Consider the following 1,153,433-nt stretch of genomic DNA (forward strand, 5'->3'; position numbering starts at 1 on the left):
ACAGAATGGAAACTTTTACAGTACTTTGAAGGATTAGGTTGTTATATTAAACCCCAGCAATATATAATAGATTCTTCTGTGATACCATGCTTACAAAATGGCTCTAACATATTACAAACTAAAACGGCCAAAGGGACAATGGTGTCACTGAAGGAGTTGTTTAAATGTTTTTTTGAACTACCATCCGTGTTTGAATCAACTTTAACAAATATGGAAAATTTACAGAGTCAAACCGGAAAGCCACTGAGCAATTTCATTCAAGGATCTCTATGGAAATCGAAAATTTTAGGTAGGAGTGGAATATTCATCCCTTATTTTTTATATTTTGATGATTTTGAAACGGGCAATGCTTTAGGCAGCCATTCAGGCAAACAGTCCATCGCAGCCACATACTTGAGTTTTCCAACTCTTCCGTTGGAGTATTTATCATTATTGGAAAATATACTAGTTGCGTCACTGTTTAACACATCCCTAAAAAAGTTTGGTAAAGATTCACTTTTTCATTTACTTATCAGTGAATTGAAAGATTTGGAAACAGAAGGTATTGATATAGTAATTGAAAGTAAAACACAAAAAGTATATTTTGTCCTTGGTTTGATTATTGGCGATAACTTGGGCTTAAACTATTTGTTAGGATTTAGTCAATCATTTTCCAGTAATTATTACTGCAGAATTTGTAAAACTCACAAGTCAGTAATGTGTAAACAAACAGTTGAGTCAGTTTGTACTTTGAGAAACAAAGACAATTATACTAAAGATTTAATTTCAAATGACCCAACCGGAACAGGCGTATACGGAGATAGTATTTTCAATACTCTTCCAACCTACCATGTAACTGAAAATATGGCAGTTGATATCATGCACGATATTTTTGAAGGTGTTTGTCATTACGATATATGCAACATGTTATTGCACTATGTTCATAGGACTAAATTATTTAGTTTGAGCACTTTAAACAGCCGATTATCATTATTTGATTATTCTGCCAAGGAATTAGATCAAAAGCCCGCAACGGAAATAACCATTGACAATTTAAAAAATAAAAAATTAAAAATGAGTGCATCTGAGATGTCTTGTTTCGTTAATATTTTACCTTTTCTTATTGGAGATCTCGTTCCAGAAGATGACAGAGTCTGGAACTTATTTTTGAACTTGTTAAAAATTATTGATATTTTGTTAATGTCTGAAATTGACTGTTCAACAGTAGAATATCTCAAATATTTAATAACAGAACACCATGAACAATATCTCGAATACTTTAATGACACGTTAAAGCCTAAACATCATTTTATGATACACTACCCTCATATTATAAAACGTATAGGACCTCTAAAGCACATTTGGTGCATGCGATTTGAAGCAAAACACAAACAATTAAAACAAACTGCTTATAATACATCATCTAAACGCAATATACCTCTCACTTTAATGATAAAACAACAGTTAAACGTTGCACAAAGAGTTCATACTAGGCAGGGTTTCTCTGACAGACTTACATGTGGAAGCGTTGATAACACTACAATGATTCCTGAATTAACCAACGCGACAGTAAACGGATCTAGTATACGTGATATTCGAATAAATTGGGTGACAAAATATGGCACTATGTTTAAGCCTGGTTTAATTTTTACCATTTTCAATGAGCAAGAAGTTATATTTTACAAAATTGTTTATATACTTAAATTAGAGCCAGCCATTTTTTTATTATGTAAAGTTCTTATTAATATTGGTTTCAATGACCACCTTCAAGCATATCAGCTACACGAAACTAATTGCACGAGTAATTTTGAATGCCTTAAATTAGAGAACGTTACAAGTCTTCCAATAGTTCCTCATTTGGTGCCTAATGGAGATATGTATTGCAGGGTGAAATATTAATAGTTATACCTATTGGGTATTTTATTATGTTTAACATATTTCAGAAAACAAGGTTTCCTTCAAATTAATGTAAAGTATGTAATCTGAGGAGCTGAAAGTCCAACTCCATCTGCAAATCATAAACCAGCTGCTTACAGTCATAATTCATACATTTTCATAAGATAGTGTACATGCAGGTTCATACAGGTTTACATATAAGTAGAAATCAACTACCTCATTTGGTACAAAATTATTAATATCTGCAATTAAGGCGGCATCACTCGGTTTATGTTCTTCTCTCAAAACTCTGGCACTCTGCTTCAACATTTAATGTACCGTTAGAAAATAGTACTGTTTTACAACTTTCAAACGCTATCATTTCTATGTTTTATATAAATTTTGGTATATAGGCGCCACTATCTATAGAGCAATAGGGCACTTTTCAGCCGTCCTAATATAAGGAAAAATAGGGGCTATTCCCACTAGTTACCACCAAGCTGTTACCAGTGGTAACTACTGGGATTTTTTTCTCCACCTTTTACCCTTTTTGTTAAAGTTCAAACCTAATAAAAACAGTATAAATTGTATCGTATAAATACAGAGTAGTTTAATAAATAATGATATGTCCATTAGTGTTCCAGTAAACTGCCTTAAAGTGATAAATAATAGTTTGTTTTTAACTGATTTGTATGTTCGTCCGTATAATTAATTCGAGTTACAATTAATAAGATAAATCTCATTCAAGCGTTAATTTCTCATTGACTATTTTAGTTTTTGCACTTGCACGGGTAAAACTGTTTTTATTTTTATTTTTAATCACTTTTAAGGCAGTTCACTGAAACACTAATCGGCTTAAGTATAATTATTTATTAAAGTACAATATATACAGCGTGTTTGGTACATCGTTTGCCAAATTAAAACGGCAGATAGGTTGAGTCATTTGCTATCTTCTCAGGCCTAGAAATGTTTAATTTGGTGCAAAAAAAATTCTTCCCTTCTATGACAGTTTTTCGTACTTAAATTTCAAATTTTTATTTTCGTAGTTGTAAAAAAATACCATGGCCAATTTTGTTTTTCTAGGTATGAGAACATAGCAAATGACTCAAGCTATCTGCCGTTTTAATTTGGCAAACGATGTACCAAACACCCTGTATATACAACAGTATATATACTGTTTTTATTAGTTGTTGAATTTTAGTGGTAACTACTGGGAAAAAAATCCCAGTAGTTACCACTGGTAATTGGTGGTAACTAGTGCGAATAACCCGAATAATGCAATAACTATATATTATATGAGATTGATACATAGTTACTGCGTATTTTATTAGGACGGCAGCTTTGTGTAGTAAATTTTTTATGGCAGAATTGCTTGTAGGGAGGTGGCTACCTTTTAGAGTGTTTTCCATAGTAGTCTATTTTATAATAAATTATATATTTTGTTAGAGCCAGCCATGACTGAGCAAATACTAAATAAGATTAATGAATGATACACATGAGTTGCGTTCTCGCGCGCGACTCCATACTTGAAGTCGCGCCAGATGTATGGAGTCGCGCGCGAGAACGCAACTCAGCCCACCTACCCCATTGCGATTTTGTAGTCGTTTCGCAGTTGAAATCAAGGCTCTGAACCGGTTTTTTCTTCATACAAAAAATACCGGTATTATTACGTTCTTTTTCGTTCTTTGGTTTTATTATTTCATTTTTGACAATCTAATAATAAGAAGTTGTTACCTAAATACATGATTCAGTCCTACGTAAAGAGCATAAAATAATTAAAAATATTGGGGCTATTTTGGGTTTTACAAAAAACCGGTTCCGAGCCCTGATTGAAATGCAGTCGAGCTATTATATCTTTTCGTTTTTAGATTTGAACATATTTAATCTAATATGCTACTATATATCCCAAAAACCATTTTGTATTTCATGACCCATGTTCCGTGGGAAAAGTTGTTCAGTTTTGTGAGTACCTACTGTACTGTCACTAGGTTTCGGGTTAAGTATACAGGGTTTTTGTAACACCTTGAATATATATTCGCACATATATATATATATATGTATAAAGCATCATAATATGCGCGCCACCTAAACCTAATTCGATTTTTTTTCTACCTGTGGTAGGTTCAATTGTTTAAGAATAAACTTTTTGTCGTATGAATCGTTTTTTAATGTTCTTTTTACAGTACTTGCTATGCCGAACCAACTTGTTTTCTTAGTTAGGCTATAATTAACCTCTATTTTATTTGACTGAAAGTTATGTGTACCTACGCATGCAGAAGATATTTTTGTTTAGTGTCGTGTCTACTTCCTATCTGTGTGAATTTGACTAATGTGTGTAAATTTATCAAAATATTCAAGGAACTTATGTAATTATATTGTATTAACCTAGAATCAATTTAGTATATTTAACAAACCTGTTTTGCAGTGTCTTCTACTAATTTTGTTGCGAACACTAAATGTTTTGTATTGTACCTAGTATTAACAACCTAGACATAATAGTATTGTCAATACAACAGTTTTGCTGTATCAAGTTTGCATTTGTGTTGCATATTATGTACCTGCTCCCCTAGTCTGTTAGGTTTTATGTCCGACGTAAAGCATTAGTCCTCTCCACTCGCATATTTGCCAGAAAGGGACGAATGCTTTATGTCAGACATACAATTTAGCGTACTAGGCTCCACAGATAAAAAAGGCCTTGAATCAACCTTTCGAAGTAAAGGTTGGCTCAACACGAGCTACAGTGTTGAATCAACTTCCGCTAAAAACAAGTTGTAGTCCTAACAACTAAAGCGAAAGTTGATTCAACATTGTAGCTCGTGTTGAGCCAACCTCTACTTCGAAAGGTTGATTCAACAGTATTTTATCAGATAGATGCAACACAAACGCACTTATTGATACTACAGAACTGTTTTGTTGAAAATACTATTTTATCTCGGTTGATACTACAAAACATTTTGAGTATTCCCAATAAAATTAGTATATGTTGACACAACAAAACTGCTTTGTTGAAAATACTATTGATTCTAGGTTAATACAACACCAAGACACTTATTGCCTCAACAAAACTACACTGTTAATTTTATAATTTAATTGAGGTTAATTTAACAAAACATACATGTAGATCTAACTATTACAAGATAAGTTGGTTCAACATTGCAGGACTGTTAACCCTACCCTTTTTTTTAAGTACATTTAACCTTTAAAGCGGGTAATATCAACATCAATACATTTGATTGAATCAACACAACGAGTTTGTTAAAATTACCATTTAATCGAAGTCAACCCAACCTATGCTTTAAAGGTTAATTCAACATTAAGATTAGGTATTTTTAACACTAACGCACTCATTGACATAACAAAACTGTTTTGTTGAAAATACTATTTTATCTAGGTTGATACTACAAAAAATTTTGAGTATTCCCAATAAAATTAGTATATGTTGACACAACAAAACTGCTTTGTTGAAAATACTATTGATTCTAGGTTAATACAACACCAAGACACTTATTGCCTCAACAAAAATACACTGTTAGTTTTATTATTTAATCGAGGTTAATTCAACAAAACATACATGTAGACCTAACTATTACAGCCAAAGTTGTTTCAACAGTGCAGGACTGTTAACCCTACCTCTTTTTGAAAGTACATTTAACCTATAAATCAGGTAAATTCAACACCAAAACATTGATTGAATCAACACCACGATTTTGTTGGCTGTATTTAAAATATATTGGGTTGAGCCAACAATATAGTAAGAGTTGATCCAATATAGTAACTCGGTTAACACAACCTTGAGTAAAAGGGTTAATCTAACATTAAAAACACGTAGATTTTACTGACATGGTTTGTTATTTTTACAGGTTTGCACCAAGTGCAAACTAGTAAAACTAACCATTGAAAGTAAATAGATTCAACACTAACATACTTGTATTTTTAACATTTCAAGTACGTTAAACCAAACCTTGTTAGAGAGTTAATTTTACTGTCATGGTTTGTTGTTTTTACAGGTTTGCACCAAGTGCAAACTAGTAAAACTAACCATTGAAAGTAAGTAGGTTCAACACAAACATACTTGTGTTTTTAACATTTCAAGTGCGTTAAACCAAACCTTGTTAGAGAGTTAATTTTACTGTCATGGTTTGTTGTTTTTACAGGTTTGCACCAAGTGCAAACTAGTAAAACTAACAAAAATGTAAAGGTTAAGTAATGAATTAATAGTTTGCTAGACGGTTAAATTAACCATTGTGCTACTTGTAAAAACAACTAAAAATCGAAGGGTTGGTGCTATATCAACCCCTTGTTAGAGGGTTAATTTTACCATTATATTGAAATGTTGAATCAACAAATATGCAATAAGTTGAAGTTACCGTAACTGATCAACAATACAGTTTTTGTTGATTCAACAAAACTCAAGGGTAGGTGCTATATTAACCCATAAATTTTGTTGAAATATGGTAAAACCAACTAAAAAATTCTTTCAGTGCACGCTTAAATTTCTAACTTCAGAACTTGAAACCCTAATTTCTAAATTGTGTTAGTTTTGAAGCGGCTGTTTAACTTGTTGCATTGTGCACAAATTGCTATCACTCTTGTATTATTTGTATGACTTGACCCAAATATACATTGAAATGTAAGCAATTTCGCAGAGTTTTCCAACACAATGGGAGGAAACTGTTTGTCAAAAGCTGCCCTCTTTTCGAGACAAACCAATTCTCTTGCAGGCTGTGGAAGTGGAGCAAAGCTCTATTGTATAGGCCTTAGGTTTGATTCACTGACATTGTTGTTTTAATTTACAATGGAAATGACGGGTTGTTCATGGAAAAAACAGAACAAGTTTTTTTTAAGTTGACTTTTCGTGTAACTTATGATTAAATGCAAATGTTCAATAAACTTAAAAATATCTTGTTAAAATTATAATCTGAAATTGGTGTCATATATTAAAGAAAAAGTGACCAAATAATCAGACCTCAGCCATACACAATTTATAAAGTGTGATTACTTAAAACAACACAAATCAAAATATTTAATAAAATAATTTGATTTGTTCCCTAGTTGAATCTAGTTAGAATATGAGGCGAGGTAATCTTTTAGGACACATCCTAATATTCATTCGCAAATTGCATCGCCTTAATATTCTTTATAACATCACAACTCAAAGTTATTCTAATTAACAGTTTTCTCTTAGCCAACTATTCGCCCGTTTCAACTAGTAGCTGGTAAATCCACCTTTCATTTACTTTGAAATAAACTAAAACCCTGACTGCAGGTGAGACACCAAAACGACTCTCAAGCACCGAATTACACGCTCGCTATTAGTTACATTAAAACAGTGGCGGACACGAAAACGCCATAACTATGCTTTATTTAAATTTATTGTTCTGCACTTTAATATAGCCGCTCTCCAGGGCCTGTGAACTTTGCGGCGAGTTCACGAGCGAAACTAATAATGCGGGACTCGAAACGGCAGGCGTGTTTCTCTTATTGTTTACTGTTTTCGTGGCAAATGTGTGATATTTACTTTGTATGCTGTTAAATAATTACAATTATTTTTTATCAGTTTGAAAATACCATGTTAACATGTTATTTATTTTTCACTTTTTAACTAACCTTCATTTTGCATGCATTTATATTCATAGGTGTCTTTTCCAAGAGTAATACAAACGTCGTACATAAATTAGGTAAGTAGGTACCTTAATTTTGAATAATTAATTTAAAGCGTTTTGTACCACAGTCGGGTTTTCTAGCTTTTTTTACCTATGCGCTATTTTTAAATTGTTAAATTACTCTACCTCATCGGTTCCTTTAGTAATAAATTCTAAGAGTCAGTTATTAATATTCCATGAAAGAAATTAAATGAGAATGCAGAAAATTCTATCTTCATGAAGCTGAAAAATATCAGACGCAATTTGAAATGAGCTTGCAATTTGAAGTATACCTATAAGGTACTTACTCGGTAGCGGCCGAGTATGCCCAGGAGACTTAAAATATGAACGCGTACCTAGGTATTAGTATGTATAAGTAGGTATATAAGTTTGAATCTTTGGAGATATGAAACATTCATATAGGTTTTTATTACGAAAATAATCGCTTAAGTCAATAGTGAAAAGAGGACTAGTTAGTACCAGAATGCTAGCGAGGAATGAGTTAGACAGATGTGTCGTAAGGAGATCCTAGATATTATATAAAATGAAACATTACTAATAACAACATTAATGATTTTAATTGGTACAATAATACAACCGGGGTACCTACACAAGCACATAGTTTCTAATAAGTGCTCAACTTTATGCAAAGCACTTCTTAACTTCATCTTAAACTATTGCTAACGTTAAACTAATTCCGAACCGCCCTTGCCACACACGGCCTATTTACAAATAAAAGCAATCGAAAACTAGAACAATCATTAAGCGGTTCGCACACGACGCAGCACACACGTGCGGAAGATTTACGCTAAAAACTTGGCCCGTTATTAAGTTGGGCCGTATATCGTCGCGCGATGCGTTGACGCGTCTGTCGCGTAACGAGGTTGCTTGTACACTTGTAGACAAAAGTGGTTAAGGCTCATTATGCTGCGTACACCGATCTCGGACTATATTTTTTCTTCATTTTTGTAAAACGTGGCCTTCTAAAAGTTTTACCGGGAGATCAAGACCTTACTGAACTGTACGACATAAAATTGCACTGAAATCTGTATAGATTTGATTGTTGTAAGTATAACAATATTTTCTATGGGAAATAATTATACTTATTGCTTTTCATAACAATATAATGTCTATACCGTAAACTTACCCTAAAACACATTTGTCTCATTAGTATTAGTACCTATCTAGACATGAATTTGCCAGGGAATTAATGTTTTGTGGAGGTTTGTTGATGTTGAACAAGTTTTTCGTACTACATTCGTGTCTCATTCACTAAAATAAACATTGGTTTTTGATGTTTGTCATATATCCTATATCGCCAGTACCGTATCGAGTAAATTAAGAGCTGAACGTTGTTGTGCGCGTCTGTACAGAATTAACAAACGTGAATGTTTTATGTACTAGCCGGCTGTTTGTCTCCGCTCAGACCACGGGCAGTATTTAGGGATGCACAGTAGTAATTGACATATGTCACCCTTCTGCAAAAGTTTACCCGTAAAACTGTTGGCTGATACAGAGCTATAGCTAGAAATGTATAAAGGCTCTGCGCAAATTACATTGTTCAAACAATTTAGAGATCAAATTTTGTAGAATCCTAAATTTAAATGTAGGAGATACACTTGTATATTACGCGCTCAGGTGTATGGCTTAGGTATACTCTAAGGAAGGTGCTCGCTACATGTTTGTCAGTTGAAAAACATTCTTAATAACCTATGAATGCAAGCGTGAGATATCTAAAGCACGCAATTTAGTCATAAAAAAAAAGTCGACTTATTTTGTTACCTCCCTTTGACGTAACGAATTTCCCAACAATAACTTTCTTTTCCACCATTGGTACATCTCGCCAAATTAGGCCCTTTGCCGAAGTTTAGGTCCTTCCCGACTCGCGTCACGTATTTTTCTCAACGTGTGCAGCGAAGTTGTCAAAGTAGCAAGTAAGGGTGAAATAATTCTTGCAGAAGAAAAACTTGGCGACATGTTCACTTTGTGTCGGATATCGTGTTTCGTTGTTCATGTGTTTTCTAACTAGATGTCGTAGATAATAATAATTGAGAGGAAAAAAAAACAAAACTGTTTCCCAAAATAGGTTTAGTTTTAAAGCAAATGTGTGATAATTCTTAGGTATATAACTAAATCATCTTGTTACAATTAGTAATATATTTTAAAACCGGTCTGAAAAATGGACTATATAATAGAGTTTATTTACCTACACTTCCTTTCCAAGTAACATCTAATGTTGAAGTTTCTTCAAGCTTTCGGATTTGGGAGCTTAGTTCAGTTGCATCAGGTATGCAAGCGATACGCTAGTTCGCGGAACTAATTTGTCTCACGAATCTCCTTGAGCTCCCAACTGGAGTTTACCACGAAACCAACGCAGGTAATTATATTTATTCTAAGCGCTGGGTTTGCAACTGATTCTAATTAGAATTACATGTTATTCTACTGAAGTTGACCCGAATTTTAATGTTAGTTTTCCCTGAGTCTACACAATTTTTTTAAGTTTGTTATGAATGGATGAATTTTGGTAGAGTGTCACAAGAGCATAAAATATGAAGAAGCGAATATGTAGTTACGTTTAAAAGCAACTTACGGGTTCGTCCACGTTACAAATAAAATGCCACGATTCGAAATAAATTTAAAAGTGAAAAAGGCAAAACATTTGAGCGGGCAGGGGAGTAAAGTGCCTCATTATGGCTCGATGGTGCTCGAAGGGCGTTCGGCAAAAAGTTAGCAAAGCCAGCTAGACAACGGCGGATCATTAAGCGAACGACTAAACTGACGGAAACATTGATCCTGGAATGGAAACAACTTTTTGGCGACATTTTTAATTAGATGTAAAGTGTATAAGAATGAAAAATATGTTAAAATATCGATATCGAATAGGCTATGTACATATATATCATTTTCAATCATTCGTTCTAATAATACTTGGGTAATAGCCATCTACCTAGTTCCTTTTATGATATAGGGTCCTAGTCAGGATGATAGAGTTAGACCAAGAAAAGTCTACAACGATTGTGATAGCCCACACAGTGCAAGTGTTATTTATATGTCATAATTTCATAGAAGATTGACGTTTAAAATAACACTTGCACTGCGTGGGCTATCAAAATCTCTGCAGAATTTTCTTGGCTTTAACTCTAATCGTTGATAATAGAAATGCGAAATTTCAAAAATACTCACGTGACTTTTCGTAGCCTCTTTCATCTCGATACCTTTTTTCTACATACATTATGATTGTCAATTTGTCATTAAGAAAGTAGATCGAAAACGTAAGTTTTGTACTATAAAAGCAATTCGTTTAAACAGTGCTCGCTGAAGACGCATTGAAACATTGGACAAACATTTGTAAAAGTGTAGTATCATGCGGCAGGTCGGAGGGCCCCTAACTGTCACACAGTAAGTTTGAGAGCGATTACGTGACTAAGCGGGGCTTCTTCAACGCCACAAATTAAACAAGTTTTGAATTTCAACTCACTGTCGAGTTGCAAAAGTTAATTATTAGTTAAACGTTGTTTTGTCTAACGTTTCGAGTGTTTTTGTTGAAGTCTGTGTTGGTTGCGATAATCAATGTGACAAAACGCAAACATGACGACAAACGAAAAGGCATTGATTTCTTTCTTCCTTATCACATTGTCAGGGAATCGCCGCACCACGTTTCAATCGTTATTATACCTATTAAGTACTATTTATGTAATTTTATGTAACTACTTCCACCTACTCTAATCAGCCTCCGATAAACTATAAGGTTCGGAAACGATGGACTTAACATTCATCATCGCTTTTACTATTATGTATCATAAATCACATGTCTAAGTTTAGAAAATTCTAAAACACCTGCCGACCATAAAGATTTAAAAGCAAAATCTGTTTTAAAGTTGGCTCGATCATTAAAATCGCAAGTGTAGGAGATATGGAGTAAGTTGTAAATTTAAATCACTAAGTCTAGCGAGTTGGGGAAGTTCGGGAACTTACTGCAAATTGGATTACTGTGGCGGGCTAGTTTGACAAGGCGCAAACTGCGCGCAGCTGCACGCGAGCTTAGATTCTGAAGTGTACGCAAACAAACTGGATATTTTCTTTTCAGCTTGTTCGCGAGAGCACCGAGTCTCTGCCAATACTATAAAGTGGAAAACGTCTTACTCAAGCAAACTTTAATTCTGACCCAGTTAAAAAACTGAATCATTCAAAGCCAGGGAGTTTTTATTATGTTTAGTTACTATGTTTTTACTATGTGTTTTAGCTTAAGCTAAGTAGGTGTAATAAGTTTTCTAAAATGGTATATGTTAATTTATTAATTTTAAGCTTGCTTACTCCTTCAGATTCAATAACGTGTTAGGTCCCGTATTAGGTTAATAGAATGTTCATATAAAGTTTAATAAACTATTTTTCGCAGCTGAAAGCCATTGACTTCTTAGTGGCCTTCGTACCTGCAATACTTATTTACCGCTGCACGGCTCGCCAGGCAACGATGCGTCTCACCCAGCAACAATTCAGTCGAGAGTCGTTTTTATTTCACAGTTTATGAGATCGTTTGCGGCGATTCCTCCCTGGATTTACCGCCACTATCAATTCCGCTGCACGGCTAAACAGCCGACATTTCGCAATGTCCTATTGGACTTAATTTTCTACAATTGCTTTAGAGTTCGAGTCGGCGGCTGAATAAAATTTTAATTGAATTTTACCCCTTCTGAGACATGATTAAGTTTGTATCATCCGCATTTTTCTGCAGCTAAGAACTTTTGTTACTGATTATTTATTTTTTAATTTTATTTTCAATAATAATAATCGTTTCATTTATAGTTATGAACCAGACCAGTTTTAACTAACATAAGTCGTTAAAATATAAGTACCTACAATAACAAATAACAAACTTGACCTTCAATCAAACAGAAATAAGTATCTCATAATTTATAACATTATAACATCCTTGCGCCACTTTACTTACTTACTGAATTATCATATGTATAACTATGAGTGTGTTACTGTTATGCCAAGTTCTACAAGTTGGTTTAAATTGTATCTGTAGCAACACGAATCTCACCGGCTGTTACCATGGTCGCAGTGTCGACTTAAGCTTATTCGTTGTGTAATCGGGTTCACGTTTCGCGTGCTTAAACCCGAGATGTAAAGTGGTAACATGCTTTAATAATAATTTTGTCTGTATGATTGTCTTTGTAACCGACATCAATTAGCCCCGTCACACTGGTCCCAAATCGAGAAAAGTGAGACATTACTTATTTCACGAGAAATTGATATACTTAAGTATAACCTTTATGAATTCCGACAGTAAACTCAATAAGACTCATAAAATGAGTACTGTCATGTGGGTCTCCCTTCTAACTGAGGTGGACGGACAGAGCTACAATTCAATTCAATTCAAATAATTTATTTCAGAAACATTATATTGTATCTATAGTTGTTTGTAGGTAACAAAAGTTTACTTAGAGTTACGGACTGGTATAGGGCTCAGCTGTATGAATCTGTTTACCTAGTATTTTTTAAGTAAGCCTGAGCTAAAAATAATACATTTAAAAAAATATCTATGGCATGTAGAGTCGACGTCAAAGATATGTTTACACTTTTTTCCTTATTACAAAGGAGTAAGGTGCAAAAGTGTAAACATATTTTTGACGTCGACTGTACAATTAATCATAATCACATACGTGGGCCATACTGAATGTTTCTGGATTCCGATATATGAGACGACTTATTTTTTCTAAGAGGACAATCCAGGAATTTTCAGTATGCCCTAAGTATCAGAAATCGAACCTGGCACCATCGGCTGCGTAGGCAGCAAAACTGGTTGTCACATTTAAAATACGCAACTTCCTTTCAGGATATCCATGTTTTATTTCGTGTTCGCATTAGCGGAGATAAACGCCCGCGCCGAGACAGCCCGAACTTGTGTTTGGTTTGAGTCTGCCTCCCCTTTGATAATTTTCACCTGCCCCCTCACGAATTTATACCGGCTGAGATAGCATCCCCGCCGGAAGAATTCGGGGTTTGATTTAAAGGACCTATATGCTTCTAGAAGCGCCAAATATTTATGATCAAATATTATCATAATCATAAAAGATCGTTAAAATAGAACGACAAGAATAGTTAATAGTTATGTTCATAATTTATTCCATGTTAGGAAAACTTCATCTATTCATTTTTGACGTACACATTTACGAGTATATCTAATAACCTTTATAATGGTGGTTCCAAAGTTCAATATAATAGGTGACATTTATGTACAAAGATCTTTTTTTTTATTGATTGTTCATGTTTATGATTGTGATTTTTTTAAGTTTTCTTCTACATATTCAATTTAGTGCAACTGAAGAAGCCTCCATTAAGTCTCTTGGATATTAAATAGAGATCATTCGCTACTCCTTCCAGTATCTGATCATCGTGCACCCCTATATAGGGGAGAAGTGTCGTTTACAATATTACGATGTTAACCGCTTACGGCGATTTACATAATTCATCCTGCCCTCTATTAAACGTATGCTCTGATTTAATATCTAACCTCAATTGGTCGTCTAAGAAGGGAAGCTTTCGCGGAGAACGTGGTTAATTTTGATAATAAAATATTGTACTCCTATGTACTGGTATTGTGAAATAAATATAGCTACCAATCTAGTGATAGATATCATAACAGAACACGGTTTTCTCAATCTACTTAAATATATATATTCTTTGGAAAAAAAACGTTAATCATGTTTACAGGCGTCATTCAGCACTACTGTCAAAATTAAGGATAATGATTAATTGTTCACTTATGAGATAAAATAAAATAATGTACTTAGTTAATGAAAGACAATTAAATAAAAGTTGAATCGACGAAAAAAATATTTCTATATTTTTATAATAGCCTTATATTTCTACAATGAAGGTATTGTATGAAAACGAAATATGTATGAAAGAAATATGTACTTACACTATAAATGTAACTTTGGATGTGTTTAATGGCATTGGTCTCATACAGACACCAGACCCTTACAAAAAACAAGGTCGATTGACAATAATATTCACCACGTAAACGCCACGCTTGTATTGTTGAGTAGAAATATTCGCTACGTAGCAGAAAATACATGCTACAAGCTACGGCGTAGCCACGGCTAGATAATTAGTTTGTCAGACAATAAGATTTAAAAGGCATTTCCTGAGATATTTCATGGTGAATCTTAGTTCATAGTCCAACAATTACCTTCATCATACTAATACTCTTACACTAAATATCCATATTAATTATAATGAACAATTTGTGCTTGTATGCACGTAAATAGCAAGCAAATATACTAGCAGTTTAACTTTTTACATACCTATATTAACAGCCCATTATAATCAGCTATAGAGACATACTTATATGTACATTTATAAGTACTTGTATGTATTAAAGCAAATTGTTAATAAACAAGTTATCGTTTTTTTTTAATCCATGCGTAGGGTTGATAGAAACCTATTCATACTCATCTTGAGCTGTTCAAATGAAGACCAACACACCGAATGATATCGCAAAAATAACATCAGGCAACTTGCAAGAAGTATCTAATGCCTTGCAATATCTTCCAGTGGCGTCACACATAACAATGACGCAGTGACAAAGCATACATTATTCATACCAGGATAATCTCGTCCCCTCTCGTGGGACGGAAGAACGTAAGTCACTCGTTTGTATGAAACGGTGGTTCATTTTGAGAACCATAAAATGTACCGTTTGAAATAGACTGGTATACATAGTAATTCTAATTTTATAACTCTAGCGGCAGTCCTATGTTCTGTTTAAATTTGAGTTCAATAAATGTTCATAATTATTTCTTTGTATTCTATTTTATTGTAATAAGTTACCTGTATTTAAAAACTTTTATTCTAACATATTTTTGTTAAAACGTTCTAGGAAATTACCTACTCGTATGTAACTAACGAGTGTGCCAGTATATTATTTCGATTATTATTTATTTTTGTTATGTTAGTAACAGTCAAAATAACCTGTGTTTTGCTCGAAAGCTAAAGTAAAAATCAAAACAGTTAAGAAATAATAAAACCAACTCGCGTGCTGTGTCATAAATTTGGCCAAACTCATAAATGGTGCTATATAGGCGGCGCAAGCGATATTTCGCAGCTCATTCCGCCTACCCCCGTGTCCGCAGGTGACACTCCTTTATTGCTCCAATAGTATACTCCTAAACTCCGTAATGCTGAGATTTCATAACGTCGTCGTAGAATTATATTTTGTGACTTAAATCCTTATTTAGTTATATCGTAGATAAATTTAATTTGATATGTTATTTCATATCAAATTAAATTATTAAGTATATTTACTTTAAATACATAAGTACCTATTCAATTCGGCTTGCGAAATATTCGGGGTAGGTGACAATAATGAGCAAAAATGTATGGTACAGATGCGTCAATCTTTACTAAACGTCTTTTTTACAAAGTAGATTCTTGACTTTGATGCATCTTAATAAGTTGTCCCATCAGCAGACCATTTTATGCCGACGTGCTAAGGAATACAATACTTAAATGGACTCTGAACGACTGATTTTACGACGCAAAAAGTACAAGTCGTAAAACAACGCATAAACAGGCATTGAAAGCCTTTTCACAAAACGAAGACCGTAAGGTTTACGTAAAGGTAAATATCTCGAGGCTGTCGGTAAAGCGACGCAAACTGCGCCTGGCCGATAAACTTCGCGCCGAAAAACTCTCATTTCGTCAACAACCTCGAATCTATCATAAAAGAGGAATATTTTATGGGAACTCAAGAAGCTAGGGCACGTTTCCGATATTATGAAGGATAACCTGACAAACAAGCCCGTGATTTATATCAAGGATCATCTGGTTCCATACTTTCCTAGGATACTGTAAAATTAATCAGCATATAAGTATAAGATTTTGCTATCAAAATTATAGTTTTCGAATTTAGTGGAAATAGTTTGTCTGTTTATCATATAAATACCAATTGATATCTTTACAGTATGCTATTGATACAGCAACATTAAGCATATTAAATATGTATTATTAGATTCTCATTTGAAGATAAGTACTTAATAATTACAACTACAAATGCTAAACACACGACTTGATTCCCTTTATGAAATGTGTTAATTGAGTTATACCATTATCTTACTCATATGTAGGTAAAGTCATAACTTTACACAACATAAAAATATAGTATTTTAACAAATCTAAAACCGGCGTCATAATCCGTATCATTGACTCCCAAAGTTTGTTATATAAATTTCTCAGTTTAGCACATTCGAGGCGGCGAACGGTTCATTATCTTGTTTAATTTTCCACTTCGTCGCCCGCGCATCTCCGCTGCACCTTCGGCTTTGGCCCAATTTTCCGGAAATTTAAATTTTGCCTCCACTCTTCGGCGGATTCGAGCATAACTGAACAAGGGCGCGAGTTCCCCTTACGTTTGGGTGTCTGGTTATTGTAATTTCAAATCATAGGTATGCTGTAAAAGATCATCTGTGGTAACCGGAATTATTATAGGGGTGAAGAAATAAATTGGAATGTAGAGAGTGTAAGGATACCGATGTAGTCAAAACCACTTCCTGGCGTTAGGTACCTTCTCGACGATACAAAGTAATTGAGACGAGAGCAAAGGTGGTAAATAGCCGTAGTTACTCAATGATTTCTTTTATTATTAAAAAAGGAACAAGGCTGCTTGACGCGCCATTTAACTTGTTGACGACGAGATTTGTTTTTAAATTTGTGTTTTCCTCAACTCCCTTGGCAGCATGTAATGAAATTTACCTGTCTACAATTTTGACGTAACAGATGAAATTATTATTTTCTCAAAATAAAGAAAGACAAATAAATACCAGAGTTTATTAGAGTTTCAAGAGCTTATGATATCCCATAAGCAAACCAAAAGAGTCGGCGACAATTTATGCATGCATCGAAATGAAAACATAGGTATGCGGCTCCTTTCATATTTTTATCGTACCCTATTTACTGAGGATCTTTCCTTAGTTTGTTTTATATATTGTGTCCAAACTGAGTCAGGTAAATATGATAGGTACAGTAAAAAAGTGCAGTAGGTCGTAAGTCACCTTGTTTTAAAAATCAGGCTTTCAAACAAGAAATAGTAATATCACTTAATTATCCTTACATCGAATACAATTACTAACCGTCAAAAATCTGTCCACAATTAGCCATCAAAACACCGACGATAAAATGAATTGAAGTGAAAGCAACGCTACAGTCACTTAAGTCAGTCAGTACTGAAAAGCACTTAGTCAAATATGTTTCTCGGACTAAGCGCCAGACTTTGCTTGAGCTGAACAATACCCTATCCAGTTCGTTTACAGTATAAATTATTTCGACACCATCTGTTTAGTGCTTGGCTAGCAAACTATAGTTTGTATTAAATGGTGTTAGAATACAAGTTCGCTTGTCACTATAAAGGCAGTTAAACACGAGCGGCGCGTGCGACCAAGCGATATCCAGCCAGCAACGGCCGTGCGTCAGTCAGGATTTATGGATTTACTCATCAACGGCTGATACATCGGCAGACGGTAGAATAGGGAATTTAATGTGCTAACGAGAAAATTTTAATTTGTTTTAGGATATTACAATACAATGCAATACAAATAATCTTTATTGCACACCTCAATAAAAGAAAACAATACAAAATGAAATCAGAAACACAAGCAGATTCTTTCGTCGTGATGTTAATATTGTAGCTTATTTATTTTAGCGATACTGCTGCAGCAATGCTGCAGGCGTTGTCATTGTCGATCTCCTTGGCAAAATAAGTGCCATATTGAACATTCTTATAAGCAGTAAGTAATATTGCAACAGTAACGTCCTGCAGTCACCATTCGAATGTGGCTATATTTATTTAACTAAAAACCAACGTCAAGATAAAATAAAAATAGCAATAAAATCTTTAAAACAACCGCATGACAAAAAAGGTTACTTGCAATAAAAAATTGAGCCGTCAAAAATTCGCTTTCAATTAGCAAGAGGATTTAAATTCAATGGAGCGTTTGATTCGCCGGCGGCCGGGAGCGGACGCCTCTAAGCCGCTGACGGCGCCCGTGTGGATGCAGCTTTACAATGACAGCTCGTGCCATTATTTGAGATCGCACTGGCCATTGGCATTCATATCTACAGTCAATATACATTGATGTGTTTAATCTGTTGGTAATTTGAGTAAACTCTTACAAAACGAACAATTACGACCACTATAAAAACATGCCGTTTTAGTTTTTAATTTATTTAAGCAACAAAAATGAATCTGTAGCTTCTAATCATAATTATAATATTTATTTATTTATTTATAGGAAGTTATATAAGAGGACTTTATAGGGGAAAATATGTTATAAATTTTTTGAAAGCATATTAGGTTCAAAAAATTAATTAAATCTAAATTGTAAATTAAAACATAGATATAAGATAAGTTTACACTCGCACATCCTGTCAACTTGTTCAAGTAATTTTCAACTCAACTTATTAGTTAGATGCCAGTTAGCACAGTAGCGGCGCGAACCGCGAATCACGCGTCGAGTAATTACTATCAAATTAATTACGACACGATCTCGACTTGAATCGCTAAGTGACTTAGTGGATTAGTGGCACGCCTTCGATTACATGTTGGCGTATATCCAGATACACATAAATAACCCTTAACCAAGGCGCGTAAATTCATTGTCGGTTTAATTAGCTTACCGCGTTGCGCGTGACCAGGAGTATATAGGTACGTAAAATAAGCAATAGGGAATATTACCTAGTCAATATTAGTTATAAAAGTTATAATTTTTATTATATACAAAGCTCCACCAAACAACATACACACACGCACGCACGCACGCACGCACGCACGCACGCATGCACACACACACACACACACACACACACACACACACACACACACACGCACACTTTATACTTAAATTAATATTATAATAATCTTAAATTGAAAGTTCTAGTAACTAGGAATGCCACATTAAAATCAACAAACAGACGCAAATACAAACTTGTAAAAGGTAACAAAGTACCTACATAAGTGCTCATAGAATGCCGACAAACAGGTATATAAATACTCGAAAAATAACACAAATATGTATAAGTTAGCTGAAACTATATTATTTATTTGTTGCAGTTTTTAGTGTTCCGTACAAAACTTTGTTTACGGAACACTTATGGGATCACTTCGGTCTTGCAAATCAGTTAAATACGTTTTTCTCAGAGACCGTTTGACATAGATACCTAAAATTTGGAACAGTTATAGCAATTACCACCACTCATATTGTAAATAAGTCAAAACTGCTTATTTCTTATTAAAGGGGGAAATTTAGGGGGTTGAGGGGTAGGCTGAAACTTTTTTCATTTGTAAGAATCGTGTGGGGTACCATTAGAAAGCTTGCAAAAAATTGAGTCGATGGACTGATTTTGACTTCATTTTAGACTGCAATAGTTTCGTCAAAAAATGCATTTAAAGTTGCAAGTTTTCATACAAAAATTTTCACCTCTGTCCTGGCGATTTTCGCGAAAACTATAGCTAACAGGCAGCTGACCAGTCAATACCCAACTTAAAGAAGCATGGAGACGGCGGGAAAATTATCAGCTTAAGTTTATCTTTATTAGTTTTTCAACTGCAGCTTGACCTTTGGTTGCTTAGGGCTAGCTAACTGATGCTTACACTGGTCAATTCATATTAGGCGAGAAACATCCTTAGTTAAAACTTTGGCATTGAAATTTATGACTTATGTCTTTGACACAAGGTTTAATTCTGCTTGCTTATTTTTGTGGGATATTTAATTTTATCTCAATAGCCTACTATAAGTATGAGAGAGATCTACAAAATACGACCTTATTATATTGCAAATAAGTTTCAATTTCGAACGGGCTTTCCAACCAATGGACTAGGCATATCAAAAATCTGATAAATTCAAATTAAGAATTCCGTTCTTGACTGTCGTTGTGTTTTTTTTTCCACAATAGGACACATAGAGTTAGTAAGGCGTATAGAGATAATAAAGTCATTTAATATTTATGAACAGCTTTGGCCTCATGTATAGATTTTATTGAGAGTATCTGATTCGTCGAAACAATATACACAATATTCCTTTTCATTAAGTACCATTACATTTCTGTATTAATTGTATAATTATAATATCTATTAATTATATTCAGTTCTTATGTATATTTTTGAACGGATCGGTGAGCAACAAGATTCAGGGCTATAACCGCGAAAATAGAAGTTCGCAAATTGCGAGCATTTTTCTCTGTCACTCTAATTACGCCTTCATTGGAGTAAAAGAGAAAGATCCCCGCAAATTGCGAATTTCGGTTTTCGCGGTAGCCCCTCAGTCCTGTTACGAGAAAATAATTTTAATATCACAGTTTTTAGAAACAAAGGTAAAATTGACGAAATATTTAAAGTAAGCCGATCTTGTTTTTAGCAGTTCTAAATAATATTAAAGTCTATATATATGGCATAGAACTAGAAACAAAATCAAATAAAAAATAATAATGAGTTCTAAATTCAAATTGAAGGAGTATACATTTAAGGTATTATAGGCCAAGCGCGCACCACGATATTAATTTTTGCGACACGATTTTAGAATCGCGCTGTAATATATCGCAGAAAATTCACTGCGCGCACTGCGATGAAAAAGTCGACGATTTGTTCATTCTCAACATGGATTTCGTACCAGTCGCTTGTCATGAAACGTGTCTTTAATATGAGATTGCTGTATGACTTTGAGCATTTATAACACAAAGGTGATCCCCGTCTATTTCCATAATTAAATGGTCAACATCTAGCGTCTCATTTTGAGACTCCATTGGAGATGCAGGTGCCGAGATGTTGGGGTTTGGAGAGCGAAATGCCGACTGAGGTCCGGCCGGGGTGCGATTTTATTATCATAGTGCGCGAGGGGCCATACAACTCCGCATGCTGCAATTCACTTTGCGACAATCGCGTCGCGAACAATCGCGGAAAAATGTGACAAATCACAATTTTAAAATCGCTGCGATTTTTTGTCGCATATGCGCGCACTAACATATAAACACATACGTTGCATTTCTGCGACGTTATTATCGCAGGACAAATAATCGTGGTGCGCGCTTGGCCTTACTCTAAATTATTATAATACATCAAGCATTCGCGAGATGCTCGACTTCGGTATTCAAACACAAAGCAATAGTACAAGAATCTAACTAAATGCAAAGGCCGAAGGAGCGATTCGAAGATCCGAAGCGTCCGACAGACGCGCGCCTCCCGTAACTGTTCCAAGTATTTTTAAGTACAAGTGTCTAAGTCGCAAGATCCAAAGGCTGAAGTCGCATTGGGCCGAAAGCCCGAAGCATCCAGGAGGTCAGTTCTAAACACAGGTAATTAATACAAGTGTCTATTCGCATTTAGACAGAGGCCGAGCTCCGCGTAGGGCCGAAGGCCCGAAGCCTGCAAGATGTCAGTGGTTAAACACAGAACTGACAGCCTGGACGCTTCGGGCCTTCGGCCCTACGCGGAGCTCGGCCTTCGGCCTTCGCATTTAGATACTTATACTATTGTTCTGTGTTTACTTAAGTACTAACATCCTGGACGCTTCGGGCCTTCGGCCCTACGCGGAGCTCGGCCTTCGGCTTTCGCATTTAGACACTTGTACTATTGTTCTGTGTTAAAGCACTGACATCCTGGATGCTTCGGGCCTTCGGGCTACGCGGAGGTCGGCCTTTGGCCTTCACATTTAGACACTTGTACTATTGCTCTGTGCTAAAGCGATGACATTTTGCTAAAGCTCGGCCTTCGGCCTTCGCACTTAGACACTTTGTACTATTGTTCTGTGTGTGTAGTTGAATACGGTATCCTAAAAAACAGGCAAACAACCTCTGTAAAATGTAACGATGCGAGCGGTACGGCTACCATCAGTTTGGCATTGACATAAACGCTACCGTGGGCGTGAACGTAATTTACTTTCTATGCATCTCGCTCGTACTGACATATTAGTGCGAAAGAGATATACCTATAGGAAGTAAATTACGTTCACGATATCGTTTATGTCAATGCCAAACTGATGGTAGCCGTACGGAACACTAAATGCCTCGAGCTATCTCGGACTTGGCCAAATTATTTATATTTATCTTTCCAAAGCATTTTTTTTATGGCTGCTTTAAACGAATCGTACTCAAATAAGACTGCTGTGAAGAGAAGTTGCGTTCCGATTAGCAAATTTACCGAATAATTTACCTATTATTATAATAATATACCTATAAACCCTATTTGAGACGGGTAAAAGTTTCAGGTTTCACTGACATTCAAAGTTAAGCCGATCAATCACAAACATAACTAACTTTCCCTAAATAGGTTGTTTAGGTCATCTTAGGTCCTATCTGCATCTACAGCATAATTTGACGCAATCATACAACAATACCCGGTAGCACCCACCGCTACACCAGCGGGTATAACTCAGCGTGTAATAATAAGGAATGATAATTCTTTGTTATAAGACGGAGGGTGCAAAGGCACGCAGACCTTAGGGAAATATTTGCCAACGCGTTCAAATATTGGTTCCGTGGGGCTCACGCACGCTTGTCAGCCCTATGTGGGTCACGAGACTCCCTTTATTAGTTTACAATACAAGATAAAATACTTTTAGTCCGTGTAAAAAGACAATAAAAGAAAAATAAACGTTTCTTAAATTTATTCAAAGTAATGTTTCGATACTACTTTTGAGCTCACTATGGGGCAGAAAATAGTTTGAAGATTTATATAATATAGTGCAATGTTCTACTGTATAAAAACTATACAAAAAATACTAAATAGGTCTAGGACTAAATATGACCCACCTTTGAGTATTTAGTACCGGAGACGCCGTGGCTGTCATCATCTGTACAGAACAATCTGCCGATTTTTGCGGGGGAGGGGCACGTCAAATGTATGGCTATTTATACATGATTTGTACGTAACGTACAAATAGTCACGTCAGTTAAATGTCAGTCCATACAAGTTGTGCAAGGTTTTCGGCAGAAGGGTAAGCTCTTAAAGGCGACTCCGGTTATTAAAGCAGGGTAGGGTGCAAGGTACCCATACAATTAAATGTAAACATATTATTTATTTACCAGAATAATATTTATATTGTTTCAGGTGAAAGTGATGCTTCGCGTCGGCGCCTCGGGCGAAGGTCCCTTCGCGAGTGGCACCCAAACGTTCTCCTTAGACAAACGCAAGAAACAAGTGAGCCTCTGCGAGAACACCACCGGCGCTGCCGCCGCGCCCGAGGACAGGAAGGTCGGCGTGGCCGCGCCGAAGATGTTCGCGTTTGACGCCATCTTCTCCCAGGATGACTCACAGGTAAATTTTGATTTTGGTGGAAAAGATCAAGAAACAAGTGAGTCTCCGCGGTAATACCACCAGCGCCGCCGCCGCCGCCCACGACGCCAGGAAGGTCGGCGTGGACGCGCCGAAGATGTTCGCGTTTGACGCCATCTTCTCCCAGGATGACTCACAGGTAATTTTTGATATTGGTGGAAAAGATCAAGAAACAAGTGAGCCTCTGCGAGAACACCACCGGCGGCGCCGCCGCCCCCGAGGACAGGAAGGTCGGCGTGGCCGCGCTGAAGATGTTCGCATTTGACTCTAAACAACTTACCCCACTTCCACCTCCCTCCTACTTTTAACTTTCATAGGTAGGTGTGACTTTGGTGGACAAGATCAAGACACAAATGAGCCTCTACGAGAACACCACCGGCACCGCCGCTGCTCCCGAGGCGAGGAAAATCTGCATAGCCGCATCTGCCATCCAGCGTTTGACGCGGCATTCATAAGCTAAAAAGTCGGTGTGGTCGCGGCAGAGACGTTCGATCTATGGGATCAATTCCGATCAACTCTTACAATCACTATATCATTCCTAAAAATAATCAGAAAGAGAAAAGAAGAAAGATTATTGAATTAGTTCTTTGTCACCCTTCTCAGCTCAGCAACAGCTCTCGGGACCCAAAAACAGTAACAATATTTTGAAATGACTACGAAATTAAAAAAAAAATTAGATACAATAATTACCGCGCCTTTTTTTTGTAAAACGGTTTGAAATTATTAAAATGTCTATGATTACGTATTATAATGATATTCCAGCACATTGTCACTTTCTATATGTTTAAAAGCTCGTTTGCCCTTCTCATAACAGAACTAAGCTCCCCAATTTAACCGAGGATTGCCAATTGATCCCGCGCGATGGCGCTAGTTTCCGCAAACTAAATTACTGCAGGTAAGTCGACATTTCGTTTCACGACCTTTTAAAAAATGTATTTCTCAACGTTTCGCCACAAGTTTCGCGCCCGGCGTCAACTTTATGAGGTAAGGACCTAAGTTTTCAGCTATTTGGAGATAAAATGAAATTACTTTAGGTAGGTATTGCCGTTGCTCAAGGATGAAGAAAATGTCATGAACTATGAATAAATGAAATGATATAAATTTTTAATGAAAAACACTTTTTTGCACAACCGTATCTTTACTGAGCTAAAGGCACAGAAACCAGTCTGTATAGATATTTTATTTCGAGCTTATGATTCTTTATGAAATCAGTAGGTACCTGGGTTGATACCTATATCTAATAAATATAGGTACATATAAAATACTTTTTTCTGCATGCAAACTTTGTATAGTTAGATTTCCCGAAAGTATACGTTCCGCCATCGTTCAATTTTAAACCACCATCTCATCGTATCGCTCCGTGGAAAACGAAATGCCTACCTACATACATTGTAAAGCATACATCGTTCGCATATTTGCGTTCTCCACCATTGTACAATAATGTGACGCATTTTCTATAATAATCCTCAATATTTTAATGCAGCTATTTTAAGGCAATACCTTCATGCTTAACTTTAGTTTTACTATTTAATAGTTATAAAAAAACTTCCTCGGTTATTAACTTGCGATATAAATTACAATCGTAATCATACGAACAGGTAATATTGGTTCTAAAACACTATGAAATGACTGCCTACCTGAGGCTAATTAGACTATTCCACAATATCCTCATAAATTTCGCCTTTACTCTGGATTCCGCAGTCATTAATAGTGTGTAATCCCCTTTATCTAGCGCGTTAGGCACTGGCTTAAATGCGCATCGGAATTACATTCGTACGAGTTCCCTAATAGTACATTTACACGAAAATACGGCAGTTAACGATTGGGTATTAACCGAACATTAATGAAATTATTATGGCACTCTGCGTATTTATGTCATTTAGTTATGTGGTGCGACGCCATTTCTATAATGTTTGTTTGTCTATGATATAAGTACCTATACGTAGCTAGTTCCACTATCTATAGCATATTAGAATAGAATAGAATAGAATAGAATAGTTTTTTATTCGTAAACACACAGACAACAGACATACATAGAAAAAAAACATAGTGAAAAATAAAGTGTCACGAAATGGTCCCATCTCAGCATGTTGCTGGCGACTTCCAGCGCTGATCTTCCGATTAGACCATCAAGTGAGAAATAATCACGGAAGGTAACAGACAAAAAAAATTTGTAAAGAAACATAAAATATACCGAAAAATAGATTACACACATTTTACACAGCTAATACAAAATATTAGTATATGTATACTCGTAAGTAATCACCAATTATAAAATATTTGACATAAATAACTGGGAACATTTTTATACCACTCTAGAAGTAGTAACAAGCTACAGCTACTGAGCGTAAACGATTGGCATGTTGGCCACGCACATTGATCTATCATCGCCAAGGTACCGTAATTTTAATTAACACACATTCTATTGTTAATCCAAAAGTAGCTAATTGAAACCGACTAAATATAGATATAACTTAATTTCACAAGACATGATTGTAGTTTGAGTTGTCGCTTGGACTGTACCTACGTGTACAGTGGCGTGCAATAATTCAGTTGACAGCCTGACAGTGGTCTGACAGCGGCTTACGAACCTCGGCCCGGCTTAGCGGACGGTCACTTCGTGTTATAATGGATTTACATAGGTATCATTTATGTACAGTTACCTACCTAATCATTACATGCATAATTGCATACTACTTCAAACTTTCGCGTTTTGAATACATATTAACTCACATTTATAGACGGGTTTATCGCGAATTTGTTTTATTACCTTTATTTACCGACGTTTCGACACAGGTTTTACTGGTCGTGGTCGCGGCTAACTGATGTCCTGAGATTTGTGCAACTACCCAACGAAAAGTGTAAGGAAAAGTTTGGGGTAAATTCGCGATAGACCTGTCTATAAATAAATGTGAGTTAATTGCATACTAACCTCTAAAGGTACCTCCGGCCAGGTAAAATTTGTTAAGTCGGATTAAGTTATTATTTTGCTATCTTGCTATCCTTGCTATAGTATTATCTTGCTATCCGTGGAGATCTACCTTAACCATTTTTAACGTCTATGTTGGTCGGGGGTTGGTAGACAGTTAAAAAATCGTTGAGTAGGTTATAGATTTGGTCATTTCGGTCTATTAATGCTACAGTTGGGATATTCTGACAATTATTTGTACACATCATTTTGATCTGATGGTTACAATGTGAAAACCGGGTTTGAACTTGTAATCAATGTAATCATGGATTTTTAATGGACGTTTAATTAACTAAAGAAAACATTTTATACTTCAAAATTCTTACGCACAATCATTCAACAAATATACCTTAAAATTCCCTCAATTCGTTAACTGGATGAAACACCTCTCATAACAAATTGCGATGTTTTTTTAATAATTAACTGCCCTCTTGCGCCGGATCTAAACGCTTTCAATTAGCGACGAGGGGCCATTAAAATTTTCGTTCACAACAATTTCAATATTCCCGCCAAATGAATTTGTTCGAGTGGGGTTGCTAAGAAGGAATTTAAATAATTAATTACTAAATATTTAATTTAAGTGTGTAAATATTTATTTATAATAGTTATACGTAGATGCCTATATATAGGTACCTATCAAACAACAACATAGGTACAATTTAATTCCTATTTAGTTGAGATATGAATACTACTTTTTGCTGTGGTAGTTATGTTATATTATTTATAACTACCACAGCAAACAGTAGTAATCAACACATCGACACAAAATACCTATACTGTTAATTTGGACTATTTATTACATATTTGTGTAGGTACGATACGAACACTATTTAAGTAAGTGTAGATAGATTAGATACCAATACAGAAACTTACATATGTACAGTATACACATGTAGGTACTAAAGATGTCATTTACATGTATTTATTGTACTCTGATGCCTTATAATACTAAGGGCGGTTTTGATAAAAATATCCATAAGTTTCCATCCATTATCCTATCCGTTCCAAATAATTAAATATTTTACTTAAAAAAATATCAGAATAACACTTTTTAAAAATCAGTAACTATTACTTATGAAAGCAGAAGAATATAAATGATCGTATCATATTCATATTTGTTACAAACAGTTAAAAATACACTACATAATCTAAACATAAAACTAATTAAAAACTAAACTTAAATATAAATATAAGCAAAATATTTAATAAATACAAAAAAAAGAATTAAACTAATTAACAGAACAGAATATGTACCTATAGAAATCTATTTTCTATTAAAACATTGAAACAATAGGACAAAAAGACGTACCTAAGTAAATGTTTTGAATTAACATAACCCATTTAGCGCTAACCACGACACGTCGTCGTTTTGCCTCAACAATCTTAGCAGTGAACGTGTTAATAGAGTCATCGATGTAGGGTTATAGAGTTAGCTTCGACGGACTCTGGTAATTATTATACATACACACGTTAATACACTCGTAATTTGTACAGAATTATTCAGGGAGGAAAAACTGTCTATTGCCAGTTAGGTACAGATAGCAATGTACAAATTGCAGAACATTCCCAAAAAGCGGAAACGTTCTCGAGAATGTTCTCAGAACATTCCTGCAACATGGAAATTATTGTTTAAACAAGAGAATATACTTGAAATAAAGTTTAAATAGGCATAACTTAAAACTAAATGTTATTATGCATATATTATTGTCTATTACAGTTAGCTATTTTGTTGATGTGATAAGTTTACCAATAAATTGCTTAAATTCTCACTGTATTTCAGAGAACATTTCGACTTTCGACAATTTTTTCCAAAAAAAAAATATTTTTTTTCATTAGAATCTATCTCCCGCCATGCCAAATCTCAGCGCGCTCGGACCAACTTGAAAAAATTAAAAAAAAAAAAGTCGGCCAAGTTTGATTTTTTTTAAATGCAGTTTGTTTTGTCTCGGGGCCATCTATGACATTTGGTCGAGCACCCCCCACCTATTACGCACCGTTTAAAAGTTGCCATACAAAATAAAAGTGGCCAGTTTTCCCACAATTGTAGCATTTTTCCAAAAAAAAAAATTATAGGTATCTAGGGGACCCCGAGATTCCGTGAACAAAATTTCAGCGCGCTAGGACAAAATTAAAAAAGTTAAAAATAAAAGTCGGCCATATTGAAAAAAAATGGCGGCGTCAAAAACTGCCAAGGTCCCTCTATGACATTTGGTCGAGCACCCTCCACCTAAGTCTGACCGTTTGGCCGGGCCGTCATACATTTTTCTGACCGGAAGGGGACGACCAAAAGTCGGAATTTTCTGGGGGTAAGGACTACACCTAAACTATTGTGAATATTCATGGTATAAACTACGATAAATAAATAAATTCTCGTTCTCGAGAACATTCTCAGAAGTTACCGAGAAATTCTCATGTGGAAAGTTTCGCAACTTTGGAAAGTTCTCGTGCGTGCATTGCTAGGTACAGATCGATTACATACCTATCACTCAATTCTCTCAATAAACAATTAGGTACCTAACGTCATTTATACTTGACCATTGCATAATTATATAATTATTAAAATGGACTTTGAACAAAAAGCACGTAGGTGCTACTTAAAACCTAAACTACTTAAAACCTCGTATCGACTTGCGGGTTTAGTAATGGCTTTAGCATTTTCGGGTCGCATCCTCCAAAAATATAAACGGGTGGTAACCTATTTTCAACTTCGCCAAGATACAAAACTTTAATATCACAAAAAAACAAGTACGAGTAAATAGCATTCTAACATAATCTTGGGGCAAACCATAAGCCCTTTTAATTATCTCTGTATAATAAAAAAACACGATTTTCCCGAGGTCTGCCGACAGATCCCGAGGTGTGCCGCGGCTCAGCCCGGCTTTGCAACGTAAACATGATGTAAGTGGCAGATTTGCTTAAATTATTCAATGCATTACCTCTAAAGCTGGCGTAGCGAAGTTTTCCCTTCTAAATCCCTTATGAAACAAGGTCAACACAAACAAAACGTTTAATTAAGTTTAATTTTTTAAATCTTTCAAAAGGTTTTGATTAATAGTTACAAATTACAAGTATTTCTATCGGTTATGTTATAAAAATTATCCCGAGACGCAAAACGAGTTACGAGTTGACTTTACAGGTTCGATAGGTATAGTTTGTCACAGGACTGTCTCATTTCAAACATAGACAGAGAAAATCATACTATCTTTGTCTTACACTAGTACTAGCACCCAAAGGAAAAAGATGAGTATAGTTTTCTTGGTTCTTACTGACTGACAAATTTGATTCACCAACTATACATATTACTTACCTTGTTAAAGCCGCCGGAAGACGCTGGATGCGGGTGGCTTCCAACCGGTACGAATGGAGGTCCAAGGGGGAGGCCTATGTTCAGCAGTGGACGTCTTATGGCTGAGATGATGATGATGATGACATATTAAGTATACCTATTCGTATGGATTTTTCCAAAACATGAATTTCGTTTCGTATCTGCCAATAGAATGAACAATATCATTACGATTATCTAATATGGATTGTTAGCTTTTGTTAGATTTGTTTCAGTTAGGTATTAAAATGGTTTAATTTAATAGAAAGCATTCAGATGTGATTATTGTTGTTACAGACGGAGATTTGTTCGAGCGCTCTCACGGACGTTATTCACGCGGTTATCAACGGGACCGACGGTTGCCTCTTCTGTTTTGGACACGCAGGACTAGGTAAAAATATTACTTTAACTAAATACCTATATGTATTGTACGTATATGTATTACCTACTCCGTTTTGGATAACTACTTTCAGGAGTTAAATTAATATAGATATTATCGCTGCAAGTCATAAAAATAAACCTCATAGAACTTATATCTAAAGCTAATCCGAGACAAACTTGATCAGTGCTTGCTCACTCATATACGTGGTGGTAATTAAAACAAGATAGGAAATTATTCACTCAGTTTGAGAATCCCCAAAATAAGCGGCATGTTCTCTAAGCTCGGTTTTAGTGGGATCTGGCTCCCGGAGAAGTTTCATTTGGCGAGCTTTCATTCAATTTGCATTTAAAACCATAATCCTCGAGGTAGGGGTAAGAGAGGCTTGTTACTTTACCTCGTTTTGAATTATCGCCCTAATGAAAATATAAGCCTCCTTATTGTTCTTACGGATTATTATCCTGAGCGGGATTACTCGGAAGAACTTGCAAAAACGATTTGCAGAGCATTAAAATCATGACCTAATTCTCTCGATAAAATCTCTATGCACATTTTCAATTAAGTAATTATATTCGTTAAATTGGCGTCAAGAATGTCCGATATTGACATGCACGTAGTACATACAAGCTTTCCTTAGTTTGCGCTAGGTTGATATATGTAAGAGTGTCCCAAAATATTTATTTTACGTTGTGTATTTTAAAGGATTTCATTTTATTTCAGTCTCTGACTTACTCTCAAGTTCAAGCAATATAAGTTATGGTTATTTAGGAGAAAGCCGCCTTCTCACCTTTTGCGTTTATCAAACTTTCAATTAAGACTCAGACTCTTTCCCATTTCGATGCAAATTCGGAGGCGACGAGGCGAGGCGGGCGGAACTTCGCGCCGCACTTTATAGTTCACTTGATAAATAGCGAAATAACTTGCGGTCTGCTTTGTCGTCACCAGCTTTGAATACTAAAAGTTTTTCGGAAATGGAAATCTAGGAATTTATTTAATGGAATGATGTCCAACGGAAGTACGAGTAATGGTGTCAAAATGTTTCTACTTAATTTTCTGCTTAGTGTTACCTTTTTAAATTTTATGTTAAATTTATTTAAATTGTACTTCCAGACTTATAGAAGACTGGCAAAGATAATTGAAGGTTACCAAGGACCCGGGTATGTCCTTAAACTACGTCCAGGACCCGGGTATGTCCTTAAACCACGTCCAAGACCACCGGTGGACGGGCAGCAGCGTCCCTCAAATTCGGTGTACTCGACTGCGATCGCCAACCCGCCTGCCAAGCGTGGCGATTATGGCATTCACCCCCCATCATGAAGGGGGAGGCCTTTGTTCAGCAGTGGACGTCTTATGGCTGAGATGATGATGATGAAAGGTTACCAAAACCATTTATTAAGATTACACTTAATTAAACAAAGTCCCCTGCAGCGTCTCGATGGATTAAAAATTACTGATCGTATTTTCATGCGGTTTCACATCAATAGAGTGATTCTAGAGGAAGGTTTAAGTTAAGTTATCTAATAATCGACTTAAACTCTCCAGGTAAATCGTACACAATGTTGGGGCGACCGGAGTCGGCGGCGTCGCTGGGCGCCATCCCGTGCGCCATCGCCTGGCTGTTCCGGGGCATCGCTGAGCAGCGCCACAAGTGCGGAACAAGATTCTCCATACGAGTGTCTGCCGTTGAACTCTGCACCAATACCAACCAAATCAGAGATTTGTTGACGCCCTATCAAAATGGTAAGTGCAACGAGGTAAAACAGATTTTATGAGAGAAAAACAATGCTTTCATTTTGCATCGTTGTGTATCACTTTGGCACTACTAGTAGTGTAGCGTCACGTAATTATTAAAACGAAACAAATATTGAATTATTTTTTGGAGAATGTTAATATTTTTTGAAGCAAGAGACTGGGTTGGGTTAGCTGCGATATACAATGTTTTGACGCGGAGTCACCGGCGATTTGTTCCTTACCTACCCACCTATAAATGCAAGACTTAAGAAAAGCTTGCAGTAATTAACCTATTTAAACCCGCAAATTTTGTTCTATTCTTATCAACAGATACAGAACAATCGCCCGGCGTCTACCTTCGAGACGACCCTCTCTTCGGGACGCACCTCCAGAACCAGTCAGAGTTGCGCGTGCACAGCGCGGAGAAGGCAGCCTTCTACCTAGATGCCGCCCTAGCCACGCGGGGGGCGAGGGAGGAGGGCAAGGACAGCCATCTTCTGTACACTCTACATGTGTACCAGTACAGTGTTGGTGGAAAAGGGGCCGGTAAGTTATCCAAGTCAATATTATGTTTCAAAAAATATTACAAAATCGCTTTAACTCTACGATGGTTCAAGGGTTTAGAACTTAAAGAATTTATTTTTTAATTACATGCTTGCGCAACGATATCATATACTTTTAGACTGCTTTAAGAAAATGAAAAAAAGAGACATAATTTTAGTTTTTATCTATTCTCATCAATTAATTTAACTTGGAAAAATAAAACTTGGTTTCACAAAAAATCACTCAGTATGTGCAGATCAAAGTTCAGACTGATTAAATGAGTAAACTAATGAAGTTTCTTGTTCACAGTCGCCGGAGGTCGGAGTCGCCTGCATTTAATTGACTTAGGAAACTCAGAACGAGGTAAAGCTAGCGGAGGAATCCCGCTTTCTGGTCTAGGAAATATATTACTGGCAATATTTAATGGGCAAAGACATCTACCGTACAGAGACCATAATCTCACACACGTACTTAAGGAATGCCTTGGGTCGCTCACTTGTCATACTGCCATGATAGTCCATGTGTCGCCTACCGTACAAAACTACTCTGATACTTTGACTACTTTACAATTAGCATCGAGAATACACAGGCTCAGAAGAAGAAAAATTAAATATTCTGCTAACAATAACGCGGGATCTGGAGGCAGTTCGGGAGAAGATGCTTCAAAACCTAGTAGCAGTGAACCAGATCCTTCCAGCAGTGACCTGTCCGCAGACACTGTTATATACGTCGGACCATTAGATGATGCAACTGATGGTGAACATCCACCAGTGTATATTCCACACATGAACTCTGGCGACAATAGAGGTGTAATAAGTAAAGCACTGAGAGGGTCAGCGTTAGAACATAAACATAAATCATCTTTATCTAAAGTTATCGAAGAAAAAAGCCCTGTTCATAAATTACACTCTTCTCCTAAAGCTTCTCCCATGAAAACTGCCCTACAATCGTCAAGCCACACCCCAAAGTCTTCACCAGTTCATTCCGCTACTTCCAAACTAACACCCGTTAAAAAAGTATGTTCAAAACATACAGAAGACGTTAAAAGTACTAGTGATGAACAATGGATAGATGGTCCTCGAATATCTAAATCAAAATTAGTAGAAGTTAGGCACATCATAAAAGAAACTCAAGAAAAACAACGTGAAACTTGGATCGATGGACCAATGCAAGAAACGAAATTGCCACTACAATTTGAATCAGTTCCGATTCAATCCAATCAACTACCCTTGCAAATTGGCATACTTGGTTCACATGGTAGCGAAAATATTGGATACGGTTACATGGATAATCATAAAAAGAATATGATTAGAAAGTGGGTTGAAAATCAAACCTCACAAATCCATAAATCACGACATAATTCTCCCAGTCATAAAAGTCAGTCAAGTCACAAAAACTTAACACAAAAGGTTTCAGAGGAACCAGAGACAACACACAAAATGGAACCATTGAAAGAGTCAGCAAAGCGCATTCACGTCGAAGAGTCTACAGTAAGAACTGGCCTAAAAGCTGCTTCAAAGGGCAATGCAATAGAAGAAGAGAGCATAGGTCCACCAGTTAGTGACACCCAAACACCTAAGAAGTCTAATAGTAAAATTATTGCAAAGAATGACATAGATGACGACGACGATAGTGAGGAACTAGCAGAAATTCCACCCGCTCTGCCTATAATACAGCCAAGTAGTCTAAGTAGTAGAGAAGTATCTATGGAGAGCTTAGATAGTAAATATAAAGAACGAATGAGAATGGATGATGAATTAATGTCTAACCATAGCAGAGATATTGACGCTCATGGTTTAAGTAGGTTAGCAGAAGATGATGACGAAATCTTAGAAATTATAGAAATAGAGGAACCGTTAGAACCGGTACCAATGCAAGATTGTTGCTTACAAGTAACCGAAGAAGACATCGCACTTTGTATGGGTTACACTGATAATCATTTCCTAGATGCGGACCAGGAAGACGCAGAAGATCATCCGCTGAGGATTCTTAGTCAAGAAAACTTAACCGTAGCATCAACATTTACAGATACATTATCATTATATAGTGAAGTCGAACGACAAATTAGAAACGAAGCATATCTTAGACAAACTCTCGGGTTTTATACAGAAAATTTTTGTTACGAATATGCCTTAGGCGGTGATGTGAATCCTCACGAAAGTTTACCGTCATCTCGTTCGAGAATAGACGACATGCTGGGGCTTGCTGAACTGTACGGTTCTAGAAAAATGTTGGATAATAATGATCTACCCAACACGAGGATCGCTCCCCAGTTCCAGTCACTGTCTCTTTGCAATGTAAGAGATACAGAAGAATTTCACGGTGATGGTTCAGTTTACAGTGAACCCGCGTATCGACCCAGTGATAAAATATGTGATAGTTGCAAGAGAACTATGTCTCGACCGGGTAGTGCAGTTGGAGAGTGCGGTGCTTTTCAAGATATAGAATGTGCACAGAACGACACATACGGCCCTTTCGAAAGATACAGAGGGAACGACATAACAGACGCTAGAATAGCATCATTGAGGCATCCAGATGGAGCATCCGATCCAAATTTACGAGAAGAAAAGCGAATACCAGGTAATGGTGCGCCGTCAAATAATTTTCGAGAGTTGAAATCAAATCTTCACCTAGAAGTTACACCTCCAGTAGTGACAACTGAACCTCGTTCGGACAAGAATGAAAAGGGAGATAAAAGTGTAGCAAGAATTTTTGGCAGTTCTAAACCGGATGGTTACGATAGCGGCCACGAATCTACACCGAGAACAGGGAAACATAGCCCCGCAGCTACCTCGAGACGAGCCGAGTCTGGCTACGACTCTGTCCCGAGAGATTCAGATGCATCATCTTTAGACTCATATCCGACGCGGAGAGCGGCGGTGGCCCGAGCGCACGCCAAGAAACACACGACGGCCAAATACAAACAACATAGTGACCGTTCGTTTTGTTCGTGGCTCCGAAATCCCTTTGCATGCAAATATGCTGATACAGACCCCGAAATTAGTGATTTTTAATGTGATGATTGAATGGATCGATCAAACGAATAGAGTAAAATTACTAAATAGCATTTACTTACCCTTAACGTTACCGAATTTAATCTGGAGACTGCTTTTGTACTCTAGATATACTCGTTTTTATATAGTTAAGGCTTTTGCACTAAACCAATGAGGTTACCGTTGTATTTTTCTAAACGTTGCTTCTTATGTGCTCAGTTACATATAAAATTGACGTTGTATCATTGTAAATACAGACGTATTAAAATTAATTCTACTTTGAATGACTCTTGATAACTTCAGCTGATTTTTGTACTTTTATACTGTCAGAACTTGAATAACTTATCGTGTAACTTTATTTGAGAAATGTTAAATGTAGCTTTTGTACTAACTCGATTGAAAAATTGAAGCAAGATCTAAAGTCTTCCTCCGTCTTCCTCATAGACAATCATATCGTGAGTCTTGTTGTCTCTTCCTTCATGTGCACTAACCTCATTAAATAAATGCTACTACTTATGATCCTTCATTTGTTCGGTTCTTATTGGAAACCGGTAATTGTAAACTGTTTATTAAATTTTTGTGTTAATCCAATCAGGATTATAAGTACAAGGCATAACAGAAATGAAATGTTCTAGTACTGAGACTGTTGTCATTTGCCATGTTTTGTATAGCTTTAATATTTTTTGATAATGTAATTATTAACGTTCACTGTCGGCGTGTCCGTGTGTAAATAAGACTTGATTACACTTAATTCTAATTACTGTGGCTTTATCAAATGTTGGTGAACTTAGTTATCGCTTATATCGTCAATGTTTTGTTATGATACGATTAATATTACAAATATTTATCCTAAATTTTACTATGCGTTCGTATTAGTTCACAATAAATTGTTCAATTTCAACTGACACTTGAACTTTATTTTAAATCCCTTAATATTAAACAATTAAAACGGCTAAGCTAAGTAAGATTTCCCTTTTTATCAAGCAGCTAAATAGATAATAGGCTACCAGAAGGTCTTCCAAAATCTTTTAATGCAATAAGCACTTTTAGCGAACCTATGAATAAATAACATGAAACTCAAAACTTCCCACCACCCCAGGGGTTGAATTTCAAAATCTTTTGGGCACAAACTTTTTCCTCGAAAGTGGAACAAGTTTCCCCCGCCGTAAGGGGGCGCTATTATCTTTCATTTCGCCAGTAATTTAACATTCTCTGTGCGCCCCGACAAAATCATGCTATCAAATAAGACGTTTACCCTCTTTTAGGGGTGACAACTTTTTTTGAAAATCTCCCAATAATTTGTTAAAGTGGCAGCTGCTTAGCCCATAACGCTTATCGAGTGCTAAAAAGATTTCCCTTTTTATGTTTTAGAAGGTAATCTTTAGGAAATTGGAAAGGGAAGAGAAATATTACCCAGAAAGGCAATTTGTGGGCAACGATAATTTATGTAAATTCTAAGAGAGAATATTATTCTTGTATGTATGTTTGTATATGGAATTACAACATTAACTCTACTTACAAACGCTTTCTGAGCGCTTATGCTACGCCACAGGAACTGCTGATCACTTTATATTATGGCATCTCGTGTATTCCATGTTTGAATCCTGGGTTCTATTCGAGAACACGATAACACGCATAGGTATTAGGACTAGATTGAAAACCTACTGGTTTATGAGTTTCGTTTCGAGTGCGAGGCACTTAATATTCATACTAAATAAATTACCTAAGTATTCAAAATTCTCAGTAGAATTAAAAAATAACTTAATTTTAAGGCACGACATAGATTCATATAATTACGAGCCGTCCACAGACGGACTATTTTGTTATTAGGTCCTTGTCCTTGTTCACTGTTTCATGATAACGCACTCTTGCACTTTGTGTTTAAGGTTTATTTTGCATCGTTTTACTATAATGTTAGTTAACGTGCAGTAACAAGAGCTGTTCACGCAGATGTAGGTGAAGCCGCAGGCTCACCGCGAGGGGAGTGCATGATATATGAAGGTCAGACGGAGAGATCACAAGCCAAGAGGACAGAGATTACAGAGGTTATTTACTATTAATCTTATTGTTTATTTAGATAAATGGCGGTTTCTCTAGTAATAATTTATTAAGTGATAAATAAACCCACTTTTCTTATCATTTATGTCTACATAAGTTATTAAGTATCAAATAACCGCGACTTCGTCCTTAAAGTTCCGTATAGGCATATCGGATTTCTGGGATAAGTGCGATTAGCTCAAGGTAAAAAGTACAAGGAGCCTATTAAAAAAAAAGCTACTCGAAACCGGTCGAAACCTAAATAATGTAAGTATGGAGATGAAAGCGTGAATTTTCCTCGCATTAGTCAATGCTCGCTTAGCGGCCTTTCTGCGACTGTCAGGCCAATTTTAACATAACTGACATCAAAATTATGTCATTCAATTATCGTGCACTTTGCTAGTATTATTGTCGTACTGTGTATTGGTGCGAGCGAGACGATAACTAAATGCCATCATTCAGATATTTTTGTCAATGTACCTACGTTCGAATGGGCCTGTGTGTTTATGATTGTAAGCTCGGTTTTTCGATCCGAATTTCGATGAATATTTCTGTATGGGTGTTTTCGGGAGCGATAAATCGATCTAGCTAGGTCTTGTCTCTAGGAAAACGCGGATTTTAACGAACGCGGGAACGCGGAGCAAAGGTCGATCTCCCTGATATTTACTAATTACATGCAGACACCACAAAAATAATGCCTCCATTATTCGTTAGTCTCGTTATATGAAGTTTCAATTATAAACTTCATCGACTTATCGCTCGCCGCAACATAACACCCATCAAACAGGCGGATAAATAATACCACCAACAAACCGAGCACCACCGGGACCCAACGCACTACGTGACGAGCACGCCAAGCCACCAGACGCGACATATCGAATACCGATACTGACTAACGGCGTTCCAAAACCAACCCTATCTCACCGCAATAAAGCATTTTGCTTAATAATTTGCAACAATTATGGAAACTAGTGAACGGTAAGCAAGAATGGTTCTTATGGTCAGCTCGAATAGAGCTTACTTTAAAATGTACGGAAACTAGTAACTGCAGACTGAAACAATAGCACGCGCAGAGCACAGAAAGGTAGGTACCTACAAAGAAATAATAACTATGTAATATTTCATGGCTTTATGTAGGTAGGTATTATGGTTAGGTGAAAACGAAGGATTAACGAGTGACACCTTAGATGTATTATCTTTTATGAGTTGCCCTGTTCCTGTATTTTTTGAACAACTTTTCATAAAATAGTGTCACTTAAATACTTACTTACTAATATACCTATAAAGATAAATACATTTGGCATAAAATCGCATCTCTCTATCGCTAAAATTACAGTGGCGTTAAATGTTGGATATCGGTCTTTGGAAAGACAATTGACTGTTTACGACGAATAACAAACATTTGCATCAATTATCCTAGTATAGTATTTATTAAGATTCGTTTCAAACCAAATAAGTGACAATACTCCACGAAACCGTTAATAGATGAGACTTTTCCAAAGACCGATATGTAATATTTAATATTTATCGCCGGATAATGTAAACTTATATTTTATTTTAAGTTGGAACAATACAGGGGTAAGCAGGTTAGTAAATTGTTAAGTAATTATAAGCTCCATATTTTCGCATATTAAAATTTAGTGTAAGTACTTATACAGTATAACGTCGTAGTTTTTTTCAATATAAAACATTGTCATGCTATAAAATAAACTAAACTTGTAATAGAAAATACATTAGGCGGTGTAACGGAGTAGGCTAAGTTGTATTGTTCGAGTTTTGTTCTTTAAAAAGGCCATCCGGGAAACATTAAGGCGACGTCGCACGTGGCATGAATACACAAGGGTTGTCGCGATAGTGTTGCACTACTGGCTTTCCTTTATCTGGTATCAGAATGAAGCCGATGGTCCTGGGTTCGAATCCTGGTAACGGCATTTATTTCTGTGATGTGCACGGATATGTGTTCCTGAGTCATGGGTGTAGGTATATCGTCGCCTAGTGCCCATAGTACAAGCTTTGTTTAGTTTGGGGCTAGGTCGATCTTGGTAAGATTGTCCTCAAATATTTATTTATTTATTTAATCATAGGAAGATGACTGACATGAGGAATTTGAGATATTATTATGATTGACTAAGTACGTACCACGTACCTACTGTTTGGATGCGTGTGAATCAAACATCAAACATCAACATTTATTCAGCAAATAGGCCACAAGGGCACTTTTACACGTCAACATTGAATTTACATAAAATCAAAAATAATAACATCGACAATTTTATAAAATAAAACTAACAATTCAATCTAACATATTACAACTAAGAGATGTATATGGTCTGTTAATGTCGAATTACATACAAAATACAGATAAAAAACACACACAAAAAAATCTATAATATTTAGAGGTGTAAATGTCTCTAGGTGTCAGAACTATAAGATTATATAGTTTATCAAGTTATCCTTAGAGATGTATAGGGTCTCCAAGAGTCAATATCCTGTATAATTAATACATTCATTAAGAGAAAAGAAACATACGAGAACAGAATGAGGCGTCTCACTGTAATTAATTAATAAAAATTAAGTTACTAAGTATAATAGCTCGTGTTTGCTTAAACAGACCAGTCTCCACAAACAGCACCCGTTCACGACTATGACGCGTATCTCAGCCATCGCCTCCCTCAACCTTCATTCGGGACAGTGGCGACCCGAACAACGACGCCACCGTAAGCAAAGACTTTTAAGCGAGCATGACATGTTCAAGCTACCGGCCTATATTAATATTAAAATAGTAATAACATGGAGTGATTTGCACGTTATTTTTAAGTAAAAAGTAAGTAAAAATCAATAACTACCTATACATTCCTAACCTAATCTAATGTTGTATTAGCCGCCTGACAAATAAAACTTACTTTTCGCCACAACGAACAACTGACAACAGGCCCTGTTCGGTTTCATTTTATGGCGCCTCTCTAGTTCCTGTTGTAAACGATACGCGCCCTGTCCGTATAAATTGGCTGGTTAGGCTTATGGACTGGAGGCTAATTCAAACTTACACTGTGACATCAAATTGATATACCTACATTTAAATGACGTTAGTCGCGTCAGGCGTGTCTCACTCCGCGATTTCGTCGCTTTACTACAGGTAGCTAAAAGTACATCCGTTCGACCCCAATTTTGGGGTTTGCCATAAGCCGCGCGTAGCGGTGTCGCCACCTAGCGGCCATATCTGTCCTGATCGTAACAGACGCGTTTTGTTAGAGAGTGAGTCTTCTGTACCTAGTACTATTATTTATTCTGTGGTCGCGTGTGCATTTCACTCGCACTTGTCCGTACATGTATTGGCGCAAGGCGCAAGCGAGACGCAAGGCACGGGTGTCTGACATCATTTTGATAACACAATGAACATTTGAATTGGCCTGCGGGAATTTAGAACTTGAAGTAAGTAAGTTTCGTCATCTCTACATATATGCTCCGGAATGTAACTAAAATCGCATGTGAGTTTGCGCGCTGTCTAAATGAGCCCTTAGAAATATTTAAAGAATATTTTAAAAAGCAGAATGAGTATATGAAAAATTTCTATTAATAACTGAATTGAAAGAAGGTTTATTGTATTTTATATGTATTTAAGGGAAAAGGGAAAAATTTACACCTCCGGCAAGACTCGAAATGGCGACCATTGGATCACCGGTCCAATCGCTACTGACAACTGACCTGCGAAGCTGCTCTATCGGCTTATATATTAGGTATGTAACTTCTTGACGTCGGTGTTTCTTTAGCAACGTTCATATTTAAGTATACAGAGATATTTTTAATTCTTATGAAATGAAATGAATGAAATGAAACGAAATGAAACATTTATTTTCAGGCAACTATTGGCCCATAGATAAATACCTTAAAACTAGCATACATATTAATACAAAATATATCTTAAAACTAAAAACACAATTATGGCTGCGATGCAGTTCGCAACCCCGCAGTGTCAGGGAGCCGGCCGCGGAACCGCCGGAACTTGACACCCTTCGGCCAAAACTCCTCCTTGGTGAAGGTCGCTAGTTGTTCAGTCGGAACGCTCAGCACAAAAGAATTAAAATTCACATTGTGTCGAGATTCCAACTTCACGACCCTCAGGATGAATCCGGACTTGGCTCGTACATACTTCACGATCTCCTCGACCTTCGTAAGGTAGTGTAATCGGGACACATACAGCAGCGTCGTCGGTGTTGCAGGACGAAGCAAATGGTTAGGTCCAGTCGGTGCGGTACCGCACTGATTCGGACGAGCTGACTTCTTTCTCCTCTCCACCTTCTTGAAGCCATCTCTGTCGCATCCGGACTCTTTTAGAGTCAGCTGTGACCGATCCTTGTGAACAGGTTCACGAAGGCTCTGCACCCCTTTCTTCGGCCGCTGCTTAGACTTGGACACAGCAGGCGGCTTAGCGGCAGTGGCAGCGTAGGAACGTTTTGGGGTCAACGTACTCTCGCGTGACGTGCGCGTCTCCGGTGACGTAGACGGGCGGGCGGCGGGGCGCGGGTCAGCAGTCGCCTGCTCAGCAATCGCCGACGCATCCAAATTTGCGGACTCGAAACCGCCGATGGACGCATTCCGCGCAACGTGACACACGGCTATGCTAGAGTTATCTGACCTACATTCCGAACTAGCACTACGTATTAACGCTAATTCAGAACGTAATTCACTGATGGTATTGTTCGATACCTCCAACTTAGCCTGCATTTCAGCCAGACTGTCCTTCAGGAAAATTATATCCTTTAGCAGCCTGGAAACGTCAACATGGTCCAACGAGACGACAGGTAGCCGATGTAGGTCCTTCGCCACGAAAGAGGGCATGTTTGATGAATCGGTCCCCTTGAACACCGAGATGATGTCCCGTAGACTCTTCACGCCTCCATCTCTTCGTCGTGATGGCATTTCGTCGGCTTTGCCGAGCGTCTGGTAGAGCAGCGCCTTGCCACTACATATGTCCTCCTCCTGGAAGCTGGACTTGCAGATCTGCACGATGCTGGTCTCATCCAAAGTCACGGTGGCATTTTGAATAAATGCCAACAACTCGTTGACTACGACTTGTGGTGAAGTCATAGCGGGTAAGCAGGCAGCGGCTATTGCCGCGCGGTTCGCGAATTTTAAAATTCGTGCAGTGCACTACGGCACGACCGCTTCCGGCCGCGCATTGCAACTGACTCCGATGATCTTATAGTAGTCATATCCAGATTTTAGCAGTTTAGATCCAAGTACGTAAAAAAAGAAATTTTTTACATACCTAATGCATAGCTACCTGTTTTTAAGTAAGTAGTTTGACTACATACATAAAAAAAGGTATACCTAGGTGGAATGCGATCATTCATTCGCATTATAACGAAAAAGTATGTTTGAACTCATGGCATTATTATTTGCATTAAAATTACTGTGTTATTGAATTTTCGTTCCGGAATACGGCTGCTGGTTGTCGTTGTGGAAGCAAGATGGAGCGACGAGGTGTGACATATTTCGTCAAATCCGCGCTCGTCGGAGTCGGCCGCAAATCGAATTTCTTAGGCCTGAGCCGAATCAATCTGCATTATCCGTTCAACAAATGGACCAAGTCATAAGAAAGAGGCGTTTAAGCGTTTAATTTAAGTGTTTTTATTATGTTTTAGTTGTATTTCGTTGTACCAATAAATTATACTTTTGTATGACAATAAAAAATATATGACATCAATAACAATAAAAAAATATTTGAATAAATGATATCATTGGTTTTTTACATAATTTATTTAAACATGTTAAACTGTGAAATGAATTGTTAGCGCGCACAAAACCGCGGTCCGATATTATTGGTGTAAAATCAAATGCGTCACATTCACGCCTTGTAAAAAAAAAAGAAAAAATTGGGGTTTTACAAACATTATGTGAGCTTTTGTTAAAACCGACAGAATAATATCGATGCTAATTCTAGGTTTAACGAAATCCTTGATTTGTCCTTTATCAATGTTAACTATATATCCATAATATAGTTAACATTGACCACTAAATTAGAACCTAAAGTAACTACATAAGTACATAACAGTAAAGTATATAAGAGGTTAAAATAATTGAAAATAAATATTATATAGGTAGGTACCCAGTGCGTCGCGTAGTTATTTTATTTTGTAGGTATTTTTAGGTCTATAAACACTTTGAACACTCGTGACTTGCACCAGTCAGCAAGTGTCGAAAGGCGACAGGAGCCGCGATTTCTCAGGATTTAGCGCGCACTCAAACTGTAAGCGGACGCACTTGGCCTGAGGCTTGGAGGGTTCGCTAGATTTCTATAGAGGTTACAAGTTTTCTCGAAACAAGATGCTGACAAATAGCAGAATTTATGGGTTACTGTTAGATAATCTATACCTAATTTTACAAGTGTGTTCAATTTCAGCAGCAAATAAGGTACATTTTATCTAAATGTCTGTTGGTAAGTTGGTATGATAACAAATTATGAATGTAGGGTATATTCCTATATTAGTACCGCCTCTTGATGTAGTTATATTAGTCTATTGTAATGTAATAAATAATTACAACCTAAATAATTACAACGTAAATTACTTTCTATACATCTCGCTTGCACTAATATGCGAGTACGAGCGAGATGCATAAAAAGTAAGTTACTTAGACGCGAGCGTATCTTTCAATGTCAAAACTGGTGGTACTGGTTCTTAACATAGCTAGACTTTATGACTCGTTTCGACCTTGCGTCGTGTACTCCTACAAGATCATTTTTTATTCGCAATAACTTCAATGGGGGCGTGCAAAATGTAAGTATTTTCCGATGAGCACGAGTGTAGGCGACGGGCAATCTGTACGGATCAGCGACGCGCGCGTAATGCCGCACGCGCGTCGTTGATAAGAATTAACCTGCGGCGGTACTACGCACGCTCTCAATAACGCTACTCGCTTCCAGATCTCACCTTTGAGCTCACACATTCTCTACGTTCGTTTATTTCGCATTTGGTCTAGTCTAACCCGTCTAGCCTGAATCGAAATATCTCCATCCCATTTTTTTTTCTAGAAGTCTTTTCGGTAAACAGTCCATAAAGTGTCTTAGGTAATGCATCCAAATAAGCTAGTTTTGGAATCCGTACTGCATCATAACTAGGTACTTCATTGCTTAAAATTATACGAGATAACAATCTAGATTAAACAGTCTGTACGATAAGTAGTCCGTATATAGATGGCATAAGTGATGAAGATGGCTTTGAATTTCTATCCACACCACTACCATTAGTAGGACACTATGAAGATAGACTGGTGGTAGCGATTAGATCTTTTAACAAAATGAACATCAAACGAAAGCAATGGTATTGTATTTCCATACGTAACCGTGGTTACGCACGCAGAAGCCGTACTTTGTTAGTATTAGCAACACTTTTATTGCTATCCTTACTTTATTAGGATATCTAGTATTTTATTATTATAATCGGCATATTCGCTATTACTTACTATTGGCGATAATACCAGCTAATAGCTCATAAGGTAGGATTACTATGTAAGCCTTATTATGATTGGAGGTATTGAATATTATAAATGTAAAGGTATATATTGCGATGTCTGTTTATTTATGTTTAATAGCAAACTACATCGCATTCAAATAATAACTACATGTACCTATTAGCAAGTAAGTATGATGCGTTCAAGATTGCGAAATGTTATGGTTTGATTGTGTTGCGATTATTCAAAAGAATAAAGCCAGCACCATGACATTATGTAAAATCTTACCGAGGTTTTATCGAGAAGCAGGCTACATACAGTATGAGATTCTTCGAAAAACCAGAGCAGGGATTTTTAAGGATCGGCGGCTGTAGGGCTCGGACGATTTGTGTAAGATTGTTCCAAAATGTATTTTATTTATTAAAAAAGTAAAGCATGTATACTGATAGACTAATGTATTGCAGCCATTATTTGAGTGCAGTGACGTTTGTCGAGGGACTGCGGCTCTACTGGGCACGACTCTATCGATTGATCAAAATAAATGCAGGCTCGCTACGTGCTATTGATATATCTAGAGTCTATTATTTATATCCAAAGTGACTTCACACATCCACATCACACGCACTGACGTATGTAATCTCAGTTTTATATGTAGATAATGATTGTCTACTTACTATTTTATTAAGGTACAACAAAACATGTAGGTAAAGCAAACAAATATGTACTGAAATTTTAAAGCATAATAATTATGATAAGCAGATATAACATTTTTCTTAGAGTGAAGGAAACACGTAAATAGTATGTTGACGTAGGTACCTATGCTTATTATTAATCGTTTTTATACGCCCCTACGACGAAGGCGATATTGAAAACGGCCCGCCTTACTCTAAGCAATGAGCACGGTAATAGACACATCCTCTTAAATAAGGATAAATACCACTATCAAATGAATGCTATCAGTTAATTTGTTTATATCTAAATCTGTGCTATTAACAATATTCACATAAAAGGTTTATTCGCATTTAAAGCCGGGGTTCAATTCAAGTAAATTACAGGAGATTGGTTAAAACAGTCGAGTTGGGCGTGCATAAAATTTACGGGTGGTATTCGGATAGACCTCGTTATTTCGGCGAAGCTCATCATTCCACTTTTATTACCCCTCCCTTATTGTCCCCAATAAAAAGTCTAGAAGATAGCCTATAAAGTTTTATGTAGGCATTTTTGCTGTAAAAATGATTACCGTAATACAACACTGTAATCAGTTCGAAGATATATTAATAAATATTTATGAGGAAGTTAAAAACAAAGCAATAGGTACCCCTAGTACAAGTTTCATTCGATAGCGTGATGTGACGTACGCATTTGCGCTAAGTCTCCTTTTGTAGGTTTGGTAGGCTTTTGAACAGCGCGCCAAACGGGATTTTTTGGAAACTCTAAATCCCATGCAAAATGAGACTTAACGCAAACGCGTACGTCACGACACGCTATCGAATGAATTTTACACTATGGGTTCTGTACGGCTACCATCAGTTTGGCATTGACATAAACGCTATCGTGAACGTAATTTACTTACTATGCATCTCGCTCGTACTGACATATTAGTGCGAAAGAGATATATTGAAAGTAAATTACGTTCATCGATAGCGTTTATGTCAATGCCAATCTGATGGTAGCCGTACTGATTGGAAAATGTTTAGGAAAGACTCTTAATTTTTAGTGTATTCATAAAGAATATAGATTTGATATAGATGTCGATGGCCGATCGTACTTTCTTTCGTAAAAACTAGTGCCTACGTCAAATTATGGGATTAGTTGTCAAGCGGACCCCAGGCTCCCATGAGCCGTGGCAAAATGCCGGGATAACGCGAGAAAAAAGAAGATACGAGTTACTTAGTACAAAGGACAAGTTTTTTAAACACCTCAATACTCACGTTTTATTACAAAAGTCACTTATTTATCGCTGAAACGCTACAACGTAGTCGAATCTGAAATGGGAAACGGAAACCTATATAATAGTATCGTAAATAAGGACAATTTAAATAAAATATACGCTTAGAGATCGGAGCAAGGTTGTAGTTGAGAATACGCACTGAGCAGCGATAAAATTTATCGTCACTCGCGCGACATCTGGTGCCACCCTCTGCAACTACGACTTAAAGTACAAGCGATCGCGATTCTGAAGATAAACAATTTTGCGAGGAAACAATCAAGTGCCTACCTCGTTTAATACTTAAGTATTCTTCATGTTCTTACCTAGTAATCACAAGTTTACATAAAATTTACCAGACCGGACAATGACCTTCGCTCAACGCTGACATTAAAGAAAAATATAATGAATAATAATATTAATAATCATTTTATATGGTCTTACCGTTAGATGTAAATATCATTGGAATCATATTTAATAGCGTTTGCTAATATTCGGTGTTATTTCAAAGTGTAAGCCTAAATGCCTAAATAGTCAACTAAAATATAAACTCTATCGATAGAGATTCAGGCTAATGTAGCATTTAGAGGTGTAACTAGCGACTGTTGCGGTTAACCGGTCAGTAAACCGTTTTTGTTGCTCGCTTCAGCTTGTATCTTATTCTGCCATTGGAAAGACGAGCGCAAGCTGTTTCTGGGTACCTACTCAATATTCAGAAGAATAAAACCTTCACAATTTCATTGTGTACATGGAAGTTTACTTATCTACGCAAAGAATTACCTACCGTTCTAGGGGGCGCAGAAATGGACTTTTTTTGTGCGAGTATCACACTCAACGCACTCATAACCCATGGGAGAGGAAAATAATAAAAACGTAGGTCATTTTATGTTACACATATATGTATCAACGACTTTTTTTTTCATTTGCATACCAAAGCAGGTAGAGTTAGACCAAGAATTTGCAGCGATTTTGATAACCCACGCAGTGCAAGTGTGCATATAGTATACGTCATAATTTCATAGAAGTTTGACTGAGAGAGCCTGTGAAAACAGTACCGAAGTAGCAACAAATGTCATTGTATTCCTTTCTCACACAAACTCAAGTGCTTTAAACTATTTTTCTCAAAAATGGACGGCAAAGTCGAGTTTGCCGTCTAAAAAATAGGTCGCGAAGCGCGGAGTTTATGGTCAGTCAAAAATTAAAAAGTTAAAAACATTGCAGTCTCGATTTTAGGACTGCAATGTTGCATACAAATTCTATTATTTGTCGAGTTCCAAACTTTTTAAAAGTTGAAATTGCCATATCAAATGAAGGCACAGGCCCATTAAACAGCCAAACAGATGATTAGTACCGCGACTATTTAGCTGTCTCAAATAGGTTGGCGTATTTTCCGCAGAAAAATACACTTCTATTTTTTTATTAAAAAAAAATAAAAGGCGGCAAGGGCTTTGTTCTGTGAAAATATATTCGTAAGAATGTCGCTTTTGTAAAATATTTCTATGATATTTATATTTCGTGCACCATTTTTGAGAAAAGCACTATATATGACTCGGCTGGAAGGCTACTTGCTGGCTTCGGATTCAATTAAACGGACTCCCAAGGTCGTCCGTTTAAAACGAATCCTCAGCCTGCAAGTAGCTACTTCCGAGCCTCGACAATAATGTACTATTATTGCATCCTTAATAGTATCGCAGATCTATTTAACCAATGCCCCTGTAAATTTTATTAATTGTAATTAAAACAAAAATACCTCGCTTGAAAATCAAATTCAAATTAACAGACGACTCCTGCTGCGTACTGCGAAGATAAGACAACATTCGAATACACTTTTGCATATTAATTAAAAACTGCGCGAAAAAATATTAAAAAGGAAATGAAAATACAAGGCATTTTTATGCAAAAACTCTGCCCAAAGTTAAAAGCAATAACGCAAATGGGTAAAATATGCAATGACTTGCGTAATGCAATGTACTGTGTTTAAATATAAATATGTAAAAAAATTATATATAAGTTCTAAGTTCTTACAGGCAAGGGCAATATCATTTATTAAATGAGACTGGATACACTTACTTAAGCTACTATGTGAAACCCTCATACACTTAGTAAGTATTTCGTTAATGAACACGTCATAAACATGTCTCGTCATTATTCTGATGCCCGCTCGAGTTTCCAACTTCCTCCTACACATGAAAACAAATTAGCCAGTACATGGTTGCGCCAAGGGTTCTCCCAACAGGGCAACCCGAAATGGCTCAGCGTTTCACCCAAAAAAAAGTAAAACGTCAAGCCGTTATGGTCCATCTAGATTCAAACATTTCGCCCCCAGCAGTTAAAATTAAAGCTAATTAACTTTTTAACTTTCCCCTCCGCCAGGGTGCAATTAATACGAAACAAAAGTCAACTTTACGTGGCCCTAAGGAGTTGACTATGCTCTCTTTAAAATTAAATGTAGGTTTGTTGTTGGACACAGTTTTGAAATTTGTGTCACAGCTGTACTACCATCTTGAATCCCAGAAGATTTTGTTTTATTTTGCTCGCTGTACAGAATCAAAAGTATAGCGAATCAGATTACGTGCACGTCAAAAGTCTACCATTCTCTAATAATTTAACAAAAAGACACATGTTTCTCTCTAGTCTATATGTAGAACAATTAGACTATGACAGATACTTATGAGGGATAAAATTATTACAAGAGTGGCAGGTTCTTTTAGCGCGTTGTTTCAACCGCTACTGTTGAATCTGACTGTACTTACTTTATTACCACAAAAAAATACTGTTATACAGCATTATTTGAAAATATATTCATTTTAACATGATAAACTATTAAATGTTTATAATCAGTATAATCACAAATGCTCTTCAAATATAGTACATATAATAGAAACTAACCCTTTTCCAAACCCTTGAGCAAAATCAAAACGCACGTAAAATGTAGGTAAAATGTCGGTAGGTAAATGATAGCATCTGCTACTGAACCGAATTATATTGTAATAGACTTGAAATCCGTGGTTGGCCCCCTATATCCTTTAAAATTACTTACGAACGTGACCAGAAACCCAACCGTCAGTTATAGCTTAATGGTTTTTCTTGAACTGCAATGTTTTGGAAATATTGGATTGGGACGCAATACGTTTTGACAGAGAAACTTGTCCTATATTTTAGTACGATAAGGAAAACAAACGTATTTAAAGAAAATGTAGCTCTTATAAAATCACTCGTACACACTATTACAAACGAGACATTTTGAAATAGGTATCTTATAGATGTCACAATCTCCCTTTTTAAGGTTCTGTATCAAAAGGGGTAAAAAGGAACCATTTTGGTGTGACCCTGACCGTCTGTCCGTCTGTGACATCACAAATTATCTCGGGAACTAATTACGCTATAGATTCGAAATTTGGAACAGTTATGAATAAGGCAAACCCAGACACATTAAAAATAAAAATAAATGACTATGGAAAATAGTCTAAATAGGTCGAGTGAGGTATCATTTGAAAAAGCTAGAGTTGTACGAGTACATTCCAAATCACAGCGACAAACAATTGATTTATGAAGGAAAATGAAAAAAATAACACCGTTTTCCTTGGCAGGGGCTTGATCTATTCCCAGAGTTACGTTATGTTATGTTGCACTTACGTTAATATGTAATTACAATAATATAGATCGCCTTACTCGGTCGGTCGCTTTTCAACACTTATTTGTACGCTTTGATATCGCATTCGTTATAATATAAACCTATCCGTATTAAAGTCCTTTTATGGACCTGTTTCAAACGCACCCAAAAGACCCGTCGATACGCATCATCAGTCAGCGGCAGGGCAGGGTTAACCGCGGTATTGGCACTGCTCGGCGGGTAATGGCCTATTGCGGGCCGTTAGTGCGCTCGACGACGATTTGCCGCCGCAGACACAATGCCGCTCACCTTAAGACTAGTTAAGTCAGTGATAAACTGTTGGAGTACAACTGTTACCGTACGGTGGTCATCCACATACTGGGTATCCAATGATATTCAGCGGGGATTTTGTCACATGACATGATACGAGTGTAACAGCGCTCCTGCGTATCATCGCGTTGTTATACGTTGGAATGGTACGTACCTATCTGTCGTAGGGCCCTTAATCACATAGAAATAACATGTCTATATTCGCGTTTAGACATTAATAATGACATTATTACACTTTGCCTAAGCTCATTCCATATGTAGATTTAATTTAATACGCGTCGTTTTGTGCCAAGCTTTTTGAAATATTCAGTAACACCGAACATTCAGATAAAAATTAAGTAATCATAAATCAAAGACTACTGACTGACTTACTCAGTAGTCATTCTTATGGCGCACAGCGCTCAGCACCGCATACGCTTGTAGGAATAATGGCCTGTTACATTGCGGGCCGTTTCTGTGTTTCCATTCCAATTGCCAATCGAGCACTAGTGCTTAGACGAATGGTATTCCGGACATTTGAGACGAGTGCGCGCATTCGAAGCCAAAATATTTAGCCCTTTGACACTGACGAAATGCATCCCCTTACATCTCTGCCCGTGCTCGGTTGACGGTAGGATGGACTTCGAATGTAATCAACTAGCCAGGTCACAGTCGAAGTCCAATTTCTGATGGATTTGACCTTGAAACTTGAAACGTAAGTAAAACGCGAATCTTTTTAGTGAACGGGTCTTGCAAAATGCTGCGTCACTCATAATAAAAACTTAAAACAAAGAAAGGAAAAATAAAACCTTTTATAAGAAGGAAATATCGACTTCAAAAAGGATAAAACAAAATATTATCTCTTTTATATGCGCTAGTAACTGATATGTTGAAGTCTGTGGGTAGATTATTATTATTAGGTATTATATGCATGTGGGTAAGAGCAATGCATAAATGAGTCAGTCTTGATCCGACCACGTACTTTTAACTATTGACGCATAAAAAAAATAAACATTCATTCATTCATTCACGTGTCATACTTTACGTTAACATGGCGCAGTCGGTAGGATGATAAAGAATCAGTTGGTACCGACCAACGCAAAATAGTTACTTTCTTTTTTATCGAACCACGCCAGGGTTGACATATAGTTCAACAGTGTATTGACGCTTTTAACATTTGGCTTGGCACCTACTTCAAACATAGTTGCTAGCGCATGTACTTAAAAGGGCTAATATTTTATCCTTTGAAGTCTGTTTTCTAGTAGAAGGTAACCGAGTTTTGGGACTAAAACTAGTTTACATATTACATTTTACTTCTCTCTTCTTAGTCGGATACTCTTGTCAGAGCAGTCGTGGTCATTGAGGTCGTTGTACGGCATTTTTTGTTGTTTCCCGCCATGCTTCTCTATTTATTGCATTCCGCACGCACAGATTTAAAGGTGACCCGGTGACCTTTAACTTGGTCGGTCCATCGCATTGAAGGCCACATTACATTTTTTGACATTTTACTTACAAAGCATTTATACAACCATGCTTTCAGCCAGTCCGTACCTGAATATTATAATAACTTCTTACCAACCACCTCAGTTAAACGGGAGATCTAAAGTTATTCCGCATTGTAGTTATAAGATCACGTTACATTGGGTGCGAGTTGCAACTGCGACTGCGAATAACAATACCCAGCCCGCGCCGCGCGACATTTCCCGGCCACAAGCACGCCATCTCCCTGTAATTCGCCGTAAGCGGAATCTACCTCCATGGAGCGATGCAGTGAAGTGTACAACCACTTCCGTCGATGCATTCTCAGCTGATTTACAGGTAACATGTTGATTCTGCGACTTCTCTGGGAGGGAATAAATGGCAATGTTCCTAATTAACTTGCTAAATAATAAATACTGACTCTACATACATACATACATATAAATCACGCTTATTTCCCGGAGAGACCACGGATTTCCACTTGCTACGATCCTGACATACCTCGTTCGTTTCATTCACTCATAATAGTTCTCATACACGCTCGCCGGTTTAGGGTGCTCTTGACCTGGCCTTTCTTTTTTTATTAGCCTATTTAAGTCTTTACATAATAATAACAGCTTATTTAATAGCCTGTCACATTTAAATTACTACAGCTAAAATATCTATAGTAGTTCTCACAAGATCATATCTCACCCACTTTGTAATATGTAGTTCGAAATCCATTTAAATGGTAGACCTCGACGTAAGTTTACACACTAGTCGAATCGTTACAAAATTAGTACGAGTAAACACATGAATATAAATCGCCGGCATCGATTTATATTCATGTGTTTACTGGCGTGCGATTCGTTATGTCGCACCATAATGGGCAATGTCGAGCACTTTAGATAATGTGAATACACCCCTTTCGGGCATCTGCCAAATCACTCGATAATTGTAGTGTATATATCAGTTTACGCATGTTCAGTTTATTTACAATTTCGTTTTCTTCCGATAGTACTGCAATGGGACAAAACGATCACGGTTTACTTTTCGATATTTTTAATCAATTGCTGTTTGTTTTTCCGTAATCTAAAGGGTCATCGTCCTCAAATAAACATCTCACAAATTATTTGTGATGATTAATTAATAATCTGGTATCGTACAACTGTGTAAATTAATAATCTGGTATCGTACAAGTGACTAAGCTCAAGGCCTTTCTCTATTTTTGTTTTGTGCCAATAATTTTATTAGGATGTCAAAAACAACGTGCAGTTAAATACTATTTAAAACCTACAGATATACTTAAAGTTTTACTTTGTACTAAAACGTTCATTTGACACACCCTACATCCTCTCTTATCGCATTAAAAGAAGAAATAAATCCCCGTCTCGAGTACACAAAATCGATATACGCAAATCAGTGATAACAGGCGGGTCTCAGGAAACTTTTCACCGTTTATTTCCGTTCCCCCCTCTATCCCATCCCGCCTTATCGCCTGCGATCTACAAATCCAATTTCCTAAAATAGGGATCGATCCGACAAATCATCTGGTGAACTCTATTATGGAGCACGGGGGATATGTTGATCACTTGCTTAGCGGGGCGCTTAGTGGACAATGGACATGCATTACTGTATGCACATTTGTGCATTTTAGGAAGCACAAGCCAAGCAATCACTTATAGACGTTTGACATTTTTACCAAAACATTCCATTTTAAACCGTAATTATTTTCAGTAGATAAGTTTCATAACTATATACCTAACAACCCACTAAAGCGAAGACGTAGTATTTAATTTGAAAATTTTGAATATGAAGACAAGGACGTTCACTATTGGTATTTTGTTCTTTATTATACATGTAATTATTTTTAATGATTCTAAATCAGTTAGAAAGAGAAGTTGAGCAAAATGTCTATGTAGGAGTATACAATGTCGTATTGTGCAGTGAAGTTGATAAATCACAATGTAACAAAATGAGAAAGCCCTTGAGTGGGTTGATATCTTTAAAAAAGGTTCGGAGGTGTCCCTCGTCAAATGGGAAAGAAAAGCGGCTACCTCGAAACTAGTGTGCCCATCGGTATCTTAAAGTAGATACTTTTCCGCTTAACTGTAGAAAATGAAATGAACTAAGATCAAAATTAAGTAAGCGCGGTTGAAAGGTTCGGCAGTTCTTGGGCAAAACCGAAACATGATTATTATGCACAAACCTGCCGAAACCGAAACTTCGATCTGACTCTAATAATAAGGCATTATTTAGCAGTAGCACATAAATTACTACATATTCTGTTTTGCAAATAATGGCGCGCTAAGGTAATTTGCTGGTACCTACAATAAATACCCCAACTTAAGCTCAAAATAAAAACGGATACTTACTTATGTTTGAGAACCGACTGTACATTAGTGTCAAAAGATAGACAATCACTATATGTACCTAACGTTAATTCCTAACCTACAAATAATCGTGATGTTCGACGATTAACGAGAGTGATGGTCACCCTTGTTCCCAGCAGTGCCAGAAGCTGTCCTATCCGCGATCTCGGCCTATCTCCCTCGATGTCACACGCCGCGGAGCTCTCATGGCGCCCTAATTTGTATTCAACTTGTATGACAAGTAGCGAAAACCCGAGTAAAAAGCCTCTCAATGTCCGCTGTTGCTACGACTCTACGTCGTATCCTACAGCTAACTCCTTGAGTTTACCCACTGATTGATATATACGCATTTTTTCCTGGTAGCCAATCCCGACTTGAAGATTTTATTTTAATTAGTTGTTGATATGATATTAATACATAATATAGTATATATTTAATTACACTAAAATACACTTATCTCAGTATATACTCGTAATTTTGACCATTATACTTAAATACATCATTTTACAACTGTGCTGAAACGTGTCGATTGAAGGATGGCTAACCGGTGATCACGTGGTACTTTCTATAGAAAACGAAGCGCCGGAAGCATCGGCCCGGTCCCAGCCTGGTCTAGCGTGATTCATCCTTAAAGCGCCTTTAAGATGAAGACATTATGAAACATTAAAGAGAATAAAATGTACATATATTTTTGATCGATTATGTTTCGTGCCACTAAACGACATATATTTGGATATTTACATAAGTACCTATATGTTTGTAATTTTCTTGTGTTGTGGAAACCATTTAAATGCCCGTCTTGCGAGGTGGCAGCTGTGCTCGACCCTTGCCTTATATTTTATCTACAGTAACCTTTTCCTTTTTCTGTTTTATTGGCTGCGTGAGCGAGTGGGACCTGTGTCACCATTTTTTAAAGCTTATTTTTGAACTTAGAAGAAATAGTTTCATATAATCGATCCGAAATATTTCTTTTTCGTCACAGCCTATAGTTCGTTTTTTTTAGCATTAGAAAGATCGTCGCAGAAGTAAGCTTGTGGTTCCAAATCCGGCACTTTTAGCGGTAATAATTTGAAGTAAATTATATGTATTTACCATGCTACATTAGATAATTCAATAATTATCAACAATTAAAGAGCCTGATAAAAACTGCACGCTTGCTTCTGTGGAGTTCTTTCTAATGCTAAAAAAAACGAACTATAGGTTATAACTTTATTTATGCTTACGGTACAAAATATTAATTTTATTTTTGACTCTTATTTCATAAACACTTTTTGAGTTTATTTTAAGCTTTATTTTTTAAATTCTATGTTATTTATTGAATTATTTATTTAGCCCAAATCTGAAGTGGAGTTACTACATCAAAGTAAAAGCGAATGAATTTGCAGACCTTTTTTGAATATCTACTTATGTGATTTATGTGAATCATGTAAAATAAATATTAACATGGCTCAAGTAATTTGTTGCAAATCATACGAAAAAAAACAGAGAAAAACAATCATTTAAAAAAGAACTTATTGAAACCTGAAAACTGCCGTAGACTAGGTACTGCGTCCCCTAAGAATCCCAAGCAGTTCGAATTTATTTAAGCCACAAAGCGGTTTGGCACCCTCTCTAAATAAAACAAAAAGTAAGAAGTATCTCTAAACTAGGCTCTTAGAGCACGTAACGTCCGCTGAAAGCCCGAAGTTAGGGCGATTGCACACGTGACGCAAGTGCGATGTATCGGGTGAACGATGTGCGATAAACACACACTAAACAGTGACTCAGTTGCGGTAATTATTTTATAAAACCAGATTGTAATCGAGAATTTTTACACATTTTGCTTTTCTGTTTATGGTGTTTATTTAAGTAGTGTTTTAAATTAAAACAAAATTATAAACAAATTTGACCAACATAACACCTGTTCCATTTATGGTTCCAAAAGTCTATGTACCTACTTTCCAGGTTTAAGAATTATTTTTTCTCCCACGTTTACTATGCTGTACGTGTTTTTTGCGTATGTAACAGTAGTAATAGTTTATCCTAATATCATATAAAATTTTATATATAGACAAAATGTATATATATATTTTTATACAATATTTGTATTACATACTTATAACCATAGTGATTTAATTGCCTCTAACAAATTGTGTCAACTAACAAACTATTATTTAAAATCAATATTCACGCAGTTACAAAAGGCTTGAACTACTGTTTGAATGTATACTGCAATAAGTCTCCATTCACATTACGGCGGTTATCCCGGACGAGTGCATTATGTGGTCGTGGAAATCTCCCGCCAAGCGGTTGTCTACACACACACATACTTAAACGCACACACAGTCAATCTACTTGGTGTAATTACGTACTGCATGCGACAAATCAAACAGTTTATAGGCGGAATTTATATTTTAATTATTTCGTATGTACACCTAAACATTTTCTTTAGGTATAAGTAATAATTTACATCCATCTCATAGGTTCCATCACAATACAGTGGTGGGTAATACAGTCAGAATCAACAGTTGCTTATGAAAGAACGCTCAAAAAGTATCTGCCACCATGGAATACTCTTCACAATAGTTATAAATGTCCCTACAGTTTGTGGTCAAAAGTACCTATCTCTCACAGTCTAATTGTTCTACTTACGTTATATATGAATACATCCCTTTTATTAAATTTAATTTTGATGCGTAAGATAATTCGTTACTTTTCATGATGACTGTACATACCAGAGAAATTTTATTTTGTTTTTACCATAATAGATAGTTAGATAAAAGATGCAAACATCATTGTTTGTATCTACGAGTAAATCTCCTTCAAATCATGCAATAATTATTCGCAAGTGAAAGCATATGTGCTCATAATATGTATTATAAGTAATCCCAAATATCCCAAAGTAAGGCCGTCCATTTTATGTTGGTCAATAATCTACACAAATCTTTTATGCAAACCGGGCCCATGTTCTTAACTTTTTTCATAACCACATTTTGAAGCAGTAAACGAAAAATGTAAGTGCCTTCAACTGACTAAAGTCGCCATAAGCCTACATTAAAATGGGGGACCCAATAACTTGACCCTTCTTTCCATTTAGCGCAAATCCTTTAAAAACTGGGAGCGACGGCGGACTCTTGATTTAGATAACGACCGAGTAATGGCACGTCTTGGTTAAAGCGATACTGTCTTTAGATTGTGTTAAACACCTGTTCGACACGAAAAGTTTAAAGGGCTATGCAACACTTTCATTACAAAGGGTTAAAGGTTTAGCCCTGAATTATCAAGTGGAACACGCTCTTCTTACTAATTGACTGATGGAATTAGCTTCTCCTCAGCCGTATCTGCCTCAGTTAAGAGTCAGTACGCTTAAGCCAATGTGTGAACCGTTGAATTTCAAACGTTTACCCTTAAAGGACGGAAAACAACTCCGCTTACCTATTAACGGCGCCAGCTCCTCAGCTTCAAATGTGCCCTCAGCCATCTGTGCCCCGGTTAAAAGTCGCTTGAACCAACCTGTTTTATAGAGGCGATCAAACCTTCAAGTGTTTCGTTCCCTTGCATTATAAACCCTTAAGGCCCACTTGCACCATCTCACTAACCCGGGATTAAGCGAACTGTTAACCCAGTGCCAAATAGTACTGGTAACCATAGTACCTCCATTTTTAACCTGTTAACCTCGAGTTAGTGGAATGGTGCAAGTGGGCCTAAATGACGGAATGCAAGTCGCTCCGCTCACTTTCGGCGCCAGCTCCCGAGCTGCAGACATACCCTGAGCCCTCTGTGCCTCGGTTAAAAGTCAGCACGCTTGAACCAACCTGTTTTATACCGGGTGTGGCCTATAACACGAGCAAATAATTAAACATAGATTGTACTCATCAAACGGTGGCACTTTAGATTAACAACTTTTAAAAAATGTGGTCTTTAGACTTCCTATTTTTCCTATCTTCAATGGACGCCATCGCCACGCCATATCATTTGTGATTGACGTTGCTTGTCACGCCTTAATAATAACAAAATTCGCAATACATTGCGTATTAGAATAATCTTTAAAGTGTATTAAAAAACAAACAACAAGTTATTTTTAAAAGTTGCTGAACAAATGTTGGTCAGTATGAGGAGTACAGCCTACAATTAAATTTTTTGCTCATATTACAGACCACACCCGGTAGAGGCGATCGAACCTTTGCTTTATAAAGGTGTACCCTTGAATAAAGGAATGCAAGTCGCTCCGCTCGCTCCCGGCGCCTGCTCCCGAGCTGCAGACATGCCCTCAGCCCTCTGTGCCTCGGTTGAGAGTCAGCACGCTCGAGCCAATGTGTGGAATTGAATCTGCGATGGAACCTTTGCATTTTAAAGTACTGCCCGGAAATAAAACAAGTTCAACAGACTTCCACGTACCGGCTGGTTTAGAGAAATGTTAAAATTGTAGCGTATTGTTCTCTCTTTACAAGTAATTTTTAGGTATTTAATAAGTTAAGGTTTCACAATCACAAGTTTGCAGGATTGTACAAATCCTTCGGTTGTTTTTAGGGTTCCGTACCCAAAGGGTAAAACGGGACCCTATTACTAAGACTTCGCTGTCCGTCCGTCCGTCCGTCCGTCTGTCACCAGGCGCAGGCAGGTGTCTCACGAACCGTCTAGCTAGACAGTTGAAATTTTCACAGATGATGTATTTCTGTTGCCGCTATAACAACAAATACTAAAAACAGAATAAAATAAAGATTTAAATGGGGCTCCCATACAACAAACGTGATTTTTGACCAAAGTTAAGGAACGTCGGGCGTGGTTAGTATTTGGATGGGTGACCGTTTTTTTTTTGCTTATTTCCCGTTTTTTTTTGCATTATGGTACGGAACCCGTCGTCGTGCGCGAGTCCGACTCGCACTTGCCCGGTTTTTTTTATAATATTTATTTATCAAGTTTATTATTTTTACTTGACACAATACCGTACTTCAAATCCTTTTATTGCACAACTTCAAAATACATTTACAAAGAAATACACACAATACATAAAAACAGAAGTAAATAACAGATAACGGGTACTTAAATAAGAAATCTATTCATAATACGAAAAACACGTAAACTTCAAACAATGACAATGAAGGAAAGCAATTTAAGTCCCTCATTTATCCAAATCCTAAACATTGTCTTGTACACTACACACAGAAGTCGGTAGCACAGACTCTCCTGACAGAAGTGGAAAACCTACTATTCTCTCATCATTTCGGACATATCAGTGTTCCTAAACTACAAGTTAACCTCATATTTTAATAACAATGGCTTGAGTTATCAAAGCGAGTGACTTGTCTATCCCTTTGATGCGCTGACCCTACTCAAGTGTGGGTCCGGTTTTATCGGCGCACTCTTGCGGAAACTTATGTCTTTTTATGACAGAGTCATGCTTGGAGACTGCAAGTTTGAATATAAGTTTGTAAAAGGCACTTGAGAATCGATATAAGAAATTAAAGGTTATAAAAAATACCAAAAACGTAGTTATACTTAATATAGGAACGCAAAATAAGACGCGACCTATGATAAAAGATTTATTTTACCATTGGCATACGTAATTAATACATACACCTATCATATCTGCATACTAAAAAACAGCTTTACAAATACTAAGGGTCACTATACCCAACTGTTCACATTGTCGTATTTTATAAAATGTCTATACCGGTCACTGTGGTTCCGGAGCCGGGAAATAGACCAAAATCGGTTGTGAATCATGCAGTCACGCCTCTGCCACCGACCATTAGTGACATTTTCAAGAGCATTCACTAAAAGCGCTTCATATAGTGGTTTAAAGTTTCATTATAAACAGTTACCTGAATTCATCATATTAGTCCATATCATATTACTTGCCGGTGCCTCTGCCTGTAAATGAGTGCGTATATGTTCTAGAATTTCTAGATGAGCACAATTCAAATAGCCTAGCAACGCTCGTACAGCGTTAGGTCATTCTTCGAAACTAGTGCCTACTCTGGTAATGGTAACCACAATGAATTCAAGTTTAAAATGTCATAAAGAAATGTATAAAAGGCCAGTCAACTCCTCTGCCGTTCCGCATCCGTTATCTGTCAGCAGCGCACGGAAGCCTGTGAATAAATCCGTTCGACTACATTAAAACGTCACTCAAACTGTTGGAGAAAAATGCAACGCTTCAATACGTTTTCCTTCCTATTGCCCTTAACTAAATACCTATTTACAGAGAGAGGTCAAATTTTAAAATATATGATTTCTACTACTCATAAATGCAATCTACAGGTATCAATTCCGATCTGTGGAATATGTATACGTATCTAAATAATATACTTACCAAAAACTATTATATAAATGCATCACACGATTGTCGCGTCGTATGTACCTCAAAGTGTTAATATTATAGTAATAACTATATAAACTACATCGACTATTGTGTTAGGACACTTTCTTTTCGAATTCAAACATCTTTTCCTACGTTTATTTACATTTTATTTTTAAATCCAAATTTTTACCAAGAAGTAAATTCAAAACTACGATAAAATCGAGTTTAGAAACTTTAAGATGAAATTAAACCACACGAAAAGAAGAGCAAGTTGGACACAGATTAGCATTTTATGGAAGTTTTCCTTTGAAACCCGAGCCACCTGAGTTCATCGACTAACTATTAATCCTAAGCAAGTTTGCCCGTAAAACGAGATCACTTCTAAAGGCGATTCTCCATGAATCACTCTTGAGGTGAATACGAAGTCAGTCCAAGCTCCTTTACTCTCATACGCGTGATTACTCCATTTTATACCTTATATACTTTTAAATGCATATTACCTACGTAGCAACAAAGACAAATACATAATATTCACTTTATGGAATATGTATGTTTCCGACCTTAAATAATAGACAAGACTAAGCGTTACATGCCGCAATCAATTCCTTGAGCTTGTTTGTATATTATAATAATCGTATCTTAATTGTTATTAAACAGTTTTCCCTAATTTTCGCGCAAAGCATAGATAAATATTTGGGGACAATCTTACACACATCGACCTAGTGAAACTAATCAAAGCTTGATACTACTATGAGTATTATTTAGGGGACGATATACATACTTATATAGATAAAATACATAGCTAAGTACCTACTTAGATAACATCCATAACTCGGTAACAAAATATTCGTGAAATCAGAAAAACACAAATATCCTACCGGGATTCGAACCAGGGACCTTCTGCTTCGTATGCAGGGGCCAAGACAATATTATAGTGAGCTCGGAATTATTTCATCATAAAAGTTTAACAGGACCCCTTGCAATCCTCAGGATTCGACAAGTGACGTTTGACGTATCGTGTTGATCTCCCGTTGATGTGGGAAAAATCATAAGTTCTCGAATACGTACAATGTCAAAATTTGACATTAACAATCCACAGTTAGGGTGACAAGCAAACCAAACCAAACCACCCTTAGTTTAGAGTGGAGTTTTGGTTGTACCAAATGATATTATCCACCGTTGATGGAATCAACACTCAGTATGCAATAAAATCAACTGTTGATTTGACGTGGATGCGAAATCTGACAGTTGTACGTGTCGAATTTGGCCCCAGAAAGCATGGTTGTTGCAAGTTCTAGGTATTTTTTACCTAGTTTTCATTTAAGTACTGTAAAGGTGTATCTATGAAAAGGTGTTCTTATTTTTACTCGATGTGCACAAAACTTAAGCCCGTAGATATTTAATGAAAGTCAGCCATCTAGGTGCAGCTAAAGACAGCGCTTACCCGCGAGCATATTAAACTTTCCAACGTAGTGATGCTTGATTAAAAACTGAAATATTATCTGCGAGAGCTTTAGTGCGGTGTGGTGTAATGAAAAATGTTTCAAAAACACATTCATAAAATGTTTTATACATATTTAACTTCATTTAATTAAAGCCATCTTGTAAGTCCGGATAATTATTATGTAACTGGATCAGGATAATCAGAAATACTCCATTAGCGGTAGTAACCTCATGAACTTTTGACGGAAAATTTGGCATTAGCGCAGATTTTACCATTTTACCTCAATAAATCTGAAAGTATAAGGCTATTTAAAATTTTGCTAGCCAAATCCCTCGGCTATATCACTAGCTATTTTATACTAAAATTATTCTGCTATAATGAACCTGCAGACGACATACATTGAAAATTAGACATGATTTCCTGATTTTTTTCTGTCAAGCCAACTTTAACATTCTAAGGTTTTGGTTAAAGTCTGTCCTTGCAAATATAGGCCATTTTCCGTAGTCGCACCCGCTACTATCATTTCTGACTGTCTGCCGTATTCAAACTTTAAGATATTCACAAGAGACTACACGTACTAGATCCATTCTAGATACGTTATAGTTTAGATATCAACTAGTTCTCTTTTACAGCGCAATCGGGCAACCAATGTCACTTTTACGTTAGATAGAGTAAGATATCTATTAGATGTGAATTGGATCTCTAAGTCATATCCTGTGGAAATCGTTCAAGAGTATCTCCAGAATCGCGCAAATTCAAATTTGACAGGTTAGATCTTAAACATGTCGTTATCGTATCTTGGTGATATTTAAAAGATATCTAATAGATGTCTATTTCAAAATCCGAATCGGGCCCTGTGCCTATTCAAACCATAAACTAACTGTAGGTATAAACCACCCTATGACCAGGCATCAATAAATAGCACAGGCTTTATTAGTTTATTGATTGGTGAAAAACGCACCGCTGCTGGCGCGTCGCCTAATTACCCTCACTAATTACCGCGGCGCGACATACAAACTGTGCATTCAGTACTTTTTTACTTTACTTTAAAACTAACTGCGGGTTCTATTTGTAGCAGTTTATTCCACATTTTACGATAGGTATTATAATTATTGTCTCCTCAACATTTTAATTTTATTAAAGATTATTACGAGTAAAGATGATGGTTTCCACTCGCTTAATCAATGTAGAGGGCGCGACGTATTCATGGGATGCCTTATCTATAGAGTTGCAAGCGCGCATAAGATCAGCTTTTTACATAATTTCTAGTGACTGACATATTCTGCAATCAATATAATCCTTTCACTGCGTAAGACGTAAATATATTTAAAATCGTTAAAATATTATAATTAACACCATTTCAATATTAGTAGCTACCTACATATGTGGCACCAAGCAGGTAATTCGATACTAATGGACAAAATTATGTAAATTTATATATGTCATTTTGACATCGTCTTTGCATAAGCAATCCCATCACCAAAGATAAAAATAAAATATAAATAAAAGGAAAGAAAATATAAATCAGTGGAATATAATGAATGATATAAATTTAAAATATAAATAGCAAATCAACAAATAACAGATTTTAAAAGTTTGCATATGCTCAAGCAACTATAATTATATAGCATGTCGCCATTACTATGAAATTCATAACACCTATCGGCTACGGCGTAGCACTCGTAGCATAATTCATCATCATTATCATTTAAATTTAAAAAAGTATACAATCTGCGTAAGTATATGGCAATAGTCATATAAGTAGTATTTGCAATATACCGTACAATAGCAAGTTAACGGCATCAACAGAATTGCAAATGCATGGCAATATCCGGTTCGAACTAGTTCGTAATGGCGGTGTCACGTCAGTTTCCTGTCTAATGCATTCTATTGTTATCGGTCTTGTGCATGCTTATCAGTATCGATTTAACGATGTGCCTACATAGTTACAGAACACTGATATCAAATCTATTTGGCCTATTGACGACATCATTACGATGGCTGAGACAATCGCAAAAACTTGACTATAGAATATATCAACTTGACAGCCACCCATTCACAATGATAAAAGGGTTTCAATAATAAACTATAGTCACACGGTCTCTATAATGTTAGGGACAAGAAAACCTATTCGCAATTTATAGGTTGATAATTATTTGATATACTTTTGATTTCATTTGCAGCTTGCAGCACATCTGACTCTCTCACCAGTACATACCTACCTCACTACAACATAAGTACAATTCCTAAAGAGACGATAACCATTGCGATATAATAATATACCTAATAAAAATATGTTTATTTACTAAGTAAGTCTAAGCATGCAGTAGCTTAGCTAATTTAAATATATTCTACTAGGAACAAGCTTCCTTTGTTAGGCCTAATATCACCATATTAACCTACTGAGTAGTGAACTGAAGTTGTCTTGCAGATCGAACCTTATCCATTATTAGGTCTATTATCGACCCATTATAGACCAAGAGAACCAACCAACACAACTACCTATTCTACCTGATATTTCTTTTTACCACGTTTGAAACAAAGCGCTCAAATAACTCAGACATTTCCATACGTGGTGCTCCCCACTAACAAATCTAATTTGGACGTCCATCGTTACGTTCAACTTTTTGATAGAGGGTATTTGAAGCCCCATTCGTGCTTGCATGAGGAGTTTTTTGCGCCACAAACACGTACGGTTTGGATAAAATGACCGAGGACTTGAGAAAGATTTCGGTTGCACGTGATTTTTGACCTGCTTGTGTTCGAAAGCATGACGAACATTTATAGGTGTTTTGAAGGGAGGTCTAAAATATAGCACGAGAACGATTACCCACCGGAACACATAATATAACTTGAAATATAGTAATGTAAAAGCTTATCGTCTTTTGCCGTATCGTAAACATCGTAGTCAACTCTGGGTTTAGATGTCAACAACAGGTACCTAATACGGTATTGCTCATTTAATTACATGACATCCCGCTTATTTACCTATACTTATGTCTAGTTTTATACGTTTTATGATATATACATACATGTAAGTTTTTGTGTTATTACATAACTTATGTACCTATTTTATTTTATGGTAGCCAAGAGGCATCCTCCAACTATACCTACTCTGTAAAAGTAAACAATTTTTTTTGGGATTGTACATTTTCGGGTAGTTATAACATTTATTGATTATCCAACCAAATACAAAACCACCTGACTTTAATCTACATTATGTTTTGTTCATGTAATGTTTCATCTACCCTCAACTGGTTTAAGAAGCCATTTGAGGGTAGATTTTGTTTACCCTTTTTTAAATAAGTACCTAAATATACAGACTATAGACAGGTGCTGCTAATTGTGTAACAGTGGAATATAATGTCCATTCAATCCTCTAACAGTCAGTCTCGCACACCTAACCCATATTCCAGGCGTATTCGGCGCTCATATATAATGCACTCTCTAAATCCATTCCCCGTTCCATTGGTAACAATTCCGTTACTCAGTGGAATTATTGAGTGAGTTCGCGACAATGCAGGGTAAGTCCACAAACTGTATCAACTATTAATGTGCTAACAATCGATGCCAACTATCCGTGCTTTTTATTGGTTGACATGCGATGTAGGTATATTTAAAGTCACCCAAATACCCTAAAAATGAAGAGACTTAATTACTTAATAATAGACACCCCTGGACGTAGTTTAAGGACCAGGGTATGTCCTTAAACTACGTCCAAGACCACCGGTGGACGGGCAGCAGCGTCCCTCAAATTCGGTGTACTCGATTGCGATCGCCAACCCGCCTGCCAAGCGTGGCGATTATGGCATTCACCTATGTTCTATGAGGCCTATGTTCAGCAGTGGACGTCTTATGGCTGAGATGATGAGACACCCCTGGATAAGTTCAATGATGTTCAAGATCTATATTACTGACGCAGATGTGGCTTTCCATAACAGAAGGGTCCTTATGGTTTGTAATAAGGAGCTTTTTACCTAAATTCCAACATACATTCTGATAGAATGGTCTTTATTGCACATGTACCATATTGACCCTTCTCTGATGGTAAGCCACAAATAGTTTTAAATTCAGTCCTCTATTTTTGAATTGAAATTACGAGGACATGTCTGGTGGAAAGGCAAATTTGCAAGGATGGAAGTTCCGCTGACTGATAAAAATAGATTGCAGCGAGAATAGTCGGATCGATGTAGCGCAGTGCTGCCATGCACGTGCTGTAGCCAACTCGGCTGACTCTGCTTATCCATTATACGAAGAGCAACTATATTATAATTTAGTATACTATAGCAGCAAAATTTTGTTCTTAGGAACCACAAGGAAAGTTTTGGAGATAAGAAAAACAGCAATAACCTTTTCCAAAATATTTAAGAAAAGAAAATATTTAAGAAAACAATTGTAACATTTTCTATTCGTTAAGCATCAATTTTTAAGTCAATTAATAAAATGTTTACATTTGCTATATTTCCATTTTGAAAACACTGACACGGAAACGGCCAGCCTCAGCCATCTCAAATCCCAAGATTATTATTTGCTATAACACCACCAATATAACTTGACACTTGAACCTACGAAATGGCGTACAAGGGTCGATTTAATGCGTAGTTTCGCTGGGGTTACGTAGATCTAGCTAATGTGGTGCTATATTTTGAATCCAGGTACGGTGACATTTGGCTGAGGTTCAACCCGAGGAAGGGTGGGTTTGCAGTATGTACGCTATGCAAATGTACTGGAGCGGCGCAAGTGACGACCGCAAGAAGGGACTCGCCATTTTACAACTGAGCATAAAAATAATTGACTTTACAGGAGTTTAACTTGACTCGGGCAACACAAGGTAATGCGGCTACCATATAAGTTATTGCTCAGGCTTGCTGTTGCTAGCTATCATTAAGTTTTATCTGTCAGCTATCCATTCGTAATTAAGTTCTATCGTAACCAACTCAAACTCTCATTTTGAAGGAAACGCAAAATTATTATTTAACGGGAGGCTAACGTAAAATTGTAGTTTTTACACGTTTTAATCAAAGGCAATGAAAAAATTCACTCGGAAACTACACTATATTTGCAAGGCCAGACTCCATCCCTTTGGGTCCTCCGGGTCGCTTCAGAATCAGCTTATTTATTGGCGTGGCGGTTGGGCATTTCACAGCGGCCTCTCTCTAACTGGTAGAATATGTACTTTATCATTTATGATCGAATTTTAAAATCGAGAAAGGGACGTTACCTAATACGTCGGTAGCCTGTGCCTTACCCCAGTTAACTCCGGTACGGAGATTCCCAAAGCCGGTCTCCAGTTCACGCACTTTACGACCGTCGACGGAACTACGATTGCGATCCGTCATAAATGTAACTCGACTCGATTTATAATTAGTAGCTATTGATGCCAAGGGATTTCGGTCACGTCACGTAGTAGAGTCTGATCCGTGTTGGTGGGGTGGATGATGAATGTGTAGGAAGCGGTGGCTCTGTCCTAATGGGTAAATACATTAATTTATAGAAATCGGTGAAATTATTTGGGGAAAATCTTACCAGATTACTTGTCGTTATACAACAGCATAATAAAATAAAACGAAAAAGTAGAGACAGACAGAAGGCGGTCTTATCGCTAAATAGCAATCTGTTCCAGACAACCATTATGTAGCAGGAGTGCGTTTTTGAACTACGAATTTCAAACGTGCGATGAACGATTGTGCGACAGATCGCTGTTGCGATAAACTGTTGGTCGACAGAACGACTCCACGATCAACGTTCGTTCGAAAGATCTAAATCACGATCATCTTTTGCTCGACGGAAAGCTTTTGCGATGAACGTTTGTTCGAAAGATAGGAATCGCGAACGCTTTCTCTACACTCTACAAAACGCTTGTACAACATAACTCTAGTGCGACTATTATATCGATTTTGCGACAAACGGTTGTACAACACAACTGTATGTAGAACGAATACCGAAACAAAAAAATATGGATATTAGTTTCGGAGATTTAATTTTGATTGACTAGGTTTTTAGACGGGATAATAGGTACAGATACAGATATTCACAAAAAAACTCAAACAACTCCATTACTCGTAAAATGTATCTTGTTTACGTTGCTTTGTGCTTTGATAAACCCCTCCTTCACAACCGAAACGAAACCCACAGGCAAAAAATTAATAACAAAGCTGCAAAGCATATACGAAGAAGAAAAGTCGAGGGTCGTATTATTTCAAACATTAAGACGAGAATATTGCCGCAGGCAATTTATGAGAGCGACGCGGAGCCTTATCTACTGTATTAAAGATTTCATTAAATCATGCTGGGCAATAAAACAGTTTGATACCGCAGTTAGGTCCCGGGTCACTAAGTTAATGACGTGTACTTGAGTAGGTACTGGTGTAAGGGAGTGACGGTAAGCGGGACTCCTAACTCACAGTGTATATAGGACATAAGTAGTACAGTCAACAACAGAGCTATGAATACAGGCAAAGTGCCAAAAATATGTATACACGACCTTAATGTACAGGCAATAAAGTACTGGATACATATTTTTGAAACTTTGCCTGTATTCATAGCTCTGTTGTTGACTGTACTGCCGTCCTTCACAGATCACAAAAAGTCAATTTTCAAATACTTTCTCTACTCTACTTACTACTCTACTCTACTTAATTCTACTTCGTCTTCTTTTTAGATAGGTACCACATATAGGCCAGTCATATCGAACATTAAATTCGCAAGCTAACGGCTAGTTCTGATTTTTTAATATGTTGTTAGGATCACTACCAGCATTGTAAATCCAAGTTTGCAGCTTCGAAAGACCTGTGCTAACTTTGCAGCACTCAAAAAACCGCGAAATTTTCGTACTATTTTTGGTATTCTCAATATAAGTCCTAAACTATGCATTTTTTGCCAAAAACGTCTATGAATTAACTAAAGTTAACTAAAATTGCTACAATTTGAGATCAGAATAAATTTTGTAAGTTTAATACTTACCGAGATACCGCTCTGCAAAAATGGGCAATTTTATCCAGTATAGTGAAATTTTAACATTCGGGCGATTTTCGACCCCGAAATCAGAAAAAATATTTATTGTACGGGTAATTTAATAAAACGATGTTGTAGAAAATGTAATTACCTTTAATATTAAGCAAACAATGATATCTCTTGACTGTACCGTTTACTCTAATCTTAAAAATCCAAAAAGTGGGAAAACTGCATTTTTCGCAAATTTGCTCTGTTTAGTTCTCAGAATGATTTGAGGGTAGTCTGAATTGTAAATATTTATTAAACATAATTAAAAGGTATCAAAAATAACATTTAGTTAGAGCTGTTCATTTTGAAATAATTCAGTCTGAAAAATAGGCATATCGACGTCGTCTTCAATTTATTCTGCGATTTGAAGCTTGGCGACGTTGTGACAAGAGACACCGGAGCAAAATTTGCATTTAAGGCCTGCTGCTTTTATACAGGTACAGCCGCCTCCGCTACATCCTTTCTTGTACCCGCATGACAAAAATTTCAGAAGGAAGGGAGGTGACTACTTCACTCGTCATTTCCCATCCCCATTGAGTTGCATCGTTTTGCACCCCCAACCACTTCTGAATTTGGTGGTAAGTTCGGTAAGCATGGAATGTTGCACTATCTTCCGTTGGAGGCAAACTGGCCAAGTCAACCTTAGCGAAGGCGGCTGTTTTTATATTTTTTTGTAGCGTAAGCTATGGAGCACGGAGCGTATCTTTTGTGTAGTTTCCTCCATATAAAGCTACTAGGCATTTTGTTCCGGCAGCTGCAATTGCTGGGTAGGCTGCATTAGGTTGCAGGAATACTTCAGCTATGGTGATAAGCTCAACGTTCTTCTTAATGGTGCTCCACAGTTTGTTCCAGACACATGCCAGAAAAGGGCAGAGGTAGTATCACACCCAGTGAAGGCGGGGAGAAACAACTCGAATCCTGGGGAAACTTCCAAATCTCCGCGATTAAATGAGGTTGAGGAATGTTGTATAGGGCCAGAGTCACCACTGCCACTTTTCTGGAAAAAACTATTCTTCACAACCGAACCCATTTAGAAGGACAATGAGGTCCACATCCTGGCCAATGATTAGCACTGATTTAAAAGAGGTGCTCTTGTCAAGTGCCGCCTTGACGATGTCACAGTCAGCATCCTCTACTGCCTGCTTTGTCTCATTCCCTGGCTTCGGAAAGTTCGGAAGGCGGAGCATATCAGGGCAATCAGTCGCCGCTTGTTGCTGTCGTTAGCCAATGACTTCTCCTGGGTTATTTTTATAATGGTTGACTCTTGAAAGACGATTTCGTTACACTGCAGAGAACCATAGCGCCTTACGAGTTCGGCAGTTTTTGTGTTCTTCTCTGCTCCATCCTCAGGATATCCGTCAAAGACCAGAGCAATGTTCCGTCCGAAATGATTGTAGGTGTAGCTGACGTACCCTGCAACGATATTCCTCACGGAATTGTTACGATGCCATATCACCTTGTGCAGTAAGAAACACCCATCTACCACAACAAACATGTCGGCTCCTACTGAGATGCTTTGAGGTAGCGGAGTGAAAGCTGAGTAGAACAACGAACCCTCTTCTGTGAACAATGCCGTGGGGGGTGGAGCTAACTAAACAAATCAAATATACGAAAAAAGCAGTTTCCCATTTTTTGGATTTTTAAGATTTGTGAGTAAACGGTATGGTCTAAAGATGTCATTATTTGCTTAAATTAAAGGTAATGCCATTTTCTAGAACATCGTTTTATTACTTTACCCGTAAAATGAGTATTTTCTTTGATTTCGTGTCGAAAATTGAACAAATCTTAAAATTTCGCTAAAAGTGGATAAAATTGCCCATTTTTGCAGAGCAGTATCTCGGTAAGTATTGTACTTACAGAATTAATTCTGGTCTTAAATTGTAAAAATTTTAGTTAACTTTAGTTTGTTCATAGACGTTTTTGATAAAAAATGAATAGTTTAGGAGCTATATTGAGAATACCAAAAAAAGTATGAAAATTTCGCGGTTTTTCGAGTGGTGCAAAGTTAGCACAGGTCTTTCGAAGCTGCAAACTTGGATTTACAATGCTGGTAGTGATCCTAACAACATATTAAAAAATCAGAACTAGCCGTTAGCTTGCGAATTTAGCAATTTTTTGTGTTAAATATGACCGGCCTAATATTAATTTGCACACTACTACATATTATACATCTTTGGGAAGCTGCGCGGTGGGTAATGTAATTGGTGTCAACCAATTTGATTCCTAGGTCGATAGAGCCATGTCATAATAAACCGATTTGTTTATCTTCCATCTACGACAGTGCTTATTAATTTGTATATATTGTAGTGTATCTATGATAGTTATATAATTATAGTAGTTAAAGCGAAAAGGTTCCATAGTGGCCTAGGAATCATATTGGTAGACTGTAAACAAAATTCAAAAAAATATTCCGCAAGTAGGCCTCAAGGGGTCTTTTACAAGTCAATACAACATTAAATAACAGGGACAACATATAGTGACATACAAAATACATAGCAACGTTTATAAATACAACAACCAATACCTGTAATAATGGAAGAAACTCATGGAAGTAGAATTTGCATTTCTGTGTATTTATATACGCATAACATTGTTGGGTCGTTATTGCCAAATAATTTAAAAAGCTCATCTCAATATTACAAGAAAACTGCGGGCTTCTAAGAGATGAAATTCGGGTCAACCTAGTTAAGCGATCCTGAAAAATGGGTACCTAATGAAATTTCACCTTTTATGAATACGAAAAGCCTCGAGGGCTTCGCAGAGGGCGTTTTCATTTCGCTCGGAAACCGATCTGACCAATGTAAAAGGAAATATTAATTTCTTGCTCACTTACGCAGTTCCCAAGTTATTGTTAGGACAAAGGAATTGGATGAATATTTGAACTTAAATATTGTAGCTGATTGGAGTGTCATTGAATTAAACAGAATTGATTTAAGTACCAACGTCCAACAAGACCGATAAGAAATTTTAGAAATAAAAAAATGGCAACATCGTAGTGTCGTCCCTTTCAAATCAATCTAAGAAAACGGGACTTTTTAACACTAATATTTTATTTTACTCTTCTTTTCCAACAACTCCTACGGTTAACATCGCTCCGAGTAATAAGTAATTTATTCATTTAATCGTTATTGCACAAAAAGAAGACATTGCAGTACAAAAGGCAGACTTAATGATATACATAAGGCATTCTCTACCAGCGAAAATATATAGTTTTCTGTATTTAAAACGGACTTTTATACATCCGCCGACATAGGTACGTAATGGTTTATTTAATGAAGTTATTGTAAGTCGTCACACTTAATTATGAGTGTCATTACTAAATTGCAAAAATAGCTCAGTAACGAAATAAAATAAATGTAAGTCACGTCAAAGAAACTCGTAGCACTAATTAATACGGGGCAAAATCCTCGGTCCCCAAGGGGCCCTCAGCCAAGACGCGCCGTGTAATAATTATCAATGGACCCTAAGGGCATAACCGTAAGCCCACCTTGGCACTTACCCAAACCTTTCTATTTGCATCCGCGAACTTTGCCGGACCCTTATGAGCTTTGTAGCGATTTTAATTTGCTGTGGATCTGGGTTGTGTGGTACCGAATGCGGGTCGCTTTACGATTGAGGGATCATTTCGCGGGAATTTATTCTGTTTGCGGATATGTTGTTTGTATCTTCATGTCTCTTATCTTAATTAACAATTAACTAAATAGTTTTTATTATTATTTTAGAATAGATTATTGAAATTAAAAGGGACATGTCCATATACGATTAAATAAAATGAAGATTGTTAACAAAACAAAATTTAATTAAAGAGAAGAAGTTATTCATTATTATTGAGTCTATCTAGCATAGTTTATTGTTAAAAGTGTTATTGAAGTTTAAAAATAGTATTTAGTTCTAAGACAACTTACTAATATTGTACGCTTTTGTAAGGCAGGATATGGAGAACATAAATATTTTGTACCACCTTTGTAAACCTCACCCATAACCATACAATAAATATTTTTTGATTTTTTGATTTGATTTTAAAGAATATACACAAGTCACCCCGACCCCGATTATGAAAAAATTAGATATAATTGCATCATTTTAAAATCGGGCTGTATAAAAACATGATTACACACAGAATAAAACAAAATTCCCATATTTATACAGTTCCAAAAATAATTTATAAGGAGACTGTTTTCCTGTTAAAATACATGACCGATGGCTTATTATGCACGCAAATGATTTCATAATCATACATACCAGTACATAACTCACAACTGTATTACCTATTACTAACTAAATCATTTTGGCATTTTGAAAAGTGATATAGATTTGGAGCTGCTAGTGCGATGCTCTGGTAGACGAGACGACTAAAGTATCAGTGCCTAAGTCATATGCTGAAGCAATATTGGCGATCTGAACGTTTGTAACGGTCTAGTAGTAGGAACATTAAGAATTACGGTTAATGAGAATGAAATAATAATTAATTTCCTACGAATAATATATTTGCGTTAAGCGTTGTAATTAATCTAGTTGTAATGAAGTATTAATTGAAGAAGGACAAGCCCTATTTAAAAAAAATATCTAGTTTCTTTGATTAAATTGAAGTAACACGGTAGCTTTTTGGACCCTACCACTGAAAAATACGTACATCAAAAAGGGCATATAGAAATCAATAAACCCGTCTGTAAATAACGCTTAGCTGTGAGAAAAGTACCGAACCGTTGGCCGCAGCGGTTTATAGCATTCCGCGTGCCTGGCACTGCCCAAGGGAACCGGAGGGACGAACTTGCTAAATAATTCAGACCAAAGGCCTCACAATTGATAGTTAGCAATAAAAGGGTCTATTGAGATGTTTTGTTTGAATATACCGGGTGTGCCCTGTAACATGAGCAAATAATTAAAACATAGATTGTACTCCTCAAACGGTGACACTTTTGTTCTATAACTTTTAAAAATTATGAATTATTAAGACTTCCTATTTTTCATACAAAATAAATATTATCTTCAATGGACGCCATCGCCACGCCATATCATTGTGATTGACGTTGCTTGTCACGCCTAAAACAAAACAATATTCGCAATACATTGCGTCTTAGAATAAACTTTAAAGTGAATTAAAAAACAAACCACAAGTTATTTTTAAAAGTCGCTGAACAAATGTTAGTCAGTATGAGGAGTACAGCCTACAGTTAAATTTTTTGCTCATATTACAGGCCACACCCGGTATATCAAGGAGTTTAAGGATAAAGTAAGATCTCCCTGGGAATATAACGCAATCCTCTTAATAGTTACAGTTGAGCAAAAGTTGTTGTGCTGCAAATTTAAGAACACCTAAATCTTCAATAATAAAGCTATTAATGTGTATAGCTCTACAATATAGGTTAACGTTCAATTGACAAATAAAATTGACCTACATATTCTGCAATGTATTGAAAACATCGACATGAATTATAATTATTTTAATAGAGTACCCAAAACGTTTAAGCTTCAAATTAAATACTAATTGCATAAAATGCAACCGAGGCTGAGTGATCTTTTATTTAATGAATATGTTTAATGAACCGCTTGCTTAGATGAAAAGAAAATCATTTACTCTAGGTTGGTATTCCAAATTTCAAAACTGCGTGGATTTGAATAGACAATATAAATTCCAATTACCGCAGAAAATGGCGCTAAGCTAGTGAAATACCGCGACGATCTCCATTTGAAAACGAAACCTCGGCGCCACTCAATGCAAAGGTATTTTCCAATTACTCCACAATCCTTTCATTTTCCCCTAGCTGAAGATTTTATTATCACCGTCTCTTTTTGTCGAACGCTCAATCGTCTACGAGAGACAGGGTGAGGAGATCAGTTAGGTTTCGCGTCATCTCATGAGGCTGGCTTAATTTCTATCCGCCTGAAGCGAGTGCCGCCTACACCATTCATTGGGAAATTGGAAAGGCAAGTGAAAGTGTTTTAATATTTATATTTTGGATCCACGTTTTTTTACGGATTTTTTTATCAGTCAATTACATTCGGTCGGTATTATAGATACCTACATTCAATTTTATTGACCACGTCCTAAAAGGAAGTTAGGTGTACCTAAGCACTAATTTAAACTATGGTGCTTTCAGGTACGAACCTACCGTACGAAATAGCTATCTAAGTATTATTTAACATAGTGTTTAAATATTTTCAACCACAAATTTATCGTGAGTTTGCAAACATCATGATTTCTTTGCATAAGTCATAATATAAGCTAAAAAATAAGTCATAGAACACTGAGAGAAAAGTACAACAAAAACACACTTAGAATTACAAAAATAAACTTAATCCGGGGACAAGGAGAGTTAACTAATAGGAACAAACTGACTTTTGTAACAACAAAATTCTAATTCTTCATTTTTTCAATACTGTTTAGTATGTGACCTATATTCGTTCGATACCCTTAACGCCATCTAGCGAGCCGAGTCGATAACAACATGGTCCGGGTTGCTAGATTAAAAATAATTTCGGTGCCTTCCTACATTTTTGGTTTTTTTTTTAATCGAAAGGGGTTTGTAAATTAAAATTGTCTTCAAATATTGTTCTTTCTTTCTATTTAATATTAGTCCAAATAAAGTAAAGAAGAAAGGTAATGTTTTCTTTTCAAAATCACCTAGGATCGCACGAATCCAGTTCGGGCTGTGGCAACTCTGCCATTTGACTTGTCATTATTCTTCCTGTCAAAATGAAGATCGTGGACCGTTTTCTTTTGCGGTGTTTCGCCGTATGAAAGCCGTTTAATGGCTATAATACATCCCATCGGGAGACATCTCCTTTTTAAGTGAGTATTTTGGTGATTTTTGCGACGGGTTTTGTGCATAAGATACCATTTAATAGCGTGGTGAATTTTATTTCACAGTCCCGGATTTTTATCCTATATGGAAGTCGTGTGAGACGATGGTGTGTTGGTGGAGGCCTCATCGAGTCGACATGCTGGTCAATCCCGGCCACGTATGCCGCTTCTCCTCGATGGGTAAGTTAATTACTTGTTTTTGAATTCGTAATCCTTACGCCCATGCGGGGGTCCGCTCTTTAAATCATGAACCGATTTTTCTCCTTTATTTAGGTTCCAGCTTGTCAAAAGTCTGTGAACCCTGTCTTACTACCTGTAACTCGTTACAGGGCCTACCACTTAGTCTACAGTTTGGCTGTGAGTCAGCCCCCAGCCAGCTTGGTGTACCGGCGGTCGGGGCCTGTTCGCTATTACTACAACTACCATGGATGCAGAGGCACTGCGACATGAGTCTCCCTTAGTGTGTCGGCAGTGGTACCTTCCTTCTAATGTCACTACTTAAAAGGTCAGAGACAACCAATTTATTATATTCTCCAAGGCGCCCAACTTACTTTAAATAATTTTCCTTATTTTTTATACCACGTACCCAGAGTGCCCAACCATAAGAAATGTAGTCGCCAAACCCACATTTGCTCTCATATTTTTAGTTAAGTCTGTAGTAAGCTAGCCGAGGCTATTTAATATATTATAATGTCATAAGTTAACATTTGACACTTCTAAACTTAGATATTTGTCGTTTAGTCAAATAAATGTATTATAAGTAATGTACTAGTTTCCTTTATTCCATTTTAATTAGCCCCCTAAAATAATAATGGTAACAGTGGCGCCCCACGTTGGGCGCCACTGTAACGGTTCGGGAAGCCCTATAGTGGTATAAAATAAAAGTAATAAAGAAATTTGTATTAACAAGTATATTTACCATTCCGACAAGACATTTAAGGTAATATTATAATAATATAGCTAGCTCAGTCGTAATTTAAATAAATAGGTATTAATTTTAGAGCACAGGGGGTGAGTCTGTGTTTCAATAGGCTGGAAGACCTTGGTAACTAGGGGTAAAAATATTTAAATATTGGGCGCCTTTATAAAATAATAAAAACCGTCTGACCTCCAGTTAGATAAGGAATGAGAAACGAGCCTTGCAGATTCGTGGTGGTGAGCTCAACCACCCCGGTGCCGCAGCCGCCGCCTCCGAACGTCCATGCTAGTTAAGCCGCCAAGGAAGCACCAGCTCAGCGCGGTCTGGAGCACATCCTCGCCCATGCCGACGCCCTTGACTAACTAGGGGACTGAAGGGGTAAACGAAAACCTCTTCTTAAATAAACTCTTTCTGAAATACCCTTTCTTGAAAGCCCTGCCTGAAGGCCTGCCTGAAGGCCCTGGAAATAATTTAAAAAACAATAAGTATGTGGCTTTGCCGATTCTCGACGAGAGTTAAAATTCACCAGAACGGTTGAGCAACTTACCCAATGCAGAAAAGAAGCCGGTTTGTAAGTCCGTGCTTTCATGTCGATGCATGGGGCCTTCAGAGGTTATGGTACGAGGAACATAATATTCTCCCTGAAAATAAGTAATAAAACAATAAGCACTGAACACGTCTCGAACAATTTGATACGTAGATCAAGAAAAATACTTACGATTAAGCGGTTTAAGCCGCGATTTAAACAATATGGCTCACTGGCCTTTGAAGAAAACGGATCGACATCCTACTCCATCACATCCGAAATAAAAATGACAGCTGACAGATCAAACCGAAGATACTTCCACTGCTGCGCTGCGTTTCGTTGCGCGCACGATGTAAATAAATACCGCCTCCAAAACTCGTTTCAATAAGAAAAGATACTTAATAATAATTTCCAAAAAGGAAAGAAGAAAGTTGTAAAATATTTAATAAGATTTTAATTTCGGTAAATTAATAAGAGTAAACATTTTATTAAAGAAAAATCCAATAGCGAGCTACTCACGCCCTCTGTTGATCAATGCAAGTATTAAAACCAGTATTACCAACGCTCAAAGCTAGATGGCCTTTATATTAGAAACTAAATATATTAATGCCTATGAGGCTTTAAAAAAATGTTGTTACACTTTTGCAATTTCTATTAGTTCTTGAAATTTCTATAATCTTTTTGTTGAAATTATATTTGGGATTACTGAGCTGTTTGTAGAAATAAATAAACTTTACAGAAATAGTGAAACGTCCATAATTATTACTAAAACTTCATTTTTTCCCCCAGTACAGAACTGTTTTTTAATCCCTGGTGATGATTTTTCTCTCAGTGAATTCATAGAGTTGGCAGAATCGTCAACGTATCGTTAGATATTTTTAGTTACTCAACATGTCAGCTACAAGATAAATGAAAGCTTGCGAACAAATGCGTTTTGAAATTTATTTGATCGCCAACTACAAACTATTGCAAGAACAAGCACCCTCACACAGTCACATGATGCGACACGAGTTTACTTTGACATCAAAATACCCCTAGGAGAAGGACACTCCACGGCGCTTCAACAATTGATTTCACTATTACGAATACCGATATTTTGCTCGATTACTTTCTCGAACTTGATTTAATGAAATCAAGAACCAATCAAGATTCAAGAAGAGTGTTTTGGAACGACGCGACGTTCCTTATCGGACGGTTGGCGGGTGGTGGCTAGGGTTACAAGTGTGAAGGCCCCAGTACACAATGGGCCACCGCCGGCCACTCCAAGAGACGCATTTATGCGTTAGAGGGAGCAAGTAATATTGCTATCTCATTCTACCGCAAGGCTGCGTCCCTTGGAGTGGCCCATTGTGTACTGGGGCCTTAAGATTTTGCCGTTTCAAGCCATACTATTGCGATATACCTCTGTAAACATCAAATTTTGCCGTCGCAAGACATACTATTGCAATATATATAATCGTTTTGACTTGGCACTTAGAAGTAGGCAGAAATGAAAAGTTAGACTTTAACCAGGAGAAACAATAATATCGCTGATTTGCTACTCCTACTGAATGTTCCATTCCATAAGACCATCTCGTTCTTTCATCTCCCAATTCTCTCTAATTAGTATAGTTTGCTGTGAGGTATAATTGTATAGGTAGGTACTTTATACATATATGTTAAGTAGTATACCTAGGTATCAATTCGGCCCACTGCAATATCACATCAAAAGGCGCAGGCATCTTTTAAGTAACACTAATAAAAGAGAAGTTAAAATCATTGAAGGGATGTAAACCGTGATAAATAAATTGGATTCCGCTTGGCTTTGATTACTAGCGGTTTACGAGAGCAAGGGGCGTTTTTTACACAAGTGTGTAATACACTTTGAGGGCCATCAATCTTATCATAAAAGTTACCCGAGAGGTATCATGTACGCTTAGTTTTATGAATCCCATTCAGATTTACCGGCTTTTTACCCTTCACGTTTTGGTGCTCAAGGGTTCCGTAAAAAGAAAAAACGCTACGAGTAGGTATACAACCTGTTGTAACCTGGCCGCGTAGCCAAGATGCCAATCGCTAACGCTCCGTAGCGATCGAAACGCAACTGTCACTGTCACACTAATGGGGAAGAGTGATAGAGATACATAATGCTTTTCGTTGTCGAAGCGATAGCGATTGTAACCTTGGCTAGGGGGCCTGGCCGCGTAGCCAAGATGCCAATCGCTAACGCTCCGTAGCGATCGAAACGCAACTGTCACTGTCAGACTCATGTGGAAGAGTGATAGAGATACATAATGCTTTTCGTTGTCGAAGCGATAGCGATTGTAACCTTGGCTAGGCGGCCTGGATACTTACTAGAATATCCAAATTTTCTATTGAAAATAGCCTTAACACTTTCACTGCCAGCGAGCTGCTGGGCGCCTACTCTGTTCGTAGGCATTTTTCACTACAAAACGGAGAAAATGCACTATCGGCTACAGGCATAGCGAGTACTTACCTCACGCTAACTTTGATAAATCTATTATATATTGCGTTGCCATTTAGTCTTGTGAAATATGATACCTATCAATTTAATGTTTTAAGTAAATACATAGATACCTATCAGTTTCTGAGTCTAATAATACCTATATGTATATTATGTATGGAGGTAGATAATCAGCTACGTCAAACCATGGTATAGGTATACCCGTGCAAACCCTATAGTGATTCAAAATAATTAATAGTGAAAATAAACTTTGCTATAACGAGGAGGTCATTGGCATTACCATTAGGCTACTTCAGCCCTCAGTGCAGGGGCACGGCCTGACCGCCATGAAACTTAATGTCACCTTGGTGAGTTTTCAATTAACTTACATCTTAGCGTTGGGTTGCATTAGGACGCATCAACGAACTCTGCTGCTACGGCAAACGGTACAGTAAGTAGGTACGGTTGCTTGTATGAAAAGGAAATGATACACATACTGATATATCTGAAATATAGTCACTTTACAGTGCATAGCATACACAAATACCTTCCTCTTGATTGTTGTTTCTTGCCTTAAATACCTAACATTACACTTGTTTAGGTACTAAATTCTAAAACGATATTTGCCTACTTAAATTCACACGACACTCAAGGCTTTTCAAACCAAGGATTTTGAATAAAATAATTTCCTTATTTAGTTGTTGTTACGAAAAGTTCAAAATTGACTGGCCTAAATAAAACGTTGGTTCCCATAATTATGTTTACTTGCAAAGCCGTGGAGAGACAAACGGATTGGACCTTTAAACCGGCTCTAATGAACTGAACGAATAAAACTCCAGAGAACTCATCTGTTTTTCATGATACAGTCAGCTGAATTAATCCCCGTGAATATTTTTAATACAGTTATTTATGTAATAGACATTTAAATAACTCGTCAAAAAAAAAGTAGCAATAAGTAAGATTATAAATATAGATTAAGAACAAAAGTTAATGCCAGGGTTTATATTATTACAGCTAGTGCATAGGTTTTATTAAAATAATTTAGCAATTCGGAAATATGTTACATAGTGCGAAGCTTTTTTCCATTAAAAAATTAACTATGTGTATGTTTTCTTCCATCTTTATGGCATAAAATGATATGTAGCATTTCATCGTAAGGTACAGTCAAGGAATTTAAATTCCGACCCATTTCGTACTTTGTCACAGTGACAATCAATATGAAAGCCGCTAGAGACCTCATACGATTGTCACTGTGACAAAGTACGAAATGGGTCGGAATTTAAATTCCTTGACTGTACTAACAGACAACAGGGTATTGTAGTTTTTTATGATTGTGATATATAATTTGTACAATTAATTTCTAAGCTGTCTCGTCTGTACCCAAAATCTACCCTAAAGAGTGAGCTGATGAAATTGATGAAGTTCCGTCCTAAGCAAACAGTGCGAGCCTTTGAGAGGAAAAACTCGAAACAACAGACCCACATTACATTATTTACTTACTTAAGTATATAAAGGTACACCGGCAAAGTTTACCTGATCCACAATACCACGTTACACTACTTGGTAAATAACAAAATGAAGTGTGTAAATGCGAAAATGCGATTGGTTGTGGGTAATGTGGGTGATTTCATTCAATGTTTTGGCTTCTTTGTCAACCATAACCTCGTTTAGGTACTTCGTCGCCACTACTACAGTGAAATTATTCTAACATCACATATTTGACAGTTACAAATTGACCCTTATACATATGACTATAAGGCTATCAGTTAAACGGTAGCATCATATCCATAAGGGTGAATTCATAGCTGTCAAATATTCGATATTAGAATAATTTCACTGTAGTACAATTTGTTAAATTACAGGACAGGATAGCATTTGTTTTAAAACATTTTATATTACCAACTTAAATGAAGTAATTTATAACGTACCTATAGAAAATATTTAATTTTTCTTTGATGAAATGACCCATGAATAGTATAAGAGCTAAAACGAGGTAGGTAATTAGTTTATTACCAAACGTTATTCCATGAACAAAACAGCTCGAAATTCTTTAAGCTATTAATTTCCAAAAAGTTTCAAGTTCTATTGAATTAATTTAAGACAAAGCGACGCCGTCTCATTATTCCCAAAAATATTCAATGGAAAAATCTTCAATCTCCGAATCCCAGCCAAAAGGATTCATTTCCATCGAGGCTTTAGGGATCCAGGTTTTAAGTCGAGATAATATTACAATATTTTGGTGGCAATTTCGACTTGAGTCAATGTCAATTATTGAAATTATTATCATTGGCTATGTTGATCGAATGTCAACGTTAAAGGAAAATGTACCAAATGGCGTTAATGGTGAGAAGTCGCTATTTACTTAAATCGAATATTCGAAAAAATCATCAATATTATCTTATTACGTAAAAAGCAGTAGTAAGTGTGATATACAAGGTGTAACAGAAACACACTGGAGATCCATTTAAGGGCATATTCGGTATCGTGTTCTGATTAGGAAAAAGTAGAAGATATTTGTTTCGTCCACTATTTTTGTGTAATCAAGGTGTACTTGATTATTTAATAATTTGTTTTAGTATAAGATAATGTATTTCATTAACGAAAACCTGCGGAGCTCTTAACGACGCAACTCGCGCTTGGGCGTTTTTTGAAACATTGTGTTGTAATGAATTGAATCGCGGGTAGTTTTTCGGCGGCACGCAGCGTCTCCGGGCCCTTCCGGTCTGGCCCGCGAATGATTTGCCGCTTCCTGTTTTCTACGGACTAACGTTTAACGATACGCTTTGTGACGTACCTTTGTACACAGACCCTTATTTATTGCGTCTGGAGAAAACGATTCATGATTACGAACTTTTAAAAGTTTTTTTCTGTTTTTATAAGTGACAATTTGGTTTAAGTTATTTAACAAACACATATTTTTTTCTTTCGAAGCGATTATTTCCCAGAATATTAACTATGTCAAGGTTTGTAGAGACCCTTATTCATTTTAAATGACTTATCCAACGATACCCCATACTATTGGGACAAAGCAAAAAAATTTGTATGGGAGGCACCCAAAAAAAAATAGTTTTTATTTTACCATTCTTTTTCATGCCAAATTGCAGCTTATTGGCACTGAGGATCACGGAGCCAAAGCCTCGGACAGACAGGCAGACATGGCGAAATGAAACTATAAGGATTTATAACAGATGACTACGAAACCCTAAAAAACGCTATCTTAAATAATCTCACCTCTTATTCTTATGTTATCTTAGTATGGGAGTATACATACTATAATAAAAATTCCTTCTTTCATAACAGCAATATATTTCTTGATCACAATATTCCGTTACAGTTCAATCTCCAATCCTCTCACTTCACAATCGTCCTCCCTTCACCTCTGCCCGTAACCGAATGCCCGTTAACCGCCATGCCAGTCGTCTTTTTCTTTCTTCCAACTACCTTCTATTTACAAAGGTCAACTATCAATCACGTTACTTTTAAATTTATTAAATTATAGATTACCAATGATTATTCAACTCTTTATTTCATTAAATCTGTTTCTAATAATTAGTAATTTTAATGAATCTTACACTCGCCCATCCTGACATTGTGCATGTCCTCATGCACAGTCATACTAATCGCGTCTGTCATCTAATCTTACACTCGGCATGTCAAATCATCGGGCATTCAGTAAGAAAATTATTAATGCTTTATTACCCATTTAATACAATTTCTTTGTCTGTCTATATACATTTTTCTTATTATTTATTGAATTAATCTATATCTTCGCATAATAATTTCAAATCCAATAAATCCATCTAAATATATAAGTTTCTATTCAATAATTATACAACAATATATCATATTTTTTTATGCATCAATACATATAAAGTACATTACTTAACATATTCGACTGCTATGTTTTTTTTTTTACTCATTATTTTCCGTGTTTTTTTTTTTTTTTTTTATTCCGTTTTTTTTTTTTACCACTCTCATGACACAAACGTGTCTCACAACATACCATTTTTTTAATCAAATTTTACGTGTAGCACATTATTTCTCTTGTTTTTTTTTGATTCCATTTTTATTTTTTTAATGTGCTACTTACTGAATCACTCTCATGACACAAACGTGTCTCATCACAACATAACATCCTCTATTTCCGTCTTTTTTTTTTTTTATCATTACCATATATCCGTGCCTCCATCCATAGCAAATAACTAATTCAATAATCTATTAATTCAAAAATTCAATAATCCAATAATTCTTTAATTCAAAAATCCAATAATCCAATAATTCTTTAATTCTTTAATTCAATAATCCAATAATTCTTTAATTCTTTAATTCAATAATCCAATAATTCTTTAATTCTTTAATTCAATAATCCAATAATTCTTTAATTCTTTAATTAAATAATCAAATCATTCTTTAATTCTTTAATTCAATAATCAAATAATACTTTAATTCTTTAATTCAATAATCCAATAATTATTTAATTCTTTAATTCAATAATCCATTAATTCCTTAATTCTTTACTTCAATAATCCAATAATTCTTTAATTCTTTAATTCAATAATCCAATAATTCTTTAATTCTTTAATTCAATAATCCAATAATTCTTTAATTCAATAATCCAATAATTCTTTAATTCTTTATTCAATAATCCAATAATTCTTTAATTCAATAATCCAATAATCCAATAATTCTTTAATTCAATAATCCAATAATTCTTTTGTTCAAAAATCCAATAATCCAATAATTCTTTAATTCTTTAATTCAATAATCCAATAATTCTTTAATTCTTTAATTCAATAATCCAATAATTCTTTAATTCTTTAATTCAATAATCAAATAATTCTTTAATTCTTTAATTCAATAATCAAATAATTCTTTAATTCTTTAATTCAATAATCCAATAATTCTTTAATTCTTCAATAATCCAATGATCCAATAATTCTTTAACTCTAATTCAATAATCCAATAATTCTTTAATACTTTAATTCAATAATCCAATAATTCTTTAAATTCTTTAATTCAATAATCCAATAATTCTTTAATTCAATAATTCTTTAATTCTTTAATTCAATAATCCAATAATTCTTTAATTCTTTAATTCAATAATCCAATAATTCTTTAATTCTTTAATTCAATAATCCAATAATTCTTTAATTCTTTAACTCTAATTCAATAATCCAATAATTCTTTAATACTTTAATTCAATAATCCAATAATTCTTTAACTCTTTAATTCAATAATCCAATAATTCTTTAATTCAATAATCCAATAATTCAATAATCCAATAATTCAATAATCCAATAATTCAATAATCCAATAATTCAATAATCCAATAATTCAATAATCCAATAATCCAATAATCCAATAATTCAATAATCCAATAATTCAATAATCCAATAATCCAATAATTCTTTAATCCAATAATTCTTTAATCCAATAATTCTTTAATCCAATAATCCAATAATTCTTTAATTCTTTAATTCTTTAATTCTTTAATTCTTTAATTCTTTAATTCTTTAATTCTTTAATTCTTTAATTCTATAATTCTTTAATTCTTTAATTCTTTAATTCTTTAATTCTTTAATTCTTTAATTCTTTAATTCTTTAATTCTTTAATTCTTTAATTCTTTAATTCTTTAATTCTTTAATTCTTTAATTCTTTAATTCTTTAATTCTTTAATTCTTTAATTCTTTAATTCTTTAATTCTTTAATTCTTTAATTCTTTAATTCTTTAATTCTTTAATTCTTTAATTCTTTAATTCTTTAATTCTTTAATTCTTTAATTCTTTAATTCTTTAATTCTTTAATTCTTTAATTCTTTAATTCTTTAATTCTTTAATTCTTTAATTCTTTAATTCTTTAATTCTTTAATTCTTTAATTCTTTAATTCTTTAATTCTTTAATTCTTTAATTCTTTAATTCTTTAATTCTTTAATTCTTTAATTCTTTAATTCTTTAATTCTTTAATTCTTTAATTCTTTAATTCTTTAATTCTTTAATTCTTTAATTCTTTAATTCTTTAATTCTTTAATTCTTTAATTCTTTAATTCTTTAATTCTTTAATTCTTTAATTCTTTAATTCTTTAATTCTTTAATTCTTTAATTCTTTAATTCTTTAATTCTTTAATTCTTTAATTCTTTAATTCTTTAATTCTTTAATTCTTTAATTCTTTAATTCTTTAATTCTTTAATTCTTTAATTCTATAATTCTATAATTCAATAATTCTTTAATTCTATAATTCTATAATTCAATAATTCAATAATTCAATAATTCAATAATTCAATAATTCAATAATTCAATAATTCAATAATTCAATAATTCAATAATTCAATAATTCAATAATTCAATAATTCTATAATTCAATAATTCAATAATTCAATAATTCAATAATTCAATAATTCAATAATTCAATAATTCAATAATCCAATAATTCAACAATCCAATAATGCAATAATTCAATAATCCATTAATTAAATAATCCAATAATTCAATAATCCAATAATTCAATAATCCAATGATCCAATGATCCAATGATCCAATGAACCAATTATCCAATGATCCAATGAACCAATAATCCAATGAACCAATGATCCAATGAACCAATAATCCAATAATCCAATAATCCAATAATCCAATAATCCAATAATCCAATAATCCAATAATCCAATAACTCAATAATCCAATAACTCAATAATCCAATAACTCAATAATCCAATAACTCAATAGTCCAATAACTCAATAATCCAATAATCCAATAATCCAATAATCCAATAACTCAACTCAATAATCCAATAACTCAACTCAATAAAACTCAACTCAATAAAACTCAACTCAATAAAACTCAACTCAATAAAACTCAACTCAATAAAACTCAACTCAATAATCCAATAACTCAACTCAATAAAACTCAACTCAATAATCCAATAACTCAACTGAATAATCCAATAACTCGATAATCCAATAACTCTATAATCCATTAACTCTATAATCCATTAACTCTGCTTAATCCAGTAATCCAGTACCTGATTAATCCAGTAACTGATCAATCCAGTAACTGATCAATCCAGTAACTGATCAATCCAGTAACTCACTAATGCGTAACTCATTAGTCCGTAACTCATTAATCCGTAACTCATTAATCCGTAACTCATTAATCCGTAACTCATTAATCCGTAACTCATTAATCCGTAACTCATTCATCCGTAACTCATTCATCCGTAACTCATTAATCCGTAACTCATTAATCCGTAACTCATTACTCCGTAACTCATTAATCCGTAACTCATTAATCCGTAACTCATTAATCCGTAACTCATTAATCCGTAACTCATTAATCCGTAACTCATTAATTAAAATAATCCAGAAATTTTATAATTCGATAATATTATACTTATCATCATATGTAGGTATTTTCATCATATCGTTATTTACTTGCCACTTAAGCGTCAGTTGCACCAACCACAATTGACGAATTGATCAACAGCAATCAGCAGAGCTTTGCAACGAACTTCTTAAAACCAAGGATACTGTACCAAAATATTCGCAGTTTAAGCAATAAACGACATCTATTAAAATCTACAACTGAAGACGACAAAGATATACAAGCCATCCGTTCCTGTCCTGTGCGGCTTCCACGTGAAAGCGATCCTGGCTGTTGTCCTTCCGTGTTGATCTTCGAAGCCATCTCTCATTGCCTCGGCCGTGTCTGCCGCTGCTGCGGCTTCGCCGGTTGCGACTCCGCCTGTTGTTCCCTGCGACTTCGGCTTCGACGTTCTTGTCCATCATCAGATTTCGATTTTCGGTCACGCTCAGGAGTTTTCGAGCGCCGCCTGGATGTTTTTTTTTTTTCATGGTCCATAGTCTGGAACTCGAAAACAACACCAGCAATGGAAGAGTTCTAAATCTTTGGGTTGTTAATAGTAGACAAATATAAATTGTTCTTATTAAGCTAAATTCAACTGTTTTATTTATTTATTTACTGCTTCCGGGGTCTAAATGCGGGACGTTTAAAACAGATCCCTATCCCGGTACGGATCCGGAACACAGGCTTTTCGAAACGAGAAAATTCTAGAACTGGTACAGAAAAGGAATCTAGAACAAATTCGGGATCCGGCACTGATCCGATACCAATCCGGCACAGATCCGGTACCAATCCGGCACGGATCCGGCACCAGTCCGGGACGGATCCGGCACGAATCCAGCATGGATCCGGAACTCATCCGGCACAAATCAGGTATGCATCCGGCACGGTTCCAGTATCCGGCACGGACCCAAATCCAGAAACGGAAAACACTTAACCCCGCTATATAATACTGACGTATTGATAAGTGATATATTGAAAATATGGTAAAAGTTGTAACCAAATAAGCGGTACATACATAGACTAAAAGAATTCGATCTACATCTGTAAATAATCATAAACGTATCCGAACTATTCAAAATAAAACGGTGTTCCAAAGGTTTCACGCTACCCGTGATGTAACGAATGCTTTAATTATATTATGGATAGGCATTACAGCAAACACTAAAAAAAACCTAACTGTTGGTCTTGAAGAGAAAACTTGCAGTATAATTGCTCTCGAGTGAACGAATAGGCCGAAATGGGTTTACCCAATTATTTTGTTCTTGATAAAATTAACGGTGTCTTTGTTTCTAAGCGCCCGTTAAACATAAACTTCCTAACATAGGAAATATGAAATGATAATTAATTTCAACTAAACAACAACCAATATAAGTGTTACTAATATATGTATAGGTATATAATCATAATAATTTTACACCACTGTTACTATTGTAACAAATTAATTGGGTAATTAAGATTTAACTCAATCAGTTCTAATATTAATATCAGGAATACCATAGTGACTTGTAGGTACTTACCACTTCTGATGTATAATAAAAATTCCTTCTTTCATAACAGCAATATATTTCTTGATCACAATATTCCGTTACAGTTCAATCTCCAATCCTCTCACTTCACAATCGTCCTCCCTTCACCTCTGCCCGTAACCGAATGCCCGTTAACCGCCATGCCAGTCGTCTTTTTCTTTCTTCCAACTACCTTCTATTTACAAAGGTCAACTATCAATCACGTTACTTTTAAATTTATTAAATTATAGATTACCAATGATTATTCAACTCTTTATTTCATTAAATCTGTTTCTAATAATTAGTAATTTTAATGAATCTTACAATACTAAGGACAGTGGGGAGAGTCCAGAGACTAGTAGACTTAATAAATGTCACACACGCATTGCTACAAAATGGCAAAGTAAATAAGTATTTGGAGCAACAATGAACGAACGGTTCCCCGGCGAACACAGATAATCTAGTTTGTACTGTACGTGACCTCGCCTCGCCTCGCACCTAATTAATATAAACCCGCAAAATGCTCGCACTGCGCCAGTTCCCGTCATTGTCAGTGTATCGAGTCGAACGCCTGATGACTTGATCAGTTTATTTATATGTGATGTTGAGATCCATGGGCTCTACTTTTCTTCTACTTTAGTTTATTTTGCTTGGGGCAACTTGAAACTTGAAAAACAGTATGAGGATTCCCTAAGTGTTTCTCTTGTCCCAGTGTTTCTCTTACCCCATCTAACCCGAGGCAGGCGTGGCTCACTCCGCGATTTCGTCGCTTTGCTACAGGTAGCTAAAAGTACATCTGTTCCACACAAATTTTGGTGGCTAGCCATAAGCCACGCATAACGCTGTCGCCACCTAGCGGCCATATCTCTCCTGATCGTAACAGACGCGTCTTTTAGAGAGTGAGTCTTCTGTACCTAGTACTATTATTTATTCTGTGCCCTAGGAATAAGTCAGAGCGAAATGAACGCGCGAATGATAGCGAACTGATATGATTCCAATATCATTCAAATATCGGTTCGATGTCAGGCGCACGTTCGAATTGGCCTGTAAGTTTGCGAACGTCGCTGCAGGCCCCTGGTCGGCCTATGTGTTTGACTCGCATGCATTCAGTGTTTGAGTGTAATAGCACCTCTGTTACGTACGGGTATAAATATGTTACTAGATACCCGTGTCACGTAGATGCTCCGCCGTATTTATTAATCAGAAATTGATATGTTTTAATAAAGGAACCGTGGCGACGTGTGTACAAAAACTTACTTCGTTAGTTTAAAATTTTAATCACAATTAATACAATTATCTTATAGATACAAATTGTGATTACAATTTAAGATTGATTAAAAAAAGGCAACGCTTAATTTAAACTTGAATGATACAGATTTCATTTTGACACTTGGAGCCTTCACTTTACACCACCGAAACTTAGTCCTAGTAATTTCTCTGACTTATGTACGGGCATAATTTTAGTAAAAAGCTTTCAAATCTCCTTATTTAATGAATCTACAAATGTTGCTATGTATATGTTGTTTATTACTTATGAAAGCTGGAGAATTTAAATGATCGTATTAGATTCATAATTATTACATATTTGCCATAACTTATTTTTAAAACGTGTTTTTCAATTAAAAGACACATCAAGATTGTTTACCTTATTTCTAATGCTAAAAAAAACGAACTGTACTTCTAAGCGGCGTAGTGGACAACACTATAAGAAATGATATGGTAGGATATACCAGACTAGGAATCCTCTAGACCGAGTTTAGAGCAATTATTTCATGCAACCGATGATGCCAAAAATGCGAGGGTGCGCGGGACGAGGTGAACAAAGTCCAGTGCCGTGATTGGTCCGTTCAAAGACACTGACGTCACACAAAGACACTTTCGACTCGACCATGGAGTAAAATTACCGTAAGTATGCGTGGCAGAGGGGGTAGCGCGACTATGCTAAGCCTGGAGGATCTGTGATACATACATATTTGAGTACTATTTCCTAAGACGTGCTATCGGTATCTCCGCTTCCTGTTTTGATTGTGCACATTCTGCTCCGGAAGCCGGATGGTTTGAAACGTTTCGATTTCGTTCCACCTTATCTTTGCGTTTTCCAATTTGCATTCATCTTTCTCAGCCACCTATGTGATATATATTCAAATGTCATAATCATCATCATATATTCACAATAAATAAGCGTGTGGCTACTGCAATGCTTCCTGGCAAGCGAAACGTAACCTAAAGTCGTAAACCAACTGTCAATAAAAATGGTTCCCTGAGAGCATGTCAACCTATTCTGTAGCTATCGCAGTGTTCCTGATGAAAACAGGAAGTCAGTCATATACGGCGTGCGTCTCGCAGGATTGTATGATGTGAATTGATGTGTTGGCAGGATCACACTAAGAACTAACGGAAAGACTTACAAGTTACAACTGACATGCCAACCGATAAGTTGAGAAGTGAGAAATGAAGTGGTATTTCACTTTTACGATGGGGTGTGTCTCTGCTTTCAGGCTTCTTGCACGTACACGTAACTCCTTCGCGTCAATATTAATATTCAGTACTTATTTGTATTGATTTAACTACCTTAAACTTAGCGATGGAGTAACGTAGGTCACAAGGAATAAAATATCGCTAAAATGTATTAGAAAAAACCGGGCAAGTGCGATTCGGACTCGCACACGAAGGGTTCCGTACCATAATGCAAAAAAAAAAAACAAAAAAAAGCAAAAAAAAAGCGGTCACCCGTCCAAGTACTGACCACTCCCGACGTTGCTTAACTTTGGTCAAAAATCACGTTTGTTGTATGGGAGCCCCATTTAAATCTTTATTTTATTCTGTTTTTAGTATTTGTTGTTATAGCGGCAACAGAAATACATCATCTGTGAAAATTTACAACTGTCTAGCTATCACGGTTCACGAGATACAGCCTGGTGACAGACGGACGGACGGACGGACGGACGGACGGACGGACGGACAGCGAAGGCTTAGTAATAGGGTCCCATTTTACCCTTTGGGTACGGAACCCTAAAAACTCCTTATTTCAAATGTGACTGAAGTAGATTATGCTATGTGGGTAAAGCAAGGGTGTAATAGGAGAGCCTGTGGCAGTAAGTATATTTCGAGGGCATTTGTAAATCTGTGTGCTATGTAGGACTCGTAATCAACCAACTACATTCCCTGACACTTGGGCGGCCACATTACGTAACTCATAAAACACAAATCGCATTAGCAAAGGGTTGGGCAACTAAGGTTGACGCGAGCAGTAGCATTGTCATGGATGGTGTCCAAAGTATGGCCGGAAAGCGGTGTTGCCAGAATCTTAAATACAACACTCATGGTATGCCGAGTGGATATGAGGAAGCAGTGGTGGCCGAGTGGATATGAGGAAGCAGTGGTGGCCGGGTGGATATGAGGAAGCAGTGGTGGCCGAGTGGATATGACGTCTGACTTTCAATCCGGAGGTCGCGGGTTCAAATCCTGGCTCGTACCAATGAGTTTTTCGGAACTTATGTACGAAATATCATTTGATATTTACCACTAGCTTTTCAGTGAAGGAAAACATCGTGAGGAAACCTGCATACATCTGCGAAGAAATTCAAAGGTGTATGTGAAGTCCCCAATCCGCATTGGGCTAGCGTGGGGACTATAGCCCAAGCCCTCTCGCGCATGAGAGGAGGCCTGTGCTCAGCAGTGGGACATAAGGACTGTATCGTTTATTATAAATACAACTTTACTTAGCCGTTTTTTCTGGTATTATGTTTTTATTAAAAAATTACACATATAGTTTAATTAGTGCTTTAATAATAAGTAACATTTCGTCCTGGGAGATCACGTAAAGCATATGGTTTGGACAATATTTACCCAATCCTCCCGAGTAACTACAACGATTTCGGACAAATACTACAAGAAAATTTACGGTTTGCGAACAAGATAAGTATTACACAAAAAAAATCGTACTATGTAAACAGCAATTACATATGATTCGTAAAGCGAAACATCTGGGCATAGTCTAATCATTTCTTTTAGTTGGAAAAAAAGTTTTGGATCTGTGCTTGGTGGCCTTTTTGAAAATATGGCATGTTACTTACGACAACCCCGACTTTGGTATACAATATAACCATCATGGAGCGTTTCTATCGACCTGTTCTAGCCATGGTTCAACGCCATGAATGTCCGTTAGGCTTTGGATTTCGGTAGATTCTTTTAGCTGTTTCCGTCATTTCCCTGGCGTCAGAAATTGACGGGAATCCAAAATGTTGCATAAAAAGTCGTTTTCATGTAAAGATAAAATACACCACATTTATTCTGTGGATGTTCAATTGAGCAATCATGAAAAGGACACTTAGATGGCATATTTTGGCAGCATATTAACCTTTTGTTTCTTTAAATCGTACTAAGGAATCGGTGAAATAGTCTCAAATTAAGCTCGATAGGCTTGTCCGAATTACATTTGCTAGAAGGTATTAAAATCATCATAAAGTCCCTAAAATAAAATAAATGTAAAACATTCTTATATCAGATATGTCTTAAAAATACCCCCAGATTATACCTTAAGAACATAGTAATACAAAATAATACACACGTCAACAGTTAGACCAGGTTTTATCTGTATTTATAATAAACGATACAGTCCTTATATAGGCTGCAATGATGATGATGATGATGATGATGGTATGCACACAACAAGTGTAAGACGAATAGTTAAGATGAACACTTTTTGATTTCAACAACAAAGTGATCCTAAAAACCACCGCTAGTGAAACCTAAATTAACTCGCTGTAGACCCGTAACATATGTATTAGATGCAATGATTTACAGTATATTAGATAAAGGATACGAGATGCGTGTGTACTGTATCATAATCATTGATTCAATGAAGTTTTACTTAATTGTGAGTGTTAGCTGAAAGCTGGTTGAACGTTATTCGTAGTTATACTCGTAGCTAGGTACCTACTTCAATTCCAGAATAGACATAGTAGCTTGGTATTTTTTGAAAGATGCGACCACAAACTTCGCCAATGCGATTTGACGTAGGTAAATACCTACTTTATACGAAAAGCTTCGCATACAAAGAGTTTAATTATCATTATTCATAAGTGTTAAATTGTATATTTAACCGCGCCATCTATCTCACCTCTTACGTACTTTATCGAAGTCTAGAATCACTAGATGGCTTAATGATCTATATAACGTACCTACTTAGTTCCCTACAAAGTGCATAGGTGGCGCTGTAATTAGTTTTAATTATTTTAGGCTAGTTAATTTGTGATGTACTCATGTCACTTTTCGAATATACACCATAAGAAGCACACGCTGGTTTGTCTCCGACTCCCTCAATATCCTCCGACCTACGCCCACGTGCCATCACATAAGCATTTCAGATTTCATCCCCACATCCGCTGTCTCCCGTCCCCAAGACTTCGTCGTAAGTGGTCGCGCGCTCGTAAACGTTTTACGACTCGCCTCCAGCGGCCGAGATTAAAATCATGCATTTATTTTATTCGTCATTATTCTAAAATTGCCCCGGGCTTCGTTAACGCTCCCCTGTTGACAGAAAATGCCGTATGTGCAGCGGAAACTTCAGTGCACCTAAGACGTTCTAAATCAGCTCTGAAAACTGCTGCGAGACAGTAGCGATACATTTTACAGGGATGAAATGTATTTTTTCAGAGGGTGACATTGTCCCAAAAGGTGTAAAGTGTAACAGGAAATATTTAAAATAACTTTTGTTTATATATGTAGGTATATAAAACATTACCTAATTACTTGTTGTGTTTTGGGAAACAACTGTTAGTCTTAAGTTTTAACAGGATTTTATTGGAAAATTAACCAAATCGGATAAGTTGAACGAACCCTTTGCTTTTAAAACAAAACGAAAATGGATAATAGAATAGTGTCGTACAAATGAGAGCTTATTCCTATAAAGGATCTCTTCCAGTTAACCTACAAAAGTAATTAATAACTATGACTAAATTAATTAAAATATCCTGGAAGTTGGTATAACTTAACCATTGATCTTAACATTTAGGGCCACTTGCACCATTCACTAACCCGGGGTTAACCGGTTAAACCTGGAGTTACCATTATTAACAGTACAATTTGACACTGGGTTAACGGTTTAACCGGTTAACCCCGGGTTAGTGAGTTGGTGCAAGTGGCCCTTAAGAATTAGCGAGGATAGAAGCCTATGATTTTGATACAAGCTGAAAAAACGTCGGCCGCGGTTTACGAGTATGTTGTTAGGTAATTAATATCCAGAAAGGCTGAATTGCCCTTTGCTTTGATTTAAATGTATAAATGACCTTTAAATCAAAACATAATTGAATAAGGCGACTAAAACAAACCACATATTACAATTACCTAAATAACTAACAATAATGGGAATGACTACAAGGCAGCGGCGTCGAACTGCATGTGTCTGTTATTGTGTTGCTGAGTGAATTCCAGTTCTAACTTTAGACTGCGCTTAGAACTGTAGCAAAACTAATTAGGTGGCTATTTTAAACTCGTAATGCTAGTTTAAAATGCATTGAGCTTCGCCCCGGACTTTTAAAGTTTTCCGAATAGACTTGACGGTCTAGCCAAGCCTGCTAAGTCAATATTAGCCCTACGTTCCTCGTCGCCAACGAATAAGACTATTGATCGTTTTATTTCATTTCTTATACATACGAGTATATGAAACAAGTTCTCTTTGCATCGCCTATTATCCCTCGTAGTTACAATAACATAGCGTACAAATGTAAATTGTAAGCAAAATGTAGAAGTTTTTATCAAATATTTGTTTAATCATTGACCTTAGGTACCTGACCTTAAAGATAAGAAATAAATGCGCGCAAAAGGGTAGCATTAGCATTTCATAAGTGCAAAAGAGGCAGGCTGCAATTGAAAAACCGGGCAAGTGCGAGTCGGACTCGCGCACGAAGGGTTCCGTACCATAATGCAAAAAAAAAAACAAAAAAAAACGGTCAAGTACTGACCACTCCCGACGTTGCTTAACTTTGGTCAAACATCACGTTTGTTGTATGGGAGCCCCATTTAAATCTTTATTTTATTCTGTTTTTAGTATTTGTTGTTATAGCGGCAACAGAAATACATCATCTGTGAAAATTTCAACTGTCTAGCTATCACGGTTCGTGAGATACAGCCTGGTGACAGACGGACGGACGGACGGACGGACAGCGAAGTCCTAGTAATAGGGTCCTGTTTTACCCTTTGGGTACGGAACCCTAAAAACGTGACCATTTTTGAGTCTAATAGCGGCCACTTGCGCCGCAAATATTTAATGATAGGTAGTTGATTAATTAGTAAAAAATATATTAATGATGGTTTTATAGAGAAAAGTCCAAAGTTTGTAAATAAATATAATGAGACTTAATGCTGTGTAGGTACAATTTGGATTTTATTAGTGGTTTCTCTTATCTGTGTTTGTCTCTCCAATTTGCCTACTCTTCCTTTTAAGGTAGGTAGGTAACTAATATACATTATGATTTCATTATTTTCCAAGAAGGTAACTTAACTAAAGGTCATAGTTTTGTAATGATGACCTTGTTTGTAACATTACCTCCCATTCATAGCGACCGAGCGAGCGAAGTTTCATGTTTTATACATATTCTTACAATAAAATTCACACTTACATATGGATACCTACTTAAGTAAGCGTAGGTAAGTAGGTAGATAACGTGCGCGTACCTAATCATCATATCGAAGAGTAATTCCAAATGAGCGCGACCGCGACTGATACAAAATATGTATTATTCATTGGTGTGTTTGTAAAAATCTTAATAGGTCTATAATTATTTATTATGTTGTGTATTTTCGTTTCTGAGAATGTATTCTGAAATAGTAAATAACTAATTATTTGTATTACAAGGGGGAAAAGTAGTTGTTTAAACCCTCGTGCTAGTTAATATAAATAATTGATACCCAAGCACCGAATAACTCTAAAATATAACTACGAGCGTAGCGAGTAAAAGTGGAATCTTGAGCGTTGCGAGGGTTTCAAGGCACGATCGTTAAATAAACTTTGCTACCTAGTGAAACACATTTTTTTCTCCACGCTACCTATTCCTATATTCAATATTTTACATTCAAAATCATCACATAAAATTAACTTTTACCAGCTAAGATTAGGAAACAACTCAAAATTTGCATTTAAATTACTTTGCCACTCTGGATAAAATGCAACTTTATGAACCTTATGATCAGTTTTTAAAGAATAAAGAGAGCCTCCCTAAGAAGCTAGTGTAGTAAAAAATATAAGTAAATACGTCCAAATGAAAATTAGTAAATAAATGATAAATTTTAAATGTTAACCTAGTCGCGCTGAAGCTCGCGGCCAGAGTCTTCTCCGGAAGAGCGCTCGCCGACAGCCATAGATCTCGTCCGGACGTTGCTTGCGTCACGGAGGCATTAAATTCTTTAACGACCACTACTTCTGGTACTTGAATTCAATCTGATGCTGAACAGAGAAGTTTATACATACACAATTAGCTTATTATGTATTATACATTTATATGCAATGGGCTGATGATGGGCCGTCTTTCAATGCGTTTTTATAATTACGTTAAGTAGAGGACATCAACAGTATTGAGTAATTGTGTAATGTCTTACCTAGCCTAAAACTCTACTACTAAACATCTGAAATCCTGTAAACAATCTAGATCTTCTTTACTAATGAAATATCATCATCATCAAAAACTTGTCGGTGAAGCAATCTCCAACTATTTCTAGCCTTTTCTTCGTCAGCCGGATACGACACGACGTTCACTTAATCCATGTAGGTAATATGCCCTTCTTGGCCTCTCTTTCCATTTCCTTCGACTTTCCCTTCTGCGTTGGTCTAGAATAGTCTAGATGAATTCATCGTGTCGTAACAGGTGTCCCAACATGTACCACTACTGTAACCTAGCAATATTATTTGTGAATGAGAAATTTATTAATCTCTAAGGAATGAAATGTAAAAGAAATAAGATAGAAAACAATTATATACGAATTAAATTGTACCTACTGAATTTAATTGGGCATGCGATACGAACACAGCTTTGTAAAAGCTCGTGAAAACATTTTTTTGTAATGCAATATAGCCGAAAGTCGATTTCCAATAAAAGAGGTCAAAATAAGACTTCTGCTTTGAGCACAATAACAAGTAAAGCTTTCAATAAACGGGCCCAGGGTATTTATTTACATTTCTTACGTGAGCTCTGGGCACAACGAGATCCGTCACAAGTAGAACCCTATGCAGCTATGTAACGGAGCTCTGAGCGATCATCTCACCAGCACTTGGTAAGCAATTTAAATACCACGGCTGAAAGCAAGAACGTCAGTGTTCGTGTGCATTCCTATCCCGCTAATATTAGAGCGATGCTCTTAATAAGAATAAGAATAGATGAAATCTCACCGTGTAAGGGTGTCGTGTATCCATTAGTCTTGTTGACGTGGTGATGAAAATATTTATAAATAGATTTTCTTCTTATAATTTATCTCATTCGAAAGATTTGGACGTTACGAGTAAAGTAGTTTTAGTGTATCCACAGTACAGTCAACAGCAGAAGTTGCTAAGTGGGCGAGGTGCGCAAAACGATCTTGACGCGGCTTTATTATTAAGAAAATAAGAGCGTGTCAAGTTTATTCTGAACACCTCGCCCGCTTAGCAACTTCTGCTGCTGACTGTACTTAACCTACAGTAAATAAATACCGTGTGTATTGGCTAATTGTAACAAAAAACAATTGGGTCATATTTTAACAAGTCGATGTAACATTTAAAAAGTATATTGGACCAGATTGCCGTAAGAATGTTTTAACAACTTTGAAAAATGTTTATTCATATCTGTGAACAGAATGGCCAATATACCAAAGAGTCCAAAGAATCCGAATTCAACAACAACGCACGTAATAATTAATATATTTGAAATTTTGAATAAGTCGATAATAGGTTAAGATATTCCAAGGCTAACCTCGAAACCGCTCTTCAGATAGACACGTTGGTAGGGGCAGTGTGCGGGGGTTGCACATTTTTCATCATTACTCAGCAATAAGCGGGTTAGTTTTTTCAACGTCTGCGTCGCGAACGATATATTTCTCTTAATAGTTTATTAGTGCTATCAGTTGTGAGCTATGAGTTAATTAAAATAAAGACTTATTCAGCCAATATGAGAGTGTATTAAATTTAAAAAAAATTCAATATCTGTTACAAAAGGGCCTAAGAAATCGCACTACTATAACGGCTCAAGACGTAAGTTCAGACTCTTTTGTGAAAAATTGAGAAATCATCAGAAGTTAAATACGAAATAAGACTGCAATTGCTTTAGATGTATATTATTAACTCGAAATCTTATAAATTTTAAGTCAGTGTAGTCATGGCTAAATTTGTCTCTTCCTCGCGTCATCCCGGCATTTCGCCACAGCTCATGAGAGCCTGGGGTCCGCTTGACAACTAATCCCATGATTTAACGTAGGCACTAATTTTTACGAAAGCGACTGCTATCTGACCTTCCAACCCAGAGGGTAAACTAGGCCTTATTGGGATTAGTCCGGTTTCCTCACGATGTTTTCCTTCACCGAAAAGCGACTGGTAAATATCAAATGATATCTCGTACTTAAGTTCCGAAAAACTCACTGGTACGAGCCGGGGTTTAAACCCGCGACCTCCAGATTGCAAGTCGCACGCTCTCACCGCTAGGCCACCAGCGCTTCTTACCGCTTCATGGCTAAATTTGTGACAGCGTATAAGGCAAAGTCACTTAAAAGATGTTTTAGGATTAATAAATGTGGTATTGCTAAAATGTGGTAGTTAAATGTGACACCTATGCCTATAAAATACATGCGACTACTTTACAATACTGAAACGTCCGGACGGACAAGATCATTTTATATTTTGCTTGAAATTTAATGCTTGTGAATATCAACATCTTCACATACTCTATTACGTTGTGACCTAATTTTCTCTACAGCTCCCCTAAAAGTTTTCTATAACAAAGTTGGCAAATTGTTAGCAAAAGTGGAGTTTCGCTGCTATAAGAACTGCTGCGACATTATAATAAAGAGTTAGATTTAATGTTGTTATCTTCACTTCAGGGCAAGCTGCCAAGCGACGACACAACATGTGGATGAGAATCAGTATATCAACACACCTAAGACGATAAGAGGGATTTTAAAATTTAATTAAACAACCATTTAACAGGACCATCTGTAGCAGTGAACCCTTTTTTATATACTAATTTTTGTATAAGTAACTGTGACTATTATTACATTGATTATAAAACTAGTAATAGTACGCTAAGTATTAGAGTCTGTGCGGAAAAAAAGTCGTGGACTCTTCTCTTTCCGCACGGATCTACATGTGTCCAACGATTTAGACAATTGGGATGTGTATAAAATGCAAGAAACAATCAAGATACTGATATGTTAGTTTTATTGTGATGGCGTTTTCATGCATTTCGCTGGCAAGCGGGTCAACAATCTGCAATTATATCCGAAATAGTTGCGAGCACACTTCGTGGAAATTGTATTTTTATTAGATAGGGGCAATGACCGGTGAAAACTCTCAGTTTCTTTTCCTTTATTAAATGTTATAAAGCTATGTGCTTTAAATTACTTATGTTCCGTTGCACCCATCACCAGTGATGTAAATTTTTTTATCCAAATGTTAACAATTGCAGCAAACACGCTTTACTGATTTTAACTTATTTTGGTACGAATAGGCCCTTCGAGCAACACCGACTTCCGACACGTCGGAAGGGAGGGGCCCAAGGTAGAAAACGACGCCCGTTCAATTATTTCTATAACATGCTACCTAAGTCAAACATTACTCTGAAAGGTCGATGTAGGTATATCTACATAGGTACATACTCGTAACTTACACAAGTGACCAGATATATACTTACCTACAAATTATACCTAGATAGTAATGGTATGGTAATGGTAGTTTTAAAGTGTTAAAAATGTATAATATATATATAGATATCAAAAGGTGTAAACTATAAATATTAAACTAAGAATAAGTGGCTTTCTAATGATCTGCCGGCAGCGATAAGGAATGAATGGACAGACAAGAGCCACCGCGTTGTCATTAATGGGGACAAACAAATAAGCGTAGCTCTCTACCTTGGTCATGTAAAGAAGGTACTTATTTAGACTAAAATTTAGGCGGTTAGGACCTTGTGTACGCATACGTACGCATAGGAGGGAGATAAGATGTCATCGTTCACATAGATGTTCTAGCTAGCCTATTAGAACATATTTTTGTTATTAAGCTGCTAATAATGTTTGTATTGTTTATTAATTGTGACTCATTACATACAATCATACATACAAAAGCACTACAAGTGCGATCCTGAGTTATAAACTGAGGGTTCCCTCTCCATAATAAATTGCTCCGCCTGTTTATTAACTGATTTCAAGAACCTATTATACAAATATAAATGGACAAATGTTTACCTTTTAATAGTATAAAATTGTTAGATAACTGAATTTACATTGAGCTTAATACATACACTTGTGTAGATACTAAAGGCTACATGCATTGCTCCTCAAAAAAAATATGCCAACTGGGGTAAACAGGGATGGCGAGGTGAATATAAAAATATAGATGGATAATTAAAATGTTTACCACTGACATCACTACTAACCACCAATAATAAATTTAATAGACTCTCTATAATAATTTAATAAAAACAAGCTATTTAAGATAAGTAGTTAAAGCCGTTAAAACCCATAAGACAGTCGGAATTAACATTCCAGGGCGTTGCAACAACTTTCCTGCGCGTACGCTTTCCACATTCATCTGTTTATTTTAGTTAGCTTTTATTGCCGGCTGCGATGTCCTACGAAAGCTTGCTAAAGTAGCAAAGCGGAAGCGATTTAAGAGGAAACGTAAGCTCGCTTTCCGCCTGTAGGTAGAGGTACCTACTAAAGCTATTCTGAAATCCAGGCTCCGTTATAACTATTGCCTCCTCCAAAACTGAACCCAAGTATAAATTTATTCGTAAAGGTACCTATAGAATAATGAAAAGTATTAATGTCGGTTTTTTAATCGTGAAAATTGTAAATTGTAACTACCTATATATTTTGTTGATATTATGCCTATTAGCTGCCTATGGTAGAGTTTGCTCATTTTATTTTCCAGCCAGCCCTTTAATTTATAGACACGTTTTTTTTAATCTAATGCTAGTTACATAAGTAGACCACACATTTTTGCTGACTGTGGCTAGAAAAGGGTGTAAACCAAACTCTTTACTAGCCATTTACGACCAGCAAGTCACTAAACACTGACGGCGGAAAAACTAAAAACACCTTCTTGCTTTATAGCTTGCATTCGCATAAAGTTTACCTTTGCAATTGAAGTTTCAGTTAGTGCGGCGTTTTAGGTTCATCGATGAGGAACGCTGAAAATCGTGTAGGTACTGTGCAAGCTCCTTAACGAGCCAAAAATCGCTATCCGCTCCTCACTTTGTTCGGAACTTTAATGGGTCATTCCCTATTAGTAACGCATACAGCGCGGCGAAATGCGGACGTGCGTGTTGGGAGTGGTGCTGCTGGCCGCGTGCGCGCGCGCCATCACGCGGGACCAGCTCTACCCGTACGGGTCGGGGCTGGATCGGCAGCTGCAGAGAGGCGCGGTGGTCGAGAGCCCGGAAGTGCGCCTGAGAGTACCCGTTGTGTTTTACGGAGAGACGTACGATTCAATTTTCGTAAGTTTCATTTTCTTAATTTTCACCTGGTTCCTACCGATCTTCCCGTTGTCTGTAGGTCTCGAAACGAGAATTTTGATAGCACCTTTCATTTAATTTTATGTGGATTTGTCAAGCGATTTAATTGCTAGGTCACTACCTTATAACAGTTAAAAAACAATTCATCAATGATGACAGGACTCATAATCGAATAATCTTTGTTGGACCCTTTGTATTTTAAAGAGTTTCGACCATTTATGTTTTTATGAATGTAGACATACTGAATTTACACGTCAAGTGCACGAAATTAATAATAATATTATTATATTGATTGCCAAAGTGATAAAAAGTATGAAATTGTAACAACACGTATTTTACAAGCTTTTATTTAGTTTCACCTTTGTCAGTCTGTAATCAAATCTTCCACGTTGTCAGTCTGTAATCAAATCTTGCAAGTTAAATTTGATCCACTTCTCGATTTCCGATTGAGCTGAAATTTTGCATGCATGTATAAATCGGATGACAATGCAATATTATGGTACCATCGAGCTGATCTGATGATGGAGACAGGAGGTGGCCATAGGAACTCTGTGATGAAACAACGCTACCTAATTGTGTTAGGGGTTTTTAGAATTGTCTCGATGAGTATTAGTTGTCTGTCGTAAGAAAAGTACAGTATAATTATTAAAATATAATTTTCATAAATTTAACACCTAAACTACCTATACAGCGACTTACAAAATACACCATACCTAAGTAGAGTTACTTAACCTAGGTATCTCTGTTTCAAGTATTTCATTAACAATTACTACACACATTATTACCTATGTAAAACATTGCGACTCCCACCGTGGCGGCGCCTTGTCGCGCTGGATAACAAACGATATTTACGCTGCATAATAACGGGGATCACACCTACTAATCATAATCTTACCACTGTCGTGTAAACCTTCATCAGTATTTAAATATATTAAAACCACATTGAAAATTGCTCGACATGTAATTATAATGCAATAGGCCCCTGGTAGCTACTACACAACTGGGCCACTCCAGATAGATCAGCCTGAGCTATCTTCTGTCAACAGTCATGTCCTCTTTGGTTGGTTAACGAATTTTCTTATGCAACAATGCAACGCTATATATTATTTTTCTTTTACCTTTATTAACATTATAAAATATTCTACATATTTTTTTATACCACATCGGTGGCAAACAAGCAATATTTATCGCCATCATATAGATTCTATATCTATATCCTCTAGCCGCCCAAAGGTCTCCTATTCCATTCTAATTTGAACTTTGTGTTGCCAAAATAAAATTTCATTTTGCTTGGCAAGGTTTGACATATGGGCGGCTAGAGTATATTATAGAATAGAACATAGTTTTAAACTAAGTCGATACAGCGGTATCGACTTCATAAATACACATACATAGGGATAGAGGTCAATAAAGACCGTCTATCAGGTAAGACCGATTACAAGCTCTATCGTCGCTTCCAACTCTTGTGTGTGAGTTCAGTTAAGGGGCCCACTGATTAACAGTCTGCCGGACGGTATCGGCCTGTCAGTTGTTCGGAACTGTCAAAATTTTGTTCTAACTGACAGGCCGATACCGTACGGCGGACTGTTAATCAGGTGGTGGTGTTACAGAACGTCGGCAGAGCAGGAAGAGCGAAGCTCTTCCTTTCTGACTGTCTCTGAGCAAAGTACGTACCTACTTATTAAAATACATACATTACAAGAGTTCTTGTCCTATGACGATCTTAACAACCAAACATTTTATATGCCGGTCATCTCCACATTGACCTTATACTATTTCTAAAATGAAGAGGAGTGCACAAATAAATGTTTGTTGTTTATCTCTTCTTATATAAGTATGAGATTTTCTTCTGGAAAAGTCGGGCCTTTCCGTGCAATTTGTTCTTAGTAATGGGTACTTCAGTCTTCACACCATATAAATCTTCTTTATCATGGACAGTTTTCGCATCCACGGCTAATCAGTCCCAATAACTCATCACATGGAGACACGGGATACCAATCACGTACTTACATAACTAAAGTGATAATTTTTAAGGCTATTTAAATTAATCACCCGCGGGGTCACCGTAAAGACATTTCAAATCAATTAGAATACCGTGCCAAATGGACAAACAATGTTGTAGCACTTTCCATAATGATTGTATAGTAAATATTCATAAACATGGAATACAATAGAAAAATCCAATTAAATATTTGCTTCCAAATGAACTGCATAATTACTTCCGCGTGAATAAATAAAAGTATTAGTTGATTACAATGATTACCTATCAGTTTAGGCGAATTTGACTTGTTAATTCATTTGGTTTTAAATTGATTTAGGGAAAACAATAAGTTAGGTATATATGTATTTTCATATTCGTCTATCTATAGTCTAGAAGGTACCTCCCTGCTTAATGCATAACAACGATACGATACCTAAATAAAACAAAAAACATAATCAGTCCAAGGACCGTAAGTCGAAATTATGTTTGCCATTGACGATTTTCTCATTCACTACCTAGACTACGAATACAAAATCCAATAAATTGCCTAGGTAATCGTTAGGTTAGCTTAGCTCGGTGGGTTTCAGAGTCTAGTCTAGTCTTACAGAGTTAAAAGTCGTCACTGTCAATATTTTGTACTTTTGTAACGATAAAACATGATCTTGATCAAAGTACTTCGATCAAAAGTATAAGTAACCAACTAATAACGAATCTACGAATTCTACGAACATTTTCCATTGTTCGTACACCCACCCGCAATATTACGAGTACATGGCCATCGCAATATTACTTTATGATTGAATTCGTTCATAATGTGTTCATGGAATTTTGCAGCTCGTTGTACATTTACGATAATTACGATAAAGTTGATGTGTAGGTACCTTTTCTTAAAATCTCTCTGACACACTCGCATATGCAATCCACCAAGTGACAAGAGCACCTACTAAATGAGATAGGTACAAAAAGTAATCCAAACTCTAGACTGCACTGGAATGTTTTTTGCAACACGATAAGAGATACATTCGGGGACAGGCGGGCAGCGGACGGAAATATGTGGCTATCGGACCGCCGGTCACTGCTCTTTTTTAATCTCGAAAACCTAAACTATTTTTAAGTCTTTTTCTTTGTTTACTTAGCATGAAGTACCTACACCTGTTTGGCAAGAATTATTTAAAAGCAATGATTCGCGTAAAAAATATAGATACAGTTTAATCTCTATATCCCCGAGAATTGAACATGTCGGAAGAAAATGTGCGCCAGGCTAGCTACTAGTTAGTAGAAGAAAGACAGTCAACATAAAATTAATCAAAATCCTACCTGCCTACATACTTCGAAAAAAAAGCACTTTTACAGTTCATAACCTATCTTACCTATCGTAGTAGCGCTACGAAAATCGTAGACATAGACATAGAAAATTTATTTAACATCACAAACATCGCATTAAAAGTTACATTTGAACATAAAATCTTTATAATAATCGAAAGGTCATATAAAGTGTAGAATCACTGCAGTAAATAGCTACCAATCAATTGTGATCTTAAAAGGTGATGGATGTTAAAGTAATAAATATGTAAATTTTTATATTCAGGTATTTTATTTTTATTACCATTGTCCTCAGGTTAACAACCACGGAATACTTTCCTTCAGAGCAGACATATCATCGTTTATGAATGCAGAGTTCCCGCTCCCATATCCATCAATAGCAGCGTTTTATTCCAACGTAGACACCTCCACATCAGGGGCGGTCTATTATAGAGAAAGTAACGAAAATCGTGTTCTCGCAAAAGCTACAGAGAGTGTCCAAAATAATTTTCACGATTTTTATGACTTCCAACCCACTTCTGTATTTATTGTCACATGGGCAGACGTATCTTATACTGGTGCACTAGGAAACCAAAAGAATACATATCAAGCTGCCATTATTAGCAACGGCAATGAGAGCTTCGTGGAGCTGTTGTATCCCGATGGTGACATCCAATGGATTCAAAGAGAGACTTCGCCGGACAGCTTGCCAGACGCAAAGGCACAGGCAGGCTTCGTCTCTGAAGACGGGCAGATGCTGCTACTTAGGGGCTCTGGCAGCCATCAGATAAGGAATATAATTTCGTAAGTATTAATCCATAATTTACTTCTTATCTTTTGTGTCTTCCGATTTAACACGTGGCTCAAGCAACTTGACTGTTTGAAATATCCAAGTAGCCCGAAGGTCTTGCTGTTGCAAACGACAATTTGGCAAAATGACTTAACTTTCAAATCACATTTGTGCTCACCTGCTCAGTGAGATGCCACTCAAACATTATTTAAATGCGCCAAGAGGCCATGAGCGCCTTAAATATTAAAACGACTATTTACAAGTCCTAGGTAGTAACATTCATTATCTTATTTCAGTTGGTCAAACACACAAGAACCTGGAAAGTACGTATATCGCGTAGGAAACGTAATGCAAGATGGAAACGTCGTAGTACCAGATTTATACAATCAGAGTGAAGAGGAATCTGAAGAAGAATCTAGAACGTGTGCTCAAAGTGGGCCGAGTGTATGCCACATCAAAGCAAGATGCGTCGACTACCAAGCTGGTATTTGCTGCCAGTGCAATGAAGGATACTATGGAAATGGGAAATCTTGTGTTAAAGAAGATGTTCCACTACGAGTACACGGCAAACTGAATGGCGTTGTCAACGATGTGTCATTAAATGACGTGGATATTCAAGCGTACGTGGTGGTGGCAGATGGCAGGTCATATACCGCTCTGTCACAAACACCGGCCGCACTCGGAAACAACCTCCAACTGGTCCACGTCCTTGGCGGCGTCATAGGGTGGCTGTTTGCCAAGCCTCTAGGAGACGCCAGCAACGGTTACCAACTTACGGGAGGCGTATTCAACCACACAGTAGACATATTCTTCCCGGCTACAAACAATCGCGTGACAATCACTCAGGAATTTCTAGGTCACGACGTTTTTGATCAAATTACTCTAGATTGTGACATTAGAGGATCTCTACCGAACGTAGGTCTCGGCGCTAAACTTCAAGTCACAGAATACGAGGAACAGTACACGGTGATAGAAGCCGGACTAATACGATCGGAGTCCACTCGAACCATTATTGACAAATTAACAGGAGTGAGCTATGAGCAAAGAATACAACAAACAATCAAATACAACACCTGCCACAATGCACCACCAGAAGGCACGGTATCATCGACTTTAAAAGTTTCTAAAAATTATTTAGGTTACGAACCTAAAAATAACATAGTAAGATACGGAATGAGCAATAAAATCGTCCTATTAGGCCAAGAAGATCCTTGCATTTTTGGTAGGAGCACCTGCGGGCCTCACAGCTCTTGTGTAGTACAAGGGAGCTCATTTGCGTGTATATGCGAATCTGGCTTCTCAAATGTAATACAAGACGATGCTTTGGTATGTATAGATATAGACGAATGTGCTGCAAGCACGGACAATTGTGACACGAACGCTGACTGTTATAATCACGATGGAGGATTCCAGTGCCGTTGCCGTGATGGCTTTGAAGGAAACGGAGTGAGTTGCAGCCGTATATCGCAATGTAGAGAACAGTCTTGCAACCAATTTGCTTCGTGTATAGAAGGCTATGGAGGAGAAGCTACGTGCGTATGTAATCCTGGATATACCGGGGATGGACAAAGATGTTGGTTGATCAGCGCTTACACTTGCGACGTTCTACACAACTGCTCCCCTTACGCATCCTGCATCTTTTCGCAAGTGAGCAACAGCCATATCTGCCAGTGTAAGCACGGTTACGTTGGTGATGGCTATTATTGTTCCGTGGATACTCAAACACATCCTGGAACCCTACCACCGATCACTACAACTCCTCAACCAAGCACCAACTACCCTGATAATGAATATTTAACCCATGGATATAACCATAACTATAACCAAGGCACGGACAACAACGAATATAACAATAATCAAGAAACGAACAACAACGAATATAACAATAACCAAGAAGCGGGCAACAACGAATATGGTAATAACCAAGAAACGAGCAACAACGAATATGGCAATAATCAAGGAACGGGCAACAACGAATATGGCAATAACCACGGACCGGACAACAACGAATATGGCAATAACCAGGAAACGGGTAACAACGAATCCGAAAATGTGCAACAATTCGTTTTGCCAAACTGCGGTTTCTTCGGCCTGGGCTGCACATGTCCTGAGGGGTACTCCAGCTTTTTAGACGAGAAAAATAACGAATTGTGTCGCTTAGACGGATATGCCGATCCACATCTATTGCAAAAAAATAACGATACTTCAAGTAAGACCATGTTTATTTATTTTTTTATATGAATTACCTGCTAACTTACCTATTAAAAAAAAATACTTACCCGTGACAATGTTATTTTCTACCAATTTTAATATTTTCTATCAGTAGCTGGGTGGATCAGCTTTTTGTGATGTTATTCTGCCCCGTAGTCCAAGGAAAAAACATGGTAGTTTGATAGAAGAAAAATTCTGAGCGAGTTCTACTAACATGCTTAGTGCATGCTAGATGACCGATTCTGGTAGGTAATGGCTTTGTAACAACCACAAAAATACATGTTTGGTAAAATTTAATACCTATCATAAAATAAGGGTTTTAAAAGTTGGCCAGGGGAAAGTAACCAGGGCAACGAGTGACACTAAAACGTCGATTCATCCAGCTCATACTTTTAAATGTATTATTGAAATTCTAATAATCCTTTGATAAATTTATTTATAATTCTATTATTTCAGTTGCATGCACAACCGATTCAAACTGTCCACCAAATGCAGAATGTAAATTTACGTTGGATATTGATGGCCAATACGTATCTCGCTGCGTTTGTCCCGAGGGTTTTGTAGGGAACTCCTACGAGTGTGTTGAACAACGTAGCGAAGTATGCGCTTGTGGGCCCAACGCTCACTGCTACCAGACTGCAAATGGACCAACTTGTGTTTGCGACGTAAGATACCACGGCGACGGATACATCTGTCGACCAAAACTCGTTTGCACAAACAGCTCTGAGTGTGAGTCCCACGCCGAATGCCGGCCTGACGGCGCTAGCAACGAGTATTTCTGCCAATGCATAGAAGGATACATCAAGGACGAAAACGAAGCGTGCATCCCTGACCGCCAACTTTGTAACGGAGGCGTCTGTGCCGAACACGCTTCTTGTCTCTATGATAAGACTCTTGAGATCGGCTACTGCGCATGTGATGCAGGATATGAAGGCGATGGAATCTACGAGTGTATACCTAGGGTTAATGGCCAAGATCGTCCATATGAGAACACAATCACAACGTGCGATGTCATGCAAGATTGCAACGAAAACGCGCAATGCACACAAACTGCCGACTTATCATATCACTGTGTATGTAGAGAGGGATATACAGGAGATGGTTATGATTGCAGGCCGGAACCGAGCTGTCGGAACGATCCTTACATGTGCGATGTACATGCTTCATGTCTCAAGCGCAACCAAGAATACGTTTGCGAGTGTAATTCAGGTTATTCAGAAGTAGCTTACGGCAATGAAACTCGGTGCGAACTGAACCCTAGACAAGCTGGCAATTTCCTGGTGGCTAGTGATGGCGTTTTTGTATACAGAGTGCCGTTCAAGACCACCGCTTGGGAATATGCGACACCTATCAATAGCGCGATCGACCAGATCGCTGTCGGCATAGACACAGACTGCCAGGCAGGCAAAGTTTACTGGGGTGACGTGGTCAGTAACTCTATAAAGCGTGCCAGCTACGATGGATCTGCATTTGAATTATTTTTGACAAGTGGTAAGATTTTTATTCATAAAAAGCTAATATTAAGTGGGTATAGATATGTATATGGTCATATGGTCATATAATTTTAGATTTTATACCAAAGGTTTGTTAAAAACGAACAAGCTGGTAGGCAGAGAAGAATGCACAAATTGTTCACTCTTGAATACAACTTAAATGCGAGCACACTATTAGGTAGGTACTTACATTTTTCATTATTTCGCAGGAATCAAGTCTCCGGAAGGAGTGGCTATTGACTGGGCATCTCGCAATATTTTCTGGACTGATTCAAAGAAGTTGACCATTGAGGTAGCTAATGTTGATACTAAAGTGAGAAAAGTTCTGTTTTCTGCAGACATCAGAAATCCCAGAGGCATTGCCGTGCATCCACGAAGAGGGTAAGCATAAATAAATATATAATTAGGTTTTAGACATATGATATTATAGGTACCTACTAAACTATTTAATAGATAATTACTAGATACCTATGCGAAATCGAACGAAGTGTAATGATCTAAGTATAAAATCTTAATTATTCGTATTATTACAGCAAAGTCTTCTGGACGGATTGGAACCGATCAAACCCTAAAATCGAGTGGGCTAACATGGACGGATCTCAGCGAGGAGTTTTTGTTGACAACTCAGACGTGAAACTTCCGAACTCTCTAGCAATTGACTGGCTGAGAGACCGTTTGTGCTACACCGACGCGGGACTGTTTCTAATCAAATGTGTCAACCTGGACACCATGGAGACTGAAACCATAGTCACCAACTGCTTGCATCCTTTCGGACTAGCAATAAATCAGGAAACTTTCTATTGGACAGATTGGAAAACGTAAGTCTTCTGCTTCCCTAATGGCATTAATTAACATGGTCGGTCCAAAATCAAAATTGATGTTTTTTTTCCCACTCGCATTAGGATTTTTTTCCGATTAACTTGTCAGTCAGTAATCATGTATGTTGTATATAGGTCGTAACAAACGTACAATCCACTGAAAAATACAAAAAATGTTTCCAGGCTTAAAATCGAAAACATCGACACACTGACGCAGAAGAAGGGTCAGCTATCAATCGCCACAGCGGCCAACAAGCTGTACGGCGTTGCGGTGGCGCCCAATGAATGTCCCGGGGCCACCAACGTGTGTGCGCTGCGCAACGGCAACTGCGAGGCTGACCAGCTCTGCCTGCCGGACGGCCGCGGCGGGAGAACGTGCGTGGCAGGAGAACAGATTTACGGATATTAGATGTTAAGCTAGTTCAGTGTTCTATGTAAATGCTGGTCAGACACTGAAGAAGCCAACTAATGACGCTACGGCTGTTTCTTAGGACGGACGGAGTGTGATGGTCGTCGTTTTTACCGCTTGTGTCATGTCATGTATTAGACATCCGTTACGTCTGGAGAAGTGTGCTAGTGCTCAAATTAGCTTATCTATCCACAAGTGATAAAAACGCGACCATAACAAGCCGCTAGGACCTTGGAAGAAAGTAGCATTAAGTAATAGAATAGAAGGCCTACTGCCGTGGCAGCCGTGGGCATGTTGCCACAACCTCAATCGGCAATGCATGATCAATTCATCATTGACTTCGTTTTACATTTCCGCCACAAATGGGCACCAGAGGAACAGAAAAATTGTTATCCAGTACAGTTAGGTATGCTACATCCACCGCGGCGCGCTCATTCTTTCTTCCGTGGCTACACCAAATACTATCTAATTTTGGGAATTGATCCAAATATATTTTTTTTATTTAGGTACATGATAATAATAATAACAATCGTCAATTTCTCATATAAACTAAGTCTCAGCATTTCTTATTTTATAAAAAGGTGCAATGTATTTTAATATAAATATATACCTATCTCACTACTACTTTAAGATATACAATAAATGTAGCGTACTATTGTAGGTAGATACTTAAAGCCATATTTATTATAGGTTACAAACAATACTCAACGTAAATTTTGTTAATATTATAGGAATCTGGCTTGTTGTTCAGGGTGGAGTGGATGGTACAAGACCTACTTTTATATTTTAATAGAATATTATTGATTAATACGAATAATTGTGAAGGCGCGTACTATTATTTCCGATACTATTACAATTGGGTTGACAACTGTTAAAGGTCTTGATAGATGGCACCAGCACAGGTTTAACCTGTTACTAGTTCTGTTCTATGAGATTTGGCTTAAAGGGCAACTAGAATCCGGGTCATAAAATTTAAAAAAATAAGCTATTTGTAGGACTGTCAGGTAAAACCTATGCCGGCGCCATCTGTAAAATACTTTGACCGGCTAACCCCATTGTACTGTCATAATAGTTTCATCCCACAATAAAACTCATAATAGATTTGTAAGGTACATTTGTAAAAACCATGTTCTTAAATGGGTGCTTTTATACTTTGCTGTGGTCGTCTGCGGCAACGACAAGATTTATCGCCTCGATAAAACAGGGGCTCTAATTGTACGAAATTGTATGGACGACTACTATAAAGTCTAAAAGCGCCCAATGGATAGGTAGGCACTAAGTAAATAAAAAGTGTGGAAATTTTCAGTTCTTTTTTCAACCCCTTACAACGACTATATACAAATTGAACATCCTGCGAAAGTTCAGAGTCAAAAAATGCCTATGTTTCGGCTAAAGATATAAGACTATAAGTACAATATACAGGGTGATCAATCCAAATGGGTCAGTATGAACAAGTCAGAAACTATGAGAGATAGCAAAATCTGTTCCTAGGAACCATGCTGGCTTCAATTTTAGATTTAGTAATAATGGCATTAATTTTTTTTAATCTATCATACATTACCGGGATTCGAACCTGGTCAATATTCTTTATGTAATCGTGTGTAGTATTTGTTTGTATGGCAACTTTTAAACGATGCGTGATAGGTGGGGGGTGCTCGACCAAATATCATAGAGGACCCCGAGACGAAACAAACTACATTAAAAAAAATTCAAATTGGTCGACTTTAAAAAAAAAATCAAGTTCGTCCGAGCGCGCTGAGATTTGGCATGCGGCGAGCCTGGGGGCCCAAGATGTCAAAAAAAAATTTTTTTTTTGAAAAAATCCAAAATGGCGGTGGTCACGGGCAAAGTCAAATTTCCAAGTAGGTTAAGCGAGCCCGAAGGGCGAGCTTCAGGCCGGGAGGCCGAAGGCCGACCCCGGCGGAAGGCCGAAGGCCCGGAGCATCCACCCCGACTCCCAAAACGCGAGGCCGAAGGACGAGCTGCGTGAATGCGGTGCTTCCAAGCGTTCTACCAAGTCAACTGTCTTAATGAGCGAAGCCGGCGGGCCGAATGTCCGACGGCGAAGCGTCGAGGCTTGCGAAGGCCGAAGGCTGAGCGCCGCGTAGGGCCGAAGGCCCGAAGCGTCACACGAGAGGGGGAAGTTGGAGCTTAAACACGACCCAACACTTTTCCTATTGGGAGTCGGGGTGGAGGCTACGGGCCTTCGGCCCTCTGCCGGGGTCGGCCTTCAGCCTCCCGGCCTGAATAACCTACTTGGAAATTTGACTTTGCCCGTGTCCGCCGCCATTTTGGATTTTTCCAAATTTTTTTTGACGTGTTAATCTTGGGCCCCCAGGCTCGCCGCATGCCAAATCTCAGCGCGCTCGGACCAACTTGAAAAAAACCGGCCAAGTGCGAGTCGGACTCGCGTTCCAAGGGTTCCGTACATTACTAAATTTTAACAATATATTTTTTTATATATGTGAAACGCGAGTGAATTGCCTTTAAAAAACCCGTAGAGGTCGGATCAAAAACTAAGTAATTGGTCCGACTCACGCTTGACTACATATTTCTAATAGGTTTTCCTGTCATCTATAGGTAAAGACCTATTTTATGTATTTTTTCAAAATTTTAGACCCAGTAGTTTCGGAGATAAAGGGCGAGGGAATGGTCATTTTTTGCCTATTTTCTATATGTTTGAGATTCTCACATTGAGCTCTTTCATTTGATATGTGACACGATATAGTGTGAAAAACTTTATTTTTTGATTTTCTCATTTACCCCCCAAAAGTGGCCCCCATGTTTAAAATTCATTTGTTTACGTTACATGTCCGTCTTTGGGTCACAAACTTACATATGTGTACCAAATTTCAACTTAATTGGTCCAGTAGTTTCGGAGAAAATAGGCTGTGACAGACCGAAAGACAGACAGACAGACAGACGCACGAGTAATCCTATAAGGGTTCCGTTTTTTTCCTTTTGAGGTACGGAACCCTAAAAATTAAAAAACAGCCATTTTGATTTTTGTTAATGTAGTTTGTTTTGTCTCGGGGCCCTCTATGATATTTGGTCGAGAACCCCCACCTATCACGCATCGTTTAAAAGTTACCATACAAACAAATACTACACACGATTACATAAAGAATATTGACCAGGTTCGAATCCTGGTAATGTATGATAGATTAAAAAAAAATTAATGCCATTATTACTAAATCTAAAATCGAAGCAACAGATCCAAGCCCTTTAGCCAAACTTAGGGGATTTGTTTGGTTAAAGTGTACAGTAGAATAATTCCGTACATGGCAAGTAGTTGATAACTCAAGATATTCTACCGAAGAAATTTGAACTTAAAATTAATTTACATAAGGTTCAAATTTCTTCAATTTTTTCCCGACAGATATCAACTTCTTCCCGCCGTGTACGGAATTATTCTAATTTTCAACGCAATAAGGTAAATATAGTTGGTCAAGCAGATCTTGTCAGTAGAAAAGGGGGGCAAATTTTAAAAATGTAGGCGTGAAGGGATATCGTCTTATAGAAAATTTGAATATCTTACTAAAAAGAAAATTAATAAGAAAATTTGAAAATTACTGACAAGATTTGCTTGACCATCTATTTCCATACATATATGTATTTTCACCATTTAGAATGATAAACATGCTTCGATTTTGTTTGATATTTTACAGATAGTATTTATTTTCCTTGTGCTGGTGTGGTGAAAAATTTTGTTTGATTCGGTGGCAAAATATGGGCAAAATTTGTTTAACACTTCATGCCTTGAAACCCTCGCAACGCTCAAGATTCCACTTTATCTATTTCTTAATTTTTCGCTTGCTTGTATATAAATATTAGCACAAGAGATAAAACCATAGGTAACATTGTTCCCTTGTAAAACAAGACAAAAATGGATTTAAATCAGAACAGTTAAAATGTACCTATTTAATGGAAAACGTGTTTTTAGAGGATAGATAATGTTAAGATATATATAAAAACAATAATAATAACCAAGCCAATTTAGTAAATGAGAGACTTTTATTAATGAAATAATAAAATAGATTCACTCACACGTGAGTTCTTATATCTAGGTACTTAAAGCATATTTAACATAAAATATTTCAATTTTAACAAAACCCGACACAATAAACACGTTTATCTACACACATGTCATTAGTGCTCTATAATGCGTTCAGAAACCGTAGGAAATGACAAGCTTAATGACAACCAATTTTACTATGAGAACTTTTTTATCTGTGGTAGTAGGAAAATTTGTACTTTAATGTACATAACGTTACAGATTTTTGTAGGTTATGAGTTTAAATTTGGAACATCAGTCAAAACTCAAGTAGGTCTCTATTCTAGTATCCATAGATATTAAAACCGTTATCGATACGAAACGTCAATTTAGTATGTTTTTTAAATATAAACCGCACGACATTTGATCTCGAGTGACATGAGAATAGGGACTTTATTCTTTTGTCTAGGAATTTAAAAAAAACTACGGATGTGTGACATGCGTGAAAAAAGTTTTCATTCAGCGCCATTTGACGTACAGTTTATCTTTTAGTTAGTTTTAAGTATGTGTTTAGATAAAGTAGTGTATGTAACTGTACATAATTAGGCATTAAAACACTCGTGTGATCCTATTAAGAAACTCACTAACGTTCGTTTCTTAAACCCACACTCGTATTTTAATGCCTCTCATTATGTAGCAGTCACATAAACTACTATTATCTACACACATGTCATTAGTGCTCTATAATGCGTTCAGAAACCGTAGGAAATGACAAGCTTAATGACAACCAATTTTACTATGAGAACTTTTTTATCTGTGGTAGTAGGAAAATTTGTACTTTAATGTACATAACGTTACAGATTTTTGTAGGTTATGAGTTTAAATTTGGAACATCAGTCAAAACTCAAGTAGGTCTCTATTCTAGTATCCATAGATATTAAAACCGTTATCGATACGAAACGTCAATTTAGTATGTTTTTTAAATATAAACCGCACGACATTTGATCTCGAGTGACATGAGAATAGGGACTTTATTCTTTTGTCTAGGAATTTAAAAAAAACTACGGATGTGTGACATGCGTGAAAAAAGTTTTCATTCAGCGCCATTTGACGTACAGTTTATCTTTTAGTTAGTTTTAAGTATGTGTTTAGATAAAGTAGTGTATGTAACTGTACATAATTAGGCATTAAAACACTCGTGTGATCCTATTAAGAAACTCACTAACGTTCGTTTCTTAAACCCACACTCGTATTTTAATGCCTCTCATTATGTAGCAGTCACATAAACTACTATTAAAGGTTACAAGTTCGGTAAGTATACTTTTTTTGACCTGAAATTGTTGCTTTATCGGCTTCAACATTATTCTCTTTGACATGTTTTCTGTTCAAAAAAACTGACGGAGTGGAGCTTTTTGTGTTAGTTGCGTTTTTCTTTTCATATTGAATATTAGTTACAAAGACATAGACAGAACATAAGATGGTACCTATTTTTTATTTGTTTTCTAGAATATTCAAACAATAAATTACACAAACGGGTCAGAAACCAGACAATATTTTTTGGCCCATTTTGCATTCTAGTTGCTCCTCCATAGTAGGTCCGTGGATTTTTTAAACCTTAAATAAAAGGAGGTCAGTTAAAATGATTAAGGCTTGAGGCATAAAATATGACCTGATATCACGTCAGCATTAGCTGTCCCCATTTTAGGATCCATTCAAATAACCAGCGAATTCACATGCTTAGCAAACGTTTCATATCATAATGTAAACCTAATTTTAGAATCTTCAGGAGTTTAACTTAAAACAAAATAGATAAGTTCTTCGATTGACAGTTGGATTTTAAATTTGTAGAGTCTGATGCGGAATGCAAGCACGCATAATAAGGACGTCAAGTGGTGAAACTACCAACCCTAATAATTGCTCGGAGTAATGCTGAGCCGAACGGAGCCGAGTGTGCCCGAAAGGAGGAGTGTCTCCCCACTGGCCGTACAGCACCATCTACTTCAACTGTCAAACTAGAAAGCACTATTTTCTACGGTAGAAGTCAATTCATAAATAACTATTTACTTCCTACGTACAAATTGCACTATAACTACCTTACGTACAGCCTTGGGTTGATCATAACGAACAAAATGTTTTTCCCATTTAAAACATACATACGTAGCATGTATAGTAGTAGGCAGAATGTGAAAAAATCTTGTACGTACCTGGTACCTGATTATCATATCAAGCCATGACTGTATTACATTATTAACTAGTCACAATAGTTATTTAGGACATGTTAAAACAGAATAATTACAAATGTAAGTATCCGGTATACCCTTGTTTTGCCGACAAGTATCTTGAATGTTATATGTATTTACCTACTCACCTGAATTTGGTTCGACTAGAAAGATGTTTGGCGATTTTAACATCCATTGGTAACCAATTAATACTTCAAAAAACTGTTCCATCGGATTTTAAATTTGTATATTTTTTATTATTATAAACACGAATAATAATTTGATTATAATATGTACATAATAATTTGTGACTTTTTTTGTTTAGTTAGCAGTAAATGTAAGAGATTACTACAGGATCTGTCGAACCAGGTCGAACCAGACTGAATATTAAAACACAAATACATTTAATTTTCTAAAAATCAGAACTTGTAGATTTCATTGCCTTCAGGCAATTCGCTATAAGTAAATGCCAATTTGAAGCCAACATGACCATAACTTTGTAGCATAGAATAGGGTGACCTGAGGAAAGATTCAGTTTTAACAAGTTGTAGATACATTTAGGCCCTTAGCTTAATCCTTTTATGTTAATGTTTATTGTAACGACAGTAGTTTAAAGCATGGCATACAACTCGCCTGATGGAAAGGTCACCACAGCCTATAGACGCATGCCCCTCCAGAGGTGATATGAGCGCGTCGCCGGTAATTACGAATGTTATCTGTGATACTTATTTAGATGTTTTTATATATATATAAATATTAATCTGGGCTACAAAATAGTCAATATTATAAAGATACTTTTACATATCTCTGAAAAATGTTCAAAGTCGTTGCGTGTCACCCCATTTTACGGTATTCATATTCTAAAGGCACACATACTTATTAGCGGACTTAAGATATTTTGGTTACTTGCTAGGTTTAGCCCCACAGGTCCTCGGCGCGGCCGAATTTGAAGACCAGCGAGCCAGCGAAGATGAACGCGTTTTGGAGGAACAGGCTCACCCCCGCCCAGGTGTTTTTGGTCGCATCTGCGGGAAACAAACACGAAAATAAGGTAAAATTATATCTTGAAAACATAGGTACCTATGCTGTAAAGAAGATATACAACACGACTCGATGTCGAATAGCTAAAATCGGCGAAGCAAGCCAATAGTCATATTTCTCTCTGTAGCAGTTCTATCATCCAAGATCCTGTCTTGGATATCACCAAGCGATGTAAACTTAAAGTTTATAATTTCTTCATCGGCTTCTGGCATTACAGAAAATAAGGTAAGTTATCCAGTCTGGCCTAGTGGGTAGTGACCCTGCCTATGAAGCCGATGTTCCCAGGTTTGAATCCTGGTAAGGGCATTTATTTGTGTGATGAACACAGATATTTGTTCCTGAGTAATGGGTGTTTTCTGTGTATATACACGCTTTGCTTAGTTTGGGGTTAGGTTGATCTGTGTTAAGATTGTCCCCAAATATTTGGACGTATTTTTGCAAATGGGGTACCCACACCAAATACTCATTGAAAATTGAACCTTAATGTTAAGACAATGTAGTAAACATTTGAATAAGTATTTGGTGTGGGTTGGTTCCCGTTTGGAAAAACACGTTCATTTATTTACTATCAAATTTTGGATGATGATTGTTACTGTTTATGATGAAAATAAAACAGGCACAACTGATATGATTGACTACTGATGGATGAACGTGAAATTATAAATGAGAATGAAGTACCAGACAAGTGGATATTCGTGATATCACCGTGCTAATAAGCATGGACCTTGAAAGAGGGAGCATACCATATTGGGTATAAGTAATTTATTGTACTAAAAAAAGATTCTGAAAGCCATGCCCATGATTGTGCGCATTGTGCATACAATGCATGCATATGCAGTTAATAAGCAAACAGTGCAAAATAAACACCTGAGCCTGTTTTACCAGAGTTAACATAATTGGCAAACAGTATCCAGCAGGCGGCGATGAGTGATGCGAAGCCCACGACGAAACCCATGAAGAGCCAGAGCCTCGCGCCGCGCGGCCCCATACAGCCCCCGGTATATGTCTCTCCTCGCACCTGCAATGTTTTTGAATGATTTAAAATTTTGCACACCCAAGAAAAGCATTGAGTGAGTAGAAACATGTTTGGTCTGCAATGTAAGCCTAACATATACATATTTGATAATAAAGTGACACTCCCTTGCAAATTGAGTGGATTAAAATTTAAATCGGGGGGCACGGCAGTGCCCCCGCCAAGTCGAGCGCGAAGCAAACACTGCCGTACCATCCTTTACTGGAACCATTTCGCCGCATTTTCAGGCCCCTATTTGAGAACCTCTGGATAAGACTAGAACGCAGAAATTTTGGTCATCCAGTAAGCTATAATCATATACTTAAAATCCAAAACTTCAAGTCTGTAGGTCATTTAGTTCCGAAGTTAAGCGAAAGCAAAGTTTCGCATTTATGAAACTCACTCATGATCATCAGAATAGAACTAGTACTTCCCATAAACTCAGAGAGCTGAAATTTGGTACAGAGTTAGGGTTTAATGGCCACATAAAGGGAAAACCTAAAAATATTGCAATATCAGTCACGTTTTAAAGATCTAAGAACTGCATAAGTAAGTTTGTAATCCCTTATAAATATATGATATTACAAAGTTACTGTTACAGTTCCTACAAATAGTAGGTAAAGTAAAGGTACACTACGATGTACGATGTGAGTATGAATGAAGATATGTTTAGTTATGATATGTGTATACATAGTATGGGTATGAGTACCCGAAAAGAAGGACTGCCTACAAAAAGAGATGAGATCCCATCAAAAACATTACATGCAAAAAGGTGCAAGTCTCGCTTTTACTACAAAAAAGTTTTGAGATGTAATGTGAAACCAAGTCGGTTAGTTTAATCAGTGCCAGGGGGTGTTAATACCGTATCAATAAGATATCTTTAATTTGTAATACGTATAATGACGTGGCCATCGCACGGCTGCATAAAGACAAAAGGATCATCGTCACCTATTAAAAATAATTCTAATTGAACATAACGCTAGCGCTAATTGCAGTTTGAGCATTACACATATTTACGAGTATGGTACGAGTAAAGCATTATGTGCGATTGTCAAGTCATTATATGATGATTAGTGGCGGATTACTGATTATTATTTAATTATTAAATTTAATGAATGGGCAATACGAAAAACTGTTGCTACTGTACAAGAATCAGAACCGGAAAAAAAGAAAAGAAAGATTTGTAATAATAAGATTCTACAAAAAGAAGTGAAATCCCACCAAAAACATTCTGTAAAAAACTAGCCAAGTCTCGATGGAGCTGCTTGTTTATCTCTAAAAAGTAATGAAATCTAGACAAAGTCGTGCCAAGTCTAAGGTTCCTTACTGCGATTTCTTTATTATTTATTATAGTTAATGTTGTGTGACTTGGCCGTTGAAGGGTACACAAGGGTACAAAACCAGGTGCTCCATGACACCATTGCACCAATCTGCCATTGCACCAAAAAGAAGTGTTTGTTTCAGGCTCGCCCATACATAAGTATTATTGAAATACGCAGCTTTATCAAGCCTACAATTGACTGGTTATTGAATCAACCTTTTCCAAGTGGCAATTTTCCATCGTCAATGGGTAGCGGTTCTGGCGACAGATTGGTGCAATGGTGTCATGGAGCACCTGGTTTTGTACCCTTGTGTACCCTTCAACGGCCAAGTCACACAACATTAACTGGACGTAGTTTAGGGTAAAAGATCCAATCCACAAAAATCTGTTAGTAAATTTTGAACTTTCTGTCAAACGGATAAGTCATTAATTTAAATGACAAATTTTAGAGGATGGATCTTTTACGCTAAACTACGTCCAACTATAATAAATAATAAAGAAATCGCAGTAAGGAACCTTAGACTTGGCACGACTTTGTCTAGATTTCATTACTTTTTAGAGATAAACAAGCAGCTCCATCGAGACTTGGCTAGTTTTTTACAGAATGTTTTTGGTGGGATAGAAATATTATAATAATCAAAACCACACAAAATATGTATTAAATTTGGGATATAGGACAGATACATAATAATACTATAATTTAAGCCTATTTAGCCCTCCTGTGGCTTATTTTACCCCAACCTTCGAGTAAAGGCTTTGGGGATAGGAGGCTGTCCATAAATTACGTCATTGATTTTTGACGACATTTGACCTCAAATCATCCAAAAATCATGCTTCGAATGACCCCGTTTCCTCCTTTGTCATGCTACCATCATCCGATGTCCAGACCCCCCCCCCCCTAATTTGAAATGACGTAATTTATGAATAGCCCCTAGGGTCATTTTATACCAAATCACAATGTGGTAAAATTACATATCTTAATATAGCTTTAGCCATAGTTCCATATTTATACCATTCCATTCCATTCCATTTTTCCATTCATTTTTCATTTGTTCCCTTTTTTTATTTATGCCATTTGGCATTAGGTCCGCCATTTGTACATTGTTGTATATATTTTGTGCAATAAAGTTTAAATAAAATAAATTAATTAATTTATCCACAGATTATCAACAAACATTAAGGGGCCCACTGATTACCAGATGATATCAGTCTGTCAGTTAAACACAAAATTTGACAGCTCCAAACAACTGATTGGCTGATATCGTCCGGCGAACTGGTAATCTGTGGGCCCCTTTAGAATGGTGTAGGTACTTATATACAAATGCAACATGTATTACAGGTGAAAAGAACTACATGATTTATTGTTCATGTACAACTTACCTGTGCATTTGAAACAGAGTTAATCATAACCAAAGATATGGTAGCCATCACTCCGCAGACATGTGCTGCATTTGGTAGATCACTCGGGTACTTAGATGCTGAGTCAATTATAAACCACCATCCTGTAAAGAACTATACAAAACAATATTAGCTGCATACCTTATTGTTTGTTTAGAATTCATGGTCATTTATTATCAAACTGAAATAAGCACGTCAATGGTAAAAAAACAATGTGAAAGTTTAGGTGTTTGGATGTTTGTTCTTCCTTCATGCAAACATATTTGAGTTATCTAGTAAATAAAAAGACAGGATTCTTTTTATCACCTGCAGTTTAATATGGTTATGATAATAATACCATTAAATTGATCATATTATATCACAAACAAAACTTAGATAAGTGGGACAATGATTCATCGAGAAAATCGCAAAACAATTACCAGAAAACCTGCAACCATCGACGCAAAAATATTGCGCCTTTCTCCTCCTTCAAACCAGACGCAATTCGGCACAGTCACGTTCTCGAAGCAGTTCATGATTATTTCTTGTTTTCGTCGTATTAATTTGGAAATATAATAGCAATAGTTATATAGAAATAGTAAATAATTATTAATATGACAAATCTAAACTTGCTGAACTTGATGATCTGAATTCTGATTGGCAACGCAAGTGACGTTTGTAATAAAAAATTGCCAGGTTCAAAAATATCAAAAGGCTTACGCACGAAGCAAGGCCCCTACGCTTTCTGTTCTCTTTGACGGCGCAGCAACTAGTATGATTTCTCTCTCCTCGCTATTATAAAAATGCCATTTGTCAAAAAAGGACAACCATACTGTTGACAAGGTGAACTTCAAATCAAGTGTTGCCTTTTTTGATGCATCCAGGCTGTGTATGTGTGCGTAAAAACGTGTATGTGTGCTCTTTTAGGGATGTGAAAAGTCGATCATGTTATATATCGATAAACGCTACACAGCGGAACGAAATAGCTATTAATTGAAGCTTCAATATCTTCGTTAAACATATACATAATTGAAATGCTAATGAATAATAAACATATTAGAATATAATAAAATATTTCAATTATTGCGGAACACATATCTTAGTAGGTATTTATGTATTTTAATTAAATATCTGAACTTTCCCTTGGTTCCCTGCTGGGGCGTGACGTATATATTCTTTGGTATTATACATAGAAGGTAGCATCCTATAGAAGTGGTAGATATATACGCGTGCCTCCGTGAGGGACAAAACATTCGCAATGCGACAATATCAAAAACACGTTTTAACATTCCTGACAACATACCAAAAAAAAACAATCTACGTAATTCGGTCGGATTATTTTTTGTTACCCACCATAAACCATACTAAATTAACGGTGGGGAACGGGGAACTAACTAAAAGTGAGACTGTGACAAGGACAAGCAATATATTAATACCGCTTTCTCTGCCACTCCTACTGAAAGTTCCATAAGTGCATCTCGTTCGGTCATTTAGCCCCTTCCCCGTTTCCTCTCTATATGTATTATTGTACCTCTATGCTGGTGTTAAACAGGGTGGAAAGATAAGTCGGGCCCTGGAGGGAAACTACCTTAAATCCTTAAGCTGGCTCATTTTACTTATAGGAGACATTCCTTTATTTTTAAAAAGAAACGAAACTGCATTCAAAGATTTTTCTTTTTTTCTTCAATTTTTCTTGTCTAAAAAAATCTTGAGTACTAAATATTAGAGTTTATGGATATTTTGTACGACAGACGAGTGTAAGTCCTTATGTTTCTTGAAGAAATGTTATCTTTAACATTAACTGTATCGACTAGTGTAATAAAATTGCGAGTGTTTATTTTTTGGAATTTTTAGTCGGTTCGAGTCCCGGGCGAGTTTTAGAAAATCTTTGAATGCATTTTTGTTTCTTTTAAAAAATAAAGGAATGTCTCCTTTAAGTAAAATGAGCCAGCTTAAGGATTTAAGGTAAGTTCCCTCCAGGGCCCGACTTATCTTTCCACACTGTATATCACTCTAGATCAACTCTAGATGTACTATAGATCACACTAGGGGTACTACTATAAATCACTCTAGATGGTCAAGCAAATATTGTCAGTAGAAAAAGGCGCGAGATTCAAATTTTCTATGAGACCATATCCCTTCGCGCCTACATTTTTCAAATTTTCCGCCTTTTTCTACTGACAAGATCTGCTTGACCAACTAATAGAGTAGCTATACATAAACAGACAAGATTGAATGGAAAACAAAGATTTGAAAAGAGTAACCTAACGATTAATACTAGGTACATACATAAGTACTGTCGATCCTTTCTGCAAGGTAGACAAGAAGACAAGAGACAAGACAAGAATGCGCCACACCCAGCCGGGAACATGCCCGCTCCGGTCAAACCGGCATACCAGGGGACGAAATTTGTGGGGAGTGACACGCTCTGGGATGGGAGAGGAATAGAATCAGCCGGCTATGCAGCCTCAAGCCAATATTGGAAGTTAGGAGGGGTAGGTTATGTCGTCGAAGGAGAGCGTTGGTGACATGCTGCTCGTCGTTTCAGCTTCGGTCTTCGAGATATCTTGTATCAAGTAGGGCCGATGCCGTCTTGAGGTACTGTTTGTTCGTCGATTCGAGGTGTTGGTTCTTCTTCGTCTGATTCGATGTCGGTTTCGTCCAGTTGATATATTTCTCTTGTTGCTTTGATGAGTTCGCCTTGGTCGTAATGGTCGTCTGCCATGTTGATCCACTTAGAGGAATGCCTGGTGTAATACTCCATATCCTGTGTCAGTGAGTTTTTCCAAGTGCATTTAATCCTTTTGGTTATTATTTTGCCGTTCAATATATTGCGAACCTTATCGGGTCGCGGCGTTGTTCCTGACATTTACTAACCGTATCCGATATTTAGTGACCATCTGTTTTATTATGTTCACGCTGGCGTCCTACAGATGAAGACAATGGCAGGCAAACAACCCTTGCGTCCTATGGTCTTGCTCGCTGTATCGCTGTTAATGACCGTATTTTGTAGAAATACTATGAATGGTGCCAGATGTGTACTCTTTTACAACTAAATTGCGTTGGTATTCTTTAAAATATTTTATCTTGATAAGGTACTGGGGAGATAGTTTCAAAGACAAAAGCCCCTTTTATTGAGCGGCGGATGGGGATATTGCGGGTATTTCCAGGGAGCGATATCCCTTCGGGTTGTGAGTTGGTAAAGTAGGTACACAAGCCAAGTTAGTTACCTACCAAAGATCGTTATAATATTGTTGTGTGTCAGTTATAATATAATGTAATGTATTTTACTAGAAGTATTTGAACAAATTAAAGTATTTATTTCAGTTTATAATGTATTTTATGATCATTGGTTCTCTGGAATACAATGTTGCGGTGTAATCTTGCGTTATATGCTGACCGCGTACCTATATATTATTCTATGTAGTACATAATTGGTGCCTTGATTTGATAAGGTAGAATAATTTGTTATTTTATACTGCAGAGCATTAGAACAAAAGTAAGTTCGTAAATAAAAACTGACGAAATTGGCTATGAGACCTGCTTTCCTGCTAGTACAATATAATCGTGCGTTGAGTCAAAGCTGACTCGACGGTGGTAGCTAGAGGTACTGAAATAAAGGCTGAAAAACTAAGGCGTCACTAATGCTAGATTAGATGAGACTATAGGTATGTAACTGAAATAAACTAGTAGGTAGGTGTAGGTGGTGGACTATTTGGATTAGAAATGTAGGTAAACAAGAGTTCGAAAAATACGGCGTCAGTACAAGATTAGGTGAAAAAAGGTATATAACTGAAATAAACTAGATAGTAGGTAAGTGATCTGCTTTTCTTACCTAAAATGATATTGATCGCGGCAGAGGCCAAGCCCAGTACGTGATGGTGTAACTTAAAGCTAGCAAAATCGTCGCTACTAGATTAGATGAAACTAGGTATTTAACTGAAATAAATTCATTCAGTAATTCGCTAGTGAATTTTATATTCTAAAAACTGTATTTTCCTAGGTACGATTGCAAGATATTTGCCTATGTGCAATACCTGATCTATATTATACTATTTATGGAGTGCTAACTACTGGCAGTCGGTTGGAGATGACACCTACGTGGGCCTTCCTGTGTTATTTAAGAGTATTCAAATTAACGGGCGATTGTCGATGAGTAGTCAAGTCAAAATATGTCTAGTTTTTATGTACCTCTAGATCAGTGTGGTATTATAGGTCCAGTTACTTAGGGTAGGAATTTAGACTTAGTACTTGGGCATATCTAGCCTTTGAGCAAACAGATTTGGAGCGATCTCACCAAATTTGGCCGTGGTGTAGGCGGGGATGACAGTCACCGCGTCGCGACGTTGGACCGCTGATGCAGCAGCGATCGTACGATCGTCGCGGTTGGCTTGCGTAGGCACGGACCGCACACAGATTAACGCACTTCACTTAATTATGATATAATTGGGATGCACTGATAAACGAATTCCGAAACTATAAACACTTTTACGGAATGCTGGAATTGAGTAAGCAAGCGTCGCGAAAGCTATGGTTAACGCGGGACGGCTCTTAGGTGGTAACGCGGCGATGGGTCGACCATCTGGCGAACGGTGCTATTGTTTCGCTGGCCGTTTATGAGGCTTATTTGTTCGCTCTGGGCACGACCACTCGGTACGGCGTCCAAAATGGTTCTCCCTGTCGATCCTTTCTGCAAGGTAGGTACTTAATTCGTTGTAACTCAATTCAGGGATGATTCAGGGTGATGCAAGATGATCTTCATCGTGACTATCAGGCAATCTAGCATGAGTTGCGTTCTCGCCCGCGACGCCATACATCAAGCGTGACTTCAAGCCCTTTCCACACTCGTGCGCGAATCGCGGCTTCGCGTCGTGATTCACGCATAAGTATGGAGGGCCCTTCAAGATTGGGCTCGCGCGCGATTTTTTTATAGGCCCTTCAAGGTTGGACTCGCGCGCGATTTTTTTATATCATATTCTATAAAGTTACTACATACATGACAAAAAACATACAACTAAGGCTTACAAATAAAAATTAAAACTATAAATTTAAGAAAACAAACCGCTCCCTGCCGTTCCCGGTGCAAAGGTGCCCATGATGCTCGCAGCATTTCCACGCTGGATCACCACGGACAGCCTTCTATAAAGTTATGTACTCACTGAGTATAATTGCATGAATTCTATAGTAATTTAAATTGTATTTTTCTTAATTACTCGTAATGCATGTTAATTATAAGATGTAATAATGTTTTGAAAAGATGTGTCCCGCCGAGTTTGTTGCCGGTCCCATATTGGGATACCCTCCTCCAATTGAGGGGGGATTTAAATCTTCTCGAGGCAGAGGTGTACGGTTGGAGCCGGTAAAGGTTTATTTGACGTTCATAAGCGCATTGTAATATACCTACTTGAAAAACTATTTTTATCTTATCTTTTATCAGGAATCCAACTTCCGTACATTTAAAAATATATACACAAACATCGCCAATTTTTAATTAATTTATTTATAATTTTAACAATTGGTAAAAAACAAAAACAGGTAAATAATTAATATAAAACGCCATTTTCATAATTTATTATTTTAGTCGTTACACTCGTCACCGTTACGCGTTAGCCGCCTAAGCCGGCAGGAAGCTTCTGAATGGGGGCTTTGACGGGAGTGTTCAGGGTCACCTTGTTAGAGCTGACAGAGATGCCGCTTGGCGTGATGTCGGTTAAACTGTTGACCACGAACGAGCTGCAGCCCTGGTTGAGTGACTGCAGCGTAAGGGGCTGCTTAGCTTGGGAGAACACTTGCTGCAACAATGGCACAGAATAAATAATAGTACTAGGTACAGAAGACTTACAGTACTCTCTAACAAAACGCGTCTGGTATGATCAGGACAGATATGGCCGCTAGGTGGCGACAGCGCTAGCCACCAAAATTGGCGTGGAACGGATGTATGTTTGTAGCTACCTGCATGTAGTGCAAAGCAAAGCGACGAAATCGCGGAGTGAGCCACGCCTGACTTAACTTAATAACACGCACGCTTAACTTATGGTAAAAGTCGATTTGTCGAAGGAAGTTACTTCAATAATAGGTACGGTACCTACTTGCGTCAGTTTACCGTCCAGTGTCAGTTTGCGTCCATTTGACGGATTAGCAAATAATACCTTCCATTTTTAATTTGCTACTTGCGAAGTATAATTTTTATGTAGATAGACAAATTGATTTATGCGACTCTGGACTTAACATGACGCTTTATAAAAATGTCCACTGACGAATAATATCCTCCCTGGATAATTTTGACTAGATATGTTTGTCGAAGTAAGCAGGCCAGAATACGCATAGTTAACAACCGTAATTGACATTATTAACTGTAAGTACTTAACAATATAGGTATTAACGAATTATGATTCACGGAGCTAATTGCAAGCGAAGTAAGTAGGTACTTCACTCATCAAATTACAACATTAATGCATGTCAAATATTGCTGCAATGAGTACAATGCATATAAAAGATATCCTATTATAAAATTAATCGACATTAAATTTAATCGATATTTAATTACTTACCTGGACTAAAAGCAAATGCGCACAAAGCAGAATAATTCCCTTAGCGTGCATGATGACTCGATGCACTCGAAAAGAAAAATGCTTAAAAGTTGCGTAGAACTAACACGTTCAAAATATTATAAGTCTTTTTATTATAAATTATTGCTCAACAATGCCTTGCGTAGATATTGACGCATGTTATGTGAAGATACGTAATCGTACTTGGAAGCGTTTCATGGCAGAGTCAGGTGCAATAACATAAAGTTGGACGTGACTTATTGGAACTTGATAAGACACACAAAACTATAGGTACTTAAGGCTTATTGTCTGCTTTGTATTCCAAATGCAAATGCAGGCTAATATATCCAAATCCAAAATAAAAACAGATATAGATGTTAAAATAATTAATATCTAAAAAAGAAAGAATAACCATAGGCCTCTAGTGTTCGGGCTAATGGAATTGGCAACCTCAGCTTTTGCGGTTGACGTCATTATCATAACCCCGCAGCAGCGGCACCAGTAAAAATTTCTCAAATAGGCAAATACTTAATGTCACATGCAACTTTGTAAAGGCTGGGTGCCTTAGGCCGACTCTAAGGGTCAAACGTGGGCACAAATGGACTTCCTATCCGAATCAACTTAGGGGTTGTGCACAAATCACGCGAGGTATTTTTGGCTACTTTTTGACCCCCCCTCCCCCTTGGTGATATTTGGTGAGGTTTTTGGCTACCCCCCCTCCCCCCACGCAACCTCACGTGTATTTATTTGTTTTTTTTCATTCGACCTAATTTTAAGATAAATAGTGTTGTATTTAGAAAATATTGTTTATTTTTCTATTTTCGTTAAATACACTCGCTATTTTGAAGTGCAGAGTGAAGATTTATGTTTAACCAAACCGAGAAAAGGTATTTACTCATGTGGTTGGTTTTTTTTTCTTAGTTTTGTTTACTGTAGAAAAATACACGTGAGGTTTCCTTATACCCCCCCCTCCCCCAACGTGATCTATCGTGAGTTTTTCGTGACCCCCCCCTCCCCCCATCGAACCTCGCATGATTTGTGCACGATCCCTTAGGTGATTCCAGTATAGCAACAAACACACGAAAAACTGGAACACCCTAGCCTATGTTTATGGGTCTACCTGGACAATCCACAGGACGCAGCTGAGCTGTGCCTGTGGTAGAACGAAATCGTATTAAGACTTATGCCCACTAAAGTCTTGCCGCGTCTTTGGATTTTCTGAGGTTGGCCCAATATCTAGGTTGGAGTTTAGGGTTCGACCTGGACCCCTATTCGACAAGCGACGTTTGACGTATCGTGTTGATCTTCCGTTTATTTATTTATTTATTTAAACTTTATGGCACAAAAGAAAACTTATCGTACAAAAGGCGGACTTAATGCCAAAAGCATTCTCTACCAGTCAACCTTAGTCCGTTGATGTGGGAAAAATCATAAGTTCTCGAATACGTACAATGTCAAAATTTGACATTAACAATCCACAGTTAGGGTGACAAGCAAACCAAACCGAACCACCCTTAGTTTAGAGTTGAGTTTTGGTTGTACCAAATTATATTATCCACAGTTGAAGGAATCAACACTCAGTATGCAATAAAATCAACTGTTGATTTGACGTGGATATGCGAAATCTGACAGTTGTACGTGTCGAATTTGGCCCCTGTGTAACGTAAATCATATACTGCGTCAAGCAAATCTTGTCAGTAGCAAACGGCGGCAAATTTGAAAAATCGCGGGTTAGCAACACTGTGTTCGAATAATTCGAAAATCGCGTGTCATCTTTGTTTTATCTGTGGAATGTGGATCGCGAATGACAGCCATCATCTTTGTTTACAATCTGAATAGATTCTATTTCCAGAGATATTTCTGCTGTGTCGCCATTAAATACCAATATATTAAATAAAATTGTGCTTAATCAAAGATAAGGTGCCTACAATGCTTACAGTTCCAAGATATAAATCTAATAAAATATTAAAATCCAATAGGACATCTACCTGCTGAAGCAATGATTTTATTCATTACATTCTTGTTTAACGGCATATTCCACTTCTAATTTTATTTTGAAATCTTCAAATTCACCACACACCGCTTTTAAATTGTCCGTCCATACCATTTAAATGCTATTTAATAACAATTTCAAACATTTTCAATAGAGAATCCACGAGTGCCAATTTGAATTGACGTACGTAACAGGGCGCGCTCAGCGGAAAAAAAAGTTTTGGTTCGATGTACATTGTACATTGCTGCTTTTCTTAGCGCAATACTACTCTTTGAGTGTTGCCCTACTTTAGTTTGCTTTTCATTGCTACTGACAAGATTTGCTTGACGCACTATAAAAACTATGACTATTTGGAGAGCGCACTTCATAAGTGTTTGTGCCTTTAGGCTTCTAATCGGTGCGCATTTGGAAATGCTTGATGTGTCAGCGAAATATACCTACCTATTGTTCACACAATGCTTTGTCGTCCCTAAACAGCTTGATTTCAAGCGATAGCTCGGAGCAAGCAAGTAACAGCGAAGCTCTACTTTCTTGACTAAGGCCCACTTGCACCATTCCACTAACCCGGAGTTAACCGAGAGTTGCCATGAACCCCCTCCCCCCATCGAACCTCGCGTGATTTGTGCACGACTCCATTCCTACAATTGAGAATATAAGCGGATACAAATGAAACAATTAAAGCGTTCTGCGCAATACAACGCATGTTGCAGTAGCAATTACAAGCCTATTTACTTTAATAACGTAACGATTCTGATAACAATATATATAGTACATTGTGCAACGTAAGTGGAATATTGTACGAGAGTCTATTATATTCACGACAGCCGTTGGCTTGAGTGAATTAAAGACTCGATTAACAATATGTCGCCCGGAGACCTGCTAATATTGCTGAAATAAAAATTTCCTAATAATTTATGATTCTCACCCCATGTTATTTTCGCTAAAACATCGGTAAAACTTGGAATTATTAATAGTGCAGTGCAGAGTAGGTTCTAATTAAATTTAGGTAAAGTAAAAAAAAGAAACGTTTTATGTTAGTACTTATATAATAAATTTATTGGAATTAGTTCAATAGTTACAAAAACCATACGTGCAATAATATAATAATAGGTATTAGATTTGTTCTATTGTATTATATCCCAGTAAACGTGTTAAAAGAAACCACGTCACTGTACGCGCCAAAAAATAGTTTAGTATAATATAGACGAAGTTTCATGCACCTACTCTTATTATCTACTTATTTATATTTATGCCAAGGCAATAGAATCACTAACAGTTAGCACAGCGTGCACTTGTAGTCTAAACCCCACATTATCTGTGAATTTGCCATGTGACTCAATATACGAAATAAATGTTATTTTTACTTCTCAATGGTTAAGATCTAACAAGCCCCCATCACCTAAGTGCAGGTTCTAAAAGCAAGTGAGTGAATTGACTAGACAGAGATAACTGAACAAACACTTAGCCATATGCAATGTCAAAAGAAATGTTTGCTATGAAACAATCATTAGCTAAATCAGGTCTATGAGAATATTGAGAAGATATACTTAGGAAAACCGAGTTACCTTATATTAGGTAACAAAGTTAAAATAGCATAAACTCATAAAAGAGGCGGATTAGTTTGTGATTTCATGCTTGCGTATTTTGATTTTGAACAATGACAAAATTTTTTTTTTGGTTCCTAACCTGGGGGTAATTACCCCCGTGGGGGTAAAACTGGTATTTTACGGGGGTAATAAGCTAACCTAATATAACAATACAACAAACGTACACGATTTATGTTTTATTACCATTGGGAGGAGGGGTAAAATCAGGTTCCCTAGTTAGTCATAGGGGTTACCGGACTTATGGACTGGATTACTGGGTGACTGGATTAGATGTTTACATGGCTCAAAAATTCACAGAATGTCTGGGATCTTATACATTCTCAGAATTCTTTAAGAATTGTAACCTTATATAGGTATAGGTACTCATGTAATTGAATTATTTAATCTCGACTCATAAGATAGTAAATTATACAATAAACAGCACTAATATTTCGCTAGAAATACTGCCGTAAGGTATTGTTTGGACGGTTGTTGCTTATCTGTAGCAATAGCCTTCGTTCTGATAGCACCATTCTGGCTGGATGGACTCTGCTTGGATTCCCATACGGACGAGGCGTTCTCTGTTGAAAAAAAAAAGTTGTTTACACTTTCTGATAAAATAAGAGCTCTCGTCTAGTGTACGGACACAGGGCCGCCTCACCTGTGTAATCATGCCCAATGTATGAGACCCATAGACTAGGAATCCTCTAGACCGAGTTTAGAGCAATTATTTCATGCAACCGATGATGCCAAAAATGCGGGGATGCGCGGGACGAGGTGAGCGAAGTTCCGTGCCGTGATTGGTCCGTTCAAAGATACGGACGTCACACAAAGACACTTTCGAATCGAACATGGAGTAAAATTACCTTATGTGTGGCAGAGGGGGTAGCGCGACTATGGTCAGTCTGGAGGATGTTTTGTCTGTGATGAGACCTCACCTTGTGTGCAGCATACGGTGTTCGGCGTCCAGCCACGTGGTGGGGGGCTCCGTCCAGAGCCGCTCGGCAAGCGCGGCGGCGCGCGGCCACAGGCGCTGGTCCAGCGTGGCCGTGTCCGACTGCTCGGACCACAGGGCCGCCTCACCTCCTGTGTATTCATACCCAGTGTCAGAAATAGACAAGTAACGTTTCGTTATAGCAGCGCTTAATCGGCAGAAAATGACACTTGTTTATTTAGTAGGTTCGAAATGGAAATTTGTTGTTTGTGAGAAAAGCGAATATAATGGCTGTCTAAGTAAATAAGGAGAATCCCCACTTTAAATATCACACTCAAAATAAATAATCAATATTACTTCTATTCTCATTACTGCCTAATAACACTATTTGGTGTATAATTTAGGCATAACTTGTCGTTAGTTATTTATTTACCTTGATTCAAAGTAGGTATATACAACTGCTAAACTAAAACAATCACTGGTTGTTATTGGAGTTATAAGTAGCATAAATAAAATAATAAACAGATGTAATTGAAAATAAAACTGTTTATTTAAGTCAATAATCCTATTTATTCACCTTATCATCAACAACTAATAAATATATAACACACAAAAACATACATAGGTACACACATATATGCATAAACAATAAACATATATACATAAAGCTAAGACCAGTGTACCCTTACCTAGAACTAGATCCTTGTTCTCGGAGGCCATGACTGCTATACTGTTATCGTAAACTTTCTGCCAGCCGATGTAGGGAGAGCACCAGTTGTTCCCTGAAGATAGAAAGAGTTAGTAGATGGCTCCAACCTTCTATTGGCAGTTCATAGATCTATTGCATTAGTGAACCTTATTATAATGACATAAAGTCTAACATTGGACTGTTAAAAATGTTGCTGTTTAAGATTTAATACTAACCTGCGCCAACCCAAGCACCAAAGCCGCAGTCTAAGTACAACGCATCGTAGTTGGACATAATGAGACGATACCCCTTCGAAAGTAACCCTTGGATTTGAGGGTCTACCGCTGTTGTCCACACCTAAAAGATAAAAGGAAGTTTATACCGTGTGAGAAAGAAGGAAGATGATGTCTCCTGCGATTGGTGGCAATTACAGTTGCATTATAGCTAATTGTGCTTGTCTCGTTGTCTATGGGTGGTATTCCATCTGTCCAATTTATTTGTCATATGTCGTTGCCTCTCTCCCTCTCTCATTAAAGCAAAATGAAATGTGAGACGCAATAAGGGTTACCAGATGAAAGGAATTTTCCTGACATGTCAGGAATTTTGGCCTTTTGTCAGGAATGGGGACGGAACTCGAAAATGTCAGGAATTTTTTGAATTGATTTTTTTTTATAAAGTACCTTATTATTTACTAAATTAATCCAAAACATTGTAAAAAAATAATAAATGAGATCCACCCAACTTATCAATAACTTCGTAATTATTAATTAACTAATCTGTACTCAAGCATACATACATAGATGTGTTATTGGACAAAAAAATTGGATAACTTGAATACCACCCTATGCAGCACATAGATAGTGTTACGATCTCGCGCCAACGCATTTACATAATATTAATACCTGTGATGCAACATTACAATGACCAAATTGCGTCAGCCAACGTTCAATGGCCTAATAATGATTCGGTAATTTAAATCACCGTATTTTTTTCCTAAGGCGAACAATCGAATATTGTTATAGCGGTCTATTTAGATGTACTTATTCTTAGGCTAATTTGAATACACGTGACTCACTTGGATGATGTAATCATTCGGGTTAAGATATTTGTCAACATAGCTGTAGTCTGTCAGCGTGCTGGTCCATAGGATCAGCGGCAGCTTCTTGCCAAATGCCTAAAACAAAAATTAGAAAATAATAACGAGTTTTTACCAACCAGAAACCGCGAAATCGCAAATTTCGGTTTATTTTCGTAATCAAGCTTTACCTAATATGCAAATCGGCATACCAATAAACAACACTTTCAGACATATCTACATACAATAGTCCCGAATAAATGTAATCAGTTTGAGGAAACCGGCTTTATGAAGAGGATCCAGCGGTGCTGGATCATGAACTGCTGTATTTATACTTACACATTTATCAATAGTATATGTTTCAGAATAGATGTAAATCCAGTCAATTATTACTGTATACTGTTTCTCTAGTGCTTTCTTCTGGAAATAGCCTTATACAGCTGACGATAGCACACAGAAGAAGTAGCCTTATGAATTTCTAGATCCCTTACACTTTTAGCGATAGAATATTCCACAATAAATATAAATAGGGTACCGTGTACGCCTTCTCTTGTGCTTTATTCTGGAAGTAGTCCCACAGCTCGAGGAAGCCGGCCTTGTCCAGGTTCCAGCGGTGCTGGACCATGAACTGCTGGATTTCTTCGGAAACATTCCAGCAGCGCTCGCTGACCTCGTCTCCGCCCATATGGAACATGTCCGGCTGGAATATCTCTGGAGATGAAAAGTTGTTTGTCAATTTAATAAAAATACTATTAGTATGGTGACTACTTTAAAAAAACTCGTACATATCTTGTTCTGTCAAACAAAAGAAAAATGTGGTAACTATGTATGGGATGCATAAGAGTTAATGCGTTTTAACTTTGAGTAACAGTGCGAGATATGAGATTTTTTCAAAGTAGTGACGATATATATAAGTAGGTACCTATAATATAATCATAATCAACCCTAATATCGTTTATTGCGGCATGGTAAAAAGTTGTTATATAAAAAAATACAAAGTATATAAGTCTATAGCCTAATAAATCTATAGCCAAATATGATTTTATCGAAACACAAATCAAACAAAGCAAACAATCAGAAGATGTATAGAACGAATATAATTATTATCAAACAAAATCCACGATAATGCCTTTCTACCTTATAGTCTTAATTAAGTCAGCGTAATATGAGCGGACCGTAACTGAAACGGGTTAATTGAGAATGATTATGTTAAAAGTTGAACGAATGCAGAATTACAGCGTCTCGCAAAATTATGGAAAATAAAGTAAACAGCTTAGGTATGCGTTCTTTTTATCACTTTCCTACTGTTTTCGCTCGCGTCGCTACAGCAAAAAGTGGCACTGTGTTCATTTGAAAAGAGCATTTTATACAGCATCTAACGTTAGTTTACAATTAATCAGCAAGGCCCAGAATTACGTCCGTCCATGATTAATTGATTAAATCGAAAATATAATCAGTCACTTGTAATGTCATAGCATTATAGATACCTTATAACGACTTGTTAATCATCAACCAGTTTCATTTTGTTATCGCGATGGGGCAATTAGATAATATTTTACCTGCCATATCCGTGTAAATGTCTTCTAGCACCTCGTACAACTCATCCCTCGTGGGGTTCAGCTGACCACACGGGGGCTCAACGCAGAACGAGGCCCAAGGTTCCGCCTGTCGACAAAACCATGAAAAAAATGGAAAATCTTAAATCCATCAATAAAACAAGTATTTTTCTAAAGGGGGAGAATTTTCTTTTTTGCATTTTCCATATTTAATAAAAATAAATATAACACATTTAGTGACCCAGATAGGGTTACCGCTGTTCACGACTATTGGAATACGCAAAATTCCAAATCGTTAGCTTTAAAAGTAGTTCTCGAGATATTTAGGAATGTGACGAACAGACGGACGGATATGCAGAGTCGCTCCATAAGGGTTCCTTTTGTACCTTTTTGGTACGGAACTCTAAAAATTTCAACATGCGCATACGAAATTAGACTGTATCTTAAAGAAGTTAGGGTCTTGTTTACCTTGAAGCAGACGGTGAGGTTGGTGTCCTGCCAGCCCTCCCCGACGTGCGCGGGCGCATCGAACTCGGGCAGCACGCGCACACCGCGCACGCGCCCGTACTCCACCACCTCGCGCATCGCCGCTGGGGTGTACACCTACAAGTACATAACGGGGTTTTATGAAACGGTTGATTTTGATGAACAGTCCACTTTCAATATAGGTCCTACATAATGTCACACGCCAATCGTTTACCTATAAGTACAAATGTCATTATTTATTTATATTTACATTAGAGATAGCGTTGAATAATAACTATAATGTGGCAACATTATTGCATTACCCTGATTATTACAGGGGTGGTTGGGAAAATAACATTATACTACTGGCAACACGGTAGGTAGTGGGGACACGGGGCCAGTTGGACAGGCTCGAGTTCGTTCACTTGGGTCGAGGCGGTCAAAGAGGACGCACCGGGAAGGATTGGTCGGATCGGAGTAAATGCAAACAGTGCCTTCATTCTTGTGTTATTAAGAGTAGAGTAACCATACTAGAAGAATCATCATACATATAAGGTAAACGTACTGGTGCTCGACGCGGTCCCGCGGTCAGTACCTACATGTCATCCTGAAACTTAAGTCATTGTCAATAGAGGTGACAGCAAGGTGTCATCTACTAGGCATTAGCATGTCGAGCACTCGTGCACTATAGTACGTTTACATTATGGGATTGACAAAAATAAAAGGAATAAGAGAAACTGAGAGAAGCCATGAAGGATGCAGGAAAAAAAGGGAGTAAAGTGAGAATAATACCCCGATAAAAAACTTAATACCTTTTCGATAAATATTTAATGGCATTTACGTAGTAAGTACACTTGCGAGCAAAAAGACGGAATCACTTCACATGTTTGACTTCTCCGAAAAAAATTTCAATTAGTATTTGGTAGTTATTCCGATTTGTATTTTTGTTTCTCCTTACAACGATATTTGGGTACCAATGCCACTAAAAGAGCTCCCCTTACGAGCGAACGTGTATGAGGAATGTTATGAAAGTGAAGGAAGCGAAAGAGGTATGTCAGGATCGTAGCAAGTGGAAATCCGTGGTCTCTGCCTACCCCTCCGGGAAATAGGCGTGATTATTTGTATGTATGTACAAAATTCCTTACCTTAGAAGGAGAATAGGCGCCATATTTGGAAAGCGTCGGTCTCCTCTTAGACTCGAAGGGGAAGCTCTGGCTGTCCGTGATGTGCCAGTGGAAAGTGTTCAACTTCACCGCCGCCATTGCATCTATTGGGAAAATAAACTTAAATAAATAAGATTGTATAAAGGATGACTCAGATTAGATCCGGCCGTGTCCGGGCCGGAGTTTCCGGTGCTTACTTTTCTATGATATGATAGGCGATCACGTGATGCTTTCCATAGAAAACGATGCGCCGGAAGCTCCGGCCCGGACACGGCCCGGTCTAACGTAAGTCATCCTTTTTCACTAACAATATCATACAAAAATACACTTTTTAACTCTTTATGCAAGAGTCGACGTCATCATGCCTCACTTTGCAACGAATCTGTCCTCCAAACGCGTACTTTTTACGTGACTTGCTTTTTTGAAATATTTGATTGTAAATACAAAAATCTAAAGTAAAAGTAAATAAATAAATTACCTATAGTTCTCTTAATAGAGTCCACGGTATAGTAGTTCCTTGCTGTATCGAGAAGCAAGCCTCGGTATGGGTAGACCGGATTGTCCACAATGCTAACATCACGAACAATCTGAAATGAAAACATTTACTTACAGAAATCTATAATTAAACAAAAATATCTTCTAGCGGAGATACACCTACTTACAGCCATTGATAGACACCATATAGACACCTAGAGCCATTAAATTCTAATTCCTCCTCTACTTTAAATTTACTTCGTACATAATTCATTCATAAAGTGGCCGTGCACTTTTGCAACAGGGTGGACATAGAATTATTTTTGAAAAAAAACGAGCATAATTACAGTGGAACCTGGATAATTGCAATCTCAAGGGACCGGCCAGTTTTTGTCAATTAACCAGGTTTTTCATTTAAGCAGGTCGTGCCAATTAACGAGGTTCAAAAAATCGTTGTGTCAATTATAGAGGTTTTCATTAATAGAGGTTGCGTTCTGACAGATTTCTTTTATGGAGGTGCAAATAAACATTTAAAGTAGATTTTACACGCTTACGTTTTGTGTTTCTGGTCTATATATTGCTTCTGTCTATACTTGCACTTTTACACTACATTAATTACCACTTTCTTTTCTTATCATTTGGGTTTAAAAAAATCCCTTGAATTGTAGAAGAAAGTGTTATTAGAATGTAAAAAACATATTTTGTTTTTTATTGATCAAAACTATTTCACCTACTACAGGCTGTTTATAGATACCCAATAAATAAATTGAATTCTGGATGGAGTTATAAATAAAATGATCATTGCTATTAAAATATTGTTTATGCTGTCTACAACTACATTATTTCAATTACAGAGGTAAGAAGTAACACTCGTTTCAATAATAGAGGTAAAAACAAGAGCAAAAATAACGGATTTTTTTAGCACAGTGTCAATTATAGAGGTCTTAAGTTGCGATGTGGTCAATTACAGAGGCAAAATTACGAAAACCCCAAAAATCTAGATTGCAATTATAGAGGTTCCAAAATTTCAATTATAGAGGCCTTTTGGTCTCTAGGGACCGGGACCGGACTTTTGGTTGCAATTATTGAGGTTTTCCATTTATCCAGGTGCCAATTAACCAGGTTTCACTGTATTTAACCTCTCGCGTCCCACGGTTCTATTATTAGTACAAATTACCTCCAATGAAATTCGAATCATTATGAAAAGGAACAGAGTCCCTTTTGTTTTGTTTCGTTCGATTTTAAGGCGAAGCAAAGATTATATTGAATTTGATATAATATTAAATTTCCTCTTACTTAGTGTATGTCATTTGATTTTATATAAAAATCTGAATGCCTCTCCAGAGTCGATAATGTTTTAAATTTATCAGGCGATATAACTTGCGATAAGCTGTAAAATTAAATTGAAATATCAAAATGACTTTGCAATGTCGTTGTAGCAAATAAAATACAAATGTGGATTTTAATACAAACTACCTAAAGTTAAATCGCTAATCATTTTGACTCTTACATATCATCGCATCTAGACGTAATATTTGACGTACCTTGAAGTTCGAATCGGGCCGTACGTAAGTACCTACCTACATGGTTTGTGATAAGTGTGAAGGGTGTGTACTTATGTTACTATATCAGATAAATAATATAAAAGTATCATACCGGTACCGTACGTATCTATCTGCCGACAAAAAAATGTGTTCCATATAGATTTATGCTTAGGCATAAATAGGTAAGATAAGATAACTTACCAAGAGATGATCTCTGATATCATCGTAAAGAATGAGCTGAGAGAGTGTTTCTAGGCCATGGCGGACTCCGAAGAACGACCCTCCAGTTATAAAGGCTTCCACTTTATCGTTGTTCCCGGATATTTTAAGTGTGTAGTTTTCACGCATGTCCAAGGAAAAATCTATAAACAAATCGTTAAATAACGAATATGTTTAACAACATTTTAAAATAGGTATATGTGTTAAATGATGTCATTGACGTCTGCATAATATGTTTGTTTAACCGTGTCGGTTATACTTACATAAATTAAATGTGATTAAGCATAAAATTTCAGTGAGATACAACCAATTCATCGTGCAACATCATAAATAATTGCAACGTATACGAGGTACCTACAATATGTATAAAGCGACAGAAATCTTGCTTCCGATTTGATACCTATATACTTTTTATAAATAATAACTAGATAGGTATTCATTTTGACGATGTAGTAAACATTAAGTATTCTCGGTTTTTATTAAACCACATAAAGTTCCAAAAACATTAAGACCGATATTATATGTCGTTAAATTTATGAACTTTATAAAAAGAACGTACATTTAAATTTTATCACTTATTTTATATGCAAAATTCAAAATAACGCTTTGAACAGCTCATGTTGTTGACTGCTTATTTGAGTTCAACATCCCCAATGCGACTTGAGAACCGGTCGACCGTTTACATTTTGAGATTGCTCAGTGATAGGTATTCTAATCCGAATCATTTGAACAAGAGATCATTGATCCTTAAGCGAAATACAAGTTTCCTTCATGGAAACAACAGTCGTTCGATATTCATCTGTGATAAACAGTGATAAATAGTGAGTTAACTATATCAGTTACCAACTGTGGTCCATGGCTTATCGGATAACCCACTATCCAACATCTCATATTAATGCTTTCCCGGTTAGAGCCAAATCCCAAAAAACAAAGAAGGTACCTAGTTTTAGTACTTTGTCCTAAGAATCGGCACACGCGCTGTAAGAAAGCGACTGCTAATACTGCTATTTGACAAGAGCGCCAACTGAAACTTCTTGGTATGTTCGGTTTTTTTTAACACTCTTCCTACGTACATATTATCTTAATATTTTTCACTTCCGGGCGCGGGCCAGGGCACCCGACTCTTCAGTTTTCCATGAAAGCACTACCTCACCGATCATGCACTGTCACATAAAAGGGTCAAACAGAAAACTGTGTTACGTCTTTCCTGTAAACATACACAAGAGTTAAGGGCTATAAAAAAAGGGTGCGTATCGATGGCTATAAACATTTTTATTATAATATCAGTTGCAATAACGCTTATTTAGTATAATTATTAAATAGTATAACAACACTTAATATATTTTCATATGATATAAATTATAATTTTATATAAAGATTAATTGATCTAATAACATTTAGCATAACATTCTTCAAGTATAATGCATATTTTCTAAACTGAATTTATGATATAAAGTTATTTCATCTAAAGTAGAATTGATATATAAATCCGCATTTACTATTACACACTACAAAAAACGATACTCTTTCTACGTATAACGAACTGCTATTTATAACTAGGTAGGTAAGGTTAAGAACTGCGACCCCTACACAAAACCAACCGCTACCAGAATACTAGGTTAGGTTAAGAACTGCGACCCCTACACAAAACGAACCGCTACCAGAAAAGTAGGTTAGGTTAGGTTAGAATTGCGTCCATTACACAAAACAAACCGCTACCAGAATACTAGGTTAGGTTAGGTTAAGAACTGCGACCCCTACACTAAACGAACCGCTACCAGAAAAGTAGGTTAGGTTAGGTTAGAATTGCGTCCATTACACAAAACAAACCACTACCTAATCTGCGTTAAACATTTACATATGTCGCCATAAAAATACCTTTACTATAATATTATACCGAATAATACTTATATAATAATACTTGTATAATAAATGAGCATTATATCACATGATCGTTATAATAAATGAGTGTTATATCAAAAGATAATTATACAAAATGATATGAAACATTTTAATAATATACCAAATGTATATTATACAAAATGAGTTATTATATTTTCTGAAATTATATTAAATGTTGTTATATCTACAGAAAATATATTAATTATTTTTATATCGATCATTACACACCCATAAAAAAACTAGTGTGTTCGCGCGAACTGTACATTTTTCTCTCCTGTGGGCAATAGTTAACAGCTTGTGGGCATGTAAGTAATGATTTTATAGTAGTTCTCTAAATAAAAGGAGGACCTTTTCAAATGGATAAAGGTTAAATGTGACGTTCCACGGCAAAAGGTACCTTATGGCGGCTGGCGCTTACGTCGCATAGCGCCGCAATATTGGAGCGGTGTTAATAATAGCATAAGTGCCGACCGCTATAATTAAGGTACCTTTAACCCTGGAACGTCACAAATAAGAAAATTAATCTTTATAGCCCTTAACTCTTGTGTATGTCTACAGGAAAGACGTGTGTTACGTCTTTTCTGTTTGACCCAAAAAGAAGTGTCGGAAACCACTCCCGGGCACAAACCGTTCTAATACCGTGAGCTGCGTGAGTCATCCTTAAGGATGACACTGTTAACAGTTCTAATTTCGGACCACCGGCTTAGCTAAGTCGATGTTAGTAGAAAGTGTCTTAGGAACTAGCACCAGCGCACCACCCTATGTTAGTTGAAAGCTTAATCTGAGGGTTATTAACCTCATTTCTCGCCAATCCTATCTTTGGAATAGTATTTCTACCGAACCGAAATCGTCGTAGGGTGGCTGCTATAGTAATAATTGGCCACTACATATCGTAATTGGCCACTCTTAAGAATAATACTTCTACTGACTTGTTTCTTTCTTAGCAACTACTTAGGGATCAGAATATTTATCGGGTTAGTAAACTGTAATATAAAGTACATGAATAATATAAACTATACGAACCGCTGTTATCGGGATCCTGGTTGATAAGATGTACAACTAACACCTTGCCTTTGGTTTTCGGTATCGCATCTTTGGGTATGGCTAGAGCCACAATACTGAGAAATCTCTGTAAAAAGATATTTACACTACTATATTAGTTACCTAATTAATTTCCACAAGTAAGCCAATCAAAATAAAATTTTCGAAGAATTAATTCCCAGCAAGCTAAAAATCGTATAATAGTTTCCAACAGCAACAGCATTGGGTTCATCGAACTGCTAATATTTACACTATTAATTAATGACTTAACAATCATCAATTAATCATTAAATAATACTTTGGTGCAATTATGAACGTGTGGACGTCATTATAGTCGTACTCGTACCTACGACACCTACGTAAATACTTAAAAACCATAAAAACTTAAGAAAATCGAAATTTCCTTATCGCTCTTGCATATTCGAGCGATAGAGAGATAGGTATGTACATAGATAACGAAATCTTGATTTTTGATGTTCGCGGAAGGCTCACAAAAAAATATATGTGTTAGAAGCGGGGCGAGGAATTAACTTGATCTTTTCCACCTAGTTTCATTAATCTCAGTTAATTATGATCGGTAAATAGGTACCTGAAAAGCTGCCTGCATCTGTTTGTCAGTACCACCATGCCGTTCGATCTTCATCTCGATACTGTTCAGGTTGATCTTGGAGAGGAAGTTACCGAGGTCCGTTTCGCCGGTAGGCCTTGGCCAGAGGAGACCTGAAAATAGTGCTATTCTAAACTCTATTGGTGGTTTAGTCTAGACACTGACCTATTTTTTAGCTAAACTGAGAAGTTTATTGGAAATTCGATCATATATGTAGGAACTTGTTATCAAACGTTGTTACAACTGTACTAATAATTAGTACTCAATACTCGTATTATGACGAGTTTCGCCAGTTGCAAGAAAATAACCTATGATATTTTTCAGGTCAGTACAAATTCCAGTACGGGTATGGTGGCCGTTCTTGTTTATATGACAGCGTGATAAAACGGTGTCTGTCACTTTCTATTCCGTGGTGTTATAAAGTGACAGTTATTTTATCACGTGGATAAAATCATCCATAATCATCAGCATTGCCAGTAGGTGACATAGTTAAAGGGCTCCTCTACACGATGGGCCAACGCTGGCCACTCCAAGGGACGCATTTATGCGTTAGAGGGAGCAAGTGATACCTATTGCTATCTCATTCTACCGCATGGCTGCGTTCCTTGGAGTGTCCGGCGCTGGCTCATCGTGTAGAGGAGCCAAAAAAGGATAGGTTACCATGTTCGTTGCAGAACATCTTGCAGGCCTCCAAGCTCAGGGCGGGTTCCTTGTTCTTGGGGTCATGGCGTGTCTTGAGACACTTGCCGTTGTCGCACGCCCATTTGTAGTCGTCAGCCGCGACGCTGCGAACACGCTAATGTCAAAGGTGCAAAATAGCGCGGTTGTATCATCAATACAACCCACTGGTTTTTAGGGCTCCGTACTCAAAGGGTAAAAATAGCCCTCCCTATTCCCTATAGCAGCGGTCGGCAACCTTTTAGCAGCCAAGGGCTACATAGTAGTTAACGGAGGTGACGCGGGCCGTACTTTGTTAATATTTATGACTTTATCAGACATTATCGTTTGTCACCATTACATACAAAATAGCCAAGGAGGCCCTCGGGCCGCAAGTGACAGGTTCACGGGCAGCATGCGGCCCGCGGGCCGCAGGTTGCCGACCGCTGCCCTATAGGATGACTCACGTTAAACCGGGCCGTGTCCAGGCCGAAGCTTTCGGGACATCGTTTTCTATGGAAAGCATCACGCCTGTCATGTCATAGAAAAGATAAGAGCCGGAAGCTCCGGCCCGGACACGGACACGGACACGGAGTCATCCTTTTTACTAAGACGTACGTACTCCACTGTCCGTCTGTCAGTCCTTCTGTCCGTCCGTCTGTCTGTCAGCCACCATGTATCTCATGAACCGTGATAGCTATAGACAGTTAAATTTTCACAGATTATGTATTTCTGTTGCCGCTAATAACAACAAATACCTACTTAAAAGTACGGGACCCTCGGTGGGCGAGTCCGACTCGCACTTGACCGGAATTCATTTTAAATCTGCTACCTAACCGGCTACCTATATTGCTGCTGCTATATCTACATTATATTGTTAGATAAACATTACACAAGTCAATGGATGAGGTGAGTGAAGCTATCGTGGACACAGTCTTTTTATTGCATAACATGCCAAATGATCTGCCGGGACGGTAGAATTTTATAAAAGCGACGGGTTGTCTAGGATCTACAACCGGCATTATACGTGGATATTTCTGACATAGCCTTTGGGGGCGCCATAGTGAGGGTGACGCATGGCTATTTCAATATTAGTGTCTGCCAGCGCCTTTGTCCTCGTAGATTCGTTACGCTACGTCTTACGTAGGCGAACAACGCGCGAACGCGGCGCGGCGCCTGACATTCGCGTGCAAATCGCGCCGCACCGCGTTCGCAACGAGATCGCTTACGTAGGACACTTCTATGGGCATCAAAGGATTGATTTCGCCGCGCCGCGCCGCGCCGCGTTCGCGCGTTGTTCGCCTACGTAAGACGTAGCGTTAGACTGAGCCCTACACCCTCCCGGTCATCCCTCTTAGTACCCCCAAACCCCATCTAAGTTCCAACCCCCATTGCACCCTTTTAGGGAATGAATACTGGAATAAAATGTATCATATTTCATCGAATTCCATTTTTGCGTGATAAACGAACAAATAAATATCCAAATATACATACAAACTCACATAATAGTTACTCACTTAGGCCGCACTACGATTGTTTGTCGTGCGATAATTTTGTCGCTGAAATCCAAGCGAGTTGCCGATCTAATTAAAATGTATTAATTAATAGCGGTGCAGTGTTGATTATAATCCTATTGTGTTTGAACAACTAATACCTAATCGCGTAGGTACACGTCGATATACATAAGTATGTCCAATGGACATTGTCCATAGTCATAAAGTCAACATCATTCGGCGATTCAAGACGTCATCGGAAGATCGTTCGATCAATTAAGGATTATCTGATCAGCCGTTTCGAATTAAGAGGCTAATTATGAAGACAAATGGGTGCTGATTATGCCTTAAAGTGACATTCCATTTCCAACTGCAGCTGCAATACTGTTCATTTTACTATGGAAACGCGTCGCTGTCACTGTCAATTTCCATAGTAAAATGAGCAGTATTGCAGCTGCAGTTGGAAATGGAATGTCACTCTTAGGGTAACCTCAATAACAACGGAGATGTTTCATCATCATCATAAATTTAAGTTCACTTTCTCCTTAATTCACTTTGTATGCACTTCTTGGCTCGCCTGTCTTTCTCCTTCCTAAGACTATCCCTTTCGACTACTTCATTAAGTTGTTACTACATATAGGTACTTTTTGCCCTTCTTCCCCAGAGGATACTTAAGCAACCGAATTTACTAACATTATAAATAAGAGAGACATGTTTAGATGTTTTGGATGTTTATTACTCAAAGACGCAAAAACATGATAAAACCCGTAGGAAGCAAAAAGTTAAAAAATGGCACACAGACAATTTATATTGATATAAGATTTTCATCCTAAGAATTAATGTTCTATGAAATTGGGGTTGAAAGTTAGGAGTGCTAAAGGGGAGGCAGTTTAACGACATCACGCAAGCAGGGCCTATATTTAGTAAGGTTAACTAAGGTTATATGTATAACTTACTTTAGTAGGTACGTAATATTTGTTTGTAGGGATTTTTTTACCTACTAATCAAGTAAAGTAATAGTACATTACTACAGAGGCCGGGACGAAAGGGGTTGCCGGCCGAAGACATATAGACGGATAGGTCTGAGCGCGGGCAACCCCATTTCCCGCCGAGGTATGTATAGTGCTTTTCTCAAACATGCAATGAAATAAATAAAATAAAAAATCCACGAAACCCAAGTTTTATTTATAGAAAAGACTAAAAGTAAACTACACCCAAAAATCCCAAAATATAACCAACACGTACCTATATCATTATCACGCGTATGTTTTACACGAGTCGTGTATTTTTACTACCCGTATATTTTCATGTATCTTTGATTTTTTGGCCTTGTGTCCGTCTGACTGTCGTTTTCGTCACATAAGTTTACATAGCCTTTCATGTTGATATCATGTTTCACATACATCGTTGCTTTATGCATGGAGTAAATAAGTATAATTTCCACAGTGTTGACGAATTTGTAGTTACATTCATTTAAAATATGCCACAAAACTGTTTCTAATAAACTGTAAGCCATTTTTCTTAGTTTCTCAAATAATAAAATTGTCATAAGCAACCATATACATACTTCGTCTTTGACTTGGCGGCAGAGGCAGCAAGTTATTTAAAATCAATTCTGCTTACGCTGCCAATCCCAACACCTACGATTACAATTAATTTCATTATTTCGTCGGAACTCATATTAAAGTAAAAAAATCATCAACGCACCATAAATCCAATAAAACAGAATGAAAATTTTTCAACTTTACCTCCATAACAATTTAAAAAAAAAATAACTACGCGTGTTTGAGTAGACCTTTTTACCGCTAACGTTTAGATGAAATATTTTAAATGTTTTTATTTGTGTAGTTAAATTTATAATTTAAAATTATAAAATTTGGTTAATAATGTATTATTTATTAAGTTCATGTTGATTTTATACAAATAAAACTGCAAATTATAGCAAACATTGTTTTTGTTTTTTTTTTTATAGGCGTAGGTAGTGGCAGTGTCATTACGAACCATAAAGCCAATACTGCCTCTAGTTTTTTTTTTAATGGATGAATGCCACGATGCTGTGTCACAAATATCTGTGAAATGAAAATTAAAAAAGAGGACTTTGCCGGCCTAGGCCTGCAAGATTTGTATGAAATTCCATTAAATACCTTTTGTCCTAGCCGCACCTGAAACGTCATACTTCGCAGCCTATTATAAGGAACATAACATCAATATTTCATTGCATGTTAGAGAAAATATATAAATAGTTGTTTAAATATATAAATATATTATTTACGTAGGTAGTATAAGTATTCATGCTTATTAGTTAGTCATAAGGTAGTTAGTAGTTAGTTATAAGTTATATGCATTTAGAAACTTACCAAATTATAACAAGCGCTATTTGAACAGCGCAAAGTATTAATAACCTATCTAGCCACATCGTATCTGAAACAAAGAAAACCAACGTTAGTTTTAGGAAGCGCCTACAGTCCGTTTTTTTTTAGCATTAAAAAGAACTTCGCAGAAGTAAGCTTGTGGTTCCAAATCCGGCATTTTTTAGCGGTAATAAGTTGAAGTAAATTATATGTATTGACCATAATTCAATAAATATTAACAATTAAAGAGCCTGATAAAAACTGCACGCCTGCTTCTGTGTGGACTATGGTATAGGTAAATAACTATAAAGGACTATGCATAAACAAATAGCGGAAAAAAACAAACTGCCAACGCAATGAAACGACTGAACCGACCGAAAACATATCGAACCACCCCTAGAAAATCTGCTTTCAAATTAAAAAAAAAACCGCATCCAAATAAGCTCAGAGTTACAGAGACCATACAGACACACGGTCAAAATTATAATTATATATACCACTCCTGTTTTTGCGTCGGGGGTCAAAACAATAAATATAGGATACTCGCATTGGTATTTCTAAATGTGTATCCTCCTAAGGCCCAAGATCCTACCTATAGTACTTCTTCAGTTCGATGAAATTTAAACCATATTCAATTGGAACAGAGTTGTATTTCTTTTGTTTCGGTAAATTTTCAAACAAATATAATTCAACCCTATTCCCTGCACTATAGGTTCAAATTTAATTGGCAAATTCAGGGTTTCGCATTTGTATGGCTGGGCCTTAGGAGGGTATAGTAACAGCACCAGTCATGGGACATTTAAGAGGAAATTTGGAGTATTTGTGATATTTCCCTAATACATGTAAATGGTCTACCGCTTAGCGTGTTAAAAGATATATGTCCTATCCGTCTTTCATGTTTCAGGCGTGTTGTATCAAAGATACTGCAATGAGTTTCCAAACTATGCTTTTTTGCTCCCGTCATGGACACCAAAGCTCCAGTAATGGGCCCCCCTATAATGGGCATTGCTCTATCAGTATAAAATATTGAAATAGGTCATCAGATCAGGTCCATGTTATCATAATATTGCATTATCATCCGATTTGCATACTTAATTACGAATACAAAATTTCAGCTCAATCGGAAATCGGAAAGTGGCTCAAATTCAGCTACCAAGATTAAGATAAGATAAAAAAAAGATAAAAAATAGTTTATTCAAGTAGGCATATTACAATGCGCTTATGAACGTCAAATAAATTTACCGGCTCCAACCGTACACCTCTGCCCCGAGAAGATTTAAATCCCCCCTCAATTGGAGGAGGGTATCCCAATATGGGACCGGCAACAAACTCGGCGGGACACATCTTTTCAAAACATTATTACATCTTATAATTAACATGCATTACGAGTAATTAATACAATTTAAATTACTATAGAATTCATGCAATTATACTCAGTGAGTGAGGATTTGACCCACACTAACTAACGGGGCAAGTTAAATTAAAGTTTGGAAAAACGATATTAATTTATCGGAAGTCCGAGCATACGTCCTGGTTGGCATATGTATTTCGTAACTACATTTTACTTCTGTATTGTTTAAACATGAAATTATGGCATGGCAAGCATCATTATGTAAATTGTCCCATCATAGGAGGTATGCAGTTTTACAGCTCCTATAATGGGATTGGGCCAAATACCACAATTTTTTTACATCTGTTGAGTCACAACATAGTGTGTTGTATACCTTATCTCATGGTAAATGCAATTAACAAAACACATTCTAGTTTTCATCAAGTATTAATTAATTGAAATAAATTAACTCTCCTCTTTTAGCGAAGTTGTTAAGAATTCGTAGTGGTTTTTTTTTTTCAGTGACACGACAACTTTTGGGTTGGCGCCAATTTCTTAAAAAACAACCAAATTTAATAAAAATTCAAACTGAAACAGCTCTAGGACTCTTATTTATGATAATATACAGCCAGTGTTTATAAACTACTTTTAGACACTTATTTTAGAGGATTTGTGGTTTTTTGTCCCATTACTGGTTCCACGTCCATTATAGGGTCCACTACTATAGAAAGTTATATATATGTATTTGCCTACTTAGGCTACCGATGTATTACTAATATGCTAAATAACTACTTATTTTCCGACAGAAGCAGAAAAAACCTACATTGAGTAGCGGCTCTTCGAAATTAGCTGTTCGACGTCCTTAAATAAATAAATATCAAAAATCAAACAATTGATTAGGTTTTTTGGGGGATCTATTGATGTAATTAATGAGTAATAATCTGTGTATTTCATAAAGACCCGCCGCTTCCATAACTATTAGGTATGCTGCGGAGTTTCTAATGCTAAAAACTATACAGTGTCAATTGGTAGAGTGCATTTATTCACGTGAATGTTATGAACGTAGGTACTATAACACGCGTATTCTAAACAATTTTCAAAGATTATTACCAATTTAATGGCTGGTTTTACGATAATTTGGCAAGCATAGCATAGCTACTCGTACATACATATAGGTACTACATTAAGCAACATTTTAGGCTCAGTAAATCTAAGGTGGGCACGCCACATTCGTAAAAAATCAATAGTCCCATGCAAATGGGGTATCCAGGTCGCTACTCGCACAAACCCACTACGGCAGTTGCTTTAACCCATTTACCCACGCTATACTCTGGTTACAGTTTAAAAGTTCCTTTTGATCTTTGCGCTTTCCTGATTGGATCCTAAAGGAATCCGATCTGTCAATACTTAACTCAATACAATACTCCCGTTCATTTTCACTTTCTAAGTGTGTTTGACCTGCAATTAGTTTTTAAAATTATGGGCGTTTTTACTAAATCGAGTGGTGGCTTTTTGAATTTTATTTTTCTTGGGAATGATGACTATTGAATTAATAATTGAATATTTTATGATGCGCGGAAAAAAATCGTGATATACACAATAAAGATTAGTTATTTATTCAACTGGCGGCGTCGTCAATCCCATTTAGTCTTCTGACGATATACATAAAAAATGTCAGTTCAATTACATGACTACTTGACTAGCACTAGCACTAGGTTATGGCCGAATAGAAATGACCCTGTTGCGTGTACGTGACACTGCGACACGCGTGACGCAACCCTATCACTCCTATCAAATCAAAATAATTATACTTCCACAAACTAATTTGACAATGATTCAATTCTGTGTCCCTAGTGAAAAAAGGTATAAGTCTCGGGCAGCGCGATTGTAAATGGGTATAAGTTCCAAGTAACACCTATGCCCTTTTACTCCTAAGCTGCGTGAGACTTGTACCCTTTTTCACTAGGGCCACAGAATTATACTGCACATAGTGCAGGAGAGACCTTTTCAGTAAAAAATTCAGTAAATACTTCCCATTCTACTAGGACCGCAAAATTTTATTTCAAAAGTACCTAAGGGACAAAGGCTTAACCGGGACAATAATATACCCTATCATTAATTAGGTCGTCAACATACAAACATAGAAGAAGCTATCAGTAACGGATGTTCTATCTAATAGATATACCTACTTATAAGTTTATTGCAAACGCGGCGATCACATCAGCCTTTGTAGTGGTTAATGTTTCATTGTTTAAGTATAGGTATGATAATACTATTACTTATTCTGTGGTATAGGTCTACCATTTTACTGAGGCGGTTGGTAGAAGTTAGTAGTAGTAAGATCACTATTGTCACTATATGCATAGTATGGTCAGCTACGAAGCTGGTTTGTATTATGTTGAGCAAGTAAAAATGGAATTAATAAGTAAGCATGTAAACTAGTTTTACATAGTCCCAAAACTCGGCTAAACTTCTACTAAGAGCTAAATCACCAAAACCTAAGGCAGCGATTTTGATTAGCCTAAACTGAGCGTGTGTTATTTATACGTCGTAATTTCCTAAAAGTTTGATGTTTAAAATAACACTTGCACAGCCTGGGCTATCAAAATCGATGCTTAACTTTGTCTAACTCACCTACCTACCATATATGTAATTATGTAGCTACCTACCTACCTGAATTTGGGATATGGATTTATAGTTCCTATTTTCAAATCGAAGTAGGTACCTAACCGACATTTCATACATCTGATATTTTTTTCTATATTCACTTCTAAGTTCTAGGTTTGAATTGATCTTAAAGGGGTATCTTGATATCCTTGAAGCATGATGCACTACTTATAAGAAAATAATATAATATTATTTCAGATTGTATCACATCTTCAATCATTGAACATTTTGTAAACACGAATGTCACTAGCAGAAGCAATAAAATAATGATCTGCTATTACCAATTGTAGATTATTTTATTTTATTAAATCTGTGAATATTTATGTTCTTAAAATTTAGATAGCAATTGTTTATTTTACCTTGTTAATCCACTATGCTTGCAAAACTGTATTTAAAAACCGAATACTAAAACAAAGTGCGCGCCCGCTCAGCAGCGCGGATCGAACTAAATGCGATTTTCCCGCCTCTACGGCTGTTTGGGTGTGCGGACATTCCTATTAGCGAGCGAATCGACCGTTTTTTCGTAGGTGAACCAATGTTACTATGGCCACGAGATGAGAGCCACCACTTAACTGCTGTTTCAACACTTTCAACTTAGCACATAAACTCACCCGCTCGGTATGCGGTTAGAATAACGCCCCTAACCAGTCTGTTTCGCAAACAAAATTAGTCACTACTGCCCAAGCTTTAGAACCATGTTATTAAAATTTTAAACTCGTCTAGAAAAAGCGTGTAGATCGTTATAGTTCGTTTTTTTAGCATTAGAAAGAACTCCACAGAAGCAAGCGTGCAGTTTTTATCAGGCTCTCTAATTGTTAATAATTATTGAATTCATTAGATAATTCATGCATGGTTAATACATATAATTTACTTCAAATTATTACCGCTAAAAGTGCCGGATTAGGAACCACAAGCTTACTTCTGCGAAGTTCTTTCTAATGCTAAAAAAACGGACTGTAGATTTTCTTGTATGAAATTAGTAATTATATATTGAGTTTTAAATCAACTTGACTTTCAATAAATGAAAGACCCTAAAAACGTGACCCTATTACTAGACTCCACTGTCCGTCTGTCTGTCACCAGGCTGTATCTCATGAACCGTTATAGTTGCCGCTATAACAAGAAATACCTACTAAAAAGTACGGAACCTTCGGTAGGCGACCCCAGCACGCACACGACCGGTTTTTTAGGGTTCCGTACCCAAAGGGTAAAACGGGACCCTATTACTAAGACTTCGCTGTCCGTCCGTCCGTCTGTCACCAGGCTGTATCTCACGAACCGTGATAGCTAGACAGTTGAAATTTTCACAGATGATGTATTTCTGTTGCCGCTATAACAACAAATACTAAAAAACAGAATAAAATAAAGATTTAAATGGGGCTCCCATACAACAAACGTGATTTTTGACCAAAGTTAAGCACCGTCGGGAGTGGTCAGTACTTGGATGGGTGACCGTTTGTTTTTGCTTTTTTTTGTTTTTTTTTTGCAATCTGGTACGGAACCCTTCGTGCGCGAGTCCGACTCGCACTTGCCCGGTTTTTTTATTTTTATTTAAAGTTGATATTCAAACCATCACAACAAGTCTCAAAATTGTTGCGGATAAGCGCTCGATGAACTGATTTACATACCTACCTGTTCAAACAAAGGTGGCGCAAGGTTAATAAGAGAAATAACTAATATTCACTTTTCCATAAGTTTTATAGTATTTTTAAAACTATAAATTTAATATACCTCTGGCGGCTACCTCGCACAACGTATCAGTATTGCGATACAGCGGGGAAATGCCGCCAGCATCCTTGGTACAATGCCTGGGCCTATTTTAGATTTAAGCTAGTTATTAATTTCGTTTAGTTGTATGTACCACTGTATATATATTTTGTATGTAAATAAATGATTTAAAAAAAAGACCTATACCATGTGATGTTAGTTCCTCTGTCATTACCATGCACTTCGCATATTACGTACGTGCTGAAGTGCCTTTTTTCCTGGCAGACATCTACAACAGTCGAAGAAAAGCAGAAGGACTTTAGGCGAACATTTTAAAATATTGATCCTACTTATCTCCTTACATAGTTATCAAATTTAAGCCAATTGTAGTTTAATAACCTTGCATAAGCAGGTTGTTGAAAATAGAATAGAAGGAAACGTAAAACCATGCATCCATATATAGTCCAAAAAGGTCCCAAGTCCCGATTACACACATGTATATACTTATTATTTGAATGTCGTACCTACCAAAGAATATAATACTCACTAGGTACCTACGCCTACCTAGTACAGTTAGGTATAGTCGGACTATAGTTAGGTGGGTTTACGTAATACAAAATTATTTTATTAACTACCGATACGAATAAGTACTTAATGCACTTATCTACGAATGAATTCGCATAAAATGAAAGCCTAAACAACTTTAAGAATATACTGGGTCAAGCAGGATCTTGTCAGTAGAAAAAGGCGGCAAATTTGAAAAATGTAGGCGCGAAAGGATATCGTCCCATAGAAAATTTGAATTTCGCGCCTTTTTCTACTGACATGATTTGCTTGACCGTCTATAGTTAATATCTGGGTATTTCATAACTCACGTAGGTGAAGCTTGTCTCGCTCAACTGCCGACATACCTACCGGTAATCGGCAGCCAATGTAAATGCAAACTTTTTGCAACTTTTTTATGGAACTCACACATTGCTAAAAAGTTGAGCTATATGTTGAAATTACAAGCGGTATGAGAAAAAGTTGTTGAATCTAGAACAACTTTTTCTCATACCGCGCTACAATCAACAGCAACCGCTGCTGTACACTGCTAGATGCTAGTATCTACATGTACAACTATAGTCTGTCAAGCCATTTCCTTCAGTAGAAAAAAGCTGCAAAAAAATATAGGCGCGAAGGGTAATTGTCCCAAAGAAAATTAGAATTTCGCGCCTTTTTCTACTGACACAGTTGTTTGACCGGCTATATAACAAAAATTTAACCCTTTATTTTATAGGTTGTCAAACAAGTTTGTCAGTAGAAAAAGGCGCGAAATTCAAACTTCCTGTGGGACGATAACCTTAGGAGCCTACGTTTTTATAAATTTGCCGCTTTTTTCTACTGTCGGAAATGGCTTCACATGCTATATTTATGCGTGGTGGTAAGTGCGGGACTTTTAGCCGCTCAAACAACTTTATCAGTAGAAAAAGACGCGATAGTTCAAATCTTCTATGGGATGACAATCCTTCGCGTCTACATTTTTTCATTTTGCCGCTTTTTTCTACTGACGGAAATGGCTAGACAGACTATATTTTCTCTGTCCTACTCTGCTAAAAAATAGAAGTAAATTCCAGCTGTTACCAGTGTCAACTGGCAACAACTTAGTGGTAGCATTTGGGAATAACCGAATGGGGGTCCTAGACGGAATATTCAGATTGAATGTAAAGACGTTGCCTTTACTAGCGTTAGAAAAAGACAGAAATTCTATGCCTTCTATGGCTACTACTACAGTGCACATTATAGTTTGTCAAAGGACTGTCTCATTTCATAGACAGAATCATACTAACTTTGTCTTACACTAGTACCCAAAAGAAAAGGATGAGTATAGTTTTTTTGTTCTTATTTACTGACAAATTTTGGTTTGACCAACTATAGTCATTATTCTGAGGTGCACATACTTCACAGGGACCCTTTGCCAAACTATAAATTTGTACAGTCATATTTTTGCTATTTTAATAAGACAATGGACAATATTTTTACTTCAACACGCAAATACCTTAAAATCCGAGCTTAAAATTGACCTAAAACCTTATTGATTGAAATTATTGAAAAACACGGTTGTTACATTAATTATTTAAACTTGCAACACAGCACATAATGTCAAACTAACGTCATTACTACCTACTAACCAAAATTGTATTGTAAACTTGTCAAAAGGTCAATACATATAAGAGTTACATGAACATAAAGATTTAGTATTGTTTAACTAAAATAATAATTAGTAAACTAGATGCTTACTTGTTATAGAGTTTCGTAGTAAATCTTCAAAAATATGGACCCAGCTCTGCTTCGAGAACGGGAGGCTTTCAAGAAAAAGGCACTTGCGACACCCAGGTACGCGGACGCGACATACTTGGGAACTGAGTGGGCAGCCCGCCAGCCGGCTAGTCGCTTACTTTCTCTCCCTCGCACGCGCGGGCCCGCTTCGCTTATATTGATGAGATCTCAGGGCCAATTTTCGACAGGAACTGTAACGGAATTACTAGTATGAGTTTGTTTATTTCATGCTAATTGATGTTATAGTTATGTTATGATGCCTTACTTATTTAATAGTAGAGATATAATAGTTATGATTATATCATACATTGTTCTGAAATAGGAAATTAAGTAAATTTATTTTGGTTAGTACTTAAACATGCAATGAAGTGTTTTATTTGAGCTTTATTTAGTTTCTTAGTCTATAACTATTATTGTTATTCTTTTAGTGTTGAAAAGAAGAGAAGAGATGATTCGTCACACGCCAAAGATGATAGCAAGAAGAAATCAAAACCATCATCAAGCTCGGTCAGCTCTGCGCCGAAGCTTGATGCCTCCAAGTATGTTTTAAGTTTTTTAAACAATGCCTTATTTAATTAATATAACCCATTCTTGCAGGCTTTCCAATTATATTAAATCCTTAATTAACTTGTGTTTCATTAATTTTCAGCTATAAAACCATGTCAGGCAGCTCATCATACAGATTTGGTGTGCTGGCCCGCATTGTGCGTCACATGAGAGCTAGACACCAGGAGGGTGACGACCATCCCCTGACACTAGATGAAGTACTTGATGAGACGAACCAGTTGGATGTTGGTAATAAAGTTAAACAAGTACGTTGTTTAAAATTATCATATATTTCTTGTAAACTCTGGTCCTTGTAAAAAATACAATATTTTAGGCTTTAAGGAACAAATTAAATAATTATCTTTAATTATTTGTAGTGGTTACAAACAGAGGCACTTCAAAATAATCCAAAAATAGAATGCACTCCAGATGGTAAATACAATTTCAAACCAGTATACAAGATAAAGGATAAGAAATCCCTACTCAGGTATGTTTAGCATGCTTTAGTTAGATTAAGTTAAAGTAAAAAAAGGTAAAGTTTTAACCAAGTGTTAATATTAATTGATTTATTTTCAGATTATTAAAACAACAAGATCTAAAAGGTTTGGGGGGGATTTTGCTGGAAGATGTTCAAGAATCTCTGCCACATTGTGATAGAGCACTCAAAAACTTGGCTCAGGAAATCCTGTATATTACCAGACCTACTGACAAGAAGAAGATTCTATTTTATAATGATAAGACTGCAACATTAGATGTAAGAACAAAATTTATAAATATAACTTAATTATTATATTCAAATATCCTATCATCCTATCTAATGCTTAATTTTATCACCGAAATTGTATCTCTAACTACATTTCTTAATTTTCAGTTCAAGTCTTGTTAATATTGATAAATCCAAAATTTTCAGGTTGATGAAGAGTTTGTAAAACTTTGGCGCGCTACTGCTGTTGATGCCATGGATGATGCCAAAATCGAAGAATACCTGGAGAAACAAGGCATAAAGTCAATGCAAGATCATGGGCCAAGGAAACCGCTTGCTCCAAAACGTAAAAAGGCATCACAAAAGAAAAGGCAATTCAAAAAACCAAGGGACAATGAGCATTTGGCAGATGTTTTGGAAACTTATGAGGATAACACTTTAACCCAAAAAGGTGTATCAATAAAATAATAAATATAAATGATAATAAAAGTGTTCTAATTTGTTGCCACACTATAATATACATTCTGGGGCGGTATTTAAAGGGACTCAGGGCCAAAATCGAAAATTGTAATTTTGTTAACTGCTAAAGGCGGCAAATTTAAAAAATGAAGGCGCGAAGGGATATCGTCACAGAAAATATGAATTTCGCGCCTTTTTCTACTGACAAGATTTGCTTGACCATCTATACCAAATGTATACGTAGGAAGTGGCGCCTTTAATAATTTTCTACAATTTCTTGTCGGACTATAGCCTGGCCGCTGTCGTCCGGAACTTGCTAAGATTTCCGTACGGAATGACAGGTGGGAAAGGGACGTCGCTCTACAAATGCTTAGCGCTATCTCGCTTGCTCATGTCATTCCGTGGGTGAACGGTTGGTTTTCGAACAAACCCTAATAAAATTCAATCTCTTATCAGTCTGTGCCATAGACTTATAATATATAAAGACGGTGTCTCAGCGAGCTGTCACTGTTGCCACTTTTGTTTAGTGTACGATTAACAATGAGGCCCACGTTGCTGTAGCCATGTCGATAAAGTCATATCGATAAACTATCGACATTTCTTACAATTTTAATTTTACTTCAAAGGCTTAACGATACCTAAAATGACCAAAAACGCTTTTATTCTTTATTGTGGTTATCAGATCACAATTTTATAGTCACGCCCCAGCAGGGAACCAAGGGAAAGTTCAGATATTTAATAAAAATACATAAATACCTCCTAAAAAGAGGTGTTCCGCAATAATTGAATTATATTATAATATATTCATTATCCATTAGCATTTCAATTATGTGTAACGAAGATATTAAAGCTTCAATTAATCGCTATTTCGTTCCGCTGTGTAGCGTTTATCGATATATAACATGATTAAAATCGACTTTTCACATCCCTAAAAGAGCACCATATACGCTTTTACGCACACATACACAGCCTGGGCGCATCAAGAAAGGCAACACTTGATTTGAAGTCCACCTTGTCAACAGTATGGTTGTCCTTTTTTGAGAAACGGCATTTTTAAAAGCAGGGCTGCCAGATCGTATAATAGGCTACGAAATTCGTATAATGAAATTATTTTCGTATACATGTCGTATAGTTGGTCAATCGGTATAATTGGATACGAAAATAATTTTTAAGAAAAAAAAACCGACTTCTATGGGGCCCGGTGAAAGATTATGGTAGATGGTGCACTATGTAGAAAAGGAGGTAAAACCAGTACTTTCTAGTAGCATTTCGTTTCCGTAAGGGTCGTAGTTCTAGCCTAACCTAACCCACTTCTCTGATTGCAGTTCAGTTCTGTGAGGATCGTAGTTCGAACCTAATCAAACCCACTTTTCTAGTAGCATTTCGTTTCTGTAAAGCCCGCAGTCCTAACCAAACCTAACCCAATTTTGTTTGGTCTGTGAGGATCGCAGTTCAAACCTAACCTAACCTACTTAACGGCACATGCCATGCGGTGTACGGGGGTTTGAGCGGGAGGGGTTTGGCATCATCATACTATATACCTACATTTTATGGTAGGTAATCATAGCGGTTTATTTAGTTTAGGTATCATAGTGATTTTCCGGGTCAAGGTCCAGGTCTCTGAGTCCGAGTCCGGGTCCGAGTCTGGGTCCGAGTCCGGGTCCGGGTCCGAGTCCGGGTCCGAGTCTGGGTCCGAGTCCGGGTCAGAGTCCGGGTCCAAGTCCGAGTCCGAGTTCAGGTCCGGTTCCGAACCGGATCCGGGTACGAGTCCGGGTCCCAGTCCAAGTCAAAATCGAAATTCGAAATCACCAAACGTGTACTATGCGTCGTTGAAGAGTTCTGTTCTGATCATCATCAGCAGTTCCACTTCATCAAATGCAACAGTTTTTAATGTAAATGCTTGATTTTATGATGAAAATACAGAAAATTATGTAAGTATGCCTTTAAGATTTGAAGAGTTCCCTCGATTCCTTATGGATCCCATCATCAGAACTCGAGCTTGACAGAAATGTGGCTTAAAAACCAAACTTGCTTAACAAACATAACGAAGAGGACAAATCGCCAAACGTGAACTATGCGTCGTTGAAGAGTTCCGTTCTGATAATCATCAGCAGTTCCACTCCATCAAATGCGACAGTTTTGAATGAAAATGCTTGATTTTCTGATGAAAATACAAAAACCTCTATACGCATGCCTTTAAAATTTGAGGAGTTCCCTCGATTTCTCATGGATCCCATCATCAGAACTCAAGCTTGACAAAAATGTTGCTTAAAAACTTAACTTGCTTAACAAACATAAGGAAGAGGACAAATCGCCAAAGGTGAACTATGCGTCGTTGAAGAGTTCCGTTCTGATCATCATCAGCAGTTCCACTTCATCAAATGTCACGTTTTTGAATGTATATGCTTGATTTGTTGATAAAAACACAAAAATCACTATATGTATGCCTTTAAGATTTGAGGAGTTCCGTCGATTCCTCATGGATCCCATCATCAGAACTGGATTTTGACAAAAACGGGACCAATCTGTATGCATATACATGCAATCAAAAAAAGAATTTTTAAAATCGGTCCAGTAATGACGGAGATATGGAGTAACAAACATAAAAAATAAAAATAATAAAAAAAAACATACAACCGAATTGATAACCTCCTCCTTTGGGATTTGGAAGTCGGTTAAAAAACACCGATGTTAAACTACTGTCAATGCTTCAAAAAACCGGGCAAGTGCGAGTCGGACTCGCGCACGAAGGGTTCCGTACCATAATGCAAAAAAAGAAACAAAAAAAAGCAAAAGAAAAAACTACTGTTACACGATTACTGTTACTGTTATACGATTTAATGGAACGGCAACTACTTAAATACACGTCAACGCGGGCTATAACCGCGAAAAACCAAGTGCGCAAATTGCGGGCATCTTTCTCTGTCACTATTATTACGCTGTCATTGGAGTAAAAGAGAAATATCCCCGCAATTTGGGGGCTTACCGCACCGAAAACCGAAATTCACCAGTTATTAAAAAATCGATTTAAAATTATAGTTTTTTTTGTACTCGTATAATGCAATCGAATTTCGTATAATTGCGGCCACATGATCGCATAATCAAGATTTATGTACTGGCAGCCCTGTTTAAAAGAGCGGGGAGAGAGAAATGATACTATACTTGGTCAAGCAGATCTTGTCAGTAGAAAAAGGCGGCAAATTTGAAAATTGTAGGCGCGAAGGGATATCATCTCATAGAAAATTTGAATTTCGCGCCTTTTTCTACTGACAAGATTTGCTTGACCGTCTATAGTTGCTGCGCCGTGAAAGAGAACAGAAAACGTTGGGCCCTTGGTCTGTGCTAGAGTTTTACTGGTAACACAAAGCTAAACGTCATTTTTATGATTATGTCTTCCCGAAATTAATTTATGGTTTGAGCGGAATACATGTAAATAGAAATCAATAAATAAGTGCTTGAAATAAAAATATACAGTTATTATGGTGAATACACAGTTCGCGTTATCATGGGAAGCTCACAAAAAGAATGTGTGCAATGGTTTAAGTTCATTGCAACAGGTAAGGACAGTACGCGATTTATAAAACTAGGTAACTTGCCATACAATTTTTATATTTTTTGTTTATTTATACCTACTCACAGTTAATATTCCCCGATAACGTGGCAGGTTGTTTTGCTTGGAATATTTATTAAACAATAATGGTCCCCAAACCAAATAATTCAAAGTACTTACACAGAATGTACAGGAGATTACTGGTCGAAAGTAAATTGGCTTAACAAGTTTGGTTTCATAAAAATATCTATGCAAAATGTTAATTTTATTTAAATAAAAGACACACTGATCTGTGAAAAATTTGATAGGAAGTAAAGGAAGAAAAACATTGTTTTTCAACCACAACCTAGAGGTTACCAAGGTGTAATACAAATTAAGTATTTGTTGGTTTACAGAATGGCGAATTTGTAGACATGACTTTAGCTGCAGATGGTCACATGGTGAAAGTGCACCAGATTGTCATGGCACTGGCTAGCCCCTACATCAAAGATCTCATAGCATCAGCACAGTGCCCTCATCCTGTCATATTCTTGAATGTATGTATGTTGTTTTTTCATTAAGACTAGTTAAAGATTATATTAGTTGTACAGTCAGCAGCATACTATTTTTAGGTGTTCATACTGTCTCCAACCCAATATACAATTTCTTACTATTAAAAAAAAAGTGCTATTAGTCAATAAAAGTTTCAGTACAATCTTGCTAATCCGTCAATAATGTTGACACAATAGTACCGAATCAGTGGAAAATTTGGATTACTGGAAGTTAAAGCAAATCTGCACATATTTTGATATGTTTTTAAATATGATGTGTAAATACACCATACAAAAATAATAAATTCAATGTAAATTCGACCATTATAATAATATAGTTTGAGCCATATTTAGAAAGATAGTGTGATAATATAATCATAAATAGAATGATCATGCATCCCAAGTTTAGTACTCATTACTGGGTGTGGGTGCACCCCACCATTGAAGTACCTAAGTTTTTAGTAAGTTCCTTACCTTATGTTACAGAGAATATCTTATTCAACATTATGCTCAATACTTGAGTACATATACACGGGGGAAGTGCTGGTGAACAGTGAGGATTTGAACCAACTCATAGAGGCTGGTAATGAATTACATATAAAGGGATTGGAAGACATGGTATTAAATCTATGAACTTTTCAATTTACAATATTTTTTCTGCAATAGCATATCTTGAGGGTTCGGGTGTGGGAATTATTTAGTGCGTTTATTGTTTATTGTAAAATAGTTACTAAACTATGAATTAAAACTCACACTTTGCCGGTTTTTATTTATTTTTTGCCTAGTTTAAAGTACAATTCCCACACCCTAAACTCCTGAATATCAGTTAGTGATTTGTCTTTAATTTATATCAATATTTGTCTGCTTTGTACTCTTTAATTTTTGTAACAATTATTTTCAGAAAATAAGCCAATCTGCCCCCAGTAATCGGACCTCCGTTCACTATGAATCTAATGCGCAATCACAAAATGAAGATGAAGATGTTTGTTTCTTTGAGATTAGTGATATGCCAGAAAAAGATTCTAAGTAAGAGATATATACTAAAAATATGCAAGTACTACAGTCTAATTATAATCTAATGATTTATGTAATGACCAATTGTGGTCATAATTGTATAAGTTATGCTGGTTATGCATGTTTACAGTTACACCTTAAAACCTTTTTTTTTCTTGTAGTAACAATTTGAATCTTTTGCAGGAATTATGACGACAAAGAATATATTTTAGGCACAATAGATAATGTGAAATCAGTAGATGAGTCCTTCATGGAGTTACAAGACGAGATGGAAAGCAATGTCGTGGCAATGACAGATACGGATCACAAATTTGACCCAGTAGCTAGTAAAAGTAAGTTAACTATGCCGAGAATTGTAAGCATAGAATGGAGTTTTTTTTTATTGGAACCCACCCACAGTTGCTGGTCAAACCAACCAGTGTTTAACCCTTTGAACACCACGCTTATTATATTAAACCTTATCTGAATGCACCAAGGTTGATATTACACTAATTGTGCGCGTCTGTTCAAGTCTTCAGTGGTCAAAGGGTCAATCAATAATAAACTTAGTTGGCTGGTAAGGAATGCCTCAGTATTTAAATTCTTGAATTGTGCAATAAAATTTTAAAAGAAAGCTAGTGACTTAGTGTTATAGTTCACCACACTTGACTGAAATTTTTATTCCAGACACCGGCGTTATCCAGTATACAGTGTCAAACCAGGGCAGCATACAGATGATTCTGAACAGATACGTGTACTACCTGAAGCATACGAACCGTAACAACAGTAGGCAGTGGCGGTGTGTTGACTACGTCACGTCTATGAAGTGTCCCGCGCACGTGGTCACTAAAGACGACGTTGTTGTTCAAAGGTAATAAAAAACCGGGCAAGTGCGAGTCGGACTCGCGCACGAAGGGTTCCGTACCATAATGCAAAAAAAAAAAACAATAAAAGGCAAAAAAAAAACGGTCACCCATCCCATCCAAGTACTGACCACTCCAGACGTTGCTTAACTTTGGTCAAAAATCACGTTTGCTGTATGGGAGCCCTATTTAAATCTTTATTTTATTCTGTTTTTAGTATTTGTTGTTATAGCGGCAACAGAAATACATCATCTGTGAAAATTTCAACTGTCTAGCTATCACGGTTCGTGAGATACAGCCTGGTGACAGACGGACGGACGGACGGACGGACGGACGGACAGCGAAGTCTTAGTAATAGGGTCCCGTTTTACCCTTTGGGTACGGAACCCTAAAAATGGTATATTAAAAAAATATAGTCAGAGGTTATTTTTAGAAACTGACTTAGAATAGGGCACTAAAAAGCCAAAGCCACAAATAAAAGAAAAGTACTTGGGTACTTAACTGTTACGGCGTTGTTTGTAGACATATTACTTATGTTTTTATTTCTCTTACAGAATTGCTGCTCACATTCATCCTTTCCACGACAAGAAAATCCTTAAGAAAGTTCACGCCGGTTCAATATTTTCCGCGATACATGAAGCGGAAAAGCAAGGGAATGTACTACTAGGTAATAAACGGTCAAAACTAGCGCTTGCTGCAGAAGATGAGGGTAGTAAATAAATGGTAAAAAAATAATTGTTTTATTATTTTTCAAGTCAAAGGAAAGATATGTCAGCAAGGTTACATGCTGTGGAATCTGTATTTTGTCCTTTAACCTGTAATACAGTAAGCAGCAGTAAGTCGCTGCATACTTAGCCTTTATAAGGTATAAAGGTGTCAGAAATTATGCAAAATAGAACCATATCACTTTGAAATAAAGTTCAATCTTAGGTGGGAAATATGTTCCCTCTGCCTTGACCCTAATAGAGTTGCAAGCGCCTATAGGCTGCGATCGCCGCTTAGTATCACTTACTGTATGTCACTGTCGTGGTATAATGGGTATAAATGAAAGATCCAGTCAGCTACTATATTTTATTTATTTAAGATGAGGCTGCTTAACATGTATAATGACTCCATGGTGTTTTCCTTTGGATAAAAAACCACAAATTCACAATGATCTCATCTGAATGCCGCAAGGTAGGTGGTCTATAGACTACATCTACTATCGTGATAAACCGGACGGGCTATATCGTCGTTGCGCTTTCCAAAGCTGATATGTGTTCGATTTTTGATTGACAAATAGTTACCTAGCAACTAAACATGATTTGGTAAGCGCAACGACGATATATAGATGGTCAAGCAAATCTTGTCAGTAGAAAAAGGCGCGAAATTCAAATTTTCTATGAGACGATATCCCTTCGCGCCTACATTTTTCAAATTTGCCGCCTTTTTCTACTGACAAGATCTGCTTGACCAAGTATAGATCCATGTCTCAACTATAGTCTGTAAATCCATTTCCGTCAGTAGAAAAAGCGGCAAAATTAAAAAATGTAGGAGCGAATGGTTATCGCTCCATAGAAAATTAGAATAACGCGCCTTTTTCTGTTGACAAAGTTGTTTGACCGGATATATATAAAGTGTGAAAACTTTGAAGAGGCAGTACAGCCCATTGGCTGTCTTCAACGTAAGACCATTGTCTTAGCCTGTTCAGAACAAGGGCCGAACGTTTTCTGTTCTCTTTCACGACGCAGCAACTAGTATCATTTCTCTCTCCTCGCTCTTTTAAAATGCCGTTTGTCAAAAAAGGACAACCATACTGTTGACAAGGTGGACTTCAAATCAAGTGTTGCCTTTCTTGATGCGCCCAGGCTGTGTATCTGTATGTGTGCGTAAAAGCGTATATGTGTGCTCTTTTAGGGATGTGAAAAGTCGATTTTAATCATGTTAAATATCGATAAACGCTACACAGCGGAACGAAATAGCGATTAATTGAAGCTTCAATATCTTCGTTAAACATAAACATAATTGAAATGCTAATGGATAATGAATATATTATAATATAATAATATAATTCAATTATTGCGGAACACCTATTTTAGGAGGTATTTATGTATTTTAATTAAATATCTGAACTTTCCCTTGGTTCCCTGCTGGGGCGTGACTATAAAATTGTGATCTGATAACCACAATAAAGAATAAAAGCGTTTTTGGTCATTTTAGGTATCGTTAAGCCTTTGAAGTAAAATTAAAATTGCAAGAAATGTCGATAGTTTATCGATATGACTTTATCGACATGGCTACAGCAACGTGGGCCTCGTTGTTAATCGTACACTAAACAAAAGTGGCAACAGTGACAGCTCGCTGAGACACCGTCTTTATATATTATAAGTCTATGGTTCAGAAGAACGAATAAAAAACTATAAAACGTCAAAGCAAGTGTTGCTCGATTCATAAATCCAAACATTTACGTTTATTTTTAACATAAATTCTAACATAGGCAACATGAAACTACTAATAAGAAAGACGTAAGTTTAATAACTTATGCCACTTTATTCTCTAAAATGTTTATTTTATGTATAAAGTGGTTTATTTGCCATTGATTATTCGTTTTGTACAGGTATTCTTCAAAAGATATCAGTCTCACCCAAGGCCCCTACCTTTATTGTTCTATTTGACGGCGCAGCAACTAGTATCATTTCTCTCTCCTCGCTCTTTTAAAATGCCATTTGTCAAAAAAGGACAACTATACTGTTGACAAGATGGACTTCAAATCCAAGTGGCCCCTTTTTAGGCGACCCGGGTTGTGCATGTGTGCGTAAAAACGTATATGTGTGCTCTTTTAGGGATGTGAAAAGTCGATTTTAATCATGTTATATATCGATAAACGCTACACAGCGGAACGAAATAGCGATTAATTGAAGCTTCAATATCTTCGTTAAACATAAACATAATTGAAATGCTAATGGATAATGAATATATTATAATGTAATAAAATAATTCAATTATTGAGGACCACCTATTTTAATAGGTATTTATGTATTTTAATTAAATATCTGAACTTTCCCTTGGTTCTCTCCTGGGGCGTGACTACAAAATTGTGATCTGATAACCACAATTAAAAAAAAAGCGTTTTTGTTCATTTTAGGTATAGTTAAACCTTTGAAGTAAAATTAAAATTGCAAGAAATGTCGGTAGTTTATCGATATGACTTTATCGACATGGTTACAGCAAAGTGGGTCGCTTTGTTAATCGTACACTAAACAAAAAGTGGTCCCACTGACAGCTCGCTTGGAAGGCATCTGTATACAGGGTGATTCAGGAGACGTGAGCAGGACTAACACTGCGCATTTCGTAAATTATAAGCAACTGTTTCCTATCAGTATTAGTGAGTTTAACGTTAATTTTCTAGTCGTGTTGAAAAAAAAAGTTATTAATTTATTTACGACATGGATGGTCACCCTAACATTAGAATACTAAACTATCGATATTCTGTGTCAAATTGAATGTCATCACTGTCATCACGGTCTGGTTACTTTTGAAAATTCGTATCTCGCCCAGGTTTGACATTTTATTTTCTTCGTAAAAGAGGTTTTATGTTTATTAATTAGGTCTTGTAGGGTGACCATGATTGTAGAGAATTAAATTTGCCCTCACCAAAAAGTTGAAAAATAGGAAAAAGTGTGGTTGTTTCACCCAAATACGACGGTGATCGGTCAATTATCAGTTACTGAGTGTGCAGGATTATTCCTGCTCACGTCTCATGAATCACCCTGTATATTCTTATATCTATGGTCTCACCAATGACAAAGATATTTTGGTTTTCATCCTATGGCAACACTGTCAACAAGTCGAGTCAAAGTTCATTATTTTCAACCTGAATTGGGTTATAGTATTTACGCTTTATAATTTAATTAAAATTATATTTTAACTAAAACTCAATTATTTTAGTGTGGAAATAAGTGTTCTAGTGCCTTAAATATGTACGCTTTAAACAAATGTCCTCATAAAAACCTGTGTTTAAAAAGTATAGCCCAGAGAAGTTATGCCAGCAAATGGAAAACAATTCGTGATGTTAATTATCAATATTTACAAAGAAGTAAGGTGCCTACAATGCACTTTCAGAAATCATTACCGAGACTGCCCATACCTGAGTTGAACAAAAGCACCGAGCGGTATCTTAAGGCATTGCGACCGCTTTTAAGCGACGACCAATTTAGCGCTGCGACCAGCCGAACAAATAACTTCATTAATAATGAGGGGAAAGAGTTGCAAGAGAAACTCGTAGCGAAAGATAAGGCAAACAAGCACACAAGCTACATTTCAGACTACTGGTTTGATATATATCTTCGAGATCGCAAACCTCTGCCAATCAACTACAATCCTCTAATCGTATTCCAAAATGATACGAGACCAGAATACAACCATCAGTTAATCCGGTCCACAAATTTGTTGATCAGTGCTGTGAGATTTATGGAGTCTCTGAAGGCACAGATATTGGAACCAGAAGTGTTTCATATGAATCCTAAGAAAAGTAATACACCTCTTTTTAGAACTGTAACAGGCTTATTGCCTGAGGCGGTGTCATGGTTTGTAATAACTGCACTTTATTTAACAGCTACTTGTTCTTGTCTGAAATCTGGAAGTCTGGTTGTGGTCAGTACTATAGTATTTATATGCTTCTTGAAAATACTTTGCTTAAATTCTCTTTATTAATATAATTTTCTTACAGGTATGGTGCCTACCTTTTCAAAGCGTTTCCTCTTGACATGAGTCAGTTTCCGGGTCTGTTTGGCGCGACCCGCATCCCTTTAGAGACTAAGGACAAGATATTCAGGGTAACAGACAGCCGGCATGTACTGGTGCAGCGGAGAGGAAACTTCTATGCCTTTGATGTTTTGGATGGTGATGGTGAGGAAATTTGTGTTATTATAACTCATGTTTAGTGCCAAAAAATGCATTACAAATTACATTGTTAAATTTGAACAATTTTACGGTTTAGACTCACATGTTTTCATTTCATTTCATTCATTTATTCCATTGTAAATACTGTAATCATGTTCATTTGTACATTTGCTCTTACATTTGGCAAGTAGGTACATGATACCCTGCTAGGGTGTACAATCTAGGATAGGAGGAGAAATATTAAATGTCAAAGAAATAAATAATAATAAAGTAAGACTAATTCATGCATCAAAGATGTTCACATAATCATTAATAATCATAAATCATAGTCATTCTAAAATAAAATTTAACAATAAAATATTAATAATTATAATAAAATTTATAAACTATCATTTTACATAATCATATTTTATCATTAAAAAAGTCTTCCATTGAATAATAACATTTTTCTAATAACATATCCTTTAACTGTTTCTTAAATAATATATCACTTCACTAATTTCAAGATTCAGGAAACTATTAATGTTGCAATGTTGCTAAGCACTGTAACATTATGTTTTTAGTCACTCGCGCGACATGTTTCGAAGAGCCTTTCTCAAATGTTAGTCTGCCTCACAACAGTTAAAATTCCGTATTTTTCTTCTATCACAGGTAACATCCTCGCACCAACGGAAATACTAGCCAACCTGAATAAAATCATCAATGACAGTACTCCTGCAGCTGAGCACCCTCTAGGAGTCCTAACTTGCCAGAACAGAGACGAGTGGGCCAGGCAAAGGGCCCACTTGGAGCAAACAGGAAATAAAGATGTCCTAAGTAAAATTGATTCGGCCATTTTCAACTTGGTGCTTGATGATGAAATTATTGGTGAATCAAAACATGCTCTATTAAAGAATTATTTACATGGAGACGGTCTAAATAGGTAAATAATTACTTTTAGTTTCAAGACTGCTACTGTGTTGCAATTACCAAATTCTGCCTTGTACTGTACTGTATATACTGTACTGATATATGTACACATTAAAAAAATAGAGTAGTAAGAACTATTGAAATGAATTTTATGATTTTCTCTGAATCTCTTTTATTAGTGTGAGAATTTAAAAGCTTTTTGGCTATCATAACCTAACCTAATCCCTATAATTGGTACAATCACTAGTATTTAAGAATCGAGCAACTGCCATCCGATATTCTAATCCAGGGGGAAACGAGGGATTGTTGGGATGAGTCTGGGGTTTTAGCCAGTACTACTGTACTAATGAAAACTAATATTATTATTAAAGTATCTCGCCTGTTATACTATAATGCTGTCCCGCTTGCACGGTGGCATTGCCTGCTTTATGGGCGGAACAGCTATACATATAATTACGGGCGTGCGATAGAGATAGGAAAGGGGCAAGTCAATGTACGAAATTATTCATACTTTGTATCCTTAATTTGTCAATGGAATTCCATTCAGGTGGTTTGACAAGTCCTTCAGCCTTATCATCACCGGCGATGGTGTCTCTGGCATAAACTTCGAGCATTCCTGGGGTGACGGTGTTGCAGTACTGAGGTTCTTTGAAGACATCTATGCTGAGACCACAAAGAAGCCTTTCGTTCATCCGGACACGAAGCCAGCCAGCAGCAACATTAGTGTTACTAAATTAGGTATGAGCATGGACAAAAAAAAAAACCAGAACACCAACAGTGTCTGTCTAAACTCTCTAGTTACGGAGTGAGCACTCTATGTATTTTTAGGGTTCCGTACCTCAAAAGGAAAAAACGGAACCCTTATAATAGGATCACTAGTGCGTCTGTCTGTCTGTCCGTCGGTGACAGCCTAATTTCTCGGAAACTACTGGACCAATTAAGTTGAAATTTGGTACACATGTGTAAATTAGTGACCCAAAGATGGACATGTTTTTTTATAATTTTCAATACTTGGATTCAAAGTTATTTAAGAAAATAGCCAAAAAATTACCATTTCCCCCTCTTTATCTCCGAAACTACTGGGTCTAAAATTATGAAAACAATACACAAAATAGTTCTTTACCTAAAGATGACAGAAAAACCTATTAGAAATGTGCAGTCAAGCGTGAATCGGACTCATGTATGGAACCCTAGAAACGCGAGGCCTACTCGCACTTGGCCGGTTTTTTCTCTATAGTCTATGGTCTATGGTATCACTTTATTGGTGTATACAGCCTAATGAATTCTAACTTCACCTTTCAGATTTCAAGTTGGATGATAAATCAAAACAATTTGTTGACAAAGCTAAGAAGGAATACAAGGAGTGGTATGAATCATTAAGCATCGACTACATTTTGTACGAAGGGCTAACAAAAGGTGCTTGCAAGAAGTATAAAGTCAGTCCTGATTGTGTAATGCAGCTCAGCTTCCAGGTATGTTAAAATATACCACATAAGGCCGGCAACATACTTTCAACCCTTCTGGTGTCCATGGGCGGCGGTAATCGCTTACTATCAGGTGGATCACCTCGTTATCTGCGTCTGCTCATTGGCCTACTAACAAAAAATATGCATGTGGCGCTGTGAGCCAAATTATCTGGTTTCTTGAGAACTCTCAGTTTTGTTTTCAAAGTCCTCATGTACTTGTACAAGTACAAATTTAAAAATTTGGAATTCTGGAAATAAAAGTAATAAGTAAGTATTGTGATATTGGGCTTGAAAAACAATTATTTCTATAAATTATAACTTTTATACAGCAGCCAATAACAGATTAAGGAAGTTGCGCGATCATTTTGACGACCAGTCTGGCCTAGGTAGTGACCCTGCCTGTGAAGCCGATGGTCCTGGGTTCAAATCCCAGTAAGGGCATTTATTTGTGTGATGACACAGATATTTGTTCCTGAGTCATGGCTGTTTTCTATGTATTTAAGTACATATTTATATATCATATATGTCGTTGTCTGAGTACCCACAACACAAGCCTTCTTGAGCTTATTTATTATTATTTTTACTATCTCAATTCGTTGTCCAGTCCAGAACTCCAGACCAGACTACCAACCAAAATTTACCTGATCATCGTTGGGGCGATGGTGTTAATACTTTTATACTGTGTAGTTAGACATTAGAGAACTCGCAATAGTTATTTACGATACAAGTGCGGAAAAGACGAAATTCAAAACGAGTGGCGATAAATTAAAGCATGACCGAAGGGAGTGTTTTAAACCGACACGAGTTGCGAATTACCTATTACGCACGTCGTTTTACAGTACCTACACTTGGCCCTTTACACTTTGACATACGCACGGAAAGTGCTCTTTCCTGCACTAGTGCGGGAAAGTTAAACCATATGTACTGTAAAAATAAATAATATTTGTTTCCAGGCTGCATATCACCTGCTCCATGGTAAATTCGTCGGCACCTATGAATCATGTAGCACTTCGGCGTTTAAGCACGGCAGAACGGAAACTATGAGGCCTTGCACTGAAAAAACGAAGGTAGGCTGTAGGCAGGTCCCGTAGCCTCCAGGGGGCACCACCCCACACTAACGACTTTTGAACGTCGGCGTCTTTTGCCAGCGTCTTGTCAGCGCCTGCACAGCGATCTTGCCCTGACGCGGGCGCTGACAAGTCGCCAACGTTTGAAAGACTTTAGAGACGTCGCGTCGTCGCTGCGTGGATGCTGGTGAGACGCTGGCGCTCAATAAACGCTGCTGCCGTCGCGCCGACGTTGCGTTGACGCAACGCAAAAGTTGCCTCGCCGTTGTGCGGGCGCTGGTATGACGACGACGCTCAAAAGATGCTAGTGTGGGGTGGCCCTTTTACGTGCATAGTCATCAAACTTCATGTTGCACTGTTTGGCCTTCATGTGCATAAGGACCTTTCTATCAGAAAAGGTTCCTTAGGTTGGTATTCCACCTGTCCAATTTCTTGGTTCAATGTGTGTTTGCGTCTAAAATTTTGCTTAATAAGACTCATGATGTCATGATAGGTGAATGTAACTACCGGCTGGCGGCGACTATCTCTAATCTGTTATCACTTGTCTGATACCAGTCTAACAACCTATTTGTTACTCATTACCAGAGAGCGCAACTTTGGTGCCGATGACGTCATTATGACGTTAAGTCGCATATAGGATGTTTTTTTAAAACAACATTGTAACACCTCAATGATTCTTAATAATGATAATATGTATATAAATATAATTGTTTATTTATAAAAATGCTTGGTAATTTACACAAAAAATAATGTAAACATTAAAAAACGATACGAAACGATCTCCTTCTCGTTCAATATGCTTTGTTGTTTTCAAATGTTTCTCTATATTGCTTGCTTTTGCTGTTAAATTTTGGTCACATTTTTTCATTTTTTACAATCAGAAAAGGAAATTTCTGCAAATACGGGTGCATAGATTCCATAGCGACTTTTTTGTTTTTAACGTGACAAAGACAGTTAGTTATGTTTTTATACGTGGCCAGTACGTATAAAAACTCTCAACTCAAGTGAAATATCAGTAAACTAAAGAGGCTAATAAGTTGTTATTTGTTTAAGTATCTATAATCTAGATAACAACACTCTGTATTTAGCTTCACGTCATACGTCTGTCATCGGCACCAAAGTTGCGCTCTCTGCTCATTACGCTGATAAGTTTAACATAATAATCTAGATCAAATATTATTCATACTCGACGAAGGTTTAAAGTAGATAGGTACCTATAGTTTGTTTTTATCTTTCCGTCATTATGATGAAGTATGTAATCAAAACTTAAAGAAAGTGTGACTATGGAGAAGACAAAGGGAGGAAGTGACTGTATACTTGCCTATACATAGAATGAACTCGAAAATGACTCGTTTTTAGGGTTCCGTACCCAAAGGGTAAAACGGGACCCTATTACTAAGACTTCGCTGTCCGTCCGTCCGTCCGTCCGTCCGTCCGTCTGTCACCAGGCTGTATCTCACGAACCGTGATAGCTAGACAGTTGAAATTTTCACAGATGATGTATTTCTGTTGCCGCTATAACAACAAATACTAAAAACAGAATAATATAAAGATTTAAATGGGGCTCCCAATCCCATACAACAAACGTGATTTTTGACCAAAGTTAAGCAACGTCGGGAGGGGTCAGTACTTGGATGGGTGACCGTTTTTTTTTTTGCTTTTTTTTTTTTGCATTATGGTACGGAACCCTTCGTGCGCGAGTCCGACTCGCACTTGCCCGGTTTTTTTTAACGCATGTGTAGTTATTTGACTGGGTTAATATAAGACAAATTCATCGTGCTTCAAATTTGACAGCTGACATAGATGGCGTTGCACGGCACCGTGCGGTAACATTGGTTATCTAAAATTGACTTCAATCAATTACATTTAATTAATCAATCCAGTGACCACAAAACAGCATAGTGAAGTAAGAAAACCTATAAAGGTATTAAAATCCTATCATTCTCCCAGGCGTTCTGCGAAGCCCTTCACTTAAACAAGACCTCACAAGGGGAGCTCAGTGCAATGATGCAAGAATGCTCCAAATATCACTCCGAGCTAGTGAAAGACGCGGCGATGGGCCAAGGATTCGACCGTCACATGTTCGCGCTCATGAAGATCGCTGAAGAGTATAATCTGCCACGGCCTGAGCTCTTTGATTCTTATGAATATAACTTCCTGAACAAGTCCATACTGAGTACTAGTACGCTGTCGTCGCCTTCAGTTATGGGAGGAGGTTTTGGACCGGTGGCTACGGAAGGATTTGGTATTGGGTAAGTTCATCGTATTATTAGTAGTTGCCCTAGCACGTACCTACAATCGCCTGCGCTAGCGGTGTTCCAGTTAAGTAAACTTTCCCTTACTACCTGCTTGCAAGGCGTTCAAACGCGTATCTCCTTAAGGGTGGAGCACCGCGAGCGCAGGCGATTATACCAATGAGTTTCTTGGACCTATTTTAACCCGTGGAGCGCCCCATATTTACCGTAGTATGGAACTCCTATACTAATTACCAGAACACATGTGACAGTAGAGCGCTTCACGGGTCAAGAAACATTGTTTTAAATTTTTTACCAATCGCTTTTCGGCTAATATCGTGAGGAAACTGAACTAATCCCTGTTTAACTTCTATTACCCCCTCTTAGGGTTAACCCCCTCTGAACTGGAAGGTCAGATCAGATAGCAGTCGATTTGGTAAAACTAGTGCTCGTGCCATACGATAACTTTTTAAAGCGGCCCCTGTGCTTCTTTAGGAATGAGGAAGAAGTTAGGCAGTCTTACAGCTCCCTAGTGATAATTATGAGCATTATTGCAAAAACAATAGGGTCTAGAAAGATTTTACTTTTATAAATTAGAATCCATTTACTGCAATGTGTATAATATTCACCTCTGAAAGTCAAAAGGTGTTTTTACAAGCTTTTATTGAACTTGGAAATGTTTGTATGTAAGTATGTATGTACGTTCGAGGCAAATCTTGCAAGCTAAATTATATCCACTTCCCATTATTTGATTGTGCTGAAACCTCACATACATGATTATTTAGCAGCAGTTTTCAAGAGGCAAGTCATTAGTGTTCTTGGCCACCATACTACACAACAACAATAGTAAGCAATTTAACATGTTACGATCATTTATGTAATTTTAAAATTTAGTATGTTTTAAGATATTTTGTGTTTTTTTTTTTATAATTTTAGGATAGTTTTTGCTCGTTGTTACTTATTGTTCTTGCTGTGCTCACTAATTTTGGATGGCATTTTTATACAAAGCCTACCACTTTTATTGTAATCATGCATTGAATGTCGTCTGTATAGTGTGCCTTATGAATAAAATAAAATAAAATTTAAGTTGGATGACAAATATGCAGTATCATGTAACCATCGAGCTGATCTGATGATGGACACAGGAGGTGGTCATAAGAACTCTGTGATTAAGCGACGCAACCTAATTGTAATTGTCTCGATGAGTGTTAGTTGCTTAGTGAAAGAAACTATAACTATAGTTCGTTTTTTAGCATTAGAAAGAACTTTTAAGAATGTAAGCGATCTTGGCACGTCTTTTAATTATAAACGCTTTTTAAAAATCAATAACTATTACTTATGAAAGCAGAAGAATATAAATGGTCGTATTAGATTCATAATTGTTACATATTTGCAGTAACTTATTTTTAAAATGTGTTTTTCAATTAAAAGGCACATCAAGATTGTTTACCTAATTTCTAATGCTAAAAAAAACGAAGTATAGAATGACATTTTTGACTAAAAACTTGTTTTCTCTTCAGGTATTCAGCCTTCCCCGACAAGTTAGGCGCAGCGGTCACCAGCTACAAATCTCACAACAACAGCACAGAGTTCGTGAAGGCCTTGCACCAGTCCTTTGAAGATATCACTAAAATTATATCTACGTGATTTAAAGGCAAAAGTGACGCAAAATAGAACTAAGTTACTTATGAGTGGTTTCAAGCTAAATATAGCCATGTTAGGCGTAACATGACTATATTTAGCATACTATAATTAAAAGTGGTTGGCGTCCTAAAAACGATAAAATACATTACTTGGTAGTAGCACCAAGGAGGTATGAACTCACGACCTTCCGTGTTTTTATCGATTTGAGTGTTAAAATGTTACATTAGGTAGTTGGGTATTTGATTCTGCTCAGCCAACCTCATGTGCCTTACAATGCATTTAGGATAGGAATAAGATAATAAAATTTTATAAAGATTACTATTTATTCATCTACACATACATTTGTTAACCTAAGTAAAACAATAGATTTTAAATATTTTTTTAACTATTTATAAGTAAACATTATATTTGAAAAAGCATTTAGCTTTGTCGACGATAGAATGTAATTTGGGTGTCAAACAGATGTAACGGTAGATCACTAAATCTTTGATAAAATACACTAAATATTTAACCCTTTACCAGGCTAAGGAATATATATTTTCCACATACGGCACTTCAAGCATGTGTTCTATTTTCAATGAGTAAGACTGACATTCGATTGTCATTTTTGAAATGTCAGCCTGGTAAAGGGTTACCCCCTTGACCGCCAAATACGTCAACTGATGCGCGCGGCTCAGCCCAATATCAACCTTCGTGCATTCCAATAAGGTTCACGCTCACACGCCGCGCACGATATGCGTAGCGTTCTAGTGTGTTTTGTATACTTTGTATATATTGTCACATAGATATTAGGTTCTGATAAATAAATAATATATTTCATTTGCTATTGTTTCATTCTCTCGAAACACTGCAGTAGAACAAAACCAAATGTAAGGCCTTTGAACTGAAAATGCAGCCTTTACGTCATGATAAGTATGTTGCTGTAAGTATAGATAGACAATGACGGATTTACGTTGGTAACTATTATAGTTCATCGTTTTACAGCAGAACCTCGATTATCCGAAAGCTGCAGCCGAAAAACTTCAATAAATAACTCGATTTTATAAAAAAAAATGTTTAAAAAAGGATTCATATTTTTTGTTGTTGTATTCTAGTTAGGTGGTCTATTTCAACGTTAATATAATAAACATCAGATTTAATATAAGTACCTACTGTTTCTGTTTTCATGTAAAAAGGTTTTGTGATATGGCCCAATGTGAACTCAACTGTACACATACACCGACCTTTGTCCACTCCACCGTATAAAAGCAGAGAGGAGTGTCATATTTACGGCTAAAAGGTAGTTTGTACCTATAGGTGTACAATGGTTACAATGTTTGTGTGTGTATGTACGTAAACAGCTCTATGGCGAGTTCGCGGCGGCGCTTACAGACTGTTATCGATTACGCTCTGTCCATCATCTAGGACTAGCCCAGTGCTATTCATAGTTGTTCCTTGCAACTTTATTAAGAGCCTCTAATTAACTAGTAGAATAGACCAATGTTTATACTATTAGTGGGTCTGTGAGCCGTATAGATCTGCCTCTCTATCGCTTTTGCAAAATCAAACTATAGAGAGGAAAAAATAGACGAACGAATGAAAGGTTCGCTGTAGTTGCGGTAGGGCCTCTGCTGTTAAGAAATGCGATCTATAGTGAAAAACAGCTAAACAGACAAAAGCATTTATGCTCAGTCTTAAATGGAGACCCTTCGCGCTCGCTCGGTCGAAAAAGTCTACTGGTAAGGACGTGACTATGAATACGCACCACATCTACGCAGTAATGGCAGAATCAGTAATAATTCAACGTTCCGTTATATGTATAGCGTCTTAAATGGAAATGTATTTTTATAGTAATACAGTGGTGTAAAATACAAACTAAAGGATTTAAGTCATTTCTGATGAATATTTTTCAGCTGGTATAATTGAATAATTTTATTTGCACACGGGATCATTACAATGTACTGTAATGTTACACAATCAAGAACGAATTGGCGTAGTAGGAACGTGTTTTAAGGCGTTTTGACAGTCGGAGTTTGCGCGTTGAAAATGTCAAAGTTCACTCGTAGTTCTCCATTGGAGCGTTTGTTTGGTGTGAATAAGAAATAAAATAATGTTTGTGTGATAATGTGTCATTGTTGTGATGTGATATTTTTAAAACCATTAATTAGGATGTGAAATCAGGTTAGTTATGAATGTAATCATTGTATATTATGTATTATAGTTAAAGTTGTGAGTTATGCTAGTACGTTTTTATCGATAGAAGATGTAACGGTAAGTGTACAATGTATTTAAAAAAAGCAGTAACAATATTTAAGTAACTAAGCTATATAGAACGAATTGTGTGATACAGTATCACTTTTATCAAATTCAATGTTGAAACACACCCATAACATTTGACCTTTATGTTATAAGAATGAACTATCTATTTTCTTTGCCCTCAAAAAAAATAACTGCAGTATTTTCTTAGAATTATAAGTGTTTGATGTATACAAGCATTTGCACCAGGTTTATGACCATGACCTCACCTCTGTACAAAGGTTAATGTGAAATACATATTAATTAGGTAATTAGAACTTGTGCCTGTGTCAGCAGCCATTACTTTTAATGGGCCATACAATTATTATACATAATTAAAATAAGATTAATAAAGTTTAAGTATTAAGTTTAATACTTGAACTACTTTATTAATACAGTACTGTTGTACATCCACATGTGTATGTTGTAACATGACATTATTAAGTCTGTTTTATTAGTACATTACTACAGAGGCCGGGACAAAAGGGGTTGCCGGCCGAAGACATATAGACGGATAGGTCTGAGCGCGGGCAACCCCATTTCCCGCCGAGGTATGTATAGTGCTTTTCTCAAACATGCAATGAAATAAATAAAATAAAAAATCCACGAAACCCAAGTTTTATTTATAGAAAAAACTAAAAGTAAACTACACCCAAAATATAACTAAACACGTACCATCTTTATCACGCGTATGTTTTACACGAGTCGTGTATTTTTACTACCCGTATATTTTCATGTATCTTTGATTTTTTCGCCTTGTATCCGTCTGACTGTCGTTTTCGTCACATAAGTTTACATAGTCTTTCATGTTGATATCATGTTTCACATACATCGTTGCTTTATGCATAGAGAAAATAAGTATAATTTCCACAGTGTTCACGATTTTGTAGTTACTTTCATTTCTTTAAAATATGCCACAAACCTGTTTCTAATAAACTGTAAGCCATTTTTCTTAGATTCTAAAATAATGAAATTGCCATAAGCAACCATATAGATACTTCGTCTTTGACTTGGCAGCAGAGGCAGCAAGTTATTTAAAATCAATTCTGGTTACGCTGCCAATTCCAACTCCTACGATTACAATTAAAATTAATTTCATTATTTTGTCGGGACTCATATTAAAGTAAAAAAATCAACAACGCACCATAAATCCAATAAAACAGAAATACAGAATGAAAATTTTTCAACTTTGCCTCCATAACAATTTAAAAAAATAACTACGCGTGTTTGAGTAGACCTTTTTACCGCTAACGTTTAGATGAAATATTTTAAATGTATTTATTTGTGTAGTTAAATTTATAATTTAAAATTACAGAATTTGGTTAATAATGTATTATTTATTAAGTTCATGTTGATTTAATACAAATAAAACTGCAAATTATAGCAAACATTGTTTTTTGTTTTTTTTTTTATAGGCGTAGTGGCAGAGTGTCATTACGAACCATAAAGCAAATACTGCCTCTAGTTTTTTTTAATGGCTGAATGCCACGATGCTGTGTCACAAATATCTGTGAAATGGAAATTAAAAAAGAGGACTTTGCCGGCCTAGGCCTGCAAGATTTGTATGAAATTCCATTAAATACCTCTTGTCCTAGCCGAACCTGAAACGTCATACTTCGCAGCCTATTATAAGGAACATAACATCAATATTTCATTGCATGTTTGAGAAAAAGTAATGTATTATTACTGTTAATAGTAAAGCAGCATAAGCTAAGGGGTAAGCTTATGATCAAAATAGAATAATAAACAAGTGTGCATTGATAAATGTGTGTGCACCATGTAAACGCAGAGATGCTACTGCCAAAAGGCAATTAAATTTTATAAGAATCTATTTGCATAATAAGATTAACAAAACATAAAAACTGAATGTAAGATAGAACTTGAGTAATGGTTTTGTCATTACTCATTAGACTAAACACAAACAAAGACAAACTGTTTTACCCTAACATATTCTTTTTACCTATCTCAGAAGTCGGAGACTCCGAAACTTAATCAGTAATTGTATTTTATTTTTAGTCATTTATTACTTGATTTACTCATAATCTTTTAGATTGAATATTAGGTAAATACCTAAATACTTAGTAAGGGCCCATCAAACACGTTTATCTAGACACGCGGCAGCGTGTCAAGCCAAGTTCAAGCAAAGGAACTGGCTAGTCAGCGCCAAGTGTAATATTACACGAACCACTTGGTGCCACTTTTGACCCTTCTATAACTCAAAACATCTTTAACGTAAACACATAAAACTACGTGTGTTTAATTATATCTATAATGACATCTAGAAGCCCAAATTTCATGAAGCTAGCTCAAACGGTTATAAAGATATGAAGGTCAAAAAGTCGTAAATTTTAAGACTGACTGACATACCTATAGTACCTAAACCTAACCTAGTTCCAGATGACCTAGAAGGATGAAATTTGGAATCCAGCTCAGTTTTTGTGTGAAAGCGTAGGAAAAAATCTAAAAATAAAAAAAAGTTATAAAATAGGGGGGGTCCCCATACAAAAAAACCATTTTTATTGTGACTGACATATAAGTACCTAAACCTAACCTACTTCCAGATGACCTAGAAGGATGAAATTTGGAATCCAGCTCAGTTATTGTGTGAAAGCGTAGGAAAAAATCTAAAAATAAAAAAAAGTTATAAAATAGGGGGGGTCCCCATACAAAAAAACCTGTAATACGCGCTAAACAACCGGCCAACGGTGTGTCGTTGGCGGCGCGCGGCACCACATAATTAATACAAAGAACAGAAGTAAAAAACATGCAGCGGAAACACAAGAAAAAACATTAAATCTCAATACCTGCCTAGTTTTCTTTACAAAAAGTATTGATATCCCATCAAAAACATAAATGTAAAAAAGGAGAGCCAAGTTCAATACAAAAATTATGCTTGGCTGTGGGGTTCGCCGTAAAAATAATGGAGATCTAAATGAGTGCCAAGTTCTATGCAAAATCCAAATATGTATTTATAGGAACAAAATAACATTATAAACAAGTATTAAACTCTATTTCTTTGCTTTATTGGATACCTATAACAATTGCTGTTATTTAAAAAAAATGTGAGATCTTAAAGTAGGTTAGATTTGGCTTGGCCAGTTTTTATCAGAATTACAAAATATATATGTTGAATAACTTTATAAAATGACTGATGTAATGAAAACTGGCCAAGTCAAATCTAACCTGCTTTAAGATCTCGCATTTTTTTTAAATAACAGCAATTGTTATAGGTATCCAATAAAGCAAAGAAATAGAGTTTAATACTTGTTTATAATGTTATTTTGTTCCTATAAATACATATTTGGATTTTGCATAGAACTTGGCACTCATTTAGATCTCCATTATTTTTACGGCGAACCCCACAGCCAAGCATAATTTTTGTATTGAACTTGGCTCTCCTTTTTTACATTTATGTTTTTGATGGTATGCCTTACATTTAAAACCTCATTATAGGATTTATATTGTGCCAAATTGTCACTCAATGGATTGTATAAAGTAAAACTGCTAAATACCTTCTTACTTAAGTGTGAAACTCAACCCATCAAAAATAAAGATAGATAATAAGTATAACAAAATGCTGTTTATACACATCCAGTGTCAAGAATAATCATTTCCTAAAATAACATAAGGCAAACTTTGTCTATTGACTTACTTATTATCAAGTATTTTGTCTTCAAACATTCTTGAAATAAGCTGAGACTTCTAAACATTTTGTTGTGACACACTGAATTGGTCGCATAGGAAGATTTAATACAATCATGTTTTCTTTGCAGACAATTGTTTATTTAATTTCTATGCCACTATTGGGATATATGGGAAATGTTGTTTTACTTGTAATCATAATCTTAGTTCTTCATGGAATAGTCTGGACTAGCTAGATGCCAGATTTTAAAGTATGAAAAGTTTATTGCAATAATTTTCAATACAAGTAACATTTTCTTATCTTTGTTTCAGATATTTTTTGACCTTAGTAAATACTAACTCAGTCAAGATGCTGATTAAAGAGTATAGAATTCCTTTACCTCTCACAGTAGAGGAATACAGGATTGCGCAGCTGTATATGATTGCAAAAAAAAGTAAAGAAGAAAGCACTGGTGAAGGCAGTGGTGTCGAGATCCTGGTCAATGAGCCATATGAAGATGGACCTGGAGGTAAAGGTCAGTACACACAAAAAATATACCATGTTGGTAGTCATTTGCCAGGATGGTTTAAAAGTCTACTGCCAAAATCAGCTTTAACAGTTTCAGAGGAAGCTTGGAATGCTTATCCATACACAAAAACAAGATATACATGTCCATTTGTTGAAAAATTCTCATTAGAAATAGAAACTTATTACTTTGCTGATAATGGCCACCAAGAAAATGTCTTCAAATTATCTGGCAGTGATTTAAAAAATAGAGTAGTTGATGTTATTGATGTTGTGAAAGATCAACTTTATGGCGCTGATTATGTTAAAGAAGAAGACCCAACACTATTTGTGTCTCAGAAATGTAACAGGGGGCCCCTAACCGAGTCTTGGCTAGAGGATTATTGGAGAGAAGTTCAGGGAAAACCACAACCTTTGCCAAATGGAAAATCACTAATGTGTGCTTACAAACTGTGTAGGGTAGAATTCCGATACTGGGGCATGCAAACCAAACTAGAGAAATTTATTCATGATGTTGCTTTGCGGAAAACAATGTTACGCGCTCATCGCCAGGCGTGGGCTTGGCAGGACGAGTGGCACGGCTTAACGATGGAAGATATACGGGAAATAGAACGACAAACTCAGTTAGCACTCCAGAAAAAGATGGCTGGAGACACCAGTGACGAGCAGGATATTTCTGAGGACAATTCTAAATCTCTAGCTGCCACAATGAGTAGCCTGGAAAAGAATGAAGACGTGCCAACACCGATAGTGACAAAGAAAAATAATTTAGAAAAGAAAATGCAAAAGCATTTGAGCCCCGAGGGAACTCCGCCATCAGAACACAAAAGTTCCAAGTCTAATCTTAGATCATCGTCTTCCGGATCTATAAAGAGTTTGCAAGCGCAAGCAGCTAACTGGCGCATGGAAACTCTCGTTAGAGAATCTGAGACGGAAACTGGTTCTGAGGATGAATTCTACGACTGTGAATCTTCGTTTAACAAATGGTCATCAATGTGCTCACTCGATGAAGGAGACATCGATATATCACCGACACAAATAGACCAAAACCAAGAAGACAGCATATTTAATCCCTCATTCCTCAAAAGAGTTACATCCGAGAGAGGCTCTCGCCGAATCGGTACTTTACAAAGTCACCAGAGTATTGACGGCGGCCCTGACACTCCAGTTCACGGCTCGTGTCAAACAACAGTATTAATATTAGTATTTCATGGTGGTAGCGTTTTAGATGCCAATATTGATATGACTGCTAAGAAATCAGATGTAACAACTTTTAAGGGTGCATTTGAATCTGTCATGCGCCAACACTATCCGACTCTTGTAGGGCATATAGTTATAAAGCTAGTTCCGTGTCCATCTATTTGCACGGAAAGTTTAGGGATATTATCCACATTGAGTCCTTATAGTTTTGATTGTTCACCATCTACGATTGAAACACCATCTCTTACTAACGATTTAATTCCTATTGGTGCGATTCCTTTAATTGCTACTAATTCGCCAGATTATCCCGAGTCTGTAACGAAGACTATTAACTCTGCAAATGCGGTTTATAATGAATTTATAAAATCGAGTGATGGCAAAGGATTTAGTGGTCAAGTCTGCGTAGTTGGTGACAGCATGGGCGCTGTACTCGCTTACGACTCACTTTGTCGTACTTTGCAGTACCAGTCGCGGCATGACAGTGAAAACAGCATTTTAGACACCGAAATAACCATTCCTAATGATCCAACAGAAAACTATATAAATAAATCTCATCTCCAAGCTCCCACCCCGCGACGAAGGTCGTCTTCCACGAGCGATAACCAGGTCAAACTGGAATTTGAAGTCAGTGATTTCTTTACATTCGGTAGTCCTTTATCGGTTATTGTTGCATCGAGAAAAATAGCCGATGATAAATATCGTGACATTGTCAAACCACCAGTGCAACAAGTGTTTAACTTATTTCATCCGACTGATCCAGTGGCTGCTAGAGTGGAGCCTTTACTATCGGCTAGGTTCACAAATTTGCCACCTATTAACATTGCGAGATATGCTAAATATCCATTAGGTAACGGTCAACCATACCACTTAATGGAATTAATCCAGAGTCACCCACAATTGTTTGGAGATCACTTGCAAATGCCACCAACTCCAGTATTGAGAAGGCTTTCCGAAGTATCGATGCAAAGTACAGTCAGTGGGTTAGTCGATAATATTCCACTAATTACTATGAATGCATTGCAACAAAAGTGGTGGGGATCTAAACGATTAGACTATGCTTTGTATTGTCCAGAAGGATTAAGCAATTTCCCAATGAATGCTCTGCCTCATTTGTTTCACGCTAGTTACTGGGAGAGTTCTGATGTTATTGCGTTTATTCTACGCCAAGTTGGACATTTTGATTTGGCTCTATACGGTCACTCAGAAGATAAGGATAGCCAGTCGTTCAACCCCGGTCAAGAGAGGGAGAAATGGATAAAAAAGAGGACATCAGTTAAACTAAAGAATGTTGCTGCCAATCATAGAGCTAATGACGTGATAGTAAAGGAAGGGTGCCCGCAAATGTTTACAGCCAGATTTATGTATGGTCCACTGGACATGATTACATTAACGGGCGAGAAAGTCGATATTCATATGATGAAAGACCCTCCAGCAGGAGAATGGACGTTGTTGTCTACCGTCGTCACGGATAAAACTGGTAGAATCTCCTATTCATTAACTGAAAAACAAAGCGTGGCTTGTGGTATATACCCGCTAAGACTTGTTGTCAGAGGAGATCATACAAGCTGTAGTTTCCATCTCGCTGTTGTTCCTCCTGAAACAGAATGCGTGGTTTTCAGTATTGACGGCTCCTTTACCGCGAGTGTATCTGTGACTGGCCGAGACCCAAAGGTTAGGGCAGGTGCAGTGGACGTAGTACGCTTCTGGCAAGACTTGGGTTATCTTATATTGTATATCACTGGGAGACCTGATATGCAACAGCGGAGAGTCGTGTCATGGTTAGCAGAGCATAACTTTCCTCACGGGCTAGTATTTTTCTCTGATGGGTTCTCAACAGACCCCCTAGGGCACAAAGCGGCACATTTAAAAAGCCTCATAAGCGAGCACGGCATTATTCTCCATGCCGCTTATGGATCTGGAAAAGATATTAGCGTATATAACAACTGTGGATTGTCCGCTAAGCAGATATACGCAATTGGGCGCATCAGTAAAAAGTATAACCATATGGCTACGACTTTGAGTGATGGTTATGCCTCTCATTTGGCCGATTTAAAGTCGCCTGGCGCTGTTCGGCCTGCGAGGGGAAATGCGCGCTTGCTCGTGCCGCGCCGATTACTGGCTCCAGTGGCTAGCGTGTCGACTCGCGGCCGCCGTTAACTCAAACATATTCTGTATCATTCTTGGCACTGGCCTTGCATGCAAATTAGATGAAGGCATTAAAAAGGATCGAGTAGCATCGTAGATGGTGAGCAATATTAAATTATATTTGAAATATTGATGCGTCTTTAATGCTGTTACATTGCTATTGGCTGTTACCAACTAATACCTATTGTCCTTCTCAATATTATGTTTTAAAAAATGTATTATTGAGTGAAATGTACTAGTCTTACTAGATTTTTCATGCTTGTGCATGCATCATTATATAAACTAGCATATTTCTTAAGCAAAGCCGTTAAGCCTGAAGCAATGGAGTATTGTGCTAAGAAAAGGCTAGACAATCTATCGTCACTATGTACCTTACTATTTTAAATAATGTAATGGTATGTAATGCGTTATCTACGGTAGGTGTTATTAGAATATTTGAAAGATTCTTTACAAACATTAATTATTAATTGAAAAAGCAAATGGTATTAGTTAAGTTTTGGGAATGTAGTATTTTGTGACCTATCGTGGATGCCGCATCCCATACTACTGTTTAATTACATAATAGACGTAAGAATTCTTGTTACCTACTTCTCGTGATTTAAATTGGTGTAAGCCTATTGATTTAGATATTTATTATTTAGACCATGTATATGTACTAATAGTTAAAATTGTTGGGAATCTCCGAACATTGAAACCGACCGTCGATGTTCTAGTCGTACCTACGCGTTTTTCTCGTTCGTATTTTAATATGTAAGTTACATTTTCAATAAGTGTATGTAACGTAACGTCAAGTTATTTATGTTCCGACATTGAGCATTTATGTAACGTAGGTCGTACCTGTAGATTCTGTGTACGTGTCTAGATATGCAGCGCCTCAGTGCCCTCGTTTTATGATACGCTGAGCGCTGACCCGACCGGACAATCGCTGACGAGTAGTGCCGAGTGATGACACAAATACTAATACATACTATCTATTGCTTTTTAACTATGTAGGTACCTAATGGTATTTAGTGGCTTCCGTAGTTCTATTTTGTTACCTATATAATCTAATCTTTAAATAGTATTGCAAAATTAACTGTAATGAGAACCTACTTTACTAAGTCCAACATGTTCTATTGTACAAATTACAAATGATACGTATTTTGCAGCTCGTGGTATATATACAGGGTGAAATCTGGGTCGTGTAGCAAGAAAGAAAAATAAGACTTGCCACTTAATTAGGAACACAACACTGTAGATTAGAGTGCATTAATTTGTATTTTTTTTGCACATACAAAAATAAAATACAAAATAATTTCTTATTTAGGATCATGGTCACCCTACAACTTGACAAGACAAACATCTAGAATCTCGAAAAGAAAGTAGTGGTAACTTACGATAATTAACTGATAACACTTATCTTCGGTTTTACATTCAGTGTAAAAGCAATTAAAAAGTTTAAAAATAATTTAAAGACTTTATTAAAATTATTTACAAGCACTGGGACGGAGACTCCACAAGCTTTTAACAAATACGATCACAACTTAAACATACTTCAGGAGCTTCTCAAAGTGTGATCCGTTTTGCTGTCGACACAATTCGGCTCGTCCTCTTAGGTTATCTTTTAAATCTGCCGAGAGCAAAGTGATTCATTTTCACACTTTCAAATGCTCCAATATCTCGCTGACAAAGCTCTTCGATGGTACACCAATCTTTTGATTTCGCCCCAGAGAAAAAAATCCAAGGGCGTCAGGTCGGGACTACGAGAAGGCCTTGCCACGGGTCCGCCGCCGCCTCGGCCAATCCAACGTCCCGGGGAACTGTTCATCGAGGTAATTGCGTACTCGGTGTTCAAAATGAGCCGGAGCACCATCGTGTTGATAGTGTAGGTTATGCAAGTAATGTTCCGGCACTTCTCGCAGTAATTCAGGCACCACTTTTCTCAACATATCAATCGATAACGTTGGTGAAATAAATCCCGAGCAGTGGTAGCACGACGTGCTTGGTAATAAAACATTACCATGTCAGACCGCTCAACATTTGAAAACTGATATGCCGCGGGCATCTTTCTGCTTAATTATCTTTAAAATTACCAGAATTAATGAACTCAATGTACAATCTTTGAATGATTTTATTTATTTCAAAGTTTTGACTTTGTCATAACAGTGACGGTTGACATTTCTTACTCATCTAATCAGTTGTTTATTAAATAGGTTTTAACAGTAATTGTAAGGTAACCATAATTTGTGTTTTTAACTGGGATACTTAAATTGTTGATTAATTAATGAATAGCTGCAATTATTTAAAAATTAACTTTATACCTAACATCGCGTTAATTTACCGAGTTAAGTACAATGGGTTTGAATCACGACCCAGATTTCGCCCTGTATATACACTTATGCGGTAGGGATGAGGAGTACTTACAGATCATGCCTATTTAAACTAAGAATAATTTCCTCGAATCCTCACAGTTGATTTTTAATATATAAAACTCTCCTTTGTCCGAAATCAAAGACTTGTTAAACATTCTGAGAACTAAAACTATTTCTATATGTTTTGACACCATGACCTTGCGTTGCGGACTTAATAATATATACCAAATATATTATTAAGTCCGCAAGAAAATATGAGCATAATTACATTGACATAATTATGTAACACATACCAAAGTGCTTTAAAGTTTATTTTATTAAATGTATTATGTTATACCTACATGTATTTTATCTTGGGTTTCGTGTATGAATATAACTTTCGGTAGATATTGTATTGGTCGATAATATTATAAATTTGTGGGAACACACTTGGATGGCTAATCCCACAACGCAGCAAAATAGAATCGACGCGCGGGACGCGCGGGGGGGTTAGCGTCCATGTATGTTCTCACGGGCCCCGCCGCCAAAATATAATTTTGGCATAATATATTTCAATTAAATACTAAATTCTAAGTCATAAAATATGTATATTTGTAATAACTTTTTATTATTCTCTATTTGTAATATATTGGCATTTAAAATTTCTATTGTTGATATTATAATAAACCTACCTATTATCTAATAGATTTATTTTTGTAGACAGCATTAATTTACATAGTAATTTAAAGTAATTATAATTGTAACATAAAACTTAAAAGTAGTTGAATATATTCCTGATTCAGATATAATTATACTATTATGAGACGTTTTGGAATTAATTAATGTTGTTTAATTCATATTTTCAACTTGAATAACATCACTGTGTATAATATTAATGTCAGATAAATAAAAAAAACAGGCAATAAACATTCTGCCAAATAATGTTACACCCTTTGCCTAATCTAATACATTTACTATAGATGGTCAAGCAAATTTTGTCAGTAGAAAAAAGCGGCAAATTTAAAAAATGTAGGCGCGTAGGGTTATCGACCCATAGAAGATTTGAATTTCGCGCCTTTTTCTACTGACAAGATTTGCTTGACCAAGTGGAAAAATGTTAAGATTTTTTTTTATTGTTGCCAGAGTCTCAGATGATTGAGATGATGTAGGTAGTGTGGTGTGACCTGCCAATGCCATTAGAATATAAATAAAAAATGATAGAAGACAAATACATACTATATGTATGTACTTACGTTTCCCTTCATTCCGCTGACTAAGGTATTCCGTCACATTATTTTTTATTTATATTGATAAGTTGCTGAAAGATTGGCGGTTCAGATTACAATAATAAAATTGGACAATTATTGATACAAATAAGGACTAATATTTAGATCCTCACGTAAATGTTTAACTTTTTCTGAAATATATTTACTTACCTAAACTTTAAAAACTTTATATTACAGATAAATAATTTGTATGATTATTGCTTGACTTATGAAATATGTACTTAGCCACAACTGTTGATATCCCGAAATCACAAACCTATAGTATAAGACTAAACCAAGTCAAAAACACGCTTGAAATATTCTCTAAAACTCAGAAGGACTAGTCTTTAAAACTCTTATTAGTTATTTTATTATGCCTGGACTCGTGGTAACACAATAATTGGTGATAGCATCGCTACTTTCCCAAATAAATATGGTGACGGGTCTTTAAGTTTAACACTAATAAATGAAATGTGTAGGTAATTACACAAAAACCTGATTTTGTTATAGGTGCAGGTTTTTATTTTTTATACTATAGTTATACTGTATTTATAAATCCTGAGGAATATTATAAGAAATGCCAATTTGTATAATTCTTTAAGCCTGTAATTTGGCAAGTGTTTATAAGATAATCACTCGGCCATGTTAGTTACCCTCACATTTTTAATGACATAATGTGATAAGAAAAAATAATTATATATGTTAGTAAAATGTTAATGTACTTAGTACTTGCTGAGCAACTCCCATTACATACGCGTAATCAGAAGTTTTACTTCCTTTTATACAGTGTGTGAAGGTTGTTACAGTAGTGGGTATAAAAGGAACTGTGTATCTAGCCTGCATGTAGGCGTGCAAAAGTATTATCAATAAAATTCAAATAAAGCACATACCTTCGTAATATTATTCGCATATCGGATTTCCAGTTGGCTCGTTGGTAAACAATAAACGTGGCTTTGTATCACGAAGAAGGATCAGAGGGTTCCATAACACCGTAAGTCGCTGAAAAAATAAAGACAACACATTACAGCTTTATTAGAACTCAAAATTAAACTTTTTCCAAAAAAGTTCAAGCAATAAGATGTATTCGGGTAATACCGAATGTCGGATAATTCCGAAATTCAGCCAAATTCCATCATAATAAAAGTCTCTTTTCGGAATTATCCGACAGATTTTGACATTCGGTATTACCCGAGTAAACCTTAGTTAAGTTCTTCAAAAGAAAAAAAAATCATAATACTCTTGGCAGTACGAACAAGCCTTTTTTTTTCAATTGTTACTTGTTTAATTAAATACTTAAATAGGTAAGTAATACCTAACTAAAATTTGAACTGCTGCAGATAGCATTAAACGACCATGTGAGCCATGGAATGCATATATTGCAGGTATCCATGTCGATTCTAAATCTCTATGCATACGGCGCTATGAAAACGAATCCTATATACCTATATCAAGCACTATTATACAGTATATGTTTAGGTCAGGCATAACTGAATTGGATTGTGTGGATCTTCCTGTGTAAGCACCTCGCTAGTTTATTAGTATGGCTTCATGCCGCGGCCCGTTCCTTCTAAATTAGAGATTAAATCTACGGCGCTCGATCGTATGATGTATTTAGTGTTTATAATCCATAAAGTAAACATAACTCTAAAATTATCTAAGTACCTGCCGATAGCCGGCTTTTGTTTATATTTTTTCTCTTTTTGGTTACCTATTCGTTTTTTCTGGAATCAATGTAAAATCTTATTTCGAAAAGTAGGTACCTACACCGTTTTGTAAAGACCTCCGAAAGTAAAACGATAAAATAGGCGAATGAAAAGTTTAAAAACAGGTATACGCCTATTGTTAACTACTCGTTTTAGAGTAAAGCGTGTAGTTTTTATTATTATTAATCATTAGTAATCTCTAACGCTAAATACCTACCTATTTCCCCACGGGGAATCTACAATAAACGTAAATCCTACCGAATAATGTAAACAAACAATGCAATCAGTCTAAAAGCCGTCCTCGATTTTATTCATGAAATTATCCTTGAAACTCACGAATAAACAGTTTGCGTTAGTAGAAAAACGTACGAGTAGGTAGGTAACCTACTATACTTAACTACCTACCAAATTCTATGACGTTCACTTGTCTCATATTATTAACATGAGTAGGTACAGTCAGAAGCAATAGTTGCTAATAAGCGATCGAGAATGATCTTGACGCGACTTTATTGTTAAGAGTATAAGAATGCGTCAAGGTAATTTTGAAGCAAGAGAGCAGGTTGTGGAATGTTATCAGGATTTCTGAATAATTTTACAAGAAATCAAGGAAGTTTCCATTTTGGTAAGAGGATTTTCGATTATCCCGAAATGTCCTTGATGTCAAAAAGGTCCCAATTTTGGAAAATTTCCACCGGTTCATCAGTAACTTTACGCCTAAGATTACTGCGCAAGTGTACGAGCCCTTAAGGGACAAGTTCTTGTAAACATAAATACGATCATGCACGGAAATCTGAAAGAGAAGAGTATGATTCTGAACTGAATGTATTGGTTCCCTTATATTCCACGACTCTTCTCTTTCCGCACAGACTCGTAAACATGATTCATGTAGATCCGACGAAAAGTATTCGTCCATTTAGTTACTGGGAAGAGGCCAAGTTAGGGGTCATCCATTAATTACGTTACACGAATTTCTAGGTTTTTGACCCCTCCCCCCTCCTTGTCACACTTGGTCACATTTGGCAAACCCCTCCCCCGTAGTATGACGTCACATTTTTTTCTACGAAATCGCCAAATCGAATTAAGTAAGTACCTAAGTATTATTAATATTTTATCAAAATATTTTTGGCGATATAAATATTAGTAATTTTATAACCCAAAACTGGTTAGGAAAGAAAATTAAACGAATAAAAACGATTATCGTTTTAAAAATTTGTAATTAAAATGTACAGCGAATAAAATAATTTAAATAAATTTTCGGTTACTGATGAAGTCAAAGTGACGTCACAAAGTTTGTCTCCTCCCTCCCCCATGTCACAATATGTCACATTTTCTTGACCCCTCCCTCCCCCTAAACGTGTGACCCCTTACGTCGACGTAGGAAAGAAAATTAAACGAATAAAAACGATTATCGTTTTAAAAATTTGTAATTAAAATGTACAGCGAATAAAATAATTTAAATAAATTTTCGGTTACTGATGAAGTCAAAGTGACGTCACAAAGTTTGTCTCCTCCCTCCCCCATGTCACAATATGTCACATTTTCTTGACCCCTCCCTCCCCCTAAACGTGTGACCCCTTACGTCGAATATAGGCCGGTACAGGGCGCAGTACCGATATGATGGTCTACGTGACAGCGTGATAATTAGCGTTTGGGCTGATTTAGACGGCACGCGAACTCGCACGCGATTTTAGTTACATTGCGGACTGTGGATTACGTCCAATTCAACCGACCAATCAAAACCCGCAATGGTATGAAACTCGCATGCGAGTTCTCGCATCGTCTAAATCGGGCTTTTGCCTCTTTACACCGCGCAGTATAAAAGGTGATGTTTGCTTTATCAGAGGGCCTACCACGTTCGACGTGTTGCCTCTCTGTCGCACTTCCTATCACGTGGATATCTCCGTCAATCATACGACCGCTGATCTTTTTCGTAAGGTGTGAATCAAGTGTTAATTATTAGGTACTTATATTTAATTTTATTTTTCCGGTGTAGGTCGTCTATGGTCATATTTTTACTAGTCTAATACCTATGTACCTACGTAGTTTCGCAAATGTTGTTAGAAATTCCGTGATCGGTGTTAATTTATTAATTCGAATAAGTGCTGTGCTAGCTTTTAAATCTTTGTGTGCATAAATGTGTGGGTAAATAAATTATTGTTGTTGGCAACTCTTGTTTTATTTAAATGCAACGAAAGAAAATTGTCACAAATACCTACTGCGGGATAACAAAGATAGGTACGTTACGTTACATGACTCGTGAGCGAATATCAGTGACTTAGGGTGGTATTCCACCTGTCCAATTTCTTTGCCAATGTCAGTGCTCTCTCATTAAAGCAAAATGTGAGACGCAATACACATTGGATAAAGAAATTGGATAGGTGGAATACCATCCTTAGAGCAACAGGAGTATTAGGTATTACCTGAACTAATCCAGGATTAAATTAAAACATATTTCCAAATAATATGAAATCTTTATTTACAGTTTCAAAATGTTACATAAACATACGGGGGTAAAAAATTGAGACTCGGCGCCTGTCCAGGGAAATGGGCAGTGAGCCAGATTTACGTCATATCTGTATTATAGGTATATTTATAATGTAATAAATGTTGAGTACTCGTATTGCGCAGTTCCCCGGCCAGACGACACCACGACAATGCGGAGAAACGTCATCTGAAACGATTTTGATGTAAACCAAGATAGGATAAAACATTTCTTACAAAAAAAACTCTGCAAACAATTTTTTTCATTAGGTAGGTAGTAGGTACCTATTCATTTAATAATGGTGGATTTAGGGCTATGAAATCGTGTATGCTTAAATGTACTGAGAGCAAGCCGTGTAGTCTGCTAACGAAAATGGAGTAATGATCGTGTAATAACACGCGTGTAAGTTGTGGTTGCTGGGTGCGGCGCTACTGTGACGGCTCCTCTACACGATGGGTCAACACTGACCACTCCAAGGGACGCAGCCATGCGGTAGAACGAGATAACAATATCACTTGCTCCCTCTAACGCATAAATGCGTCCCTTGGAGTGGTCGGCGTTGGCCCATCGTGTAGAGGAGCCATGATGGATTCGTCCACCCAGGAAGTAAATTATGATTAGGTATGCCTACATAGATGGAATTTTTCAACGAGCCTCTGTGCAACTAAAATTATTTTAATAGTCATATTAAGGGCTTTTTAACCTGGCTAACCAGAACGAGGTTGAAAGATTAGGTACCTAGATGATTTATGCCTTAGGGATAAACAAAAATTTGTCAAAAAAGTCTACGTAAGTATAATTATAATAGTTAAACAAAACGGCAAACCCAATAAGGGGCTATTCATAAATTACGTCATTTCAAATTCGAGTCATTCGAAGCATGATTTTTGGATGATTTTAGGGGGAGGGGGGCAAAAATCGATGACGTAATTTATGGACAGCCCCTAATCATTTTGATAAAAAAGGTTAATATTATATACACACACAGCTTAATATAATTTACATGACTAATTAGGTACTTAAGGTAGGGGCATAAATATTATTCAAATGAAATAAATAAATTCGCAATAGGTATGTATAGATTTAAATTAGATTCATCCAATACTGAAAAAAAAAACAATCGACATAGATCTACTACAATGTCAACAACAACAGGGGGCCGAGTTTTGAAATTCGACCGCTCGATTTCGTGTATTTCATGCAATAATATCTCCACTACTAGGCATTTAAATTCTAATAATATAATTGAAAACGAGTGGTCAATACCACTAGATCAGTGGTTCTTAACCTGGGGGTAATTACCCCCGTGGGGGTAAAACTGGTATTTTACGGGGGTAATAGGCTAACCTAATATAACAATACAACAAACGTACACGTTTTATTTTTTATTACCAATGGGAGGAGGGGTAAAATCAGGTTCCCTAGTTAGTCATAGGGGTGACCGGACTGAAAAGGTTAAGAACCACTGCACTAGATTCCCAATTTATATCGCTCGAATTTCAAAAATTAGCATTTCGCCGTTTTCCACCGATTTTCGAGTGACGAAATCGAACGATCGAAATTCAAAAATCGGCCCCCAGGAATCAAGATGTTGAATTTATCTGAAGAATAGTGCGGCTATCGAATCACAAAGAATACCTTTACAACTAATAGCCGAGATTTTAAGAGCCAACAGGAGTGGTCGTTTCTCCATACAAACGTACTCGACTGTTTCCTCCGTGGGTTTTAAAGCTAGAGCAGAGCAGTGATCAATATCTGTGTCGGGCCGTTTTGCTTTTTTTGATATTTTTGGTTTTTAAGGCGCTAGAGCCCTGCCTCAATAAGAAGCGTGGTATTCAAAACTGATATCAATTAGCTAAAAAAGCAAAACGGTCCGACACAGATAATTTCATAATCATTTAGATTTCCAAATTTGGTTACGATTGATTAAGTTTTGGAGGAGGAAACAGTCGAGTACGAAACCTCGATTTTTGAGATTTTTACGTAGTTTTTTTCGCCTTGTCCTTATCGCACTAGTTTTAGGAGCCGCTTCCGTTAGCTAGACAGGCATATATACCTAAAATATTCAAATCTCAGCTCCTGTTTCGTCTTAAGGACAATTTTCAAAACAAGGGCCGATTTTGTTAAGCTGCCTTACAATAATATTTTACCATATATTAATCCAATTGCTTTATCGTTTCAGTGATCATTAAGATGGCATGCACAATTGTTGGCAGCATCCTTGGTAAATAATACCTACGTAGATGTAGATATTATACATAAGAAATAAATTTGTTGAAGTATTACCTAAATTCCCAAACTCGTTTACAGAATTCAGTATTATTACTGTTGTTCCTCTTCCTGTTTTTCTGCCGTAGGTAAACGAGTAAGTGATAAGTAGGTACATCGTAAAATAAATAATGGGAACATACATACATTGCAAGTTAAATGCTTGTAAAATATAATGAATTTGGCACGTAAACAATATATTCACTTTTAAGCAAAGGATAAAATTCGTGCGTCTATTTGCTCTTCTCTACAAATATTTATATTACTCTCTTACTATCCCATCTACAGTAAAGGTGTGTCCAGATCAAACCAATGCACTGCGAATAACGTTTGCTGTAGATTACGTGCTTATGTGAGCTTGCAAACATGTACATATTTGCTAATCTGGACGCATCTTATGAGCAATAACAAGTATATAGAAAGCAACACGCACCAATTTTCATTGCATCTGCATGTATTTATAAAAATAAATTAATAGTACATTGTATTAAGGAAATAATATGTAACACAATATAGTACTTTCTATTATGAGATCTACTTGTACTTTAAGCATTTCGTAATAATCTTTCTTAAAAATAATATTCTTACAATATTAAACTATATATTATATACCCTAACCTAATACATTTATAGTATGTACCTAGGTATTACTAATTTACTTCATAAGAATGTGTAGAGACGTACTGTACTGTACACTCGTAGTACAAACGACCTTAAGGTAATGTATCGTATCCACAGTGAAACATTTCAGAATGTAGATATTTATCTTGATAAACTGTCGGTAAAACAATGTGTGTAATTTGTTTTCACTTGGTGTGAAGGTCAGAATAAACGGCGCCATGTTGTCTACCGTGTGTCGTTGAGTACCTACAGATGTGTAATTGTGTAATTTCCTAAAAGTTGGAAAAGTTTGCAGAAATTTTAGCAACATTTTTAAGAAAACAAGGGAAAGTTTCATTGAATGGTAAATTTTTATTCTCATACAAAAATATGAGAATATCCGAAATTTTACCATGTGGAAATTTCGCAATATTGGTAAGTTTCCAACAACACATCAGTAGGTACGTATGAGCAAAACTCGAGTAGTTTTTTTTATAATGTAATTCAATTTTGTATGCATACTGTACGATATTTATGCGAGTTATTTCATTCATATCTTCATCTCAGTCAGCAATAGGTACAACGTTAAAACCATTATATAAAACATAGAATTATTTAAACATCTTAAATTTTAGTAAATTTCATTTATATGTATATGTATTTATAAACAATTATGCCAAGTTGAGTAATTATTGCTGATCGCTAACGCGGTCTACAGACAACATTGCACTCAACTTATCATGAGCGATAGCAGCTATCTGTTGGCGAGCAGAAGAATAAATGTACTAATTCATGTTTAATTTCAACTAGGTACAGCTCCGTCTCTGTCGCTTGTAATTATTTTATAAGTTTAGAGAATTTAGTAACTGGAGATGTCATCGCTGTCATTTTCTTTACGAAACAGTCTGCCGATTTCTGCGGGGGAGGGGACGTCAAATGTATTGCTATTTCTACATGATTTGTACGTAACGTACAAATAGCCATGTCAGTCCATACAAAAGTTTGCACAATTGTGCAAGTTTTTCGGCAGAGGGGTACGCTCTTAAAGGCGAGGCGACTCCAGTTATTGAATGGAGATGATTGGTATTATTGGTGAGTATTACTTTTTTTACGGGTAATTGACGTCTATCGTTTTAATCACTTAAAATTTCTACGCTTTTTGTGGAAAATCTCGATAACTTCCTATTATACAAGCCTAAGTAAAATTAACATCTGATAATTATACTAAAACTCGAATAATAGACGTAGCTCGGAAAGCGGCCAAGTTAAAATGGGACTGGGCTGGTCATGTCTGCCGAATGCCGGACGACTTGTGGGCCAAGTTAACCACAGAGTGGGAGCCCCACGAGTCTAACCGGGGAGCCGGCAGGCCTCGTCGGCGATGGCGGGATAACTTGGACTCCTTCTTGAGAGGCTGGCCAGATATTGCACTAAATAGAGACGAGTGGAGAAAGAGGGGGGAGGCCTTTGCCCAGCAGTGGGACACAGTGGGCTCTGAATAATAATAATAATGACCCCGCAGGGGCAGCTTGTGGCGAGCTGACGGTGAGTGGCGACACCGCGGACCCCTATTCCAGAGGGCCCTGTCATCTGGCCCTCGCCTCTGTGCTTGCCTTGATTGGCCGGCCAGAGTGGAGTCGCAAGAGCGGGACCTATGCTCCAGGTTGGAAGTGTAAAATGTCATAACGCCGGCGGCCCTTGAACGGATTACCGGGATCTGGCTACCGCAGACTCACCTCTCGACAACCTCACAGCCGCTCCAAAGTGTTGCCCTGTTGTCGCACTGTGCGTGTGGCCATTGCGGGGCCCACTCAATGAGTTGGCGAGTCACCACCTGTCTTATACAATTTTGAGACTGATTGTCACGGCAGGTGTCCGCTAGTCTCTCCCATAGCCCATTATCCAGTCCATCCAACTTTCAAATCTATAGCCCATGACCTTAGTTCCCATCGCAGCACAAAAGTGCTGCACTGCAATAGTCTTTGCACCTGGCGGGGACCATCTCTTGATGTATCACATTGTGCGTTCGGGGATGGTATCCGCCACGTGTATCCCTTGCTTTTAGATTAAAGTGTCTTAAAGGGCCTCTGCGCTGTTGGCTTCGGCCCCACGTACGCCTCCCAAAGGTCCGGGACCCCATGGTCCCGAGATATGGAAAAGACATACAAATAATAATGATAATTATACTCTGAAGAGTATAAAACAAACTATTTATTTTTGCTAAGAATGAAAGTGTACGCAATGCAGTTATTTTAGAGACAGATTTTTAATGTAGGTACTATTCGATTTAACAACTTCAATATAAAGATGTTTTTATTTAATTTTAAAGTTATGAACTATTAAGGCTTTGTGCAATAAGATAATTTTGACGCGCAGGCTTATTAACTGTTTATAACGCCTTCGTTAATTTTGTACCTACTATACTTCATAAAAAGTCTCAAAAGTGATTAAAGTGTGTTATGCAACTTTTGACTCACAGGTTGGCACATTTCAATGACACTCATTAGAACATTCATTATTACCTAAATATGTAGGTACTAATCATCTAATACATGTAACCTGTAACTAGTATAAATAAAAATGTGCAACATGAAATAACGCGACAAAAACCTTGAGATGGTATTTTCTTTCAATGGAGTAAAATAGTAAATATTCACTAATCAGAGGGCGCTTTAGAGAAAGTGTTTCTATGATTGGTACCTATGAAAGGTCTTTCTCATAGTCCGACCTGTTTATCAGGGTTTTACCCCATGACTGGGTATCAAGTTTGCTAATTTAAACTCTATTAAGATGATGCAATGTCTGGGACCTATGTACTACACGCAGGACGCCGGTTGTAAGGAGGTTCTACCAAATTTTGAGGAACTATTTTTCAAATGCTATTCTAGCGCTTTCTAACTATAGGTAAATTGCAAATTGTACGTTAGGTATTCAATTATTAGAACATGCGCCAGTGTTACGTAGCCTCAAACAGATATAGCGTGAGTTAAATTAGAATAACAGTGGTTTCAAGGTTTTCTTTTGAATATTTTCTATGTCTTGGGTTAAAGAATACTTTATCAAAAAATGTTATTCAAAGACAAAACAGATATCGTCCCGTTACTTACAACTACGTGACTAAGTTTTCGATTTGACACTGCACATTAAAATACACTATAATTAATTTAAATTATATTAAATTCTTTAAAACATTGCTCGAGGAACTATTATATTATTCCACCATTTTTTTTCTTTATCGGTACTGTGCAATAGTTTGTCTACACTGCAGGTATTAAAACAGATGCACTTTATCATAATACGCGTTGTATACTCGTGTCTATTCACAGATAACGCTTACGACTAATATTACACTAAAGTCGACATTTACTCATAGGTATTGAAAATTTGACAACGGTGCGACATCCCACTTAAGTGCTGTACCGGACCAAAATTGGGAATAAACAAACCTCATATACATATATCCCATAGTCCGCTCAATATGGCTAATTGGCTATCGTCAGCCCTCGTCTAAAAACGTCTGACACGCAGAGCCGGTTAACAATCTCAAAGATCACTTAGCTCGTTCTAACCGACTGGCTCGTGGAGAGAATTCTCGAAGTTTCCCCTGGATAGGTCTAGTCCCGCTATGAGTAGACGGTGTTCTTGTGCGAGCGGGTGAATATGACGTCCTCATCGTCGACGTTGACGCTGTCGGCCGTGAGCGCCACCGTGTCGCTGTGCACTACGTGCGGCGACTCATTGAACTCGTCTAGTTCCTCAATGCCCGCTGGAAATTAAAATGTAATGTGAATAAATTTCAGGGCAAAAAATTCATTTTTGATACAAGCTTTAATCGCTGACTGTACTTTTCTTTCCACAGGCAACTAATACTCATCGAGACAATTCTAAAAACCCCTAACACAATTAGGTTGCGTTGTTTCATCACAGAGTTCCTATGGCCACCTTCTGTCTCCATCATCAGATCAGGTCGATTGTACCATAGTATTGCATTGTCACCCGACTTACATATGTATGCAAATTTTCAGCTTCATTGGAAACCGGGAAGTTGGTCAAATTTAACTTGCAAGATTGATTACTAGTCGGTGTTCTAAGGTCCACCACCTTGCATTTTGGAGACAAAGCAAACCGCTTGAAACAGGTGTTCCTGGGGGTGATCTGAGCCGATTAAGCCCGGTTGCCAAGAGGTTCCCCCCAACAGGTGGGCAGGGGAGGGGGGGAAAATTGCCTCCGGCGCGCCTCACTCTAAGCTTTATCTCTGCATACATCTCGCAACTATATCAAGTTTGGTGTCTTTTTCGTGTAATACGGGGATGAAGAATTCATTTCTGTGCCTAAATTTTTACTCACCCATACAAAAAAATCGAGAAATTCAAAAATCAAAAAAAATCTTCTCACTTTTTTTTTCGAAAATCCTCTACAAAATTAAAATTATAAGGATTATCTCTAGAAAAAAAATACCTGTGAATAGCCCAGTTATCATACTATATAGAATAGTAAACATGTCAAACATTTTTCATTTATAAATCTGTAAAAAAAATGTTTTTTGTCGCGCGGCGTACCTGCATTGTAAGAGCGGTATGCAGCTTTTAGGATTTTTAAGTATGTTTAGATGATTTCTGATAAGTTGTTATTCTTCTGATTGTAGATTACATTAACAAATAACTTCTGGAAGTGATATATATTATATAAAAATATAAATTAAATATATAAATAAAGATGTTGGGCTTCGGGTGACCCCTCGTGTTCTGCTGAGGCTGTTGCGGATGTGATTCGGCAGGGAATGGAATATTTCATTCCGTTCTCCGACCTATCGCTCGATCACAAGACCCGAGCATGGTACAATTCGGACTGTGCTCGAGCCGAGGCCCTTAAGCAGTCTGCATACCAGGCTTGGGTACTAGCCCGCGATACCAAAGCTGGAGCACAGAGGGTTCGCGCGAGGAAAAAAGCCTTAACTCAGCTGCCAAGTCCTGCAAACGGGTGCTTCGAAAGGCTCGATTCGACCACGTCAGTCGAATAGGGGCCAAACTCGCCTCCTACCCTCCTGGTAGCAAGCGGTTCTGGTCCCTGTCGAAAGCGGTCGAATCCAACTTCTGCCGACCCACATTGCCACCTCTGCAGAAACCTGATGGGACACTGGCCCACTCCGCGACAGAGAAAGCTAACTTGTTTGCTTCTCTGTTTGCGAGCAATTCACGTCTAGATGCAGGCTCAAAACTTCCACCTACGCTACCTCAATGCAGTTCCTCTATGCAGAGAATTGCTATACATCAAAAAGAGGTACGCCGAGCTCTGCTGAATCTTGACGTGAATAAGGCCAATGGACCAGACGGTATACCTGCACGTGTACTAAAGCAGTGTGCGCCTGAGTTGTCTCCTGTACTGACACGCCTGTACCGCCTCTCTCTCCAAAAAAGAACGGTGCCGAAATCCTGGAAGCTTGCAAACGTGCAGCCAGTACCCAAGAAGGGTAGTCGTGCTGATCCCTGCAATTACCGACCAATCGCAATTACCTCCATGCTCTGTAAAGTCATGGAAAGGGTACTTAACGGCAAGCTGCTGGCATACCTCGAAGCAAATGATCTGCTCAGTGACCGTCAATATGGCTTTCGCCGAGGTCGGTCTACTGGGGATCTTTTAGCGTATGTCACGCATTGCTGCGGCGAGGCCATCGAGAGGAACGGTGAAGCGCTTGCTGTTTCACTGGACATCTCGAAGGCCTTTGACAGGGTTTGGCACGCAAGTCTCCTTAGCAAGCTTCCTGCTTACGGCATCCCTGCTGATTTCTGTAGCTGGCTATCTGATTTCTTGAGAGAACGGTCGATCAGAGTAGTTATTGATGGCTACTCTTCGGACCTCATGGCCATTGACGCCGGTGTTCCTCAGGGGTCTGTTCTCTCCGCAATCCTTTTCCTGCTCCACATTAACGACATGCTGCAACCCAGCATTGTAGGTTATGCAGATGACAGTACGGTTGTTGAGAGATATTTGGCTAGTGCAAGGGACAGCAGGGAGGATATACGTTCACAGAGAGAGGCCATGGTTGAGCGAATGAGCTTAGTCTCGTTTCCCAGTGGGGTGATGACAATCTGGTCACGTTCAATGCCTCCAAAACGCAGGCGTGTCTATTTTCCGCAAAACGGAGTCCATTCGACCCGACTCCTTCTTTCCGGGGTGCATCTGTACCTATTACCGACAGCCTGGAACTCCTCGGCATGGAGCTGAGTTCAGTCCTCAGCTTCGGCAGTTTCATTGAGTCTAAAGCACAAACTGCGGCCAGAAAGCTGGGCGTCCTAAATAAGGTGAAGCGATACTTCACACCTGGACAGCTTCTAACACTTTACAAAGCTCAAGTCCGGTCGTGTATGGAGTATTGCAGCCACCTGTGGGATGGCTCAGCTAAATACCAACTCGCCGCTTTGGACTCAGTGGAGCGCAGAGCTAGGAGGATGATTGGCGACAAGAAGCTAACGGCTAAGCTTGAGTCTTTGGCCCATCGGCGGAAAGTCGCCAGCCTGTCGGTATTCTACAGGTTGCACTTCGGGGAGTGTGCCCAAGAGCTACACGAGCTCATTCCACCCTCCCCATTCTACCATCGGACTTTTAGACGCACGGCCGGTTTCCATCCTTACATGGTAGATATTCCACCAATTCGCACGAAGCGCTTTGCTTCTACTTTCCTTATGCGCACTGCCAAGGAATGGAATTCCCTGCCGGCGTCTATATTTCCGTGTTCTTATAACCCGGCAACCTTCAAATCAAGAGTGAACAGGCACCTTCTGGGTGAGCTCGCTCCATCGTAGGCCACGTCTACGCCTCGGCTAGTCTGTGGCCATGAGTAATACGAGCGGCTTGTTGCCGGGTTTCTTCAGCCCGGTTCTCTTGCGACAGAAACATTTCTGTTATTCACAAACAAACAGTACAATTTCACTCACCACAGCACAATCAACTATACTAATAAGATACACGAAGGGCATGATACATGATTATGATAGTTGTGAAATTGCCAGGCCATGAAATTGAAAAAATAGGAGCACTGCTTTGAAACCGCGAGTTGATCGAGCATAATCCCCAAATATCTATTTAATAATCCCGCAGCAGTCCTCAAAAACTGAGGACATTCAAAATTATTGCAAAGTACTGGGCGGATTCACTGCCACAAAAACGGGATAAAAAGCTGAAAGGTGAGTTATCTGGCAGCACTGTGATAAACGAAATAACAACGTTAGCTCTTGAGGTAACGTGTGTTTTGACAGTTCTTTACGAATTTCGTGCTGTCAAAAACTCCGAAAATTCCGTTTCGCGGTAGGTCTATGGAACGATATTCGATCCATAATCGTCTTTCGAACGGGCCGCTCGATGACGGCTGTCTTCGCGGTAAGAAAACGTGTTATAGCTGTCATTTTTGCCCGCAATTGACGATTTTTGGTATTGGCGGTAGCCCCCCTATATAGTAGGTAGACAACTCATTCTGCATAGGATAATCCAATATTCAGATATATCGTATTTTAATCCCCTTTTTTTTAAATATTTACTTTCTGTACCTACCTGCGTATGTAGAATAAAGTTTTAAAGCGAACGCGTGCCTAAACTAAATGCGAGTAGGTACCTACTTCAGCACGGTACGCCGCGCGACACAAAACATTTTTTTTTACAGATTTATAAACGAAAAATGTTTGACATGGTTACTATTCTATATAGTATGATAACTGGGCTATTCACAGGTATTTTTTTTCTAGAGATAATCCTCATATATTTAATTTTGTAGAGGATTTTCGAAAAAAAAAGTGAGAAGATTTTTTTTGATTTTTGAATTTCTCGATTTTTTTGTATGGGTGAGTAAAAATTTAGGCACAGAAATGAATTCTTCATCCTCGTATTACACGAAAAAGACACCAAACTTGATATAGTTGCGAGATGTATGCAGATATAAAGCTTAGAGTGAGGCGCGCCGGAGGCAATTTCACCCCCCCCTCCCCTGCCCACCTGCTGGGGGGAACCTCTTGGCAACCGGGCTTAATCGGCTCAGATCACCCCCAGGAACATCTGTTCCAAGCGGTTTGCTTTGTCTCCAAAGTGCAAGGTCCCCTTAGAAAACCGGACCTTAGAACTTCAGCTATACAGACAACGGGACAGGTGAAAGTAATTAAAAGCTTGTAAAAATGATGACGAGGTTAGGAACAGACATTAGTAGAAATACCTGCGTGTATTTGTAGGTACCAGGATAGTGATCGTTTGAGTCTGGTCTGGGGACGTTTGAGGATATGGATATCTAAGGCCTTCGACTGTGTTTGTCATGAAACATTAATCAGGAAACTTCATTATTACGGCGTTAGAGGATCGGCACTGAATTTACTTAAGTCCTACTTAGATGGTAGAATACAAAGGGTCGATGTGAATGGACAGCGATCACCTGGGTCATTGGTCTCTATGGGTGTACCACAGGGGTCAATATTGGGGCCTTTCCTGTTCCTTATCTACATAAATGACTTGCCATTCCTTGTTAAGACCCACCATGATATAGTATTGTTTGCAGACGACACCTCACTTATTTTCAAAGTCAAACGACAGCAACAAGCTTACAATGATGTAAACAATGCTATTTCAAAAGTAGTAAATTGGTTCAATGTTAATAATTTAATGTTAAATGAGAAAAAAACTAAATGTATTAAGTTTGTCACTAGTAGTAACGTAAGGCATGTGCAAGCAAGTGTCATTGTGAAGGATGAGGAATTGGAATTAGTTGATAGTACAGTTTTTCTTGGTATAACTTTAGATTCTAAACTCCAGTGGGGTCCCCATATTGCTACTCTTTCGAATAGACTGAGCTCTGCAGCTTTTGCAGTGAGCAAAATCCGTCAGTTAACTGATGTGAAAACAGCTCGATTAGTATATTTTAGTTACTTCCATAGCATTATGGCATATGGTATTTTACTGTGGGGCGGTGCTTCAGAGATAAATACCATTTTTGTTCTGCAGAAGAGGGCTATTCGAGCAATATACAAAATGAACCATAGAGACTCACTTAGAGATAAATTTAAGGAAATTGACATAATGACAGTGCACTGTCAATACATTTATGAGAATATTCTGTATGTACATAAAAATATTGTAAATTTTAGGAAAAATTGTGAAATCCATAATTTTAATACTAGAAATAAACATAAGTTCGCAGTGCCCTTCACTCGGCTCCATAAAATTAAAAAATCATTCATGGGTAATTGTGTAAGATTTTATAATAAACTTCCAAACCATATTACTGAATTATCTATTAATAAATTTAAGAATTGTGTAAAGCGTAAACTTATTTCCAAAGCTTATTATACCACACAGGACTACATGAATGATAATACAACGTGGGATTAATTGTTATTCGAAATGATTATTTATTTATTAGGTATATTTGATTATTGATGAGGTATATTTGATACTGCGATGTAATACTATCTACTTGTTTGTTACTTATGCATTTTTTTGACATTTAGATTTTATTCTAGAAATTCTAGACTAGTATTTTTTTATACAATTTTTTTTTTTAATGTTTGACGATCCTTTTGTGAAATTCTTAGTGTTAAATTTGACATGTATAATAATCCAATTTTATTATGGAATAATATTAACATCAATAAATTGCTCTGATAATTAGATTAAGATTAATTACGATTCATAAGAGCTTGTTGCTAGGCCTACATGAATAAAGTATATTTTGATTTTGATTTTGATTTTGGATGTAGCTGACCTATAAAATAGTGCAAAACGGTCCGAACCTATGTGCCCGCAAAATGGAGTGTGGTGTTTGCAAATAAGCATATCAATGTACATCACTCTATTTATAAATGATAATGATAACTGGAACATAGCTGCTTCGCAACTTTGCTGACTGTATTTTATTTCAATTTTTATCATACATAGAATATATCGTCAGCTGATAACAAATATTTAAAAATTGCAAAAAAGTAGGCTCTGAATTTGGCGTAGTACCTAATTAGTGAGTTTTGGTTGTCACCTGACGGTTATGTTTTATTCTTTATTTTAATAGTAGGACTACTATGAACGAATTGGAACCAAGACTAGTTCGGGTAATCGAAATATGGGATTTCTGAGACGAGTACAAATAAAAATAACACATTTATACATGAAAACAGAAGATGAATTAGTAGTAGTAATTAGGGAGTTTTGGTTGTCACCTCCTGACGATATATATACAATATACATATAGCAACTCGCACTGAAAATTTCATCTGTCTACTTATATGACTATAGATACATCCCACTGACAGAGGGACAGCGGAGTCTTAGTGACAGGATTCCTTTTGTCACCTGTCGGTAACGAAACTCCTAACTGACCTGTGTAATCAGAGGGAGCCAGCAGCAAGTACTGCTCCGATCGAGTGGGCCACAGCAGATGTGTCATGACGCAGAACGCCAGGCAGTCCGCCGAATATGTAATACCTGAAATTATAGCAGCTTCTTCAAAAATTGTTTCAATTCCCGAAGGTTATATCATACTACTAATTCAAAGAATTTTATGTTAAATCTAAATACTTAAAAGGTCAAACAGAACATAACTCAAACATTGGTGCAGTAATTCCATTGAAGTTAAATTGGTTATTTTAATTTATCCAATGGAAACCAAAATAATATTTTGCATACTATCTTATAAGTGGCTAATTTTCATTTATCGTACGCTGTTTGGCCACTTTCATTCATAAATTCAGCTTATCCACGTTTCATCAATACTAGGTGAATCTACTTCTCTATTTCACGCATTGCCATGGCTACGCTCTCCTGGGGTGACCCAGGTTTTGTGGTAGGTTTATGTCTAATACCCTTTCCATACTGGACCATTTACTAAGCAAAATCTAGTTGTAGCAAACTGATATTATTGTTCCCTGGCTGATGGGACAGTAATACAACAAGAAATAGTTGATCCACTCACCTACATTTTCGTGTAGGTAAAAAAAAATACAATGGGTCATAAAAATCTGGAAGAGACCCCTGAAAGGAATTAGTTCGCCTTTGTACAAATGATGAGTGTTTTTTCAGGTTTTATGCTTATTTTTGTACAATAGTCTTTTACTTAAGTTCCATTCTATGGAACTTGCTAACTATGTAAACAAACCGCCATACTGAAATCATCATTCAGTGACAGTTTCAATATGGCGGTTTGTTTACATAGTTAGCAAGTTCTATAGAATGACACTTTACTACTACTAAAAATCGCTTACCGAGTAAAAATTTAAACCTCCACAAGGGGCTAATCTGCAGGGCTATCAAAGCGATAACCGGCAGATACACGAACCACACCAAGCTCGAGGCGCCGAAATGCAGGAGGAAGTTCAGCTTGGCCATGTTGTGCTCATACATCATCGTGTTGCGCAGCTCCAGCACGAACCAGGACATGATGGCCACGCGCAGGGTGAGGATGAGCCAGCCCGGCCACGTTTGGTATTCGTCAATTTCCTCTATGATATCTACTTCCGTCTGAAATTTAAGTTTTATTCGGCCGCATTAAACTGGCAATCATAGTTCAAGACCAAAAAAAGTAAGACAATGTTGCCACTTTTTACTAGCGCGTCTTGTATTTATGTAAAATAAGTAAACAAAAGTAGTTTTTTAAATTGTACGTGTAAAATTACTAATAAATAAATTATCTTAGTGTGTTTATTTATAAAAAGGAATTTACTATTTTACAAACAATTTATTGCAGTGGCAACATTGTCTTATTTTTTTGGTCTTGAATTACGATTTTCAGTTTAGACGCTGTTAAATAAAATAAGTATTGGATAATCTTACACAAATCGATCTAGTCACAGAGTAAGCTCAATAAGGCTTGTATTGTGAGTACTAGACGATGATATGTAGTAAGTTGAAGCAGATCCGCCGTCACACTGTCTTCCCAGCGATACCTGGGCCGACCCACCGGACGGCTACCAGTCGGTCGTCCCAAGAACGCCCTCTTGACTGCCCGATCCTCTCCCATTCTGAGTAGGTGACCGAACCAGCGAAGTTTTTCGTTTCGCCGATGATTTGGGTTCGGTGACTTAATACCAATGGAAAAAAACATGCGGACTTACAGTATTCCACACATACAGCAGTATATGTACTATGCCATATGCCAGCCACACGCCGAAAACCAATGGCTTGTATGTAAGCTCCAATCTGGTGACTGCCCAGCCTTTTGCCAATAACAAGAGCAGCAGCATAAAGAGGGTCTGAAAATTTACATTAATATATGCTTCAACATTGTGTACATAGATGTAGCACATAATTTATTATTTTCCATCGTATTTTCACGGAAATGTTCGTATGTATCTTGCTATTTCAGTCAGTCTCGGTACAAAAAATACTAATAAATGAGACAAGGTACCCAATTCAAAAACAAAACTTTTGGGACTTTAGAGGTTTCTCCAGGATAAAGTTTTTTAAATTTACACATGTTGAACTTACCCGGCTCATAATATCCAGTATATCCCCAGCAACATCGAGTCCAGTAAATCCTACGCCGTCTGCGGCAAACTTCACTGTGTGCAGGAAATTGAAGCAAATGGCACCAAACTCCAGTATGAGACTGCAGGTGAATAACTTTGTTACTGGATGTTTCTGTGTCCTGAAAGATATATAAAATAAACATTAATGTGACAGAGTTAGTCATACATCTACATCTAGTCATTCATAAAATAGTCCTATAAAATCTAAGTATTATATTTTACAAGATTGATGACAGTTTTAGGTACCTTTCACCCAAAAAAAACAATGTTGTAATACTTGTAATGAATATAACACAATGTTTTAATTTGTTTTTCTTAAAATGTGTGTTACATTCTATTCAAGGAAAACAGAGTACAGTTGTATACCGACTCATGTTTACATGTAATTGTAATTTTCTAGTCCATATGATTATTCATACAATAAAATAGATAAGGAATAAGGATTATAGCGCAATTTACCTGACAGCATAAATCTGCACTGGCACAAGGACAATATAGCAAAGCAGAAACACCAAATACAATTCCAGGGTGTTTTGACGATCAAACGAAAATTGGTACATCAGGCTATTGTATAGACTTTGATTAGGATTCCCATTAACTAGCCAAAAGTCATATTGGACTTTTTGTGGGACATTTGTCATGGTTTTATTATCTTTCGATGGTGCTCCTTTGTAATGATGCCATGTGCATGTTGTCTCATTGAGATAGCAGGACACCATGGACACATACCAGAACCTGTGGGTGAATAAATTACTATAATGTACTTGGCTAATCTCAATAAATACATACATAAGTAGTAAGTAAACTATTACACATATGGCTTTATCAACAAAACTTTTAGCCCCAGTTTGGCAGATAGATTTCTTAACAATGCTAAAAGACCCATAAAATACCCATACAGGTTACAGTTCTATCCCATGTTTAGATAAAAACAATAACTACATAAAATTGAGAAATGAGATTGTGTAATAACTGTGTGTTTCTGACTCTTCACACTTAAACCACAGAACCAATTTAAATGAAATTTGGTATGGAGATAGTTTGAGGCTCAGGGAATGACATAGGACAGTTAGTTTTTATAAGCCATAAGGTGGGCAGAAACTAGGTATTAAAATAAAAGTAAACAAACAATTTGTACATTTTCAGAAAGTTATAACATTTAATAGTTAACCAACCAAATACAAAACTGCCTGGATCTGTCACTGAATGACCTGGCTGAGGACAAGTAAAAGGGGCAGTAATTTGAATTAAAAGGTTTTCACTGAAAGTTATAAATTTACATACATAAAATCATAACCGTTCTTTTGCGTTGCCGTAGTCGGGTAATAAAACTATTGAAACAGCTTATATTGCGTATATTGAGTTCATACTACATTCCAATGTTTAACTGCTAAATGGTATAAAATATATAGTTTATGATGGAAAATTATTTTGTAAGTGGGTAGTTTTTGCACAGTGTAGTTTTTCCTAGCAGTCGCCCATTGACCATACACGCTGTAAAGGATTCGAAACGTGGGGATGTAGTATGAATTCAGTATACGCTATAATAATATAATATGTTTCAATAGTTTAATTTCATGAGTAACAATTGCGGTAACCGAAGACCATATTTTAAAATATATACAATTATACATACCTTGGTTGGCCTGGGTTCTCAATGTCGTAAGTAAATTGACTTTTCTTTACAACATTCCATAGGGAGTCTTCATCAACGCAAACTTCGTTTTTTGGGCAAGGGATGCGCCGAAAAAAATCCTGTCCCCCAGCATTACACTTAGGGTGGTAAGCAGATGTATTCAAGTTCTGGAACATGACTTGACATGCCAGCTCCTTGTTCTCTATATCCCGATTTTTATAATAGTGAATAAAATGATGCCTGTTCAACACAGCAAATGTGATAGGATACATAAAACGATCTTTTGATGTGATATTGCCAAATATGAATCCATATGTTTCTTTTTGATAATGGATGTCAGTTTTCTGAAAGCCAAATTTGACTACGAATTTGAAAAACTCATCTGTAGAAAATTCGCCCTTTATATGCATAGACAGCGCACTGTCGAGCATGAGGTAGAGGGACAAAACAAACACATATTTCATGTACATATTGAACACTTTTCTCTTACTATTCCACTTTACACCATTCTTATAATAACCAGATCACAGTCTATGTTTCATATACTCCATGTAGATTTCTTTAAACTACATTTGATATATTAGATTACATGAATGCCACGTTTCAATCATTTTTTCTCCTAAATAATAAAACACAAATGTTTTCTCTCCTCCCATGGGTGGCAAAAATCCTGCTGGTATGTCGTCTTGTTCATCTCAATTTGGTTGACATTTGACTGACAGATGAGAGATGAAACGACTATCTCATAGACAATTGTAGAACCATTGATGGTAGAATCCTATAGACGTGCTATACTCGTGCGTCCGAGGGATACGCAATGGATACGCACAAGATACGCAATACGCAATACGACACTATGATTGGTCGAATTTATCTGATACCCACCATAATCCATACTAAGTTTACGGTGGGGTTTTAAAAGAAACATGTGAGACTGTGACAAGACGGTCATTTCCACCCGACACAGTAAAGCCCGCTCCACACTCGTGCGCGAATCGCGGCGCGAAGCCGCGAACGCGAGTCTGGAGTCGATTTCGTATATCAGCGAACTAGACTCCACACTCGCGTTCGCGGCTTCGCCCGCGATTCACGCGCATAGTCTGGAGGGCGCTTTACACTCATGCGTAAAATTGTATTTTTTTAAAGGCATATCCAGATTAGTCAATTTTTCGCCAATTTGATTCAATTGCCCAATCGAATCAGGAATTCTGGACGCAAATACCAGTTTGGCTTGCCGAATTCAACCGCCGATAATGACCGATATTATCGATAAAATGAGTTGCGCACGCAAGAACACCAATTTGTGACGCCATTATTTTCGTTCTAGGGCATTTTTTTTTTCAATTTAGAGGGCTCTTATATCACCATAAATATAAAATTGGTGATTAAATTGGAGATAGACGCCAATTTCATTTCTGATCAAATCGGTCTATTTGGTCATCCCGTCTGGATACCGCTTAATGCTTTATACACACTATAACCTCATTTTAGCGCTAATTATCAGCGGCACAGAATAACTAATAGTCTAATAGTACTACCGTTAGCCTCGGAGTAATTAACAATGGAGCCGCCATTAACAGGCGTTCCCCTCTGTCGAAAATAGGCGGCCAATGGTCAACCACATGTCAACCATATGTATGGACTGACGTTTATCTGACATGACGTACCTATACATTTGATGTGCCCCTCCCCCGCAAAAAACGGCAGACTATTTTGTACCGAAAATTTTAGACATGGCGTCTCCGTTGTTAATTACTCCGAGACCGTTAGCGGTTGACTTCGCCGAGCCAAATTGCCGTTTACGTCCGCACGTCCTGATTCAATCGGGCAATTTAATCAGATTAGCGAAAAATTGACTAGTCTGGATAGGTCTTTAAATAAACCGACCAATGGCCGACATCCTTCTACATATATCTTTGTCTATGTACAGAGGGCCTACCGCGAACCACGTTCGACGTGTTGCCTTTCTGTCGCACTTGTAAATTCGTACGTAAGTGTGACAGGGAGACAGGGCGACGAACGCGGTAAGCCCTCGGATACAGCATATGCCAATGCCATATAGTATATTAGTATAGATAGATAGGCATAGAAGCATTGAAATATGGCCGACAGAGATACAGCAGACTGAGTTTTAGTACTTGCAAGTTTTATAATTTAGATATTTAATTAGAATTCCATGTGTTTACTTTTGTCACAACTGCATTAACGTTTATTCCAAGTTTTGTGTCACTGCGAGTAGTAGTTTATCTCCAGGAAACGATGGACAATGTGCCCTAGTAACTGTCATTGCGCTCGCCCATTTCCTTTGTGAACCAAATTGCTCCGTTTTATGTGTCCGCGAAGTTCTTCTGAACCATGACTTACAACTAAAGTGTTAATGTTATTTAAGTGATCTTACTAGTTCTAACAATGTTTGTACAGTGTATTTGATGACCGTTTGGTTATGTTCAGGCGGAAGTAGTGCTAGTAGTGGTAGCCGGAATCTGGTTAGATATCGAGCTTATTGAGTGCGGTTTAGTAGTTTGAGTAATTCGGTGCTTATAATGTAATAATGGTTGAAATAGGCGCCCCTCCGCAGCCACCTGAAGAATGTCTCGAAAACTGTGAATGGTATTGGGGTGACATCACAAGGTAACCTTCCTATAAAAATCATATTAGTATGTTTTTTACTGTCACTAACTTTATGTATATTTTAAGTATACAAATTCATCTTATTATACATAATAATCCTGTCTGTCATATTCTTTGATATGATTACTATTTAGAACCTACTGTGAAGTACTGTTTTCCTTTGAATATCATTGAGAATTTTAGTAAGTTTCTGTATAACACATTTTACTCTAAATATATATTTTATTTTATAATCAAATTATATTCCTGAGTATAGCAGCCAGTAACATAACGTAACGTAACAGTAACATGTTAAGAAAATTAAAATGATGTATACATAAAGTTTTAACTGTGAACCTAAAAGTTGTTATTACAATACAACTACTAAGTTCATACCTAAAATATTATATTTATCTTTATTTTGTTATCCACTCATATGTGTTGTAACAAGTACAATAACAACAGTACAAAAAGGCAATTTTATATAAACTCAAACATAAGTGCACTACTTTACCTACTTTCCGTTGCCATTTATCAATAAATAGGTACATTTTGTTTCTTATGATATTAGTAACTGACAATCATTTTTACAGTTTGAAATTAATTTTCATGGTGTCTAACTGGAATGCTAGTAGAGTCAATCCAAGCTAAGTTGGCAGCAAGTTAGATAGCACAGACTGGAAGTGTTATTTTAAACATCAAACTTCTATGAAATTATGACTTTTACTTAACACTTTCACAGTATGTGCTATAAAAATCGCTGCCAACTTAGCTTGATCGGACTATAGGTATCTTGTAGGTTAAGGTCTTAATTTTTATAGGTTAATACTTGAGATTGGACACATGTTCTAGATACTTATCTGTTTGATTTTTAATACCCACATTTTTGTGTCAGTGCAGATAATTGACAAGTTATATTTCTAGCTTAAATAAATGAAAAATTAAGTTGTTCTATAGGAAACTTAGACTCTTATCTCAACTATTGCATGGCAACAGCCAGTTGTGACCTGCTGATTAGTTAGGGTTAAATAGAAATTGCACAAGATTCCTAAACTAAGTCATTTCTAAGAGCAGCATTATTTGCCATTCTTAACAATTAGAATATATGTATTTACTTAATGGTATGGTAATGTATCGCTGTTCAATAGACTATAATAGCAATGTAATAACAATAGATTCTTTATTGCATCATTTTATTGTTGCCCAATTGTGGGAAGGGTTGCAAATTTAGAAGTCTATCTCCCTTTTATGTTTGTGGGTATGACTTTCTGTCTTTTTCCATAGTGTCAATATCAATATCCATGAGCCAATTTTTTTTATGCTGGTAACTTAGGCTACATTTAAATCAACTACGAAAGCAGTTTTAATAAAAAAGGTTTTTTAATTGGCTTTGTATTGCATTATAAATTTCTTCTCCTGAGTTTTACTTTTCTATCATACCTACATTATTCAATAATGAACTTATATTATTAATTACAGAGATGAGGCAAATGAAAAACTTAGAGATACCCCTGATGGCTCCTTCCTGGTTCGAAATGCATCAAATAAAGGCAGTGGATATACATTGACGGTCCGAAAAGGAGGAACCAACAAATTGATAAAGATTTACTATCAAGATGGGCGCTATGGGTTCTGTGAGCCGTTCCAGTTTGCTTCCGTTGTGGAACTGGTCAGGTTCTACACGCAGTGCTCCCTTGCACACTGCAACCGCAACTTGGACATCACTCTTATGTACCCTTTGTTACGCTCCCAAGAAAATGATGGAGGTGAAAATGACAGTGAAGAAACACTTGAAGCTGAATATAAAAACATACATAAACAATATGTCCTTAAAACAAGGAACTTTGATGAATGCTCTGACAAATACATGAGATTGAGGGAGGAAGTTAAGGCTAAGAAACAAGCTTTAGATGCATTCAACGAGACTGTTAAAGTTTGTGAGGAACATCTCCGATATCAAGATGAAATGCAGTCTAAAGCACAACCGCACGAGAAAACAGATCTTATACAAAATAACAAGCAGTTAATATCAAGAGTGAACAGCTTGAAGCAAGCAAGTTATGATCTGCACAATTTACTTCGGGTTACTGTAAAAGAAAACTTGAAGCTTGAGAGAGAGATAACTCAACTTAAACCACAAATAGTAGATCTCTTCAAGAAAAAAGATCTGCACAAAATGTAAGTTGACTAGAATTTTATTTCTTCCCTGAAGGCCAGAACTTTATTTTCTATATTTGTCAAAGTATCCTTAGACAAATATAGAAATAAAGGACCTCTGCAGCCGCACATGCAGGTGCATGCAGGTGTCCACTCCCCCAGACGAAAGACTAGTGTAATTAAATTTGTCAATATACATGTTTCTCATTAAAACATTGGTGTTTTCAGATGGCTCCAAAGGCGTGGTAAGACTGACGAGTATTTAACAAATTTAGAGGAGGATAACATACATAAGTTAGAAGAGTTATATGCACATCGTGAAATGAAAAGTTGGATGGTAGAAAATTGCACTCGCGAAAATGCAGAGAAAATTCTAGATGGAAAACCTACAGGCACATTTTTAATACGCCCAAACTCTAGAGGGCAACTTGCACTATCCATATGTTGCAACAACATTGTCTACCATTGCATTATATTCAAGACTGAAAGAGGTTATGGCTTTGCAGAACCATATAATGTTTACAAGTAAGTTTATTATAACACTAGTTACAATATTGTATATGAATGATGATAATAATGATAAATTGATAACAGATCAGTTGTGAGATGTAATATTGAAAATTTATGATGTTCTTCCAAATTTCCTTTTTCCTAATCATTAGTCATTTACATTTTATTATTTAAAAAAAATACTTTAATATCAAAATTATTTCGATTAATTCAAACATGCCTTAGTTACGCTTTTTCCTTATACAGTATACATCTTTTAATTAGTCATTAATGTCATTATCCTTGTATGAGGGTCGGCGGTCTGATTCCCAGTTGTTGATAATAGGCATTGAATTTGTGGAATGAAATGCTATGTGGTGATCCAATTCAAAGAAGAATGATGGCTTATATTTAATAATCATTTTATTAACAATACTTGCTGCTCTTATAATACTCGGATACATATGAATTGATACCATTCATCATAATTTTTTTTTTTTATTTCAGGACATTAAATGAGCTTGTTCTACACTACGCCATTAACTCGCTAGATGAACACAACGACCAACTCCGAACCACACTGAAGTATCCCATCAATGCTCATCTAGTTAGCAAGCCGGAGAAGAAACAGTCACATGAAAGTGAACACCTGGAACCCCATCAAAATCAATCAAACCATCAAATGGAGTGCCAGGCTTCACATCAGCAGAGACCCAGGCAGTAGTACCAAATGATACTTTATGTGAGTCTTGCTGAATCTAGTCTTCTATTTAGATAGATGACTGGTATGATCTTTCACTTATGTGATAAAGGTATCATGAGGTTCAAGTCATTCCTGTATGTATGAACAGATGTACTGATCTCATGTTCCCAGAAAGATTTTGTATTTTTAGCCCGGTTGTTTTGTCTTTGAAATGATCAACAACCCGGCTATACTCTTCTATCGGATCTGAATAATGTCTAAAATGCATTGATAAGTATGTGATGGTAATAATAACTATGCATATTATCATGTGATATTTTCCATTGCTTGATACTTCTATTAGAAGAGGTATGTTCAAATTTGAATGGCCCAATCCACAACGAAAGTATAAATTTGTATTGCGTCCAGTTTTTGATGAATTTGATTGGGAAGTGTAAGGGCGCGCGAGGGAACAGACAAAGTATTGTATGAAGTATAATATTTAAGTTGCATGAGTTGCATGCTTTCTGTAAGTAGCTTTAGGGAGAACGTCTGTCGGCCAAATGTACAAACGCGAGTACCAAAAATGTGTCATGTAAATGTTGATGCGTGCAAATCAGTGAACTCTGGAAGTTGAATGTTATTTAATACTTGATTTGTTATTTGTGTTTGCTAATGTGATATTAATTTGTTAAAAGTCATCTTTAGGGTTGGGATTTATAAAGCACATACCTACATCTGCAGGTACTATTTATAAATTTATTGGATTTCTAATGAATTCCTCAGAAATATATACAAGGTACATCCTACCGCGACACCTACTGGTAACAAGACGTAAGTAAGATTTTAGAAGATATTTAATTTTGATGAATATAAAAAAAACTAAACTAATAATTGTTCATGTATGTATTTAACTATTATAACAACTTCTTTGCGGTTGTTACCAGTGAAAACTCCATGAAAAGTGTTGCAAATTAAACTCAAGTTACAACATAAAATAATACATACTTGAAATGTTTCATTCTTTTATGAAAATGGACAAGCAAAAGTATGTTTTAAAATTTTTTTGAATGTGTAAATAAATTGATGGGTGATTCTGATTAATGAACAAGGAAAAATGTAAAGTACCTGGATTTGTCTGAATAAATCTGAATATTCTTGCATAAACTGCAGTGTTGTTTGCATTTTGAGGTAGGATTACGTTTTGAAATCGTGTCCAATACTCGACTTTGAGTCTGCAGCCTTAGTGCTCGTATCGATAACCTCCCATTTATGACTCATGTGATAGTAATTAATAACATTTCGTCATAAAATGCATATGCATTATATGACATAAATATATATAAACCGATTTTTAGAGGGTATTTGTATGTATAAAAGAGAATTATCATTTTATACCTGGATTGTGATCAACATTTTGTAATTTGAACAAAGGAAGAATGTTCTTTTTTTTTCTTCATATTATTGGTTTAAGCTTGTTGCTATAATATTTATAGAAATTTTGTAATTTTTCAACTGTACTTGCATTAACAAAAGTTTTTTTTAAGGAAAATGATGAAATGAATCGTACTACTTCTTTCTTACTATGACGAATTTGGTGATAATGATAATGTTGGCTCATTAATGCTCAGCATACTGACATTTATCAATGTGTGCAACATGTCTTTCAAATATATGTAAGGATTTTATTACTTTATTTTATATGTCCTGGTCAAAACGATTAAATCAATGGTTAATAATTTCACTAAAATAATGTTTACTTCTCTAACAAGCAACTGGCTTGCCACAAATTCTAAGTGGTCGGTGGGCGAGTAGCTTCAGCGTTTTCCTTGGCTCTCTTTAAAAATTGTTACTTACTCACTCTCTAAAAAACCTATAAGAATAGGGGAACTCTGGAGTTTTTGTAGCCGCCTTGCTTAGGCACAATTGTTTCTGATACATATAAACTATTCTTGTCAATTAAACATACATTGGTTATTTGGAAACTTACACCGAATTCGCCATTTATGGTAATTCTAAGGTTGTAATCATAAAGTAGTTTTAGTGTAGGTAGGTTTAACCAATTAATCGACGAAAGTTACGAATTGAAGTATTCTTTAAAAGTTATATTAGTTATTTGGAGTTTCCATGAGTCATTCAAACTTTATATGAGGAGTGTTGTAAAAATGAAGAGGAAATTTTGTATTGCAGTTCTGTAACTATATTGTTTATTCTACCTTCTTTATTTAAGCCAGTAAATACTTGCTATATGGTCATCTATCGATTGTTTAGATTGTTCAGTTGTTCTATTCAGTTGGACTAATTGATGTGGTAATTAAACACTATAAACATTCATATCTGGCTACGAGTGTGTTAAATATATTTGCATATACCATTACATTTTGATACAAGAAAGCACACGAGACATTGTTCTTCTTATAGAAAAGGCCACGTGTCTGGTACAGGTCGCCATCAGATTTATCTCGGAGTGAACGAGGTCGGGCCAAGTGCGCCCATGGATTACGTCCAATGGCGTAGTACTAGAAGTAAGAGCCCTTCCACCGTAACCACACTTTCCCTTTGCTTTCTGGTAAAAGTGCGGACACGGTGGGAGGGGCTCTAACCTTTACGCCTACTTGTAATCGTTGACCAGGCGCCGTTGTCCCACAGCCGCACTTGTCCCGACTGACTTCTTATACACTTATTATCTAGGCGTTATAGCGCGCTGATATATTTTAAACGATTATGGTACAAATATTTTCTTAGAACGAGTAAACACGTGGTTGGATATATATGAACTTGCCGCTTTTTTATTATTTCTGTCATTGCACAAGATATACACGATAATTAATGAAAAATTATAAATGGAAATAAGACCATTAAGTACGAGTAAAGTTCTTAATGCTATATACATTTACAGTATTTATCGAACATTTATTCTGATAATAGCCTGTGTAGTTTTTTACAGATGCCTACTTAGATATTGTGTCCCCGCTCATATAAAACACAAATGCCTGATCTACCATGTAAAAAAAGCTATGTTCACACGTTCACAGTATTAGGTGCAATATTTTTTTATTATACTTTGTGCAATTTATCTACTTTGTATATATATATCGGGATTACTTTAGTATTTATAGTTTTTCTGTGTAATTACTCATAAAGGCCTATTCTCAGTTAATTGGAAGAGCGTCAGGGCCTAGTGAAGATGTGTAAAAGTGTGCTTACAATTCACAAATATATACATGGAAAATTGACAATTGACCTATGTATGCTATGTCGGCCATAAACCATTATTTTCTTTCTCTACTTGACAATGTTATGATGGGGTCAGTCAGTGTCCTTGTTACTTTAAGCGCTCATGGTGGACTAGTGAGTAAAATGTGTACCTACAGACCATAATTAACGCGTTCACTGTCAGTGCGCGCTACGAGTGTAGCCGATTACGTGGTTTATCCGTTTTGTAGCGTAAAGCGCTTACGAACAGAGAACCCGCCTGCTACTCGGTCGCTGGCAGCGAATGTGTTAAAATCATGTCATCAAAAATGTAGGTACAATCAGCACAGAAATATTGGTAGTGACATGAGAGCTTGTTCAAATAATTTTGAGCGCTTTAGGAATATAGTCACTTATTTAATTTCTAGGCACCTAACTCTGTACCTTATCGCAGTTTCATTCATTAAACACCAAATAATATCTAATGATCGACGAGTCATTATCAGTACCGCTACTGCATGCTTTGGAGGAATATTGAGATAAGAGTATTCGTCTGCATGCTGTGACAAGGTACAAAGTGATCCAGAATTCAAATAGTGACGTCGTTACTATATAAGTATAGTATGATTTCTCTGGAAAAAAATGCCTTTTAGGGCTTAATCCTTCTGACTAATGATAAATTAGGTAGCCACCGCGGTGCACAAAAGAAACTAATGCCTCTTGATTAACAGCCTAAGTTTGAGGCTAAAAAATCATGTCGGATAACTCATACTATATCTGCTTCTAACTTGTACATTATACTTGTGCAGTCAAGTGTAAAAATATGGCTGCACTCATACTCAAAAAAATTGTCCCATAGCTTTTATGTCAGCGAATAAAGAACTATGGGACGTATTTTTGAGTAAGTTGTATGTACCCATATTTTTACAGTTGCCTGTACAGTCGCCATCAGATATATCGAAGCGGCCAGGGTGCTCACAAATATCTGACCACGCCTCAATTGTCAAGGCGGCTCGGGAGCTCCGATATGTCTGATGGCGACTGTACATGCTTAACATGCTAGTAACGACGACCGATTCAAATGATTCAGAGAAAGAGGCGTTATACGTTGTTTCACATTAAATTGTGTAATTTAAATTTATTTATCATAGTAAGTTATAAAGTTAATATAATGAGATTTATTCGAGTTATTTTTGTATTCATGTCTTATAATTATGCATAAAGAGTCCAAAAGTAGTTTCAGGATGGATGTAATTACTGTAGATGTTTTTGATCTCAAAGGCGAATTTTAAATTTTAAGATAAGGTACCATTAAAGTTAGTTAGTACCATTCAAACATAACTATTCCTTTCTGTCGCCATTTTATGTAAAATTATAATTGTAGTATGTTTTAATAAGTGTTAATAAACAAACAAATCAGCCTTGGTATAGTTTCATTTGAAATTAAGTAATAAACCGCAATTTCGTGTGCATGGAATGACGATCATTAATAAAAACTATTAAGGTTTACTCGGTAATTCTGAATGTCGAAAACTGTCGGTTAATTCCGAAAAGAGACTTTTATTATGATGGAATTAAGGGTGATTTTCATCTGAATTTCGGAATTATCCGACATTCGGTATTACCCGAATACACCTTATAATATGCTTTTCCCCAGGCCTAAAACTATCAACTAACCATCTCCATACCAAATTATACTAGTAATTCCCTACTACCACTACTAACCCAACCGAATTACGTAGATAGTTTTTGGTATGTTGTCAGGAATGTTGAAACGTGTTTTTAATATTGTCCAAATATTGTCGCTTTGCGTATGTTTTGTCCCTCATGGAGGCACGCGTATAGCTCATCTATTTAATACTAGGTCTATGTTTTTAAAGTATGGAAACTATAGACGGTCAAGCAAATCTTGTCAGTAGAAAAAGGCGCGAAATTCAAATTTTCTATGAGACGATATCCCTTCGCGCCTACATTTTTCAAATTTGCCGCCTTTTTCTACTGACAAGATCTGCTTGACCAACTATATGTTATATTTATATCTATGGCTACACTGGAAGCTTAAATTTGACATTTATAATATAAATATATATTTATCCCCTCAGCTGTGGGAGATGAATATGGCCGCTCCCCCTCATCTGTGGCAGCCTAAGGGGTCTGCTCCACAGACAGGGTTTTTAGATCCACGTGCAAGTGGAAAATTGCGATTTATTCTGTTTTTTACAATGATACAGTCATTCGTTTGTATTTTTTCTGCCCTTTATTTAATTATCTAACTGCTACTTAAAATTACGACCATTAAACTAACATAAAATAACTGTACAGTCGAATTCAAATTATAGGTACCGAAATGTATCTTTCATTTTCTATTGTAATAAAAAAATAAACAGTTTTTAGGCGTATCTGTTCCTCTAATTATGTACATAATGTAATAATACACATCAAAAAAACATAAAATGTCAGGCTTATCAATTAAATACATGAAATATACCATTTGAAAACTTCATTGAAATTATGTCTGCCCTAGAAATGGCGCACGTAAATAAGTTACTAATTACATGCATTGTGGAGTCCTACCACACCCTATGTAATAATTTTATACATAAATAAGAAATTTAAGTTGTAAACTATCTGTGGCCAAAGTAATAGTAATGCAGGTGCAGTAGTTATATGGTAAAAAATGTTTAAAAAATGCTTTTATTTATTCATGCACCATTGATAGCCCACAAAATGTTGAAAAATCACAGTAATCAGCAGCCTTAATCCAAAGAAATTCCGTTTCCCAGGGTATTAATGAAACAATAAACAAAAAACATCTAAAAACTTGATCTGAAAACAAGACAAATATAGACCAAATCACATCTATATGGTTTGATTAATATGGACATACCTAGACCGTAAGAGCAATAAAGGGATATTTAAGAATGTGTGAAGAGTAACACCTAAAATCTTAGTAGCAAACCCCACCACCATCATTATTATTATGATCATCATCATCATCATCATCACTGTCGCCTAGTACCCATATTAAAAGCTTTGCATAATTAATTTATATTAAATTTTTTATACTCGTCAATCTCAGTATAAAGACTTCATGGACCAAACTATTATCTTACAAATTAAATGTCCAGCCCTTGCTCTCACTCATTACAGTTGCGCTGAGCTGTGTTATTATAGCCTATGTGGAAAGAGAATATCGTAGAATTAGTTAGTAAGTGGAATGTCCATGCTATGCAAACGTGCGTTAGTAACATGACAGCGCCGTCTGTGGCGACAGCCTGGCAGGTGCTCGTCCAGTCTGTTGCGACAGCCCGAGAGGTTATGTGCCGACCGTTATTTAGTTTGATAGCTATTATTCACTTTAAATAGATTTTAAACTAATTTCATTGTATTTAATATAATCTATATGAACTACGACGTATTATGATTGTTTTGAGACATAGTAAAACTTATAAAAATAATAAGAAAACGAGTAAGAAAATTTCGGCTATGACTTGGCATGTCATTTCTTCACACCTTTAGCACTTAAATTATTCTAAAAACACACCCAAACATAATATTAACAAAAGTTTACTGACATTTCCTCAGCTTTTTAACGGTTTCACCATAAAAATCCACAATTTTACTATAAAAACACGTAACATCCTACTCGTCACAGTGGCTGTTTTTGACTGACGAAAGTTAACGACTTTTTCAACCGTTGAACATTCAAATGTTCGCTTGCTAGCTGTCTTGCTTCATTCACTCCACGATTAAATATGTCAGAGCGAGTTAAACATATGTTTCACTGATATTTTACCTTAAGTTTAGGCGCAAATTATGCGAACCTGGCAGGTTGAGCCACAGATAAACCGCCAATTTTATGACCGCCTGAAAGGCGCGCTCCCACTAGTCCGGGAGCCGGCTGCATGAAACAAACCTCATCAAAAAATAGAATATACCTACCCTGTAGAGGTACCTGACATTTAGTAGATTCCAACGCACTTGGTCGGCCTAGGCTTAACCTGGCAGATTTTGTACAAATGGCAAAAACGTTGGACAAAAATTCATCAAAAAAAACCTCATCGAAAAATAGGATGAAACTTGTATGGTAGGATACCTGACCTTGAGGACAGTAAAAAAAAAGTGGTCGGCCTCACCTTAGCCTGGCAGTTTTTGCAGTCCGACCAGATTTATTGGGTCACGTGAGAGCTACAATTTACCTCATCGAAAAATAGAATGAAACAAACGGATTATAATAGCTAAAATAAGCCTGTCGACGTATGTCTTGGTCGGCCTCACCTTAACCTGGCAGTTTTTGCAGTCCGACCAGATTTATAAAAAAATCATCAAAAATTTTTTATCGAAAAATCGTATGAAACTTGTATGGTACGATAGCTGCCTTTGAGAACAGTAAAAAAAAAAGTGGTCGGCCAAATCCTGTGTTGGCAGGTTCCTGTGTCCGACCAATTTTGTGGTACCACGTAAGAGCTACAATTTACCTCATCGAAAAATAGAATGAAACAAACGGATTATAATAGCTAAAATAAGCCTGTTGACGTATGTCTTGGTCGGCCTCACCTTAACCTGGCAGTTTTTGCAGTCCGACCAAATTTATAAAAAAAACATCAAAAAATTTTTATCGAAAAATCGTATGAAACTTGTATGGTAAGATAGCTGCCTTTGAGGACAGTAAAAAAAAAGTGGGTGGCCAAATCCTTTGTTGGCAGGTTCCTGTGTCCGACCAATTTTGTGGTACCACGTGAGAGCTACAATTTACCTCAACGAAAAATAGAATGAAACAAACGGATAATAATAGCTAAAATAAGCCTGTTGACGTAGGTCTTGGTCGGCCTCACCTTAACCTGGCAGTTTTTGCAGTCCGACCAAATTTATAAAAAAATCATCAAAATTTTTTTATCGAAAAATCGTGTGAAACTTGTATGGTACGATAGCTGCCTTTGAGGACAGTAATAACAAAAGTGGTTGGCCAAATCCTGTGTTGGCAGGTTCCTGTGTCCGACCAATTTTGTGGTACCACGTGAGAGCTACAATTTACCTCATCGAAAAATAGAATGAAACAAACGGATTATAATACCTAAAATAAACCTGTTGACGTATGGCTTGGTCGGCCTCACCGTAGCCTGGCAGTTTTTGCAGTCCGACCAAATTTGTGATACCACGTGACAGCTAGAATAGGACCACACATGCTGTATTCCATACGCATCATGACTTTGTGTACCTATCTGATGGGCGGGCGTATATGAAACGCCTTCTTGTACGTGCAGGTGATCCAGGTATACACCAAAGCTTAGTTTTCAATCGAACACTTGTAATATAAGAGGAAAAACTGCACGTGATCCTTCCAAAATTTAAATAAATGGTAAAATGTTCCTCCACGATGTTCTCAACGGGCATCTAGACTGCGTTGGATTGCTGTCACAGTTAGGGCTCCGCGCTCCCACGCGCCGAACTCGTCACACCACACTATTCCATATTCCCTGTCATCGTACCAATTATGGCCAAAATTCTATTCTATTAAATTCTGAGTAGAATCGCACGTACCTATAATAAATCGTTCCAAAACATTGACCCTTTCTTCTCCTCCAGACGTGTTTTCAAATCACAAATTGCAAAGCAACTTTCCTGGTAGTCACGCACTATCACACCCACTTACACACATACACCCACCCACCCACACACACACACACACACACACACACACACACACACACACACACACACACACACACGAACACATAAATTCCAATAAATGCATACAAACTAATAGATTCGCTCGTTTATGTAGGTACTGTATTTTTATTTGTTGTTTACGCAAATTTAGAGCTATACCTACTATTTTAGGATTTTTTTTCCAGTTTACAGTTATTATTAATTTTTTCTCTTTTTCCTTGTACCTTAAAGACTTACAAATTAATTTATATTTACGATTCTTGTACAGCACAAGTTACAAGTCTACCCACAGATGATTTTTTATTATGTATAAATTACAGGAAGTTCTGTTATTGGCTATGCTATAAGTTCTCATGTTTTTTTTGTATATTATTTAATGTAAACGCTGTTGAACTTCTCAATAAATATAAATAAATAAAAATACACAAGATAACCTCACATATATTAAGTGATTATCTTATTGTTATTTCTTCGACTCGCAAAGGCGTTATGTGTCCTTCAAACCATTTGATCTTATACATTTCATCTCTTAATGTCCAGCCACAATGTGTTGCATCAAATTTGATGCAAGTGGATTCTGCCGCACACTGCCACATTGAATTTATGAAAGCCGCCCGTAACAAGCCATACGTCAACAGGGTTATTTTAGCTATTATAATCCGTTTGTTTCATTCTATTTTTCGATGTGGTAAATTGTAACTCTCACGTGGTACCACAAAATTGGTCGGAGACAGGAACCTGCCAACACAGGATTTGGCCGACCATTTTTTTTTACTGTCCTCAAAGGCAGCTATCGTACCATACAAGTTTCATACGATTTTTCGATATAAATTTTTTGATGATTTTTTCATAAATTTGGTCGGACTGCAAAAACTGCCAGGTTAAGGTAAGGCCGACCAAGACATACGTCAACAGGCTTATTTTAGCTATTATAATCCGTTTGTTTCATTCTATTTTTCGATGAGGTAAATTGTAGCTCTCACGTGGTACCACAAAATTGGTGGGACAGAGGAACCTGCTAACACAGGATTTGGCCGACCACTTTTCTTTTACTGTCCTCAAAGGCAGCTATCGTACCATACAAGTTTCATACGATTTTTCGATAAAAAAAATTTGATGATTTTTTTATAAATTTGGTCGGACTGCAAAAACTGCCAGGTTAAGGTGAGGCCGACCAAGACATACGTCAACAGGCTTATTTTAGCTATTATAATCCGTTTGTTTCATTCTATTTTTCGATGAGGTAAATTGTAGCTCTTACGTGGTACCACAAAATTGGTCGGACACAGGAACCTGCCAACACAGGATTTGGCCGACCACTTTTTTTTTACTGTCCTCAAAGGCAGCTATCGTACCATACAAGTTTCATACGATTTTTCAATAAAACATTTTGATGATTTTTTCATAAATTTGGTCGGACTGCAAAAACTGCCAGGTTAAGGTGAGGCCGACCAAGACATACGTCAACAGGCTTATTTAAGCTATTATAATCCGTTTGTTTCATTCTATTTTTCGATGAGGTAAATTGTAGCTCTCACGTGGTACCACAAAATTGGTCGGACACAGGAACCTGCCAACACAGGATTTGGCCGACCATTTTTTTTTTACTGTCCTCAAAGGCAGCTATCGTACCATACAAGTTTCATACGATTTTTCGATAAAAAAAAATTGAATTTTTTTTATATATTTGGTCGGACCGCAAAAACTGCCAGGTTAAGGTGAGGCCGACCAAGACATACGTCAACAGGCTTATTTAAGCTATTATAATCCGTTTGTTTCATTCTATTTTTCGATGAGGTAAATTGTAGCTCTCACGTGGTACCACAAAATTGGTCGGACACAGGAACCTGCAAACACAGGATTTGGCCGACCATTTTTTTATTACTGTCCTCAAAGGCAGCTATCGTACCATACAAGTTTCATACGATTTTTCGATAAAAAAATTTTGATGATTTTTTCATAAATTTGGTCGGACTGCAAAAACTGCCAGGTTAAGGTGAGGCCGACCAAGACATTCGTCGACAGGCTTATTTTAGCTATTATAATCCGTTTGTTTCATTCTATTTTTCGATGAGGTAAATTGTAGCTCTCACGTGACCCAATAAATCTGGTCGGACTGCAAAAACTGCCAGGCTAAGGTGAGGCCGACCACTTTTTTTTTACTGTCCTCAAGGTCAGGTATCCTACCATACAAGTTTCATTCTATTTTTCGATGAGGTTTTTTTTGATGAATTTTTGTCCAACGTTTTTGCCATTTGTACAAAATCTGCCAGGTTAAGCCTAGGCCGACCAAGTGCGTTGGAATCTATTAAATGTCAGGTACCTCTACAGGGTAGGTATATTCTATTTTTTGATGAGGTTTGTTTCATGCAGCCGGCTCCCGGACTACACAGTTGAGGGGATAATATTTGTTTTGCTATGTCAAGCCTCCTCCACACTCGTGCGCGAATCGCGGCGCGAAGCCGCGAACGTGAGTGTGGCGTCGATTTTCGCAGACAGCGAAATCGACTCCACACTGACGTTCGCGGCTTCGCCCGCGATTCACGCGCATAGTCTGGAGGGGGCTTCACAATAAGGGTGACAGCGAAATCGACTCCACACAGGCAAGGCCTGTTCACTTCCTAAGAAAGTTATGTCCCCAAATAATTGCGCATGTGTGCGCCTGAAGCTTCTATGTGTGCGTTGGCCTCCGAGAAAAAGTTGCGAGTAGTAAAAATAAAAACATTTTTCTACAGCAACATTGCTCCCAACTCTGATTTAAATTATCACGAATTTTATACATAATTAATCATAAAACGGGACTTAAAATGCTTAAAACTTAATTACACGCGATTAAGTTATATAATGAATATTTGCTTTGTTTGAGCGTTATATGTATTATTATAAGATTTATGAGTAATTTGCCATTCATAGTGGAAATAGTTTAATTTGAAACCTCAAACAGCTCGGCCTAGATCTATGACAAAGATATTTTATCTGTGCTTTTCGCTCTTGCAAAAATGGCCGCTCAAGCTAGTTCGCTTTCCTTTACAATAAAACTGAAAATTAGTTATTGTGTCGATTCACGGTATAAATGTGTGTGAAAAGTAATAATACAATGCGTCTTTTCATAAAATCAAAGTTTTATTGCATAATCATCCACCATAATAAAAAAATATATTTGTCAATGACTCTGTCCAACTGCTGTGGTTAAAGTTCATAACGAACATTTTATTTATTAAATCTTTAAATAATAAATACAACGTAGCGGTACAACCACTTAAGACTGTAAGTCTGTACCTACATAGATTACAGCAATGCACATAGAAAATGTGCTAAATGCGGAGCAATGGCTGTTGAAGCAGCCAGAGTGAAATTTATACAGCTTTAGTGGGTTCAGAAGGAACCGAGTCATAACGCATCTAGAAAGCGTATTAATTAACCGTGAAGAAATGTATGAATACAAGTTAGAAATCTGTGTAAAATGCCGTGTGTAAAGTGTAGTGTATCTGTGTGTAAAGTGTAATAGGTAGGTATGCCTAATGTTATTTGTATAATACTGAAAACTTTGTGAATGCGTTTTATTAATGTCTATTTTTATTAAGTTGTCAGGGTTTAATTTTCAGTGTATATTTCTATATGTAAAACATAATACAATGTTATAAACATAAATATGCCTTTTATTTAAATCAATAGATAATACCACAAACAAGGGGTAATATTTGCATCTTTCATATATTTCGTGATATGAAGATAACAAATATGTTTATCAACATAATTACTATATACCTATAATACCAATACCCGCCAGGCTAAACCGGTTGTTAACTTTAGTTCCATTGGTACACATCGAGGGCGCCAGTAGTATAAACGTATAAACGGTTGGGGACATTTTTTTGTATGGAGTTACCGTTCTTCTCCTAGTGAGTATTATATTCTTTGCTCCACACTCGCGTTCGCGGCTTCGCCCGCGATTCACGCGCATAGTCTGGAGGGGGCTTAAGATGGTCAAGCAAATCTTGTCAGTAGAAAAAGGCGCGAAATTCAAATTTTCTATGAGACGATATCCCTTCGTACCTACAAATTTCAAATTTGCCGCCTTTTCCTACTGACAAGATCTGCTTGACCAAGTTATATATACTCTTTTGCGCCAAAACATGTATAAGTTACTCTATGGTTTACTAAACAACATAGTGCTGTGAGTGCTGCACTTTGGCGGCAGAACAACTTTGTCTCAGCAGCTTTTTTTTTGCCTCTGTCGCACTTAAAGTCAAGTGCGACAGAGACAAAGTTGCTCGTGCGCGCCTACTCTAATAACCCGACCAAATTACGTAGTACGTTATATTTGGTATGTTGTCAGGAATCTTGAAAAGAGTTTTAATTTTGCCGCATTGCGTATGTTCTGTCCAAAATCAATGGAAAATTAGAAGATACTAGAGGCGAGCAGTGTTGCCAACTTGGCATAAATGATGCCAGATCTGGCATATTTTCACTCGCTTTGGCACCAAAATTTTCTATTTAGCATCTGGCATATTTTTAGCATAATTTAGTCGTAAGCCAAGTTTGCACCAACTTGGCAGCAAGAATATGCGCCATCGCCTTATGTAGTTCATATTTTCATATGAATTTTGACTTTTGTGGACGGATGGACGTCGACCAAAGAATATAATACTCACTAGGAGAAGAACGATAACTCCATACAAAAAAATGTCCCCAAACGTTTACACGTTTATACTAGTAGCGCCTTCGTTGTGTACCAAACACTAAAGTTGACAACCGGTTTAGCCTTGCGGGTATTGGTATTATAGGTAGGTATATAGTAATTCTGTAGATAAACATATTTGTTATATTCATATCACGAAATATATGAAAGATGCAAATAAACCCTTGTTTGTGGTATTATCAATTGATTTAAATAAAAGGCATGTTTGTGTTTATAACATTATATATATTATTTATTTATATATATACACTGAAAACTGGCAACTGGCAACTTAATAAAAAAATAGACATTAATAAAGCGCATTCACAAAGTTTTCAGTACCTTTTATACAAATAACATTAGGCATGCCTACCTATTACACTTTACACACAGATACACTACACTTTACACACGGCATTTTACACAGATTTCCAACTTGTATTCATACATTTCTTCACGGTTAATTAATACGCTTTCCAGATGCGTTATGACTCGGTTCCTTCTGAACCCACTAAAGTTGTAAATTTCACTCTGGCTACTTCAACAGCCGTTGCTCCGCATTTAGCACATTTTCTATGTGCATTGCTACATAATCCATGTAGGTACAGACTTACAGTCTTAAGTGGTACGTAGCGGTACACGTTGTATGTATTATTTAAAGATTTAATAAATAAAATTTTCGTTATGAACTTTAACCACAGCAGTTGGACAGTCATTGACAAATATATTTTTTATTATGGTGGGTAGACGTACCTACCCTCCATATATTTTATGAACATTGATAAAGACAGTTGGAAGCAAATATTCATTATAAAACTTAATCGCATGTAATTAAGTTTTAAGCGTTTTAAGTCCCGTTTTATGATTAATATTGTATAATATTCGTGATAATTTAAATCAGAGTTGGGAGCAATGTTGCTGTAGAATAATGATTTTATTTTTATTACTCGCAACTTTTTCCCGTAGGCCAACGCACACATAGAAGCTTAAGGCGCACACATGCGCAATTATTTGGGGACATAACTTTCTTAGGAAGTGAACAGGCCTTGACGTCGACGGTCTATATAAAGTTGGTCAAGCAGATCTTGTCAGTAGAAAAAGGCGGCAAATTTTAAAAAATGTATGTGTTTTAAGTGTCTAATTTCAAGTGACACTGTGGCGAACCTTTTTCGGTTGCTTACCTCCGCCCTCCGCCTACGAAGCAGAGCGGCTACCGCGAAAATAGAAATTCGCAAATTGCGGGGATCTTTCTCTTTTACTCCAATGAAAGCGTAATTAGAGTGACAGAGAAAAATCCCCGCAATTTGCGAACTTCGATTTTCGCGGTTATAGCCCAGGCCGCTAAGTCAACGATACATATAACAATAGAATTATGTTAGTTATTATATAACAATAAAATTAGGTGTCACTTGAATTGTCGAATGTTGATTCTCGTAATGTCAGAATAAATATTACTACGCTTTAATTTTACGTGATTAATTATTTATATTAATCCTAAAATAAGAGTCCCACAACACTTTAGCATTTTTTTTGGCATATTTCAAAAATATTTGGCATAATCCAGACATTAGCATTTTTTCAAAATCCGAGCTGGCAACACTGGAGGCGAGACAAAAATCCGCCATTTTGATTTCAACGCTTGGGCTCGTTCGTCGCGTGTCGCTCCCGGCCGCCATTACTGACGCCGGCCATTAGTGACAAACCTGTTAAACGTTATTTGATGGGATTTAACTTAGTTGTGGTTTAATTTAACGTGACTGTTGTACCAGAGATACTAAATATAAATGTGATTAGTTCAACACGCAAATTTTAAAAGCTTGGTACGTATTTTTATTTTAAGCATGTATCTATGTAGATAATTGTGTTGTAGGTTACTTTGCTGCGTATATTAACATGCATTGTTTTATTTCAGATCATGTCACGTTACGGTGACTGTAAAGTGTACGTGGGCGATTTGGGTAATAACGCCAGTAAGCCTGAACTTGAGGATGCATTTTCGTACTATGGCCCGTTAAGAAATGTTTGGGTGGCAAGAAATCCGCCAGGGTTTGCCTTTGTTGAATTTGAGGATCCCCGAGACGCTGAAGATGCGGTAATTATCTTTTAACTCTATCAAATCTCCAAACTTGGCACAATACTTGAAAAAATACTTAAAATGTTATTGTTTGTGTGTACTTATACAGGCTAATTAAATGTTTTCAGATCCGTGGTTTAGACGGCCGTACAATATGTGGACGTCGAGCTCGCGTCGAGATGTCCAACGGCAGCCGTGGATTCGGAGGCCGGGGGCCGCCGCCCAGATCCCGCCTGCCGCCTCGGCCCTACGACGACCGCTGCTACGACTGCGGAGACCGCGGACACTACGCCCGCGACTGCACACGCCGCCGTCGCCGCAGGTGATTATTATTTTAATCATTTTATGTATTAACTTTATGGTTTGTGGGACAACAAATGCAGCTTTGAAAAAGATATTTTCAGCGGCTGATAACAAAGAAAATTATAAAATCAGCAGAGTTTAGTTGAACACAATCTTGTTTCATAGTGACGGGTATGCTGTATGAATGGTGCACTTAAACAAAATAATTTACACTACTTACTGGGTAAAACAAAGACAAATGACGAGCTTTGATATAAATATGTAGTTACTGCATTTGTAGATAATGAATTGAATTGGACACTCATTCATAAAACAAAGTAATTAAATATTTTCTTAAACCAAGTTTCTATATAAGCTAACAAGTCCATACAGGTTAACAAACACATGGAGGCAGTGACCAGTAAATTATTATTATCCTAACCGCTGCAGACTGATACACATATAAGACATACAAAATTGAGTTAATTTCACCGCAGTCTGATATATAAGACACAACTACTTGTCACATACTGTGGTCGACACAAGCATGCTCAATGAAAAATGATATGGCGGTTAATATCTGAATTTATTTTCAATTTTGTGAACTTTTGAATAAACTGGATAAAGTGAACAAATTTGGGGTTTCATTACAAGTAAAAAATTCACATGTGGCGAGTCAATATTTCTTCCTTTCAACATGCTCTACATGTTTTGATAGTCATCAAAGCATAAGGAATGTGCTGTGGCAAATGTGTGAAGTTAATTTGTTATGTAATGATTGTTTTCTTCTGTGGAAAATTTGGTTGAAAGAAGTCATGATATGTGCACTGTAGGCTGGGGGGATTTCCATGCATTTAAAATTCAAAACAATGTATAGATTCCCAATGTTTCAAGACTCACATAAACCAATGATAACTATGTTATAGGTTATCATTGGCCTGTGCGCCGAGACCGAACTCTTCAGAGTCTGCACTTCTTATTATCTGCGCTACGTAGATTTCACTTCGCGGCGTGTACTCCGATGAGTCGCCCGCATCGGTAACCCCTCTGCAAACTACGTAGCTACAGGCTACGTGCGCACGTCAATTGTCGACAACTACATTGAGTGTAACGTTTTCTACGCGTCGCGACGCACGTCTAATGTAATCACTGCGCGCACTCAGTGAGTTACACATTATTCACAGTATTTGAGTTCAAAGCAGACTTCCTATTCTATAAGTAATAATTATTTCTTTTTAGGACAAGGCAGGTATAGTAGGGACAGTTTTTATCTCATTAGGACACAGATTTGGTGGATTTGCTGCAGAAGATGTTACAAGAAGTAATCAAGAATGATCCAGGAACTACATGAAGAAATTAAACCTGTGTTATTATATCTTCACTAGAAACTTGTATTATAACTTATGAGCCTGCCTAACTAAAATTTTAAAATTCGCATTTGTTAGCCAGACTTATAAGATAGTTGTACAAAAAATAAACTGTCTACTTTCAGTAGTACTTTCTCAACTTATTCTCAGCTAGTTTTTAGAAATTACGTTCTTGTGTAATGGGCAAAATATGTCATATCTAGGGTTTGCATGACAGATCTGAAATGTATGAGAAAATCTGCAGGTCCAGATCTGGATAGCTAGGTACATATGTTTCAGATCCGGATTGCAAACCCTAGTCATATCACTATTTTGTAAATACCTCTTAAATTCTTCTGCCGCTATGTAAATTTATAATCTCGTATGATACAATTAAGTTATTCAGAATTGAGGTTTTTACAGAGTGGTGTGGTGATAATAAGCATTAGGGATTGTCAGTAAGAATGAACGTTATTTTGTATGTGTTTGCAGCCGCTCTCGGTCCCGCCGCCGCAGCCGCTCCCGCTCGCCGCGCTCCGGCTCGCGCTCGCGCAGCCGCTCCCGCTCGCGCTCGCGCTCCAAGGGACGCTCCATGTCGCGCTCGAGGTCTAGGTCACCATCCAAGGAATCCAAGAAGTCCAACTAAAAAACTTTTGACCACCTGAACAACTAGCTTTACTATTACCCATACGATTTCTTTTGTGTGTTAAGTGATACAGTTTTTGGATTCTTTGCTGAGGAAGACATTCCTTATTTATGTAAGGTATTAATTTTGCGATCAATAAAGTGACTTGCGAATTATATTTGTTTTCTTTTTAATCTTACATGTTACATACAGAAATGTTTTGATATGATATGCTCATGATTTTAATTTAATCCTAGACGGAATTCTATTATACAAAACCATAGGGCGCATTGCCACTGGTGAATTTCCAATATGATAGTATAATGCTCTAAGCCCCCATTCGCACCACAGCTTTTTCAACGCGCTTTAAAAAAGCGCTTGAATATGCCCGCACTCCATCTTCGATTTAATGACTAAGACTTAAAGTCGAAAATCCAACAACGCTTGATAAAAAGCGCCACCGCTGTCGTGTGAATACATACATGGTTATCCATTTTCACCACACCAGCCAGGAAGGGCTTACTTTGCACTTCAAAAGCTGATAGCAAAGTTGCATTTTATTCACATGTGAGGCAAAGTAATCAAATGCAAATTTTGAGTTGTTTTCTTATGTTTGCTGGTAGAATTTACTTTTAAATGATGATTTTGGATGTTAAATATTTAATAACATTCATTTGGATTTGGTTTGAGATTGTTTGATATTTTACATTTGATATTTGCTTCGGGTTGGTGTGGTGAAAATTTTTGTGTTTCGGGGGCAAATTTTGTTTAACCCTCGTGCTTTGAAACCCTCGCAACGCTCAAAATTCCATTTTTCGAACCACTCTCTACGCTCGTGGTTCAATTTTGGAATCTTTCGCTTGCTCGGGTATCAATATTAGCACGAGCGGTTAAACAACAACTTTGCCCCCTTGTAAAACAAATAACTATTTCACCACACTAGCTCGGAAAGGCTTACTTTGCACTTCAAAAACTAATAGCAAAAAAAACAAACAAATAACTATTGTGTCATTCAAACCCTTTTTAACGCGCGTTGAAAAAGCTGCCGTGCGAACGGGGGCTAAAAACTAGAGAAAGGGGCAAGCTATGATGGCGCCATCTACGCAAACCTTTGACATTTTCCATCCCATTTACAACCCCATTGAATAACATATTTCTAAAATTGTACTAAACTTCAAAACATAATTCAAGACCAAAAAACCGGCCAAGTGCGAGTCGGACTCGCGTTCCAAGGGTTCCGTATATTACACAATTTTTAACAATCAGTGCCGGTTTAACCTCTAGCCGCCCAGAGACCTATAAAAAGGTCTCCTGTTCCATTCTAATTTGAACTTTGTGTTGACAAAATAAAATTTCATTTTGCTTGGCAAGGTTTGACGTATGGGCGGCTAGAGGTTAAGATATATTGATGGCCTAAGCATTTCTAGGTGCCCCCTTTCCCTAGGGTCATCAAGATTACATTGATTTTTTTTGGTAAATTGAGAGAAGTTCATTGCCGCATTACAGCTGAGAATGGAAATCAGTCACATTTTATCACGAAAATTGACAATGCCGCAGCAGTAATGTTGCAACAGAGTACCTAATGCTGTTGCAGTCGCCACCCGAATGTCACCTTTATCATAGCTTAGAAAGTAATAAAAACGCGAGCGAAGCGAGCGCGGAAATTTTTCGATATAAAAACGCAATATGATAGACAGTTGTACATTTTTACTTTTAGTATGGAAATCAGTCACATCATTTTATCAAGGAAGTTGACAGTACTGCAGCAGTAACGTTGCAACAGAGTACCTAATGTTGCTGCAGTCGCCACCCGAATGTCACCTTTATCATACCTTATTATAAAGTTATTGAAAACGCCAGCGCGAAAATTTTTCGATATAAAAACGCAATTTTACTTTTAGTCCCAACCAGGCGCGAAACCAGGATATCATACAGAGAAGGGATGGGACAGTTTTCTATCAGCCTAGCTTCGCATAGGGCTCGATATTTGAGGGTCTCAGCGAGGTTGTTTTCATGCATAAAATATGCAAGAAAGCAGAGCTTAGAATTGAATTGGCGAAGTGTGAGAAAGGCAGTAAGCCCAGCTGCGAAAGAGGAAAGCTTGGATTTGGATCCATGCCCAAGTGTAATTAAGGCGGAAGATCAACTTTGCCGTAAGGCAGAAGGCCTCGCATAAGACCTAACGCCGAACCGCAAAAGAGTGGGTTGAAATCGAATCTATGCATGTAATCACGAGTCTTCTACTGCTACCGATTGTTTTCCAAAGAATTACGCGCCATTATTTTTGCAAATAATGTGCCCCCCCTGAACGTGGTGCCCTAAGCACGTGCTTGTTTTGCTTATTGGTTACAAAGTCTTTATTAATTCAACCATTAAAGTCGACTAGTACAAAAAACTTTAAGCTAGCTCTCAATTTAACATTTTTTTTAAACATTATTTTTAATTTGACCTTACAATTACTCGTAAGTAGGTAAGACCGTTAAATATTTAAAATGATTATCTTATCAGAAAATTATCACCAATTACTCTAAGAAAACTACTACTCTAAGTAATCCGGCACTGTTAACAATGTATTTTTTATGTAAAACGTGAGTGAAATCTCTTTAAAAAATCCGTAGGGGTCGGATCAAAAACTGTAATTAAGTCCGACTCGCGCTTGACTGTACATTTCTAATAGGTTTTCCTGTCATCTATAGGTATAGACCTATTTTATGTATTTTTTTCAAAATTTTAGACCCAGTAGTTTTGGAGATAAGGGGGGAAATGGTAATTTTTTGCCTATTTTCTTGAATAACTTCTAAACTGTTTATTCGAAAATTATAAAAAATATATATTTGAGATCATTACAATAAGCTCTTTCATTTGATATGTAACATGATATAGTTTGAAAAATTTAATTTTTTCATTTTTTCATTTACCCCCCAAAAGTGGCCCCCATGTTTAAAATTCATTTGTTTACGTTAGGGGTCATCCATTAATTACGTCACACCAATTTCTAGGTTTTTTGACCCCTCCCCCCCTTGTCACACCTGGTCACATTTGGCAAACCCCTCCCCCCCTAGTGTGACGTCACATTTTTTCTACGAAATTGCCAAATCGAATTAAGTAAGTACCTAAGTATTATTAATATTTTATCAAAATATTTTTGACGATATAAATATTAGTAATTTTATAACCCAAAACTGCTTAGGAAAGAAAATTAAACGATTAAAAACTATTTTCGTTTTAAAAACTTGTTATTTAAATGTACAGCGAACTAAATAATTTAAATAAATTTTCGGTTACTGATGAAAGTGATGAAGTTAAAGTGACGTCACAAAGTTTGTGTCTCCCCCCTCCCCCATGTCACAATATGTCACATTTTCTTGACCCCTCCCTCCCCCTAAACGTGTGACGTAATTAATGGATGACCCCTTACATGTCCGTATTTGGGTCACAGATTTACATATGTGTACCAAATTTCAATTTGATTGGTCCAGTAGTTCCGGAGAAAATCAGCTGTGACAGACGGACAGACAGACAGACAGACGCACGAGTGATCCTATAAGGGTTCCGTGTTTTCCTTTTGAGGTACGGAACCCTAAAAAGTAACAAATGTTGCCACTTTTTAACTATCGCGTCTTGTATTTATGTACAAATAAGTAAATAAAAGTACTTTTTTAAATAGTAGGAGTAAAATTACTAATGAATAAATTATCTTAGCGTGATTATTTATCAAAATGAAGTGGCAACATTGTCTTACTTTTTTTGGTCTTGAATTACGTTTTGCAGTATAGATGGCGATCACAACGCAATAGCGAATGGTGACAATCAAGTGACAATTGTGAATGGTCGCAATAGTGACATCTAGTGATCATCTACCTGCAATCGTTATCTGAGGGGGCGAGGGCCTACCGCGAACCAGGAAATTTGAAATTATTTTATCTTTCGACCCTTGATCATTTGAACGATAGAGAGGCCGATAAAGAAATTTCGATTTTTGTGTTTCCCGGTAAGCCCTTTGCTGTTTTTTTCTTACAAATCACTACAAAATATACTTCTATTGTGTTACCGTTTAAGGGTGTTTATTAAGCTCCCTCCAGACTATGCGCGTGAATCGCGGGCGAAGCCGCGAACGCGAGTGTGGAGTCGATTTCGCAGGTCTGCGTTCAGGACTCCACACTCGCGTTCGCGGCTTTGCGCCGCGATTCGCGTACGAGTGAGGAGGAGGCTTTAGATGCAATTTACCCCGGCTACTCACGTAACGATAAATCGTTGCGATAAAACTGTGCAGTCCGACTGTGCAGATAAATCGAACCGTGTGTATGACAAATCGTTACGATAATCGACATACACACGGTTCGATTTCTCTGCACAGTCGGACTGCACAGTTTTATCGCAACGATTTATCGTTACGTGAGTAGCCGGGGTTAGATGGATAGATATTAAGCGCCCTCCAGACTATGCGCGTGAATCGCGGGCGAAGCCGCGAACGCGAGTGTGGAGTCTAGTTCGCTGATATGCGAAATCGACTCCAGACTCGCGTTCGCGGCTTCGCGCCGCGATTCGCGCACGAGTGTGGAGCGGGCTTTATACTCGTTATTGGCACACCTGAATTCTGAAACTATGGAAGGTAGAGATGAGGAAAACAATCTTCATGTATTAAAAAGTGTCCCTCAAAAACATTAAATAGGCCGCGCCGCGGCGCCACTGTGCATCGCGAACCAATTTTTGACGGTCTTTTAGCCTTGTCGGTAGTGACCCCGCTTATGAAGCAGGAGGTCCCGGGTTCGAATCCCGATAAGAGTATTTATTAGCTTTTTATTATTTGTATTTGTAGGTATTTAATACTAATATATAAATTAATATTGATATACATATGTAAGTTGAAAAAGATAGAGAACAGAAATTGTGATGACCAGCATCACTGGAGGAGGCCTTCACCCTCACAGGAGGGGTTGTTGCAGAATAAATTACAAGAAAAAAATATAATTACTTACTACTTATTACATAACCAAGCATAATAGAACATTGATTTGAGGAATATTAAATATTATTGTAATACTAAACCTAATGTAAATTTAAGTTTATAATATTGTGTTTGTTTTACCGGCGAGAAATAAAAGGCTCTTTTTTGTTTTTCGTTTTTAATATTAATATAAAAGTAAAATATAAAAACACTTACAAAACAAAAAAAAAACACCCGAACACATTTTTATATATGTATAATGTAGTGGCGGATTTGCAGTCTTTGCCGCCCTAGGCCCCAGGCCCTGTAGCCGCCCCTTTCTCAGCACCCATCATATTGACTACATTTTGAGTTATTTCTTGTTAACATCAGCGAATGTTTTGTCACAATTTGCCTGCATCTGACCCTTGATCCAGTCTCTAGGTGTTGGTCGAGACTCTTCGCTATGAGACCGTCCGCTGAGACGACTATCGCAACAATGATCGTCGAGTCAACATCCCACATGGCGGTAATCTCGTAATTGAGTTGGAAATCAAAACCTGAGTGTGCGCGCTGCGCGGTAGTTTTCAGCGAATGCGAGTTCTTAGTTCGGGGCGAACTATTAGTAATTAAGACAATAACTTGGCATTTTTCCTATTCATTTTAGTTTTGGTTTTGGCTGCGGCGTAACGTTTATTTTTATATTTTGCCAGAAAGTGGGCTCGCATAACTACGTACATATCGATAACATTTTTTAATATATGTTTGAAATGGTCGACACATCCAACTTTTATCAATGCTCCTTTTAGTCATTCTTGCGTAATTTCACTGATCGTCTCCATATTGGTTAAAGCTTTGCTTATTACTCTTAACATACATTTCTCTATCATTTTGGTCAGATTTAATAGATCGTCACTAGCATAAATTAACCCGCCGTATAAATCCATTTTATCGATTACGTCGTTTCTCACTAACAGTTTTCCCTCATTAGGACTCATTTGTATGAGTTTTAAACAATTATTGCATTTTACGATTTTTCGCAATTTGCGGACGATGTACCCAGCAATGTAAGACTGAACCGCGTCACTGGTTTATAGCCTCGTTGTAATCATGGTCTTCATAACCATGAATCAATGGTTACCAGATCCTTCGCTCCTAGTAAGTTCTTCAGCAAATCCTTGCCGGAAACATTACAACCGGGCGTATTAGGGAAAAACGAGACGCGAATCGGTAAACTTGTGCAAACATTTTGGGATCAGGGTGATCGTTTCCTCCACACGAATATCTCATGACGGAAAAAAATCCGAGACGACTATCGCAACAATGATCGTCGAGTCAACATCCCACGTGGCGGTAATCTCGTATATAAAGTATTAGTAGGTATCACTAGTGAGATTGAGTTGGAAATCAAAACCTGAGTGTGCGCAGTAGTTTTCAGCGAATACGAGTTCTTAGTTCGGGGCGAACTACTAGTAATTAAGACAATAACTTGGCATTTTTCCTGTTCATTTTAGTTTTGGTTTTGGCTGCGTCGTAACGTTTATTTTCATATTTTGCCAGAAAGTGGGCTCGCATAACTACGTACATATCGATAATTTTTTTTGATACTTGTTTGGAATGGTCGGCACATCCAACTTTTATCAATGTTTCTTTTTGTAATTCTTGCGTAATTTCACTGATCGTCTCCATATTGGTTAAAGCTTTGCTTATTGCTCTTAACACACATTTCTCTATCATTTTGGTCAGATTGAATAGATCGTCACTAGCATAAATTAACCCGCCGTATAAATCCATTTTATCGATTACGTCGTTTCTCATTAACATTTTTCCCTCATTGGGACTCATTTGTATGAGTTTCAAACAATTATTGCATTTTACGATTTTTCGCAATTTGCGGACGATGTACCCAGCAATGTAAGACTGCACCGCGTCACTGGTGACAGCCTCGTTGTAGTCATGGTCTTCATAACCATCAATCAATGGTTCACCATTATCTAGTATATGGTCGAGGCTTTCCAGCCATGCTTGCTTAGCCTCGTTTGAACCAGTTACCATATCCTTTGCTCCTAGTAAGTTCTTCAGCAAATCTTTGCCGGAAACGTTACAACCTTTCGGAGGGCGTATTAGGGAAAAACAAGACGCCAATCGGTAAACTTGTGCAAACATTTTGGGATCAGGGTGATCGTTTCCTCCACACGAATATCTCATGACGGAGAAAAATCTCTGAAAACAAGTCAAAATTATTATTCAATAAAAAATATAGGACCTCGGGTCTCAAACTATCTCCATAATTTTATCTAAATTGGTTCAGCGGTTTAAGCGTGAAGAGGTAACAGACACACTTTTGCATTTATAATAGTACTAATATTTGTATGGCTATGTTCGTTTTTTTAGCATTAGAAAGAAGGTAAGCGATAAAAAACGTCCACAGCCCAAAGTTACGCCTCATTTCAAAAGAATTAAACCCAAAAACACCAGGCAGAAATATATTGATGGGTACATTAAGTATATGGACTAGGTAGGAACTGTATCCTAAAAAAATATGTGCCACCTGTCATGCTTAACGGAGCTCTCTTAGACAGAGTACAGAGTTTCAAGTACCTACTGCATATTGTTACTGCGGACCTCAAGGATGATGTGGATATGGAGCGGGAGCGGAGGGCGTTGTGCGTAAGGGCGAACATGTTGGCTCGCAGGTTTGGTATTCTTGCATCTGCACTTCATTTTATCGGTAATATCGGTCATTATCGGCGGTTGAATTCGGCGAGCCAAATTGGTATTTGCATCCGCACTTCGATCCTGATTCGATCGGGCAATTGAATCAGATTGGCGAAAAATTTACTAATCTGGATACGCCTTAAGGGACTTCGAAATTATTTCGAAAAATATGTATGAAAACTTCTTGCTCAAGTTTCTTTTTGTATTATTTTACGTCTTCAATTATACAAATACAGTATATTATAGCGTCGCCTAGTACCCATAGTACAACTTTTGCTTAGTTTGGGGCTAGGTTGACCTGTGTAAAGGCCAGTACACAATGGGCCAGCGTGGGCCAGTCTGGGGGACGCATTTATGCGTTAGAGGGAGCAAGTGATATTGCTACCTCATTCTACCGCATGGCAGCGTCCCTTGGCCTGGCCGGCGCTGGCCCATTATGTACAGGGGCCTTTAGATGTTCCCTATTATTTATTTATTTAATATGTTTTTGATAAAAAGCCGTAACAGACTACCGCACCATACCGCGACTTTAGTGCGGTGCGACGCACGTATCGATAGTCGTAAGGTGGTCGCCGTACGTGCGTTAAGAGCCCCCTCCAGACTATGCGCGTGAATCGCGGGCGAAGCCGCGAACGCGAGTGTGGAGTCCAGAACGCAGACCTGCGAAATCGACTCCACACTCGCGTTCGCGGCTTCGCCCGCGATTCACGCGCATAGTCTGGAGGGGGCTAAGGATGTAGCTATAATTTGGAGCGTGAAAGAGATATTTTAACCGCACCATCAAGGTCGTGGCGCGGTGCGGTAGTCTGTTACGGCTTTAATGCCGGCTACATACGTAACGATAAATCGTTGCGATAAAACTGTGCAGTCCGATTGTCGATTATCGTAACGATTTGTCATACACACGGTTCGATTTATCTGCACAGTCGGACTGCACAGTCTTATCGCAACGATTTATCGTACGTATGTAGCCGGCATAAGACTTACCGTCCTCTTCAGACGCTTGCATTTATGTACAAGATTTGAAGCGCGCCGTTTTGCTTCTGCCATTTTTTGTAATAGAGTTGAAGTGGAATTACGGTTCTGCAAACGATTTCGTAATATTCGACAAGATTTACATCTTGGGTACTGTTGATTTCTTTCGTAAGTATCATCACCAATAATCACACCTTTACAAAATCTGAAAATTGATGTAATTATATATTAGATAAATTCGTTTTTATCTTTTATTATTCTCCTGTACCATTGTTTATGTATAAATAGTGCTTTAATCTACAGGTACCTACATAATAAGGGTTCTTAAAATACACATAAAAGTCGAGTTTTAATAGGATAGGTTCAAGAATTAAGACCTATTTAATGTACCGTTACATACAATATTTTGAATGACAAAAATGTTAAATAAAATCAAAGTTAGGCTTACGAGTTATCCTTTTATTTTAAATACAACTGTTACATTATGGTATATATATTCATAAGACAACTGCAAACAGTTGTATTATCGCCTACACCCATAGTACAAGCTTTGGGGCTAGGTTCCTCGTATTCGAAATGAAAAGTAGAGTGTTTAACTCGGGTGAATGGCATCATTTTAGCCTCGGACTATACTCTCACTGCGTTCATCCCTTGGTTAACAATCTACCAAAACTTACTTATTGTCGTCAATCTGAGTACCAACGCACAAAGGCCATCTTTCAACCGATTTTAAGTAATCGTAGGTGTTGTCATATGAATTAATTTTCTCCTTTAGTGGCAATTGTTCATTATTGGGAAAAATTACCTGCAATTAAATAGCAATTATGTTTCGTTACAAATTCAAATCATGCCAACCGAATTTTATTGTTACATTAATAAACACTTACAGTGACAGTTAGATCATCGTTTAAACGTATATGATGTTTAATCTTCTGAGTTTTTGGATCCATTCGCATAAATACCAGCCCATTAGGATTTTCTGCATGTAGCCAAAAAGGCGGCAACAACGAAAATGCCCGAAACTTACTTTTAAAATTCTCTATTGGATTTATTGTTACATTAGTATCCTGATATTGACTAAACAATGGTTCCGCAAAGTCCTGTTGTATCATTTCATAATCCATTAAATTATTAGAATCATTTTGATCTTCTGATAATTCCTGTTGCTCGGCATTGATTTGTTGTTGCTGCTCGTCCTTAGGTTGATTGGGGTATGGTTCGAAAGATTCCTCTATGTGAATAGTATTGGCTTGGAGTTCATGTTCGGGAATGGGAATAAACTGATACTCAATCGTGGGCACAGCTTCTTCCTTAAGCGTTTTTCTTTGTGTAGGAATATATTTGAGCTCTCCTTTAATAGTTAACTTTTCGTACATATTTATATTTTCTTCTTTAAAATGAAGATGGCAAATATAATCATTTGCTTTTAATGCAATTCCTAACGACTTTTTCCAACTTTCTAACCGTGCCGGAGTCTGAGAATTAATAGAAAAATGAAGAATTGTTGAAGTGAAATTGTGAATTTTATAAGAAAAATATAAAAATCACAATATAATATTTTATTAAATAACTAGCGACCGGCTTCGCACTATAGTTCGTTTTTTTTAGCATTAGAAATTAGGTAAACAATCTTGATGTGTCTTTTAATTGAAAAACACATTTTAAAAATAAGTTACGGCAAATATGTAACAATTATGAATCTAATACGATCATTTATATTCTTCTGCTTTCATCAGTAATAGTTTTTGAATTTTAAAAAGCGTTTTTCAATTAAAAGACATGTCAAAATCGCTTACCTTCTTGCAAGTTCTTTCTAATGCTAAAAAAAACGAACTATAGTCAACAAATTATATACGTAAACCTTCCTCAAGAATCACTCTATTGATAGGTGAAAACCGCATGAAAATCGAACTGAAACCGTCCAGTAGTTTGTTTATCGCAAAGATACATTCAAACCCACGAACAGACAGTCGCGGCGGAGGACTTTGTTTTATAAGGTGTAGTGAAAATTACATACTTACCGTTGGTTGGAAAAAAGATACGGATTTCGTAACATTTTTCTGTTTTTTCCTCTTACGCCCACTTTGGCAACTGTTTACGATGCAAACTTTTCCCATTTTTACTATAGAAAATATATCTTATAGCGGTGGATTTGCCCTAAAGCCCCACATTCACACTCCTACCTTGTAGGCCGCCTCGTAGTCGATAATACGATAATACGAGCCGTCCTACCGTTTAGCCGTTTGTAGGACGGCTCGTAGTCCGCAACCCCCATACACAATCCTACCCAACGAGGCGGACTACGAGGCGGCCTACAAGGTAGGAGTGTGAATGTGGGGCTTAAGGCCTGGTAAGCCCAGGCCCGAGGTGGCTAGATAACAGAGGTGGCAGTCTATATGATGCGTACTGAGACAGGGGCGGCTAGTTTTACTGCACAAGGAAATCCTAAATTAAATAAATCACTTTATGAAAATTTTTAATAAAATTTCAAAAAACTGACAGCGCACTTCACTCAGTCAATAAGGTCTAAATTCATGTTAGTTCCCGGTACTACCTACTAGCGCCACCGGAGAGATTTCGAACTATTCTTTAAGCTGACAGCTGGACACTTTTACAACCGTCTTAGAGTCTGTGCGGAAAGAGAAGAGTCGTGGCAGAAACGGGAACTAACATTTTAAATTTTATATGGCAATCAAACCTTTGACACCTGTCTTGTAAAAAGTAAACAAACTTCTGTCAATGTATATTTTTATTAACAAAAACCGCAAGTTTTATGTATAAAAAATTTTCAAAGCACGATAAAACCGTAAAATTATATTTAACATTGTTCGGTTTTGTCAGCGGGAAGAAAACGGCTAAAAGCCGACTATCGACTTACAAAAAGTCGCGGAACGTGTTTCCGCTATTCGCGGGTATTGATGTTGTATTTAATATTAAATAATTACCTATTTAATAAGCCTCCCTAAGTAACTTGTCTCCGGTACATAATCGGTAAGTATATTCATTCAAAATATATTAATTTTCATAAATATGCAGGTCATTCATGATCTTTAAAATAACTGACAAATAGTCTTGATACTTGCCATTTTATGCATATTTATATGTAATTTCTTTTTCAGGATTGTGTAAAAGTACCTACGGTATCTCGAATAAAAGACCGCTAAGTAGGTGATATGCAAGAATTCGTAATCTACGTGCCGGATTCAAGCACATCCAGTTCAGATGAAAATAGTTCTATGAGTGTCCCTGGTTGTTTTGAAGCTAGCGCAAACATAAGTGACATTGAATATTTTAATTCAGACTTCGATAACAAAGAATAAAACTTTTTCTAATAAAATATTTCTTTATTTGTAGGTTCTGTTAGTTACGAAATTATATTTCATATTTAGCAGTGACTTTTCGGCGAAGTAAAATATCGTGAGATGAGAGAACCGGACATATCCCAATAAGGCCTACCTACTTATGCACTATTTTTATTCATATTTATTAAAGATGGTCAAGCAAATCTTGTCAGTAGAAAAAGGCGCGAAATTCAAATTTTCTATGAGACGATATCCCTTCGCGCATACAATTTTCAAATTTGCCGCCTTTTTCTACTGACAAGATCTGCTTGACCAACTTTATTAATAATGTACACATACATTACAAGTCAAGTTTACAATGGGTGAAATATATCCCAGATAAAATTACAGTTCTATTGCCCAATTTCTACCCGATCTACCCGGTTTTAATAACTGTTGGACTGCACAGATTAGGCAGTACATAAATGAGACTCGTATCTTGTTTGGTACTAAAATTACAGTTGTATTGGGCAGATTCTTAAATAGTTTTAGCAGTTTTGTCAATCGCAGTCATTTTTTAGTATCTGAGATATAAAAACAAGTGTGTTTTAAAAAGAAAACTAGTGCCTGCGCTAAATCAGAGGATTGAGTTGACGAGCCGACACCACCACCAGGCTCCGTTTAGTAAGCCGTGGTAAAAACCGGAACAAAAGGGATTCAAGTATCATGACCTTTAGTATCGTACTATAATCACGTGACCAGTGTTGTCAGCATAGCAAAAAGCATAAAATAGCACTGGCGCGCCCTCAAATCCCACGACTCTTCTCTTTCCGCACAGACTCTATCATAAAAGATAGCTCTCCTTTACTTCTACACTCCATATCTGAAACATTCTGAAATCTGGCAAATCTGAATCTGAATTGTTATGTTTACTTTTTTTTAATACTTTTTTTTTTGATGTGGGAAACATTACATTTTATTTTAGCGGGCAACACAAAAACGAAAAAAAAAGCAATGTAGCGGACGGACGTCGTTTCGACTTTTCTATTCCGTCATGCAATAATTTTTGTCATTCATGAATTCGTCGATAAAAAATATTTTAGATGGTGTCACCTACGTGAACTTTAGTTGAAATATAGTCAAATAATGTGTTAGTATTTTATTTCGCGTAGTTTGTCTTTGTAGTTCTATATGATAGGTCTGTGACAAGTTCGGTAATGGTGGCCATGTCATGAAAATCCCCACAGCCATGGATGATAGCTCCGTATCTCATCACAACGGAGGGCAAGTGGGATCTCAAATCGGAGTCAGTATAAACAACAAACAGAATGACGAACCTAGCCAAAGCGTCCAGTATTCGATACCTGGCATTTTGCATTTTATTCAACACGAATGGGCGAGATTCGAGCTCGAGAGATCACAATGGGAGGTGGACAGAGCAGAGTTTGAGGTGATCATACTTCTTTTTTTTAGTACTATTTTCTTTGTTTTGATACTGAGAGACAGTTCTTATATTTTGCATTTATATTGAACCAAAGAAGATTTAAATTCTTTTTAACATTTTTATGTTATTGCAAGATTAATAGATATTACTAATTGTTATAGCATTTGAGTATTCTAATTTGTATTTTTTTATTATTTGTTACCTTTTGCACACCTTCGTAAATGCCTACCTGCATGCAATTATTGCAGGCCAACCATATGGAATTATTGATTAGTTGATCAATCCTTAGTAGACAACTTAAAAAATAACTAAATAAAATGCTCAGTTGTTTTTAATTAAGTAGGTACTAACAAAGCTTCACTAAGTTTTTGATACTTCACTTTGATTTATGGATTCTTTATTTGATTACCCTCAGCTTAGATAAGAGAAATTTTAAAATTTTTGCTTTTTGTTCACATAATATGCTTACATTCTGTATGCAATGTCACATTCTTATATGCCAAGTTAACCTGTCGGATCCCAAGACTCAAATCTGAGCCACAAAGGTTAGTGACCTTTCATACAAACAACATTTTTTTTGTATGAAAAGTCACTAACCTTTTGTGGCTCAGATTTCAGCCGTGGGATCCGACAGGTTAACCTACTTTATTAGAGTTTACTTTTTTGTTGGGATGTTTATAGACAGCTGTTTTGTTAAATTAATTTGCTTTGACTTAAAATATTTCAATTTATTGCTTGAGGTTTTTTTGTATCACCCAGGCTAAAGTAATATTTTTAAAATATATTTCTGATTAGAGTGATTTTTTGTGACAGCTATGTATTTATTGACCCACTGGTAAATAATGGCTATTATTCATTACAATGAGCTATGGAGTTTCAAAGAGTTCAGGACAATAACTAATTCTTTCATGGTAGTGGGTTAATATTGGTCTTAAAATTGGAAATTTGTGTTATGGTTAGCATATGTCTGATAATTATATTCTATGAGCAGATTAAAATCAAAATATTTCTTTGTCTAGTTATGGAAATTACAAGTTAACACATTCTTATTTGTTTTGATAGTAATATCTTTGGATGGGGTTACAGGAATTATACATAATATACACGGTGTAACATGAGGAAACCGAATAATTTTAACAGCGTATTCCTGATCATATTTAGAGACAAAAATGTCCTATAAACTTTGAAATTCGCAGTTTCAGAGATAATATTAATTTAAAATAAAATAAGTTTTTATTGTTACATGGTGTAAAAGGCCTTTTTGATGGTGATGTTCCTGCTATGGGACGTAATCTAAATATTCTTATTGATAGATGTCAAAAAGTGACAAGTAACACTTTGCGAAAAGTAAGTTAAACGAAAAAAAAAAATGAAAAAGTCAATTTTAAGTGACAAGTTTACCAATAAAATTTATTTTTTATGCACTAATACATTCAAAAAATTTAAAAAACAAAACCAAAAATTTTTTTTTTTGCTAATTCGACCTAAACTCATATTACATTTTTTCCTTCTTTTGGCCTTAGAAATGCATGGTTAAAATTATTTGGTTTCCTCATGTTACACCGTGTATATATACTTTGCAAGTATATATACAAAATAAGTATTAATGATTATAATGTAACTTTTTTCAGATACACTGTGTTTTGGTAAATTGATTTGTATAACACATTAAATGTATCTGCCATCTGCTACACATTAACAATATTAACAATAACATATGTGGTGAAGATTTTTAATATGGAGTGAACACAATGTGTTGTCACAATGTATATTGCAAAATCAAGCCTATTACCTAATTCAGTATTTTAATCTCCTATAAAAAATAGTTTTAGCTAACTGTAATCCTCTGAAAGCTTATACTCCAATAAATTTAGTCCATGCTGAACGCTAGAAATTGCTATTAGGTAAGTCTTTCAAATATGTTACTATCAAACAAGATAATAACAGGAGTTCAATCTTGGCCTTTGACAATTAGAATATCATAACTTACCAATGTATGTACTTAACTACTTACTATGTACTCACATTTTAAACTTCTTTCTAGTTATATATATCTTTGCTCTGGTATTAAACTGCTGAGGTCCGATGACTGAAGCGGCAGAATCAATCTAAACTTCAGGCAATTAGGATTAGGTGCACATTAATTGTTTGAATTTAGACAAGCTGGCAGCAATCAAGCTTTATGGATACCTCACCAGTGGCTGCTAATTTCCTAAATAACTAACTAGGGTCTAGGATGCCTCAGGCTCCTTTAGGATGCAAAGGAGGTTGTGCATATGAGCTGGAGCAAATTTACTACAATACAGATACAAACAAGACAAGGTCTACAAATATAATGCATGTAGACCTGTTGGCGGTATTCAATCTTCATACATATGTTATAATTCCAGGCACGGATCGCCTTCCTCCAAGGCGAGAGGAAGGGTCAGGAGAATCTAAAGAATGACCTCGTGAGGCGGATCAAGATGTTGGAGTATGCGCTGAAGCAGGAGCGCGCCAAGTTCCACAAACTGAAGTATGGAGTGGAGCTGCAGCAAGGAGACGTACGCCCGCCGCCGGAGGAGCCGCCCGCGGAGCCCGAGCCCGCCGAGCGCGCGCAGTGGAAACAGGGCCGACAGCTCATCAAACAGTACCTGCAGGTAACCACCTCTCATACCCTCCCTTTGATTTTGTTATGATAAACCTTTGGGACGCATAGTGCTACAACTGGTAAGTCATTTTTGGAATTCTCAGAATGATAACTTTAATTAATGGGTCATTCTAAGTTAAGAGGTAATCGCTTGTATGAAAAAGTGGCACAACATAAATGTTAAAATTTTGATCTAATTATACAATATTTTTATTGAAACAACTCTTTTATGTATATTTGTAAGCTTATCAGTCATTTTTTTAATTTTTTACCATTTTAGAAGACACCAGGGGAGAGACCGTACTTTTTCTATGTAATAAAGAGAGAAGCGTCTCTCCCCTGATCTCTTTAAAAACATAAACAAAATCGAAATTTTGACCAGCCATCTTACAAATTCCAGCAAATTAAAGTGTAATGATTCATTTAAACAAGAATTCATACCTCCACTGTACATTTTGGGAAATTATGCGCCAGGGGAAAGACGCCAGGGGAGTGACTTTTTCATGTCAAAACACATATAATTGTGAAAGTATTTATTGTAAATAATTAAAATAAGTATTTATACAATCTATGCATAAACTATAGTAAATATACAAATACAATTAAGTATTTATATCAATAATTTTGAAATAAAACTGACCAGGGGAGATACCACTTTCATAAAACAACATTGTCAAGTAAAGGGGTCAATGATCAAAATGACTGACAATTGGAACCAAAAAATGACTGTCGCAGGGTTTGGTTGTTAGTGTTGAATCAAATGCATTGTTATTGGGATTAAAATCTCAATAATTAAAATTATAAACCCAATATTTTTACATTTACATAATAGCCAGGGTAGGAGACATAGAATTTGGGGGACAAACTTTAACATAAATAACATAAAGTAACCAAGTCTAAGTCAAGTGAATCTCTAGTGCGCAGTGACTCGATGAATGACAGCAATCCACTACAGTTTATGGACGAAACCCATTCAAAAAGCTTAGATTTGAGTCATGAATCTGACTCTCTTTCAGACCTTAGTAGTGAGATTAAGAGGTTAAAACTTGAACTCGCTACCACTGAAGAAGAGCTGCAAAATGTTATTTTAGAAAAAGTTGAACTTACTCATCAAATTGAAAAACTTACGATGGAGGTACGCACCCTTAAAAATATATGCAAATCTCCTCAACAAGCTAAAAAAGACCGGAAAAGTCAGGCATGGGACTATATTAGTAGAGATTCTTTACAACCAGAAAATACAATCAAAATCATTTCAATGGAGGCTCAGATACAAAAATTAAACAGCGAACTTGCAAACTCACAGGAAGAACTATCCCGTCTCAAGAAAATTATTAAAGAGTTAGAACGACAACCGCTGCCAAGCTCCAGCTACAGTTACACGCAACCAAACCTGCTAGAAATTGGAAAAACGAGTGAGTCATTGTGTCATACAACTAAAGAGTATAAAAGGAGCGACAATACTCGTAGAAAAAAGCTCTGTATCATTTCGAGTAGTAAACGATGTAACTTATTACAAAATATAGAAGTGAGTAATGTTTTTAAGGACTTGGAACGATATCACTTTATTATACCATATGTAGGCATCGATATAATGCTCCAGGGCCTAGAAAATAAGATTAAACAATATACTAAACAGGATTACTGCATTATTATGATTGGGGAGACTGACTTTTGTACTACGCAAAATTACAGGGAGATTGTTATCTCTATTCGAGAAAAATTAAAAAGCTTTGTGAACACGAACATAATCGTAACGACTCCCACTTATATCTATGGTGCTGCGCTATATAATGCTAGAGTGGAGACATTTAATAAATTATTAGGACAGGATATTTTCACACATGGATATGCGATACTTCTCGACTCTAATCAGAATCTCACCTTAGATAATTTTTCTATAATGACAGGGAAAATCGCGAAATCGGGAATTCAAAACATACTTAAATGTTTAGAGGAACTGCTTTTCACTATTGAGAAAAAGAGTTCACACACCACTATATCTACGAGTGACAAAATAACTCACACGGTCAAAACAAGCCAGAGTGCGGAATCTATCGACATAGAACAAGAACCACCATTGCAGTTTTTTCGTTCAGAACCAAAGTACAACTTGTAAATATACTCCCTCAGGAAAAATAATAAAAAAAAAGTCTAGGACTAAGGCAAAACCTATCACAATTTATTATCAGAACGCTCGAGGGCTACGAACTAAATTGAATACTTTTTTTAACAACGTGGGGGCATCTACGTCCGATTTAATCGCTATTACAGAATCTGGGACTAATGAGAGCATTTCGGATGGAGAGTTAGTTCCTCAAGGATTCACAGTGCTGCGCTGCGATCGCATGGATGGTCGTAAGCATGGCGGTGCAATGTTGATTGCTACACCGCGGGTGGGCCTGCAGCCAGTGGTGCAGCCAGGCCACGACATAGACTCTGCAGTATATGAACTCGTCTCGGCAGTAGTGAAAGTAGGAAATAGCTATTCTTTTCTTTGCTGTGTTGTGTACATTCCACCTAAAAGTGCAGATAGGGAGTATATGCAGTTATTTCACAATTTAGAAATAATTTCCACAAAATACAAAAATGTAATAATACTTGGCGACTTTAACTTGTATTCAGCTTCATCCAATGTTCAAAATTATTTTGATTTCTTTATGGCCTTCTGTGGACTAAGTCAGAGAAACCTAGTTAGTAATATCAATGGGAGATTATTAGATTTAGTTTTGACATCGGGGCGTGACGAAGATATGTCTGTAAGGATAGCCCATGATATTTTGGTTCCGGTGGACGAGCATCACCCGCCACTGGAAATCACCATAGAGTGTGCGCGCATGTCACAGAAGGCACAATACGACGACGTATCGAAGGATTCCAAGGTACAGCCTTATCCTAAATGGAATTTTTATAAATGTAATTTTAATCAACTATATTGTGATATGACACTTATGGACTGGTCTTCCCTGTACAGTGTAAAAGACGTAGATGTAGCTATTCAATGTTTTTATGTAAAGTTTTATAGTGTTATAAATAGTAACGTACCTACCAAAATAAATAATAATAAGAGGGATGACAAGTTTTGCTACCCCGAATGGTATACGATAGATATAATAAGGGATATAAAAGCAAAGGCATATTGGCATAAGTTATATAAAGCTAGCGGAGATGAGAGTCACTATATAATGTTCTCATATTATAGAACCCTTATTAAGAAAAATATTAGTGCGTCATTTAAAAGGTACCAGGAACGCTTACAGGAAAATTTTTTGCATGATCCCGCGTCGTTCTGGGGTTTTGTAAAGTCACAGCGAGATAGTCGTAATAAGTGTAAAATATCTAAAGACGGCCTGATGTTGAAGCCGGAAGAATGCGCTCGGGAATTCGCAAAATACTTTCAATCCGTGTACAGTAGTGTTGAACCACGTCTCAACCCGAGTATGGCGGCAGAAGAAGCAGCGGCGTGCGGCGCTGAAACGAGCTCGCGCGTGCACGTATCGCGCTTACAGCTGTCAGATGTGCAAGCGGCCCTGCGCCGCCTCAAACCAAAGCGATCTGCCGGACCCGATGGAATTCCGCCTTACGTGGTTAAAGACTGTCGAGTTTTGCTCGCGGAACCATTATTGCACATTTTTAATCTGTGTCTGGACCAAAGCGTGTACCCAGAGTGTTGGAAGACCACTCGAGTTACACCAGTCCCAAAGGGCGGATCCGGAACTGATGTGAGTGGATTCCGACCGGTGGCAGTTTTGTCAACGTTTGCAAAACTCTTCGAATCTGTATTGCACGCGGCGATATTTCCGCAGGTTGAGGCGAGACTGAGCGAGACCCAACATGGTTTTCGACCGGGCCGCAGCACGGAGAGCAATTTACTCTGCTTTATGAACTATGCGACATCGGAAGTGGATCGACTACGCGGACAGGTTGATGTCGCATACTTCGATTTTCGGAAGGCGTTCGATACTGTCGATAACGACATATTGTTGACAAAGCTGGCTGCTGTGGGTTTTACGCCAAGTCTTATTAGCCTATTTGCCAACTACCTTAGGAACCGCAAGCAATATGTAGAGTACAAAGGCCACATATCGGACTGTTATCGAACGCTTTCAGGAGTAAGTCAGGGTAGCAATTTGGGGCCATTAAATTTCACTCTCATGATCAATGACCTTCCAAATGTGGTCGAGCATGCTAGTTGCTTGATGTTTGCAGACGACCTTAAGTTGCTGTTAAAAGTAAAGGATGGTCAGGATTGTGAGAGATTGCAGAGCGACATTGACAGGGTAGTAAGTTGGAGCCATAAGAACAAACTCTATTTCAATGTGTCCAAATGTAATGTAGTGTCTTATACCAAAGCCGTCTCTCCATTGCTCCACTCGTATAATATAAGAGGGGAAGGGATCACGCGCGTGTCGTCTGTGCGAGATCTGGGATTGCACGTTGAGTCGGATCTGTCCTTCAGAAAGCACATAGTAAACATATGTAAGAAAGCTTTTCGAAACTTAGGCTTCATACTGCGTCAGACAAAGGACTTTTACAACACGGCAACAGTCAAGGCTCTGTATAATGCGTTAGTTAGAAGCAGGTTAGAGAGTTGCGCCATTATATGGAACCCACACGAGAGTAAATACTCAGCCATGGTCGAAAAAATACAAAATAAATTCGCCAGATATTTGTATTTCAAGGAGTATGGGGTATATCCTTTTTACCCACTCATGTATCCGACGCTCTTCGTTCTCGGCATGGTAGGTTACACAAAATTAGAAGTGAGACGAAACTTGGCGTTAGCAACTTATATCTTTAAAATATGGCGGGGCGTCGTGCACGCACCGGAAGTGCTGGGGGCCTTGGGGCTGGTGGTGCCGCGCGCGCGCGGGCCGTGCCGCCGCGCGCCGCGCCTGCTGGCGCGCCCGACTGCGCGCACAAACTTACTAGCTAGAGCACCGTTGGTCACAGCAATTAATATCTTGAACATGATCTCGACGGATATAGATCTGTTTAACTGTTCTCTTACTGAGTTCACAGAGGTCACCTACAAACATTTAAGTAAGTAGGAAATTGACAATAGATATCGTAAGGACTTTTTAAAATTGTGCAAATGATGTTAATTAATGCTAGATTTTTTATTTATATTTATTAAAAGACATTATTATTATTGAATTTATTATGGAATTGCTATGGAATTAATTTGCTGAGTGTATAAATGTGTATTAAATGTTTTTATTTTTAAATTGATGTGACTAGTATGTAAGCGCTTTGGTATAACACTGTAATGCTTATATATGCTGAAATAAATGAAATGAAATGAAAAAAAATATTTTTTCTCCAATATGCTCGGAAATGTTCACCTTACTGTAGCAAAAATACTACGGGAAGTTCTTCGTTAATGTCAAACTCTAATTAAAAAACATCAAACTATCGCTGTCCTGTTCTAGCGGACGGGAAGTAAAAAAACACTACAGTAATAACTTATTACTGTAGTGTTTTTTACTTTTTAATAATAAAAAACGCAAACGGCCAATTATTATTGCCGCGAGCCGCTTCTACACGACCCGATCAGCTATCATTTCACGTGTATGATCGTGCGAATACTGCTTAATAAAATCAAAGATTATTTTTTTATTTTTTTTAAATCTTATCCGTGTTCATAAAGCTTATATAGTTTGTCAAAGGACTTTCTCATTTCAAACATAGACAAAGAGAATCATACTATCTTTGTCTTACACTAGTACTAGCACCCAAAAGAAAAGGATGGGTATAGTTTTCCTGGTTCTTACTGACTGAAAAGTTGGTTAGACCAACTATATTTCACAATTATATTGAATGAACGAATACTTAATGGCAGAATAAGTTTGTAACTTTAACTTTTAAAAATTAATTAAAGAGGGAAGTTGTTTTTGACATTTTGGATGTGAAGGTTTGATTTGAGTGATGCTTGATGGTTAAATAATAATTATTTTAGCTTATTTCCTCGCATGTTTGGAGAAAAGCACTATATATGCCTCGGCAGGAATAGCAATTCGTGGATTCGTCTTCTTTGTCGGACTCCGCTTCGCGTCGTCCGACAAAATCGAAACTCATCCACGAATTGCCCTTTCCCGGCCTCTGCAATAATGTACTATTTATGAAAAAGAAAAATTTAAAGGATTTTATTAATAACATTACAATAAATATTTATTTTAATTTATGAAGTATACCAAATTTAACGGATTAATGGGAATTACATCTGGATAAAATTACTGATTTATTGTAAAACCTGCAAAGGGACAGGCCTGGGGAGGGGACTTTTGCATGTTTGAGGGGCAATTGTGACAGAACTGAATTAATTAATTAATTGACATTGAGTGTCTATAGAGGAAATGCAATCTTTTAAGGGAAATTACCATAATTTATTTAAATAGTTTAAGAAAAGTATGAATATGTATCATGGACACCTTTAATACCTCTTAACTTAGAATGACCCTAATAATAAATTAAGTTTGATATAGCTAAACCCACCCAAGGCGGGAGCGTACGGGCCCGGGCGTGAGCGTGACCAAGCGGGCCTGCGACGGTCCGGACGGTTGATTGTCATATGTCATATAAAAAAACCGGGCAAGTGCGAGTCGGACTCGTGCACGAAGGGTTCCGTACCATAATGCAAAAAAAAAAACAAAAAAAAAGCAAAAAAAACGGTCACCCATCCAAGTACTGACCACTCCCGACGTTGCTTAACTTTGGTCAAAAATCACGTTTGTTGTATGGGAGCCCCATTTAAATCTTTATTTTATTCTGTTTTTAGTATTTGTTGTTATAGCGGCAACATAAATACATCATCTGTGAAAATTTCAACTGTCTAGCTATCACGGTTCGTGAGATACAGCCTGGTGACAGACAGACGGACGGACGGACGGACGGACGGACGGACGGACGGACGGACGGACGGACGGACGGACGGACGGACAGCGAAGTCTTAGTAATAGGGTCCCGTTTTACCCTTTGGGTACGGAACCCTAACTAGCTGATGTGACGCGGGCCCGCCTGTTTATGTGCGTTAAGCTTTAACTCTATCAACCGTGCACCAGATAGTGGCTACTTGATGGAATGATGACTTTTAGGGTATAGACATATTTTTTTACTTTACTACAAGTCAAAGTCAAACAACTATTATCTATTGGAACCTACAGATGCAGCATTGCAATTCAGTTGTCATATGTGCATTTCTTTCTGATTACTCTCTCTTTAGTGTTCCGTACAAAACTTTGTTCACGGAACACTTATGGGATCACTTCGGTCTTGCAAATCAGTTAAATACGTTTTTCTCAGAGACCGTTTGACATAGATACCTAAAATTTGGAACAGTTATAGCAATTACCACCACTCATATTGTATATAAGTCAAAACTGCTTATTTCTTATTAAAGGGGGAAATTTAGGGGGTTGAGAGGGGTAGGCTGAAACTTTTTTCATTTGTAAGAATCGTGTGGGGTACCATTAGAAAGCTTGCAAAAAATTGAGTCGATGGACTGATTTTGACTTCATTTTAGACTGCAATAGTTTCTTCAAAAAATGCATTTAAAGTTGCAAGTTTTCATACAAAAATTTTCACCTCTGTCCTGGCGATTTTCGCGAAAACTATAGCTAACAGGCAGCTGACCAGTCAATATCCAACTAAAACAAGCATGGAGACGGCGGGAAAATTATCAGGTTAACTCTACCTTTATTAGTTTTTAAACTGCAGCCTGATCTTTGGTTGCTTAGGGCTAGCTAACTGATGCTTACACTGGTCATTGTAGTTTTAACGAGAAACATCCTTAGTTAAAACTTTGGCATTGAAATTTATGACTTATGTCTTTGACACAAAGTTTAATTCTGCTTGCTTATTTTTGTGGGATATTTAATTTTATCTGAATAGACTACTATAAGTATGAGAGAGATCTACAAAATACGACCTTATTATATTGCAAATAAGTTTAAATTTCGAACGGGCTTCCCAACCAATGGACTAGGTATCTCAAAAATCTGAAAAATTCAAATTAAGAATTCCGTTCTTCACTGTCCTTGTGTTTTTTTTTTCACATTAGGACACATAGAGTTAGTAAGGCGTATAGAGATAATAAAGTCATTTAATATTTATTAACAGCTATGGCCTCATCTATAGATTTTATTGAGAGTATCTGATTCGTCGAAACAATATATACACAATATTCCTTTTCATTAAGTACAATTACATTTATGTATTAATTGTATAATTATAATATGTATTAATTATTATATTTAGTACTTATGTATATTTTTGAACGGATCGGTGAGCAACAAGATTCAGGGCTATAACCACGAAAATAGAAGTTCGCAAATTGCGGGCATTTTTCTCTGTCACTCTAATTACGCCTTCATTGGAGTAAAAGAGAAAGATCCCCGCAAATTGCGAATTTCGATTTCGCGGTAGCCCCTCAGTCCTGTTACGATAAAATAATTATGGAAGACATTAATAGTATATGACAGTTAAATGTCACAGTTTTTTGGAAACAAAGGTGAAATTGACGAAATATTTAAAGTAAGCCGGACCCGGACTCGGGTATGTCCTTAAACTACGTCCAAGACCACCGGTGGACGGGCAGCAGCGTCCCTCAAATTCGGTGTACTCGACTGCGATCGCCAACCCGCCTGCCAAGCGTGGCGATTATGGCATACACCCCCCAAAAGGGGGAGGCCTATGTTCAGCAGTGGACGTCTTATGGCTGAGATGATGATGATGAGATGATAAACGCTACCGTGGGCGTGAACGTAATTTACTTTCTATGCATCTCGCTCGTACTGACATATTAGTGCGAAAGAGATATACCTATAGGAAGTAAATTACGTTCACGATATCGTTTATGTCAATGCCAAACTGATGGTAGCCGTACGGAACACTAAATGCCTCGAGCTATCTCGGGCTTGGCCAAATTATATTTTTTTTTTTGTGGACATCTGGATCGTATTGTTTATTTATAACCAGGCAATGGAAGCGATTTCATTTCCTTACCAGTTTACATTTCAGAAAGACAGGTATACAGCTTTAGACACAAACCGACATATGCCCTCCACGCCCGCACGCTCAGTGATTTAATGAGGGAAATCGAATTACGTCGTGCATTTCCAGCCTACGCTTTCCAAAATTTAACCGATAAAACAAAGATAGCGATAGGCAATATACATCAGTGCTTAAAACTGTTGCGTTCTTACAAGAACCCGCCGCTAAAACGGCGCTCTCATACAATCGAAGTAACGCCCCCATTTATAACGACACACACAGGCGAAAAATCAATAAAAGTCGGACAAAACCTAAACATTCAGGATTATTATAGAAATCGTATTAATGCAGGTTTGCCAACTAATAAAAACAAAATTACAATTATATTATGACATTTTATTAAATTTTGATCATAATATCTTCTTCTAAAAGCGAAGCTTCTTGGGAAGCGACTTTTTACCACCCAATTTTCTTAGTCCTGTTATATAAGGATCGGAAGACACTAAAAGTCTTTTGAAAGTGTCTTCCATAGCCATTTGCCTAAAAAAAAATGTCGCTTAGTCACATTTTTGATTAAACTAGTCATCGATTAAAATGAAAATTTTGTTAAAATGTCGCGTAAGGTCGCATAAAATAATGGTTGTATGTTAAAACCCAAGTTCTGTAGTTTCTAAAATTGATAATATCAAAACCGGATCTATCAGGAAGTTGTACTTTTCTCCTTGGTGAAGTTGAACAATGTGCAAAAAATACAAGACATTACACTTATTTTTTTTTATAATAAACAAGCAAGCATAGCTATCAAAAGTAACTATTAGTAATTAGGTTATTACCTCCTGGAAGGGTATCCATCATTAAATCACAACTTTCTGAAAGCAAACGATAAATAAGTAAGCACATAAGTAACACTCGCAGAGCACTAAAATATTCGCCTTTGAACAAGTCGAACTTTGGAATGAGAACGTGTCGCGTAGATGACTCTAACATGAAAATGATTATGCGAGTAGCGTGCACTGTTTATTGGACTACCCGCTAAGATTGGTTTTTGCCTGTTGGGGCTACTTAGAAGTTTTTTGGTTTTGTCCGACTTTTATTGATTTTTCGCCTGCGTGCGACATGCTGATATTACATGGCATGAACTTTAAAGTACCTTATAAATCTTGTAATGCAAAGAAAATAGAGTGAGTAGACATATAATACATATAATGCAAGATTTGTACTTGCTCTATGTTCTTTGTATTACAATTACTAGCAACAAAAGCTAATACCAGACCGGCTATACATCTAGCGCAACTTCAAGTATGGAATGGAATCGCGCGCAAGAACGCAAGCCATGTTAACGGGTCTGACAGATATAAAATGTTACTTGAATGTTTATGACGAATTTCATGTTATTTCAGCATGTTGTTTTAAAATCAGAGAGTAACGATTCTATGGCGGCGGCTAAGCTCCTGTGACTCTTAAATCTCTTAAGAGATGCTACCTTCTGAGTCCCCCTTGTCATTATTGCAGTTTTGAATTTGGAATCTTCTTATATTCCATTATTTATTCAAAATTCCATCCTCAACAGGAAATAGGCTATACAGATACGATCCTGGACGTGCGCTCGAACCGCGTGCGCACGCTGCTGGGTCTCAACAACGAGGAACAGCAGGAGGACCCCAGCTGCCGGAGCTACGACAAGCAGCAACGCGACAGATGCGACTACTCTATGAACTCTATGGTCCGCAAATATGATATCGGTGAGTTGTTCATTATCTTACATACCTGTATGTATAATAGTAATGCGGTTGGCCGGTTGAAGTATATAGCAGATGGCGCCAGCTTAGCATGTCCTGTCAATTCCTAGAATTGTGTCAAATTTTTGTTTTTTAATTCCCTGGATGCCAGCCCTCTAAGCCAATTCTGCCTACCCCATTCTGCCCATATAACGGCATAATGCTGGGCATAGAGGGACTGAGCGATAGTCCCGACGTTGGCCTAGCTGGGACTTCACATACACCTTTGAATATCTTCGCGTATGTATGCAGGTTTCGTTGGTGTACAGCGAGCTGAAAAAGTGGGTATTCACGTTTGCAGCTGGGTCTCAAATTATATTTCTTACGTAAGATTCGAGAAATTCATTGTTATATTTAGATAACTACTGGGTACTCATATTTAAGGATCAACTTTGTACGACCGATTTTCGGTCGTCGCAAGACTGACTATCAATATATAATGACATATTTTTGGTCACAAAACCGCAAGTGCCTTAAACGGAAGTTAACCCTTCTTTGCATGGTGATGGAAATTCCCATCATAACATTGTCCTATGAAATAAAGGTGCTTTCCGAGGTGATTTATATTTATTTTTAACACTGTCAACTTTCAACACTAATCCATTTTCTGATTTTTGACATAAATTTACGCAGTATTTTAATTTATAAAAAATAGATTTGTTTAAAGACGAAATTTCGGAAAACTTAGAAAAACCTGGAAGTTGATGATTTTTAGTATGTGATTTTGGGCAAATTTTTCAGGGTTTGTAATTATTTTATATTTACAAACTATATCATAGGAATATCACAAATAGTGTACCTTTCTGATGGCAGTAAAATTTTTTTGATACCCCTTACTAATAGTTATATATTTACAAAAATATGATTAAGCCTGTGCAACTTCTGACACTGATTTCGTAGTGAAAATCGATGATGTAATTTTTTTTACTATTTTTCCCAGAATCAGTAAACAATTACGTGATACATATATTAATTACGGGCAAAAATAAAAAATCATGCAAAGAAGGGTTAAGCTTCAAATAAAATAAATATTGATTCAGGGATATCTCATTTTTGTCTTGTTAAATCAAGTCATACACCTTGATGATTAAAATAATGGTAATGGTTTCATGGAAGCAATTTCATCATGCAAGAGTTGCTCAAATATATCGAGATCTTGGTGGAGTGTATTACCACTCAATCTACTTTAACATTCAACCGACGTGTGAACCTTCTCATTTTGTCATACTAACTTTTTACTAAAGATTCTGGCTCACATTCAACATTTTTATTGACAGGCAAAGAACCACAACGCAAAGGCCCGTCGGCCGGAGGCTACAATGAGGAAGGCCTCTCGGTGCAAGACACGGCGGTGGTGTTCACGCACTTCGAGTTCCTGGCCAACCAGGAGATGGACATGGACGAGATCGACGACCTGGACGCCAAGCAGGGGCACCACTCTGCGCCTAAACAAGGTCACTTGTTATATTCACTTTCGTAGACTTAGGTATCATCGCATCAGTCGAAAGGACAAATAGGTACTCCTAATTTTTTTATATCTTTCTATTTTCTTTAGGATATAAAACTATCGATTTGATGAGAAATTTCAATTGATCATGTACATTTTACGTTATAGGTGCTGCCATGTATCAAGTATGTGTGATGTTAGGATAGCTAATAAAATGCAGGTTTTCTGTGTAGTGATGTAGTGATTGAATTGTGTGTTGGAACAGGCGAAGAGGTGGATCACGAAGCTGAGGAGGTGCTCAACGAGCTCAACTCTCTGACGGAGAGCGAGGCCGACGGCGGCGGGCAGGGCGACGAGTACCCAGTCGGTGAGTAATAGACACACCATTCACGCTTCAGTTTGTGCAGGGGACAATTGCATAATTAAATACAAGCTATTATTAATGACTGTACGTACAATAGTAGTTTATACAATCGTGATATAACGGAAATCTTTTTAGTCGAGTATCGTGTTAAGGCTTGCTGAGTGGCCTTATTGGGTACGAGATTGAAAAGCTTGAATATCGTCGGGTGACACGAAAATTTCACTAAGTACTATCAAAAATCAAAGTAACAATGCACTTTATTACACTTGTAACACGGTTTGTTGTCCAATAATTTCAATGGTGTTAGTGACTTTTGCTTGTCACTCGACGATATAATATAACTATTGTATATAACACCTATTCTACCAGTCAACAAAAATAATACTTTAAACTAGTAGAATCATATAGGTAAACAAACCAAAAGTATAAGTACAGCTAAAATACGCGAGTAGCCGCGATACCTTCATACTCGTACCCGCCCTGGCCGCCGGGGCCCGGCGGGTTGGTCGACACCTCGTAACTCGCCCCTGCCCCTTGGCCCCTGGGAATTCCCGAGACTGATTTTTCCCGAGAATTCCCGGGAATGGGCACTTTCAGCCAGTATCGGAACTGGAGATAAAATTCCCGGGAAAATATCGAAATTTCGGGAAATTTATAAATGTTATGTTATATCGATTTATGTCTAATTGCGAATTGGCTACAAGCCAAAATTATGTTGTACATATATATATATATATATATATATATACATATATATATATTTTTTCCTAAAACAATACTTTGTTCAACAGAGCAATGGTATATGAGTACGTTTTCTTTGACTGGTTACATTTGTAACAGATTAAGATCTAGTTTAAGTGACAGAGTTTAGATGCGATCAGTTATTTACCGTCAGTGTCATCTGTCCAGTCCACAAAAAAGGCTCGAAAAAGAGATGCTCAAACTATCGAGGAGTCGCTTTACTCACTTACAAAGTTTCACGTACAAAGTCACACGTACAAAGTTTTGTCCAACGTACTGCTCAAGAGGCTGGAACCATATTCTGAAAGAATCCTTGGGGATTATTACCAATGTGGTTTCCGCAGAAACCGCAGCACGACGGACCAGATTTTCTTGCTCAAAGAGATTATGAAGAAGAAGTGGGAGTACGCCCAAAGCGTTCACTCTTTGTTTTTGGACTTCACTAAGGCCTATGACAGCATAGATATCGACGCTCCGTATGCCATTCGTGTAAATTTTAATATCCCTAGAAAACTAGTAGTACAGCAACAAAAGAGTGTAGGATGCGTGTCAGGGTAGGCGGTGAGCTGACCGAGGAATTCAAGGTGATGACCGGTCTAAAGCAGGGAGATGCCTTATCACCCATGCTCTTCAACTTAGCCCTTGAACATGTTGTCCGAAAAAAGTGTTAACGTTGGACATAAGGCTGGAATTGAGCGGCAAGCACAAAGTGATAGGGTACGCGGACGACCTGGCTTTATTAGGGGAAAGCCGCGATGAAGTAGTACAGGCAGCCAGTGTCTTGGAGCGAGAGGCCCCTAGGACAGGTCACAGGATTAACCAGTCAAAAACTGAATACATGAAGCGCTACAAAAATACACGAGTTCAGCGCGAAAGTCTCCATGTTGGGGGTAGGAGGAGATCAATATTCGCATCTAAAACGCCATGCGATGCAGCGCAGCCCTCCATAAAGTGTTGATGTCCAGGCTTCTCAGCAGAAATACTAAGTTAAGGATATATAAGACCGTTATCCGACCAATCCTTATGTATGGGTGCGAGGCCTGAACACTAACACAAAAAGAGGAAAGTCAGCTCCTGGTAGCGGAAAGAAAGATCTTTCGCAAGATCCTGGGACCTATCAAAAGAGACAACGGCACGTGGAGGATACGGGAGAACCCCGAAATCGAGGAGTTGGTGGCTGGACCCAAATATCATCGGCGAAACGAAATCCCACAGACTTCGCTGGTTCGGTCACCTATTATAAGAATAGGAGAAGATCGGGCTACCAAGAGGGCATACCTGGGAAGACCGACTGGTGGCCGCCCGGTAGGTCGGCCCAAGTACCACTGGGAAGACAGTGTGGAAGCAGATCTGAGTCAGCTTTAAGCCGATAATTGGCAGGAAACGGCGCAGGATCGGGAAAAGTGGCGTGCTTTCGTTTCGGAGGCCAAGACCCTCTTTGGGTTGCTGAGCCGTATTAGTTACTTAGTTAGTTGATTCTTAGAAAACGTCTGAATTTGAATATTGACATTATAGATAGGTATATTTTAGTCGAAAGATCAACCGTTAAGTATGATTTAGTTTAAAAACTAATATAAATATTAACTAATCATTTGGTTATAATAATTTCAATCAAAATGTTAACTTTATTAATTTTCCCGAAATTTCCCGAATTCCCGGGAATTCTCGGAACTAGTCCTGACCCAATCCCGGGAAATTTGAAACCTTTCCCGAGACTGACATTGCATGCTCTACCCCTGGCCCTAGTACTCGCTCCTCAAAGACAGTTTTTTTTTCTCGAAATTGGCCGCGCAACGTGGGGGGTAAGCGGAGCTGCTCTACTATTTTCCGGACTTCGTTCGCCTACAGTAGATTTGACCAGAATAACTAACATGTTTATTACAGTTGTGGTAGATGCACTACGTTCTTATCACTTCAAGAAAAGCTCATAACCTATTTGCACACTTTGAAATTTCACAAAAATGTGTGGTAGCGATTGTACAATCATACGGCTATACCTAATCCTACGTCCTATTTGAGCGTGATACGATAAAGCGTTATTTAAGTGTCCTGCCGCCCTTGATGGTACATTTTGTCTTAAGACGAAACAGGAGCTGAGTTTTAAATATTTTAGGTAAATATACCCGTCTCGCTAACGGAAGCGGCACCTAAAAGTAGTGCGATAAGGACAAGGCGAAAAATCCTGCGTAAAAATCTCAAAAATCGAGGTTTCGTACTCCTCTGTTTCCTCCTCCAAAACTTAACCAATCGTAACCAAATTTGGAAATCTAAATGATTATGAAATTATCTGTGTCGGACCGTTTTGCTTTTTTGGCTAATTGATATCAGTTTTGAATGCCACGCCTCTCATTGCGGCATAGTCAATTAGGCTATTTTGGCCATTTTTGAAGGGCTTTAGCGCCTTAAAAAACAAAAATATCAAAAAAAGAAAATCGGTCCGACACAGATATTGACAATATTAATCTGTGTTGAAAAAATCATTGCTCTAGCTTTAAAAACCACGGAGGAAAACGAGGAGTACGTTTGTATGGAGAAATGACCACTCCTATTGGCTCTTAACTATTCTAATTGTAAATAAACTGTAATTGCTTATGTGTTTTCTTATAATAATAGGTACTGTTTTACATGTCTTCACAACATACATTACTTCAAAACGAAATGCTCAATTCAAGTCATGCCATTTGAAATTATTTGATTTATTTTATAGCTGAATGGGTTTACTGCGATAAAATTGGCAAAACGCCAGGGGTCCAGCAACGGGTCCAACAAAAACAAAGGCACACCACAGCCATTTCCGCACAGTTCAATCCAAATATTGATTGTTGGCAAGAAGCCCTATATGAGACATGTTATATTTTTATAAATGATCAAAGCCATATTTTATTATACTCGAAAATAAGTTTTTGGAAAAGTTAGTGTTAGGGGAAAAGGTAGAAATCAATCATGGCGACAAATTAGTAAAATACCTTACCTTAATTACCTCCCTTAAACGTAAAGTAGGTTCAATTTTTTTTTCGCTTCAACCCTATGGTGTGGGGCAGCAAAACGAATAAGGGTCTTCATTAATACTTTTTTGATACAGGAAATATTTTCGGAAATAAGCGCTCCGAAAAAAAAAACTTAATTTTGAATCATGGGTTTATTGCAAAAAGTTTTCCCTCAGTAAAAAAGACTTAGGTACGATCGATCACGCACCGCGATTGTTGCGCCATTTAGGGTACTGGCTCAATTGGATGTTCAATACTTACGCTCTAGAATTTCCAATTTATAGCAAGAACATGCCCATACCTCTCTTTCGGACGTAGTTTAAGGACAAACCCTAATCCTAATGTTGGTGTTGGTACAGTAAAGTTCCCGGGCGGCGGCGGCGAGGCGGACGAGGAGCCTCTGGCGCTGGGTGAGCTGGCGCAGCTCACCGTCAGCAACGAGCCGGAGGCCTACGACGTGCAGGGCGCCAACAAGGAGTCCTTCCGCAAGACCTGGAACGCCAAGTACACGCTGCGCTCGCACTTTGACGGGGTCAGTGCCTTCTACAACCTGTCTAGTGCCCGCGAATTTGTATGCTTGTTATAAGCTGGAGGTCTCGGGTTTAAATCCCTGCAAGAGAATTTATTTGGGTGTTGATCACGAATGTTTTTTCTTGATTTACTGGTGCTTTCTATGTTATATGCAAGGGTTTTTATTTGTATTTTATGTGCAAAGTCCGTGGTGGGACTGGTGGGGCTAAGGCGATTAACTAGACAAATATCAGGAGTATTACTAATGTGTTCCATAGCCAATAGTCTTGAAAGTAGCTAATATATGGTAAAATCGGCGTATCGGCGTCGATATTCGGACTATAGCTTCTCATTTAGTGGAGGACATATTTTAATGGATTGGACAAGTGCAATATAATATGTTGTGAACAGGTGCGAGCGCTGGCCTTCCACCCGACGGAGGCGGCGCTGGTGACCGCGTCGGAGGACCACACGCTGAAGCTGTGGAACCTGCAGCGCACGGTGCCGGCCAAGAAGTCGGCCGGGCTGGACGTGGAGCCGCTGTACACGTTCCGCGCGCACTCGGCGCCCGTGCTGTGCCTGACCATGGGCGCGCCGCGCACCGAGGAGTGCTTCTCCGGCGGCCTCGACGGCACCATCCGCGTCTGGAACCTGCCGCCGCCCACCGCCGACCCCTACGACCCCTACGATCCCCAGGTCCAGGTCAGCGCAATCCGTCTCAGTCTACCCCGCTCGACATCATTACCAATACCTATAAACACCCTGTAAGCTGTCATTTACGTATTCTCGACGAGTACTTATTTTAGAAAGTATCCGTTTGGTGTCTGTCGTCGATAGACAACGTGACATGGAATGTTTTCAATGCAGGGCCCCGTGCTGCGCGAGCACACGGACGCGGTGTGGTCGCTGGCGGCGGCGCACGGGCGCCTGCTGTCGGCGTCGGCGGACGGCACGGCGCGGCTGTGGGCGCCGCGCGCGCCGCGCCCGCTGCTGGCCACGCTGCGCGACGACGCGCTCGGCGCCGCCGCCGCCGCCGCCGCCGCCGCCGCCGACTTCGCCGAGGCCGGCGCGCGCGCCGCCGTCGTCTACCGCGACGCCACCATGCTGCTCTACGACCTGGAGACCGGACAGGTACCTGCGCCCGACCCGACCGGGGAACCGACACAAGACTACTGATGTAGTATTCGACCGGGCTGACCCGATTATGAGCCGACTGATCGAAACCCATTTATGCATTTACGTATTTCTAAGGTTGCGGACTGAACCCGTGGCGCGAGCATTGTTTCGCTCGGTTGTTCGCGTGTTCGATCAAAATGTATCAATTTTTTTTTAATTTATTTATTACTAAAAGAGAAGTTACATTAATTATTGTTACTTATCTGCCAAGCTGCATAGCAGTTTGTTGGCAGAAAACTTATTCTACCCTCCACCATTGTGAAGTAAGTTAATTCTTACTTAATTTATAGCTGTGCGAGTGCGATTTCTTACAAACAGTTTGAATTAATCTGTTCTGAATGTTGCCTGTTCCGCCGTCGAATGCGTCCAGTCCGTGCCCTAACAAAGTCTAAACAGTGAGAACGAGTCTCTTTGTTTCCCCTGTAACATTGCGCGGGTCGATTGATATACTTGGTGTTTGCAGACGGTGCTGCGCGTGGCGATGGAGAGCCCGGCGACGCGCGTGCGCGCGCACCCGACGCTGCCGCTGCTGGTGTCGGCGCACGAGGACCGGCACATCCGGTTCTGGGACGTGGTGTCGGGCCGCTGCGCGCACGCCATGGTGGCGCACCTGGACGCCGTCACCGGGCTCGCGCTCGACCCCAACGGGCTGTTCCTGCTGTCCGGCTCGCACGACTGCTCCGTGCGGCTGTGGAACCTCGACACAAAGACCTGCGTGCAGGAGATCACCGCGCACCGCAAGAAGTTCGACGAGAGCATCCTCGACGTCGCCTTCCACCCGCTGCGGCCCTACATCGCGAGCGCCGGCGCCGACGGCCTCGCGAAGGTGTTCGTCTGAGCGGCAGACGTCGACTATATATTATATATATATTACATGTATTTCGTTTGGATACGAGCTAGCCCGCTCGCGCGGCTCGGCCGCCGGCGTGGCCGGTGCGTGCCAGTAGCGGCCCGCAGTGGAGCGGAGCTCGGCCCGTCCGGTTCCGCCGGACCGCTCTAGCGTATTTAAATTGTAACGTAATGGACGCGCTCGACGCTCGTTATAAGCGCGTAGTGAACACTCATCTATGTATAGACATTTGAAATCTATTATAATATATTTTTAGACTTTCAGTATGTGGATTTTAGGTTTTTATTGCGACTTTTTCACCAATTTTATGATACGCAGTGAGAATATTGTTCGTTTCTTATGCATCTGTAAGCGAGACCTTGTAATAAATATAACATGTGGATACCGACGATGTTTCCTTGATACGTTTTATTTTGTGTCTGTACAGTTAGATGTTACGCACTATTTGCTAATCGTTTTGCAGAAACGGATGGTGTTTCTTTAGGCTAGCATATTTTATTTAAATTGATTGGATATCAATAGAGAAATGTCTCTTTTTGTTTTGTGACATGTATCGAGTAACGTGCTCTCATTGTAACTCATGAGCGATCGAACAAAAATTGAGTAGAAGTACTATATCGGAAGTAACATAAGTAATGTTTGTTCATAACGAGTACTGCGATGTAGAATATATTATAATAAAACATAATATTTCCTTTATTTTCCTCGAATTCATACTTGTACACATACATCCAAAATTGATAGTAAAAAGCAACATAACCGACAGTATAAGTTGTTTTTTTACCTTTTCGGCCATTCCTCTCCCTTATATGTAATTTGTAAATTATTGCTGGCTATGTTTGAACATGAGCGGTTCCTGCCGACCATGCCGGTTGTAGAACTAGTTTTTGTAAACCACGACATTATTTTAGGCATTAGTACGAAAGAAATTCAACCACTGGTCACTATCAACGATGATGAAAACATCTCACTGTCTCATTAGGCAAAATGTGAGACGCAAATACACACTGGACCAAGGAATTGGACAGGTGTAATAGCACCCTTAGCAACATTTTTATAACCATATGTGGCGTTCCATTAAAGAAGGGTCCTTATGCTTCATGTGCATAAGGACCTTTCCATCAGAAAAGGGTACTTACGCTAGCTTATGCTCTTCTCTGAGGAAAAGCCACATATAGGTAAAATCGTAATTTCAAACTAACCTTGACATAAACATGTATTATGTACTAGTTGAGAGTTCTTTTCATTAGGCAAGGCCAAGTCAAGTGTGGTACATTTAAGTAGTTCTTAATTCGCTGACATGCTGATTTGTGTTGTGTACCCATATTTTTACACCAGTGTACTATCAAATCAATAATAGCGGTTGGTAATATATGTAAGGTTCAAAATTCACTTCTTACCGGCCAGGGACTGTACCCACCATAACATGTACGTTCGTAAACATGGAAGATTATATTATAACTACCCACTATCTTTTGTAAGTTATTGTAACATGTTTTGCTGACTGTACACTCGGTTGACTCCCTGCAAATAAAACTATGTAGGGGCTGTCAACTACTTATCTCTGTAGCGTTGTTGTTGTTGACGTTGTACATTCCAAAACATATTTCATAACTTTATGTAACACATACATATTTGACAATAATCTCCTACAAACTAACGTTTAACGGTTAACACCTGAACTGAACCGTTCGGTTATTTAATTGTTGAAATTGTCAAGGAAACCAAAATCAGGTAACATTTTATTGAATATTTTATTTTATTTTATATACAACCTAGCCTAATTAGGTACTTAAATATGTCTCATTGTAGATTTTCCTCCAGAAATCAATGCGGTCTGGATTCGGCAAAGATCCCATAGTAAGGTTCTTGTCTATTATGATATATCTCAGATTTGTATCGTCACTAGCTTGCCAATCTATGTCCAGTGCCGAAGATTTTAACGAAGTAGGGTTTCTGAAAAATAATGTTTACCTACGGTCAGTATTGGTGCTTTTTATAAACAGCAGACGAACAAATGACGTTCCACGGGAAAAGGTAGTTTATGGCTGGCGCTTCCGTCGCATAGCACCGCAATATTATTGGAGCGGCGTTAATAATAGAACGTAAGCACCATAAGGTACCTTTACCCGTGGGACGTCACAAATGAAGGCGCCGCTTATAACTATTACTGCTCGAAATTGTAGTATAAGTACTAAAGTACCTAACTCAAGAACCGTAAGTAGGACCAAATTAGGTTTTCCGGTTCTTCTCTTTAAACGTAGTAGAAGTTTAGGTAAGCTGGAGTGAATCGAGTTCTTGATATAGTCTAGTATAATGAAGTTCCGCAACTGTAACTTACCCGAACTTCGCAAAATTAGTCCACATACTAGTCATTCTCTCAACTGTCTTTTCGTCATTCCCTTTTAAAGGCAAAGGCCAATAAATTGCCGGATTGAACAAATAGAAGAGGTCGTCACCATGGGCCGCCCCTTTCAGATCCTTCAGGCCCAACAAGATCTTGGCCAAGTTTCTGTAAGAATCGTACTTGAAGTAATAATTGTAGATAGGTAAATGATTGTGATTCAGGAAGTACTCGGTTATAGCCACTGATGGGTAATGGAACATCACATCAGATATTAGATCTATTAAATTATTCACTGAACTATTGTTAATTGTATCATTTCCGAAGTAAAATCTCTTGATTTTGTTTGCAGTATCTTTTCTTTCTTTAATACTAGAAAAATACATGTTGTCAGGCAAAACAGCAGGAAAGTTTGCATTTAAACTTTGATACACTTTCTTGTTTAATTGTGTCACGTATAGAATGCCTTCCTTATTGTTATAGCCAATGATCATAGATACTTTATTGTACTTCCCCGATTCAAGTATGTCTTGAGGATTCATGGCCAGAAATGGTTTGTTATTGACCCCCTGCTTTTCAACACACGGTCTAAAGACATATTTTGATAGTAGATTTGAGGAGGTGACTGATGCACTTGCAATCAAAATATCGTTTTTTGAGGAATTTGTGAAAATTCTTAATAGGTCAAACGGGTTTTTCGTGTTGTAGCCCATCTTGGCCGCAACTAATGATGCACGATCTATTGGGTCATTTGGCAGAGCGAAAGGCGACAGGGCTGAGGCGCTTTGCATTATAGCTCTTCGAAACAGGCCTTTAGCTGCGGGCGATAATATCAAATAGCTGACTGATGCAGACCCTGCACTCTCACCGAAAATAGTCACTAAGTCTGGGTTGCCGCCAAAATTCTTAATGTTATCCTTGACCCACTTAAGTGCAGCCACTTGATCTTTCAAACCTGCGTTTCCTGGCGCACCCTTAATTCTGAGGCACAGAAAACCGAAGGGGCCTAGACGGTAGTTGACAGTGACAATGATAACTCCTTTTTTCACGAGCGGTTGAGGGTTGTAGAGATAGGCGCTACTGCTGCCAGTCTTGTAGCCGCCGCCGTGAATGAACACCATGACGGGGTAAAGGCGCTTGTAGCTGACCTGGCCGGGGGTGTACACGTTCAGGATCAGGCAGTCTTCAACACCCACGGGTAGCTGTAGACGGTCATGGTATTGAGCGCAAACGACGCTGGTGTCGGACGCGTTGAATACTCCCAGCCAGCGCGGTGGAGGGCCTGCCTCCTATAATAAAACCATATAAGGAATAGGTAAATAAAAACAAATCATAAATAAAATACTTACCTACTATTCACATAAGTGACATTAAGTACCTACATTTATTTTACCCACTTTACCCTGACTTTACCACACAACGACCGTTTGACCAAAAACCAAAAGTACCTAATAGAATAGCATACAATTTGTAAACTGTTTCAAAATTTTCTATTAATGCCCTTACTTCCTTCATTTGACTACCTACAGGTAGTGGTTAAATTTATAACTTTGTTTACTTATTTGTAAAATATGTATTTGTAGTTTAATTATGAATTAAAAATTGGTGGGATCTCTTCGTTTGAGCGCTAAAATATCTCGGGTGAAATGGTTCATAATTCCACCCATGGTTAACAATATACTATTTCTCAATTTTCATATCGGTCCCATAGACACAGGTACATTGTTCAGTATGACCATCGCAATACATTTTTGACATTGGGGATCACGACCCCGAAATCAGCCATCCATGTAGTCCCGTTGGACTTTAAGCGCATCCAACGTCAACGTCATCAGCGCTGGATGGCATCCTAGAGGGTAAATAAAATGGACATTTACGCACTGGTTTCAAAAATGAAAGAAAGCGTTTTAGGCCTTCTTTTCATTCCATTACCTGGAACCTCTCATCCACCGTGCCATACGGTATTCCCAAATATTGCCAATAGCCCTTTTTCATCTCCAACCCTATCAGTTTCCCCTGAGGTATTTGTAGCACTGGCGTATTTTCCGCAGCACCATGTATTTGGAGCACGAACACTTCCATTACCCATATCACTAGAAGTCGGGTCATGATGGCAAGGTGAGATTAAACTTTTCGATGCTTGTGTTTCTTGTGTTGTAACCACATTGACTAACTTTAATGACACGCGACATTCTTTCTTATAGGATTCTGTTCGTGCCAATAATCGATTCCATTGTTGTATCTAGGCAGTTCCTTTGTACCTACAGCTACAAGTTATTTATTGCGAATAATGCGATTTTTTAGCGGAGTGGTTACAACAGGCTTTAATGCCCCCAGTGTAAATAACTAGTTTTTAACCCCCGACGTAAAAAGACGGGTGTTATTTTCACCGCTATGTGTTCTCTGTGTATAGGTGTCTGCTACTTTAGCTCTCGGGAGAACCGATTTGGATTCAGTTTTTTTATTTGAAAACCTGTTTCCTAGTGGTGGTTCTTAGACATGTTAAGTTTTATACCTATCGCTTATTAAAATGAATATACTGATATTCACTTCTTCGAGAAATGGTTCTAAAAACCCCTTCATTGGCTCATAGATGCCTGTCATGGGGGAAAAAAAACTATTGATTGTAGGTTAATGATAATAATGATTGAAACAATGCAATCCAACAAGTTGTCATATAGGTAAGTATTGACTACTTTCAGTTCAGTTCAAATATAAATATACCTACTTTATTCATGTAGGCCTATACTGCAAAACGTAATTCAAGACCAAAAAAGTAAGAAAATGTTGCCACTGCAATAATTTGTTTGTAAAATAGTAAATTCATTTTGATAAATAATCACGCTAAGGTAATTTATTCACTAGTAATTTTACTCCTACTATTTAAAAAAGTACTTTTATTTACTTATCTATCTATATATATAAATGCAAGTGTCCTGACTGACTGATTCATCAACGCAGAGCCGAAACTACAAAAGCCAGAAAGTTGAAATTTGCACACCAGATTGCATTTATAAAGTGTACAAGAGATAAGCGATTTTGAGAAATTCGACCCCTAAGGGGGTTAAAAAGGGGATGAAAGTTTGTATGGGGTTAAAGTTTTATTTTAAGCTAGGAATTTGAAACTTCGTGAAAAGATATATTATTAAAATACAAAAAAACTAATTACAGCGTTTTTGAAAATTCATCCCCTAAGGTGGTGAAAAAGGGGTTGAAAGTTTGTATGGATATCAAAAAAAATTTCAAGCGGTGGACTTGAATCTTTGTATTTAGGGATATTATTAGAAGACAGGAAAAGTAATTTCAGCGTTTTGTAAAATTCATCCCCTAACAGGGTTAAAAAGGGGTTGAAAATTTTAATCCATTACAAATGCTTTGAAACTTAGAAAGGCACAATAGCCGATTTCAAAAAAAAGTCATTGCAACGTTTTTGGAAATCCAACCCCTAAGGGGGTTAAAAAGGGGATGAAAGTTCGTCTTCGGGTGCAAATTTTATTTTAAGCAAGGAACTTGAAACTTTGTGAAAAAGTATCAAATTCAAATACAAGAAAATTAATTTCAGCGTTTTAGAAAATTCATCCCCCAAGGTGGTGAAAAAGGGGTTGAAAGTTTGTATTGATATCAAAACATTTTTCGAGCGCGGGACTTGAATCTTTGTATTTGGGGATATTATAAGAAGACAATAAAAGTAATTTCAGCGTTTTGTAAAATTCATCCCCTAACAGGGTTAAAAAGGGGATGAAAGTTTGTATGGGGTTAAAATTTTCTTTTGAGCTACGAATTTGAAACTTCGTTAAAAGATATATTATTAAAATACAAGAAAACTGATTTCAGCGTTTTTAAAAATTCATCCCCTAAGGTGGTGAAAAGGGGGTTGAAAGTTTGTATAGATATCAAACATTTTTTCGAGTGTGGGACTTGAATCTTTGTATTTAAGGATATTATTAGAAGATAGGAAAAGTAATTTCAGCGTTTTGTAAAGTTCATCCCCTAACAGGGTTAATAAGGGGTTGAAAGTTTAAATCCATTACAAATGCTTTGAAACTTCTTAGAAAGGCATAATAGCCGATTACAAAAAAAAAGTGATTGCAATATTTTTGGAATTTCAACCCCTAAGAGGGTTAAAAAGGGGATGGAAGTTCGTCTGCGGGTGCAAATTTTATTTTAAGCAAGGAACTTGAAACTTTGTAAAAACGTTTTAAATTAAAATACAAGAAAACTAATTTCAGCGTTTTTGAAAATTCATCCCCTAAGGTGGTGAAAAAGGGGTTGAAAGTTTGTATGGATATCAAAAAATTTTTCGAGCGCGGGACTTGAATCTTTGTATTTGGAAATACTATTAGAAAACAATAAAAGTAATTTCAGCGTTTTGTAAAATTCATCCCCTAACAGGGTTAAAATGGGTTTCAAAGTTTGAATCCATTACAAATGCTTTGAAACTTCTTAGAAAGACATAATAGCCGATTACAAAAAAAAGTAATTGCAACGTTTTTGGAAATTCAATCCCTAAGGGGGCTAAAAAGGGGATGAAAATTCGTCTTGGGGTGTAAGCTAGGAACTTTAACTTTTTGGAAAAAAGGTAATAAATTAAAAAACATGAAAACTAATTCAAGCATTTTTGAAAATCATCCCCCAAGGTGGTGAGAAAGGGGTTGAAAGTTTGTATGGAGATCAGATATTTTGTGAGTGCGGAATGCGGAACTTGTATCTTTGTATAAGGGCATAGGTACCTATTATGAAAATACAAGAAAAGTAATGTCAGCATCTAACATCAAAATCCACTTGACTTAAAACTTCATACAACTTGCTAAAAAAGAAAAGTACTTAATTTCAACATTGCTTGGATATGAAAATTATTAAATTATAGGTACTAAAGATGTAAAATGTTGAAGATAAGATTCCACGCGGACGAAGTCGCGGGCAACAGCTAGTTTGTACATAAATACAAGACGCGCTAGTAAAAAAGTGGCAACATTTCTTACTTTTTTTGGTCTTGAATTACGTTTTGCAGTTTAGCAAAAAGCACTTATGAATATAGCTGGTCAAGCAAATCTTGTCAGTAAAAAAAGGCGCGAAATTCAAATTTTCTATGGGACGACATCCCTTCGCGCCTACAGTTTTCAAATTTGCCGCCTTTTTCTACTGACAAGATCTGCTTGACCAAGTTTAGTTACATGTATATCTTATCTTAAGCTAATTACTCGGAGTAATTTATTGATGTTAATATAATTCTATAGTAATATTGGATTATTACTAAAACTGAAATGGTTTTACACTGAATTTTATACTAGGTACTATTAGGTACTACTCGAATTACTAGGTACTTTACCTTTATTACCTTTGATTTTCGTCGTTGGTACTTGGTAGTTTGGCGTTGGCGCTCGTATGCAAAAGAGAGTCCGAGACTGAAACGGTACCTTTCACCCCAGTTAAACACTCTACTTTTCTTTTCGAATACGAGGAAAGTAAAATATATACAGTGTGGAAAGATAAGTCGGGCCCTGGAGGGAATAAACTACCTTAAATCCTTAAGCTGGCTCATTTTACTTAAAGGAGACATTCCTTTATTTTTAAAAAGGGCACACGCAGTGCAAGTGTTTATACGTCATAATTTCATAGAAGTTTGACGTTTTAAATAACACCTGCACTGCGTGTGCTATTAAAATCGTTGTAGACTTTTCTTGGTCTAACTCTAAATATTTTTGAACATAAACAAAAATATTGAATTATAAACGTCAGTATTATACCTTTGCTGATATCGTGACTTTACCTAAACAAAGTATTTTATTTACAACCTATATAGCTAGGTACTTGGTTCGTATGAATTAGTGACATAATTAAAAAAGAAAGCTATAACTCCCTAGGGAATTATAGCTTTTTTCACAAATATGAAATAAGCTCTTTTTCGAGTAAGTGTGAAAAACATTTATTATTTAAACACAGTCGTTGTTTATATTATATGTATTTACACCTGTCTATTCATAATGTGGAAAGCTTTGTTATTTAACCACGCGTAACTGATTGTTAATTGTTCTCCGTGCGATTACGCATTTTAGGGTTTCTTAAAAATCAGGAAAAGGAAATTAGTAAACATACACACGGTTTTGCATCCATAGATTATACTAAAAAAAACCTTCAGAATACCGCGATACGCGATAGTGAATTCAGACTTTGAAGCCAGGGTTAGTAGCTACAGTCAGCAATACTAACATACACATTCTATGCAGGGAAAAGGTACAGTCAACGGTAAAAATATGGGTGTACAAATCATTTCAAAATTATGTCCCATAACTCTTATGTCAGTGAATTAAGAACTATGGGACATATTTTTGAGTAAATTGTCTACACCCATATTTTTACCGTTGACTGTACTCCTTTTCTCTGCAACTTACTGTACCAATACATAAATTAGGTACATAATATATAGGTAAGTACCCGCGACCCGCCCCAGCTTCGCACGGGTAGAACCTTAACAAATTATACACCCAAATCTTCAAGAATCACTATTGATAGGTGAAAACCGCATGAAAATCCATTCAGTAGTTTTTGTGTTTATCGGAACATATAAACAGATGCAACGTATAGTGATTATTGTTTTTAAGCTGGTAATCATGGTAAGTACGTACCTATAGGTGACTACGTCTTTTTTATTTCCTTGCATAATGCGCTGTAAGAGAGGTTGGGTTATATGTATGTTTAATTAGGTAGGTACCTACTTACGAGCGAAAAGTCAATTTCCAACATGTCTCCTTGCCCACTTATGTAGGTATCTATATCACAAATAACTCCTTTTATATTTATTAATATAAATTACTAAAGGACATAAACAGGAATACAAAACTAAAACTAACTACAATTAAAATAACTAAAACTAAAAATTAAAAATACCTATCAAAATTTCGTGCCCTCGGGAGGGTGCGTCACAAAACTCACAAATAACTATTTAAGAATAACATGCATTAATTACAACGAGAGTTATTCTACTTCGTAACGGAACCCTTCACAGCGTTTACTAGAGTCGTAAATATTTGATTTCATTACCTAGGTTGTGACTTGTGATTTCATCTTTATTGTTAGAAAGCCTACAAAAGCAATCTGAAACAGTAATCCCCACCATTTTACATCGAATTATTGACAATAACGTTCGACAGGCCTATAGTTAAAGGAATAGCAATGTTAAACACGTAAGTATTTTAAATAATTAGGTATTTATTCGGAGCTGGCTAGTTTCTTTCATCTCTTTTATTTATTGTGAAATTTTGTTCATCAAAAATCCGACAACTGGCGGAACGCAGCCGAGCACGAACGAAACGCTCGCAGCGCGCTCGTTCGTGGCTTGTAAGTCGGTCCACATTAGACGAATTTGTGTTCGGCTCGTGCTCGGCTCGCCTAGCGTCGTAGACGCACCTAAAGGGATTTGCTTCGCGCTCGCAGTGCGCTCGTGGACGTATTCGTTGTACGTCCACACTTGACGCCGGGCCCGAACGACAAAGCCGAGAAAGGCTCCGCTTGTGCTCGGTTCGTCTAGCGTAGACCCACCTTAAGATAATATAAACCTAAATTTTGTCTCAAATTGTTACTTGGGATGTCACAGCCATACGAAACTGATCTGTCGGCTAAGTAACATTATTTTTCAACCCAAAACATCCGAACCTAACTCCGACTTGTTTGCCGACCAAAGTCATAAATTTTTTAAAGAAATTTTACGTTTTTGTGAATTAAACATGCAATAGGTAGCTTATTAATCGCTTTATTATTACTTAGGTACTTAATTTTAATTTTACTACTTAATTTTACAGTGCATTGGTGTTAGCTGTAATGCTGTAAAATCTCATTTCAATAAATATCAATATCAATATCACTTTTGACACGGACAGATCAGTATCTTATCGCTCTAAAGGTGGCCACTGACGAGCCTGCCAACAGTCCAAATAGCGTGGCTGCAATCCAAAATCGGTCCGTGAATGTCAAAAACGTAACAATGCCGTCCATTTGGATGAATCCATTGTAGCGGCATCCATTTGGAAGGCTCGTCACTGGCCTGCTTAACATCTTATAACCATTGTTAAATCCTTAGAGCATTTAATAACCGGAGTGCCCCCTCTGCCGAAAAACTTTTGTATGGACTGACATGACTATTTGTACGTTACGTATGTACAAATCATGTAAAATAGCAATACATTTGACGTCCCCTCCCCCGCAAAAATTGGCCTAGTGTTTCGTAAAGAAAATTACAGCGATGATATCTCCAGTTACAAAATGCTCTAATAAGGCACTTGTCCCACCGCCGACGATGAGCGATAAGCGAGTAGAAAGATAAACTAGAAACGAGTGAGCGAGCGGCGAGAAGCGAGTGTTAGCTCTAATAGTTTTGTCGCTCGGCTATAGGCGAGTGTTCGAGTGCGACGGGCTATTACTCGCGTCACTCGCTCGGGTGGTGCAGCGTAGCCGAACACGCAGACGTCGCAGACTTGTTCAAACTACGATGCGAGCATCGCCGAGCGAGTACCACTGAGCTAGTTTTATGTTATCGCGGTGACAAACTAGTAGAGCGAGTGTTCTCGCCGGCAGTGTGAACAGCCAGCGATGAACTATTAATAGATGTGTCTCTTTTACAAACACGGGATCCTAATCCTTTGTTAGTTTCTTGGGCGAGAAAATCGCCGATAGTTAATCGCTTACTCGCTCTTGGTGGGACAAGTGCCTTGGGTTAAATCGGGCCGTTAATCAAATATTTCTTTCAATATCAAACACATGCCTATTCTATTGCAGATATGTGATGGCGGCCGCGATTTGTTACGCCATGCTATGGATCACTAAGCATTTAAATGAAAGCCTAAAGGACATTCCGAAGGGATAGCAAATGTTGCCTTAGAATCTGTGTGTACAATTTTACTGTATTTAATAAAATATGGAAGTTATAACTAGTTAAGTTCAGAGCTTTTAGTAAGTTGTTAATATTAGAGATACGAATGGCTTTAAAACTAGGTACTTATGCCTATGCAAAAAATCTTGTGTCATCATCGAAAGCAAACTTACAAGTGTACTTATATATGTATAATAATACAATACAATACCTCACACAGTTTACAATATAGAGGCACAATTACAGAATCAAATAAAGACAATTGGATAGAGGTAGAGTTAACACAGGCGATCTTATCGCTTAAGATGATCTCTTCCAGACAACCTGCATTAATTAACCTGTATAATAATGTACAAAATATTGTATTAAATATTGTTTGTAGGTAGATATTGAAGTTCTGAGGAAGTCATTGGTAAGAGGGCTAATAAAAATTCATGTTGCTTTCTCATATTTTTTATTTCGAGTCTATCGTTCACGATAACATTCCGACTTTCGGACTTTCAAAATAACCCCTCTCCCTCCCTTTGAATAACGCTTTTAATGCTATCTAAATAAATGCAAGTGTAATAATATTGGTTCATAACTTACTCAAAAATAATAGTTAGTAGAGTTAGACCTAGAAAAGTTTGCAGCGATTTTGATAGTCCACGCAGTGCAGGTGTTATTAAACTTCAAACTTCTATGAAATTATGACGTAACACTTGCACTGCGTGGGCTATCTAAATCGCTGTAGAATTTTCTTAGTTTAACTCTAGTTCTTAATTCTTCGACATAAGAGGTGCGGGACATATTTTTGAGTTATAGTGCACCCATATTTTTACCAGGGACCGGCTCGCTATCCCTTATAACTTATAAGTAAGCTTAAACTTATGATAGGGCTTAACTCACCATACCCTTTGCCCGACAAAACCCTTTCATTTTGCTTTTAAAGCCCTTGTGATCAGCGCTAACCCATATGATTAAGCGGTACCTTACCTATCCAAATTATACCCTTACAAAAAACACTTATCATCCGCTCACCAATACAAGCATTTTTCTTTTAATAGTTATATAGCCTTATAAAAGGATAGGCTTTTGGGATATAAGTGCTAATTTAAATTCAAATTTAATCGAAATCGTTAGAGCCGTTTCCGAGATCGCCGGAATATACAAATAAATATACAAGAATTGCTCGTGAGGTATAAGATACGTGCTAATATAGTAACGTTCACACGAGCATTCTGTTTGCGGGATACTTCACGCATACTACAGATAACGGTATCGTGCAGAAAACCGTACCCGCAAAAAACCGGACGTCAGTGGGAAATAGCTCTTTCTTATAAAGCGTCAGTTTTATTGTTTGGCAAGTATTTTGGTCAGGGATAGGTAGTCAAATGAACGAGCTAGCAGTTCGAAATGGTCTTTTTCTGGGTTAGCCATCTTAAAGGGTCGCTTCATTGAATGGTTTTTATCGAGGAAAGGGTTGTCCGGTCGCTGATTTTTACACTTTGACTAAACCTACTAACTCCTCCTAAAAACTGTTTACCTTTACTAGTTAGACCAGAACCGAATGAACCGATGCATTCATTATATGTACCTATATTAGAAGTCGTGCAATTACAAATTTACAATGTACCTAATGAATGCACGTAGTGATTTAGTAGGGTGGAGGCTCAAAAGCGATCTGGTCCGGGGGCGGGAGCTCCTTCATATAGTGTTTTTCAAGATATGTCTGCAGGCGCATCATCCAGCGCATGACCCCAGCGGCTATTAAGAGGCTACAACAAAGAAAATATACTATATATATTATACTGAAGTAATAATACACAGAACACAATAATACGTGCTGATTGGAAAATCTTGCAGGAGGCCTTTGCCAACTAGGCGCACAGACTGATTGTCGATGTCTTAGATTAAGGAAAAAAAAACTTTGTAAGAAAAAAACATTTTTAATAAAAGGCTTATTATTACTATTATGTCTCTCCATATCTCAGGACCATGGGGTCCGTCCCGGACCTTTGGGAGGCATGCGTGGGGCCGAAGCCAACAGCACAGAGGCCCTTTAAGACAAGTTTGATGTTATGTAATACACCAGCTAGAACCCATTGTGTTTCGTGGTCAATTGTGTGTTATTCCAGCCGTGTATGTGTAATTTATTTACATCAACAGTCAAGTTAAAAGTACCTGAATATAACATGATTAAAATCGACTTTTTACATCCCTAAAAGAGCACACATACACGTTTTTACGCACACATACACAACCTGGGTCTACCTAAAAAGGGGACACCTGGATTTGAAGTCCATCTTGTCAACAGTATGGTTGTCCTTTTTTGACAAACGGCATTTTTAAAAGAGAAATGATACTAGTTGCTGCGCCGTCAAAGAGAACAGACAGCGTTGGGGCCTTGGTCCATACTAAATTGTTGCCATGTGTAAGCATTTTACGTCAAAAATGTGACAGTTACGTAGAAAGTGGTGCCCTCATTTATTTTCTACTATTTTATGTCGCACTATACGAGTAGGTGACTACTCGTAATATAGACCGGGAGATAGTGACACATTTTACTGGGTCATTTGTACCAGTATGGCGGTTCGTCAGGGGTCTAAGCATGTAATGAAGGAAAGAAAATGCTATGACCATAGCGCTGGTACCGGCGGCCCAATCGCGTGGGCGTTAGTCGAACGTGTCGGATAAAATACGAGTGTCGAACGATTTGTACCACAAATATCCTCGTATTTTCCGATAGTCCATAAAAAAGAAGTAGGCGGTAGCGTAATGCCATACTTCTCCGGTGTGACTTACAGCCCGCCATACTGAGGCGAATACGTTAATTAAAAAAAAACAATTCAACCATTTGTGCCAAGCTAATTTTTGCACAGGTGATCATCGTCGAGCAGCCATTCATGGACATCACCATGCCATACTTTTCGGATGGTTCCAAATGGCCGCCATACCGCCGCAAGGGAGTTAATTTTTTTTTTATTGCTAAAACGATTTGTACCATCTTGAAATTTTTTTTCAAGACTTTCTGTGTGATCATAAATGGAAATCTCATAATGCCATACCTGTAGGAGGTGGCAAATGTGTACAATTTTTTATTTTTATTTCAAGTATGGTGCCCCTTTTCCCCCCTATTAGAAGTATGGCAAATATAATAATGGTCACATTGCATCATATAATTTCCAAAAATCCAAATGCCATACTGGTACAAATCGTCAAAAAATTGTTTTTTGTTTTAAGTCTTGGCTTAAGTCTCACAGTCGTCCGCCCCGTAGTTATAATCTGGAATTATTTTTATTAGGTATAATTGTATCCAAACAAACAGAATATGATGATGCCATGCTGTAAAAAAATATTTTACGTATATAGTAGTATACCCTATAATGGACGTGGAACCAGTAATGGGACAAAAAAACATAATTCCTCTAAAATAAGTATCTAAAAGTAGTTTATAAGCACTGGCTGTATATTATCATAAATAAGAGCCCTAGAGCTGTTTCAGTTTGAAGTTTCATTAAATTTAGTTGCTTTTTAAGAAATTGGCGTCAACCCAAAAGTTGTCTTGTCACTGAAAAAAAAAATACCACTACGAATTCTTAACAACTTCGCTAAGAGAGGTGAGTTAATTTATTAAATTTCAATTAATTAATACTTGATGAAAACTAGAATGTGTTTTGTTAATTGCATTTACCATGAGATAAGGTATACAACACACTATGTTGTGACTCCACAGATGTAAAAAAATAGTGGTATTTGGCCCAATCCCATTATAGGAGCTGTAAAACTGCGTACCTCCTATGATGGGACAATTGACAGAATGATGCTTGCCATGCCAGAATTTCATGTTTAAACAATACAGAAGTAAAATGTAGTTACGAAATATGTCAATCGGGAGGTATTCTCGGACTTTGGATAAATTAATATTGTTTTTCCAAACTTTTATTTCACTTGCCCTGTTAGTTAGTGTGGGTCCAATCTTGGTAGCTGAATTTGAGCCACTTTTCGATTTCCGATTCAGTTGAAATTTTGTGTAAGCACGTAATTAAGTATGCAAATCGGATGATAATGCAATATTATGATAACATGGACCTGATGATGATGATGGCATCTGATGATGGAGACAGGAGGTGGCCATGGGAACTTTATCGCAATAAACCCTAACTAATTGTGTTTGGGTATATTAGAATTGTCTCGATGGATCTAATACAATAATAATTGGCTCTGGAAAGAAAAATACATTCAGCGATAAAAGCTTATACAAAAAATTTATTTTTTTGCCGTAACTTATTCCCCATTTCAATATTTTATACTGATAGAGCAATGTCCATTATAGGTGGCCCATTACTGGATCCACGTCCATTACCGGGGGCCCATTACTGGAGCTTTGGTGTCCATGACTGGAGAAAAAAAGCATAGTTTTAATTTGTTAAATATGTGGAAACTAATTGCTGTATCATTGATACAACACGCCTAAAACATGAAAGACGGATAGGACTTTCATCTTTTAACACGCTAAGCGGTAGACCATTTACATGTATACGGGAAATATCATAAATACTCCCAATTTCCTCTTAAATGTCCCATGACTGGTGCTGTTACTATACATAGTCGTATTTTTGAAACGTGTCGATTAAATAAGTTTTTCAAGTATGGCAGCACTTTTTCCCCCTACTATAAGTATGGCAATTATAATAACGGTCACATTTTATCAAATACTTTCCAAAAATTTAAATGCAATACTGGTACAAATCGTTTAGCAATAAAAAAAAAATTAACTCCCTTGCGGCGGTATGGCGGCCATTTGGAACCATCCGAAAAGTATGGCATGGTGATGTCCATGAATGGCTGCTCGACGATAATCACCTGTGCAAAAATTAGCTTGGCACAAATGGTTGAATTGTTTTTTTTTAATTAACGTGTTCGCCTCAGTATGGCGGGCTGTAAGTCACACCGGAGAAGTATGGCATTACGCTACCGCCTACTTCTTTTTTATGGACTATCGGAAAATACGAGGATATTTGTGGAACAAATCGTTCGACACTCGTATTTTATCCGACACGTTCGACTAACGCCCACGCGATTGGGCCGCCGGTACCAGCGCTATGGTCATAGCATTTTCTTTCCTTCATTACATGCTTAGACCCCTGACGAACCGCCATACTGGTACAAATGACCCAGTAAAATGTGTCACTATCTCCCGGTCTAATAGCTGCTTTGTTACTGCACACCGTTGTATGGGGACCTTGCACTTTGAGACTATGCGCTGAAACTTGGCACAGTTGATTGTTAGCTGGTCTTGAGCAGAAACAGACCGGGAGCCGTTGAGAGCCACCTCTCATTTAGTGGGGGGGGGGGGGGGGAGGGGGGAAGTTCGACGCTGCCGCGCTTCACTTGGAGCAATATTTCTCTAAAACTATACCTATTAGGGCATGTAATATATCATTTTCGGATAAATTAAGGACGAGGAATTTAGTTTTGGAACAAAAACAATACACTTTCTAACAAAAAAAAAGCATAAAGTAGAAAAGACTAAAAAACGCATTTTTGATTTTATCATTTTATCATAATTAGGATTTTTTTTAAAGTGTAGCAGGAATCTGAAAACAAAAAATACAGTCGTAAAGCTACTTTTATTACGTTTAATAAAATATATAGTTTATTATACAAGACTGTTGATAAATGGGAGATAAAAAATAATATTAAGCGTGGGTCAGAGTGATCTTCATACAAAATATTATGAATGTGGGAAAGTTACTTATAATTTGTTCTACAATCGTTTATTTTTCTTGTTTTTCGTAAATAACTCGTAAACGGTAGCCCACAGCAAAAAAATATCTTTTACGTAAATAATCTGTTTCAGATTTCTTATAAAATAAGTGCTTCTTTTTTTCGCTACCATCAATATTAAAAAAAAATATTGAAGGGAGAAAATAAATACTTAGGTCCCCTTTTTTAGTAATCCGTAAATAACTCGTAAACGATGGCCAATAGCAAAAAATGTTTTATTACATGAATAATTTACATAAAATTTCCTACAAAAAAGGTTATTCAAACTTTTTCGCTAGGGTCAATATTTAAAAAGAGGATCTTAGAATTTATTTTCTCTCTTTAATATCGTTTTTAATATTGACCCTAGCGAAAAAGTTTAAATAACCTTTTTTCTAGGAAATTTTATGTAAATTATTCATGTAATAAAATTTTTTGTGCTATTGGCCATCGTTTACGAGTTATTTACGAATGACTAAAAAAGGGGACCTTACCATTTATTTTCTCCCTTCAATTTTTTTTAAAATATTCATCCTAGCGAAAAAAAGTAGCACTTATTTTATAAGTAATCTGAAACAGATTATTTACGTAAAATATATTTTTTTGCTGTGGGCTACCGTTTACGAGTTATTTATGAAAAACTAAAAAAAAATAAACGATTGTAGAACAAGTTATAAGTAACTTTCCCACCTTAATAATATTTTGTATTGAGATCATTCTGACCAGCGAACTGATTGACCCACGCTTAATATTATTTTTTATCTCCCATTTATCAATAGTTTTGTATAATAAACTATATATTTTCTTAAACGTAATAAGAGTAGCTTTACAACTATATTTTTTGTTTTCAGATTCCTGCTACATTTAAAAAAAAATTTGGTAATTATTAAAAATTCAAAAATACGTTTTTTAGTCTTTTATACTTTATGCTTTTTTTTTGTTAGAAAGTGCATTGTTTTTGTTCCAAAACTAGATTCCTCATCCTTAATTTATCTGAAAATGATATATCACATGCCGTAATAGGTATAGTTTTAGAGCAATGTTGCTCCAAGTGAAGCGCGGCGGCGTCGAACTTCCCCCCTCCCCCCCACTAAATGAGACGTGGTTCTCGATGTCTACCGGTCTGTTTCTGCTCAAGACCAGTTAAGAATCAACTGTGCCAAGTTTCAGCGCATAGTCACAAAGTGCAAGGTGTCGTGCACTAACAAACCAGCTATAAGTAGGTGCAACAAAGTCAATCGCTCTATAATAATTTTTGGTTAACTGCGAGTTCTCAGTTCAGGGCGAACTACTATAGTTCGTTTTTTTTAGCATTAGAAAGAACTTGAGAGAAGGTAAGCGATCTTGTAATGTCTTTTAATTGAAAAACGCTTTTTAAAAATCAGTAACTATCACTTTTGAAAGCAGAAGATTCATCATTGTTACATATTTGCCGTAAGTTATTTTTAAAATGTGTTTTTCAATTAAAAGACACATCAAGATTATTTACCTTATTTCTAATGCTAAAAAAACGAACTATAGTTTAGAAACAGAAAAATGTAATAGAGGTACAACACAAGTTACACAAGTTACGGGATAAGAGCTTTTTAAAGTATAACTTTCAACCACTTTCAACGTTTGTTGATAGTTATACTATTAAAAAGCTCGTAGGTATCTCGTAATGCCATGTCATATTATGTCTCTTTTTTTGTTTGCAGTACATTGCTGCTAGGTAAATTAAAAAAAATACGGGGTCATAAATTGATCTTAAACTTACTCGTACATTATCCTTTGACAACTGTAACTTTTTTCTGTGGATTTGGTTACTGTATTGGAGCCCACACAGTGGATCTATATAATATATTAGTAGTTTAGGCACGCAAAGCGTTTATCGAATGATGAACCTGCGTTCCCCAGTCTCTTTAAATACGCTAGATGACAATAGGTATGCAGTCATCCCAGGTCTATGACAATGTTTACTACAATACGACAACATCTTAGGTGGAAAGTATAAATAAAAACAAATACCTCTTTGCTGCCGCCTTATCGAGGTGTTCCGCAGTTGCGTTGTTGCACTAAAATAGCAACACTGAATGTTGTGAATTGAGACATCAAACATACCTGCTCCATGGTTCTCTTTCTGTAGGATGGACAGGCAGGATTTCATTGTTGCTCTTAGATTGCGATCTTGTCACATTCCTTTATATAGCTACCTATGCGTATATGATGCGTAAAGTTGCCTCGCCCAAATATAATTTATGCGGAGTAGTTGAAGACGTGTTTCATATTTTAATGGAATGTCGCCGAGGTGCTGCACAGCGTCGTTTGCTTAATGTCAGGTGCTATGATATCGGCAGAGTCAATAGCATACTGGTATGTCCAGCCTCTGAAGAGGCTGGGCTTCTTTATAATATGATTAAGGATATCATACAAATTCGAAGTAGTGAAAGTTAGACTGTTATAGATTAATTAGAGAGCCACTATGAGGGTGGCATTTTTAAAACCCTCTATAAAAATAGAGAATAGGTAATAAAAAAAACAAAGATACCTATTTGTATGTCTGTAAATTATAAAAGTTATTATATTAAAGGTAGAGTCCGGCTAGCCAAAAATTGTTGACAGATATTTCGTTGTTGTATCACCAATTGTCTATGATTTAAAAAAAAGCTAAAAGGCAGTTGTCAATTTATAGTAGTAGTAGTAGTAATCAACTAATCACTTTATTGTACACAAGACAGGTTTACACAAATAACGGCTCGATTCTGAAAATGTATTAGATCTCTACTAGACCTCAACAAGTTACGATATGGATAATTTAAAGATATTTGTAAGATAGAATATGTCAAATTTGACGTTTCCGCGATCCTGGAGGCCCTCTTGAACGATTTCGACAAGTTATGACTTAGATATCCAAGTCACATCTAGTCGATATCTAATGTAAATCTAATTGATCTCTATATCGTTTCTAGATCTTGTGATTATCTCGTTTCCCGAATACGCGTGATAATTACAGTAATGGAAGTACAAAGGCGAACTTATCCCTATAAGGGATCTCTTCCAGCTAACCTTCGATTAGATGAGAGGAAAACTCCAGTCAGGTCAGATAGACATACTTACGGGATGTACAGTAATATTTAGAAAAAGTAAACTAACGTAATGTCAACTCATAAAATACATAAATAATATTATCGAATAAAATACATAAAATACATATGTACTAGCATGACATAGCATAGCATAGCATTTATGTCATTCATTCAAATTGTTTTCGGTTTATAAGGGATATATTATTTTATTTATTTTAAATATATATAATATTAATAATGTCTATACTGAGTGAGGTTCGCAAACTATTATTTAAGCTCGTAAATAATTACGACAATGTGCGAAGTTGACGTGTAGCGTTATACATATAACGAAAAACTGCAATGTTTACAACTCATTAACAAATGTAAACAAATTAGGAGGTTGGTGCTCTATAAATATTTTGATACTTAGTATTTAGCATATTTGGCATAGAACTTATGTATTTTTTTTGGTGATGGATTAATATTACGGTATTATCGAGCGAGGTCTTATTTATACTACATTTCATATTCCGCCTTGTTACAATGGTATATGGTGAGAAAGTGTTAACATATGTGTTTATCATTGACTGTACTTTACATAGTGTTAGAAATTATGTGAGCTGACTTTGAGTGCGCCTCAACGTATATTCCTTATGCGGCCCCGACACTATCATTAGCAATGACATGAAATTTCATGACGCTCCAGCGTTTGGTCCATTCAGGTCATGACATTCCTAAATCTCCCCACACACTTATCAGTATTTCTATCAGTATTTTCATCATTACCTTTCACGGGGAATTTTAAGTTATTATTTTCCTAACCGTTCTTAGTTATGTTGTAGTGTACGTTTTGAAGAACACAAAACCAAGACATTATTCAATCATCGATTCAAATATTTCTAACCTGTCGTAATTATACTATGTACTGTGGCAACTCTATGCCCGATGAGCCAGAAAAATGCAGAAAAAGAAATAGTTAATTAAAAAGAATATTTATTTGTTTCAACCTTTCGGTGCGTGCGTGCGCCATGACTGTGTGAAAGATTGGTAGTTAAAAAATGTATCCAAATATTTTTTTTCATTCTTACCACGAACCGGGAATCAAACTATTTTTAAAGTACAATCAGTATCATATATGTAGTAGGTAGCATCCAAAGTACCTATTCAAATAGTTCGGTACGCTATACATACCTATTATATGGTGTACCGAACTATTTGAATACTTTGGATGCCACCTACTATACGACGCTGACTGTACCTACTGGATTCTTCTGTTATGTAAGAATGTATACGTATTTGGTTAAGAAAAAAGGTACCTGATATGTAGGGATTGCAATCCGGTCCGGCGGATCCGGTAATCCGGCCGGATCCGGCACATTTTTCAAGATACCGGATCCGGCAAAATTCACCGGATCCGGTCTCGGATCCGGTAAAGTGAATCAAAGCGCTAAAATATAAAATAACAGCTTAAAACACTGCTAAAATTTAAAAGTTCCCGCCAATATTCGAATTTTCTCGCTCGCAAACAGCAACACAACAACTTGTTTGTTAGTTGACACCAGTCTTCTAGCCGACGAAATATATGTAGTCGTAGCGTTGAGATTTCCGTGCACCGTAAGTACTGGATTGTTTTATATTCAATTTATTGTATTGTTTCATTGTAATTTAATGTACATGTTCTCTCGTTTTATTTTGTACAAACCATTATAGCCCACTTTAAGACACAGGTTTTTGGGGTATCCGAAATACTAATACTTGTACATAATTATATTAATTATTAAAAAAGTGGTTAGGATTTTGCTGATTAAAACTAGTCGGGGTTTCTGCGGTTGACTTGACGTTTAGTAAAAACAATATCTGTGGGGGTTCGAAGTAAGGAGGTATAAAAAAAGAGTCCGTCATAAAGCAAGTTCGAAAGGGATAGTCTTATATGGAACATTCAACCATAAACACTAACTATTCATTCTCAATTAGTCATAAAACTTTTTAAGCTTTACAGGCCTGTTTTACTTAATATGTTTTATCCTTCTTACAAATACATAAGTCAAAATGAGAGATAAAGACCAAAACGAGAAGATCAAAACTATTCATAGCTAATTCAGGCCAGTAACGCGTTTATAAATACATAATGCCATAAACCAGAGAGTTTACTTATAGGATAGATGCATACTTACAACATGTTATTATATAAGGCCATATACAGAATATACAAAATAGGGATGTTGACCATATTTTAAAAAATATATTGAACTCCATGCACGAAATAAAACGCAAAAGGGAATATTACGCAAAAGTCGGCGTAGGGTCCACTAGCAAATTCAGAGGGTCTACTTCGAAATGCGAAAATCGAAATTTCGTTATCAGTCTCTAACGCTCGAATACGCAAGAGTGATAAAGAGGCAGAAAACGAAATTACGCGGTAAGCCCTCAGTATGTGCTAGAGGCGCCCCCTACGCAGAGTACTGCGTAATATTATTATATTTCCCTGAATAGGGAATATTACTCGAAACTCTGCGTAGGGGGCGCCACTACTACAATCCATCACAATCTGGGGTCTACCGCGAAACACGAAATTTCGTTATCTAACCCCTCTATCACTTTTCATCATCATCATCCTCACTTTTGCATATTCGAACGATAAAGAGGCAGATATAACTAAATTTAGATTTTCGCGTTTCCCGGTAAAAATATAATTAAATTGTTGTAAACAACATAAAATAAAAGGTTTTTAATTTTTATTTCATGTATGGAAACTTTTAGAAAGGGACAGAGATTTTCTTTGTGCATCGTATTCTGCATGTTTTCCTTTTTTCTTAAGAGTCAAGTGAAAATAAACTTTAGAGCAATGATAAGACTAGAGTAGGTATACTTCACTTATTGATTTAAATGCCAGTAATGACTCTTGTTAGTATAAAACCTTCTTCTAAAGTACTTTAAATGACGGAATGAGGGATTAGAGTGATGCGCTCCACTCACTATCAGTATAATGTCATTATTTCGACATTTCTTCAAAAATATTAAAAATGTTTAATAACTTCATTATCGTCCATCATTCTTTCTGTCATTTCTGATTCCATAATTCTAACCAATTCACTGTCAGTATAATGTCATTTCGAGTATCATTACTTTGACATAACTCCAATACTGACGGAAATTATTAAAATAAACTTAATTACTTGCCGTCATTCCTTCATGACACTCCCTACACTATCACTAAAAACGTCATTCCGTCAAAGTAATGTCAGTATCCATGATAGTGTCGGGGCCGTATTAGGTACCTTGCGTGTGAAAATCAAAAATATTTTCTAGTATTAAAACTATAACTCCTACTACACAAAGTGTGACCAGCCCAAGATTTTTTGAATTTCCCGCCAAACATTTAAGTAAAATTTCAGTAGCCAGACTCTAGAACAGCGGTTCTTATAACTCTTTGAACGCTATTATGTATACATATATATAACACGCCATTGTAAACGTGTGTCGAGGTTAACTGTTATTTAACTGCAACCGTGCGTGTCTGTGGACGTCTTTGGCATTAAAATTTTATTTTAAGGAGTAATAGAGTTGTTTGTTTTTTAACCCCTCGTGCTACCCGAACAAGCGAAAGATTCCAAGAGCGTAGCGAGTGGTTCAAAAATGGAATCTGGCTTTCAGGATTGGTGAAAATTATATTTCATAGCATTACTCGGGAAACAAGATGTACCGTAGAATTGTTAAAACATAAAGCATGGACGAAATATTTTATTAAAATGTTCAGACACATTAAGTGCATAGGTACTAAATAAGGAGTAACAGTGTTAGAGAAGCAGAGATTTAACACATTCACATTCTAAATGAGCGCAGTCAGGTTTGTGAGTGGTCTCGCAGAGGTTGCAGTGACACTCCTGGAGCGCAGAGCCGAGCACGTGGCACAGGGACTGCTGTTCTCCGGACAACTCACAGTTCTCGTCACCCCATTTGTAGCCAAACTGTGGTAAAAACAACATTTTTTTTGTTCATTTTAAGTTACCGTGAACTGTCTAACCAATCCGTATAACTCCTAAAGCAGACATTCGGCTATGCTATAAGCTATATGTGAAGCGCGTGGACTTCCTCAAGTACACGCTTCGACAACGCACCTTCATATTATTTAACAGATGTCAACAGTCAAATAACTTAACTATTATATCTCATGCCCGCTAGTGCGGCATCAAATAGACAAAATTTGTCTAAAAGTCAGCACAAGATCGTATAGTCTACCCACGAGAATTGCTACCTAAAAGAAGGCTACTTTACTCGCAATCGCACAAGTGTCCATAACACTGCAGCTAGGTTTGGGCCTGGGAATAAAAAAACCACGTCCTCGTCCTCGCGTTGTGTAAAACATCTTTATGTACAGTTATCTGTATTTTGTATGTAATTCGACATTAAGAGACCATATACATCTCTTAGTAATTGTAATACGTTAGATTGAATTGTTAGTTTTATTTAATAAAATTGTTGATGTTATTATTTTTGCTTTTATGTAAATTCAATGTTGACGTGTAAAAGTGCCCTTGTGGCCTATTTGCTGAATAAATGTTGATGTTTGATGTTATTATTGGCACTCACAAAAGTAGCCATAGCCTTGCAGTGGGCTCGGCGAGCCTTGGGCTTGGCGAGCTGTGCGAGCAGCGCCCAGGCGCGCGCACAGCGGCGGTCCCACCGCAGCGCCTGCTCGGCGCAGGCCGCCGCGCACGCCGACATCGCTACTTCGGCGTCTGCGTCGCCGGCGCCGGCGAGCTTCCCAGCCGCCACTTGGCGCTGTAAGCACAGAATAAATACAGTGAAACCTGGATAAGTGGGATCTCAAGGGACGAGCAAATTTGTCTCACTTAAAGAGGTTTTCAACTTACACAGGCTCCCAGTTAGCCAGGTACAAATAAATTTCTGTCTCATTTACAGAGGGTTCCATTAATAGAGGTGAGAATAGAGTATATTTCAGTTATAGAGGTGGTTAATAAGGTATTTGGTAATTATCTTTAAAAATAAATAAGGCAAAATAATCCTTGTCCCTAAATATTTTTTAAGTCTGTTTAAATATTCCTTTGAATTTATTTTAATGGTTCTCCAAAGGATAGATATTTCAAAATTAAATTAAATTTGATACGGACTTCATTGCGTATTAGAAATTTAATAAATTAAAATTTATTTTTTTGTGTTACTTATCAATATCTCAGCTTTCGTTTCGATAGTTTTAACTACTTACATAAATTAACTAAATCAAACTTGAAGTTGTTTAGACACAATTAGGCAAATGCGGAATTTGTGGATAGACTAAGAGTTAGTAAGAATACGGAAATTGTTCAATGAAGTCCAAGTTAGAGAGGTCATAGATTGACGTTATCTCAGATACAGAAGTCAATTCCCTATAAAATTCTAAAAAACAATTAGGAAAATGTAATCTTCTAAACATAGTCTCAGTAAAAGAGGTAAAATACACTCTCTGTCTCAATTATAGAGGTAAATGTGACTATAAAATCACAACAACGAATCCCAGTTATAGAGGTTCGCTTTTTCTCAGTAACAGAGGTAATTCAGTGCTAAAGTGTCGGGACCGCACCATGAGTCCCAGCTATAGAGGTTTCTCACTTATCCAGGTCCCACTTAACCAGGTTTCACTGTAATAGTACAGAAGGTACAGAAGACTCACTCTCTAACAAAACGCGTCTGTCACGATCAGCACAGATATGGCCGCTAGGCGGCGACAGCGCCACGCGCGGCTTATGGCAAACCCTAAAATTGGGGTCGAACGGATGGACTTTTAGCTACCTGTAGCAAAGCGACGAAATCGCGGAGTGAGCCACGCCTGCTGTAAGTAATTATCATACCGTGTCCTTAGTTCAGCCCTGAACTTTAATTGTTGAGCCATTTAAGGTTTTACATTGGACATTACCATACCATACCTTTAGTATTATTAACCAATTTAGCTTGAACCATAAATGGATCAACAATTAAAGTTTGTGACCGTACGTACCTATCGACGTCATGTGACATAAAGTTAGGCAAGAACTCCGGGATCCAAAATTTGAGTAAGTAATTAGATCTGTATAGCTGACTGTATAAACTGTACCGAATACCCTGCATCCCTACAACTCCTGGCCCGGCCGCGCATTCAGGAAACCGCAGACAGGTTATACCGAATGTTTGTTCTTATACCATGAGCCAGTCGTCGGCGAGGGCCATCCAGGCGTAGGCGCTGGGTTGCCGGCGCAGCAGGTCGACGATCACGCTGCGCGCTCGCTGCGGCTCTCGGCCCGGTAGTGCGCTCAGTATACTGTCCAAACATAGTAGTTATAGATACTTAGTGCACGGATAAGAGAGATATGACAGGCATAAATCTAAAACAACTCACAGACATGCAATATCATCAAAATTCTAATAAATCTACAAAATTATCATTTTTTTGGAGCAAAATTGTTAATGAATTTGTGTACCAACCTGTATGAGTTTATACAGTTGCCAGCTTTTTCGTAAGATGTCAAAGCTGCATTGTGATTTTTCTTTTTTTTCAAGCATTCCGCTTGTAAACTGTGCAAATAGTTAATCTGTAACATAAACATAAATAAGTATCATCTAAGATATTTAGTGTATACCGCCGACCAGGCTTAATGTTCTTCCACTAGTTTTTTTCTGGAAGGAACTGACTTAGGTTTTTGTGCTTAGTAAGAGGCGGATTTACTCTACATAAATACCTATAACTAAGCCAAATGGTTGGACAAATAATAACTTAAACTACTACCTGTGGCTCCAGTATCTACTACAGTAGAATGAACTGAAGATTAACCTCTCCAAAGGAATCAATTCCTTCTTTGAGAAGACAGAGCGCGTTGTCGATGTCACCGCGCAGTCGACAGGCCAGCGCTACGAGGTGCGAGTACGCCGGTGTCATGCCCTGACATGACAGCGCTCGTGCCAAGCATACTTCTGCCAGCTGTTAAAGATAAATACAAAATAAGAAAAATCTAACTAAAACTTGTCTCTCTCTGAGAAAGATTCAGTCCGTACATAGTTGCAAATTAAATGGACACAAACATATGTACCGGCATTGCACGTAATCTCAATAAGAGATCAGCGGCCTCTAGAAATTGATTTGTGGCAGGCAGAAGAGGTGTGGAATACCACCAGTCGCCAAGTTCCTTCTCCCAGCCTCGCTCAGGTGCTAGGTCCACTGCCAGGTTTTCAGTTCGAGTCCTTCAATTGAACAAATAAGGTAGTCAATATTCAGAGCATAAAATAGCAATGGTCAAATAAACCAATCTTTAAAAAAAAAAGAAAATGATTAGTAACGTTCATGATGCAGAATTGGCTGTAACATAGTTATTGGTTTTACAAGGGGGTAAAGTGGTTGTACCTCTCGTGCTAATACAGAACCTGACCAATAGGCCAAGCAATAAGAAGTTATAGAGGGAAATGCTAGGAACACAATTTTTGACTCCGTAGCGTTGTTTGGACTAGTTAGGAGGTGAACATATCAAAAGTCCCCGGCCGTAGCCCCGGTGCTGGGGGGTAGAGGGGGGAAAGAAGGTCTCATTTTTCGGTTTTTCACTTATATCTTGGAAACTTTGCGTCTTAGCGACATGACTACTAAGACAAACCAAAAGCTGATAAAATTAGTTACAAGTTTTATTCAGTCAAGTTTTTCGATATATTGAATAGTTTTTGAGATATCCGCTCTTGAAAGTTTATTTAGGGCTTTCAATTTTATCTTGATATCTACATTAGTGAAGCTCTTAGGCCGTGTTTGGTATCATTTTCGTATAAGTCGGGGGTGCTGAATTCATTTTTGGTATCACATTGACACCATTCCTACGAAAAAACATATAAACTTTAAACAAATACCTTTTTTTTTTAATTCCTCTTCACGCTTAAAACGCTCAACCGATTTAATTGAATTTTGGTGTACAGATATTTCGAGTCCCAAGACAGGACATAAGATACTTTTTATCTCAATGATCATCCTTTAAAGTTGTGAAATGGAGTATGGGGGGAATTCAACTTCGTCGACGAAACTGAATTTCTGAGGTTAATATTGCTTAAGGTAAGGTTTGAAGTCATGTTTGGTATCATTTTCATCTAAATCACAGATGTATACTGTGACGTCTAGGTTCTGTTGTTGTATTGCGAGGTAATAAATAAAACTCAGTTGGTCAGGCATGTGCTCCGCGACCCGTCTGCACGCCATGACAGTTGACAACAGAATGTCGACCTGCAGGTAGTTCGCATTGCACTTTTATTGTGTAAACGTCACATCTCTTCCTTTTTATAAATGATTTATTTATTTTACATTATGCGTTAGCTATGCAACAATAGTTCAACCATCTCACATCTGTTTATCTTATAACTGCTAGGTTAATTTAGATTCTAATTCCGACTTACTGCCACCGGTCCGGAAAACAGCGTTAACCTCAGACCCGAGAAGAACCGGTGGAAGAAACTCGGCTAGGTGTATATATATTTATTTCTCAACAGTTCAACGATAAACATTTTTAACAATATCAATCTTGGAATATTTAGAACTCTTCCTAGTATCTCTCTCAGTTGCTTAGCGGTCAGCTGGAAGAGACCCCTTAAAAGGATAAGTTCATCTTTGTACATATTTATTATATTCTCTTTATAATTCTCTTATTGTTATGTACTTGTTTAGTGTAATAAAGTGTTTTAATACAATTATGGTTTTACTTTTACAATGTCAGTCCCTGTCCTTCTCCTTTTTGCAGTTTTGAGTCTGTTTTCTTTTATTCACATTGATAACTCGGGTTTAAATATCTTACGAGTTTAACCTTAATTGCTACATATTTTCTTTGGATGCTTACAATTTTCTAGGTTTTTCCATTTGCATTCAAGCTATGTACATGTTTCACACATTAATATCTATTTCAAGAGTTTCCAATAAAATTGTTACAAGCAGGTTGCTTTCTAATAACATCTCGTACCTGTACATTATTTATTGGCAACAGCCGTTTGCCTCAGTTTTACTTGGCTTGTTTGATAGGTAATACAGTATAATATATAGATAGGATGCAATTTATAATATACGTAAATGGTCCAATGTTAAATAAGGTAAAAAGTCTTACAAGATACACCACAACCTGTTTAGTTTTACTTGTGTATTGCCGGCCTAGCCAAGGTTACATTCGCCATCGCTTCGACAACGAAAAGCATTATGTCTCTCTATCACTCTTCGATATTAGTGCGACAGTGACAGCTGCGTTTCGATCGCTACGGAGCGTAAGCGATTGGTATCCCGGCTACGCGGCCTGGTATGATATTTACGCAACCATGATCTATACCTACCTACAAGTAGATTTCTATTACTCAGGTATAATGATGTAGGTACCTACATATTTGACCGTTATTATTATAAATTGCATTGGATTGGATATATTATTTTATTACCGTTTTTTAATTACAATACTTGCTGAATACAGATCAATACCTGTTCTGTTAATCTAGCAACTTACTGTTACTCATATAATGAATGAGATTATTTATGTCATGAAAATAACTCCAATACTTGCTTACTAATTGGAAGTTGATTTTAGCCTTGACTATAGTCTACAGTAGCCCTTGACTACAATATACAGTCTTAATTTGATCATGATTACAGTCACATTAATTATTATTATTTTTATAGACATTTTGTTTCCATTAGGTTCAATCATTTAAAAATATATTATAGAGCAAAACTAGCACTTGTGTATATTCATTTTCCTGCCTTGATTGTGGCATATATTGTTTAACTCTAATTATTTATATTTTACAAGGAACCAATGGAATGTCATTACCATGAACACGGTTTCACTTTACTTTATTATTTTTCCGTTGCTTTAATAAAACCCTAGGCCATTTTGGGTTTTCGTTCATATTTGGTACTAAGTACCGAAAGTACGATAATTATTAAACAACGACTTAAGTAAATCACTCTCTGATAATATATGTAATATAATATATGTACTCTTGAAAATATAAAGAGGTTCGATCTGCAACCTCAATTTACAAGGTTTGTTTGATTTGTTAATCTCAACCTCAATTTGGCAAACTGTAGTTTGGTGCAATCAAGATCACGTCTGGTCCTTAGGGTTTTATACGTACACAGTATAAATTTCCCTCTAACGTGCCTTTTTATTACACTTAAAACTCATGGCTATCTGGGTAATTGTCCGATATTGATGCCATCACTTTGGCAGTCCGTTTTACGAACTTGGTTACTATTTTCGTATGTGTATGTTTTCACGATTAGGAACAAGTCATATAGAAAGTAGCCCAGTGGGAGTGCAAGGTTTCACGCATCGCCACAGATTGGTACTTTGTTTTTATTTTCAGCATTTACTTTAGATACCTACACGATGTGTGGCATTGTGACAGACCCAGCGTCTATTTATTTACCCTTAATTTACCTTTGACCTGATTGTCAATTTATAGAATTATGTGTTCTTATGGCACTAAAATTAGTTGATTGGCTTTAGGTAATTTATTTATTTCGGGACTTTTATCTAGTCGGCCCGTCGACTTTTATCGGTATTCGTTTAGTCCTAGTGCTTTGCATTTTGAATTGGCCTTTGTAGGCACATTTATCACATGCCGGCACATTTTATCTTTCAGGGGGTAGGCGGCGCCATTATCGCAATCCTGTCTACCTGTTTGTTATGTTGGCCCAAAACACTTTCCGTTGCATCCTAACATTTTATCTATATTTTTTCCATAATCACTTGTTTATTGTAACTGAAACCCCTAGATTCAACATTTCTTTTAGATCCACGGAGGCTCAATTTTCAACCAATCTGTCAATAAGATCGTTTTTCTTTTCCGCATTGAAATCACGTTTAGAATCATTAGGAATAGATTAGATTAGACATTTTCAAAGTCCAGTTCCTGTTGCATCAGTCGAATTATGAATTGTTCATACCAAATCTGTTTCCGTGAAAGGTATTAGTGTAATTCGTCGACAGCAACTTTGAAAATGTCCATTACACTAGCTTCTAAAACGTGCGTACTTGGAGGAGTGCTCGCAGCTAGCAGGCACACGACACTTAGGCACATTCTAAAGCGTACAATTAAGACATCATTGTAAAACTATCCGTAAGTAAGCACGGAACATGTGCGTTAGGTAAGTACCTTCTAACTACCGGGTTTCTGTACTTAAGGAGTTATCGAAGTAACACAACGTGTAAAAACAGAACAGGTAGACACATATACATAGGATTGGACCCCAAGATATTACATTAAAGTTCCACGAGTCTTTGTGACAATAACCTGAGTTTCAATCTTTAAGGTTAATTATAGTCACATATTACTAACAATGTTTTATGGATTTTTTCCTGAAATATATAAATTTTTAATTTTGAAGAACTTATCATTTGCACTACATGGGCCGATATCCCATGCAGCACTCGCGGAGATTTCACTCCAATTGTAGGTATTTATTTATACGGAACTCGTATCTTGCATAAACTATGCATTAATACCTTTGGCTTTTCAGTCTATGAAACTCGACTTTGCCTGTTTGTCATATTTACAGGCAAGGTTGTGTCAATGTGTAGTTAGTCATTTTAAATACACCATAGTCGGCATCCGCAACCCTGCCCCACCACCATAACCGCGGTACTTGCATTTGAAAACTCGTTTTTAAATAAATAACTTATTTAAGGAGGACAGGGTAAGCATTTCATGAGTGTCCAAATGCAATCGATCACCGTGTAATCATTGCTGGCGCGGCAGAATTATTAACCATACCTTCCCAAGGCCCACGGTCCTACCAGATGAAGTAGGTAAGTAGATACTTTCTAAGGTCGGTAAAATTTGAATTTTTTACATCTATTCGGAAAATGGATATTTTTATATAATTATTTTCAGGAAAATCTGTTTACTGCATACATGTACGACTCTAAACTTCATAATCTCAAGACTCTTAGACCCTTTAGATTCTATAGACTCTTTAGACCATTTAAACTCTTACAATCTTTAGACTCTAATTTAGACTTTGTAGACTCCTTAGACTCTTTTGACTATTAAGACTATTTAGACTCTTTGGACTCTTTTAGACGTTTTAGAGACTCTTTAGATTCTTTAGACTATTAAGACTCTTTAGACCCTTTAGACGCTTTATACGCTTTAGACTCTTAAGACTCTTTAAGTTCTTTAGACTAGACTTTTTTTTTTCTTATATACTATGTGATGTGAAAAACAGTATGGGTCACATGGTAGCAAAATTATTTTCACTTTGGGCGTTAACCCTTGAATCCCTCACTAAACTCAGTATTCCATTTTAGAATCCCTCGCTTCGTTCAGGATTCAATGTTCGCCGTCAGCGTCGCCGTAACAATAACATTTTGCTCCTTAGCGACATAGGTTGTGTTTAATTGTAGCACGGTTGCATCTGTTTTGCTTCGTTCCATTTAAAAAAAAACAAAATCAACCCTGAATTCTACATTATAGATTCAGATTTCAATAGCAAGTTCAGATTTTTCCTTGTATGGCTGGGCCCCAGGAGGGTAAGTGCAATATTACCCATCAGATTAACACAACAACATTGACAACTATAAATTCCCTTTTTGGAGAATTCTCGTATTGAGCTTAAGCTTTACGACAAATTTCACCGACAGTATCAGTTTGTTTACTTATTTTTCCTTTTTCATTATAGAAACAAGACCCAGATAATATATTATGCTCATTTGGTTAAATAATTTAAATGCATATCTAAGTAGCACGTAAACTAAGTAGAACATATTGTATAGCAGCATTAGCAGCTGATCTGTTGATTATTATTGAGTTTGACTCGAAATAAAGAGTACATTTATTATTTATTTAGGTAGATAACTTCCGGTTAAAAGTAATAAACCTTATTATGTGAAGTATTATTAAGCATTTGCCCTTAATTTGATACATTTGTGAGCTAATAATAAACTACAGCGAACCCAGATATTGTTTCAACAACCGTTAACGCAGACAGCACCACGTTGGTATACTTAGTTACCTATAATAAATTACCGGTGAACAGACATATTCAGCACTATACAGCAATATGCGCGACAGTTTATTTATTATACGTATAGCTTAATTATAGTTTTACACGCTTCCATAAATTCACAGTCGCTATAAAAGTTTTATTTCTATTTTATAATAACTTATTTTACCGTATTTGGCTTAATTTCTGTTCACCGACCCGTTTTTGGAAAGCTAAACGCATTAAATAGTATTTAAACTGAATAAGACGTTGGAATGTGCCCTATAGTAATACTATTTGCGTAAAAATAGTTTTTTTCTCGACCAAAATATAGTTTAAGTACCAGAAGTGTACCTTATAAAGATGTTTATGTGCTCAGAGCTATCCCTTCCCTTGAATGGAAAAATAATTTCAAACTGATCACTTTTTGTCGGATATTTAGCAACTACATCGGTTTTGTTTTCTTTTTCTTACGTTTTTTATCCTCGTCGCCATTGTGACGTCTAGGTTCTGTTGTTGTATTGCGAGGTAATAAATAAAACTCAGTTGGTCAGGCATGTGCTCCGCGACCCGTCTGCACGCCATGACAGTTGACAACAGAATGTCGACCTGCAGGTAGTTCGCATTGCACTTTTATTGTGTAAACGTCACATATACCATCCTAAATTTCATCTAAATCCGGTTCAGCCGTTATTTACTCCCCATACAAACTTCCACCCCACTTTTCACACCGTCAAAAGATGTTTTTGGTTATAAAAACTATCTTATGTCCTGTGTTGAGACTGAAACTATTTCTGTACCAAATTTCAACGAAATTGGTTCAGCGGTTTAAGCGTGAAGAGGGATTTAAAAAAATATGTTTTTTTTAATTTTGATTTTACTTCGAAATAGTGTCAATGTGATACCATAAATGAATTCAGCACCCCCAATTTATACGAAAATGATACCAAACATGGCCTAACAGCTTCACTGGTGTAGATATCAAGATAAAATTAAAAGCCCTAAATAAACTTTCAAGAGCGGGTATCTCAAAAACTATTCAAGATATCGAAAAACTTGACTGAATAAAACTTGTAACTAATTTTATCAGCTTTCGGTTTGTCTTAGTAGTCATGTCGCTAAGACGCAAAGTTTCCAAGACATCAATGAAAAACCGAAAAATTCGACCTTCTTACCCCCCTCTACCCCCCAGCACCGGGGTTACAGCCGGGGACTTTTGATATGTTCACCTCCTAACTAGTCCAAACAAAGTTACGGAGTCAAAAATTGTGTTCCTAGCATTTCCCTCTACAACGTTTTTTGAGCATTCATTTCCTGACCTACAAGCGAAAGATCCCAAAATTAAAACTAGCATAGCGAGGGGTGCGATAAACTAAATTTTGAGGCTTGCGAGGGTTCCAAGGCACGAGAGTTAAAGAAATTTTGCTAACTGTAACTTATCAAACAAAATCAAAGCTAATCGAATCCAAATGTATGCTATTAGGTAAATATTTATCATTCAAAATAATTATTTAAAAGTCAATCCTAGCAACAGCGGCGTAGCGTATGTGTTTGCCGCCCGGGGCCGATCAGAAATTTGCCGCCCCGTTTATGATAAAAATTAGTAGTCAGACATGAAAAAGTTCGGTAAAAATATTAAAATAAAACTTTTTTTTCTTGGCTGGCAATCATTTATTTAATTATTTAAGCAGGTATTTTAAGTATTTAGTATATTACGTTATATTATGATGGTTTGTGTTTATTTAATTTAGTTTTGCTAAATAAATCAACTTGCCTAAACAATTATATTTCAGAAATAAAACCGTGTACATAAATGACATAACATATTATAGGTCAGGAAATGAATGCTCAAAAAACGTTGTAGAGGGAAATGTTATGAACACAATTTTTGACTGCGTAACTTTGTTTGGACTAGTTAGGAGGTGAATATATCAAAAGTCCCCGGCTGTAGCCCTAAACCTAAGGTGTAAACCTTTCAACATAAGTTCATAGTGTTAACTGCTGCTCTGGCTTCTTTATTTGTTATCAAGCTAACAGTAAATTAAATACTGACCGATAGTGAATAAAAATAAAGAACACAGTTGTGTTACTTAGAAAATTTAATAAATGTGTCCATTCCTTGCTCGTGCAACTTGTGCAAGGCACAAACAATAGATAGGAGACCCAAACATTTTTTTGGATTTTATTGCTATGAGTTCATTATAAATTTTGCTAATTACGATTTACGGAGTCTGCTCTTTGAAATTCGTGTATAAATAAGTAACTACTGTCAATACCTCGCAGGGAATTAACATTTTGTTCGAGTTACGGAGTCGAAATAATTCTATGTTTACCGCGTTTTTCTATTTAAGTAATTTAAGTATGAGAAAAAACGTCAATGACTGAGAATTACGACTTAAAGAGGTTCGCATTATCGAGATTACACTGTATTTCCAAAATAAAACGGATACATATTATGTACAGTCAAGGAATTTAAATTCCGACCCATTTCGTACTTTGTCACAGTGACAACCGTATGAGGTCTCTAGCGGCTTTCATATTGATTATCACTGTGACAAAGTACGAAATGGGTCGGAATTTAAATTCCTTGACTGTACCTACTAATTACTCGGTAGCTCGGCACCTAATTCTAAGGTAGATATTGTACCTAGTTTACGCACATACGCCTAAAACTTTCAAATTAGGAATATATGTAATTACATTTAAATTACTCAACATTTAAATACAATAAAAATAAGTAGGTACTTAGTTACTTACCTTTCGACGATAATTCAATAACAATTCGCAAATCGAATCTATTATTTGTTTCAATTCCAAATTCCAAATTCCAAATTCTTTATTCGTTCATCACAGGTACATAAATAGGTGATAACTTAATATTCTAAGGAACAGCCGTGATGTGCCTTTTGGCGTACGAAATAATTTCTTATTATCTAACTATATACATTTTTTTTACATTATTTACATGGGTAATGAGATTGGCATATGCAAATATAATTTACTGATACAATTCATATACTTATACAAAAATAAAAATGACAAATGTTCATGTTATAACTTTGCTCGGAAATAATTATGCTAATAGATTACAATTACAATTCACTATTTAGGCATATGTCAATATCATTAAAATAATCAGTTACACTATAATAACATTTATCTAGTAAGAATTTAAATAATAAGGACTTAAATTTATGTATTGGTGCCGTTTGCCATGATTCTGGTAACTTATTAAATAACTTTGGTGCCATCACCAGTACGCTTTTTTGCATCAAAGCTGTCGTAGTCCTACTCACTAATAGCGCTGGCTTTCTTGGGCGAAGGCTGCAAGTTCGCTGTTGCTCTTTGAAAGAAAAGAAATTTAAATTACTTTTGACAAAAACGCAGCACTCGAAAATATATAGACATGGAAATGTCAGTAACTTTAGCGACTCGAAAAGAGGCACGCTACTCTCCTGAGGGCTTAGACCACAGATAGCCCTTACGCATCGTTTTTGTGCCCTAAACAAAGAATGTCGATATGTAGAGTTTCCCCAGAAAACTAATCCATAACGTAGAGTTGATGAAACGAAACCATGATAAGCGGTTAGTACGGTGCTGCGGTCGGTAGTTTTCGCTAATCTGTATAGAGCATATGAAAATCGGTATAGTTTCTTACATACTTCTTCGGAATGAGTCTTCCACGACATATCGCTATCGATTGAAAGACCTAGAAATTTTGTAACACGCACCTTATCAACATTTTTGCCTTGATATGTAATATCAAGTGTTGGCGCTTTTTTTCTTTGGCTAAATTGCATAATCTTAGTTTTTTCTAAATTAATTTTTAAATTATTACATTCTAACCATTCAATAATATGTCTTAAATCTGTATTTATTGCATTTTGATAGTCTATGTCGCTGTTTTTCTCTATAATAACGGTGCTGTCATCAGCATATAGTACCATTGGATACTGACTAGCTTTAACGATGTCGTTTACATACACTAAGAATAATAATGGCCCCAATATACTACCTTGTGGTACGCCGTACAGAATATTTCTTCGATTAGAAGTGTATGTTATTTCGTTTTTTGTACATGGACATATCTGTGTCAGTTCCGTGTAATGTACCCTATTTTCTAAGTATGACTTCATAAGGTTTAGAGCATTTCCACGGATCCCATAATGGCTTAACTTGTTCAATAATAGCTTATGATCCACGTGGTCAAAAGCCTTCGACATGTCCATATAGATGGCACAGGATGGTTTACCCTTGTCGAGACTATTGACAGCCTTAGAGACTAAGTCGTAAATAGCAACGTTTATAGACATGTTTTTTCGAAATCCCCTTTGCTCGTCAATTAGTATACTGTACTTTTCAAAAAAATTGTATAATTTGTTGCAAATAAGTTTCTCAAAGACCTTTGACATTACTGGTAACAAAGCGACCGGGCGATAGTTGTTCGGGTCTGATTTATCACCCTTTTTGTGTAATGGTTTTATTACAGCTACTTTTAAGTTGCCAGGAAAATAGCCAGTAGTGAGGCTGAGATTTATTATATGGGCCAGTGGTGATGAGATGATATCGCTTACATATTTAACCACAGCAGTGCTGATACCATCAAATCCAACGCTATTTGTGTTATTTAAGGAGGCTATAGTTTTCCTTACTTCTTCCGGTGTAGTTGGACTCAGAAAAATAGAGTTAGGATTCATAGGCATATTTATAGATTTTTTGCTATTATTATTATTTCGTGTAATTCCATCAATGAAAAAATTATTGAAGACATTTGCAATATCTGAGCCCATCCCATGAGCTATTAACGTGCTTATAGGCTCCTTTGGTTTACAAGTTTTGGACTTATTTATAATTTGCCATGTAGCTCTTGTCTTATTTCTAGATGTCGACATAAAAAACTTATTTTGAGCTCTTTGGGTCAATGTTATTATAGTCTTAAAAGTCTCTGAGCGTACGTCTTATAGGCATTTTTATTTTCGCTGGTTCTGTTAAGTCGATATAGCCAAAGAGCGTTTCGTTTCTTTTTACAACACAATCTGATTCCATTAGTTATCCATTTAGGTCTAACCTTTAGAGATTTCTTAATTAGCACATAAGGAAAACAAAGATCATACAAGCACTTGAAAATATCGGAAAAATTGTCATAAGCTTTATCGGCATCATCTAACAAGTACACGTCATTAAAACTTAAACCTTTAACATGTTTTCGAAATAATTCAAGGTTTTCTTCTGTATAAACTCTGCGTCTGATGCGCCACATTTTTAATGAGCCATTTTCATAAATGTTTCTTTTAACAGAAAAGGTTAGAGTTTGGGCAGTATGATCTGATAGACCTGAATCTAGTACTTTACTACTGTGCCCATTTTTTAAATTGTGAGCAAAATTGTCTATGCATGTGTTACTAGCCAGTCTCGTAGGCTGTTTTATTTCTAGATCTAAATTATAACTAGAGAGAAAATATTCTAATTGTAACGATACACTATTTCTTTTCAAAATATTAATATTAAGATCTCCACATATGATAATCTTCTTATTGCTATTATTAGATATATATTTTAAAATAATGTCTAGTTTGTCGTAAAATATGTCTAAATATCTAAGACCAGGAGTTCTGTAAATGCACATAATAACTGTTTTTTCAAGAGTTAGTTCAATCGCACAGCACTCAAATATTCCACTTACAGAATGTTTAGCAATATCCAACAGTTCCTTAAATTGATGGCCCGTTTTGACCAATATGCACGCTCCACCACGATTTTTTTCACGCGCGAAACACGCACCCAGTCGATAGTTTGGCACTGTTAAAAGGTCTTCATGGCCGGCTGTTATAAAGTGTTCTGTTATGCACATCACATCAACATCAATATTTTGTGTTCTCAGATTATCAATAAAGACAGCGAGCAGATCGGATTTATTTAACAGTCCTGCGATGTTTTGATGGAATATGGTCATCTCTGAATTAATATTTTTACTCACGAAAAAATGACGACTCGTGTTCAGTATCTCTATGTTCATCTTCATCGTAATCTTCTTTGTTATATTTTTGTACAGTCTCTTTATCAGGGCTCGGAACCGGTATTTATATACCGGTTAATATCGTTCATAAACCGTTATATTATTTCGTTCATTAATAAACCGGTTAATTGATGGAACGCGAACTTAAAATTTAGTTCTCTCTTCTAACCGGTTAGTTGAGAGAACGAAATGTTTTCGTTCTCGAGGAACGATATAATACCGGTTAATCTCAGCCGTCTACAATATTAATACATTACCCGGCTACCCGCTCTAAGTACTCGATCTCGATGTTGACTTGACGGTGCTGCTTGCTGACTGAATTGTTTATTTTTTATACTTTTTGGGCGTGTGAGTTTTGACTGTTGGTGTTGGTGGTGTTTTGTTACATTTAAAATGGATTCACAAAGTTGTAAATATGTTCCGGACAGTCAACCATTTTTCAATGAAGAAGAGACCGATACTTTCGATTCTGACAACTGTAAGTAAAATAAGTGGGTACACATTTTTTTTGATAATCCTAGTCTGAAAGGATATAACGCTCTGAATTGTATTAGCAGCTTCTCCTCCTCTCCTCCTTGCATTTTGTATGCAAGGAGGAGAGGAGGAGGAGACAAGAATATTAAATGTTGGTGGACGTCACTAAGCGAACAATGCTGACACGCTGGCGTGCAAATTATTTATTGTTTATAGATATTCATTTTGAATTTTGTTAATCCTTTTATATGACCAATTAGGATAGATTTATATTATAAATTCCAGATGTTCCAATGAAAAGAAAAATGGAAGATCATTTTGTAACCCAAAGACGGACATGTACCGTAAACAAACGAATTTTAAACATGGGGCCACTTTTAGGGGGTCAAATAGAAAATTTGAAAATAAAAAAGTTCAAACTAAATCGTGTTGATATCGACGCCCGAAAGCAAACACGTAGTAACCCACAAAAACCAAATTGTTCACCAGAGACGAAAAACTATTCGAGTATTGAAAAAAAAAATCATAACTACGTTGTTTATTAACATAACTAACTAAAAATTCTTTTGAAAAAATCATTCAATTTTTTTTTGAAAAAATCATTTAAATAAATTAAGCCGCAAGTTGTTACAAGACCATATTTTGTGGGTTACTACGTTTTGATCTTTTTTATACAGTGCGTAAACTCGTAGTAAATGCCAGTACCAAATATATGGGATAGCATTTCCTTAAAATTTGTATGGACAGAAAAAACGCAGTAATCCTCCTGAATATGACAAAATCCGTAATAAAGTCGTAAACGTTGTGGTTTAGAAATTTTGGGTGAACAAAATGCTGTAACGGTATTTTTTTCTTTTTGTAAGCAATTTAGAATGCATTAAATGTATAGCCAAAAATTTTGCCACGCCCTTAAAAATGACTTTAATGGCATCTTAAAGTAAATTGCACGACATTTCAAATGTATACTTATAAAATGTGAAGATGTTTTCGGGATTCATAAACGAACATAACACATCTATTATGATGATTTGAACTATTAAAATCAATATAAGCATTCTTAAGACCAAACAAAACACACAACTTTTGTTTAATTTTCAAGAACATAATTAAATCTTATAATGTTACTAGACGGGCCCGCAGCTCCGCTCGCGTAAATGAAATAAAGAGTTTGTCTTATAATTATTTAAATACCGACATTATTATGTATTCAACCCTGCCAGGGTTTATAACTGTGATAGGGATTTCTTATTTAATTGTAGCCGTTAAATAAATAACTTAATTCGCAAAATTCTCAAAAAATTATGTGATTTGATAAAAGGCAAGATTGTATTTTATCATCTACGTGGGTATTTATTTAAAACTTGTTTCAACATAAAATTATTATAAATTTTTATTTTTATAAGCCTAGTTGCAAAAAAGTTAATTAGATTAATTTCCGCCTTAAGAATAATATGGACGACCACCGCCCATAAATCGCCTTTTCATACAAACGTAGTCCCCATTTCCCTTTCTGGATATTAACATTACTTACTACGGCTACGGTGACGCAACGACCCAAAGTGAGTCCTGGCCTCCGACACCAGATCACGCCATATTTCTCGGTCTTGCGATAGCTCTCGCCAGTCGCCATGGCCGAGGTTAAGCAGGTCTTGAGCAACTACGTCGTTTCAGCGGTACCTAGGACGTCCATCGGACGTCTCCCATTTCGTTGTCCCTAGTACGCTCTCGGCACGATCCTCTCCCATTCTCTCAGTGTCCGAGCCACTGTGGTCTCTCAATATTTCGCCACTGTATCGGAATAGATCCTTATTTCTATGGCAACAAAGTTATATTACGATATTTGGCTTACATTTGCTTATTTTCATCTGGTCGCTCAAAAATATCTGAACATGCACTTTATCTACCTAAGTTATAACTTGCTATCAACTTTATATTCTCTGGACGAATGACAATGTTTGCCGAAGCTATGAAAGTCATTCTGAATAATATAACTCAAAAAGAAATTTAAAACAACAATATACAAATTATTAATAATATGATAATATTAATTTGATTGATAAAGTCATAAATCGTTTATAAATGGTATGAGTCACTCGTAATAGTCACTAGTCACTCGGCTATGGACTAAGGTTGAGGTTGACAGCACTTTTTATTTTACTTCGTGTAAAAAAACTCCGAAATAACTGCATACCAACATGAAAAACATAATTTAGGTTAGTTTAACTTACGGATAATTTGGTCTAATCTGTAGCACCGCCAAACGAAACCAACCGAGAGTTGCCGATAAATGGACGATTGTCGTAAAATGAAGATTGTTATGAAAATTTATTTTCCTTATTGTAAATTAAATACGCATAGAAAGCGATAGTTTTTATGCTCTAGTTCTATTCTCATATTTAGATAATTGATTGGAACAGTTTTTTCTTATCATACGTGCATCGTATTCGAGAAACGTGTCAAAAACTTTTTTAGAAATTTGTAAGGCGCCATCTCGCTTCTTCCCTCGTTTTTTATCCCGTTTTGGTTTTTCAATTTTATATATATGATTGTAGAACCAACTAAAAAATAAGAAGTCCACTTTGGAAAAGACATAACGTAATGGGAGATCAAAATCTAACCAAAGTATAACAACGACGTTTGATTAAAAAAAGTGGTTTCTACATCCTCTTATAAAATAAAAGTCCACTTTAGACAAAACAAACTTTCATCAGATACCATAAGACCAAAAATTTAAGTCCCATAAAACCATAAAATCGATACACACACCGTAAATATTGCAATTTTAAATGCTTACAATTGAAAAAAAAAAAATCCGTTCTTAAATAAAAATAATCACTTTATCCAAAATCCCCGTAATATTTTACTTGATTACAAACACGTCGACTCACTTTCACCCCCCGAACCACACTGAGCGACGGCGCAAACGTTCAAGTAATGGCCGCGATAGCCGCGTTAAAACGAAATAAGGCGCAGAAGTTTAAACCTCCTACAACAGTGAAGTAATTATTATGTGGTTAGTTTTACTTGATCCTTGTAAACGTAGTAAAAGACATGTCTCTCATATTTTAATAGTGTGTGAATTTGTGTTAAACCACTACTCGACTAAACATTATTTCCCCCCAAATAGCGTAACTGCAAGACATTCACATTCATGAGCGGCAAACACGTAGTAACCTACACTTGCGTCAAACCAACGGAGGTTGTGTTGTAAATGACAAAAGTATAAATTATATGGAATTAAAAATGCTGTAAATACAATCATTTAAATTATTCCGTTTTTTTGCTATTTACTGCGTGTTTGCTGAGTACATTTCAAGAAAAACGAGAACTTTTTGTGTTCCTAGTTTCCCCATTTTTCATCGTATTGGCAAAAATGCAATAAATTTTTTTTTGACCTTCTGTGGGTTACGACGTGTTTGCTTTCGGGCGTCGATATGTATCAAATAAAAGAGCTCATTGTGATAATCCAAATATATTTTTTTTATAATTTTAGGATAAACATTTTAGAAATGTGCAGTCAAGCGTGAGTCGGACTTAATTACTTAGTTTTTGATCCGACCCTACGGGTTTTTCACTCACGTTTCACATAAAAATACATTGTTAAAAATTGTGTAATGTTACATTTCTAATGTACGAATGGAACCCTTGCAACGCGAGTCTGACTCGCACTTGGCCGGTTTTTTTTAATTTTCAAGCAGATGGGCTAATTGATGGTGGCAAATATAAAACTAATTCGTTTTCTTGTATAAATAAATAATTGGTTGATTTTAATAAATAATAAAAATAATTAATAATACCTTCTTCTATAATCATTCTAAAGTTGCTATAATAAAAATATTAAATTAAAATTATAAAATAAAACATCGGAAACTATTTATTAACAAACAGGAAAAAACATGTAACAAACATACACTAATTAATTAATAAGTAGAAAAGTAATAAAAAAACAATAAACAAAAAAAAACATATCTCGGCGCACACAGCGTACTGCAGGACGCAAAATGATTCCTACGCAGCGATACGCTTCGCTTTTTCGAGGAAAGCACTGATATTCTGCCGGTTACAAATAATAATACTCATTTTATCTTGCTGCGACGTTTTCAATTTAACCGGTTTATTTCGTTCCTCAAGAACGAAACGAGAACGTAATTGGTGTAAACCGTTATTTCAAAAGAACAGTTCTTTAACCGGTAACCGCAAACGGAAACGAAATCCATTTCGTTCCCGGGCAAATGAACGAAACCGGTTTGAGCGTTGAGAACGGTTTCCGAGCCCTGCTCTTTATCTTCTTCGTAATGTTCTTGTTCAGTTTCTTTATCTTCTTCGTTATAGTCTTGTTCAGTTTCTTCTTCGTTATATTCTTGTTCAGTGTCTTTATGTTCTTCGTTATCATCATAGCCACCTGGGATGCAAAGTTGGTGCAAAAATATGGTTTCAGCCACATTATTAAGAATATTTTGTACTCCTGTATTCAGAAGTTTACCAGAAAAGTCGGAAAAAAGATCTAAAGTTAAATTCTCATTCGAGTCAAAGAACTGTCCATAGTTGTGGATTGCCATATCACGATTTAGGAGTGTGTTGAAAACCTCTATTCTATAGTTGTATATTGGTGCTCCGCAAACATATGTCGGCGCTGCTATAATTATATTAGTATTGGTGATTTCGTGTAGGACAGCTCTTATGGTTTCAACAATTGCTTTATAGTCTTGTGTGTCAATGAAATCCGTTTCTCCCGTCATCACTATACAGTAATCTTCTTTTGTATATCCAGATAACTTCTTGTGTATGTTTTCAAGTAAGGGTAAGTATACCAGCACCAGCAGTAAGATAATGGCAGACCTCGAATCTATCGTAAAAACGTTGCCTTTTTATGTTTTGTAATAATTTCAATCGTTTGCTACCTGATAATATACATAGTTTGTTCAACTTCTTGTTATCTGATCCTATATCGTTCATGCTTGGCTTCATTGTTAGTTTAACGTTTCCTTCAGCATTCGTACTTTGTGTTCTTTGGTTTGGTTTTGATATAAGCAGCTCTTTCTCAAGTTTCTTTATTGTATTAAGTTTCTTTGAAGTATTTAAACTGTTTTCTAGCTGGCGAATATGCTCTCTTAAATCTGCCAAGTTATTTTCCAGAAGTGTAATTTTTTTGTTCGTGTCATCAATATGAGAAGTTGTTAGTTGCCGAATATTGCCCGTTTCAGTTTTCGTTTTTTCTGTGATCGTTTTAATGCTATCGACTTCAGTTTTTAGAGTTGTATAATTTTTGTTTAATTCGCCTATATTACTTTCAAGTTTATTAATTAGGCAGGTGAATTTTTGCTCTTGTTGCTCTAGTTGCATTGTGATTTGAGAGCGAAAGCTTCTCAGCTCTGTAAGGATAGTAGTAGATATCTCATTATTTTGTTTTGTAATATCACATTGTCCCTTTAACTCATTCAAGGTATTTTTATTCACACTTTGTTTAGGTCCGTCGTCTGTAGGCGGGCAAGTGGACGAGCTCTCCAAGGTTGTGTCTCCTAAACATGAGACGTTACTTTCGTCTAATGACATATTTGTCTCCTCTAATAGCTGTACCTGTCTCAATCCCGCAGGAGTTGCAGGTGTGTCGTCGTCACGGCGCCTGCGCGTAACGTTGTCACATTTAGGGCATTTCCATATCTTCCTTAACTCATTTCCGTGCTCTCTCATAAACGCTGAGGTATAATTAAAGCATGTGTAATGGTAACAATCTTTGCATTGAGAGCAAGACAATAATTCTCCCCTATCAATTTTCAAATGGCATCCTAGACAATTCATTTTTAATATTGAACGCGCTAACTTCAACCGATAAAAAGCAGGCGGGCGCTCGATACAGTCGGCACAGGTCGCGACTCTTTCCATCAAATAAGCACTGTGTCGCGCGGTGCTTGGGCCGCTCTGCGCTTGCACCGATGACTGCTTTCCGTAAATATTGCACTTTGCACTAGTTGCACTGTTCTCAAACTCGAAACAAATGACGAACTTTGTTTGTTGTCATCCCTGTCATCAGTAAACAGTTGACATAAGTTCGAGAAATAAAAAAACCCACACATTCCAAAATAAGGTTATAAAAATAAGGAGTAATATTGTATAGTATAGTAAAACAGACCCTTTTAGCTCTTTCACCATCGCTCTTTCGTCCGTTCGTGTGTAAGCTCGGCGGGCGCTCGGGACGCCGCGCTCCGGCCGGCAGCAATATCGATATCCGCACCGCCGCCTCGCGACTTTCGCGCCATCGGTTTTTGAAAATCGTGATTTCTTAATTTTTTTATTTTTTAAATGCCGTGTTTGCCGCCCCCGCTTATGTGCCGCCCGGGGCTATGGCCCCCCTAGCCCCCCCCCACGCTACGCCTCTGCCTAGCAACCAACATAAGGAAACAATTCAAAATTTTAACTTGATTACTTTGCCCAACATGTGAATAAAATGCAACTTTCTCATCATTTTTAGGGTTCCGTACCCAAAGGGTAAAACGGGACCCTATTACTAAGACTTCGCTGTCCGTCCGTCCGTCCGTCTGTCACCAGGCTGTATCTCACGAACCGTGATAGCTAGATAGTTGAAAATTTCACAGATGATGTATTTCTGTTGCCGCTATAACAACAAATAAACTAAAAACAGAATAAAATAAAGATTTAAATGGGGCTCTCATACAACAAACGTGATTTTTGACCAAAGTTAAGCAACGTCGGGAGTGGTCAGTACTTGGATGGGTGACCGTTTTTTTTTTTTTTTGCTTTTTTTTTTTGCATTATGGTACGGAACCCTTCGTGCGCGAGTCGGACTCGCACTTGCCCGGTTTTTTTGAACAACCATGAGAGCCTTTACCAGCTGGTGTGGTGAAAAATATAATGCTTACTCTTTCACATAATGCTGGATTTGATCGGCCATGAGGAACTCCTGGCGCTCGACATAGAAAGCCTGCGCTATGACCCAACCAGAGGTCCAGAATGGATATAATGCTAAAATTGCCGTGAAAAACAACTCTGCTGATTCCGGATCCTCTTGATACAACATGGAACCTTTCGAGAGTAGCCTGGAAAAATAGCAAATTTATATTTTATATAAAATCTACCCGAAAAGACGGATAAAAGCAGATATTGATCATGTCTTACGTTAGCGGGTGCCGCGGGTTCAGTAGTAAGGCCTCATTGATGCACACTCTGGCGAGGTCAAAATCCTCATCCATCAGGCAAGTGGCCAGTTCCCGCCAGCTGTTCGCATTGTTTTGATTCTCTGTCACCAACTATTATTAAGGAAGACATTGTGATACATAACGATTACATAAACATAAACCATGAAGGTTATAACCGTATACGGCGGGAAGAAGTTGATAAATGGCGAGAATAAATTGAAGAAATTTTAACTTTATGTAATGTTATTTTAAGTTCAAATTTCTTCGATAAAATATCACGAGTTATCAACTTCTTCCTGCCGTGTGTATGGATTAGAGAATTTTAAGAATTAAGAATACCGATGGTTCCCATCCTTGGCAATATTTTTTATCCCCAAGAGTGATGTAGGTTTTTGTTTTATGTTGACTCATCAAATTCGACGACGTCTTACAGACTGTCGGTATTCTTAAAATTCTCTTCTGTTTCCTTGGAAAATGTATTTATAGGATTTTACTAAATTTAATTCATACTTGCAAATAAAGCTCCGTGGCATGTGGGATGTCTTGCAGATGGCGGGCGTGCCTCGCGGCCCGCAGGGTGTGGTCCTGCTCCGGCTCGCTGCCGAGCAGAGCTTTGGAGGCCTCGCGCAGCAGGCACGAGTGCGCCATCATTACCATCTCCTGCCCAATAATTGTAGTACACGAATCCACGGTATACCGTAAAAGTATCAAACTTTGCCCTTTAACATAACTTTGCCAACCGCGTCCCGATTCACTAAAAGCGAATACTATTATAGTAGGTACTATGTGAAGGCAAAGTTTTAAACTTTTACGGTATCTACAGCTGATTACCACTTATCTCAGGCGGTTGGTAAGGAACTTGCGCGGTGACTTTATAGTAGAAATTAGCTTAATTTTGGGAGTATAACTTGTGCTTTTTTACTTGTTTCATCTCAGCCTAAGACGTCCACTGCTGAACATAGGCCTATTTAACTTAATACAAATCAGCTTCATGTAGTCAATCCTTCAACCATTCCGTAGCTGACCATAATAACCAGAGCTCGGCGGGGGTGAGCTGTTTTCAAAGTTTGCACAACATGGACATACCGTGTCATTCGATGGTAATATGTGGTGTAATTTAATAACTAAAGAAATTATTTTATTTCGGTTGCCTTTCCGCTACGATCTTTATGTCGCCATTAAAACCAATGAATTTTATAGCAAGCTTTCTTAGTAAATCTCTTCAAATAATATTTATATCCATCCATATGCTACTATTAAAGTTTATTTGTACATAAAGCCTTGTCGTTTTAGTTTAATTATAATCAATAAAGTTTTATTTTAATAATTCTTTCTAAGGTGTATCTCTATTAATATCTACACTTGACATAAGTGACGTCAAAATGGCTCACCCCTGCCGAGCTCTGATAATAACTTCTTGACAAAGGCTCAATTAACCAGTAGATCTTATAGCAGTCTGATTCAGATATTTGTGGCTTTCCATTTCTATTCGAATTTCAGATGGAACCTCCTTGTCCTTATTGTACCTACTTAAAGTACAAGGACCCTTCTGTGATGGAAAGCCACATTTAAAGCTCGTTACCAAATAGCCAGACGAGGCAATGAATGATAGCCGAAACATTGCATTAAACTTGAACTTGCACAGGTTGAACTTCCAGAATACGTACTTCATAAGTGTTGTCAGAGTTTACGAAATCCTGTACCACGAAGTTGTTGTTGACGTAGACGGCCGCTTCCTGCCAGAATGAGGTGGACAGCTCAATACGCGTGCGCGTTTTACTTAGCTGGCGGTTGAATGAGCAGAACTCTGTTATTCCTAGAAATAAATTACAGAATTTGCACTAGAGAACCCCTACCTATTGGCTATCTTAGTAATATATTATTTGTGAGACAACTAATAAATGCATTCAACACACTTTCTTACATGTGTGATCGTCATTTAAATATTTTATTGACTATTGTTCCTAGCATACCGAAGTGAGGTAGCCCGCGCAGAACTTCAGCACCGCTGGTTACAGTGTCGCGCCAGTCCCTGTTCTGCTGCCCGCGGCCGGTACAAGTAGGCGTCGTGTCTGCCTTCTCACCAAGCATCTTGTCGATTTCTGACCTTAAGTGAAAGTTTTTGCATTTTCATTATTTGGATACGAGAACATTCTTCTCTTTTGTTTCTTAAATGATATCCCGAAAACAGTTATAATTATGTCTTTGTGACAGCAAATATTCGAGCATTAGAAGCGCAACCCTTGAAGGGCTGGTTTCACCAAGCCGTCTGACCCGATAAAGCGTTCTCTAAATTGTATTGTAATTAAGGGATATTTTGCAGTTCACTGTTTAGTGAAGTGATCATTCCGCAAATTGTGCTTAGTGCAACTAGTCCTTGGGGTCATCATTTACCCCTCAACTTTTATAAAAGTGAAATCACATTTACATAAAAGGTCAATTAAACGTAACGTGACGTAAACGATATTTGATGTTGAGGATAATAATGATAATAAACCTGCGTAAAAAAGCTATATATTTATCCAGGTTACTTTCTCAATCGTGCAAAAAAGCATAATAAAAGGGATAATCTGCAGAAAATTTATGCTCACTCAGAAATGAAGGGCGGTATGGTCAGCTTAACCAAGGGCCTGGCCAGCTTCACCTCGACGATGATAAACGCAGGGCCGTCATCGGCTCCCGTCGGCGGCGGCTGCGCTATTGTATCATCAGTAAACGCACTTGCAGAAGTCACCGTTGTTTCTCTGGTATTATAAAAGACATCATTTATCTAAGAGGTGAACCTGCAGTGTTCTTGTGAATGTATTTAAGCCTTTATAAGGCAGAGGGAATATATTTCCCACCCTGGTTTTGAACTTTATTTCATAGTGACAGGATTCAATTTTGCATAATTCCTGACACCCTTATGTCTTATCTTATAAAGATTTAATTAAAAAAAAACACTTGGTTTAATACGCGTATCTTCACTTGATATCTTTATATTACTTTGCTAGAAAGTATTTCATTCTTATCGGCAAATTAGTTGTGAGAACTACTGGGATTCATAGACAAATTTTGGATGTTTTAATTTAGGTAAGTAACATCTAAATTATGATTAATGTCTTCAATAAATTTTAAGAATATTTGTTTGAGAAATGTCTTCCTGCATAAAAAACCTTTGCGTGCCTCTGTAAAAGCAGCTTCATAAAAGTGAACAAGAGAGCAAGTTTTTTTTGTTAGGCGTTTCTAGCAAGCGAAAGATTCAATTGTGTATTTTTTAAAGTGTAAGTAACTCCCTAAAGCTATGCCCTTGACTTTTATTATTAACACATTTTAAATTCTACTAATTGTATGTAGTTCATATATACAAAACTTACTTTATTGCCTGACGCTGGTGGTCAGATCGCGGAGAAGGCACCATAGAGCGCGGTGACCTCTCGCTGTTCAAGAGTGGTTCGCCACCGCATTTTTCCAACATCACAAAGCTGTTTAACCATAGTAGAGGAACCGCCTGCCGTATGGTGGACTCTTGCAATAAACAGAAATGCAATCATATTTATAATGACTTACATTAACAGTATGTCAAAATATTATGAAATCTGAAATGTGCATATTATTTCTTACTTAGCAGTAGCTTTTCGACAAAGCAAAATATCGTGAGAGAACCGGACTAACCCTGAAAAAACCTCCTACTCATGCACTATTTTATTTCAATTATTTATATTATAGATATACTAAATTGATGGCTCGATTGCCTAATGTTTACCCAGGTTACCTATCTGGCTGTGTATTAGTTATTCTGTAGTTGTGTGCTAACATAACTATTGTACTGGCAGGCGTGGCTCACTCCGCGATTTCGTCGCTTTGCTACAGGTAGCTAAAAGTACATCCGTTCGGCCCCAATTTTGGGGTTTGCCATAAGCCGCGCGTAGCGCTGTCGCCACCTAGCGGCCATATCTGTGCTGATCGTAACAGACGCGTTTTGTTAGGGAGTGAGTCTTCTGTACCTAGTACTATTATTTATTCTGTGGTACTGGGCAGATTAGGTCATAAATTGGACTCTATCTGGTTTTGTGCGAAAATGGTAGTTTGATTGTGCAGATTTTGAATTACTTTTAATAGTTTTGTCAATCGAAAAAAGCTCAAAGGCAAGGGCATAGCTTTAAAATATTTTCCATAATGTCAATATCCAGAGAGGAAAATGAGGACTACGTTTGTATGAAGAAATGACCGTCCACATTCCTCTTAACATCTTTCGGGTTCATAATAAAATCCGTTTGTAGTGTGAAATACCTCCAGGGTACAGGAGTTTGGATAAATCCAGAAAGCCCATAAAGCTGTACCCGCCCTCCTCGTTGGTCATGTGAAATTCCATCGGCCACTGGTACCGGCGGAAATGTTCATAGATAAGATGCTCTTCACCTGCCAACACCAGGCTACGGTGGAATGAAGCCCAAACTACGGAATCTGGAAGGAAGTTATGACAAGGTCATGCTGCTGCTTGGCTGTTTGGTCACATTAAGAGGTTTTACCTGTTGCGTCGAGTGATGATACCTATGACCTTAGAGGATATAACCAAACGGAGACGCCTTGTCTATAATTTTCGGTACAAAATAGTCTGCCGATTTTTGCGGGGGAGAGGCATGTCAAATGTAGACGTAATGTAAAAATATCCACGTCAGATAAACGTCAGCCCATACAATGCGTATGACCATTGGCCGACTATTTTCGACAGAGAGGAACGCCTGTTAATGGATACTCCGTTTGATTATATTCTCTAAGCCAATGACAGTTCATTTTTATATGGAGTAGCTGTCACGTAAAAGGTTTGTAGACATTTTTTGGAAGTATAGCACATTATTTTATTTAGAAATGTAGCATTTTAGTAATAAAAATACGGTACAAAACATAATTTCCTCAATTAAGCCCAAGCAAAAGAGATTTGAAAGAACCGTCATAGGAATCATCTCTCGACGCGATTAGTTATAATATTTTAGGGATGACTTTTCAATGGTCAAAATAACTGAATTACTTGCCTACTTTAAGCACGAATCGTTTTTATGTTTGATTACAATGAGAAATCAGAGTGTTATACATGTGTTACCTAAAAAATTAATGGAGATCTCAATTTATTACTTACTTCTTTGGTCCTTCTGATTCAAGTAATAATTTAAATTAATGTTTTCATTGTTTTGCACATCATCCAGGCTAGAACATATTTTTTCTTCACATTTCCTAAAAGAATTTTCGCACGAAATGCTTTCCCATTTGGGGTGAAAACTGTTAATAGAAAATCTTTTCGGATATGGAGTGCCCTGCTTGAACATTACGATATCCGAAGTCTGGAAGAAATGGTAGGTCCTTATAAAAAATCTTGTACTTACTTCTCTACCTAATGAATAATGTATCCCATTACGGTAACGCTTAACTCTATCGTGTTGTGCGTTACATATTACGTTTACAGCAAATATGGTGCTACTATGCCGCACTACATAGTGCGGGAAAATAAGCTCTTTCCGTGCCTATGTCGAAAATTTAGAGTGACATATGTACTATAAAACGTTGTACGATACACGTGCGAATACCTATTGCGAATTACCTAATTCGCAACTCGTGTTGATCTCGTGCTATTAGCTTTCATTTATCGTCACTTGATATATTTGTATCCTGTTTCTAGCTATAGTCTTTTGATTTGATCCACTTCCCGGTGTTTGAGCGAATAGATATATAAGTCTAGTATATTACAGTAATATTGATTATATTTTTATAATATGCCAATGTGGAGCTGATCTATCGATAAAAAAGTCGGAAGGGTACTATAGGAACTCTTCTTGACGAAAAAAGGAACAATGATTCGGTAATAACACTATAGAAAGGTCTCAAGGAGGAATTGATAGGTGTGCCCGGGATATTAACTTGTTAAGTTGTTAGTTGTTACTTACTAATTCATTGCTTAATTGTATTGTAGAGACAGCAACATAATCGACAGATGGATTGTATGGATTAATAATATTATAGGCAGCGACGACTGTCATTTTCAGACTGTTGGCGGCGTTCAGGACCTCGTGGTGGAGCTTGTTTTCAGGGTTTCGGACCATTTCGACCTCTAAATTGATCAGGGGTAAGTTATCCCAGCTCTTCTGCTGCAGAACAGTTGGTTCGATCATTGGCTCCATGCGTTTTGAGATACACATGCAGGTGTCACCTGATAATTTCATATAGAACGATGATCGGTATATAATTCCCACCTGGTTTTGAACTTTATTTCATAGTGATAGGATTCAATTTTGCATAATTCCTGACACCCTTATGCCTTATAAAGGGTTAAACTAGTACTTTTAGAAAGCAAAAGAAGAAAAGTACGCTTTTGGAAAAGTACGCATTAAAAGCCTCGATTAAAATGTAGCTTAAAAAACCGGCCAAGTGTGAGTCGGACTCGTGTTTCAAGGGTTCCGTACATTAAGTCCGACTCACGCTTGACTGCACATTTTTAATAGGTTTTAATGTCATCTATAGGTAAATGTAATGTAACGTTTATTCCATATATAGTAGTATACCCTATAATGGACGTGGAACCAGTAATGGGACAAAAAACCACAATTCCTCTAAAATAAGTATCTAAAAGTAGTTTATAAACACTGGATATATTTTTATCATAAATAAGAGTCCTAGAGCTGTTTATGTTTGAATTTTTATTAAATTCGGTTATTTTTTAAGAAATTTGCGTCAACCCAAAATTTGTCGTGCCACTGAAAAACAATATCACTAAGAATTCTTAACAACTTCGTTAAGAGAGGTGAGTTAATTTATTAAATTTTAATTACTTAATACTTGATGGAAACTAGAATTTGCTTTGTTAATTGCATTCACCATGAGATAAGGCATACAACACACTATGTTGTGACTCCACAGATGTAAAAAAATAGTGGGATTTGGCAGTTGCGGCGCGTCAAACATATCCATAGGCAAGCCGGGGCTAATTTGGCTTACATATTTCCTTTACAACTCTGCTCAAACGTCCAAAAACAGGCAAGCCGGTGGGAATCGGCTTTAATGGACGCGCCGCCACTGGTATTTGGCCCAATCCCATTATAGGAGCTGTAAAACTGCATACCTCCTAAGATGGGACAATTGACATAATGATGCTTGCCATGCCATAATTTCATGTTTAAACAATACAGAAGTAAAATGTAGTTACGAAATATGTCAACCAGGAGGTATTCTCGGACTTCGGATAAATTAATATCGTTTTTCCAAACTTTTATTTAACTTGCCCTGTTAGTTAGTGTGGGTCAAATCTTGGTAGCTGAATTTGAGCCACTTTTCGATTTCCGATTCAGTTGAAATTTTGTGTAAGTACGTAATTAAGTATGCAAATCGGATGATAATGCAATATTATGATAACATGGACCTGATCTGATGATGGAGACAGGAGGTGGCCATGGGAACTTTATCGCAATAAACCCTAACTAATTGTGTTTGGGTATCTTAGAATTGTCTCGATGGATCTAATTCAATAATAATTGGCTGTGGAAAGAAAAATACATTCAGCGATAAAAGCGTATACCAATAATTTTTTTGCCATAACTTGATACAACATGCCTAAAACATGAAAGACGGATAGGACTTTCATCTTTTAACACGCTAAGCGGTAGATCATTTACATGTATAAGGGAAATATCATAAATACTCGAAATTTCCTCTTAAATGTCCCATGACTGGTGCTGTTACATTACAAATTACAAAAAGAATTAAAAATGAATAATTTATCACAAATTCATTAAATTAAAGTAACAGTAAAGTCATAAAAAATTAAATATAAATTAAATTATTAAAATTCAAAAAATCTAAATTCTCATTTATACATTACAAATTTAAAAAATATATAAAGTCTGTATGTCAAGGTTAATATAATATAAGCATGTTCAGGTAAAGAACTATTTTGTGTATTTTTTCAAAATTTTAGACCCAGTAGTTTCGGAGATAAAGGGAAGGGGGGAATGGTCATTTTTTTACTATTTTCTTAAATAACTTCTAACCTATGTTAAAATTATAAAATATATATATCTGAAATTCTCCAAATCAGCTCTTTCATTTGATATACAGGTTGTAATCGTTAAGTGTAGCCAGGCTATAATTCCGTAAATATAACAGATATCAGAAAACTTCAGGTTGATATCGAAAGTGCGTTACCCAATGAGTAAAGTTACATTAATATATTTTTTTTAATAAAAGCAGAAATATTCCAAACCTTAACTTCAAACCCTCCCATCCATTTAATACGACGACTAACCCCTCAAAGAACATTGGTGTCGTAAAAGATAAAATTGCTTGAGATTTATTTTTTGCGATAATAAACTGTAATAAAATAATAAAACTACCGTTTATGAAATAATAAATCTAACATTCATTTTTTAATTACACCGCAAAGTTCATTTAGAAATATTTAATAGGGCCCGTCAATGTATCGCACAAGAAGGACGTCATTTCGAGAAACTACTGTAAACAAGATATGTACTTCCTTAAAAAATAAAAAGTAGTTTTATTATTTTATTACAGTTTATTATCGCAAATAATGATTAATGAATCACAAGCAGTTTTGTCTCTTACGACACCGACGTTCTTTGAGGGGTGAGTCGTCGTACTAAATGTATGGGAGGGTTTGAAGTTAATGTTTGGGATATTTCTGCTTTTATTTAAAAAAAAGTTATTAATTTAATTTTACTTATTGGGTGACGCACTTTCGATATCAATTTGAAGTTTTCTGATATCTGTTATATTTACGAAATTATAGCCTGGCTACACTTAACGATTACACCCTGTATAACACGATATAGTTTTAAAAACTTTATTTTTTACTTTCTCATTTATACCCAAAAGTTCATTTGTTTACATTACATGTCCATCTTTGGGTCACTAATTTACATAGGTGTACCAAATTTGAACTAATAGATGCAGTCGTTTCCGAAAAAATAGGTGAAAGACGGACAGACAGACTGACGATGCACGAGTGATCCTAGAAAGGTTCCGTTTTTTCCTTTTGAGGTACGGAACCATAATAAATAATGACAGAGATTTAATATCAATACATCGAATATCAAACATTCGTAGCAAGGAGCTACGAATGTCGTCTACATACGATAATTGGCGAAATATTCTGATGAAACTTACCTTGAAACAGCGGTAGGATATCTATGTTGCAGCAACTTGGACATGGCATACATTCCGAATGATCAGCGACCTGAATTTGAACTGGAAAATAATACAGGGCTATAACCGCGAAAAACGAAGTTCGCAAATTGCGGGATTGTTTCTCTGTTACTCTAATTACGCCTTCATTGGAGTGAAGGAGAAAGATCCCCGCAATTTACAAATTTCTGTTTTCGCGGTAGCCCCTCAGAGCAGCAGGTGGGAATAAGCGAACAAGTTACATTTAAATCAAAGCAGTGGAACTTATACATATGTGTATAAATATAGGTGTATATGAACGCTTTACACGGCTTAGGTAATTTGACAACTGTAATTTCGATACAATATACTCGTATAAATTGAACGTAGAAATAAATAAATAAATATTAGGGGACATCTTACACAGATCAACCATTCAAACTAAGTACTATGGGTGCTAGGTAACGTACATACTTATATAGATAAATACAAACTCATATACGTACATAGAAAGAAAACACCCATGGCTCAGGAACAAATCGTCGGGTGACACGCAAAACTCACTAAGTACTATCAGAAAATTAAAGTAACAATGCACTTTATTACACTTGTAACACGGTTTATTGTCAAATAATTTCAATAATGTCAGTTAGTGACTTTTGCTTGTCACCCGACGAAATATTTGTGTTTATCACATAAATATACCGGGATTCGAACCCGCGACCATCGGCTTCACATGCAGGGTCACTATAGTTCGTTTTTTTTAGCATTAGAAAGAACTCCGCAGAAGCAAGCGTGCAGTTTTTATCAGGCTCGTTAATTATTAATAATTATTGAATTATTTAATGTAGCATGGTCAATACATATAATTTACTTCAAATTGTTACCGCTAAAAGTGCCAGATTTAGAACCACAAGCGAACTTCTGCGAAGTTCTTTCTAATGCTAAAATAAACGGACTATAGGCCAGACCAGTCGTCGTAAAATGGTTGTACAGTCAACAACGGAGCTATTAATACAGGCAAAGTGTCAAAAATATGTATACAGTACTTTATTGCCTGTACATTAAGGTCGTGTATACATATTTTTGGCACTTTGCCTGTATTCATAGCTCTGTTGTTGACTGTACCAATGAGTTTTTAGGAGCTTATGTAGGTACGAAATATCATTTGATATTAACCAGTTGCTTTTCGGTGAAGCAAAACATCCTAAGAAAACCGAACGAATCCCAATAAGGCCTAGTTTCCCCTCTGGGTTGGAAGGTCAGATGGCCGTCGCTTTCGTAAAAAGTCACTACTGTCTACGTCAATTCTTGGGTTTAATTGTCAAGCGGATCCCAAGTTGTGTACATACCAATTAATGGGTTATCGGCAAATAGACGCATTTTCTCGTAGTCTGAAGGGTCAAAGCTCAATGTACCACTAATAACTAGACTATGGAATACATCTTCCTCTTCAGGATCTCTTGCTCCTATCGGCATAATCGTCTCATTGATCAGAAGCTGGTCAAAAAACGTAACTCTGACGCTGTGAGGTACGCGCTCCAGGCTCGTAAGTCGAAGGTTTTTAATGCGAATTTTTAGTTCATCCAGTGGTGGCAGCACGATTTCTTCTTCTTTTACTTGAATTATGGAAGAATGTGCCTTGTTTTTGAGAGAAACTGTACTCTGTAACAGTTGACATGGTTTTATGGTGAAGTATATTTAGCTGTAATTTTAGAAATAGTGGAGTGTATAGTTATTATAAGTCCTACTTACCTTAGTTACCTTTCCCTTTTTCATTTTAATTTACTTTAAAATATCTAATTGCCGTAACTTATTTCAGAACTGTCATTAATTACTAAGTATTTATGTCAAAATGACAATTGGTTGTGAAATAAAAATGGTAAAACTGGGGTCAAAACTATTTCATGCCTTATATGCTTCGAGCAACACCGGCTTCCGACACGTCGGAACTTATACAGGGTGATTCAGGAGACGTGAGCAGGACTAACACTGCGCATTTCGTAAATTATAAGCAACTGTTTCGTATCAGTATTAGTGAGGTTAACGTTAATTTTCTAGTCGTGTTGAAAAAAATAATTAATTTATTTACGACATAATCATAATGCTGTCATTACGGTTAAAGAGGTTTTATGTTTATTAAAATTATTAAATTAGGTCTTGCAGGGTGACCATGATTGTAGAGAATTAAATTTGCCCTCGCCAAAAAGTTAAAAAATAGGAAAAAGTGTGGTGGTTTCACCTAAATACGATGGTGATCGATCAATGATCAGTTACTGAGTGTGCAGGATTAGTCCTGCTCACGTCTCATGAATCACCCTGTATGCCGCTGACGCGGACGCGGTGACGCCCTCTATCTTATAGGGACTGTACCAAAGAATACTAATTACAAATATAGTGACCACCAAAAATATACTGGTACCTACCCTAAATAAAAAAATCTCTCTTACCAAAAAAATATACTAAACACCAAATAATAACGTCAAAAATTACAAAATTACCAGCTGTTTTAATCACAAGTGCACTTCAAATTGTATTCAAACACCAAATATAATGAATGATCACCAAATCATGAAGAGCAAATTAATGGGATATTTTCACCTAAATAAACCACTTAGATTACGAAAAAATGTATAGTTAGGTACATATTGCCAAATAAAGTAAAAAGATACCAAAATAAATAAATAAAATTAAAATATTTATTACTAGCCCCACCTGCTCAATCCCCGTACACCGCACCGCACTATACACGCTGGAGAACTCTACACTGAGGTACCAAAACGGAAGGTACCTTCATTATATTTATAACATTTCGTTGAACTTTACACCATGATACTTAGATACTTCTTTTAGCATTTAACCTCTTTTCTTCTAAATGATGAATAAGGATCCGTATTTTTTCGACAACGATTCTGTTCTATACAAGGTGCCCACGAAGAATCTGAGAGATTTTAGGCCCCATTCGCACGACAGCTTAAAAAGCGTTGCGTTAAAACCCGACGTTGGCGCTTTTTTACCGTTTCCAATATTTGTGTTCATATGAACGCTTAAAAATCACTTGTGAGTCGTACTGCCACGTACGCATCTCAGCAAAGCCATACTTTATTTGCTATTACGACGTATTATTTGAATATAGCTTGTATATTTCAGGAATTTGTAAGCATAAGTTGACATTTTTAAGGTGAAACTAATAATAATCTTGACGATTGACACCAAAAATTGACACTTGACAGCCAACTGACAGCAGCGCCGGCGCTTTTTTAACGCTTGTGAGAACAGATACACGGAGTTCCGTATGCTCTATTCAATTTGACGCCAACGCTCAACGCCGAAAATCGAACAGTGCTCGATAAAAAAGCGCCGCGCTTAAAAACCGCCTTCGTGTGAATACATACATGGTTATCCATTTGTGTCATTCAAACGCTTTTTTAACGCGCGTTGAAAAAGCTGCCGTGCGAACGGGGCCTAAATCACGCATTTCTGAGGCCAAGAGAAGGAAGTATTAGTTATTTACGACACAAGTGCGGAAAAGAGGAAATTCGAAACGAGTGGCGATTTACTTATTCGTACGTGTATCGTACAACGTTTTACAGTACATAATTATGGCCCTTTAAACTTTTGACATACGCACGAAAAGTGCTATTTTACGCACTAGTGCGGGAAAATAGGACCGTAGACCGTCAACAACTCCAGGACTATAACCGCGAAAATCGAAGTTCGCAAATTGCGGGTATCTTTCTCTGTCACTCTAATTACGCCTTCATTGGAGTAAAAGAGAAAGATCCCCGCTATTTGCGAATTCCGGTTTTCGCGGTAGCCCCCCTGAGGATGCCTCGTAAGGCGAAACACGTGTCGAGTATTATTCTTTTGGTGCTGGTTTGTTACATTTATTTGCGTATTTATTTTTATTTTTGCGGTGGGAGGGTGGGAACATTAATTGCATGTAAAAAATACGCAAGTAAGTATAACGGGTTAGCACTGATTGACTAGCATGTTATCTTTTCGCGGATTAGCAAAGTAAACTTTTGGTTTTAATTCAGGAACATATCGTTAAATTATATCGGGTTCTTCGTGGGCACGTGGTACATACAGCACAACCGCGATTTAAACCAATGATTTTTAACCACGACGCGCATATTATGAAAGGATAATGTAATGGCTCCTATCCTCCTACACGATGGGCCAGCGCCGGCCACTCCAAGGGATGCATTTATGCGTTAGAGGGAGCAAGTGATATTGCAATCTCATTCTACCGCATAGCTGCGTCCCTTGGAGTGGCCGGCGCTGACCCATCGTGTAGAGGAGCCATAAGTATTTATTTGATTGCTTAATGAAAATAAGTAAGCCCTTTATTTGCCGATTTTCTAAACAAATCAATTGCAGTTTTAATCTTCTATTGCATTTGAGAGCCTGGCCTCTCTGTTAGGTTTTGTTAAACATTTTATTGTGGCATTTATTTGGTCGGTCCACCTCGTAAATCTTGCCACGGCGCCACAGCCTAACTTACCGACTTAATTACAGGTTTAATTACCGACACCCTCTGTTTGGCACAGACATTTTAAAAACAATGTTGTGAATTTTTTTACATGTATTTATTATCTAAATGTGTACAGACCAATTCTTAATCCAATTTATCCAAATGCATAATAGTATCTTTAGATAAAAAAGTATAACAATTTAACAGTAATTTTTTCTTAAATATGAAATAAATTAATCTTAAACTTAATTAAATAATAAATAAGTCATATATTTGTGTAATAATAATACAGATGATTCATTAATGTACCTAGGTACCATTTTACGGTAAACCAAAATATGAAAATGGCCTATCAATGTAAGGCACCCTTGTTCATTTTAATACAGAGTTGGTAAAATACATATTGATAGATGGTCAAGCAAATCTTGTCAGTAGAAAAACGCGCGAAATTCAAATTTTTCTATGAGACGCTATCCCTTCGCGCCTACATTTTTCAAATTTGCCGCCTTTTTCTACTGACAAGATCTGCTTGACCAAGTATATATACTTACTGTTGTAAAATCACAAACTGAATGCCTATGCCCTTAGGTTTATTCGCAAAATAATAGGAAATGTTGATTATCAAAACTTATAAGTTAGTATTACGGTAGTGCAACAGGGGGTAGGTGTAGTGTAGCTACATCCAGCTGACATTGGTTTTAAGTCCTAAATTTCGTCTTCCCCATATTTTCTTACCATACCCCTGGTTACTACCTATACCTAGGTTTACATTACATACACAGTCATGAACTCGTGACTTAGAGCATTTAATAACTGGAGTGGCCATTAAGGGCTTTTACCCCTCTGCCGGAAAACTTGTACAATTGTGCAAACTTTTGTATGGACTGACATGGCTATTTGTACGTTACTTACAAGTCATGTAGAAATACATTTGACGTCCTCTCCCCCGCAAAAATCGGCAGACTGTTTCGTAAAGAAAATGACAGCGATGACATCTCCAGTTACTAAATGCTGTAACACTCGTGAATGTCAATTGTAATACTGTTACATTTGTACTTCAAGGAACGACCTATTACGTAATTTCGGGAAAATATCCAGGTACAATGATAAGCTAGTTGACCTTAGTTAATTAAACACGCCTAACATTTAATGAACGAGTACGGGTCATTTTCATTCACCAATCATCAATTAGGGCCACTTGCACGATTCCTCTATCCCGGGGTTAACCGGTTAAACCTGGAGTTACCGTGGTTACCAGTACAATTTGACACTGGGTTAACGGTTTAACCGGTTATCTTTGGGTTAGTACATATGGGATCGTGCAAATGGAGTTTAGACATTTAAAAAATAAACATCCTCTAAAAATATGTTTTAGGGCCGATTTAGATGGCGCGCGAACTCGCATGCGATTTTAGTTACATGGCGGACTGTTGGTTACGTCCAATTCAACCGACGGATCAAAACCCGCAATGTAGTTAACTCGCATGCGAGTTCTCGCATCGTCTAAGTGAGGCCTTAGTAAAGTACTCGTGATCATAATTTATTTTTGATGTATGTGTCGTCAGTCAACTAGCCTACGACAATGCGCAGCAGTTGTGTCGAGCGATCATTTAGTACCCATGGCCACGATGACCTTGTAGTGGCACTTGATGGACTCGTGTTGATTGTTGTTGACGTCCATCATGTGCATGTCGCGCACGACCTGCAGGTAGTCGCTCAGGTACTCTGGCCACAGCTCCTCGGGAATGTTGAACGGTGTTACGGCTTTCACGGCTTCTGCAATACACAAATACAGTGACATACATACATAAAAATATATCCCATTGAAATAACACATAAGAAACATTCAGTAATCAACTATTTATTAACAAACAAAAAGAAAAAAAAACTCAACTTTCACAACCTATCAAAGTACAGACAACAAAAAGCCGAGAACCGAGAACACAGAAAATTAAGTATTGACCAACTCAAATGCATTTTACCTACACGGGCATGCATTTTCTATCTTTAAGGAATACAAAAAATGAAATTTGTGTGTCTGTGGCATGATATCTCAACTAAAAGTATGATTTAGATATAGAATGTTTTGGTCGGAAAGTATATGGAGATCCTTAACTACATACTTATAATTATTACTTATACCTAAGAAGTGATGTAAAAAGTAATGAAATAAATGCAAATGTACTTGTATTTGTACCTACTTACATATCATTCAATATCAGTCTACAACACACGACATGGCAAATTAGTTAGATTCTGTCCTTCCTGTTTATCTTTACTACTATTGTTCACGGAAGAGGAAGAAGAAAGGAAGAGGGTCTGGTGACCTCTCGTTACAGACCAATACTTACTATTTAATAACGTACCTACTTTTTCGTCTGAAAATAAATACAGTCATTAAAGAGTTCATTATTCAATTGGGGCCTATAGAATAGGAGAAGAGTCCATAGGTACTATTTTGGTTCTACTAAGTGTACCTACTATGACTATAACCTACTTTATTTTCTACCCAGAGACCAGACCAGTCTAAACAGTAGTAAAATGTAAGCAGTGTTTTAAGGGTATGAAGACATGGCTTTATATGAACATATTGTTATAAAATGCCAATCACAAATCCGGCCAAGTACAAGTTGTAAGTAGGATCAGAGTTCCATAGTTTTCCGCCCGCTATATGAAAATGAAAATTATCATTGGGGCACTAACTTATTTTCATAAGAACTCATAAACGTCTCAACTCAATAGTCTACCTTGCCTACTATCCTACAGTTTACTACTAGTCTATATACCAGAACGATAGCGTGAAAAGCGTTCGCATTTGGATTATGTCTATTTTTTTACCTATGGGATTTTGAACAGTGCGCACAGCGGGACGTTTTGTAAATGTAAACTCAAAATCCCATACATGAAATCATCGAATGAAATTTACACTAGGGGTAAAGGTACCTGTACGGTTACCATCAGTTTGTCACTGACATAAACGCCGTCGAGAACGTAATTTACTTTCTATACATCTCGCTCGCACTCGCATATTAGTGCAAACGGGATGTATAGAAAGTAAATTACGTTCTCGACGGCGTTTGTCAGTGACAAACTGATGGTAACCGTACTGGTATAGGTATAAATATTGAATCATAATGCCTACTTCAAACATTTACAAAAGATTCTGTGAAAAAAGCGATTGTGGCAAGTAAACTGATGTTGCTACTATTTTAGTTCCATTTTATTGACCAAAGCGTTAGCGAAGGTCTCCGTTTCAGCTTGGGCAACAATGCTTTCGTATGTCCGGATGTTCTCCTCTCTGGTCGCAATTCTCAATCGATTCTTGTGAAATATTATGAGCAAGTTCGATAGCAAAATACCTATATTTTTTTGTCTATTCGTGTTTTGGAAAATCTGGATATGTGGAACTAAAGATAATGGCGCTTAAGTTCTTTGTACCGCTTACATTAAGCTTGTTTAGCTAGATCGATTTATACCCCCATATAGCAAATTTCATCGAAATCCTTAGAGCCGTTTTCGAGATCCCCGAAATATATTATATATATATATATATATATATATATAAATAAAAAAGAATTGCTTGTTTTAAGGTATTAGATAAATGTATGTAAACATGAAACTTGTGAGTGCCATTTAAATTTTAAAACTTTTTGCCTGTGTGTGTTAAACCCTCATTCGTTCCATTCTCATATTTTTCAATTGCATAAGCTACGAGTACAATCAACACCTTTCGGTAATCATTACATACATATAATAAAAATACTTGGATATACCTAAATTTTTACGTACTTTTACAATTATCCAGGCTACTGAATGTGAAGAATTTGTCCTGGTGTCTAACTTCCACGTTTTTGAAGCCGATTCGCGTCATAAGCGTTTTGACTTCGTTTTCTGGATCCTGAAATATTAAAACAATCCAAATTAAACATATTTCCTACGACACCCTACTTTAAGCTCTTGACTTGAAATTCAACACTTGAATACTTTACTCGCTCTTAACAAAAAATATGCGGACATGATTGGTTGCGTTGTTTTCAAATTTTCGCAAAAAGTCAACTAATAACTATATAAGTGAAGCGAAGATACTTAGCTACTCATTTTAGTTTTGAGCAATAAGCATTTTCCCACACATATTTTTTATTGTAATTCAGCATTTTCCAAAAAAATATACATTTATGTCTTCAAAATATTGACTTCTTGGGCTCATTTTACTCAGAATTATTTGTACATTCACGGCTCATTAATGGAAAAATGTGTCCCAAGATTTCCTTTCCAGATCGTCACATTTTTGTATGAATAATTTCTTTATATGTAGGTATGAACGTGACGCACTGGAAAAATATTTTTTCATACAAAATTTTGAGACACATTTTTTCATGTATAAGGCGTGAATGTACAGATGATTCTGAGTAAAAAGAGCCCAAGAAGTCAATATTTTGAAGACATTAATGAAATGTAAATTTTTTTGGAAAGCGCCCAACTGTGGTCGAATATGTATTTACATATATAAGAACAAAATAATAAATATTATTGGGCAATTTTACACAGATCGACCTAGTCCCACAGTAAGCTCAATAAGGCTTGTGTTGTGGGTACTAGACGACGATATATATAATATACACATATATATATGTCGGAGAGTGACACCAGAAGGACGTATTGCAGCGTTATAGTTTATTATTTTAGACGCCTGTATAAAATCGATTAGCAATAATTGGCTAAGTAGTATTTGGTTGTAACGAAATTCGTAACGTAGAGAGTAACGCCGTCTATTGGCGCATTGTTGAACTAAAATGACAGGTAAAAGGCTTTGGAACGTCAAGTGGTTTAACTTGCGTGAAGTTCGGTACGAGGTGGCATTTTTGTGGTTATGTTGGTAGACTGGTCGAGCAGGTTTGCCAACTTTACTTTGAGGCGGGAGCAGTGAGGCTCCGCCGCTGGTAGTTCTTTTTGGATCGGACCGCGCTAGAGATCGGATGCTATCGTTAGCTATACCTCATGCCTAACTCGCCACGTTCCCGAAGGCTTATACCTAAAGGTATTAATTTTGAAAGCTTATAGAATTCAACGTTCTTTAACCATTTAGCTAAGTGTTTTATTTCAAGTGTTTTTTTAGATTTCTTATGTTTCATTAGAAGCTTACTTTTGTGAAATAAAGAAAGGATGTGTTGTTTTGAAAAGATGTGTCCCGCTGAGTTTATTGCCGGTCCCATATTGCGCTAAATCTTCTCGGGTCAGAGGTGTAGGCTTGGAGCCGGCCTGGTTTGACTTGAATAAAGATTTGAACGGTTTTATGTGATATTTTTATTTTCAAATCAATCCTTTTGAATCGAAATAGCAATAGTTCTTTTTACCGTTTGGTACTGAAATATAGTAGGCGCTAGTATGGTTAACGAGTCCGAATGTTTAAATCATGCACTGGTAGCAGTGGTAGAATACTAATTTAGCTGTGAAGTCAATACATTGAGGTACTACGCCCATGCGCCCACCGCCATTTAGGACCATCGGTTTCCGACATATAAATACTTATATACATAGAAAACATCCATAACTCAGGAACAAATATTTGTGATGAACACACAAATAAATGCCCTTACCAGGATTCGAACCCGGAACCTCCTGCTTCGTAGGCAGGGTCATTACCGACTAGGCTAGGAGGCCGTTAAACAAAATGAATAAAAAAAAACAACTAAGTATGATGACATGATGACAACTCGTTTTGGTTTTCTTTGCAATCATATCATATAGCATGTGCAAAAAATTTTTATAATTTTTATAAATGCAAAATTATGCATACATAACATATTTACAAATATTATATTTATATTTAGAACTGTGAAAAAAATATTTTTATTTATTACTAAATGGTTAATGACATTTATCACCTTCAGTATCGTTTTAATGCCATTGTGTATTTCCAGTAAAAATAAATAATAACAAGGTCATTGCTAGTTACGCGATAAATGTAAATACATATAAATTGTTGTCACAGATGGGAAGGCTATCCCAAGTTCGGTTGTTGGTGGAACAAAGTTATACATTTCCGCAAAATAAAACTGCCTAAGTGCGTTATGGCCCAAATTATTGAAAGGTTCCTTCGTACAATACGAAAACTGCAACAAAAAAAAAACAACGGCTTGCACTCCGGGAGTGCCGGCAGAAGTGAATACTCAACGACATTGTAACTCAAAATACGAGTATTAATAACAGCGCAGCGCCATCTAGTGCAAAATGTCTGCAGCACTATGTATAATTGAGGTTAACGCCATCTAGCGTTATTTCGTCGCATTACTTGAAACCCCTAAGCACATCATTGTGAGTACTACAGTTATATTAATACCAGTTTGAGGGAAACTCACTAGATGGCATTTAAAACAAACACAATGACATTGTCCGTCACGCAAGCGCCCTGCGCCACCTAAAAGAAATAACAGGCTCAGGCATACATTTTCGCCGCGCGGTAGAAAGAGAGGGTTACGCCTTACGCCTTACGCTGTCTCGAGTTTAACATTTTTTCCCCACCTCAAAAAGTGCACAGCGCCGCTTAAGAAGTGTTCACTTCAAAAATTGTGCAAATGAAAATAAAAAAATGCCAATTGCTTCGCTATTCTCAGATCACTGGATTGATTCCCCGTTATACACGAGGATACGCAAGGATATTTGAATTTTTATGCGTTATACCTATCATGATATTGAAATTAAGTTTTCTGTTTCAATCAGCCTCATACTGAATTTTCGTATGTTCAGTTCTTTATTCAGGTAAACACTAAGTACAAGTTTACAGCTCCAGCCAAGGCAATCATACTGTTAATAGGTACATATGTTGTCAGTATCATAAAATTAGTAGGTACACTTATTGTATTACACACTCTTCGAATTAAATCTCAAAAATTTAATCTTTAGAATTAAACATACATATTATGTAGGTATTACTAAGTTACATGGAGATTAGGTAGTAACATAGGTAGAGTTTTAAAAAATCCAGATACATACTACGTTGTAAGGACGGCCACTTGTCTGCGAATAATATATGTTTGCGTTTTGGACTGTAGCTGTAGCTATGAAGTTGTTTAGTAATTCTATTGCTCGGTACGTGGGTGCGTTTGAACCGTGATAGGATTTGGATATGCGAACAGTTGGAGTCAAGAACAAGAATAAATATTTTATTTTATGATGTTTGGTTGTTAGGTTATTTATTTTATACCTAATAGACACTCACAGTAAAACAATGATAAAATGTAGCCAAACTAATTGGACATAATGACGTCAGCTAAAGTCGTCGAAAAGATGTCCGCCGAGCGACGAAGTCGATATTGCCGGTGCTGGTACTGGTAGCCGCTAGCCGCGGTAGCGCGATGCGTCCGCTGCACTGCGTACGATGCGGATTAGCAGTGGACGCAGTTGTATGATTTTTAATACAAAGCGTACCGAAATCTGTTGCATTGCGTGCGATGCTTGCGATGCAACTGTGTATGTACGCTTACCTATCATATACTTTTTGCACACGTGCTTTACACGCAAGCGGTGTGGCCTGACATTTATTCGGATAGTTTTTGTGTAAAGTAATTTTCATGATCGGACGTGAAAGTATGTCACAAGTTATGATTATTTTCCTTAAATCTTATGTTATTGTGGTTTAATTGGATTTATTATAATTAATGTCTTGTCTTGAAAGTTATCTCTGAAATGTGATGAAAGCTAAACAAAAAAGCTACTGCAGCGGGAAATCAATCAGATAAATATGTCGTCTAAAGTAATATTACCAGTGTATCTCTTTGTTTAGGTTGTTTGGACTTTCCGAATTAATCGATTCCCGGAATAACTTCAATTTACCTCACAGCTCTTTATTTTCTCTTATTTTCAGTTTATAAAAATACCTGAGAATCGTGGTAGGGTGAGGTGAAACTGTCGACGTTGTTCAAATACGCGCTCCACCGGTCGCGGCGCGCCAGCACGCGGAACACGTCGTATATGGGCATGTGGCCCAGGAACAGGAGCAAGCAGCTGCCGCCCTCGTCCAGCAGCCGGTATATGTTGCTGAACGCCGTCCTGGACAGACAATTCATTAGGTTAGGGCCACTTGCGCCATCCAGGGTTACCCACTAACTTCAGTATTAACCGGATAGACCCGGGTATGTCCTTAAACTACGTCCAAGACCACCGGTGGACGGGCAGCAGCGTCCCTCAAATTCGGTGTACTCGACTGCGATCGCCAACCCGCCTGCCAACCGATTATGGCATTCACCCCCCAAAAAAGGGGGAGGCCTATGTTCAGCAGTGGACTTCTTATGGCTGAGATGATGATGATGAACCGGATAAACCTGGAATTACCGATTACCGAATGAAAGTGGCACTAATACAGACATTTAGCTTAGTTGGTTTGGTTGCGAGCTTGCCTGTAAAACTGGTGATTCTCGGTATCTAGGTTCGATACACACCAACGGTTTTCTGTGAAGTTCGTATACCGGTAACGGCATTTCATTATGAACATGGGTATTTTTTCCTAAATTATAGGGTAACAGCACCAGTGGCCAGCCAGGGACCAGTGGTCAGCCTTTTGAGTCGTTTATTGGTCATAAATATCTGGTATATTCGTTTAAACAAATCGCGAGTACTCAAATAGGAGCTTTGATTCCTTATTGGTTAATACGTCACACGACAGGTGCAGTGAGGGAACGGGGGGAAGAAATATACTCGTTCATACAGGTGCTGTTTGTCGACGAGTGCAAAAGTGTCATGACCGCCATATTTTTTACTGCACGTGATGTTCTCTTAACAGGCAAGCAAAACTATGTTTTAATGTTATTAAGTTAAGTTTTGTTAATGATTGGTTTGTTTATTAGTTTATCTATTAAATTGGATCATCTTTTGATGAAAATATCAATATTTCACTTATAAATTGAGGGGGCTGGCCACTGGATAACACTTTTTTCCAAAATATCCAGTGTTCAGCCCCCCACGGCTGACCTTTGGGTTATTCGTTTATTTTATTATTTTCGAGCCAATGCGACCGTTAGGACCGTTAAATTTACATTTTCAAATTTAGTTAGGCATGCCCTAGTCAATTTTAAGTAAAATCCAGTAGTCAGCCGCATTTGAAATTACGTTATAATGCGGCTGACCACTGGAACTTCTTCACTTCACTTCGCGGATCCAATACTCAGCCATTGACGTTGCTTGGTATGTCGCCGCCAAAAATATGTCCACATTTTTAAACCCTATCTCATTGAAATAAGGTTCAAAAGTGTATTCATATTTATGACGTTAACTATACATAACTATCATATTGCTTTTTCCTGGTATATGACTTTGTTTATTTATGATAATTAGATCTGCATGCCATAGAATCGTTTCATTATTTTTTACCGAATAGGTACTTTCTTCTTCCTCGCGTTATCCCGGCATTTTTGCCACGGTTCATGGGAGCCTGGGATCCGCTTGTCAATTTTTTTAGTAAAGTAGGTACATACTTAATACTTAGCTAAAAAAATTCATGTCATAAGAATTGTATGTACTTATAAGAAAAAATAATGATAATCAATATTGTTGGTTATGATATAAATATAAGTGATTTTGATCAAATTATTATGAATATTATAAAGGCTGAGTACTGGGTACACAGAGGCTGCTTACTGGATTTTGGAGGCTGACTACTGGAGAAAAGTGCCACTTTTTGTTTAAACTTAATTAGATATATTATAAAGAGGATTGTTATTTTTTTTAATATTTTGTTTTAAAATTATGATAAACAATTGATCTAACTATGTCATTTGTTTAATTATCCGAATAATCCTGTAGAAATGACGAACGTTCAAACTTAAAAAAGTCGTTATAAGGCTGACTACTGGTGCCTTTACAGGGCGTGTATTTGTGTGCTTATCACGGATATTTCTTTCTGAGTTGTGGATGTTTTCTATGTATTTAAGTATTTATCTTTATATACATATAAATAAACATCTATAATTTAGGAACAAAATACCCAGTACCCACAACACAAGGACTAGGTTGATTTGTGTAAGAGGTTATATAATATTTATTTAATATTGAAATGAAATATATACATATATGTATCTGTTTAGTATTCTGTAAATCTGCAACTAGCGACCCGCCCCGGCTTCGAACGAGTGCAAATGTAGATGTAGATACTAATCATCGTCATATTTCAACCAATTTACACTAAAGAAACCTAAACGTACTTATTATACAATACATCTAAACCTTGCTCCTGAAGAACTCTATCTATTGACGAAAATCGAAATCAAATCCGTTCCGTGCTTGAAAAGATAACATAGGTACCTACATTTTATAAGTACTATGCATGTAGCTATATATAAATCGTCCTATAAGTACGTATACTACCTTATAATGCACTTGATTGATTTGTATAAAATGTTCAAGAGCAACCTACGAGTATACAGGTTGATTCAGGAGACGTGAGCAGGATTAACACTGCGCATTTCATACCTAAATTTTAAGCAACTGTTTCGTATCAATATTAGTGAGGTTAACGTTAATTTTCTAGTCGTGTTGAAAAAAAAGTTATTCATTTATTATATTTGCGACATGCATGGTCACCCTAAAATTAGAATACTAAACTACTTACCGATATTCTGGAGACTGGTCTGTTTAAGCTAACACGAGCTATTATACCTAGTAACTCTATTTTTGAGTTTAATTACAGTGAGACGCCTCATTCTGCTCTCGTATGTTTTTTTTTCTCTGATGAATGTGTTAATTATACAGGATTTTTACTCTTGGAGACCCTATACATCTCTAAGGATAATTTGATAAACTACTTATATAATCTTATAGTTCTGACACCTAGAGACATTTACACCTCTAAATATTTTTTTTGTGTTTTGTATCTGTTTTTTTTTAATAATAATTATTATAGTTTTTTACTTAATTCGACATTAAATAAATAAATAAAAATTATAGGATAATTTTACACAGATCAAACTAGTCCCACAGTAAGCTCAATAAGGCTTGTGTTGTGGGTACTAGACGACGATATATATAATATGCACATATATAATACTTATATACATAGAAAACATCCATAACTCAGGAACAAATATTTGTGATGAACACACAAATAAATGCCCTTACCAGGATTCGAACCCGGGACCTCCTGCTTCGTAGGCAGGGTCACTAGTCACTACCGACTAGGCTAGGAGGCCATAAATGGTCACATTAAGAGACCATATACATCTCTAAGTAATTGTAATACGTTAGTTTGAATTGGTAGTTGCAGTTATATTTTATAAAAATGTTAATGTATTGTTATTATTTTTGCTTGTATGTAAATTCAATGTTGACGTGTAAAAGTGCCCTTGTGGCTTATTTGCTGAATAAATGTTGAAGTTGAAGTCTGTGTCAAATTGAATGTCATCACTGTCACCACGGTCTGGTTACTTTTGAAAACTCGTTTTTTTTTTCGTAATCAAAATGCTGTCATTACAGTTAAATAGGTTTTATGTTTATTAATTAGGTGTTGTAGGATGACCATGATTGTAGAGAATTAAATTTGCCCTCACCAAAAAGTAAAAAAATAAAATAGGAAAAAGTGTGGTTGTTTCACCTAAATACGACGGTGATAGATCAATTATCAATTACTGAGTGTGCAGGATTAGTCCTGCTCAGTGCTCACGTCTCATTAATCACCCTGTAGGTATAAGAGTTAAGGACATACTAGGTAGGTTACGTAGGGTAATTGGTACTCAATGTAATTCATTTGTAAAAATCATTGTGTGGCACAAACAATATTCTAAGGACTTACTTTTGCCTTTTAATCCAGTGCAGCGTGAAGAAGGAAAAGGCGTGGTCGAAGCGGCCGCCCAGCTCGGCCGGCAGCCGACCCTGGATGTCCAGCGGGATGAACACCGTCCGCTCTCCCCCGTAGTGTTCGTTCGCATAATTCACCATCTTCTCACTCAAATCTCCACCAACTATCGCGTCCACGTCTTCAGGAAGAAAGGACTTCAGTATCTCAGTAGTAGTACTTCCATCCCCGCAACCTATGTCAATGATTTTGGCACCGTATTTTTTCCACTTAATTATCGCTGCAAATTCTTCGAGGCACTCTAATGTATCCTTTTTCTGTAACGCGTTGTTTTTCGTGTACAGTTCAGCGTTATTCATTATTTCGTGTATTTATTTGCGTAGTCGGGCTGGGAGTCGCGTGCGCAGGCCAACCGTGCTTGGTGCGGTTTCGGCGAGAGTCTCGGCGGAGGCGCGACGTATGTATTTATATAGTGGTATTATACTCCGTGCCCTCATCCACTCCTACGAAATCCGCAAGAGTGCGTTCGCTCTTATCAGTACGCATGTGAGGTTCTGTAGGTTCCAAAGATATTTTTAGGGTTCCGTACCCAAAGGGTAAAACGGGACCCTATTACTAAGACTTAGCTGTCCGTCCGTCCGTCCGTCCGTCTGTCTGTCACCAGGCTGTATCTCACGAACCGTGATAGCTAGACAGTTGAAATTTTCACAGATGATGTATTTCTGTTGCCGCTATAACAAAATAAAAAAACAGAATAAAATAAAGATTTAAATGGGGCTCCCATACAACAAACGTGATTTTTGACCAAAGTTAAACAACGTCGGGCGTGGTCAGTACTTGGATGGGTGACCGTTTTTTTTTCTTTTTTTTCCGTTTCTTTTTGCATTATGGTACGGAACCCTTCGTGCGCGAGTCCGACTCGCACTTGCCCGGTTTTTTTATTACATCAGGTGTAGGTACTTCTTCTCTTCCTCTGTATCATAACAAAGGTGCTAATATGCATATGTATATTTATACATAAATTCGGGGATCTTGGAAACGGCTCTAACGATTTCGATGAAATTTGCCATATTAGAGTTTTCGGAGGCGATAAATCGATCTAGCTAGGTCTTATCTCTGGAAAAACGCCCATCTTGGAGTATTTATTTGTTTTCCGAGCTAAGCTCGGTCTCCCAGATATTGATGAAAAATAACACTGGCACTGTGTGTGCTATCAAAATCTCTACCGAGCTTTCATATCATAATCATTGTTTTAGCATGAAAAAGTCACTTAAATCAAACTTTCAGATCAAAAACGTCAGAAATAATAACGCTCTTTAATTATTTTTTAAAAGTTAAAGGCAACTTACTGCCATTTAGTACCATTAAATATTTGTTCATTCAATATAATTGCGCTTTATTAAGCAGTATTCGCACGATCATACACAAACTACGAAAAATGCTGGGGTGTCCATCAAATCTGGAGTTCAGCGGACTTACTAAAGGCCCGTGGGACCGGCGAAGGTTTCCACTGCGCCGCAGCCACCCAGATCAAAAAGCCTCTCCCGTCACACGCGCTCTTAATAATTCTCGTGAGCTCCAGATTTAGCATTTTTTATAGTTTTAATGTGCAGTGTGGTAAGTTATAATAAATAACTAATTCGACCAAAATGCCGCGGCGGTATTTTACAAAATGCACATACATACCTAATCTTACAATTTGTCTTCGGCAATTTTACAGTTTGCTTACGACATATGCATATATCTTTTTCAAATATGTATAATAAATTAACAATATTTTCCAGGAGCACGGGAAAGCAAACATCAGCGTCTTAATAAGTTAGGGTCGGTTGCACCAAACTGTTCGTATCGTTAAAGAGTTCGCAAAATTTTTATGTATGGAAAGTTTCGTAGTAAAGCGCCGGGGCGCGTCGGCTGACGTTGATCAGTCTGTCAAATGTGGTTGGTGCAACTGGCCCTTAGTCTATAATTTTACTTATGTTAACTTTTTCGTATCGTATAAAGTCGCCTTAACGTAAAATTACTGAAAAACATTTGTTATTGAGTAATTTTGAGTGTATAAAATTGCAAGGAGTTGATGAATTTGAAGTTATAGGAGGGTCGTAAAAATATAGGTTGCAAATGTAGTCCCCATCTTCTTTCCTAGATATTAACGTTGTAGAATAGTAGATTGTTAACCAAGGGTGGAAAGTGAACCATATCACCCGCGATATTTTGGCGCTGAGCGCCAATAGTTCGAGGACAAATGGTTACTTTCACCCGAGTTAAACACTACTTTTCATTTCGACTATGAGGAGAGTCAAACACATAAAATATTTTGACGGTTAAGAGAATTAGGGACTGGAATTGGTGCCATTTAAGTACATTTCGATCGCAAAACAATCTATAACCATAGACAACCCGATCTTAAATTGGGATGAATCTGAAGCGGCCTTAATGTATACGCCCCTTAAAAAAATTAAACTGAATGTATGAATGTAATGTAATGATAGTATTTTAAATATTCATCGTCATTGATTTATTAACAAAACAAATATTTATGTTTATTTCATACATTTTAATATTAAATACAAGTACCTATTTATACTAGGTATATATTTTTTAATAATGACATGCAATTGGCATTTGATTTCGATATACGGCCCCGACACTATCATGGATACTGACATTACTTTGACGGAATGACGTTTTTAGTGATAGTGTAGGGAGTGTCATGAAGGAATGACGGCAAGTAATGAAGTTTATTTTAATAATTTCCGTCAGTATTGGAGTTATGTCAAAGTAATGATACTAGAAATGACATTATACTGACAGTGAATTGGTTAGAATGATGGAATCAGAAATGACAGAAAGAATGATGGACGATAATGAAGTTATTAAACATTTTTAATATTTTTGAAGAAATGTCAAAATAATGACATTATACTGATAGTGAGTGGAGCGCATCACTCTAATCCCTCATTCCGTCATTTAAAGTACTTTAGAAGAAGGTTTTATACTAACAAGAGTCATTACTGGCATTTAAATCAATAAGTGAAGTATACCTACTCTATTATCATTGCTCTAAAGTTTATTTTCACTTGACTCTTAAGAAAAAAGGAAAACATGCAGAATACGATGCACAAAGAAAATCTCTGTCCCTTTCTAAAAGTTTCCATACATGAAATAAAAATTAAATACCTTTTATTTTATGTTGTTTACAACAATTTAATTATATTTTTACCGGGAAATGCGAAAATCTAAATTTAGTTATCTGCCGCTTTATCGTTCGAATTCGAATATGCAAAAGTGAGGATGATGATGATGAAAAGTGATAGAGAGGTTAGATAACGAAATTTCGTGTTTCGCGGTAGACCCCCAGATTGTGATGGATTGTGGTAGTGGCGCCCCCTACGCAGAGTTTCGAGTAATATTCCCTATTCAGGGAAATAGAATAATATTACGCAATACTCTGCGTAGGGGGCGCCTCTAGCACATACTGAGGGCTTACCGCGTAATTTCGTTTTCTGTCTCTTTATCACTCTTGCGTATTCGAGCGTTAGAGACTGATACCGAAATTTCGATTTTCGCATTTCGAAGTAGACCCTCTGAATTTGCTAGTGGACCCTACGCCGACTTTTGCGTAATATTCCCTTTTGCGTTTTATTTCATGCATGGAGTTCAATATATTTTTTTTAAAATATGGTCAACATCCCTATTTTGTATATTCTGTATATGGCCTTATATAATAACATGTTGTAAGTATGCATCTATCCTATAAGTAAACTCTCTGGTTTATGGCAGTATTTATAAACGCATTACTGGCCTGAATTAGCTATGAATAGTTTTGATCTTCTCGTTTTGGTCTTTATCTCTCATTTTGACTTATGCATTTGTAAGAAGGATAAAACATATTAACTAAATCAGGCCTGAAAAGCTTAAAAAGTTTTATGACTAATTGAGAATGAATAGTTAGTGTTTATGGTTAAATGTTCCATATAAGACTATCCCGTTCGAACTTGCTTTATGACGGACTCTTTTTTTATACCTCCTTACTTCCAACCTCCACAGATATTGTTTTTACTAAACGTCAGGTCAACCGCAGAAACCCCGACTAGTTTTAATCAGCAAAATCCTAACCACTTTTTTAATATATAACATAATTATGTACAAGTATTAGTATTTCGGATACCCCAAAAACCTGTGTCTTAAAGTGGGCTATAATGGTTTGTACAAAATAAAACGAAAGAACATGTACATTAAATTACAATGAAATAACACAATAAATTGAATATAAACCGTCAACTAACAAACAAGTTGTTGTGTTGCTGTTTGCGAGCGAGAAAATTCGAATATTGGCGAGAACTTTTAAATTTTAGCAGTGTTTTAAGCTGTTATTTTATATTTTAGCGCTTTGATTCACTTTACCGGATCCGAGACCGGATCCGGTGAATTTTGCCGGATCCGGTATCTTGAAAAATGTGCCGGATCCGGCCGGATTACCGGATCCGCCGGACCGGATTGCAATCCCTACATATCAGGTACCTTTTTTCTTAACCAAATACGTATACATTCTTACATAACAGAAGAATCCAGTAGGTACAGTCAGCGTCGTATAGTAGGTAGAATCCAAAGTATTCAAATAGTTCGGTACACCATATAATAGGTATGTATGGCGTTCCAAACTATTTGAATAGGTACTTTGGATGCTACCTACTATATGATGCTGATTGTACTTTAAGAATAGTTTGATTCCCGGTTCGTGGTAAGAATAAAAAAAAATATTTGGATACATTTTTTAACTACCAATCTTTCACACAGTCATGGCGCACGCACGCACGAAAAGGTTGAAACAAATAAATATTCTTTTTAATTAACTATTTCTTTTTCTGCATTTTTCTGGCTCATCGGGCATAGAGTTGCCACAGTACATAGTATAATTACGACAGGTTAGAAATATTTGAATCGATGATTGAATAATGTCTTGGTTTTGTGTTCTTCAAAACGTACACTACAACATAACTAAGAACGGTTAGGAAAATAATAACTTAAAATTCCCCGTGAAAGGTAATGATTAAAATACTGATAGAAATACTGATAAGTGTGTGGGGAGATTTAGGAATGTCATAACCTGACTGGACCATACGCTGGAGCGTCATGAAATTTCATGTCATTGCTAATGATAGTGTCGGGGCCGTAATAAAACTTGATTTGAAAATGCGGAAGCTAATATGAGAGCTTTTAATTGAATAATATTATATGGCTGTTAACCGTTACTAGTACTAGTAACAAAATAGTAGATTGTACAACAAGGGCATAAAGTGAGCCATTTCTACCCGAGGCAATTTTTTGGTCTGAGCGAAGCGAAAAATGGAATCTTGAGCATTGCGAGGGTTTCAAAGCACGACGTTAAACAAAATTTGACCCCGAGTGAAACACAATTTTTGTTACCACATGCACCAACCCGAAGCAAATATTAATTATATTAAATGTAAAATATCAAACAAAATCAAATCCAAATGAATTTTATTAAATATTTATCTTATAAAAGTCAATTCTACCAGCAAACATAAGAAAACAACTCAAAATATGCATTAAGCCTTTCCGAGCTGGTGTGGTGAAAAGTATTTTTCATCACACCAGCTCGGAAAGGCTTACTTTGCACTTCAAAAACTGATAACAAAGTTGCATTTTATTCACATGTGAGGCAAAGTAATCAAATGCAAATTCTGAGTTGTTTTCTTATGTTTGCTGGTAGAATTGACTAAAATGATGATTTTGGATGATAAATATTTAATAACATTCATTTGGGTTTGATTTTGTTTTATACCTTACATTTGTGCTTCGGGTTGGTGTGGTCAAAAATTTTGTGTTTCACTCGGGGGAAAATTTTGTTTAACCCTGCACCGTGCATTGAAACCCTCGCAACGCTCAAGATTCCATTTTTATTTTAGAATCTTTCGCTTGCTCGGATATCAGCAGCTGCTCGGATATAGCAGTTAAACAACAACTTTGCCCCCTTGTAAAACAAATAACTATTATTTCACCCTAAGGTGGAATAGTTATTTCATTATTTGTTTTACAAGGGGGCAAAGTTGTTGTTTAACCGCTCGTACTAATATTGACACCCGAGCAAGCGAAAGATTCCAAAATTGAACCACGAGCGTAGCGAGTGGTTCGAAAATGGAATCTTGAGCGTTGCGAGGGTTTCAAAGCACGAGGGTTAAACAAAATTTGCCCCCGAGTGGAACACAAAATTTTTCACCACACCAACCTGAAGCAAATATTAAATGTAAAATATCAAAGAAAAACAAACCAAATCAAATCCAAATGAATGTTATTAAATATTTATCATCCAAAATCATCATTTAAAAGTCATTTCTACTAGCAAACGTAAGAAACCAACTCAAAATTTGCATTTGATTACTTTGTCTCACATGTGAATAAAATGCACCTTTGCTATCAGTTTCTGAAATGCAAAGTAAGCCTTTCCGAGCTGGTGTGGTGAAAACAATTTTCCACGGTTTTCACCCGGCTGTCAGCCTATGAAAGGCGAACTTTCCGAATAGGAGAGATGAAATAGTACATTACTACAGAGGCCGGGACAAAAGGGGTTGCCGGCCGAAGACATATGGACGGCCGAGCGAAGCGAGGCCGGATAGGTCTGAGGCGGGCAACCCCATTTCCCGCCGAGGTATGTATAGTGCTTTTCTCAAACATGCAATGAAATAAATAAAATAAAAAATCCACGAAACTCAAGTTTTATTAAATGAAAAAAACTAAAAGTAAACTACACCCAAAATATAACTAACACGTACCTATATCTTTATCACGCGTCTGTTTTACACGAGTCGTGTATTTTTACTACCCGTATATTTTCATGTATCTTTGATTTTTTCGCCTTGTATCCGCCTGACTGTCATTTTCGTCACATAAGTTTACATAGTCTTTCATGTTGATATCATGTTTCACATACATCGTTGCTTTATGCATGGAGAAAATAAGTATAATTTCCACAGTGTTGACGATTTTGTAGTTACATCCATTTCTTTAAAATATGCCACAAAACTGTTTCTAATAAACTGTTAGCCATTTTTCTTAGTTTCTCAAATAAAAAAATTGACATAAGCAACCATATACATACTTCGTCTTTGACTTGGCGGCAGAGGCAGCAAGTTATTTAAAATCAATTCTGCTTACGCTGCCAATTCCAACTCCTACGATTACAATTAATATTAATTTCATTATTTTATCGGAACTCATATTAAAGTAATAGTTATTTACGATACAAGTGCGAAAAAGAGGAAATTCGAAACGAGTGGCGATAAATTAAAACACGACCGAAGGGAGTGTTTTAAATCGACACGAGTTGCGAATTACCTATTCGCACGTGTATCGTACAACGTTTTACAGTACATATGGCCCTTTAAACTTTTGACATCGCACGAAAAGTGCTATTTTACGCACTAGTGCGGGAAAATAGGACCATATGTACTGTAAAATATATTTTACAGTACATATGGTCCTATCGTCCCACGAACAACTGAGTGGAAACAAAATGGAAAAATAGTGTCTTTATTTCCTCGCCTGGAACAATTGGTAATTGATTAATTTTACAAAACCCACGTTGATCCTTTTTTTTTTATAAAAAAATATGTAAGTAAATTGTTAAAAACAAATTATTCTTGATTTCTTTCGTTGAATTCTATTTACTCGATTTCAGGCGGGAACCAAAAGGAAATCACTAGAAATATTTTTTTAAACCTTTCACTTGCGTAAATTAGCAATGGCAGAATGTTATACAGCCACAGTTAAACGTTTGTACGATATTAAATTGGTTTTTAAATTTATTTAGCACTATATTCATGAAAATAAAATAAAATACAAGATAAAATGTTCAATCATATTATTAATTAATTGTTATTTAATATTCAAAATAATTTTATTAAGTTATTACGTGGTGCGGCGCACCAAGGTCGCGGTGCGGTCCGGTAGTCTGTTGCAGCTTTTAGAACGAAAAAGTATAAAATTAAAAAGTAAGAGGCAATCCCGCTGATTTTCATCCTATAATATAACTCTTCTTCTTCCACGCTCCCGGCATTTCGCCATGGCTCATAAGAGCGTGGGGTCCGCTTGACAACTAATCCCATGATTTGACGTAGGCACTAGTTTTTACGAAAGCGACTGCCATCTGACCTTCCATCCCAGAGGGTAAACTAGGCCTTATTGGGATTAGTCCGGTTTCCGCACGATGTTTTCCTTCACCGAAAAGCGACTGGTAAATATCAAATGATATTTCGTACTATAATATAACTATAATGAACAAATCATTTTAAAATTACTGCAGTTCGTTAAAAAATGTGTGTTTTCGTAAATATGTATTGCAATCTAAATGATTTTCGCTAGGGGTTATTAATCTTCACACATGTAAAGTCTCTGGTTACAAGTAAGTCCTAAGGAAAAAAATCATGGCCGTACGTCTATTAGGTACTTCAATTACTGATTTTGCGAAATTGCCTCGTTTTGTTTAGTTTCCTCGCATTCGATATGAAAAGTAGAGTGTTTAACTCAGGTGAAAGGCATCATTTCCGTCTCGGACTATTGGCGAACTACATCCACAGAAATGGGTGCCTTCCAAACCTTGGTTAACAATCTACTACTTACACAATTTGATTTGTATTAACCACAGACAGGCCCATTTGTTTGACTTTTTTAAATTATTAGAAGCTTTTAAAAACTTGTAAGTACCTATGAAACTTGTTTTCACTTCTACCTTTTGTAAATAATAAATACATAAATGGGACAATCTTACACAAACCTAGCCCCACAAGGTCAATAAGGCTTGTTTTTTAATTGGCGGTGCCATGATTGTTTGATTGGTCTAAATACCTACGTAAAGCTTATAGTAACCACTAGTTTAATGTTAAATAGATTTCTCTTAGTACAGTCAGCTAGACTATTCGCTGAGCACCCCTGCATACAAATGTCTACGCGGGGGCAGGGCGCCAAGCTTATAGCTTTGCTGACTGTACATAAAAATGGATTTGGTTATCAATAACTGAAAGGACAAATGCGATAAGATCGTCCATTGTTTACATGTACTTACTTTAAAATTTGGATCGTGATTAATATTGTTTTCTTTTATTGAAGTGCAAAAAAGCATGGCTGAGTGCAAAGCATGTAAGGCCGATTTTTGATATAGGAGTGAGAAGTGGAAGATAAAGATAATATATAAGCAGAATCCACCACTACCAATATGGAGAAAATGAAAATTATGTGTAACAAAACAACGAATATAAATATGGGTGACTATGCTGCCTCACCAAGCATAGCAAAGTACATTCAATTGTAAATCGTATTTTCGTGCAATAAAGTTCATATTCGTGTAATAACGGATTTTCTAATTTAACGTAGGGTTGTTGTTTGGTGTATAATAACCATTCACATTTGCAAGCGTAAAATCTTCAAGATTTTGGAACAATTTTTGTATGACTTTATGACCATTGTATGGTGGCTCCGGGCTATTGTAGCCAGTTAAGTCAGTTAAGTACATAATTATAAAAATTGATGAACATTATGGGTCAATGATACACAAATCGACCTAATTCCGAGGTAAGTTCAACAGGGCATTTTGATAGGAGATTTTGTGTTGTGATAAGAGGCCCTCTTAAGACGCATAATATCGACGGCGAAGTACTATGAACTCCTAACTATTTTTACTAAATGAATGAAAATGTGTATTACTAAAAATGTTACTTATATCACGCATATGAAAGATATTATATTTGCTGTCTAGGCCTCTGTGGTTAGGCCTCGGAAGCTCAGATTGTAGACCAGCTAATGCTGGTGTCCCGGAGCCACGAGTCCACCATTTGTACATTATTTATGTATTTTGTGCAAGCAAGTTTAAATAAATATAAATTAGAAACTTTGAACAGATTCCTTATGTTATAACAAAAAAAATATGTACTTATGGCAATTATGTAGGTACCATATTTTTCATGATTCTTTTAGATAGGCGCAACCGTGTGTGATGTAACGTCACAGGATTATGTTTGGGGCGTTTTAAATTGCGGTGCGTGTGCCACATTTACTTATTTGTCTCTCTATCGCAGTAATACGGGACAGTGATAGAGAGACATACAGCTTTTGGTTGTCGTAGCGCAAACGATTGTCATCTTGGCTAGGAACCTAAGACTAACGCTACGTCTTACGTAGGCGAACAACGCGCGAACGCGGCGCGACATTCGCGTGCAAATCGCGCCGCACCGCGTTCGCAACGAGATCGCTTACGTAGGACACTTCTATGGGCATCAAAGGATTGATTTCGCCGCGCCGCACCGCGCCGCGTTCGCGCGTTGTTCGCCTACGTAAGACGTAGCGTAAGCTACAATAGATAGCGTTTATTAGATATATGTACCTATGTATAGAAACATCTGAATCTCACGGGAAGTAGAAATGATTGACATCTTCCAAAAAAATCATTCATGAATCTCATTGGGTACCTACATACGGACATAGATATACCTATTATAAGTCTATTATAATCATATTGCTTTGATATTGAAATAGGTATTGTGCAAGTGATATGCATTAACAATAATAATAGTTTACCTAATATTAAATCAATTTCATATTTCCACAACACAATGCCATTTCGTTTCATTTAATTTAGTGAAATAAATAGAATAAATACTTAAGTACCGGTAAAAATATACACTTGTCTCGACATTTGTAAATTGCAACTACTTGGCTAGTCAATTTTATTCATAGCAGATAAAAGACATTAATAATAGAAAATAAGTCATAAATCATTATTGAAACATTACATTTATTAGAACCAGGTTCGAGACTGTTCAAGTTTGGTTCTATTTTCACATTTTAGAACGAATCTATGTACTTAGATCTGTTCTTCAACGTGCCTTTTGTTAAACAGTTTCCTCATCGGTAACAATATGTTAATTTTTTTTCGTTGTTATCTGCATCTATTGGTACAACACATTTTGTTAGTCCAGGAGCCGTTTGCATTAAACTTGTGCCTTTTTAAAAATATGTTTTTTTATTTGAATGAGTAAACGCAGACTTGTAGGTGCTCGTGTCCAGTAATGAATAGGTAGTAATCAAGAGGATCATAATTTCTTATATTCTCATGGTTATACACTTGCTCCATACCTGCTAACAGATTTAGATTTATTTATTTCAATATTACATACAACATTAAATAATAAATTGTTAAGCTATGTCAATTTACATGTAACATGATCGTCAAAAAGCAACAAATAATAGCGAAATAAGAAAAAGATGAATCTCAATGACAAATTAAATGTCAAAAACATTATACCTACTTGTACGGATAAATTAAATACATAGCAAATTCCCTTCTACAACAAATCATATTACAAAACAAGTTTCATGATCTACCAAAATAACTGTGTTAAATTAAGGGTTTGCTATAAGAGTAATACTCTATATGGTGTTCTGGGCCCTAAAAATATTGTTACTAAGAATATGATAGAAACTGTATCTATATACATGATAACCTAGTTATACCTAAGGGGACCAACAGATTACCAGATTACCGGACGATATCAGTCTGTCAGTTGTTCGGAACTATCACCTCCTGCGTTTAACTAACAGGCTAATATTATCCGACGAACTGGTATTCTGTGGGCCCCTTTTAATAGTGCGTATGAAGCTCCCGGTGTAAAAATAATTTTCCTCCATTACGATTTGTAGCTAGGAAATTTTGCCGAGCTTCATTGTCAAAGGACATTGTAATTATCACAGTCTTCGATCTACATCGTGCTCGTTTGTGCCTTCGTTCTTTTGTTAGCAAAATAGTAAATGGATGACCTTCATCTTCGTTTCCATCGCGTCACAATGGCGCCAACGTGGATAACGTGGTCTCCTGCAGCTAAGACGAACCTTATTTCTTTCTAAGCCGAAACGTCCCATGAACATTCCTTTTTACTTTCATATACTTTTTTAGCTTCGTAGGTACAAATAGCACGTTGAACAATACCGAGCTCTTTTACAGGTCACGTTACGTAAACAGAACGGGACGCTTATCATGTAAAATCAATGATCTTATATATGTATATAGTTAGTATTAATTAGTTTCTACATTAGAACACTGAGAGAAAATGATAACAAAAACACACTTATTAGAATTACAAAAATAAACTTAATCCGGGGACAAGGAGAGTCAACTAATAGGAACAAATTGACTTTTGCAATTTCTATTATCTGTTTGTTGAAATTAGATTTAGGATTACCTACTGAGCTGTTTGTAGAAATTACTAAACTTCATTTTTTCCCCCAGTACAGAACTGTTTTTTTAATTCCTGATTTAGTTTACTAATGATTTTTCTCTCAGTGAAGGCTGCCGAAACGATGAACAGATAGGCATAGACGGACATGGCGAAATTATAAGGGTTCCTAGTTGACTATTCAGAACTCTAAAAAAACGAAAGCACATCCGCAGATTCCGTAATAATGCCGTTTATAATCTTCTTCGACCGCGAAGGAACTTTGTTTTCGATTCGAATACGAGGAAAGTAAAATGTATATGCTTTTTTTAAAAACATAACTATGACTAAGTATAAATTTTTATAAGTACTTAGTATTTTTGAGGATACTTTCAATTAACAATTTAGGCAAAACTGTCGTTATTTATATCAAAATGGATATTGTATAACAAATTTATTTATACCCAAATTTCAATTGCTTATCGTAAAAAAAAATATAAAATCGTACTTAGGTACTTAGAACCTAAAATGCTCTATTTTCTGCACACCTTTTAGAGCAACGATGACCCTTTTTCAGAGCATGAGAAATGAAAAAGCCCTTTGCTGAATAGGTGATGTAAAAAGTTGTTAGATAGATGTTGGATAACATAAGTTAGGTCTCTCAACTTTGTGGGCTGCGAGACTTATATTTTACTAGGCACTCACGCGTTATTACCTACGTCTTTGATAGTGTTTTATTTTAACGACGTAATACTATACACGTGCGTAAAGAGTCGTTTATTCTCGCTTCTACGTTTACGCTAAGTGGAAAGGACTGTTTATAAAACAATAAGCAAATTGATAGAAACATTTCAACACGACTGTTTTTTTAAACCTCCTGTTTAAAACAGATTGATATGTAGGTAGGGCGACACCCGTGTCAAAAAAAATCGATTGTTACCTCATTCACATAGTCAAGTGTTACCTTTGAAGGAACGTGAAGAGAGAGCGGCTCCAAAAGAGAAGCTCTCTGGTGCCAGTGTGGGTGGGGAGTTCACTCTGATGTCAAGAAAGAAGAGGGCGCGTAGGGGCGCCTCATAAGACTCGGTGTGGTACCGCCGAACTAGTTCATTCTGGCTTGTGGGTTACACTGAGTAAGGCGCTGTAAGTAGGTATGTGTCGGGTCTGCATTACACCGGCAGTGCTGAAATGATGGAGTATGTACACCAGACAACCGGCTACACGCTGAGGCTGATCCAGGTTCGATCGAGCCACTACGTGCATTTCTCTTTCGTGGTGCGCGTGCCGCGACCGCTGCAGGGGACCATCGAGTGTGCCGACTTCTGGCTGAAGGTCTTTCGGTGGTTCCGAGGCAAACTGCCGAATCCGACACAAGACCAGACGAATTCAACGGAGCCACATCGTTTTGTCGCCTAATTAGTATCCCTATACGGGCCCAAAGCCCACTGACGAGCCTTCCAACAGTCCAAATAGCGTGGTTGCAATCCAAAATCGGTCCGTGAATGTCAAAAACGTACAATGTTTAATATTAGGATGCCGTCCATTTGGATGAATCTATTGTAACGGCATCCATTTGGAAGGCTCGTCAGTGGCCTGCTAAGTTTATGAGATATATACAAATTTTATGCTCTTCTTTTTTTATCTAGAAGTAAAACATCATTTGAGCTATAGAAAACTTGATATTCGCGAAAAACTTCCGACGCGCACACAAGACTGTGTCACGCAACGCTTTGGATACCGTATTGGAGGTATATCGAGTATCCAGCTTATTATCTCTTGTTCCCAGATTGACCTCCTTTTCGGCATAATTTGCCTGGGCCAATAGCTGTCTGCTCAATAAAGTGCACACTGAATTTCAAATCAATTGTGCGCGATCCGCCGCGAGTCAATTGTATGCGATGCCGATCCCAAACATTAATCTTGACCTGTGTCACTAAGGTTGTGCTTTACCGAGTCACATGCTGGTTTTCTTCATTGATTTTTTCATAATCAGCACGTATCCTCCAAGAAGTTCTAAAGCTTGTTAAGTATCCACTGTGTCACTGCGTCAAAAATTTGCAAATAAGAAAAAATCCAGCCATGCGAGTACTTAATTCGCATTTCGGGGTTTTATGCAGGTACACGTTCAATTAATTCCAAAAAGTACTTTCTAATATGTAATCAGCAACGAAAATACGTCGTATTACTGTCACGGTAAGTTTAAAATCGGACTGCTTAAGCATATTAAAAATTGTAATGCAGCTCACAGGGACCAGACGCATTCGGCAATCTTCTTTGACCGACACCAAAAAGTGCATTGCCCTACGTCGTGCGGAGTTTTTGGCTTTATTTGTGATCGTTTTTTGCGTTGTCGGTATCTACTGGGTCGAGTTAGGTGTCTTGACCTAGCCTAATGTTATTTGTATTGTCGGCGGCCGGCTGTGACGTAGGGTTATGTGACCGCAGACTCGTTTTATGTCTAATTTATTATACATACAATCGAACAAACTGATTTGTGACCCAACACAGTAAGTGGCAAATAATTTTACTTATTAAATCAATGTTATACCTACGTATGCCAATGATGTCCTTAGTAAATATAAAAAGGTTTCACAGTAGGTCAGGAATCAAGTAGGTAAATCGATAGTACAGTCGCCATCAGATCGTTACAGTGCGTGTTCAGATATTGTGAACACCTTGGCCGCTCCGATATATCTGATGGTGCCTGTACCTACTAAAATAGACGCTTAAATTATAATATCTACCTTGTACGAGTAGGTATATGATGAATTGATGATACTAAAAACCAACATTTTTCATATTTCATGTAAATTACCAGTTAGTCTAGTAAACGACAACGGGAGATCAGATAAATATGGTGATAAGTCAAGTTCTCAGATTATCAATAAATATCTCTTAATTTAGGAGTTTTATTTTAATTACGGAATAGTCGCGTTTACGGAATTATCCCATAATAAAATCAAAATGAGAAACTGGTTGCCGTAAGTTAACAAAGCTAAAGTTTAATTCTAAAATATAATTTCTCGATTAATCTGATACACGGACCTACCTACATATGAAGATAAGTATGTGCATAAACCGAAAGATGTAAGTCGAGTTCCAATGCACTTGTTCATAGCTATGGGTACCTACCAATACCAACATTGAGTGCACTGCTACAGGTTTGGGCAATGCACGACGTAATCTAAACTTGAAATTCAAGGACACCCGAAAACCGGCGAAAAAAAATTAAAGTCGGTGCATCCATATGCTATATGCAAGTGCATCGCGTTTAATGCACGCTCCTACATGAACATACTTGATCCTTGCGGTAGGTTTAGGTACTTACCTACCTATAGGTATCTACCCAATTGTTTGGGAACTGGTTTTCATTTCAAAAATAAGTAAGAAAGTAAGTACCTAACTTACTTTATAAATAAATGGCAATAATACAAGTGAATTTTCTATTCTTCACGAACACGAACTACACAAAATTGACTAGGCCCCATAGTATACATTTTATAAACATTTATAAATATGTACGTACCTATACGTACCTACCCATGACAAACAAATATCCGTACTCATCACACAAATAAATACTTTTCCCGGGATCAAACCATTGGCTTTATAGGCCAAAACTACAAAAATAACTTAATATAATTTCATGCAAACAAAGTTGCGTACTCAGCTGTACAATAATAAATAAGAAAATAAATAAATATCAATCAATCACAAGACACACAACCACAACCTTACACACACAATCATACAAAATCTTATAAGTAACATGAAATGAAATCTAGACGAGATAAATTTCAATTTCACGATTTTCTGGACCCATGCTTAAAAATTTCTGCACATACGTGTATCATAAAACTTAGCATATTATTTTAAGGTATAACGTCTCAAACAATGTAGCTCCCTATCATTTAATCGTACGATTTTAATTTCATGGCAGCGTTGTTGAGTTAAAGAGATCTGTAAAGGAAAATTCAGCTGAAATTATTAATTAGGGTTAATAACCTTTATATGAACCTTAATTGACATGTGACCTTTAAAATTGTTACTTTCCTTTACTTTAACTCGACCACGCTGCCATGAAATTAAAACGTTACCGATCACTCGACGGGTACTTAACAGTCTTTTTCCACTTTTTTTAAACCCCATCTTATTTTACTTCTAAGCTTCCTTACCCCGTCGTATGCGGCCTGTCAAATAGAATCATTGAAAAAGTGACCTTGACATTCAAAACAATAGATTTAAATTCACACGCACGGATCCGTGTCTAAAGCATACGAGGGGTTACAGCAATTTTATATTTGGTTTAAGAGTTAGATAGCTACTCTAGGCTAAGATATGAAAACACCTCTTACTAGAATAAGTGATTAACTGTGCCCCAATCTCTCCGGATAAACATTATATTTCTTATTTTCCTTTTACAACTTTGTCGGCATGACTGATTTATATTTTCATGCCAAATTGCCACTTTCTAATACTAACGATCACGAAACAAAGCCGCGGACGGACAAACGGTTCCTAGTTGACTTCAGAACTCTAAAAATAGGGAGTTCTTCGTGCAACTTTCGTATCGGGTACTGCGGCAGATTTGGAGACTACTTCACAAATCAAATCAACACTTAATCTACCTACGTTATCATCATAACCATGTAGACTTCCAACCTAAAGTTTTTATAGACGTATTTTTCAAATCACTTTCATTTTTTTGGGCGAGTCGGTAGATACTAAACCTTGCTATTGCTTAAGGTTTTAGCCTTATTGCAGCATACTGAAAATGCATTAAGTTATCGCTTTATCACAGTTCGCAAGTGTCAAAACGTCATTTAAAACGAGAGCACGTAGTCACGTCCTCAATGTCACCCCGCCGGGTGAGTTCAAGCGCCGCGCGGGACAGGGACGCCTGCGCCGGCGCGGCGTCGAGGAACCAAACGTCATGCTAATTTCAAAATGTGTTGGGTATATTTGGAGATGAAAATTTAATGAACAGCTTTAAATCCGTCCATAATTAACGCAATTAGTATGCTCTAGTGGTGTAATTGTACCTACATTTATTGAATGTTGAATGGCGAACTTCCGTGACACTTAGAGGAAATAAGGCTTCTGGACAAACACGAGTTCACGACTTATAATGCATGCTTTCTTTAAATAAATTAAAAAAAATTTGCCAATAGTACGAAATCATAATAAGGTTCATAGTTATGTAGGTACACATTGCATCGTCACATTGTATGTGGCGTTTGAATTTGAATAGAGTTAGATCAAGAAAAGTTTACAGCGATTTTGATAGCCCAAGCAGTGCAAGTGTTATTTAAACATAATTTCATAGAAGTTTGACGTTTAAAATAACGCTTGCACTTTTCTTGCTCTAACTCTGCCTAACCAAACTTGAAGTGGTTTCGCATTTATACTGGATTGGGAAATCAAAATAACATGCAGGTTTTCTAACGGTGTCCATGTCCAGTGTTAAAGAACTTTATGATTAGTCATCTTCGGTCGGCCATTCCTCTTTGTATTACGAAATAAACCAGTGAGACCATCGTCTCATTCAATGTTTAGTTTGACAGCACTTTGGTCTGTGGAATACATTTATCCAGTTTTATGCCCACACAGTGTTACGCCAACGGAATCAGCCCAGCGTTACGAAATTGACCACCCATAGAACCTTGATAATGAAAACGGGAGAAAGTCAGGAGATGTGAATCCGGTCACATTATAAGTATTCGGTATGATTATTGTAATAGTTGCTGGAGAAAGCCCTGCAACAATGATCTAAACCTTGTTTTGATAATGTTGCCCACGCGACCCGCGTTTTGGGCCGGTACTGATCTTTGTCAACAGAAAAATATAAGAAAATGTTATGTAGATATGATGTAATTACATGACCTGACAAAATAGATTTTGTAGTTGTCATGAGACTCAATATATGATGGCGTTTAAAATATTTTATCATACGCGTAAGACATTAACGAACACTTACATAATTAGGGTAGATGTCCCGGTTTTGGCTACCTTAACAGTCTTAGCATCTATCATCTATAAGAACACTAGCAAACAAATTAAGTTCGGCCGCTTACGCTGTGAGGAGAATTAGACAATTGACTAATGTTGAGACAGCTCGCCTTGTTTATTATAGTTATTTTCATAGTGTAATGTCATATGGTATTCTGGTTTGGGGCAAAGCAGCTGACATACAGAATATATTTGTCTTACAAAAGAGAGCCATTCGTTCTATATATAATTTAAGGGTGCGTGAATCATTAAGAGAACTTTTTAAAGAAATTAATATTTTAACTGTAGCTTCCCAATACATATATGATAGTATTATTTATGTTGTTAAGAATCTAGACTCCTTCACTAAGAATTCTGATGTCCATAACTATAATACTAGAAATAAAAATAAGCTTGCTATCAGAAAGTTTCGTGTTCGTAAAGTACAGAAGTCATTCGTTGGGCAATGCATTCATTTTTATAACAAGTTACCTGAGGATGCTTTAAGATTACCCTTTCCAGCTCTTAAGAATTACTTAAAAAAATCATTGATGTTGAAGGCTTATTACAGAGTCGAGGACTACTTGACAGACAAACATGCATGGTCCAAACCAGAAACTGTAATAACGACAAGTAGCAATTAAAAATATTGTATTATGTGTAGAGTTAAAGGTGACTCAGCTCAGGTAAGAAAGCACATCAAATTGTATGAAAGCATCTCATAACAATCAGTCAGATTCATATAATATGTATTCTCATTTCTTTTATTGATTTTAATTTCTTTTCCTTTTGTAAGATTTGATATGTTTTCTGAAAGAGCTACGTATTTGTGATTTCATGTACATATATGTTTATTTTTTATATCAAATTCTATAAAGTTACGTACTCACTGAGTATAATTGCATGAATTCTATAGTAATTTAAATTGTATTTTTCTTAATTACTCGTAATGCATGTTAATTATAAGATGTAATAATGTTTTGAAAAGATGTGTCCCGCCGAGTTTGTTGCCGGTCCCATATTGGGATACCCTCCTCCAATTGAGGGGGGATTTAAATCTTCTCGGGGCAGAGGTGTAGGTACGGTTGGAGCCGGTAAAGGTTTATTTGACGTTCATAAGCGCATTGTAATATGCCTACTTGAATAAACTATTTTTTATCTTTTTATCTTTTATCTTATCATCCTTTATGGCCAGTTGAAATTTTTATAAATATATAGAAAATTATAATATTAAAATAATCTATTTTTTAGTTTATAAGGGTTGTATCGGAATGAATTAAGTATGTAACGATATACTTATAACAAATACATTTATTTTACACTAAGTTAAGTTAAGACAATAAATGGCCAAAACAGGGCCAGTGGGAACCGGGGCATCTGTCTACTGTTCTGAGCGTTTTGGTGATATCGTTACCAAATCGTTGTTACGACAATACTCCCAATTTATTCGTGTTTTTATCCTAGTTTAACATTTTGTATGAACTTATAAAGATATTTCCTAACGGAATGAATTCACTGATCGAAGTTGAAATTTTTTTTAATTCAGCATTATGTCATGTCATCAATATTCGCACTACAAAATCAGTTAGTGCTGTAGACACTGCTTGTATTTTGAAAATTTGTACGTATCGGTTACACTTGTTCGGTTGTATTTATCTGAAGCAGCCGATGTGAAGCAGCACGATGTGAATACCTAGTTGGATTGAAATTTATTTGCTTATCCGCCGTGAATGTAGCCCGCGTTATGGTACAGATGTAGTGCATAATTGTTTCCATCGTATTTTATCGGTAACGTTTGTTTGTTATTTGTCATACTTCACCGTTTGCATTTGCACTACTTCAGTCAACCTAGTGTGTAGACAGACATCTTATGTAGGTGCCTAGGTAACTAAGAAAGCTTAGAGGAACGAATTTTTCAGGAGAAAAAACCTAGCTGTTTCGATCGTTTGTCTTTATAAAACCCTATTACAATGAGAGAAAAATCATCACCAGGAATTAAAAAACAGTTCTGTACTGGGGGAAAAAAATGAAGTTTTAGTAATAATTAAGGACGTTTCACTATTTCTGTAAAGTTTATTTATTTCTAGAAACAGCTCAGTAATCCCAAATATAATTTCAACAAACAGATAATAGAAATTGCAAGAACTAATAGAAATTGCAAAAGTCAATTTGTTCCTATTAGTTAACTCTCTTTGTCCCCGGATTAAGTTTATTTTTGTAATTCTAAGTGTATTTTTGTTGTACTTTTCTCTCAGTGTAGGTATTAGATATTGTAGAGAGAGTTGTTAATATTTATAAAGCTTTTAGAGTATAGGTGCAATATTACATAGTATTTATATATCTAAGTAAATTGGTACGACAAGCCTGCAGTAAGACTGCAATCATCACATACCTAATGCACTTAATGCAAAAAATTCGTACTTTCGTCCTCTCCCAACCAGTTATTGGGTGCATTGCCCCTGAGACATTACCACCGAATTTTAAATTGATCTGACATCCCTCTCTTGCCAATGCAACGCTGGCTTGAGTAAGATAAAGCACGCGATATTGTTTAGGCATTGAGCTTTTCATATTAATGTCCCAAGAGGTGGGACCTTAAGGCAGGTTATGAGTGAGATTACAAAAAGAAATAGTGTCGTAGGTTTTGATAAAGAGGTTGGTATATTACTTATTTGTTTTCTTGATGTTTCAAATAAGGATGTATGTACAGTATCTGTAAAAAGTTTTATACGGAACACTAAAAATTTACGATGTACTCACATATGGTACCTAACATCAACTACATCAAGACTAAACTAATTAAGTGACCAAGGGGGCAAAATTAAGATTCAGAAAGAAAAAGATGTTTCGGTGAGCCTTCAAGCTAGTTTTTATTCTAGTATCTTAGTAAAATTAAATTACTAATAACTTGAAGATCGTAAACATAAATATGGCATTTTCATGATGGTATTGGAGCATTTAAAAAAATCGCACCTTACACGGTATGTAGGTAAATGTCGTAGCAATGGTCGAAACATGCATCAGTTTAAATATTTGTTTCCTGACTTGACTTGCCGAAGACGATTTTAAAGATAGGTAAAAAAACGAATATAGTAAGTAACTACATTTCAATGCAAGTGTGGAAAGTATGTTATTATTTACGAGTCCCGAGATGTCTTTATATATACAAGTAAATAATAACACTTTCACACGTAGGTACATTGAACGACGTTTTTAACACATTTGCGAAAAAATCACAATATCACAAAATATTGGTAACACTTACAGTTACGAATTTTCCCTTAAACTTGAATGATATTTTATATCCAGCACTATAAACTACGTTCAGGGGGCCGATTTTTGAATTTCGATCGCTCGATTTCGTCACTTGAAAATCGGTGGAAAACGGCGAAATGCAAATTTTTGAAATACGAGCGATCGAAATTTGGAATCGAGTGGTATTGGCCACTCGATTTCAATTCTATTAATAGAATTTAAACGCCTAGTAGTGGAGATATCATTTAACGAAATACACGAAATCGAGTGGTCGAATTTCAAAAATCGGCCCCTTGCGTAGATTTATATTGCCAAAATTAATCACATTAACTCATTTCATACAAAAACACTCTTACAATTGCAATTTAAGATAATTATTTTGATACAACTAAATTTCAAGTGAAAATGGCGGGCGCTGGTTTTACTTTTTAATTTTTTCTGTTAACAACAGCCAAACGTGGCAACGATAGTTCCATTCAGCCAAATAAAAAAAAAATTGTAGTGAAATATCGTATTTTACAACGTTTTATTTATATAATAACAAATAAATATTTACTTTATATCATGTAACAATACTTTTGTATGTAATAAATGTCTAATGGCAAAATAAAAATATATAAAGTTTTTGAACGTCCAAAATCTTTGGCGTGAACGTATCGATTACGGTCAGAATTCAATTAAAAAAAGCTGGAAAAGAAAAAAGCACTAGTTTGCAAAAAATAACTTTGCGAACGCTAAATAGCCACGTAAAGTAGCACTTTTTGAGCAACTGTATAAAAAAATTAGTTTATCGTAGGCATTCCCTCGTTAACCCCTAACCAGTTCCAATTCTTTTGTTTATCAATTTAGAATATTTTGTTTTCAAATAAAAGTAAAAACAAAACAATTTAAATATGTACTTACCTACGTACATAGGTAAGCGACACAATGCGCACATTGCGAACCCAGAGCCTCACGAGGTTAAAGTTCAAATCTGTGTATGACCGACCCTCTATATTAAATTATATTGTAAACAAGTAAAGTTGTATTTAAAACAATATTAGTTTATTTCTACGTACTGTAATCGTAATGTTGATTCTGGAGGTTGTAGAAAAAAAAAACAAGATTAGAGCCATCTGTCTTTCAAGAGAAGCACTTCGACTGGCGCTTCTTTACCGCGATAGAAAGAGTGAAAGAGTACGAGCATCAAGAAGCTTAGCTGTGGCTGTGGCTTCCGGTACGGAGATGTTATGTGTTCCCGGTAGATGGCAGCGTTTTCAACTTTAATATTTTAAATAAAATTGATTATTGAATTGTACTTTAGACGAAAGGGGACGACCGCTTCTCCATACAAACGTAGCTTACTTATTTGATGATTATATTAAGAAAATATATTGCACCTACAAATGTTGTTCATGCTTAATTTTTTTTTTATTTTATGATAATTTTCGAGTGGTAGTAAATCTTTTTAGGGTTCCGTACCTGAGGGGTAAATGGAACTGCTATCCGTCTTTCTATAACCGATTTACCTACTTTAGCTCAGTTTTTAAAATGGAGTTTTTCTAAAATTTTAAATCGTTCCGTACAAAACTTTGTTTCTTATTTTCCCATCTTCTATAATGATAGAGCTTACAAACCGCTAAAACATACTATTCTCAAACTCGGTATATATAATATTAAAATAATAAATATAATTTAGAGACCTATACATAACGCTCGTAAGGAAAAATGTAAAAAAATTGCGTGATGGGACACGGAACCCCCCTGATGCGAGTCCAACTTGCACTTGACCGGTTTTTTATGGTAGTTTTACGAATTCCAATATTTTGAAAAACAATATTTTTATGTAGGTTTGTTAATAAAATGCTTCATTAAGTAATGCTAGATTTGTTACGTGTCAATATCATAACACTGGTTTATTATGTAATATCTACATAGTAGGTAAAAAAGTGATACTGTAATCTGCATCTACGGAGTGGGCTTATTAAGTAGGATATTTATGGATATCAATTATCAGACGGCAATAATCCAAACGTGATTGTTTATCAACCAATCTGTCAGAGTGATCTTCGCGTCCATTACAAGCGGGTGTGTGTTATTGTGTAGGCATAAGTAAAAATTCTCCTGTGTCGGAGAAATCATTATTTACCTGGTCTTGTGTTGCTACGAAATATCCACGACCTACGTAAGTAATGAAATTGACACTACTACGTACTTGTTAAACCAGTTAAATTATGTAACAGTGACAACGAATTTTTTTGAATAATTATTTAATAATGTTTGCTTGTTTGTGATAAATAATGACGGTGATAATACGACACTTGTTTTTATGTTGGTCTACATTTACTTACTACATATCGGTAACACCTGGATAAAGATTAACCGGATAAACATGTTGATGGTGTGTTACGGACTAATATTCAAATATATATAACATAATTACATAACAATATTGACCGAACAATAAACGATTTACGATTAATTACTGTCGTATGATTCTATGTATGATCAAGCTGCGATTGGAATAGGATTGAGCACTTACGACGTTTATGAATAAGTGCATGAAATGACATTGTCAATGATACAGTATGCAGATAAATAAAATAACTTAGGTATTAAAATATTGCAGTTATACCTATTTCAGTACAATTACGTCAATTTACTAAAATACAAGGTACTATAATTAACTTTTTGATACAACTGAAAACGTGTGTCTATCAGAAAACCCCAGACAAGCTGAAGTTAGACCAAGATAAGTCTGCACCTATTTTGATATCACACGCAGGGCTTTGAAATTATGACATATACTTAAATAACACTTTCACTGCGTGTGCTATCAAAATCGTTGCAGACCTATCTCGGTCTATCTATAACTGATAGACCTAAAGACCTACATTGCTAACTTTTAATGATAAATTAGCAATACGTATGGGCCACCATGCTAAGGGATATATAATATACATATAAATAAATAAACAAACTTTTAGACCGAAATGTCTCACTGCGAAAGCGCGACCAATCTATTTAGAGGATAGTGGAGGAACGCTTCTCCATACAAACGAAGTCCCTATTTTCCTCCCTGAATTATTATGACATTATTAAAAAAACAAACTTTTGAACAATTTGATGTATATTAACCATATAGCGCCATAACCTTTGTTTGACCTTTTTAAATTTTTTGATTACAAGAATTACGAACGAAAAACAAATTTTTAAAACGTCCTTTAACTATTATAATAATTACAAAATAAAAAATACATGTAACGGCGCATAGCTATGAGTATGGCTATGGTTGGTATGGTTAATATACCTAGATCAAATTGTGTAAAAAATAATTATGATGTTTAATAATATATGATAAAATAATATTTATTCAATAAACTTTTATTCAGGGTCAGGGGCCATACAGGGGAGACCACCGGCTCGATTCGGAAAATGAATTAGATTTCTACTAGACTTCAACAAGTTACGATATGGATAATTTAAAGATATTTGTAAGATAGATATGTCAAATTTGACGTTTCCGCGATTCTGGAGGTCCTCTTGAACGATTTCGACAAGTTATGACTTAGATATCCAAGTCACATCTAGTCGATATCTAATGTCGATCTAGTTGATCTCTAAATCGTCCCTAGATCTTGTGATTATCTCGAAATCCGAATAGGCCTGTACATTTGTACGGAGAAGCGGTTGTCCACTGTGCTCTTAAGCATCAAACCTTAAAAGATTGTTGTTTAATATTACGCTTCAACGTAATTTTAAGTTTCTTACCGTTATTTTAATTTTTATATGTTTTATAATGGTATCTCTTTTACAGAATTATGCAGGCGATCGTGTTCAACGGCAAAACGAAGGAAGTGAAGTATGTGCGCAACCATCCAATGCCTAAAATAGTCGAAGACAATCAAGTAATTGTTAAGGTCGCTTATTCCGGCATTTGCGGAACTGATCTTCATATAATTCAGGTTGGCACGCTATTCAATCTTACGAAATAAATCTACGTTATTAGCTGCAGGTACAGCCAACATCTAAAAATACATGCAATCGATTTGCCAAAAAATTTAGTAACGGCCTAAATATTGTGGAAAAAAATCGTGTTTAAATATTTATCCTAAATTACTCGCATGGATGTGTTAAATGCCTGTCTGTATCTAATTCTAATTTACATAATAATTTGAAAAAATAAATAAATAGATGGAACAATGTTTTAAGAAAAGGTGCCGTAGGTTCTAAGAGCAGAATTTTCGAAAAATTGCAGCTCTTTTTAGCCGACTTCAAAAAAGGAGGATTTAGATTACATTACGCTTGCCAAAAAAATTAGCAGTCTTTAAGCCTTTCTCTAGTCACTTCTTAGGATCCATGGAAAGGCATAATGAACTTTCAAATATAGAGCTGTTATCCTGTAATAGCAATACCTAACGCGATAAATTTTACGTTTGATTGCAGGGAGAGTTCCCTGTGCGTCAGGAACCGGCCCTAACCCTCGGCCATGAGTTCAGCGGGGTGGTGCATGAGGCAGGAAAGCTAGCCTTCTTGAAGAAAGGACAACGCGTGGTGGTTGATCCTAATAGGTTTATCGTTTGAATTCATTATCACTATAAACACGTGGACTAGACTCAGCGTCAAGAACAATCTCTGTTGCTTCAAGATTTTGTATATGCATCTACATATTAATTGGTCAATCTTTTCAACAGCTCATATGGTATAATAAAGTGACTATCGAATTGCAGCCAGTGCCTTCTTTGCGAGTATTGCCGCAAGGGCCGGTACCAGTTCTGCGCGGCGAAGAAGAACATTGGCCTCTGGGTTGACGGAGGCTGGGCTCAATACGTCGTAGTCCCGCAAGAACACGTCTACCCTATCCCTGACGAAGTTACTTTAGAACAGGGTATTTTTATATTTTATTCAAATCTAATCATCAAAAAAACATTTTCATATCATATATACCAATTGGATATTAATATTACCTGGACCTTATGGTTTAACAGATTTCCTGAAAAGGTCCTTGTAACCTTCAAGGTAAACATTTAAATCGTATTTTTTATGTGGTTTCCAGCCTCTCTGTGTGAGCCGTACTCCTGCGTAGCGCACGGCTTCGACCGAGTCTCGCCAGTGTCGGTGGCAGACCGAGTGTTGGTGCTGGGTGCTGGCATTATAGGTTAGGACAAACTATTTACATTTAAAATTAGATTAATATCAGGTCACAATCTTACAGAGAATTACTAAGTTACAAACTAAAAAAATGTGTCTTTTTAATGGTCTCATCTCAATAGATCCTGTTTTAGGAATGTATAGGAATAACTGCATTCACTCGTAATAATTACAAAATTCCGTATTTTAGAGTCAAATTTAGGGTTAAATATTTCAATATGTTATTTGTTTACTCAATATGATAAACTTTATTGAAACAAACATGACTCAACATTCTTGTTATCATTTAGGTTTTGGTATAGGTACTCATACTTTGCAATATAGGTACATAGCTATACAATTATTGCCTACACTAACAAAGTAGTTATTCTATGCAACGGCTGCTAAATGACATTCCGTTACAATGATGTCATGCAACCTAATGACCTGTTATTGCGAGTAGAACATATCCAATTGAATAGGTAACTATGTATCTACTACTCACTACTGATATTGTTATGATTGGGTAGTTCGTGTAGCAACTAATTGGATAGAAGTATTATATTGACGTAGGAGGGAATGTACAGGTACTGAAATGATGTTGATTATTTTTAATAAATCTGTTTTGTTCAAGGTAACCTGTGGTTAACGACATTGCATCTCCACGGTCATAGAAACGTGACAGTCTCTGAAGTAAACAAGGCAAGACTTGATATTGTTAGGAATTTGAGTAAGTATTTTACGAGTGGACATTAATTAATATGCGCCTTTAAAATAATTTAATGTTTTTCTTTTTAGCATGTTAAGCATGTTATTGCGTTATTGCATTTTATTAAAATTAGGGAAGCATAAGAAATTTTCCTTCATATATTTCTTTTCTGTGAAATTATAATTAATAAATAGGAATGAAGCTAAGCGGGGGCGTACAATCAGAAGCCTTTGTTAGATAATTTGGATCAATGTTTTTTTTTTTATCTTAGATTTGGGATTCAAGCTGATTACACCGGATGTATTGGAGAGCGAAAAATCACAATACGATGTCATCATTGATTGCACGGGTATTTTTATAAAACATTTTTTCCTTTTTTCTTGTCATACATAATGAACCCTTTTAACACTTAAGTTGCAGCATAAAGTGGTTGAGATTGGTATAAAATATTTTCATTTCTCATGCTCTGAATGTGGGTAGTTATTGTTCTAAAAAGTGTACAGAAAATGAGACGTTTCTGCTTTAGGGCATATTACTTTATGTACGTTTTTTTCTCTTTTTTACGCATGCATTTAAAATTTTATATTAAGTATTAAGTTAAAGTTTTGTTCCAGTCGGATACTGATCATATCCAGAATATGATTTATTCTGAATTATTTATTTGACTCAATTGTTCACTGTATGCGACTCAACCAGTCGGTAGAGAATGCCATTTGGCATTAAGTCCACCATTTGTACAACTTGTTTTAATGCAATAAAGTTTAAATAAATGAATATATGATGAGAAAAGTACGAGGTTAAATGACGTAATCTTAAAAATTGTCTTTGTATGAGGCCATTAAAATCTTTTGTTTATAGGTGTGCCCAGGGTCCTGGAGACCAGCTTTGACTTGGTGAAGCCGGGCGGCAAGTACGTGGTCTTTGGGTGCGCGCCGCAGGGCAAGAAGGCTAGGTACATCATTCATTTTTAAGATTAAACAAGCTATTGTCAAAACAGAAATCAATTTAAATGTTCAAATTCAGAAATTGCGATAAATTATAAAACGTATAACACTTATTTGGCACAACCTGCCGATTGTTGAGGTAGGAATGTGGGTGACGTGATGGGTTGTAGTATATTTACCTACATCCAAAACTAGCGTAGCATACGCAATGTTTAGCTTTGACAGTATTGAACAGACTAATTCGAAAATATTGTTTTGTTAACATCTGAGACAACTACATAATATCTGAAAATTAATGAACTATTATTTTTCAGTATAACACCTTATGATATATTCGATAAGGGGCTCACCGTAATCGGCGTGAAAGTTAATCAATTCACATTTCCCACCTCTATTGGCTGGCTCAAGACTATGGGAGACAGGTAATACCTATAACTATAACCTAATTATTAATTAAAATAACCTAATTTATAAGTATAGCATTACAATATACCTGGTGCAGTGAGTTCCGTAGCAAAAAATTGGAGATAACAAAATACTAAACAAAAAAGTACTGAGGCTGACTGCATGGAGTAGCATGACAAAAACGAAGGTTTCCGAGAAAAAACGATAGGAAAGATTATTCAGTAAGTAAGTACTATAAATGATTTGTCATTTTCTGAGCCAGACAAACTCAAGGTTATGTATTACCCACGGCCACATTATTGACACATCAACTTTGACTAACGAAAAAGTACTCCACGCGTAGACTACTTCATTAATTATTATTATAAACCATCATCTTATCGCTCCAGTATGCAAGAATGATATAATTATGATATTTTTTTATAGAGGCAGATAACGAAATTTAATTTTTTATGTTTCTCGGTAGGCCCTCAGTTAGTGCTAGTAGCGCCGACTTCGCAGAGTTTAGCGTAATAAAAGGATGTTTCTTTATTGTAATGGGATAAAGGACAAGATTCTCTAATAGATTCAAAATTATAACCAACACGCATAACTTATTTAGAAAGTGATTAAGTAGGTTAATATACCTATTTCAATTGCTTATTGCAGATATCTGGATTACAAGAAGCTGGGGATTAAGACTTATTCATTGGAGCAGTACGAGCAAGCTTTTGTAGACTTAAAGTCTGGATCCATTTCCAAGGCTATGTTCAAAATAGAATAAGTACCTAACATTGCTAATGTTGATGTATTTTATTCATTAAGTTGTGTTGTAGAGGAATCCAATCTTGTCACGGAGGACAACGACTTAGAATTGACTAGCAAATATTTAGACGCAATACTTATAGAGAATATTGTGAGCACATTGTTGTATTTGTTTCATTTTACGTTCCTTTAAGTTAACCGAGTGAAATCTTTTCCCAAATAATGAAATTCGCAAGAGATTTGAGCGATATTTTCCTTCTATTACAAACATAATACATAGAAAAGTCATTCGAATAAGCATTACGTGGCGCACTCACACAGCGACATTCTATCTAAAGAATATCAGATAAATATACAAAAAAACCTTTTCATAAGAATAAGCAGGACGGAGTACGGATCTTATTTTTCTCGCGGACGTTTCAGTCGCTCTCGGGTGGGTAGGGGGATATGTTGGGCTCCAGGAGTGGGGGGCCCCACCACCCCCTGCAATAATACTGCGTCACTATTTTGCGCCATTACCTACACTCGCTTCCTATTCTATAAGTAGTCAACTTTAGGATGTAAACTTCAGACTATTTAGAAATAAAACATTTTTTTTATGAGATTAAAGCCAGTACCTAATTAAAAAACCCAGTTTTTTTATCTTATTGTTAACTTAATCTTATCTTTTTATTACCGGCAATCTCAGAATATACATTTTATTCTGGTCAAATCGGGTCTACCTGATTTCCTTAGCTGCGGTTGACGGTTACTTAACTTTGTGACATATATAACATAAATAAGATGCATAATAGGGATCCATAGGGATATCCATACTTCCATCCTAATGTCTGTCTGTCTGTTACCTGTTCACGATAAAACCGCTGAATGGTTTTAGTTGAAATTTGGTAAAGTGATGGTTTGAGTCCCAGAAAAGGACATAGGATAGTTTTTATTTATTAGTTTTACGTTTATGCTCAAGTTGAATCTCGGAGTTGAATGATTGCCATTATTTTTTATTTAGGCGCTATAGGAGTCTCACAAACAAATAATGAAGTTTGTAAGTACATACATAAGTATAAGGAATCCATATACTGCAATTGGATAAAAAATAAACTACCTACCCAAAAAACTAATTGCACTCAGACGAAGTCGCGAGTAAAAACTGGTAATAATATTTTATGTCTGTCTGTCTGTTAACTCGCGATTTCAGTGTTGGTGCCAGCCATAATAAAAGTTCCTCAGTATAATTCCAAAACCTCCCTGGCAACGGGCCTGCAGTTATTTTTTAGTCACCGTGTATAATGAAAAGCACGATGACGCGCGCGTTTACGTTCTATGTCTTGTGGATTTGGAGTGCTGGCGGTGTGGCTCCTTTATGCGGGCGTTCCAACTCATACGTGGCTTGTTTAGCTTTACACATAACTCCGTATATCAATGAAATATAATACCTGCATTTACATAATAATGAATTTTAGATCGCGCCCGCACGGTACTTGGCACTTGTGGAATTTAATTGGAACATGTTTACGGTACTATTTCGACAATTGTGTAACATTCATGTTAATATTAAAGGCCATAGTAACATGAATGTACCTATAGCTAAATAAAAAAAGAAAATACGAGGGTTGGCCTGAAAGTAGTTAGCTGGTCCGGCTCTGCTCATACGATACTAATTTTTTTTATTGAGAAACTAACAGTGTTAAAATAAATATATGAGCAACTTTTAACCGTTATTTTAATAAAGAATATACAGTTCTGTTAAAGAGGCCTAAACAAATCTCCGTGCATACATTTTTCCATCTATAGGTACCTATGTCCATATATATATGTATTATTCATACCATTTTTAGACAATTCTTGAATGTTTAAATCTTTAAATAATGTTTTTTTAGGTGCTGCTGATTTCGATTCTAGACCGCGCGTTGTTAGAGCCAAACTGGCCAAAACTGATTTTTTATAGTTTCGTCATGTCCGTCCGTTATTTAGTATCATAGTCACATCACATCACATTAGTGTCAAATTTTACGTTCGCAATATATGTTCCACAGTGATTGCATCGCCGGCATTTACTTGCATACGAGCACAATTCGCACGCCGCCAAATTAATGACAATCGATATTATGCAGCGCGTGGCTGCACATTAAAGCTGGAGGCTTCTCTATTTATACACTAATTGCCGCTTAAATCGAACTTGCATAATTGAACCGAATTAGCGGACTCGTATTTTATGAAATTCAATAGGAGCTAAGGCCAATTTAGTGTTAATCATTTTAAATTGTTATTAAAATAGGCAAAAATTACTGACCTGAAAAATAGTTAACTTAGGAGTGACTAAACCGGTTTCACCGAATTTTGAAAAACCGGGAAAACCGGGTTTACAGCCAATTGTAAAACCAGGTTTTAGGTTTGATAAAACCGGATTTTTTACATTATACATAGCTTAATTATTATGATTAGCAACAAGCACTTGCGAGTTTACTCTTATATTTAGAATAATAATGCCAATTATGCGCATTTTGTTTTACTTAGTGTGTTCCGATTATTTTTAATTTGCAAGCTATGCTGGTTTGTTTTTTCGTCTAAAAGTTGTTCTGGATTTTGTATTGGGTAGAGTTTGCTCGGATATGGAAGAGTCGTGGAATGTATTGGGCCCCATACATTCCAAGACTTTTCTCTTTCCGCAGTGATATAAGAAAACTAAATGTGATTTAAAGCAAAAAGAATAGATAGTATAGAGGGGTCCTGTCATAGTAAATGTTGTAGTCACTGTAAATTTACTGCCATCTATCGACACACGACTATAACTCAAAATTAACACGTATAAAATTATCAGAAAAAAGAATATATTTATATGGATAAATGATTTTATTATTTTTATATCATTTTGACCCATGTTCATTCACTGATATCTATGTGTTAAAATTGTTAAATATGAAGCTGTGTCGTCATGCCATCTAGCCGAGAATAGGCTATAGGTGTGTGCGCCATCTATTCGAAAATGACTTTTTCTTGATTTCCGAGGCACGTTTTTTTCTTAGACTTTATTAATCTTACACGAATTTACATATGTCTTTGTTTAAAGTAATCCTTAACCATTTTTTTATGCATAGGTAAAACATGGGTGCTTCTAACGATTAAAGCAGAGGTTAGTTTCTAACCTGGTTTTAGCACGGAATTTGAAAGCGGTCGTATTCTCGCTCGTAGCCACCAACAAACAACGTAAAGCCTTAGTAAAACTCCAATAAAGCTTATACGTATACAGTACCAAACTGGAAATGCAACTATCTGGTCTAGGGACACCTAAACATACTTCTGCAGATATAGGCTCGGAGACATAGTTTTTACTACTTAATCTGTTCATAACAAATTAGACGCGAAACACGCTTGCTATTGCTTCGTTGGAATGGACGCATTTTGTGCATGGGCTTTCGACGCCGCATTGTATAGTTCCCGTGACAAAATATGTCAGGTTTGCATTGCTGGGGTGGCGCTCGGAGTAGGCAGGTGGGTGTGAGGCGACAGTCCTTTGATTCTGGCGAGATTAAACGTGCGGCAGACGGTGGCGCCTCTATCGATTGTTGTTGTAATTACAACGCTATCCTCGCTCAGTCGCAAATGAAATTGTTCCGGACAGAGTAAGCTGTGGATGCCAGCGTGTTATTACATTTGTCGGTCGGCATAGCTGTACTATTCTGTGCCTTGCTACCTTGAACTTAGGTACAATAAGTTTTGAGGAATGCATTGCAGTTGCAATTTGCAGCGTTATTGCATTCCCTGCAATATTCCTTATATTTATAAAATGGCCAAGGAAAGACATTAAGGTCTTGTTTACACATTTATTCGCGTTTAGTGCGAGTTTATACATTACCTACTAATAGCAGGTTGCAAATATATGTAACCCTTAAACACTGATCAATGTTTAAACGGGCCCTAACGCGGAAATTAATGTGATAAGTCATAAGAAAGTACCAAGTTATTAAAAAATATTCGATTTTTACTTTTGGTTTAGTAGTAGTAAGTACTCTACAAACTATTACTATATAAATAAATATAGATATGTACCTAGTTTAAACTATAAGTAAGAAAAACACACAATAGGCAAGCAAGATTAGGTAAAAAAGAAGGTCTCATTCTCTATTTTTCATGATCGGTACGTAAGTACTTATTTTACTCTACTTTCCTTTTCTGGTGTTCTACATCAGAACTCAAGCGTAAGAACTAAACCTAAAGACAAATGATGTAATAAAAAACGAACATTGACTTATGTGATTTATATCCTATGTATCTTACAACAAAGAGAATAAATAGCCTTACAATAAATAACGTAACAGTCTCAAAGTAACATGAACCGACCCCTGAAACCTCCGCGACTCCCATCCTATCGGAAGGACCACAGCTGCGCACTGAGGACTACAGCCTGCGAATCACATCTACAATCCAAATACGAATAGGAATGGAGAGAGACAATAAAACATTGGTAGCCCCCGAAACGTATCTACGTTCACGTGGCGTACCCTCCCCGCGCAAGCGCCTTACAAACCTACAACTAACGGACAGTTCAAATTTCAATTGTAGAAAAAAAATAACCAATTCGAAATGGAGAAGGCTTCGCCGCGACCAATGGGAACGCTTACAGTCGTAATGCCAACTGTGTGGGCGGAGCGAATGATATCTAGCATTGGAATGCGCGTTGTATTTGTTTTGCTGGATGGGAAGGCTTTATTGCTTGGTGTTTGAGCCTCTTTCCCTTTGAGGGTGGGCGGAAGGCTCGATATGCTTTTGGGATGTGCTTCACATTATATACAGCTTTTCTTCACAGCCTACCAGTTGAATGACCTACAAATAATTTCAGTTACAGCTGTAGGTCTGTTATCCGATTTTAAGCACGTAAACTTTTGTTAACTCTTGTGAACTCATTTGATATTTTACTCGAGAAGTAATCTAATGTTTTACATTTGCATATATATCATATCATTAAGGAAACCAATCACAAGTTAAATTAATTAAGAGTCCATAAGCAGGGCAGATATTAAAACGGCCTTAATGAAATTAATAACTATCTTTTCCGTCTGTATAAAACTGTGAGTGGATTCCCTATTGATTTTTCGATAGGGAAAAAAACGAAGGCAACGATCTATGCAGATCTGGAGTGCTCTCGGCACATCAGATGGCACCGGCGGGCCTGCCTCCGCAGACAATCGAACAGGGGGGGGCCTCCCACTGGAGGTCGGGGAACCGGCACAGAGTGCGCGTCGCGAGGACTGGCCAGTCGGCACTCAGCTACGAAAGAGATGTAGCCAAAGGCCCTATTAGCTCCTATAGTAAACACTAACTACTAACCCCCTAATTCATAAAACTTAGCAACGTTTTACAAGCCTCTGTTAAATTTAGCCTTTTAGACATTTTCTAACATTCGTTACGTTCAATATTTCGTCACCTATCGCGTACATATGTTGGCATGCATTAGGTATAAGAAATAAAAAAGAAATTTTGTATATAAATCCATGATGATAGTAGCGAATAGTCTCCATATTATGTAACTTATTGCCTTAGCATCGAAATATAGCAAAAAACTTCATGTGCCATTTGGTTCGATCGGCAGGTCGTGCCAGTAGATATTTCTCCGAATCGTCACGGGTAGAATGATATTTTTAAATGTACGTCCTTAGGAAACCAAGGAACCTTTTCGGCTGTTAATTTTCTTTCGTTAAAAGGGCTCAAAATTACTAAAGAGCTACTCAGTGCCCTGAAGAATACCTTATTTTCTATTAAGCCTATGTCCCGCCCTAATATTAAGCTCGATCTCCTTGGTACCAAGTCTGAAAATTGAAGTCTACAAAGTCTATATTGAAAATATTTTATTTTACTTAATACTGTAACTCAGGCATTTTGACTCCCTATTACAAATATTTAATTGTAATAAGTCGAAAAGGTCAAATGTACAATTTCTTTCGCTTGCGGTATTTATCTAGGTATAGGTATGTAATTAGTTATAGAGTCAATTTTAGAATAGGTATAACAAATTAGTGCATCATAAACCCTTTATTATCATATAATATAACCTTTTAACAAAATACATCCAGAAAATAGTATTTATAAATTTTGCATCAAAAAACTACGAAACAAAGTCGTGTTAATATGTAGGAACAATAATACCACCCTAATCAACTAAACCATTAAATAAGATAAAGCATACGTTTTGAACTGTAACATTCAGTCGGTACTTTATCTTTGGCTCTATCGATCCGTCGCCGACGACTTCCCATTCTCAAAGTAAAACACGGCGGAGGAAACCGCGGGATAACCCCTCCCCCACCCCACCACCCGATCTTTACGTTTCAGGAATAAATATTTCAGAGCGTGTGCTTCGGAACTTACAGCTATGTATCGCGCGGTAACAATCTGAGAATGAGAAAACAGAGTTTCTTTTGTGTGAGTTGCTTCGTTTTAGTTGGCGATCGAATAGGTATGGATACAATACTTTTGTATAACTTAAATCTGTACTGTATGGTACTGGCAAGTATAGGTGGCAGGTAAAGTACATATAGCATATAAAAAGATAATTACCTACTTATGTTCGTATAGTACGTCTTTTTACACATATAAGTATACCTTTTGCTAATTAATCATCTAAAACTATATCGACTCACGTTACTTTTTCGTAACCCAACTCATTTTTTTTATAAAATTTGTTTGATACATTTTCAAAAAAAAAATACGTGTTTATATAAAATATATTAAGAGGGAAGAATACTACGTACTCGTCCATACAATAACAGAAAATGTTTTTCCACTTCTAAATAAGTATTCTTCACGATTTTTGGTACGTTATTGACACAACACAATGAAAGACTAGGTTTATAGGCTTTCCTTTTTTCAAAATTTGCAATTTAAAATAAGAATAAATATTTATTCAAAGCGAAATCTATAAATATATAATTTATCATGAAGACGCGATCGACATCAAAATCAAAGTGATTTGTTAAGATTTAGCGTTTTCTACCGAAATATTTTGTTTATAAAAAAGTACTATTTATTGTCAATAGCTATTCCTTCCTCTTGATGTATTTTTTTGTCTTCAATATCGCTAGAGTAAGCATTTTTTTTAGTTTTCCGAATCTTATTTCATTGTTGTATTAGAAAAATATAGTTAATTATAAACAATGACTAGTTCGTAAAAGGAAGAAATTATTAATAAATATAAATCTGTAGCTATACAGGAAAATAAGGTTAATAATATCAGTAACCCTAGGCATAAAAATGTCGTATTATTACGGCGCAATAAAGAATGTTGCATCAGTGTGTGGCGCAGCAGCAGCAGTCGGCACGTGGCGCATGCGCCGACCACCGTTGACAATTGGACACTAATCTGAAACGCTCCTCGACATGCGACAACAACGAGACGAAGGGGCCAGTTTATGGCAGTGTGAATTATGAGTCTATTGCCCTGATTTTATAAACAAATAAATACTAACGGCTCTCAGTGACCTAAACGGATCCGTTTTGAAAAATTTCCAAAAATAAAACGACATAATATAACTATCGAACCTGCTCTTAAAATTTCACGACTCTGTAGAGTCGGTAGAGTCAGACCGAGAAAAGTCTGCAGCGATTTTGATAGCCCACGCAGTGCAAGTGTCATTTTAAACGTCAATATTCTATGAAAACACGTGTAAATAACTCTTGCACTGCGTAGGCTATCAAAATCGCTGCAGACTTTTCTTGATCTAACTCTTGCAAGACATACGAATGCATTTTTGCCCAACCTGAAATGGAGACACGGAGGTATGGTTATAACCCTGCCTAGGAAGCATTCCGATTTGTATCGGGCTGACCTTGTTTTGCTACGACTTTGTTTTGGTGCATGCGAAACGCAATGAATGTTGTGTGTGAAATGTGTACTGATCACTAAGAGGATCTTCAAGGTCGTATCAAAACAAGATCAAACCATAACAAATTTTTAAATCGAATCGGCCCAAACAAGTCCGTTTCATAAAATTAATTAAGATACAGAGGGGAACCCCCGCACTAGTACCTATAGGTGTCGCTGACGCACTTATTTTACATTGAGCATATTATGTTGATGATGTTAATGTACTCGTAATGGCATAAATCTCCATATACGAGTAAACGCAGCAACCATTCCACGTTTTGTCGCGCAAATATCGCTTTGACGATGAATCATGCTAAGTACTGAGCATGAGTACCTAAGTGATCCCCGCGAACTACGTAGTATCGTAAAACCGACCATGAGCATGTCGACTCATGGTCCATTGATAAGTGTTGAGTTGAACATAAATAAATAAATATGGGTATCGATTCGGATTTTGAAATAGACATCTATTAGATATCTTTTATTACACATCACCAAGATACTATAACCATATGTTTAAGTTCTAACCTGTCAAATTTGACATTTGCGCGATTCTGGAGATACTCTTGAACGATTTCCACATGATATGACTTAGAGATCCAATTCACATCTAATAGACTGATATCTTACTCTATCTAACGTAAAAGTGATATTGGTTGCCCGAATTGCGCTGCAAAAGAGAACTAGTTGATATCTAAACTATAACGTATCTAGAATGGATCTAGTAAGTGAATATCTTGAAGTTCGAATACGGCATTATGTAAATACAATCTATCTATAGTAAATAAATCTAAACTAAATGTCAAAAACTAGGGAATTGGTCAAACTCGTAGCCCAATTTAGTACATATAAACAATATGAAAATGAAAATTTGTTTTTCACTCGTTTTAATTTACTTCGACAAAATATTTAAAAAAATGACTAACAAGAACCAGCACATGTTTCGCAAACAAATTCCTGATTCATTGACATGCTTTTGCCTCGATTAAAAAGTAACTTGGGACTTCAAGAAAATGCACTTTGGGTAGCCTTTTATTTACTATTGTATACTTGTCCAAATGAACCAACCAACCACCAACCAAGCAGCCACCAGCCAACCAAGGCAGCGGTGGTACAATGTTATCGCCAAAGATTTAAACGCCTGTGGGTTAGCGGAAACCGATGTCAATGATAGAGCATAGTGGAAGAAGAAAAGCAGGAAAGCAGACCCCGTCACAGTACAGGACAATCGCTAGGAGGATGATAATTTAATCTATTCGTAAGTTGACAGATTGACCCTAACGCTACGTCTTACGTAGGCGAACAACGCGCGAACGCGGCGCGGCGCGGCGCGGCGAAAGCGGCCGCCGCCGCGCCGCGCCGCGTCGCGCCGCCTGACATTCGCGTGCAAATCGCGCCGCACCGCGTTCGCAACGAGATCGCTTACGTAGGACACTTCTATGGGCATCAAAGGATTGATTTCGCCGCGCCGCGCCGCGCCGCGTTCGCGCGTTGTTCGCCTACGTAAGACGTAGCGTAACATGTGTCGTTCAGAGTGCAACAATTAAAAAAACGTAGTCATCAGCAACTTTTCTATAATTGGGCACTATTCCCCTCGTCTAATGTTATCCATTACCACCCAAGTTACCCCAATAAATAGTAAAAAGGTGAGGTTATCTTTGTAAAAGGTATCTTATGGTTAATCTTTAATAATGTTATTAGTAAAAAGAATTATAAATTAATTGATTAATCACTTCCAAAATATTAAATATACGCGTTATTTGCGACACGACTGAGTTATTATTATACAAATTTTATATGTTACGCATAACTCAGAATATTTATATTATGTACCGACGTATATGTTTGCGAATGAGGTATGTACGCACAATGTCTTTGAGCTTGGTATGTTTCTACTTTGACGTCTGGTATAATAAAATTTTTATTACGTATGACATTTATGTTTATTACTTAATGAATCGCCTACTATGAATAAAATTAAATATAAATCACCTGTTCTTGATTTGTGAGTAAGATATGTCACATCACATCACATATTTAGGTGCTTTTTTAGTAATTTTAATATTACTAAGTTCGTTTTTTTTAGCATTAGAAAGAACTTGCAAGAAAATAAGCGATCTTGATATGGCTTTTAATTGAAAAACGCTTTTTAAAAATCAAAAATTATTACTTATGAAAGCAGAAGAATAATGATCTTATTAGATTCATAATTGTTACATATTGAAAAATACATTATAAAAACCGTACCGTATTTTTATAATGTATTTTTCAATTAAAAGACACATCCAGGGGCCCGATTCGGATTTTGAAATAGACATCTATTAGATATCTTTTAGACATCACCAAGATACGATAACGATATGTTTAAGATCTAACCTGTCAAATTTAACATCTGCGCGATTCTGGAAATACTCTTGAACGATTTCCACAGGATATGACTTAGAGATCCAATTCACATCTAATAGATATCTTACTGTACCTAACGTAAAAGTGACATTGGTTGCCCGAATTGCGTTGCAAAAGAAAACTAGTTCATATCTAAACTATAACGTATCTAGAATGGATCTAGTACGTGTCGTCTCTTGTGAATATCTTGAAGTTCTAATACGGCAGTAAAATGTTTACCTTATTTCTAATGCTAAAAAAACGAACTATAGTCTTACCTGATTTTATGACATCGTAGAGTAAGAAGCAATTCACCGGAAATTCAAGATATGTTATATTTTCGTTTCGATACCGATATAACTTTTTAATTATTACTTTACACAAATTCGACTGTAACATATATGTTACAATATTAATATTTCACTGGCACAAATATTTAAAGACAAAACACAGACCCGATGCGTAGCAAATAAAATGCCTGATGGTTGCTTTTCCTTGCTTATTTATAGTACAATACTACGTTTACTACGTTTACGGCGTATACAATTACGTACTTAGGTACTACAATATAACATTGGATACGGTCACTGATGTGATGTACCTACCTACCGTAAGAGTCGATAATTATTACGCATTTAGGAAATTAGTACTACGAGTACTACTGGTAAAAGTCGTAAAGTACCCCTTTATGCATCAAAACTCTTAGAGCAGTCTAATATTTCATTATTCATACGGCAATACATTGGGCCAAGTATTAAGAATAATATTTAGTAAAAAATAAATATAGTTCTTGTACAATAACTGGGGTAAATGAAGATCATAAATGGAAAAATACATGGTCTATTCGCATATAGGTAGACGTGAGGTTAACTGATAGGATAGTAATGGGACAACTCTGCTAAATAAGTGTGCCATTTTCAACCAAAATGGTACTTATTGTCGGTTGTCAATAAGGCGCTATTTCCATATAGCTTCAATTTAAACTCAACCTTATCGACAACCGCCAACGTGGCACCTTTTGGTTGATAACGTCACAAATACTGACTGGAGATTTAGTGGTCCCGATAAATACCTGAGTACCTTCACGAGTAGACATTAGTTATCACGCCGAACGTCATTTGACGACCGTTGGCGGTGTCGTCGGCAACGCTCACTCGGTTGTTACGCAGTTTTGTACTAGGTACTTGTGATAATGGCGTGCCAGTCAAGGTCGAGTTTAACCTGAAAATTTAAGGCTTTATTTTTTTTCTGTAGCTATAAATCAATCGGTACACGGAGGCCGATGCTGATTTGACAATTTGTTATAGCTGTGATTTGGTTTTGATACGACCTTGACGACCGTCTTGGTGATTGGCGTGCTTCTCATGCACGACTTTCATTGCACGCACAAATCAGCGTGAGTGATCTTCAAGGTCGAATCTAAAAATATCAAAACCGCAACAAGTTGTTAAAATTGACCGGGCTCAAGAAATATGTACTTAGTATTATACGGTACACTCACGAGATCGTCAGATCGAAGATATTGTTATTTGGTCAAAACATTACCCACTTCAAAAATCCGTATGTTATTAGGTACTTTAAGTATAGCGGAATAAGCGCTGGTTAATAAACGAAATATTTTTATTATGGAAGTTTTGTTTGTAATTTGTTTCAACATGCGTGGAGATGACTGTAGTTATCTAAGTAAATAAACACATTATGGAATTTCGTATGATAAAAGGAACCTCCGCGCCTACATCTTTAAAATTTTGCCGCCATTTCTACTAATAAAATTGGTGTTTCCAGACAAATACTTTTGTACCTAATATACAACATTGCAATTGACCGCATCAACTTCTGCTTTATAATATCGGCTACATAAAGCTACTGTCTTTCGTACTTTATGTCCAGTCACACAATCTTATTTCCAGCATCCAAATACATCGTAAAGAACAGGGTAAAAACATTTAAAAAGATATGTTTGTACAACCGGTCCCATGACGCGCGCCGAATAGACAAAATAAAGAATGGTCTGTACATGAGACAGCAACTCGCGAACTCCCTCCGCGGCCAATTTAGGGTTGAATTGCATTTGTGATTCATTTATTTGCCCATTTTGGGTTTTAGGGATGGCCATTTTTTGATATGCCGTGTTTAAGGAAAAGACGCATTCCAGTTAGGTACTATGTTTACCCGATGAACAACGTAGGGTTGTTTTTTAGTTTTTTTTGCCACGTCCTGTACTCTCAAACGGCTTGAAGTTCTTGAACGATTTACAAATGAGGGGAGATTTGCATGTGGGTGTGTTAGGAGCCTATTTGAAAATTATTTATTAAAGTTTGATCGTCCTTCCTGCTCCAGGAGCCGCATGTAAAATTTTAAAGCCTGTTAACTTGTAGGTCGACCCTATGAGTATGGCGTCATACCTAATTGTTTTAGTTGTTAGCAACATTAATTATTACGCGTCGCGTGGTAGGTGTGTTCTACGACCCCGTTTTCCTCTACATACCAGAATAACTCGCTACAGGCTACGGCGTAGCAGTGTAATCGCGCATTAGTCACTTGATGTATATTAGGATTGTTAAAATATGATACAGTATATCTTATCAATCTCACCGTTCGCACTACACCTATATTTCAAATCCGAAATAACATCCGAATACGGCTTCTTGTCTATTTTCAAATGTATATAATAAGCTGGAAACGGTATCTCATTTATGTTGACAATATTAATAATCATCGACTTTAACAACGCTCGCGTTTCAAACAAATTAATCCCCCTGTAAATACAGACGTGACATGCCAAAGAAAATGCCGTTACGGCACACGGCACCCGCAAAAATCAGCGGCGATGACTCGTACGTTTCGCGCGTTCGAATACCGAACCCTTCCACGCAATATGATCTGCGTCGCTGGAGATGCGTTCACAACAGATCACCGGACGGTAACCGAGTGGAAAAACCGCGTCTCATCGAGTCCGATACTGGCTCGTTTCGATTCGAGTGGGGTTTCTGAACGACTTCTTGGCTTAACAAAAACAATATATGACATGGGCGCATCCGTTGGTCCTTATTATGATCTCCACATCGCGCGGGATTTCTCGACCAAAGTTATCCCATGCTTAAGAACTTAAGACTGGTAAGAGTAACCATAACTGTTACAAATGCTCTTAATTTTTAGTTTGACGAAATATTTATGGAATATACTACATTAACCTTACTGTATCACGACTTCGTGTGCATAAATATCTCGTGCATGCCATATAACTTTACCTTGTTGAATTGAAAGTGTTCTATTATAAATAAAAGTCAAAGAACTCGATCAATCATTTAACTATGACAAAGCGCGGCCACATTTTTGTTGGCCGACTAAGTATATATATACATAGGTATTTCTTAAAAAAATACCAAACCTACCAACACTTCCAAAGGCGGCCGACCGCAAGGTGGATAATGTTATCATTCCATTAATTACAACAACCACCCCCCGCTTTTTAAAAGTAAATTAATCCGATTAAGGGGGAATCGAAGAACCCACTCTGTCCAAGTTTATTCACGTAACTTTCTTTGGTATAATTATTTTTTGTAATTAAATCCATCAACACGATTTTTTCTTAATGATTGTCCCGTGAGAGCAGCGGAGGGGGCAGGTCTCGTAATTCACAATACAATTTGTTTTTACTGTGAACTTCCTAGTATAACGTGATCTCAAGATCTTTAAAAAAAGTATAATCAGAGGTTCCACTTACACTGGTTGTAGTTTTAATTCATTTTGGAAAGCATTTAGAAAAATGACCTTTAGTTTTGGTTCGAGGTGCAACATTCGGAAAATTTCCTAGATGTTGAGAAAGTCCTCAGAAATTTATGAACAATTTGTATTTTGGAAAAGGAAATTTAAGTTTCCATACAAATATAGGTACCTATCCGAAGTTTAACTTTACTTAATCTATTAAAATAAGTATACATTAAATATATGATTGGTTACCTTGAATTTCTTTCCTTTATATTCATTACTCATTAAAAAGCAATATTAATTTTTATTAAAGCTTTTTTTTATGAACAAATACGGCGCTGTACTAGTACCCTCTTCGGTTAACCGTTTCGCCAATGTTTTATTAAGATACTAATATAAGTATAATAATATAATTTTATCTACATATTATAGTTTCGCGCATTATTTAATAGATGACAATAGACCACAACCCGACCATAACCTACTGACTGACACCTGTCTGACGACTTGACGTGCAATTTGTAAACTAACCATAGACAGTACCTTTTTTTTATGAGTTAGGTATGATATTTTTGGAAAAATATTAGCATTACAAATACTAGAGTCTGGCTAGCCAAAAATTGTTGACAGATATTTCGTTGTTGTATCACCAATTGTCTATGATTTAAAAAAAAGCTAAAAGTGAGTTGTCAATTTATGTCATTCATTCAAATTGTTTGCGGTTTATAAGGGGTTTATTGTTAATAATATTAATAATTTCCATACTGAGTGATGTTCGCAAACTATTATTTAAGCTCGTAAATAATTACGACAATGTGCGAAGTCGACGTGTAGCGTTGTATAACGAAAAACTGCAATGTTTACAACTCCTAACCAAATGTAAACAAATTAGGAGGTTGTTGCTCTATAAATATTTTGATACTTTAAGTACTAGTTCTAACATTTGCCTATTACTTTGATTAAGTACGTGAATTTATTAATGCCTGAATCTCATAAATAGGACAAGTGTATAAAAAAACGGATAAACTAAAAGTTCTGAAAAATATCTATAAAATCTAAATATTGGAACGTAAACATATGTGTTTGTTGTTGACTGTACTTTAAATAGTGGTAGAAATTATGTAAGCTGACTTTGAGTGCACGTAAACTTTTATTTAGCTTATTTCCATAGGTACCTTACTTGTGCACAGAATACCAAAAATATTATCTAGTATCAAAACTATAATTCCTACTAAGCAAAGTGTGACCAGCCCAAGATTTTTTGAATTTCCCGCCAATAATTTAGGTAAAATTTCAGTAGCCAGACTCTATGTACGCACTGATTTGAAATAGTATGTGTTGTACACATTATTATTTACTAAAACAAGACTTCTAGCGGATGGCGCTGGAGCTAATATACGGCGTTGAGTGAACAAGAGATTTCCTTTGGCAGGATTGGTCCTTAGGACCCAGGGATGGATTCAAGAAGTGGAGCCACCGAGGAGTGGAGAACCTAAAATTAAAAAAATTATTAACCTCAAACGTCGCAGACGCTTAAACCCCCCCCCCCCCACCCCCCACCTGCATCAAAAATCTGGGTGGCTCCACTTCTTAAATCCATCCTTGGGTCCTAAGGACCAATCCTGCTAAAGGAAATCTCTTGTTCATGCAACGCCGTGGTTGACCTTTTTTTGCTCTGAGCAAACACAACTATTCCACATATCTGTAATTTGAATGATTGTTTGTGCTAGAGTCTGGCTAGCCAAAAATTGTTGACAGATATTTCGTTGTTGTATCACCAATTGTCTATTATTTAAAAAAAAGCTAAAAGTCAGTTGTCAATTTATGTCATTGTTAAAATTGTTTGCGGTTTATAAGGGATTTATTTTAAATAATATTAATAATTTCTATACTGAGTGAGGTTCGCAAACTATTATTTAAGCTTCTAAATAATTACGACAATGTGCGAAGTCGACGTGTAGCGTTGTATAACGAAAAACTGCAATGTTTACAACTCCTAACCAAATGTAAACAAAATAGGAGGTTGGTGCTCTATAAATATTTTGATACTTTAAGTACTAGTTATAACATTTGCCTATTACTTTGATTAAGTACGTGAATATATTAATTCCTGAGTCTCATAAATAGGACAAGTGTATAAAGAAACGGATAAACTAAAAGTTCAGAAAAATATCTATAAAATCTAAATAATGGAACGTAAATATATGTGTTTGTCGTTGACCGTACTTTAAATAGTGGTAGAAATTATGTGAGCTGACTTTGAGTGCACGTAAACGTTTATTTAACTTATTTCCTTAGGAACCTTACTTGACCGCACAGAATATCAATTATATTGTCTAGTATCAAAACTATAATTCCTGCTACGCAAAGTGTGACCAGCCCAAGATTTTTTGAATTTCCCGCCAAACATTTAGGTAAAATTTCAGTAGCCAGACTCTAGTTTTGCGTATTATTTAGTATTGTGCTCAACTATTTTCATACACATGTCATTATATATTTAGAAAAAGTAAAAAGTAGCGAAAAACGTCAAATCAAATAAAAGAAAAATCATATTTCTTTTTTCCAGTTAAATAGAAACATATGTGATTAAATCGTTATAATTTAAGAATTTAAACACGCGCATTTAGAAATAAATGTTCCATTCAGTCATTCAAAGTTCCTTTGTACGTAGGTAATTCAATTATTCAATGAAATTATTGATTTGATGGAATATCTTCTCCCTGGAAGATCAGTGCCTAATTTCATTGTTCTCACGTTATGTACCGGACAGATTTCTACTGTTGTAGAAACACATTACTATGACACATATTTATGTAAAGCAGGCACTCGGTCCCGGTAAGTATTAAAAAAATGCTTAATATAAAACCTCTTACTTAAGTGGTAATGGTAAACAGTAATAATTAGTAGTTCTATAGGTATACATATATATAAGTTGCCTTCGTTGTAATCTTTGGCCTCCTCCCCCTTCGGGTGTTAATGATATCTTGCTTTTAAAGGGCACATCATTAACTTATTTCTACTAAAATTAATTGAAATGAGTTTTGACGGTGAAAAGGTGGCTACACAAAAGGCCGCTAGGTGTCGCTCCGAGATAACTTACTCATTTTTAATTAATAATTTTGCGGCAAAGAATCTCTGCTTTGAAATTCTAAGGTCTATTCAGTGAGTACTCAATACGAATTTAGATTAAAGAGCAAAATTAATAAATTGCTATTTTTAATGCTTAATTAAGACATCTAATACTGTTGCTTTGCTTAGAAATATATTTTATTGTACTTACTAATTTAAAAATAATAATATTTAAGAAAAAAAAACCGACTTCCATGGGGGCCGATGAAAGATTACTGTAGATGGTACACTATGTAGAAAAGGAGGTAAAACCACCCACTTTTCTACTAGCATTTCGCTTCTGTATAATGGCTCCTCTACAGGATGGGCCAACGCCGGCCACTCCAAGGGACGCAGCCATGCGGTAGAATGAGATAGCAATATCACTTGCTCCCTCTAACGCATAAATGCGTCCCTTGGAGTGGCCGGCGTTGGCCCATCGTGAAGAGGAGCCATGAGGGTCGTAGTTCTAGCCTAACCTAACCTCCTCCTCAGATAGCAGTTCGGTTCTGTGCGGATCGCAGTTCGAACCTAATCAAACCCACTTTTCAAGTAGCATTTCGTTTCTGTAAGGCTCGCAGTTCTAACCTAACCTAATCCTTGTTCGGTTCTGTGAGGATCGCAGTTCAAACCTAACCTAACCCACTTAATGGCGCATGCCGTGCGCTATACGGGGGTTTAAGCGGGAGGGGCTAGTAAGATTGGCATCATCGTACTTTATACCTACATTAATTTTATGGTAGGTAATCATAGTTGTTTATTTAGTTAAGGTATCATAGTGGTTTTCTGGATCAAGGTCCGGGTCCGAGTCCGGGTCCGCGTCCGGGTCCGAGTCCGGGTCCGAGTCCGGGTCCGTGTCCGGGTCCGAGACCGGGTCCGAGTCCGGTTCCGAGTCCGAGTCCGAATCCGGGTCCGGGTCCAGGTCTGGGTCCAAACCGGATCCGGGTCCGAACCGGATCCGGGTATGAGTCCGAGTCCGGGTCCCAGTCCAAGTCAAAATCGAAATTCGTAATCACCAAACGTGTACCATGCGTCATTGAAGAGTTCTGTTCTGGTCATCATCAGCAGTTCCACTTCATCAAATGCGACAGTGTTTAATGTAAATGCTTGATTTTATGATGAAAATACAAAAAAATCTATACGTATGCCTTTAATATTTGAGGAGTTCCCTCGATTCCTTATGGATCCCATCATCAGAACTCGAGCTTGACAAAAATGTGGCTTAAAAACTTAACTTGCTTAACGAACATAACGAAAAGGAAAAATCGCCAAACGTGAACTATGCGTCGTTTAAGAGTTCTGTTCTGATCATCATCAGCAGTTCCACTTCATCAAATGCAACAGTTTTTAATGAAAATGCTTGATTTTCTAATGTAAATACAAAAATCTCTATACGCATGCCTTTAAGATTTGAGGAGTTCGCTTGATTCCTCATGGATCCCATCATCAGAACTCGAGCTTGACAAAAATGTGGCTTAAAAACTTAACTTGCTTAACAAACATAACGACGAGGACAAATCGCCAACCGTGAACTATGCGTCGTTGAAGAGTTCTGTTCTGATCATCATCAGCAGTTCCACTTCATCAAATGCAACAGTTTTTAATGAAAATGCTTGATTTTCTGATGTAAATACAAAAATCTCTATACGCATGCCTTTAAGATTTCAGGAGTTCCCTTGATTCCTCATGGATCCCATCATCAGAACTCGAGCTTGACAAAAATGTGGCTTTAAAACTTAACTTGCTTAACAAACATAACGAAGAGGACAAATCGCCAACCGTGAACTATGCGTCGTTAAAGACCCATATAACCATTCCAGTCGCAGAATCATCAAAGTGGTAACTAAATGTCAGATGTGTCGTAACAGAGTCCACACAATGTGTCTAGAATTGTTTCGAAACAAAGTGTCGTCGCCGTGTGTACACTTTTCCGTAACAAGGTGTCGACACATTTGTGTGCACTTTGCGTGCGGTTTGCGACTAAATCTGACAGCAAATTTGTGACAGCAAATGTCAATATAAAATACCTCTTGAAAACCAAGGTTTGTCAAACTACTATTAGTGTCTCGTGTGCTCGTAAGTAATTCTAGTAAGTCATCATGGGCGATGCAAATGATAATAATCGACCAAAACCATATAAACACCCAACACGCGTCAACCTTTTACAGAAAAGTTTTTAAAGAAATGCAATAAGCTACTTAGGTCAGCCAACGAATGCTCAAAAAAGTTGTAGAGGGAAATGCTCGGAACACAATTTTTGACTCTGTAACTTGGTTTGGACAAGTTAGGAGGTGAACATATCAAAAGTCCCCGGCCGTAGCCCTTGAGCGGGGGGAAGAGAGGGGGCTTTGAATGTCCCATTTTCCGGTTTTTCGATTATATCTCGGAAACTATGCATCTTAGCTACATGGCCACTTATACAAAATGAAAGTTAATTTAATTTGTTACAAGTTTATTCAGTCAATTTTTTCGATATGTTGAATAGTTTTTGAGATATCCGCTCTTGAAAGTTTATTTAGGGCTCTCAATTTTATCTTGATATATCTACATCAGTGAAGGTGCTAGGCCGTGTATGGTATCGTTTTCGTATAAATCTGGGTTGCTGAATCCATTTAAGGTATCACATTGAAACCATTCCACAAAATTAAAAAAATCTTTTTAGGGTTCCGTACCTCAAAAGCAAAAAACGGAATCCTTATAGGATCACTCGTGCGTCTGTATGTCTGTCTGTCTGAATACACAAAATAGTTCTTTACCTATAGATGACAGGAAAACCTATTAGAAATGTGCAGTCAAGCGCGAGTCGGACTTAATGTACGGAACCCTTAATACGCGAGTCCGACTCGCACTTGGTCGGTTTTTTTAAACTCCTCTTGACGCTTAACCGCTGAACCGATTTCGTTGAAATTTGGTATAGAAATAGTTTGCGTCCCGGAACAGGACATAGGATAGATCTTATAACCAAAATCATCTTTTAAAGGTGTGAAAAGTGGCGTGGAAATTTGTACGGGAAATCAATAACCGCTGAACCGATTTATATTAAATTTGGGATGGTCTACATGTTTGATTTAGTTAAAAATGATAAAAAAAACATGACTTCAAACCTAAACTTGAACAGTATTAACTTCAAGAAGTCAATTCTGAATTCCCCCCTACACCTCATTTCACACCTTTGAAGGATGATTTTTGAGATAACTTATTATGTCCTGTCTCGGGACTCAAAATATATGTGTACTAAATTTAAATTAAAACTGTTCAGCAGTTTAAGCGTGAAGAGGAGTTTAAAAGAAAGTAAGTTTATATGTTTTTACTTTGGAATGGTGTCAATGTGATACCATAACTAAATTAAGGGTACTGCGAATTTATACGAAAACGATACCAAACATGGCCTCGTAGCTTTACTGTTGTAGAAGTCAAAATAAAATTGAGAGCCCTAAATTCTTATTACTTGACCAAACTTGTGTAGAAGGAAAAGGAAAAATAAAAGTCTTCGGCAGGAATATAAGACACAAATATAAATTTTTTTTGCGTTACTATTTCAATTATCAAATATTAACATACCTTGATTATATTATTCTAGTGAGATCCTCACAGATAAACAAAAACATTTACTTAAAAAATTACAAGGTCGAAATGTCACGGAACTTGTGAGAGTAATACGTGAAAAATAAAAACTTTTATGACAAAAAAATCTGGACACAATTTAAGAAGCATCCAATTGCGTCGAGGAATCATCTGTATTTTTGCTTGTTTCATTACCTCCTCGCTTCTTTTTTTGTCCTTTGTATTCTGTAGCAATTTTTTAGATCTGAAAATAAAGATAAAGTACCTATAAAACGATATTCATGACGACTTTTATGACAAAATACGTAGCGGCCATCTTGGATTATAAAATGATCATCGTTTTCGAATTCTGCGCCCCCTAAAACCTATAAAACGACACCCATGACGACTTTTATGACATAGTGCTTGGCCACCATTTTGGAATCCAAAATGGTCATCATTTTCTAAATCTGCGCCCCCCAAAACCTATAAAACGACACCCATGACAACTTTTATGACAGTGCATGGCCGCCATTTTGGATTTCAAAATGGTCATCATTTTCTAAATCGGGGCCCCCTAAAACCCATAAAACGACATCCATGACGACTTTTATGACATAGTGCATGGCCGCCATTTTGGAATCGAAAATGGTTATCGTTTTCGAAATCTGCGCCCCCCAAAACCTATAAAACGACACCCATGACGACTTTTATGACATAGTGCATGGCCGCCATTCTGGATTCCAAAATGGTCATCATTTTCGAAAGCGGGGCCCCCTAAAACCTATAAAACGACATCCATGACGACTTTTATGACATAGTGCATGGCCGCCATCTTGGAATCCAAATTGCTCATCGTTTTCGAAATCTGCGCCCCTTAAAACCTATAAAACGACACCCATGACGACTTTTATGACATAGCGCATGGCCACCATTTTGGAATCCAAAATGGTCATCATTTTCTAAATCTGCGCCCCCCAAAACCTATAAAACGACACCCATGACAACTTTTATGACAGTGCATGGCCGCCATTTTGAATTTCAAAATGGTCATCATTTTCTAAATCGGGGCCCCCTAAAACCCATAAAACGACATCCATGACGACTTTTATGACATAGTGCATGGCCGCCATTTTGGAATCGAAAATGGTTATCGTTTTCGAAATCTGCGCCCCCCAAAACCTATAAAACGACACCCATGATGACTTTTATTACATAGTGCATGGCCGCCATTTTGGATTTCAAAATGGTCATCATTTTCTAAATCGGGGCCCCCTAAAACCTATAAAACGACATCCATGACGACTTTTATGACATAGTGCATGGCCGCCATCTTGGAATCCAAAATGGTCATCATTTTTGAAATCTGCGCCTCCTAAAACCTATAAAACGACACCCCTGACGACTTTTATGGCATAGTGCATGGCCGCCATTTTGGATTCCAAAATGGTCATCATTTTCAAAATTGGGGCCCCCTAAAACGTATAAAACGACATCCATGACGACTTTTATGACACAGTGCATGGCCGCCATTTTGGATTCCAAAATGGTCATCATTTTCGAAATCGGCACTCCCTAAAACCTATAAATCGACACCCATCTCGACTTTTATGACAAAGTGTTTGGCTACCATCTGCATGCAAGACATTTCTATTATTTTTACGTACAAAAATGGCCCCCTGTCAACTTCCAACCGAGATTTAATCGATAATTTATTCGATTAATGTTCAGATTAATTCAATTTCAATCTATGTTAGGTCGACTAAACTAATCGTGATTAAAATTTGAGGATTAACTTTTTTTATTCCATTAATTAGTCGAATAAACAGTTAATCTATTAAGTCCCATCTCTGACCACGTCATTTTTACACTTTGAGAATATCTGAAAACAAATGAACACAAGGAGCCATTTTGCAAATCCAGTAACTTTGTTATTACTTTTGACAGAGTCGACACAAAGTCGAAACATTTGCGACTACTTTGTGACTGCAATATTTCTCAGCTTTAAACCATATTTATACATCATAATTAACAAGTTTCGTAGTATGTAAAGCGTTATTTCTGTTATTTAAGTATAGTATACGCATCGAAGTACTAAAAATGCATCAAATAATATATTTATGAACACAAGCACTGAGAAGTAAACAATTTCATTTCCGGCTAAACTAAAACAATGTGGTGGCGCGTTGATTATATTACACTTAGTTTATCAAATCACTCGAGCAGTTTAGTTCCCCATAATAATTTAAGTCCTATTGTAATATAAATGCAAACAATATATAATTACGTCTTGTCATCCGTTTTAGAGATGGCGTATTAATGTCACTTATTTTTATTTAACTATTTTTCCATCTGACAGTTTCCATTTGACAGGAACAAAATGAACGAATGAACGAATGATTTTGGCATAAAGTAGTCGCAAACCCGAAACAATGTGTGCACACGGCGACCACACTTTATGTCACTTTGTGTCATGTGTCGACCCTTCCCCATTTCTGGTAACTGTGTCGACACGGCGACGACTCTGCGACTGGAATTGTGACCGAAACAGACGGTGTCGACACAAGATGTGTCTACACCGCGTCGTAACGGCGACTGGAAATGGTTGTATGGGGAGTTCCGTTCTGATCATCATCAGCAGTTCCACTTCATCAAATGTCACTTTTTTGGGTGTATATGCTTGATTTGTTGATAAAAACCCAAAAATCACTATATGTATGCCTTTAAGATTTGAGGAGTTCATCAGAACTGGGTTTTGACAAAAACGGGACCAATCTGTATGCATATACATTCAATCAAAAAAAGAATTTTCAAAATCGATCTAGTAATGACGGAGATATGGAGTAACAAACATAAAAAAACAAAAAAAAAATAAAAAAAAAATAAAAAAAATAAAAAAAAAAACATACAACCGAATTGATAACCTCCTTCTTTGAGATTTGGAAGTCGGTTAAAAATTAAACTTCTCGAAGAAATGGAGTAGTAAAGACTGCCGGCAACAATGTCGGGATAATGCGAGGAAGATGATTATGATACTTGACCAAAAGATCAGCGTAAGAACAACGTGGAATTTCTTCTGCACCATCTCTATTTTATCTATGAAAATTTGATAGATAGTATGGATTCCATGCTACTGAGGCATACACAAGATAGACTGATGGAGTGTTTAAATTGAAATACTAACGCCGAGGATCATACGTTTTAAAACTATATTTGATAAGAAAAACAGTTGTCAATTTGTCTTACGTCAGTGCGTCATTTTGTTGGTAGGTCACATCTGGTGGGCCAGCGTGTGTGCTAGTACGAGTATATCGACAAGAAGGCCGCAGATTGATGAGCCCCCTAACTGCCCCCTCCGTCCCGAGGGCCCGTCTCTATCGCGGATAGATTGTGCCGGTTTTGTTTCTTCGCACGGTCGTGATTGTGAAATCGGTTTTGACAATCAAATAGCTATTGATGACTTGCTGTGCCTGATATCCTACTGAATGGACGTTTTTTGGTAAGTAGGTTACTTACAATTTGTAGTTAGTAGTTTTTTAAATAAGTAGCTACCTGAGGAATATTTATGTCTCCAATTATTCGGTAGTATTTAATTTAAACGAAACCAATGATTGGTGTTTCTGACTACTAGTTTAATATTTAAATAGTTATGGCTGACACCTACGGTATTTTTCGAGAAATCATAAATAATTTCGAGTCAACCCTTGTTAGAAAAGTTACAAGTAGGTTTGTAATTAATTGAAGTTTTTTTTACATTAACCTCTTTAGATATTATTTAATTACCTATATATACATTACAAACGAAGACATGACCAAAGTATATAGAAAGCGGGTTGCTATATATGCAGCTTAAGTTATGAATTTTTAAAGGCATTACAGAGTTTGTTATTCTCTACTGAATGTTATTCTCCGTATTTTGTTTTATTACGTCCCCCGGGCCGGGCGTAATGCGCCTCCTTCCTTCGTTTTTATTGTAAAAATGTGAGTGGGGAAGTGTGAAATGATGTTTCTCCATATCGTCCCGTAGGGTAAACCACCATTAGGTGTAGAGCCTTTAAGTATAAACGAAGAAAATACATTGTAGTGGTTAGGTACGCATTTACTTTAGTCAGTAGATCATTATCGAATATTACGTTCGTATTCTCGATCTGAATTCCTGTATGACATTAATAAATATACAATTCAATAATTGAAATTAAGTAACAAGTTATTATTTAAATAAAACTGTCGTACTTTAGAATTAAATTACAAACAGCTTTAGGTATTTTGTCTTCTTCTACAAAAATAACACTTTTATAAATCTTTTTTCGTAACAACATAAAAGCCTATTTTATGTGACGTGTAGGTAAAAATTAAATTGGTATTCAGATACGGCAGTGTTAGTAGGTGTATTGAATAAAGATCCTTAAACAAAGCGTTCAAAAATGTACATTCAGTTTAAAGATAGCAATTGTGAAAAGAAATGGTGAATGTATTTGAGATGGGATCGGTGAGAAAGCGGGCCGCGATCAAGGGTCAGGCTCCGCGCGATACATTCCGCTAACGCTGCAAACAACGCAATCATAACTCACGAGGATTTCCACCACAGGATTACAATCATAATTCTTTCTTTCGGGAAAATACTTGTGATACAAATTGAAATAGGATATATTTTACTTGAGAACTTGCTATGGATTTGAAAAATCAAGTTCATGTTTGATTATGATCTAGCTTTAAAATAATATCTTCTACACATACATACATAGCTAATTATGATGGGTTACCAATTTAATATGTATATGCATGATGTTGTTCTACACGAATATCTACATAATTAAGGCATCTTTTTATTAAGACGTGTTTTGGTCTCGGCTGCAAGAACGAGGTACTACGAAGAAACCGTATTCTCGAGTAAAAAGACTATCCTCACTTGAAACTTGACGCTTCACCCTAATGTCGGAAGGTGGCGAGTGTTCGATGCAATTATTATGCAAAATCATTAATACGAGTATCTTAACCGTAGCAAGAGGAGGCAGATCGCCTCCGACCCGGTCGATACCGCCCCCCGATATCTTGAAACGAGAGAGGCGCAAATTATAATTGTCTTGCAGTGTTATTTTATGCAACCGTTGATAGTGCTTCCAAATTAATAACCTACAAGTATTCAGAAAAATTGAGAACTTCAGAAATTACAATATTTAGGTTGGTACGTATGTACTACGTACGTACTTGCAAATTAAATTGAATCTTTTGTAGTTAGTAGTAAAAAGCAAAAAGGTTTCTTTAACTCTGGATACGAGTTTTTGTGTACGAGTATCTATATCCCACTATCTGACGGTACCCAACTGAAGGCTGCTTTCAATGGGCACTACTAATGATACTTGTAGTTTTTCTTGTATTTTACCAAATCCAATAATGTGTATTTACAACACTAATATTTTTTTGTATTCATTATATAATATTAAAATATTAATATGCGGTCATACTTAGACACAACCCAAATAATTTGATCCAACAATAGCCATAGTAGATCGCCTCGTTCCACCTTACAAGTAATGACACAAGGAATATTGATTGATCTTACCAAACGAGAAGGCCTCCGGGTGATCTATCGGTGCGCATGTAAATGTGGGCCCATCCGTGTGTGCGTGAGGTCGTTAATCATAATTTCAGACGTTTGTTCATGTGTATGTTCATATTATTATGTTTTGGGGATAAGAAATTAGTTAGTGGACATTAAACTTGGGCGAGTTGGATGGGGAGGTCGTGATAGTGGTCCGGTAATGAATAATTTTATAGCACATATGCTATTAATTGTCGGTGCCAAGAACGAGCTAGGCGGGTCCCTATGTATAAGAATTGAGGAAATAAATGCTTTGTATGGTACATCGTGAAATATATTTAGCGTTAACTTACATCAAACCTACATATAACTACATAAGTGTATTTATTATTCAAATGGCTGACCGAGAAGGCTTGATATGACCAGAACTTTCTGTTCGTTAAAGGGCGATAATTATAGTTCATAAAAAAGTGAAACAATTGTTGTTTAGTTATTAATTTCTGTTAAGAAGTGAAGCACTTTGCTTAATTTATTAGTGATTAATTATTGTATTCAGTCACTGTACACGATACCCTAACAATCTTAGGAGTACCAAGAAGTCTCGGTCGCTGTAGTCGAAACTTGGCAAGACGCATTAAGGGCTCGCACATCGCAGGGACTGACCCGTCATGAAATTTAAATCTAGATCAATAACCGCGCTTATATCATTGTCTTCATTAGCGGTAATTGGGTTCCCTCCCTGTCGGCCGCAACTTTGTTTGCTGCCGATAACTTGAGACGAATTACTTGGACATTATAAAGGACCAAGTTACGCGTGTATGCGTGGGAGTATGTAACTCCGCTCTACTAGGTAGTACACATCGTATGTCAATGTTGTACATATCGTAGCGCTTAGCAAAAAGCAGTAAAAAGTATAGCCGGAGATAAACAATATAAAATATGTAATGATAAATAAGTACCTACTTGTAATCACGCAAAGATTTGATGACCGGGTTGTAGAGTAGTTATTACGTAGAAATAGTACATTTCGTATAAAAATTAAAATTAATTGATTGAGCAAAAAAATCATAATAACAGCGCAAGCTTTGTCATAATTCAGAAAGCTCATCCGTCTTAGGATTCGTCAAAATAATACGTGCGTGCGTGCGTTTTGTACTGTAAGCCTATAAGGTATACTCAATACGACCAATGGCTTTGTATTAGGGAACCCTAAAAAGTACTATAAACAAGTCTTATTGGTAAAGGCAGTTTCATTCAGATAACCTGCCTATTACAGGAAAATACACCGAAATAAATTGCTTCTTTACCAAACACTGGATTGCCGGTCGTCTTTTTGTCCAACATAGTAAATAGGTATAGGTATGTACTTTAATGTTACGTGTTTGTAATATTGGCATAAAATACATAGAAAACATCCATAACTTAGGAACAAATATTTGTGATAAACACACAAATAAAAGCCCTGACCAGGATTCGAACCCGGGACCTCCTGCTCCGTAGGCAGGGTCACTACCGACTATATAGGCTAGGAGACCGTCAAAAGGGATTACGTGTTTAAACTTATAGGGTATAAACCTGAAAAATGTATCATAAAGCTGTCTAGCACGAGCAGTGCGACGCGCCGCGTTACGTGCCCATTACCTTCATATGTTTACCTGCTCCGAGCAAACACGATTACCTGAAATTAGGTTAGTACGGTTTATGTTATTTACCCACGTGCACGGGCTTAATTAGTGAATAAGTTTTCATTCTTGAGATAAGTACCTACCTTTAATAAATAGACATCTCGAGTTGGAGTGATTACTCCAACGGCATGACATACAACATACATACGTATCGCGAAATCTCATTATTGACCTAGCATATTGGTTCGCGTTCGCGATGTTACCCCGCGTTGGATATAACGTTCTATTCGAACGTATTAGGCCTTGAGTACGAATCTATGAAATTGCAATTTTAAAATAATTTTTTTTTTTTTAAATTATAAGCTTTATGAATAATTTTTACCCACCCCTGTTTTGTCCTATAGATTATTTTAGCGTTCTTCAAATTTATCATAGGTATAGCAGAGTAAACCTCTATTGGCTCTGATCGATTTTTTGCGTGCGCAATCAGGCAAGACAAATGCTTTGTATACGGGCAATATTTGCGAAGTCTCTCCGTTTCGATCGTGTTCTAATCCCCATTTCGCGATGCCATTACGATTTTTCGAACGCTCACCTCACTCCATATTTCCGTACATATCTCGACGATTCGCAGATCCATTATTTTTTATGGCACGAATACACGACGCTTAGTAGAAGTATCGGCGTGTTCCGGACGGTTCCCCGCGAGTAACATTCTTTACGTTTTCATACAACGAATGTACCTATCTCGGTATAGGAAATATTTAGGGATATAATAATCTTCCATCGGTCGATATTTGTGAAATTGATATGCAGAAAGATGATATGAAGAAATATATTATTTAAATCAGTATTAATTGTTGGCTTAATTTGCAAGTTTCCTGCCAATTGCCAACTAAAATTGTTAGTAGCGATTTCTCCAATCACTAAACCTGTGCTGGAATTTGGTTTTGCTGGTGCGATGCTCTATAGCAACCCCAATTTAATTAATAAAAAATATTATAACGCATGCGGAGTTGCCAGACAGCATGGCGTGACTTGAGTTAGGACTCGATGAAGACACTACTCGGAACTAATAATATGTAGATGGTATTTTTTTACAGATTTTCTTTACGACTACATATACATGATCTTGTTGAATAATAAATATGAAGTACCTACTCAATTGAATAAGATATCAGTTATTCTTATTATTGAGTTTGCATTCGTCTCAAAACTTATGATCATACATATATAAAACATCACCATCTAAGATAGCTACTCAAAGCCATACATGTCAGTCATCGAATGACTGTTAGTATACAATCAATTACTAGGCTTTGTCGGGAATACGCCCAAGTATCGCCCTCGCTACCGAGAGTTAACGCCTTGGTATAGATATTCCAATAGGGGTGACAAAGATCCTTCGTTTTTGTAAGTAATAAGCTGTATTTTACAATGTGGTGGGGTAAAGGTGATTTGGCGATTGGCTGCTTGTTTAGAAATAACATACCTATTTAAGAGCGCTCTTACAATAAAAGTCGAAATAATGCAAAATTGATGATACTAGTCGACGAAATTCAGGACTTTGTGCTCATTATTAGAAACAATGAGTACTTGTTCCAGTAAAAGCGTCTTCTTATCTTTTTAAATATCGTTGTAAATATTAGAAAAAGGACTTATTAAATTAGTAATGAATTTTTTTCTGATGGTCGTTTCCGAAAAACCCCGTGAAGCACTGAACGGCAAGCTCTTATTTGGAAATGTTGAGAAGTTTACTCTGCTAAACCTGGCTATTTTGTATTACTAATACCCTGTACTTTAGGCATATCAAACGATATTTTTCCTACATACCTTTGAGAAAGAGAAAATCAAAGTAAAACGAACTCAATTTTCTCTCCGAAACAAGTGTCATTTCCTACGAAAATCTACTTAATATCGAAGTCATTTTCATACTCAAACAATCTGCAACGTTTGCTTATACTGTTGGTATACATTAGTGTTTATGAAATTCTACTATAATTTTTTGGCAATTTTTTGAAAACTACTCTATATTACCGATGACGCGCGCTGCGCCAGCTCAGTGCCGCGGCAAAGCTTGTAGAGGTAGGACGTGTGTCGGTCCGCTCCGCACATTTTCAATGGCGACGACGAGATTTTTTATCATTGTGTGCGGCGGGCGCCGTGTAAAACGCTATACTGTGTGCGTGTAAACCGCAACGAGAGACTTTGATCCTAGCACTGTTTTTATAGTATTATAATTTATAATGGTACTGTTTAATAAACTACCGGACAGGATTAAAAATATATGAAACGACCTGACATTCTATATGTATTAATTTTGACTCAAGATAGTACTCAGGGTCTGATGATGGAGCCGGAAAGTGGTCACCAGTACCAATCAACCATGCAACTAAACCACTTCGTGTTTAGGCTCGTTTTATTCGTCTCAACAAGATCTTTGATACAAGATAGTACTCAGGGTCTGATGATGGAGCCGGAAGGTGGTCACCGGTACCAATCAACCATGCAACTAAACCACTTCGTGTTTGGGCTCGTTTGATTCGGCTCAACAAGATCTTTGACTTAAGATAGTACTCAGGGTCTGATGATGGAGCCGGAAGGTGGTCACCAGTACTAATCAACCATGCAACTAAACCACTTCGTGTTTAGGCTCGTTTTATTCGTCTCAACAAGATCTTTGACACAAGATAGTACTCAAGGTCTGATGATGGAGTCGGAAGGTGGTCACCGGTACCAATCAACCATGCAACTAAACCACTTCGTGTTTGGGCTCGTTTGATTCGGCTCAACAAGATCTTTGACTTGAGATAGTACTCAGGGTCTGATGATGCAGCCGGAAGGTGGTCACCAGTACCAATCAAACATGCAACTAAACCACTTCATGTTTAGGCTCGTTTTATTCGTCTCAACAAGATCTTTGACTTAAGATAGTACTCAGGGTCTGATGATGCAGCCGGAAGGTGGTCACCAGTACCAATCAACCATGCAACTAAACCACTTCATGTTTAGGCTCGTTTTATTCGTCTCAACATGATCTTTGACACAAGATAGTACTCAAGGTCTGATGATGGAGCCGGAAGGTGGTCACTGGTACCTATCAACCATGCAATTAAATCACTTCGTGTTTAGGCACGGTTTATTCATATCATCAGACCCTGAGTACTACCTTGTGTCAAAGATCTTGTTGCGACAAATCAAACGAGCCCAAACACGAAGTGGTTCAGTTACATGGTAGACTGGTACCCGTGGCCACCTTCGAGCTCCATCATCAGACCCTTAGTACTACCTTGTGTCAAAGATCTAGTTAAGATGAATAAACCGTGCCTAAACACGAAGTGATTTAATTGCATGGTTGATTGGTACCGGTGACCACATTCCGGCTCCATCATCAGACCTTGAGTACTATCTTGTGTCAAAGATCTTGTTGAGACGAATCAAACGAGCCCAAACACGAAGTGGTTTAGTTGCATGGCTGATTGGTACCGGTGACCACCTTCCCGCTCCATCATCAGACCCTGAGTACTATCTTGTGTCAAAGATCTTGTTGAGACGAATAAAACGAGCCTAAACACGAAGTGGTTTAGTTGCATGGTTGATTGGTACCGGTGATCACCTTCCAGCTCCATCATCAGAGTCTGAGTATCACCTAGAGTCAAAGATCTTGTTGAGACGAATCAAACGAGCCTAAACACGATGTGGTTTAGTTGCATGGTTGATTGGTAATGGTGACCACCTTCCAGCTCCATCATCAGACCCTGAGTACTGTCTTGTGTCAAAGATCTTGTTAAGACGAATCAAACGAGCCCAAACACGAAGTTGTTTAGTTACATGATAGACTGGTACCCGTGGCCACCTTCCAGCTCCATCATCAGACCCTGTGTATCTTCAGTGTCAAAGATCTTATTGAGACGAATCAAACGAGCCTAATCATGTTACTACATGGTTGATTGGTATCCGTGACCACCTTAATCATTACCTTAATCATTACATTATTTTATTTTTCCTCAGATCTGATGATAATGATGATGATTAAGGTGGTGGTCATACCAGTTCGTTTTTAAACCCTCGTTGATACAAACTTTACAACCTATAGGTACCAAATGCAATGACGAAACATGTAAATAAGCGAGTACCTATAATTTCTTTCGAGTAATATACCTTCATAAGTACGAGTATGGGGCTATTCATAAATTACGTCGTTTCAAATGGAAGGAGGGGGGGGGGGGGGTCTGGACATCGGATGATGGTAGCATGACGTAGGAGGAAACAGAGTCATCCGAAGCATGATTTTTGGATGATTTGAGGGGTGGGGCCCCGGTCAAATATCGTCAAAAATAGATGACGTAATTTATGAACAGCCCCTATGTACATTTGCACTGCATTTAATATTTTCGTACTTACCAAATAACAGTTTTAGGACTTTAAAAGTTAAGTACAGTTAGTGTTGTTATGGTTGATTTCAATATGCTTCGCGAAGGATCAAGAATGTTTAATCCATCATTGTAGTGCGAGTGTGGTAGAAGGGATCGGAATACTGAGCTCGCACGGCCTGCCGCAGCGCGTAAAATACCTAAACTCGCTCAACCCCGAAATGTAATAGCGCTCTTAAATTTTAAAGGAAACTCATTTATGAAACTAATGAAACATAGCATTTTGATGATTCTTGGATACCTACCTGATACAGTTAAGTAAATAGTATCTTCTATATTTCCAATTAAAAAACTTTTCTTACCTTGAATTAATTGGAAATATTCGTATAGGTACGCAACAATCGTATAAATACTTAATAATTTAAATATGCTAAACATTGTTTCATTGTAATGCCGATCTAGGGGGGCTGTTAGATATTATAATTGCCTGTTTTTTAATATCATTCTAATAAGATGTTTACAAATAATATGTCTACCTATACCTAATACCTATATGCAGTAATCCTACAAACATTCTACCCGGAAGTGGGTATTTACATAGTAATACAATGATCCTCTTTTTTATTTGTAACAATTATTATTGTTTTTATCAGCATAACGCCATTTTTACTTTTTTTCCTCGTCAAACTTAACAGTTTGTTGGCGTGTGTAGCAAGGGTAGCTCTATAAAATAGTTAAGTATTTACGATACAAGTGCGGAAAAGAGGAAATTCGTATTCGCACGAAAAGTGCTTTTTTACGCACTAGTGCGGGAAAATAGGACCATATGTACTGTAAATACCTACCTTTTGCGCTCGATGTTGCGATACTTGCGATAGATACTAAACTTAAATACTGGAACATTAAAGTTGTAGTACTAACAATTAATTAATTTAAATTAATAAGTTTTTTGTTTTGAGGCGTTGTCGTTTTCTGTCTATCTGTCAGTCACCCCCGCTCGATACGTTTATCGGCAAACGTCGCGGCACTGCGTGACACTTATGCAAATATTTAAATACGATCCAGTACAAGCTATGAATATTTTAAACTCTAAGTAAACCATTCGGCTTTATACACTTAGAAATGTAATAAAAATAAAAGTATAATTTTATTCCGATGTATTAGGGTTTAAAATAGGTTGAGATGTATGCGAATGGGTTCGGTTTTTCGCTTTATTTCTATGCATAAAGCGATTTGATAAGTGCTGGCAAATTGGGGATCGATGTGGAAGTGACGAGTTATGCTGATTGGGTTTTTTCGAGTGGTGGGGGACGTTGAATAATTGAGTGCTGTTTAGTTTCATGAGTGTCAAACGAATTTTATACGGAAATTATAGAACTGGTCTGTTGATGTGATTTTTATTGTTGATTGGTTCCTAATTGTAATTGACTTCATGTTGGGCTTAGAGTTTTTCATATTAATGTCTATTAATTAACCTTGTAGTTCAGATGCTTAGCTTCGAATACACATACGAAAGAAATGCATGCATGCTTTTTCAGGTTTAACATTGTTTTTTTTTATTTAGCTAAACTAAACTACTACTAACTAAATACTAACTAAATAGACGACCGTCTATTATTAGTATTATTATTCATACTAATGATTCTTAAGGGTTTCGTACGATTTTATTAGGCGTAAATAAACTCCTTATCTTACCTATTCTATACTGCCGCACTTAAATCATACATTGCCGTTATGAATCTGTTAGGCACTCGAAGTTTTCCATTAAATATATTTCGCTATAGTTCGTTTTTTTTAGCATTAGAAAGAACTCCACAGAAGCAAGCGTACAGTTTTTATCAGGCTCTTTAATTGTTAATAATTATTGAATTATCTAATGTAGCATGGTCAATACATATAATTTACTTCAAATTATTACCGCTAAAAGTGCCGAATTTGGAACCACAAGCTTACTTCTGCGAAGTTCTTTCTAATGCTAAAAAAAACGAACTATAGGTGCATGATGTATTAACACTAAGCAGAACAATTAAATATTTAGACAGTGCCTATGATATTGATAATTCTTACATTTTTTTAACAGACTTATATTTGAGGTTTAAAAATAATCACACAAATCTAACGTTTGATCTTACCCAGAATAGCATTTTTGCTGGGATCTGTGATAAGCTAGTAATAAAGATTTTATTTAAACATGTCATCATCATCATCATCATTTCAGCCTATATACGTCCCACTGCTGAGCACAGGCCTCCTCTCATGCGTGAGAGGGCTTGGGCTATAGTCCCCACGCTAGCCCAATGCGTTTAAACATATAATTCTTCTAAATATGTGATTACCTATGAAGTATTATTTTTAAAACATTTGCCATTTGCATTTACTACATTGTCTCTAAAAAACAAATAAGAGAGAGATTGGGCGCTATTTACTAAATAATGATATACTTATTACCGTTATATTGTGGTACCGGCAACAATTAAAGAAGCAAACACATATTAATTCTACTTTAATCTTACCGATTGAACATTTTACCCAATCAAAAATCAAAATATCGCAAAATTCATAACTAGCATTATGAATTTACGATTAAGAGGTAGTCCGTGACTCCGTCAATTGATCAGCAGATACGCGATTGCGCCCACTCGTCCCGCCATCCACTTCGAGCACCTCTCGCCTCTCTTTCCGGTTCTCATTCTTTGTTCTATTCTCCTTCGACACTCGATACCGCTCTTTGTTACACTGTCGTGTTGCTGAGTGCCCTGGGGTAGATGAGATAGCGTTTGATAGCTAATTCTGATAAAAATGGTTTGCATACTTACCATATTCGGCTTGTTTTTTCTAATGTTATTGAATTTTCTCATTTAAATTAAATATTGGCTTAAATGCGCGCCATAAACATATTTTTTTTAATACAGTTACATTACATTTATAAGTAGGTACAGTCAGCATTAAATGTAACAGATCAGACTACGACTCAAAAGTTAGGTACTACATAGGTCCGGCTGTATGCAGAACAATTAGACTGTGACAGATACTTTAGAATGCGAACTGTACTAGAGACATATATCTGTTTGGGAAAGTATTCCAGGAAGGCAAATACTTTAGGACCGTTGTTTTATCCGCTACTATTGAAGCTGCACCTACCAACATATTAATACATTTATTACATATTATTTATTCGGTTGTTCACATTATTTACTTAGGTACCTACTTATTTACTTACATATTTTTTCATAACTCTGTTAAATTTAAATAAACAGATTTATTATGCGGCCAATAGTAGTTCAGAGTAGTTCCTACTACTGCTTTAATTCAAGGGTAGCTAGCATATTACTCAGCATTTTGAGTACATATACGTATCAAACGTATAATAAATTAAAGGAAAAGCAAAGGTAAATTTTAAAAAGCCACTGGCCCAGGTGGTGAGTGGCGACTGAAAGAATACAAAGTGGGCTGGGCGGGCGGTCGGCAGCGGTGGCCTCATTCCGTGTCGCGATAGGCATGGCAATGCTCATGCACTCGCCTTCAATGGGTATATTATGACTGCTTTGTACAGAACAAATAAAGACAAAACGAACAAGAAATTAAAACTTAGTATAATTAAAAAAGGTAATGGTAATAAAATAAAGTAATCGAGAGATGAGACGACTATAGGTATAAAACCTAATTGCTGTATCATGAGTCTGTGCTTAAGTAACTGATGTTACCAGTGGCTTTAATACCATTCGGCATTCTGTCTAAGTTTTTCTTCACAGGTCATAACTGTAAGGCAATCATGTGATCCATTAACATGGAGACCACATCCCCACAATGCCATCTACTCCATCATCAACTTTTTAAACTGGTGGTCATTTTTGGCAGATCTGCTCAAATTACAATGGATGGAGCTGCATTCGTCTGCAGTAGGTTTTACTCATATTGTTGTCTACCTCGTTTATGAGGGACGAAATTCCTCTTTTTTAGCACTTCGAGTGTTGGAAAACAAAGAAAAATAGAAAAAAGCTAAAAGAGAAAAAAAATCCTGGACTAAGAGCAAAATTTAGTTGCAAATTCACAATAAATGATAATAATGAAACTACTATGTGTCAATACATTCTGCTAACTTTAATGTCAACAATACTTTTCCTTTAGTGTAATGTGGAACCCATGAAGACATGCAATAGAGCAGGGGAATGGCACTGATCATAATATCGACGGAGGCTTAGAGGGTGATAAATGGACGCCGCGTCACCGCCGGGATGACGCCGCCGCCATATTTAAATCGCTTCTGTCACATCCGCATACTGCATCTATAAACTTTTTATCTAGCTGAGATTTAGGAAATATGCTGACAATATTTTAAAATCGAGGTAGATAGCACGAAATAGCAATAAAATTAATTAAATGTAGGCGGAAAAGATAAAGCCAATAGCTTCAAAGGCATACTTCTTTTGTAAGTAGGGAATGTGAGTAAAGTTAGCTAAAAATGAAGTACTAGTAACTAAAAAAATTTCAACATAGCCATGTAATATACCTTACCATTAAAACATTGCCTGAATAGAAAAACTGACAAAAATATCGAATACAAGTACCATGAACTAGGAAATTGTTTTTACTTAAAAATATATTTTAGTAGGTACCTTTTATATCATGCACTTTCCGTGAAAACTCAACTTGAAAACGGAATTATCGGTAGATACTATTTGATCAAATATTTCCATCTATGATCAATAAAGCTTTTAAACGTTAAATTGCTAATTCAAAAAATGCTCGGTGCGTGTAAAACTAAATTGTTTTACCCACAACGTAAAGAAATAAGCGGATTGAATAGGAAATTAAAATCATCAATCAATGTAAAGGCACAAAAGACCCGTTTCTATTGTCGCCGGTATGTTTGCGCAAAAACGACTTTGTCACATCAGAGTCGAAGTAATAACACGTAGCTAAGCGCGAGTAGGCCTCATTCCCTTTCTGAATCCACATTGCTTTTCGAGAGTTCGTAATTTAATTGGGTCCTTATTAGAATTTAATACTTATTAATTTTGTATCCACTATAAAACAATGATTAGTTTGTAAAAAAATAGAAGCAATGTTGTAAATTTAAAAAAATTAAGCCTACCGTAAAACCATTCATAAAACCGATGAGAAAAGGGATTTCTATAATTAGTCCATAAATGATACCTATAGTATCAAAATGATAAAATATAATACTACAGTGAAATTAAAATACCTATATAAACTTTTTATAATCATTTTACACGAAAAATTTTGTAAGATTTTATGAAACGTCAACTTTACTTTTTGTCAATAGGTAATTGACGTAGGTAATCGTAATAAAAAGGCAGCTCATCTCAAATCTCTATCTATGTAGATGTAGATGGATACAGAAAGCCGTTTCTTTGTGGCCGTTTCGTACAATCGGTTATTGCGATGCAATGACGGTGCAAATTGGCAGGTTGATGACGGGATCCGCCGGCGTTTACAATTTTTTAACCGAGCCGCGAGTGTACACGAAACGTTTATATGTATTTATAATGTAATTCGGTTAAAATATATATTTATTCTATTTACTTTCATTGCCTGTCTCCGAAAGGTAGGATAAACCGTATGTAGGTAAGATAAACCTACACATTGATTAAAATAATGTAATTTATTGGTAGGTAAATGTTTGAACTCTCTAATTCCACTAATTACACTAAAAGTAGGTAATTAAAACAATTGATGTTAGTACATACTTGCAAACCCACCAAGCAGGAATAAACAACTAATTTCGACTAAGTTTCGGGTATTGAGAGAAACACCAGTCCTGCCTAAATACTTACATAATACATATAATATCTCTATACATCAGTATTTGTAGAGCAACTTTGTCAGTTCTTTCAGCAAGCAAGGGTTGGCAATCCTCAATGATTCGGCAGTTTCCATTCAAAACTTTATTCGAAGATTACTCCGTCGTATAAATGTAATAAGCTTTGCAGTGACGAGATTAGACCCCGAATTTCACTCAGGCATTAATGACATTTTCAGTTGCGCGGGGCCCGTCCGTTGTTTATGCCGTAACAATGATTTTGAAAGTCATTTCGGTGGGTAAAAAAGGGCGAGCCACATATTTCGTAGGTACCCGAATGTGTTTCATATTATTTGATAGGTACTATTTGGTTATCTGTTTGGTCTTATTATTGGATACTTAAACAAATGTTATTGCTTATTGGCGTGCTTGACTTTCGATAATATGTACCATTGTTTCAGTGTTTTCGTAGGTATACCACCCCAGTCACCTTAAGCGTATGCATTTATTTCTTTAGTTAGTAGTTACACATTTATTATCTATTTATAAACTATGTATTTAATAGTACCTATATCTATTAATATCTAGATTTAAATTAACTCAAATCAATTATTAAAACGTTTGTCCATAATTATGAGTTTTCTATCGTTCAATAATACATTTACATAATATACATTTTATGTACTTACCTGTAGTATCATATAGTATCATAGACAATGATTAATTATACATATTTTGTACAAGCCGTCTTAACGAATGAACTGAGCTGAGGCACAATGTAAGTACAAAAGTAAAATAATAATCGTAAAGCAACACAAATTGGAAGATCTTTGCGATATATCGAAACTCATTTGCGTGGCTCATCGGTCGCCATGAAATTTACATGGAATTTCGTGCTTGTAATAAAGAATGATGAATTGGACCCGCATTGGTAATTATGGGCAACTGCGCTCGCCAATATTAAATTTCAAAATTCAATAATTTTGTTATTTGTGTTTTTTCCATGATGGAAATACTTGTGTCCGAACCAAACGTTACGTATGTGAATGACGAAGTAAATGATTAATGTGGAAATAATATAGGTATGTAGAATATGATACAATTGTATTTATAATTATAGATGTGAAATACATTCTCAATGCATTAGCGAAAGTACAAACACAAATACCTACTCTCATATGTCGATATTATGATGTGTTAATACAATAAATACCTTGTTAATTATGCAATTATAAGTGGAGTGTAAATCCCGACGTGTCGGGAGCCGGTGTTGCTCGAAGAGTGTAAACGAGAACCTATAAATACAAATTCACCGAAAATAGACAAATCATATGGATAATTATTTATCGTCCTGCAACAGAAAACCTCAAAAATCGAGTAATTTTCCTATTTTAGTTCCTACTGTTTACATTTGAAAGCATTTCTCATACGGACGGCAGCAACAGCAACCTCTCGTTCTTGCCCGTGGGTTAGACGGGCTTTTTTTGTTGTCATAATTGGTTTTCATTCCCGCCTGATTTACTGAGGTCGCTTGAGGCATGGATGTTTGTCACGATATCATTTTGCGAACACGATTTTCCGGCCGACTTTTTTCATCTTCTTTTCAGTTTTCATTGGACGTGTGGTTTAATACGCCCACTGTTTTAAGCCGTTCATAAGTGTGGCTTCATTTTTAATGCATGGGTGGGTTCAATGTTTGTTTTTACTGTTGCTGTTTAAAAAATGTGTACTAAAAATACATATCTAAAAATACAAATGAGCCTGATGAGGATCGTCATAAATTTATTTTCACTCTTGATTAAAATAATGTACACTCCAGGCTAAAAGATTGGAAATAACGTTGTTTTCTTTAATATCTTATGTTTCTATTATTTTTTATTGTATATTGTACCTAATACCTAATCAAAAACGTAGGCAACCCCAAAAGATTAAAAATACAACCTTAGTATTAAAACATCCTAATTGCCCGAGCGTGAGCGAGGTCACCGTTTCAGCTTGGGCAAAAATACTTTCGTACCTATGTCCGGATGTTCTCCTCTGCAGGTCGCATATCTCAACCGATTATAGAGAAATTTTGTGAGCAGTTTCGATAGTTAGATAGAATTTTTCTGTCATTTCGTTCTTTGGAAAATGTTCATAATGGCGGAAATTTTCATAAAGGGCGCCAGTACGGTCTATGGCTCTTAAGATTATTGCGAGTTCGCTGTGATAATCACTCAACGAAGTACATTTTTTTTATTGTTAACGTGTAAGTACAGAGCATTTTGAACACCTCGCCCACTCAGCAACTCTGCTTTATTGTTTTATTGATCACTGCCAACTCTGATTCATTGTTTTATAGATTACTTATAAACCTTAAAGAAAACAGTCTTTAGTTTAAAATTCGCAGCCAATTGTCAGCAAACATAATGTTAAAAATGTGTTAGCGTTATTATAGTCGATGAATCGGTAAGGCATTAAAATACCAAGATAGTAATCGTTTTCTCGAAACTGAGTCTTGCGAAATAAGAATTTAATTGGTAAAGGAACGTTTATGGGAACATTTATTTTTTGTAGCATTTCGGCCTAATGCGATTTCGGTCTGATATCAAAAACTGCTTAGTCTGTTTATGTGAAACCAATTTATAGTGTTTTTCTTAATCTTATTTGTTTGCTTGAGTTTGTAAGTGCGCAAAGCTTTTGTAAGACGACGTATGTAATCCTGCAAGAACAAACTATTTTTATATGTCTAGGTGACCAACACTAATAAGTATGTAGGTACATTTGTTACAAGTGTGCAAAGTGTGTCATTCACCCGAGAGCCCGAGATTTTTAGATATTTTGACACAATTAAATTTTGAGTGAAAATAGCAGGCTCTGGTTTTACTTTTTTAATATTAAATTTTTTCGGTTTTCAGCCAAATAATCAAAAACTTTTTTAAGGATAATATTGTGTTATAAATATTTTTGTTTATATAAAAACAAATAAATATTAACTTTACCTATACCTATCGTGTTTGTTCGTAATCAATGTCTAATGGTGAAATAAAAAAATGTATACAATTTATGAACATCCGAACTCTTTCGTGTTCAATTGAAGTCGTATGGATTACGGTTAGAAAATAATAAAAATTAAGTAATGGAAAAGTAAAAAACACTAGTTCGTAAAAACGAACTTTGCGAACGCTAAATAACCACGTAAAGTACCACTTTTTGAGCAAGTAGTTGCTATAACATTATGAATCAGTCTTGTATTCTAACATAAATTGAAATCGTTACTACCAGTCTTGCTAAGCTGTTATAATACAAAAGGATATAAGTAGGTATACAGTATAATTATTAGTATATTCCTCATTTTGTAATTTGTTGTAATATGTAAGTACTTATTAAAAAAAACCTATTTCATTCCGTATTGTGGTGTCGTTTGTAATCATCATAACCAATAAATATAGGTATACATAAGGCGTTTGCTCTTCATAGCAGTTATAATTTTCAAAGTCTATTGGTGTGGCTGGCAAAGCCAATTAATTCTAAAATTCTATACGCAGCTGATAAAAATTATGTTATTCTGTTCGGTAAGCTAAATTGTTAGATCGATTACTACCTTCATACATTAGAAGGGTCACTTGCTAAATATCCCTATCACTAAATTTTGATGCATATTCAAATTAAACTAAGAAATAATGATACTCCTTAATTATCTTCGGTAAACATTGTAAACAATAAAAGGAGGGCATTCAGCGAACATGAATTAGAGAACTTTAGCTGCGCTCGAGGCTGCTGATGATCATTAAAAAATACAATAATCGTGAATCATATTTTTTAAAGTTCCTATTGAATATTAGAACTCTCTTCAGCAACTAGTCACACCCAAAACGTCAATCTAAACTTACATGCCAATTAGGATTGTTCATTTTTTTTCAAATGTTCTATTTCGAAAACCATTTCGAGATATAAGGTTTTTAAACAGTTTCCGACATTTGCTGCGATATAATAATTGAGGATTGAAGATATTTCAACAAATATCCTTATGACCTTAGTTTGACCTTCTCCTGGGCTGAATGTAAAGTCATTGCATAATAAAAGTTATCGAACCATAGTAAATAAATCCGTCACTCACGTATTGTCAAAGTTATCATTGTCATCGATTGTCATAACAAATTTTTTCAGTTTAACCGCTGCGCTTGTTTGTTACAATTTGATTTATAATTATTAATACCTAAACAGTAGATTTCATTGCTTAATAATACTTATATCAAAAACCTTGTTCCTATGTGTGGGAATGATTCACAAAAATAATAGTTCGAATCCACGAAGACCTACGACGGGAAAGATGGTGCCGTGAATTAAACTTGGAATACCTACCTACTTCACGTGTTACACACAGTATTGCTGTGAGAATCACGTCGATGTAAGTATAAAATTAATATTAATTTACTATTTTACTACAATTAAGTATTTAAAAGCTCACTTTATTGGTAGGGTCGTGGTATCTATTTATTTTCTGTGGTAATGTAGCCAGAGTATCTAAAGGCAAACCGTTAAACAGAGATGGTGCCTACTAGAAAGAAGGAATATACAAGAATACATAGCCATACACAAAATTCAGCCTGAAACTGCTTTAAAAAGATATAATTTCTAATTTCCAGGTACATGTTGCAGTTCAAGCTGCTGATATCATGGTGGACAAGACTTAATAAAGAGTTGTGAATAATAAAACATGTTTTTGTTTACCTACTTTTTTATTAATTTGGGAAATATGTTATATATGTTTCCAAAAAAAATAGTAACTTTACATTAAATGTATGTTTATCATGTTCTGCACGAGCATCTGACAATGATGGCTTCTTGTTGACCATCCAGAAGAGAAGTGTATGGTTTGTTATTTACTCTGTTCCCAGGCATTATTTACGGTCGTAAAGTATTACGACGATTAATAATTAATATGACGTTCGTTTCAATACAAAATGCTCAACTTTGTTCTGGGCCCAAGTGCAGTTACATATCTCACAGCTGTATCTAAATAGGAATCACGATGACCTGAAATAATAGGATATTATTAGCAAAATTGGCATGTTCCTAATATAGTAGTATAAGTATGTAGTACAATATCCAAACAATGGTGACAAGCCGGTAGAAAGCACCCACTGGGTGCTAAGCTACCTTTAGCAATGGACGCTTGTAACGATTTTATGAATCCAATCTTCTTACAAATCGAATCAGTTAAAATATATATGATGTAGGTAACTTACATTTGTATTTTTGCTCCCTTGATTTCAGCCAAGTTATGGTTGGAGTTGGATGCTATATGGATACATACTCCAATAAAACTAAGTTATATTATATAACTTAGGCAGATTTCTGGAATCAGCGTTCTCAAATTTATAGCGTAGGTATTTTGAAATTAATGATTCAAAATAAACGAGTTTTCCATTCCAGACGATTGTTATTTATAGAAACACGTGACACTGACATTGTCGACAGGTGACATTACAATCAATTGACAATGACAACTATTTTTTTAATGCTTGTTGTTGCTTGTGCATTATCCTAATCAGCCGACGACATGTAATTTACGAGAAGTCGTATCTCATATTTTCAATAAATTATAAATATTCAACCGAGCCACGAATTACTAAATCATTCAAATTGGTATCTTATATTAACCTATATTTTCAGAAAATAAAATAAAAATGGGGGTCTAAAAAAAATGAACAATCCTAATTGAGCTTATGGTTGATGAAATGTTATTTTTTACACAGACAGATCAGTATCGTATCAAAACAAATCGATTAACTCGAGCTCGAATCGGTCTGATAAAATATGTATCACATGACTGTCGTTCGCATCTGTCATCCAGATACATTTTTACTTTTCTATTGGCGTTAGTCTCAGCTAGGTCCTGTGATTGGTGACTGGTTAAAGTCGCATTGTTATACATACTAAATAAATTCATATTCTATCATACAACTGTGTCTTCAAACTCGTGTACCTCTTATATTTTAACAAATTGTGTAAAATTAAATATTTTCCATAATTTTCTATAATAGCCAGGGAAAAATATGGTAACTACGTTTGTATGGGGAAGCGGTCATCCACTATCGTCTTAAGGTGCTAAAAATAGGTGAAGATAAGTACAGATATATTGAATATGAAATTTATTCTTAAAATATTTATTAACATGAAACCCCTAATTTTTAGAAATTTACGCGAATTATTTAATTGTTTTACGCGGATTAGCAAAGTAATATTTTGGTTTTAATTAGAATAATTAGATAACACAAACGACCTAGTCCCACTGTAAGCTCAATAGGGCTTTTGTTGTGGGTTCTGGGCGACGATATATAATATATGTATAGAGAAAGATAAATAGTTTAATATCTATATACAAAACATCCATAACTCAGGAACTAACACAAAACACAGAAATAAATGTCGATACCAGGATTCAACCCGGGATCTCTTGCTTTATACAAGCTACCGACTACGCTATAGGAGGCAAATCTAGTAATAATAGATACTCCTCCTCTAGTGAACAGTTTTAAAAACAGACTTGACAAACACTTAAAACAACAAAAAAAAATGAACATTAATCGTTGAAAAAAAAAACAAGTGCAGTGATATACACGCATCAGCTTTGAGCTGCTAGTGTATAAAACAATATAATAATAATACAATTTTCACACCCTTTATACGGATAGAACATTTACCCTACTTACAGTTAAGAACAATGATAAACCGGTCGCACTAAAATATCCTTACTATGCGACCAGTTTTCATTGCACTATGACTGTATAGGCGGCGCAAACTAGCAGCGGCCAATCATTTTCTATTTTCTATCCAACTCGAACCCGCCGAGAAACTTCATTAGAAAGGGTATCCCGATGCATGTTTTAAAATAATCAGTTTCCGTGTTAATTCTTAATTTACTGCCTGGCTGGTGATAATCCGATTGCGCGCGATACGACGCCGCCGCCGGCAAAAAGTAACTGGACGACATACTTTCCTGCTAGTAAACTAATCAAGACGCAATATGTGATGCAGATTTTCTTGCCCCATACTGATTTCTAATAGTTTGAGCAGTTTTGTAGGTATCGGGTTAATTGACTGGGCATTTACTGCTAATATTAGGTAGAAACGTGATGTAGATGTTAGTTGCAAACTTTAATGTAGCTCTTTGAAAAGAAAACTGTTATTTGAAAGACGAAGTTTATTAGTTATAATGTAGTTAAGTTGGTACATTCAATGTCAATTTTAAAATCTAGTTAAAAATTTACTAAACGATGTCAAAGATTACAATACAATTCAATGCAAATCCAAAAACCACTAATTTCTTAACCTAAACTAACAACTCATAAAACTGTTCACAAAATTCGTTCCGAGTCCCTCCAGATGCAAAGGAGCCCATCACGCTCGCCGCGTTGCCTCGTTTCACATTTCAAAGACTCACGACCAGAGACTTCAAAAACTTCATTTCAAAGACTTCATTTCATTTGAAAGACTGTTTCACATAACAGTTTTCTTTTGAGTACTGTATGTTTTTTTTTAATGATACGACATAATCATGATGCCATCCTATCAATGTAGGTATAGAATAGATAAATGATTTAAGTACACCGATGAAAGTACAAAATTAATATCAATAAAAAACCGATTGGCCTGCAGTTGATAAGACTGAAACGAAAGGGTTTAATGAAACTGAAGCGAAGCTAATAGTGCACCTTCCTGAGATAGCGATCTTTAATATAGTATGAGTGGGCGAAACATTAAAATCCGGGGAACGGAAGCCCGCGCCCGTCGGACTGACTCAGTAACTACTTACTATCGATTTTCACAACTCATTTACATCACATGCTTTAAATTAGTCTATTTTTTTAACCCTCTGTACTTCAATCTGTGACATGAGAGATCTTTGAATAGATGTAAATTAACAATTCATCGCCATGGTAGAAAAAATTAAACATTGTTTTATCCGTTTTTATTTTATTAATCTTTAAGTAGGTATTTAAAACCATAAACATAATTAATATTAAAATCAAACTCGCAATTTAAAGTAACCTAAAATTAAACTACCTATAAAACTAAAACCTGAAAATAAATAAAACAACATGGGTGACCTAGCCAAAAATGTAAATTATTCAATTATATTTTTAGAATTATAACGACGTTGAAAAGTTTATGTAAATCCTTAAGTAAATCTGGTATAGATATTGAAATTAGTTTTTGGTTTAGGTACTATTTATTACATGTAAAACTGTACATAATTGTGTTAACTTTTGACATTGAAAGGAATTTAACATTGTATGTAATGATAATGACTTAAATAGTATACATGGGGTCACAAGAACTAAGTATGTGTAGAATTAATATAATTATGCCGGTTGAAGGTTGAAGTTAAGAAAAACTTACTCTTCTATTAATAGCTCAGTAATTTCCACTTATATTATCAATAAATAACCAGAACGACTGAACCACCCACATACATCGATTAGATTCTATGATGTAGAAAAACTACAAAGTTGCTTATTATACATATTTCTTTATGCTTTGGTATTTATCTACTGACCTTTGACGTTATTGTTAAGTTCTTTCAGGTTTCTTTTAATTTTTTCTACAAATCCATTCACGCAAGTAAGTTTAAGTTCACCTGCTAATGATTTAATATGTCTTGAAAATAATAATACCTATATCTACACTAGCAACCCTAAACCTTCCTCAAGAATTACTCTATTGATAGGTGAAAACCACATGAAAATCCGTTCAGTAGTTTTTGCGTTTATCGCGAACAAACACACAAACTGCCAGGCGCGGCGTGGGAATTTATTTTATAAGTTGTAGTGATAAACAAAGTTCAAATGTTTTTTGACCAGGGGACTGAGTTGTTTTAGTTTACACAACAGCATTAAAATGTAGGTTACTAGCAAAAGTTACTATATAAATATTTTTACATATTATTTGATTTTTTAGAATAGTCAACGTTAGGTACACTCATTTTGTACAGCTAAAAAGGTTCTAAGAGCGAGAAATTAAAGTTGGCCCTTGTTTAATTGAGTTATGCTTTGAGCAGATCTTCCTACAGATTGAACCTTTCATTCTGCGGTGTGTCCCATGTTGCGGGCACAAAACTATGTTTGTCTTTGTGTTTAACGAGATTCCAACCTTAGGTTATTAAAAAAAAACATAGAGAACAAATCTTATTCCTGTATGCAACTTGTCTATATGCCAGATAAAAAAATATTATTTTTAAATATTCAGAAATAAATAATAAAATTAATATTAATAACGACACGAAATCGATAATTCAAACCATTAGAATTCAGACAGACGGAACTGTATCTAAAACTTATGCAACTATTGTAAAAGCTGGCCATCTCCATCAATTATAGACATGGAGTAAATCTAACGTGTACTTACATTAACAGAATTGTTTATCACTCAATGACCATACACAATTAATTACCATAATGGTTAATTTCGTAACTGGAAGTTTATGAGGATATTATAGAGAGTAATAATTTTGTCTGCGCCAATATTAGACGTTACGTAGCAGTGATGGTAGATACACCGTAGAAACAATAGCGCGTCCCCAGGGTTTCGGACCGGAACACGTACCCCGATCCCTTATAAATGAAACTTTGAATTTGTACCTCAAAATATCTTACTTAATAATTCCAGAAACATCTTTAAACAGGATGCGGTGAGATGTTCCGTAGGGTTATTTAACTGGCAATTATTTACTAGCGCTTTCAATCATAGTACTTAAATTATATTTGTTGTTATTTTAGCCAGGCTGACATTTCAAAAATGACAATTGAATGTCAGACTTACTCATTAAAAATAGAACATATGTTTGAAATGCCGTATGTGGGAAATATAAATCCCTTAGCCTGGTAAAGGGTTAATACAATTAATAGGCATTAGGTACATAGAGACATTTTATACTACTATAGAGATATTTACCCATACAACCATTTCCAGTCGCCGTTACGACGCGGTGTAGACACATCTTGTGTCGACACCGTCTGTTTCGGTCACAATTCCAGTCGCAGAGTCGTCGCCGTGTCGACACAGTTACCAGAAATGGGGAAGGGTCGACACATGACACAAAGTGACATAAAGTGTGGTCGCCGTGTGCACACATTGTTTCGGGTTTGCGACTACTTTATGCCAAAATCATTCGTTCATTCGTTCATTTTGTTCCTGTCAAATGGAAACTGTCAGATGGAAAAATAGTTAAATAAAACTAAGTGACATTAATACGCCATCTCTAAAACGGATGACAAGACGTAATTATATATTGTTTGCATTTATATTACAATAGGACTTAAATTATTATGGGGAACTAAACTGCTCGAGTGATTTGATAAACTAAGTGTAATATAATCAACGCGCCACCACATTGTTTTAGTTTAGCCGGAAATGAAATTGTTTACTTCTCAGTGCTTGTGTTCATAAATATATTATTTGATGCATTTTTAGTACTTCGATGCGTATACTATACTTAAATAACAGAAATAACGCTTTACATACTACGAAACTTGTTAATTATGATGTATAAATATGGTTTAAAGCTGAGAAATATTGCAGTCACAAAGTAAACGCAAATGTTTCGACTTTGTGTCGACTCTGTCAAAAGTAATAACAAAGTTACTGGATTTGCAAAATGGCTCCTTGTGTTCATTTGTTTTCAGATATTCTCAAAGTGTAAAAATGACGTGGTCAGAGATGGGACTTAATAGATTAACTGTTTATTCGACTAATTAATGGAATAAAAAAAGTTAATCCTCAAATTTTAATCACGATTAGTTTAGTCGACCTAACATAGATTGAAATTGAATTAATCTGAACATTAATCGAATAAATTATCGATTAAATCTCGGTTGGAAGTTGACAGGGGGCCATTTTTGTACGTAAAAATAATAGAAATGTCTTGCATGCAGATGGTAGCCAAACACTTTGTCATAAAAGTCGAGATGGGTGTCGATTTATAGGTTTTAGGGAGTGCCGATTTCGAAAATGATGACCATTTTGGAATCCAAAATGGCGGCCATGCACTGTGTCATAAAAGTCGTCATGGATGTCGTTTTATACGTTTTAGGGGGCCCCAATTTTGAAAATGATGACCATTTTGGAATCCAAAATGGCGGCCATGCACTATGCCATAAAAGTCGTCAGGGGTGTCGTTTTATAGGTTTTAGGAGGCGCAGATTTCAAAAATGATGACCATTTTGGATTCCAAGATGGCGGCCATGCACTATGTCATAAAAGTCGTCATGGATGTCGTTTTATAGGTTTTAGGGGGCCCCGATTTAGAACCATTTTGAAATCCAAAATGGCGGCCATGCACTATGTAATAAAAGTCATCATGGGTGTCGTTTTATAGGTTTTGGGGGGGCAGATTTCGAAAACGATAACCATTTTCGATTCCAAAATGGCGGCCATGCACTATGTCATAAAAGTCGTCATGGATGTCGTTTTATGGGTTTTAGGGGGCCCCGATTTAGAAAATGATGACCATTTTGAAATCCAAAATGGCGGCCATGTACTGTCATAAAAGTTGTCATGGGTGTCGTTTTATAGGTTTTGGGGGGCGCAGATTTAGAAAATGATGACCATTTTGGATTCCAAAATGGTGGCCATGCGCTATGTCATAAAAGTCGTCATGGGTGTCGTTTTATAGGTTTTAAGGGGCGCAGATTTCGAAAACGATGAGCAATTTGGATTCCAAGATGGCGGCCATGCACTATGTCATAAAAGTCGTCATGGATGTCGTTTTATAGGTTTTAGGGGGCCCCGCTTTCGAAAATGATGACCATTTTGGAATCCAGAATGGCGGCCATACACTATGTCATAAAAGTCGTCATGGGTGTCGTTTTATAGGTTTTGGGGGGCGCAGATTTCGAAAACGATAACCATTTTCGATTCCAAAATGGCGGCCATGCACTATGTCATAAAAGTCGTCATGGATGTCGTTTTATGGGTTTTAGGGGGCCCCGATTTAGAAAATGATGACCATTTTGAAATCCAAAATGGCGGCCATGCACTGTCATAAAAGTTGTCATGGGTGTCGTTTTATAGGTTTTGGGGGGCGCAGATTTAGAAAATGATGACCATTTTGGATTCCAAAATGGTGGCCAAGCACTATGTCATAAAAGTCGTCATGGGTGTCGTTTTATAGGTTTTAGGGGGCGCAGAATTCGAAAACGATGATCATTTTATAATCCAAGATGGCCGCTACGTATTTTGTCATAAAAGTCGTCATGAATATCGTTTTATAGGTACTTTATCTTTATTTTCAGATCTAAAAAATTGCTACAGAATACAAAGGACAAAAAAAGAAGCGAGGAGGTAATGAAACAAGCAAAAATACAGATGATTCCTCGACGCAATTGGATGCTTCTTAAATTGTGTCCAGATTTTTTTGTCATAAAAGTTTTTATTTTTCACGTATTACTCTCACAAGTTCCGTGACATTTCGACCTTGTAATTTTTTAAGTAAATGTTTTTGTTTATCTGTGAGGATCTCACTAGAATAATATAATCAAGGTATGTTAATATTTGATAATTGAAATAGTAACGCAAAAAAAAATTATATTTGTGTCTTTTATTGACTGCCGAAGACTTTTATTTTTCCTTTTCCTTCTACACAAGTTTGGTCAAGTAATAAGAATTTAGGGCTCTCAATTTTATTTTGACTTCTACAACAGTAAAGCTACGAGGCCATGTTTGGTATCGTTTTCGTATAAATTCGCAGTACCCTTAATTTAGTTATGGTATCACATTGACACCATTCCAAAGTAAAAACATATAAACTTACTTTCTTTTAAACTCCTCTTCACGCTTAAACTGCTGAACAGTTTTAATTTAAATTTAGTACACATATATTTTGAGTCCCGAGACAGGACATAATAAGTTATCTCAAAAATCATCCTTCAAAGGTGTGAAATGAGGTGTAGGGGGGAATTCAGAATTGACTTCTTGAAGTTAATACTGTTCAAGTTTAGGTTTGAAGTCATGTTTTTTTTATCATTTTTAACTAAATCAAACATGTAGACCATCCCAAATTTAATATAAATCGGTTCAGCGGTTATTGATTTCCCGTACAAATTTCCACGCCACTTTTCACACCTTTAAAAGATGATTTTGGTTATAAGATCTATCCTATGTCCTGTTCCGGGACGCAAACTATTTCTATACCAAATTTCAACGAAATCGGTTCAGCGGTTAAGCGTCAAGAGGAGTTTAAAAAAACCGACCAAGTGCGAGTCGGACTCGCGTATTAAGGGTTCCGTACATTAAGTCCGACTCGCGCTTGACTGCACATTTCTAATAGGTTTTCCTGTCATCTATAGGTAAAGAACTATTTTGTGTATTCAGACAGACAGACATACAGACGCACGAGTGATCCTATAAGGATTCCGTTTTTTGCTTTTGAGGTACGGAACCCTAAAAAGATTTTTTTAATTTTGTGGAATGGTTTCAATGTGATACCTTAAATGGATTCAGCAACCCAGATTTATACGAAAACGATACCATACACGGCCTAGCACCTTCACTGATGTAGATATATCAAGATAAAATTGAGAGCCCTAAATAAACTTTCAAGAGCGGATATCTCAAAAACTATTCAACATATCGAAAAAATTGACTGAATAAACTTGTAACAAATTAAATTAACTTTCATTTTGTATAAGTGGCCATGTCGCTAAGATGCATAGTTTCCGAGATATAATCGAAAAACCGGAAAATGGGACATTCAAAGCCCCCTCTCTTCCCCCCGCTCAAGGGCTACGGCCGGGGACTTTTGATATGTTCACCTCCTAACTTGTCCAAACCAAGTTACAGAGTCAAAAATTGTGTTCCGAGCATTTCCCTCTACAACTTTTTTGAGCATTCGTTGGCTGACCTAAGTAGCTTATTGCATTTCTTTAAAAACTTTTCTGTAAAAGGTTGACGCGTGTTGGGTGTTTATATGGTTTTGGTCGATTATTATCATTTGCATCGCCCATGATGACTTACTAGAATTACTTACGAGCACACGAGACACTAATAGTAGTTTGACAAACCTTGGTTTTCAAGAGGTATTTTATATTGACATTTGCTGTCACAAATTTGCTGTCAGATTTAGTCGCAAACCGCACGCAAAGTGCACACAAATGTGTCGACACCTTGTTACGGAAAAGTGTACACACGGCGACGACACTTTGTTTCGAAACAATTCTAGACACATTGTGTGGACTCTGTTACGACACATCTGACATTTAGTTACCACTTTGATGATTCTGCGACTGGAATGGTTATATGGGTAGAAACTGGCTATAGTGTGATTTTGGGTACTCCTCGGATTTAAAATTTATATGAAGTTATTGCTACATATTTGATAATTAAATTCTTTGCACTACATTAGTAAGATCTCGTGAAGGTTTACCAAACCTACACAAGCCGGGTGTACGCGTAAGACACGAGATGACTATAACTTGATTACAAAGATGGGGCCAGGGGGCGCGAGAGGCGAGGTGGGATTACAGGAACTTCGTTAGTCGCGAAGGTGTCTAACTCAGGTCTGAGACAGGGATTATCGCTTTTGCCTTTAGCGTTGCGTTGTCGTTAGCTTGTGTGACGCGACAAAGGTTTAAGAGATCCGATACACATGAGTTTTATATATTTATATAAAATTTCCGGGTATATCTAATGATCGTGTGATGAATTTCCATAATTTAACGTCTTTAAATTTTCATTGATATACATATAATAATTTATTCGTTGAAAAACCAAACAACTAGGTATTTATTTTATTCAAGTAGTTCAGTTGAAACCTGAAATGGGAATATTATAATAAATAGTGAAGAGATTAAATCCTTGCTCCTGCTTAAATTACCTTTTTCATATTTAGGCTGTAAGCGAACAAAAGCTGTAAGGTACTAAAGGAAATATTTCAATACACAAATAAATAACAGGAGCCGCGAATTGTGTAATAGCGGGTCATTTTGACTAAAATCCATCACGTCATAGTAACGAAACTGAGTGCAGAGCAAACGCAGCTCACAAAGGCATCGCACACAAAAGGTATCAAGTGGGGCCACCAAGTTGCGGGATGCAATCACAACTTGTGCAAGCGCATTAGGCATCTAACTTGCCACTGACGCGTGATTATCTTTATGCTTTGACATTGGATGCTATGTATTTACATGGCTGCTTGAGAGCATTTTGAATAATCGCTTCTTCTTTGTTGTTACAGAGCCCCCGTAAATTGTGTTATTATTAAGTACATTAACTATTGATAAAAATTATCCCTTCTTTTTCGTGTGTCGTTACTTGTATTATAAACACTGAATAACCATTTCACTAGATAAATGATATTTAAAAACCGGCCAAGTGCGAGTCGGACGCGTTCCGTATGTTACACAATTTATAACAATGTATTTTTTATGTGAAACGTGAGTGAGATCTTTTTAAAAAATCCGTAGGGGTCGGATCAAAAACTGTAATTAAGTCCGACTCACGCTGGACTGTACATTTCTAATAGGTTTTCCTGTCATTTATAGGTATAGACCTATTTTATGTATTTTTTTCAAAATTTTAGACTTAGTAGTTTCGGAGATAAAGGAGGGGGAGAATGGTAATTTTTTGCCTATTTTCTTGAATAACTTCTAAACTGTTTATTCAAAAATTATAAAAAAAATATGTTTGAGATCCTTACAATAAGCTCTTTCATTTAATGTGTAAAATGATATAGTCTGAAAAATTTAATTTTTTAATTTACCCCCCAATAGTGGCCCCCATGTTTAAAATTCATTTGTTTACGTTACATATCCGTATTTGGGTCACAAACTTACATATGTGTACCAAATTTCAACTTGATTGGTCCAGTAGTTCCGGAGAAAATTGGCTGTGACAGACGGACAGACGCACGAGTGATCCTGTAAGGGTTCCGTTTTTTCCTTTTGAGGTACGGAACCCTAAAAAGAAGAATATTTGGCCTTTGAAGAAGAAGAACCTCAGCAGGGAGAATGAATAATTCTAATTACAATTAGTAATTAGAATTATTCAATGTTGAATCGATTTTTTTTTATACCCCAAATGGAAATTTCTTGTCCTAAGTAAACTTGAATAAAAGTGTTTAAAATTTTAGTACGAATTTAACTACAAGTTTATACTGGATATTTTAATTTCGCCTTTTATTTATTTACACCCTACGAGAAAACGTAGAATGAAATGCATTCACTAAACAATTCGCCTTTAATTTTCAATCATAACATTCATTATTATGAATTCAAAGAGTTCCTTGAATCACCTGTATTAGAGTCGTAATATAGCATAATCGTTCGGATTCCGAAAATAATAAATATAAAGTGCGCGTCGTGTTATTCCTTGCTTATTTATGCGAATTTATACCTGGAACTTTGGTGGCGATCGACAAGTAATTGCCGAAAAATTACTCCAATCAATTCACTGCGCAATTGACGATGTATTTTATAAGCAAAGAATACGAGTAGATGTACAAGTATAAAAAGTATAATTTCAACCGTTTTCTTTAGCTGACAGGGTAGTTATCGATCTTTACGAAATACGTATGACTCACTCAGAGCGCGCCAAAATAAATACCATTTTACTATACCAAGGACAATAACCAATAAGTATATGCTACCCACAATAAAAACCCACATTATGTGAAAATGCGTTTGCCGTCGTAGTTAAAACTAGTTTTTAGTAACGCCTTGGTGAAAACGCCTTTAACTAGTTTTCCGAAACGCCTTGGTGAAAACTAGTTTTATATTATATAATATTTCCATATTTTCAGCAGGCGTAGTGTCTGTGTGGAAAGAGAAGAGTCGTCGAATGTATGGGGTTGGGGCCCGATACATGTCCCAGTATGACGTCGAGTTGCGGAGACCAAGCCCGCGAGAACCTATAACTTACATTCCACGACTCTTCTCTTTCCGCACAGACACTATTACGGATGATTTTATTCACACCGTGGTAAAATAAGTGTCACTTTTTAACACCATGCTATTCAAAGAGACGGACACTGTCTTTATCATCCTGTCACGTACACATTACGATCATCATAACCGTACAGGTTATTACAACAGAATTTTCATTACTTACTTCAGATGGCGCTACAACCTTTTGTGAGTCTTGGCCTTTGTGGGTTTTGGTGGACCAACCTCCCCCAGTTGTTGAATCCTTACCGAGTTTCCGGCGGTTGGTGAAGGTACTTTCTCATCTTCCAGAAGGTCTTCAGTCTCCAGAAGGACGGCCACCTTGTCATAATCTTTGCAGGTCTCATATCAGGTACCTACTGTTTCTAGCCCAGAATTTGTCATTAGCCCTACTTAGTGGTGCGCCCGTAGGTAGAGTCAAATCAAGAAAAATCTGCAGCGATTTTGATAGCACACGCAGTGCAAGTTTTAATTATACAATTTGATAGAAGCTTGACGTTTAAAATAATACTTGCACTGCGTGTGCTATCAAAATCGCCGCCGACTTTTCTCGATCTAACTCTAATACATATGTTAGAAAAATGAGATTAATTAATCTGTAATTTGTTTCTAGCAGTCATTCTATGCGTGTTTTTGTATTTATCATAAAAAGGTAATGAAAATTATTCTTTGTATAACAAATAGGTTTCTAGATAAGAGGACGACTTGTCGCTACCGCACTACCGTAGCCTGCCGGATAACGTATCGCTATTGCTATCAAGAGCACTGGACATGTGACAATCGCTATTAAGCAAGTATACGTTTTGACAACTTAGTCCGAATGAGTAAAATCTTTTTAATTAATGTAGGTATGTTGTTTTTGTAGTAATTAAAAGCGGTTACTTATTTCAATTTGTTAAATACAATCTGCTGGTCGAACAGCACAGGCTTAGTTGTACGAGTAAGATGCCGTTGGCATCTTTGGATAAGGAACTCTACATACTAACAATGAAAAAATCCAAACCAGGAGGGGAAAAAGTCGTACATCTCGCTTGCACTAATATGCCTATTATTCTACCTACTTGATAGCTATCAGTTAAAGTTTGGTATCATTTTCGAATATATTAAGGACGAGGAATTCATTAATGAAATAATCATTCTACCTTTTAATACAAATAAATGAATCTTATGCACGAAAAATAAAAATGTTCTATAATTTTTTGCCACTATTTTGGCCTTCACAATCACAGTGTCACACAAATTAATCGAACATTTTAAGGCACTTGTCCCACCAAGAGCGAGTAAGCGATTAACTATCGGCGATTTTCTCGCCCAAGAAACGAACAAAAGATTAGAATCCTGTGTTAGTAAAAGAGACACATATATTAATAGTTCATCGCTGGCTGTTCACACTGCCGGCGAGAACACTCGCTCTACTAGTTTGTCGCCGCGATAAGATAAAACTAGCTACCAGACTAGACCAATCAGTCTGCGTGTTCGGCTACGCTGCACCGCCCGAGCGAGTGACGCGAGTAATAGCCAGTCGCAATCGAATACTCGCCTATAGTCGAGCGACAAAACTATTGGAGCTAACACTCGTTTCTCGCCGCTCGCCCACCCGTTTCTAGTTTATCGTTCTACTCGCTTATCGCTCATCGTCGGCGGTGGGACAAGTGCCTAACAGTGGCAGATGGTTTGGTATACCTAACCGACAATTAGTATTACATTATAGAAATCTCTTAAGGCAATACTTATAGGACACAACACGTAATACGGTCCAGGCGCGGCGCAAGAGGGCGGGCTAATGTCGCCGCGCACGCGACTCTCCACACCAATGCAATTGGCTGTCGACTGTCGACATATTTTGCTTTTTTTTAATTATTGTTCTTTAAATTGACATGGCGGCTCTACTCAGGGTTGAGGTAGGGTGAAAAACCTTGCGTATGTAATATGTATTTATAAACTACTTACAATATACATAATTTACCTACCGACTACAGAAAAATATCCCCTGTTTTATTCCAGGTTTGAGTACGATTAATAATGTGTCCATGCAATAATGCAGCTCGCTGTACCTACTATCTGCTCCGTGCAGATCTATCAATTACTTACTTCTTTTGATGTTCTAAATGAGCCCAAACTCGGTGTGCTCGCATATTTCTATGTGGAGTTTGTTTGGTCAGCTCTCGACTACAGCATCAGAACAGCTTTTACACCGAAAATAGGGAAATATGGCGGTTTTTACATTAATGTGCGGTTAAAAATTAGTTTAATACGAATATTGAAATATTTTTCTAAATGAGAACATGTCAAAACGTAAACGATGTGGAAACATAATTCGCAGTGAAAATATTAACGCGAAATGGTTTTGAAAAATTATAAATTCATTCCATCAAACAAAACTCACACGCAATAGAAAATTCAAAACATTCCATCCCCTGCAGCCTGCATTAGCATTGTAGTGCACTTCGAACATTAGCTTTCAAAATTCAGTTATATTAATTCGGTATTTCAGCGTTGCCGTGCCGCAACGACAAACAGGGAGGCCAAACAACCCACCATTGTGTAGGCTGAAGAGTGCGTGTACCTATTGCTTAGGATATTTTATAATTCAATTTGTGAGTGCCGGGGAATATGTTCCGTCGTGTCCATCGAGACCGAAAAGGGAAAAGCGAGATTTCATTACAGGAGCGCTTTTTCACGTGTGTGTGTGGCGCTTGTACATATTAGTACAGATGCAGTGCATAATTGTTTTCCATCGTACCTATTTTGAACGTTTCCGTGAAAACACGATGGACAATAATTTAGGACTACATCTGTATTCTGTACTATTACCGAGATATCGAGCTACTTCGCGACACTTCGAGTGATTTCAATAGAAATCCAAATGATAACAAATAGTTATTAAATACCTTAAGGTGTAGGTACCTAATGTTCGAAAGGGGCCGCTTTAACTAATCTCAAGGTTTCACCCAAGTCCACTTCTTTTAACAACAAATTTTGCTGCTGAAGCTCTTAGGTAGTATTGCAATAAATTCTATTGAATAGAATAACGAACAAACGGCCTAGTAAGTACTTGAGTAAGGTATGTTAACTCAAAGGAAAATATCATTTTTTTAGGCAAACTCAGGACTCTGTAATTATTCCGCGCAGAGTGAAAAGCACTTCAACTTACCAAATTGTACCTGAACCTAACCACAGAATAAATAATAGTACTAATACGTCTGTATGTCGTCTGTTACGATCAGCACAGATATGGCCGCTAGGTGGCGACAGCGCCACGCGTGGCTTATGGCAAACCCCAAAATTGGAGCCGGACGGATGCACTTTTAGCTACCTGTAGCAAAGCAACGAAATCGCGGAGTGAGACACGCCTGACCTAACGCAAAAAACTAACAACAACAAGTAAAATAATTGCGTACTTTTATTTTTTGTTCAAAAAAAGGTTCAGTAAATTCAGATAATCTACAATTCTAGACAGTTCATGCAGAGGGATGAACTAAAATCTTTTTTTTTAATAATAAAATCAAAATATTACGTAAAACAGCAGATCTTATTCATGACTAATGCTTTTAGTAGCACATTTTATTAACATTTAACTACATCCAGACGACGAGTTCTTGTGTTTGAATTCCACAAACACCAACGCTGGTAATTACTAATTAACCCTGAGAGTATGAAATATTATTGCTTATTATGTTCTTTTGAGGCTAGAAATAACCAATAGAATAGTAAATACCACCACTACGTTCTACTGCGCATTATTTTTTTATATGAGCCTAAATGTGGTGATAAGTATCGAACAGAAATATGATACCTGAAGATAAAACAGTGCAAGTAGGTAAATATGTATGAAATATTATTTGACAATAATTAGAAGCTCTTCGTTGAAGGAAAACCTCGTGAAGAACCGGACAAATCCCAATAAGGCCCAGTTGGGGTAGATGGGGTGAAAGGTCAGATGGCAGTCGCTTTCGTAAAAACTAGAGCCTCTGCCAATTCTTGGGATTAGTTGCTGAACAGACCCCAGGCGCCCGTGACGTGACCTTAATTGATATCAATACAAAGGGGGGCAACAATGTGCCTACTTGCAGATGAAATGTATTTATTTTAAAAACTAAACATCCTAAACGATGCATTTCAGTATAAACCATTTACATCCATAATAATCATTAATATGCGGGTATCTTTTTGTTCTAACTCGGACCTTTCCGATTATGATCTTCATTGCGGAAGAACGTAGTCATTATATTAGGGACCCGTAATGACGACGACCACCATTATAATTTTTCACATCATCGTGGTTCATTGTTTGTGTATCTTTGCACAATTTTTGATTTACGAAAACTATTTTGATTGTAATAGTCTTTAAAAAAATCTGACATCACTGAGTCTTAACTTAGGCTCTTTTACACCTTTTAATATTCATTAGCTTGCTAGTGGAAAATGCGATTATACCTAATGGAATGTCTTGGGTGAGACTTGAACTCGCGGCCTCTGGATCGATACTCTAGCGCTCTGTCATCTGAGCCACCAAGACCTCATCCATAACCTGGAGTTTCGATCCAGAGGCCGTGAGTTCAAGTCTCACCCAAGTCAGTAATTTTTCCACTTTTAAGTTTCAGACAATGATAAAGGTAAGAATAATAGTATTACGACGTATAATTCATGCATGTTACACGACTAGGGAGAGGTAAAGGACCCGATTCGGATTTTGAACTAGACATCTATTAGATATATTTTAGACATCACAAGATACGATAACGATATTTTTAAGATCTAACCTGTCAAATTTGACATTTGCGCGATTCTGGAGATACTCTTGAACGATTTCCACAGGATATGACTTAGAGATCCAATTCACATTTAATAGATATCTTACTCTATCTAACGTAAAAGTGACATTGGTTGCCCGAATTGCGCTGCAAAAGAACTAGTTGATATCTAAACTATAACGTATCTAGTACGTGTCGTCTCTTGTCTTGTGTTGTTGTTGTTGTTGTTGTGTGTTGTTGTATCTTGAAGTTCGAATACGGCAGAAAGTTGGTTAGCATTGAACTACTCTCGAGAAACCTTCTGCAGGTAAAAGGTTCTATGTGTCGTATAGGTATTACAGTACTAACGCTACAGTAATTACCTGCAAACGCAGCAAAAAGTGCACATATGGAGTCGAAGGTGGCAGCGGGGCGCAGGCCACTCCCCCGGCGACGCCCGCTCATTTTAAATTGTAATTACAATTTATTATTGTCTCTGCCTTCATCGAACGCCGCCATTTTATTGATCATGAAATCCATATACGTATTTTAATTTGATGGCGTGCTTCAGTGTTTCGAAAAGATTGAGCATGTTCCATGTGGATCTTGGGTGAATAAAGTAGTTCGAATTGATGTTAGCTTTCATTTTTATGTTTCATTGATCAGAGTATCAATAATGATAATTGATATTGTATGGGGGCTCATGGTAAAATGATTCTGAACTAAAAGCTGTAAGTTTCAACGGGCACCTTGTCCTTTAGTCCAACCATAGAATAAAACCTGCTCGAATTGAATACCTACTGCTGTTTCCGTGCTATAAGGAATCAAGCTCAAAAATCTATCCAGCCAGATGTGTTTTGATAAAATAAGCAATTGTCCGTTCAATCCCATTATTTATTGTAAATGCATGCATTTTTTTCTGTTACCCTGAGTAGGTACTTAATTATCTTACCCAAGTTAATTATCAAGTGTGTGCTCTAGATCGTGTTCCGAATATTTTCCTAGCAACTTCATATGCACTCAGGTGTAAAATATGTCAAATAAACTATACGAATATAATATATTAGTATTGTCTTATCACGAAATCCAATTTGATTTGTCGAACAAGAAGTCAGGCTTAAAACCCGAAGTTTGTCCGAGTGTGTGGGACTTGTTATGCGTTAGCGACCCGCGTTTGTTTCGGGCCCGCTGTCTTCTCTCGTTAGACTGTTGTAGTCGTTACTATTGATCCTGTAGATGTACTAAGCTGTATAGAATGGTGATATTTATGTTAGGACACCGACTGAACTACACAAATCACTTTTTTTTCATTGCTTGGAGGATATTCAGCTTCGGTAGCTAAAAAGGTAGAGCGAGGTAGGCCGATTACTCAGAGTAAGGTTTTCCGTTGAACAAGTACGCACAAGCGCCATGGAATTGGGCCACTTGGTATGCAATTTTCTGCAAAAGGTGACCCGATTCCGTTCCATTCCATTATCATAAAAATATTGGCTGAATACGAGTCAAATTAATAAGTCTTATAAGTTCTGCATAGTTCATATAGGTACTTAACCCTTATCTTGGCAAGACTCAAAATATCTTAAACATAAACATTTTTTTAGTTTTTCGTCACCTTTTGTGCATACTAGACTATTAAAAAATAAGGAAAAAAATCCAGGATTTTCCAGTTTCGGAAAATCATATGTATCATATTTGATACAATGCCAATCCCTCGACAAAATAGTTACCTACTTTTTAAAAGAAAAATGTGGATTATAGTAAAAATAAAACATGTAATGCAACAGAAATTAACATTTATTGCTAATTAAACGCAATCTAAAGCATCAGATGACTATTGCACCTGTAAAAATGAATTATATCTACGAATACCTGATCACATGGGCGGAAAATTTGATCCCGTAAAATTGCAAAAAAGTCGTCAGCAAAAAGTTGAGTTAAATATGAAAACTAAACAAATAAGGTTAAAGTAAAAAAAAATGTGTTTTTACTTTGGGGCCATTTTATTCAAATCATATATTTTTCCGTGCTACGTGCTACGGCGTAGCAAAAAGGCTACGGCGTCCTAATATACTGTTAAATAACATCCATTACTTTAAAAAAAAACAAAGTTCACTAACTAATTACTATGATGACTAATATGACGTATTGAAAACATATATTTCAACCTCTCACAAATATAAAAAAATTAATAATTAAATAAATCATCTACAGCTATTTTGACGACAACTTGGCAATGTATTAAATATAATACACATGTACTTTTATGAGTTCTTGGCAATGTATCAAATATGATACGTAATAGTTTTATGTAAATATTTTATGTGTTAAATGTTTTTAAATGGGACCACTATGTGAATCCTAATACACTAACAGATAGTAAGTGTATTAAAATGTAGATTATGCAAAAATATATACTAATCTAAGAAATAAGTGCATAAGTTACAGCACGAAACAAGATCTGTTGTTTCCGTGGCGCCATGTTGATAATTATTAATCAATTTACAATGACACTTGTATGTATTATTTTTTGCTATAATAAAGGAGGGTAGATCGACATATCTATAGCAGAATTACTTTGTTAAGTAATAAAGTGAACCTGCTAGATTTTTTTATGTTCCATGTATCACGGGTGTTACGATGCCAAGATAAGGGTTAACTACTTTGTGTATTTGGTCATAAAAAGTAAAAAGGTATCTATGTACTTAATAAATAACAATAAAAAAATAATTACATTTGAGATTTTACCACCTCACTTGCAATCACCTCGGGTAAAATAATTTCGTGAATTGTTTTCATTAATCTTAATGCAAATTAGGTAGAGTCCCTTTTTGTTCAAAGGGTTCAGTTGTTTTCATAGCTGAGTGTCGCAACGATTGTTTCTCAATCGCCTTTAGAATGATTAAGATTTACATAAGAAAATACAATGAAAGAAAAAAGGCACTTTTGTCTGAAACATAATTAAATTACTATTTAATCAGTAGGTACCTACTCTGATTGATTGTTATTAAGTATTACGGCTCGATTCGGGAAATGAGTTAGAGATTAACTATAGATACCATATAGTAAAGATAATATCTTTAATTCATTTCCCGAATCGCGCCGTTAGTATGTTATAAAAAGCTCAGCACATACCTATAATCGTGTAGGTATTTTGAAGCTTTACAATTAAGTCATAAACACACTACTTTTCACACTAATATGCGAGAATTTTGACTTTACTTTAAACTGCTTATACCTACTTATACTTAACGGGTTCCTTAAGACAACTTTTCTTGCATGTATTTTGTGACTGAAACGATGATTGACGAGATGGATAGTAAACATCAGTAGGTAAGTAAGCGGAAAGGTGTGGGGATTTCAAATCTCGTGCTGTGGGTTCATAATACGGCTCTTACCAACCGACTTATCAAATGCCAACAACACCAACTTATCGCAATTTCCTTGACAAATAGTTAAGAAGTAATTTTGTTATCTCTCAATGCTATGAATTTTCTTAAGTCCTAATACTAAAGTTAACCGTTCATGTAGTCGTACTCCCGCTTATTAACGACATGTACGCTCTGTACGACAAGACAATAAACACAGCCGTACATCACACACCGACATAACTCAAAGTTATTTAATTACGCCGGAAAAACTAATCCGCGGAGCAGAGAGCGAAAATTACGCGCGTCCTCGCAGGTGCGTGTGCGTGAGCAGCTACGGGGGGCTCCCGAACTTGCAGTCCGATATACATTCTCCGTTTGTAATATAAATGACAATGTATGACCATTACTGAATAAATGATATGATATGATATGATATGATAATACAGAATGTAATAGAAAAGAGATAATCAAAGTGGCCTAATACAAATCGCAACACACCTTTGCTAGTTAAGGATGTGTTGCGATGTATTTGACTGTCATTAGTTGGCGATCTGGCTGTATCAATGTTTTACTGATTGTACCACACAGGAGTATCATCGCCCAGTTACTCGTAACTGTCCATCGGTGGACCTTATGCCTTTTGTAATAATATAATTAAATTTGTGTAGAATATAATTAAACTAGATAACGTCGGGTGACAAGCAAAACTCACTAAGTACTATCAAAAAATTAAAGTAACAATGCACTTTATTACACTTTTAACACGGTTTATTGTCCAATAATCTCAATGATGTTAGTTAGTGACTTTTGCTTGTCACCCGACAATAATACCAATGATGTATTGATAAAACCTATGTTTCTACAAATATATGTATTAGATATTAATGCCCTTACTACTATTTTCAATTTCGTTAAACGAATTTTTTTTTTTTTTTTTTTTATTGAGAAACAAACAGTCTTAAATACACATATGAGCAACTTAGCTAGTAGCTACAAATTAATTTTGGTATAGACCTATAGTTCCCTAATTTACAAATATATAAAATTAGTGTAAACTTATAGTACCCAATTACATAAAAATGGAATAGATGTAAAAGATAAACGACTCAAATACAATATAAATAAATATAGCATGTTAAGGTTTGTTTTGCTCTCGAATCATCCTGTATCCGCGCCATACTTCAATGGAGACTAGAGGCGGCAAGGCGCTGTCGCGCGACAATATTTATGCGCGCAATATTAACTTCGCTACGAGTATTAACTACGAGACTCGGAAACGATACGGTAAATGCAATACACACTTACATATTATATAATTTATACATTCATTAAGTTCCGGGTCGTTGTAACTTACTGGCAAAAATCTAGCCACGAAACTGGCGGCATATAGGAAGTGAAACGAAAAATATAGACGCAGGAAGAAAAAGATAAATTAATATTATAATTAATATAATTTTATTAATAATTTGCATTATTTATTTAGTGTAAATTGTGTAGTGAAGTTGTTTTATTAATATAATTGACCTTAAATAATAAAAGTAATAAAAGGAAAAGTTCCCCAATACTACTTTGCAATGTATCAATTCATATTTCTAAATCGATATTCGCGCGTCTAACCCCCTCGGGTATCAATATACCTACTCTTTAGTCATCAGACCCTAAAAAACCTGTGGCCATCGGAATTAATTTTAATTGTGAATTTCCCATTTGAAACTTAAACCAACCGAAGAAGGCGATTTGATCATTTTCCCGCGTACGTTCAATAAACGATCGTCGTTGCCCTAAAAGATTGTGTATGATTGGAAACCCGACGCGCATACGCTCTTTTAAAATTAAATCGACAAAACGATTGCTTGATGTCCGACATCGGAAAGGGAGTAAGGGAGTGATCGCATGAGCGATTCCGACCGGCCCCGGGGCCAAAATAAAAATCATTCATATGGACAAAATAAAATTGCATCCCAAATAACCTGGTGCTCATCGGGCGAAAATCTATTAGCAATAAATATGAACTTTTCCGATTTCACAGGATTTAAAATTGCGATAGAGCGAACTTCTGTATGAAATGGGGTGGTGGACTTTCCAGGTTTATGGTATGGTTGTTTTATTGGTTCTTTTGATTAAATTGCTCTTGATAATTTTGAAAAAGAATTTTAAGGTTTATTGGAATTGGAAATGATTTGAAATGTCATCAGACATACTAATGTCTTTTGTATTGGAGATTGGGATTAGAAAGGGACAACATGATTCGACCCTGAACCGCTGTCAAACTTCGTTTTTGTAGGAAGATTCCTTTCTGTACGGTAGTACTACTAATTATTCTGTGGTGGTACTTACTTATTAGCAAAAGGCGAGAAAGATTTCATAAACAATAATTTTACCAATTGTTTCTATGAGTAGGTACTCCTACAGCGTAAACCAGAGAGACAGCATTCTTGCCTTTCCCATGTGATGTGAATTCAAGTCAGTAAGTTGTTAATAGATATTAAATTGTTATTTGTTTTACAAGGGGTCAACCAAAGTTGTTGTGCTAATATTGATATCCGAGCGAGCGAAAGAGAAGAAAACTTTGCTCCCGAGTGAAACACAAAATTTGTTACCACACCAACGCGAGCAAAATATGTACTACTTAACTGTAAAACATTAGGTAGGTACTTCGTAAATCAAAGTCAAATACTCTAATAAATATTTATCATCAATTCATCATTTAAAAGTCCATCCTACCAGCCAACATGAGGAACTTACTCAACATTTTCGTCACTCTCGTGGATAAAATGCAAACTTCTCATCAGTTTTTGAAATATAAAAGCGCTGATGGCCTAGCGGTAAGAGCGTGCGACTTTCAATAGTTTCAATCCGGAGTTCGCGGGTTCAATCCCCGGCCCGTACCAATGAGTTTTTCGGAACTTATGTACGAAATATCATTTGATATTATTTGCCAGTCACTTTTCGGTGAAGGAAAACATCGTGAGGAAACCGGACTATCCCAATAAGGCCTAGTTTCCCCTCTGGGTCCAGGACCTTCCAGGTCAGATGGCAGTCGCTTTCGTAATAAATAACTAGTGCCTACGTTACGTCATACATGGGATTAGTTGTCAAGCGGACCCCAGGCTCCCATGGGCTGTAGAAAAATGCCGGGATAACGCGAGGAAGAAGAAGAAAGGGAGTCTACGAGATGGTGTGGTGAAAATTAATTTTCACGACCAAAAAATACTTTGTGGTTATAACCTTATGGATATTTAACTGCAAAACTGAATTATATGTATTGTGTTCAACTTATATAGATTTGTTGTGTGGCTATTAAACACAGTTATCTCTGGTAACGTTGACGTCACGTCACCTGATATCAAACCGACATTTGAATCAAACTGGAATCATATCTTAATGAATGATTGATGCCCCTATTTGGCAGTGTCCAAAATACTGTACACAATCTTATACCCTCTTTTTGTACTTTTTTTCTTAACCAGAATCATTGATACTGTTGAGCGCCGAGGAGGTTTGAACTCACGACCTTGCGTGATTTTTGAAATAATAAGCCAATATAAGATGTGACATAATATCTAAAAGTATTCAAAGCTAATCCAAAACTGACATTAATAAAGGGTCTAGCCGCAATCCCATAGTGAAACTGCCCCTGGCTGAAATGTATACCTTTCTTAGGCGCGTTTATTTGTCTTATTATAAGATATCGTTTTACCAAATTTCAAGCCTAGAATCCCCTTGGTTTGGCAAAAAAAAAAATTATTTTTTAAATCATTTTTATTTTCTTGTAACTAAACTAGTGGTTCTATTGTTTTGAAATTTGGATGTTACATGCACCTAATGCAATAACGTGAAAACAAGTACTTATATAAAAATCTAAAAAAATATAATTTGTTTATTTTTGGATTACATACAACGTTGAAAATTTTCAAAGTAATTGAGCACCCCCTTGTAGTTGAGATAAGGTTACAAAACTTGGTGTACATTATCAGCATAATAAGTGTAACCAAATAAGGGGGTGCCGCTTCTTCTAGCTAGAGTTTGAATTTTTCCCATACAAACGTAAACCCCTAAAGTACGTAAGAAGGACGGCCTGTATCCATTAGTAAGAGATTTTTACCTTGTAGCCACAAATGCATTTTTTTACAAAAAATATATTTTATGCAAAAAATATATATTCTGCATTAAATAACAAAAAATTGAGGTTGTCGCTATTTCACAAGTATTAAAAAAAAAGTTTAAAAAATTAAAAATATATATTTAAACCTTTATAAATAAGTTACAATCTTGATTTTTTTTAATGAACTACCATTAGGCGCATGTAACATCCAAATTTAAAACAATAGAACCACTAGTTTAACTACAAAAAAATAAAAACGATTTAAAAAAAAATGTTTTTTGCCAAACCAAGGGGATTCTAGGCTTGAAATTTGGTAAAACGATATCTTATAATAAGACAAATAAACGCGCCTAAAGAAAGGTATACATTTCAGCCAGGGGCAGTTTCACTATGGGATTGCGGCTAGACCCTTTGCATATTGTCATATTTAATTGAAGATTTACCGTCTTTCACGTAATATACAAGCACAAAATGAGGTGACCTAGGTGTACTTAATTAATTTTTGTGTATTGGTTTGTACCTAACTACCTTCTATTAACTCTTTTCGGCTTGCCTTTCTACGGCAAATAAAATTACAAATATTTAGATTCATTAATCTCTATTTCATATTACCTAGTAGGAGCCCCTACCGGGCCCTATTCTACCGGGCAAATAATATTCTTGCATATATGGTTGCTAGTAACGTTACGGATTTGAAACTCATATTGAATTTGTGCCCGCGACCTACGACTACTAGAGCCTTGCAGCTTGGGAGGCTTGCAGCGACACCGCATGAAAACGGAAACTTCCTAATTTAACCTGACGCATCAACCTTCTTACACAGCTGTCTCTTAAACTGCACAGTTAGTCATATCAGGCCGTAACACATGAATACCTTCTTTAAAGCAGTAGCAGTCCCTCATTGAACTATGATTTTCTCAAAAGTTTTAATTGTTTCGAAAATAATGCGTGACGTCAAACATATTGATGATTTCGCGTTGAGTTAGAGGGTACGTAATGTTAGTTAATTCCATAAAAATACACAAAATGATGTTTTCACTTTTTTAATCTTGATATTTTCATCTACGATACAAGGCACACACACAATTTTTAAGTAAAATAATTATAATAGAAATAATAAATAACACTTGCTCTCAAAAATTGCATACAACAAACAAAGTTGAATATTAAGGTATTTATTACAAAAAAGCCTCAATATCTGCCGGAATAAAAATATCTGTGGACAATACTGGAATTGTAGACAGTTCGAGCTAAATACTATAGGTATTAATTTGTTCTATGTTATGTTAGTATTGTCGCGTCTACATTATGCCGTGGAAATGAAATGTAACTGATACAAAAGTACCACATTCACTCTCCATACAGTCACACATGCTCATCTAAACATTTATAGTAACAACTAAGTTTTATTCATTACCCATTACTGATGAAACGTCGAATCTAGCGCGTGCTCGCGATCGCGTCGGCGCTTGACTATTTCCTCCGAACTAATAACAATAGATGTCCAGAATAAGTCAGGCCCTCCACAAATTACAAAAGTACTTCATGTTTAAGCTACCACTGATTATAGCCAAGCGCCAATATCACACCAGAAACGATCTCTAAATCTTATGTAAGTTATTAAAGACATTTAAAGTCCCCCGTAAACTAATCATATAAATAACACTATCATTTATACTTTATATATAATATTAAAACTACCGCTCTTAATGTAAGGATAGCTACCCATACATCGACTCTTCGTTATGGATATGAGATACAGCGATTATAATTATTTATACAGCGTCTACGCCACCAAACTTTAAAGTAAACACTTAGGTTATATTGTACGCAAAACTGTCTCATCTGTGTTCAGTCCATAAATTTCAATTGTATAAATGTGTAATTGTAAAACAGCTAACGTAACGAACCTATCGCAAGGTAATGCAGATACCTATGTATATATAGTAAAAGTTACATCTAATCATTGCACTAAAATTGAATAAATTACATTATAGAAGATCACAATATAATCCTATTATTTTTCAATATGGTCGACGAATTCGTATATTATACGAAAAAATACAGGTACCGTCTAAAATATAATTTAGTTTCACTGGACAAAAATACTTTAGGAACTCAAATAGTACCTGATAAAAACCAACTTGAGCCAATTTGTAGAACACGAAAAAAAATCTCAAAAAACAGTCTTTGATCAATTCCTACCGTTTTCGTGATCAATTTATTAAAGAGCCCAATTTGATTTTTATTAACTGCCCATAGCTAAAGATATGTGGGGTAGGTACTCAAATACTCTCGGAATACAAAACATGTACAGTGAAATCATGAAAGTCAAACGAATATGATTCATTCTTAACTTATAAATATGGCATAGTTAAAAGGTACTCTCGTTAAAGATTAAATGTTGACGAATAAATTACGTAAATCGTCGATAAACAGTTAGACTTACTTATTTAAATATAAAGCGATATTTACAAATTTTACTATGGAAGAAGAGGTCATGAGACTTCGCCACGAAATCTACGTATCTTACTTCAATAACAATATTTACATTACTGTAGTGCTTTTTAATCTCAAAACAGAGAAGTACAACTTACTTCATCGAGATCTTTATACGAAAAACTTGACTATAATAAACAATCGGATGAACATTTAATGTACATGAACATATTGTTTTCGACCATTCGCCAAGTCGAAATAATCACTAGGGACCGTCGAATTGAGTCTCCAATAAATCTTTGGATATTATTTTTCCCTGAATTCGGGTTTGACGCTGATAATGGGTTTCCTGGTCTCGTCAGGCTTGTCGTGCTCCTGGGGGTGTTCGGCGGCCCCGGCGTCTGGTAGCTAAGTGGCCGAGCTGAACAACACCGAGTTCTTGTAGTAGCTGGCGCGCTCCGACAGCGGGCTCTTCACGTCGCGCTCCATAGCCTGCTGCCGGGACTTGCGCTCCATCTCCAGCTCTTGGGCGAGGGATTCTGTTGGCAACAATAAACAATATAGTAAACGTCCTTTTATGTATATATAACTAAAACGGGTAAAACTTGATCTTTCAAATTATGGAATGAACTCGCTTTCGTCAACACAACAATAGTTACAAATACGTTATATAAGATAATTGTACAGGACGAACTGGGTACCGCCACAATTCAAATTAAAGTTCATATTCAGGCGACAAGTGTGCCGTCCCGGAAAATGTCATTAGTGTTCTGCGGAGGTTCAGATCAAACAGAATCGCGCAAGTGTGGCACTTGCCAAATTAATATTCGACATACTTCGCAGTAAAAACGTGTCTGCCCTGTCACTCGCAATATACGTTATTATTAAATTGCGTTCAAAAGGGTACGAAGGTTTGATTTAAGATACGTTACGTGTTATTTTTGCTAACTAGTTTCATGTACCGATGTACATACTTATATTACTTATGTGTCTTACATGTGAGTGATGGCTTACAAGGAATCTTGCAACTTTTTATCACAGATACCTCTGTAGTATTTCAGTTTAAGTTTCCAGAACTTCAGGTGTAGAAACTTTCCTATTGAACTTCATTCATGTGTTCATTTGACTCGTGAAAGTAAGATATGTGACGACATTGCGACCTAATGTATTTTATTGTCATTGGTCATTGACATGACCAATCGACATGTCGCTTTATGATTGCTATAGTACCTACGACGGAAATGAAATTCCTATGAAATTCGGTTTTATTTATTTATTGACCGCCATGTGATTTGACATCATAGGTCCAAGCTAGCAAAATATAAGCCTTACCTACTTCAAAACATGAAGGTGACTTTGATATCGTACGCTTAGACTCATAACGCCTTTAAAGGTTCTTAGCTTACAGACAGATCAAAGCACTAGTATTAAACACTGATTACCTATTTGATCCTGAAAATGTAAGCTTATGAAGGTATGTGTAAAAAGACAGACACTGCAAAAAGATTCGAATAAAAACTTAAATACGTCTCAAGAACAGGAGACACAGTAATAAGATTTTAAGAAAATTGACAAAGTTCGTGAAGAGGCAAGAGTAGGTGAGGTAAGGCAATTGTCTCCGAAAACGTCGACGTTTTACGAAATATGCTTATTCAATTTCATGCAACGCTTGCCGCCTCCTGCAATTTACGAGATATAAAAGATATAAACGGAATCGCGTTTTTTGCTTACTTTGATGGAACATTTTCTCAACAGGGAATTCAATTTTTTATCCTGGCATTCGTTTACAATTTATGATTCGAGTGTCCAAATTTATAGCCTATTTTCTCTTTGTGTTATCTAACTAAGTGCTGAATACTTACATTACAGGTGGATCTTTTAAAAACAATAGTGACATAAATATAAGACGCTACATAAATTACTTGAACAAAGAAACATGAATGGAGAGTGAAACTCTTTGCTTGGAAAAACATTCGTCAGTTAAAAAAACTCAATTATAATCCGATTTGTCTCAGTGAAGACTAGCTGCAGGGCATCACACTCGCAAGTGTCGCAGTCGAGGGTTGTCCCGAAACAGAAACCTATTATCCCGGGCGAGATTATACGCCTAGGGCGTCACAATTAAATATTATACACTTAAAAGCTTCGGCCTTTGCCGTTTCAGTTCGCTGCCACCCCTTAAATGTCCCATTAGGTTTGTTTGAATACGTAATATTTTTGCATTTGCCGCTCTTAAAATAGAATTGCCGGTTCCTTTGACTGCTATAATCTATTTGTTCTTTGAAATACCCGTAATGCTTGAGCGCTTTGCTTAATAAAAGTTTAACTTTAATGTTTCTTATTTTGTGTCTCAAAAAATAATTCTCATTTACTCGTAATTGTTTGGTACCTCGTGTCTCAACGACGAAGAAGTGACTTAGTTCGACATTTTTATTTTGCTTGTTGTTGCATTGGTTAGCCTCACGTAGGCATTTCAATACATTCCTTTTTTTGGAATCGATGAGAAAAACGGGTGCCTGGAACCAAGTTGTCGATTAATTTTTAAAAGAAACGAATCGATTCTATAACTAAATAGAGAACCGAGCAAGAAATTACGATACCCGCCCATTCGTCGCAACGACAAATTGTTTATCTTATTGGGATCACAGAAAAACTTACTGTGGTGTTGGACTCTTTATTTTTGTTTCTAAGTTTTGTCACACAAAGCAGTATTGAATTGCCTACTTATATTTATTCGATTTCTTTGGGTTATTAAAAAAACAGAATGAAGGGAAGTTTTATATTTTTAAATTCATATATATTCAATATATGAACGTGACGATTCAACAGCAGACGTGGCTTCACAAGAAATAGTATCTGTGTGGACATTTTGAGCAATTCGATCACGGAGTTCATTCTACTGCTTTTTATTCATGATTTTCATGATATAGGTACCTACCTCTATCATATCATGATCCTATAGTGCCTCAAGTGTCTTTACAGTAGATGTAATCGAGTTAAGTCTTGTCTGTGATTTTGAAATAGAAGACACATCAACCCAAAATAAAAATAATTGCTATAAAAAATATAGGAGAACGTCATTAAAAATTTTAATTTTACGCCGCAATCGACACCTTCGCTCATTGTTATCGCAATATTAATTATTGTTAAAAAATCTGGCAAAAAAACTTCATTAATTATTTTTGGGAATTCGAGAAGGTTGTGCACAAAAGGGGTGTTCAAACGGGATTCGTGAAAAGGGGGTCGTGTAAGACGCTTTAAAACACTGCCGAATCCCTTGACACACTTCCAGTTAATTCCAATAAATGGGTGATGTTGCGCGGCGGCGTACGTAGGATGACTGTCAGAGCGTGGCCAATCGGAGAGATAGGATTGATTTTCTATTAACAGATTTCTTTTTACTTTTTTAAAACTTCAACTCGTTCGTGACTTTGACACAGGCTTCAAATCGTTTACCAACACCAACCTTTTAGATATCAAGTCTACAAATGACATTATAAAAAATACACAGTGTTATTTAAAGAAGGGGGTTTTCCGGTTTGGCTTTAAAATGGCAAAGTCTTCTCAAAAACATATTTTTGAAGTGAAAACTTCCTTAGCGGCGCTGTGCACTTTTTGAGGCGGGGAAAAAATGTTAAACTCGAGACAGTGTAAGGCGTAAAGCGTAACCCTCTCTTTCTACCGCGAAACCCTTTCTTTCTAAAATGTATGCCTGAGCCTGCTGTTTCGTTTAGGCGGCGCAGGGCCCTTGCGTGTCGTCACGTGTGACGGACAATGTCATTGTTTTTGATTTAAATGCCATCTAGTGAGTTTCCCTCAAACTGGTATTAATATAACTGTAGTACTCACAGTGATGTACTTAGGGGTTTCAAGTAATGCGACGAAATAACGCTAGATGGCGTTAACCTCAATTATACATAGTGCTGCAGACGTTTTGCACTAGATGTCGCTGTTATTAATATTTTGAGTTACAATGTCGCTGAGTTATCACTTCTGCTGGCACTCCCGGAGTGCAACCTGTTGTTTTTTTAACAGTTTTGAATGATTCACGGTTAGTTCCACTCGATGCATATATCCCGGTCGATATAAGTCTAACATATTTTTTACTCATTAATCTTGATTTAACGTAGAAGTGCGCAGTTACTGAAAAATTTGTCTTGTAACGCATTTAACCATTCTTTGTTTTTAATTCTTTGTTTATTTAACTAAATTTCATAACGGCTATATGTAAAATTCAGCTATCACCTTATTAAAAGTAACTACCAAACAACTTTATATTCAACGAGCGTAAATTTGACATTGGCAATCTCATAAAAATTTTGATGGAAGCAATTTTTTAAAGAAATACAAATAATTGTTTTAATGTTCGGTTAATACTAAGTTACAGTGTACCTAAATAGGTAGGTATCTAGTCCGTATTCCTGAAGGGTAAACAAAAAGTTATTATCGGCAAAGGTTTCGGCCGCACCTGTGCGGTACAGTTTTATTTCCATTCATTTTACAAGCTCACCTATAAAGTACGCGGGAGAAGTTCCCTCTTTATTAATTTTTCAACTTTATATTACTTACCATCAGTTGCTTATCAGTTCCAACGAGAAGTAAGATATGTAGGTATTAGAGATGGGTAACTACCCGGGTAAATACCCGAGAGCGGGTATTTACCCGGTAAATACCCGATATTTACCTACCCGCGGGTAAATACGCGGGTATTTTCGTATTTCTTCTAAATTTGATGTGTTTAACGGTATGTGAGTATAAATAAGATTAATTTAAGTATTTTTTTATAATGTTACATAAAATGTATGTTCAAACTAATTACGAAAAGGTTGCTATGAGGTGAAGTTCGATTTTAGCATATCAGTCCAATTATGAATATCGTGTAAAATCATTCCCTGGCTTTCGGAAATGTTTTAAAATGCTTTTAATATACATTAGAAGGATGAAAATAAATACTACTTATGAATGATAATAAAAAAAAATTTGCAGTGTCACAACTTGGGAAGCTCATAAGTCAAATTAAGTTAGTTTTAGGACAAAAATGCATATAACCTTTTTTGTAGGAAATTCTGTCTACTTTAGTTTGTGCATACAAGACTTTTCAATATTAATGACAGATTTCAAGAAAAATGAAAAAGATCACTTTTACCCCCCTCCCCCCAACCACAACCCCGCCGACCGAAGTTCGAACGTGTATTATCAACGTATAAGTACGATAATTTACTCAAATCTAAATAAAATACTCTTATGACGGCCTTTTTTTAAGTATTTATCAAAATTCTACTAAAAATTCCTTAGTTACAACTGCAGGTTTCACTAAACCATTTCATTTTAAATGACATACAATAATTACAACCATTAACTCGGTTTATATCTCCACTTTAACACAAATCGACATGTGCAACAAGAAATGAATCTACCCGCCCATTCGGGTAGATACGGGTAAATACCGGGTAGATGGGTATTTACCGGGTATTTACCTGGGTGGGTAAATTGGGTAAATACCCGCGACCCATCTCTAGTAGGTATGTTTCGTTCAAAACTATTTTCTATGAACATCATCGGCCGATACATATCGAGTATAGTACTTAGTACAGAGGCTTCCTAGAGGATTTGGGCTTCAGTCCCCACGGTTAGTCGGGGTGGAAACTTTACACACACAGTTACGATTTTTTTGGCTATGTATTCAAGTGTCCGCACTACGTTTTCTTCCATAGTAACGTTGATAACTGTTAAGTTTATAAAAAGTTATTATGACCGAGTCAGGATTGAAACTTACGACCTCTTGTTACTTTTCTAAAACTTAAAACTTTTTCTATAAAACTCTGGAAAATCAATTACCCATTTTTAATTAAAACCTATCATTTGAATGAAAAGACTTCTATCTGCGTTATATTTTGTTTTCATCCCGTTCGTCAAAGAAAGGAGAGAAACTTTTCTAATTTACGATTTTTTTACCGACGACGGCACTGCAAGAAGCGTTGAAAAGAATCAAGTTTTAATTTTTGTTTTCCTGCAAACAACTTTCATATTTACCGTCTTCGTTTAGGTAAATACTGACTCGAGGACTGCCAAGACATAAATAGGTACCTAGTTGTAGGCATAGGGAACATAGTTTTGATATTCGTGAGTTTTGATTTGTCTGTAGTCGTTATACAAGTAGTTATTTGTTTTACAAGGGGGCAAAGTTGTTGTTTAACCGCTCGTGCTAATATTGATACCCGAGCTAGCGAAAGGTTCGAAAAATGGAATCTTGAGCGTTGCGAGGGTTTCAAAGCAAAGGGTTAAACAAAATTTGCCCCCGAGTGAAACACAAAATTTTTTACCACACCAACCCTAAGCAAATATTTAATGTAAAATATCAAACAAAATCAAACCAAATCAAATCCAAATGAATGTTATTAAATATTTATCATCCACAATCATCATTTAAAAGTCAATTCTACCAGCAAATATAAGAAAACAAAGTTCAAAATTTGCATTTGTTTACTTTGCCTCACATGTGAATAAAATGCTATCAGTTTTTGAAGTGCAAAGTAGGCTTACTTTTCGAGCTTGTGTGGTGAAATAGTACATTTCGATGCTAGTGATGACATTTCCGCACGTGTATCGAACGACGTTTTTTAATACAGTTGCGAAAAAATAAGAAAAACATTGTTAATCGTACACTAAACAAAAGTGGTAACAGTGACAGCTCGGTTAGACGTCGTCTTTAAGTATATTATATCTATGGCGTTTGACAGCTATTCCGTTCCATTCAGTCAACTTATTAAGAACGGAATTTTCAATATTGAATATTAAAAAATAAACGTGTTATAATGATGAAGAGGTAAGTAATTAAATATGAAATATGTAATATTTTTCGTATTCTTACATTAACGGTAGGTTTTTATGCTGATTACGACGTTTAAAGGAAACTAATATTAACACTCATCAATAAGTAGTCGTGAATTGGAACAAGTATAAATTTAAAAAAATTGGAATAGTAAAAAGCACTAGTTCGAGATAACCAACTTTCCGCACGCTAAACAGCTACGTAAAGTAGCACTTTTTGAGCAACTGTATTAAAAAAGAAATTACACTTATAGTTTAAAAGACTTCATTAATCCAGCCAATGCCTCAATATTACATATACGAAGAAAGTGTGTTAGCTGTGTGTGTTACTCGTAAATATTCAGCTAATTGTAATAATTTGGTTTCGTGTCTAAAATAATCACAACATTTCCTTCTACCTAGTTGTTGGGACCCTAGACCTTTTTCCGTTTCGCTATTGCGAGTGCCTAATTCGTTTCGCGTGTTTGCGTGCGTCTTGAATGATACTTGGGGTAAGGCAACACTTAAATTAGTTGCTTTCCACTTGAAATGCAATTCGTTTTGTAAGTACTCGTCTGGAAAATACGCGAGATTATTAAAGCTTTCATTTGAATGTAAACTCACAGTCAATTCTACAAATTTTTGTTTCTCTACAAAGATACAATGTTACCTACCTATAGTTCGTTTTTTTTAGCATTAGAAAGAACTCCACAGAAGTAAGCGTACAGTTTCTATCAGCCTCTTTAATTCTTAATATATATTGAATTATCTAATGTAGCACGGTCAATACATATAATTTACTTCAATTTATTACCGTTAAAAGTGCCGGATTTGGAACCACAAGCTTACTTCTGCGAAGTTCTTTCTAATGCTAAAAAAAACGAACTATAATACAAAACTGTGAATGGAAAAAAGAGCTGGTGCACAAGTTATTTGTGTTTGTTGTTTTTATTGGCACGCTCAATTGGAATTTAAAACTCATGATGTAATAACAAGTTTTACAAATAAGTATGTACAGCGAACATTCCAGTTTAAGGGAGCTCTACCCTTAACTTTTAGTGGGTTCAATAACTTGGCAATCGTACATTCATATCAAACTTACCCCAATAAAACACAATATGAATTTTTTGGAAGGTACTTCTTAGTTATTGGAAGTCATTATTTGTATGACTTAAAAATTATACTATACTTATTCGTAACTATGCTTTTGAGTTTTTATTACAATACGTACAGCTCGGTATGATCTACAATTTCTTTAGTCAATCAGTAAAAATGGTTTATACAGGTGTATAAACCATTTTATAGCACAGGTGTGCTGAAAAATATCCCTACTTTGACACAAACGTGCCTCACATTAAAAAAAAACAAGATATATATTGTGGCATGATAACTGGACCAACCAGACAAGTATTTCCCTTTTTCAACAAAAAAATATTGTTGAAAACATTAATCATTCTAATATCGACCCCGATTAATGTGGCCATCGAAGGCTTCAGATATAGTTTGAGGCATCAAAATGTGAGGGATACTCACCGGAATAGTTTTGCCAGAAGGCGGCCCCGCCGGCCATGATGTCGACGGGCGGCGGCGGGTAGTTCCACTGCGGCTTGTCGGGCGTACGCGGCGGGTCGCGCTGGAAGGGCGGCGAGGACGCTGGCGGCTCCGTGCTGGGAGGCTTGCTGTCGCCGTTCTCGCGCTCTTGCCGCGCCGGCTCCTGTGCCGGTGATGCGAGGTTCTCTGTAAACATACTACCGTGTTAGGTTGTGTCTCAGAAAATTCCTCAGAGATGTATTTATGTATTTTTTTTATGGTGAAATATCTTACTTAACAAGTTTGAATCTCCTGTCATAAATAGTAAGCCAGTTTCTCCTACCAAATTGTTTTCAGTGCCCTAAAGAACGGGCATAGGTAAAATTGATAACAATAACTAAACTCCGCCTAATAGCCAATTAAGGGGACCACGCTAACCTAATAATTTCATCTACCTATCTCTTTAATAATCTGTGTTCAACAATACTCGAATCATTATTCGCATGTTAAACTCGTAGAGGTATGCATTAAGCTAGGCTAATAAGTAAATGGTACGGGGTAATCTGCCTGATTGACAGCCAATAAATGCTGTAGCAAACAGCGATTATGCAAGAAATTGAACTTAAATGCGTGTGAGTTCAGTACCGAACCCTCGTTTGAAATGGCCTGCGAAACGATTTCCTGACACGGAGATTAGTACAAGCCTTCACCAGCGCTCGCCCGCCCTTCTTACGTCACGCACTCGACTCGACCCCATCAAACAACAAGGTCACAAGTCATACCATCTACAATTAAACTACCAATACTAAACCGAAGCTATTAAGATTTAAATTACGGCGCAGCCTCTCATGACTTTATTAAATTTGCTTATGAACTTCAATAGATAGTTTGACAGACGGCAAGTTAACATGTCAGAGGCATATACGCACATTATAACTTGTTGAATAAGTCTGATAGTGATAGCATTGACAATTTGACATGCCTGAGACGTTTTATATGATGATTAACTTGTTGAAACTAATCTCAGTTAGCGGAGTTCATTATCTACGCATATATCTATTAAATACGCGCCTAAAGGGAATACTCGTAGTCTACATATGGTATTCCAAATAATACTTACAGTAACTATAAGTAATAGATGTGTTGCTTATGCTGTTCTTATAGATGATGTATTAAACCACGATTCTGTTACTATTAGAAGTTGCTCCTTTTTCTTCTTGTTTGTAGCTGTATGTTTTTATAACGAATATAACATGGATGCTTTCTACTACAGAGCTCACTTTGTTCACCCTTTAAAATAGTAGATTTTTTCTCTCCAGACTGGAGCGCCGTCTTGGCATTCTGTCACTGCTCTTCAGCTTCAGCTTAGTTGCCCTTGTTTACACTCTTACTCACCAGTAACGATCCTGAGGATCTCAGCGGGCGCACCAGACTGCTTGAGCGCCTCCTCGATCCTCCTCCACCGCTTCAGCTCAGCTGTCACTGATCTACTCCTACTCACCAGTAACGATCCTGAGGATCTCAGCTGGCGCGCCGGACTGCTTGAGCGCCTCCTCGATCCTCCTCCACCGCTGCAGCTCAGCTGTCACTGATCCACTCCTACTCACCAGTAACGATCCTGAGGATCTCAGCGGGCGCACCGGACTGCTTGAGCGCCTCCTCGATTTTTTGCCGCCGCTTTAATTCCTGCTCTAGCTGGTCCTGCACATGCTGCCGTTGTTTTCGTTCCTTCTTTAACCGCTTCTGGTACATCACTGTCAACAAATAGCAACATTAACCATACTGTTATAATATATCTTGTTATGATACAGTATTAAACCCGTGGAGCGCCCCAGAATTACCGTAGCAAAGAGCATTTGAAGTAGAGAGTTACTGTCATGGTAAATTATGTAGCTACAGTTCATTTACTGCCATCTTTCGACAGAAGATTAAACCTGTTTGAACGCCATTTGACTTTGATCCTTATTCATTAACTGATATGTTAACTTTTTAAATATTAATATTCACGCCATCTACTCGAGCATAGGCTGAAGGTTGTGGCGCCATCGCTCGAAAACATGGAACCATACCTTTGGCCTATAGTCGAATAGTTGGGGTGAAGATTAATATTTAATAAGTTAACACATATCAGTGAAAGAATAAGGATCAAAGTCAAATGGCGTTCTAACAGTTTTATGTTCTGTCGAAAGATGGCAGTAAATTTACAGTGGCTACATAATTTACTTTGACAATCCGTCTCTATAGACTTTATTCTCTTTGACCGTAGTATGGAACTCCTTCACTAGTTACCAGCACTCGTGTGACAGTAGGGCGCTCCACGGGTTAATCTGATCACTATTTTATTCACGGCTTTTGCTAGGGAAATATTTAGGATAAATAAAAGATTTGGGTAGAGTCAGCTATAATGTAGGTTTCGCCCCATTAAGTAACCATACACTATTTACATGTAAGGCATCTAACTATGCTCCAGTGGTACCTATTAGGTACCCTCAATAATCTTATCAGACTAAATAACTTATCATACGGCTTAAAAACGAACAAGAGAGAAAATATTTATGATTTTCGTCGGTCTTGATCGAATTATTAATGTGGATTTGTACTAACATAATTAATGATCTGAATCTTATCTTTAACTAATAGTTAAAATATGTGAGTAAAAACTACACATTATAAAACAAAGTCCCCTTTTTAATCCCAGAATGCTCATCTTCATAGGTAGGTACTTAATGTAGCTAAGGTGCGCTTTTATATACACAATCAAACACATTTGTAGTTTGGTATCATAATCATATTTTTATGTTTTGGTTTTGGTTAAAATAACAATAAGCAGCTGAATGAGAATGAGATTTTTCACGTCGTATTTGAGAATTCTCGACAATGTCATTTCATTTAATGGTACGTCCGACAGTATGTTAGGTACTATAGAAACGATTCTCATAAAGACAACATTGCATTGACCGTGTTGACTCGACAGCTGAACAACGTTCCATAAATGCTATCAGGGCTTAGTCAAAGTCACCTTTAATCGCACAGCGCGCTCGCACCGTATCGAAATAACAATTACTACGAATACCGCACGCAGAACAACAAAACCCCGGCTAAATAAACGGTTCCGTGCATACCCGCTCGCCATACTCCGACCGTGCATCATATGCATAACTCCACGTAACCAAACTTTGAGACTGCAAAGCTATCTCTTTTCCTCGATCGAGCTTTTCGATTTCAATCACGGAGACTAAAAACCTTCGATTCGTGCTCGTAGTGCTCGTCTGTAATTCGTTTGTTATTACTGTCGATAATCGGTGGTTTACATGAAGGTTTCCCTTTCTTTCTGGTTACAATGCGCGATGTCTATCTTTTTCTCTCGAATGCTCGATTGACGAATGATGAGTCGATGCGTGTTGATGGACGCCTCCTTCGGCAAGGGGCGTCATGGCGACAGTAAGATGTGCTAAGATTTCTGCGAAACGATTGTGTTGAAAGCTTATTAATTATTACTTCGCTTCGCGATTCAGAACCCGAAGTCAAAAATAAGTGCGTAATAAAGAAATATATCTTAAAAAAAGTTATCTTTTCTGGCCTAAATGTATTTCTAATTAGTTTTCAGTGCTATTGCAGAACCACTAACTCAAAATCGAATCATGTTAATTTAGCGCTTCGATCTGCGTCATAAACTAGTTTTATATTTCAGGGAAAGCGCGTCCGCGTCACGGTAACACTATGAATAATACAAAGTGCAAGTTACAGCCTTCCGCAACGTCCTGGGGGCATGCTCGGTTTGGAGGATTAAAAATATGCGATACAACAACTTTGATTGGATGCTGAAAAATGCTGTTGACGTTTGGATTCAATGAATAACTCAAACTTGAATCTTGTTAACTTTTTCAATACTGTTTTTAACTTTGAAGATGTCACGTTTTTAATATCGCTGTGCTTTTCCTAACTGAATAGTAGGTTAAGGATTGCACAAACATTAATTTGATAAAAGTCTCATGGCACTTTTGTGTTTGAGATATAATATTGTATCTGGAAAACATTTTTATCTTAAACATATTTATATGTCTAGCCTACATCAGATGCGAAGTGATGTGTAGATTCTACACACATACATATTTTATTACCTATTTCGATTTAATATCGCTGAATTCGCTGATTTAGGATTTACCGTGATACATTGCCATTGACCAAATTAACTTTTCAATTCTCAAAATTGTCATGTCAAGTTCACATTGATGAGTATAAATAGGCTAGATAAAATAGATTTTTATTCTCTATCCTTTTAGCAACAGAGCCCAAGGCTACAAAACCGCCACATAGCCACTGAGCAGGGACTGCACCGCACCGCCACCATCTTTGCATAAAAGACCAGAGTACCGGTTCAGTTATGAATAAGTACCAACTAATTTAATTTAAATGTACAAGTCACTAACAAAGGAAAATAGCAAATAAAACCAAAGAGCGTTTTCTCATTAAGCATTGGCTAGTAATTAATGTGGTTGGTAATGAAACTGCGATCCACTCGTACGCATCATTTGTCATCGCGCGACCTTCGACACGGACCGGTAATAACGTACGAGTAGCGAGGAACTGTGTTTTATAATGATAGTAAAAGGTTTGTGTACTAGAGGACTCCGTCCATGTAAGAACTACCTACTTCTTGTCTACAAGAAGTAGGTAGTTCTTATATGTACTTATATTGTAGACAAGAAGTAGGTAGTTCTTATATGGACGGAGTTAGATCTAGAAAAGGCTAAAACCTTGAAAAATCTAAGCATACAATAAATCAAAGGCCGGAGGTACCTAGGTAGATTACGTGCAATAAAAAAAATCATTTTGAAAAAACATATTATTTAACTTGTAAGTAGGTAGGTATGTAGGTAGGTAGGTACCTACACATTACAACCGTCAATTATTTATTTAATTAGTTATTTAATTTATTATAAGAACTCACTTTTGACAACTTTTAGTTTACGTAACCGTGTATAATTACATGCTCCGAGATGGAAGGATCCTTTTTCAGTTAATTTCTCTCCAATACAAAGGTTGGCGTCCAGATGTCCGTTCAGTGGAAAATTCGTCGGACCATCGAGTCCGAGCATCGATTCGCTCTAACACCTCTCAAAACAGTTTCGCACTCGACTGACGCTTATTTTCGGATCTTTTCATCTCACCTCTTTTGTTTACTATGCGTAAATTAACAATACCAAAGCTAAAGCCGGTTGTGTTAATTCCACATAAATTAAATACCTACGTCAGTGAGAACACGTGAAAACCTGTAGCAGGTTGTATAAAACTACAGTTGCTTAATATTCTATACGTTTGCAAGTCGCCAACGGTATTATGTTCGTTTTGTATTTTATTAGTGTACATACGTTAAGTATCAGTCATTAGTTCTTTCCAATTTAAGGCGTCAATCAAAGCTTCCTTCCCCATTGAAAGCGGGCGGGCGACGACGTCGGCGTTCATTGTTTCAAGGAGTCAATATTTGTCTATGCATCCACGGCTCGGCGGCGTCCTTTGTGTTCCATAATCCGGCCTATTGCTCTCACTCGGAACCAATGATGAGTCGGAATAATCGAATCGATTATTTCATTCGATTTGATGCGGATGCTGGTTGAATAAAAGCGGTTATGACGATTTATACCACTCGGTAGTTCGGTATTCAAAGCGATCATATTTTTATGTTAATAACTTCATTGTTCTTTTTAAATATTTCTTTGAACTTCTATTGAAAGCACATTGCTTTAGTTAGATAGGATGACTTGTCTTTTAATTATTAAATTTTCTTTGTGATCACGGAGTTTTGAATATATTTGTGTAGTTAAATAAAATGGATTCAACTAAGAAAATTGCATCTACCAATGAGAGGACTATCACAAACGGAATTAACAGAACGGAACGAAGCGTGCGAAATATGAAGCGAAACAATTCGATGACCGAGCGTATGAATAAAAACGAACCAACGAAATATTGAAGGAATCCGTTCAAAGGGGAAAAATGCAATAAAAGCCCTACCCGATACAGAATGGGAGTGTGGTTAAAAAGCAACGAACGAATATGGTTGCGAACATCCGCTGCAGACAAAAGTTGGGCTATTTGACTATGCAAATTATATTTGCGGACCGCGCCGCGGTTGAGACCCGATCTCCGACGTTTCATTTCACTTCTTTCTACACAATGTGTATTCTTTTCATATTTTCATCCGATTTCCTTCCCCTCGTTCATTTTGTTCCGTTTTTCAAAGTCGGAACAATGCTTTCCGCGGGCTCGTTTGCCGCAAGCCGTTTTCTTGCACGCGGCTTATTTTTCTTGTTATTATGTATGTCTATATCTTTATAGTCTATGTATTTATCAAGTTCTCTTTTCTTTAATGCTTTCCACTCATAAATGGCTTATACGGTCGCCTAGGGTATGTTGCTCGAATAATAGGTATGTAGGTTGTGCTGTAGAGTTCATATTCCAGTCGATTTTATAATCCAGTCTTTTTATTTATATCCGAGATGCTAAAATAAATTAGTTTAAATGCGCTAAATAAAATAAGTCTATATACTACTGAATTAAGTTCAATAATAGATAATTTGGATACAGCACACTTTAGATAAAGCTAAATAAGAAAATAACTTGCGTAGAAATAAAATAAGATTCAGTAAAATGACAGTTATTGCTTAACGTTGCTAATATGACGTAGGATATTCGTTTTGTATTGTATTGTTTTTATCGAAACGAATAGTGGCTATCATGAGAAATGCCGATAAATGTCCCAAGATAACAGATTAAGCATTGAAATTACCGTTTTTAGTGGTCATAATTAGATGGACGCTTCTCGAGGGCTGTGTATAATGTTACTCTCAGGGCCCCGAGCGATCAAATGCTTCCTTCGCTTCTTTGTATCAATAATTTAACACCGATCTTTATGTCTCAGCATTTTATTTTACGATTATTATAACTCGAAAAAAATATTCCAGCTATTGTTCACATTGTAAGCAAAATATTTTTAATATAAGATAATGAGATATAAAAAGAGTTTTTGCGGTAATTTCCACTCCGCTTTAAGCATGAATCAAACTGCATGAATCTATATTATGATTCTATAATTATCACATAGTACAATCGACGTCAAAAATGTTTACAGTTTTCGCCTTAATACACGGGAGTAAGATGCAAAAGTGTAAACATATCTTTGACGTCGACTGTACCTACAAATCTGATCATAGTGTTTGATCTCATTTTTTTAAAATTACTGACAGCGCATTTCCCTAATACCAATATAGAAAAATAAGCAAAACGGTGCTATATCCAATTGAGTCATTTGATCGAATTTGGATCAAGATAAATTTTCAAAATATGCAAATAAAGCTGTCAAGTTTGCATGCGGCTCATAAAGTTATAATTTAAGACATTAGTTATGATTCCTAAGTGAAATTTCAGTTACGGTTTTCTTTTAACAGTATATGCGGGATGTTGTCACCCTCGAAGATTATCAGGAGTGTATAAAGCTAACATCACTAAGATATGATCACTGCGATAGTTGTCGTTTCTCCGTCTGTGTAGAACACATAAATATGAATCGGTTTTTATGACAGCCACTCCCCTCAGTCGCACCCGAGCAATTTAGATAAGTCTTTTTTATAGTTCTTTATTGAAAATAAATTGCCTAGAATAAAATCAGACACTGTTTGAATGGCTTTCCGATAGATGTGTATGAAATAATGTTGGATAGATAAACGGAATGGAAGCAGACATCTTGTTTTTCAGCTAGGGTAGATATAATAATCACACATAATACTTTTTTTATTTTGATTTAACGAATATATTCGTAAGATAAAGTTATAATAAATGTTACCTATGTTAAAAAGTGATCTACAATACCTATTCAAAAGTATGTTGTGCGCTGACACAAAAGCTTAATTTGAAGTTTTTGTGTGAATCCGAAAGAGTTCAACCGTGTTTGGAAACGCTTGTTTTGGATGTCTATCTGAATATAAGTACTAAAACCTCATTAATCAAAAGGTTGTGGTTATGTCTAAGGAAATAAGTAATTAATATACTTTCAAATAGTAAGTGCGCTTAATTTTACAACTCACACAAAACTGTAAAAAAAATATATTTAATTGTTTATTTTCATAAGGACATTTTTCATCACGATCCATCTGCACCACTGTCCCGTTTGCAGGCCAGAGCGGACACCGTTTAGCTGTTTATCTATTTTCTCTGTTTTATTTCGGCAAGCATGATATTTATGAGCGGGTGGCGCAGGCGATAACAATTTTCGTTAAAACTGTGCGGATTATTGTTCTTGGGCGAGGGGGCTGAGCGCGACTTTACCAGATAAATATTTCCAATTAATGTGATTTTTTTTATTTCTGAAACATGACTTTATTACTCTTTGGTTTACAACTTAGGTTTAAAAACTCTACCTACGTCAAACAGCTTAATATTTTTTAATATCCTACTTTTCTAAGTCATCCCTCGAAACATTCCATCTTACATTTCAAAACAATATCAATAACGGCGCCACAGAATTTTTATCAACAAAAAAGGGAAGAAAAAATCGCGAGCACTTATCAAAACGATCAAAGGGCCGGTCGGACATTCCGACTTCTTACGATGCTAGTAAAAAATACAATCTCTCTTTATAGTTACCATTCCACTGGTTATTATACCCGTATCGATACGGTTCGGACTTACGGACCGTGAAACGTCCGATTCTCGATATTGAGGCCCCCGGCACTATTCATATAATTTTGGACAACTCCTGGATTCGTTGAAAAAGTTATATTTAAAAAATCTCCGAAATGGGTTTTATTTTTTTATTAGTTTAAATAGACAAATAAACTTAGGATCGTGTCGTGCTGCTAGAATTCATGTAGCACACGGGATTCATTGAATATTTGCCTTACACATGTGTAAATATGTCAAGTCGTTTATTGGTTGATACCCACTTGATATGGTTTCTGTCAAAACTAAAAGTAGTAAATACATACAAATCCATAAAACTCATAAATGTATAGACATGCAGTCGTATGAGATTAACGATGATTGAGCCGTGAAGCCAGTTGTCACTTTAGTCGTTTGAGCGGTACTCATGTTTTTACTGCTCAAGTATAAAAATTTCATTTCTGACTTAACATGTTTTTTATGTTTGTGTTATCCACGTGCGAAATATCTGAAAATACATTAGATTTATTTTTTAAGTGCGTGTAGTATTTTCAGATCACCTGAGCCCCTTATCGTCATGGAACTAAGGTCAAAATATTGACATAATCGTTTCTCCAGCACATTCAACGAGGCGTGATTAAATCGGTCTGACAATCGAATCGGAGTTCGGCTAGAATCGAAACATTTTAAGTAAAAAATCGTTGCAGTTCAGTGTCTTTGTATTATTTTGGTCGGGATGGCGCACCGGGCCATGCTTCCTGCGAAGTCGGTGTGGTCGTAACATGACACCTTTTATTAATATGCTTGAATTAATAATATTGTAGATATCTGTTGGCAAGGGTTCGAGAAGGACTCGCGTGCGAATGTATCGTAAGGCTTCGGTGCATCGATTTGAAAATGAAATATCGATTTTCATTCCACGTTGTGAACACAACTTTAGAGCTCAGTTTAGGGTCAAAAATCCTTTGTGTGTGGTATTTGCCACTGTAAAAAGACGATATTCAGCTATAAAATATGCTACTTAAAGTGACGATATACTTTATTAAATGCAGTTATATTTAAAATAAAGTTTTATATTATACGCGAATCATTAATCTCTATTTTATGTAATATTTATTTCTGCATGAACTAACAATTACTCCAAAATGTCACAAAATGTCAAAGCTCTAAATAAAACGACACAGAGTAATTGTTTTTATTATTATGTGTCTTTATTAGGTACATGTCAATAATCCAATAAGTAATCTGATGACCGTCTTCATTCTGTTCAAACAGACCATCAAGCTGGCTGATGAAATATTTATGTCAAAGTTTATTAGTACTTATAACAGTTCAATATTACTCAGTCGTAGTTTATCTAGAAAATACAAAACAAAAACTCCCCGTGAAAATTAAGTCAGTTTATTTATCAAAATTAAAATCTAATTACTTGGCAAAAGTTCATGTACGTGGCAAATGCTACACTATGATTCAAAAATTGGCGTAAGGGTTAGAGGTCGTAGCAACCACTGTGACTATACCACAGCACTTTCTACACGTGGTGTCCTACACTAGGCGTACGAGTATGTGGACCGACTAATCTTAATCAACCGCCTATAACTGGCTGCTAGCCACTGCAAGGGCTCATACTCGTAAATGATATCAGTTACAGAATGCGTCCCCGTTGATTAAGCTACAATAGTTATGTTGTACCTTAGCTACTGGGGGCGAATGAACGAAGTGAATAGTTTACTTGGCCTGTTATCAATGGAATATTTTTTTTATCGTTAATGTATTAACATAACAATAAAAAACGTATTTTTACGGCTTTTTAAGCGGTAATACATATGTATGTGCAACTTGGTCGGACAACGTGATTCTGCACCTATTCTAATTAAAAACTAGTTATATAAATACTTATAACTCTTAGTAACCGTACTTGTTTTTATGCAAAATCATAAAACGGGCAGGTAAGCTGGCAAATATTGACGCGGATGATTGCAGCGGTCCGGCGGGCCCCTGCTCACTGCGAATTAAAACGGGGACGAGAAAAATTAATCCTAATGCGATTTTAATGAAGCTGAAATGAACGAATGTAATAATGAATTGTTAAGCCGTCGGTTTCGGCTTTCTTTTATTATGGAATGAAAATAAGACGTGGTATGAAATGCCGCGACGTTGAAACTCTTCCTTAAATATGAATCGATCAGCGTAAGTTTGTTACGTAGGTACCTACTTATTCACATTTAAGTTTGTAATCACTTGGAGAAGCTATATCGGCGCATATGCGAGATAAAATGTAATAATAATTAAGGCGTAGTATTGCATAAAGACGCACGCCTTGACATCGAGTATAAAGCACACAGGCGCTGAAAATGTACACCTGAAGTCTGTTCCCGCTTTTGCATTAACGAATGCGGAAGCGGCGCTGTGCATACAGGACGCGTTGCACCCTCTCTGGCCTGCACCCCCTCCCTTCGGGCCTCTCGCTCTGACTAGCCTCCAGCTCCTCTGGTGTCCCACCCGCGCCGCGTTCATTACCTCCACGCGGCGACCTAACAATTCAAGTTTGCTTTCCGCCACACAATCTACGCCACCAGACAGACTAGACTGCACCATCCCATACACCGGCCACTCGAATAATAAAGATGCAGAAATTAACCCGTCCGTACTGAAAAAGAGGAAACTAAGTGAAGCTATCTCGACTTGAATAGAGGTAATGCCGCGCGAGCACTCGTGTTCCGAATGAAAGAAACTCGCCGGATAATGGCGCGCTTGTTGAAACAGAGGGTAAATGTCAACCGCGGAATAAAAACAGTCAACAGATAAATGCAAACGATAAACACGGGAGCAAACTGAAAAGGCATGACGAGAGTGATGTTAGTTCTACAAACAGAGGAACGAAATAGGTATGCTTTCGAATGGAACTCGGCTTAGCTAGAGAAGCATCTGGAATCGCGTAATCAATAAAGTGTCAGCACCAGATTTGCTACAGCCCATAAAATATTCAATTACGCATAAGCACACATTTGCTAAGGCCAACAACGACCACGCGGCACCCCCATTAAAGACGCCTAAGGGCCATTTAATCGGTCAGTGGATGTAAATTCACCGGCCCCAAAACAAATATCCCGAAACTAATAAGGAAACGAAATATGTAAATTGTCTGCCATATTGTTTCACAAGTGAAATCTTCCTTTAATCTTATAACAAATCCGCGTTCAAATGACCGGTCCGGGGGCAATTTGAATATGGAGGGTTGGCGGCAGGGTCAGGCTGCGGGTAGCGGTGAGCAAGGAAGCAAATGTATGCAAGACACGCACGGAGGAGATAGCGCCCGTAATGTTGTCCTATGCACATATTGCATCAAATTAGTTGTCGACTTGTAAACAAGGAGGAGGAAAGTAAGGCAGCTAAGACGGCGGCCGTGGGTAGTTTGCATGGATATGAGAGCAGCAATATGGGATCCGCAGCTGCTAGCTCCACTCATTAAGATGTTTTATGGTCGGCCCGCCGGACCGTGTTGCCAATTTAAGATATTTCTATGCGGGACGGCGCCACGTTAGTTTGGCTTCCGATTAGGGGATTGAGGTGGTCCTTTAAGGTATTACAGTAATTATTGCGGCGCCCATTATACGGTTAGCATTGTCCCCCGTTTTCCCCCGGCGGTGACAATGTAAAGGGTTGAATCAAAGCATAACTCGAACCCAATTCGACATTGGTGCAAATTTGCGCCCGTAAATCAAAGCGAATAACTTTCACAGGGAAGCGAACGCAATAAAGTGGATTCGGAAAACAAAACAAAACACGAATGCAATAAATGCGAAACGGTGAAAAATACAAAGTCAAACAAATTTCGTCCGATCTGTCGCACCTTTCCGAGCAGCAAGTAAATCAAAGGGTGTTGAAACTTTACACCCACTTAAAGCCGGACACAGTTATAAAGCGTTCGAACTTCGCCGACCCTGGGCCCATCAAACGGCCACCCCTTCCCGCATTCTACCGGGAGAAAATTAAAAGTTAGCAGATGCCGGGTACACGTGGCCGCAGACTGCTATTCAACCGCCAGATTATATCATTAGACATCAACGCCGAAATATAATCATTTCACAGTCCGGAAACTATAAAAAAAATGTATCTACCTAAAAACAAAAACCACACCTGAAATAATACCTATTACGATATATTATTATTAAGACAGATAGTGCACTAACAATAGTGCCCGCCGAAGTCCTACAAACTCCTCGTTAGTTACCAAGAGCTCCAAACGGAGAACAACTTGCCTTTTGAACTAAAGAGTTTCTTGTTCATCACTGGTCGGACCAAGTTTCTATCTGTAATCAGGAAGCCTCAAGTACGCTTAGGTATTCGGTTGCCAGTACCTACAAAAATACTTACTCGTAGTTGCAAAGTAAACAAATATTTCGTTCGATATGTGAGATTAGTATACTCACCTGATATTGAGACGTTAATTTAGTACTTACATAAGCATGGGGTTATCAAATGTAACGACGCTCGTCTTACCAACGAGTCGCCAAGTGCCACTACCCCGGCACCGGTCAGCAGTGGTCAGTCGAGATGAATAATTACAGATGAGACTTCACAAGCTTTGAAATATAACGCTGCCGGAATTAGATAAAGTTCGAAGGTTTCTAAGGGGCTCCGTGCGAAATAAACAGTATTATTAGGTACCTACTTCAAAACAGGTTGGAGATTCGAATTCGGAAGCAAAGTGTGCATATATCAATAATACCTTGAAAATAAAATTATGTCGACTATTTATTAAAATACAAAGAAAATATAATATTTATTTATTACAAAAAAAAAAGTTAGTACAAGGCCTGCAAACTGTGATTGTCGATCTTAAATAAGTTAGCGTAAATTTTCAGGTAAGTACAGTGTTAATATCAAAGAGGTTAATTTTAAATTATGAACATATATCTCAACAAGAAGGTATATTTCAAAATTGGCAGTTCTGTAACTATCACAGGCTTAATGAGGACTAAATTAATAGTTGGCAAAGAGGTGATTCAGTCGAATGTGATTAAGTGCACGGGTCGTGCTCAGATCTCGGGGTTATTAAATAATTTATTGTCTTAGAACTATTCCGAGGGTCCCTCGGACACATTGCTAAGATTCTGCTCGACTTGCAGGAATCGGCGGTATAGTGAATAGTAAATATCCAGAGATACGTTTAATGGGGTTGGCGACTGTCAAAGGTTTTCATAGATGGCACCAGCATAGGTTTCCTCTGTTTCTAGTTTTATTCTTGGGAATTTGGCTTAAAGGGTTTAGCGTACAAATCACAAAGTTTCAAAAACAAGAATATGACAGTATTGGTAGCATTAACAGGAAAAGAAATATACTGGCGCCATCTATTACAAGCTTCGCTTGCCCAACTCTATTAGTTACGTAGGTACGTTACGTCCAACTGTAAAATGGTAAAAAAAATTTCATACCACTTATTCGGAAAAGGGCTTTTTCTTCCCTGCTAGGAGAGATCAAAATGGTACTTTTCTATTCTAGGACACGATTTTTTTCTTTGACTCCTAGTATTTTTTTAGGTTAAAGTATATTTTGGAACATAATAATTTCCTCACAGCTGCAAAGGTGATATGAAGAGAAGAGATTTTCACCTTGGGCGTTACCTAACATTTAAATCCTTCACCATGCTCAGGATTCTAATTAAGAATCCCTCGCTATACTCAGGAGTAAATTTTTATAGAATCCTTCGCTTTGTTCAGATTCCAATGTACGCCCTCGCCGTAAAATGTCATTTTGCTTCCTTGTGACACAATTTACTATGTATTTCGTTTTCACAGTATAATGGATACCTATTTACTTCTCTTAAATAACCTAACCTGAAGCAAAAATATGCATTTTCTGCTAGACGGAATCAATAAAAGTGCGAAAAAACCTTTGATTGACTTTAGTCCATCTTTTACGGCTTTCAACATTAATTTCGCCTTGTCAGTGGCAAATTACTCTGGCTGCCCATTCACGCTCAAAAATCACTCTCAATCGAGTCGAGTGGGACAAAATAAAAGGTGAATTCATCATGGGGGTGCGAATCGTAGCCCCCTATTGGGAAACCGAGGCGGGAAACGCATGTCCGGTCCATTTGTAAACACTAACAGGTAGAGACGGCTTTTGACAGTTTATTAAATTAAATTGAGTGTGCGATTGTTGGTGATTTGTAACAAATTGCGATCAAAGCGGATTGCGTTTCGGCGTGATGGATTCTTGGAAGATTCAATCCGACAAGAAAATTGTTACACAACCCTTACTAAATTGAAATGGCGTATCTTCTTATTTCGGCAATTTATATTCGAACATCTTTAACGTTGTTTCTAAATTCATGACTGATATTTCTTTAAAAAAAAACTCCATACATACACCTCGGCTGCCCTAAGCAGAAAACAAGTATCTCGGAAATTTTCAAAATCGGGTTTTTTGGATTTTCGGAATCTACAATTTCAGGCGCATCTTTCACAAAAAAAAAATTGTAAAATAATACGTAGTTTTTAAAATATTCATGTTTTTAAAATTCAAGCATCTTTTTTTGACCCTGTATTCTACGCTAAATTCAAGTATATGTCTCATTTCTACGCTAAATTCAAGTAACTAAACAGAGATACTTGTAATTCATATAGATGACCGAGATACTTGAGTTTAGCGTAGATATTCGTTACTGCAAATCAGTTTATTACAATGGTAAAACAAGTATCTCCCAATAGAATCTGCAATTTAGGTTAGAAATTAGTTACATAGTTATACAGAAGGTACCTTGTTTAAACATATACATAGAAAACAAATTTGCTTAGCAATATTCGTGTCAAAGGCTAACACGTGAAGAGTCTGTGAGATTTAAGTATAAAGAAAAAGTGTTGTTAAAACAATTAAAATTATCTGTATTGTCTACACTTCTACAGTAATGAAAACAGAACACTAAGTAGAATGCATGAGATAGACGCCTACGCCAAAGAAAGAGAAAATCATAATCATACTGTAACCATGCCAAAGGTTTTGTAAAAAAATAGAAACAAACAATAACTGACTGGATTCAATTGACCAAATCCAGGGAAATATTTAATCCAGAAATAATGCCAATAATTGAATTTTTATAAAGACATATGTTATGTGGTAATGTGAATCATCTAAGATCAATCTCGAGGAGTCTTTTAGTAGAGTTAGACCATGAAAAGTCTGCAGAGATTTTGAGAGCACACTCAGTGCCAGTGTTATTTATATCATAATTTCATAGAAGTTTGACGTTTAAAATAACACCTGCACTGCGTATACTGTCAAAATCTGCAGACTTTTCTTGGTTTAACTAGCCACTAAAGCGAACCACCAATTACTTACCATATTAATAGGTAACATAGCCAAGAATCGACATTGCTTTATAAGAAATAGGTAAAACTGACTTGAAGGATTTAATTAGATTTTTACTTTGTTACATAAGTAAAGTTAAATAGTAAATAAAGTAACTATGTACCAGTGGCGGCGCGTCCATAAAAGCTGATTCCCACCGGCTTGCCTATCTTTGGACGTTGGAGCAGAGTTGTAAAGGAAATATGTAAGCCAAATTAGCACCGGCTTGCTTATGGATATGTTTGACGCGCCGCCACTGCTATGTACATAAGTATTTATCTATGCAAGTATGTATATCGTCGCCTAGTACTCATAGTACAAACTTTGCTTAATTTGTGGCTAGGTCAACGGGTGAAAGATTGTCCCCAAATATTGATTTTTATGGACTCACCAGCTCTCACCATGTCACGCACTAGCCTCATTCCTATCAAAGACATCTGTCAAATAGGACTATTGAAAATTCAAGTGCAAGTTGGACTCGCCCACCTTACAAATTTAAATTATTTATTTTTTTGTACTTTATAGTTTTTAGATTATTCCCTTTACTACATAACATACATATAGTGTAGGACAATATTACTTACCAAATTTCATAGTTCTACTATACTACCTTTTTACTTAGGTACCCTTTAAATTTTGATTTCCTTGAGAGTGTCGAATACCTACGTATTTTGGCATAAACGACCGTATCTTTATTTACGTTAATTTAGAAGTTTGATACCACCCATCCACGAAGACAGAGAGTTTGTTGAAGGAATGGGATATTGTATCACAAAATAATCTCTGGCAATAAATAAAATCGGTGAAATCGGTACCAATAACCATGTGTCAGAAGGTCTGAGGATGGCAACATCAATTACTAATCAAAAAACGGTATATTTTCCAAGAGAAAATGAGTTTTAAATATATATAAAAAAAAAAATTTTTTTTCAAGCATTTTATTATCTAACAGAAATTTTGAAGTCGACAAACCTGAAAGAAATAAAAATAGGTTTTCGGTAGCTTATGTCAGTAGCTTTCATTTGATACCATTTCCTTTAGAATTGCATGAAAATTTGAAAAGTTATTGAGCGGAGAGCCAAATATGTTTAGTATTTAAGATGTTAGAGTGCTTGCTATTTCAAAGCTAAACACAAGATACTTGAATTTGTGTAGAATGGTTCTGAGATTTTCGGGCAGTAAACTACACAGAAAACATTTTATGCCTGTACAAAGTTTTATATACAAGAATATAAAAAAATAAAGTCTGTATAAGCTTAATTTTATCGCCCTTAACATAATGGTATAAAAAGATGTTACATTTTAGACCAAATACCTAACAAAAAAGACAAATTACGTTTTTTTGCTCTCCTCAAAAAATTGTCAAAACGGGGTTACTTGTTTTCTGCTTAGGGCAGCCGACCTTCACTTATTGAGAAATTTAATACATGAAATTTATTTAATTATTTAAACAAACGTCTTTTAACAAGTGATACTTACACGATTATACTATTTACAAATCAAATCAAAGCAAAAAACTAGGCAACTACATATTTAAGTAACCTAATCTACTCATCATAATTCAAAAATTATTGTTCAGTGATATTTTCGTAAACTCAAAATATGCAATGCTGTGATTTGAGTAGGTACTCTGGTCAACAAAGGCTGAAGAGAAGGGTTTTATGAACCAATTTTAGCGCTTCGTTTGATTATGTTCTGGTGCATATACACACGAGTAAAATGTACATATCTAAATTAAAAGGGTTCTAGATAATTCGTTTTTGTCGAAATATCGTCTGGCACAGGTCTCAATTGAATTACATGCAATTTTACGCCTACATGTTTTGGTGGAAGTGCAAAATTTATTATACTGTCATCATCATCATTATAACTAAAGAACTTTGCTCTTATCGGTGGAGCAATCGCCAATCATTTCTTTCTTGTGCCATTCTTTTAATTTCCACATACGACGCATTATTTGTTATTTGGCTGAGATAAGTGATTATTATTATTATTTTATTATACAGTAAAACTAAAAAAATGTTATTTGATATAGAACGACAAAGGTAAATTAGAATAATTCATATTATATATTAATTAATAAAAACCAGCTGAGTGCAAAAAATAAAATTTTTGACCAAATCTGTTTTAAGATTCGACTCACGTTTGACATTATTGTACGTTTTCCTGTAATCAATAGATAAAGATCTAATTTCTGTCTTTTTACAAAATTTTAGGCTCAGAAGTCTCGGAGATAACTAGATAAGAGGAGGGTTGGTAAATTTTTGCCTATTTTACTATCCACTTAATCGGTTCAGAAGATTTGGAGAATAAATTAGCTGTAACAGGTGGATGGACAGACGGATAAATAGACATACTGACACACGAGTAATCCTATATCCGGTACTAACCCTAAAAGTATTAAGCATTTGAAAACCAGAAAATTCATAATACTCTGAAAGACTTTAGAGTACTAAATAAAAGTTAATACACACACAAAGATAAACACTCTATCCGTAATTGATCTCCGTAATAACACAGCACTGCAGACAAGATAAACAAGCAAATGAATTCACGATAAAAACCAATAAGTCGATAAAACAGGAATTACGTTCAAATGGCCGGGGAGAAAGCATAAACCGTCCGTTTGCTGCCCAATGAGAATATAAATTGAATCATCTTTCACGCCCGGGTGCCAGCAAACCAAAACAACAGATTTTAATGACTATTGGAGTTATAATTATCTATTTTCATATTGACAAGTGCGAGGATCTGCGAGCGAAATAACTATGCAATTAATGTTTTGCTTGATGACTTTCATGAGATTTTATAACAAAAACCGGGCAAGTGCGAGTCGGACTCGCGCACGAAGGGTTCCGTACCATAATGCAAAAAAAAAACAAAAAAAAAACAGTCACCCATCCAAGTACTGACCACTCCCGACGTTGCTTAACTTTGGTCAAAAATCACGTTTGTTGTATGGGAGCCCCATTTAAATCTTTATTTTATTCTGTTTTTAGTATTTGTTGTTATAGCGGCAACAGAAATACATCATCTGTGAAAATTTCAACTGTCTAGCTATCACGGTTCGTGAGATACAGCCTGGTGACAGACGGACGGACGAACGGACGGACGGACAGCGAAGTCTTAGGGTCCCGTTTTACCCTTTGGGTACGGAACCCTAAAAACAAAATTAAGAAATCTTAATTCACAGGCAGAGGCGTGAATTTTTCACCACCAAAAAACTTAAAACATCATTTAATTTTTTTACAAATTTGCAGATTTCGACCGGACCTTCATTTTCTTATGTCCAGCGAAACACATTCCGATATAATACCTACTATAACAATCATAAATGCGAACATAGGTAACTCTGCCTGTCTTAACAGACAGAAGACAAGAGGTAGAGAGGAAGACTGTCTTAAGAGGTAACCCTCTTTGCGCTTAAACCGCTTTGAGGCATATGAAGGACACAGGGTAGATTATATGTATGTATCTATCATTATCATCATTCCACGCAGTCCAATTCGCGGGCAGAAGCTAGTCATTAATTGACAAGGAGCGGAGCCTAACTTTTTATAGGTACTTAAAATTTTTAAATGACTTAAATGTGTCACAGTGAGGTTTGCAGTTCTGCAGTGCCACGCGCCGTGTTCCAATAGTTGAGGCATTCGGTTGTCGACTGCAGCAGCATAACTGTTGCAGCGTTGCTGGTGCACCGTCGCAGTACTGGACAACGGGAGTTTTAATAGTCAATACCCTTGAGAGTGTTGATCGTTCTCGCGACAACTAAGTACCTTTGCGGCAACAACTGCAACTTAACTTATTATGGAAATTTTATGCTGCACCAGCAACGCTAATCACATAACTATTGATATGGTTTAAATAAAATACAAGCAAACAATGACCGGCTTTAGCAAAACTGAAGATAGTAAACATATGACGGTTAATAGAAGAGACCCTCATGTTGCAAAATCGAAATGTAAATACGATATGAGTTCCATTAATACGATATCCTGCAATCAAAATCACTGTATGGCTTCTGCCGACGTCTGCTACTCGTGTGTGGTCCCGGTAAACAAAGATCTTAATGATCGTACACCGTCCAATGTAAACAATTTATTAGCCCGCAATCGACATCGATGTTACAATCGATTCTTGCATTCGATACATTGATACATGCTTCGCTGAAATTGACATCATTCATTGCTAACGGCTGTATCGATTTTAATTGCGTTTTGTGAGAAGTGAATGGGTGAATTCTTAAGTTCATAAAAACGTAATGAGCTCATGAAGAAAAGAAGACATAGGTACTTGTGACTTTCAGGCGTAGGTATTCGAATTTTAGTTACCTATTCGATCGGTTTCCAATATGATATTGGTCTGTCAGTGGCAAAAGTGTCGTTTTTGGTTGAAGAAATGTCACTTTTGGCACTGACAAGTCTTTACATATCGGAAACAGATCGAATAACTAAAATTCGAATAGGCCTGTTTATCTTGTGTGTATGTAAGCCTGTACTAGGGGTGTGTAATTTTGAATATAACTATAATAAAACTTGTGATAGTTTTACCATACACTTGTCAGATATATCATTAGGTTATAATGTAATTTAAATACGTTGCTTTTGTTATACATACTTTGACAATCATATTTCTTCAATGCATATTTTGACATAGTTTTAACTAGTATAAAGACATATTGTATATGTATGTAGTAGTATTGTGTATGTAGTTTTAGTTATATTATATTTCAACATACCTCTACGTAATACTTTATACAATATTTTTTTATTTTATGCGGGGTCGCAGTTCTAGCCTAACCTAACCCACTTTTCTAGGAGTCTTTTACTTTTTTTGTTATATGAAAAGTAGGTAATTTTAAAAAATGTAGGGTACAACCTCTGTCCAACGCCTAATTGTAAATAAACTTGATCAGTATTTTGTTGTGTTAAAATATGTAAAGGTTTTTAAATTCTATCGATAGATTAGAAGATAACTTAATTTACGAACAAGAAACTAATGAAAAATTAATTGATAACTTTTATTACGCAGGCAAAACTCGCTAGCGATCCGATAGATTTGAGCACAAGACTGCTTTTTCTAGCTTACGGCAGGCGTGGCTCACTCCCCGATTTCTTCGGTTTGGTACAGGTAGCTTTTTAGCATCCGTTACTTTTGTACATCCGTTCCTACCCCAATTTTGGGGAAAGCCATAAGCCGCGCGTGGCGCTGTCGCCACCTAGCGACCATATCTGTGCTGATCGTAACAGACGCGTTTTGTTAGTGAGTCTTCTGTACCTAGTACTATTATTTATTGTGTGCTTACGGCTCGTCCAACATAACAATACGAGTAGATATCGTTACCTAAAGTTCAAGATAACCCAAGTTCACCAAGTTTACGTTGTACAGTAAAATTTGAGATCAATATCTCCCGAGACACCGGATGCGGTCTGTCGGCCATGCCCGATTATTATTAGGTTTCCTACGTCCGGAGCGGATCCTACTCATACATGTTTAACATGTCAAGTTATAAAATAAATGTTTGTAAATAATAAAAACAATACTAGTATTTACTCGTACTTAGATGATGCCAGCTCATATGTCTGTTTTGTAGAAATTACATAAGTGTTTGTTCGCTTTTATAAATGTTGTCTACTTGACTTGATCTACTAGGTACCTACTTATTTACTCATTATTTAACCTTGAATAATTGATTTGGCTAATTTTGTTTCTCATTACTACCTTGGCTACGGTTTCAAACTTCATTAATGTTACCAGAAATGGAAATTCTTCTAAACAACAAACACTTGCGAATTAAACTTTCACTCATTTTGTTAATCCTTCAAGTCACTGGAAACTCCTGTTTTTGTTTGTTTCTATAATTAAAGCGCCCACTTAATACTCCTCCGATAATTATTCAGCTTTCTGTTGAAATTCTATTTGAGGAAGTCTACTTTAAAGGATTGTTTCGCTTTCGTTAATCTACCAACGGCATTATTCTTAACTTTTGATTATTGTTTATCATACCTAACGAGCGAAACATAATTTTGTAAAGGGTATATCATCAAGTAGTGTTGTACATTTTAGGTGTATTTTAGAGTACGGTCCAACTACTGGACCAGTCACTAGCCGGCGCTAACACGCAACTCCAGTTCAGTAGTTCACACGCTTGGGTTAACAATTTGTATGTTATGGCGAAAATGCAAACTTACAACTTTGTTTCCCTGCAACTACATATTGGAAATCTAAAATATATAGGTGCAGTCAAACAATTTGAATGTATCGTGTCACAGTAATAATATCTTCATTCCTCATAGCTTTCGCATGAAGTATCATTTCAATAAAGTCCAATGTAGAAGTTACTTTTTTAAGCTGATTATAATTGATTAAATTTTAGAAGAGTGTTTCAGAAATGCTAAATTTGCTGCGGCATGCTATTTGGTTATTATTAATGCCACATCGTTAATATTTTAGTGTCGACATGATATACAGGGTGTGGCCTGTAATAAGAGCAAAAAATCAAACTGGAGATTCCTTGGAGTACCCAAAGTTACCACCAAGTGGTCCCGATGGTTCAAAGTTCTTAATTTAGGAGAAATTTTAATTTAAAGTCAAGTTTAGCAAGCAATGGATTTTAACATTGCGTTACGGTCGCTTAACTGTCGTAAGATGTCATGGTACCGGGACGTCTTGGTACGCGCCTTTTAGTACAAGTTATTTTAAAAATGAATACAGAGAAAAGTAGCTCTTATTATTAGGAAGTCAGAACTCATTCAATATGCAATGACACGTTATGTTTTGTTGACAAACTCGAAATACTTTTTTTTGCTATGTAACGGAAATAGTTTTTAAAATAATTTATTTTCGTAATAAAAACCTCCATAAAACACTTAACTTCATTACCTACCTATTTGAAAAATGCTTTGAACTTTGTCAATATTGACAACTTGTCAAGCGAATGCACAACAATTATTTATGTAATACAATCTTGTTTATGATGAAATTACATGATTGAACGGTGTAGCCAGAAGAAGTTCAAACCAAGCTGTTGCACCGCAAACGATTTCCTGATCGGAGGCAGACTGACAGTGTCATCGTCAACGTTGAACGTAAGTACCACGTTTGCGGGACAACGAGCCTGTCCGGGGCCCGGGACGGCGGTGCAGCCTCAGCCAGCGTGCAGGCGGTGATATGCGAGTCAGCGTGGCGTTATACTAAAGAATAGTCCGCAATTTCGACAACCACCAGTACCAAAAAAAAACAGAACTATGTGTATTCTATGGATCTGTCACAGAAGTCGTATTAGAGGAGAAAAAAAAAAGTACCTACCTGATTCATAACAGAGTCATTTGAAAGAATAAGGATAAAGCAAAAAAGCAACTTATCGGCCAAGATTATGAATGGAAACTGAAAAGTGTTTGTTATTAATTTGTTAGTTGTGAAATGTAAGTACTTGTGTTATGTAGTTGTTCAAGATTAATAAACTCAGTAACTATACGTTTTTGTTTATTATTTTTTCCATGTGATGTAATTATTTACATTAAGCAATAGGCGTAGCTAAGGGTGGTATTCCATCTGTCCAATTTAGCCTACATTACATTACAATAATTTTTATAGGTAATATTATTTATCAAAATTATAGCATAGTTAACTATGCAGGTTATGCCTCTTCTCTCACTTTCACTAAGCGTAATGCCTGCTGTAGTAGAGTCAGTCCAAGAATATTAGTCTGCAGCGGATTTGATAGCCCACGCAGTGCAAATGTCATTTATACGTCATATTTAGGACTGACTCTACACGCTTGGCGAGAGCCTCTCGCCGAGAGTCTCGGACGAGAAGCTGTCGACGAGAGCACACCATGTACACACTCGTTGAATCATTCACACCGCGGAGGCCGCCACGATGGACATAGAAACTGTTGGCCTCTGTGCTGCTAGCTACTATAATTATTTAGGCCTATATCATAAAAAAATATTTGTTTCAAATTTTTTGGGTTCCATACGACTGGCTCTATTTGGTAAAATTTTAAAAACTGCAATTCAGTCTCGTTGGACCACATTTTAACGGCTGATCACCAAAACGTCTTTACAGAAACACACCGGGTAATTATTGATAATAATATTTAACATACGTAATTTGCATTTGGGATGTCTAGCCCCAATTTGTTCGTAGGTTTTTGTCGGGTAGTTACACAAATTTCTGTTTTAACAATGAGTGTGTACATGCCCTGCCTCGCTGCCCTCGCGAGAGCAGCCAGACCCTTTGACTCGGCCGGAAAAAGCCGACCACATGACAATCGGAGAACGGCGAGACGAGACAAGACGAGAGCAGTCTGTACACACTCGCTCTCGGGGTGTCTCGCCGAGAGTGTACAGCCGGCATAAGCGTGAGCGAGTTTACAAAAGTTATGCAAAAGAGTTTGTTTAAAGTAAAGGGTAACGAGACGGTAAAGATAGAGTCTGACCAAAAAAGTCTGCAGCGGATTTAATAGCCCACGCAGTGCAAGTGTCATTTATACGTCATAATTTCATAGAAGTTTGACGTTTAAACTAACACTTGCACTGCGTGGGCTATCAAATCCGATGCAGACAATTCTTGGTCTGACTTTAGCGACAACAGGATCAGTGTGTCCCTTTCTATTATTGACAGTTCATAGAAATAATAAAGACGGTACCTATCTATCTAGTTTAGTTTTTAATTTCAATTTGTATTTTCTATTTTAAGGCTTTAGTTTTGTAGGTTGTTTTAATTTTAGGTTACATTTTATTGTAAGTTTGATATTAATTATGTTTGTGGTTTAAATAAAAAGTATTCATAATAAAGACAGCATACGTAAAAACAGTTTGTTTAAAGTCAGACCAAGAATAGTCTGCAGCGGATTTAATAACCCCCGCAGTTCAAGTGTTATTTTAAACGTCAATCTTCTATGAAATTATGACGTATAAATGACACTTGCACTGCGTGGGCTATCAAACCCGCTGCAGACTTTTTTTGGTCCAACTCTACAACTGTTTTCTGCCGGGGTACGTAGCCTTTCAAAATATCATAAATATTGTAATAAACCTCCACAGGGACCTAAACCATGCATTAGATTGTTTAATCTATTCTCCCTTACAACATACATGACAATGACAATGTACGTCAAGTTGCTAATTTATCAAAATAAAGCAAACTTTACAACTAATAATATTAATTTAGTAAACTAATCAATTATGGAAGTGAAATATGAAACATATGGTTTAACGAAACAACAGTAAATGAAAACCCAGCTTTATTGTCAAATCAGAGTTACGAATGTGGGTTGTGGTTGCACCAAATGTGATTCTGGTTGTGATCGCAGTTGTACAGCCAGATGAATTAGCAGTGAAATTCTTCGTTATTTTTGAGAAGGCCCTCCACCCAGTATTGCACATGTTGATGTCGTGTCGGAGCGAAGTCAAACGGAGAACAGGTTGTACCATCGTTCGTAGTCGTTGTCGTGAAAAGGAATCATCCTTACAAAATTTTAAAAGTGCAAGTTATCTCGTGAAGTGGTTATCCATGTAGATTGGCATAATTATTATCATTTATCACTTATTTTATTGCACAATTTTTGTTGGAACTGCTTAATAAACAGTTCAAGTTACTTTATAGCGTTTTACTCATTTCGTCCTTTTGTCCGTTAGGCCTATTTGATAAGAAAACTGTTAAGTAATGTTGATTTCCACATTAAGTACTGAACATTAATTGAAAATTGCATACGTTTAAAAAGCAATATTAATACATTTAATAGGATTTTCAATATTATTGAAAACGATCGTAAATGTCAATGTCAAGTATTCCGACTGGACACATAACGTCTGCAGTACATTGCGGGCTCGATTAATTTTGTTAGAAAATAACAGAAAATTATTTTTTCATTTTAATTAATTGAAACTATTTGGACTTAATTCCTCATTACTTAAAGGGCGTATATTTTAATTTTTTGCTCTTATTACAAGCCACACCCTGTATTTATACTGATAACGTTTAAAAATGATACAATAAGTTCATCAACAATCTGAAACTAAATATAGGGGTTATTTCCACACTTCTGTCTCTTGTAGGTAAAATGCAACAAGTCGTATCGGGTTGCCAGCACACGATACGGCCGGCACATGGCGTGTGCGCTCGATTGTAGCGAAATCGACAATTCGATCGTGGTAAAATCGACACGACTACGTCGCAACCCTATTTAAGCGGACTTTAACCACCAGTTTCCTTGTTAACATAGGTATATTTTGATCAAATGTCGCTAAGTCTACGTCAACCTTAGGCCATGTACCTACTAATAACATTACGTTGTTATAGTTAATTATAATGTAAATCAAAAAATGTGATTAGGAACTGAACTCGCTATTTATATTAAGTTTCAATAAATAATATTTATGTTATAAAACCTGCCTATTCTTGAAAACGTATTTTTCCAGGTGCGCATCAGTAATTATAAAGTTCATTACTTCACCGGATTCATCTGAAACTTTACTCCTTCTTATTACGGGGAAACAGGATCATATAAGCACATTGAAACCTGTTCTAACAATTTCACACACAATCATAAATTCTAATTTAGCATCTTCGTGGATCTCGTTACGAACTCGCCTTCGGTTTCCCGGACTCATTGTGTGTTCCCAAGACATTGCAGCCCCACAGTACACGTATACAAAATTAATTAGACAAAATCTTGGCTCTTGTAATATTTTATTATTACTTCGGCTGTTGTGCGAGATTTTATGAACGCGTTATATTTATTGCTTTTCCTGCGTAATGGATCTGAATAGGGCTTTGATTAGCATCGTTCCCGTATGGCGGTTGTCTAGAGCTACAACTTTACAAGGTTATAATTACAGTAGTTGTAATTACGAGGTTGCTTACATTGTGAAACTCCTCCATTTCGTTATCTCGCTACGAATGTTGATGGTTTGTTAAATTAAACGTCGTGTACGGAACTGATATCTTCTTGATTATAAACGCCTATGTCTAGTTTGCACTGTTTTAATTTACACTATATCATCATCCCCTTCGCTTAATTTTTACTAGTAACTTAACATTGCTAGCCTGGTAACTAATGGAGGTTAAAAAAGATTTTTCAGGACACCATAACTTTTGAATAAACAATAACGTATGAGTAAACTAAAACGTAGATACTTACGTTTTTATATCGTAATTTTATAATTAACAGACAATACATAGTTATCTACTGTGTGTTAGGCTGAATGTACTTCATTAATTGTGTTAAAGACCTTGAATACAATTAGATTTCCCCCATGCCATTCCTGATAAGGTCTAGGGCAGTATAAGTGGTTATCTTAAAAGGTAGTCAATCTTTGTGACCGCAGCTCGGCACGAGCCAAACAGCGCATTCTACTTAGCGGTGAAATATATAATGCCTCGCAATTCGTTTGATCTTTTTGTTTAGACCGCTCTTTAGTGCTCTTTTAACACGTCTCCTTTATACGACATACTTTAAAGACACACATTGATTTAAAATAACCATTCTGATGTGATAATATTTATTTATTTATTGAATAGGTACCATATCAAATAATAAGTCTATAATTGAATATTAGCTTTAGACGAGGTACCTAATAATAAAATTTGAAATCGCCCTCTCACCAGTATAGCCGCGAAGCTCGCAGACCGAGTCAAAGTTCCACAGGGTTAGGTTTCAGAGGCTTTATTTTCCGTGCCCTCCAATGCATTTAGTACATTAGAGCGAGTGAGTTGGTCTGGTCAGTCGACTAAATCTAATCATTTGCATTACTCACGGCCGGCGGGCCGTACTGCGCTCCATTTGACCAGAACATCGAAGCATTTGATTCGTTCTCGATTTTATTATTATATTTTGAGTATTCAATACCTAATAAATACATCAAAGGATAGTTAGATTAGTCTTAAAATGTTAAAGAGCTCTTCTCACCATTCGATCTTATACTAAATAACTAGAAAATTTAATTATACTTATTAATTTATTAAGTACACCCAACAGACATTAGGGCGAAAATGCTCAAAAATTCTGATGTAAATGTAGTTCATCATGTTAAATGGTGTTCTAAATAGCGACGCAATTACGCGAAGTTCCGACTGAAACAATTTTTCACCGGCCACAAACGAACCTCAAGCAAAAAACGCGACCGCCTTGCAACGTTCAAGTGTAAATATTTACCCGGCATCGTTCACGAAAACTTTCGTAGCGCCGATAAATTCGAGACCTCACACTTGCAAAAAATCACAATAAAATACCTTCAGCAACGTCAATGAAGGCACGGGAGTTGGTTCCGTATGATGTTGGTCTTGAAAGACATGTGGGTAAGCTAAATTCGGTTATTGTTCTATTTAAAGAAAATAATATTAATATTGCAAGAACATTTAATTATTTGGAAATTTAGATTTGTTTTGTATACATACCCCACCTCACAGTTAATCAATATGTGCAAACAAGAAATTGAATTCACTTTACGACTTTGTTCGGATTCCTGAGGATCCCTAAGAGAGACGATATAATACGAGTGTGTAGTGTAATTGAATTCCGTACACGGCGGGTATCTGGCACGGTATTCGGCGAGGTCGCACGTCGCACCGTGGTCGGGATTTAGCGTGTATCGGAAATATTTTTTGATATCTTCCCACTGAACTCTTTGCAGGAATCGTCGGTATTTTTATGAACCCGTTCCTCATTTACGGATTCTCCGGAGAGCTGGCCATTAACCCTTTGAATTTTGCGATGAGAGGTTCACAATGCCAATGTTTATAAATAGGCATTAAGCAATTTTCTGTTTCGAACACCGAAGAAAATATAAGACACTTGCTTGTCTAGTTATGTCAGGGACGTTATTGTTCTATTGATATCTAAGTAAACACTATAATAAATACCTAACCAACTATCCACCCTGTATTAACTCCGGTGCATCAGCTATTCAGCGTAATAGAATTTATTACTGGGGTGCAAACGTCACTGCCATGTATCAAGTAGCCGGATACTGACGTATGTTGATACGATTGTTAAATTTCATTTGAATTTGATCACTCGACTGTCCGGGCTGTGATAATGTTTGGAATAGAAGGGGAATGGATTATCAATGCGCTAACTAAATGACCAAAAGCGTGCATACAAATAAATTGGTTTGGTTAAAACCATAATGAAAGTCCGTCGTATTTAATAATCAATATTTTAGTTTTCGTTAAATTATTACATTCACCTTTGTATAAAGAGGTCCTTAGATGAATGGGGACTAAAATAAAACACGTGTATTCCGTTATATGATGTGTTAAGATATAACATTCTCCATGCAAAGGCACATCCAAACAGGCATCGATAACCCTCCATTCTCAACATAATGTTCGCATAATTGGCGTAACATTTCCATTCCGAACCCTTTCAAGACGCCGTAATGTTACGGCCTACATATTATTTAATTAAGCAATCTGGAGTACAATGAGAGTTATACCTACTTCATCTCAGATACAGAGCATGCGATATGGGGTCGCAGGGATGAGTTATGACGGGGAAATCTTGGAATTACATCAAAGTTCAAGATAATTTTAGCTTGTCATTACATTAGTTAGATGTGACACCGTCCTTAAACACAAGGAAGGCAGTAAATATTTGATAGAGGTATTATAGTAAATTAAGTTTTTAGTCAATTCACTAGTAAATATGAAAAAATATAGATATGATATAGTTTGCCGACAAATTTTTACGACATCCTAGATTAACCCTAAATATAATGTTATATAGGTACTTAAATAACTTACATAGTTCATACCGCACATAACCTTGTAATATAAGTAAATGGAAAGTCTGTAAACTACGATGAATTCATGAATATACAGAAGTTTATCTTTTCTTTGTATTTAAGTAAAACCTTTTCATTTCCTCCAAAGCAATTTCCATTAATTAAACAGATGATCGTACTATGATCCCTGTTTAAATGGAAGCGCATTACCGAAGCAGCAGATTCCGATGCGATACGGCAGTATTCAATACAATATCTATTATGAATGGCTGCTCGCGGACGTTGATTAGGCTCGGGCCTATTCCAATTTTCAAGCCAGTGCGATCGACCTCCCTGATTGATTGTTATTGCTAGCCGCTGACTGGCACATGGGATGGCCGGAACAGATTTTGCTGAGAAAACCCTGCTTAGACGTGTTACGTTACTTACATTATACGCCAGTACAACTTCGAACACATTTTTCCCAATCCTCGTTCGCCACATTCGTTTTCCGACAGGTAGGTAATCAAGGCTTTATCTTATTCTTGTGTTTAAAATGTATACTCAGTTTTTATTAGAAAATCGTATTTAAAATAGATTTTTAATTTATACGAACCTGCTTTAACTGTAAATGGTTAAAATGTTATTACGAAGTTTCGTTATTTTAATGCATTTCCTCCGTTGTTTTACGAGCCCCGGGCGATGTTTTCAGAATCGACAGCAGTTTTAAATTTTAAAATTGCTCGAGCTGAATTTAAATGGCCTTCAATGAAGTTGAAACGCGAAATATTATACACATCTATATTTTTTTTGGTTTTCCTAAAAATGTATTTTACAACCGTTAAATTTAAAATGTTGAGCTCCGTTTGACACTATTAATATTTGTTAATCAAGCTTTGTTAAAACTTATTCGTTGAGTGAATATGTAACTATGTATTAGCAGTGGTAGAGAAAATAACTATATAGTAAAAAATAAATCCAAAACTAAATATTATCGTAACTTTAGTTTCTTGCCTACTCTATATAACTACTGGTTAAAATGGACGTGTGGCGGTGGATGCTGTAACTGAAGGTGTATTTCACAGCGCGTGCATAGAGAGCGCTATCTGATGATTGGTTTTTGGCAATTAACAGTATTGCTCACGTCGCAATCGAGTTCATTCAGCGTGTGAAATATGTATGGAGCCTCGATTCCCTCTTTGTTGCATCTGTGATCGATATGTCATCACGTTTAAACCTTTTATCGTAATTACTAGTCCGCTACGAACTATTCCAGAGAGGAATAAGCGCTGAAAGTCGATTGAGCCACGATTTCTAAAAACTGATTTCACCTTTGCCCAACTTCTAACTCCCAGATTAGCATTTAATATGTTATTAGATTTGTAGCTGTTAATAAAACACTAAATGCTAATGTGGGCTCGAGTAGGTATCCAACAATTTTTAAGCTCTCCTTAACATTTGTAGAATAATTACTAAAAAAGAAATGCTTATTACTAATAAAAAATCTAATTGTTATTTGATGGTTAAGTTCTGTTGGTATCGATGGTTTTATTAGTTTATTATTTACTGTCTATTGTTTATCTTTATAAGAGCTGAAAGCAAAACGGACGTATTAGGAAGGAAATGCCGACCACTAATTGGTAGCAAATGTCAGAAAGCTTTTAAAAATAACTAGCTGCAACAAACTGCCAACTTCGCAAAATCCATTAACAGTTGTAACTGCAATTAAGTGCAAGCATTGACAATGAAATTGATGACTAGAAAACAATTTAATATGCTACTAATTGTAACATACTAGCCCCTGGCAATTTTTAATAGAACTAGTGCGTTTTGCACTTTTTATAGGCTCTACGCATACGATATTACTCGCATTTAGCGGCATTAAATTATAATACATGTACAGAAGCAATAATTATTTTCATTAAAGTAACGTCAACCTTGCAGCGAGCTGTCGTCCCATTATTAACATTTAAATTTATATTACAATTTCACAGGAGAAATGCCTGCGATAAAATATTTACACCACCTTTATGTTGTTTGTGACATGTAAAATGTCTTGTGTGTAAAATCAGTAATAACGACTCTAAAAACAATGCGTTAGAGTTGATTTTCGTCGCAGTGTCTGTGTCAATAGAATTAAACCCTTTGTCTCAAGGCGTTAGGTCACCGTCGTCGTGTCGCTTGACATTTCTACAAAGGTTACCTCCATTCAGTTAGTTTTCTTTTCCCTGTCTATTGCAATGTCTCACTGGCGTACTAAGGGTAGTTTTATTGTAAGCGATTGACCTTTGCGCGGATAAAGGGTGCAAATTTTAATGTGATAAGTTATCAAACAATTCTACGATGAATATAATTTATTATAGGTATTTCAGGCAGAGGCCACGATAATACGCAATCGTGTAGATATGAAATAAAATGTTAAATATAGTACCTACCTATACTCATATCCATACTTTTTTACCTGTGTGTGATTTAATTAAATCATCATTTATTCCGTTCGCCTCTGCTTTAAGGACTAACTTTCAGGAAACTATATTTATTAAAATTGAGTATCTAGAAATAATAGTAACTTAGCATAATGTAAATGATGAATGAATGTTAATTGCATGTCATTAACAACAGCGTAAGGACTGTTACGAATTTAACCTATAAATGTGTCAGGTACTCATATAAACAAATGAAGCTTTCAACGAAGCGAAACAAAATTGTCGTAATAAATGGCGTAATTATGGAGATTACAAAGACGTCAAAGCGAGCGATAAAACTATCAATGAACCTATAAATCGAAGAAAACGTCGTAACACGCAAGCCTCGAGCTTGGGAAAGCATAGACACAAACAGATAACATAAACAAGAACCGACTCAAGTTATAACGTGTGAATATACTTATAAAAATAGTATCAATTATACTTCTACATTGTACTGTGCAGACAATAACGGAGGAGGCGATGAGCCGGTGGCACGGAACGAAAATTGGCAACATAAGGCACTAGGCGTTATACGAGAATATAATAGTTTTAATGTTGGAAATAAATAACGTGGGGATGAAGACAATGGTGTTGTAACAAGATCTCCTGTTAATTGTGGCGAATGCGGAGCGCGGCCATCGAGATTTATGAAGGCTTTGAAGTTTCTCCCTATTTGTTTCTTTTCAGAGCCTGCAGTTTGTTGTTCCCGAGTAGGTTATCTTAACATGCCATAACATGGTTGTAACTATTAGATATATTTACCGATATTCCTAGAAATACTCATCGTTTAGAGTTTTTTTAATGGTTTATTTTGCACTCACTTCTACGTTATAATTGTTTATATCTATTAGACTTACCTCTCATTTTCTGTTCGTCGAGAAGTTGTCGTTCTAGATTGTCTTTCACTTCTCGCTCCCGAAGAACATCCATTTTCAATTCAGCTGCAACAAAAAAAATATGGTTATTTAGTATAGTCATGCTTACATAACATGCGTCCATCTTAAATTTACGTTATTGTTGTCTGGAAGACTTCACTTTTTGCATAGACACAAGATCACCTGTTATACGTGTATAACATGAGGAAACCGAATAATTTTAACCACGCATTTCTGAGGTCAAAAGAAGTAAAAAATTTAATATGAATTTAGGTAAATTTCGCCAAAAAAAAATTTTTTTTTGTTTTGTTTTTTCAATTTTTTGAATGTATTTGTAAATAAAAAATAAATGTTATTGGTAAACTTGTCACTTAAAATTGATTTTTAAATTATTTTTTCGTATAACCTACTTTCTGCAAAGTGTTACTTGTCACTTTTTGACATCTATCAATAAGGATATTTAGACTAAGTCCCACAGCAGCAACATCACCATCAAAAAGGCCTTTAACACTATGTAACAATAAAAACTTGTTTTTTTATTTTAATTAATAATATCTCTGAAACTAGGCGAATTTCAAAAAAGTTTATAGGACATTTTTGTCTGTAAATATGATCAGGAATACACTGTTAAAATTATTCGGTTTACTCATGTTACACCGTGTAGGTATGCCTCTATTCTGTACTAGGTCTATTTTACTTCAGATAACAAATGTGAATTCCCAAGCTGTTGTATGTAAAAAAGTAGAATAGGTATAAACATTTCTCCGCTCCGCCCACAATCTCTCCGCTTTGCCTTAAGGTTGACTGGTAGAGAATGCTTTTGGCATTAAGTCCGCCTTTTGTACGATAAGTTTTCTTTTGTGCAATAAAGTTTAAATAAATAAATAATAAAATAAATAAAACATTTTTTTTTACGTATCACGGGATGTATAAGAATGCATCTTTTGCCTTAACGTTCAATAGTAAATAGCTACTTAATTCAATACCTGAAATTGAAATCAGATACCATTTGGTTTTTGCACGTTCACTGTGCAGACTTAATAACCGATGATTTCAACAACGAAATGGTTGGCGTTAACATTTTAAGTTAAATGAACGGCTCATTGTGTAGGTACAAACGGCATTGTATGTATAAATTTATCTGTGAGTAAACCGGTAACAGAGCCTTGAGCAAGGGCCGATTAGGAATATAAACACGGATTAACTCATTCGGAATCCCGGTACTATTGTTAAGGAGTCCAATGGATTTGCATAACATTCAATTAAATCTAACCTGACGGAAATGATTGGGGTGAACTTCCAATTTTGGGTTCAAGATTTCGTCCTTGTCGATTTGTTTCCGGACTAACTATTAATGTTTCTTCTAGTTCAGTTAGTTACTTATGTATGTAGATGTCTGTAAATATAATCTTATATTATGCAACATTTGCAATTATTTAAATAATGGTCCAAGAAGTGAATGTATGTATTAAATTTTAAACGTACTGAATTGTTATGTATAAATAAAATCTTGTACATGTAAGTAGAGTTTCCACCAATTGTGATTTTGTCGCTATGAATATTGAAACATGCCTCTTTTACGTACATAATTTAATTCAGCAATCTTTTGCGTTTATACATAACATGCCTATGTATTTGAACAGGGCGATCAAGCAACATGACTTTTTAATAAAGCTCACCTTCTAAAATCAGCACAAACTCAATAGTACCTAATCAACTGTAACTAAACAGCAAACATATTACCGAGAACATCGAAGGGCCCCTCGCAACCCTAAGCGCTCTAACTTTCAATCAAGCCCTAATCTTCTGCATCGATTCGAGGTGCTTAATTCCGGCCATACGTAAAGACAAATACGGCGAATTTGAATAGAAAGAGGTCATACTCATTCACAGTTTAATTTGGTCCCTTATTCAATTAGGTAGGTATAGCGTCTATCTACTTAATGGAGATCGTAGGGGGTTCAGTCTGATTAACTTGTGTTGTTAGCACCTTACGGAATTGCTCAAAGATTTCAGTTAAAGCGAAGTATTACATACTTAAGATGATTTTATTCAGAATAATAACAAGATTTCATCGAATAAATGATTATGATTATAATTTAGACGTAAGTAAAATAAGATGTTATTTTAGAAAAATACACATTTATTTTTATTTTACGTCGATCAAAACTATAAATATTACAAAATAAAGATACTAAAAAGTTTTTCTATTCATCCGAACCCACTTATTTCAATACTGGTAACTGCCTATATCTGATACGCTTCAATTGAATAGTGATTCTTAAGGCTAACAACATTACTAGCCCCGCAACTATCTTGTTCGATACAACGAGAATTCTATTGGTCACTTTCATATATTTGTATCGCTTTCGTTGACTTCTTTTGAAATATGAACACTGTTCCATGCGCAGCAAAGTTGCTTTTAAAACTATAGCATATAACGAGATACGAGATTCAAAATTTAACAAGTTGAATTATTTCGTTCCATATCGAACTGCCATTTTAATTACTGCTGCAATATGAGCAAACAATACTTTGTTCTTGAGGTAATGTAATTTTGCGTTTAATTCGTTGTATATTAAAAGCCTCCTTTGTGGTGTAGTTATTACGATTTACATTTATCATTTGTCGTAGTCGATATCTATTGTGAGCTTCCCATGTTTGTTCTTTGATGACGAAATTGATGAAGTTTTAAAAGTAGGTAAGTACGTTACTATAGGTACGCAAAGCGGTGATATATCATTCTGATGTAAACAACTGTTAAAGCTATATGCGTTTAATGGAGATATAATTTCTGAATGTCGATAGATATTCATGCCTATTAGTAGGTACTAACTATAAAATAATCTTAGAGTCAATAGAAACCATAATTAATGATATAAATCTACACGTATGATATAATGTACAAAGAGGAAGCAGGATAGCTGGCCCATATCGACATACAGAAATCTGAGATAAAACGCAGACAAGAGTCCTGCGCCGCTATAACAAGCAGAATAAAGGTATGAGTATCGCACGAGCTATCGCTACCGCAGATCTTGTAAATTGAAACGTTGTATCTCCTTACATTGTTTATTTCTCAATTATATCGAAAGCTTACTCAAAATGTATTCTGATTTAGATTTGGGATAAGACGTAGGATGTATATCATTTTAAGTATGTGCCTTGTAAGCTAAAAATAAATACATAAGTACATAATTATGTCGATTGAATTCTTTTAACAAATTGTTTTTTTCTGTCACAGACATCAAAAAAAATTGTAGTAATTTCGTTCCACCGCGCGGGCGTGAGAATTTATGATCAAAATTGTATTACTATGTTTTATAATAAAAAGTTAATCTATAAGAGCGGCGCGAGATTAATTCCGAATCAATCCCGGTGTATGGTGTAATTTAGAGGGCTTTTAGTTAAGAGTGGTTTCGCACATGCGACGTAAATTACCCGAGCGAGGGATGGCCATTAAGGGTCCGTAGGTATGCGGCGTATCTGGCCATCTCGAGATTTGCGAGCGAAGCGCCTTTAGGTGCTCCTGGTGGTCCCTGTAGTTGCGTACTCAGCCGCGCGCGCACCTCGCAATAACCATCATGACTTGCTTACACTACCCAATAAAAGATGCATATCCAAAACCAATTTCTGCGTCTTGGTGTCCAATCAAACACTGTCAACATTAGCTTCAGAACGTCTAAATATGACAAGAGCACTAGTAAAATTTTGTGAATGCTCTTTTATGATGGTGATGAAGTATTCTTTCATAGTTTATTCCATATTCTTAAGTAAGCCTTGAGATACTAAATATCTGCATGGGGTTTTCTAGATGGGCATGGAGTTAAGTACGTTCGAAAGTCTCTCGTATAAAAAAATATCCGTTTTATTGCTTTCTGCGGAAAAATACGAAGAAAACAGTTTTCTCAAGCATGAAAACCCAAAGCTACACATGTTGCCTTTGTAATTTTCTAAGTGGTTAGTTTTATCACAATTCTTACAATCCATACAAAGAATAAGAAGAAGAAGTAAAAGACACTGCTCAGTTGGTGATTTGAAGTTAATTAAGTTAAATAATGCACTAGAATGTTAAAGTAAATAATAAGTAGACATCGTAGATTTTCCAGCATTCTTGGTGCAGCAGAGTGGTGTTAACCCTCCAAGGTGTTAACGGAATTGGTATAGATAATTTCAACTGAAATGGTAAATTAAGGTTAATATTAACGTAATTAACGCTAATTAATCACTAGGGTTGAAATTATTTATACCAATTCCGTTAACACCACTCCGCTGCACCAAAAATGCTGGAAAATTTCCGATGTCTGATAATTAGTAATGAGGGTGCTAATTGTATTTTTTTACTCTTGAAGTTCCCGACAAAAATCAAAATAAACTACCCAAATAACTAATTCCACGTAGTCAAAGTCGCGGGCAAAAGCTAGTAAGTATATAATGCTAAAAATACATATTACGAAATAGCTAGATTACATCTGTTAGAATTTTGAAATGCTAAAACCAATGAAATTGATGTTACAACCATAATGACAAATTTGATATACAAAGAAATAATTGTAGGTAGGAACTCTTCCAGCTTTACCAAATGTTGTTTTTTTAGTAACAATAAATAATATGATGCTCAGCAATTAAGTAGCTTAAATTTTGCAATAAACCTATAGTTATTATCATCAACATATAACGTACGCATTCTTATGTTCCCAACCGTATCAACACTTACCAAACCTACATTTAAACAGCCCACTTTTAATTTCCATTCAATCCCCGATCCTTATGTTTTAAACATTTAATGGCACTAAATTATAATCGATAAGACGTTGAACGAATTACGTCAAAATTAGTGGCTAATAAATCATCCAAATTCAGACACAAAGCAGACAGAAAACAAAATCGATCCAATGAAAACGTTTATCGACAAAAACAAGAGAAAAGCAAAACACCAAAGCGGAACACTCGATTATTATTAAATCGATCTTTATATCGGATCAATCAAATTTAAAACCTGATCGAGTTGCGTCCGACGAAAAAATTATTACTTTATAAATAAAATAACAATAAAAACGATGCGCTCCGTTCAAGGGAATATATAATTATGGACAATTATTATGATACCGAAACTCAATGGTCGATAGATGATTGAAAGGATCAAGAAGACCCATAAACAAAAGGATCGATTCAGGTTACGCAATTTAATTAAGTCAGTAATAAGTTCAGTAAGTAATAAGCTGGTATTGTGATCGATTTTTAATCCCTGTGCGGCCATGCCGACTCTAGTTATTCGAGGAAACATCTTCAGCTTTATTTAAAGTCAGCAGTCAAATGCGATTTGGAGTCCCCCAGGGCTCGGCGCGAAATTCTATTTCCCTTCAATTTCGTGCACTCTGCAAAAACAACAATAATATTTAAATTTGGTACATGATGCCCTTGGAGATTTGTCGAAACAGATTAAACACCTTTTTATTGTAGTCGGTGGAAGAAGCCTCTCAATTTCAAGGTTATTTTGTTAAGATTATTTTTGATTCAATATTTTCGTTAAACAATTTTCAATATCTACCAGAAAAAACTAGAACAAAACTAGTTTAATAAAAAGGTGGACAAATTACTAAATACTCTTACATAGTCACAATATAAACAATTAGAAAATTCAAGAAATAAACTATTTGAAAGATATCAAAGCATTCATTAAAAAAAAATTGAGGATTGTGTAGAAATTTAATTTCAATGGAATATTAGTCATAGGATGCGAATTAAGACATATTTTCACGCCCCCCAACTGAGGTGAAGACTAAGTTAAGCTTGCAGTTAAAATAACAATTAAAGTCTGCTTTAAATTTATGACTTCAAACTGAAGAAATAATTTAAACGGGCGTTAAGGTGAAAGCGACCAAAATCGTACTCTGAAAAGGGAAACAAAAGCCAGCATTCTCCGTCGAATTGTGTTAGGTCGGTTTTCGCTCGAATTAACACTGGAGTCGTTGCCAGTCTTAAGGTGTAATATTAATAGTAATAACGAAGGAATTATGACTCCCGAATAATGCTCATTTTAGTACTTACAGAAGATAAGCGTAAAATGAATTCAATTGGGAAATTAAAAGAATTCAATTAGGTATTTTAAATTTACCAGTCGCGAAACTAATGTAACATTTGTTCGTCTTATATTCATGACACTCTTAATAGGTAAATCCGAAGTAACGATAACGGCCTCCGTGGTGCGGAATCCGAATTTTCTTCCCTGTGCCGTTTTTAAATTTACAAACCGGCAGCAATTTTATTTTATTGTTATTAGAATTTTCGAATGATGTCACAGGCTTTGTCACAGCGGAGGATTATTCCCGCAGTCTCCACGCTAATAATCATAAGAATTGCTTCCCTTTATTATGTGTGAAAATTTGAACATAAAACCTCTCACGAAGCCGTGCACTCGGCTCTTACCCCACGTAATACAGACGCTTTCGGAATACCGGGTGCTTACGCTCTTAATAAAAACACCATGTCTAGTAGCACTTTATTTGACGCGGAGATTTTGTCATACATGTGTAACACATAATTTTATGAATATATTATAAGGTATTTGCATTTCGTATTTTACCCGAAACACCACATAAATACTAAGGCATATTTGCAGAAGATCGTAAAAGAAGGCCGTGTAACGATGTTCAGTTGTTCACAGCTATATTATAGTGAGGGCAGAAGTACAAATAATGAAGATGTCGTTGGAAAATGGATTAAAAAGTATAGTAGCGTATCGAGCGTGCAACGTCGGAATAACTCGTGCTGTTATCGGAGCACGCGCACCCAATCTGCGATCGGAACACACTGGATAAGATTATCCAGTAGCCCCGTATTATTTTAATGAGACTACACGACTTCTCGAGATTCGATACGATACGAAAAAGCTTAGGTAACGAAGCGAATAAAAAAGCCACGGGTCAAAAGAGATATCACGCGGCCGTAGCGAGATGACGGCCCCGACCATGCGAATCCTCGGCAAGAGGGGATTTTTAAATTAGCCACCGAACACGATTAACTTCTGTATACATCTACATACCAGCTGACGGCAGATCGGCTGATACCATTATGTCTCTGGTAAGGCACCGATTAAAAAATATACACATTTATAAGCGGACAACATCTGGTGGTATTTAAATAAGATATAAACGCGAAAGTCCGCGAGTTTCTTCGGCTACATTTTTTCCCGGGCGGAGGCTCCCCTCGCTGGATATATTGGTATTAAAAATGTAAAGGAGATTTATGCGAATGGCTCTAAGCTTTCATTAGTTGTTTCTTATGCAGCGTTTCGCGGTCGCCGCTCCCTGACCAGTAATTTTTCATTTTCGTGCAAACTTCCCGATGGTTGCGCGCTTCTAAAATTTAACTGCATATAACGAATATTAATACTCGAGGAGTCTTGAGGCAGGTGCACGCTATAACGTATTTCATTTCGGTACTGCCTGCATTGTGCGAGTGGATATTGTTAAAAGTTATGGGTAGGATTATTAATTTCTGATAATAGGATCGAGTGTTTTAACTCTGAACTTGAAACAGTTTTTTTCTTTCTGTCAACTATTGACCTTCCACAAAACATGTAAGAACAATAATTTGACTGTGATGGATCAACTACTAACTAAATAACGTACCTACTTATTACAAACTCGAGGTTTGAGATTGAAAATATTCCACGAGGAGCATAGTGACCTTTCTGGTCCGGTAATGTCACTTTTGACAGCTGATAGTCCAAATCTATGACAGTTTCAGTACAAAAAATTAGAATCAGAATCGGGCTCATGATTACTTGTCCGGTCCGCAACTGTGTCAAACATGTTCCGCCTTGTAATTCCGTATGTAAATTACAACTAAAACAAGGGTTCCGTTACCGCTGTTGAGACAATCCCACGTCCACAGTAAATTGAACTATATCGGGTTAGACGCGTTTAGGGCTCGGAGGCCTTTTAATTATGGTCACCTAAAGCCCTTAGTCCTTGGTTTATACCAGTTTAAATTATTAAGAACAGTCGGATGATGTACACGCTGCTTGTGTAGGGGTGTAATGTGTAATAGTTTTCTGTTAGATGCTTAGCTCTAAATACGTGTATTTATTTATCTGCTGCTGTCATTCTTCTTTTTAACCGACTTCCAAATCCCAAAGGAGGAGGTTATCAATTCGGTTGTATGTTTTTTATTTTTATTTTTATTTTTTTTATTTTATTTTTTTTTTATGTTTGTTACTCCATATCTCCGTCATTACTGGACCGATTTTGAAAATAATTTTTTTGATTGTATGTATATGCATACAGATTGGTCCCGTTTTTGTCAAAATCCAGTTCTGATGATGGGATCCATGAGGAATCAACGGAACTCCTCAAATCGTAAAGGCATACATATGGTGATTTTTGTGTTTTTATCAACAAATCAAGCATATACATTCAAAAACGTGACATTTGATGAAGTAGAACTGCTGATGATGATCAGAACGGAACTCTTCAACGACGCATAGTTCACCTTTGGCGATTTGTCCTCTTCGTTATGTTTGTTAAGCAAGTTAAGTTTTTAAGCCACAATTTTGTCAAGCTTAAGTTCTGATGATGGGATCCATGAGAAATCGAGGGAACTCCTCAAATTTTAAAGGCATGCGTATAGAGATTTTTGTATTTTCATCAGAAAATCAAGCATTTTCATTAAAAACTGTCGCATTTGATGAAGTGGAACTGCTGATGATGATCAGAACGGAACTCTTCAACGACGCATAGTTCACGTTTGGCGATTTGTCCTCTTCGTTATGTTTGTTAAGCAAGTTTAGTTTTTAAGCCACATTTCTGTCAAGCTCGAGTTCTGATGATGGGATCCATAAGGAATCGAGGGAACTCCTCAAATCTTAAGGGCATACGTATAGATTTTTTTCTATTTTCATCATTAAATCAAGCATTTACATTAAAAACTGTCGCATTTGATGAAGTGGAACTGCTGATGATGATCAGAACAGAACTCTTCAACGACGCATAGTACATGTTTGGTGATTTCGAATTTCGATTTTGACTTGGACTGGGACCCGGACTTATACCCGGATCCGGTTCGGACCCGGACTCGGACTCGGACTCGGACTCGGACCCGGACTCGGACCCGGACTCGGATCTGGACTCGGACCCGGACTCGGACCCGGACTCGGACCCGGACTCGGACCCGGACTCGGACCGGGACTCGGACCCGGACTCTGACTCAGAGACCCGGACCTTGACCCGGAAAACCACTATGATACCTAAACTAAATAAACCACTATGATTACCTACCATAAAATGTGGGTATGATGATGCCAAACCCCTCCCGCTCAAACTCCCGTACACCGCACCGCATGCGCCGTTAAGTGGGTTAGGTTAGGTTTGAACTGCGATCCTCACAGAACCGAACAAAAGTGGGTTAGGTTTGGTTAGAACTGCGAGTCTTACAGAAACGAAATGCTACTAGAAAAGTGGGTTTGATTAGGTTCGAACTGCGATCCTCACAGAACCGAACTGCTATCAGAGAAGTGGGTTAGGTTAGGCTAGAACTACGACCCTTACGGAAACGAAATGCTACTACTTAGAAAGTACTGGTTTTACCTCCTTTTCTACATAGTGCACCATCTACCATAATCTTTCACCGGGCCCCATAGAAGTCGGTTTTTTTTTCTTAAAATTATTATGTATGTAAATATTAGATGTTATCAGTAAAATCAATACTATATTAAATATTTACATGAGTTTAATATTAAAAGTAACACTCGACAGTCAGGTAAAAAGCAGTTTATAGGTACTTACTCGAAACTGGATACGAGATTGAGATTTTAGATGATTAGGTATTGGTAGATTATTATACATATATTAATTCAATAAGAAATAATAATAGGTACGGTAAGTAGGTACTTAAAGAACGTTGACTATAAAACAGTAGCATTGTTTAGTTACTATCAAGCATGTTCAATAAATCCTGTATGAAATGATTTAAAAGTGACAACAGATTCAGGTCCTGAGCCCCTAATAAAGAGGTACATGCAATCCGACGTGCGTCACATTAAATTATTTCGGCTAAGTAATTCCAAGCGGTTAATTATTGTGCATAAGCGGGGAGAGTTGAGAATGTAATTATTATTAAACTTTACGATTGTCTCACTTTACCCCTTTACTTTACTTATACACGAACACGAAACACCCTGACATAGTATCTCTAACAATCTGATCTGTATCTTGGTCCTTTTGTTTCAAAGCTCAAATTGGACCGGACATGTTTGTGCGATAATACAGTTGGTCCGGAGTACCCAGCTACATTAGATCTGAGATCCTGAGGGAGTTTCTTAGCTTGTTGCGGTGCTGGATTCATATTTGAGCTACTGTTGGGAATTCATAACTGACTAACTGAACCTGTAGATATATTCGTGCACATTTTACAGAGTTATTGATACTGTACCTATTTTTAGGGTTCCGTACCTCAGAAGGAAAACACGGAACCCTTATAGGATCACTCGCCTATCTGTCTGTCCGACCATCTGCCCCCCCCCCCCCCCCTTTAATTCGTTTTTGATCCAACCCCTACGGATTTTTAAAGACATTTCATTCACGTTCCACATAAATAAATACATAATTAAACATTGGGTAATGTACGGAACCCTTGGAACGCGAGTCCGACTCGAATTTGACCGGTTCCTTTTTTACGTAAGTACCCACAAAAAGAAACTTCCTATCTCAAAAATGTTAATCCTGAATAAACAATACATTTAAGTTTTAAATAGTGTTACCATCAGTAATATGCGATTGGTTACATATGATTTCGGAAAAGGAAGCTATCGAGAAGAAGTAAAATGGTAAAAATTGCGAATGGCAAAAATATAAATCTGGAAAAAACGATTTTCGGAAGAGACAGTACACACTCACCAGCACCAGTAGACATTATCAACGCGGAGGGGTCCTGAAAACTGACCCAATAGTAGCATCTTATCTACTTAGTAGACTGTGAAGAAATTCATTGGCAATCAAAGGTATATGTACTAATTAATATGTTCATAATAATTAAGCTTGAAATTTGCTACAAATCCGCCTAACAAATAATAACCGTTTTTTATTAAAATTGTGAATCAAAAACTGGAAAATTTGATATTGTTTTTATTTTTCGAATAGTTTTGGTTTTCCGTATGGCAAATCCAATCATGGAACTGTTCCAATTCGGTTCTATATAGGTCTACGATTAACTTGAAGTACTTCTTAGACATTTAAAAGTTATTACGGTGAACTGCGGGCCAGTTGAAGACTTGGCTCTGCGTGTTTCATTAGCATTCTATTAATTACGTAATGATTAAATACTTGGACTAGATTTATTTAGGCACTAAACAAAGCTACGTTATACTGTAAAACCACCGCGCAAGTACTCCGCCAACTGCGTAAGTTATGTGGCAGAGCTATAATTACTTTACTCGTTTTAAAATCGGAGGATTCATAGGAAAGTAAACTGACAATACGGAGGTTTCCCGCCCCAGTCAATTCTTATTCAAAGCCAAACCAAAACGGATTACATAGCGCCGTTTCCACATGGGCGACTTCAGGGTTCAGACTTCCCTCGTCAAAACAAAACGACGTATGTCCCCTTAAGTGTTAACATGTATACACCCTTACAAAATAGCCCCTTACAATAGTTACAAGCCCCGGGCGGAATAAGTATTTAACCCTCTGCTGCTCGAGAAAATAGATTAACAATTTAACATACTCAACGTGCGGAAACAATAATTCCAAATTCAAATTATTGTTTTTGTAAAGTTTGCTAGTTTTAATGGAATATGCAAATAGGAATTTTAAGCAAGTTTTGTATATTCTGAACATATATAAATGTTTAATAATAATAATAAATATTTGGTGGTAATATTAGCTCTCTACTATACGCACAAGTATCCACGTGTAGGTACCTAAAGTTATACGAACGAAAACGTACTTCAAATGTCGATGTCGATATCCTTAAGCTTAGGTAAGCAGAGGCCGACATATTTCCTAATAATAAACCTCCGAGCGGTACAATTATGAAAGTCACTATAGATCAGAAAATTTATAATAGTTATTTGTTTTACAAGGGGGCAAAGTTGTTGTTTAACCGCTCGTGCTAATATTGATACTCGAGCAAGCGAAAGATTCCAAAATTGAACCACGAGCGTAGCGAGTGGTTCCAAAAATGGAATCTTGAGCGTTGCGAGGGTTTCAAAGCACGAGGGTTAAACAAAATTTGTCCCCGAGTGGTACACAAAATTTTTCACCACACCAACACGAAGCAAACATTAAATGTAAAATATCAAACAAAATCAAACCAAATCAAATCCAAATGAATGTTATTAAATATTTATCATCCAAAATCATCATTTAAAAGTCAGTTCTACCAGCAAACATTAAGAAATAAACTCAAAATTTGCATTTGGTTACTTTGCCTCACATGTGAATAAAATGCAACTTTGCTATCAGTTTTCGAAGTGCAAAGTAAGCCTTTCCGAGCTGGTGTGGATGTGGTGAAAAATTAATTGATTGCACTAAGTTCCCTTAAAAGAAATATGTAGATATATGTATTTGAAAATTAGGCATGTCGACCTCGGTTAATTTCGCCTTAAAATAAGGAAATATAATTCATTTGTTCTGACTTAATAAATAAGCATGTCAAAGTAATTTTGATATTGTTCAGATGAAATTTAATATTTCCACTGTTAATATTTGAGCACATGAACGCCGCTGGCGGTAAAGCAACACGCTCCAAAGTTTTCCCCTAAGAAAATAAACGTAATTATTTAACTTCACCTACCGGATATAATAATAGACAAAAATGGCTGGTTGGCATTAAATTTGGTTGATTATACAATTGTTGTTTTTGAGAATTATCAACTCATTGTTTAAATATATGTACTACGTGTATGTGAGGTGTGCAATAAAGAGTATTGTATTGTATTGTATATATATAGGTATAGTACATATTATAGGTATACCTACATTCAAAGACAATCCGATCCAAACCAAGAAACGATTGTTAAAAACATATAAATTTGTATAAGTCGTGGGCAGAGGGTATAAGTACCTTCTTATTAATAAAATAACTACGGTAAATTAGGAACATGCTGATGTCCTGTGGCTCTTCCATTCCTATATTAGATAGATTCGCATTATTTCTAACAAAGAACAGCTAATTACTCGAGAATAATTAAAACATCTGTAATTAATTTAAAAAAAGTATTAAATTTATACGCGTCATGACTCGCACATAGTAATTTGCTAAACCACGGCCAAGATAAACTTGGCCAATAGGTATTAGCGTGTGTGTGGTCGAGTCTCGTGCGCGCGCGCATCGTAACCGGAGCGACACGCGCAGTAATCCAATATGGCCGATGTCGCGTATCGGTACATTGCGGGAATGCCATTTTAAGGGCTGTACACACTTCGAGCGCGAGGTTGATGTCTAATCAACGCTCATTCTATATAATAACAAACTCGCTTCTTTCGCCTAATACATCTAGCGATCAAAAAGTATAAAAAACAAATTAAGTTTACAAAAACGCTGCTGAAGTCGCAAACCAAATGCTAAAAGGGCTCCTCCACTCTGCAACCAATCGCATACGTGTTTAGATACATTGACAATTATTGAATTTGTTGCACCTCTTTCGTCGGTAATGTACCTATCGAAAATTGCATGCAATTATGTAGTTGTAAGGTCTGTAGAGCTCTCGCCAAGTGCTTACTGTTTACTGTGCCAGCAATCAATTCAAGTTGGCTTACAATTGAAAACTAATCTATTAGCATTTTTATCACTTTACACAACGTTCATCTTACATATAACGATTAGCTGGATAGTTAAAATAACTAGCCATGCTATCCGACTGTGCACATGACTTAATGCTCAGCTGTCACCTTATGGTTTATTTAGTCCAGCGAGCACATTGTGTAGGAATAGGAAACCTTATAGAAGTCAATAACTAATCGCGCAAAGGTACCAGTATGAGTTTTGTACGTATACTGTAAAGTTGTAATAAAATTAATACTCAATTTAAAACTAGACGCCTACTCGTACTTATCTTAATGCTAAATGATCTTGAAATCCCCGTGAATACACTACACGGGGAAACCCCAACAATAATACTTATTAACAATAGTTAATACCTACCAAACTGCAAAACGTAATTCAAGACCAAAAAAAGTAAGACAATGTTGCCATTGCAATAATTTGTTTGTAAAATTGTAAATTCCTTGTGATAAATAATCACGCTAAGATAAATTATGTATTCGTAATTTTACTCCTACTATTTAAATAAAAGTACTTTTATTTACTTATTTTTACATAGAGACAAGACGCACTAGTAAAAAGTGGCAACATTGGTTACTTTTTTTGGTCTTGAATTACGTTTTGCAGTATATTTTATTAGGTAGGTTCTGGAAAATGAAAAATATAAGCCAGTGGCTGTTTCCGGTTGTAGACGTCGTGGATTGTCCAGCAAATTAGCCATATAATGCACTCGTAATGTTTTTCAGTGCTATCGAAGCCAAAACTTTGCACTAGACTAATATGGCCACGCTAACTTTGCACAAACTTGGCAGTAAGTATGCATATATCCCTATAATCACCATACCTACTTGACGTAGCACTTGTCATGAAAACTTAGCGTGGTTCTATAGCTTACGTGAAACAAAAATCGTAGATCTCATAATTCAAGTTAAAAGTTGAAGTAAACAAATAGAGATTGAACTCGACGATTTTTGCAGCACCTCTTCACAATGGTGCGAAAGCTGGCGCGGCGCGGCAACAATGCGTCGTTGGCTATCGACTCCGGCGCATCTCGCGGTGGCTCGTTAGCCGCTGGGGGCGGTTGTTTGTACTGCGATGCTAGTGCAAAACGACCTAAGCGCACTTGGCTTTTAAAACATTTAAGCTATTCTAAATTAGCACACCAGTATACTGCGATGGGAGCTAGCGAGTTTGAGTTATGGCCCGCTTCGTGATGGACCGCTTTACTGACAAATCCTATCAGTAAATAGGAGTTTGAATTGTGACTGACATGTTTGTATAATTTTGTAAGGGTTCACTAATAAGTAACGTTCCACATTTTTTAATAAGTTGATGGCAAACAAGGATACTTCTAAATTCATGTTTCTCATCAATATCCACGGTCCCTAGGCAGTTCCTGGCCTGCAAAAAGAGGCAGTATCGAGCAACGAATTATCTACGTATTTTTATTACCTTAGTTGCACAAATATTTATTCGTGTAGCATCACTTTTAATAAGGAAGAACAAAAGAGATGCTGAGAAGTTCACCTAAGAGTAATGAAAATCACTGTCTATGGAAGCAAGAATACAAAAAAAAAACTAACTAATATAGCTCGGCGACCCGAAGAGGCATTCTTCAGTATTCTCCTCGACGTGTCTCTCTTAATGGGTCAAAAATGCACCAATAAAATGTTTCCAAATGTTATCAACTAGAAAATCGTACGCAAATTCATATAACCGCTGGTAATTCAGCACGATAACGACGCGACGTCGTCAGCATTGTAAAAGCTTTCATATCAATTGAATCCATTAGCTGAGTACACAAAACCCGTCTGTCTATTTGCTCATCAGTTTTTATCATTGGCCAGTTCGTGTTTGTTCCATCGGTCACTTCGGTTATTGATGGGCTGTTTCCCTTAGGCAACTTGTGTTTGCGATTTTCCGTCACCAATGACGGGCGAAACTAGGGCTTACACATTCATTGATTAGGGTTTTCCGTGTTTGTAAATGGTAAACATGAGTTTAGATTGCCGGTCAATCTGATGGCCATGTTTGTTTAAGTGTTTCTATTAATGTAGTGGAGTGAGAGTAGGTATACGGGATAGTGCGGATCGAAACATTGTTAGCAATCCAGAATATCCATCGAATCCATACATTCCCACCATTTTCCATTTGTCCGCCATTTGTACATTGTTGTACCTATATATTTCGTGCAATAAAGTTTCAATAAATATATAAATATAAGGAATAGGTAATGTTTCGATTCGATGGTTATTTCTAATGTCAAGATATAGATATAGAATAGGAGCAAGCTAAAATTCGTTTATATAAACCAAGGTTGTGAACAAATTAAATCCCTAATTTATTGAGCATCTGATCCCATAAAGCAGAGCTCTATCTGCCCGTGTGTGCCATTTGTCCGTTGAACAGCACTTAGCTTAACAAAAACTGATAGTTGTAAAACAAAAGAGCGAAACAAGTCCTGGGCAACAAGAGCGGCCATTCGCTCAGAAATAAACTAAGCGGTAAGAATTAACAGGGATAAAGGCTTAAAAGAGTAGCCGAAGTAGATTTATGTCGCGACGATCGCATCAGACCGATTTCGCTTGTTCGGAATGTTTTATTTTTTCGATTGACCGCAGAATGCGTTAATGTAATGTATTGACCGCTAAAAGTTACCTACGTAAAAGAAATGCAGCAAAGGACAGGAACGAGTTGATGTAAAGCTATAATTTTAGTTTATAAAAAAGTTGAATGAGATGACGGGTGGCAGAGAAGGTTAGGCAAGTCAATGATTCTTACTGTACCTATTTGAATTATCCTTGCGTGATGGACTTGCGTTGAACTTATCTATGATTTATAAAAATATCCAATCCTCGGCTCCTACAACACTACGTTAGTTTAGTAGGTACTATAGTGTGTGTGCATGTTTATCCATAGGTAGTGAACACCGAAAATGGCACTTGAAAAGCCCGCAATATGACACCTATTTCCCATTCATTGCCTTTCTATTTACACGAACGAATCGACAGCATTTTATCATAGCACAGGCCTTTCAAACAACCCTTCCTGTGGTTATCTGATAAGGCAGTGAATGTGCACTCGTTCTGTCTGTTCGTCACCCGTTCTGCAGTAGTGTAAAAATTGTCAGCGAATGTGCCTAGATAGTGATCTGCCATTTGTATGGGACCGAGGGGTGTCGTTATGACCTATGCTGCTATGTTTACACGTTTCTATAGAGATAATGTAAGCAAAGTACAAGCAAACGCAATGTGTTTTGGCTCAAACGAAAGGTAACAAAATAAGACAGGTTACAAAATATAATTCACCAATAAGAGTTAGTAACTTAGGTACCTACCTTAAATAACGTCTAATCAAAGGGACCAACTAAATCGCGAGGTTCGCGTCCAGTAACACCTATCAATTCCCGGAGCGGACCAACCGAGTGATTGCTGTAATTTCTTTAAAAATTCAACGGTAAAGATCGCCAGACACATTGATTCGAAAAATGTTTCATCAACAATATTTTTATTATCGTAATAACAAAATTACCGGTTGGCATTGTACGCGATTTCGACTCTTACTCTTATCGGATTAGGGAGCTATTCCTTTAGCGGTTACTTATGTATCAGGGGGAGAAATGGAACCTTTTGTTGGCCTATAGCATTATTATTTCTCATTTTGTTTTGTTTATTAATACAATTGGCCCGCGGCGCAATATTGATATTCAAGTTTGATGATGACTCGCCCCGCGAATTTTCTCCCCGACCTCACTGTATTTTATAGCCAACAATTGTGTTTTCGTTTCTTTTGTTTAGAATTCGACGAATTGAATAATGTTAAAATCCGATCGTAATTTCCATTTTTACCGGAAGTTAAATATGCCTTTGGTACCTATGTAGTGTACCTACCTATATCAAATCTTAATACATATTCTAATAACTTTCGAATAAAGTCACTGAAAACTTTTGAAGATGCATAATGTGACAGGTAAGTTATGTTACTTCAGTAGGTATACATAATACAATTAAATTGATGCCACGCGTATGTTCTTAACTCCAAAGACGTAATGGGAGCGATTAAATACATCTTTGCTCCATAACTATTGTCATTTGATTACAATGTTTTGAGTAATAAACGGTAGTGTTGCAGACAAGCAGCGCCATCTATCAAAATTTAGCTGAACCCTCGATCCAATGGAAGAGCGGTCTCAACGCAAACGAACATCGCGTATTAAAATAAATAAGATAATGCTTTCCAATAATTTCGTTCTACAGTTATAGTTACAGCTTTTGAACCATAACGCACAGAGAGTTTCTCATGGAAAACACGGAATGACGTGAATAAATAACTCGCAGAAATATCAATTAAATAATTATGCTGTCCGAATGGAATCGTGTGTAATGATAGTGGGCCGGGCTATAACTCAGACGCATCTGTTCTACGGCTATTTGCAAAAGGCACGACATGAGCCCGCATGAAGAACGGCACAGACCCGACCTGTCTCCTCCTGTCGAGGGTTACTTTAATGTTAGGTTTATGACTACGTAACCATTCTGAATTTCACTATATTATTCATCTGGTCGTTATTCGTTCATAATAACACATGTTGCCCGAGCGACTACGTCTGTGAGTAAATAGGATAATCGCGAAGGACGTAATTACATCGGTAAAACTCGCGATTGTTTTACACTGTGTAGGACACGGTGTATGGTATATTATATGTAAGGACGCAGTCTTAGCTCAGAGTGACCCATGCGACTGTACTTATAAATAATGGCAACAAAACCGCTGTTTACCGACTATTTTCTAATTTTAATAATTTATCGTAATAACGCAATAAATAGTCTGGTCATAATGCGATGCAAATGATTCCAGTGTCGTTACGCGAGACGGCGAGCAGACCTACAGGAATGGAAAACTAGTAAGTTATAAAAGTACGTGCTTTCCGATATTAAGAGGGTCTAATCAGCGTTGCTTACGGTATGTTACGCGGAATCGACTCGCGCTGGATCTCGACTAATATCGATTACAGCATTTACACCGATAAACCTTCCTGCAGCAGTGTCTCCATCTTATAATAATTTCATATGTAAATTTAGAAACCGTAACATTTTCTTAGAAAGCATAAGCGTTAGCATGATCATAATGTGAACTAAGTTCAAAATCCATTAATTATAAAATCATCTGTCTGTCTAGATTATGTTAAGATGCTTCCTCGATAAAATAGTAATCGATATAAATTCTCTTTTATAACGGTCATAAGCGCTTATACAACACACATTAAGAGCTTTCAAGGAAGCAGAATTAAAACGAACCTGCCTATTTAGGTATACCTATCAGTTACTTTGCTTAGTTAAAAGTTAGAATTAAGATGGTACTTCATTTACATTACCTACTCTCGAGAATTATGATATAATATATAATACTTAAGTCACTTTTTTGTTTTGGTCGGTTTACTTTAGTCTAGGTATTAAGGAATTGCTTGACAATGTTTAAAATAAATATTTATTTCAAACAAATAATGAGGTTAGGAATGGAGTAAGACATATAGAAGGGTCAAAAGTGGCACCAAGTGGTTCGTGTAATATTACACTTGGCGCTGGCTAGCCAGTTCCTTTGCTTGAACTTGGCTTGACACGCTGCCGCGTGTCTAGATTATGGTACCAGCCAAGGTAATACATATATACTTATTTGCATCTGAAAGGTTATGTTTTTTTGTTCTAACCATTACAAAATAGGTACATCAGCTTTTCTCCTCTGTTGAACGAGTAGTATCTAAGTGGCAATCTAACAATGCAAGGGGTTCATAGACTGTATGTATATTATTAGATTTATTAGTACCTAGGTACTGTAGACAAAAAAAGATTGGTTTCGAAAACTAGCTCAGTAGTGAACTCACCCTTCTCGTAACTGATCTGGCGCTCCTGCTGGCGCGCGTTGTCCGCCGCCACCTTGAGCAACCCCTGGATGTTCCGGAGCAGGGTCTCGGTGGAGGAGACCAGCGTGTCGGCCGCGGGGTCGACGGGCACGGGCGGCGTCGCCTGCGCCGCGTAGCTCACGGGCGCGGGCGACCCGGACGTCGGCAGGTCGCGGTCGTTGTCGCTCAGATCTGCTCCTAGACAAGGGTGTCTACAAATTAGTGGGTATCACATACAATCATAGACTAGCAGAGGATTCTCGCAATGCCACGCAAAAAAACAAAGGGCCTAACCTGGACATCAGCCCCAGGAATTAATAAACCCACACCCGTAATCATGATCCAAAAGGACCGATTAGGAAAGTAAAATAATCTAAATAATATGAGTATTAGTATCTGGTTATTATAGAATACCTACACCCGACGAATATCACTTTTCAGAAGCATGGTAGACAGGAGTCTTACAAATCTCGATTAAAATAGATTTTAAGTGTACCTACGATACACATAATTTATCTCATAAAATATAACTAACTTTGTTAACTCTGTTGCGAATTAAGTAGCCTACATTATAAATTCAACTTTATTTATTAGCTACTACCCGCGCTAGTATTATAAATCATAAAAGCTCACTACTCTAAATGGTATCGGTAAAAATAAGCAAGCAATACCGACTTACAAGCCCATCGCGTGCTCGTATCATTCGGCGCAGTTATTATTGCAATACAAAATGATTATTATTATTGCACAAGGATTCAGCAATGCAAAATTAGTACATTATGAATGGGAATATCCTTTGTTGCATCAAATTTTGATAGAACGTAATCCTGCTACAAATGCATATTTCGCATACCTACCAATGTTACTCTTCACTTTGCTATAATATAGTAATACCTATAACCACTAAATTATCAAATGAAACGAATCTCTTCAATATTAAGACCTCACGCATAAAAAGCGTTTTTAATTTTGCTCTCCCACGCCACGAATATGAATAATCTATCGATACATTTAATTTAACTGACAACATAGTGAATGCTCATCAAATAATGAAGACAACATCGTTTCGTCATTGTCGATGCTCACGATAGCACTCTCCGCTTGTCACAACACCATCTCCCTAATAAGGCCAATTAACAGAATCCTATCAGAACTCATCACACGAAACTAAACTCTATTATTATGCATCCAAGTTAGACATTAGTTAGTAACGAGATAAGAAATGAATTACTTCAGGGTTATAAATGAAATCAACATAAAAAGTGAGATTAGTGATTGAAAGAAAGAGGTAATCTTAGACGGGCAAAGACGAAAGTTGAATGACACGATTTGAAAAGAGCACTTTAATGAGTTCAGGACAAGCGTGCTGCGTGATCACAGATCACGCGGATCGATGTAATTTATTTTAAACAAACATGCATATGATTGATTTTGAAATATCGAATCGCCTGCGAAATAGCGTACCTCGTCGAAATAATTTATTTGAGGTGTTTAATAGGTGTCGACATCAAACCCATTGTTTACTCAATTTTCTCGAGGTTCATCCCGTAAGCCGTGGCCGAGTGAGCATTTTCCTATAATCGTAGACAGCTATCCGTTCCCACGGTCTCCGAACATTTTGTACATAACTACAATAGACAATCCTTATTGTTTCACTTGATTTAGCTATTGTGAGCGCAGACTAGTTATATTTGTGGATGGGTGTTGTGATTAGCGATGCCGTCGCTGACTCGTGTTCATGTTCTATTATTTCCCTCACTTCCACGTTAATGAACACAGAAACGTAAAAACTCTTCTCACAGTTATTTCTTTTCATTATCGTTTTAATAATACACAAACACTATTTTAAATGCTATCTTTCAATCTAGTTTTAAAATGTTTATGGATGTAATGAGCGGTTATCGCCTTTTGTTCAAGTGATTTTATTTATGATTACTTATGACAGTAATAGATTTAACTTGAACACAAATAAGATAACAGATTACAAGCGAGGGAGTTGAATATATTTTACACCGCAAAATGTGTAACAAACTAGTTAAAATAATGCTGTCATATTCATGATAGTCCCGCAATCATTTTTAATATTCCAATAGATACGTTAATATCAAAATGTTGCATGCCTTAACTCTATTACGAGTAGTTAAAATAAATTACTTAGATAATTATATTACTCGCGCGTAAGATGTTCAGTCAATTAATGGACTGTTTGATTGACCCCGCATCACTAACATGGCCCATAATTGCCATGTAAATCTGATAATGCATGGCAGAAATAAGGGTAAAATTCACAATGGAAAATGAGTCCTTTAAATCCCTATTCATACACCAACGGAGGGCAACGTAGAGGATAATCGTAATAAGATTTTATTATATACACCCATTACAAGCAAACGTGCGGTGTCTAGGGATCATGTCATGAGATAACGTATGGGAAAGGCGCATCAATTCCTTAATCGCCCAGTACGCGCAAATGCCAAATTATTACGATTACCTACGGCATAAACTCCGCACTTGCCTTCCGCAGACTGTATTAAGTTTCATAAATCGAGAATTCAGTAATAAAATAATTAACATGACCTCAAATTGCTACGTACCTACAATGTTATAGTAGTAGCAATTTTACACTTATTATAAGTAGGTATTTCCAGTTTCTAAAATAAAAGGAAGGTGGTTTTATGGCTGATAATTTCCGAACTATGAATGCTGAAGGTTCCAGAGCTATTACTGGGTAATTTTGCCGAGCATTACATGTCGAGTATATTGGACGGGTGATACCGCGTTGTGTTAATGCTACGCCGACACTTTCTTGCCTCCTCCAGATACCAGTGATGTGAGGGAGAATTGCTGAAACGTTATTAAAATACAACTATCCGCACACCTTCGTATCCACGTTAAGGTGTATTGAGATGCGAGCGTTAAGAAAAAATTTGGATCCATTCTCTATCGAGTACCTAATAATAATCTATAGTTTGTAACTTAAACTAGTGACATGGTTCTATGGGTACGATTAGCACTCAAAGGTAGACTGCGAAAAAAAGTCGGTAGTCGAATCTTAATTTCAAAGCATAGGTAAATGACAACTTGACAACTGACCCTCGTCTTCCTCCTTCATGTTGTGGTCGTCCTGGTCGGACATGTTTGCGTCGCTCTCGTCCGAGTGCGAGCGCGGCGAGGCGGGCGCCGCCGCGGACGGCAGCCGCGGCGGCTGCGGCGTGCGGCGCGACGCGGCGGAGCTGCGCCCACTCGCGGAACCCTCGCCCCGCTCGTTGCGATCGCTCCGGTCCGAGCGGTCGCGGTCGCCCGACCCCGACTTCGAGAGGTTGAGCACAGGACTGTGACCTGGCGATGAACCTGTGAAGAGGAATATAAAAAAAATGATAATTTGTAGACATCCAGCAAATAACATCCTAAATATGAAGCTAAATGTGTTACTCAAAAGTCGAGTTTTCAGGACAAAACTTTCAGTGTATTCACAAAATTAATAATTTATAGACATTTTGGGAATAACCTCCTCAATACGGAGCTAAATTTCTATGTACCTCCTTTAAAGCTACCTATTCAGAAAACTTTACCTATCGCAAAAATGTTCGTGAGAGAAAGATTCATCAAACTACGATTTTTAGTCGCCTTTGTACAACTTAAGTTCAATCTACTCACCATTATGTGACCCTTCACGAGCTTTATCGATTGCCATAACTCGTTCCATGTCGCCTCTTTCGTCACGCAATCTGAAACAACCAACAAAAACATCAAAATCTATTTACATTTAAAAAATCATTAGGAATCACACGTCAATATCTCGTTGGAAACATGAATGGTCTTAACTACGTCAAATCGGACACGGTAAGTCAAATAAATTTCTTCAAAGCTACTGACTAACAAACAGTTTTATCATTTGAAACCATAAAGCATGCTTCCCACTGGGATCTCGGAGCTACCACAAAGGCAGGGGTATAATATTGAGGTGCCCCGCTGAGATTCTTTGTGAGCGGATGAAGAAGGCAGATATGTAATCATTTTGTATGCGGATATCTCGTGCCGCTACCCTAATTCCGCGGGTCCTCTTTGATTGTGAATTATTGAACTGCTCAAGCTTCCGTTTCGATTCTATTTTATGAATATTTACTTATTAACTTCTCTGAAGCTGGGTCATTAAATTTGTTTTTGTTTTCATTTAATTTGATTTCATATTTGTAAAGTATCGCGTGATGAAAAATCATATATATAGCGGCTTTAATTAATCAACCCATTTAAAAATAAACTTAAAAAGAAACAACAAAGAGAATCGTGAATGAGCTGATTTAGAAACTTGAAGAAACTTGAATTCGCCCCAAACCAATTTCACTCATTTCAAAGGGGTTAATGTTACAATTTTTGCACAGTAATGCCTTTTGAGCATTTGAATATAAATGACGTCTGAAAGTGAAATGTAACATACATAATAAGTGGCTGTTTTAAGCCTTCGCGGAACCCTTTTGTGGATTACAGTGTAGCGTAGAACATAGATGTGCAGAATACAGTCGGATTTCAGAGGGTAGCTTTCATGGATATCATTTTAAATAGTGTGGTGTAGTGTGTGTGTATATTTCACATAACATTTTTTTTTAATTACAGAGGTGTGTAAGTGTAAACTTCATGTTGGCAACTAAACATATTTAATGAAGGTTGTTTTTAATTTGAAAGGTGAACTGACTTGAATTTAGTTTTTATTTAAACTATATTTTCTGCCGTTGAAGATATTGGAATTAAGTATTTTATAATAAGTTATGTATTCAAACAATTAGTCGATATAGGTAAACAAACACTAAACAACAATACAATGACTAAATTTAATGCGAGTGAAACGGTGTGCAAAAGGCTGCCTCATATCATACATATATGTAGGTACCTAGTGGTACCTAAATTACGAAAAAATTCGATCTCTCTGCGCGCCGCTACTCTATGGTGAACCCTCGAAATGGAGTCGTTTCGTACTTTACTGACGAGTCACGGAGCGTTGCCGTTTGAATTTAATATATTTTTCATTTGCCCCTCAATTAATATGTTAATAATCTTAGATACTGTAAACACCTTGTTTAGAGATTTTTGAAGTAAAATGAGTTTTTTTACTATCTTTGAGGTTAGCACAAGTGTTTTTTTCTAAACTTAAGGAACTGGTTATATTTTATTTCTATTATCTCACAACTTTATGTAACACGTCTTAGAACTGCTACGACATGACGATGACTTATAACTTTGACATTAGCTTGATATAGAGCACCTACGTTAAAAAAATATATAAAAGACTTAAGATATTTAAGATTAGACACGATCAACCCAGATCTAATTATTTTCTCAGATAAATTTTATTTAAATATAACAAGGTTCTTCGAAGGCCGAACGAATCAGAAAAGAATGAATGGATCATCACTTGATCGGACGATAGATAACACCAGATCAATAAAATAATAAATTATCTCCACTTCCTCTACTTTATTTTTATCATTCACAGTGTTACCATGATTAATGACATACATACTAACAAGATTTTTTTAACATAACAGAATTGTTAACGAAACAATAAAAAAAAATCAACAATTATTTATTTAAGTAACTACATATTAATAGGGTATGAAATTATAAGAATCAAAGGCCAATTACTAAATGAATTGCAGGATAAGTATTACCTAATGAAAATTTCGCTTCCAAGTGCGATAACTATAACTATCAATCTAAACTGAAGGAAATAAACTAAAATATAATGAATGGAATTTATCTAGAAGTACAACAATTTGTGCGCTAACTGAGAGAAACAACCATCATCGCTCACGGGATGAGATAAAATTATTCATTCACTTGTCAGAACGCAAATTGGCGACGAATCGGGCACCATCAGGCGCACAACGCTAACAAATATTAAATCCATGACGAGCATTTTTTTCACTGGAACTCTATTGTGTAATAATATTGTTCAACAATCGTATTGTCTGAATATGATTATGATTATATATTGCAAGTAGATATAATTACTTCTTATCCTGATCCAGGGTCTATAAAAGTAAGATATATTTTCTTCTAGTTAACAAAAGAAGAAAACTAACATTATTCATTATAAAGTTACTTTTACTAACGTTACACTCTTTCATGAAAATAAATGATGGCGCCAGCATAGCTTGCCTTATCAATCCCTAAAATTGCGTCGAATTTTTTTTGGAATTTTATGGCCAGGTTACCAGCCCTTTCCTCGGAGCCAAACCTCATACAACAAAACTAGAGAAAGGTGCAAGTTATAATGGCGCCATCTATGCAAACCTTTGACAGTTGCCAACCCCATTAGAATTAGATAAATCGCCGCGAGTGGACTAATGGACTAAATAATTATTTATATATAATAAAATACTTATTTTTTCAGATTGCTTTCCGTTTACTCTAGTCAATGCCCCGTCCCTATAACCGATAATCTGTTTATTGATTAGCTTCTAGATTTAGTAATTATTTCACAACACGGTTACGCTTCAATACGGAACGAAGTTTTAGCTTAAGCATGACAATGTTATGGCAGAGGCAATGCGTAGTTAACGCGCTAACTGTCGCCATTACAGAATGGCCACTGGCCTAAACAGATATTCCGGGGCCATGGGCGCGGACAATGCGCCGCAATCTAGCGCCAGGGCCAATGTGCGCTGATTAGTTAATACTGAACCGCTCACATTACCTAATACCGCGGCTCCGACACGACGCTCAAACCGTTCTTGTATGCATAATCTGATTAGCGTAAGTATTATCTAAACAAAGCGAGTATTAACAATATACATAATACCAAAATTGCACTCCGCTCATAACGCGCGCATTAATAGCACAATCATACTGTGTGCCGAACTAATTCCCTTATTTGCATTCCCAAGAATCGATTAAGAAAATCAAATCCCGTTGGAGCGTCACTGCGTGAAACATTTGCTTGACACCCAAATCAAAAATCGTTTTAGCTCACCCTCGCGGGGAGGCTGGGGAAGCGTCGACGCCTCAACATTTATTATTTCAGACATATCACTCACATGCAAAACAAACTCCGTCCGATCCATCAAAAAGTTTCCTCTCCCGCCCTCCATCTCCGGTCTATAACACAAATCGAGTGTGTAAGTATTGTGGTTTCATAGGGGCTCACAGTGTATGGTTTTGCCAAGAATTCTCTAGTAATCTAGTTCTAAATGTATAATTTTAAAATATAAAATTGAATAAAACGTAGGTATTGCAAAATGTCATATAAAAAGACTCACATCTCTAGCCCTAATCACGTGCGGTTTGTTATAAGACTCTACAAAGTTATGATTTACAAGTCTGTGTACAAAAGTATAAATAAGCTCACTCATCCGTAAGAAACAAGCAACCCCCCCTAAACAGTCAACAAAGCTTGGAAGAAAATCGAGCGAAAAAAGGCTAAAAACACCTTAGGGGTTTACTAATCGAATAAAAAATATCAGCGGCCGATGCCAATGTATGGGGGAGAAATGGAATAAATTATAAAGAAAATACAAGTAGCAAAGGGGCCGTTGTTATGAGTAAAAAGTTCCAAACATATGCAGATAACGAAATGCTTTGCCTTTGAAATGATGTACAGACAATATTGCCGAGTTATAACGGCGTATCAGTTTGAGAAATATATTCCGCTTTATGAGGCAATTTAAATAAATGCTTTTTGCATGGTTTTAAAAGATTTTTTAAGATTGTTTATTTAATTTATAATTATAACAGTCTTGGAAGTAACTATGTAGATTTCATTTGGAAGTAACTATGTAGATTTAATTAGTTTTCCCATTCGATGATGTGACTTAATATAATTATTAAAATAACAGGAAGGGAGATATTTACATGCTACATATGTTACATATTTTCATAAATAAATATCTCAACTTTCCCAACTTGAATCAGTAATCAATAGCCAATTAATAAATAGGTATAATGATTTTGTAATTTGAATAATATTAGTTTGTAGCTAAAAAGTCAGTTGAGGTCACCGTACACATAATAACTACCTACTTAGAAAATGGTGTACTAGGAAGAAAAACACTTAGGGTGGAAGAAAGACGAACGTTGAAATAATAGGAAAGAAGTAACACGATGACTTGTCGCCGGCCGCACCCTCGCATAAACGTCACGATGTCATTTGTAAAAATTGCGGCCTAACTTCTCCAATTTTAGAACAGGGCCTGCCGCGGAGACTACAAAAAGACAGCTTTGGAATAAATCAATGAAGGGAGTTTGAGACGAGTTTTCCGCTGAACATTGCGGAATTGATGTTAGGAACGACTTTGAGGTTTCGTGGCAAGAATGCGAAATATCTTTGTTTTAAGAAAATATACTTTTTTATTAGTATTCAAATTAATGAAGAAAACCAGCTTAAATAATTTTTTAAAATTATCATTAACAATCACTAACTTCGACACAGAAATTGCTCCAGGCTGCCCTACAGTTATTCTGTTCCATTGCGGAAATGTCTAACCAAAATAACCAAATTGGGGGGCGACAAAAATAAATGGTAGAAAAAGTGGAACCTCCGCGGGGGAAACCGGAGACAGTTATTTAAATTTGAATAATATAATATGAAAAAAATTACATCACTTAATACCGTAATAAAAGTGCACTAAGCGACCGGGACATTACGCTTGCCAAATGCAAAGAGGGACATGCATATCTTGCCATTTTGCTTATGAAACGTGAAATGAAATATAAAGTTTGAGGAGGAGAAATAAAATATGTCTTTTGGAGCTTAGGAGCTCATTACGCCATTAGAAGTACGTGAGGAGATTTGAGTTGTCTGCATCGGGCTTTGAAAGATTAATGGGCGATTTTGCAAAAGTAACAAGTTTGTGCGGTTTGTAAATTACAGGTAACAAATATACAGTCTAGACTTCTTTATGTATGTACTTACACATTTATTTGTAGATATGTGTATATGTACACATTTTTATAAATATATACCTATGTAATTATTAGAGTTTAAAAGATCAGTGAGAGATGACCGATTATACGGCTATATCCTAATATACCATCTATACATGTACCTACGCTGGAAGAGCAAGTTTAGTGTCTAATATCAATATGTCGACATGTGGACATGAGATCGTTTACGATTGCAGTAGCATAAGGTAACGAGATTACGATCGAGTCCGCGGACGTTCGGCTGTGGAGACGGAGACACCGTCCCGGCTGCCGCAGCGCTCCCGCTCCCGATCTCGGACAATTATGCAAAATTGCTTCTACAATTCCTACTCCCCGACTTTTAATGGCAATACCATTATCTGTAATGGGAATGCGTTTTGATAATGTCGAATTTCATTGCACGATTTTTAGGGAAATTCTGCGCCCATTATATTAGTCTGTTTTTTGTCGCTTCAGATTTATAGAGCCATAAACGTAAATAGTCTTTTAGAATTGTTAGTAAGATAGGTAATGTTACCTCGTTCAATTCAGTAACCGCCGATTGCTAAAGCCGATAAATAAGCTCGGTTGCGCATGCAGACGACCGCAGAAAATTCCCATCCATCGACACACTTCCAATCCAATTCCTTGGATAATATGAGGCGACAAATCCTTCCTGAACCCGCAGCGGCCCGAGCCCTCGTCTTCGTCTCGCATGAGTTTGTTCCAGTCTCGGCTGAAATTGTGCATCGTTTGTAGCCGATGAGCGCTTGGATCGGATGGTAATGATTGCGATCGAAGTGATGGCTGCGTCGACCGCAACATGTTCTGAACGAGACGATAATGGTGTATCGACGCGAGTTTTTTTTATTATCTGCGGTGATTATTAGAATTGTATGGATTTGAACGTGGTTAGATATTTATGGTGCATTTTAATACTGAATGGCGGATTGGTTTTAACAAGAAAGATATATTTTCATATTTATAAGATGCATGGTTTAGCACATATCGAAGCTGCAATATTTTTTTTAATTTAAAAGGCTATTTTGTTATACGCGGCTATTTGTACGCACTCTTAACTAGTGACTTTAGCAAAGGATGAAACCCAAAGCGACTTCACTCTGAAGGTTTTTGAATTAATCGCTGTACAAAGTAATACGTAACTAATGGTTTTAACAAATTGTCGACATTGAATAATCTGTTGCACTAACGCTTGTCAGTATCTCTGTTAAACCTTGAAAATTAAAATATCAGTAGAGGCCTGTTTCGTAGTAGATCTTATCTGGACTACAAACTTGGTGCTATCTCAACTGATTTATCTCGAGAAAAAGGTGGCCGAGTGACACATCGATCATAGGTTTGTCGACTCAATTTACTTATTTAAACAGACCGACTTAAATTTTAAATTAAATCTCTATGGATTTTTTTGTTTAGCCTATTAGTTAGTCCTACTGCTGGCCAAAATCATCTCTGATTATTGGTTTTAATAGTCGCTTAAAAATAGGCTCTTAGATTGATTTAACTAAACACATTAACTAAACGAATTCATTATTATAAAGTTTAACATCAAGGAACATTTAAGAACTGTCAACGTATATACTTGCTATATGTTAGTATAGCAGACAGTAGGTAAACGAAATCAATAATGATCGCAGATAATCTTAGGCCGAAGGCCAATGAAGTTAAAATTGACGTAGTGTTGTTTCTTGGTCTGGCGATTTCTGCACTCAGGGTGTTTTGAAACAAATTCCTGATATATTTTAGGTTGCTATTTGACCAATATTGACATTTCCGCAGCGATAAATTATGTATAGTAATTAGCTATGGGAAATATTGTCTCAGACCGCGTTCGATACAGATCTTAGCGTAGATCAAGATAAAATCTTGCTTTCGTTGAATGAAATCGAAGGCTCCTATGTAGGCGTGCGACACACGTGTCTGACAGATTTAATTAATAATAGCTGCTATTAATTTAATAGGCTCGATAGTGAAACTTCAAAAATGACACTCAGTAAAGATTATCTACAGATAATAAACCTAGTTCATGAATATACATAAGCAAAACAATGTTGAACGTGGAATTAATGAAAACGTTTCATTAAACGATAATTGAAACATCGAGTAAACAAATTCGATAATTAATGTAACAGAAACAAACGCATCTGCTGTTGGCTCATACGTCACATATTGAGGGAGTTTGGCAGAAAGTAAACAGAAAATATAATTTAGAAGCAATTTGGCGTGGATATGTCCGCAATCAAATTGTCTCGTTAATGCCGCGGCTATCAAAACATTTGATTTGTGGGCCGCGGCGACCCACCCGCGCCGCGCCGCGCAGCGCTCGCCGGCACCAGTGCGCCGCGCCGAGGGCCTGCTCTATGTTCACCTCTTCACTATTTTTACGTGTACTCGTACCTACCTATCTTTTATGCGGTGTTGTATAGACAGGTAGTTTTGCATAAAATTACATGCCAATATTTATTTAGAATTATGCCATACCAGTAACTTCAAGTCGTTTAACAATACCTAAGTTTAAAAATCCTTTTCACGCGAGTTCTATTGGAGCGCATTACACGAAACCATACGTATGAAATCCTTGTGCAAACCAAACCCAAAAGCTACCAAAGCAATAAAAGAACAAAACGAAGCATTCGCACTTTAAAAAATTATTCACTGACCAATGTTTACATGGAAATAACGGGGTTTCAGTCGATTTATGCGAACACACACTCGCGCCGCCGTCAGCGTGTAAACAGCGGAATACTTTTTATTCGCGTTATGTAATTCCCCGGAGTGTGGATTTGCATAACAAAACGGGAAAAGGTCAGAAAGCGAACGGAATGGCAAGTGTCCGGCTTGATGCGCAGTCAGCATTGCTCGATGAAGGAGCGTTGGAGCGGGATATCTCCACTCTACCGCGGCTTCATTCGAGTTAGGTACTAACGACAGCAACTAGAAGCAAGTATCAAATAAAATCTGACAATACAACCCAAGAATATACAAAATTTAATGCCGGTATGCGATAGACTAGCCGACTCTAATTTAGTCAGTAGGTACATTAATAGATAGCTTTTACCAATTATGAATAGGTACAACTTAGAATAATAGGTAAGTGGAGACTGGAGACTAGCTTCTTGCCAGTGTGATTGCATACGTAAACGCAGCACGGGATGTTCATACTCAGCCGTTTCCGATGCATATTCATCGCTCTGGCACATGCAAATCACGATTTACACATTGTAATGAATTCTTTTGATCTGTGGATTCGCGTATTTGATTTACCCTATCGGTATTAGCATGACACGTTGATTTAGTATTCATAGTCCTGGTGCGTACGTTTGCTAATCGTGTTAATTATTGAGGATTGGTTGACCCCTCTCTCAGTATGATTTTGTGGAATTAAAGGGCATTTCGCAGATTGATATATGTGATTTTTATATTAAGAAAAAAAGAATCAACAGTGGTTTTTGTGAGTAGGTACTTCTGTATAATCATAATTCAAATTTAACTTATTCGCGGGTGACGCTAACAGATGAGGGGTGGCAATTGCCACAAGAACCTAGTACCTATTATTTATGTAAGAAAAACAACTTCGATTAATCTCGAGACCTGCCTTACAGCATCGATCAAAACTTGTAATTTGCAACAGGATCAATAGTTCACACAAAAGGCTTTTCAGGTACGCAAATAGAAAAAACAACTAATAATTACTTTAGCGATCCAACTGTTCGAAAGAAACGGAGAAATGACAAGACGATGACAAATGAGCTCGCATCCCGGTCGGGTGGCGGACCTCATCAAATTATTTCCCACTTAAAAAATCCCCATAAACAAAAACCCCAAGAGAAAAAAACACTCGGGAATAAAAAATAGGTATTGGCAACATTGATTGATGCATACTAATAGGCCGCGAAGAAATGAGGCCGAGGCGTAATTAAAGGAAAAGTGACATTTTCTGTCAGTGACACCCGCAACCGCGCAGGAATAGAACGGTCACGCCTTTTGTGAGGAAGTGATTAGTTGCTTATTAAAAATTATTGAGTGAAGCCCACTGATTGATGAGTGTGTCGCCTCACGTCAATAACCACTCGTAAATGTTCATTTTCAGACATTTCATTTTCAAAGGAGGTGTCAAAGGCGTGTATAAATTTTATCTCACGTTAGTCCTTTACGATTTTCTAAATGATTACTTGACACCGCTATCGAATGATAATGATAACGTGGCGCCTGTTATCTGTCTTCCGTATTTTCCTAATGACGCAAGCCTTGATGACGCCTCGTATTGGAAGTGTCACCCCTGGATCAGAGATAAAATGACGGTATAATCGATGACAAAGTTTATAGACGTATCCGTTATTACGATGGGATGGGAAAGCTCATCAATGTGTCAAACCCAAGTCGAATCAGCAAAGTATTCTTATTACTGTACAAATAAATACTTATAAGAATCTAGCTATACTAGGCATAGAATTCACCACTGGTGAATCACCATTACTTTTGCAGTGTTTTGTAAAACGTATAAATTATAGTGTTTCTAATAGCGAGTACTTGCATTTATTTCTTCATAGTTATAAATTTCTTATAGTTGTGTTAATATTACCACTTGCAATTATAGACAACGCGAATTGAAACTGACAAAGCGTAAGCATTTTCGCGTCATAATTGTTATTGATTATGACGGCTGCGTGTTACACAAAAGACGACCTCGTATAATATGCTGTTTTATACGTTCTTCATTACAAATCACACTGATAACCAAGTATTCGAACAACCCAGTTTCTCAACGCCTCCAAATAGCAAATCATTAGCCCCCGCCTTATCCGCGGTGACTTACGCTTTTTCTCTTAAAGCCTCCCTTATCTGTGTACATATCATTAGTAATGCAAAATAATGGGATACAGACACCTCTTGCCGTTTGCAGGCTAATGATTAATGTCGTTCGTCATTAATTCTTATTTTTGATGAGAAATTTGACTACAGCTGTCAGTCGCCGTCAGATTAATAAAGGCTGACGCTGCAACTTACATTATGACAGGATTAAACTTTTACTTGCGCGCACTGACACTCGTTTCAAACTTTGATTTGCAAATTTGCTCATCGAAGTTTTAAGTTTCGAACATTTCAAATTACTCTTCGTTCACTGCATAGTTTTTATCTGTTCGGTTCGTGCAGTGCTATTTAGTGCAAACTAAACAAGAATTTATTATCAAAGGCTGTGGAATATATATAATGTAACTTCCTTGCTTAACCAAACCAAATAGTTTACTCGTATAAAAGGGCAAAGTACAAAGAGCTAGTTAAAATTCCAGTACGACCACATCGGTGACAAACTCTGAAGGCATCCGGGGGCTCAGGACTGCCATGACGAAGCTCCCTTCATAACTCCCTTTGCATATCACACCAGTGAAAATCAAAAGTCGCATTATTAATGATTCCACGCCATGACAATCTAAATATCTCGGGAGCACCGAAAGTTACTCACTAATCGCTCGAAATTACCTCCTCGCAACCAATTCTAAAGATATAAATGTACCGAGTCACCAGATGCGATCGTCGGAATCATCTTTCAATACAGGAAGCGAGAAAAATCACTTAAAATTCATATCATTCAGCATCTTTATCTTTGCGCTGCAAGAGTTCATTTTATGACCATTAATTTTGTCTTTTCGTTGGATGTTTTATCACAACGGCTGCGGGGCTCTGTCGCGAGACTCATTAATCAAAAGCATTTGTTTACAACGAAGGGAATTTGATTTGATTAAAATAATTCGCAATATCCTTGATAAATATCACCCTCGGTCTTCGTTTGATCTTCGCTGAAATTAATGGTGGTGGATTCAATCACGCGAATGCGACGTATTACGGCGCTGGCTCCTTGCAACACGTTGCTTGCCAAGTATAACCAGCAGATTGTCTTAGTATTGGCTGAAACGTCTTATTTAATGAATGTTTAATAAAGCATTTTCAATTTCAATAAAATTACAATCATACCTACTTATCACTAATTATTAAGAACGTTTTCAAAAATATTTAAATATCTTCAAACACCAACTTTTTTACACCAATCGCAAGGATTCACATCAAATAACCCGTCAATATTACCTAATATTTTCAAACAATATGAAAATTACCTATTTTTTCAATTCCGACTATACAACTGTTAATTACTAAGCACTTTAATTTTAAAATAAAGTTTTGTTTCCAAAATTAATCACGAGCCTTTCGGCGGGGGGAGCGGGGATGAGTAACGATCGATGTCATGAGGACGTGTGCCGGGCTTAGCTGCTAAATCGCACCTAATTCGAACCGAAACGGCATTAGACGGACGAATGAATTGATCCCAACGATTTGTTGACTGCTAATTGAGTGTGCCGTTGATGTACTGCGCAGATTTCCGATTCGGGAATGAGAGAAATAATTTTCCGGAGAAAGGTTAAACTTTTGCACATTCGGATTTGACTTGCGTATAGAATACCTACTTTATAAAAGTAGTTGGAGTAAATGTTAGTAACACAAACCTAAAAAGTGTTTCAATAATTGAATTACAATTCAAAACAATAAAGATTAAAAATGATAATATGTGTTCTAAAATTTTGCGAGCAGATTTTGAGTACTAAATTACAAAAACCTATTGATAATCGAATTATTTATAACTAAATTCAAAACAATACAGATTTCAAAAGTGATATCTCTTCTTAAAATTTGTTTTACCTAATAATGAAAGCTCCCTTAATCAGGTTCCACTCTTTTAATACCATCTTAATTCATGTAAACCTTTACTCATGCCCGTATTCCGCTTGCCCTGTTTATTAATTGCAAGAAGAAACAAAACAAACATTCCGTATTAAATCAGAGATAATCCTGTCAATTAATTGGCATTAAAAACCGGTCTTCGGGGCATGCCGAACAAACATACAGTGAAGGTATATACGAAAGCATTTACCTATATCTCGTGTTAAATTCTTTAGCCTTTAGTTATTGTTGTGTTTGTTTAAGACAAGTATATTACACAATACCTGGGGCATAGATATAAGGTTCGTCTGGTAGGGTATTTATTTCTTCATCAAATGAAAAGCTTTCACATATTTTTTAGAATGGCTTAGGTAGGTACATTAAATATGTTTTTCGAAGGTATACCTATATCTAAATCGGTTACCGACTTATAGATATATATGTAAGTAGTTCTTACAAGCATAGCCTTACCCTATACTTTACCGATCATAGGGATTTTCCCAACATGAAAAAAACACTTTTTAGACGTAGCCGTAGTTAATTTGTTTAAAACAGCTCTAAGCCGGGGTGGCTCGATCGCCGGCTGACATGACAGTGACACATCGGTACACGGCGCGCTGTCCGACTGTAATTCTACCCGCCGAGCACACAAGGACCCACCGACGAGAGGATACCATTTTATTTTACAATTTACAGAATTAATTAGAAGGATTTGGATGGATTTTGCAGTAAAAATCACTTCTACGTACGAATGAGTTACGTTCAGAGAATCTTGCAGGAAGAGTTCCTAATAGTCTGAATTAAGAATCTTGTTATTAAATATAATATAACAACAATTCTAGAGAGTCACCTATGTATATGTCAATGTCTGGTTGAATTAAAATAATCGCACTTTTATTAAACCTAACCTAAGCCAACCTACTCCCCAGCATATCGTCAATTTTATCGGATCGCAACATTCAATCGGTACACTTCAAAACGAAGTCAAAACCGCGAGTATCGTTCAATGCGGGCCCACCAATCCATCACCATCCATTAAACACGAAAAGAAAAGTGCTTTCCCCCAACGATTGGCCCCCGAATGGCTGAAATCGGTCCAATTTACATGAGAGCCGCTTTTTCCTCGCATCGAGATTAGCCTGAATGAGCTTGATGAATTGTGCGCGGCGCGGGGCCGGACCGGCCCGCAACCGGTCATTTGTTAAAAATACACCCGATCCACGGATCTAATTGTCTCCTCTAATTTCACACCCTACTGTGATATCTTTGCTCTTTTAAATTACAAACATTTAATCACACCGATGCTATTTCAGTTTTTTTCCATAATTCGTTTTTGGTAATGATTCTTACACTGTAACTAATTTTGAATCAGGTTTTATTCAAAACTATGAATGATGAAGTGAAGACACAAAATAAATAAAGTCAGACAAATGAAATAAGATTAAATGGAAATGAAGAACAGTGCCCGAGTGTCAACCAATTATAACAAATCAGACAGATTATCTTCCTGCTTTATCGATTGTATTATACAATGATGGAACGAAGCGTCGGCTGGTCCTACTCGTACCAGCTGGACACTTCTCGCAGCACGGCGATGACAACCGTGTATTCATAGTTGTGCTTTGTGTTATCTTAACAAAAACTGTATTTAACAAGGCAGGGCTCTAGCCTATCTAGTCTCGTCTTACCTTTCTAGGTGCTTAACGATGTCTTCGTACGCCGCTCTACAATTCTCCCAAATACCAGATCTGTCAACAAAAAAAAATTTAAAATAAAGTAAATAAAGGAATACACCAAAAATATAACTTTTTAATAAAAGTTTGTTAAGAAACAAACATAAAAAATGGAGATATACGAGTAGGTACTTTTTTGTCTGAAAGATATTTAATTAAACTACTAATTTTTCTTTGTCAAGAAACCTTCTCCAATAAAAAATACTTTCTAAGAAGTCCACGAAAGAAGATAAAATATCTGCAACATTATTCTCAAGTATTCGAAAAGAAAAGTTTGTAAATGAATAAAGGGTTTGAATGTACCGGGAATAATTATGAGCACTCGATATTAAATGTTCCGTTAGGCTGAACGAGGGGTCGAAGAAATTAATTATGTTTTAAAAACAATCGCGTATATTTGTGCTGGGGCCACTCATGCGTGATCGTCGAAATTGTTTCTCGATTACTTTAACTCTTTGTGTTTCATTAAACTTTTCTTCGACATTTGTATCCAGTGAATTAAAACTGAGAACCGTCTACCTCGCCTTGTTATGGCGTTTGTTGAAACAACGGCGTCGATTCAAGAAATTGGTGTCATTTAAATAAGCTTGTACAATTGCGGACATAGCGAATCATGAGGGCATAATTATATCCTACTCGTTTCCAATATTCAACCAAAATATATGCGGTGGTATTGATTGTCGTTCTGAAATGTATGTTAGAAGCACAGCTGTCTTGTGTTACAAGGGTGGCCGTAAGACGGGCGAGTCAAGCGAGCACTGTAGGTCTTCAGGAAGTGCTCCCTGTTTGTACTTATCTAACTGGATTAACATCAGACATTTAACCTGCCACTGCTGACCCGCTTACAGGTTTCTTTTCGTGAACTTATTATTCTTTAAGCCGTTTATGTACTTAAGATTTACAAATTGTACCTATATCGATTTTCACGCCGTATACGGAAGCCTTGCCGTGGTGTTGAATATTTAGTTAATGTAAGACTATATTTTATTGTAGACAGTGTTAATATTTCTAGTCCATGGCTTGATTCAACGTTATATTATGCACCTTAGTTATATAGTTATTTACCTAATTGAATGATAAGGGTGTCCCAGTTTCTCTGGAACTCAAAGATTGACAACCGTGCTACACACACTTAGGGCCAGTTGCACCAACTACCTACATTTGACAGACTGATGAACGTCAGCCGGCGCGCCCCGGCGCTTTACTATGAAACTTTCCATACATAAAAATTTTGTGAACTCTTTAACGATACGAACAGTTTGGTGCAACCGACCCTTAGTTATGAAATAATCCAACAAGAGCACACAATTGTGCAGATCTGTTCACCAAGCTGGCGTAAATTAATCGAATAAGTGACTGATAGTGTTGAAATGTGTATTTCAAAATGCCTATAACTACCGGACACGTCAATGACCGAATGGCTCAATGATAGATGTCATAATTAGTATAATCTAAAAAAAGTGACTGACCTTGCTAACGCTTCCATATTGTGCATAGGCTGTCCTTTGATGATGGATCCGTCAGGTCTGGGCACGCCGTGGTGTGGCATGCCGGGCGACATGAGCGCGTGCTGGTGCATGAAGCCCATTGGCCCCAGGTGCGTCGGCGGCGCGTTGTAGCCGTTGGCCAGCAGCGGTGATTTCTCCATGCGCGCGATCTCTGCAACAAGGAAGTGACCTGAATGAACGAAGAGGCACAGTTGGGTACCAGCAACTGTACCTCTCTTTAGGGTATAATATAACCTTGCTATTATCATAGACAATTAACGGATATAGTCCGTTAATCTCCCTGCGAAGTCATCACTGTTGTATATGGATCTATTTAATATTTAATAGCCTCCTAGCTTACACAAAGATTTGTTCCTGAGTTATGGATGTTTTCTATGTATATAAGTATTTATATATATCTTATTATCTATATATTAAAACTATCATTGTCTAATACCCACAACATAAATCTTATTGAGCTTACATCCCAAGTAGCATTGCAAGCTGTATATAAGCTGTATTGAAGTTTATTTGTATACTAGAAGCTGTACAGTTAGGCTGTACAAAGGCTGTATAAGCGCTTATACAGCCCTTATAAGTTAAAAAAGGGCCCAAATTATACAGCCTTTCGCGTTATTAGAGCTGTAGAGTAGCTGTATAAGCAATACATAAGCTGCATAATAGCTGCATTACAGCTATATTTCGGTGTAACAGGAAACCTTAACACTACAGATAATCTCTTATAAGTACGATATAAGAATATGAGTTTTAAATGAGTTTTTAAAAATGATTACAAGAGAATAATAATCATTTAGGAAACTAAAATGTCTTAATCTTGTTCATTCGTAATATAGTAATGGCGACAATAAAGTGTTATAGTGGATGGTAAAAGTAAAAGTAAATATTATAGAGGACTTAAGTGGAATATTATACTATTTGTAAGTGCCGATTATTATTTATTGTGAACCTATGTATCTTTTCTGGCAAAATATTCACGCGCCTGCAAAATAACAAAGAGAAACCATAAGGAAAATATCAAAAATCGGGAAAGTTAGTGTTTGTTTTTAAGGTTAGAATATCAACAAGTTTTATAAATATTAATTCTAAGGCTAAAGTTAATTTATTTTAGCTGGTAATCATAACACGATGTTAGTCTGCTTAATATTTGCAAGTATTTCCTTAATTATATTTACAAATACTTTTTTGTTTCATTGTAAAATGGCGACAATTTTTAAACAGCTTACAGGATAGTTGGAGAGCATTATAATCTTAGTAGCTGTGCTGTGTAATAAATGGAGTGTCATTTACAGCTTTTGTAATTAAAACAGCTTTAGAATAGAAGATTTGTATTCATTTGGCTGTATTTCGGTTCTCCGTACATAAGTTATAAGTCTCTTTAGAGATCCGTATAACAAATAAAAAAACCCTTAGGTCCAAATGTATTTGGTCTATTCTTCGTTCCATTTCATAATTTTCTAAATTATTAATCTTGTTCATTACAATTTTTTATTTTCGTGGTCGAAATATATACTTATACGAGTGTAAAATTACGCCGAAATAAACGACTCTGTCAGTAATACAGAAAAAAGCTGTACTATAGCTGCCATTTATTCGTTTAGTTTTATAATACCCTTACAGACAGAAGTTATACAACTACTATTCTTATAGGAGAGTAAAATTACGCCATAAGAAATAGCTTTAAAACGGGGTTGACAGATACATTTGTACAGCTACAAGTGCCAAGTGATACTACAATACAGCCTGTATACAGCTCTTACCATAAAATTAGCTTGTAGTGTTTCACAACACTTAAAGTTTTAAAACGGAGTTGACAGATACTTTTATACAGCTAAAAGTGCCAAGTGTTACTACAATACAGCCTGTATACAGCTTTTACGATAGAATTAGCTTGTAGTGTTTCACAACACTTTTAGTTTTATAGTAGATTTTCTATATTCTGATAAAGCACCCCATGATTCCGCAGAATCCTTTATAATGATTTTATACAGCTTGAGCTGTATAAAGTCGGTAAAATACCTTTTATACAGCTTAAATCTTTTCTGACACTCTTATACGTCTCTTAAATCACTCTAAGTTCTAAATTGGGTGGTATATTGATGTTGCCGACACTTCCATGCTACTTGGGATTGGACTATAAAAAAGGTCGATTATTGTCAGTATTAATGCGTTTATTAAATTGATTTGAAGATATCAGTATTATGTAAGAATATAATTTAGACTTTCTCAGTAAGATTAGTAGATGGCGTTGCGATGTTGTGTCTGCCCTCAGACCATTCTATAAAGTGGCGCCATCTATGTATATATGATGAGACAAGCAATTCTGAATGGATTGACAGTTTGTATCATTTAAGTTGGTCTCATTACAATATCCTTTATCAGCTTCCGCCCGCGACTTCGTCTACGTGTTAAAAACGTTTCATCTCATTTTCACCCACCTACCTAATATGTACTATAAATTAAATAAAATCCTTTCTTAGTGAAGCTCGACAACATTCAGAATATGTTTTATGGAAATGTCATGTTACACGATTTAGGCAGTGCGTTATTGCCACTATTTGCATATATCTAAGTAAGTAACGCAACTATTTTCTATAAATTTAATCGCCTAAATATAATTTCGAATAAAAATCAACAAGAAATAGGTAGGTAAATACCATTTATATAGGTAGGTTTGCGATACCCGTCTGTTTTGAATGATACACTTTATACTTTATACAGTCATTGTTCAATTAATTTACGATATTCACAAGTCGCTATAATTAATACTGCCTGCCAAAATATTACTCAATGAAACACAACAAGCAATAATAACCAATTTCAATTTCAAATCCCTTACAATCTTCAATAAATAGCACTGCACTTAAATGTAATCACGCACTCAGGTAAAATCCAATTAATGCTTAGTATTATCATTTAATTACTCGGCCCAATAATCGAATCCCTCGAAACGGTGTATCAACAATAATAAAACGAGCAATGAATTTAGAGACTATTGTTTTCGGGGTACCACAAACAACCCGTGTAAACATTGGGGGGGCGTCGGGCAAATATTCTTAAAATGACCCCCGGATGGGTGTTTTTGGAGGCGCCGGGTCTTGGACGGGGCCCACCAAACGGACCGGGTAAAACAATTAACAAGGTGTCGAATTAAACGCGAATTAACGTTTGGACCGTAAAAGGAATACCCTTTTCCATTGTGGCAGCGTTTTACAAAGGATTTCGGGATTGCTGAGTATTAAATATGTGTCGCATTGTTCTGCGATTACGGCAGGTACGCGTGTTGTTATTAAACGCTGTGAAGGGAATTTTTCAAACAGTTTTTCACGATAAGCTCAGGGCACTTTACACGATTGCGGTAGTCGTTTGTAAATAACAAATTTAAGCATAAAAATTAAATATTATTTAGTGTTGGTATATGTTTATAATAGAAGTATATTTAAAATAATAATTAAATGCCTTTAACGGACACGCTCGGCCCGCGACTGTGTCTGCTTAGAATTAATACTTTCATATCCCACGGCCACAGTACATTCCACCCTTCTTTAAACCCCCTTAGCGTCACTTGCACCATCCCACTAGCCTGGGGTTAAGCGTTGAAACCATCAACCCAGTGTCAAATTGTACTGGTAACCATGGTTACTTCAGGTTTGACCGGATTACCCCGGGTTAGTGGAATGGTGCAAGTGGCCCTAAAAAGTTAATTTCCATGATAAAAACTATACTATATAAGCAGGCCCAGGGCTGTAAACGCGAAAATCGAAGTTCAAAAATTGCGTGCATTTTTCTCTGTCACTCTAATTACGCCTTCATTGGAGTAAAAGAGAAAGATCCCCGCAATTTGCGAATTTCTGTTTTCGCGGTAGCCCCTCTGGTAACGGAGCTACAGACAGTTACCTTCGTATTTATAATATGTAAGTATTAGTATTTACTAGTATGGTATGTATGTACATAGTTTAAACCATACTACATGGTAAGTTGTTATATTTATATTTCCAAAAGGACCTGAATCAAGTCAGAAGTTGGGTCAAAATGCATATTTTACGTCACTTAATAACAATGGGTCCTGAATTAATTGTTTAGGCTCTATTTACACAGTCGGGCCGGTTATCTCTTCAGCCATTTGATGTGACTGCACTGCCAGGTGACTACGCCAAATACGAATATTATACAAATATTGTTTTCACCATTAGGTACGTACCCAATTTTTTACATTTAAGTACCATATTTCTACAAATATCACTTCAAAGAGTTCATAGTAAGTATTCATAAGTATAAAGTTCAAAAAACGACTTGCAAAAATGATATCATACAATCACCCAACTATATGGTACATATTATATGGTCCACAAGCTCCCAATTACGAGGGTCCAAATCGAATAGTAAGTCAAATATCTTCGTTCAGGTGAATCAGGTGTAAAATTCTTATTAGAATGTCGCACTTCTAAGGAAAAACATTTTCACAAAAGGAAGATAAAGAAGAAGATTTTTATTGATACTTAATTACGTGTTGAACTTGTGGACCATTATAAGTACTGGACCACCTATATAGTTGGGTGGTTTTACGGTAGGTATAGAAATAATACACCAAAAATATCGCGACAGTTTCGTGTTAAATTTCTGATTCACAGACCTCCATGTCAAGATAAAACTGATATATTTTTTCTTATCCATCTATCTGACTAGGCATACAGTACAGTAATCGAATGTAAATTACATATAGATAGATATATGTTTAATTAAACACGGTTACAAATTCTCAAATACCATAACTGCGTTATCCTACCAAAAACCACGGGTACAAATAAAATTAATTTGGAAGCTTTTACAAACCACAATTGGGTCACTGAACCAAAAATTATATTTACAAATCCTCGCCCGTAACCCTGCAACCACCGGCCAACCGCACTTACTAATTAACCGAGTACGTGTTAAATCTCGTAATAACCTGCGGTGGAAGCAACCCCTCGCACCTTCTTTTTCTAACAAGCCATCTTGGGTGCATGTGTCTCTTTCCAATTGGGATGGGTCACTAAGCTTATTAGTTTTACTTGTAACACGAGTGTGTTGCGTTGTGGTTTTGTTTTCATAATAAATGCTGCAATAATCTTAATGAAATTGAATTGTGTGCTTCTAAATGTTACAATACCTATTATAATGTCTAAGATTTAGGAGTATTTTTGAAACATAAATATTATGCAATCTAGGTACCAACACTCAACTTAACTATGAGCAAATAGTTAAGCTGAGCATTCCTGCATACAAAGTTTGATCCGAGATTACTTCGAGAAGTTTAGAAACATATCGATTTACAAATTACCCTGGCTCACCGCGATCTCAACAAAAATGTTCACCGTTTACCATTATAACTGTTATTAAGCCAAAATGCTCTAATCAGGCATTTAAAGAAATGAAACGTCGATTTGTGGACCGCTATTATATCTATTTTCATCGATTTATTGATCGAATATCGACTGTCCTCAACAAATGATCGTACCAAATTACTGGCCATTATTTCGAATTAGAATCGATAGAATCGGGACCCCAATTATATCACTTATGTGTTTAAAGGAGGTTGGGATGAAAGCAATCATAACCGCAAAAGAAGGACGGACGTTTTTTTACCATCTTTAGTCCACAAGCAAAAAAGACTATTTGACTGCGGCTGTCATATTTGTATATTTTTTATACAGAAGCCTGACAGTTGTTGCGCAACAAGATGTAAAAAAGTACAAAACAAATTAATTAAAGGTTCTCACAAAATGTATAAGTAGTAAATTTAGATTCCCCGGGTCAAAGATAATGGTGCAGTCTTATAACCGTTGAGTTTTATTACGGGCAGATTACAAAATGACCAAACGAGCAACACACAAATGATTGGCTATAAAGCGAAAAGAACGAGCGCCCCTGACAATGTAATAGGAATCCTCGTGAACCGCTCTACACTGAGCCGCTGCGTATACTTACTACATACTGCATAATTGATATTTTATATTGATGGTTTAAATTTAAGTATTGCAATATAATATGTTTACCTTCCTAGACTTCTAACAATTGAACGTGAAAAGAGATGAATAATTTCAATATTCTCAGAAACTAATGATTTTGCACACGGCATGGCGTCCACAATCCATCTACAAACAATTTGCAACAACTTCTACTTTGTTTCGAACAATTATGGCTGATTAAACGCAGCTTTTTAGTTTAAACCATCTTTTTAACCTAGCGAATTCATAAATGTCGAGTTGCATCGATCCGCCAACAGCGGCGTGAGTAGAGTCGGAGCAATTTATAGGCACTACTTAAAAATAAAAATAAACAACATAATATATACTTTTGTTAGTGTCGTAAAATATAACGTATCGTAAATAAGACTCCTAGATTTTATAACGTGGTGGTATTAACTGGATACCTTAACATTACCGTAATGGTCAGTAAATCAATGGAAAGAAATAACAATATTACACGCATTAAATCGCTCCAGGAATAAAGCAGAGCCTAGTAATGAGATACAATGTTAGCATTAATTAACGTGAACAAAGGAGTAGAACCTTATAATCTACAAAGATAATTTCCTTAAGTAAATTTTTATTAAAATGGTAGTCTCATTTGGCTATAACCTAGGATAACATTTTCAGGACTCCAATTTAAACCCCAGAACGTACAAACTAAGTATTGCTTATTAAGCTAATCAATACAGTAAAGAACATGAATAACGATAAACCAAATAAAATTGCATACCGTTTTATTAGGCAGGCGTCCGGTTTTTTACCCCATAGCTCAGTACTTAGTCCATCGCTTTCACCAAATAACCTAGTTCATTTTAGATTTCCTCAACTCTCAATAGCCCTTACACCCTGGCGGGTGCTGCCTCTACGTGCGTCCCATGACACGGGTAAGGGCAGCATCCGCTCGGTGTACCCCATGCATTTCATTAAAGTGTCAAAGGGCCTCTACGTGTTGGCTTCGGCTCCGCGCACGCCTCCCAAAGGTCCGGAACACCATTGTTCCGTGATTGGGAATAGAAACGCACCGACAAACTAAATATTAATTGCGTGTTGCAAAATCACCTTTTTATTCAAGAAGAAAAAGCAACTGGCGCGTATCCACTGTCTGATGTGCTGATGTGCGATTGCGAGAATCCAACAAATCTTCAACGGACAACAAAACGAACTCGAAAATGATACGAAACACGGCGAATTAAAAGCAAATTACAGTCGGCCGGCGATCATAGCGTTTACAATAAATACATAATTGCACGGCCGTACCAATGGCATACGTTTCGCTCAAATAACGGAGTGCAATTTCGAGGATCGCCTCAACATGTCGCTCGCACTTCCAGCCGGCAACATTGATCAACGAGAAATGCTAATTATTTACATAAGCAAGGGCTTTAGGACTAATAAAACGTTCAATATATTTTTCACTACACCAGCTCGTAAAGGCTCTCTTTATCCTTCAAAAGAAACTGATGAGAAAGTTACATTTTATCCACAAGAGAGGCAAAGTAAGTTACTTAAGTATGCACATTTTGAGTAGATTCCTGATGACGGTGGAATGGCTGTTAAATTACGTTTTAGAATGATAAATAATTAATACCGTTGATTTGGATTTGATTTGTAACCTTTAGTTAGTATTTTCCTCGCGATAGTGTGTTGAAAAATGTTGTGTTCCACTCGGAAGCAAAGTACGTATTATAATGTAATAAGATGCCTCGCGGCGCTCAAGATTCCACTTCTCGAACCACTCACTAACGCTCCTGGTTAAATTTTGGAATATTTCGTTCGCTTGCTCTGTAATCAATGCACGAGGGGTTACACAACAACTTTGACCCCTTGTTAAACAAATAACTATAGTTTTAACGTTAAATAATAAATAGATAATCAAAATCTATGTTGTATTAAGGTAACCGTCCGGGTGCTCGACATTTCAAAGGAAAATATTTATGTTTCGTGATATTATGTTTATTTATACATCTATACAAAACATTGATATTGATATTTATTGAAATCAAATTTTACAGCATTACAGCTAACACCAATGCACTGTAAATTAAGTAGTAAAATTAAGTACCTAAGTAATAATAAAGCGATTAATAAGCTACCTATTACATATTCAACTCTTTTGGGAGATGTGACCTTTACCTTTGTTAAATGCAATTTATTTTACATAGTGACCATATCAAAATTTCTCAAAATGAAATAAAATGCAAATAAGTCAATAGGATTGTCCGAGTAAATGTCATTTGTCTGCTTTTGCTGGCAGTCCTAAAAGATGTCATTTGAATATGATTCAGGAAAAACACAGAATAACATGTGTTTTTTGTTAAAGCTGGCTACGAAATTAAATAATGGAATAATACATAATCGTATTCTGTTCCAAATACTAACTTTTTATGTTTTTACATTCCTGTAATAAAATAAAATAAATCGGCTCTACATTTTGAGCAAAATATATCATGGAATGAACTAAAATAAGGATTCCCCCAAAACACAAATTGCACTCCACACGTTCTGCGGTTCAAGCACTACCCAAAGAAATTATACCGATTTGACTAGATTGAACGTAAAAACATATTAATAAAAACTGTAAAAGGAATGCCAAAAAATTACCTACATGCGTTTATTTTGTACTTTTCGAGTAAAATGGCTGTGACTTACGGCAGATTTGGCAGATTTGATGAAACTGTAAACATTTCGTTTTAGCTACTTTAACTACGAAATCCTGAAAAATGGCTGGACAAACATTGGGACTTGGGAAATAACCTTATAGTCCCAATAAATGTCAGCCGTGTCGAGTATTAGATTTGTAACGGTTTTCAGTCCTAATAGATGACACGCATTGTTTATCACAGTAACAATGAACGATTTCTACATTTAGTTAACTTAAATATCTTCCCGCACATTCTAGCATCAACACAATTATAAAATATGGTCATAACTTACCGTTGAAGTATTTTAAATAACTCACCAAAGACGAGCAGAGCTTAAGCAAATAGCTAAAGTTTAGAGATTTGATTGCTCATGACAAAGTCATCACAAATATTATTAATAAATTTATAATAGGTTCTCTTTTTTAAATTTGGCGCATGAAATGCGAAAGCTACAAACATTTCTCATCTATTAAATCTAGTTGTGATGAAAGTAACGGTAATCTTATCTTATTTATCACAATTGAAAGTATGGATGACTTGTATCATAGGTACAGCTACTGTAATCAAAGGTGAAAAACAAATATTTTGTTATTGTCACCTTACTACTGTGATACCCAGCTGTTAATATATCAAAATGAAGACTGCACAATACAACTGTAATTGATATTTGTAAAATTTTGAGAATTGTTAATGTTTTATTTGCGGTTCGGTCACTAACGTAATTTAAAATAAATTCTGAAATGAGAGTATAATTCCTATAAAAATTAAATACTTTTCCTTCGCAAATCTCTACAGAGAAGCTAAAACATAATGTTTGACAGCCGTCTTCCTCCGTCCCCTACACCATGTTACACGATAATCGCAATTGAGTCTTTGTCGGTCAATCGTCGACACAAGTCACGCGCCGAGCACAATCAATAACAGTAATACTGAATGTAACACAATCGAGAGAAATGGACGTCGCCAATATCATGAGTCAACAAAACGGTCAGTCAGTGTTGCCGTGACAAAATTAGGATTTTATGTAAACTAATATCCATACAAAACAAAAAAACTTCACAAATTCAACAAACTACTTTTAATCTAAACAACTTACAAATTAGCAAACGCTGCAGGTCAAATAAAAGCTTTTAAAATAATTAAATACCTACATATACTAAAACATTTGGATAGGTATGTCCAAAGTAAACACTACTTAAGTACCATTCAATGTGTCCAAGTCTCCCTTAAACTGCACGTTTTATTTTCCCACTAAACGTGTTAAATTCCCTACAGCGGCAACACCGCTGACTTATGTCGTCTCCGCCATAAACTCTTTCATTTGGCTTGGACGAGCCTTATGAACAATAAAACGCTGAGGGCTGGAGATTTGGACTGTAATAAAATATTTGCCCTAGCACACGCTAATCCGCGTCCCTTACTTACGGACGCAATTTGAGAAGTTATAGCAGTGGGGTGCAGACAGACGCTGGCAGGTACCTACTGATTTACTTTAAACTCGTTTACTTTAGAATTTTGCGGCGACCAAAATAATACCTTACGTAATACAAATGAATTCAATTACTCCCTAACTAATAGGCCTATCTATGTAAATGTATATTAACGGCAAATTGACATTCAGTGCCGATCAAAATGAAAGGAAATACTTAATGATGAAATAGTAACCAATGGGTTGAGAGTTTAAGGCAAATACCGGAGTGTTTCACGAGCGCGCACCAAATAAAACTTCTCCCTAAGCGAAAGAGGGTCAGACTTAATTACTCGTAAATTGACCAGGATACAGTTTTATCTCAGATAAATATATACGCGGATTACGATGTGTCATACTTTAGGTTATTATGTCTCCTGTTAACGAGCCAGTTTACTACTATCGTGCTCCAAACGTATTTTATACCTACCAATAGTTATTTGGATGCTTTGTTAACTAAATTAGTATCATTCCATCATTCAATCGCCTTAAAGGAAATTGCTTCGAGTGCATGCTGACTACAATAAAAATTAAGTCATCCGTAACTTTAACAAAAGAAACGATACTATTGTTAGACTGTTGCTATCAAAGATTCAGAAATATTGAAGCATATTTTTATTAATAACATGTATTGCACAAAAGAGAGATTATCTGTCGGTGGTTTTTGGTGGCAGCTGCTGTTATTGAGAATTTGTTTGATTTGATGTTCGGCTTCATTTCAATCCGGCTGCATTTGTTAGGCTACTTACTTCATTAAGTATATTTTGGTCTACGGGACAATTACTAGTTTTGCATGTTAGGCACCTTTAATCACTTTTGGGTTGCATGCTAAAACATGCACAATTTTGTATACGTGTACATTGCTGTTATCGCTACTAAAACAAGCCGCACATTGTTCAAACCGGTTTTAAACGTTTTGAGTGTCTTCGTTAATCTTTATTGCCGTTGCCATAAGACGCAATCAATTCAATCATTTATTGATAATTTAATTGTCAAATTAATCTTTGTCGTACATGACGAGTAGTTTTATCGACGGGTTGATGGAGGGTTATTACTTGTCGTCAATTTGAAACTAAATGAACTGAGTAACGGAAGAGAGAAACGTATAATTTCGTTGCATCTTGATCGATCTACTGAACGGCACGATGATACGAAACGAAAAAGCGATTGATTTGAAAACACTCGCGGGTATCGTTAAGTTGTTGATGAATATCTAATACCTACTCGTTACCCAACCCTCGTGTGTCCGCGTCAAGCCAAGACGAACGTTGCATTCCGTTACAATGTTGCAATGACACTTGTATATTACCAATGCAGTTTAGCTTTACGTCTTCAATAAATAGTTGCGTAAATACGTACTTATGTACTTGTAACTAAAAATGACATGATCACACATTCATTAGGTATAGTCATAGCAAAGAGCGACTCTGATTACCACGACAATGATGAATCCTCCATTGATTATAATTCCTTAGCCACGGAAACACCATTCATAATAATTGTGAATAGTGTTTCCTTAATCACCATTATTTATTAATCATTAATGGTGTATACACGTTAAAATGAATAAGCACCATTAAAATCGAATAAACCTAAATGAGCAAAGACAAGTACAAAAGAAAACAAATCCGAAAGGTGCAATACATACCTTGATTGTTTTCATTGCGCTACACTTTTTTTAAACTGTGAATTTTTATGTTACTTCTACTCAGAATTACGTGTTCTTTTAAACGTAATAATAAAAAAGTGTCGCAAGATTTCCATATATTTTTCATTCATTCCATTCTGTTACTGTCATACATAATCGTAACGGAATGGAAATTAATTAAATAAATAAAAATCTTGGGACACTTATTTATTCTATTAGAATCAAAAGAGCTCGTTATTTTGAGTATAAATAATATAAAAATACTGAAATTAAAAAAGTGTAGTCCACAACTTTAAATAAAATGGCCCAAGAGACAGAAAAGATACCGTTATTTTAAACGAATGGGTAACTAAACTTTCCAATTTAATTGAAAAATGAACTTTAATTATTTTACGAATGTTTGCAATACGAACACATAATTACACCGGTTACATTAATTAAGTGGAATGCCTTTGATAAGTCATCTTTTTGCAAAAAAGGAAATAAATTTACCTATACTGTGGCACAAGGTGTGAGGAATGCCATAACTGGGCAACACATCAATGCATCGTAGGTATTGGCGTTGTTGCCCACTTATGATATGAGGATATGACACTGGCACTACTATACCTCTGGCGTCAAATGACAGTCCCTAAGACCGTTGTTCCTTCAAGTCTATTTTCATTGAAGAAACATGTTTTTTCCTTATTTTTATTACCTTCATGTTATACATTGCTCAATAAAATAATGTGCTTACTTTTACTTACTTACTACAGTTACTACTACTATCATTAGGCGCGAAAGATATAATCCTGACCGACAACATTTTTGGTAAAATGGATTGATAGATTTGATAGACCCTTAGGTTAACTTTTTTATTGATATTATGTTTAATTATTTGTAGGATGCCAACCAATACCTACTCGTGTTTTTGCCAGATAGGGGTCATCCATTAATTACATCACACGTTTAGGGGGAGGGAGGGGGTCAAGAAAATGTGACATATTAGGACATGGGGGAGGGGGGAGACACAAACTTTGTGACGTCACTTTAACTTCATCAGTAACCGAAAATTTATTTAAATTATTTTATTCGCTGTACATTTAAATAACAAGTTTTTAAAACGATAATCTTTTTTATTCGTTTTATTAAAGTAAACTTTTAATAATACTTAGGTACTTAATTCGATTTGGTAATTTCGTAGAAAAAAATGTGACGTCACACTAGGGGGGAGGGGTTTGCCAAATGTGACCAAGTGATGCGAGAAGGAGGGGGGGAGGGGTCAAAAAACCTAGAAATTCGTGTGACGTAATTAATGGATGACCCCATATTATAATAGATAAGGTACAGTCACCATTAGGGTTCTTGAAAATTCTATAGCGTAAGTATTGAACAACCAATTTAGCTAGGACCCTAAATGGCACAACAATCACGAAGCGTGTTGGTCTGCTGGTACACATTGCCCTATGTAGCTCTACTTGTATGCATTAATTAAAGCTGGTGGTGGTGGTGGTGGATGGTGCAATTTTGTGGAACATGGTATTTTTTTAAATATTACTATTATACTTAATTTAACTTAATTTTATTATTAAACTTAATTTTATAAATTATACATTACCTATTAGCCTATAGGCTATTTAGATAATGTTTGCTGGCAAAATGATGTGACGTTAACGTTTGTGTGGCGACGCGAAATGATGCGAATGAAAACTACTTATTATGCTCTAAGGCTCATTAAATATGTAGTCGTTTTGCAGCTGAGCTGATCTGAGAAATATTTCAGTACTTTAGATTAGGATCTAAACCTTCTTTGTGATGACAACAACAATAAATTAAAAGTTCCGTACTGCAATTACAGACACATTGTTGCCTGATGGCAGCACATGTCACGGCAATTGCCTCGTTTCTTTAACACTTCTTAATTAATCTACGTTATACTAGAACATATTTGAAATAAAAGGCGACGTTTATAGTGAAACGCAATAAATACAAATTAAAATATAGTGAACTAAGTGATGAACAACATCATCATCATATCAGCCCTTTATCGCCCACTGCTGAACAACATACTACTTACTATAGTTACTATAAATAAACTGATGAACTGATAAACAATACACTGCCATTTTCAAAGCTCTGCCTTGGCGAATTCATTGCATTTTATGAAATGATCTCTCCGAAGCGAAATTTAGGATTTGTCTTCAAACGCCATACAATAAAAAATATTATTTTAATACAGACTTCACAGGCTTAGCAACTACTAGGTTAATAGGTAGTTACATTTTTCATAATCAGCAATTAAATTAACATTCTAAACGATCAATTCTTCGATAACTGTATTAAGAACTGACTAATTGGATATTGCAAATGTTTTGCAGCATTCAATTATGGACGAAGCTAGTGAAACTCGCAATTAAAAAAACGAAATCGTAAAAACTTTAAACACGATCATCAGACCATTGAGTGAGACATGTATATACATAATTATAAACAATAGATTTGATGTAAAAGTTCTTCTGTTAGTCTTAATCAAGTCAAGACTTGCGATTTAACACTGTGACGCTTAGTGAATAGAATTAGGCGTTACTTTGTGTAAATCCATATTAATTAAAACAAAAATATTACTTTGCTAATCCGCGAAAAGATAACGGTCTGACGCCCGTCAACAACTCCTGATGATGCCTCGTAGAGAGGCGAAACACGTGTCGAGTATTGTTCTTTTAGTGGTGGTTTGTTATATTTATTTGCGTATTTATTTTTGCGGTGGGAGGGGGGGAACATTAATTGCATGTAAAAATACGCAAGTAAGTATAACGGGTTAGCACTGATTGACTAGCACGTTATCTTTTCGCGGATTAGCAAAGTAATATTTTGGTTTTAATTACCTACTGTGACGTTTAATTGAAATCTTTTGATTTTACTTTTTTTTTGCAAGTATGTTCACAAGATTTGATTCCATGGGACACGTGTTATGTTGTTATAATCACAAAAGGAATAAAATGCTTCTCAACTATGAGGAGTCCACAAATTTCGTATTTCGTAAAAAAGTAATTTAAATTTACTATTTGCTGTCTTGCACAAAGTGCCGAGTGTTTTAATATTGTGATTACTGTTAGTGATTTAGGTCTATGTACTTTGATTAAAATTATTATAAGTAGGTGTCAAATTTGTAAGTTATGGAAACATATTAAGTTAATAATTGTGATATAACAGTAAACGTCAACAGTTTATCATGGCTAATATTTACGCGCAAGCCTCGTCTGTAAGCAATGACACGCGCTGTTGGGCAGGGCAGTAAAAATCATTTTTAATTTATAATCAAACCCGTTTTAATTATCCTGCACCTCTATTTATAGATAGGCATTTAATTATAGGTACGGTTTATTAGAAACAATGTCTATAATATTTATAAATAAAATGAACTTATATGGAGTTGGAAAGCGTAAGATCAAAACTTTATAGAATGTAGTATGTTTATAATATTTTAAGATTGGTGTATGAACCTGTAAATAATAAACAAATCAGAAAAATGCATTACAGACTTTATTAGATAGATGTATAATTACAAAACTCATTAGATAATCAAGGTTAAATAAATATGTAACTTCCAATTTCAACGAAAAATTTTCAGTTCCGTGTGCCCCGGTCAATATAAAAAGGAAAAATTTAATTGCGATCAATCTACATCAGTCATAAGTATAATAAGGACATAAATCCGCGCAGTTCCGGCATTGCGGCGCGGGAGCGTGGCTCCTCAAACACTCGCTATGCTCATGCGCAGAGTCCGAGCGTCGCGCCTCGCTACGGCGTTTAATTATTGTTGCCACTGCGCCGATTATTGCGATTTCCTTATGAGGCGCGCAATTTGTTTGATTGCTCGCAATTCCAACTCGATGTTTAAACCATTAAAATTGTAAACGCGCTCGCCAACAGCAAGAAATGGTTATGATTGCTGACTACACTTGTGTTTATCGGCCGTTTTGCAACATTGGATCACTCTCGCATTCTCATATCTCACTGTCCCATTGTTCTGGATTCTGTACCTTATTACATGGCAGACAAGGCCGTCTTTGAATTTTTTGAAATAATTTTAAACGACATTGACACACTAAACATAATTGTACGTGTTGCGCGGAAACAAAAACAATAACACATACCTACTTACGTTTCGCTGCATAACGATAGTATGCGAATTGCTTTTAACCATCTGATAAACGTTTTATAGCTTCCGGTTGAATAGTTGTGTCTTTTTTTTTCCCTAATTGATCTTTAGTGGTTTAACTTTTTTAACGTGATTTAAGTGTGGTACGGCTATTCCGACTTCTACAAACGATAGATTTTTTATGTGATTCAGTTCAAGAAAAATGCTAACACGTAGAGATATGGAATGTTTGAATTTTGATAACTTAGGGTAATTTTCTACTAGAACACTACACTGCATACCTAGATGAATTAGTGCTATTTTAGTTTCTTACAGTTTGACACAATGTACGATCAATAGAGCAATTAAACTCGTTAACATCACACAAGCGAAGGCGTGAACAGGCAAGAATAGCAAATTGACTGATCCATCATCCCCCACCCTTAACATAAACAGCCAAATCCTTACTTAATTTCAGTCACAGAATTCAATCAGAATGTAAAGCTTTGTGCCCCTGCGCGTAATGTTATAATGCCTTGCATTATCCCCCGGTATATTGTGCTCTTGGGTGGAAAACGGCCCATGCGCCTAAAGCCCTCTGAGGCTCAGGCGACATTGTTCCTTCGCGCGCACGCTATTATATCTAACATCCGACACGGCGACAGAGAAACCTTTAATCATTATCAAAAACATCATTTTCCGCATGCTAATAATTAGGGTTACCTAAACGACAAAAAGTATATTTTATTTAAAATAAATTAATAGTGGCCTCTTATTATTAATTTAAAGAATTAACTATTACCGATTACCGATATTATAGTTTGGCTGTTTCATACATTTTGGCTGGTCTATTTTTTATGGGAGGGTAAATTTATTTTTTCGTGCTTTCGGGGTTGGTCCGATAGTAAAAGTTGCTCAGTATAATCCCAAAACTTATTTTTAACCCCCTGTATAGTAAACTATAACTAGGAGTAGATAACTCGGCCAACAAATCAGTCATAAAATTGGCATCGGTTTGATCCACACTCTGAAGATAAACAACGGTAGGTAACCCTTTCAACGCACGTGGCCTCCTCGGCCCTTACACGCATTTCATATTCCTATTCCCATTCTCGTACCTCCGTGTGAGGATTATAATATTCTGCCTCCGATGTTTTCGTATCCTATTATTTCACAGGGTGAAAATGGCCCGCCCGCCACCTAACTCACTCCTGTGACACCCCTAACTTAGATGTGTGATGTACATATAAGAAATGTTGTTAATGTGTGTGGGTTCAATATCTGTGTGTGTCTGTTTCATCAACTGTAAACCACTGTCAACGACTCGTCAAAATAATATTGGCTTAACTCTGAATCCCGTAGAGTAGGAATGAGGAAACTTGATACGCGCACGAATTTAATTACAACGGCGTTACCGTTATTAATGGATTAAAAATATATCAGCACATTGTTATTCACAACCTACTTGCCTACTTTCATTGTGTTCGTTTTAGTTAACTGGCGCATGTACCTTTTTATGAACGAAATCTTGTTGTTTGGTGACAGATTTTATTTTTTATTTTAGAAGAGCAGTTACTTTTTCTCTGGCAAGGGTAATAAATAATAATATCGATGCGCCTGCTCATATTAGGTAGAGCCTATTATATGTATAATACTCTTCGTCGAATAAGATAAAAGCAGATTCAGTCAACTACGGTTAGTTAGATCACCTAATACCATTTGCCTTTTAACGTCAGATTAACTTTTTATTTAAGTTTTACTATACCTAAACCACGTAAAATAACGTGATATGTATTATGAAACGTTTATTTTCAAAAAGTTTAAATGCCACAATCGTAGTGAAAACAAGAACCTCAATATACGTACCTATGTACATAAAAAAAAACTCATCGTGCATCAGAACAAGATACGTACAGTTAAAACATAAAACCATCATGCAGAGATACGCGGAATGCAGGCAAAAACAACGCTTTTTCACTTGCGAGTGCGAGTGTTTCGAATTGCAAATTTGGGGAAAAAAGCGGACAAACTACACTCAAAGTCGAATGCGGCAGCGCGCGATAAGCAAGTGCCGCTTATGCAAGATCACGAATGTAATTGCTCCCTTGTCTGGCACGACACTTCAAGCCCGAGAGGGACACCAGCATCCCGACCCGCGGGAACGAACGGGACAAAACAGAACTAAATCAACAATGCCGTAAGCGACAAAAATGATTGATTGCTAGCCGTCTTGCGCTGAGCTCTATTTAATCACTTTATTCCCTTTTCTCCGTTTGTTGGGATAATTTTGTATTTGTGTAATTTGTATACGAAATGAGCCTCCCTGCGAGGCTGGGTTCATATCCGGTGCCTTCGGTGGCTTACGGGATCCGATTTTGATGTTATCACGTATTACGGTAACCTTTGTTATGATTTATGTTGCGAAGATTACGATGATAGACGTGAATTAAACATGCTCATTGTTCGGTAAAACAGAAGGCAACTCATTCATTATATATCTTTGCATTAGTCAAGCCGCAGGGCAGAGCCCTCAACGTATTAGATTTTTTCATTTGCAACAAAAAGTTAGATAGGTAAATGATCAATTTAATACGTCATTAATATCTGTAAGCATTATTGTACCGTTTGTGCCCAAATAAACATTAAAACATTAAAACATTATTTACCCGTTATGTAGGTCTCTCATTGAAACAACCTTTAGACAGTCGAAGATTCTTATACTATTAGAAGTATAAGAACAAATGAAATTATTTTTAGTCGAAGACTTATCATCAAGACGATTTTGACGTAGCCAATTAGGTTGCTTTGTTAGGGTTCTGTACCTCAAAGGGAAAGAACGGAACCCATAAAGGAGCCTAAAATTTTTCTTCAGTAAACTGTTCTTCACATATAGATATAGAAAACTTCAGATAGGTATAGAAACTTTATAAGAAGCAGTTAAGCGTGAGTAGGACTAAGAAATAAAACATTGTTCAATAATGTACAAAGTACAGAATTTTGGGGCGCGAGATCAACTCGCACTTGGCCCGTTTTTTTAATACAAAGTTCTGTGTTCAACTTTCGATCTCCGTTATAATCGTTTTAAACCTTGAACAGTATTATAGTAATAATACCTACTGTTATATCATCGAAATTATACCGCTAATACTACAGTACTAGGTACTAAAAAAGTACATACCACTCATGTGTCCATTTTCGTAAGGCGAGTAGTCCCCGTTCTCGAGCCGGTGCTTCTTGAAGGGATGCGGCGGGAACTGCGTGGCCGCGAGAGACAAGCCCACGCCAGACGCGCGCTTCGGAGGTCGACCCGGCCTGGAGCTGCGGACATGGTAGCACGTTACTGCCGAAAGTAACTCTACAAGAACCTATTCACATTTTAGGGACAACTGACTATCACTGGCACTAAGAATCTTATCGATTCAGTGGAATATTAGGTCATAGAATGTGAGGAGTTTGTCAATGCAAGCAATAACTAATACGGAGCAGCCGCGGCTTGGCACAATAGTGACGTGAAACTATTTTTTTTATTCTTGGCTACCTTAAAAAATAACTCAACCACCCAAAGAATAGAATAGAAAAAAATGTGTCGGGCAAAATATGCTTTATGATATTTAAGCTAAAAAAATAAGTATAAAGAAAACGAAAAAAGCTCAGCAAAACATTACAAAAGAGAAATGTCAACGTATAATTCGCTGTTTTTTGGCGGAAATCACCACTAACGGGTTTAGTTAAACCAAAATGTTTATTTACAAATTCTGACCGTGACAAGAATTATAAAGTGTAAGTAAGTAAGTTTGACAGAGTACAGTGGCATGTTCTCCACTACTCATTTTGTCATGACTTATCGATTATTTCTATTTGTTTTACAGGTTGAGCAAAACAATACTTAGGTCAGTTCACTTAAACATTTTATTTATAGATATAAACGTAGTTTCTTCGGGTTATTCGCAGACGGTCTAGAACGCAAAATAAATACTTAGTGTAATATTTTGCGTAGGTATATTACTTTTAGTCTTACACTAGTCATTTTGCGTTCTAGACCGTCCGCGACTATACCGTTATTACCGTTTCTTCTTATTTTTAGTATTAAAATTTAGTATTAATTAATATCAATTAAAATCCACTTGTAAAAGTCTCCCATGCACCTCCACTTATCTTATAAATCAAGTTTGCGCGTGAGGGTGCCCGTAGATTTATTTTTATTTATTTCACTCCCCTAAGATTTAATAGCAAAGATGTCCGCCGCAGTTTCCACAATTTCACGCTTATTGTTTTCCCATCCGTGATTTATGATCGTAATAGACAACAGTATATTCTTGGACGCAATAAAGTTTGTCACCTAAATCTTTGCGGTTAAGCCTATTGGCTTGCTAACGAAATTGTATCATGTAAACTATTACTTGTGATTCTGATGTAAGCACAACTCGATTTTTATGGTATTTTACCACTTCGTTTTTTCTAGTTTTGCTATTAATTCGGATACTTATCATCCCCTGGATGGTTTTTGGTCTAAGGCAGCTTTATGGAAATTTTACATTGTAGAATCTATGGGACAAGTTTTGTATATTGGATAATTAGTTAGTAGGCACACACTAATTAACTAGGCTAATAAAAATGAATCAACCATAATAAAAAAGAAAAAAACTAGCGCACAAGATGAATTGCACGTAATCCGCACTACATTACAACTAGTATCATCACGTTCGGGTAAGTTTGGCAATTATCGGAGGGGCGATGCTGTTATCATAGTATCGCCTTACGCAGAAACTGACTCTCGCCTATTTATTTTTATGTCAGCAACCGTCATTATGAGACACTCCATTAGCTTGGATTGCGGTGCTCGTTTTCGGTTACGCTTTGGGGTGCGATTGTGGTGTTGCGACAATTTTTCCTTCTGCAGTACCTAATTCGGTAAAGGGTTGCCAAGGTAGGTACATCTATTAATCTAGTCGAGTCGCAGAGTTTGTCAATGCTATGGAAAACTGGATTGTGTCCACTGTCCTTTATTTCATCATTCTGTCATCCTTGTATAGCATATTTTAACGCTTTTCTCTTCTATGAGGTCTTGACAACTGGAATTTACATTTATTACTGGTTTGATCCACATTGTTCATCTGGACCATAGTTTCAGAAAGATCAGAATCACATCCCTGATCAGCACACACTGTGTAACGGTGGACAGGTCACGCCCACCCAGTAGCGGATAGTGTGAACATGGCCTAAGTGTGATCTGTACAGCCGGTAAAAAAACAAAACCGCGATGAAATCGAATATTGAAAGTGTCGAGGGACAGAGATAAGGCGACACGCGCCGCTCCCCGCGGCACTTAGCTCGTAATCTGAATACCGCAAGCTCACTGCGATAAACTGCCATTAAGAAGCGTTCGATTTATTACTGAACGATTCCGCAACGATTTATTGATGGAGCGTATGCGCAAGCGTCTGTTTTTTAATGGTTTTCAATTCTAAATTTGACAAAAGGTGTCAAATACTATCATAAAGAGGAACCGTTGTTAACTTCTACTTCCCAAGATACATTGTTTATTGCAATTAGGTAATTAATTTTCACAAACTTTGTCACATACAATGATGTTAAAAATATCGAACCTAGGTACGAACTGGCATTTACGAGATGGTATTTACGAAAAAAATGGAGCCTTTTATTTGTTTACAAACAGCAAAGCAATATAAACTGATAAGTGCTTAAAAAAAGCAGATAACTAACAAGTAAGAAGAGCATTTCGTATATTGCAGTACTGATCGAATCCCATAAAACAAAACAGAAGTAAATCGCACTGTGGACTCCCAGCGGCCAACCCCACTGAAACTAACACCGTGAATGGCAGATAGTTTTTTGCTTTCTGTTATATTTGCCTGGCAATATTCATCACTCACCGCGTGTCACTGATCAAATAGCACCCCAAAAGAGTCCCCAGATATTTCTGTCAGATATATGTTTGATATAGTTTAATATGCCACGAAAATATTGTTTGATAGTGACGTTAAACCCATTAATATAAAGTTTCAATACATTCGAGATTCAAAATCAAATGCCTCATACTCTTTAGTTAAAAGGCGCTACGTGAAACGATTGGAAACATAAACAAAGTCAACACCGACTAAACTATGAATAGCCGCCGTAGTCTTTGTTATTATATTTACTATTCTCAACTCTTAGTGAACGTGTTCACACTCACTCCCAATTACTGACACTAAATCATAACGTCCACGTGGTGTAAACATCCTTCCCTGTCTAAAGCTTTACAGAGTTAAAATATGCCTATATAAAAAAAAACAAAAGCAACGCGCTGACAGTCTATCGTAAGCTAATAGTCATAATCTGTATATTTTTTTCTGGTACGTCCGATTATTTACACGTTACAACCGTATGGGAATGTTTACATGTTAAATTAAACTCTTTTAAAACCGTTTGTTGATCCAAAAATATCTCCTGTTCATGACACTAGTGTTAGGTGGAAATTAGATCTTGTGACAGACGTAGAACTTTTAGTATAGCTTGAACGTGTTTGGTGATCTTTCGCTTCGGTTCCATTGATGTTACTCTTCGGCTATTGAACATTTCTAGTGCCTTCATATGTTGTATGCCAGCAGCAACAAATTGGAAACTGTAAGTTTAACCCTGTTCTTTAAGAATTTATTTTGGATCCCTTGTCACTGGTTATTTCCTTTTCAAAAGTTCCTTGCCCTGCGGAAGCGTCTGAATATTAGACCAAACAACGGAGCTCTGTCTTAAAAATGGCTCAGGAATCGGTCGACACGGTAAAACAAACGGCCGTTATCTAATCTACGGTAAACTCAAGCGCAGTAGCAGTTTGTCTTGGGTTCAGTACAAACATGATAAATGAAATTCGTTTATAAAAACGCGTCCGTGTATTCTCTAACGAGTTCCGGTGGGAGCGCGATGGGTTCTTCCCTCGGATAGACATGATACCTATTTACCTTGAGAAGTACCTGAGGAAGAAGAGAGGACGTGTTATTGACTTCATCACAATCACTAAACTTTGAATTTTCTATTTGATATGCTAATATGCATAAATGAAAATTTAATGTAAGATATACAGAATAAGTAAGTTTTATAATTAAAGCCACTAATAGTCATCATTAAAAAGAATGTTTTAATAAAACAGCAGAAGAAAGCCTAATTGAAGCCAAAAATTAGAGGGCACATAGGCAGTAACAATAAAAACTGAAAGCAAAGCAGAGTTTCATTGTGTCATAAAAATAAAAATTAAATAAAAAAACCCTTGGGGTGGAAAAGTTGAGCGAGCATAATTCTGGGCACAATTATTTCATGTGCAGTTCAAGCAAGATGCTACTGTCCCGGCGCTACCTGTCCCTCCGGACGGGGGGATTTAATTTTTATCTTTCCCGCAAAAGTTATTTTTAATATCTTCCTACAAATGAACACGGGGAAACTTTTAAACAATACATTCTCATTTCATTTATTATTTTCTAAACCGTTCTGTTTTTTTATAATTAACTATTTTGAAGAAAACTCTCAATTACAACATTACAATAGCCCGTCTCCCTTAATACTGGCATTTATATTGTTTAATCGTCAAGAAAAAAAAACACGTAAAAAAACAATCTACTCTAACAACTAATTGCTAAAAAAGTAATCTTATAATTAAAAAATATACATAGGTAGGTCCTAATAAGACTATAATTGTTACCAATAAAACTGAAATAGTTAATAATCAAATATTACATTGCAGGTAATATTTGATTATGATGATATCTTATCGGTACATTATCGTTAATTATAAATATTGTTTAGAAGCTTTTGACGTTTACTGAGTATTATTTCACTTTATTTCCCAATTTTAAAGATTTATGAATCACGATCGCGCCAAACTTTAACCATGATTCTGATCAGTGTGATCATTCCGCAATATGATTTAAATATGTTTGTTGCCATAGGAAACCAAGTATGTATGTTGCTATATCCTTGGCCACTTTGGCTGCCACTATCTATTTGATGCTAACTGTACCTATTCTACATGCAGTTTACACTGTTTGTAGTTTATACATACAAGCATTCAATGTGGCAAGTCACTGCACCGGCCAGGTAGCTACGTTTCAATTTCTCAGAGGCATTTTATTTACAAAAGTAATTACGTTTGTCTGATAGGGTATTAAACAGCTCCCGGAGCTCCGCTTGATTCCATGACAGTTAATAAAGACATTCCGGCCGCATTACCGGACTGTTCCTACTGCGATCTGATAGTTTCATCATGAAATGTTATTATGGCTGTCAGCTCTTTTTTTCTCGTAATTAAAGTACCAATCCTATCTAACAAAGCCTTCCTTTTAAACCAGATACATTTATAAAAGTTCGCTATTCAGATTATAAGTAGGCTAAACAAAAAAAAACTTGCGATGCGTATCTTTGAATGATTGCCAGTCCAATATATAACTAACAAATGACACGTCGTTTCTTTCTCGTCCGCTTTATTGGCATCGGCACGAATATCACAACCGCACGCCACGCGGTCCAAATAATTGAAATGTCCATTGATTTTATTTATGATTCCAGCGTTGCCAACACTATGAATTGCCATGTTTTTTTGTCATAATCTGTTTTTCCTCAGGAACATACTGAGGATATATAGGAACATACAGGATTGATATGATGTACACCGAACTGACAAATTGACAAAGTCTTACATGTAAAGTTTAAATCATTTTAGTTAAATACATAGGGGAAGCTGTTCTACCTCGGACAGTTTTTTCTTTCATTAATTTTAGAAAAAAACTAAAGGCTGCAGAATTATTGTTTATCCGAATATTATAAGATACATTAATAAACTATCTAATACGATATAAAATTTAAAGATTAGTTTATTTATTTTGATGGGATACGTTGACGAAAAAAAAGGGAAAAGTGTCCAAGGAACAACACCCCTGATGTACCTTGGTCATTTCCCGTTGTACTTATCTCGGCCATGATAATTAAAATTAATAAATTTAATAGAAATAATATGTATATATGAAATCACAGATATTTTAGCATATTTACGCCATTGAATAGATTTTTCTAGTACAATTTCCTTAGAAAAATATACTTAGCAATGGTCATTTCTTTTATTTTTGCTGAAAACATTTTAGGCATTCTTTCTAAGATCAATTACTTGGTAACCTACAACGCAGATAACTAATAATTAGAAATACGGCAAATATGAAACCTTAAGTTTAAAAAATATATTTGCAGTAGTAGCAAGTACGGGCCATGGTACAACATATTTTCGGTGTCCGAGGTACAACAAAGCAACTTTTTGGACAAGTAAGCTTTGTAATAGTACTTCCAAATTGAGATTAGGCTGAAATGATCCTACTATCGTATAGCTAATTAACTTAACTTTAACTTATTATATTAAGTTTTATTATCTATTATCAAAACATGAAATAATCATCCTTGATGTAAAGTTCGAAATACTGACTTTTCATAACACAATTAATTTTTTAATTTTTGCTTGAATTACCGGCCGCTCTCTAGTTTCGTTGATAGCTTGTTTTTTATACTTAATAATAAAGTTTCAAATAATATTAATGTAATATTTCAAAAACCGTGGCAATGTGAAAATATTGCCATCTGTCCGAGGTAAAACTAGGTCCAAGGTACAACAGTTTCCCCTACACTTAACAATTATTATTACAGGCTAAATGGCAACAAAGTACGTACAGATTACCTATTCTTGAAATCTATAAATATGTACTTATAAAGGCTGCGAAAAAGAAAGCTAGCGTAGTATTTAACCATGCAGAAATCATATATTGACTGTAACTAATGTTGGCGGCGGTAACAAAATCTTAAATATTAATTGTAATAAGAGGCCGCGTCCCCGACATCCCTTTCTGTTAATGCTGTAGCGACCTAATCAGCCCTCAAGGGACAACCTCTTGTAATTAGCGACTGTTCATTTCTTAATTTCAATATTTAATTACAAAGGAAACTCGATAACTGCTCCAAATGGAAAAGAGACGTCATCTACAGAAGGACTTGAAAATCTGTTTTGTTTCCGCGCAGTAAGAATTACCCTTTTGATATAGAGGCTTCAGTATTATTTCTTTGTACTTTATATCAAAGGATGATAACTTTAAAGGTTTGATATTTTTTACTTAATGTAGGTACTTACCAAAATATATTTTTTTAATTCTACGTAGTTGTTGCTTACAATTTACACAGAGCAATATCAAGTTTTAAAAAATCAGTAACGTCTTTAGCAAATTCAATACGCCTTTCATATTTCTCGTTTTAGCAGACGAGACATCAATGTAACTTAATCGTGTTCGCTGAAGAGCCATCCTCGCTTCCCTTTTGTCCTTCCCTATTGTCAGACAGTAATAGCTCCCGACATATTATCATTTTATTTCATTTCTACCAAGCCTCTATGAAATTCCCTTTTTAACTATTATATACCGACGAATTTCATTAAATATACGATTATGAATTTTGTAAAAAGCGTTGTCAGATTTTTCTAACGATATGTAAGTACTGATCTGTCTACCTATACATTATTCTGTTGGATTAAGCCCCGCGCTTTGCGTTTGACGTGTTTTGTTTGCGTTTGTAAAATCCTAAATGAATCGTTAATGATTTTCTCTTTGTGACAGTTTATTTTTCACTCGTCGATGGTCAACATGGAATGCGTGCGTTTGGCATGTTTTGTTTGGAGATGGTGGGCGTTGGTCCGGTGGCCATTCACGCCTGTATTGGACAATTGTTCGCCGGTGCCGTTGCACAAATTATACAATTTCTGAACGGGTGACCGGTCGCTACTGCGGCACGCCCTACATCGTTCAAATTAAATCACAAATATAGAATTCACAGCACTTAAATGTACACGTCACCTTTAATGCAATATTTAAATGTTAAAAGTAGGTTTAATTGTTTTTAAGAGCATACATTGTCATTATTGGTTGAACTTAACGCTCGGTAATCCAAACTGTTAAAACAAAGTACTTATTAATTAAAGTTACAGAGCTCGTTAAGCAGGTGGGCTGCAGCATTACGAGAGGCGAAGGCTATATATTACTAATAAATAATTAACTTTTTTTCCGGCGCCTACAAGATTGTTGTGAAATGTATCAAAACAAATTAAAAATTTAGGTCCATGTCGGATGCGACTCGTTTTTACTTTTTCGCCCCTAATAGTTTTCTTTTATATTGACACGGTTCATCAGGGATAAACTAAACTTCTGCTACCGTAAGAGTAGCAACCGTTTATAGTATTTTTTTTACTAAAAGCTTTTGTATCTACCTATAACGGTCCAAAAAAGTTAACGAGCTATCTGCATCGTCGACATTGTGACTTCACAAATTAATTTCTTTTAATCCTCAGATCTAAATTTGTCAAGTCATATCTCATAGGTGATTCGTATGCCATCGGCAGCTTTTAAACAAGCAGGCGTCGGGATCGGGACAAAAACTTGAGCGCCTTTTTCATTACCATCCATTACAAGGACACTTGAAAGATAGATGCAACATTTTAAAACGATCTTTATATTTATAGAAATGTTTGCTTGCAGTATGGCTTTCGTATTAAGTCAGTGTATTTACAAAAGGAACAATTTGGGTTACTAGACATAAATTTTTACGTTCGATAGTGTCGTGTTTAATTTCAGCGTATGCTCAATGAAAAATTTTATGAATGAAAACAAACGGGCGAAAGATTTGAAACAGAATAGTCCCGGACGTGTGATCGTTCAGTGTCGAACGAAAATAAACGTTATGATTAGTTAAACAGGTTATTAGAAAAACATCGGCGTCGACAGCCAGCCGAAAAACACACGGATAACCAAGGCATTACCTCATTTTAATACAACTTTACAATTTTAGTTACACAGTTTCTTCGATGTCTATATGGTAGCTGTGTACCTATATTTTGCATAGGTTTTTTATATTTTTGGGAACTTCTCTAGCGTACAACGAAAATATTAGTTGAATAAACTGCTAAGAATTTCAGTAGGAAGAAAATGTATACATAAATCAATTTTGTAATGCTTACAATGCAAAGAAACGAGAAATATACTTATTTAAAGATTCATTTGTTTGATCAGACTCAAACATCTGGATGTTGAACAGAAGTTCATAATAAAATACGTTGAAAAAATATGTTAAGTCCTTTTGTATCGACCGCTTCACATGTACAAACCAGATAATCTTGATACTTTGCATTAATTTAACTACGGTTTCGTAGCCAGGACTAAATGAACGTAAAAATAAGGTTATTTATTTATCGTTTATCTATGCCAATCAATTGGTAATAGCAATTAATGTTGAGCAGAAAATATGGAAAAAGCGTTATGTGACCGTGAAGGCACTAGGCTAATTGCATTTATTAATATTCAGCATAGAGAAATTACAATTAGTAGACATGAATAATGTCTGCGTCCGCGCCGGGCTAAATGCCAGACGTCTCTTACTTTATACCGGTTTTGCTCATACACCGCGACAATCGCGCTTTTTTCTGTCGCGCGGTTTCATCGTGTGTAGAATTATAGATAGGTACAGATTATCATGCTCGTGTTCCTAATGTTCTAGCATAGTGTTGATTCAGAATATATATGTATATTGCCACATAGTCAGAATCTAGGTACGAGTAGGTAGCCAAGAACCTCCATTCTCTTGAATTCCTTGTGAGTGTCTATTATATGAGTCTCTAGAGATTAATTTGAAATATCAAAAGTATCAAGATCAATAAGTTGAACGGTTGCAACCGAAACGTACACGTACTTCAGACTAACTCGTTGAGATTTGTTTTGATAATACATCATAAAACTATTAAATATTAGAACGCTGAGTGAGACTAGCCGCGCTACTGTGTTATACTCTTTGGTGTAAGATAAAGACGAATAGCGGAAAATAAAAATATTCTGTAGAGAACTAGAGACGTATACGGTTAAAAATAATATTTATAATTATGTCAAAGAATCTTAACATACATAGAATACTAAATATAACAAATGTAAGTGGTTGGACGACTAATTTTGGTGCTTAAATCATAATCAGTTAATTTGGTTAAAAGTTATAGACAATATTAATATTAATGGGAGAGGTACGACAATAATGCGTTTATTATTTTATACTACTTATCTTTAAATTAGCTCCAACTTATTTCAATTACTTTATTTTGTTTAAAGGATAATTTTTAATACAAACTATTATCACCGACTGTACTATACTACTCTTTCAACGACAGTCAATCTCCTACAAATTCGGTTGCATTTTATTTATTATAACTTAATAACAAAACATCCGTGAGACACAGACTTATTAAATATATTAAAAACGGATCACTAATGTATTTTAAGTCGACCCAGTGAGTGATCCGTTTTTATTGTTTTTAATATATTTAATATGTCTAGTACCTAGGTATTTAATATTGTAACTTAGTTGCCACGATCAGCCTCGGTCCCCATCAGATCAGTTAACTAACTAACAAGAAAAGTTTATTAAAAGGCTGTGTCGAACTAAATCGGCTCAATTAAACTGTAAATGGAACATAGTAAGGTTAAAAAAGCCTTAGTTACATGTCTCTTTTTCAATTGCTTAATCTAATTCTACAGTATGTGTCTGATCATGGGGCTTTTAATTCCAGGGCTTGATTTTACTCGCTAAACTGAGCTACTTTTACTATGGGACCAACCCTGAAATCGGGGAAAATTTTTTGGCTCCTCCATAGAAAACGTCGATATCTGATCAGCCAAAATGTATGAAAAAGTAAAAAAAAAATTCGTGATTTCGGAGTTGGTGCCATAATAAAAGTAGCTCAGTGTAGCGATTAGAATCGAGCCCTGGATTTAAAGCCCGATGGTCAGTAACACCCTGTATAAATAGCCTGATACCATTCCTTTAGAAAGTTCAGTTAGGATTGGCTTTTGTATCTTGGGCTTATAAGCAAGACTGGTCGTGTTGTAATCAATTTGTTATTTCAGCGTTTAGGCTATGTTTGAACCTTGTTTTGTTTTGTCGGCATGTGGGAATCATTCTATTGTGTTCTACATCCGGGTTATGATTGACTCACTTACTTATAAACTGTATCAAAAATTTTCAAATAGTACATTTCACTGCCAGAACCAATGAATATGCAAATATTTACCTTATCTTATAGTAACAATAAATTCACAACTGAGTGCAGACAATCCAAATCACGATTATAAAAGCAAAATATCGAAAAAACTTCCAAGACTGGCACGCATACATACTGCGATACCTATGATTATTAAAAAAATGCTACGATATATACGGAAAAATGGTAGAACATTTGGAAATAATAAAAAAACAAAAGTGATTAATCGATTTAGCCATTTTTTACGAGTCTTAACATTAAGTAGATCATCACACATCATAATATCCAGTTCCGGAGGAACCACTTAACATTAAAAATGACATTAATAACTTGTTAATAACCCACTTCCCTACTTCATAATTAGGTATTCCACTATCAGATCCGAAATGTTCAAATTAGAATCTAACCGCGGCCATCTTTAATAGCCAGGGCTGTCACTTTCAGAAACAAGTTAATAGACCTAATCAATTTCCCCGACCTCTGTATGAATAAGAAAAAAAACGTATTAAGCACACCGGTCACGCGAAGAGAGCTGTCAAAACGAACCTCTCACTTGCAGTTAACTGCTTTGAAGAAATCTAAACTTACTCGTCTTTTACGGAATTTACAGGGATTTATAGTTCGTTTATTTTAGCATTAGAAAGAACTCCACAGAAGCAAGCGTGCAGTTTTTATCAGGCTCTTTAATTGTTAATAATTATTGAATTATCTAATGTAGCATGGTCAATACATCTAATTTACTTCAAATGATTACCGCTAAAAGTGCCGGATTTGGAACCACAAGCTTACTTCTGCGAAGTTCTTTCTAATGCTAAAAAAAACGGACTATAGATCGTAGCTGACCACCAAGGAATAATGCATGCATTGTGCAAATTATCCAATGCACATTGCTTTGCAATTTGCTCAAAAGATTCCACGATAAAATGCTAAAATCACAATTTTTACAGTGGTTTCCCGTAATAAAATTGGACATGGACCGTCTATTCTCTTTCCTCTTTCTTATCTTGGTATAATCGAACAGGGCTGAACACTTCGGTCTGGCTAAGGTAACAACGGCTCGTGCTGCGGTCTGCGGTGCCGACTCAACCACGTGTCACTTGCGTACGTCAAGCGACCGGGTGCTTTCGTCGAAATAACGTTATGGACGTGGAAATTATAATTAATTAGTAATTATTAATAGTTCTTACGGACATTTTTTAATACTCGTTAATATTTATTTACTTGTTTGTTCGTATCGGTAACTATTAAATTACTTCATTTATTTACAAATATTGCCCATGCTTCCAGCTACAAATCAAAAGGCACCCCTTTATTAAATCGACGGCACTAAGTCAACTAACTACGTACTACGTAGGTAGATGTAAAACTAACTGTAATTTACTCGTATAAATGTCGCATACTATTATCAAGGGTGAACGGGTAACATAAACGCTTATACGCTAGAAATTACTGATTATTTATAGACAAAAAAGATCATGATTACTAACTGAAGGTAGTACATAGAGGTAGGTGTCTCAGTATTATTCTCAGTTGGATATTGCCTTTTTCTGCTACGTATAGTTTTGCTGCTTTGTATAACTTACATTACTACGTCAATGTAGGTCCTTGTTCCTCTTTATCATACCTATTCTTTATTTTATATCAGATGCAACATCATGTGATATCTGTTTTCGTCATTATAATCTAATAAGTGATGAATGTCTAAACCTTAGTATAACACAAAAGCTAATCGTACTCAAGTTCCATACTTCATAACAGTCAGTCCGTTCAGTCCGTTGTTTGGCTGGAGTCCAAATACACTGGACAATTGAAATGTACGCGTGCTGTTGGACCGCGCTGTCAGCCGTACGTTTGATGAAATAATAATCGAAGCACGACGTGCATTCAATTATCGCTGAAAATTGAGGCTCATTAAAATAATAAAACAGCCGGCGGCCGAATCAAATTGAATGATAACAAAAGCTTGTGTTAATTCGAGGCGACAGCGCGTGCTTTTAGTGTCCATTACTGCGCGTAGTCTGCCAAAGATGTATAAATGGTGGTAATAATTACGGCTTCACGTATATTGTGGAACCCAATGTCGCGACGTGAATAACTGATAATCATGAAAATCGTATTAGATTATCAACATGCTATTAGCCGATGCAAAAGTTTGACAAAAGTGCTACTTATAATTATAACAAATCTAAGATGTTATTAAGTCAAACTACCCACGGTATGAAAGTGGCATGTTAAAAGTTTAAACAACAATTTGACAAACGAAGCTAACTTCTTTAAGCAAACCTTCTTTTTCCTAATACCATTAAAATACACAAGTTCCATAATTTACTTTAAGTCAATTTGAAGGAAATTCACGTAGCAATTATTAGTCCATATCTAATAGTTAGCATAAGGCCTGTCCACACGAACGGAAGCCCCTGTTTGAACAATAATAGCGCCGGTGTGTCAGCTCCTCAATGCAACCCCAAATGCAATTGTGTACATTCGTGCGAGTATTGAGTTACAGTAATGCGATGGAAACATTTGCATGTACCGACGCTCTGATAGTTTGCTGTGGAGGTGTGGAGAGAGCTCGTTCAGTTTCTAAAGCTAGAAGTCTCATATGCATAAGAGCTTTAAGGACTCATGCGCCGTTTTGTTACAGCGCAGTGCCCCAGGCAATGGAGATTTGCGTAAACATAAACAATCACAATACATTGCTCCAGTTACAGACGGATTCTGCCCGCCTTTCGAGGCGTATCCCAGTCAGGAACTAGCTCGCCTCAGGCTTCTGTGCTACCAGGACTACCAGGTATTAAGTTGGACTTAAGCAAGAAAGCATTAAATACGATGAAATAAATCAACTCCTTATATGAAACCTATCTTATTAAATGTCTACTGCTTTATACTGCAACTGTAAACACACTATTAAGAAAAAAAGTGTATTATTAAAGTACGAGTAGTGTGTGATTAAAATTTTGTATTTTGCATTTGAAAAATACATCAAATAGTGTAAGTTCAGTACCTAAGTTGGCACTTTGAAATAAATTGGAAGATACGAAGTCCTTCTCCTCCCCGTTAGTGTCGCGCTGGCTAACTATCACTATTAGGTATCGATGTTATTAAATACGGCCAGTTGACAATTGCCGGCCGCCCCACGGTTCCCCTGTTTGGTGACCACTTGGCGTCAGTGTGGCCATCCCGCAAATTGCTCTTTCCCAACAATATTGTCAATAAAACTCATCTGATTCGCAGTTAAACAAGCGAACGACATAATTAATTTATGCGTTGTAATATGGCGCAAACGTTGGCTTTATCCTGTGTAAATTATTAATAGTGCCGGGGTAAAAATTAAGCTTAAATCGAATGGGTAGTTCGGTCGTTATGCCCGTTTTATGTTTACGTATTGAGATTAATTTAGGGTACATTGTCGCGAGTGCGACATCAATGTAATGCAACAGAACTGTAATTTAGTTTAATCCAGTTTCAGTTTTATAACAATTCAGTCCGTGCTTTTTCAAAGAAAATGTGACTGAAGTCTTACATTTTGTGTAAATGTATTTGCGTAAAAGCAAGTTTTCAAAATAAATAGATATATATACCAATCTGATTAAAATTCTGCACTTAAAACTAATAAACGACTCACCAGTTTTCAAACAAATCACTCACAATTAAGTAGGTAATCAAAGAACTCGACTTATTATATGTAGAGTTCAATGACAATACTTGAATTTAATTATTGTTCAACAAAACAAATATTTATTTACTTATTTAATTAAATATACAGAGGTACTACAATACATATTAATTAATAATTACAGATTGCACATCATTGAAAATTTATAAACATAAGAGGTCTAAGTACAAGTTACTGAAATTCATTTACTTAATTTGACATTCTAATTCATATTAAACAATGTAAAAATTATCCTATTTAAGTTACAAAATTAGACTATGTCCTAATTTTGTTACTAATGCCACTTAATAGATGATACATTTTCTCTTCAACACACTTAAAAGAGAATTGATCCCCTGCGACTTCCCACTGATGTTGTCTTAAGAGAAAGCGATTACACAAATCTGAAGAAGCTATTAATCCGGCTCGCTGCCCTCGAATGGCATCCCGGTTTGTTTAATAAAATCGCGAATTTACATATCAAAACCTACAAAGGGGCATAATTGGACCCGATGACTTAGAAAACGTAGTGGGTGAGCCCGCCCGCCACCCCGACAACAAACAAAGGAATTATACCCGCCTCAAGAAACTTTTAGCAATGGAAAGCGTCTTAACAAACAAACGCGTGTGTATCTAATGAAATTCCTATGGTTGCATAACATACCCGTGTGAGCGCAAAGCGTTATTAGCGAAATTATTTCGCGGGGTAAAATCTTTGAAGGCGTGTGCTCTCTCGGAAAAGTTGTTAAGAAAATGGGTTGAGATCTTTTTGGGATTTCATTAGTTTGTAACTATGCGGCATGCTACTAGGCATCTAATTTATTGGGTAGGCGTAGCCGAAGGAACGAATGGGCAGCCAGCATTCGAAGACGGCACAGAATTGCCGAATCACGCCGCTTTGACTCGCCGCCGCGACACGATTCGTTAAGAGACAAATGTTTGGATTCAATCCAACAATTTTTTCGCCTCATAATTAGTGACGGTCTATTTACGCGTTTGATCTGTGACTGTACGGTAGCCGAGGATTTTTAAGTAATTAAATTCTGTTGTTAATTATAAACTACTTAAGCTAAACGATTTCGTAGGGAGCAGTTAAATTCGCTACAATGAATTTGCAGGTTTAGCCGTCATCATGGCGTCATATTCATGACGTTGCTTTTATAATATATTAGGCAATTGAAGTCATATTCATTTACGATTAAAATAATGTACTTAGCTACGTATAATGTATGATGCTCTTTGCAATAAATAATTACTTTTATTTTTAAATAAAAAATATTCTCTCGTTATGAACTTTAATACCAAATGGGCATGATAGATATTTCATTTGTACATTTCACAACCACTAAAAAGTTGTAGTATTATACTTAACTTTTTGTCCGAAAACATCACAGTTAATAGGTACCGCAGCGCCAAAGAACCAATGAATGGAATGTGACCGAGACTGACGCCGCGCCGGTGGCTACTCAATTCCGCCTTTTCTGGCAGAAGTTTTGGGAACCTTACGTAAAAATTGTAAGCAAGCCGAATCGCTTAGTGACGCGTTTCAGGTTTCCTCTGCGATGGGAAAGTCTAAAAAGAAATATTTATTACCTAAATATTTCCAATTGAAATTCATAATCATTTACAGACTTCAAAAAAGCAAAAGTTTATACATCATAGTGTAATCAAATGGGTTTTAAACTTTAATAGATTTAATTAATCGGGGGTAAGGCAAGCGTGAAGGAGCGTTTCACCCGTCGCGAGTCGAGTTGATTCTCGGCTGCCATCAATCGAGTGCTATCGATTCCGACGCGTCGCGATGAATTATCGAATCTATTAGCTCGCGAGATTACTGAATTCCATGACTCGACGAAGTAATGTGTAGACAAGTTATTTACAACGTAAAATATTTTTACGATGTTTGGAATCATTAGATACCTACTATATATCTGCGTGTTGTGTGACATGTGACCCAAGTCCCAAAGGTAAAATTAAAACAAAGGTACAACTGCAAAATATAGGTTAGAATGCAATTCAGATATCTGAAACTGAAAAGTATTTTCCTAACTTCATAGGTTTCTGTATAGCAGTCGTTAAGAGTAAAAAAAAAACTTTTACATATTTAAGTACTTACCTAGTAGCGATAAAGTACCTACACAGGTCAGAAACAACACGTACGAATCCTGTTTTTTCTTTTAATGAATCATCGACATCCCGTTACGCCAAGAATGTTCCTTGTGTAATAAATGTGGCATTATCGCCTAGTCTTTTCGTTGGTAAGTCTGTGCGAAGGCGGCCGGGGCAGACGATTTGTACTAATTATAACGCGCGAATAGAGCTCGATACGATTAGCTTTCCACTCGCGACGCGCAACTCACGCGTATATAAATAATATTAATTTATTAGAACATAGGGAAACTCTCTTGTATATGAATCTCCGATACCTATGAAAATTGAAATTAGTCATCATATGCGCATTTTGAATTAAGTTCCAATAGTACTATGTAGTTTCATTCTGGTTCTTAAAATCACACGTCAATAACAATAAATAATATTTTAATCCACATACAAATAATAAGAACCTTCTTAATTAAGTAATAAAGCCTTAATTAATCACCACCAGAACCACCAGGAACTCGGCACCTCCGCAATCAAACCATTTACATCAGTGACGTCATGCATGCACGTATTGCACGTGTAGGAAACCCGACACGTCGTAGGACAAAAGCACAAGTGTCAACGCACAAGATGCCCCTATGTCCTGTGCCCATTATGCAGGCATAATGGATAAGCTCTTTGTTATTTTGGTAGAAACAATAAATAGAGTGCACTCGCGGTAAGTGTACTAAGTGCATGCTCCGCTGTAAACATTGATTACTTATTCAAAAACTTTTGATAACTGTTTACCTTCTTTCAAAAGTTGTGTGTCCAAATAACTTTAAAATACAGGATAATAAAATTTATAAAGATGACACCAAATTTTTACTGTGATCTATCAATCCGCGCCGGCAAGTACCTACTAACTAGGCCCAACTCTTTAGTCAGCTGGTTTAAATAGGTAACAGAAAGCTTTTTCTACATTACAACAAAGATTTGAACCCCTTTACAACCACCAAAATTTACGATCACTGGCACCATTATTAGATTAAATGCATATATAGTCGCAGTTAAAGAACAATGACTCTAAGAAGTAAATTGAAATATTCGAAAACTTCCCTCATAAGAAACCTTTCAAACCCAATTAATGTCGATATTACGAACCCCTAAAGAGTTGGAAACACGAAATGGAATTACGCATTCCCCTAAAAGTCGCCATTAGAATTAGAGCCACAATTTATTCCGCACTGGGGCCCAATATTTCCGGATTTCCGGGATCACTGTTCTGGTTTACAACTGCCGACTGAACGGCCACTTAAATACTTGTTTTGCTATATAAGGGAATTTCATTTTGGATAAATTATTTTTAAGTTATACTTAGTATGCTTAGGTGTACTCTGGTACTATAGTCATTTTCATTGATTAGATAGTTATATTATGTTAGAAAGTCAAATACATATAATGTTCATATACAAACGGCTGCAATACCTTATCACTTCATGAATTAAATTCATTCGTAGTATTTTGCAGCTTATGGAAATGGAAACATGTCAAACCGATAATTTTAATATAAAAAAATCCTGTCGATTATCTAATAAGTACGTTGACATATTTCCACTGTGCCAGGGTCCCATTTGATTGAACGCATACGCAGACCTTCTAACATTTGTAAAAAAAATATTAGTCAGATATTCTTATTTATTAGGTAAACTCACTGCATCTACACTACACTTCTAAAATAACCTCAGCGTACCTATAGAACTGTAAAGCGATCCTAAACGGCAGCGGGGACATGCAAACACATTAATTTATGGGTACCATCATCGCAAACTTTTTAAGCCGTAACCGTCTTGAGTAACTTTTACATTAAGGCCCGCGCCCGAACGCCAATTAGATCTATTCCGTTTACTTCTGTTACACCTCACCGTTTGCTGCGTTCAACTTTATAACAGTTCGAGCTATTGTGGTTATGTTTCTCTATTACTTTTACTTTGTAAGTTCGCAAGAAGTACAAAAGGAAAAAAATACCACCCATCTACTTAACAATGTCGGAAACAATTTTATTTATAACTAAATAAACTTCAGTTACCACCCTCCAGGTCTTCCAGCGGATGCACCGGCGCCTACACTCTTCAGAAACGGTTGTATTCAAATGATTAAAGCTTCATTTACTCAACAATGTAATCATCGAGCCCAATAAACATTTCAAAACAAGCTGGCTGTCAAATAAATCCAGCAAATATTTTAATGGCTTCGTACATTTTCTCTGTTTATTGGCATTATAAAAGCGTTCGCGTAAAACCTGAACCAACCCTTGCTGGACAAAGTCTCATGCCGAACTATAAAATAAATCTAGCAAGTTATCGTCCACAATAAACAGTCGCCGCGGAAGGCTATCGCCAATTCCCACGCAAAGTTGCTGTTAATAAAAGCAACAAAATTATATATTCAAGAGTTAGGAGGTGGTGGTATGGCAGTTAGGGCTTTCTACGTGGTCCGGGTTACAATGCAAATTGCTGTAGAGGGGTGCCCGATGCCCTCTAACTGTGCGACTCGCAAAGATGGCCGCCGTAATGGCGAAATGAAATTATTAAGCATTGTCTTGTGAAATCGGCCGCAGTCGACACCTGAGTCTTCTGCCCGCGCACTTAGCGTGGATATTCCCAGCCCAGCCCGGAGGGTCGCTAAGCCTCCATCTTGCATCTTATTAAAAATATATCTTACTTCGTTTCTAACCACTTTACCCACAAAATGTGAAAAGATTAGTGGATTTCAATTATTAAATATTTATGCGATATAATTTGATAAAAACACTGACCAAAGTTCTCAAAATGAATTATGTTGGTAAGCTAAGGTAAGTTATGCGAAACGTTAATCCCAGATGCGATATTTTAGTCTAAAAGCCGATTAGGAGTATACCCCGGTCGCGCCGAGCTCTTATCCCAGTAGTGATACGCGGATCCATCCAATTCTAACGCGAAGACATTACCCACCCGCAGCCCCTTGAAAGCTTTGTATTAAAATTTAAATCTACTTCGCAAAGTGTGTTTTATACACGTGCTCTTGCAATTTTGATCGTTCATAAAGCCTCAAAACAGCTTCTATTATTACGCTACCTTTGCGGTATTGGGTGTTACACATCTCCCCGTTCCCGATGGTAACTCGACGAAGTCTCCCATGAATACGGTATGCATAACGTTAATATATTATAGATGGTTTAATTACTCGTTTGTGGTACAGTTGCGGTTGCTCTGTTAATGTTTCTGTTCGTTTACATTTAAATGCGTTTGTGCGTATTTATGAACTAATAAAGTGTCTAACAAAAGGTGTTTATAGGTATACTTCAACATTAGTATGTAGTATTAAAACCCTCCAGTAAATGAAGCTAGCTGAGTTAAAATAAAGATTTGTGCAACCGTCCAGGCCGTGTTAATAATACAGTAAAATTATACATTTTGCGTTTGCGTCAAATCCGGTAGTTCTGATTTTTTGCAGGCATGTTTATGATGTTGGCCCAATGAATAATCCAAGTTTGTGACCTCGAGCGCCGAGCGCAACTTTGTCAAAAATCGAATAAACCGCAATTTTTTTTAGATTTGGGCGATTATAACCCTAAAGTACTAGTTTTTGATAGTAACTTCCTAGGGCGTTTTTAAAGTAGATTAAAGGACTATGCGTCAAAATTGCCCCAAAACCAACAGAGTTGAGAGTTAGGTCATTAGATAGGTATTTCTCTGTACTTTATTTCGTTCTATGGGCACCAAGCGGAATTTCATTGCAGAACTGAGATACTGGTATTTTAGTCAAAATGTCGTCACCCTTATTACCTAGGCAATAGAGTCCACCGCTGGGCGAGCGCGGCAAATCATTCGCTGTGCTCGCCCGGCGGTGCGCGAACATCTACCCTGCAATAATTAATTTACTTACTTGGACCCTATTGCCTAGGTGATAAGGGTGACGGCATTTTGGCTAAAATACCAATATCTCAGTTCTGCAATGGAATTCCGCTTGGTGCCCATAGAACGAAATGAAGTACAGAGAAATACCTATCTAATGACCTGACTCTAAACTCTGTTGGTTTTGGAGCAAGGCTCCATACAAAGTTGCCCATGGTCCTTTGCTACAATAAGACACTAGAATTGTCTTTGTACATTTAATATTTTCCGAGATAAAGCCTTTCAAAATGTTATAATTTTACATCAGTTCTTAGGTATAATATAAGGGTTAGGTAGATAATTTATATGGAATTCATCACCGCCACGTTCTACAAAATAATTATTTTCCAAAAAAAATATTTTTTGCAAAATAGGCACTCATACATTTTGTCTTATTGTAGCAAATTTAATCTACTTTAAAAACGCCCTAGGAAGTTACTATCAAAAACTAGTACTTTAGGGTTATAATCGCCCAAATCTAAAAAAAATTGCGGTTTATTCGATTTTTGACAAAGCTGCGTTCGGCGCTCGAGGTCACAAACTTGGATTATTCATTGGGCCAACATCATAAACATGCCTGCAAGAAATCAGAACTACCGGATTTGACGCAAAAGAGCCAGGTTACAAAATTCGACAAAGTTACTGGATTATAAATAAAACTTGCAATATTAATACTTTTTATCACATTAAATCGATGTCCAATAATACAAAACTAACAGAAAGAACATTTCCAATCGGTTGTAGTAACAAAGCCAGCGTCCCTCTATTTATAGGGCGAATGAAATTCCTCTTTAATCCAACGCATGCCCACTCCGTGTTTTTAATTTCACACAAAAAACGGCTTCGAGGCGGTGATCAATCAAAACTCCCGTTTCTTTTTTTCTATACTTCATGGCAATACACTTTCGCCTCTCTGTAACCGCTATAAACTGCCTTTATTTTGTTTGCAAAAAGGAAATGGATACGTTTTAAATTAAATTAGGGGACCGCGAACATGACCGGAGGTTGAAATTAGCAATGACATCGACTACACTAACTTATTAAGTGCGAATATCTTTCGGAGATAATAGATGTGAACGAATGAACAATTATATCACCAACATAGTTTAATTTATTAAAAAAATCCAAGATTCGATAGATATTCGTTTGTCTAATCCAAGAGAAATAATTAGAGACATAACGATGTAGAGGTAGTGGTTACTTGCAGACTGGAGAGTGCTGATGCGAACCGCAGGACGTTTATTTCTCATTAATTTCTCTAACGCGGTTAAGTTCTCCGAGGAATCAGGCGAATTTGAGAAACTTTAACCTGTATTTGACTTCACTCACAATTCATCTCGCTTAGTTATTGTAACGAAGTTCAGTTTTTTTAAGTTTCAATATGCAACCAGTGTAATGTGACCTCGTGATCTGTATCAGCTTTGCGTATAAGGCGAGCGCAGCATACTTCAGTCCGACCGAAGCTTCAATTCCCATTCAACTTCCATTTCGGTTTCGGCCGGTAGACCTGTTTCAACCGAAACTAGAGCAAAACAGAATCTTCGATTTAGGTGTTGGCAAAAAATTCGGTTTCGGGTGGACACTAACTTATACTGGTCCGCGTTACCCTTCATCTCATCCGTGCTCGGTAAGCGATTGAGTTGACTGACATCCCAGGACCCAGGAACAGGGTTAGGCGTAGTGATAGTTAACGATAGAATTGGCATTAAATATTTGACAGTAAAATGTACAGTACTGATAGCTATATTTTATACGTTTCAATTATGCAATAATTCTTTGCACAAAGAATATACAGGGTGTGTCTGACCATGGGGCTTTAAATCCAGGGCTCGATTCTACTCCCTAAACTGAGCTACTTTTATTATGGCACCAACTCAGAAATCCCGAAAAAAATTTTTACGAGTTCATACATTTTGGCTGAGCAGAGGTCGAAATGGAAAAGCCAAAAAAATTTTCCCCGATTTTAGGGTTGGTCCCATAGTAAAATTAGCTCAGTTTAGCGAGTAAAATAAAGCCCTGGATTTAAAGCCCCATGGTCAGACACACCATGTATTATAATAGTCGTCATTATGTGCCTCTTATAATCAATAATAACATATTTTATATAATATATAATATACTTAATATTAAAATATTTTTCAGAATTATTTTTAATAGTTAAGTGATGAATGCTTCTATGATTTCTTTGGGGGTGTATCTACAAACTTCTTATTGACGTTTGTGGTACAGTCAGCATCAAATAGAATAGATAGTGACGGCCAAAGTAGCTAAATATATCATAACATACCTTTGTTATCAAAGCAATAAGGATGTGTATCGGCCTGGGTATATTTGGCCACTTTAATCGTCACTATACTCACTAACTATTGAATGCTGACTGTACGTATATGTGTTTTTGGTTACGGTTTATCAAAATTATGACTAAATTAAATAGAATCATGAATTTGTTAATGTTAGTGCAGTGGAAACGTACTTACTTACCGTTTTTTGTTATAATTAAATACATTTAAATATCTTGTCCATTCTCACGTTCGTAGCTCTACCTTTCAATCTGACGAACGGCACAGAGAGCCCTCGGAGTCGCATGTAAATAAACACTCTTTGCCTTCGTGATCATTCGGCCCCGGTCGGCCTCGTTCGCCCTGGGTACGGATTACATGTGTTTTATTCAGATGTGCTAATTGCTACCCCGATTTTTTTACTGACTATACTAGTCTTGAAATTTGCTATGATATTATGGCTAAAACTGCTATAAGAGTATGTACCAATAGCTACAGCTGTATGCAGCTATAGCTGTATGTATGTATCTATTAAATGTCGAATGCATTCGGTGTGCACCGACCTAACCTGTTTAGTATTGTCGCTTCGTACCAACAACAACATATGTAGATGAACTGTTACTGATTTCCTTAGTTTAGGCTAAATCACACAAAATCTGTGTTACTTTTTTTTTTTGTTTTATTATTCTTACTTATTCTAGAATCACATTTTTACCAGCAATAGAATGGAGAGGGTATATTCATATATATAGAAAAGGTACTTAATTCGGGTGTTTATTTGTATACACGGTGAAAGTTTTAATTTATCTCCAAAACTGGTCGAATATTTAGTTGCGATGTTCTATTAAGGATTATAGTGATACAGCAGCAATCTTTAATAGGGTTAACTTGCCAAAGGGCGCTTGCAGATGTCTTATTTTAAATTAAGAGGTACATATACATGATCAGATATTGTTGGTTAATATTATTTAAAACGATGTTTTATTTAATGAAGAGTTAATTAAAGAAAGGATGTACGAAGAGTTTCCGTTAAGCAATGATACATGATCCTAAAATACAGGATACTAAAATCACTAGTATCAAGATGGCTTAGATGCTCGCTGCTGTAAGATTAGCCTCATATTTGCCGTACATACTCGTAGTACTCGTACAACGAACAAATATCAAGACCGCTCAGTCGCGAGATTAGCTCCGGCTCATATTTGCCTTACGAATGGCTCCTCATTCAGATGGCTCCACGAAGCCCCGTGCACTCTTCTCAAATATAAACGAAAAGCTTTCATTCTCGTGAATGACTAAGGCCCGGACTAAATCGAAAAAACTAAGAGATAAAACCCAACGCACATGGAAGAACGCGTCTGACTGATAATTTCATCTTGAAGTACTTCAAATCTCAAAATCTTTTAATGTCACATGCTTTTACAATGGCATATGAAAGAAATGGTCGTTTTTTTTCTCTAAAAAGATAAGATTACGTAAACTTTGTTTCCAATGTGTACGGAATCCGATTAAAAAACACGCAACGGTGGTTTTAAAGAGCACTCGAGGCGCAACACTCCCACACTTGTACAAAGGTCTTGGAGATGTTTCGGCGCATTTTTTGCTGCACCTTTGTGTACATGTGCAACACTGTCGCTTCCAAAATTAGCTGTCGCGTAATCCATTTGTAATATCATTCATAGGTATAATCCCCTTTAAGGATCGCGGATAAGATAAGGACCATTAATTACAATCTATTGAATTTCAATGGTTTCAATTATCTCTTGATGGGTTTTTTTATTACAAACAACTAAATACTTAAGAAAACTGATTTAGGTACTATACGTAATATACTATACGTAACTTGTATACTAATTTTAACTGTTATTGGCATACATGTTTGTAAATTTTCAAAAATGATAAAATTTTTGAAAACTAGGTATGACTCAAAACATAACCCAAGACAACTTAAAGTAATAAAGTAGTAATTTTCCACAAAGTTCGGAAGCGACTGTAACACGTACTGAACAAACAAAGAAACACATTACAAAGCCATAAACCGGGCAACAAAGGCACCGACGAGCTCGTGTTGAAACTGATCCATCATGTCGCCTTTTGAAATACAAAAAACTCGTACGATACACACAACAGATGTTTTTTTGTAAAAAAAGCACCCCTCGACCCCTTACCTTATCTTACTATCCTAACAGTCTAAATGCTAATAATGCATTTTTTAAATTAATTTAGTCGTCCTTATGATGAATCGTGACTAAGATGACTATGGATTAATTATCTTATAAATATTCCTAATAAGCTCATTCCTATTGCAATATATTTTGACAGGTGGTCGAATTTTGACCCCGAAAAGTTATTGAGTTACAAACATAATTTATACACCAACCATGTGACTTTTTATTAACAAACAATAATTACATCCCTAATGTTTAATTAAGTCATAGTAAGATTTAAAATTTTGGATTGATTGCGTTGTATGTAATATTATATTTGACAGTAATGCGTTAAATTGTTTTTTACTGATAGATGTGTTCAATTTCCACGATACGTTTATCATTAAGTTGTTAATATCCACAAAACACAGCCAGTATCAGAAAGCAAACACAATATCGACCAATAAAGAGAGCACATAGGTATCAATATGCGAATTCCTATTAGATTTCAAACAAATGAATGCGATAAACCAACCGTTATTGGAGTTGCTTATCTATGTAATTAGAAAGAAACTAATCTGTTACCATTTGTGTTTATAATGGGAACCTGTGAGTGCCATGCAGTCGCGTCTGATAACGGCTTACCATAATAACTATATAGTTATGTACTATATAGGTAATCAGTTATACATAAATCTAGGAATATTCACATGTTAACATGTTATAAGCAGGTAACAGACCTGGGTATCGTAAAAAGTAATCAGTGCCATCAACGACTTCTCAAATTGGAGAAAATCTCTTTTGACTTCTCATGCTCATTATGTTGGTCATTATATTCATACTAGGTGTATCCTTTATTAATATTTAATGAATAATTAAAACCAAGCGACATTACATTACAGTCCGTATGATTATAATGCATATCGCTATATATGTAGACATATGTTACTAAAATAACCCAAATTTACCGATTTCATAAAACAGCTTAACATGCCACAATTGTATGACCTTTATAAGCTGATGCTTTCATCACTTCACCAACTGGTATTTTCCAAGAGAAAATGCATGCGTTTCAAAAAAAAATCCTGAAATACTATAGATGTTATTATGTAACAATAACTCTTCTATTCTTGGTAAATAAACATACATTTCAGTTACTTATTCAATATTCAATAAACCTTAATTTATAAAAATGCTACAGTGGAATAAAAGTTTTATGAGACTATTAGAGCATTGTAAAGTGAATCATAGGTACACGGGAATTGGGGGTAATGAGCGGAGTCGTTAACAAAGACATTTCAAAAATTACGCACCGCGGAATTGGGCACTTTCGCCCGCCGCGGATTCGTCATGAGGGAGCGCATCAAATATTCAATTTTAAAACAGCCGCTAAGAGCGAAACGTCATCGTGAACTCCGCGCCAGCTGAGACTTGACGATTTAGAAATTTTGCTACAGATGGGACACGCACTTTACCCACCGAGAAATGAGATAACCACCAAATTGCATTAGCAAAAGTGAAACATAAAAATGAACAGGAAAAATATCGTCCTAAAAGTCAAATAGCGTCTGGTAATCGTTTAGAGTGTGTAAGTGACAACAAGGAATGTCGCGTTCCTTGAAAATTATTCTGTCAAGAACAAGAAAATGGCAAAGAGAGTAGGAAAAATTTCATTAGCGCCAATCAAATTGACGAGGTCCAAAATGAAGCTCGCTAGAGAGTCATAATCACGGAGTTCAGAAGGCACCCCCTCGACGTGAGGTCTTATTAAAGGAATAATATTTACAAAACGAGACGCCTCAGAAATCCCCAAATTAAGATCTCGCTGAAACCCGCCCAACTTCCACAAAGTGGAATCATTAAATTAAAAATGTAAACTTTTCTCTTAGCAAGGTAATGGGCATCCCGATGTAGATAAATAGATGGAATAGCTGCAAAAAGGAGCATTTTCCTGTTCATTAAATTTTTCCTTCGCTTTTTTATTTCGACCCCTGGTGCTAATTTTGTTGGAATTCACGCCCCTCGGCCCCACCCGCTGGGGCTCAATCACAGAAATTTTATATCCGGAATTAAATAAGTACCCGACAGCATTACGAACAAAATTTAATATGAGCTTATTTTTCCCGGAGTTTCTTAATTAATCAGATACTACGTCCTTATTTCATTTGACCAGCAGATTTATGTACCGCTATTTTTCTTTTCTGTAATAAGCCAGCTTCCATCTTAATTGCATCCGGTCTCCGTCCCATAACATTGCCGAGAATTGGCACTGAAGATGTCAGGAATTCAATCAAGAAGCGAAATATTCTCATCAGTGCCAACTTATTCCAGAGGGTGGTTTATGTTGGTAACTCGATTGTCTTCATAGATTCAGCGGTAGATACTCTCTTAAGGAAACGTCAGTGAGCTCGGTAGCAAATGCAATTATACCTACTAATATGCCGTCTGCGACCGCCCGCCACCGCACGCTAGCGATGCCACCCTTTAACTGTTTAGAGGGGATCACTCCTAACTCAGTTATCGTGCTCTTGCACCTGAGTTTACTACATAATTTGTATATCTGGTGACGAAAACAGATGCAACACTTCTTTACAAAAGTTTATAACAATTTGAGTTGAAGGAAAACTAAGTTTAACTTCAGATAAATCTACGTCAAAGTTCCATGTTTAGAGCAAATATCATTTTAATATTCAACATCTCATTCGCCAGACGATATTGAATTCTCATAAGATATTGATTGCTACAAATAAGGAAATCGAATTATTCAATGTCCGCCCCTCATTTGTTTCCGGCTCCCCTACAGCAGAGATGGAGAAATTCTTTCGAGTTTTCGATTACTTGTCTAATTAATTTTATAGATTCATTTGTCTCAAACGCTTTGAATGATCAGCAAACAAAATTAGTTCCAACAGAAGCATGTTTGAACAGTGTGTACAGTAGAGTAGCCGTCCGAGTAAACAGATTACAGGTGTGCTTCGCACTTGAAGACGTGTCCTAAGAGGGAGCGAGGGAGGGGTGAGGAGCAGTTAGGGTATGCCGAGAGGGAAAGTTCATACGTTCCTCATCACGGCCAAGCGCGCAAGTGGGTGAGTGCGGTGAGCGCCCAGCGCAACGCACCGGCCAGCATGACATAATTGGCGAGAGGCCTCATTAAACACAAGGATTCTCACATGGTGCACACGTTAACACCTCCATGGGGGCTAAGCAGACCTGTTTGCAGCTTTGACACGCTACTCTGATTTTACCATTTGCACGTCTAATAAAATAGTAGGTACGAATTGTATTATTACGACAATAGTTATTTGTTTTACAAGGGGGCAAAGTTGTTGTCTAACCGCTTGTGCTAATATTGATACCCGAGCAAGCGAAAGGTTCCAAAATTGAACCACGAGCGTAGCGAGTGGTTCGAAAAATGGAATCTTGAGCGTTGTGAGGGTTTCAAAGCACGAGGGTTAAACAAAATTTGCCCCCGAGTGAAACACAAATTTTTTCACCACATCAACCCAAAGCAAATATTAAATGTAAATATCAAACAAAGTCAAATCCAAATGAATGTTGTTAAAGGGTTAAACATTTGTATGGCAATTTTTTATTTTTGAAAAATCTGATTTATAATCATCGTTTTAGGAAGGGTTCTTAACAACAAAAAATATACTGTAGGAGGCACCTCTGTACTTTTTATAGTTAGCTAGATATGGACGTTTAAAGATCGACATTTGTATGACACTATTTAGCCATTTGTAAGGCGTTTTTGACATATATACGGCATTTTTTCGACATTATATGGCAGTATCAACATGTATATGCCACTATTTATTATTTTTGTTGCATTTATAAGACCCTGACGACATATGTATAACACCTTCTCGACATCTGTATGGCACTATGTCGACATTTGTATGCCACAATCGACATTTATACGGTCAAAATAGCCGTATAAATGTCGCCATACAAATGTCGCGACATGTCGCCAATAATATTTTTTTGCGATATTTCCTACACAATACAACAGATTCACTTATTTATTTTACTATATATTTTAACACTATATTTGCAACTATTATTATAAAAGAAATATTTTTATTCCAACTATGTACCAATGTAACCAGCGTCCATACAAATGTCGTTGTAGTCGTACCAAAATATATCGAAAGAGATTTTTATCTGTTTTTAAATAAATTAAACTGTTTCCGGGTTTACATTTGATGTCAATCGATGCCCAACTAACCGCACTATTGCGTTGTAAATTTAATCTAACCGTTATTCAATAGACAAAGAAGATTATAGGGGGTATATTTAAGTCATAACAAAACAGGTGCCGCGCGGGACAGCGATAAAAAGGCTTCCCTTGTTTTATTAAATAACGCATTAATTTATCAATATGATTAAATCAATTCTCTAGAAAATGCTCTTTATAGAAATACAAAGTTGTTTATAATACGTTGTCTACATCCAAAGTTATGATTTTTTTTATTGCGCGATGCCGCCACTGGGACACGCGAAAAACGGCAAATTTCGCCGTTTTTGGAACTTCAAATGCGATTTTGTCAGGACCAAATAATATTTTTGATACAGTTGTGCATGATTTTTAAAGCTTATAATACACTGAATGAAAATATATACATACCCAGTCTTTTAGTCCTACGGACTTCGAGTTTTAGCCGTGGGACAGCAAAAAATGCCTATTTGAAAATTGACCCTAAATATTTATCATTTAAAAGTCAATCCTACCAGCAAACATAAAAAAAACTACTCAAAATTTGCATTTGTTTACTTTGCCTCACATGTGGATAAAATGCAACTTTGCTATCAGTTTTTGAAGTACAAAGTAAGCCTTTCCGTGCTGGCGTGGTGAAAAAGATATTTATACAATGATTAAATAAAAATATTTGTTTTATTATTTGCACGTAAATATAACCAACAACTTAATATTTAATGGTATCTACTGTTTTCTATTTCCGTTGGTCTAAATAAGAACGCTTGATTAGATATAGGTAACTATTAGCTTAATTTGTACCCTATCATTATATCGTAATGATTATGTGCCGAATGTCAAGGCGAATAATTGAATGACTATTGTACGGAGTGCGGGGGCGACAGGCGGCGAGATCAAAGAGGATTGCCAATGAGATGTTATGACCACACCCTTCGTGATATTCCAACAACCAAACTAGATAGTGAATTCCATTATCTTCAAAAATTTGTTACTAAAAATATCATGTTTTCTATTATAAACATTAGGTTTTTACAATAGTTAATATGCTACTAATAGCAACGCAGTAAAGCCTGTAAAATAGATTTGACTAGTTAGAATAGCAGTAATACAAGCAAAGTAGCAGCAGAATATATCAATAAAACCGTAGTTATACTGTAAAAAAATATATATAATAATAATAACATGTAGGTGAGTCAAAATTACGTTCCTGTTTACAATAAGGCTTTTGGTATCAAATGTCATGTTTTGAATAATATAAAAGATTCAAAGTGTCAGACAGTGAAATTGGCTCGTTAAGGGGACAATTTGCACACAGAGGACAAACGCAGGGAAACACCTCGGTGATTCCTGGATAAGCAAGCGGCTATCTCGCACTTGAGCGATAAATATTCAAGTTAGATGTCTATCACTTTTGACAGGGTTTACATACGTATTGCTTTCAGGTTATTAGAATAAATAAAAAAACGTAAATTGTTTACAATAACTTGTGAGTTTAGGGCATAATCCAATGTGACAAACGTAGTCGTAGGCATTTATTAAACTTTAAAGCAGTAAACTAAGACAGGTAAAGAATAGGTAGGGCAAGTTAAACATACAATAATACATAAGAAGCTTTAAATTTGTTCACGTTATCGTGTTTTTGGGGCGCCGTTAGCCATCAATATACAATTATGTTTTGGCAAAAGTTTGTCTTTATCAAAAACCATTTGATACCTATGAATAAGAGATTTATTAAAAAGCAGGACGTTCGTTCACTTTAATAGCACACTACATTAATTTTGACATATTTATCCGAAGGTGTGAAGCGAGAGGCTTGAAAATAGACGCCATGTCAGAACCACCGAGTTGGGGTGTCGGCCAACCCTTTAGGAAATCATTTCCATTCCGTTTTCCGAACTGAAAATTGCCCACGGACGGTCAAAGGGTTAACGATTTAGTGTTTATTTGAATCAGGCCTTTGTTAGTTTAAAAGGCGTCAGAATGTAAACGGATCCTTTGTTGCGATTGCCGTTTGTTTTGCAGGAGCATCGGGTGTTTAAAAGGTTATAAGTTTAGTCTGTCGAGGGTGTCAGTTGTTCGGAAAGGGTTAACCCGAACTCCATTTGGTTAGATATTTAGAATTGTTGGGATTTTACTATTTAAAATGAACTTAATATTTTGATCACCAAAATCCACTTATAGCAGAGTGACTAAAAACTAGGTTACAGTGCCATTTACATCGTACATTTACAACAAGTAGGTAGGTACCTACATAATTAAATCATGACAATAATAATTAGCTCGTAACGCAAAGAGTAGAATAACCCACAACACTGTTGAAAACAAATAATATTAATACGTCATCTGATTTAATCCTAACGCATTTCTATCATTATCTTAATGCTCAATGCGCTACCGTTCGGGTATTATAAGAGAGAAGAATTTGAGATGACATAAATCTTTGAATTCCATTACGTTGGATTATAATCTCGAGGTCTTTACGGATTAAATCTCACTCATACAAAACAAAATACGCATTAATGACTATTAAACAGGATCGCGTGATACCTCAATATAGAGCAAACATTAATATTGGATAATATGATACCTACATGTTTATTTTTTACTTTTCATTCCTTTCTTATATATTGAACTTGCTCAGATACCTATTTCATCAGTTTCTCCAGCTAAGGATCCAACACCGTCGACGTAAATTATTTGTCCTTGCATATACCTACTTGCAAGGAAGTGACGAATGCCTTTACGTTACGTCTTGTGATAAACGCGGTACCGTTTGCTAGCGTAGTAGAACTAAAATTTGAAATAAAATAAAAATTTTGTAATTTTTTGATAAAACCGAATTAAGATTATCATTTAATGACACTGCAAAACTGATTCAAAATTAGTGATGCAAAATGCAAAAAAGTTAACAAGGACAGACAAAAACGCGAGAACCAGACCGCTGTTGGATTCCCTTTTATACGGACCACAGCAGGCAGCGGACTGAATGAGGGCACGCAGTGGGGAGTCCACGGTAGCTTCTCGTGTCTTTTTGTACAACCGACGTTTTATCAAACACGGTAATGGCCGCTTTATGAGGCCAACAAAAGAAGCGTGCCAACGGAGGCGTTAAATCCTTTACGATTTGATGCTGATTACGCATTTGTCATCAGACTCGGGCTGGGTAACTATTAGAGGTAGCCATGCGCACATTCTGTTTAGAGATTGTGTTTGAACAGTTTAAAGATGTTTACTGTGGCATTGTTCTGGTTGCTAGCTAACAGTTTAACATATATTGGTACTATTGGTAAGTAGTTAACGTAATGAAACTGCATTCGTTTTGATATACAACACTTAGAGTGTTGTTTAGGGTAGATTACATTTTTACTCAGAATTAACACTGTAATGGACATACCACTTCATATTAGCTATTTTTAATTTTTAATACCTATTAGTAGGTAGTAGTAGTATTAAGTACTTAATCTAAAGTTTACATATCTAAAAAGAAGCTAACAGAATAACGTCCACAAGTGAAATCAAAGCTTAAATGACGTGAAAATAATTATGCACAGTCATGCTCAAGATACTAAATACAAATAGGCTTTAAGTGCAACAATCCAAAAACTACAAAACAGAACTGGTTCTTTGTAAATTTATCTGTAATTTAGTCGAGATTTTCTCTAATCTTTTAAATACTAGAGAGTAACCTGGACCCAAAACACCAACAACAAGTATAAACCTATAATAATTTCGAGTAAAATAATCACATCAACGTGAGAATAACACAAAGGGGGGAAATATTTATGTACCAATTACCGTACCAATCCATAGAACTATTCAGTCGATTGGATTTAAAAAGAAAATACGTAACAATGGTACAAGTAATGGACCTACCTGGCATCAGGTTAAAATGTAATGAAATTGGCAAAAATAAATCTAAAAACATAAAATGAAACATCGATAAGCACGTTTTTAGAAATTAAAACAGAATTGAATAAATCCTGCGTTGCGGGTGTCGTGGTCTTCCAGGGTACCCCCTTAGCCTGAGCGACCGGAGAGCGATCGAGTCCGCTCGAACGTTTCTGAACGCTACCGAATCCGGCCGAACGATACCGAACGCGCGGCGCGAGCGAGATAGCGACATACCTGTCGGGCGCTTTCATTGACAGGCACCTGAAATGAAGAAAAAAATCGATCCAATTCGTTGAAAATTTTAAATTTTAAAAAATTTTGACTGTCTACTCACTGCACGGGCGGTATAAACACAGATAAATTTACATGCACTCTGTCTATAATAACAACTGCCAACGCAATTTAGAACATATGCATGCACTGTTTTTCAAATTAAAACGTCCAATCCGAATGACTTAAGTTTGCTATAATAAACGGTAACAAACTCATTAATATATCGTGCCGTGATCTATCAAACAAAAATAAGTATGTATTCCCTTTATGAGGGGACATAACGCAACAAAAAATGAGACATAAAAATTAAAAGTAAACATGCCAAAAAGAAAAACAATAATAGGGCAAAAACAGTTAAAACAACATTGCAAGATGCATTAGGACAGTTGTTAAAATATGGGGTAGCGTCGAGCGGTTTGACTCCAGTGATATTGTGTGCTCGCACGCGATCTGCGCACCCGCAAATCTAACCACGTGACGTAACTGACGTAAGTACTCGTACCTAGTCCGCAGTGCAACGCCAACAGTTAACATTTTAAGATCGCCGTTTCAACTACGCACGTAATTAGTATGAGTAAAAGCTAGAAGAAAAGTCGAAATATTCATCAACGGGATCGATATTGAAATTAGGTCCTAAATATAGTATGTAGGTACCTACTTATCACTCGCCTAGATTCATACATCGACTTGTGCAGAAACGTAAAGTTTACGTAGAAATGTTCGTTAGCACTGTCTTTTAGTAAATAGGTTCACGTTATGTTGATTTTAGTAAATAGGTTCACGTTACTACAAATTGTTGGTATTGTTTAGGGAGGTACACTTAACTAGATATACATATTTTTGAGAATTGATCGATAAAAACTGATTACTATAGAGCCATTATAGTAGCTATAGCGTCCTACTCGGTACTCCCTCCCAATGGACGAATTTATTAAATTATTACCGGACGAGATCACGCAAACGGAATCGTAAAATTAAAGGAAATCCATTCTGTTAAATTGAAAGCAATTCACTAATTCATTGCAGTATTGACGAACCGAGGCTTCCTTTTTGATGGATAGGATAGGTATACCTATATTAAGATATATTACCGTATTATTAGCGCACATATATGTATAGGTAATTGCATTCATCATCATCATCATCATCATCATCAGGCTATAGTAGTCCACTGCTGGACATAGCCCTCCCCTAAAGAGCGCCATAGCGCCCTGTCCTCAGCTTGCCGCATCCAGCATCTGCCTGCAGTCTTTCGCAGATCGTCATCCCACCTGGTCGGAGGGCGTCCTACACTACGTTTGCCGAGTCGCGGTCTCCACTCAAGAACACGTTTACCCCAGCGGTTGTCGGTTCTTCGTGCGATATGGCCAGCCCACTGCCACTTTAGCTTGCTAATTCTTAGAGCTATGTCGATAACTTTGGTTCTCTGTCGGATGTATTCGTTACGAATCCTATCCTTCAGAGAAACTCCGAGCATAGCTCTCTCCATAGCTCGCTGAGCGACTTTGAACTGGTGGACCAACCCTACCGTGAGTGTCCATGCCTCGGCTCCGTAGGTCATGACGGGTAGGACGCACTGATTGAAAACTTTTGTTTTCCATTGATTGCATTGATTGTCTTTAATATTATATTCATTAATACCTAAATTAAAAAGCGATTTCATCTAAATAGGTATATAGTTTTTCTGCGAAAAAGTGAGCTGCCGGCGCAGCATGGTTCCATTTTTATCGCTTGTCACTATGCTCGTCACTTTCGCACTTAGGTACGTACTTGTTGGAACGTGACAGGCATGGTGACAAGCGACAAAAATGCGACCGTGCTGCCGCCGCTTCCAGCATTAAGTAAAATTTAACTGGATAAATAAGCAGTTGTGCTGCCTATACCAAATAAAGTATTATCAAATATTCACTAAATGAAGGCATCAAAATACTGAAAAGAAATATGTTTAACGGAACAAAAGTAGCAAACAATAAAAAGCGAGCAATAAATAAAGTAGTCCGGTGTAGCGGCTCAGACAATACATATCGCTTCGCGTGTGAACAGCAGCTGATGACTATCGTTTTGTGATATTTTGACACAAATATTTCTCGTCGATATTGTAATCGCAGCACTTACCGTAGCTGCACATACGTAAAATCAAAAGTCACTACTCGAACCTATCTATCAATATTAGAACACAAAAAAAATGCAAGTCAGTTAATAATCCCGAATCAGCAATCAACAATGGAAATAGTCACAGTCACTTTTTTAATAATGGCAACTCGGTATATTTTCTTTTTTATTGCCACCCTAGGTACGTTTGACATTTGAACCGTCTGATGACTCGGCCGCGATGATTGATCGTCGCGACCCACTAAATGAGTGCAATTTAGCGTCCATTTTTCCTACTTCAATACATATTCGTCTGAATAATAACAAAATATTTTAATTAAAGTTATAGTATGTCTCTGCTAGTAATTAAAAGAAAAAAATACGAAGAAGCAAGCTCCGAGCAAGTCAACATTGTCAATAAAATTATTCAAGTACAAGCTTACTTTTAAACAATACGGAAACATTTAACTCTGAGAAAAGTACGTATGTTTATTATTGTACATGCGGGCCTGATTCATAATAGAGTTAAGAGCGTCAAGAGATACAGTGCTATGACTAATTGATTTTTCCGAAAAGTGAAGTGATTTGTATGACATATTGCTTTCACTTTCATTTTATTTTTATTAGGTATGTGTTTGTTACTTATTATAACGGCAATAAAATAAATAAACACTATGAAACACCTTTTTCTACTGACAAAGTGGGTGTGTTCGAGTATATTTTCTCTTATTTTATTTGGGCGACTCACCAAATGACAAAATAACGTTTCGCAAATCTTTCCCAAATATTTATATATGACGTTCCACGGTAAAAGGTACATTATGGCGGCTGGCGCTTACGTCGCATAGTGCCGCAATAATATTGGAGCGGCGTTAATAAAAGCGTAAGCGCCATAAGGAACCTTTACACGTTGGGACGTCACATATAGCTTACTACGGTAACTTAATCTACTCCAAATTAAAATTCACTCAAATAAAACTATGCAAAATATGAATTAGTTAAACCCACGTTGGGTTTCCAACTAAAAAAAATAGGTTAATAAGCAATAGAGGTAATAGGTAAGGATTCCTCTCGGCTGTCATCCACTGCGTACGGAACCCTGATAAGCAAATTCCTTGAACCAAATAAAATCCATATTATTAACATACAAATTAACTGTTGAACTGTGACTGGTATTCATTTGTCAGTCCTGAGTGTCATTCGGATCCCACAGTAAGATTACAAGTCCATTACGTTCCAAAATGATGTTACCCCTCATGGATTTAGAGTTTACATTTCTAAAGGCTTCTTTGCACAAATTGTACTAAATTACTTGAAAAACGGCGTGAAAGTTGAAACTTATTTTGAATCTTATGACTAACATTTCAAAGTCTACATTTAATAATTTGTTATGGGTATAGATGAAAATGAAGGTTGCGTACAATTTATCATCCAAGCAAGTATCCGCCCAAACCGTAACGAATCACTAGTAAATAAATTGACCACAGTCGTTTCGGACCATTTCTTTTGAGGTGGCGTCTGGAGGTAGGTACTTAGATATTAATTTGTGTTCGGCTCTGAGGTTTATTGTTTTGGATGATTCATCAAAACTTTATGCATGAGTATAGACTGAGACCTATATTTTATATGCACAAACCCTTCACATTTTTAATTGATAGTACATTTTTATCACAAATTAAAAAAGTTGTCTTAAATAACAGAAATACAAAATGTGAAATATCCATATTATTTATAATCAAAGCTTTGATCGATCTACAAGTATGTATTACACATCCCAGAAACAGTCCACGACCAAAATGACACTTAATAAATTAGGTTTGACAGGACAGGACAGAATTAGATTGATATGTTCTAGGCTAAACATCCAATTGGATCGACGCCGGGATGTGGGGGTCTAACAGCCTATTTACTATGAGGTTATTTTATTATTAATATCTACAAAATACACACGTTCATGTCGAACCGAATAAATAGGATTACGTGTTTAAATGTCTAGTCCAAATATGACATTGTTAATGTTAAATAACACGAAAAAATCTGCTACTTAATGTATATAAGTACTTAATTAAAATTTATAACATTATAAAGATATCATTTTGTAATTGTAATAACATCGGAATCATAATTTCCAATTCTCATTTTAAGGGCGAGGAATTTCATAGCTCTCAATTAAAACGTAGAAATAATTATTTGGGAGCATCCACCCCACTTGTAAATCAAATTAATAATGTAAATACGAGTAGCTGTCCCTACTCCAGACGCTAAACCTCTTTATTAGATTCTCCGAGATGATTTCGTAGAATAAAAAAATAAAATACAAACATATATATCTACGCTTCCAATGCCTTGAATTGCGTACAGTTTATCAATTTAACTGTAAAACAGGTTAAAAAAACATCAGCAACCCTTTAAGCGCACCTGCTCCTACAAACTTTTGACACCAAGCTTTTTTTAGGAAAAATAATAGCACATTTATCCTCCGGAGGGCATTAATTTCCCTTCATCCGCGATTCAGCCAGAAACAACGCAATTAGTACGTTACTTCTAACTTAAGGCCGCTGAATAAAGATGCATTACACAAAAAGCTTACAAGGCGTAATATCCATTTTCAACATTTTTTAGTGGCTTGGGATTTCAATTAGGCACAATTTAAATCTTAAATTGTTTCCTACGACAACAAATAATACTTAACAATTATTAAGGTCGTAATATTTTTGTTTATAGCTGAAATTAATATTAGGACGGCGCGGCGTGTTCCATTTCAAATCGTTAACGTAGTGATATCATTGTTTAAATACCGGAAAATTGGAAGAACAATAAAAAATGTAGAGCATCATGGCATTATGCCATCATGCTATTTACTATGCTAATAGGTGTAGGTACGCGCAAACGCATGTATCTAAGCTAACTATTGTGTATTAATAGCAGATGCGCGATGTGCGCCGCAAATTGCGACGTAATTTCATAATGTCAGTGAGCATGCAAACGGAGACCAATTTTAGAGAAAAAAGTCTTTGACGCAAACTTGCCGACATTAAAGTAACTGTCAACGATTAATTATTCATCCTTACCAGTTAAATTGTACACATTAACGAAATTGTTATTATTAAGAGCGGCGCTTTTGTGTATGTACCGTAATGACAATTATTATATTAATAACACTGCTAAGTAAACATTTATTTAGCAACTACCATACCATTCGTACCAATTTGTTTTATTTCTTTGTCATCATCAATGAAAATTCACAGTCACTTTCTTTCAATGCACGAGTATTATTTTTCGTGGCAATTTTCTATCAGCAGTTTTAATTTCCATTCAGGCTGCGTAGCCAAGATGCCGATCGCTTACGCTCCGTAGCGATCGAAACGCAACTGTCACTGTCGCACTAATATGGAAGTGTGATAGAGAGACATAATGGTTTTCGTTGTCGAAGCGATAGCGATTGTGACCTTGGCTAGGCCGCCAGTTGCGTATTGAATGCAGCAAGCGATGTTATAGCGTAGCTCTAGCTCTCACTGTGAACTGCGCCTTCACTAATCTTTCCCCTTCTTCTGGGCCTGCGTAGGACACCATCCTTTACCTTGTGCAAGACAAGAATTATTATTTCTGAATCGTTTAAGTCCTTGTTCAGTGTTTGTAATCCTGTGCTTAGATTAAAATTATTTTGCAAAGCTAATTAAAAGATTACAACTTTTTTTATTGAATGATTAATCGACATAATTGTTTTATTTATACAAATAGGTATCTTCTAAGATAATAATGAAACGTTGCGCGTTGATGTAGTATAATATCTATCTATGTATTTTAATATGTAGGTAATAAAGCTCTAGCGTCCCGCGATTCTAATACAAGTATAAATTCCTCCTATGAAAGCTAAATCATTATGAAATAAAACAGATGTATTTATTTTGTTTCGTTCGATTATAAGTCTAAACATTTTTTTTATAAATTCATTGATTTAAAGATTACAATTTTTTCGTGTATGATGTGCCAGTAGAAGTTAATAGACCTAGAAAAAATATTCAGGACGTTTATAAGACGACAAAAAGTTAATGAACACAGTCATATCGTAACGTCACTGAAAAAGTTTCCACTCAGCTTGGTATCACGGTACCTTTTGTATAAGGCTGGTTTTCCATTGAACCCCTTCATAATCACAATTTCATGTTGGCAATTTATTGAATTAATTCCTTTATTATACACTTTCATTTGTTTTATCATTTGCGCGAAACTAATCACTCACAATTAATATAAAGTAAATGTCAGTCGCCCCCGAACTTCACTTAATTCATTGCATTCATTACGTATGTGGACTGCTTGTCGTTGCAATTTAAATGTAATAAATTATGACGCACGTCTCGGGATCGTCTTAGGTTTAGTTTGCATTGTGTAATAACAATCATATAAAACTATTGAAGAAATTCCTCAGCACGTATGCCCGTTAAAGGCTTCTGCATTTGATCTTGTATTCCTAACCTGACTATATTTTCCGTTGTTTAGTTTGCAAGCAGGTTTATCTCTCAGAGCATTTCAATTGTATTTTACAATAAAATTAATATTAGAATAATTCAACAATGTACATAACTGTAATAAAGTGCATGTTGCTTCAAAACGCAACTGAAGGTAAAAAGAGGGTACAGAAGCGATTAGCTCGCGGCACCGACTCCGCGGTCACGATTTACTTCACATCGGAACTTAATTGATTTTGCAGCTACAAACTAACCATTTCAAATAAAATACACCTCAATATTAATAGCCATAGAGTTGCGAATTCAATTACAACTGGCTTTGATGCATCAATTGTACGTTGGTAAATATAATTCTCGATGTGAAGTCTTAACTGTTTAGAGAGATGCTTGTCACGAGTACAACCCGTTCGGGAAGTTATGGAACCTGTGGCCTCAATTCTTTGATGCCTTCGTTTGTTATTATATTAAGATTATGTTTATATACAATCTTATTATTTTGTCAAACTTCAACATCGAATACGATTTATTTCAATACCTCTTAATAATTATTATAAAGATCTAAACTTTGCAAATATTTCAATAATCTCAAATTGAAACAAATATCTCACCGTTACTGACCGGTTATATCATTAAGTAAATAGAATTACATTGTAAAATTATTGTCTTGAGTCCTAACGTCTAATTCAGGTCTTTTTTTGGAAAATATAAATCGCACTAACATCACTCGCATCAGATTTATTTACCCCCGTAGCCCCCATTCGCACGACAGCTTTTTCAACGCGCGTTAAAAAAGCGCTTGAATCTGTCCACACTCTGAATTCGACTTAACAACCAAAGCTTAAAGTCGAAAATCCAACAACGCTTGATAAAAAGCGCCACCGCTGTCGTGTGAATACATACATGGTTATCCATTTGTGTCATTCAAACGGTTTTTTAACGCGCGTTGAAAAAACTGTCGTGCGAATGGGGGCTAAATCCTTATTCATAAAACTTAGTAAGGTCTTAGAAACCACTGTCAAATTTTGTCACTTTCTAACATACACTCGAGGCACACGATTATCAACGGTTAGCCTTAATTTCACATTAGGAACAGGAAAGTACACATGGCGGACGGCATGGCATTCACTTCTAGTCAGCTATTCACTCACTCACCCACCACACTCACTTAATCCACATTTGTTTTTTTTTACTGTTCCACGATGTCAATGGAATTGGCAAAATTAAATTTAAAAAATAGCTGCAAAATTGTTGCCAGGTTGCGTGCAGCAGAAATAGGCGAATAAGTGCGCAAAGTTATTAAGTAATTGTATGAGGATTGGCCTGTCCGTCGCTCGGTTTATATCGTTCTGGCACTTGTATCCGGAGCGCATGCATCATTCCGATATCATTAAGACATCAAAACACTGCGAAGGGGAAACACACCTTACTTTGGTTAAGGAATTCATATGATTTAAGTAAATGGTCCTGTATTCCCCTGCTACGTTTACTTAAGTAAGAAATGTGGAATTTTGTTACTTTATTTATTACTTTATCACGCCACACGCTCCCTCGATTATTGTGGAAGAACTTTCAAGCTGATATGCTTTCTGATGTTTTATCGTTAAATACATTTGCTTCAGACGATAAATTTAATCACTTTAACATCACGGAAATTAATAATAAAATTTATCGACGTAATCCATCGTACGTGGCTACTTATTAAACAATCGATGTATCTATCTATCCAACTAATTTAAAATTGCATGAGCGTTACAATAACAACCCAATTTAGAACTTAATTAAGGAGAAAGAATCAATAGAACACGGGTGAAGTATTCTAACCATTTAAACGAGTAGCACCCAACTATAGTGTATGCAATATTATTTGCGTTATTTGACACATTGTGACTGACGTATATAGAGATGTAACTAACCCAAATCGATTGTCACAGCAAGCGATTACGATTGGATGGCACGTAGACTGAGGTATCGAATTGTGACGTATAATGAATTTTTATTTGTGATTTAAATAAAGCTAGAATTATATGGTTTTCCCGCAAGGTAAATGCATTTAATACACCGACCGAGTAGGTCGCACCCATCGTCAAAATCTAAACTAACTGGGGATCTATTTTAAAGTTTATTTATGTTATTTCTGTGTCAAATTTGTTGTCTGTTAGGTGACGATAAATATATCCATATATACAGTTAATTATCCACCTTTTCCTTACTTTTATTAAAAGAAAAATGAAAAATTCATATCGATTTACTTAGACGACTACCGATTCATAACGATGGTGACCGGCCAACCCTAAAATAAATAAAAAAAGACGTAGAACGTAAACGTTTGCAGTGCAGTTGTTTTCCTTTGTGATTTCGATGTGCAAGACATTTTACGTAGTATTGCTGTTGTGAGTGACAGACGTCAAATACCGCAAATAATGTTGTATACACTATAGCGAATTAAAATTACCCTTTATGATACTCATTCTGCAACAGTATTAATGTTAATGTCATACCAGCGCATAGTGAACGTGATCCATTGAGAATATATACCCATTCATGACACGCTAGCGCCTCTAACGACCAGCTCAAATTATCTAGCTGCAGGTTACTACCTAATGATCATAAAAATACTTGTGTCAGCGATATCCGCGATAAATAGTTCATCGCACCGGGTAACCGTGTGTATCGTCTAATTCGCAAGGCGATTGACACGACTCGGCCAGTTACGAAACTCAATAATTAGAACTGCTGGAAAGAAAAAATAGCTGAGAATTCCGATTGGCAGATAAAGCGGCACGATTGTCTGGATTGCATATTGAAAAAACATGCAAGAGAGATAAGGAGTTACACGCTTGAGCGGGTCGGAGGCATCGTGGCGAGCACTGGCTAATTGCATTTCCTACTGTGTTACTACACTGGTGCATAACATAACGAGCTGGCGCGGGCATAAAGCTAGGAAAACTAATTATTTAATAAGCTATAAATACGTAATTGTTAAATTAACACGTCTCAGCGCGAATTATACCTAACGGAAAGTAGGCATATTTTTATCGCTTTACTTTTTAATTATTTTTAAATTACATTCTAAGCAGCAATAGATTTGTAAAAAACAACAATAGACAACAACATATTAACCGACTAGATTTCTCAGTCGAAAAAAAAACCTAACTACATTGAAATCCACACACACACATTACACATTTGTATACACGTAGGTATATTTAAAATGTATATTTGTGTAATAGTATAGTATAGTATTATAGTTTGTAGTGTCGACTTGTGTCTATTTTCATATCCACTATTTACAATCCTGCACCAAATTAATTACTGTCTCTGTTTAGCCCAATGGTTGACTGGTAGAGAATGCCTTAAGGCGTTAAGTCCGCCAATTGTACTCTTTTTTTGTAAATTTGTGCAATAAAGTTTAAATAAATAAATAAATCCTTCAAAGTAAAAACTTTACCCTAATCATAATTAACAGCGCCATAAATGAAGAGACAGAGATATAAGAAAGAGATACTGATATTAAACAGCCTTGTATCTGCCAAGGAGATTTGCGGACCTAACCGAGTGACAATCGCTTATTAGAAAACGACAATCGGAATTTAAATATTGTATGGAGTTGACCACGTGACCTTTTTTTGCATCTCTTAATCTAATAATACGAGTAACATGTTTATTATTCGATTGGCGCTCGTCGATAAACACGGACCTACCCGCTAATATATATTTTTAATGTACCTAGAGCTCAAAACTTTTCTGGCGACGTATCATTTCAAAACATAGTAACACACCACAAATAATCACAATGTTGGATTCCTAAAATAAATACCTAATACTTTCACAACAGTAACTGACCAATTTTATTTACTGTTGCTTGAAACTGGCCATTATAATCGCTTACAAATTTTAACTGTTCTGAATGTCAAAGTTCCGCTTTCTATTGATCGAAACTAATTAACCTAATTGAATCAGCCGCCTTTGTTTTAGTTGCGAAATTTACTTTAAATGCACAATGGGTAGGCAATGGTGATCGACAAGCTCTTTTTAATGAAATAGATTGAACAACTGAAGGCAAATATTACGAAATCTACCAAAACTACACCGTGTTTTTTTTTCGTTAATTTCAAGGGTGCATTTCTGAGCTTAAATGAAGTAACTTTCTCAAAGACACTGATATTTTAAATAAACTCCATTTCGGAGATAATCAATAATTTATCTTTTTCCTATAAGGCCTCTACAAGCGTGTACACTTGCCTTAGGGCCGGTTTACGTATTGATTAGTGTTTAGAATAAGTTCATACATTTGCCACTAAACTTAAGTACAATCTCGGTCGATCGATGTTCCAAATGATATTGATATGTCACAGATTTCAATTGTTTGGTTGAGGTAATGTAATGCCCGTGCTACAACAACCCTGTATGCTACATTTAATTACTTTTTAAACTTACATTTTTTTAAAGCATTTTTTTTTAATTGACTATGCCATTTAGTTCTCTTAAACGTATTTAACCATACCCCGAAGATAACGGAATTCAATAAAAACACGGTGTATATTGATACAATTCAGTATTTTTTAAACAAATTTAACCATTTGTCCAATAATTATTATTAACAGTGCATAACTAGTACATGTATCAAGTCAACATAAGCTGCGATGACATCATTGCGTACTTGGACCACACTAATGTTGATTTACTTACATTCAGCCGTGGTCTGAGCCCGCAGGCTGGCTTGGCAGACAACCCGACTCCCATACTATCTCGACTCACGGAAGTTGAATTACCATATCAAACTATTTCTTGAACAAACACGCCCTGAAACCTTGTCACACTCGCTTCTTTAAGTGCACTACACCAAGATTATGCTCATTTAACACGACTTTAATTTAAACAATACATTCATGTAAAATTTAATCTGGGCCGCTTATCTGTGAAAGTATGAATGAAGACATTTGTACAAACAATCATAACTGTGTTTTGTTCTCAACACACAAGTTGAGTATTTGTAATAAGATAGGAGCTGATAAAATATACAAATTAGACTGTTTTGTAGACAATAATAATCGTTTCATGGTCTTTGTTACATTTATTTCTTGTAAAATTGAATTTTTGGCTCTGAATTTTAAACCGACTTCATAATTTCGAAGGAAAGAAGGAAGTTAGTTTGAAAGTTTTTGCTTCATTATTTTTTCTTCCCAGTTGGGCCCTATGTCTTTCACTTTCACACCTGATGATATGTCTGCATACATATATCGGAGAAAAAACTATTTTACGTAGTGCTTAGGATTGTCGCAGTGGATGCTCTCGAAAAGTGAATTGGCCCTACTGACGATGACAAGAAATATGTTGTTTATTTATAAAATATATATGTATTGTTTTTATTTAAATAATTTAAAGTATTTACCTACCGATTTGGGTTTCGAGAAATATGTAGGTACTTTATTAAATATCTTTGTATGCTACAGCATTTATGATTTCAGTCGACGTCAAATATGTATATGTATGTTTATGCTTATACACTGTATTCTATTACGACCAAATGTACCTCCATCCATATACACTTCAAGATATTAGTGTCGTCACAGCAGGCTATAATGTGCGGTCCTTTTGTCTTCTGGCAATAGTTACAACAGCCTATTCATAAATTTTCCCCATAGATGATAAGCTCGGATACGGCCACCGGGAACGCAGGATGCAACCGTAATCTTGTTTGCCGACAACTGCGCAGTACATTGTGTACCCTAATTACTAGTCCTACTACTTACGTGTCAGCATTTGCTGTTAGTGATATTTTAATAAGTACTTATTTTAACGTGACTGAAAGACTAATGTGTAAACAATTTAGGCAAAAGTATCGTTATTTATGGAATGGGGAAACAAATATCAGAATGGAAATTGTATAACAAATCCATTTATACCCAAATTGCAATTGGCTATGGTAAAAAATATTATAAAATCATACTTGGAACCTAAAATGCTCTAGTGCAGAAATGTATAATTTTCTGCACACCTTATAAAACAACAATGACTCTCAGAGCATGAGAAATTAAAAGTAATATAAATTGGATTAATCATCATTCATCATCTTGTATTTTGTTAGTTTTGTAAGTAATAGTTTGTCTAGTTAAGTTTGGAAATTTTAACATCCATAGATTGTTAGTACAATTATTATCCTAAGTATAACTATTATACTATATTTACTACTCGTATATTAGTACAAAAAGTTACATACTTATAAAGAGGACTAATGCCTCAGTAAGCCAGTGTACCATTATTTCCCCAGGACTGTGCTGTATTTTTTTTTTCATATCTCATGCTCTGAAAGTGGGTCGTTGTTGTTCTAAAAGGTGCGCAGAAAGTGATACATTTATGCTCTAGTGCAGAAAAGTGGTGTACTCCTCTGCGTCCCCGTCCCACGAACAACTGGGTGGAATCAAAATGGAAAAATAGTGTCATTATTTCCTCGCCTGGAACAATTCGTACTTGTTTAATTATACTAATCCCACATTGATATTTTTTTTTATAAAAAATTATGTAAGTGAATTGTTAAAAACAAATTATTCTTGATTTTTTTCGTTGAATTCTATTTACTCGATTTCATAAGGCGGGAACCAAAAGGAATACACCAAAAATATTTTTTAAACCTTACACTTGCGTAAATGAGCAAAGGCAGAATCTTATACAGCCACCGTTAAACGTTTGTACCATATTAAATTGATTTTTAAAGTTATTTAGCACTATATTCATGAAAATAAAATAAAATACAAGATAAAAATTACTTATATTATTAATTAAATTGTTATTTAATATTTAAAATACTTTTATCTACACACGTATCATAAACTGTCTATGATGCCTTCAAAATTCGTAAATAATGGCGCACATTACGATAAACTATTTTGTTACAGCAAATTTCTTATCTGTGAAAATGTGGTAATAGCTTCATTACTATATCAAAATCGATTTGGTAATGCATTTCAAATTTCGAACATCTCTGAAAAAAAAAGCAATTTGATTTGACCCCTATTCTAATATCACTTGAGATGACGTTTTATTCGAAATCAAATGACAATTGCATACAATATTGACAAATCTCGCATGTAAGTTGGTATCGGATGATATGGTAATCGACCCCGACTCTAGTTTGTCTCTGAATTTAAAAAAAACTACGGATGCGTGACGTGCGTGAAAAAAGTTTTCATTTGCCGCCATTTGACGTACAGTTTATCTTTTAATTAGTTTATAAGTAAAAAATAATTTGTATTTGTTGTTTTTAAAGGAACTATAACAAAAGTTTCGTGTAAAATGTGCGATAAAGATATTTCAGAAACGCCATCTCATATCCGCGAGTTCCGCCAGAGAGCAAAGTCGGCTGTAATATGAAGTTAGTGAATATATCATAGAAAGTTTATAATATGTGTGTAGATAAAGCAGTGTATGTAACTGTACATAATTAGGCATTAAAACACTCGTGTGATACTATTATGAAACTCATTTCATTCGTTTCATAAACCCACACTCGTATTTTAATGCCTTTCATTATGTAGCAGTCACATAAACTACTATTATTATGTTATTACGTGGTGCGGCGCACCAAGGTCGCGGTGCGGTCCGGTAGTCTGTTGCGGCTTTTAGAACGAAAAAGTATAAAATTAAAAAGTAAGAGGCAATCCCGCCGATTTTCATACTATAATGAACAAATCATTTTAAAATTACTGCAGTTTGTTAAAAAATGCATGTTTTCGTAAATATTGCAATCTAAATGATTTTCGCTAGGGGTTAATAATATCTTCACACATGTAAAGTCTCCGATTGCAAGTAAGTCCTAAGGAAAATAAATCATGGCCGTAGATCTATTAGGTACTTTCATTACTGGTTTTGCAAAATTGCCTTGTCTTGTTTGGTTTCCTCGCATTCGATATGAAAAGTAGAGTGTTTAACTCGGGTGAAAGGCACCATTTCTGTCTCGGACTATTGGCGCTCTCACTGCGTTCGAGCGCCAAATTACCTCGACAGAAATGGGTGCCTTTCAACCCTTGGTTAACAATCTACTATACACAGACATGACCAAACAATCCAAACACTAAGGGCAACACAGAGAAAAGTAAAAATTGCAGACGAATGAATTCATTTTTGGAGCGAAAAGATTCACCCACAGTAAATCAGAATACAAAACATTCGCTTCTCATTTTTCCAATTAAAATTCCTATATGTGCATTGTTGCTAACATAGCTATAGGCTTAATTGGAAATATGAGATACGAATGTTGCATTGTTATGAGTTAACACCGTTTCTATCCTGTCTTTGTTACTGTTACTATGACACTCATCGATTTCCTATTCAACTAGTATGTTTGGCATCTGGTTGCTAGTGCTTCCAAGATATATCATATATATCAATCGCATTACCTTCTGTAGGTGCTAAGATATTTTCTAAGCATATTGTTTCCGACAATCATTCATTCAATGTGTTCATGTGGATTATATTATAATTTATCATATCCTTTAATTATATTAGTAAGGTCAATGTGGCTAATTCCGTCATAGGCACTATTCCGTCCACGAGCGAATATTTATATGATTTTCAATCGTAGGAAAAAAAACATTTGCTTTTGATTGCTGAAACGAAAAGCAATCACTGCTTTGTCAACGACATTATCAATGTTGTTCGTTGTTCGAGGAAAACGCTAGTGGTCGGAATAGGCCCTATGACGGAATTAGCATACATACATTGTTAATTTGCACCTAAAAAATCTCGTGCAAGGATTTATGCAAATCGATGCATGATGTCAAAACACGATAAATTAAAATGTTTACGTAACAGATCGCTATTATATAGGTACATAAACATTTAAATTTAGAGTGTTTTGACAAAGAATGACAAGAATGTTTATAGCCATGCTGTAAAATCTAAATAAATTTAGGCTACATTCGATTTCTCACCCGACATCTCTAGAAAGGCATCCCATGCGCGTAAAATTAAAATAAAATTAACAACCAGTCAATTACTTCCCCTAAAACAAAATGAGATATGTCTATTGTAAAAAACGAAGCCCGGGGCCGTCCGTTTATTTAATTAGTCACATTCTTATGATTGGGGGCCAGTCCGAATGTCCGAATATTTCGAGTTCTTTGACTTCTTTGCCAAAAAGGTACTAAATTAAAAAAGAGGAAAATCAATTATCTTGGTAATATCGGCATACGTGGCAACATTGCACTAGACTGCCCGAATCTAGTACTACTGTTAATAAAGTTCCTGGAGACATTGACTAAAGTAAAAGATTAATATAACTTAAGTAACATACACAAGTAACGTAGTACATAAGTAACGTTGTTATTAATTATTGAAAACTTGTTTTTGAAGGGGGTTTATTACGAGTCATTTTGCAACAATTTCAGTAATAATTAAGTTGCTCAAACGAAAATAGGGAGACCCCTGTAATTCGGTTCGGATAAATGAAATAGATTGGAATACCTACTGCAGTGTTTAAAATTAATGTAAACTGACAATGTTTAAAAAAATATTTTGAGTTTAGCTACTTTTAACAGAAATATAAAAAATCGTAAAAATAAATTGAAGTATGTAGGTAGACTTAGACCAAGAAAAGTCTGCAGTGATTTTGACAGCCCACGCAGTGCAAGTGTCATTTTAAACGTCAAACATCTATAAAATTATGACGTATGAATAACACTTGCTCTGTGTGGGCTATCAAAATCGCTGCAGAGTTTTCATGGTCTAACTCTATGTCATTTGTATGAAGTTTAAGATTTGTATCTAAACTGTTAATTATCAGCAAATAAAGCCAAATAGAAAGGGGAAATGCAACGGTAAAGTATAAGTAGTTCCGTGACCATTTCTTTAAAAAATGCGAATGACCAAATGTGATATTTTCTGCCAATTTAATGTTCTTCTTTGATCCCAATAGAACATAAAATGTCCCAGTATTTCTCTGTGTGGTACAGCAGAAAAAGCATATAATTTTCAGAAAAACACGACAATAAACACAACTTTGGTAACAAACAAAATTATTTTACTTCGTAATTTTTTTAAAATCTTCTATATCAGTTTATAATTTATCATTAAAATGCTAGGTATCCCTCCCTAAACATATTATTCAGAAATATATTTTGACCGCAATATCCGATGCAAAAAGCGTAATTTTAAACGTGTCTAATCGATTCGTAGCTCTAGCTTCCGCCCAATGTTGAAAACATGCGCAAATAGAAAAAAGTAAAAAGTGCAAAATCATATCGCTGTTACAACACAAATGGTTATTTTTTATCCGTTTTTTCCAGTCTCGAGGGTACACTAAACGTTTGCAACCATCTCTATTATTCGGCACCCATCTGACGTAAGCACATTCGCCACTCAACAGTTAGTTATTAAATAATAATACATATAATAACGCATTCATATCTAGCATCTGAATTGATGGCAATTTTAATGTAAGGGTTCTTTACGTACACTTATACAAGGTCAGTTTGGAATGGTATATCTAATCAGCATATTTATAATGTTTTGTAATTGTAACCCCTAGTTAATTCATAATAATTACGATGGTCGGTAGTAAATTAAATATTTCATTAGTATCCACTAAAAAAGCCGAGTCAATCTAACCAGATTATGCTGACTAGGTTAAATATAGGTTAAAAATCCAAAGAAAATACGAAACCGTGTTACAGTATTAATAATCTAATAAGTCAACGAAACCAGCCATCAAGAACGATTTATTACTTATTCCTTTCTTAACAACGCATTACGTCAGTTTCTATTTACCTCAAAATGTTTCATTTGCATAATAGCTTTTTTTCCTCCATTACTATTTACGTTAATTTTCTGATTCGTGGGGCCGGGTCGCACGCACAGAAAACATAAAGACAATCTGCGTATGGTAGCCATTTATGTAAATAAAATCCACGATATAGCATTATGGATACGGCGTATAATACAGGCGTGGCTTACGCATTTACATTTTTGTTCCAACCATTTTTGCTGTAACATTCATTTACATTAATTTCATTCCCACTGCAACAGTGTTAAATTACAACAAAATAACTAAAAACATAATTAAAATTCGCATCAAAAACGAAATGGAAACAAAGTTAATAACAATTTACGTTCGTTTAATCAACAGAACATCAAGCAATAAGTCCTATTTAAGAGCAGGATAGAATTTCTTATTTGATTCGTCTTGAGTCATCAGAAACAAAGTGCGTCCGTCAGCGGCGGTGTTATTATCGCGTCTTAATAATTACAGGGCACATCAATCAAGGGCACATGCAGATAGAGTTTTGTGCGAGTCAGCGCAGCGCAGCCCACTGTGCAACCCTTTCTTTGATATCTATAATGATATTTCGAATGGAATTATTAAATAGCGTTCCCTAAATGTGCAGCTAGGGATGTGTTGGTTCCATGTAGGGATCACAACATTTGTCGATATACTAAATTGATCGATGAAGCTTTTTTAATCACTTCTATCAATTTAGTGTTTATATGGTAATATTTGTTGCGTTTCCTATTGTCCATAAATGTGGTACGTGTCTATGAGTTACTGGCTTCAAATTCCGCAACGATAGAATTATGCCATACAGACCGTTTGTAAAGCTTAGATAGAGCCAATTCTAACGATACCATACTCGGTTGGGTAGTGTCATTTGATTACAGGTTTTCATTGACCACTTCATTATCAAACCAGCTCAATAACACCATTGTATATTACACTACATTTCGACCCTACATGTGTATGGGGCAATTTAAATTGTATGCTAGTTTTAAGGTGTGATTTTTAAGAACAAGTATGGATTATAAACCTAATACTAATACGTGAGCAGATAATAAATCGACATTCGATTCGATTTTTTAGACTTTTAATTATAAGAGGTGAGTAACGACTAGGTTTCAGTCTACCGAAATTATAAACTACTGAATTAAACATTATTTACAGTATTTCCACCCAAATACACGATAAACCCGTGGCTCTTCACACGATGACAGGCTCTTTTCGTGTAGAACGCTCAAATTGACCGCAATTAAAAGAACAATGACTAGTTTCAATTCCCCAAACTTAATTTCCTTCGATGCAAACGTGTAGCTAACTGGAAATATAACGCTTTAAATACATTAATTTACTCAACTGCTGTTTTTTGACTGGTCATTTGATGCGTTACCGTAAAACGGGGTGAGTAGGTTTCGCGGGGAGAGGTGGGTTATGAATGGGGAGAGAAGGTTTGAGAGGGGGGTGAGAAGGGATTTTAAGGCTACTGCTACAAAAATAATGTATTCCAATTTAAAATGGAGCTATAGTAATACGCATAATAAAAAAAATCGATCCAACAATCTTCCAAAATCACCTTTGTATGAAAACTCTTCTCACCCCAAATACGATTCTACGGGGTGAGGTGGGTTTTCCTCTTTATCGTCAAAGTTATGAAATGGAACTACCCAAAATAAAATAAAAACAAGAACAAAACCATTGAATAAAATTAATAAATTGTTTTATGTAAATAAAAACTAAAATACAAACGTCCGGAACACTTATTAATTATTATATACACCATTCAGTTTTCATATGTAAAAATAAAATGTTATCGAGGTTTGAATTTCAGTTTTGACCCTACTCACCCCATTTTACGGTACTTGGTCGAAAATATTAGTGTGTTACGTATGGGTACATACCTAGGTTTATATAGTAGTATAACATAACGAAGTCGTGATAAACATCATATAAAACTTGAACTAACCCCCGATAATTTTTTTTTTGTATAACTGCAAAATTCGAGATGCTGTTTTTACAAAATTATCTATGGATTTTGTAGAACGAATTGCAACATTACAATTTTATTGCGCATGTCAATTGCATAACAAACTTTTGAGTTTTAACCAAACTCTGATGTAACCTTTGAAGCCTGTTGATGATTTATTAAATTCTTAGTTCGTAACATTAATAATATATTTACTTTCCAAGGCTTAGCCAAAAACCATCCTTTCTCATTATTTTGATCGAAGTGAAAAAAAACACTTTGTAGTGTTACAAAGCGCCGATAAGCTGTCCGATAGACCAATATAAGTAATAATTAGTCTCTCGGCCTTGCCACGAGTCGTGGACCATTGGCACGCGTCAATACTGACTGACATCTTCACCCATCATCACATTACACCCACACAAACCTGCTGACACCACTGCTGCAATCTAAATCTCAGTGAAATTCACCTTTAACACCTTCACTTTAAGCTCAACCCATTAAGCTGGCCAGGTCTATGAGACTGCATTGATCGTTGTAACTAATGTTGCTCTGTCTCTAAAAGCAATCTAATTAAGTTTTTTAAGAGTATTGAAATTTATTATTGATTGGCAGATGGCGCCAGCAGCTATATGAAATGAATTGTTCATATTGTAAGTCTTGAACTTAACGGTCAAATATAATGTGCGTGGAAACGTCTTGTGAGGGCGATTAAATTGAAAAAGTTATGATTATGACATTCTTGATGTTTGAAGAAGCGGAAATGTAGATGCATTTTCACAGGTTCGAGGGAAAGCAAATAGGAGACTCGTTGCGGTGTCACGTACCACTTTTGTATGCGGCGACACGTTTCAACCACGACCTAACTTGCACTAAGAGAACATCTCACACAGAGCTCGTATTTCTGTGTGAGCTCGTTATTTTCCATGGGAATGAACATTTTCCCTTTTTAGGTTCCAATTGAATTAGTATTCAGTGGCAGAATGCTAATCGTAAAAACGTTCTCTGTGGCACGACTCGCGCTGAGCGGCGTGGAATCAGAAGGGATCCATCAACATCAGCGCAATTCCGATCACGAAATCCGCCATCAATCATAAACATCAGAAAGGATTAAAATCTACGTTGCACCTTCCAAAGCTCGAGTACCCTTGTTTTTCTCTAACCCGTAAATACTGAGGGGCGTAAGTACGGCTGGGGGGCGGTAAATATTATCAAGGGGAAGAGGGGGAATGCCCCCGCCTCGGAGGGGGGCACTATCCCTTATCGCGAGCGTTACCCTCGCCGCCGGCGGCCGCTAGACCGCCAAAATGTGGGACAAATCGATTCCTCTGCCCCATTTTTGTGCATCTGGACCGCTATCGATTTTTATGCACACGGTGGCAATCGATATCATCACAGAAGAAGAAATCTAGAGTTTGTTTTCCCTTAAACAAAGTTAGTTTTGCTTGTGGATTAGGGTCATGGCCGTGCAGTCAGCATTTGCCTTAAAATATCTTTGCTAACAAAGTCACTTTATGGCGAAGATAATTAGATACTCGAAATGTTCCTATATGGAAGAAATTAAATATTTTTATAGAGGCTATAAATATATTTTAATCAAAGTTACAAAGCTTTAGCGACTCGTCGTGAGAGTAGTGACGTCATTCAGGGCAACATGTAATTTATAAAGGCACATTTAAATATTTTAAATTAATGTATCAGTATCTGTTAAAAAATATATTCGTAATAAAACAATTGAAGATTTTGAATTTAATCGAATAAAAGGTTACTCGTTTACATTCAAGAACTTTGTTATTTAAAATGTACAAATCTTTCAGACGTGAAATATGTAATTGTATTTTAAATTTAATTTATTGAATTAGCCTCTGCCCGCGACTTCGTCTGCTGCGAAGAACTCGTAAAACTTGAATTATTTTACTTACAAAAATAGGTAACTTATTATCTAAAAAGTTTCGAACACTACATTGTTAGACATTGGCATATTGATTGCAATAAAACAACTCCACGGCCATAAACTGCAATTTACTACTATCTGTTAAGCTGCAACTTGCCTTCAGCCCATTCGGCGCTACAGCTGGTAAGTTTTATCGATTCTCTTTCAAATGTTGCTAATGTTTTATTAAGTTTTATTATAAACCGTATATCAGAGTTTACGAGGACTCTGTCTGGGGTTAAGTAGTCCTTATCTCATTCGTTGCTTTGTAACTCTCCGATTGTATAGTAGGCATTATTTAAGTTAAATTATTTATACAAGCTTAGATTTGCGTAAGTTTAAGAAAAGTAAGCTAATAAAATGTTCTTGAAGTTGATTTGTGTGCATTATAAATCACACGGAACAGTTGCTACATAAAAGGTAGGTCATGATGGAGGCATTTTTAAAATCACAAATAATTACAAGTAGGTATGTATAATAATTTCCAATTGTAATCAACGTGTACTGTAAATATACCTTAATTATTAAAAAAGTTATTAAGAGCCCTTCAACGTGCACACTAGCGCCACAGCGAAATAATCGTGGTTATTTAAATTTAACGAAATATATTGAAAAAAGGGGGCCGCTACGCTACGCTAGTGTGCACGTTGAAGGGCTCTTAAACTATCAATCAGACTTGTTTCTTTTGATTCTAACAATGAAGTTATCTCAAAGCAATAGAAATGATACCTTGATTTAACATCAATCTATATACCTCAAGGAACCTGCAATAACATGGCATAAATTAATATCTAGGTATCTCATTTACAGAGTGTCCCATTAATAGAAGTGAGAATAAAAGTTTTTTAGAGGTGCAATTCTTAAATACCATATTTGTTTGTAATTGTTAACAATAACAAAAAAAAATCAACAAACCCTGTCTATCAGCACACAAACAGAATTTTATATTTATTCTTAACATATCCTAATTCTAATTTAACTTTAAGTATGTTATAACTATTACTTTACACTTTAGGTCTTAATTAATTAGATATGTACTAAGAATTAACGCATGTTGTGTTTACCTATAATTGGATAGACACTTATTTATGTACTTATGGCTTTTATCTGTAATTTCTGTAGTGTTGTATCTGTTGGTAAACCTTAAATAAAAAAAAATAAAAAAAAATATCCTGAATGGTTCTACAAGAGAAGTAGATTTTGTCGCATTAAATTTACAAAGACTTCATTGCCTTTCCTCTTTCATACACAGATATCAATTTTGGGATTTTCACGTACCTACTAATGAAGATTTTAGGTACCTATCGTTTCGGTTATTCGTATTGAGGTTAACTGAACTAGCATGACAAATACGAACGTTTCCTAGAAAATACAATGGAAAACATTTATGCACTACATCGGTCTTCGGTCTACATCTGTACCCCAGACACAGAGGATAAATTGAACACAAGTATTCTTTAAACTATTTATACAGTCTCAGTAAAAGAAGTGAAATACATTCGCTTAGATAAATATTACGAGAAAATTGGAAGATCTATATATAGAAATATGAAGGTTTGTTTTGTCCCACAAACAGAGGTAATTCAGTTCTAAAGTGTAGGAACCTCAGCGTGAGTTCAAGCAATGGATCTCTTCACTTATCCAGGTCCCCACTTACCTACTTTACTTCCAAATTTGACGGTAATATATAAATTATATTTTAATATTTCTTCGTATTCACCGAACACAATGAAAACGATAGAAATGGGACCTCTTGTTCTTGGGTGTATTATACTTGTTTTAGATCACAAGTACATAATTATCTTATGTACTAGAAGTCATCGAAGATCACTATATTTGCATAATTTAGCTACCTACATATTAAGTTATTATACCAATTTATATTTACTGGTAGGGACGAAACTAAACGTAGGTAAACCTTACTTACCTATATGGTAAAATAGATATTTAGACGATTGTTAACACATAATAACCAGATGAAAATGTACACAATAAACGGTAAAAGAGATCTGAATGTACGCACAAAACGTTGTAACGAGGCCCACTTTACTCAAAGCGCTGATTATTTAGTTTAATTGATTATTACCATGGGAAGGCGACGCTCAGCTCGCTCGGCTTTTTGCCGTATCACTATAACGGGCTAATTGTTCAATCTTGCGGAATCTCTCCACAATAATAACTTCATTTTGTCACGCCGCTGAAGATAGTTTTTCCCGAGCAAGATACGTGGCGGATAAATGGTGACTTGACGTTGATAATGCAAAGAATTTCGATAGAAAACATGCGTTTCAAGTATTTATGTTAGCAAAAAATAACACAGTGCAAACCCATTTTAACATTTTAGTTGAATGATGCCATCGATCAAATGGTGCTTGAAAAGTAATATAATTACTCCGCATTTAGTATCAAGTGATGCGCATCTCAATCTCTCAATGTTAACTTCAGACGTAGCAAAAACAGTCACTCACGTTAAAACAAAATAATATGTATGTGAAATATTCCCAAAACATAGCCAACATGAACCTGTGCGTAGAGCACCTATAAAATCCATAAGAGTGCGAAGCTGGCAGCATCTTCAGTATTCGCAGCTGACGCCAACCCCTCTAGACCTATGAATATTGTAGTAAATTTTGTTCTGGGCCCAATTTTATTATTCTACTAAGAAGGTAAACATCTCTAAATGTCTATTTAATTCACGTTACAGTGATTAACACTAATAACATCAAATAAGTCACTGAGTCAACTCCGGCGCATATGAGAAGATTTTCACTGACAATTAGTAAGCGTGTCTTCACACAATGGGGAGCGGAGCGCGTCGCGCAAAAAGGTCGTTTTCCTGCATTTCCGCCTCCCATTGTCTTGATCTAATCTGCATTGGATTAATGACGATGCACGCCTTCAAACGTACCGATAGAAAAAATATTCATAAGTGAACTTGCACCGGCGCCGGTCTATGGTGAGGTACATTTGCATTAACCGGACTTCAATTACATACAGTTTTTTTTTCAGTGATTCAATTTTGTCATACTAATTAACTTGCAATGAGGATTTTTATGACTGTGTTTTTAGGTAACGTGATATATTAAGAATTTGTAAACATTATTTATTTAAATTTATTATTGTAACTAAATGTCCTAATCCAAATAAATTTAAGCATTTTGATTAAAAGCAATATAACGTTTTGTACTTATTTGATTTTGTTGTAAGTACGTAATGCTACACCTTAGCTTGCGATACAGAGTTTTATAAATAATTTTAATAATAATAAAACTCACAGCATGTGGTAGAGCTAATTGAAGGGCGTAGAATGCAACATAGTATTTTGAAGACCGTAAATTAAAACAAGACGTTTATAACTTTGCATCATTCGAATTGTTGTGTCCTCAGTGATCCTTTTACAATCTACTCTTTAAATATGGCATGAAAATATGCAACAGTTTTGTTGCTAACCGTACTTTCATTAGTAGAACAAGCGCAATCCATCATTTTCTCGCAGCGTTTATACAACTGTAACAGTTCATCTCATGATAAACTGCAATGACTCCCTCTTCTGACTATAATTAAACATGATTAGAGCTCAACACATGGTGAGCCGCAATTATAAGACGTTACAACGGCTACCGGCGCTACACGCCATGCGATAGTTTCCATCAACCATTCAATAACTAACACGGATGCGAATTTTAATTAAGCGAGCACGTTGTTTCATTATGTCGCTTATTTTTGCATTGTTTTGTTGACCGTAACATTAGCACTCGGCGAGGTTCACCGGTGGATGGCTCGTCAGGAACGAAACGTCGCGACGCGTGCAAACGTCGCCCCCTCGAAGCCCAAAGTGTTCCAATTGTGGGAAGCAAACGTCCCAAATCCATTCAAATCTGCAGTCATGAATGAACGGAATGGGAAAGAGACGGCGGCATTTTCGCGAGGGGCACGAGTGAGATGCAATTTGAATGGTACGCGAAACGGGAATAGAGTGTGAGATAATTCCGTCTAGCCGGAGGGATTCCCCAGTGTCATTGGTGTGCGTTTTCCGAATGTTACGGGAGTCGGGAATGTCGGCACTCGTCTTCCGTTCGTTTCCATTCGTATTGTCGTTCGTTCTTTCCGACGTACCCCTGCCACTTGTTGATCAATCGTAATAAATTGCCACCATGATTTTCCCATTGTGGAGCAGTTTGTCGCTTTACTGCGGAAGAAATTGAGTTTCCTTCAGTTGGTACAATTTATTTGTTACTTGAGTGAATAGCTTTCGGTAATATTGTTGTTGCTTTATTTGCTTAATACTGTGATTGAGCATTATGCGTGTTGGAACTTTTACTACAGGTTCATTTGAAAGCAGACATGCCTTAATTGTCTTTGTTAGTGAAAGCCCGTTTCCATTTGCATATATTGGAAGTAGCCAGGCAATGAGGCAAGTTTGAGACTTACTATACATATATATGTATTCTCTTATGACCCAAAAGCAATTATATTTCAATAGTATCTAAGAAGCATTAGTAGTATCGAAGAAGCAGTAATTAGCACAAATAGAGGAACGGAAAACAAAAAACAATCGGAGTGTAGAAATGTGTTCGGAAGTATAGAAAGTAAGGTTGGATTCGATTGCTGTGCAGATTCAATTGATAATAAGCGCAGCGAAGCGTTGTGTGAACGGTGCTCATCGCAATAAAAATACTAATGATGACTTTTATCATTGAAAGCGAAACTTGCTAACCAAATCACTTAACTCGTCTAATTAAAAAAACCTCAAGAATTTACAGTGAACAAAAAAAGGAACAGCTACAAATTTTAACAACTATATATGTGTCTAATAAGTTTTTTGAAGTGCATATATTATATTATAATTGCGCGAGAATTTACGTGTTTGCGAAAATGCTACTAATTACTCATTAATTACTAACTTTTTATTTAACCTACCTATAGTTAAAAATTAACGACTCAAATTCTAGCTATGCATCAATTACCTGTCACTATTGACTTTTAAAATTAAAACTCGAATAAAAAATCAGGCAACTTGATTTAAAACCCAGCCGTTACATTAACATTGTCTTCCCATCATGCACACATAACCAGCTGCAGGCGCGGCGTGTGTGAGACACTGCATTGCGGCGTCTTGGTTTAATATTTCAATGAGAACCACCACTTGGAGTCATGCCAGTCGGAACCACCATTCACGATATTATTCCCGACAGATACCTACCGCCTAAGCTACGGATACATACTAGGCCTACCTATTTGCAGTTCGTGGCGATCCTATTAGTGCGGTCAGGACTGTTACAACGCACAGAGCGACACAAGCTGCCCGTGAAATTATCAATTTTGAAATATACATGTCGATTCATTAAAGCTGACGTTAATTAATGGCATACATAAATGATACAATTGATTTAAATCATTATCCGAGTGACATTTTAAAATCTACATGTAGGTACTAATCATTTTAATCTCTGCATGTGTTCGTACCAGCATACATACTATTTTTTACAGGTGCATTTTGTATTTTATTAAATTATTACAACACATAAAAATAACAGAAGTGCGCGTGAGCGGGCAGAATTGTAAAGAGAAGTATAAATTTTACGATATTGACAATATAATTGACGACGGCGACAGTTTGATTTTTAGAAAACAACTACATATTTATATGCGAGTAGATATATTAAGCTAGGTTCGTTAGGCACAAACTAGTTACTCCGTAGGTATAGGTACTGCCATCATGTACCTACATATTTAGATGCTTAACTTACTTCTATGCATATCATTTAAACCCTGAGAAAGGTGACTTGTAAATCTTGTAATCAATAAATTGAAATACTCTATATAATATGTACTTAGTAAAAAAATTAGGAGAAGATTTTAAACTGTTTTTTAATACATATTATACTACCCGCAAAGTTAATTATAAAATGATTTTCCACCATGTCCTGCGAGATATCCGTGTGACACTCCTTTTGAAGGCCTTTAAATTGTTTACATTTCTCCACAGCCCCATGCGACAGCGTGTGGCCCTACCTACCTGGGCTACACAAAAGTTCCAAAGTTCCTGCTAAGTTCCGGCACGGCTACCGGCTACAAAGGTAATGAGTTATTTCAGTGTCTTGTTTATTTACAAAATATCACTACGTTTGAAGACGGACCATCAAAATGAGTCGTTAAACTGGAAATTCCATAAAAAGTGTTGTCGGCGTGTTGATGACCTCCGTAATTGAAGAGCAGAGACAATGGACGGAACCCGACTGAATTCGATAGATCCAACTGGACGTTTCGGATTCTGTTCGGTGTCGATCGCCTATTGTTTCATTCTTTATTTGACAATAATGCAATCACGCTCTCCGCTCTTTTACAACACTATTATTAAGTTGGATAGTAATGAAACTTAATTACTGTAAACTGAGAATTGTTTAAAGTTACATTATAGAAATAATTATTGTGATATTTTATGGCTTCTTATGTAATTATTATGGTAGGTATTACCTTTCTACTATTGACATTAAAAAAATATTAACAAATTATTTATTCTTAATATTCAGGTCCTGAACAAATAAATATGTATGTACATATATCAAAGTAGTGATCAATAGGATGGCAAAATTGGTAAAATATAACATTCAGTAAATTGATAAAAAAAAATTTTAACTGTCTAGTTCTATTTTCTTAAGGTGTTTACTGTTTAAATTTAATTTAGTTAATTACAATCGGACACCTTAAATATTCCAATTAAGACACGGTAATTTTTTTTATATAAACAACCAAGTCCTGCCAATGAATTAGTTTAGGTGGGTGTATTTGATGCAGTCGTTGCATTCATCATACCAAAGCAAACAAACGAATCTGACATCAAATGCATCACTCAATTCAGAAAAGCAAATCTTCAAAGAGTTAAAGAACACGACGCCCTAACGTTCCGTTCTCCACGGTAACGTAACCCGATCTTCGTTTATCTGCCGTCGAGCAATTATTGAAGCGTGAAAAGGAGCGACCTCCTATTATTTACACACGTTTTGTAATGCGGGCATTCCATTTTTGAAAAATATTGCGTTTCCTAGCGAACAACGACATGCAGGGGTTGCATTCTATCGTAAAAAGTTATCTATCTATATTACATACGTACCTATAACTGCACGCAATTTTTTAAAGTGCGTAATACCTGAATATGAAATTGTCTTTTTTAAACTCATTTACTTATGTTGTTGTGTTATTTATTTATGTTAATAACTTACTGGTCATGTTCCATCTGTGCAGCGAAAGTTACCCGTTTAACATACCTATATTAATATCAATATCTTACCTACCTCCTTAGGCTTATCATTGTGTGTAATTATACAAATATTTTCTAATTCAGTAAATCTTCATCCATATCAGGTACTCTCTTTCCCGCTTATTAAGTATTACCTATTGACTGACTATGATGAACTGTTTATCAATATGAGAAATTATTATTTTTATTCATTAGCTTTTTTATTAGTATTCTGTGTGTTATGTAAATACTATACATGAAACTTAAATATAGTAAAATAAAAATATTCTTATAGGTAATACTTACATCCATTGTGATATGTGATAGGTTTGAATTGAAATAAATTAAAATAATACTGGCTTCGCATTCCCCACTAAACCTTTCCGTATTTAAAAGTTCGAATGAATTGCAAATTCTAATAAATTGTTTCTTGTATTACAAAGGGTTAAAGACGAAGATAATAAATACAAGTAGTTATGTACCTATGGCAAGATAGGTACACTTATACCCACCTAAAGTTAGGCTGTTTGTTACTCATTCATTACATTTCAAAAATCGTGAGTCATCTGTCATGCTAACACAAACGATCAGATACCTACATATATACAGTCAGGTATAAAAATATGGGTGTGAACAACTTACTCAAAAATATGTCCCATAGTTCCTAATTCGCTGACATAAGAGATATTGGACATATTTTTAAGATGATGTGTGCACCCATATTTTTACACTTTACTCTAACTACAGTTACAATTCCTAAAACGCCTGATATAATAGGTATAGGTATTACTAACGAAAATAATGGTCAAGGTGTCTTAATCCGTACAATTTAAATAGGTATATTACTTGTTGGTTCTAAATTTGGTAATAACTGTAAAAAGTTGGAATCAATCAATCATACATCACAGTTATAACTATGTAACTACAAATGCGAATAAAGAAATAATATTTTTTATAGATTTAAATAAACCTCATGCTTGAATGCGTCCGAAATCATACGAATCCATTTAGACATGTTTCCACTGAGCGATTTCTCTAATTCAACATTGTTTCTACCTGATCCGACATAGGATGTTTTTTACTATTAGTATTTGCAAAATGTTTTTTTTTAGAATAAAGCAAATCATGATGTCCATGGCATTAAAATATAACTAAATGATTGAGTTTAATATTATTAAGATTTGTCAGAGACAGTAGGTTTCCTATCAGCTTACATTTTTTTGATTTCTTTGCAACGTTGCTGTTAGCCAATAGGTAACCTACCTAAATAGGTACTATCCTATTTGTGGTATTCCGATGAACATATTATTTTATTTAAAGCCACATAATTTAATTACTAACTTTTATCTTCATACAAAGACAAAAAAAAATAAGCTTGAAACTTATTATTATTTATCTATTTTTAATCCTCTCATAATAAGCAGGTATACGAAGACCTTATGCAATCAATCTTCTTTTCTCACGTTATTTATTTCATTGCATTATATGAGGCAATCGTCAAGGAATCCTACTGAAGCATTTGTTTATTTTGTTCAGCATACAAGCCTCGCGAAAACACGAAATCTAGGTGCGTATGAGATCACGGGCCGAAACAGCCTTTCAATGATAAACCCGTACTGAACGCTGAGTCACATCACAGCCGTCACAGCAGCCGACGTTTCCGCCCAATAAACAAACGTTATATTACAAACATTAACCGTCAATACAAGCAAAAATTCAACTTTACTACTCCCAAGGCGACGCTTCCACGGGACATTACATTTTAAAAAAACGTAACGCGTCCAAATATCAAAATGAAACATCCTATTTAGGCCTACCCGCCGCTCCGACAAACAAGTTTTTTTTAATCTAACTTTACCGTTTGTAAAAATTACTATTTAAATATTTAAACTTCACCCGCTAATTAACAGGGATTTAACCCTTCCGTCGCCGAAACTCACTTTAATATTTAACCCAGTGGAAATATTTGACGCGTATTAAAACATGAAAAATTAATGCCGAGCACAACCCTCGCGCTTCGAAGGAATGTAAAAATCCTAGACCCACTAAGAACGTGGTCTTAACGCAGTAAATCATAAACATAAAATTCCTTGTCAGTAATTCGTTTGTTTTTAAATATTAAAAAAGTATTTCTATAAATATTAAATAAAACTGAATGAAAGAAAAATAAAGGAGCGACGCTAATACGATGACGTATATGTAGAAAACTACTTAATTAAAACTTATTTAGTAGCATAACATACAATAATATAATAATTTCATACTTACGAGTAGGTAGGTAATTTTTATTATTATTTATTTACCTGTTCCTACCTACCTATCTGTTTTTTGATGTAGTCAATGAACAAATAAAAAATAAACAATAGGTAATTCATCTAATGTCTTAGAATTATGGGTTCCGTATAAAAATCACAACAACGGGTAGGTAGAAAAAAGCGTAGGTACAAAGTTTTCTTAAACTCAAAACAGGCGAATGAACAGATAAAAGTAAAATAAAAAAAATATTCACATCACTTTACCGTCGCTCGACTCGGGCCGCAGAGGTGCAACAAATGAAACATTCACATTCACACGTAGTGGTTGTTGGGACGCGGTGGAAACGTACCTTGCCGTGGTGCAGTCCCGGTACAGCACGTCGAAGTCCTTGCAGGAGAGCAGCTTGCAACGGTTCACGCCCGGCTGGATGGCGCCCAGCCCGCGCAGAATGCGCACCTGCTCCACGTTGCACACCAGCGGCACTATGTCCAGTCTCTTCAACTTCGTATACACTGTATGCAGCCCGCCTACCAGGTGTTTAAGGAACAGTTCGAACGCCTGCGGCAGGCACAACATAGTGTCCCCTTGGATTATGAACGCGGCAACTTTCTGTCCTCGATAATCAACTAATTTACACTCGTTTGCCGAAGGGTCTGATGTCGAGATAGGAGGAGGGCTGCCGTAGCGCGGCGGCCCGTGGTGGTGCGCGGCCGCCATCAGCTCGAGCGGTGAGTGGTGCATCATCTGCAGCGAACCGAGCAACCCTAGCCCTGGCGGCGGCAGCGGCATCCTCGGCGCCAGCAGCTGCGGCGGACTCATGGCCCGCGCCGGCGACGCCGCCTTCACTCTCGGCGAACCCCCTGAGGACCCGCTAACTTCGCTGGTGGTCGACGCTGAGTCCACGGCGGACTCCATGCTCGCAATATCAAACTACGCGCGCATCACACACACGCCCGTCGCGCGCGCCGTTTCGCGCAACAATAAATAAAAAGCCGGAGCGAAACGAGGGCGCGGCCGCGTGCGCGCGCCCGCCCCGGCGGCCCGGTCTGATTGGCCGGTCGCCTTCGGAGCCCTAATTCGATTGGGCGACGACGTCGCCGCGGAGTCTCCGCCCTTTTTTCGTGTGCGTTCAGAGCGCGCGAAGAAACGTTTCTGTTTCTTTTGGGTGTTGTGCGGTGCGGCCGCGCGCCGCGGGCCGGGGGTGTATTGATAAAGAATGTCACCGGCAATCAATATGAACCGAGGTGCCGGAGAGCGAGTCGTACGATTTCCGCACCAGTAGAACACAGTCGCACGCTATGATGCCATATCTACACGATCTTCACCAACGCACGTGGTATCCTATCAAGTAAAACTTTTGTTGTAATGGCTCGATTACAAGTTTGTAACTTTGATCAATTGCTACTTTGAATACCTACATACTTGGTACTTATCCGATAACTTGAAACAAACTTTGATAACACAATACACTTTTTTATAATATTTATTTATTTTATATTTTTTATATTATACACTGTAAGTACATGTATTGTTAATAAATAATAAAATGTACCCATGTATAAAAAATGCATTTAAGTAATATTTTTAATTTTAGTGATTCAAATTGTATTTAGTTTTAATTTTATATTCCTGTTTATGTCCTTTAATAATTTATATTAATAAATGGTTTTAAACAAAAGTAATCGATAATATCGACAGTGTAATTAGTTGCAACAGTTTGTATCCACAGCTATCATACAACGTTCGCCACTCCGTTGACTACTGTTCTGCTCTTTACACTGTGGATGCATGACGCGTTTCGCTATTATCTCTGTATTGTCGCGACTGAAATGTAATATGTTTAAGTATTATTTTAATTTTATTTAGTAGGTAGGTATTATTTTGCCACTAGGTGTGAATACAATTATATTATAGAGTAGATAAGCATAGTATATTATTAAAATGGCTCTAGTGGCTGGCTGTTTAGGTACCTGGTCTACAATTTTATTGTTAACCTAAATACCTAAATAAACAATATGATTTAATGAATCTAATCTTCTATCTACGAGTAGACATACTTATGCAAAACCGTACCGTTACTAAGGCCCAGTTGCACTAACCACATTTAACAGACTGATTAACGTCAAACAGCAGTGAAGTATAAAAATACCCATACAAAAAAAAATAGCGAACGCTTTAACCGTGACAGACGGTTTGGTGCAACCGACCCTTAGATAGGTACCTACCTATACAGTACCTACAGTACATTCATAGTATACGGTACAGTGCTACATGAAATTGTAAAAATTAATAAAATGGAACTAAAGGCGAAACATAGTGGCAACACTAATTTGACTGGGTTGACTTGTCAAAACCATATCACAATAGTCGCAAATATGTCACATACTCATTGTAAACATGATATTATTTTAAAATAGGTACTTCTGTGGTAAAGTAGTTATTTTTCGAAGAAAAGCAATAGTAATTAAGCATAAAAAATAAAAGGGCTCCCATACAAAACAAACACGATTTTTAGTAAGTATTTATTTCAAGATCTGTCGTTCAGGGCTCTATCTAATACGTTTTTGTTTGAAGAAACGTCACTTTTGACTCTGACATAACCGATCCATGTCGTAATTTTAGCAAATTTTTAACGTATCTCTAAGTTCGAATCAGGCCGATGTTATGTAATATTCATTGACGTTTCTTCAAACAAAAACTTCACTTTTGACACTGACATAACCGATCCATGTCGTATCTTTAGCATATTTCTGACATAGGTATCTTAAAGTTCGAATCAGGCCGTGAGTGATCATACGGAAACCTCAATAAAGCACGAATTTTATTACGACCTAAGTTTAGATGATGATGATGATGATGACTATTTCCATACATAATTTAAGTTTCGATTGGCATTTTCTATCAACGATTGTCATCTTGGCTATTAGGCACCCTGAAATATGTTACAAAAATTACAATGATTTTTTATCTACGCACATATCATTAATGCTCTAAAATGCATTCAGAAACCATAGGAAATGACTAGCATTATGACAACCAATTTTACTATGAGTACTTTCTTATCTGTGGTAGTAGGTAAAATCTGTACTTTAAGGTGGTTCTCCTTGCTCGATTTTCATACAACTTTCTTGGCACCCTAGCTCCTATTATATAGGGTTTCTTCACTTGTATATGTAATGTTTGGGTAGTATATATATTTCTGTCTTCGCTTAACGTAAAAAAATACTAGATATTGATTAAAATTATTAAGAAAAAAGCCTTTGAATATTGGTAAAATTTTGCCTCATTGCTTGTTTGTGTGAGTGATGCTTATAGTATCGGTGTAATTCTAACATGGCGACTTCATTTGACAAGCAATCATTTTTAATTTGTCAAAGGTGTAACAGATGGCACTTTAAAACCGCAACACAGATTACCTGTGTATTTTGTTTTATTTTCACTCAATAGAGGGAGGTATATTTGATGCACAAAGCATGTTACGAGTATACCTACTCATTTAAGAATCTCCTTTCTGATATAATTTCATTCCCAGATTTAATATAACTTAATAATTATTATGATTATTACACAATAAAATACATTTATATATTTATACATAGAAAGGTCAGTCCAAACAATAATTCGCGTTACGGTCGTCCACAGAAAACCCTTGTGAATTCTGCTTTCGTTTCGGTAGAAATATAAATGTTCTCTGGAAAAGCCTATATTTATTGTAACAATGATTTTTAAACTAAAATACCTAGCTATATTTTTCTCAAAAATATATAGGTATGTGGAGAAAAATGTCATCTTCTTGTAAATAAACAAGATTCTATATCTTCTGCTTGTGCATAACAATAACATTAGTAGATGATATTTTTAGGGTTCCGTACCCAAAGGGTAAAACGGGATCCTATTACTAAGACTTCGCTGTCCGTCCGTCTGTCCGTCTGTCTGTCACCAGGCTGTATCTCACGAACCGTGATAGCTAGACAGTTGAAATTTTCACAGATGCTGTATTTCTGTTGCCGCTATAACAACAAATAAAATAAAGATTTAAATGGGGCTCCCATACAACAAACGTGATTTTTGACCAAAGTTAAGCAACGTCGGGAGTGGTCAGTACTTGGATGGGTGACCGTTTTTTTTTTGCTTTTTTTTTTGTTTTTTTTGCATTATGGTACGGAACCCTTCATGCGCGAGTCCGACTCGCACTTGCCTGGTTTTTTTCAAAAATGCTGCCTTTCACCCGAGTTAAAACACTCTACTTTTCTTTTCGCATACGAGGAAAGTAAAATGCATGTGTTTTTTTAAATACATTTTTATAGTAGGTATTTTTGAGAGTAGGTATTTTCAATTAACAATTTGGCCAAAAGTATCGTTATTTATGGAATGGGGAGTCAAATATCAGAATGGAAATTGTATAACAAATCCATTTATACCCAAATTTCAATTGCTTATTGTAAAAAGAATAATAAAATCGTACTTGCAATTGGAACCTAAACTGCCCTAGTGCAGAAACGTATCATTTCCTGCACACCTTTTACAACAACAATGACCCTCTTTCATATATTCGGTCAAATTGTGCTTTTTGAAAAACTAATTATAGCCAGCCTTTTATGAATGTAGTATGATACCTTAGGGTATGGTGCTTTACGCACACTAGCGTCCCTTCCCCTCCCCCTGACGCAACCCCCCCTTTTTGCATGAAATATGTCCCGGTTCACAGTTTTTTACATGTTTTGAGGAAAGTATACATTTTAGGTAAAAAGTGTCAATGAAAGAAATAATCCTTAATAAATTCTTAATAAAAAAGGTCATATTCATTTTTTTTATATGATGCACCTAATTCATGTATTAGCTTGTCAAAATTCGAAATAACATAGTTTTTACTTAGGGTTCGAAATTCATTTATTATACAAGGTGTAACATGAGGAAACCGAATAATTTTAACAGCGTATTCCTGATCACATTTAGAGACAAAAATGTCCTATAAACTTTTTGAAATTCGCCTAGTTTCAGAGTTAATACCAATTTAAAAAAAAAACAAGTCTATTGATTGTTACATAGTTCAAAACGCCTTTTTGATGGCGATGTTGCTACTATGGGATTTAGTCTAAATATCCTTATTGATATGTCAAAAAGTGACAAGTAACACTTTGCAAAAACTAAGTTTTACGAAAAAAAAAAACATTTTAAGTGACAAGTTTACCAATAGCATTTAATTTTTATGTACAAATTCATTCATAAAATTAAAAAAAAACCAAACAATATTTTTTTTTGGCGAAATTGACCTAAACACATATTATATATTACATTTTAGGATAAAAGTGTCAATGAAAGAAATAGTTCCTTATTAAATTCTTAGTAAAAAAGGTTATATTCATTTTATAACACTTATTATACAAGGTGTCCTCAAGAAATGCGAAAGATTTTATTTCTGAGGTCAAAAGAAGGAAAAAATGTATGTATGAGTTTAGGTCAATTTAGCTGAAAACAATTTTTTTTATTGTTTTTAGGGTTCCGTACCTCAAAAGGAAAAAACGGAACCCTTATAGGATCACTCGTGCATCTGTCTGTCTGTCCGTCTGTCACAGCCGATTTTCTCCGGAACTACTGGACCAATCAAGTTGAAATCTGATACACATATGTAAGTTTGTAAACAAATGAATTTTAAACATGGGGGCCACTTTTGGGGGGTAAATGAAAAAATTCAAAAATAAAAAAATTCAAACTATATCATGTTACATATCAAATGAAAGAGCTTATTGTAAGGATCTCAAATATATATTTTTTTATAATTTTCGAATAAACAGTTTAGAAGTTATTCAAGAAAATAGGCAAAAAGGCCCCCCCCCCCTTTATCTCCGAAACAACTAGGTTTAAAATTTTGAAAAAATACATAAAATAGGTCTATACCTATAGATGACAGGAAAACCTATTAGAAATCTACAGTCAAGCGTGAGTCGGACTTAATTACAGTTTTTGATCCGACTCCTACGGATTTTTTAAAGATTTCACTCACGTTTCGTATAAATAATGTTTAGTTTTAAGTTTATAAAATACATATGTATGTTAGTCTGCAAGGTATTTGTAATATGGGCCTTGTTCCCTGAATTAAATATCTAAATAAATAAAATAAAAAATACATTGTTAAAAATTGTGTAATATACGGAACCCTTGGAACGCGAGTCCGACTCGCACTTGGCCGCTATTTTTTAAATTTTTTGAATATATATGTATGTACATAAAAAGTAAATGTTATTGGTAAACTTGTCAGTTAACATGGATTTTTACTTTTTTTTCGTAAAACATAGTTTTTGCAACGTGTTACTTAATTGTCACTTTTTGACATATCAATAAGGATATTTAGACTAAATCCCATAGTAACAACATCGCCATCAAAAAGGCGTTTCGAACTATGTAACAATAGAAACTTGTTTTTTTTTTTAATTGGTATTAACTCTGAAACTAGCCGCATTTCAAAAAGTTTATAGGACATTTTTGTCTCTAAATGTGATCAGGAATACGCTGTCAAAATTATTCGGTTTCCTCATGTTACACCTTGTATAATAAATGAATTTCGAACCCTAAGTAAAAACTATGTTATTTCGAATTTTGACAAGCTAATACATGAATTAGGTGCATCATATAAAAAAAATGAATATGGCCTTTTTTATTAAGAATTTATTAAGGATTATTTCTTTCATTGACACTTTTTTCCTAAAATGTATACTTTCCTCAAAACATGTAAAAAACTGTGAACCGGGACATATTTCATGCAAAAAGGGGGGGTTGCGTCAGGGGGAGGGGAAGGGACGCTAGTGTGCGTAAAGCACCATACCCTAAGGTATCATACTACATTCATAAAAGGCTGGCTATAATTAGTTTGTCTTCCCCATACATTAGAACACAATTTAACCGAATCAATAGCATGAGAAATGAAACGGATATTTCTTGTTTTCTTTGCATTAGCATTTTTCTCTCGATAATTTAATCAATTTGCAACATAAGTAGAAGAATCCTCATATATCCATAAATATCAAAATATAAAAGGACATACATGTTCAGAAGATTTCGCCGTGCGACGTTGCCAAATGGTTTAAAGTACAACATGCTCGCAACGTTTGGATGTCAATAATTCGACAATGAAAAATTATATTTCAAATCAATTCAAACTTGATATTTTTGACAGTAATGGGTTACTTAAATAAGAAGGCATTTTTCGCCCGGGTCTACTATGGTCAAATGGTCTAGTGGCTTTTAGCTATTGAGTATAAGTTTAACAAGTTGAACAGCATGACAGGGTTCAAACCACGAACAAAGATTTCTTTTTGTATTTATTTATTTATTTTATTTCATCTTTTTGGTAATTTTATATGCCTTATTTTAAAAGTTATTTTAAATAAATGTGTTGTATTTGATTATTTCATGTAGGTATATCATTTCAAGAAAATTTTGGAAACTTTTATTTTATACCTGGTCAAGCAAATCTTCTCAGTAAAAAAAGGCGCGAAATCCAAATGTTCTATGAACGATATCCCTTCGCGCCTACATTTTTCAAATTTGCCGCCTTTGTCTACTGACAAGATCTGCTTGACCAGCTATACTTCGTCGATAGTTGACTTCTTATGTACCTATTCTGCGATCCTAATTAGCCTCATGCATGAATTTTTTTTAAATTATTTTAATCATTATTTATATCCTTTGAAAACCGGAAAATAAAAATACTTTTATTATAAATCTTCCCATATTATTATTAAAAAATAATTAAAATACTGAAAATGTTTTACTCACGTAAGTTTAGTTTCGAAGAATAACATACGCTTAAAATAATTCAAAAGAGAATGCTAAAATTATAAAATAAAAAAAAATTGGATTTGTCGGGGTTTGAACCATGTATCTTAGCTACAATCTGATTTTTTTCAAAATAGAGGCTACGGGTGCCACGAGCACATGACAGTTGATGGTCGAAAACATTAGTTGCTTCTGAATGCCTTGTAATTCTTAATCGTTGCTCAAACAAGAATTTATTATTTAATTTCCAATCTTTTTTCAACAATAAACATTTCATCCGCTGCGCCCTCTAGGTTACTTTACTGTAACATTACGAATCTGCTGACATTTGACACTGACTTTAAGGTGACTTTAAGTACGTAAGTGTGCGTGAATGCAAGAAATTGCAATATTTTGCAGTTGGATTCCGGTAATAACGAAATGAGACAATGTTGAGTTGAACATGTCTCGATTTGGATGTAGTATTTTTTATAGTTTTCGCACATATCAACACATCTTATGAAACTTTGTATTTTGGGAGAAATAGTGAAAATCCACAATTCGTGCACAGTGACGCCATCTTTTGGCTGATAATCGGCATCCCATCCCTAGACATCCACCTTAAAGTTATAACTTTATAGATTTTTGTAAGGTTATGAGTTTAAATTTGGAACAGCTGTCAAAACTCAAGTGGGCGTCTATTCTAGTATCCATAGATATTAAAACAATTATCGATACGAAACGTCAATTCAGTATATTTTTTTAATATAAGCCGTACGACATTTTATCTCGAGTGACATGAGAATAGGGACTTCATTCGTTTGTCTATGAATTTAAAAAAAACTACGGATGCGTGACATGTGTGAAAAAAGTTTTCATTTTCCGCCATTTGACGTACAGTTTATCTTTTAATTAGTTTTAGGTATAAAATTAATTTGTTTTCTTGTTTTTAAACAAGTTTTAAGCAAAAGTTTCATGTAAAATTAGTGATAAAAAGATATTTAAGGAGACGGCACCTTTCAAATCTGCGAGTTCTGCTAGAGAGTAACGATGGATGTCGGCTGAAATATGAGGTTAGTGAATGTATAAAAGAAGGTAATTATATGTGTGTAGATAAAGTAGTGTATGTAACTGTACATAATTATGCATTAAAACACTCGTGTGATCCTTTTAAGAAACTCACTTCGTTCGTTTCTTAAACCCACACTCGTGTTTTAATGTAGCAGTCACATAAACTACTATTAGTGTTTACGTGATGGTTATTCTTCAAAACATATTTGTTAATCAAATAGTAGAAAAAAAATCTAATTATATAGTCCGGATCATGTTGATCCACTTACTTTACGCCAGGTTAAAACAGGACCCAACAGTGTAAACACTTGCATTAAAAACAATAGAGTACTTAAGCATTCACTATAAATAAGTACAAGAAAGTTGCGCTGTTTAAAAACCTAAGACATTTCTTCCACTCACATACGAGTACAATCGCACTTCTCCAATTGTTGTGAACACAGCAAAGGAGTCTGTGTAAAGAGTGTTGCGAGTGCCGAACAATACGTTCGCAACGTTGGAGAGGTGCTCGATCACTCCTTTTCTCTCTCGAGAGGTCTCGCGACCACTGTTTTCATCCATGGGTAGACGGGTAAGCTGTTTTGTTATTGAATGTAATTGGCTTTGGTTTGAAGACGAGAAAGACATTTTTAGAACGAATATTTTATATATATATATTTTTTTATGTCTGTCTGAGGGGTGGATATGAAGGTCATACTGAACAACTTTTACTAAGTATGCGGCAAACACGAACACGAAAAAAATGTTGTCTTCCAAAACATTAACATGTGATTCACTGAAATGTATGAGAGGGCAGATTTAATTTTCGCGATTTCGGGGTTGCCCCATATTAAGTAGGTATATATTTTTTTTTTTTATTAAGTACAACCACATCGTATGTTTTACATATGTTGCATTACAATAGTGTCAAAGTACTTCACCTGATACAATACGACAATTATGGAGTACATAGCGTTGTCTGAGTATAATATTGGGAACGAGATTTTAAACTATGAAACATAAAAAAAACATTACACTTTAAAATAATTAACTACTATATACATTATTTACAATGTTGCGACTTTATTTATATGTTGTTAAGTATGATCCACATATTCACATTTTGTCACGTGCAACTAGCAATATGTTGACCAAATAGACAAATATTTCCATCAATTAAAGGCTATTCAATGCAAATACCAATTTACTACAAAATGCCTTTCAATCCATTTACTTATGTATGTTAAAATTGATTATTATTACGAGAGCAGTGATTATATTAAAAATTGTACGTTACCGAAAAAATGTGATCATGAAAACGAATTTTATTTTTATCCCACCAAAAACATTTTCATATAAAATTTTGCCAAGGAGAGACCATATCTATCAGAGAGGCTCGCACTGTCAAAAAGTTTTCAGATATCATGTAGAGCCAGGCTTCTAACTCTTCTACATGCCCTAACTCTACAAGACCTAACTTCTCAAACTCTACACCGTAGCGAAAATATGTGATAGGCCGTTTTGTTACTACAAGAAACTATTTTCTAGGAGAAAAGTAAATTTACTAGGTAGGTACCTATAAACCCTCTGACTAGCATCAAAATTTGCGTAATAATAATTGGCGTGGAGAGGCCAATTCGTAGAAACTACCTTATTTACGATTTTCGTAAGGACCGAAAAGGTTTACACCGACAAGTGGTATTGATGGAATCAGCATCAGCATCAGCATGTCTACTGATTATCAAAACAAAATGAACGTTGTCGCTTCTTAAAATGGTGGAATGAGTTTTTATGACGTCAGAAAGTCGGCAGTACAAAGTTTTTAACTTTTTTTTAAACATAGCATGTGGGGTAGGGGAAGGTCGTGTAAAGCGAACACCCCAGACAAAGCGAATTCGGGCTCCCAATCCTAAACTATTCGACTTTGTCGGACCACGCGCCTATATAATGTTCAGGATCCTTCGCTCTATGAGCGGCAAGCGTCACAGGGAGCGGTCGCTGCAAGCGTCGTCGGTGACGAGTCAAAATGTGTTTTTAGTGCAAAATATTCGATTTTGAAAGGTAATTATATTGCATGTTATTTTGTCATAGTAATTATCTCGAATTTTAATTCAAGATGCTTATATTGCTTATTAAAGTATCTTCCTTTTACAACGCATTTCTTTTAAAACAACCCCATGGTTATTTTTCAAAAAATCTTATTTTCTTTAACTGACTGAATGGGCAAAGTGGATTGGGCAAAGCGGATAGCGTGTTCACTTTGAATTTATTAGGTATTTTTTTTAATGATAATATTTTGTTACAGATGGTTTATAAATATCAAAAAAAGATCGATCATGGCTCCTGGCTAACATACGTCATGGAAATGGCTATCAAAACGTGGATTAGCTGTGTTAAAATGTCTTCAGAGATGCCGTGAAGACTTATGCTTATGAAATTAGTGAAAATATATCAAAAGTTACTTGTGACAGCTTTTTCTAATTAATATTATTGAAATGATCTTATGTTGATTAATTTTCACTTAGTAATTATGTTCACTAAGATTTTATGAGTGATATTTGCTTTGCCCGGAGGCCCTTTTCACTTTGCCCGGCACCCTGGGCAAAGCGAATAAAATATCTTCTTTTACGTTTTGTTCAAAATTGCAGCAATTATTACACATTGGAGGTTAGTGTTGTTTTAAATTAAAAGTTTATTAAATAAAGACTTATTATTGACACTTCTTTCATTTCTTCCTTGTTAAATTTTTCTGTTATGTCAAGTCAAAGCTTAAGGTGTTCACTATGCCCGGACTTCCCCTACCAAACAAAAGGGCTTTGTGAGTAGATTACAAATATGTAGGTATACATACTATAAATTTTCACTACTCGGAAGAGACAACGAATGAAAAGAAAACGTCCAAAAATTTCACAATGCTGAGTTGATTTTGAACTGCTGCTGCTGTATGAGACTTATAGTGAAGAGACTTCCATTTTGAAGAGGTTCCATCCCCTAATTTAAGAGGTTCGGAGGTAAAACTAAGTCACAGTGTAGGCACATATTAACATCATATCCTAAATTTCGTTTATCTGGTATTATAATCCGACAGAGCGCTTCGAGAAAAGGAGGTAAAGACTGTATCGTTAAGTATAAAAAGTATCGGTACCTAAGTATAAAACCTGGTCTAACTGTTGGCATGTACATATATTATTTGTATTACTTCTGAAGGTATTTTTAAGCTATATCTGATTTAAGAAGGTTTGACATTTTTTTATTTTAGAGACAGTCCAGACAAGCCTATCGAGCTGAATTTGAGATTATTTCACCGACACCTCTTTGGTACGATTTAAAGTAACAACAGGTTAATAGGCTGCCAAAACATGTTTTCTACGTGTCCTCTTCATGATTGTTCAATTGAGCAGCTGCGGAATAAATGTGGTGAATTTTTATTTCTACATAAAAACGATTTTTCACCCCACGTTTTGGAATCCCTTCAATTTTTGATGCAAGCGATTCCGTCATTAGACGGAGACAGCTAGAAGAATAAGCTAAAAACCAAAGCATAACGGACATTCATGGCGTTGATCCATTGCTAGAGCGGGTCGATAGAATCGCTCCATGATAAGTAGTTTGTCAAAGTCATAGTTGTTGTAAGTAGCATGCCATATTCTCTAAAAGGCCACCGTGCACAGATCCTAAATAAAACTTTTTTTTAACGAAAAGAAATGCTTAGACTATGTCCAGATGTTCCGCTATACGAATCATGTGTAATTGCTGTTACATAGTACAATTGTTTTTGTGTGATATTGTCTTGTTCGCAAACCGCAAATTTTCTTCTAGTATTTGTCAGCAGTCGTTATTGTTACCCGAGAGGATTGGGTAAATTTCGTCCAAACCATATGCCTTTACGTCAAGCTCCCAGCACGAAAGGTGTACCTTATTAAAGCACTAATTAAACACATGTGTAATTTTGAAATAAAAATATAATACCAAAACAAAACGGCTAAGTAAAGCTGTCCCTATATTTAACGATACAGTATTTAGTGCCCTTGCGCTTCGCTTGGCTCGTCTTGACGGGGGCTCTACCGTGCCCCCAGATATTGTCTCATTAGGAATTATTTAATGGATTCGATGTTTCGTATTTAAGGCGGTTAAAAGAAAAACTTACAGCGTATAAAGACAAAATCTCTATTATCGTATTTTTATTATTAAAATTATGTCGTTATCAATCATATTTCAGAGTGGGGCATCTGTATCACAAAGGACACTCTTATCTTATTTGCTGAGACAATAACTCATAATGGCTTAAAACGTTCGGGAGCTTAGAGTACCTAATGTTTTATGCTGTCTTAAAGGGAAGTTCGCAAGATCCATTTTTGGCATTTATTACTTAAGTATTACTGGAATGGAATTCCATTCCAGTCAGGGCCTCATACAAGGTGTAAAAAAGTGGGGATCCACTTAAGGGCATATTCAGTATCGTGTTCTGATTCCAAATATGCCGTTAAACGGATCCCACTATTTTTGTTACACCTTGTAGATCAAACAATGATGCATGGTATACCTTCTGCTGTTTTCCCCGATGCAAAAAGAGAGGTGTTATATGTTTGACGCCAATATCTGTCTATTTGTCTGTGGCATCGTAACTCTGTAAAGGATAGACCGATTTCGATGCGGTTTCCTTACGGTTTCCTTTGATATAGATCGATCGATCGATCGGCCTGTCAGTTGTTCGGAACTGTCAAAATTTTGTTGTAACTAACAGGCCGATACCGTCCGGCGGACTGTTAATCAGTGGGCCCTAAAAGGCTTGCTACACGGTCGCTGACAAGCCCCCAGACCGCGTGGCCTTGGCCGGTCCAGGACCGTGTAGACAGTTGTTACCAACAAAATTTGACCAAAACTGACCAAGGACAGACCAAGGTCAGACGGTTAGAAGGCTTGTCGGCGGCCGTGTAGCAAGCCTTTAAGTTTGAAGGGTATCAAATCTTTTCCAAAGTGATGTAAGCCATGTTTGGCATTTTAATTGGATAATTTTTGAAATAGGTACCTATACTTAGCGTAGTTAATGTTAGATGTTAGAAAGTGATTTCTATTCGGCTACCACCAGTTTGACAACGCTAAAGCTGTCATAGTAAGGCTACTATGCTCTTCTATTAGTACTAAGTTTTTAAATACCCAATTAGGGACCTTAGGTATTAAACAAACTAATATTAAAAAAATAATAGTTAAAAAAAAATATTTGTACCTACTTATAATTTATAACATATTTTGAAAAATATTTTTAATACGTACATATTAAAATGTTCGTACTACGGATCTCGGGCATGATCTCACAAATCACAGTTTGTGATAGTCGTAACTGTCGTAAGTGATTTGATATATGTACATAGTTTCATAGCTCTATTTCTATCTTAAAGTATCATACTTAGTTCAATGCCAGTGAATGTTTTTTTTTTGTTCTATGGAATTAGAAATCACATACCATATAAAGTGTAAGCGACATAAAATATACATAAGAATTGTAACCAAAGCGAACGAGTTTTAGCTATTTTTTTATACCAACGTCCTCTTTACTATCCAGTTTTCGTAATCTCATTTACTACGCATTATCATAAGTATGGACGGAATATTTTATGGATAATCTCACTACTCATATCAGAAACAAACAAATTAACCGCACTGAGCTTCTTATCTATCACTGAGATTTCACCATCATCCAAGCCTACATGACATTATTAATCATTGCTTACTGTAATGTGTACCTAATCTTGTACATACATTAGATTTGTACTTGAAATTTTAACATAGGTACCGTAGACAATATCAATGTACAGTCGACGTCAAAGATATGTTTACATTTTTCGCCTTATTACCAAGGCATAAGGTGCAAAAGTGTAAACATATCTTTGACGTCGACTGTACAAGGGAAAAATCTATGCGTTGACAGCACTTTTAATAACATACCTGGATAGATAGATAACGAACTGATAAAATATATATTTGTTTTAAGTATGAAATGCTTTGGAGGTTTTGGAACCAAGGGTCGGCTTCCTGTAAGTTTTTCCTCCACATTGTATTATCTTTGCCATCATCTTTTGTGAGACCACCGGCAGTACTGGCACGCATGTCATTCTTACCGACTACTCTTAAGCGTCACATTTCTACTTCAAACTAGCTAAGGCGAAGTAGTCTGACATTTGTTGTGTGTTTCGTAAAAAGTGACCGTATAGTTTATTTTAAGCACCGAGTACGCATTACTGCCATATACAATAAAAGGCACTGTCCAAGATGCCTAATTGTTAGATACTTTTAAATCTGTCCATTCATTTTTACTATTTTTATTTATTGAGTTTAATTTTGAAGAAAGCTATGGTGTGAGGTGACCCCTTTTGTAATAACCGTAATTTGTATTTATTCTTACTCGTCTCTCCTAAGCTTAATGCATAGGGTTTTAATATTACAAGCTTTTATTCATTTACTTCCATCTGTCCCGTTGTCTGTCTGTAATCAAATCTTTCAAGTGAAATTTGATCCACTTCCTGGTTTCCGATTGAGCTGAAATTTTGCATGCATGTATAAATCGGATGACAATGCAATATTATAGTACCATCGAGCTGATCTGATGATGGAGACAGGAGGTGGCCATAGGAACTCTGTGATGAATCAACGGAACCTAATTGTGTTAGGGGTTTTTAGAATTGTCTCGATGAGTATTAGTTGTCTGTCGTAAGAAAAGTACAGTCAGCGATAAAAGCTTGTGCCAAAAATGAAATTCTTGCCAAAAACTTATATCATTAGTAATTCACTCGGTTTTCACCAAATACAGACCAGTATTCAAGAGACTCCTTATTTATTCAGAACTAATTCGCCTGCCTCACCTTCATTTTCAGTACAGGCGCAACCCTAATACCTAACTCAACTTCGACGACACCCCGATTCAGAATTGTATAGTTAACAACTAGTTGCACATAGATGTTACTGCCTTCTGGCACCTCGGAGATCTCAGAAAATTGATCATAACATAACGTCCCATGATCGGAGGCATCAAGTATAGATACAAGCAACTTGAAAGATATTTTTTCTTTACAGGATTAGGATGTGAACGTGTTGGTTTTCACGTCATTGTTTTAATTCGACTATGTTATCCACAAAACAAAGGTTATATTACAGAGAAGTTTCATGGCGAGAGCCCACAAAAAGTATCGGAAATAAATGGTGTCCCCCGAGCAATAAATCGAGCTCAACATTGCGAAACTGCAACAGACTGCGCATCGCCATCGTCGTTAAACTTTATTTTTATATTAAAGCCGTAACTTCAGGACGACGCCCACCAACTGTAATCCCCGTCGTGAAATTTTTCACTGAAATAAATACAAAAAATAACGCAGCGTTATTAGGTACCTGCTTTCATATCGCAAACAGATGGTCAGTGGAAAGCACGTGGAAACGATGCATTTTGGAAGCTGAATTTATTATGGCTTTATTAATATTTGGCGTAACCCTGAGCAAAATGTAAAAGTAAATATATCATCATACTCAATGTATAACTGCAATTTGCATCCTATTCGATTAACCAACCTAAAACCTACCAGTAATACAAAAAAAATGTAAGTAACAGAATAAAGAGTCATATTGTCAATAAAATCCTCAATAAAAAAAAACAATTCAGAGAATACAGCAATTTACTCGTAAGTGATAGTCTTTTATATAGGTACATATAAATATATGAATAAGAAGCCGTCTTGAAAACATTACAAAAACAGTTTTATTATAGGACATTGTTATTATCTATTTTTTTTGTACACAGGTTAAGTATTATTAGCTATCTACTCTTTGCTCATTGTTAACATTCCTTGTGTACCTAGGTATGGTTTAACTACGACTACTACCTAGATATCATTAGATCCTAGCGTGTACAAAATTCCTATATTAGAGGCGACCAGTCATTAAGTACGTTGATAGGAACGCACATTATACCCAGAGGCTGCCATGACTATAATCATATTTATTACTTAGACAAAGATGCACCAAATTTAATTATTTCCAGATCTTATACTAGAAATAATTTTCATACACGGTGATTAATTTTATGCAATTATGTCATTATTGCGAACATTTTTCATTAGGGAAGCGCTTTCAAGAAGACCGCTCGGTAAACCAATAACAGTGCTTTTGGATGCGCTTTTACTGCAAATAATGCTACCGTTATGCACCCCCCTCTTCAAATCGGAACCTCGGTGCCATGCGTTTATGCTCGTGAACTATGTAATTAATTTTGGGCACAATGTAAGTTGCGGCGTTATCGATAATTTATGTTTTAACCTTATTTGCTTTCCGTTGGACACAGCTGAACATTTTACGTAAGAGGTTGTTTAGATTTCGTTAAGACTTAAGGCTAAATGACCTGATTGTCAGCTACGCGTTGCCAGCAATGGGTCAAAACAAACTATTTAACCTTTTCGCCGCCACGTCAATGACGTAATAAAGTGTCATCAACGCCACGTCAATGATTTCACGTATACAAACCTGACCAAAACCACGACTTGATATGAAGTCGTGGCGTGTGGGGCACGAAATGTACTGACTTTATATCAAGTCAATGACGGCGAAAAGGTTAATTTCATACGTACCTAAGTAAACTTAAGTATGTATTTCGTTCGGCAAAAGGAGTAGGTAACTCTACAAACGCTGGCAAACCCATTCCCAGCATGTGTTTACGAAGTGTGATTCAAGTCTCACTTTGAGTACGGCTTTGATGTAAAAATCATACGTCGCCTGGCAAACGTGTCGGCCAATATTGACACGTGCTACTCGAGGGTGTGAAACCTAACTGGAGGAAAACCTATTCTGTGGCTTTGCGGCTTTTTAGAAATTATTTATTTCTAATAATAACTTCCATAGACAAAAATGCAATACACTCTGTATGTTGAAATATAATTGGTATAAGTACAGTCGCCATCAGATATATCGGAGCGGCCAAGGTGTTCACAATATCTGAATACGCGCTCTACTAACGCCTTGACTATAGAGGCCTCAGATATTTGTGAACACCTTGGCCGCTCCGATATATCTGGTGGCGACTGTACTAAAACATTTCTGTTAACACATCCCCCGGCCTTTCTGTTGGATACATAGTATCTGTATTATAATTTCACCGTTATACCGCTGTCAAACGTCACAATTATCACAAACGTGTTAGTAAGGGTATAATAATAATAATTCTGAGCACATGCCTCTCATGCGCAAGAGGGCTTGGGCTAAGCCCCCACGCTGGCCCAATGCTGATTGGGCCAGCGTGGGGGCTGACACCTTTGAATTTCTTCGTAAACGTACCTATGCAGATTTCGTCACGATGTTTGAGGAGAGACATATTTCAGCTGTATTTAGAGCACAGGGCTACCGATCCGGTGATCGTGGGTTCAAGCCCCACCCAAGACAGCAGATTTTTTTCCACTTTTAATGTGTTTCTATGCTTAATTAGCATCGTTCGCAGAAGTTTCTGCTTGATACAAAATTAATTTTGTAATGATCTATTAGCTAATCAAAAAATGGAGTTTAGCTAATTCGGAATCTCTACCTCTACACTGCGTCTCGTAATTCTGACATTCATGCCTTGATTTAGCGCAGTGGTCCCCTCGAATCACTTCATTGTTATTGCACTCATATCATATTTCGAAGAACCAAAAGCGAAAGCTCTGCTACTGTCCAGCTAAATTTTCAGTGGTGGTATTAGTGATTTACTTGTAACAAAACCAAAAACAAAACAAAATTGCAGTTTCGAACAGCTCATTTAATGGTAATAAAAATATTATAATGAGCCTCCAAGATCCTAGAATAGGTCGCCCCTCATGGGTAGGTACGTTTATTATTTTTCCAGTTTTCATCACTTCACGCTCCGTCTGTCTTTTGATTCAATGGCCGTGTGATGTGGTGTTGCCGCATTTGTTTTGCACTCTTGCCTTAGTGTTGCCAGTTTATTTAGCATTCTCTTGGAGCCGCCAGTTATTCCCCGCCGCTTTGAAGTAAGCTCTTTTGACTTTGCGGTTGCTAACTACGAGCTGACCGCACGGAACTTTCAATGATAGAGGTACTTTTCCCATGAATAGTGTTAATTTCGCGAACATTTTTCTAGTGGAGGTTTTTGAAGCTGACCATTTTGTTTGCGCCCGAGTCTGATGATGACGAAGGCGATAGCAGCTCGTGCCTTTGCGGGAACAATATTTTTGGGTCACCTATACTTGAAACCGACCGTCACCATTAAAACTAAACCTATCCTCTTATGAAATTATGTAGTTGTACTTATTTCTATGCACTGTTGTTTATAAATCCGAAATATTTACTGTCGATAGATATAGCACAACTGGGCTGAAATGCGAGCAGCTCCGAGAACAGAGTTTTTGAAAAGTCGTACTTAGCGCTTTTTAGATCACAACACGGTGGCCAAAATACATAGATACTAACCGCACAGGGACACTATCTTGCTTTTACTATTCCCACGAGACGACGTAATGTTGCGTAGGTCCAGTGGGAAAAGTGGGACGGATGTACTTTTAGCTACCTGTAGCAAAGCGACGAAATCGCGGAGTGAGCCACGCCTGGTAGTGGGTACGCTGGCTGTGATTAAGATATCTGAAATATTAACTTAAGAATAGTAATGCTTTTAGTAATCTTTGTTCCATGTCTAAATATTTCCTTACATTTTCACCTGTCTGACGTGTCATCTTAAATTCATACCCCATATCATCAATCGTAACGAAACCTCTGACACTTCGCAAACACAAAATACATTGAAGGAGCCACGCTCCGTCCTGCTTCGGCTGATAGTAAGCCGCTGACACAATAATGGGTTTAGATGAAAAATTATTGGCACACGCGTATTGACTCGATGCATGCATTGACGGGGGCGTGAAGATGGTTCCGCCGAATAACTCAGGGTTGGCGCTACAATACAACCGAAGCGGATAATGCAAACTAGTTTAAAATTGTTTGATCGGTCGACAATTCCTTTCTTTGCAGATTTTCTACAAAGTACATAATTAATTTTATTTTATAACCTAAACTACCCATAAAAATTTACTATCGTAGATAGAACCGTAAAAAATGTACAAGAAAGAAAGAATATTAAGAAAAGTAGGTACATATTTATAAGATTGCTAATACATATATAGTAAACTTGTAGGTCTTAATAGACTTGATTTCTTAAAAGTTTGAACTTTATCGTGTCTTCTGTATCCAGAACTACCATCTAAATATTGTTTTCAGTCAGGTAAGAATTAAATACAGTTATCTGTTGGTTCCATATTAAATCGAATTTAAAACCCAATCGGACCTATCTGGAATTCCGCAATTTTTAGTCAGTATATACATAGTTTTTTTTTCAGCGCGGGACCCTAAAAAAAGCGTCGTCGTGTTTGATCGCTGGCAACCCTTGTCGTCGATGTTCGAAAACGAAGTCGGATGTCACCGCGTGACGCGCTTTGAATGAGCGCGGGCTCGTAATAAATAGAATATTTTTATCGCGGGCCCGCACTCGCGGCGGGCAAATATTGTGCTCGGCTAATCTTATGCGCATGACACCTTTGGCGTTCAAGTGACTCAAATATACAACATAATAATATAACTTGATTCTAATATCATACTTTGTATTTTAATGTTATTCCTTATAGAGTCCTTACATACTCTATATTGTATCTTTATGTATCAAGTTATCAATGAACCTTACCGCAATGTCCACAATATTTACCTTTACCTTAACTACAGTGGTGAAAACAACAACCTAGGGCGCCAACATGTCATGGCTCCTCTTACTACACGATGGGCCGGCGCCGGCCACTCCAAGGGACGCAGCCATGCGGTAGAATGAGATATTAATATCACTTGCTCTCTCTAACGCATAAATGCGTCCCTTGGAGTGGCCGGCGCTGGCCCATCGTGTAGAGGAGCCATCAAAATCGAAAATCGTTACCTGTCTCTCTATCGCTCTTGCACATTCGAGCGACAGAGGCATATAACGTTCTTCGTTTAGTAGTAGGTAGCAGGCCCTCTGGTGTGCTTCTTTCGACACTAGCAAAAAGTTTACATTTGTCATGCGAGTTGCACCACGCATAATCAACGAATTATTTGTACTGTTAGCAAAATCATTGCTATTATTTAAACTACAGGCGTTTAGTTAAAATAATTGTCATGATCTCATGATTTCGCTATTGATTTGATACATCCTTAATAGTTTCTTTAGAAAAAATTATCTCATGAATTAGATTGTATTCAGTTTGATGTTAGGTATCTATACTCAGTTAGTTAAAAGTTACTCAGTAAAACCTGTAATTGGCCATACTATAGACTATAGAGTGTAATTTAGCATAGGTATGTTAAAAACTGTATCGCTGCTGGTTTTCTCAATAAATAAATTAAAATCGAACTGACCTCTAGTTACGCTACCAGGTTCATAGTGTATCATCAGATCATCACCCGTCACAATTTGTCGAGTATAGGTCTGCAATGCAATTTTTGAAAATCTACGTGCCTTTGACCATACCCTGTAGGCGCCCAAACGTCAAAACTTGCCAACAAAAATGATTTTGAATAAAAATTTAAAAATCAAATTGAATGGGAGACCTTTTTAAAGGTCTCTGGGCGGCTACAGCTATATACCTCCAGTATGTGACGTCTAATTCAGTGTATATTTTACACATAATAGTGTCATTACGTAGTTACCTATTTAAAACCACACAAATATCTATTTAGATAAAATAATTTAATTTGTCCCCGTAGTCCCCGTAGACGTGTGAATCTGTGAATAGTGACATTGCTCCTTTTTAATAATCGATTTTAGTGATAGGAACACAAATTTGCGGAAACCGTTTTATTACAATCGGCTATCCATCAATCTATCAACCTTGCCAATATGCGAGGTTGAATAATCCCACCTATCGTTGCCCTTGCACGAGAGTCTCGCTAGGAGGGAAGGAAAGAGAAAAAGGATCAGCAGTGTTGATTATTTACCTACTGATTGCTCTATTGAGCAATAATAATATTATACAATGGCATATCTATCGCACAGATATAACAATTTCATATCATTTACCCTGCTTGTTTAAAGGGGCCCACTGATTAACAGTCCGCCGGACGGTATCGGCCTGTCAGTTAGAACAAAATTTTGACAGTTCCGAACAACTGACGGGCCGTTACCGTCCGGCGGACTGTTAATCAGTGAGCCCCTTAACACATTAATAACCTCGTATTAAGTATATTCTTAAACTGAAATGCTGTGTCTAAATAGGATATAACAGGAGTGCTTTTACTAGACAGAAGTAATTACTTAGTACGAGTATGTAAATATGCATCACTCACCACTAGACTTGTGTGTCTGCAGGGAATACCTAATAACAACAGCCCAAAAAGTTTCTAATGCGCCGCCTAGCAATAACATGACTCTGCTGTGATGTGTTTCACAGGTTACCTTCTCCTGATCGGAGTCAAAGGTCAAGCTAGCACTATCAAACAAACAGGTCCGATTTGACAAAGTAGGTACGCATAAGCAGATGGATATATAATAAATATATATATTAGAACAGATAATAACATGTGGACTTGGCTGTTCGGATATCAGTTGAGAGAACGAACGACCAGTACGGTTACCATCAGTTTGTCACTGACATAAACGCCGTCGAGAACGTAATTTACTTTCTATACATCCCGCTTGCACTAATATGCGAGTGCGAGCGAGAGTGCTGAAATTCGCAGTCGTATCTTAGGCCAGGCGTACACTTTAAGATTTGCTTGTAACGGATTCACGCTAGGTTAAGAACTCTCTGTCTTTAATGCGCCCGATCTACCGATAGACACGTTTCGCTTCGATTTCATTTGAATTTTTGCAATATCGTGTTTATGTAAACAAGGGTGAATAATCCTTGATTGATCGCCACTAACTGATATTGGAATGGATGCCATACGGATTACCAAAAAATCGTTTTATTAGTTAAAAAAAAAGATAAATAACATTCAATCGAACTGAGAACCTCCTCCTTCTAAATATTTAAGTTGGTTCAATCTGCACAATTATTGTTCCTTAGCTTATACTTCGCCGATCTAACGACTTACCCCCAAAAAGGGAGAGTTGAAATTTTTCTATTTCGACCTACCTGTAGCTTACGGTCATTGGTATAATTTTTGTATAAATCGATATTATGAGGAATGAATTCCTTCCCTAAATTATACGAAAATGATACAAAACTTGCCTTGATAGCTGATGCAGAAAGCTGGTAGATATGCCGAAATACTTGATATGACTTTTCCCTCTCCCTTTTTGGTGTTAGACAAGAGTTAATCTCGTGGCTACACTAGAACAATCATGGCAAGCGGCATGGCAAGTGCATACTCAAAAGCACTTACTTTGGCTACTAAAATGTCTATCTCAATGTTTTTATGGCTATCGAAACTAATACTTATAAAATTTCCCTAAATGTACCTTGTATCACTGTTTCAGCTTAAGCTCATTACCCGCAGACACAAATGCAAGCATAAGCTGATATGATAGCACAGCACCGTCTGAGTTTCTACGTGCACACATATAAATTTAGCTAGAGGAAGGCTTATTTTGACATTTAAAGGAAATTCAGTAAGTATTAGAAGACGAAAATAAATTTATTCAGGACTTTACAATAAGTATTGCTCAAGACATTAAACCTGAAATTGTCACCAATTGTATATCTTCTTAATAAAGTTCCATCGCTACAAATCTATTTTTTTATTTTATTTTAATGCATTATGTAGGTAATAAAAACATTCGACAAATAAAGACAACCGCAAAGCATGACGTTTAATGCAACTGGAAACGACAAGGTTGACAAATCACGGCACACACACTCAAGATAATCTCAAACACCCCAAACAAAAATGTCTACTTACTGGAAAATTTAAAATACCCGGAGGAAATGGCTACTCGAAACGCGTAATTCGACATACCGATCCCCGGTCACCACCGGCTAAAATGTAAAATGGCTCCCTTGCATTTTTTCCTAAGTGCCATAAAATATGACATTTATTACGGTCAGATCTGCCTCAACCACTATTGATAGGCAAATGAGAGAGGTTTTAAAAGAAAAACGATGTCTGCTTTTTATGTGTTCTTTGGCTAAGGATATTCTTAAGGAAGTCGCAACTTTCAAGAAACTGAAGAAACGTAATGACCCGCTGTTTGTTAGTACGCGATTGAGGTTTTTAACAAAAAACTGATACACCTCTACCGGAAAGAAATGGCACCAAATAATATTTGAGTACTATTTGAAAATAAATAAGAACTAGATTACAAAGACAATGCGACGACGGAAAGTAAAAAATAAATTCACAAAAATCTTTAAAGCTAATTCGACACGCGGATTTTTAAATTCATATAAAAATTAATAAATCCAATTTATGCATTCGACAAAAGTTAAATAAAGCTGGCAGGTGCACTTAACTGTCTAGAACCTTTTAGATGAAGGAAAAAGGTTAGAATGTAATGATGACATTATAAATGGGCGAGGCAATAGCCGTCTTGTGATAAGGCCATAACTCAACAAAGGTCATCCACAATAGTGCTCCACCTATAATCGTACATTAAGGCCCTTATCCCCATATGAGCACCTTTTCGACAATAGAAAGGTATATATTTCCCAAAAGTGGCCACATAAAAATGACATACTGTTCGTGGGGCGACGACGAAGCGATCTGGTTGGAAAAATAACGCCTATAAACCCGTTATCTCTCACTTTAGAAGTTTTCATTGACTGCTATGAAGATTTGTAACTTGAAATTCGCTTTATAAACTATGACCTGATATTAATAATATAAGTTTTGAAAACTTTATTTACGACTACTCAATTCAACCGTTCACCTAACTTCAAATGTTTGACTTGAGAATGGAAATTGAATCTTTAATGTCCTTTTTAGGGTTCCGCCGTACCCAAAGGGTAAAACGGGACCCTATTACTAAGACTTCGCTGTCCGTCCGTCCGTCCGTCCGTCCGTCCGTCCTTCCGTCCGTCCGTCCGTCTGTCACCAGGCTGTATCTCACGAACCGTGATAGCTAGACATTTCTGTTGCCGCTATAACAACAAATACTAAAAACAGAATAAAATAAAGATTTAAGTGGGGCTCCCATACAACAAACGTGATTTTTGACCAAAGTTAAGCAACGTCGGGAGGGGTCAGTACTTGGATGGGTGACCGTTTTCTTTTTGCATTTTTTCCGTTTTTTTTTTTTGCTTTATGGTACGGAACCCTTCGTGCGCGAGTCCGACTCGCACTTGCCCGGTTTTTTTGCTTTGAGAATTACTTACTACTAAGCGCCACTTGCACCATCCCACTAACCCGGGGTTAACCGGTTAAACCGTTAACCCAGTGTCAAATTGTACTGGTAACCATGGTAGCTCCAGATTTAACCGATTTAAACCGGTGGTGCAACTGGCCCTTATTATAAAGTATAGTACTGACAGAGTTAGAAAAGGATATTAAGTAGGATGGCTAAATAGACTGCTAAAATTATAACTCTATCATTGATCGAGTATAAAAGCTAACGTTACCCTACTTAGGTATCATATTCCCGTTTTATATCCCAAAAGTAAATCGGTTCGCGCATCAGGCGGCAAATGCGAAATCGTAATAAAAAAACCTATGCGTATGATATGTAAAGTAGCCATAATATTGAAAACTTCCAAAGGCCATCAATAAATGTGACGCCGCGTGGGGTAGGTACACTCCAGAACTAGGGATGGGCCCTCTTCCGTATACTCTGTTATCGATAATGAAAATATACAAGGAATGACTTTTAATTTATTTATTAATAATATACGGTGCATTATTATTTATTATATTTATTATTTAAAAAATGCGTGAGTGTCGTGGAGCACTCGGTTGGAACGAAGTCAAGAAAGGAAGTTGACACATAATGATTTTCACATCACATCACATATGAGTATCTAAATCATTTTCATGTTCGTGTTCATGTTCATGGAACACTTGGTTGGAACGAAATTAAGAATGGGTCGTGACGGAAAATTGCTACACTTTTTTTCGCTTAGCCCCCAACTCCCATCCGCCAAGTCCGTACAGTCCGAAAACGATTCGATTCAAAAACTTCAATTCTATATTCGCTACCAATGTTTCTAATTTGTTTGTACGAAATAAACAGTTAGATTGTTAACCCAGAGTTGATAGAGTAGAGCACCAATTTTTGAAGATATATTTTGGCACTCGAAAGAAATGAGAACGCCAATAGTTTGAGACAGAAATGAGTGACTTTACTAAAGTTAAACACTCTTTCATTTCGCATACAAGAAAAGTAAAATTCATGTACGTGGCCTATATCTACATTATTATTTGGTATGTATTTACACATTTAGAGTGACACATAATAGGACGCGTATGAGGTTATTGTTAATTTGGACGAGTAAGAAGAAGAAATTTGACTAAATATTTCAACGTGTACTATCGATATTGGAGCAACCACGGCCCAGTCTCTATCAACCGAGAGGCGTCAAAACGCACCGACCGCAACTATCAAAGTGAAATCTTTTCCGTGTATCAATAACGTCGCCTCGACGAGACACACTCTTTATGTGGTCGCCACAATATAGGTAGGTACCTCTGTTATGGATGCTGTATGAGAATATCGACGGCTGAGTTCAGAATGTGAGAAGGATTACGGTCTCATTTTTTATATATCAAATAGTAGCAGTTTTTAACTATCTTCTCTAATTAATCACTCTAATCAGGTTTTTTCATAATCATTAGATCACGATTTCTCATATATGAATAACAAGGCATGGGAAGGGAGTACAGGTAGTTGTAGGTACAGGTACCTACAGGTACAAACTTAGATTAGATACATATATCTGTGCCTGCATATCACCTAGTTTTTTTTAATGAGAGGATTTTAGTTCCTAAGAATTCTGCACTCCAGTTAGTAGGTGCCCTAGGTTAAGTTAACCTAGCTTTCATATTCATAAACATAATTCATAAGATAACCGAGAGAACTTTTTAGTTTTAATAAAACACATCTATAGATTTGACTGCAATGCGAGTAGTTTTGGTAACAATTATAAAGTACAGAAGCAATCTGGTCGATATATTAAAATTAAGATACCTACAGACCCATCATGCAGCTTTGCAACATTAAATCCTCTTAACATATATAAAATAAGGGTTCTTTTTATACCTTTTTGATACGGAACCCTAAAAATAGGGACTAGTCATTTTGAACAGGGAGCGTACTCAATTTTTAGTGAATTTGTAAGCTAATTACTATAAAATAGTTTTTAATGAAGCCTATTTGTGGACCATATTTTTTACCATCTAAATATGAATACTTATTTTTACCAATATATATTTTCCTGCAACCTTTATTTGAACAATTCGAGAAAAATCACTGCAAGCGATTCATCACGAAAAATTGGCACATTTTATTAAACAAATAATAAATACCCATTTTAATGTTATTTGATCTCTAATTTTGCTTTGCACTCTGTACACAGAAGGTCATATATACGAGAATTTTAAAAACAGTTAAGTTCTTTATTCATCAAATAGTACTTGGTATATCTATAAATTTACAATCATTACTATCATTAGTTACTCGACTAAGGGCGAGACAAGATCTTGGGCCACTTTTGGCCTCGGTGTAAGTAACCTTAGGCGGCCAATTGGAAACAACTTCAATTGTTACTGATTAGCTATGGTATGATACGAACATGACCGACTAACAATATCTTGTGGGTACCATTGACTGCTCTCTAGAAAATTACATAGGTAAATGGTGATGTTACTGGTAAAGTTAGTACATAGTTAATGGTGAAATTCAAATGATAAATAGCAAATAGTAAATGGTGGTATTTCAGGTTCATGAATACCAGGTTTGACACGATTTTGCCCGAGCCTTCGACTCGCCTATGCTGTATACATAATTGGAATGACACCCCTGGTAAGTATGATGCCTTCTCAATGCGGTAAGGGCGTGAAATTATTTTCTTGGCGTATGCAGATTGGGGGAGGGTTTGGGGTCGGGGATTAGTTCCGGTTTACTTTTTATAGGATTCCGATGATAAATGTTGGCATTGGAGCTAACGGGTGGTGCGTGTAACGTATCCAAATAAGCTTTTTCATATATATTGCTTATTCAAATAATCGAGCGGATGAATCCCATTCTTGTAGCGTTAATAATATTGGTTTATCGATAATGCGCAATATAATGCAAAAATGGAAGTAGGTAAAGCAACTATAGGCAACAAAAGTTTTTATACTGTATTCAAAAATACCTAATATACATGCGTGCGTAATACCTACCAAAAAAAACTCAAAATCTTAAAAAGCGCACTAGTCTCCATGTCTTATCTACATAAAATGTATATAGCTACATAAAAAAGTCTATTTTCTTATCTTTTAAGGAAATGTGGAAAATCTATAAGTACCTAGATATAAAATAGCTTAAGTAGCCCGTAGCCGATGATGGAAATGTTTCACGGAACTTAGTAACAAATTCTTAAAAAATGTTTAGATAAAACCGTATCATTTATCAAGATGTAATGTATGAAAGCCTAACACATGTTGCCACCCTTCTATCACACACGTTAACGGTTTAGAAGTCAGACAAAAAATGAGGAAAGTCGCGGGGCAGACGGGTCGGACGATTGCTATGATTTATAGACGAGGACGTCATCGCCAATACGCTTTCTATACGTCAGGATGTGTCACTGGGGCGCGAATATTACGCACGAAATGTTATTAAGAATACTAAACTTGTGGAACCTCCAAACGGCAGATATTGGTATAAAACAATTAAGTTTAAAAGTCAACAAATACTATCCAAGACTTATGTAGCTACAGGTTCTGATTATGATAATTAATAGATAGGTGCAATACGCTGTGAAATTGCATGGAGTAATTATGAATGAATTCATTGATAAAGTCACCATACTATTTTGCGGCTGATGGTAGTAGTGTACTCTATGCCGGTACGAGTACAGTACCTACATAGGTACTTAATGTAGATCTATACATTATGCGCAGATTCGGAACTCAGTCTCGTTTCCTTCTTTATTGGGTTTTGATTTTATTCATTTTAATTGCTATTAAACATCGCGAAACAAGAGTCTAATAGACAAATGATTGAAACCTCAAATGTTTTAAATATTGCCCTTTAGTAGTAGTGTTTTTGCCTACCTACCTAATACCTATAGATCCGAAAATGTCCAGTCCCTAACGCGGAACATTTGTATTGAATCGAACAACAATCAGTCATATTGTCAGTTACAATACAATTTGTTGGAAAACTCGGATGCGTGAGAGAAATAATAACAAATGATTGGAACCCTACGCCCGACGCCGCCTGGCGTTGAAAGATCACGCCTATTTACAACGTAGCTGATGAAAAAAATACATTAGGCAATGGCCTACGTACAGGCCCGAGGAAAACACGGATAGATAGCATGTGCTTACACTGTACGAAAATGTGCTGACATTTTACCGAAATCGGAAGTTTTTTTTTAGTAGGTACTTAATTCAACATTACCTTTATAAATTAAAGGTAACTAGTTACCGAAATATAGTAACGGGGGTCGAAAAAAAGGCTCGGACGGGCTTCAGGGATATTATTCTACTCTTTGTTTTCGGGGTTCGTGTAAATATACACACTGCAGAATCGCACAGCTTTTTCTTCGAACTTGGCCCGATACACTGCCGTGCGTGTCTCGATAGGCAAGAACCTACTACATATTACTTAATTACCTGCACATTATTATAAGTTGTATTTTCATTTGCCGACAAATTGAATTAGGTGCCCAAGTTACTCTTAGACTAGCAGACTCATTTAACCAATAGTATGGCACAATATTAAAATTGTACAACCTTACCCATAATAAACTTCTTCTCCCACCATTTGCTACTAAAACCAAGGGTTATATTAATGTATTTTGTGACTAGAAATTACTTTATTCATAGCAGGCGTGCACTAAAACTATATTAATTATGTAATTATGTTTTATTCATGTATTTGTCTCAGAAGACGATAAAGAAATTCAAAATCACTCGCACTGACTGCCATTTCTGTCAAAGTGTCAATGTCAATCAAATAAGACAAGCCAGCCATAAAGCGCTAACAGACGAGCGTACCGGACCACGTCTTCGGTATGTTCGAGGCCCTCGAGGATGGTTCGAGGTATAACCACGAAAATCCAAGTTCGTAAATTGCCGCCTTCATTGCAGTAAAAGAGAAAGATTGTTGCAATTTACGAATTTCGGTTTTCGCCGAGTGGAAGGTGGACCGCCGTTAAGGACGCAGTTACAAATACGAGTACGAATAAAAGACTACGAAATATATTTTGACCACATTAATGTTCGGTCCGGTATACCTGCCTGTTACAGTTTAAAGCGCGCTGGTAAAACTTTGTTTACAAAAGTTGAAAACATATGAACGCATCCTAAAAAGAAAATATCTACCTGTCAATGTCATTGTCACTGTCAAGTGTCAGGTCAGCAGCAGTTTTGGCCGTAGGTATTAATTTACATAAAATTCTTAACTAAATCAATAGTACAATAGTAAACGAAGTGAATAAATCGGCAGTCGCTATTGGTAGCTAACATGAAATGGACGGCTCACATTGAAGGCGGGCCGCGGCGCGTTAACCATGCGGCGGTCTGCATAGGAGAAAAAATACTTTCCTTTGGTGGCTACTGTTCTACCGAGGAATATAAGGATTGGGACCCCATCCCCGTTCACGTCTTGAACACACAAACTTTACGGTGGTCAGCAGTTAACTATAAAAAAACAGATGTTGTACCTTTTCAGAGGTACGGACACACAACAGTCGCTTATGGAGAAAAGGTATGTGTTTTTTTTTCTTCAATGAATACCCATAGGTCAGTGTTTATATGCACTATACATTATCATACTTTTTTTCGTGTACTTGTATAAAAGCAATTGTTGTCACTCAACATGTTAACATTCCGATAATTTCATAAACTTGTAGAATCAACAAATATTTTTTTTTGTAATAGTTATGAATCGTTAACATAATCTAAAACATAAGCCCTGGGATGGAGTAGGCCTAGTGCGCATTGCCTCTATAAGGAGTTAGCAAAGCACCTTATAGAGGCTTTGGGGGACCTGAGGGCTGGCCTATATTTCCCTCATCGGATCAGCACTGCTATCCAGAGGATCTATTTGGCATTTTTTAAAGTTTTAATTTAAGGTTTTCATTGTGTTTTTACCCACTTGTGATTTAAGTTTAAATCTTATTTTGTATTGGAAGAGATAATTTATTTATAAGAGAATATTTAACACAGGCATTCATGTTGTGTATAAGATTCTATTATTTTATGAGTATTTCATAATCAATGTCATAATCAAAACAAGTACTGACATACTTACATTGAATGTCCACTTTTAGATTGATCCCTTAGGATTGTGTGGAGCGACACTACAAATGAATGAAATGAAATGAAAAAACCCTTTTTTCCTTTATGTTTGCAAATGTTATAAAACAGAACATCATTTGAACTCTGTGTTCATACCCAATTTGCATATGTTGGTTACTAGGTGTTGTCTATGCAAATAACATTTTAGCATAACATTTATGTTGCACATGTGGTTTCTATTAAGATATTTATTTATTTGTGCATACTTTATTAGTCAGTTTTGAGTATTTATTCTTAAAGATGCTGCATTGATTATTAAGTGAATTCGTACATGATTGTTAAAAACGTAAATAATATTAACAATTGAATATCAAACTTGGACTAAAGTTTTTATATCCCAGAGAAACTAAATTATCAGTTCAGTTGGACAAATTATAGCTATGCTATGACACAAGTTCATTTTTAAAATTTATTTAATATGTAGGTCATTAAAACACCTTATTACCTTATTCTATACTACAGAAGTGCTTTATTATTCCTAGAGAAAAAATATTACTTAAAATTTTAGTAATATTTTTAATTTAGTTATTTTTTGCAATTGATTGAAATTAATGAATTACAGGAAGTTGATATGTAACAAACGTTTCCTTGCAGGTGTTCATGTGGGGAGGCAGAAACAATGCTGTGGCTTGCGACATCCTCACCGTTTTTGACACTAGAACACTGGAATGGAGCACGCCCAACGTCTCCGGGAGGATTCCATATGCCAAAGACGGTCACTCAGCTTGCATTATTAACAATAAGATGTACATATTTGGAGGTTTTGAATATCTTACTGATCAGTATTCACAAGAAGTGCACTGTTTAAACTTAGACACGTATGAATGGCAGTTTGTACAAGCAACAGGAACCCCACCATCCCATAGAGATTTTCATACAGCCGTGGCACATGGAGATAGAATGTATGTCTTTGGTGGGAGAGGTGACTTGCATAGCCCATACAATTCACAACAAGAAATATATTGTTCACAAATGTACTATTTAGACACAAAAACGGACACATGGGTGGCATTGAATCCTAATAAAATATGGCCTTGTGGCAGGCGTAGTCATTCTGCATGTAAGTATGATTGGTATCTATGGAATAAACCCTCTTGCACAGTCATATCGGTTATCGGTAAGGGGAGACCTATACCCAGCAGTGGGATACATATTGCTATGCGCAAAATAAAATAAAAGCAATGCCAACGCACAATGCTAAAAAAAAACGAACTATAAGTGGCGAAAATATGAACTTTCATGGGACAACATCTTCATAGTTCATATTTGGCAACACCCAGTAGGGTGGGCCCACAGTCATGCACGGAGTGAATAGGCTGGTTATGATGAATAGTAGTGAAGGATTCCTTATAAAAATCGTCCATTTTATCATAATCACATTATACAATCTTGTACATAACCATTTTATTTGGTTTTAGGGATACATGATGATTACATGTACATCTTTGGCGGATACAATGGCAACACAAAAATGCATTTCAATGATCTCTTCAGATATTCAATCAAGAAAAATCACTGGGAACTGGTCCGTGTGAACGGGCAGGTCCCATGTAAGAGAAGGCGGCAGGCCTGCCTAATTCTTAAAGATAAAATGTACTTGTTTGGAGGCACCAGGTAAGTTTTTTTGTATAATGTATTTTATAACAAAAAAAAATTTTTTTGATGGGACATAAGGGGCTGTCCATAAATTACGTCATCGAATTTTGACGATTTTTGAAATATAGTTGAGAACTATCTCGTAAGATAAGACTTTCAAATAAAAAAAACGCACTCTAATTGGCTCATGAGTTTGTAAGCTAAGCTGCTGCCACAGATGGACACAGATACATTCAACTTGCACACCTTTTTTGGCTCCTCTACACGATGGGCCAGCGCCGGCCACTCCAAGGGACGCATTTATGCGTTAGAGGGAGCAAGTGATATTGCTGTCTCGTCCTACCGCATGGCTGCGTCCCTTGCAGTGGCCGGCGCTGGCCCATCGTGTAGAGGAGCCATTTTGCGTAAGGGGTAAAAATAAAAGAGGGCCATTTGCAATGGCTATAAGCACAGAGGACCTACCGTCAACATTAAAAAATCGAAAAACTTTATGTCTCAGAGCGATAGAAAAGCAGAAAACAATTTTCGATTTTGGGCGTTCGTGGTAGGTGCGACGTCCGTAGGTATACGATGTTTATACGATAGGTATTGACGTGTGTGATTGATCTTGAAGGTACTAGGAAGTTAATGTGACGATAGACATTCGAGTACTTACGTAAAAACTACGCTTGCGTGTAATGTTTACTATTAGTTAACGGTTGTATTTAAATGATTAAGCTAATCATTATGTATTTATGTGGATTGTGTACTGGCCTTGACTTAATTTATAGGAATATACTTATTATGTTGTTTATTGTGTTCAGTACGAGTATACATGAAGGTATTTATGGGTTCTCGTTTAATATTTGTAATCAAAATAAATTTTCTTATCTGATTTAAATATACGTCAACGTATTTTCCAAGTCATGTACAATAGAATCTTTTGCATAATTTTAGTAAAAAGTGCTTTTAAGTGTCAACCGAATTTCGTTTGGCGCAAAAACGCTTTAAAGCAAGAAGTCAAGAACACCGGTAAAGTACGGTTCAGAGGTCAGACATTGGCTCGACTTTGGTTAGGTAAATAAGTGTTTGTGTTATATTCTCTTTACTCATCGATCGCCATCAGACCTGGTATGAGCATGAGTTGCGTTCTCGCGCGCGACTCCATACATCTACCGCGACTTCAAGTAGGTATGGACTAGCACGCAAGAACGCGACTCATGCTGCTAGCCGGTCAGCATCACTATTCTACACTATAGTCCACTTATGGGCTCTAATCTAATGTTGGGGTAAACAGTAGCCATGCTCATGCAGCCGGCACTACGATCTGCAAACCGATATGACGACCGGAGTCATTAGTCATTATATAGAGACAGTACCTAGTGCATGTCTCTTTCAGTCTTAGCTTAGCACGATCATGCAAGTGTGAATGAAAAGTTATACGATCCTGGTCATCAGTTCGGTTTGCGGAGTTTGATCCTACGAGTACTTGATTAAGGATTTAACCCTTTAGAAAAACCGTCCACAGCAGAGCACCGTAGCGCACTAAGCAACATAATCAGTGGACCATGCAGGCGTACCGTAAGTGTCAATGATGAAGAAATTATAGGTAGAGGCACATGTTAATAACCTTTGCCTTCATGAGACCTTTTTGAATTGGCGAGGAAACAGTAGACGAGAAAAAATAATGTTCTAATTGTGTGACATAATATAACAATGGCTAGGCATTTGCATAGAAACACAAACAACTCGCGTGACGCTGTCTCACGCGAACTTTTCGGCCTCAATATATTAAAGAGCCGCACGTTTTAGTACATTTTTTTTGCAATAGATTTCAATTTGTACGTACCTTTCAATACAGTTGGGGTCGTGAATTTCGTTTGTGGGATTAATTGGAAAGCAGTGGCGGCACGTCAAACATATCCATAGGCAAGCCGGTTTGGACTAATTTGGTTTACATATTTCCTTTACAACTCTGCTCAAACGTCTAAAAATAGGCAAGCCACTCAGAATCGGCTTCTATGGACAAGCCGGCACTGTTGGAAAGTATCCATTCCATAGTCGTATAACTCGATGTCTATGGTACCAATCTCAATCGAAATTTATTTGTTTTCAGTCCGCAACCGGCGAAAAACGTTTCCCTCCGGCCTGTCTCCGAAGACGACAGCCTGGAGCTGCTGCTGGACAACAACGACCTGCATATCCTGGACTACTCACCGACGCTCAAGACGCTCTGTATACTCAAGGTTCTGGAACACAACCTGGACCACAGCGTGTTACCGCGCCACATTATGTAAGTTTTAACGCTAGTTTCAGACAAGGTAAAACAAAATTATAACGACAAAAATTTACCGGTAGCTACCCCACCCATAATACAATACAATACAAATACTCTTTATTGCACACCTCATTACAGAAAACAATACAAATAATACAGGAAGAAGAGGTCAAACAACAGGCGGTCTTATCGCTAAAAAGTGATCTCTTCCAGACAACCTACTAATACTAATCAAAGTTTTTTCTTGTATGGTGGGCATTAGAAGGCTTCTCCAATAAGGCAAAGGCATAAAGAAAGCTTTCAGCGATGTAATTCCCTAATACAGCCCCACATAACTACATGCATAAACATAAACACATGTAATTAACAGACTACCTAACTCAGTGTGATCGGATGACGTTGTTCGCTTTTTTGTTTAACTTATTTTTCTTTGGATTTTTTTATATAAACTCTTATCATCAAGCGGACAAATATCTAGAAGTCGTACTTAGAGGATTCCCGCTTGACTCTCGCTTCCTCAACTCAAAATTCCTAAAAATTTGTGCGCCAATTGTATGGAGTTGCCATGTGAAAGAAATTTATACAAATTGCGGCCACCAAATGATTGAAAATGATACAATTTTCTTACAGCATGGACATCCGAAGCATGTCGCAGCCGAACCGCATCAGCAGATCCATCAACCAAGCGGGCTGAACTCAAAGCAGTGCGTGTGCTTGCTGTTCCGCCAGTACATGCGCTGTGATAACTGACGTTGCCGAATACTTCATAATAGGCGCATGTAGTGCTACTCTATCGTACTTATTTGTGTGTCTTTAATTAGTACTTTTGTCAAAGCTTTGCCTGAACCCACATGTGTGTCGCTTAACTTGAAACTCGGGTAAATCCTTTCGACCCTCTCAGCAAATATCTACCCTGTTACCTTTTCTTAATACCAAAATCGCATAATCTGACAGATGAATTTACCCGAGTTTGAAGTTAAGCGACTCATGTAATCTAAGTAGACTACGCAAACACCTAGAGTTGGACCAAGAAAAGTCTGCAACGATTTTGATAGCGTACGCAGTGCAAGTGTTATTAACACGTCATAATTTCATAGAAGTTTGACGTTTGAAATAACACTTGCACTGCGTGTGCTATTAAAATCGTTGCAGACTTTTCTTGATCTAACTCTACCTTGCATATAAAATCAATTCAAGGTATTCATACACCTGTATGTATTTGTAATTGAGTTATAAAAGTATTTGTAGGAAAGGAATAAAACTTAAATTAACTAATTGAGTGTCTGTTTCTGCAGAGATTCCGATTCATTTTGAATGATTTTGTAGTTGATTATTTCCAACGTTGATTGAAAAAACTGTTATATTATAAAGAATAGAATCGGGTAATATTGGCGCATTACTACATAACTTTACAGTAGGTACCTACTTACGTCGTTAGGGTATGAACGCGAAAAAGTCGCAATGGGTATTTGCATTGTCTATTTAGATTTATGTATGTTCTGTGTGTCTGAATTGTAGTGTATTTATTATTTCAAATCCTTGACATTACTATTATACGGACTTCATACTCGAGACAGAGCCTAACGTTCGTAAATGTAATTGTTTTACTTGTCATCCACATCGTATTCGTTAAAAATAAAAAATAGGTATATTTACAATCTAGGTAAATAAAAAAAAACGATTATTACCTATATCATGTACCTACACCGGAACTAAAGACATTTTTGTGGGTCTTGAAGTTTGGTTTTATCTAGTCTCATCAGATGAATGCAAGTCAAGCATATACGTCAGGGCGCCCTCGGTCTAGTATAAAGTTTCCTCGTGTTATTAAGTTATTATATAGTCACTCGTGCAATAGTAAGTTTTTCGAGTATGAGTCTACATAGTGTAGAACTGTTTAGTAATACATTCTGTAACTACAACTTCACTGCCTTAACAAATCGCAAAATAACCGTAACAGAACGACATGTCCTTCCTAAATTATCTTAAAGATTATGGATATCTATATTTATATTATTAATTTAAAGGATGATTGAATGACATGCGAGAGTTAGAATAGATGTTACTGCCTAAATAACGTCATAAAGATATATGTGTACTTGTGTAGTAGATATTAGGTTTACTAATCCTGAATACATATTAAATAGCACTATGATAGCACTTACAACAAGAAATTTGCGACATCATTTGTAAGTACTTTAGGGCGATCAAATTCACGGAAACCTTAGTAACATAAAATTAAGCCTTTTGTTCAATACAGTCACATACGTGCTAAAGTCTGTGCGGAGAAGAGCCGTAGTATGTATGAGTTCCTTTACATTTCAGGACTCTTCTCTTTACTCTAATATAAAAAACTGGGGTCAATTGAAACGTGGGTCACTTGAAACAAAGAGGAAAACGACGGTACAAGCTTACACGCGTGTTACATTTCCCTACATTTGGTTTTTACGAGCTTACGCGCGCACTACTTTTCCCTACATTTGGTCTATACGAGCTTACACGCGCGTACGCTGCTCTTCAATACGCTCATATAAAACGCTAGCCTGTCACCGCTCTAAATTGCGTACCTACGAATTTACGAATCTGTCGCGAAAAGTAAAATCTTATGATTTCAACCTTCCCAGCATTGGAATTAAGTAAGAAAATTGACAAATCATTGCTTTCTTCAACTGCACACTAAATATGATTTGTTTTAGGCAGTATATACTTTACTATTTCAATAGCAATAGATTGAATGAAAGATCTTTTATACCTACTCATTTATCAATAAAATCGTATGTGACATTTTTATTTTTTATTTCTTTCTACTTTTTAACATGAACATTTGATGTTTTCGTGAGGTGTTTCGCTTGAGAGTGCACATTCTGTATATTGGCATGTTTACCATGTGTTATAGTGCAGTCAAGTAATTTAATTTCCGTACCATTTAGTACCTTGTCACAGTGACAATCAATATTAAATGGGTCTCATAATATTACAGAAATTAAATTCCTTGCCCGTACCGTGCCTATTCTGTGCTCTAACTCGAAATCAAACAAAAGAATCTGGAAGTCATACAGTATTTTATTCATCCTCTTTAACAATGTGTTTCTTGCGTTCTGGCACGTGCGGCACAGTCCCTGGCTTGCTGTGCGCGCGACGGTTAGCCTCCTTCCTCTTGCCCTTCTCTCTAATAGTCTTGATCTCCTTCTGCGCGTTGAGGATGTGCTTCGGAACGTGCCTGTGGCGCGCTATACGCCGGATTTGAGGGTGGTTGGCGAATTTCTCTTTCAGAGCTTCCGAGTAGTTCAGGGCAGTACGCTCGCGGGGTTTCAACTGTAATTAAAATATTAGAAATTAGTAATTTAAAAATTACGGTAGTTATAAATGTAAGCATATGTGAAATTGACTTTACTCCAGACCAGATTAATAATTTTGAAGTTACTTTTGGTGCGCTCAAAGATGTGGAGAAAAAAAATTGCCAAGAATATTTAAATTTTTTCGTCACTCTTACATTAACTTCAGTTTTGACTCAAGGCCTAGTTACTTAGTTCAAGATAGTTACTTGTTTAAAACAATATATTATATTTACTAGCGACCCACCCCGGCTTTGCATGGGTTAACAAATTATACACCTAAACCATCTGAATTGGAACAGTGTTTGAAACCTTCTTATTTAACAAATGGACAGTGACACTTCTTTTAAAATATTTGTAGAGGTTACTTACAACACCAAGCTTTTCTGAAGCTCTAGCTTTCCACATCCTAATATTCATTTCGTCTGATCCAGTGAGCACATATTTGTTATCCAGGGACCACTTTACACAAGTCAGTCTTTGCATTCTCTTAGTGTGGTATACGTCTCTAGAGTGACCCTTCAGACTTTCAAATATCCTCACAGTCTTGTCATAACTGCCCGCAACAAATTCCCTGCCTGTCGGAGAATAGTCGACATCTACTACTGCTGAGGTGTGATCCATGTGGACGTTTATGGGTTGTTTTAGTTTTCTGATGTCAAATGTGTACAAACTGAAAAATAATAATAATTAATTGTAGTAATCCTAACCTCTGTCTTATGTCTGATTCGGTCAAATTGTGTTTTTTGAAAAACTAAGTTAACCTAGTTAACTGGTCTGTGATAGCATAAGCAAAAGGGTGAGTTTGCAAAAAGGACATTCAGAACCATACAACATTTAAAAAAAGTAACAATTAGTTTGAGTAGTGGTGTCAAGTACATAGACAAATTATAGTGAGTCAGTAGAAATAAGTTGTATGGATACCATACTAATGATATGGATTTATTATTTATTACTTTATACATAATTTGGTGTATTAGCTAAACATTATTCTGCAATTATAATTAATGAACCATGCTTACTTGTAATCTTCATTGGCGACAGTGAATATAAAGGCTTCCATGGGGTTCCAGGAGAGTGCATTAGGCCGCAGTTCCATCACCACCCTCCTCAGGGGCCCGGTTTCACGGCAGTCATACAAAATTACACTTCGGTCACTAGCACATGACGCTAAAATGTTTGTTTCTACCTGAAATATATAAATATAGATTGCTGTTTGGTCTGCAAAACGTAAATAAAAGGCCAGCAGGCCAATTATGGAATCACTACATGACCTATAAAAACAATATATTATTATTTAATTTTGAAATTTTTAGTGCATAAATAATGTTTAGAGGAATTAACCTGATATTAACAAAGTTACCAATAAATACTTATTTGTGTCTACTGTTGTACATACTTATATAATCTTACCTGGTTGAATGCAACATGATGAAGACTGTCAACTCCCCATTTAAATATTTTGATAGGCTCATTTCTGGTATTCTCCCATAGTTGACAATGCTCTCCGCATGTTGCAAATATGGGCTTATGTCTGTGATGGGTTATTCCCGCAACAACTGAAGCACTCAAAAGTGTGTTGATAGGATCTTCATCGTCCTCACCCAGGACTTCAGTTTTCCATGTCTTTATAGTTTTATCATCACCAACACTAGTAAAAGTTGTACCTTTCGGAGAGTAGCAAATACTTCTAACCCAACCTTCATGAGCAATAAAATTTCTTGTACATTTTCTAGTAGCTAAGTCCCACACTCGTATTTCTCCGTCAAACGCGCCGCTAGCCAATACCGCGAGCCTACTGGGATGTTTGGCCATGCAAGATACTCCATCTCTATGACCGTCAAGGCTCCCTATAAAGGGTTTGGCGAATACTCTATCTAGCTTTACTGCGTTCAAAGCTCGAACGTACTCACGTGGTGCTTCTAGCGGATGTAATGCAGGATCATAGTTTCTTGGTACTGAAAATTATTACACAAAACGTATTTATTTACATCATCAAAGATTATGCTGTCCGCCATAACCTCCAAAAATAATAATAGATCCTTTCTTACATTTGTGGATATCTCTTTTAGTAGCTCGAAGGTAATCCTCAGGGTTTCGGCTAATAACTTTTATCTTAACTTTTGACATGTTACAATGCCTGCAGTTTAACTAAAAATAAAACAAATAGAATTCTTTTAAATCTGAAAAAACATGGAAATAACAATGCGACACGCTTTTGCAATGAACTGTCACTAGTGTCATCGGTTTTAGGAGTTTTGAGTGGTTTTGACAGACGCACATAATAGTACTAACGGACGGGCGTACCGGACCGCGTCCTTAGTCCGGTCAGTTCTCGCTTCTATCTAATTTCTTTCTCGTTTTAACTCGTAGCCTCGTGTCCTTAACATACGTACGGCGAATCACCTTCCACTATATTATACTTCTCTTTGCTTCCACGCCATTGAACAGGTCTCGCATAATCTCCTTAAGCCCGCTCCAGACTATGCGCGTGAATCGCGGGCGCAGCCGCGAACGCGAGTGTGGAGTCGATTTCGCTGTCTGCGAACATCGACGGCGACGCCACACTTGCGTTCGCGGCTTCGCGCCGCGATTCGCGCACGAGTGTGGAGGGGGCTTTAGAGCATTTAGTAACTAGAAACTTCCTGTCTATCATTTTCATAGGTCTATGCAGGGGGGGGGACACTACAAATGTAGTTTACGTCAGTAAAGATGCAGGCGACTTCTATATCTTGCTTCTCACAAAATTAGTTGACTTCCGATTACACAAACTACTTCACCAGATGTCACTATAAAATGTATATAATTTCAGTGGCATTAATATTTAAATTAAAATAAGTACGAATTCATATTTGTAATTATTATAATTTTCAATAAATTTTGTGAAAAAATAAGAATTTTGTTATAAATTTGATTTAATTATACTGTTTTTTTATGCTGGCAACACTTGCATATCCGCCAAGACCATGTCAAGCATAGACAAGCAATTTTTTTTGCTGTCACTGGAAGAGGGTAAATTTGAAATATTTCAGTGATGGTTCAGCCATTTTCTTCGTTACGGTTCTGAAGAAATTAGATTATAGCCCGAATTAAAACACATACCCTGTTATGAAAACCCCGAAAGTGCGTTGAGTTATCTCTGTGTTGCTCCGCCTTGTCGTTGAGCATTCGCTGTGTGCTGTGTTATTTTGTGCGATATGGACGCTATTTTACAGTAAATTTATTTCGTGGTAGGTACCTAAGTACTAGTACCTAAGTTCTAGTAACTTTTGATAAGGCAGGCCACTATCGATAAATCTGCTACAATGCCTAGACTATGTGCTTTCGGATGTAAAAACACTGGTAAGTTCATTTTCACGAATTGTGGTACCTAATACATTCAAGTTCAAGTTCTTTATTTGCATTCATGTTGTACATATAGGTAGTAAATAACAAATAAGTTGTTTCAAACATGAGCCCTGCAAGGGCATAGCAATTACTTAAAATAACCTATACCTAATACAAATAAAAATGAAAAATTGTAGGCTTATTAGAATACCTCTTAAAACTTATCATTTAAATATTATTAATTAACAATAAAATATAGCTATAAGAATCTTGTCATATCTATGCATATGTATAGTTCAAAATCCCATATCTAGATACTCCAGACATGGTATAAAAATATGTGTTATACATACTTATTTTAACATTATCTTACATTACATGTATCAGGCAGACATAATACAAGGAGAGTAAATTTATTTTTTCAGGAACAATAACCCATCGCTTTCCAAATCCTGACAAGTATCCAGAACAATTCAAATCTTGGGTCACACTTGTTGGTGGCAAGTTGGAAAAATCTTCGGATTATGAGTACCATAAGAAGAGGATCATTTGTGATAAACATTTCAAGAATGCAGACAAAAACCGTAATCACCGGTTAAATAGATTAGCAGTGCCTTCACTGCATTTACCTGGTATGAATCTATAAGATTATCTTTCAGAATTAGTTATACGTAAGTCGGAAAAACCAGTCTAACTCTTTATAAGGATGTTTTTAGGGTTCCGTTCCTCAAAAGGAAAAAACGGAACACTTATAGGATCACTCGTGCGTCTGTCTGTCTATCCGTCTGTCACAGCCTATTTTCTCGGAAACTACTGGACCAATTAAGTTGAAATTTGGTACACATAATTATGTAAATTAGTGACCCAAACACGGATGGACGTGTAACGTAAAGAAATGAATTTTAGACATAAGGGCCACTTTTGGGCGGTAAATGAGGAAGTTAAAAAATAAAGTTTTGTGGCCGAATTTCCGAAGTGTCCCAAAGAGGAGTACCTTTAGCTTCAAGCGTGAGTCGGACTTAAAACAAAAAATGCGACTAGGCTGTATCTGGCACGTAGCCGCAATGGTACTTGTAGTACAGTCAACAGCAGAAGTTGCTAAGCGGGCGAGGTATTCAAAATTACCTTGACATGCTCTTATTGTCTTAACTATAAAGTCGCGTCCAGATCATTTTAAACCACTCGCCCGCTTAGCAACTTCTGCTGCTGACTGTACTGATTGATTAGGTTACTATTGTTACGTGTTTTAAAAAGCAGTATGCATAATTTTTATAGTGATATTTAGAGAAAAGAAGCCATTACATGCAATGTACCGCTGACAGAAATATGGTTAACGTAGCTAATTCCGTCATATGAACTATTCCGTCCATTAGAGCATCAACCAACCTCTGTACCTTTTTACAGAACAAAGGCATGTTGACAACTTGGAAGTTTCGCATGCTACTCAGCCAAACATTAATGAACAAGCCTCTACCTCAAACTTACAACAAGTTTCTATTGAAGCACCACAGCAGGCTGCATTACCAACCAATACGGGTAATCTATATATTTTTTTATATATAAATGCAAGTGTCCTGACCGACGGACAGATTCATCAACGCAGAGCCGAAACTACAAAAGATAGAAATTTGAAATTTGCACACCAGGTTAGATTTATAAAGTGTACAAGAGATAAGAAGCGATTTTGAGAAATTCAACCCCTACGGGGTTCAAAAGGGATGAAAGTTTGTATGGGGTTCAAATTTGCATGCGCAACAACCAATCTCTGTACCTTTTTACAGAACAAAGGCATGTTGACATCTTGGAAATTTCGCATGCTACTCAGCCAAACATTAATGAACAAGCCTCTACCTCAAACTTACAACAAGTTTCTATTGAAGCACCACAGCAGGCTGCATTACCAACCAATACGGGTAATCTATATATATTATATTATATTTTTATATATAAATGCAATGCAAGTGTCCTGACCGAGGGACTGATTCATCAACGCAGAGCCGAAACTACAAAAGATAGAAATTTGAAATTTGCACACCAGTTTAGATTTATAAATTGTACAAGAGATAAGAAGCGATTTTGGAAATTCAACCCCTAAGAGGGTTAAAAAGGGATAAAAGTTTGTTTGTTTGTGTTTGTTGTTTGTAAGCGATAATTTCCCTTACCGAACAGGCTACCACGGGTTTTTTGTTACTCGCCACAGTTTCTCTTTTTCTAACGTTATTTATATATAAAAATGATATTTTCAGATGTTTTTGAAATGCCTCAAGCCGCCTTCTTTCCGCAGTTTCAGAGTCTCAGTACACCAACACAAAGCAATTCCGCAGGTAGGTTTTTGCTTAAATAATACCATAGAGAAATATAGTAAGACAAGAGTGCTCACTCCATGCATCAGTTTTGGTACCAAAAATATTAGTATTTTCATAGTCGACATCTAGCATCGAGTAGCGGAATTATCAGTACCGCTACTCGATACTAGATGTCTCTCAAGTGGCGACCAACGAAAATTGTATTGAACAACAATGTACAACTAACTAATATTGTTTAATTACTTGTAAAGGTACATGTTTTTTTGTAAAATTAAGCAATTAAAATATGGAATGTGAAGGAGAGTATTCTAGCAGTTGCCCTCTATTTCATTCGCACAGAAATTTTACTTAATGTCATGGTTTCATGAGTAACAATAACAACCTCATCCCAAACAAGGGAACACATAATAGCGACTGGAGGGCAGCATGAGGCGCACCCAGCTCTATGCGACAGAGACATTTAGCCACAGCCATAGCTTCAGAGTACGAGCGGATTTCATCAAATTCGATTCAGTTATTTCCGGTTTAGCCGTACCTCACTCAACACTGTACAATAAAGCGATAGAAATTCATGACATAAATTTCTGCCTATTTAGTAGGTATGTATAATGGATAGATAATAAGAATCTTAATACTTTTTCAGCTATAACTCAAGATACGAGTGCTGCTCAAGCTCGCGCCGGTGTAATCATGGAGCATAATTACAGCGTGATAAGCAAATCTAAATGGGCGGGAGGTGCTTTGGGCGGTCAAGGTATATTTACATTTATACAATAGGTATACAGTCTGTTACCGACAAGTGGGCTTTTATTGAAACAGGGTAAAGTAACATAGTTCTTTAACTTAACCATGATCTTAATTTACTTAAAAAACTAAAATTCAGCCTTTATTAACTTTCTAACGAAATTTGAATTGCCAGCAATGGTCAGCACAGTAAATTGACAAGTAAGTGCTAATGACAGCTCTTCATACTTTGTTTATTATCTTTATTTATTTTTCTTCTTAAGTTAGGTTAATTATAATATGAATATAAAAGTAAAATATAAAAACACATACAAAACAATAAAAAAAAATTATAAACACATTATAAAAAACCTAACCTAGGGTGCTGCCGGCAGCGGGGCAGGGCCCAAGCTGCCGATGGTCAGGGCCGCAGAGTGAGGAATCGACGTACAATACGCGCCGTGTCCAAAATTACCGCCTTCTGCATCTGACCCTTGATCCAACCACCTAGCGAGAGTCTCTCTAGGTGTTGGTCGAGACTCTTCGCTATGAGACCGTTCGCTGACACGACTATAGGAACAATGATCGTCGAGTCAACATCCCACAAGGCGGTTATCTCGTGAGCTAAGTCTAGGTACTTGCTGGACTTGTCCTTCTCGGCCTTCACGAGATTCTCATCATGGGGGATGGTGACGTCGACGAGCACGGCCCGGCGCTGCGATCGATCTATCAGCACGATGTCAGGCTTATTGGCTACAATAGTCCTGTCAGTGATGATAGATCGATCCCAATAGAGCGTGGCACGACCATTTTCGAGAACTGGCGCAGGTGAGTACTTGTAGTACGGCACTTCACGGTCCACAAGGCCGTATAGGAGGGCAAGTTGCTGGTGAATAATTCTGGCTACGAGATTATGTCTGTGCAAGTACTCGCCGTTAGCAAGATGAGAACAACCGGAGATAATATGCCTGAGTGACTCTCCGGGACGGCGGCATGCCCGACAAATGTCGACCGTACCGTCCTTCAGGATATATCTCCGGTAGTTATTCGTCATGATAACTTCGTCCGCAATTGCACAGGCAAAACCCTCGGTTTCTCCGAAGAGGTCCCCGAATCGTAGCCAGTTCACCGACGCGGGTAGGTCTACATCGGGTCCCATGAGGGCCTTGTAGAACCGCCCGTGTAGCTGCTTATCCTTCCATACTTTGTTTATTATTATTACGACGTTTAATTTTAAGAGTTAGCGATACCAAGTATACCAACAACACTTAAGATCTACACCAAATTAAAGGCACTAGTTTCATTGATAAACACTTAATTACCAACTAAATTAAACTTAAATTCAAACCCCTAATTTTTATACATTACAATATAATACATTAACGCCACATAATACGAGTAGGTAAGGTACTTGTCGTTGGTTTGCTACCTGTCTGAAGTGCTCGAGAATCCATTCCCCAACTTGCACTGGCACGGTCCCGTGCATTGCGCTTTCAAGCTGACCAGGGGTGATTGGCTGGATCTCACGAACTCGCTGAGAAGCCGCTGTTATTAATCGAGCATTGTGTGGATGTCGTCAATTAGGGAAGTGTTTCCGATAAAGCCTTAAACCTTGAGCTGCAGTTCCACGTGTATTAACAGCTCTTGAGCATCGTAACCCATTTTAAAGAAAATCTAATACCACTTTTGCATATTTTTTGGTGTGTTTTGACAACCCGACGTGTTGACGACTTTTGAAATTATCATGTCAAAGTTTACAAAAAACACTTAAAACCTCCATATATGAACGCAATGATAAGGACGACAGTAATTCTGTGATAAGCCCCCTCCAGACTATGCGCGTGAATCGCGGGCGAAGCCGCGAACGCGAGTGTGGAGTCTAGTTCGCTGATATGCGAAATCGACTCCAGACTCTCGTTCGCGGCTTCGCGCCGCGATTCGCGCACGAGTGTGGAGCGGGCTATAGAGTTGTCTCAGTTTTTTATCCCCGTACCATGATATGCCTTGTACCACGTGCGTTAGCGATATGAGTAACGACAATTACGCAGTACACCCACTACATTGCATGTGCGGATTTCGGAAATTTAATTAAGCTGTTAATTCACATTAATATGATTTGCTAATACACGAAAACAACTGCTAATGGATCATATTATTATCAGTTTTAATAAATGCCCGCAAGCCAGTTACACACTGTATACTAACTTTTGCCCACGACTTATTCTACGTGGAATTTATGATTTAAGTAGCTTACTTTTTATCCACCTTTTTAGCCTGTTCGAGATCTTGAAAACAGTGAAAAATAGAAATACTACTCCTAAAAATACGTGTGATATCTCATTCGTCATGATGCCTAGAAAAATGTATTCGAAGCGTGTAATGTACACAAAAAATATTAAAAGTAAAGCATGTTAAGCCTTATATATCACTGAACATTAAGGGTTCTAATAGCTTTAGCCAGCACAAAATCGCTTCGGGAAAAGGAAGGACAGATACTTATTGCGATATTGGGGAAATAAAAAACAACTATTTAATCTCCCCTTTTTTTGTTTATAACTTTTGATATTTTTTGTGTGCTAATACTCTCCTCGAATACATTTTTCTAGGCATCATGACAAAACTAATGAGGTATCCTGAAAACGGTGAAAAATAGAGATACTACACGTATTTTTAAGAGTAGTATCTCTATTTTTCACCGTTTTCAGGATCTCGAACAGACTATTTGCTTATTATACATAGATTACCCACACATACTTCCACGGAGCTTCCTTTTTTATCTTATCTTATAAAAGCTATCCTTTGTCCTTCCTCGGTACCAACTCAGAAAACTATCTCTATTGGTACCAAATTTCATAAAAATCAGTTTAAGATCAGGTTACCTAGTTAGTCATAGGGGTGACCGGACTGAAAAGGTTAGGAACCACTGCATTGTGGTTTACCAAACAAATTAATGTTGCTCTCTGGCGGCAGAACATGGCAGTAATAGTCTCTATTGTAACAGTGCGGTTTATTATTTTTAACCATGCTTCCAAATTCACACATTCAGTTTTGTTTTTCAGATGGGCTGAAAACAAAATCATCTAGCACCAGCTTAGCAGAATCAATCTCACTGCGTACAAAAATCAAGCGGCTACGTACTGAGATAATAAGGTTACAGAAAAAATCCAAGTCATTTGCAGCGAGGCTGGCAAATGCCGAAGACCTCACAACCAATCCTGCATTCCAGGATATTGTAAATAACATGACAAAACCAGCGCGACTATTTATGCAGATGCAGCAGCAAGCGAAAAAAACACCAAAAGGACGACGCTTCACTGTTGAAGAAAAGGTGTTGTCATTATCTGTATACAAAAAAAGTCCGAAATGCTATGCATTACTTCATAAATATTTTACCTTACCATCTACAAAAGCTATGAAGCGCTTACTGGGCCAGATAAAACTTAGACCGGGGATAAACCCTATAATTTTCAAAAAAATTAAGGAAACTGTTGCGAAGCAAAACCTATCTGACAGATTATGCAGCCTCATGTTCGACGAGATGTCATTAAAACCGCAGGTTTCTTATAATGCGCAGAAGGATAGAATGGAAGGCTTTGCTTGCAACCGTGACAAGGCGTTTGCGGACCACGCCTTAGTATTTATGGTAAAAGGAATCAAACATAATTTTAAGCAACCGATTGCCTACTATTTTACGACATGTTTGCAGAAAACGGAATTAAAAAACATTATTGTGGATGTTATCAAACACGCACAAAAATCTGGTCTCATAATCGTGAATACTGTTTGTGATCAGAGCCAAGTAAATGTTGGAGCCATCAAGGAACTAGTAAATGACACCAAAAAAGAAAATAAACAGCTACAGAAGGAGTTACCATATGAACATTTTAAAATAAATGGCAAAAACATTATCCATATTTATGACACTCCCCATTTAATGAAGGGACTCAGGAATAATTTACTTTCCAAGGACATGCGCTATGTCACAAACGGGCAAGAGAAAATAGTGATGTGGCAACATTATGAAATGTTATATGCCGCCGACCGAACATATGGAGAACTACGGCTAGTGGACAAGTTGACCGAAGAGCATGTAAATCGACAAAAAATAAAAAAAATGCGAGTCAAATTAGCGACCCAATTATTTAGCCATAGCGTAGCTGTAGCCGCTGAACACCTATCGGCCAGTGGCGATCTGCCTCAGGAGTGTCGTCAATTAATTGACATTACTTTGATGCTCGACGACCTATTCGACAGCCTGAATGGAAATACCATAAGCATTCCTAACGGAAAAAAATACAAAGGATGCGTGAAGCGGAATTCGCCACATCATAAACTATGGCAAGACTGTAAAACAATTTTAAAGACAGTAACATTTATAAAAAAACAAGAAATGAGTGGGAATAAAATGCGAAAAATCGAACAGACCGTCCCATCTGTTATTAATTTTATTAAAACTATAGAAGGTGTAGAAAGAATATGGACAGTTTTGTCGGAAAAGTTCGGTTTTGACATTTTATTAACCCGACACTTAAATCAGGATCCCTTAGAAAACTTTTTCGGGAACATTCGCAGCTATGGGGCAAGAAACAACGCGCCTAATACTACGGCGTTTGAAGCGGCCTTTAAAGCGCTTTTATTAAACAATTATAACTCGCTCCATTCCAAAAATGCGAACTGCGAAGATGACTCAAATAAATGTCTACAAACACTAGATTTCTTTCTGAAAGAAAAACATGCAGACGCAGACGTTCCACCCGAAAAGGATGTAGAATGTAATGCTGAGGTTTTCTCATGTGACAATTTACAAGAATCCGATGCGGGTCAGCGGAATTATGTGTGTGGATGGGTACTGACTAAATGTCTTAAAAATGTTGTCAAAAGGTGTGAGACCTGCAGAGAAAGTCTAGTTGATGGACAAGACGCAGACAAAAAAAATGCATTCATTAAAGCAAAAGAATATAGCACGAGGCGATGGCTTTGCTACCCAAGCGAGGATTTTGTCCATTGTTTTCATGACATACAAAATATTACAATGTCGTTTTTAAAAAAAAATGTGCCGAAGAATAACTTGAAAAAAGACATTACCGCAATAACTGATGTGTTGGTTGATTATCCTTTTAAATGTTTTATACATAAAGATAAACTGACCCAGTATTTCACAAACACTACAATAAATGTTTTACTGTACAGTTGGTGCAGATCAGTTAATCGCATATTATGCCAGTGGTGGACAGTGGGGGCCAGGTTGACGCCGCCTATTTTGATTTTAAAAAAGCGTTCGACGTCGTCGATAATGACATCCTGCTAAGAAAGTTGGCTGGCGTAGGCTTGACTCCTCACTTATTGAAATTCTTTGCGAGTTACATGACTGACAGGCGGCAGTATGTGGAGTACGCCGGACACAGGTCGGATCCTTATGTTGTGAGGTCTGGAGTAAGTCAAGGAAGCAACCTTGGTCCTTTAGAATTTATTATAATGGTAAATGACTTGCCCCAGATTATCAGACATGCAGGATGCTTACTGTTTGCGGATGATTTAAAGTTATTTTTACCCATAAATAGTGCTGCAGATTGCGTCAAATTCCAGAGCGATATAGACAGGGTCGTTTTATGGAGTGAAAGTAACAAGTTATATTTTAACTCATCCAAGTGCGTGACTATTACTTTTTCTCGTGCGCACACCCCTATCTATCACGACTACTATATCCAAGCCGAAAATTTAAAAAAAGTGACAGAGGTTAAAGATTTAGGTTTAAAATTTACATCTGATTTGAGATTTCGGGATCATATTAAAAATATTTGTAAAAAAGCTTACAGGATGCTTGGTTTTGTACTGCGTCGGTCTCACAGCTTTACGAACATTGGAGCAGTTGCGGCTTTATATAATGCTCTCGTCCGCAGCAATCTCGAATGTAATGCAGTAATCTGGGCTGCGCATGAGGCGAAATACCAGTTAATGATCGAACGTATACAAAATAAATTTATTCGTTTTCTGTATTTACGACAATATGGAGTATATCCTTTTTACCCTCTTATGTATCCCACGTTGTTTGTCCTGGGCATGGTGGGATACAACGAGTTGCAGGTGCGCAGAGAGCTGTGGCTGGCGACATACTTGTTCCGATTGCTGCGGGGGAAAGCCTACAACAGTGTTGTGTTGAGCTGTGTGAGCCTGTACGTGCCCGACAGGTACGTGTGGCGGCGGCTCCGGCCGCGGCTGCTGGCCGAGCGGCGCGGGCGCACCAACCTGCTCGGGAAGGCGCCGCTGACGCGCGCGGTGCGGACCCTTAACCTAGTCGCCGAGAACATTGATTTGTTTTGGTGTTCTCTGACTGAATTCACTAAGTCCACATTGTTCATATTATGTTATATGCGACATAACATCAATTAGAGATATACATATGTTAGATAGATATATAATTATATATGTTAATAGTTGCACTATTGTCTTAGGTTTAGCACCTGTAAAGATAGTTGTAAGTGTGGAAATAAATAAAATAAAATAAAATAAAAATAAAAAAATATTATGTGGTAAAATAAATTATAATGACGATGAAGACGAAACTAAACGTGCAGCACAATCATATTACAACAGACATAAACATTACAAAAATAAAATATGTTAAATGGAGTTTGCACTGGTATAACGCATATTTTTAGGCTCTTCTTATTCTTATGGTGTAGTAAATTTTCTTATTAACATGTATTTTCTTGTGTGTGAATGCTTTTTCACCACACGCCTTCTTTTCTATTATTTACCAAAAATTGTACTTTCCTAGCGATCATGTGGAGTAAAACATGAATTACTCTCGGCAGCAAAGTTTGCTCGCTTCTCGTGACTCTGCAACGATCAAGATTCCACTTTTTAAATCTCTCTATACACTAGTAATTTTGGAATATTTCGCATGTTTTGATCTCGATATAAGCACGAGAGGTAAACAACAAGTTTGCTTCTTTACGAGTACCTACACTTATTCTATTGTCTCTGTTACTATTTTCCCTACACTTATTGTATTACGCTATCAACAAAATGAAAGCAATAAACATATTTACTTTAATATTCTGTTTTTTTTTTAAATTCCATTATTGATAACATTAATTAACGTTTTCCACATAATGTTAGGTCTACTTGGGCGGTTTACAAGTACATTTTTTGTTTGACTCCTTGTAAACAATTACAGTTATTTGTTACAAGAAACCAATCAAAAAATGGACTTTTAAACCGACCAAGTAGACCTAATATTATGTGGGACGAAAGTACACGTATGGATGCATATGTAGTTGTACACGCACACATACATACTTAGATTCGGGGGAGAATCAGAGATGGCGCTTTCAAATGAGTTTCCATAAAATGCTTCAAGAGGGCTCTCTTTACCTATTATACTTACTTTACTCTTTGGGTCTATGTTTTCTGTACAAAACAGTCTGCCGATTTTTGCGGGGAAGGGGCACGTCAAACGTTTGGCTGTTTTGTACGTAACGCACAAATAGTCATGTCAGTTATACGTCAGTCTATACAAAAATTTGCACAATTGTGAAAGTTTTTCGGCAGAGGGGTAAGCTCTTAAAGGTGACTCCAGTTATTAAATGCTCTAAGACAAGCTCGCACCGTACCAGGATCGCATTCCGGTACGCCAGTAAAGTCAACTAAGTCTTAGATGCCATTTGTAATACATCGTGGCATTTGTTTGATCAATGGATTGAATTCGTTGCTCGTACTTGGCCAGCAATTTTCTAAAAACGCCTGCCATTTATTGCAAGGTCTGTAGAAGCCTAACGATTATCCGGTCATGTACTGTTTGGCTGCACATTATGTCCATAATACAAAATGTCAATGTCATATTCTACAACAAAGAAACCGAAATGAATTGAATACGTGAAAAAAAATCAGCGAATGAATTATCGTCACCCGTAGTGTACGTAGGTCGACATTGTGTGTTTTTATATTATCGTGGTCTACTTCTATGACTAGACTTCATGACTTTCCTCTGTTAATACTCAATTATTCAATTAACGTTAACTGAGAAAACGAAGAGAGTTGGTATGGCATTTTAGTGTTATTCAGGTAAGTTCAGTGAATAATACAAGCTTATGAGATAGATTCTGGGTAATAGTGACCCCCTTCCGTCTATATTCCGGTCAAGATAAACGTAAACGCAGAAGTAAAGCTCGTACCTACATCATTTTAACAGAAGTTCTCTTGGTTGCTAGGTATTCAAAAGAATAGATTAATCTTAGTATTTCTAGTCGTTTAACATTAATACATTACATTGCTGTCACAAATTTAGAGAGTAAAAAGAAACTTTGCGGTATAATTTTGAATTAAGGAAACTAGAACTAAGACACAATTTTTCATCCTTTTTTATTATTTCTGGTTCCATTTTGCACCTATTGATATTTTATTTTAATGTGACTTAAATTTACGTTCATGTTTCATGTCTAAGCTATATAGGTACCTATTTAAATTTAACATTATTAATTATCTAGACAAGATAGCCTTCTTTAACTAAACTAAGAAGAAATAGAATCTTCTATCATGCTTTTTCTAAGACTTTAGATCAACATACAATGTTTGTTTGATGATATTATATTTAGGGTCTAATGGTAATTAAATTTACAAACTTATAACTAGGTAAATATAAAAATTAAGGGTATTAAATTCTATTAGGCTATAGGTACCCGGCTAAATGTACCTTGCAACATTTTTTGTTTGTCTATATAAACTTTTTACTAATACCTGGTCTAGTCTTTTATTAATACCAAATGCAATACTGATTTATTTGTTTTTTTAATCTTGTACATTTGTAAATCATTGAATCTGAATTTTTGATCTGTGTAATAATGGGTAAATACATGAATTACTTATGTTACTACACATTGAAAACATATTGCTAAAGGTAAAGCTTGCTAAGGTATGGCATGTGGGTGGATGTCAATAGACTTAACACACTAACACAACTTTAGTTGTGAGTTGTGATATGATTTAGTTGGAAGAAGCATATCTTGTTAATAGCTTTGCCTAAAAATGTATGTTTTCTTGACAAATAATTTATATAAATGGCTCCTTTATTTGATGGGCTTAACATTGTTTTTTAGGGTTCCATACCCAAAGGGTAAAAACGGGACCCTATTCCTAAGACTCCACTATATTTAAAAAAAAACTTTATTGGCGCGCGCAACAACCTATGGGCGATTAAATCAGCTGATATATTCAAGTTAACCATTTCGTACAGTCGCAGATTATATAGTACAGTCGCGCACATATCACAGTCACAGGAAGCCCATTCCAGAAAAATCCCGATCGTAATCATAATTACGGCGCACGCCGGGCCGCGTCAGCACCGCCGCGACCAATCCGTTGTAGCCACTTGCCTACGAAACCATTCCATAGTGTTCCGCGCTCTTCTATATAGAGTAATTATTAATATTTAAACGAGTCGCGACATTTATAAACATTTGTGATAAGGTCATCGGCTCGCCGCTAGCCGCCGGTAGTCATTTGTTCGTTGACCCGCAATCCCGCCGCCGCCGCCGGTCAAATAAATGCGGAAACAGAAATATTTACGTTACACGTGTGTTTAGAACTTGAATGGAGCTTTCAAGCTGTGTCGTAGACAGTAATGAAACGAAAAACTTAGTTAGTACCTATTGGTTGCAGTTTCGTAGTGTAGGAGAGTGGTAAAATACTGATTGTTTGACCTGATTTAGTGCCGGCTATTACGAAAAACAAGGAAACGAAACGAAAGGTAAAACATATACGCAAATTATGCTTAGGTACAGTACAAACGAATTTTTAAATGTATTTTCTATTAGCCAGGGTAGCACAATCTTCTTTTTGTCATAAGTAAGTGGCACGAAGAAGTATCAACCATCAGAAAGCAAAATTACCCAACTACCTCATCTGTCGTATAGGCAACTATATCGTACTCTACCGTCTCTATTTTTAAGATCATAAGGTCCTCAGGATCTTCTTATGGTCTTAAAAAAAATGGAAATGGCGTTTGCTCGAGAGCTGTAAGCAGATCGTTAACTATAAATATGTTGTTTTACTACCTAACATCGTTTAGCTCTTCATTTTATTCATGACATCATCCAAAACTAACTGTTTCGCCTTGGACTAAGATATCCATCAGTACACCCACACTTATGCAAACCTTCACAAGAATGCCTCATTTAGCAATATGTAGGTACCTAGTAATGATTCTACATAGCATAAAGCTCTACACTACAGCAGAGTCTGAAAGTGAACACATCTGCTATAATCATTCCAGTGGGGACGCTGACAACGATTCTCTTCATTGAATGATTGATAACGAGAGTATACCTACTCTACACGGGGAGGGCGTATGCTTAACGTGTCACGTATATTACATGTTATATCTAAAATAATCAACAATGTTAATGTTATGCGATTTAGTTAGCGTTTTCGCAAGTCTTGGTTAAGTTACGGACAGACGTAAATTTCGTCTGAAAGCGTGCTTCGGCTATTTCAGGAGCTACAGAACACCGAAAGTATAAAGCTTACCAAAGAGCAGATAGAGACTTGAATCAAAAGCAGCAGTTATTTAATTTATGCAAATGCTTTTTCAATGTGGTATAGTTAGCTAGGTACCTACGTAATTGATTAATAAGTAAGTCCGATTGTATTCCGTGGGTCAGACCGTGAATACGCGCTTAGCACGTATTCTACTGCAAACCTCAAGTTATATAGCCATATGTGTATTGACCAACTGACCCAATCGATAATTAAATACCTACCTACACAAAACTATTAATCTCATCTTGCATAACTCGTCATCAACTCATCACTCACTATTTATTTTCTGTTTCTACCTAATTTCTTAACACTATTAAGCACACGTCCTGTGAAATTATTAAACTACCAACTACCAAAGTCCCATTTTCCCAATGTCACCAAGTTTTTACGGTATACGACGGGCTTTTTACTGAGCTTGTTATCTTCACAAATAGTTACCTATATTGATTTGGATGTGACTACGACGTTCGTAAATACATGAACCATAACCGAAGACCTTATTTGAATAAGTTGGCTCGGCGATGCGCTTGTTAAGCTATTGAAGTAGGTGGGGCCCGGGCAGTTTTCAAGCCCATTGCTGTTTGTTTATACAGTCAATACAGTGTGGAAATCCAAGTATTTAATAGGCATATGTACCTAATTCCAGTTGAACCTTACAAATGACCGGTGCATTATGCCGCATGCGTATTGATGCGGATATGTGGCGGTACAAAAGGCATGAACAACATACCGTGACATACCTACAGTCAACGCCCTGTCCGTTCACATTGCAAAGAATTAAAAAAATTACCATACTTTTCCTTGATTTGACCGGTTTGCCCAAAAAACGGTATCTTTCGAATTATTCAAATGACCTCAGCCCATTATCGCACGTTTGCAACCGCGAGCAATTTTGTTTGGCTGTTATTAATATTCGGTATCTACCCGAAGGAGATTAGGTAGGTACTATGCTAACTTATATGGAAGAAATATTAATCGAACATTTGGACACGTCGAAGTACGGTCAAGGAATTCAACTGGAAGATTGATATGAATATACGTAACGAGGAAAACATGTGACTGGTTAGACTAAAACCTTGATTAACTGCAATGTTTTAAAAATGAATGATAACCACGTTTTTTCCACAAATGGAGGTTTTTGTTGGTTTACAGATATATGTTCCATTGTTTCATTCATAATTACTATAATTAGGCGATAAAATGCGAAGACGCTTCCTTGAAACAAAATGATGAATCATACTCGTATAATATTTAAATCCATTCTACTGTATTTAATTTAAGTGCTATTATCCTTACCTGTAAGCTACTTTTTAAAGTAAATATAAGAACTTGTAGGCACCAGCAGTATAAAATTTTAAGCGATGCATTATGCAAATCAATGCAAATATGTTTTCAAGACATCTTCTACAAAGTCATTTTGAACTTAGTTTCACCAGGCGACCCCAAAGACCAATGTTCATCAGTTAAACATGAGATATGGGAAATACGTTGAAGGATTTGTGCAATTTTACTTAGCTCATATAATATTAGGATTTTTGAAATACTGGGTTCTATCTTTTGTAATTAAATGTCTGAAAAGTTCGGCTCCGAAGCAGGAGTTGTGACGGAAAGAAATTTAGCAATTGTTATAGTCCGTTTTTTTTAGCATTAGAAAGAACTTCGCAGAAGTAAGCGTGTGGTTCCAAACCCAGCACTTTTAGCGGCAATAATTTGAAGTAAATTATATGTATTGACCATGTTACATTAGATAATTCAATAATTATTAACAATTAAAGAACCTGATAAAAACTGCACGCTTGCTTCTGTGGAGTTCTTTCTAATGCTAAAAAAAACGAACTATAATTAATTATAACTCCCCTGATTTGGCGTTCAACCTCCGCCGCAGTACTCCGTACTGATGGTAGTTACTACGTATCCGATATGGTGATTTAACTACTCTACCTGTATGTAACTTATGCACAACGAACTGTTTTTTTCAGGTTAACAGTACGTCAAAAATGGTTCCTAAAATCTCGCACATAGCATGCCTAAGCTTCTTCCTTCTGCACCTGGAGTCATGGACCCACGCGGAGCTGTTCACGGCCATAGCCGAGATGGAGCCACTGCTACAGACGCACAAGAGGATCATTGATGACTTAGACCATTATATTATTAAGGAAGAGGAAAGAATCGCTGTATTGAAAAGGTAAGTTCAACGTTTTACTACAAAACCACGCCTGCATAGAAATGGATCTTTTCTTAAACATTAACACATTCACTGCCCCCAACGCACATGTGCGTTCACCGTCATACAAGTTTGGTCCTAGGCCACGCCCCCTGGCAGTGAATGCGTTAACCGTATTTTGTTAATAAATGAAAACCGAAAACTTATTTTTTTACGGAATGTCCTAAATTGGATTCAATCAAGCAATAACAAATTTAGTTCGTCGTGAAACGTTCTGACTATAATCGTAATTATGTGTTTTAAACTGATATACCTATACCTAATTAGTTGAAACACTTAAAACTGCTTCACCGTCAATCAAAACCTAAGCAGCTGCCTTTTTATGTATTGAAGAGAATGAATTTATGCTTCCGACTGTTGTTTCGACTTTACTGTCGAATTACAAGGTTTAACAGAAAGTTTCATTTGAAAACTAAACTAAACTATTATATAGGTACCGTCGCACAATGTTTCAAATAGACCGGCGTCGTCACCCACCGTTTATTTAGTTATTGTATTTAATGTACTCGGTCTCGGAGCAACGCTCTATAATTTGAACACCAATCTAAATGATTTAGTCACTGTCTCGCCTGTTCTCAACTATACAGTGCTTTTTAGGCTTCCGTAGCCAAATGGCAAGTATTTGTCATACTTCTTAAATCAACCTCAGTACTTTTTCTATCGAAACTGACTGAAATAGTTAGCAAAACACGTTCGTACGTTTCAGTGGAAATACTATGGAAAATAATTATGCACTAGATCCGTACGCCACGCGAGAGTTAGCGATCCTTTCGAAACGTACAATTGCGGCGCATCATTTGCTAGATTTGAACACACACAAAGCAAGATTTGAATTCGCACGAAGCGCTTTGCTTCTACTTTCCTTATGCGCACTGCCAAGGAATGGAATTCCTTGCCGGCGTCTATATTTCCGTGTTCTTATAACCCGGCAACCTTCAAATCAAGAGTGAACAGGCACCTTCTGGGCGAGCTCGCTCCATCGTGGGCCACGTCTACGCCTCGGCTAGTCTGTGGCCATGAGTAAGCCCATTCATACTAAAAAAAAAAAAACCTTCATCGACTGATTGAGATGGTACAATGATGAAATAAACTCATAACGCCCTTTTTGTAGGCACTTGGACCTGTACAAGCTCGAGCATGAAAAAGCTATGGAAGACATTCCCAACTATTTGGGTAATCCTATCAACGCATTTACCTTGATTAAAAGACTGACTACTGAATTAGATGATATAGAAGATAGTATAAAAATTGGCACAGGTTGGTACTCATTTCTTTTTCATTACTGTTTCTTAAAACCTACTAAACTTACATGAAAACCGTTAATGTATTTGCCTACAAAGAAGTTAAGCACAGTCTTTTATCGCTTGCAGAATACATAAAGAACATTACGATGAACCACGCGGACGTGAAGTACCCCACATTAGAAGACTTGGCGGGAGCGGCGCAAGCTCTTACAAGATTACAGACCACCTACCACTTAAATGTTCACGAGCTCGCACAGGGCGTACTCAACGGAGTGAAGTACAGGTAAGTTTCATTATTGAATATGTTCAGTACTGGACGCTGAAGGACTTGAGAGGCAGAAGATTCTCTGGGTATATTCTAGAATACACTAGGAACGTGACAACACCCCGACTACCTACATAGTATCGACTTTTGGTAAATTGTTGTAAATTTTATCATAGCCACTAAATACTGGTGTACATTTAATGGCTTAGAACTTCAATATTGGCATTTGCAGGGATTTTTTCCTGCGACCCTGTCTATCTGAGGGTTGATTTTCCTGCCTAAAATGAGCGTAGCCTCAGTCAAAAGTGACCGCTTATGATCCCCGAGAACGGCAATTTTTTCACTATTTACGTATTTACGGTATAAAAAACATTTACCAATTTGCTATCTATCTGTCTAATCTATCTTATAGACAGTAGGTACAATATCGTTGGCTTTACTCGTACTTGCAAGTTGAGTACCACCAAGTAATCACCATGTTTCACAGCTTCCCCATGTCGGCGGCGGACTGCTACGAGCTGATGCGAGCGCTGTACAACATGAAGGACTACGAGAACGCACTGGCGTGGGCCATGGAGGCGCTCAGCAAGCTGCGTGAGGAGAGCGTCTCGCACTCCTTCACGGAGATAGACCTGCTCGAGTACATCAGCTTCTCGCATTACCTGAAGGGTGAGTCTTCTGTCAATATTATACGTACAACATGACGAAGAGATCACTGGCGTGGGCCATGGAGGCGCTCAGCAAGCTGCGTGAGGAGAGCCTCTCGCACTCCTTCACGGAGATAGACCTGCTCGAGTACATCAGCTTCTCGCATTATCTGAAGGGTGAGTCACCTGTCAATATTATACGTACAACATGACGAAGAGATCACTGGCGTGGGCCATGGAGGCGCTCAGCAAGCTGCGGGAGGAGAGCGTCTCGCACTCCTTCACGGAGATAGACCTGCTCGAGGATATCAGCTTCTCGCATTACCTGAAGGGTGAGTCACCTGTCAATATTATATATACAACATGACGAAGAGATCACTGGCGTGGCCCATGGAGGCGCTCAGCAAGCTGCGTGAGGAGAACGTCTCGCACTCCTTCACGGAGATAGACCTGCTCGAGAACATCAGCTTCTCGCATTATCTGAAGGGTGAGTCACCTGTCAATATTATACATACAACATGACGAAGAGATCACTGGCGTGGGCCATGGAGGCGCTCAGCAAGCTGCGTGAGGAGAGCGTCTCGAACTCCTTCGCGGAGATAGACCTGCTCGACTACATCAGATTCTCGTATTACCTGAAGGGTGAGTCGCCTGACAATATTATACGTACAACATGACGAAGAGATCACTGGCGTGGGCCTTGGAGGCGCTCACTGGCGCTCAGCAAGCTGCGTGAGGAGACCGTCTCGCACTCCTTCACGGAGATAGAGTTGCTCGATTATATCAGCTTCTCACATTGTTTGAAGGGCTCGCCTGTAAATGAAGATTGTAAGTTATATTATAACCAAATTAAAATCTAGAAATAAATCCTTTCTCTCTCTACGTAAACAAAGTAAAGTTGAAATTATTGATCTGTTTTGTCTTGCTTACCTTAGCATTTAGAAATAATAAAAAACTGCAGCTTACAGGGTTATAAACTACTACGAACCAGTATGCTTTATCATAGGCTCTGTCATCAGTGTCGTTAACTTGTTTACAATGCAGATACGGTACAAACAGTGTATTTTTTCATATTGCAGGAGACGTGAAGAGTGCCCTAGAATGGACGGAAAAGCTGCTTGCCTTAGACCCTGAACATCCGCGGGCGCGGGGCAATGTGCCGCACTTCAAGAAATCTATCACCGAGGAGGAGAAAGCGACGCGGAGGAGGCAGCGAGGGGTTAGTAAATCACAACCAATATACACTAACACAACAACTAAAATGTAAAAGTACCTACAAATTTAAACACAACTTGCAAAGTTTGTGGATGGGTTAACAATTTCTTGTTGTTATTCTGTCCCGTCAGTCAGGAGGCAATAGTAGCACAGTTTGTTAGATGGAATTATGTATCACGTTCCAGTAACGTGCTTGGTAGATGGTCTTTTATAGAAAAATCTTAAACTTTTACATAAAGGTGAATTTAAATGCCTCAAAATGTAACTATCAACGACGCACACGAGTGACAAGATTTTAATTCACTCTTGTTTGCTAAATAGGTATGCAAGTAAGCAGCAGAAGTGGGATATTCAAAATAACCTGAGCAGAATTCTATTCTTAAGAAAATCAGGAAGCCATCGGGTCTATTTGAACACCTTCGTTTAGGTACTTCTACCTGTTCGAAAATAACACGTTCTAAAATTACATCTTACATGACTGATTACTAATTATCAAAATTTCCGGATATTCCATTTATTAATTTAAAATTATTCGCCTCATGCGTTAACTCTAAATAAAGTCATGTACAGTCAGCGGCAATAGTTGCTAAGCGGGCGAAGTTTTCCAAATGATCTTGACGCGACTTTATTGCTAAGACGTGTCAAGGTAATTTTAACTTAGCAACTTCTGCTGCTGACTGTACTATCAAAAAATATCCCTCCATATTTTCTGTTATCATTTATTGTATCCGTTGCGACAGGAAACCGGGGAAGAGCCGTCGAAGCCCGAGGTGTCCGACGAGATGAGAGATTACGCCATCGAGAGAAAAAAATATGAGGCGTTGTGCCGCGGCGAGATGGAGATATCCAGCGAAATTGCTAAAAGGTACTACTGGTCACATTTAGACTATTTTCCCTGGCCCCAATTCTGCTACATGCATTCAATCTGCCCAGCAAAATCCACATTATAAATTTTAAATTGATAATTTCCTTGATTCGGTGTAGGTATACATATTATCAGAAACAATCGCTACGAGAGTCGCAAAATATGTAACTTCTCTAATTTATGTATATTAATTTATGATGAACATGAGTAACATGACCCACCACGTTTATCACAAGTCAAAGTTTTTTTTATACCTATTATATTTAAATTTCAAATGTGAAACGTTGCTGACAGCCATAACCATTGTATTTTCAGACTGAACTGTCGTTACTTGACGGAGAATCATCCTTTCCTGCGGCTAGCACCATTTAAGGTGGAGCAGGTGTATATAAGCCCAGACGTGTTTGTGTTCCACGATGTCATCAGCGACGCCGAGATCCAGCAAATCCAGGACATGGCCATGCCGAGGGTAAGTCAATATCTTGAAAGGTATCTGTGGGCAAGTTGGAGCTAGTTTAGATACTTTAGATTACTTTATTTTGAAACACAAGCATATTTATCTGTTGTTTAGAAGGAGGTCCCAACCTGTCACATAGTGGAGACAAAACCAACAGAAATAGAGTTTTATTAACGCCTCGCCATCGCTGGTCAGATATTTGGTTGTATCAAGTGCTAGTCGTTCTGAAGATAATACAATGAAGTCGCATATCACTAGTTGGGAGATATTAAATAATACAAACATTATCATCAAATTGACAGGAATGATCCCGTTTCTGTGACTGTTAAAACCAAAGCATAATCATTCATTAGTTAAGAATAAAAACTATAAATGCCATGTATTCCGCCACAATTTTTTTATACCGCGCAATAAGTGTCGACCAGACATACCTATTCATTTGTTTTACCTTGTCAAGTTGTCAGCTCTAGAATAATTCTTGGAACAAATCGAGACCTGCTTTCTCAAAGTTATTTATTTAGCCAATGGAATAACTGGACAAACGGGATCGACTCGACTAACAATACCTTCCCTTCCCAGTTCAAACGTGCCGTGGTGCACGACCCGAAGACGGGCGAGCTGGTGCCGGCGCACTACCGCATCAGCAAGTCTGCGTGGCTGCGCGACGCGGAGGCGGGCGTGGTGGCGCGCCTGACCCGCCGCGTGCGGCACATGACCGGCCTCGACGTCGGCTCGGCCGAGGAGCTGCAGGTCGTCAACTACGGCATCGGCGGGCACTACGAGCCGCACTACGACTTCGCGAGGGTACTCCACCATTACTTATAACGCGCTATCCCACAAAACACAAGTGCTGGTGGCTGGGAGCAAAAGATGACTTACAGGGTCGGTTTCACCGACCACAATTGATGGACTGATCGACGTCATTCAGCAATGAATTATGAAACTTCTGATAAAATTTAGCTAAGGTTCTAGCGGTTACAGACTGTTTCATGCAACTGACCCTTAATTGACAATCTAAAGTGAATAAATCATAACATATTATCTGAATATTTTCAATCGTATTCTAAGGGAACTCAATAAAAAACTAAATGTCATTAAAATATTTCTATTTTATTGGCTGCACTTGCAAGTACACTAACTTTAAGATTATGTTTATTTACAGAAATATGAAAACGCCTTCAACCATTTCGATGGCAACAGAATTGCCACCGTGCTGTTTTATGTAAGTAAATAAACTGTAGTCCTATATTTCAAAATGTTACCTTATGTATTTGTATCAAGCTTCATGCTTGGAAAATTAAAATACATTTTGTATAAAAATTAGCAAATACAATTGACGCGAATACAAAACGTTTGTTAAAATTGAAGTTTTACATAATAAAAATGAACAGTTTTGCTCTCATACTACATCAGCGACTTAGTAGCACCAATATGTGGTGCCCTTCAATCGTATTAAATGCATCATCTAATGAGTAAGTAATTTGTAATGCTTTGAAAGTGGCTCACTGTTTTATCAAAGAAGCGGATTGAAAGTGATATATACGTTTCGACTTTCGGCCCTAGCGCATTGTACTTTCAAACTACGTATTTTTTATTTAATTTTTAAGTGTTTTACAATAAGTAATGAAAACAGAGTCAGACCAAGAAAGAGATGGCGGGGCGACCTGGATGCTTTCCAGCGGAATTGGCGGGATCTTGCTCAGCACAGGGAAGATTGGAAAAGGAGAGGGGAGGCCTTTGCCCAGCAGTGGGACTGGAAAACCGGGCAAGTGCGAGTCGGACTCGCGCACGAAAGGTTCCGTACCATAATGCAAAAAAACAAAAACAAAAAAAGCAAAAAAAAACGGTTACCCATCCAAGTACTGACCACTCCCGACGTTGCTTAATTTTGGTCAAAAATCACGTTTGTTGTATGGGAGCCCCATTTAAATCTATATTTTATTCTATTTTTAGTATTTGTTGTTATAGCGGCAACAGAAATACATCATCTGTGAAAATTTCAACTGTCTAGCTATCACGGTTCATGAGATACAGCCTGGTGACAGACGGACGGACGGACAGCGAAGTCTTAGTAATAGGGTCCCGTTTTACCCTTTGGGTACGGAACCCTAAAAATGAAAATTTGATAATGATTATGACGTTCACAGATGTCGGAAGTGGCGCAAGGCGGCGCGACGGTGTTCACGGAGCTGGGGCTGAGCGTGTTCCCGGAGAAGAACGCGGCGCTGTTCTGGCTCAACCTGCACCCCTCCGGCGAGGGCGACATGGCCACGCGCCACGCCGCCTGCCCCGTGCTGCGCGGCTCCAAGTGGGGTCAGTACTCGCACCTACACACGTGCTACTTGCGGTGACCTGACAAAAAGCTGGAAAATTTCAGAGAAATTTCACAGGAAACAAAGGAAATATCTTTTTGAAAAAGGAAAATTTAGATTCCCGTAGAAAAATGAGAGAAGTTTCCAAAATGTTTCCATGTTTATTTGACGTTCATAAGCGCATTTTAATATGCCTACTTGAATAAACTATTTTTTACCTTTATGTGGAAATTTCGCAATTTTGTAACCTATCCGACTGCACATCGGTATACTCACACCATCACTGACTGACTATGGGTGCACATTACGTCTTTCTTCATTGCTGAAGTAATTGGCGCTGTACAGTCCCATGTACAGTCAACCGCTTACAAACCTTAGACAATCCACTTACAATATTTTACGCTAAAATATAAATCTAAGTAATCCTGCAGTGTACGCTTAAGCTGCATTGCTAAGTTTAAGTAAACTTCGGTGAAATTGTGGCATAGAAATTCTGATAAAAAGGTTCTTATTGCAGATGAAGCATAAGGACCCTTCTCTGATGAAAAGCCACAATTGATCTATTTGTATTTGTCCATAGTGTGCAACAAGTGGCTTCACCAGGGCGGGCAGGAGCTGCTGAGGCCGTGCAGCCTGGACTACCAGCAGGAAGGCATCCACAGGAAGATCCCGCGCGCGGTGCCCAAGTCATCCAGGTAGGCTGCTCCCATACGTCTAGACATAAAACAAGGATCCATTGATCGTATTACGTGTTTATGTGTATTTAAAGTATAAGACAAATTCGTGCGTCGATGTAAATAAAGTTAAGCTCCGTAATTATGCGATAAGCCTTATTGTCAAAAGTTTGATAATTCAGTTGCCACAAGACAACGCGCCGTACAGCGCCATCTTCTGTTATCCGGTTAAACTACAAAATGGCGAAGCCGTCTCCAATTTTTTTTTTGTTTATTTCCTAACTTAATGTCGTTTAATGTCTAAGATTAATAGATACATACATATTATGTAGTGAACTAACGTGAAAATGTGCAGCTAATGAAGTATTAATTAGTCTTGAAACGCGTTTAACCCTTCTTTAGCCAACACCCGGCAAACCATCGTGGCTTTTTGTAAAGGCCAGCTATCAATTTAAAAGCAGCACACTTTTGTCATTGACGATATCATCATAAATTTGATGGAAGCCATTTTTTTAAAGAAGGAACGCCGTCTGCTTTACCCGTAAAAGTTTCGAACACGATTTTTTCTTACACTTTATACATCTTATGCAATCAATGAATCTTTGATTTGATATAAAACAAACTGAACTGAATACAAATTCTAGCAAAACTTAGGTTATTTTAATAGTAAACAAATTTATAAAATGGGCATGTCTAATTCGTAAGCGGTTAGTTTTATATTGAGTTGACGCAACCGATGATGATTAAAATCAACAGAACAAACTTGTAGAATTATTTCAGATAGTATAATATTAATTGTGATTGTATTATTAATACTCAAAGAACAAACAATGAAACAACAAAGTTCCAATAGAATCACTCACTCACTTTGATACAAACTGTAATATGACTAAGGTGAATTGATTCTTATTAGGATATTGTGAATTCACAATAAAGTCACATTTTCATTTATTTTTACATCTTCCTTACGATTACTATTGGCAATTCGCAAAGAAGCCCATATAAACTTTATTAGTATTTTTCAACTAAGAATCTCGAAATATATGAATAAGCCTAATATTATGTCTAATGCTAACTCTAATTATTAATGGTCAGTTATATTTTCTTGCCCCATATTTTATTTAACCATGACACTAATACCCTATATCTAAGTACTTATAGGTAGAATAATTAATGTATAACAGTAGTAGGGCGTCTATAGAACTCACTCCTCCGGCTTGCCTAATCTGGCCATATACTTCGGCTTTCCTGATAGGTACTTTGTTTGACGCGCCGCCACTGATATGTACATTATTCAATTAGCAAGACAGCAGCAGTTTCCAAATATAACGCAATGTAAGAGGCTGTATCTGGGCAATATTTACAGTAGCGATATCGAAATAATAACCGTTTCCAACTTGCATCGAGTTTCACAAGAAAAATAATGTGTAATCGGGGCACCGAGGGCAGCTACCAGATACTACCTACCTTCATACGAAATGTATATAAAAATACATTGTTTTTCATTTGTAGCTTTTCTAATGCCCCAGGTTGGTCTCTACGGAATCGATTGGCACCAAATAAAATTTCGTCACAATTTACGTCTTTATTGCTGATTTTTTCCAAAATCTCTAAATGCCAATTTTATTTACTTAAAATGTTAGGGAAGGTCTCCTAAGATCATTTTCGCTTAGCAGGTAGCCGCCTTTAGTGCCCCATTTAAAAAATTACATGTCAGTGATAATAAAATCGTGATAACATGTTTTTACGTTAGTTTATAAGCAATCAAGTCAATGTTTATTATTGTACTACATGAAATTATGATGCCATATAAAATGCATTTATTTTTTTCAAAATCAGCGGCTATACAGTCAGCTGCAAAGATAGTTGACTCCCCTATGTACAGACTTATGCAGCTGACTGTACATATATTATGTTACTAGAAATTTCACAAACGTACAAACGAACACTCCATTAGATTATATGCATATGTGACGTTCCATGGGTAAAGGTACCTTAAACGTGCCTAGCGTAGGGCCTTAGTTCAGCTCTTGAGAAATCAAACATATCCATTTGTAGATTCATTCTTATAACAATGTATCGTAAAATGTGAAACACTTCAGCTGTGTTTTATGAAAAATCATCCCGTTTTTCTACAGTGTACAAATAATAGAAGTATTTTTTGTAGTTTATAATTACAATATGTGACATATTACTTGATTCAATGTGGCCCAGTGAATGGAAACATAATGTTTTATTTTATTATGTATTTTATCTTTCAAGATCGCTTTATGCAATTTTATAACGCAAGTTTATTTAAAATATAATTAATTTTACGTGACGTCAAACTGTGGTCAAGTAATACAATAATTATAAATAACATTACGTAGTTTTCTTTTACACATTTTTGTCATTTCCAATAAACATTATTATTTGGACTAATTTAGGATATGAACACCCCATACATAGGTGTACTTTCCCCATCCTTTACATTATTAAGTTACTTTCTTCTTACAATACAATTTGTTACATAAAACTAGAAAGGCTGAAATGACGTGGCGTCTTCGTGGCGTCCATTCCAGCATCGTGAATATTCTTTCTTCTTCATTGTAAGGCGGAGAGCAATTTAAGACAACAAAAACGTTACATATAGAATTATACGTATACTGTACATAACATTCCTGTTGTTTATACATTACCCTAATGCTTGTGACTCGTCGGCTCGCTGGGGTTCAGTCGAATTCGGTGGCAGTGAGAATATTTCAGAACAAACAAAGTAAGTACATGCATGTATCAACTTTAGCATTGCACACTACTGTGTTTGCTGTGAAACCCTCTCATATAAGTCTTCTTGTGGTTGCTGAATGTAGAGCTTCATTTATGTATTTAAGTTAACATTTGGCGACTGGTGGCTGAAATTGTTATGTCCATTACGTTCTTGGTAAGTTACATTGGTATCTATTATTATTTAATATAACTTTATTGTCAATCCTGTGTTACAATTGGGTCAACGTTCCAATACACATATTGTTTAGTTAATGGAAGCACACTGCATAAATGTCTAGAACGTTTAGCAAAATTGTATTAAAATGGAGAACAACATTTGGACTCCTTGAAAATTGTATTCGTGCGTAGCATGCGCCACGATGGTCCGCTGACTTTGCAAGTGGTCAATTCGTTTAAAAACTGCTTCTATACAGAATTTTAACCAAGCAATACGTAGTCCTAGCTTGGAATTAATATGTGTACCTATTTGTAATTAAACACATTTTATTTTCTAAAACCTAATACCCAACCGCACCCACCTATTCTATATCGGATTCGCTGAAATCAATCTCCACATCGCAAAATATGTATAACCTTCGGTGTTGCGTTGCCCCGTGTAAGAATAATAGCTCTTTGTTATGGGGTCAAGCGTGCGATGTTGGAAACGAGCTCTCCGGTTGCTTCAATGGATTCCCGATTCACGGAAACATATTGTCGAGTTCCTATGAGAATGTTTCAGTTGTATTTATCTGCAATTTGACCCTAATCGTCCGCTGTTTTTCATTGTTTTAATCTTAGTGATGTTGTAAAAAGTAGGTAGGCGTAAACGCTCGGACTTCGGGATGGGGTTAGTCGTTTGTCGAACTTTCAAGTTGTACGTAGGGTTAGTAGGTATGGTATAATACTGTCTTGTGGAAAAATATGGTTTTACTTGGGCGTTTGACGTAAGAAAATGATACCTTAAATGCGTTTTACACGAGTCGCTAAGTGCAATACGAGTGGATTGCAAAAAAATTGTACGTAATTAAGCGCAGTTAAGAAGCTGTGACTAGTCTTAACTTAATTGAGTCATTTTTGTTACGAAAATTAACTATGTACTTATATAAATTGTACTGTATTTATTGTACTTAATTCATACACATATACAGGGTGGAAAGATAAGTCGGGCCCTGGAGGGAAACTACCTTAAATCCTTAAGCTGGCTCATTTTACTTAAAGGAGACATTCCTTTATTTTTAAAAAGAAACAAAACTGCATTCAAAGATTTTTCCTTTTTTCCTTTAATTTTGCTTGTCTAAAAAAATCTTGAGTACCTACTAAATATTAGATTTTATGGATATCTTGTACGACAGACGAGTGTAAGACCTAATGTTTCTTGGAGAAATGTTATCATTATCATTAACTTTATCGACTAGTACAATAAAATTGCAAGTTTTTATTTTTTTTGGAATTTTTAGTCGGTTCGAGTCCCGGGCGAGGCAAGCGAGTTTTAGAAAATCTTTGAATGCAGATTTGTTTATTTTTAAAAATAAAGGAATGTTTCCTTTAAGTAAAATGAGCCAGCTTAAGGATTTAAGGTAGTTTCCCTCCAGGGCCCGACTTATCTTTCCACATTGTATATTATACTCTATAGCATACGCTTACACACTTTAATGCATATAACTTAAATAGAAATGGCTTAATCGTTGTAACACAATGGAATTAATTAACTTTAGACTAATTACAGGTCCTTAACTATGTACAATTTTTTTGCAATTCACTCATATGATCTACTGTGCTAAGCGATGGTATATTTCCAAAAATGGCGAAAAGGATGAGGACGTGTAGGTAAGTATGAAACTTTTTCTAGTTTAAGTCTCTTCAACCCTTATCATTATCAAACAAAGCAGAGGCAATTTAGTTCAATTTACAATGAGAAGGATCAAATTCAATTGGCATTTTTGAACTGTCAACCTGGATAAGGGTTTACCCGGATGGGGCGAAGACTGTATATTTAGGTAGATACTGTGCGGAAAGAGTAGTCGTGGAATGTATAGGGCCCAATATATTCCACGACTCTTCTTTTTCCGAACAGACTCTACGTCTTTAGGTTGAAAGGCAGTGTTAGTCTAGTTTGCTGTAGGTACTGTCGTCAACTTTCAACAAAAAAATCGATAGCAGCATATTTTACATAACTTGACTCCCAACGTAGATGAGTAGATACTATGTACATATATATCTAAGAAATTGATATATTTACCTTTGCTTTGGCTAGCTCAGGTAAGTATCTGAGAATATATAATTAGTCGCTTAAATGATTCATCATCATCATCATAATGAATCATTTATATTTGATACTTTATAGTGTTTCTTTTATTGCAATTAGTTCAGTTCCAATTCCCTGTTTATACAGTAATTTAAATAAATAAAACTTAAATTACTGTATAAACAGGATAGTGATACACAATACTGGATTGGAACTGACCTAATTGCAGTAAAAGAAACACTATAAAATATGAATGACTACTTATTATATATTCTGACTGCGACTAATAATTATATATTCTCAGATACATACCTGAGCTAGCCAAAGCTAAGGAATATTAAGCAAAACTCTGTGTAGATGGAGATGGTGTCACTAGCATAATCACGGGGTCTACCGCGAAACACGAAAATCCAAAATTCGGTTTCTGCCTCTCTATCACTCTTGCTTATTCGTTCGATGCATCAATGTCATAGTGAAAACTTACAAAAAACTGTTCAAGGCCTAGTATGTATGTTACTCTATGGTTTCCTGGGTGCACTAGTGCTGCACTCTGGCGGCAGAACATTGCAGTAATACTCCCTATTGACTTACAGTTAATTCCTCTAAGGGGTCATCCATTAATTACGTCACACGAATTTCTAGGTTTTTTGACCCCTCCCCCCTCCTTGTCACACTTGGTCACATTTGGCAAACCCTCCCCCCTAGTGTAACGTTACATTTTTTCTACGAAATCGCGAAATCGAATTAAGTAAATATTATTAATATTTTATCAAAATATTTTTATTTTTATAACCCAAAACTGCTTATACTTCGTTTTTTTAGCATTAGAAATTAGGTAAACAATCTTGATGTGTCTTTTAATTGACAAACACATTTTAAAAATATCTTACGGCAAATATGTAACAATTATGAATCTAATACGATCATTTATATTCTTCGGCTTTCATAAGTAATAGTTTTTGATTTTTAAAAAGCGTTTTTCAATTAAAAGACATGTCAAGATCGCTTACCTTCTTGCAAGTTCTTTCTAATGCTAAAAAAAACGAACTATAGGAAAGAAAATTAAACGAATAAAAACGATTATCGTTTTAAAAACTTGTTATTTAAATGTATAACGAATAAAATAATTTAAATACATTTTCGGTTACTGATGAAGTTAAAGTGACGTCACAAAGTTTGTGTCTCCCCCCTCCCCCATGTCACAATATGTCACATTTTCTTGACCCCCTCCCTTCCCCTAAAAGTGTAATGTAATTAATGGATGACCCCTAAGTACTAGGCAGCTGTTATTTGGCTTACTTGTGAACTATCACGTCAACACAATTACGTAAAAAAGGTAAAATAAAATATCGAAAAAAAGTAATTGTAGACTTATTTTTATGAAAATAGTTCGTACTTGCCACATCCGTAGGTACGCTGGACGCTTGCAAAAAGTTCGTAGTAGACGCAGGGTGTAGGTACCTAAGGTCCCCAACAATTTGGACGGACGATATACATGCATACATGCGGCTGGTACACTAGCAAAGTAATTCATCTTTATTATCATGTAAATTGTAAAGCTACTTCAATATGTGAGAGAACTTTTATTAATTTTTCTTTTCTATTAAAATTCATGTTTATCATATTTATTTCATACGTTAATGGTTCAGCCTTTGTAATACCCTACTATACATAGCTGAGATATAAAACATTATAAAGTTGTAACTGTTTTGAATTTATTTATGTACCTATAGCTGAAAATACAATCAGCTACAAGCGATATATTTATGCCAAATACTTCACTCTCTACTCATGTAATAGAGTCAATACTCTATTCAATCTATTGCACTGATTCGAGTCGAGCCCTAATTAAGATTATTATAATAATATGTATTTCACATACATAATATACATATCCACTTAAAAAAAATGTGTAATTAATATACAGCTACAGATTTCGGATCACCCCTGTATACAAAGTAGGTAAACAAAATTAGTAAAAAGTTTAGGGGAAACAGGGGGTCTCTGTAACTGACTGACTATCTAATACCCATCACCATTACCCGAAGATAAAATTCAGTTACAGGACACTAATCTATTTTAGTTTGTAGGCACCTCAACTTAAATGCATTACATGTAAATTGCAATTTTTAACCGATTTCAAAGAAGGATGAGAAAATTGGATGGATGTTTTTTCTTAAAGTTTGTCTGTGAACTCCATAATTTTTTTAAAGCTTTTTTTACCTGCCTATTTCCACACAGGTCTTCTCACGAGTGTATTAAACACTGCAGGTATACCACTGGAATCACTTTCACAGTCCAGTGCTGGCAATAGACTGGTGGTGCTCGGGCCGGTCGTCGCCAGCTAACGATGCAACCGGACTCCGCCATTGTAAACATCCACCGAATGGAATCCTCGCAACGCGGGTAGTACAGGTCTCTCGATCACAACTCGTTTCATTCTCGAATCGATAGTCTTTATTGGGCCGGATTTGTTTTTCGTTAGATTTGAATAAAATTTAGCTGGTTCTCCTCATTTTGGACGGAATAAATACGAATTCACAGGCGCTGCTGTCCCGAAAAATGTTAATCAGGATAAGACCTTTTTAAGACATACTTATGGTGAATTGGCGCTTATATTGTACAGAATAAGGATCTCTATCTATCTATCAAATTTTACCAGTCAAGGATCTCTATATATCTATCTACTAAATGTTACCGGCCAGTTACTGGCGTATTACCCTAACCTTAGTAATTAGTCTGACCGCCAAAGTCGCGCATATAGCTGATTATTATGATTAGCGTTATTCATAAACGCGCTACAAGCCTCAATTACTTAGCAGTTAGCTATACAATTTTATTAATGGTTTGTCTTAATCTGTGATTTGAACTTATGTACTTGTAAGAAAGGTATAAAACATTAAACTAATTAAGGCGTGTAAAGTTTTATGAATAAGAGTCTGCAGTGACTTAAGAGTATACAATGGTAGCGGTTTGTATTGAGGTTCGCTCGTGCCGAATATACTTACAATGAATCATCTAACGTAAGTAATATAGGAGACTTTATGCCACTTGGAGATAATACATTATGGGTATGCCCACTGCCCACCATGATGTTAGAATCTTCAAAAGGCTCTTGACCGATCCACAACTTAGTTTGGAACTTAGGACAAATAAATCTCACCGTTTACGAAAACACCGCTCGGACCCACAAAACACCATCTTCTCCCTACAAACGCTAGTCCATTTTCCTCTCAGCTATGCCCGCTTGTTTTTTAGGGTTTCGTACCCAAAGGGTAAAACGGGACCCTATTACTAAGACTCTGCTGTCCGTCCGTCCGTCCGTCTGTCACCAGGCTGTATCTCACGAACCGTGATAGTTAGACAGTTGAAATTTTCACAGATGATGTATTTCTGTTGCCGCTATAACAACAAATACTAAAAACAGAATAAAATAAAAAATTAAGTGGGGCTCCCATACAACAAACGTGATTTTTGACCGAAGTTAAGCAACGTCGGGCGGGGTCAGTACTTGGATGGGTGACCGTTTTTTTTTTGCCTTTTTTGCATTATGGTACGGAACCCTTCGTGCGCGAGTCCGACTCGCACTTGCCCGGTTTTTTTTAATTAGGTATTGTAGGAGTTATTAGCTTTAAAAAAAACATAATAGTAACAGCATATCTTCAGATCCACAGCGCAGGCTTCGTAATAGAGAAAACTCCATCCACCTCAGGTTTCGGTAAGTTTTAAAAATGTTTAAGTAAGTATGGAATTTGTTGTTCGTTCGTAACTCTTATAATAATATTAATAATCTAAAAAACCGCCAAGAACATGTTGGACCTTGTTCAGTGTAAGGCTGTAGTTACCACATCAGAACGTCACAACTCTACACCTTAGTTAAAATATGTGGTTTCTGTAGACGCCGGTTCGTTTGTTTATAATTAATATATAGGTACATAAGTTATGTATGTAGTAGTATGACTACTTAAAAACACAATACGACCTTGTTAAGGCCGCCGAAAGACGCTGGATGCGGGTCGCTTCCAACCGGTACGAATGGAGGTCCAAGGGGGAGGCCTATGTTCAGCAGTGGACGTCTTATGGCTGAGATGATGATGATAAATTTTACCTACACAGAAATGGGCCAGCCATGATTTCTACCTACCTACCAACCTACCTGCCATGGAATTGTAGGAATCCATAAACAGGACAGCTCTGTGAAAACAAGTTGTTTCTTTTCAGAGGTATTTAGTCGTCACGCGCCTCGGCTTGTTTATAAATACTTTCTCTGAATTAAGTCTATTTAATACCAATTGGAAAGGACGCACGTTTTCACAGTAAGACCTTAAAAATACCTACCTAATATCTACCTACTTAGTGATATAAAATTGGTGTTTGAGTTTACTATAAGAAGATACTACGCACGTCTGTGTAAGTAAGAGTAAGCTAGAGTAGGTAGGTAGGAGGTAGTAGGTAAGTACCTCGATTTAAGTGACAGGGCTGTAGTTAGAGTTACGCATACCTACATACCTAACTAATATCTATTAGGTAGTAGTGTAGTAAACGAAGCAAGTTGTTGTATGGAGACCCATGCATTAATTTCTCAGTCGATGAAATTTTGCTTGGTTATTGTATAGTATGAGCCGAAACTAACATATAAATATCCAAAACAAAAACCACTCCTAAGTTAGGTATTTATACGTAAAAGTACAAATCTGTTTATATATTGAACCGAGTAATTCCTCCGTCCAAAATTATTTTACCAAATAAGTTATTTGTATCAGTATGTGATACTAGAAAAAAATCTAAAACTTTTGTCAAACATGAGAATATTTTTTTTATGATAATTCCTTTTTCGGCGCTCATTTTCATCGGAAAATTGCTCTGCCATTTTTTCCTTCTAATATGATCTTAGAATATAATTTGGCGTAGTGGGTAAGAAAATCCAAAAAAAAAAATGCATACCCAAGTTTATGTATTTTAGAACTATAAAAAACTGAGAGTGGAAATTTCTCAGCCTGATTTCTTTTTAAATATATACTAAGTAGTCACGTATATACTTAAATCCAAAATATCCTAAAGAACTGTCATCTCTTGTACACCCCGCTCCCTATACACTGCTCCCGATATGTTTAGTTTTGAATACGCTCGTTTTTTTTTTGGATGTTTTTATAGTTGAATGGAAAGAAAACTGTGAACTTAATTCAATAAATAAAATGGATAGAGAAATTTTCCACAGCGAGTAAAAAGGCAATTTCTGAAAAAAAGTATAGTTACATGGTAATTTTTTTAGATTTTCAATTTGTATGTATAAATCGGCAATAAAATGGCATTCCAGTGAAAAAATTAGACTGAGCTATTTTCCGGTCCAAGCCACGCCAAAAAATTATATTATGTTAATATTGGTATTTCTGCGGGGATTTTTTTTTTGATATTTCATATATTGTTGCAATACGTTACATGAACATGTCCGGAGAAGAAAGTTTAAACGGAGCAATTTTCCGTAAAAAGATATTAATGATTTAAGACTTTAGGTATTTACTTAAATACTATTATTATTATTCTTTGGAAATTTATACAATACTTTTTATTTATTTATACTTTATCATACTGTAAAGCTTTTTCTGGCTGAGGAATTACTGCGGGGTCCACTACCTTTATTTACTACACTATAGGTGCGTAAAGTCATTATCATTGGAAAATTATTTGATTGATTGATGAAATTTATCTATTGCTCGTGAATACGGCAAACAATAATGAACCTACCTAAATATCTTTACTATATATAGTCCGTTTTTTTAGCATTAGAAAGAACTTCGCAGAAGTTCGTCGCTTGTGGTTCTATCTGGCACTTTTAGCGGTAACAATTTGAAGTTAAATTATTTGTATTGACCATGCTAGGTACATTAGATAATTCAATAATTATTAACAATTAACAAGCATGATAAAAACTGCACGCTTGCTTCTGCGGAGTAAGATCTAATGCTAAAAAAAAACGAACTATATATCGTATCTAGTTAATCTCTAATTAATTTCCCGAATCGCGCCGTTTATTTACATAAATGTACATTATACATAAATGGTGTTACTTTCCCGCACTTTCCGTCCCTAGGTATGTCAAAAATTTAAAGGGCCATATGTACTGTAAAACGTTGTACAATACACGTGCGAAAAGGCTACCGTTTCCTATTTTTCGTACTTGTATCGTAATGTACTAGTACACTCCCTTCGGTCGTGTTTATTTTATTTATCACCACTTGTTTGTATCGTATTACAATCCTGTAACCTTCTGGTAGAGGTCTGTTTTACAGTCCTTTGGCGCTGGTCAGAGTTGTACGTGGTTGTACCTACTTTCAGTATGTTTTTCAAGCTTGGAAATTGTACTACTGGACTGATAGTGCCGTTTAATTGATGCGGTTGGTAAGAAGTTATTATGGGGGACCGACGACGCACGCCATGATCCTACTTCCCACGAGTGCTGGCCCAGCCATCGCTTCGGAACTTTCTCTATTGAAATAAAACACTCTTTTGTCCGGTATACTTTATTGTGTCAAAGGTGATTTTACATCAAAAATAAAAACATCTTATACATTTGGCATTATTTTTAGATAGAGATTCTTATCCAGATAAAACATTAAAAATTTAAATTTCTACTACTAATTTAACATGGATTTATTAAACATTTAAAGTAAACTAGTAAAACATCAACATATATATATCATTATATGATTTATTAAAAGTCTACACAACTCTAACATGGGAACACAACACCTATTTTAGGACAATTACGAATGTTATTCAACAAACAAATAAATTGATATGACGAAGTTCAACGCAAGTACAAACCATTGATAAGTAGTTAACAGAAGCGATCAGCCTGCCATCATTTACCCTGTACGTAATTATCTCACAACATTATCTTCACACACTCCCTCTCTTTAAAAGTAATTTAGTTCTTATACAGTAAGATACATAGTCGTAAAAGAGGATCAAAAATATAAAATCTTCAAAATATTAGATTCTTTAGTAGACTAACATATTGTTCTACAGCAGAAATGTTTTCTTTATATTCAGACTCATAAGTTTTTAGGAATGTGCATAGCTTAAAACTAAAGATATAGCTACGAGTGTCAGACACTAATCACTCTCGGTAGGGACGGGGTCCTAACGTCAACACGCTGCCTACTCGCAACAGAGTACATTTATTATCATGAAACACATCAAACATTTAATAATTCTCAGAAAAAGATATCGAGCCACATTCGAGTAACATTATTCAATGAGCTGACTTGATGAATATTGTGCCTTTTATATCTAATTTAATAATACTTAACATTACTCTTACTTTTATAATACGTCGAGTTACGTTACAACTTCAATAAAACTGGCAAGCGTTCAACAGCCTGGCTGAGTCAACAAACAACATAAAAGGTAAACTTGTGACTTGAGAAAACGTAAAAAATTAAGTACATTTCGTTACCAAAAGTTCAAGAGATTAGGGCACAAATAATCTCTCGAAAGTTAAATAAATCGGCCCTCAGTGTTTTTTGTAAAAGGGTAGGCGTTGGTTTAGATTTCATAGTTGCGGAACTTGGAGATGACCTCGGAGGGCGGTTCCTGGTTGCCTCCCCAGCGGCCCCACAGCGCGGCGCCGCCCTCGGAGGCGCGGCGCGCGGCGCCGCCGGCCGGCCCGAGGCTGGACGGGCCGGACGCGCCCTCCACCATGCGGTCCTTGGTGTTGGGCTTGGACCAGTGCATGGATTGCTGCACGTGCTCCTTCATGCCGAGCCACTGCTTGTAGCCCATGGCGATGCCGCTCTGCCTCCACTTGTCGTACAGCGCTCGCTTTGCCGGGTCGCACAGTGTTTCCTTAGCTTCCTGAACGACAACAATATAAATGATTTTGATTACTGACCCTGTCTTATGGCAAAATATTTCCAGTAGTAGTCACATAGTTTCTCTGGGTAACTTAAAGTTAAACATTTTATAAGAAAGTCGGTAGATCAGTAATTTAGGCTATTTGGTTGGGTGTGTGAAACAATTTATTTAGTTTTGGTCCTATGTATGATCACCGCAACTGCTTAAGATAGTGTAAGTATAAGTTCTGATTCCATCAAAGAAGCGACCTCATCAAGTCATTTCCACTACCATTATAGTTTAATTACAAAAGCCAAACCTAATCTTCAGGGCTGCAAGAGAAAGTGATTACTATCCTAGGCGAAGTCATGAGAGAGGTACCTATTTTTAAAAATATCAGCAAATGTGAGCTTCCAAACAATTTCAGAACTATTCATAGAGGAGCGTTTTGTAACCGTGAGCAACACTCTGTTGCGATATACGAAACATAATTATGATGTATTTACCTTCAGTTTCTGAAATTTGGCTTCTGCTTCTTTGTCCCCGTCGTTCTTATCAGGATGGTGTTGCAGAGCGAGTATTTTGAACTCTGCAGTAATTTGCTCCGCCTGTTAAAACAAACAACAAAGCTGGTGTCAAGGTCCGTGGAACAATAACAAGCATTATCACTTCACTTCTGCATACATGTTAAATTTATAACATTATATTAAAGAACATTAAAATTAAGTATTAACTTTACTAAATTTAAATTCTTAATACGGTGATAGGGATACGTGGAGAAATAAGAGGGAGGCCTTTGCCCAGCAGTGGGACAATATAGGCTCATAATAATAATAAATTTAAATTAAACTAAACAAAGCCACATTTTAGTCAAACACCTCGTCCTGCGACCATCCAGACGCAAAGGTGCCTATCTTACTCGACGCATTGCCACGCTGAATCGCGAAAGACAGCCTATGCATCAGGAATGACCCATAATGAGGGTCATGACCTCTCTCCCTTAAACTCTCTCGTCTTCTCTCTTTCCAAAGTGAAAGTTAGTAAATCTTAAATAGTAGTATACAATTACATAAATGTACGAAGTACATGAACAAGGGGCAATATTGAATATTTTGGACAATGAGTCACATCTATACCTATTAACACATTTGAATCTCTACATTTTAAAATTTTCTGTTGGTAAGAAGTAGCTATTACAAAAAAAAATGTTTTCTAATGTAACTTCTAATCACACTGCTTATTTCTCCACTTTCATATTGTGCCATGATATCTATACAAGCCAGCAGATACTGTTTTGTAATGATTATGAGTTCTGTACTGACTTATTAAAAGTGTACAAAATCATATCAAAAAACTGTGAACTGCCAAATTCTCCCTACCTAACACAATATCTGGACATTAACATTATGGAAAACATTTTTACAAATTTGATGTACAGTCAGCTACAGAGAGAGGTGACCCCTGCAAAAAAACTTCTATGGAGGGGGTGGGGGTCACCTTTCTCTGCAGCTGACTGTACTGTTAACCACAGCTAAGCATTTGGATTTTATCAATATCAAATTTTTAATTGTCCAAAAATTGGATTGTGAATTCTTTTTTTTTTTTGCTCCTAGCTCTTATACTTAACTAAAATGTGAAAATATTTATTAATCACCTGCCCTGCTGCTTCACAACAAAATATTCAGCCTTTATTAGGATTCAAACCCAATTTGGAAGCCAGGATTAAATGAACCATATTGTGTAGGCTAGGTCAATAGATAATATTAAATATTTTGTTTGAGTAAGAATCCCCTTCTCTCATTTAGTTAGGAATCATAAAATTCAACAGGTGGTTTAGGTTAGATTAACATTTTTTTTTTTTGCATTTGAACAGAAGTCGAGAAAACCAATCCAATTTCAATCCAAATAAAACAAGCCAAAGATGTAGGTCAACAGTAACGACCTTGCAAAATAAGGTCAATAGTACAGGGTGATACAATCAATATATTTTTTAAGGGAACAATATGAGCTGGATAAAGCAGAAGTACTCACGCTGGAGTTTTCGTCACAGCCCAACAACGCGTAGAAGTCGTCGTCAGGGCTCCTTTGGTAATTGAGTATTTCGTCCACGCCCGTCATCTTCGCAACCCTCCCTTACGGCTCCCCGGCGGGTACTAGAGCTGGCTAGGTGTCTTTAGCTCCGACTGCAGCCACTCTACGTTCACAAGCTTGCTTCAATCGCACACTAAGCTGAATGAACCAGCGCGCATGCGCACGACCTTCGATCGATAGGTTCTCGGAAACGGGGAGTTACCTATTAGATGAAGTTAGTAAAAACCCGCACCGTATATTAATTAGACGTAACAAAGTGAAGGGGACAACGTAAAGCGTAAACACTTGCTGAGTTGTTGCTCTGCTCCACTAATGTCACTTTTGACAATTCTCAATTTGTTTACCAAAATATCAAGTAGGTGCTAATATCGTATTAGGCCACTAAGATACTACTTATACAAAAATAAACCTTATTTGTATGACTTTAGTGTTTATTACATCGTGATGATACCGAAATTTAACATTTTGCAATAAGGTGTGTGGGCAAAGGCCGGTGTAGAATTTGATAGAGTCAGACCATGAATAGTCTGCAGCGGATTTGATAGCCCACGCAGTGCAAGTGTTATTTTAAACGTCAAACTTCTATGAAATTATAACGTATAAATGATACTTGGACTTCGTGGGCTATCAAATCCGCTGCAGACTTTTTTTGGTCCGACTCTATTTTATTGAACTTAAAGTTTATCGATCGAGCGAAGCGAAGATCTTACATTCAGCTTAGCCAGATAGGCCACCTGTGCCTAATGAAACTTTGTATAGACGGTCAAGCAAATCTTGTCAGTAGAAAAAGGCGAGAAATTCAAATTTTCTATGAGATGATATCCCTTCGCGCCTACATTTTTCAAATTTGCCGCCTTTTTCTACTGACAAGATCTGCTTGACCAAGTATAGATAAAAATATATTTTAAAGTAATCAGCGCAGGAGTCAGGGAGTTATGGAGTTAAGAGGCTCAAAAATGCTTAGAGTGAGGTCTTGAAATCCTGGTCAATCCGGTTGCGGAAAGGTAGTTAGGTATGTGATCGAGTTTGGTATCAAATGGCTAGAGCTAGCACTGTTTCGACTGTTATAAGTAGTAATGATCCTGCATAAGTATGTAGTGCTATAGGTAAAAAACTATTACCTACTAAATATAAATATTTAATAAAATAATTTAATTTGTTCCCTAAATTGCTTGAAGAGTGCTATTAAGGGCTGATTTAGACGGCGTGCGAACTCGTATTCATGCGATTTTAGTTACATTGAGGACTATCAATTGGTATTGGTTACAGTACAGTCGACCAATCAAATACCGCAATGTAATGAAACTCACATACCTAGTTACTTACGAGTTCTCGCACCTGTCTTTTCCTGGGATAATGTTAATGACCCTATTATTCAGTATATAAAATTTGCCAAGCGGATCCCAGGCTGCCATGAGCCGTGGCAATATGCCGGGACGACGAGAGGAAGAAGAAGAAGATAAAATTTGCTCTCATAATTTCGCCAGTATGGCCGTGGTCCTGCCAAATAATAGAACAATACCAGTAAGTAACTGTGGAGTATTAGAATAATATATTATGTAAATAATACAAATACGTAACTGTTCTCATAATATTGTTTAGTTCGTTTTTTCCGCATTGTATTCATACCTACACGCATTCTAAGCAGGTGCATAAAATGGTAAACCCTTGTAGAACAATTTTGCTATTTAATTTGCTCAGGGGCCACCGCGCATGATGCCAGTAATGCCACCTACATATGCTTTCGACTTTCTTTGTATTAGGGTATGATTACAAATAGTTTCATGCGTTCTAAACCTTTGAAACTTTGAATTAATCTCTCTCCTAAATTTGTACAGTTCTCTTCTTTTGTATAAAATTAAATGTTACCAGCCCCCTTCCACTTGTACCAATGTACCACTCTTATTACCTGGGGAATATGAGTTCACTCTTCAAAATATCAAGCAACTAAATATCTTACAATAATCTGCCATAATTTAACTTTGTAGGGGTAAAATACCTATCGCTTACCTATAATAGTTTAGCAAGAGCTTTCGGTACAATTATTGCATTTGTGCCCAAAAATTATCTATCAAATACTTGTGTAATTGGTTAATATCGTAGGTACCGTAGCTACCAGGTTATAGAGTTAAATACCTATTATCATAGACTTACCTAACTAAATACTTACAATTTTATCTATAATAGGCCCGGTAAATCAATAAATAAGTACTCTAGCTAGCTCTACCCCATTGTCCTATAGAAAATAAGTAGTAAATAAGAAGATAGAAAATAAGACGGTAGAAGGAAGGTTTACGTACCTAATTATGTTTTTGCTAACTGCTTATTAACGACGACTGCCGTTTGCAATGTAAGCAGGCACGTCCGAAGACGCGCAGGTGATTTACCCACACACGAGCCCAAGGCTGGCATTGCATATTCAATGCATGCTCTAGACATTGGCGTCCCATCGCTTTTGCATCAAAAATAGCTTCCCAAGACATGCCGTACGCAAGTTTACGCAGATCTCCGGCCGCTGCGGCCGTGCCGCGGTAAAATTAATAACCTTGTGTTGTGAATATCGATATAAATTTGTGCCGTGCCTGTGAATCCATTTAGGAAGAATCCCTTTATTTATTTATAATATCGGGGGCGCTCGCGCTGTCAACGAACCAGCCCGATCTTCCATCTTTGGCGGCGGAAGTGGCGGCGGATGTCCCGGCAATGGGTGAGTCGAGTGGCATATGAATGTTTGACAACAATGCTCAGAGTTGAGCTCTCACATTTTCTATGCGTCCCGTGTATGTGCCGAAAGATTGTCAACCTTTATTTTACTGATTTGGTCCTTTATTACCCAACTGCTGGACAGTTATTATGGAGGTAGTAATATATATCAAGTCTGTAATAAATCCTATTCAACATCGGAACAGGAGCGTCGCATAGAATTTAATGAAAAGAGCTTTCGACCTACAGAGGCTACATAAACTGTTACATAGCTTTATTAAGATCTCTATTAAACGGATAGATCCCGAGGTTCATACAACAACCGCACTGCCAAAGCCTCTTACTGGGATAGATACTGTTTGTATAGTTCGAAGTGTATAGTTACCTACCTACATTATTTATCGCTTAGGTACCTACCTCGAGGCAGACCAAGAAAAGTCTGCAGCGGATTTGATAGCCCACGCTGTGCAAGTGTTATTTTAAACGTCAAAGTTCTATGAAATTATGACGTATAAATTAAATAACACTTGCACTGCGTGGGCTATCAAATCCGCTGCAGACTTTTTTTGGTCCGACTCTACCTTTTGCCGGGACTTTTATAATATATGAGTAAATAATTACTTATTTAGTAATTACATGTCTACTAGGTTTTGTCATCAGTTTTGGACAAGCAAGTGGCTGAAAAACAACTGACTTAAATGTCTGCCTGCGCATGACCTAGTTAATCTTATCTAGGTATATACACCGTGAAATTTTAGTGGTTGTTTTCCCGCAACGAAATGATTCTGCTATCGATATACAGTCGATGTGTAATCTTTTTTTTAAAATAATGTTAAGAAATGCCAGATTTATAAATGTGTCGAACGAAACTCGAAAGTGACCCAACACCAGTAGTAGCACTGCAGTAGTACCTACCTAATTCTTTTGAGTGAATGAAACAAAATAACCTAAAAAGTAGTTCCATTTATTTTTCCTTCACACATTTTACGTGCAGTTAGTTTGCAGATCCTTAAAAGTAAACATAACAAGTTAAGATCAAGCTTTTAATGATCAAAAACTTAAACAAACACTTAAACTTCCCGATACCGCAATAATTGTTCGAACTGCAATCCGCCACGTTCAATACACAATCACCTCTGCCCTGTGCATGTGCTGGCGTTTGAAACTGCCCGTGGTTAAGCAGCCGCTGTGTTGCGGCGACAATTGTTCGTCCGTGTGGAACTTGGGGGTTTAAAATCCCCCGGAGACGCAGCGACTGTAAATGGTCCGGTTCCGCGTAAAGTCGCTGGGCGGCGTGGGAGTCGTAGTTAGCCCTAGCGTACAGCTGCACCATCGCGACGTACTCTAAATTAGAATATTCGTAATGTCGATTCCATTTTACTAGAAATAGCAGTGATGTCATTGACAGGATCTGTTATCACATTAGTTTAATAAGCGAAGAGGATGTAATTATTCGATTTACCAAAGTTGACACAACGATCAAACTAATAAAAAGGTTTTATTTCAACTGTTAATCGTGAAGGAACAGTCTAAGTAAATTTTAATTTCAGTTGTCAAACAGTAAAGCACTCTAGCCTGTTACACAGTTTAAAAAAGTAACATGTGCTTGTTTATTTGTTTATCTGTTTACAATATCGGGAACTGTCGTCGACTTGCAGTTTTAGTGTGTTACTATTGTTTTTCGCTTGTTCGAGTTTAGGTTATTTTCTTGTAATTTTTTTTTTTTGGAAAACAGTTTATTTATAAGTTTGTCTATCATAATTCGAAAGTACTACCGATAGCAAATCGCCCTGCCGCGGGAAAACAACCACTAAAATTTCACGGTGTATATAAATGCAAGTGTCCTGACTGACTGATTCATCAACGCAGAGCCGAAACTACAAAAGCCAGAAAGTTGAAATTTGCACACCAGATTGCATTTATAAAGTGTACAAGAGATAAGAAGCGACTTTGAGAAATTCAACCCCTAAGGGGGTTAAAAAGGGGATGAAAGTTTGTAAGGGGTTAAAGTTTTCTTTTAAGCTAGGCATTTGAAACTTCGTAAAAAGATATATTATTAAAATACAAGAAAACTAATTTCAGCGTTTTTGATAATTCATCCCCTAAGGTGGTGAAAAAAGGGTTGAAAGTTTGTATGGATATCAAAATTTTTTTCGAGTGGTGGACCTGAATCTTTGTATTTAGGGGTATTATTAGAAGACAAGAAAAGTAATTTCAGCGTTTTGTAAAATTCATCCCCTAACAGGGTTAAAAAGGGGTTGAAAATTTTAATCCATTACAAATGCTTTGAAACTTCTTAGAAAGGCATAATAGCCGATTACAAAAAAAATAATTGCAACGTTTTTGGAAATTCAACTCCTAAGGGGGTTAAAAAGGGGATGAAAGTTCGTCTTCGGGTGCAAATTTTATTTTAAGCTAGGAACTTGAAACTTTGTAAAAAAGTATCAAATTCGAATACAAGAAAACTATAATTTCAGCGTTTTAGAAAATTCATCCCCCAAGGTGGTGAAAAAGGGGTTGCGAGTTTGTATGGATATCAAAAATGTTTTCGAGCGCGGGACTTGAATCTTTGTATTTGGAGATATTATTAGAAGACAATAAAAGTAATTCCAGCGTTTTGTAAAATTCATCCCCTAACATGGTTAAAAAGGGGATGAAAGTTTATATGGGGTTAAAGTTTTCTTTTGAGCTAGGAATTTGAAACCTCGTCAAAAGATATAATTTTGCAAACAAAGGTATTAAATTAAAAAAACATGAAAACTAATTCAAGCATTTTCAAAATCATCCCCCAAGGTGGTGAGAAAGGGGTTGAAAGTTTGTATGGAGATCAGATATTTTGTGAGTGCGGAACTTGAATCTTTGTATAAGGGCATAGGTACCAATTATGAGAATACAAGAAAAGTAATTTCAGCAACTATAACATCAAAATCCACTTGACTTAAAACTTCATACAACTTGCTAAAAAAGAAAAGTACTTAATTTCAACATTGCTTGGATATGAAAATTATAGGTACTTGATAAATACGGGATAGGAGCGAGTAAAACCACAGACGGCCGTTAGCGCACTGGCATATATTTAAACCAATAACAGCGTGAGGACGCAGCCTCACGCACACATATGCAACACTTCCTCCCTCTAGTTACATAACTAACCTAAAACAATTCTTAAAAATATTTCTTAAAACTAATATTAGTACGCTTGCGTAACATTTTTTTGGGAACTATTGGCGCATTGCTTTGCACGTCTGGCAAATCTGGCCTCTGGCCTTCTGCTTCCGCCTCATGGAATTCATCCTCATCATCTGAGTCTATCTCCTCATTCCTCACTTCGCTCCTTGCCTTACTTTCTCCCTCTGCGGGGTCGTCCGATGATGGGGTCAAAGTCCGCGTGAGCGACGGACCCGGCGATGGTTCATGAGTTGACGTCGGCAAAGGTGATGGTTGTGGAGTTGGTGACGGTCGCAGCGTTTGTGGCGGCGGCGGCGGCGGCGGCGGCGGCAGCGTTTGTAGCGGCGGCAGCGGCGTTTGCGGCGGCGGCGTTTGCAGCGGCGGCGGCGGTGTTTGCAGCGGCGGCGTTTGGAGTGCAGAGGGTAAGGATGTCTCAGGTAAGTCACAATCCAGTGCGTCACAATAGTCCCAGCTACTTTCAGTACCTTTGTACGTAAGTATATGATTTTTATGTTTTTTAATAAACGCTGAAGTCGTAATGTCTTTTATTAAGTATAAAACTTTGCCCAGTCTTTTTTCAATCACGCCTTTCGACCAAGAAAACTTGTTTTTGTTAGTAAATTTTTTGTATAGAACGCGTTCACCGGTAGTAAAGGTTTCATTGTTCTTCCTATTCAACTTGTTATTCTGCGAACACTGTTTATTTTTGACAACATTAGCAAGGGTGACCGACAAGGATGAGGGCGTTGGCGTAATCGGGTGCAGTAGATCTAAACGCGATCTTAGTTTGCGTCCATACACTAGTTCAGTTGGTGAAGAGCCTGTGGTAGAATGAACGGAGTTCCTGTAATTGAACAAGTACTGTAATAGTTTAACCTTACTATCCCGTACATTACGACCTGTTAGTAAACTAGACTTGATCCCTTTTTTAATCACTTTGACCATACTTTCCGCCTGACCATTACTGGCCGGGTGGTATGCAGGTGACGTCAAGTGTTGTATACCGTTTAAGCTACAAAAGGCGGTAAACTCGTGCGAACAAAAGGATGTACCGTTATCGCTTACGATTACCGCAGGTAATCCGAACCTTGAAAAAAAATCACATAATTTATCTACGACCGCCATTGATGACGTCGAGTTCCCCATATCATAGACCTCCACCCACTTGGAATATGCATCCACAACGATTAAATATGTGTGGTTATTTATAGGACCCAGGAAATCAATGTGGAGCCTATAAAATACCGTGGGGGGTAGGTCCCAATGTGCCAATGGAACCCGCGCCGGAGATGGCCGTAATTGAATGCAAACGTCGCATGAACCTATCATTTTTTCTATTGCCTCGTCTATACCGGGAAACCATAACCTTGAACGTGCCTCCGCTTTAGTTTTAACGATACCTAAGTGAGAGGCATGTAATTCAGACAACACTTTTCCCTGCAACCTTTCCGGTATAACTACTTTATGGCCCCTCATAACACACCCGTTCTCGATCGATAGTTGTGTACGACATAAAAAAAATGGTTTTAATTTTATATCGTTTACTTTATGAGGCCAGCCATTCATGTTATACTTAATTACCTGTTGGAGAACAATGTCTTTACTAGTTGCATTACGAAGCTCATTAACAGAAATAGGCAAATGACCATCTGTGACAAAACAAATGTATGCAGCTCGATCGCAATCATCGCGCGGGTCGACCCGAGTTGCATCCTCCCCGCCCCCTCGCGGCGGCAGGCAAGCCCGCGACAAGTAGTCCGCGCTGTTATCAGCGCTGCGTACGTATTCTATGACGTAATTATAACCACTTAGGAACATTGCGTATCTCTGTAATCTATTCGCAGATACTTCGGGAATGCCACGCTCGGGATGAAAAATGCTGGTTAAGGGCTTATGGTCTGTACGTAAAACGAAGGGCACCGACCTTCCGTACAGGTACTGGTGATATCGGCGTATACCAAACACGATACTAGTGGCTTCCTTCTGTAACTGCGAGTAACGTTTTTCGGCCGCGTTAAGACTGCGCGAGGCAAATGAAACCGGTCTTTCGGTGCCATCTGATTCGATTTGTGATAAAATGGCAGATAGCCCGGTAGGGGATGCATCAACTGTTAAGATGACCTTCGCATTAGGATTAAAATGCGCAAGTACCTGTTCCGACGCTAATACACTTTTAATTTTTTCAAACGCGTTGTCGTGCTCGCTAGACCAATGCCACTTTATACCTTTTCTTAATAAGTCATACAATGGACTCAGGATTGATGCAGCTTCCGGTACAAAACTCCGGTAATAATTTACGAGTCCTAAGAAAGACTGTAACTCGTTAACATTTTTAGGTTTTGGTGCGTTTACCATCGCTTCTATTTTGTCCGATGATTTTTTTAACCCGTTTTTATTTATGACATACCCTAAATATGAAACTTCGTTCTGAAAAAACACACATTTTTCCCTTTGTAGGGTTAACCCTGCTGATTGCAACCGCTTAAGGACTGCGTGCAACCGGTCTAGGTGCTGCTCTTCATCACTGCCCGTGATGAGCACGTCGTCCAATAAGCACAACACGCCATCCATGCCCGCTAGTAGCCCCTCCATAGCACGCTGAAAAATCGCTGGTGCCGAGGACAGACCGAATACTAACCTTGTATACTTATAAAGGCCTCGGTGAGTATTTATACACGTTATATTTTGTGAGGCCTCGTCGAGCATAAACTGATTGTATGCCATCGATAAATCGAGTTTAGAAAATTGTTTGCCACCACACAGTTTGGAAAATAACTCATTTGCGGTAGGCAGCGGGTATTGCTCAACGACTAACTGTTTATTAATACTCACCGAGTAATCTGCGCATAGCCTAACAGTTCCATTTCGTTTTAATACGGGAACAATGGGGGAGGCATATTCGGAGTGTTCGACCGGAACGAGAACGCCTAGATTGACTAGCCTATCTATCTCCTTATCGATCTTATCTCGCAACGCGAACGCGATCGGCCGGGCTTTAATAAAAACTGGTTTTGAGTTTTCCTTTAAAGTTAATTTAATTTTAGTTTTATTGTAACACCCAAGTTCATCCGAGAAAAGCTGGGGATATTCTTTTTGTAACCTTTTAACTATAGTGTCGTCACTACAATAATGCACAGGGGTTAATTGTAAATTAAATGTAGAAGTGAAATCTCTTCCTAGTAGTGCGGGCCCCTCATCGCAGACTACATATGCGTTTATAGAATGCGTGCTCCCCGCATATGAAATAGGTAACGGAATCATTCCTATACACCGAATACGTTCCCCAGAATAACCGTGCAACCTTTTGTTCGTGGATCGTAAGGGAATGTCACTAAAACTGTTATTGTACATATTTTGCGGTACAACCGTAACGGCACTCCCAGTGTCAATTTCAAAATTAAATTGTTTTTTACGAATAGTGACGGTTTCGACCATAGGCTCTCCGCGAAATGAACGAATAAAATAAATCTTACCGTCGTCGTCATCGCCCTCATCCTCTGGTCCCAAATTAACGTATTTCACTTTACACATTCTACGCAAATGTCCCTTTTCATGACACTTTTTGCACACGAAATTTGTAAAACGACACTCTGCAGTCTTATGATTTGTGTAACCGCAAACCGTACACGGAACCTTTGCGACACCTTCGGTTTTCTTCGGGATCTTTGATATCTTCAACAGCTGATCAGCGCCGGGTTCGGAACCCGACGCCTTAGCCCCCGCGCTGGCACACCGAATAGTTTCTGCCAACTGGACTGCTTTAGTCAGCGTCAAATCTTTTAAATTCTGGGCATAAAGCTTTTCCTTCTCCCGGCCTGGCAACATGCCCATCAGGAACCGGTCACGCAGGGCGTCTTCCACATTTGCGAATTCACAGTGTGCAGTCAGACCACGGAGCCTCGCCGCCCATTGCGTGTGAGACTCGCCTACCTGCTGTGACGCGGAGTAGAACTTATGACGCTCCCCGAAGCCCACCCGTGTCGGTGTAAAATGTCCGTCCAAAAGCGTCAAAATGTCCTCGAATGGCACGCTTTCCAATTGCTTTGGCAACGCTAAATCCTCAATTAATTTATACGTGCCTTCGCTGAGTGCGCTTAAAAGAATGGCTTTCCTCTTCTTCCCCGTAGCATCTGTCGTCCCGTCCAAATCATTAGCCAAAAAAAATTGTTGTATCCTGCCTTTGTAGCTCTTCCAACTTTGGCCAGCGTGATCAAAAATAGTTAAAATACCAATATTAGTACTATTTGCCATATTTTTTTTCCAAAACGGGTAGATTGCGCACGCGAGTCGCCACTGATAAATACGGGATAGGAGCGAGTAAAACCATAGACGGCCGTTAGCGCACTGGCATATATTTAAACCAATAACAGCGTGAGGACGCAGCCTCACGCACACATATGCAACAGTACTAAAGATGTAAAATGTTGAAGATAAGATTCCACGCGGACGAAGTCGCGGGCAACAGCTAGTGAGTAATAAAGTTCCTCTTGTTTTGGCTTAACGACTGGTAAGCATCTGACTAGTCAGATTCAAATTTTTGTATTACAGTCGACTCTCGTTAATTCAAACCCGCGATAATACGAACCTCTCTATAATTCGAAGTTATCATGAGTTCCCTAGAAAATCTCTTTGTTTCGAAAAAAATCAATACATTTTTAAGCTCTTGGTAATTCGAACAAAAAAATCATCGCTACGTAAGAAAACGACGCGTTAATTCGAACTCATATGCGTCAAACACTCGACAATTCTAAGTTATCATATTGCAAAGGTAGGTAGATACCCCACATTTTGAGACAAGTTCAAGTTCATCGTCGCACGAGCATTTGTTATTGTAAAAGCATTTCGCTAGGTATTTCTAATAAAACAAAGTTATTGATCAGTCTCAGCAATGTGCTTTGAAGCAAACTATTACAGACTTCTTCCGAAAGACCAATAATTAATTCACATTATGTATGTGCATGTAAAAATGTATCTCTAACCTTTTGATATTGTAAAAAAAATATCAGAGTTAATAAATCATAATTGATTATTACTCAATCGAACAATATCGAACTTTCATATTTTTTCTCTCAAAAATTTCGAACCATTTGATATTTCAAACTCTCGATAATTCGTAATATTTTAAAAGTCCCTTGAGTTTCGAATTAACGAGAGTCGACTGTACCTACCTAATGTTTACAAAATAATCAAATTTAAAAACGAGAAAATATACCCATCTCGATCAGTTAAAAGAAGTGCGCGGTTATTGGATAGCAGCCAAAAATCAGTTTCACATGTATACTTACGAGTATATCCACTATTACGACTAACCAGGTGTTTCACGGAATACTATTTCTACTCCCGTTGTCGAGCAATCAGACTACTGACAGCTTTGTGTAGGAGTTTGTTACCAGTGAGTATGACCTCGCGATCTGTAATATGGTTTCTGTAACCGGGATCACCTTTATAATGGTTAAGTGAAGGAAAGTATACTCTGTAAGCTTTGACAATAAAAGTTTAGAGGCCCGACTATCTTACTACTTGTCCGTAGTTTTCCCAACTACGTCTTAGTAGAGACTAATAGAGGGGCTACCGCGACAATATAAATTCGCAAATTGCAGGGATCTTTCTAAATAAAATAACGAAGTGACAATATTTTATCTCAATAGGTATTCAAATGTTTATAGATATCTATATACAGTTGCTGTTTTTATAGTAGACTAGCTGTTGCCCGCGACTTCGTCCGCGTGGAATCTTATCTTCAACATTTTACATCTTTAGTACCTATAATTTTCATATCCAAGCAATGTTGAAATTAAGTACTTTTCTTTTTTAGCAAGTTGTATGAAGTTTTAAGTCAAGTGGATTTTGATGTTGGTTGCTGAAATTACTTTTCTTGTAATCTCATAATATGTACCTATGCCCTACAAAGCTATATAAAATACCTATACATAGATTCAAGTTCCGCATTCCGCACTCACAAAATATCTAATCTCCATACAAACTTTCAACCCCTTTCTCACCACCTTGGGGGATGATTTTCAAAAATGCTTGAATTAGTTTTCATGTTCTTTAATTTATTACCTTTTTTCCAAAAAGTTAAAGTTCCTAGCTTAAAATTAAATTTACACCCCATGACGAATTTTCATCCCCTTTTTAGCTCCCTTAGGGATTGAATTTCCAAAAACGTTGCAATTACTTTTTTTTGTAATCGGCTATTATGTCTTCCTAAGAAGTTTCAAAGCATTTGTAATGGATTCAAACTTTGAACCCCATTTTAACCCTGTTAGGGGATGAATTTTACAAAACGCTGAAATTACTTTTATTGTCTTTTAATAATATCCCCAAATACAAAGACTCATGTCCTGCGCTCGAAAAAAATTTTGATATCCATACAAACTTTCAACCCCTTTTTCACCACCTTAGGGGATGAATTTTCAAAAACGCTGAAATTAGTTTTCTTGTATTTTAATAATATATCGTTCAACGAAGTTTCTAATTCATAGCTCAAAAGAAAACTTCAACCCCATACAAACTTTCATCCCCTTTTTAACCCTGTTAGGAGATGAATTTTACAAAACGCTGAAATTACTTTTATTGTCTTCTAATAATATCCCCAAATACAAAGACTCATGTCCTGAGCTCGAAAAAAATGTTGATATCCATACAAACATTCAACCCCTTTTTCACCACCTTGGGGGATGAATTTTCAAAAACGCTGAAATTAGTTTACTTGTATTTGAATTTGATACATTTTTACAAAGTTTCAAGTTCCTAGCTTAAAATAAAATTTGCACCCGAAGACGAACTTTCATCCCCTTTTTAACCCCCTTAGGGGTTGAATTTCCAAAAACGTTGCAATCAATTTTTTTTTATCGGCTATTATGCCTTTCTAAGAAGTTTCAAAGCATTTGTAATGGATTAAAATTTTCAACCCCTTTTTAACCCTGTTAGGGGATGAATTTTACAAAACGCTGAAATTACTTTTCCTGTCTTCTAATAATATCCTTAAATACAAAGATTTAAGTCCACCACTCGAAAAAAAGTTTGATTTGCATACAAACTTTCAACCCCTTATTCACCACCTTAGGGGATGGATTTTCAAAAACGCTGAAATTAGTTTTCTTGTATTTTAATAATATATCTTTTTACGAAGTTTCAAATTCCTAGCTTAAAAGAAAACTTTAACCTCATACAAACTTTCATCCCCTTTTTAACCCCCTTAGGGGTTGAATTTCTCAAAATCGCTTCTTATCTCTTGTACACTTTATAAATGCAATCTGGTGTGCAAATTTCAACATTCTGGCTTTTGTAGTTTCGGCTCTGCGTTGATGAATCAGTCAGTCAGTCAGTCAGTCAGGACACTTGCATTTATATATATAGATAGATAGATATAGATTGCTGTCGCGCGTACCCAGAGTCTTATCCTTATTATTTATTTCTATCTTGACTGGAGTAAGTGTCCAATTTTCGCAATTAAATTCAAGAAGGACGGTGGGTAAGTATTGTAAATATAATTAATAATAGGAGGATAGAGAAAAAATAATAATAATAAACGTGGAAAAATGTAGCAAAAAGTAGATTCATTACCGTTACACGTGTAAAGGGCCATAATTAATGTAAACCTTTTAATCAACAGAAACCTTTCAACAGCGAAGAGAACAAAACAAAATCACCCACCAATTAAACGTCAATTAATAATTCAGGCAGCTTAATCAGCTGTGTACACTGGACGAAGTTCCATTTGGAAATTAACTGTTCCGGTCGCCATTCTCGTTGAGTAGGCAATGCAAACAAAGACAGGCTAATTAAAGTTTAAATTGATGCCAGCCCAGTCACAGTGCACATATTATAAGTATAGTTTAGTGGACACGTTCAAAATGGCTCCAAATAATACGGATGATACCTCGTTGGTTTCGAAATGATGTCTAGTAAAGTGTATTCGAAGCGTTTTTAAGCACATAAAAAATTGCAAAAGTTATATTACAAATTACAAACAATTAAATAAAATAAATAATTTTTTATGGGTATCAATATTAGTACAAAAACAAAGCAAAATATATATAATTTTGCCATTACGGAAACTAGGTAAGGCTGCCAATATAATATGGCAAATGTTTGTGGGTACTGAAACAAGACAAGAGTAGCCATTTGCGTACTGTTTGCGTTAGTTGTACTACGCTACGCCGTAGCGGCGCTTACCTCCTTGCCACCTTGCGACCCCATTGTACCTAACCGCATTCATTACGGTAACTAGGTAAGCTTGCCAGGAATGGGGTAAGTGAGTATGAATAATGTGCCCTGCGTAATCGTTTGCATCTTGAATGCAGATTCTATTTTAGTACACTGCTGGATTCTTTTCTATGCGACAGGGCAAATTGGTATCTACCTACACTTTAGGGCCCCCCCACATCTGGCGTCTTTCGAGCGTCGGCGTCTGTCGGCGTCGGTCCAGCGCTATGGAAAATGACGTCGCTGCGCAGTTGCGTCGACGCTGCGTCGACGTTGCGTCGACGTCGGCCATAGAATTGTAGACGCCGACGCTCGAAAGACGCCAGATGTGGGGGGGGCCCTTAGGGCATTGTGAGGGTTCTAGTCTCATCCATAGTAGAACCTGTAAGCGCTGTACGTACAACTGCCTACCTGGGATATTTACTAGGTAGGTAGTGGTTAAGGTTTACGTGGTATTATTAATCTACTTGCTTAGATCTACATTTCTCACTTAACTCCAATGTTGACGTCCAATGTAATGTAGGTACCAAATGTTCATTCTCTGTTCTCTTCAGAAGCTTATTTTCCATACCTAAGTTATTGTTGGTATTAGGTACCTATTGGTATATCCTCCTTGCTTCGTTCTCCTCAGTGCTGAGGGTCGTAATGGTATGTACGTACATATATTGTTCTAAATAATGTCCAGCGTTGATACGCGACTGTCATACTCAAGTAGAGTAACGGTAGTTGCATTAATTACACTATAAACTGTATTGATGTGGTATTGATACAACAAAGTACCTCTAGTGTTCATCAATTCATTTTGAACTTCTACGAGTACGAGTATATACCTACGGGTATTGGTAGTACAGTCGCCATCAGATATATCGGAGCGGAGAAGGTGCTCACAAATATCTGAACACGCCTCTATTGTCAAAGCGTTAGGGTGCGTGTTCAGATTTTGGGAACACCTGGCCGCTCCGATATATCTGATGGCGACTGTACCTAAATGAATAGGTAGGTACGTGCGCTACCAGACAACACATGTTTTTCTCTGACATTAGAGGTTTTTTTTTGTTTAATGCATATTTTTCACGTCGCTTAGCTACTGTAAGAGAGAAAACCATGTATTTCTTTCCAACCTCCATCGTAAGATCCATTAATGTTTCTCTGCTGAGAGCTTACATTATCTTACTCGCACGAAAACCTAAAATTAACCCAGATTAAGGAAACACCAATATCTGGACAAGGTTAACAGCCACGATGTTTGTGAGAGAAATCATCTGCGGTCATGTGGTGTTCGCCCACTGGAGTCGATGACCTGCAAGTTTAACAATCAGATCAGTTCGATAATCGTAAGGAACATTAAGATGAGAACGTAGGTGTTATTACTAAACAACTTTTACTATTGGAAATTGTATACGCTGTTGAGTATGACCGGAAAACAACATCCTGTATACATACATACCACTCATAAGTTTAATAAGTCACAAACAACGTTAGTTTTAATAATGTGTAAATTGTTATTTAATAATTTGCCATAGAGCTGCGTCATTCAATAATAGCAACATCTACGAAGGCATTTGTGTTAAATAGCTCTAAATTATAACCGCAAGAATTAGGTCGGTTTCAGTTTCACGGTAGGTACCTACACAAAACATTAGTTGCATCCAAAACAAATGAACATACCTTACTCACAAACACTCGTATCTCGCAACTCTCAAGACCTCGGATCAAAATAGCTCATAAGCAATAAAAAGCAACTTTGTATTCTTGTGGCGCGTCTCCACGATAATCCGTGGCTGTTTGGGAACAGTTTGCTGGGCGGAAGTAGCCAATTGTAGCTGTCGAGTGGACCCGGCGGCGGCCGGCAACAGGCATTGTCTATAATGTCTATTGACCCGTATTATGCATGCTCGTGATAGGTTCCCGGACAGATCTATTCTGCTAATGGTAAACTAATACGCTAATGCCAGAAGTAGTCTTGATAATTCCGTTAAACCAGCGAAATTTGCTTACTATGAAAATGGGTCCGTTAAAATCGGTCCTGACTCCGAATCCCGAGTTCTTATACCTAGGTAATTTTACATATTCAAAAATATCAATGTCAATTAAAATACCTAAATATAAAATGAGCACGCACTGATGTTATGTTATGTCCTTGAGCTAGGCGTGTGCGAACGCTTGAGTGATTACGGTTTTGACAATACGACGTATTATTAAAGTCACATATTGTTGAATTTGGAGTACCCAATCTTAGACAAACAGGATGGGACAATACCTATCTTGAGGAAAAACCTATGTACAGTCGCCTGCAATAATATGTTACTCTTCGAAGGCCGCAAAAACATGTGACACGCTCTTAAGGCTTAACAAATAAGATTGTGTCAGATATTTTTGCGGCCTTCAAAGAGTAACATGTTATTGCAGGTGACTGTACACAACTATAAATTTTATGCCATTATTTTTTCGGCTCGGGTCCTAATCCTAATCTGTTAAATAAAAGGCTTTGCTTCTTAATACCTACTTACTGTACTTTGTAAGACCGTACATAGGTTTCTCCTCAAGAAAATACAAAAGAAAATAGCGGTTTTACAATAACTGAAACTAAGGGGGACTAGATAGGTATCGTCCCATCCGGATTGTCTATTCTCGTCCTAATATAGGTACCTAAGATACAGTAAGGTCTTTCCACTACCCATCCGTAGGTATCTACTGACATTCAAGTGTTGACATTTTCACTCCCTATTTTTCCCGTTGCGCCATCAGTATTACTGTAGAAAATAGATTTTATTATCTGAGATCTAGGTGTATAAGGTTAGACACTTTTATATGAAGAAAGGTTCCTATTATACTAGAGAAAACCGAAAATATTGTCTACAGTTTTGCCATTAGTGAAATGGTTTTACAACGTGGTAAAACCACGTTTTAAGGCATGAGACAAATTTCGTAATGCAGTAATAGGTTTATAAAATACGCGTCCCTGCAGAGCATCTAAATAATCTCACTGCAGTTTGTATTTGTAGGTACCTACTATTTTATCAATCTCTGAACTTGAATATTGATCACAGGAAAAACAACCGTTCAACGTATGCTACCTTGGATATTAAAATTGAGCTTATGATTATGACATTCAAACACAGACTTCAAATATCGCTTGTCAAATTATAGCGTGTACTTTAGAAGTTATGAGGGAACAAATGAAGATACATACATACCCACATACATACCGGTCAAAATCATAACCCTCCTTTTGTGTTGCCGTAGTCGGGTAAAAATAGGTACCAAGGAGTGAAACACGTGGAAAGTATTTTATTTCAAACTGGGGCCCTGTGTCAAGCTGCGCTCTATCACAGGCCGCGCAGTCCTAAAATGTTAACTGCAAAAAGTCAGAAGGAATATCACGCCCTAAGCTCTTTATTAACATTCAGTAGGCCTTTGCATATCTCTCGGGGAATGCAGTCGTGACTCTGGCATTTGTTTTAAATCTAACAATAGTACATTATTGTCGAGGCTCGGAAGTAGCTACTTGCAGGCTGAGGATTCGTTTTAAACGGACGACCTTGGGAGTCCGTTTAATTGAATCCGAAGCCAGCAAGTAGCCTTCCAGCCGAGTCATATATAGTGCTTTTCTCAAAAATGGTGCAAGAAATATAAATATCATAGAAATATTTTACAAAAGCAACATTCTTACGTATATATTTTCACAGAACAAAGCCCTTGCCGCCTTTTTATTTTTTTTTATAAAAAAATAGAAGTGTATTTTTCTGCCGAAAATACGCCAACCTATTTGAGACAGCTAAATAGTCGCGGTACTAATCATCTGTTTGGCTGTTTAATGGGCCTGTGCCTTCATTTGATATGGCCATTTCAACTTTTAAAAAGTTTGGAACTCGACAAATAATGGAATTTGTATGCAACATTGCAGTCCTAAAATCGAGACTGCAATGTTTTTAACTTTTTAATTTTTGACTGAACATAAACTCCGCGCTTCGCGACCTATTTTTTACACGGCAAAGTCGACTTTGACGTCCATTTTTGAGAATAGTACATTATTGCAGAGGCCGGGAAAGGGCAATTCGTGGATGAGTTTCGATTTTGTCGGACGACGCGAAGCGGAGTCCGACAAAGAAGACGAATCCACGAATTGCTATTCCTGCCGAGGCATATATAGTGCTTTTCTCCAAACATGCGAGGAAATAAGCTAAAATAATTATTATTTAAGCATCAAGCATCACTCAAATCAAACCTTCACATCCAAAATGTCAAAAACAATTTCCCTCTTTAATTAATTTTTAAAAGTTAAAAGCACAAACTTATTCTGCCATTCAGTACCATTCAATATTCGTTCATTCAATATAATTGCGCAATATAGTTTGTCAAACCAACTTTTCAGTCAGTAAGAACCAGGAAAACTACACCCATCCTTTTCTTTTGGGTGCTAGTACTAGTGTAAGACAAAGATAGTATGATTCTCTTTGTCTATGTTTGAAATGAGAAAGTCCTTTGACAAACTATGTAAGCTTTATGAACACGGATGAGATTTAAAAAAAATATAAAAATAATATTTGATTTTATTAAGCAGTATTCGCACGATCATACACGTGAAATGATAGCTGATCGGGTCGTGTAGAAGCGGCTCGCGGCAATAATAATTGGCTGTTTGCGTTTTTTATTATTAAAAAGTAAAAAACACTACAGTAATAAGTTATTACTGTAGTGTTTTTTTACTTCCCGTCCGCTAGAACAGGACAGCGATAGTTTGATGTTTTTTAGTTAGAGTTTGACATTAACGAAGAACTTCCCGTACTATTTTTGCTACAGTAAGGTGAACATTTCCGAGCATATTGGAGAAAAAGAATCTTATTGAGCTTGCGGCGGTTCCTGAAAGTGTAATACCTAATTATCATAAAGGCGATTAAAGATATATACTATAGCTACATATTAATGTATTTAAACTTTATCGCACCAAATAACAAAAAAATACAATAGGTAGCGTTTAAGGAACAGGTGGTAATACATATATTTATTTATGATCTCTATACTCCTTGGTGGAGGGAGGACAGAAGTCAAAACGGACCAAATTACACGAGCAAAGCTGCGGGTACAGCTGGTAGTTAGGTTAGGTTAGTATCCTATGAGTTTTAGGAGTGCTGCTGAATAAGTTTTATACGTAAATTAAAAATAATACATTATACTTCAATAAAAAGCGATTTACTTAGGTATATTATCATACATACTAAATAAGTCTTATACATATTGGGCTTATCGAATTTGCGGACTTAACGGAAACTTAAGTCATTCGGTGTCGAATTCAATTCAAAGCATTCAAATTTGAATAGGCAGGGAAGTTGGTTAAAATCGTGCGTTTACTATAGTCGATGCACCACTGCAATATCGTTCCTTTATTTACGAATGTCACTGGTGTGGATAAAATAATTAGAAATGACTGTACACGGTTGCGGATGACTAATGGAAGAGTTTTAATTACAGAGCAGCCAGTGTGCGCGCGGCGAAAATAAATCAAAGTGCATTCCACAAAACCGCAAGGCTCACGAGCCTTTAGGTAACAAATTGTCGGTCGAAAAAACATAAATCCAATTTTTCGCATTAATTGTACAAACACGTTCATAAAAAAGGGAAACACCCATGATATATTATGTAGGTAAATAAAATTACGACACGCACCAGTACTTAGATATAACAAAGTAAACATTAGGTACATGTGCGTATTTCCAGAGCTGCTCCCTCAGCTCCCTGCCATCAAAAGCATTTTCCGACAGTTTAAGAGCTTTTTCTTTTTACGAACCGCCCGTCGCGTGGAAATTCTGCGCTATGATTCTTCGCCTGAGAAATCAGATTTAATTTATTTTAATGAGATCTAGAAATCACCGAGACCTTTTTGATGGAGCAATTCGAGACGCAGCCAGCCAGTTAATTGACGACGAAACTACATTGTGGATCTCCATTGTATAGAATTTGTTGATCCAAATGACCCGCCGGTGGCGGCGGTAGGTATACGCGTCTACGGGCCGCGTTGTTTTACAGCAGATGGAAGTAAACACAGCCGACCCAACATCTGGCATATTTTTTTTACTTCCACCGTTGAAGTCACTCCTTAGCGTTGCTTTAAGAATCAAACCGTAACCGAAAGGTCGGTCCAGCCCGGTCACATTTTTATTTTGGTGGATTCTGCATCATGTCCATTTTTTGCGTCAAAAATGTTAAGTTTCCAATTTCCAATACAGCCGATGCCGCTAAAACGTAGGTATATTTCGACACTCTTAAGGAAATCAAAATGTATAGGGTACTTCCCGTTGCCCTATAATTATAAAATTTGGCAAGATTAAAAATAAAAAAAAACTAAAATATAAATAAAAAAATGTACAGAACCCTCGGTGGGCGAATCCGACTCGCACTTGTCCGGTTTTTTATTTATAACCTGATGCTTGCTCCTACTTCACTTCACTTTTGTTGTTGGAGTCACTCGTCTGCGTGTCACCTTTCTAGGGACCGGGACGGGACCCTAAAAAATATTCATGATCACTTCTATAAATTATAGTTTCAACATTGTAACGATTATGTAGTCACAATTACATACATATTTACATTATTTGTTAAACTTCTTGGTAATTTCTAAAATTAGCTTATTTTTCAGTTTTATTTGCCGCATTTGAGCTTGGCACATTAGACATGCACGATTGCTCGTGAGTATCAGCCTTAGCTTTGCTGATGAGGTTTTTAACCTCCGAACTTGAGATCCTGAAGGTCCTTTCAAGTTTAATGTCCAATAAAGGCAAGAGAGTAGAGTAAAAAGGCGTGGAAACTTAGGTAGGTACTTGTAAGTAAAGTAGGTACCTACTTATGAAACAGTTTCGTGAACACTGGTTTAATAATAATGCATTGGAGAAAAATATCTACTGTAAGTAGGTAGGTACCTGATTAATAAGATCCAAAAAAGAAATATATAGGAGGAGTAGGAGTAGGAGGTGAACTTCAACCATTAGGTCAAATCAAAAATAATTATCTGATATTTCCGTTTTCCGGTTAAAAGTTTATTAGTTCCATGCCATAAAATATATATATTTAGAAAAACGGGCCTATGAGCTCCAAATATTATGAATGGGCTTCAACATCAACACTGTATATGGTATATTTACAAACATTGACGCCCGGCCTGTGCTACCGAAATGCACAGCACGCTCCAACACATTAATACTTAAATTAAATCTGGCCTGGCTTGGCTCCCCCGTTCGCTCGACGCAGCGTACTACATGCGCGGTTTTCAGGGATCCATACCTGCATTTGTCCGAAAGAAAACTCACTGACCCGTTTTTAATTTAGCGGTTTCTATAATTAGATTACCCCAATATATATATTTTTGCGGTTGGTACTTACTACTTATACATAGGTACTTAAGCTAAATATTGAGATTACGTATGCTGAATATTCTTAAAGCGTATTAAAATATGTTTGTTTTACAAAGATGTATAATGTTTTCAATTCATTTCATTTGGCTGGATGCCCAGGGGCGTGTCCAAGTACATATTATATTAGTAACGTTCATCTGGTTAGGTGGTTAGGCAGTGTATGATTTAAAATTTAAAAATGTCTACACACAGACACACACCAAGTTTCGTAAGGGCATTTAAAATCGGAAGCATTGCAATATTGCATTTCCTTCCGTTCCCACGAGCTAGCAAGGGGATAAACGAACATATGTAATTGATAAAATGGTAAAGAACCGAGCCACCTGCCTCACTCGAACATACTGTAGTACGAAGTAAGGAACCCTCCAAATCACAGCCAGTACAAACTTCCTAAAGCTCGGCTGCGGGTTACGACAGGCGCTTCCGCTCGTGCTAAGAAAGCTCGCTTCCTCATGAAAGCGGCGCACGTGTGCCGTCACCTGCGGCTGCGCCGGCGCAGAGCCCGCCAAGCGCTCGCCGGGATGTGTCGTGCTTAGTGATGCGAGCGTATAGACACCAGTGAAAATGGGACCCCAATTTGACTACAGTTTACGCGCTACCAGTGAGTGTTAAATTTGATTTATACATTTTTATTATTTATTCGACTTTATAGGTATCTGAGATGTTCCGGGAGTTTAGGTACAACAATCTGTGGTATAAATAAAAACAACATCCCATTATTTGAAAACTAGAAGCAGGATATGGTTGCACATAATTTTTCTAAGTTAGGTGTTCGTTGACGTTGAACGGAAAAATGATGAAACTTTTCTAATTTCCCGCGCCTTTGTGTAAGAATCTTCTAAGTTATTTGAACGTTTTTCACGAGTTTAAAGGTCATTATTGTTTTCATAGAGCGTGGGAGCGAGCAATGAGCCCCAGGACACTATAGCTGAGATGAAAAATTGGATTCTTTATTTATTTTATTCGTACCTATATTTTACAACTTTTACAAGTAGGTATATCTATCGTAACGAAGACCACTTACTTTTCGAAGGCCGCAAGCATATGTGACAGGCTCTTATGGTTATAGCTCTACAAATAAGATCGTGTCAATTTTTTTGCAGCCTTTGTTGTGTAACATATTATTGCAGGTGACTGTAAGTTAGGTACCTTTACAATATTAAATAATCTGTTATGTTACTTCGTAATTAAGATAAAAAACGTAAATGCGGTAAGTACTTGTGTTTACACTGTTGTAACATGCCGCCTTCGTTCAAAGCACATTCAGCCAAAATACCGCGAACGCCAAAATTAGTCATTAGGATGAAACATCTTAAACAAATTATGTTTGTAACGTATTTAGAGATTCCTTTCATGCCTTCTGGGAATAATGATTAATTCATCAGAGCCTCGAGCGTTGTATGCCTTATTGCTTCTTACACAGGCCTTACAGCATGCTATCTAAATTAGTTAATCAACGAAATAATTAATCCTTCGAAGATTCTTTTACTGTTTAGATCCCGTTTTAAAAATATTTTCTATACGTATATTAACAGCCACTTTTAAGTACCTACCTTAATATTAAATATGCAAACATGTTACCTGCTAGCGAGATTTGTTATTCAAATCAAAACAATGTTTCCCGTTCAAATTGTTATTTAAACAAACAAATGCTTGTTTAATTTCAGCAAACCTTAATTGAAGTAAAATTAGGTACCTTCAAATTTTCTCGAGGTGTGTAGATTTAGTACTCTACCATTGTGATATAAATGATAAACAGTAAATACATATTTAGGTAACTTTAAAAATGTAGGTACCTATTCATATTTCGAAGATTATTTTATCTACATACTTCAAGAGTTTCAACAGTTTCACTACTTAATATGTATAAACCTTATCACTTTTATTAGGTAGGTAGCCCTAATGACGTTATTATTAGTAATGGTTACGGTATATGGTTAGTAGAATTGATATAAGCTTTTAATATATTTATTCCTTTTTTATATTAATGTCTTTACTTTAATCAAAGCATAAACATTTTACCAACAACAGTATAGAGTATTACCGTAGGTCTATCGTACATAATAATCGGGAGAGAGCATTAAATCTCCAGAAATGATCATTAAAATTAGTGTCACAACACAATAGCCTTTAATATCATTACATGTTAATAGCCGTCATTTATTTTAAATCTGTGTCCCAAACTCCGTGGAACTGGCATTGTTTGTGAGTTGTTGCCCGCCACATGTTCTCAGGGATTTCATTCCTATATAGCACCGAGCACATCGTCAGAGGCCTACCAGTATACGTGTGACCCGAAAACAGTAACCGCTTTGAGTAATCGGGGATCAAAGTAATTCTGGTACGCCCGAGGAGATGCACTTGGGCAGGGCTGAGAACAATCCACAGGGACTCTTTTGTCCCGCCCTCACCAGAACGAACCCAATACACATGCGGGCTAAGAAAAAACCCCATTAAAGCAAGAGATTTTATGTATAAGTTACTATTTCGAGAATTTTATTAGCTACAGAGATAAATTAAATATACCGAAATGGAGATTAAGCACGTTTGATCCTTAGTTTGTACAACGATAACAATTGTGTTTATTTAATTAGGATCAAACGGAAAGAAAAATACATAATGATAAGCATAATTGAGATGAATATTATTATATTTATTATGATATGACCTACTCTGAAGCTTAGGTAAATTATACTTGCCTATTAAATAGTAAATATGTATCTAATTACAATGCCCTAACAACAATGTAAACAAACAAATGTAATTGTATGTTTGATGAGAGCATTCAACTTTGAGGTGACTTTTGACATTTTGGGAACAAATTACCTAATCTATAAGATATCATGATTCACGATTCAGTAGATATTGGGAAAGGTTTACACTCGCGCCCAAGAGTGCTAACAACTTACTACTTGGGGTTAAGTCTTTTTTAAATCAAATTTTACAGAATCCTTGTAATAAGTAGGTATACGACTATATGTAGGTATGTAAATACCTATTCTTAGATACCTACAATAAGTTAGAGATATTAATAAACCTGAGTCGCCTTTTACGCGCAAGGAATAAACCTTTAGTTTTACTTATCCCGTTACTATAATAAGCTCCAAAGCCCAGCCACCCCTGCAAAGGGTGGGGCTGCTCTGGTGCACAGTCGTGTTCGAAGCGTCTGTGCCGATAATACTCTTACTTAGGCAGTACTTCACTACATACTTTATGTGGCTCTGTACGTAATGCCCGAGATAAGCTGGGTAAATCTAAGCAAACTTGCGGAATGGGTGTCTTGATACTACATCTTAGTGATGTAGTATAGTATACTCGTACATATACATATACATACCTACATATAGCATATATACATATATCGTACATACACATATAGCTAAAATATGTGATTATTAAACCTACAGAGTCTAAATGTAAATTGCTTTTTCAGCTGTCACTGTATTTTAATTTTTATAGATAGGTATAGAGTCATTAAAGCTTTCCGCCCCTAATAGTGAATCTAAAACAATCGTCTATACGGTACACTTTTTTTCTTTAAATAAACGCAACACCTACAAAAGTAATATTTTCAAAAACAATATAAATCGGAGCAAGTTTTACAAATGGACCTTTCCATTTATATTATATACATTGTAAGACTTGTAAGCACTTGTGAGTTACCGCAGATTATTTTCTGACTTCACAATCCTCTTAACCGAAGTAATGGAAACCTAACTAACATTAAATGAGAGAATAAATTAGATGCATCTCTGTAATACCCCAGCTACGCCACAAATAATATCTTTAATAGTATAAGGCATCGCCCTACACCACATTGCCTATTGTCTACGCCAGTCTTAGGCGGGCTACGAACGGAGATTACGTTCAATTCGCATTTTCCGGCTCACAAAAGTAGGTTGCTCCACTCGCCCGCACTGGACGTAATGGAGAGCCGTTAGTTCATTGGCGTTATTGAATAATTCCCGCGAGCCACAGTCGCCGAGTGCCAGGCACGGGACATCGCCGTACACTATGATCGTTGGTAAATATTGACAGAATTAATTGTCAATCTTTGTCTTAAGATTGGATAAGAACTACATGACATTTGTTACAGATAACCCGTCATATTTTGCGCTTCCCAACGCCGATGTTCTGGACAGCGCAGAATCAAATCAAACTACCGCGGAGCCATGCTCCCGCTCGGCACCGGGCCGCGTCTGGGCAGATGCCAGATCTCTGGGCTCTCCGCGACGAAGGGAGCCAGAGAGCCCCCGAAGAAGGGAATTCCGAGCACTATTGCGGTCTTTGTCGGCCAAGGAGCCGGAGCAGGCAGAGGCATTTCTGCGAGGGCAGCCCAGACCGGGGGATGTCGCGCCGGGCGACATGAGGCACAGTTCCACAGCACCACGGATAAAGTAAGTTGTCGAATAATTACAAGCATTTTCATATGTTGTCTGTTAAAACGAGCCATTACATGTATATTATAATTGTCGCAGAAAAGGAAAAATCAGCACGACCGTGGTTACACCTGATGGCCCTCAGGAGCGCGAAGAGGTGTTTTACACCATCCCCCTTCAGGGACGTAGAAGGCACTCCGTGGGGGGTTACTTGGCGGCGGGCGCGTCGGGCGCCGGAGAAGTTACTTCAGTACCCAGCGAAGTTCCTAAAATGCCACCGCCGCGGTTCGGACCAAAAGAAGAAGAAGTCAAACGTAGAAGACCTAAGAACTTTCCCTTTAAAGGTAAGATTTTTTGCTAACCTGTAATCTCTTGATCATATTTTCGATATCTTATCTCAGCTTGTCTGTTAAACGTACGTTTGTGGTAGAAAATGGATATCTGCATAAAAAAATACAAAGACAATGTTAAATATTTGTTCCGGTATATCAAAAAATTATGTTATCTCGTCTTTAACTTTATTTTTCTTTGGGAGGGAGGGGAGTGAGGAGGGTGCTCGTACCTAGACACAAAACGAACAATAAAGGAAACTTACGCAGTAAAATCTATTATTAAGTAATAGCACTGATAAGCGTGTATATGATTAAGATGATGATAGATGGTCATAAACATGTCAGTGGAGACGTCGGACAGATACCAAAGTACGTTGCACCCGCTGCGCCCTTCTGCGGCCCCAATCGATACGCGCGCCGCCGCCCGCGCCCGGCGATGCACCGTACCGCGGTACACCCGAAACGGGCGGCGCTTTGAAGCCTCTATCAACTTGAACTTTAACCATTTGGCTATCACAAACAATAGAGAATTACATTATTATTATGTGTTATGCAATTATCATACAATCCATACCTTATGAGAGTTATGAGTTATGTAACATACGACCCCTTACACGCACCTAATAAAATAAATACGTAACTGTAGTACATTGCATCGTTAAGATTGCAAGCCATCTGCCATAATTTAATATTTATATTCGTCCCTTGTGTCGCTACTTAAGCTTATCAGTTTCGAGAAACCGTAATGTCTGCTTAAGCGTAGGAAACGCGGCTCGCATATTTATCTTCGGGGTTGTATTTGGCAATCGATAACGTTAGGGGAATATAGAGTCGAGTCCGGAGTGTTTGATTAGGTTGTCGGGCAGCCGGGGTGTGCGATTCGATTATCGTCGCGTCGCGGTTTAGTATGCGAAGTGCGTGCGCTCGCGCCGCTTGACGCCAGTCGGGGCCTGCGCGCGCGGCATTATATCGCGAACCGCTCTCGGTCACTTCGCAGGACTCGCGCGCTCGATTTCACTGCAGATCGGTGCAATGACAGTTTGTTTGGTGCAGCTTTGAGTTTGTGGTGACAATGGAAGCCGAAAGTGAGTTTTGAATATTTTTATTTTACACTTTTCCTAAACAAAGCCTTATAGTTTTCTCATACAAGGGTAGGTGTGGTGCAAAAGTATTAAATATATATTAAACATAATTGTATTATAAACAATAGATACCTACGGTTGCGCGGTACATACAATATATTGTATGTGTTTGAAAACTTTTCACGTAGGTTTTGTTATAAGACTGTGGCAAACAAGCGTTGGTCCCCTTGGTGGAAAGCGGTTACCATAGCCTACTTAACGTAGACTAATAACATTATTTATTACCAGTACCTAATGTATGTATTCTAAGACGAATTGTGTGAAAGCTTTTGTTCCGCTGTATGATTTATATTCTGTAAAATGCCTGTACGTCGTCTAAGTTAAAAGTCAATTGTAAAATTCTATCCGCCTTTGTCAGCCCTCCTTCGACTACTTAGTCGGCAGAGAGGCCATCACGTCGGAAAAGTGTGTAAATTTTGTAGTTCGAAGGTGTACCACACCGACCCAAAATCATTGTCAAAGAGACACCGTATGTCTTCACCAAATTATCTTAACTTATGTTTACTCTTTACCCTCACAACTTTAGACTCTACGCGTTCGCCATAAAGGTGACTATTGTCTGTTGTGGGAACAAATTTATATTAGTTACACGGTACACATTACCTTTGCAGGGTTGTAGCATGCCTGAATAAACATAGGTTAATTTACATGCATCGAAGCTCCTCCCGTAATGTACGCGCGTAGTGAATGTCAATGTTCTGAGGAACAAGAGTTAAAGGTACATGCAGAATCGCTACCACCGAGCCAGTATTTAAATATCCCATGCATTTTGTGTTACAAGATTTAGGTACCTACATATATCTTAAATACTCCATTTTCTTTACAGTGAAGCTTTACTTTTATTTCCAAACAAAAGCCCTTTAGACACGATCATCTAAAGATAAAGTATCACCACTTGTGGAGATTTTTACACAGATCAATTTTACTTGTCGTCTGAGCATTCAGCAAAATAATTTGCAATTTAGATAAGATCATTAAATAAATTTCTCTCAGAGGGGACACGAAAAAGTTTTGGAAGATTTATTTATTCAAATGTAATTCGAACACTGCCTTTGAAATGAAGCAACTTTGTCAAATGACTCATTAATTTAACAAATCGAGAGTTGGAAGTCTCGATATTTTCACTAGGTACTCGAACAACCTAGCCTAGCCTAGGCTCTTAGCCCTCTTAGGTACTCAAGTCTAATGTCCTACGGTCCTATTGTTATTCGACGACGAGTGACTACATTATCGCGTTAGATAGAATATTAAATTATTACTACCGATTGTGATCCTGGCGCCGCGGGGTGACACTTATCGCTTTTGACCGCATTCAAGGCTGATTTGTACACATAAGTGTATTTATTGACTTCCTATTTACTAATAGGTATTTACCTAAGAGTGCTACTCTATGTATTATGTACCTAGACAAATATTTCACGCGTAAATTATGTTTTTTTTACCACAAAGATAGTTGTGAATATTTTTAATAAACGATAATAATAGGCTGTTATATTTTCCTTAATGATGTAAGAGGTATTTTAACACTAGATTTCGATTTTACGCCTGCAATTGTAGTAAAGTAAAGCACTAAAATGTTTCAACATCAAGCTTTGTTAACTAATTTACCTACTTGTACTAGACCCATGTGTTGTTTATTAATAGGTAAGTAGGTAGGTCCCCACTTGGACATGGCCGTCTTAATTACTTGGAACACTTCGCTAATTAACTCGGTTGTCAGCATTAAAAATAGCGCGGGATCCAATGTAAACATTAGAGATGTCACGAATATTCGGCAACTATTCGGTATTCGGCCTATTCGGCCACTTTGCCGAATATTTGGTATTCGGCCGAATGGTGCCTACTATTCGGCCGAATACCGAATATCTGATGCACCTACCTAAAATAAAAAATAACCAAAAACTAGGTATTTTTAATAATTAAAATGTATTCTTGAAAAGTAGTTAAATACGAAGGTACGTTTTTAGCGTATACTGATCACAAAATATTATATTTTTATCATGAGTCTGAGTTGATTGACTCTAACTAAATTCATTAATTCAATTCAACATAAAAATACCTAAAGCTAGCAGCAAGAATTGTGCGAACAATTTTCATAATAATTGTGACTCAAAATGTTCGCATGTCATGCCGAATATTCGGTATTCGGCCGAGAGACGGGCCGAATATTCGGTATTCGGTATTCAGCCAAATTCACTATTCAGGGCATCTCTATGTAGTAAACATACGCGTGCTTTCAATAAGCTTCGAAGTTGCTTCATTTGTGGTAAGCAAGCGATGCTGCATCTTACCACTAACCGGTTATTTGCGTCGTGGTTTTCTGGTGTTAGGTAGCTAATTAGACATTTAATTAAGTTTCTTTTATCATTCGCCCACAGACAGGCAAACTTTTTAGCCACACCGTGGTCAATCATAATATACCTATAAAATAATTTCTCACCACCCGCTGCCTGAGTAAATCGGTAGAGTCGACAGGAGTAACTAAATTGCATCCCGCCAAAACATACCGTGTAGCGACTGTAGCGTGAAGCTTTTACTACGGAAAATGTTATCAGATCTCGTAGTCGGTATATACGAGTAGCCAACCTTTGACTCTACCTAACACTGACCTATTACCTTTACAAGCTCTAATTCTATTAAACCTTATATAAATATACATCTCGGTCGAGCAGTATGGTTTGACCGCTTCAATGAATGTGCTAGAAAGTAACGATATTATTTCGTACCTACCTACCATAAATACACTACAAAGATAATTTGCATATTTGACATAGACAGGCATAATAATGAAATCCAGAGCAAATTATAAAAAATGTATTCATTTCATTTTTACTAAGTGCTTTCAGAAAACTTGCTTCTATAAAAGATACCTACTCCTTAAGTCTCTAACGTTAAAAACGTGACCCAAATAATTCGTGAAATCATAATGAATCATTATTCCGTACACTGCGGCGCCAGATCGTGCGATTTAGCACACTCGGCTACAGAAACCAGGGAAAGAAGGGATGTTTATTTTGATGTCGTGAATCATCACATTAATCACTCGGATGCGCACTCAATACTTGCTGTTTGTTATCACAGGTTTCTTTACCACTAACGAGGCAGACTGCAGATTAATTTGTTCGCCCTAAATATGAACAACAGTCGATACCTTATGAAAACTTCCTGAAAATATTCCCGAATAATCGCTTTTATGGGTGACATAAGGTTCTCTCTTATCTTCGTGTTCTGCGTATTAGCACAGTGTAAAAAGTAACTGAGGTCCGACGGCCTTTGACGTGTACCGAGCTACTAACAATGGCGATGACAGCGATGTATGCAGCTCGGGTGCGCGTCATAGCCCCCTCCCCCCCTCACCTCGTCGACGTCGAATGATTGTATAGACCAGTGGTTCCTAACCTTTTCAGTCCGGTCACCCCTATGACTAACTAGGGAACCTAATTTTACCCCTCCTCCCAATGGTAATAAAAATAAATCGTGTACGTTTGTTGTATTGTTATATTTAGGTCAGCTTATTACCCCCGCCAAATACCAGTTTTACCCCCACGGGGGTAATTACCCCCAGGTTAAGAACCACTGGTATAGACTGTTGTCTTAGCTTCGCGCGGACCCCGCTAAAGCCCGTTAGACTTGAAATTCTACTAGTTGGTTAGTTAAGGCTGTAAGTGCGAAAGGACGCATGCGTTAGGTAAACACGGTCGTGCCCCCAGTTCTGAGGGCCTACCCTACCACTAACATCGAAAAGTCGAAAATAATTACCTGCCTCTCTATCGCTCTTGGTTATTCGATCGATTGAGAAACAGATAACGATATCAAGTTTATGTTATTCTCGGTACCGCGGTAGGCCCCCTGGTTTCACATACCTATTATAAACGGAACCTAAACTACAATCCCGTCTTAAAGCGTCAATTCATTCAGTAAATAACTTTTAACTACCATAATAAATACTTAATGTATAAAGAATTTCCTAATAAATGCAATTACTTAACCAGCTAAACAGTAAAGAGGATAACATAAAGTTTTACTGGAGTTCTATGAGCTGCTTCCTCCCTGTTCCTAGAACCTCATCAACTTAAATGGGTCACATCCTAATGCTTACTAAATACGTACATTGTTTTAAGCGAAGCTATATTAACTAATGCGTGTTTACTGTTTTACTATGTGACTGTGTTAAGACGAATATCGACTCCATAAAGAGTAGGTACAGTCAGCGTCGTATGGTAGGTAGCATCCAAAGTATTCAAATAGTTCGGTACGCCATACAAATTATATGCAGTACAAATGAAAATTACCTGCGTACCTATGTGTGATTCAAAACAATTGGAACGAAGATGGTAGTGCAAGTACTTATTTACTCAAGTCTCGTAAGTTTTTAACTTTAGTATAAGACATATAAAACATATTTAGGTTAGTATTTACGAGTTTTCGTAGGTACTTTTGTCACTTTTGTACCCGCGATGTGTTAGTTTCTAATAAACTTGATAATAAGTAAAATTTTGTTAACATTTAGAGAAGCGAAACCGTAAATAAGAGTGAAAATAAACCTACATGGCTTGTATTTCAAACACTTGTGAAAACATTAGATCAAAAAGCTACCTGCCACATGAAAACAGTTATTAGGAAACTGCAATATTTCACTTCACACATCAAACGTAGCGGCCAATGAGCTGGAAGTTTAAGCCACAACAGATTTTATGCCCGAAATGGTACAGCCCCTGTACCTTTGCTCTGCTCTACTTTGAAGAGCTTTGCGCAATATCCTTCTTGCCGAGTGCGGGTAAAAATAATCTGAAGTGCACCTCATGTAGCACGGTGCAATGAGGTTTTAGTTCAGAACATTAAGAGTAATATTTCATACAAGCCAAGCGTATGAACTGTTCATATATATGCTTGGCTTGTATGAAATACTTTGGACTTATTGTTTCTGGAAATTCAACTACCTACCCTTTTCTCATATTTTGTTCAGTATTTTTCATAAGTAGCTCTTAAGTGTTGGACATATTTCTTTAAGCACCTACAATCTACCTATGTCTTTCAAATAACGCTACGTCTTACGTAGGCGAACAACGCGCGAACGCAGCGCGGCGAAATCAATCCTTTGATGCCCATAGAAGTGTCCTACGTAAGCGATCTCGTTGCGAACGCGGTGCGGCGCGATTTGCACGCGAATGTCAGGCGGCGCGGCGCGGCGCGGCGCGGCGGCGGCCGCTTTCGCCGCGCCTTCGCGCGTTGTTCGCCTACGTAAGATGCACAAACTTAACATTTATCGATGAGCTAAAGTTCCCTTAATTATTTAAGTTAATAAGTACGTATTTTAATGAATCCATTTTAAATGTACTGGACAAAGCTCAAAAGAGCTTTTGGGATGTGCGTTAGCCACAAATCGAGAATTATGATAATGGGTGCATTAAGTACTGCACTATCCCCGCATTCCAACCGAAGCGAAGCTATTTCGCCACGTGTTTCAAGTTATCCAGGCTTGTTCGCATGTCGGGCATCGCGCGTTAGTTATTCCGGGCGACGCTGATAGACGTTTGTCTATTTAGGAAACGGATATTACATTTAGTCTCGTCTGCATTTGGCGGCAGAGGTGGGCAAGTATAAATCCGAATGGGTTTCCGGCGCGCGCGGTGCATAGCATATTTTGTAAGCAGTCGATGCGTATGCGCGGAGCTTGGATGCAATAAAAATGTTAACGGCCAACGTATGTTTTCATTCATGCAGGGATATGGGAGTGTGTTTTTAGGACAATGCCTTATAAGTTGAAGTAGTTGCAGGTTCTTTTTACACCAATAAAACTTGTTACGGATAAGTAACGGATCTATTGTACCTACCTAGTTTTGTCACGACAACAATGTTATTTTTTATCTTTCTTTTATGTCTACTGTGAACCAAGCGCATTCAATCTTGCACGCGGAGATAGCAGAAATGTATTGATGCCATTATGCTAATGAATCGATGCTTCTGTTCAATTAATTGATTTCAAGTGGGTCATTGAGTTGCTGTAAGTATTGATTATTTTACGGATGCCAAACGTTTGTTTAAACTCCCTGGATGCAGATAGCGTAAGGCCCGGGTACATAGCTAGTATATTTAACAAAAAGCTAGTTCTACGTAAATATTTATGCTATCAAACGAAATGTTTAAATGGAGTTAATTTCGGTGACTTGAACTTGGTGCTGTGACCCGGCGATACGGAGTGAACGACTCCGTTCATATTATCCATTATCCCCATACAACACTTCCTTTCAGCCTTATTTTATTCCAATTTGACCAAGACGTTATTGAGTTACGACAGTTCAATCGTCAGATTGTGGCGGGAAATATGATATTCCAACATGGACTCTATAAGTGCACATTTACATATGTGGCAACAGGATATATTGTAGCCTGTTTTATTGAATAAATATATAGTTATATATAATAAATATTAAGTACCTGACTACCTATTCGTAAGAGTAGGTAAACATGAATATAAATGAGGTTCATCACGGATAACACTTTTTCGATAATTTCAAAAATTATTTGTGACTTGATTGAATTTTCTTTATACCTTTATATTTGTTTGAAAAGATGTTAATTTTAAAAATGTTACAGAGATGGAAGACATTGCGATCCTGTGGAGTTCGGGCTCGCCTGAGAGCGCCCTCTGGTCAGACTACCTAGTAGCAAGCTTCGACAAGATCATGTCACAAAGGGCCCGCCATCACTACAGGTGGGTGTTTTCCCATTTACCTATCGATTGATTTATAATACAACCCGCCCGTGAGCTACTTCTGTACCCTTCTCCCCTTCCTCCCTGTGAAACTACAAATAATAGGAATATGTACAGTATATTAGGTATAGGTTTGGGACACGCCAAATCATACGCCTTCAAATGTTGTAAACGAGCCAAAAGGACTCTTTTGGCCTAATAAACTTTATGTCAGTGTGTCGTTTGATGTTTCTTTATCCTATGTTTTCAATGTAGGGTTAGAATTTTCTTGCTAAAGAAGTTATCTTGAAAAGCTTCTACTAAAGTTCGCAAAAGCTCTACAATGTAATTTCGCCGATGTTTTTCCCGGCACTCAGCTTAAAGCACCTAAGGGATAAATAATAAATATACTTTGTAGTACCTATTTATTCATATTGTTGACTTTACCTAATATTCTACTCTATTTAACATGCCAAGGCATACCTATAGTAATTAAATTCCGTCATAACGTTTAGTTACAGGTTATAGATTCACTTAACATTCAAATAAAATAAACCTTTCCATTAAATCGTTTAGAGTAGGTACCTACTTAAACTTTTGACGGACAAATTTTTATTTACCTTTTAGAGTGACGCCTATAACTGTGGAGGAACTAATGGCCAGCGACTCACAAGAGAAAATAGAGAAGCTTTCAAAATCCCAGCTTCAGATAGTTATCCTGTGCCCGAACCTCGCCACCAAGATGTCGGACCTGAGGGCTGAGAGCAACATGGAGGCGATGTTCAAAGTCGACAAGGTGCTAGTAATGCTGCTAGGTGTCGAAAAGAATCAAGTTATTGCGAATAACTGTGAAGGTAAGAAAGTGCCAATCGAAATCCAAACGTTCGTTCGTAGTGACATGTTACAAACTGTAGGTAGGATTGCAATCTCACGCACGCGGTCGAATGCTGATAGCGACCCTGCAGCACCCCATCTATGTATGGCGGAGTCGGCACTCGTTGGTGGTTTTAGACGATAGTCCTCCTCTGGTTAGTCCGTCATCCCCCCTGGTTCCGCCGGACCAGGTGGCATGCGTAATCGCATTTCCCCAACGTTAAAAAAAAGGATTGCAATCTCACAACGGGGGATGCTTTAATATTACTTCATCACTTTTGCATAATACCAATGTGGCCTACCCTATGGTTCCTTTGTGGTAAAATAGCATGATGAAGAAGAGCCTCGCTATACAGACAACCGCATGAAATGATTATTTTAACCTAAATCTTTACAAAACCATTCAAATGATTGATGATTACGCAGACTACCCGACGATAGAGCAGTGGCAGATGATGTCGGTGCGCGAGAAGGACACGTCGTTCGTGGACACGTTCCTCACGGCCGCGGTGGGCATCCTGCGCACCAAGGACTGCAAGGACACCGCCACCGACCGCACCAGCTTCTCTATCGTGCCGAAGAAAGTCAAAATTGTAAGAAATTTGTATTGTTAAACGGAATTGAAGTATGATACCTAGAACAATATCTACATAATCAAAAAAGAAAACGTGCTAAGAATACAGCAGTTCCCAGAGCACTCGGTCATACCAACTAAATACCTACTATTTAGCGCTCTGATGAATATATGTAGTAGAAAAAAAGATATGGAGAAGAAAAGAGCTTTTTAAAACAATTATTTTAATGCCTCTGAGAATTCGATCAAAACTGCATCAAATAATTGGCGTTTATGAAATACGTAACGTGGAACGTTTTATATAGGTAATTTATTCACAAACATATACCTATATTTTCAAAGAACGCTACAATAACACAATTTCTTTATTCAGGGACATAGTCGAGTCATAGCACTACTCAACGATCCAATCAGAGAAGAGGACAGTATCAAGATAATCGTAGACAAGAAAGGGGAAGCCATCCACATACCGACGTTTAAGAAGCGGAATCCTTATACGCTACAATTTGATATTCCAGGTAGGTACTAACAATTAAAAGGTAACAGAATAACGTCAAAAAAATTAATAAATAAACCGCAATTTATAACAATTCACACTTAAAACTATTTTCAATGTTATAATCTCGTTGTTTGCTTACAGAATCGTGCCTGGATGTATCTATGCTCGTATGGGTTAGAGTCAGCAAAAACGGCCAGCCGTTGGGAAGGAGGCAAATCAAATGCGAAAGTCGACTTAGAGAGTTAGACCAGTTACTGAGGGCGTCAGATCATCCATTGGAATTTATGTGCCAGGTAACACTATATCTAAGTTAAATATCAGTTTGCCTACCTAAATGTTTTATTAGAGATCTTTTGCAATCTCAATTTACCTCTTTATTTCAGACTTTAGGTTTTAAAACAACGAGTAAAGAGCAACTCGACAGTTGGATGCTCAGCGCATTCCAGAAGAACATTCCTCCACACTTCAACTTGCTCGTTTCTAATGAGCAGTTTAACCCAAAGGCTGATGTATCAAGTAAGTACCTATCTACTTATAAGAAATAATTTTAACGTATTCAAAATAAGGTAACGATCCACGTAACTAACTAACGTAACTTATTCGCTTTTATACTTTACCATGAACGTCCACGGTAACGGCACGTTTTACCATTCTGATAAAGCAGAGGACCTATAAACGTAGGAAATCCTACGCGGTCGCTTTTAAATTTCCGTGCACGTTGCCGGCCACAATATACCGTTACCGACCATTCGTTAAAATTAGCTGAACGGCTGCACTCGATTAGTTTTATCTATCAGAGAATTGCCAGTTTTTAATGAAAAAGACTGCGAATTTCTAATTTTCAAGAGATGTTCCAATAATGAGCCTTACAAATCACGAATTTGTCGTCAGGCGGCGAAGAATACCCCACCCTACTGCACTGGGCGGCGCGCTTCGGGCTGGAGCGGCTGTGCTGGCAGCTGCTGGAGTGCCCGGGCGGCGGCGCGGCCGTGGCGCTGCGCAACGTGCGCCAGCGCACGCCCGCCGACCTGGCGCGCGACTACCACCACACCAGGCTAGCCGAAGTGCTGGCTGACCATATGGTAACACCCACTTTCCTCAACATTTTTATTTAAATATTTTCTGTTGCTCATTGTCGTGATTATATAATCACGACAATGAGCAACAGAAAATATTGAAAATACACATGGAGCCACTCTTTGTTAGAATTCTTCGTCCTATTTTTAAGGTTCATCTACCAACTACGATAATATTGTAGATATAGAAAATCTAATAATTAATATTCAACCAAATAACTAAATTGATAATGATTAATTTTTTTTACAATTTATTTAAAATGTGTAATGGTCTAATGGTAATCCATTTGTTTTAGAAAATAAACGAGTTCTCCAATATGTATTACTATTTGAAAAATATGACTGAAAGCGACAAAGACGAAGACCAAAAAGAAATTAAACACGATGAAGAGTTACGAATTGTAGAAACATGCGACACTGTCGACTCTCCCACGAGCCTCGAAGCGAAAGCTGTGGAAGAGCCAGCCACCGACCCCTTCAGCGAGGCATGCACTCAAACCCTGGAGGACAATTTAGACAAAATTAACGAAAGCAAAAAGAAACGACCCGTCCTGAAAATACCAAAGATGAAAGAGCAACTTTACCAAAACGACATACCCTTCCACGATGACACCGCCGGCAGGATCCAGCAGGCGATAGAGCACGACTACCTCGTTCAGCCGTCCAACATCAAAGTGGAGAGCCCCAAATTCAGACCTAACAACTTGTATGCCAACAGCTCCCGGCTCATGCCTCAGCAGTCCGACGTTTTCCTTTACTCACCCACCGAAGAATCCAAAAACTTTAACATAGAAACACCCACCAGTGACATAAGCCAAATAAATTTGAATGCCAAAGATAGGTGTAGCGCTAAATCAGGGAAAGAAATGTTCCCGTTAAATGGACAAGACGAGTTAGCGGAAATTATAAACGATTTCAAGAACAATGTATTCTCTATTTCTGAAGTCGAAAAACTGGTTATGGAATGGAAGAACCGGAATGAGACGCAGCAATCCTTAAAAGAGAAACAGGAGCAGCTCAACAAAATGCGTGAGGAGTACGACAAGATCCAACAAAGAATTAAGGACAATTTGAAAAGGCCAACCCCGTTCGAGAGGGTAAAGAAAATTTTCTCCAAAGGCAAAAAACGTAAGTTACTAAATAAATATGCTCACCCTTTGAGATCTTTCTTTTTTTGTCTTTTCATTCTAATTAACTATTAATATAAGGGGATAACTTCGCCTTTGTACTTCCATTACTCTAATTCATTTTTGCAAACCTGTGTTGTATACAATAAAGAGATAAGTATTTTTTACAGATCACGACCAAAATGGATCCGTTGAAAAAAGGAAAGGAAGTACGCGCCCTAATAGCAGCTTAAGCGACAGTGAGTACCTTTGGTTATATGACTTATGTCTTATACGAAATATTTTTTTCTGAATGACAGAAAATATTCGAGCTCTTAACTAAATATTGTTTAATATTTTTGTGAAGGTTCATCATCATCTGGGCGCCTGAGCACCGTCAGCGGAGGTAGCGTAGCGGAGACCAACAGTGTTCAGTCAGAACAAGATGACAAAGCGAGGTCTATTGTAAGTTCATTTTTATATCATAATAATCACATGTACGTCTAAAATTCTAAATCCGTGAACGTGGCTAGTTCTAGTACAGTCCTACTACCTACCTACAATTATATTTTACACAATGAAGGCCGCAAAAATATCTGACACGATCTTATTCGTGGAGCCATAAGAGCGTGTCACATATTTTTGCGGCCTTCGAAGAGCAACATATTATTGCAGGTGACTGTACCAACGTACAAATTATGAAGTATTGTACATTATCCTAGTGTTAGCCGTTGTAGTGATTTAACGCTTAGAATATTTTTGGGTTAGTTTTAGCTACGTAAAGCCTATAATATCTAAGAAGAATGATGAATTGATTGTAGAATAAAGAACTTACCCATAACTTGGACTTGTCCAGATTTCGTCCAGTACCCTGACGATGCACTCGGCGAGCGAGCACGACAGCCGCCTCGACGACTACCTGATCCCGCCGCCGCCGCGCCCCCTCAACGGCTGCCCGCAGTTCACCACATTCGGCCACCCTAAACACGATCAGACAAGGTACGTTACTTGGTTGCATTAAAGTTTAGTCAAGTGCCGTAACGACGCTTGGATGAGTCAAAACATAATTTGAAGTATAAAATAAAATCTTGGATTATATTTTAGAAAATGAGATTTGGGTATGGCATACCTAATGTTTACGTTAAGTGCATTAGGCCCACTTGCACCATCCCACTAACCCGGGGTTAACCGGTTAAACCTGGAGTCGCCATGGTTACCCATACAATTTGACACTAGGTAAACGGTTTAACTGCTTAACCCCGGGTTAGTGGAATGGTGCAAGTAGGCCTTAGTGATAATGATTAACGACGTATCTCTTGATTCCTTGTGCAAATAAACGTTAATTTCCAATTGCATTATGAGTTCGGCCTCGGCAGACTCGCAGAAATTAGCTTTCATAGTGCTACAGAAGGTTGAAGCCTCGAGTATTTACGACTCGACCGGAGTTTAATTCGCAACACTAATCAATAAGTAATATTATAAAATGCGAAAGTATAATTTCTGTCTGTCCTCTCTGACCTCTTCACGCTTAAACCGCTGAACCGATTTAGATGAAATTTGGTATAGAGATTGTTCGAGGCCAGTGAATTACTTAATTTAGTTTTTATCAACAATCATCATTATTCCACGGAGATAATGGCGCAGGCATAAGCTAGTTAATTATAAATACATCAATGAAAGTACTGTCGATACTGAAGTAACATGTTACCTTTCAGAGGTCACATGGCCACAATAGTGGAGCGCGAAACGTCAGCGTCCCGGGAGCGCTTGGACTGCGACTCGGACACCAGCAGCACGCACCTCCGCATGAACTTCCCGCGCGACCGCCCCGCCCCCGCCGGCCGCTGCGACGACCGCGACGGCGCGCACATGTACATGAACATATCCGCCACGCACACCTAGCATGGCGGATGACACGAGCCTGTTGTGTCGTGGAGGGTACCTCGCCCCTTAGCCGCCCAAAACAGACCAACCCATTGAGCCCACGCGATGCTGCTGGACATACTTTGTACTGACGCTCCGCTTTAAGAATACCAAATTGTTTTTTTATAGTTTCCATAGCACGAGTAATAATGACGGGCAAAGTTGAAGGCACGAGACCTCAGGGCCCTCCTCCTACTAGATGGTGTGCTCAAATTACGGCACCTATGCAATTAAAACTGCACGAGGCCATGCGCATGGCGGGGAACAGAACCCTATTTAGGAACCTGGTCTTCAGCAGAAGGATATGATGTCACGATCCTCAGTATTGAGGGACCGACTGAAGAAGAAGCACGACATAGAGGCTTTGCGCCACATTGTTACAAATCTAATTGTTTTCTGTACAGCAAGATGGTTGATTCACACGTCCACCTTGTAGATACGATTGTGATCATTACAGTCGTTGGTATGTAGCTCCCATACAATCGTTTTTGGTCGTCGTTATGTAACGCGTGTCGACACCTTTCTTTTCAACTAACTCTTTACTAAATATGCATATTGCATTTACAAAAATACATACTAGCTCACATAAATAAGCTAAATACATACATACACAAATAAACAAATAAATATTGTGTAGTTACATTCCAAGTATTACGACAACCAACCAGAATACATACATATTATCTTCGGTTTGCCTTCTAAAATATAGATTAATGGGTACTGAGTTGTCGAAATCAGTTGAAATTCACTGCAATCAGAACGCATAGACTTCATTATTTATGATCGCACCTACATTGAACTCGAAAGAAATAGAGTTGGGTCGCCCACATAATTCGATTTCTAAAAACTTGCCTATTTTGTGTAAATCAAACAGAAAATATATGTTTTGTTACAGTAGGTATATTTGACTCCCTGCCGCTCTAAGATCACGTGAAAAGGTACTTGTATTGTAAAAACTTAAGACTCAAATGAGAAGTAGGTAACTGTTTCTAATTGCAATGTGCTCTACTAAATATATTGCTCATTTTGTTGTTGTTGGGCAAATATGACACTTTCAACGAATTTTGAAGACTGAAAAGTTAACGTAATTTTATGTAAATATTGTGTAAATAAAATATACCTACTGTTTGAATTAGATTTATAGTTTTCTATTTATTATCTAAAGTAATGCATTCGTGTTTAATATTATTATTATATGTAGTACAAAATATATTCTTTAGTGTAAAGTTCGTACAACATTCGTACAAATTACATATGCAGCATCAATAGAATTAAGAACTACGAGGGATAGTGACAATATTCTTGTAAAACATGTTTTTTCTATACTAATCGTAATCTATTGTTGCTACAAATGCTTAGAAAATGGGAATCTCAATAGAAACGAAGGTTTTTTATACGTAATTTTGTATTAATGTGACCGAAATCGCATTTATTTTTCCTATATAATATAATCTTTGAAATATAAAGTAAAAATAAGATAAATGGTATTTATTATTTCACCAACCCTATACATATAAGACCAACATTTGGTTTTCGGATATAAGTTTTAAGTACAAAATTCATTAATAATGAGCATATAAACTTTAAGAATACGCCCATAATTTCCTATTTAAGTACATTAGTCATGTTTAATAATTAAGAGAAAAAATTACAACTAGATTGATAAATAAATTATTAAAATTTAATATAAAATACAATACTCTCGTTGCAATTTCATTGGTGTAAACGTTAACTATTGGTTAAGTAATTACATTAAATAAATGCATTAATAAATAATTATATATCAAAAACAAACTTTTTCAAAAAGTTGCTTCACCGTTAGCATAATATCATACACAATATCACATTGATTTATGTTGAATTTTCACCCTATAGTTCGTTTTTTTTAGCATTAGAATGAACTTGCAACAAGGTAAGCGATCTTGGCATGTCTTTTAATTGAAAAACGCTCTTTTTAAAAATCAATAACTATTACTTATGAAAGCAGAAGAATATAAGTGATCGTATTAGATTCATAATTGTTACATATTTGCCGTAACTTATTTTTAAAATGTGTTTTTCAATTAAAAGACACATCAAGATTGTTTACCTAATTTCTAATGCTAAAAAAAACGAAGTATAGTTAAATGATCAGATGATAAGTAACTCAAATTTTCGTAAATAAACAACGTTCGACGACATAAATACAAAAAAATATAACACTAAAACATCTGAATATTTGTGTGGTTCGGTTTGACTTTAAACATCACAATATCACATACCTACAAGTAAATAAAGCAAGTTGAAAACGATCGTTTCACCAAAAATATAATATAAATATCACATATACGTAGTGTATAGGTATCTACATCGACACTAATTGAATTTAGAAAAATGCACTTGATTAGTATAGGTACGGTCGACTCTTTAGCTACTTAAATCTACGTAGTGATTTAGAAATGGAGTTTACGGAGCAATTGGGTGCAGAAGTATATTTGCCTTGTTTAGGTATAAATGATATTATTTATAATCGACTGTTAAAATACATTGTCATTTATAATTTAATTTAAGATAGGTAGTTATATTTTATTTCGGTTTAGAAGACTGAAGTATAAGGAACTCAAATATGTATACTCAACATGAATTTTAAAGTCATCGGTATCAAATCGTACAACCTCGTCAATTAATAACAATTTTAACACTTCTCGCATACAAATTTTAACAACACGACAAACAGACTAGGGAGCGGCTATAACAGCAAAGGACCAAGGCAACTTATGTCACTAAAATATCCAATCCGAACATGGTTTTTTAAAGTGCAGTCCCTAACTTTACCTTATCACTTTGACTGGCTGATGCCAGTCAATTAGGTTTCATTGTGAATTAATTTTATCATTCAGTAATTGGCATTCTTCTCCTCTTTAATCCTTTGCTGTGATAATTAACTCCCGTATCCAAAACGTCATCTAAACAAACCCAACTTCGATACGTACATTATAAATTTGTGAAACAACACAACCTTGTTTCGGAAACTTATTTTTGACTATAATCCATTGACATGATTCTCTTTGGCAACTTGTCCGTTGGCCATGGGGGTATGGACCGGGGGTGTGGTTATTATGGCTTGGTACATACCCCATATGGCAAGGGGCCGCATGTAGGCGATGGAGCGATGGTTGCCGTTCTCGTAGAGAGCCTCCGGGGTTTCGAACGATAGCCCCATTTGAGTCAGCGTGTTGTAGAGACCACCGGCCGTTTTGAACGCCTCTTCGTGCATACCTAAGACAAACGAAATAGTTATGATTGTATATTGCAACACGTCAAAGTGAGCATTGCTAGACCTGATGCAATAGAATTTACAAATGGTCTGACATGTTTATTATTTATAAAATATAAGAATATTAATACTGCTGCGAAGCGCTGGTGGCCTAGCGGTAAGAGCATGCGATTTGCAATCCGGAGGTTGTGGGTTGAAATTGAAACCCCGACACTTTTTTCGGTACTTGTGTACGAAATATCATTTGAGATTTACCAGTTGCTTTTCGGTGAAGGGAAACATCTTGAGGAAACCGGACTAATCCTAATAAGGCCTAGTTTACCCTCTGGGTTGGAAGATGGCAGTCACTTTCGTAAAAACTAGTGCCTACGTCAATTCCTGGGATTAGTTGTCAAGCGGACCCGAGGCTCCCATGAGCCGTGGCAAAATGCCGGGACAACGCGAGGAAGATGAAGATGATAAGAATATTAAATCTAACTCAAAATAAGATGTGAATAACATTGTTGAACGACCCGGAGGAGTCAGCGATGCATCAACATATATCCTAATTCATGTTGTAGAAAGTATATGTTACCTTCGTAGATCATGGTGGCAGCCAGGCCGGACACGACGCCGACCCACACCTCGCCGCTCTGCAGCGCGGTGGCGTCGGCGCGGCCGCGCTCCAGCGAGAACCCGTTCACGGCGCCCATCTTGCCGTCCATGAACTTGAGCACGTTGTTCTCGTATATGGAGCACAGTGCCTTGCGAACGTGCGCTTCGGGGAATACTGTCTCGGTGGAGCCCGAAGCACGGAGGAACCTAAAATATTAACAATAAAAAAGTTAAAAAGTTTGAACTCGATAACGGTATCTATAGTCTGTATCTTTAGGTAATTAAATAAAAGTTAACAACATCTACCCTCAAATGGCTCCTTAACCCAGTTGAGGGTAGATGAAAACATTACATGATCAAATAATTTAGGTTGAAGTCAGGTCGTACAGTAACAGATTCAGGCGGTTTTGTATTTGGGCGGTTAACCAGTAAATGTAATAAGTACCCGAAAATTTACAAATTATTTGTTTACTTTTATTTAAATACCTAAAGACACAGAGTATAATGTGTTTCAATTCAAACTACTATAACGAGATATTCGGGAGTGATAATCTAGAAAACCCAATAACCGGCAAGGTGGAGATGGTGGAGGATGGTAAGCAACCAAGTGGACCTCTTGGTTGGACAAGGCTTTCCATTCAAGCTGAAGGATTTAAAAATGACTGAACATTACCTCCAGTCACTTTTCTTCTTCTTCAATTTAAAAATGTATATGTGGAATTTAATAAATGTTTGACGGTAATATTTACCAGTGTCCGGCAAGTTGATCGGACATGAGGACGCGTTCGTTGGCCGGCCTCGTGTCGAACCGGTAGTAGGAGCCGTTCCACAGCTTCTCCTCGAAGGCGGCCTTCGCCCGCTCGAGAAGCTTCGAGAACTCCGCCGCGTCCTCTTCTAGAGAGAGCGTCCGGGCCATGCTGAGCACACCGGCCACTGCGGCCAGCCACAGTCCGCCGCAGTAGGCGCTGCACCACAAATAAATAAGATTATTTGTAGCCATTCTTTACAAAGAGAATAAATGTACCTAGTCCGATATGATACGACTACGAAATAAAATGTAATTCATTAGCTTAGAAACCAGATTCGCTCTTTTGTTTAAGAAATTTGCGGTGATAATAAAATTACGGTAACAAATAATTGATCGAAATATATAAATGGTTTACTTACATAATTACCTACTTATAAAAAGACCTACCCTAAGTATATTAATGGAAATCTAATCTTCTTCTAATGCAACAAGGTTGTTGTTAGTCTTTATATCAAACATTTGTAAAACAACAAATTAATTCTAACTCCTAACCCATTGCCACTTTGGCTATTCAAATATAAATACAAAACAATCGAACGTACCTAGGTCCAGACATGACCCAAGCGTCATAAGTCTGATCAGGGAAGCCTCCGTTCTCAATGAGTCCGTCTCCGTCCTTGTCCCAGGCGGCGGCCGCCCGGCGCACCAGCGCGGCGCACGCCGGGTACATGTCCGTGACGTACGCCCGCGCGTCCCACACCGCCGCCCCCAGCTCGGGCGCCTCCGCCTCCTCCAGCTCCTCGGGCTCCTCCACCGTCCTGGACAGAGGAGCACGCTCTTCAACTTGCAGTGGTACTGGCTGGTAGCAGATGGCCAGTGTTATGCGATGTGAACTTTATAGCTTTGTTATAAGGTCGGAATTGTGTTGGTCAATGAAAAGCGATTGAAATAAATCCATAAATGAAATATGAAGCGTTACATAATCAATTAGAAAATAACAATGAATGGAATAATAAATATTATAGTAACACTAATAAAATGTGTAGGTATGCCGGAAAAGCTAAGTGAGATGGACATATTTCGTAAATTAAACTAAATAATTAATACTGTGTCGTTACTTATTTACGACTGTTTATTCAAATTTAAAAATAATAATAGACAAAAAAATAATTAATTAATTGCAAAAAGTAACTAAGTGACTTGCGCTAGCAATCTGGGTATTTTCTTAATGAAGAATGCAATTCGTACTCCGTCACCCGCCATTGGTGTAATGTTTCTCTAATATATACAAAAGGAATGTATTATACAAACAACATGTTAGGGGTTAAGCCTAAAATTACCGCTGTTATAGTTTCGTATTAGCCGTCCTGTCCGTCTGTTTTTCTTAAGAGTGTGTTACAGGGTATGGACCGTTCAACCGTGGCCAATAACCAGGGGCGTAACAATACCACGGCTCATGGCAAATGGGGGGCAATGGAGGCCAATCAAATTGGGACCTACCCTAATTGGAACCCTATAGTTACGCCACTGCCAATAAGTAAGACAATCCTTAAAGGAATTTAGTCATTAGAATTGGCCTGATGACAGTAACAAAGAATCATGGAAATAATGGTTTCAAAGAAACGTATATGTTAATATGATTCTAAAATATGGCCCAATCTCAGTATAAACTGAAGGATTATTAATATATTCAATAAAATAAAAGTGCGAAATTCTCCACTCGGCCATTTTGACTGAAACACCAATCAGAGGCGACGTAAGAGTTGACGTCATCAATGCATGAAATATTTCTTAGAGCAACATAGACAACCTCATTGACTGTAATCCATTACGTATCTACTCGCCAAAGAGTTTGAAGGTTCAAAAAAAATATTGTTTCGCCACTAAACATTTATTACGTCCCAAAAATATTATTACACGATATAAAGTAAATATTTATTTGATATTATATAAATAAAATGCTAAATAGTACGATATTTCCCCAAAAAACTTTTTTAATTATTTGGCTGAACGGAACTATCATTGCCATGTTGGTTGTCGTAACTAGAAAAAATTAAAAAGTAAATCCGGCGCTCGGTGATTTTCACTCAAAATTTACATGTATCTAAATAATTCATCTTAAATTGCAACCGTGTGAGAGTCTTTGAATAAAATGACTTATTGTGAACAATTTTTGTAATGTATTTATCATCCCTAATCGTAATATATGGTGCATTAACAATATCATTCGGATTCAAGGGAAATTCGTAACTGTAAGTATGTAAGCAATGTCTACCACCATAATTTATGACGTCACAAATGGCGTGCGAGGCGTTTTCGCGCGAGGTTTAAACTGGCTATAATAAAATGCAATTATTTATGTTAAATCTTATGAGTGTAGCTGAAATATTGTGTTTTTCGGAACCAATACAAGTGTACCGACAATATTAACCCCTGGAGCGCCCCAGAATTACCGTAGTATGGAACTCCTATACTAGTTACCAGCACACGTGTCTGTGTAGGGCGCTCCACGTGTTAAAAGGGATTTCAAAATTTGTCATCAGGCCAATTAAAATAGTACTGTTTAAATGGATCGCCTCGATCAATAACACTCATGACTAAGAAGATACCAATGTTGGCCTGTCGATCGGGATTGTCAATGGGCATAACACATTTCAAAAAGCTTTCCTAGAGCGACCGAAGTCCGAACCGCACCCTATCCATTCCACTTAGCACCGGCCACCCGCTAGCCCACCTGTAGAGCAGGTCGAGAATGTCTTTCGGCCTGGCAGGCGCGGGCGGGGCGGCGGCGGCGGCGACGACGGGCTCGCCGGCGCCGGCCGCCTGCCCCGTGGCGCGCGCGTACAGGTCGTCCTCCGTGCCCGCGCGCACGTCGTCGATGTACGCCATCGACCGGTACCTGGCCCCAGGGTTGCCAACGACCATCACGTATCACGGTACAACAGCTTATTAGGATCCTCATCAAATGCTAGATCAGGCATATACATATAAGACGACTGGCAGAAGGCGCTCATTCCGATTGCATCGATGTTATCGATCTGTTCTCAGTACATTTTATTCCTCTTTGTTCTAGGAATTAAATGTTCATACTGTTAAAAAGCAATTCAATAGCAGTGCTTGAGGTTTAGAATTTTAAAATTAATTGTAATGTGAGTTAACCTAGCACTCTTTGTAAGCGTTACACTTTGCGGTGCCGGAGGGTCTACCGCCAACGTCGAAAAATCGAAAAGCGTTATCTGCATCTCTATCGCTTTATTGCATATTCGAGCGATAGAGATATGTATATAACGATTTTCACATTTAGTCCGTGACTCAGATTAATGAAACATCGTGAAGTCGACCAAAAGTGATATTTACTTAGGATTCATCTTTCAGCTTTCCATCGTTATGTATGACAAATGAAAATATATGTACATTGAGCAGCAATAGTTGCTAAGCGAGTGCGGTGTTTGAAGTTATCGGCTGTTGTTAAAAGAATAAGAGCGCGTCAAGGTTATTTTGAACACCTCGCCCGCTTGGCATCTTCTGCTGCTGAGTGTACATATACAATATTTTAGTATGTACCTGTCGGTGTTGAAGGGCGCGCTGTAGGGCCGTAGGTGGTCGCGGGCGACCTGCAGCACGAACTTGATGTTGAGGTCGCGCCACTAGCTCACGTCGTGGATGTTGTACGCGTTGATGTTCGAGAACTTGTGCTGCTAGTATGTACCTGTCGGTGTTGAAAGGCGCGCTGTAGGGCCGCAGCAGGCGGTGGTCGCGGGCGACCTGCAGCACGAACTTGATGTTGAGGTCGCGCCACTCGCTCACGTCGTGGATGTTGTACGCGTTGATGTTCGAGAACTTGTGCTGCTAATATGTACCTGTCGGTGTTGAAGGGCGCGCTGTAGACCCGCAGCAGGCGATGGTCCCGGGCGACCTGCAGCACGAACTTGATGTTGAGGTCGCGCCACTCGCTCACGTCGTGGATGTTGTATGCGTTGATGTTCGAGAACTTGTGCTGCTAGTATGTACCTGTCGGTGTTGAAGGGCGCGCTGTAGGCCCGCAGCAGGCGGTGGTCGCGGGCGACCTGCAGCACGAACTTGATGTTGAGGTCGCGCCACTCGCTCACGTCGTGGATGTTGTACGCGTTGATGTTCGAGAACTTGTGCTGCTAGTATGTACCTGTCGGTGTTGAAGGGCGCGCTGTAGGCCCGCAGCTGGCGATGGTCGCGGGCGACCTGCAGCACGAACTTGATGTTGAGGCCGCGCCACTCGCTCACGTCGTGGATGTTGTACGCGTTGATGTTCGAGAACTTGTGCTGCTAGTATGTCCCTGTCGGTGTTGAAGGGCGCGCTGTAGGCCCGCAGCAGGCGGTGGTCGCGGGCGACCTGCAGCACGAACTTGATGTTGACGTCGCGCCACTCGCTCACGTCGTGGATGTTGTACGCGTTGATGTTCGAGAACTTGTGCTGCTAGTATGTACCTGTCGGTGTTGAAGGGCGCGCTGTAGGCCCGCAGCTGGCGATGGTCGCGGGCGACCTGCAGCACGAACTTGATGTTGACGTCGCGCCACTCGCTCACGTCGTGGATGTTGTACGCGTTGATGTTCGAGAACTTGTGCTGCTAGTATGTACCTGTCGGTGTTGAAGGGCGCGCTGTAGGCCCGCAGCAGGCGATGGTCCCGGGCGACCTGCAGCACGAACTTGATGTTGAGGTCGCGCCACTCGCTCACGTCGTGGATGTTGTACGCGTTGATGTTCGAGAACGGCACATCCGCTGTAAAGGATATTTATCATTTAATTGCAGCCTTTTTACTATAGAACCTAGCGCTCAAATCACACGTGTATCATGTACAATTTTGCATTGGTAAAAGAAAGTATACAAGACCTTATTATCATTTAAGTCGTGTTCATTTATAAGTAAATTCTTAGAAATCATTCGTAACTGTCTGTAGACCATATTGCAACGAAATAAAGTCTATCAGCACCGAAGGTCCAAGTTCGCTCAGTTAGTACAAGCTACACAAACGCGTAAGCCTTATGAAAGCCAGCGTACCTGACAGTATAAATACTTTCTTTGAGAAATGTTTGTAATACACAGTACATACAGAGATATGACATACCTACTTCTGTACGTACATGCAATGTAATCTAGGTTATATTGTTAGGAGGATGGAGTCGAGCACAAGGAAACAGTCACGCACTCAAGCCTGTGTATAAAACTATGGACTAAAACGGAATATATGTACATATATATCTAATACCTTTAAACGAGATATTCTTGTATATTTATTTATATGTGTATATATTTCGGGGATCTCGGAAACCGCTCTAACGATTTCGATGAAGGTTGCTATAAGGGGGTTTTCGGGGGCGATAAATTGATCTGGTCTTATCTATGAGAAAACGCACATTTTTGAGTTTTTTTACGTTTTCCGAGCAAAGCTCGGTCTCCGAGATATTTTTAATAATACAAGTATAAACAATGTTACCTGGATCTCCCAAATCGTGCGGTATGGAATCCTTTATTTTGAACTTGACGGTTTTACCGTCGTATAGCGACGTCCTACACTTCTCCGTCTCCAGTGCTATGGTGTCGCGGAACATATATTGTAATACTACCTGGAAATACATGAACATATTAACAACAACGCTACCAACTTTGTACTTGTTACTGACAACTATGTATTGAATCGTCCGAAATAAATGTTTTTTTTATTTTTTTATCAGTAAATTAATTTGAGTTTTAGTAATTAGTAATCCAACAACAACTGTCATGTTTCATAGTAAATCTTTATTTAGGGAAAATCTGTTAAAAATTAATAAACCGCATATGACAGAGACAGAGTAACAAGGCATGATAGACATTATACATATAATATAGATATATTATTATTTAACCAAATTGACCACTGGGGTTGTATTGTTATCTTTTTCTCTCTTGCTACGACAATACTAGTAGAAAAGAGAACCTAGGTCATTATTATTTAAATATAAATAAAATATACAATAGCTTACTTGTAAATTAGGCCACAGCTGTGCTAAAGCGAACGACGCATAGAAGTGTACGTCATACGTATTATACATTCTATACTCGTGCCCCTCTAAATAACCAAAAAGACCGAAGTCGCGTCTGAAACAAAAAATTACAAATATGATGGCCAAGCAAATCTTGTCAGTAGAAAAAGGCGCGAAATTCAAATTTTCTATGAGAAGCTATCCCTTCGCGTCTACATTTTTTCAAATTTGCCGCCTTTTTCTACTGACAAGATCTGCTTGACCAAGTATATGTACCTTGTTGAAAAGGTCAACAGTTTGCATCTGCATAACGCATTAAAAACAGATTCCAATTTAAGAGATAGTATTCTAGATGTCACATTTTAACCCAAATTGTGGTTTATTTCTGTCATTCAAATGCCCCTTGTCCACAAAAAGTATTTACCACTTGATAAAATTTACTTACCTACTTACTTGCTTGGTTGGCGCGATAACTCAAAATGAGTCTTAGCCAACCAAGAGCCAACACAAGAGCACGCCACTTTGGTCGGTCCAGAGCGGTAAAAAATAATAAAATAATACTTAAATTTAATCCTTATCATAACGGAATAAAGTTGATAATCTCACCTAGGATCGCCTTCGGGGAATTCCTCAGCAACATCGAACCAAATGGTCCCGCCGTCGGCGATATAGTAAAGCTCGTTCATTAAGGCACCTTTTAACCAGTCTGGTATATTACTGAAAACATAGAAGTCATACTACACAACTAATTTATTAAGTACCCGTAACCAAGGGTTTTTCGGCAAATAAACAGATTATCAAATTTTAATTCGTGACCCATAAGTTGATTAATTTACAAGTTTAGTCTCCACAGTAGATTCAGTAACCATAAAAAATGTATATGTTTGAACATGCACTCTAAGGCCTAGACAAAAAGTCGTGATCATGACAACTGTCTACTAACAACTGACTCAGTTTGTCTATAAACAGAACGCAGTAAACGTTGAAATATAAAAATATATTGCACAGTAAATAAGATAATAAATACCTATTAGTGAGAATGGGATCCTGCCACTCTACGAGTTGCTTCTCCCAGTTCTTATAATTCTTAAGCGCGTAGGCGGCGATGCTGGCGCCGGCTATGCCGTCGCTGCCAAAGTATTTTGTGTAATATCTGTGGATACCACATTGCTTTAATCCAATTAAATTTTTCAAACTCATTAGCTAAAGGTTGAACACGCCAAAACTGGGGCATGTACAATCGACTATTGCTATGCAAATAATAGATATATACAAACTTTTATGGCACCTACTTGGTCACAAGACACTGGCCTATAATGTTATCAAGTTTTTTTAAATTATGTTTATTCGTTGTCAAAATGTCGAGCAAACAACATCAACAACGCGAGCGAATTTTGCACGAATACGTAGAAAATTCATTACTGAGCTACAGAGATATCGCGAAACGACTGAAATGTCCTCAATCTACGGTTTGTCGCGTATTAAAAAAGTTCCGTAAGCACCTAACAATAGATCGGAAGCCAGGAAGTGGAGGCTTGCAGGGTGTCAAGAATAAAAAAAAGGACGAGAAGGTGGTGAACATGTTTGCCTCAAATCCTAAGATTTCGTCTCGCGATGTTGCTAAAAAAGTTAAAATGTCTCAGTCCTATGTTCAAAAAGTGAAACGTAGGGCTGGCCTAAGGAGTTATAAGGCCCAGGCAGCACCAGATCGAGACTCGAAACAGAACTCATCCGCGAAGAAACGGTCTCGAAAACTTTATGAGAATTTCATAACCAAATTTGCATGCGTCGTCATGGACGACGAAACATACATAAAAGGTGACTTTAAACAAATTCCTGGGCAAGAGTTCTATACCAGCCTAAGTAGAGTAGACGCCCCTGAAGAGTGTAAATTAAAAAAACGTTCGAAATTTCCAAAAAAGTACCTGCTTTGGCAAGCAATATGTAGCTGTGGGAAAAGAAGTCGGCCGTTTATTACTACCGGGACAATAAACGGCGATATTTATAGAAAAGAGTGTTTGCAGAAACGTTTGCTACCTTTCATAAGAAAGCATGACTCACCACCTTTGTTTTGGCCAGATTTAGCCAGTTGCCACTACTCAAAACCAGTGATGGAATGGTATGCTGCAAATGGGATCGTGGTGGTACCAAAAGTGTGCAACCCCCCAAATAGTCCGGAACTGCGGCCCGTTGAAGAGTACTGGAGTATTATGAAGGGAATTTTAAAAAAGAAAGGCGGCGGAGTAAAATCGGTCCCTGAACTACAAAAGATGTGGACATGGGCGTCAAGACAGTGTTCTATTAACATGGTGCAAAGTCTTATGAGCCGTGTACGTAGGAAAGTTAGAAAAATGGCTTACTGTGTAGACCAAATCTAAAATATGGAATGTTATTTTAAACAGCGTTAAATATGCTATTAAATGTGTAAAACATAATATACTTTTTCTCAAAAATGGACGGCAAAGTCGACTTTGCCGTCTAAAAACTAGGTCGCGAAGCGCGTAGTTTATGGTCAGTCAAAAATTAAAAAGTTAAAAACATTGCAGTCTCGATTTTGGGACTGCAATGTTGTATACAAATTCCATTATTTGTCGAGTTCCAAACTTTTTAAAAGTTGAAATGACCATATCAAATGAAGGCACAGGCCCATTAAACAGCCAAACAGATGATTAGTACCGCGACTATTTAGATGTCTCAAATAGGTTGGCGTATTTTTGGCAGAAAAATACACTTCAATTTTTTTATTAAAAAAAATAAAATGGCGGCATGGGCTTATTACTGTCAAAATATATATGTAAGAACGTTGCTTTTGTAAAATATTTCTATGATATTTATATTTCTTGCACCATTTTTGAGAAAAGCACTATATATGACTCGGCTGGAAGGCTACTTGCTGGCTTCGGATTCAATTAAACGGACTCCCAAGGTCGTCCGTTTAAAACGAATCCTCAGCCTGCAAGTAGCTACTTCCGAGCCTCGACAATAATGTACTATTTCACTTTTATTATAATTTTGTACTACATTTTGTGTGCCCCAGTTTTGGCGTGTTCAACCTTTAGTTATATGTGAAAAGGTAAGGGTGGCTATCAGATATATCGGCCGAGGTGCTCAAAAATATCTGAACACGCACTCTATTTTATAGTGCCTTGACAATAGAGGCGTGTCCAGATTTTTGTGAGTAACTTTCCCGCTTTGATATATCTGATGACGACTGTACAGATATAGTGCATAATCCTTTGCCATCGTATTTTCTCGGAAACGTTCATATTAAATTTGTCATGCTACTTCAGTCAACCTCAGTACAGTTTGTACTGAGGCTGACTCAGCTGACTGTAATAGCATGACACATGACACATTCGTGCGTTTTCGTGAAAATATGATGGTAAATATCTAAATATACTTGGTGTCCTCGCATCGTGCTGGTCCTTTTAAAATCAGTAAAGTATAATTTTATGATTAACAAAGCGCTTCGAACTTATACATATTCTAAATATTACCTTCTATGAATTTTTTTGTCTTTCTTATATTTAATAATAGGCATGTCCCAGGCGAGACAGAACTCCGTCGCTCCCGTCCCTCCTGGATCCAGGGATATGACGCTCGATAGTCCTATGGAATCACCTGTAAAAATACGCTTATTCATTATATTGATAATAAATTATGCATAATACAAAGCGGCTCTTGCCTTTAAAATAAGATTCCGACCATTCGAAATGTATTTATAAAAAAATTAAAGCCTAATGTGCGCGTGACAATAAACGTTACCTACTTACAGTCAATCCGATCTTTTGATAAGGCCAATCCGGTTTAGTCACCCGTCTCAATAAAACGTTTTTATAATAACTTGTGCCTAGCGAGAATTAAAAGATATGTATGATGTATTGGCCAGTACTCACACTTGTAAATCTTTTTAGGCTTTTCCTTCTTTTCTTCAACTTTTCCTTCCGACTTATCCGGGACCTTCGGCGGTGGCGGCGTGAGACTCGGGTCCGGCCCGAGCTTGCCATGCTTCTTAAGACATTCCCACACATAGCTAGACGTCTTGGCCGCGTTCCATAGGCAATAGCCTTCGTGAATAGTCTCCTTTTCGTCTTTTTTCTTCGCCACAGTGAATGTGCACGATGTTTCGCCCACTTTTTGCTCTAGTGATACGCCACATGTGTTTTCTTCTGAATACCTCTCCATTTCTAATTTTGCTGTCAATTTAAAAGATAAATGCAAGATGTTAGATAGAATTGGGCCTCATTTAGACGGTGCGAGAACTCGTATGTTAGTTTTGCTACATTGCGTTATTTGATCGGTCAGCTGAATTGATGTAACCTCAATGGTGCGCAATGTAACTAAAATCGCATGCGAGTTCGCGCGCCTTCTATAATAAGTGAGCCCTTAGATATTCTGAAAACCAAAGATTTTGGGTCAACTCCCTCAGGTTTGGTTACTCGAAACAATCCAAAATTCATGGTCACCTTTATCACGTGATAAGGACAGGATAAAGCATTTTTCATCTTTACGTTATCACCAGATTAAACTACACGACGTTGAAGATAGCTCGAATCTCTCGTTCGATTTTGTAGTAATATTTTTTTTCAATAACTGCCATTTGTGAATAATGATGATTGAGAAGGTTATTTTCATAATTTATTTGTGTCGATCTAAATAACCACTATGATGGTTGCTAATAGCTAAGGTGTCACCAGACGCCACGTGGCGTAGGTAAATTAAAATATTACGTGATAAGATAAGCGTACCTACTTAACAACTGTGATATAATAATCTATAATATCTACTTAATATTGCTAAATCAGTGATAATGTTATCGGATATCCCATATCGTTCATTTGATGATAATTTGACACCTGCATTAACAAATCTGCTTTATTAGTAGGTAAATAAACATAAACATGCATTCTGTAACTGTCGCTTATAGACCGGGAGATAGTGACACATTTTACTGGATCATTTGTACCAGTATGGCGGTTCGTCAGGGGTCTAAGCACGTAATGAAGGAAAGAAAAATGATGGAAAAATGATGGTCATAGCGCTGGTACCGGCGGCCCAATCGCGTGGGCGTTAGTCGAACGTGTCGGATAAAATACGAGTGTCGAACGATTTGTACCACAAAAATCCTCGTATTTTCCGATAGTCCATAAAAAAGAAGTAGGCGGTAGCGTAATGCCATACTTCTCCGGTGTGACTTACAGCCCGCCATACTGAGGCGAACACATTAATTAAAAAAAAACAATTAAATCATTTGTGCCAAGCTAATTTTTGCACAGGTGATCATCGTCGAGCAGCTATTCATGGACATCACCATGCCATACTTTTCGGATGGTTCCAAATGGCCGCCATACCGCCGCAAAGGAGTTAATTTTTTTTTATTGCTAAACGATTTGTACCATCTTGTAATTTTTTTTCAAGACTTTCTGTGTGATCATAAATGGAAATCTCATAATGCCATACCTGTAGGCGGTGGCAAATGTGTACAATTTTTTTTTTTATTTCAAGTATGGTGCCTCTTTTTCCCCCTATTAGAAGTATGGCAAATATAATAATGGTCACATTGCATCATATAACTTCCAAAAATCCAAATGCCATACTGGTACAAATCGTCAAAAAATTGTTTTTTGTTTTAAGTCTTGGCCTAAGTCTCACAGTCGTCCGCCCCGTAGTTATAATCTGAAATATTTTTTTTTAGGTATAATTGTATACAAACAAACAGAATATGATGATGCCATGCTGTAAAAAAATATTTAACGTATACATAGTCGTATTTTTGAAACGTGTCGATTAAATAAGTTTTTCAAGTATGGCAGCACTTTTTCCCCCTACTATAAGTATGGCAATTATAATAACGGTCACATTTTATCAAATACTTTCCAAAAATTTAAATGCCATACTGGTACAAATCGTTTAGCAAAAAAAAAAAATTAACGCCCTTGCGGCGGTTTGGCGGCCATTTGGAACCGTCCGAAGAGTATGGCATGGTGATGTCCATGAATGGCTGCCAGTGGCGGATTTCCCATAAGGCACAGTAGGCCTGGGCCTAGGGCGGCAAGATATTAGGGGCGGCAAATTGTGACAAAAAATTCGCTGTATATAACAAAAAATAACTCAAAATTAGACCAGGCAACAAATTCTCAAAAAAATACCTATAGAGGGAAATGCTTGCAACACAATTTTTGACTTTATACCTATTTTTATTTGAACTATCTAGGAGGTGAACATATCAAAAGTCCCCGGCCGTAGCCCTTGAGCCAGGGGAAGAGAGAGGTCTCCGAAACTGCCGGACCAATTAAGTTGAAATTTGGCACACATATGTAAGTTTGTGACCCAAAGATGGACGTGTAACGTAAATAATAGTACATTGTGCAACATGGGGCGTAAGTTGAATATTGGAAACGAGAGTAAGTTAAATCGCGACGGCTTGCCGGAGCGATTTATAGGCTAAGGTTTGCAATATTATTACGCCCCGAGATACACACAATGTTTTTCCTCACACTTGCGATACAAAAAATAAGTTTAAAGACAAAAAACTGTTAATTATGGCACTAGAAACTTCATGACTCCCTAGGGAAAACGAATTTTCTATAACTCCCGCTACGCCTACGTGCAATTCCACATTTACTGAGCGAGTGTGATGAAAATGAATTTTAAATATAGCCTCCATATTTTGGGGTGTAAATGAGAAAATTTAAAAATAAAGTTTTTCAAACTATATCGTGTTACATATCAAATCAAAGAGCTCATTGTAAGAATCTCAGATTTTTTTATAATTTTAGGATAAATAGTTTAGCAGTTATTCAAGAAAATAGTTTTTAATGTTTTTGTATAGGTAAACCAGAACTTTGGGAGTATTGTCAAGAGGGCGCTCGTTTTGAATTTTATATAGCAACAATTTGTATAGTGGGGACAATGGAAATTGGCAGATGATTTTTGTTTTATTCCGACAACTTTAATAAGTGCGAAGTTTGATAAGTGCGAAGTTTGGATTTTGGATATTTCTTCAGTTTTTACGCTTAAATGGCTGACTCGATTTAGATAAAATGAATAGCGTAAAGTCAATAAGTAAGCAAGAGTTATAAGTAAGAATTTATATTGATAATTTTACAAATTAAATTATTTAACGTACCAAATATGTTCTAAATCAAATTATTACAAGACATCAACCAAATCGTGACGACCTGACTATAGTGACATTTGTCCATAAGTTTGAAACTTACCCGTCAATTCAGATGCTAATTTCGTTATGTTTTCTAATGGAAGAAATTCCTCTCCCGCACGTTTTTTTTTCCAATAAATAACTATATACACTATTTACAACTTTTTCTCTGTAAAATCTAAAACTTTCGGCATAATTATTGCAGTCTAATAATAATTCACACGAAACTAGACAAAGCAATGTTTACATTGTCAATATTGACAACTATCATAGAGGGTAGATGTTGTCTATTATTAAAATTGTTGCCATTGCTAGAAATTAGTACCAACAAATTTCCGTAACATGGCGCACCCTCAATAGATCCTGGTTCACCTATAGGTACATGAAAGTCAATGTTATTGGTAAAACTGTCACTTAAAATGAATAAGTATTTGCTTATTTTTTTCATAAAACCTTCCTATGATCATGTCACAAGGACGTTTTTTTTTTTTTTTTTAATGAAATAGGAGGCAAACGAGCAGACGGATCACCTGGTGGTAAGCGATTACCGCCGCCCATGGACACCCGCAACACCAGAAGAGTTGCAAGCGCGTTGCCGGCCTTTAAAATGGGAGTACGCTCTTTTCTTGAAGGTTTGAAGGTCGTATCGGTCCGGAAATGCCGCAGGCGACAGTTCATTCCACAGTTTGGCTGTGCGAGGCAGGAAGTTTCTGGAGAAACGCACAGTTGAGGACTGCCAACCATCCAAGTGATGAAGATGGTAATGTTGTCGCGTAGGGCGATGGCGAAAAGAAGCGGCAGGGATTAATCCGAACAATTCCTCGGAGCACTCCCCGTTATACATGCGATAGAAAATGCAGAGCGATGCCACATCTCTACGCAGCGCCAAGGAGTCAAGCCGTTCCGAAAGCCGCTGGCAGTCGACAATTCGAGCCGCTCTTCGTTGGATGCGGTCCAGAGGGAGAAGCTGGTATTGGGGTGCCCCTGCCCACAGATGAGAGCAGTATTCCATGTGTGGGCGAACCTGCGCCTTATAAAGCTGTAGGCGCTGGGCCGGTGTGAAATACCGTCTCGATCTGTTGAGCACACCGAGCTTCTTGGAGGCTAATTTAGCCTTACCCTCTAGATAACCGCGGAACTGGACTTCACTCGAAATGTCGACACCAAGGATTCCGATACTGGCTGCGGCACTCAGGGGAGTGCTCTCAAAACGAGGTGACGCGACAAACTCTAACTTTTTTGCGGCCGTATAGTTTCTAAGATATAATAAGCGAAAAACCGAAACATTTGACCTTCAAACCAAACCCCCCAACTTTTGATATGTTCACCTCCTAACGAGTCCAAAAAAGTTACTAAGTAAAAAATGTGTCCCAAGCATTTCCCTCTATAATATATCTTTCCGTTCCCTGATCTAAATGTAGTCAATATGATGGGTGCTGATGCTGAGAAAGGGGCGGCTACAAGGCTTGGGGCCTAGGGCGGCAAAGACTGCAAATCCGCCACTGATGGCTGCTCAACGATGATCACCTGTGCAAAAATTAGCTTGGTACAAATGGTTGAATTGTTTTTTTTTAAATTAATGTGTTCGCCTCAGTATGGCGGGCTGTAAGTCACACCGGAGAAGTATGGCATTACGCTACCGCCTACTTCTTTTTATGGACTATCGGAAAATACGAGGATTTTTGTGGTACAAATCGTTCGACACTCGTATTTTATCCGACACGTTCGACTAACGCCCACGCGATTGGGCCGCCGGTACCAGCGCTATGACCATCATTTTTCTTTCCTTCATTACGTGCTTAGACCCCTGACGAACCGCCATACTGGTACAAATGATCCAGTAAAATGTGTCACTATCTCCCGGTCTATTAATATTTAAATACTTGACGACCGGTCTGGCCTAGCGGGTAGTGACCCTGCCTGCGAAGCCGATGGTCCTGGGTTCGAATCCCAGTAAGGGCATTTATTTGTATGATGATACAGATATTTGTTCCTGAGTCATGGGTGTTTTCTATGTATTTAAGTATTTGTGTATTATATATATAGTTGTCTGAGTACCCACAACACAAGCCTTCTTGGGCTTACCATGGGGCTTAGTCAATCTGTGTAAGAATGTCCTATAATATTTATTTATTTATTTATTATTTACCTACTGCAATCCTAAAAAAATATGATTCTAAATATTTTATTATTTATGTAGGCGGTAATTTTTTTTATGGAAGTATGTAGTTGTTTACCTAAACAAGTTTTTCAGTACACAGATATCGATAGACATCATCATCAACTTCCCGGCGTCATCTCGGCCATAAAGCTGGCAAGTTTGAGGAGCCTGGGGTACATTGTAAACATATTGTGCAATACTGACCTAAATGCTTCTTCTTCTTATTCGCCTTGAGTGGTATTTCGGTCCAGGTTTGCGTGATGCTGACATGTCGGTGCTCTTCACTCACGTTGGTCGCGGTGAATACGAACACTGCACACGGTAGGCTACTGTCCTGCAATTTAACAATTTATTTACAAACTTTTTTCGCACTTCGGCCAATCAGATCTTAATTTCCAGCTTTAATAACAAACTTCCATCCAATCATAGTCACAAAAGCGCGCAATGACAACAGAAGAAAAAAATACAAAAAGAAATGTTATAGGCAGAGCTCGGATAGGGTGAGCGAAGACATGTCAAATTATAAGGCAAATAGCTCACCCTATCCGAGCTCTGGTTATAGGGTAGGGCGATCATTTTTGCCGTATTATATCTAAGTGTGCACTATAAAGGGATGGCCCCGGACGTCCCTTGTTAATAATTTGGTAATGCCGGTGACATAGCCTCCTAAGGCCCAAGGTCCTCCCTATAGTACTTATTCAGTTCGATGAAATTTAAATCATATTCAATTGGAATAGTCGTATTTGTTTTGTTTTGTTAAATTTTTTTATGTAATAGTCAGCAAACGAGCAGACGAGCCGCCTGATGGGAAGCGGTCATCGTCGCCCATGGACATAAGCAACACCACAGGAGCCACTTAAGCGTTGCCGACCCCGTTCACTAGTCATATTTTCAAACTAAACCAAAATCAACTCTATTCCCTGCACTATAGGTCCAATTTCAGTTGTAATATGGCAATTAGCCACTTTTAGTATTTAACAGTAACACTCTGGTTTACTACAACATAAACGCATATTGCTTGTGTAAGCATAACTAAACATGTATAAAATAGGCAAACATCTAAATAAATACGTTCATTCTTTACGCATACTTTGCTCGTGTATTAGTCATCTCCCTAGTCAACTACCCTTGCGACGTAATACTTTCGTAAGTTAGTATATCAAATAACAAGATTGGACTTGTTATACATATTGTTTCGAGCGGGTGATGGGAGTAGAAGTTAAACACCTTATGTGAGTGTATCTTATACTATAAGAACTTAAGAACGTTTATTCTCTAAATGCCTGCCTATATACAGGGTGATTCATGAGACGTGAGCAGGACTAATCCTGCACAATCAGTAACTGATAATTGATCGATCACCGTCGTATTTAGGTGAAACAACGACACTTTTTCCTATTTTTTATCTTTTTGGTGAGGGCAAATTTAACTCTCTACAATCATGGTTACCCTACAAGACCTAATTAATAAACATAAAACCTCTTTAACCGTAATGACAGCATTTTGATTATGAAGAAAATAAAGTGTCAAACAGTGATGACATTCAATTTGACACGGAATATCGGTAGTTTAGTATTCTAATTTTAGGGTGACCATGCATGTCGTAAATAAATTTATTAATTTTTTTTTTCAACACGTATGGAAAATTAACGTTAATCTCACAAATACTGATACGAAACAGTTGCTTATAATTTACAAAATGCGCAGTGTTAGTCCTGCTCACGTCTCCTGAATCACCCTGTATACACGTTAGGTTGCGCTGACACAAGCAATATGCGTTTATGTTGCAGTCAGTGTTGGCATCAATCTGAACTAAATCAATCCGGATTGATCAATCGAATTGACGCGTCAATCCGAATTGATCAATCCGGATTGATCAATTCGAATTGAATCAATTCTGATTGACGCGTCAATCCGATTGAATCAATTTGAATTAACGCATCAATCCTCAATTCGGATTAAATCAATTCTCAATCTAGATTAACCATAGTCCCTAAGATTACTTTTCAAAGGTGTAAGTTTTTGGGACTTACTTACTGGACTTAAATTCGATATCTGAGGTTCCCAGAGGTTCGAAAACATGTTCCTGATGTCAGTATTGATTTATTTTATTTATTGTATTTATTTAATTTATTTAATTTATTTAATTCATTTAATTCATTTAATTCATTTAATTCATTTAATTCATTTAATTCATTTAATTCATTTAATTCATTTAATTCATTTAATCATTTAATCATTTAATTCATTTTATTCATTTTATTCATTTTATTCATTTTATTCATTTTATTCATTTTATTCATTTTATTCATTTTATTCATTTTATTCATTTTATTCATTTTATTCATTTTATTCATTTTATTTATTTTATTTATTTTATTTATTTTATTTATTTTATTTATTTTATTTATTTTATTTATTTATTTTGTATTTTCTATTTTCTAGAAATGTCCCAAAAAAGGGCATCTCTCAATATTTCCCTCGGAAACAAGTATTGAAACCTGGGCACCTCAGATATCGATTTTGAACGCTATCGGTTAATTTCAAGGAAAGTCCCGAAAATGTTACAAAAAGGACATCCTTCATAATGCCGTCAGAAACATGTTTCGGAACCTTTGGTAAACTCGGACACCGCTTCGGAACGCATTTGGTCAGTTTCAAAAAATGGCCTAAATAAAAAGGACATTAGGTGTACATACAAAGTAATCGTCAATCCGAATTGACGATTGAGGATTGAGGATTGACCGGTCAATTCGAATTAACGATTAGTAATCGTCAATCTTCAATCAGTAGATTTAGAATTAGTTTCGTCAATCGTCAATCGTCAATTCGAATTGATCGGTCAATCCTCAATCGTCAATCGTCAATTCGAATTGATATTTTGCCAACACTGGTTGCAGTAAACCAAAGTGTTACTGTTAAACATTGAAACTGGCTAATCGCCATATTACACAGTGACTAATTCTGGATTTTTCATTTGTATGGCTGGAGGATAGGGGAGGACAGGAGAGACTGGAATTCCAGTTGACTATATTATATGTGGCGATACTGCGTACCAAATCATTGCAGCTTTAAACCCACCGTTTACTTAAAGCATAAGCTACAACAATGCAGCTATAAGATACAATAATGTATCGTTGAAAAAATGTGATTCTTGTAACGTTTGACGTGCTGCTATAATTTCATAAGGAATGAATCGGAAAGAGTGGGCATCAAGTGCATCAGTAGGTACTCGTACTATCTTTGTTACCACTCGACCAAACCTATAGCGTTTAATGACGTCCATTATCATTATCTTATCTTACTTATTTGGGCACTAGATATACTATAAAAAATCACAGATAAGTAATAATTTTGGGAAGGAAATACGATGTGATTTGTTTTTTCCGGGCATTTTTACGCTCAATTTGTAATAAAACCGTATTTAGGGTTGTATTATCTGTATGTAGCGGCTCCTTCTATAAATATTATAGCTACACATGTGGACGATTCGTCCACATGAGGACATTCTCATTGAACTGAAGAACTGCAAATACCTAGTTCATAATAAAAAAAATTGTATACCTATACTTTTTTTTAAATAAACTTTTTTATGTAGGTATTTTTAAATTTGTGAATTTTTGGTAGCTTGGTGGTCTTTTATCATTACGGCATCACGTAAAATATTAAACTCTGATCATCTTGAATATGTATGCGTCAGACTTTGGTCTAAAGAAAAAAACGTAAAACTATTTAGCATTATGTTTTGAATTAGTGCTAATTGTAGGTATACAAAAATCTAATTGAATTGATTAATTCACAAGATCATACAGACTTGTTAAATGAAACACAGCTACCTCAGTGTTACCACAATATTGGTTATTAACGCCTTAATTAACTTCTTAAACAGAAGAAGCTTTGATACCAAATATCCTTGGCATAATATACTTTGGTCAGATTGCCCAGATTCCTACAACATTATGTTATGTATCTTGAATTATGGCATAGCAGTGACAGGGCGTTTGATAATTCCGATCCCGAATTTGTTCTGGGTTTTATTTGACCTTATAGCCTTGCCTCGCCGATGAATTCTGCGATTCACTGGTTGTTTCATCAAATGTGACGTTATCTATGAAAAGGGACCTTATTGTCGATGGCGCTTACGCCATTATTAACGATGCTGCGATATAAATACAATGCTGCGCGACGCTGTACGGCGTAAGCGCCATCGACAATAAGGTCCCTTTTCATAGATAATGCCCCAAATATTTCGATTAGTTGAAATTTGCTCCTCCCTGCACCTTAGTTAATACAAGCCTGCTTCATACAGAATTGCGAGGGGCCAAAGTAATTAGTATGTAGGGCACTTACATTGAGTAAGAACACAGAACCAATTAAGACGATTGGAGCATTATGATACAACGTAATGCACTGCTTCTTCCATGGTTATTAAATGTTGTTACTGCCTAATATTTAAATGCTCACGTGAATATTTAAGAATGTTTGGGGCAAATTTTTTATTTATAGTTTATTTTTAAGCTTAGTTTTTAATTTTAGTTTGTATTTTCTATTTTAAGGCTTTTTATTGTTTAATAAATCTTAAATTTCTGGAGTAAGCAAAAAAAAAAAAGAATGTAATTATAATCGTTTTTATGTAATTTTTTCTCGTCTTTAATCTGCCTGGTCTGTCAGTAATCAAATCTTGCAAATTGACTTGACCTATTTTTTTGGTGTTGAATTGAGCTAAAAAATGTACAGTAGGCAGAGATAACTGACCACCCTTGTGCATAAAAAAACTTGTTTGCAGGGGGGGTCAGTTATGTTTGCAGCATACCATACTGCTGGTGGTATAGCATTTGTTTATTTGTATTTATTTGTTTATATACTTGTCAGGGAACATATTTAAACATTAAGTCACAAATAGGGTTCTAATGAACTCAATTGAGTTTAGGCTCATTTCAATTGACTTGCTCTACTCAAAGAATAATATAGTATGCAGTCTGCAATTATAGATTACGGACTTGTTACAAATTAAAATGATCAAAATAAAGTTTTTCTAAAACTATAGCAGGAAAACCACTACACTTTGATGAAGCATTTAATAGCAACTTACTTTATAGTTGTGTGGTATCACTGGAGATATTTGTCGACACACCAGTTTAACCCCATACTTGCCGAGGTCGTAGGTAGTCCATGCTCGGGGATAAAGTGCTGTGTACTGACAATCTGCTCCGTTTAAATTCCATTCCCATGATGATGGAGCTTTCTTTGGTTTGCTAGAGATAATTAGAATGTCACAGTCAGTGTCATAAAAGTGGTAAAATACAATAACTGTAAGATAACTAGAGTCAGGACTAAGCTAAGTTGGCAGCGATTTTGATGGCACAGACTGCACAAGTGTTATTTTAAACATTAAACTTCTATGAAATCATGATGTTCACTTAACACTTGCAAGGCCTTTGCTGACAGGCATACTGAAGGAGACTTCATATACTTAAGTAAACATTCAAAACTAAATTACTATCAAAAATCAACAAACATGTTCAAAATAAAGGTCTCTATAAGTAAACAAAATAACACCTGCAAAGTCTGTGCTATCAATCCTAACCAACTTAGCTTGGTCCGACTCTATTGCTTATTACATTACTTGTATTAAAGGGACCAATATACACACCTAAGGGACCAATATGGGACCAATTTAGTTACCATTGAAAGTATACAATTAATGAAAATGTTGAATGGCTGGCAATCTCTCTGTTTTTTTCTATATGGAATACCTACTAAATAAGTAATAAGTAGATAAGATTAACAACATCAATCAAAGATTCAACTTACTTGTAAGTAGATAAAACCGACTGGAATATTGTTTCGTTGTTAGTATTCCTTATATTAACAATAAATTGGCATTCAGGCACAGTGATGTGGTCATAAATGCCAGGGTAGAGCTGGAATCTACAAAACTCCCCCTTGTACCCTCTTCCAATGGTGCCACCGCCAATACCTCCTATTGGGCAGCCTAACAAAAAAATAGTAAAAATTTATTTAAAAAAAGAGAAACATGGTTTTTACCAAACTCTTTTTAAAAAAAAAATTTTTAGGTTACAAATAGACATAAGTAAAAGTAAATATATCTATGAAACTATTTAAAAAAAATGCACTTTTTAATATGACTTACCATACATTCTTTGAGCAGATATCATGTGAATATAGTCCATAATCGGTTTCTTCTTGCTTATTTTTTTACCAACATAATACTTTAAATATCTGTAATTACCAATGTAAGAACATAAATATTTTAAAGTTTCTTTTGGGATTTAGAGCAATAAATAAAATAATTAAGTCTATCGAACAGTCTACAACAAAATTTAAATGTTGACTACAATAGGTATAAATTTTACTCACCTAGTCGTAAGAGGCATCATATCAAACATTTGCTTAGCACTTGGTATAATAATTTGTTTGCTTTGCAAAGGATATTCATGATTTAAAGCCAATTTCAGGCCGTATTTGGGCACTTGGTCCTTTTCTTGATCGCCGATTGTATCCATTTCCATTTCGTAAAAAGATCACTGGATGTTAGCTATCATCTATACAATCAGAACAACGAGAGCTTAGACAAATTTTGATTGTATTCGTTATTCAGGAAGACGCGTCTACCTTATCAGTAGTACACAATATAACTAAAAAAATTAGGAGATTCCCATTCCCTTGCTAGCTTGGCTGACACAGTGGTCTCGCTCTCGGCTGTCGCTCAAGTCTGAAGTCTGTCAAATCACAGATCTAGACACGCGGCAGCGTGTCAAGCCAAGTTCAAGCAAAGGAACTGGCTAGCCAGCGCCGAGTGTAATATTACACGAACCACTTGGTGCCACTTTTGACCCTTCTATAACTCAAAACATCTTTGACGTAAACACATAAAACTACGTGTGTTTAATTATATCCATAAGGATATCTAGAAGCCCAAATTTCATGAAGCTAGCTCAAACGGTTATAAAGGTATGAAGGTCAAAAAGTCGTAAATTTTAAGACTGACTTATGACTTATAGTACCTAAACCTAACCTACTTCCAGATGACCTAGAAGGATGAAATTTGGAATCCAGCTTGGTTATTGTGTGTAACCGTAGGAAAAAATCTAAAAATAAAATAAAGTTAAAAAATAGGGGGGGTCCCCATACAAAAAAACCAGTTTTTATTGGGACTGACATATAAGTACCTAAACCTAACCTACTTCCAGATGACCTAGAAGGATGAAATTTGGAATCCAGCTCGGTTATTGTGTGTAACCGTAGGAAAAAATCTAAAAATAAAAAAAAGTTAAAAAATAGGGGGGGTCCCCATACAAAAAAATATTTTTTTATTGTAGCGTTGGAACCGTTACAAGCAGATATTTGTAACTACCCCAATATATGTATTATTATATTTGCTATATTAAAATAAAGTTTAGTCAAAAAATAAGTGGTGTCCCCATACAAAAAACTTGTAATACGCTCTAAACAACTGGCCAACGGTGTGTCGTCGGCGGCGCGCGGCACCACATAATTATACAAAGAACAGAAGTAAAAACCATACAGCGGAAACACAAGAAAAAACATTAAATCTCAATACCTGCCTAGTTTTCTTTACAAAAAGTATTGATATCCCACCAAAAACATAAATGTAAAAAAGGAGAGCCAAGTTCAATACAAAAATTATGCTTGGCTGTGTGGCTCGCCGCAAAAAGAATGGAGATCTAAATGAGTGCCACTGCCAAGTTCTATGCAAAATCCAAATATGTATTTATAGGAACAAAATAACATTATAAACAAGTATTAAACTCTATTTCTTTGCTTTATTGGATACCTATTACAATTGCTGTTATTTAAAAAAATGTGAGATCTTAAAGTAGGTTAGATTTGGCTTGGCCAGGTTTTATCAGAATTACAATATATATAAAATGATTGATATAATGAAAACTGGCCAAGTCAAATCTAACCTACTTTAAGATCTCACATTTTTTTAAATAACAGCAATTGTTATAGGTATCCAATAAAGCAAAGAAATAGAGTTTAATACTTGTTTATAATGTTATTTTGTTCCTATAAATACATATTTGGATTTTGCATAGAACTTGGCAGTGGCACTCATTTAGATCTCCATTCTTTTTGCGGCGAGCCACACAGCCAAGCATAATTTTTGTATTGAACTTGGCTCTCCTTTTTTACATTTATTAAACTGTCACTCATAGACTTATAATATATAAAGACGTAGTCAGCCCATCGACACCCCATACTTTGATAAATTATGAAAGCCCTTGTTACCAACATTGAGGCATAGAAATAATCTTATCGAATTAAAATGACTGCTGTTGCATTTTGGTGGCACATACCATACTTGCTTTTAACATAGACGTATTATACTTACTTTTCTTTAGGTTGGTATGATTGGTAGTAAAACGTCAAACGTCATTTGAATTGTCGTGAACGTGAAAATACGTGGTTATTTTTTATTGTAATTGGTAAAATAACTTTAGCTGTTATTTAAATGGGGGCCAAATCTTTAAGGAAATGTGAAGTTTGTAGTGGGTGTGTAAGAAGACTAACTACTGACGCATTTTTGGCCAAATTTCCACCTTGATCCGAACAGGTCGGTAAACTGATGTTTGTATGCAATATTTTCATTTTTTACTTTGAGTCGTTAACAGTTACTAATTTAATTAGTTTTAGTCGTGTACAATCCATGATTAAAACGAACATATTTTGTGAATAAAGTATTTTTAAGTAAAAAACTAAGTAACCTATGACACGAATAGTGTACGACCAATTTTATCGATAATCTCTTTATTTCAGATGTCGATTATGGGCAAAGCTGAGGAAAAGGAAATGAGGATTTGGCGTATTTATTTACCTATTCAAAAGCTGAATGGAAACAAGTTCATTTGTGGAAATCATTCTCCATCCAGTGCCTTCAATAAAAAGGGACCAGATTAAAAAAGAATGCGCGCGAATTCAGCATATTGTAATATGCCTACTTGAATAATAAACTATGTTATTTTTATCATGTAAAATAAAATTGTTTATATATATATAATGTTCTTTTATTTTATTAATAGGTAGTACAGTAGGTAAATACAGCAGCACGTATCGCACATTTATCGATATCGATAAACAGTAGGTACTGAAAGTGTCGAGCCCTAGCGTTGTTTTTTTTGTGTTGGTAGTATTGTGTGGTTTTTCTTTTTTTAACAATTATGGCCTGGATGCGAGATCTTTAAGCCTGTATTTGGTGTGTTGGGATATGTACGTTCATAATTCGGTTCGAGGATTGTTCGAGAGTGCCGACTCTTAAAACGTAGTGATTATATGCTCTTTGGCGTAGTCTCAGCAAGCTGTCACTGTTGCCACTTTTGTTTAGTGTACGATTAACGATGCGGCCCACGTTGCTGTAGCCATGTCGATAAAGTCATATCGATAAACTATCGACATTTCTTGCAATTTTAATTTAACTTCAAAGGCTTAACGATACCTAAAATGACCAAAAACGCTTTTATTCTTTATTGTGGTTATCAGATCACAATTTTATAGTCACGCCCCAGCAGGGAACCAAGGCAAAGTTCAGATATTTAATTAAAATACATAAATACCTCCTAAAATAGGTGTTCCGCAATAATTGAATTATATTATTATATTATAATATATTCATTATCCATTAGCATTTCAATTATGTTTATGTTTAACAAAGATATTGAAGCTTCAATTAATCGCTATTTCGTTCCGCTGTGTAGCGTTTATCGATATATAACATGATTAAAATCGACTTTTCACATCCCTAAAAGAGCACAATGAAAGCACACATATACGCTTTTACGCACACATACACAGCCTGGGCGCATCAAGAAAGGCAACACTTGATTTGAAGTCCACCTTGTCAACTGTTATGGTTGTCCTTTTTTGACAAACGGCATTTTTAAAAGAGCGAGGAGAGAGAAATGATACTAGTTGCTGCGCCTTGAAAGAGAACAGAAAAGGTTGGGCCCTTGCTGTCACTCAAAATTTCCGACAGCCGGGCTGACGATCTCCGTTTCGCGAAGTCGAACATTGTGAAGCCTCCTCCACACTCGTGCGCGAATCGCGGCGCGAAGCCGTGAACGCAAGTGTGGCGTCGATTTTCGCGGACAGCGAAATCGACTCCACACTCGCGTTCGCGGCTTCGCCCGCGATTCACGCGCATAGTCTGGAGGGGGCTTTAGACGAACGTACCGGACTGCATAGTCCGGTCAGCAATGGGTCAGCATATCTCTTTCTCGCTCTCGCTTGTAGCTGCGACCTTAACTGATTACGGACCAAGTGTAAAAGGCATTAGACAAGGGTCGCGGTCTGGTATGCTCGTTTGTTACAGTAATAGTGCCCCTACACGCGTATACTAGTATCGAAAATTGGCATTCTTGCGTCCACATCTCCAAGGCCATCTGCCATCCATTTGATCGGCCAAAATCTTAACATTAAATCAAGTGAGATCGGCGAGCCAATTTCATTTCTACCAGTTTGGTCAGGCAATTTAGTAATTTAATTTAGACGTGACTTTAGTAGTGACAGCAAAAGTATTGTACATTTTTCAAATTTGCAGCCTTTTTCTACTGACAAGATCTGCTCGACCATCTATAATCAAATCTATAAAAAACTGTTTTGTGGGACATTGTATCTGTATAAGCTGTATACTTTTATGTTAATAAATAAATAAATAATAAATTGGCAGTTTGATTGTTCCGTCTGAACGGATTTGATAATGCCTGACCGCCGGACCTAGCAATCAACGTGTAAAAAAATGTATGCGGACTATCTGGCTGTATATAGCTTAGCTGTGCATTAGAAAAAAAACTTTTTTCTTTTGAACGTTTTGATTTTGTTAAAAAAAAAGTGATTTGATTTTGTCACTTTTGTGTCACCTCAATTTGTGTACAATTTGGTGTAGATTGTGTTATTTTTCGAGGTATAGAAGATTTTTCACGAATATCACTAGTGTAGACAAAATGTGATCTTGGGATAAGTATAGAATTACTTACTTATTTCATAATTTAGCTCCTCCAAGGAGTCGCCATGGAAATCCCAGTGCAAATCGCTGTGCGGTTGAAGCCTCCGAGCCTAGTGGACTCTTCACAATGCATATTCAGTAATCCAGTGACTCAAATCGTTATAACAGAAAGTGGACAAACTTTTCACGTCAACAGGGCTTTGCCAGTGGACTGTACTCAAGCACACCTCTTCAATTCGTTTATGATACCGCAAATAAATTGTTTCCTAGACGGATGTGATACTTCAGTGGTTGTCTTTGGGCAGCCTAAGACTGGGAAGACCTACACATTGTTCGGGCCAGGTATGTTTAACGTAACTTTGTTGATAAAATGGTCAAAATGGGATTAAGTCTTAATGAACGGTTGTCACTTGTATGATCAACCCAACCAATATTGGTTAACATTTTTTTAATTTTTGTGGTGGCTAATATGACAGGTCTTCCTATTGTAAATTGTAAACATTAAAATAGAGAAATTTCTCTGTTTTTGTATGTTTGTTTATCTGCTAATATTGTTATTTTTATGTATTGTTACACAAGATTTCTATTTCAATGCTAACTCTACAAACAAACTGCATTACTAGGATCAGGGGCATGTGCTGTGTGTCTTTTGTATTCATTCTTTCTCAAAATACAAAAAATTATATGAAAGCAAATAAGAACAAATTAAATTACTTTCTATTAAAACACTACTATTTAAACAGTAAACAAAATAAATGTCATATACAAAGGAAAAAATTATCAAGGACCAGTGCTCGGGGCTGGAAACGAACCAGCGTCCTCCTTTTATGCAGCAGATGCCTGAACTGCTCGGCCACCTGGGATTGGTAGCATAGGGCCAAGTTTCCAAGTGTATGAAAATATCCAAAGGCTTGTTAGTAATTTTATTTGTTCTTAGAGTGTTAATGGCAGCGCCATCTCTCTTTGCTAGCCCGGAATTACCTGAATTGATTTGGTTAGGAGGGCAAACCATACTGTTCTCATGGCCTGGATGGCCAGGGGGTGCCACAATATATGACATTTATTTCGTTTAAAGATTTTACTACGCCATTTTTTATTTTATGAGAGCTGCAATTAATCTAGTTACATCTTTATGTTAAACCCCTTTATTGATTTTTGTTACATTTTTCAGGTTTTGAATGCATTCATAGTGAGTGTGACCAAGGCATTGTACCCAGGTTCCTGACTGAGATATTTCATAAACTGAATCAAATGCCTGAGAGGGAGTACATTCTACACATAACATGGATGCAAGTTGTGAACAACAATATATTTGATGTATTGGGAGCCGGTTTAGTCAGGTGCTGTAATGTCGAGGAAGCATTTCAGTATTTGCAGTTAGGTTGGCGGCAGCGTTGCCAGGGTAACAACCATACCGTCTTTACAGTCAGTATGGAACAAAAATGGGTTGGCACAAATGGAGTCCTCAATCACAGAATGTCAACAGCTAGCTTTTGTGATCTAGCTGCATATCCAGAACCTGGACTTTTTGCTTTAGAAAATATAATCAAGGAACTGTTAGCTGGCAATCCACCCAAACAAATAAATTATGATCAATGTATTCTCACTGCTATGCTCCGAGACTCATTTGGGGGTCGCGCATTTACTTGGGTGATAGGCTGTACCAGCACGGAACCTGAAGATTATCAAGATACATTGAAAATACTGAATTTGTGTTTATGCTGCAGAGGAATTAAGAATTTTGTCACCGTCAATTTATTTGCGGATAACAATACACCTGTATACAGTGAAAAATCGATGGCACCACCAGTTGATAACAATTTCAATTTACAATTTGCTACTGCTCAGTGGATCAAATTAGTATCTAATGCAGAAGGACTATTTAATAAAATATTGCAATCTAAATCTTTATCAGAAACAGATGTCAACCAAGTGAGTGAATGGCTGTTCTTGAAAGCTGAATGTGATGAATGTCTCAATACAGATGTGGTAGAAAATAAAGATGTAGGCCCAAGGCATGGCTTGCCAAGAATTGCAGAAGACACTGAACCCAGTGATGAGCCCAGTGAATCTGATGTAGAGTCTGAATCAGAAGATAGTGACTCTGATACAGTCTTCCAAGACAAACTAGATAAATTCATGGAATATTTTAGGGAAAAGAATGATCAACTATTTGCAGATAGATGTGAGGAATATCTAAACCATGCAGACTCTGATGACATTACAATATCTGAAACTAGTGGGTCACAATCTTTGCCAATTATGACTTCACAGTCAAACTCTGGGCGTAGAAGAACCATTCAACCAGGCGAAAGTTTATCCGGACCAGAACTTGACTTACTAAGAAAAGTGGCAGCAAAAGCAATCTCACCTGAATCTCAAAGAATTCTTATTGAATCTCACAAAAATGATCTAGATCCTGAACCAAAGTTGATTGAGAGAGAGCTTCTTAAAATGATTGACTCTCCAAAGAATGTAGAGTTATGTAAAAAGTATAAAATGACTAAAGAAAAATATGCACAGAAACAAGTGTTAGCTAGGAAACTATCTAAAGAAATTGGGAACAGCCAATCACAACTCAAAGAATTGATAAATCTTTGTATTGCCAAAGAAAGACTGATAGATGACCTCTCGCGAGCAATGAATCACAATTCACAAAATAAACCTTATGCTGACAAAGTAGCCACGAAGAACCAGTATAATAAAGCCAAGGCAGATTTTGCAGCTACACATTCAAAGTTAGCTATAGACAAGAATAATGTCAAATTATTACACCATTTGCAACAATGTAAGTCTATAATAGAGAAATATGAAAAACAACTAGAAGACAGTGAAGAGTCCAGTGCAATAGACCAAGATAATATAAAAGAAATAAGAAAGCATGAAACTAGTCTAAAAACATATAAAAAACAAATAGATCAAATAAAGCGGCAAATAAAAAAGGACGAAAAACGTAAAAACACATTAGATGTAGAACTAGTTAAGGACAAAATGAAATTAGATGAACTATCTGAAACTTCAGTTGAAGTAAAAGATAAAAAGGTGCATTCATTAAAACACTTTACACATAGAATATCTCATATAGACAGTATACTTAAAGAAAAGACAAATGATTTGGAGAATTTAGAACTATCAAAAGAAAAGGAATTTATGTTAAGGAAAGAAATTAAAAACTTGAGGAAGACCAGGGAATGTTTGCATGAACAAAGATGTAGTTTAGGTCACAAAAGAAAAATATACAAATCCTTATCAGATTCTGAGGTAAGTTAACCTATATGTGGATCCAAAATTATGTCCTCTTGAGCAATGTGACCAGTTACGTTAGCTAATGTGAAGCATACAGGAGGGCTGCTACTTGTTGAGATGATTTAGACCCACTTTGTTTAACACATTCTTCATTATTTTCATATGTGAATCTAGATAGAAACCATTCCTCATCACCATCATTGTCATCAGCCTGATACGACGTGACGTTGAGTTTTCCTTAACTTGATCAATGTATGTGTTGTTTGCTTAAACTCTCCCTTATATGATGTTTTTGATAAACTAATCGTGTCGTAAGAGGTGTCCAAGCATCTTTCATCTATGGTTGTCAACAAACTTCATTTTATCTCCTATAAATAAAACTTTTCGTTGGTTTTTTTATCACCATTCCTACATTAACAATGTTTCATGTTCTAGGAGCGCAAGTTGCTTGAATGTGAAGAGGCTATAGAAGCAATAGACACCGCCATAGAGTACAAGAACAACTTGATATGCGGTCGCTCGCCGTCCGCCTCTCTGTCGGATTGCGCCGACAATCGCGACTCCAAGAGCCGGGGCGAGCAGATGCTGATGGCGAGGCTTGACAAACTGCCACATGATGAAATGAAGACCCTTCTCTATAGATATTTCCAAAAGGTACATATGTCTCGATTTCTGATAGTGGAAAATTATGCCTATTGAATCAGAATCAGAATCAGAATCAGAATGCTTTATTTGTGAAACATAGGTATACATGGTCTTAGGTATATGGGTACATTGAGCGCTATGTTTTGCCGGTTGGCATACAAATGTCAAAGAGAGTGAAAACCTAAATTAATATTGCAAATGTCAAAACTTATAAAATAAATTAATACAGTTAAAATTATTATTAAGTACATTACATTTAAATTTAAATCCAATAAAATATAATTCAAATAAAATAAAAATCTATCATTAGTCATGGTTATAATTAATGTTTATGTCATATGTCATAGTCATCTAGATATTCTTTTATGGAGTAATATGCTTTATTTACTAGAAATTTGAAAAGTTCTTTTTTGAATATGTGTAGGTCCTGTAGTTTTCGTATGCTTTCTGGTAAATTATTATAAATTCGGGGTTCCATTCCGAATATACTTTTTGAGAGAAGAGCTGTTTTGTATAGTTTATTTTTTATGTTGTCAATTTTACGTGCACTGTTAAATTTTGTGTATTGACCTATATTACTTTTCACATACAATGCTGTTTCGTATATATAAAGGGATGGAAGAGTTAATATTCTTAATTCAGTAAATAAAGCTTTACATGAATCAGTTATGTTTAAACCACATACGGATCGTATACATTTTTTTTGGCTTTTAAATACTAAATCTCTGTCTGTTGAGTTCCCCTAGAAAATTACTCCGTATCTTAAAGTTGACGTGACGTAAGCATGATAGGAAGTTATGACAGCGGATTGGTTAACTACTTTCCTAAGATGACGTAGCGCATATGAAAATGTACTAAGTTTCTTACATATATGGTCAATTTGATATTTCCATGTTAATTGATTATCTAAGCTTAATCCTAAAAATTTTGTTATGTCAGTTTCATCAATTATATGTCCGTTATATGATACATTTAAATCTGTCACTCTGTCTACTCTTTGTTTGAAATGCATTATTTTGGTTTTGTCTAAATTAATACGAAGGTTGTTACTGTTGAGCCATTCAATAAGCGATTTTAAGCAATTGTTTATTTCTGTCTCGTAAGTCTGTAAGTCTTCTCCTGTGAATATGACGGTACTATCATCAGCAAAGAGAATCATGGGTTCCTCGATAGCTAATGGGAAATCATTTATATAAATGAGAAATAAGAGTGGTCCTAAAACGCTGCCTTGCGGGACGCCTGCTTTCATTTCTCTGAGATCGGATAAAGCCGTTACTTGATTTTTGGTCTTGACGCATATATGGTCCAGTTGAGTATATTGCTTTCTCCCAGTTAGGTAGGATTCAATTAAACTAAAAACATTTCCCCGGATTCCATATCTGTATAACTTAGTCAATAGTATTTTATTTTATTTGAAATTGTTCGAGTTTCCATAAATGATAACTTAGGTAAATTGTCATATCCTCTTACGAATTGCTAACTTTAATAACTCGTACCGCACGCCTTTCCATCTCGCAACACCTCCTCATGGGCGGCAGTTGCACTTGTCAAACCTTAGGTTTGTTACAAGATGAATTGTAAATTCAGGTGTCTAAAGGTTGCGACTGACTTATAACATTTCGGTGTAATGTAACTGAATGTAACTAATATAACACGATACAGACAATCCGCAGCAGTCAGTACAGGTTAGCCAGCGCGCTTCTCGGGTCTCAGGTATTTTGAATATGGAGCACAAGTGAGCAGAGCGTTCGAGACGAGCGTTCGCGGCGTAGCTGTAATGTAACATGTTCGCTGTGACCACACCGGATAAACCACCTTGAAAAACAATAAAAGTATTTGTCCATTTGTGCTATTCCCGAAATTTTCAGTGCAACCCTCGCACGGGAAGACATCGTTAGCCTTGACGCTTGTGGGCAGCGGGGCGGCGAGCGGTCTCTCAAAGCCGTTTATTAGATTTCAAATCTGGAACCTTGCACAAATTTTCAAATTACACTGTGGTATGCATATATACTCAAAATTGTAGAAAGGGTTTCAGGAGGCTATATTGATACATCGTGTTGCAGGTGGTGGACCTGCGCAGCGCGTGCGCGGCGCTGGAGGCGGGCGCGGCGGCGGCGGCCGAGGACGCGGCGGCGTGGCGCGCGCGCGCCGCCGCCGCCTGGCGCCTCGCGCAGCGCGCCCGCCACCACGCGCAGACCAGGTGCGCTTCCACCCCGTGTGGCGTCTTAGTTACCTTAGTTATCGCTGCGGGGTCACGACCGCGCACGCTCGACGCGGTCGCCGACCGCAATAGATTCCATGGTTTTATTGAACCGACCGCAGGGCAAAATATCTCCCCGAGGTCCTATAGATATAACATCGATGTCAAACAGACTTTCGAGGTCTTCGATTTAAAAATTTTCTTTGCCAGAAATTGCTTTCTACAATGTAAGATGAAAAAGTCACTTGTCACTGGAGCATTAGGCAGAGAGAATCATACTGTATTATCACCCAAAACAAAAGGAATGAGTACTAATAGTGTTTTGTATTCTATTGCCGTTGACGAAATGCCAGTTTGCCAGTTTGTAATTATCAATTAACACAAAAAGAAGAACAAAACCTGTTTTTTTTTTCTAAATGTAACACGAAATTGACGTGTCCCCTAATTTACCTAATCAATTTCAGACAATACCAATCGGTGCACCGTTTCCTAGAGGGCGGCAACCCCGAGCGAGCGCTGTCCTTAGGCATGACGACGGACACCGACACGTCCGACGACGCTATGCGCCTCGTCGACCGGATGAAGCAGCTGGCCAGATGTCCGCCGGTGAGTGGCGAATATGCTTTGGTACCGTCAACTGGGATGAATAGGGATGGCGGGGTGAAAAACTACTTACTTTCTTGGATCCGGCCTCCCTTAGACTGGCGACTGGTTTGCGACTCGGGCCATTAAACGTTTATTAAATCGATTACTGCGTTATATGCGTTAATTGAGTTATTGTGTGTTGCAGGCGCCGTTGATTCCGAGTCAGAACCTGCGGCAGCTGATGCCGGCCACGGCGGCGCCCGCGGCGCGCGTCACCAAGGAGAGGAACAAGCTCGTCATCGTGCAACACAAGAAACACTGATATTTACTACTAGCTTTATTTCTGACTCTACACATATTTATCATATTCGCTTTTTACAAAATATTACAATACATTTATCCATGATTTTATACATCTTTGTTTAAAACTTTTAACTAGTAATTAATATTAATATTAATGTAAATTCGAAACGATTTCATAATCTATTGTAAAAATAATGTAAGCGTTATAATACTCTAAAGTTGTGATTTTTTGTGGCACCGATTCTAAGCATGAAAAGCATATTACAAAATACAACGTGATAAAATGCAATCGTATAGGTACATTTAGAGATTATCAATACCTACTATTTAAAAAACTTTTTATTATTGATTAAAGATTAGATGATAATCGCAGGCTTCGTTCTAACCACTCGCTTGATATTGTTGACCTTTATTAATAAAAACAAAAGCAGACATGATACTGTCACGGAGCACAACACTAAGATTCTCTCCTTTATTTATCTTAGGTTAGGATTTTATAATATGAATATAAAAGTAAAATATAAAAACACTTACAAAACAATAAAAATACATATAAGCACATTATATAAAACCTAACATAGGGTGCCGCCTTTATTATTATACTGACTGAAATAAAGGTAACAATCATAGTTTGGACTAATTCGTATTCTTGATGAACTTTGTTCCACGGAATTAAGAAATACTAAATGCTTTATGTATTTATGTTATTACATGATATAGCCGCATCATCATCACATCTTTAATAAGTTAACTGAGGCCACAAGAAATCATAACACGAATATTTTCAATTTCCAATCCAAAAAAAAAACAAATGACAGCCCAATTGAAAGTATCTTAAGAAAACGATTACTATATTTTTATTATTAAAAAAGAAATATATATAAAGCGTAGTGGAGTGCATTTAAAAAAAATATTGGTTATTTTAATTGTATTATCTCAAAATGGTCTACTCTAAAACTTTCAGTGTGACCTATGTACAATATTTAAAAATTTTTACAAAGTAGGTATAAGTGTGCAAAGGACTCATTTGAAGTTCCAAGGTATGCATAAAACGCCCTCCGTTAGTACTGAGTAGTAATGTGTGACGTATACAATATTTCCTTGTAATTTCTGCAACAAAAAAACAACATTTTTTGAATATTATAGTCCTAGATTAATAAATACTCTATGTGATCTCCAGTTTTGGTGTAGTTAATACTTTTTAATATTGACATTGATATTATAATATTAAATCTTGATTATGAATATTCAATATTTTTTTAATGTTACATAAAAATAAAAAAAACTAACAGGTTTTATGATTCAATTTAAAAATTTCAATATGCCTATGTGTAAATTTTTCATGACAATTGCCAAGATATAGATATTTTACCTATTCAAAGTTTTGTATAGATGGCGCCAGCATATGTGTTGTATATGTTTTATCGATTTATTATATGAGATTTAGTTTTCCCAAAAAAAAACAAGAATTTTACACTTCTTAGTCAGGACTGACGGGTTCACCTACGCTGGCGCCATCTGTAAATTACTTCTAACATTATAACTGGTTAACATGTGTTACCGTGTCAATATTGTCGATGCGCGTGAGCAGCCGCTGGCAGCACAGGATCATGAGCGCCGGCGTGATGCTGTCGTCTTTGTGTAGCTCCAGGAGGCCGAACCGCTCTTTCACTTCTTTGTAAAGTGCCTTTTCCACGTGCTTGTTGCTGAATAAAACGAATTGTTCAATGGAACTTTTGTCATTTCATTATCAGTTTTCCTTATTAATATTTCCATAGAAATATGAATAGGCCATCCAAGAAGGTGTACCCAGCTAATTTTGTTTACGTTCTCATTGTTTTACATTTATCATCCAAACTCTGCATGTTTTGTTAATTCATATGAATAATTGTGTCTGTAATATTTGTAGCGAAAGTTCTCTATATTTTCTTTGTTCTGTAGATTGTGAAATGTGGTGAAATCCTAACCTGAACACGTATGTTCTTGGAAGTTTTGTTCTATAAAAATTAAGCACCAAAAGTACCATAGAATAATACTTAGTGAAATAGCGTGTTTCGGTCTTATTTTATTATTATTCTAAACGTCTTCGAGAAAATGCTGTTTGAACAAATGTTTCTGTAAGCAGGTGCAGTACGGTACTTAATTCAAGAAGTGTGATTGAAAACTTACATGCTGTACTCAGTGAGGAGCATCATGGCTTCGTCCAGGTGGTTGCTGATGAAGTAGATGAGCTCGTCAGCCGGACAGGAGGACGGCGTAATGAACTGGCCCGTGGGGGACAGCATCAGGGGACCGGCCTCCCTGTAAGTAAAGGCTACCCTTTAGACACTGATGAATAATATTTTCCATACTAGCGATCCGCATCGGCTTCGCTCGGCTTACACAAAACCTTTTCCAAAACCTTCCTCTAGAATCACTTTATTGATAGGTGAAAACCGCATGCAAATCCGTTAACTAGTTTTTGAATTTTACGCGAACATACCTACAGACAGACGCGGCAGGGGACTTTGTATGTCTTCGAACACGATCGGTTTTGCAATTTTTTTTATTATACTCCATAGGCGTGAAATTTAAAGTACCAATGGCGCGACCAGGATTTTTTTGACCTATACCTACTATAACAAGTCAAGTAAAATTACGAAGCTAAACATAAGTATGTATTTTACTAACATGAAAACAATTCGAACTTACGGCTCAACCACAATCTGGTATTTGCTAAGCGATTCAGGCACCGAGGCAGGGATCTTTTTCCCCCGCCCGTAAAAGTCCCCGATGGATGTGATGAGCTGCCTCAAGTGGCTGCAGTACTGGTGAGCGGACACTTTTGGCATGAATTTCCTATAAAAAATGTTTATTTGATGTATTTCATAGAAGCGACTGGCAAATAATTTATTATATCCTCTTGAATTAAATAGGCTAGATTATTTACGTTAGTACTAATTAATAACATAAATATTGCAACACCTTTGTACCAACTGCAGACTGTATCTCGCTTTGCACTTCCATCAAATTTCTGTAAATATCAGGCCAATCGTAAACCAAGAAGTGTATCAAATATGATTCAGATAAAAGTAAAGGTGTTAAAGTCTAACTAAAGACTGCCTTTGTCTTTTGCTTTTCGATTTTTTTGAATAGTTAATAACTCAATATTATTTTGGAATATCAAAACAAAATAGCATTGTTTAATAGTAAAACGAAAATAAAATATTACCGTCTACAAATGTGTATATTCCTTAGTATACTGGACAAAGCCTCTTCGTAGTGAGGTATCTGTGTCAGAGCGCTATCTTCTTGGCTAACCTTTTTAATAAGCTGAAATATATATAACACATTCGTTAAATATCTAGGAACTGTATAGGACTTACTACATAGCAAACATAACGTCAGGTGACAAGTAAAATTCACTAATTACTACCACAAGTTAATAGCCATAGTAAATAAGGTTGATTTTTGTTTCATATTTTTTTAGTAATTAGTGAGTTTAGCTTGTCACCTGGCGATTATTAGTAGGTAAGTATTATAAAACACATGATCGATAATTTTTAGGTCAGCCTACCTAAATATGATTATTTATTATGATTCGTATTTGACCTCATAAGTATATTAATTCATGCATTTAAATCAATTCATGATATACTATTGACTTGTATTAAGTATACTTAATGTAACTTACCGAGAGCCATTCGTTTCTTACATCAATTATATTTAGGAAAACATCGCCATCTAAGCTTACGCCAGTAAATTGTCCTAAGGCAATGGTTCTACCTGAAACGAAACAATGATAGTTTAAAATGCTCATCAAACGTTCGAACAGTGTGCAAGGGTGTGGGCAGTGTTGGCAAAATATCAATTCGAATTGACGATTGACGATTGAGGATTGACCGATCAATTCGAATTGACGATTGACGATTGACGAAACTAATTCTAAATCTACTGATTGAAGATTGACGATTACTAATCGTTAATTCGAATTGACCGGTCAATCCTCAATCCTCAATCGTCAATTCGGATTGACGATTACTTTGTATGTACACCTTAATGTCCTTTTAGGCCATTTTTTTGAAACTGACCAAATGCGTTCCGAAGCGGTGTCCGAGTTTACCAAAGGTTCCGAAACATGTTTCTGACGGCATTATGAAGGATGTCCTTTTTGGAACATTTTCGGGATTTTCCTTGAAATTAACCGATAGCGTTCAAAATCGATATCTGAGGTGCCCAAAGGTTTCGAAACTTGTTTCCGAGGGAAATATTGAGAGATGCCCTTTTTTGGGACATTTCTAGAAATTACCCGATTGCGTTTAAAATCGATATCTGAGGTAGCCAGACGTTTCTAAACATCTTTTCGACTGCAATATTGAAAGGTGTCATGTTTCGGGACATTTTAGTGACATTTTTTGAAAGTGACTGCTTGCATTCAAAATCGATATCTAAGGTGCAAAACATGGTTTCAACGGCAATATTTAGATTCTACCAGGGACAGGAACCGGTTACCTTAACCGGGGTTTTTCATAGGGTTATTTTAGAAGCGGTTGTAAAAACACCTACCATAACGGTAACCGTCTGATAAGGTAACACTTTGATTCGGTAACCGTATCAGATACGGTTAACCTCTGTTACCGGTAACCGAAATAAAAACCCAGTCTATTCAGTTACCTCATTATAAAGTTTTTGAACAGTTCAAACGATTGTAATCTTTATGCACACTTAAATTCAAGTTATTGAATAATCGAGGTTGGCATGAGCGATCTATGAAGCCTCCAGCATAAACAAGTTTTTTTGCCGTTCCTCTGTTTATCTTTATATCTACATGTGTGGTGTGTTCTTATTATAAATCTTATTATATTATAAATAAAAGAAATAAATAATGTAAATAAAAGTAATTAAATACAATAAATAATATAAATAAAATACAAAAAAAATAAAACAAAAAAATAATAATAATAATAAAAAAAAAGTAAATAAAATAAATAAAATAAATAAAATAAATAAAATAAATAAAATAAATAAAAGAAAAAAAATATATAAAAAAAAAATAAAAAAAAATAAAAAAAAAACAAAAAAATAAATAAATAAAAAAAAATAAAAAAAAAGAATAAAAAAAATCAAGTAAATCAAGTAAATAAAATAAATATATATATATATATATATATATATATATATATAAAATAAATAAGATACATTAAATAAATAATATTATATAAAATAAATAAAATAAGTACTCCCGGTCCTGTAATAATAAAATTATAGGTCGTCAGTCAATACTGACATTAGGAACATGTTTTCGAACCTCTGGGAACCTCAGATATCGAATTTAAGTCCAGTAAGTAAGTCCCAAAAACTTTTAGGGACCTATGGTCGACATCGATTACGAATATGAACTTAATCGGCCAATTTCGAAAAATGTCCCAAAAAGGGACATCAGTCAATACTGACATCAGGAACATGTTTTCGAACCTCTGCGAACCTCAGATATCGAATTTAAGTCCAGTAAGTAAGTCCCAAAAACTTACACCTTTGAAAAGTAATCTTAGGGACTATGATTAATCTAGATTGAGAATTGATTTAATCCGAATTGAGGATTGATGCGTTAATTCAAATTGATTCAATCGGATTGCCGCGTCAATCAGAATTGATTCAATTCGAATTGATCAATCCGGATTGATCAATTCGGATTGACGCGTCAATTCGATTGATCAATCCGGATTGATTTAGTTCAGATTGATGCCAACACTGGGTGTGGGCCACATGTCGCATTATTAGTGTGACGTGTGCGCCGCAGAGCTCTTGTTAAAATGGATCACATAAGTAATGTGACGATGATCGGTCAGAGGTGTTTAAAACGGCTAGAGGCCTCAAGCTGCCCGTACAAACTACCTGCCTTATCCCGCCCAGGGCAAATCACGATGCATGTACAGCATTTTTAGAATATTTTTATATTGTCATGGGTTAATTAATATGGAAAACATTGTTATCTCTGCAGTTGAAAGTGCACAATCACTTTCGAACTTACCTGTTAAATTACTCATATGTTGCGAATGTTGCGTGGCCAGCGCAACCAGACTTTGTAGCGCACCTCTGATATGGCTAATATTCCAACCACCATCATATTTTACCTGCAAGCACATTGTATGAGAACAAACAAATGCGTCCCAGCGGACTTATGCGCCTGATGTATGCAGTAAGGTAAAACAGACAGTAGACCACATCATAAATGATGATAAGTAAACCCCTGTACTGAACTAATTATGAATTAAAATGGTTTTACTGTTGGACCTAGCCGACGCCATGCAGTAGAAGTTACGCTTTCATTTTAAAATGTCTTGCTGAAATGATTTGTTTTTGGCATGGATTCAAGTAACATATATTTGTCTTATAGTAGTTTTCGTTGCGTCTTGTAATTAATACAGAGAGAATAGAGCGAGTAAATGTTTTACATACAAAACTTTTACTGGATCTATTTTAGTTGTATTACAGTATTTAGCAACAAAAACTAGCATCAGACATTGTTACTTAAATGTTCAAGCCAATTTTTATGTTATTCCAGCATGCCATTTTAAAATGAGAGTGTAAATTAGATTGTATGGGAGCGCCTTTTTAGCGGCAGGTTACTGAGACCCTTAAAGATACGATACGGATTATAAAATACGGATTTAAAAAGTATTGTATTGTAGTTCGGGCGATTTTCCGTAACTCGACAACGTGCGCCTATTTTACGTGTATTGTAAAAGTATTGACTTAATATTTTATTTTACGAACTTCTTTTATACCATAAGCACTGCATAGGTGGTCGATTAAGCTCTTCACTTGGTCCCTGGTTGCACTTGTTGCGTCATATTTACTCCTTGCTGTTGCACTATTGTCGTAGATCCACTCTCTGTAATAATAAAGATGATTAATTTCATTTAATTTAGTTTCATCAATGAATGTTCATCAAAATCCCAAATCTTGATGTGTAGGTCTAATTAGACAAGTATATATTATTATTATTTCTTTTATTTTTTTCGAAATTAAGAATCTGACCAAATAAACTAAATAATGAGGAATGCTAAAGCAATCATATTCTGTCAAATGGTGATAAAATGAGTTTTCTTTCCTTATCAATATGGTAATCAAATCATCACATAACATAATGAAAGTACTTACATGAGATTTTCAACTGCTTTCTTTTCCTCAACTTTTCTCTTCATTCGAGCAACTTTCTCAAATTCAACACTGTATTCTTTATATGCTTTTGTAAAGTTTTCCTTACTGAAAACAATTATTCCTATTATTCTAACTTATTTCTAATTTAGCAACTTTTAAAAGTTAGCTTAATTATTTTTTTATTTTACCTAAAAGTATTGTTGTTCTTCTGTGGACTCTTTGGTATCTTATCAATATATTTTGTAGATATATCACATGCACTTAAAACTTTTACAACTGTTTCCCTAACATCACTGCTGTTCAACTGGATTCTGACTAGTTTAAATTCACCTGAAAGTAGAATAAAACATGAAATCTACATTTTCACATCCTAAACTCGGGGTAGGCAAACAGCAGCTACAAGCCAAGTGGCTCTTTGGATTTGCAATATAGCTCTTCAAGATACCCAAATAATTAACAATTAGAAGAATTAGACTTATTAAGTCAACTTTTGTGTCTCTTTGACATACTTAAAACTAATGATTTCAATTGTGATTGGCTTTTCTCCTCAAAAGTTTGCTGACCCCTGATTTATCCTCGTAAGACCCAAGTAAATTTTTGCGCTTTTGAATTTGGAACTGTCTTTTATTTCTATAAGCGCCACTTGCACCGTCCCACTAATCCGAGGTTAGCTGGTTAAACCGTTAATCCAGTGTCAAATTGTACTTGTAACCATGGTAACTCCAGATTTAACCGGTTAACCCCGGGTTAGTGGAATGGTGCAAGTGGCGCTAAGAGTTCAAAACTCGAATTTAATTTGTACTTGTATAAGTATGCGTGGACTTACGAGGTTAAAACAGCAAACTAGTGAGTTGCCTTCACGGTAGAATATGATGAAACTTGCATTCATTCTAATTCAAGATCACATCAATTTACCATATTCTGATTATTCATTTCAATGAGCTAGAAACCAAATGAATTAAATTACTATTACAAGATCAGATCTAATGACATTCATAATAAACACATTTTCAAAAATATATTATTAGATATCAATATAAATAAAGTACTGGTTTTATTTTTAATTATTAAGAGAATATCTGACCAATTTGACATACCTTCTGCCATATCCTTTTGCCTTAAGTAAAATGATAGTGGAGGTATAGACATTCTTCGACTAGATTGCTGTGCTTCTATTAGAGCACTTAATTGTTGTAATGAGTTTTCATTTATCTTCTGCAATAAGACGTAACTTTTAAAGTCTATATTCAGAAATCAGAGTAACAGATGAAAATACAAAGCAATAAACTTACTCTCTGTTCTGGGTATTTTCCGAACAAGTCTGGATGTACACTGAAGTAAAAGGGTCGCAGCGCCGTTGATACTTCGGCTGAACTCAAATATCTGCACAGGACACCTCCAGCACATTGGCAACAGCTGAACACAGTGAATGTACTTAGTTATTAGGATTTTTTAACAACCCATTTGTGCCTTATTTCTGGGCAAACAAACGATCTTTTCCTCGCATAGAATTCCATTTATTAAATAACAATAAAGTTAGTGAATTCAAAATACATTCATCATCTAACAACAACTTGTAAACAGGTTAATTTAATTGACCATGAACATACAGGGTTTGTGAATTGTAATAAACAAAACGTCTAATACCTTATTTTTATCCTGGAATACATTATTTAAAGCCTGCTCAGCCTGAGTGCTGGTAAACGGAAAAACGTTTATTTTGCGCACTTAAACCTACTTTGATACACTACATACAAGCTTGCTTTTGGTTATATCATGACATTAGGTTGACACTGACAGTAACTAAACTAATTATGACAGCAGGCTGACGGCTGCGGCCATGACACTACACTTGGTGCGTTTCGTTTCGACGTACCTACGTTATGATTTGGTTAGGGCTTATATGCACGAGCGCTTCTACAACGGGGGATAAAAAAGCGTTTGAATGATACAAATGGATACAATATGTGTATTTATTCCTTAGAGAATATAACCAAACGGAGTGGTCATTAACAGGCGTTCCCCTCTGTCGAAAATAAGCGGCCAATGGTCAACCACAAGTATTATTATTTATTGGAGAAGTGACAGCCTCATGGGCCTTTGACAAAATACAGTAATTATGTAGATTACAAGTAAAATATTTCACAATACAAAGTATTGATGCATGATGTACGGTGATAGGCCTTCACGATGCACTGGAGGATAGCTGGAGCAGCAGTACACAGCGTAATGGCGGCCGAGACCACGAACTGCCGAATGATGTCCAAGAATTGGTTACTCGCATTTCATGGACTGACGTTTTAAGATAAGATAAAAAATAGTTTATTCAAGTAGGCATATTACAATGCGCTTATGAACGTCAAATAAACCTTTATCGGCTCCAACCGTACACCTCTGCCCCGAGAAGATTTAAATCCCCCCTCAATTGGAGGAGGGTATCCCAATATGGGACCGGCAACAAACTCGGCGGGACACATCTTTTCAAAACATTATTACATCTTATAATTAACATGCATTACGAGTAATTAAGAAAAATACAATTTAAATTACTATAGAATTCATGCAATTATACTCAGTGAGAACATAACTTTATAGAATTTGATATAAAAAATAAACATATATGTACATGAAATCACAAATACGTAGCTCTTTCAGAAAACATATCAAATCTTACAAAAGGAAAAGAAATTAAAATCAATAAAAGAAATGAGAATACATATTATATGAATCTGACTGATTGTTATGAGATGCTTTCATACAATTTGATGTGCTTTCTTACCTGAGCTGAGTCACCTTTAACTCTACACATAATACAATATTTTTAATTGCTACTTGTCGTTATTACAGTTTCTGGTTTGGACCATGCATGTTTGTCTGTCAAGTAGTCCTCGACTCTGTAATAAGCCTTCAACATCAATGACTTTTTTAAGTAATTCTTAAGAGCTGGAAAGGGTAATCTTAAAGCATCCTCAGGTAACTTGTTATAAAAATGAATGCACTGCCCAACGAATGACTTCTGTACTTTACGAACACGAAACTTTCTGATAGCAAGCTTATTTTTATTTCTAGTATTATAGTTATGGACATCAGAATTCTTAGTGAAGGAGTCTAGATTCTTAACAACATAAATAATACTATCATATATGTATTGGGAAGCTACAGTTAAAATATTAATTTCTTTAAAAAGTTCTCTTAATGATTCACGCACCCTTAAATTATATATAGAACGAATGGCTCTCTTTTGTAAGACAAATATAGTCTGTATGTCAGCTGCTTTGCCCCAAACCAGAATACCATATGACATTACACTATGAAAATAACTATAATAAACAAGGCGAGCTGTCTCAACATTAGTCAATTGTCTAATTCTCCTCACAGCGTAAGCGGCCGTTTACCTGACATGATGTTCCTATACATTTGATGTGCCCCTCCCCCGCAAAAAACGGCAGACTATTTTGTACCGAAAATTATAGACATGGCGTCTCCGTTGGTTATATTCTCTAAGATTTATTCACACGATTGCGGTGGCGATTTTTATCAAGCGTTGTTGGATTTTCGACTAGCGATTAGCGTTGGACCCGGTTATGTCCTTAAACCACGTCCAAGACCACCGGTGGACGGGCAGCAGCGTCCCTCAAATTCGGTGTACTCGACTGCGATCGCCAACCCGCCTGCCAAGCGTGGCGATTATGGCATTCACCCCCCAAAAAAAGGGGGAGGCCTATGTTCAGCAGTGGACGTCTTATGGCTGAGATGATGATGATGATTAGCGTTGGTTGTTAAATCAAATTAAGCGAGTGGTGTGGACGGATTCAAGCGCTTATTTAACGCGCGTTGAAAAAGCGCTCGTTACTAGGAGGCCTTATGATAATTATGATAGACCGACCGCTTAAAAATCAGGGGTTTCCAAATCCCGGCCCGCGACGCGTTCCAATCCGGCCCGCCGACACCCAAAGCGTCCCGATAACAGCAGCAACCAGATACGGCAGATACCCCCCGGCGCCGACGGTGGCCCGCGCGAATGTTTCTGAGGCGCAATATGGCCCGTAAGTTTGGAGGCCCCTCAGGCTTAAATGAGTCCTCGCCTGTGCAGTACGGGGGCGACGGGGTATGACGACTAAGGGTGGCGGGGAAGATGCGGGCGACAGGCGTACGGCGCAGGCGAGTACTCATTTAAGCGGTCGGTCTATAGCTGAACAAGCAAATCTTGTCAGTAGAAAAAGGCGCGAAATTCAAATTTTGTTTTGAATGGCTACATTTACATAGGAATATCCAATGATATTCCGTACATAAGTTCCGAAAAACTCATTGGTACGAGCCAGCATTTGAACCCGCGACCTCCAGATTGATAGTCAGACGTCAGATCCACTCGGCCACCACCGCTTTACGGTAATATGTAGTACTATTATTTATTCTGTGGCGGTAGGTCCTCTGAGGTCTCCCTCGTGCCTCTTGCTCGGCATGTTTTTCTGCTGCCTCTTTACAAAGCGAAATTAAATTTTAGTCGTAGAAAAAAAAAGATCATTGACTTTTTCACAACTTGCTCCCCTTGTATGAAACTTCCTTGAATTACCTAGGTAGTACTTACCTAGGAAGGTGGATCTTCCAGCCTATATTAGGGATGGCGAGTCAAATAGGAACAAAAACCAGGAATGACACCCACCTGGAGGCACAAACCAGAAATATCATTTAATTAAAACTCGTTTGTGATTACAACTTACGTAATAAAAGCTCCGAAGCGAAGTGAACTTGTTCCAGAATACACAAGATAACGTAGGTACCCGTGCCATCTGAACAAGTAGGCATGAACTGTTTACATTATAAATAACATAGCAGTTGTTGTAAGGTCATAAGTTAAAGCTTATCAAGTGGTATCTATCATGTAAACATATAGGTAGGTAGCTGCGTTTGTATGTTCTATTTACAGTTTACTATGAATAAACATCGGCACATACCACGGAAACAAAGGCAGGAAGATATTTATGAGATACTAGTACAAGTTGGAGGTTAATGTTCAAAATGAATAACAGGTGAGCATCGGATTGGTTAGTGGTTTACATAGATTAACATCTGAAGGCCTGCGCTGGCGGCGGCCGGCAGGCGCGGTGGCGCGTGACGCAACGTGCGGCGCAGACGCGGTAGCGCCTCTCAGCTCCTGCCGGAGCCGTGTTGCGTTGCGAGCTGTTCCATAATTGTTGCACAGACGAGTTCAATAATTAAGTGATAAATATACCAGCGGTGCTGCGGCGAGAGGGCGGCGGCGGCAGTCGAGCAGCGGCCGCGTCGCGCACCACACCGCGTCAAGTGATGGACTCGGCATTTTTCTATCGGCAGACAGCGTAGGAATCTCGCCGGACTGGTTCCCGCGCTGCGTTAGTGCGCCGCTCTGGTGAACCCTTTCGCTTGTAAATGTGCCGATATTTACATATGCGCGCTCGATCTCACATCGAACTTTCGTTGAGAGCCCGCGCCCCCGGTGTGCCCGAGCCGGGCCCGGCGACGCCGCCGCCCCGGCGCACTCACCACGACGTGCCATGACCAACGTATGTCTTTACATTTACCTACTACGCACGCAGCCTCTCCTTCGCCCCTCCTATAACCTGTTATGAGACCTGAACTAACTTGTACATATGCTTATAAAACTAGGAATTGTTACTTATTTCAAATAAAAGCTTTCTTAAATGTCTAGATGTTAATATTTAATTTGACACAGTACCTATATAACAGTAGGTAACTTATAGGGATACGTTCGCCTTTGTAGAGTCTGCGGAAAGAGAAGAGTCGAGAAATGTATCGGATCCAATACATTCCGACTCTTCTATTTCCGCAGACTCTATACCTCATTATTTGTAAATTTTATGTGAACCTATTTTTGTAAAATAAAGTGATTACTACTAATATCCAAAATGCTAATCTAAAACTAATACATGTAAGTAATACTAAAACAATTAAAACAAAGATCGAATACAAATAAAATATCGAGCCAGTTGCATTTGAACCAACAACGCCTGACTTACCGGGGCGGACGCTTTCCTAATTAAAGCTACGAGGCCTAAGAGTAAGTATAATTATCAACTATTTTTGTTAATCGTATTTTCAACTGGAGAACACTAGGAGTATTCCACTTTAACTTTAGCACATATTATTAAACAGGAAATTTTGGTAACTTTATACCTAGGTAACTAGTGACACGTGGGTACCTAACACTACAAAATATATCCAGTTTTTAATAATTATAAAGGTGTTAAGTAATTTCACGAAATATACAACAGACAAGCACAAAATTGGTGAGCATGTGACCATCAATCTAGAGCCGGATTTGACAATCGAATACTAAAACGTAGGTACCTATAAAAATTAATAACCTATCTATCCCATGGATAATACTATTTCTAGTGTCATTATGACGTGTATACCCGCCGATACATGGAATTTGTATACGTGTGTGGTGGGGGCAGATTGGCGTTTACTCTGGGTACAAAAACTGGCTAGGTTAGTCTAGGTTACGCTAAGTAGATACTTACGACATTTAAATCTTCCAGGTATCTAGATTAGTTGAATTGTCTATACAGGATGTTGCCTTTAACAGGAGCAATAAATTAAACTGTAGGCTGTACTCCTCAAAATGACCAACATTTGTTCAGAGACTTTTAAAAATAACTTATGTTTTGTTAACTTATATAAAGTTTATTCTAAGACGCATTGTATTGCAAACTTTGTTATGTTTAAAGCGTGACAGGCTACGTAAAAGACACTAATTACAGCGTACATTGTAAATAAATTAATAATTAATTTGTATGAAAAATCAAAAATCTAATCATTTCATAATTTTCAAAAGTTGTCAGTCAAAAGTTATATTATCGTTGGAGGAATACATGGGTTACCCGGTATACATATAACTTTCATTACAGAATTCTCTAGCACTACACTAGACTACAATAATAAATAATATCATCCACATATAGGATATAAAAAGTAGATATTATATCAAAACAGTAATTTCTTTTAGGCAAATATTTTCTTTCCTTAAACAATCAAATTTTTTGGATAGGTACCTAGGACGAATAGGCCAATCAAATTAGACACGAAAGAAGCTTTTTGCGTTGAATCGTTAGTTAATAAATTTTAACAAAATGCTCATATCATGTAGGCACTGCATTTGAGTTCAAGTAGGTATCGGAATAGAGTTTGGGAACGTAGTCGAGAACCGAACAAATATGTAGGTATACCGGTGTGCCTGCGATTGGACGTTACCGGAGCATAACAAGCCTGAGGAGTGAGGCCTTCGTTAGTCAAATGCATGTAGCTTACGGTCTGCTGGGCAGTAGGGGCCGCCCTCCTGGCCGTGTCCAATAGTAGTTGTGCATTTATTTAGTAAATAGTTTGGTAAATAGGTACATGTACCTATTCGTGAAGGTCATGACCTACCACAACTTTCTGCGCGTAAGTTGCGCCAAATGTTGTAATGTAACGGTAATACCTCTCTCTTGTCGCAGCTTTTTTTGCTCTGGTAGCTGCGCTGGTCAAACAGTGTAAGAAAACATAGCGAATTGGCACGGACTTTTACAAAGATTATCTTCATTTCCATCATTTAATATGTCATATACGACTATGTTACCAGTCTCTTTCTGGGTGTGATGAAAATATAGTTAGTTTTTTTAGCATTAGAAATAAGGTAAACAATCTTGATGTGTCTTTTAATTGAAAAACACATTTTAAAAATAAGTTACGACAAATATGTAACAATTATGAATCTAATACGAATACGATCATTTATATTCTTCTGCTTTCATAAGTAATAGTTTTTGATTTTTCTTCTTCTTCGCGTTCTCCCGGCATTTTGCCACGGCTCACATAGGAGCCTGGGGTCCGCTTGACAACTAATCCCATTATTTGACGTAGGCACTATATAGTCTTTACGAAAGCGACTGCCATCTGACCTTCCAACCCAGAGGGGAAACTAGGCCTTATTGGGATTAGTCCGGTTTCCTCACGATGTTTTCCTTCACCGAAAAGCGACTACCTAGTAAATATCAAATGATATTTTGTACATAGGTTCCGAAAAACTCATTGGTACGAGCTGGGGTTTGAACCCGCGACCTCCAGATTGCAAGTCGCACCCTCTTACCGCTAGGCCACCAGCGCTTCTCTAGTTTTTGATTTTTAAAAAGCGTTTTTCAATTAAAAGACATGTCACAAGATCGCTTACCTTCTTGCAAGTTCTTTCTAATGCTAAATAAAACGAACTGTAGTTATCATTAATTAACTCTTTATTATACACACAGAAAAGCCTATAGACTAGAGAGATGACACATTTTTGTAGAGATGTAGGTACCTCTATTTGTAAAACTATCAGAGGGTGGCAGAACTAGCCGATACTGTTGGCGCGTTGTTCTATCCGCTACCTACTATCATTATACGCATGTCGGGTGAAGCATGTGCACGGTGGACCGGTTCGATAGCAAGCTAACTAACCACATCGTTGAGTAGAATAGCTGCTATTTTATACAGGTTGTGTTTTTATAGCTAGGACAATGTGGGGAATCTGAAACTATGCAAGATACTTAGAGGGGTTGAAAGGTTATAATTATTAGCTAAAAAGTAGTTTGAATTTAATAAGTATATGTAGTAGACCCACAAAGTTATCGTTTAAAATCTTTTCTCTTTGGATGTTTTGTGTTAATGACTGATGACAAGTACAAATGATCCTATATATTCGACTTTAAAAAAATCAATAATCTAAAAAAACATAGCGCGAAATATTTACTACTCTGCATATTTTTAAATAGCCAGTCCTGTTTGTGTCGCTATGGTAGAGTACCTACCTATATTAGTGATCGTATCAAATGAACGAAATAATCTGCTGCGTAGTTTATTTTTTCATATTGTCAATGGCTTTTGTCGAAAACAGTAATGCTACGTGTAGGTAATTTAAAAGATAGACAGCGTTTTTGTGTGTTCCGACGAGGGGCGCCTGAAAAGTTCGCGGCCTTAGAAAAAACAAAAACCGGGCAAGTGCGAGTCGGACTCGCGCACGAAGGGTTCCGTACCATAAAACAAAAAAAAAACGGAAAAAAATGCAAAAAGAAAACGGTCACCCAAGCAAGTACCTACTGACCACGCCCGACGTTGCTTAACTTTGGTCAAAAATCACGTTTGCTGTATGGGAGCCCCACTTAAATATTTATTTTATTCTGTTTTTAGTATTTGTTGTTAAAGCGGCAACAGAAATACATCATCTGTGAAAATGTCAACTGTCTAGCTATCACGGTTCGTGAGATACAGCCTGGTGACAGACAGACGGACAGACGGACGGACGGACGGACGGACGGATGGACGGACAGCGAAGTCTTAGTAATAGGGTCCCGTTTTACCCTTTGGGTACGGAACCCTAAAAATAGAGTATTAAAGTAAATGTTTTTATTTTTCAATATAGTCCCCTTAGAGTGATAAGCACTTTTCGCTTCGAGCAAACAATGCTTTAATACCGCCAAAAAAATAAACTTTTTCCTTCGCTTCAAAATGGCACTCTACCGCAGCCTTGATCTGATTGTCATTCGCATACCGGCGACCACATAAGTCTTTTTTCAAATTTGTAAAAAGGAAATAGTCGCTCGGAGTTAGGTCTGGACTGTAGGGTGGATGATTGATTTCTCCAAAACAAGTGTCTTTTAGGGAAGTGTGAACTGGTGCGTTGTCCTGTAAAAACAAAACTCCACGGCTAAGTTTCCCACGTCGATTCTGGACGACTGCGTCACGTGCTTGAATCAATAAATTTGCACAATATTGACCGTTCGTTGTGGTCCCTTTTGGCAAATAATCAATTAATAAAACTCTTTCATTGTCCCAAAACACGGTCGCCATAAGCGTCAAAGCTGACTTTTCCACTAAATTTTTTTGAAGCCCTCTCGCCCTGTTTTAACCATTGCATAGACTCTTTATTTTGATTCTGGATCATATTGGCGAACCCAAGTTTCATCTACGGTTACGATTCGGTTACAAATTTCGTCCAGATTCCCTTCAGCTAGATAAAAAAAAAATTCAACTGTGTCCTACCCTTTCTGTACTAATTTGTAGTTCCTCTGCTATCTACCAGATTTTAATTATTCTGTCAGCCAGAAAACATTTTTCCACTTTTTCAACATTTTCGTCAGTGACCACCGTGACAGGCCGCCCATGGCGGGGGTCATCTTCAGATTCAGAGCTCTCTCGTCCTTGTTGGAATAAACGAGCCCATTTTTTTTATCATAGTGTACGAGGGCTTAAATGATGGAGAGTATCTATCATATAATCAAAAATCTCTTTATGCGATTTTTTTAGGGTTCCGTACCTCAAAAGGAAAAAAAACGGAACCCTTATAGGATCACTCGTGCGTCTGTCTGTCTGTCTGTCTCTCCGTCTGTCACAGCCTATTTTCTCCGAAACTACTGGACCAATTAAGTTGAAATTTGGTACACATATGTAAGATTGTGACCCAAAGACGAACATGTAACGTAAACAAATGAATTTTAAACATTGGGGCCACTTTTGGGGGGTAAATGAGAAAATTAAAAAATAAAGTATTTCAAACTATATCGAGTTACATATCAAATGAAAGAGCTCAATGTCAGAATCTCAAATATACAGGGTGATTCCGGGGTCGTGGAGCAAGCGATCAAGGCATGATACACAAGCCCATACTGAACAACTTTTACTATGGGACGAACTCCGAAATCGCGAAAAAAAAAATTGGTAGTTTCATACATTTCGGCCGATCACATGTTGTCGTGTTCTATGGGAAGGCCAGTTTTTTTTCGCGATTTCGGATTTGGTCCCATAGTAAAGCCAGCGATCAAGGCATAATACAGTGATCGGCCGAAATGTATGAAACTACCAATGTGATCGGCCGAAATGTATGAAACTACCAATTTTTTTTTCGCGATTTCGGAGTTGGTCCCATAGTAAAAGTTGTTCAGTATGGGCTTGTGTATCATGCCTTGATCGCTTGCTCCACGACCCCGGAACAGTTTAGAAGTAATTCAAGAAAATAGGCAAAAAATGACCATTCCCCCCCCCCCTTTATCTCCGAAACTACTGGGTCTAAAATTTTGAAAAAAAAATACATAAAATAGGTCTTTATCTATAGATGTCAGGAAAACCTATTAGAAATATGTAGTCAAGCGTGAGTCGGACTAATTACTTAGTTTTTGATCAGACCCCTACGGGTTTTTTAATGGCAATTCACTCGCGTTTCACATATAAAAAATACATTGTTTAAAATAGTGTAATATACGGAACCCTTGGAACGCGAGTCCGACTCGCACTTGGCCGGTTTTTACAAGATACGTAATAACTGCGCGGTGTTCAAATATATCAATATTTTCGCATTCGACAGACATTGTTAAGTTTATCCTCGCACAGAACGAAAAAAGCGGCCAAGTGCGAGTCGGACTCGCCCATGAAGGGTTCCGTAGCAGCAAGTAACATAATAAAATTGCGCTTTACGATTTATGACGATTAAAAAAAAACTACTAACTAGATCTCGTTCAAACCAATTTTCGGTGGAAGTTTGCATGGTAATGTACATCATATATATTTAACACGTTTTACCACTTTGGAAGTGTCTCTCGCGCAAACTATTCAGTTTAGAAAAAAATGATGTTAGAAACCTCAATATCATTTTTGAAGACCTATCCATAGATACCCCACACGTATATGAAATTCTTTTTTAAGTTTCAGTTCTAAATACTTAGAACTGAAACACGGGACCCCCAAAATTTATTGTTTTTTTTTCTATTTTTGTGTGAAAATCTTAATGCGGTTCACAGAATACATCTACTTACCAAGTTTCAACAGTATAGTTCTTATAGTTTCAGAAAATAGTGGCTGTGACATACGGACGGACAGACAGACAGACATGACGAATCTATAAGGGGTAAAAACGAATAACTTTTTTTTAATGGCGGCAATATTTAAACTGCCAAAGAGGCGGGGAACAAAGTAGCATAGCTTTTTTTAAAATTTTCCTTTTTTTTACCTTAGGCCGCGAACTTTTCAGGTGCCCCTCGTATTATGCCGAGCAGAACGAGTCTTCACTTCAACCAACTCGGTTTTCGATTTTTTCATCCCCTTCAGGGTCTTCTATTTGTGGCGTTAGTGTTAATAAATAATCACTCACGCGAAAATCCTTCATGCATTTTAGTACCAGAAATATGTAGAAGGTACGCGAAAATGTCACTTGGAAAAACTCTTTTATCGATATGTTGCTATTCTATTAGATAGGGCAAGAGATACATAATTATGTTAAGTTATAGAAAAAATATAGCATTAACTTATTTAACATTAATTTATACATAAAATACCCAAAATTGGTGGGTGTCCCTATTTCGGAAATATAAAAAAAAAATCGAAAAATTAAAAGTGAAAATATTACTAATTATAAGGATATTTGGAACTCCATTTTTTTTTTAATAATTCATCTATATTACTTACATAATGTGTATAAGTTACAAAAAAATCGGTTCGGTAGTTTAGATAAAAAAAAATGAAAACCAATTTTCTTTTTTTTTAATTTTCTCAAAAACCTGCAGCATTTTAGGGTTATTTTTTTGGTGAAATAGCATCTTACATCTGGCCTAATAAATTAGCAAAACGGCAATCAAACGGCAAACACGGCTAGACCCTTTGTAGCGTTAATTGTTTAAAATTCGAATAGAAATTGTAAAGTTACCTTGCAGACCTCGCATCTAAATATATTTGGTCATGATATTTTGAGTTTTATTCACCAGTACTAGAATTCACTTTTATTAGAGATTTCATCAAGATATAGCTTTATTGAATTATATTTGAGTGATATAAAGTTAGAATGTAACTGTGAGATCCTCGTATTTCAGCCCGTACAAGATTAGAATATTGAGCTTTATTGCTTAATATAAAAGTCCAGTTTTAAATAATTGACCTGATTATGATACGTTATGACTAAAGTTCTTTGGTGAATAACATTGTCCGTGACACAAGACGTCAGCGTTACGTTACGTTACGCTGAATCGAGTTTATCATTTTTACCCCACCTCAAAAAGTGCTCAGCTTCTTTAGCGGCGCGCTAAAGAAGTTTTCACTTCAAAAATTGTAGACGCTTTCCTGCTCACTGAAAAAAAAACTATATATAACTTTTTAAATTATATTTTGATTTTATTGGTATTCAGGATAACAACAGCCGTAAATATAAAATAAGACATAGGTATTAATGCTTGCATAAAAAAAGGCCAACAACAGTCATTAACAAAAGGCCAATTTTTCTTCTTATCATCTAATATTTCGAGTCCAATAGGTCTGGACGACGCTTGAGTAACTACACATTTAGCATCATTGGTTCCCCAGCTATGACGAAAATAAAATATATAAAAATATTATGGATCAATTTTTTATATGTATATAGATCGATTTGTTAACGTATTCACTGCCAGGAGGCGTGGCCTATAAACAAACTTGTATGACGGTGGACGCACGTGTGCGTCGCGGGCAGTGAATGTGTTAAGCTAAATACTTAAGGCTTGTGGTGATTAAATGGATGCTGTTAAGCAATAATGTGTCAACCCACATGAATTTTTCAATAAGATGTCAACTCAAAAAATTGACGCTTAAAGTTGAAATTTGATTGCAAAATGGATGTGGGATGACTCATTTTTGCTAAACACCATCCAAATAAGGGTCTATATAATATCGAGAAATGGTTTAGATTTAGAAACAACCATCCGTGCTCATCACATAAATTAATGCCCTAACCGGGATTCGAACTCAGGACTTCCAGCGTCGGGTCAATACCGACTAGGCTACGGAGCGGAGGTCGATAAACATTAAATGCAGCCGCATTCACGCATGATCTTGAGCCACACCTTCCGGAATCAGTCAACGGCCTTCAATGTGACGCCGCTTGATAACAATCAGCACAATCATATAGGTAGCTGCACTTCTGCCAATGCAATTGGAACCTTTCCAAACATTTCTGAACTGCCAGCCTAATTTCAACCGTATCATGTAGTTATCTAGGTTTTTATTGTTATGACAGAAAGCTAACGCATCACTCCTAATTAAAGGGAACTGAAATTGAGTCCTTGTTCAGTGAATATGAAAGCAAAGATGATAACATTACTCGTTATTAGTATAAGCAAGTAAATAAGCCTGACCATAAATAACCAGTACGTTACAAATTAGGCATAGGCACGTGTCTGGATTCTTAGGTAGGTACCTATATGTAGTAGAATTTTTAACCGACTTCCAAATCCCAAAGGAGGAGGTTATCAATTCGTTATGTATATGCATACAGATTGGTCCCGTTTTTGTCGAAATCCAGTTCTGATGATGGGATCCATGAGGAATCGACGGAACTCCTCAAATCTTAAAGGCATACATATGGTGATTTTTGTGTTTTTATCAACAAATCAAGCATATACATTCAAAAACGTGACATTTGATGAAGTGGAACTGCTGATGATGATCAGAACGGAACTCTTCAACGACGCATAGTTCACCTTTGGCGATTTGTCCTCTTCGTTATGTTTGTTAAGCAAGTTAAGTTTTTAAGCCACAATTTTATCAAGCTTGAGTTCTGATGATGGGATCCATGAGAAATCGAGGGAACTCCTCAAATTTTAAAGGCATGCGTATAGAGATTTTTGTATTTTCATCAGAAAATCAAGCATTTTCATTAAAAACTGTCGCATTTGATGAAGTGGAACTGCTGATGATGATCAGAACGGAACTCTTCAACGACGCATAGTTCACGTTTGGCGATTTGTCCTCTTCGTTATGTTTGTTAAGCAAGTTTAGTTTTTAAGCCACATTTCTGTCAAGCTCGAGTTCAGATGATGGGATCCATAAGGAATCGAGGGAACTCCTCAAATCTTAAAGGCATACGTATAGAATTTTTTGTATTTTCATCATAAAATCAAGCATTTACATTAAAAACTGTCGCATTTGATGAAGTGGAACTGCTGATGATGATCAGAACAGAACTCTTCAACGACGCATAGTACATGTTTGGTGATTTCGAATTTCGATTTTGACTTGGACTGGGACCCGGACTCATACCCGGATCCGGTTCGGACCGGGACTCGGACTCGGACTCGGACCCGGACTCGGACCCGGACTCGGACCCGGACTCGGACCCGGACTCGGACCCGGACTCGGACCCGGACTCGGACCCGGACCCGGACTTGGACCGCGACTCGGACCCGGACTCTGACTCAGAGACCCGGACCTTGACCCGGAAACCCACTATGATACCTAAACTAAATAAACCACTATGATTACCTACCATAAAATGTGGGTATGATGATGCCAAACCCCTCCCGCTCAAACTCCCGTACACCGCACCGCATGCGCCGTTAAGTGGGTTAGGTTAGGTTTGAACTGCGATCCTCACAGAACCGAACAAAAGTGGGTTAGGTTTGGTTAGAACTGCGAGTCTTACAGAAACGAAATGCTACTAGAAAAGTGGGTTTGATTAGGTTCGAACTGCGATCCTCTCAGAACCGAACTGCTATCAGAGAAGTGGGTTAGGTTAGGCTAGATAACTAATACGACCCTTACGGAAACGAAATGCTACTAGAAAGTAGGTACTGGTTTTACCTCCTTTTCTACATAGTGCACCATCTACCATAATCTTTCACCGGGCCCCATAGAAGTCGGTTTTTTTTTCTTAAAAATTATATATGACATGCTGACACTGATTAATATGTGGCTTCAATAGGCACGCAGAGTGGAAACAAGAGAGGAAAATTTAATTTGAATAGAATAGAATAGAAAAACATTTATTTATAACAAACATGGCAATTTTCGTTACTAATTGGTTTTGTGTTATAAAATTACTAATATTTCTTTTATCAAAATTTTTTTTTACTAAAAAAATAATGCCGAGTTAAAGTGACATTCCATTTCCAACTGCAGCTGCAATACTGTTCATTTTCTATGGAAATTGACAATGACAGCGACGCGTTTGCATAGTAATATGAACAGTATTGCAGCTGCAGTTGGAAATGGAATGTCACTCTTAGTCGATTTCGTTGAAAACAAAATTGCCTAAAATGTGACGTCACACCAAGTGGGGAGGGATTTGCAAAATGTGACCAAGTGTGACAAGGAGGGGGAGGGGTCAAAAAACCTAGAAATTCGTGTGACGTAATTAATGGATGATCCCTTAATTTGACGTAATGACCTACTTCGAACTTCACCTAAACAAGTAAATTGATTTAATAACATTTTTACAACATAATAAAAACACTTTTTAGTGACAATACATGACAATTTATTAGTTGACTTAAAATGACAGGTCATTTTAAAACAATGATGAGTTGACATAGTAGGTATAAATTGGATACTTCACTGATTAATCTCAGTTGCTAGGAAGTCAGTTGTAAGAGATCCCTTAATACGAAGATAAAGTTCGCCTTTCTAACTTAATTTTATGGTCTCTATTACAGTTCCTTCAAGTCTGTTTTGACGGGTGGGCTTTATTTACAAAATACATATATAATTGGACATGTGTTTTTACCATATTTCTTTCCCATCACGGAACAATGGTGTTCTGGACCTTTGGGAAGCGTGCGCGGAGCCGAAGCCAACACGTAGAGACTATATCCCTTAATACGAAGACCAACACCAAAAGTGGAAAAGAAAATACCCCTGCGCGTAAAATGTAAATTATTTAGATCTCATTCTATTTACATCACAACGAGCGCAGTGATAATTTCCTGTTGTAATGTGACCCGCATATAACGTACGAGGCACTGGATACCTACGTATGTTGCATTCGGACTGCGAGATAACAAGATCAGCTTCTGTATAAATGAAGTTCCTAGAAATCAGATTCCATAGGTTCTAGACAAAGTGGGTAATTATTGCAAACGTTAAGAGGGTAGTACAATAGATGCAGAATATAAAGAAGAAGATCGACGTCCTAGATGAGGTTGTGATACTGGATTGGAGGATTGCTGGGTTTATCTGATAATGAGTATAAGGACTTGAAATTCAGCTCGGGAAATGACATATACAATACATATATAGTATTAACATATTTATTATGAGAAAAAAATGTGTTCGCTATTTATTCTAGCCCATCTAGCCCATCACCATCAGAGTACCCATATATATTAGAATTGCCTGGAATTGTAGCAAATAGAAATTGGGAAAAGTTTGAAAATAATGCTTTTATCCGAACTGAAGATGGGGAACTGTCAATTGCGGACATTTTATCCCGAGTATCATTGAAGCCAACACGGGACGTAATCTTTCCGACGGTCGTTGATCTAATTGAGCATTTGAGCGCTGCGTGCGTGCTAATGGTCTAATTACGGGTATGAGACGTGAATTGGTGAGTCAGCGAGCAGGACGCGGCCGCCCGTGGGAGGCAGACGGCTTGGCTCCACCGCTGCCCAACTATTCATACCTATCGTGAAATCCCTAATTAGGCAACATGGAGAACATGAGTTTTATCAGTGTAGGTATATTCTTTTTATTAAAATTTTGACACAAATAATTTGATGCAGGTTAAGCTATCATTATATTGATTAGGATTTATCAAGTAGTTATTTGTGATGAGTCAAAGTCCTTCGTACAATCAATTACTTTTATTTTACTCCAACTTCTTACTTCAACACTCTTTAACAATATTTAGTTAACAAGCCGTAACCTTCGTGCTACATGTTACTAGTTCAAGCGCCAAGCGAGAATGATCCCCCCGTCCCATGGTAAGTTACATTTTATACTTTTTCATCATTAGAATTGGCGGGTAGGAGAGAAGGGTCATTTTCGCGACTACCCACAGATTAATTAACAAATATTCGGGTAAACACAAATCACATTTTTAATCACTACCTACTTGAATGCCATAAGTTTAACATAACTCACGCAAAATAATTATAATTTATTCTTGAAATCTTATGAAATATCACACTCGGCCATCCGACTGCGTGCTACCTCCGGTGCACGATCAACAATAATATCACACTCGGCCGTGTTGCCTATTGCCTTTTCAATCCTATTTTAGTTAAAAGTAGTCTGTTTATACAATACCAATACTCTTAATTGTACACCAGAATACAATAAAATAATACAAAGAATTACAGTAACTCGAGTAGAGGTAAACTTCAAATTATTTAATTTACTCATGGTAGCAGGTATTGCAGATGTAAACGGTATTTATTCTTCAGACTAGTATTATTGTTACATAAAAAGGGATATTTAAATATCTACTTATACTACTAATCATGTAAAGGTTCACAAAATACATCGTCCACACTGTCAATCCCTTTACTTTTACTAAAATTTACATCCCCGTATGATAAGTTATTTTTTAATACAGTTGCTCAAAAAGTGCTACTTTACGTAGCTGTTTAGCGTGCGGAAAGTTGGTTATCTCGAACTAGTGCTTTTTTCTTTTCCAATTTTTTTAAATTTATACTTGTTCCAATTCACGACTACTTATTGATGAGTGTTAATATTAGTTTCCTTTAAACGTCGTAATCAGCATAAAAACCTACCGTTAATGTAAGAATACGAAAAATATTACATATTTCATATTTAATTACTTACCTCTTCATCATTATAACACGTTTATTTTTTAATATTCAATATTGAAAATTCCGTTCTTAATAAGTTGACTGAATGGAACGGAATAGCTGCCAAACGCCCATAGATATAATATACTTAAAGACGACGTCTAACCGAGCTGTCACTGTTACCACTTTTGTTTAGTGTACGATTAACAATGTTTTTCGTATTTTTTCGCAACTGTATTAAAAAACGTCGTTCGATACACGTGCGGAAATGTCACTCTTCACTCGTCCCGAGTCTTGCCACTCGCCTGCGGCTCGTGGCAAGATATCTCGGTACTCGTGAAGTAATGACATACCTTCCGCACTAGCATCGAAATGTACTATTACCTAATTACACTCAGGGTTATAGACACATTATTATCGGCACGTGCTTATAGAATATAAGCCCAAATTTCATTGCATTGATTTTAGTACTGTAACATACTTATTTTCAATTAAGTTCTACTTATAACAAACATGACGCGAGCAATAAAATTTTGCCTGATATATTAGAATAAGAAGAAAGAAACAACTACCACAGCATGAGCGATAATAATAGACATCAATAATCGAATTTTTAGACCTTCCATAGTAACTGTAGGAACTGTTTATGGAAATAATGTTTTGGGGAAGCTACGTGATTACATTAACGGCTTAATCAGGTTTGTAATTAACAGATGCAATTATCTAATGATTTTTTTTTATCAAGTTTTTTTTTAAACCACAATACTTTAGTTACAAACTTGATGACGTCCTCCACCGTAAGTCCCTCTTGAGCGTCGCCTTCTTCGTACTGGTCATCTGAGAGAGGCCCCCGTCGTCAGCGCCTGCTGTGGTGACAACATCTGTCTTCAGGCACCTCACGCTTGGCTGTCGCAGTCCACAGCGTCCTCTGTGGTAGATTCACCGTCGCTGACTTTCAGCGTCTACCGCTCGCGACTCTGCATCCGTCGTGCTCGTGACGACAGAGGTGATCTCGAGGTGTCAATCTCGGAATCCATTTTACCCTGTAATTAAATTTCAGTGCGCTGCATGATTGGTTGTTAAACTTTGTTATCACCCTACGCCAGCGAGTTGTTAAACTCTTTAAACTCAAAATAAACTATTTAACTCAAAATAAAACTCTTTAAACTGTTTAACTCAAAATAAAACTCATTAAACTGTTTAACTCAAAATAAAACTCTTTAAACTGTTTAACTCAAAATAAAACTCTTTAAACTGTTTAACTCAAAATAAACAGTTTAACTCAAAATTTTAAAACTCTTTAAACTGTTTAACTCAAAATAAAACTCTTTAAACTGTTTAACTCAAAATAAAGCTCTTTAAACTGTTAAACTCAAAATAAAACTCTTTAAACTGTTAAACTCAAAATAAACAGTCTAACTCAAAATAAACAGTTTAACTCAAAATAAACAGTTTAACTCAAAATAAACAGTTTAACTCAAAATAAAACTCTTTAAACTGTTTAACTCAAAATAAACAGTTTAACTCAAAATAAACAGTTTAACTCAAAATAAACAGTTTAACTCAAAATAAACAGTTTAACTCAAAATAAACAGTTTAACTCAAAATAAACAGTTTAACTCAAAATAAACAGTTTAACTCAAAATAAAACTCTTTAAACTGTTTAAGTCAAAATAAACAGTTTAACTCAAAATAAAACTTAAAACTGTTAACTCAAAACTAACTCTTTAACTCAAAACTCTTTAACTCAAAACTAACTCTTTAACTCAAAACTAACTCTTTAACTCAAAACTAACTCTTTAACTCAAAACTAACTCTTTAAATCAAAACTAACTCTTTAAATCAAAACTAACTCTTTAACTCAAAACTAACTCTTTAACTCAAAACTAACTCTTTAACTCAAAACTAACTCTTTAACTCGATCCACCTCTTTGACTCGATTCAACTCTTTAACTCGATCCAACTCTTTAACTCGATCCAACTCTTTAACTCGATCCAACTCTTTAACTCGATCCAACTCTTTAACTCGATCCAACTCTTTAACTCGATCCAACTCTTTAACTCGATCCAACTCTTTAACTCGATCCAACTCTTTAACTCGATCCAACTCTTTAACTCGATCCAACTCTTTAACTCGATCCAACTCTTTAACTCGATCCAACTCTTTAACTCGATCCAACTCTTTAACTCGATCCAACTCTTTAACTCGATCCAACTCTTTAACTCGATCCAACTCTTTAACTCGATCCAACTCTTTAACTCGATCCAACTCTTTAACTCGATCCAACTCTTTAACTCGATTCAACTATCTAACTCGATTCAACTCTCTAACTCGATTCAACTCTCTAACTCGATTCAACTCTCTAACTCGATTCAACTCTCTAAATCAATTCAACTCTCTAACTCAATTCAACTCTCTAACTCAATTCAACTCTCTAACTAAATTAACTCTCTAACTCAATTCAACTCTCTAACTCAATCCAACTCTCTAACTAAATTCAACTCTCTAACTCAATTCAACTCTCTAACTCAATTCAATTCTCTAACTCAATTCAACTCTCTAACTCAATTCAACTCTTTAACTCAATTCAACTTTAACTCTTTAACTATTCAACTCAATTCAACTTTAACTCTTTAACTCTTCAGATCCTAACTCTGACTTCCGACTGTAACGGCAAACCCGTACTAAATACCACCTCTATGGACTCTCTGGCAGCACACTACATGGCCACACTCAAACAGCACAGCTACATGGCTGTAGACTCTAGCAGCACACTACATGGCCGCACTCATAGACAACAGATCTACATGGCCGTAGACTCTAGCAGCACACTACATGGCCGCACTCATAAACAACACATCTACATGGCTGTAGACTCTAGCAGCACACCTACATGGCCTCGCCCATGAACAGCACATCTACATGGCTTTCGACTTTCTAGCTGCGCACTACATAACCGCACTCATAAACAGCACACCTACATGGCTGTAGACTTTCTGGAAGCACACCTAATAGATGGCTGCACTCATAAACAGCTGCACTCCTAAACAGCTGGCCTACATGGCTCAAAATAATTCAACTAAATAATCAAAGCGATCACACATAACTGGCTCTGTAGCATGGAGTGACTCACACACACAGCTGAGACCACCCACCGCGAATCGATTTAATAAATTAATTGTTCCTTTTCCAAATGTAATATGATACCATGTAATCCGATATTGCAAACATAAAAATAATGTTACATTTCCTCAACCTTGTACTTTAGACCTATTAGACGTTGGGTCTAGCTATAACATACCACCTCCAAACCTAAATGGTACCCGTAATATAGTAGTCTTAATATCCATTTGCAGTGAACTCAATAACAGATCTCATGTGGTTTGTTTGTTCTGTACCCAATGATACTATCAAAAACATATATATTCAAACCACTAATCATAGGATCAAGCTCTTGTGTACGTAGTATAATATTAAATATATGTAGGTAATAACGTGGCAACTAGATCGTTCTTCGCGTACTCAGGTAATGGAACATCGGGTCCATGAGCAACATAGCACTTACAAGTTAACTAACTACACCATAACAACCTACATAGGTAACTAACCATTAAATCTGGTTATAGGGTACCGCCTATATGATATGTTACGATATATAGCTTCCCCATAGTTCAACAATTTATCAATCAGCGCCAGAACATGTAGTTCTCATATTTAATAAAGCAGGAGCGATAACGGACCGCGCGCGCCATGTGCATACCCCGCCATCAACTCTATATTCATTCAGCCGGTGACCGAAACAATAAAAATTATAAAACAACTCAAAAAATAAAATAAAAATAGTCTTGGAGTCGACGAAATGCCGCCCGTTCTTGTAAAGTTAGCACAGCCACTGACAAAACTGATTAACCAGTCATTTAATCAAGGAATATTCCCGGACTTACTTAATATCCATTAAATATCCATTATTAAACCCATATTTACAAACGGTGACGTAATCCATCCAAACCAATATCGACCTATCGCACTCTTACAACTTTTTCGTAAAGTACAGTATTTTATCATTTACATTTTATTAATACATACAGAACATATTAGGTCATAAAGACAACAGAACACATAGTTTAGGATTTTTGGTGGACATGACAAAAGCGTATAAAAAAGTATCACACGAAATCTTACTCTGTAAATTGTACGGGATGGGAATACGCGGCACTCTGTATATTTGGTTCAAATCGTACCTCGGAGATCGTAAACAATGCGTACAAGTAGAACACTTTGATAAGGACCGCGAGGAACTAAAGACCGCGGACCGTGACATCAAAATCACGTCATATTGTTTATTCAATTATGTCAATATTTCAGGGAAGCGTTTGTGGATGCCTACTATTTCTTGACCTGCCATCAAATATACTAAACACAGACACAACCTGCGTTATGTTTGCTGACGAAGCCTTTCTTCAAGATCATGGACCAACACTTTGTAATTCAGTGCAGACTGACATAAAGGAATCAAAAAGTGACACGACATTCAACAATAACTGAAATCTTTACTTCTAGAACACGCTTATTACTCAATTGAGGAATCTATATTATCTATGCAAAACGATCATTGATTCCTACACATTGTATTGAATAGGGTTCTAAGTCCTAACAGTTACTTCTCATTATTAATTACTTATTTACCTTCTATAACATTTTCACTTATTATAGTCAATAATAATTTTATTTGTAAAAATTGAATGACATGAAAAATTTACCAATAAAAATCTGTATAACAAAGACATTAGGGTCTGACCTGTCTGACTATGATGGTACACCACCTACCTACATGGTGACTACACTGTTAATGACAACGTGTCATTAACCTAATAGAGCCCTTTATTCATTTCAGAAACCAATCAAGGGCATTATCATGTATGACTTTACTTATTAGATCATTTAGCTCATACTATTTATTAGAATAGATTAAGATCAGTATTCGAAACTCACGTATATATTTAATATGCATGATGTAAATACTTTCAATTTAACGACAGCAAGTATTTAAACTAAATCTGCATGACAACAGAGCACTTCACACTGTATGTCTCTTCACAATATGGGCTATTTAAATTTAAAACCACTCTGTTAAATGAAATTGTTCCTTTAATGACAATAAACTTACCTACTTACCTATAACCGTACACGTACAATTATACATGTTTGTATCTTAATTGCTAATGGATTCATTAAATATTTATCCAAATCGTATCCAATTTCATTATAATCGCGATCACGTATCGTATATGCCTATGCTCGGCTAAACATCGATATTACACAAAAAAATAACATATTACTACACTGTACACACTAATCGTAAGTAAGTATTCAAATTCTAAGACAACTTGTAATCACGGTCTTATCTTAAACATGGCTCTTGTAAAAAAAATAAGCAGAATTCTAAATTATGTAATAAGTCTGCATTCGTTACTTCAACTTGGCCATGCTCGCGAATCTACATGTATTCTTAATCAGGTTTTGAGATTACAAGCATTGCAACTTAAAACTTATCTACTACCATAACGTCTGAGTATATAAAATATGTATATGTATACTAGGTACTCACACGTTCTAGTCCTTTTATGGGCGCCGTTGATCACCGCTTCTGACTTGTGATGAATCAAAGTCCTTCGTACAATCAATTACTTTTATTTTACTCCAACTTCTTACTTCAACACTCTTTAACAATATTTAGTTAACAAGCCGTAACCTTCGTGCTACATGTTACTAGTTCAAGCGCCAAGCGAGAATGATCCCCCCGTCCCATGGTAAGTTACATTTTATACTTTTTCATCATTAGAATTGGCGGGTAGGAGAGAAGGGTCATTTTCGCGACTACCCACAGATTAATTAACAAATATTCGGGTAAACACAAATCACATTTTTAATCACTACCTACTTGAATGCCATAAGTTTAACATAACTCACGCAAAATAATTATAATTTATTCTTGAAATCTTATGAAATATCACATATTTGTTTATTTTTAAAAACTTAAGTACCTACATATAGTTATCATGTTAGGTACGAGTACGAGTCCCTACATCAGTGTTCTTCAAGCTTCAAACAGGGGGCTCAAAGCGTCAAAGCCTTTTAAAAGGGAGTCGCAGAAGGCCCCGAAACTCTGGTAAAAATACAGGTTACAAATAGCGGTTTATTGCTTGCGAATAATAATGTTTCGTACATAATGTTATGCCGTACTATGCGTCATAAAATAACATCAGACTCCGAATGTTCGTATTTTTAGACATATTTAATTGGGAAAGTTAATCCATTTCAAAAACGGACATGTTTATTTAGGAATGGAGTTTTGTACGATAGTTTGGCTTTGTCGAATGCTTCCTACATGTCACAGATAGGTAGTCATGGATAGTCACTGACTGATCCCTAGAATACGTGTAGATAAACTCAAATAAGTACCCACTTCTTAAAATTATTGTGTGATACTTTTGTTAGAAAAGTGGAGTAAACGAGGGGAGGCCTTTGCCTAACAGTGGGACACCAAGTTAGGCCAAATAAAAATAAAAATCTTTTGTTAGACAAGTAGGCAAGTAAGGTTTACTCGAGTAATTCCGAATGTCGAAAACTGTCGGTTAATTCCGAAAAGAGACTTTTATTATGATGCAATTAAGGGTGATTTTCATCTGAATTTCGGAATTATCCGACATTCGGTATTACCCGAATACACCTTATCACGATTATCTGATATTATATTTATTTCTTTACCTTTAAATATTGCATATATTGCAGTCGCTCCTCGTACCTATTACATATAATTATTAACTACCCGGATACAAGTACTGAGTGATCAAAATTCTAGAACCTCAAAAAACTGGTATAAATAAAGTGGTGAGCGGCTTCTAACTTTCGCTGGCTTGAGCTGGCATAACGGCGCGTGAGCGACACGCGCCAAAAATGAAGAAAAACAAGAACACCCGTCAACTCGGACTCTGCGCAACAGCGAAAACTCAAGTTGCGATATTACTATCCTTCTCTAACCGAACAATTCAGTAGAGGACGGTATGTTTACTTCGTAAGGTTTGTCAGGTGTCGAGACTGAATTGCTTCGTTATTTGCGCGTAACGGCTTCGGTAGCTCCGTATCTGCATACGGTAGCAATCTCACTCATCTCAACTTGACGAACGCGTGCTTAAAGTAATTAGTTTTGCATTTACTGCGCAGATGGATACCATTAAGTTTTTGTAACGCATAACTAAACTTGATAGACGCTTATTATTATTATGTTATGCTGCAGGTACCTACACCTAACTTAATTTATAAAAAAATATACCGAATAAGTATAGTTGTATTGTTTGTTGACTTAACATTTAGATTTTGGAAAATTCTATGATGGCAGGAGATTCCGTAGCGTAGCGTATCGTAGTCATCTCTCTCTATCACTCTTACACATTCTAGTCCAACATTGACAGTTGTTGCGTTTCTTTCGCTGCGAAGCGTTAACGACTGCACGTTGGCTACGTGCCCAGTTATTGGCACACGATACATTAACTATGAAAACTTGACTTTACCATATTATTATAAAGGTTGTATTTTCATTTCAAGATTTCCTACTTACCTATACCTACCTACATATATTATATTCTGGATATTTTTAGCGTGTTATACATCCTCCCGACTGTACGACTTGGTCGGTATAGCGTTCTAGGCATTGACATAGGGTCATTAATTTCCTGAAGAGCTCAATTAGGGCCCTCGGGATAATCGTACCGTGGGCATCTGTAAACCCTAAATATTTATTAGAAATATTGCTTTCGGAGCTGTAGGAATTGATGCAAGGAAAAATTTTTCTTCCCACGCCTACTATTCCGGCTTCAAATAGTAATATCTACATTATTTGGCACACAGTTAGATTTCAGACCTTTTTTCGGTGTAGTGTAGTGAACTTGCTCCCTTTTTTACTATTATAGTGTTGATGGGATTTAGGTAGGTACTATCTGTAGACACCATAATATAATTAGACTGCATTCCGAATATTTTAGGTTTTAATTAGGCGACCCGTTACTCAGACATAAATACCTACATATTAAAACGCAACACCTCTAAATAGGTAGGTACTAGGTAGATATATGGCATGAAAATCTTTATTTCAGGGAACTAGTGGCCAATACATAAATATGTACCTATAAACTAGCATGTAACATAAATTATACAAGTATATAAGCCGAATGCCCTAATTATGAACGCCATGCAGGGTTGCCTCGTTTACCCTTACTTCAACATCCTTTAGAAAAGAGATACATTTTCATGTTTAAGAGGTACCTCTTAAACATGAAAATGTATCTCTTTTGTACCTACCTACCTACCAACACCAATAGTTTATAAGTTTACCGCCACTCTGATATTGTGGAATCTTGAGAGTTGTGAGGGTTTCAAGGCACGAGAGGTGATCAAACTTTGTTGCCGGGATTTTTTTTAACTTGCACACACGCAAGAACGATATTAAGTAATATTGCTGTTAAATATTTAATTACCTTCGAATTTTATAGCTTAAAAGTCTATCCTGCTATCTATAACGTAATTAAACAACTCAAAATTAGGACAAGGCCCAATTTTTTGGGCAGACAAGATATGTACCTATCACAGACGACGCAGACTTACCTACACCTAAATACCTTTGTATTATGATTTTAAATGTTGTACTACTCGAAGCCCCCGGACCCAGTATACCACAAAATCACGAGACGAGTATGGGCCCCATTCGGATTTTGAAATAGACATCTATTAGATATCTTTTAGACATCACCAAGATACGGTAACGATATGTTTAAGATCTAACCTGTCAAATTTGACTTTTGTGCGATTCTGGAGATACTCTTGAACGATTTCCATAGGATATGACTTAGAGATCCAATTCACATCTAATAGATATCTTACTCTATCTAACGTAAAAGTGACATTGGTTGCCCAAATCGCGCTGCAAAAGAGAATTAGTTGATATCTAAACTATAACGTATCTAGAATGGATCTAGTACGTGTTGTCTCTTGTGAATATCTTGAAGTTCGAATACGGCAGTAGGTATGTGTTGCACTCTCCACGCATTCCTGCTGTAAATTAGGTTTAACCGCGGCGTTTTATTCGTTATTAATTCAAAACTGAAACATTTTAAGGCCGAAGTTTGTTCATTAGGATATTTTTTTGTTATATCGTCTAAGTGGTGGCCAGTGGCTGGAGTCATTGAATACATTCGCCGACGGCTAGTCGTTTATTATGCATAAGAAATAATATAACAGGCGTAGCGGCGCTAAATAATGGAATGTCAATGTTGCTTTTAGGAATAGGAGTTTTTATTTAGTCCGAAGTCCAAACGAATAGGAAGCAATTAAACTTGCGCAGGCGCAGGGTTCCATATATTACTAGATGACATACAATTTTAAATGTACTTATTACAGTCAGCATAACTATTAGTTGTTAGATTAAAATGTGTCACAAACGAGATTATTGATCCTTCATTGGTCTTAATAATTAAATGAAATTAAATTTATAACTCCATATTAGCTTAGCAACTTGGATACCTATATGTACATATAATTAGGTATATTGTTTTAAATTAACAGTAAAAGGAATTTATACATACCTTTGGTATTCCTTAATCTACTTCAATTCAACTTAATTATTCATATAGGATACGGTATACTCGTAACAACAAAATAATAACCCATTCAGTTCGAGCTGTAAAACAAGATTTAAAAGCACTGTCGTGTTGAGATTCCTTAGACTTTGGATGTCTAGAAAGCAGAAGCACCTACTTGCAACAAAGAAACTACTATCTTAATCGTCGCGGTCCTCAGTCCATACTTATAGGTACTAATAGCAACCTATAGCAAATGTAACACCGCAATAAAATTAAGACAAAAACCATACAATGCAATGGACATCTCTTATTTATATTTAATTAAGTTTAAGCCAAAACTTGCGGTGACAATAATCTAAGAACGTTCCAAAGTTAAACAAATCCAACAGACGTGTGGACACTGGACAGGTGGTAGTAAAATAAACTGACGCACGAACAGTATAATTTTTTGTATTAATTGAAGCTACACGGATAGAGCCTAATTATAACAAGACTTGATAATACTTAATTACCTACATGATAATGTTGCTAATGGTGCGAATTTTGCCTCCATAAAAATAACTTTGCATACTTTTTTAGAGCTCCGTACAAAACTTTGTTGACGGAGGTCTTAGGGGATCACTTCGGTCTTGAAAATTGGTTAAATGCGTTTTCACTTCTCATGCTCAAAAAGTGCAACTTTATGTCGTGCGTAGACGACATAAAATCTCATTTTATGCTCTAGAGCATAAAAGTAAAATTGTCTTCTAAGACTAAGGTAATCGGTCTCAAAAGCCAAACAGTTAAAACATATTGCACAATTTTACTGAGCAATAAAATTGTGTAGATGACAAAACTTGTTATATTATTTTATTTTTGCTACAATTTATTTTTCTCAAACATGCAATGAAATATTGATGTTATGTTCCTTATAATAAAGATAAAGATAAAGATAAAAAATAGTTTATTCAAGTAGGCATATTACAATGCGCTTATGAACGTCAAATAAACCTTTACCGGCTCCAACCGTACACCTCTGCCCCGAGAAGATTTAAATCCCCCCTCAATTGGAGGAGGGTATCCCAATATGGGACCGGCAACAAACTCGGCGGGACACATCTTTTCAAAACATTATTACATCTTATAATTAACATGCATTACGAGTAATTAAGAAAAATACAATTTAAATGACTATAGAATTCATGCAATTATACTCAGTGAGTACATAACTTTATAGAATTTGATATAAAAAATAAACATATATGTACATGAAATCACAAATACGTACATAGATCTTTCAGAAAACATATCAAATCTTACAAAAGGAAAAGAAATTAAAATCAATAAAAGAAATGAGAATACATATTATATGAATCTGACTGATTGTTATGAGATGCTTTTATACAATTTGATGTGCTTTCTTACCTGAGCTGAGTCACCTTTAACTCTACACATAATACAATATTTTTAATTGCTACTTGTCGTTATTACAGTTTCTGGTTTGGACCATGCATGTTTGTCTGTCAAGTAGTCCTCGACTCTGTAATAAGCCTTCAACATCAATGACTTTTTTAAGTAATTCTTAAGAGCTGGAAAGGGTAATCTTAAAGCATCCTCAGGTAACTTGTTATAAAAATGAATGCATTGCCCAACGAATGACTTCTGTACTTTACGAACACGAAACTTTCTGATAGCAAGCTTATTTTTATTTCTAGTATTATAGTTATGGACATCAGAATTCTTAGTGAAGGAGTCTAGATTCTTAACAACATAAATAATACTATCATATATGTATTGGGAAGCTACAGTTAAAATATTAATTTCTTTAAAAAGTTCTCTTAATGATTCACGCACCCTTAAATTATATATAGAACGAATGGCTCTCTTTTGTAAGACAAATATAGTCTGTATGTCAGCTGCTTTGCCCCAAACCAGAATACCATATGACATTACACTATGAAAATAACTATAATAAACAAGGCGAGCTGTCTCAACATTAGTCAATTGTCTAATTCTCCTCACAGCGTAAGCGGCCGAACTTAATTTGTTTGCTAGTGTTCTTATATGAGGACTCCATTGTAGATTATTGTCCAATGTTAAACCAAGAAACAGTGCTTTATCTACCATCTCTAAGCATTCATTATTCAAAAGTATCTTAGTATCGGCTGGTTTAACATTCGGCAAAGAAAATCGAATGCATTTAGTTTTCTTAGCATTAAGAAGCAAATTGTTCATAGTAAACCAGTTTAGTACATTAACGAGTGTGCTGTTAATTACACTGTAATCGGTAGATTTACGATCAATAGGCTGCGAAGTATGACGTTTCAGGTGCGGCTAGGACAAAAGGTATTTAATGGAATTTCATACAAATCTTGCAGGCCCAGGCCGGCAAAGTCCTCTTTTTTAATTTTCATTTCACAGATATTTGTGACACAGCATCGTGGCATTCATCCATAAAAAAAAACTAGAGGCAGTATTGGCTTTATGGTTCGTAATGACACTGCCATTACGCCTATAAAAAAAAAACAAAAAACAATGTTTGCTATAATTTGCAGTTTTATTTGTATAAAATCAACATTAAATAATACATTCTATAATTTTATAATTTTAAATTATAAATTTAACTACACAAATAAAAACATTTAAAATATTTCATCTAAACGTTAGCGGTAAAAAGGTCTACTCAAACACGCGTATTTTTTTTTTATTGTTATGGAGGTAAAGTTGAAAAATTTTCATTCTGTTTTATTGGATTTATGGTGCGTTGTTGATTTTTTTACTTTAATATGAGTTCCGACGAAATAATGAAATTAATTGTAATCGTAGGTGTTGGAATTGGCAGCGTAAGCAGAATTGATTTTAAATAACTTCCTGCCTCTGCCGCCAAGTCAAAGACGAAGTATGTATATGGTTGCTTATGGCAATTTTATTATTTGAGAAACCAAGAAAAATGGCTTACAGTTTATTAGAAACAGTTTTGTGGCATATTTTAAATGAATGTAACTACAAATTCGTCAACACTGTGGAAATTATACTTATTTACTCCATGCATAAAGCAACGATGTATGTGAAACATGATATCAATATGAAAGACTATGTAAACTTATGTGACGAAAACGACAGTCAGACGGATACAAGGCGAAAAAATCAAAGATACATGAAAATATACGGGTAGTAAAAATACACGACTCGTCTAAAACATACGCGTGATAATGATATAGGTACGTGTTGGTTATATTTTGGGTGTAGTTTACTTTTAGATTTTTCTATAAATAAAACTTGGGTTTCGTGGATTTTTTATTTTATTTATTTCATTGCATGTTTGAGAAAAGCACTATACATACCTCGGCGGGAAATGGGGTTGCCCGCGCTCAGACCTATCCGGCCTCGCTTCGCTCGGCCGTCTATATGTGTTCGGCCGGCAACCCCTTTTGGCCCGGCCTCTGTAGTAATGTACTATTATTAGACATCCGTATTTTCAAATTGTTTATACGACAACGGTTTCACTCACTTGACTTTTTAGTCGTAATTTAAAATATGTCTCCCGAAAGTTTAATATCGATCCGTATTTTCTGTAATTAAATTTAGTAAATCACATAAAAAAATAGGAGTCGATTATCGTTCAAAAATGCTCCGAAATGTTTGACTTGGCAGAAAACCAAGCGTCTGAAACTCTGATCACATGTTGAAAAAAAAAAGTTGGCGGGAATTGGTTATGTTATGTATTAAGTTCTTTCGCTTTACGACAATTTCGTGGTGTAAAAATGTGTTTTATTTTCCTCGCAATCGAAGTGAAAAGCCGAGTGTACAACAAGGGCATAAATGTCCATTTTAAAAAATGGGTCACTTTATGCCCTTGTTGTACAATCTACTATTTATTCAAATGTAAGTAATCCAATTTTGTTAGAAGGTCAGCAGGTGACGTTGAAACTAAACATTGCTGTGCAGATGTGCGTGTTTTATCTTAAATGAAAATAAAATCGTTGCACCTGATCGAAACTTGAAATTCATTGTTCACGGCAAGTCATCGCGCAGGCGCGCGCTGCGTAACTATAAGCATTTATCTCAGCAATATTTACTTTGAATAACTCTTTATTGTTATAACTTTGGTGTCAGGTGCGTACAACGGAGGAAACAGGAATAAAAACAAGTGTAGGTATGTACGTGTGCTTTTTATCTTAAAAACGTGGAAAAAAGTAACGACCAAAACATTAAAAGAAAGAAACTTCTCATTTGTGTCCGAAATTATTGCGATAGCTGTTTGTTATCTTATCGGTACGGTGATGAGTAATAGGAAATGCTTAACGAATAACACCCCAAGGTTTTGAAATTAGTAGTAGGGTGGGATCTTAAAAGAGTAGTAACTTATTTTTATCAACATTTTTTATTGATTTAAATTAAAAGAAAATATATTTTCTTTAGATAATCTTTTAAATTTTGGGTTATTGGCTCGCCATGGCGGTTGGCTGGTCGAAGTTTTTCCGGGTGGCGCCAGCATAGTTTTCCCTGTTTATCCTACAGATAGGGTCAAATTCTTGTTTGTTTGGAATATTATAGCCTTGATGTTCTTTAAGCCAAATCCCATATATAGAACATAACTAAAGACAGGGGAAACCTTTGCTGGCGCCGTCTATAAAAATCTTTGACAGTTTCCATCATTATTGCTGAATGAATACCTAAATGTACATATTGCTGATTGCCATTTTAAAATTATACAATGGTTAAAATTGCTTTACAAAAAGAGACATGCACTTTCGAAGGGGAATTTTAGAAATAAATCGCTATTTAGGTATTTTGAACAAGTATTAGGTAGATGATGGCTGATACATTAGGTGCGTTGTTCTATCGGCTATTTACAATCGATACTGACAGTACTATTACATATTCTGTGTCCTCGTAACAACGTAACAGTACATTAATTGATGTTGTTGTTTTTTGTTATTTTTAATTAACTTTCGGAGCTTGGTGTTGTTATGTTGGCCTACAAATCAAGGTGAATGACTGCACGTACATTCCGCATTTGCGTTGTCCGGTGTTAGTCTGCGAGCTGGCCCACGCCCACGCCCGAGAGCTTCCTGTGGGATCTACTTCTATGCGAACACATTCATCAACGGCCGCTGAGAGTTAAGACGGAATCCCTCAATTTACCGTAACGTGTACACAGACGCACTATGTCATTGTGTCCTAACAGTGGCTCTCTAAACTGACCAGTGGTGGAACTTCAGTCGTTGCAATAAGCTTTACAAGTTGTCAGTAGTTAAGAGGAAAGGGGGCAAAGTCATATTACCGCTTCTCCATTAGGGCGGTTCAAAAAACCTTTTTTTTAATTTTCGGACAGGACATCCCCTTATTTTGTTACACTTAAATAAGTATTTATTTTTTAGATTCTTATTTAAGTAAGTATCTTATACTATTTGTACGTGTGATTTATAAGTTTATAAGTAGAAAAACATTTTCATTTCCTTTTTTGATACATTTTCAGAAGTATTTTTTTACTTCACTTTAAAAATTCATAAAAAATAAAAATAAAAATATTTTTTTACTTAATAACTTATTATATATCACATTTCAAGTAATTTGACAACAACTGCTTAAATAAAAATCCATATAATAACTTTTTAGGGTTCCGTACCTCAAAAGGAAAAAACGGAACCCTTAGCCAGCCCATTTTCTCCAAAAGTACTGGACCAATTAAGTTAACATTTACAAAATAGTTCTGTACCTATAGATGACAGGAAAACCTATTAGATATATGCAGCTAAGCGTGAGTCTGATTAATTACTTAGATTTTGATCCGACCCCTACGGGTTTTTTAAAGGCAATTCACTCGCGTTGCGTTTCACATATAAAAAATACATTGTTAAAAAAAACAGCGGGTTGCACTCCGGGAGTGCCGACATAAGTAAAAATTCAATGACTAGTTCAAAATGTCTACAGCACTATGTATAATTGACCCATCCTCCTTTCTATTGAAAAACTTTAGTTTCGAAATTGCTGGCCAGTGAGCTTAAATTTGTAGCGTTAATTGTTTAAAATTCGCATAGAAATTGTAAAGTTACCTTGCAGACCTCGCATCTAAATATATTTGGTCATGATATTTTGAGTTTTATTCACCAGTACTAGAGTTCACTTTTAATACTAACGTTTTTATCAAGATGTAGCTTTATTGAATTATATTGGAGCGATATAAAGTTAGAATGTAACTGTGAGATCCTCGTATTTAGCCCGTACAAGATTAGAACATTGAGCTTTATTGCCCAATATAAAAGTTCAGTTTTAAATAATTGACCTGATTATGATACGTTATGAATAAAGTCTTTTGGTGAATAACATTGTCCGTCACACATGACGTCAGAGCGTTAGGGGTTACGCGTTACGCTGTCTCGAGTTTATCATTTTTTCCCCACCTCAAAAAGTGCTCAGCGCCGCTAAAGAAGATTTCACTTCAAAAATTGGGTAATGTATGCACTTGTCCGGTTTTTTTAAATTTCATACAACGTTGAAATATTTCAAAGTGCTTGAGCACCCCTTTGTAGTTGAGATAAAGATACAAAACCTGGCGTATTTTATCAACATAAGTGTAACAAAATAAGGGGTGCCGATTCTTCTAGCTAGAGTTAGATTTTTTTCCATACAATCGTGAACCACCCTTATTCTCCATACATAATCCCCATTTTCCTACCTGGATATTAACATTATAGGAAATAATAAGTATATGTATTATGTTTACTTAATTCGATGTAGGTATACGAGTACGAAATACAGTTATAGGGTTCCGTACCTTTTCCTCCCTCACCTCCCACACTTTTTGGAAAACTGTTTTACACAATTTATTGTATGAGTATTAATGTCTCTTATTAATATACATTTACAGCAATAACATTGGTGTCTTACTTAAAACCTAACTATGGAGGACACGGCTAAGAAATGGCAAGATATTAGGCCAATTAGATTTGTTCGAAGTATTAATCTGAATCGTTTGATACCTCCCTTTTGGTCCTAAATGCGCGTAATCCGAGTTTGCGCAATCCCAGGAGGTGTGCATAATTTTTTGCTCTATTTCAGCTTTTTGTTTGTAGCTCGAAAACAGTACGTCCGACGGGAAATTTGCTCTAATCATGATGAAAATTTATATCTGCTGATCCGAAAGGTAATAACATTGTAATAACTGACCGCCGTTTTGAATTTATTTATTATTGTATGATCATGTTACAATCCAAAACTGCCATTTCACCAGTGTTTGATCCACCAAACGTTACTTGTAGTACCATTTGAGTGCCAATTTATGATACTACTTCTACATCTTTACAGGTATCTCCTAGATTACACGCGTTTAGGGCCAAATGAAGAGTATTAAAACGATTTCCAGCTTGCTGGGAATTCATTTCTCAAAAGGCTTTTTTTTTGTCTAATTTGATTGGCCTAAGATTATTTTAAACATCTCTAAGTCTCATCTCTCCGAAGTAACTTTGTTGACAATATTACCTTAAACATTTTAGTTGAGGACGAGTGAGTAATAAATATTTTATTACACATAACTGATAGGTACTTAATAAACAAAAATACCTACAGTAGATAAGTTTTATTCATATTTATTGAATCAACATAAATATAAGTCGATGCTGCAGTTCAAAGTCAACCTGTATGCCCGATGATTTACGATCTGACTGTATGTAGCACAGATGATAAGTGTACCTTATGTACTATGCATATGTGATACTGATATGGCTGACACGAAATTGCTCCTTTACGCCAAATCACGTTCCTGTCTTAAATAGTGAGCGGGCAGGGGGTCGGGGTGTCGCGTTGTTGACAGGAGCGGGAGGGATCAGAGGGTGCGTGGGAGTGGCGGCGTGGGGTGCGGGGCGGGGCCGGCGCGCGGAGGGGCGCCGACGCCGGCGCGTCTGGAGCCGTCACTACGCCCGCGAGCCCCGCGCCGCGCACACGCCATGCCGCGCAGCCGCCTCCGCGCCCGCGACCGCGCGCGACCGATCAGTGATGCCAATAAACCGCCCTACTGTCGTGTGCCACGCTCGTGAAGCCTCCCCCGACTGTGTGTGACTTTCCGGATTTATCCCAAGAGACGTTGGATGAGTTAAAATTTTCGGGTGAGTGAGAGAGCGGTCTGACCGCATTATTTTCGAAATACGTACTCCGTGACCCGGCCGCCTGCGCGAGCGATCAAAATATTATAGCAACAAAATAAATAGGCATTCGGCAACAACCTGTTCTCGCTTGTTATTGGATAACGTTTTAGCGTAGACCGACATACCTTCATTCTGCCGACCCGTTCGCTAAATTTTCCTAGTGCGTAAGTAGGTATCATATAAATACATACGTTAATGTTTACAAAAGTTTCCGTTATATCTTACAACTTGCTAACTCGTCAATTTACTAAATTCATTACTTTCGCTACTAGCACTTTCCCTATACCACCGCTTGTGGAGGTATCAATCAATGACGAAATTATGGTCAACTTATAAAAAATTGATATACCGTCTCCAATTCTTTAGTTCTTTAAAAAGCCGTAATGCTAAAATAATAAGCACGAAATGGATATCAGTAAAGTAGTTTGAAGGCTTTTATGAACACTAAACATGTATTGGTTTTACGAGAGCCGTAAAAATTGGAAAGAAGAAACGTGCGAGAAGCGAAGCGGCCGCGCTCGTTGATGTCTTTTACTCAAGCCATTTCCAGAGCGTTATTTTGTAGGTTTAATTACAATACTGACCCCGGCCGGGTATTGCATGACATGCACCATTTTTAATCACTCTCAATCATCTTTATATTAATGTACTTATAAAAAACTACATACTTACTTTATAATTTGTATGCTCAGTTTATTATTGCGTTAGATTGAAGTAAACAGCACAGTAGGTATTTTACATCAGTACCATTTGAAGATTTATCTAAATAAACTCCTAAGCGTCGGACCAATCAAAAATTATTTCAGACTAAAATGCCAAAAAATAAAATAAAATACCTACCTGCCTACCAAAAATTATTTCATATTAAAAAATACAAAAAACATAATTAATTAAATACCTCCCTACGTAATTACCAAAATAAAGACTAGTCTGTTTACACTATCATTATGTAGCTACTCAAAAATGTATGTTGAAACGCTGGTTGTCTTTTAGGTAGGTACCTACCTACAACCACTTCAATCCTTAAATACATATATATTTTGTTTAGTACTTTAATCAGGTACCTACATGGTACATCTGTTTTGAAAGTGATGTAGCCTATATTTAATCGAATTATATTTAATTATGTAGGTATGTAGTATGTAATTTATGAAGACAAGTTATATTTGAATGTGCCCAGATTTACTTAATATCTAACTCAGTCTAATGTTATTAGTTCTAAGATATTATTTTTATAAAACCCTGTGCTACTATAGGTATCACAAGACAAAATATTCAAAAATTAATTACTTGTATACCTAGTTCGTTTTATTTACGTAGCATTAGAAAAAAGGTAAACAAGCTTGACGTGTCTTTTTTATTGAAAAACACTCTTGAAAAATAAGTCACGGCAAACGTAGTGTAGCGTAAAAGATCCATCCTCTAAAATTTGTTATTTAAATGAACGACTTCTTCCGTTTGACAGAAAGTTCAAATTTTACTAACAGATTTTTGTGGATTGGATCGTTTACCCTAAACTACGTCCAAATATGTAACAATTATGAATCATATACTATTATTTACATTTTTTGCTTTCATAATAATAGTTACTGATTTAAAAAAAAAGTTTTTCATTTAAAAGTCACGTCAAGTTCGCGTAGTCTTTTTCTAATGCTAACAAACGAACTATAGTTAAAGTAATACATAATGTAGGTAAGGAAGCGTAGACCACATAAAACTATGTTTAATTTAATAATATAGTTCGTTTTTTTTAGCATTAGAAAGAACTTGCAAAAAGGTACGTGATCTTGACAAGTCTTTTAATTGAAAAACGCTTTTTAAAAATCAAAAACTATTACTTATGAAAGCAAAAGAATATAAATGATCGTATTAGATTCATAATTGTTACATATTTGCCGTGACTTATTTTTAAAATGTGTTTTTCTATTAAAAGACACATCCAGATTGTTTACCTTATTTCTAATGCTAAAAAAAACGAACTATAAGTAACTGCTGTTAAGAATCCGTGAGTTGGTTTATTTTTATATAAAACCCGACCAAGTGCGAGTCGGACTTGCGCACGAAGGGTTCCGTACCATTACGCAAAAAACGACAAATAAATCACGTTTGCTGTATGTGAGCCCCATTTAAATATTTATTTTATTTTGTTTTTAATATTTGTTGTTATAGCGGCAACAGAAATACATCATCTGTGAAAATTTCAACTGTCTAGCTATCACGGTTCGCGAGTTACAGCCTGTGACAGCCAGACAGACAGACGGACGGACGGACAGCCGGACAGCGGAGTCTTAGTAATAGGGTCCCTTTGGGTACGAAACCCTAAAAATTGGGGTGTTCTGGTACTGGGAAAATACAAAGTAAAATTTAATAAGTTTTTGGCAAAAATTTCATTTTTGGTACAAGCTTTTATCGCTGACTGTACTTTTCTTACGACAGACAACTAATACTCATCGAGACAATTCTAAAAACCCCTAACACAATTAGGTTGCGTTGTTTCATCACAGAGTTCCTATGGCCACCTCCTGTCTCCATCATCAGATCAGTTCGACAGTACCATATTATTGTATTGTCACCAGAACTACATACAGCTGCCAATTTTCATGACGCTACGATCCTTGGAAGATGGTTAAATTAGCTACCTTAGATTCCATTACATAGTTAGTTACATACAGGTCGAAAGTTCATGGCCACCTCCTGTCTCCATCATCAGATCAGTTCGACAGTACCATATTATTGTAATGTCATCAAAACTACATACAGCTGCCAATTTTCATGACGCTACGATCCTTGGAAGATGGTTAAATTAGTTGCCTTAGATTCCATTACATAGTTACATACAGGTCGACCTAATAAAAGCTTGTTAAAAATAGCGCCAATTGTTAAAATATGAATGTTTGCTTATTTGTACCGACTATAGGTACATGATAATTCGTTTTATAGAAAAATGTCCAGAGGTATTGATATTATAGATAGAGTTAGACCAAGAGAAGTCTGCAGCGATTTTGATAGCCCACGCAGTGCAAGTGTTATTTATACGTCATAATTTCATAGAAGTTAGACGTCTTAAATAACACTTGCACTGCGTGGACTATTAAAATCGCTGCAGACTTTTCTTGGTCTAACTCTAAAAAGATGCGAATACAAACGACATTTTTTTCTGGGACAAACATTAACTTGACATTATTATAAGGTCAGGGTAGGTCGTTTTTTAGTCCAGAAGAATGTCTTGGCATTTTACCAATATCCTATATAATGCCCACTATAGTTCGTTTTTTTTAGCATTAGAAATAAGGTAAACAATCTTGATGTGTCTTTTAATTAAAAAACACTTTTTAAAAATAAGTTACGGCAAATATGTAACAATTATGAATCTAATACGATCATTTATATTCTTCTGCTTTTATAAGTAATAGTTTTTGAATTTTAAAAAGCGTTTTTCAATTAAAATACATATTAAGATCGCTTACCTTCTTGCAAGTTCTTTCTAATGCTAAAAAAAACGAACTATAATTTAAAATTTACTTGAAACTTGCAACTAAAGGGCCACCCCACATTAGCGTCTTTTGAGCGTCGGTGTCTAGTTGGCGCTATAGAAAATGAAGTCGCTGTGCAGTTGCACCATAGAGTTGAAAGAACTCATTTTGAGAATTTGAAATATATTTTTATTATAATTTTAAAATACATAGGTTGGAAGTTATTTATGAAAAAATAGCCAAAAAATTACTTTAAAAAATTAGTCAGTTTTATTGTCTTTTAGCAGAGTTGCCCAATAATTTTAATGCTTAAAACAATATTTAAGAGATACCATGGATGTGACTAATGTGGTGTAATATGGTTTCAAGTAATATAATTATCAGGTAACGCGGAAAAAAGACATTAAAACTGACTATCACCGGATAACCACGTATCACCGAATAGCCAAGGTTTGCCCTATCTCCGAACTACTGGGTCTAAAAATTAAAAAAAAAACCACTTAATAGTTCTGTTCTGTTCAGAAATGTGCAGTCAAGTGTGAATCAGACATAATGTACGGAACCCTTGGGACGCGAGTCCGGCTCGCACTTGGCCGGTTTTGTAATTTATTTCTTAGATATTTTTCATGTAGTCAAAAACGATGGAGTTTAAAATATTGCCAATTTATTTAATCAGAATGTGGTCACATAAATTGTTACTAGATTTACTTAAAACTACTGAAACTCTGGAAAGCTTTACAATTAATTTAATTAAAGATAATATTTTTTATAGGTGCCTAACAAATACTTTTTTAACTTGTAATGTTTTACTAAGGAATTCAGAAATAAAATGAGCAATATGACATTCTTTTTAAACACACCTGAAATTGTTAAGTAACTTAATACATATGATTTATTAGTGCATACGTACTTAATATACATACTTAAAAAAAACATAATTAAATAACTAACCTAAGGACTGTTCAGTTTACTAAGCGGACACTCTTACACCTCTTTTAATCGGCGAATTTAAAATCAATTGACGTACAGCTCATAACAATATAATTAACAATCCCTTATTTATCAATTGCTACATATTTGTTTCCATAATAGTCAAATATTTTTCCCGAAGGACCGAACAAATTTGGAACATAGCAAGTTAGTTCTGCAATTAGGATGCACAGGCTAGTATTTACTGCGAAAAATCGTAAATATGTACAAATTTTCCAAGTTAAACGTGAATAAAATAATTAAAACATTTGGAGAGCATCATATGCTTGAAGATTTTACAAAATCCCGGCACAGAAGCGGCCCGGCCAATCCAGAAACAAAAGTATTGTCATGCGGCTGTTAAAATCAATAAATTACTTATCGGTTCGCGAAATTCCTAAGACAGCAGGGGTTAGAGTAGGCACAGATTAAAATATAAGAAGTATGTACAATAAATGGACCCATAAAAAGAAAAAAATGGACAAAAGAATTACAGAGCAGCGAAAGCAATCGAAAAAAAGAAGCGTCAAACTGTACAACATTTTACATTAAGATAAATTTCGTAGCATTTTAATGGACAACGGAAAATGCGTAAAATGTTGCTGTAGTACGTTACCAATGGCCCTGATGCTACCATGCCGTTGTAGAAGATCATATATTTGACGAGGAGAGTAACATCAAAATTGACCAATTCATGAAGAAAGTCCTTGTCTGGCAGGCAATTGGTTCCTGTGACCTTAAAAAGTTTGTTCTATTTTGCGACATGAACTTTGGTTGCGACATTTACAGAAAATAATGCATCTAATAACGAGTACTTTCCGTCTATCAGACGCATAATGTCACCTCTTCATTTCGGCCTGATTTGGCAAGTGCCCACTATGCTGGTCAGAAAGTGAAGCTACTGAATTTGAAAAACATTGATTTCGTTCAAAAACAAGTCAACTCATCTAATTGCCCGGAGCTCCACTCCATCGAGTGGCACTACACCAATGTGAAGATGCACTTAAAAAAGGGTAGATGAGAAGCTAAAACATTGAAAGAATTCAAACGAATGTTGTTTACAACTTGTCAAAAAGTGTCAAAAATTTATGTGCAGGCACTTGAACGGCGCAACCGTGTAAAAGTACGAAAATCTTACCGATGTTATTATATTATACTATATTTACATTAAAATGTTTTGCGTTGGTTTCCGTTTTTATTATATTTATCTAAATAAAGCGATTCCAGAATTAGAAAAATGTTATTTATACTTTTTTGTGTGTCCGCTTAATAAAATGAACAGTCCTTACAAAACATAAACTATATCTAAAAATAAATAAAACTAAACTAAAAGTAAATAATTACAAAATATCCACCTGCGGCATGGTGCCGTAGATGCTGGCAGTATTTCCTCGCTGTATCGCAATACTTATTCTTTGTGCGACGAAGCTGCCAGATCTACGGTCACCAGTGGCGTCAGCTATTCTTTTTGATAGGTCCTTAAAAAGGCTAGACGCGTTCAGACCCCACGGGCCAAGGGTCTCGACACCAAAAGGTACGAAATCGTATTCGGGGCCGAGACCTGAAATTATGTTTTCCACCATTTGTATATAGTGTAGGTCTGTTGGTATCAAGTTGGTATATGTATATATGCAACTCTCATTACATAAGTATATATTGAGAAGTCAGGCTGCCGGGCGATTAGTTTTGGGGATGCCGTGAACTAGGACGGACCTAACCACAGACACTTCGTCTTTTCTAGTCACATTCTAGTTATTAATAGTATGGTTCATTGATAAAAAATAGTTTTTTGTTGTTTAATATTTCATATTTAATTTAAAATATTTATTTTAAAAGTTATTAAGTTCGATTCAAGTGGTGCGTCCGCATTGACAGTGGAAATACTTTGAACTGTGCCAATTATTATATGATGCCGCTCAACAATCTGCCGGATTAAAATTTAGAGAAATTATATAAACTGCGTACTGGATTTCAGTGTTTTTGGCGAATACATTAGTATTAAGGTACAGTACTTACATGATACTCCTTGTCTAGCCTTGTACAACGGTTTTAACAGTTATAGGTACTCAAGCTGAATAACTTATCACTTACCTATTTTTTATTTATAATCGTTCCTTTGATAACATACAATAACATGTGTACATGTGGTACATGTGTACTTAACTAAATAATAAAAACTTTATTAATAAAAATTACATACAGGTGCGTGGGCTATAAATAAACTCAATAAAGTTACAATTGTACTACAAATGTTTATAAGGTACTAGCGACCCGCCCCGGCTTCGCACGGGTTAACAAATTATGGTAACATTCCATTTCTAACCGCAGCTGCACTACCGGTACTGAATGCGTCGCTGTCATTGTCAATGTGGTAGCCGTACTAAACCTTCCACAAGAATCACTGTATTGATAGGGAAAACCAGCCAAAACCGCATGAACATCCGAACTTTTTAATTTATATTAGAACAAACACACAAACAGACGCGGCGGGGGATTTTGTTTTATAAGGTTTAGTGATTTATCTAATCAAATAGAAAAAGTAAACCAGTTGTCGACTTTGTTGTTTTTGTTAGCGGTTAATTGCAGTTATTAAAATTTTTAACATTTTTATTAATTCTGGATGTAACTGTAGTTAGTTGTGCTTTACACCAACATTAGTGCACCGACTGCGCGAGAATAAATTACTTAAACACAGTGCAATTTGTAAGTATTCGTTAGAAATGTACAGATAAGCCCACTACCGGTCGGCCACACTGGCCCTTTGTTGCAACTGCATCATATATTCTAACAGTGATAATTTAAAACGACCTTATCACAACCCAGTAACAACTATAATTGAATAGTCTGCTGGTTCGGCTATACTAGTAGTCGTATATAGTTTAGGGACTTCTGGAAATTAACAACACCCAGAAGCCATAGTATTAATTAATTGGACGCAAACAATAATAGACTGCTGTAACCAATTAGCCTAATGACGTTATTAAGAGATGAATCAAATTTGCGAAAGGGTACACACGTACCTACGTGATACTTGAGCAGTATTTAGGTACTAATTGTTTCGGTAATCAATAATTACTCTAATGTTTACAACTGCTGTAAGATGTAAATAATTTGCAAACTCGTATATTAAAAATGAGTGTCAGACAATTACCGACTTATAATTTGCCGAAAATGATTATTTAATTGACTGCAATCATTCAGAAGTAAGTCATATCAGTAGCAATGGTTATTTTTTTGTCATAGGTATGTATATTATATAGGTACGTGCCATGTATAATTGGATACGTAGTAGTGATTTAGATGTCATAAAGTTTAGCCAAGACTTATTACTTAACGATAAAGTCACCCGAATCGATCAAATAATGTCCGGAATAAGCCTTTTCTCCAACCACAGCAGGATCGTTGAATTTTGTTATCGTTGTTTAATCGAAAGCGCGCGGCCTTCGGACGATATCTGCTTCGTTTTTTTTGCATTAGAACAAGACTCCGCGATCTTGACGTGTCTTTTAATTGAACAACGCTTTGTAAAAATCAGTAACTATGTACTTGTGAAAGCAAAAGAATGCAAATAATCGTATATGATTCACAATTGTTACATGTTTGCCGTGACTCACTTTTCAAAAGTGTTTTTCAATAAAAAGACACGTCAAGATTGTTTACCTTTTTTCTAATGCAAAAAAAAGCGATATGTACATATCGCTTTTTTTTACATATACATGCGAAAACTATAATCATTATTTGAAAATATAATTATATGTAGGTATATATATGTATAACAATTTGGAGTCCGTGGGTAAGTACTTGTACGTATCGGATTTGAAAACAAGAATCGCAAACAAGGAACGAGTCCGGTACGATAGTTTTTAAAGCTGATTGAAATCAAAATTCAAACGTTTATTCTGTGTGTGTGCCTCAAACGGGGTTCCTTTACACACACATAAATATGATTGATTGTGACATTAGTGATATGTACCTACTTATCAAAATTAATAAATACGATACAAACAACAAATACATTAAAGCCAATAAGTACTTAGGTTGACATTACAATAAAATATACGAGTACATTACAATAATCTTAAAAATAAATTAACTTTGTTAGGTACTGTAAATTACCTATAGAAAAATATGTTTGTTAATTACATAAAATATTTTCGTTAAAACCCCTTTTAGGCCAGTCAAATGAGATTTTTCTAGGAATTAATTCCCAGCAAGCTGGAAGTCATCTTCATACCTTCATTTGGTTCTATATTAGTGTAATCTGAGTTTGCTCCATTCCAGGAGTTTTGGAAAAATATTTGCTCTTTTTCAGTCTTATGCTTGTATTTCAAAAAACGGTACGTCCGACGGAAAATTTGGTCTAATCATAATAAAAATTAACATCTGAGGATCCGAAAGATACCTTAATATGAATTCGTATTCAAAGATTGTAAAAAATTGGCGCTACTTTGAATTTTTTTCTTGTAAGTATCTATAATCGTAAAAAGTCGATTGTTTTTCACCAGGTGACTTTAAGATGACTTCCAGCTTTCTGGGAATGAATTCCTCAAAGCGCTTTTTTTCTAATTTGACTGGCCTGTTTTATAAACTCGAGTTCTTTTTAGATAATTCAAAGACGTGAATTTAAAAGTTCGTTTAAATTAAATAACTTAACCTTCTTGTCCAGTTAGGTTAGTATTAGATATAAATATTTTTTTTTCATCTATATTTTTAAAGGGATTCACGCAGTGACGATGTCACCCAGATATAAATACTTCGGTTTAAAGTTATGTAGTACTCATGATAATAACAAATGTAATGGACTGTTGTTTTTTAATATTTTTTTTCCTACGTATCTCAGCAAGAGTTTCTATCTTTACAGGTGGGTCGAGGAGAATTATGCGTGGGGCGTGCGCATGCGCTGTGGTGTGCGCACTGGTCGCGCTGTGCGCAGCCGAGTCGAGCTCACCACGCGCCGCGCTGGACGAGGCCACGCGCGCCGCCGCCGAGCGACAGCTGCTGGCGCTGCTGGGGCTGCCGCGCAAACCCACGCCGCCGGCGCCCGCGCCGCCAGTACCCAAAGCGTTGCGCGTGCTCTATGACGAGCGCGGCGCGCTGCCCGCGACCGCTGCCAATACCGCCCGTTCCTTCCACCATACGCCTACGCGGCTCGACGATCGGTTTCCGCACGAGCATCGCTTCCGTCTGTACTTCAACGTGACCGGTGTGCCCGCGGACGAAGTGGCGCGCGGCGCCGATCTTACGTTTCATCGTGCCGACGACGCGACTACCGCTCAACGGTTACTACTATACGACGTAGTCAGGCCGGGGCGTCGCGGCCGCACGGAACCCATCCTGCGGCTTCTCGATTCTGTGCCGCTGCGGTCCGGCGCCGAAATTGTACGGGTCGATGCCGTCGGCGCAGCGCGCCGTTGGCTTACCGAGCCAACAGAGAATCATGGACTGTTAGTGCGTGTTATCGAGCAGAATGAGAACGGCACGGACGCGAGACAGCCGCACGTGCGAGTACGGCGACGAGCCGATGAAAGCGCCGAGCAATGGCATGGGTTGCAGCCGCTGTTGCTATTATACACCGAAGATGAGCGTGCCCGGGCAGCTCGCGAGCGCGGTGAGACAATACTCACGCGCAGCAAGCGCGGTGCTGCGAGACGCGGCCACAGAGCGCATCACCGCCGCAAAGAGGCGCGCGAAATTTGTCAGCGGCGGCCGCTGTTCGTGGACTTCGCCGACGTCGGTTGGAGTAATTGGATCGTCGCGCCGCACGGTTACGACGCGTACTATTGCCAGGGCGATTGCCCGTTCCCGCTGGCGGACCACTTGAACGGCACGAACCACGCGATCGTGCAGACTCTAGTGAACTCAGTGAACCCGGCCGCCGTGCCGAAGGCGTGCTGCGTGCCGACGCAGCTCTCGTCCATCTCTATGCTATATTTGGACGAACAGAACAATGTGGTGCTCAAAAATTATCAGGACATGATGGTGATGGGTTGCGGTTGCCGATGACGAAGGCGCCGGCCCCGTGCGGACCTAGTGATACTCGTGGACCCAGTGTACATATAGTAGTAGTGGCCTCGATTTGTACATATCTATCTGTGTATATATACGTGTAATTATTATTTTATTGAAATGAAGATGTAATAAAACATTAATTTTATACAACTTTGCATTTAATTATGTACCTTTCCTCTGCATTTGGTTGGTAATTAATCAATAATCATTAACTTCAACATGCGGATTGGCCTAGTAAACGGACTATTGATAGGGTTTGTAATGTCGAAGTGGAGCGAAAACACTTTTTTCTACCCCTTGATATGGGACAAATCTTTACACAAATCGACTTAGCTCCACAGTACGCTCAAAAAGGCGTTGAGGGTGCTAGACAGCAATTATATATATAAATACTTAAATACATAGAAAAAATGTATAACTATGTAATAAATATTCAAACACACATATAAACGTTTTGCCAGTGCCCAGAAGCAGGAGCTTAGTAGGCAAGGTCACTAACTCACTATATACAAAATACATGCACCTATTCATTAATTTATGTACATATAAGTACCTAACACAAGTGGGGCCAATGGATATGACCACATTTGTACTCTGCTAAAATGAAAACAAACCATCTATTACATGATTACCTAAATATAAGTATTAAAGGATTAATGTATAAGCATAAGAGCAGTAACGCATTTTGATAGGTCATTCAATTGTATACTTTGTGCTTGTAGATATGTTCTACATTTGATAGAGATTTCAAAATGAAGGGCCCGATTCGGATTTTGAAATAGACATCTATTAGATATCTTTCAGACATCACCAAGATACGATAACGGTATGTTTAAGATCTAACCTGTCAAATTTGACATTTGCGCGATTCTCGAGATACTCTTGAACGATTTCCACAGGATATGACTTAGAGATCCAATTCGGTGTACTTTCGTTTCGGCCAAATACATTTCGCCAAATTTCACTTCCCAACAAACTTATCGCAATAGTTTCATTTCCCAAAGGAACCTTTAGCAAAGTTACACTTCGCATATTATTTATTTGGTCAAATTATCATTTGGCATGATTTTACTTTGTCAAATGTTATTAGGACAAAAACTTATTTAGCAAACGTTTTTTATTGTCTAATATTATATTCCAAAAAGATGTTTGGTCAAAATTGTCACTTCGCAAATTTGACAAATAGGCATCTCTATTTAAAGTACTTTTTGTTATGTTATAATAGGTACGTTAAATTCTACGAAATTTGGGTGGGTTGGGTTAGGTTAGAACTGCGATCCTCACAAAACGGAACCGCTATCAGAAAAGTGGGTTAGGTTAGGTTAGAACTGTCACCCTCACAGAATCGAAATGCTATTAGAAAAGTGGGTTAGGTTAGGTTAGAACTGCGGTCCTTACAGAAACGAAATTCTATGTACTAAAAAAAGGTCATCGAAGTGGATTAATTAATTTAATAGAATAACGAGATGTAAAAAAATTGCATGACATTTTAAACTAAAATGTGGTTTGAATATTGGTGGTTATTTACTATTTTTGGGTTACAATGATTACTTTGGTGTTATTTGCTTTAATAGAATAGCAAGATGTAACAAATTTGGTTGTTATTTTACATTAAAATGGAGTTTTAATTTTAGTGATCATTTACTACATATTTTGGCAGTAAGAATGTTTTTTTTGACGTTACATTTTACTATGTATATGTAATGATCAGTTAAATACTAGACAAATAAAATTCTGCAGCCTCCACTTTATTGGTATGTAAATTGTATGCCATGCAATATTTTGGGACATGTAAGTTATGCTTAATGATACATTTGACTAAATAATATTTGGTAAAATGAAACTTGTCCAAGTAATTATTTGCTAAACAATAACTTGCCAAAAAAGACTATTACTAACTGAAAATTTGCGATAAGTTGTATTGCCAAACATTTTTTTGGGAAATGATAATTTGGGAAACATAGTTTGGGATGTGATACTTTGGGAAACGATTTTGGCCCATTCGTTAGTAAACCATCCAATTCACATGTAATAGATATCTTACTCTATCTAACGTAAAAGTGACATTGGTTGCCCGAATTGCGCTGCAAAAGAGAACTAGTTGATATCTAAACTATAACGTATCTAGAATGGATCTAGTACGTGTTAATATCTTGAAGTTCGAATACGGCAGTTAGTTACTTAACTGCTCTTATGCTTAGCACGGCAGTATAGTCGTGTTCGTTTTCCACAGCAGCATCAGCAGCCAGGACTAATAATCAATGTTAGGACTTTAAATATGGTTTGTATAAATAAATTTCAAAAAATAAGTAGATATCACAACTAAAGTTCAGTTTTCTGTTTTCCAGTTTAGGTGCAAATAACGTAAGAGTTGAATACTCCTATAGAAATCTTTAGATTGAAATTAAAACAAATTGAAATTCTTTTTTAATTCTGAAAAAAAGTTAAGATATCTATTATAAGAACTTACAGTGTCTATTTTTACATTCTTAAACATCTTAGGAGGGAAGTATAGACACAGACAAAAGGTAGGTAGGTACCTACCTACTTTTTTCATACAATTTCCAGTTCGGGAAAAAATCTTTTCCGCTAACTAAATCTCTTTGATTTTGAGTTCGATCGCTTCAGCATAATATTAGGTTCATAGGTTTCGCTTTAAAAAAATGTATTGCAAATTTTGAAAAAAGGAAATCTATAAGTAATCATATTTTTTTATTGTATCAATAACATATAAAATAAGTGTACCGCGAAAAAAGTTTTGTGCAGTAACTACACTAAAAATCATGGGGAATGGAAAATATTTAGAAGTCAAAAAACGTTTTCTCTTCTTGTATGGACGATCACGTGATATCTTAATGATTTAAAGTTCAGCCAATTGTCGCCGGAAATTTCTGTTTTGGATTCAGCAGTCATAATAAGAATCGAGAGCACAAACTTGAGGTCACGCGATGTCACGACATTTGACAAGGTCATCGCGAATGGGTTCGTTGAGTTTAGTAGGTTTTGGTTAAGCCATTGTTGGCGATATGCGAGTTGTGTCTACACTTCTTAATCTGTTCTCCAGTGATTACGAGTTTCGGGCGTTCAAGTGGATTATTAAATAGGTACTAGCTTTTGCCCATGACTTCGTCTGCGTATGATGATGATTGATAAAAACTACCCTTTTTCCTTTAACGGGCCTCAAACTATCTCCATATCAAATTTCATCTGAATCGGTTCAAGCGTGAAGATTTTACAGACAGACAGACACGAGTAACTTTCGCATTTAAGTATAATATTCTATACATATATGAATACCTGGTTAATAATTAAGAAGAGACGTCTAATTTTTAATTGACTACAACTGTAAGTAAACGTAGATTGACGTGGTGACGATAACAATAAGGATGATGACACATGTTGAATTTTATAACAAAAGTTAAATAGAAGAAAATGAGCAATTGTGATGACACAATAAATTGGAAACAAAAAAATAAATGGAAATGCTTTTACTTCAATATTAATTAAAAAATAAAAGACCACAAAATTTATGTTATTTAACTTCTAAAATTCGAAAAAAGTTGTACCTACAGTTCGATTCCTTATATTTTATTGAAAAATACATTAAATGTACTGTTCAAAACAATATCTATTTCGAATTGACTTTTAGTTACGAGTGTTCCGTGCTGAAGTAAAAACTTTGCTCGGAAATGTTGATGCAGTTTAATAGCTACAGTCGTCTATAGCTTAGGTAGGCACTGTACAAACAAACCTCAAAGTTCTAAATCCCATCCTTGCTAAGTTTGCATCCACTTGACAGTAGCAAGCGACATACCTACGTTCCAATTTTAAGCTAGTATAAGTAGTATACTTACAAATATGTAGAGCAGGCTTAAGTAGGTACTTATGTCTTACTTTCAACATATGTAATATGTTTTTTCCTTCCTTACTGCACGTACCTCACGATCCTCACATAGCCCAACGTTTATTTGTTACAGTTTAAAAAGGATAATAAATAATTATATAGCTCTAAATAGGCCAGACTAAAGAGGAAATATATTTCCTTACATTTCATTTCATAAATGATTAGCGAGAATTAACAACGGCGTTAGGTATAGGTAATTATATAATTATAATTACATGGAAGAATATTATAATATTAATTTACCTCATCTGAGGCGTTTAAAACGTGCTATAGTGTGACAACACAATTATGTACATTTGTTAACATTTTAACAAATAAATTATCTTAAGGAAACCAGATAACTTAGTTTTTCGAAACACGTTTCTAATACAAATTATCTCATATAAACGTTATGGCTATTTTAGTACAGTCTCTATGCTCACTCAGCTTAATCGAACGGTAACGGCCAAAATCTGACAAATAACGTATCAACCAACCGAAAGATGACAGTACGAGATACAAATGTTTTTTTTTTAAACCCATCGGTTCTTTCATTCTCCAATCGTTACACACTGTCTACTAGACAGAAGCCGTTCTAAACATTGAAAATATTAGGGCAATCACCCGTCAGTTAACGGTATGACACTTTTAGTGAGGGTAAATATTAGTACTTAACAGTGAGTCTGCACTGCACTCTCGTCAGGCGACGCCGCTTGACCATCGATCATAATCTCAGAAGCTAGATTAGCTTAGTTTGACCTAAGAAAAAATCGTGCTAATCGGAGTCGCTTAAGATAAAATTGTAGGTTGTTTCTTTCACTATATACTTATGTATAAACAATATAAATAAAATGTATTTCCTTAGATTCGTTTTGGCCCGCAATAAGAATGGGACAAATTATAATCCTCAATAACAAAAAAAAACATTATTTTATAAAAGTATTTACAAAATATGCCTCATAATGATACACATCCATACACATCCGCCTTAGAATAACTAGAAAATAGTATGAATATATTCGTAAATAGCAAAATGTAATATTTCATGTTACTTTTGCAGAAGACGTGGCGTAGCGTGGCTACGTGATGTTTGTGTTATCTTCTCCGAATTAGTCTGCATTACATCTTTCAGCGCCGCAGTCGCGATTAAAATATTGCGGCAGGAGTCTTTGGGTCTGAAATCCGCTTTTAGATAGTATTGAATATTTGAGCATCTGATAAAAGTGATAAAACATTGGCTCTCTAGTTTCTAACCTTCAGTTAATACTGAATAAATTACATATTAAAAAAATAAGTACTGTACTACAGTTTTCAGTTACTATGTTATGACACTTTGACGTTAACATCACCAAAAAGAAAAAAATGTGATGTTATATTTAACGTAAATTATTATATGTACCTACTACCAAAGTAACTAAATACATAATATTATGTACTTACAAATCATATATGTATCAGTGGCGGCGCGTCCATAAAAGCCGATTCCCACCGGCTTGCCTGTTTTTGGACGTTTGAGCAGAGTTGTAAAGGAAATATGTAAGCCTATAATTAGCCCCAGCTTGCCTGTGGTTATTTTTGACGCGCCGCCACTGATATGTATGTAGTTAGCGGATATACAAGTAAACATTTCTTACTTTTATAATGCTATGGAAGTTCAAATATTACACTTTGCTCTTTGTGGCTTTTCCCCAATTATGTTGTCAGCAGTTTTACCCCTATCGTAAAATATGGCAAATGGCGAGAAAACGTAAAATGCAATTAGATACTTAGCGGAAGATAAAAATTGTTGTAATACCTAAGTAGGTAAGTTGTGGTATAAGCGAGCGGTAAAAGATTATGGAATTTTGGCCAATTTAACTTTCATAGCGCTCAATATCAATTGTCATGCAGTAAAATCAAATTAAACATACATACATTGTATATAACATATGTCCCAATAAAGTCTCATTTATACATATTTCCTGAAGTTACTAAGATAAGTTATACCTACCTAAAGAATTTAAATATTTAGGTATCTATGGGAAACCGGAGCTTATAAGTCGTCCTAAATGAATTTTAAAGATAATATTCAAAGTGGATTCCATTTGGAGCGTGGCAGGTCTCCAAATTTGAAATATTTCGTCACGAGGCAGCTATACATCATGTTTTTGCCGCGCGCGGGCTGGAATGCCCGCCGTATAATTCGGCCACCCGGCAACCGCGCGTCTGCCGCGCCCGCCACCCTACGTCTATATTATCAGTAGATAAATTTAAGCATTGTCTTTGCCTCGTATTTCGTCCTCTCAAGATTTTGCCTTTGTTTTTTTTCTCCATTCGCCGTGGAAGGCAACAAAAAACTGAGTGGAAGCGAACGAAGTGGGTATAATTTATTTTATAGTCGGTTCGCTCGTAACTCGGCGGTGGACGGCTGGACGCCGATTTATCCCCATCTCGGCGTAATTAACGTAAATGGATTGGCCAGAGTGCGGCCTGTGAATAGCCGCCGCCGCCGCCGCCGCCATTGCTCCCGCGGTCGCCCAATACGCCTAGCAATCACCACTCCGGCACTAACACGAGCCCACGCTGTGGCATATTTCCTCCCAATATTCTACCTAGCCTAAGCTAACTACTCAACTCGGTAAGCCCAGTCCAATTAATGAAACATTTTATAAACCGCAAGCCGAATGAGATACAATGAGATACGAGAATCGTTTGCGATTACGTGCGCTCGGTTCCCAAGGAGTGCGGCGACTTATCCCTGAGGGAATTATAATTGTTTTGCATTCTTGCACGGGAATAAAAACAAAAGGGCCGAGGTACAGGCCCCCCGCGCTGTGGCCTGCAGACCAGACCAAAGTCTGACGACTCGCATTCCCTTGCTCGACACAAAAAGCTACGAATGAATCGGAGGGCACTTTCGAATGAAAGCAAAGCGCATCGATAATTTAATAGGTACCAATATATATTTATTGCGGTTCGCGAGTAAAATTTATAAATTTAATGTAGTTACCTACTTGCTTAGGAAATTTAAGTTTTGTTGGAATTGTTACCGTAATTTAATAAAGATGGAAAATCACACGCATAATCTTACAACGTTAAAAGCATTGTTAAAGCATAACTATTATCAATTATTTATCTATTAAAAATAGGTAATAATAGTATATGACAAGAGGTATATTTATTAATACTGCATATAAAAAATGTTATAGTTAAGTGGTAACTACAGGGAATTATTTTTTTCATATTTTTCTAGTGAGAAAAAAAATCACAGCTGTTAAAAGTCGTATCGTAACCAATTGGCGGTAAAAGGTAGTACATAGGTACTCGAGGGATCTTAAATAATTTCGAAGGAGGAACACTTGCGTGCCAACTCGGAGTTTATCGTTTATACAGGGTTAAACTGTAGAGGTAAATTTTACAACTAAACACTTTTATTATAAATATGGAAAGCAAATATTGCTATAGCAATTTCTATGTAGGTAGCTATGATTTATTAAATGTTTGGAAAAAAAATTGCATTCTCATGCGCTTAATTGCATGCATGTAGTTCGGTATTTTTAACATGATGTTGGTATTCATTAGACGTGGGATGAGATGAGATGAGAGCACCATTAGGCTGGTCCGGCTCAATAATTATACTGTGACATTGTATTGAGTGAAGCATGAGCGCGGGCTCAGGCCGCCTCGGCCATCGACCGCGCGCCTCTTCTCAAATATTCCAAGCATGCACAAATTAAACAGGTTTTTGTTTCATTTTACTATATTAGTTTTGCATAAAAACATTGTTATGTGGCAACTTTTCCTACATCAGCTGAAATAACTAGCTGAATTGCATCGAGAACCTAAGTCCCTGTAAGCCGTATTCACAAATTTTAACTGGTTACCTATGTGTTTTGTGAGTTACTAGTTCAATCAGTGTTCTTGGGATCCTGACAGCAGTGTTCTTAGGGATATTCATATAATATTTTGCAACTGGATATGGACAAAAAGGATAAATTAAAATATTACCCCGTTCATATTATGCTCTAGCAACTGATATGTTTGAAGTCAGTGCTTTCTAATTAATACAGTTAGAAAAAGACAGGTAGTTATTTCTCTCGGGCGAGATACTGTCGCGGAGCTCTCGTGCTTGACATTGGTACCACCATTTGAAAATGTACTTTATAGTTTATAGGATGATTTTCAGATGTGATAAGTATTTATGTGGAAAACCTACTAGAGCTGACCAATACTTAAATACACCTACCCCATCTAGGCTAGCCTACCCTTTAATCATCACAAGATTGTTGTGTAGTCAGGAAATGGTGTAAGTGTACTGTACACGAAAAAAAAAAGCTCTAGCCTCTAGCAAAGTACCAATTTGGCTACGTTAAAATGTATTTAGTTGAATACAACCAAGACTTATTTAAAATGCGGAATAATGCTTTGTAATTGACAAACAAGCAATTATTGCTAAACGTTCTTTGGTTGTTTTATCCAAGTACTAATTTGTTTTCAAATTAGTGTCTTAGTCAATATAATCTTTTCTTGATACGGTTAATTAATTCGGCTTGCATAATTTTACCAACTTACGTTAATCTAGTTGACTCCTTTGATTTTAACAACGAACTTTGCGGGCTCCCTTCGAGCCAAGTCACTCGGTTGTAGACAGCCAAAACTTATTTATTTCTAGCCATTTCATTTTCTCAGTGAAGTACCTACCTAAATCTATTTAATGCCAATTCCATGACTTAAGCCGTATCTGTCATGTCATCAAATATGTATTGGTCGTTCGTAGAGCTAATGAAACCCAAAGGCATTATTTGAATACTGGCATGAACTCATGAACAGTGAGTTTAACAAAATAAAGCGCTGAATACGAGTAGAGTTGACCTATAACATGTATCTACTGAGTGTGTCGCTTGCGAATATTGATAAATGTCAGTCCTATAAAGTTAATACAATAAAGTTGATTCAATAGTTCAGTTTAAAGTTGATTCCACTCATTAATCAAAGCGAATATCTACCGGCACTCGCGCGCTCCTTCCGCGTTGGTCGGAGGACCGTAAACGCTGTTAGCGGCCGCCAGTGTACGCTAGACAGGCATACCTAAACAACAATTTATTTCTGGCAACGAACCCACGTCCTTGGCGCCGACCTTATTGCGCAACACCGGTTTCGAAATGCGCGCACGCCTCGAGTACGCTCATGTTGCTAGTGCTGTGACAACCGATGATATGTCGGCCTTCTACTACAGGTAGATGAGTGTCTAAATTCGTCAATTAACTCGGCATGCGGCCTGTACGGCGATCCGCTTTAATTATTCGTATTCGTCATTTCTACCCATACCAGTCGGTCGACGGTGTCGTCATACTTTCAATAATGACGAAATTATGCATGCCTGAGGTGGCCAATTATAACCCTAGCATGGAACTTGTAATGGCTTCACGCGTGTGGACGAAGAGAGAGTTCTATCCGTGAACGAGTCGGAGTCGCGTTCTTAAATGTCTTCGATACAAACAACGCAGCCTCTGCCATTTTGAATAATATCCATGAACAAATGAACTTCATGGTATCATTGTTATCAGCGAGCTCGTTGTTTTTAGGATTCTGTACCTCAAAAGTAAAAAACGGAACCTTATAATCACATTGTTGTCTATCAGTATGTCTGCCTGTCAAGACCGTTGCCTTTATCTCGGGAACGCTTGGAGATATCGTGTTGAAATTGAAACCATATATGCTCAGGTCTACGGTCTCTTGAAAAAGTCAAACTCCTGAAGTTAACGTGAAAAAAAGATACGGCTGTTTATGCCGCAAAGAAAATGTATATTTCGACACTCTCAAGGAGTCAAAATCTATAGGGTACTTACCGTTGAGCTAGAATTATTGGCAAGTAATGTCATCTTACACCACAAGTACAGAGAAAACGGTATTTAAATAGTCGATCTTGGGGATGCATGTATCAATTAGTCTAGTTCATGGGCTACACAATTGCCATGTAGATATTTTTGCTTCCCATGTCAGGATTTAGCTTATTTATGATGTCAGTCTAAAAATAGTCGAGCTGGGAAGTAAAGCTGCTAATTAATTAATGAACTAACAAGTACGTAGTTAATTGAAGTAATCGCAATGTAGGTTACCCGGTGCCACCGCTCCACTTCAGTATCAAGTAGGAACAGATTCCGTAAAAATTTATAGGTCCATGCCCATAATTTTCGTTTATGTATTTTATAAACAAAAGGGGCCCACTGATTACCAGTTCGCCGGACGATATCAGCCTGTCAGTTGTTCGGAGCTGTCAAATTTTGCTTTTAACTGACAAACCGATATCGTCCAGCGGACTGGTAAACAGTTTACCAGTTATATGATCACAACTGATGACCATTTTTAGGGTTCTGTACCTTAAAGGGAAAAAACGGAACCCTTATAGGATCACTCGTGCGTCTATCTGTCTGTCCGTCTGTCACAGCCTATTTTCTCGGAAACTATTGGACCAATTAGGTTGAAATTTGGTACACATAAGTAAATTAGTGACCCAAAGATGGACATGTTTTTTTATAATTTTAAAATACATAGGTTCGAAGTTATTTAAGAAAATAGCCAGAAAATGACCCCCCCCCCCCTTTATCTCCGAAACTACTGGGTCTAAAATTTTGAAATAATACACTAATTAGTTCTTTACCTATATGTAGATGACAGGAAAACCTATTAGAAATGTGCAGTCAAGCGTGAGTCGGACCCCTACGTACGTACGGAACCCTAGAAATGCGAGTCCGACTCGCACTTGGCCGGTTTTTTCAATAATCGACAATCGAGAATATACATATTAAGAGACAAACTAGATACGTACTATTATACTCGAATCACGACAACTCTGCATGGTATTTGCAATGACAAAATGTGGAAATGTCATGATTAACGTTAAATTTCTATGAACATATGACGTTTATAATAACATTTCCTCAATTTGTTATATTAAAATCGACAAACCCATCTTAGACGGACTCTACTTAAACTTAAAAAAAGGATATATTAGTATTTATTTTAATAATACAATAAAACGCATTTTCCGTAACCTTATAGCGCGATTGTATTGAAAATACGAGTAGGTAATTCGTGTAAAAAGTACCAATTGTTTGCACCTTGCTTGTAATTGTAGAGTAGCCTCACTTGTCCCCAAACTATATACCTACTGTCTCAGTTTGAAATCGCATAAAACTCGCCCTCAGACTTTATACATAGATTCATCTATGCTAAGTTTGCATCAGAATAACGATAAAACTTGACTTTACCGTAATTGTAACTACCTACATATGTAGATTTTTTTGTGATACATGCTAAAAAAGTACTTATTATTTAATGACGTCTAAATTACTATAAGTGCTTACAAGACGCATTATATATCGGTTAACGCAGTAAATAAATCATTAGTAAAATGGAAAAACTAGTAAGTACTATTAAAAATCTGATGTTTTGTTTACATGTAGATGGTTAACTACAAGTGCATCGATAATCAATTACAGACAAATTAATGCAATAAAATTACATACCTATTATCGTCTGTTACAAATGTGAATAATACAATATTGCAAAATACAAACGCCATAATATTGTTAAGAAAAGCCTTTGATAGGTAAATGTCAAAGTTGTAGGTCACTCGATTTCTTAGCATCAAACACGTGCTTGAAAGATTGTTGTTTCAGCCAAATCATACACAAACAGGTTCGTACGGAAGCGCGCGACGTGCACTTGTAAATACATCGGAACAACAATGCTTGACGACGTATTTACATAAGAGTTGTAGTAGTGCCACATCCATTGTGTCAACAGTGTTTACGTGCGTGGTGGAGTGAAAGTGGCGGGTGCTGCGCCGAAGGCCGACCACACGGTTGTAGCGGACGGCTAATAATACCTACACTGCTGTCGCTATGCTAACTCTTCTACGGCCTTACATGTAGGACGACGAATTCTTAAGAGCTTTTGACCGTTCATTAAGCGATGAGATCCGACTAGCTCGTAGTTCAATTGAAATGTAGGTATTTACATCGTACCTACATCTATACTATACAAACGTCACCTTTTTAGCATTCACGCTTAAAATGACACTAATTTATTCCACAACTTTATATGTATCGTTTAGCATAATAGCATTAGGTACATATTCGGTCACTATTTTAACACACTACATAGTTGTAACGAATGGAATGACATGACATATTTCTTAGGGGTATTTTCGAGTAATTTTTCGATACTGTCAAGTCGGTAGAGCAGAGGTAGCCTAGACGGACTGTACTTGCCATGTTTCACTTTGTTTTTCAATTTTTTACTTAAGTATTCAAGTGAAGTGAAGTGGGACTGGGGGGCCACGTTTGCCGCATGCATCCGGATAGATGGGCTAGTATAGCCACCAAGTGGATGCCGCAAAAGAAGCGCGGACGTGGCAGGCCCAGACGGAGATGGCGGGATGATTTAGAATTGATAAAGAAAACACAACAAATGGAGTTGTGAAAATCAAGGGGAGACGCCCTTGCCAAGCAGTGGGACACTATAACGAGCTAAGAAAAAAAAATACTTTTCAGTTGTTGCTATGAATGGAATATCTTATTAATACAAAATGCGTATGTATCCTATATAAGTAGATATATATCAGAGGTGTCTACAGAGCACAGATAGAGCTTTCATCTATCCACGTCATAGGTTCGTCATTGGAATTTGTACTATGCGGTATGCGGGAAGTATATTATACAAATATACACCCGCAGCCTCTTCATTTGCAAGTAGAAAACTGATGAAACTTGGTTAGCTGTATAATCCAAACTGCCTCGGTTTGCTTAATAAGATGTTATTTATGCATACCTACATGACACAACAACACATGTATTCGTTAATATTACAGAATCAACAAATTATAAAATTGAATTAAAATCTTGCGAAAATGCTTGCCAGGAAAATAACCTAAGGATTTTGTTGTAGAAAGTCTGTATTTCGTCACGAAGTAAAAATTATGTTTAATAATAATAATAACATCGTATTATTCCGTCGACATTGTAAAAATTATCGAACAATAACTTGATCATAGCCATAGAAAATAAAAATTGGCAGAAAACTAATTCACCTTGTTTAGGTACATGTATACTATGAATTGCAGTTTTGTTGTTATTTGATAATATTAAAACCTCCAATTCGGAATGGAGTCGCATCGAGATGTTCAAATTTCGATCAGCATAATGAACGTCATCTCCTAATGAACTTGTAAGGCCTAATTTAGTTTTTAATTGAAGGCAAGGTCATTAAACGTTTGCTTAAAAAACTCACGAAACCGCCAAAACCACTTTTTTACAATATTTAATGATTTGTTTAATTAGCAATATAAAACTATTTTACATCACGCTACACCAATTAAACGATTAGTTAAATGACAAAAATAGAGGAAGACATGTTGTTTTTTATGTTTTTAATACGTGGAGGTATATTCATTTGACGTTTCTGTGATTTCTTACGTCTTGTTCTTGGACCTAAGGATAGAGGCGCTACAAACACGCTCTACAGTGGAACCTTGATAGCACGAATCTGAAGGGGAATGCTAAAAAATTCGTTATAACGAGTTTTCGTCTTATAGATATTCGAGTTAGCGAGATTCCACTATATCCTATAAGTTTCGAACGGTGCGCCATATGATTTGTTAGGTAGATACCATATATGTAGGTAGGCTAAAAAATAACTGCATTCCCGTTGTCAGGGAGTTTTTGGGATTATAATGAGTGAGCAACTTTATACTATAGAACCAACCACAAAATCGCGAAATAAAAATTTGGCTGTATCATTTTGGCTAGTCCATTTTCTATGGGAGGGTAATTTTTTTTCGCGATTTCGGGGTTAGTCCCATATTAATATTTGCTCAGTATAATTCTAAAACCTCACTGGCAACGGGAATACAATTATTTTTTAGCCAACCTGTACAATTACCTAACGTTTTTTTTCACTTAGGTACCTACGTAATGTAATCTACAGAAAAATATCAAAAGTACCAAATCGAGTTTTAGCAAACCCTTCGAAATATTTTATATTCAGTACTTATAAACTTTTGGCTTACTTATTACTATACAGAATCCGGATGTAAATAAATCATAGGCAAAGAAATCATAGGCGCAAAAGCTTCGTCGGCAATGGTCGAGGAGCCTCAGGCGGCGCGCGCGCTGCAATTACCGATATTAGAATAAGTAGTTAGTAACGCATAGAAGCGGCATATTTTTGACGGTGGAAAGTGCAAATAAACGTAACCAGACAAAGGAGAAGAGTGCTAATTAATCGATTAACAATAAATAAGAAAATTAAACAGTTGATACCTATACGTTTAACTGCATCTTCGTAGAGTAAGTAATTTTCATAGTAAATTCCTCCCGCTTTTCACCTGATTCCCTGCAGCGGTCGGCAACAAGCGGCCCGAGCGCCGCGTGCGGCCCGCGAACCTCTCACTTGCGGCCCGCGAGCCTCCCTAGCTATTTTGTATGTACCTAATATTGAAAAACGATAATGTCTACTAAAGTCACTAATGTTAACAAAGTGCGGCCCGCGTCAACTTCGTTATCTACTATATGGCCTTTGGCTGCTAAAAGGTTGCCGACCGCTGTACTAGGGGTAATCTCCTGAAAATAAATTTTCCTATGTCCTTTCCATCCGTCCTTCGTGTCTTAAATCGGACTCAACCAAATTTCATCTAAATCGGTTTCTTTTATTATAATAATAGAGGTCACTGAAAAATATCAAGCAAGTGAATGGTTAACCTAAAATTTATTCTTGATATACCCAAAATGTACATAGTTATTCTCTGGTCTTTCATAACTTATACCTGAAATCTTGAATGGGCGGTTTGTTATCATTTATAGTTAAACTTAAACGCTCTGACGCATCTAGTCCGCGTCTATAACATTTTTATACCCGCACCATGGCTCGGCCTGCGGGGCATTCCAATCTGCGAGCAGCCTAATTGGCGTGCTCCAGTGTGCGATGCGCCTTTGTCTAACAGTTCAGTTCACCTTGCCCAGTTTTTACGCGATGCTTTTATCGGTTCAAATGACCTTTAACTAAGGACGTGGCCCTTTTAGCAAGGATTTTATAAATAATAATTACTATAATGTTTCTATGTGCAAAATCTTTGTAAAAAACCGGGCAAGTGCGAGTCGGACTCGCCCACCGACTTGAGTATTTGTTATAGCGGCAACAGAAATAACTACATCAGATGTTAAAATTTCAACAGTCTAGCTCAACTCAACTCTATCACGGTTCATGAGATACAGCCTGGTGACAGACAAACAGACAGACAGGCGAGTCTATTTATTAAGTAGGCATATCGGTTATTTACAATATTCTTAAATAATAGGTAGTAGGTGCAGGTATTAATGGACAATTTAACACAGATCGACCTAGACACTAAGTCCCACAGTAAGCTCAATAAGGCTTGTGTTATGGGTAGGTTAGTATGCATATATGTAGGTAGGATACTATACGTTTGACACAGACAGATCATATCCATAATAATCCAGATAAAATTGGTCATCATCATCATCATCATCATTTCAGCCTATATACGTCCCACTGCTGAGCACAGGCCTCCTCTCATGCGCGAGAGGGCTTGGGCTATAGTCCCCACGCTAGCCCAATGCGGATTGGGGACTTCACATACACCTTTGAATTTCTTCGCAGATGTATGCAGGTTTCCTCACGATGTTTTCCTTCACCGAAAAGCTAGTGGTAAATATCAAATGATATTTCGTATATAAGTTCCGAAAAACTCATGGGTACGAGCCAGGATTTGAACCCGCGACCTCCGGATTGAAAGTCAGACGTCATATCCACTCGGCCACCACTGCTTCTTCATGTTTACGTAACAGTGTTCGGATGGTAGGAGCAGTTTGAAGCGGCACAGATAAAATTGGTAACCTATTATTATTATCACAATCAGATCAGAATACGCCTCCAGGGGCATGCGGTACAGATTTACTGCAGTCACAAATCTTACAATTATGGTTCATAACTACTTAACTAGAGTAATAATTATCATTGTTTACGTTTGAATATTATTTGCATAATGCATAGAAAAAGTCTTAAAAAAACCTATAAGAATGACTTTGATTTTGATACTTACACGTATTAATTACGTATTGAACCCGTACTATTAGTCATATTATTTTACTTGTCATATTTTAATTTATATTTTTTGATTATTTAACCAATGGGTAATGATAATTATACCTAATATAATGCGGCTCATTCATTTTATTTTATTTTTAGATGTTTGGTAAAGCTTGACATAAAATGTAATACTTACCTAATTTGTGCAAAAATGTAGCTGTTCGTACCTATATTTATTAGAGTTTAATAAATACATAATTTAGAATTTTGAGGCAGTGTGTAAAGTCAGACAGTAAATTTCGAACTTGGTCAACTCGCTTAAATATGATATGATAAAATATGGTATTGAGGACGTACGATACGTACGCTGGTGTGTATGAGCGTGACTAATATTAATGATATATTGTAATAATAGGTATTCGTATTGAATTGTCTTTTCTGAACAAGGCATCTCAGATTGAGCCCGTGCCGCTTCAAACTGCTCCTACCATCCGAACACTGTTACGTAAACATGTCAGACACGCAGTGCGCAAACAGCGACTCCACTGATCGTTAAAATAATATTTATTCAACTTCTGTGAGTTAGGCGCTGTTCGGATAACTGTCGTGCCGTTCCAGGTTTCCTTCCTGTTTATAACGCACTTTACTTCGTTTAGTTTTAATAATTTTCTAAACATGGTCTGCCTTCCATTAGATCGTTACCTTAATTAGAGATATAACGTCTTTACAAAAGTACCTACTTAAAAAACAAAAACAGGTCAAATAACACCTACTCATAATATCATCAATTCATCATACATCCCAGATCAGTGAAAACGGGGTGAATTACGTATACAGGAATTATATTCAAAGATTTCCCTAAATTAGACTGTTTTCCTGGCCCTTGATTGTATTACAAAGTTAACGTAGTAGGTACTTACATGTAACATGTGTATAGTGTGCTGCGTACCTACATGTAGTGGGATTAACTTAATTTTCCTATTGGCATTACACGTCATTAATGTCATTATTATCATTATTCCTGTCTAAATAGTGGCAAATTCTAATACAATGCAGTACTTATTGTGTAAATTACCTATGGTAAGCACATAAGCCAATAAAATGCATGGCTATGATGTAAGTATTGGTACTACCGCCGTTTATATCGTTGCCACGTTAAGTACATCTGCAGCTTATATTTCTTGCGACTGGCAAGCATCAAAGTAGGTGCACGGAGGCGGAGGTATGCACAGCTTCGGTTCTTATTCTATGGCGAGGTACGGTCTGGTTTATAAATAGCTGCGCGGGGCAGGTGCGCGCGGTCGCAGGCGCAGCGCAGGCAGACGAGCGGTCGCCGCGCACCGCCCGCGCTTCCGCGAACCCCGCGCGCTGCGGAGGCTGCGTCGGTGCGCGTCCTCAGCGCGTCCAGCCATTCCCACACTCCGGCTTACATACTACGGCTTCAGTAAGTACTTTTTTCAGTAATAATAATAATAGATTTACGTAGTCTTCGTAGGTATAAACTCTTTTGGCGACATATTAATTTTATTATCCTTCTCGCTGTAAGACGTTATTGTTATCTACCTACATAAAAACTAAGTAAATTATAACTATTTTTTTTATAATGTAATCGTAATATGACTGGAATTGCATACTTGTCTGAACTAAGTATCTAAGGGAGTAATTATCGGTGCAAAACAAGTTTATATTATAATTTACGAGTAGATGATTCGTTTCTCAACAGGAACTTGTGCTTCCATATGAATCATCCCTGCTTACAACAAAAACATGTCTGAATTAATTAATAATCTTATAGAACCCCACAGATAACGTATAGAGTGCTGCAAAAGAACCATAAGTCAAGGGAGGATGGCAGAAGAGGCGCGGGGCGAGGAAAGTGCGACGCTCTCAGGACCAGTACTGGTAACAGGAAAACAGGGACAGATATAAATGGAATCCTGATCGCAAGTTGCGCAAACTGGTACCGCGTACAGAGACTACATTGAGAGAAATACTGCGAAGTTTTCTTGTCATCGGTGAATTAATTACCCGCATAACTTTCGTATGTTTTAACCCTGTTGTTATGAGTACGAAACGGCAGCGGAAAAAAGGTCGGAATATCGTTTGGAGGGGAATAATGATAGGCGGCCGGTAGACGGTAGGGCGCCGAGCGCGTCGCCGCGCCGTCCGTGCCCGCACACTCACGGCCGCAGCCGCCGCCGAGCACCCGGCCCCGATGACGACCAGGCGCACCTTATCACTGGGTTCGTTTGCATAATCAACACATTCATTACTCATCTTTGGAATTATTTTAGTATAAAAATGGACGGCAACCTGTCCTGAAACTGCGATGATCGTTGAGCATTGACGTACGGTCGTACCGCCATCGTAGTTCGTACATCTACTTCAAAATCTAAAATGTGCGTACTAACTAAAATAAAAAAGGGCAGGTGGGTACTATATTAATGGATACCCACCGTCCACTTTCACATGCATTTATAACCTTTTTTCTTGCCACGTGGTATGTGATGGGTGGGATAGCATATAACTATACCTATAAAGAGGTTTTTCATACACTTTCTCGAAAAAAATCCTATTTCATGCGAGTGTACTGAAGGACAAAGGCCTATATTGTTCCCGAGTAACGGATTGTGAAAAAAAAAGCTGTGCCTCACTCGGGCATTCTCGTGTACTCAATTGCATTTGTACGGAGGGGCGTCTCTACACTAGATAAACTTACAATTACCTAAGGAACTAACGTGAAACAAGCGACACCTCCTGGAAAAAATGTACATAAACAAGAAACCAATTGGAAAAGTGTCGTTAAAGATAAGAACCTTCCAAATAAGGCTCCGTGTGACGACATCCGTTTCACAAAACAATTAGCTGTAGCTTGAGGACCTGAAAAGTTCAAGTTAAGACAAAGCGACACACAGACAACCATAAATGCAAAGCTTAGATTTGTGAAATGTATGACGTACGTTAGACGGCGCGATTCGGGAAAAGAATTAGAGATTCACTAGATATGAAATAGTAAAGATATTTTTTTTTTAATAGACTATATTGTGTCCCAAAGATAATATTATTTCCTAAAATATTCACTGCATCATAAAATGGTTTTTGGAAATCCTTATTAATTTTAAAAGACGTGATGTAATGGAGAGCTTTTCAGTCGAGTATCGTGTTGAAGCTTACTGTCACCGCGCTTGCGCCTCGCCGTTGGCGAAGGACCAGCGCGCTTACAGTCAGTGGTTTTTTACGGTTACGTACCCAAAGGGTAAAAACGGGACCCTTACCCTTTACTAAGACTCCGCTGTCCGTCTGTCCGTCTGCCTGTCACCAGGCTGTATCTCATGAACCGTGAAAGCTAGATAGTTAAAATTTTCACAGATGATGTATTTCAGTATTTCTGTTGCCGCTAGAACAACAAATAGGTAATAAAACAGAATATATTAAATATTTCAGTGTGGCTCCCATACAACAAACGTGATTTTTGTGCCTTTTTTGCGTAATGGTACGGAACCCTTCGTGCGCGAGTCCAACTCGCACTTGGCCGGCTTTTCCCTAGACGCGTCAACGCGTTGTCGCCCAGCCGTAAGCGCGATGTCAACCAGTCGTAGCCGTGCCTACATCTCCGAGGCGTATGCGTCGCTTCTGTCACGTGCTTAACTGCTTACCTATAAGTAGTTGGCGTGGTTGAAGGCGAGCGGATGAGTTGGGGCGGCGCTGGTCTGGTGCCGAACGCTTTGGAGTGCTCCAATCTTAAAGAGCTGAAGTGGCCATCGATATTGCTGCAGCGTTGATACCTCATAATTTTCTAAACACCGCAACACCACAATTACCGAGCAGTACCGAGTCTAAACTGATTTTAATCGTAGGTACTCTAGCATTTTTTTTATACGCATACAATGAAATATTTACTTTTGTTTACACTACGAGTAAATTAATAGGTACCTACTTGGATAGTATTAAAAGTTAATATAAGCAATGAGCCACTTAGCGATCACGAAGTGAAAGAAGTTAATTGTTTGAAAATATAACACTAACTATTTTTTGAGATACAATTATATTGTTGCTACAATGTGGATTTTTAGGCATAGGTACCTACTGGCAAGTTGAATGCACGTGAGCGTTTATATAATTTTTACACGAGAGCGTTTTTATAATCTTAATTCCTAACCCAAGAAATTTTTCGTGCTAAAATTTTATACGATTTTTAATGTGCCCTCAGTCGACAACAAGTTTATACCAAGCTTCGAGTAATGAAGCCCACTTCTCGTGGGACTGTTTGTGGCAGGTTCTTATTTTAGGCGTTGTCATATTAAGGATGACTCACGTTAGACCGGGTCGTGGCCGGGCCGGAGTTTTCGGAGCTTCGTTTTCTATAGAAAGCACCACGTGATCACCGATCAACCGTCATAGAAAATGACAAGTCGGACGCCTCGGCCCAGGCATGAACCGATCATCCTTCAGTTTCCCAACTTTTACCTCCCAATGTTCAATACGCATGATAAAAATAAAACAAGCATTTATTATTAATTCACTTAATGTCTCTTAAGTACTAAAATAGTTTGGGAGTAATCTACACTCAAAGTTGATTTTTTTCCATACACAAACCTAAATACCTTCTTGGACTAAGATCGGACTAAAAGCTAATTCCAATTCTAAAGTAAGGAGAATAAGTTGCATATGCATACTTTGAAAAAATCCGGTCTGTTTCATGAAAAACTAACTCACTGCCGTAGGTATTCGAACTTCAAGATATTCACAAGAGACGACACGTACTAGATCCATTCTAGATACGTTATAGTTTAGATATCAACTAGTTCTCTTTTGCAGCGCAATTCGGGCAACCAATGTCACTTTTACGAGTTTTACGTTAGATAGAGTAAGATCTATTACCTAGATGTGAATTGGATCTCTAAGTCATTTCCCGTGGAAATCGTTCAAGAGTAAGTATCTCCAGAATCGCGCAAATGTCAAATTTGACAGGTTAGATCTTAAACATATCGTTATCGTATCTTGGTGATGTCTAAAATACAGTGAAACCTGGATAAGTGAAATCTCAAGGGACGAGCAAATTTGTCTCACTTAAAGAGGTTTTCCACTTAGACAGGCTCCCAGTTAGCCAGGTACAAATAAATTTCTGTCTTATTTACAGAGGGTTCCATTTATAGAGGTGAGAATAGAGTATATTTCAGTTATAGAGGTGGTTAATAAGGTATTTAGTAATTATCTTTAAAAATAAATAAGGTAAAATAATCCTTGTCCCTAAATATTTTTTAAGTCTATTTAAATATTTCTTTGAATTTATTTTGAATGATTCTCCAAAGGATATATATTTCAAAATTAAATTAAATTTGATACGGACTTCATTGCGTATTAGAAATTTAATAAATGAAAATTTATTTTTTCGTGTTACTTATCAAAATTTCAGCTTTCGTTTCGATAGTTTTAACTACTTACATAAATTAACTAAATCAAACTTGAAGTTGTTTAGACACACAATTAGGCAAATGCGGAATTTGTGGATAAACTAAGAGTTAGTAAGAATACGGAAATTTTTCAATGAAGTCCAAGTTAGAGAGGTCATAGATTGACGTTATCTCAGATACAGAAGTCAATTCCCTATAAAATTCTAAAAAACAATTAGGAAAATGTAATCTTATAAATATAGTCTCAGTAAAAGAGGTAAAATACACTCTCTGTCTCAATTATAGAGGTAAATGTGACTATAAAATCACAACAACGAATCCCAGTTATAGAAGTTCGTTTTTTCTCAGTAACAGGGGTAATTCAGTGCTAAAGTGTCGGGACCGCACCATGAGTCCCAGCTATAGAGGTTTCTCACTTATCCAGGTCCCACTTAACCAGGTTTCACTGTATATCTAATAGATGTCTTATTAAAAATCCGAATCGGGCCCTCACTTCTTTTAAATACATTCGTATGGTAACACACGACTGAGCGGCTAGGCTAGGAGTAGGTACTACAATGTGGCGAGAGGGGCGGGGTGAAATAGTGTCGCACATTGTATTGCTAATGATGTAGGTATATAATGTAAGGAACATTATTTATTAATAGCTTATATTTTGATCATTCTTACTTTTATTTATGATTAGATTATAAAAGAGTATCAATTGACTCATACTTGTCACTGGTGCCCGCCATTTTGAATTGTTATAAAAAGGCCGGTATGACAGTGACAAGTGGCCAGTTCGAGTACGGACAAGTTAGAGTGAAGACGTCTTGAATATTTTATTGTAAATTGGTTGTTATTATGTTTGTAACAAATGAATAAAGTTAAAATATTGGTACAAGTATTAGTTTTCATCATCAACCCGGTAATAACTCAATATATCAGAAGTTGGATCTAACAAAAATCGATAGGATTTTTGCCACGCCGCACGAACGTAAGGTTGTATTTTCTTTTTCGTTTGTATCAGTGAGTAAACTATGTTTACCGGAAAGTGTATTAAATTATGGTAAGTCAGTTCTTTATATATATTTTTAAACTCCCTTTCATTTTAAATAAAATTGGTTTGATAACCTACCGTCACGTCTGTATTAAATATACTGTATATATTATTAAAGATAATGATGATGATTTGCCCAATTTTGGTATATGTTTGTGTAGAAAGAACGTACGAACGGATGACAGGTAGTCTCACTTATAATAAAGATATGAAATTTAAAATATACAGTCGTCAATTAAGCGCTTTTAAATATTACATATATGAGTTAGTGAAAATAACTCTTATTGAACTCGATTGTATGATGGTGTACCACATCGATTATTTCAAGCTAGGGCTAAGGGCTCATTATTTAGTTTTTTTTTACGTAGCAAAATAGCATAGTACAGTTGTGGTAGCAGTTGTTTTATACACATTGAGATTTATGATCTGCTACACCTTTTGAGGTCAGTTTGCGGTACTAAAATTGTATAAATACACTGGCTTTGTAACCGCGAAACCGATGAGTAAATTAAAATGAAAAATCTTGCCAATTGAATATCTCTGAAGTAAACCCCTGTTGCGTTTGTATAAGCAATGCCTCTAGTACAAAGTTCTTAAACGCGATTTGCGTCAGTGTATAAATTAATTTTGTTACGAATGCATCTAAGAGATTACTTTTATTAAAATGCTGGGCAATATAATATATGACCTTTAGGAACCCCACTTTAAAATCAATCTAATCACTATGTAAGTTTATTCATAATATTGCGATTCCATGCGCACAAGACCCATAAGACGATATATTATTTAAAAGAAAATGATGTGACGATCTTAGTTCAAATTGGAAGCCATAATGCAGGGTTACGTTATCTAACTTGTGTACCTAGTCCTATTGGCTATTAACATATTTTTTAACCTAGTGCTTTTATTCTGATATCGGTTTTCATTCAGCGACGCTGTCCAACGCAGCATTACTTATAAAAGCCTCGATGAAGCTAAATGACTAGAACTTACGTACTCCTCTGGCGCAGCGGCCCAAAGTGTGCCTTGACTAGATGACTAAAACACGTGTTTATAACTATTTCCCTTCTTACATGAAAATAAAACGCCTCTATGACATGTCGGATATTAAAATAATAATAGTATTCAATGAATCAGAGTTGGGCACTTATAATTACAATCTGTGAATTAAACTAAAATAAAACTAAGCCAAATGATTTCATAAGGAATAAAGGAAATAGCTTTCGTAAAACGAACCTTATTCTAACTTTATCAACTAAAACGTTAGTTTAAATAACCATGATAACCATCTGCTCGAATAATTAAAATACTATCAAAACCATGATCGATGATAAAATCATAAGAGTGTGTGATGTCGAATTCAAGCTAATTGGTAATGATAAATTTACAAAATAAGTTGCCGTTATTAAAACTAACGTTACTAATTCTTAATTTCATTTTTAATTTAACTAACTTTGCCCAACTCTGGTATGAACATACATCTATATTAAACCTCCATGTTATGGAGCGTATGGCGTTTGTTGAATACACGAGTAGTAACTCGTTAACGAAATGTACTTATATAATATGCTTCTATTATTTTTCTATTGCACACTTCTCAGGATAACTTTATGCGCCGAGCGTTAAAGTATTTTATTTTGTGTCAATTTACACATACTACATATCGTCAACTGAATCTCAATGGATTCGATTTAATAACCGGTCACCTTTTGTTTATAAACTGTATGTCACAACATCTAATAATAGTGTATTCTGTGGATATCTTTGGAGTTGCGTGTAGTACTGTAAAGTTGTAACCTAAAACTACGCTCATGCGTAGTATGTAGAGTCATATGTAGAGTCATATGTAGAGTCATATGTAGAGTCATATGTAGAGTCATATGTAGAGTCATATGTAGAGTCATATGTAGAGTCATATGTAGAGTCATATGTAGAGTCATATGTAGAGTCATATGTAGAGTCATATGTAGAGTCATACGTAGAGTCATACGTAGTCATACGTAGAGTCATACGTAGAGTCATACGTAGAGTCATACGTAGAGTCATACGTAGAGTCATACGTAGAGTCATACGTAGAGTCATACGTAGAGTCATACGTAGAGTCATATGTAGAGTCATATGTAGAGTCATATGTAGAGTCATATGTAGAGTCATATGTAGAGTCATATGTAGAGTCATATGTAGAGTCATATGTAGAGTCATATGTAGAGTCATATGTAGAGTCATATGTAGAGTCATATGTAGAGTCATATGTAGAGTCATATGTAGAGTCATATGTAGAGTCATATGTAGAGTCATATGTAGAGTCATATGTAGAGTCATATGTAGAGTCATATGTAGAGTCATATGTAGAGTCATATGTAGTCATATGTAGAGTCATATGTAGAGTCATATGTAGAGTCATATGTAGAGTCATATGTAGAGTCATATGTAGAGTCATATGTAGAGTCATAGCTATACGCAGAACAAGATATTAAGTGATTCTCATACAGAGAGTCGATGGCGTATGTGTAGACGCTAGTATCAGTTACAAAGCAGGATATAGCACCAAGATAACCATGTTAATCTTGTGGAATCGATATGACACCGTAGGATCGTGAACCCGTTAGTTTATAATCTAACGTTGGTTAGGTTAGGTTAGATTGTAATCTCCCTACCGTCAGTTTATAATTTAACTAGCGATATTATGGACTGACAAGTGTTTGCAATTTTGCGGTGACATGTACACGATATGTAACACGTGGATGGACGTGTGAGACTTTAAAGCACATGGACGAACGTGCGAGACTTTAACACACATGGATGAATGTGTGAGATTTTGACGTCCGAGGATGAATGCGCTAGACTTTTATTCCAACTGTCATAAATATATTTACAACACTTTAAAATAATTAGTCAAAATGTAAATAAGCATAATAAATAAAGGTTAAATAAGCAGTAATAATAAAATAAAAACTTAATAACATTGCTACCCATGATATTTAAAATACAAATAAACTAATAGTCCGGTAGCAATAACTTTTGAAGTTATAAGATTATTAATGTTGCCTATTTTTTACATATAGTTTTCAGACCACATACTAAACCTAATAATAATAATTTGTGTCATCCTAGGTATTTGCTTAGGTAGAAATTTAGGTATTTCTTTTTTTAAACAGCATTCGGTAAAAAGAATATTCGAGATGAAATTCTTTCTTTCCCTGTAAAAGCAAAGTGGCTTCCGACGTACAAACGCATTTTGTGTCATTTTCATCCACGGGTATAATGACATTTAATAAATACCTAATAGTGAACCTAAAATGCCTAAAATAAAATTATAGTCGGTAAGTGAAGTGTTGTACTTCACAGGATATTATAATATGTTATTCAAACAAATGTGTGTCAAATTCATCCACCGCTTTTATTTTTAATCTTTTTTTTTCTTATAAACATCATGTATCTGCCACAAAAAAAAATTCATGTTATTAAGTTTACGTCTACATTATTATAATGCCACATCGAGACAACATTCATAATTTGGGTCATTTTCAACAACGGTTTTTTACTATTTGGCAAAATAAAACTTTGCATGAACGGCGTACGCGGGGAAGGCTACCTACGCGGGTAGGGTGCTTGTTAGATGAACATTATGGCTCCTCTACACGATGGGCCAACGCCGGCTACTTGCTCCCTCTAGCGCATAAATGCGTCCCTTGGAATGGCCGGCGTTGGCCCATCGTGTAGAGGAGCCATTACAGTGTATTTATTTCATTCGGAGGCATAATTATTATATTAAGTCTTTTCATAGTGTGGGAGTTGGTATGTTGTAAGTATATTTAAAAATAAAATGTAGGCTCCTCATACTGACCAACATTCGTGACGTTCGCAATCAAAAGGTACCACTTTATCCTTGCCATAAGGACTCTCTGACAGGTTATTTGTATAAAGTTACAATAAAATTTCGTCTTTATGGTAAATGACACTGTGGTCCCTACCTTTTGAATGAGAATGTCACATCAGCGACTTTTAAAAATAACTTTTATTTGATATTTAGTACACTTTTTAAGGTTATTTTAAGACGCAATGTATTGCTAATTTTGTGATTTATAAAGCGTGGCAAGCAACGCCAATTACAATGATGACGGTGTACATTGAATACAAGACTTCATAAATTTTAAAAGTTATTGAAAAAAATATGTTCCTTTGAGGAGCAGAATATTTTCTGTTAGAACGATTATGAAACAATTGAATGAATGAATGATTCTATAGGACATTCTTACACAGATTGGCTTAGTCGATAAACAACGATATTATAGAATATAAGAAATTATGTATATATATAATATACTATAAGAAATTCCACTGCGTGTAAAACGATGATAGTTGCTGAAAAACACCGAGCTGAGGTTTTTAATTTGAAGAGAAATGTAATGTTTGACATTTTAGTAATAAAGGACCCATAAAACTAATTATTTATTAGGCATTATAGACCTTTACGCCCATGAACAAAGATAACTGCCGAAAAAACTCTTAGCGTAAATGCTTTCAATTTTAAGGGCAAACATTACAATGTAGTAATATAGGTCCCAGAAAACTATTTATTTGTTATTATACACCGCTAAGTCCATGTTATTTGTTTTAAATGTATAGTTTAGAAACTAATTCGTGGTAGTAAACGATACAAATATTAGAAAAGTCCTTTACAACCTTGTTCGCTTCATATACTTATGGTAAAATCATTTTAGGGCGGGTCATAAAGGGCAAGTAAAATAATAATAGTCAATAGTAAAATATGTCCTTTATGACTATATTGACCATACGAGATACGATATGAAAAATCATCAAGACAAATGAAGGGCTTAAAGGACGACAAAAGACATGTAAGTCATTTACAATCATATTTATATTTAGCGGTAACCTTAACGATAATATCTATGAATTTATAATTGGTCATTTGCGCCCCTTGAGATAAGCTGTTTTTGCAAGCTCATAGTGCAAAAATTGGGTCGTAAAGGCAACTTTTTAAGAGATATAAAAATTTTCACTATACAGAACGAAAGCACTTGGAATTCTGAACAAAACTGTATATAACGACTACCGTAGGCTCAAAGGGCGTAAGGGACAAAATTGCAAAAATGCTGTTATACTCAGTATTTTTTTCTCTATTGAATAGTATATTTAACGTATCGACAACTTGAAAAAAATGTCCGTTAAGCCCTATGAAAAATCAATGCTTGAACACAGTTTTCCAACGCATTTGGCCGTATCTGCCAATTCAAAAAAATGTTGTGAGATATTTTGGTGTAACTCCCAACTTTGTGTACGATACGCCCCTTTGCATCGGAAATTTTTGAGTGCTAAATGTACGTTACGCCCACAACTAATGTACAAAAAATGTACAACTATTGTATATTTATGCAAGAGAGAGATATTAAATGTAAGAGATACGCCCGCGCCCCCATACTATGTATAATTTCGGGTTTATAATTGTTGCTTTTTAGGGTTCCGTACCCAAAGGGTAAAACGGGGGTCCCTATTACTAAGACTTCGCTGTCCGTCCGTCCGTCCGTCTGTTGTCCGACAGTTGAAATTTTCACAGATGTATTTCTGTTGCCGCTATAACAACAAATACTAAAAACAGAACAAAATAAAGATTTAAATGGGGCTCCCATACAACAAACGTGATTTTTGACCAAAGTTAAGCAACGTCGGGAGTGGTCAGTACTTGGATGGGTGACCGTTTTTTGTTTTTTTTTTGCATTATGGTACGGAACCCTTCATGCGCGAGTCCGACTCGCACTTGCCTGGTTTTTTGTGTTTTAGTGGGATGACCTAGTTATACCTACTTTCCTTGTCAATTTTGTTGTTAAGTAGGTACTTGCATTACCTGCTCATGTGCTCATTGCTTTATTTATAGGGTTACTACATTTTGACAATTTAAACTGAACTAGTGGGTACTTTTTAGAGATGCACCGGATATCCGGTTACTATCCGGTATGGGCCTATCCGGCTATTATTTTACTATCCGGCCGGATACCGGATAGTAACATTGCTTGATTTCGGAGTAATAAAATTGGATTTAAGAAACAGACACGGTCATAATCGTACTTATTTATTATTTTAAAACAATTTAATCATTCCACTGACTTGTACGCGCACTCAGTTCGAACCTAGAAATGAGTGTGCGCGAACGTTTACTAGGAAACAGGTCAAACCTGCCGAATGCGCACCTGAAAAACCGAAACGTAGGTATAGTTCCTCTGACCTAGACGTGCGCGCCGCCGCGGCGCGCCGCCGCCATAAGGAGTCAGCGCGCCGCCGCCGCCGCCGGTAGTTTAAAATTCGCGCCGAGACAAAGACCGCAAGAGTACAAATTTAAAATCAATGGACATAAAGCGCGTGCGACGTGCCTAGCTTTAGCGTTCCGACTGTTCCGTTTTTTTTAAATTCATTTCTTGATTTATTTTAACCCTTAAATCGATAACGTCCACTATAATGGACATCCCAAGAAAAAAATTTCTGCACCAAATATTAAAGCATAGCGTTACTTTCCTCTGGTAGCGTACTTACACTACCAGGAAACTAATACTACTTGAATGATATGTTATTTTTAAGTATGAGTATATAAGAAAATATTGGGAATCAGTGTGAACATAATCTTTCTGTCAAAGCCCTACAGAACGCAGAACTTGCAAGGAAGCATCCGACATACTGACATTTTAGCCATATTTCATTTTTTTTTATAAGACAGTATTAAGCAGCGTTAAAATAAAACGTGTAATATATAGGTTACTAACTGGTCTGTTTATTACGTGGCAATATGATGAACATAAAAATGTTTTTTGTTTATGGGTAAAAAAACAAGTATAAGAAGCGTAATTTGTTAGGAAATTTTTGATAAAAGTGCGTGCATTATTGTAAAAACCATTGCTTAGATGTTACTGCTTTCTAGGATAACCCGCTGTTTGATTTAATGTTAAATAAATGACGTCAATGACTGGTAAAATTTTACCACCGACGAGCTATAAAGTTATTCTGAAAATATAAAAATAATAGGTTTTACTTCAATTCATTACATAAGTTGACATTATCAGTAAGTGTATTTTTCATTAAAAAATTCAATTATTCTATATTTATTTAAAAAAAACATGAATTGGACTAAAAAAACCTTATGCACATAAAGTAGGTAGTCTATACTCGGCAACGTCCAAAATACTGGACGTCTTTTCATTACGCGGCGTATCTTCTTATTTACACCGATCCTAGCAACGTCCAACATACTGACATATGTTTTTTTCATGATATTTCTACAATAAACCAAAAAAACAATGTAACACAGTTTATTTGAGATTTTTCCCGTGTTGATTTAAAGAGTTAATCTTGGTTTCTCATTATACGTATATTGAAAAGTTGACAATCCCACGCCGCCGGCGTTACGCCGCCGCCGTGGATTTTTTCGCGGCGCGCCGCCGCTCGATTTTTTGCGACCGGCGCGCACGTCTACTCTGACCACTGCTGTCCTACCATTTATACAGGGTGTCCAGTAATTAATGGACAACCTTCTAACCATCGACAGGGCACCTCAGGCTGGTCCAGAAAATGCACTTATAGGTCGAGTAAAAGTTTCGTAGTTTTCGAGATAATCGCACTTTTATGTCTTTTTACTAGTTAGCAACATACTTCACTTTAATCACCATCTAGGCCATATCTTTGTTTGTAGAAATATAAATAGCATGTGTGATACCATTTTAGAATCAGTATTAGATAAACTATTTTTAAGAAAGTTGGCCACTCTGTTCTCCATACGTTTTTTTCTTTCACCACAAGCGATCAGACTTCTTAAAAATGTTAGAGTACAATGTATTTTTTTGGATTAAGGTCTTCTAAAAATACACCTTGGCTATGGAAAAACTGTATTGCCTATCGGTCCGGTTAGCAAGCCTATTTGAGAATATTTTTCAAAAAACAGAAGGTAAAAATCTTTTCATTTATGTCCTAAGCGATCATTACAGTGAAACAAGGAACCAAAATTAGAAAAGTGCGATTATCTCGAAAACCACGAAACTTTTACTAAACCTATAAGTGCATTTTCTGGACCAGCCTAAGGTGCCCTGTCGATGGTTAGAAGGTTGTCCATTAATTACTGGACACCCTGTATAAATGGTAGGACAGCAGTGATTCTGTTGAAGTAATCATCATCATCATTGTTCTTAAGAGCCTAGCTCTTGTCGGTAGAGTATTCGCCATTCCGTTCTTTTCTCTGCCACTGTTTTGAGCTCCTGATACGTCACTACATTAATTTTCTCTTTGGCCTGGTCAATATATGCAAGTCTCAGTCTTCCTCTGCCTCTCTGTTCTTCTATTCTGCCTTCAATTATAGACTTTATGTAAGTATCGTGACGTATCAGGTGCCCCAACATGTTTCCCCTTCGGTTTTCAATTGTTTTTAGCAGAGATCTCTTCTCACCTACCAAATTTAATTTAATGAATATACTTGAATAGAAGTAATATAAAAAAAAACATTGTTTTTGTAGTGTGTAAAAAAACATTGTTTTCTTAAAAACGACCTTTTCCACGTTTAAGTATCCAAAATAACAAAAATGGGGAAAACTTGACAGTGAATACATACATCTCTATAAATTTTCAGAAAAAATTTTTAAATTATAGTACTTAGAAGTATAGTGTTCCCTAAATGCAAGTTGCGAATATTGCAACGAAATTGTTGGATTTACGCCAAATGGTACTAAAACAGTTTAATTTTTAGTACATTACGCCCTTTTTCTGATAAGATAAACATTAAAGAAGAGGCGCCTTTAAGGGACGCCTTTTTAAAAATAGTCGTGTTTTTTGGCGTAACGGACATGCTATTTTTGTAAATAAGCATTGTATTCAAGAAATCAGTTTGAAAGACCTCAAAAAGTTAGGAATAAGCCACATACAGGCATCAGTTAATTCAAACAAACAAAAAAGGTCAGATTTTTTTCTCAAAACAAAACTGATTTTTGGCTCTCCTGGAAAGATATCCTGTCGTTTTGTCAGTTAAGCCCTTTGAGGTTACGGTAGTGGATATAACTCATTTTCGCCAAAATGTCCTTTACGCCAATTGAACCCAAAGGTAATTATTATCCAAGAAGCTTGAACTATCAAAAGTGTTGGTAATTATTATTTAAGGTAAATGTATTCAAAACATCAGAATAAACAGGCATTAAATAACCTCAATACGTGTACATAATTAATAATATCTATTATAAAAAAATGCTAAGAACAAAAAATACATTAAAAAAATAATGTGCATAATTTACGTTCAGTATGGAAAGACTGGTTTGTGCTATTTATAATAAAAAAAAATGATTATATTAAAATTTATTAGTCCATATTAAGATATATTGAAGTTAGACTTGATTAGATATTAGATATAGAAATCAAAATATTGATAACATTAATATAAATTAAGTTCAAGAAGTAATATCTTTATCAAAGAATGAAAGTTACCTCAAGTCACAGTATTAATAAGCAAATTTTACTCAAGCGGTACCTTTTCCCTGTCATTGTCACAAGTATATGATGCGTAACCGTAATGTGTATAGATATAAACAGACCTTAATTCTCGCAATAAGATGTACTTACTTACAGTTCTTTTGCTAAATGGTGACATTGTACAATATTTATAAGTTCTCTTTGTAGTAGTATAACTTTGCATAAGTTGCATTAACACATTCAACACCAAGAACCCGACTGTCGGGTACACTGTTCGTAGCGACTACGCGCTACATACGACGAAACCGTGGCTACGCGCTACGAGCGTAACCCGTAGCACTTAGTGGTATTGAATGTGTTAATTTGGCGCGCAGGCGAAGTAAACATGCGTTGCGTACGCAACGTGTGGTTTTTAGAGAGAGGCCCTTACCCGCCGTCACGCCAAGGTCACGCCGCGCCCGCCGCGCCCGCTCCCCGTGCATGGCCCGCGTTGCCCGTTAAGAGCCACCCGCTAGCGTCGTATGAACGCGAACATTATTTTTGTATTATTTGTTTATGCAGTGGATGAAACTGACACAACTTCATATTTCTTATTTATCCCGCCTTATATATTAATAAGGTGTGAACTCTAGTAACCTTAATATTCTTTTGTTATGGTAATAGCTTGTTAGAACAAAATTATCAAAAATCTTATAAAGCTGTGCCTCAATAAGACACAAAAACATGTAATGTACATATTGACACGATTATATGCGACGTCAGCAATTTTTTTTAACTTTAATTATTTTTTGAGTAATTTTGAATAGTATGACATAGTATGCGATTGCAATGGACGTAATTGACACAAACTATGTTTTCACATTAAAAAAACTATCCTAAATGCGACACAGTTACATGTTTTCTCTCGAATATTCTTTTCTCCAAAATAATTCAAAATAAAAATAATTACCACAAATTATTAAATAACTTAAAAAGCAAATAATATCTGTGACACAAAACAAAATGTAAGATTAACTTCTTAAAACAGCATTCGTAAGCGAAAAAAAATTTGACTTTAATATTACTTTAAGTTAGGGCTCAAAATATAGCCAGCGCTGCAGGACTATAAACAATATTCACCACAAACTGAACTAAAATGGTTTTGAAGAGGTTTATTGGTATAAAACTACTGTCTGGCTCCAATTTCACCACGGCTACAGCTACACGTCAAGTTTAATTAAGATTAGCACGGAATAAATTACAGATTATGTGAATGAAATATCATATTATGTGTATTATACTACACAAGTTGCTAAAGTCCCAAGACTGCATTAATAATTTTTATATACACCTACAAAACAAGGACGCATTGGTATATACAATGGTTCCTATTGAAATAATAGCCATTATAAAAAGTTTAGTAATACTGATAAATTGATAATATTCATTAATAAGCATCAGATTAAAATTTGATCTGTTAGATACTAGACGTTAAAATCACCCGTCTCATATTTCACATGTTAATTTCACGAGAAAATCCCATTTCCTCTAATGCCAATTACAATACAACTAGCAATTTAAATCTTAATTTTTAACAAGCAGAGACGTTTGCTATAAATTAAAATATAAATATATATTTTTTTAATAAAAGTTTTGACAATTTGATAGGGATATGTGAGATACCTACCAGTTTCGTAAAGTAGTGCTGAATGTTACTTGAATCAGTTATAATCAGGAATAAACATTCCAATTTTATACTTATACCAAGGCAAAATATTCGTTTTACTCAACCGTCATTTTTGACAGGTTTCCTTAGTAAGCCAGTACAGTAATCATTATTTATGTTGTGGCTAATGAAGTCTTATTTTTGTGAAGTTTCTTTTGACTGGCCAAAATAATTTTGATAAATATTTTGATAAATTAATTATATCTGACCATAATGGATTATTTGTGAAATCAGGTCTCATTTGTTTAATTGTTAGACATGTCTGAATCGGAAATAAATTCGATTAACATAGGCATTGTAATGATTAGTTGTTTTTGTTTCGTTTGAAAAAAAAAAACACTTACTAGCCGAGGCGTAGACGTGGCCTACGATGGAGCGAGCTCGCCCAGAAGGTGCCTGTTCACTCTTGATTTGAAGGTTGCCGGGTTATAAGAACACGGAAATATAGACGCTGGCAGGGAATTCCATTCCTTGGCAGTACGCATAAGGAAAGTAGAAGCACTTATAATTGGAAACTAAATATTCACTATCAAAACTGTTCTACACTAATAAAATTTAGTTTTTGTTTGAATAGAACATGTTGGTTGCAAAACCACTTAGTATTTCTTAGACACCGTAAAACAAATTAATATCGTAATATAGAAAATAATTTTGATTACTTAACTAATACGATTACTTAAAAAAAGTAAGTACGTAACTAGTTAATCCTTACAATAGAAACATCATAAATGTGAAATAATGAACAAGTCTAAATGTGTTTAAATATGTTCTGAGTGATAAGGAATTTGTGGTGAGAATATGAGTTTTTGTAAATTAAAACATATTTATATTTTACTTATTTATTTAAATTTACAGACTTTGCTGATCCGAAATAGTATTTACTATTTGAATAATTTCTTAATAAGTATGTAATAGATCTCAGGACACGAGAAGAGTTCGGGTTCTTGTGTTTGATAAAACAAACTAAAGTATTGATGGATCTATGATGTTTCTGGTAACGACCTATCTAAGGCGTGTAAGCAATGCTTTCATTAGTCCTATTCACTTACACATAAATTTCGATTGTTGTATAATAGTCACCATAATAATAGGTTAAAGAATAGTAGAAGTGTAGGTACTTCTACTTCTTACTTCTACTGTCAAACATGTTTTTATCGTTATTGAACTCTACTATCAAATTAACTCCCGCATTATACTAAATCGTTGGCAACAGATAACATTCAATTCATTCAATAACAAAAGTAAAATTATACGAGAATAATCGAACGATAAAAGTAGCAAAAATAAAACAATTTCATGTTGAACATATAACATAATTATATTACATTTAGTCTGTATTAAATCCCTACAATTTTACCCACAAGTGGTAAGTAAACAATAAAATTACGTATATGTAGTATGCGTACAATTATTAAACCTGACATGTTCCCAATTCAAGCTTAAAATGATAGCGTCTTACAATGGAACAAAATAATACAATTTAACAAGTCTTAGTCCTTCAACATTAATTTTAAAAGAAAGTCTAATTTCATGTTTCTAAAGAAAGTCTTACAAGTTTCAGACGAAGGACCCAGGAGTGCCCAGGTGATAGGGCCAGGGTTTGGTCTTCGTTTACCACCCAGGAGTACCCAGACGAAGGACCCAGGAGTGCCCAGGTAATAGGGCCAGGGTTTGGTCTTCGTTTACCACCCAGGAGTACCCAGGTGAGAGGGTCGGGGTGTGTAATCAATTTCAACTCAGATGAAGGACCCAGGAGTGCTCAGGTGATAGAGCCAGGGTTTGGTCTTCATTTACCGCCCAGGAGTACCTAGGTGAGACGGCCAGGGCGATGACATTCCTGTTCCTTGGCAAAACCAAGGTGCTTCTACACAGAAGTACGATCCTTGCTACACCGCAGAGTCTTCAAATGCTGGCATCATGGCACACAAGGCTGCAGCTAGTAGCAGCGCGACATCCGGTGCCCTGTGGTGGGCAGCATCAGCGTGGTAGCCGGCGTCTTCATGGCGGACAGCAACAGAGCAACAGAGAAGGGCAGCACGCGTTGGCGCAACTATCTTCTGTCGGGGAATTATGTGGTGATACGATATAATTGATAACGGTTTGAATATTACGTACGTGTAAAAGTGAATAATAGTGTACGTATATATTGTACTTCTTGCTCATAAAATTCTTGAAAATTTAACAAGTCTTGAAGAAAATTTAATAATACTAGATTGTGTAATTTAACTATACATAATGATTGAAAATGGAATTCCGCTTATGATTGTTCTATGGTTTCATATTTTATTATATTTCTGCAGGCCGATCTAATTACATTTATTCGTTTCTACGATGACATATACAGTTTCTTTAACCTTAATAATAGAGTTATAAAAGTTCTTTGAAACCCATAATTTGAACAATTAATAATATTATGTTTTGATCAATTGACATTTTATTGATACTTAATAATTAACAATAATACACATTATAATTGTAATCTTATTCTTATGATATGCATTTGAGTATTATGTTTGTAACTATTTCTCTTGTTGCTTATTATAATTTTATACGCATATTATGTGCCTAAATATCATTCACATAGCAATACTGGATCAATAAATCTTGGTATGTTCTTGATGTATACATTGCCGATTCATAATTTTTAAAAATTTGTCATTATTTTTATCATTTTAACTATTTCATGGCGAAGGGTCTCGCCTCGAACAGGATGGCCGAGCTGTAAGGAACATTATTTATTAATAGCTTATATTTTGATCATTCTTACTTTTATTTATGATTAGATTATAAAAGAGTATCAATTGACTCATACTTGTCACTGGTGCCCGCCATTTTGAATTGTTATAAAAAGGCCGGTATGACAGTGACAAGTGGCCAGTTCGAGTACGGACAAGTTAGAGTGAAGACGTCTTGAATATTTTATTGTAAATTTGTTGTTATTATGTTTGTAACAAATGAATAAAGTTAAAATATTGGTACAAGTATTAGTTTTCATCATCAACCCGGTAATAACTCAATAATAAGTAGTAATTTGGTAGCAATTGTGATCATACGATCTTACCCTACCAATTTTACCCGGCTAAATTCCTTATATAAATAAAAGACAAGGTACTACCCGCAGTCTACACTAAAGTTCTCAATAGAAAAGCGTTTGACGAGCGTTTGGCGTTTGGTTCATAAAGTTTTCCACGGATAGTGTGAGAAAATTTAAAATAATTTATGTATACATATCACCGCATCACGTGTTCGCCTTGTCCGGTGACCCCTTTAAAGTTCAAACTTCAAGCAGTAGGCGTGGCTCACTCCGCGTCCTCCGCGATTTCGTCGCGTCCCTACAAGTAGGTATACATGGGGCCACACCAGTTTTGGTGTCTAGAAGTAATTGTGTCAGCGTTTCAGTAAGTACCTCTCAATTATTTTCGTATCCAAACTTTGGAATAAAAACATATCTGAATCACTGTCATTAAGTATTTTAAAGAGTAAAATATCGTAAATAAAAATAAATATTTTCTCTAAGGCATTAGCGTAGTACTTATATTATCTTTCGTATGCAACGTAGGTACCTATGTACATGTTATATTAAAGAGGGCAATATTGCTATAAACATGTATGATGCTGTACGGACGGTGCGCGGTGTACGCAGCATCAATCGGCGAACAAAGCCTTATTTTTCTGCTGCATTTTGCCCAACATAGTTCTAACACCAGGCTACTCCTAGGTACAGTAGACGTCAAAAATATGTTTACATTTTACCCGTATTACAAAGGAACAAGGTGCAAAAGTGCAGACATATCTTTGATGTCGACTGTACTTCGTTGTTAACTATCAGCAACAACCGTGTATCGCGCACACACCTGTGCACACCAGCGACATACACTTGCGTCATTTACAATTTTAAAATAAATAATAACTGGTTTTGATGGTGATCTATGCGGAGTTCGATCTACGATTTATGTCCCGCAGCACACCTGGCAGCCGACCCCGACACTTGATATCCTTACCTAAGTGTTTTTCGATTTATGTATAACAAATTTATTTTATTATAACCAAGATTTGCCTATCATTTAGATTTTAAAGAATTTAGAAATTTAAGTATAGGTACCCAGACCGATAGAGCACAGTGACTGGATGTACAAAAATAGAGACTTGTCAGAAATAGGTACTATCTCTGAAAAGTCAGCACATTCGACTTCTTAAAAACCCCAGCTGAAATGAATACTAAACTTGATATTTTTAGCAGTACCTTAAACTGCAATTTACGTATTTTAAAGATAAGTTTATAAAGTGCGTGCTTCGAGCGTACCTACGTCTACTTTCATACATCGATAGAGCAACAAGCCGCGCATTATTCATCGCTCCATACACGCACGGAGGAAAGAGTGTTGTTTCTTGCAACGAAAACAAAGAACACCAGAAGGGGCAACGACCTGCCCTTATTTGGTCGAGTCAGCAAGGCGACATCGCTGCGCCCGCGCCGCGCCGGCAGGACGCGCGAGGCTGCGCGGAGCCACATCGCACATACCTACCTTTTTGTATAAAAGAATATCAGGTATCACCATCATTAGTATTTTATCGACAATTGCATTAGTTTTTACGAGACGGGTTAAGTGGCTCGGCGACCCGTATGGCTTTAAAGGATAAACAATTATCTTAATGTAAGTATCTACATGTATCATAATATTGAGTACTCATTACTCTCAATAGAAAAGCGACTTATAACAGTTCTTGTTAATGATCTACTAAAACGAGGTTAATGTGCCACTTATTCTTACTTTATGCCCTCTTACATTTGAATCTTTCAATCGCGGCAGAACTGCGGATTTAATTTTGATATATTGTAATCAATGTTTTGGGTAAAAATATGAAAATCGAGTAATTTGAATGGTCTATTAGCAGAGTTGACGTGAGTCGCGTCAGCCAGGTGTCGGCCAACCTGTTCACACTCCATATCGCGTTACACTAGGTTTCACATTAGGAAATTTATACGACGGCTCATATGACTACTGCCGATGTTAATTATTGTTTTATCGGAGAGATAAATTATTATAATTATTAATCGGTTCCAAGAACAGACTGCAAAACAAGGTGATTCATCCGCGCTTATTTAGCGGCGCGGCTGACACAGATGTACACCGCGGGGTGTTGTTGATTAAATTAAGTGACATTTCATTTCAATTCATCGCATAAATCTCGCACATTACGAGTGGCATGATTGTCCGCAGGTGCTCGCGCCGCGCCTACCTACCCTGCCCCGGTAGTAGCGCCCGAAAGCGAAGTGACGCGACGAACTGTCTGCTATTTTATTATTCGGACATGACTAATAATGTGCCTGCAACATGATAACTATAAAAAAACAATTTCTTGCTAAAACATTACTTGCACTATTATTTGCTGTATCTCTATATAATGTCTACCTATCTATATTATGATAATGATGATGTCCCGGAGGGACATCCCGGGGGAAAAGTTGGAAAAGGTTCCGGCCGTCGACTTGGCTCGGGCATCGAATCGATAATTAAATGGGGAATATATTGATAATTGACAGTTTTCAGAATCAAGCATATTAGTTTTGTTGTAACTTTTTTGTAAAACTAATGAAAAACTTAAAAGGACGCGTAAGTGTTAGGTACCACCAATTCCACTTTTGTCACCTCTCTACATGTCATAGGTACCAATTTGCTTACTGCCGGAGCAGTTTTTGAGTAAAGAACTTTAATGTAACGGAGTAAAATTGCGTTGATTTTTGGTTTATTAATTATTATTCCTCGCATTGCTGACGCCGTCATGACCCCAGTCATCAAATGGCTCTGGTAGATCAAGTAAACTAAGTACAGTCATGCATGAAATATAATCAGTACACGCCTAGTTGTCACTTTTCCGAGTCCACTTCATACGTTTCCATTTATATTGTTTGTCAATATGGCAAATTTGCATAAGCGAGGGAAATATATTACTTAGTTACGAACATGCCCGCGTACCGTGATTTCAATTTTGCAATACAATCAGCAGGCTATAGAGGTATCCCGTACCTTATTAACATAAATATTTACTGCTTCAGAGTAAATCAATAAATTTATGTGAGTACTTATTATACATTACGACTAAGAGTAGCGGGTTGGGTACTTTAGAATTTAATACGTTTTGTAAGCTTTAAGCTTTTCTCTACCATCGAGTTCCTTATTTACTATATAAAGTTAGCAGGACAATTTACTTGGTGTACCTAATTCCATTACATATATACAGCGCGCCTGTACAGCCACGTAAATCATGCTTTCAAATTAGAAACACAAATTCTTCAAGTGTTAAAGGAAGGTTAAATGGCATGAGCTGTGCATTCGGCGTCACGTACCTACATGACATGTAATTGAATCTAGTAGTGCCGACTTTGGGTATGACATAAGTATCTAAGAACAAAGCAGATGGTAACATTAGTACTTTCAGAATATTTATGTAAGCAGCAGAGGAAAATCGGGCCGGCTAGGCCGCGCGGTGCAGTAGCCGGCCTTGCGGACGGAGCGCGGCGCCGGCGCGGCCGGTGTCAAGTTGCGGCCACATATCTGCCGCTCGCCGCGCGTGCGATTCCGTTTCAGCCACGACGGAATGCCCCCATCACTTGATAGCGGCCAACATTCGATACACCCCTGCCGACATTTCTGGCGTGCCTCGAAAGCAATCAACGTAACTGTCTAGGAATCTCTAACCGTTTTCCAGACGGTTTTAATGACAGTTAGAAGGAAGTTTGCACTGAAGAGTACCTGATTTAATACAGACCGCTACAAATAAGTAAGTATAACAGAACAGGTATTTTAAAAAATGCATCAAATTTACGGAACGTACAAATAGCCATGCATGTCAGATAAACGGCAGTCCATTCAAAAGTCTGCATAGTTGTGCAAGGTTTTCGGCAGAGGGGTAAGCTTTTAAAGGCGACTCCGGTTATTAAATGCTCTAAGAGCTCTACTTACACTACCACACGGATCATAATATCGGCCCCTATTTCAACACCGTCACAGGTGCGACAATTGTCGACGTCACTGTTACTGACGTCACAGGCCTCCATAGCTACGGTAACCGCTTACCATCGAACGGGCGGTGTGCTCGTTTCACTCGAACATTTTAATTTAAAAAAAAACTCCATTATACAGCAATAAATCAGTACTTATATTGCGTAGCTAATGATAATTGTCACGAAATTCCGACACAGAACTCATTTCCTGTTAAGAATTAAGTACAATACATATATGTACCAAAAATGTTTTAAGTTTTGTGACAATTGTCATTAGCTTCGCAAAATAAGCGATTATTGGCGATATAATGGAGATTTTTTTCAATTAAAATGTTGGTGACAAACACGCCCGCCCGATGGTAAGCGGTAACCGTAGCCCATGGATACCTGTGACGTCAGCAGCAGTGATGTGTCATAACTGTCGCACCTGTCACAGTGGTGAAATAGAGGCCTGTCGCACTCGCCCTCTATTAATTATACAATCAGTTGACTTTAACCGATTATTTTAAATTTCGCGTTTGTCAATTTGCATATTTATTGCCTACTTATGAACAGAAAATGAATGTTTTACATGAATCAGAGCGTTCGCGTAGTTTCGGTAACATATCATCAATTATACATCGGTTTACCTTGTCCGATCTATGTGATCTAAGATGTAGCTTACGTCGGCTTGCAACGGTACTACAGTAGCCAATTATTGGGTCACCGCAATTATAGTCCAATCCGATGTTTACTATAGAGATATCATGCTAGAAAACTATATAACCTAAGTAAACAGACAGGTGAGACAAACATTCAGAGTATTGAGAGTTACTTTTAAATTTATAATAATATTGAAGGCTGCTACAAAAGCAGGAAGATTAATAAGTTTTATTCGTCCAAAAATTACGCCGTCCGTTTGTGTTGAAAATCGCTCGACATGTTTCACTCCGTCCGTACCGAGGAGTGTCAGTAACAGCTCATTCTTTTAAATCATGAGTTCGAAAAGATGTCATAACACTGATTGGTTACAAACTTGAGCGACTTTGTCACCTATACAAAGAAAAAATAAGATAAATATATAAGTAAAAAGATTTAGAATACCGTTTTGTAAATAAGTAACAAATGTACCGTTTTCCATCTTATATGACAATAACTTCTTCATTATTTACATTGAGTCGTTAAAATGCCAAGGATTTATACATTTGTCATATCTAATTATCAAAACGTGCGCAACTAACACAGCTAAGTGTCGTTTTAGCGTGGTTTATGACAGATGTTAATCTTTGTTAAGTAAACAAACAGTAAGCACTGTCAGTCTATTGTTTATGAGACAATTACCCGTTAAACGTGACATTAAAATGTGTTTGAACTACAGTGGAACCTGGATAATTGCAATCTCAAGGGACCGGCCATTTTTTGTCAATTAACCAGGTTTTTCATTTAAGCAGGTCGCGTCAATTAACGAGGTTCAAAAAATCGTTGTGTCAATTATAGAGGTTTTCATTAATAGAGGTTGCGTTCTGACAAATTTCTTTTATGGAGGTGCAAATAACCATTTAAAGTAGATTTACACGCTTACGTTCTGGGTTTCTGGTCTATATGTCGTAGTCAGATTGTATAACCCGCCGTATTACATTACGGCTAGCTTTTTTCAAAAACGGGCGTTTTGAAATGCGGCGGTTCGACGATTAGCCGGATTGTCACTGCGATACGTTCTTCAATAAGGCGGCCCACGTTTAGCCGCATCGTACATTGTAGAGTGACCAGTTCTTTCGGTCGCCTATGTAACCGGAGTTTCACAATGTTTGCAATTTAATTTATTTCTACCATGGTCCCACTGCACTACATGTGTTTCTTTTCCAAAACATTTCCTTTACAACTTAAATAGACGGAGCCCCGCAAGCGGGGCTCCTATTTCTGGGCGGTTTGCCCTTCGGGCATCTGAAGTTACCTAACGAACCTAACCTAATTACCTACCTACGCTTTTTTCCCCAAAGTGTAATGTTTTCACGGACGTCTCACTTAATCAATAGGTAGGTAGGTTAGGTTCGTTAGGTAGCTTCAGATGCCCGAAGGGCAAACCGCTCAGAAATAGGAGCCCCGCGAAGCGGGGCTCCGTCTAGTTAAGTTGCGAAGGAAATTTTTTTTGAAAAGAAACAGTCCGACAAACTCCAGATTTGATGGACACCCCAGCGTTTGTCAGGCAGCGCCACGAGTGTTAAAAATGGGAACTAAAAACTGTCAAAGCGGCGGCTAATGACTCGCTGTATTACATTACGGCTAGCCGTGTTGAAGAACGTATGGCGCCGAATACATTCCGGCGGATTCTCATTCAGCCGCATTCAATACGGCTAATCGTTAAACCGCCGCATTTCAAAACGCCCCTGTTTTTGAAAACGGCTAGCCGTAATGTAATACGGCGGATTATACGATCCGACTGCGACATATATATTGCTTCTGTCTATACTTGCACTTTTACACTACATTAATTACCACTTTATTTTCTTATCATTTGGGTTTAGAAAATTCCCTTGGATTGTAAAAGAAAGTTTTATTAGAATGTAAAAAGCATACCTACTTTGTTTTTTATTGATCAAAACTATTTCACCTACTACAGGCTGTGATAGATAGCCAATAAATAAATTGAATTCTGGATGGAGATATAAATAAAATGATCATTCCATTGTTTCTGCTGTCTACAACTACATTATTTCAATTACAGAGGTAATAAGTAAGACTCGTTTCAATAATAGAGGTCAAGAGCAAAAATAACGGATTTTTTTAGCACAGTGTCAATTATAGAGGTCTTAAGTTGCGATGTGGTCAATTATAGAGGCAAAATTACGAAAAGCACTAAAATCTAAATTGCAATTATAGAGGTTCCAAAATTTCAATTATAGAGGCCTTTTGGTCTCAAGGGACCGGGACCGGACTTTTGGTTGCAATTATTGAGGTTTTCCATTTATCCAGGTGCCAATTAACCAGGTTTCACTGTATTATGTTGATATCGCCTAGAAAATCGTAGAATTACTGGGTGCCATCTTTGTTGCGGAGTCTCGCTGTCTGGCTGTTCTCCGATAGCCAACTTAACCCCGAGATCATTAAGCATTATCGCATTTAATGTTCACAAATACCGAGTAATGACAACAATAAATAATGATCCGGCATGACATCCAATAATAATTATGTTTATTAATTTCCACTCAGCTTATGCTCGTACATATCAATGCGCACACTATTGCAGTTATGTTATCTTCAACAAGTTAACTAGTACTTACTTTTACATTATTCCAGTGTACATTTCCATATAAACAATAAAATATAAATATAATGGTATTAAGAATTAGTTTTTTTCTGAAAATGATGATAGCATAACTATATCGAGGTAGGTATTATTGTGTGAATAGCAGAACTCTTAGACGTCACAAATTTAGGAATACTTAAAGCGACTGATACCGGCCAACATGAGATTTTATAATTGACGATCATATATTTTATATTTAGGTAAGGAATTTATTGGATTTACCTATCTAAATTATATACAACTGAGTGTAAGTGGGGGCCGCCGCTGCGGCCAGTATCTTCGACAAACCACCAGCTATGCGATACCCAAACTTCTCTCTCTGGTCTTGCCTCACAATTCGTCCGTAGAAGGTATAACTTGGCTCTGAGATCTCTGAGACTCATCTCATCAAGTATATGGAACCATCAGAGATCTGATTTATTTTATGCCGGCCAGAGACCGGTAAGCAATTAGAATAAGGGCCCAGTATAGTGCTCAATTCACGCGACACCAATCCATAGGTCGACAACTGCAAGTACAATTTATGTTTCCACTCCTATGAATACTTATATCTGATACTGGGTGTAATTGTGAGGTTTCCATGATATACGCTGCCCCGCCTTTCGGCAGCAGACTAGTCTAATTAAAACCTGGCCCCGGTGGCCCTGCATTTGATTATTCTATTGCTATTTAATAGTGCTGCCATGTCCTCGTTATGCGTACCTATGCTATTCAGTAGAGTTTGACATTGACATGAAAGCTGATCTAGAATCTATATTTTCGGGGTTATTTAATTAAAAACACAATTATTCCGGAACTGTGAGTCATTAAAATAGTGTACCAATAAAGCACACTACAGAGAAAGAAATAAAAATGAAATCACTGTAGCTTAAAACATTGGCTATCTTTTTGTTCAAAGTTCAATTTAGCCTATGCTTAATACACAGTTATTTATGAATTTATGATACTAGTTCGAAAAATAGGAAATTTGCAACGAATAGCGAATTTGAAAACACGACCAGGATTTAAAACATTTTTAAAAATTGAGGCTGAATTGCTGACCTTTGCACTATCGCTGCTCCATAAAATATGTATTGTGCACCAAAGCCACTCAAATAAACCAGTAAATCACCTAGGTACCTACCACCTGTTGCAAGACTTGGAAGCCGAGTCGTTTTGACGGAACAGTGCACATGTTGTTTAAGTTGTATTTATATTGTTTAACTTCCTATATAAACAACGGTTTAACTCCACATGCAAACACGGTTCGATATCGTGTAATAGTGCCGATCTATTTATAGGCTCGATTGTTATTGAGCATTCGCACAATCGCCGCGATAAGCGATGCGAATCAAGCTCTAAGTGCAATTGCATAAACACAAATGGAACAAATCGTCTACATTGTTGATAATGAAATATATTTATACGTTTACTTTGCAGTGCTTTGTGTAAAATTTAGTTAGTTGCTAACTAAGAGCGGCGGTAGTTACGTAGTTAGTTACTTTACTTATAATATTATCTATCCGGCTTGTGAAATACGGCATAGTAGAGCTTTCAATAGCGTTTATCAAGCTAATTCATTCAAATAAAGATACATGTAGAATATTGACTGGTATAGAATAACTTATCGCCTTATGTCCGCCTTTTGTACAGTCGCGTCAGATATTTTTCTCTAAGTTTTCATAAATATCTTTAATTAAAGTTTTCTTTTTCCATTTTAAGTTTTTGTCATGAGTTACGCAGCATTCTGCAGGACTTGTTCCTGTCTAGCGAGCAGCAATATCATTAAAAGGTTTCGTGCTCCGGCCGGTACGTTTCAAGTTACAAGTTCTAAATCTGAAATCTATCAAGATTTGAGAAGTACCCTCAATTCCTCATGAAAATGACGGAGTTCTGAGGAACAAACATACCTACAAAAAAATGTAACCTTGTCTTTTTTTTACCCGACTACGGCAACGCAAAAGGAGGGTTATGATTTTGATGAAGTTATAAAGTAGGTAAGGTTCGTTTTTTTAGCATTGATCATAAGGTAATCTGAAAGCAAAATAATCTACCTAAATAAATTATCGTACCTACCTATATCATTTATAATTGTTGCATATTTGCCATGACTTATTTTCAAAACTGCTTTACAATAAAAAGACACGTCAAGATCGCTTACCGTCTTTCTATGCTAAATAAAGGATGTAAGTATCCAAGCGATTTAAAAAAATACGCTATTTAATTCGATGCGAAATAGGTACTTACATGAATGGAAACCGCTTTAAACCGAATTATTACCGGCCACGAAACACGAAAAACAGATCGCAGGCTCCCATAAACACACACACTAGGTATTAGGTGGCGATGGAAAACGAACCGATCCGCCATAACGCTTTTAACGAACCGTTTGATCTTTTTTCTTAATTCAGCCTTGAAAAGCTTTATTTGTGGATACTTAGCGAGTGTAACACTAGTCCAATATATTGTAAGCGAGAGATATACCTACTTGTAAACACGGCATTGATGACTTGCAGCCCCGCGTTTAAATTAGAGCAAATTGCCGACAATAGGTGTTTCCACTAAAGAGTTTGAACGAGCCGAGTTATATTAAATTTAATAAATATACTAAATGTACATATTTATATGTATATCTAGTGATAGATGATTAACATAAACGCACCCTAGTTAATCCATTCCTAGCCTATGTTATGAATTTTATGGTTTAGAATTATGTTTAGAACATTTTTTTAATATTATGATTGACCTAACAATAAGTGGTGTAACTAATTAAACCGAATATTTGAATATAACTTACCTACTAGATTCTTAACAATGGAATATAAGGTGTAACAATTTGACAAATCAGTCACCTTCAAACAGGTAGTGGACCCGGCCTTCTAAGTCGAGATAACTGGTGTTTTAAACGGCTAAAATAGAGGTCTACCAATCGATCATTAGGACTTATTTGTTTTTTGGAGGTGACAGGACACCGGGCGGGTTGGTGGACGCGTTTCGTTATTATCTATCGTTTGCATCGGGCCATTCGTCATGCTGTCAGGGGACAGGGCCCGACGAAACAATCAAAGTGACCGCTCGATAACGGTGATGAGCTTTTGACGTCTTTCAAACTGCTTAAGTTTAATTTAAAGGCTGCACGAGGGTGGGGTGAGCTTGTAATGGCTATATAATACATGCTTCTGCAAAATGCTGCGCAGTAACTATAATAATACATATAAGCAGTATAGCTGTTCACACTATCGATACCTACTATTCTGGTGCTCTAACTATCTATCGTAAAGTATTGTAGTAAATGAAGAAGTTTGACTCGTAAACTGTCTGTATTCTAGTTATCTAATGAATAAAAAACCGGACAAGTGCGAGTCGGACTCGCCCACCGAGGGTAATGTACTTTTTAGTATTTGTTGTTATAGCGGCAATAGAAATACATCATCTGTGAAAATTCCAAGTGTCCAAGCTATCACGGTTCGTGAGATACAGCCTGGTGACAGACGGACGGACGGACGGACAGCGGAGTCTTAGTAATAGGGTCCCGTTTTACCCTTTGGGTACGGAACCCTAAAAAAGCAATTTAAGCAATAGTACCTTGATTTAATAAATACTCTTTATCTTTAGGTATTTAAATAAAATTAAACAAACAATTTCTACATTTTAATTTTTGTTATAACTTAACATTTACTGGTAAACCAACCAAATACAAAACCGCCTGGATCTGTCACGAACGACCTGACTTTAACCTACATTATTTTGATAATGTAATGTTTTCATCTATCGTCAACTGGCTTAAGGAGCCATTTGAGGGTAAATTTAGTTTACTTTTATTTAAATACCTAAAGATACAGAGTATAGTTTTAAAGTTTATTTAAACATTGTCACTATTAAAATTCAGACTTGAATATTCTTTGCGTCTAACTGGAGAATTCGGCTATAAATCTCATTTTCTTTTTATTTATCCGGAGTTCCGGAGATATGGCAACTGACTTTATCACAATAACGATTTCAGTGCAAAAGGTTTTTATAAAGCGAATCACGATTTAGCAAATTGCGCAACTTATTCATTGTCGTGATAAGGCTATTTTAATGGACGCGTTGCAGATAAGGCTATTTTAATGGAGGTCGTCATAAAAATACAATAATTTTAATTGATATCAATTGAATACATGACTGATTACAAATTCAAATAATAATGTTGTATTTACCTACAGTTCTTACAGAAGCTACAGCTACAGAAAACCTGTAGGTACTTGAGGAGATTTAGGGTAGACCGAAGAAATGTTGCTTATTAAGAGAGTCTTTTTATATCGGCCAAAGAATTTTAGATATATGTAGGTTGCATCGTAAGCCTCATGTCGGTATAAAATAAAATAAATATTATGTATGGTACGAGTAGGTAGGTAGACTTATTCAAAATTTAAATGATATCGTCTCGCGATTTATAATGTGTAGTGTATCAACACGCTAAAAACGACACACAGAAAGAAACTCCGCATAGGTAGGTACCTATGAACTGAATGTCTAAACTTTAAGTATAAAGTAGGTAAATGTGCGTAAGGAGTAATTGGCATATTAATAGCTTGCGGTTTTCCACGAGGATAGCTGACCTTGATAATGGTATAAAAATATAAAATGATTCAAGTTATGTTACGGCACAAGTCTACACCTACTTATAGCATTAAGTATTTAAAAAACCGGCCAAGTGCAAGTCGGTCGCGCGTTCCAAGGGTTCCGTACATTAAGCCCGACTCACGCTTGACTGCACGTTTCTAATAGGTTTTCCTGACATCTATATAAAGAACTATTTTGTGTATTTTGTTCAAAAATTTTTGACCCAGTAGTGTCCAGATTTTCTTAACTAAGACAGAAGCGCGAGTGATCCTATAAGGGTTCCGTCTTATACTTTTGGTACGGAACCCTAAAAAATAATAGAAGTAGGTATCTTATTCAAAAACAATAATTTTATGATTTCTTTAAAACCATGCAGACTAATATTTAAATGAACAAATTCATCAGAACATTCAACAAAGTAAGCAATTGAAATTTATAATTGCCCATGAATAAACCACGATGAGGTCCTGATATACGAGTTTAAATGATTTATTACAGCAGTTGAGTCTCATTGTAATGTAGTAGGTAAATTAATGGAATGTTTATCAATTACACAATTACAATAAATCGTAATTTATTACGCAAATGCGAATTGAAATACCTATGCAAAGGTGTTAATGGAGATGCTCAATGGCGTATGCATAGTGCAGAACAAAATGTCTTATATTGTACCTATTTAATATTATTATCACTGCCTGTATTTAGTAGCTATCATTAGCCTCATGTATCGTTTTAATTTGTATTTTTCGTAAATTGTCTTACTTTTTATGTTATATGTTTTTTTTTTTAAACAGTAAAAAACAAATTAACATAATATACATATTTGGTAAGTTCTGCAGGAAAACATGTCAAAATTGCTACAGTTATATTAACAAAAGGCGATGTTATATTAACAAAGAATTTTCTATGTGCAAGCGGTAGCCTTAGTATCAAGGCGGAAAAGCAATAAACCGTTAGAGCTATTGGAAAATTACTACCATAACACTATAAAATTCAAAACACGCATAAAGTAATGAACAGTGTTTACTCTACTCTAAGTATTCCTACAATGTGTCATCTCAATGCTATATATTCATAGGCAAGTATATGAAATCGCGCCTCGGGCATCGAAATAATAAATAGACGTTGCTTAATCTAGTATGCGCGCTCATTCATCGTCGACCTTTCAAACGACACAGAATCCCAAGTTAAAACATCGTTATCACTGTTCCCACTCCAAACTCGAGGTAATAAAATTTCGATGGCCCAAGAAAAACGGGGCAGCGCGATAACCATAAATTTGGGCCGAAACGGATGGGACAAATTTTTATAATGGGCCTCCCCCATTTGGTCCCCGAGTCGCGTTAATGATAGCCTAACAGTTTGTTTTAACATCATTATAGAAGCGTATCAGGCATTCCATCGCAGGTAGGTACCTGCGCGTACACATGTCGGGTCGACACGGTCGCTGTGATACGCGCTCGATACCTCCGGTGAGCTGCTGATAGCAATCGCACAGATCCTTCACTTGTCGATAAATACCTCCCTTGATTCTTAGCACGCCGCACATAATTATATTCCGACGATACAATTAGTTGGCATTAGGAAATATACTGTCGGGTTTAAAACTCCATTCCAAAAACTTCATTTTTGGCTATCAATCCTAAGAATCAGAAGGCATCAACATCAGATTAACAAATTTCAACTATTATTATAAAGTAGTGATTATAGTTGATATAACTTTATGACGTCTAACAAAAATGATTCAAATTTTGGTTAAAATTCTCCAACTTATTGAGGTGGAGTGGTCGCAGGGCGGTCGCGGCTCGCGGCTCGCGGCGGGCGGCGCGCAGGCACTTCCCGCGCCCATATATTCGAGGGACAGCTACACGCATTTACAATTACCTTATCTCGCTTAAGGTTGGCTCCTGACATCACGCGACAAATATTCGTGACCATTGCTGATCGGTTCTGATTCAAATTTGAATACCTACTTTTGTCTTGGCTGGTAAAGAAAATTGAATTTACAGATTGTTTAAGTAATACAGAAAAGTCTGATTTTAATTTACGAAAGATAAGTCGGGCCCGGGAGGGAAACTACCTTAAATCCTTAAGGTAGTTTCCCTCCCGGGAATAAAGGAATGTCTCCTTTAAGTAAAATGAGCCAATCATTTCCAATGGACCTAAAGTCTGAAATAAATGATTTTTTTTTTAATGCAGTTTTGTTTCTATTTAAAAATAAAGGAATGTCTCCTTTAAGTAAAATGAGCCAGCTTAAGGATTTAAGGTAGTTTCCTTTCCCTCCAGGGCCCGACTTATCTTTCCACCCTGTATACTTCGCATATAATTTTATACTACCTAATAATTCTTACAACAACGCCAATAATAGATTTTCTGGATCTGAATAGAATGAGTTTCGTTGAGTTGTTTTTAAAGAAATACTTTTAAAATAAGTCTTAATGTAGTTACCTACCTAATAATTAGTTATACACTTCTTTTAACCATATTGAACATGTGGATGGGACAATTTATTATATGAAGATTTAGTTTTCATGTTAAGCCAGCGGTCACATATATTTTTATGAAAATATGGCTAACATGTATAATCGAACAATCCTCGAAGAAATTGGCAAGTCAGCCATCGACAATGTTCCAGCTTCCCTGGATTTCTGCTAGCTAAGTCAGTCAGGTGTCATGTTGTCTCAAGAAACAGCTAAGTAGATTTGGTACAAGTATTTAATTTGATCTGTGCGGTTTAACTCTGCGTCTACGTCCGGTACTAGTTTCTGTGCGAACAGTTTCAAAAGGTACCTATTTAGTAGTCTAAACACTTTTCCATTTTTTCCGAGAAACCAGTTGTAGACCTCTACCAACAACGAAATCGCAAAAAAAATTGACTGATTCATACATTTTGGCTGGTACATTTTCTATGGGAGGGTACATTTTTTTCGCGATTTCGAGGTTGGTCCCGTAGTAAAAGTTGCTCAATATAATCCCAAAACCACCTTGGCAACGGGAATGCAGTTATTTATTAGCTACCGTGTATATTAACAATTTCTTAATACTTTTATATTTCGTGTACCGTTTCGTGTCCATGTGTAGTTCAATATTAGTTAACATAATTTTACTAATGTCTTAGATGCTAGAAGATAAAGTTCTAGTTTGATATTTTGCACATAGGTAATAATGTACCTACTAATAAAAGGACTAACCATTGGTAATATACAATATTTAAAGGGAAAAAATCGGCTGCTTAGATATATTTACGACTAAATACCAACGTAATTATTCGTTATCAAGAATATGTATATACAAAATAACCTAAATGTCTTGAAGCTTATAACAGTTGGTATTAAGGTAAGACCAGTTTTATTAATGCTAATAATAACGCACCGAAAGTTTAGGTCCGCGTAATAAACCGCATCAGAATGCAGTTCAAGTTATTATTAGCTGTGTGATGTTAATTATTTGCATTTTCGTGGCGTGTCAACCTGATTATCGTATTTTACCTATGGGAATCGTACTTACTGCATTAATATAAGTAATCTAAATATTCGGTTCTCTAAAAAACATTTCTCAAACTTTTAGCACGCTGCCGAACGCCGCGGCCTGGTACGCGTTCTCGTACGCTGCCAAAGAAATTGACATTTCAATAGCAAAAAAGAAAAGCGGGAGATGCACGCGCAACGCGAGTGATTTAGCAGCCTCCTGGAGGGGCGAGGGGGGCAGTGGCGGGAGGGGGCGCGACGAGTTCCCATGGGAAAGCGTCTGCAAATATTGACACTACAGAAACATGTTTATATGCACTTAATGCATCGCTCACCTTTTTACATTTATTTGTTTTGAGCGCGCGAGGCAGACCGAACGTCGGCCTCTTGTTTAAGTTGTTTTTGTAGTAATTCTGTTTAACAGGTAGAGTCTAATGGCGGTTATGAAATGATGATGCCGAGATTATAACGGAAGTACAAGTACGTGTGATGTAGAAATTAAAATGGATAGGTACGACTGCCATGCCATTTCTAAATTGCATTCGAAAATGATAGAAGTTTTAATTTCTACTCTGTATAGGGATGACCGATCATTATATAAAATGATTTTGGTAAAATTGTTTATAACCTTTTGATTCAACTTCTTAACTTAGTTGCGGCTCACAAAATACCCCTATACATACATACAGGGTGGAAATATAAGTCGGGCCCTGGAGGGAAACTACCTTAAATCCTTAAGTTGGCTCATTTTACTTCAAGGAGACATTCCTTTTTTTTTTAATAAATAAAACTGCATCCAAAGATTTTTCTTTTTGAAGTGAAAACTTCTTTAGCGGCGCTGGGCACTTTTTGAGGTGGGGAAAAATGATAAACTCGAGACAGCGTAACGCGATCACGTGACCGTAAGGTTTAGATGGCCACTAATTTAGATGACATTTAAATCAATAAAGAAAAACTCAATGACATTACATGAAAAAGGTTCTAATCTTGTACGAGTTGAAATACGAGGATCTCACAGTTACATTCTAACTTTATATCACTCAAATATAATTCAATAAAGCTACATCTTGATGAAATCGCTAATAAAAGTAACTTTACAATTTTTATTCGAATATTTCGAATTTTAAACAATTAACGCTACAAATTTGAATTTAGAATTTTAAACAAGCTCACTGACCAGCAATTTCGGAACTAAAGTTTTTCATGGATGGGTCAATTATACATAGTGCTGCAGATATTTTAGACTAGTCATTGAGTTTTCACTTCTGTCGGCACTCCCGGAGGCAACCCGTTGTTTTTTTCTTTAATTTCGCTTGTCTAAAAATATTCTTCAGTAGGTACTAAATATTCGATTTTATGGATATTTTGTACGATATACGAGTGTAAGACCTAATGTTTCTTGGAGAAATGTTATCATTTTTAACATTAACTGTATCGACTAGCAGAAAAAAAATAGCGAGTGTTTATTTTTTGTAAGTTTTACCCGAGACAAGCGAATTTAAATAAAACAGTTTTATTTTCTTTTTAAAAATAAGGGAATGTCTCCTTTAAGTAAAATGAGCCAACTTAAGGATTTAAGGTAGTTTCCCTCCAGGGCCAGACTTATCTTTCCACACTGTATATCCATCATCAAAATATAGTTTGTAGGTCGTTTTTGAGTAAATTGGCTATGACATGACGAAACTATAAGGGTTCGCCTTTTGCCATTTTGGCTACGGAACCCTAATTAAAACAGTCCTTGGAAAAATCCAGTTGTGTACCATTAGAACACATCGGGGCCATATTATTATGGGGTCTAAATTTAAGACCAGATCGAATTTGTTATAAGTATGAGAAAGCGATTGACATTTAAGAGGCATTATCGAGACGACAGCATCTAATCATAGACGATTCATCATAATAATAAGTTGATAATAAATAAGAACAAAACAGCATCTTGCTCGGTAATTAGTCTAGTCGGCATCGCGGTGTGAGAAGCGCTATTGCGGTCAAAATAATGGGTCAAAATTACGTGTTCTGTCCTTGCCGTGACCATGTGGGAATGTGCAAGCTATTGCGTCACGCGCCCCCTAATTATGTGTCGATGTGGATGCACAAATTATAGCCTGTTGAGCAGAGCCGAGCCGAGCCTTCGAAACAAGGGCCCGCCGAATGACTTTGATACTTTTTGCTCCAATTATTTTGTGTAGGTTACCTACCATGTTGAGCGGAAACCGAAGTGTATAAAACATTAATGTTGTTTAATTGAATATATATAATACATATATGTAAAAATGGACCAGCCAAAATGTTACATACATTTTGGCTGGTCCAGACAAATATTTTTTTCGCGATTTCGGGGTCGCCCCACGCACCCCGCACGCCGGGTCTCGTCGTACCGTCATCTGCTCCAATTGGTGTATCGGCGTCTCGATTACGCTGCTGCTGCAAAACAAAGAAAAGCACCTTCGAGGGTGCCTGAACGTGTTTCTCGTAATGAGAAGCCACCCCGCGCTGAAAAAGGATTCACACAGGCGTCGAAGGAGAGGAAGCCGCGCAAGGCGCCTCGCAAGAGCCAGTGTGGCACTGCGGAGCTAGATATTGCTTCTGGCCTGAGAGTTGCCACGCCGAATACGGCGCTATATGTATCGCGCCTGCACGTTTCCGCCACGGTTGACGATGTGGTGGAATATGTTCGCAAGAAGAGCCGTTACGAACTGAAAGTGTTCCAGCTGCGATCGCGCTATTAGGCCTCCCCCACATCTGGCGTCTTTCGAGCGTCGGCGTCTGTCGGCATTGGTCCAGCGCTATGGAAAATGACGTCCCTGCGCAGTTGCGTCGACGCTGCGTCGACGTTGCGTCGACGTCGGCCATAGAATTGTAGACGCCGACGCTCGAAAGACGCCAGATGTGGGGGGGGCCTTACGTGCACTTCAGCTCTTTCGTCGTGCGCGTGCCGCGGCCGCTGCTGGAAACCATCGCGAGCGCGGACTTCTGGCCGAAGGGTGTGGTGTTTCGGCGGTTCCGTGGGAATCTGCCAAATCCTACACGGGAACATGCGACACAACTGAAAACCGCCGTGTCGCCGAAATATTTTTTTAGCTTGTAAGATTTTACTATTGTATGTATGTTAGTTTGTAAGGTATGTATCTATGGGCCTTAGTTGCCTGATAATAAATTATATTTGATTTGATTTGATTTGATAGTGAAATCGGATCAGTATAATACCAAAACCTCCCTGGGAACGAGAATGCTTATTTTTTGGCCTCCGTGTTAGCTGTCTTATACATTTTTAGTATAACAAACATACACAATTAAAAATATAATAATTATGTATAAATAAAATTAAAAAGTCTAGCTTGTTTCTTGCTTAAAGTTTTGCACAGATAAAAAAAGCTTTTAAAACCTCCATTTATGCATATTTAGTTGTTCTTTGATAACTGGCAATTTGTTTCATGGCTTTAATTACCGACCTGATTAATTGTAACTTACGTTACACTAATGTGTAATGATATGATAATGAAATGTACCTACATACCTAACTAAAATACTTTACACTTGTTGGATTTAGAAAATCATGTGAGTTAGGTTAGGTGTAAGTTAATAAGTTGTAGTTGAGTATTTGTTATACCTATTCTGTCTTAATTACTGACCTTACTTGGGAGCCGAGCCGCAGCATTCAGCACTGACAAAAAAACGACGAACATCAATAAAAAATCGATCTTCACGCGAAGATATGTGATGTTTAAGACATCAAAAACAATTATTATTGTCCAACTGGACTTATCCTTTGAGTTATTTATCATTATGATGCTGATCACAAAAGAAGAACCTCACGGAATAACTTATTTAAAGAGTACATGGAAAACTAGCCCTTGTACTGTAAGAACGAGAGGTATTTTTTCTGTGATAGAGGGGTGCGTGTAGCTCGAAGCGATTTCGATTTGGGTAACATGAATGCATGCAAGTTTTAGACTGTTTATGGCTTCGTGGGTGGCTGTGGGCGTGGCAGCTGCCGTCCCTGTCTCTCCTGGGGCTCATCCCTATAGGCCCACTCACCCCGGCCGCTCCCACAGGATAATTCTTGTTAAGTTATTTTTTGTTCCTAACTTGCTTTAAGGAATGGTCAGACGAGCAAATATTTACTCACGATTTCGAAATAGTTACTAGGAGCTCTTATCTGTCTAAGAGACAATAATGACTGGTGAATAAAACTTCCGTTAGCAATTATAGTTTCTCATTTCTAGTACTACAAATCTTTGCCGCCTACTAATTAAAATATCTGGGAGACCGGGCTTTGCTCGGAAAACATATAGTTAAAAACTCAAAAATGCACATTTTCCCAGAGATAAGACCATGGCTAGATAGATTTATCGCCCCCGAAAACCCCCACAAATTAAGAGGAATTAATTAAGCGTCAATACGCTCAATTATACTTGCATCGTCGCTTTTTACCCACATGCCTAACGTCTATCGAAATGCTGAAATGTGAATAAGTCGTTTTAAAAAAGTTTGACCCAGCATTCTTGGTACTCGGGCATCTGTTTAGTGCGCCTACACCTACCTAAACCTGCGATATTTGTTACATTGTAATTATTAATTATGTACATGATTATGAGAAGGAAGTATCTACTCTTACCTACCCGATTAGTTTTTATTCCCACGCGACATTTTCCGTAGACTGCTGAGCTCGCGGGAGGTCTGTAAGAACAAGGGAGTGAGCAGGATTCTATCTAAACGCAAGTCTTTCACAATCCATACCTTCATTCCTATCTTTTTCAAGACTTCAATGCATAATTCATAGTCATTTTACAAATGCGTTTTAGGATCCCGTAATCAAAGTGGCAAAAATTGAAGCCCTACCATGGGAATTTTATTTAAGTACTCGTAGTAATTGACTGTAAGGATATTGATGAAATTTGGAGTGCAAGTCCTCCCACCCCGTTCCTCATTTTTGGGGGCCGTGAGCTCCACGAACTATTTCTCGGGAATTTTCTCAGATAGGCGTCGAAAAATAATAGGTTTAAAAATAATCCAACAACAGAACATATGATATATACATATAAACCTATCTATGTTTTAATCGTTATTGTATCGTATCGTAACATAAGTACGGAACCCTCGCCGTTTTTATTCTTGTTAGCTTTGTCTTCAAATTAAACTATTGATTTTTTTTATGACATAGAAGGCAAACGGGCAGACGAATCGCCTGATGGTAAGCGATTCCCGTCGCCCGTAGATACCCGCAACACCAGAGTACTGACTTTTAAGTAAGCTTTTGGAGTAAGCTCTTTTCTTGAAGTCGTTTTGAAGTTCGTATCGGTTCGGAAATACCGCTGGCGAGAGTTTATTGGCTGTGCAAGGCAGGGAGTTTCTAGAGCGTTTCTCCACTGTTGAGGACTGCCAACCATCTAAAGTGGTGAAGATGGAAATGTCACGTAGAGCGATGGCGGAAAGTAGCGGCAGGGATAAATCTGAACCTCGGAGCACTCTCTGTTATACATGCGATAGATAGAAAATGTAGAGTGCGGCTACAGCTCTAACTTTATGTAGCGCCAAGGAGTCAAATCAAGGAGTAAGCTGATCGGAAATAGATAGGTAGGTATGTTGGCAGCCGACAATCCGAGTCACTCTCCGGTTGACGGGGGCGGTTCAGAGGGAAAAGCTGGTAGATACAGCGGTGTACTCGTAAGTACCTACCTCCAATAAGTGAACGGGACGTGACTGTCATAATACTCATAATAAATTTGCACTATTTTTTCTCTTCATTTATCTATCGTTCTCCAGAGTTTATTCCACATTTACTTGCATGAACTTTTTAGCCTAACACAACACCAAAAAAATAGTAGGTACATAAGGAAATGAGTGTATTGTTGAGTTTTTGATGTGACATCGATGCTCATCAAACTAGACGACTTCAACAAAGAGTGTTACGATTTTTATACTTTAAAAATAGGGAGAGTTAAAATTCGATGTCGACTTTTCTTCGGGCACATGTTATTAGATTCAAATATGTATGCCAATAAATAAAATGCAATACATTAACAGTATTACATAAAAAAAAAACCATTTTATTGTTCGATTGAATTAATACAGAAAAAGATCGTTGATACTTCGGCAGTTCGGGAAGCGGTAAAGGCAAAGGGAGGGACCTCACGCGGTCGATAAAGAAATTATCCACTTTCGGCTAACGAGCGGCGATGCCCGTAATATTGGTAATTGGGGCCTGTCCCACACTGATTCATTCCCGGCCGAGGCATTCGATATGCAATCGATTTCGTGTCTCACGCTGGAGATGCACTTTCGTGTTTATAAAAATGGTACCTACCTACAAAATTGTACCAAGTTACCAACACACAAATCGATCGAACGAGGACGAGGGCCAATTATTTTCATTTATACTGATCGGTGAAAAATAAGGACATTAAAATATTTGTAGTCCCTCCTTATTCATAACACTATGTACCTCTCGTTTGATACCTACTGAAGTACTGATAGGCATCGCATACAACAGAACTTGACTTATAGAAAAAACTGCACAACTTTTAGTAAAAATATTAATTAGGTAGTTAATTTCTACATTGTATACTTCTTCTCGTATCGCGTCTTCTGCTTATGCCGTGAGATAGAGCCGAGATGGGCTGGCATCGTAAGGTTAGTTTTACTAAGGAATCCTATATTCGGGTACGGAGCCCTCTAAATTAGTTAAATACTGGTTAAATACCCACCTGACGCCTAAACGCCAAAAATAGACGAAACTGTCAAATAAAGACTTAAACGCGTTCACCCCGCACACACCTATTGTTTTTTTACAAGTTACAAGCTATCATTTAACTTCCAATGTATGTACCTACTTATGTATGTAACTTGTCAAATCCTGCAAGTAAAATTAGACCCACTTCCCGGTTTCCAAATGTGTAGTCTATTTTGACGCAACATAATTTAAATCCTACTCAGGGGTAATCCTACTAGGGAGGCAATACGGATACCGCCTCAACAAAGTCCGGCAGGCCACGGTGGGTTCGGTACAGTCACCACAAGGGATTGTTATGCCATTTAGGGTTCTTGCTAAATTTTAAATTCTATAACGTAAGTATTGAATAACCAATTTAGCTAGGACCCTAAATGGTGCATCAAGCGTGGAGCGTGCTGGACACAAATGGGGATACAGTAAAAATCAGTTGTGTGACTGATGCCTAGAAGACCAAAGTACGCAATACATTGATAAGCGCTGCACAAAGCGAGCCGATATCAATTTAATTAATATCTGAAACAATTGGATGGCTTCGTACAAACATATATGTACTTAACTTTTATAAGCATAAATGTAATGAAAATGCATTTGCACTATTTTCAACACCCAAAGCTTCAAACTATTAGTGTAGTTAGTACCTGGCCTGGATCTGGATAATTGTTTTTATTTTTACCACAGAAACCAGTTCATACGACATAGATTTTGTAAGAAAGCACTTAGGTACTTGCTTGTTACATTACGACATATAAGATTTAAAGACCAAACAAAAGGTAAAAAATATTATGTAGGTATTTATATTTTATTCAGTTGATTCCTTCATACTATAAAATGGGTTTTCACCTCTAAAACCTTTTAAAGTATGAGTCACCTAATGAGGAACTGAATCATACATTAACCGCTACCTTCTAACGTTTCACTTAAACCCTGATAACAGCTATTGTGAGGGCCGTAGCGCCGGGATTCTGTATAAAAAATGTTACAATTATCCTGCATAAAGAATGCCACAGAAATATAAACCATAGAAAGTCATAATAAAGGACCTATTTTATTTTTCGAGTGGCAAATAAAAGTTGGCATTATCAAGTACCTGAGGTGTAGGGCATTTACAGAAAGTCAAATAAGTGCTACGTGTTTAAGGCACTTACTCTCTATTGGAACGGAGTGTCCCTGAAGCGTCCTTTTTGATGCCGATGGCGCTAGGGGACAATGGCGGTAATCTTCTCAGCGCAAACAAACAGAATGGACATTACACCGCGGCGAAAAATGGCTGCCAATGGAAAGTTAACAAAGGCGCTTTGAGATAATGCAAACACGTACCTTGAAAAGTATGCGATTTACGGTAACTTATTTTATTATGCACCTTATGTCATCCATAAGGATGACAATCAACACCAGTGACGCACTGTTTGCGTTTCATGTTTTTAATAAAGATTTTACAACAATTACACTTTTTAAAGTGAAAACTGGTATGATGCAAGCAAGGTCGGTATGATTGTGAAAATTGCAAACCATGTAGAGGTACATATTCAAATTATATGATACGTACAAGAATTCCACCAAATTATGGTACACTACATGTTTCCGAATTAGAATGTTATATTTGTACCTCCTAATCTATTATAATTTGTTTCGGACGTGCTCCTCTGCATAATAGGTACCTACACACAAAACGTTACTACACACAGGACAGCTACCGCAAAAATTCAAAGCGCGAGATTCAAAGAAAGTCTATATCAATCTCTATCTCTCTTGCAATATACAGGAGAAACCTCTATAGCTGGGACTCATGGTGCGGTCCCGACACTTTAGCACTGAATTACCTCTGTTAGTGAGAAAAAACGAACCTCTATAACTGAGATTAGTTGTTGTGATTTTATAGTCACATTTACCTCTATAATTGAGACACTGAGTTTATTTTACCTCTTTAACTGAGACTATATTTATAAGATTACATTTTCCTAATTGTTTTTTTTTAGAATTGTATACGAATTACCTCTGTATCTGATATAACGTCAACCTATGACCTCTCTAACTTGTACATTATTGATCTATTTCCGTATTCTTACTAACTCTTAGTCTATCCAATCCTCTAATTGTCTAAACGACTTCAAGTTTCATTTAGTTACTTTATGTAGTTAAAACTATTGAAACGAAAGCTGAAATCTTGATAAGTAACAAGAATAAACAAATATACATTTAATAAATTTCTAAGACGTAATGAAGTCCGTATCAAATTTAATTGAAAAAATGTATCCTATGGAAAATCATTCAAAATAAATTCAAAGAAATGTTTAAACCGACTTAAAAATTATTTTCCCTAAATTACTAAAGGATTATTTTACCTATACATTTAAAGATAATTATATAACTGAGATATATCCTCTATTCTCACCTCTATTAATGGGACCCTCTGTAAATGAGACAGAAATTTATTTGTACCTGGCTAACTGGGAGCCTGGGTAAGTGGAAAACCTCTTTAAGTGAGACAAATTTGCTCGTCCCTTGAGATCCCACTTATCCAGGTTTCACTGTATTCCAATTTGACAGGTAGTACGTAGATATACAATTACCTAATTTCGAATGTTGCGGTAGCCCCCAGGGGTCCACCCTATTATGAAACGAGTCGCAGTTAGTTAGGTAATTCCATTTTTTCTGCAGGTATAGTGAATTGTAAAATTTGTAAAGTTGTGTTGAATTGTTGAAATATTAAATCCGCCTTTAGAACAATGGGCGGGACAGCAATATTTTCACGCGCGTGCGTTTAAGATAATAGGAACAGGCAGGTCAATGTACGAAATTCTTCGTACCTTAGTATATTATATATTTGCCTGAAAACTCGTCAATTTAATCCGTTTAACATATACATATAATTTGCGCCATAATAAACCATTTACTTAGTATCAGTGCATAGCAGACCTCATCAATTAATCATATTCGATATTATACCGAAGTCCAAAACCTACACAGAGCTAATGCTATGTATTTGAATGGACAAAACAAAAATCGGCCACACGGAATGCCAATATGGTGACGCATGGAAGGTAACATTTTTGGGGGCACTTGTCCACCGCGATGTCAGCACTGCAGGCGCGGCCAGCGGCGCTACGTGCGCTTCGCCTTTGTCCAGCTTAGCGCCATCACAAAAAAAAATATCGACGGAAGTAAACTCACAAAGCAAATGCCAACGAGCAAAAACTGAACAAAAAAACTGCATAATGCGGTTGAGTTTGAGAGGCTGTGTGGCCCGACCGCTCTTGTAAAATTTATAACAGCTCTATTTTGTTTACCTGCTTGACTTCGCTTTTATTTTGTCCCGTAATTAGGGGCACTTGACGATGAGTTATTAATTTATGGGCCGCAGTTTCGCCCAAGTTTTTATAGAGGTGCTAAAACGTTCGTCACGATAGCTTTGTTTATAGCCAGGTAGGTACGTGGAATTTGTCGGCCGGAGCGCGTTTAATTGTGGCACGAATAGCGTTAAATTCAACAAGTTCTGATGTTGCCTAGGTTACGAGATACTATTTCTTTTGTTTGAAATGGTGATCGTCTCATTTGTCTCGTCTGATCACAGCAAGACATAACAGAAACCATGTTAGGTATTATCTGAAACTGCCTTATTGTTTGCGACTCTCTTGCAAGCAGAAGAAGGAACTATATAATTATGTCATATTAGTAATTTACAATACAAGTATTATCCATCCGAAAAATTATAAGTTAGTTATAATTTAATGTGTTTATTTGTGGTTTATTTACTTACGATTAAAAAAAGAAACATTTAAAACGCTTGCACATAAAACTTAAGTTCTATGAAAATTTCCGTACACCACTAAAGAGGTATTAAGAGGGGGCGTAGGCGTAGAGCCACGAAATTAGGAAGCAACAAAAGATATGGCGCGCTACGCGACTCCTGCGTCGGAAAATTTGGCGTTCGCGCGGGTTTTGACATTACATCTTTCAATAACTCTGAAAGTATACCTCCTGTTTAAAATGCTTGTCAAATCCCTCGGCTACTTCACTAATACCTAAGTATTTTATACTAAAATGGTATTGTTGTGGTCAGTAGGTTAACGATAGTTAGGCATACATAGGTACTTACAATTGGAATGGAATGCAATAGGAATTAGATTTTTTTGCTATCGGGGCAACTTATGAACCTAGCAAGATTTTGTTTGAAGTCTGCCTTTGTGAACATAATATAGTTTCCGTGTGATTTTTTTCATGTCTTTCGTAAAACGTGTAACAATTCAATATAAAAAGTACAATGTTGCGATTGTTGCGTTGCCGCCTAATAAATTATTTTTATTTTTGTCATTTATAAAACGGGTGACTTCTTCGTAATAAGAAGTTATTTTGACAATTAATTTTTTTTTGTAAGTCATAGCCTTTATAATACGATAATAATTACGATCATTTTTTTAAAGTGTTAGAAAAGTGTTTCTCACTAATTTAGTTTTACAGATTCCTAATTGCTTGAAATTTGATATCCATAACTAGTTTTAAATTTTCTTCTAGAATTAACACCCAAAGATCTAATCTATCCGATGAGATTTATAAATAAATACATTGAAAGCTACGAGTCAAAATCATAAAAAAATATCAAACTCTACAAAAAAGGTACAAAATAGTAGGTACTGAATTCACATCGGCGTAAAAAAATAATCGCTGCTCGAGACGAGACAATTCAAGTTCTAGTACGCAAAAGAACTGAAAGACGAATAGTAATTTAAAACTAATTATAAAGTTATTAAAGAGAGTAATACATTCTTCAGAACGGCTATGGAGAGTTGGTTTATGTTGGAATTCGAGCCCCAGTAAATGATTACTGCCTTTTTTCTTTTTGATCGCCCGTCCAATAGAAACGTTAAAACATTTTGACTCAAAGCAATGTTCTGGAAATAAAAGGTCGACGAAGTCAACACCGGGCGGTGTTTAACGTAGGTATGATAGAACATTATCAATAGTTTATTTACAGTTAACTTACATAGTTTGACTGTTAACGGCCGTATTTTTTCCGTTCATACACTTCAGACAGCAGGTAGGTTAGTCCCTACATAGTACATATTATTAGAAAATATTTTACTGATTTTTGAGTTTGTATAGGCACCCCAAGTGTGAAAAAACGTATGACATGCCTACTACATTTAGGGACTACCTAATTACTTACTACGTCTACGCTGTCCGGTCGTTTGACCGTCTGTCTGCCAGCTGCTCTTGCCACTAGAACACAGACACTAGGTATAACAATAAATAAGAAAATAAAATAAAATTTAAAATTAATAAAGCTCTTATACAAAGAACAGATAGATAGACTGTTAAAATTTACACATAATGTATATCTCCATTGCCGTTGTAACCACAAATAATAAAAGTAGAGTCACGAAAACCCACCGCCAAAAAGCCGCCAAATCGAAGTTAAATGAGAAATGGTAACAAAGAAATCAGAGCCACTAGAGCGAGTAAATGTTAAAATGTTCTTTGTATTACAATTTCATGCAACGAAAACACCAGACATAGATAATGTATGTAAGTAATTTGAATGTTCATGCCAAATTTCATGTTATTTCAGAATCGTTTTATAAATTCAGATGTTAAATTGGATTGTAGGGTGGCGCTGGCGCCTACCTACGTTCATGTGACACTTAAGCGAGGCCCCAAAACAAGACGTGTATTTTTTTCTTATTTTTTTTTTATCTTTATTATTGACAGTAAAAAATACAATCATACATCATCACTCAGTGTGAAAATAAAGTTAAGTACCTATACACCATACGACCATAACAATAAATAATAGAAATTGGTCAAGCGCTAATCGCTTAAAATTTTTTAAACTTTCTAATAAATATTAACTCACAAAATTTTCGGATTTCCGCCCCATAACAGTGTGTCCCCCTCGAGGCGCGTGTCCGACTTGCACTAGTCGCAATAGGCCAGTTTTTTCCTACGATAAAACCTGGAGATAAAGAGGATTTGTTATATGGCGATTATATATGGGCACTTTCGTGGAAAGTGGTTTTATGTAATTAGGTATCCCCCGAAAAGACTGAGCATATATTACGGTCTCATGGTACTGGTAATGGACTACAAATACTGTAGATATAAAAATGTTTCAGATAATGGTTATTTGCCCACGTATGACGATATATTACATTCAACCAATGCAACAGTTATGCACGTACATTATCAATTTCCACACCGCCGGAGCACGATGTCGCCCGCTTGTCTCGGCCAGCGTGCACCTGTGACCCGAGCCGCGAGCGGCCACATCTCGCAACTCAGTCACTAAACATACACCCGATGTACAACGGCGCACTATCAACAACACTATTATTGCTCCAATGCATCGACACAGCAATGTAACCACGACACACGTTATGCGTCGTAAAAATAGAATCTACCATACATGTACCCGAGATTCAGGTTCTCCACGGCACCTGTAGACGAATGTGCCATTTACATCGTAATGCACGCTTTACTGCCTCCAACCTGTTCGATTAGGAGGAGAATGCTGTTCATATTCTAGCTCGGCTCACAGATAACTATAGTCATTGTACCAACCTATGTGGTTTGCACAATGCGCCGAATTTAAATATTCTAAATGCGTGCTGTACTACTTACTTTAAAAGCATGCCGACTAGGGATTGCAATCCGGTCCGGCGGATCCGGTAATCCGGCCGGATCCGGCACTTTTTAGAAGCTACCGGATCCGGGAAAATAGAAAAAAGACCGCACGCAGCACCCACTGCGCGTTTTAGGTGAGATAAAGGCGACGGATAGAAGAAAGAAGTTAAACAGAATAAAGAACGAATGAAAAAATCTAAATTTAGTAAAATACGAAGATATTTAATATGACGATGATTGAGAAAAGAAGAGGATTTCCTTTTCTTTCATGTTGGTGGCACGAATCGGCACGATACGATGGTTACTTAAATAATTAGAAGTAAAAATTAAAGGATGGAGATGGCATGGAAGGCATTTGGAACGACCGGTCTGGCCTAGAGGGTAGTGACCATTCAGTGACCCTGCCCATGAAGCCGATGGTCCTGGGTTTGAATACCGGTAAGGGCATTTATTTGTGTGATGAACACAGATATTTGTTCATGAGTTATGGGTGTTTTCTATGTATATTTATAAGCTTGTATTTATCAATATACTATACGTATATATATCGTCTCCTAGTAATACTACCTAAAGCTAGCCTGTACCCATATTACAAGCTTTAGGTACTTGGTTTGGGGCTACGAGTAGGTCGATCTGTATAAGATTGTCCCTAAATATTTGTGGTATTATCTATGAAAAGGGACCTTATTGTCGATGGCGCTTACGACTATAACTTCGATGAATAAAATACGTAGTAGGTTTAAATTGAACATTCTGGCTCATTTCGGTTCGCTCGGTCCCAATTTAGCAATTAAGTTTCTGTGAATACTGGAACATTCAATTTTCTTGTCTATCCATTGTGGAGGTCAACTCTGTGCCTCCAGTGTAAAAGGGTTAAACTCAAAAAATTAAATTTTGCAGTATGGCCGAAAAACGTTTCAAATCGTGTTTTCTCTGCATTGTTTCTAAAAAATTATGTTTTTGTTTTTGGTTTAGACAGTTTAAGTCATGATTTATAATTTGTCATTTAAATTAACCTGACTTATGTGAAAGTAACGGAAATATTGGCTTTCAAAAACAACTTATATCCCTTTTCACAAAAATAATGTGTGAAAAGGTTAAACTGCACTTTCTCTATTGTTGCTAAAATCTTTTTGAACTTTTGTATTGTGTAAAGGAACCATTTTGCGAACTAAATATTGTTTTTATTTAGATTGATGGTAAAAAAAACAAATCAAAAAGAATAATATTAATGTAATTAAAGAGTGACTTAATATATTTAATTTATTTGTTGAAATTGTGAATGGTTACTGAACCATTCACAATTTCAACAGAGTAATGTTGTACTGTTGTAATGTTGTACTGTACTTAGTAGTGTTGTACTGACAACAGGGCAGTTGTACTTGTTTTTCTTAGTTCCCCATCTATGTTTTTTTTTGTTTTTGTTGCACAATTATTTCATATCAGCCTTTTAGATGTCTTTTATTCTACAGTACTTTCTTTTTGATATTTGACTTCCACCGTTTTGCACAACATTGATCAACTAAAAAAAATTATATGGAAAGGAATCTAAGTGCACATTAACCATAATCGTTAACTCAATTTAGCGAAACTAGATGGTGAAAAACGGTCAAAGTAAATTATTTATACCCCTTTACACATCATGACGTCCTATAAATTGTTTGTGAAAAATAAAAAAAACTTAAGTTTTACCGTCATTCACGTACTAGGCTAGGTAGTTGAAATAGATGTAAGTGAATTTTGATTTCTTTACACCGAATGTTTCTTGAAATGTAGTTTATTCACTAAGATTAAACTTTACTTTAACCATCGTTCGTAACACGATTCTTAAGTATCAATTTTTTCACCGAGATTATATAAAAATAAATCGTTTTGAACATAATGGTTAAGATTTTTGGCAAACTTTAACCCTTTTGCACAATCGATATCTCAGCAATTAGAAGTCGTAGGGCCGTGGGTGTCAGCCCAAAAGGTGTAATTTCATGAAATAAACCTTGTACTGGCAAAATTTGTAATTTGGACAAACTCGAGTTTAACCCTTTTACACTGGAGGCACAGAATTTATGTTATATAACGCTGATGAACTGATCAGTCATCGAGTTTAAAGGTCCCTTTTTATTGTTTTTTTTAATAACTCGTAAACGGTAGCTTGTAGCAAAAAATGTTCTGATACATAAGTAATCTACATACAATTTTCTACATTAAACATTCTATAAACTTTTTCGCTACCTTCAATATTTAAGGGAGAAAGTAAATTATACTCAATACATAATTAAATATTATAAGACATTTTAACATAAATAAAATTGACTACTAAATATTCCTGCAAGGAGTAATAAGGTCTGTTTAATAAATAACATTTTAGCCTTTTTGTGAATTCATTTGAATTATTGAACTGCTTAATTAAATTAAATTAAATTATTTTTATCAGAAATTAAATTTCCGTAATACACTCAGCGTCAAAAAAATCGCACATCTTAACTTTTTGCTTTCAAGCGGTTTTAAACCTTATATTATATAAGGCAAGATAAGACTATGGGGCCTTATTTGAAAGGTTATGAAATCCTCTATTGGAAAATGTCATAAAATCGACGATCTACCCCATACAAAAAGAAAAATTTCAGGAAAAACGAATCGACGTGTATTCAGAGTTAAAATTGCAACGAATAAAATCACTACAAAATCAACAGATACAGAAAAAACAAACATAAAACTAAACTTAAAAGCCTAGTGCTGCCTCCTCTTGCCCTCCGAGTAGCTTCCATGTGATCAGTCATGACTGTCATGAGTGCCACGATACGTTTTTGAGGAAAGTTGTTCAACTCCTCAATAATGGCATTTTGAAGCCTGTCGAGAGTGGCAGGAGCAGGATCAGGCGACCGAACCCGCCGGTTTAGCTGATCCTAGTGATGTTCGATTGGGTTCAGGTCAGGGCTCCTTGCTGGCCACTTCATAACGGTGATCCCAACCTTCCACAGTTAGTCTCACACAAACAACGCAGTGTAACTGCGGGCGTTGTCATGCATAAACTGGAAGTTGGGTCCAACAAAACCATCATATGGGATCACATGCTTCTCCAAGAACACCGTTATGTAACGCCGAGCAGTCAGGGATCCCTGGCTGTGACCACCTTCAGTGCGGGAAATGCACAGGAGATCAGTTTACTCATCGATCGAAATGCCGCCCCAGAACATGCGAGATCCCTCCCCTTAGCAGACGGTTTCTTCAGTGCAGGCTTGCGTAAATTGCTCTCCCTGCCTCCTATACACCCCTCTGCACCTGTCGTTGGTGTAAAGGCACACCCTCGTCTCGTCGGAAAAGAGAACATTCCTCTATTGTTCAAACGTCCAATCTTCGTGCAGTCGGCAAAATTGCCTCCTGGCTAGTCGATGCTATTGCTTTAATTGGGGGCCTGTAGCAGGTCTACGGGGCAACATCCTCTTCTCTTCCGGCTTTCTTCCGATCGTAGAGATGCTTACTGCTGTTTTTTGAGCTGCTTGAAGCTGCTGCTGCAGTTCAACAGCCTCGGAGAAACGGTTCTCCAAAGAGTTCGATACAATGTACCGGATGTCTCTAGCGGAAGAGCAGTGTTGTCTTCCAGGTCCAGGCCTCCTGATGTAACCACCAGTTACCTGGAACCCCAGCAAGACTCGACGGACTCGGAAACCGCTTATGTTAAATCTTTCAGCGACTTCTTACTGCCATAGTCTTGTTTGCAGCAGTGCCACCTCTTGAGCTGCTTCTTCTGGCCTGGTATCCATGTCCAAGGGTTTTTTCTTGCTGTAACGGTTCATTAGTAACCTCAGTGACCTCTGGAGAGCGAATAAACCATAACTAACCTTTACCCTCCATTTTATACCCGTCCCGGATTGCACAACAACGGACCGATTAAAATTGGATTTCGGCCCTTTTTTAAACAAAACGCCTATGTTCGGCGATGGTTGTTTTTACAGACGATAACGATTTATCTTTTTAAAGTTCATTAATTGCGCTTTCAAATGATACCAATATTGACAGGGTACAATGCAGTAGATAAGAGCTATATTTGCTTGAAACGAATTTTTGGCGAGGTGCGATTTTTTTTGACGCCGAGTGTATATTAGTAGCTTATTATTACTCTTAACCTATGTTAGTGACTACGTATGTTATATACTTTATTTAGATTTAATAGACATGTAGGCTACTCCAGTACTCCCAGAAAGCGCCATCTATCCTGTCTGCTACAGTGGCTAGGAGACTGTTGGCGCTGCCGCGTACGCGCCGCACCAGCGACGCCACCCGCTTGCGCATGATGGCGTGGAAGCCGTCGGTGCGTGTTTCCGCGAACATACCGCTAGCGCTGCAATAGCGCGGCAGCCCCAACAGCATCCTAAAAGCGTTATTATATTGGACGCGTAGGGCGCTGTAAGTTTTTTGAGTAAAGTTGATCCATAGGCTGCAGGTGTAAAATGACTGGCAGTACGCCTTAAAAAGGGTGGTTTTATTGCTAGTGCACCTTGCGAACCTACGAATCAACATATTACTTCTTACTGTCAGCACCCTACGCTCCCTTTCCCATCTACGTCATCTTTTAGCGATGCGGTTACCCAGTGTCCCAAGTACTTAAATTCTCTTACTACTTTAAGAGGAGTGCCATTCAGTCTCACTGGAGGTAACATTTGGTCGTTTAATTGGACTATTCTTCCTCTGAAAACTAGCAGCTCGATTAGACATTGTACTTGAGACCCGGGGCCTCCGCATACCGCTCACAAACACCTACTTGCGTCCTAAGGGCGTCGATCGATGGGCTTAGCAACACCATGTCGTCCGCGTAACTGATGTTATTTACGAACGTTCCATCTATTGAACATCCGACCATAGTGTTGCTAAGCTCCTCGAGCAGCCGATTGACATATAGGCTGAAGAGTCTGGACGACGCAAGCCCCCCCTGCATGACCCCGCAATCCAACCTATACTCATCGGATAGCGAACCCGCCCACTTAACGATATTGGTTTGGTGGCCGTACCAAAACCTGAACAATTCCACCAATTCCCCGGGTAAAGACGTCTCCTCGTACAGCCGGCCTAGCCAAGGTTACAATCGCTATCGCTTCGACAACGAAAAGCTTTATGTCTCTCTATCACTCTTCCATATTAGTGTGATAGTGACAGTTGCGTTTCGATCGCTACGGAGCGTTAGCGATTGGCATCTTGGCTACGTGGCCAGTTTTTGCCAAAGTCTGTTATAGGACACCAGATCGAAGGCTTTCGAGAGATCAAGAAAACACGCCAAAACTGGTTTTTTCCTGTCTGAGTAGTATCGGACAGTGTGCTTAAGACAAAGGACTGCCGTCTCGGTGGATAAGCCCGGCCGAAATCCAAATTGTGCGTCATAAAGCACCGTGTGTTTTTCCAACTGTTTGTCAAGCACACTGTCCAACACCTTTGCTACAATCGTAGCCAACGAAATGGGCCTATAATTTTTAATGTCCGAGGTGTCTCCTGTACGGTTTTTAATAATTGGTACTACCACGGTTCGGTTCTCATCATGTCGCTCGGTATATAAGTATGGCTGACACAGAAGCTGAAGAACATGGCGAGTACTCTAGGTAAGTGTACCCCTGCATGCTGCAGGTGCTCAATGCTAAGGGAGTGGTGTCCTGGCGACTTCCCTCGCGTCATGTTCTTCACCACCGATGCCACCTCCTTAGCTGTAATTCTCACCAGAGGCCCCGAAGGCACACACCTCGTTGGAGGTGGGCCCCCGCAGGACCCCAAGGGAGACTCAACCTTGAAATGCTTCTGAAACAAATCAGCTATCTCCTTAGGCTCGCTAACACCCTCTACACTCACAGGGAGGCCCGCCCTCGGTCTCAATTTATTAGTTTGCTTCCAGAAATTTTTAAAGTCATTAATCAAATAAATTTTTAATGTCATTACTAAAAAATTATAGATGTTGGTTCCATTGTACTCAATACTTCTTTTAAAATGTATATAATTATTTGATTGCCTACATGTACCCTACCTTATTCTTACAGGGTCAACTTGGGAATAACTCCTTACAGTTACAAAGGTCACTCTCTTTATCCAAATTTTAATTGGCAATTTTAGAAATAAAATTGATAGTATAAAACTTGTCGAAGTCAGGGGTGCGAAATCTTGACTTCGGTCAAACTCGGCTCCGCTTGGCTTAGAATTGCTCCGAGCAATTATTAGGGTTGGCACCACTTGACTTCCTTTTGCGTGCACAACCACAGATAAGATAATCACTTGATTTTTGACAACCCTAAATAGCCGAAACAGATAGTGCCATATATTAGAAAGAGACAGCATCATTCGACCCTGAACCGCTGTCAAACTTCGTTTTTGTAGGAAGTTTCCTTTATGTACGGTAGTACTATTAATTATTCTGTGTCGAAGTCTGCGTGCGCCTGTTCATACTTTATACGCTGCTAGCGGGAGGCCGAGCGCGCACGCAGGCGCATGCGCAGGCGCCGGTCACGCGCACGCACGCGCTACTCAACTCCCTGCTCAAGTCGCAGCCACAGTGCGATTTTGTGATTGCGATGGGGCGAGTGACAAATTGACAATGGAATGCAAGAGGATATTAGAAAGAGAGATGCCTAAGAATACCATGCCATAATGAATACCTGTGTTTTAGCTGTATATTGTGTTATTGCTTTATAGTGTTAATGCATTATGATGTTAATGTGTTCCAATTTGTGCCGCTTTGGCATTAGCTATAAGGTGCAATTTGTTTTGTTGTAATAATAATAATAAATAAATATGTCAGTGTCTCACGGAAGTTTTGTTATAAAAGGGACCCACTTCCAGATGACCTACAAACTTTATATTTGGTGGCAAATGTATATAGAGGAAAAAATCTGAGCAAGTGAAGGTCAATGACAATATAATGGGAACTCTTGGATTAGCTAATTTAATTTAAATAAGCACCACTAGCACAAACTGAGCGCTTAGCCCGAAACACGACAATATTGTTACCTGCCTCTTTATCACTCTTTCATATTTGAACAAATAACAAAATTTAAATTTTCGCGTATCGAGGTACATAGGCTCTCTGTAAACAAACAGCCTTTATGAATAAATGTCATAGACGTAATAGTGAAAAACTGTTAACAGTACATCAGGTGCTACATTACGACACCCGGATATAATAAGCACATTGGGTGATGATAATAATAACAAACTAGATAACTACGTCAAAAATTTAAAGGGCCATATGTACTGTAAAACGTAATGTATCGTAATACATAGTACATTACTATATAGGCCTGGGAACGAAGGGTTGTAGGCCATGTAGATATACACCGAAAACACCGTTTCTCGCCGATATTTGTATAGTGCATTTCTCAAACTTGCAATGAAATATCTATAAGCTACGGTGAGGTGACCAAAATTGAGAAAAAATTGTCTAAAAATTTAATTTAGAAAGGAGCAAGTACCAGGGCCTCATGAGTTACGAGGTATCGTTGACCAACCCGCCGGGCCCCAGCGGCCGGGGCGCGTACGAGTAATCGTGGGCCGCGGCTGCTGTTAGAAACAAAAGAAGGTTGCTTTTGCTTTTTTTTTTGCATTATGGTACGGAACCCTTCGTACGCGAGTCCGACTCGCACTTGCCTGGTGTTTTCTTTAACCTTGGCCATAGTCCCATTTGCATGGGATCTACTACCGCCGTGCGAATGTATGAACGACTAGTTTAAAGTATTACTTTTTCAATGTATTTGAAATAGGTATTTGAGTATTTATGGGTATGAAAAAGTAAAACGATTATTTCAAAATGAATTCCTTGTCCTTGGTTTATACGAAAATGATACCAAACTTGACCTGATAGCTACAGGTAGGTAGAAACAGACCGCATTGTACCGCCGGAATCGCATTTCCCCTCTCCCTTTTTGGGTGGAAGCAAAGAGTTAATATCCTTAAGACATTAAACATATCAATAAAATATGATCCAAGGAACAATCGTGCCAAGCGGCATCGCCTGGGATAAAACGGCCAACTCAGTGCACTTCTCCATTTACATTTTCCCTTAAATATTTTTTTAAATATTGATCCTAACAAAAAAGTACATAGAATATTTAATGTAGTAAATTTTATGTAGATTACTTATGTATAAGATTTTTTTGTACAAGCCACCATTTACGAGTTATTTACAAAAAATATTAACAATCCTAGTGAAAAACTGTATACAATATTTAATGAAGAAAACTTTATGTAGATTACTTATGTAAAATATTTTTATAATATAAATATTAACAATTAAAAATATTAATAATTAACTTTCTCCCTTAAATATTTTTTTAAATATTGATCCTAGCGAAAAAGTGTATAGAATATTTAATGTAGAGAATTTTATGTAGATTACTTATGTATAAGAACATTTTTTGCTACAGGCCACGGTTTACGAGTTATTTATAAAAAACTATAAAAAGGGACCTTTGAACCCGATTTGTTTTCAAACACAACATGACTGATCAGTTCATCAGCGTCACATAACATAAATTGACCTGCGCAGTGGATAGACAGCTAAATTTAATGTTCCAGTATTCACAAAATCTTAATTGCTAAATTGGGACCGAGCGAACCGAAATGGGCCAGAATGTCCAATTTCAACCTACTACGTATTTTATTCATCGAAGTCTTTGTCGTAAGCGCCATCGACAATAAGGTCCCTTTTCATAGATAATACCACATTTATTCATGAATTATTTATTTATTTATTTGTCATTTAGGCTATAAAACTATTTTCACGGATAAAAAATGAAAGCAAGATAATATTGGAGCGCTTTTCATACAGTTTTGGTTAAAAGTAAAATAGCTTGTTACTTGAATGGATGTCAATTGTCAGCGTTACAAATAATTCCATCAAAGAACAGTTACGAAAACTTGTCCTTTCAAGGAGTTCCATTTCCCATCCTATAATTATCCCATTAACAGGCTTTGGAATCTAATCAAATTTATAATTTTATTGTAAACGTAAGCAGAATGTGCATGATTGAATATAATAAAATTAATAAATGACTTAGATTTCAAATTTTTATTTTTATTTTGTGATTGACTATGTGACACTTTTTAATACATAGTTTTATTTTATTATTATAAAGTTATTTCTTATTAACTTCAAATTGTTGTTATATGAATAAATTTGTAAAAATACCCTTTATTTCTCATATAACGCATAAAACTTGAAAAATATGTCATTTAATTAACTTTAATATCCTTATACCTAACCGGATCCGGTCCGGCCGGATCCGGCCGGATTGAGGCCAAAATCCGGCCGGATCAAGGTTTGCAATCCCTAATGCCGACCTATTTGGCGTAGGTTTGGACCCGCCATGCCAAGTTCAGCAGCCTGCATGGTTTTTAAACGCCTGCATGTGAGTAAATAGTTGGAATACAGCTTCGTTGTATGCCAGTTGAAGGCTTATCTTGTGTAGTTACTAGTTACAAATTTCAAGGAGGTAAGTACATACCTACATATATGTATATACATTATTAGTCTTCGGTACCTAGTAGGCACCTACCTATGTAAAATAAGTAAAGTCGCGTAGTTTCGTATTATATATTTTTACCACTGATTATTTGATAAAAAATCATTAAATTGAAAAGATTAAATATTGTAATGTATACCCCAAGCTCTGAAGAAGTAGCTGATGAATTGACGATGCAAGTAACTCTTTTCAGCACTTATCACCATTGGCCTGTTACCATTGGCTATCAATCTGAACTGATTAATTGGTATGCAGACACCTTTATTTTTGAAAGTGCACCCCCTGGACGAGACCGAATTGACAATCTATCACACAGCTTTTCGACAGTCTAAAAAATGTAACCTCCATCATAATTATGTTATCGGTAACCTAAAAACTCCGAGTTTTCGATTGTCGTTTCACGAAGCTTGGCAACGAGTTAGTATGATAGGCATTCTTCGGCAGGATCATTATTACCTACATATAAAACTTGTAACATAAACAATACTATAGATAATTAAGTAATCGGTATAAATACTCGTACATTCACAATTGGCGACTTTTTACACGACTGCCCAAACAAAAAGAGTGTATTGTTTTCGATTTGAATACCTAGTCACTTTTTCGAGTAAGTAACTAATCTAGGTAGGTTTTGGTGCTCACGCTAGAACGTTCCCAACAAGTTATCATTACTAGTGTAACAGTGCCTTTAGTTGTTTACGACGACGCGTACCTACTTGTGTCGTGTTTGTTGTTTGTGCGTACATGTACTTGTACAGCGTAAGTACGTGATTGATCCCGACAGGAGGGGGAAGCGGCAGTGACCGCCGCAGCCAGCTGCGAGCGGACATCGACACCATAAAATTAATAACCCGTCGAGCCTCCAACAAATGCACTCTTGAGGGTCCCATTCGCGGTGCATGTGCACAAGGTATGATTCGTGTAGATGCGATTTAACTTAAGAGAGCTAACGCAAAGCTGCAGTTTTTATACTGATTTTTTACGTTTTAATCAAGGGCAAATGCCATAAAAAAAAAATCTCAGAAATTTGACTAAGTATTGTCAAATATATATATTTGCGAGAGCAGACTCTAAGCAAAACCGCAAAAGGTAGTTGGATCAATACAAAAAAATCACGAAAACATGTCTGAATTTTCAATTGTAGGTAGAGTCTGTGCGGAAAGAGAAGAGTCGTGGAATGTAAGAGCCCACACATTCCACGACTCTTCTTTTTCCACACAGACTCTATGCCGTTACTCGTATAATTTCATAGCCATTAGCAGTATCTGCACTTAATTTTCCAAAATTTTAATCAGAAATACCAATTCTTTCAGAGTTATTGAGGTAAAACGTTAAAAGCCAAATTTTTATCGTTAAAGCCAACGCAATCGCCAAATTTTTCGTCGTAACTTTCGCGCCATTACTTTTGTTCCTTTCTAACGGCGCGATTCGGGAAATGAATTAGAGATTCACTAGATATGAAATAGCAAAGATATGTGACGTCCCACGGGTAAAGGTACCTTGTGGCGGTTGGCGCTTAAGCTATTTTTAACGCCGCTCCAATATTATTACGACGCTTTGCGATAGATCTTTACTGGGTTCTCTTATTTATCGCCGAAAATGGTATGGCCGATTATCACTTCCCAACTCACGTTTGGCGGAATTTTATTTCGCCGAATTTTCATTTCCCAATTTATCAGATGCTTTTTTTTTATTTGCCAACCGCACACTTGCCAACTAAACGTTTGGTCTGTGTTTTATAACGTCAATTTTCAAAATGCCGACTTTCAGGTCGTAGAATGTTTTAGTTGGCATAATATACACTTAGCTGTTTATTGTCTACCAATTGTTTCATTTGGTCAGACTGTGCCAAATGTTTTGTAGGAATAACTTTTCTCTAAAATCAAAAATGGCCGAGATATTTGACACGAAAGTTGGGATATTTGACCCAAAAGTTGCTGTGTAATTACCTTTTTTTAGGTAGTTGAAAAAAAAATAACCTCGAAGACTAAGGCGGGAGCAAAGCTCCCGCCTGTCTTCTAACCTAACCATATCCAAGTCGGCTCTGCCCAGCAAGGTCTTGCTCGCTCGCTTCGCTCGCTCGCTGCCACTGGCTTCAAATATTAAAATATACATTATAAAAAGTCGAACAACTCGGCCATTTTTGATTTTTTGGTACATATGTACCTATCTTTTTCTTATTTGTAACTTGCCTAATGTATGAAAAGCGAACTGTAGCTTCAACGAAACGTTATTCGTCCAAGAGTTGTTCGACCAAGTGAAAGATTTGACAAATGATAAGTCTCCCAAAAGTTTAGAGGCGTTATAATAATCTGCTTTACAATAATTCTACCTTTTGAAACTTTGTCATACAAAAATTTGCTAATCGTTAGTTGTCAAAGTGAAACGTCGGCGAAATGTTGGTTGGCAAATGAAATTCCGCCAAAAATAGTTCTGCGAAAAGGCAGAACACCTCTTTACTGTCTTTACTATTTCATATCTTATTCATTTCCCGAATCGCGCCGTAATATTCTGGCTTTACGCCCCCTCTTAATGAAATAAAGTTAAGGGGTTGCAAATGTACAACTAAAGGCTTGGCCACACACAGAGCGCGACGCAGCGCCGCGTCCGCGCCGCGTCCACGCCGCGCGACCGCGGCACATGCTAACAGGTTACCGACGTCAAACAGACTGCGTCCCGCCGGTATCACGCCCCGCTTCTGTCGCGCCCCGCGCCGCGCCGTTCCTTGCGTCCACGCGGCGCGTGCGCAGCGCTGCGCCGCGCGGACGCGGCGGCCCGCCGCATCGCGCAAGGTCACATCAGTCGGATCGGACGATAGGCAGCGAGCGGTGCGCCGCGTTCCCGCGCGGCCGCGCCGCGTTCACGCGCGCGATGAGGGCGTGTTGAGAGCGTGAGGCCGGCGCGATCGGCGCGCGCCCTGTTTGACCAGGCATCGCGTCGGCATCACGCGGCGCGGACGCGGCGCTGCGTCGCGCTCTGTGTTTGGCCAAGCCTTTAGGCCACTTAAGTTAACATTTGTATAATGATTAGTCCGAGTCCAGTGGTGAATCGAAGGTCCTTACTTTGGTCCGATTGGACTGAATAAACTGTAGCTTTCCAAGATAAAACAGTTGTTTCATTGATTGATCTATTAGAAATAAATTGTATGTTTTTGGTCAAATCATTATAAAGTAAATCATTACTTGGTTTAAAATAAAACAGTTTTGACCTACATATTTGAAAAAGTCTGGGTGTAGGTGTAGGTACACATTATGTAGATCGTGTAGTTGTAGTAGCACCCAAAAATCGAGCTTTTTATACAAAAAAAAAGCTCGACAATCTATCGACTCAGCAAAAATTTAGAGAGGTTTGTTGTGTTAATGCATACAGCCGTGACCTTGTACCTACCCTCAGATTTTCACCTTTTTTGGTTTCTTCAGAATTATTAGGAGTCCTAAACAAGTTTTGTCAGTCCTATTAAACTAGGACCGACATAACTACCTACTTGTCGCAGTTTTTTGACCAAAAGTGCTTAAAGCTTGAACACGCCAAAACGTGGGCACATAAAATTACAAATAAATAGAAAATAAAGGTCTAATGGAGCGAAATATATATTGAATATAATTGAAAATATTATAGTTTATCATGCTAATATACTAGACTATCATTTCAGCCTCAGGATTTGACATGTCACAGACTTCGTGATGACCAGGACACAGGCACTTTGCACGACATGATTACTGTATGTTTAAGTAGTCCAAGCCAGAGTTATTTGCGGATAAGTTGATAATATAACTTTAACAGGTGTCTTTTTCAAATATTCATTGATATGGGCCCAGTCCATTGCCATCCGCCTTCATTTATTACCATCCCCCCAAAAGTACCCTTTTGGCATTGTCAGCATGTCCATCATGTTAATACCCTTTCGTCACTGTTATAGTGTAATGATAACACGATGAATGCTACCAAAATAGTAACTGTGAGCTGTGGCTTCTTTAAAATAGGTTTAGGTCATTTTCGCAAATGTTTCTTGCATATATTTCTATAGTCAATGTCCCTTATGCGAATCAATTAACGGCATCGCTTGATGCAATCACAAGTAGCTGGCTCAACCATAAATAATGGGGATACTTAGCATTATTTTTATCTTGCAATCTTCGGGAATGTATTAGCAACTCATAGAAGTCAAACTTTTTATTTTGTGTATTGCTTGAAGTATGTATTTCTATAGAACCATCGTCTAACACCTAACACGCTCAAATACGTTAAAAATGATCAAACGTTTTAATATCCTACATTTTGCATACAAATTTCATTTAGCACCACTATTTTGGGAGCAGATAAGCTCTTGCTAGCTCTTAATCTAACTTGACTTCTCTTTTTGTACATAAATTTGAGATATTTGTCCGTTTTTTGTAACATAAGAAAAATTAGGTTTCGGTCTTTATGTAAGAACGCTGTATGTTCCTAGTTTCTTTTTTTTTCTCATTTGTATCTCGTGTTTTTCTGCTTTCTGGTTGTCTTTCCATTCATTGACGTCTCCGCAACATTTCAAAAACACAAAAACTAATCGATCCTCGATATATTAACATTTTCACAAGTTTCCTTAGCCTAATCGACTTTTCCAATGCTATTGGTGCAAAGTGATTTCGGTCCGTTATTGTTTAAAGCTCGTTATCATGAAAACGAATCATACAATTGACAACTATTGTGGTATCATATGTTCCTCATACTATAGCGATTTTAATTTAAGTAAAGAAATAAAATTTAACCACCCTTTACAAAATTTATAAGCAAAAATGTGTGCCCACGTTTTGGCGTGTTCAAGCTTTACATAACAAATACACGTATGATGTCTACAGTATACTGGAATACCTAGGCGTAATGTCACCTACAAAATGGTCAAAATGGCACATTGGTATACCTATACATATTATAATTAAATGTAACTAAACTATTAAATAATGTCTTGAATTAAGTAGGTGGTACCTAATAGAAAAAAAAGCTTTTTCCTCGACCTATTACAAAGTATGTATTTTTGTATTTTGCTCGCGTTGTTGTGGCGAGAAAAGCCATGTTTCACTCCGTAGCAAAGTTTGTTTCACGATCGTGCCTGGAATTTGAAACCCTCGCAAAGCACAGATTCCACTTTTTCAATTTGGAATCTTTCGCTTTCTCGGGTATCCATTTTTTTTATTATGAATGGGCTTACTCATGGCCACAGACTAGCTGAGGCGTAGACGTGGCCTACGATGCTCGCCCAGAAGGTGCCTGTTCACTCTTGATTTGAAAGTTGCTGGGTTATAAGAACACGGAAATATATATTTATATTTTTGCACGAGGTGTTAAACAACAACTTTTCTCCATTGTAAAACAAATAAATATTTAAATGACAGAGTTTAAAACTAGGTATACTCGTAGTTTAAAAATTAAAATAAGGTGTTTAATATTTGGATAAATGGTAAGTAATCCCAATAAATGGCAGAGTTTTCAGATATTAGGTATATTGAATTATCATTCATCGGTCCTTTGATCGAGCCGTGAACCTGCGCGGTACCTTCGCTCATTCAGCGCGACGACGTTAGATTCGTATTTAATAGCGGCGCGCGGGAGACGAACCGTCGAGGCGGCGGCGGCGCGGGCGCGGGCGCGGGCGCGGCGGCCGACGGTGAGTCTGCCTGATAAAGGAGCTTTTTATCCGCTCGATTTAGCATGAAATTGGAACACAAAGTGAATAAAGCCACAAGATTGTAAACATTATGAGGTTCCCCTTTTTTATACGCTTTTGGCTTATTTACGGTGCTCTTTTTATTGGGCAGTGTCCGGTTCGAATCCCTATTTATTACCTTGTTAAAGTCTAGTTAACGAACAGATCGCTCAGTACGCGGTGCTGGGGATGTAGTTAATTGGATATTTATCGCTTTAGGTACGCGAACCTGTGTTCGAAGCTAAATTGATTCGCGCTGCGAACGACTTCAGGCGGCGCGGCGGCGGCGGAGGCACGCACTCGGTTGGATCCAAATACTTGCATCTGAGTCCTGTGACAAATAAAACTCGCTTGCAGATAATTACACTTATCGTCGTGTAAAACTACTCCGAGTGTGTAAACAGCAAGATTGTATAGAAGTTTGACGTTTAAAATAACACTTGCACAGTCTGTGCTATCAAAATCGATGCAGTGCAGAGTTATCTTAGTCTAACTCTACCTGTGTACAATTGTACAGAAAGGTACTCGAACGGTCTTGTCTTGATACTTAAGTACCTACACGGTCGGACCAAGTCAAGCTAGTTTAGCATGGCATAATTTGCAATGACAAAGTGTGAAAATGTCGAATATCTATGAAAATATAAGTTATATTCTGCCCAAGTCGGTGCAGAGCTTAGAAATATTTTTATTAAATTTGTACGTAGGTACTTATGTCAAATTTATGACAGCGTTAAATAATTAGGTACTTACCTTATAATAAATCGACTTAGTTAAAGTAGGTATAATGTAATGTATAATTCTTTCCAAGAACTCACATCAGCTAATTTTAGTAATTTTATTTATAGTAGGAATCTAACAAGACACCTTTAAGACAACCTACGCGTTGATTTGGGGTTATTAGGGCCAATTACCTATATTGAAAACAAAATGCTTTAAAACTTTAGAAAAAAAACCCTCAGTCACGTATCGAGCTCGCGCTTAGCTAGCTCCAGCTCGTAAAGCAGGACCGGGTGTAAATCATCAATGTTATGGGTTCCCACGAGTAGTGCGTTCCTTCAGAATGAATGACTCACTAAACCCGAAGCTCCATTTCCACAAGTCATAGTGCAATTAATAATATGCGGCATCCTGTCGAATTATCTCTCGTCGTGGCAGGGGTCCGAGCGGCTTTAATTTACCACAATGGAAGTTGGTTCTGAGAAGCGTTCGCCGGCGAGGCGGGCCGATTCTTCGACGAAAACAAACAGAAAATAATTATCATAAAGATGAAGAGCGGCCGCTCGAGCCTGGCCGCTGCTAATGGGAGCCCACCTGGCAGCCCGGGGCGCGCCCGCGCTTCGCCCGCGCCGCGCACACTCGCGCACCTCTACACGCGCACCGGGGTTACCATCCTCGCTCGAGGACCAACCTGCCCGATTAACGGCTATATTCATCGGAACTACCTTAAAATTCAAACTAATAATGAAGATAATATCCCTTCGAGTGGCGGCAGCCGGAAGTCAATCAAAATTGATTAATTCGGACATTTCAGGAACGTTTCAAATATTAAACATTAGGCACGCACTATGCACATATTGTATAGTCTGTGGGGAGAAAGAATATAAGGGGACCGATACATTCTATGACTCTTTTCTTTCCGCACAGACTCTACTGAAAAACTTCTACGGCTCTTTCCTTGAATAAATATTGCTCAATCGTCACCATCCAAACGAACTTAAAAGACGAGAATCCTAACGTAGAACGTAGAACTAATCCGCTACACGAATCTGAAACCAAAGTCCAATGTCAACTTTGCTTTTAAAGTGGACTTTAAATGAGAGAGAAAAAGAAGAGTCGTTAAGTTCCAAAGCCGTGTGAATGAGTGAACCTATTAAAGGACTGAGATAAAAACATATAGGTACAATCTTTAAAAAATACTATGAGATAAAATAAGATAGACACGCATTACATCACATTAAGTGGTTTAATTACAAACCAAACGAAATTAAGACAAATAAAACTTAATTGCGTTTTTAACAAATGAGTGGTGGTATCCCCACGCCTCACATTCCTCCGTGTGAATAAATATAACATCCGAACCAACTCATGCGCGCCGTGTAATAAAGACATGATTTGATTTTAATTATTCTCATTGTTAACCAGTTTCAACTCACTTTGTTTTTTTTTGTAATGGTTTAAGAAGTAGAAACTATTCATAAGGATTATTAGAGACCGTGTGGTTCTTTGGAATAAGCTTTTTTAAGACTTAAAATAAAATATATATGTATATAAAATACCTAATGTTAACGGTAACGTGAAAACGCGTGTGTTTAATGGCGAATGCTTATTTTTTTCATATCAATTCCAGAGATGAAGGTGTGAAGGCTAATTCAACAACATACTACAACAATTACGATTATGGTACCTTCCTGGTGTAAAAGCTATAAACTAACATTCTGTCTCTCAATCTTGTCAAGGCTTCACGGTTTTACATTAGCTGAAGGGTAAGCGCACGAGCAAAGAGCATAATATTCGATTCCAATGTAGGTAATACTCATAGGCAGATAGGTACTTTTTGTGCTGTTTTTGCCTAAATCAATTTCTCATTCAATAATTTTGATAAAAGGTGGAATGTAATTTATATAATACCTCGTGTTCAGGAGCATTTTTTCGACACGTTTAATATTACGGACCTCGATAAATCATGCTATTTACCAAGTGTCCACTTAAATCTGTTCTATAAAGGCTGGTTTTTGTGTCACACTGACCGTCAGCGCTGACAGGCCAATATGCATGATGTCCAGGAAGTGTTTTAGAATAAAGGCCTGTGCACACTCGATGCGTGTGCGTTGACGTGCACTTGCGCGTTGTAGTATCCTTATGAGAGACTGCACACCGCTTGCGTGACGTATGCGTGTGTCTCCAACATTTTAGCGCACGCCCACGTGCACGTCACGCACACGCAGCCGATGTGGTCTAGCCTTAACGCTGACAGGCGAGCGCCGACGGGCCTCAGTCAGTGCTGCTACGAGCCTACGAGTAAATGAGATACTCATCGAGAGTTGATTACCATTATGTAACCAAAAATTTGCAAAGTTTGCGGAAAGCCTGTAATTCTTAGAATGCAACCGGCGGTCTACTTTTCAACCGACTGATGTAAAAGAGAGGCTAATGAACTCAATATTATCAGTAGCTAATCCTATTCAACATCTTGAGCCCTACCGTATTGTCTTTACCCCAGTTAAAGGTGAATAGGACAGTTACGGCCATTGTGAAAACCGCTTATGACTTCTGTTTTTTGCTATCCAGACATAACACAGACGGCATTAGTGAAAGGTTTACCAGTCTGCAGACGTCTGTTCTGTTATCTAGTCTTACGGTACCTTCTGCATGGAAAAGAAATATTGCAAATGAGGTTGATATGAGAACTCATAGGCAGCATATATGTATATATATATGGATTAGTTGTAAGGTTGTTTTAGAAGCTAGGAGATACATATTGGAGTAGATTATTTGTAGATGAGGTAATGTGATAATACATAAGTACATTAATAATTAAACACATTAATGGTTTAAATCCACAAATAAAAAATATACAGTTAATATATGTAGGTATTATGCTTAGGCATGATACAACTTTTTAATGTCTTTGTAGCCACGTTAAGTTATCGACTATAGATTACAGGCATTTTGTAAAACGCGACCCTGAAATTTATGAAATCGTATGTAACCATATATTTTGTATTTATTAAGGGTTAAATTGTACGACAATAATTTCTTTAGTGAGTCCCTTATAATACCTCTGCAACAGAATTTAAAACAGGCATCTAAAGTAGGTACAGGTACATGCTTAGTTGTGATGACAATTTAGATACTCTAGCTTGCTCATACGTTCGCGAATTCTGACAAAATACCGCGAATAAGTGGTATTTATCAACAGACATCAGCCTTCATCACAAGACTTCATAATGTCATCGACGGTCAATAACATAATCGGCGTCGACAGCTAGCATTCCAAGGCTTCGATCGGCCGCGATAACTCAGTTAAGGGCCCGCAATAATTTAACACTGTGACCGCCAACGAACTGTGAAACTTCCAGATAAATATACTCTGACGAATTCCTCGGCTGTCCACCACAATGGCGGAATACGTTAGATTACGAATTCTTTTCGGCATTTTGTTTTTCGTATCCTTTTTTCGGTGCCGATATTTGGGAGCGGTCTGTGCCGCAGAGGCCGCGATCGGTCGGTGGTCCATTAGAACTGGAACAATGGCCCACTCAGTTTCTATTACCAGTTTTATCTTACTTGACATAGACTATGTGAATCCTGCCGGCTTTTTTTAACTAAGCTAAATGACGTGTCGTCATTCGGAGAACGATCGAAAAAATCAGCTTGAGGAGTGCATATCTGCTTTTGTCTCTTAATGGCTCCTGCACTTATCAGTTCAAAATCACTGTGTTCTTCTTGAGAAGAGAATTTGCGGCCTCCGTTAACTGAATGTTTTGTTTTCGAATAATTCTATTGTTGTGGCAATTACCTATTCAACTACAGACAATTCTCTTTATAACTGTTACCGTACTTGTATTACCTACTAAGCTGCTCAAATATTGCCTCTGTTTATTTCTTACAGGGATTACGTCTTTGTAACTAAGCTTTTATCGATGGTATTAACCAATACTAGAGGCATTTCGGTTGGAAAGATGTATTTTATAACTAGGCAATTTCTTTAGAAATGCGGTAGGTACTTAGAACAAAAGAAACTAATATAATTTGCTAAATTTGCTATAAATTAAATATGCCGCCTAGGGGAATTACATTGGAATAACTGTATGAGGAAAAGTAAAAATATTAAGATAGCGTTTTTAAAATATAAGGAGAGAAGGCAATAACTATAATTGGGAAAACAAATCGTGTCATCACCATAACTGTATTAATTAATTGTAGCTATTATGCCGCACGCGATGCCCTTTTGCCTCCCCTCTATTAATATAATGTTTACACATCACACATACTTCTTACCTAAATAACTTTTAAGATAATCTCTAGCAGAATGTAACAAAAATGATGGTATGTATGAGACTTTATTATCTACCGGGCCTAGCCGCGGGTGGCGGCCCCCTGTGCTCTCCTAGCGTTCAATATATGATAAGTCCTTAGACAATGTCATAGTCATTTTTAATAATATTGTTTTACACTCCAAGCCGATTCAGGAATTTAATTGAATTGGACAGTCATTTCCATTGGTTCAATTTCATTAAAACAAGTATTTTAACTATACTCGTACTATATTAACTTCATTTGTAACTTAAGAATGGAATATAATTTTGCTGTTTTGTTGATTTTATTTTAACCTACCTACTTCTACTAATAGCTGTATCTATTGATTTAAAACTTTGTAAGTACCTACCTATGTATTTGTGCTTTGGGCCAGAATATGGACAGTGGAACTCTTCAGAGGCATTTCACCCCTGTTAACTTACTATTTCTTTAGGGAAGTTATGTCCCTATTACTCGGCAATATATTTACCTACCTATTTATAAAAATAAAAAGTATGACTGAAATTTATTGATACAAAATCGTGTAATTAAAGGGACCCAGGGGTTAGAACAAAATTTTGACATATCCGAACAACTGACAGGTCGATATCGTCCGGCGAACTGTTAATCAGTGGGCCCCTTAACAAGGCAGATCAAGATAGGTGCCTAGTTGAGAGTAAATTGTATGTAAAGTTACATTTTGATTACTTTAATTTATTTATCTAAACTAGTGCATGTACATACCTAAATAAAAAAGTGTGCAAAATGCGAATTTAATGCCTTATGCCTTGAGGACCCAGAAACTTGTATTTGTTGTGTGATATTGTATTGCGTTGTGTAATATTGTGTGTAATTAATGGATAATGATTGTAGGTGAAAAAACTGTTTATTGAACAAATAAGTATTATCAAATATTTTTCAGCACACCAAGAAAGTACCTGATTATTCAAAAACTGATGAGAAAGTTGCATTTTATCCACATGTGGGGCAAAGTAATCTAATGTAAATTTTGAGTTGTTTCCTTATGTTGGCTGGTTGAATTTACTATTTTACAGTTAGTAGGTACTTTCGTCGCATTGCTGTGGGGAAAAATTGTGTTTCATTTGTTTAACCCTCGTGCCATAAAACCCTCGCAACGCTCAAGATTCAAATTTTTGAACCACTTGTGGTCGCTATAGGTATGCCCGTGGTTCAATTTTGGAATCTTTCGCTTGCTCGGGTGTCAATTTTAGCAACAACTTTGCCCCTTGTAAAACAAATACGTGCTTAACTATTTCATGCATGCCGCCCGTTGAAATTAAGATATCACTAAAGTTCGGGTTCTAGATCTTCAAATTAAATTCATGTTAGGAAGTAAGTATGTACTTAGGTACACCTACTTATTGGCTATTCGATAGTTGTGAACAAAATTACAGAAGTTAAAGGACCCCGCAGCAAACATAGGGAAAAAGTGGTTTCAGTTAAATCTCACGAAATTTTAGTATGATGTTAATTTGGCTCTCCTGATTATTTATTTGTATGGGCACAATTCTCTCAGAAGTATACTTTCAGAAATAATCAAGTACATATTTTGCTATTTACGCGACATGTTTTCTAAAATCGATATATTGTTATGACACGCACTGACATTTATTGACGTTATCGTTATAAGGTGCAGCCAACAACTGTCAAGAGAAGGAATTACGTAAATAATGGTTAACAAACACATATTTTGTATGAAACAATTATATCGATTATTTCTGAAAGTATACTTCTGAGAGAGTTGTGCCCATACAAAAAATAATCAGGAGAGCCAAATTAACATCATACTAAAATTTCGTGAGATTTAACTGAAACCACTTTTTCCCTATGTTTGCTGCGGGGTCCTTTGAATAAAACAAACGAATTTTAATACTTAAGTAAAAGCGGGTAACGAATAAACTAAAACAAACCATGATTCACTTTTCGCAGGAAATTATTTAACGTTGTGTAAAATCAAAAACATATCGCGATGTTTGTAAACGAACGAAACCTTGAGTCCGCTAACATGTTCCATCTTTAACCAACAAACCCACTTACGAAGTCAAATAAACTTTGGCAAAACACCGCGCCCGAAGAGAAAATCTTCGGCTATCTATACTAGGTATAGGTACTCACCTACGAAACATTCACTTTACTCACATCCAAAAAGAATCTTATCAGGTTTCACATAAGATTTAAATTAGATTGGCTAGATATGAGTTTGGAAGTTTCGGGATCTGGACACAGCGTTTGTTTACACGTAAATCACGATCATTGTTTGAAGGGGCTTCTATTTCGATGCATTTAGTGTGAAGCCGAGATTCGCGTGGCGTTCCCAGTAACCGTACTGCGCATTTGGTACCGAGAAAAGTTTTCCAATACTTGCTGTAATAATGTTGCAACAACACGTAACAACGCGTAGCAATAGGCATACAATGTTTAATTTAAAAATAGCAATTAGTTATTAGAGCATAATTTGCGTGTTTATCGTACCTAACGGTTAATACCTGCCTGGCCTGGCGCGGTCTGGCCTAGTGGATAGTGACCCTGTCTGCTAAGCCGATGGTCCTGGGTTCGAATCCCAGTAAGGGCATTTATTTGTGTGATGAACACTAATATTTGTTCCTGAGTCATGGGTGTTTTCTATGTATATAAGTATGTATTTATCTATATAAGTATGTATATCGTCGCCTAGCAGCCATAGTACAAGCTTTGCTTAGTTTGGGGCTAGGTTGGTCTGTGTAAGATGTCCCCTAATATTTATATATTTTATTTATTTATGAATACGAAATGTAGTCGAACTAAATTTCTCCAATTTTCACAGGGACTGTTTAATACTTACTAGTAGTCATAGGTACAAAAATACTACAGCATTTTTTTTAATAAATCCAAAGTAAGTTCAAGTAACCAATTTAAGCATAGGCTAACGTAGGTGTTTTTACTAAACCTCACGATATCGTATTTAATGGAATGATCAAAGATGGATGGCCCTAAGACTAATTATACTCGTATTTTAAGAATAATCAAGGCGCCTGTAACGATAATCGAAATGTTGCATTAAGTGACGAAAGGTGATTGAAACTAAAATCAAAACAAAATAGGTCCCTAAGTACCTATGGTGCGGCTTCTTTTTAGGCATATTAACTGCTTAATACAGCTTTTCGTATTTTCCAGGCGCTAACCTTACTGAAAGCTGAAAAATGGTACCTCTTTTATTTGTAGTCTGCCTGTTCCGAACTTGTGAAATGTGCGAGTATATCGGCTTCCCTTTTGTGCGCTTTAATATTATTCTTTAAGCATAAGCGTCTTTCTAGATCTGCACGAATCATGGCGCCGAACAGCGCCATCTTTTTCAGCTGTCAGACTCGGGGGCAGGTTGGCATTTTATGGGTTGGAGGCATTTTATCAGACTTTAAACATTTTATACAATCAATTAATCTCTGGTATGTGTATAATGTATGTATAGTATACGAGATATGCAACAGAAACCTGGGATTGAATTAAATCCCATCAAACCCAACTCGGACATTCGATTTCCACTGAAACTAAAAACCGTAATTAAATTAATCGAAACGATCAAAGAAACAACAGGCGCGTGATCAACTAACTTTATTACCTATAGACTTAATTACACTATTATGCACACTAAAACCTCTCTTCAATCAGGAATTCCTGGACGGAGCTGTTGTAGCGAGGGGGGAGCGCCTGCCGCAGCTCGCCTCTCGTCAGCCAATTAGCTTTGGCTTGGCTGGCCGCCGTGCCGCTTTTATAATTGGAGTAGTAGAAGAACACCTGCAATTCGTTCTTCGATATTATAACTACATAATGAAGAGGCTACATTTCTTTAAGAGAATAACGGAATATATCTACTTACAGGTCTATGTTATCTTTAGTTATGCTGAAGAGAGTAAAGCATACTTAAAAACTTAGGAATTTTGTTAGCTTTTGAAAATGTGAGCGAGGAATGAAAGATCTGTTCAAGAAAGTTGGGCTTGCGTAATAAAATGACACTATAAAGGAGGTAAGTTCGGTTTCGGTACGGTAAATTAACGAAAAAATATAGAATTAACAAAGAAAAAAATATTTCCAAATTTCCTATTCGTACCACAGAATTCCTACTAGGTACTAGGTTCTAGCCTAGCAAGTTAATTGTTTATTTTTATAGATTAATCCCTTCCATTCATATACCAAATTAAAATTATTAAAAAAGAAGAACATAAGGACTTACTACTTACGGACATGCAGAAAATAATCCTTTATCATTAGAGGCTCATAGCGAAGCCCAAGAAAATACCAATCCAAACAAAGGAATTAAACTACACACTACCAAACTTTCGTTTTTTATGTCTTGTCTTTATTTATTATTGATTACAAATAATTTATTATTGATAGTTAATTAAGTAGGTACTAATAAATTATTTGTAATAAAAATCTTAGTATGTAGGTACCTTTGTGATAAATTGATAATGATAACATGATCTCAGCCTCAATGCCTTTTTATGCCAATTAATAAATATTTGATTAGTTGTATAGTCCATTTAATTGATTTTCTAAGTAGGTAGTATAAGCCATCATGTAAAACAGAGAATCGGACAGTAATATTACGATTACAATGGCAGATTTTTCACTTAATACCAGAAAGTCAATAAATTCATTTTACAGTGTGCTAAAATTGTGTCACTATAAACATACGAGTATAATATGTGCTATAAATACCAGTGGCGGCGCGTCCATAAAAGCCGATTCCCACCGGCTTGCCTATTTTTGGACGTTTGAGCAGAGTTGTAAAGAAAATATGCATGTCAAATTAGCCCCGGCTTGCCTATGGATATGTTTGACGCGCCGCCACTGATAAATACATAAACTTACCTTGGCGCCTACTTTCCCGTTGATTTCCGTGGGATATTTGTACTTGTAGAACCCGCACGGCGCATTGGAAAGGAACTGTACTTTGAAGTCTGGCCCGCAGTGCTCGGCTATGATTCTTTCAGCAGTCTGAAATATTAAACAATATAATTCTCTTTACTGTTTTGTTGCAATTGCACTGTCAAAGTTGGTGTACGGTTTTCGTATTGTCGTTTAAAGTAAGCGTATTTAGTACTACTAACAGAAAACTTGAATAAACTTTATAACATCTCATAGTTGGAATGTGATGAGATGATGACAACTAGAAATTAAAAAATATTATTGGCACTGAAAAAACGCAAATACAAAAACATACTGAAAAGTGGAAGAGGATTGGCCTATTCGACATATTGTCACAGAATAAATACTAGTACTACCATACAGAAAGGAAACTTCCTACAAAACCGAAGTTTGACAGTGGTTCAGGGTCGGATCATGCTATCCCTTTCTAATATATGGCACTATCCCTTTCGGCTATTTAGTGTTATCAAAAATCAAGTGATTATCTTATCTGTGGTTGTGCACGCAAAAGCAAGTCATGTGGTGCCAACCCTAATAATTGCTCGGAGCAATGCTGAGCCGAGCGGAGCCGCGTTTGGCCGAGGCTTATTCATTCTAGATTGTAATCCAATAATTTACCAATACATAATAAAAAGTATAAAGAGCGATCAAATGTGAGTTGGTCTAAGGAAACAAATTATCAAATTAATCACAGAATTTGTATCACATCTAAAACAAAAAGGATTAAATTCATATTTAAAAAATGCTGCTTGATATGAAATGATTCTTTTAAGATATTTGTCGCGCCAAGCGCGATGTAAGTTGGTAAGTGGTATCAACCAGGGCTACTTTGTCATGTGGCAACACTGCCAGTCACTGACAGTTGACAGTTCCGATGGCGGGAAAAATAGCACGATGGCGCCATTAGAGGAAAAATGAAGGTACGTGCAGGAGGCTTTGGACGGCGCTGGGTGTACTGAGTCGGTACATGGTGCGCTTCCAGGCGGTAACGGGAGCCTGCCCCGGTGAGTGTTTACACACATATTTATGCTTGTATAATCGACATCCTAGCTGCATGGGAGTGGAACAAGGGGTTAACCAACGGTCCTTGGTTAACGTAGTTTCACTAAGACATAGTCCAATCACGATATTGGACTGGGAAGCCCGGGCGGGGCTTTCCGGAGTGTGTATCGGAAGCACACAGGCAATAACGCATGTAGTACGGTCGGTTATGAGTTGGAGTATAAGGGCCGGATCTAGGGGGCAGGCATATGGAGGATCCCGAGGGGGCAACGCCCCCTCGTCCAGGTGGTGTGTAGGACACCAGGGTACTAGACGGTAGTACCTAGTCTGGAGGCGACCGATCGTACAGGACGGGAGAGTCACTCTGGATAAGGCCAGTAGCCTGCACTCTCATATTGATACGAAACGTGCGATGCCAACTCGGAAGTAAATGTACTTGTACATGTAACAGTGTGGTCGGAGGTGACCCCTTCTCCTACTCTCATGTAGCATGGTGTTATGTGTACTCATCTTATGATATTTTGTCGCCCAAGCGAATCTATACCCGATTGGATTCAGGCAAGTGTATTATACTTAGATGGGTATAGATGGCATGACAAAAATGGTGGAGATGATCTGGGATTTCTGATGATGGGAAGCCAGATTAGGTTTGGCTATTCCATCTGTAGATCCCTCACGAAGGGCCTTGAAGCCGAGATTGTCAAATTAAGTTTTGAATTGGTTGAGCTCAAGGTACCGGTTGACGTATTTTCTTTTGAAAATATGTACGTAACTAATCATTATTTCTTTCACAGCATTCAACGAAGTTCATTAAAGAAATAAATAAAAAACTGAATGTTGTTTTAATTCTATAGTACTAAGTTAACCTTTGTTTTGCTTTAGAGGTAAAAGGGTGCACCCTAGGCTAGATTAAGTATGACGGAATATTACATAATTGTTATAATTATACATTCGTTTTTGTGTAAAGTGTAATAATTAGTTCTAATTCTAAGAATCTAGTCATAAGGTATTTTTTTTTGTGTTATGTTGGCCATCATACCTTTTATATGATTGCAACAGAATGGTTTTTTCTTATCTATGCTCTCAAGGGTACGTTCGGATTTCAACATTTTATTTTCAGTAATATATGAACGAGCGTGGTAAAGAATGTCAGATGAAGGGCAATTTATAATTACTTTTCATTAATTTAATTACATATGATAATGTTTATTTCTATATCACGTTTAAATAGATTTACTATTTGGTAAATTTACTGATAAGTTAAAAAATCTTCCGGACGTGAATGAGAATTGGAACGCACCACTGCGCGCTGGCAACTCTTGCAAGACCCATCAAGAAGAAAAAAAAAAACAACGAAGAAAAAACGGAATGTTCGCGGCATTCAAAGTTACTTGACCAAGTGGCGTCTTGAAGTTTCTTGTTAAAGTTTATTATTTAGTGTGTCTGCGGATAAACCACAGTGTTGTGAGGATTGCGACCTCAGTTCTGGTAAAGGAAATCATTCCCAAAGCGAGTTGCAGCAAAATCGCAGGTACGAATAAGTTGTAATGTACTTGGTTGAGTCGCCATGGCGCTTTCCAGCGACAAAGTTTTTCTTCGAATTATCAGCAAATATGTTAGATTCTTTCGTAAAATGTGGTAATTGAGGTATTCTGTATACATTACAGCTGCACAAGGAAGTAGGGAATGTACCTGGCCAGTTTGAGACAAGTTTTGTGATCCATACGCTACGCGTATTCAATTCCGCAGTCCGGAGCGAAAAAAGAAAAGTTTGTACGGCAGCACGATTTTCAGGGTGAGTTTAAACAATAGATACGTAATGATCTATGTATGTTGTTGGGAACTTTCGTCATGAAATCGCCGTACGAAACAAGCTGAAGAAAATAAATGGATGCACGGTAGTGCTTCCGCCAAGACGAATACTACCTACAATTTTGAATTAGTTATTTTATAAAAATATAATTTTGACTAGTCATGAATGTAGTCATGATGATTATTTGTACCTTAGACTGCAATGTAGGCTAACTAGCTGTGTTAATCAATTTCAGCTGTCACCATGGCAAGTTTGTACAGCCGGGTTCAACTGCGCCATGATAAATTAAAAAAGGTGACTGCGGACTCTCAAGCCCTCTCGGAGCAGTTGCAAGCGGAGGGAGCTGTCAGTGAAGAGAAGTTCACGGCAATCCACTTAAAATTGAAGCAATGCTTGGGGAGTTTTGAGAAGGAGTTATTCCAATATTTAAACGCTGTACCAGATGCGGATATTATCGAATTGACACAGAATCAATTAGTGGCTGAAGATCTGCTGACGGACTTGGAAGTTGCGTGGCAGATCTCCAAAAAACAGAAGGAAACCATCAAGAAATCCAAACTACCCGAACTAAGCCTTCCCTCCTTCTCGGGGGATAAGTTAAAATGGTGCGAATTTTGGGACCGGTTTGCAGCTAATGTAGACCATAGAGAGTTACAGGAATCTGAGAAACTAATGTACCTCCTCAGCTGCCTAAAGGGTTCAGCACTTGAAACGGTTTCGGGAATAGCGGCTACCAACGCAAACTACTCCGTTGCAGTGGAAACTTTGAAGCGAAGATATGGGTCAACTGACACTCTGATTGACGCACATTATACGGCACTCAACAACCTCCAAAAGGCAGACTATACTAGTGCTAGCTGTCGGAGTGTCCTAGACAGTATCATCATCCCAGATGCTATCAGAAGCTCGGGGAACCAGTTGGTGGCAACCATTTAAGGGCATTAGTACTGTCAAAATTCCCTGAACAGGTTATACGTGAGCACCACCTCATTGGTGAAGGTACTGACTTGATGGCCATCAGAAACAATCTAGACAGAATTATAACAGCAATGGAAAAGTCAGCGCCAAGTACAGAGTACCTTGCCGTGCCTGGCAGTAGCACAACTGAGGCGTTGCAAGTCCGTACAGAGGTGAGGCCTCAGACTAGCCGGAAGAGGAAACTTGCGGGAAATGCTGGAGCACCACCTTCAAAGGGAGCTAAGAGAGCATGCTTGTTCTGCAACCTGAAAGGACATGCTAGCAGGGACTGTCGCAAATACAGTACAGTTGAAGCTCGACAGAAGCAAGTAACGGGAAGATGTCTACACTGCCTCCAACGCAATCATGTGACATCATCCTGCAAGCGGAAGATTGCTTGCTTCCGCTGTAAAGGGGACCATCTACTCATATTCTGTCCCAATCCGGCCTCAGATGACCGCAGTGGCAACTCTTCAAAACCCTCGAACTAAGAAAAGTAACAAAGGTAGAGTCTTCATAGATTGCGGTAGTCAGCGGAGTTACATTACTCTGGCAGCTGCAAAAAAGTTAGGCCTGCCTACCCTTCAGGAAGACCTTCTACTCATTTTTACCTTCGGAGCTTCTGAACCTAAGGAAACATCAACCCCCTCAACAACGGACCAGGAACCAGATCCAGACGAAACGTGATGTTACCAAGCAGTTTACAGTGAACGTCGTACCAAGGATTACAGACAGAGATCCGGTGACATCCTTCAAGTATCCTGGAGTCGACATTGTTGCTGATGATGATACAGTTGGAGAGGTTGTTGATGTACTCATTGGGAATGACTACTTTGGCGCTATCCTCACAGGAAGAAAGATCCAGGTGTCCAAAGACTTTTGGTTGTGGGATACGGATTTTGGATGGGTGCCTTCGGGGAAGTTTACTCCTGAAGAAAGAAGCGGAGTACTCTCAGTGGTCACATACTGTCAATGTCACACTCCTAGCTGCCCATATTTCGGTGAGCCAGATCTGCCTTTAAGAAACATAGATGTAAGGTTCTTATGGTCAGTAGAGAACCTAGGGATAACGGACTCTCCAAAAGCTACTAGACAAGAGGAAGCAGTTCGTCACTTCAATGAGACTGTGCAACATCAGGAAGGCCGGTACTTTGTGAAATGGCCCTGGATTGAGTACCCGCCAGATTTGCCATCAAATTTTGAGTTGGCTTTAGGTCGACTAAAGAGTAACCTGAGAAGACTGGACGTGCAGTTGATTAAGGAGTACGACTTGATCTTGAAGGAGCAACTTGACCTCGGAATTATAGAAGTCGTTACTAGAGGGTCAGACTTTAACGGGGACCACCCAATTCACTACCTCGCCCACCATATGGTGAAACAAGATGGCGGCGGCAAGGGGAGGATATCATACGACGCTAGTGCCAAAAGTACCGGACAGAAAAGCCTCAATGAGTGCCTTTACAGCGGACCTTCTATATTAAAAGACCTAACGGCGTTACTTTTGAAGTTCCGCACTAAGAGGTATGGCATACTGGCTGATGTAGAAAGGCGTTCCTACAAGTAGCACTTCAAGAGGATGATCGTGATGTCACAAGGTTCCTCTGGTTAAAGGACACAACCAAGGAAGCGACGGAGGACAATCTACTATATCTGAGGTTCTGCAGAGTACCATTCGGAGTTGTCGTGAGTCCATTCTTACTGACAGCAACGATCCGACATTTCATAAGCCAGTCAAACAAGGCCTTGCTGAAACAAGTCGCTGACAAATGCTATGTGGATAACCTAGTGACTGGAGCCGATAGCCTGCAGGAAGCTAAGCAGATCTATGAACAAACCAGAACAGTGTTTGAACAGCTGTCTATGAATATGAGAGACTGGATCTCAAACAATCAGAGCTTTATGGACATGATACCAGAATGTCATAGGTCAGTCAAACATGGACAGGTCAAAGTGCTTGGACTTATGTGGAATGTCGAAGAAGATACGCTGAAACTACTAGGTTTTCTGATTGGAAGCAGACTTCTGAAATATGTAATATGTCCTTGATCTTGACATTGAGAAAGAATATTTGTGGTCAGATAGTTTGGTTGTACTTAGTTGGATGAGGTCGAACAAACTGCTCCCACCCTTTGTTGCAAACAGGGTAAACGAAATCAAGCGTGACCATCCTAACACAGAGATGTTCTATGTCCACACAAAAGCAAATCCTGCTGATATTGCTACGCGCCCAGAGCTGTTCGAAGAGAAAAGGCAACTTTGGTTTAACGGGCCGGAGTTTCTTGTCAACGAAGAATCATGCTGGCCCCAAAATAGACTCTATGAGGCACATCAGAACCTTCTTTCTGTTGGGGAGGTCCTGGGTGACGACCCAGGTGAGCCGTCACAGGTAGTACCCATTGGTGATGACGCTGACCAGAGTGAGGACCTAGAGCAAGGAAGTCCCAGTGATCCCGTTGAACCAATGGATACCCAAGATTTGAGCATACCTACAGAGAGTGGTGAATATCCTACTGATGGAAGCATGGAACTTGACAATCCTGAAAATCATAGCGAAGGAGACATCCAACAGTCGAGATCCAACGGGGAGAGTTCACTGACAGAATCATAAAAGAGACCCATGAGAGTAACTACCACGTCGGTGCTCCACATACATTGAGTATCATCAGGGAACGGTATTGGATACCCCAAGGGAAAGCTCAGGTGATGAAGGTGCTAAAGCGATGTACCCAGTGTGTCAAACATGGCGGTGGTCCATATCGGTTACCAGCCACACCGGCGCTGCCTCCAGAACGAGTAAATTACAACAGACCCTTTACTTACACTGGTGTTGATTATCTAGGGCCGCTATTTGTGAGTACCCAGACTGGTAAAGAGAAACGTTGGGCTATTCACTTGTTTGACAGTGCGAGCGATACATCTCGTGATCGTGAAGGACCTTTCGGCTGAAGAATGTCTACTAGCCTTGCGAAGGTTTATAGCTGCTAGAAACAAACCACAACGGATGTACTCAGATAATGCGACTTGTTTTAAGTTGGTCGCTGCAATGGTACAACATCCATACTGCGTTAAGAATGACATACAGTGGAAATTCATATGTCAACTAGCACCGTGGCATGGAGGGTTTTACGAGCGGCTTGTGGCCTTGGTGAAGCATTGCCTTAAAAGAACCCTAGAAAAACACCTTCTCAATGATACCAGGTTACTGACGGTGATAAAGGAAGTGGAAACAGTGCTAATTCAAGACCACTGACCAGAGTCGGTACAGATGTGGAACATGTTCTCTGCCCGGCAGATTTCTTAAGCCTAGGACAATGTTTGACTATGAGACCATCTGCTGCAGATATTCCGACTTGTAACACTGCTACAAAGAGTGACCTGTTTGAGAGCTGGAAGAGAGGATGCAATATCCTAGCAGAATTTAAGAGAATGTTCGTCATGCAGTATCTTGCTAGTCTGAGAGAGAGGTACAACAACTCACCCAAGCAGCCTAGAGTTAAATCTCATCGATCACCACAAGTAGGCGACCTTGTACAGGTTAAATCGGATCTCAAGAACAGAAACCTCTGGAAAGTGGGGAAGATCCACGAGCTGATCAAGGGAAGTGATGGGGAATGTAGAGTAGCGAGGGTCAAAGTTGACGATTCTACTTTAACACGTTCCATTGGCCATCTCTACCCTCTGGAGGTAGATGACGAGACGCCTGAGGTAGAACCTGTAGCGGGAGGCTCGGCTGAGATTGGAGAGGACAGCGGGGAGTTGGAAGTTCCAAACAGAGTGAATGATCACGTACCTGTGCTCGTTGAACAACCAGAGGTCGACGCGGATGATCTGGCTGAGTGTGACGTGACCAGTCACAATCAAGTCCCACCACCAGAGGAACAGCCAGAGGAACGAGGCGTTGGCAGAAGCAAGCGGATCGCAGCCATTCGTGCCAGGGATAAAATCCTGGAGTGGACGCGACACCTGCTCGCCCTGCTGCATTAACCTTCATTGTTGTCCGGAGTGTCGCGCCAAGCGCGATGTAAGTTGGTAAGTGGTATCAACCAGGTCTACTTTGTCATGTGGCAACACTGCCAGTCACTGACAGTTGACAGTTCCGATGGCGGGAAAAATAGCACGATGGCGCCATTAGAGGAAAAATGAAGGTACGTGCAGGAGGCTTTGGACGGCGCTGGGTGTACTGAGTCGGTACATGGTGCGCTTCCAGGCGGTAACGGGAGCCTGCCCCGGTGAGTGTTTACACACATATTTATGCTTGTATAATCGACATCCTAGCTGCATGGGAGTGGAACAAGGGGTTAACCAACGGTCCTTGGTTAACGTAGTTTCACTAAGACATAGTCCAATCACGATATTGGACTGGGAAGCCCGGGCGGGGCTTTCCGGAGTGTGTATCGGAAGCACACAGGCAATAACGCATGTAGTACGGTCGGTTATGAGTTGGAGTATAAGGGCCGGATCTAGGGGGCAGGCATATGGAGGATCCCGAGGGGGCAACGCCCCCTCGTCCAGGTGGTGTGTAGGACACCAGGGTACTAGACGGTAGTACCTAGTCTGGAGGCGACCGATCGTACAGGACGGGAGAGTCACTCTGGATAAGGCCAGTAGCCTGCACTCTCATATTGATACGAAACGTGCGATGCCAACTCGGAAGTAAATGTACTTGTACATGTAACAGTGTGGTCGGAGGTGACCCCTTCTCCTACTCTCATGTAGCATGGTGTTATGTGTACTCATCTTATGATATTTTGTCGCCCAAGCGAATCTATACCCGATTGGATTCAGGCAAGTGTATTATACTTAGATGGGTATAGATGGCATGACAATATTTAAAGATAACCAAGGTTTACCAAAAGCTATCCCAAAGCATAAATTGTATATCTAAGTGCCTAGTGACTAATTCAACATAGTGTAACCTGTCTAAGGGTCTCTCCTTCTTTCCAAAGTCCTTGAGGTAGAATGTGTTTCTCATCTTTGCCTAATTTGTGATTAGTCACTAGAACCAAGTGCCTTTGAAGGCACCTGTCTAATGTAGTCTTGTCGCCCTTCTTGTCTGCTTCTAAAACAAATAAAATTTATTTATTTCATATGTTAAGAGGATTAGCAAACCCAGCACATGCGGCTCTTTAGACCTGCCATTCCTGCCTCTTCAAGATGCCCGAAATATGAAAAGATCACTGCCACGACCACTGAAATCAACTTAAGTGTCTCTCCAAGGGTGATATTCCACCTATCCAATTTCTTTGTCCAATGTGTATTGCGTCTCACATTTTGCTTTAATGAGAGAGTGAGACGCACTGACATTGGACAGGTGGAGTACCACTCTAAGATACCAAAAACGGATGGTTTCTGCTGTGGTTAACTTAACACACTAAACTTGCTGTATCATTGGATCATTTCAGCCCGAGGTGCAAGTGACTAATTGCTGCAGCACAGGTGTTAACTGTTATGCCCTTATACTTTTGAAATTTTACAAAACATGTGTACCTGTAACAATGTCAGCAAATTTGAATTTGGCATATTCTTCATTAGATGCATCCTCAAAGTCTTGCGCAGTGATCTTGCTCACTGCATCTGGGTCCACATCTGCAGACTCACTCTTGAGGAGCTCTGCCTGGATTCTAAAATGTACAGTACAAACATGAATTACCTAAGTATTTTAAACTTCAAAGTAATGCTTATTGAAATTTTTATCATGAAATAATTAAATTAAATTTTTGTATCATTAAGGTCAATAACTCTAAATTGATGTCTATACATATATGTTATGTATGAATAAATATATTAATTACAAGAATTCAGCTGTGTTTGTATATCTCAAACAGTAAAATAACAATTTGATTGTCCAATTTACTAACCAATCATCCTGCTTAAGTACCAATTTTCTACTAAAATTAGACTGGTTGGAGACTGGTTGGTGGGGTCATTGAAGTGTCATTTTTGCATCCAGGATAAAAAAACAAGGTTTATTAAATAAAAACAAAAAAAGGTATTCCACTTACTTACTTAATAATGTATTCTTATAATCAAGAGTTATTTTAAAACAAAATTAAATGTCTGCAAACAATATCACAAAGCTTAAAAATAAAGGAAAAGTGGCAAAACTCACTCAGGCTTCAGCTTGTACGAACAGAATCTAGGAGGGAACAAATAAGAATGTAACTTACTTATCAGTTTCATGTCTCAACTCATGGTCCGATTTAAGGCTCTTCTCTATTTCTATAGTGTTAAGCAAAGACTTGTACTTCTTCTGGATTTCATTAAGAGGTGGCGTGACTACTGGCAGCCTTTCAACACATACACTCGTAACTAAATCCCATGACGAGTTAGACAATCCTGACAAAAATAGTTGAGTGTTAATCATTTTGGGGCCGATTTGTGGTTCATTTTCCCGGATACAATCCCGCAAACATGAAAATTATTTTTACTTACTTAAATTTAAATAAATAAGTATTAAGAACTAAGATTTAAAACTAACCTCTGCCAAACAATCTTTGGCAAACTTTTAAATCGGGATGTAACAATGTTCTCATAAACATCCTGTGCTTAGTGTGCTTCTCAGTTACACAATAGTGTAAAATAAAATCTTATAATGATACTATATTAATATAATATGTATTTTTAATTAATCGCAAAACCAAACCACAATTTATATTCAATCTATGTCACAGTGACAGCATGGTGACAGCAAAGAATGACAGTGATTGCTCATAAGCATATTTTTCTAATATTGTAATTTTAGATATTTATTATTCTAGATATTTATTCCATTATAAAAAAAAAACCGGCAAGGTGAAGTATTATAGATGGTCAAGCAAATCTTGTCAGTAGAAAAAGGCGCGAAATTCAAACTTTCTATGGGACGATATCGTTTCGCGCCTACATTTTTCAAATTTGCCGCCTTTTTCTACTGACAAGATCAGCTTGACCAAGTTTAATAGTTCTATTAATTTTAATAATTTTCATCATATTATAAAAGTACACCTCAGAAATGTCAAATGATTTGGCATGTTTGAGCCATTTTTAAAACTGCGCGTTTTAATTATATTTTTAACGCATTCTGTGGATTTGACGTTTATACTATATTTATGACTGCTGGTAACACTCTTTAGCCCTTTTCCGGCTCTCTGTGTCAAAGAAAGTAAGCAATTTTATATTTTGCTGTGATAAATCCATTAAAATCTACCAAAATATTAACAATTATCGATATACAGTGATTAATTTGAGTGATATATTAAATTTCCAAGATGTTCCACACAATATTTATTTCACAAGTGACCAAAACGAGCGGACTCAGTTGTCAAACACGTACAGAGGTTAGGTTTATATTTAAAACATAATTTTCGTTTTAGGCCTTCATCATGAAGCAAATCGTTGCAAACCAGAAAGTGAAAATCCCTGAGGGGTTGACTGTTCACGTGAAGTCGCGGCTGGTGACAGTTAAGGGACCGCGAGGAGTTCTGAAGAGAAACTTCAAACACTTGGCTGTTGACATTCGCATGGTGAACCCACGACTCCTGAAGGTTGAAAAATGGTTCGGCTCCAAGAAGGAGCTTGCTGCCGTGAGGACAGTCTGCTCCCATGTTGAAAACATGATCAAAGGTAAATAAAGTTTGGTTTGTTTGATACTTACACTCGAGACCTAGTATTCGATTTTTGAGCACTATCTACCTTGGATTAAAAAAATAAATTAATATTTGTTTCTCGTCGTGTCCTAAGATAATTCTTTAGAAGAAAAAAATGTTTAGTAAAAGACTTCAATATTGAATACTTGAATCAACGTTAATTTGAGGTTATGTTATATGTAGCTTCCATTTGGTTGTTTAAAAAGGTGACTACTTGAAGATTTACATATCCTTAAACTATATGTATAGAAACACACTCTGTACAGTGTATCAACTATCTTATCCCCTGTAAAATTGAATGGCGAATATATTTTAAAATAGAGACTGTTAGCCATTATAGAACCTTGTCATAAAATAATTTTACCCTTGATTAGGGTAGTATTCCACCTGTCCAATTTCTTTGTCCAAATAGCCATTGGCATGGCATACCCTGAGGGCTAGTTAGAGCTATTTTCTTACTTTAAAAAGTTGTAGAGAAGCTGCTGTTTAAAAAAAAACAGACAGTAGGAATCATATTTTGTTAACCTTAGTTACTTAATTCACTTGTTTGGTGTTCCACTTTAATGAAGACAATAGTAGTTACCAAAAAAACTAATTTAACTACAGTTATGTACAGCACTGAGCGATTTCATGTTGTTATTATATTTCATGAGAATTCTGTTTTAAATTAAAATCACGTTAACAGTAAGCCGCTAGTGGATCGAGCATTGTTTTTACTGTTTTATGTAATAAATCAATACACAATAGAGGACTTAATATGGCAGTCGTCGTTAATAACAGCCCACAGTGAATAATTGGATATGCATATGATTATTTAATGTTTCCAGAATTTAATTTACTCTCTTCTATCTATATCTTAACAGTAACCACAGAATGGTCAGAGCAAAGTTACAAGTAAACACACTAAAAAGTAGACCCTTTAAAGCAAAGCAAACCGACAGCATAATACTAGAAAATACAGAGCTACTAAAAGAAAAGCTAGAGCAGTTCATTGAAAAAACGAAGAATCTAGACATACAGAGTAAATACAACAAATTCCAAGAACTTCTGTACAGCAATAAAAAAGATAAACTAGAAAACAAAGGCGACAGGCAAAAATGGATGACAACCGAGACTAAAGAACTGATAAGAAATAGAGCAGACCTTATATCCAACCCTGAAAAGACAAAAACTACAAGAAAAGAAATAGCCGAAATAAGCAAGAAAATTAGAACACAGATGAGAAAAGACCGTCAGAGACACAGACTGAGACAGCTGGAAATGTGCATACAAAGAACAGGAGGCACTAAAAAAGCAGCAAAAATACTTTTGGAAAAACGAGACTGGATACCAAACTTAATAAATAAAAATCGTAAATGCGAAAAGCGACGCCCAGAAATAATATCAATAGCCACTGAATTTTTCAGAGAATTATATTCAAGTGAAAGTACTACACAGACAACAACCCTATCAGGAGACAGCAAAGTACCAGAAATACTATATGAAGAAATAGAAAAGGCTGTGAAAACTCAAAAAACAGAAACAGCTTCAGGATCAGATGGCATAAGTAACGAGTTCCTCATCCTAAATAAAAATCTCCTAATACCAATTCTAAAACACCTCTTCAATGAAATCTTACAAAAAGAGATAATCCCTTGCCAATGGACAACATCATCTATAATACTTCTACACAAAAAAGGTGATAAAAATAACATCAACAATTATAGACCTATAAGCCTATCCTCGAATATATATAAAATCTTCGCTAAAGTTATACTCCAAAGAATAACCAATAAGCTAGAGGAAAGTCAACCAAGAGAGCAAGCGGGCTTCAGGAGCGGGTACTCGACTGTGGACCACATTCATGTCATCAAACAATTGTTCGAAAAAGGCAAGGAATACAACATAACATTCTACTGCTGCTTCGTGGATTACAGTAAAGCTTTCGATACAATAGAGCACGAGAATATCTGGCAGGCACTCAAAAACCAAGGTATCGAAAATAAATACATCAGAATACTAAAAAACATTTACAACAACAGCAGGGCCACAATAAAACTAGAGCAGGAAGGCAAAGAGATCAGAATAGAAAGAGGCGTACGTCAGGGGGACCCACTATCGCCGAAACTCTTCACAGCCGTCCTAGAAGAAGTCTTTCGCCAATTAGACTGGGAGAAATGTGGACTATCTATTAACGGTGAAAACCTTTCACATTTGAGATTTGCGGATGACCTGATCATACTCTCATCATCAAGTGAGGAATTGCAAATAATGCTGAATGACCTAGTTATAGAAAGTGGGAAGGTGGGATTGGTTATGAACACACTAAAGACCAAGGCTATGACTAACGACAAGCAAAAACCTATTCTCATCAATAATAACCCAATTGATTACGTCAACGAGTACATCTATTTAGGCCAGATAATCTCTCCGGTAGATCTAACCTCAAAAGAAATAGATAGACGTATTGGAAATGCTTGGAAGACATATTGGAGCCTAAAGGAAATAATGAAAAATAAAGATATCAATGTAACTATCAAGCGGAAACTCTTTGATACCAGCATACTTCCTACACTTACCTACGGCTGCCAAACCTGGGCTCTCACTAAAACACACATTAGAAAGCTAGAAACTTGCCAAAACTCCATGGAAAGAAGTATGCTGGGGAAAAGACTATCGGATAAAATAAGAATAAAATCCATAAAGAAGATCACCAAAACAAAAGATGTCACAAAAACAATAAAAAAGTTAAAATGGAAATGGTCAGGACATACAATTAGAGGCAAAGAAAAATGGTCGAAATCGATAATGAACTGGTTCACAGGCCATAAGAAAAGGAAAAGAGGTAGACCATTTAGAAGATGGGTGGACGACATCAAAGCCACAGCAGGAACCACATGGACGAGAGTTGCCAAGGATAGAGAGGAATGGAGAAGGTTGGAGGAGGCCTTTTGCCAATAAATGGCACACAGACAGAAAAAAACGCAAGAACTGTAGAAAATAATGCAATCTACTGTCTGAAATAAAGGATTATTACATTACATATTACATCTATATCTTAGTGCTGAACAAAACAAGCAAAATTGTTAAATTTTTTGACGCCAATGATGGATATATCTGCACCATATGTCCAGCGCCAAAGACTAATTAATCCATCACTGACCACAGTAGGCCAAGCACATGATTAGCGCGACAGTATCTCGCGGCGAGATAGACTACCGGTCTTTTTCTAACTATGTTAACAAAAGAGGGATGGGTAGTCTGCGAGATACTGTCGCGACAATCATGTGCTAGCCCGGCAGAGCAACATAGATCTTTGTTCATATGCATGAAGTTCAACTTTAGGTTAGAATGGTGACGTGATAGTCGCGGTTTTCATTGACCATCAGACACACCATATGCTTGTTTGCCACGTGATATAAAAAGAAATAAGGCTGATCTAATCCCTAGAATTGGCATAGGCAGTAGTTTTGATGAAAGCATCTGTCATCTGACCTTTCTACATAGAGGAGAAACTAGGTCTTATTGGGATTGGTCCGAATTTCTCTCTTCGTGCTAGGCATGTCTGATACTAATCCAAACATTATTTATTCCAGGTGTCACCAAGGGATTCCAGTACAAGATGCGTGCTGTGTACGCCCATTTCCCCATCAACTGTGTCACCACTGAAGGCAACAGCATCATTGAAATCCGTAATTTCCTTGGTGAGAAGTACATCCGGAGGGTAAAGATGGCACCAGGCGTCACTGTTGTCAACTCCCCCAAGCAGAAGGACGAGCTTATTATCGAAGGCAACTCTCTCGAGGATGTTTCCAGCTCGGCTGCCCTCATCCAACAGTCTACCACCGTCAAAAACAAGGATATCCGAAAATTCTTAGACGGTCTTTACGTTTCTGAGAAGACTACGGTTGTACCCGATGAGATATAAGGACATTAAATAATAAAATCCAGAATACAGTATTTTTTTTACCTATTATTTGCATTTTTCTGGTAGGTAAATTGCTGCAAGGTAGACATTGAAAAAGAAACTTGCATGTCCCTTTAGTTTTTATTGTTCATCATTGTTTGTCGTTATAGAAATAATAACGAATACCTACATTCTAGCCATACACGTAAGTAACGGCACCAAACATGAGAAATTTAAGAGAAGATCAGAGTATTTTCTATATTTCAATGATACCTATAAAATGTCGAATTCTACGTTAGAAAAACTTTATATCCTATTCGTTTACGACGTAGTACAGTCATTATATCCAAAAAATCGACCCTACCCGTGAATAATTAGTTCTTGGATTTTTTTTTCGTAGGTCCCTCGGGGGCGTCACTGGGAGTGTAAATTCAAAAAGTAGGCTTAATCAGGCTCCTGCGTATATTCGAAAAATGGTTTTTTTCCAAAAAAACGATTTATCTTCAATAACTCGGCCATTTTTGATTTTACAGTAAAACCGTAAGGACAAAAATTGTAGGAAATTTGATTCTCTACAAGTTAGTCCAGTCATTATATCCAAAAAACCGACCCTTCCCGTGAATAATCAGTTCTTGGATTTTTTTTTCGTACGGTCCTCGGGGGAATCACTGGGAGTGTAAATTCAAAAAGTAGACTGAATCAGTGTCCTTTGTATATTCGAAAAACGGTTTTTCTTGAATAACTCGGTCATTTTTGATTTTACAGTAAAACCGTGAGGACAAAAATTGTTCAGAATTTGATTCTCTACAACTTCGTTTCCATTCATTTATGCCGTAAAGCGTGGAACATAGGAGATAATGATAATATTTTGAATTTGTCGCGTTTTTCAGGTTTAATTTCTAAAATATCGATTTTGGGGGAAAGAAGGTAGGAACCAGAATTGTTCAAAATTTGATTCTCTACAAGTTTAGTCCTCTTCATTTATGTCGTAAAGTTGAAAATAAACGAGATATTGAAAATATTTTGAATTTGTCGCTTTTTTCAAATTTTATTTCCAAACTATCGATCCTAGAAGAAAAATTGTGAGGACCAAACTTGTAGAGAATCAAATATTCTAAAATTTTTGTCCTCACGGTTTTACTGTAAAATCAAAAATGACCGAGTTATTCAAGAAAAACCGTTTTTGGAATATACACAGGACCCTGATTCAGTCTACTTTTTTAATTTACACTCCCAGTGATTCCCCCGAGGGACGTACGAAAAAAAAATCCAAGAACTGATTATTCACGAGAAGGGTCGGTTTTTTGGATATAATGACTGGACTAACTTGTAGAGAATCAAATTTCCTACAATTTTTGTCCTTACGGTTTTACTGTAAAATCAAAAATGGCCGAGTTATTGAAGAAAAACCGTTTTTTTGGAAAAAAACCATTTTTTGAATATACGCAGGAGCCTGATTAAGCCTACTTTTTGAATTTACACTCCCAGTTAGCGATGGGCGAGTCGAGTTATCTGATTCGAATAATCCGAATCAATCACAGATGAGTTGATTCGAATCAAGACTATTGGCAATCCGAATCAACTCGGCCACTAAACTGACTGGTAACTTGGTATCCGATCCGCTGACTCGGCGAATGAATCGCCAATTCACCAACTCTCCGAGCCGAGTCAACGCTACGCTAAGGCCATTCAAAAATAAACCTTAATTCGATAGCCCGAAGGTTCTTTTTACAACAACTGCCGCTTGATTCGCCGTTTCAATCCGAGTTGACTGGTACTATGACCATTCAAAAATAAACCTTAATTCCGTAGCCCGAAGGTTCTTTGTACAACAACTGCCGCTTGATTCGCCATCCCGAGTCGAGTTCACTGGTAGTATGGCCATTGCAAAATAAACCTTAATTCGGTGTCCTGAAGGTTCTGTTTACAACAACTGCCGTTTGACTCGTTTGCGGCTCCGCGGCCCGTGACCTTGTCGCGAACCACGCAAACCGTCGAGTCGAGTCAGTTCGAATTTCAACTCGGATCAGTGGCCGAATCGATTCGAATGATTCGAATCGAAAAAAAGTGGACTCGTCACATCGCTACTCCCAGTGACCCCCCCGAGGGACCTACGAAAAAAAAATCCAAGAACTAATTATTCACGGGTCAAAATCTATGATGACTGTCCTAACGTGTTAGTGAAAGTTTTCCCATAGAAAATTTCAATTTCGAGCCTTTTTCTATTGACAAACCTTGTTTGACCAGCTATGGTGTTAAAAACACTCATTTTGCACAGGATTTGTGTTCCACAAGAAGTACTTGGAGGATATAACCAATCGGAGACGCCTTGTCTGTAATTTTTTGTACAAAACAGTCTGCCGATTTTTGCGGGGGAGGGGCCCGTATATCTACGTAACGTAAAAATAGCCATGTCAGATAGACGTCAGTCCATACAAAGTGTATGACCATTGGCCGACAGAGGGGTCTGTTAATGGCTACTCCGTTTGGTTATATCCACCATGTATAAGTCTCATTATTTGCCACGTTGGGCATATAAAATATAAAGCGGCTATGTATTAATATTTTATTGCCAATTAATATATGAGCCTCAAATACAAGCATCATAAATTCGGCTTGACAGCTAATGTAGATGGCGGTGTACCATAGACATAATATATATATAGACGGTGTCTCAGCGAGCTGTCACTGTTGCCACTTTTGTTTAGTGTACGATTAACAATTTAACACCACCTTGCTGTAGCCATGTCGATAAAGTCATATCGATAAACTATCGACATTTCTTACAATTTTAATTTTACTTCAAAGGTTTGACGATATCTAAAATGAACAAAAACGCTTTTATTCTTTATTGTGGTTATCAGATCACAATTTTATCGTCATGCCCCAGCAGGGAACCAAGGGAAAGTTCAGATATTTAATTAAAATACATAAATACCTACTAAGATATGTGTTCCGCAATAATTGAAATATTTTATTATATTCTAATATATTTATTATTCATTAGCATTTCAATTATGTATATGTTTAACGAAGATATTGAAGCTTCAATTAATAGCTATTTCGTTCCGCTGTGTAGCGTTTATCGATATATAACATGATTAAAATCGACTTTTCACATCCCTAAAAAAACACACATACACGCTTTTACGCACACATTCACAGCCTGGATGCATCAAAAAAGGCAACACTTGATTTGAAGTTCACCTTGTCAGCAGTATGGTTGTCCTTTTTTGACAAATGGCATTTTAAAAGAGCGAGGAGAGAGAAATGATACTAGTTGCTGCGCCGTCAAATAGAACAATAAACGTAGGGACCTTGCGGTGTACATTATGATGTCATTGACTTAGAGATTTTCACGTATCAATAGTGATTCTTGAGGAAGATTTAGGTGTATAATTTGTTTACACGTGCGAAGCCGGGGCCGGTCGCTAGTTTATTTATAAACTGCACGGTCCTATATTTTATTATTCAAATAATGCAAACAAGAAAAACACGTAACTCAAGTATATTTCTATTATACATAATTGTGGAATAGAAATATAATTTCGCATACTTCAGTTTCGGTGGACAGTCAGAATAGGGTAAATTAAATGAAGGGAGATCAGGTAAACTCAAATAGAATTTTCAACGTAAATAATTTTTATTCAAACTAGTCTATTGAACATCACTAACTCATAAACATTGTACATCTGCAAATATGGGTTCCTAATAAAATGTTAAGACTTCATTAATAATGAGTAAATTAATAATTTACACAGGATAGATAGCATGCTTGATTAATTCAATACCTACTTAACGCGATAAAATAAAATAAATACCTATTAAAATAAAACATTTCCATTATAATAATTGTTAATACAGTAGTCACATGTTAAAAATAAATTAAAATAGTTCTATTACATAGCATTCAACTGTTATATACATTATATCAAGATTTGATAATTATCAAGGAATCACGACTAGCTATCGCAAACTACCTAAATCTAAGTATAATAAAACTTGAATTTTATTGATAGACCAATTACAATTTGAAACACGATGTATTGCTAATTTATTGATATCTTTGGCAGGTAGCTATACAGGACCGACGAGGCGAATGCAGCGCATAATTACAATACAAGCTAGTCGCAATTCCTTCGTCCGTAAGTTACTGTCTATCTATAATATCAGTAGATAATATTTTGTCATGAAAAATAATAGCTATTTAACACATCAAACTTAAAACTAGTTTAAGTACGATGGGAATATTTATGGGTTTCCCAGTATTCCATTACATTATGCAATAAAATGAAGCGACGTAAGTAACAGTATTGCATCCTCAGAGTGCGCTTCGTGCCATATTTGCAGATGGTCATTCTATTATTCAGTAAGAAAATAAAATTCTCAATAAATAAATGTCAAATACTATTTAAATTGGTGAGACACTTCACACCAGATAACACAATTGCTTACTATAAAAATGATCAACAAACAACTTGCACCGCGCCTAATGTGTCGAGGAGGACATCAGAGTGCAGAATATGTCATGAGATTCAGTGGCTACAATAGTTTGCCGCTTGAGCAAATGATTGTGATAATGCAACGACTTAGCCTAGCCATGGGCGTCGGGCGCGTGAGGTGGGCGTGGGGCTACTCCTATATTAAACTAGAACACGACGGCCGGCGTACCACCGGCCGTCCATAACACTAGCTTGTAATTATTACACTATGTCAACATCACCGGTGCACCGTGACTCGTCAAGTAGATAATAGTTATAACTTCACTATTATTATTAAACTTTAATAACATGACGAAGATTCAAAATGTATAATGTCTAGCAACCTGAGTAAATTAACATGATAATACAATTTTAAATTTGTTTAATATACAATCAATTTACATAGGTAGTCAATCGAAGCGCATAATAATTAGTGGGATTCTCCGAGTACCTAACTAAAATTAGTATAGAGATAAATAAGGGTAGGGTACAACTCGATACAAACACCGCGATCGGTCAACACTATCGCTAGTCAATAGATCCGCACGATAAACTTAAGCGTAGTGCACATACTACAACGATTAGCGAGTCATTGGTCAACTTTACGCACGAGTGATAATTTACATTAAGTAGATATTTAAAACGGTAACTTATGCTAAACGAACTCCGGGACGGGGTATCGACGAAGCGGCGGCTACTCGTTAAACTATAAAGGCGACTTTACCGAATCACACTCGAGGGCTCGGGTCCTAATTATTGCTGTAGGGGCCGGCGCCGGCTCTGGCTCTGGCGGGCGGACTCGAACATTCATCTACTGCAGGCGCGGGGACCCTGGCGGGGCGGGGCGGGGCGGGGCGGGGCGGGGCGGGGCGGGGCGGGGGAGGCGAGGCGCGGCGGCTACAGCGGCTCGCGGCGCGGCACCCACACGCTGGGGCCGCTCTCGGCCGTGATCACGGCCTTCACCTTCGAGTAGATCTCCTCCGGCGTGTCGCCCGTCACCACCGCTGCGAACACGACGCTATGTTAGGCACGCAGACTCTACACGGAACCGCGCCATCAGTACTCGCCTCGATATTCGAGGCGGGCGTGACGGAAAATGATAGGGATTAGCGTTTATTTAATAAATCTTAACAACTCATTTACTTACCAGTAAAGTATTCGGCGAACTCCTGTTCCATTTTCAGAGCGCGCTCAAAAGTTTTCTTTGCCTGTTCCTCAGTCATCCTCTTATTCATTTCCCTAAAAAAATAAAGTAGTTATATTTAACCTCTCATTTCTCATGATTTCTAGATTGTCTACAATTTGATCATAGGTGAGTAAATATTAGTGCAATTTAGTAAATGATATCAAAGTGACAAAAAAAGATTGAAACGCTTGGGGGGGAATAGTAATAAATACTAATAAACAGCATAGTTAAGAAATACTCACATTATAGATTCTACACTCTTTGGTTTAATAAATATGGCTATTGGATAAAGTTGTGCCACTTGCAATCTCTTAATGGCATTTCCGCTCACGTCTAAAATGCAGTGTTTACCCTGGAACAAGTAAAATGAATAATTAGTACAAATACTTTAGTTTAGTGAAGGTCTCCATTTTAGCTTGGGCAAAAATAACTTTCGTAAGTCCAAATGTTCTCCTCTGCAGGTCCCATTTCAACCGATTCTCATTGATATTTTGTGAGCAGGTTCGTTAGTTAGATGGAATTTTTGTGTCGTTTCGCTTTTTGGATAATGTTTAAAATGGTGGAATTGTCATAAAACACGTCAGTGCCAGAAGGGACTACGGCAGAGTAGAATAGTCTAGGCTAGAGTTCGCTGTGATAATGACTCGACGAAATAAGTATATTTTATTACCACATTTCATGAACTTACGAAGCTTATCGTAGTCTACAGCCACCTGACGGAGCGACGGAGGTGCCGTATATGGCACAAATAGCCTCACCGGAAGATCAGCAACTTTTGGATTAGCATTACATATGCTGTGTAATAGGCGGAGCGCCGGGGTGGAAAGGGGCGATTCAGTAAACACAGTATACCGGTTAATAGATGTAATACCTTCCAGCTTCTACACTCTCTAATCCCCTAATACTTGTTATACTAACATTATATATACTTATTCTACGTGATCGAAGAGGAAATCCCTTATCGAGTGGAGGCGCAAGATCTACATTAATTGTGCTGATCACTCAATATGCACAGACGTGCCAATATGAGTGTCTGCCTATCGCACCTCCCCTGAAAAGGTAGGGGGTTCCCTCCCCTGAAAAGAAGACTATTGGTGAAACCACTTTACTCTATTCTTATGTACTAAATAATCTGTATTATTTTTAATTACCTTTAAATTTGACCCTATCATTTATTTTATTTAATATGGTCCTAAATATAGGTCATTTAATTTATTGTAACATTCATTCCTAACTAATACTAAATCACCTATCTTAAAATTAACAATGTTTGACTTATAATATAATATTTTATATGTTTGATTAAAAAAAAAACTATTTCTAACACAAACATTGCATTTCACAATTAACATTTCACATTTCAAAGTTATTTATCCAAGTACAACTAATCTAAAAATTCCTTCTCAAAAGATGTTGTAGCTGTGATAGGTAGCTGTAATTATAAAAATATTATCTCGCATTTGTCTACTGCTAACTTCTGTTTATGAGAATCTATACATCGTTTTATATAATGTAGTTTTTCCCATAATACTCGTACTTCTAGATACCGTCAATCCGTTTAGTACTACCAGCATGTCCACTAGTTAGTAACAATAATAATCCTTTAGTATAACTTCAATCATTTCCCGATCGGTAATTTTCGTTAACAACGAAATAATTCATACATAAGATAGGTAATTCATCTTGTCCCGCGCGAAGGACCTTACTTAGTTCACCTCGTAACATACTTTTCATTTGAGCTCATTTTTAATATATAACAACTCTACTATATTTAACCTTTTCCACAATGAGCCATAACCCTAATGTCTGCATTGGGACCTTCCCATAACATAATCAAGTCTCGTAACGATACGTCTAAGCGTGCCTTCGTTCATGGAGAATCTTGATCTATATAAATTGTAGAGTTCACACCAACACCATTATCAGCATCATTTTTACCGGTTCGCTATTACGCATCTTCCATCAATCTCGTCATTATTTACTCGCGCAAATTATTAATTCTGTATCTGCCTGTGTCCTATTTATGATATCTACTACTCTAGGCTGGCCAAGCTTTAAAGACGTAGTACCAGAGTGTCGTGTCCAGTTTATTTGTTTAAGTATAATCCGTTAGAATCCTAAACTAGCAACTCTTAACTCATATCTGATAAATTCCTTATTTGAACAAGTTACCACTACGTGATTACTAGTATTATAAGACCACATATTTACATAATCTTCGTTAGACACGAAAAAAAAACAAATTAATTACGTTTGTCATCTAAGTCACGTGCTGAATAACATTGACATTACACTATCCATCTTACCTACAGCAACTGTTTGATTTCTGCCTACTCGCGCAAATACACCCGTCCTCGACCTTGCTGATTCGCACTAATCGTACCGCGATTATAGTTTGAGTGTGCAAAAATAAATTCGTTACAATCATTTTCAGAATGCAAAGAAAGAGACGTCTTTAAATAAAAATCGGTAATTATCCGACCATACTATTACCCTGAATCTCCAAGAGTAAATACTTACTCAAATCTTTCTACCTGCGATTTTTTAAAATCCACAGCTGCAACTTCTTTACAACAATATTTAACCAATAAATTCACTTATCTCCTGTCATTAACTTATTCCTACTTTAAAACACGTAATACTTCTAATAAATCCTTAAAGTAGAAAAATAATTCACACAGATAAAAAAAAACACAAAACACGCAAAATACCCTTAAAAATGTCCACCTCGCTCGACGCGACGCTCCCAGCAGCCCAGCACCCGGCAGCAATGCGTACCCAGACGCGTAGCCGCCGACATACATCTCGAACCTCCGTCAAATCCAAACCCGCCGAAGCCAATGGAGCGATGTTGATACTGGCCACGGTCACTATTATGACCACATTCTTCAGTTTATGAACTCTCATTTTGGTACTGTTGATTACCAATTAACAAGACAAATCACTGGGTAAGTTCGACGCCGCCGCCTCGTCCCCAAAGTCCTCTTCACTGTCGTCGTCCATGATGATCTTATACTCGCAGTAGCCTCACGCAGAGTCCTCACGTGTCACGGTCGCCATGTAATAGGCGGAGCGCCGGGGTGGAAAGGGGCGATTCAGTAAACACAGTATACCGGTTAATAGATGTAATACCTTCCAGCTTCTACACTCTCTAATCCCCTAATACTTGTTATACTAACATTATATATACTTATTCTACGTGATCGAAGAGGAAATCCCTTATCGAGTGGAGGCGCAAGATCTACATTAATTGTGCTGATCACTCAATATGCACAGACGTGCCAATATGAGTGTCTGCCTATCGCAGCTGATTTCGTGGTAAACTATTTATGTATTTATTTTATGTTAAACTTTCTTTGTTGTTCTGTACTTATAGTGTGTATGTTATAGTTTATCACGAATAAATGCGATGATTACGATGGTTATGTATAGGTTGTCGTTGTACTGGCCCGCCTCGATGAACAGGTAGTTCTGAATGTCCCGCTCCATCTGCTCCCGGCTGTCTACGAAGTGGTAAGTAGTCGCGCCGTTGTGTCTGTAAACATACCTTCTCGGCGACCTCCCTGACGGAAGCGACGGAGGTGCCGTACAGGTTGTCGTTGTACTGGCCCGCCTCGATGAACAGGTGGTTCTGTATGTCCCTCTCCATCTGCTCCCGGCTGCCTACAAGTTGTAGTCGCGCCGTTGTCTGTAAACAAACCTTCTCGGCGACCTCCCTGACAGAAGCGACGGAGGTGCCGTATAGGTTGTCGTTGTACTGGCCCGCCTCGATGAACAGGTGGTTCTGAATGTCCCTATCCATCTGCTACCGGCTGCCTACGAAGTGTTAGTCGCGCCGTTGTGTCTGTAAACATACCTTCTCGGCGACCTCCCTGACGGAAGCGACGGAGGTGCCGTACAGGTTGTCGTTGTACTGGCCCGCCTCGATGAACAGGTGGTTTTGAATGTCCCTCTCCATCTGCTCCCGGCTGCCTACGAAGTGGTAGTCGCGTCCGTCCACCTCGTAGTCGCGCCGTTGTCGCGTTGTGTCTGTAAAGTAACATGGGCATACTTTAGGAGATTTCTACTCTAAAAACACGGTTTCTTTAATAGTTCTGTGTGTGTGTGTACTGTTTCTTTAAAAGTTCGTTATTCTTTTAATAACCGAATAAGATTTCACTACTCGTACTAAGAGTAGGTATGTATACTCGGGTAATGTGGAATGTATCAACAATCGTGTGTAAAGTCCGCCTACATGTTTAATTACATTTTATTCATAGGTGTCAAAAGTTGTTGGAAACCTATAGGCAACCAAATGGGTGTGGAACATGTGTAAGTCAAGGCAAACTTACGGGGCACGCAGCTGCCGAACTTGTCCGGGAACTCGGATATGAGGTCGTCGTTGATGCGGTCCTTGAGCGGGCCCAGGATGATCACCGGCCGCGTGTACGAGATCGTCAGCTGCTGCACCGTCTCGTACGACAACACCGTCTCGTCTTGACCTGACACCACAACCAACATCAATATTACTCGCACACATTACACTTCAATTACTCAAAACCATTCTATTCAATTAGTTTATGACTTGAATGAATTTAATTATGCACACTTGTAATTTAAGTGAATTTATTTATGTGAGGTTTATTCGTTTATGAGAATTGTGACACTAATTGTCTAGGTTTTCGAGGGCCACATTTCGTGTTACATAAATAAGCACTGTGGGTACGATTACCCATGATTAGTTGATTACATAATTTTTGATGTTGCATGTTTCATATCCGACCGCTTTCGACTAACAAGAAGCGATGAGCGTGTTTCTTAAAGGTAAGATTTTTGGGGGGAAATTAGTCGATCGCTTTGTCGTTGCCGGTCGGACGGTGGCCTAATGAAGAGGATTTAAAGGCACACAGCACTTAAGGCACAAACTGTGGGTGTACAGATTACAATCAAATTATAGACCACATAACCTAAGTACATTAAAAACCCTGGTAGTTGGTAGTTAGAATAATATAGACCACTAGCAACGATGTATTCATACATTGTTATATGTTATAGACATTGAAGCCTATTCTCCCACTATAGGAATTACTGCATATATCCTGACTGATACTCATCAACGCAGAGCCTAAACTACAAAATCTAGAAAGTTGAAATTTGCATATCATTTTAGTATAACATTTAAGTATAACGTGTACACATGTCCTATTCAGAGATGAGGCATTGCCTGACATCTACCCTCTGTCTTAGTATCCCAGCTCTAGTATCTGGATACTAACAAGGTAAAAACTAGTGCCTACGTCAAATCATGGGATTAGTTGTCAAGCGGACCCCAGGCTCTCATGAGCCGTGGCGAAATGCCGGGATAACGCGAGGAAGAAGAAAATTCATAATCTTACAATAAGTTACTGTATTAATAGTTATTTTTCGTCTGTTAAGGATAATTGCTGCTTGTTTACAACCGACAAAATACATTATAAATATTAAATATGGCCCTCACTAACCTTAACTCTATAGATCCGAAGCGTGCTGGATAACTATGTACGCAGTAACTCACAAACTATTTTCAGGCGTGCAGTACCTACTTCTACAAAAAATTGGCTATTGGGAGTTTGCGATAGCGATATTACGACATGTCTAACAAATGTCATGTAGACGTCCGTAGTAAACAATGCTGTAAGTTAAGGAATAGTTATCGGATTATATAAATATTTTGAGTGTATGTTAGTATAATGTGTTTAGATATATTATAAATATATTACAGATAGGTATTGATTTTTAATGTTCCGGTTTGGTTGATTTATGAGTCTTGTTTTTATTAAAGTCCCCATATTTTACATAGTCTAAAATAATTACTTCTTTTCCTCATCTAACTGAAAAACAGTGAGTGCGCATAAGTGTTGTAAAATTTATAAGAGTTTAGTTTATTTAATAAGCAGCACAATTTACTTTTGACCCACACTGTTTCAGTCGGATGACGAATTGTCACTACCTACACTATTTCTATATCATGCTTGTAATTTTTTTCCAGGATACGTGACAATAAAATTGAGCCAGAATTAAGTAAAGCATACGGGAGGCGCTTTAGTTAATCCGTGCTGATAAAATACTACGAGATCGAGGTGTTCGAAGCGATTGTGCACATCGTAATAGACATTGCCTTTGCTAAGCGAGTAAATAATTACAGCGGCCCTACATCATAGAAGCGTATAACAAACTAAATCTAAAAACATCAGCACAGCATAAATTCTGAAAAACTGAAAATCAAGCTCGAATGGTATGTCGTGAAGTCGTATGTCGATGTTTGCTCGGCATGCTGAGTGCGGTGCACGGTGGGCGTGACGCGTGGGTGCCATGCGTGCGGCGCCGTGCGCGCCTGCGTGCCGCGGTCCACGCGTGCTTCCAGTGGCCACCCCCCCCTCCCCTCCCCTCCTCCCCCTCCACAACCCTCGCGACGAGCCGCGCCGGACCACGTCGGGCGCGGCGGGCCGATCGTTTATCGCGTTGTATGATTGTAAAAAACAACCCAACATAAAGAATGACAACATAATAAAAAAACTGGAGTGTTATTGAAATGAAAACTACGTCTCTAATTGATGATCATAACCAGAATGCGGGAGGTAAGGTATCGGCTACGGCACTCGCAAGCTACGCCTCACTCCCAAAACTTACTCTCGTCCTCGAGATAAATGAGCGTTATCTCCTCCATCATGGGAAGTTCCACTCGGTACAAGATTTCCCCTACACGTAAAAAAATTAACGTTACATACATTTAATAACTTTAAGAAGCGCCCGGGCCGCGCCGGAGATGTAAACTCTAGGGGACCTTCCGGAGCGAGGTATCCCGGCTCGTAAGAGACCGACCGAATAAACGAGTCGGATGAGACAGAAAATTTGAAATCGTGTCATGAGTAGTTTTAGGAAAAAAAATGCAAAAGAATAATACGCGCGAGTAATTGGATGAACAGGTACGGCGGTATGCCGGCACGTAGGCAACTAGAAGCACGGGACGGGTCCCGGCGCGCGCCGCCGACCCACATACACTACACGTGAACACATCGCATCGCCCACACTCTCACCACCCAACCCTGTTTATCGGTACCACTCCGGCGAGTGGTTCGTCAGCCTGCTCCATGTCATCATTGCGACCCAAATAAAAATAATAAAATGATGCTCTTTAACACATAGTTGCAATTGTAATTTCGGTCGCAAAATAGATAAAAGTACGTAACGAAGTATTGATTGTTATCAACCTCCATGATTTAGTGTTCAGAAAAATAGCCTATATTAAAAAATGCGTCGATTCATGAACCGCGTATCTACATACGAACTATATGTATAAACCATAGCATACGAAAGCACTAAACAAAGTTGTGTGGTAAAGAGGTGTTTGACAAAAAAATACTTAAATACTTTCTAACACGCAACGGTAATAAAGTACATAGCTTGTCGTCGGGTCGCTCACAACATCACAGTATATCGGACAAGCGACTATGATGCCGGCACTGGAGTAACAACTAAAACCTATAATAATAAAGCACCGTCATGCTTTACAATAGACACTACAAGCGATAGTTTACTCACACAGATCCAGGACATATTTGAAATCCAATTTACTAGTAATAAGACCAAATGGACTACTTTAATGAAGTCTATTGAATCGTGTTTCAAATTACGCAACGAGCCCGCGCCGTAGTCTGACGAGACATCAATACCAGTGAAATACTTCGAGATATACCTATGCACTATGAAAATAATACTTAGATATATTTGGGATACAATATAAATGAAAATATATAAGTTTATTTCAAATATACATACACATTATAAATAATTATAATCTTGTTAGAAGTTACTGCTGAATGCTAGCAAGTGTGGGGGAGTCAGATGATTTATAGCAACACAAGTTACATAATTAGTACGGTCTTGTAACATAGAGCCTATATATTGTTATTCACGTTTAAAGACGTGTGCGAAATATCTGTGGTTAGAATAAGCGAATAGCTTTTAATAGAAAAACGTCCTATCTTTAATACAGTGGTTATTAGCCAGCCGCATGAAAAAAACTGCGTAAATGTCCTACGATACGATAAACAGCGAAATAGCGAATGTAATAATGTAGGGCGGTAACCGTATGTGCACTTACCATCGGCGTTAGTGTCCTCTTGTGTATAACAAAGCATGAAAGCTGTAACAAAATGTTTTGGTTGAGGTTTAGACAACAGGGGCGTAGGTAATATAACCCCGCGTCTCGATTTTATAGCACTACAAAAACTGTCCGCAAGACGTTTGCGGTTTCTTATCATTATCACGCACATATACACAACAACTAGAGAAAATAATTCGGTCGCATCAAAAGTTGTAACCTTACAGTTTGGGTAGGCAGTTATGAAAATAAACAACTAAACCCAAACTGGTTTATGGAGCGATAGGTTGCATTTGTAGTGGAAGACAAAATGTAACCTATCCTACTGGATTTCTGGATTCTCGTTTACAGAATTTGTAATGCTTTAAAATCGGGGTATATTAGCTTTTAAGTCTCCCAGACTCCTTCCAGAAGTTTCTCGGCGAACCCATTAGACAAGCCGTCAAGATTTTGAGAACTGTGCTACCCAGACAGGATTTGTGGAGATAGTTTTCAAATCATGTTGGGGGGAAAGGGCAACTATGCATTTTTACATTAGGGGCAAAGCATACATCGTGTAATTAGTAACGAATTTAAGCTTTGTTTGAAGTTTATAACCGAGAATAGTACTTACGTTCCTGGTCGGATCCGTCTTCAGACTTGCCATCTTCTCTGCTCTTCATGAAGGGGAATCTCCTGCTAAAGGACAAGGTCCGTTTTTTTCTTTCTAAAGTTGATTGGCTCTGGAAATAAGTATAAAATATATTTATAACTGCTGAACATGTACACGAGGTGTGTTCTCATCCCATAGCCAAACTGTATGAGGAGTATAGGTATGTAAATTATAACGAGCAACATTTACTACTGGAACAACCGCGAAATTACGAAAATATATTTAGCTCCGCCATAGAAAACAGCGCGCTCTTATCAGCCAAAAACAGACATTTTTTTTTGTAAAGTACAGTTCGCCTTTGTACTGCCTATCCTGTGCCATAAATTTGTGTTTTGTGTTCTGCACAATAAAGAGTTTATATGTACATACATCTATTGAAAAAAAGTATTATTTACCTTTTTTTAATACTGTTATTATTTAAATTAGAAAGATTGATACTGTGTATGGCGAGCTGCAAAATTGCATGGACACATTCTGAACGTATTCATGGCCAGACCCCATAGAAACTGGGCCGCGAAGAGTAAGCGCAGGCTGGCGGTGGTATAGTATAGGGTTACCAGATCCAAATTTGGAATTGTCAGACAAAATTCCTGATTTGCAATTCTTTTTTTCCTGACGCTGATCTAGCCGTAAGCGATATTTATGTATGTATGCTTGATATATTGTTTAAATTTGATTTGTTTTGGATTTATACAACTAAATTTGAACAATGTACCTTTTAAGGTACATAATAAGCAGTCTGTCATTTCACTAAAATTTCGCATTCCACAGGAAATCCCTGACGTCTCGTAACCCTAGATGGGGGTTGCCCGGAGTATGTATAGAGTAGGTTAGGTACGGACCGTGCTGACGGGCGTGCCCTGGCCCTGGAACTTGACCTGGCGGTCGCGCGCGCGCTGCTTGCGCTCCCAGCGCTTCTTCGACGGGATGATGCCGATGGCGTCGGGGTCCGTCGAGTCCAGCCGTCTGCGAGTACGGAAACGACACGGTTTAATGGGTTATTCCCATAACTACTGGATTTTTTTTTCCCAGTAGTTACCAGTGGTAAAAGGTGGGAAAAACAATCCCAATAATTACCACTGGTAACTAGTGGGAATAACCCAGTTATATTGACAATATAAAATCAAACGCAATTCTCTTCCTGTGTTTTCTGTTATTGTATCAGTGAAAATTGTCTATGTAAGGGTTGTGTTCCACCTGTCCAATTTCTTGGTCCAATGTGTTTGCGTCTCACATTTTGCCTAATCAGAGAGTGAGATGAGATGCACATTGGACCAAGAAATTAGACAAGTGGAATACCACGTTAATGTAAGGATGGGCCATGGTTAGGACCATGTGCATGTCGAGATAGTTTATTATTACAACTTGACTGTTTTTAATGTGTAACGATTTTAAAAATAATTATATTATAGTATGTACATTTCAATGCAAGTGTGGAAAGTATGTTATTATTTACGAGTCCCGAGAGCCGTAGGCGAATAAAAGACGCGGGACAAGTAAATAATAACACTTTCACACGTACATTGAACGACGTTTTTTTAATACATTTGCGAAAAAGTCACAATATCACAAATATTGGTAACACTTACAGTTACGAATTTTCCCTTAAACTTGAATGATATTGTATATCCAGCACTATAAACTACGTTCAGCGTAATCACATTAACTCATTTCATACAAAAACACTCTTACAGTTGCAATTTAAGATAATTATTTTGATAAGTACAACTAAATTTCAAGTGAAAATGGCGGGCGCCGGTTTTACTTTTTCATTTTTCTGTTAACGACAGCCAACGTGGCAATGATAGTTCCATTCAGCAACAAAAAAGTTTTGTAGTGAAATATCGTATTTTACAACGTTTTATTTATATAATAACAAATAAATATTTACTTTATATCATGTAACAATACTTTTGTATGTAATCATCCGGTAGTTTTATAATACCAATCCAATAAGGGGGAGGCCTATGTTCAGCAGTGGACGTCTTATGGCTGAGATGATGATGATGAATCGAAAGGATTCATCATAAGGACTATTTTTTGTTAAATAACATAGTGTCAGAAATAAAAGGAAGACCATGTCCTTGGACCTTGTCCGGTGGACCTTATTACAAAAGGCATAAGGTCCACCAATGTACAGCTACCAGTAAAAAGTGACTTCAGGTTTTTGTGAGTGTTGCGATTTCACCAAAACCTCTTACGAATAGGCTGTTTTTCCCGTACTTTCTTTTTATAAAAAAATGTGATAAACACTAAAGAAATCAAGCTATAAATACCTGGCTTGCCACCATTCGTCGTCGGACGCGTTGGTTACGTGCAGAATGTCGCCGTATCGGAATGGAAGCCCCCGCGAGGGTAGGCCGTCGTCCTTTATCGGGTCGTAGTCGAAAAGTGCTCTGTACAGAATAAATGCCTAATTACTGTTAATTCACCCTAGATCTAATTAACAGATTATATTCAGATTGGTAATGAAATTTTAATAAGTCTGCCACCATGTTGTCAAGTGAAACGTTTCTTAAACACTTCATTTCCACTTGACGAATAGTTTTTGATTGCGGCCACAATATAGTCACAGAATAAATAATAGTACTCGGTACAGAAGACTCACTCTCTAACAAAAGGCGTCTGTCACGATCAGCACAGATATGGCCGCTAGGTGGCGACAGCGCCACGCGCGGCTTATGGCAAACCCCAAAATTGGGGTCGAACGGATGGACTTTTAGCTACCTGTAGCAAAGCGACGAAATCGCGGAGTGAGCCACGCCTGCTATAGTCAACAAGTGATAGCTTAGTAGGCAGAGCAGCTCAGAACACATCTAGGCGTTGATATTCAAAAATGGTGTTCAGGCACTTGTGGCGTATAAAATGATAGAGATAATTAGTTGTAGGTACTGATTCCTCACCTGACATACAAGGATCGTTTCTGTGACGTCCGCAAAAGAGTGTGATGTTGTTTCAGTTCATTGATTCGAGCTTCAAACTTGTTGTACTCTTGTGGTCTATATACAACTGTTAACTTCACATTCTGTCCCGTTCCCTAAAATCACATACACATTGTTAATTTAAAATCACTTTTAGAATAATATATATTTAAAATCGTGTTTCTTATATGAACGATTGTTTGTCGTTCTGTATAATATTAATAATAAATAATAATTTCAGCCTATAACGTCCCACTGTTGGGCACAGGCTTCCTCTCATGCGCAAGAGGGCTTGGGCTATAGTCTCCACGCTAGCCCAATGCGGATTGGGGACTTAACATACACCTTTGAACTTCTGTATATTTTCATTTATCAATTGATTGCACGAGACAATTAAAAAGCTTAAGTATTCAAGCAATATTTTCTTTAACCTTTTGAAAGCCAAACGGCGCATCCATTTGCCGTGCCACTGACGCCACGGGGGTAAAATTTACTTTTGTGCAATGCCAATCTAAAAGTGGGGTGTTGATCAGTAGATTTTCATCAAAAAACGATCGACGTCAAATGCCGTATTTGGCGTCGTTGTCACGATTTTGCGTTGACGTCAATTGCCGTCTGTGGCGTTGAAAAGGTTAAGTATTACATTTTGTTTGTAACACAAGTTTTTAACCCTTTACAGGCTAAGGGATATATATTTCCCACATACGGTACTTCAAACATATGTTCTATTTTTGATGAGTAAGACTGACATTCGATTGTCATTTTTGAAATGTCAGCCTGGTAAAGGGTTAATGAATGTAGGTATCAGTGGCGGTGCGTCTAGATTGTTCGTAGGCAAGCCGTAGCTGATTTTCCCTTCCTTTTCTTCATAAGTTTAAAGAAAATGTCCCAAGAGCCTGAATATTAGACAAGCCGATGGGAGTCTAGTTCTATGGACGCTCCGCCACTGGTAGGTATAGCGGACACAGGACAGGTTATGTTACCTTTAAAGCTTTGGCCGCCTGCTCGTGCGTGGCGCTGGTGATGTCGGTGTCGTTGACGGCCAGCAGGCGGTCGCCGCGGCGCAGCTGGCCGGAGCGCTCGGCGGGCCCGCCCGCCAGCAGGAAGGACACGTAGATGCCGTGCCCGTCCTCGCCGCCCACGATGTTGAACCCCAGCCCCTGCCCGCCCTTCTCCAGCTCCACCACGCGCGGCTCCTCCGCGCCGTCCGTCGCGTCCTCCCGCCGAAGGGAGTTGGCCACGCTCGACGCTAAAAATAGATACGAGCGTTATTGCGGGTGCGCCGGCCAATGACAGGATTGACAGGTGTGATAAGCGTTGTGAGGTTATCGAGTGTAGCGGCTGGCGCTATTGTGACGATTAATTAAATAATCGACCACAATCGAGATTTCGGGTTAATCTTACTCGGGTCCTATCTAATCAATAAAAATGTAGTCATATTACATAAACCTTAATTTTGACTTTGATTTTTGTATGCCTGGCAACGTCTGACTACTTAAGACTATAGTTCGTTTTTTTTAGCATTAGAAAGAACTCCACAGAAGCAAGCGTGCAGTTTTTATCAGGCTCTTTAGTTGTTAATAATTATTGAATTATCTAATGTAGCATGGTCAATACATATAATTTACTTCAAATTATTACCGCTAAAAGTGCCGGATTTGGAACCACAAGCTTACTTCTGCGAAGTTCTTTCTAATGCTAAAAAAAACGGACTATAATCGTAACGGTACAGATATAATAGGATGGGGGTTACATTTTTATTATAAACACCGATATACCTAGTTGCCAATTTAAGTACTTAAACAAGTTTTATCTTGTTAATAAAATTAAGGTGTCGTTAGCGATAGATCTGCTAGCAAATATAACATGTACCATACGTGTATGTTTCTTAACGCTCGTTTACGGTCGAAAGATTTGTACTACACGGACTTCTACTATTTGCGATTCAAGCTTACAGAGTACAGCTGCACGCGCTCGCCGGACGCCTTCAGCGCGGCCACTGCGTCCTCGTGCGTCACGTCGGCAGGTGCACGTCCCGCGCTGTATACAGAGGACACTCACGCGTGTTGGCGCGCGAGCTGCGCGGCGAGGGCTGGCCGGGCGGCTGCGAGTGGCGCGGGCCCGGCACCAGCACCAGCTGCACGCGCTCGCCTGACGCTTTCAGCGCGGCCACTGCGTCCTCGTGCGTCACGTTGTCCAGGTCCACGTCACCGCGCTGAAAACGACAATTGTGTTCATGTCCAACTGTTGGTGAGCCATATGTAGTAAAAACTGAATCGTAAAAATAACATATAGGTAATTAAATATCGAACGTACTTACTCCCAAAATTTTACGCGAAACTGTTAAGAGCCTTTTAGAGCAGAACAACCGAACATACAACATAATTTTTGCCTGAGCAGAAACGGCGACCCTTCGCTCTCGCTCAGTTAATAGTACGCCCCACGTAGATCAGTACCAATATTGTGCGTATCAAATGTTCCCAAAGTATCAAAAATAGGAAAGAGATATTACACCCAAATTCCCAGAGGGTGATATGCTGTGAGATTATCTAATTGAACCCTAACTAATTGTTTAAAGCCTGTTTATAAAACTCAATAAAAATTTGATGGAATGCTCCCAATATCTAAATACAAGATATTCAAATATAACATGTTTCGTAGGTACCTACAAAACATATCTTTAACCAGGTAAACTTGTAAGGGCAACCATAATAATAAATGCAAATGAAATCTTAGCAGGTACTTACCTATTCCTAATATAGTAGTCGCGTCGCAGTTACATGTTGCCTTATTTTATTATCATAGCATGTGTAACCTTGCCTACACGCAAAAGTTTCTTTGACGATATCTAGATCCCCACTTTGTAACAATAGCCCTTTCATTAACTTTCAAGGCACGCGACGTAGGTACGTAGAGTAGAACATGTTACATACAAATAACAAATTAAATACAACCGTACAATGCGTAATTGTGTATGAAATGCTATTATGTTGTCTTACAAGTCGAAGATGGCGATAAACAATACAACATTTTTCTTACAGTTAAAAGACGTGGCTCTATTTTTGTGCCCGTGAGCAAGAGTGACCCAAATTCAAGTGAATGTTTACGCCATTCTAAAAAGTATGCAGCTCCGCCCACAAAATAAATAAACGGTCGATTAACAAATAAATAAAAAGTGACAATAGTATATAGTTAGTACCTAGCTTATTTTATATTTTCTATCACGCTCACTGCGGCAGTACTACTACTAGTTACACTCATTACCGCAGCGCAGCGAACATACCAAATGTGAAATCCTCAGGCAGGAAAAGGCAAGCATCGTCAGCTGTCTTGTCTGTCACAAGGGCAATTTCTAATTTTGTTTGCAGGGCAGTAGCACTTTCGTTGTTGTGGGGGCGACAACATCACAACACAAATACACTAACACTTCCAGATGTGTTTTTGACTATAAACAGTTTGTCGTCGAGCTGGCCTTCCAATGCGATACCCCACGCGCCATGATGTTCGCGACCCTCATAAATCTCGCAGCTTTCAAATTGCACGCCTCATTCATTCATTTATGTCCCTAGCCTTAAATGATACGAGCTTAAGTAGCAAGTAGATATGTACTCACAGAGGTGTTCTTGACCATGAGGAGTTTGTCGCCGACGCGCAACCGTCCGTCGCGGTGCGCCGCGCCGCCGGCCATGATCTTCGTGACATAGATACCGTTGTCCCCGGGTATGTGTTGGTTCCCCACGCCACCCGCTATGCTGAATCCCAACCCTGAACCTCCTTTTACTAGTTCTATTTCGACTGCATCCTCCTTATTACTTTGAGATGTGTTTGTAGTGTCTTCGGTGCCGGGCCGTTTTATTTTCTGTAAACAGTTATTAAAATTAAAATTGTGGGATTGTGTGATTCTGTAAGTCTACCATTTACACCATACACATGGAACATTATAAAGTGGCATGCAAACACCATAATCAACAAAGCTTTGTCTAACGTACCAGTCTCACAGTGTTCCCTGCCTTTTTCAGTGCGTCAACCGCTTCGGCATGTGTCACATTTTCTACATTTGTTTCATTAACCTGTAAAGAAAGTCTATATATAGTTCCGTAATTATTATTTAGCCAAAAACAAAGTAATAAAATTATATCAGATTCTATTCATGTTAAAGAGAAAGTATGTTAAATTTGGCCTATATGTTAATTTACATGAATTAATAATGTATGGTTGTTATACTCACAATACAAAGAAGACAACATTTAATTTATGAAACCTATGTATACAATGCTCTGTCAGAAGATATTGCTAAAGCGAGGAAAACAGAGGACCACCAGTCCAGTGTCCGGCCGGCCGATGCGGCTACGGGCTTTTCCCTATTATTATGATCCTTTCTTATATCTACGTGAAAAATTTCCTTACATTGGATGCTTAACCACTTACTTGTAATATGGCGTCATTAATCTGCAACTGACTAGCGGCGGCTGCGCCCCCAGGTATCAACTTGGTGACGTAGATGTGTGGATCATCCCCGATGTGGGGATTGTCGGAGCCCCCGGCAATGCTGAACCCCAGCCCGGCGCCGCCCGCCCGGGACAACACTACAGTCAAGTATACATTCCCATCTTCGCCTGTGGTACGCTCTGGACCACCACCTTCAATCCCATTTACCTGTAACTTTCAAGTTATAATTTGATTCGCATTGCAACATATTAAGAAATGAAACCTTTTCTATATATATGAACAATAAATTAAATAAATTTGATGTTTATTGGCATTGTATACTAGTTTCCAATAACTGCAATCTTACAAAGGGACTGAATTCCAAGATTTCTATTTATAAATGAATCAACCATTACTAAACCCTGGTATATTTCAGTGCCAATGAATCACTTGTTGTGTGATTTTTGTAAAAGTAGAAATGAGACACTAATGTGTGAATGCATTTACTGTTGCAATATTTTCAGCTAACATTAAATTAAATGACCACACCTGTACCTGCTGTAGTCAGTACAGCCCTTCCGATGTCAAAGTAACAGTTTTAATTTAAAAATATAAATCATCTAATTACATTATTATTGCGTCAGGATCCTCTTAACACCAATACTACATTTACTATAGTTTGTAAGTCATGTAAGGTAGATAAGGGTAAGTGTGGCTGCAGGATAGGTTTGGCTATTTGCTACTTGCATTAAGTGGCAAATGTATGACCTCGCAATAAACACAAATCAAAGTGTAAACAGGCCCCAATGTGAAGGCCAGCCCAACTTACCCATATGACCTTATTTAGTCCAGTGACAAATCTAAGTCAAATTTTAAAAATAAAGAAAATACACATTATTGTCATACTATTTACCTGCTTCATTTCAGGTGTTGTAACATGAGCCTGTAAGCAAGAAAGAAGAAATGTATTTCAAACCAATGGTTTACTAACACTAAAAGAATTGTAAGTGATTTTAAACCACTTAAGATAAGAATGACTGGCTATGATTCATCTTGTTTATTTTGAAATACCTTAGTACCAGATAGTACCTGTCATTAAAATTGTTAAGTTAATTTTCTACTGGAACATAATAACATCAACAAAAAAGTTGCAAATAAACCTCTACATGCAGTTTGTCCTTTTATGCTTAAGAGTTAAAGATCATAATAATATCATAACCAAAAATGGTCATTTGATGTTAAACTATATGTGAATCAATTCTTATGAGAAGCCTATAGAATCTGTCCGGAAAGAGAAGAGTCGTGGAATGTATTGGGCCCCATGCATTCCACAACAACACACAGTAAATATAAGGCTGTATGCAGCCACTATTGCTTTGTAAAGCTTGCCCTGCATTGGCCTAAATGTACAGTCATCACACGGGAGTCTTAAGCCATTTGGAGTTTGGACATTCCCTAGCGCAAGTATTGAACAACCAATTTAGCTACGACCCAAAATGGCTTAACAATTGTGGAGCATGATGGTACATGTAGCCTATATCAATAACAAATCAAAAGATTGATGACTTGAAACCTTATGAAAATAATCATATCAATCATCAAATCAATTAATATAATAAATATGGATAGAATAATCTATACATTTAACATTAATCACTTTCACATTAGTGCAGAACATATAAATTAAACACTCATTTAATAATTATTATTTGAACATATCTATGTATTTGGCAAAGGTGAAGGTCTTTTTATATAACTCAATAAAACTTAAGGTTTACTCACCGTGTCAAGATTGAAAAGGGAGGAAACCTTCCTTAGGAATCCATTATGCGATTTTTTCTTCCGTCTCTCAGTCATTTTGGAGGAAGTTATGCATAGCCTTTCGGTGTTCTCAGTTATACTATGTACACTGCATGCATTGTTAGTTACACACTCGAGTCCTCTTTCAGCACCTTATTTGAAGATGGTCGGCATGCACCATTCTCTACCTAAAACCCACATCTAACTTGCACCAAAAAAGTTTACATTTGAACTTCCTTATGTGGTATAGTACCCATTTTGCATATAGTTGGCTTCAATGGCATCCTTAACAAGTAGATTATAATTAGATTATTGAATATTGCAACCCTTATCTCATAATCTTCCAGGTCTTCGAGCCGAGCCCTTTCTGATAGTGATTTTTAGTAGATAATGTATGAGTGTGATTAAAAGCGTGTTACTAACTTGCGTCCAATGACAGGATGGTATGAATGTCAAAGCGATGAACTTTAATTAGAATGTCCGTGTTACGTTATTAGTATGCGATTTATGTTTATTTGATAATATTATGAGCAGGTACAACAATCAGTGAGTAACACAGCGATTCGGAGCAAGCAAAACTAACTCGTAAGTCGCATTAGTCTCACCAAGAATCAGAAACGTTCCCAAGGTGTAAAGAAATTACTAAACGTTTAAAAATAGATCAGTGTTTATTAAATGGCCTTACTTGCGACGAATACGAAATATCAGCAGAATGAATGTCAAAATTTTGTTTGTAATATCATGTCACAATTCATTTACGACGAACAGAATCCCTTCAGCTGATGCAAAGTTTATTAGGCATTGGCACAACGAAGAAATACAACGGCACTAATCCACACAACGACGAAACTTTAGCGTACATATCGCCGAAAACTTGTACTATATTTTAGGTTATAAATAGTACGTCGGGACGCGAAACAACCGTCCGCCATTACCGATCACTTGTATGTAGCGTTTGCAGACGTCACGTCATCACATCAAAAAGAAAAAATAAATAAAACGGAACGGAACCACAAACACCAATCGATTAAGTTCATCGTGTTACATAGCTTCCACACTAGATGTCGCTTTTTTCAACCCCACGATAACTATTATATGTAGTTAGTGTAGTTACCCACGTAGTTTATTACCTTGTTCTAGTTACTGTAAAATTTTATCTAATGCAGATTATTACAAATGTTAAAACCTCTATAATTGGTTGGTCATCGTAAAAAAGACTTTCACCTTTACCTTTACACCTAAACCTGTTTTATGCTTTCATTTATATTGAAATGCAACCAGTTAACGCCTTTAAAATATAAACCTATCTAACGGCTATTGCGCGTGTGTGTGTGTCTAATTTATCCAGGCGTTCATAAAATTAAGCACCTTCTACATGTTCGGCAACGAGGCTTCCGACCACTGCGACCTTAGTAATTTCCGACCCAACCAAGGCCAGGGTGACCTTGCCACTGTTGCCAGCCATGTAGGTACTACGGTCTTTTTATTTATGTAGGTACCTTTTTTTCTTGAATCTCTCCAATATCCGGGGCCATCGACTGCACGATTTCCATCTATAAAAATTGATTCATGACAGTTAATTAATACTAGTCTATTTTTAAGGTTTGGATAAGGGTAGGATAGTAGGTAGGGTAGGATCGGTAAATTATATGATGAGGTGCATGGCACGTAGGACAAATATCTAATGATAATCTATTAGGTATTAATTAGATATATGCATTGCCTAGGCAATGGTTGATCTGGCCCTGGCCCAAAGCTGAATCCGCCCCGCCCTTGTAAATACCTAGGTAACACAATTGTCTACAAGTATAATGAAGTGGTTTAACAACACCTGGTTACCTTCATCTGGCTCTGGATTCAATTGAAATTATATATAGTTCGTTTTTTTTAGCATTAGAAAGAACTTGCAAGAAGGTAAGCGATTTTGACATGTCTTTTAATTGAAAAACGCTTTTTAAAATTCAAAAACTATTACTGATGAAAGCAGAAGAATATAAATGATCGTATTAGATTCATAATTGTTACATATTTGCCGTAACTTATTTTTAAAATGTGTTTTTCAATTAAAAGACACATCAAGATTGTTTACCTAATTTCTAATGCTAAAAAAAACGAACTATAGTGTCAAAAAATCTACAATACTCTAATGCGGCGGTCGGCAACAGGCGGCCCGCGAACCTCTCACTTGCGGCCCGCGAGGCCCCCCTGGCTATTAATTTTGTATGTAATAATTGTCAAACGACAATGTCTGATAAAGTCACTCATATTAACAACGTGCGGCCCGCGTCATCTTCGTTATAACTACTATGTGGCCCTTGGTTGCTAAAAGGTTGCTGACTCACTCTGCTCTAATGGCTCTAATCTAACGTATTATGCAACTCGAAGGCACACATTTACCTTTGCTGAGTCCGGTGTATAGCTACTGCGATCTGATTTCCGGTTGCTGTCTTGAAGGAAGGCATTGGAGACCGATCTGTAATCGCTTTCTTCCGACTGAATCTGAAAAATAAATAAATAGATAAGTACATTCCATTAAATATGCATAATGTTCAGTAGGTACTTACTGTACCTATATTAATATTATATGAAAACGATATACCGGGTGTGGCCTGTAATACGAGCAAAAAATTTAACTGTAGGTTGTACTCCTCGTACTGACCAACATTTGTTCAGCGACTTTTAAAAATAACTTGAGGTTTGATTTTTAATATACTTTAAAGTTTATTCCAAGACGTATTGCGAATTTTGTTATGTTTAAGGCGTGACAAGCAACGTCAATCACAATGATATGGCGTGGCGATGGCGTCCATTGAAGATAATATTTATTTTGTATGAAAAATAGGGAGTCTAAATACTTCATAATTTTTAAAAGTTGTTGAACAAAAGTGTCACCATTTGAGGAGTACAATCTATGTTTTAATTATTTGCTCGTGTTACAGGCCACACCCGGTATAGCTTGCCCTAGTTTCTAAGAGCAGGATGAAATATAGCATAGCTTGGACCTGGGGATCCGACCCTTTCTCCTCCCTTTTTGGGGAATAGGCACGGTACGATCTCGTGGCTACCGGGCGAAATCAGCTTTGTTTGACCTTAGGAACCATCGTGCCAAGCGGCATCCCGGATACAAAAGTGCATACTCACTGCACTTACACTAAACTTAGTCTACCTACTTTAAAAATGTCTTGGAAAGTTACTATCAAAAACTAGTCCCTTGGGTTATAATAGCCCAAATCCAAAAGAAAACCAATATTTTCGCGGTTTTTATTGACTAAGTTGCGTTCGGCGCTCGGGGTCTTATGCATCATTATGCAATGCATATGACTGTCATATGCATTGGCCCAACATCATAAACAAGTCTGCAAAAAATCAGAACTACCGGATTTGACGCAAAAATTACTGTAGGTATTAATGTCTGTTCGTTTTTTTTAGTTTTTAAGCAACACGGTAAAAATATTTAGAAAGGTATATTACAGAGGCAGATCACGGTTTTTTAGACTGATCGCAGGCAGATTTGGCCTCAAAACGTTATCCATAAAACCAAATAAAACAGAAGGATAGCTGTATAATGAAGCAAAATAAACAGTGCTAACGATTTGCTTCTGACGTAGAGTAGGCACCTAACCAATTAGTGGGCAAGGGTCGGTAAAATAAATAACAGTCAAGCAAAAATAAAATAAAACATTGTTAACCGAGGTTTTGAAGCGACCCGGCCATTTCACCCGAAATATTTCATACTTAAGGTGGTTCTCCTTGCTCGAATTTCATACAAACTTTCATGGCACTCTAGCTCCTATTATATAGGGTTTCTTCACTTGTATATGTAATGTTTGGGTAGTATATATATTTCTGTCTTCGCTTAACGTAAAAAAATACTAGATTTTGATTAATATTATTAAGAAAAAAGCCTTTGAATATTGGTAAAATTTTGCCCATATACATATTTCGACCATGACAGTATAAAAGGCATTTTAGGAAAGAAAACATAGAGGTCCTTAACGGATCAAATTCTGGCCTTTTAGAGTTTGGTACCGAAAGGTGTCAAGATGATTTATTTATAATTTTATAAAGTGAGACCAATATAAGTCTGCAACAATTTTGATAGCACACGCAGTGTAAGTGTTATTTATACGTCATAATTTCGAACTGGCCCACTTCATAGTCCCCTTAAGGCCCGTCTTTACGAAGTAATATGTATAAGTCAACGCCAAGAACAACTGAATCACGTAAACCTAACACCTGAAACCAACAGTTGATTTTTTTAATTTATTTATAGTTTTTTGGAACTTAAATATGTACTTACGAAATAGATACCTATATCATTTGATATTTTGATTAGCCGCTTTTCTGAAAACTCGTGAGGAAATCGGACTAATCCCAATAAGGTCTAGTTTACCCTTTCGGAAGATCAGATGGCAGTCGCTTTCGTAAAAACCAGTGCCTCCGCCAATTCTCGGGATTAGTTGCCAGGCTCCCCTGAGCCGTGGCAAAAGCCAGGAAAACGCAAGGAAGATGATGAATGATGATATATTTTAATCATAGTTGTGTTAGCAGGTTGTTTTGCTGGGTACAAAATAAAAAGACATAAAAAGAAATAAAATAAAAAAATAATAAAAGTGGAGGATAATAAAAGTGGGTATATAAAAGACTCACTTCCCGACGCGTGCCATCTGCCTCCCACTTGTTTGCGATGCGGATGGTCTCCGCAGTCTTCTGCTGGATAGATTTGGTGTCATCGAGTAGTGTTAGCTCGTAGAATTCTTGAATATCTGAAAATTTATTTATATTATAAGTTACCTACCCAAATGAGCTATTCTTGTATCCTAGGTAGCTAACTTTAGCTAGGTTCTCTAGAGTAGAGGACGGCCCGCCGCGGCTCACGTGCCGCATGCGGTTTTTTGAAGGTGCAATTGCAGCTGTAAAAGCCACCTCATAGAGGATGACGTCTCACGTTAGATCGGGCCGTGTCCGGGCCGGAGCAGCTTCGTCTGCGGAGCGATCGCCTGTCATGACATGACATAGGAAAAGTAGCGCCGGAAGCTCCGGTCCGGACATTGGGCAGCCAAGTTGGCATAAAATAGTAAAAAACCTCTGTTTGATTCGGGGATTTAGCACCTAGGTTATTGTTCAGTTTAGGTAAATTTAGCGCTACTTGCACCATCCCACTAACCCGGAGTTAACCGGTTAAACCGTTAACCCAGTGTCATTTTACTAGCTAAACAGCATGGTAACTCTAGGTTTAACCGGTTAACCCTGGGTTAGTGGGTTGGTGCAAGTGGCCCTTAGCACAGAATAAACAACAGTAGGGGAAATTGTTGTACCTTGGACATAGTTTTACCTTGGACCGATGGCAATATATCCACATTGCCACGGTTATTGACATATTTCATTTATATTATTTGAAACGTTATAAATTAGTATAAAAAACAAGCTATCAATGAAACATGAGAGCGGCCGGTAACTTAAGAAAAAAATTAAAATATCAATTGTGTTATAAAAAGTCACTATTTCGAACTTTACATCAAGGATGATTATTTCATGTGTTACTAATAGATAATAAAACTTAATATAATAAGCTAAAGTTAAGTTAATTAGCTACTCGTTGGTAGGATCAATTCAGCCTAATCTCAATTGGAAGTGCTATTACGAAGCTTACTTGTCCAAAAAGTTGCTTTGTTGTACCTCGGACACCGAAAATATGTTGTAGTTACCTTGGCCCGTACTTGCTTCTACTGTAAATATTTGTTTTAAACTTAAGGTTTCATATTTGCCGTATTTCTAATTATTAGTTATGTGCGTTATAAGTTACCAAGTTATCGATCTTAGAAAGTATGCCTAAAATGTTTTAGGCAAAAATAAAAAATTACCATTGCTAAGTAGGTATATTTTTCTAAGGTAATTGTTCTAGAAAAATCTATTCAATGGCGTAAATATGCTAATAAATCAATATTATTTCTATGATTATATTATAAATTTAGTAATTAAAATTATCATATCCGAGGTACAACGGGAAATGACCAAGGTACATCAGGGGTGTTGTTCCTTGGACACTTTTCCCTTTTTTTTCGTCCACGTATCCCATCAAAATAAATAATCTAATCTTTTAATTATATATCGTATTAGATAGTTCATTAATGTATCTTATAATATTCGGATAAAACATAATTCTGCAGCCTTTAGTTTTTTTTCTAAAATTCATAAAAGAAAAAACTGTCCGAGGTAGAACAGCTTCCCCTACTGTAGACAGACCATGCAGACCCTATTCAAAATTTTCCTAATCACTACACTTAATAACTAGCCAAGATTCCATACAAAGGTGCTTAATTTAGTTCAATTAAATATGTATTTTAGCTGGCGGCAATCGCGTGAGCAGCGGGATCGATAGGTGGGCGGCCCCCCGGCGCCTGGATGTAAGGTGACCACTTCGTACGGGTCGGTGTGATGATTCCTATAAGAACTATTCCTATAATATAAGCTAGCAAATAATATTTAATAACCTCTGTAACTGAATAAAGACAATAAGACTGTACTTTACGTATTTGTAATTTTGTATAATTACCTCTCTAATACAAATTTTCATGAGATTTGCCTTTGTTACGACTGTTTACGAGATTCGTGCTATCGAGGTTCCACTGTGTTTGTCCTTATATATTACGAGTAGGTACTAGATTTAGCCCGCGACTGCGTAAATAAAAAATAACGGCTTAATTCATTTACATCAATTGTCAGGCGATGTATCACAATTTTCTCAAACATCTTACTTCCATCCCGCTTCCAGGTTTTCACCCTATGACTATTCTTTCCGAGATAAAAACTATGCTATGTCCTTCCCCGGGACTCAAGCTATCTGTATACCAAATTTCAACTGAATTGGCTCAATGGTTTAAGCTTGAAGAGGTAACAGACAGACAGACTACACACTATCGCATTTATAATATTAGTATGGATAAGGATTTAATTAGTAAAACTATCTATTTGCATATTTTCATTAAAATTTTCCCAGTGGTTTTTAGACGAAACGGCAGAACATTCATGTTGGCAAAAGCCAAAAAATTATGACTTTTACCTACCTACCTATACCTACGAGACCTAGAGTACCTACGAGATTTCTTAGTTTTAGACAATTTAATTTGACCACAAATAGACCGATTGGATTGAATAATGATATTGCTGTTCAAGCATTTAATAAAGTTCAGGTACACTACTTCAGTGTAAAGAATAAAACGTAGGCTGTACCTACGCATTTTACTCCTCTGCAAGAAGAAAAATTGAATTCGACGACAAAAATGGGTATGTGGCTATTCATCCCTTAGTTCAATTTACTATTAACTTAAGGGTTCCCTCAGAGAAAAGCCTAGGTACATTATATAGGTACAGTTTTGATAAAATGTTCATATTGAGAGCACAAGCGAGAAGCAAGAGAAATTAAGCACAACATTGTCGGTATTCTCTTAATTTATCTATGTATGGATTGGCATGGCAAACCATTGGGCATTGATTTATTATTCGTAAGTCTGAAAAAGGAATAAACCATAAAAATGAACAATACGTGGATGACCTGATACTTATAACAAACAATAATAATGTAGGTGTGAATAATTTTCATAATAACTAGCATGTCCATTGTCCATGACTAACTATAATGTATTATTTAAATTCCTGTATTTATTATAATTATAACTAATAATTAATTATAAAATAATTACTGTCATATTTGTAAAATTAAAAGTAGAAGTTTCTTAAAAATTAGGACTTTGACGACATTAACAGTTCAGCTCTTAAGACGAGCGCTTGTAACAATTATCGTACTAAATATAATGTGCTTGTAACAATTATCGTACTAATTATAAGTATTTTGTGATATTTATTAGGTCCCCTTAAAACTTATTAAACATCATTTCCTTGTACTCTCTGTACTTTACTCATTACAGTCATTACCTACTGTGTTAAACATTTAAATTGCAAACAACGGCTGCTTTCTCTTCTTACAATTAGCCGCTAGAATAATCAGCTACTTTGCCCTTTGTACTCATTAGCATTCATTATTTAACAGAAATTGGCAATCAAATTGACAAGCAACACAAAGTAAATTTTATATTTGTCGTGAAAACCTGAAAACCTAAAATACGCCATTGCCAATAGGATGAGTTAATTACATAGCGTGGGCGATTAACGTGCCTACTTATGTGTGAGCACAGAGCCAAAGGAGATATAAGGGATCACTGAACGGACTCGGTTGAACAGACTGCCGTAAACGTAATACACCAAGTTGCACAAAAACAAGTCAATGCATTGTGTTCAAACTTGAAGATGCAACTAACTCAATGTTTCAAAGTATCCTATTTTTGGCTGATATTAGGTGGAGTTTGGTATCCTCGATCTCTGGATAATACTCGTATGATATATGCAGTTAATATTTACAGAGTATTTGGAATAATTTTTATTACTATCGGGATGTTAGCTATTCAGTTTATATATTTTTTTACGGTAAGTATCTTGTTATAGTAACTTAGTGTGTTTTCATTTTATTCGAGAAACAGTAGATATATATTTGAGAGTAGATAATATTATGGTTAGTTAAAAATACTGATACTTATTTTGTTTTTTGATTCCTTGGTAGTTCGTATATATGGTAGTTGGATTGATGTATTTAATTTATGGTGACTTTTCCATGGTAGAACAACGGTGCATATTAAAAATGTTTTCACCACACCAGCTCGAAAAGGCTTACTTTGCACTTCAAAAACTGATAGCAAAGTTGCGTTTTATTCACATGTGAGGCAAAGTAATCAAATGCAAATTTTGAGCTGTTTTCTTTTGTTTGCTGAAATGATAAATATTTAATAATTAAATATTCATTTGGATTTGATTTGGTTTGATTTTGTTTGATAATTTACTTTTAATATTTGCTTCGGGTTGGTGTGGTGAAAAATTTTGTGTTTCACTCGGGGGCAAATTCTGTTTAACCCTCGTGCTTTGAAACCCTCGCAACGCTCAGATTCAATTATTCGCACCACTCGCTACGCTCGTGATTCAATTTTGGAATCTTTCGCTTGCTCGGGTATCAATATTAGCACGAGCGGTTAAACAACAACTTTGCCCCCTTGTAAAACAAATAACTATTTTATCACACTTGCTCATGAAAAATTCCCGAAGGCTAGATAGACACTTGAATTTTTCTTTTCTAGGTCGTTGGCAAGGACTTGGACAAAACCGTTGACGCCACCGCCTTATTTACGTTTATAGGATATCTCTACAAAGCAATAACTGTAATCAAGAATAGACAAAGGATCAACAAGCTACTAGATATAATTGACAGTAAATAAAAACATTTATAAATTATAATTAATTAATTTATAAGTAATAAGACTTGCACTGATGGTAGTCTTAGAAATATGAATATTAGGGAATTGTTAACCAAGGGATGAAGTCCTATTTCTAACGAGATATTTTGGCGCTCGGAGTGCAAGCGCTAATTTCGAGACAAAAATGGATAAATAAATACATGTCAAACAGGAATTATCATAAAGCCATGCTCCCGGAAATTTCTAAAAACAAAAGATACCTATTCTATTTACTGTCAACCATTATTCCTTAACTTTTTCCAATAGAAACTGAATGTGATATTACTAAACTGCTCTTAAACTAAAATATTGTGACAGATTTCAGAATATTTATATACACGTACCTAATCTTAATTATAAGTTAAATTTTAGTATAATAATAACATAATTTAAGTTAAAACTAACAGCTCAAGTGTATGGACCAAAGTCTGAAATAAATGATTTTTATTTTATTATTCTGTCCAATGTTTAATAATTTCAGATGAAACCGATAAAGACGACTTGTTACGGAACATGGCGGCCAACATACATTTTATATCTTATTTCTACAACGGGTTGTCTTGTCTGACGGCGATAATGTGGAACCTTATTCCGTTTACACAAGCTACGCTCACTTTACCATTTTACTACCCTGATTTACCCCCTTCGTCGCCATGGTGAGTACATATTTCATTCATATTACTTATTTTATTCCAGCTGGAATAGAATACTGTTAAATTAAATTAAAAGGGTACAGAAGGTATGAAAAACCTCATAAAGGCGTATTATGGATAGATTTGTCCACGTGATAAAATCATCATCATCATCATCATCTCAGCCATAAGACGTCCACTGCTGAACATAGGCCTCCCCCTTGGACCCCCATACGTGCCGGTTGGAAGCGACCCGCATCCAGCGTGATAAAATAACTGTCACTTTTTAGCACCGCGGGATAGAAAGTGACGGATACCGTTTTATCACTCTGTCACGTAGACAAGAACGACCATCATATTCGTACAATATTAGCCATATTTGTATGTTTTCTCTCTGTTTTTGATCTCAGGAAATGAACGATAATTTGTTGTTCATTGATCATATTAACTATATTAAGTATTCGTAAAATACCTACAGTTTACTTTCAGGTTTGTTATGTGGTATATCTATCAAGCTACAATACTGATAATCAACGGGGTAGCGCAAACAGCCGTAGATCATCTGTTCGGGGGTCTAATGGCGTTCGCGGCGACTCAGCTAAAACTACTTCAACACAAGCTTGAAGCTATTGGAACTAAAACTGACAGCACAGTGGAAATAGATGGTAGGTAAATTAAACATAATATACGCCTAAGTTTCGTTTGTTTAGCAGGGATTACAATGACAAATTTCAGCTCAGCGTACCTAATCGTTTTATTCTTTCATAACTCGATCAATTTTGCATCCCCTGAACGCTTGTTGCGGATGGACATGGAAAATGCCTTAAAACCTTAAGTTAGCTTATTTTAACTTAAAGGAAACATTCTTTTGACTAATTCAAAAAAGGGCTTTTTCTTCCCTGCTAGGAAGGATCACAGTGGCACTTTTCATCCCTGCTAGGAGGGATCAAAGTAACACTTTTCTGTTCTAGCACACTATTTTTAAATCTTTTGGACGGTATAGTCGCGGGCGGTCTAGAACGAAAAATGACTAGTGTAATGTGTTGCCTATCGCTTTTATCTATATCGCTTTTAGCCTGCATCGCGAAAGGTCTAGAACGCAAAATGACCACTTTTTTATATCACACAGGTTAGGTTCGTCAGTTATGCAAACAGCACAAAATAGGAGCCCCGCGGTAGCGGGGCTTCGTCGACATCACTAACGTAAAGATAAAACGACGGAAAAAGATGTAGGCATTTTGCGTTCTGGACCGTTCGCAATGTAGCGATGTACTAAGAGCGATATAGTCTGCGAATAACCCTTTTGGACATTATTTTTTTAACATCAAAATTATTTCGTCTTGGGCATTATCACTTGATTCCCTCATTACGCTCAGGATTCAATGTAAGTCCTTGACGGAAATAAATCATTTTGATCCCTTGTAGCACAAACTACTATTTATTTTTAAAAAGAAACAAAACTTAAACGTTGAAATATTATGATAGGTAATATTTCTTTGACTATACACACTTATTGATCATGAAAATTACTTGCCAACTTTTAATGCACAGAGGTTTGACGACGTTCGCGTAACAAAAACCTACATTATATTCTGGACACTTCCGGATTTAGTCTTATTCATTTTCCGTACTAGGTCAAGAAATAAGAAGTTATAGAGGGAAATGCTAGGAACACAATTTTTGACTCCGTAACATTGTTTGGACTAGTTAGGAGGTGAACATATCAAAAGTCCCCGGCCGTAGCCCCGGTGCTGGGGGGGAGAGGGGGGAAAGAAGGTCTCATTTTTCGGTTTTTCACTAATATCTTGGAAACTTTACGTCTTAGCGACATGACTACTAAGACAAACCAAAAGCTGATAAAATTTGTTACAAGTTTTATTCAGTCAAGTTTTTCGATATCTTGAATAGTTTTTGAGATATCCGCTCTGGAAAGTTTATTTAGGGCTTTCAATTTTATCTTGATATCTACAATAGTGAAGCTGCTAGGCCGTGTTTGGTATCATTTTCGTATAAATCGGGGGTGCTGAATTCATTTTTGGTATCACATTGACACCATTCCTTAGAAAAAACATATAAACTTTAAACAAATACCTTTTTTTTTAATTCCTCTTCACGCTTAAACCGCTCAACCGATTTAATTGTAATTTGGTATACAGATATTTCGAGTCCCAAGACAGGACATAAGATACTTTTTATCTCAATAATCATCCTTTAAAGTTGTGAAATGGAGTATGGGGGGAATTCAACTTCGTCGACGAAACTGAATTCCTGAGGTAAATACTGCTTAAGGTAAAGTTTGAAGTCATGTTAGGTATCATTTTTATCTAAATCACAGATGTATACCATCCTAAATTTCACCTAAACCGGTTCAGCGGTTATTGACTCCTCATACAAACTTCCACCCCACTTTTCACATCCTCAAAAGATGCTTTTGGTTATAAAAACCATCCTATGTCCTGTGTCGAGACTGAAACTATTTCTATACAAAATTTCAACGAAATTGGTTCAGCGGTTTAAGCGTGAAGAGGGATTTTTAAAAATATTTTTTTTTTAAATTTTGGTTTTACTTCGGAATAGTGTCAATGTGATACCATAAATGAATTCAGCACCCCCGATTTATACGAAAATGATACCAAACATGGCCTAACAGCATCACTGATGTAGATATCAAGATAAAATTAAAATCCCTAAATAAACTTTCAAGAGCGGGTATCTCAAAAACTATTCAAGATATCGATAAACTTGACTAGATAAAACTTGTAACTAATTTTGTGAGCTTTCGGTTTGTCTTAGTAGTCATGTCGCTAAGATGCAAAGTTTCCAAGATATCAATGAAAAACCGAAAAATTCGACCTTCTTACCCCCCTCTACCCCGCAGCACCTGGGCTACAGCCGGGGACTTTTGATATGTTCACCTCCTAACTAGTCTAAACAAAGTTACGGAGTCAAAAATTGTGTTCCTAGCATTTCCCTCTACAACGTTTTTTGAGCATTCATTTCCTGACCTATACGAGGTACTGGAACTATTTTGTCGCCTTACTTATGAACCTAAGTGACATGTTTAGAGAGCATTTCAGAGGCAATTAACAGTCAGTACAGTTCAAAAACACGTGTCGTTTGCTAAAACGAAAAATAACCCAAAACGGAATCAAATTGATAAAAACAGGGCAACAAATTGCCAACAAAATATATTATGAAAAGGAAGTCGTTGAACAAAATTTTATGGTATGTCCATATTATTAAGCCAGTTCCGGTTTTATTTCGAGATTCTGTTTTCACCATCGTAATCTAAATTATGGCGATTTAGCTAATTAAATGTTCTTTTCAATCATATACCTACCTAATTACTTATTCTAAGTGTTCTAATTTATTCTAAGTGTTTATAACAAAATCGACGGTCTCCTTCATTCAAAGTACCTAGATTAAATTTCATATCTCCTATTAGAGGGTTCAGAATTTGCTCGGAGATTAGATGATATCGTACCTTCATTATAACCCAGGGTCGTTTTAGCCTGTGGAATATGTTACTGATACAAATGAATTCTGAGCGTCTAGGAGAAACACATTAAGAATGCATTCTTTTTACAGCTCAAAGAGAACAGGAAGACTATGAGGAAACCATTTCATGCGTTGAATATCACTTAAAAATAATATGGTAAATAATTATTTATACATTTTGCAAAATGGACACAATAGATTGATTACCTATATGTATATAGGATAGAATAATTTATTGTAATTACCTTATTCGTTTTTCCTAGGTTTGTAGATGAACTCACGGATATCTTCGGAGGAGCCGCGTTTGGACAATTTGTATTAGCTGCACCGCTGTTATGCTTATCAATGTTTATTATTATGACCGTAAGATTTTTTGTACCTAATATTCAAGTAGGTACATATTTATTAGGTATTTTCGAATGTGACAATATCGCATTGTGATGAAAATGAATGCTTAAAGCATTTAATAACTGGAGTCGCCTTTAAGCGCTTACCCCACTGCCGAAAACCTTGCACAATTGTGTAAACTTTTGTATGGACTGACTATTTGCACGTTACGTACAAATCATGTTCATGATGTAGAAATAGCAAGAGGTACATTTGACGTCCCTCCCTCGCCAATATCGGCAGACTGGTTCGTACAGAAAATGACATCCATGACATCTCCAGTCCCTAATAAAGTAAGTCAGTAAGTGCCCTAAGAAATGAATGCCTTCAGTAGGTATTTTAAGTGCCAACGACTATTAGACTATTACATACAGTATGGTACCTTTACTTACTTACCTACGATTCAATGAGTAATGTCTACATCTACGTCTAGTCTACTAGTCTACAATTATTATTTTTGCTTGTACTTATACCGGGTGTGGCCTGTAACACGAGCAAATAATTGAAACATAGATTGTACTCCTCAAACGGTGATTGTACTCATCATTGTGATTGACGTTGCTTGTCACGCCTTAAACATAACAAAATTCGCAATACATTGCGCCTTAGAATAAACTTTAAAGTGTATTAAAAATCAAACCACAAGTTATTTTTAAAAGTCGCTGAACAAATGTTGGTCGGTAAGTATGAGGAGTATAGCCTACTATTTAATTATTTGCTCATATTACAGGCCACACCCGGTATAAATTCAATGTTGACGTGTAAACGTGCTTGTGGCCTATTTGCTAAATAAATATGTTTTGAATTTTTTGAAGAAGGTTTAAATAATATTTATTGGGTATCTATGCGTCTAAACGGCGGGCAACAATAAAAGTAACAATATTTTTATTTACAGAGCAGTGATGTGACAGAGGTAGTGACCAGGATTTTATATTTTGGATGCCTATCAGGAGAACTTTTTATTTATTGTTTCTGTGGGAATCTGATAAAGACGCAGGTAAGCTTGATGTTTAGTTTTTGATTTATTGAATAGACAAAACGTAAATAATAAGTAAGTAGGTCAAATTGGATGCCCCATTCTACACAAAACCTTTAGAAGGCTTGTAATATTTTTCTACCATTTATTCCTTAAATTATAGACGTATTTAGAAATAAAATAAAGGTCAATTCAGTCGACATTAACCAATGCATTGTTGTTTCATATTTTTACCTGTTACTTACATGTATATCTCCCTTATAACTCATTATAGCACACTGCACACCTCACATAACAATGAAACCCAAAAACAAACGAACATCATCAAAAACAACTCAATAAAAACATTAAAATAGGTACGCCAAACACTTAAACATAAAAGTGTATATATTTCAAGTTATACATATTTATACCAAGATATTTTGTTTATAAAAACATATATTCTAAATTTTGTAATTATAGAAATGATTACAAAACACGTTGTATATTAAGTAGGCACACTATCAAATGTGGCAGTAGGTTAGGTTTATTGAAACTGAGGAGTTCGTAGCACGACCTTGCACTTTGTCGGGAGTAACGCATCGTAGCTCGTAGCACTAGCCAAATTCACTCACGTTTCATAAAATGTCATCTGAACGTTGCATAAATATGAGTAGCTAGAATAAAAACAACCGTCATGTATCCGACGCTTCTTATATAAATATACTAGCGACCCGGCGGCTTCGCATGGGTTAACAAATTATACACAAACCATCCTCAAGAATCACTCTGGGCCCGATTCGGATTTTGAAATAGACATCTATTAGATATCTTTTAGACATCACCAAGATACGATAACGATATGTTTAAGATCTAACCTGTCAAATTTGACATTTGCGCGTTTCTGGAGATACTCTGGCTTTATCTGCATAACATTTTAACGAACCGAATCATTTGTCTTTTTTTATTAAGAGTGACCTCGTGGTAACGGCAGCATACAACAGTCATTGGACGTCCACATCTCTGCGCACCCAGAAGGCTCTCCACCTACTCGTTATCAGAGGCCAGAAAACTATCTCTGTGGTGGCAGGCAATCTATTCGAACTTTCTCTGGTCACATTTGGCGCGGTAAGTTAACAAGTAAAGTACGCTGTTCTTGGCCTGTTTTGCTATATGTATAAGCATTCTTACTTTTGTATTTCTTGTTTCAGTTATTGAAATCGTCGTATTCGTTTTTCGCGGTTTTGAGTAAACAACGCGATGACTAAAATAAGGAGGCATCCATAGATTTTAGTCATACTAATATATTGGTATTAGTAGATATTAGATAAGATAGCGGGAAATATAATGTAAAATACCGGGGGAATGTAGTGCAACTGCAAAGTACCTAGTTGTAGTACCTAGTAGAGGAAAATATGTACTTTTAATATTCGCTTTTATCACTTACCACCTTTTTGACCGCTAAAGAGCAAACGTCAAACATACCTACAATGAAGTAGAGTAAATAGTGGGACTGATTACAATATTTTTAAAACAGGTTGTTTAATTTATAGAATCCCATAATACATTTATCACCTATTCTGAAAAAACATTTATCCATATATATATATATATATATTTTTTTATAAATTTTCATTTGGGGTCATCCATTAATTACATCACACGTTTAGGGGGAGGGAGGGGGTCAAGAAAATGTGACATATTGTGACATGGGGGAGGGGGGAGACACAAACTTTGTGACGTCACTTTAACTTCATCAGTAACCGAAAATTTATTTAAATTATTTTATTCGCGGTACATTTAAATAACAAGTTTTTAAAACGATAATCGGTTTTATTCGTTTAATTTTCTTTCCTAAACAGTTTTGGGTTATAAAATGACTAATTTTTACATCGTCAAATATATTTTGATATAATATTAATAATACTTAGGTACTTACTTAATTCAATTTGGCGATTTCGTAGAAAAAATGTGACGTCACACTAGGGGGGAGGGGTTTGCCAAATGTGACCAAGTGTGACAAGGAGGGGGGGAGGGGTCAAAAAACCTAGAAATTCGTGTGACGTAATTAATGGATGACCCCTTTTGTAATAACTCAAAAACTGCTGGGACGATCATGTCCGCTATAGTTTTATTAAGCTTTTGTTTCACGATTTTTTAAATATTTTTTGGACCCATGGTTCAAAAGTTAGAGGGGGGAAAGAGGGCAAAAGAAAAAATGTGACCACCCACATTTTTTTTTCTATCAGAGCGATTATTTCCGATACTATTAACTTTATCAAAAATGGTTTTTGCAGACCGTTATTCGTTGTACCTATCCAACGATACCTCACACTATCGGGTCCAAGCAACAACAGACAGACGGACATGGCGAAACTATAAGGGTTTCTAGATGACTACGAAACCCTAAAAAGTTTCTAGATGACTACGAAACCCTATAACCATAAAAATTAACAATGAATAACAAACAACAATGTAGGTGCGAATAATTTTCATAATAACTAGCATGTCCATGACTAACCTAATAATGTAATGTAAATTCATGTATTTATTATAACTACTAATTATTTATACAATAATTACTGACATATTTGTAAAATCAAAAGTATTTCTAAAAAAATGAGGACTTTGACGACATTAACAGTTCAGCTCTTAAGACGAGCGCAAATGTGCTTGTAAAAAATATCGGACTAAATATAGGTAAGTATTTTGTGATATTTATAATCCTTAAAACATATTTAAATGTGTAAACACATCATTTCCTTATACTCTCTGTACTTTACTAATTACCTATACTGTATTAAACATTTAAATTACAAACAACGGCTGCTTTCCTTTCTTAGCCGCTGCATACATTAAAGATTAATCAGCTACTTTGCCCTTTGTACTCTTTGTAGCATTCATTATTTATCCAAAATTGTCAATCAAATTGACAAACAACACAAAGTGAATTTTATATTTGTCGTGAAAACCTTAAAACGTAAAATACGCCATCGCAAATAGGATGAGTTAATTACATAGCGTGGGCGATTAACGTGCCTACTTATGTGTGAGCACAGAGCCAAAGGGGATATAAGGGATCACTGAACAGACTCGGTTGAACAGACTGCCGTAAACGTAATACACCAAGTTGCACCAAAACAAGTCAGTGAATTGTGGTCAAAACTGAAGATGCAGCTAACTCAATGTTTCAAAGTATCATATTTTTGGCTGATGTTAGGTGGAGTTTGGTATCCTCGATATCTGGATAATACTCGTATGATATATGCAGTTAATATTTACAGAGTATTTGGAACGATTTTTATTAATGTCGGGATGTTAGCTATTCAGTTCATATATTTTTTTACGGTAAGTCAGTACATTTAATCAATTTTACTAGCCGGGCTATGAATATTGTTGTACAGTAACTACTTAATTTGTTTTAATTTTATTCGAGAAACAGCAGACATTTGAATCTATTATAGTTATGTAGTTAAAAATACATTTGTCTTTTGATCCCTTGGTAGTTCCAGGTTGGTAGTTGGATTGCAATGTGCCTACCTAATTATTTTATGGTGAATTTTCCATTATTTTTTCTTTTCTAGGTCGTTGGTAAGGACTTGGACAAAACCGTTGACGCCACCGCCTTATTTACGTTTATAGGATATCTCTACAAAGCAATAACTGTAATCAAGAACCGACAAAGGATCAACAAGCTACTAGATATAATTGACAGTACATAAAAACATTTATTATGGAGTCAGACCAAGAATAGTCTGCAGCGGATTTGATAGCCCACGCAGTGAAAGTGTTATTTTAAACGTCAAACTTTTATGAAATTATAACGTATACATTACACTTGCACTGCGGGGGCTCACATAGGGGTATTTCACTAAAAAAGCTGGCCATTAGTAGAATGTATCAAGACGTAGAATCCCGGGAAAAGGGTAGCCGAACTCCTTAGTCATATAATTCATAGATACTAGAACAATATTTATTTTTCGCTGCGTGTGGTGGGTATTTGTGAAATCGGTGTCATTTAACCGCTCTTACTAAAACACATCTACGAAAGCGGAAATTCGATAATAAATATTACAATTGTTATGCGTTGTTTAGACAACAAATAAGGTGATATTTTAAAATGTCTGTTCGGGAAATGGATTCACCAGGTATGCTTAATTTAATTTGTTTATTATTATTTTCTTACTAAGGGTTATATACATTTAATATCAAATTTCAGTAAGTACTCTCTTGCACTATGAATTTACGAATTTGACTTGAACTGAAAAGGCCGAAAGTTGTTCTATTGGGCTATATTGGGCTAAATTTGTGGTTCTATTCGACAGGACATTTAATTCTCTAGCAATTTTATTTAAAATTAGGGTGCCCAGAAGTGCCCATTAACGAATTACGAGAATTTTTACACTGAGCGATATTACCAAACAAAGTTTCTTTTTGCGGTTGGAAAAAATAATTTTCTGATTTATCATGGCAGGTCCTTCTGGAGTGAGAGTAGTGACCAGAGAATACATTTTTCGTATGATGAAAGACTGTAACTAACCCCAATTTCTACAAAAACATGATGCAGTCATGAATAAAATGACCCCAACCGTGCACAAAATTTTACTGCATGGTCCTGTTATAATGAAATATGCCCTTCTCCCTATAGGAAATTTGTCCGAAGAGGCAGCCGAGGCCAGAAATAAGCACTTCCGAGAATTTAGGAAGAGCTTTTCAAGGAAGTTCTCGAGAGAGCAGTGCAATTTGGACGTCTTAAATCGGCTGCTACTTACGTCAGATCCGTTTTTGAGCAGCATTAGGCCTAAGCCTCTAAAATCAGCGAAACCATTTAGCCTTGCTGCTAGGGACAAGATGCTTGGCCCAAACATAGACGCAAACGCGATGTCAGATGACTTATCATCAGATTCAACAGATGAAAGTGATGAAGGGTCGTCTGATTGATCAGATAGTAGCTGTTTATCAAATAATTAAAACTTGAAGAATGTTTTATTATGCTATTGACCGGTATATAAACGATACAACACTACACCAACCGGCAAATGTATAAAAGTTGTATAAAATAAATTAAAATAGCATATTTGGATTCACACAATAGAACTCCTGATACAAATGTACATAAATCATTTTGGCCAGCTTTTCTAGTGAAATACCCCTATGTGGGGCTATCAAATCCACTGCAGACTTTTTTTGGTCCGACTCTATTTAAGTTTTAAGCCATAAAACTTAGTAATACTTGCAGTGATGGTAGTCTTAGAAATATAAATATTAATTAGTAAATTGTTAACCAAGATACTTATGAAATCTCATTTTTAACGAGATATTTTGGCGCTCGGAGTGAAAACGCCAATAAGTAGTTCGACACAAAATGGGTCAATTCAATAGGTACTTGTTAAACAGGACTTCTCATAAAGCCAGTATTGCTCTCGGAAATTTCTAAATACAAAAGATTACTTACTGTCAACCACTAATCCTTATTTTTTCCAAAAATAATATCAAAAATATTGTGTGCATTAAGGTATTATTCTTGTGCACTGGATAAAGGTACACTCAGTGGTAACTACATACCTACACATGAGTGTGTGTAGTTATTACTGGTATATGTGCCTGGCTCCTGACGAACATTTTTTTTTATTAATATTTATATTTTGTTTATTATATATATACATATATTATATAAAATATCTTAATTTTAATTTTAGTATAATAATAACATAATTTAAGTACTTTATTGATAAAAACAAAGAAATAAATAAACAAACGCAATAAAACTTATTATTCTGTCCAATGTTTAATAATTTCAGATGAAACCGATAAAGAAGACTTGTTACGGAACATGGCGGCCAACATAAATTTTATATCTTATTTCTACAACGGGTGGGCTTGCCTGACGGCGATAATGTGGAACCTTATTCCGTTTACAAAAGCTACGCTCACTTTACCATTTTACTACCCCGATTTACCACCTTCGTCACCATGGTGAGTACATATTTCATTCATATTACATACTTATTTTATTCCAGCTGGAATATAATACTGTTAAATTAAATTAAAAGTATAGATAAACGTATGAAAAGCCCTATACGAGTATAAGGCGTATTTATCCACGTGATAAAATAACTGTCACTTTTGAACATCAAGGGATAGAAAGTGACGGACACCGTTTTATCACGCTGCCACGTAGACAAGAACGCCATCATAATGTACTGGACATTTTTTTCAAATGTAACTAAAAATATCTTACAAAGTAATTCAGAACTGCTACCAAAATATGTATGTTTATATGTTGCAAAACTATGTAATATTACTTAGATATTACTAAAATTTATTTGCCGTATTTGTGCATTTTTTCTCTATTTTTGATCTCAGGAAATGGGCGGTAATTTCTTGTTCATTGTTCATTTTAAGTATTCGTAGAATACCTACATTTTACTTCCAGGTTTGTTATATGGTATATATATCAAGCTACAATACTGATAATCAACGGGGTAGCGCAAACGGGCGCAGATCATTTGTTCGGGGGTCTAATGGCGTTCGCGGCGACTCAGCTAAAACTACTTCAACACAGGCTTGAAGCTATTGGAACTAAAACTGACAGCACAGTGGAAATAGATGGTAGGTAACTTACAAAACACATATTACGCCTAAGTTTCGTTTGTTTAGCAGGGATTACAATGGCAAATTTTAGCTTACCGTTTTATGCTCTCAAAACCAGACGTGGTAAATTTTATAGCATTTTCGGTGCAGCGGAGTGGTAACGGAATTGGTATAAACAATTTCAACCCTAATGATTAATTAGCGTCAATTACGTTAATATTAACCTTAATTTACCATTTCAGTTGGAATTATTTATACCAAATCCATTAACACCACTCCGCTGCACCAAAATGCTATATAATTTACGATGTACGCTCATAACTCAGATCAGTTTTACACCCCCTTAATGCTTGCTGTGGATGGACATACAGGGTGGAAAAAATTAATGGACCCAGAAGTTAATATGCCTTAAAACCTTAAGAGCACACTAGCGTTACTGCTAAATAATCGTGATTTTTTAAATTTAACGACAGGTATTTAACAAAGGGGGCCGCTACGTACTGTATTGTATATTTAAGTACTTACCTTTTGAATACATCTAACTAGTTTTTATGTCGCTGTATTCGTTGAACTAATAGGACCTCAAAACAAAAACGGCTGTTTTAACTTTGGACGCATAGATTGACGAAACATAAATAAATAAAAAATTTAGCCTATATACGTCCCACTGCTGGGCACAGGCCTCCTCTCAAGCAGAACAAGGAGAAACATATTAATGTATTTTTTTACAGCTCAAAGAGAACAGGAAGACTATGAGGAAACGATTTCATGCGTTGAATATCACTTAAAAATAATATGGTAAATAATAGATTGATTACCTATATGTATACAGGATAGAATAATTTAATTAACTCATTCGTTTTTCCTAGGTTTGTAGATGAACTCACGGATATCTTCGGAGGAGCCGCGTTTGGACAATTTGTATTAGCTGCACCGCTGTTATGCTTATCAATGTTTATTATTATGACCGTAAGATTATTTTTTACCTAATATTCAAGTAGGTATTACGTATTTTCGAATATGAGAATATCGCATTGTGATGAAAATGAATGCCTTATGCAAATAATATTTTTTCGGCTATGGGCCCGATTCGGATTTTGAAATAGACATCCATTAGAGTTCTTTTAGACATCACCAAGATACGATAACGATATGTTTAAGATCTAACCCGTCAAATTTGACATTTGCGCGATTCTGGAGATACTCTTGAACGGTTTCCACAGGATATGACTTAGAGATCCAATTCACAACTAATAGATATCTTACTCTATCTAACGTAAAAGTGACATTGGTTGCCCGAATTGCGCTGCAAAAGATATCTAAACTATAACGTATCTAGAATGGATCCAGTACGTATCGTCTCTTGTGAATATCTTGAAGTGCGAATACGGCAGTATAGGTTTAAGAGGCGGGCAACAAAAAAATTATCTTTTTATTTACAGAGCAGTGATGTGACAGAGATAGTGACCAGGATTTTATATTTTGGATGCCTATCAGGTCAACTTTTTATTTATTGTTTCTGTGGGAATCTGATAAAGACGCAGGTAAGCCAGATGTTTAGTTTTTGCAATATTATATTGAACAGACAAAACGTACAATAAGCAGTTTAAATTAAATAGATGCCCCATTTTACACTAAAACCTTTAGGAAGCTTGTGGGGAGTTAAAAAATATTTTCTACCATTTATTCTTTAAATTATAGACCTATCTAGGAATAAAATAAAGGTCTAACTATTCAGTCGACATAAACCAATGCATTGTTTCATATTTTTACATGTTACTTAAATATATATGTAAGATATATATATAAACCAACTTAAGAAGAACATCAAAATTCCGCAAACAATTAAATATAATATATTTCAAGTTGTACTTATTTATTTTAGTTTGTGCTTATAGCAAGATATTTTGTTTATAAAAAAAATATTTTCTTAGTTTTGTAATTATAGAAATTATGCAAAAACACGATGTATTGAGTACCTATGCACACTATCAAATGTGGCAGTAGGTTAGGTTTATTGATACTGAGGAATTCGTAGCACGTCCTTGCACTTTGTCAGGAGTCAGGAGTAACGCCTCGTTGCACGTAGCGCTAGGCTACGAAAAATAATAAATTCACTCACGTTTCATAAAATGTCATCTAAAAATATTGCATAAATATGAGTAGCTAGAATAAAGAAAAACCGTCACGTACCCGAAGCTACTTATATAAGTATACTCTAGCGACCAGCCCCGCTCCAAATCCAGTAGTTTTTGAGTTTATCGCGAACATACAAACAGACAGACGCGACGGGGTACTTTGTTTTATAAGATGTAGTGTTTGTTTTATGGCCAAAATAGTTAGTATTTACTTAACTAATGCTATAGTTTACTAGTTGAAATACTTGAAATGCATGCCTAGTGCCTACCAGAAAACCTTTCTTTATCTGAATAACATTTTAAAGACCGAATCATTTGTCTTTTTTATTAAGAGTGACCTCGTGGCAACAGCAGCATACAACAGTCATTGGACGTCCACATCTTTGCGTACCCAGAAGGCTCTCCACCTACTCGTTATCAGAGGCCAGAAAACTATCTCTGTGGTGGCAGGCAATCTATTCGAACTTTCTCTGGTCACATTTGGCGCGGTAAGTTAACAAGTAAAGTACGCTGTTCTTGGCCTGTTTTGCTATATAAGCATTCTTACTTTTGTATTTCTTGTTTTAGTTATTGAAATCATCGTATTCGTTTTTCGCGGTTTTGAGTAAACAACGCGATGAATAAAAGAAGATATCCATAGGTTTTAGTCATACTAATATATAGGTAATATTACATTAGGGGGAATGTAGTGCAAAATAGTACTTTTAATATTCGCTTTTATAATTTATCACTTCTTTGACCGCTAAGGAGCAAACGGCAAACACATATGTACAATTAGGTAGAGTACCTACACAGTGGAACTGATTACAATATTTTTAATACAGGTTGTTTAATTTATCCCATAATACATTTATCGCCAAAGACGATCGTGTAGAATAATTAAATACGATTTAGAAAATACAATAGGTACAACGTACAACAAATCGCTAAGTGCAATAACTATAGTCGCTGTAAGTTAAGAAGTAAATTTTGACATTTATGAATTGACTCTTATATTTACGAAGCTAAGAACTCCCGTTTAACTGATAGCCTACGGGCCATTGCACCAACCACATTTAACAGACCGATTAACATCAAACAGCACTAAAGTATGAAATTTCTCAGGTAAATAAAATTTAGCGAACGCTTTAACGGTGACAGATAGTTTGGTGCAGCCAGCCCTTATTGTCATATATTAGGTCTATTAATAACTGTCAAAATTGACTTCTTAGCTGCGTTAGACTATAATGGTTTTCAGTTGTTTATATTAGGTACGCATTGTATAGGTAACTATCATACTTCACGTCGAGTTGCGGAAAATCGCTCGATCTACAATACAACTACTTACATATCAAATGGCGTTCTAAAAACATTTATTCATATTTGCTTGATCAAGTATATATTAATTTTTTGATATATTTATAAATTTTCATTTTTAGTTTTAATCATTGCCGATAGATGGCAGTAAATTTACTGGGACCACAAAATGTACGATGACAATAACCCTCTATACCTATAACTATATATTCATAGACCGGTATGAACAAAGAGACGTTAAAATGATTTGTTGCTAGGTAAGTAGTAACAAATCGTAGAGCAGCTGACTTGATTCGTTAAGGAAAATAGCCTATTATGGACTAAATTATACAGTACCTAACAAAGCAAAGATAAGGATTTTTGCGTCATAATATCTGCATGTTATTACTTGTTTTTATCGCGATTTACTTTATCTAAGAAGAGGTCGAGCAGGAGTTCATCGACAATCTTTGCTTTTCCGCTAATGCTGTTATGATTAATTGAAGACATACTGTACAATAATCGTATCATTATTAGGTATAATTAGAGAGGTATTCTTAAATAAGAAAATATATAGATGATTGTATGTAAGGTAGATAAGTAGTTAGGTACATGAATTTCAATTGTTCGGACATCAGCTAAAGCTAGCTGTCCTATTAACTGTATAGGTAGGTAAGTACCTACATTGTTTTTTTACTAGAAACTTAGTTTTATGAAATAATGATTGCGTACCTATGTTAATTATAACTAACCCGCTTTCTTCATGAGGTGGTGTTCAGTTCATTATTAAAAAGGAATTTGTCTTAGGTGTCTGTTGATATTGAAAAGTTAAGTTAATGTTCTACTCTTCTACTAGCCTATCAACTTCAGGGCCACTTGCACCATTAACCGGTTTAACCTGGAGTTACCATGGATACTAGTATAATTTGACACTGGGTTAACAGTTTAACCGGTTAACCCTGGGTTAGTGGGATAGTGCAAGTGGGCCTATTAAGTTAGTATAACATTAACTTAACTTTTCAATATTAAAAGACAGCTAAGACAAATTCATTTTAAATACTGAACTGAAGAAGGTACATATATATGTATCTGTTGACACACCACCTCATGAAGAAAGTGGGCTAATTCACATACGCAATTACAGGGGTAGGTAAGTTTGTGATTTTCCTTTTATTTATTGTTACTTTTTTACCACATGTTGCAACACATTGAATAGTAAAGTATCTTAACCCTTTGACCGCCGTTGTCCGGTATAGAAGACAACGATAGAACGATACGCTGGCGCCGTCGTCTTGTATACAAGACACAAATTCAACCACTGAGTTAATGTGAAAATAATAACAATTGCAATTTCATTTACACTCGTGTTCATATTTAAGGTCTTTGTTTTTTCATTTATTTGCTTTTTAAGCCGCTATATAAATCCCTTCTTTTATAATAAGGCATTTAAAAAAATTGCTCCAATTTTCAACATTTTTCATGTTCCTCGTCGCCGTTGTCTTGTATAAAAGACAGCTAGGGATGGGAATGTTAACTCGATATGGGAATTTTTAAAGTAAATATAAAGTCAGAAATATGTTTTTATCTAAGTATTTGAACACTTGTTAATCGCCAATTTTTTTCAACGAATAGTAGGTATAACTACTTACTAGAATACGTAGAACGAGAGTCAGATAGGCATAACTATATTTAAAGTTCAGGCAGCTTCTTTAGTTCTATAAACTAGAGTCAGACAAGTAAATTTGCCCTTGTAGATTGTGGACTATTTAATTGCAGAAGAGATAAATAAAAAAAATAATTGATGTTATTTTATAGCTTAGTGGGAAGGGATACACCGAAGCGACCGCTTCGCACAAGAGTGGTACAGGGACATACCTGTTTATCAGACTTTAGTTTTTTGTTATAACATTGAAGTTAATGTGTAATTTTTTTATAACAAGTCGTTGAACGTTTTTTTGATAAGAGTTTGCCTATATTAATGTAAACCAAACTGAAATTATAATGATAGATTCTAATTCCGGAATAATATCTTCACTCATTAAAAATTCAACCCACGTGTAATTGTAAATATACTGAATTAAACTTGTAACATTATCTTTTATAGATTTATTTAGGTAAAAACATAATAATAAAGGGAAACATATTTAGTTTGACAAATACAGGAAAATCAAGAAGAACGAAATTTGAATTCATAAAACCAAAGACAAGAATAAAAGCAAATAGGATTGTTGCCACTGTAAATGTACATTATATTAACAGTAATTTAACTAAAACAGTTCCGGTATATTGACTTTATCGACACATGATGCGCAGCTTTAACGTTACGCCAATAAAGTTTACGTACCGACAAGCGCTTACGCCGTTGACCTAGAGACTATTATTACTTGATCCGCGCGGAAACAGTCCTTGTCGATCTGCACTGCGGGCAGTCCATGCGCGCCGTTGTCTTGTATAAAAGACTTCTCGTACAGCCTAGTGCGGCGATATCACGTCTTGAATCGACATTGTTTAGTGGTTGTTTTTTATGTTAAATCCCTATATTTTAAACATTTTCGGGTGTAAAACATATGTTTAATTTTGGCAATTTGGAATTAAATTAAAACAGGATAAGAACAAAGCTAAATTAAAAAGATTTTTACCATAAATTGTATATATCGATATCACTATTTGCAATCCCTAAACTTTTTATTAGTTGTTTACTTAAAATTTGCTCTGGCGTGTGAGTGAGCGTCTTTGCGGACTAGGTCCGGCGGCCAAAAGGTTTTAATAAGTACATTCCATGTACGCAGCAGCAATGTAAAACTCTTTGCTCTGAAAACTTCAACAAATACAACTTTACCCATTACCTATCTCGTAAATAGAAACATTTCAGAAATGAATGCTACAGGCGCGCATAGTTAAAACTTCCACTCTATAAATGCAGTAATCGAGTTCGATCAATATTCAATATCTACATATGCGCTGAACTATTGGAAATTAAAATTTTTAATTAGAGTGGGCCTAAGAGTGAATTGTGTCAACGGGTGTACTCGATGACCCGCAGCCCGATCTAGGTCATACGGTCCATCGCACAGATTGCAATACGTTTTCGTCGAACGCACGGGGTTGTTTATGCTTGACACTCGACGTGATATAGGTATAAGTTCCCAATTTTAGGTTTAGGTTGATGAAACGATTATTGGTCAATCAAAACTTGTACCTACGGACAGAATTTTTTTTCGTTATTTTGGGACTATACATGATCCAGTGAAGTCGTATACAGGGGTATGCCCTCGCGGAAACATATCAATTACTACATGGTATTAAAACATGGTAATACCATAAGATTTGTACTTATGTACTATTCATACCTGTGTTTGTATTGTAATGATTCGGGTTCTTGAATTCGATGTTAGATAAAACAATTGGTGACAGTTAACTTTATATTATATTTATTGAATACAACTAAAACCTTAAATATTAAAATATAGTGAAATAGACACAGTGTACGATATTGCTAAAATAACTAAGAGATTCTCGTCAAGGACCAGGGGTTACACAAAAGTATAAATCATAAAAACTAATATTAATGAAGATAAAAAGTAAAACACTAAATGTAAACAAAAACAAAAAAATAAAAAAAGAAACAAAAAGAGTTCGCTTTCGTAGAAGCGAACCGGGATCACTTGCTCAGCAGCCAAGCGCTCCAGCCTCAAGCCCAAATCGTCTCGTGACAACTGTAGCGAAATTATGGATGGTATTCTCAGCAATGCTATTCCGGGAGTTTTTTTATAATTTCCATAAATTATTATCCCGACAGAAAGGGCGTTCCCGTATGCTGTGAACAAGGTGTCGCACAGTGAGTGTGAATAACACTTTTATATTTAAAAACTTCTATAATCACAGAGTGACATCAATTAAGCTAAATGATCAGCCGGTACACTTACCCCGTGACTATCTCTGGCACTCACACGCACAAATATCACAACAAACTCCCACCGATACTTATTATGGCGTAATATGTCCGTAAAACTTCGTGTTTTAATTAATCGCCGTCTTATTAACGGCGTAACATTTCCTTTGTCTCTGTTATTTTTTCATTTTGCCGGTCGTCCGTGTTTTTTCGCGACACCCTCAATTTCCAGAACTAAATTCCCGTGTCACTTGTTTACTGTTGTCAACCCGCTGACAACTAGTCTACTGCTAGTTGCGGAAAGATGGCGTTACTATGTAATATGTGACTTATGCCGCTACTACTTGCCGTGATGCGTACGCGTATATAGCGCATGCATCACAGTATTTGTATTTACAATTGTCTTTTCTTTCGTTTTTATCATACTGAAGGTACACGTAGGCCGTACTTTCCTACTTAGGAACCCTCATGTTTCTCTACCTTACCAAAACAAACCATTCGATATTGTACATTTGTACAACGCAAGCCCGCGATAATATAAGTACCTATGCACGCACGCAATCGTAAAATACATGCGTCGGCGTCGGTAGAGATGCAATCGTTACGTAGCACCACGTAGCAGGCAGAGAAGCCGCACTATACCTACCGACATACCTAAGAGCTATGAGCAGCTGCAATCAAGTACACCGTGCAAGGTTAATCCAATGTTGCCGTTAAATAGGTACCTGCAGAACAGATCATTAATTCTCTTTAATCATAATATGTATTTTTATTAAAATTAGATTATTACAGCACACTTTTTTTTAAATCAAGATTTGTAGGGAATAATTCAAATTATACGGGTACTTATTAGAGGTCCGTACAAAGCTTAATTTGTTTTAACATACAGTAGAACCCGCTTAATACGATCACGCATAATACGATTTCCCGCATAATACGCCATTTTACGCCAGTCCCTGCAACTTTAGGCCTGTTTTCATACATTTTTTCACGGTTAATACGACCCCCGTCCCGCTTAATACGCCATCTAGAATCCCCATTACGCACCATCTGGACCCCTATTCGACAAGCGACGTTTGACGTATCGTGTTGATCTCCCGTTGATGTGGGGAAAATCATAAGTTCTCGAATACGTACAATGTCAAAATTTGACATTAACAATCCACAGTTAGGGTGACAAGCAAACCAAACCGAACCTCCCTTAGTTTAGAGTTGAGTTTTGGTTTTACCAAATTATATTATCCACCGTTGATGGAATCAACACTCAGTATGCAATAAAATCAACTGTTGATTTGACGTGGATGCGAAATCTGACAGTTGTACATGTCGAATTTGGCCCCTGGACGTTTAGATTATTGAAATAGGTAACCGTAGCCAATATTTTTTAATGTGTTTACCTTAGGTTTTTTGTTTTGTTTAGTATCTTTTGTCGGGTTCTTAATCGGGGTGAGAATGCTATGCCATCTGCTTGACGGTTATGGACCACGGAGTGCAAGCTACCACTCTCAGATTTTTATTTGTAGTTAGCTACTCCACGTGACATTTTAGTTGAACCTATCCTCAGTGTTCCTAATAGATTATTTAACCGCGTGTGAACTTATACTTACCTACTCTTAGATATCATACGCTCATTATCACTGCTGCGGTGTTTGTACATGAAATAATACAACTCACGTTTAATACGATTTCCCGTTTAAGACGCTTTTTTTGCTAGGTCCCCTCAGAATCGTCTTAAGCGGGTTCTACTGTATATGCCACCGCATAGCTGTAGGTAGATAAGGTATCCGACCCTACGAGTTTGTCTGTTAATAATCGTCTACTTTATAATAGCCTTTTTTTAACCGACTTCCATTTCATAGAAGGAGGAGGTTCTGTATTCGGCTGTGGCTATTTTTTTTTTTTTTTTTTTCTATGTACGTTCACCGATTACTCCGACATCCGTAGTCCGATTTGAGTAATTCTTTTTTTGTTTGAAAGGAGCTACCTCCGAGTTGGTCCCATTTTAATTTGGCTCTGTTCTGATGATGGGATCCATGAGGAATTGAGGGAACTCCTCAATTTTTAAAGGCACATGCATGGTGATTTGGGTGTTTTCTTAAGCAAGTCGAGCATTTTCTCCCGAAAACCACCACTTTGATGAAGTAGACCTGATGATGATGATTGTTTTGATGATAATGATGATGATTTTAAATGTAGTATATTCAGCGATTACTCCGGCACCTGTGATCCGATTTGAGTAAATCTTTTTTTGTTTGGAAGGAGTTGCGTCCTAGGTGTTTCCATATTATTTTTGGTTCTGGTCTGATGATGGAATCCATGAGGAATTGAGGGAACTCCTCAGTTTTTAAAGGCACGTGTAAAGTGATTTCGGTGTTTTCTAAAGTAACTCGAGCATTTGCTTCCGAACACCGCCAATTTGATGTAGTGCAAGTGTAGCCTTACCACGAGTTTGACATTGACATATTCGCTAAGTTAGCGACGCTAACGTCTTCGTAACTTACTTTTTATGCATCTCGCTCGCACTAATATGCCAGTACGAGCGAGATGCAAAGAAAGTAAGTTACACACACGCTAGCGAATAAATCAATATCAAACTCTTGGTAAGCTGGTAAGGCTACTGATCGGGGGTTAGGGTTAGGAGTTAAGGGGTCGGGTAGTGGTGGTTGAAGGGCTGCTGGTTCAGGGCCGAGGGGTTGATCGGGGGGGTTGAGGGATTGGGTCAGTGGCGGGGCGGAGGATGGATTTAGTGTAGTGACAGGAATTATAATTTCCCAGACAGACTCGAGAAAATTCCTGATTACATATTTATTAAAGTAGATACACGAATTTAGTGTTAATCATGATGTCGTTTTTCATTCATACGTCGCGCTCTTAACAATGCGTTAAAACTAAAAATGGAAAAATAAAAACTTTTTACAAAAAAAAGAAAACCGACTTCAAAAAGGATGAAATAAAATATTATCCTTTTTAAGTCTATGCGTTACCAACTGATATGTTTGAAGTCGGTGCCAAGCCAAGTAGTAACAATACCCGTCAAAAATAATCAGCTTTATGACTGTAAATCCCATTAGAATTGTACTAATAACTAATTATAAATGTGTAAGTAATTCTGTCTGCCTCTCTTTGTCGCCTTTTCATGGCTAAACAACTGAACCGCTTTAGGTGAAATTTGGCAAGAAAGTAAATTCCTTGAATTGTTTTATATTTTGAAATGTAGTCCTCTGAATAAGGGACGGGAAATAACTTCAGTCCCAATCCCACGCTTGCGTGCCGACAAACATGGTACGGACTGTGCCAAGAAGGTTTGATCGTGTGTTCTTAGGTACAGTCGACGTCAAAAATATGTTTACACTTTTGCACCTTACTCCTTTGTTATAAGACGAAAAGTGTAAACATATTTTTAACGTCGACTGTACCTACAGAAAGTACGTTCATTGTCGTCGTGTAAGGCAATCCAACGTAGGTACATCCTTATCGAATCGCACCAAAATCATGATATGCTTCAAAAGTTGGCTTGGCACCGACTTCAAACATATCAGTTGGTAACGCATAGACTTAAAAAGGATAATATTTTATTTCATCCTTTTTGAAGTCGGTTTTCTTTTTTTTGTAAAAAGTTTTTATTATTTGAATATATTTTACTTTGAGGTATTTATATTAGAGCGATAAGGTTTAAAATAATCACACGGACAGACGGACACCTATTATGTAGTTGCGGTTTATAGGTTTTAGAACATTTATCTGTGATGCTACTTTGCTACACATGTTTATAGCGTTTATACGATTGTTATTTATTTGGATTACATAATTTACATTACATTATATTTAATTATTGGACAGTTGTCAGAAGTTTTAAAATCTTGTATCTACATTCTCTCTAGGTACATTCCAGCAAATCCCATTTTAATAAATGGATAGTGTTAGTGAAACGACCGTCTCATTTTGTGGGCCTTTACCCAGTAGCTGACAGCCGACTGATAATTTTATTCGCAAGTCTCCTTAGACCATTTAATAACCCTTCTAAATTTTGAACCCACCTCCCTACCTGCATACTTATTTAAATAGTATCTAGATTTGGCAAAGAGAGATAATACTAGAAGTTAGACCAAGAAAAGTCTGCAGCGATTTTGGTAGCCCACGCAGGGCAAGTGTTATTTCTAAGCAATGATCGTACATTTTCCAGCATTTTTGGTGCAGCGGGCTGGTGTTAACGGAATTGGTATAGATAATTTCAACTCAAATGGTAAATTAAGGTTAATATTAACGTAATTAACGCTAAATTAATCGTTAGGGTTGAAATTAATTATTTAAGTATACTAATTCCGTTAACACCACCCCGCTGCACCAAATTTGCTGAAAAATTTACGATCACTGTTAATAAGTCATAATTTCATAGAAATTTGACGTTTAAAATGACACTTGCACTGCGCGGGCTATCAAAATCGCTGCAGACTTTTCTTGGTCTAACTCTACAAAGGCAGTTAAAAGTATTTTGAACGTGATGTCACCGGCGCCGGCGTTCAGTTAGTGATATCGTTGTCGTTGTATCCATTCATTGTCGTTGTATCCAGTCTAAATATAATTAGATCAGATTCACAATGGCAGTGTCTCGGTCGGATCCAAGAGCATTCATGACGTGCGGTCACGCGTGTTTGCTTATTTATAGATGCACGATCGTTTCACTGGTTTCGATCGATTCGTCATATATTAGGATCAAGTCACTTGTTACTTCCCCTTATGTTACTTATATAGGTAGGTACACCTATACTTTTCTTTTTCTACGGTATGTATTGTCTCTCTTTGCCCCCCTAAAGATGAGTGGTAGAAAATTCCTTTTGACAATAAATGTGCCGCTATAACAGGCCAATCCGAACGTAAGATTGACTGTAAGAACGTGTAAGTTTAATACCTTTATGAATAAATAAACATATCTCAGAGGGTTAACACGATATTTAGCAGTTACGTGCATATCAAAAATTAGAAATGTGAACGTGCGGAGGTTGCGGGTTCAAGTCCTGGCGGAAGCGTAAATTTTTCCATTTTTCCCTTTAATATAAAATTTGGAATATCGCTCGCAGACGTATCTGCATGTTTTAAAAAAACGATGTAGAAAGTGCTGTACGGTAGGTACTGTACAAAACATGGGTTAAAGTTTAACAGCTTGAGTTGAAGGTTTTTCTTGAAGTAGGTATTTGATTTAAATATGACGATCAATATTATCTTACATGCATACATTAGTAAGTAGGCACCTATACTTTGGCTTAGCATATTATTATCTAACACGAAATGTTATCTACTGTAATTGAGATCCTAGACGACAATTTTTCAACCTTAATTTTAATTCGTAAAATATCGCAATTTGTAAAATAGTGCGAGCAAGTTAAGTGCAAAGTAATTAATATTAATACTCATACTCATACTCATTTATTCATAATATTCTTAAAATTAATATGTAGGTACTTTACCTATGTTAATAATCGAGGTTTAAAGTTTGAGTGCTGCTACAATACTTAGAGTTAAACCTAAAATATTGTGTTTTTTCACTGTGCACCTAAACGTGTATCATGTTTCATTCGTAGTCTACACGGCATCGAAGACGAAGAAAATGTAGAGTCGAATCGAAACCTCTTCTTTAATTCATGCCGACTGGCGAAAGGTTAGGTAAATAAGCCAGTGACTACCTTATTTATAAATAAGGTAGTCACTGGCTAATGGTAAATAAGCCAGTGACTACCTTATTTATAAATAAGGTAGTCACTGGCTTATTTACCTAACATGATCGTTTCCTGATAACTTGATACATGTTATTCAGTGCGACGCAATCGTAATGTCGTTGCTCGTATTAGGTACTTTTTATACTAAGACATTTTAAACGTTTTTTTTTTACATCTGAGCCCAGTGAACCGATAGAAAAACATGTCTGATGTTCTGAAAGAGGGTCTTTGTTGTTCTAGAAAGTGTGCAGAAAGTGGTACGTTTCTGCACTAGATAGAGCATTTTATACTTATACCATGTACGATTTTAAGCAATTGAATTTGGTTTTAAATGGATTTGTTAAGTATACAATTTCCATTCTGATATTTAGGTAACTCCCCATTCCATAAATGAAAGTAGAGTGTTTAACTCGAGTGAAAGGCATCATTTCATCCCTTGGTTAACAATCTACTATACCTAACTATCTCGAGTGTTTTCCATGAACCCGTGAACTCTTTTTTGTGTTCCCCTTACTTGGAAATGCTATCACTTCCGATCTTGATACGAAGGGAAGAAAATGTTCTAAACCTCCATAGATTGAATAAATTAACCATAAATTATAGCACTGGCAAACGTTACGAGGCTTGACAATAGTGTAGGTATACCTAGGTATCACGGTAGGTAGGTATGTTGTAATGTCCTTTTAAACCAATGTAGGTGTACGTTTTGTATTAAATTAAGTATACTTTGTGTTTGTCCGATATGTTATCTAGATATGTTGGATTAATCATGGCAACAAAAGTAAAACACAAGTGATTTAGAACACTATGATAGAAATTAAACTCGTATCTATTAGTCAACGGACAAGTAAAACACAAAAAAAGTTTGCATATAAAGTATACATACAGTCGAACATAGAATATCCTCCTTTCGAAAACTATTAAAAAGGTACCGAGCCCAGGGCAAGTTTGAGTTGCACCTTATCGTCGTTTAAGTAATAAAAATCAGACTTCTCGCTGCGTGGACTTTATCTAAATAAAGCATAGCAAGACGTAGACGCATTAGATACAGGTATATGTACGTTGGTACCATCTAGCTCTAGCCACCTTGAATTAACGCCGCTTCTGATCGATAGGCGTCGGTGCATACAACGACCTGCCTTTATCCTATGAAGCCTGTGTTGTGTGCATCTACCTTTTACTCTGCGTTATTTTATTTGAAAATATTCTATAGAAAATAGCTACCTTAGAGCATGTTACTAAATGCTCTTACACTTATCTAGTCTGGCATGGGCCAGTGTGAAAGAAAAGACAGTATAGTAGCCTTAATAATTTCGCGTCCTTTTTTGGCTATCCATAATATCAGCTTGTTTGAAATTGGACATACTACTTAATCATACATTCCATTCATTGATTAAGTAACACAAGTTTGACGTATGTTTGATGGGACTCATGTGACTTTATTGTAAGGTACTTTAACATTTCACTTTTTTACATAAAACTTGCTGAGAGCAAATGTTGGACCATGCTTAGTGTAGAGCAGGGGTCACCAAATGGCGGACCGCGGTCCGAATCCGGACCGCCGACCTATATTATTTTAATACTTATTTAATAAACTGAAGTAGAAACGGACCGCTATGGTAATATTATTTCGAAAAATTGGACCCCTGAAGAAACTAATTGGTGACCCCTGGTGTAGAGTTAATCCTAATAGGTTGAGGTTGCCTTGAATCAGAGGGCAAAGATATGTAAAAATTCTTGGACACATTATGAATGAGTTCATTCATAAAGTGGCCAAAAAAATTATTACCTACTTGGGTAGTTACGTTTTTGGTTGATCTAGGTTACTAGCTTGCGACCCATTCTTAGAATTGATGGCTAAAATTGCGTTATACTACTTAGTCCTCGCCGTATTTTATCTTTGGTTTCATCCACGTACCTTATACGTAAAGTCGCCATCAGTGGCCTTTTTTACTGTAACTTTATAAAATAGGCCACAGATATTCGGAGCTATCGACGTGCTCTAAAAATCACGCACTCTAACGCCTTTGACAATAAAGGCGTGTTCAGATAGTTGTGAGCACCTTTGCCGCTTCGATATATCGGATGGCGACTGTACCTACGTAACACCTTGTTGCACTCAACTTATCTTAGGGAATAATATTAACATCAAAAAATTGCTCTGATAATTAGATTAAGACGCTTGTTGCTAGGCCTACATGACTAAAGTATATTTAAAATTTGAATTTGAATTATCGTGTGCAAACTGAGAAATGTGTATGTACTTGTGTAGGATGTATACCTATTCTTCGAAATTATCATAATTATAATACTTCTAGTAGTTCTACTGCCTGCAGGACAGGACGAGATAGGAACGCTTTGCTTTATCCCACCCCGAGGGCCTACCACGAACATCGAAGTTCGCAAGTTGCGGGCATCTTGCACTTTAAATTACGGCGTAATTAGATTAACAGAGAAAGATGCCCGCAATTTGCGAACTTCGGTGTTCGCGGTTATGACCCAGTCGGCGTATTATGGATGGCTTTATCTATCTTTATCCACGTGATAAAATAACTGTCACTTTTTAACACCGTGGGATAGAAAGTGACGGACACCGTTTTATCACGCTGTCTCGTAGACAAGAACGACCATCATATCCGTAGGTACTGATCTCCTTCTTTATTGTTTGATTCCAACTATAGGTAGTTAGTTACATTTCTGACGTTGTGGATGTTTTAGTGTCATCGCGTCGGAATAAAAGTCAAATCTGCTTTAGTGGAAAGCGCACTAACTATGTCACCTTACCCCTAAAACTGAAAGCCTCTCATCAATAAGACAACCTATATCACTCACCAAGAAGAGCTTGAAAGAGGCGTGACTTGAAAATTCTGATGACTCTTTCGATCGCAAGTCGCAATTGCCGGTCATTGGGTTTCACTAGTTTGCTGTGGTAGTCTTCCAGCAGTTCCAATGCTCGGTGGGCTTCTGTAAAAATCGATAAAACCCATTAAAATTATATTAACTCAATAGGAGATGGGTTATCATTGTTTTAGCAGGAGTGGCTCACTCCGCGATTTCGTCGCTTTGCTACAGGCAGCTAAAAGTACATCCGTTCCACCCCAATTTTGGGGTTTGCCATAAGCCGCGCGTGGCGCTGTCGCCACCTAGCGGCCATATCTGTGCTGATGGTAACAGACGCGTTTTGTTAGAGAGTGAGTCTTCTGTACCTAGTACTATTATTTATTCTGTGGTTTTAGTAATTGCTTATAAAAAGCAATCAACCAAGTAGGTACCTACTCAGCTACTCGGATCATTTTAGAGACCTCTTATTGTTCAGTAGTTTTGTTACACAACAACGCAGAATGTCAAAGTTTTATCGAACACAGGAATATGAGATAGGTATTTAGTAGTAGCAGAAAGTAAAGGTATATAGGTGTTTCATAAAGTTAGTCGTAGGAACATTAGTCTTATAATGTAGTGTTTGTTTGCTCATTGAATTTATTATCGTGTTTTCTTAGGCGCAGATTAGGTAGTTGGGAATTTTGTGATATAGGTAAGGTAAATGGAAGGTTGCTGTGCGAGTCAGTGACACGTAACACACTTGCATCTAAAGTGTTAAGGAACCAATCCAAGTTCTACAGTGGCTGGTCTAAGGCCCAATTTATGGGTAGATATGCAGAAAAGACGGGAGAAGGGTGGGTGTCTTTAAATCTTTATTATCATAACTAGAGTTTTATTTGACAAAAGAAGGCAGGTATATTCCAAGGGGTCAGTGGCGATGGCAACACTACTATCGATACGAACGGATCAACAGAACAGAAGGGTGCTATTGTTTGCGCAACCGACCCCTGCCACTGTTCCTATTGGAATAATAATATAAGCACACATGCAGAAATATATCCGGAACATTATAACTCTTGCTATGAAGTTATGTATGGGTTAAAATACTAAATTCACCTTGCTTACGAACGGGCATCACGGCACCACCCCTTAATGTAATTTTCCGAACCTATAAAATACACCTCCGAGAAAAATAAAACAACTAAAAATTATTCAAACCATTAAACAGAAGATATAGTACATTTTAAACAGTTTTAATCACAGCCGGATACATTTTTAACGGCACATATGGTTCGCACTGTGAAAACATTTAGAAGATATAGCGCTAGGTGATGCGCGGTAGTGTAGTGATCCCGTGAAGGGCTAGCGACTACTACGCCCAATGGGATTGGTCGATTTCCACCGTGACGTCAGGGGGTGGAAGCATAGACAATGAAAATGTAGATTGCGGGGTGGAATAAAAAAGTTTCGTACTAACTGGTGTTCTCTCTGCCAATGCTCCGTGCTCACACTTTGATTGCCGTCATTATTTAATTTGATTGATTTATGAATAAAAAATGCTAGTACCTAAGTCTACGTATGTATGTATTTGTTGTTATTATTCATACGCCCTAATTAATTGAATTACTCCAGTATTAATAATATCCAATCAAACCGTTAAAAAATGTACTAACTGGCGAATGCGCCCTGAAATCGTAAGGTATAATAAAGATACTACGGATTACTAATAGGCAAATAAATAGATAAAAAAATCAAACTACATTATAAATTGAAATGCTTATTTCTATAGGTAATAAGAACGGCAGACTAGCGAGTCAAACTTGGTACTATCTAGCTTAAAAGATTATACCTACTTGTGTCGCCTGCAGTTAATTTTGTATTACCGGATTACCAATTATTTTTCCTTCTGTAACATGTCATCATTACTTGCCAACAGATGGCGCTAGTAGTGCTGTCTTGCGTTAAGCCCCCTCCAGACTATGCGCGTGAATCGCGGGCGAAGCCGCGAACTATGGAGTGTAGAAGTACCTTCCATACCGCGAACGCGAAGTGTGGAGTCGATTTCGCTGTCTGCGAAAATCGACTCCACACTCGCGTTCGCGGCTTCGCCCGCGATTCACGCGCATAGTCTGGAGGGGGCTTTAGAGCAACAGCTCCAGCCGGCGTAGCCAAGGTTACAATCGCTATCGCTTCGACAACGAAAAGTATAATGTCTCTCTATCACTCATCTATATTAGTGCGACAGTGACAGTTGCGTTTCGATCGCTACGGAGCGTAAGCGATCTGCATCTTGGCTACGCGGCCAGGGGCCCTAGTTAACAAGACAATCGTAGATACGGTACATCGACAAACGGAAAGAAACACTGTACTGGGATGACAGGGCTATAACCGCGAAAATCGAAGTTCGCAAATTGCGGAGATTTTTCTCTGTCACTCTAATTACGCCTTCATTGGAGTAAAAGAGAAAGATCCCCGCAATTTGCGAATATCGGTTTTCGCGGTAGCCGCTCAGATGCTACGAAAAGTCACGTGACTATTTAGGCCCCTAGGCCCTTTAGCTAGGCCCCTTGCAATAGTTACGCCATTTACAGATAGACGTCGCTGCCAGCATTTTAGATGGCACTATAAGTTTGTCATGCCGTTTTTAGAGAAAAGCGGTAAATTTAAAAAATATATGCGCGAATGCGATGCGCGATTCTACTGACAAAGTTGTTTGACTACCTATATTAGTTTGAATTTACCTATTAGTTTGAATTGTTAGTTTTATTTTATTTTATAAAATTGTGGAGATATTGTTATTTTATTATTTTTGCTTGAATGAAAATTCAATGGTGACGTGTAAAAGTGCCCTGTGGCCTATTTGCTGAAAAAATGTTGATGTTTGATGCCTATATAATTTTATCGTCTGTCTTTTGTAACTTCACGACTCTCGAGGCTACCCGCTGAGGATCATTTGGAAGATTATGCAATTAAAAACTAGAATACTGCACGTTATATGTATGTTTCCTTCGCTAGTTTAAGTACTTAAGCAGGTAGAGTTAGATCAATAAAAGTCTGCAACGATTTTGATAGCCCACGCAGTGCAAGTGTTATTTATGCGTCATAATTTCATTGAAGTTTGACGTTTAAAATAACACATGCACTGGGTGGGCTATCAAAATCGCTGCAGACTTTTCTTGATCTAACTCTATTACTACTAGAGTACCTACGCTCTTTTCTTGAAGGTTTGATCATAAGCCTCCTCCACACTCGTGCGCGAATCGCGGCGCGAAGCCGCGAACGCGAGTGTGGCGTCGATTTTCGCAGACAGCGAAATCGACTCCACACTCGCGTTCGCGGCTTCGCCCGCGATTTACGCGCATAGTCTGGAGGGGGCTATAGATATCGATGGCGAATCAAGATGGCGGCCGTTTCGTTAAATTTCGAGTTCAGATTCGTGTTAAGGGGCCTGTTGGACCCTCAGATATCGATTTTCATCAAGATCGGGTCGAAAATAAAGGAAATCAAGATGGCGGCCGTTTCGTTAAATTTCGACTTCAAATTCGTGTTAAGGGGTCTCTCGGACCCTCAGATACCGATTTTCATCATGATCGGGTCGAAAATAAAGAAAATCAAGATGGCGACCGTTTCGTTAAATTTCGACTTCAGATTCGTGTTAAGGGGCCTCTCGGACCCTCAGATATCGATTTTTATTAAGATCGGGCCGAAAATAAAGAAAATCAAGATGGCGCCCGTTTTGTTAAATTTCGACTTCCTCCTCCTCCTTAAGTCGTTCCCTCACTGCTGAGGATCGTGGCTTCGACGGAAACGTTGCAATAGGCTTCTCCATTTATTGCGGTCTTCAGCGTGATGGAGAGCCTGTGACATCGGCATCTGCAGTTCTTTGGAGACCTGGTCTGACCATCGCGTGGGACTGGGTCCTCTTGGTCGCCTACCATCAACCTTGCCGGTTATTATGAGTTTTTCCAGATTATCAGTACTCCGACGTGCTATGTGGCCGAAGTACTGAAGTATCCGACTATAAATTTCGACTTCAGATTCGTGTTAAGGGGCCTCTCGGACCATCAGATATCGATTTTTGTTAAGATCGGGCCGAATATAAAGAAAAAAAGACGGCGGCCGTTTCGTTAAATTTCGACTTCAGATTGTGTTAAGGAGCCTCTCGGACCCATAGATATCGATTTTCATCACGATCGGGTCAAAAATAAAGAAAATCTATACTTCGTTTTTTTTAGCATTAGAAATTAGGTAAACAATCTTGATGTGTCTTTTAATTGAAAAACACATTTTAAAAATAAGTTACGGCAAATACGTAACAATTATGAATCTAATACGATCATTTATATTCTCCTGCTTTCAGAAGTAATAGTCTTTGATTTTTAAAAAGCGTTTTTAAATTAAAAGACATGCCAAAATCGCTTACCTTCTTGCAAGTTCTTTCTAATGCTAAAAAAAACGAACTATAAATGGCTACCGTTTTGTTCAAATTTCGCTTGCGTACCGCCTCTCGAGTCCTCAGATATGGTTTTACTGAAAAAAAATAGCCATTTTTCAATTCATCACTTTTCAACAATTCAACCGTATATAGATACACACAAATACATCGAGGAAGCACAAGTATCATTTAATCCAAAAATAGGCGTCAGTAAATATTCAAAATTGGAATGTTCTACATCGCGCTATATAAATTTTTCCTGTCGCTGTCGCGTATATACCTCCGAGTCACTTATAGGGGGGTTGGTCGGGGAGGTGGATTCTGGACTCCGACCGAGTGCCGCTAGCACATAAACATTATTAGTCACTTTTAAAAGTCGGGCGAAGCCCGACATTCAGCGCGCGAAGTGCGCTCCCTTCACACATAATAGTCGAGCGCAGCTCGACATAAATATAGGGCGCCTGCAGGCGCCCTTCACACTTAATACAGCGCGCTTGGCGCTTACATACAGGGCGCCTGCGGGGCGCCCTTCTCACTTAAAGATCGCGCGCTCTTACATACACCTAAAAGTCGGGCGAAGCCCGAAATTCAGCGCGCTCTTAGATATAGGGCGCCTGTGGCGCCCTTCACACTTAAAGGTCGGGCGGAGCCCGACATACAGCGCGCTTGGCGCACTCTTACATACGGGCGCCTGCCCGACATCGCGCGCTCTTACATACACTTAAAAGTCGGGCGAAGCCCGACATTCAGCGCGCTAGGGTTGCCAGATGGTCGGGATTTGGCGGGATTCTCCCGATTTTTAGCATGTGTTCCCGATTCCCGACAAAGTGTAAACTGTCCCGAAAAACAGCTTCACGTTATAAAACAATATTTTCAAGTTCCGAACTGCCGTCGAGCGAGCGAGCTGACGTCATGGACATTAAACATAACTGGATGGCGGACATTGGCCAAAAAGTGTGTCCACATGAGATAGTCAAGGTGGGCCGTTGTATCTCTTTCTAATTAGGGTGACCATACGTCTTATGTATGTGGGATATTAGGATAACATTTAAATATATAGTTTGACCAGGATTTTCTCTTAATCGTGCATAGTTATATTAGTAATAGAAATCATACTGTCTTTTCGCCTAAAAAGGGATGGATATAGTTTTTTCTCTTCTGTAAAACGCTTCACACAACCTTAGGTACTTAATTTAGTTGTTCTAAATGGTGTGTTCACATTACGGCACCTATGCAATTAAAACTGCACGAGGCCATGCGCTTGGCGAGGAAGAGAACCCTATGGAGGAACCTGGTCTTCAACAGAAGGATATGATGTCACGATCCTCAGTATTGACTATTGAGGGACCAAGTGAAGAAGAAAAGCTGTTACTAGTAGGCGTAGGTACTGGACCACGAACATGGTCGATCGTCAGGAAGGTGGTCCGCCGTAACGTCTGTCAAGAACACAGGTATGAGTGAGAGAGATAGAGAGACAAATATGCTGACAGAACCAGAGGGTCTACTGTGAACCATGTTCGACGTGTTGCCTCTCTGTCACACTTACGTACGAATTTACAAGTGCGACAAAGACGCAACGGGGTCGGCTCTCAGGACAGTGGAGGAATTACATACAGTCTTTGCCGCCTTAGGCCCCAAGCCCTACATAGCAAGCTCTAGCCGCCCCCCCTTTCTCAGCACCCATCATATAGACAGCCGCCCAAAATATCTGGCCGCCCTAGGCCCGGGCCAACTCGGTCTTAGGGCAAATTCGTAACTGCCTGAGGGTCGCGTGGGTCCGCTACGCCCGCTTGCTATCGTTTTTAACTAGGACGCTTGTCACTGGACCATAGACATCGAAGTTTGCAAATTGCGAGCATCGTTCTCTATTACTGTAATTACTCTTTTATAGGAGTAAAAGAGAAAGATGCCCGTAATTTGCGAACTTCGGTGTTCACGGTGCTAGGCCACCTGTGCGAAAAGAGAAGAGTCGTGAAATGTAAAGAAATTAGTGATGTGCCTATTGTGCCGTTCTTAGTAAATTTTCCAAAGAGGGTAAATTCCCAGTAACGTTTCTGGTATCGTCCCAAAAGTCAGTAAATTACGATAAAGTTCTATTTTTCTTTTATTATTTATGTGTTTATTATTATTATAACAATGCATAAATGTGTCTGTAATGTTTAAGGACTTTGGATTTCAATTTTGGCAATTATTTATTCTGTATTGGCTCTCATTTCACCAATTTAAACATGCCGAAATAAATACATACCTATTTATATAAACTTACTTAAGTACCTAATAAAAATTGTGTAACACTGATTCTCATCGTGCCGACATCATAGTCACCCTAATGAGTTTGACAATGTTGTCTTGTATTTTTATCGCAAAATGTAATAATTGTGGCTTCCTGTGGCCTATTTTATAAAGCTACAAGTTACAATTTACAAGCGGAAGTCTCGTTCTAACACATAGGGTTAGAAAGAGACTTCCGCTTGTAAATTGTAACTTGTAGCTTTATAAAATGGGCCACTGGTGAAACAATATTCCACAATTAGAAATTCTTTCACTCCCACAACCTTTAACGCAACATTTATTCACCATTTTTAGGAAATTTTGCAATCACGTGTTTTGATAACATGTCATGACGATAGGGATACCCATTAACATTCAAAGTTTCTACAATGTCTACCACACCAAAATAAAAGGTTTTTTTTTTATTGTCCACATGCTTGGTTAAATCAGGTATAGCCTGACAAGTTCTTTTTTAGCCCTGATATAATGTCGCTACAAACAGCTTACATATAGCAACAATACGTGTACGTCATGAATAGTCGGGACAGTGTGTATATTGGCATCGTGCAAGAGCGAGTGAGGTATACAATTATGTACATGTGAGTTGTAGAAGTATGTTTCCCAATCGAAACCCAATCGAAAGAGCATGTTTAGTTGATAATTAAGTATGAATAATTTACCTATCCGCCATAATTTGATTCTAAATATTCGACCTCCGTATATATATTTACCAGATTCAGTCACTCGTGGTGGTAATGGCTCATTCTTATAATAAATATTTTTGATTATAGCACTAAAGACGCCTTAAATGAGAAAAATAATAATTTAATAATTAATATTCATATTTAGTACAAAACTAACCAGTTTATTACAAACTCACTATGAAAATCAGTACCCGTCATGTCAACAAATAATTTCACAACATTGTTTAATGGAATGCTACTGAATCCCGTATCCTTTTTCTGTCGCAAGTATTTTAATGTATTTAAAATTATTTGTTTAGCATCGGTGTGAATTTTTTTGGGCATTTTGATTGCAAAATCTATTATTATCCTGAAATATTTACAATCATTTTCGATTTGTTTACATCGGTGACATTCAATGACTTTCAATGTCGGATGTCAAACAAAATACTTGCCATTAAAATAAATTAGTTCCATCGAAAATCCGCAACGTGGCGAGGGCTAAAAAGGAACTTGTTAGGCTTTAATAATATTGACATCATTCTTATTTACGAATTTCTTAAAAGATATCAGAACCTTACTCTGAATATAGCATTTAAATAATATAAGAAGTTATTTAATTTGAGTAGTATATTGATATAAATACTACCACAATGGTATATTTCTAACATTGGCAACACGTGCGAGTGAGACACCGCGACCCACCTTTGCTATCTCAAGTGGACCGTTTTCTCTAGTCTGGTACGAAAGTCTTTCTAGCTCGGTGATAAAGTTCAATTTAGTATGGCAAAAAAAGTGACAGTGCAGTCCATCTTATAAGTCCATGGCTGACGTAGTACCAATAATGTAAAATCACGTTGTTTTTAATACAATTACTTTAATTTGAATGTATTTTTTTCCTGACTCAAGTCCCGAAAAATTTATATTGTTTCCCGATAATAGCGCCTTTCGATCTGGCAACTCTAGGCGGAGCCCGACATATAGCGCGCTTGGCGCGCTCTTTCCTTACAGTAGGGCTACCGCCAATACCGAAAATCGTCAATTGCGGGGATTTTTCTCTGTCACTCTAATTACGCCTTCATTGAGTAAAAGAGAAAGATCCCCGCAATTTGCGAATTTCGGTTTTCGCGGTAGCCGCTCAGTGTACTTCTCCGTAGCCCCCTCCACACTCGTGCGCGACATCTATTTGACAATGAACGCGAGTGTGAAGAGGGCTTTACGTTTTTTGTCCGGGTTAAGAAGAAAGCGATATCTCTTTCTCGCTCTTACTTATCGGTGCGTCGCACAATGACCTTGGTGCGGTGCGATAGTGTGTTACGGCCTTAAGGCTCCTCTTCACGTTGGGCCAACGCCAACGCCAACGATTATTTCGCTTCATCACTCGCACACTCGCGTTCGCGGCTTCGAGCCGTGATTCACGAACGAGTGTGGAAGGGGTTTCAACTGCTGGATAAAATCTTTGCGTTTCGTTATGGATTTAAAGTTATTCTGAATCTACCGTTAATATTTTTGTTAATATATGTTAATCCAAAAATCTAAAATGAAACCGTGTAGAAAACGATTATTTCCTTTTGATAAAATATGATTATCTTATTCTATATAGAGCCTTTTGACAATACGATAACTTGTTAAAGTTTATTTTTCGTTGCGTGGCATGACACAAAACGCGACGAGACTTTGACAAATTGCTTGACCTTGAGCAACCTGCGCATTCGTGAAGCAAGAGAGAATATCAGTCTCGATATATGTGTGATCTGAATATATCTACGTAGGTACGTAGAATTTTAATATAGTAGTAAATCCTATCCGGGATAGAGAGGCACAAAGATGCCTTTATTTGGGAAAAAAGATTTCGGCAGGAAATCGAAAAAGGATGGCCGAGACTCCGAAAAGCAACCGTCCATCGAAGACAAGTATGTGGTTAAAGATTTGTTGGGAACCGGAGCGTTTTCCGAGGTGCGATTGATAGAAAGCAAAGATAACGGGCAGTTGTTCGCGTGTAAAATTATCGACAAAAAAGCTCTTAAAGGGAAAGAAGATTCATTAGAAAACGAGATTAGGGTACTGAAGAGATTTAGTGAACAAGCAAAAGGCGAAGGGGAAGAGAAAAAGATGTTTTCGCACCCTAACATCGTCCAGCTGTTAGAAACGTACGAGGACAAAAACAAAGTGTATCTAGTGATGGAGCTGGTGACAGGCGGGGAGTTGTTTGACCGCATCGTGGAGAAGGGCTCGTACACCGAGAAGGACGCGTCCAACCTGATGCGGCAGGTGCTGGAGGCCGTGGACTACATGCACTCGCAGGGCGTCGTACATCGCGACCTCAAGCCTGAGAATTTGCTCTATTACAGTGCTGACGAAGACAGTAAAATTATGATCAGTGATTTTGGTCTGTCCAAAATTGAAGATTCTGGTATTATGGCCACAGCTTGCGGAACTCCAGGATATGTTGCTCCTGAAGTGCTTGCCCAGAAACCTTATGGTAAAGCAGTGGATGTATGGAGTATAGGAGTCATATCTTACATCTTACTTTGCGGATACCCACCATTTTATGATGAGAAGGATGAAAATTTGTTTGCCCAGATATTGAAAGGCGATTTTGAGTTTGATTCTCCTTACTGGGATGACATTAGTGAATCAGCCAAGGATTTCATAAGGCATTTGATGTGTGTTGATGTGGACAAGAGATATACATGCAGGTGAGTAGCTTTTTCCTCTGTAACATTAACCATTACATTGATCATGTATAGCACAGTACAGTTGCTAAGACAATACAACGATGGACAATACGACCGGTCTGGCCTAGTGGGTAGTGACCCTGCCTGTGAAGCCGATGGTCCTGGGTTCAAATCCCAGTAAGGACATTTATTTGTGTGATGACACAGATATTTGTTCCTGAGTCATGGTTGTTTTCTATATGTATTTAAGTATTTATATATTATATATATTGTTGTCTAAGTACCCACAACACAAGCCTTCTTGAGCTTACTGTGGGGCTTGGTCAATCTGTGTAAGAATGTCCTATAATATTTATTTATTTATAATACAGATTTAGGCAGTCTTCAGTGTGTGAATTTGCATTAGTGAGATAACCACATTAAAAGATTATACTTTTATCCACTAGACTCTGGACCATAAATATGATTTTTATGCAGCCTATTCACCTCCATGTAGACAAAATTTACTAACAACTAGTAGTAAGTTTTTGATTCACTGATTAATTATATACCACTTCCTCATTAGTTTAGGGACTAAAACTAGAAACAGTAAAGTTATATCCATATGTTGAGATTAAAATCCTGAGTAGTGGTGCCAAATTTCACACAGAGGGAAATGGTGTCGCCTAAGTATGTTTATGACTAAACACGTAACAATTAAATGATTAATTTTGCATAATACTTCCTATGATTATCTTGCGAGTGTTACCTTAAACTCTTTGAGATTAAGAAGTAATACCAGCCATATACATTCTTTTCTACGCCACTAAACTACCATTGGTGGGTGGAATTAAGTGTTCGAGGTGTTCCTCTCTGTCTTCTGTTAAGTGCGTATCCATGTTATACAATGAATGGAGTATGGTTGCTTCTTCCTTGTTTTTCGGAGTAAATCGGTTTCTTAATTTACTTTACTACTATCTTCAGGTAAAGAAATAATTTATTCATTCAATCTTAAAAAGTTTGTAGTAAATAACAACTCCATTACCCTCTGTGTGTAATTTTCCACCGCTCCTACAGATGCTAATTATGATATTATCTTAGCAATGTTTTGATACATATGATGGATACCCTATTATTTTTGTATATTGACACTAATGTAATGGTGTTTAATATTGTCAATTAATGTGTATAATTATATTAATTATCCTCCAAAACTTATGAAGAAAAATATATATTATGTTCAAGGAAAAATTAAAATAAATCATCATTAAACACTAGTACAAACAAAAAACAATACAAGTGAGGAAAGTACTGAAGGAGTTTCTTCATTGTACAGTCAACGTTTTTTTTTGCCTTATTACAAAGGAGTAAGGTGCAAAATTGTTAATATATATTTGACGTTGACTGAAAAGTTATTTCATTTGTTATGTATTTGCTTTACAGGCAGGCATTGGCTCATCCATGGATTTCTGGCAATGAAGCTAGCAGCAAGAACATCCATGGCACGGTATCTGAACAGCTTAAGAAGAACTTTGCCAAGTCCCGCTGGAAACAAGCATACCACGCCACAACTGTGATTCGGCAAATGCAGAAAATGGCGCTCAGTAGCAGCGGCTCCAGTCGCAGCACAAACTCGAGTGCTCAGCTCAAGCAATAGCTGCCCACCCCATGACACGGCAAATCACTTTCCCTACTGACAAAGGTACTTAAGATTTATTTCATTTTTATTTAATTGGGTTGGTGATAACCAATGCCAAGTAACTCCATCATGCTTATTACAATTGATAAGCCTGTTACATTAATTGAAATTCATTGTCAAACCAGTTGGCGGCAGACACGCCGAAAGATCTGTGTCATCGCTACGTTTATAATGTTACTTACGGATCTACAAATATGAATGTACTGGTTGTCTTAATACTGGAATGGATAGCTTGTTTAGCATATTAATAATAATCAACGAACTGTTATTAAGATATATTTCGGCTAGTCATTATATCTTATCTGCTTGAAAATATTAAAGACATATAAAAATCTTATAGCAAATAAAAATTACATTGATACTTAATTTTAAAACTGATTTGAAATGTCTTTCTTTATGTGACACTTGTAAATTCGAATTATAATTTTCGCTCTTTATAGTAATAACAGTTATTGTTTCTAAATATTTTTGCTTAAAGGATAAATTTGATGGGAAGATCTGATTGTTAAATTAAAATTTACTTAATTGAATTTTAACTGCCAAAATTAAAAATGGTTTGACAACTTCCTCAAATCTAATACTAGTTAACAAAAAGTAGTTAAGAATAAAATGATGTTCTCTTTAAAGATACTGATTAATAACTATTGCTTAGGTATGGTGATAATCACTTGTAATAATAAGGTCTGTTGCAAAATTGATTAGAAATAATTGATATAAAATGACAAAATATTTACAATTATAAATATGGTTTACATTACATGTTGAGATATTCATTTGTAATTTTGAATCTTCTCTATAGTTGTTTTATATTTAAATATAAAACAGTATAGGTATGAATGTCGGGCAGGGTACTTGTTTTGAAATAAGGTGTTTGCTAACTTGATATTTCACTGGTTGAATCAAAATATCTCAGGCTAGGATTCGGTTGGAATAGTAATTTTGTTTAGAATGGCAGCTGTGCATAGCTGTCTGGAGCTTCCATCACAGCTGGTAACCATCTCGTATTGATTAGTATCAACTGTAACACATGTGTTTCGACAGTCACCTACCCGACTCCATTATGCTATCTCTAGAGTAAGTTTTATGATTCTAAACTTGAATCCTTCCTATATTTTATCATTTTCATATTCCTAAATACCTATATCAAATACATGTATTAGCGTTTGTTATACAATACTGCATTGTTGAATTTAATGTTCTAATAATACTCTGTAACCGTGACTAAATAGTTGGTAGTAGTTCCCTACATTATATAAAGGGCATTTCATACGTTACATAAGAATGGGCCTAATGTAAATTTATTTCAAGTACTTAGTAAAGGGGCCCACTGATTAACAGTCCGCCGGACGGTATCGTCCTGTCAGTTGTTCGGAACTGTCAAAATAATGTTCTAACTGACAGGCCAATACCGTCCGGCGGACTGTTAATCAGTGGGCCCCTTTAGATTGAATGGAATCTTGCTTACGGACTGCTGACTAGAACCGCACTTATATTCGCTTTTGCATATATTTAAAAGCTATGGAATGGCATTCGAACTAAAGATCTGATCTGATTTGATACATGACATTACTCTCCATTGATGTGAACGAGTGTGCAATGCTAGTACATAGTACTTAATGCCTAATGACGTTCAGATTTTTATGTTCAAAAGCTTAATATTAATGCGCGTTCTTTTTGCGAGACTGAAATAATTTAACATTTTTGAAGCATATTCAGTGTTCGATCGGTGTAAGTACTTACGTTTTGTGCTCTCTCCTCTGCCCTATAAGAATCTCATAATCAAAGTGATGGAGCCTTTGACATGTTGTTCAATCTTACATAAAACGACACATGTATAATTGTGTAGGAATTCCGCTTTACTTATAATATATGTATTATCAAGTGACACATTTCCTATATCTGTATTTTACGAGGGTATGAATATCATATCAAATGTTTTGACATTCCGATTAGGATAAACATGTAATAGTGACTATGATTTTATTCTAAATTAAATAAAATACGGTAACATTCCAGTTTTCAGTATTGTATCTATACATATTATTATATGCATTTTAAAATGAAATAATGTACATAATGTATTCAGTTTACAAATTCGATTTATTATAAAAACGACATTATATAATTTTGTTAGTAAGTTTAGATGCATTGGGGTTAAGTATTCAGTGCAAAGGTTATTCAGTTAACTCCGAAATTTTCTAAAATATTTAATTTTCTTATTAAAACAGAAAATACCTAGATGTATTTGTAAACACAAGTGTTTTCTCAATGCATTGATATCTACTGTTAAACTAAACGTTGACTGACCGTCTTCCGTCCGTGTTGACTGTTGACGTTGTCGTTGTTGAATAAAGCAATAATAATGGCATCAGTTTCATGAAAAAAAAAACACAAGTCGTGACTTACCTATAGTTCGTTTTTTTTAGCATTAGAAAGAACTTGCAAGAAGGTAAGCGATCTTGACATGTCTTTTAATTGAACAACGCTTTTTAAAAATCAAAAACGATTACTTATGAAAGCAGAAGAATATAAATGATCGTATTAGATTCATAATTGTTACACATTTGTCGTAACTTATTTTTAAAATATGTTTTTCAATTAAAAGACACATCAAGATTGTTTACCTTATTTCTAATGCTAAAAAAAACGAACTATAGTTCGAGTCCAGTCACGAATAACCCCAATGCACCTTAGGTACCGTTATATGTATTTCGTTTCCGTGTAGCGTCCACAAAATAAAATCTTCCGTCCGTGCTTTAAATTCCCGCGCAATTTAATTTCAAGTAATTATTATTATATCTATATCAAGGTATGTATATTGCATAAATTGCGTAAGGTGAATCAACTTTTTCTTGTTACTCGTTGCCATAGTTACGGTCACCTGGGTCACTCTTTAAATTAAAGTTTTATGGCATTTAAATTAACCAAACATGCATATTTGTGGTAGTTATATATAATCCCTTTCCACAATTCGAAATCGACCAAGCACTACAATAGAACATGGTACAATAGTTCTTTTAACAAACTAATGCTACTATAGTCGCCTGGCTGACGTGACAGAATAACAAGAAATATTTGATTCACTCATATGTATTATAAGTAACATGATATTATAATATTTGCATATTTATAGAAATGAAAGTGACAGTGTCAGCAACATATGTAATATCTATTGCACCTTACATAAATTTAAAAAGACAGGATCGTAAATTCAAATTGAAATTAATGGCTCACACGGAAAAAGATTTAACAGTAAAAAACATAATTCGTTTCGGTTCTCTTATGAGTAGGTAAACCAAACGAGTTTTGACGAGGATATCGACAGCAACACACTTAAAAACCTGTCAATGTGTCAGTGTCGATATTTACTTAAAATATCTTATTATATAACAAAAGTGTGTCATGCGATTTCGTCGATTTGTGCCACCGGAAGATTTACAATGCAACATGTATGTTTCCACTATAGGCCCTGGTCCCACCGCGAGCTAGTAAGCTATGAGCTATCGGCTATAAACACGAACAAAAGATAAGCACTCCCGTGTAAATAAAAAAGACACGGCGATATTTATAGTTACTCGCCCAGCAGTGAGCTATAAATATCGCCGTGTCATTTTTATTTACACGGGAGTGCTTATCTTTTGTTCGTGTTTATAGCCGATAGCTCATAAGCTTACTAGCTCGCGGTGGGACCAGTGCCATAATCATGATTATTCTACGACGCAGCCCGTCAAATGATTGTAGGCTTGGAATGTAGGCAACGATGCAAGAAAAGTAACGACGGCGTGACATAATTGTATTAACTGTGTACACAGTATGTTGAACGAAAGTGTTACCTGTAGGATCAGTACCTTACCAAATGAACCCAGACCACCGTAGATATGTTTTAAAGTCAACATAGAAACTGGTTTCTTGTAAGTTTTTTTACGTTCGTTTCATATGATTCTATGCTGGCCTAGGGTTCCAATTGGTTGATCGTAATGCTTGTTATTGCGCTGTTGAAACTTAGCCTTACTAGATCTATCTAACCCTAAAATGAGACTTAATGTGTAGGTTCTCTTGTTGAGTGACCTATACATATAAGTAACTGTATAGTGATCAACATTTATGGCGTATCTACTATCTATCTGTATAGTGATCAACATTTTATAGCATACTATCGCTGTGATGAAGGTAAATGCTGCGGGTGACATTATTGACGAGAAATAAAAGGGCTATAACCGCTTTCTCTGTCACTCTTATTACGCCTTCATTGGAGTAAAAGAGAAAGATCCCCGCAATTCGCGAATTTCGGTTTTCGCGGTAGCCCCTCTGGAGCGGCATAGGCATTGACGACTCGTTTTTCTCGGTCTGGACCGCAAAAGTGGAGAGACTGGCATCATTCCGGGAGATGTTTAAAAATAACATTTCGTAAAGACTGTCATTGTTAGTGTATATTATCTGTGTTTCCGACAATGGGATCGCTGGGATCAGGTCTCTAGGTACTTGCACCTATTTACCTATCTACACATGGAACACGGAATCTGCCTGGCTAACTAAATAATCTATTATTACATTAACTTAGAATTATCATTTTGATCTGACATTATTTTATAAATTTGATGGGGCATTTCAATTATTATTGTTATGACATTTATAACTTATAAGTAATGCTTCTGAATTTATCATAATTACAGCTTATTATTGTGAAGCATTGCACTGCTTTAAAGGTCCTTAGTATATAAGTGTAGAGATGTTTGATAAATAATCTTAAACGTATGTATCTGTAAATGCGCCTTAATAATCTGTGTAATATTAATAGTTCTATCTCTCTTTGGTATTGTTAATACTATGTAACCAGGGGTGTCACTCAGGTCTCAATATGAAGAGGCTCATATTGAATTGCATTTACCTTAAAATCGTTCACTAGTTTACGTGCCATTCTTTACTTATTTTTATTGCAATTATTTCGTGCTGAATCATAGAAACGAATTCAATGAGTCGGATATTTGCCAGGAGAATTATATATTAATGCGACCATCACAATTTTTTGATGTTAAATTTTACCCAAAAAACTGACGCGCATTCTATGTAGTTAGCGGATTTGTAGACGATGACGCGAGAAACCGTTAGTTAACACAATAATGCATGTAGGTAAGCCATGTTAGTCTCCTTTGTATGTTTTTAAATTATTTGTGGCCATAATAAGTTTTTGAAAACGATGTAGGTATGTTCATGAACCCAGGGAACTTTTTCTATAAAATGTTTTAGTTAAGTAGTCGTAAATGTCGTAATCACGTTATTTTTCTGTGGAATGAGCTGATGAGATTTATAAATGAACATATGTTATTCACTCTCTATGTTAAAAACAGAAAATCCCGGCCGTGCCATACGAATTGAAGTAATTCTAGAATGTTTTATTTTTGTTAATAAGAAATCCGAATTATTTTTATAATATTAATACGCACAATGCTTTAAACATAAGTATATTGTCTATATAATTTTATAAATGTTCTTTTATGTACAATTAATGTTAATTTAATGTAAGAAAACATATTTAAAACGTAGTTATCAATGTTATCATCTCTCATCCCATGCACAAACAGATAATTTCTCTTTACTGTATTGATACTAATTGTGTACGTGATATTTTTCGAATACTTTTGGGTGTAAAAGTAAACCAATGACTTACTGAAATTGGATAAATGTACAGGTTGTTTCACGAAAGCTGGCACGAATAAAATGAACAAATGAACGAAACTTTCATTGTATGAGTGACACCTGTATCGGTATTTACTGTCAGAGCCACCATTTTATTGGTTAAATTTAATGTGATACACACGTAGATATTTTCAACTCATTCATTCCATTCGTACCAGCTCTTGTAAATTGACCTGTATGTTCAGTTCTCTTTAATATGAAAGCTTATTCTTAAAGTACGTTTAGGTTCTAAAATCTTTCACTGTTTATTATTATATTTCTACTTAAGTAGTTACTGTCTTGGCCCTGTTTTGCTCCTAACTGTATGTATATTATGAGTTGTCTATATTACTATCAGTGTTATCACGTATTTTAGCATAATTACACGTGCACTAGACGGCCCCGACCCGACATCCACTGCGATACGCAGTTTACTCGTTCGCTATTATTATCTACAGTAGAGGTGCCGAGAGTAGTCACCCTTGGAAACACGATTTAATAATGATCTTCGTTTTAGTTTAGTTTTTCGAATTATTATTTTGTAATGGCGAACTAAAACATTACATTCTTATTTTAAAAATTGATATTTATCTACTTAACTGTTTGTTCTGTTTAATTGTGCCAAATCCATATCATGATCGGTGATAGAACTTGTATTCTTAATGTTTGTACTTGTTACACTTACATTATCTTGCCGCAACAGTTAATATTGTGGATGTTCAAGTTCCTCGTCACTTAAAGTTAATCATTTGTTCGTTAAAGATAGTGCTTAGTGTAATCGTAATCATATTTGCCTTTTTTCGAGAGTTATTACAATTATTACGTTCTTAGTTGACACATTTTAGTTTGTAATGAAGCACAATAGCGTAAGTACCAGGAAGATAACATCACCGTTTACAGAACTGTCCCTCGGACCACGGAGGGCGATTGGTTGTGAAAGTTCTGCATTAATAACTATTATAATTTCATTTCAACATTCTTAAACGGAAATAGCGAAAGATTAATATTTTGTGGGTCAAGATCTGATAACTATTAAATTACTACTATCTTGTGATTTAGATTTTATACTTCTTGTTCAAAACAATCAAAAATTTATTGGTAGATATTAGATGTTAGGTATATTTTCTGTGTCATTGTAAATAAAATGCCAACTTGTTGAAGTATTGTTTCATTGAATGCATCACCAAGATTCCATCACAGATAAGAAAGAACAACAAGAATGAACGATTATAAATATAGTCATTGATTAATATTTATTATTTATACAATAGAATAGGCAGTGTTGGTACTGCTCAGTGGATCTCTTCGCCCAGAAGTGACAGTTGCTTGAGGAACTGCGAGGCGTTGGGGAGTGTGGTTGCGCCGTAAATGATCTTCCGGGCAGTTCCACTCGTAGCTTGTTGCTGCAAATATCATTACACTAGTCAGGGTTTTCAAAGGGTTATCATCAAGATTTCGTGATGATATAAAGATGTTTCTGTGTTCTTATCCATTAGGCGGCAAATGTCAAATTGAAAGATATAGTGCGTACGCTACGCTGGGGGTATGAAAGAATAAATCTGCCAGAATATGGTTCAAAGCCAGCTGGGCAACTTTCATATGAATAAGATTTTTGCTTTACACTCTCCTGAGTACTATGCTATTTTTATTTGTGACTGTACATTGAGATCATAATCAATGCCCACAGCAAGTATAAATAAATTGACTTGTATTAAAGGTCCATAACCTATTGAGTGACAGACGGACACCTATGGGTGTATTCCAATTTGTCCCCGCCGGCAGTGGGGAGACACTCCTTTCGAGCAGACTTGGCTCCATTCGGCTCAGCATTGCTTCGAGCAATTATTAGGCACCACATTTTTTTTTTCGATGTGGCGCGCGCACAGCTCTTTTGAGCAAGGACCCCGCTAAGGATACGGGCGAGCCTTGCTCATATATGCATATTTGTCGCCAGTTTTCCCTTAGTCGCCTTATACGACAGCCACGGGACGAGATGGGATTAATCTGTGGTGCCTAGATTAGATAGACTAAAATTTTGACAACACTAAATAATCGAAAGGAATATTGCCATACATTAGAAAGGGATAGCATGATTCGTTCCTGAATCGCTGTCAAACTTCGGATTTGTAGGAAGTGTCCTGTACGGTAGTAGTAGTATTTTTATTCTGTGCCCCCGGGTAGATGGAAATAGGTGCATTCATATGAATCATTCCTGTCTTCTGTGACTTATGTATGGCGGCGGTCACGTGGGGCGGGGACATAAGAGAATATATCATCTTATGTACTCTAGGAAATGAGGGAAGCAGCGAAACAGTCGGTAGGTAATTTTATACTAGACTTATTAAATTCAACGAAATGTTGGACTCTATTTCGTTCTCAAATACGCAGCGTCTTCAATAGGGTATTTTTCTACTAGTCAAATCAGTTACTTTTTTAGAACTGTCAAAACGATTTGTTAATATGGAATTTATATGAATCATTACATCGTGACGTCACGGTCAACTCGCCTACTATTTATACTTCTATCCGATTTATTAAATAGAACTTGTGTTTAAAAATAACTCCTATCTGTGTTTTTCTCATAATTATCTGGTGCTTTATTTCATGCATAGTGTAAATAATTTATTATTAATACAGTATAATACCCTATTAGGCAAGTTTAGCGCGCAACCGAGCGTACCTTAGCGAAGTCGAGGAGGTTATGGTACTCGATGTAGTTGCCGCCGCCGACGAGGAAGACGACGGCGTCGGTGGGCGGCGGGCAGCGCGCGCTGCGGGCGCGCGCGGCCGCGTCGGTGCGCGCGGCGCGCGGGTCCAGCCACGTCAGCTCCGCGCTGTCCGCGCCGCTCAGCGCGCTCTCCACGCACCGGCTCACCGGCAGCTTCTGTTGACCCGGACAAACCCAAATGATCACGCACAGACTACGAGTATAATAGTTGGATACATGTCATACGTACTATAGGTACGACTATACAGGGTGTATTTTTTTTCCTTTTTTTATTAAAATTCATATTTAGTCACCTGCAATAATGTACGGGGTCAATATACAGGGTGAAATTTAAATCACTGGCCATATTCATTCCCGGCACTAGGTTACACTTAAGGAATCTATTTAGCGAAAAAAAAGAGTACACTTTTTTTTAATTTTCATTTTTCATTTTTCAATTTTTAAATATTTTCCACGAGTCGTGGTCACCCTATTACCACAAATGTAAACAAACCTAATAGTAGGTTTTAACAACAACATCAGCAAAACCCTTATCTGACCTTCACTAAACCTTATAATCGTTGCAATAGGGTCCACCCAGTTAGTGTTGGCGATGGTAGGCAGGTTTATCAATTTCGAGGGTAGTCTAAACTAAACCATTCCGCGCTAGCGGTAAACATAACGGTAAGCATAAATGATTAGTCACTCGTCACTCGCCAACCTTAAAATAATAATCGCGCGCGTACTAAGGTTAAAAAAAATGTTTTCGAACCGGGAATATTACGAAGTGGTACGGTGTTATTTATTAAGTGGTGAGTGTTTACGTGGTGCACAAAGATTATACGAAATGGAATCCGTTCCACGCCTTCGCAGACAAGGATTGAATCCAAGAGTACCATCTCTTGGGACTTTAGTTAATTGCGTCGATTTTTAATCAAATGTACGTAAGTTGATTCAATTTTTTAAATACGCCTGAATGCAAAGATTCCTGACCTAGTTTTTACTCATTGTTTTTAAGCCACACACGTTTTGTTAATAATCATTAGTCAGAAATAACATTTTAGATTAAAAATGGGTTGCCTTTGCATTTTGACGGTTCTAAGCCCGTTAATATGAAAGGAAAAATTAGCAACTTATGTAGGTAATCTCGCTGCAATAGGGTTCATAATTGGTGACGCGATTGCAAACAGCGGGAGGGGCGGGGTGTCAATGACCTTAACTGATAAGAGAGAAGCGGGTGTAGTGGGTAGTTGTCGGTTCACCATAACGAACGAGGTTTTTAGGACAACTTGATGATGAGTTATTTCGAAAAAAATGTACTGAGCGGTATTAAAAGAAAAAAACACGTGTTTAATATTTTTTCGAGTTCTTTCGGTTGTTTCAATTTGGCCAGTGAATTAAATTTCACCCTGTATAGTGTCATACTGAGAAATTTTTATTATGGGTCTACCCCGAAATCGCGAAAAAATTTTTACTCCCATACAAAATATTAACATCTGCCAGCCAGTATGTATTTTTCACGATTTGGGGGTGGTCCCATAGTAAACGTTGCCTACCTACAGGTATATTCACCCAGTAAATTATTGTAGGTGACTAAATTTACAGTCTGTATTGTATAACATTCAAATAAAAAATAGGCATAAAATTACTTACGTGTTTTTTAACAACCAAATTCTTGACACCTTCCATTACAAAGGATGACCCTTGGGAAACCAATTTTGAAAACATAGATACTGTTTTTGTACCTCCACCCTCGTACTGGCCAGACATTTTTGTGAAGCCTCTGAAAGTCGATATTGGTATTAGTATTTTCTGGTATTTTCAGTAAGTTTATCTTTATGTTATTTGTAGGCTGCATATAATGGGTTTCCATGCTTTAAGTCTAATGCATAAAGTAAATTCATTCTATTAGAACTTGGACCCTTACTTATAGTTATAATAGAGTTCAAAAAACCTTCCTATAATCAGAGGGTGCCATCAGCAAGGCTCACATACTTACTAATTTATTTAGACCCAGATTGAAATAGCATATTATACGATTAATCATATGTGTGCGTGTTTTTAATTTGCAAGTTATAGCATAAATACCCATTTTATCTTCTACTGACTAGCACATCGGCAGAACGAATTTATCTGTCGGTCAATTTGCTTCGGATTAAATGGGTTGTTTTATGATCTTGCTGTAAAGACTTCTATTTGATATAAAAAGCCACAAGGATATATGTACTTACTTCCATCGCCGCATGTACGAGATAGGGTTGACATCACAATTGGCAGCCACTAACGCGGATTCCAGCTTCTTATAATCGTCGTCGGGTATTTGCGAAGTGCACAGATAATAAATAATGAAGAGCCGCATCTTGTCCTCCGGCGTGCCGGCGCTGGGGTCTGCGATCAGGTCGATGACTGCCTTGCTTTCTACGCCGCTGCTTTTGCTCATTATCTTCTCCTCCAGTTCGAAGAACGAGTCCAATCGTCTTGACTTTATAGCGTTTAGAATAGCTGTAAAAACATGTTTCATTTAAAAATACAATGTTAAAAAGGAAACTGAAGCTTATTTCCTGTGGTCAGTATTCTCTCTACGTACTAATTTATTTTAAACTATATTCAATCAATCAATCAATCAATAATTTATATTTAGTATATTGCACAAAATGTACACAAAAAATTAAAAAATGGCGGACTTAATGCCTAATGGCACTCTCTACCTATCAGTCTACTATAGGGCTATAAACAGAGACGTAAAAATGGTGGAAGGAGACATGTAAGAAAATATTTACATATTTAGAAAACTTAAGCGCTGAAAAAACTCCGCTCAAAATGCAGATAATTTTTTTATGTTCATGCGTCAGGCCCATATTAATTCGAGTAATGCCGCCAATAACACGATCTCTACATTTACTATAGCGTCTATAGCACAATATTGAATGGGTTTGATATGTTTATGTTAGATAAATGAGAGGTGGAGAACTATTTCTTATCGTTATTCTGTCCTGTTCCTGTCAGTCAGGGGACAACACTAGTACAGTTTGTTAGACCTGTTGTACTACTAATATGATTGGAAGATGACGTTATAAAAATGGCTTATAACTGACACAAGAAAGCATTTTTGTTAAAAGTAATTGCCATAAAATCGGGGTTTTAACGGTGACCCAGGAAAACGTAACCATAGGTTGGAGCGTGACACAGCGAGTGAAAGGTCCGATTGCTGTGTCACGCTCCAACCTATGATTATCGCTCCCGCCGTCGCAAGTCGCTCGATGTCGTGGCTAAGCCGTGACGAGTGAAAAAAAAGTTGATACACCCATTTACTGCAAGTTTAGAGATGCATGAGTTCAAGCATTTAATACCTGTGGCAATGGTGGTGTGCATGTCGATCAGCCTCTTCTTCTCCATGAGCTGCGGCAGGGAGTTGACGGCGCTGGTGAGCCGCTGGGTGTTGTCACTCACCATGCTCAGGGCCAGGTCGCTGTCCGCGTCCAGGCCCATTGAACTTTTCAGCTTCTTTACTTCCGCTTCCGAATTCCTGTAAAATCATTTTACGTATTTTAGTTTAAATATTATTTGGATAATAAAATCTCCCACACCCGAAATAGATGGCGGATCTGTGGTAACTGAAACTACATGCATCATCTTTTAACCACAAAGATTTCTGGATGTATGGAGCCGTGCAGCGCTATTTTACATTAGCTTAGGGTTGCCACAGCTGCCATAAGTATAGGGATGTCGACCGGGACAATTACATAGGTAACTCATTCGTTTTTCTACTCCCATGGGGACAATTTTCGCATTGGACACGCTACCCTGGGCACCACGCTTCCAATGGGGAAATGTCTTGGCGTACGGGGACGTATGGCAAACCTACATTAGCTGTCAAATTCTAAATACGAATTTGTCTACTTTAGTCTCATCTTAATTAAACAAACACAACAATAAATATTTAGTTTATACTATACATATAATGTCTGCACGACTTTATCTACATAGTAGTATTTAACTGCACAACTTAACATCGAATCCCCTTAATCAAAAATGCGCTACAAGCCTCGACTAGCTAATAATCGTTTGTCTTTATCTGTCATTTTGACTTACGTATTTGTAAGAAAGGGATAAAACATAATTTAACCAATTCAGGCTCAAAAAGTTTTATGATTAAGAGGGTAAATCTGCAATATAACTTAGGTTTTAAAGTTACTAACCTATATTTGTCTAAATCCTCCTGTATAGCCTCTGCTACTGTTGGGAAAGGACTGCCTTTATGCTCCGTCCAAAGAGGGTCCCTCGAGTCCAAATCACAAACGCGAATCTTGGTCTTTTGGCCTGGCACTGCTGAAGATTCTGGTACTGCAGCTCTAAGGAAATACACAAGTAGAGATATTGAAGAAAGAAGGAGGATATTTAAAATTTGATGGCAGAATTGAAGAATGTACAGTCGACGTCAAAGATATGTTTAATTTTTTCGCCTATTTACAAAGGAGTGAGGTGCAAAAGTGTAAACATATTTTTGACGTCGTGTGTACCTTTCATAATGGTGGTATGAATATTCTACATTTTGAACCCTATTATTAAAATAAGAGATACTAGATTCCATAAATGTTTATACTACCAAAATACTTTCTTCATCAAGTAGTATGAATGAATAAAAATTAATAAACTACTACTATGAGATAATAACTTAAATAGGTACAACACAAATTGAATCTTCTTGCCTTGATCATAAGGCTGATAATCATTTATTAAAACTTGTTATTGAAACAACATATTTTATATTATGAAGAACATCTACCTGTTCAGTGATAAGTCCAACACATCATGTGCCAAAGCCTGGTAGGTCCATGTGTGATGCAAGGGTGTAGCCATATCAATATTTCTATCCAACAAAATAAGCATAGGCCTAGTGAAACTGAATTGACCTGTGTTGCCATGGAACAAATTGTTTCTGGCATCCCATAGATTCTCTCTCAACTTTTTGTCTAGTTTTGTTGCTACCATTTCAGCTGCATTGCCTTTGCTGCTTCTTATTATAGGCACATTACCTAAAATATAAATATTAGAAAAATATAAACGTTATAGAGTCTGCAGCGATTTTGATAGCCCACACAGTGCAAGTGTCATTTTAAACGTCATGAAGTTATTACATATAAATAACACTTACACTGCGTGGGCTATCAAATCCGGTACAGACTTTTCTTGGTGCAACTAAAGATAAAAATATAGGTAGGTATATTTTCTTTTATTAACTCCTGACATTTTTATATTAGGTATATAATATAACACAAAGAAATATCCAAAATCGTTCATACATACCTAAAGTAACAAAGACCGAGAATAAACTTTCTACAATGTTATCCATGATAGCCTCCATTTCAGTATCTTTAGTGTCGCCCTTGTTAATTGCTGTAACAAATAAATTATTATTTATGTTTATATCTAAATATATTTATTATACTTATTGTCAGTTTTTTTTTACACAAAATATTATAATTGTCTAAAAACTAATTTTAAATTACTGTATTTTTCTGTACTTACACCACAATACTGGTAATATTGTAATATTACATTGTAATTTAATAATATAATAAATATTTACCATAGTAAGATAATGAATCTGACTGCTGGTGCTTCATAATAAACAAATCTTCCTCTAAGCAAATGAAATTCAAATACTGATCAAAAACTTTGTGTATATGCATGACAGAATTAGACTGGATGGCCGATGCTGCAAGGTCCTCTAGCTTCTGCCTTGTTATGGGTGATATGAAGTTCAAGTGGTACTGGTCGTAGATCCCATTGTCCAGGTCCTGGCAGATGCGGCCGAGGTTCTCTTCTGAAGGAGCACAGAAGTAGACGGCAGGCACTTCTGGAATGTTGTCTCTGTCGGAATGCAGCTGACTGGAATTTATAGAATAGAATAGAATAGAAATACATTTATTTATGACAAACAAACACAGATGACAAAAACATGTTGACATGTATACAATGTATAACATTTAGTACAAAATGCCATAAAAGGGTCACAACTCAGCATGTAGCTGGCAAAGCCAGCACTGTTCTACAAATTATTTTTTTACAAAAATGTTGAAAGATTTGTTATTGATAAGGTGGACATTATTTATATCAATTATGAGTTAAGCTGGAATGGAAAATCCCCGAATTTACTTTTACTTTATTTACTTAGATACATATTTGAGATTCTTATTTATCAGTAAATTATGGCGGATAACATCAGTAATATAATAGGCGGTAAAAATCGAATGCATCATAAGTACTTACACGTGTAGAGTGACACCTAATTCCCTTAACTCTTTGATAGATACAAGTGGAGAAATAATGTCTTGTCCAATTCTGTCGTACACTAGCACTTTCCATGTCGGTTCAGTCGCCACGCCCTTTGTTAGCGGCTGGTTCAGATTCAACATCTGCTTTAAGGCATCTGGAAAAATATACGTGAGTAATTCCCAACTCATTCCATGTTAACATGAAGTTAAATAGTCAATTAGGACTTACTGAGTTGGCGTTCTCTTAAGGTTGTCATTGTCCTGAATTAAATATGTTTCCATCAATTGAAGATAAAGTGTAGAAGATTTCTCACATTGGGAAAATACAAAACACCTCTAATATCAAAATAACTCTAATATTCAAGAAAAAGATTGTGTTAGTATTCGACTACACGGTCTATACACACGAAATCTCAATACGTCAAATTAAATGTCAAGTTGACGTTTTAACACGTAGTCATCAGTTTCGTTTAGAAATCACAAGTTTTGATGACATTTCTTTTCATATAATTTTCTTCTACTAATATGTTTTCATTTACTTTTTACACGACTGCCCATACAAAAAAAGTGTATTGTTTTCAGGGTTCATGTTTGTATGTGAGTTTCTTTATTCCTAATCAGAACCAAATCAGAACATGACACCGAATAGGCGTATCCAGTCAATTTTTCGCCAATCTGATTAAATTGTCCGATCGAATCAGGACTTTCCATCCGCACGGACGCAAACGCCAATTAGGCTCGCCGAATTCAACCTCCGATAATGACTGATATTACCGATAAAATGAGGTGCGGATGACAGAATACCAATTTTTGAGGCCAGTATTTTCGTCCTGGGGCATTTTTTCATTTTAGAGGGCCCTAATATCACCATAAATATAAAATTGGAGATTGACGCCAATATCATTTCTGATCAAATCGACCGATTTGATCAGTCCCGTCTGGATATCGCTTATGGATCCCCACTATTTTTGTTACATCTGTATTACACGAACCATTTAGAGCCATTGAGCCGTTGACTCCTACGTAACTCATTAACCTACTACACTGGGTACGTACGTATGTACACGTATTTAACATAAACGAATGAAATTTGGTTCATTTTAATTTTTATTATGAACCCTTAAGGCTAACTAGAACCCGAAATTTTATGAATGTAAGCTCAACCGGTTTGTCAGAAACTGACTGACCTACTCACCTAGGCTAACATAAAAAACCTAACCCACTTCCAGATGACCTAGAGTTAGGCCAAGAAAAGTCTGCAACGATTTTGATAGCATACCTACGCAGTGTACCTAAGTGTTATTTATTAGCAAGTTGAAATTTGCCATCCAGCTGGGTTACTGCGTGGTCATGAACCTAAGATAAAGACACAGTGATTTTATTTAACATTTGAAAAAAAAAACACAGAATTCTTATATAAACTCTAAGCGCCTATCGAATTTGTAGTAGAAATGAATTTTCGTTACGAATCAGCTAGGTACGTTACGTATATCTTATCAAAAACGTAAATGCGAGTATTTTTAACATTGCAATAAAATGATTTATTTACCTAAAAAAAGAGTGAAATAAGAGCAAAGTTCAACATTAAGAACATGCGTCGTTGTTGACTTCGCCAGCAATACAAAAGAATTGAGAATATTGAGATTTATATACAGACGCCAGGCCCCATAGCCAACATGCCAATCGGTTACGCTACGTAGCGATCGAAATGCAACTGTCGCTGTCGCACTAATATTTCCATATTAGTGACAGAGAGACTCAAAGCGTTTCGTTGTCGAAGCGATAGCGATTGTAACCTTGGCTAGGCCGGCAGGTTGGAAAAAATGAGTGGGCCCTGGAGGGAAAGTGCCTTAAAACCTTAAGTTAGTCCACTGTACTTACAGGAAACATTCTTTTATTTTTACTTAAAAAGAAACAACTGCATTCAAAGATTTTTAAATTCGCCTGATCTCGCTCGGGAATCGGATCTACCCACGTAAAAACTAAATCGTAATTTTTTTATGCCTATCGATCCAGGATCAAATACTTAGAAACCAACATAGATTAGGGCGCTAGAAAAACCAGAAATGAATAAAAAAATTCTTCATATGCCTACATTCTTATTTGGTATGAAAAAATTTAAAAGTTTCACATGCTTTTTTTAGGCCAATCATTCATAATCATTTTTAATCATTGCATTCATGTAGGTACAATAATTATACGAGTATTAGGTAGGTAACTACAAAGTAACATAAACTTTGCATCAACCCTGCGGTGTAGCAAATTCCTATCAGGCTTGAGGATGAAAACACTGTATGGAGACGTAATCATATCCGAAATATAGAATATCTCGAGAATTCTCAAGCAGAAACACTAGAAAAGAGATAAAAGTAGGTAGGTAGTGTTGGCCCGATTCGGATTTTGAAATAGACATCTATTAGATATCTTTTAGACATCACCAAAATACGATAACGATATGTTTAAGATCTAACCTGTCAAATTTGACATTTGCGCGATTCTGGAGATACGATTCCTACTCTTGAACGATTTCCAGAGGATACCTATGACTTAGAGATCCAATTCACATCTAATAGATATCTTACTCTATCTAACGTAAAAGTGACATTGGTTGCCCGAATTGCGCTGCAAAAAAGAACTAGTTTATATCTAAGCTATAACGTATCTAGAATGGATCTAGTACGTATCGTCTCTTGTGAATATCTTGAAGTTCGAATAAGGCAGTATAAATAATGTAAACAAAATATAGGTACTTAAATACTTCTCTGAAACTTATAAGTGCCAAGCGATGTCTTGACGATATATTGAAAGTTTTTATTCTCTTTGTCTTTTCTAGGGTTCCCAAGGACAAACGGGACCCTTGTTAAAACGGTACCTAATACCAATCATGAAACATTCAAGAGAAAATGTGGAGTATATTTTATATTTCACTGATACCTGCAAAATTTCTACCGCTTTGCACGTTACAAGTTTAATGTACATATATAATAGGTACCTACTATTCGTCTTTTACGTTTTTGACGTGTTTAATTTAATCAAGATACTACATTTCAACATAATTACCAAAATAAAACCGTTTTTTTTCTTCAATTTTAAGAAATCAAACTTAAAAAGCTCTATGACTCTTATTTACCTATGATTAAATGTGGTCAGTGTTGAAATTATTATTTTATTTTATAATGTTAAATACTTCTTTTACCGGATTTGAGGAATGTGGTTTACGTTTCATTATAGGGGTATTTAATTTAGACTAATACTTAACCTTGAACAAAAATAGAACAGACTTCATCTATTACACAATTTGAAATGCCATTCCAATAAGTACTAAAATCTTTGTATAATGGCACATCTATGCTTATAAAATATGAGTATTTTCCTCAATCTTCCTGGAGTTTGTCATCAGTTCTTGAATTGGCTACAATGTAGCCAACTAGAAAGCTTATCCTTTCAAACAAAAAAATACTTAATAGGTTTTCGATATTGGTCTAATATGATGCATGACCAAAAAATATAAGAAAATCGCGAGTCGACCTTCGGATTAAAAATCAAAACGTTACCTATAAAAATTGTCTAGCGGTACAGAATCATCCATGCGTAAGTCTCGGTCGCACTTAGCAGGTTTTTTATCTATATAAATATATACCTACAGCGGAAAATTTTCCTATTTCTTATTTTTCACATGCAGCCCAGAAATATTCAGAATTCATTGTACCCCAAAGACGTTTGTGATATTGGCGGAGGTTGGTCGAGTATAGTAGGTATGGCTAGGGAATGGCATGCATGGTGAGATTCAATAGAAATTCCTCTTAGGTTGCTTATCGATGTTGCGATGTAGATGCTTGGCTCGCAAAATGCTGTCTGTGCATATTTGGCGTGTGTGGCTTATAGTATTGAAATGCTTTGAGAAACGTATAACGCAAACCTAAACGTACTGGCGACCTAGCCAAGGTTACAATCGCTATCGCTTCGACAACGAAAAGCATTATGTCTCTCTATCACTCTTCCATATTAGTGCGACAGTGACAGTTGCGTTTCGATCGCTACGGAGCGTAAGCGATGGGCATCTTGGCTACGCGGCCTGGTGCTCGACGCAGTCCCGGTACATGTCATCTTGAAAATTAAGTCATTATTAATAGAGGTGACAGCAAGGTGTCATCTATTGGGTATTAGCATGTCGAACACTACTACGTTTACCTTATTTGTGGAAATTGCATTTTTCGTTTGTTGTTCATTGCTTAATCATAATCACACAATAGTTGAATAGCGTTTGGATAAAACAAGGCCCACCGATCAAATGGTTTTGGCATCACAATAATTATTTAAAAAATGTATTGAAATAAGTTGAGAAGATGGAAGAAATTCAATGACAAGTCGTAAACGGAGAGGTAGCCTAGCTCCGGAAAATGGTATGTTTAATGATAATGACAGCAACGATATTATTAGATAAGTAGGTAGATAGCTTGCAATACCTATTACCTACTACTAATATTCTTAACTGGATCCAGGCGTCTGGCAGCTCATTATCATATTCCATTATCCGGGGCTAGCTCTTATTTCGTCAATGGTTTGTTTCGGTAAATTGCGATCAAATTGCTAATATTTTTGCAAAAGTTGCGTAAGTCACAAGCTGACTTAGTACGTAAGTTACATTGGAAGAAGATTCGAGGGAATCAATCAAATAGTCTTCTATTTGATTGATTCAATCTTTTGCATGAATCGGACGAGTTCAAAACGTAAATCGGTCAACCCTGTGGGAACCTGGGTCAATCGTAATTAGGTACATAGAAGTCCTTATTATAGCAACACTAATTATTGGGCACAGTAGAAATACTAATAGGCACATTGCCAAAGTTAGGTACTAACCGTTTAAAACTCCAATCCGTCGAACGTGCCTTGCGACATATTTAGGACGGAATGGTGTAGGTAGTACAGTCAGACCCGGTATCACATATTGCAATAAAACTTCCAAGAACTGTTTTTGAAGTACATACCTAAATAATAATGTGACTCTACCATAGTTGGTTATTTATATATCACATATAATATATAATTTATGCGGTTCAATATCTAATACCTAATACTTGCACATTATCTAAGTACATGTATAAATACATAATGTTTATAAGAAATCGCAGGTAAAAATATTTTAAGCGTTATGAAATAAACTACCTACTGACTATAAGTAAACTAACAATAAGGAAACCCATTATTAAATACCTACAACATAATAATTGAAGAAGCTTGTGCTTATTACACCAAAAATGACTGACTGTTTTTTCCGCAATGACATGAGACGAGAGGCTTTAGAGAAAGCCGTCTGCGGAGGTCGGCGGGCGATGGTCAGGGCCTGCTGTTCAATATGCTTAACACGACTTGCTATCTCGATCGCACGGTTGTTTTTACGCCAAAGAGTGAAAGGGAAATAAAGAGAATAGTTTAAGTTTTCAATCGAGATCAGACCCCCAGACCGGTGCTAAGACGGCTGATGGGCCCAGGCGCAGCGGCCATCGCGCAGTGCGCCCGCGACGGTGAAAGGTGCTATGTCGCGACTACACGGAGGGAACGCTCTGCGGATCGCCATGGCCGGCGTGCCGATTATGCGAATATTAGTTGTACTTACTATTTTCGTGAACGGTTAGTGAAATACTTCCTTAAATTATTTTTGTATCGCCCCCATTTTTAAATACCGTCAATTTCATGTGAATTCGCAAAAAACAGCGTGTTATTCGTTATGCGTAATCTTATGCAATGGATTTAACGTAACATTAACGTGTGATCAAATCGTTAACGTAACTATGATGCCGGAATACAGTGAAAGCCATTTACGTGTAATTCTGCAAATTTGTTAAGTGCCGGATGTAAATGTGACATAACATTTGATCTAAACATAGAATTGAATATTTTGTGACTGGTTGGTTTCTGTTAATATTTGTTTTAGAAAGTGGACAAGTAGCGTATGACATAGATAGGTAAATTGTGAATCGACGTGTGCCTCGTAGTATGTCGAACACGTCCTATCTTTCACTTGACATTGACGCTTGTGGTCGCTTGCAATCGAGGATATTGACACTGCTAAGTGTGAATTACTAACTTTCAATTACGTACCAAACGTTAAGGTCCCTCATACCTATACGTAAAGTCTATCTCTATACCTACTTTTATAATTTTAAATATTTTCACTCAATAATCATCAAAATTACATGTCGATGTGTTTGTCTATTTAATTTATGTAATGATTTTCGAACGTTAATTTCTTTAGGTTCTGCGATTAATAGGTACTCACTTTAAAACAATTGCAAGACCGCTACTAAAGATTAACTCTACAATTCACCCCGTGATCGTGACGATTGCTGAAAATAACTCAACACGTCGTCGGGTTGTTTGTACTTATTTTGTTACCGTTTAAATTATATTACTTTAAAGTTGTTCTTTATTATTATCTAAATCTATTGTGGTTTAATTTCTGGGACAATTATTTTTTCAAGTTTTCACGCCCGCCCGAGGGTTAATTTAATTAATTTTATAGTTTATTGGAATCTGTTTACCTATTGTATTAAGATGTCAAGTTACCCTGTAACGACCTAATTTGTGTCTTTATTCTCTTATTATTGATACTCAGTTTGGATCATGAAAAAATACTGTAACGTTCCGATAAAACTCATAACTTGGAAAATAAGAAAAATTATATTTCCAAATACTTTTTGATACTGGAACGCAATACTCTGACCGAAGCAATGGTCAGTGAATAAATAATTTTTAGTTAGTATTGGTATGTATGTACGGTTGACATTTAAAATATCACTGGATTACCGGTTCTTGCGCTGTTTCAAATACATGAGAATAATAAAACAGGATTAACAGCATTATTAATTTTACATTACGTAACCTAATTTATTCATGTCTATTATTTTATATCACCTACCTAACCTAATCTACATACTTTAAGTACGATTCCTACCGAACGGGCGGAGTCGGAGCGTATTTCACATTTGTGTCGTCGTGTGTGGCTGCTCGTGGAAGCGGTCGGCTCCGGACAGATTCCATCACCGTGTGTGGCTGCTCGTGGAAGCGGTCGGCTCCGGACAGATTCCATCACCGTGTGTGGCTGCTCGTGGAAGCGGTCGGCTCCGGACAGATTCCATCACCGTGTGTGGCTGCTCGTGGAAGCGGTCGGCTCCGGACAGATTCCATCACCGTGTGTGGCTGCTCGTGGAAGCGGTCGGCTCCGGACAGATTCCATCACTTTTGTCAATTTGTCATACATATACTCGTAATATGTTGTTGTATGTGTGTTATGTTGTATGTTGTAATATGTAATTGAAAATGCTCTCCGGTGCAGCCCGACTCCAGGCAGTCGGTGGGATGTGTACATTATGGTTAGGTGATATCCGATATTGATATTTATACGAGTAAAGTAGGTATCAATATGATGAGTAGGCATACAGTCTGTGTCTGACCATGGGGCTTTAAATCCAGGGCTTGATTTTACTCGCTAAACTGAGCTACTTTTACTATGGGACCAACCCTAAAATCGGGGAAAATGTTTGGCTTTTCCATGCAAAACGTCGACATCTGATCAGCCTGTATGAAGAAAATTTTCGGGATTTCGGGGCTGGTGCCATAATAAAAGTAGCTCAGTTTAGCGAGTAGAATCGAGCCCTGGATTTAAAGCCTCATGGTCAGACACACCCTGTATATCCTTCCATTCTGAAGTTCGAAGTATAATACGAGCTATTGGTAACTTTGTATGTAGTAGGTACATAACTTTTATTCTGGAGGCGATATTACAATCCAGTACGAAGTCTAATTACTATCTTTAATTGTTAAGGACTAAAACAATTTGCATAACTTAACTTTCACTTTTAATTGTCTCTGTTGAACGTTTATTGTTTAGAAAGAATGCAATTAGTGTTACGCATTGGGTACTTGGGAAGTTTAATATTTGATTTTAATGTTAATCAATAATCATTATCATTACCTGTTCTTCTATTTATGATGACTTAACTATTTATTTAATATAGAAGTTAATTAGCCACATTAGTTGAAAGTTACCATATTTATTGATGCAATTCATGCAATAGGTATATTGATCGTTTAAAATTCTGCGTTTTCCGACTTTCCGGTCGGTGCTACATCTATTGTCACTTAAGACAGTACTACTACTGCTACTTAAAGTACTGATACTACCGCTACTCAATGCTAGATGTCGACTATGAAAATACCAATCTTTTTGAGTGAGCACTCTTGTCTTACTATATTTCTCTATGGCCAAAGTTACGATTTTGATAAATTTAAAGCTTTCGCGTGTTAAACACATATAAAATAAAATAGATTCGCGATAGGGTCTATAAAATGTAAGTTAATAAAGTTACGATTTTGTTTAGTTCTATGTAGCTCTATAGAAATTATGATATTTTTGTCTAAATAGGTAAGTAGGTAAATTCTTCCTTAGGTTCTTCATTAAAGAGCGTCATTCGATTTTATCTCAATTTGGTCTTGACTTGGATGAATGATTTTTTTAAATTGTTTCGCATATAGTGGAAATATTCCCTGTCATCGGGTGAAGTATTGATAGCTCAGATGGCAGAGCATGGGTGGGAGTTCGTGTCTCGCCCGAGTGAATATTTCCACTTTTAATTTATTTCTAAACATAAATTACTACCGATTTCAGTGATAATTACCCAATAATTACACGATAATTTGAAGTAAATATGTCTTGATAAAATGGACCCATGCAAATCTTGAGTTATTTGAAAAAGAACTAGCAGTTAGCTTGTTAAGATTTACGACTATTAATAGAAGGCTAATTCTTTACAATGACCATGAGGAGATAATTATGTCGTGTTCGTACGAATCGCGTCAGAGTCAATCAATATTACCTAATCTAAAAATAATGTTCCTTCTAAACTATTGGGCAAAATTTTCACTAAATAATTGTGAATAGACATGAGTTGTGTGAGATAGAAGCTGACGTATAAAGGATGACTCACGTTAGACCGGGCCGTGTCCGGGCCGGAGCTTCCGGCGCTTACTTTTCTATGACATGACAGGTGATCGTGATGCTTTCCGATGCGCCGGGCCGGAAGCTCCGGCCCGGACACGGCCCGGTATAACGTGAATCATCCTTTAAGATTAGTTTGGAATCATCTTAGTTGGTGGGTCTCTTTTCGATATAACGGGACAGTAAACACAATTTATTACTCTTGTTGACCTATACTTATTTATTTCAATTTCAATTTATTTACTTACATTGTTTATGTACTTATCATGATAGAGTTATATATTAATGTCAATAATGTTGTAAATAGGTTCAATAAATACATCGAGCTACAAAAGTGCACACCCACTTTATAAATGGAATTCACTTAGGTGCACATGCGGAACCACTTAAAAGCTGTACTAAGTATCACTACCACTATCAGTTATATTGAAATTAGTCTATACTTATAATATTTCACTACACTATCTAATACCAGCTTTGGAAACATGACAAAGTAAAACGAATCTCTAGGGGTGCCTGGAATGGAATGAGACTAGCTGCGTCCGCTACAAATTATCTAGGGGCCAATTCAAATTTACATTGTGAAATCAACATGATATCCAATTGATGTTAGTCGCGTGTACATTTCAATCGTACTTGTCCGTACATGTATTGGCGCGAGCGAGACGCACAAGCGAGTGATATCATTTTGATGTCACAATATAAGTTTGAATTGACCTCCTAGTTCGTCCAAACACCACTAGGTAACACTAGGCTTCCACTAGGTAATAGCAAATGTCAAAGCGCATAACGGATACTCCCATCGAAACTATATTTTATCAATCGGATTATAAGCTCATAGAGCGGATCATTTTTTTTTGCATTGGTGAATTCCTGTGAAATACTGTACTTCGTAAAAATCTATCTATATATATAAATGCAAGTGTCCTGACTGACTGACTGACTGATTCATCAACGCAGAGCCGAAACTACAAAAGCCAGAAAGTTGAAATTTGCACACCAGATTGCATTTATAAAGTGTACAAGAGATAAGAAGCGATTTTGAGAAATTCAACCCCTAAGGGGGTTAAAAAGGGGATGAAAGTTTGTATGGGGTTAAAGTTTTCTTTTAAGCTAGGAATTTGAAACTTCGTAAAAAGATATATTATTAAAATACAAGAAAACTAATTTCAGCGTTTTTGAAAATTCATCCCTCTAGGTGGAAGTTCGTCTGCGGGTGCAAATTTTATTTTAAGCAAGGAACTTGAAACTTTGTAAAAACGTTTTAAATTAAAATACAAGAAAAGTTTTCTTTTTCTTAGAAAACTCATTTCAGCGTTTTTGAAAATTTATCCCCTAAGGTGGTGAAAAAGGGGTTGAAAGTTTGTATGGATATCAAACATTTTTTCGAGCGCGGGACTTGAATCTTTGTATTTGGGGATACTATTAGAAGACAATAAAAGTAATTTCAGCGTTTTGTAAAATTCATCTCCTAACAGGGTTAAAATGGGTTTCAAAGTTTAAATCCATTACAAATGCTTTGAAAATTCTTAGAAAGGCATAATAGCCGATTACAAAAACCGGGCAAGTGCGAGTCGGACTCGCGCACGAAGGGTTCCGTACCATAAAGCAAAAAAAAAACGGAAAAAATGCAAAAAGAAAACGATCACCCATCCAAGTACTGACCACGCCCGACGTTGCTTAACTTTGGTCAAAAATCACGTTTGCTGTATGGGAGCCCCACTTAAATCTTTATTTTATTATGTTTTTAGTATTTGTTGTAATAGCGGTAACAGAAATACATCATCTGTGAAAATTTCAACTGTCTAGCTATCACGGTTCGTGAGATATAGCCTGGTGACAGACAGACGGACAGACGGACGGACGGACGGACAGCGAAGTCTTAGTAATAGGGTCCCGTTTTACCCTTTGGGTACGGAACCCTAAAAAAGTAATTGCAACGTTCTTGGAAATACAACCCCTAAGGGGGTAAGGGGGTTAAAGGGAAAAGGTAAAAGGGATGAAAGTTCGTCTTCAGGTGCAAATTTTGAACTTGATGAAAAATGAACTTGAAACTTTGTAAAAAGGTATTATATTAAAATACAAGAAAACTAATTTCAGCGTTTTAGAAAATTCATCCCTATGGTGGTGAAAACGGGGTTGAAAGTTTGTATGGATATCATGCATTTTTTCGAGCGCGGGATTTGAATCTTTGTATTTGGGGATATTATTAGATGACAATAAAAGTGATTTCAGTGATTTGTAAAATTCATCCCCTAGCAGGGTTAAAATGGGGTTCAAAGTTTGAATCCATTACAAATGCTTTGAAACTTCTTAGAAAGACATATTAGCCGATTACAAAAAAAGTAATTGCAACGTTTTTGGAAAGTCAAGCCCTAAGGGGGTTATAAAGGGGATGAAAGTTCGTCTAGGGGTGTAAATTTAATTTTAAGCTAGGAACTTGACCTTTTTTGCAAAAAAAAAAGGTATTAAATTAAAAAACATGAAAACTAATTCAAGCATTTTTGAAAATCATCCCCCAAGGTGGTGAGAAAGGGGTTGAAAGTTTGTATGGAGATCAGATATTTTGTGAGTGCCGAACTTGAATCTTTGTATAAGGGCATGGCATAGGTACCTAATATGAGAATACAAAAAAAGTAATTTCAGCAACCAACATCAAAATCCACTTGACTTAAAACTTCATACAACTTGCTAAAAAAGAAAAGTACTTAATTTCAACATTGCTTGGAAGTGAAAATTATAGGTACTAAAGATGTAAAATGTTGAAAATAAGATTCCACGCGGACGAAGTCGCGGGCAACAGCTAGTAACGAATATTTACTTATTTCAATAAATATTTTACAGCGTTTATAAATCATGTTACTGATAAGCGCAATACGCGTACAGAACTCATGAATTTGAAAATAAATATGATGATTGATGACATATCCCAGAGTCAGAGGACTTTAGTAATATTCCTAATAAGTTAATTCTAGAAAATTCTATTAACCAGTTAACCTATTTAGGTTAACCTATTTAGGTAGAAAATGCAGTGAGGCATAAAAAATCCGTATCTATCCCATATCCCAGATCCCAGAGTCAGAGGACTTTAGTAATATTCCTAATAAGTTAATTCTAGAAAATTCTATTAACCAGTTAACCTATTTAGGTTAACCTATTTAGGTAGAAAATGCAGTGAGGCATAAAAAATCCGTATCTAGCTTAACTAACAGTAACTAATGTATAAATACCTACTAAATTATAATTGAGCACTTTAATAAATAATATAATACTTTGCTCCTAGTTGCTGTATTGTAATAAAAATATGATAAAAAGATACCTAAAATTAATAAGGACTTTGTTTTTCAGTAAACTGTCAACAAAAAGAAAAGGAGGACTTTGTTTGCCCCGAAGGCACGACAGGCAACGGTAATTTCGCAGATCCAGCTACCTGCAGACGTTTTTATCAAGTAAGTTACCTAGAATCGATTTTGACTTTTTTTACGTTGTTCATAAATTGATAGTCCTCGGAGATCGAAACGAGGTAATCTGTGAAAAATCGCCTTGCGTAAATCCTCTCCAGGTGTCCGTTCGTGTAGACTGACGCTTGTAGTGACTTGTAGCAGCTTTCTTTGAATCAAAGCCGCGTATTTTACTATAAACTAGGCAACCGAAGAAGAACGTGACAGTAAAATAACTCATTGGTACGAGCCACGATTTGAACCCGCGACCTCCGGATTGAAAGTCGGACCGCTTTTTTTATTTGATTTTTTTTCTATTTATTTTTAATAGAAAAAAAACAAATGTATGGGCATAAAATTGTGTAAATATATTTTCCATAATGCCAATGTCCAGGGAGGAAAATGGGGACTATGTTTGTATGGAGAAGCGGTCGTCCACTATCCTCTTAATAACACACAAAATAACAGAGTTTCCTATTGCGGCTTTTGATAAACGAACTACGAAGCTTTTTAAATTCATTAAAGTTTTCAAATACAAGCGAAATGTGTGAAATCCCAATTCAAAATAAAATTATGCAAACTTCTTTATTTGCCTAAAACTCGTTTATTTCAATGGACTTGCGCTGCGGTTAGTCATAACAACGTGAGTCGACTTTTAAAACCAGAATATCGAATGAGCCTTTTTTTAAATAACTCGTACGTTGTTGATTTTGATATTAGGGTTCCATTGAAAATTCGAAACAAGTAAACAAAATTATTTATTATATTAATTTAGAGGCATGTTAATTTACGTCGATAGGTACTTGTAGAGCTAATTCAGGATAGCTTATGGCGGTCTGTAACCTCTTTACGCTTAAACCGCTTAGCAATTAGAGTTCCTGGAAAGGGCAGGAGAGTTTCACAGAAATCATCATTATATGTAGGTACTTGCGAACAGAAGTTAATCATTTAACTAAATTGGTTGCGTAAGTTCCAGTATTTATCCTCCATCCTCCGCACTAGTTACCTCAATTTATCAGCTTTTGACTGAAATAATTTTCAGTCAAAAGTCTATCTTAGGGCTTCCCACATCTGGCGTTTTTCGAGCGTCTACAATTCTATGGCCGCTGCTCGACGCACCGTCGACGCAGCGTCGACGCAACTGCGCAGCGACGTCATTTTCCATAGCGCTGACCAGACGCCGACAGACGCCGACGCTTGAAAGACGCTAGATGTGGGGGGCCCTTATGTTTACTCTAGTAATCTAGTTCATCAAATAGGTGTAGGTACCTTCATAAATATATAATTATTTATTGGTCCACCTTCCTTAAATAAACTAAAAAAATATAATGCATATTACACATAATGAAGAGTCTTCTATCAGACTCTACGTCAACAATTGACAACAGATTGATGAACTCGAAGACTGTCGAAATGGTCATTAAATCGGATCGTTGCAGCTGTTTGATAGTGAGACAAAGCTATTGCATTTCGCCTTGTGTGTTTGCAGGAAGCGAGCAAGCTTCCGCTTACGGGTTCCAGTGAAGGACACTATGAAATTGCATTGCTATTAGGCGTAGAATATCCAAATACACAATCGAAATACTTAAGTACTAATTTTGGTAGATGTTAGGTATTATAGTTCGTTTTTTTTAGCATTAGAAAGAACTTGAAAGAAGATAAGCGATTTTGGCATGTCTTTTAATTGACAAACGCTTTTTAAAAATCAAAAACTATTACTTATGAAAGCAGGAGAATATAAATGATCGTATTAGATTCATAATTGTTATGTATTTGCCGTAACTTATTTTTAAAATGTGTTTTTCAATTAAAAGACACATCAAGATTGTTTACTTAATTTCTAATGCTAAAAAAAATTAAGTATAGATTTTTTTATTATTATGAATGGGCTTACTCATGGCCACAGACTAGCCGAGGCGTAGACGTGGCCTACGATGGAGCGAGCTCGCCCAGAAGGTGCCTGTTCACTTTTGATTTGAAGGTTGCCGGGTTATAAGAACACGGAAATATAGACGCCGGCAAGGAATTCCATTCCTTGGCAGTGCGCATAAGGAAAGTAGAAGCAAAGCGCTTCGTGCGAATTGGTGGAATATCTACCAAGTAAGGATGGAAACCGGCCGTGCGTCTAAAAGTCCGATGGTAGAATGGGGACGGTGGAATGAGCTCGTGTAGCTCTTGGGCACACTCCCCGAAGTGCAACCTGTAGAATACCGACAGGCTGGCGACTTTATTATTCCGCGATAATATTAAGACTAAAACGAAAAAATGGACAACACAAAGGTAGCGCTCTAAAGCAACTACGCAGGCAGTGGGCACAGTTTGACCACAGGCCGTTTGTACGACCCTGTGGCTGCGCGCACAGTAACCACACGACAGATCCCATCGGATCCGGGGTGTGTGTCGATGATGCGACCCAAGGGCCACTTCATTGGGCTCGTCTGCTCGTTCACAACGAGCACTAGTGCACCAATTTGGACGTTGGGCTGCCTATCGTGCCACTTCATCCTCTGCTGGAGAGTATGCATATACTCCTTCGACCATTTCTTCCAGAAGTCCTGGTGCATCTGCTGAAGCAGTTTCTCTCGAATTCGATGCTAAACATCCCCTGTTGCTACCTCGCGACGACCGTCTTACCTCCCTCTTGATCGACGAGTACCATAAGCGTTTCATGCACCCAGGCGTTGCCAAGTTTGTTGCGAAATAGTGATATGCTGATGTACCTATATAGTTTTCAATAGATTTTTAGGGTTCCGTACCTCAAAAGGACTAAAACGGAACCCTTATAGGATTACTCGTGCGTTTATCTGTCCGACTATCCCCCCCCCCCCCCCTAAACTACAGGGTCAAAAATCATAAAAAAAATACACATAATAGTTCTTTACCTATTAGATGACAGGAGTAAATATTAAAAGTTTTCAATCAGAGTAGGTTGTACAGTCAAGGAATTAAAATATGGACACGGGCAAGAGCCAACGACACAGTACTTTAATGTATGGGCAAATAGACGTACATACATATTTTCGGCACCATGTCCGACATTCACTGTCAAGAACACGTATGTGTATTCATTTTGTACTGGAAGCGGGGCGCCCGGCACCGAAAGTGTTAATATCTTGACAGCACATACATGATTTATAAATGGAATTGAAATAATAATTGTATAAAGGTTTACAATTTATGTTATGTATGAGGATTTTAAGTTATTGCTTCAGTGTTTTTATTGCAGTGCGTGGACGGATATCCATACTTGAACAGATGCCCTTCAGGGTTGTATTTTGACGACATTAGCAAGTTCTGCACATTCAAAGCGGAGGCAAGATGCGGTCCCATTGCTACGAGTAAGTTTCTAATTACTAACTACCGAAAAAATAGGTAAGGTAACCATATAATACAGTAAATTTATACATTTAGCGTTTGCGTCAAATCCGGTAGTTCTGATTTTTTGCAGACTTAATAATTAATAATTATTATTTATGATGGAACTTGAATTTTGACCATAGTTGTAATTTATCTGATTTTATGGTACTTACTATTACTTAGTTTAAATATTACATTCATGCGTTACAAGGAAGATTGACAACAACTCTATGTCAACAGATTACGAGAGAGTCGAACTCAAGTTGCTATGACCGAATAGTAATTGTTTTAAACAATTCAGTTTCGAGCTCTTAGTCGCATAGCGATCGCATGTAGGTTAGCCTACATGCAAATGGTTTAATGGAGGCAAACGATGTGCCTTCATTTCAGTCCAGTACCGCTGAGTAAATGATCTGAGAGGGTGCTTTGTGTAGTGTTGAGTGCTCTTGATGGCTCGTAGATACCATTTCAATATTAATTGACCACTACAAGTTTTGAAGATAAGAAATAATGGGAATTTTAGAATTAGTGCAATTATATTAGTGTCGACCTAACAGGAAAAATGAGCAGATATAATGATTTACTACTTTGACTTACTCCTAAAGAGAATAGATATTACGACCTAAAATTACATACATAATAACAAAGAGAAAAAATATTCACTAATATAATTTGTTGACTACAAAAATGTCAATCATCTTGACTTATTTATAGTCCAAGATGGTCACTACAGGCAGTATAAAAAGACTGTAAATAAGTAGGTATGTCAGTAAATAAAAATAGTTTTCAAGATGTGCTATTAAAATAAGCTAGTCCATACACAAAAACCACTTTCATGAGTGTGATGGCCATTTCACCGGATACTGAAATAGATTTTCCATTTAGAACTTGTTTACTATTCTCGAAATTGAATTGCTGGTTTTCACGTATAACGCTATTAGTATGAAACCCATGCAGGCTTGTATATGAGACATCTGCAGTCCCTCTGTAAAGTTTCGTTTGTGAGTGCTTCGTTTGCCGAAGCATTTCCCCTGAGAGTACAAATAGGGACACCGTTTCACCCTTACCTCAAACGAGTACGTAGACGCTAAATGATGTTCATAAATAGAGATGCTAACGTTTACGAACGTTTGCCTCGAGTGTGTAATGTTAGAATGTGACACGTATCCTATTACACGTCGTTTATAGGCAAACAAATGTTATTTCTAATTAAGTATTGTAGGCGGAGATGAAACTGCGCGCGGAAAAGCGGAGATGAGTCTGTTTTTCTGCAGAAAGCTGTAAAGTTTTAAAATTGTAATTAGATAAAAAATCACGCGTGAGAACCGAATTTGATATTGTTCAGCGGCCGGCAACCTTTTAGCAGCCAAGGGCCACATAGTAGTTAACGAAGATGACGCGGGCCGCACTTTGGTAATATTTGTGACTTTATTTAGCAGACATTGTCGATCGTCAGTACTACATGCAAAATAGCCAGGGAGGCTCGCGGGCTGCAAGCGAGAAGTTGGCGTGCCGCATGCGGCCCGCGGGCCGCTGGTTGCCGACCGCTGCTATAAAACAATTCGCTTTGCCCACTGGTGATTGGTAGGGTAGGTGTAATACAGTGAAACCTGGATAAGTGAGATCTCAAGGGACGAGCAAATTTGTCTCACTAAAAGAGGTTTTCCACTTACACAGGGTCTCAGTTAGCCAGGTATAAATAAATTTCTGTCTCAATTGTGTGAACATAGAGTGTTCCACTAACAGAGGTGAGAAAAGAGGTTATTTCACTTATAGAGGTGGTAAATAAGGTATTTTGTCAACATTATGTATGAGTTGTAATCATCAACAATAAATAAGGGTAAAATAATAATTGTCCTTAAATAGTATTTTACGTCTGTTAAAATTTTAATTCGAATTAACTTTGAATGATTCTACTTCTACAAAGGATGGATTTTGTTAAAATAAATTTAAAACGGACTTCATTGCGTCTTAGAACTTTAATAAATGAAAATTAATGTCTGGCTCAAAGTAACTATAAATAAAACTTGAATTCGTTTAGGCACTATTAACCGAATGCGGAATTTTAGGTTAGACCAAAGTCCAAGATCTTCAATAAAGTCCTAGTTAGAGGGGTCATAGATTGACGTTATCTCAGATACAGAGGTCAATTCCTATAACATTCTAAAAAACAATGAAGCAAATCTTTCGAATATAGTCTCAGTAAAAGAGGTAAAATACCCTCACTGTCTCAGTAATAGAGGTAAATTTTACTATAAAATCGAAACAACTAATCTCAGTTATACAGGTCTGTTTTATCTCACTAACAAAGGTAATTCAGTGCCGAAGTGCCGGGACCGCAACATGAGTCCCAGGTTTCTCACTTATCCGGGTCCCACTTAACCAAGTTTCACTGTACTAGTTACGTTAGTTACCTACTATTCGATGGTTACTACAAATTTATATTTATTTAGAATATGTTTTGTGTTTGCAGCTCCAGCACCCATAACAGAGGCTCCCCTGGACTTGGCCACCAAGTGCGAGCCGTCGCAGTGTGAGTTGCCGCAGTGCTTCTGCTCTAAAGACGGAACTCTAATCCCCGGGGGCTTGGACCCTGAAGACGTGAGTACCAGTCTTTTTTTTAATTTTTATTTATTTAGAATACAAACAGTCATTACATATGTTGTACACAATGTACAGAAACTGAGAGGTGATACAAACAGACCTGGAGGTGCATTAAACACAATATTAATAAAATAAAAAGGTAGGTAAGAACAACGTAGTAAGTAATTTAAAAATACATAACTAAGCATACAATCTCAAGGAACAATGAAAACGGGCCACGTTGTGTAGTAATTGCCACACAAAAGGACCCATCCCCAATGCCCCTGAGTGTGCAGTAATAATATAATTATGTCGAAATGAATTGCTACGGTTAAGAATTAGGTACTAAAAGAGTTTACGTCTCACAAGCATTTTTAGACTTTATTTTTAGACAGTTATGAAATTATAAATTACCGGTACGAGTATAAGGGCACTTTTATTTTAACAGTCATCTGCTACTTCAACTGCTATATCGAGGCGATTAAGCGGCTAAGTCAATCTCAATGAAAGAGGTTGTTTTGTTTCATCAACTTATAGTTTCCTATGGTCATCTTCTCCGTTCCCCATCATCAGATCAGCTCGATGTCACCATAATAATCAATTATCACCAGTCGTACCTGATTAACACATCAGTTTTTCTCGGATACATATCTATTGTTAAGACTTTACAGAAAAGTGCGACGAACCGTACGAGGGTCGCCGTCAAAGGCACCTGGTGTCATTAACTTTATATAGAAGACATTGTGACTAGTCGTATACCTATTACCTAGTATTGGCCTTATTTTTCATTACAAAACGCAGAAAATAGAAAGAAATACCTTGTAGTACTAAAGTCCTCTTCAGTCGCATATTTCATTCAGAATTCCATGGAATAATCTAACAATTGAAATTCGAAGCACTTAAATCCGTGTCTCAATTATTTATCACTTATTTTAATAATTAATCCTTATTTTAAGTTAGAAAGAAACAAAATAAACCTTCGGAAAGGTTATCCACAGTAATAATTGATATTCAACTTGACAAATGACATTGATGACAGCTCGACGTTCCGTTACGCTGATGCTTTAGTACGATTTCGTAACATTAAATCTAAAATACGTAAGATAAGTAAAATATTATAATAATTAATCCTTTAAATTTCGGATGTCTAAATAATATATTTGATACTAATAAACATAAAACACTACAATATAGGAACGTTTTTCAAAAATAAACTAAAAATATCTCAAAGAAAATTAATGCTTACAAATTCGTACGTGATGAGTTTTCGAACGTACTTGTTTTTATTATTGCTTAAGTTGCTAACACACTATCGCACCGCACCAAGGTCATTGTGGGACACACCCATAAGTAAGAGGGAGAAAGAGATATCGCTTTCTCCCTTTTACTTATGGGTGCGTCCCACAATGACCTTGGTGCGGTGCGGTAGTGTGTTAGCTACTTTAGTCTGTTCAATCTACTCGGCTACTGTCTATGTGTGCGTAAATGTCAATGAAAATAGTTCCGTCTTTCTCTAAACTGCGTGAGCGAAAAGGACATGATTTCTACTTTGCAGTAAACAATTGTGAACGTTAATATTCAAGGAATATGGCTTAGTAAATAAAATGGAGTTTATGATCTTTCTTCTTGAATCAAGTGTCGTTACAAGCCTTGAGGCAAATGACCTCTTCCTCAGTTATGGTATCCTGGTACTTTTGGTAAACACAAATCACATGTTGTCGGTTGCGTGACGCTAATAGGTTTCGAGGCAAACGACCTCTTTCTTGGTTCTGATATCCTGGTACTTTTTGGTTTACGTTTGTCTTGTATTGTCGCCGTATTGTCGCCGTATTGTCGCCGTTATGTCGCCGTATTGTCGCCGTTATGTCGCCGTATTGTCGCCGTATTGTCGCCGTTATGTCGCCGTATTGTCGCCGTATTGTCGCCGTTATGTCGCCGTATTGTCGCCGTCTTGTCGCCGTATTGTCGCCGTATTGTCGCCGTATTGTCGCCGTGTTGTCGCCGTATTGTCGCCGTATTGTCGCCGTTATGTCGCCGTATTGTCGCCGTGTTGTCGCCGTATTGTCGCCGTATTGTCGCCGTTATGTCGCCGTGTCGCCGTTATGTCGCCGTATTGTCGCCGTGTCGCCGTATTGTCGCCGTTATGTCGCCGTTATGTCGCCGTTATGTCGCCGTATTGTCGCCGTGTCGCCGTTATGTCGCCGTATTGTCGCCGTGTCGCCGTATTGTCGCCGTTATGTCGCTAAAAAAGGGGTATAAAAGGCGGAGCGGATTGTCGGCTGGATTCATTCTTCGATCGGACTAGCAGTGACTCTGGTTCTCGGGCGTAACGTAATATTGGTAAGTGAAGTTACTCTGCTACTTTTTCTGTGTGTTTGTTTTTACTTGGAATTATCCTGGTAAATTTAAACTTAGAATTTGTGTCTGTGTTTGGTTTTACGGGGACAATATCGTCGTAACGCTAGGCATAGACTATTGTGGAGTTTCTTTACTGCCATGTTTGGGATTTTAGTTATTGTGAAGTTTCCTACACTGTGTTTTCTAAGTGCCGTCTCGTTATGCAGGGACAATATCGTTGCATAGCTGGTGCTTGGAATTGTGTCTGTGTTTAGTTTTACGGGAAGAAATTCTTGTAACGTTAAATATAGATGACAGTGTTTAAGGGAATTTCATTTTTGTGTTAAGTTAATTAAAATTTCTGATAACTTAGTTATTTTAATGTTTTTATGGGGTATTTTTGCTATTCTAAAGCCAGATCATTGTTTGGACTGACTGTTTGTCCTGCTAATCATTCACTCCGCCTAACGGTGCCAAAGGATTGGATGGTTGGGAGTCTTTTGTTCCAAGTTTGAGAGGACTTGGCATCTCTTTTATATCAACATAAGAGATGAATTATCTCCCTAGTCTCAAGGTCCAACTGCTTAGATGGATGTAGGGACGTCACGTGTGCGTCATTGGGAGTGATCCCTGCCTACTGAAGTCGGCAGTAATTGAGACTAGGTCTCCTATTAAATATATTTATATATTTCGGTATTCTTGGTCATGCTAGTGCTGGTTGCGGGGAGAGGCTTCTGTTGTGACTAATATTATACTTGGTCTTTGTTGCGGCAGGGTTTTCCTCGTGATTGGTGCGTGTGTGGGCTAGAGTACCTATCCACTTATATACATGGAATAGGGCGACTTACTTCCTACCACCATGCCTGCGGGCGTAGGAGGGGGAGTCAAATACACGAGCCTATAGGTTGCAAATTCTCAGAATCGCTCGCTGAACTTTACAGCTTCTCGTAGGGACTACACTTGCGTATAATCCAAAGTACCAGGTCAATGGTAAGAATGAACTGTGCTTTGGTTATACTAGATTAGGGACAGAGGGTAGGAATAGGGTAGAATCACACACTTTTGTTGTCTATTAACGTCCTTTTTAGTTAGGCTCCATAAATTATATATGGTAGATATATATTTCTATCAGAAGGTTTAAAATTTATGGTATTTTTATCCTAAAATATGTGTGTTTAAAAGGTAAAGAACTGAGCTGTCTAAATCTTCCTAATTTTAAATTTATACGGGGAAAATTTAATATTTTATTTCTATTTTTATTTCTGGTTGTCTGGTGTAGGAGCGAGGTACTGAGTGGTTCAATCAGGTTTTCATGGAATTTCATAATCAATACTTAAATATCAAGCAGGGTTTAGGAGTACAGGCTGGTCTGAGATGGAAGGATCGAAGATTAGTTCTGTTTTAGGGACCCCTTTGGCAAGACAAGAGTAGTTCATTGGGAAAGTTGAGTGAAATAATGCTCTTCTTGATATTTCAGTTTCATTAAATATAATCATTAGTAGATAAACTCGGTGCTTCGTTTATACATCTAGAGAACTAGGAATTCTGTCTAGATTATCAGCTCTGGGGAATGGGATTAAGGGATTAGCATCCCTAGCTTTTTGAATATAAAAAAGATAAGTAATCATGATGACGATGGATACTTTGGCACTTCTTTTCATAGTCATCTAGGTGCGTTTAGGTTACGAAGTGCTGGTCATAGCCCTTCCGGCTAGTTGGTAGGGTAGGTGTTCCGACCAACCTTGTTGACTGGACTAAGAGCTCCCAGACTTGCATCGGGCATACGAAGTAGCACGTGTGAATTATTCACACATCGTTTAGAAGGTGATAGTTAACTGTAATTAACCTAGAAATGCTAGGGTGTAAAAGAGCTTACCTCAGGAGTGCTGCTTCTATGTTATCCCGGGAGCTTAATAGGCGTAGCAAGATTTTACCAACAACATTTTTATATATTTATAACGTCATATATGCTGCAATACTTAAATACATTATATTAAATTTCTCTCCATCATTTACATTACACTAATAAATTCTAAATGGTTTTCTATTTTGTGATTCGATTTCCTTTAAATAATTACCTTCTTCCATAATTAACTATTTATTATAAATAGTTGTTACTAAAACCTAGGGTATAATAAATAAACTAGAGTCCAAAATTTAGCTGTTACTCATTAAAGAATTTGAGGTTACTGTGGTTCTCTTCAAGGGGTCCTAACTATTAGCTAGACGAACACATGGCCATATTTTAGGGTAAATCTAAAAGGGGTGTTCATATTAAGGTAAACTAAGTAAGTAAGATGGGCGTGTTTAGGTGAGAGTTACAACATAAAGTTCCAAAGTATTCACTGTGTATCGCAAGTATATGTTTGCAAAAGGAACGAATGTCTTGTGTCTGCTATAAACCGTACCTACCGTGCTAAGTATAAGAACGGTATGCAACTTAACTTCATTTTTAGGGTTCCGTACCAAAAACGACTTTTATTTTGCTTTAATTGTATTTTTGCGCATATGCGACCACGAAAATTCGATGTTGCGTTTAGAAGCCATAAAAGTAGTAAATAAGTACTGTAACTAGGTGACAAATTTTATACGTATTTTTAAGCTTAAATGAAGAAAAAAAACATAGTAAAAAGGGCCGCGAGAAATGCACTAGTCTCTGCTACTATAATTAAACTGTCCTGCAACTGTTATCACTCACAACCTAGGTACATAGGCACCTACTTACTTTGATACGTTTTACAATAATGCCCCTGACGTAAAATGTAAACTCCATAAAACAAAGCGGTTTTCTAATGTATTTTGTTTCCAGACTCCCCAAATGATAATGCTGACGTTCGACGGCGCCGTCAATTTGAACAACTTCGAACTGTACAAGAAAGTTTTCAACGGCATAAAGAACCCAAATGGCTGCCCTATTCGAGGGACGTACTTCCTATCTCACGAGTACAGGTAATTTTGTAATACAACTTGTAGCGGCGAAAGACGAATAGGTAAACTTTGTGGGAGTCGTGTTTTAAGATACGGCTCCTACCATCATGCCGGCAATACCTGTATGTACAGAATAATAGAATGAATGCATACAATGGTTTACAACTTAATATATTGCTAAAAATATTGTCATAAATAGTTTTGTTTCGCGTAACATTTAGGTAACTTTTGATGGCTATGGCGGGGCTTCTATTTTCGACCCTAACGAACCTACCTACACATAAAAAAGACATAGCAGTTTAACCGATTGTTCTTCATCCAAATATCATCCTCCCCTACCCTGCTTTTGTCGGTCTTCTTGTAGTAGAAAATAACAAATTTCCATCTCTCTCCATGGTTCTATGTAATACGGCAAAAATATTCTAATATTTAAACATCGCTAATAATACTAAACTTAGGTCTCACAACACATATTTTACTGTTACACCAGTGGTGCATACATACAATATTTTAAAGGAATTTATAATTTACAGTGGAATAACAAACGTACAATTTGGGAACTTAAATCAAATTTTGTTGGAGGTTCTTTTCTCAGAAGCAGAGCTTGGTGTAGTTGTGCAAGGTTCACTAGCAGACAATTAAAACAGAATTACACTGATTTTAATTTTACATTCAAACCTGTTTTAGTTAGGTATCTAATGTTACACTCAAGGAAATAACGTTCCTTTTTATAACTATGAAAATAAATAAATTATATATGTACCTAATATTAAATATATTAAGAACGGGTCACTCACGTATTTTAAGTCGAAAAACGCTCGACATGTTTCACTCCGTACCGAGGAGTGTCATCAGGAGCTTGCGTTTACGGTGACGGACCGGCGCAGACTGCGGGCCGCAGAATTACACTGATTTTAATTTTACATTCAAACCTGTTTTAGTTAGGTATCTAATGTTACACTCAAGGAAATAACGTTCCTTTTTATAACTATGAAAATAAATAAATTATATATGTACCTAATATTAAATATATTAAGAACGGGTCACTCACGTATTTTAAGTCGAAAAACGCTCGACATGTTTCACTCCGTACCGAGGAGTGTCATCAGGAGCTTGCGTTTACGGTGACGGACCGGCGCAGACTGCGGGCCGCAGCTCTCCGCGCCCGATGACTCGGCGCAGGCGCCGGTGGCGGCAGGGGGAGCGAGAAACTACCCTCGTTTATGGCATTATTGGCGTGAGTGACCCGTTCTTAATATATTTAATATGTCTGTGTCTCACGGAAGTTTTGTTGTACCTAATATTGTAGGTTATGACACCAATATCAAATAAGAATTAATAATTTCAACACGAGTGTTCGTACTTCCTAATGAGACTTCCCGCACAGCGTAATATTATGTATACGTAGAACTATTAAATAAAAAAAATCCTTACACAATATCTATCAATAGGAAACTCGCTTACAAAAAAAAAATCGAAATCGGTCTATTCGTTGGAGAGCTACGATGCCACAGACAGACAGACATTGCCGTCAAATATGTAACATCCCTATTTTTTCGTGGGAGTTAAAAATACATTTTTAAAAACTGAATGAATACCTACCCATATAAAGAAGGTGAACAACGACGACACCGTTTGCTTTGCTCGTGAGTGTAGGTATTATAGACCGAACTCGAACAACAAAATAGAGAATCTATTTTCACAGAATGTACACGCCACACGGTTAGTCAGCTGCTAACGATTTTCAACAGTAACGATTTCGCAACTATAGAGAGCATTTTACCAACGTCGACCATAATAGGTGTGGTTTTCTAGAATTTCTAGGGCCTTCCGACAATTTTACTTTAACGAGGCGTTAGTTGCATCCTGGCTTTGTGTAAACTAGAGCTAGACGTTGCAGAATGTCTTAAAATAACCTTTTTAAAGTCTGTCAGCAACGAAAAGTGTATCAGGGAAGCAATTTAGTCTACAGTGTCCGAGGCGCATCCACGTAATAAAGTGCCCGCATGGAAAATGATTAGAGCAACGTAACGGGAAGGCTCGCAGAAAAGTCTCTAATGTTATGCATGAAAGTAATACTGTTGGGCATACCATTATAACTGTGAGGAGAGCTGAGCGTAAGTTTAAATATAGTTAATGAGTGTTTTTCTACCAGAGGATATTTTACAAGTAGTTAGTAACCTGTTAGTTAAGATATAGAGAAATAAAATATGTACTTGCACATGTAAAATTAACACAACATGAAAACAGGAAAGCGATTAAGGCACAGTAAATTCGTGTTATTCTCTCACTCTCACTGAGCGTAAGCGTGAGGGGGATGGAAGTGCGTGTCCGGGAGCGTGAATATCATGTTTTTTAATTTAAATCTTTTGTACGTTTAAATAATAAAAATGGTAATCGATACGTTCCCTCAACGTCCGATTTCAGAACACATTTCGGCATGAAAAAAACTGCAAATATAATTCAGTTAATTAGAGATGTAAACGCTGAATAAAAGCGACATTTATATAGTTGGTTAAGCAAATCTTTTCAGTAGAAAAAGGCGCCAAATTCAATTTTTTATGGGACTACAACCCTTCGCAAAAATTGAAAAGATTTGCTTGACCAACTATAATTATTATACTAACGCAAAAATGTTAGGTTCATATGATAGTACAAAATACTGTTTCTAAATTTAAATTCTACTTATATATACAATTATTTTAATATTTTTAAATTTTCAGCAACTACGCAATGGTCCAGGCTTTAGCTCACGAAGGACACGAAGTAAGTACTTAATATCATAGGTATGCAGAATAACGAGAGGGTTTTTAATTAAACATATTGATTTTCATACAAATGGTATTTTAGCGCGAAGTGTGGTGTACGGCGATAGCTCACGACTAAATTTATTGTCCTGCAACTGAAGTATAAGCTTAGGGAAAGAGTTTCATTTTTAGTAAAAAGTACTCCTAAACGTTTAAAGTTCGTCAAGATATAATTATTTAGATTTTAAAGCCCCATCCATTCATCTTCTGGGGTTTGTTCATATTTAGGAACCGATACCCTAAAATAAAATAAATAAAACTAAAACTTTTTGTCAAATACCTAAGAACATATCCAAAATTGTATGTTTGCTATCCCAAAATTATTGAAGCAATAACCTAACTTTATGTGTATAGTATTAGTGTTCTTATTAAAAGTATCTTTTACAGATCGCCACGGGCACCATATCCCAGCAGCAGGGCCTGCAGGACAAGGGCTACGAGGAGTGGGCGGGCGAGATGATCGGCATGCGCGAGATCCTGAACAAGTTCGCGAACGTCTCCCGTGGTGACGTCATCGGCGCGCGCGCGCCCTTCCTCAAACCCGGCCGGAACACACAGTTTAAGGTCAGTACATTGTCTTATTCTAACTTACATATCTTCATATTACCGGCTTACTACGTACTGGTTCACATTCATCTGAATTATGCCATAACAACTTGGGACAATGGTGTTGGAATACAAAGAATTCTTATATCACAAAAACGAGCATTGAGAATTGTATGTATTTAGTCTACGCAAAGGCACTTCAGCCAGATAATAATTCTTTATAAAAAGTCAAATTATGACAGTAATTTTATTGTTTATATTTATCAGCCTGTTAAAACTCCACACGTAATAAGATAAGATATACGTCCTAATAAAGCTAGTCAAAACATTTAAGCATGGTATCTCTCTGAAAGTTAGTCTCTACAATCTATTGCCTGTAAACTTAACGAATTTAAGAGGATTGTGCACGATCGAGTCTCCATACAAACGTAGCTCTCCTCATTTTCCTCTCTGTTAATAGACATTATGGAAACATCTCACACAATTTGATGTATTTTAATCATATGCCCGAGCACTGCCCGACCGTTTGTTTTATTTTCGATTTTTCCTTATAATAAGAGTTATCTATATATATATTATGCTATAATCCTCCACTCAAAATTAGTACCTACTGTTCAAATCCGCAGTGAAGTAAATCGAATTGTTTATTTTTTGTATTGAAATCGAACGAAACGAAGCAGAGTAAATTTTATTAAAATGAAGCCGTGCAGATGTAAAGTATTACATTTTTTGGATGTTAACCATTTTTTTCAATTTGGTGCTTTGGTTTTATAGTTTGATACCTGTTTCTTAATGAAATAAAATGGGCGAATTGCAAATATAAATGTACGTGAAATAAATAAAATATCAGTCAGTAATCAGTAATACAATACAATCAATATGGGTAATTTTTGTAACACGATCTTAACGGAATTTATAATTCATACAAATAGCCGCGTGGCTACATAATTTAGGTATATTAATAAATAGATTTAGCATTGTGCCTACGGTCTGTACTCAAAGTACCCGTATGAATCGTTTAAGCCTGGCTGATTTTGAAACTGGGAATATTTCGCGCCCGCTTAGTCATGTGTTCATCTGAAAGCGTACAACTAAAACCACGCTCCCGCACAAGGCCTTATCGCTGCCTGCCAAACCGAGCACCAACTTTAGGGCTTCAATTGTTTTCATCACTGCTTATTCTACAGTTTCCACAGTTCTGAAAATGAAAAACAATTGAGTAAACTTTTGTAATGCTTCTTCTCTCGGGATTTATGAAAGGCTTTAGTTTAATTTCAGTTTGATTAATTTTAAAAGTAACTTTGTTTGCTTTCACTCGGATGTGTACCTACCTATTAAAATCATTTTCACTCTGAATATTTAATGAAACCCCAAAACTACTAAAATTGTGTCTGTAGACGGTGTAAGAGAGAGAGCAAATAGATTTTATAATCTTTTTCCAGGTTCGTCTTACGCAAAGGACGGTCAACGGCTAAACACGGACACGAAATATGAGCAGCATACGTGTGCTAGCTCGGCTCGGGGCACGTTCCAGGGATTTGATGTCGATACATAAAATTTCGATATAAAATACATGTGCTCATTGAAAAATCCTCGATAAAGAGGTTCGATATCATGTTTGATATCGAGCCTCTTAAGATAATAAAAGTATCAAAAAAAAAAGTTCAAATTAAGTACCGATGTAGGTACTTCATTTGAATCAAAATAATCATAAATGTACTAAGAAATCAATTTTAAAATATAAAGCATAATTAATACACGTTTTAATTTGTTTTTACTGGTTTTGTTTTAAAATCCAGATAAAATAATAATATTTATTTATGTTGGATAACATCTAGACTTTGACATTAATATCAATATATTTTTTGTCGATAAAATATTTGGCTTACATCACTTTAGTATTCGTGCCCCGAGTTAGCACAGGTATGGATTTATGAGTGTGAAATCTAAACAATTTATATCAGTGACATTTTAGCTTACTTGTTAAATACTGGAAGCAGTTATGCATCGCTGCCATACATGACCCAAATTTTTTTTATTAAGCTATGAGCTTCATCACATATGATCTTTGAGTAATTCTAAGCATTTCTAGCCTGGGAGCATGTGAACCTCATAGCATAATAATTTTTTTTGGGTCAACTTCATAACTGCTTCCACTAAAAGGCAAATTAAGCATCACGCAGTTCACTTACCCTTAAGAGTAAAACCAAGTTCACGCGATAGATGCGGCACTGCAAAACCCAAATACTACCAGCTATCAGTGCGTTACGAGTCATAGGTACCTACTTAATCATTGGTGGTCGATGGCCCATTGTGCTAATCTTTCCCAGTTTAGTATTTGGAAGTTTGGTTAGTATTTACGCTTATTCATTTTGCAGGTGTTAGAAGACTTTGGGTTCGTGTACGACAGCTCGGTTGGCGTGCCACCGTCGCCAGTGCCGGTGTGGCCTTACACGCTCGACTACAAGATCCCGCACGAGTGCAAGTCGGGAACCTGCCCCACTAAGACTTTCCCTGGTAAGCCAGTAGCCTACTCGCCTATCGCTATAGTACATATCTAATAAGTAATAATAATTATGCTTAGACTATGTAAAGAACCCCGTACCAAAAGTATGGAGGTGTCATATTACTGATATTACTGTCACTTGAAATGACAAGGTGCGAATTGGTACTAGAGTCGATTTCCTTGAGGGTACTAAATCAGTCGTAACTCTGAAAGGGACTCTGCAACAGTGGTAGCCCCCATAGAGACTTTTGTTCAGGACGTTAAAATCTATATTATATCAAAATCTCAGAATATTTAACTGAAACCACATTTTCCATACTTTTGGTAAGGGGTCCTTTGCTATAGTTGCTTTGCATTTGTTTTCTTAATGTTACCATAGAAATATGCAAAAAATATCTTAACTATATAGGACATAGGTAGGATAGAGTTGAACTAAGAAAAGTCTGCAACGATTTTGATAGCACATGTACGCAGTGCAGGTGTTATTTTAAACGTCAAATTTCTATGACATTATGTCGACGTACGTAAAAACAACATTTGCACTGCGTGTGCTATCAAAATCGTTGCAGACTTATCTTGGTCTAACTCTAAAATACGACGAACCCAAATAAAAACACAATGTAGGTACCTAAGTAGTACCAAAAGTACATGTAAAATAATATCATAGAGATATTGCAGGCTCATGACTTTGCGCATGTCATATCCAGGCGCTGTTGTGCTGCTACAGGGCAACGTCAATCAATTTTCGTTGTAGCGAGGTATCGTGTCAATTCCGGCCCATATGTCTGCGTCAGCAAAATACGTGAAAACTAATTGCGGCGACATTAGAACATAGCCTGCGGCTGTCGTGAATTATAGGCCTTGTTTACAAAATTTCGCTAACCCCCCTCGTTGCACAATGTACTATTCACCCCGCTTGTAAGGACATTTTATTACATATTTTTGAAATGTTTTTAGTGAAAATAATAAACAGTATTCACTGAACGGCTAGCGGCTACCACCAGTTTGATACTGATATATTCACTAGCGTGGGCGTAACTCACTTTCTATGCATCTCGCTCGTACTGGCATATTAGTGCGAGCGAGATGTATAGAAAGTAAGTTACGCAAACGTTAGCAAATAAGTCAGTTTGATACTGCTAAGTCAGGTGCAGTTGTGGTAAGGCCGAAAGCGATTGTCACCTCACTTGCGCTTCGCCTAACGATTGAAGAAATAAATAAATAAGATATTTTTTAATTTAAATAATCTAATTATATTTCTATAACTAAATAAATGTGTTATAGGTAGCAATGCACCAAGGAGAAGTTTCCAAAATTGCGAAATTTTCTATACGGAATGTTCTCAGAACTTAAATTTTACGAACCATAAAAATTATTCAGGAAGTCGCTGGACACCGCCGTTATCAATTATTTTAACTGACTGTCTTATTTACGAGTTTATTAAAATAATAGGTACTTACTAATAGTACATTTTTTGATAATTCTCATAGGGAATGTTCTCATTGGAAATTTAATTTAAATTCTCGTGTAAGTTTTCGGAAATTCCCGAGAATGTTACTGAATTTTTGAGAATGTTCTGCAACTTGTACATTGCTAGTTATAGGTACAAAAACATAAGTACCTAGGTACAATTTATTTATTTTTAACTGTACCGATATTTTCATCAACAATTTAGTCTTATGTAGGTACTACTAATACTAATTATTTAGGTACATTTTATATTTGCATTTTTTGTAAAACATATAATACACTTTTAAATTCTTTATTAACATCGTCTAGAAACAAAAAGGTACTTAATTTAATTTCAGGCCGAATTCCAGGCTTTGTGAATAAAACGGAGCCAATTTACCTTTTTGATTTTGTTTATTTCTAAGTTATTTTTCTACACGCGAATGAATGATGAACGTTTAGTCATTAGGATAAGGTATGTTTTGGTTCGCAGGGCTGTGGGAGATCCCCTTCAACGCCCACTACGTGGAATCGTTCGAGGGCGGGCACTGCCCATATTTGGATCAATGCGTACTCCACAACCACGACTCTGAGGATGTAAGTATACTTTGCTATTATACAGGGTGTTTGGTTATATACTTCATTTATTGGCATGGCATGAGTAGATAGCAAATGACTCAACCTATCTGCAGTTTTAATTTGGCAAACAATGTACCAAACATAGTAACACACAGTTACATGTAGTAATTTATTTATTTTATTTTATTTGTTAGGAAAACTTACAGTTAGAGTAACAAGTTAGGTAATAACATAGAAACAGTCAATTACTAGTTTCCACAAATAGACACTGCGTAGCTTGCACTCATATAAATATGAATCAAAAATGTTCAGTGATTCAAAACATTATAAACTAATAGAGTAAACTTTTTTCACCTTAGAAATAAAATAACGCATTGTATAATTTTTAGGTACTAGAATGGCTACAAGAAGATTTTAACAGACACTACGAACAGAACCGAGCACCGTACATGATGCCTTTCCATACAAATTGGTTCCAAATTAAGGCATTAGAACGAGGATTACATAAGTTTCTTCATTGGGCTAATAATCTGTAAGTACCTATTGACTAAGCACTATGTGTATTTTATTCGTCAGTTATAAAGATTCTTAAGCAAGGGATAAAAGGCACCCATTTCTGACGAGATGGATGGAGATGGATGGGTGTTTTAAACCTAAGTGTAACACATTGTGTGCACCCTAATTTCTACGTCACTTAAATGTATTCCTATTTTCAATGTTGTACATCAACACTGCTTTGACAAGCTGTTCACCGTTGTTTAAATAATTATATTCCCAGTCCCGACGTATGGTTCCTAACAATGACGCAAGCACTCACCTGGATAACGGACCCACAAACCAACAAGCAGATGAACAACAAATACGAGGCGTGGCGATGCGACAAGGAGCTGCCGCGCGCGCCTTGCAACCTGCCCAACAAGTGCGCGCTGTCGTTCAAGCCCCCCGACCTTAACTTCACAGACACCCGCTACATGGAGACCTGCAGTGAATGTCCCAACCAGTAAGTATATACCTATAGTACCTATTCTTGTTTGAGAATAAACAAATATTCATTCTAAATGATACGCCCGCGCTTGGAATATACGGCCAACAGTTAGAGAAGTGATACTCGTACGTATTGTGTTCTCTAACTATGAATTAGTTTCAAATGTAGTTATTGGTTACAAGCAAAGCGCACACAATAATTTCTAAACATACTTATAGTTAGGTAAATGAAATAGAGTTAGAGCAAGATGAGTCTGCAACGATTTTGATAGCACACGCAGTGCAAGCGTTATTTTAAACGTCAAGCTTTTATGAAATTATGACGTGTAAATAACACTTGCAATGCGTGTGCTATCCAAATCGTTGCAGACATATCTTGGTATAACTCTAGATGAATTAGGTGTACATAATCTTCATGTGAAAGACTTTTTGATTAAGTATATAGATTTAACGTTTAACCTCAGTTAGGTAGGTAAGATGTAATTATGGTCAGCTATTGACTGGTAGAAGACTTGGCTGCATGAAAGTGTTTTGTCAAGTAGATAAGTAAAAATGTGTATTAGTTTTAGTCTCAAAACTTAGCCTTACCTACCTTATCTACTAGAAAATTTTCGCGCTTCAACTTCTTTCTTTACCAACCGCCTGAGATAAGTGGTAGCTTTAGCTTTTTCCTTAGGTATTACGAGTATAACCAACGATTCTTTTATCAGTACCATAGCGAATTTTTGATCAAAACGATATTAAGAAAAAATATTTAGAGGTATTATGATAATTTGATTTTCTCTACAATTTTAACCAAATAATCTTACGTGTTATACTTACGTTTCATTAAAATCATCGCAATTATACTCAAAGTATTGTCAAATATATAAATAAAAGTTCGGCGATTACATGCGCTTAATACGAAACCTAAATTTGTGTTGACTAATAGGAAAGGTCTGCTCATTGTGCTTGTCTTAACCCAGAAGAACGTACCTGCATGGGACCTGTAAAGTAGATATTTACTAAAGTAGATACTTCCTCATGCTGAATCACAGTCACAGACACTGTTTTAAATAATCTTTATATTAATTTTGAGTCATGAAACCGTGTTAGGTATTAGAACATGAACGTAATTCTAATTTCGATAAAACTATTTTAAGATCTCGGCACGAACAAAATTGTGAGACTCGTGTAAAACAAGCGGCGCGGCGTAGGTTGTAATATAATAAAAGAATGGAATGTGCTAAAATAGTTCCAAGGAAAAATAATAACTTTGTCTCAGTACAATACCTACGTTATCGTGAACATATTGGTATTCGATCCAAAGAAACATTCACGGAATTTTAGGATTATTTTATAACGGATATACAGTGAAACCCGGTTAAGTGGGACCTGGATAAGTGAGAAACCTCTACAGCTGGGACTCATGGTGCGGTCCCGACACTTTAGCACTGAATTACCTCTGTTATTGAGATAAAACGAACCTCTATAACTGGGATTCGATGTTGTGATTTTATAGATGATTTGTTTAAGGGATTCAGATTTGCGAGGTCAATATGATTTTGTGGGATTACATATATTAGGTACCTAAAATTAAAATATAAATTACAGCGTTGATTTTGATTAAAAAATCATTTGCGTACCAGTTGTTAAATTAGACATAGAAATTCGAGACGGGTTGTTTGTCTATATATGTAATTAACATGATTTACTTTATTTGCAAAATTTTCGTAAATATAAGTATGAAAAACATAAACATGTTAAATAAAACCGGTTCAAAGCAAATACGAGTAAAATAGAGTTAATTGGTACTGTCAGTCCTTTTATTTGATAACAAGCCATTATCTCGTTTCTGTGAATAATTCGAGTATTACGATTCCAAATAAGTTTAAAGAGACAGTGAAATAAGCATTTCAAAATCTAATCCAATGTAAACTAGCTGCTAACGTTGTTTTTCTTTCATGTATAAGATCTTAGTGTCTGCAAGGGTTTGGGCTTTATTTTTATGAGGTATTGACATGCTTTTAAATTTTAATGGAACGTGTGATTACAAGTTATTTACAATGTGTTGTTTTGTAGGATTAAGCAATTATTAGAATACCTATAGAATGAATTACAACTTTTGATACCTGTTTTGATATTCATATGTACCTATCACAATGCTCTCTCGAGAGAGCGGTTTGCTAAAATCAAAACAGTCTATTTCATAAATTAAAATAAAAAGTTTTTATTTTATCATAAATCGTTTTTCTTTCAAAGTTAAAATACTTAAAAGCAACTGCAACTCGCACTTGATAATAATACTTCCAGTTTTGACGGTTTTCAAATGCGAACATAACGTCATTGAGAATATTAATTAAATTTCCAGGTACCCGTGGTTGGGAGACTCCGGCGGCACAGGCATTCCAGGCAAAGACAATTATTTGCCCGACAATTTCGAGAGGAAATAATGTGTGAACTAGTCGTACGGCAGGCTGTATGAAAGTCCGCTATGTTTAGCGAACTTTTGTGTAGTCTGACATTTAAGTATATACAAGTAAAAATAAGTAGGTACCTACAGCTTAGTTTTAAACTTTTGATATGCCAGGAAAAAATACGAAAACGATACCTACCCAGCCATGTTCATTAAAAAAATATTGTCGTAGGCCGTGGACTAGTGGGTAATTTGGTTTTGTTACTATACTGTATCGAAGTGCCAACATAAATAATAAAACGTTACTTATACTTTTTGTTTTAGAAGGAACTTACTGGAAACGCAATAAGGAAAGTGTTATTTAACTACGTACGTATATACGAATGATTACCTACTCGTTTCGGTCCATGGTTCAACTTATAAATCGTCACTACTTTGAAAAAACTCGTATCTTGTTCTGTCAATCAAAACACTGTGGTATGTATGTATGTATGTATGGGACGCATACAGTGTTACTGCCTTAAACTTTGAGTATCAGTGTGAGATACGAGATTTTTTCAAAGTAGTACCGAAATATAATTTGTAATTTTAAGCCTCGTTTAGTTACCTAATCAAAGTCATTTGAATTTTGTTTAATTCTAAAATTATTTATAAACGCAGTACGATTCATTATGTACGCACATAAATTATGTTATTGTTATTTTTAACGAAACCAGTTTGTTATTAATTTTCCTGGGCTAGACTGGTGCTATTTGAATGAATTAAAGGAGTAATACATTTTGTATAAAATACTTTTGCAGTTTTAATTCTGGAGGTCAGTCATACTCGGAATGCTAATCAGTATGTTAATTGCTTTACCAAAACATTTTCTCCAATCCCCGACCTGTTTAAGAATTCATGCAAATAAAAATCTGAGTTTACAGAATTATGACCAAAACCAACAAACCATTCAATTAAAAGGCTTTAAATTTCGGTTTAGGATTTTTTTGCAGTCATATATATATATAATAGTATGATATTTGCAACATTCAAAAGTCATATGGTTTTGGTTACTGCAGTTTTACTCGTATGTAGGTGAAGTTATACGTGTAGGCTGTATTTAGACATATTTTTATCTTTATTGTCAAATACGAAAACTTAAACACGTAGTTACCTCATTGCATTTGTGCCTACAAGAAGAACAATTCAAATAAGAAAGTAAGGAAATCAAAACTCCAGCGAGAAAAGTTAAATTTCGGAAAAAGCCTCAGTTTGCCAACTGGCATGTAGTACTCCACCTCCATGCAATAATACATAGTTGCTGCATGGCTGCTATTACAGCGTTTGAAATTATAGCGTATAAACTTAGTAGCCTTATTATCATGACTTTATATTCAAAGCGAGAGTTTTTAATGTTGCAAATAATGAATTGTCAACGATTCGAAGAACCGAGTTCGCAAAAGAGTCCCTAGGCTCATTCATTAGGTATCATTAGGGTAACTAATTGCGAAACACAGTTGAATTCTTACAAAAGCTAATTAACTATATATTTTTTATTGCAGATATACCTATTTACATATCTACATTGGTAACAACGATACAAATTAACAACTATAGTTTTTAAATTAAAGAACTAAATCATAAATTAATTCATAAATTAATTATTTATTATTATTTAGGGTAAGATTACAGTTGTACTAGTAGGTACTTGTAGTAGTTTAGATGTATCTGCAAGTACTACTTATTTCTTGAATAGGATAAATGAAAAGCATTAGCATCTCTTTGATTCTGCTTTTATGTACAATGCACAGTAACGTGATCTTCCATCACCCTTGATCCATTTTCCTGTATACTCTTGATCCGTATTATTAATAAACTATATTCTCTCAGCGGGTGATGCCATGCTGAGCCCAAAGAGAGTATGAATATAGAAATTATTAGGGTTAATACGTCATTTCTTACGGGGCGACAGTGGAGCTGTCTGATAGCCTGAGAGCCGACGTAGATTTAATTTGAGATTGCGCTGCGAATGGCGGCTCGGAAACTTTCTCCATATTCACATGCATTAGCTGCTCTTACTGAGATTTGTTGTTATATTCTATTCTGATATTGCCTTCAGCTCATTTTGTTCACATGTTTGATGCATATCATCGACATTTTTAGTAAATTACTATTTACTAATCGGGATTGGAACTAAGTACTTCACGTACGTAGGTAGGTACTTATACCAAAATAATTAGTACCTAATTAAATAGTATGTACTAATCGGGATTGGCAAATAAAAAAATAAAAAACTAGCAACTAGCAAGTAATATTTTATATTATTTTAGTTTTCAAATTCTTCTTAGGTATGAATCCCTCTTTGGGTGAATGCATCCTCCATTTCAGTCCAGTACTCTCTACTTTTGGCCATTGTCATCCATTGTTTTCCTGCTACTTTTCCTAGGTCATCAGCCCATCGTATCATGCGATGATATATTCTACGAGTATCACGTATCTTTTTGAGATAACATGACTGTGTTTATTGTGGTAATGCAGAAGAGTGGGTATAATGTACATAGAGGGGCTTTATTATTTTAAACTATGTATATTTATTGTAACAACATTTTTTTAAAGCCTCATAGGCATTAATATATTTCGTTTCTAATATAAAGGCCATCTAGCGTTGAGCGTTGGTAATACTGTTTTTTAATACTTGCATTGATCAACAGAGGGCGTGAGTTAGCTCGCTATCTGCATTTTTTTAAATAAAAGGTTTTCTTTTATTAATTTACAAAAATTAAAACCTAATTAAAAGTATAATTGCTGTTCTTCTTTCCTTTTTGGAAATTATTATTAAGTATCTTTTCTTATTGAAACGAGTTTTGGAAGCTGTATCTACATCGTGCGCGCAACGAAACGCAGCGCAGCAGTGGAAGTATCTTCGGTTTGATCTGTCAGCTGTCATTTTTTATTTCGGATGTGATGGAGTAGGATGTCGATCCGTTTTCTTCAAAGGCCAGTGAGCCATATTGTTTAAATCGCGGCTTAAACCGCTTAATCGGAGAATATTATGTTCCTCGTACCATAACCTCTGAAGGCCCCATGCATCGACATGAAAGCACGGACTTACAAACCGGCTTCTTTTCTGCATTGGGGCCTTCAGGCAGGCCTTCAGGAACGGTTTCAAGTAGGGGCTTTTAAGAAGAGGTCTTTCAAGATGAGGTTTTCGTTTACCCCTTCAGTACCCTAGTTAGTCGAGAGTGTCGGCATGAGCGAGAATGTGCTCCAGGCCAAGCTGAGCTGGTACTTCCTTGGCGGCTTAACTAGCATGGACGTTCGGAGGCGGCGGCTGCGGCACCGGAGTGGTTGCTCACCACCACGAAGCTGCAGGCCTCATTTCCCATTCCTTATCTAACTGGAGGTCAGACGGTTTTTTATTATTTTATAAAGGCGCCCAATATTTAAATATTTTTACCCCTAGTTACCAAGGTCTTCCAGCCTATTGAAACACAGACTCACCCCCTGTGCTCTAAAAATTAATACCTATTTATTTAAATTACGACTGAGCTAGTTATTATTATAATATTACCACTTAAATTTCTTGTTGGTGTAATTAATATACTTGTTAATACCAATTTCTTTATTACTTTTATTTTATACCACTATAGGGCTTCCCGAACCGTTACTAGAAAAAGCCCATTCCCATACAAATAGCAATGTACAAATTGCAGAACATTCCCAAAAAGCGGAAACGTTCTCGAGAATGTTCTCCGAACATTCTGCAACATGGAAATTTATTGTTCCGCCATCTTGGATTTTTTCCAAAAAAAATTTTTTGTCATAGGAATCTAGAGGCCTCTATCTCCCGCCATGCCAAATCTCAGCGCGCTCGGACCAACATGAAAAAAAAAAGTCGGCCATTTTGTTTTTTTTAATGCAGTTTGTTTTGTCATGGGTCCCTCTATGACATTTGGTCGAGCACCCTCCACCTATCACGCACCGTTTATAAGTTGCCATACAAAATAAAAGTGGCCAGTTTTCCCGCAATCGTAGCATTGTTCCAAAAAAAATTTTTTCATAGGTATCTAGGGGACCCCGAGATTCCGTGACCGAAATTTCAGCGCACTAGGGCAAACTTGAAAAAAAAGTCGGCCATATTGAAATAAACATGGCCGCGTCAAAAACTGCCAGGGTTTGGTCGAGCATTTGGTCGAGCACCCCTCACCTAGGTCTGACCGTTTGGCCGGGCCGTCATACATTTTTCTGACCGGAAGCGGTAGACCAAAAGTCGGAATTTTCTGGGGGTAAGGATACTACACCTAAACTATCGTGAATATTCATGGTATAAACTACGATAAATAAATAAATTCTCGTTCTCGAGAACATTCTCAGAAGTTACCAAGAAATTCTCATGTGGAAAGTTTCGCAACTTTGGAAACTTCTCGTGCGTGCATTGCTACATACAAATATACATACTATATCGCGCACGAATAAAAAGAAAAGAACAAATTAATGAATTATGAATTTGAATTATCGTTGTGGTTCGCCAAAACTGTCTTCAAAAAAAAATAATAACAATTAAATTTCCTTTATATTCGTTTCCTTTATATTTATATGCACACACATAAAACAACTTAAATCAAGACAATATTTGCACGACCCGCAAGTAAATAAATGTTCGACTCTATTCTACGAGTATTGTCATCTGTGGTCCAGTGAACCCACGGACTGGGTGAATTACTCAACGGACACCCAGTACCCTGTACCTATAGCGTAGGTGTCACCCTCTGTCTGCAATGTAACATCTTTTTAACCGACTTCAAGATTTTAAAACGCTCCTTGATGAACATACATAGTGTCACTATACAAAATCATTAGTGCTTCAAACTTCAACTTTAGAAAAATTTAACAACGTCACCATTTATTTGAATGGTTCTTAATTTTGTATAGTGACATTACGTTTCTCAAGGAGCGAATACGTTGATCATAACTTAAGCGTTAACTTATCGTGCACATGCATCGCAGATGCAGAACACAAAATACTAGTTTTTTATATTTCGTGGGTAGATGAGCAAAAACCTTATTCCAAGTTACATAAATTTACCAAACTTGCATTTTTGTGGTAGTTAAAAGCTATTTTCATTAATAACCCTATCTACAAAGCATATTAGTAGGACGTGATACAACATTTCTTTTAACAAACTGTGTCACTATTGTTAAGTATTGTTCCTTGGACAGCGGGACAGAACAGCACAAAAATAGTTGATCCACCAATATCGGTTATTTGCGTCGATCAACTAAAACGATTTCCACATAAAACAATTGAAGAAATATACGGGTAACGTTTATTAGAAATCAAATCAGCTTTCTTTAAAAATGTATACAGTCCAAAATGTAATTCTGTTAAGTGTTAAGAGTGGTTCCTGTTTATTACTGAATTTTGTAGATATCCCTGTACTAAGTGGCAAGGCTCGGAACCGGTTTTTTCTTCATAAAAAAATACCGGTATTACTACGTTCTTTTTTGTTATTTGATTATTTAATTTTAACGGGACAATCAAATAATACAAAGTTGTTAACTAAACACATGATTCAGTCCTACGCAAAGAGCATTAAATAATTTAAAATAATGGTCTATTTCGGGTTTTACAAAAAAACCGGCTCCAAGCCCTGCTAAGTACCTAGTATACAGGGTGGAAAGATAAGTCGGGCCCTGGAGGGAAACTACCTTAAATCCTTAAGCTGGCTCATTTTACTTAAAGGAGACATTCCTTTATTTTTAAAAAGAAACAAAACTGCATTCAAAGATTTTTTCTTTTTTTCTTCAATTTTGTTTGTCTAAAAAAATCTTGAGTACTAATTATAAGATTTTATGGATATTTTGTACGACAGACGAGTTTACGACCTAATGTTTCTTGGAGAAATGTTATCATTAACAACAGTTATTGTTAATGATAACATTTCTAGTTCATCGACTAGTACAATAAAATTGCGAGTTTTTATTTTTTTGGAATTTTTAGTCGGTTTGAGTCCCGGGCGAGGCAAGCGAGTTTTAGAAAATCTTTGAATGCAGTTTTGTTTCTTTTGAAAAATAAAGGAATGTCTCCTTTAAGTAAAATGAGCCAGCTTAAGGATTTAAGGTAGTTTCCCTCCAGGGCCCGACTTATCTTTCCACACTGTATATACGAAAGCAAACTTGGACGTAGTTTCAGGTAAAAGATCCAATCCACAAAAGTACCAAAACATGAGTTAAGTATACCAGAGAGGTCTCTATGGTGTCTATTTTCATTCAGCAAAAAGAGGCCCAGTTTCCACTGCGTTTTCATATTTTAATCAACGTGGGATACCATCCCACATGTAGGACGGGTTAAAATATATATTCGCTAATAAGTATCCATTTCTCTTGGAACCTTTAGTTATATTCGATCAATTACGGAACTGCTCCACATTTATTTTATCGAAAGAAATCCAACCTGCTTGGATCATTTTTAAGAAAATGTAATTCACACTTTTGATCCTTAATATTATTAACGAAAATGATCCAATTCATTTGGATCCTTTTGAGAAACAAATTTTACTAAACTAAAATCCTTCAGATAAACAGCAAAAAGAATTCATCTCACTTGGATCACTTTGTTAAGAGCTGTTGTAAATTCTACTTTGGTGTGATAATAATCAGCACAAACGATCCATGTAGGTATTTTTTTTAACAATTATGGCCTGGATACGAGCCCCTTTAAGCCAATCCATGTAGGTATACTTGATCAAGCAAATCTTGTCACTAGAAAAAGACGCGAATTTCAAATTTTCTATGGGACGATAACCCTTCGCGTCTATAGGTTGCACCAAGAAAAGTCTGCAGCGGATTTGATAGCCCACACAGTGTAAGTGTTATTTATACGTCATAATTTCATAGAAGCTTGACGTTTAAAATGACACTTGCACTACGTGGGCTATCAAAATCGCTGCAGACTTCACGGTCTGACGTCACATTTTTTTAATCTGTCGCCTTTTTTTACTGACAAGATCTGCTTGACCAGCTATATTTTTATGATTCCTTTCTAAATTCTAATGGCGTTATTTTTAACTATTATGATCAAGTCCTCACTGCTAATTTATTACTGTAAGTATTGGCTTACTTAGACCAATATGCAATAATTGTCAAAATGTGCAACAACCGAAACCATTTTTTTAATTGACACTACTTACAATTTTTATTTAACGGTAAACATAAAAACGACCCAACGCGGTATTATAGTTGGTCAAGCAAATCTTATCAGTAGAAAAAAGCAGCAAATTAAAAAAAATCGCGCCTTTTTCTACTGACAAGATTTGTTTGACCAGCTATAACTGTTAAAATTATCACTAAAATAATAAAATAGGATTATAAACATAGGAATCGTTTTTGACCATTTAAAAATAATAAAACACGCAAAAATAATTAAATATATTTTGAATTCGTCTCCTAAGTTTTAAGCAAGTTATACATAGTATATTAAACAACTTTCTTAGTAAAAAAAGGTGCGAAATTCAAATTTTCTACGGGATGATAACGCTGCGCGCCTACGTTTTTTTACATTTACCGCTTTTGGCTACTGACGGAAATGACTATAAAAGTCACAAACTTTGGTAATTTGTTCTCTTTTTGGTAACTTGCAACACTGTTCGTGTCATAGTGTTGCTGCGCATTATCAAATTTAATCGTGAGACAGTAATGTTTTTTTTTTCAATATTTGGTTTAATGGTGTACCCTTATTTTACCGCCAAATTTTTTGCAGAATTTTGTTATACAGAAAATTATTCATAGAATAATCGAATCGCAGATTTTTATTACAATTAATTCTGTTTCTTCGATTATTCATTTCAAAGAAACATATTTTGTAACTTGATTAAACTTCAGAATATTTATTCAAAGATTTTTAAATAAAATAAAAGACTGACTGTAGAATTATTATTCATTGAATATTATTTGTGCGACACTACAGTTCACAGAATATTAATTTCCACAATTATTATTTTACAAAATTACCTTTCATATACTCTTAGTATTCATTGAAATTGCTAAAAAAGGAGTTTAGGTTACTTTAGAGCTGCAACTTCTAAGAAAACGAACCCTTGCTGGAAAAGTGGGTTAGGTTAGGTTAGAACTGCGACCCCTAAGAAAACGAACTGTTGCCAGAAAAGTGGGTTAGGTTAGGTTAGAACTGCGACCCCCAAGAAAACGAACTGTTGCCAGAAAAGTGGGTTAGGTTTGGTTAGAACTGCGACCCCCAAGGAAACGAACTGTTGCCAGAAAAGTGGGTTAGGTTAGGTTAGAACTGCGACCCCCAAGAAAACGAACTGTTGCCAGAAAAGTGGGTTAGGTTAGGTTAGAACTGCTACCCCCAAGAAAACGAACTGTTGCCATAAAAGTGGGTTAGGTTAGGTTAGAACTGCGACCGCCAAGAAAACGAACTGTTGCCAGAAAAGTGGGTTAGGTTACGAGTAGGTAGAACGGCAACCCCTAAAAACGAATTCCTTCCAGAGAAGCAGATTGCGTTAAATTAACGACTAAGTAAATAAAATTCGACTAAATGACTATTCTGTATATAAAATTTTGGTGAACTGTATTTATAAGAAGTGACTTTTCTACAGATCGATGATTCTGTGGAATGAGATTACATGAACAAATTGTTCATGAAACAAAACTAATGTTTCAAATTTTTGGTGAAACGTAACTAATCCGAACTAAAATTATTTAAAGTAAATATTCTATGTAAAGATTATTTTGCGATTTGAAATTACTTGAAACATTTTCTGTGAAACGAAAATCTGCAGAAAAACTGACGGCAAAATAAAGGTAAACCGGTTTAATACTGTTTAGCAAAACTAATTTCATTTTTTATGGTAAAATAATACATAATAATTAATTCAATTGTTTTAACTAATAATATATTTATGATTTTTTATCCAATGTTATTGAATGGATCCTTATTGCACAATTTAAAAAAACCGACTGTCCATGAAAAGTATACTTTTACGAAAAGGATCCAACCCCACATTTGGTCAAATATCTCGACAAATATTGCATGAAACTAAACAATGTATGTATAAATATATAAAATGCGATTTGGCTCGTTTTTCATCAAAACACATAGTATAAAAAATATCTACCAGTATAGAGGAATACCGATTCAAACTTTAAATTGCCATAACTTTTGTTCAACTTTTTGTGGATTGGAGCTTTTACCTGTAACTACGTCCACTTGTTTCACAGGCACATAATAAAGATATTTCATATCAGCTTCACATCAGAAGGACAATGCCATACGTAAAAAAGCATTTCATACAGTATTTTGTCCGATAGTAAGTTGTTAATTAGATAAAAGAACAGCATATATAAATAGTGCAACTCATGGCATAGGTACCTATAATGGAGCATTCCACGGGCTGTCCGTACAAACGCATTTTATTTCCTGTGTTGCGACTTTTTTCTCGGCATTCAAAGCAGGCGATTATTTTTCTGTGCATATTTTCGACCATTTGTCATAGAAAAGGAAACTCTTAAACCTTTAAATCTTCAGAAACTTTGCGTTTGTACGGGACAACGGTAGACGATTTCGTGGAATGCTCCTAATATTACTATACTTATACTTACGCGATTTACTGCTATATCGTATTTAGACCGCGGTTACTAAATTTCCTTACGAAGTTCAGTTTCCTTTTGAAGTTTCGAATGTCAAAGGCAACCCGATCCAATGTTTTACTTAATTAACGTTAAAGATCAAACTAACTTTCGGGTTAATAAGAGGCTAAGGGACAGTCCGTCACAAGGATCAAAGGGACTAAATTAGCTCCCTTTAAAATAGGGTGAGAAACATTAAGTAGTTATGAAACAGTTACACCATTTATCTACGTGTGTTCTGAAAAACATTAATTTTTAGGGTTCCGTACCCAAAGGGTAAAACGGGACCCTATTACTAAGACTTCGCTGTCCGTCCGTCCGTCCGTCTGTCCGTCTGTCTGTCACCAGGCTGTATCTCACGAACCGTGATAGCTAGACAGTTGAAATTTTCACAGATGATGTATTTCTGTTGCCGCTATAACAACAAATACTAAAAACAGAATAAAATAAAGATTTAAATGGGGCTTCCATACAACAAACGTGATATTTGACCAAAGTTAAGCAACGTCGGGAGTGGTCAGTACTTGGATGGGTGACCGTTTTTTTTTTGCTTTTTTTTTGCATTATGGTACGGAACCCTTCGCGCGCGAGTCCGACTCGCACTTGCCCGGTTTTAAAATTAATTAAGACTTTTGTGGCAGTTATACCTATAAGTATAAATTGTCCGATATGTTGTAAATTTTTCCACAAGTTGCACAAATAAAATAATATTAAAAATACCTACCTTTAAGAAATAAGAAACCAAAACATTGCAACGAACGAACCATAAATAAACATGTAAAACCTGCGTAAACAGCAACGTATGAGGGTAATAAGGCCTAAAGATATATTATCAGCATGGCGCACGTTACAGCCCCTCAAGCATGCAAGAGAGCTTCATAAAATATAATAAGACTATTACCTAGAGGCACGATGAAAACAGGTCAGCGGTGGCCGCAGGAAAACACATGCACGTATATTAGAAGCCGAGAACGAAACGGCACCACCCTGTCCTATGCGGTCTGAGGCGTGAAATCTTTTATAGGCTCTTTTATAACCCCTATTGCCTTGATATAATGATGCCAGACTTTTATGCTGCTGTATGTTCAAGAAAACGACAGTTGTTTTTTGAAAAGAATACTAACAAAGAATCTAACATCAAACTTCAAAAATGAATTAGCGTATATTTCACTTTATATTACAACAATTAGTAAGTAGTAACACTAGAAACTAACAACAGACAGGATCTTGATGTAAGAGCAGACTTAATTAACTTGGCACAAACAGCGCCTTAATCACAATCGATCCAATAAGTCCGTTCATTATTTTCCTTTATCAACGAACATAAGAAGATAAAAGCAGCAACTTATTCTTGCGGACGACATTTTTATGTCGTCAGAATAGGGAAATAACGAAGTCATAAATGAGAGTTGGACGATAAACAAGCTATAGCCGTCAAGATAAGAGTGCTCTGCGAACTGATGCTACAGCGATTGGTGGATAACACCATTTACCTATTAACAACTTTCAGCAAAAGTTTCAGTTTATTTCGCTTTCTAAATTAAGTACAACTTCAGTCGGAAGTGAATTAAAATCAAGGATACACCTTATACTAAGTATGTATGTCGCGCTCGGTAGGAGTCTCAGATGGCACACATTTAACTGATTCCTTGTTGTTGTGTCTGTGCGTAGGTCGGAAAACTGATACCTACATGCTTTAAAACCGCGTAGGCGTAATCACAAACTACTATGGGTATTTTTATTCAAGCACATAGTTACACGACTTACACGTATGCGTGCACGACGCTTTGTTGTCATTTTTGAGTTAGTGTAGGTACTACCTTAAGGGTCAAGTAAAACCAATGCACCCTTTTTTGGGCAGTCGTGTAAAAATATAGTAACACCTCCCAGCTTAGCCTTTGCTTTCTTTAGAACCTACTGATAATGGCTAGTAGGGAAACCTCTGCTGTTACCTCAGCTCGATGTGATATGATAATTGAAAAGTTAAGTACCTAAAATTAAGGATATTGCTATTTTTTATTTGAACGGTACCTAATATCTAGGAGGAGGTACATGCATTCAAGGAAGAGACCTATGATTTTATTAAATAAGTTCGAGGCAAATTGACTTAAGTACATAAATATAATATTTAGAAAGGATTAAATTCAATAGTCTTTTGAGTTTGAGTAGTGGAGTGAGCATCGCGTCGGCTGAATGGAGCAAGTTTCAAGTGAACGGGGATCTGCAGGCGCAACGTCAAAAGATGGCTCCAGCCGGCGACCTAGCTCGGCTCGAGCACTCCGAGAAAATGTCCAAACAAGAAACCTTTTCAGTCGAGCTTATAATTGAATAGGTACGTTATTAGTCACTGAATAAAAATATTATTTGCATCTCTAGTAAGATTGTATTTATACAGTGCAGTATAAGGCAAAGTAAAAAAGATGTTTTTTTTTTTATGAATATGTAAAAGTCGTCTTAGAGAAACAATACCTATATCCTAATTGCTGATTCTTAAGGATGACTACGACGATATGGAAGACGCTCCTGGGCTGAGGCGTCCGACATGTCATTTTCTATAACGGCTGTTCGATGATCACGTGGTGCTTTCCATAGAAAACGAAGCACCGGAAGATCCGGCCAGGCCCCGGCCCGGTCTATCGCGAGTCATCCTTTATTCCGGCAAATACGATTTAGCAAGGTAGATAACTAACTTTACCAAACTAAAATGTTTGTAAAGAAGATTAAGTATAGTTTTTTCTTTGCAACATCACAAGGATATTTAAAGGCGTTTCGTATTCGCGTCGGCTACAGCTTCAAGCTGTCCGGCTCAAGTTTTGCGGTTTCTTGCAGAAAAATAACATGTTTCATCTGATAAGAGGCTGTCGTCGGCGTGGCTCGTGCCTCCGCGGCCAATACTTGCGGACATCTTTTGTTATTCCGTTTTGTTTTTATTGCTCGCAGAACTGGAACGTTTGCTCTCCCGAAAGCCTATTAATGTTATTCTAGATAATGCAAAAGTTAAAAAACTGTTTACCCAAAGTCTTTGACATAGAAATGTTAGGACAATGAGTAAACTAACAGTAAACAAACTTAATGACCACAAGGAAAGAACTACCTTTCATTATTCTACTACTTTTTTGTACTAGTTTTGTTTTATACCTACTTCTCATTACTTGTTTTTGTTAGTCGTTCCTACAAGCGTAATTATATAACATTTTATCCCTAATTGTTGATTATAAGCACTGAGCAAACAAGTAAACTGTAAGAAAAGCGAGCTACTGATTCATGACAACGAAAGAAGCGCCTTTTCACGCCGCTTTGAATCCTTTCATGCTCAGAAAAGGGGCTGAATATCAAAAGCACAGTCATACGCAGAGTTTGCATCATGTCAATGACTTGCGAAAATTTACTTTGTTATCGAAACTCGTTCAGGTTTAGCTGAAAAGATGACCAAAATGTAATGAACTGGGGCCAGATTTTTGAATTTCGACCACTCGATTTCGTGTATTTCGTTCAATAATATCTCCAGTACCCGGCATTTAAATTCTACTAATAGAATTAAAAACTCGTATTTCAAAAATTAGCATTTAGCTGTTTTCCACCGATTTTCGAGTGACGAAATCGAACGCTCGAGATTGAAAAATTGGTCTTCTGGCAACATAGTATGTTATATTTACATATTACCCAGTACAGTGTTTAGTTTTCACTGCATTTCAAATGAACATAAACACCTAGCACTTCAAATGGCATACATCATTTTTTAGTTGGAATTCATAACTTTATGTTCATTACTTACATTTTTTGACGCAAGCATTCCTGCTGCGGGAATTTGCTACGCGAAGCCCATTTTAGGTGAAAATAAACTTTTTATATACCAGTGATGATCTGAAGGGATTATCTGTCTAAGCTTCCTTACTATATTTCGTCGAAGTAAGTACCTAGTATCAAAGCGGGCTTAATTAAATCTGGAATCAGCGGGGTAGCCTTTTGACCTTATTTTCTAAAATTAGCCGATGGATGGATATACTTCAGCACCGGAGTCACGGGTAGATTTAATTATAATTTTCCTAACTGTTATTTAATTTGCCAGTTCTAAGCCCTAATTAATCGTTTTCGTATGTTAGGTACCTATGTCATCGAAAATCGAAAAATATAAAAACTCAAGTCATAAAGGTTCAAACTCGTCCTAAGAATATAAGCGCTGAGCCACAAAAGGTGGTTAGTATGGGAAATCTTTAACTAGAATATTCTTATAAAGCATGCTTGTATTATTTTAAATTAAATAAATCTTGAATTCATAAACTTGAAAAATCTTTACCAAGTTTATTTAAAAATAAATGTAGCTAAATAAGGGACCCTATATAAGTATTGTATATATATCTGCAACTACGTATTCAAAATTCAAGTATTTTTAGAGCAAAAGAAAAAGATTCCTTAAAACCAATTGTATTACTTTTGAGGTCACAATTATCAAATAGTATTTACAGCATGCGTAATTGTGAAATTAAAAATATATGGATAACATTGTTAACGAGAATCTAAATACTTTTTGGGACGTCGGATAATCTTCGTTTACAGTCCATACATAATTAAATAAACTAGCAATTTTATGGACTCACTTGTACAGTCTATAAGTATTATGTAGAATAATTAGACCGTGACCGATACTTTTGAACGAGAACTGTAAAGTTCCATCTCTATCTGAAAAAGTATTCCAGGGTGGCATATACTTTTGGTGCGTTCGTTGTTTGATGCTGACTGTACGTAGTTGAAAAGGATATTAAATTTGGTGAACAGTTCAAACTAGGATTTCAAAGTTGCGTAATATTCAGATGAAGGTTTGTCACAACACAATGCATTCTGCGGTGTCGCCGGGTCGCGGCGGCCGGGGCTGGACGCGGGCGGAGCCCGGCGGCCGTAATCGCGGCCCGCGGCCCGACCGCTGCATGCTGCATTATGAATTTGTACTCTTTTGTTCGCAGGTTTTAATTCCACCGGTAAAATGTATTGTTCATGGAACAAAGACTACGGTGTCATTGTTGTTGGCCAAAGTTCATTTAAATTCCGTGCCCGTGAGAGGGAACAGTAGCAAATATGAATTCCTTTAGTCCTTTTGTCAAACTGTTTTGCTCGCTTTCGAGTAATTCTTTTGAATTGTACGCTACGCTCTTGGTACGATAGCCGTGGTCTATTAAAATCTGTCTGTGAGCACTTCAGATCCCTTTAGGTATTAAACGGATTGTGTGTTTTGGGTAGAGATTATTAGGTAGGTATGCTGTATGTATTGCTTAAATTAATTTAAAATAAGTTTGATTTCGGATGAATGATTATGATGCATCCTATGTATCATTTCAATTGATTTAAGTACCTTCATAAACTAGCTATTTGTGGTTTGATTCGGTTTAGAAGTTTGAAAAACTACTTATTAAAAATATTCCATTTTCCTTCCTACTCATATTGTATATATACTCGTACCCATGAAACTTTACAGACTGCAGTTGTTTGAAAAAAAAAAACGAATCTTGAATACGGAATGATGCCAAGCTATAATACGACCGGAGCAAATTTAAAATAGAGCACAGTGTCCTTGTTAACAATTCGTTAAACAGCAATCGAAGCTTGTGAAAGTTTGGTAGCGACGAGAGAAAAGAACTCCTCACCCTGGCACCCATCCAAAATTGTCAGATCTCATCACATATCTTGCAACAAGTTACATGCTTTGCTATAATACCTACAAAAATGAAATTAGAGACTTGTCTTCTGTTAAGTTTAATATTTGACTCATTCTACCAGATATTGAATTTATATCCCTACTTAGGTATGTAGCTGTTTAGGTGTAAATATGTGTGTTCCTATCATTTGGCGTGTACAAATTATAGGTATGTTTTGTAAATTAATTTCTTTTGACTGCTGCTATTCATCTTAGCTGTATCGAGTTGTCAATTATCCATAATGAAGATTACAATAAAACGAGGTCCAATCAAATTGTACAGTTCAAATAGCTGGAAGCATAATTCGATTGGAATAAAGTCCATTTTCATGATTCCCCTTTAAGAGGCGACCTGCGCGAGGCCAAAGCAATTTTCTCGTGGGCTAACAGAAACTTGAAAAAAGAAAATTACACAATTTGCTAATGGGCATGGCTCGGATAATAATTTGGCGCATTTTTTCGTACGAAAAGAGATATTAATGAGAATTGAAAATATGACTTTTTATCGTGATTAATTTTCAAGGAAAAATTTAAGATTCTGTTAAATTCCCTGTAGTAGATAAGTTTCGTTTCGTTTTGTACGAAAAGTCCAAATATTTGAAATAAATATAAAAACAGTTATTGGCTATTTGAACCCCCGGGGTTATTATTTGTATAATATACTCGTAAATAGGTAGGTGCCTACTATACGAGTATGTTTTAAGTTTAAGTACCTACGAATACTCGTGTTGTGTGGCCAGTATTTCAATACAGTATATGTAATTGATAATTAAAGGGTTCAAAAATAGAAAAATAAAAAACCGCACAAGTGCGAGTCGGACTCGCCCACCGGTTCCATACTTTTTAGTATTTGTTGTTATAGCGGCAACAGAAATACATCATCTGTGAAAATTTCAACTGTCTTGCTATTATGGTTCGTGAGATACATCCTGGTGACAGACGGACGGACGGACAGTTACCCTTTGGGTACGGAATCCTAAAATGAACATTCATACAGAATTTTTACATACAGTATAGGTAAAATGGATCGATATCATTACAAATTGAACAACTGAATGGGGTCAGTTTTTTAAAGTAGTATTACGGTTCGGGGCTAAGAAAGCATTTGGGGTCAGCTGGGTTGTATAAATGCACGATTTGGTGGCAAATTTACAACTTCTTCTCTGCTTCGGGCTTCGGAAGGGGCAGTAAACTGAGAAGCAATCTCGCCGCGGCAGCCGTCGAGTTATTTCGCAGAATATTGCCGGGCGCGTGACTAATAAAATGACAAATAGAGGACATGTGGTCTCCCCAAGTCTCTTCACGAAAATCACGGACATATGGATAACCCAACTGTCGAATTGTTTTATAATAAATTAATGGGATATTTCTTATTTATTATTTTACCCAATTGCTGTAGAAGCGTCGATTTGTGTCGCTTGGCCATACTGATCATTCGCGCGTGCATTTCTCTCGTACCGTAGGTACATGTATTGGCATCATTTAGATACCCTGTTGATGTCTAAATTTAAGTTACATGGATCAAAGCGTCCGCGGTGTTCAAAGTAAAGGCATTCAAGTCAAAGTGAATACACTTAAGGGTATTGGTATGAATGTTAGAGACTCTTCGCGTGTAATAATCAAGTGAACCTGCTTGAATATCGGTATGTACCGAACTGCTTTTCCGCCGCGTCGCACTTATGTCCCGGTGTAAGGCAAGCACTAGACGAGATTCTCAATTCCAACCTTTGAATTGTACAGTCCCGTTACCTGTCGGACCCGATCCAATCTTGGTGCGCTGTTCGCATGTGTTAGTGATAGTATCCGACTTATGTGTTCAACCAATCATATGGGCAGGTTAAAAAGGTTACGGGTTTGGTGGTGAAGTTCTTGTAAATCGTAGGTCAGATCGAACTTATTATTAAGATTATAATTTATTTACGAGTATGTAGTTTATCAGTATAGTTTGCTTTTTTTAGGGTTTTGTAGTGACCTAGAAACCCTTATAGTTTCGCCGTGTCTGTCTGTCTGTCCGAGGCTTTGCTCCGTGATCGTTAGTGCTAGAAAGCTGCGATTTGGCATGGATACATAAATCATGCATTGCGACAGAACGGTAAAATAAAAAGTAAAAATATTTTTTTTAGGGCACCTCCCATACAAAAAGTTTATTTAATATTTTTTTTTTGCATTGTACCAATAGTGTTACGTATCGTTGGATAGGTTTCTTCAAAACGAATAAGGGTCTCCCAAAACCATTTTTTGATATAGTTAATATTTTCGGAAATATGCGCTCCGAGAGAAAAAAATATGTGTCCCCCCCCCCCCCCCGCTTTGACTTTTGAACCACGGGTCCAAAAAATATGTTAGAGCTTAATAAATACTTTCAATGAAAACTATAGCGAACATGATCGGTTTAGTCGTTTTTGAGTTATTGCAAAAAATCTTCTATTCTTAATAAAAATACGTAGCGTACAAAGCGCTGCAAAGGTACTCCCTTATGATGTTATGATACTTCCTAATAGTCCCCGTTTGGCTTATTTTGGCAGAATGGTAACTACGAAACCCTACACCGAGCATGGCCCGACATGCTCTTGGCCGATTTTTTAAATTAATTTCAATATACTTCTGTGTCTGCACGAATTGTATGTATCTCTGTTTGGCCCTATGGTTGATTGGTAGAGAACGCCATTTGGCATTAAGTCCGCCATTCGTAAATAGTATTTTTTTAGGGTTCCGTACCCAAAGGGTAAAACGGGACCCTATTACTAAGACTTCGCTGTCCGTCCGTCCGTCCGTCCGTCCGTCCGTCTGTCACCAGGCTGTATCTCACGAACCGTGATAGCTAGACAGTTGAATTTTTCACAGATGATGTATTTCTGTTGCCGCTATAACAACAAATACTAAAAACAGAATAAAATAAAGATTTACGGCCGAGCCGGCACGTGCACGTCACGCACACGCAGCCAGTGTGCACAGGCCATTAAATGGGGCTCCCATACAACAAACGTGATTTTTGACCAAAGTTAAGCAACGTCGGGAGTGGTCAGTACTTGGATGGGTGACCGTTTTTTTTGCTTTTTTTTTTTGCATTAAGTACGGAACCCTTCGTGCGCGAGTCCGACTCGCACTTGCCCGGTTTTTTTTTTAAATAAAGTTCAAATAAATAAATTATACATTTAATGCGATTTCTTTGATCGATCAATGACTTTTGTTAGGGTTCCGTACCCAAAGGGTAAAACGGGACCCTATTACTAAGACTTCGCTGTCTGTCCGTCCGTCCGTCCGTCCGTCCGTCCGTCTGTCACCAGGCTGTATCTCACGAACCGTGATAGCTAGACAGTTGAAATTTTCACAGATGATGTATTTCTGTTGCCGCTATAACAAGAAATACTAAAAACAGAATAACATAAAGATTTAAATGGGGCTCCCATACAACAAACGTGATTTTTGACCAAAGTTAAGCAACGTCGGGAGTGGTCAGTACTTGGATGGATGACCGTTTTTTTTTTTGCTTTTATTTGTTTTTTTTTTGCGTTATGGCACGGAACCCTTCGTGCACGACTCCGACTCGCACTTGCCCGGTTTTTTTTTTAACACCAAAATACATATTTATAATATAAGTAGTCTTAAATATCATAATAATTATTTTATTTGTCCATACTTCAGTATAGAGCGTATATGTGAAATAAAACTAATATGTTATTTAACGTGAACGTCTTTTTATCATCGTAATTTAAAATATATCGACATACCATTTACTTAGTAGGTTATATAAAATACACATTCTAATTAGGCAATTAGTATTTGTTCATCATTCAAAACTTATGATCATCTCCCGTATATTTAATAATATGTAGTATGAATAACATTCGCTAGAGGATATAATAAAGGCATTCTAGCCATTTTCACTGACTTGTAGACACTCTGAGTTGGTGTAGGCCCGTTTGTCAACGGTTATTTACGAGACACTGCAGCTAACTGCTGCGCCAAAATCACTTTGAGAGAGCGAAATAGCTTTATTGTATACCTACCGCCACTTAACCCTAGAGATTGGATCGTTTCGAAACAGATCAAACAGATGTATGTGTACTGGCTATGGTCACTTATACATACATTTTGAATAATAAAAATTCTTTTACATAGAAAAGGGCACAAAACAGATTTTGTAATAGGTTTTAGCGAAATGAAAATAACTTTAATAAGTGTATAAGCCAAAGTTTCTCACGGTCGATTAGTAACAAAAATATCGCACATACATCAGTCAGAAGGAAAGCGTAACCAATAAAACGAAACAACAGAGCTATCAGGAGCAGACGCAAGCGTCACTGCTGCCCTGACATTGACAAATAAGCCATTCAGAAAAAGAACCCATTTTCCCTAAAACCCCTACTACGATCATTAGTAACAATTAAGAACCGTTCTAAGCAAATGTTATTAACGCAAATAATATTTGATTATGTAACAGTCTGGTTGTATAAATCAAATATTTTTAGACAATATTATAACCAGACATCGTACATTTTCCAGCATTTTTGGTGCAGCGGAGTGGTGTTAACGGAATTGGTATAAATAATTTCAACCCTAATGATTAATTAGCGTTAATTACGTTAATATTAACCTTAATTTACCATTTCAGTTGAAATTATCTATACCAATTCTGTTAACTGGCAGGAAGTTGCGCAGGATCGGGACAGGTGGCACGCTCTCGTTTCGGAGGCCAAGATTCTCTTTGGATCGCTGAGCCAAAATAGTTAAATAGTTAATTCTGTTAACACCACTCTGCTGCACCAAAAATGCTGGAAAATGTACGATTCTTGATTATAACACATATTATATTATTTAAATCTAAACAATTTTTTTTATTTATAAGTTTTAGTGTTTTGTTATAAAGTTGTAAAAATGTTATTAAATATTTTTTTTTAATCTAAACATATTTGAAAAATATATGAACTTGCTTATTTTTAGTTGAATAGAAATTCACACTGGTTCTATGCATTTTTCCCCTACTAATATTTTATCGCGTTTTGTACCGTATGGCATATCGTATGTATTTCCAAATAAAATTTGACAGCAGGTTTCAAAACGAGCATAGAATAGTGTAGCTCTACATATCTGTATAATAGTATAATAAGTGCGTGCTAAATGAATTAATAAAGTTAACATACATTGTACCTTTCCGTATAATTACCCAATAACTTTACATATTCAGAGTTTGAAATTTGTTGGGAACTCTCACGGTCGTGGTAGGCGTCAGAGCATCACGGCATTCGCGGCAGATTACCCGCAAGATTCAGTATCTACTCCCTGTTTGTCACGTTAATAACTTTAACACTTCGCCGATTACCAAGTGATACTGTTTTAATCTTATTACGTTATTACATATAGGTATATACATAGGTACGTATGAGGGTTGCAATGCGAGTTTACATACATATTTTCTACGATAGGTACCTATCAATGTTACGGTATACTAACATTATTATTAGCGCGGCTTCGACCAAGATTGATCCATCGTGGCAGCAAGAATGTTACTAAGTCCCGGTGAGTCTAACAGGCCTTTTCGAAAATGAACCTGACATCAAACCAATAGTCGAATATATATACTAATCACCAGTATATATTCTGTACTTGTATTGGTAGGTACTAACCACAGTACAAATACAAGTACATACGTACAAGTCAGAGCGACATGAACGCGCGAATGACAGCTAATTGACATGATTCCAATATCATTTAAGTATCGGTATGGCGTCTGGCAGCTGTTCATTGGTGGAGGTCAGACAGACAGGCCAGCAGAACTTTTCAGTTGGAAAAAAGTAGTATATACTATATAGATAGTTGTGCATATTTATCTAATTAATGATAATGAATGAAACAATAAGTAGGTAGATACTTATTGATTGCAGTTACAAAAAATGTTGGTCATGTTAAATATAATGATAATATTTCTGAACATGTTTTGAAATAATAACATTGATAACAATATTCGTAACCTGTATTATCTAACGAGAAAAAAGTTCACAGTATTCTCGCTCGAGTCGACATCTAATATCGCCGTTCCGGTAGTAGGTGCAGTGAATACGGAATCGGGCCAAACGGAAGCCGTATACGAATTTAATCTCGCAGAGATGTGGTATCGCAGAAATTGCTGCAACAAAGCCTCTGTTTACTACGATCCCTGGGACAAACTTACCTATACCAAGGCTATTCAGGGCAATTGGAAATATTAATGCTGCGTTATTATACGCTGGATGGTAAGCGATAATATTTGCATGTAAATTTGATGGGGTCGAATTATACGGTTCGTGTGTTCTTTCATACGTTTTATTGGACATTATTAATATACTTTGAAAAGGCTTATTATGCACTGTAAAACGTAGTCCTGCGTAAATTAAATTAATAAAATGTCCGCTGCCCCTTTAATTTACTTGCGACAGTTGCAATGTCAGTCTGACTTCACGACAATAAGGCGTGTGACAGCCGCCATATTGCCCAATATGGCGGCTGTCAAATACCGCTCTCGGAGACGTAGCTAGTTAATTTGTCTCAGGCGGACATTGCTGGCGTTTATCACTTACAAATGAGTATTGATGACCGGTCAACTGATTGTCACTATTGGTACCATGGCAGTAGTTAGTACATTATTGGTCCTTAGTTTTAGTCAGTCTTTTCTGCGTTTTTTAGAAGACTAAGCTATTGCACAGGATACTGTATAATATTAAATTATGTACTTACTATTAGAACAAATTAAATTATTTTCAGACAGTATTTTAAATTTGTTTTTATCAAGTAGAGGCACTACTATATAAATTATAAACTGAAAAACAAGTCTTATACTAAGATAAAGTGACCAAGGCCACCAGTGCCCCAGGCCGGAATCGAACCAGGCCGCGTAGCCAAGATGCCAATCGCTTACGCTCCGTAGCGATCGAAACGCAACTGTCACTGTCACACTAATATGGAAGAGTGATAGAGAGACATAATGCTTTTCGTTGTCGAAGCGATAGCGATTGTAACCTTGGCTAGGCCGGCAGCGTCCTCTGCTATCGCGGTAGGTGCCTTTGCCTTTCGGCCACCGGGCCACAGCGGCATAGGTCGAATTTTCCAAGTATAAGCACTTCTTACTGAAGGCTTATGGCGCCTCCTGGCCATCCCTAAGGCACCTGCCGCGATAGCACAGGACGCTGGTTCGATTCCAGCCTGGGGCACTGGAGGCCTTGGTCACTTTTTAGGGTTCCGTACCTCAAAAGGAAAAAACGGAACCCTTATAGGATCACTCGTGCGTCTGTCTGTCCGTCTGTCACAGGGTCTGTATTTTCTCGGAAACTACATGACCAATTAAGTTGAAATTTGGTACACATATGTACATTAGTGACCCAAAAATGGGTATGTTTTTTTTATAATTTTAAAATACATAGGTTCGAAGTTATTTAACAAAATAGCCAAAAAATGACCATTCCCCCCTTTTATCTCCGAAACTACTGGGTCTAAAAAAAAAATACACAATAGTTCTTTACCTATGACACGAAAACTTATTACAAATGTGCAGTCAAGCGTGAGTCGGACTTATGTACGGAACCCTAGAAACGTGAGTCCGACTCGCACTTGGCCGGTTTTTCTTAGTACATATATGACATTTATTTCAGTTTATTAAATTAATTGTTAAGATGTCAACTTCAGCCAGTATTTCAATAGAAACCTGGGGGGGGGGGATATTGGGGACATCTTACACAGATCAACCTAGCCCCAAACTAAGCAAAGCTTGTACTATGGGTGCTAGGCGACGATATACATACTTATATGGATAAATACATACTTATATAGAAAACACCCATGACTCAGGAACAAATATTAGTGTTCATCAAACTGTGTCACCGAAATGATAATTTTTAGCTTTTAAGGGTTTTATTATTGTACGTATGTTAAGTATTTTCTTTTTTTTTTTTCACTGGACCACGAAAACAATGTCGTCATGATTCAAACTTTACCGGTCGCCGTGGAAAGACCTAGGATTTACCATATCGGTGTTGGTAAAAGCCCGAAGTAAACTAGTAAGATTTAACATTTCTGGCTTTTACCGATCGGCATCGGTAAAAACTAGGATTTACCGGTAAAACCTAGGTTTTGTTGTACTTCGGGCTTTTACAGTAACATATACGCGATTAAGTCTTATTTTTAGGTTAATGAAATAAATAAACAAAATAAAAAGCCTTTTATTTTCAGCTATTTGATACATGATTTGTTTGGTTAGTTAGATTTGGTTAGATGTTAGTTTTATTTTTTTTAGTTAAATTGATTTTTGTTAGTATTTTTACTCTTAGTCTAATAAGCAGGAACCCCTGTGGTCTAGAATTTTTACACCCTCGAAACTATCAGAATACTATATTGAGGTTATATTTAGTTTCTACATAGTAAACAGAAGTGGCAACAGCATCGTTATGCTTCGCGCGCCGCCGGTGCTATCAAACGCTCTCGCCGCCTGAACCGGCACGTGATTCTGAGACAAGTCTTTATATTTATACAAGTGGTTACAAAAACAAAAATACAGAAAGCTCATACAAAGTCAGTTATGGGTTTTTAAGCAAAAATAAAGAAGGTGTATTTTATGTATTTCCGAATACAGGTATTCATCGTAGGTCTACGACAAAATGTCGAGTAAATAGTTCCGAAATGTACCCATAATGCCATCATATTCCGAAGTATGTATTTATTTGGAAATACCCGAATCCACATTAATAAGTACTATACAGATATTAATGACATCATATATACCTAAGTAACAATTACAAAATTTCGTTATTAAAAAAAAACATTGTGAATGAAGATGATTTCAAAAATTTCAAAGGAGGAAAATAATATGTTAGAACAAACAAATCTTAGCTAATTTTGCCAAATAATTGGAGGTTATTGTTATGTAGGCTGCATCTCACTGTAGGTACGCATTTAAGGATTAAATCCTGCGTAATGATGATGAAAAGGCGACCATAACGGGAGGGCTTTATGTTAAATACCACAATTATAGCACATAAATGGATACATGGAGAATTCATAATTAGTTTCTGAATTATTACAAGGTAATGGTAAATGACATACTGGTTTTAATAAAGGGGCAATGTATTGTAGACACGGCCCCTTATTTTAATTTATTTTATTATATATGGGGCAAACGAGCAGACTAATCAGAGGGATTGTAATTGCTGCCTTTAAGATGGGAGTAGGTACGCTCTTTTTTATTGACAACCGACGTGATTAAACATGATTTTATGGAAATTTGAGTTAGAGACATAATGTATCCATCTTAACTTTACTGTCAGTGAACTCTAGTATAATAAAAATGTAGAGTAATGAACAGAGATCGGCGGGGATAATTTGACATGTCTTACGGCATAAGGCAAATAGCTCACCCCCGCCGATCTCTGGTAATGAACGAGAGTTTCCTGAATATTTTGACTTCTAAAATTAAGAGTTAACTAGGGATATGCATGCATGTCGACGGGTAAAAATGAGTTTACGAATTCCGTAAGTTCTGCACTGGGTGTTGGGTATTTTTCATGAGTGAAAACCTTTCGGGAATGTTTGAAATTAATATGAATAATAGTTTGAAGTTAAGCGACTTCAGCCTTCTGTATTGGCACAGATTATATAATAGTTCTTACGGACAGATACTTATCTCTCAAACAAAACGCAAATACCTACCGTTTTGATACCTACACAAAAATACAATAGAGTGACCTTCAACGCGCCGCTCCCCGCACTGCGCGCGCCGGCACAACGCTAGGGTTGCTGACGCTTAGAAATGATAAATAAATACCTACATAAACAGCGGAGTGAAATAAAAGGAAAGCTAAATCTTAAATTATACCTAATAATATTCCGATTATGCGTTAGTGTTTGCGAAATAGTCATTTTAAAAGGTCATATGTCCCTGCAGTAACCGTAGTGTTTACGCCGTTTTATAAACCGCGCAATAATCCCAGCAAGAATTAGTTTTAAAACTTCGTGTAATTTAAAACCAGATAGAGATTAATGTTACACAAAAAAGAAAAACAATAGAAACACCATGAATACAGGTAATTAATTATAAGTTAACCAGAGCAAAAATGAGTAGGCACTTTCCGGTGTAAAGTTAACTTACTGTCGTTAAAATACACATTTACCAAAATAAATTAAAAATTTGGTACCTATTTCAAATAGATAGATATCTAAAACTATACATTTGTCATAGATAATAAACATTACATGTTTAACTAATTAAAGACATTCAATAGTAGGTAGGTACCACGGTAGGTACCTACTACGTAGCTTGTAACTATCGTAAAAATTGACAGTGCGGCGCGCGGTGACGTGCGTACGTGAGCGCGTGTGGCAACCAACTGGCTTGCTTTTCTACCGTGAACGGGAGCAGATTCGTAGGTATAAATCCGAGCTCGCGCAGAGAGTTCCATAGGCCTGGTATAGGTAGCACACAGATCCTTAGGTTAGTTATGTTCTTAACATATGGATAGTTGGATTATAAATGTGGAAGTAACACAGCGACCAGCAGTTACTTTTTTCCGTCATACTACTGGACCGATTATAATAAAACTTTGCAGGGTTTAAGGCTGGATAATAATTTTTATAGTAATCTACCCCCTGAGAGGAATAAGGTGAAATGACACAGACTAAATCCCACGCAGATGGGCTCTGGGCATGGCTGTATCATAATTGATAAACTGTTGAAATGTTTTCAAAGCGGAATTTAATTCATATCGCGAAGCAAGATTATTAAATCCATCTTTAATAATATCTTTGCCCGAATACATTTCAAGTTGCCTACTAGTTACGAAATCCTAAAGAGGATGTAAACATAAAGTGAAATTATATAACGGGTCAAAGCTTTCGCCAATTTAATTGGATTTTAAAGAGAAAGTGCGCCAAAGACGACCAAAGTGATCGCCCTGCCGGAAATACTACGTACCTACTATTTCTATTTATAGAGAACTGTTTTATTGATGGACTGGGTATATAGTTAATACCCAGTCCATCATCACCCTAAACATGGCATCTTTGCCTTATTAGTAAACTATTTCACTTTTACAAACTTCTGTTACATAACAAGGGCGCAAACATTGCCAAAATACCGCACATTTTCTTTCGTGATTCTATATATTTATTTGGCATTCATACCTCCTTTGCCGCTCTTTCTTAGAAGGATGATTGCCGGTAATGAATACCTTTTAAGCCTTTTTGAAAACTCCTTTAGGGAGCTTTGAAAGGAGCTTTCAGGTTCATTTCGGCTCATTTCTGCTTGCCATGAGGTGACTTGTAACTATTCCACTGGTGAGATACCAAAGGACGGTGTTATTCAGTGTGTCAAACTGCGAGGCGAATGTTCTGTATAAATAATCCCGAATAAAGCCTTCAGACAAAGTGGGCGACACAAGTGGGGGAAGGAGATTTATCTTCTTGAATCTAATCTTGCGGATGGCGAAAAGAGCACTTTCTACAAAAATTTTTGTCTCAATTCTGGCATCCCAAGCGCCGGCTGTACACATTGAGACAATTCCCTTCTGTCTACGGAGAACTCATTTGGTGGAAACGGCGGGGATTGCTACTTAAAAAGTCGTTCAAAATGTTATTCAATCCATGTTTCATTCTTATTTAGCGTTTCGTCTCGGGTTGGTGTGTTCAAGACAAATGTAAATCTGACATGTACGAGTAAATATAACTTGAAATAAACTTACAACGTCCCCTTTTTAATGATTACTATTTTAATACATCAAATACTTATTAGAACGTTATATCCTGTGTTTTCAAACATGTTGCTGACTTTTTAGTGAGTGAGTTTTCATATACCTATGTACTTAACAACATTGATTTATGAGATTTTTACAATAATTAATTAGCTAGTCCACATTAGAGATGTCTATGGATTGAGAGTTTGATTATTACCTACGTAGTACCTATCATTTTCTTATTATTAACGTAACTCAGTAGTTACATAAGTAGTGTTACACGGCACACAGTTAATAGGTATATGTATAATTTTATACAAAGACTAAAGTTCAGGTCGAAAGAAATTTTATTTGAATATCATCTATTAATCTTTCTCGAGTAGAATATTAACACAAACAAGAAGGTAAAACGACTTAAATGATTAAAATAAAGCATGATTAATCTTTTCATCTCTTGTGAAGTTGATGCTCGCTTCGCAACACCATATTTTTATTTTATACAAAGAACATCCCACTTGTGTTTACTTTCGTCGATTATTCTCAGATGTCTTTCTAACTTCCAAGTCCTCTAGCTAAAAGGCACGCGTTTTCCTTAAGCTAATTAACGAAGTTTTAAGATAAAAATTACATTCCGTTTACCTTTTAAAAAATACCGTAATAAGTTAATTTAGACTTTATTTCTTTGTAGAGTTTTACGGGCCGCTGGTTGTGGCAGACAGTAATGCTGTTTCGAAGTCAATTAAAGTATAAAGAAAATAAATGTTGCTCTGGCAATTACCTGAACTACCTACTTACGTAAGAAGTGCGAGTTTCGAGATCAATTGACTTTAGTGGCCATATAAGACGAAAGAACGAGTGCAATTTTTTTAAATTCCACGTCGCTGGCAAACAAGCATACAGTCTGCCTGATGGTAAGCGGTCACCGTAGCCTACCTGGATGCCTGCAACTCCGAGCGATGCGGTGATAGAAAGCGAAAGCATCATGTCAAGCAATTATGCAGAAAGAGAGAACACGCTGGTATGGACGCAACGTCTCTCCTTTATAAGTACCTACTTAAAGATTAAATATTACTTGGGATCGTCAACGATTCATACAGCGCGCCTTTGGACTGAGTCGAAGGGTCCAAGCTTCCACGTGCTCCTGCATAAAGGTGATATAACAGAACTCCATATGGGTTCTGACTTGCGACTATACACGGTGGCCAAAAAATAAGTACATTCCCGTTGCCAGGAATGCCAGGGATGTTTTAGGATTATACTGAGCAACTTTTATTATCTACGGGACCAACCCCGAAATCGCTAAAATAAATTTACCCTCCCATAGAAAATCCCAGCCAAAATGTATGAAACAGAACTATTTTTTTCACGATTTCGGGGTTCGGTCCCATTTTTTGGACGCCAGCGTAGCCTTTCCTTCCACGTGGCTACGAAATTGGACGTGATCAATAAACGTGCGAATAGGTAATTCGCAACTCGTGTTGATTTAAAACACTCCTTTTGGACGTGTTTTGAAATTCGCCACTCGTTACGAATTGCTTATTTTTTGCACTTGTACCATAAATGACTTAGGCAACCGTTTGAGTTAAACAGTGAAAATCCTTCAGTACTCTATCGGTAGCTATGTGTAAACAGTAAAAATGCCTGCTAAAGTTACTGAAAGCAATACGCAAGAAAGTTCTTATAATTAGAATCATGGCTCAGACCAGGCTTGAAAACTTTTATTTACAGATCTATGTAGTAGGTGGGTTAAGTTTAAGCAGTCGAGCCGAGCGCCGACGGTCACGTAAGCTCGACTCCCTCTCTTCCCAGTAGTTTCTAATTTGCTATCAAACTTACTTTTTATTACTTGGTAACTAGTAAACAACGTCGCGGGAAAATCTGTTGCCCCGTACGTGATCGGACCTTCAACGTTAAACGAAAATAGGGGCTTTATTAATTACTATTTCTACCCACGTAACTAGGAATTGCACTGTGGAGGCAGACAATAACTGTCGAAACCGTCACCGCTATTGTTAATTAAAGAAAAAACTCCATGTATTATACTCCATGCATTATGTATTATATCTAGTTATACATATTTATTTATTGGGGCTTAATATTGTATTTTAATAAAGTACTAAGAGGTCACTTATAGCATGACGTTACTTACGTACCTACATGCACTTTTATCGAATGTAAAGAAAATATAAAAGGATCATAATAAAATAGGTTGAGAAGAAACATGAACACAAACAGGGACAAGGTTAGGCTTTTCATTTTAATCATGGTTTTCGCTGGGGAAGCGGTGAAATTGTGAAATCGAATCACGATTGCGGACGTGAGAAAAGTAATCAAAATTTATTATTCCTTTCTTCAATTCCAGCGACATTATATGAAAAGTTATTTTGATAAAAATCCGATTTCGATTCCAACATTTGATTCATCTTTTGTTAGTCTTAGGTTAGGTTTTTTTCTTATCGAATGACGATTCTTGTTCAACGGCACAAAAAATGTAATTGAAAACATCAACGATTTCTTCGAGTAGGTATTCGGTTTGTCCATTATCGGAATTCCACGGTGAATGTCGAAGCCCCAGGAAAGGGAAGCTTACAAAAATAGCAATACTTTACTTAACTCACAAAGCTTAATGATTTTTGCCACCCGCACTGTGGCAGGGGAATAACACAACAATCCACTTTCCTGTGAGACAAGCACGCTAAAGTTTTATAATTGATATTAGAGTGGAAACTACTGGGATATTTTCACTAATTCAACAATATGAAAATAGTGAAATGATGATGAAGCATGTAGGTTCTTGAAAGTCATTGCTAGTGAGCATACAATGCATAGAATGTCGAGTTGCATAACTGCCGGCGTATTATGGATGGCTTTTTCCATCTTTATCCACGTGATAAAATAACTATCACTTTTTAACACCGTGGGATAGAAAGTGACGGACACCGTTTTATCATGCTGTCACGTAGACAAGAACGACCATCATATCCGTACTGGAAAATATTATTACAGGATGTTCTACCCCCTCTTCGACAAATGCTACAAAGAAAAAGAATACAGATTTAATATGTAGTGATTAAAAAACATTTACTATTTCGTGATTTAAAATGATTTATAATATCTTTATACTGAAAAATATCGTCATTAAAATAAAACGATATTCTAACATAAATTAAGTTCCAAAAATATATATTGATATGAGCTATGGTCTGAGCGACGTTTTAGGCTACACTACACATAGAGCAAAATATAATTCAATGATTAACGAGTAACTGACCCTAATTATAGCCCCACCGACACTTTAGAAAACTATCATTTATAAATCTAATAATTTATAAATGCATTACGTAGCAACATTATTTTTTAAAACCGTTTTTCAAAACCGCAAACAATTTTAGACTTTCACAATATTTATATTAGGTTGGTCTTTTGATGCGCCTGCTGAACAGTATTCAGGTCCGCTCGGCAACTCTCTCGCTGGCAATAAACTCTGTGAGAAATATTTTCACATCGTTGTGGAAGTTAAAATGAAAGTAACTACACCCCGCAGAGCAATAGCGAACCCAGCACTGACGACTGATAATTCGGTATATTTCCTCGGGTTCTATAATTTTATTCATGAAAGTGGTACAAATCTTTTGGATTCGACCCTTCAGTTTTCAATTTCATATTTTCATAAAACTAAATACCTATGGTATGTATACGACACCTGGCACATAATTATATTTATAGATTCAAACTAGGTACGCTGACAGGTATCATTTCAATACAATTTGATTTGGCTTTTTTTAGGTTATAAATTATATGTCACCCATCGAGTAATAAAATAAAAATACTTGGTAATTACCACTTTAAATTTGCAAACATAGAGTTAGACCAAGATAAGTCTGCAACGATTTGGTCATCACACTTGAAATTATGACGTATAAAAAACACTTGCACTGCATCTTGCTATCAAAATCGTTGCAGATATCTCTTGGTCTAACTCTAATTGTTTTTCAGTTTTGCATATTCACACATAACTGAGTAAAAGTTGTATTTTTGCAATTTTCATGTCTGGAAGACTAGGTGTGCCTATTTGCTAGCGCGAGCGTAACTTACTTTCTGTACATCTCGCTCGTACTCGCGCATTAGTGCGAGCGAGATGTATAGGAAGAAAGTTACGCAGAAAAAGACAAAATAAGTAGGCCTGTCAGTTTGAGACTGCTAAGGCAGTCGTGGTAAGATACCTGAATTATTTATCCACCATAATTTAAGGGTGTTTTTAAATTATGCAACATCAAACAGGAAGAAAATTGTTAATACCTACATATATTTTAAAACGAAGAGCAACAAAATTTGTAGGGGGTGCGGATTGCGAAAGTTATGACATTCATTGACCGGCGGTACAAAGTTTGCGGAGACCATTAGTATTAAATAAAATAAAGATTAAAAGAATTGTGGTTGGGCTGGGCTTAGCTAATTTGTGAACAGGCGACGCAACTCATGTTACGTCAGTTACGTGTATGTCACTCGTATTTCAAAGGTAAATATTCCCATTATAATAGCTATTAATTACCTATTACTCAGTGTAATTTACCTGGCCAGCGGCCATTTTTATTACTTGTCATGTTATGCATCACTTTCGCACTTACCTAGGTAGCTAGAACGTGACAAGCATAAAAACAGATGATAAAATCGACCATCTTAGCCCTACAGAAACAAGTTAAATTGAAAAAGACCAGGGTTTGTTATTAAAACAAACACCGTGTCTCATAATAGACAAATTTGAACGGGGGCTTTGCTCACTACATATCCACTTTGGGCCCGATTCGGATTTTGAAATAGACATCTATTAGATATCTTTTACACATCACAAAGATACGATAACGATATGTTTAAGATCTAACCTGTCAAATTTGACATTTGCGTGATTCTAGAGATACTTGAACGATTTCCATAGGATATGACTTAGAGATCCAATTCACATCTAATAGTAGGAGATCCCCCATATATGGGACCTTCACCAATTTGTCTGACGGATGAAACTATGAAAATATGAAAGAAAATATGTTCCAGAACATAAATAAATAGGGTTGCCTAAAAAAAAATGGTCAAGGCTATTTTTAATAAATTTTTGAAAAAAATTTTTTTTCGGCAAATTTCACCGATTTGTCTGACGAACGGAATAAGTTTCAATGGAAAGTATACAACTTGTACAACAGAAATCAACTAGGTTGTCTATCTTTTTCTGGTCACTATTATGGGGTTGCCGTGTTTAAAGAGGTGATTTTAGTCACACTATAGGGTTAACGTGAAAAAAAGGTCAATTACATTTTTTTTTTCTTTTTTTTCATTTGATACCTATGTTGTAAGATGTCATTTGATATGAGATTTAAAATAAATAGGGTTCTTCAAAAATGTTTTTTTTTGATAAAGCGAATATTTTAGGAAATAATAGCATCGAAAGAAACAAAATTTACGTGAGAATTTTTTTTTCGAGGCAACCCTATGATGTGGGATGTTGTTGGAAAGGTCTATTAAAATGAATAGGGGTTCTAGAAGAACATTTTTTGATAAAGTGGATATTTTCGGAAATAATCGCTTTGAAAGAAACAAAATGGGAGTGACAATTTTTTTATCGATTCAACCTTATAGTGTGGAGTGTCGTTGGATAGGCCTTTCAAAATAAATAGGGGTCTTTAAACAACATTTCTTGATAAAGTGAATCATTTCGGAAATAATTGTTTAGAAAGAAAAAAAAAAGGTTTTTCCTTCTAACTTTTGAACTATCTGTCCAAAAAATATTAAAAAAATCATGAAAATATTTAAAAAAAAATCAATCAAATAAAATTAAAACAAACTTGATTAGTATAGCCGTTTATGAGTTATCGCTAAAAGTCTTCCCTTCTTATTTTAATTAAAAGCTTGGCAACCCTTATTTGTGACCGGATTTTTGCAGGCAACCCTATACCATTGTATTTGCAATAAAATTACCATCATTTTGATGTATAATTCAAGCGTCAGACAGATGAGTGCAATTATCGATATAAAATCACCTCTTTAAACACGGCAACCCCATAATAGTGACCAGAAAAAGATAGACAACCTAGTTGATTTCTGTTGTACAAGTTGTATACTTTCCATTGAAATTTATTTCGTTCGTCAGACAAATCGGTGAAATTTGCCGAAAAAAATTTTTTTCCAATGTTTTTAAAAAATAGCCTTGACCATATTTCTTTAGGTAACCCTATTTATTTATGTTCTGGAACATATTTTCTTTCATATTTACATAGTTTCATCTGTCAGACAGATTGGTGAAGGTCGACCATAGAATCGGGATCGTGGGATCTTAGACCATAATAGATATCTTACTCTATCTAACGTAAAAGTGACATTGGTTGCCCGAAATGTGCTGCAAAAGAGAACTAGTTGATATCTAAACTATAACGTATCTAGAATGGATCTAGTACGTGTCGTCTCTTGTGAATATCTTGAAGTTCGAATACGGCAGTTTATCAAATCAAATCGCCACCACGTCACACGTATCACGTTGGCCAGAGTTGTCCAAGTTGTTAGTATGTCCAAGTAGTTGATGCACTATAAAAACTACGAAAAACATGTTTGAGAGTAATAATAGTTAGTTCTATATGGAATTGAAGATGCGATAAGTTTATAAATGGTAACTTATAGGTAGGTATTTCAGCTGCAACGCGCATCGCGCCGAAGGGTTTTCCAATTAATAAACAATATGCTCAGATGCAGTAGGGGCTCAAATTACGTGCAAAATAATGAATGCTGCTGTTTTTATTTGTGATTCCACAGGAATCACGTATTGTGTTATATACGTATTGTGGTATATTTTCCATAATAATACTGACACGGTATATAAGTAGGTATTAGGTAGGTATGTTAAGAATGAAAATTGATAGAGAGGTTATAATAAGTTTCTATTTGTATGATATAGGAGGCAAACGAGCAGATGATAAGCCTGACGGTACGCGATTATATATTATATATTAGCAATAATCTTTCATAAGACCTTCATAGAAAAAAATATAGAAATAATACATGACTATAAAACAGTAGGAAACGAATCTTGAGGTCTTAATTTTTTTATAATTTCCATTTATTTTTTGTGCCCCATATATTATGACAAATCAACCTGTATTTCTACCTATTTATGTCAATTCAAATGTATTAAACAAAAGGAAGCCACACAAATAATTGCCAAATTCAAATCGGCATCGTAGAAAAAGTGGTCGAATTTTGGTCGAACCAATCTACAAAAGATACGATATTTTAACTCATGAAGTAAGTAATAGAAAAACTTTACCGAGTCGCAGAAAGAATTCACCTTGCTCATTTTGCTTCCTTATTTTAATCCTAATTTATTGGAATAGCCGAACAGGGAAGAGCCCAATTGGTACAATAAATTTCAAATTTCATTATTTGAAGAGGAAGTCGCAAGTAGCCAGTTTCGATTGGGGTTTCCGATCACGTCTCCATACTATTGGCGCGGATATTCCAGCCACCTGTGCCCGTACTCTATGAGGCTTTAAACGCGCTTCCACTCTTTCGATAAACCGACTGTGAGATATTCGCGATGCCGATGTATGCCGCATTTCCTTATGAATGATACATGCCGGGGAGCGACCGCTAGCTGCGTGGCGGTGGCGCTGCATGCGCTACGGAGCTTGTGTACTTGCATAATAACACATTTTGTGGCGAATATCGCTTGGTTTTAACCCAGGCAAGTGAACGCGTGCTTAGTATCGAATATTCAGCAAGTCTCGGTGCAAAGTGAGTCCACAGGGTAAAGCCTGAAGTTGACTCGGAAGCTAGCACGTACCTACGAAGCTCTTACCTATTGAATTTGTTAGCGAATATGGTTAAATTGTGTCGAGCGCAGTGAAGTAATTAAATTGCTTTAAATATCGAATAACTTATGTCTGAAGTCATATCTTTCAGCGTGTCACTAAGACGAGATAATTAGTCTCATTCTGTTACAATTTTTTTATTATCATAAAAGAGATCTACGGAGAATAATTATATTTTCATATTTAGGTATGACATCACTACACTAAACATGCGTAGTCAATTTTCTGTCCAAATCCCCTAAGATCTCTTTTCTCGAAGCTTGGAATAAATGGCTGGCAAGTACCAAGCCAGTCCATTTACACTAATAGTAGCATTCAAGTGGGTGCAGTATTACAATGCCGGCTAATTCCGGACGGAGGCCGTAAAAAGTTGGCGACGACTCGTGCCCGTGACTGTATCTCAAATTAAATCTCACCAACAAATCTTCGCGAGGGATGAACCGCGAAAACCACTACTACTGGTTAAGCGGCGGAGCACAAATTTTGAGCAGTCTCGATATGGATGAAATACGGTATGTTACCAACAGTAAGGTCTATTCATATCTGAATTTATATAAATATTTTAGTTTTATTAATATTTTTTTCTTAACATGTTTAAGACAGCAAGTTCCATTTATGTGCAATGTATGTAACTAAAATGTGTTTGCACTTGAATTACCATTTTAAACTCGTTTTGTATATAATAATAGACCCATTTTAAAAGGGAACATTATATATTTAAAAAACAGTACCCAACCATATTATATGAAGGCCACTTGTTAAACTCCCACACAAATATCAAGATAATTAATACAAGCTAGCGAATAACGCCCTAGTTTAGTAGTAGCGGTTGACCAAAATCAGCTGCAAATGGTGTTAAAGGTATGAAAATCGGCACGATTAATCTTTAGGCCATTTGAATCAATTTGACCCGTAGCACAAAAAAATAAAAACAAACGGAAAGGAGTTATGACGTCATCTTTTTTTGTATGGAAAAATAAAAAAAATTGTTCAGTAACCTATCGTGTACGGAATTAAATGAAAGGGCGTTTTGAGCCGGTTCTAAAAATATATCACATTATTATATTTCCGTCACTTGCATTCAATTGAAATAAAAATAATTTTCAAAACATACCAAGTTTGGGCTCCTCCAGATACGAAACTGTTGAATTATTTTTTGCAAAATATACCTCAAATAATACCCAATATCCTCATATTTAACCCCAAGAAATTAATTTCGAAAATATTTAGTTTTAGTATTATTTTTTAAATGTTTATTATTACAAATTGTAATCTATCAATCCATCAATGAAACGGCCTCCTAGCCTAGTCGATAGTGACCCTGCCTATGAAGCAAGAGGTCCCAGGTTCGAATCCTGGTAAGGGCATTTATTTGTGTGTTCATCATCATCATCACACAAATAAATGCCCATATACAAATATATACAAGCCCTGGTGAGGGCATTTATTTGTGTGATGATGATGATGAACACACAAATAAATGCCCTTACCAGGATTCGGACCTGGGACTGCCTGCTTCATAGGCAGGGTCACTATTGACTAGGCTAGGAGGCCATTTCATTGATAGATTGATAGATCACAATTTGTAATAATAAAAAAAATTAAAATAATACTAAAACTAAATATTATCGAAATTAATTTCTTGGGGTTAGATATGAGGATATTGGGTATTACTTGAGGTATATTTTGAAAAAAATAATTCAACGGTTTCGTATCTGGAGGAGCCCAAACTTGGTATGTTTTGAAAGTTATTTTTATTTTAATTGAATGCAAGTGACGGAAATATAATAATGTGATATATTTTTAGAACCGGCTCAAAATGCCCTTTCATTTAATACCACACACGATAGGTTTCTGAACATTTTTTTTAATTTTTCCATACAAAAAAAAGATGACGTCATAACTCCTTTTCGTTTATTTTTATTTTTTGGTGCTACGGGTCAAATTGATTCAAATGGCCTAAAGATTAATCGTGCCGATTTTCATACCTTTAACACCATTTGCAGCTGATTCCCGAATTTCAGGTTGTACCGCTATCGCTATTTGAAAGGTTGAAGATTACTTTGAAAGCTTATAAGCGTTCTTACGTACCTAATTGACACGATTAGTAATCAAAAGTCTGTTGTTTACGTAACCAGGATAGTGTGACGTCCTAAAGGATTAAATAATTATCGTAAAATCATTCCGTTTCAGCTCTAGCTTTAGTATTTCTTCCTATCGCCCGTATGAAATAGGTTTTCGGCCGGAATAGTCTCGTGGTACGGCCGCGGCTCATCTTCCGGCGCGGTCGCGAGCGCTCTAACTCGCAATTTGTTCCCGCACAGCCTTAAAAATCCGCATTTTATTGTTCCGTCTCTCATTTCTACTTGAACTGTGCCCCTTCGAGGGCCGCATTGATCTCCTCCGTACAAAAGTTCCGCTTTGTTTTATCCTGGATAAGGATTTATAGAAACCAAAGAGCGTAAAATATGATAGCAGGTCCTTTATTTTCTTTCTGAATATTGAGGAAAGTTTTGCTTCTGTTTCGTCATTTTGATAAATTGGTGGTAATGAAGCGCTGGTGGCCTAGCGGTAAGAGCGTGCGACTTTAAACCCCGGCTCGTACCAATGAGTTTTTCGGAACTCATGTTAGAAATGATATCGGGTCGTCGTTCTTTTCCATATGACAGCGTGATAAAACGGTGTTCGTCACTTCTATTCTGCGTCGTTAAAAAGTGACAGTTATTTTATCACGTGGATAAAACCATCCCTAATGTCAATCCTTTGTCAGTTAATGTTGAATCCGATTGTCATTTACTAAAGTAGGCAAGTATATTGTTACAAATTATATCCTCAAATATACCTTCTGGATGAACAAGTTACAGAGCACGTGTGCATGGATGTACGTTACCAATATAAGATTCACGCGCAGCATGAATCTTGCATTCAACCTACTGGCTTATTGCACAAGTTGGTGTTTGCAGCCGAGCCGCGCCATGCCAACCCACGTACGGAACGTATTCAGATCTAACGCGAGGAGGCAATTACGTAAATACTTTGATCAATCCGTGCACGATATTAAATTGTTTGATACTAGAAGTTGCTGTGTTAATATATCGCTGGCCCAATATTACAGGGATGTTTCAATTTTATCATAGTGACATTAGTTAAGTCAAATTTCAACTATCTTGAAAATGTAACATAGAACTCTGTAATATTGAGCCAACGATATGTATAATTGTATATGGGTGCTATTCACTTGCTCAAACAATGTTGGTGGTGGTATTTTTTTCGGAAATATAATCTTTATGTGAGTAAGTAAAAGAACAAAATCATCTTATAGGTAAACATATAATGACAGCTTAGTTTTAGTTGTGTCAACACACAAACTTTCATTAAATGTAACTAGCTATCACGAAAGCCGAAGTACCAACTAGCGTTAATTCCGCAGCCCAAATGGGCTTGCCACTTGATTTATCTATGTGATGAACACTTTGAACGGATATAAATTCGACTCGGTCGCGTCTTCCTAACAAAGTAAAATAAATTGTTGGGGCCTCGCGTTGCGTGCGACACTGAAGGTGCAGCTGTCACTATTCATTTCATTTTCTATTCCTCTTACATTGACTTTCAATTCTTGTAAACCGGTGATATCGTGTGACTTTTTGATGTATACTTTAAAGTGTTCGAGTATCTAATAAGCGGTTAAAGTATTTTTACTGCGACTGTCTTAGTAGTGTCAAACTGACGTTAGCGAATCTGCGTGACTTACTTTCTAATTTCTATACATCTCCCTCGTTCTCGCATATTATGCGAGCGAGATAAGTTACAGACACGCTAGCGAATAATTATGGCAGTGTCAAACGGGTGGTAGCCGTATAGTTGAAATACCTTATAGTTGCAGTTGTAGTTCACATACGTATCGTCCCGTATGACACTACTTTACACTTCAAGTGGGGATTGATTAACCAATGAGCAACGGGGCACAACTAGAAAGAATGAAAATACATTTATTTACGTCAAACCAAACCAGTTAATTACTTACATAGAATACATAGATGAGATGGACGTTAAAAAGGACTCAGCGTAATGCAGCTGAAACATGTTGCCAATACTAAAAATATTACAGTGATTCGGAACTACAGTGGACTTTTTGTCGTACCCCTATTTTCAATTTACCCAATCGCACCTTATATGTACTTTGAAAATACTTAAACACAGTGGCTACTGGCTACAGAAAGAGCTCGTTACGGCAGGTACCTGCGTTGATTCATTTACTTAAGTGTACTAACCTACTTGCTGCTGATTGCTTTTATTTAACCATTAAGTTAATAACGTAGTACTTTCGTAATACGGCTAATGTGATTAATAAATGGTTTCTGCGCAGAAGTTATTACTAGTATTTCATAGTTCTAGGGTTGGTTTTTATAACTGAACCCTTTCTTATCCCCGTTTAAAATATAAATATTTATGGTATGGTATGGTATGGCTAAATATTTAATAAAATAATTTATTTGTTCCCTAGTTAAACATGTCCACTTAAACCTACTTGTAAATCTGATTATTACGTTATGCTTTTGTATGTTCTAATGTTTAAATTAGTAATCTATATTAAAAAGTATGAAAGTTATAAGCTTTCCATAATGTGATAAATAGTTTTATCTCGGAATTTTATAAAAAATAAAACTATTTTATAACTAATTTTAGTTATTACAAGTTATTGCTTTTTGTCATGACTATGTATAAAACGTAAAGGGACTTAGTAGTAAAACTAGTAAAGAATATTTAGACCAAGGCTCGGAACCGGTATTGAAATACCTATTAATATCGTTCCAAAACCGTTATATTATTTCGTTCATTAAAAAACCGGTTAATCGATGGAACGTGAACTAAATAACTGCGTTCTCTCTCCTAACTGGTAGGAAGAGAGAACTGAATTTTATCGTTCACAGTGAACGATATTATACCAGTCATTCTTCTACGTGAAAGAGATAGCAATACTTTTCGATTTAACCGGTTAATTTTGTTCCACCGGAAGGCGAACGTAGGTGGTATAAATCAGTATCTCAATAGAAAAGTTCTTTCAGAACTGGTTAACCGCAAACGGAAACGAAATCCTTTTCGTTCCCGGGAGTATGAACGAAACCGGTTTAAACCAGATACAGGGTGTATTAGCGTATAACTTCAAATAAACACAACTGTTTTATAAATTCTGAATATTCTAATTTCAAGTTCAAAAATGAATATTTAATAGAATATTTAAACAGAAACAGGAAAACAAAATAATGTGTAGCGGATTTAGTAGGTAGTTAAAGTTTTGAGCTCCATTAAAGAATGAGCATATCTAACGTGAGGCGAGACTGTTCTCTTTCTGTCTTTATTAAATAAACGCACTGTAAAGAAATGTGATTGAATTTATTTGTTTCCTCGCAAGTGTAATAAAAAAATCTTGTAACAGGCTCGATATTCAAAGACGCAGACCTAGGTTATAATAAATATGTCATAAAATTCACTCTTGGAATCCTGTAACAATAACGATCAAATTGTTTATAAGCGCACAATATACTTTTTCAAATAAAAACATTGGTATAATCAAAAATAAAATATTTTACTTTAGTAGGTGTATGTCAGTGTAGGTATAGGTATACCTGCATATTACTAATACGAGTATATCAAATAAGCATAAACTGTGTTACGTTATGAAATATTAGTACAATATCCACCATGTTTACGAGTATATTTAGACGAGTTTAATCGTCGTTTTCAGCATCATAATTAAGTATAATTCCTTAACATTACAAGATTATTATAATTAACGTTAGGTTATTGTTTTGTCAAAGTTTACAACAGCCTTGTACATACACCAGCAGCTTACATAGTGCGTAATTTCTAGCGTACATAAATATATTTACATACAAATACATAACAATGACGAATGTACACCAATGTACATAAACATTCTCTAAAATACATCAAACAGGTTAGGGAGAAATGTTGACAAAAGAGATACAAATAAATAAGTTAAATTGATAAGGTTTTATATTGTTGTAAATGTGCTCATCGCACACTTAAGATTATTTAACAAAAAATATACCTTAAAAGTAATATTATAGAATATAAATTCTTTTTGATCACAAAATGTTTTTCAATCTCAATTACATTACATAATTTTGGAAAGTTCAATAAGACCCTTATAGTACTCTTACAATGCCTTTGATTGTGAAGGGCCGCTATTCTAATAAATATTTAAAATAGCTGTTATTTCATCAAAGGTGGTAATGTCGTAATAATTTGATATTAAAATTGACGTAAATATTCAATGACATTTTTTTGTGACTATGCGGTCCGGATCCAGCGTGAGCGCAGCAAACTGGCGCGGTCGGTAGGTCTGGGTCGATGCGCCCCGACTGGTCCCGTCGACTACATTATACTGATTGCCGCAATTAGCGAATGGTGTAATTCTCGTTTTTCAACCGTCTCCCGTCGCCTCCGCCCTCAGGAAATTACTCGAACCCCGTAGGTCGCGGATACTTTCTTGGGATTAAATAAAATTGAACAACTTGAACGTAATACTGTTTTGGATTTCCCATCTTGATCAGTTTAGTCTCGGTTTAGATCGAGTTGGTTTTGCCAGGTTTAATTATTGTAAGTGGATTCTGGAGTTTTGTTTTCAAATTGATATTGACAAACAGTAGATAAAAATAACTAGCTACGTTTTTTACTCAACAAAAAAGGATTATCGTTCATGAAATAAAACTTTTTTTTGTCACGTTATTTATTTTTTGAGCATCGCCAATTTGTGAACACTGAAATGGATGGCAGGCAATGTGGTGAAATGATACATTTCCATCGTAAATTGTGCGAACAATGGAGAATTGTGTATGGAGCCGTTTCAGAGTAGTTTTGTGTTATATGGTGGGGGGTGGACGGCAATAAACAGGGTGATTGCACGGCCGTCGGACCTCGCTCGGCGGATTTAGCGGATAATTGCTCCTAGATGAGACACGTGAGTTCTATATTTTTGGTAACGTAAAATATAATACGGTTATTAAATGTTTAAGCACCAAGGATGAAAAGCATGTATTTGTCTTTCATAAGTTGCATTGGAACTATCAAGATTTCAACTTAATTTGATATTAGTTTGAAATTATCCCGCATCACGGTACATCAGATTTTTTCAAGATACAAAAATATATCACATACTTAGGTACTTTAATGTATTTTCTAAGATGTTTGTAATTTTGTTATGTTGCTCTTTTTTAACCGACTTCCAAATCTCAAAGAAGGAGGTTATCAATTCGGTTGTATGTTTTTTTTATTTTTTTTATTTTTTTTATTTTTTTTTTTATTTTTTTTTATGTTTGTTACTCCATATCTCCGTCATTACTAGATCGATTTTGAAAATTCTTTTTTTGATTGACTGTATATGCACACAGATTGGTCCCGTTTTTGTCAAAACCCAGTTCTGATGATGGGATCCATGAGGAATCGAGGGAACTCCTCAAATCTTAAAGGCATATATATAGTGATTTTTGGGTTTTTATGAACAAATCAAGCATATACACCCAAAAAAGTGACATTTGATGAAATGGAACTGCTGATGATGATCAGAACGGAACTCTTTAACGACGCATAGTTCACGGTTGGCGATTTGTCCTCTTCGTTATGTTTGTTAAGCAAGTTAAGTTTTTAAGCCACATTTTTGTCAAGTTCGAGTTCTGATGATGGGATCCATGAGGAATCAAGGGAACTCCTCAAATCTTAAAGGTATGCGTATAGAGATTTTTGTATTTACATCAGAAAATCAACCATTTTCATTAAAAACTGTTGCATTTGATGAAGTGGAACTGCTGATGATGATCAGAACAGAACTCTTCAATGACGCATAGTTCACGGTTGGCGATTTGTCCTCGTCGTTATGTTTGTTAAGCAAGTAAAGTTTTTAAGCCACATTTTTGTCAAGCTCCAGTTCTGGTGATGGGAGCCATGAGGAATCAAGGGAACTCCTCAAATCTTAAAGGCATGCGTATAGAGATTTTTGTATATACATCAGAAAATCAAGCATTTTATTCAAAAACTGTTGCATTTGATGAAGTGGAACTGCTGATGATGATCAGAACAGGACTCTTAAACGACGCATAGTTCACGTTTGGCGATTTTTCCTTTTCGTTATGTTCGTTAAGCAAGTTAAGTTTTTATCCACATTTTTTGTCAAGCTCGAGTTCTGATGATGGGATCCATAAGGAATCGAGGGAACTCCTCAAATATTAAAGGCATACGTATAGATTTTTTTGTATTTTCATCATAAAATCAAGCATTTACATTAAAAACTGTCGCATTTGATGAAGTGGAACTGCTGATGATGACCAGAACAGAACTCTTCAATGACGCATGGTCCACGTTTGGTGATTACGAATTTCGATTTCGACTTGGACTGGGACCCGGATCCGGTTCGAACCCGGATCCGGTTTAGACCCGGACCTGGACTCGGATTCGGATTCGGACCCGGACTCGGAACCGGACCCGGACTCGGATCCGGACACGGACCCGGTATCGGACCCGGACACGGACACGGACCCGGACCCGGACTCGGACCCGGACTCGGACCCGGACTCGGACCCGGACTCGGACCCGGACACGGACCCGGACTCGGACCCGGACTCGGACCCGGACCTTGACCCAGAAAACCACTATGATACCTTAACTAAATAAACAACTATGATTACCTACCATAAAATTAATGTAGGTATAAAGTACGATGATGCCAATCTTACTAGCCCCTCCCGCTTAAACCCCCGTACACCGCACGGCATGCGCCATTAAGTGGGTTATGTTTGAACTGCGATCCTCACAGAACCGAACAAGGATTAGGTCCGGTTAGAACTGCGAGCCTTACAGAAACGAAATGCTACTTGAAAAGTGGCTTTGATTAGGTTCGAACTGCGATCCGCACAGAACCGAACTGCTAACTGAGGAGTGGGTTAGGTTAGGCTAGAACTACGACCCTCATGGCTCCTCTTCACGATGGGCCAACGCCGGCCACTCCAAGGGACGCATTTATGCGTTAGAGGGAGCAAGTGATATTGCTATCTCATTCTACCGCATGGCTGCGTCCCTTGGAGTGGCCGGCGTTGGCCCATCCTGTAGAGGAGCCATTATACAGAAGCGAAATGCTAGTAGAAAAGTGGGTGGTTTTACCTCCTTTTCTACATAGTGTACCATCTACAATAATCTTTCATCGGCCCCCATGGAAGTCGGTTTTTTTTTCTTAAAAATTATTTCATAACGACACGCCTACTTTAAAAACTTCTAATAACATTTTTCCTTCCAGTAAATAATTATTCTTTGAAGTGTTTCCATTTCTGTGAATATTCGTCCTACCATTATTTTATATGGCGCATTAAGTTAGCAAAATTTGATAGTAAAACCTACCAGTTGTGCGAGGCCGAGAGGGTTTGTTAAAAATATTATACCGGTTTAATACTACAAGCGAGTTCTTACTGTACCCATCTACATATATGGCGAAGGCGTGGGTTTAATGCTCTTTATTTACATGAAAACCTTTCCGTAAAATAAAGTAAGTAGTAGTATAAAATAAAATCCTTTGCAGTTAAATTACTTACTACGTATTACATATTTATTCGTACCTACTTTATTTATGTCAATAAAAGTATGTAAAGGTAGTTATTATATATAAGTTGCTAAAGTTAAAAATTGAGTTCTAGTGATATTGACGTCATAAGTAATGAAATTAATGCAATAAGTAATAGAACATTAGTTCTTCGTCTTTTAAGACGAATTGAATTATATTTTCAGGGGAAATGAAACTGAGCATATTTAATTTGTTTGTATTCGTTAATGTCCGTTGCGATATGTTTTATGTTTTATATTTTTCAGCTATTTTGGAGACAAGCACCCTGCACCATATTCATATATGGGCTGGGATAAAATTGCTAGCTTCATATTAAATTAAATTGACTCAGTTCATCATGACTTACATAGGAAACAACTGTTCTTATTTGCCTCGACTATATTGACAATATCATATCATATTGTATAGCAGGTAGTACCAGTAAATCATGAGATTAATAGTGTGTTAAAGTAATGCCTCAGGGAAATATGCCGTGTAATGAGAATTCTCTTCGACACCGAGTAGGTAGGCATGTGATGTGATACAAAATCGATTCTTCCTACGTGAAACGTCACGAAAGTAATGATACTTACCTAACTCTTTTCTCAATTTCATGAAACATGTTTTATTATTAGTAGTAGCAGTACCTACCTAGTAGTAAACTCATTATTATACAAAAACACACCATAAAAATAACTTACAGTTAGGAAAAGTTAAGTAAAGTATAGTCGATCCGCTTTTCTAAGATCAAGTACGCCATAGTAAATACATATATGGCGATCTTGATCTTAGAAATCGGACAGGCTATACAAAGGCAGGGATCTCTTCGAGTATCTACATGAGGGAAGAGAGTGAAAAGAGATACTATTTCAAAAAGAATACGATTTACTCTGGTATTATTACTTAGGTACAACGAATTGGTTACATTTAAACTAGCCAACTTTTTAGGAAAAGTACGAGGTCATTTTTTTCCCTTCCAACAACAGTAATCAAACGCATGATGATTTGCAGAAAGAATTTTAATATCATCATTTAATCCTATTTTTGTGGTAATTTCGCTGTAGGGTAAAGTTATCTCAAGATTTGACAACATTGCCAACGTCGATTTTGTACGAAAATACAGCTCGTATAAATTGTAACAGGAATCACTTCAAGATAAAAGGTAATCCTATCATTCACTTCGACAATCTTAGGGTTAACAATGCAATGCAGATCAATGGTGCGTAGCCGTTTTTATCTTTTTTAATATATATTTATAAAGCTACTATTATTTACAAAAAATACCATCTTTTACTTACGCAGTCGGGTTAAATTTTCGAAAATGACAGCCCTAAGCTGTTATTGGCGCTGAGAAATTGGCTAGGATTTCAACCAAAACTTAGTGCTGAAGATGAGCTTATTCAAACTATCAAACAGTGTGTACTTTTTATTCGAGGATTGCAATATGATAAGGCAAATGTTGTCATATACAGGTTTGTAAATTGCTATGTTACATTGCCTTCTGTCAGAACTTTGTGTGATAGGGGGGCCTTTTTAGTTATTACCATAATAGAAAATGTTCTACGCTTCATGTTTTGTAATAGAAACCCTGAAATGTTAGTCAAGGATTTTCCATATTCTTTTACTTGCATTCAATTTTCAACTAGATTTTTCCCACAAAAATACAACCTAAATTTAAAGACTCGCTGAATTGCTCGCTGCTAAAAATAAGATTCTCGAATTAAGTTAAACACATGTGTTATGTGTTTTATATAGTGTAAGAACAAATATAACCTATTCAATACTAAAATAAGTAGTGTTACCTATATTTTACATTTGGCTACATAAACGAATTTGTTTAACAATGTATTTATGGGATTATGTTATCACATAACTAACACACTAAACACTAACCAATAGAGAGCATTGTTGTTAGGATTTCCGCATCTTATTGGTACTTACCTTCACGGTTGTATCGTAAAAGATTCCGATATCTGCTTTTGGTAAACCTTAATACCAGGACCTAGCACCGGCGTCAGGGCAATTTGACCTTCCAAAACCCTATTAGGTTTATACGCGACGTATTCCTACACTTCAGTGTAATTCGTTCTTGGTAACGTAATGATAAAAGTAATCCATAAATCCCTGTACGTTTGCACGTCATAACATCCTTATCAAGAAAATGTGATAAACTAATTATTTTTATATAATCGTGTACAAAGGTACATAGTATAGCATACCACTAATTGTAAGTATTCTACTAATTATAAGTGAACATGCAGCTGCGGCCTGCCATATGATGAATGAAAATGAAAAATCCTACTCCAAATGAAAAACTATTTACACTTCATACAACGGAAAGAAAACTAAAAAATCTGGCGTTGCACTTAAAAATCGCATATCTCAGCCTTTTGTTAGTTTCAACAAAAGGTAAACTGAACCCGGTGGCTGTTGAAAAAGAAACAATGGGATACAAATTTATAATGCAGTCTGGAAATGAATCACGTCATGCCAGGTCCTCTGGGAGGGGCTTGAATGAAAATGAACAACAATGCTGATTCAGGCCGGCTTAATATTTCCCCAGCTCGTATAACGCAACCTAGATTTTCATGTATCTATAGTATTTTGCGCCTGACTCGATTAACTTTATTTTAGTGCGGTTTTAGCTTTTACTTAATATCAGTTAAAAGTTGTGTTGCTTAATTAAAGTTGTTAAGATTCACTTAGTTATGCCTGCAAACATGAATTCCTGTTAATGGTAATGAATTCTTAATATGTTCATTAATTTTCAATTAAATTTAATAACTTATTCCTATTTTCTGTTGATTAAGTGTATACCTAGGTACTTTTGTCGCAAATGCAATTGCGTAAACGGCGTGTAGAGGCTCCGTGCAACTACTGTACAGTCCTTTGTGCTTGCGCTGTTAATTTTGTTTAATGTGAAATATGTGAATGTGCTGTGGCTAAGGAACTATTTATACCTAATGAATGTCTGCATGGATTTTACAACTAACTTTAGTTAAGTTTATTGTTTAGTGGCGTGTAGGGTTATTTGAATGGTCGTTTGACTTATTGACAAAAGTAAACGTATAATACGAGTATACACTGCCAACAATTACAACTTTATTCTTTTTTTATTGCTGTTTCATTTAATGATCGCATTCAGAGTGAAGTTAAAATGAAATGAAATTGAAAACTCATTGTTCAAAAGGGGTGTGGTATTGTCTACACGCTAATTTAATACGCCTTGCGTACTTCATATTCATGTACACCTTAGAATATGTTTACAGATATTTACTTACAGGTTAACACATACACTGCACGAAGAGTGTCGAGAAACTTAGTGATACGAGCCGGAGTAAGAATCCATGCATGACCTAGAAGGAAGCTAAAATCCTTACCTACTGCTCACCTCTCATCCTTCCCAGAGCTTTCGAAATTATATGTAATAGTTTAGAATTCGATTTAGACTAAATTTAGTAATACAAACAAATGGCTGCCGCAGCTACATGCTTCATGTAAATATATTATGTACCTACAAACAAATTCAACAACTCCCATTACACGGAGAAAATGTAATTAAAAGCCGCCATTGGAAAACATTAGCTAGCTAGGTGGTAATTGTTTGTGCATTAATTTTTAAGCACAACTGCAAGCACATAAGGCAATATTAATGTTCAGGCCATGAATAACATTAATGTCCCACTTTGCACGATTCCGCCGGCAAATGGCCCATACGTCTGGCTTAGTGGTGTAAACGTTCCAAATACTAATATGACAATTTTGCTCATGGCGGCTGCGGTACAGTGCGTGCGCACCTGAATTATTTATTGTACCTAACGTGCGCCAAAAGAGCCTCGCACTCTGATTTGGCATCATTTCAAAAGCAGAGCTAACCCCTTATATTATATATAATATTTATCTTCATATTTTTAATTTTTTTCAATAAAAATGCTCATTGGACAAAAATATAAACAACAGATCAAAAGGACAGACAAAAACTAAAAATAAAAAGAAAAACACTTTATCGTGTGGGAAGTTGGGGACCACCCTTGATAATTCAATTTAAGTACCTACCTATTTTTATGTTTAGCGGCTATACAGCGCGTTTGATACATCGTTTGCCAAATTAAAACGGCAGAATAGATAGGTTGAGTCATTTGCTATCTTCTCAGGCCTAGAAATTTTAATTTGGCGCACATTTTTTTTTTCACTTCCATGCCAGTTTTTCGTAAATTTCAAATTTTTACTTGCGTAGTAGTAAAAAAAACCAGGGCCAATTTTGTTTTTCTAGGCATGAGAAGATAGCAAATGCCTCAACCTATATGCCGTTTTAATTTGGCAAACGATGTACCAAACACCCTGTATAACACAAACACGGTCTGCCTATTACGAATCATAAGATAAGTACAGCTTGCTGCTGTTTGACAGTAGTGTCTTATAAGTAGCAACCAAAAAATCACGTGTATTTATATTTTGAGACTCCTGGGGGTGTATTCGAGAACGGACATTTGACGTATCATGAGGATATCCAGTTGATGCGGATAAATCATGACTTGTGGAATCGCGTACAATCACCACCTGTCAGTGAACTCTATCCACACTAGAGGTGGGGGTGTTGTACTGAAATAGTTTTTGGGACAGGTTTTTCCTAATGGACGACGTTTTGTTTGTCGAGTATTTAAAAGCACGGACTCTATTTTTCGAAATATAACAAATATGAAGTTGCCAACACCTCGTACCTCCATTCTTATTTTTACTTTAAGTAAAATATTTTTTTGTTAACAGACAGTCGTCTGGGTGTCTGTTGGATCAAAAAATAATGGAAATAATTTTTACATTGTTAATATGTCATTTGATTAATGGCCTTGGCTCAAAACGTCACGATACGTCAGATCAGACTAATGAAAAGTCGATATTTGCATAAATAACCCTTATTTGTAAGTCGCTTAAGTACGGTAAACACGTAAATTGCCTATTTGGGGTGGTACACGTAAAACTGGTATTTTCATAGAAACGTACTTTTGGTACGCATTTTGCCAACGTGTCCCAGCTCTAGGTAGGATCACAATGTATCGCAAGTTGTTACATTTGACAACTTGTGATCGTAACTGTCAATGAAACTAGACTTTTTTGTCGATGGGTATGGCTGCCATATTTGGATTTATGACATTCAAAAGGGGATCCTACGGCATAGAGTAAACTGCATGCTCATTTTTCTACAATACTTTGATTCTTCTACTGGACGCAAGATGGAGTTAGCAGTCAAATTTCGATCTTGGCGTTATAAAAGTAAACCGCAAGAACATGACATGCAGTTGCGTGGGTGTAGATCTATCATGAAACGAACATGTGACAATTGTCTATGATTAAAAAAATAATTGACAAATAATAATATAAAGCGATACAATACTACTTCAAAATGGCAAAAAGAAAACAGATTTATTATAAACATACTTACAAATCATATAGGTAAAAAGTATAATTTTTAAACCAATGGTCGTGGGTCCTAACCCCGGCTATTAACAATGACTTTGTTGTAACTATCTTAACCAATTGCTTTTCTGTGAAGTAAAATAATTATCATGAGGAAGATGGAGTAGCCACAATAAGGTATATATTTTTCCCCTCTGGGTTAGATGGCAGGGAGAGATAGTGGAGAAAGCGGCAAAATAAGCATTTATTGTGTTGTTAAAAGCCCTAAGCCATGAGCCAGGGTATGTGAGGTGCATGATTACTTGATTAGGGGCTAAACTCTGGAAAACCGGACCTTCGGCGACTAGCTGCCAACTTTCCCAACTCACTTTTACATCAGCTCCTTTGATTAATAAATTCAGGTAAAATTCGTAAGAACTAAGTGCCTGTGCCATTCTCTACATTGGACGCTATGCCTAATTAGTTGTTATTGATGTTGAATTTTCAGTGGCATATAAGACACCGGTCGTATAACGACTTAGAAATTTGGATGTTTTCAGTTTGAATGAATAGCAAACTGGAGAGTTTTTGATTAATTTAAAACTTATTATTTTAGGTATTTTGTGACGAAAGGTCTTCACAGACATCGACATAAAATCGGGAAAGCCCGGCCAAATGCGTCAGACCACGCAAAATGGAGGATTCCATGCCTACTTGTCTTCTTCTACCATGTATAGGTATCCATAATAAAATTATGTCATTAAAATACCGTTTCTTCGCAGCACTACACTTCAGTCCTTTTATTAGAATATGTAAATAATTTTGTTCTGTGAAACTTATTTTGTGTTACGAGGCTTACGAGTTACTTTGACCTACTCGTATTTTGCCACCTTAATAATAGTAGCCTCGAATTGGTTGTTATTTGTGGCTTTCCATAAAATAATAAGGGTACGTCTTTATGCTTCAAATGCAATACGGACGTTTTCATCTGAAATTCCAATAGAACTTGGAAATTCCAGAAGCCACATTTTACAAGCTTTTATGTAGTTTCACTTTCACCTGCCCCGTTGTTTGTTTGTATCAATCAAATCTAAATACCCACTTCCCGGGTGTTCAATTAAGCTGAAAATTTGCATGCATAAGTAATCAAGTTTTCACAGATGTTTCGAATAAATATAGTTTTTTCAAAGGTTGTCTCCTTTCAATCATAGACAGAGACAATCATACAATCTTTGTCTTACACTTTACACTAGTACTAGCACCCAAAAGAAAAGGACGACTATAGATTTCCCGGTTCTTACTGACTGACAAATTGGTTTGACCAACTACTTATATAACATTGATGGATCAAGGTGGTTTGTTTACAGCCTGCCGCGAAACCCGAAAAGCGATATTTCTTTATCTGCCACTCTATCGCTCGGATATGCAAGAGTGATAGAGTGGCAGTTAACGAATTTGGAATTTCGTGTTTCACCGTAGGCCCTTTGTTTGTGGTAATTTTTCCCAAAAGACGAATAGAAGTACGCACGATAAACGCCAAAAAGTTGCTATTTAAATGCTTATCATATTAATTTAAATCGTCGTTGGTGGTTCTTGCTTGTGTGAGTTATATAGATGGTCAAGCAAATCTTTTCAGTTATAAAAGGCGCGAAATTCAAATTTTCTATGAGTCGATATCCCTTCGCGCGTACATTTTTCAAATTTGCCGCCTTTTTCTACTGACAAAATCTGCTTGATCAACTATAAATGTCACTGTACCTTCACCTGCGGACTCAACCTTCACGTTATTTTTTTTTTTCAATGTTCACGCTGTCATAGTAACGAAAATAATAAACACGTCAATCGAAGTCAAGAAATTTATATCCAAGAAAAAAATGCATATTATATAAAAAAAATTATGAAAAAGGAAAATATTATACAATGTTATGTAAAGAGCTTTATTTTCATATGACCCAAGACTTAGTCGAAGATTTCAGAAACCAATATCCAGCAAGCACCGTCTGGCTCTCTGCTTGTAAGATATGGAAATACAATGCACGTACCTACATATAAATATGTGTAATCATGTGCCGAAGCATATTATTAAGAGGCAAGGGGATGTCCGGTTCTCCATACAAACGTAGTCGCAATTTTCCTCTCTGGATATTGATATTATGGAATATGGAATATCAAAAAACTGACAGTGCTCAATGCATTCTGCTACATTCTTCAAATTTAGATTTCAGCTTTCAGGTTTTGGCATTATTTTCTTCCATCAATCTCACGTTCTTCAGTGTTCATGTGTACAGATTTGTTCAGTTTCAGCACAGATTATAGTTACTTTATGGTTTCAGGAACGCATGAAAAACGAAAGCTTAAAAGATAATAAATTTACGATGGCTGTGGGAAAGCAACAAAAATTTAAAGCATCGATATAAGATAATCATCTATAAACTGTTTTCGGCCATAGCGAATACGTTTACCGCTAAGAATGTCTCAAAGTAAAAAAAAGAAGTAAGTAAATATTAACTGACGTGTCTCACTCCGCGATTTCGTTGCTTTGCTACAGGTAGCTAAAAGTACGTCCGTTCGGCTCCAATTTTGGGGTTTGCCATAAGCCGCGCGTGGCGCTGTCGCCACCTAGCGGCCATATCTGTGCTGATCGTAACAGACGCGTTTTGTTAGAGAGTGAGTCTTCTGTACTTAGTACTATTATTTATTCTGTGATTAAGCTCATAAGTACACTAAGGTAGAATTGTCCGTCTATCCGTCCATATGCCACAGCAATTTTACTCAAAAACTATATTATAATGAAATTTAGAAAGTAGGTATTTTTAATTTTGTAAGCCACTACTTACTCGTAGGTTAGAATTTCAACCGGTTGGCGGTGGTGAACCGATTTGGATTTTTTTTTAAAGTATAGGTATCCCGTTTTTATCAAATCCCAGTTCTGATGATGGGTCCATCCGAACTCCTCGAATCTTATAAGTAGGCATACATATAGCGATTTTTGTGTTTTCATCAATAAAGCAAGTATTTACGTTCAAAAAAAACTTTTTACAAAAAAAAGAAAACCGACTTCAAAAAGGATGAAATAAAATATTATCCTTTTTAAGTCTATGCGTTACCAACTGATATGTTTGAAGTCGGTGCCAAGCCAACTTTTGAAGCATACTATGATTTTGGTGCGATTCGATAAGGATGTACGTTGGATTGCCTTACAATGAACGTACTTTCTGTAGGTACAGTCGACGTTAAAAATATGTTTACACTTTTCGTCTTATTACAAAGGAGTAAGGTGCAAAAGTGTATAATACATATCTTTGACGTCGACTGTACCTAAGAACACACCTCAGAACACACGATCAATTCTTCTTGGCACAGTCCGTACCATGTTTGTCGGCACGCAAGCGTGGGATTGGGACTGAAGTTATTTCCCGTCCCTTATTTAGAGGACTACATTTCAAAATATAAAACAATTCAAGGAATTTACGTTCTTGCCAAATTTCACCTAAAGCGGTTTAGTTGTTTAGCCATGAAAAGGCGACAAAGAGGCAGACAGAATTACTTACACATTTATAATAGTTCTAATGGTACAGTTCTAATGGTATTTATAGTCATAAAGCTGATTATTTTTGACGGGTATTCTTTACTACTTGGCTTGGCACCGACTTCAAACATATCAGTTGGTAACGCATAGACTTAAAAAGGATAATATTTTATTTCATCCTTTTTGAAGTCGGTTTTCTTTTTTTTGTAAAAAGTTTTTATTTTTCCATTTTTAGTTTTAACGCATTGTTAATAGCGCGACGCGTATATGAAAAACAACATCATGATTAACACTAAATTCGTGTATCTACTTTAATAAATATGTAATCTGGAATTTTCTCGAGTCCGTCTGGGAAATTATAATTCCTGTCACTACACTAAATCCATACTCCGCCCCGCCACTGACCCAATCCCTCAACCCCCCCCCCTATAACTCAACCGGCCTCATAGCGTATCAACCCCTGATCCAAGCACCCCTTCAACCACCATTACCCGACCCCTTAATCCCCGACCCCTTAACTCCTAACCCCCGATCAGTAGCCTTACCAGCTTACCAAGAGTTTGACATTGATTTATTCGCTAGCGTGTGTGTAACTTACTTTCTTTGCATCTCGCTCGTACTGGCATATTAGTGCGAGCGAGATGCATAAAAAGTAAGTTACGAAGACGTTAGCGTCGCTAACTTAGCGAATATGTCAATGTCAAACTCGTGGTAAGGCTACACTTGCACTACATCAAATTGGCGGTGTTCGGAAGCAAATGCTCGAGTTACTTTAGAAAACACCGAAATCACTTTACACGTGCCTTTAAAAACTGAGGAGTTCCCTCAATTCCTCATGGATTCCATCATCAGACCAGAACCATAAATAATACGGAAACACCTTGGAGGCAACTCCTTCCAAACAAAAAAAGAATTACTCAAATCGGATCACAGGTGCCGGAGTAATCACTGAACATACTACATTTAATAAATCATCATCATTATCATCAAAACAATCATCATCATCAGGTCTACTTCATCAAAGTGGTGGTTTACGGGAGAAAATGCTCGAGTTGCTTAAGAAAACACCCAAATCACAATGCATGTGCCTTTAAAAATTGAGGAGTTCCCTCAATTCCTCATGGATCCCATCATCGGAACAGAACCAAATTAAAATGGGACCAACTCGGAGGTAGTTTCTTTCAAACAAAAAAAGAATTACTCAAATCGGACTACGGATGTCGGAATAATCGGTGAACGTACATAGAAAAAAAAAAAAAATAGCCACAACCGAATACAGAACCTCCTCCTTCTATGAAATGGAAGTCGGTTAAAAAATGCTCGAGTTGCTTAAGAAAACACCCAAATCACAATGCATGTGCCTTTAAAAATTGAGGAGTTCCCTCAATTCCTCATGGATCCCATCATCGGAACAGAACCAAATTAAAATGGGACCAACTCGGAGGTAGCTTCTTTCAAACAAAAAAAGAATTACTCAAATCGGACTACGGATGTCGGAATAATCGGTGAACGTACATAGAAAAAAAAAAAAAAAATAGCCACAACCGAATACAGAACCTCCTCCTTCTATGAAATGGAAGTCGGTTAAAAAGTGACATTTAGTGAAGTGGATCTACTCATAGGAGGTTTGTTTTTAGCGTTCCGTACGTCAAAAAGAAAAAAAACGGAGCCCTTATAGGATCACTCGTGCGTCTGTCTGTCCGTCTGTCTGTCCGTCTGTCACAGCCTATTTGCTCCAAAACTACTGGACCAATTAAGTTGAAATTTGGTACACATATGTAAATTAGTAGTAGTTTTTTTTTAATAATTTAAAAATACATTTATTCGAAGTTATTTAAGAAAATAGCCTAAAAGTTACTTTATCTCCGAAACTACTAAGTCTAAAATTTTGAAATACAAAAAATACACAAAATATAAATACATAAAATCTTCACTTGTAGATGACAGGAAAACCTATTAGAAATGTGCAGTCAAGCGTGAGTCGGACTTATGTACGGAACCCTAGAAACGCGAGTCCGACTCGCACTTGGCCGGTTTTTTTAAATTACGTGTAGGTATGTTAGTAAGTAGATTTTTTGGTACTAGAAATAATATTAGTATATATATAGGTATACATACTTAACTTAATAGTTTTTCTTTCACCTATGTAAGTAATATGTAAAAGGGACCGAAATATGTAATAAGAGGTGTAAAGTAAATACGAGTATTACTATACGATATGTCCAAACAAAGATCGCTATGATCAGTACAAGTTATTTTTTTAGGTCCCGTACCTCAAAAGGAAAAAACGGGACCCTTTAAGGATCAATTCGTTATCCGTCCGTCTATCCGTCTGTCCGTCTGTCTGTCTATCCGTCCGTCTGTCTGTCTGTCAAGTCAAGGCCCTTTATCTCGGGAACGGGTGTAGGTATCGAGTTGAAGAGGAATAAAGTTAATACGATTATTACTTACTATAAAGTACTCGTATGTCTAAAGAAAGAACGCTATGATAAGCAGAAAGTAATTCTTTAGGTTTCCGTACTTCATAAGGAAAAAACAGGACACTTTTAGGATCACTTTATTGTCCGTCTGTCCGTCCGTCCGTCCGTCTGTCCGTCTATCCGTCTGTGCATCCGTCCGTCTGTCCATCTTTCTACCTATCTCTGTGAATGATCATTCCGTAAGAATTTATTCCTAACTCGTCTAATCTTACAGACATAATACATTTAAATTTGTTGTTGAATCATATGATGATCAAGCATTCAGATTAAATAAAATGAGTGATATTTAATGAAGTGGAACTGCTGATGAAGACCAGCTGGAACACCCTAACGACGCGTATTTCACGTTTGGCAATATGTCTTCTTCGTTATGTTTAATCTGCAAGTTATTTTTAAGCATCATTTTAGTCGAGACCTATTTCTGGTGATGGGTTCCAGAAAGAATAGACGAAACTTTTCAAATATTTTATATATAGGTACTTATAGTATATTTTTACATTTGCATTTAAACAGTGCTATTTGGTGAATGGAACTTTTTCATGAAGACCAGAAAGTAACTTCTCCATGACAAGTATTTAATAGGTGTTTCGGCTTAGGCTTTTAATTATTTATTATTTATACCCTCCCGGGCGGAAGAGAGGGAGGAAGACAACTGACCACAGCGAGTATAGAATCACTCCACCTTATAAAACCAAGTCCCCCGCCGCGCGGTTTGTGTGTATGTATGTTCGCGATAGACCCAAAAACTACAGATCGGATTTTCATGCGGTTTTCATCTATCAACAGAGTGATTCTTGAGGAAGATTTAGGTGTATAATCTGTTAAGGTTTTGTGTAACCCGTGCGAAGCCGGGGCGGGTCGCGGGGTTGCATGGTACTAACCAATATGGCGTAGTGGTATCGTCTTGGGTCGTCCTATTCGTTTTTCGCCAAGTTCTTAAATTAGTCCTATTTTGCTTTCGTCACGCATTCTACATTGAAAGCCACCGACGACGATTGTGACGAATGTAGAATGGGTGACCAAAGCAGAATAGGACTAATTTAAGAACTTGACGAAAAACGAATGGGACAACCCAAGACGATACCGGCGTAGTTGGTGTTCATTATACGTAGGTTTAGGAACTTTTTTTTTAAATTTAATTTCCAAAATCTCGATCCTAGAAGAAAAATTGTGAGGACCAAACTTGTAGAGAATCAAATTTCCTACAATTTTTGTCCTCACGGTTTTACTGTAAAATCAAAAATGCCCGAGTTATTCAAGAAAAACCGTTTTTTGAATATACACAGAAGCCTGATTCAGTCTACTTTTTAACCGACTTCCATTTCATAGAAGGAGGAGGTTCTGTATTCGGTTGTGGCTATTTTTTTTTTTTTTTTCTATGTACGTTCACCGATTACTCCGACATCCGTGGTCCGATTTGAGTAATTCTTTTTTTGTTTGAAAGGAGCTACCTCCGAGTTGGTCCCATTTTAATTTGGTTCTGTTCTGATGATGGAATCCATGAGGAATTGAGGGAACTCCTCAATTTTTAAAGGCACATGCATGGTGATTTGGGTGTTTTCTTAAGCAACTCGAGCAGTTTCTCCCGAAAACCACCACTTTGATGAAGTAGACCTGATGATGATGATTGTTTTGATGATAATGATGATGACTTTTTGAAATGTATGTTCAGCGATTACTCCGGCACCTGTGATCCGATTTGAGTAATTCTTTTTTTGTTTGGAAGGAGTTACCTCCAAGGTGTCTCCAAATTATTTTTGGTTCTGGTCTGATGATGGAATCCATGAGGAATTGAGGGAACTCCTCAGTTTTTAAAGGCACGTGTAAAGTGATTTCGGTGTTTTCTAAAGTAACTCGAGCATTTGCTTCCGCAAAAAAGCCAATTTGATGTAGTGCAAGTGTAGCCCTACCACGAGTTTGACATTGACATATTCGCTAAGTTAGCGACGCTAACGTCTTTGTAACTTACTTTTTATGCATCTCGCTCGTACTAATATGCCAGTACGAGCGAGATGCAAAGAAAGTAAGTTACACACACGCTAGCGAATAAATCAATGTCAAACTCTTGGTAAGCTGGTAAGGCTACTGATCGGGGGTTAGGGTTCGGAGTTAAGGGGTCGGGGATTAAGGGGTCGGGGTATGGCGGTTGAAGGGCTGCTGGTTCAGGGTCGAGGGGTTCATGGATCAGGGGTTGATGCGCTGTGAGGTAGAGTGATCGGGGGGTTGAGGGATTGGGTCAGTGACGGGGCGGGGGATGGATTTAGTGTAGTGACAGGAATTATAATTTCCCAGACGGACTCGAGAAAATTCCTGATTACATATTTATTAAAGTAGGTACCCGCATTTAATTTTAATCATGATGTTGTTTTTAATTCATGCGTCCTGCTCTTAACAATGCATTAAAACTAAAAATTGAAAAATAAAAACTTTTTACAAAAAAAAGAAAACCGACTTCAAAAAGGATGAAATAAAATATTATCCTTTTTAAGTCTATGCGTTACCAACTGATATGTTTGAAGTCGGTGCCAAGCCAAGTAGTAACAATACCCGTCAAAAATAATCACCTTTATGACTATAAATCCCATTAGAACTGTACTAATAACTATTATAAATGTGTAAGTAATTCTGTCTGCCTCTTTGTCGCCTTTTCATGGCTAAACAACTGAACCGCTTTAGGTGAAATTTGGCAAGAACGTAAATTCCTTGAATTGTTTTATATTTTGAAATGTAGTCCTCTGAATAAGGGACGGGAAATAACTTCAGTCCCAATCCCACGCTTGCCACGCTTGACTGTGCCAAGGTTTGATCGTGTGTTCTGAGGTGTGTTCTTAGGTACAGTCGACGTCAAAGATATGTTTACACTTTTGCACCTTACTCCTTTGTAATAAGACGAAAAGTGTACTTAAACATATTTTTAACGTCGGCTGTACCTACAGAAAGTACGTTCATTGTCGTCGTGTAAGGCAATCCAACGTACATCCTTATCGAATCGCACCAAAATCATGGTATGCTTCAAAAGTTGGCTTGGCACCGACTTCAAACATATCAGTTGGTAACGCATAGACTTAAAAAGGATAATATTTTATTTCATCCTTTTTGAAGTCGGTTTTCTTTTTTTTGTAAAAAGTTTTTATTGAATTTATACTCCCTTGACCCCCCCGAGGGACCTACGAAAAAAAATCCAAGAACTGATTATTCACAGGTCAAAATCTATAATGACTGAACTAAGATACCTACAAAGCAGGTGTTATTGGCCCGTCTTTATACACCTGTATCCTGTATATAGTTATACATACAACCTACGGAACATTTTATTTAATTAGATGGGTGATGGGAGGATATTTGACCTTACAAATGACTGTGCCCAAACATTTCCGAAACATATCGAACGTTTTAGTTGCAGTTTTCAGTAGTGTAAAATAATTGGTATATTTATCGTACCTCGTGTTATAAATGTAAATATAATATATTATTTTTTAGGTTCAATATACTGGCATTGGTTTCACCAAGAACGATGAGCGAGAAGCGATTAGAAATATAAAACTGGAAACGAGTTGGGGCGTCCGGCTGCGACCGAAGCGAGTTTTTGAATGCGAGTTTGACGTTTTAAACACCGTATTTAAGGTTAATAAGGTCTACAAGCTTCGAGAAGGAGGTCAACCGCCGAATCCAACTTGGTTGGGCAGCGTTCGGGAAACTACGTAATGTCTTTTCGTCCGACATACCTCAGTGCCTCAAGACGAAAGTCTTTAATCAATGTGTGTTACCAGTGATGACTTACGGCTCCGAAACGTGGTCTTTCACTATCGGCCCCATCTCAAAATTCAAAGTCGCTCAACGAGCTATGGAGAGGGCTATGCTCGGAGTTTCTCTGCGTGATCGAATCAGAAATGAGGAGATCCGTAGACGAACTAAAGTCACCGACATAGCCCACCGGATTAGCAGGCTGAAGTGGCAATGGGCAGGCCACATTGCGTGCAGAGAAGATGGCCGATGGAGTCGAAAAGTGCTCGAGTGGAGACCACGGACTAGCAAACGCAGCGTAGGACGTCCACCCACAAGATGGACGGACGACCTTGTTAAGGCCGCCGGAAGACGCTGGATGCGGATCGCTTCCAACCGGTACGAGTGGAGGTCCAAGGGGGAGGCCTATGTTCAGCAGTGGACGTCTTATGGCTGAGATGATGATGATGATGATGAAGGTCTACAAGCAAATATCAGCCTTCGTGAATTACGTATTGTAACCTTAGTCACAGAATAGTAGTACAGTGGAACCTCGATAGCACGGATCTCAAGGGAAACGCCAAAACTTCGTGTTAACGAGGTTTTATCTTATAGAGTGCATCGACTTAGAGAGGTTCTTGTAGGTTTTTGTTAGTCTTAAAAACACATTAAAATTCGTGTTAGGCAGGTGATTATACATAGACACGTAAAAATACAGTTTCTTTTTTTTTGAGTTACAGAGGTTCGTTAGTAATATCGATATAGATGTGGTAAAACAATACGACTATTTTTTCTAGTTGCATGGTCTCTCCGACCGCCAAGCGAACATCGCTTAGCGAGTACCTACCGCTAAGCGACTTTATCGTTGACAGCTTTTATCGCTGCGAGTAAAGAGTGCAAAGAGAGTCCTCGCCGGCAATGTGAACAGCCAGCGATCAACTATTAATATAGGTACCTATCTATTGTCTTTTACCGACACGGAATCTCTATCTTATCGCTTACACGCCCTTGGTGCTTGGACTAGTGCATATCCATACTTAATATTATAAAGGCGAAAGTGTGGCTGTCTGTTTGTCTGTCTTGTCTGTTACCTCTTCACGCTTAAGCCACTGAACCGATTTATTTGAAATAGGTATGGTATAGAGATTGGTATTATAGTCCCGAGGAAGGACATAGGATAGTTTTTATTCCAGAAATCATCCCTTAAAGGGGTGGAACTTTGTATGGGGACTTAACACAAACTGGACAACAAACTTTGTCAATAGGAACTGTCCCGCCCGCGCGGTGTAGCACCGGTGCTGGTGCACGATTTAGTTGGGTACATAGAGATAGTTTGAGTCCCGGGGAATGACAAAGGGTAGTTTTCATTCAAGAAATTACCCTTTAACTGATTGAATAAAATAATAGCTACCTACCTAAATTAATAATTCCACGCTGAAGATGTCGCGGGGAAAAGCTAGTATATATATAACAGAGATGAGCCACTGAAAATATTATTGATACACAATTATGTAGACACCTAACCTATTTTATATTAAGTAAGGATATATTATTATCACTGCCAAAATAAGGTTAAAGGTGCCGCCCTGTAGTAGTAGAAGGTATTGTGATAAATATTTTTCTTTCATATACCTATATACTATGGACATTCCTCGATGGCACCAAGTTGCAACCAGAAAGCGATGATCACACGGCAAATCAAATTCTGAAGACTATAGCAGCCACGTCAAAGGAAGATATACCTACCTATTCAAAGAATGTTTATTGATCCTATTTGAAAGCAATCCTACAATCATGATCATACACGCTATATTTGTTAAGATTGTTGTTATTTAATTATCCTGTGATTAATAATTTAATTTAATTTATTTAAGGCCAACTAAGGATCAATTTCGTCATTTTAATTTAAATCTTACAACAAATGTTAGTAGGATACACGCACAAACTTATTAACTAACTACATATTTACAGATGATGGTGTAATAACAACAATTTTGACAAATTTGGCGTGTATGACCATAATTGTAGGATTGCTTTCAAATAGGATGCCATATACAGGGTGGAAAGATAAGTCGGGCCCTGGAGGGAAACTACCTTAAATCCTTAAGCTGGCTCATTTTACTTAAAGGAGACATTCCTTTATTTTTAAAAAGAAACAAAACTTGGTACAAAACAAAATTTTTATGGTAGTCTCATTGCGGCCTTTGTATTAGAACAATAATAATCCAACCAAAATTTCGGGTCGACAATTGAGTCCAGGCCTGCTACCAAAACCTGTACTGGAGTCAGTTATGTAACGCTGCCATACATGACCCAAAAAATTTTTATTAAGCTATGAGCTTCATCACATCTGATATTTGAGTAATTCTAAGCATTTCTAGCCTGAAGTGGGGGGGAGGGTGGGATACAAAGACGGCCGCCACCCGTCATCTTTAAAAAAAATCTACTCTGATCCTGGTGGGTACTAGGGCAAGTTTGGTATCATTTTCGTATAAACCAAAGACGTAGAATTCATTGCTGATATTTGTTTTTTTTCAATTTCATAGTAATTTTACAAGAAAAACGTAAAAAGGTGAAAAATTTGGTTGGAGATTTTTGCTACGCGGAGCCGAAACTACAAAAGATAGAAAGTTGAAATTTGCACACTAGATTACATTTATAAAGTGTACCAGAGATAAGAAGCGATTTTGAGAAATTCAACCCCTAAGGGGGTTAAAAAGGGGATGAAAGTTTGTATGGGGTTCAAGTTTTATTTTAAGCTAGGAATTTGAAACTTCGTAAAACGATATATTATTAAAATACAAGAAAACTAATTTCAGCGTTTTTGAAAATTCATCCCCTAAGGTGGTGAAAAAGGAGTTGAAAGTTTGTATGGATATCAAAAAAAATTTCGAACGCGAGACTTAAATCTTTGTATTTGGGGATATTATTAAAAGACAGCAAAAGTAATTTCAGCGTTTTGTAAAATTCATCCCCTAACAGGGTTAAAAAGGGGTTGAAAATATGAATCCATTACAAATCCGAGTAGACACACATTTCTTATTGCCTCCCAGGCTTGAAATGCTTAGAATTACTCAAGGAACAAATGTGATGAAGCTCATAGCTTAATAAAAAAATTTTGGGTCACCTTTATAACTGCTTCCGCTACTGATGTCCTATTTAAGGTGAGGCGGCACTAAACATAGGTCCGCTCGTGCATGGAATACTGCTGCCACTGGCTATCAAATCTGCTGCAGACTTTTTTTGGTCCGACTATCAGCTGGCAGCCCTGGACTCGATAGAGCGCCGGGCTCATATACTTTTTGGCGATGGCTGTCAAATCAAAGTTACAAAGCCTCGATCATAATATCATCGCCGACGAGTTACATGTCTATCGGTGTTCTATCGGATATATCCTAGGGAGTGCGCAAAAGAATGTGTTATTCCCACTAGTTACCACCAAGTTCTTACCAGTGGTAACTACTGGGCATTTTTTCCCACCTTTTACCACTGGTAAAAAAAATCCCACTAGTTACCACCAACTCGGCTTGGTGGTAACTACTGGGAATTTTTATTCCCAGTAGTTACCACCAAAATATTGTTAGAATTCAATACTAATAAAAACAGTATAAATAGTTTAGTATAAATGTAGCGTGCTGAAATAAATAATTATGTGTCGCTTAGTGATTCAGTAAACTGCTTTAAATGTGATCAAAAATATTAAAACAGTTTTACCGGTATAAGTTTAAAAACTAAAATAGAAGAGTCTCATTCTAGTTAACTAGAAATTAACTTATTATCCGAATAAAATGTATCTTATTAACTGTAAATTGAATTACATATTTATACAAACGAACAAACCAATCAGTCAAAAACGGACAGAACTGATTTCGTTTTATTATTTAGAGCTACTTCATTTCGTTCTATTATAAGTATTATAACACGACGCAGAGCTGGAATATGTAGGTATTCATAATTTGTAGTCAGGCTAAATAAAAGGGCATGGTTGTTATTAAAACCGCTTAGGGCGCGCTTCGGATGGGCTGACGGCTGACTGCTCGGACTAACCAGCGTAGGTTCGCATTCCAATTACGCTCGGGTACATCGCTCGGTCATGTTACGCTGGTTGGCTCGATTGCTTTTAAACACCCACGCTAGCGGGACGGTAATAACACTCTACCAGTGGGGCATCAGTAGTCAGAGGGTACACTTCTTTTTTTTTATTTTACTTTTATTCTTTTGGAAAATATGTTTATCGGAAGACCGTGTAAGTAATTAAAATCGCATAAAACAACCTTAAATTGAGTTTTGAGAATTGTACGTTTGTATAAATATGTAATTCAATTTACAGCTAATAAGATAAATTTAATCCGGATAATAAGTTAATTTCTTCTTAACTAGAATGAGACTCTTCTACTTTAGTGTTTACGCTTATACCGGTAAAACTGGTTTAATATGTTTGATCACTTTTAAAGCAGTTTACTGAATCACTAACTGATGTATAATTATTTATTACAGCACGCTACATTTATCCTTTAGTATTTATACTGTTTTTATTAGTATTGCATTCTAGCAATATTTTGGTGGTAACTACTGGGAAAAAAATTCCCACCTTTTACCAGTGGTAACTAGTGGGAATAAAAATTCCCAGTAGTTACCAGTGGTTTACCACAGGTGGGGGAAAAAATCCCAGTAGTTACCACCCGTAAGAACTTGGTGTTAACTAGTGGGAATAACCCAAAAGAATTGCACGACCTGATCCCACCTTTCCCTTTTCATCATCGGACGTCATAGAGGTACAATAATACACCGTGTTTTTTTTATTTCCGTTAATTTCAAGGGTGCATTCCTGAGCTTAAATCAAATTACTTTCTCAAAGACACCAATATTCTAATTAACTCAATTTCGGAGATAATCAATAATTTATTTTTTTCCTATAAGGCCTCTACAAGCGTGTACACTTGCCTTAGTGCCGGTTTACATATTGATAAGTGTTTAAGAATGAGTTCATACATCTGCTATTAAACTTAAGTACAATCTCGGTCGATTTATGTTCAAAATAACATTGACATGTCACAGATTTCAATTGTTTGGTTGAGTTAAATGTAATGCCCGTGTTACTACAACGCTATGTGCTACATTTAATTACTTTTTAAAACTTAATATTTCTACAAAAAAAGGAAAAAAAGATTTTTTTTTAATTATCTACGCCATTTAGTTCTCTTAAGGTGGCCACTGACGAGCCTTCCAACAGTCCAAATAGCGTGGCTGCAATCCAAAATCGGTCCGTGAATGTCAAACACGTACAATGTTTAATATTAGGATGCCTTCCATTTGGATGAATCCATTGTAACGGCATCCATTTGGAAGGCTCGTCAGTGGCCTGCTTTAAACGTACTTATCCATAAGGTATCCCGAAGGTAACGGAATTCAATAAAAACACGGTGTATAGAGATGACACGGGGGTGGGGCTAAACGACCGAACCAGATGCACTTATGGCAATTTCAGTAGGAGTAGCAGAGAAAGCGGTATTATTGCTTGTCCTTGTCACAGTCTCACTTTTTGTTTGTTCCCCACCAAAATTTATTTATATGGTTTATGGTGGGCAACAAATAACCCGACCGAATTACGTAGATTGTTTTTGGTATGTTGTCAGGAATGTTAAAACGTGTTTTTAATATTGTCGCTTTGCGAATGTTTTATCCCTCACGGAGGCACGCGTATAGCTCATCTATGTACCTAATACTAGGTCTATGTCGGACGTCCAGGCGGGAGGAGCAAAGCGACTGCACCCGTTCGTTGTTAATATTCTATAGTTGGTCAAGCAGATCTTGTCAGTAGAAAAAGGCGGCAAATTTGAAAAATGTAGGCACGAAGGGATATCGTCTCATAGAAAATTTGAATTTCGCGACTTTTTCTACTGACAAGATTTGCTTGATCTATATTTCATCTCCATCTATATTTGTCCGCACAAAACGATTTGCCTCATCTTTTTTGTAAGGACGATTAAGGAATGGAATGCGCTCCCGTCATCTGTGTTTCCTGGGAAATTTGACCTCGGTGCAGTGGCGTAACTAGGGGGGGGTTGGAGGGGGCACGTGCCCCGGGCGCCGTCCAAAGGGGGGCGCAAAAATGGGCAAAAGACTACCTCTCCGCCTTGCCAAAAGCACAGCAGCAGATCCCTGACTTTCGTCAGTCGTATTTACCACCACTGTGAAGTGTGAAATGTGGATGGTAATGTGGCCCACAGCTCAAAAGAGAAAGCCGATCATTTAGGTACTCCTATCAAGCAGAGGGATATTCGGCGGGAGTTACTATGCTTTCATTTTATAAGGCGAGCGGGCTGAGTGCTTCAGAGCTGTGTCCCATGTTAGCGCGTCTTTTCCGTCAGGGGTCTCCTGTCGGGAAGTTACCATCTTATGGACTGTCCAAGAGACTACCTATGCAAATGGATCGCTAGCCCTTTGTCCGGCAAGCACATATATGCCGTAGTAGACGGAACCTGCTCCAATAGCAGCTGCTGCTGCGTATCTGTCGGACGACAGTAGGTACTGGGGATTCCTATACAGGGAGGCTAAAAATAATTACACTCCCGTTGCTAGGGAGGTTTTGGGATTTTACTGAGCAACTTTTACTACGGGACCAACCCCGATCTCGCGAAAAAAAAGTTTGCCTTATAAAGAAAAAAAATAGGTAAAGTACAATGAGCTGTTGTCTGAAAAATTGTTTAACATGCTGTCTAACTAGGCAACTGCCATCGGTTACAGCTTGCCATCACTGCACCGCTCGCCGTAGGCAGAGTGTTTATCCTCACACCCTAGAATCTAAATGGTCGCGCTCTGTGCGGTTTAAGAGGAATTCCCTTCACAGCGGGCGGGAGGAAATTCGTCGAGAAAAGGGAGCTCATTCACAATAAGTTAAATAAGATTCCCTTTTCTCGAGAGGCTACAGGCTATGGTGACCTCCAAAAAAGAAGTGTATACGTTTTAAAATGGTCGGCAACGCGCATGTAATATAACACCCCTGGAGTGTAGGCGTCCATATGATGCGGTGACCGCTTACCATCAGGTGGGTCGTAAGCTTGTTAGCCACCGATGTACCAAAAAAACACATACAGGGCGTCCCAAGACTATGGGACCCCAAGGGAAAGTACCTTAAATATCGTAGATAGGATATTTTGCTGAAAGAAGACATTATTTTAATTTCAAAAACAATTTAAACTGCATTCATAGATTTTTAAATAATTACATGGTTGAACCGGGAATCGAACTCGCTGCACGAGAAAAAAATCACCTGTAGTTTTATCATACCGATCGAAAGGATTCATGATAAGGATTATTATTGGATGATTTTTTTTCTCGTGTAGCGGGTTCGATTCCCGGTTCAACCATGTAATTATTTAAAAATCTATGAATGCAGTTTAAATTGTTTTTTAAATTAAAATAATGTCTTCTTTCAGCAAAATATCCTATCTACGATATTTAAGGTACTTTCCCTTGATGTCCCATCCCATAGTCTTGGGACGCTCTGTATACACTGTATTTGTCTAAGTTATATGTAAGTAAACTTTAATAAGTAACAAAGTGACCCTTTCGTTAGTTCATTTAGTTTGGGGGGGGGGGGGGGCGCAAATTTGGTGCCCCGGGCGCCATATCCTCTAGCTACGCCACTGCCTCGGTGTCTTTAAAGCAAGAGTGAATAGGCTATTATTACTTAGCTCCATCATCTTAGGCTCTGTTTTCACTTTCCATCAGGTGTGACTAGAGCCAATCCCCGTTTAGTTTATTATAAAAAATATATATAGGTACAAAGAGTACTATTGTATTATTTCCGTAGTTAGTGCCTATACCCAAAGTGCGACATAAAATAGTAGAAATTAAATAAACTGGAACTAAAAATCTTCGATACTAAATTGATGCCATTTTTTTAAGCATTTTACGTCAAAAAAGAGAGACAGTAACGTAGAAAGTGGCGCCCTTATTTATATTCTACTGGTTTTTGTCACACTGTAATTTGAGGCAGGAAATAGGCAATATTACGCAAAACCCTGCGTTAATAGCACATCCCAGGGCCTACCGCGAAACACGTAAATCGAAATATCGTTTTCTGCCTCTATCACTCATGGCCATTCGATCGACAGAGAGGCAGATAACGAAATTTCGATTATCACGTTTTGCGGTAGCCTATCTGTAAACATAGGCACTGTAAGCAAATCACCTTGATGCATCAATGTCATAGTGAAAATTGTCAAGAAACTCGGGGGGATCAGGGCTTTGCACATAGCAAGACCGAGCCGGGCCCGCACCGTGCCATTCCCGAGCCCTGGTGATGACATAAAGGTGGCCACTGACGAACCTTCCAACAGTCCAAATAGCGTGGCTACATTCCAAAATCGGTCCGTGAATGTCAAAAACGTACCTACAATGTTTAGTATTAGGATGCCGTCCATTTGGATGAATCCATTGTAACGGCATCCATTTGGAAGGCTGGTCAGTAGCCTGCTTAACGCTTTGCATAGAAAAGGAAGCTCCGGTAGCTCCGGCGGCCCGGCCACAGCCCGGTCTAACGTGAGTCATCCTAAACTGGAAAAAAACCGGAAAAAACGAAATTTTGTGTTGTTTTTTGTGTGTGCGATAAGCATTTGTTTTTTTCCGGGATTTTCATCCCTAATTCCACCCAGTAATAAAAACTGACTTCTAAATATGGTTTAATTACAACTTGCGTGAATAGGCATTTTTGAGCGTTCATAGGTGAATGTGTGGAGCGAGCATTATTTGACGTGTAGGTGTGGGTTCAAGAAAAAGAGCGCTTGTCAATAAGGCGTTCGTGTTTGTAATGTCGGGATGCGCGATGGGGGTGTACTTGTAGCTGGTAATTAATTAATACCAAATACTGGGTCTGTTATCTATTATTTATTCTATTAAATGGTAAGAGAAACACCTTAGTCGTACACTGTCTATTCCCCAAGAGAGAGAGGGCGTGGGGGGGAAACAGCGTTTAGTTACCACAGTGTTGTTAAAATTCAATTAATAATAGCCTTTATCGACCATCAACAGTGTAGTCCCCTTTTGATTGATGGAAATTGTCACATATAGTTCCACTACTCGCCGCCGCACCATGAATAGCGCTTTAGTTCATCTATCGCTCACAAGATGTCATTAATTCCTGTAAACGTATATATTGAAAAAAAAAGCTTTACTCTATGCTATAAAATACCCTTTCGCACGTCAAAAACTCCAAGATGGTGCCCAAGCCCATGGACAAAAAAGTCTAGCGATAGTATCCATGCCTGTCAAAATTTGACATTAGCAATCCACAGTTAGGTGACAACCGAACCAAACCGACTTAACCGACCTACCCCGAGTTCAAAGTCATTATAAACCGTATAGTAGTAATAAAACAAAGTTGATTTTTTCTTACTTATTTTTCGATCACAAGTTTGCGATAGAACGCGATTCCATTGAACAATGCGATACAATCATCTGTTGATGTGATGTTGATTTGAAATGTCAGTTTTGCACAAGTGGAATAAGGCCCCTGTTAACATTTTTATTATTTGTTTTTACGAGTATATGTAGTGACAAAAGTAACATACTCTATAAAAATGATGTATGGACAAAGTCGAGTCGTAGGTAAAGTTTTCCGAATAGGAACTGGCTGATAAAAATCCTGTGCCTATCTAATAACGAATATTTTGTGTGCTTATTATTAGCGGCTCGACAGATTTCAGTGTGAAATATTTTTAGGTAGGTAAGATTTACAATAGTGAGATATTCTAACATGACGTTTGTTATATTTCTGTTAAATTGACCAGTTTATGACATTTAAGTAATTATACCCACGTAGTAAACGCGATTGTTAACCCGGTTGGTGCAGGTGTCGGCGAGCAGGCCTCTAGTGCACTCCACAGCTACATAAATAGGTCGTAACCGGGCCTTGGAGTGCTATCCGCGATCGCGGCGCCCGGAACTAACTGCCTCCCTGGCAGGCTGTAAACGTCTTCAGCGCCTGACTTTCGGTGATTTACTCCAATTTTTATGTCGCTCCTCCTCTAGATTTATATTAAATTTATTTCGGGCACATTTTACGACACTAACACGTGTCACGCAGATAATTGGAGCTGTCCGAAACAGGCGACGTTTAATAGGTACCTACGCCATACCTTATCGTTAGATCTTCATTAATATTTATTAAGTACTGCCGTCAGTATTAATTAGTGATTTTTACATCATTTAATTATTTTATGGTATTAATAGTATTTTATTTTTCGAAGTATTTTTTTAAAGAACGGTTTTTCTCTGTTACGCTGTGCAAATGTTTATGTCGCCATAATTGGAAAGAATATCACAATTTTTATGTATAGTATTATAAATATAATACGAAGTAGAATCCAACAAAATTTCGTTATATTCGTTATCTTACCGGTGTAGTTTGATTTCGCGATGTGAAGAAAAAAAAAACACAGGTTGGCCACAATATTTTTCAGACAGGGTGTTAATTGCGACAGTGCGAACCTGTCGGGAGCTGTACAACTTCTTGCTTTTTCCACTTTATTACTCTCATACAATGGGTTGTACAATAATAATGAAAATGTTCCATTGTGAAATAGCATAATACGTTATTAGGTACGTACCATTGTGCTGACAGCGAATCGCTGATCTCAACGTAGATAAAGAGGTATGTATTCCCAATACGGTGAACCGGTCAATTGATTTCAAATGTCCATTTGCATATTGCCTAGTAAATATCACTACACGAAGGTGATATAATATTTAGCTTAAATAAATATGTAAGTAAATAAATAAATGTTATAGGACAATTTTACACAGATGAAGCGCTTCTAATAGAGTATTGTTGCTCGACTCACTTTATTAATCCGATAATTTCATATTATTTTCTTATACCTATCTTATATACTTAGCGAATATTATTCGCAAATAGTGATTCAGACCTACATGTGGTAAAATTTTTACACTTCGAAAATAAAGGTGGGTACTTAATAAAATGTTTATTTCAAGAGCAAAATATCATACCAATTGACCACAAACGCGACGCCGTTATCAAACTCAGCAGCGAACCAATAACGAAGAAAAACGGCAGTTAGGCGGCTTAACCGCGATTAACTTTGCCAGAAAATTAAAAGCGACGGAGAGAGAATAAAAGTAGTCTGTAGGACGTGACCAATATGTCCCCGGGCGGGCCAGTCTTCGACAAGGTTGATCTGTAAGTTTATGTAACTCACGTAGCGCGAGTTTGCTTTGCCAACGGACGGTGGCTCACTGCAGTAGGTTCGCTTTATCAGGTTCGCGACTCTCCCCGATATCGAATCATACGTCGGTCGGTAAAACACATATTGATGTCAGACATTCCTGTTTAAGTAAATGTTTGTGTTCCACCATACGTATTTCGATAATGAAAAAATTGGTAAATGCATGAATTATAATGTCTTCAGAATTAGGATCAAACGCACACCCACAGAGTAGGTATGTATGTAGGTATGTATCTAAAAAAGAATTATGTTAAATTAGAGCATTTTACACGCGTTTTAACGTCTTTATGATTACACGTGTTAAAAAAGAAAGCATATAGAGGTAAATGATATGTTCTTTTCTACTAAAACCGCCGACCGTGTATCAAACTTTCAGACTAAATCTCTAGACACCTAAACTTTCTAAGACCACAGTCAGGCTCCCGGTGATATACGGCGTCAAACTAAGCGGACTACACAACTCCATTCGTCGCTTTTGGTCAAACTACGCGAAGTTTTAATTAAGCTTTTATCATATGGCCAGGACAAGACTAATGCGTGGGTCGAGGGACTCTGAAAACGCCGAGGGTCAGTGAAAGGACACGATGACTATCGGGAAACCAACAGTTTCAATCGTGCAACAACTTCGCTCGTTACATACCGCGCCTCAACGGTCGTCCTTTCAAAACATTTCATTGATTAAACTCCTCATTTTCATGTCACATCATCACGCCCGATAAGCAATCGTCAGAGTTATGTTACATTACATACCGCGTGCGAACATTAATTAAATTAAATCCCTAAACTTGAAAGCTGCTTACTCTCTCAACTCAACGTTTTAACAATTTACCTTATACTTGAATGTGAGTGTGAATTAATGTAGGCAGCTTTTATGGTTAGATAAACATACATAGTGCTCAGTGTTATTGGTATCAGATGACTTGCGCAGGAAATAAGAAAAACTATTATTAAGTACTCTTTTTTCATAGACTTATCCGTTTATAGAGACAAGTTCAATGTAGATTAGCTGTTAAAATCGGGTGACAAAGAGTAAAAATAACTGCGTAAAGCAGGCAAAAATATTTATTTATTTATTCAAGAGTTGTTGTAAACAGAAAACGTTAATTTCTGCCTTATGTTGTTTTACTTTCTCTTAAATTAATTTCTCTTTTGATCAAAACCATGTTTACCCGTAAAATATAGAGCTGATGTAATGAATTTTCTGGACATGCCAATATCGATGTCGTTCGGACGGGTTGCGCCGGCAGATATCCGGTGGCTCCTGCCAACGTGGCGTACACTCGCCGATAACTCCGTACTGACTAATTAACACGGTAAATTGGCGAGGTCACTAGAGCCCTAATTCACAAGAAGGCCAGTTTAAATATACGCTCTAGTAAAGTCAATCAAAATTAAATAAATTTTTATCTAACTGTAATTAGCAATCCAGCGCGGGAATGCTGCCTGTGTGCACCTTGCCTAGAGGGTAAAATTTAGAAGGTCCTTTTACTATTTTTAAGTTTATTTTCACATTATTTTTATTTAGTTTGTATTACATAACTATGTTTAAGTATCTTTAATTTTTTTTTTACTGTAACCATCCTAATTCATGTAGTACATATTACATATTTTTGCAGAGGCATTTTAGAAATGACAGATAGCCAAAAGATCAAAATTGGATTTTTTTGAATTCAAAAATTTGATATAAGCAACACATTTAATCATGTACGAATGAAGTACCTACAAGAATAACTCCATTCAAGTAATCAGGGTAATTTATCGGATTACCAGTTACAGAGGACAAAATCTCATTTATTCTAAAATAAGTGTTATAAAATGAATATAAAACTAAAATTAACTACAATTAAGATAATTAAAGCTAAAAAACGTGTAAGGGATGACTCACGCTAGACCGGGCCGTGTCTGGGCCAGGGGCGTCCGAGATGTCATTTTCTATTACGGCTGATCGGTAATCACGTGATGCTTTACATAGAAAACGAAGCGTCGGAAGCTCCGACCCGGTCTAGCGTGAGTCATTCTAAAATAAAATAATTTCCTGTATTGAAGGGTTGTAGTAGTAGTAGTAGTAGTAAACTCTTTATTGTACAAAATATTGTGGTTGTGTGCTCAACACTTTTGTATGTTTTATGTACATATTATAATCTTCTTCCTGGCGTTATCCCGGCATTTCGCATGAGAACATGGGGTCCGCTTGACAACTAATCCCATGATTTGGCGTAGGCACTAGTATTTACGAAAGCGATTGCCATCTGACCTTCCAACCCAGAGGGCAAACTAGGCCTTATTGGGATTAAGTAGTCCGGTTTCCTCACGATGTTTTCCTTCACCGAAAAGTGACTAGTAAATATCAAATGATATTTCGTACATAAGTTCCAAAAACTCATTGGTACGAGCCGGGGTTTGAACCCGTGACCTCCAGATTGCAAGTCGCACGCTCTCACCGCTAGGCCACCAGCGCTTCTATCGTATTATCACAAAAAAAAATCTAAACGTCCTCGTGTTAAAAAATCTGTTACAATAGAAGATTTTGTGGGTAACATTTCTCACTTATGATTTGTTCAAAACCCACTACTGAATCGATTTATTTTGGGTAACATAGTTCAGGAATTAACTTTATATTTAAAAATCGTGATGTTAGTAATTCTGCCGTGTCACGCCCAACTCCGTTAACTTGAGCTGTAACTCAATTTATGGATAACCAGTTTAAATCGTTTTAAAAACCATGAAATATATATCTTCTAAAAGAAAATTTTGAAAATCTTCATTATTTACTGAGAAAAGCATATAACTAACTCGTGTAACTTCATTTTTTTGCCGATGGCGTCAGGCACAACTCAATTAACTTGAGTTGCATGACTGACATGACATGACTGACTGTAGTCAGGTTTTAACTCCAAACCACCTACAAAATATTTTGTCAATCCCTGAAAATATTATTTTATGATCTTCATTCACAACACGCTTCTAAATTGCGTAATATATCTTTGGCAGCCATTTCAATTCACTTGAACGCTAATTTCAGCAAACTACGGAGAAATTCGAACACTTTCCATAATTTCTATGAAACAGAAGTACATAGATCGAACAATTTTTTGATATTTTGTAGATTTTGAGTGTTGAAAGCAAATGTAATCGTAAACATTGCTAAATATTCATGCATTATTGTGTATGACCAGAATTAGGATGTGGGTTGACATTATCCCATGGCCTTATTAGAGTTTAACTGTGTGGGAGCTATTTTTCCCATGGCCCGGTAAATTGTCTTGTCATGTCATAAAAACTCACGTAAGTAATAAAACAGTTTTTGTGTTCAACCTAGAGCGAATTCATGTACCTAGCTATAAAATCTCCTTTTAAAGGCTTTCCCTGAAGAATTTCTTCTTGTAGATAGTATCATAAAATTGAATAATTGTGTTGCTTTTAACCAAAAAGTAATGAGGTAAGTATTTATCCCATTGCCTGTCTAGGTGTGAGACTGTGTTACATATATACAGGCTGATCAATCCAAATGGGTCAAGATTGAAAAAACGTTTGAATGCCCTTATTATTAAATCGAAGCTATGGTTGTCAAATGTCGACCGTACCGTCCCTCAGGATATATTATCGGTAGTTATTTTATTATACTTACAAAAAATAAATACGTACCGAGAATGCCCTTAAACGAATTAGGTACCTACTCGTATTTTTGATACAGCCTGTATACTTAAAAATAAATAACAAAAACCAAAGAGCCCCAAAATCTAATCGGGTCATGGGAAGAATAGTTCCCACACAGGCAAATTCTAGCCAGGCAATGGGATAGAGTCATCCCACATCCTAATTCTGGTCATATCACAAGGACGCAGGAGTATTTAGCAAAATATATGATTATATTACCTTACAATCATTAAAATCATGAAAATAACAAAAAATGGTTCTATATATCTGCTTGTGTTTTTCTTAAATTCAGTAAAGTGTTCGAATTTGTAAACAAACCACTAACATCACTGGTCAAGTGGATTTAAATGGCTGCTAAAGATATATTATTGGATTTTGAAGCGTGCCATGAATGAAGATCATAAAATAATGTTTTCAGTGATTGATATAATGGTTCGTAGGAGATTTGGAGTTAAACCTTGACTATTATAACCGATATAAGATGTGGGTGGAATATATCCCTTGGCCTGATCAAGAATATAATAAGACAAAATCTAGTATGACAGTTCATTACTTAGACAGGCGATGTGATAACCGTAACCCACATTTTTATTTCTGGTTTAGAGGAAGATCTCCGACTTTCATAAATACATTTTTTACAAGGCGTTCAATACGGTTGCAACAGCATATAAAGTACGTATTAAGACACGCTGGTTCTTCGGGGCCTGGTAAAGGGTTAAGTTACCGGAGTTAGGCATGACTGGCCGAGCGCTTGGATTATACGACAACAATATTGGTAAAGTAATACGTGCCACGTCTGATCACGCGTATGTCATGTAACTTGACTTACATAACTTCGTGTGACCACTATAGTATGGAAGAGTTGATCATGCCGAACCATTTAATTCGAAAAAAAGGAAAACTATTCAATTATGCGAAAAAAAAATTAAAGGGCCTATTCTGTGACCATATTTCCTACATGTAGATTAGAAAAATAAAAAAATTACGATGAACCGACAACATTTGAATCATTAAAACTTTAAACGTAATTATCTCGAAACTCAACTTTTAAAGTTACATGAGATGCGCGTGACACGGCAGAATTAGTACGTCAAGGAGGTCACTAATGAGCTTCTGGGCATGCGTCAATCGCGGGCGGCGTCCGGCGACATCCGGAGCTGGCAGTGTCACATATATAACTCTATATTACCCAATTAATTGCTGGCTAGCAACTGCTCTATCGACACAGTGGTTTAGGCAAAATTACAAAATTATATGATAACTAATTCCCACTGCTACTTTGGAAATATCTATTTTAAATTTAAGAAGGGGTTGTATCACACAAGATATTACGTCCCCAAATTATTATAAATAAATAAATATAGCAGGACAATTTTCCATAGATTGACCTAGTCCCAGAGTAAACTCAATAAGGCTTGTATTGTGAGTAAACTACGATATGTACAGTATGTACATTCAACACGGGCCAATATTTAAACGGTGGTTAGCTTAGCTTAACATAGGACCTATGAAGTTTATTGAGATATTTTTTTCTTAGAAATATAATGAAAATATTAAACATACAAAATAATTTGTCCGCGATGTCAAGCAACGCACAAGTTACGAGATACGAGGTTTTTAAAATACCTAACTGTCAACACTTGTTGGCAGTTAATATAAAAAGCTCGTATCTAGTAAATGTCATGTCATGTACTTAACTTATAAAAACTTTTTAATTAATGGCTACATGGATAAATTCTACATCTGGTTTCATTTATCGCCCATATTGGCTTTACACACTGTATACTTAATGTGTTTTATTGTTAAATTGTTATAGATATTTATACAACCAACCTTTTTATTTAATATTCAGTGCGGTACTTCTTGTCTAGACCCGGCTTTGAATAATCTATGCCCAAAAAACTCTTCACGACATTGCCTTTTGTGAAAATAAAAAGACATAGCAATAATAAACGTTGCCAGCTCGCCCTAAGGCACTTTTCTACTAGAGAAGCAAACGTTATGTATTTATTATGTACTTATGAAAAATTAGAAAGCAAAATTCGACCTAGGGATACAACATTAAACTCCTTATGACTCCAGGAATGCGTGGTAATGTTTTTTTCTTTGCTTCATCATATCAACCTAAGTATATACGTCCCACTGCTGAGCACAGGCCTCCTCTCATGTGCGAGAGGGCTTGGGCTATAGTCCCCACGCTAGCCCAATGCGGATTGGGGACTTCACATACACCCATGAATTTCTTCGCAGATGTATGCAGGTTTCCTCACGATGTTTTCCTTCACCGAAAAGCTAGTGGTAAATATCAAATGATATTTCGTACATAAGTTCCGAAAAACTCATTGGTATGAGCCAGGATTTGAACCCGCGACCTCCGGATTGAAAGTCAGACGTCATATCCACTCGGCCACCACTGCTTCAAATGCTTTGGTCAATAAAAAAAATCTTGCCGGTTAGTCTAGTCATGTGCAGGCTAAACTGGTGTAAACCGTGTATATAATTGATTTTTTTAGCATTAGAAATAAGGTAAATAATCTTGATGTGTCTTTTAAATTGAAAAACACATTTTAAAAATAAGTTACGGCAAATATGTAACAATTATGAATCTAATACGATCATTTATATTCTTCTGCTTTCATAAGTAATAGTTACTGATTTTTAAAAAGCGTTTTTCAATTAAAGGACATGTCAGGATCGCTTACCTTCTTTCAAGTTCTTTCTAATACTAAAAAAACGAACTATAGGCCAAGGAAAGCTGAACAAGTAACTTAGTACTGGAGGCCATCGACGTGCGGCGAGCAATCTCATGGACGCCGATGCTGAATTAACAATTTGTTAAGGGTTTTGTAGCTTGTTATCATACAAAAAAGACGATCACTCCAATTAGAGTGGTGTTAGTAGTTATTAGGCGCACGCGCATCAATAAGTGCGAGAAATCAAAACCTTAACAAAATGTTAATACAGAATATGCCTCAAGGTAAATAATAATATTTCATGCAGTTATTGTATTGTATTGCAGTTCGGGCGATTTTTCCGCAACTCGACGGCTTGCGCCTATTTTGCGTAAATGAAGCTATACATATTATGATACAAAATAATCCCATCAAAACGAATGATTACACAATACACATTGATGTTTTCATAGTTTATATTTCTCGGGTTTTATAGTCAATTACTTATAGTTTCCCTATGTCCGTCATGTCCGCAGTTAATTACTTTGAACTTAAAGTACAAAAAAATCGGTTCAGCGTATCTACATATTTATAAATTCCTTCATAACAAATTATCAAACTTCGTGTTGTGACTAAAATTTTGTTTGTCAGATGTCAACCCTAAAATGGAACGCGTTCGGTCATTATTCTATCTACACAAATTGTATTTCAACATTTTCTCATATCGCTGTACCAGTCGCATATCGTTATTGCCTATTTGCAAAATTAAATTTGCCCGAATAACCCCTGAGTAGAGCTCGTCTCTTCAATTTAGGTAAGGTCGAAGAGAGCATGTTCGTCCTAAATAGATAGGCAAGTTAGCAATTCAATGGATAAGAGTTTCTAATTTGTAAACTTTGGGAGTCCGCATTATAGAGACGAATGTTGGGCTCCGCGGAAACGATTTAATAGCCATATTTAAGGGCGGCCTCTTGATCCGCTTACAAAACGAATTGGTTGCGAAATTGCTTTCCGGATCGGACTAGTTCGATGGTAGACAATTTGGCAAGACATTTGTATTCTCGTGGAGATAAATAGACTAGGTATTGCGGAATAAGTACTCGTCCGGCATCTGATAGCGCACGTCGCTCGCAGATCGCTCGGTTGGGCTTGTGCCAATCATTACCTTCCATGTTACTCATCTTGCAGATATTAAAAAATATTACTAGAAATTAAATACTAAAAGCAAATATAAACCGTACCTACAATGGCGTGAAACGTTTCATAGAGCATTTTGGCCGAAAAGCACGTTCATGCAACATGACAATCATGATATTTAGCGCGTAGCCTAACGAGGGCCGATACGTCTCATAGTTCTGCAAATCCGTACCGTTTTCATTTTGTCCACAGTATTGGTTGTTTTATTTATTACCCTTAGCATTGCGCAATCCGTTATCACAGTAATGGGAATAGCAATGTTAACAGTTTTCTCTCATTGTCTCTAAATGGGATGCCACGGCAATTTGCTCATCGTGCTGTTTTTAAAATGGGTATTTTATTGTTCTCTCCTTTATTTAAACTGAAATTACTCCTCATTCATTAGGACGGGGAGTCGGGACGCGACGCTACTCCATTTTTATTTTCCATTGTTGGTATTCAAAATTAAGACCCAGCAAAAATTGCTTCGTTAATAAAGGTCTGACGATTAATTTGTTCTTAGATCTGTTTTTTATTTAGAGAAATGTGACCATCGAATAAAAAAAGTTAACTGATTTATATCGGAAAAATAAAATTTACAACATTAAAGTCAGATTAGATCGAAATTGAATAATGACTGCAATAATCCTAGATTAAATATCACTTCAGGGTTCCACACCAAAAGGGTAGAAAGGTATCGCCACATATCTCGAGAATAAGCTATGCGATCAATTTGAAATATAGAATATAGGTAGGGGAGAGCGGGGTTAAACGTGCCGGAGGTAAGTTGATACGATGGGAATAGGAACGCAAGTAAACCATGGAGCGATTCGTATGATGTTTGTCGCGAAAAGTCAGACCACTATGCGGTTGCAGGAGCCGTTTTCGTTGCTTCCATTATAGTAGAATAGTAGTTATGGAAAATAAACCAAAAACGAAAGCACAACGAACCCCACGGATAATCACATTTTTGCTTTGGACTTGTTTTACTCCTCCTTCTTCTTCTTCCTGCCCTTAGTCCCAACTTCATTTGGGGTCGGGCCTTCTTGTGCGTTTGCGCCAGGCCGGTCTGTCCTGGGTTGTCAACAATGGGATATTCTGAGTTTTTAGGTCCCTTTCGACAGTGTACCACCAAGTGGCGGGCGGTCTGCCTCTGCCTCTTGATCGCTGCGTGCTAATGTTCAGCACTGTTTTTACGGAGTAGCTATCGTCTCGCCTCATGACGTGCCCGTACCATCTTAGTCGCCCCTCCTTGACCTTCTCGGCTATTGGTGCAACTTTGAAGGAACCTCTTACATATTCGTTTCGTACTTTATCCAAGCGCGTCACGCCTCCTGCCCAGCGGAGCATTTTCATCTCTGCTGTGTGTAGCTTTTGTTCGTGCTTCTTCAAAGTTGCCCAGCATTCGGAACCGTATGTCATGGTAGGTCTGACGGCCGCCTTATATACTTTTCCCTTAGTTTTTATTGGCACTTTTCTATGACACAGAACGCCGGACAGCGTTCTCCATTTAAGCCAAGCCGTATTAACTCGATGGTCCACATCTCGATCGATTTTTGAGTCATCTGTTAGCATAGAGCCGAGGTATTTAAAACGCGAAACTTTTGGGATTTTATTGCCGTCCACTACAAGATTGCAGCCAACCTCCTCAGTTCCTCCGAAGTCGCATTCCATCAGTGAACGAATATACAAGGAAACATTCTGTCCGCTCAATTATGACCCAACGTAAACTACCCCGCGATAGGCGGTACTTACAAACTGCTCGATTGGCAACCTCAGTTCGACCGAGTTGACAGTCAGTGACAAATGGCTAAATTGGTTTATAAAAACAACGTTTTTTTATAACTAAAAATGGCTTCATGTGTCTGGAAGTGGTGCAGAAGTTACTCTGCTCATACCAAGGCCACTGGAATCACTTTTCACATGTAAGTAAACAGATAAATCCACTAAAATTTGGAATAAATATGATGACATTTTTTCAATATTACCGTGCTAAGCTAAAACGTAACACCTGCATACTACTTTCATAATAACATACGACTTTTTAAATTACGAGGATAATAGGGATGATGTTATGCTAAATGAAGTAGACAATTTTATTAACTTAGTTTGATTTAGGTATCCTACATATTGTAATAAATTCCTTCTTACATATTTACTTATATCATTCTTTTTTCTTTCATGGGATGGAGGTATAAAAACTACCGAGTTATTTAAAATTACCTAATTATCAAATTTCGTATTATAAACTGAAATAATATATAGTAGTGTTTCTACTTGATAAAAACAAATTAAAATATTTCCTGGAAAATAATTTAATTTGTTCAAATACTTCATAGTAAATTTCGTATTGTTATTCTAGTATTTGTTATGTTACTTTCCATTTAGATTCCCTTAAGATCCTATCGCAGAGAACTATGGACAAAAGCTGTCCAATTAGAAAGACATGAAATTGATTGGATGCCTGACACGATCTAGAATATGATCTATTTATTTCAAAGATGAAGATTTCCACTTGTCAGAAAAAGGGTTCACGACTTTACGCAGCTTAATAAAACTGCTTTACCGATTTGTACCCATGAGATAACCATACCCGGTCTCCTATATGTAAATATGTTTTTTCTGTCACTCTTTCAATGAATTAGTTTATCAAATACACACATTATGAATATGTTGATCATTTGAAGCCACCCTCTGCTGTCACGACTATATGCTACGACCAGGTACTCTCTCAAGCCATTTCCGTCAGCACAAAAAGAGCGCCAAATTTAGAAAATGTAAGCGCGCGACGGTTATGGTCCCATACAAAATTTTAATTTTGCGCCTTTTTCTACTGATAATCTTGCTTGACCGGTTATATATATATATAAAATATTTCCATTGGAACTGAAAGTGGGGATGAGCCTTTATCGTGTCTCCGCCTGTTCAAAATTTTTTCACCCGATTCGTGTACCCATGTAAATTTTGCAGGCTGAATAGCCTGTCCGATTTCTAAGATCAAGCTCGCCATACATTTACTATACTTGATCTTGATCTTAGAAAAACTGACAGACTATACCTGAACGTGACTTCGCTCTGCCATACAGATTGCTAATAAAATATACCAAGCTGTAAAAAATACTTATAATAGCGGAATACATTTATACAACAATGAATATTTTACTTATGTTGAGTTAGTCTGTTATTTTTTTAAATTTTAACTAGTTATCTTTTAATTGCATTAAATTATTATACGTGAATTATTTGACTAGTTCTTCAATTTATTGCATAAACCTATCCCTGTCCAAGTCATATTCTAATCAAATATGAACCGCGGACTCTCAGCGGCCAGTACGTACATCAAGAAGGTTATTAGCGGATTAATGTTGCTGATTGGTAGTTATTGACGTTATATGCATTTCATCTACACTTAGCTATGTACATTTGTGTAATAGAGATGACTATTATTCCGTTTACCAGCTTCGATTACAGGCTCTGTAAACGTATCGTCTTATTTAAATGTAGGCGTAATTGTGTATGTGTGCTAATTTGTGCCGAGAATTTGAATGGCAATGTTCCCAAAGGCGGTTTCCTTGTATATGCCTTCGCTGCATTCCATAAACTCCGTTTTGGTGCGGCTCACTCGTAGACCGTGTTTTTCGATTTCAGCTACCCATCCGTCTAAAACTTTTTGGAGCTCTGATGCGTTGTTCTCCACCAGCACTATGTCGTCTGCATACATTAAACTCCATGGGATCTCTTTTTGGATGTTTCTTGTGATGTAATCCATACACAGGTTAAATAATAATGGGCTCAGAGCTGATCCCTGATGAACTCCTACTTCGACTTTAAACGGGTGGGTTATACCAGCGGTGCTACGGATCTGGGTGGTGACATCCTGATACATGTTTCAGATCAAGTCAATGTAAACTTCAGGCACTTTCTGCGATCGGAGCGACTGCCATACCAGCTTTCTCGGTACCCTATCGAATGCCTTTTTGAGGTCTATGAAGACCATATACAGATTTTCCTTATTTATTTTATATTTGTCCATAAGTATTCTTATAGTCTGTATAGCCTCTATGGTAGATCTTCCTGCAGTAAAGCCGAACTGGTTTTCTGTGGTTTTAGCAATCGCTGTTATCCGTGCTCCAATTACTCGTTCCCACAGCTTTAGGGTGTGCGATGTTAACTTTATGCCCCTGTAGTTGTTACAATTAGCGACGTCGCCTTTATTTTTGTATATGGGACAAAGATAGCTCCTGCGCCAAGAGTGTGGTATTTGTCGCTGTATTAAAATCCTATTGAAGAGATCTGTGAGCCAGGGTAGTGAATCCTCTCCCAATATTTTCCAGATGTCAGCCGGCACGTTATCAGGTCCAACGGATTTGTGGTACTTCATTTGGCGTAACGCGAGTTTTATTTCTGTTGGTGATATACAGTCTATAGGTCCCTCAGAAGGTGGTAGCTCTGGTAGTGGCTCACTAGCATACTCTTCATTAAGGAGTGTTTCATAATATTGTTTCCATCTACGGTTTATTGATGCATTTTCTGTCAGTAATCTACCTTGATCGTCTTTTATATATTTATTGCACTTGATATCCAGTGATGATTTGTGACGTTGTTTAGCAATTTTGAATATGGTAGTTTCATCCGTGGCGCTTTCCAATTTCTCATAGAACTTTTGGTTAGACATTGCTCTTGTTTGCGCGACTGTAGCTTTTGTTATGGTTTTCAACGTTTTGTAACTTTGGACTTGTTTTACTATCTGTTGATAGTACACAACAAATTATCATATATTTCGACGAACTGCAAAATACTCTTTTAGCGTGTGTGAACTGAGATTTAAATATTTGACGGGTAAGTTATAAATTTTAGCAACGGAACAACCCGCCCCATAGCGGGGTTAGTTGTTCCGTTCCGACCTATCTCATAAAAAAAAATCTGGTAAAAAAACTGTTTAACGATGCACAAAATAATATCGCTACTCAGAAACGCAAATAATCATTATTTAATATAGCGCAAATCAAATACTTTTTCACACTGTTTTCATAGATCAAAATTGTATTTTATGAAAATCGGCACGTTTAAAGCCGCTCTCCCCTAGTTATAACAAGGCTAACCAAGACACGCATTTAATGATTTTTTTAAATATTTTTATTTATGAAAAATACCCAATATGAACGAAGGACGTTTTAGCAAAATTTCATAGTCTAGTAACTAGATCAAATGGGGTATCATACCATATGAAAGATACGGCATGAAAGAGCGTTCATTCTAAAAAAAATATTTACTTACAGTGCAAAAAAGGGTTTAAGAAGGAAAATGAAAAAAATAACGAGGCTCTTGTCTCCAAAGTCTAACCACAGGAAAAATATGCAGTTACATTATTGCACAGTGAATCAATTTATCAAAAGATGGCGCTGTACATTCCGATGCTCATTTTCTACTTCGCGCTGTTACTTTTTTTTTCCTATTTTAATGGGGTCAGGCCAAAAATCTTTGCATAAAATAATTGAAAGTTTGTATAGGTACCCACTAGAACCCTTGATGAGAGAGTCAAATAAATTCGCACTTGACCATTTTTCTATGGACTTCAATTGTATCACGTATTGTTAATTATTATGCCTTATTTTGTTTAATATAAAGAATCAAAACTGTACAATGGAATAGTTAGCCGTTGTATTTTGTTTAATTGTTCATATTTTTGGGTTCTGTTTGAAAGACAGAGGGAATAAGACAGTGTAATATTTTATTGCTTTTGGTGACCATATTTGTTGTATACGTTTGTACTGTTGGCATAATTTGTTAAGGGATTAATGTTTGAGCCCGTTTATGAGAGCGTGATGCGTACACATATTTTGTTGCTGAAGCATCTGTCAGGCTCAACCGGCGACGGCACGAGCGGACGACAAACAAATTGCCCATCGTATATATTGATGAGTGATGCAGCCGTATTTTAATGCATGAAACATTGTTGCAGCATTTGTGGCTTTGAATATTATAATTGCAATAACATTTAAATTTAAAAGTTTTTTTAACATGATAAACATGATAAATACCCCTGTTAAAGAGGGGGTTAAGCAATTTTACAAAGACAGCCAAAAATAATGCATAAGCTGGCTCTGCATGAACAACATATATGTTATGATAGTTTGTAGGTACACTGAAATTTATATTATATTCGTTTAGGGACTTGTTTTGGGCAATTACAATTATGATTACTCAGCACGCCTATAGTTCGTTTTTTTAGCATTAGAAATAAGGTAATCAATCTTGATGTGTATTTAAATTGAAAAACACGTTTTTAAAATAACTCACGGCAAATATGTAACAATTATGAATCTAACACGATCATTTATATTCTTCTGCTTTCATAAGTAATATTTAGCTACTGATTTTAAAAAGCGTTTTTCTATTAAAAGACATGTCAAGATCGCTTACCTTCTTTCTAATGCTACAAAAATACGAACTATAGCATGTTTTTCCATGACTGGCATGACTCCATGTCCACTTCACTTGAATTCGTGAAGACGTTTTTTGACAAGACACTTTAAACGTACCTACTATTAGTCGAATTCATATATCGAGACCAAATTAAATATGTATCGTCGTACGGGCTGGCTCGCAGGTATGCAAAGTGTATGAAGACTGTGTATTAAGAAAGAAAGAAAGAAATACATTTATTTACTTCAACCAACCAGTTAAATTACAAATTTTACATAGACACATAGACGTTAAATAGGACCCCCACTCAGCGTAATGCTACGACGGTAAGCCGCAACGCTGATTTTCGGTGGGGACGTAACTTATCACTAACTTTAAGGCCCCAATACACAATGGGCTATCGCCGGCCACTCCAAGGGACGCAGCCTTGCGGTAGGATGAGATAGCAATATCACTTGCTCCCTCTAACGCATAAATGCGTCCCTTGGAGTGGCCGGCGATGGCCCATTGTGTACTGGGGCCTTAAAACTAATAAGCAGATAATTAAATTGACAACACATACAGGAAAAATTTATATAACTGAACTACAAGATAACAAATTTGTTAAGGCCTACCGCCACCATAAAACATAACAAAAACATGAGGATATAGTACGAAAAAGTTAAGAGTAAAGAAGTTAAATGTTTAAATTGGCATAGTGCGAGAAAGAAAGAAATAAGGGTAGTTGATGCTATTAATGTTGCCGCTAAATATTTTGGGTGTTAGATAATAGAATACGGTATGGTATTTATGTTTGAAACTATTGATGGTTTTCAACGTGCGAATAGGTGGAGGTATGTTATTCCAGCATTTGGTAGCGGCGTATCGAAAACTACCGCGAAATGCGGTTGAATGGTGCACAGGGCAGACAAGTAGTAGGACCTTGGAGGACCTGACCTCGGCAACCCTGGAGCGTAGCAGCCAAGTTAACTTGGATTAAATGTAATAATTCCAATATTTTGAAGCCCGATTATTATTGTCTTTTGGTATCCATAACATAACTGGGGCTTATTTCTAAAGCACAAAGTTCAACAAAAAATATTCTATAAAAAAGCGTAGGTAAAGCGGGTCGACAGTATCTCGAATCGAGAGAAGGTTGAGATTTCATATTGGCATTTTCGTATTTAACACTTCTATCAGAATCACGATAAAAAGGGATGCCATTGAACTCGGAATGTCTTTTAATCCTTGCAAATATTCAGATTTTGTGATTGTCTACTTAGATATAACATATTTTACTTACCTTTGGACAAACCAACTGTAAATAAATTGATATTTAAAATATGATTCAACGTCAACTTACGAAACCAATTTGTCAGACGTCCGACAGAGTATCCGAAAACCAATAATGTCTAATATTTAATAAAAATACGCCCCGTAATCTTAAATATTACCCGAATACGGGATATGTACGAAAATTTCAGCAGTTTATTATATGTATAGCCAAGTAAAGTATATTGTATGTGATGGTATGCTTGTGTCGTGTGTTTCACTGTAGCGTTGGAACTACCAAGTGAAATTGGATAGATAAGGTGCCAATTGATTCGTCTTAATAGTCCGGAGGAAAAGGCTACACTTAAATTTAGAATTTCATAAAGGAGGACTTTGTAAGAAAAAAATCTTCTTTTAATTCTATGTACAATACTTACTTATAATTATGTACCTTAATTTGTATCTATGATGCCGTGTGTAATCATAATCATAATCATAATCATTTATTCGATGCAATCCATGGTGTTTATAAAGGTGTTTAAGTTTCATTCAGTACAGCATGGACCCTACTAGGGCGTGGCAACATATTATACGTAAAAAAAGTAAGATATTTAAACTATTTATAATTTCATCAAACTGCACAACGGGACTTAATCGCGTATTTAAGTTTTAAGATTTACCTCCGACGTTTCGAGGACGGCGTTGTCCCCGTGGTCCCGTTGTGCAGTTTGATGATGTTTAATAATCGTGAAAGTTTAAATCAGTGTTATTTATAATTTGTCAAGCTATTTCCGTCAGTAGAGAAAAGCGGTAAATTTGGAAAAATGTAGGCGCGAGGAGTTCGCATCCCAAAAAAGGTTTAAATTTCTTGCCTTTTTCTACTGACAAACTTGTTTGACTGTCTATATTTATTATTTTAGGTAATTAAACTAATTTTTTTTTTTTTTATGACTTTATTAAGTTTGTATACACTATTAAACTAATTAAATAGGTCACAATATGCTATAGTCCATGTTATTACAAATGACTTAATAAATTAATAAACCGTATTGGACAGCATTTTTATAATGTAGGTACCTACTATAAACTAATCCCTCTTTCAATAAGACATATACGTATATGTATACGAGTAGGTACCCATAGCCCGTTTACAAGGTATTTAATAGAGTCAATATCGGTACTCGATAGTGTGATTGACCCCAACGGCGGCGCCGTTGCAACGTCTTGATTATCACTATCATCTCTATCACGTTTGTATGTAAATTAAATCAATGTCTATATAAAGGGCGATGGCGACCGTTGATTGCACGACTTCGCACGCAATTCGGCAATAAACTTGCAACTACGGAACTAAAATTTCAACGCAACTTTATTTTTATCAAAGGAAGTCGTTAGACGGTATCTGAACCACCTCGCACGTATTAACATACATAATTATAGGTAGTTTAACAACTGGAACACTGCCAACTCGATTCACGTTATAGTATTATACGACTATTACAGTTTTTAGACTTCCGTTGGTAGGGGTAACGGTGTTCGCACCTTGCTAGGATAGCCGTACTCTCTCGGCGTAGACGCCAGATTGGCATATTATAATATGAACGGTTAGAGAGTAGTATAATTTGCATGCTAACGAAGGAAATTTTAATACAAATCGATTCAAGAGAATATTGAAAATCAAATGACAGGTAAGCGATGATCTCTAAGTAAGAATATTGGAATATACCTGTAGGTATTTGGTTTGAAACAAACTTCGGCATTAACTAATAATGTAGGTATAGTAAAGTTAAGAGTAGATAGTAGGTAGTATTAGTTCGACGGGAACGAATTATAGCTTTAGAAAATAGTAAAAAATACTAGTTTTAGACCTTCAATAAAAGAGCGTACTTACGCCTACCCATTATGACCTAGCGGTGCCGTATGGCACCGCTTTATCTGTGCTTAGTTTTTCGCTCCCTAAGGTTACAATAAGCGGAAAATTAAAGAGATTTGTGTTTAATAAGATGGTCAAGGGTACCAGTTATCACTATAATCACAAATTTTTAAGCAACTTGTATTGTTGCTACTGGCACACGTACCCAAAAATGAGGCTTGAAAAAAAATGCAAGTTTTTAGTTAGCATTCTAAGTAAACGGATCAAAAATAGTTTTTAAGCCAGTAAAATATTAATGAAATATATTTTATTAGGATTTGGTATTTATGGTTAATCCGATGATACACATGGACTATTAAATTATGATTTCAGGTTTTGTACATGGCATGAGAAAAGTTGCGGGTGCCATACGGCACCCCTAGGCGCTTATGTGGTCTTATGAGATGACATGTGTTACATATACTATGTTGGATTTTTCAGTATTTCTTAGCGTATTTATCAGAATTATACAATTTTATAGGGCTATTTATATATTTCAAGTACAATTACTGTTAAACAAGTAAGAATTATGAGTTTTGTTGCAATGATGAACCTTTAGTCAATACAATTTATCAAGGTTTATCAACCCACATTGTTCGGTGTATCCTCATTAGAAACATCGCTGGTTGTTATTAAATAACATAATATAGTTTCAAAATCAATGAAAACATCAGTAAACACGAGTAAATAAAAAAATATTACACGCAACATACATAATTTGAAAATACAACGTTAACACCTAACGTTGCCGTTATACATCACCAGTTTTTTACCAAAAGTATAAATTTCACTAAAACTTAATTAAAATGTGTTCTAGAGTCATTATTAATAATATATAAAAAAATATCCAATTATGAGAATATAAAATAATTCAGGCGGTAACTGATTCAGACTACTTATTAGCCTAGCGGTGCCATATGGCACCCATTGTTTTTTCCAGAAGTAGTAAATCAATCCAACTTTTAATTTAATGATCAAAAATAACTAAGGGGATATATAACAACAATATATCTAAAAATCATCACTTTCTGGGATCCTAAAATAATTCAGGTCATAATGGGTTAAGACGAAAGTGGAGGACCTGCGTGAAATTGCCTTTTCATACAAACGTAGTTTTCCTCTCTGGATATTAACATTATTTATAATATTTTGACGCAGTTGGTTGTATATCAACCACAGATATGTATGTCTGTACGCTTGATTTTTATTTTTAATTTTTAGTTTTTATAGTATTATAAGAGTTAGAAGCATTTAAAAATTTGCATGAAATCCTATTTTCGCTCCTAATTTTTACAATAATCTAAAATCTAAACCCTAAAAACACTTTCATTGTATCTAAGTTAGCTTTATTCATAACTATTTCAAATTTCAACTAGATAGCGTTAAGTAGTTTTCGAGGTATTTATAGCGATGTGACGTCGAGTCGCTCTATAAACGTACCTTTTACCTTTATGGTACGGGACCCTAAAAAGAGAAAACATTTTAAATTCAAGAGATGTATGTATCCACTTGTCATAGGCGAAACCTGAATGCTGTTTAAATTGCGGTTTTCCTTGAGACGGACCTAACGAGGCGAAACAAAGGACCATACTTCTCCGGATTGTCAAGCGCAAGGGCACTGTAGCTGACACTTCGATTTAGTACCGACCCTTGGTTTGATAAAAGTCCTTTCACCGGTCCTACCATTATTTAAGTATAAACACCAAATACCAACCCGACTCCCAAATAAATTGGCTCCTTCAGAAGTAAAATCAAAACGTTTTCGTTTGTCCTAATTATAAACAACCGCCGACTGGGATATTTGTGTTAATAGGGTCTCCAACAAACATCGAATATTAAATAATAAGAATTTGTATTCTGATTTACTTTGTATCTACTCGTTCGGTGTAGCCAATTTGTTAGGTAAACGAATGAAATATTGTTTACAAAACCATGTTTAAAATTTCTAATTATTCGTTGCTGTAATTATCCCCGGAGACCAATTCCAACTTATAATTATACTGATGTCATTTTGTTATCATTATATTTATCATAGTTATCGCTCTTATTTGTTCGTATTTGTAATAGCGCGATCAAGTGGTACCTACAGGCGAATGACACCAAAATTACATCGTTTTGACATCAAAATGTAGGTATTTAACGGCTTATTACAAAGAAGTAAGGTGCAAAAGTGAACTAAGGTGAAAACGTTGACTGTACTAATTGGCTTCCAGACGTTTCGTTTCATGACTGTTATTTGAAATTAAATATTAGGCAAAATATAAAACTTCAAGATTGCTTGATAAATTTGCTTCATAAATTTGATTTAATTTCACTTATTAGCATTCCGTAGCATATTTTAATATTAATCAATTTGCTGTAAATAAACTTTTATACCGTACTTCAACAATTTAATTAATTTTGTCTTGTGTGAAGGCTGGTTTATATGTATATTGGTTGTTAATATTTAAAACAGCCCCTTAATTTATTAATTATCCTTATTCATAACTGGAAAAGTTTGGGTACCAATCACTCAATGAAAAAATAGCTTAATAGTACATTACTACAAAGGCCGGGACGAAAGGGGTTGCCGGCCGAAGACATATAGACGGCCGAGCGAAGCGAGGCCGGATAGGTCTGAGCGCGGGCAACCCCATTTCCCGCCGAGGTATGTATAGTGCTTTTCTCAAACATGCAATGAAATAAATAAAATAAAAAATCCACGAAACCCAAGTTTTATTTATAGAAAAAACCAAAAGTAAACTACACCCAAAATATAACCAACACGTACCTATATCATTATCACGCGTATGTTTTACACGAGTCGTGTATTTTTACTACCCGTATATTTTCATGTATCTTTGATTTTTTCGCCTTGTATCACCTGCTGACCTTCTAACAAAATTGGATTACTTACATTTGAATAAATAGTAGATTGTACAACAAGGGCATAAAGTGACCCATTTTTTTAAATGGACATTTATGCCCTTGTTGTACACTCGGCTTTTCACTTCGATTGCGAGGAAAATAAAACACATTTTTACACCACGAAATTGTCGTAAAGCGAAAGAACTTAATACATAACATAACCAATTCCCGCCAACTTTTTTTTTTCAACATGTGATCAGAGTTTCAGACGCTTGGTTTTCTGCCAAGTCAAACATTTCGGAGCATTTTTGAACGATAATCGACTCCTATTTTTTTATGTGATTTACTAAATTTAATTACAGAAAATACGGATCGATATTAAACTTTCGGGAGACATATTTTAAATTACGACTAAAAAGTCAAGTGAGTGAAACCGTTGTCGTATAAACAATTTGAAAATACGGATGTCTAATAATAGTACATTACTACAGAGGCCGGGACAAAAGGGGTTGCCGGCCGAACACATATAGACGGCCGAGCGAAGCGAGGCCGGATAGGTCTGAGCGCGGGCAACCCCATTTCCCGCCGAGGTATGTATAGTGCTTTTCTCAAACATGCAATGAAATAAATAAAATAAAAAATCCACGAAACCCAAGTTTTATTTATAGAAAAAACCAAAAGTAAACTACACCCAAAATATAACCAACACGTACCTATATCATTATCACGCGTATGTTTTACACGAGTCGTGTATTTTTACTACCCGTATATTTTCATGTATCTTTGATTTTTTCGCCTTGTATCCGTCTGACTGTCGTTTTCGTCACATAAGTTTACATAGTGTTCATATTGATATCATGTTTCACATACATCGTTGCTTTATGCACGGAGTAAATAAGTATAATTTCCACAGTGTTGACGAATTTGTAGTTACATTCATTTAAAATATGCCACAAAACTGTTTCTAATAAACTGTAAGCCATTTTTCTTAGTTTCTCAAATAATAAAATTGCCATAAGCAACCATATATACATACTTCGTCTTTCACTTGGCGGCAGAGGCAGCAAGTTATTTAAAATCAATTCTGCTTACGCTGCCAATTCCAACACCTACGATTACAATTAATATTAATTTCATTATTTCGTCGGAACTCATATTAAAGTCAAAAAATCAACAACGCACCATAAATCCAATAAAACAGAATGAATATTTTGCAACTTTACCTCCATAACAATTTAAAAAATATAACTACGCGTGTTTGAGTAGACCTTTTTACCGCTAACGTTTAGATGAAATATTTTAAATGTTTTTATTTGTGTAGTTAAATTTATAATTTAAAATTATAAAATTATATAATGTATTATTTATTAAGTTCATGTTGATTTTATACAAATAAAACTGCAAATTATAGCAAATATTGTTTTTTGTTTTTTTTTTATAGGCGTAGTGGCAGAGTGTCATTACGAACCATAAAGCAAATACTGCCTCTAGTTTTTTTTAATGGATGAATGCCACGATGCTGTGTCACAAATATCTGTGAAATGAAAATTAAAAAAGAGGACTTTGCCGGCCTAGGCCTGCAAGATGTGTATGAAATTCCATTAACGACCTTTTGTCCTAGCCGCACCTGAAACGTCATACTTCGCAGCCTATTATAAGGAACATAACATCAATATTTCATTGCATGTTTGAGAAAATTACATTCTTTATCCCCAGAAAACGGGATTAAAACACAGAGTACCTACCTACGAAATTAATCTAGAATATTAATCCGTATACAACAACGCGTTCCTTATCACCGTTGACTAATTTTGCATTAATATTAGTCCAATGTTACGTCTTGAAGTTACATACATAATACAATATTACATATACAGCACCACCTCGCTTCGCTGTTAGTCTCCGGGAATGATCAAAGTGTCCAATTAAAGTGAAATAATTGAACATTTTGGATAGTCGAAAAGCGATCCAATTATGCAAAATCATACTTGTTACCGACACGCCATAGTATTGACATGGCTAATCCTTTGATAATCTAATGCATATTTGTTTTAGCAAAGACAATAAAAAAGGCAATTAGCAACACTGTTCATTTGTAATGTTAATTAAACCAATTTTTAGGGTTCCGTACCTACCCAAAGGGTAAACCGGGACCCTATTACTAAGATTCCGCTGTCCGTCCGTCCGTCTGTCACCAGGCTGTATCTCACACGAACCGTGATAGCTAGATAGTTGAAATTTTCACAGATGATGTATTTCTGTTGCCGCTATAACAACAAATACTAAAAACAGAATAAAATAAAGATTTAAGTGGGGCTCCCATACAACAAACGTAATTTATGACCGAAGTTAAGCAACGTCGGGCGGGGTCAGTACTTGGATGGGTGACCGTTTTTATAGATAATGGTACGGAACCCTTCGTGTGGGGGTCCGACTCGCACTTGGCCGGTTTTTAAACAAGCAGATACGTCTGCGAGCGATATTCCAAATTTTATATTAATGGAAAAACCGGACAAGTGCTATTCGGACTCGCCCACCGAGAGTTCCGTACTTTTTAGTATTTGTTGTTATAGCGGCAACAGAAATACATCATCTGTGAAAATTTCAACTGTCTAGCTATCACGGTTCGTGAGATACAGCCTGGTGACAAACGGACGGACGGACGGATGGACGGACGGACAGCGTAGTCTTAGTAATAGGGTCCCGTTTTACCCTTTGGGTATGGAACCCTAAAAATGGAAAAGTTACGCTTCCGCCAGGGAACCCGCGACCTACGCAATCCGCGTGTTGCTCTTAACCAATAATTGGTCAATTATTGATCTTAATGTTAATTACACAAACCTTTGTGTGTGGCATTGGTATGCTAATTAGAAACGTCATAAGCAAAATAAATAAGCAAAAGTCTTTAATATTAATTTGCAAACTAGGTACCTAACTAGTCGACTTTCTGCAATTTTTAGTTAATTATGCACGTGTCTTATGCTGGTCCACTGATTCAACATCATTCATTGTGATCATAATTATGCATGATTTTGTTTGCAGTAATATTTTTGGAACTATCATTTAACGCAGTTATTTGACAGTTTTGATGACGGGTTATCTTAAGTTTTTTCCAACATTGCCAACGTGAGACAAGTTTTTTTACAAAAGCTATACTTACTAGGTAATGTATGTGTCATAAGACTCATCATCATCATCATCATCATCATTCTAGCCTTCAGTCGCCCACTGCTGAGCATAGGCCACTCTTCGTGTACGCCACTTATCCCGGTCCTGGGGTAGTCTCATCCAAAAGTGCCCCGCAATTTTCCGAATGTCATCCACCCAACGAGCTAACGGACGCCAGGCGCTTCTTTCATACGAAAGCGGCCACCAATCCGTCAACCTTTTGGTCCACCTGCCATCACTCTGCCTAGCAACATGTCCCGCCCAACTCCATTTTAGTTTGGAGATGACGTCACCCACGTCTCGCACCTTGGTGCGGCGTCGGATTTCGACATTCCTCACTCGGTCTTGCAGTTTAATGCCGAGCATGATGCGCTCCATGGCTCTTTGTGCTACTCGTATTTTATGCACAGCCCTCTTAGTGAGCGTCCATGTCTCGGCACCGTATGTCATGGTGGGCAGGACACATTGATTAAAGAGGCGAGTTTTCAGGCATTGTGGAAAGTTTTCAGATTTGAGGATGTCCGCAAGTTTGTTGAATGCCGCCCAACCCAACTGGATTCTTCTGGAGATTTCCTTTTCCTGATGTTTTTGTCGAAAGATAGAATATGTCCAAGATACACGTATTGCTCGACCACCTCCAGCTCTTCGGCTCCCACCGTTACGGTGAGATTCGAATTGCCAGTGATGTTCGTCATAACTTTGGTCTTGGACATATTCATCTTAAGACCTACCTTTATAGAAGCATGGTATAGTCCTTGAATCATGCTTTGAAGATCATCCAGGGACTCGGCAAACAAAACAATATAGTCGGCGAATCTCAAGTGCGACAAAAAGACACCATGGATGTTAATACCGGTCTTGTCCCATGCAAGCGTTTTTATGACGTCTTCTAGTACCACGCCCTTGTCGCACGCCCCTTTTGATGGAAATCGGGTCGCTTGTCTTGTGAAGACGAACTTGCATGGTTGCCGAGCCGTACAGCTCCCGAAGCAAATCAACATAGCGCGCATCTATTGAACAGCGATAAAGAGCGTCAAACACGGCCCAATGCTCGACACTGTCAAAGACCTTCTCATAATCGACGAAGGCCATGCACAAGGGTCGGTTGTATTCGTGACATTTCTCCATCAGCTGTTTGACCACGTGAAGGTGATCTACCGTAGAAAATCCGCTTCGGAAGCCGGCCTGCTCGGGAGGCTGGCATTCGTGAAGGTTACGAGTGATGCGGTTGCAAAGGACTTTGGAAAAAAGCTTGTAAGTATGTGAAAGGAGGCTTATAGGGCGATAGTTAGCGAGTTTTGAAATGTCTCCTTTTTTGTGTATGACTGTGACGATGGCAGTTTTCCAAGACTCTGGAGTTCGAGTATCCTGTATGACCTGGTTAAAGAGTTTTGCGAGAATATTAAGGACAGGCTCGCCACCAGCGCGTAGTAGATCGGCTGTTATGCCATCTTCACCAGGAGATTTGTCAGCTTTCATATGGTATAAAGCATTTCTAACTTCGCTAACTACATTATAAGACTCATAAGTTTACATTTATACTAAGTTGAGGGCAAACATGCATATAACCCGCCCGATAGCAAGCAGTCAGAGTAGCCTATGGATATGGATACCCACAACGCCCGTAACAGCCGTACCTAATTAGTGATGTTAGTATTTGTGACAACTGTCAGCAATGTCAGCATGGTAGAACAAAGAAGTGGTACTATGGCTCTGAAGATATTACCAATTATTACTACAACCTTTACTTTTCACTAGATCTTCAAATACTTATTCATTCTTTGTAATATAAAAAATACAAGTACTTTAGCACTCGTAAAAAACCAAATGTAGGTATTATTTTTGCATAAATAACGTTTTCAATTTGCAGTCCTAACTTTCTTTTTTGTTCATTTTCGTATATTTTATAAGGTTTCTTGGTTATTTTGGAAGTCCGTAATACGTTAATGCAGAATTTTCGTTGAATGTGTTGTTTTACATGAGTTCCCTCGGATTAGACTTTTAAATTAGTTCCTTGACACATAAAAAAAACCGTGAACTTAAGGAACTCGTGACACAGTAGTCGACAAATTTATAACATACACGGTCGGTGGCTAAAAAATAACTGCACTCCCGTTGCTAGGGATTTGTTTTGGGATTATGGGACCAACTTTTACTGGGACCAACTTTTACTATGGAACCAACCCTGACATCGCGAAAAAAGAATTTTTCACGCCACTGTTCGGAAATGTGGCAATAGATGGTCTAAAACCAAGCTGGAAAGTAGGCAATAGCTGTAGCACCTGAACTACCACTACTACAATGTTTCATTGTTATCATCATCTGTCATTGGTGACAGTTCGCTACAGCAATGAGTATAATTTAAAACATAAAAAATAATAAAAGGTCTTTTTTTGCACAACTTTTTCCTTCAAAAATAAGATTAGGTTATTTATAGAACCAATTTCTTGGTTAAAAAAAAAGAAATGTCAAAACCATTCACTTCATTTTTTTTTTAACAATTATCCATTCAGTTCACGCTTAAGGCGTTTTTTACTTTTATAGCTGTTTGTGTTTTTTTTAGCAAAAACGCTTCTAATTTTAGAGTCGGTTTGAAGCAAATAACAGAAAAACGCCTCTTAAAAGTGGTAAAAAAGTAAAAAAGGCGGGATCTGAAAATACTTACTGAATTGGATAGTGTAAATTGTGTTTGACTAAAAAATATAAGAAACGCGCTCGCTATAAAAATGAGTTCTTCTAGTGAAGAAAATGATATTCTTACGCTGACGCCTACCGAAATTCAAGAGACAGTACAGGCAGTGGCTAGTAATTTGCTACCAGAGAAATCGCGGGCTAGTACTTATAGTTATGTAAATGTTTTCTTATTTCCTCGCAGTAGTCGTGAAAAGCACTATGTAATGCCTCGGCCGGAAACGCTAAAGATGGACTCGTATTATTCGAGGGCCTCCACTAACGTGTCGGCCCTCGAACTCACTCGTCCATCTTTTGGCGGTTTTCCGTCCTCTCCTACAATGTACTATACCATCCCATAGAAAATGTATAAAACAGCCATATTTTCATCTTCGCGATTTTGGGGTTGGTCCCGTAGTAAAAGTTGTCCAATATTATTACCAAAACCTCCCTGGCAACGGGAATGTAGTTATTTTTAGGGTTCCGTACCTCAAAAGGAAAAAAACAGAACCCTTATAGGATCACTCGTGCGTCTGTCTGTCTGTCCGTCTGTCACAGCCTATTTTCTCCGAAACTACTGGACCATTTAAGTTGAAATTTGGTACACATATGTAAGTTTGTGACCCAAAGACGAACATGTAACGTAAACAAATGAATTTTAAACACGAGGGCCACTTTTGGGGGGTAAATGAGGAAATAAAAAAAATAAAGTTTTTCAAGCTATATCGTGTTACCTACATATCAAATGAAAGAGTTCAATGTGAGAATCTCAAACATATTTTTTTTATAATTTTAGAATCAACAGTTTCGAAGTAATTCAAGATAATAGGCAAAAATGGACCATTCCCCCCCCTTTATCTCCGAAACTACTGCGTCTAAAATTTTGAAAAAAATACATAAAATAGGTCTTTACCTATAGATGACAGAAAAACCTATTAAAAATATGTAGTCAAGCGTCAGTCGGACCAATTACTTACTTTTTGATCCGACCCCTACGGGTTTTTTAAAGGCAATTCACTCGCGTTACACATATACCTATATAAAAATATATTGTTAAAAATTTAGTAATGTACGGAACCCTTGGAACGCGAGTCCAACTCGCACTTGGCCGGTTTTTTAGCCAACCTTTATACCTATCGTACAGTTCTGTAAAAGTTTTAGTTTTAGGATCGGAAAAAAGCGTTCGCTAAATTTTGTTGAATGGGAAGTTTAATAGATCTCTGCCGAGTGACGTTGATCAGTCTGATAACTGTGGTTGGTGCAATTGGCCCTTAATCGTAAACTTTTATTTTACATTGAATGTTTACAAGTGCAACGACCGTCTTAACTTCGTTAATGACATAGTAATACTTATTAAGAGAAGAGATAGACGTTTACATGTTCCAAATAATTAAGTTGCTTTTACTTACAAATATTTTATATTTGAAAAAGTTTCTCTCTATCTTACAAATTCACGTGCCACGTAGCTGCATTCTTCCACATTTAATTCAGAGAAAGAGAATTGATGCTAAACGTCCCTTTTGCAATGTAACAAAGAGCCTGAAAAATAGCACGTCTGAGAGAAGGGAGGAAAGTAAATTCAGCAATTTATTGCTTAGGCTCGGGCCCTATATTTGTTGCAAATGAAGACGACTGTGAGGTGACAATTTTCGGATGCTGGAACCAAATGGCCGCCTTGGGGCGAGACGGGTCCTCGTATTGGGTTCTCAAGGTTTATTCTTATGGACCATTCCAGACCGCGAAACGTAAGGGTAAGGATTTTAAAATCTGCTAGATTGCAAGAAATGCGACTATTTCTCGGACACTAAGCGAGATAATATAAATAACAACAGCAGCTATTACTATCATAAAATAAAACAAATAATAAGGCTAGTTTCAGTAGTCGTGGTAGTTGATATGCAACACACACAGTATTTGCGAGACATCCTGTTAGGTTTCCAATACATCTGGCCGGTGCAGCGAACCGACGACTTTGTACGTGACTTGCATTGCCAATTGCAGCCAACCTCGTGTTAGTGTTAATGAAGCTTTTTCCATTTAATACTGGGGGAAGATTAGGGTTTTCCGTGTGTACATATTTTACTTTAACATATATGAAAAAATAACTACGTATTATTCAAATAATCACGCTTTGTCATTTATTTTGATTTACGTCACTTTTGCACTAAGAGACTTGTGAGAACGTGACGACAGCAATGACAGGTAATAAACGCACGTCCATCATAACCCGGTAGGAGATTATACTACGTATGTAGGGTATATTGAACAATTCACTTATTTGATATTTATAATTTTTACTTATAAGTTTATTCGTATTTTAAACAGTTGTGAAACATAATAACGTTAAGCTAATTTTGCAGTTTAACTCACCTATTTTTAGTCACTCACGTGACATGTTTCGGAGAGACTAGGTCTCCATTTTACCTACGTCTGGGTTACCTACGAGACAGGCTAAGCCCAGTGTAGGTACCAGAGCAACGTGTACCCTGTGGAAGCCTAGTGTAGGTAGCTGAGGTACCTACACTTTGTCAAATTGTACATAATTAGGAATAATCTTAGGGTGCTAAGATTATTAGCACCCCTGAAAATGTTTTTGTGTATTACCTACCTACAATAAATTTGATTTGATTTGATTTGATTTGATTTGATTCAAGCACTAATAGGTGCACGAGCATTGGTTACGATAACCGAGCGCTGACGACTGACTATTAAAGAACGACCACTAAAAACAGATAAAGCACACGTATACCACAAATGAGAAGCTTTCTGGTTAATTAGGATTAATCAAGGCTAGTGCTATGAAATGGGTTAATCATCATAATGAAATTGCCGTGTACATATAACATGATATAACGCAGTCAAATACAGGTGATTCAGGAGATGTAAGCAGGATCAACACTGGGCATTCAGTAAATTAACCACTCACATGATTGATATTCTTCAGTGACCTCTATTATTATTATAAAATTAGAGTGACAGCTGGTAACAACAGTTGCCAAAAGCATGTGAGTACAATTTCAAGAAAGTGTTTAAAAAACAAATGTACCAGTATTATTGAAATTAACATTCATTTTTTATTGTATTATAGAAAACATGTTTTTAATTTATTTACAACATTCATGGTCACTCTGCAATTAGAATACTTCCGTCAAATACCGATACTCTTTGCTTTATCCGTGAGAAGTGTCAAATTGAATGTCATCAGAGTTTGGTTACTTTGGCGAGTGTGACAATTTGTTTTTCCTTCTACTTAAAGTGCTGTCATAACGGTTAAAGAGGTTTTATCTTTCTTAATTAGGTATTGTAGGGTGACCATGATGGTAAATAATAAAAAATTTCGGCCAAAAATAGGACAAAGGTGTGATTGTTTCACTGGCATAATTAACATATGTAATATATTTTTCACCAGACCAAAGCAAGGAAAATACATACTAATCAACAACATATCTAATTACATTCAAATGAACGTTATTAAGAATTTATTATTGAAAGTCATCACTTAAAAGTCAATTAGGTTTATCAGCCAACGTGAGGAAACTCAACATTTGTATTAAATTACTTTGCCAGCCTTGTGAATAAAAGCAACTTTCTGGGCAGTATTTGAAGCAAAAAGATAGCATTTACGAGCTGGTGTGGTGAAAAAATGATTACTCAAGTCGGACCAAGGGGGTCGGAATGAGTGACCGAAAACTTTGCAAAAGAGCGCTCTTACAAGAAAAGTCGAAATAATGCAAAATTGATGATACTAGTCGACGAAATTCAGGACTTTGTGCTCATTATTAGAAACAATGAGTACTTGTTCCAGTAAAGGCGTCTTCTTATCTTTTTAAATATCGTTGTAAATATTAGAAAAAGGACTTATTAAATTAGTAATGAATTTTTTTCTGATGGTCGTTTCCGAAAAACCCCGTGAAGCACTGAACGGCAAGCTCTTATTTGGAAATGTTGAGAAGTTTACTCTGCTAAACCTGGCTATTTTGTATTACTAATACCCTGTACTTTAGGCATATCAAACGATATTTTTCCTACATACCTTTGAGAAAGAGGAAATCAAAGTAAAACGAACTCAATTTTCTCTCCGAAACAAGTGTCAATTTCTACGAAAATCTACTTAATATCGAAGTCATTTTCATACTCAAGCAATCTGCAACGTTTGCTTAAACTGTTGGTATACATAAGTGTTTATGAAATTCTACTATAATTTTTTGGCAATTTTTTGAAAACTACTCTATATTACCGATGACGCACGCTCGCCAGCTCAGTGCCGCGGCAGAGATTGTACAGGCAGGACGTGTGTCGGTCGGCTCCGCACATTTTCAACGGCGACGACGAGGTTTTTTATCATTGTGTGCGGCGGGCGCCGTGTAAAACGCTATACTGTGTGCGTGTAAACCGCAACGAGAAACTTTGATCCTAGCACTGTTTTTATAGTATTATAATTTATAATGGTACAGTTTAATACTCTACCGGACAGGATTAAAAATATTTGAAACGACCTGACATTCTATATGTATTTATTTGACTCAAGATAGTACTCGGGGTCTGATGATGGAGCCGGAAGGTGGTCACCGGTACCAATCAACCATGCAACTAAACCACTTTGTGTTTAGGCTCGTTTTATTCATCTCAACAAGATCTTTAACACAAGATAGTACTCAGGGTCTGATGATGGAGCCGGAAGGTGGTCACCGGTACCAATCAACCATGCAACTAAACCACTTCGTGTTTAGGCTCGTTTTATTCGTCTCAACAAGATCTTTGACACAAGATAGTACTCAGGGTCTGATGATGGAGCCGGAAGGTGGTCACCGGTACCAATCAACCATGCAATTAAACCACTTCGTGTTTGGGCTCGTTTGATTCGTCTCAACAAGATCTTTGACACAAGATAGTACTCAGGGTCTGACGATGGAGCCGGAAGGTGGTCACCGGTACCAATCAACCATGCAACTAAACCACTTCGTGTTTGGGCTCGTTTGATTCGGCTCAACAAGATCTTTGACTTAAGATAGTACTCAGGGTCTGATGATGGAGCCGGAAGGTGGTCACCAGTACCAATAAACCATGCAACTAAACCACTTCGTGTTTAGGCTCGTTTTATTCGTCTCAACAAGATCTTTGACACAAGATAGTACTCAGGGTCTGATGATGGAGCCGGAAGGTGGTGTCCAGGCGGACAATAAGAACTCCAGCAATACTTTTATATATTTATTACTAAAATTACGTAATTATAAAAATTATAAAAATTGACTCTGAGCGACGTGCGTGTGCTTCAGAGGTGACTCGCCGACTGGTTGGAGCGGCCGATCGGCCGCGCTCTTCTAGCCGTGTGCTGCGTCCCGCACCCCGCAACCCTTCGTGGCCATCAGGTGCTCGTACATCCTCCCGGCGTTGAAAGCCTGGCTTTCAACTAAACAGTTGCAATTCTTTAAGTTGCCTTTCACAGGTCTAGAATGGCGATCTAGTCAACCTTTCGACAACCTGCAACGCGTTTAGCTAGATCCAAAAAATTGCAGAAATTCTTTATGTTGCCTTTCGCGGGTCTAGAATGGAGGTCTAGTCAACCCTTCGACAACCTGCAACCCCATGCTTATAATGTGCATAATGTGCTTGATTGCTTTCGCTTGAAGATGAAAGGTGAAAACAGTAGTTTGTTCTTAAACTGTATCTTCTTTAGGTCGTTTTTGGTAGTGTGACAAAGTCCCTTCTACAGAATTCAGTTTTTGTTGCCCTTAATGGGTAGGTAAACCATTCTTCCCTTCGACAACGTCTGTAGTTGGGATAACACACATCTTGTTGATGGCTCTTCTTATTGTTCCTCGATTTGTGATTACATCAGCGACACGATTGACTCCGTCTACACCAGGATACAGACGACTTATCCGCGCAAGTCGCCATTGTAGAGGAGGTAGCTGATCTTCCTTTAGTATGACGAGGTCCCCGACTCGAAGCTCCTGCTGCCTGGTCTTCCATTTTGTGCGTTGCTGAAGCTCTGCGATGTACTCTCGCCGCCACCGGTCCCAGAAGTGCTGTCTCAGTTGCTCTATGCGCTCGTATCTGTTGGGGTACTTAGTAGTGACGGTTCGGGACGGCACTGAAGTGAGAGGCCGTCCGATTAGAAAGTGCCCAGGAGTGAGAGGAGATGGGTCTGTGGGATCCGACGAGAGAGGGGTTAAAGGACGAGAATTTAAAATTGCTTCAATTTGCGAGAACAGAGATCCTAATTCCTCAAACGTCAGGGAAGCCCTACCGGCAATACGTCGAAGATGATATTTAGCTGATTTAACTCCAGCTTCCCAAATGCCACCAAAGTTGGGAGAGTAGGCTGGACTGAACATGAATTTAATTCCTTCCTCATTAGCAAAGTCAGTGACCGACTGACGACTAGACTTAATTAATTTACTCAGTTCATTGTTAGCACCCTTAAAATTTGACCCATTATCACAAAATATTACAGATGGCTTACCTCTGCGAGACACAAACCGTCGCAGGGCTAAAATAAATGCTTCCGTACTAAGGTCGCTTACCAGCTCAAGGTGCACCGCTTTAGACGCTAGGCATACAAATATGCATAAGTAACATTTGGAAGTGCGGCTTCCTTTCCCTTTCTTACTAGCAATCATAAACGGACCTGCCATATCGACACCACATGTATAAAAGGCGTACGGGGAGCTTACTCGTTCAAGTGGTACATTACCCATTATTGGTTGCACAGGGTTTCCTCTAAACCGGATACAGACTACGCACTTTTGCACTATGCTACGGGCCAAGTTCCTGCCTCCTACGGGCCAAAATAATTCCTTAATTGAAGCTAAGAGAAGTTGAGGACCGGCATGAAATAAGCGCAAGTGTTCGTGTCTCATTATCAGTCTGGTCAGTCGATGCTTAGCATCTAATATGATAGGATGTTTTTTATCGTATTCAAATTGCGAGTTTTGGAGTCTACCCCCTACTCGCAGGACTCCATCAGAGTCAATGAACGGATTTAATGACAGCAATTTTGACCTACGATTTACTGACTTATTTTGAGCAATATCTTTGATTTCACTATCAAAGCATTCAGACTGACATGCCTTTACGAGACATTGCAACGAATGGTCTAATTCGGTAATATCTAGCTGTCCAGATAATTTTGGCTTATGAACCTTACAATTATTTATGAAGCGTAAGACATATGCGTAAGTTCGCTTCATTTTGTTAAATTCGGAAAACCTATCAAACTGTATGACCCCATCACTCGTGACTCCTACATGGCACTTTATGTCACTGCTTTCCTTAGAAGGTTTTGTCTCTGGCAAATCGACAGTAAGTATACGTGCATGGGTTTGAATAGGCCAGTCACAAGGGTCGGACTTAAGAAATGGTGGCCCGAACCACCAAAGCGAACAAGAGATTAATTAAGGATTTAGGATCAGTACCTCTGGACGCAATGTCTGCAGAGTTTTTGTCGGTAGGTATATGATTAAAAGTATAGCCTGTATAGCACGCGCTGTATATGCTTTACCATTGCAAACTACCTTTACTAGAGCGGTACATAGCAAGGCCTGACCTTCAGATTCCTCAGATACCACCGCCGACAACACCACCGGCGCAGCAGAGGTACTAGGCGTCGATTTCTCTACTTCCACGTTTTGTTTATGTAACAACGTATTATGCTTCTTTTTACAAATGCGACAACAACCTCGCAAGTTACATTGGAATGCATTGTGACCTTTACGAAAACAATTTTTGCATACTCGAAGCTTAGAAACCTCATCAAATCGTTCTTCAATATTCATTTCTTTTAATTTGGGACAGTCATATAACCGATGAGCCTGGCTACACATATCACACGTGAGGATTGATTTCTCGTCTACTGTAGTCGCAAAACTTTTATATTGAACAGGTTGCCCTTTAGGTTTTTGTTCCCGCGACCCAAATTTATGGTCACCCTTGTCAGAGTGATTATTGTATGATGTTTCTAAAACATCAGCACGGCTCCGCAAAAACGAATAGAATTCATTTAGAGTGGGCAAATCTTTAAGACTACATTTAAGTTCCTCCCATTTTTTACTTGTTGTTACATCCAATTTCACAGATACCATAAATATAATGAGCGCATCCCACTTGTCAGTAGGCTGCCCTAGTGTTTCGAGAGCTCGCAAGTGTTTAGAAAAATGGTCGACAACAAACCTGAGAGCTTTGTAAGACTCCTTTGACATACATTCAAAATTAAATAGTGCCTTTAAATGGTTATTAATTAAAATGTTTTTGTTGTTGTACCGTTCGCATAAAAGATCCCACGCAAGATTGTAGTTATTTGCACTGAACTCGATTGACTTAATAACTGTACTCGCACTCCCTTCCAAGGATGAGCGTAAATAATGAAATTTATTAATCAGCGGAATATTGTTGTTGTTATGTATCATCGACTCAAAACTGTCCTTGAACTCGAGCCACTGCAAATAACTTCCTCCGAAAACCGGTAATTTTATAGTAGGTAACTTAATGCCACCGAATGAATTTGAATGACAGCTGGCCATAGACTGATCATCGTGAACTGATTGCGCCTTGTTACAAAAAGACGAGTGATCCAATATATCCTGCCCGACAGCTAAACACGACATAAATTGATTTTCAATATCATCGCGCTCCTGCACTTGATCAGAAGAATCACTATGCAGTAACTCAATTTGACCTTGAACGTCATCAAATTCACTCAACACAGATTGCAACTTATTTAGCTTCAACTCTAACTCTTTATACTTTGCCGAAGTCGAAATGGCAGGCTTGGATTTCAGCAAATTATTTAAATAATCGTTAAACTTAGTAAGCCGGCCCTTAATACTTCCGCGTTGTTTAATTAATTTAGCTAACTCAACCTCAGGTTTCACTATTCCGTCCGTTGGTGACATATTTGTAAGAATAAATGTATGTAAATTTAAGAGTCAAATTCAAAAACACCGAACAATGAAATAAGCAACAATAAAAGTCTAACCAGTAAGTCCAGTCTCAGCAGTGACCGCCCGAAGAAGAAGATTGCCCCGGCCGAACACACAGCAGGCCAGCAGGCACGCCGATGACAATGCTGCGCGCCAAGCACAGCAAGCGCTTCACTCGATCTGAGCCCGAGCGAACGCTGAAATAGTCGGCAAATCACTATGAGACACTGTTAATGACTAGGCAAATTCAAACCCTAACGGGTTTTTTTTATATGCGCAACTATGCCGGTATGCAAATAAAAAATTTAAATGCGTAATTATAAATACGTACAGCCAAAATAATTACCAGCCGAATGTGCAATGCGTATTATATTTAACAATGCAAGCTTGATAAGGAAAACAGGCAATTATACCTAAATGATGCTTGAAAATAACTAACTTCGATATTCAAAGAAAAAGAACAATAGAAGTAGATAAGCACAGGTGCGTGCAGCAAATAGTCTTGTTTTTTAGGCAAGCTAGATTAGGAATAAACCTAACGCTCAAGATGCAAGAAAGCCGTCACGCAAATTGAAACAATTTCTTTTTAAATAGGATTGAAACAAAGGAATGGAATTAATCAGGCGTACTTCCCCCGGAATAGACCTGCAGACGCCACGTAGACACCGTAGATAGTCCTTGCAGGCTCCAGCAACGCAACAGCAAACTCCTTTGTTCTCCGAGTCGGTGAGTCGGCGAGTCGTTAAACAACCGTTACATTTAACGGTTAAATGATAGTTTAAATTTGAACGTTCTTGCAAGTTTCTTCCAACGGTCGCCACTATTGTCCAGGCGGACAATAAGAACTCCAGCAATACTTTTATATATTTATTACTAAAATTACGAAATTATAAAAATTATAAAAATTGACTCTGAGCGACGTGCGTGTGCTTCAGAGGTGACTCGCCGACTGGTTGGAGCGGCCGATCGGCCGCGCTCTTCTAGCCGTGTGCTGCGTCCCGCACCCCGCAACCCTTCGTGGCCATCAGGTGCTCGTACAGGTGGTCACCGGTACCAATCAACCATGCAACTAAACCTCTTCGTGTTTGGGCTCGTTTGATTAGTCTCAACAAGATCTTTGACACTGAAGATACACAAGGTTTGATTATGGAGCTGAAAGGTGGCCACGGGTACCAGTCTATCATGTAACTGAACCACTTCGTGTTTAGGCACGTTTTATTCGTCTCAACAAGATCTTTGACACAAGATAGTACTCAGGATCTGATGATGGAGCTCGAAGGTGGCGACGGGTACCTGTCTATCATGCAGTATTGGCATCAATCTGAACTAAATCAATCCGGATTGATCAATCGAATTGACGCGTCAATCCGAATTGATTTAATTCTGATTGACGCGTCAATCCGATTGAATCAATTGGAATTAACGCATCAATCCTCAATTCGGATTAAATCAATTCTCAATCTAGATTAACCTAGGGTCCCTTTCCCTTCCCTAAGATTAGTTTTCAAAGGTGTCCTTTTTAGGGACTTACTTACTGGACTTAAAGTCGATATCTGAGGTTCCCAGAGGTTCGAAAACATGTTCCTGATGTCAATATTGACTGATGTCCCTTTTAGGGACATTTTTCGAAATTGGCCAATTACGTTCATATTCGTAATCGATGTCGACCATAGGTCCCGAAAAATGTTTCTGACGTCAGTATTGAAGGATGTCCCTTCCATGTCGGGACATTTTTTAAAATTGATCGTTGGCACTTTAAAACGATATCTGAGATTTCCAAAGGTTCCGTAACATGTTTCCGACGGCAATACAGACGGAGTTTCCTTATTTTCTGGACATTTATGGGACATTACTTCCAATTAACCGATTGCGTTCAAAATCGATATCTGAGGTGCCCAAAGGTTTCGAAACATGTTTCTGACGGCAATACCGAGAAATGACCTTTTTTCAGCAGGGTGGCGTAATGCAGGTAGTAAAGTAAGTACGCGGCTAAAGTGTAGAATCTAAATATTGCCGTTGAAACCATATTTTGCACCTCAGCTATCGATTTTGAATGCAATCAGTCACTTTCAAAGAATGTCACTAAAATGTCCCAAAACAGGACACCTTTCAATATTGCAGTTGAAAAAATGTTTAGAAACCTCTGTTTACCTCAGATATCGATTTTAAACGCAATCGGGTAATTTCTAGAAATGTCCCAAAAAAGGACATCTCTCAATATTTCCCCCGGAAACAAGTTTCGAAACCTTTGGGCACCTCAGATATCGATTTTGAACGCTATCGGTTAATTTCAAGGAAAGTCCCGAATATGTTACAAAAAGGACATCCTTCATATAGCCGTCGGAAACATGTTTCGGAACCTTTGGTAAACTCAGACACCGCTTTTGAACGCATTTGGTCAGTTTCACAAAAATGGCCTAAATAAAAAGGACATTAGGTAGGTACATACAAAGTAATCGTCAATCCGAATTGACGATTGAGGATTGACCGATCAATTCGAATTAACGATTAGTAATCGTCAATCTTCAATCAGTAGATTTAGAATTAGTTTCGTCAATCGTCAATTCGAATTGATTTTTTGCCAACACTGCTATCATGTAACTGAACCACTTCATGTTTGGGCTCGTTTGATTCGTCTCAACAAGACCTTGGACACAAGTTAGTACTCAGGGTCTGATGATGGAGCTCGAAGGTGGCGACGGGTACCAGTCTATCACATAACTGAACCACTTCGTGTTTGGGCTTCGTGTTTGGTTTATCACCTAGTGTCAAAGATCTTGTTGAGACGAATCAAACGAGCCTAAACACGAAGTGGTTTAGTTGCATGGTTGATTGGTACCGGTGACCACCTTCCAGCTCCATCATCAGACTCTGAGTATCACCTAGTGTCAAAGATCTTGTTGAGACTAATCAAACGAGCCTAAACATGAAGTGGTTTAGTTGCATGGTTGATTGGTACCGGTGACCACCTTCCGGCTCCATCATCAGACTCTGAGTATCACCTAGTGTCAAAGATCTTGTTGAGACTAGTCAAACGAGCCTAAACATGAAGTGGTTCAGTTGCATGGTTGATTGGTACCGGTAACCAACTTCCAGCTCCATCATCAGACTCTGCATGAGTATCACCTAGTGTCAAAGATCTTGTTGAGACGAATCAAACGAGCCCAAACACGAAGTGGTTTAGTTACATGATAGACTGGTACCCGTGGCCACCTTCCAGCTCCATCATCAGACCCTGTGTATCTTCAGTTTCTTGTAACTTGTTTCTTGTAAATAAGCGAGTACCTATAATTTCTTTCAAGTAATATACGTTCATGAGTACGAGTATGGGTCTATTCATAAATTACGTCGTTTCAAATGGGAGGAGGGGGGGGGGGGGTCTGGACATTGGATGATGGTAGCATGACGTAGGAGGAAACAGAGTCATCCGAAGCATGATTTTTGGATGATTTGAGGGATGGGGGGGTCAATAATAGATGACGTAATTTATGAACAGCCCCTATGTACATTTGCACTGCATTTAGTATTTTCGTACTTACCAAATAACAGTTTTAGGACTTTATAAGTACAGTTAGTGTTGTTATGGTTGATTTCAATATGCTTCGCGAAGGATCAAGAATGTTTAATCCATCATTGTACTGCGAGTGTGGTAGAAAGGATCGGAATACTGAGCTCGCACGGCCTGCCGCAGCGCGTAAAATACCTAAACTCGCTCAACCCCGAAATGTAATAGCACTCTTAAAAAAATGCTTTATATGTTAGACATAAAGAAACAATATTTGAGCCAGTAACTAAATTAATATGATTGTAGGTCGAAAATTCCATTCAATGACGAGTTTGCTTCCAACATTCTTC

The 1,153,433-nt window shown here is 36.9% G+C and overlaps 38 protein-coding genes and 4 long non-coding RNA genes across 65 annotated transcripts in view; 22 read left to right on the top strand and 20 right to left on the bottom strand.

Moving 5' to 3' along the window:
* The window catches only part of LOC134663581 (uncharacterized), a 16,107-nt gene extending 12,095 nt beyond the window's left edge, over window positions 1–4,012 (top strand). For all 3 annotated transcript variants that reach the window (XM_063519989.1, XM_063519995.1, XM_063520003.1), the window contains one exon: window positions 1–4,012. This exon is cut by the window's left edge and continues 1,032 nt beyond it. The gene's annotated coding sequence lies outside the window, so the exon portion shown is untranslated.
* LOC134663705 (kinesin-like protein CG14535) overlaps window positions 1–36,664 on the top strand; it is a 323,990-nt gene extending 287,326 nt beyond the window's left edge. For all 5 annotated transcript variants that reach the window (XM_063520163.1, XM_063520170.1, XM_063520178.1 and 2 more), the window contains 5 exons: window positions 23,599–23,805; window positions 30,411–30,504; window positions 32,035–32,232; window positions 32,554–32,769; window positions 33,076–36,664. In XM_063520163.1, coding sequence (XP_063376233.1) covers window positions 23,599–23,805; window positions 30,411–30,504; window positions 32,035–32,232; window positions 32,554–32,769; window positions 33,076–35,780 — 3,420 coding nt within the window. In that variant the 3' untranslated portion in view covers window positions 35,781–36,664. The remainder of the gene's footprint in view (window positions 1–23,598; window positions 23,806–30,410; window positions 30,505–32,034; window positions 32,233–32,553; window positions 32,770–33,075) is intronic.
* A 66,033-nt stretch (window positions 36,665–102,697) lies between these two features.
* LOC134663599 (nidogen) lies at window positions 102,698–112,125 on the top strand. Its single transcript, XM_063520017.1, has 7 exons — window positions 102,698–102,892; window positions 106,510–106,997; window positions 107,280–109,192; window positions 109,651–110,685; window positions 110,897–111,068; window positions 111,221–111,505; window positions 111,689–112,125. Exons 1-7 carry the CDS (start codon window positions 102,707–102,709, stop codon window positions 111,912–111,914), a joined length of 4,305 nt encoding a protein of 1,434 aa, XP_063376087.1. The 5' UTR covers window positions 102,698–102,706; the 3' UTR covers window positions 111,915–112,125.
* Window positions 112,126–115,909: 3,784 nt separating this feature from the next.
* LOC134663608 (transmembrane protein 50A) lies at window positions 115,910–123,537 on the bottom strand. Of its 2 annotated transcripts, none has more exons than XM_063520035.1 (4): window positions 123,319–123,537; window positions 122,882–123,013; window positions 120,051–120,186; window positions 115,910–119,152 (listed from the first exon to the last, which is right to left on the bottom strand). In XM_063520035.1, the coding sequence occupies exons 1-4, from the start codon at window positions 123,412–123,414 to the stop codon at window positions 119,043–119,045; spliced, it is 474 nt and encodes a 157-aa protein (XP_063376105.1). In that variant the 5' UTR covers window positions 123,415–123,537; the 3' UTR covers window positions 115,910–119,042. The 2 variants fall into 2 exon arrangements, with proteins under 2 accessions (XP_063376105.1, XP_063376099.1); XM_063520029.1 differs by having other exon boundaries at window positions 120,036–120,186.
* Window positions 123,538–132,460: 8,923 nt separating this feature from the next.
* On the bottom strand, window positions 132,461–157,216 carry LOC134663845 (chitooligosaccharidolytic beta-N-acetylglucosaminidase). 2 transcript variants are annotated; one of them, XM_063520364.1, is made up of 16 exons: window positions 157,159–157,216; window positions 149,181–149,244; window positions 145,334–145,458; window positions 144,656–144,786; window positions 144,049–144,154; window positions 141,106–141,266; window positions 139,365–139,473; window positions 138,869–138,990; window positions 137,727–137,861; window positions 137,262–137,367; window positions 136,238–136,413; window positions 135,703–135,801; window positions 134,864–134,984; window positions 134,629–134,721; window positions 133,944–134,091; window positions 132,461–133,586 (listed from the first exon to the last, which is right to left on the bottom strand). In XM_063520364.1, the coding sequence occupies exons 2-16, from the start codon at window positions 149,237–149,239 to the stop codon at window positions 133,502–133,504; spliced, it is 1,776 nt and encodes a 591-aa protein (XP_063376434.1). In that variant the 5' UTR covers window positions 149,240–149,244; window positions 157,159–157,216; the 3' UTR covers window positions 132,461–133,501. The 2 variants fall into 2 exon arrangements, with proteins under 2 accessions (XP_063376434.1, XP_063376443.1); XM_063520373.1 differs by lacking the exon at window positions 157,159–157,216 and adding an exon at window positions 153,531–153,620.
* On the bottom strand, window positions 132,461–198,962 carry LOC134664014 (uncharacterized). The gene is made up of 2 exons (XR_010098192.1): window positions 195,858–198,962; window positions 132,461–133,100 (listed from the first exon to the last, which is right to left on the bottom strand). It is a non-coding gene; the product is annotated as an uncharacterized LOC134664014 (long non-coding RNA).
* On the top strand, window positions 157,120–158,935 carry LOC134663929 (transcription initiation factor IIE subunit beta). The gene is made up of 6 exons (XM_063520475.1): window positions 157,120–157,254; window positions 157,626–157,736; window positions 157,847–158,009; window positions 158,121–158,230; window positions 158,320–158,497; window positions 158,654–158,935. Exons 1-6 carry the CDS (start codon window positions 157,193–157,195, stop codon window positions 158,912–158,914), a joined length of 885 nt encoding a protein of 294 aa, XP_063376545.1. The 5' UTR covers window positions 157,120–157,192; the 3' UTR covers window positions 158,915–158,935.
* LOC134663625 (kelch-like protein 6) lies at window positions 162,288–165,563 on the top strand. Its single transcript, XM_063520046.1, has 7 exons — window positions 162,288–162,462; window positions 162,851–162,991; window positions 163,472–163,603; window positions 163,887–164,011; window positions 164,183–164,331; window positions 164,666–164,849; window positions 165,396–165,563. Exons 1-7 carry the CDS (start codon window positions 162,385–162,387, stop codon window positions 165,559–165,561), a joined length of 975 nt encoding a protein of 324 aa, XP_063376116.1. The 5' UTR covers window positions 162,288–162,384; the 3' UTR covers window positions 165,562–165,563.
* Window positions 168,666–177,863, top strand: LOC134663818 (carnitine O-palmitoyltransferase 2, mitochondrial). Its single transcript, XM_063520330.1, has 8 exons — window positions 168,666–169,406; window positions 169,550–169,728; window positions 170,374–170,644; window positions 171,179–171,369; window positions 171,934–172,103; window positions 173,051–173,164; window positions 175,115–175,416; window positions 176,919–177,863. The coding sequence occupies exons 1-8, from the start codon at window positions 168,799–168,801 to the stop codon at window positions 177,043–177,045; spliced, it is 1,962 nt and encodes a 653-aa protein (XP_063376400.1). The 5' UTR covers window positions 168,666–168,798; the 3' UTR covers window positions 177,046–177,863.
* On the top strand, window positions 178,810–606,423 carry LOC134663736 (protein retinal degeneration B). Of its 2 annotated transcripts, XR_010098172.1 has the most exons (3): window positions 178,810–179,202; window positions 183,271–192,471; window positions 606,409–606,423. XR_010098172.1 is itself a non-coding variant. In XM_063520205.1 (2 exons), the coding sequence occupies exon 2, from the start codon at window positions 183,308–183,310 to the stop codon at window positions 186,818–186,820; it is 3,513 nt and encodes a 1,170-aa protein (XP_063376275.1). In that variant the 5' UTR covers window positions 178,810–179,202; window positions 183,271–183,307; the 3' UTR covers window positions 186,821–194,273. The 2 variants fall into 2 exon arrangements, 1 of the variants encoding a protein (XP_063376275.1); XM_063520205.1 differs by lacking the exon at window positions 606,409–606,423 and having other exon boundaries at window positions 183,271–194,273.
* On the bottom strand, window positions 199,284–212,105 carry LOC134663634 (transmembrane protein 145). The gene is made up of 7 exons (XM_063520058.1): window positions 211,584–212,105; window positions 210,407–210,682; window positions 209,907–210,066; window positions 209,534–209,671; window positions 208,685–208,940; window positions 207,804–207,908; window positions 199,284–201,222 (listed from the first exon to the last, which is right to left on the bottom strand). Exons 1-7 carry the CDS (start codon window positions 212,051–212,053, stop codon window positions 201,080–201,082), a joined length of 1,548 nt encoding a protein of 515 aa, XP_063376128.1. The 5' UTR covers window positions 212,054–212,105; the 3' UTR covers window positions 199,284–201,079.
* On the top strand, window positions 213,667–222,135 carry LOC134663650 (phosphatidylinositol 3-kinase regulatory subunit gamma). The gene is made up of 4 exons (XM_063520086.1): window positions 213,667–214,214; window positions 215,673–216,371; window positions 216,579–216,875; window positions 217,347–222,135. Exons 1-4 carry the CDS (start codon window positions 214,135–214,137, stop codon window positions 217,561–217,563), a joined length of 1,293 nt encoding a protein of 430 aa, XP_063376156.1. The 5' UTR covers window positions 213,667–214,134; the 3' UTR covers window positions 217,564–222,135.
* LOC134663644 (serine/arginine-rich splicing factor 7-like) lies at window positions 232,703–235,567 on the top strand. 2 transcript variants are annotated; one of them, XR_010098158.1, is made up of 5 exons: window positions 232,703–232,887; window positions 232,980–233,159; window positions 233,270–233,463; window positions 234,350–234,585; window positions 235,262–235,404. XR_010098158.1 is itself a non-coding variant. In XM_063520068.1 (4 exons), the coding sequence occupies exons 2-4, from the start codon at window positions 232,983–232,985 to the stop codon at window positions 235,413–235,415; spliced, it is 525 nt and encodes a 174-aa protein (XP_063376138.1). In that variant the 5' UTR covers window positions 232,703–232,887; window positions 232,980–232,982; the 3' UTR covers window positions 235,416–235,567. The 2 variants fall into 2 exon arrangements, 1 of the variants encoding a protein (XP_063376138.1); XM_063520068.1 differs by lacking the exon at window positions 234,350–234,585 and having other exon boundaries at window positions 235,262–235,567.
* LOC134670645 (uncharacterized) lies at window positions 243,917–245,309 on the bottom strand. The gene is made up of 3 exons (XR_010099103.1): window positions 244,902–245,309; window positions 244,692–244,819; window positions 243,917–244,219 (listed from the first exon to the last, which is right to left on the bottom strand). It is a non-coding gene; the product is annotated as an uncharacterized LOC134670645 (long non-coding RNA).
* Window positions 248,285–270,977, top strand: LOC134663808 (striatin-3). The gene is made up of 9 exons (XM_063520320.1): window positions 248,285–248,745; window positions 251,130–251,378; window positions 261,930–262,101; window positions 263,415–263,591; window positions 263,850–263,951; window positions 268,036–268,208; window positions 268,598–268,888; window positions 269,054–269,317; window positions 269,826–270,977. The coding sequence occupies exons 1-9, from the start codon at window positions 248,527–248,529 to the stop codon at window positions 270,198–270,200; spliced, it is 2,022 nt and encodes a 673-aa protein (XP_063376390.1). The 5' UTR covers window positions 248,285–248,526; the 3' UTR covers window positions 270,201–270,977.
* On the bottom strand, window positions 271,948–274,697 carry LOC134663858 (juvenile hormone esterase-like). The gene is made up of 3 exons (XM_063520383.1): window positions 274,489–274,697; window positions 272,554–273,845; window positions 271,948–272,168 (listed from the first exon to the last, which is right to left on the bottom strand). The coding sequence occupies exons 1-3, from the start codon at window positions 274,663–274,665 to the stop codon at window positions 271,997–271,999; spliced, it is 1,641 nt and encodes a 546-aa protein (XP_063376453.1). The 5' UTR covers window positions 274,666–274,697; the 3' UTR covers window positions 271,948–271,996.
* LOC134667616 (uncharacterized) lies at window positions 293,971–327,751 on the bottom strand. Its single transcript, XM_063525352.1, has 19 exons — window positions 327,728–327,751; window positions 327,325–327,637; window positions 325,976–326,056; window positions 322,747–323,009; window positions 321,945–322,146; window positions 321,098–321,271; window positions 320,182–320,332; window positions 319,417–319,569; window positions 318,799–318,932; window positions 318,493–318,641; window positions 317,336–317,485; window positions 316,806–316,936; window positions 316,550–316,726; window positions 297,279–297,429; window positions 297,023–297,169; window positions 296,677–296,783; window positions 296,395–296,512; window positions 294,808–294,999; window positions 293,971–294,185 (listed from the first exon to the last, which is right to left on the bottom strand). The coding sequence occupies exons 1-19, from the start codon at window positions 327,749–327,751 to the stop codon at window positions 294,015–294,017; spliced, it is 2,988 nt and encodes a 995-aa protein (XP_063381422.1). The 3' UTR covers window positions 293,971–294,014.
* Window positions 332,010–342,788, bottom strand: LOC134663938 (juvenile hormone acid O-methyltransferase). Its single transcript, XM_063520486.1, has 4 exons — window positions 342,229–342,788; window positions 338,327–338,498; window positions 334,239–334,347; window positions 332,010–332,225 (listed from the first exon to the last, which is right to left on the bottom strand). Exons 1-4 carry the CDS (start codon window positions 342,588–342,590, stop codon window positions 332,056–332,058), a joined length of 813 nt encoding a protein of 270 aa, XP_063376556.1. The 5' UTR covers window positions 342,591–342,788; the 3' UTR covers window positions 332,010–332,055.
* Window positions 365,734–371,772, top strand: LOC134663918 (D-altritol 5-dehydrogenase-like). The gene is made up of 10 exons (XM_063520463.1): window positions 365,734–365,865; window positions 367,498–367,645; window positions 368,127–368,251; window positions 368,411–368,568; window positions 368,737–368,838; window positions 369,445–369,540; window positions 369,791–369,868; window positions 370,378–370,471; window positions 370,778–370,885; window positions 371,517–371,772. The coding sequence occupies exons 2-10, from the start codon at window positions 367,502–367,504 to the stop codon at window positions 371,629–371,631; spliced, it is 1,020 nt and encodes a 339-aa protein (XP_063376533.1). The 5' UTR covers window positions 365,734–365,865; window positions 367,498–367,501; the 3' UTR covers window positions 371,632–371,772.
* Window positions 439,674–605,601, bottom strand: LOC134663766 (dachshund homolog 1). Of its 8 annotated transcripts, none has more exons than XM_063520266.1 (12): window positions 604,545–605,601; window positions 573,440–573,466; window positions 540,090–540,223; window positions 520,987–521,194; window positions 519,473–519,532; window positions 505,812–505,882; window positions 505,248–505,505; window positions 502,137–502,352; window positions 482,474–482,557; window positions 451,033–451,179; window positions 449,429–449,632; window positions 439,674–441,624 (listed from the first exon to the last, which is right to left on the bottom strand). In XM_063520266.1, exons 1-12 carry the CDS (start codon window positions 605,108–605,110, stop codon window positions 441,494–441,496), a joined length of 2,106 nt encoding a protein of 701 aa, XP_063376336.1. In that variant the 5' UTR covers window positions 605,111–605,601; the 3' UTR covers window positions 439,674–441,493. The 8 variants fall into 8 exon arrangements, with proteins under 8 accessions (XP_063376336.1, XP_063376327.1, XP_063376319.1 ...); XM_063520257.1 differs by having other exon boundaries at window positions 502,137–502,346; window positions 540,090–540,229; XM_063520249.1 differs by having other exon boundaries at window positions 540,090–540,229.
* A 28,040-nt stretch (window positions 606,424–634,463) lies between the features above and the next one.
* On the top strand, window positions 634,464–642,068 carry LOC134663653 (kelch domain-containing protein 3). Its single transcript, XM_063520098.1, has 5 exons — window positions 634,464–634,838; window positions 636,026–636,491; window positions 636,850–637,045; window positions 639,123–639,299; window positions 639,915–642,068. Exons 1-5 carry the CDS (start codon window positions 634,596–634,598, stop codon window positions 639,976–639,978), a joined length of 1,146 nt encoding a protein of 381 aa, XP_063376168.1. The 5' UTR covers window positions 634,464–634,595; the 3' UTR covers window positions 639,979–642,068.
* Window positions 642,069–642,329: 261 nt separating this feature from the next.
* On the bottom strand, window positions 642,330–644,825 carry LOC134663662 (DDB1- and CUL4-associated factor 13). The gene is made up of 5 exons (XM_063520109.1): window positions 644,671–644,825; window positions 644,033–644,577; window positions 643,642–643,808; window positions 642,992–643,292; window positions 642,330–642,599 (listed from the first exon to the last, which is right to left on the bottom strand). Exons 1-5 carry the CDS (start codon window positions 644,747–644,749, stop codon window positions 642,348–642,350), a joined length of 1,344 nt encoding a protein of 447 aa, XP_063376179.1. The 5' UTR covers window positions 644,750–644,825; the 3' UTR covers window positions 642,330–642,347.
* A 12,042-nt stretch (window positions 644,826–656,867) lies between these two features.
* Window positions 656,868–671,749, top strand: LOC134663672 (prolyl 4-hydroxylase subunit alpha-1). The gene is made up of 12 exons (XM_063520120.1): window positions 656,868–657,042; window positions 661,494–661,699; window positions 662,850–662,995; window positions 663,109–663,265; window positions 663,735–663,916; window positions 664,974–665,113; window positions 665,850–665,974; window positions 666,290–666,443; window positions 667,011–667,235; window positions 667,594–667,653; window positions 668,579–668,744; window positions 669,324–671,749. Exons 2-12 carry the CDS (start codon window positions 661,512–661,514, stop codon window positions 669,440–669,442), a joined length of 1,662 nt encoding a protein of 553 aa, XP_063376190.1. The 5' UTR covers window positions 656,868–657,042; window positions 661,494–661,511; the 3' UTR covers window positions 669,443–671,749.
* Window positions 671,750–680,912: 9,163 nt separating this feature from the next.
* LOC134663682 (J domain-containing protein) lies at window positions 680,913–684,629 on the bottom strand. Its single transcript, XM_063520130.1, has 3 exons — window positions 684,275–684,629; window positions 682,750–682,851; window positions 680,913–682,264 (listed from the first exon to the last, which is right to left on the bottom strand). The coding sequence occupies exons 1-3, from the start codon at window positions 684,359–684,361 to the stop codon at window positions 681,956–681,958; spliced, it is 498 nt and encodes a 165-aa protein (XP_063376200.1). The 5' UTR covers window positions 684,362–684,629; the 3' UTR covers window positions 680,913–681,955.
* A 2,012-nt stretch (window positions 684,630–686,641) lies between these two features.
* Window positions 686,642–725,905, top strand: LOC134663744 (phosphoinositide 3-kinase adapter protein 1). Of its 3 annotated transcripts, none has more exons than XM_063520231.1 (15): window positions 686,642–687,041; window positions 709,922–710,222; window positions 710,304–710,548; window positions 718,276–718,393; window positions 719,000–719,226; window positions 719,672–719,838; window positions 720,193–720,337; window positions 720,460–720,611; window positions 720,702–720,834; window positions 721,210–721,400; window positions 721,691–722,522; window positions 722,692–722,760; window positions 722,868–722,965; window positions 723,357–723,499; window positions 724,216–725,905. In XM_063520231.1, exons 1-15 carry the CDS (start codon window positions 687,038–687,040, stop codon window positions 724,400–724,402), a joined length of 3,012 nt encoding a protein of 1,003 aa, XP_063376301.1. In that variant the 5' UTR covers window positions 686,642–687,037; the 3' UTR covers window positions 724,403–725,905. The 3 variants fall into 3 exon arrangements, with proteins under 3 accessions (XP_063376301.1, XP_063376293.1, XP_063376308.1); XM_063520223.1 differs by lacking the exon at window positions 686,642–687,041 and adding an exon at window positions 706,313–706,426; XM_063520238.1 differs by lacking the exons at window positions 686,642–687,041; window positions 709,922–710,222; window positions 710,304–710,548 and adding an exon at window positions 711,301–711,621.
* LOC134669886 (uncharacterized protein K02A2.6-like) lies at window positions 690,178–694,607 on the bottom strand. The gene is made up of 2 exons (XM_063527505.1): window positions 690,576–694,607; window positions 690,178–690,190 (listed from the first exon to the last, which is right to left on the bottom strand). The coding sequence occupies exons 1-2, from the start codon at window positions 694,454–694,456 to the stop codon at window positions 690,178–690,180; spliced, it is 3,894 nt and encodes a 1,297-aa protein (XP_063383575.1). The 5' UTR covers window positions 694,457–694,607.
* Window positions 725,906–727,343: 1,438 nt separating the features above from the next.
* LOC134664002 (non-lysosomal glucosylceramidase) lies at window positions 727,344–751,058 on the bottom strand. Its single transcript, XM_063520570.1, has 17 exons — window positions 750,721–751,058; window positions 750,494–750,582; window positions 750,154–750,334; window positions 749,432–749,594; window positions 744,544–744,673; window positions 738,916–739,215; window positions 738,517–738,640; window positions 736,047–736,172; window positions 735,626–735,736; window positions 735,020–735,134; window positions 734,494–734,623; window positions 733,637–733,778; window positions 731,756–731,920; window positions 729,624–729,839; window positions 729,023–729,238; window positions 728,254–728,480; window positions 727,344–727,681 (listed from the first exon to the last, which is right to left on the bottom strand). Exons 1-17 carry the CDS (start codon window positions 750,870–750,872, stop codon window positions 727,446–727,448), a joined length of 2,823 nt encoding a protein of 940 aa, XP_063376640.1. The 5' UTR covers window positions 750,873–751,058; the 3' UTR covers window positions 727,344–727,445.
* A 4,188-nt stretch (window positions 751,059–755,246) lies between these two features.
* Window positions 755,247–762,415, top strand: LOC134664021 (kinesin-like protein costa). The gene is made up of 6 exons (XM_063520588.1): window positions 755,247–755,668; window positions 756,498–758,587; window positions 759,008–759,226; window positions 761,281–761,417; window positions 761,882–762,023; window positions 762,208–762,415. Exons 1-6 carry the CDS (start codon window positions 755,392–755,394, stop codon window positions 762,322–762,324), a joined length of 2,982 nt encoding a protein of 993 aa, XP_063376658.1. The 5' UTR covers window positions 755,247–755,391; the 3' UTR covers window positions 762,325–762,415.
* Window positions 762,416–762,555: 140 nt separating this feature from the next.
* LOC134664033 (T-cell activation inhibitor, mitochondrial) lies at window positions 762,556–771,229 on the bottom strand. The gene is made up of 13 exons (XM_063520599.1): window positions 771,096–771,229; window positions 770,741–770,864; window positions 770,546–770,663; window positions 769,637–769,778; window positions 769,449–769,553; window positions 769,062–769,179; window positions 768,316–768,418; window positions 765,979–766,070; window positions 765,517–765,617; window positions 764,997–765,143; window positions 764,475–764,606; window positions 763,867–764,011; window positions 762,556–763,415 (listed from the first exon to the last, which is right to left on the bottom strand). The coding sequence occupies exons 1-13, from the start codon at window positions 771,116–771,118 to the stop codon at window positions 763,329–763,331; spliced, it is 1,437 nt and encodes a 478-aa protein (XP_063376669.1). The 5' UTR covers window positions 771,119–771,229; the 3' UTR covers window positions 762,556–763,328.
* Window positions 771,230–774,712: 3,483 nt separating this feature from the next.
* LOC134664040 (protein decapentaplegic) lies at window positions 774,713–816,347 on the top strand. 2 transcript variants are annotated; one of them, XM_063520615.1, is made up of 2 exons: window positions 774,713–774,991; window positions 815,050–816,347. In XM_063520615.1, the coding sequence occupies exon 2, from the start codon at window positions 815,067–815,069 to the stop codon at window positions 816,189–816,191; it is 1,125 nt and encodes a 374-aa protein (XP_063376685.1). In that variant the 5' UTR covers window positions 774,713–774,991; window positions 815,050–815,066; the 3' UTR covers window positions 816,192–816,347. The 2 variants fall into 2 exon arrangements, with proteins under 2 accessions (XP_063376685.1, XP_063376676.1); XM_063520606.1 differs by lacking the exon at window positions 774,713–774,991 and adding an exon at window positions 805,496–805,707.
* An 88,921-nt stretch (window positions 816,348–905,268) lies between these two features.
* LOC134664052 (large ribosomal subunit protein mL46) lies at window positions 905,269–917,028 on the bottom strand. Of its 2 annotated transcripts, none has more exons than XM_063520633.1 (6): window positions 916,851–917,028; window positions 916,540–916,708; window positions 915,860–915,993; window positions 915,289–915,428; window positions 906,544–906,669; window positions 905,269–905,466 (listed from the first exon to the last, which is right to left on the bottom strand). In XM_063520633.1, exons 1-6 carry the CDS (start codon window positions 916,909–916,911, stop codon window positions 905,320–905,322), a joined length of 777 nt encoding a protein of 258 aa, XP_063376703.1. In that variant the 5' UTR covers window positions 916,912–917,028; the 3' UTR covers window positions 905,269–905,319. The 2 variants fall into 2 exon arrangements, with proteins under 2 accessions (XP_063376703.1, XP_063376696.1); XM_063520626.1 differs by having other exon boundaries at window positions 915,289–915,431; window positions 916,851–917,025.
* Window positions 917,029–917,382: 354 nt separating this feature from the next.
* On the top strand, window positions 917,383–921,929 carry LOC134664066 (large ribosomal subunit protein uL6). Its single transcript, XM_063520647.1, has 3 exons — window positions 917,383–917,513; window positions 917,725–917,974; window positions 921,573–921,929. The coding sequence occupies exons 2-3, from the start codon at window positions 917,734–917,736 to the stop codon at window positions 921,902–921,904; spliced, it is 573 nt and encodes a 190-aa protein (XP_063376717.1). The 5' UTR covers window positions 917,383–917,513; window positions 917,725–917,733; the 3' UTR covers window positions 921,905–921,929.
* Window positions 921,930–927,212: 5,283 nt separating this feature from the next.
* Window positions 927,213–984,069, bottom strand: LOC134664093 (disks large 1 tumor suppressor protein). The gene is made up of 22 exons (XM_063520682.1): window positions 983,836–984,069; window positions 982,732–982,863; window positions 950,124–950,239; window positions 947,871–947,972; window positions 946,973–947,026; window positions 944,587–944,616; window positions 943,674–943,901; window positions 943,235–943,315; window positions 942,859–943,104; window positions 941,307–941,460; window positions 940,229–940,494; window positions 939,228–939,361; window positions 938,601–938,720; window positions 937,167–937,290; window positions 936,286–936,394; window positions 935,673–935,714; window positions 934,199–934,267; window positions 931,882–932,031; window positions 931,407–931,579; window positions 927,793–927,902; window positions 927,512–927,603; window positions 927,213–927,368 (listed from the first exon to the last, which is right to left on the bottom strand). Exons 1-22 carry the CDS (start codon window positions 983,852–983,854, stop codon window positions 927,262–927,264), a joined length of 2,658 nt encoding a protein of 885 aa, XP_063376752.1. The 5' UTR covers window positions 983,855–984,069; the 3' UTR covers window positions 927,213–927,261.
* On the top strand, window positions 953,654–961,878 carry LOC134664076 (odorant receptor 49b-like). 2 transcript variants are annotated; one of them, XM_063520666.1, is made up of 9 exons: window positions 953,683–953,957; window positions 954,659–954,788; window positions 955,296–955,470; window positions 955,936–956,111; window positions 959,035–959,101; window positions 959,208–959,307; window positions 960,227–960,328; window positions 961,259–961,414; window positions 961,498–961,878. In XM_063520666.1, the coding sequence occupies exons 1-9, from the start codon at window positions 953,781–953,783 to the stop codon at window positions 961,552–961,554; spliced, it is 1,140 nt and encodes a 379-aa protein (XP_063376736.1). In that variant the 5' UTR covers window positions 953,683–953,780; the 3' UTR covers window positions 961,555–961,878. The 2 variants fall into 2 exon arrangements, with proteins under 2 accessions (XP_063376743.1, XP_063376736.1); XM_063520673.1 differs by lacking the exon at window positions 960,227–960,328 and having other exon boundaries at window positions 953,654–953,957.
* LOC134664068 (odorant receptor 49b-like) lies at window positions 963,213–969,839 on the top strand. The gene is made up of 9 exons (XM_063520661.1): window positions 963,213–963,634; window positions 963,871–964,000; window positions 966,088–966,262; window positions 966,723–966,898; window positions 967,612–967,678; window positions 967,750–967,849; window positions 968,323–968,424; window positions 969,351–969,506; window positions 969,586–969,839. The coding sequence occupies exons 1-9, from the start codon at window positions 963,458–963,460 to the stop codon at window positions 969,640–969,642; spliced, it is 1,140 nt and encodes a 379-aa protein (XP_063376731.1). The 5' UTR covers window positions 963,213–963,457; the 3' UTR covers window positions 969,643–969,839.
* Window positions 984,070–991,810: 7,741 nt separating the features above from the next.
* Window positions 991,811–1,079,338, top strand: LOC134664336 (calcium/calmodulin-dependent protein kinase type 1-like). Its single transcript, XM_063520912.1, has 3 exons — window positions 991,811–992,807; window positions 994,209–995,778; window positions 1,079,327–1,079,338. Exons 1-2 carry the CDS (start codon window positions 991,936–991,938, stop codon window positions 994,420–994,422), a joined length of 1,086 nt encoding a protein of 361 aa, XP_063376982.1. The 5' UTR covers window positions 991,811–991,935; the 3' UTR covers window positions 994,423–995,778; window positions 1,079,327–1,079,338.
* On the bottom strand, window positions 996,544–1,000,642 carry LOC134664118 (uncharacterized). The gene is made up of 2 exons (XR_010098207.1): window positions 997,113–1,000,642; window positions 996,544–996,865 (listed from the first exon to the last, which is right to left on the bottom strand). It is a non-coding gene; the product is annotated as an uncharacterized LOC134664118 (long non-coding RNA).
* Window positions 1,001,293–1,009,547, bottom strand: LOC134664103 (protein sly1 homolog). Of its 2 annotated transcripts, XM_063520692.1 has the most exons (11): window positions 1,009,355–1,009,547; window positions 1,009,121–1,009,280; window positions 1,008,438–1,008,739; window positions 1,008,155–1,008,244; window positions 1,007,634–1,007,883; window positions 1,007,047–1,007,199; window positions 1,006,198–1,006,373; window positions 1,005,079–1,005,349; window positions 1,004,501–1,004,630; window positions 1,002,821–1,003,024; window positions 1,001,293–1,001,543 (listed from the first exon to the last, which is right to left on the bottom strand). In XM_063520692.1, exons 1-11 carry the CDS (start codon window positions 1,009,380–1,009,382, stop codon window positions 1,001,433–1,001,435), a joined length of 1,875 nt encoding a protein of 624 aa, XP_063376762.1. In that variant the 5' UTR covers window positions 1,009,383–1,009,547; the 3' UTR covers window positions 1,001,293–1,001,432. The 2 variants fall into 2 exon arrangements, with proteins under 2 accessions (XP_063376762.1, XP_063376770.1); XM_063520700.1 differs by lacking the exon at window positions 1,002,821–1,003,024.
* LOC134664124 (chitin deacetylase 1) lies at window positions 1,014,605–1,044,825 on the top strand. Its single transcript, XM_063520718.1, has 12 exons — window positions 1,014,605–1,014,756; window positions 1,021,472–1,021,572; window positions 1,024,790–1,024,901; window positions 1,027,394–1,027,521; window positions 1,032,650–1,032,789; window positions 1,035,492–1,035,534; window positions 1,035,963–1,036,139; window positions 1,038,500–1,038,638; window positions 1,040,570–1,040,673; window positions 1,041,045–1,041,187; window positions 1,041,434–1,041,655; window positions 1,043,990–1,044,825. Exons 1-12 carry the CDS (start codon window positions 1,014,663–1,014,665, stop codon window positions 1,044,069–1,044,071), a joined length of 1,485 nt encoding a protein of 494 aa, XP_063376788.1. The 5' UTR covers window positions 1,014,605–1,014,662; the 3' UTR covers window positions 1,044,072–1,044,825.
* A 38,422-nt stretch (window positions 1,079,339–1,117,760) lies between the features above and the next one.
* LOC134664134 (uncharacterized) lies at window positions 1,117,761–1,119,089 on the top strand. Its single transcript, XR_010098211.1, has 2 exons — window positions 1,117,761–1,118,186; window positions 1,118,954–1,119,089. It is a non-coding gene; the product is annotated as an uncharacterized LOC134664134 (long non-coding RNA).
* A 4,320-nt stretch (window positions 1,119,090–1,123,409) lies between these two features.
* Window positions 1,123,410–1,123,805, bottom strand: LOC134669431 (uncharacterized). Its single transcript, XM_063527384.1, has one exon. It carries the CDS (start codon window positions 1,123,803–1,123,805, stop codon window positions 1,123,410–1,123,412), a length of 396 nt encoding a protein of 131 aa, XP_063383454.1.
* Window positions 1,123,806–1,125,906: 2,101 nt separating this feature from the next.
* On the bottom strand, window positions 1,125,907–1,126,269 carry LOC134670305 (uncharacterized). Its single transcript, XM_063528395.1, has one exon. It carries the CDS (start codon window positions 1,126,267–1,126,269, stop codon window positions 1,125,907–1,125,909), a length of 363 nt encoding a protein of 120 aa, XP_063384465.1.
* Window positions 1,126,270–1,153,433: the final 27,164 nt, after the last annotated feature.

The sequence above is a fragment of the Cydia fagiglandana genome, chromosome 1, assembly GCF_963556715.1.
Source record: "Cydia fagiglandana chromosome 1, ilCydFagi1.1, whole genome shotgun sequence".
NCBI classification, from domain to species: Eukaryota; Metazoa; Arthropoda; class Insecta; order Lepidoptera; family Tortricidae; genus Cydia; species Cydia fagiglandana.

Excerpts from the sequence above, each read along its gene's own strand:
- LOC134663599 (XM_063520017.1), top strand. The coding sequence starts at position 102,707 with ATGCGGACGTGCGTGTTGGGAGTGGTGCTGCTGGCCGCGTGCGCGCGC. Across the intron at positions 110,686-110,896 it reads TGAATTATTTTTGACAAGTG|GAATCAAGTCTCCGGAAGGA; the intron begins GTAAGATTTTTA and ends ATTATTTCGCAG. Across the intron at positions 111,069-111,220 it reads GCCGTGCATCCACGAAGAGG|CAAAGTCTTCTGGACGGATT; the intron begins GTAAGCATAAAT and ends GTATTATTACAG.
- LOC134663608 (XM_063520029.1), bottom strand. The coding sequence starts at position 123,414 with ATGAACTGCTTCGAGAACGTGACTGTGCCGAATTGCGTCTGGTTTGAA. Across the intron at positions 120,187-122,881 it reads ACTCTGTTTCAAATGCACAG|GTGCGAGGAGAGACATATAC; the intron begins GTAAGTTGTACA and ends AAAACATTGCAG. Across the intron at positions 119,153-120,035 it reads CTCTGGTAAAACAGGCTCAG|ATGCGACCAAAAACACCTGG; the intron begins GTGTTTATTTTG and ends TGTTTCCCGCAG.
- LOC134663845 (XM_063520364.1), bottom strand. The coding sequence starts at position 149,239 with ATGTGGCTAGATAGGTTATTAATACTTTGCGCTGTTCAAATAGCGCTT. Across the intron at positions 141,267-144,048 it reads CCAGGATCCCGATAACAGCG|ATTTTTCCTTGGACATGCGT; the intron begins GTTCGTATAGTT and ends ATTTGTTTATAG. Across the intron at positions 139,474-141,105 it reads ATATCAGAGATCATCTCTTG|ATTGTTCGTGATGTTAGCAT; the intron begins GTAAGTTATCTT and ends TTTTCATTTCAG.
- LOC134663929 (XM_063520475.1), top strand. The coding sequence starts at position 157,193 with ATGGACCCAGCTCTGCTTCGAGAACGGGAGGCTTTCAAGAAAAAGGCA. Across the intron at positions 157,737-157,846 it reads CCGAAGCTTGATGCCTCCAA|CTATAAAACCATGTCAGGCA; the intron begins GTATGTTTTAAG and ends ATTAATTTTCAG. Across the intron at positions 158,231-158,319 it reads GATAAGAAATCCCTACTCAG|ATTATTAAAACAACAAGATC; the intron begins GTATGTTTAGCA and ends ATTTATTTTCAG.
- LOC134663625 (XM_063520046.1), top strand. The coding sequence starts at position 162,385 with ATGGTGAATACACAGTTCGCGTTATCATGGGAAGCTCACAAAAAGAAT. Across the intron at positions 162,463-162,850 it reads GTTTAAGTTCATTGCAACAG|AATGGCGAATTTGTAGACAT; the intron begins GTAAGGACAGTA and ends GTTGGTTTACAG. Across the intron at positions 164,850-165,395 it reads GACGACGTTGTTGTTCAAAG|AATTGCTGCTCACATTCATC; the intron begins GTAATAAAAAAC and ends TTTCTCTTACAG.
- LOC134663818 (XM_063520330.1), top strand. The coding sequence starts at position 168,799 with ATGTACGCTTTAAACAAATGTCCTCATAAAAACCTGTGTTTAAAAAGT. Across the intron at positions 169,729-170,373 it reads TGATGTTTTGGATGGTGATG|GTAACATCCTCGCACCAACG; the intron begins GTGAGGAAATTT and ends CTTCTATCACAG. Across the intron at positions 172,104-173,050 it reads TAATGCAGCTCAGCTTCCAG|GCTGCATATCACCTGCTCCA; the intron begins GTATGTTAAAAT and ends ATTTGTTTCCAG.
- LOC134663736 (XM_063520205.1), top strand. The coding sequence starts at position 183,308 with ATGCTGATTAAAGAGTATAGAATTCCTTTACCTCTCACAGTAGAGGAA.
- LOC134663634 (XM_063520058.1), bottom strand. The coding sequence starts at position 212,053 with ATGTACATGAAATATGTGTTTGTTTTGTCCCTCTACCTCATGCTCGAC. Across the intron at positions 210,683-211,583 it reads GAGAACCCAGGCCAACCAAG|GTTCTGGTATGTGTCCATGG; the intron begins GTATGTATAATT and ends ATTCACCCACAG. Across the intron at positions 210,067-210,406 it reads GTGCAGATTTATGCTGTCAG|GACACAGAAACATCCAGTAA; the intron begins GTAAATTGCGCT and ends TATATCTTTCAG.
- LOC134663650 (XM_063520086.1), top strand. The coding sequence starts at position 214,135 with ATGGTTGAAATAGGCGCCCCTCCGCAGCCACCTGAAGAATGTCTCGAA. Across the intron at positions 214,215-215,672 it reads TATTGGGGTGACATCACAAG|AGATGAGGCAAATGAAAAAC; the intron begins GTAACCTTCCTA and ends TATTAATTACAG. Across the intron at positions 216,372-216,578 it reads AAAAAAGATCTGCACAAAAT|ATGGCTCCAAAGGCGTGGTA; the intron begins GTAAGTTGACTA and ends TGGTGTTTTCAG.
- LOC134663644 (XM_063520068.1), top strand. The coding sequence starts at position 232,983 with ATGTCACGTTACGGTGACTGTAAAGTGTACGTGGGCGATTTGGGTAAT. Across the intron at positions 233,160-233,269 it reads CCCGAGACGCTGAAGATGCG|ATCCGTGGTTTAGACGGCCG; the intron begins GTAATTATCTTT and ends AAATGTTTTCAG. Across the intron at positions 233,464-235,261 it reads ACACGCCGCCGTCGCCGCAG|CCGCTCTCGGTCCCGCCGCC; the intron begins GTGATTATTATT and ends ATGTGTTTGCAG.
- LOC134663808 (XM_063520320.1), top strand. The coding sequence starts at position 248,527 with ATGAAAATCCCCACAGCCATGGATGATAGCTCCGTATCTCATCACAAC. Across the intron at positions 263,592-263,849 it reads CCACTCTGCGCCTAAACAAG|GCGAAGAGGTGGATCACGAA; the intron begins GTCACTTGTTAT and ends GTGTTGGAACAG. Across the intron at positions 263,952-268,035 it reads GGGCGACGAGTACCCAGTCG|TAAAGTTCCCGGGCGGCGGC; the intron begins GTGAGTAATAGA and ends GTGTTGGTACAG.
- LOC134663858 (XM_063520383.1), bottom strand. The coding sequence starts at position 274,665 with ATGACCCGACTTCTAGTGATATGGGTAATGGAAGTGTTCGTGCTCCAA. Across the intron at positions 273,846-274,488 it reads CGGTGGATGAGAGGTTCCAG|GAGGCAGGCCCTCCACCGCG; the intron begins GTAATGGAATGA and ends GTTTTATTATAG. Across the intron at positions 272,169-272,553 it reads ACTAATTTTGCGAAGTTCGG|AAACCCTACTTCGTTAAAAT; the intron begins GTAAGTTACAGT and ends ATTATTTTTCAG.
- LOC134667616 (XM_063525352.1), bottom strand. The coding sequence starts at position 327,751 with ATGAAAAAGGGAAAGGTAACTAAG. Across the intron at positions 297,430-316,549 it reads ATCCAGCATTATGTGAAAGA|GACTCGAACTGAAAACCTGG; the intron begins GTAAGCATTATA and ends GTTCAATTGAAG. Across the intron at positions 297,170-297,278 it reads TGAGATTACGTGCAATGCCG|CTGGCAGAAGTATGCTTGGC; the intron begins GTACATATGTTT and ends TATCTTTAACAG.
- LOC134663938 (XM_063520486.1), bottom strand. The coding sequence starts at position 342,590 with ATGAATAACGCTGAACTGTACACGAAAAACAACGCGTTACAGAAAAAG. Across the intron at positions 338,499-342,228 it reads CACTGGATTAAAAGGCAAAA|GACGGCGTTCAGCAACATAT; the intron begins GTAAGTCCTTAG and ends TTGTCTGTCCAG. Across the intron at positions 332,226-334,238 it reads TAGCCTGGATAATTGTAAAA|AAGCCGTGAAAGCCGTAACA; the intron begins GTACGTAAAAAT and ends TGTGTATTGCAG.
- LOC134663918 (XM_063520463.1), top strand. The coding sequence starts at position 367,502 with ATGCAGGCGATCGTGTTCAACGGCAAAACGAAGGAAGTGAAGTATGTG. Across the intron at positions 368,252-368,410 it reads GTGGTGGTTGATCCTAATAG|CCAGTGCCTTCTTTGCGAGT; the intron begins GTTTATCGTTTG and ends ATCGAATTGCAG. Across the intron at positions 368,569-368,736 it reads CGAAGTTACTTTAGAACAGG|CCTCTCTGTGTGAGCCGTAC; the intron begins GTATTTTTATAT and ends TGTGGTTTCCAG.
- LOC134663766 (XM_063520249.1), bottom strand. The coding sequence starts at position 605,110 with ATGGAGTCCGCCGTGGACTCAGCGTCGACCACCAGCGAAGTTAGCGGG. Across the intron at positions 573,467-604,544 it reads CGGGACTGCACCACGGCAAG|GTGCCTGTCAATGAAAGCGC; the intron begins GTACGTTTCCAC and ends TCTTCATTTCAG. Across the intron at positions 505,883-519,472 it reads ATCGTTAAGCACCTAGAAAG|ATTGCGTGACGAAAGAGGCG; the intron begins GTAAGACGAGAC and ends TGGTTGTTTCAG.
- LOC134663653 (XM_063520098.1), top strand. The coding sequence starts at position 634,596 with ATGAAATGGACGGCTCACATTGAAGGCGGGCCGCGGCGCGTTAACCAT. Across the intron at positions 634,839-636,025 it reads CAGTCGCTTATGGAGAAAAG|GTGTTCATGTGGGGAGGCAG; the intron begins GTATGTGTTTTT and ends GTTTCCTTGCAG. Across the intron at positions 639,300-639,914 it reads GTGTTACCGCGCCACATTAT|CATGGACATCCGAAGCATGT; the intron begins GTAAGTTTTAAC and ends ATTTTCTTACAG.
- LOC134663662 (XM_063520109.1), bottom strand. The coding sequence starts at position 644,749 with ATGTCAAAAGTTAAGATAAAAGTTATTAGCCGAAACCCTGAGGATTAC. Across the intron at positions 644,578-644,670 it reads TAAAAGAGATATCCACAAAT|TACCAAGAAACTATGATCCT; the intron begins GTAAGAAAGGAT and ends AATAATTTTCAG. Across the intron at positions 643,293-643,641 it reads GTCGCCAATGAAGATTACAA|TTTGTACACATTTGACATCA; the intron begins GTAAGCATGGTT and ends ATTATTTTTCAG.
- LOC134663672 (XM_063520120.1), top strand. The coding sequence starts at position 661,512 with ATGGTTCCTAAAATCTCGCACATAGCATGCCTAAGCTTCTTCCTTCTG. Across the intron at positions 665,975-666,289 it reads TCCAGCGAAATTGCTAAAAG|ACTGAACTGTCGTTACTTGA; the intron begins GTACTACTGGTC and ends TTGTATTTTCAG. Across the intron at positions 667,654-668,578 it reads TTGCCACCGTGCTGTTTTAT|ATGTCGGAAGTGGCGCAAGG; the intron begins GTAAGTAAATAA and ends TGACGTTCACAG.
- LOC134663682 (XM_063520130.1), bottom strand. The coding sequence starts at position 684,361 with ATGACGGGCGTGGACGAAATACTCAATTACCAAAGGAGCCCTGACGAC. Across the intron at positions 682,852-684,274 it reads GCTGTGACGAAAACTCCAGC|GCGGAGCAAATTACTGCAGA; the intron begins GTGAGTACTTCT and ends TTGTTTTAACAG. Across the intron at positions 682,265-682,749 it reads CCAAATTTCAGAAACTGAAG|GAAGCTAAGGAAACACTGTG; the intron begins GTAAATACATCA and ends GTTGTCGTTCAG.
- LOC134669886 (XM_063527505.1), bottom strand. The coding sequence starts at position 694,456 with ATGGCAAATAGTACTAATATTGGTATTTTAACTATTTTTGATCACGCT.
- LOC134663744 (XM_063520223.1), top strand. The coding sequence starts at position 706,390 with ATGGGACCCCAATTTGACTACAGTTTACGCGCTACCA. Across the intron at positions 710,549-718,275 it reads TAAGAACTTTCCCTTTAAAG|AGATGGAAGACATTGCGATC; the intron begins GTAAGATTTTTT and ends AAAATGTTACAG. Across the intron at positions 723,500-724,215 it reads CCTAAACACGATCAGACAAG|AGGTCACATGGCCACAATAG; the intron begins GTACGTTACTTG and ends GTTACCTTTCAG.
- LOC134664002 (XM_063520570.1), bottom strand. The coding sequence starts at position 750,872 with ATGGAAATGGATACAATCGGCGATCAAGAAAAGGACCAAGTGCCCAAA. Across the intron at positions 731,921-733,636 it reads GCGCCCTTCAACACCGACAG|GTACCGGTCGATGGCGTACA; the intron begins GTACATACTAGC and ends CCCTGGGGCCAG. Across the intron at positions 729,840-731,755 it reads ATTCTCGACCTGCTCTACAG|GACGGTGGAGGAGCCCGAGG; the intron begins GTGGGCTAGCGG and ends TCCTCTGTCCAG.
- LOC134664021 (XM_063520588.1), top strand. The coding sequence starts at position 755,392 with ATGGAAATCCCAGTGCAAATCGCTGTGCGGTTGAAGCCTCCGAGCCTA. Across the intron at positions 755,669-756,497 it reads CTACACATTGTTCGGGCCAG|GTTTTGAATGCATTCATAGT; the intron begins GTATGTTTAACG and ends TACATTTTTCAG. Across the intron at positions 759,227-761,280 it reads TCTATAGATATTTCCAAAAG|GTGGTGGACCTGCGCAGCGC; the intron begins GTACATATGTCT and ends ATCGTGTTGCAG.
- LOC134664033 (XM_063520599.1), bottom strand. The coding sequence starts at position 771,118 with ATGTATTCCAGGATAAAAATAAG. Across the intron at positions 769,779-770,545 it reads GCAAAAGGATATGGCAGAAG|GTGAATTTAAACTAGTCAGA; the intron begins GTATGTCAAATT and ends TTCTACTTTCAG. Across the intron at positions 769,180-769,448 it reads AAAGCAGTTGAAAATCTCAT|AGAGTGGATCTACGACAATA; the intron begins GTAAGTACTTTC and ends TTATTATTACAG.
- LOC134664040 (XM_063520615.1), top strand. The coding sequence starts at position 815,067 with ATGCGTGGGGCGTGCGCATGCGCTGTGGTGTGCGCACTGGTCGCGCTG.
- LOC134664052 (XM_063520626.1), bottom strand. The coding sequence starts at position 916,911 with ATGTTTATGAGAACATTGTTACATCCCGATTTAAAAGTTTGCCAAAGA. Across the intron at positions 915,432-915,859 it reads ATTTGCTGACATTGTTACAG|AAGCAGACAAGAAGGGCGAC; the intron begins GTACACATGTTT and ends TATTTGTTTTAG. Across the intron at positions 905,467-906,543 it reads ACGGGAAAGTAGGCGCCAAG|GTGTTCTTCTACTACTCCAA; the intron begins GTAAGTTTATGT and ends AACGAATTGCAG.
- LOC134664066 (XM_063520647.1), top strand. The coding sequence starts at position 917,734 with ATGAAGCAAATCGTTGCAAACCAGAAAGTGAAAATCCCTGAGGGGTTG. Across the intron at positions 917,975-921,572 it reads TGTTGAAAACATGATCAAAG|GTGTCACCAAGGGATTCCAG; the intron begins GTAAATAAAGTT and ends TATTTATTCCAG.
- LOC134664076 (XM_063520666.1), top strand. The coding sequence starts at position 953,781 with ATGCAACTAACTCAATGTTTCAAAGTATCCTATTTTTGGCTGATATTA. Across the intron at positions 954,789-955,295 it reads GCTACTAGATATAATTGACA|ATGAAACCGATAAAGACGAC; the intron begins GTAAATAAAAAC and ends TAATAATTTCAG. Across the intron at positions 961,415-961,497 it reads CTCTGGTCACATTTGGCGCG|TTATTGAAATCGTCGTATTC; the intron begins GTAAGTTAACAA and ends TTCTTGTTTCAG.
- LOC134664068 (XM_063520661.1), top strand. The coding sequence starts at position 963,458 with ATGCAGCTAACTCAATGTTTCAAAGTATCATATTTTTGGCTGATGTTA. Across the intron at positions 966,263-966,722 it reads TTACCACCTTCGTCACCATG|GTTTGTTATATGGTATATAT; the intron begins GTGAGTACATAT and ends TTTTACTTCCAG. Across the intron at positions 969,507-969,585 it reads CTCTGGTCACATTTGGCGCG|TTATTGAAATCATCGTATTC; the intron begins GTAAGTTAACAA and ends TTCTTGTTTTAG.
- LOC134664093 (XM_063520682.1), bottom strand. Across the intron at positions 931,580-931,881 it reads GTTCGGCAGCTGCGTGCCCC|ACACAACGCGACAACGGCGC; the intron begins GTAAGTTTGCCT and ends GTTACTTTACAG. Across the intron at positions 927,903-931,406 it reads TCAGGGAGGTCGCCGAGAAG|GGTAAACACTGCATTTTAGA; the intron begins GTATGTTTACAG and ends TACTTGTTCCAG.
- LOC134664336 (XM_063520912.1), top strand. The coding sequence starts at position 991,936 with ATGCCTTTATTTGGGAAAAAAGATTTCGGCAGGAAATCGAAAAAGGAT. Across the intron at positions 992,808-994,208 it reads GACAAGAGATATACATGCAG|GCAGGCATTGGCTCATCCAT; the intron begins GTGAGTAGCTTT and ends TTTGCTTTACAG.
- LOC134664103 (XM_063520692.1), bottom strand. The coding sequence starts at position 1,009,382 with ATGACAACCTTAAGAGAACGCCAACTCA. Across the intron at positions 1,009,281-1,009,354 it reads CTTAAGAGAACGCCAACTCA|ATGCCTTAAAGCAGATGTTG; the intron begins GTAAGTCCTAAT and ends ATATTTTTCCAG. Across the intron at positions 1,007,884-1,008,154 it reads CTCGGTCTTTGTTACTTTAG|GTAATGTGCCTATAATAAGA; the intron begins GTATGTATGAAC and ends TTTATATTTTAG.
- LOC134664124 (XM_063520718.1), top strand. The coding sequence starts at position 1,014,663 with ATGTCGCGACTACACGGAGGGAACGCTCTGCGGATCGCCATGGCCGGC. Across the intron at positions 1,035,535-1,035,962 it reads TAGCTCACGAAGGACACGAA|ATCGCCACGGGCACCATATC; the intron begins GTAAGTACTTAA and ends TATCTTTTACAG. Across the intron at positions 1,038,639-1,040,569 it reads CCCCACTAAGACTTTCCCTG|GGCTGTGGGAGATCCCCTTC; the intron begins GTAAGCCAGTAG and ends TTTGGTTCGCAG.
- LOC134669431 (XM_063527384.1), bottom strand. The coding sequence starts at position 1,123,805 with ATGACATACGGTTCCGAATGCTGGGCAACTTTGAAGAAGCACGAACAA.
- LOC134670305 (XM_063528395.1), bottom strand. The coding sequence starts at position 1,126,269 with ATGTATCAGGATGTCACCACCCAGATCCGTAGCACCGCTGGTATAACC.